At 46.9% G+C, this 1,081,180-nt stretch overlaps 5 protein-coding genes, 1 long non-coding RNA gene and 3 other non-coding genes across 20 annotated transcripts; 5 read left to right on the top strand and 4 right to left on the bottom strand.

Moving 5' to 3' along the window:
* Positions 1–161,843: 161,843 nt before the first annotated feature.
* C3H1orf94 (chromosome 3 C1orf94 homolog) lies at positions 161,844–204,222 on the bottom strand. Of its 5 annotated transcripts, none has more exons than XM_061412613.1 (7): positions 203,099–204,222; positions 183,468–184,156; positions 179,995–180,255; positions 178,791–178,948; positions 174,273–174,350; positions 168,233–168,429; positions 161,844–162,283 (listed from the first exon to the last, which is right to left on the bottom strand). In XM_061412613.1, the coding sequence occupies exons 1-7, from the start codon at positions 203,425–203,427 to the stop codon at positions 162,208–162,210; spliced, it is 1,788 nt and encodes a 595-aa protein (XP_061268597.1). In that variant the 5' UTR covers positions 203,428–204,222; the 3' UTR covers positions 161,844–162,207. The 5 variants fall into 5 exon arrangements, with proteins under 5 accessions (XP_061268597.1, XP_061268596.1, XP_061268598.1 ...); XM_061412612.1 differs by having other exon boundaries at positions 178,791–178,966; positions 203,099–204,201; XM_061412614.1 differs by lacking the exon at positions 168,233–168,429 and having other exon boundaries at positions 178,791–178,966.
* Positions 204,223–219,636: 15,414 nt separating this feature from the next.
* Positions 219,637–914,438, top strand: CSMD2 (CUB and Sushi multiple domains 2). Of its 4 annotated transcripts, XM_061412621.1 has the most exons (71): positions 219,637–219,963; positions 285,420–285,636; positions 348,223–348,335; positions 466,529–466,723; positions 485,820–486,027; positions 567,808–567,920; positions 584,675–584,752; positions 589,877–589,964; positions 590,657–590,781; positions 600,865–600,986; positions 617,172–617,275; positions 620,553–620,665; positions 637,593–637,775; positions 665,092–665,418; positions 669,573–669,767; positions 681,919–682,057; positions 682,956–683,143; positions 684,024–684,212; positions 684,408–684,524; positions 693,812–694,027; positions 695,621–695,809; positions 702,464–702,633; positions 714,864–715,020; positions 716,800–716,991; positions 723,316–723,442; positions 750,894–751,096; positions 756,515–756,706; positions 762,076–762,214; positions 766,161–766,348; positions 777,345–777,539; positions 778,670–778,786; positions 781,507–781,620; positions 790,852–790,947; positions 792,053–792,256; positions 792,627–792,751; positions 793,593–793,689; positions 794,776–794,880; positions 800,367–800,485; positions 800,991–801,060; positions 803,189–803,305; positions 806,159–806,368; positions 811,982–812,170; positions 816,651–816,828; positions 817,855–818,000; positions 829,326–829,406; positions 829,907–830,020; positions 838,124–838,312; positions 840,712–840,858; positions 843,792–843,980; positions 850,079–850,264; positions 851,297–851,491; positions 853,061–853,234; positions 855,377–855,550; positions 863,192–863,365; positions 866,323–866,511; positions 879,996–880,169; positions 885,572–885,754; positions 889,862–890,038; positions 891,424–891,603; positions 891,974–892,147; positions 894,684–894,857; positions 895,175–895,248; positions 898,302–898,413; positions 898,973–899,152; positions 900,064–900,126; positions 901,409–901,570; positions 903,377–903,489; positions 905,833–905,920; positions 907,299–907,437; positions 907,583–907,797; positions 912,124–914,438. In XM_061412621.1, the coding sequence occupies exons 1-70, from the start codon at positions 219,771–219,773 to the stop codon at positions 907,740–907,742; spliced, it is 10,827 nt and encodes a 3,608-aa protein (XP_061268605.1). In that variant the 5' UTR covers positions 219,637–219,770; the 3' UTR covers positions 907,743–907,797; positions 912,124–914,438. The 4 variants fall into 4 exon arrangements, with proteins under 4 accessions (XP_061268605.1, XP_061268602.1, XP_061268603.1 ...); XM_061412618.1 differs by lacking the exons at positions 219,637–219,963; positions 285,420–285,636 and adding an exon at positions 294,305–294,457 and having other exon boundaries at positions 900,061–900,126; XM_061412619.1 differs by lacking the exons at positions 219,637–219,963; positions 285,420–285,636 and adding an exon at positions 294,305–294,457.
* On the top strand, positions 527,428–527,499 carry TRNAC-GCA (transfer RNA cysteine (anticodon GCA)). Its single transcript has one exon. It is a non-coding gene; the product is annotated as a tRNA-Cys (tRNA).
* On the bottom strand, positions 545,824–546,588 carry HMGB4 (high mobility group box 4). The gene has a single exon (XM_061412617.1). The coding sequence runs from the start codon at positions 546,435–546,437 to the stop codon at positions 545,847–545,849; it is 591 nt and encodes a 196-aa protein (XP_061268601.1). The 5' UTR covers positions 546,438–546,588; the 3' UTR covers positions 545,824–545,846.
* On the bottom strand, positions 579,798–579,871 carry TRNAE-CUC (transfer RNA glutamic acid (anticodon CUC)). Its single transcript has one exon. It is a non-coding gene; the product is annotated as a tRNA-Glu (tRNA).
* A 4,576-nt stretch (positions 914,439–919,014) lies between the features above and the next one.
* LOC133245429 (U6 spliceosomal RNA) lies at positions 919,015–919,119 on the top strand. Its single transcript, XR_009735690.1, has one exon. It is a non-coding gene; the product is annotated as a U6 spliceosomal RNA (small nuclear RNA).
* Positions 919,120–943,421: 24,302 nt separating this feature from the next.
* On the bottom strand, positions 943,422–964,883 carry ZSCAN20 (zinc finger and SCAN domain containing 20). Of its 5 annotated transcripts, none has more exons than XM_061412623.1 (8): positions 964,706–964,883; positions 959,217–959,732; positions 956,668–956,854; positions 956,168–956,244; positions 955,808–955,892; positions 953,574–954,257; positions 950,673–951,101; positions 943,422–950,123 (listed from the first exon to the last, which is right to left on the bottom strand). In XM_061412623.1, the coding sequence occupies exons 2-8, from the start codon at positions 959,661–959,663 to the stop codon at positions 948,889–948,891; spliced, it is 3,144 nt and encodes a 1,047-aa protein (XP_061268607.1). In that variant the 5' UTR covers positions 959,664–959,732; positions 964,706–964,883; the 3' UTR covers positions 943,422–948,888. The 5 variants fall into 5 exon arrangements, with proteins under 5 accessions (XP_061268607.1, XP_061268608.1, XP_061268610.1 ...); XM_061412624.1 differs by having other exon boundaries at positions 964,694–964,883; XM_061412626.1 differs by having other exon boundaries at positions 950,673–951,098; positions 964,690–964,883.
* Positions 964,884–986,464: 21,581 nt separating this feature from the next.
* Positions 986,465–995,648, top strand: LOC133244892 (uncharacterized). The gene is made up of 2 exons (XR_009735543.1): positions 986,465–987,882; positions 995,393–995,648. It is a non-coding gene; the product is annotated as an uncharacterized LOC133244892 (long non-coding RNA).
* A 27,349-nt stretch (positions 995,649–1,022,997) lies between these two features.
* On the top strand, positions 1,022,998–1,067,471 carry EFHD1 (EF-hand domain family member D1). The gene is made up of 4 exons (XM_061412628.1): positions 1,022,998–1,023,803; positions 1,048,800–1,048,947; positions 1,056,909–1,057,043; positions 1,066,202–1,067,471. The coding sequence occupies exons 1-4, from the start codon at positions 1,023,511–1,023,513 to the stop codon at positions 1,066,334–1,066,336; spliced, it is 711 nt and encodes a 236-aa protein (XP_061268612.1). The 5' UTR covers positions 1,022,998–1,023,510; the 3' UTR covers positions 1,066,337–1,067,471.
* Positions 1,067,472–1,081,180: the final 13,709 nt, after the last annotated feature.

The raw sequence follows: 1,081,180 nt of genomic DNA on the forward strand, positions 1-1,081,180 counted from the left end.
TTATCAGCCTAGTCTTCCTGAGGCTTCAACCAGGGACAGTGCAATTAGAGTGAAGTTTGTTTCCATGTAATTGTCAATTATTCCAATGGATCAAAGTTGGTTTGGGAAACCCGAGGCTAAATTTAAAAGTCAGTTTAAGCTTCTGAAATAGTTTGGGGACAATAATAATGTAAACAAGCAGGCTCTTTAATACATTTTAAATGAATTCATTTCATTGTTCATGGTTTCATGGTTTTTTTTTTTTTTCTTTTTATCTCTGGTCCTCCCTCCAACTTCATGGCATCATTCCTAAACTGAGCAAAGGTTTTGAAGGAAAAGGATGAAGTTGTGAACAAAGTGATGCTATGTCTGGCATCCCCAGGGTTCTCCTTCACTTAGACCAGTCCACAGGTTGTCTCTAGAGAGTGGTTCCCACATTGAGCTAGGGAGGGACCCTCCCAGACCCTCCCATCTTGCAGGGTCACTATATGCCCATGGTCTGCAAGTCCAGACTGAATCGCTTCCCAGATTCTGCAGCAAAAACCAGGAAAGTGGTCTCCTTTAGTGCCTATTCTTTATGCAAGCACAGCTCCATCCCACCTCCACACCTCTGCCTCCCCTTGGCTCCCCAAATCCACCTACAAATTGCAGGCAGTTTAACAGGCAGATCTAATCTCACCAAAATTTCAAAGCCATCAGTCAACACACCCTAACTCTGCTTTTCTTTGCCTGTCCTTCTCCTCCTCCCAAGCTGCATCACAGCAGAGACCTGTTAGAGGGATCCAAGGCTCTCCCGCATTTGGCTCTGGCACCTCCCACTGGAACTCATAATGGAGGAATGCAAAGTCTTCCATGTTTCTGATATATTGCATAGTCTGGCTAAGAGCATGAGCTCTGGAGGTTGGAAACCTGGATTTTGTGCTGTGTGAACCCGAGCAAGTTACTTAACCTCTCTGTGCCTAGGTTCCTGCTGCTGCTGCTGCTAAGTCGCTCAGTCGTGTCCGACTCTGTGCGACCCCATAGACGGCAGCCCACCAGGCTCCCCTGTCCCTGGGATTCTCCAGGCAAGAACACTGGAGTGGGTTGCCATTTCCTTCTCCAAGGGATAGCAAAACAGAAGTACTAAGTACCTACCTATTATAGGACCTACTCCATAGGCTTGTTGGTGAGTTAAAATGTGTCAATAACCTTGTTAATATGCTAAGAACAATGCCTGGCTTACAGTAAGTGCATTGTAAGTGTTTGCTATCGTGAGACTGATGGATGATGGTGATGATGGTGATGTGGGCAGCTTCAGGGAGGGAAGTGAGACGGGGATTGGTTGAATTGATTACTTCTGGATCATCTTCCCTTCACTGTCCTTGGAGCTGTGATTCTACATCTATGCAAAGGAGCCTCCAGGAAACTAGCATTATGCTGATTGGAATGAAATCATTCCCCGGATTGAGGTCAGCGATAGGAAGAAATTCTGGACATCCAGGAGGGTGGGGCTCACCAGTAGACGGTTACTGATACAAGGCTGCTGCCAAGATGGCTCACATTTATCTTTTTAGGAAAGAGAATGAGCATCTCGTCACATGAGGCATTTGTAGTTTCTAGTTACTCAAAGCGTGGTCCCGGGAGGAACAGCATGAGCTTCAGCCCTGATGTTTGTCAGATATTTAGAATCCCAGGTCTGTCCCAAATCTACTATATCAGAATCTGTATTTTAATAAGACCCCCCAGGTGATTTCTATGTACATTACAGTTTGAGAAGCACTCTTGTTATCTAAAGCTTCCCTGGCAACTCAGCTGGTAAAGAATCCGCCTGCAATGCAGGAGATCCAGGTTTGAACCCTGGGTTGGGAAGATCCCCTGAAGATGGGAAATGGCAACCCACTCCAGTATTCTTGCCTGGAGAATCCCATGGACAGAGGAAAGTGGGAAGCTACAGTCCAGGGGGTAACAAAGAGTCAGACACAACGGAGAGATTTTCACTTCACTTCACCTGTTATCTAAATGCCACGGAGGGATTCCACAACCCTCCCCTGAGGTCTCACTGGACTGTATGTGCCATGCAGGCAGGGACTGTGTCTGTTTTATTCTCTACTGTATCCTTAGTTCTTGGCATCCTGCCTACCACATAGTGAGCACTCATAAATAATCAGCAGAGAGATGCATGAAAGAGTAACTGAGCGTGTGAATGAGTGAATGGATGACTACTGACCTCTGAACTCTGTCTTGTTTGCGGACCTCAGTGAATAGGGCTAGGATATCCCAGCAGGAGACAAACAGGTGACCCAGACAGACGCAGCACCTAAGTCACTGCCCAGATCGAGTGAGCCTGGCTTGAGGGACTTGAGACTTTCCATTTCGTGCAACTGGGCAGAGCTGGGGCCTACAGTGCCTGACCTCGTGTCTACCACTCTGCTCTCAGAGTGATTTCAGTGGGTCCCTGCCCTCAGTCTCGAGTGTCCTGACAGAGGCAGAAACCAGGTCAGTCTGACACGACCTGCTCTAAACGTGCCTGTGCAGCCAGACAGCGCGCCTGAGTCCACGTCTGGGCACTCAGTGTCCAGCCCCTTCAGACCCTGAGTGCTTTCCTGGGTGCAGAAAATGGCTTCAGAGACTTATTCTCTCCAAGGCTTTGAAAATATAAATGACACTTGGCTGTTTCCAGACTTGCAGTCCCAACCAGACTTGCACAGCCCCTCAAGGGTCAACAAATTGTGCTTGGGCAATTGCCTTTGCAAGTATTTTTAAATACCCTAGCATGTCAATCGTCCGGGCCAAGAGGCAAGCGACAAGCATAGTAACTCAGTGTTTGATTGTAGTGACCTCTTCCTCTTCTTTCGGAAGTCTTTTATCCCTACTAATATTTGCTCTAACCTTTACAAGTCTAAAGATTATGCTAAAGATCTGTCCAAAGGACTGGGGGCCGTGTGTGATAGCCCTAAGGCCTTTGAAGATCTGTGGGCAGCTCACAGAGAACCCCGCTGTGGAGGCCCCCTTTATCTCATTTCCTGCCAGCCCCTTCTTCTGCCATCACTTGACTATAGGAGAATCTTTAAGAATGGAAGCAGATGGGAATGCGTTCAGTGTTTGATGTGGAACACACCAGGGCTTGGATCCCAGCTAGAGAGGGGGATGGGAGAGCTCTGGGAACAAGGAGATTGCAGCTCATTGGGCACAAGGGCATTGAGGTGCCCACACACCTGTGAAGTGTGAGGCTCATCCCCTCCTCTTACCTGTCCCCTACGCTGCCGTGTTCCTCTCCCCTGCACTGCCTCGAAGCCAAGCATCCTTCCTCCCTATTTGCCTGATGAGTATGGCAGGCATCGTGGTTGCCCACTCCCAACCTCCATTCCCACCCCAGACATTCCCCTTCCCAGAGGAGCCCTATTTTGTTGACTATTAACTTTTCTCATCGTGCCCTGAGCCTTGCGAGGAGTGGACACAGCCTTTAGGTGCCTCCTGAATCTAAACCATCCTTGGTTATTCCTATTTGCACCACAGAAAACTGGACCTCAATTCTGGACAATAACATGAGGAATGCCTGCAGGGGAGTTTCTGAGAGGGATTAACTTGCTCTTGAAAACAGACCCTTGGTAAAGAAGGCATTGTCTTTTCCTCAGTGTGTTGATGTGGTGCTGGAAATGGTCACAGCTATGGGAAGAACCAGACTTAAGACAAAGCTAAGATGTTTTAGGTGGCAGAGAGAAAATATAAAAGGAGGCTGAATCCTTGATGACATCTATGGCCCACTGAATTAATCAACCCGGGAGCTGCCCTACCTCTGGACTGGTTGTAACATGAGCTAATAAATCTTCCCATTGTCTGGAGACGTTGAGTTGCATTTGCTGCAGCCACAAAGGAAAAAGCAAAATGCATGAATAGATGTAGATGTCTCAGGAGGGGCTGCGGTGCTCCTGTCTCCTTTATGGTAATTGATCTAAAGAGAAATCCGGGCCTCAGTGTCAGGCACTATGCCTCCTGTAAATACACACACACACACCCATGTGCTTCATGCTACTCACACAGACACATGTCAACATCAGCCAAGAAATGAAGGTAATTATGTGAATATTCTTACGAGAAGAACCTAGTTATGTTTAAAGTCCAAGAACAAGGGCCCAGTTTTGTTCAGATCAGGGAAATGAAGCACCACCAGGTGGGATTGGGTGAGAACAAGCCAATTAAATTGTGGCATTTATTAGTATCTTGTCCTTGAGCTTAGGGACTAATTGGTGCAAGTTTTCTACAAGAGGGCTTTGGCAACCATGATTCTGCTGCTAAAACTGAAACTTGTAATTTTGATGCTAAATGGTCCTTCTGTTCAGAGCTCATTTTGTAATTCAAGAGATACAAAATATCTGATGTATAAAGTTCTTATGAGGAAGATGGTGCCAAGCCTGCTGAATTGAGCCCTGCCCATGCCAGCCTGCTGGGGTCCCAGGAGTCACCTTTGCATTATCCATAGTTTTCAGGAAAGCAGAAGCTAGAGTCCTGCATCTTTCTCCAGAGAGAGAGATTTGCATACAAGAAATTAATTGTCCCAGAGTGGGGTATGGTGGGGGCAGTGAGGGGGGCTCTCAGGGGCCCCTGGAAGGGAATGAATGAAAGAGACAGGGTCAGGCAGAGAGAGAGATTGAGCTTAGATGTAGTAGTTTTGACAGCTCTTAGCAGATCCCACAGGAGCTCTGGAACTGGGGTGGCCCTTCAGAGTTGCCCTGAATTAAAATAAGGGGACTGGGCCTTTGAACTTACTCCTAGACTAGGGGTGTGGGCTGTCCCTTGGGAAGGCATATAACTTGGCAGGGCAGCAACCTCTGAAGGAAGGAGGGCAACTCCCAGGGAGGTAACTTGGGGCTGTCAGCAGCAACATTCCTGACCACCTGGGGAGTTAATGCCTTAGTCCTGCAGGAGGGCTCTGTGTGGCACGCCACAGCGTTCACTGCACATCTGATGTGGATATTGGAAAGTGCTGAGCAGAAATGCTGTCTTACTCCTATTCCCAGCAGCTCCCAGATTGCACCTTGTAGGCACTTTGTAAATATTGCTGGCTAAATGATGATGGACATGCAGGACCAACTGGGGGCAAGAATGAAAACATCATGCTTTATCCTCTTTTGAAAACTACTTCCCCATTCAGAGAGATCGCTGTTACCTCCAGAGCTGTCAGACCTGGTTTAAATGGCACAGATCTGCTTCAAATCAGGGAAGCCACCGTGCTGGCTGGGAGTGTTTGTCAACTCTTTGGGGAGGGAGTGGGGGGGAAGTTAAAGCATTACTGCATAGCATACAACAAAATAAAATTCAGGTGGTTCAAGCATTAGATATAATGGAATTAAAATCATAAAAACATTAGAGGAGCATTCTAGAAGAATGCTGATATAAACTTGGGGTTGGTTAGGCCTTAGATAGGTATCACTAAGTGTCACTAAGCATTCAAGCATTTCTAAGCAAAAACAGTAAAGAAAAAGATTGATGAATTTGATTACTTAAAAAGAAAATTTTCACTGCACCTAAAAAACCACCATAAGCAAAACTGAAAGGCAAATGGCACACTGGGGGAAATATAATAAACACACATTATAAACAAAAGGTTAATGTATATGAAGAGCTTTCAGAAGTTAAAACGAAAAAGATAACCACCCCCCAAAAAACAGGGAATTGACATAAGTAGGCAATTCACTAAAGAAAAATTACAAGCAGACAATAAACATGTGAGAAAACGTTCAGCCTCACTGGAAACAAAAGATATGCAAATTAAATCAACGAGTGTGGGGAATTGGGCATTCTTATACCCTGCTGGAGGGCGTGCAAATTGGTGCAAACTTTTTAGAGGGCAATTTGGCAATATTTATCAAAAGTCTTAAAAACATTGCAATGCAGATCTTTGACTCAGCAGTTTTATTTCTAGGAATTTAAATGATCGAAGTAAGTATATGTGCAACTATTTATATGTGGATCAGTATATTCCATAAAGAATTATTTATGTTGGTGAAACCTGGAAATAATCTGCGTATCCATAAGCGGTTGGTTAAATTATGGAATATCCATACTGTGGGAGGCTATGGAACCATTAAAATGAAGTTACAGATTATTTGCTGACATGTTTGTAATATAGTAGTAAGTGGAAAAAACAGGCTACAGAATAATATAGATAACACCATAACTGTGTGTGTGTTTGTGTGTGTGTACCTAGAAACATTTATTTTCTAAATATTTACTTTTCACTTGGCGGTAGATTACCAGTCTTTATTTCCCTTGTGTTTCTCTGTGAGTTGTCCAAATTTTCTGAATTAGTAAAGAACTACTTTTGCATTTAGGAAATAAAATGTCAAGAACAAAATAATTGAATTTGGTTAAATTAGTCAAAATAACGTAGTTGATAGTTTTATGAGTATCAGGAATGGACCCCTGACGCCAAGGTGGGTTAGACCTGGACCTGTCTCACTTTTGAAGCTAAGGATTGACAGCCAGAGCAAAGCTCACCTGAATTCCACGAAAGATGCCCAGTGTGAAGTAATTGATGGTATAAGACCATAGGTGGCTTGATTGCAAGGATGATTCCTGAGCATCTCTGTGACCAGAACAGGTGATGAGCTGAAGGAAGGTATGAAAGACTGGCACAATTAGTAAACCTGCCTTCTACTCCTCCTCTCTCGTGAAGAAGTTTACTGCATAAAAAAGCTTGTTCCTTGCTCCTGTGGGAAACACAGTGTTCTTTTCACCAAGACACCCTGATTCTGAGCAGAGGTTGAGCCAGGATGGAGGCCACTTTCCACTCCAGTTCTGTTCCCCATGTCTGTCCCTCCCTCCCACTCTTGCCTAATTCTCCAGGGGCTTTCTGCATCTTTCACTATAGAGACAGTTGTCTGCTCTACACAAACAGGTTTAGTATTAACCTTGGACCCCAGGTACAGATGCATGAAACTCCTGAGGGCCCCCAGTACAGAGTGTATGACTCAGCTTTACTACTGGAATAGATGGTGAAACTGTAGCTAAGCTTGGGTGCGGGGGCAGGTGGATGGATGAACAAATGGATGGATGGATATCAGGTCACACTTAGCTAAAAGCAGGGAGTAGAAAAGGTAGAAACTGGAAAGTAGGGTAAGGCTGGAAGTGACTGGGAATATTGACAAATGAGAACTGAGGTGCTCTCCATTCGTTCTTACCTTCCCTGATGTCCACTGTTAGCCCTCCCTCTTTCTTCAGGAATGAGGGACACTCCACCCCAACCACAGCGCCTGGAGCTCTCACTGCCCTCTTTTGTATCCACAGAGAAGCTGCCCTTGTGTGTCCTGTCTATCTGCTTATCTGCCTCCCCTTCTAGACAGGGCATCCTCTGAAGACAGTGATTTTTGATTCAGTTATCTTTCGGGGGCAGGTTAGAGAAAGCCCAGTCCTAACTGGATTGAGCACAAGAGAATTTATGTCTCTTACAACTGTTAGGAACCAGAGGATAGGACTGGTTTCAGGTGTAGTTTGGTCCAGGGGTTCAGGCAATTTCACCAAGGAATACCTGGTTTCTCTCTCCATTTCTGTGCTCCTTTCTTTCAGGTTGGCTCTGTTCTCAGACAGACATTTCCTTTGTGCGGCAAAAGAGCTGCATCAGCTCCAGCAACCACATCCTCTCTGCTCTAAGCTCAGACAAGGAAATATTCTAGAATCAGCTCTCCCTCCCCTAACCCCCTGAGCCTTATTTCATCCTCAGGTTCTGATTGGACCTTGTGCTTATTCCTGAGCCAATCACTGTGGCCAGATGAAGGCAGAGCTTTCTGATTGGCTTACGTTTAGACTGGGAAAGAGGTCTTTGCCCAGAGAGAAGCTGAGTATCTTAGAAGAAGGGTGAGGATGCTGATTTGCACAAGGGACAGATGCCCATGGCAGACCATGTCTTCTTCACCATCTGGCACATAGTTGCCATCAATACTTGCTACTTCCAGGACCCCATCCCAACAGAGAACACAGTGTGAGCTTGTCATGGAAGCCCTCCAAGACTTCAGTAGCCCAGCAGGGGCTCTGTGTCCCTGAGTTTCATCTACCAGCCCTTCCCCCAGATTTCCTGTGCCTCCTTCATGTGGTCCTGGCAGCTGTCAGCAGGTCAGCCCACTCCTCCTCATTCCAGAGCTCTGGGCCATACATGTTTGAAATTGATGCAAACCTAGAAAACTGCGATTTGGGATTTTTTTTCCTCTTCTTCCCAGCATGGATTTTGCTCAGCCAGCCAGAACTGGTGGTCACTGACATTATTGCCCAGATCTGTGCAGTAATAACGATCCTACTAACAACAATAACAGTCACTATTATAGCAACTTCCACTTTAAAGGTCTACAATGCACCAAACCCTTTAACTGCATCACCACATGTCTGCACAGTAGCTTTGCAGTATAGTGTAATTGAGCCCACCATAGTCTTTGCCCACCTCTATATCCAGATGGGATCACTTTACTAACAACCACTCAGATTTCACAGACTTGTTGCCCGCAAATTCTGGGGTATAATCTTCCACTCCCTACCAATGTATCTGTAGGTTCCCATCTAATATGGGCTCACAGGCTCTGCCAAGATTTCCATGGGCTCCATTCTGTTGCACCCAGGTCCTTGCCACTGAGCCATGAGGCACTGTGTTTCCTGTCACTGCATGGTGGCAAATCTGGAGATGACGCCTCTCCCCTCCTCTCTGCTCTGCCATGTACTGTTAGTGGGGCCCTAGAGCAGATCTGTTTGTGCCCTGATATACAATACAGCGGGCTTCCCGGGTGGCGCTAGTGGTAAAGAGCCCGCCTGCCAATGCAGGAGACATAGGAGAAGTTGGTTTGACCCCAGGATCAGGAAGATCCCCTGGGGGAGGGCATGGCAACCCACTGCAGTATTCTTGCCTGGAGAATCCCATGGACAGAGGAGCCTGGCAGGCTACAATCCATAGGGCTGCAAAGAGTCAGACACAACTGAAGCAACTTAGCACGCATGCACAGACACAATACAGAGACTGAATTGTGTACCCATCATACACACCTTAACCACTGGACGCTGGTATGAAACCAGTGGGAACTAGGCTGGGAAAAAGGTACAAGCAGCAGAAACCATGCTGAGCTCAAGCAGCACACCTCCCTGCCCTCTCTTTTTCTCTTTCTCCTTCTTCCCTCTACTCCACAAACTCAACCCAAAGACTGTTTCACAGGGACAAGTCCTGTATGTCTGATTCTCCTTTCTCAGCAGTTTCTCCTAACTGGCTGAGAGTGGGCCTTCAATAAATACCTGTTAAATGATTGGTTAGTTAATCGGATAAAATACTGAATCAGTTCTTATGCCAAATAGTTTCTGGTGAGCCCCCTTCCACATATATCTGGATTTCATAGACTCAAGTCTGCATCCTTAATAGTTAGACTGGTATGATTCTCCTTCATTTTACAGATTTTAAAAAATGAGGCCCAGAGAAGTTAAGTCACTTGTTCAAAGTCACACAGCTAACCAGGGGCAGAGCTGGGATTTAAAGCCAGGACTAACTGATGCTCAAATACTTTCCTTTTCCCACTCCACTATCTCCACAGAAAGACACTGGACCTGTAGTTAACGAGGTGGCTGATTCTATCTTGTGCTGGAACCACCTCCCTGGTGCCCACTGTGGGGTAGGGCCTCCCAAACAGTGCTGACCCTGCCTACTTCTCCATCGCACCTCTAGATATAACCAATCCAGGCTAAAGGTCCCCAAGGATGGCCCACCCCAGTGTCTGGCTTGCCTGCCTATTCTGGGAGAGGACAATGGCAGCTCTATCATCTGAGCCTGATTTTTCCTGCTCATCTACCACTCACACAGCTACATCTGAGAGGTTAATGCTGTTCTGCAAGTCCTCCTGACTTCACCAACTGCCACATCATTTCCCAACTCTCTCTGGTTTGGAGGTGCAGCAGTCCTGAACACTGTCTCCAGGACTTCTGAAGAAGATGGGTCAGCCTTTTGGCTTCAGTTCCACTGGTGGAGCAGGACCTTTTGGGATCAGAGGTTCCTGGCCCACTAGCAAGAGAGTCGTGCCTGCCACATGAGCTGAGATGGGTCCTGCAAGTCTCACAGCACAGTCTCCCTATTCTGGATGTGTGCTCTGCCCTACTGACAGGCTTCTGACCCAGCCCCTGGTTTTCCCCTTCATTTCTAAACTCTTGAATTATAGCAGCTTGTTTTGACTGGGGCCTTGCCTCACATCTGCTAAGATACCTCCATGCCTCTCTGCAGACTGGCCTTGATACTTCTGCCTACAGGCTCCTACAGTATATTCTCAGCCTGAGATAATCAGGGCCACCTATGGTTGCCTTTTTCCTGCTTCTGAGAGCAATACTTTAGGTATCGATCTTGGCCAAGATCAGACAAAGTTCACTGGTTGAACTTTGGAATTTAGACTGCTGGACCCTCTCTCAAGCCTGAGTAGCCTCGGCCCTAAATCACTGCCTGGCAGATGCCCCATCTGGACTTCTAAGTGGACAGAGCTGAAAGCTGTGCAATTGATTTCCAGTGGGATAGTTTGGAGGTGTCCTGTTACAATGGCATAAGTGGGGCCTCCGTAAATTTACAGACCCAATTCTGAAGACTGGAGCCAGAAAATGCACAGTAGCAATGCCAGGCTAGCATCTGGACTCCACCCTGAAAGAATCACTAAACAAGGATTGGAGATTACTTTCACGAGATTGTATGCATATGTGTGCCTGTGTGCATTTTAATAGAGGCATTTCTATGACTTTTATTAATTATAGCAAACATTTACTCAAACTTATTATGTACCAGACACTGTTCTAATCACTGATGCATTTGCATATATTAACTGTTTTAATCCTTATCACTATAGGTGATAATCCTACAAGACAGGCACTATTGTTAATTTCATTTTATTCATGAAGAAATGACAGCATTGAGAGATTGAGTAGTATACTCAAGATCACACAGCCAGCAAGAGGTGGAACTGGTGTTTAAAGCCAGATCTTTGTGAATCTCAAAACTTCATGTTTGATTATTAAAGTCTCAAAGATACTTATGACCCAACAAAGACTATAAAACTTCACCCAAGAAGAAGCGCCCCCCCCCCCCCAAAAAAAGGAAAATAGCTTTATTGGGTCAAAGTACAGGTAAAGGAGCATTAGAAAAAATGGCACCTACTGTGGCTCAACAGCATTTGCTCTCGGGGCTCTGCATATGTTTTTCATTTCCTCGTCATGAGAAATGTGTGGAACAGCCTCAAAATCCCCATTTTACAGCTGAGTAAAGTGTGGCTCAGTGAGGCTCCATCATTTGTCTGTAGACACTTACATACTAGCACCACAGGGGCTTGAGATTCAAACCCAGGCCTGTTTGAATCTCAAACTGGTCTTCTGTGAGGGATGACTTCCTATCACATTCTTGGTACCATGGTCAGCGGCAGTGGTGTGAGAAGGAATGCTGCGCTTCTCTTCCATCTCATCTTACCTGTTTCCTCTCCTCTGCCACCTCGTCCACCACACCTGTCCCTCTTCACTTGCTGAGGATTAAGTTAGGAAAACAAAAATGAAATGAGCAGTGCTTTGCCACTCCATCCCTGGAGACGCCAACTTACACGGGTCTGACGCTGTTGATGATGTTCTATCGATTTCCCCTCTAATTGCTGCAGCTAGATCTATATTCATTTTCTGTCTCAAACTTCCCTTTTGTTGGTTCAATCAACTAAGTGAAGGGCCCATTTCTCACTGCTCCTGTCTTGAAAAGCCAGAGAATTTTCAGATGAAGATCTCTCTTCATAAGTCAATGAAGTCAGCAGACCAGAGACAAAGAGGGTCAGAATTGGATGACCTCTTTTGAAGACCTGGAAAAGAACACGACTGGAAACAGAAGGCCCAGGAGACAGATCCACCTGGCAAGAAGCAGAAATGTTCCACATGAGTTCACAAATCAGGCATCCATCATTCATTCATCACCTTTCCTGAAGATCCCATTGTGGAATTTAGAAATATTCAGGACATGGGCCCTGGTTTGGTGGAGTTAAATGTGAGTTTAATAGATATTAACCAAATAGTCTCATAGAGAAAACATTTTTACTGTGAAAAATGTCAACCGTAAAGACCAAGGAATGAATCTCAGGGCAGAAATCAGAATTGGATCAAGCAAGACTCAGCTTTTCTTTGTTAACTCAGCAAGCTTTTCTGATCCAAACAACTCAAGATGTACAATGAAGAGAGCAAAGCACTGAGGGGACCTCCAATCAGGACAAGAGGTGGGGCCTTTCTCCCAGAAGCTCACTACAAATAGAAAAGCCAGTTACTATAGCAATTGCATCTGCTTGCTTAGGACCTTACATGGGGAATGGGATGTATGAAAAATCAACTCTCATCCTTGGTGACCTGCCTATGGTTTTGGCTTTGGGGTAAATCTGGCACTCACCCTTGGTGTTCACTCTCAAATTTCCTTTCCTTCCTCAAGAGGCATTTGAGCTTGCTTAGTCTCCATTCTTGGAATCTGACTACACCCTATGTTTCCATCTCAGCCCAGTTACTGATTTTCACCAGACAGTTCTTCCCCCAACCTTCTAGTCATCACCCCAGGTGAGTTCTATAAGGCATTCTGAGGCATCAGTCAGGATAGATTAGGTTATGCTGCAATAACAAATAACCCCCTAATATCAGTGACTTAGGGCTTCCCTGGTAGCTCATCTGATGAAGAACCCACCTGCAATGCACGAGACCCTGGTTTGATTCCTGGGTCAGGAAGATCCCCTGGAGAAAGGGGCTAACCACTCCAGTATTCATGGGCTTCTCTAGTGGCTGAGATGGTAAAGAATCCACCTGCAAAGCAGAACTGGGTTTGATCCCTGGTTTAGAAAGATCCCCCAGAGGAGGGCATGGAAACCCATTCCAGTATTCTTGTCTGGAGAATCCCCTTGGATAGAGGTGCCTGGTGACCTGCAGTCTATGGGGTCACAGAAGAGTTGGACACGACTCAGCAACTAAGCGTGCGTGCGCGCGCACACACACACACACACACACACACACATCAGTTCAGTTCAGTCGCTCAGACGTGTTCGACTCTTTGTGACCCCAGGGACTGCAGTGTGCCAGGCTTCCCTGTCCATCACCAACACCTGGAGTTTACTCAAACTCATGTCCATCATGTAGGTAATACCATCCAACCATCTCATCCTCTATAATCCCCTTCTCCTCCTGCCTTCAGTCTTTCCCAGAATCAAGGTCTTTTCCAATGAGTCAGTTCTTCACATCAGGTGGCCAAAGTATTGGGATTTCAGCTTCAGCATCAGTCCTTCCAATGAATATTCAAGACTGATTTCTTTTACGATTGACTAGTTGGATCTCCTTGCAGTCCAAGGGACTCTCAAGAGTCTTCTCCAACACCACAGTTCAAAAGCATCCATTCTTCAGTGCTCAGCCTTCTTTATAGTCCAACTCTCACATCTGTACATGACTACTGGAAAAACCATAGCTTTGACTAGATGGACCTTTGTTGGCAAAGTAATGTCTCTGCTTTTTAATACGCTGTTTAGGTTGTTCACAGCTTTTCTTCCAAGGATCAAGTGTCTTTTAATTTCATGGCTGTAGTCACCATCTGCAGTGATTTTGGAGACCCCCAAAATAAAGTCTGTCACTGTTTCCATTGTTTCCCCATCTATTTGCAATGAAGTGGTGGGACTGGATGCCATGATCTTAGTTTTCTTAAAGTTGAGTTTTAAGCCAACTTTTTCACTTTCCTCTTTCACTTTCATCAAGAGACTCTTTCGTTCCTCTTCACTTTCTGCCATAAGGGTGGTATCATCTGTGTGTCTGAGTTCATTGATATTTCTCCCAGCAATCTTGATTTCAGCTTGTGCTTCATCCAGCCCAGCATTTCTATGATGTACTCTGCATATAAGTTAAATAAGCATGGTGACAATATACAGCCTTGATGTACTCCTTTCTTGATTTGGAACCAGTCAGTTGCTCCATGTCCAGTTCTAACTGTTGCTTCTTGACCTGCACACAGATTTCTCAGGAGGTAGGTCAGGTGGTCAGGTATTCCCATCTCTTTCAGAATTTTCCATAGTTTGTTGTGATCCACACAGTCAAAGGCTTTGGCATAGTCAATAAAGCAGAAGTAGATGTTTTTCTGGAACTCTCTCACTTTTTTGATGATCCAGCAGATGTTGGCAATTTGATCTCTGGTTCCTCTGCCTTTTCTAAAACCGGCTTGAACATCTGGAAGTTCACGGTTCATGTACTGTTGAAGCCTTGCTTGGAGAATTTTGAACATTACTTTACTAGCGTGTGAGATGAGTGCAATTGTGCGGTAGTTTGAGCATTCTTTGGCATTGCCTTTCTTTGGGATTGGAATGAAAACTGACCTTTTCTAGTCCTGTGGCCACTGCTGAGTTTTCCAAATTTGCTGGCATATTGAGTGTAGCACTTTCACAGCATCATCTTTCAGGATTTGGAATAGCCTAACTGGAATTCCATCACCTCCACTAGCTTTGTTCATAGTGATGCTTCCTAAGGCCCACTTGACTTTGCACTCTAGGATGTCTGGCTGTAGGTGAGTGATCACACCATTGTGATTACCTGGGTCATGAAGATCTTTTTCATATAGTTCTTCTGTGTATTCTTGCCACCTCTTCATGTCAGACTCTTCTGCAGCCCCATAGACTGCAGCCCCATAGACTGTAGCCCACCAGGCTCCCCTCTCCATGGGATTTTCCCAGGAAAGAATACTGGAGCGTGTTGCCATTTCTTTCTCCAGGGGATCTTCCTGACCCAGGGATTGAACCTGTATCTCCTGCACTGGCAGGCAGGTTCTTTACCAGTGAGTCACTTAACACAATAAAGATTTGTTTCCTATATGTACAAAGTCTGAAGCAGGTTCAGTGGCTGTCCCAGGCAGTTCCCTTCTAAGCAGTGATTTAGGGATTTGGTGAGCTTCCATCTTGTGACTCTAGTCTCTTAACACTTGTTTGCTGTGGTAGGGGAGAGTGATGGAGAGCCATTTAGGACCTTTCTAATGTATTGATCCCCCAAATGCTATACATTACTTCTGCTCACAGTCTTGGCTAGAATTAGTCACACTGTACCACCTAACTTGGGCTTCTCTGGTAGCTCAGATGGCAAAGAATCTGCCTCCAGTCAGGGAGATCCAGATTTGATTTCTGGATTGGGAAGATCCCCTGGAGAAGGAAATGAAAACCCACTCCAGTAATCTTGCCTGCAGAATCCCGTGGAAAGAGGAGCCTGGTAGGCTACAAGCCACAGCGTTGCTAAGAGTTGGACACAACTGAGTGACTAACATTTTCACTTCACTTTTCACCACCCAACTTAAAAAATACCCGGCAAGAAAAAAAGAACCAGATATTTATAAGTTCTATCAACGTCTGCTACAATGCTTCAGCCTCTGAACAGGGGAGTTATTTATAAACATTTTTAACTGGGGCCCCGAAGTTTCAACTTGTCATAGCCCACCTTCTTATATCTCATCGTTATTTCTTTAATGCAACCTTAATTCACAATCTACCCCTCTGTCTTCATTAGACATATTTCTCAGCCAGTAACTTGAAAACTGATTCAGGCCCATGAAAGTGAAAGTTGCTCAGTCAAGTCTGACTCTTTGCAACCCATGGACTGTAGCCTGCCAGGCTCCTCTATTCATGGAATTCTCCAGGCAAGAATACTGGAGTGGGTAACCATTCCCTTCTCCAGGAGATCTTCCCAACCCAGGGATTGAGCCCAGGTCTCCCTCATTACAGGCAGATTCTTTACCTTCTGAGGCACCAGGGAAGCCCAAGAATACTGAAGTGAGTAGCCTATCCTTTCCTTCTCCAGGGCATCTTCCAAGTCCATGACTATTTCCAAAAGGAAAACTCACATCTTTTCCTGAATATTAGACTACCCCCATGGAAACATCCATGTCCTCCATGCATGTCTACTCTTGTTGGGGCAGCAATATTGAGACATACATTAAGGGTAGAATGGTTTAACTGCAATAGGAAAGAGCTTAGTTTATAAAGCGAGGGGCATAAAAGTTCAACAGTTGACTCTGCCTTTTTTTATTCCGGTGACCTTAATTAAATGACATAACCTCTAATTTGCACATCTGTGAAATTATAATAGTAACAACTCAGAGTAGTTATGGTGCCAAATGCACTAATGTAGTAAAGGCTCAATAAACAGTAACACTTTTAGTACTACTACTGATTTCTAGAAGTCAATATCTTGATTGACTTGATAATTAAGAGTTTGATAGTGTGTTTCAGATTCAATGCTAGAGATGCTAGGAGAGGAAGGAGGGGAAGCAGAAGCATTTTGAGACCTTGATTTTCTCCAGGCTCCAAATAAGTTGCTGGGCAATTAAGCTGCCAAAAAAGCCAGAATAGCGAGAATATTTCAGGCATGCACCTCAAGAGTAATGGGGCCTCGAGGTAGGGGTGGATAAACCTCTGAATATGAGGAAGGGGTTGCTGCTGCTGCTGCTAAGTCGCTTCAGTCATGTCCGACTCTGTGAGACTCCATAGACGGCAGCCCACCACGCTCCCCCGTCCCTGGGATTCTCCAGGCAAGAACACCGGAGTGGGTTGCCCTTTCCTTCTCCAATGCATGAAAGTGAAAAGTGAAAGTGAAGTCGCTCAGTCGTGTCTGACTCTAGCGACCCCATGGACTGCAGACTACCAGGCTCCTCCGTCCAAGGGATTTTCCAGGCAAAAGTACTGGAGTGGGGTGCCAGAGGAAGGGGTTAGGGGTATGCAGATGTAACCTACTTATTCTGCAACCTTGAAATTGGGCTGACTTCTACATTGCTTGAATTAAATACCACCGTGTTTTTAAAATGCAAAACACAGTCCTAGGTCTATAGTTGATGCTCAATAAATAATAATAATTATGATGGTGATGATTATGATGATTATTCTACCCCAATAAGTTGGCACATTGATGTGGGGGACCATAACAAGGCAATTATCTCAAAAGAGACTTATTCTATGAATTGTTTATCTTCACCTGCAGCTTATTAGGGACCCTATTCAGAAGCAAAATCTCTTTTAAATAAATAGTTCAAAACTAAAAAAAAAAAAAAACATTGTTCCAAATCTTGAGGAGCTTATAGCCTAGAAAGGGAATTGGATATGGTGCAATGGTAAAGTGTGGAGCAACTTATCCTGTGCTGTGCACATTACTTAGCATTATCTCCAGACTTCACAGTAGCCAAACAAGGTAGATCTTAGTCTCCCCATCTTACAGATGAAGAGTGTTGGGCCTCCATTTCTTTAGCCTTAAAATGGGCGCAATAAGAAGCTTCCCTGATTTGCTATGAAGACTAAACCCAGCTACTAAGCAAGGCATGGGATAATTCCAGGCACATCAGTGTTATGGAAGATGATAGAGAAGTCTCCAGAAAACAACCTAAATGTGTCTATTTATTTGCTGCCAGTACTAGGAAGGTATGTGGGAGGGGTGGGTGGTGATCCAGAAGTCTGCCAGTTGGAGCATGGGATAGAAGAAGTGTGACCAGTGAATTCATAGGCATTGGAGGAGTATGGGTAAGTAAGTGAGGGAGAGGGTGAGTGACAGGGTGGGAAGGAGGTGATGTGAAACATGCCAGCTCAACCCCGGGGAGATGAATCTGTCAGGCTGTGAGTTGAAGCTGCTGCAGGGCTAGGACCTGACAGGATATGGGACAGCTTTCTCTGTACCATACCACCACCACTTCTGACCATGATCAAGATAATCCAAAGTTTATGTCCACTTCCTAGCCTGAGATGTAAGGACAGTCTGCAACTTAGTCCTCTGATGTTTCCTCTAAGTCTTCTTTGTAACCAACCAGATCCTTAAGTCACTGTGGCAGAGATAAGCCTTAGCTGGGACAACTCCAAGTCCCCCCCACAACCTACTACTTCCTCCCCTTGTATCCTTTAGTCCTGTAAGACTAGGATCCTGTCTATTATTCCCATGAGCAGCACTCTGGAACAGAACACACTGAGTGTCATCCAATACGAACAGCTTCTCTGCACAGATTCTGCACCTGTACACATCTCCTTCCTCTCTGCTCCTGAATATTTGACTCAAGGTGACATGGGACCACAGAAAGACCTTTGTAAGGATAACAGGAATGCATGTTTCTCAGGGTTAACTGGAGACAACCACCTGTGGGATGAACTTTTAGGAAGCCCCTTCAGTCCAAAATACTTCCTTTTGTCTATTAAAGATCTACAAATTCCACCATAGAAGATATTTTAATTTGAAATAAGAATCCTTTAAAGTGCAAATATTTCTAATAAATACGGATAATACATTACCAGAGCTGAGGCAAAGCTTTAAAGGGGGAAGTTTCTTGGTGAGGTTGCCAGTGGCAAAGCCAATAGTCAGAACACAGAGGGGTGGAGACAGCAAAGATTGAGTTCTTAAATCCAGGACCATGGAGAGCTCCTTCCCACTTTGTAGTACTTTCAGGGAGCTTTCGAGATCAGCTCCGCTTCCTGCAGGACCATTGCCTTCAGGCCATCAGCCTCTCTGGAGAAGAGTCCTCTAGCAGAGAAAGTACACATCAAGGTCTTCATTTCTAATAAAATGCAAAGGTGTTTCTTCTCCATAGAGTTAACGGTTGGCTTGGAGTTCGTGCTCAAGAGATCAGATTGGTCCATGAGGACATGGGGCCCTTCCCTGGACTTATCTTGATGATGATGATGTTGATGGTAGTGATGGAGATAGTAGTAATTATGATAGCTAACATTTATTGCATATTTACAATGTACCAGGTACAGTTTTATGGATTAATTCACCAAATGCCCAGAATAAATGTAAGAGGTGGGGACTGTTATCATCCTTATCTTACAGGTGAGGAAGCTGAAACCTCAGAGGTTCAGGGCTTTGCTGTGCCACATAACACAACTCCAAGGATGCCTGCCATTCTCACTTGGTCTATGCACATGGTGTCCCCTGTAGGTACACAGGGCACAAACTGTACAGTCACCCTTTGCTGTGCCGTGCTTAATGTCTGATTTCATGTGCGACCACATGGGCTATAGCCCACCAGGCTCCTCTGCCCATGGGAATTCCCCAGGCAAGAATACTGAAGTGGGTTGCCATGCCCTCCTCCAGGGGATCTTCCCAACCCAGGGTCTCCCACATTGCAGGCAGATTCGTTACTGCCTGAGCCACCAGCAAAGCCCATACGGTCAGCCTGCAGAGAGGTTAAGTAACTTATCCAAGGTTGCAACCCTTATAACCAAGGAAATGTAGTTCTAGATTTCCTGTTCTTTACCCCTGTACTTGATGGGACTCTATCAGAGATTTCTCCTCAGTAAGTATATGATGGTATGATGGATCAAGTGGTATTTTAAATTTTAATTTTAATCTTTATTTATTACTAAAAGATGAGATATACTCTAGTAGCAAATGCAAACATTGCCCAAGTTCCCCCATCTTTATATTCATCCTTATGGGTGTCTCTGCTCCACATGCTTCCATGAGTGCCCTACTGACAAGAAGGAGGAGGGGAGGTGACAATACCAGGCTGACTTGCTTATTATTTGGGGTGTTGCTGTTGTTACAGGAAGAGAAAACAATAAAGCTTGAATTTCATAACAATTTTTTGGCACTCAGAATTGTTATCCTCCCCTGGATCTCTCCTGTCTGGAAGAATGAGATGGGGACTCCATTGTATACACAACTTCACAGTGTATTTAAAAGAGTTTTAAGCATGGGGCTTTCAGAGCCATTAAATATCACTATGACCTGGTAAACCCCTGCCAGGAGGACAAAGCAATCATCAGCATATTGTAACAAGAGCATGATTTTTTCCAGCCTCATTTTATGGGCTTTGAAGATTGTGTGGCACTTCCAAGGACTTCTATAACCATAACCACAACTGTAGCAGCAATGGCAAGGTCATCTCTATCTAAGGATCATTCAGCCTAGGACAATCTTCCTAATCTTACAGAAACATGCATGTTTCTGTTGTTTTTTCTTTATTAAGATGAGATGATATTATATGTGTCCACAAGCAGTTTTTCTGCTGGACATAATTACATATCATGTGCATATCTCCCCATGTCACTACAAAAAAGTCTACCACTTCCTTCTGGAAGGGGTGTAGTGGCCTACTGTGCAGTTGCTCTACAATTTTCTGTCAGATTCTTGTTGATGGATGTTTAGATTACTTGTTTTTTTATTGTTGTGGGGAATGCCATTACAAGTGTTCTTGCATATATCTTTTCACTTCACACTAATATTTTTGTATAAAGAGAAATTGCTGTGTCAAAGGATATGCAATTGGTCGATTTAAATGATATTGCCAGATGGCATGAGAAACAAAGGAGATGTATTTTAATATGAGGGTGGAGGCATAATGACTTTAGAAAGTTCTCTTGAGGAGCAAGGAGAATGCTGACCTTTTGTACCTTGGCAGAATGAGCAGCCTGTGCTTGAGAAAATCTCAGGGACAGCAGTGTCCTCTGGGAGTGGTGGTGGGGGGTGGAGGAATCTCATTCTCACTTAAGGCAGGAGTGCAAGGAGTGTTCTGAGAAAAGTCTGAGCATATAGGCAAATCTGGTTGGGAATCTGGTTGGGAAGGACTGGAAAAGTGGGAAATATGAGACAGGATCAGGATTGAGGGAGCAGAAAGCAGCCTGGGAAATAGAGGGCAGGAGAAAACAGAGATAGGAGGTGAGAGAGGGTCTGTCATCTGAAAGGTGGACAGTCATAAATAACAAGGCTGCAAAGATGGGAAATTGTCTGGCTACACAGTTCAAATGGATCTCAGGCAATAGTCCTTGAATGGTACCCAAGGTTTAATGACATTTTCAAAAATTGGATGCAGTACAGAGTTTGTCTTAGGTCTGATTCCTTAGAAACGGAGTCTGAGGAATTGGATCCATGTGGATTGTTGAGGGAGGGCTCTTGAGGAAAACCTGTAAAGGAAGGAGGGTAGCAGAATAAGAAAGGGGAGAGTCAAGCAAGGCTATGGCCTCAGGTAGAGCCTAGTGTTGTCTCACCCAAGGGATGCTCCAGGGTGTAAGTCATACTGTGGAGTGGCCGCTTAGTGAGACAAAGGGGCAGGTGATTGTCCCTTCATGTCGGCCAGGCACTGGATGCTCTTGGGGGAGGGAATGCAACTTCCTTGGCTTCTCAGGCTTGGGGAGGGCCATTCCTAGTAGCCAGCTCTCCACAGAAGGTCACAGCCGTAAGTCATTAATTAGCCACAACACTTGCAGCAGCTCAGGGAGAAGTAAAGGGATCTGGGAGATCTGAAACGGCTACAAGTCAGGAAGGAACTGTCCATGGTCCTGGTCTTTGGTGGTCCAAACTGACTTTTCTCTCAAGAGATGCTTGGAGCAACCTAATGAGGATGCCTCCAGAGGCATGCAAGTTAGACAGACAAGGAAGCAGTGGGGATGGGGGTGGGGTGGGGGAGAAGAATTCTCTCATTCCCATAAACATTGCTCTACAGCAGAACCTCAAAAATGATGGTAGGTAGAAAGACTCAGATTTCTTCAGGTGAATAGCTTGCCAAGGCCTGGCTTGGGCAAATATTAGAGAAACATTTGTTTTATGGAAGAGTGTCTGTTCTAAGCACCAAAAGGCTTATACTGATGTAGAGTATCTAGACAGACTATCACTGGGACAGGTCACTGCTTCAGGCCAGTTGAGGGAGAGCCAAGAGCCCTACAGAGCTTGGAGAGTGTGCAGTGAACTGCAGACAATATTGGGTTGGGCATCCCCTTTCCTGCCCTACCCGTGTTTCACCTCACACCTACTGTTGGCCTGTTCCATTGAGGTTAAATCCATGGGTGCTGGACTTTGGCAGTCTGGGCATGCATTCAGACTCTGCCCCTTTCTAATTGATCAACTGTAGGTGAATGACCTCACCTCTCTAAGCCTCATTACTCTCATCTGAAACATGGATGCAACAGAAATTGTATCATTGAGTAGTTGTGCAAAGATGACAAGTATGAAGCATCACTTGCTCCTTGGAAGAAAAGCTATGACCAACGTAGACAGCATATTAAAAAAACAGAGACATTACTTTGCTGACAAAGGTCCGTCTAGTCAAAGGTAGGGTTTTTTTAATAGTCATGTACGGATGTGAGATTTGGACCACATCCATAAAGAAAGTTGAGCTCTGAAGAATTGATGCTTTTGAACTGTGATGTTGGAGGAGACTCTTGAGAGTCCCTTGCACTGCAAGGAGATCAAGCCAGTCAATCCTAAAGGAAATCAGTCCTGAATATTCTGATGCTGATGCTGAGGACTGATGCTGAAGTGGAAGCTCCAATACTTTGGCCACATGATGCGAATAACTGACTTACTGGAAAAGACCCTGATGCTGGGCAAGACTGAAGGCAGAAGGATAAGGGGACGACAGAGGATGAGATGGTTGGATGGCATCACTGACTCGATGGACATGAGTTTGAGCAAGCTCCAGGTATTGGTGATGGGCAGGGAAGCTGGCATGCTGCAGTCCATGAGGTTGGACATGACTGAGCGACTGAACTGAACTGATGAAGCACCAAGCATATAGTGGATGCTCAATAAATGCCAGTGGCATTTACAGTTGTATTTTTACATCAGTATTACTGTCATGCCTAGATGTGTCTATGCTGGTTCTCTCTTTGCCTATGGGCCTAAAAACAAACACGCCATAAAAAGGTTTCTCTCACTATTCCTCTGGGAACCTTCCCAAGCTCTGCTTCCTGATTCTGCTGGTCCAACTTGCCTGTTCCTTATGTATGATTGATCACAAGAGATTTGCATTTTTATGATCCACCCGGAGTTGGAAGGAGACAGGACCAGATGGGACCAGGACTGAGCAGGTGGCTGTACTCTGGGGCTGGCCTCCTAGAGAGGTTGCCATCCATCCTGTATGTAGTGTTCATAGGGGCATGGAGAGGTCAGACTGGACTCCCACAGGCTTCTGTATTGCTTAGGAATATACTCAGCTTCAATTAACAGGAAAATTGGCTAGAACTGGTTTAAACAAAGATGGAATTGTTTTTCTCACACCACAAGGAGCCTAGAGGCAGGAGGCTTCTGGAAATGGCTCAGCAACTGAACGATGCCAGAGTTGGCACCTCTGAGATGCACTTGGCCTTTGACGTGCTCTTGGACTTTATCTTTGCATTTTGCTTCTTGGTCACAAGATGGTTGCTAACAGCTCTGGACATGGCACACATGCTCAAGGCAGGAAAAAACAGGAATAGGGGAAATGGAGAGCCTGCTCCAACCCTGCCTTCCTCCCCTTTTAATCAAGGTAGTAGAGCCTTCCCAGAATCATTCAGAAGATTTCCATGCAGGTCCAATTGGCCAATGTATATGAAAAATCCACTCCTGTGTTTCCTCTTTAGTCTCACCTACTACCACACTTCACCTATGGTCATCAAATGTACTCCCCACCCCCAATACATTAAGCAATTCTCCAACACCAGCCTTGTGTCTGACAATTTAACTCAGTTCTGCCTCTATCCACGTGAAGACAGCACCAGATCCCACAGGTTCAGCGCCCCAAGGCTGTCCTCCTCCACTTCAGATGTTGACCACAAGTTCTAGGTTGTCATCTGTACTTCTAACCAACTATAAATCAGGCTTCCCTGATTTAGGGAAGCCTTAGGTTTGGTCATTCACTAGAACGATTCACAGAACTCAGGGAAATGCTTATTCCTATTTACTGATTTTATCTAATAAAGGATATGATAAAGGATACAGATGAACAGATATGCTGGGTGAAGTCTGGAAGTATCCTGAATGCAGGAGCTTCTGTCTACTTGGATTTGGGGCACATCACTTTCCCAGCACATGAATGTGTTCTTCAACCTGGAAGCCCTCCAAACCCCAAACTTTTTATGAAGACTCCACCACATAGACATGATCAATCATTTGCTTAATCTCCAGCTGCTCTGCCCATCCTAGAGGATGAGAGTCTTTCTGGCGACCAGCCCCCATCCTGAAGCTATCCAGGGGTCCACAAAAATTCATCTCATTAAACAAAAGACACTCTTATCACCCAGGAAATTCCAAGTGATTTAAAAACTCTATCACAGGAAATGGGAATATATATATATATATATATATATATATATATATATATATATAATTTCATAGCTCCCAAATGTCAAAAGTTTAGCTTTAATTGCCAGAAAATCAAGGGCTATTGTTGTTATGTTCAGGTTAAAGATTAATCATGGCTCATCTCCAAAGGCTGGGCGCATTGCTGAACTGAACAAAATCAGGGGTCAGTGGGCAAGGAAGAAGGAGGGAATGGATGTTGAGTAGGCAATTAACAGAGTGTGCCCACCTTCAAATCCAAGAAAGTCAACCATTGGGAGTGTGGATGGCAGCAGAGGAGCTACACTCTTCTCTGGATGTATGGATGGCCAATGAGGGGCTGCACCCCAAACCCAGTGTGCAAGACACATGCCATCACAGCTCTGCTTCACCTCCCTGCACTCTTAATTCATTTTGTGCATCCAGCTTCCAGCATGCTTTCACTCCCTCCACGGATCCTGTATCCCTTTGTTGGAGGGTAGCCATGGACTATAGGAGCTCACTTTGCTTGTGCTCACATAGAGCCAGGGGCCTCCTTTGCCTCTGATAGGAACAACTCTGAAGTGTGACTTGGATTGTCTTCAAAGCTCCCTAATGGAATTAAGGCCAAGTTACCCTATGTAGGATTTAGCTCGAGAGCACACCTTGCCTGCCTTCTTCCATCACTTGTCCCACTCCCCTACTCCCCAACTGAAAACTGCTCAAAATGAATCACTTTCATATCAATATTTGGTGGCTCAGACAGTAAAGTGTCTGTCTACCATGTGGGAGACCTGGGTTTGATCTCTGGGTCGGGAAGTTCCCTGGAGAAGGAAATGGCAACCCACTCCAGTACTCTTGCCTAGAAAATCCCATGGATGGAGGAGCCTGGTGTCCATGGGGTCGCAAAGAGTCAGACACGACTGAGTGACTTCACTTCACTTTCACTTTCTTATGGAGGATGCAACCTCCCATCCTGTAGTGTGATTCAAGTAGTCTGTTCAGAGGAGCATATAAGAAAGAAGTGAAGACTGGGTCCCACAAATGCCTGAGGAGTACCTTGAGGCCCCACCAAGTAGGCTGGGATTTAGGACAGGGCTCTGGCACAGAGGTAGCTGTGGAGGAAAGAAGTAAATGGAGGCAAAAGCTCGAGGAGAGGAATAGGGACAGTACTGTAGGTGCCAAAGTTCTACTGGGCCACTGTGGCTGTGGTTCCCATGGGGTCTGCAGCTCTCCAGAAAGAAAACTAATTCCAGGCCATACCTCCTGGTGGCTGAGGTGCCCAGAGCCTCTGTAGCCTGGGTCAGGGCATGCAGGGCTGTGTAGTGCTAAGTCTGTGATAACAGAATCTGTCCGAGTTCTTGCCAACCAGTGTGTACAAGAAGAGTGGCATGTGTACATGCCACCTTGGCTTCCCTCACTTCAGAGGGCATCCCAGCCAGGAGGATTTCAATGGGCTTTAGGACAAGTGTTTCTCACAATGCAATCCTGAGCTCCTCTTCAGCCAGGGTCCCTGGGCTCTCAGCACCAAGTTTCCATATGAGATCATGTTTGGACAGCATGTCCTGCTGATTAACAATAAAGGTTGAAAATATCCAGACAAGGCCATTTTCTCTAATAGTCTCAAATTACCCCTGCACCTGTGTTCCCAACATTTTCCAATCTGATAAATGAAAGTCAAGGTAATAATACTTCAAGACATGGCTCAAAGGGCCGTAAGTTCAGAGAGGAGACTGTTAGGCAGAAGTGAGTAATCTTGGGTAACTGGGGTGGGATAACTAAGGAGTGAAGAGTGTGGGCTCTGGTTCAAGTCCCCAGCTCACTACTCACTAGTTGTTCTACTAAGGGACAAGGAAACAGCCTCTCTGAATCTCTGTTTTCTCATCTATGAAATGGGAATCAATAAAACTCACAAAATAAGGCCCATACCTAATAAATGTTTAATGAAATCTGTAAAGATTTGATGATGTACAGATGATGAGATTTGTACAGAGATGATGTCTGTAAAACACTGGGCAGAGTGCCTTACACATAGTCAATACAGATGAGATCCAACATATTTACCAGCTGATAAGTCCTGGGTGTTCATTGGATGGACTGATGTTGAAGCTGAAACTCCAATACTTTGGCCACCTCATGAGGAGAGCTGACTCATTTGAAAAGACCCTGATGCTGGGAAAGATTGAAGGCGGGAGGAGAAGGGGACAACAGAGGATGAGATGGTTGGATGGCATCACAGACTTGATGGACATGAGTTTGAGTAAACTCCAGGAGTTGGTGATGGACAGGGAGGCCTGGCGTGCTGCAGTCCATGGAGTCGCAAAGAGTCAGACACAACTGAGCGACTGAACTGAACTGAAGACACTCCTGCCCTGGAGGAGGGCATGGCAACCCACTCCAGTACGCTTGTCTGGAGAATCCCATGGACAGAAGAGCCTGGTGGGCTATGGTCCACAGGGTTGCAAAGAGTTGGACGCAACTGAAGCGACTTAGCTAGCACACATGTACACATGACACTCCTGCCAACCAATCAGCATGTTGCATTGGCCAATCACAGCAGATGCACTGATCCATCAGAACAGAGCTCCCATCCAATAAGAATGGATGACTGCCCAAACAGACCTACCAAACAACACCCTTGGGTTCTCCCGATAACTCTCACAGTGGTGTTAGAAGTAGTGACTGGCTAGCATGAACTCCGAAACAATTTTGCTTTGCCCCTTTCTCTTCAAACTGTAAAATGCTCCAGTTAATTTCTTTACTGTAGTCAGTAAGAACAGACACCTGCTTTGCTGAGTGAGGGTAATTTTCTGCCTCCCTCTTTCCCTAATACAGGCTCCCAATAAAGACGGAGATGAGGGATCTGAACATGGAGTCCCAGTCTTGGGCCTGCCCTTGGCTGAACCAGGGCAGAGAGAGGAAGACTGGCCACAGCCACATTCCCCTGGGACTCTTCTCAGTTTCTCTGCTGCATCACTGACACCTGGACTCAACATCTCACCAAGAACAATGTGTTCTACCTTGTGCTCTTGCTCATGATTCAAAGTTCAGGGAGACAGAGTCTGAAGAAGTAAGTTTTATTCACAGGTTTACTTTTGACTGCACCAAAGCCCTGAGGGGAAAGATCCACCAGAAGGAGATAATTCTAAAAAAAAATAATAATAATAAATAAATAAAATTTAAAAAATTGAGAATGTGTTAGAAAAGGGCAATGAATGCTAGGCAAGGAAGAGAGAGGGGTGGGGAGGTGTCATATACAGAGACATATGACTCACTCTTTCATGTTCATCCTCTAAGTCATGACAGAACCTCAATTTGCCAACTCCCCAGAAGCCTTATTACATACACTGTACATGGTTCAACTTCATTCATTCCAGCAGAGGTGATCAGAGGAAGGCGGGGGAGGTGTCTGCCACTAAGATTTCCTAGAGGTGTCTAGTTCAGTTCAGTTCAGTTCAGTCTCTCAGTTGTGTCCGACTCTTTGTGACCCCATGAATTGCAGCACACCAGGCCTCCCTGTCCATCACCAACTCCAGGAGTTCACTCAAACTTATGTCCACCAAGTCAGTGATACCATCCAGCCATCTCATCCTCTGTCATCCCCTTCTCCTCCTGCCCCAATCCCTCCCAGCATCAGAGTCTTTTCCAATGAGTCAACTCCTCACATGAGGTGGGCAAAGTATTGGAGTTTCAGCTTTAGCATCAGTCCTTCCGATGAACACCCAGGACTGATCTCCTTTAGGATGGACTGGTTGGATCTCCTTGCAGTCCAAGGGACTCTCAAGAGTCTTCTCCAACACCACAGTTCAAAACCATCAATTATTTGGCACTCAGCTTTCTTCACAGTCCAACTCTCACATCCATACATGACCACTGGAAAAACCATAGCCTTGACTAGATGGACCTTTGCTGGCAAAGTAATATCTCTGCTTTTTAATATGCTATCTAGGTTGTTCATAATTTTCCTTCCAAGGAGTAAATGTCTTTTAATGTCATGGCTGCAGTCACCATCTGCAGTGATTTTGGAGACCAAAAAAAAAAAAAAATGAAGTCTGATACTGTTTCCACTGTTTCCCCATCTATTTCCCATGAAATGATGGGACCAGATGCCTTGATCTTCGTTTTCTGAATGTTGAGCTTTAAGCCAACTTTTTCACTCTTCTCTTTCACTTTCATCAAGAGGCTTTTTAGTTCCTCTTCACTTTCTGCCATAAGGGTGGTGTCATCTGCATATCTGAGGTTATTTATATTTCTCCCAGCAATCTTGATTCCAGCTTGTGCTTCTTCCAGCCTAGCATTTCTCATGATGTACTGCTCTGCATAGAAGTTAAATAAGCAGGGTGACAATATACAACCTTAACATACTCCTTTTCCTATTTGGAACCAGTCTGTTGTTCCATGTCCAGTTCTAACTGTTGCTTCCTGACCTGCATACAGGTTTCTCAAGAGGCAGGTCAGGTGGTCTGGTATTCCCATCTCTTTCAGAATTTTCCACACTTTATTGTAATCCACATAGTCAAAGGCTTTGGCATAGTCAATAAAGCAGAAATAGATGTTTTTCTGGAACTCTCTTTCTTTTTTGATGATCCAGCGGATGTTGGCACTTTGATCTCTGGTTCCTCTTGCCTTTTCTAAAAGCAGCCTGAACATCTGGAAGTTCATGGTTCATGTATTGCTGAAACCTTGCTTGGAGAATTTTAAGCATTACTTTACTAGTGTGTGAGATGAGTGCAATTGTGTGGTAGTTTGAGCATCCTTTGGCATTGCCTTTCTTTGGGATTGGAATGAAAACTGACATTTTCCAGTCCTGTGGACACTGCTGAGTTTTCCAAATTTGCTGGCATATTGAGTGTAGCACTTTCACAGCATCATCTTTCAGGATTTGAAATAGCTCAACTGGAATTCCATCACCTCCACTAGCTTTGTTCGTAGTAATGCTTTCTAAGGCCCACTTGACTTCACATTCTAGGATGTCTGGCTCTAGCTGAGTGATCATACCATCATGATTTTTTGGGTCACGAAGCTCTTTTTTGTACAGTTCTCCTGTGTATTCTTGCCACCTTAATATCTTCTGCTTCTGTTAGGTCCATACCATTTCTGTCCTTTATCTAGCCCATCTTCACATGAAATGTTCCCTTCATATCTCTAATTTTCTTAAAGAGTTCTCTAGTCTGTCCCATTCTGTTGTTTTCCTCTATTTCTTTGCATTGATCACTGAGGAAGGCTTTCTTATCTCTCCTTGCTATTCTTTGGGGCTCTGCATTCAAGTGCTTATATCTTTCCTTTTCTCCTTTGCTTTTTGCTTCTCTTCTTTTCACAGCTATTTGTAAGGCTTCCCCAGGCAGCCATTTTGCTTTTTTGCATTTCTTTTCCATGGGGATAGTCTTGATCCCTGCCTCCTGTACAATGTCACTAACCTCCGTCCATAGTTCATCAGGCACTCTATCAGATCTGGGCCCTTAAATCTATTTCTCACTTCCACTGTATAATCATAAGGGATTTGATTTAGGTCATACCTGAATGGTGTAGTGGTTTTCCTTACTTTCTTGAATTTAAGTCTGAATTTGGCAATAAGGAGTTCAAGATCTGAGCCACAGTCAGCTCCTGGTCTTGTTTTTGCTGACTGTATAGAGCTTCTCCATCTTTGGCTGCAAAGAGGTGTCCAGACGCTGCTAATTTAAAGTGTGACTTTTTTTCATCACTTTCCTTTCCATTTGCAACCCATTCACCCCTAATAGGCTTCTAATAAGTGCCCTTTTAAGTTAGCCCACAAACCTCAATTGAAAGGACTGTAAATAGCAGGTTCCTTCTGTGCATACAAATTGTGATATGATCAATGGATGTTCAGTGTACATGTCATGTCACAGAGATGGCACAAAGAAATAGCAACAAAATCACTGTTTTGCCACAATCACACCATATACCTTTTTACCTCCATGCCTGAATGAGTTTGTTGACACTGCCCTCTCCAAGCAAACATTCTCTCTCCTTGATATAGCCATCTCCAGGGGTGGACATTAAGCCCATATGATGACCCCTCCTTGGGAAGTGCCCTGGATTCAATGTTTGGGTCTCTACTACGAGATCTCAGGTTTCAGGTAAATAAACCAAGAATCAACCTGCGACTCAAGCTGGGCCAATCAGATTCATCTAAGAATCGAAATTTTGGACTAAGACACCAAGAGGCTAGGAGCTGATGGACGACAGTTATGTTTAGGTACACTCTTCTAGAAAGGTAGAGCATAGATTCTTGCTGCCATGGTCTCCCAAACTTCTGGGTTCTTGCCATTTTTGAAATTTACTTGCTCCTCTCTCCCTTGGATTCTTTGAAAAAATTAGGACTCGTTCAATAACCCACTTTTATTTTAACTAACTAGTTCATTTTTGTTACTTGCAACCAAAATAACCTCATTCAACACTTTCCTGATTTTCTGTCTTTCTCTTCAAGTCTGCTCTGTCCCTTTTTCCATGAAGATGCGTCTGACTCACCCTCCTCTGGCAGGAAAAAAATGTGTCCCCTTTCTCTTAAGTGTTCTCATCATACGTAAAGCTCACTCTTACTGCAGCATTTTGTATACTGTTATGTAATCTGTTGTGTATTTAGACTACAGATTCCTCAAGGAAAGCAGCAGCCTTATTTATATTCATGTTCTTAATGCTGATCTTAGTACTTGCCAACATAATACATGTTAATCAAATTCTTCCTAAGCTAAATTAGAGAGTCTCCATGAAGGGTTAAACCTCACTGGTGTGTGTGTGTGTGTGTGTGTGCGTGTGTGTAGGCGAATGCTGTAGACAATGTCAGTAGCAAACGAGTTCTCTTAAGCTTGGAGCCTCACCACAATGAACTCCACAAGCTGTCAGAATCCCTTTGTCCTGTTGGAATGTCTGTTTGTTGCATGTTGCTTGGAATGAAAGGCCATTAGATAGGGGGCTAGAAATTCCCTTGGTTGTACAGAGATTTCTTGTTTCCAGAGGGCCTGACCTAGCAGACTTTCTGGCAATCCTATTGAACCCTGTCTGTCTGAAGCTAGCCCTCAAGGAGCAGGGGAGGGTGCCTGGGGAGGAGGGTCAACAGGGAACATCAGAGAGCCTGGCCACACTCTTCTCATTCACAAGGGTTTGAATCTGACAGGCTTCAGAGACACTACTGGCTCTGACTCTGAGTTGAAATTTCAACACAGTTGCAGCACAGATGAACATGAAATCCCTGGCAAAGTCAGGATTTCTAGAATGGCCAATCCAGTGAATGTAACTCTGACCCAAGCTGTACAAAGCAAATGCAATTATGGAAAAGCAGGACAGGAGTAGACAGATGAATCTTACGCTGATCAAAGTTCAAGCACTCAGGACACATGCTACCTGAAAAGTAAGGTCACAAAGCTAGAGCTTAGATTTCAGTTGAGCAGCAGCATCTGTAAGAAAAATGCAATCTGCCTCAGGGAGCTGTAGTTATGCCATTTGGGCACTGGATTAGAAAGGTAGAAACTGCCTGGGAGGAATAGTTCTCTGAACCAAGAATCCAGACAAAGAATGACTGTTAATTATGATAAAATACTGGGCTTCCAAGGAGGCACCAGTGGTAAAGAGTTTGCCTGCCAATGCAGGAGGCTCAAGAGACGTTTGATCCCTAGGTTGGGAAGATCCCCTGGAGTAGGAAATGGCATCCCTCTCTAGTAGTCTTGCCTGGAAAAGTCCATGGGCAGAGGAGCCTGGTGGGCTTACAGTTCCTGAGGCCACAAAGAGTCGGACATGACTGAGCACACACATACACACAGTGCTCCTATAATAACTATAATGACGGCTAACATGCCAGACACCACCCTAAGTGCTCTGACTGTGTCATCTCACTCACTTCTCATAATACACTTATGAAATCAATGCCAATATTATCCTAGTTTACAAAAATGAAAACAGTCCTGGATATCATATAACCTGTCTAAGTTCACTCAGCTAACTGAATGCTAGACTCCAGGGCTGACTGATACGGGAGCCCTCACGAGAGGCTCTTCAGCCACCCTGAGCCTTCCCCATCTCAAGGCCTTTGCATATGTTGTTGCTTCTGCCTAGTTCAGTTCAGTTCAGTCCCTGAGTCATGTCTGACTCTTTGCGACCCTATGAACCGCAGCACGCCAGGCCTCCCTGTCCATCACCAACTCCTGGAGTCCACCCAAACTCATGTCCATTGAGTTGGTGATGCCATCCAACCATCTCATCCTCTGCTGTCCCCTTTTCCTCCTGCCCCAATCCCTCCCAGCATCAGGATCTTTTCCAATGAGTCAACTCTTCGCATGAAGTGGCCAAAGTATTGGAGTTTAGCTTCAACATCAGTCCTTCCAATGAACATCCAGGACTGACCTCCTTTAGGATCTACTGGTTGGCTCTCCTTGAAGTCCAAGGGACTCTTAAGAGTCTTCTCCAACACCACAGTTCAAAAGCATCAATTCTTCAGCACTCAGCTTTCTTCACAGTCCAACTCTCACATCCATACATGACCATTGGAAAAACCATAGCCTTAACTAGACAGACCTTTGTTGACAAAGTAATGTCTCTGCTTTTCAATATGCTGTCTAGGTTGGTCATAACTTTCCTTCCAAGGAGAAAGCATCTTTTAATTTCATGGCTGCAGTCACCATCTGCAGAGATTTTGAAGCCCAGAGAAATAAAGGCAGCCACTGTTTCCACTGTTTCCCCATTTATTTTCCATGAGGTGATGGGACCAGATGCCATGATCTTAGTTTTCTGAATGTTGAGCTTTAAGCCAATGTTTTCACTCTCCTCTTTCACTTTTATCAAGAGGCTCTAGTTTTTCTTCACTTTCTGCCATAAAGGTAGTGTTATCTGCATATCTGAGGTTATCTATATTTCTCCTGGCAATCTTGATTCCAGCTTGTGCTTCCTCCAGCCCAGCAGTGGCCACAGGACTGGAAAATGTCAGTTTTCATTCCAATCCCAAAGAAAGGCAATGCCAAAGGATGCTCAAACTACTGCACAATTGCACTCATCTCACACACTAGTAAAGTAATGCTTACAATTCTCCAAGCAAGGCTTCAGCAATATGTGAACCGTGAACATCCTGATGTTCAAGCTGGTTTTAGAAAAGGCAGAGGAACCAGAGATCAAATTGCCAACATCCACTGGATCATGGAAAAAGCAAGAGAGTTCCAGAAAAACATCTATATCTGCTTTATTGACTATGCCAAAGCCTTTGACTGTGTGGATCACAATAAACTGTGGAAAATTCTTCAAGAGATGGGAATACCAGACCACCTGACCTGCCTCTTGAGAAACCTATATGCAGGTCAGGAAGCAACAGTTAGAACTGGACATGGAACAACAGACTGGTTCCAAATAGGAAAAGGAGTATGTCAAGGCTGTATATTGCCACCCTGCTTATTTAACTTATGTGCAGAGTACATCATGAGAAACGCTGGGCTGGAGGAAGCTTCTGCGTAGGACACTCTCAATAACAAAACAGTAGTGTCACAAGATGGACATTTCTTCCATGTACCAGATCTCAATTATCAGCTTGGGTTGTGAAATAGGCCAGCCAGAAGAACCTTAAAAGCTGAAAAACAGCCAAGTAGTGGTCAAATAAATAATAAAATCTTTACCTTCATGGAAGGTATAGGATTAGGAGAAAAGGGAATGGGGGAAGAGGATATTTTGGAGAGAAAAAAGTGAAGCATAGTGAATTTAACTAGCCAAGGTTATCCAAGAAACAGAATTTTCAGTATGTGGCCTGGGGCAGGCTAATGTTGACCTTCAATTTTCCTTTTGTGACGGTGACTAAACTGCTATTCATCAAAACCATTTCCTTGCTCTCTAGGCCACATGGCCAGAGAGTCTCTCCCAGATTCCCTTGGAGCTAGATGTGATCTAAGTTGTGGGCAATGGAATGAGAGCGAGCATGTTCACATGTCTAAGCCTGACTCGTACACTCCTCCCATTCTTGATGTTCCCTTTCCCTGCCTGACAGCAGAGGGTCTAACAGAGGACCCCTAGACCCTAAAAGGTGGTACAACCACAAGATGTACAGATCTGGGTCACAGAATTGCTTCATGGAAGGCCACTGTCTAAACACTTGATTGGACTTTTCATGGGTGAAAAATAAGCTTTATTTTTTTAAGCTGCTGAGATTTGGGGGTGATACTTACTGACACATCTCTGCTGGGACAAGAACATAGGTACGCAGGCTCACCATAATTGCAAAGGGCAATCAGTTAGTTCCAGTGCTAGTTACAGAGTCAGATGGTAAACCCCATGACAGAACATCTCTCAGCCTTTCATAGATCCTACATTTTAGAGCAATCGTTTTTTCAATAATCCTTTACTATATGCCCAATTCATGTCAGAACCCTAGGATTCAGGGGAGGACAACACAAAGAAGAAGCATCCCTCCCTGTCCACGAGGAGTTTCTAAAAGACACATAACATGCCCGCAGAGTGACATTCCATGGTGGTCTGGAGACCTGTAGCAAATGCTTGGTACATATACCATTCATGGATCCTCTCCAATTTCAGCCATGATGGCCCAGGAATTATGTAAATCAAGACAGAAATGTTGGAATTGTAGAATCTTGGAAGACTTGGTTGTCTCCATGTCCCAGGCCAAACTGTACCCTGTGAGAGAGGTTGTCATAAATAATGTACAAGCTAAAAAATTGTACGCACCTCCCAGCTCCTTCCCATTTACCCTATCATGCCTCCAGCCTAACACTGTAACTTCTGGACACCCATGACAAGGGGTTGGAGGGTAGGTTCATTTATCCATCCATTAAGCAAAAATTCACTGAGAATGACTAAGTGTGCTGGGTTCTGGGGCTATATCAATGAACAAAACAGATTAGAAGCCTTGCTATTGAAGAAGTAATGTGGAGAGTGGTGATGAGAACAGGGGCGGAGAGGTCAGAGAAGTTCTCTCTGGGGAGATGAAATTTGCACAAAGACTTGAATGAGGTAAGTCATGGGCATCCAGAGAAAGAAAGCTCTTCCTCTGGGTCCTCTGGTTCCAGGAGAGAGAGAAGAACAAGTAAGTGCAAAAGTTCTGAGCGTCCTTGTGGACTCCTGCTTGCTGGGTGCATTCAAGGAACAACAAAGAGGGCAGAATGGAGAGAATAGTCTGTGATTCTGTCTCTGTTTCACAGATAGGTTTGTTAGTGTCATATTTTAGATTCTACACATAAGTGATATCATTTGATACTTATATTTCTGGCTTACTTCACTTAGTATGATAATCTCTAGCTGCATTCATGTTACTGGAATCTATAATATGACACAAATGAATCTGTCTATGAAACAGAAACAGAATTATGGACACAGAACAGAATGCGGTTGCCAAGGAGAAAGAGGTTGGGGGATGGATGGAGTGTGAGGTTGGGATTAGCAGATGAAAATTGGTATATATAGAATGGATAAACAACAAGGTCCGACTGTATAGCACAGGGAACTATATTCAATATCCTATGATAAACCATAATGGAAAAGAATATTTTAAAAATGTATCTATCTATATATGTATAACTGGATCACATTGCTGTGTAGAAAAATTTAGCACAACATTGTAAATCAACTTTAAGAGAAAAAGAATAGTCAATGCTGACAAAAGTCACAGGAGCTGACGTCTTAAGGACAGTGGATACATTTGGCCCTTATAGGCCATCGCAAGGCCTTTGGCTTTTTCTCCAGGTGAAATAGAAGTTAAGGGAGAGTTTGTAGCCGAGAAGTGATGTGGTCAGATGTACATTTTAAAGGATCAAAAATCTACTGAGCTGCTATGTTGAGAATACATGTAGGAGTGTGATGATAGAAACCAGAGGACTGATAAAAAAAGGCTACTACGACCAAAAAAATAAATAAATAAAACCCATAAACTCGATGGCTTATAAACAATAAACATTTATTTATTGTCTAGAGGCTGGGAAGCCCAAGGTCAAGACACTGAGAGATTCAGCGACTGGTGAGGGCCCACTTACTTGTTCATAGACAACTATCTTCTCACTGTGTCCTAACACGATGGAAGAAGCCTCTTATGAGGGCACTAATCCCATTCATGAAGACTCCACCCTTATGACCTAATCACCTCCCCAAGGCCCCATGTCTTGCTACCATCACTTTGGGCATTTAACACCAGTTTGCAAGTTCATGTGCCCAATGCACAGTGGGGCCAAACAAACTGAAACATTGTAGTTTGGAGCAGAAAAATGTTCATTGCAAGACCATGCAAGGAGACAGGTGGTTCATGCCCTACTAAAAAGACCCTGAAACTCCCTATACGGTTTCAGTAAAGCACTTTAAAAAACCAAGTGAAGGGGAGGTGGGGTCCCAGGGTCTGTGGTCAGCTTGTACACAATTCTCTGATTGGCTAATGGTGAGGGAGCAGGGTGGTGTCACAGGGATGAACATTATCTGTCCTTAGGCTCCAGGAGGCCTGGGGCTATGTGCTCATGGTCATCAAGTAGTTAACATCTTTCATTTGTTGGAGGCGGGGAGGTTTTCTAACATCTGCAAAGCAACTCAGGAAATGTGCATCAAATACTATTGTCTAGATACTTTCCAGTTGCTCAAGTGGTAAAGATTCTGCTTGCAATTCAGGAGACTCAGGAGAAGTGGGTTCAATACCTGGGTTGGGAAGATCCCCTGGAGGAGGAAATGGCAACCCATCCCAATATTCTTGCCTGGAAAATCCCATGGACAGAGGAGCCTGACAGGTTATAGTCCACGGGGTCACCAAGTGTCAGACACGATTGAACATGCATGCAAGAGACCTCAAAAAGGAGCTAAAGTGGAGGATATGGGGAAAGGCCTTCTCCCCTGACTCCACCAAAGGCCCCATGCAGTCTTCCTGCTATTACAGCTTCACACATTGCAGGAACATATATTCAGTCTATAGAAAAGGCTATTGAAACAATCCAGGTAAGAGATGATGAAGTCTTTTGCCAGGGTAATAGCATCAGTGGTGGTAGAAGTTTTGAAAGAATGGACTGGCAAACTGAATATGGAAGGGAGAGAGAGAGAGGTGGGGATAGTTTTAAGACTTGGGGCTTGTACAACTGGAAGAATATAGTTGCCATTTTCTGAGATGGGAAAGACCTCAAGAGAAGCTGGTGTGGGGTTAGCTATCAAGAGTTCAAGTTTTGGTTACTTTAGGTTGGAGATGTCCATTAGATATTCAAGTGGTGATGATCAATTCAAAGTCACAGGACACGATAAGACAGCCTAGTTCAGAGAAGAGAGAAAGTCTGAGACTGAGTTACACTGTATTTCCACACTGAAAGGCAAGAGAGCTGAGAACAAGCCAGCAAAGGAGGATGAGAAGACTTCCTGCCCAAGAAGGCAAGAGAAGAATCAGAACCGGAGAGCAGAAAGTATTTCAGGAAGGAGGGAACGATCAGCTGAGCCAGTGATTGCTGAGACCCCACCTAGGATCAGGCAGCATGAAGCCACTGATGCCCACTGTTCGGTGGAGCTGTTTGGTGGAGCCATAGGAACACCAAATTCAAGTGGGTTCGAGGAGAACAGAAGGAAAGGCCATGGATACAGCCAGAACAGGAAATGCTTCTGAAAAGCTACGCTGACCTAGGAGGGTGGAGGAATGGGGCGGTATCTAGGCCCACGCACTTGTAATCAAGAGGTTTTTTTTCTTTAAAAAGTCAATGTTTGGATGCTTATGAGAATGATCCAAAAGAAAAAGGAAATTGATATGAGGAAAACAGAGGAGATATTTTCACATTGACAGACATTCTTCAGAGGCAAGAAGGGGATGAAACTCAGTACATGAGTGGTGGGAGGGTGGCCGGAGACAGGAGCATGTGCAGGTCAGCAGGAGGACAGGTAGCTCTCATGGGCAGACACAGGTATCAATCTAGCTGTTAGCTGAGGTGCTGGAAACCTGTGAGTTATTCTCCGAGTGTTTCCATTTTCTGAAGGAACTAGGAAGCGAGATTACAGCCAAGGTTGAAGAGGAGGGAGGTGGCGTGAAACAGAAACAGTTTTCTAGAAGAGGGGGAAGGAAGTGAGCCCAGAGCATGCAGGATAATTACCAGGTTGCACAAAAGGCTTGTCTGAGGTTGGGTGGCAGACACTGAGAGAGGGAGCAGTCAGGACAGTGTGGGGTTTTCCTCCAGACTCATCCAGCTATAAGGGTACAGCCATGAAACTGGGCAGAAGGTCAGGTTTCACCTGAGCTGGTTAGGGTGGACGCTTGTGACAGGGTGGCCACCTTGTCTGAGAAAGAGCTGACTGATGCCGCATTTGCCTTGCGTTGTTCGAAAGGTCTCCAGGATGCCTCTGTGCTCTTGGAATTTTATGAACTTTAATTGTAGCAGTAGAGCTTGTTAACGTTTGCCTGTCTGCCAGATGGCATCCTAAGCACTCAACACGGATGATCTTATTAAACTTTGCGAGAACCTTATGAAGCAGGTGCTCTTATTATTCCCATTTTGCTGATGAAAATACTGAGACACACAGAGAGATTTAAAACCCTTGTCCAAGGTGATGTAGGTAATAAATGGCAGGGTGGTAAGTGGCATCTCGGCAGTTACTATGAACCCGAGTTTCTACCACGCCTCTACGCCACCCAAAAACGTAAACACCACAGGGCTTTGTTGTAGATCCTGGTGTCTTGTGCTACATCGCAGATTTCCTACGTCTGGGTACCAGATGGGGAAACATACTCCAATTTATTGCCTAATTTATAAAGGGCTCTAACTTAGCTCAAGTTCTGGAGGCACATAGGCGTTCTAATCCAATTACGGGAGTTGGAAATGGAAAGAATGATGGCTGGTAATTCACAGCCAGCCTGCCTTAATTGTCAGCAAATGGGGGTGGGAGAAAGTTTGCCTCAATTCCTAAACTTCCTCATAATTAACAATATTGTGACTCAACAGCACATCCACACACGCCCACAAATGTCTGCATTTTGGCACTCCAAGGGTGGATGCCACATCCGCCAGGCTTCCTGGTGACTAACCAGGGAAATGGACATCTTGATCTACCCAGAGATTTTCAGTAAGTGCCTTAGCTAAATGTTCAAAATGTCAGTGTATTCTTGCCCTAAACTCTGTTCTCTTTGATCATCTTAATCCCCTCATTCCCATGCCCCTCGAGCCCCCAATCATTTTGCCATTTCAGCAGCTGTTTCAGTCTTTCTCGGCTGCCAGAATCCAGCCACAGCTGTTCCATCAAGGTAATCCACCATTTACTGACGTGTGTGTGTGTGTGTTCCCGATGTGACAAATAGCTTTATGGTAAAAAGCATCCGGTTTTCTTTTGTAGCAGTGGTCGGAATTGTTAGTTTTGCTTTCAGCAAACTCTAAAGAGGACAAACTGACCCACAAGGCTCTTCCAGGAGAAGCAAGGTCTGTTGGTAAAAGAAAGAACTAAGGGGGATGCTTCGGGGCCCAGGAGAGTGCACAGAACTGGGGCACAGAGTCAGCAGGGGATTTAGGTGAGACTGGGAGAGAGTGGACCATTGCCAGGGTGGACCACTCATTTCCCCGAGGGCCTGAGGGCTCTCCTGATGAAATAATGGCTAATGGACATCGTGATTTTTAAATAGCTCAGCCCTTCTCTGCACAGTGGCAAGTGCTGTCTCGCGCTTCCTTTCAGACCTGTGGGGTGGGTAGTGCTGCTCTTAATCGGCCATGAAGGCAGGGCAGGGATCTGGCGGCTTCTGCCCATGTGTTCTAAGCCCTCCAGCTCCCATCCACCGCCACAGCCTGGGCTGCAAACTTGGGCATCTGAGTCCAGCCCTCCTCCCTCCAGTCCCAGGCTGCTTGGATGGGGAGGGGCAGCCCCTGAGGAAAGCACAGCACCTCTCCCCCAACACTAACTTCACAGGCACTGTGAAGTTGCAAGGAGCAAAAAGAGGAGTTAGCATCTGTAGGTGCCCAGAAAAAGCCCCGTTCGGAGGGTCAGGCGTGAACTCTGTGGCCCTTGAGGAGCTCCTGGTGAACACACCTTAGAGTCTCACAGAGTCACCAGCTTCATCCTTCCAGGCCCCCAGCACAGGGCCTGACACCAAGAGGCTCAGAAACCCCCGGTGCCAAGTTCAAAGCCTGGCACGTGGCTGTCGTTCTACAGCCTGCCTTCATGGTGACCCAGAGCGGCTCTCCTGTTGCAGTTTTTATTTTATTTATTTATTTTTTTTACAAGTTTAGTGAAGTAACACATTCCATTACAGAACAATTAGAAAAACTAGGGATAAAAGGGGAAAAACATCCTACATTCCCACTCCCAACAGAGAGACACATTAACATTTACCTTTTCACCAAGGTTTCCATGTGTTTATCTACACACAAATATATTTTACAAAGATGGTTTTGTACTATGTGTATTATTCTGTAACCTTCTTTTCCACTTGACAATACTTCATGTTCAGCTTTCAGTGTCAGCACACCCAGCTCTACATAATTTTTAATGACTACACCGCAATCCTTTGGGTCAATATTCTAAAATTCATTTAACCGAGCCCCTGTTGTTGGCTATTTATGTTGCTTTCAAATCTGTTCCTGTTATAAACAAAGCTATAGTGAATATTTTTGTGCACACCATCCATGCCCTTGAGGAATTCGCAGTATAAAAAACTGGGACAGAGATACCATCACTTTCATTTATGGCAGGGGGAAAAAGTGATTCCAGTTGTTTTTAATGAAAATACTGATAATAAAAGCCACTTACATTAAGCATATGCTTTGTGCCAGGCACTGTGCTAAGGGCTTTACACACTAGTTCTGTGAGACTCATGTAATTAATATCCTCACTCCAGTATTCTTGCTGGGGAAGCCCCATGGACAGAGGAGCCTGGCAGGCTACAGTCTGTAGGGTTGCAAAGAGTCTGACACGACTTAGTGACTAAACAACAATTATTTTGCTGAGAAGGGAATGGAAGCTCAAAAAGGGCACATGTGACTTGCCCAAGGTCACACTGTAGGTATGTGGCAGACAGAATTCAAACAGCCATCTAAAGACTCCCCAAAACAAGGTCTAGGCTAAACATTAGATTTTCTCTTGAAAGTTACACCAGCTTCATGTTCCAGGATTTCAACCTCAGACCTTGTTCAGGTTCAAGTTGAAATAATGGAACAGTAGTAATAGACCTCTGAAGGCAGATTCTGTTTTCCTCCCTAATATGCACACCTCTGTGTGATGGGGATTCGAAACTCTTCTTCTCTTCCCTTTGAGAGTAGAATGTGTTTCCCTTACCCTGGAATCAGCACTGGCCATCGTGGTTTGCTTTAACCATTACAATGGGGCAGAAGAGTAGAATGTGTTTCCCTTACCCTGGAATCAGCACCGGCCATCGTGGTTTGCTTTAACCATTAAAATGGGGCAGAAGGCGTGTTGCAACAGTTCCACCCTTAGGTCTTGAGAGATCCCTCATCTGGGAACCTTGCTTATGTGAACAAGCTCAGGTTAGCCCCCTGGAGGATGAGAGATATTGGACTCAGTGGCTCCATCCCCAGCCCACAGAACCTAGCTGCCTGGCAAGTGACCAAAAATATAGGAGTCCATCGTAACCACCCATCCAGTTGTGAGCTCATGACATTTAGTGTTTTCAGCCCACAGGTTGCGGGCTGGCTGTTACATAGCAAAGACTGCTACTACTAAGTCACTTCAGTCGTGTCCGACTCTGTGCGACCCCATAGACAGCAGCCCACTAGGCTCCTCTGTCCCTGGGATTCTCCAGGCAAGAATACTGGAGTGGGTTGCCATTTCCTTCTCCAATGGGTGCCTGAATGGGTTCTGTGCAGGTGATGCAGTCTGGGGTGAGGGTGGGGGGGGCTCCAGTGGGCGCTGTGAGCCACGTGGCTGGGAAGACTTCACAGAAGAGGTGACAGCTCGTGCGTTGTGGGGTGTGCAATAAAGAGCAAGAGACTCCTGAAGCAGAACATGGAGGTGGGCCTGCATGTACAATTAGATAAACCTCCCCGCCGGGGCTGCAGGATGCCGGAGACGTCTTTCTGGAGCCTAAATTAAGTAGAAGCCTCCCTCTGGCCGAAAAGGCAGCGAGATGTCATTTATACGCTGATGAGAAAAAGAAAGCACCTGGCAGGTTACCTGACTGCCTCTCGTGGGTCTACCCTGAGGCCTGGAGCGGGAAGACACTGGATGTTGGTCTCTCAAATGGCAGAGCAGGAATCCCCGTCTGGGGCCACGGGAAAATGTTGCTGTTTCTCCAACTTCTCCTCTCCCTGACTGGGATGGCTCTGAAGCATCCTGTGCCCTGGGAAGTCCAGAAGGAACAATCTTGCAGGGAGTGCAAAGTGATTTCCAGCAACCCTCACACATGGGACCCAGCAGGGCTGAATAATCTGCCAAGATGGACAAGCAAACAAGTCATTCATTCACTCACTCACTCCACAAATATCCCCCATGGTTCTAAGATGCCCTGGAGAAGTTCAGAGCCTGGTGTGAAGGGCAGACACAAGCAGAAGCCTGGGGTCCACAAAACCCTACCTTTTCTAGCCACTTCTTTCTTCTTTACTTTCCCTTGTTGCTCAATAAAAACATCTCTTTGTTTCCCCTTTATTAAAGTAATGGTGATAATGGAATAAGATAGTACAAGATAATTAATATATTTTAAAATAGATACAAGGAGGTGCTTGAGATTGAATGACTTCCTTGTATTTCTTCTCCCAAACCTTGCTGCTGCTCCTGCTAAGTCACTTCAGTCATGTTCGACTCTGTGCAACCCATAGACGGCAGCCCACCAGGCTTCCCCATCCCTGGGATTCTCCAGGCAAGAACACTGGAGTGGGTTGCCATTTCCTTCTCCAATGCATGAAAGTGAAAATGAAAGTGAAGTCGCTCAGTCGTGTCTGACTCTTAGCGACCCCATGGACTGCAGCCTACCAGGCTCCTCCATCCATGGGATTTTCCAGGCAAGAGTACTGGAGTGGGGTGCCATTGCCTTCTCCGTCTCCCAAACCTTACTTAAGATTTAATCACGGTTGTGTTACTCCAGCCTCCTTTTGACCAAGACTTCTCATGACAAGTGATTGTGCCCAGTCACTTAGTCATGTCTGACTCTTTGCAGCCCCATGGACTATAGTTCGCCAGGCTCCTCTGTCCATGGAATTTTCCAGGAAAGAATACTGGAGTGGGTTGCCATTCCCTTCTCCAGGGGATCTTCCCGACTCAGGGATCGAAACTGCGTCTCTTGCATCTTCTTGCAGGGCGTGCAAAGTGCTTTCCAGTGACCCTCCCACATGGGACCAGCAGGGCTGCTCTTAGCAGGGTCCTGATAAGAGCACCGAGCCAAATAACCTGCGAAGGTGGGCAACCTTTAGCAGGTGGATTCTTTACCACTAGCGCCACCTAGGACTTAAGTTTCCCTGGTTGCTCAGATGGAAAAGAATCTGCCTCCAGTGTGGGAGACTCAGGTTCAATCCCTGGGTCAAGAAGATTCCCTAGAAGAGGAAGTGGCAACCCACTCTGATATTCTTGCCTGGAGAATTCCATGGACAGAGGAGCCTGGTGAGCTACAGTCCATGGGGTTGCAAAGAGACAGATACAACTAATCAATTAACTCTCATTAGTTCTAAATGCATCTCTCCCTCTTTTTATTTTTATGTCTTTGGCTGCACCAGGTGGAGTTCCCTGGCCAGGGATGGAACACACACCCCCCGCAGTGGAAGCGTGGAGTCCTAAGCACTGCACCACCACGGAATTCCCTTAAACACCTCTCTTGCAAACACTGTTTCCTGTTTTGACTAAACCTCGTGAGAAAGCAAGAGGTCCTAAAGGTGGACCCTGCCTGTCCTGGGTTGGTAATGGAAGCAGCAAACTCTCTTTTCCAGGATTGAAAAGAGCCTGGGGCCTGGGATAGTGAGAAGAGAAAGACAGATGAAAAGATGAAGTGAGGATGTTTCTGGATGCTGACACCCACGCATTTCTGGGGTTTGGTGTTACCTAGGAAGAGCAGATAGACGCAATCAGTGTTGCCGAGGCTGCTGTGTTCTTGTAGGAAGCCAAGGTGTTAGGCTGAAGTCCTGAGGTCATTGTTACTTGTATTATGCCAGCATAATAACAGTTTTTCACACCTAAAAGTACTTTTTAACACTTGTTTGTTAATGCCTTATTGTACTGGCCTTGTGGGAGGTGTGGAGGAGCTGATGAGGATCCTGTCTCCAGGAACTCAAGGGCTGTTGGGACAGATAGAGCTGCAGACAAATTGTTGCATTCCAAGGCAACGACACTGTGGGAACAAGCCCAGAATGTGCAGAGAGCAGAGGTGAGGGCTCTGGGAGGGAGGGCTTCGTATATGGGTTGGATGAGTAGGAGTTTTCCGGGGATGATGAGGCATTTCAGGAGGAATAAGGAATGAGTACACCACAATGTTGCAGGATGAGAAAGCAGAGAATACTCCGGTGTCCCTGAGTATAGGATGAACAGGGTTCAGTGAGAAGCAAGCTGAAGCTAAGCAGTTGGGAGCCAGACCATGCAGGGATTTATGGGCCTGCTGGGGAAGCCTGGACTCCATCCAGTGGAGAAAGGGGGAGTCCTTGAAAGGCTCTGGCCAAGTGTGATGTGATCAGAACTGTCTTTTGGAAAGAGTTCTTTGGTAGCTATGTGGGGATGGTTTACAGATGGGGAAGACCAGAGCAGTTATACCACCTAAGAGATGCTGCAGGGACCTTGGCAAGATAATAGCAGGTATGGGGGGAGAGCATTAGTGCGGTGGTTACGTGCAAAGGCTCTGGAATCAACCTCCGGGATTCAAAGCCTGCCTAGATTCCTTACCAGCTGTGTGATCCTGGACAAGTTACTTAACTTCCCTGCACCTGACTTTCTTCATCTGTAAGCTAAGGATAATAAAAGCAATTACCTCATTGTAGTTGTTATATGAATGAAATGAGTTCATCCATGTAAAGCACTTGAACCACCGCTGGTACATTGCAAATGCTCTGTAATTACTGATTATTCTCATTTAATCCATTAGACCTGTGATGATTGCAGGTGGACAGTGAGCTAGAAGGTGAGTCTCAACTCGCTTCTACAGAGCTGGCTAGGATGCTGCCATTCCCAGGGGCAAGAAATTTGAGAATCCTCCAAAAAGTCTACTCCCCTCTAGGAAAATGGAAGTGGTACCCAGTGCACAGAACTAAGTGTCTCTCTGAGGACTCCTGCAGATGCTGTCTTAGTTTCGTGTAAGCAGACTAGCTTCCTGCCCGAGACTAACAGCAATAATGGGCATCAGCAGAGACTGTCATACTCGCTTCTTTTTTGCAAGCCTCACAATAAGCTTGCAGTACTGGCAAGACAGGTATGCTATAGTCTCCATTTTTACAGATGAAGAAACTGAAGTTCGGTGCCATTGCCAAGGAGAGATGGATAAAAAAGGAAAGACTCTCAAAGACAGTAGCTCTTCCCATGAACGCAAGGTGCTCCCATCCATTTCCTTTCTCATGCACTTCCCAAAGTCCATGTCCACATGCTGATCTTCCTGTCCCCCAGGGGAAGGGGGCTCTCTGAGTACCTCAGAAAGGATGGAGCAGGAGAGTGCCCCCAGCTTAGCTTGAGTTTCTATAGAAAGAATTCAGCCCCTCGAAGCCCTTGCCACAAGCCTGCAGTTTTCTGGCAACAGTGAGAGAAAGGAGTGAGAGGTGTCATACTTGGCTGAGCTTTAGACAGTGGCCCAGGAAGAGTAGAGAGGGAGGGTGAGGAATATTATTCTTCTCCAAGCTCTGTGCTCCAGGTGCCAGACGTTCATCATCTCATTGACTGCTCACATCCGCCATGAGGTCATCAGTATCATTTCCATCCTTTATCTGAGGACACTGAGAGCCAGGGAAGTTGGGTACCCAAATTCTCAATCATTCGGTTAAGGCAATCCTGTGTTCAGGTGAAGAAATAAGGAGGTGGGACCCTGTGCCAAGACCCTTCCTTCACTCTGGGTGTTTTTTTTTACCACTTGGGGAAGATGCTTTACTTTTAATCACTGCTTTTGTGAGGACAACAGGGTGAATTAAGTACTGTTAGAGAGGCTCCATGAAGTAGTAGGAGTGGGGAGGGGGGCTTGTTTTTTCCACCATGCTCAATGGGTATCTGTCTCTAGCCTGGAGGAATATTTAAACGAAGCATATCAAATCCCAAGAAATGTGACAGGTATATACACTATTTCATTTAACACTTCAAGCATCCTTTATGAATCAGATCCTATCTATCTATTCATTTTCTTTTTATTCTTTGATTGAAGTATAAGTTAATTTACAATGTTGTGTTAGTTTCAAGGGCACAGCAAAGGGATTCAGATATATGATTTATCAGATTCTTTTCCAATATAGGCTGTTAGAAAATATTGAATATGGTTCCCTGTGCTATACAGTAGGCCCTTGTTGTTTACCAATTTTATGTATGCTGCTGCTGCTAAGTCGCTTCAGTCGTGTCTGACTCTGTGTGACCCATAGATGGCTGCCTATCAGGCTCCCCGGTCCCTGGGATTCTCCAGGCAAGAACACTGGAGTGGGTTGCCATTTCCTTCTCCAATGCATGAAAGTGAAAAGTGAAAGTGAAGGCGCTCAGTCGTGTCCGACTCTTAGTGACCTCATGGACTGCAGTCCACCAGGCTCCTCTGCCCATGGGATTTTCCAGGCAGGAGTACTGGAGTGGGGTGCCATTGCCTTCTCTGATCTCATGTATAGTAGTGTGTATATGTTCATCTCAGACTCCTAATTTATCTCTTCAACCCCGCTCCCTTCGCTGTTACTTTTGGTAACCATAAGTGTGTTTTCTATGTCTGTGAGTCTTTCTGTTTTGTAAATAAGTTCATTTGTATCACTTTTTAAAAGATCATACAAATAAGTGATATCATATGACATTTGTCTTTCTCTGTCTGACTTACTTCACTTAGTTTGATAATCTGTAGGTCCATTCATGTTGCTGCAGATGTCATTATTTCATCCTGTTTTATGGCTGAGTAATACATATACCACATCTTCTTTATCCATTCATCTGTCAATGGGCATTTAGGTTGCTTCCATGTCTTGGCTATGAAATAGTGCTGTTATGAACATTGGGGTACATGTATCTTTTTAATTAGAGTTTTCTCTGGATATATGCCCAGAAATAGGATTACTGGATCATATGGTAACTCTATTTTTAGTTTTTTTAAGGACCTCCATACTGTTCTCCATAGTGGTTGCAATTTACATTCCCATTAACAGTGAGAAAGAGTTCCCTTTCTCCAAATCCTCCTTAGCATTTGTTATTTTTAGACTTTTTAATGATGGCCATTCTGACTGGTGAGAATTGATATTTCTTACTCATATAGTTTTGATCTGCCTTTCTCTAATAATTAACAATATCGTCATTCCATTTTCTGGCTGAGAAACCTGAGTCTCAGAGAGGTGGGGAAAGTGTTCATTCTAGGGTCATACAGCAATTAATAGCAGAACCAGTCCATTTTCTTAGCCAGCAGTTCATGCTGCCTTCTGAAAGGAGAAGAGACCAGCCCTGCTAGTTACAGGAGAGGTTGGGTATAGTACATAGACCATCCATGGCATGTGGGGTCCACTTTGGGGGCCAGAGGGCAATCCCCAAAGTTAATATTCAATATGTGCCCAGAACAGGAGCTCTTGGCCTTGGAATCCGTCCCTGAATGGGTCCACAAGTTAGGAAACTTGGTAAGCATCCTTATAACCAGGTTGCACAGATAATTGCTTAATAGATGGACAATGATAGCACACAGGTTGACCGCACAGGCCAAGTGGTGTGATGGACCCAAGATTCCAGTCCTTGTCAGCTCTTTGACCTTGATTTCAGACTCCTCAACTGTAGATCAGGGCCATACCAGTATCTGTTGCTTTGATTACTGTTGGTTTGTAACAAACTATCCCAAGTGTATCAGTTTAAAACAATCGCTTTTGAATTTGTGGGAAAGCAAGGTTGAGCAGATCTGTCTGGAGGCTCTCCTTTGATCACAGCCAGATGTCATCTGGGGCCACTGAATTCTCAACAGAGCTGGACATCCATGATGCTTGCCCCGTGGCTGGTAGTCAGTGCTGGCTGTTGGCTACGGACACAGCGGGACTGCTCCTCGGAGTGCTTACAATGGCCTCTCCAGCAATTCAGAGCTTCAAAACAGTGTCAGCTAAAAAGAAAAAGCTACACCGCTTTCTAAGGTAGAGGCTCAGAAATCATTGTCACTTCCACTGTACTCTATTGATTACAAATGAGTCACAGGACTGCCAGGTTCAAGGGCAGAGAACTAAACTCTGCCTCCAAGTAAGGGAGTGGGAACAATCCAGAATATACTCTAGGAACCAGGCAGGAATACGTGAGAACATGCACAGGACTGGCTAAGGCTGTGGTAGGGCAGAGCAGCACATTCTGTGCTATCAGTGCATGAGAAGAATAGAAGTCTCAGGAGAGAAAAAGAGCCCCCCAGGCCTGGAAGGGGAGCAACATGCAGTTCAAGGTTGTGGAGCATGGTCCATGAAGACTGGGTCCTGTGGACCTGTGTCTGGGTGGCCCAGAGGATAAGGAAGTTGACCTGCAAAGCTGTTCACTTAGGGCACAAGATATGGACTGGAGGTGTTTCCCTCTTGGTTTCCTACAGCATTTCTTAACCCAGGAATTCCCAACAGGAGATGAAGGTGGACATGTCTGAATTTCCTAAGATCTGAGAAAACACTTCATTATTTTACTATTGTTCTTACCAACTTCACAACATAGCCTACTAGATGTGTACAGTTTGACCTCTGCTGTTTCTACACTCTTCTTGAGTTCCTCTTGTCTACTCACTAGACTTCAGTTCCACTGAACTGCTTACAGGTGCTTACGCACCACCGCTTTTCTTGCCTCAGGACCTCTGCACCTGCTGCTTCCTCTGCTTAGAAAGGCCCTCTCCTCCTCCCTACACATCGCTGGACCCTTTTCACTATCTAGCTCTCAGCTGCAGCGTCACCCTTCTTATTTTCTCCTGCTGTTTCCCTTCATATCACTTATTGCAATTTTGCATATTTATTTATTTATTGGGACATTTTCTTGTTTATTGTCTACTTTCCTACCATACCATGAGAATTTAAGGGCAGGTGCCATGACTGTTATTTTTACTTTATATACCCATCACCTAGACAAGTGCCTGGTACTCAAGTGGCTATTTGGTAAATATTGTGTGTGCTCAGTCTCTGGGACCCTATGGACTACAGCCCGGCAGTCTCATCTGTCCATGGAATTTTCCAGGCAAGAATACTGGAGTGGGTTGCAATTTCTTACTCCAGGGGATCTTCTCAACCCAAGATTTGAACCCATTTCTCCTGCGTCTCCTGAATTGGCAGGTGGGTTCTTTACCACTGAGCCACCTTGAAGCCCCTCAAGATGTTAGTTGTGGGTAAGCCTGTAACCTCAGTGTCACTGAGCTAGAAGACATGAACTTTGTCCACCCTAAGGCCATAAAGCTAGAATAAGTTATAACTTACTGGAATGTTGAGAGTGGTGGTAGCCATGATCCCTCAGAACCTATGGGATGGGGCTGAAAGGGTTTTATTCCTGAGGGTCAAGACTTCTTGAAGGTGGCTGCACATGAAGCGATCTTCCTTCCCTAGTGTGTTTGAGAAGGTTTTCTGGTTTTTGAGGAAGTGCGCACGTGTGTTCATGTCTGTGTGTGTGTGTGTGTGTACTGCCAGTAACCTCTTTTATTCTTGCCTCAACCCTTCTGAATGCCTCAACCATCCTGAATTGAGTGTTTTATGGTGTCACAAAATGAGAACGGTATCACCCAGTGTGCTGTGGCTACCGGAAACAAAGTCTGATTTATGTTCTGACACTTGAGATGGGCTCTGCTGGGGGCCTGCCGTCATCTGCTCACACAGTTTAGGCTGCTCTCCTTGGTCCTGAAATGAACTGTCTTTGCAATGTGTCCTTGCTGCTGCTGCATCTCAAAAGGCCCAAAAGAACACAAATTCACATGTACATGCACATACATTGCCCTAGAGACACACATACATCATAAGCTCATCCACACATACTCTCATGAATAGTGAGGTGGCAAAATATGTATGCATCAAACTCCTGCAGTATTTATGCCAAGAACTAGGATGGTTTAGGTCCTTTTTGGAAAGAAAAGGCAATCATATCTCCTGGGGTAGGCTGTTTGAAAATCCACAATTATTTTCCTTCTTATGCCCTTGCCTATTGAAATGTGAGTTTGCACTTTTCCCATCTAGAAGTAGAGTCTCTTTCCTCATCCCAGGAATCTGGGCTGGTCTTATGAATTGCTTTAGCCAACAGAATGGGATGAAAGTGAAAAAGCACCAGTTCCAAGCCTACATCTCAGGAAGCCTTGAACACTCCCATTCTTTCTCTTAAAAACTTGCCCAGCATCAAGAAAGCTCAGGTTTTCTTGATGAAGAATCAAAGACCATAGAAGGCAGAGATAAGCCATGCTAGCTGAGCCCCTTCTAGACAGGTCAGTCCCCACCAGACAGCAGATACATCAGGGAATACTGTAGCAAGCGGCCTGACCCAGCCCAGATCAGGAGAGTTGTCTAGCCAATTAATGGGCTTGTGAATAACAACAAATGACTGCTGTTTAAAGTCACTAAGTTTAAGGTAGTTTTTTACCTTAAAATAGCTAACAGATGTACTTCCTTATGAAGGACTAAATTTGAACTTCTCCTGAAAGCAATATGTCCTTAGAAGTCAGATGTCCATGCAGGACCCTGAAGAAATTCTCAGTTCAGTTCAGTCACTCAGTTGTGTCTGACTCTTTGTGACCCCATGGACTGCAGCACTCCAGGCTTCCCTGACCATCACCAACTCCTGAAGCTTGCTCAAACTCATGTCCATCGAGTCAGTGATGCCATCCAACCATCTTGTCCTCTGTCATCCCCCTCTCCTCCTGCCTTCAATTCCACTGCTAATTATAAAGCACACAGAGGGATATGACCAAAAGTGAAAGTGAAAGTCGCTCAGTTGTGTCCGTCACTTTGTGACCCCATGGACTATACAGACCTTGCAATTCTTCCTGCCGGAATACTGGAGTGGGTAGCCTTTCCCTTCTTCAGGGGATTTTCCCAGCCCAGGGATCAAACCCAGGTCTCCCACCTTGCAGGTGGATTCTTTACCAGCTTAGCCACAGGGAAGCCCAAGAATACTGGCGTGGGTAGCCTGTCTCTTCTCCAGTGGATCTTCTTGACCCAGGAATTGAACCAGGGTCTCCTGCACTGCAGGCAGATTCTTTAGCAACTGAGCTATGAGGGAAGCCCATGACCAAAAGAGCACTGCTTTGGAAGCAAATCTTCATCCTGACTCTGTCACCAACTGACTGTGTGATTGTGTGACTGTGGGCAAGTCTCTGGACCTTGGATCCTTGATCTGTATATTGAAAAAGCACGCTTAGCTAATTTTAGGCCCTTCAGGCTCTGACATGTACTGTACTCTCATGATTCTCAGCCTCTGCTACTTTCATCTATAAAGCAAGAAATATGTCACTGTTCTTTCTGTCTTACAGGATAATCCAAAAGGATGAAGTGCTAGTTCCTCAGTGGCACCTCTGCTTCCAGATACTTTCAAGAACTTGAGAGTCTATGCAGCAGAAACAGACACCACGAGATGCTGGCTTTGTGATAATTCATTGAGTTTATCAGCATATGTGAACATACAGATTTTCAGCTAATATTAGAAGTTGAGATGAAACTGATGAAAGTGACTCCTGGGCAATCCCCATCACATCTCCTAAATGAAGTCCAAGCATCCTATTGGAACATGCATGCTGGTCCTCTCTTCTTTTCTCTTGGGGTCCTTCTGGAAAAAGTTGCTTGGGGTCGTTTGCCTCCTCTGACCACACAGAAATCAGTATAAGTGTTGAATGGAGTGAAATTATTTCTGTGCATAGTTCTGAAAGAATTTTAATAACCTGAATGAAATTTGTTCCAGAAAAGGAATGTAGGCTGTACCAGGTTGGAAACCAAAATCTGGAGTATGGCTTAAGATAGTGTCGGTAACCCAGGAGACAGCGTTGTGGGTGGGCTGTGGGATTGTGGAATTAATACCAGGCATTTCCACGAAAGGACACCAAAATCGAGCCCATCAAAGGGCTATAAATTTAAGGTCAGTGGGAAAATCAGAGTCAAGGACCACACGCCCGTGGTCAGCACCAATGCCAGCACACAACAGAGAATAAAGCAAGTAGGAAATCTTTTTCCGAAAATGCTTAAAAACAATGTGAATGGTGTGTTCAGGATTTTGAGGGTTGCAAATCACAGAAAATCCCCTTCTAGCATGCATTAATCTGAAAGGGAATTTAGTGGATCACGACACTGAAAATTCATGGAGTAGGATTAAGGCATGGCTTTAGGCAGCGACAGTGTCACCAGGACCCAGTTTGCTCAGCGTCTCAGCTCAGCCTGGCTCTCCTTGATGTTGTCATTGACAGGTTTCTCCTTCCAGGCATGAGAAGCTACAATTGCATCAGATCTTCCATCTGCTGCAATGTAAACCTGGAAGGAAGAGAGAGCTCCTCTTTCAACAGTGTATACCAAGTCCAGGGTCTGATTCCTTTTGGTCCAGTTAGGCCATTTGATCATACTTGATAAATCCCAGTGCCTAAAATTATACAATACACTGATTGGTTTAAAGTGATTAGAGCTTACCCTGAGAGCTGGTGAGGCTCAGCTCCTCCCAAACTCTTAGAACTTAGTAGAGAAAAAGTAACTCCCCGAAGGAAACCCAAGATTCTTTTTGTTTAATCAGAAGATGAGTCAATAGATACTGCATGCTAAGGCTTCAGTCATATCCAACTCTTTGCGACCCCGTGGACTTTAGCACACCAGGATCCTCTGTCCAGGGCACTCTCCAGGCAAGAATACTGGTGTGGGTTACCATTTCCTCCTCCAGGGGATCGTCCTGACCCAGGGATCGAACCCACATCTCTTAATGTCTTCTGCATTGGCAGGCGGGTTCTTTACCACTAGCGCCACCTGGGAAGCCCCGTAGATATTGGGGGTGGAGGGTGGAGAAGCCCACAGGTGTTCACTACAGGCAGCTGTGGGTAGAAACGTGGAACAAGAATCAGAACAAGAATGCTTCCAGCCTACAAGTTGAAGATTTTCTAAAAAAAAAAAAAGAGTAAAAGTTGTTACAAGCAGAAAGGGTCTAGATGATGAATTTTGTGAAATTGGCCAAATTATGAGTAGAGAGGAAGAAAACAGGCTTTTTGGAGAACTCCTTGTGGATTGCAAGGGCTCTGGGGTGTAGGAGTTCAGGTCTTCTGAACATAGGATTCAGGAACGGGATCTTCTAGACAGTTGGAAGCTTCTGGCTGATACATCTGAAACTGTGAAACCAGCCAAATGGAACTAAGGTTTCTAGGGACTATAGGTGGAGAAGGACACAGCAACCCATTCCAGTATTCTTGCCTGGAGAATCCTGTGGAGAGAGTCGTGTCCGACTCTGTGTGACCCCAGAGATGGCAGCTTACCAGTCTCCTCTCTCCACATGGATGGAGGAGCCTGGAAGGCTGCAGTCCATGGGGTCGCTAGGAGTCGGACACGACTGAGCAACTTTACTTTCACTTTTCACTTTCATGCATTGGAGAAGGAAATGACAACCCACTTCAGAGTTTCTCTGAAGGGAAACAGGTTGGATTAAAAAAAAAAAATCTAGACATATTTTAAGGCATATCTAACAGAGCTCTGATTCTTTTGTGCATTGTATATACCTCAGATGCAGACTGCAGATGCAAAGGAGGTCACTTTTAATGCTTGAATTACCATAACGCCAAGCTCCCACCTGCTGGATTACAACATTTATAAAACATGATCATAGTCGTCTTTACAACTCTGTCACACTCTGTCTCCTGGGCCCAAAGCACTTCTGCTTGTTCCTCGAGTCCATGATATCTCTCAACAAAACAACTCAATCAGCTTTTGGCTTTAGCCCTTTAACCAGTGAGGCTTAAACTTAGCATCTGGAGCTAGGGAGGAGCAGATATCATGGCATCTCTTCCCTCAGTTGTTTTTTCATCTCTATTCTGCACCTGGAGTCCAGTGCACTGCCATCCTCCCCATAGCTTCTCCATCGATGTATATAAATAAAAGTGGGAGTCATTCATTCACCAACTAACACTTATTGAATATATAATAAACTAAGTGCTCAAGTTTACAGTTTGTTGGAGATAACAGAGAATTAAAAAAAAAAAAAAGAACACAAAAGTGTGCGTGTTCAACTAGTGATAAATGCTATTAAAACTATCTGTAATATATGTGTATTTGTATAACTGAGTCACACACACACAAAAAAAATTCTACTTTTTGAAATTTGGTAATGTTTATCTTTTTGCCAGTTTTTCTAAATGTCTTATGGATATCTAATAACAATGTATGAGATACAAATTTTTAAATATACTTATGTAGGATATGATTAATGTAAATTAATTATAAATCTATTATATTTAAATTATTAGTGACATGATTCAAGATGCTCCTATTATTTTTTCTACACTTGATAAAATATTCTCAGAGAAATGTTAATATGTCTCACTAAGATTATACATTATTTTCCCTTATATTCCTTCTGTTTTTTGCTTAATGTATCTTTGTAAGTTAAGGTATCTAATGGTTTATGATGTCTATCTTCTTTGTAGATCATACCTTTCATCATTAAAAATATTCATCTTTGTTTCATTTAAGATAAATAAATTAATTTTTAAAACTGTCAGGAAGAAAATTAATTGATGTTATTTGTCACAGCAACAGCTTCCCTGGTGGCTCAGATGGTAAAACGTCTGCCTGCAATGCGGGAGACCCAGGTTCGATCCCTGGGTTGGGAAGATTCCTGGAGAAAGAAATGGCAACCCACTCCAGTATCCTTGCCTGGAGAATCCCATAGACGGAGGAGCCTGGTGGGCTACAGTCCACAGGTGTCACAAAGAGTTGGACATGACTGAGCTAGTTCCCTTTCACTTTCATCACAGCAACAGGCTAAAGAATAATAATCATATGATCATATCAACAGATGCAGAAAAGGACTTCCCTAGTGGCCCAGTGGCTAAGAATCCACCTGCCAGTGTAGGGGACACAAGTTCAATCCCTGCTCTGGGATGACTCCAACGCCTCAGGACAACAAAGCCCACGCACCGCAACTACTGAGCCCAGGTACCCTCGGGGCCAGGCTCTGCAACGAGAGAAGCTGCTGCAGTGAGAAGCCTACAAAGCCCATCTGGAGAAAGTCTGTGTGCAGCCACAAAGATCCAGCCACGCCAAAAATGAACAAGCAACTTAAAAAGATAAAAAGTTTTTAAAAAGTAGTAGATGCAGTAAAAACATTTGACAAAATCCAAAATCCATTCACAATAAATACTCTTAGAAAGCTATAAACACAGGGAAACTCCCTCAACTTGATAAAGAATGTTTACAAAAACCTATAGCTAACATCATACTTAATGGTGAGAAACTAGATACTTTTCTGCTAACATCAGGAACAAAGAAAGAATTCCCTCTCTTGCTCCTCATTTTCAACATCATACTGGAAGTTCTATCTAAAAATGTATACACACTGGGAAGGAAGGTTAAAAAACCGTGTTTGTTCACAGATGATATTATTTTTTTATGTAGATAAAATCAGATGTTCAAGCTGGTTTTAGAAAAGGCAGAGGAACCAGAGATCAAATTACCAACATCCGCTGGATCATCAAAAAAGCAAGAGAGTTCCAGAAAAACATCTATTTCTGCTCTATTGACTATGCCAAAGCCTTTGTTTGGATCACAATAAACTGTGGAAAATTCTGAAAGAGATGGGAATACCAGACCACCTGACCTGCCTCTTGAGAAACCTGTATGCAGGTCAGAAAGCAACAGTTAGAACTGGACATGGAACAACTGACTGGTTCCAAATAGGAAAAGGAGTACGTCAAGGCTGTATATTGTCAAGGCTGATTATTTAACTTATATGCAGAGTATATCATGAGAAACACTGGGCTAGAGGAAGCACAAGCTGGAATCAAGATTGCCGGGAGAAATATCAATAATCTCAGATATGCAGATGACACCACCCTTATGGCAGAAAGTGAAGAGGAACTGAAGAGCCTGTTTATGAAAGTCAATGAGGAGAGTGAAAAAGTTGGCTTAAAGCTCAACATTCAGAAAACTAAGATCATGGCATCTGGTCCCATCACTTCATGGGAACTAGATGGGGAAACAGTGGAAACAGTGTCAGACTTCATTTTTGGGGGCTCCAAAATCACTGCAAATGGTGATTGCAGCCATGAAATTAAAAGATGCTTACTCCTTGGAAGGAAAGTTATGACCAACCTAGAGAGCATATTCAAAAGCAGAGACATTACTTTGCCAACAAAGGTCCATCTAGTCAAGGCTATGGTTTTTCCAGTAGTCATGTATGGATTGAGAGTTGGACTGTGAAGAAAGCTGAACACCGAAGAATTGATGATTTTGAACTGTGATGTTGGAGAAGACTCTTGAGAGTCCCTTGAACTGTAAGGAGATCCAACCAGTCCATCCTAAAGGAGATCAGTCCTTGGTGTTCATTGGAAGGATTGATGCTGAAGCTGAGACTCCAATACTTTGGCCACCTCATGGGAAGAGTTGACTCATTGGAAAAGACCCTGATGCTGGGAGGGATTGGAGGCAGGAGGGGAAGGGGACAACAGAGAATCAGATGGTTGGATGGCATCACCGACTCAATGGACATGAGTTTGGGTAAACTCAAGGAGTTGGTGATGGATAGGGAGGCCTGGCATCCTGTGATTCATGGGGTCACAGAGAGTCGGACGTGAGTGAGCGACTGAACTGACTGACTGACTCATGAAAATCAGAGAACTAACAATAAAAATGCCTGTAACTAATAAGTAATTATAGCAAAGTTTCAGGTTACAAGGTTAACATACAAAAGTTAATTGCTTTTATAAAGACAAGCAATGAAAATTGTAATATGAAATTTAAAACTGGTATAATTTACATTATCACCAGTGAAAATGTTAGTGGCTGTCATGTCCAACTCTTTGCAACCTCATGGACTGTAGCCTGTCAGACTGCTCTGTTCATGGAATTCTCCAGGCAAGAATACTGGAGTTGGTAACCATTCCCTTCTCCAGGGGATCTACCTGACCCAGGAATCAAACCAGTGTCTCCTGCACTGCAGGCAGATTCTTTACCATCTGAGCCAGCAGGGAAGCCCCCAAAAGTGAAATACTTTAATGTAAACCTAACAAAATATGTGTCAGACCTACAAGAGGAAAATGATAAAACTAGAGTAAAGAAATAAAAGGAGATCTAAGTAAGTGGAGAGATATTCACATAGAGGAAAAGGAAAACTCAATATTGTCAAAATGTCAGTTCTTCTCAACCTGATGTATAGAGTCAGTGCAATGCAAATCAATATCACATCAAATTATTTTATATATGTAGAGAAACTGATTCTAAATCTGCTGTGGAGAGGCAAAAGACCTAGAATAGCTAAGACAAAAAAAAAAAAAAAATAGGAGAAAATGCTTAGGAATAGGAGTCAGGCAAAGAAGTCTTAACACTTGACACCAAAATCATGATTTCTAAAAGGAAAAACATGATGAATTGAATCTCATCAAAATTTAAACCTTTTGTTCTGTGAGAGGGCAGATGAAAAATATGAAAATACAAGACTGAAAAAAATATTTGCAAAACACACACCAAGCAAAAGACTAGTATTTGGAGGAATTAAATAGAGCAATTCCATAAGGTTGTTTTGAACTTCTGGGCTCGCCCTCAAGCTGCACATGTACGATTTCAATCCTAATCAACATATCAAAGAAGTTGAGAATTAAACTAACAGGTAGCCCAACATCCAAACCCAAGTCTATTCTCTAGGTAGCATGCATGTGGGAAAGGTTAAAATTGCACTGAGAATCTTTTGAAAGTTGAACCATCGTTACAACCACAATCCAAGAAGGGCTGACCTTGAATCCTGTCGCTAACCTGGTTGGTTGCCTGTTAAAACAATAATATCAACATCTGCATAGGATTTAAACAAGACTCAGTCTCATAACATAATATTCAAAATGTCCAGAATACAATTCAGAAATTATTCACCATACAATGAAGCAGGAAAAGCTCAACTTTTATTCCTCAGTCAACAGATGCCAAAATCAAGATGGCACAGATGTTCAGATTATGACAAGACTAAAAGTAGCTCTTATTAAAATGCTCCAACAAGCAGTGTAAACACTCCTGAAACAAATGGCAAAATGAAAAATCTCAGCAAAAAAAATGAGCTGAAAAACACAGTAACCGAAATAAAAAGATTCAATGGAAGGGCTCAACAATACAATGGAGACAACAGAGGGAAAAAGAAATTTGAGGATAGATCAATAAAGAGATGATTTAATCCAAACAACAGAAGGGACGGAGTTTAAAAATAATGGAGAGTGCCCTGGAAACCTGTAGGACAATAACAAAATGTCTAATATCTGATACGTGCAACAACAGCCTCATCAGAACAGTAGAAATTCAAAAGATGGACAACAAAGTATCACCAAGGATGAGGAGAAACCAGAGCTCTCCTATATTACCAATAGCGCATCTACTTTGGGAGACATTCTGGTGGTTTTTATAAAGTTAAGCCTACAGCTACCCCGTGACTCACTAATTACAGAACTAGGTGTTTACCCAAGAGAAATAAAAGCAAGTGTCCAATCACAATTGTTCATGGCAGTTTAAGTCCTAAAAGCCAAAACCAAAAGCAACTAAATGTGTATCAGTATGAGAGTGGGCTTCTAAAATTATGATATATTCATACAATGGAATATTGATCAAAAAAAAAAGGTGTGTCGTTGATTCATACCACATGGTTAAATATCATAGGTATTACATTGAGCATAAGAAGCCAGACACAAAAATTTTCATATTATAGTGTTACACACAACCAATGGTGAAAAAAGTCAGAACAGAGGTTTGCCTTTGGGTTGTGGATGTGAATTGACTTGGAGAAGACATGAAGGAGTTTTTGGATAGAGATGTGGATAGCCAAGATGGATCAAAGATGTACCTGTTTGTCAAAACTATACGGTTTACTATAGGACCCCTTGCAATCCCACTTCCGGGCATACATCCAGAGAAAAACGTGGTCTGAAAGGACACGGGCATCCCGATGTTCACTGCAGTACTGTTTACATAGCCAAGACGTGACAGCAACCTAGATGTCCATTGACAGAGGAATGGACAAGGAAGATATGGCTCATCTATACCATAGAATATTACGAAACCTTTAAAAAGGAATGAAATAATGCCATTTGCAGCAGCATGTATAGACCTAGAGATTGCCATACAGAGTGAAGTAAGTCAGAGAAGGAGAAATATCACAGGACATCCCTTTTATGTGGAACCTAAAAAGGAAATGATACAAATGAGCTTATTTACAAAACAGAAACAGGCTCACAGACTTAGAGAATGAACTTTTGGTTGCCATGGGAAGGATGGCGGAAGAGATTGTCCAGGGATAGTACAGGGATGGACATGTACACACTGATATAGTTAAAATGGATAACCAACAAGGACCTAGTGTACAGCACATGGAACTCTGCTCAGTGTTATGTGGCAGCCTGGATGGGAGGGGAGTGTGGGGGAGGACGGATACTTGCATATGCATGGCTGAGTCCCTTTGCTGTTTATATCACAACATTGTTAATCAGCTCTACTTCAACGCAAATTAAAAAGTTAAAAAAACAGCTCAAAACTATACAGCTCATATTTGTTTTAACATATCAGTTCAGTTCAGTTCAGTTGCTCAGTCATGTCTGACTCTTTGCCACCCCATGAATTGCAGCACGCCAGGCCTCCCTGTCCATCACCAACTCCCAAAGTTCACTCAGACTCACGTCCATCTACTCAGTGATGCCATCCAGCCATCTCATCCTCTGTCGTCCCCTTCTCCTCGGGCCCCCAATCCCTCCCAGCATCAGGGTCTTTTCCAATGAGGCAACTCTTCGCATGCGGTGGCCAAAGTACTGGAGTTTCAGCTTTAGCATCATTCCTTCCAAAGAAATCCCAGGGCTGATCTCCTTCAGAATGGACTGGTTGGATCTCCTTGCAGTCCAAGGGACTCTCAAGACTCTTCTCCAACACCACAGCTCCACAATCAAAAGCATCAATTCTTCGGCGCTCAGCTTTCTTCACAGTCCAACTCTCAAATCCATACATGATCACTGGAAAAACCATAGCCTTGACTAGACGAATCTTTGTTGGCAAAGTAATGTCTCTGCTTTTGAATATGCTCTCTAGGTTGGTCATAACTTTCCTTCCAAGGAATAAGCGTCTTTTAATTTCATGGCTGCAGTCACCATCTGCAGTGATTTTGGAGCCCCCAAAAATAAAGTCTGACACCGTTTCCACTGTTTCCCCATCTATTTCCCATGAAGTGATGGGACCAGATGCCATGATCTTCGTTTTCTGAATGTTGAGCTTTAGGCCAACTTTTTCACTCTCCTCTTTCATCTTCATTAAGAGGCTTTTTAGTTCCTCTTCACTTTCTGCCATAAGGGTGGTGTCATCTGCATATCTGAGGTTATTGATATTTCTCCCGGCAATCTTGATTCCAGCTTGTGCTTCTTCCAGCCCAGCGTTTCTCATGATATACTCTGCTCAGAAGTTAAATAAGCAAGGTGACAATATACAGCCTTGATGTACTTCTTTTCCTATTTGGAACCAGTCTGTTGTTCCATGTCCAGTTTTAACTGTTGCTTCCTGACCTGCATACAGGTTTCTCAAGAGGCAGGTCATGTTGTCTGGTATTCCCATCCCTTTCAAAATTTTCCACAGTTTATTGTGATCCACACAGTCAAAGGCTTTGGCATATCAATAGAGCAGAAATAGATGTTTTTCTGGAACTCTCTTGCTTTTTCGATGATCCAGCAGATGTTGGCAATTTGATCTCTGGTTCCTCTGCCTTTTCTAAAACCAGCTTAAACATCTGGAAGTTCACAGTTCTCGTATTGCTAAAGCCTGGCTTGGATAATTTTAGGCATTACTTTACTAGCATGTGAGATGAGTGCAATTGTGCAGTAGTTTGAGCATTCTTTGGCATTGCCTTTCTTTGGGATTGGAATGAAAACTGACCCTTTCCAGTCCTGTGGCCACTGCTGAGTTGTCCAAATTTGCTGGCATATTAAAAGTGTAATGGAAAGCTATTGGGAGTTTTAAGCAGGGAAACATTTTGAACCAGGTTTTACTCTTGCCATCATGTGGGGAATAAATTGGAGCATCAAAGAGCCAATCTAGAAGAGGCCAGTGCAGTTGTCTTGGCAAGAAATGAAAGTTACTGGGACTTGGAGTTAGCAATAGTAGAGAGAGGAAAGTATCTTGTTTCAAGCTATAGGAGATGGAAATAATTGAACTTGAAATGGATTGAATATGGAGGAAGGGATTAAGGGGTAGGGAGAAACAAGTATCGCATCCCAGTTTCTGACTTGAGAAATTGTGTAGAAGGTGGTGCCATTCACAAAGGTGGGAAAGATTAGGAGAAATTCCTGTGTGGGGAGAGAGAGGAGCCTGAGGACATCTGGACACGTTAAATCTGAGAATCAAATGGAGAGGTCAGTGACAGAGCGTGTAATAGTCAGAAGAGAGTTTCATCTGGGGATGTGGATTCAGGAGTCATCAACCTGTGATGCCATGCAAGGTTCTGGAAATGGATGAGGACGAAGGGAGAGCAAAAGTCCCCAGGAGTCCCCAGGGAACATAGAGAAGACCACACAGAAGTCCAGCGCAGGGCTGCTGGACACAGAAGAAGACCCTGTGGGAAGACAGAAGTAGCCTGAGGACCGGGAGCAACAGGAGACAGGGATGCCATGGCAGTGCTTGGAGGAGAGGCTCACCTGTGTCAAAAGTGTTGAGTCAACTCTATTAAAAGAAGCTGAGAGATCATGTAAGAGTAAAGTGAGGCAGTAAAGGGCTTCCCTGATAGCTCAGTTGGTAAAGAATCTGTCCCCAATGCAGGAGACTCTGGTTCGAGTCCTGGCTCAGGAAGATCCACTGGAGAAGGGATAGGCTACCCACTCCAGTATTCTTGGGCTTCCCTTGTGGCTCAGCTGGTAAAGAATCCACCGGCAATGCAGGAGACCTGGGTTGGGAAGTTCCCCTGGAGAAGGGAAAGGCTACCCACTTCAGTATTCTGGCCTAGAGAATTCCTTGGATGGTATAGTCCATAGGGTCACAAAGAGTCGGACACGACTGAGTGACTTTCACTTTCACTTTTGACCAATCGTTTACAGATTGAGTGTGCATGCTCGCTAAGTCGTTTCAGTTGTGTCTGACTTTGTGACCCCATAGACTGTAGCCTGCCAGGCTTCTCTATCCATGGGGTTCTCCAGGCAAAAATACTGGAGTTGGGTTGCCATGACTTCCTCCTGAGGGTCTTCCTGATCCAGAGATCTAGCCTGTGTCTCTTACATCTGCTTTGGCAGGTGGATTCTTTACCACTAGTGCGACCTGGAAGCTTGAGCAGTGGAAGCTAAGTCCAGACTGTACTGAATACAATCCAACCTGGAAGCCAAGCAAGGATAGTGTAGGTGTGACCCTCCCCTTCTAGAATATTTGCTATGAAGGGACTCAAGAGAACTGGTCTGTAGAAGAAGGTTTTTGAGAGGGAAAGCATGATGTAGACTTTTTAGAAAGAGGGATTGCTGACCAGGGATGAGGGTCCTCCTATGGACAGGTAATTTTCATGTGCATTCAGTACTATATTTCTTAGTGTAGGTCTTGGTGAAGAAAGGAGTTAAATTAAAAAATGACACAAAGAGAAGCTGATCTGCTTGGATATGTGATGTCTTTAACCTGCTTGGATGCAAGCACGGAGGAGACAAATGATTGAGTCTATCCACAGCTGGAGTTTTTCAGAAGAACTGATAAATGAAGAGATGAGCAAGGGGGTTGAGGCTTTTTGCAAGGGAATGGTTATAGCAATGGACCCCAGAATCTCAGTGATAAAAGAAGGGAATTGATGACAAAGGGGAGCTGATGAGGGTGGGAAAGTATATGTGTTGGGGGAGATGAGAATCAATTTTGTACTGTATTTCAGAATACAATGTGAGTATACTTGAAAAACTGAATGTATGGATAAGTTGTAGTCGGAGGGCAAGGTGCTGGAGTTACAATTTTGGAGCTAGCAGTACCATTTGGGGTGGTATTCTAGAGTCCAGAGGAAAGCCTTGGGCATCATTTTTGAGTGGAAGAAAAGTGTTCTCGGAGATGCGGAAGTACTAAACCTAAAAGATGGGGGTATTATAGCAAAGGGAAAAAAAGATAAACATATTCAGTCATTTTGACAATATTTGAAATTAAAGTCCTTGGGTTTTAGTTCTGTAAGTCTATTATATTGCTTTAAGTAGAATGGTTTTAAATGTGTGTAATGAACAAGATCAAATGACTTCCATTTGTTTTTGGGCTGCTAATGAGAATAAATTGTGCCTAAGATACGGAAAAAAGGGGGGATGTATTAGTTTTCTTGGGCTTCCATAACAAAGTACCATAGATTGGGTTACTTGGCAGAAATTTATTTTCTCAGCATTCTGGAGGCCGGAAGTCCAAACATTTGATGGCTTGGTTTCATTTTGTCTGAACTCTCTCTTTGGCATTTAGATGGCTGTCCTCTCGCTGTGTGCTCAGAGAACGGCCCCTCACTCCTGTGTGCACCTAATCTCTCCTATTTGTCCTTTGATGCCAGTCGTATTGCATTAGGGCCCACCCGCATGTACTCATTCTACCTTAATTTCCTCATTAAAGGCACTGACTTGACAAAGATGCTCTCTTTGACCAAACTCTAGTCAGGATCCTCTGAACTCTCTTCTTACATCGGTCCTGATTTTGGCTTTTCATGCATGTCTCAGTTTTAGTAAGAATCCTGCTAAGTCACTTAACCCAAATCTCCTCAATATCTGATGAGATTCCTCATCCTTCCGCATGCCCCAGCTGATGTCTGATCACCTTGACCTGCCTTAAGTGAGAATCTCATTACATCAATATAACTAGAGACCCCCTTTATCCCTGAGGCTTCACCTTAGTAATATTCTATCCATCGACCTCCTGCCTGGCTCCTTGGCTATAAAAACCCCCATCCTTATCATATCTGGAGTTGAGCCCAGTCTCTCCTCTATCACAGAACTCCAGCTGGGGCGTCCCTGTACCTACTGCGATGGTCTGCTGAACAGTGTGCCCTGGTGTTCTTTAACAAGTGTCATGAGTAAGTTCTTAACAGTCTTCAAGGACAGCCATGTTCTTTTTGTTTGCTGGTTTTGTTTTTGATCTGAGGTCCTAGAGGTTAGGACTTCAACAAGTGAGCTGGAGGGGCACAGTTCACCTGGTGGCAATGGGGAATTAGATGGGTTGTTTGAGGACTTGAGGGTACTCAGCAACTCAGCCCTAAAGGAAGCCAGAGACCAGGGACTAAGCGGTCGGTGAATGGAGGCCTGACCAGGCTAAAGGCGACAGCAATGGAGGTGCATGTATGAGGGGAGCTGCGTCTCAGAGGGACAGCGGCTTTTGAAAAGGGTGAGATAGTTGGGAAGCAGCCATGAGGAGTAAGGAGAACAACCAGTCCTCCATCCCTGGTTCGGTGACATTTGGAAATACAAACCCGAAGATGCAGTTTCCTCCTGAGAGGCTGTCTGAGCTGTGATAGTGTCAGGGGCCAGCCATGTTCCCACAAGGGCAGGAGGTAGATGGGATATTGGGAGAAGAAGCTGAGGATTCTGGGGAGTTTCCCCACCAGAGCAGGAGTCTACACGAGCGGTGTCTGGGCCCCATCCCTACAGCATCTCTGTGTGTGTGTATGCTAGTGTGCAAGTTCCATCTCTATCAAAGCCACTATTCAGGCTGCCCCACCACCAAAGCAATACTTCTCATTGTCTACTATCCTTGTGAGACCTTTTCACCACTTTAAATTGGTGGTTGGAAGAACCAAGTTACTCAGTGGTAAGACTGGGCCACTTATGAAATGGCAGGTGACTCTTCGATTGAAATTTCAAATCCATGTGTCAATTTGTTCCTGGTGAGAAGTACCCCCAAGAGCACACGCAACCCACTTTCTCTCCATTATTCCAAAGACAGCCTGAAGCTGAAGAATCATATCCTGGGATTTGGCATCTCTGTTGGTCTTTCTCATCAAAAAGATCCAATTAAAGTGCCAAAGGCTGAAATGCCTTTTTATTTCATTCACGTGAGGTCAGGTGATTGCTCCCTTCAGATTTGTACTTTAATGTTCAAAATAAAAAGTCAGCTTGTACCGTGGCTTAAACTAATTCCACAAGATACATTTGGCCAAATAAGCATGTGCAAATGCAGGCATTTGAGTTTTGAGCTGGAACATCTAAAGGACAGGCTGTGCCTGCACATTTAGTACATTTTACTCCGTGGAATGAGCCAGGCACTTTAGTAAGATGATGCACTGCTAAAGACTCGAAAAACAAGAATGAACCTGAACCAGGGCGGGCTCCCTCAGCTTAAATAGACAGGAATCTCAGAACGAGGACCTAAAGGAGGTGGGTTGAATTTGAATGATTTTAATCACTAGGAGGAAAGAAATCAAGACTTAAAAAAAAAAGAAAGAAATAGAATATAGGAGAATATCTGGGAAGCTCATTTTAAATAATGATAAAATCGTTACGGAGATAATTCTATTTTCATTTCTTTAACTATAAATTTAAAAAACCTATTTTGTCTCATGTCTAATGCTAGTTCCTGGGAAATTGAGAAAGATGGGATTCCTCTCCCTAAAGATCTCCCAGTTGAGGGGTGAAGACAGAGTCACAGATGGCATCAGGGCCATTAGAACATGGGCTAGACTAGATTCTGATTCCCAACCTGCAGACTCAGGAGCCTGGGGCAGAGGGCATTCAGACCGGCAAAGTTTTATTGCACTAGGCATTTTCTACAAAAAGCCATTTCACATATGTAAAGGAGAGTGGATAAAATTGTGACCAACAGAAAGAAAGCTCATTTAAAAGATTTTCTGAACTCATGTAGCTTCCTGCCATTATGTATTTTCCCAATCAATGGATATTAAAAGTGTAGCTGCATTTGGGAATCCAGGAAGTATTTTGAAGTTCAAAAGGAACTTAAAATAAGGAAGAGCTGGTGACCACAGGTCTAGTCACCAGCATGGCATCATTGTTTCCCAGTGCCATCCCAGCTCACTGCAAGTGGACTCTGGTCCAAAGCTAACCCTTCACCTGGATTCTAGATTCCACACCCCTCTCCTTCTTGGGGACCTCACCCCACCAATTACCTCTCCTCTTTGATATTTTTACTCTTTCCCTCTCTACCAGATCTTTTCCATTAGTCCATATAATGCTCAGGTCTCCTTCATCTTTACAGGAATATTCTCCATCATGTCAGTTCCATAGACATTTATTTGGCTTCTGTATAACCTTGTCTGGCATGTCAGGAAAAGACCCACTGAGAATGTGGAAGCTGACCTCAGAACAATGAGTAGGCACTGACCAGCGGGTGCAGGAACAGGGCATAGGATGGGGTTCCCAGACTTTCATTTTTTCCTCCTAAACTATCTCTAAGACATTTGCTTTTCTCCATCTTCAACACCAGCTGCTCCAAGCTGCCATCGGCTCCTGCCTGGATACTGTAATGTCCTCATAACTGGTGTACCTGTGCTCATTCTTGCCTCCTATCTATCTGGTCTCCACACTGCAGACTGAATAGGTTTTTTGAATAGCTTTTTCAGACTGTGACTCCTCCAGCTTCTTGCTACCACCACCTCCACAGCTCCAGGGTTCCAGCTTCTAACTCTCCTGCCTCATGGAGCATCCCTCATTTTCTGATACCTTCCTCTCTCACCCACATTGGCCTTACAGTACCCCGTATTACCCACTCATCATGAGAAATTTTCACGTGATTCCTTGGCCTAAATTCACTGGTAAGGAATTTGATTTCATTTTAAGAGCAATGGGAAATTGCTGAAGGATTTCTAGGCATGAAAGTGACTGCATATGATCTGAAACATTCCTAAAACGACACCCTGACTACTGTGTGAATAGTAAATAGATGAGGGCAGTGGGTGAAGCAGAGACCAATGGGAAGGAGATTTCTGAGATTCAGGTAAGAAATAATGGTGACTTGCACCCAGGTATGGCACTATAGATGGAAAGAAATAGACATGTAGAGATACAGTGGGGGCTGGAACCAATAGAATTTGGTCATGGATTCGGTGACAGAGAGTGAGAGAAATGAAGGAATTGAGACTGACTCCTAAGATTCTGACGAGCAATTTGAGTGGGTGCTGCTTTCATTTACTGAAAGCCCGTGGAAGGCTCAGATATGGAGGCACATTGTCCTATCTTTACTGACCACCTGCCCTTCCAGCTCTTTATGGGATGTGAGTTGCTAAAGTAATTGGGGGTGTAGAGTGCTTGATCAGGAGCAAACTGAAAGATGCCAAAGTATAGAGAAGATTGAGGGGCATGGCCTATAGAAAGCATTGTAAAAATCACCCCTTAGAGATGAATTTGAAGTGTTAAGCCTTGCTGGATCATAACATGCGCATTCACTCCTCTCTGTATACCAGCCCCTCTTCCTTTCCTTCCTTCCCTACCCAGCATAGATACTATTTCTTATCATCCTCTTGCCAATACCCTTGCCCCAGTGTTCCCCCAGTGGAACTTCTGGCAAAGCATCAACTTTGGATGAATCCAATTATCACTCATCTCTGGTTGCTAAGCACTGCTGGAAATCCATACCAATCGGTGTTACTATAAATCATTGATGCTGCTCTGAATTTATGGTCTTCGACTTCACATGGACCCTCAATGCTGCCTGGCAATCCCTCTCTATTTCCCTTGCCAGCTCTCATTCTCCACAGTGGCCATTGCAGATTTTAACCCTCGCTTAGACCCCACATTCCCTTCTCTCTGAGCAGCTTAATTCACAACTGCCTCACAGAGAATATACAAAGTGTCAAAAAGGAGAACTGCCTCAGCCTTCTAGCAACCTCACTTAAGTTTAAAACTATTCTCTCTTACCTCTCTCCAGTTACAAGTCTCTTCTGTGTAAAAATAATGCTTCCGCTTGGGTCTCATTCCCTTTTATTTTCAGGAATCTTTCTTTATCCCCTCTATTCCCCATATTATTCACCATTCCTTTACCAGCTCCTTCCCAACTGCACTGAAACTTGTCAGGTCACCCCTCATCTTTAAAAATTCTTTAAATAACCTCATCTTTTTCCCCTAACTAGTGACTGCCAGATCTCTCTGCCTTTTTTTTTTAAGATATTTTTTTAATGTGGACCATTTTTAAACCCTTTATTGAATTTGTTACAATATTTCTTCTGTTTTATGTTTTGGTTTTTGGGTCACGAGGCATGGGAGATCTTAATTCCCCAACCAAACCCACACCCCCTGCATTGGAGGGCAGCATCTTAACCACTGGGCCACCAGGAAAGTTCCCCTCTCCTTTTTTCTTATTAAAACTTTCTGAAAATACTGTCAACACTGTATGTATCACCAATTCTTACTGAGCACTCTCTCACAAACTGCCATAGTCTAGCTTTCATCGTGAGCCTGCCCTCATCATTGTTCCCTGCTTGAAATGACCTCCATTCAAAATCCTGGTTGTCACCTTTCAATCACTGTGCACCTTGGATTCTTAGCAACCTGATGCTGTAGGCCACTTCTTCCTCCTGGAAACCCTCTCCTCCCTTCGGCCCACTCTCCTGGTCTTTGTATGAATACTTAGGGTATCACTTAGTCTTCCTCTTCTTGACCTTGAATGACAGAGTTCTGTGCTGGGCTTTCTTCTCTTTTCCCTCTGTACTTTAATCTTGGATGCGTTCCATGCATCCGAGATTATTTGCAAAATGATCCCAATTTTCTACCCTTCCCTGTATCTATGTTCTTTTTAATGTAACTTTGCTACTCCTCCTTTCAAGAGGTAGAATTTGTTTTTCTACCTCTTGAATCTGGACTGGCCTTGACTTATTTTGGCCCATAGAATATGGCACAGCAAAACTGTACCAGATTCTAGCCCGGGCTAGCCTCCTGGATGATGAGAGCCTATGGCTTAGTCACCTCGGCCAGTAACCAATCAAGTAGCTGGTAAGCGAGGCTGTCTGAGATCAGCCTCAGCCAACCCCCTAGCTGACCACGGACACGTGAACAAGCCCATCTGAGATCAGTCAAGTCTGGCCAAGATGATATAACTTACAAACTCATGGAAGTCACTAAATTCAGGGATAATTTGCAATACAGCAAAAGGTAACTGGTAGAGTTCCACTTGCCTCTCATGTCGCAATGGTCATCTCTGTGTTGGTCATTTGCTAGATGCTATTGCATAGATACACCATCTTAAGGCCAGACTCACAACTATACTTGCCTAGAATCCCATGGACAGGGGAGTCTGGTGGGCTAGAGTGCAGGGGGTCACAGAGAGTCAGACACGACTGAGCAGGCACACTATGCTACTAGACAACAGCACTTATCCTGCTTTTTGTGTGGTCCAGATGCCACACACATCTTTCTCTTTATTCTCTCAACCTATTTGGTGGATTTTCCCATTACCCCATCTTACAAATCAGAAAACCTAGACAAAGAGAAGTTAGTGACGTTACATAATCGCAGAGCAGTGATTGGTAGATTAAGGATTTGCATCCACCACTCCGGTGCCTTTCCTCACTGCTTGCTGTTCCAAGTCCGTTCTACACTCTCACGTCTCTAACTTTACTGACGTTGACTTTTCTTCCTTACCCATTCCCTCCTTCTGCTCTTCTTGGCTGACTCCTACATATCCTTTAGAAGCCTGATTGAACAGTACCTCCTTAGGAAGTTTCTCTGACTTTCCCTTCTTCCCCCAGAATGGATTAGATGACCCTCCTCTCTGCCACCACAGTATCCCCTGAAAACTTCTATGTACTGCATTATATTGAAACTATGTCTCTCCATAGACTGCAAACTCCTGCAGACAGGGACTCTGGCCCCAGGAATGGGGTCAGTGGGTGCAAGGTTCAGTTCACCCAGCCAGGCACCAAAGCCATTATACACCAAAATATATCACCATGGCACTACCCAAAGTGAGATAAGTAGAACCGGAATACCTAAAACTGATCAAAATGCCAGCTATTCATCCAGAAATGGAAATTTCAGTCCATTTGGCAATTTCTAAGGCAATGGGCCCTAAAAATGAACTTTTCACAGACAGGGAATTTGCAAAGTCACTCACCCCAACCTCTAATATGTGGGCTTGAAGAGAAACTGCAAGAGATTATAGGGTTCTTGCTCTTTCCTCTTTATTTCATTGCTTGACACTTTTTCAGGAAAACAGACTCTAAAAGGCGCTAGAAATGAGAGATTTAAGGAGTGGAATCCATCTCTCTGGCCATATCTCAGGCAATGCAAAATTCAAATGGCCCCAAAAGGGCATTTCGCTTTTGACAGCGAAAGAAAACCCTCTCTAGATGGGCGAGGCTTCCCCAGAGCCCCATTTCAGAGGCTGTTATCATCCTGCTGGGGAAGGGAAGGCATCATATGGTGCAGGGCCATCAACTCCATTTCAGACAACTTTGATGTGATGAGACAGTGATGAAAAATGCTGCCTTCAGGAAAGGAGAGTCTTTCGAGAACAAAATCCTGGGTTCTAGTATGTGTCCCAAGCAATTAAAAAAATCATCTGGAAGTGTGCAGGGTGTGAACAGTGATAAGGTGCTATAACAGGTCTAGAATACATTTTGCAAAGTTTCTCAGAGAAACACTTAGGAATTTTCTGCCACCTACCTTTTTATAGCCTCCTCCTAAAAACCTTTGATTCTAAAATTAAGTGCAGAGCTTCCCCTGGTGGCTCAGTGGCAAAGAACCTGCCTACCAATGCAGGAGACATAGGTTTGGTCCCTGGTTGGGGAAGATTCCACGTGCTGCAGAGCAACCCAAGCCTGTGCTCTTGAGCCTGGGGGACATCCCTGGTGGCTCAGATGATAAAGAATCCATCTGCAATACAGGAGACCCAGGTCTGATCCTGGGTTGGGAAGATCCCCTGGAGAAGAGAATGGCTACCCTCTTCAGTATTCTCGCCTGGAGAATTCTATGGACAGAGGAGCCTGGTGGGCTACAGTCCATGGGGTCCCAAAGAGTCGGACACAACTGAGCGACTAACACTTTCCCTTTCTAGAGCCCAGGAGCCACAACTATTGAAGCCCACACACCCTAGAAACTGTGCCCCTCGACAAGAGAAGGCCCTGCAATTAGAAACCCACACACTACAGCTACAGAGTAGCCCCCACTCCCCACAACAAGAGATAAGGGCACACAGCAACGAAGACCCGGCACAGCCAAAATAAAACAAAACTATTAAAAAATAAAACGAAACGATGCGCACATCAGTAAGGGACTGTGGAGCCAGTGGGCTGGGGTTAGTTTGTCCTTGAGTTGGCGGTGTGTGCATTTTAGCAATGGCTTGGTGTTATTTTGGAATGTAAATACCGTTGTACACAGGCACACACTTCCTCACCACAACCCCATGGTTTCCTCTCCTCTTGGATGCGCAGATAAACTACATTTTATAGTCTCCCTCGCAGTTAGGTGTGGCTACATCTGTTGGCTCATAGAAAGAGCAAGAGAATTCCAGAAAAACATCTACTTCTGATTTATTGACTATGCTAAAGCCTTTGTGTGGATCACAACAAACTATGGAAAATTCTTCAAGAGATGGGAATACCAGACTACCTTATCTGCCTCCTGAGAAATCTGTTTTCAAGTCAAGAAGCAACAGTTAGAACTGGACATGGAACAACGGACTGGCTCCAAATCGGGAAAGGAGTATGTCAAGGCTATATATTGCCACCTTGCTTATTTAACTTATATGCAGAGTACATCATGAGAAATGCTGGGCTGGAAGAAGCACAAGCTGGAATCAAGATTGCAGGGAGAAATATCAATCACCTCAGATATGCAGATGACACCACCCTTATGGCAGAAAGGGAAGAGGAACTAAAGCCTCTTGATGAAAGTGAAAGAGGAGAGTGAAAAAGCTGATTTAAAACTCAACATTCAAAAAACTAAGATCATGGCATCTGGTCCCATCACTTCATGGCAAATAGATGGGGAAACAATGGAAACAGTGACAGACTTGATTTTCTTGGGCTCCCAAATCACTGCAGATGGTGACTGCAGCCATGAAATTAAAAGACACTTGCTCCTTGGAAGAAAACTGTGACCAACCTAGACAGCGTATTAAAAAGCAGAGACATTACTTTACCGACAAAGGTCTGTCTAGTCAAAGCTATGGTTTTTCCAGTAGTCCTGTATGGATGTGAGAGTTGGACTGTAAAGAAAGCTGAGTGCCAAAGAATTGATGCTTTTGAACTGTGGTGTTGGAGAAGATTCTTGAGAGTCCCTTGGACTGCAAGGAGATCCAACCAGTCCATCCTAAAGGAAATCAGTCCCGAATATTCATTGGAAGGACTAATGCTGAAGCTGAAACTCCAATACTTTGGCCACCTGATGCAAAGAATTGACTCATTGGAAAAGACCCTCATGCTGGGAAAGATTGAAGGCAGGAGGAGAAGGGGCGACAGAGGATGAGATGGTTGGATGGCATTGCTGACTTGATGGACGTGAGTTTGAGCAAGCTCTGGGAGTTGGTGATGGACAGGGAAGTCTGGCATGCTGCAATCCATGGAGTCACAAGGAGTCAGACGTGACTGAGTGACTGAATTGAACTGAACTGATGAGACCACATACCAGCCCTTGATACATGAGAGGAGATGATGTGTGCTACTTCCAGGCCTGGCTCTTTAAAATTCCTGTCCATCAGTTTTGCAAAATGAAGCAGCCCTAGAGATGGATGGTGGTGATGGGCACACAAAAATGTGAGTGTACTGAATGCCACTGAATTATATCCTTAAAATGATTAAAGTAGTAGACCTTCGAAATTTAACTTTTATTGGACTACAGTTGACTTACAACGTTGCATTAGTTTCAGGAGTACAGCAAAGTGGTTCAATGGTACACATACAAACACACATATATATTCTTTTTCAGATTCTTTTCCTAAATTATTACAGAATACTGAACATTTTACCCATACTTCCTGCCTATTCCTGGGAGTAGGGGCAGAAATGCCCAATTTCAGGTTTTTCAAAACTGAATAGATGAGTGATGGCATTTCAAAGAGGACTGAGTTCACCTGGCATGATTCACAGCAGCATCATGACCACGGCTGGCCAGATCCAAGGCCAAATGGTGAATTCGTTTCTCCTAGCTGCCAGGTGCTCCCCTTTTCCTTCCCCCAGTGACTAAAAACCACGACAGTGGAACCTTCCCCTCAGTGGTGGCTTTTCCACCACATTCTCCAAAGGGTCTGACTAGATCCTGATACTTGAGCAAGGTGGAGAAGACCACCTGGGTCTATCTTTCACAAACCCTGTACTGAGGAGGGGCTGGCAAAGATCCTTGCTACGTGTATAGCTCTACTTAATTGCTTATCTGGCTGAGGCCCATTCCTCTCCAGATGTTGCATCAGAACACGGCTGGAATTGCTGCTTTCAGCTTCCTCTCGTCACTCTAATTAAGCCAACATAATAAGGCAACATGTGAGACATGATGATCAAGTTTTAATTAGACTTTGATAAACCCAATGTGAATTTGATCTCATCAGGTGAAACATTTCTGATGGCAGTGAGGCCAGTGAATCATGAGGTGGCTTGGGTATAAATAGCAATGATGGTCTCTGTCTCATCTGTGTGGAGGAAGGTCAAGGCTTGGGTGTGTATGTGACCGTCATAACCCTTTACACTTGAGGAAGACTTTACAGTTTGCAAAGTCCTTTTAGCCCCCTGTTACAAGACTCTGTGAGCTGAGACTCACTTGGCAACAAGACACTTGGGCCCAGATGGGAGAAGAAGGCAGAAGCTTACATTTAGTCAGTTTCTAAGACATGCCAGAGACAGCGCTAGGAGCAGCATATACGGAAGAGAAGTCAATGTCTCACCCAAAGTCACAGGACTTCAGAAGTGTCAGAGCAGAACTCCCACCGAGGTCTGTTCATTTCCTTTATAGAACTCTCTTCACCACTTCATGCAAATAATCTTCCAAAGCCATCCTGAAAGGCAAGTGAATTAGAGCCGTAAGTGTCCTCAGAGATAGACCCAAACCCCTTCATGGTACAGGTATGGAAACTGGGGCTCAGGAAGCAAAAAGCATGCCCCTTTGTTAGACAATAATTTGGTGGCAGAACCAGAAAAGAATTTAATTCTGACATGGCCCCTCTGTATAATTCACTTAATTCAGTTTGATTCAACAAATATTTGTTGAGCATATATTATGCTGTGCTGAGCACTGTTTTAGGGATGTATCAATGAATTCAAAGAGATGAATAGCCATGCTCTAGTGGATTTCCATTCTAAAAAGTGGGGAAAAGATAGGGAATAATGAATAAGCAAAGTATATAGTATGTTAAGAGTGAATAAGTGCTATGGATAAAAACAAACAAAACGATAAAGTAGGATTAGGGGCTGGAGAACTGCATGGATGGCTGAGCTGAAGTTTAAAACAGAATGGTTAAAGGAGGTCTCACTGAGACTGAGAAAGCTTCCTAAAGGTGAAGGTTTCCATTTCTTCATTCATTGAGAAATTACTGACAACTCACAGTGTCCAGTCTTTTGACACAAGTGGGAAGCCAGCCATCTCTCTCAAGGATCCCAAGAGCACCACCGTGGTCTAAGTGATTTTCCCCTAACAAATGGCATTCCCCAAGCTCATAAGCAGTTAAGTGGCTGCAATGTTACTGACCACTTCCACATGGCACTTCCATCTAGACACAGCGTGAAAAGTGTGATACTCAGACAGTGGTCGATCATTGAATTGATAAGGTGTCCCCTGGTCATGCTGGGGTGTAGGCAGTTTATCTGCAGGAGTCTTTCTCCCCTCTCAGTCACTCACCACACACAGCACCCCTACAAGTCTCCTGCTCCGGAAAATACCCCACCTAACTTTTACCCACCTTCATCATTTCCCTGGACTAGAGCTAAGCCTATGACCAAAGCCCTGTGTGAAACTCCCAGGCGTCAGTTAGTTATCCCTGTAAGCTAAATGAAACTATGGGCTCCTGTGTCTATCCCAGTCTGCTAGTTAGAGGCTACTGACCCCAGACCATTCATTTTCTCCCTCCCTCTAGTTTGTTGAAGTAGCATTCTAGAATGAGAGGTCTCGGCTGGGGGCCTTCATATTATATTATATGGGAGCAGTGATACTGGGTGTTTGGATAGAATTTTACAGTTGACAAGGGCACTCACATCCGTCATGTCATTTGAGCTCCATAAAAGTGCTGGATCATTATCCACACACATACCCCCACCCCTTTCTTCAGGTTAGGGAGACTGTGCTCCTAGGAGTGAAATATCTGTCCAACGTCACACAGCCTTTAAAACACAACTAAATGCTCAGGGCTCTTTCTAAAACTCCAGGCTGGCTGGCCCTGTGGATAACATCCAGTGGCAGGCCAGACAGATGAAGTAAGGTGACCCAAGCCTCAAGTGAATCAGAAAGATAAGAGAGATGTAAGCCAGAGATCCGGGAGCAGTATAGTATTCCCCAAACTTCACCACCTACAAAAATCACCTGAGGAGCTTGTAATAAGGCAGATTCTGGTCTGCAGATCTGGGGCAGAGCCTGAAATTCTGCACTTCTGTAAAACTCCCAGGTGATGCCAACACACCTGGTCCTTGGGGTGCACTCTGAATAGCAAGAGGGCAATGCAACTCGACACACCGAGCTGGCTGGCTGGAAGGCTCCCAGGTCACAGTTCGGCCCTTTAGCACTGTGTGACTTTGTGCCAATCTTCACAGAGCTCAAATTCAGGGTGTTGGTTACTTTTTTCTTCCCAAACCTGACAACAGATAAATGCCATGCTGGACGCTCACATTTGTGCCTAACATGGGGGTGGGTATCACCTGAAATCTGGTCTGTGCTGCACTCACTATGCAAGTGCCCCCTGCCCAAGGCTACATCCACCTAGAGGAAGGGACATCATTTCTCTCATTTACACCAGGGCATCACATGGGCCCACAGAGGTCTTGAACTTCCCACCATCCTGGACAACTGCTCTTGGGCTAATCCATCTACCTTTACAGGGCTCCGAAGAATTGACGCTTTTGAACTGTGGTATTGGAGAAGACTCTTGAGAGTCCCTTGGACTGCAAGGAGATCCAACCAGTCCATCTTAAATGAGATCAGTCCTGGGTGTTCATTGGAAGGACTGATGTTGAAGTTGAAACTCCAATCCTTTGGCCACCTGAAGCAAAGAGCTGACTCATTGGAAAAGACCCTGATGCTGGGAAAGATTGAGAGCAGGAGGAGAAGGGGACGACAGAGGATGAGATGGTTGGATGGCATCATCGACTCGATGGACATGAGTTTGGGTGGACTCCAGGAGTTGGTGATGGACAGGGAGGCCTGGAGTGCTGCAGGTCATGTGGTCACAAAGAGTTGGACACGACTGAGAGACTGAACTGAACTGAACTTACAGGGCTCCATCTAGTTGTCAAGCTTTTTTCCTCTACACTTTGTCTTCCCTTTCAGTTTCTGACCTCTTTGACTCCTCTTCCAGGCCACTACCGGGCCCCACCTGTATCCCTAGCTTGGTGGTAAGGGTCATGTTCACTCACTACATTCATTCACTCAAGAACAGCAGATGTTTATATGGTGTTCACTGTATGCCAGGCATGGTCCCAGACTCTGAGAATACAGTAGTGAGCAAAATACGGCCCCAGCTCTTTTGGAGCTAACATTCTCAAAGGGAAGAGGTGATCCAAAAATAATATACAAGATACTAGCAGACAGCAACATTTTGGCCACCTGATGTGAAGAACTGACTCATTGGAAAAGACCCTGGTGCTGGGAAAGATTGAAGGTGGGAGAGGGGGATGACAGGATGAGATGGTTGGATGGCATCACCGACTCAATGGACATGAGTTTGAGTAAGCTCTGGGAGTTGGTGATGGACAGGGAGGCCCGGAGTGCTGCAGTCCACAGGGGTCGAAAAGAGTTGGACACAACTGAGCGACTGAACTGAACTGAACTGAACGCATGCAATGGAGAAATTCAGGCAGGAGGTGAAGTTTGAGCTGAGACCTGAAGGAGGTGCGGGAGTGAGCCTTGTGGTTAATGGAGAAGTGCAATGTGGGTATAGAAACGGCCTCTGTAGCAGGTTTTGGAGCAGTGGTATGCTCAGTGTGGTCAAGGGAGACACATGAGGACCTTGTGCTGCTGGAGCGAGTGGAGTGCCCCAAGAAGAGTATCTAGGTCACTCGGAGGCCTCTGGGTTTTATTCCAAAGGTGATGGGATAATGCTGGCATGCTTTGTGCCATGGCCATTGCTGCTGCTGCAGCTGCGCCTCTGTGCAGTCTCCCGTTTAAGTGTTTTAAGGGGATTGGGGCAGGAATAATTCATTCAACAAACTCAACATACGTATCTTGAGTGCCTACCATGTACCAGGCACTATTCTAGGCTCCAGTCTAGGTTCTGGGAATATTGTTGTTGTTCAGTCATCAAGTCATGTCCAACTCTTTGCAACTCCATGGACTACAGCACACCAGGCTCCTTTGTCCTCCACTATTTCCTAGAGTTTGCTCAAATCCATGTCCATTGAGTTGGTGATGCTATCTAACTATCTCATCTTCTGCCATCCTCTTCTCCTTTTGCCTTCAGTATTTCCCAGCATCAGAGAAAGGAGATCAAACTGGTCAATCCTAAATAGAAATCAACCCTGAATATTTATTGAAAGGACTGGTATTGAAGCTGAAGCTCCAATACTTTGGCCTCCTTATACAAAGAGCTGACTCACTGGAAAAGACCCCAATGCTGGGAATATTAGCAGTGAGCAGAAAAGGCCAACTCCCCCCCCTTGGGAGGCTTGCATTTCTGTCGACAGGAAGGTGAATCTCAGCTGTCTCGCTGAGATCCGCTGAGGATGAGACAGTGATGGTACTCCTACCTCTCATTGGATGTGCAAGTTGGGTTGGAGGTTGAATAAGCCAGGAACGTCTGAGGGACCCACTGCTACCTGCACACAGGTGCTTTGTGTTGGTGACTCTTGTGGAAATTGAGAGCAAGAGGTTGACGTCATGTTGGGGTCCATGTGAAGCAGAGAGAGAGCAGAGCCCCAGGTAGGAAAAGCCTGTGGGGCTGAGTTTCCTGAGGGAGCAGGAACTGACCTTGAGAGTGAACATAAACTTTGAGAATGCACATAAATACTGGGGAAGAAAGGAAATGAGATGAGAGGCTTGACCTTGCTCGTATTTTACAGGCATGGACATAAGCATTCTGCCCAAATTGTACTTGCCCTTCAAAATCCAGCTTAAACAGCAGCTCTTTTATAGGCCCATCCCTAATACCTTCATCACTTCTGCCTTTTAACAGATGTCTTGCCTCTCACCTAGCTGGGTGCTTCTGGCGCCTGTCACAGAACCTGGCTCTTAGCAGGCCCTCAGTAAATACTTGCCGGGTGAGTAAATAGATGGAAGGATGGGTGGTGGCATGGACGGATATACAGATGGATGATATGATACCCTAGCTTGTTAGAAGGTATTTCGTGTGGCAGTAAGGGATCCCAAAGGAAAGATCTGAGATTGATTAATTAATCTCTTTTTTCCTCCTATACTACCTAGACTGTGTGGCCTTGTACATAACAAGAGACCGACAAATATGTACAGAATGAAAGAAGATAAGCTTTGGCCAGAAATATGAGTCCGAGGGTTCAGTTTTTCCCATGAAACTTTAATGCTGAAAAGGATTTCTGCATATGAAATTCACCCTTCTCTGCTCACCTTTACATAATTTAAACAGCATGTGGCTCCTTGGGGACTTCTTTGGACATTAAGTTCTCTCTCAACAGTCCAAGGATTGAACAGCTGCACTTAAGCAATTACCATCGATTTGTCATTATGAGGGGAGTATGGAGGAAAGAGCGTGGAGCCGAGACAGAGGTGCAGAAGAGCCCAGGGACGGAAGAACCCAAGCACCAAGGAGTACAGGGCTGCCTCTGTGGAGGCAGGCTGCTTGGAGACGGCAGTGTCCCTGGAAGAACAGGAATGCAGCGAAAGGCCATTAACACATCCCACAGGCACGGAAGCCTTTAAACTGCTTCCTGGCACGTTTGTTTCTCTCCCCCTGAACAGGATCTGGCTCACGCTGAATATCAGCTTGACAAGCACATCTCAACATGGCAAGTCAGAATAAGGAAGAGGTCAGAGAGGTAGTCTTTGCTTTGCAGTGAAAACCCAGGAGATGAGGAAGAAAAGCCTTGAGGGGCTCTTTGAAAATGGGAGTCTCCTGGGAGCTGTCAGAGAAGTGGGAAATGGCTCAGGCAGGGTCTGCTGGCTCCCCCACCCTCAGCTCCAGAAACATCTGCGCTGATGACTTGATAAGGAGTGATGTCTTGATAAGAAGAAATGTCTTGTTGAGAGATGTCTTGATAAGGCTAAGTCCAGGTTGGAGACGAGCAGGACTGCAGAGGAGCAGCTGGCAGGGACCCCCTGGGAGGAAAGATAATAAATGACTCCTGCAGGGACTCAGAATTCAGAAAGGGGAAGCTCAGAGAAAAAGAAGAGAAGGAGTTTTCCTCCCCCTGACTCCTCATTTAAAGGGAAAATTCCCTCCAATGGAGGTGGGCGGGTTAAGAAACTCCTTGGCCTCTCCTGCTTCATTGTGAATCAGTCGTGTTCAACTCTTTTGAACTCAACATTCAAAAAATGAAGATCATGGTATCCTGTCCCATCACTTCATGGCAGATAGATGGGGAAACAATGGAAACAGTGACAGACTTGATTTTCTTGGGCTTCAAAATCACTGCAGATAGTGACTGCCATGAAATTAAAAGACATGTGCTTCTTGGAAGAAAAGCTATGACCAACCTAGACAGCTTATTAAAAAGCAGAGACATTACTTTGCCAACAAAGGTCCATCTAGTCAAAGCTATGGTTTTTCTAGGAGTCATGTACAGATGTGAGAGTTAGACTCTAAAGAAAGCTGAGTGCTGGAGAATTGATGCTTTTGAACTGTGGTGTTGGAGAAGACTTTTGAGAGTCACTTGGATTGCAAGGGGATCTAACCAGTCAATCCTAAAGGAAATCAATCCTGAATATTCATTGGAAGGACCGATGCTAAAGCTGAAACTCCAATACTTTGGCCACCTGATGTGAAGAACTGACTCATTGGAAAGACCCTGATGCTGGGAAAGACTGAAGGCAGGAGGAGAAGGGGATGACAGAGGATGAGATGGTTTAATGGCATCACCGACTCGATGGACATGAGTTTGAGTGAACTCCAGGAGTTAGTGATGGACAGGGAGGCCTGGTGTGCTGCAGTCCATGGGGTTGCAGAGTCGGATACGACTGAGCAACTGAAATGAACTGAACTGAACCCTCCTGAGGACAGAGACACTTGAAAATGGAGAAGTGAGGAGCAGCTAGCGACATCATCCAGCCCACTCTGAGGCAGGCAGCTTCACGGACCTTGTCTTATCAAACCACAAAAACAATTCTCTGAGACAAGTTCTCTGATTCCCATCTGTGGTGGGTTAAATTGCAGTCCCCTAACAGGTATGTCTTATAAACTGTCACTGTGATCTTATTTGGGGGAAAAAGGGGTTTTTGCAGGTTTAATTGAGTTAAGGGTCTTGAGATGAGGTCTTCTTGGATTATCAGACGGGCCCTAAATTGAGTGCCAAGTGTCCTTATAAGAGACAGGAGAGAAGAAGCTGACTCGGTGGAGAAGGCCATGTGATGATGAAGGCAGAGATTGGAGTGATGTTTCCAGAGTTAAGGAATTCTGGGAGCCACTAGAAACTGAAAGAGGGGATGGAGGATCCACCCCTAGAAACTTCAGAGGAGGAATAGCCCTGCTAACACCTAGATTTTACTCTCTGGCCTCGTCATACTATGAGAGAATAAGTTATTGCTGTTTTAAAGCACCAAGTTTGCAGTAATTTCTTAATTGGAGTTTATTCACAGTGTTGTGTAATTTTCACATCAAAGTGAATCAGTTGTGCATGACGTGTATCCACTCTTTGTCACTGTGGATATATTTGAGTAGCGTTTGAGTAGAGTTCCCTGTGCTTACACAGTAGGTTCTCATTAGTTACCTATTTTATGCATAGTAGTGTATAGATGTCAATTCCAATCTCCCAGTTCATCCCACCTCCCCTTCTGCCCTTGGTATCCATAAGTTTGTTCTCTACGTCTGTGTCTCTGTGTCTCCTTTGCAGACAGGTTCATCTGTACCATTTTTCTAGATTTCACATATATGCATTAATATACAATATTTACTTTTCTCTCTATTATACTATTTTACAGATGAGAAAAAGGAGGCTCAGAGAGGCTGAACAACTTCTCTAAGGACATCTGGCTCGGATGAGACAGATCTGGGTTGTAGATCCTGAGAAGCAAAAGGTTACTGTTTTCCAAAGAGCACCTGCCAAGACGCATCCAGAAAGGCCCACCAAATAGAATCCCACAGTCAAAAAGCTGGGGCCCTGCTTTGAAGGTCCTCTCTGCCAGCATACGTGATGAAGCTCAATGAAACCCACCTAACCTTCACTTCCTCAGCAAGACCTGTGCTCACCCTCAGCCCAGCTGTTCCTTCTCACTGTACCTTCCCTACTTCCCTCCTTCACACTTAAAATCTCAAGCCCCAGTAAATGTGTATTTGAAGTTTTTTTTAAACTTTTATTTTATATTGGAGTATAGTTGACATACAATATTGTATTAGTTGCTGCTGTACAGCAAACTGAATCAGTTATATGTATACACATATCTATTCTTCTTCAGGCTACTTTTTCATGTAGGTTATTACAGAATATTGAGTAGAGTTCCCTATGCTATCCAGTAGGTTTTTGTTGATTATCTATTTTACATATAGTAATGTGTATACTGTTAGTCCCAAACTCCTGATTCATCCCTCCTCCCCCCCGCACCTTTCCTTTTCTCAAACCCCAAAGCATAAATTTGTTTTCTATGTCTGTGAATCTGGTTTGTAAACAAGTTCATTTTGTATCATTTTTTTTCTTTTATTTTTAAACTTTACAATATTGTATTCGTTTTGCCAAATATCGAAATGAATCATTTTTGGATTCCACATATGAGTGGTATCATGTGTGCCTTTCACTGACTTACCTCACTTAGCGTGATAATCTCTAGGCCATCCTTGTTGCTGCAAATGGCACTTCGTTCTTTTTCATGGCTGAGTAATATTCCCTTGCATGGATGTACACTGCATCTTCCATATCCATTCATGTGTCAAAGGACATTTATCTTGCTTCCATGTCTCGACTATTGTAAACAATGCTGCAATGAATATTGGAGTTTGTTTTTTGTTTAATGTCTTTTTCCTCAACTAGACCATAGCTCCATGGCAGGCAGGACGTGTCCAATATCTTCTCCATGGCATTCTTAGCTCTGGGCCCAGCACTTGGTACATGGCGAGTATCCATTAATATCTGCTAAACGGATGATTGAGAAAAAACTGTTTAACTTTATTCAATCCAAGTTTTTCCAAATTTATTTAGCTGTTTTTTAATATGTTCTAAAATTTTTATTGGAGTATATTTGGTTTACAGTGCTATGTTAGCTTCAGATGTACAGCCAAGTGAGTCACTTATACATATATCCACTTTTTTGGGGATTCTTTTCTTTTATAGGCCATCACAGAGTATTGAGTAGAGTTCCCTGTGCTCTACAGCAGATTCTTATTAGTAGTCTATTTTATATATATTAGTATGTGTATGTTAATCCCCATCTCCCAATTTTGTCCTTCCCCCTCCCTTATCCCTGGTCAACCTTGTTTAATTGTTAAACCTTCCCCTATAGCACCTGAGAACATTAGATGTGGGGAAAGTTGGGGGTCTCTGCCAACAAGCTAGACTGATGACACTGGTTTCCCCTGAGGCTGGCTTGAGTCAGACCTTCCCCTCCTCCTTGGCCCAAAGAGTTTTCTCTCTCTTTGGGAAAGGGAGATACTCATGAGGCAATGTAAACCCAGTGAATAGATCTGTGAGACTTGGAGAGAGAGGAGGAACAGAGGAACTGATTTAAAGTTAACCTGGAGAAATAAATGTGTGATACTGGCGAGAAAGATTCTGAAATTTTAAAAAAAGAACCAAAGAAAATGACAAATCTTATGTTACTAAAAATAATAAAAATAATTAATATTTTAAAGTGTTTGAGAGTCAGATAAACCAGTCAAATAAAGGAAGATAAAATCCAGATAAAAATCCAAAATCACACAGGAATTTTGTACATAATGAATATGGCATTTCAAATCAGTTAGGCAAAAAAGGATTATTCAACAAGGGGTGTTGAAAATACTAGCTTGCCATCTGGGAAAAAAAGTAAAATTGGATCTTGTCTTCACTTTTCACATCCAAACAAATTCCAGATGGAACAAGGATTTCTACAGAAAAAATAAACTCATAAAAAATACTAGAAAGGAATGCGGAAGACATTTTATGACTATGGAATGGAGACAGTCTTTCTCAGCAAGACACCAGCTCTGAAGAGAAAAAGTAAAGGATGGGTTCATTTGAATAGAAAAATCAAATTTTCAGAACTTCAAAAAGTATTGTAAGTAAACTCAAAAGTCTTCAAACAGACTGGGAAAAAATATCTGTAACTTATATACAAAGGCCTGGCTGACTTAATATATCAAAAGTTCTTGTAGATGAATAAGAAAGCAACAACCCAACGGGGGTGGGGGGTGGGGTCGGCGGGGAAAGTGTTCAAAACCTAAACCCAAACCAAAAGCAGACAACATAGGAAAAAAGACCTACAGGTCACTAATAATCTATTTTAAAAATGTTTATAGCATCTTTCATAATGAAAGAAAGGCACATTTTAAATTGTTTTTCACTTTTCAATGGGCAAAATTCAGAAATTTGATAAGATAGCAGGGGGTGGGGAAAGAGACACTCTCACTCTTGTTGGGAGAAACTAAATTGGTGCAGGCTTCTGCTGGGGAATTTGGTGACATCTATCAAAATGAAAATCATGGATCAGAGGTTCAGTCAATGCAGATTCCTAGTTTAGCAATGGTTGAGCCAAACCCTGGCCAGTCCCTCAGGGTCCCCAAGGCCACCTCTCCTCAGCCACCTGCCAGGACCTCGTATCCCCCTGAATGACCATGAGCACTGGGAGACCTCCCTCCACCCTAGACCAACCTGGAGCTCTGCGCTTCCTGCCTTTACCGTCCATGGTTTACCAGATGGACGAGGATGAAGTGGCTTTAGAGAACTCTGCCAAAGAGTTTCTTCTCAAATCCTATTATGGGAGGGAACACGCTTAGAAGCCAAAAGCACTGCAGGAGCTACAACGTGGCCATCCTCCTTCAGAAAGCAGCCCGCGGCGAATGAGAGTGGGATGGAGTGCAAGGGAGTGTGCATTTCACTTGAACAAGACTGTGACTCTGCTTTTAAAAGGAATTGCACAGGCAGACTGTTAACCCGAATGATCCCGAGGAATCACAAATTCTGAGGCCCATTACTTGATGGGTCCTCGTTATCCATCAAAGAACAGGGTGAACATGGAACTGATCTCTCCACCGTGTGTAAGCTGAACCAAACATCCACCATATTTTCTTTGAATATTTCCACTAGTCTTTACATAGGGAATCTTATAGCATTCCCCAAAGAAATGTGCATTTTAAGCCAGTATCCTGTCTTAGGAATTTCTCTTTTAGATATGCTCACATATGTGCTAAGGATGCGCATGAGTATAAGGCTGATAGGACTAGCAAAAGACAGAAATATTTTAAATATCAATAGATAGAGAATTAGCTGGATTATAGGTCATCATGCCACGGGAAATCAGGCAGTAATGAAAAAGACTGAGGCGGTTGATAAAGACGCATCCAAAATATATCAATTTTTTAGAGCAAGATACTGAATGTTCTACCACTGATGCAAAAAATCTATATATGCATGGAATATATCTAGAAGAAAAATTGCCAGGACCAAAAGTACACAATAAAAAGGATCATTCTGATCCCCTGCAGGCCAACCCTACCTAGAAAATGGACGGTCTAGTTGTCATCCCAAATCTGCGTGACGAACCAGGTCCCCAGCAAGGATGGATGCAAGGAGCTGCATGGGGCAGGTGCAGCGATCCTAACTCACAGCCTTGAGGCAGAAACCCATTCCCAGGATACTTGTCTCCATTGCCAATTGCCCTGATGTGTGGAGTGCAGTCTGCATGGAATATCCAGCACAGCTCTTAGAGTCCTAAGTAATGCCTCCTGCATGAAAGCTGCCCCCTTGGAATATTTGCAGCTGCATCTGGAGTGCCGGACACTGCTTCCTGCAGTGCTGGACTCTGCGCTCAAGTAAGCTAGGCACCAGCTTCTAGATTCGTCAGCCCCAGCAGATGTCTGCCATGCCCAGTGCTGCGTCCAGGGGTCCTGAGTTCTCTGCCTGGACTGCTGGTGGCCCTCTGTCTAGATCACAGAGAGCTGCTTGCCTGAAGTTCAGGATGCTTCAGTCCTGAGCACTTGCTGCTGAGAAGCTGAGCAGGGTTCCCGAGGGCTGAGTACTACATGCATGGACCTCAGGGTCAAGCGTGCTGAGGGTTTTGAGCACTGTCTCTTAGAGATGTGATCACTGTGTCTGGAAACTGGGAGGGATCCCCACCGCCACCCCTACCACCTCATCATGAGCCACTACTGCTGCAGACCAGATTATGTTTCTTCCCGCCATCTGACTTCCTGTTCAGCATCTTCCCCAGGGTACCTCTACCCTGCAGCTGCAGTAACATATTTATTGAACACGTACTATGTGCAGGGCACAGTGGTAACTTGGTACTGACCATGTGCTGAGTACGGTGGGAACCTTAAAGGATTGGCAGCAACGGCAAAGGACAGGATCAGCTTTCTTGACCAGATCTCACTTAAATGCGTGCAAGGTGGTCTGGCAGCTTTCTGAGCTGCTCAGAGTGAGTTTAACAACCAGGATGTAGATCTTGGTTGGCCAAGCTCCCAGAAAGCTGAGGTTAGAAAGATGAATTGACTTCATTTCAGGAGAAGCCAGAAGATCTGAGATTGGTTGTGAATGCTGATAGATTGGAGACCAAGACGTGGGGAGTTGGTTCCAGTGTGGGTCAGAGAAACCCGTGAGTGTCCTATAGGTTGCAGAGTGGGGAGTCTAGGCTTGTTGTAATATCCAAGACCCTGTCTTTCCCCCACCTTGGCCCCTGCCCTGTCCACCCCTTCCTCCAACAACAATTTAGGTCACAGCTGTAATTAAACTGTTCTAAATCATCATGGCAGATTTTGCCAGGTGCACCCTAGGAGATGGCATCAGCAGCTGGTTTGCCCCAGGGTTGCCAACCTAGGCACGTGGTCAATGCTTAGTACACAGTAAATTTAGTAGTCGTTCTCTGCCAGGGGTCATTTTCTCTCCCACTCCTTCCCCATGCTAATCTGGATACCAATGCCGACCCAGGCTTTCTGGAGAAAGATGGCTCCAGGTAGACTCAGTCCTGAATGGGATACATCACAAATTATAATGCCAAGTGGAAAGTTCTGTAGCCACAGCTGCTGTGTGTGGTACTCCCACCCCATGGAGTTCAGGGGTAACTCAGTGGGTGAGTACCAAAGCCAGAGCACCTGGCTGGAAATCTCACTCACAAACAAGTTGCTTTAATTCTCCATGACTTACTTTTTTCCACTGGCAAAATAGGATAAAACTCATATTATTTCATAGGGTTGTTGCAAAGATTAAATGAATTAATCTATCTAAGAGCACTTAAAATGGTGCCTGGCACACTCTAAATGCTCAATAAATATTAGCCAATATCACTACTAACAATGATCTACTGAATATCAAACACTGTCCTTCGCATGTGTTACTTAATTCTCATCTAGTGTTCAGAGGCATGGTCACCCCGCCTCTGCAGATAAGAAAACTGAGTCAAAAAGAAGCAAAGTAACCTGGCCAGGGTCTGATGTCTCAAAAGTGGTGGGGCTGAAACCCAGGCAGCTGGGTTCAGAGCCATTTTTGGCTCTAAACCCCATACTCCACTGCCTAGCGAAGCAGCCTCCTCAGGTGGGTTTGTTAGAAGCAACCCTGCAAACCAAGTTCCTTTGGAGACAGGCAACACTGCAGAGCTCCACTTCAAATATGCCTGGAGCCATTCTTGGTGGCACAGAAGGGGATCACTGTAAGATCAGGCCTTTGTATAGGTAAACTGGCTCCAGCGAATGCAGGGAAATCAGGACTCACCAGCTGGCACTTAGCCAGTGCTGAGTTAAACCCTTCCTTCTCATTTATGGGCCAAATGGCCCTATGAGTGAAAATTTACCCCATTTTATAGATGAGGTGCAGGCACATCAAACAATTTGCCCAAGATCACAAAGCTAGGAAGGACCAGGTGACAGAGTCAGGATTAAACCCCAGAAAGTCTGTTCCAGAGGCTATGTCTTCTTTAAAAGTCTTCATTGAATTTGTTAGAATATTGCTTCTGTTTTATGTTTTGATTTTTTGATTGCAAGACATGTGGCATCTTCGCTCCCTGACCAGGGATCAAACCCACACCCCCTGCATTGGAAGATGAAGTCTTAACCACCGGACCACCAGGGAAGTCCCCTGAAACTATGTTGTAAACACTACTCTCAACTGTATCTGAAGTTGGCAGCCATGAATACATCCACAAACAACTGAAGATTAACCCCCAAGACCTTCTTCACTTCAGCAAAGCAAGAAGGTGCCCAGACTCTGGGAGATCCAGGAAAATTCGGCAATCCAATAGGAACATATATTTGGAAACGATCAGAAAGTGCAAGACTCCGGTCACTCCTCTGTGCTGCAGGAAGGAGGCTGCAGAACACAGAAAGAGGAACACAGGGCTGGGAGCCAGGGGAACTGGCCCTGGTTCCAGACACGTGAGCCACGGAACATCATTTCCCTTCTGATGACATCAGTCTTCTTGTCTGTATATTAAGGTGATTAGTTGATATGAGCTCAAAAGCTCTCCTTTGTTCTGACACTCTTTGTTGTATCAAGAGAATTATGTTCTATCTGGGAACAGAGACTTGTCATGGATTGATCTGTCTGAGGCTGACACCTCCCAGAGGGTGGGAACTACCCCTCTGCTTGTTTGGGAGGGGACTGGTTGGGTACAGCAAACATCAGTAACATCCATTGGCAGAGGCTGAGAAGGTGATGCCTGCACTTCTGATGTGATGATCCTTTAAAGGGCCCCAAAGGTGGAATGAATCCTGGGCAGCCTCTCAGGCCAAAGCATGAACCGAGAGGAAAAGTTGAAGAAGGACAGAACCCAGCTCTGTAGAGGAAAGCAATGGAGAGAGTTAACTTGGGAAAGAGGGAGCTCCCTGCAGCTGGATGTGTCTTTGCAGAAATGCATGTTGATCTAAAGGGGCCTTGGAAAGGAAGCTCCTTCTTTCTCCAAGGGGTTCAAGATGTACCACATCTTAGTCCATTCATTCACTGACCATTTATTTTATGAGCACCTGTATGTGTCAGACACTGAACTGGGAACAACTGATGCAAAGATGAATAAGACACAGCCCTACCCTTGACTGCAAAGGTGCATTGTGACATCAGGGGTACTCAGAAGAACTCTCATTCACTGAGTTTTAACTTCTTAGTGGGTCATGTACCACTCAAAGAAACCTTGGGTTATGCACACTGGCACAATATTTTATATCCAAATCTGCAGTCCACAGGGGAGTGAGAGATGGTGTCCTAGGGTCCATGTTTCCAACCTCTTAGCTCCCAGGCCCACTCGGGCTGAGCAGGGATTGGCCGGCTGCTGGCCATGCTGGGAAGATGGCAGACACATCCGGGGACAAGAATATAGAGGTAGCAGGTATGCAGAGCAACTGCGGACTGAACTGGTGAGCAGGGAAGCCTGCCAGGGCAACAGAGTCCAAGAGCTAGGAGGGCCTGAGCAGCCCTGCTCCAGCAGATCAGGGTCCAAGAGAAATGAATGCTCCTGGCAAGATGAGCAGTAAAAGATGTTTCTGAAGTACAGGGTAAGGACTAAGGGAGAGGCAGATGCAGAGTTGAGGCTTTCTTGGGATTCCAGAAGTAAAACCAAACCAGGCTCATTATGGCAGAGGGGAAAGGTAAAGACACAGGCAGAGAGCAGAGCACCCTCAGTCGCCCACCAGTGCTTTGAAGGATTAGATGAAGGGGGTAGAAATATCTATAGGATCTGGTCAGAGAAGAGCCAGGCAGCGACTCCAGTCTCCCACAGGGATTTCTCTGTTTCTGCTCTGCAAAGAGCAGTCAAAACTATTTCTAACTCACTGCTGTTTCCAGGACAAAATTTCCTGCTGTTTGGGCACCATGGGCGGTCAGGGCTGGCCACGGCTCCAGAGGGGTGCAACTTGAATGGATGATGCTGCCTGGAGCCCTCAGAAATGCCACCGGGATCCAAGCTCCAGGGTTAGTCCAGGCCATGGCAGGGAAAAGAGGGCTGAGACCCTGCAGAACAAAGGGGCTGAGACCTTCTCTGAGGAGGCCATGGAGGTGGCAGAAAACTAGATGAGAAGTTGAGATTAGAGGGTCTGCCTCCAACGTGAAGCTGACCACTGATTCATCTTCCATAAAGAAGGGGTTCAAAGCGCTTCTCCCTGGGTGACATTGTTCCAGCACCGGTCTTTCATCATGAAAGCCAGGGGTGGCTGTTCTCACTGGCAGAAAGGCCCATAGGATGGAGACAAGCTGTCTCCATCCACCTTTCCATCAGCTTCAAAAAGACAGAGCCCAGAGTGTCCCTTCTGCTAAATGCCAGATGCTTCTGACCACTTTGCACCCACCTCTCCCATAATCCTTGACTATCATCATCTTTATGAGCCAGGTGAAGGGTTTCAGTCATAATCTAAGACCACAAGTGAATCACGGTGGAGCCGGGATTCAGACCCACTCAGTCTTGGAGCTGCACCACTGGACACCCATGCCCCCTATCACTTGTCCTGGCCTGGCCCTTCCATCGATGCCCTAGGGGCATGTTGTTTCATGGTCTTTCATACTCTGGCATTTTGATAAATACAGCAACCACACTCTTTATGAGGATTTGGACTCCGCCTCTGGATGGTCAGGTCTCTGGCTTTCTCCCTCAGATGGCAGCAGTAGCTCCAGGCAGCTGGCACCCCAGCATTTCCACTCCTGCTCTGGCTTCTTCCACCTGACAACTGGCACCTCTATGCTGTGGACCCTTAATTCAAATGCTCCTCCTTCAGTGATGTTTTTTCCAAACTTCACAGCAACACTACTGTGCTGCCTGCTCCTCACTTGAGTATCAGCCCACCCGCAGCCCTGCCAGCTGAGACACAACAGGCAGGCTGGCTGGACCTGACCCCATTTCACTCTGTGTCCCCTTCATTGTGATCCCTCCATAAATACCTTCTGATGATGTCAGAGTCATAAGCCAGAGCTTCACCCACATTTAATTCAGCTTTCTCTTCCATAGAAAATCACCTTTCTCCAAAACTCTTGTCTGGCAGCTGAGATTCTGTATCTCCAAATGGTCTAGACCGAGATGTCCAGAAATCTGTCTCTGAGTTAACTGAGGTCTGCTCTGCTGCATCTCAGCTCAGGATAGATCTGGACATTCAGTAGATTGGCCACTGTGGTCAACAGGAAAAGCTGGACCAGCTGCTCCATCTGGCACATCTCTGAACAAGCCCAGGCATTCAGCCCTTACACTGATACCTTCATGAGTGGTGACTTCATTGCTTATCTTCTCTGTCCAACTAGACTGTGGTGGCTTCATGTTGGTCTCAGACTATGTCTTCAAAATAACAAATTGAATCAATGATTGGAGGAATAAGAGAGGGAAATTCTTTCTTGCTGGACATCAACTTTGAGAAAGGCACTAAAGGTCTGCCATGGACTGAATAGGGTTCCCTCTCAAATTCACATGTTGAAGCCCTAAACCCCAGTGTGATGGTATTTGTGGATGAAACCTTGGAGAGGTAATTAGGGTTAGATAAGGTCATGGGGGCCCCACCCCCATTAATATAATGGCATTAGTGCCCTTATATTAACACAAAGCAACACCAGGGAGCTCTCTCGCTCTCTCTTTCACTCTCTCCCCCTGGGTATACAAAGAAAAACACCTCGTGAGCTCACAACAAGCTGGCAGCTGCTTACCGCTCAAGAGGAGAAACTTCCCTTGCTGGCACTTTGACCTTGGACTTAGCAAAATTCCAATACCATGAGCAATAAATGTTTTTTTTTTTAGTCACCCAGTCTAGGGTACCTTGTTATGGCAGCCTGAGCAGACTAAAACAGGGACATTCTGCTAGGAAGGTAGGTACACCAAGCCATTTCCCACTTCATCCTTAGCTTATAGAACCCTTATTTGGCAAGTCTAATGTGCTCAGGGAAGTAGTTTCCTTCTCCATTCCAGCATCTCAGCTTTCACCAGAGTCAAAGACTGAACAATTGGACAAGACCTTCACTCAACCCCAGTGACAGAGCCTGAGCTCTATAGATAATCTCTCTAGGTTTAAATCTCACCTCTGACAATTATCTGCTGAATAGCTTTGGGCAAGATTTTTAAACCTCTCTGCATCTTAGAAATAGCACCTATTTCTTGGGATTATTTTCCTAAGTAAGCTAACCCATAGGGTCACAAAGAATTGGACATAACTGAGTGACTAATGCTTTTACTTTCAAGTTAACCCAGGCAAGTATTTAGAAGGTGCCCAAGTGCTCCATCAATGTAACTATTGTTATGATGCTTATTATTATTGTGGTTGCCATGAGCTACAACAGGGAAGTCTTCTGGGAGTTTCTATGCAAGACTATGCTCCTTGATGAAAAGGGAGGTGACAAGGAAAGCAGCTGCCTTTTTTCTGCTTTGAATTTGATTGTGATAAGATTTGATACCTGGAGCTGCCATGCTGGGATTTTTTTTTTTTTTTTAGATTTTTAAAATATGGACTTTAAAAAAAAATCTTTATTTTTAAAGTCTATATTGCTGCTCAGTCACTAAGTCATGTCTGACTCTTTGTCATCCCATGGACACAGCACGCCAGGCTTCCCTGTCCTTCACTGTCTCCTGGAGTTTGCTCAAACTCATGTCCGTTGAGTCGGTGATGCTATCCAATTATCTCATCCTCTGTCGCCCCTTCCCCTCCTGCCTTCAATCTTTCCCAGCATCAGGGTTTTTTCCCCAAAGAGTCAGCTCTTTGCAGTAGGTGGCCAGAATATTGGTACTTCAGTTTCGACATCAATCCTTCCAATGAACATTCAGGGTTGGTTTCCTTTAGGACTGACTGGTTTGATTTCAAGTCTCTGTTTGTTACAGTAGTGCTTCTGTTGTTTATGTTCTGGACTTCTTGGCCTCTAGGCAAGCAGGATCTTAGCCCCTCAACCAGGGATTGAACCTGAGTCCCCTGCATTGGGAGGCAAAGCCTTAACAACTGGACCACCTGGGAAGTTCCATTGGAATTTTGAAACAGTAACCTAAAGAACACAAAAGCGCTGGTACACCTGTGAGACAGAAACTTAGAACAGCCTAGTTCCAAACTTCTCTTAATGTGATTTAGTAAAGTACTGGTCACTCAGTCGTGTCCAACTATTTGTGACCCTGAGGACTATAGCCCACCAGGCTCCTCCATCCATGGGATTCTCTAGGCAAGAATACTGGAGTGGATTTACATCTCCTTCTCCATCAGATCTTCCAGACCCAGGGATTGCAGCCAGGCCTCCCGCATTGCAGGCAGACTCTTTACCATCTGAGCCACCAGGATCAGGAAACTAGGTATCTGAGATAAGGACTAGCCATTCTATGCTATAATTAACTCATTGTGCCAGTGAGGAAACTGAGGCGAGGGGAGGGGTGTGTGTGTGCGCGTGCTCAGCTGCTTTAGTTGTGAACGACCCTTGTGAGACCCCGTGGACTGGGGCCTGCAAGGCTCCTCTGTGCATGGCATTCCCCAGGCAAGAATACTGGAGTGGGTTGCCATGGGAATTTCCTGACTCAGGGATCGAACCCGAGTCTCTTGAGCCTCCTGCATTAGCAGGAGGATTCTTTACCACTAGCGCCGTCTGGGAAGCCCCAGAGGGGGAGTGAGGAGTGGTTAAGTCATCTGCTCAGTATCACATTTGGCTAGAGGGCACATCTAGGATTCAAACCCAAAGCCCAGGCTCTTCCCTGAGAACCAAGAGGCCCAGAGGCTAGGAGAGAAGAGTTCGAGTCTTGGAGAGGAGGTGAGGGAGGGTGCTCCGCCTGACTCCACTCTTCCTCTGGAAGAGGTGTGTTAGAGCAGGTGCCTGCCTGCCTCCAGCGCCTTGGCTGTCAATAAAACCCCCAGCCTGGCTGTGGCAAGCTGCAGATTCATGCAAATTCAGGGCCTATATTTAGCAGTAATTTAGCTGTCATCAGTCAGAGGGAGAAGAAAAAGCCCTCCCCAAAGTAATGGTTATTCATATCGACTACCTACTCCTCCGGTGCCTTATAAATCCAGAGGAATCTGACTCAAAGCAGTGGTGGTGCACAGGGGGCTGGCTGGCTTGGATAATTCGACCCCATACCCCTCCCCTGGGCAGAGATGACGGGGCAGTAGCTTGCACACAAAAGGAAGGAAGGTTCATTTTTTCATGGAGGGTGATGATAAGGGAGAGAGATGGAAAAAGATGAGTCAGTTGGAGAAATCTAATAAAAAACCCGAAATAAGAAGGATGCCAATGAGTCAGAGGATGCCGGAGCTGGGAGGGCGCTGGGAAATCAAGCAGTCCAACCCTGAGGAAACTGAGGCCAGGGAGAGAGTAATCATTTTAACAGCTCTTATAATTACTGTTAATTGAAAGCTTGTGCTCCGTGCCAGGCGCTGCTCTGAGCACTCCACGGTGGGTAGGCATTTGTTTCTCCCTGTATCCCACATGATCAGAGTTATTGGCCCCACCGTGCAGACCAGGGACCAGAGAAACAGAGAGATTCGGTCACTACCCCAGGCCCCAAACGACAGAGCCAGAGTTTGAGCCTATGTCTGATGCTGTAGTCACTGCTTGTAACCGTACTGTGGGATTTGTCATCAGTTTCATGGTTGATAAATGTCAGAGCTGGACCAGACCTTAGCTTGATCAACTACCCATTTTTTCTCTCCTGTATCTTCCAAGTAGAAAAGAGCGATGACAAGAGGATGGAAGAGTGAAAAAGGGAGCATGAAAGATGACAGGCAGAGTGGGTTTGTGCTTGAGGTGGTTAGAATTTGGGAGGGAAAATGTATGACTGTTTTCTCCCTCTAGTGACAGATGCTTTGGACTTATTTGAGGGTATTATGAGGTCTCTGGAAGACAGTAAGGAGAGGCTGCTTTGAGAAGGGTTGTGGGAGGGATGTCTGGGGAGATGAGATGATAGGGGTTTGGGGCATCCTGAGGGCACCCAGAGGAGGAGCAATGGGACACAGAAAGAGGAGGTAATCGGGTAACTTTGCCTGCTCACACAGAAGCTCCAGTCTCTTGCCTAAGCTACTCCAGGCACCACGTGGCAGGAGGAAACTTCAGGAAAAGAAGCAACCTTAGAAAGAAGTGAAATTCAGCCTACACACTGGATTTAATAGTGGCGTGGCCAGAAAGGAGCCGGGTTCTTTCTCCCAGTCCACAGAAACTGACCACATATTTCAAATGAAACTCACAGGGGACATCCCTACAGGTGCTGGAATCCCTCACAAGCAGCCACTCCAGGACCAAGAACCGGGACTCTGGGACCAAGTCCGTATTAGCTGTGTGACCTTGAGCAAATCAGTTCATCTCCCTGTGCTTCACTTTCTTCATTTATACAATAGGAATCATAAGAGTCGCTACCTCCTAGGGTTGATGTGAGGGTGAAACGAGTTAACGCACGGAAGGCGCTCAGCATAGCCCCCAGCACAGAGACAGTGCTGCGTAAGTGTAGCTATTACTATTGCCTTGCTATTGTTCATTTGGAGATGCTTCTGTCTGCCAAAGCAGCGGGCTTGTAGGACTGAGCGTCTTCCCTCTGTAAACTGAGGATGATTTAAGTTATGCCTTAGCTATGCCACAGAATGTACACACTCATCACTCAGATAATATGCAAAAATATCATATATCCATCCTTATCTTTTCTCCACTATTTCCCCACATTTTAGCCCCCACCCCCAAGACATGCTCTCACACCATTTTCTCACAACTATCTGGAGAATGATAGAGAAATAAATCCCCTGCTCTATCCTCAAATTGCCCAAGTATCTTAAGGCCAGCTAATCTGGGAATATTTTGGCCTCGGAGTGACTCTGCCCAGGTTCCTCTTCTGCCTGCAGTCCCCCCCTCCACCCCCAGATCAGGGGCTACAACTACATCCTGTTCCCCCCGCCTCTGCCTCATGCCACTCTGGTCCCCTGGGTCAGAGACCATCCTATCCCTCCTTTCCATCCTGGAAGCTTCATACAGCAAGCGTGGCTTCACAGTCAGCATTTTATATCCCAGGCAGCCAGGAAGAGGAATTGCTACAAATAACTGTGCTAATGGAGGTAATGGAAGGAGGGAGACTGATGTCTCTAGTTCACACGAGGGCTGGTGGCTCAGGCTGGCTGAGCCAAGTGGGCTGAGCTCTTCAGCCAGCTGCTAGTTTCTAAAAGAAAAAAGCAGCGGACCAGGCTGCCTGTCATGACAGCATCTCAGGAAAGAGTCCCACAGTCCTCAGGTCTGGGGTAGATGCAGAGAGGACATTCTGTCCATTTTTCCTGCCCCCGTTTTCCCTTTCAAAGCCCTTCACAGGAGAGAAATGCACAGAGAGCAAATGGTATCATCCATCAATGCCTGTCAGTGAGTGGACCCTGGACCAGCAACATCAGCATTCCCCGGGAATTTGTTAGAGATCAAACTCCCAGGCTCCACCTCATATCTACTAAACACTGAATCAGAAATTCTGGAGGTGGGTCCCTGCAATATGGGTTTTAATAAGCCCTCTGGGGAATTCTGCAGCATGTTCAAGTTTGAGAACCACTGGTCCAGTCAACAGTTCTCAAACTTCGCTGAATATTAGAATCACCTGGGGAGCTTTTAAAACTCCCAATGGCCAGGCCACACTCCAGCCCAATTAAATCAGAATGTCTCCAGGGGAGGGACAGGTATTAGTGTTTTTAAGTTCATCCAGGTGATTCTGATAGAAGTTGAGGTTTCTGAACCACTGATCTAAATATTTAATAAACAAATCCACAAACATCCTTTTTCCAGTATGAATGTGCTTCGCAAAAGCCACGAAGATATTTTGTCTCTGTGCAGGAGGAGGGAAATCAGGTTCATTGCATCTATTAATATTAGATGCCAACATGTTACTGTGTCTATTTTACCAAGGATTCAATGAAGGCACATCTTTGTTAAGCAGCTTGTTCAAAGTCAGAAGCAAATTTTTCACCCACCGTAAGGCAGACTCTAAGAGCAGGTCATAACCTGGGGCCTCAGGCTAGACCCTGTGTCTGGGCTAGACCATGGCAACACACGCCATGTAAAATGTGCCTGTCGGGGATGTTCCTGGTGGTCCAGTTGTTAAGAATCCATCTTGGAATGAGGGGCCATGTGTTCAATCCCTGGTCAGGGAACTAAGATCCCATATGCTGCAGAGCAGCTAAGCCTGCATGTCACAACTAGAGAGTCCGTGTCCCATAGCTAGAGAGCCCACACGACGCAATGAAGAGCCCATGTGCCACGACTAAGATCCAACGCAGAAAATAAGGATATGCTTCTTTTTTAAGTGTACACATCACTCTTGTTTCCACGAAAGAAGTTCTTTAAACTCAGGTCTTGTGAATGACATCACCGGCTGGCAGACCTCAAGTACATTCAACCAATAAGAATTCAGCAAGGCCGAGCTCACCCTCAGGAGGTGCACAAAGCAGCCTCCATACACTAGCATCACAGGACAGAAATTAAACTAGAGTTGTAGAGAGGGCGGCACACTATACAGAATAGAAAAAGTTCATTAGCTCTGGCTATTACCGAGGACTATAAATTAGAAAATTTTACACACCAATGGGAGATATTATGTTAAGGGTAAAAAATCTAAATCAGATTATGCAAGGAAACCGAAGCAGTGGTTTAGTTCCCACTGATTTCACATACCTTCTGGTGTTGGTTCCCCGTATGGTTAAGTTTTAGAGCCAGAATTTGACTTCTCCTCTGCCTGACCCCAAAGCTTAGTCATTTAATACTACTTTTGATGATTCATTCTTAGGTAACTATTCAGTAGGAGCAAAGAACTTCTGCATAAGGATATTCATCAAAATACTACCTATGATTGCAAAGAAAGTTGACAAGCACAGCAGCAACTATAAAAGTGCTCCCTTTGCTCCTAGGATGCAGTGCTGAGGACCTTACATGTATGTTTCCATTTTAATTACATGCTGTGGAAATAAGCATAAGAACATATAATCCCACGGTCATTTGTTGTGGAAATTATCAAATGCTTCCAGTTTCTTCCCTTTCAAACAAGGTAAGATTATCATTCTGATCCTTTTTGTTGGTAGCTGGTGCCATATAATTCTGTCGGGAGAGTTATCAACAGCAGACACATGATTACCCGGTCATTCTGAGTCCTGCAGTAACTGCATTGAGCAGAACCACGCCACCACCAACCCCTCCCACCACCAATTAACCTGAAGAAGAAATAAACTCTTTTTTTAAGATTCCTTTTTTTGATGTGGACCACTTTTAAAGTCTTTTTCGATGCTGCTTCTGGATGCTTGGGGTGGTGGCACTGGGACGGCCCAGAGGGATGGTATGGGGAGGGAGGAGGGAGGAGGGTTCGGGATGGGGAACACATGTATACCTGTGGCGGATTCATTTTGATATTTGGCAAAACTAATACAATTATGTAAAGTTTAAAAATAAAATAAAATTGGAAGAAGAAAAAAAAAAAAAAAAAAAAAAAAAAAAAACCACTGAGACTTGGGGTTGTTTGTTAACATAATATACAGCTTATGCTGACGGATACACACACATTGTCTCATTTTAACCCTGACAATGTCCTTCAAAGATTAATGTTGATTTCACATTACAGTTGTAAAAATTGAGGCTCAGAGAGGTTAAATTGCTTATTTTCCCAAGATCACAGAGCACGGTTTTGGACGAAGCAGGCTAACCCAAAGACCATTAATCATTACACTAAGGAAATGGTATATCTACTCCAAAGGACTATTATGAAGTCAAGATCAACAATTTCACAGATAATGTGAAAACAGAGGGTGAGAATATATATGATGAAATGATGAAGGAAAGAAGCAGATCACCAAACAGTGGGACCACTGTGCTTGCAATTATTTCTACACGCATCTGAGATGAACCAAACCAGGAAAGAAATGCGCAGAACTGGAAACGGTGGTTGTGTTAGAACAGTGGGATTAGGCGTGGCTTGTCAAAACTTTCCCCTGTGTTATTTCATCACCTTTTCATTAATAAAGTAAATCAATCTTCTTTCTCAAATGCCTACATCTGCACCATGTCAAACACGTGGGTAGAAGGTAAAAAACTGCCATCCATCAGCAGTATGCATCTCTTGTCCAATATCAGACATCTGGAAAGTCTGAATGAGCCAAATGACTGAATTCTGCATGCTTCACTGAAGACTTTGAGGAATGGGGAGTTCAGATTTCTCTGAATAGCTTGTGAGCTTCGTGGAGAAGCTGTCTTGGGTAGAAAGTCTGTGGGAAAGAATGAGAGAAATGCCCTACTGAGGAAAAGTATGAGAGGGAATGAAAACAGGCTCCCAAGCAAGTCAGATGAAAGATGTTGCACTGGTCCGCCACCTCTATGTCTACCTTAGGTCCCCGTGAGAAACATTGCTCCTGGGGAGCAGAGAGTTTACTGGTGATGGATGTTGGGTTTATGGGGCAGGTATACTGTCCAGCCAGGTCCTGTGGACCCCTACCTCTGAACATGGGAAGCTCTGAGGACTGTTCCAATCCACCTGAAGGAAATAATACCTATGTCAATATTCCTCAAAATACAGAGCAGATGCAGTCTCCAAACAGGCAGTCCCATTAGCCCATGACTCTGGATTCTTTCTACAAAAATTGTCATGCTGGTATTATGCAACCATGCTTACCCAACCCCCACAGATGCCAGCATAGACGAGCACCTAAGCCAAGGGGTAGATGAGCTAGCCTCTGACTCGGTCTAGCCAGAAAGCTCTACTCAAAGGAAAATGTCATCTTACAAGTCAAACTCAACTCTCTGTAGTGGGGGGAGTAAAACAAGGCAGAGATTAGACAGTGGGTAGCAACAGTGGAAGCAGGAGGACACGAAGGGAGAGCTGAGATGAGAGTGTGTCCTGTCACCATTATGGTGAAGCACTGGACACACTCTTTTTCTGAGGACACATGGGTAAGACTAAAATGATTGGTGGTTAAGCAGGACTGGGGGCTTCCCAGATGGTACTAGTGGTAAAGAACCCACCTGCCAAGGCAGGAGATGTAAAAGACACGGGTTTGATCCCTGGGTTGGGAAGATCCCCTGGAGGAGGTCAGAGTAACCCACTCTGGTATTTTTGTCTGGAGAATCCTATGGACAAAGGATCCTGGTGGACTGCAGTCCATAGGGTCACAAAGGGTCACATGACTGAAGCGACTTAGCATACAGCACGCACATAAGCAGTGTTGGATCCTAGAGGATCTTCCAACCCCCAAATTATTGTCCAGTCTAGAAGCTGTGAGGCCATGTGGGTCACATGACTGAAGCGACTTAGCATACAGCACGCACATAAGCAGTGTTGGATCCTAGAGGATCTTCCAACCCCCAAATTATTGTCCAGTCTAGAAGCTGTGAGGCCATGTGGCCAGTCCTAGGGTACCTTGTCTGGAGGTGTTTCCTAGGGTCATTCCTATAACCTAGGGTCTGCTGGAAGGACAAGAAGCTTTGCCCAGGCAGCTGCTCTAGGACAGGGATGCCAAAGCTGCAGAGGAGGGAAAGTCGCTTAGTCGTGTCCGCTTCTTTGCAACCCCAAGGACTATACAGGCCAGAATTCTCCAGGCCGGAATAGTGGAATGGGTAGCCGTTCCCTTCTCTAGAGGATCTTCCCAACCCAGGGATTGAACCCAGGTCTCCCACATTGCAGGTGGATTCTTTACCAGCTGAGCCACAAGGGAAGCCCAAGAATACTGAAGTGGGTAGCCTATCCCTTCTCCAGCGGATCTTCCCAACCCGGGAATTGAACTGGGGTCTCCTGCGTTGCAGGCGGATTGTTTACCGACTGAGCCATCAGGGAAGCCCACAGAGGAGGGAAATGAGCACCAAGTTCTACAGATACGCTTCCCGGTCTAATCAGCCGAGCCAGGCGCTGACACATGTTCTTTATGAAGGGCCATATAGTAAATATTTGCAGCTGTGAGGGCCAAACAGTCTGTCACAATGATTCAGCTTAAAATCAGTCATCGGCAATGTGTGATCGAATGGATATGACCGTGAGCTGAGAAAACGTCACTCATAACAAGAGGCGCAGGCTGGATGGGGCCCGTGGGCTACAGTCTGCTGACCTCTGGGTTGGGACATCAGGTCCCTTAACCTGACGGTGACATGCCCATAGGCAGCTCAAGGAGAGTGTGCCCGCAGCTCACTGAATGCCTTTCCTACACGCAAGCACGGAAGATGGTGGTGGAGGTGTCAGCTGGGGAGAGTCGGGGCCGTGGTCTCTAGCTAATGTCGCTTTCTTCCTCTGCTGTGTGGTCTCTAAGTCTTTTGCAGCTCTGGGGATCCCAGGGACAGCCTGGGAATGAGGGGTTCAGGGATGACAAGGGGCCTGGGTCCAGAGCCTTGCCTCTCCTAACAGTTCCTCTGCCTTTGGTGGGAAAAAAACCAGCTTCCAGAGGTGAGGGGAGATGGTGACTGTTCAAGAAAAAACGAAACAAAACAAAACCCACTATCTGTGAGAATCAGAAACTTACTTCTGACTACCCATCCTGAAATAAATCCTTTTCCCCAAGGAAAGGTAGATGTCTAACAATGCCCAACCACTTCTATACTGATCATCTCTCCCAGACACACCACAGGGTCAAAGCCTTTGGCCTCAGCTCCGGGGACACATAGATGATGGTCTGCAAGTGGGGTTTCAATCAACATCTCTTGATTTCCACTCCCCATGGGTCCTCCCTCTGTTCTTCCCCCAGTTTTCCACAGCATTAAAACATTACCTTCAATTACTCAATGGCTCAGACCTAAATCTGAGGAATCCTTGTCCTCCTTTACCTCGTATATCCAATCCAGGGGCAAGTCTGATCAGTTCCACCTCCAAAATGTATCTCAAGTCTTTTCTCCTGCCTCCCTCCCCAATCCCACTTCCAGAGCTCAAGTCTGACCATTGTCCCTTGCAATAGCTTCCAAAGTATTCTCTTCAGTTCTCCTTCTCCCCCTTACAGCCCACTCTCCATTCATCAGCTAGAGTGATATTTTTTTAAAAGAGGGAGATGGGCTCATGATTTATCCCTCAGCCCTCTGCTCAAATCGTCCCTTAGCTTCCTGTAGCTTTTCGCGTAAAGCCCAGAGTGCTGATGCAACACATGGTCCTGGAATAACCTGACTCCAGCTCACTTCTCCAGCCCAATCCTGCAACACTCTCCTTGCTCACAAGGCCCCTTTCCATACTTTGCCCCTTTCTTTTCTTTGAATACAATGGGCCTCCCCAACCCCTAGAGGCTACACTTGCTGTTCCCTTACTTGGAATGTTCTTGCCTGGATTCTTTGTTCTTTGCATGACTGATTTATTCTTACCCCTCAGGTCTCTGTTCAAATGCATGTGCTCACAGAGGCCACCATATCTGCAAGCCAGCTCCAGTTACAGCCGTACCGCCCTGTTTCCTTCTGGGCCCTTATCTTAGTCTGAAATCATCTTTTTGGATGTTTGTTTACTTGCTCACTGTTGCCTTTCTCAATAGGATCTAATTTCCAGGGAAACAGGAATTTTGTCCGTCTGCTCTGCTGTTGCTTCTGTACCTGGCACAGAGTCTGTGTTCAGTAGTTACTGATTGATTGAATAAGTAATAACATATGAGGGGAGAAGCCAGTGGCCCTCTTCTTCGTTGCCTTCTCCCCACTCACTCAAGACTCTGGGTCTTAATTACTTGGCTCACATTTCCAGCTCACAGGATGATAGAATGTATTCTTTTGTGTGTCTGTGTGTATGTGGTGAAGTGAAAGTTGCTCAGTCATGTCTGACTCTTTGCGACCCCATGGGCTATACAGTCCATGGAGTTCTCCAGGCCAGAATACTGGAGTGGGTAGCCTTTCCCTTCTCCAGGGGATCTTCCCAACCCAGGGATCAAACCCAGGTCTCCCGCATTGCAGGTGGATTCTTTACCAGCTGAGCCACAAGGGAAGTATATCTCGTAAGAACAGATAATAGGAGATCTACCCGCTTACCGCATCTTTATTGTACAGGACAGTATTGTTAACTATAAGTTACTTCATACCCGAGACTTCATACCCTTTGAACAGCAATTCCCCTTCCCTCTCAGCCCTTGCAACCACCATTCCACTTCTTGCATCCTGAGTTTGACTATTGTAGATATCTCACATAAGTAGAATCACACAGTATTTATTCCTCTGTGACTGTTATATTTACTTAGCATAATGTTCTCAAAGTTCACCCATACTGTCCCATTTATGAAGGGACTTTTTGGAGTGTGCTGGGACCCATGTAGACTTTACTTCACAGCCAAGAGCAGCGGGAGTTAGAAAAGTAAGGATTCCAGCAAGCCCACTCCTGGGAAGATATAGAGAAAATTCTAATTTGAAAAGATACATCCATCTCAGTATTTACAGAAGCATTGCTTACAATAGCCAAGCATGAAAGCAACCTAAGTGTCCATTGACAGATGAATGGATAAAGATGATGTGGTTATATAAACAATGGAATATTACTCAGTCATGAAAAAGGATGAAATAATGCCATTTGCAGGTACATGGATGGACCTAGAGATTATCATACTAAGTGAAGTAAGTCAGAGAAAGACAAGTATAGTATTACTTATATGTGGAATCTAAAAAAAAGATACAAATGAACTTATTTAGAAAAATAGAAACACTCACAGACATAGAAAACAAACTTATGGTTACCAAAGGGAAAGGGTCGTGAGGGATAAATTAGGAGTTTGGGATTAACATATACACACAATTGTATATAAAATAGATAAACAACAGGAGTTACTGTACAGCATCGGAGACTGTATTCAATATCTTGTAATAAACTATAATGGAAAAGAAAACAAAAAGTGAGGATATGTGAGAGGCACAAGAGCTCAGAGCAGCAATGCCTGGGGCTATGTCCACAGCAATGCCAGTTACATCAGCCTTTTATATCCTTTACTCTAAGGAAATTCCTTGACCTTGAGTCTTGGTGTTCTTGATCTGAGATGGGATCAGTAACAGCCACCTTGCAGAGGTATTGTCAGGATCAAATGAGAGAACATTCTTGAAGCTGACTTGGTACAGAGAAACTCTACAGTCTTGGAGCAGGGACAGAGTTTTCAGATGCTGTCTTGGTGGGCATGTTGACCGATGTCACTTCAAAGGACAAAGACTGTCTAGAAGGGTGCAAGCTCCGTGGAGCAGAAACTTGGTCTTATCCTTGCTGTCTGCCCAGTGCCTAGAATGGTGACCGGCACAGCGTAGGCACTCAAAACCCAGGTGAAGTAGCCAGTGAAACCCAAGTGTTGTTACTTGTTATTAGTCAAAAATGAGAGAGAGAAAACAAAGCAGTCTGGGTTAATACTGCTGAAATCCTTTGCTCTCAGTTATAACAAAAGAAAAAAAGAAAAAGGTGTAACTGAGTATAGTCAGGACTGAAATGAAATAGCTTGAACTTGTTTGGAGCTAATACAGGATTTAGCACTTAGGAGCCTTGTTCTTCTGGACTGTTACTTCGCCCCTCTCTCATCTCTCTCCTGTTCGGGCTCAATATATTTCCCAGCAGCAAGCCTTCCATATTACTTTTCTACCATGCTTCACTTCCCTCAGACAGACTCTGGGATTAACTTGGGCAATCTGTTCTGTTCAGATGAGAGAACTCTTCATTTGGGCTGATGAATGTGGAAACACAAGTAAATTATTCACTCGGAATCAGTCACTCTTTGTCACTGTGGTGAGACTGCAATAGCCAGGGCTCCAGCCTCTCCTCCTCCTGCCCTGGTGCCTGGCGCCTAGTATTGGGGCCACTCCCAAATTGTTCAATTCCGAGAAATGCCACTCTCCTCAGCCAGTTCCCAAAGCGAAGCGATTCATGTTCCACAGGAGCCATCTCCACGTCTGGACATAGCCCCAGGCACAAATCAGGGACCACACCGACTTGGGAGGTGAGTCTGCATTTTCTCAGTGAGGTTCACGTATGAAGTCACCAACTTCTGCCCATGATGTTTCTTCTGCAAGGAAAACTTCCCCAACCCTTCTTTCCCACCGCCCCCCCTCTTTGGCTTATTTATTCCTCAAGATTTTGCATGGTTACCTAATTTCACAGAGTCAGGGGTCCTTCCCCTAACTCTCATGCTGGCCCCTTCTACAGCCCTTAACTCACTATCTCCCACTTTACACTGAGCTCCCCCGTGGCGGGGACTTGTCTTATTCCTCTTTGATCCCCTGGGTCTAAAACAAGACTGATCACACAAGAATCAGTGAATTGGTGGTGGGAGGGCGGGGGGTGACTGAAAAAAGGAAGCAACTTTCTGGTGCTCACACATCTGAGAAGTGACACAGCCAGGTATATGGGTTAACTTGGAAGTATAACAAACTCCCTATTTCCAGGATAAAACAACATCCATTTACTTTACAATCACGTTGCATGTCAGCAGCTGCAAGACAGCTGTGTGTCTGCTCTATGGATCCACTTATTCTGGGACCCAAGTGAAAGAAGCCTCCTCTGTGTGGGCCACACTCATTCTCAGTGCAGAAGTGATGAGCAAGAGGTTGACACGAACCACACGCTTAGAGCTTTTGCTCAGGCATATTATATGTCAAGTTTGCTTGTATTACATTGGCCAAAACAATGGCAAAGCCCAAAGTAAGTGGATGGGGGAGATATCCAGCTCTCTTTCAGGGAATCTTTAAGTGGAATGAAATGGTCTACCACACCAGGACTACGTGACTCCTAAGTGACCTGTCTTTGCTTTGTACCTGCCTTCTAGCTTAGAAGACCCCTCCCTAGGCTTAACCCTTAGAAAATAAGGAAAGTGAGGGATCCAGATATAGAGAAGGAAACATATAAAAGAATCCTCATGACATCTTTATGAAAAAGATATTTTTGTTTTCCATCTTGATGAAAAATTGGCTATATTTACACCATCATGGCCCAAGTAGGATCAAAACTTCATAACTGAGTTCACTTTTGCAATCCTCTCGTTTCATGGAATCATACATTTTCTTACTCCTCTGAGAATCATGTCCTTAAAACACAATGCTTATAGAAATAAGAGGAAACACATGCAACATAAGCTCGTCTATTCCCAAGTCTACATTTATGAGCCTCAAATCTAAAGCAATATCAGAAAGAGCTGTACTGAGTGAGGACCTACAATTCAAGCCAAGATTATGAAACTATTTCCCAATGGAGAGATGACACATCTCAGGAATATGGGCCTGATTTTCCCTCTTGTCTCAATGTCCTGCTTGTTCATAGCCCCTGTGGTATCTGGGTGACTTTTTGATCTCCCAAGGAGCTGTGGAAAAGAAGAAAGTGACAGAAGGACTAATGCTTGTTTGCAAACTAGACTCTGATTAGTGATCAGTTCAGTTCAGTCACTCAGTCGTGTTCGACTCTTTGTGACCCTATGGACTGCATCACGCCATTCTTTTCTGCCCATCACCAACTCCCAGACCTTACTCAAACTCATGTCCATAGAGTCGGTGATGCCATCCAACCATCTCATCCTCGGTAATCCCCTTCTTCTCCTGCCTTCAATTTTGCCCAGCATCAGGGTCTTTTCTAGAACTAACACCCCCAAAAGATGTCCTTTTCATTATAGGGGACTGGAATGCAAAGGTAGGAAGTCAAGAAACACCTGGAGCAACAAGCAAATTTGGCCTTGGAGTACAGAATGAAGCAGGGCAAAGACTATTAGAGTTTTGCCAAGAGAATGCACTCATCATAGCAAACACCCTCTTCCAACAACACAAGAGAAGACTCTACACATGGACATCACCAGATGGTCAATACCAAAATCAGATTGATTATATTCTTTGCAGCCAAAGATGGAGAAGCTCTATACAGTCAGCAAAAACAAGACCAGGAGCTGACTGTGCTCAGATCATGAACTCCTTATTGCCAAATTCAGACTTAAATTGAAGAAAGTAGGGAAAACCACTAGACCATTCAGGTATGACCTAAATCAAATCCCTTACGATTATGCAGTGGAAGTGAGAAATAGATTTAAGGGACTAGATCTGATAGACACAGTGCCAGATTAACTAGGGATGGAGGTTCGTGACATTGTACAGGAGGCAGGGATCAAGACCATCCCCAAGAAAAAGAAGTGCAAAAAAGCAAAATGACTGTCTGAGGAGGCCTTACAAATAGCTGAGAAAAGAAGAGAAGTGAAAAGCAAAGGAGAAAAGGAAAGATATACCCATTTGAATGCAGAGTTCCAAAGAATAGCAAGGAGAGATAAGAAAGCCTTCCTCAGTGATCAATGAAAAGAAATAGAAGAAAACAATAGAATGGGAAAGACTACAGATCTTTTCAAGAAAATTAGAGATACCAAGGGAACATTTCATGCAAAGATGGGCTCAATAAAGGACAGAAATGGTATGGACCTAACAGAAGGAGAAGATGTTAAGAAGAGTTTGGCAAGAATACACAGAAGAACTGTACAAAAAAGATCTTCATGACCCAGATAATCACGATGGTGTGATCACTCACCTAGAGCCAGACATCCTGGATGTGAAGTCAAGTGGGCTTTAGGAAGCATCTCTGTGAACAAAGCTAGGTGATACAACTCTGGTTGAATTATCTCAAGTCCTAAAAGATGATGCTGTGAAAATGCTGTACTCAATATGCCAGCAAATTTGGAAAACTCAGCAGTGGCCACAGGACTGGAAAAGGTCAGTTTTCATTCCAATCCCAAAGAAAGGTAATGCCAAAGAATGTTCAAACTACCACACAATTGCACTCATCTCACACATTAGTAAAGTAATGCTCAAAATTTTCCAAGCCAGGCTTTAGCAATACTTGAACTGTGAACTTCTAGATGTTCAAGCTAATTTTAGAAAAGGCAGAGGAACCAGAGATCAAACTGCCAACATCTGCTGGATCATCGAAAAAGCAAATGAGTTCTAGAAAAACATCTACTTCTGCTTTATTGACTATGCCAAAGACTTTGTGTGAATCATAACAAACTGTGGGCAATTCTGAAAGAGATGGGAATACCAGACCACCTGACCTGCCTCTTGAGAAATCTGCATGCAGGTCAGGAAGCAACAGTTAGAACTGGACATGGAACAACAGACTGGTTCCAAATAAGGAAAGGAGTATGTCAAGGCTGTATATCGTCACCCTGCTTATTTAACTTACATGCAGAGTACATCCGGAGAAGGCAATGGCACCCCACTCCAGTACTCTTGCTTGGAAAATCCCATGAACAGAGGAGCCTGGTAGGCTGCAATCCATGGGGTTGTTAAGAGTCAGACACGACTGAGCGACTTCACTTTCACTTTTCACTTTCATGCATTGGAGAAGGAAATGGCAACCCACTCCAGTGTTCTTGCCTGGAGAATCCCAGGGATGGCTGAACCTGGCGGGCTGCCGTCTATGGGGTCGCACAGAGTCGGACACGACTGAAGCGACTTAGCAGCAGCAGCAGCAGAGTACATCATGAGAAACACTGGGCTGGATGAAACACAAGCTAGAATCAAGATTTCCAGGAGAAATATCAATAACTTCAGATATGCAGATGACACCACCCTGATGGCAGAAAGTGAAGAAGAACTAAAGAGACTCTTGATTTAAGTGAAAGAGGAGAGTGAAAAAGTTGGCTTAAAGCTCAACATTCAGAAAACGAAGATCATGGCATCTGGTCCCATCACTTCATGGCAAATAGATGGGCAAACAGTGGAAACAGTGACAGACTTTATTTTGGGGGCTCCAAAATCACTGCAGATAGTGATTGCAGCCATGAAATTAAAAGATGCTTACTTCATGGAATAAAAGTTATGACCAACCTAGACAGCATATTAAAAAGCAAAGACATTACTTTGCCAACAAAGGTCCATCTAGTCAAGGCTATGGTTTTTCCAGTGGTCATGTATAGATGTGAGTGTTGGACTATAAAGAAAGCTGAGCACCAAAGAATTGATGGTTTTGAACTGTGGTGTTGGAGAAGACTCTTGAGAGTCCCTTGGACTGCAAGAAGATCCAAACGGTCCATCCTAAAGGAAATCAGTCCTGAATATTCATTGGAAGGACTGATGCTGAAGCTGAAACTCCAATACTTTGGCCACCCGATGTGAAGACCTGACTTATTTGAAAAGACCCTGATGCTGGGAAAGATTGAAGGCGGGATGAGAAGGGGACGACAGACGATGAGATGGTTGGATGACATCACCGACTCGAATGAGTTTGAGTAAATTTCGGGAGTTGGTGATGGACAGGGAGGCCTGGTGTGCTGCAGTCCATGGGGTTGCAAATAGTCAGACACAACAGAGTGACTGAACTGAACTGAACTGAACTGAATGGACCTAACATTCCAGGCTCCTATGCAATATTGCTCTTTACAGCATCGGACTTTACTTCCATCACCAGTCACATCCACAATGGGTGTTGTTTTTTCTTTGGCTCTGTCTCTTCATTCTTCCTGGAGTTATTTCTCCACTGATCTCGTAGCATATTGAGCACCTACCAACCTGGGGAGTTCATCTTTCAGTGACCCATCTTTTTGGCCTTTTCATACTGTTCATGAGGTTCTCAGGGCAAGAATACTGAAGTGGTTTGCCATTCCCTTCTCCACTGGACCACGTTTTGTCAGAACTCTCCACCATGACTCGTCTGTCTTGGGTGGCCCTACATGGCATGGCTCGTTGTTTCAGTGAGTTAGACGAGGCTGTCATCCATGTGATTAGATTCGTTAGTTTTCTGTCATTGTGGTTTTCATTCTGCCTGCCCTCTGATGGAGAAGGATAAGAGGCTTATGGAACCTTCATGATGGGTGAGACTGACTGAGGGGGAAACTGGGTGTTGTTCTGATGGTCAAGACCGTGCTCAGTAAATCTTTGACCCAATTTTCTGTTGATAGGCGGGGCTGTATTCCCTCCCTGTTTGACCTGAGGCCAAACTATGGTGGAGGTAATGAAGATACTGTCGACCTCCTTCAAAAGGTCCCATGCATGCACTACTGCACTCAGTACCCCTAAGCCTGTAGCAGGCCACCACCGACCCATGCCTCTGCCGGAGATTCCTGACCACTCACTGGCAAGTCTGGGTCGGTCTCTTGTGGGGTCACTGCTCTTTTCTCCTGGGTTCTGGTGTGCACAAGGTTCTGTTTGTGCCCTCTGAAGTCCTGTTTCCCCAGTCCCATGTAAGTTCTGGTGGCTCTATGATGGGGTTAATGGCAACCTCCTCCACGAGAGCTTATGCCATACCCCTAGTATGATAGGCAACAATAAAAAAACTGGCGATGTAACTCAAATTTCCAGATGTCTGGAGCCTAGAAAGATTGGAAGATGAAGCAAGGTTAGCCTGCTTTTTCACTTGGCAATGGTTCGATAGCACTGAGTAACGGTGCAGCTGAGTGATGGCTGCCCTTGTTAACTGGGACATAAGCTGTGTTCTCCAGATGGACAGAACAACCCCCCAGCATCTGAATGTGTACCTACCCACGCATTCCAGCCTGCTTTACTCATGTACATATGGCATCTATGGGTTCCTGTAGTTTTCAACTCTCCAGGCTCCTCTGTCCATGAGACTCTCCATGCAAGAACACTGGAGTGAGTTGCCATGCCCTCTTCTGGGGAATCTTCCCAACCCAGGGATCAAACAGGCATCTCTTATGTCTCCTGCATTGGCAATTGGGTTCTTTATCACTAGAGCCACCTGGGAAGCCCCTGTTTATTATTAAAAGTGTCTACTGTGAATGAACTTCCCTGGTGGCTCAAATGGTAAAGCGTCTGCCTACAATGCGGAAGACCCGGGTTCAATCCCTGGATTGGGAAGATCTCCTGCAGAAGGAAATGGCAACCCACCCCAGTGTTCTTGCCTGGAAAATCCCATGGACTGAGGAGCCTGGTTACAATCTACAGACTACAGTCCATGGGGTCGCAAAGAGTGGGACACGGCTGAGCGACTTCACTTTCACTTTCACTTACTGTGAATGAAGGACTGTTATAAAAACTATTCTCCTGGTTCATTGACTTTCCTCATGAACAATGCAAAAGAATGACCCTTCTTTTCCAAATTTCCCACTCAATTCAGTGCTGAGAGGGTCATATAAAGATTTTGGGACCAGAGTGACTGGTATCCCTAAAGTCCAATGAATAGTTTTGTTTAGGCCATTAATATAATTGACCTGGACTCAAATTCTAGCTAGAAGTCATACAATTCTCTAAGCCTGTTTCCTCATTTGTAAAATGGGTATATTAATTTGATTTTGATGGGTTGCTATGAGGATGGAATAGATTAAATTATGTATGTAAAAAAGCAGGCCAGGCATTATAAAATAGTCAATAAGTTTTAACTTCCTTTCAAAGTCCTATATACTTTACAGTCTCACAGAACATGAATACTGGGTACATGTAATAATTATACAGAAAGACTATTAGCTAACAGATATGAGTGGCAGTAGTCTCTCAAAGAGATAATGGAAAACTAGTTAGGTTCCTCTGTTTTAGGGAAGGGATGTACTGTTGCCCATGGCCACTGTGCCCTGTGATGTGGCTTCCTGTGGACAGTCTAGTCCTGTCTGGGCTGTGAAGATGTTTTCTTATTTACTGTTTGTGTTTTTATTTCTTACCATTGTACTTTGTTTTATGAAGCTGATTGGGCAGATGTTGTCCTATTTTACAGATACAGAAAGGTAAGGCTCAGGTGTTCCGGTTCTAGGACTCATGGTTTAAAAAGTCAAAACCACTAAAGCTAGCTCTGGTTAGACAATCTAGTGGACTGGAGAGTCCTGGCCCCCGAGTTCAGCTCATCCTTGCAGGGACAGAAACTGGCCAGTTGAAGACCAAGCTTGCTCTTTCTCTCAGCAGTCTCATAGTCCCTCTCGTTTCTTTCTCTCTCTGAGATTCAGCTTGCAGTCAGCCCAAAATGACCACCACCCTGACCCTACCCCTTGTCCTTTGAACTTACCAGCTCCCATAGGCCAAGGCTGAGCCTCTCTCCTGGATTGTGAGGTTCTTTCCTGCCTATGGGAATAGAATGCCAGGGAGAAGACCCTACAACATACACTGCACCTATTCTATGGGTTTTCCGCCTCTGGCCTTTCTTCATAGCAGAATTGAAGAGTGGCAATATTCAAAGTAATAGGAATTTAGAATTTCCAAGAATTATAAAGAAACATATTAACATGTGGGTAAACCCAAGTAAATATTGGCTGTACAAATAGTTATCATAAAGTCTAATTTGGGGTGTTAAAAAACACTGAACAACAGTAGCTTTTAGTTAAGGGATTAATTATAGTCAAAATGAAATGTTGTTACAATTTTTGAATCATTTTGGTGGAAAGCATATATTTAATTTAGTCCATTAAAGATGCACAATATAATTTCTAACAACACTAAAAGAACAAAAATAATATGTGTAAACTCCATACTTTATCATTCAGTCACTAAGTCATGTCTGACTCTGTGAATCCATGGACTACAGCGCACCAGGCTTCCCTGTCCTTCAATATTCAAATCAGTTTCAATCCAAAAGAAGGCAGAAAAGCATAACTGAGTGGGAGAAAACAAAACGACAAGACCAACGTAAAGTACAAAATGGTAAAATAAGTCCAGCTCTACCTGTGATCCAAATATAAAATGACTGAATCTTCCAGTTAAAATTAAAAAGTTACCAGAATTTTTAAAATGTTACCAGAGTAATAAAAGGTTACCAGAAAAAATAATGCCTTATATACTGTAGTTAAGACAAAAAGTATATAGAGGTAAACAAAGATTAAACCGTAAAGATGGGGAAAGGTACATTATTTAAATACTAAATAAAAGAGTGCTCATGCTCTATTAGTATTATCTAATTAAATAGACTTTAAAGTAAAAAGTATTACTAGAGATCATAGGAGTCACTACATATTGGTAAAAATTCAATTCACTAGGGAGATTTAACTATTTTAAATTTGCATGTAGTATAATGATATTACTTTAAAATAAATGAAACAAGAACCAGTGGAACCACAAGGACAGCTGATAAATGTCTTCATAATGGGATATTTTAAAGTATTCTTGTATCGTAGTAACAAATGTCCAAAGCAAGAAAAAATTCAGTAAGGAAATAGGAGATGTAAATGTGAAATCTAAAAGTTTGGTATAATTGAAATCTGTATCAAGTGTTGGAGAATAATAATCTTCCCTTATAAATAAAGAACATCAAACAAAATCTGAATGAATTTCAAACAATTTGTATTGTGTAGACTATGTTTAGTGACCAAAATGCAATTAAGTTAGATAACAGTAACAAATGCGTAACTAGAAAAATCCATTTGAATACCAAAAATCACACATCTAAATAACTCATATATCAAAAGTAGAACATAATGGGAATTAGAAAACACTTAGAACTGAATAATATTGAAAATATAACATATAAAAACTTGTGGGATGCAGCAAAAATGGTACTTATAGGAAAATCCGTATACTAAAATGCTTATATTCATAAAGGTTGAAAATTATGAACTATGCTTTCTCCAACTTTGTTAATTAGAATAAACTGAAAGACAGTAAAAAGGAGGAAATAATGAGAATAGCAAAGTTACTAAAATTAGAAATATGTGCACTAGAGATAATCAGGAGAGTCAAAAGTAAATGCTTAAAAAAGACTAAAATAACTAAAATGGTCAAATATCTGCTAGGGTTCTTCAGTTCAGTTCAGTCACTCAGTGGTGTCCAACTATTTGTCACCCCATGAATCACAGCACACCAGGCCTCCCTGTCCATCCCCGACTCCTGGAGTTCACACAAACTCATGTCCATCGAGTCGGTGATGCCATCCAGCCATCTCATCCTCTGCAGAGGAATATTCAGATCTGTTCAGTTCAGTCCAGTCACTCAGTCGTGTCCCCCATGAACCGCAGCATGCCAGGCCTCACTGTCCATCACCAACTCCCGGACTTTACCCAAACACACGTCCATTGTGTCGGTGATGGCATCCAACCACCTCATCCTCTGCAGAGGAATATTCAGTTCAATTCAGTTCAGTTCAGTCACTCAGTCATATCCGACTCTTTGAGACCCCATGAACCGCAGCACAACAGGCCTCCCTGTCTGTCACCAACTCCTGGAGTTCACCCAAACTCATGTCCATCGAGTTGGTGATGCCATCCAGCCATCTCATGCTCTGTCAACGCCTTCTCTTCCTGCCTTCAATCTTTCCCAGCATCTGAGTCTTTTCCAATGCGTCAACTCTTCACATTAGGTGGCCAAAGTACTGGAGTTTCACCTTTAGCATAATTTCTTCCAATGAACACCCACGACTGATCTCCTTTAGAATTGACTGGTTGGATCTCCTTGCTGTCCAAGGTACTCTCAAGAGTCTTCTCCAACAACACAGTTCAAAAGCATCAATTCTTCAGCACTCAGCTTTCTTCACAGTCCAACTCTCACATCCATACATGACCACTGGAAAAACCATGGCCTTGACTAAATGGACATTTGTTGGCAAAGTAATATCTCTGTTTTTCAATATGCTATCTAGGTAAGTCATAACTTTCCTTCCAAGGAGTAAGCGTCTTTTAATTTCATGGCTACAATCACCATCTGCAGTGATTTTGGAGCCCAGAAAAATAAAGGCAGCCACTGTTTCCACTGTCTCTCCATCTATTTCCCATGAAGTGATGGGACCAGATGCCATGATCTTCGTTTTCTGAATGTTAGCTTTAAGCCAACTTTTTCACTCTCCTCTTTCACTTTCATCAAGAGGCTCTTTAGTTCCTCTTCACTTTCTGCCATAAGGGTGGTGTCATCTGCACATCATTGATATTTCTCCCACCAATCTTGATTCCAGCTTGTGCTTCTTCCAGCCCAGCGTTTCTCATGATGTACTCTGCATATAAGTTAAATAAGCAGGGTGACAATATACAGCCTTGATGTACTCCTTTTCCTATTTGGAACCAGTCTGTTGTTCCATGTCCAGTTCAAACTGTTGCTTCCTGACCTGCATACAGATTTCTCAAGAGGCAGGTCAGGTGGTCTGGTATTTCCATCTCTTTCAGAATTTTCCATAGTTTATTGTGGTCCACAGAATCAAAGGTTTTGGCATAGTCAATAAAGCAGAAATAGATGTTTTTATGGAATTCTCTTGCTTTTTCAATGATCCAATGGATGTTGGCAATTTGGTCTCTGGTTCCTCTGCCTTTTCTAAAACCAACTTGAACATCTGGAAGTTCATGGTTTACATACTGCTGAAGCCTGGCTTGCAGAATTTTGAGCATTACTTTACTAGTGTGTGAGATGAGTGCAATTGTGCAGTAATTTGAACATTCTTTGACATTGCCTTTCTTTGGGATTGGAATGAAAACTGACCTTTTCCAGTCCTGTGGACACTGCTGAGTTTTCCAAATTTGCTGGCATATTGAGTGCAGCACTTTCACAGCATCATCTTTTAGGATTTGAAATAGCTCAACTGGAATTCCATCGCCTCCGCTAGCTTTGTTTGTAGTGATGCTTTCTAAGGCCCACTTGACTTCACATTCCAGGATGTCTGGCTCTAGGTGAGTGATCACACCATCATGATTATCTGGGTCATGAAGATCTTTTTTGTATAGTTCTTCTGTGTATTCTTGCCACCTCTTCTTAATATCTTCTCCTTCTATTAGGTCCATACCATTTCTGTCCTTTATTGAGCCCATCTTTGCATGAAATGTTCCTTTGGTATCTCTGATTTTCTTGAAGAGATCTCTAGTCTTTCTCATTCTGTTGTTTTCCTCTATTTCTTTGCGTTGATCACTGAGGAAGGCTTTCTTATCTCACCTTGCTATTCTTTGGAACATCTGCATTCAGATGCTTATGTCTTTCCTTTTCTCCTTTGCTTTTTGCTTCTCTTCTTTTCACAGCTATTTGTAAGGCCTCCTCAGACAGCCATTTTGCTTTTTTGCATTTCTTTTCCATGGGGATGGTCTTGATCCCTGCCTCCTGTACAATGTCACGAACCTCCGTCCATAATTCATCAGGCACTCTGTCCATCAGATCTAGCTAGAGTCTTAGGGAAGTTAAAATTATGAGATATATAAGATGGCACCTAATAAAGATATAACACAGAATTAAAAGGTAATAAAATTATTATGAATGAGTTTACTGTAAACTAGATAACATAGCTAAAATAAAGAAATACCTAGGATACATGCTGAAGATTATTAAAAACAAAAAGGATGCCATGAAGAGTTCTAAAATATTTAAAGAAACCATCAATAGCTTAAAATTGTCTAATACAGAAATAAAAAGCCAGAAGATTTTACTCATAAGTTCTACCAAACATTAAAAAACAGATGATTGCAATATCACAGACATTCTTTCAGATACTATGGAAAGAGGGAATGCTTCCCAGCTCATTTTATAAGGCTGGTATACCTTGATAAATCTACCATCTCAAGAGATGAAGAAAAGCATACAGTAAAATTTAACATCCATTGAGTTTTTTAAAAAAACATACCATTGCAGACTAAGAATAGAAGTAAACTTCCTTAAGCTGACATAAGGTATTTACAACAACATTATAGCAAACGGTATACTGAATAGTTTACATTTTTAAAAATTCTCTTCAAAATTAAGACCAAGTCGACGTGCTTCCTGTCACTACTTGTATTCAACATTACCTTCTAGTTCTAATCAGTTGAGCAATACAAGAAAAAAAATAGAAGTCATAAAGATTGGAAAAGTGTAAAGAAAATCGTAATTATTCATAAGTTTTATGATTATCTATGAATAATACCCCAAAGAATCTGCAGATTATTCAAATTAAGATAATTTAATAAAATTGCTAGGTAGAAAAATCAATATATGTATATATATGTTGAAAATTTTATGTCTATACCCAAGATTAAATTTCAATAAAAAGGTAAAGTTAATCTAAAAATGTATACAAGACATAAGAGAAAATTATACAGTGGTGTTCCAAAATATAGTAAATAAGATCTAAGTTAATGGGTCTAAATAATATCTAATTAACTGGAGAAATATATCCTATCCAAAGATAGGAGGAATCAGAACTATAATATCAATGCAATACTATTCCTATTGCAATCCCAGTTGGGTTTCTCATGAAACTTGAAAAGTTGATTCTAAAAATCGTATGAAAAATCAAAGACCATCCTGAAAAGGAAAATTAGTATGGGGTGCTTATTTTAACAGATAAAAAATGTATTGTGAAATTATCATAATTATGTCTTTTTATTGCAGGACAAACAAATTGAACAGGCCAATGGAACACATGGGAGACCCCAAAAGAGATCCACAAATACCTGGAAACTTGATATATAAGAACTGGAATTGCAGATAAGTAGGAAAAGGAGGGTCATTTCCTTGAATCATTTTGGGAGAATCAACAGTCCTGCAGAAAAATTGTAATCTTGCCTCAAATAACACACAACAATCAATTCTAGATATATAAAATATTTTGTATGAAAGGAGAACCTATAAAACCTCTAGAAAAACAATAGAAAATATCTTTAAGACCTCAGGTTGCAAAATATTTCTATGACTCCAAAAGCAGAAATCATAAAGGAAAATATTGATAAATTCAGTTCACTGAAATTAAGCCTTTTTAATCTGAGAGCCCATAAAGAAAACAAATCACCAGTTGGGAAAGCCTCAAAGGATTAGTATTCAGCATATATAAAGTGAAGCTTCCCTGGAGGCTCTGATGGTGAAGAATCTACCTGCAATGCAGGAGACCCAGGTTCGATCCCTGGGTTGGGAAGATTCCCTGGAGAAGGGAGTGGCAACCCAGTCCAGTGTTCTTGCCCGGAGAATTTCAAGGATAAAGGAGACTGATGGGCTATAGTCCATGGGGTCACAAAGAGTCAGATACGACTAAGCGACTAATACACATATGTAAGTGCTGAAGGCCTTCCCTGTACCTCAAAAGGTAAAGCATTTGTCTGCAACACAGGAGACCTGGGTCCAATCCCTGGCTTGGGAAGATCCTCTGGAGGAGGGAATGGCAATCCACTCCAGTATTCTTGTCTGGAGAATTCCATGGACAGAGGAGGCTGGCGGACTGTAGTCCATGGGATCACAAAGAGTCGGACACAACTGAGCAACTAACACACACATTTAAAGCAGTTCCATAAATCAACAAGAAAAAGTTAAAAGCAGAAAACCATCATAAAAAAATAAGCAAAGCCATGAAGAGTCAGTCACTTGACAGATTTGGAAACTAAATGACCAACCTGAAAAAGCAGATGCTCAGTGTCATAAAGAATCAAAAAAATTCTTATTTTACACCATTAAAGCTTTCACAAAGTGAGGCTAATTTATTTAAAAGATAATTAACTCTTTAAATTAAAGTTAATAACAACACACTCTGGGATTTTTAATCCCATAGACATGAAATGTGTGCCATAAATAGCATAAAAATGGGAAGAAAAAAAACATACTGTTTATATTTGTTTGCGAGGGCTTCTAGGTGGCTTAAACAACAGAAATGTATTGTCTCACAGTTCTTTTTTTTTATATTTATTTGTTTATTTGGTTGTGCTGGGTCTTAGTTGTGGCATGCAGGATTTTGATCTTCATTGCCGTGTTCAGGATCTTCAGTTGAGGCGGGCAGGCTCTTGGTTGCGGCATGTGGGATCTAGTCCCCTATCCAGGGATCAAACCTGGGCCCCCTCGTTGGGAGGACAAAATCCTAGCCACTGGACCACCAGGGAAGTCCCTTTCTCACCGTTCTGGAGACTAGAAGTCCAAGATAAAACTGCTGCAGGATTGGTTCTTTCTGAATGCTGTGAGGGAGAATCCCTTCCATGCTTTCCTCCTTGCTTCTGGTGGTTTCCTTCTTAGCCGTTCGTGGCTTGTAGGAGCATTACTCCGATCTGCGCTTTCATCTTTACTTGTTGTCCTTCCTGGGTGTGTAAATGACTATGTCCAAATTTCCCACACTGGTCATACTAGATTAGGGAGCCACTGTACTCCAGGATGACCTCATCCTAATTATACCTGCAACAACACTATATCCAAATAAGATCACATGCTGAGGTACTAGAACTAGGGCTTCAACCTATGAATATAAGGAGAAGTGTGCAATTCAATCCATGACTCTCTGCCCTCAAATTTGCACCCTTCTCACATGCAAAATTTTGAGCATTACTTTACTAGCGTGTGAGATGAGTGCAATTGCACTGTAGTTTCAGCATTCTTTGGCATTGCCTTTCTTTGGGATTGGAATGAAAACTGACCTTTTCCAGTCCTGTGGCCACTGCTGAGTTTTCCAAATTTGCTGGCATATTGAGTACAGCACTTTCACAGCATCATCTTTTAGGAGTTATTTCAACTGGAGTTATTTCAACTATTTTAGTTGAAATAGCTCAACTGGAATTCCATCACCTCCACTAGCTTTGTTCATAATTATGCTTCCTAAAGCCCACTTGATTTCACATTCCAGGGTGTCTGGCTCTAGGTGAGTGATCACACAATCATGATCATCTTGGTTGTGAAGATCTGTTTTGCACAGTTCTGTGTATTCTTGCCACCTCTTCTTAATATCTTCTCCTTCTGTTAGGTCCATACCACTTCTGTCTTTATTGAGCCCATCTTTGCATGAAATGTTCCCTTGGTATCTAATTTTCTTGAAAAGATCTGTAGTCTTTCCCATTCTATAGTTTTCTTCTATTTCTTTTCATTGATCACTGAGGAAGGCTTTCTTATCTCTCCTTGCTATTCTTTGGAACTCTGCATTCAAATGGGTATATCTTTCCTTTTCTCCTTTGTTTTTCATTTCTCTTCTTTTCTCAGCTATTTGTAAGCCCTCCTCAGACAGCCATTTTGCTTGTTTACATTTCTTTTTCTTGGGGATGGTCTTGATCCCTGCCTCTTGTACAACGTCATGAACCTCCATCCATAGTTCATCAGGCACTCTGTCAGATCTAGTCCCTTAAATCTATTTCTCACTTCCACTATATAGTTGTAAGGGACTTGATTTAGGTCATACCTGAATGGTCCAGTTGTTTTCCCTACTTTCTTCAATTTAAGTCTGAATTTGGCAATAAGAAGTTCATGATTTGAGCCACAGTTAGCTCCCAGTCTTGTTTTTGCTGACTGTATAGAGCTTCTCCATCTTTGGCTGCAAAGAATATAATCAATCTGATTTCAGTGTTGGCCATCTGGTGATGTCCATGTGTAGAGTCTTCTCTTGTGTTGTTGGAAGAGGGTGTTTGCTATGACCAGTGCATTCTCTTGGCAAAACTCTATTAGTCTTTGCCCTGCTTCATTCTGTATTCCAAGGCCAAATTTGCCTGTTATTCCAGGTGTTTCTGGAGAAGGCAATGGCACCCCACTCCAGTACTCTTGCCTGGAAAATCCCATGGATGGAGGAGCCTGGAAGGCTGCAGTCCATGGGGTCGCTAGGAGTCGGACACGACTGAGCGACTTCACTTTCACTTTTCACTTTCATGCATTGGAGAAGGAAATGGCAACCCACTCCAGTGTTCTTGCCTGGAGAATCCCAGGGACGGGGAGCCTGGTGGGCTGCCATCTCGGGGGTCACACAGAGTTGGACACAACTGAAGCGACTTAGCAGCCAGGTGTTTCTTGACTTCGTACTTTTGCATTCCAGTACCCTATAATGAAAAGGATATCTTTTGGGGGGTGTTAGTTCTAAAAGGTCTTCATAGAACCATTGAACTTCAGCTTCTTCAGCGTTACTGGTCGGGGCATAGACTTGGATTACAATGATGTTGAATGGTTTGCCTTGGAAATGAACAGAGATCATTCTGTCGTTTTTTAGATGGCATCCAAGTACTGCATTGTGGACTCTTTTGTTGACCATGATGGCTACTCCATTTCTTCTAAGGGATTCTTGCCCACAGTAGTAGATACAATGGTCATCTGAGTTAAATTTACCCATTCCAGTCCATTTTAGGTCGCTGATTCCTAGAATGTCAACATTCACTCTTGCCATCTCCTGTTTGTGCACTTCCAGTTTTCCTTGATTCATGGACCTGACATTCCAGGTTCCTATGCAATATTGCTCTTTACAGCATCGGACCTTGCTTCTATCACCAGTTACATACACAACTGGGTGTTGTTTTTGCTTTGGCTCCGTCTCTTCATTCTTTCTGCAGTTATTTATCCACTGATCTCCAGTAGCATATTGGGCACCAACTGACCTGGGGAGTTCATCTTTCAGTGTCCTATCTTTTTACCTTTTCATATTGTTCATGGGTTCTCAAGGCAAGAATACTGAAGTGGTTTGCCATTCCCTTCTCCACTGGACCACGTTTTGTCAGAACTCCTCACCATGACCCGCCCATCTTGGGTGCCCCTACACGGCATTGCTTAGTTTCATTGAGTGAGACAAGGCTGCGGTCCATGTGTTTAGATTGGTTAGTTTTCTATGATTGTGGTTTCAGTCTGTCTGCCCTCTGATGCCCTCTTTCAGCACCTACCTGAATTTCTTTTGCCTTGGATGTGGGGTATCTCCTCTCGGCCACGCGCTGCTCCATGGCACGTGGCCGCCGCTCAAAATTCTCCAACCCATGCTTCACCAATACGTGAACCATGTACTTCCAGATGTTCAAGCTGGTTTTAGAAAAAGCAGAGGAACAAGAGATCAAATTGCCAACATCCACTGGATCATCAAAAAAGCAAGAGAATTCCAGAAAAACATCTATTTCTGCTTTATTGACTATGTCAAAGCCTTTGACTGTGTGGATCACAATAAACTGTGGAAAATTCTGAAGGAGATGGGAATACCAGACCACCTGACCTGCCTCTTGAGAAATCTGTATGCAGGTCAGGAAGCAACAGTTCGAACTGGACATGGAACAACAGACTGGTTCCAAATAGGAAAAGGAGTACGTCAAGGCTGTATATTGTCACCCTGCTTATTTAACTTATATGCAGAATACATAATGAGAAATGCTGGGCTGGAAGAAGCACAAGCTGAAATCAAGATTGCTGGGAGAAATCTCAATAGCCTCAGATATACAGATGACACCACCCTTATGGCAGAAAGTGAAGAACTAAAGAGCCTCTTGATGAAAGTGAAAGAAGGGAGTGAAAGAGTTGGCTTAAAGCTCAACATTCAGAAAACGAAGATCATGGCATCTGGTCCCATCACTTCATGGGAAATAGATGGGGAAACAGTGGAAACAGTGGCTGACTTTATTTTTCTGGGCTTCAAAATCATTGCAGATGGTGACTGCAGCCATGAAATTAAAAGACACTTACTCCTTGGAAGGAAAGCTATAACCAACCTAGACAGCATATTAAAAAGCAGAGACATTACTTTGTCAACAAAGGTCTGTCTAGTCAAAGCTATGGTTTTTCCAGTGGTCATGTATGGATGTGAGAGTTGGACTATAAAGAAAGCTGAGCGCCGAAGAATTGACGGTTTTGAACTGTGGTGTTGGAGAAGACTCTTGAGAGTCCCTTGAACTGTAAGGAGATCCAACCAGTCCATCCTAAAGGAGATCAGTCCTGAGTGTTCATTGGAAAGACTGATGCTGAAGCTGAAACTCCAATGCTTTGGCTACCTGATGCGAAGAGCTGACTCATTTGAAAAGTCCCTGATGCTAGGAAAGATTGAGAGCAGGAGGAGAAGGGGACAACAAAGGATAAGATGGTTGGATGACAACACCAACTCAATGGACATGAGTTTGGGTAAACTCCAGGAGTTGGTGATGGACAGGGAAGCCTGGTGTAATGCAGTCCATGGGGTCACAAAGAGTCGGACACGACTGAGTCACTGAATTGAACTGAGCACATACAAAATACATTCACTGTATTCCCAAAAGTTTTATCCCATTCCACCATCTAAATCTAAGCTCTCATCTAAATATCATCTAAATCAGTTGTGGGTGAAACTTAGGATTTAATTCATGCTGGTACACAATTCCTCCCCATCTGTGAACTTACCTGCTACTGCTGCCGTTTGGTCCTTCACTTGTGTCCGAGCATCTGGTTCCAAACTACAATGGAGGCACAGACATCAGCTAGACATTTTCATTCCAAAAGGGTAAAATTGAAAGGAAAAACATAGGATCATGGGTCCCAATCAAGTCTGAACCCCAGTAGGGAAAATTACATTAAATTTCATGACTTGAGACTAGTCAACCGTCCTGTTTGGCCTGGTGCTTTGCCCTTCAGACCCAACCTCAATCCTGGGTGGCAGCTCTGTTCAGCCTTGAGCCTTAGATGAGAACAGTGGCACCCTCACCAGTCTCAGCATGTGTGGATCTGCCCTTGGAATAAATCTTTCATTTCATCCCATCACTTGTCCCTTTCAGACCAGGCTGGCAGTGTTTCCATTGATGTAAAATTCTCAGAACTTGTGTTGGTCTCACATGAAATCCATGAATTATCAAATAATTAGACTAACGGACTTCACATATCCTTCCTGAATAACTGCATTCCTGGGTTCTGATGAGATGAAAGATCGGATCCATGAGTCACATGTCTAGTCTCTTTTGCCAGTGGTTGTCCAGCCACACCCTTATCTTCATTTCCAGAGCATGTTATCTGGATAGGCTGGGATTCTTCCCAACTGTCACGTGCTGGTTTATTGTTGCCTATTAGCTATTTATTCAATTTATTTCTCTCCTCGAATAGCAAGGAGACATCCTGCTGCACCTTCTGCACTTGGCTTAGAAATCACTTCAGCTAAATATTCAGGTTTATTACTTAGAAGTGCTTTGTTCCATCCAACAAGGCATAATTTAGCCAAATTCTTTACCTTTCCTCTAATTTTCAATAATATGACCCTCATTTCTGTTTTAGACTTTACCAAAAGCATCTTTAACATTCATATGTCTAGCAAAATTCTATTTGTGATGCTATATGTACTCTTTAAGACAATAGATTCTTTCTCTTCAGCTTACCTCTTTTCTTTCTGAGCTCTCACGAGAATCTATCTATCTATCTATCTATCTATACAGTCTCCTTAAGTCAATCAGCCCACAAGGTCTTGTGCTATATACTACTTGAATCAGATGTAATAAGTTGAAGAAGTAAATTGCAAATTCCAGTGCATCCACTAAAAAATAAATAAAAACATAGACGTATAGTTAATAAGTCAAAGTGGAACAGTTTTCTAAAAACTCAATATAAAAGAAAGTAGGAAAAGGGGAGAAAGAAATAAACAACAGATGGGACAAATACAAAACAAATTGCAAGATGGTAAATTTAAACCCCACTATACCAATAATTAAATTAAGTGTGAATAGTCTAGTCACTCCAATTATAAGACAGAAAGTGTCAGACTGGATTTAGAAAGCAAATTTTAGAGTGACATCAGCAAGATGGAGGAGTAGGAGGTCCCAGCCCTTGTCTCTCCACAGAAATGCCAATTTCATTAGCCATCCACAGGTGAAAATACCTTTATGAGAGCTTTGGAATCCAGATGAGCGATTATAGCACCCCTGTGAAGCACAAAATGAGAAAAGATGATTGAAAAGGGTAAGAACGATTTCACTTCACCCACATCACCTCTCCCCCAACCTCATACAGAGAAGCACCAAGAGATCCCCTTGACTCAAGAGTCCTCCCGTGGGGAAAATAGATAGCAAGTCACATGTGGAGCCCTGTGCTGTCTTACCTACCGATAGACCCCATTTATGGGCCCACCTTCCCTGTGGGCTCTGTCACCTGGCCCACCCAGAATCTCTGGCTATGCTGACTGCTGAACAGCTTTCCCTGCTGACACCATTCTGTAAAGACTGAAAGACTGCTGCGTCTTCAAATGTGCAAAATCCAACAGAAGACACAGGAATCATGAAAATCAGGGAACCATGACACCACCAAAGGGGAAAAGTAAAGCATCAGTAATTGACCCTAAAGAAATGGATATCTATCACTGACCAATAATGAATTCAAAGTAATTATCTTGAAGCTCAATGAACTACAGGAAACACAGACAACTAAGCAAAACTAGGAGAGCAATACACGAACAAAATGAGAAGTTCAAAAAGGAGATAGAAATCACTACTGAAATGAAACAAGAATTTTGATTTCTGAAGAATATAATGACTAAACTGAAGTTCAATCAAGAGTTTCAACAATATACTTAATCAAGTAGAAGAAAGAATCAGTGAATTTCAAAACAAGTCATTTGAAATTATCCAGTGAGAAGAACAAAACGAATGAAAAAGAGTGAAGAAAGCCTATGAGGACACCATCAAGAAAACCAGTGTATGCATTGTAGAAGTCCCAGAAGGAAAAGAGAAAAATAGAGGGTTAGTGGTGGATTCATGTCAATGTAAGGCAAAACCAATACAATATTTTAAAGTAAAAAAAAAAGAAAAAGAAAAAAAAATGGAACTTTCAAAAAAAAAAGAAAGCTTCTTTAGAGAAACAGTGGCTGAAAGCTCTCCAAATCTGGGGAGGGAAATGGACATCCAGGCCCATGAAACCTAAACGACTCCAAATAGGTTGAACCTAAAGAAGTCTACACTGAGATGTATTATAATTGAAATGTCAACAGTCGAAATTAAAGGGAGAACTTCGAATGCAGCAAGAGAAAAGCAACTTATCATATACAGAGGGCTCCGCTCCATAAGACAATTAGCATATTTCTCAGAAGAAACTTTCCAGATCAGAAAAAAATAAGATGATGTATTGTGTTAAAAGAAAAATTTGCAAAACCAGAAGGCTCAACTCAGCAAAATTGTCTTTTTTTTTTCCTCACAGGGTGGAAAAGGTATTGTGTTAACACACATTCTTCTCAAGAGCATACGGAATATTCTACAGGATGGATTACATGCTATGTCACAAAAGAAGGCTTAACAAATTTAGGAAGACTGAGAGCATTCTAAACATCTTTCATAACGACGATGGTATAAAACTAGAAATCAATAACAAAAAAAAATGAAAAAACTCACAGATACATGAAAAGTAAATAACAAACTATTGAGCAACCATTGTGCTAATGAGAAGTCAGAAAGAAAATTAGAAAAATATCTTGAGACAAACAAAAATGAAAACACAATATACCAAAACTTGTAGGATACAAAAAAGGAGTGCTAAGAATATTTATAGTAATAAAAACCTACATTCACAAAGAAGAAAGATCTCAAATCAGCAATCTAACTTTATACAGCAAGCAACTATAAAAATAAAAACAAAGTAAGTCCAAAATATCACAAGAAGGAAATAAATAAGATTAGTGTATAAATAAATGAAATAGAAAATAGAAAAACAATAGAAAAATTGACAAAACTGAGAGCTGTGTTTTGAAAAGACAAAATCAACAAACCTAAGAAAGAGAGAACACTCAAATAAATAAAATCAGAAATGAAAGGAGAACTTAAATTGACACTACAGAAATACAAAGGTTTAAACCTATACTTCAAAAACAAACTCATAGAAAAGGAGATTGGATTTGTGGTTACTGAAGGTAGGTGATGGGACAAGGGAGAATTGGATAAAGGCAGTTTAAAGATACAAACTTCCAGCTATAAGATAATAAGTACTAGATATGTAATGTCAGTATGATAAATATCATTAACACTGCTGTATGCTATATATGAAAATTGTAAAGAGAGTATATCCTAAGAGTTCTCATCATAAGGAAATTTTTTCTTTTATTTCTTTAATTTTGTATCTATATGAGATGATGGTTGCTCACTAAACTTATTGTGATAATCATTACATGATGTACAAAAGTCAAATGACTATGCTTTACACCTTAAATGTATACAATGCTGTATGTGAATTATGTCTCAATAAAACTGGAAGAAACTAAAACTAATGAAAGAGATTAAAACAGACCCAAATACATGGAAAGAAGTTCTACCGTGTTCATGAATTAATATTGTTAAAGTATTTGTACTGTCTGAAGTGATCAACATATTCATTGAAACCTCTATCAAAATCTTATTGGCATTTTTTACAGGAATAGAAAAAACAATCCTAAAACTCATATAGAACCACAAAAGACCCTGAATAGCCAAAGCAATTTTGAGGGAGAACAGAGTCGGGACCACTGCGTTTCCTGATGTCAAAATGTTACAGACGTACAGTGACCCAAACACTGTGGTACTGGCAGTAAAGCAGACATGGACATGAAGAAGCACAGCAGCAAGCCCAGAAGCAAACCCAGGCACCTGCACCTGGTCTTTGACAAGGGCATCAAGAATACACAACCGGGAGAGAAGAGTCTTTCAATAAATAATGCTGGGAAAACGGGATATCCACAAGCAAAAGAATGAAATGTGATCCTTATCTTACATCAAACACAGAAATTAATTCAAAAATGGATTAAGTACTTAATTGTAAACCTGAAACCATAAGATTTAAAGGAGAAAACAGCAAAAAAGTTTCTTTTTTGGTCTTGTCAATGATGTCTTGGTAATGACACTAACAGTAATAGGCAACAAAAGCAAAAATAGATAAATGGGACTATATCAAATTAAAATGCTTCTGTACAGCAATGGAAACAGTCAACAAAATGAAAAGGCAAGCTGTGAAATGGGAAAAAATATTTGCAAACTATATATCTGATAAAGAGTTAATATTCAAAAGTCGCTCAGTCATGTCCGACTCTTAGCGACCCCATGGACTGCAGCCCACCAGGCTCCTCCATCCATGGGATTTTCCAGGCAAGAGTACTGGAGTGGGGTGCCATTGCCTTCTCCAGCTCAATATACTGTAATGACCTAAATGGGAAAATAATTTGAAAAAGAATAGATACACATAGCTATGTATAACTGAATCACTTTGCTACATGCCTGAAAGTACCACAGCATTGTAAATCACTATACTCCAATATAAAATAAAAAATAAAAAAATAAAAATAAAAAAGTTGAAAAAAAAAAAAAGAAAAATAAAAAAGTTGAAAAAAAAAAAAAGAAATTGGAATCAGGATCTGAAAGAGCTATCTCTTCACTTCCACGTTCACTGCAGCATTGTTCACAATAGTCAAGATTTGGAAGCAATCTAAATGTTTGTTGACAGACAAATGGAAAGAATAATGATGTATACCTATAATGGAATATCACTCAGCCTTTAGAAAAGAAGAAAACCATGCCATTTGCAACATGGATGAAGGACATTATGCCAAGTGAATAAGTCAGATACAGAAATATAAATACTACATGATGCCACTTGTATGAGAACTCTAAAATAGTCAAACTCAGAAGCAGAACGTAGAATGGTGGACATCAGGGCTGCAAAGAAGGGAAACGGGGCAGGGGGATACTAGTCAGAGGGTGTGGTTTCAGTTATGCAAGAAAAATAAGTCCTAGAAATCTACCATATAGCATAGAGCCTAGAGTTAACAATAAAGTATAAACACTCAAAATTTTGAGTGTAAGCTAAATGTTCTTATCACAAAAAGAAAATAATAGCAATAACAAAGAGGAAACTTCTAGAGGTGATGGATGTGTTTACAGCATAGATTGTAAAGATGGTTTTATAAATATACTTACTTCCAAACTCATCAAGTTACATTTATTAAACATGTATGGCATTTTGAATATCAATTGTTCTTTGATAAAGTGGTGTTTAGAAGTGGAAAATTATTAAAAATAAAAAGCACAGTCATATGCTGTCTTTAAGAAAAATTATTTATTTATTTTTGAAAGGTAGTACCATTTTAGTGTTGTAGGAAATTTTAGATTACTTCTTAAAAACAAAAGCAAAGAAATTCAAAATTCCCAAAGTATCAAGGCAGGAGATAAGAATTCTATAATTCAGAAATGCTGGATGAGCTTTCAGCCAGAGGGAGGAAGAGGTCAAGTCAGTAGCCCACACAATAGATACCGAGGAACCACAGGGTTGAGATTGGTGTAGAAACTGGGAGTTACGCTCTCTGCCTGCCTAAGGCAACAGATCCTTCAGCCTTGAGAGGCCATTCGAGAGTGAATAGGTCTAAAAGAGAAGGGGACTGGGGAGGGAAGATGTTGACTAATTGAACATCAAGTTGCCTCTGGCCTTCAGTCTGGTGAGTGGTGGACCCTCCTCCCTCTGTGCGCTTCAGAGCCCCTGCTGTCAGCAGAGCTGGAGACCAGGCACATATACCACTCACACAATTTAAATATAAAAATAGGTTAAAAATAAAATGACAGAAAAGGGAACACCATGTAAATACTATCAGACAAAGTAGGCATGACACAAAAAATATCACTAGAAATAAAAAGGATCATTTCATAAAGATAAAGGGAACATTAAACAAGGAGCCATAGCAATCTTCAGTGTGCATGCACACAATAACAGCTTCAGAATATGCGACCCAAAAACTGACAGAACAGAAGAGAGAAACAGACAAATGCACAGTACTAATCGGCAATGGAGCAAGCACCAGTTACTTTCTTAGTAACTGATAAACAAATAGAAAAGCGAAAAGGATATGGAATACTTGACGAATACTATCACAAAGCTGGAAATAATTGACATTTATTAAAGAGCGAACACTCTTTGCAACAACAGCAGACCACACATTCTTTCAAGTATACATGGATCTTTCACTAAGTCTAAGCCATGTGTTAGACCACAAAGTAAATTTTAACAAATTTAAAATAATTGAAATCATATAAAGGATATCCTCTGAATATAAGGGAATTAAGCATGTTAGTAAAATATACCTGGAAAATTGATAGATATTTGAAAATTGAAGCAACATTTCTAAATAATCCATATCAAGGAGGAAATCGTAAGAGGAATCAGAAAATATTTTGAGTTGGATGAAAACAAAAATGAAACATATCAAAATCTGTGAAATGAAACTAAAAGAGCACTTCAATAAAAAATGTATAATTTATATGCTTACATTAGAAAAGAAGAAAAGTCTAAAATCAGTTACCTAAGCTTTCATCTTAAGAAAATACAAAAAGAATAATACATTAAGAACAAAGCAAGTAGAAGGAAAGAAACAATTAAGATGAGAACAGAAAACTGAAATAGGAAGCAGACAGAAAATTGAGAAAATAGTAAAATGAATGGCAAACCACTTCAGTGTTCCTGCCCTGAAAACCCCATGAACAGTACAGAAAGGCAAAAAAAAAAATACATATATAATATATATTTATATATAATATAAAAAATTTATATATATATATATATATAAAACCATAGTGAGATTGATCAAGAAATACAGAAGATTATCAAAATCAGGAATAAAAGAGGGACCATCACAATATATCATGTAGGGAATATTGTTAACAACTTTATGCTAACAAATCCTTTATGAACATAGACACAAAATCCTTAACAAACATTAGCAAATTTAATCCTGCAGTATACAAAAAGATAATTGCTGTTGTGTTAGTCAGTCAGTCGTGTCTGATTCTTTGTGACCCCATGGACTATAGCCCACCAGGCTCCTCTGTCCAAGGAATTCTCCAGGCAAGAATATTGGAGTGGGTAGCCATTCCCTTCTCCAGCAAAAAAAATAATACATCTTGACTAATTGAGGTTCATTCCAGGAAGGCATTATTGGGTAACATTAAAAAATCAATCAATGTAATTGAGCATATTAACAGAACAAAAGAAAAACTTTATTATCACCCCAACAGAAAAAAAGCATTTCAAGACCCATTCAATCTCTCAGCAAACTAGGACTAAACAGGAATTTTCCCAACCTGAAAAAGGACATCTGCAAAAAACCCTACAGGAGAAAAACTCCCTACATCAAACTTAGTAGTGAAAGACTAAATGCTTTAGCTTCTAAATTGGGAAAAAGACAGAAATGTCTACTATCACCATTTCTATTCAACAGTCCTAGGCAGTACAAAATGACAGGAAGATTTTATAAGGCTCTAAGTAGAAAATTCTAAGCAATGTACCCAAAAAAGTCACCAGGACTATTAAGCAAGTTTAGCAAGGTCAATATGCAAATTATATTGTACTTCTTTATACTCAATTCAGTTCAGTCGCTCAGTTGTGTCCCACTCTGGGACCCCACGGACTGCAGCACACCAGGCTTCCCTGTCCATCACCAACTCTTAGAGCTTGCTCAAACTCATGTCCATCATGATGCCATCCAACCATCTAATCTTCTGTTGTTCCCTTCTCTTCTTGCCTTCAATCTTTCCCAGCATCGGGGTCTTTTCCAGTGAGTCAGTTCTTCGCATCAGGTGGCCAAAGTATTGGAGTTTCAGCTTCAGCACCAGTCCTTCCAATAAGTATTCAGGACCGATTTCCTTTAGAACTGACTGATTTGATCTCCTTGCAGTCCAAGGGACTCTCAAGAGTCTTCTCCAACACCACAGTTCAAAACCATCAATTCTTCAGTGCTTAACTTTCTTTACAGTCCAACTCTCACATCCATACATGACTATTGGACAAAACCATAGCTTTGACTAGACAGACCCTTGTCGGCAAAGTAATGTCTCTGCTTTTTAATATGCTGTTTAGGTTGGTCATAGCTTTTCTTCCAAGGAGCAAGAGTCTTTTAATTTCATGGCTGCAGTCACCATCTGCAGTGATTTTGGAGCCCCCCAAAATCAAGTCTGTCACTGTTTCCATTGTTTCCCCATCTATTTGCTATGAAGTGATGGGACCGGATGCCATGATCTTAGTTTTCTGAATGGTGAGTTTTAAGCCAAACTTTTCACTCTCCTCTCTCACTTTCACTGCAAGCATTCAACTGGAATTTGGAATATGCAAATCATGCCATTTATAGTTATATCACAAAACATGAAGTACTTAGGGATAAATTTAATAAAATGTGTTCAGACCTATACACTGAAAACTACAAAGACAGAAAGTAAAGAAGACTAAATAATGAAAATATATCATGTTTACAAAATCAGTTTTTAAAATTGTTATGACATTTGTCAGTTTTCCCCAAACTGGTCTATAGTTTCAGTGCAATCCAAATAAAAAACTCTAGTACGCTTTTATATAGAAATTGGAAAGGGGATTCTAAAATTTATATGAAAATGCAAAGGAATTGGAATATCAAAGACTATATTTTTAAGACACACTATCTGATTTCAAGATTTTCTATAAAGTTGAATATAAAGGTACAGTAAGCAAGACAGAGAGATGTATTGATCAGTGGAATACTATGGCAATAAATATAAATAAATGGTCAACTAATGGCGCTATATTAATTTTTCATTGCTGCTACAACAATAGCACCACTAACTTAGTGACTCAAAACAATACACATTTATTATTTTACAGTTCTATAAATTAGAATTCTAGCACAGGTCTCACTGGGCAAAAGTCACAGTGTCAGCAAGGCTATGTTCCTTCTAGAGGGCCTGGAGGAGAATGTTTCCTTGCCTTTTCCAGCTACTAAAGGCTGTCCTCAATCCTTCACTCGTGGTGTCTTCCTCCATCTTCGACCTCAGCAGTGGTGGTTCAAGTACTTTTCACATTGCGTGACTCTAACTTTTATTCTGCTCCCTTCCTCCATTTTTAAGGACCTCTGTGATTACACTGAGTCAACCCAAGCAATCTGGGATAATCTTCCTATATTGCTGTTGTTCAGTAGCTAAGTCGTGTCTGACTCTTCATGACCCCATGGACTGCAACACACCAGGCCTCCCTGTCCTTCACTATCTCCTAGAGTTTGCCCAAGCTTATGTCCATTGAATCAGTGATGCTATCCAACCATCTCATCCTCTGCTGCCCTCTGCCTCCCTATTTTAAGGTCATTCTATTAGCAAATATAATGGCATTTGTAACCTTAATTTCTCTTTGCTATGTCACCTAACATATTCCTGTGTTAGGTTAGGACATGAATTTCTTTTATGGGGAGGGGCATTATTATTTCATAGATGCCAAGGTAATTATATGGTGCAAAGGTAGTCTTTTCAAAATATGATGCTGGTGCAATTGGATATCCATAAAGAAAAAAGAACCTTGACCATTACCTTATTTCACCCACAAATATTATCTTGAAAAAGATCATATGTCTAAAAATAAAAATTGTAACTATAAAAAATTTAGAGGAAAATCTTTATAATCTAAAGGGTGGCAAAGACTTCCTAGGACACGAAAGATTCAAACTATTAAAAAACAAGTCGGTCTGTATCAATATTAAAAATCTCTGATCTTCCAAAGATGCTATTGAAAAATTAAAATCAAGTATCAGACTAGAAGAAAATATTCTCATGTTTGTATCTGACAGAAGGTTTGTGTACAGAGTATATAAATAATTCTTACAACTCAATAACATAAAGACAAAAAATTCAGTTTAAAAAAGAGGCAAATAGTTTGAATAGACACTTCTCCAAATAAGATATATGAATGAAAAATAGGTGCATAAAAATATGTTGATCATTCAGTTCAGTTCAGTTCAGTTGCTCAGTCGTGTCCGACTCTCTGCGACCCCATGAATTGCAGCACGCCAGGCCTCCTTGTCCATCACCAACTTCCGGAGTTCACTAAGACTCATGTCCATCAAGTCAGTGATGCCATCCAGCCATCTCATTCTCTGTCGGACCCTTCTCCACCTGCCCCCATTCCCTCCCAGCATCAGAGTCTTTTCCAATGAGTCAACTCTTTGCATGAGGTGGCCAAAGTACTGGAGTTTCAGCTTTAGCATCATTCCTTCCAAAGAAATCCCAGGGCTGATCTCCTTTAGAATGGACTGGTTGGATCTCCTTGCAGTCCAAGGGACTCTCAAGAGTCTTCTCCAACACCACAGTTTAAAAGCATCAATTCTTTGGTGCTCAGCTGTCTTCACAGTCCAACTCTCGCATCCATACATGACCACTGGAAAAACCATTAGTCACTAGGAAAATAAAATGAAAATCATAACCTCTAGACATCAATTTTAGAATGGCTAAAACTAACAAGACTGATAATGCTAAGTGTTGACAAGGAAACGCAGCAACAGAACTCTTGAGGATTCCTGGCAGGAATGTAAAATGGTACAACCATTGTGGAAAACAGTTTGGAAGATTCTTATAATGTTAAACCTACCTACATTTTTCATAAACTTGCAATTCCACTTCTATGTATTTATCTAAGAGACATGAATACATTTGTCTGCACAAAGGCTGACACTTAAAAGTTCATAACAGCTTTGTTCATGTGCGTGTGTGTGCATGCTAAGTCACTTCAGTCACGTGTAACTCTTTGTGACCCCACGGACCATAGGCTGCCAGGCTCCTCTGTCCATGGGACTGGAGTGGATTGCCATTTCCTCCTCCAGGGGATCTTCCCGACCCGGGGATCAAACCTGCCTCTCTTATGTCTCCTGCATTGGCGAGTTCTTTACTATTAGCACCATCTGGGAAGGCCCCCAGTAGCCCTGGTTAGGAACATCGCAAAGACCCAACTTCAGGAAAATTGTAGTATATTCATACATCAGTATGAATGAATAACTATTAAAGGCATCAACATAAATGAATAACATCAATTGGGGGAAAAAAGGGGACAAGGACTTCCCTAGTGGTCCAGTGGCTAAGACGCCACACTCCCAAAGCAGGGGACCCGGGTTCAATCCCTGGTCAGGGAACTGGATCCTACATGCCACAACTAAAAATCCCACACACCTCAACTAAGATTAAAGATTTCACGTGCCACGAGTAAGACTTGCTGCAGTCAAATAGAAAAGAAAATTTAAGGCACAGATTAGAGTCCACATATAAAGTGCACAAACATATATATCATCTACATGCTTATGAATGTAGGAGAACTATAAGGAAAAGCAAGAGAATGATAGATGCAAAATGCAATAGACTGATTACCTCTGGGAGGGTTAGGGAGGAATATGGGTCTACAGTGAGGCATGAAGAAAATGTCAGTGATGTTGGCAATATTTTCTCTCTTATGCTGAATGGTGGTAGCATAGATTTTTCTTCCTCTTCTTTAGACACATTATGACTATTCTTTAGGGTTTCCCTGATAGCTCAGTTGGTAAAGAATCCACTTCTATGAAGGAGACCCCAGTTTGATTCTTGGGTCTGGAAGATCTGCTGGAGAAGGGATAGGCTACCCACTCCAGTATTTGTGGGCTTCCCTTGTGGCTCTGCTGGTAAAGAATCTGCCTGAACTATTCTTTTGTACAAGTATATTTATGAATATAAAAATTTTAAATCACATAGCCTTTCAGTGGCAGAACTGGGACTTGAACCTAAACCTCTGACTCTACGGGCACTGAGCAGAGTAGATTTTATCATCCTGCTTCTAGGTTGAAGTTGAATTTTGGAGGAGGCAAGCACTGCAGTAATGCAGTAATTCCCAGCATCCATGGATATTGTTAATATCATCTGCCTCTTCTCTCCATCAAATATCTCCTGTGACGTTAGAAAATAGATTAGATCCTACACAGGTTAAATCCCTGATGCATGGGGATTTTTCTCCTTCCTAGAGAAAGTATTGGACACTGAAGCTGCTGGGTACCAGCACTTCAAAATGTTCATTTTATCCTGAGGCAGCTGGGATCTCGGGTGCAAGCTCTCCAAGAGATGAGGAGCTGACCACTGGGATCCCTCCCTTCAGTAGCCACAGTCAGAAAATCACCTCTGATAAAAGAGAGGGCTCACGAGTCTCTCTGGAAAAGACTGTTTCCTTGGGCCACCTACCCTGCTAGTTGGCATGAGAGACCCATTATCTGTTACTCCTCTAGGACTGTATCAAAATGCATACCCTTTACCTTGGACAGCCTGCTTGGCTCTCTTCCATTAGCACATCTGCTCCGATGAAATCAAATCTCTTTAGAGACTCTTCTTCCCTCCACTCATCATTAGCCCAACATTTATTAAGCACCTACCAGTTGTAGGAGCTGTGACAGTGGATGAGGTGCAAGGACAATGAGACAGACAAGAGATCTTCTCATAAAAAGTTTATAAGGAGAGAAAAAAATACATCAACATGTGATTCCAACAGACTAAGCTTGATGCTAACTGAGTTTTGTACAGAGGAAAAAGTAGCAAACTCCTGGGCTCATTGGAGAACATGACATTTTAAGTGGACATGACATTTAAATCCCATTTAAAGGGGTTGGGATTTGCCATAGAGAAAGGATGGGCACAGAGGTCCTTTGAGAAAGTGTGGAAGGTTGTGGGGTACACTGAAGAAACAATGAGATTCCCACAGCTGGAACTTGACTGTACTTGGGGAGGTAGTGTACATAGAGGACTTTAAGGAGAGCAGGAGGGAAAAAGAGTTTAGAGTTTAAGTTCTAGACCAATTATTTTTATCCCGTGAGCTGCCAGAGAATTTTAGGGGGTCATAAATTTATGCGGAAGGAATGATTAAATTCTTATGCACACCAGACATTGCGTGTTGAATGTATGGAGTAAATACATATGCTATTGATACTATTTTTAAATGCAAATAAATATCGCCATAACATTTAAAATTTGTATGCACTTAATAGTCATAGTATGTTTTGGCATTATGCATCTTCCCATTTGACAGTGACTAGAAGTACAGCCTCTGTCAATGGGTTGAGGTGCTGGGAAGTGTCTAGAGACATTTTCAATGTGAAAGATCCTCCTCATTGAAATCTGTACCCTTTGAGGCAATGAGGAGAAATCAGACAGTTTTAAGTCGGGTAGGGACAGAGTCGGGTTTCTGTTTTGGAAAGGTCATGTTGACCACCAAGGAGGCAGGATGGATTGCAGAGAGGAAGCCCCACTGGAAACAGAGCCATCATTTGGGGACTCTTGCAGTAATACAGTGAGAGATACAGGTGGCCTGAACCAGGCAGACGGTGTTGAAGATGGCAGAGAGAGGCATGTGGAAGAGGGTTTCAAATGTCAGAGGAGTTGGAGGAGGGATGAACAGCTGGAGAGCACCGCCAAGGACTTTTAGGGTAATAAAAATACTCTGAATGACACCATAGTGATGGCTATATGTTATTCAATACCCGTCCAAACCCATTGAACGTACACCCAGAAGACTGAACCGTAATGTAAACTATGAACTTCGGGTGATTATAATTTGTCAATGTAGGTTCATCAATTGTAACAAATGTACCACTCTAGTGGGAGACAATCATGAGGAGTGGGTAGAGGGGACATGGGAAATCTTTGTCTTTTCCTCTCAGTTTTGCTGTGAACTGAAAACTGCTCTTGAAAATTATCTTCAAAAATTACAAATATTTAAAAGTCAGAATTGATGGAGGGACTTTTCTAGTGGGTCCAGTGGTCAAGACTTTGCCTTCCAGTGGAGGGGATGCAGGCTTGATCCCTGGTTGTGAAGGTAAAATCCCACATGACTTGTGGCCAAAAAACCAAAATATAAAAAAATAGAGGCAATATTGTAACAAATTCAATACAGATTTTTTTTAAGTCCATATCAAAAAAAGCTATGTTAAAAAAAAGAATTGATGGAACTCGGTGACTGATGGGATGTCAGAGGTGAAGGAGAAGGAGTCCTGGATGGCTCCAGGTTTGAAGCTCTCATAGCTGCTGAGGCCGTTATCTCCAGGCTACCTGCAATATCTCTGGTAATCTTATGATTAACCTCATTGTTGAGATGGCCTGGGCTGTGCATTTGGAAATCACTGAACTTTGCATTGAAAAAAAAACAAAAACAAGCATGAAAACTTCACCAAATGTCGGAGACAAAAGGAGGCAAAAAGGAGTGAAGTAAAAAAAAAAGTGTAGCTACTAATGAATTCTTCAGGGAGAGAAGAGACTGAATAACATTACTGAATAACTGAATAACAATAACGTTACTAAATACAGGTGTGGTCATTATCTGGGTCATTGGCCCAACCAAAAGAAAACATTCTGGGCCTAGAGAACAGGACTTGTCTGTTAACCACTTCTGTTTGCTCGTCGGAGTGAAACGCTTGTTTGCAGGGCTGCAGGGGAACAAGTAGGGAAGTATTGACTCTGAGGCTTAGATTAAACCACGCTCATGAGTTTTCCCAGCTGGCAGGGAGAGGATTCAAATACTAGTATCTAACACGCATGAAACACTTCAGTTCAGTTCAGTTCATTTCCGTCCCTCAGTCATGTCCAACTCTTTGAGACCCCATGAATCGCAGCACGCCAGGCCTCCTTGTCCATCACCATCTCCCGGAGTTCACTCATACTCATGTCCATCGAGTCAGTGATGCCATCCAGCCATCTCATCCTCTGTCGTCCCCTTCTCCTCCTGCCCCCAATCCCTCCCAGTATCAGAGTCTTTTCCAATGAGTCAGCTTTTCACATGAGGTGGCTAAAGTATTGGAGTTTCAGCTTTAGCATCATTCCTTCCAATTAACACGCAGGACTGATCTCCTTTAGAATGGACTGGTTGGATCTCCTTGCAGTCGTGTCAAAAACTGTTCTCAATTCACAACACATATGAATTCTTTGTGTAAATAAACTCTTAGCTCCTTGAGGCAGGTAATATTTTATCCCCATTATACAGATGAGAAAACTGAGGCCCACAGAAGTTAGATAACCTATCCAAGAGAGCACACATGGTCAGTGGGGGAAGCTATGGATTAGACCCTGCAACTTGACACCAGAACTTGCTCTGTTGGCCACTACTCAAGGCCCCAGGTCTATCCAACTCCAGACACTGATTGAGACATTGTGCTCAACTACTGAGCCATACTGTCCCGACATGGGAGGGAGTGCAGGTGTCAGGAAGATAGTGGTGCTAGTCCAAGTTCCAGGCAGTCAGAGGCCAGGAGGGTGGGATGGCACACAGGAGGTGCTTTTGCTCAGTGAGGTAGGCCTGGTGGACCCCTGGACTCAGGGGGCCTGGGATGGGGAGGGTACATAGGCAGGATCGATGGCCCCAGCCTGGTCTGGACAAAGGCAGGTGAGGGATGGAGAGGCTACAAATTTCCACAGGGGCTGGAGCAAAGGTGCCATTTTGGGAGGGGTTCGGAGACTGCAGATGCCTAAGCTTGTTGAGATTCCACGAGGACACTTCACAAGAATCAGGCTTTCTGGGTCTTGTGAAATTGATTTTATTTTTATGTCTTAAGTTTGTGCCAGGATGTTATTTCTCAGTTGAATTCCTTTGACTACTTCTGTCTCCAAATTACAGTCTCATCTTCCTCCTGTAGCTGTGGATTCCTTCCCACATGCAGACAGGGACGGCAAGCCGACAAGCCTTGCTTCCTGTAGGCCAAGCATGTTGTCCGCCTGTTGGCCATGACCCAGAAAAGGAGCGCTCCCGAGTCTAGTAACCTGTGTTTAAGTCAGACCTCCTCTCTTAACCATCAGTCACTGGGTTTGCTTCCTCTTTCTTTTTTTAAATTCCTATTTGGCTCATTAACTCTTCACTCCATGCTCCCACTTTTTAACTGTAGAAACTCAGTGACTGCTGCTGCTAAGTCGCTTCAGTCGTGTCCGACTCAGTGACTGCGAAGGTTTAAAAGTACCCAGAGCACACAACTTTGCTTTCTGCCTTTGGCCTCATCTAACGGGCTCCATCTAAATGTCAGTGCCCTTGGGCAAGGCTACGTCCTACTTAAGACTCCACTTTCCCGAGGCTCTTTCTTAAAGAAGCAGCCTCAGGAACAAGCAGAGGGCAAAAGAGGTAGAGATGAACATTTACTGAGCCCCAGTTCTGTACCTGCTGCAAATACTGGGCATTCTCCAATTTAATATTCACAGTTACTAGGTGCTGGTAACTGTACAAATGCTGTACAAAAACCACTAAATGGTTTACAATGCTAAATGCTGTACAAAAACCACAGCAGTTTTTTTTTTTTTTAACTTTACAATATTGTATTAGTTTTGCCAAATATCGAAATGAATCTGCCACAGGTATACATTTGTTCCCCATCTTGAACCTTCCTCCCTCCTCCCAGCAGTTTTTAAACATACAAATCTAGGCCTGCCACCCTCTTGCAGGAAAACAAACAAGGGTTTCCCATTGCTCTTAGTGTGTGTGTGTGTGTGTGTGTGTGTGTGCGCGCGCGCTCAGTCACATCTCACTCTTTGAGACCCCACGAACTGTATGTAGCCTGCAAGATTCCTTAGTCCACGGAATTATCTGGGCAAGAACACTGGAGCAAGTTGCCATTTCTTTCTCCAGGGGATTTTCCCAACCCAGGGATGGAATCCATGTCCCTTCTGTTTCCTGCGCTGGCAGGTGGCTTCTTTACCACTGTGCTACCTGGGAAAGTCTGCATTGCTCTTAGGATGGAGTTCAAAATGGGGTTCTTACCCAAGTCTACAAGGCATCTGCGGTTTGGTCCTGAGGACATCTGTAGCCTCATCACATTGCTCCCTCCTGCCTCGTCTGCTATCTTAATTCTGCTACTCATCCTTCAGTTCTCAGTTCAAAAGGCACAGTATGCGGGAAAGAGGGCAAGTGCAGTGGTTTGGGTCATGGTCCCTGCACCAAACTATGGGTTCAAATCCCAGCTCTGGGCCTGATTGGCCTGGTTTGATCAGGTGTGTCCATCAATAAGCCAATCACTGGCCCAGGTGGTGGAACACCCAGCGCTGCCCCCTGGGACCCAGGAGTAAGATCAGCTTTACAGACAGCATGGTGGTCTGAGAGTAGGGGAGAGACGATTCACCAAAGCAAATCAGGAAATGTTGCCCCAAGTCAGAGGAGCAGATGCAAGAATAACAAACACCCATTTCACTGTCATGCTCTGTTTTCCAGACTTTGATCACTGCGCTCTGGGGTGACACTTGCCATTTTCATGCATCACGTGCACTATGACTTAATTTGCATTACCACCACTCCCTTTCTGTACTCACACCCTTATTTTTAAATACATTTATTTATATCACTGCTGCAAATGAAAAATCAATATTACTTGCCATAAATAGGAGGTAATCTCAAACTTTTTTGACAGTGAAAAACAAAACAATGTTATTAAATTCCAAAAAGAGACTGTGGCCTGCTAAAACGCTTTGAGATTGCGGCCTTGTTCTCTCTTTGTTAAAAAGAGAGATTATCAAGTGTTAGAGAGGTGTAAAGACATACTAACACCAAACTGAGCCTTTCTCCCTGATGTAATCAAAACGCCTAAGAAAGAATTGAAAAGGAAATTACTTTCTCACACTCTGATTCAATGTGATGGGTTGCCATATCCACATAGCATTGAAAAGTCATTCTGCATGCCAGTTGCAACCGTCTGGTAAACCCCAACGACGCCTGGCCTGACACTTTGAGGACTACTGTTTTGGAGCATTTGAACCTGGTCAAAATTTTCGAGTGGATGGCCAAAGAGAGAGATTGAGGGCTAGTTGGCTAGTGAGGGAGTTGGGAGGAAAAACAGGCAGCACATTTTATCAACAGAAAATCACCTCTTTGTCTGATGAAACAGAAAAGGAATTAGCTCAAGTCATTTTGTTTCTCTCCTTGCTTCCTGCAGACCTGCCCTTCCTATGTGTCGGACACGGTCCTGGGCTGGTGCTTACACCATCCTTTCAGTGAATAATCCCTCTTTCTGACAGCCTCCATCCTTGACACCTCTCTTCCACTCATCCCCTTCACCATGTCAGTTTCCCCAGCATATGCAGTCATTTCCATCTCTTGAAGGTTTTCTCCAATGTGTCCATTTCTGTTCCTCCCACTCCAATCACCATAGTTCACACCATCATTATCTCCATTCTGGATTGCTATAGCTGCCTCTTGGCTATCATTCTGTTTCTCCTTTTGCCCTAATTCCCCAACCCACTTTCTTAAAAAAAAAAAAAATTATTTATTTGGTTGCGCCAGATCTTAGTTGCAGTCCATGGGTTTTTTTTTTTTTTTTTAGGTGCAGCATGTGAGATCTCATTCTCTGACCAGGGATCAAACCCGGGCCCCTGCATTGGGAGTGTGGAGTCTTAGCCCTGGACCAACAGGGAGGTGTCCCCCAATTCACTTTCTATGTGTTATCTAGAGGGATCTGTTTAGAAAGTGAATTGGAACACTCCCCTGTGTTAAAACTTGAATGCCTTATTGAGGTTTGAATAAAAGCTATTGCAAGGCTTACCTGGCTATCATCTGGACCTGAGTCTACCTCACTGCTCATCTCATTCTCCTCATCTCCTCCATCCCTGATTTGGAGATTCCTTCTTTCTCTTAGGGTCCTGAATGAAGTGGCTCCCTGTCCCTCAGGGCCTCTTCCCCATTCTCTGCCCCGATCTCTCCTCTGGCTGGTTCTTTTAAATCCTTCAGGAAAGCCTTCTCTGGCCCCCAGGACAAACTGTATCCCCTCATCATAGGATTCCATTCTTTGTCCTTATAGCACTTTTCACCTTTTTAACCATGAATACATATTTGCATGTGTGTTTGCTTAATGTCATTCTCCTCCATCAGACTAAAAGCTCCCCAAGAGGAGGGAGCAGGTCTGTCTTTCTTATTCACTGATACATCCCCCATAATTAGCCCAGAGCCCGGCACTCATTCGTGTTTGTTAAAAAGCATAAATAAATACTTCTCATAAAGCAAATAATGTCCTTAATGTCTAAAATTGGCTAAGAGGGAAATGCATTGCATTAGAAGAAGAGATTTTGTAGGTTATGCATTAAGTGTACTGAATACATTTGGTAAGAGATTTGGTAGTGGAGAAGGTATAATTATGTGGCTAAAATGTTTAGGATTGATTGTGTTTTGTGTTTAGCTGGTGGAAAATTTTAAAATCTGTTAAGATGGGAAATTGAAGAAAACATGAAGAGTTAGCCAAGGCCATGGACAAATCAAGCAGGATAATTCAGAGGATGCTGTGTTTGTCTCCTCGAGGCCACAGGAGTGAAGTGAGCCATGGACATGGCTGGATTCCAAATAAGCAGAAAAGAGGACCTTAAAGCAAAGGTTCTATAGTGTGGCCACTTGCCCTGCTCCTCTTGCTATTTATATCAGAATGGGAAAAATCCTTCAAATGGTTCAACAAGAAGTCAAGTTTTTAGCTCCACCCCAAAGAGGAATTTGCATGGAAATAAGAGGGGTTGAGAGTGAGAATAAAACATAACATAATATGGGGATGACTCTGAGGTTCTGGTTGTTGTGGCTTAGTTGCTAGTCGTGTCTGACTCTTGGTGACCCCATAGACTGCAGCACACTAGGCTTCCTTTCCTTCACTATCTCCCAGAGTTTGCTCAGACTCACATCCCTTGAGCCGGTGAGGCCATCCAACCATCTCTTCCTGTTGCCCCCTTCTCCTCCTACCTTCAATCTTTCCCAGCATCCGGATATATTCCAATGTTCTTCATATCAGGTGACACTGAGGCATGATGAATAAAAGAATATACTGAGCATGTATGCTTGAGATTGTCTAGAGGAGGTCAGTTCAGTTCACTTGCTCAGTCATGTCCGACTTTTTGTGACACCATGGACTGCACATGCCAGGCTCCCCTGTCCTTCACCAACTCCTGGAGCTTGCTCAAACTCATGTCCATAGAGTTGGTGATGCCATCCAACCATCTCATCCTCTGTTGTTCCCTTCTCCTACCTTCAATCTTTCCCAGCATGAGGGTCTCTTCAAATGAGTCAGTTCTTCGCATCAGGTGGCCAAAGTATTGGAGCTTTAGCTTCAGCATCTGTCCTTCCAGTGAATATTCAGGACTGATTTCCTTTAGGATGAACTGGTTGGATCTCCTTGCAGTCCAAGGGACTCTCAAGAGTCTTCTCCAATACCACAGTTCAAAAGCATCAATTCTTCAGCACTCAGCTTTCTTTATAGTCTAACTCTCACATCCATACATGACCTCTGGAAAAACCATAGCTTTGACTAGATTGACCTTTGTTGGCACAGTAATGTCTGCTTTTTATACTGTCTAGGTTGGTCATAGCTTTTCTTCCAAGGAGCAAGCATCTTTAATTTCATGGCTGCAGTCACCATCTACAGTGATTTTGGAGCCCCACAAAATAAAGTCTCTCACTGTTTCCATATCTGTTTGCCATGAAGTGATGGGACCAGATGCCATGATCTCAGTTTTCTGAATGTTGAGTTTTAAGCTAGATTTTTCATTCTCCTCTTTCACTTTCATCAAGAGGCTCTTTAGTTCTTCTTTGTTTTCTGCCATAAGGGTGGTGTCATCTGCATATCTGAGGTTATTGATATTTTTCCCAACAATCTTGATTCCAGCTTGTGCTTCTTCCAGTCCAGCATTTCGTATGATGTACTCTGCATATAAGTTAAATAAGCAGGGTGACAATATACAGCCTTGATGTACTCCTTTCCCAATTTGGAACCAGACTGTTGTCCCAAGTCCAGTTCTAACTCTTACTTCTTGACCTGCATACAGATTTCTCAGGAGGCAGGTGAGATGGTCTGGTATTCCCATCTCTTGAAGAATTTTCCACAGTTTGTTGTGATCCACACAGTCAAAGGCTTTGGCATAGTCAGTAAAGCAGAAGAAGATGTTCTTCTGGAACTCTCTTGGCTTTTTAATGATCCAGTGGATTTTGGATGTTTGATCTCTGGTTCCTCTGCCTTTTCTAAATCCAGCTCACAGTTCACATACTGTTGAAGCCTGGATTGGAGAATTTTGAGCATTACTTTGCTAGATTGTGAGGTGAGTAAAATTGTGTGGTAGTTTGAACATTCTTTGAAATAGCCTTTCTTTGGGATTGGAATGAAAATCCACCTTTTCTAGTCCTGTGGCCACTGCTGAGTTTTCCAAATTTGCTGGCATATTGAGTGCAGCACTTTCACAGCATCATCTTTTAGGATTTTAAATAGCTCAACTGGAATTCCATCACCTCCACTAGCTTTGTTCATAGTGACGCTTCCTAAGGCCCACTTGATTTCACATTCCAGGATATCTGGCTCTAGGGTCTGGCTGTCTAGCCAGGATGGCCTGTCTGGCCTGTCTGGCCTTTCTAGGCGGGATGTCTGGCTCTTGAGGAGGTATTTTCTCGCATGTTTCTCCTCCAAGCATGAGGCAGCCAGTGTTTGTCTATTAAGGATTTGTGAAGTCACATTTCCTCCTCTGTCCCACTCACCATTACTGCTACCTAGAAGAGAATCCCTCAGGAAGCAGGGCAAGGAAATATCAATAGTCTCCACCAGATTTTAAAAGTCAGGTATCTTTTTCCCATTGATCTGATCAATCCTAAAGGAAATCAATGCTAAATATTCATTGGAGGGGCTGGTGCTGAAGCTGAAACTCCAATACTTTGGCCACCTGATTCCAAGAGCCAACTCATTGGAAAAGACCCTGATGCTAGGAAAAATTGAAGGCCAAAGGAGAAGGGGGCAACAGAGGTTGAGATGGTTAGATAGCATCACCAACTCAATGGACATGAGCAAACTCCGGGAGACAGTGAAGGCCTGGCATGCTGCAGTCTACGGGGTCGCAAAGAGTCAGACACAACTTAAAGACTGAACAACAACAAAATCTTTTTCCTATTATGCTAATAAGAGCAACAGGGCCAGCAGACATGAAATGAAGACAAGATGATTTCCTACGTGATCCCTATATTCACGCTATGTGTGCGTAGTCAGTGTATGATCCCCCAGAACTCAGCTGTAAGGTAACTCTCTATGAGTGTATCTGCTTAAAGTATTAACTAGAGAGTAAGCTTGATTGTCAGCACAAGGCACTAACTAGGTAAAGCAGGGGTGTGCTAGCACCAATACATGCCAGCTTTCGAGAGTCAATTTTTAAATTTTCTGAAATTTTGTAAACCAGTTGATAAGCATTGACATTGTTTAAAATTCAGTCTCCAAACCTACAATTAAATACATTTTTTACTAAAAGCAAAGATAACAAATACTCAGAACTCATACTTCCCCATTATTTAGCATTTTACTATCATCTATTCTCTTGGAAGTTACTTATTTCTATTACACCTGTATGGTGGAAATACCATATAAAGATGTGTGACAACCATCTGTTCCTAACTCAGTGTTCAGAGACATCACACTGGTGGTTTGACATTTGCCAAGGTAGGAGTATTTACACCAAGGGAATCAGAAAATGCTACAAGTCAGGACTCGATGTATTGTTCTGTTGATTGTCTGTACTTAAGAAAGTGATGAAAAAAATGTTAATAATGCAGATTAAATTTAAAAGCCTGTCCTGTCTGTAACTGTTGCATTGCTAATGGCACAAAAATTGAGAAAATATTCTTCAATTACTTGAAAACAATTATCTGGTTCAACAAAGCAGATACATCATTGACGAACGAATGGCATTCCAGTATGCCTTTCTGGTTTCACTTTCATCTCACTTGTTAATATAAAAGAAAATAGCAGTCAACATTCATGTCGGAACTACACCCATTCACCAATGCTTCTTTAGGTTGGCTATATATACAAGTGTTCAGCAAAAACCGATGAAAGCATCCTATGAGGATCAGTTGGCTATGGGATTTATGATAATTAATGTCGTATGTTAAACTGTCTGCAAATTGTGTGAAACATCTTTTATATCAGTAGAATATTAAATATATATATGTACATATGCATTGTATATGCATATTTTTTTGAGAGCTGGTTGTTAAACATTGACCAGCCCACCAATTAATACCTTCCAGGCCAAAGCAGGGGACTGAGAATAAGAGCAAAAGAGGGCACTGGGTTCTAATCAGTGACACTGATCGTATTGCAAGGAAGGCCGATGGAAGGAAGCTGAACTTCACAACATCCTGAGAGGATCCAGAAAAGGGGAATTTCACTGTTTATCCAATCTTGCTCAAGTGCGAGGACACGGGCATTAGAATAACAAGCATTAGAGAACTGTTTTCTGAGTGAAGGGCAAAGGTTTCATCAGATCTCACCATTGTCTAATCATGGCTTCTCAACCTTAGCACTATTTTGAACCAGATAGTTCTTGGTTGGGGGAGGGAGGCTTTTCTGTGCATGGTGAGATGTTTAGCAGCATTCCTGACCTCTTCCCACTAGATGCCTACAGCACCTCCTTAGTGTGGCAAAGAAAAATGTCTGGAGACATTGCCCCTGGTAGGTAAATTTGCTCCTGGTTGAAAGCCACCGGCTGAGATGAAATATCACTTCAATTTCATTCAACTCAGTGAAGGGTTATTATCACCCGCTATGTGCAAGGCACAGTTCTAGGCACTGAGTTACCTGAGTGAATAAAATCTCTGTGAGAAATGCCATTCGTCATGCCTCTGATGCTCCACTGAGATTATTTCTCCACCAGACCATGAGCACCTTGACAGCATCACTGTGTGTTATTTGTCTCCAGGTCTCCAGTCTTTCTCAGCACAGGACCTGACACTGAGCTCCTCAGTAGATGTGGACCCGGAGTCACGTGAACACCTGGGCTGCCTACCTCTACAGCCTGCTCCTTTTCCACCACTGCGCTTTGACTGTGCTGAGCTATTTCCTTTCCCCAGGGGTCTCATGCTCTTTCTCCTTGGGATCTTCCTTACCTTTGTTCCCTAGGTGGGCTGACGTTCTATCAGTGCACCACAGATTACCATACACGTGGCAAATTAAGATGACCTCTGTTTATCATCTCCTGACTTCCGTAGGTCAGAAGTCCAGGCACATCATGCCTGGGCCCACTGCTCAAGTTCTCATGGATCTGAAATCCAGTGTCAGTGGGCTGCATTCTCATCAGAGGTCTGGGGTCTTCTTCCAAGCTCATTCAGATGGTTATCAGAGCTCAGCTCCTTGCTGACTATGCACCCAGGGTGTCACACTCAGCTCCAAGAGGCCGCTCTCCTGTCCTTGTCACATGGGCAACTCCATCTTCAAAGTCAGCAATGGAGAACTTCTCACACAGCAAATCCCCCTCTTGCTTCAAATCTCTCCAACTTTGATTATTTTCTCCAAGAAGGAACTTGTCCCTTCGAAGGGCTCTTGTGATGAGGTCAAGCTCCATGAGGATAATCTCATGTTCTCAGTCAACTGTGCCATGTGACATAACCTAATCACGGAAGCAATATCCCACCCTATCCACAGGTTCCTCCCACTTCACGATAGAGGGGATTATACAAGGATGGGGCTCTTTGGGGATCATCTTAAAATTCTTCTCACCACAATCAGACTTGCCCCACTCCCCTTCCACTTCACCACACGAGCCCCCTTACATTGTAGATCGATTACATTAGATGTCACTAATAACAATAGTAGTTTCTTTTATGGAATTATTTCTAAAGTCTGTGCACTACCCTTTTATGAGGCCTCCCAGTTGGCACAGTGGTACTCCAGCATTCTTGCCTGGAAAATTCTATGGACAGCAGAGCCTGGTAGGCTACTGTCCATGAGGTAGCAAAGAGTAGAACACGACTGAGCACTGAGCACCATCCTGTACATATGATTTTGTATTGACTTTTCACAACAGCCATATGAAGTATATATTGCTTTTATTCTCTGCACTTAGAGTTCCCTCTGCCTGACACTCTACCAGATAAACTTCATGTTCATTCTTTACTTCTTCCTGGTCTCCATTCAAGCATCACCTCCTCAGAGATGCCTTCCCTGATGACTCTACCTAAAAATAGTTCGTGGTAGTCTACCAACTAATAAATAGAGAAGTAACGATGGACTTAGAAAATCACCATTTGGCAACCATCATATTAGTAATTGATGAAGGCAAGAATCATCAGTGGAGCCAAAATTAGTGGGTAAAATTTTGATGAAGAACAGTATAGCTCATACAAGCTCAGAGTATCCCCTCACAAAATATTTATTAAGTACAAAGGAAAAATAAAGCCCTTGTGATGGAGAAAGCTTATAAACACCATTTTAACTAATGACCAGAGTTAGTATCACCAGTAAAGAGATAAAGCTACTTCATGTGCCTCCTAGTATAATGCTGCTACTGCTGCTAAGTCGCTTCAGTCGTGTCTGACTCTGTGTGACCCCATAGACGGCAGCCCGCCAGGCTCCATCATCCCTGGGATTCTCTAGGCAAGAACACCGGAGTGGGTTGCCATTTCCTTCTCCAATGCATGAAAGTGAAAGGTGAAAGTGAAGTCGCTCAGTCGTGTCTGACTCTTAGCGACCCCATGGACTGCAGCCTACCAGGCTCCTCCATCCATGGGATTTTCCAAGCAAGAGTACTGGAGTGGGGTGCCATTGCCTTCTCCATGATGTGCTAAGAAGGACATGCTATTTCTATGGTTTTCCTATCTTACATGAAAGGCCCAAATTTCAGGATCCCTAGCCTGGACTCCTACAAAATGTCAAGACAAAGAAAAAGCTGAGCAGCTATTCCTGATTAAGGGAGATTAAAGAGAAATGACAACCAAATGGAATATGTCATCTTGGATTGAATTCTGGACCAGAATAAAGAGCTTTTTTAAATATATAGTATAAGGGACATGATTGGTACAACTGCTAAAAATGTAATAAGGTCTGCAGAATAGATAATAGTATTAAGTTAATTTCCTGATTTTGGTAGTTGTGAATGTGTGAAGAAAATGTGCTTGCTGTTAGAAAATATATGTTGAAGTATTTAGGGGAAAATATATGTTGAAGTATTTAGGGGGAAAGGGGGCTTCGTATCCACTATTTATTGTCAAATGGCTCTGAAAATAAATAATAAAATGGTAAAGTGTTCACAATTAGCAACACTGAGGGGAAAGTATGCTGAAGCTCCTTGTCAACTATTCTTGCAACTTTTGCATATTTGAAATAATTTTAAAATAAAATTTGCCAAAAGAAAAGAAAACAGAGTAAGAATAGATTACTTACCCACTTTTCATCCCTCACTCTATTTTAACTTTTCTTCATGACCCCTTAGTAAGATCCATTCCTTCCTTCACTGGACTGCAAACCCCATCAGAGCAGGGACTTGGTTTTATTCACTGCCAATCCTCATATCTTTCAACAGGACTTGGCACATGGTAGGTATTCTATAAACATGTGCTGAATAAAACACATCCATTTTGGAGATCCAGGCTTTAAATTCAGGCCAAATGATTCTAGACCTGCTTCTAATGCTCTGCTTTCTGGCTTCATTGTTTCAGGAACCCCCTGGCATTTGTGTACTCCTCTCCTCTTGAGTGTGGGCTCAACCTTGTAACTCACTTCTAATGAATAGAATATGACAAAAATATGGAATGCCATTTCCATGATTGGGCTTCCCTGGTAGCTCAGTTGGCAAAGAATCCCTCTGCAATGCAGGAGACCCCTGTTCAATTTCTGGGTCAGGAAGATCTGCTGGAGAAGGGATAGGCTACCCTCTCCAGTATTCTTGGGTTTCCCTGGTGGCTCAAATGGTAAAGAATCTGCCTGCAATGTGGGAGACTTGGGTTGAATCCCTGGGTTGGGAAGATCCCCTGAAGAAGAAAATAGCTACCCACTCCAGAATTCTAGCCTGGAGAATTCCATGGACAGAGGAGCCTGACAGGCTATAGCCCATGGGGTCGCAAAGAGCTGGACATGACTGAGTGACTTTCACTCACTGCTTCCATGGTTAGGTTAGTTACAGGATAACTGTGACTTCCATCTTGCCAGTGGACCCTTGCTGGCACTCTTTCTTTCCTTCTTGCTTGCTTCCTGTCTTTGTGAAATGCTGTATGCAAAGGTCCACGTGGAAAGAAACCGAGGGAGGCCCCTGCAAGGAACTGTACCTCACCAACAAACACATGAGTACTCGCTTTGGGAATGGATCCTCCCCAGTTAAGCCTTCTGATGAGACTGCAGCCATGGCAGACACTTGGGTTGCAGCCCTACAGCAATTCCTACAGACATGCTGAAGCGAGGACTCAGCTAAACCATGCCCAAGTTCCTGACCACAGAAACTAGGAGATCATAAGTGGTTTTGCTTCTTTGTTTTTTAATTCGTATTGGAATATAGTTGATTTACAATATTGTATTAGCTTCTAATACACTTAGCTTCTAAGTGAATCAGTTCTACCCAGATAGCCACTCTTTTTAAGATTATTTTCCTCTATAATCTATTACAGAATATTGGGTAGAGTTCCCTGTGCTATACAGTCGTCCTTATGAGTTATCTATTTTATATACAGTAGTGTGTATATGAGGAGGGCATGGCAACCCACTCCAGCATTCTTGGGCTTCCCTAGTGGCTCAGATGGTAAAGAATCTGCCTGAGATGTGGGAGACTTGGTTGAATCCCTGAGTTGGGAAGATGCCCTGAAGAAGAAAATAGTTGCCCACTCCAGTATTCTTGCCTGGAGAATCCCCATGGACAGAGGAGCCTGGTGGGCTACAGTCCATGGTATTGCAAAGAGTCGGACACGACTGAGTAACTAAGCACAGCACAATGCTGTGTGTATATGGCAGTCCCAACTTCCTAATTTATCCTCTCATCTCTAACCCCTGAGAGCCATAAGCTTGTTTTCTACACCTGTATTTCTGTTTTATAGGTTAGTTCATTTGTGCTTTTTTTTTTTTTTTAAGGATTCCACAAATAAGCATTATCATATGATATTTGTCTTTCTCTGTCTGACTTACTTCACTCAGAATGACAATCTCTAGGTTGTTTTAAGTCACTACATGTTGGAATGATTTGTCACAGGAACATTACCATAGGAAAGGAATACTACAACCCTCTGTATTAGTTAGTTTATATATGGATATATTTATATATTATAATAATTTATATAATATATTTATATAATAAAATGTATATAATTAGTTTACCATTTTATCTAGGCTTCATAGCGTGGTGCCTCTCTCATGTTTGGAGCTCAGTAAGTGATTGTCAAAAATTATCTAGGGGTCCCTCATTAGAAATAAATTGTAGTTGAGTTTATACATCAACCTAGGACTTTGGTCATATCTAAGGGCCCTGATAATGTTCTTGAATTTGCAAGTTCAGAAACAGAGTTTGAACTGTGGGCTGTTCATTCACCATAGCTCTGCCCCCTATGAGGTCCCATCTGGGTGGCCAGCTGGTCCCCTAGACGGCAATTTCATCTCAACTCCTTTAACATCATAATTCTTGAAACTAGTGTTTGTAACACTAAACAACATGAGAGGACAAAGTGACCTGCCCATCCACCTGTTCTAATTAATATACTTTGAAGCTGCTCGGGAAAAACCATTTCTCCTCCTTCCTTTACACCAAACAAAGATTTAGCTATAAAATTTCGGCTTGGAGTAATCACATCCTGAATCAATGGCTTATTTTTTGAGTTAAAAAAAAAGATCCCTCTAACATGTTCATTTTAATTTCAAAAATGCTATTTTAAATGGTAGGGAGCCTTTTAATTCTCCACTCTGGGTTATAAAAAAATAATAGATAGGCAAAAATGTGTTATTAAAGCTATTTTTCTTGGCGTTCTGGTAATTTAATAAACTGCTGAAGCTAAGCCTTGAGACTTTATGAAGCAGAAAGAAGACGACTTGGCTGTTGATTAATAGTTTCTGATCGTCCCCCAACCACCCCCCTGCTTCCTGGGGGTGATTCCTGAAGGACAATGGGGGAGTTGTGAAGAATGAAGATTTGGAGAAACATTGTAAAAATGTCTTGTCCTGGGAAGCTTAATTTCCACGATGACCCACACACTCACTCTTCTTGAGGTTCTGGAGAAGTGATTGAGGTGAGTTTCAGAAAATATCTTTTGATGTGGTCACTTCCATATTTGACAACTTCAGAGCACCTCACCAACCTTGAAAAGCTTCTACACCAAGGTCATTGTGGAATGTCTTATTCTGCTAGGGCTTCCATAACAACAAAAAGAAAACCACATAAACTATGTGACTTAAACAGCAGGAATTTATTTCTCTTAGTTCTAGAGTCAAGAACATCCAAGGTCAAGGTGCCAGCCAGATAGGTTTCATTCTGAGGCCTTTTCTCCTGGCTTGTAGGGGTGTGAGAGGGGGATCCTAAAGAAGCTCAAGCACTGAAGAACTGATGCTTTCAAACTGTGATGCTGGAGAAAATTTTTGAGAGTCCCTTGGACAGCAAGGAGATCAAACCAGTCAACCTTAAAGGAAATCAACCCTGAATACTCAATGGAAGGACTGATGCTGAAGCTGAAGCTCCAGTATTTTGGGCACCTGTTATGAAGAGCTGGCTCACTGGAAAAGATCCTGATACCTGGAAAGATTGAGGACAGGAGGAGAACGGGGGACAGAGGATGAGATGGTTGGGTGGCATCACCAATGCAAGAGACATGAACTTGGACAAACTTCAGGAGAGGGACAGGGAGGCCTGGCGTGCTGCAGTCCATGGAGTTGCAAAGACTTGGACACGACTAGGTGACTGAACAACAGCAAGTGACTTAAACAACGGAAATTTATTTCTTTTAGTTCTAGAGTCAAGAATGTCCAAGGTCAAGGTGCCAGCCAGATAGGTTTCATTTTAAGGTCTCTTCTCCTGGCTTGAGGGGGCCACCATCTGGCCATGTGCTCACATGACCTCTTCTTTGTGTGTTTGTGGAGAAGAGCAAGCTCTATGATGTCTCTTCTTTTAAAGGCATTGATGCCATCATGAGGGCCCCATCGTCTTGACTTCCCAAAGGCTTCATTTCCAAATACTTTCATATTGAGGACTAGGGATTCAACATATGGATTTGGTGGTTACATGGACATTCAGTCCATAATAGGGCTTGAAAAAGTGTTAGTGTTTCAGTCACGTAAGACTCTTTGCCACCCCATGGACTGTAGCCTCCCAGGCTCCTCTGTCCTTGGAAATCTCCAAGAAAGAATTACTGGAGTGGGTAGCCATATATCATTTATTAGGCCTTCATTGCCTAATAATCCTGAAACTCTGCAAACCACGTTTCTACTTTGTCTGAGGGATCTGTTAGGCTCTGTGAAGCAGGGGCCCTCAAGGGAGACCCCAGGCTAGAAGAGGAAGAAGGAACTTGATCATTCCTGTTTGGCTCCTATTCTGATCAGCATCACTCTAACAATGACAACTTTGCTCAGTAGCAGCATCTGCAGTCAGCTTACTATTTTTCCATAATACTTCACGTACTTCAGCAGTACGGGAACCGTGAACTTCCAGATGTTCAAGCTGGTTTTAGAAAAGGCAGAGGAACCAGAAATCAAATTGCCAACATCTGCTGGATCATGGAAAAAGCAAGAGAGTTCCAGAAAAACATCTATTTCTGCTTTATTGACTATGCCAAAGCCTTTGACTGTGTGGATCACAATAAACTGTGGAAAATTCTGAAAGAGATGGGAATACCAGACCACCTGACCTGCCTCTTGAGAAACCTATATGCAAGTCAGGAAGCAAGAGTTAGAACTGGACATGGAACAGACTGGTTCCAAATAGGAAAAGGAGTACATCAAGGCTGTATATTGTCACCCTGCTTATTTAACTTATATGCAGAGTACATCATGAGAAATGTTGGGCTGGAAGAAGCACAAGCTGGAATCAAGATTGCCAGGAGAAATATCAATAACCTCAGATATGCAGATGACACCACCCTTATGGCAGAAAGTGAAGAGGAACTAAAAAGCCTCTTGATGAAAGTGAAAGAGGAGAATGAAAAAGTTGCCTTAAAGCTCAACATTCAGAAAACGAAGATCATGCCATCTGGCCCCATGACTTCATGGGAAATAGAAGGGGAAACAGTGGAAACAGTGTCAGACTTCATTTTGGGGGGCTCCAAAATCACTGTAGATGGTGACTGCAGCCATGAAATTAAAAGACGTTTACTCCTTGGAAGGAAAGTTATGACCAACTTAGCATATTCAAAAGCAGAGACATTACTTTGCCAACAAAGATCCATCTAGTCAAGGCTATGGTTTTTTCCAGTGGTCATGTATAGATGTGAGAGTTGGACTGTGAAGAAAGCTGAGCACCAAAGAATTGATGGTTTTGAACTGTGGTGTTGGAGAAGACTCTTGAGAGTCCCTTGGACTGCAAGGAGATCCAACCAGTCCATTTTGAAGGAGATCAGCCCTGGGTGTTCTTTGGAAGGAATAATGCTAAAGCTGAAACTCCAGTACTTTGGCCACCTCATGCGAAGAGTTGACTCATTGGAAAAGACTCTGATGCTAGGAGGGATTGAGGGCAGGAGGAGAAGGGGATGACAGAGGATGAGATGGCTGGATGGCATCACCGACTCGATGAACATGAGTTTGAGTGAACTTTGGGAGTTGGGGATGGACAGGGAGGCCTGGCATGCTGCGATTCATGGGGTCACAAAGAATCGGACACGACTGAGCGACTGAACTACTATGAACTACTATTTTTCCAGTACTTGCAGAACCAGTCTCACTGAGGCTTCTTAGAACATTAACACCAGTAAACTGATGCCTCTTCCTTAAAGATATGGGTTCCTATTCCCAGGGAGCCTTTTCTGAGTTCAGAAACACTAGCACCACCCAGACATTTTCTGTTCCCCAGATTCACATGTCTGAGCTTCAGTTCCTCACGTCTCCTCCTCTGCTTCGTCTGCTGCTGCTAAGTCACTTCAGTCGTGTCCAACTCTGTGCAACCCCATAGACAGCAGCCCACCAGTCTCCGCCATCCTTGGGATTCTCCAGGCAAGAACCCTGGAGTGGGTTGCCATTTCCTTCTCCAATGCATGAAAGTGGAAAGTGAAAGTGAAGTTGCTCAGTCGTGTCCGACTCTTAATGACCCCATGGACTGCAGCCTACCAGGCTCCTCCATCCATGGGGTTTTCCAGGCAAGAGCACTGGAGTGGGTGCCATTGCTTCTCCGCTGCTCCTCTAGGCCTCTACATCTGAGTAAGCCTGCCTTCTCTTTGGATGGCAGCTGTTTGGCAGTTGCTACTTCTGTGTCACCCTTGGAATTTCTTTTTCTTTTCAGGTTTTCAATGTAGAGTTAAAAATTATTTATATTAATATTTTTTTCTGTTAAAATAACTAACATGGTTCTGTCTTCTGGTGACTGAGAATGGGGACTTGACAGAAAGACGCAATCCCCCAAAATATAGATAGGCCACGCTCACTTTCTCTAGGCCTGTTTCTCTCCCTGTAAAGAGAAGCAAAGGGTAAATGTTTCATGGGTGAAACTGATCCCACTAAGCCAATATTTTCCTTTTCTTTCAGTGGCAGCTGGGAAGTATGGTTGTGGCAAGCAAAACCTTCCTTGTTCAAAAGTTTTTCTTTATAGTTAGCTCTGTGAGGGCAGAGAATAAGATTATCCAATTATGTAGCTCAGGACTTAACCCAATGTCTGGTGTAAGGGGGGCATTCAATAAATGTCTACTAAGTGATGAATAAATTGAAAGATGGATGGATAAATGGATTGGTAGATGGAAAGATGATGTTATCTTGAGAATATCTAGTAGTGGAAAGAAGTCTTTTTGAAGGAATGGAGTTATTTCATTTTTGAGCATGTCGTATAGGATTAGCTTTGGTTATGTGTGAAAGAAGTGCTTCCCAGGTGGCTCAATGGGTAAAGAATCCACCTGCAATGCAGAAGACGGGGGTTCAATCTCTGGATCAGGAAGATCCCTTTGAGGAGGGCATGGCAACCCACTCCAATATTCTTGCCTGGAGAATCCACAGACAGAGGAGCCTGGCAGGCTACTGTCCATATCATTGCAAAGAGTTGGACACGAGTGAAGCAACTGAGCACATATGCACGCATGTGAAAGAAACTCAAAATAATGGTGGCTTTTCAAAAGCGTTCGTTTTCTTTTCATGTAAGCAAAGTCCAGGGACAGGCACTTGCGGCCTGGCCTGGCACCACGACAGTCTTTGGAGACTCAGTCTTCTCTCTTGTTGCTCCATCAACTTTATCTCCGATTTCCAGAAATCACACATAACACTTCTGCCTACATTTCATCTCATCCACCAAAACTAAGTCACATTTTTTGGGTGGTCATGTGCCAATCTGAAAAGGGGAGTTCTATTACAAAGAGGGGAAGGAGGAAATATATATTTGATACCAACTGGAAATTCCTGTCTTAGGGAGGGATGGATAACACAGAACTGAGGATGCCCTCCCAAAGGAAGGAGACAAGAGAACTTGAAGTCCAGGAGGAGTTGCTCCAGATGAACTCCACTTTCTGTAGGGCTGCTTACCCCAAGTCTTCAGTTCCTGCCTCCCACTTCTCCATCCGTGGCTTAATACTGGAAGAAGACCTTTTGGCCTTAGCTGCCTGAAAGCTTAACAGCCATTAACCATGTGATATCTGTGCCGGCAAAGTTCATTCACTCTGGGCCATGTTACTAGAAACAGGGAAGTGACAGGAAAAGGGGGTAAGAATATTGATTTGAGTCACTTACCACATGACCTTAAATAAGGTCCTTAATCACACTGAACCTTAATTTCTACAGTTGTAACAGCTCTATTTACCACAGGTTATTGTGAGTGACATTTGATAATAAATGTGATGTATACAGTGTTGTGTCTGTTCCAGCATAAGCACTAAATGATTAGTTGTTGCTGTTGTTCCATCCCTAAGTCGTGTATAACTCTTTGCAGCCCCATGGGCTGCAGCACACCAGGCTTCCCTGTCCTTCACCATCTCCCAGAGTTTGCTCAAGCTCATGTCCATTGAGTCGGTGATGCCATCCAACTGTTCATCCTCTGTCGTCCCCTTCTCCTCCTGTCTTCAATCTTTCCCAACATGAGGGTCTTTTCCAATGAGTCAGCTCTTTGAATCAGGTGGCCAAAATATTGGAGTTTCAGCTTCAGCATCAGTCCTTCCAGTGAGTATTCAGGGTTGATTTCCTTTAGGATGGACTGGTTTGATTTCCTTGCTGTCCAAGGGACTCTCAAGAGTCATCTCCACCACTACAGTTCGAAAGCATCAGTTCTTTGGTGCTCAGCCTTCTTTATGGCCAACTCTCCCATCTGTACATGACTACTGGAAAAACCATAGCTTTGACTGTATGGATTTTTGTCTGCAAAGTGATGTCTCTGCTTTCGAATACGCTGTCTAGGTTTGTCATAGCTTTACTTCCAAGGAGCAAGTGCCTTTTGTTTTTATTTTATTAAGTATTTCAGGAACCCACAATTTTGCTACTCCTCACTTAAACCACACATGGACTATCATTAGTTTTTAAATTTGCAAATACAGAATGTTCTGAGGAAAGAGTCTGAGGGGGTTGTGACTTGAAAATGTATCAGATGAGAATTAGTTGCAGAGTCCAGGGATGTAAAATGTCAGATGTCACTTATCTGATGTTCTGAACTGAGGTGGCTATCTTGCTCTCATATATCCTGTTAATAAACTCTTTCATTGTAACTATGAGTTAATGTCTACGTGCAAAATGCATGGGGGAGGTGCCGTGTCTGTCTTCCTCACTGATGTATCCTTAAGAATAAGATTCTGTGATTGTATGCTGAATGGAGGGGAGAGTTGGTTGGAAGACGTGGGATCTTCAGTCCCTTCCCAGACTTCAGGATCCCAATTCTTGAGTCCCAGTTGCCACCACTCTGCAGCCATTTCTGGAATTCTCCGAGAGATGAGCAGAGTCAGGGAGTACAATGTGCTGGAAAGACTCTGGGCTTTGGCTCCAGCCCTCCCTTAAGTTTCCTCCTAAAGAATTTCTTAGGGAAAAAAAAATCCATAGAGGCTTGTGAGAATCTGATTCTTAGACATGCCAGGATGGGGACTGGGGCAGTGGGCTCTAGCTGTGTCGCAATGCAGCTCAATACAACTTAACAAGTGTTTTTGATAAGCACCGTGTGCCAGGCACCACACCAGATGCTGTTCTGCATGCATTTTTCCCTTTTTTAAAAACGAATACTTATTTTCATTAAAGTTAAACACACCCATTTTAAAAGCCAGATAATGCTATTCACAACAGCCAAAACACGGAGACAACCTGAATGTGCATCGCCAGATGAGTGGGCAAAGAAGACGTAGCACATGCGCACAGAGGCATATCAGCCATGGAAAAGATCAAAATAATGCCATTTGCGTCTACCTGGATGCAACCAGAGATTATCATACTAAGTGAAACAAGTCAGAAAGAGAAAGACAAATACTAGATGATATCATTTATGTGTGGAGTCTGAGGTATGGCGCAAATGAACCTATCTAGGAAGCAGAAACAGACTCACAGACATAGAAATCAGACTTGTGGTCGCCAGCAGAGGGGGTAGGTGGGGGAAGAAAGTATTGCAAGTTTGGGATTAGCAGACAAAAACAATTATACGTAGGATGGATAAACAACAAGGCCCTACTGAATAACACAGGGAACTATGTTCAATATTCTGTGATGAACCATAATGGAAAAGAATATTAAAAAGGAACGTCTAAATGTGTATAACTGAGTCACTTTGCTGTACTACAGAGATCAGCATAATGTTGCAAATCACTGTGTGTTAGTGCTCAGTCGTGTCCATCTCTTTGTGACCCCATAGACTATAGCCTGCCAAGCTCCTCATCCATAGCATTCTGCAGGCAAGAATACTGGAGGAGGTAGCCATTCTCTTCTCCAGGGGATCCTCCTGACCCAGGGGTCTTCCGCATTGCAGGCAGATTCTTTACTGTCTGAGCCACCAGGGAATCGCCCCAACTATACTTCAATACAAAAAAAAAAAAAAGACAAATAGTGTTCAAAGAATCATAAACAAGGCCGTGATCCCCACACCACCATCCATAGGTAACTGCTGCTCATAGGTAACTCAACGTTCCTGGAGCTTTCTTTATTCTGGAGTTTGCTTCCAGATTTCCAGAGAATTATGGGAATTCCACTATCTCTCAAGTCATCCGTTTGGGATATTACCTACTGATTTCATACGATGACAAAAAGATGCAGCTCTTTTCACACCCCCTTCTTCACCTCCATCCTCCCACTATAGTTATCACACTAATTTTGGTTAAATCCATATTTGGGTTTTTTATTATGATGATCACGTAAATATTGTTCACTGCTGAGTTAATAACAATTGTTTCATTTCTTATTTGAATTTATAGCTAAATCTTCCCTCCCCTACAAACCGCTATAAAACAGTTCTCAATACAATTTTCCACACAGTCAACTCTGCCAGAATGATCAGTCATTTTCTTCTTCTCCAGCCCCTCACGGCACCCACCCCTGCCACCACCACCAACACACCTCTTATCTGAGGCCTCTAATTCCCTGCTCTAATCTGGGCTGGCAATGGTGTGGCTTTCCAGGTTTTGCTTCATGGTTCTTGAGCTAAGATCTTCTTTCATCCTCCCAGGAATTTCCTCAGCCTCCCTCCCACTGAGGGCCACGTCTTCTGTCCTGGTTGACCCACTTGTCTTATGGGGCACATGGCTTCCTGGCAAAGGTTCAAGGAGGTCCTGACAAAGGTTCAAGGTTTTGAGGTTCTGCATATCTGAAGACACCGTCATTCTACCTCCACGGATGAGAGTCTAGTTTTCCATTAGAAGTCATTTCCAAGTGAGAGTGGACGTGTGGACACGGGGGGGGGCGAAGGAGAGGGCGGGACGCACTGAGAGAGCAGTGTTGGCGTGTACACACCGTATGTGCAGAATGGCGAGTGGGAAGCTGCCGTGTAACACAGGGAGCTCAGCTTGGCCTCTGTGATGACCCAGAGGGGTGGGACTTGGTGGGGTGAGTAGGAGGGAGGCTTAAGGGGAGGGGATATATGTATACATATAGCTGATTCACTTTGTCGTACAGCAGAAACTGATACAACATTGTGAAGCAATTCGACTCCAATATTTTTTAAAGTGTAAAATTCAGTGACAAAAAAAAAAAAAAAGAAAATCAAAGTGGTGACAGCTCTGTCCCAGGCTCTTCTAGGTTCCTAGCAGAATGTTACTGCTGAGAAATATGAGGCCATTCTCATTTATGAACATTTGTATGTGAGTAGGATTTTCTGAAAACCCTAGGATTTTTGTCTTTATCCTTGATAGGCTGAAATTTCACAATAATGTGGCTTGATGTAGATCTTTTTCATTCATTTTGCTGAGCACAAGTCTGGGCGATTCAATCTGGGGAATTTTCTTTTGTATTCCTATTGGTACTTTCCTCCCCTCTCTTTACATTGGTCTGCCTAGAACTCCTGTTAGCCAGGTACTTGGTCTCCTGGACTGGGCTTCTCATTTTCTTACCTTTTATCTCCTATAATCCGTCACTGTATGTTTTAAAAATTCTCCTTTCCGGAAGATCTCTTTCATGCTAGCTTCCAACCCTTTCCACTGAAAAAATTAAATCAGCTATCACTGTTTTAATTTCAGAAGCACTTTCTTGTTCCGATTTTTAAAAATAATCATATGGCATATTGTCTTATTTTTAAAATACACTGTCTTCTCTTATCTCCCCGAGAATGCTATGCTTTTTCCTTTTAGTTCTTTTTACATTTTTTGGTGAGGGGTGGCTTGTGGGGTCTCAGTCCCCTGACGAGGGACTGAACTGGGGCCATGGCAGTGAAATCCCAGAATTCTAACCACTAGGCAACCAGGGAACTCCCTTACCTTTGTCTTTCTTGGTGGAGATTATTTGTTTCTATTAAACATAAAGACCTTAAAAGTTGATTGGAAGCTCCTTGTGAAAGAGCATAATCACGGGGTAATTTTCATTGGTACCTCCAAGTGCCTAGGGGGCATTTCCGTTTCTTCAGAGAAGTCTCCAAACCCCTGCCTCTTGGGTAAAGTGCAGCTGCTGGCTTTGGCTGTGGCTATGTCTTTCACCTAATGCCCATTTTCTATCTGCGCCCTCATCTCCACAATCCTTATGCATGCTCTGTATGTTTCTCCAGAAAAAGTGCCTCCTGTCTCCTATAGAACTGTCTGTGGCCCCTGGCTTTGTGGGGCCAGGATAGGAGATACCTCTTATTATGTATCAGCCCCTTGCTTTCACCTCTGTTCAGGCTCAGCAGCGGGAAATGGTTTGCTTCTTGTTGATTGGATCTTTCGCTTCTCCGCTAAGGCATTCACCATTACTCTACCCTACTTCTGCCTCTGCACATAGCAGATACAATTGCTGGCTTCTCTTAGTTTCGTTGAGAATGGAGTTGGTATAAATGTTCTTAGTCTCCTTGTTATTACTGTTATTTAGTCGCTGAGTGGTGCCTGGAAAAGAAATTGACTTCCAGGAACCCAGGAAGGAAGGTCAGCTGTGTCACACAGTGAAGGCAAGAGAAATGCTCTTGTGAATCCTGGACTTCAGCCCATCCTGAGACACTGGTGACTTGCATATCCTTAGCCTCTCACTGCAATCGGGACTGGGCTCCTAACATCCCCCAGACCTGGCCTCACTGACCTCAGCCAAGGAGAGGCCAAGCTCTCGGGTGAGTATTAGGACTGGTAACAGGGCAACTTAGGACTGACAATGTTGGTCCATCTGCATGTACGTGGATCAATTTTTGAACCCAAGAGGCGGAGGTCCTTACATTAACCCTCTATTTAATTTCATCTTATGATGGTTTGCCAAAGAATAGTTCATTTCATAGACCATCCCTAATCAGTGATGGCTGCCTGGACCACCACAGGGAGAATGGTCCTGTGGCTTTGTCCAGGCTCAGAGGAACAGCCTAATGGTACCTGCCAAGGGTATAGAATGGGAGAGTTAAAGTATATGTGTGTCACTGACTCAGGACCCCTCCTCTTCTCAGATTTGTGCCTTCCATCCACGTGATCCATATGCTTTCAGCGTTCCTATCCAAGTCACTGATAACAGCTCATTGAGAATGATCCAGGGACATTGCCATGAGGGGCAGTTCTGAGACTGACCTCTAGTTCAGCATTGATCTACAATCATCAGATATCATCTTGTCTATCACGATATTCAGGATTACTTTTAGAACTGATTTTCAGGACACATTTTCCCATCTCGTATCCAAGAGAGCCTTTTCTGTAAGTAGTCACCTGGACAGGGCACAGCAAGATGCCCTTCTTCTTCATCCATTCCTGAGATGCTTAAACTGGGCTGTTGAGAAGTGAGTGGATCACACACAAAAGAATAGGTAAGCCCTCAAGTGTACGGTCCCTGGGGTCCCTCATTTACAGAGAAGCATTTGGAGGATGGTAGCCCGTGTCCTCAGTAAACTTTGAGTCTCCCAGGGTGGGTGGCAGGGGAAGGAGCAGTGATAATTACACGGAGCATTACAGAAAATAAACAGGCACACTCTATGTCAAGCAGCTCATACTTTTATCAGAAAATACAAACTTTCTAAAATTAAGTGTCTTACTTCTATTTTACCAACAACAACAAAAACAAAAATCACTCATGTTAGCTAAATACAGATGCATGCGTGGATGAGCAAGTGAGTATGAATCCCAGGGGGGAGCGTGGGTCCGCAGTTTGCGGGAGGGCGGACTGTGTGCGTGTATGAGTGTTGGTCCATAGATGCGTCTGGCCTTGCTGTTTTCTGTCTGTGACCTGGTCGGAACCTTGGCTTTCCAAACTCCATACCAAGCTGCTGCAGACTCCAGAATTCCAGAGCCATTAGCCCTGCTCCAGGGGCTAAGGTGGGAGGAGGGAGGTAAGGAGGAGATCTAAAAATTTATGCCATTCCCACTGGAGGAAAAGTAGGGGCTGTTCATCAGGGGCCCACCGGACGTTGAGCTGAACCTGGAGGAGGAAGAAAAGGACATCGTGATGGGACTTCCCTGGTGGTCCAGTGGTTAAGACACCACCCTCCCAGTGAAGGGGCTCGGGTTCAATCCCTGGCCAAGGAACCAGAGCACACGTGCCGCCACTAAGTTTCCATGCCACAACTAAGGAGCCTACGTGTGGCAATGAAGATTCTGCCTGCGTGTCGCAACTAAGACCCAGCGCGGCCAAATACATTTTTAAAAACTCAGAAGAGAAAAAAGGCATTGTGACAGAATTCCTGATGTTGGTGGTGATATTAGGCAAAGTAATATGTTAATGTGGGGGCTGTCAAAGACTGGGAAGATCATGACAGGCTTAGAAACTGAAAGCTTTAGCAGTAATACAAAAAGCTTTGGCTCTGAGAAAATAAAATATTGAAATGATATTATTGGAAGACAACAAAGAGCTCCTTCTGCCACTCCTTTAGGTCAGGAAGGCCCTGGCAGCCTGTAGGGACTCTGTCCAGCCTATGCTCTCTCCGTATCCAGGTCCACAGACTAGGAAGCCTCTCTGGATTGGAGCACCTTTCCTGTGGGCCTATAGCCCCTTTACCTGCCTTAGAGGATCTTGAGTGTCCCTCAAGAAATTTCACAACATCAGAGAACTCAGACCCACGTCCCAGGGTGAGATTTCAGAATCCGACCACCCCAGGGCTCCTGATCCCCTTCTCAGCACCAGGTTCAATCAGGCCCTGCATTTCAACCCCAATCTGGCAAGAAAGCACGGAGGCACCCCTGACTGCCCGCAGCGTTGCTAGACCCTCAGGGAAGGAAGAGCCGAGAAGACCTGAGCCTCGACCTCCAAGAACAGAAATACATACTCTTCTGCCTTTTCTCCCTGGCACACTGCTAGTCATACTTTGGAAGAGAGTTCGAAAGCCATCTTCTCTGTGAAGCCTTCGCTGACCTCTCCAGATGGAATCATTTACTCACACTTCTGGTATCCTATTGCAATTTCTTTCCCCATCTGCTAGGATACTTTGAATGAATGGAACAGAGCTCAAGACAAATCACAGCAGAGCAAATGGCTAGATTTAGTCTAATCCAGGGATTCTCAGTCGCCTTTCAGCTGGGCAGATGCATATTACAGAAGATGCTCACGTTCATGACGCCCTCCCATGAACTGATGAATCAAAAAAGGAGCGGGGGCGGGGGTGGGGGGGGCAGAAGAGGAGAGAAGCGACGGGGGCAAACGGGCGCATTAATCTGTAACGCCTCAGCTGGCGCCGGTATCCGTCGCTCACAGCGAGCAGCCGTGGCCAACCGAGGATTTGGGGTATCCGCATCTCTTCTCCGCATCTCTTCTCACTAAAATAAATTTTCCCAGAACAGGGACACTGTCTACACATTCTACACTCAGCACTCAGTCAAGGATCTGGCACGAGGTAGGGTGCCGGATAAGCGTAACCTCGTTTCTTTTTCTCTTTTTCAAAAATCATATTGGAAAAGAAATTATTGGAAGTGATGCTACTATAAGGATACTCTGAATTCCACTCTGGTTTGTAAAATAAAGGCCATAACCCATATTTGAGTATTTAATAATTACCAGCAATAAATTAGTTATAACACACCTCGTATCTGTTGCCACACCCCACACATCTGAGACCTTCCGGTTGAAAAGCTCTGATGGGGTCAGCGGCCAAGGGCATGCTCTGGACAGGACGTACCCTAGAGAGCCCGGAAGAGGGCTAATCCATGTGGACTATAGTTATTCAGGAGTGCTTGCTGGAGGAAGGGGAGGAGCTTGAACTGCCTCTCGAGCACGGTTGAAAGGTCTTGGTTTGCCTGGAACAGTTTCTCCACTGGTATTCCCAGTGCAATTATTATTTGCATTCTTTTGACTCTTAAGCTCATTACTGCTTGAAAGATATATTGTATGGTGATCCTGGACTTAGCAGAGGTCAGGAAAGGCTCCCCTCCTCCTTCCCTGAGAACACGGAGGCCACCTGCTCCTTCCTATCCCATCACATATAGTTTGGTCTCTTGGTCTCTTCTTTGCTCCTGAATCAGAGGAAACACTGACCCTCCTTGTCTCCCAAACTAAACTCCTCCACCTAGGCCCTTGTACCCCTCCCTGCCCAGGACAGCGTCTTCTGGACCTTATTCCATCCAGCATGACTAGTAACCCCCAACACCACCCCTGAGCCCCGGGCTCCCTCTGCCCCACCCTGTGGTGCCCAGGTTTTCTTGCCATACGGTCATCCCTCCATCTCTTCCTCTGGCTCCCTCCACTTCACACTCTTCTGTTTTCCTCCCGTCTCTTAGATCCTTTGCTTGTGCCTCTCCATCTCCACAACCCCTCTACATGTTGGGAGGCCCAGGGTTCGGTCCTTGGGCTTCTCTTCTTCTCTCTGTACATGTGCTCCCAGGCGATCTTGTCCCGCCCCATGCGTCTAAACATCATCTATATGCTAATGATCCCCAAATTTATATTATCAGCCACCACTTCTCCCCTGAGCCTCAGACTCAGACACCCACCTGCCCATTGACAGCTCCACTCCTGTATCTAATGGGCATCTCAAATTTCACATAAGCAGAGCTTCCCTGGTGGTTCAGTGGAGCCACTGGCTGTGAACTACTGAAGCCTGTGCACTTAGAGTCCGTGCTGTGCAACAAGAGAAGCTCCCACAATGAGAAACCTGTGCACCACAACAGACAGTAGCCCTGCTCGCCGCAACCAGAGAAAAAGCCCACGCAGCAGTGAAGACCCAGCACAGCCAAAAACAAAGACATACATAAATAAAACTAGTTTTAAAAATTTCACATATGCAAAAACCAAATTCTTGATCAAGGGACCCGTGCTCTCATCATCTGGACTTTGGTACTGCCACTTATCCAGACACTCAAGTCAAAAACCTACAAATCAATGCTACTTGCTCACTATCATGTGTAAAAGAAATAGTGGGAAGTTGCTAAATAACAAAGGGAGCCCAGCCTGGAGCTCTGTGATGACCTTAGAGGGGTGAGATGAGGGAAGGAGAGAGAAGAGAGGGAGGGAAGGGATGTAGATATATATACATATGTAGACATATATATATATATATAAAGACACATATATATATAAGTATGACTGATTCGTGTTGTTATACAGCAGAAACCAACACAAAATTGTAAAGCAATTTTCCACCAATTAAAAATAAATAAAATAGCACAGTTAAAACAAACAGAACTAGGAATCACACTTGACTCCTCTCTTCCTTATTCTACATCCAACCATCAAGTCCCATCAATTCTACCAAGAAAATAAACATTTCAGATTTTTCTCGCCTCCTTTCCAGGGTTACTGCCTCATCTACGCCTCCAGCACCTCTTGCTTGGGCAGCTATAAAGGCGCCCAGCCTGGTCCCCTCCATCAGCTCTTACTCCACAGCCCTCTCTTTGTACACTGGCCCATGTCATCTTCTTACACAGAGAATTAGAGCACTCGTGGCTGCCCACATCTCTTTCCTACCTGGCCTCGCAGACCCTCTCTAGTCTGGGCCAGCCCCTACTCTGATTTCAAATCCGCCCCCCTCTCTCCCCCACCAAGTGTGCTCCAGCTGCATTTCCCATCTCATGGCCACTGCACCTTCTATCCTTTCTGCCCAGAGTGCTCATCAACTATATATGCACATGGTTCATTCTCTCGTTTCACTCAGATCTCCCCCTTTTCCCTGCACCTGGCATGTATGATGCTTGTTTATTTCTGCATTGTCTATTGATCTTCCTGGAATGACAGAAGGAAACTCGCTGGTCTTGTTCACTGCAGTAACCCATGCCTAGAGCCAGCCAGGCACACGCAGGAGGCCACAGATAGTTTTTTGAATAAATGAACCATCCCTTTGAGGGATGCAGGCCTGCACTCCTCGCCTCACCTTTCTGACCCCACTTTCTTTCCAGCCCACCTCTCAGGCCACCCCTCCAGCCTGCTGACCGCTGCACCTCCCTTTTCTCTCCTTTGCCCACAATGTCCCCAGCTGGCCCCCAGCTCCTGCCCGCTTCTAAGGCTGCTTCTTCCTCAGTCTCCTCCCTTTCCTGTCTCTCTGAAGACAGCTCGAGACCAGGGCTCCACCCTCCCTCTTTCTGCTCCCCACCAGTGCTTCCCAAGAGCTGACCAACGAGACCGTGGGACCACGCCACCCTTCAGCATGGCCGGTTCTGCAGCAAGTCTCTCTTCCCCTGAGCCCAGAGTTACAGCACGGAAGGGGCATCTGCCAGCCTACAGGTGGGCTGTCTGCCCTCTGCAATCTCATCTACTCTCACCTCTCTTACAGACCCTGTAGTCACCTCTCATCCCCCATCTCTCTCCCCTCTGGCCCATCAATTCATTCCAGCATTCACAGCTCTGCATCGGACCCCCAGGCCTACCAGTCAGAGCTTTTAATAATCCAAGTCTGGCCTTCCTTTTCCTATTTTCCATCTCATGCAAGGGGTAAATCTCATACCTCAACCGGGTGCCTTTATTCCCCAGGTCTCAAGTCTGCCATGTGACCTCCCACGCGAGGGCCTGAGTCTCCAGGTTGCTGCCCCCTGCCCATCCTCCAGCCCTCACTGCCCACCCAGCAGGGACCTTCCCTCTGTCCCTGGGCCACTTTGATGGCACTTTATCATGGCACTAACATCACTGTGCCCCCTCCTCATCCATTCTCATCTCTGAAGGAACGAGCCTTGTCCTATTCATCGACGGGGCCCCACAGGCTAAGTTCATCATCACTACGTGCGTCGACCGACACAGTGCTTCCCCGGGTGTGATGGTGGAACACACCGTGAAATGAGAAAAGGGGAGGAGAAAAGGGATGGAAGGATGGAAGGAAGGGAGGGAGAGAAGGAAGGGAGGCCAGAGGGGAGGGGAGGGCGGAGGGGAAGAATAAGAAGAGGTCACGGTCATGGGTTTCATGTTCAACTGGCACTATTGACCTTGTTGAATGTTCTCCATGCACCCTGGTAAATTAAGTAACCTGTGAATTCCAACAGTTGAGAAATCTTTTTATCTTTGTTTCTACCTTTCTTATTCCAAACAGAATAAGAAAGATGTGACTATGGAAACCTCTTTCCAGGATTTATCCTCTACAACAAGAGTTCAGGGGGAACACTGATTGAAAGCGTCAGAGTCCGGGAAACACCCGTTGACCTGACAGGGAGGGGGAGGAAGGGAATCCTTGTCAGGCTGGGGAGTCTGGCCCCAACTCCGTAAAGGGAAGTTCTTACAGTGGGGCACAGATTCCCTGCACACGGGGACGCACGTTCTCCGGGGGGCGCCCAGGACTGGAGTCTCAGGACTGACCTGGGCCCACCTGCCTCACGGAAGTGAAGGTTTGGTGGGCGGAAATGAGCAGCTGTGTTGTGTTAAAACAACAAACACAAATTTCTTACTGACTGGCATGTAGTTTCTGTGGAATTGTCAGAGAAAAAGGTTGAGTTTGTGTTGGCTCTTGGCTGCTAAGACCCTCTCCTCTGCTGTTTGGGGTAGTTTGGGGGGAAAGTGAGAGCAGTCCGATAAGCTGTGGGAGAAGCTTCAACAGGGCCACTTGCGAACTCACGGGCTGTTGGAGAGATGAGCCTGCCAAGCAGTTCCGGATGCGGTAAGTGGGGGAAAGAGCTGTAAGGAGATTACTTGGCCATAGCCTGCTGGACACCAGGCAAATGGGGAAGGGCATATGCGTCCAGTTCCAGAGCCTGCCGCCTGCTGTGGACACACAGCTGCCTTTCTGCACCAGACTGAGGACTCCGGCCCCAGCCTGGGCCCCAAAGGGGGCCCACCAGGCTCAACTCCACACCTGCTCCGTCCAGCACACACACAGCCTCTGAACACAGGCCTGGGGTCTCCCCTCCTCCCCGCCAGGGAACATACGTAACAAGGAAGCCCAGTGGGGCCCAGAGCGCCACCTCCCCTCTCCAGAAGCTTTCGGGAAGGCAGGTGGGCTTCCGGCACGGGCTGAGGACTCACCCGTATGCCGGGGGGAAGAGGTACTGCGGCCCATCTCCTGCCATGGGGGAAGGGTCTCGGGGGTTGCTGGCCAGCTTCTGAGGTGTCCTCTGAGGGTACGGATAGTTGGGCTGGACGAAGGGGATGTAGCTCATCAGGGGGGTGTAGGAAGAGCGGAAAATCTGTTGTCCCATCTGCTGGGGGTTGTATGGCGTCACCTGCAGGGCCGAGAGGAGAGAGGCGCTGAGTGCAGCAGAGCCTGCTGCCTCTAAACATCACAGTCCCCCAGCCCTAACCCAAACCCCAGGTCCCACCCCTCAGCCCCTGTGGCCCCTCAGTCACTGTGGGGCACACAGAAGACACTGTGTTAGACTGGGAAAAGCACAGGGCTCAGCTTCTTTATGGGAGACCAGCAAGGTATTTAATTTATCCGAGTCTCAGTTTCCTGATCCATAAAATGGGCAAACACTATGTCCATTAGTATGGGGACTGAGTCAGTTGATATAAGTAGAGAGACTGGCGCATAACCAATGAATATCATTTCCATTATTGTTTCTCTCCGCTGTCTCCTAACTTTCCCTGAGTCAATAACATCTCAGAAGCCCCTGGTTCCTTGTCGTTTACAATCTCAGTCAAGGCTGCGGAGATGTGCACATCCCTGGCTTCTAGCTCAGGATCTCAACAGACCCCCAAGCCTGAGACAGCCCTGCCCAGTGGAAATTCTCATGATGGATGATGGAAATCTTCTGGGTCTCCACTGGGTACAACCCAATATGGTACCCAGCAGACATAAATGTGGCTACTGAGCACTTGAAATGGGGCTAGTGGGGCTGAATTTTAAATGTTAGTTAATTTTAGTTGGTTTCAACGTAAATAGCCACACATGGCTGCTGGTTACATTAGTGGACAGTGTGAGTGCAAGAGAAATGCCAAAGAGGGAAAATGGGATTCAGCTCAAACCCTAGAGAAAAGTAGGAACTCACTGGGTTCCTGAGACCACCAGGATCAGACTCACCAAGAAGCAGGGCTCCCACTGTCTTCTTGGCAAGGCAGGGGCCCCATCTGTCTCATTTACTGATTTATCCTCAGCCCTAAGCCTGTGCCTGTCACATAGCAGCTGCTCAATAAACATGTGTTAAGTGAATAAGTAAAAAAAGTAAAGAAGGAAAGAGGAGGTGGATGGAGGAAAGAAAAGACCAATGTCCATTTGAATACCTAAAATGATGGGGAGCTCTTTACACTGCGAGCACTGTATTCTACCACTGACAGCTCCAAATGTCTTATGTGGAGCTGATATCCATCTTCCTGAGCGTTTTGGTCAAAACCAGGGAAATTCTTGGATTTCCACTTTCACAGCCAGAGTGGGGTCCAAGCTGCTCATCTGTTCAGCATACTGACTGCCTGCTCTCACCCTGCACACCCTTATCCAACTTAAAAAGATGATAAAGCCTAGTGGTCATTAAGTGATAATAAAGGTGTGCCAGGCCCTTCATGTGGATTCTTTCATTTAAACTCCGAACAGCCCCCGTGAGGTAGGACCATTAGGATTCCCATTTTAGGTACGAGGAAACCGAAGCTCAGAGAAATTAAGTAACTTGCTTAGTAAGTGTTTCAAGTGTCCGAGTTTTGTCAGAGTCCCCGAGTCCCTCGACTCCACTACTATACTCGCTCCTTCTAGAAGTCTGGGCCCATCCTTCCTGGCCCTCCCCATCCTTCCCCCAGTGAACAGATAGGATCCAGTGACGCTGGATGTGGGTGCCAAGCCCCCAAGAGGATGAGCTGAAGGTCATAAAGTGCTAAGAGCTCACAGAGAGAACCCAGGAAGGGACCTCCCAGGACAGATGCCCAAGGGTCAGCGCAGCAGAAAAAAAACAAAACAAAACTGGTTTTTCCAATGTAGGGGGTGGGAGTCCCAGATCTGGACTTGAGAGGAAACAGACATGAAAAAGAAGATGTGGGTCTTAGAGCTGACACAAGCTTCACTCAAAACCGTACCCTAGCTACATGTCACTGATAAAAACCATAAACCAGAGCTGTGTAGAGGGCTCGGGAACCATTTCCAAGACACACTCTTTGCTGACAAAAGCAATGATACAGCAGTGTGCCCAGCATGCCACATTCATATAAAAATGCCTATACAGACAGATATCACCAGAAGGACACCTAAGAAACCAGTCACAGTGAGTGCCTCTAAGGTGATGAAAATCTTATACCAGATTTCTAACGTTACTGGTTCAGATATATGCACATACATAACTTTGTCTAAAAGCATTTGCTGAGGAGCTAGGTGGACAGAATCACTGCTCGTGGGGTGGAGGGGATGAGATGGGGATTCTGTGAGCCTGACTGCCTCCCCTCGCGACTTCATCTGAGGATGCAAAGCTCCTACTGCTGAAAGAGCAGCCCTGGCCCACGTGATAAAGGGACCCATACTTATAGTCCCTTCTCTATCTTCTAGAACATTCTAACATCCTTCAGGGCAGAGGTGCAGCTTGAAGAGAAAGGGTAGGGCTACCTGGGGAGAGAGGAGAGGCCGAGGAGTCCGTGGGTGTGAGGGTGGGCTCTGTTCACCTGGGTGTGTGTGCTGCGGGGGGCAGTGTGCAAGCCAGACTGAGAATGTAGCCTGTTCTCAGCTCTTCTCCTCACACCCCACCCTCATCCAAGATACTCAGACTCTCTGGAAGTGCTCTTTTGTGTTGCCTGTGTGTGCTCAGGCCCACGCACATCCAGCCCAGTGGCATGTATGTATATAAACACATCTTTATTTGTGTCTGGGTGTGTGTTTGTATTTTCATTTCTGATGCTTGATTTTTTAAAAGATCTTTTTGATGTGGGCCATTTTAAAAGTCTTTATTGATTTTGTTACCATATTGTGTCTGTTTGTGTTTTGTTTTTTTTTTTTGGCCACAAGGCACGTGAAATCTTAGCTCCCGGACCGGGAATTGAACCCACATCCCCTGCATTGGAAGATGAAGTCTTAACCACCAGATAGCCAGGGAAGTCCCTCTGCTGTTTACTTTGATACTATATTTTTATGAATCTGTGTACAAGAGGCAGTAAGCCACAGTTACTGGGAACATGGGCCCTGAAGCCAGCCGGCTCAAGGTCAAACCCCAACCTACCATTGTGTTACTGTCAAGCAGATGTCGACCCCCAACCTACCCATGGGAGTAGGGGGTTCAGATTTAGCTAACAAAAATAGGTAACACCCAGTTAAATTTGAATTTAAGATAACAGTAAAATATTTTTAGTTTAAGTATGGTCCATGCAGTATTTGGGACACAACTCTACTAAAATTTTATTCACCATTTACCTGGATTTAAATTTAACTAAAGCACTAGACCATTCAGGTATGACCTAAATCAAATCCCTTATGATTATACAGTGGAAAGGAGAAATATATTTAAGGGACTAGATCTGATAGAGTGCCTGATGAACTATGGACAGAGGTTCCTGACATTGTACAGGAGACAGGGATCAAGACCATCCCCAAGAAAAAGAAATGTAAAAAAGCAAAATGGCTGTCTGAGGAGGCCTTTACAAATAGCTGTGAAAAGAAGAGAAGTGGAAAGCAAAGGACAAAAGGAAAGATATAAGCATCTGAATGCAGAGTTCCAAAGAATAGCAAGGAGAGATAAGAAAGTCTTCTTCAGCAATCAATGCAAAGAAATAGAGGAAAACAACAGAATGGGAAAGACTAGAGATCTCTTCAAGAAAATTAGAGATACCAAGGGAACATTTCATGCAAAGATGGGCTCGATAAAGGACAGAAATGGTATGGACCTAACAGAAGCAGAAGATATTAAGAAGAGGTGTCATGAATACACAGAACTATTCAAAAAAGATCTTCATGACCCAGATAATCACGATGGTGTGGTCACTCACCTAGAGCCAGACATCCTGGAATGTAAAGTCAAGTGGGCCTTAGAAAGCATCACTACGAACAAAGCTGGTGGAGGTGATGGAATTCCAGTGGAGCTATTTCAAATCCTGAAAGATGATGCTGTGAAAGTGCTGCATTCAATATGCCAGCAAATTTGGAAAACTCAGCAGTGGCCACAGGACTGGAAAAGGTCAGTTTTCATTCCAGTCCCAAAGAAAGGCAATTTCAAAGAATGCTCAAACTACCACACAATTGCACTCATCTCACACGGTAGTAAAGTAATGCTTACAATTCTCCAAGCCAGGCTTCAGCAATACATGAACCATGAACTTCCAGATGTTCAAGCTGGTTTTAGAAAAGGCAGAGGAACCAGAGATCAAATTGCCAACATCCGCTGGACCATGGAAAAAGCAAGAGAGTTCCAGAAAAACATCTATTTCTGCTTTATTGACTATGCCAAAGCCTTTGACTGTGTGGATCACAATAAGCTGTGGAAAATTCTGAAAGAGATGGGAATACCAGACCACCTGACCTGCCTCTTGAGAAACCTATATGCAGGTCAGGAAGCAACAGTTTGAACTGGACATGGAATAACAGACTGGTTCCAAATAGGAAAAGGAGTACGTCAAGGCTGTATATTGTCACCCTGCTTATTTAACTTATATGCAGAATACATCATGAGAAACGCTGGGCTGGAAGAAGCACAAGCGGGAATCAAGATTTCCGGGAGAAATATCAATAACCTCAGATATGCAGACGACACCACCCTTATGGCAGAAAGTGAAGAAGAACTAAAGAGCCTCTTGATGAAAGTGAAAGAGGAGAGTGAAAAAGTTGCCTTAAAGCTCAACATTCAGAAAACGAAGATCATGGCATCTGGTCCCATCACTTCATGGGAAATAGATTGGGAAAAAAGTGGAAACAGTGTCAGACTTTATTTTTGGGGGCTCCCAAATCACTGCAGATGGTGATTGCAGCCATGAAATTAAAAGACGCTTACTCCTTGCAAGGAAAGTTATGACCAACCTAGATAGCATATTCAAAAGCAGAGACATTACTTTGCCAACAAAGGTCTGTCTAGTCAAGGCTATGGTTTTTCCTGTGGTCATGTATGGATGTGAGAGTTGGACTGTGAAGAAAGCTGAGTGCCGAAGAATTGATGCTTTTGAACTGTGGTGTTGGAGAAGACTCTTGAGAGTCCCTTGGACTGCAAGGAGATCCAACCAGTCCATTCTAAAGGAGATCAGCCCTGGGTGTTTATTGGAAGGAATGATGCTCAAGCTGAAACTCCAGTACTTTGGCCACCTCATGAGAAGAGTTGACTCATTGGAAAAGACCCTGATGCTGGGAGGGATTGGGGGCAGGAGGAGAAGGGGACAACAGAGGATAAGATGGCTGAATGGCATCACTGACTCAATGGACATGAGTTTGAGTGAACTCCGGGAGTTTTGGACAGGGGGGCCTGGCGTGCTGCAATTCATGCGGTTGCAAAGAGTCGGACACGACTGAGCGACTGAACTGAACTGAAGTGTCTTGTATTTTAACTGAGGAAACCATGGGAGGGCTATGACTCCCAACCCAAGTGAGGCTGGGCCAGGCCGTGTGATCTGCTCTGACAGATGGTGGGCAAACATGACCACATCCCAGCTCTGAGCCCTCCCACACTCCCCCCATCCAGCATGGCAGGCGCAAAAGCAATCTTCAGCCTCGGCCCAGAGTGTGACAATTAAAAAAGGCTTGAACCCAACCCTGGTGCCACTCAGTCAACCTGTAGACCTTTGGGTAAAAATTAAACATTGCATTGCTTAAAGCCTCTGAGACATTGAGGCTGTTTGTTGCCACAGCAAAAGCTAACTTAGGTGTTAACTTCATAACCTCAGGCAAATTATTTCATCTTTCTGTGTCTCCATTTCCTCATCTTGACTCTACCTCGTAGGGTGGTTCTGAGGATTAAACGAATGCAGATAAGACCCGTAGAGAAGGGCCTGGCGCACAGTAAGGGCGCTGCAAGTGCCAGCCAGCATTGTCTCCTGGGGACCATGCATTTTGATACTTGTGTCTGTACTCTGGGGTCAAAGCGTGGCTGGTGACCAGCTGGACAAAGACAGGGGGACAGACATCCTTCTGACCTGAAGGCCTCCATGGGCTGGGACAGAGGTGAGGAGGTCATAGACTCACCTGTCTGGAGTAACACCCCAGCTGGGGGTGCAGGGTCTGCTGGTAGGGCATCCTGGCTGCCCGCTGAGGGTACAGGCCCTAGGGAGAGAAAGGAGGGACTCAGTGCCATGGGGTGATAGGCTCCCTGCCAGAGAATGGCAGCCACTCAACTCAGCTTCCAGCTCCCTCGCCTGGATCTCCAGACATAGAAGAGTCCATCCCACCACACTGCTGGCCAGACCCCCTGCCCCCCCCACCACACCCCCCAGTTGCTTAGTCCAGCTGGAATCAGGTTGAGCTGGCATGCCTCACACCACACAGGGAGCTCCTGGTTAGCAGGATTCACAGCCTTTTGATTGAATATGTAAGACATGAGCTTTAGGGACCTGCTGTCTTTTGAAATCCAGATCTGCTCCTTAGGCTGTGTGACCTTGGGCAAATCACTTCACCTCTCTGAGCCTCTTTTCCTTTGTCTCTGAAATTATGTGTGTTTAAGCCTGCAAAGCCTGTGAAGGCAGCCAGATTATCTCTGTTGGTGTCTATGCCCCTTTTCTAAGTGCGCTTCGCCAAACCCCATTCCTGCCCCCAGGCGTGAGGTGCCTGAGGCCGTCTGTGTTGAGTGTGCTAGGTTGCTTCATGTTTATTTAAACACACTGGCGTGTGCTTCCATCTGTGTCTGCAGCCACGTGTTTCTGTGTACAAATGTGTGACTGAACCCAGTGTGTTAGTCTGGGTCTCTGTTGCTGGGTGTCTACCTGCACACATGTATACCTGTGTCTGTACCTGATGATAAAGACTGTTGTGAAGATACATGAGCTAATCCATCTAAAGGGCCCAGAATAGCACCCAGCATGTAGTAAGGATTCTGCCAGTGCTAGGTACTCTTACCATCTCTCACTGTCTCCCCCCATCCCCACTGCTCTCGCCACTTGAAGAAGCTGCCTGGCAGCTCAGCCCAGCCATAAGTAGAAATTTTATTCACAACTCTGTCCAGAGTGGCCTAGGGTGTCCCTGTGCGTGCGCGCGCGTGCACACACACACACACACACACATACACACACAGAGCAGAACTGCTGCTGTGGGTGGGGTCGGCTCATGACTCATCCAGGCCCAGGCTGCCCCTACCTGCCAATCCAGAGTTAATCCATAAGATGTGGCTCAAAACCCAAAGTGCCCCTCAGACCAGAATATGTCTTTCCAGAAGATTCCACACCAGAGATGCTGCCTCCATCATGCACTCAGCTGAGCCAGTCATCAAAGCGCTGATGGCTGACCTGCCCTTGATGACTTCCTCGGAGCCCCTGGACTGCTCATAAAAGGCTCCAAATCCCTGATGTGGGGTTCTGGGGAAGGCCCCCGCCCCAGCTCTCCTAGGGTGCACATCCTCTCAGGGCCTTCCTTGCTCTCTGCTCCCAGGCACCTGTGCTTGACCGTGGTCGGGCCACCCCCACATCCACCAATCCCTCCATCGCTTGAATCCAGTGCACGGGCTTGCCTTTTCTTCAAGCTCTAAGGCCCAGGGCAGCCCCACTTACCCCCACAACCAGCCTGTGAGCCCGGGCATGGTCTGAACTGGGACAGGGAAGTCAGCCGATGGGGCTGCCCTGCCTGTGGCCAGGCCTCAGTGGGCTCCAAGGCCACATTCTAAGCGCCTCTCTTCTGTTTTACCACCTCCCCATCAGCGCTCTGCTTTCCACAGCCAACTCTCCTGGGCCGCCGTCCTCCCCACATCTCCCTGGACGAGGCGACCCTTAGGATATGTGAGCCGCTCATCCCTGCTCCATCGTGGGGTGGGTTTTCAGGAGATGATGCCGTATTCATCAGCATGAGCCGCCCTCAATGACTTGAAGGGGATTTCTAGTTGTTCAAATTGCAATTCTGTGAAATAACAAGCAAAGGGAAATACACATCCATTCTTCTTTAATTGAGGCTGTGACCTCTTTGCATGTGCCCGCCCTCCTTAATTGGGAGCAGAGTTCCTTGTGCCAAGCAGCTGGGATTCTCTGTGGAGTCGTGGGTGCTGGGGACTTAGTCTTCCACAGTTCTTCGTCCGTGCACTGCAAAGCTCTGAGTAAACTGGATTCGGGACCTCATCTTTATTCCTAACGTCAAGCAGGAAAAAGAGACTGGGATGGACTGTTCCCTGTCTCTCCTGTGTGCCTCCTCAAGGTCTGCAGACCTCCCTGACCCCCTGTACCAGGAAGACCAGGGCTGAATAACAATAAGAACCAACATCTGTATCATACTTGAGATTTTACAAAGCCCTTTCCTATCCATGGACTCAATTAACCTTACACTTGACTCAAGTATTTGCTGCCGCTGTAATTATTATGAGGCCATTTCATAGGTGAGGAGACCAGGGCTCAGAACATTTGGCTAACTTGCCCAAGGCCACACAGCTCAAAAGTAGCACAATTTCCTTAAATCCAATTCTGATGATTCTAAAACCTGCCTTCTTTTTACCACATCAGACCCCTTGATAAGCTGTCTTGAAGCTGGTTGGTATCATGAAATCATGAGAAGCTGGGAAAAGGTAAGTCACGCTGTCTGTTGTTGCCCCTTGGGAGGGTCGGCGTGTGCAGGTGACTTCGGTTGGGCTCAGTCAGTGCCTGAACTGCTTCATGGAAGCAAGGGACCCTACCAGCCAGGGCCTTTCTGCCCAGAGGCCCAGGAAGCTCAGAGTCAGCCCTGTGATGCAAACACCAGCATCTCTGAAGACAAAGGACCTTCATGCTAGAAGAATACTTCCAGATCTCACCCACACCAAAAGTCAAGTCAGAAGAAGTTAACATAGAGAGAGAGACTGTCCCCTCTTTACAAAACAAACCACTGCAAATTAGCTCTACATGGCGAGCCCCTTGAGTGAGTGCATTTGAGAGTGAATCAATTTACACTAAATAAAATTATGCAGTTGTTTCTGTCTCAGAGGTGGGGGCACACCATGCTGGCCTTGGATTTGTCCCTGACTCATACTGGACTCCGAGCTTCCTAGTCACCTTGGAATCCCCAGCCTGCAGTCAGTGTGAAGCAAGGAGTTTTTTTTTTTTTAATTATTTAAATGAGAAAATAAATAAATACAAATGAGTACATCAGGGAGTAGGTGATAAATGACTCAGTGACGAGTGTGCAAGGGTGGAGGAACTTCAGTGAAGGAGCTGGTGAACCAATGAGCATGTGAACAGGGTATTTCTCCAGGAAAGCACATCGTAGATTCTAGATTCAGGATGGATGCACCTGGGGTTTTCCCATGGATCACGCTTCCTTACACCGTCTCACCTCAAAGGTGGGGCTTGAGAAAGAGGGTGGCCACTGGCTCTCTTTAGCAAACCAAAAGAAGACTTGAAACCAAAACTTTGGAGAGAAAGAGAGAGACCGTGCTAAACCCCTTTACTTAAGTTCCTGTTTTAAGAATCAGGGGCTAAGTCCAGCGGGCCAGCTCAGAGGGGCTTCACATGGAGTAGAGAAGACCCACCTCTCATGCAGGATGTTAAGCCTGCTGCTGTCGAGGAGGAGGAAATACCACTGGGAGCCCCGGGGCAGTGGAAGGGGGAAGGGCACGGGGCAGGACTAGAAGATCTTCAGGTTGGTTTTCCTTCTCTCTTTGCCCTCCCTGGGCTCGGCCAGGCCAGGCTGGGGCAGCAGGCTCCCAGGGGCCTGGCCCTTCTGTACACCTGCACGCCATTCTGGCAAGCAGCCAGGGAGGGGAGAGAAGACTGAGAAATCTTAGGCACTGAGCACCTGTCCTGGAGCAACGGAGCACTACCTAGAGGGACTATTTAAGCTCTTGGTTCGGACTATGGTTTAAATCAGAATGGACATTTATTTGATTTTTTTTTCATCTCTCTACCCAGTGGGTGGCAGCTCTTACAGGAGATTAAGTTAAATAGACGAACTAAAGGAACTACATTTTCCCAGAGTAAATAAGTTGTGTGAGTAAAACTGCCAGCCTTGCAAGTATTTCCCCCACCCCTTTGTGTCTGACGCCTCTTAGCTCTGAGTCCAAGACCAAGACTGTGTGCCAAGCCACCTCGGCCGGTAGAAGCTAAGATTGCTAGGTTGTAGCTGAAATGAAACAGCCGCATAATTTGTCATCTGCAGCGGGATGCTCGAGAGTGAAAGGGAGTACAATGAATAACTGTGCTGGAACAAAAGACCGAAATGGGGACTGTCGCAGGTAATCTAGGACACATGTCATCCGACTACAAAGCGAGTCCCAGGAGCTGGTGGGAAACAAGGACTGTGTCGTTGGTCAGTCTTCCCTAGGAGCTCAAGTACTTCACAGCCCAGGATTAGCCAGGTGGCTCTGAAAGACACAGCACAGAGTGAACTGGAATCCATTCAAAGGAAAATGAGAAATATGCACACGTGTGTGTGTGTGTGCATGCCTGCGCACATGTATCCGACAGTTGGTCTGATGGGGCCCCTATGAAGAAATTAACTAACGAGTCCACGGCTCTTTGTGAATGAGGCTCCTTGTGAGCCACGGCTCCTCCCTGGACGGCCACCCCCGGATAACTGGGCCCGGACCTCCTCACTCACCTGGTACTGGGGGAAGGTGGAGGGGTTTGTGAACACGGGCGGAGGTGCGTAGTTCAGGTTGAGCCAGAGGGGCTGGTTCAGGGTTGCTGAGGTCAAAGCGGTGGCAAAGCGTGGGGTGAACACGTTCCCCGTGTACTTGAGGTTGTTCTTGTCGGCCCCTGTCACAGGTGGGTTAACTGTAAGTCACAGGAGAGGTAGAGCGTTTCGTGATTGAGGAAGGGAGAGGTCAGCCTGTCCCAGCTCCATGACTGCCCCCGGGGTTAATGTTCTCACAGGTCAGGTATTTGAAAAGCTCCCAGAGGGTTCTTCAAAGCTCAAGGAAAACACTGTTAGTTCACACCTTGCCAACGTGGAAGGGGTGAGAGTCCCAGCATGGTCTGGCATGGAGCATCTCCTTCATGACTCACAAGTAAGGAGGCAGTTTAGCAAGAGATATAATCAACCAGCTTGTCTCACCTACGTGCAAAACTATATTCCTTCAAGTGCTTCGGAAAAATCCAGTTTGATACAAACAATTGCTACACTGTGGGAACTCATTTTTATCAAATTATTAAAGCACCCCGCTGGGGACGTGTACTTGGCAACAGCGAGGACCTTGTGTAGGTGCTGCATCTATGCTGGCGTCATTTTTTTTTAATATTTTAAAATATTATATAATTCCCTTTGGCAAGACCCCAAATTAGTCTGAATGAATGAAATTTGATGGAGTTGTTTCAGGATATGAATCCTGGATTCTTTCCTTCTATAATATGCCCTGTGGGCTTAAGAGTTAGAGATGGGGTATCAGTGTCCCCTTTTCAGCACCTTTTGTTGGGGGGAGAATGTTGTACTTAAACAGTTGTAGATGTACAAGGGAGAGAAAGCTGAGATGTGAATAATCGCAATGTAGAAATAATCTTAAAGCATGGGATTTTCTTTGGCTCAGGCAACTTGAGGGGACATAAGACATGCTGAGTCAGGACTATATTCAAATTAACCACCAATAATGCCCATGTGACCCCTGAAAGTCAGCTAGATTTCTTGAGCTCTTCCCTGTAGGGGATGACAGAGGAAGAAAGCCATTTCCCCCATTTACAGGACCTGGGAAAAACAATGACTTGCCCATGGATGAGACAGCCTTTTGATGACAGAGCTACTCCAGGGGTCTATGAGGGTTTCTGAAATCCCTTCCTGCATAGACTCTCTCTGGGCAGGGTCAGCTTACGTTTCAGCTCCAGCCTGTCCACCTCCACTTTGCCACGAAGTTTCAGCTGCCCGCTTGGGTTCTTGGTGGCCCCAAGGAACTCATAGAGCAGGTTCTTCTTGGCCTGCCAGGCAGGCTTCTTGGCCGGCAGAGCCATGGTCATGGAACCCATGGGGTCACTGCCACCCTCCTCACCACAGGTGTCCTTCCGGCTCGGGGACCACTGGCTGAGAAAGAGGCTCTCTCGGCCCCTGGTCAGCTCCTTGGCATTTGGGTTCCGTTCTAGAGCAGGAGAGAAGCTGAGTCAGTGACTCTGGAAGACCACGTGCTGGATGGGGGCAGCATGGTCTTGTGGACAAAGTCATGGATCCTCCATGGCACACCTGAGACTCCCACCACTCTGGGCTCTCTCTCAACCAAGTTCAATCCAAGTCCAGTCCCTGAAGCCTTCATGGACCAGTACCCATGATGGTCTCACACCCCTGCATGCATGCATGAATTCATCCATTCTTGTTTTCTTCCGTCTGTCCACCCACCCATCCATCCTTTTATTCACCCATCCATCTTTCCTTCCTTCCATTCACTCATCCATCCTCCCTTCCCTTATCCCATTCTCTCCTCCTTCCAAACTTCCTCCCTTCTAGTTCCCTCTCTTTTCTTACCTTTTCTTTCTTTTCTTCCTTCCTCCTTTCCTCCCTGCCACTTCCTCCTTTCTTCCCTCTTTTCCTTCCTTTCTATCTTTTGCCTTTCCTTTCTCCCTCTTTTTTCCTCCCTTCCTTCCTGCTAACCATCTGTAGGTTGGATCACAAAGAGTCCGGATAGTTCCTGTCTTCAGGGAGCACAGTTAGCTTAGCTGGGGGCACACACATTCCCACACAACATGCAGCTGCTCGCTTGTCATAGACTCTCCTCTTGCTAAGTCGTCGTGGCGATTCAGCACACTCATCAGCGCCAGGCTCTGACCTGAGTCCTGGGGACACTTGGATGAGTCAGAGCCAGACTTGGCCCGGCAGGAACTCACAACGAGGAGGAAGAGCGAGACAGGCCCAGAAATAGCTCCGGGACAAGGCAGATGGGGACCGTGAGGTGACAGAGGGACATAGCGGGGGAAGAGGGTGGCTGAGGCAGCTTCTGTCTGAGAGGTGGGAGGGGTTCCAGCAGGAGGAGGGCCTCCAGCGAGGCCTTACACCCAGAGCCATGGGTGACCGTGGGCAAAGGCACAGAGGCACCAGTGAGCCACTGGATGTGTCGGGGCCAGGCTCAGCTCTCTCTCCAAATAGCCCAAGTCTCCCTGGTGCAAGGACACTGCCTGGACCACCAGGGATCCCCTACAACAGTGGTTTTTCACCCCATTTTCCTTTTGAGCAATGGAACTCTCTCTTCCAACAAAATTAAGCATGGCGGGGGAATGCACCATACTGCACCCATAAATACATGGTTCGTGCATGCTCAGTTATGTCCGACTCTTTGTGACCCTACGGACTGTAGCCTGCCAGGCTCCTCTGTCCATGGGATTTCCCCAGCAAGAATACTGGAGTGGGTTGCCATGCCCCCTTCAGGGGATCCTCCCGATCCAGGGACTGAACCCAAATCATCTGGGTCTCCTGTATTGCAGGCCAATTCTTTACCGCTGAGCCACCAGGGAAGCATATTATACACACAGATATATAAAATTTTTAAGGCACTGCTTGACTGAAGCAGGGAAGAGGGCCTTGCTCTCAGCACCTTCCTGTTTTTCCCAGCCTGGAGGTCCTGGTCTCCGTGGAGCTTGGCTGGGAAATGGCACCGGACACATGGCGGGCGCAGTGGATCATGCTGGGAGCAATGGGATCAGAGGACTTGCGCCCAGAATTACCTGTTGGGAGTGGACACGATCCCACCAACTCTTAGTCCCACTAGCCTATGGCCTTGAGGCTGAGTCTGGACAGGATGGGGCCTGCCCTCTTACTGCCATCCCAGCAAAGGAGAAAGCTGCTCTAGCCTGAGCCAGAAGAAAATGACATTTTTTAGCAAACATGTCCCTGGTGTCTTTTCCTAGAGCTTCTCTGGTTGCAGAGTGTGGCCCCCAGCCAGTGCTGAGATAACAGTACCCACTAATAATAACCCTCTCCCCAGAGGCCCACACACCTGCCATCACACCACCCCCCAGTCACTGAAACACACTTGCCACTCACTCATCTCCAAAGCTCCCTCTTCTAAAGGCTGTATACACAGACACACACACACACACACACACACACATCCCTTCCTGCCATTCCCTTCGCTCGCTCACACACATACACAACTACACACGCAGAAGGGTTACACTCAGATGTGCCCACACTGCATTGCCTCTAATACGCTCACATCTGCAAAGTTCCTCTCAGCACACCTTCACTCATACACCTGTACACACACACACACGCAAATGGTGGGAAGGTGTGTGGGACAGAACTCTCTCCAAACCAGCAGCCCTGTCTGACAGAGACACATCCACAGCTCCCTGGTGGAGAAGGAGGTGGGAGGCACGTCTCCTCCCCCGGGTATGCCCCATCATCTCACATACACAGCTGATTGTCCTGAGTTCCTGGACCCGTGGAGGCCTGCCCAGGGCCCAGAGTCCAGCATGCCGTCCACAGTTTGGAGTCCTTGGCTTCCTAAAATGCTCCCACAGAATGTTCTCTAGGGTGACTGTGTCCCTGTTTTCTTAGGAAGATGGATCTGGGCCCTCCCAATATAGGCATCTCTCCTTCACCCATCTCTCACAACCTGGGGGCAGTTTTTCTTCCCGTTTCCTCCCAGCGACTGCTGGTGGCAGGCAAGTGTCACTGCCACCAGTCTTCCTTCTTGGAACCATCCAGTCTGAGTAGCTGGATCAGAACAGACACAAAATGCAGAATCCTGGAACTTGGGGAGGCTTGGGAGGTGGCTGGCAATCCCAGAGAGGATGTGGACTCCTCGATTTAGGAGTGGGAATGCACTTTTCTAAAGCCCTGGGGTCCCTGGGAACAAACCCAGGGCCAGCAGTCTGCCCGCACCTGGAGAGCTTACACATTCACCCCCAATCCCTGAGAGAGGGGACCAGGCACCACGGTCAGGACAGGAGCCTCCATCAGAAGCCAGTTAAATTTCCCTCCTATTCAGCTCAGGGTCCCCTGGCTGCACTTTCACCCTGGACCCAGCAAGGGTAAATGCTTCCTTCAATGTCCTCGGGGTGCCTATGGATTTAAAAACCCAGTCGGTTACAAAACGGGCCTCTCCCACTTCCCAAAGTGTGTTGGATTCACGGCTACCATGTTTGGCGACATGAGACGTGCCTTGTATACGAGCATCTGGCAGAGGAGGGCTGTGGGGGCTGAAAACAGCCTGCACCCTGGACCATGCTCGTCAGCAAGGCCACCTCACCCTACTTTGCACAGCGATGCTTCATGTTCCTAATGCAGCCCATGTGGCTTTCTGCTAAGTTTCTCCTCCCAGCAAGCGTGCTTCCTAGCCTTGCTCCCAGCCCCACTCACCTATCAGTTGGTACCCCTCCATGATGGGGTCAGCCTCGGGCTTGGAGCAGATCTTGGCAAACACTGGAAGCTGCTTCTTCTGAGCAGGGAGCTCAGGGAGTTTGTTGGGAAGCACAGGCGGAGGTGGGGGAGGCAGCAGCAGGAACGGGCCCAGCCCCGTGGGCTCTCTGGGTCCAGGGCCACTGAACATGCTGCTCTGCAGGAAGTCCTTGATGACCCGGGTCTCCTCCAACACCATCTTGTTGTCAGGGCCCTTGGACGTTTCTGTGGACTTCAGTGGGAATTGAGCCAGGAGCTTGCTGATCTCCGAGCTGGAGGCCCCCAGGCTGTGGCTCCTGTCCTCTGTCCCCCTGGCACTCTTGACCTTGGCAGCACGCAGAATGCCCGTGACCATAGACGTGGCAGAATCACAGTCTGGCCGGCTGCTGACGACCGACACGGCCACCTTCGGCTCCAGGAGTTTGTCACCGGCCATGATGGAGGCTCCTGGGTGCTCACTGCTGCTGGCCACCAGCGAAGGCATGAGAAGGCGAGGGGCTGGCTGTCTGGGCCCCTCAGGGTTGCTTCCGGGTGCCTCCAGCTCCCCCGAGCTCTTGGTGACCAGGATGAGGTGCTCTTTGGTGAGGCTCAAGAACTCCTGCTCCACCAACAAGGAGATCTCGTCTTTGCCACTGGTGAGCTCCAGAGCCCTGCAAACAGGTCAGAAAGAGAGATGGGTTTAGGGCCCGCTCCCTGAGGGTGGCTCTGCAGTGGGGCACAGACCCCAGGAAAAGGGGCTAGAGAAAACATGTTTCCCAAGGTGAGAAGCCTATTGCTCTTCATGAGAGAAACTGGGCCATACATGGACCCCCAAGGGGTTTTTATACCATACCAACAGGCAAGAGTCCTAAGAGCTTGGTTCTGGGAATTGGGACCCCTGGGTCCTCTCCCAGTGCTCCATCTTGCTGAGTGGGCTGAGTCTGCATTTCTGTCCATCGCTCCCTGTTTGGTGGTGCTCAGGGCCAAAAGCACTAAAAGACCAGTAGCAAAGGGAACAGGACTGAGTCAACAGCTCTGGACATGGCGTCCAGGGTGCCGGGGCCCCATGCACTGCAGGATGGTCTGAGTGAGAGCAGGGACAGCAAGGTGGCAGCTGGAGCTCACAGCCTGGCTCGGTCACTTCCCAGCCATGTGATCCTGGGTCCCTTGCTCAGCATCATGGTACCACTGTCTTCCTTCCTGATGAAGTGGAGTATTACAGAGACACTCCAGACCATGTCTGGCATGGTAAGGGCAGTTAAAGGGACAGCCAGTCTATAGACACCTCTGTTAGCCGGGCTGGGCCTTTGGATCCTGAAATCTGCACATGGCTCCATAGATACCCGTGTCCACCTTGGCTGGCATGGCCTTCTGACCAGATCACAGACTGGGCTGCCTGGGAGCACCAGCAATTGCTTGATCCCTGCACTGATTCACAAGAGTCTTCCTGTATCTAAACACTGGCCTCTACCTGCACCTGAGACCTGGGACCTCCAACTGCACCCTTGGTGGCCGGCACCATCCTAATGAGGCCTGATGGTCCCATGGACTCTAAGCTCCTAGATGCTGGCTGTCTCCAGGTGTGGGAGAGGGTAGCAATCCTGCCGGACTGGTTTGGGCCCACACTGGCCCACCAGCATCCTTGATAAGGGGGAACCTTCCTCTCTGGTACTCCCAGGAGGACTGTGGCAGCCCACCCTGCTCTTCCTCCTGGGTGGGTTCCCAGGAAGGGTGGATAAGCTGGCCTGCATAGAGCATTCTAGAAACTGCTCAGAGTTCTAGTGCTGGTGAAAATGGTGAAAAAAGAAGCAGAGGGGAAAATTAAAGCATCCTGTGAATGGAGCTTTGGGCAGGCTCACAGTATACTCCTGCCCTGACAGCCCATTCTATGGATGCAGTGAGCCCCGAAAATAATGACTAGCAAATGCTCCCAGCAAGGATGTTCCTTCCTGGTAATGCTCTGTATATGAACACATGCACACGGACACACACACACACAGGTGCAGTGCAGGCATAAAATGACTCACAGTCATCACACACAAAACCAGAGGATGGTCTCTGTATCTGACAACCAGTCAGAATGGGCACAGGCTACAGTCCCAGATGCTCCTACTGTGCCGGCATTAATCCCATAGTTGATGGCTACTGATGAGTCCCAAGGGGTCCTGGTAAAGGTCACTGCTGGCCAGGGCACTTGGGAGGCCTAGGGAAGAGTTTAAAACGTGGGAGCTTGTCACTATTCTAATGACGGCGACAGCCACCGCCTCCTGAACACCAGCCCCGCATGTGGTCTCCCCAGGCCTGGAGGCTGGGAGCCGTGCCAGGAAAAAGCAAGCTCCAGTCAAACAGACTGAGAACAGAATCAGGCACTACTGCTCACTTCCTACCACATCCCGGAACCTTGGGGACTCCCCTGTGACAACGCATGACACCTATGACACTACAAGCACCCAGCCCCTGGGTGGGATGAGAACTTGGTGAAGTAACCCTTGTGCAGCCTTGGCACAGACACACACACACAGGAGCACTGGGCACGTGGTGGCTGGCAGCAGGAGCGGGCTGGTGCTGGATGCTGGCCATCGACGCTATGGAAGGGGCAAGGCCATTCACTTGGTTCTTCCCCTCTTCCTGGCTCTCTCTCCTTACTCCCATTTTTCCTCCTCCCCACATCTAGACTCAGTCTATCAATTGTGTCCCTGGGAACATGCTTGCAATGCAGGAGACCCGTGCTCAATCCCTGGGTCAGGAAGATCCCCTGGAGAAAGGAATGGCTACCTACTCCAGTATTCTTGCCTGGAGAATTCCATGGACAGAGGAGCCTCATGGGCTACAGTCCATAGGTTTGCAAAGAGTCCAACACAATTGAGCGACTAACACTTTCACTTCACTTTTCTGCTGTGTCCCTGGGAATACTTGGAATAAAGAGGCTGCCAATCCATGGTCCCAAGTTATTGATCCCCCATCTTCTTCATCATCACCCTCAAAGAGAACAGGGGAAACTCTAGTCAGAGAAATCAGACATTAGAAAGACCAGTTTTTGCCTCTCTGTTCTGCTCCAAAATGGCACCCCACTCCAGTACTCTTGCCTGGAAAATCCCATGGATGGAGGAGCCTGGTAGGCTGCAGTCCATGGGGTCGCAAAGAGTCGGACATGACTTCGAGACTTCACTTTCACTTTTCACTTTCATGCCTTGGAGATGGAAATGGCAACCCACTCCAGTGTTCTTGCCTGGAGAATCCCAGGGATGAGGGAGCCTGGTGGGCTGCCGTCTATGGGGTCGCACAGAGTCGGACACGACTGAAGCGACTTAGCAGCAGCAGCAGCCCCCTCCAAAACTTGCAAAGCAAGCTGTATACAGATAGATCTTCTGAATTAGAAAGACATCACAATTATGTTAATTTTTAAAAGTCAGAATAATGGTACTGTGGTTATACTTAAACAATAAAAGTGTTATCTCTTAGAGATACATGCTAAAGTCTTTACAGATAACATTACATCTGGGGTTAGCTTTAAACTTAATCTAGCAGGGGGAGGGAAAAGATGGGGGTTGGGGAGTAGATAAAGCAAGATTGGGCTTATGTTGACCAGGTCTAAGGCTTAGTGAGAGGTACATGGGTTCACCAAGTACTATTAGCTCTATTTTTGTCTGTTTGGCTTCTCATTTTTTTTTTTTCCTAAAATAAAAAAGTTCTACAATAGACGGACACACAAGTCTTGGCACGGTATCCTTCAAAGCACCAGCTCCAAGGAGAAAGAAGTCAAAGCAGCTTTCAAAAGACCCACGAGGCCTGAGGTCTCTGTACCAAATCCACCCTGCAGGTGGTCCCTCCTCAGCACCTGAGAGGACACTCCTACCTCTCCCACACCCCAGAGCCAGGCTGATGGAGAGGACCCAGAAGGAGCTGAGTGTAAACTCCTCATATTCCTCAGCCATTCTTTTCCAGAACATCATGGGGATCAATGGGCCTCTTAAGAAGCTTGCAATCCCAGAAGAGTCTGTGCCAAGAACAGAGGGGCTCATCTGGACTGCAGGTCCCCTGCATCCCTCTGAAAGACTGGCCCAGGGCACCCAACCCTCCCTGGGACAGTCTCTACAAACTCCTATTTCCTTTGCATCTGCTATGAATCTGGAAGGCCAGACTGGAAGCCAGGCATCCACATATATGCTTCTGTTTAATCTTCTCCATGCCTCTGGGCAATTGACAAAATCATTCTCTCCTTACAGATGAGAAAAGTGAACTTCTAAGAGGCTAAGGACTCTGTCACCAAAGAAGTGAAGAGGCTGTTGTGGGGATGCTCCAGGATCCAGCTGACTTTCTGACCTCTTCCTGCCCCACCCCAGCTTCCTTTTCAGGGAAAGTTCTCCAGCAAGGTCTCCCTGCTCCAAGGCTGGGCTTTGTTTCCCAGTCTGAATGCAATCAAGCATCTTGCTGGGCTCATCCCATCACTCCAGCCTGTGGAGGATCATCATAGTGAGTCCTGAGCCTGCCATCCGTGGCCTTAGCTGTCCCTGACAGCTCTGTGTCAGCTGCATGTCTGATGAGTCTGCCTCCTGGGTCCCCCGCCAATTTATGGATAGAAATGTTGAAGGCGAGAGAGTCCAGAGTCCAGAGCCTTAAGGACATTGCTGGAAACCCTCCCCTCCACCCCCAGCCTGACAGTAATCCTGGATCAACACTTTGGGGGAATAAATCAATCCAGTCACTATCACTGCATCTCCATTTCTCCTAGACAGCCTCTATCAAACACCTGCTGCAATCAAGATTCAGCACAGGTACAAGTCCCTAAGCGAGGGTCTCCCCTTCCTGCCCTTCCCACCCCCAAGAAAACATGATTCATTTGTTCCTTAGAAAACTGCATGCCAGCCGAGGAAAGACATCCTCAGAACTTAGATCAAACCATTCCCCCACTTAAACCCTTATGTGGGTTCTTACTTCACACAATAAAAATCCAGACCCCTTTCTGACCCCCAGGGCACCCCACTAAGTGGCCTAGTTATGCCCTCCTGCTTTGAGATTCCTCTTCTTCCAGCCCCTCTCATCTTAGAAATATTCCTTTGCATATTGAGTTCACTCTAACCCCGGGGCCTTTGCACCTCCTGGACTCTAGTCCATCCTAGGACTAACTCCTAAGAAGCACTCTGTGCTCCGTCAATCTGTTTATTTCCTTCCTAGTATTTGTCACCCTGGCAAAGTATATTTTTTTAATGTCTTTATTTCTGACAACAACACATCTTCCCTGAGGGCAGGAATTGTATCGTGTCCACCACGGAAGCCTCAAGACCTTGAGCTGTGCTGGGCACCACTTCCAAGCTAAATAGGTATTTATTGACTAAATAAATAAACTGGCTTGTGAATTTGTCTTTATCCTTGTCCATTTCTTGGAACTCTGGAAATCAAAAGCTGTGTTGCCAAAGACCACCCAGCTCCTTTTACTGGTTGCAGACTCCCTGGTTTTTATTCCATTTTTCTGGCCTTCCATCTCATGTCCTTACTGTGGGCCTGCCACCCCTGTGAGCTGACAGGATGACAACGACCAGCCTGTTTGACCTCGTCCTAAGAACTCCCAACCCCGGTAAGGCAGTCCCACCGCAGACCCCACAAAGATCCTGCCCAACTCTTAGAGCCCACAGTGGGGCTCCCAGAAAGAGTCTTCCCTCTCCCCACGACGGTGCTAGGTCCCACACCAAGACTGCCTGCCTGCATCTATCTTTCTTGCTCTCTCCTTAAGAAGTTTTGCCGAGGCTGGCATCTCTTTGGTGCTATTTGCTTTCTCCTATGAGTGGGTAAAAACCATAAAATCTGCCACAGACTCTATCACAGTGTATCATTCAGGGTGGTTAACCCAGCTCCCACGTGCTGACAGAGGAAGCCAGTCAGAATTGGTGCCCGGCCCCAACGGCAGCCACCACCTCCATTCCGCCCGCCTCCAGAAATGATAGGTGTCTGATGGTGACTCTGTACGCAGGCGCTGCATGACATTTCGGCATTTGCAGTGTACAGAGTCGTATAAAAATAAAGGCTATTGACTGGCTGGCACCCCTTCCCAGAATAATGACTAAGCAAGCATGCTGTTAGCTCCCCGACAGCAGTTCTGTGTACATGATAACACAGAGCAAAGATGAAAACTGCTATTCATCTGAGCCAAACAACAGAAAAACGCAAGCAGAAAATTGTTAGTGCTGGAAGAGGACACCAAAACAAATATTTTCTTCCCACCATGGCATTTCAGATCGATGACAAAACACGTTACCCAGGCCTGGTGCCCGGGGAACATGGCTGACTGAAGACGGAAGCAAGCGAAGGGCTCAGGCTCCATCCAGAGATTGACCGACCTTGTGGCGGCAGGTGAGACCGACTCCTCCGCATGTCTGCATGGGTAGAGCAGCAGAGTGGCTAAGAGCTCACTGCCTGGAAGGAGGCAGGAGCTGAGTTCAAATTCCACGGATGCATGGAGGCCAGACCTCCAGCAAGCTGTCGAATATGTCTAAGCCTCCGGTTCCAGTTCACAAAATCAGAAGAGTGAGTACTTACGGAGGATGAACTAACCAGCGAGGCACAGTGCTGAACACGGGCCATGAAAAACTCTTATTTGAATCCTCACAACAACTGCAATGGGGTGGGATGAAGACCGGTTATAGCTTTGACCCTGTGGTAGCGCCTGCTTGGCTTGGTTCAGTAAAGAAGCAGAGATGTGGCGAGCGCTTGGGCATTAGGGCTTAACCTCTGGTTTCTTGGGGGTTTGGCGACCTCCCCATGAACAAGCCCAGGAGGATAACACGTCCCGTGGAGGAAAACCCCAAGATCCTCAGCTGACTAGCCAGGCCTGGATGACCACAGACCTGTGGGTAAGGATGAGCCAGGTCCTACCAAGCCATGCCCAGCCCCACCCAGAAGAACCAACTGGCAGAACCCAGCCTACTGGATTGCTCAACTGGGGAGACCTGAGTAGGAAGTTGTGGTTTAGAGGCGCTGAAGTTTGAGGTAGCTTGTTACGTAGTCAGCCCTGTATATTCACAGGTTCCACATCTGTGGCTTCAACCAACTATGGATGAAAAATACTTGAAAAAAAATTCCAGAAAATTCCAAAAAGCAAAACTTGAATTTGCTGCACACTGGCAACTACTTACATAGCTTTTATGTTGTACAATTACTTACATAGTATTCACATTGTACTGGGTATTGTAAGTAATCAAGAGATGATTTCAAGTACACCAGAAGGTGTGTGTAGATTATGTGCAAATGAGGGAGAGGGAGAACGACGGTTTATCAAAAGCCCACGGAGATCCAATTATCCAGTTTCTAAATGAAGAGGTTAAGGGCCCCATTCCCCACGTGGCCCCCACCGTGACTTGACCAAGGCTCTTGGACACTCTGGTCTTCTCGTCTGCCTGGGGAGCAGGGATCCACCTTCTGTTCCCCTGGAGCCTACGTCACAGCACCAAAGGCGGCGTCTGTCCAGTGTGGACAGAGGGGACACGGCCGCCCCTGTCAAAGCTACCTGTGTCCTCACCTCTCCTCTCCCCAGACCTAGGATTCACCAATCTGCCGAGTCCCCCTCCCATACACACACCACACCATGCACACACACACACACCAGCCTATGAGTGTCCACACAGCATTACATATGTGCACACGCACATTTCCCAAGCCATACGTGCAAACACACATGCCACCACCTCCCCCCACATCTATGCACACACCCATACACCACAGTCATGCTCACGTACATACTAACCCTTATGTACACATACACGAAGCATAACCATGCACACGCACACACACCAATGCATGCACACACACCCAGGCACACAGACATGCTACAACCACACACAGCTGTGTGCACACATACAACCATGCACACCACAGCCATGCACACACACACACCACAGATGTACACATACCTACACAGGTAAACACAGCACAGACATGTGCACATACACCCATGTACACACGTAGACACACCCATGTACACGTGCACACAACACTGCTGTAGCTTATAGAAACCCAGAAGGAAGAAAGGGGGAAGGAGGGCAGGCTCCCCTTCTTACAAGCCGAGAGGACTGGGCCGATTTTTTTCAGTTTGGGGGGTGAAGAGGGGAGTGGAGAGAAGCTACAGACTCCATTGCCACCCCAGGGCCCATGCACCTGCACCCCAAAGGTACCTGGAAACCCAGAGCTGCATCCCCTGGGCCCTCCCTAGTGAGGGGGGCAGAGTGGGCAGCAGGCTTGCAGAAAACTCTGACTCCCGCCCCTCCTCCACGCTCCAGGCTGCCTGAGGATTAAGTGAGATGAGGAATGTGAAAGCACTCGGTAAACTGTAACGGGCACTATGCAAATGTTAGCAGCTCAGACCTCTAGACCCGCAGCGCGGGGAGCGGCCTGCTGACCCTTCACAGCCCAGGGTCCAGGCTGGCTGGGGTAGGAAGTCACAGAAATCTTGGTCATCTGTCCCGTGGGGATGGTGACACCACCCGGGGTTAAGGGTGGTGGCACTCTGGAATTCCTCCGCTGCCCGAGCCTGGACTCCATGTTTATCTCATTTCTCAACAAAGGTCTTCACATAGGGGAGAGTCCCTTTTCTACAGTATCCCTGGCATCCGCTTAGAAGGCAAAAAAAGTCAATCTCCTTCCTTCAAGCTTTTCTTTGGAATACCTCTTTCTCAAAGTTGTGTCCTTTTGAAGCCTGAGGTTCCCTCATCTTTGACCCTCAAAGTATCAGAGAACTTTCTACAGATATGCACAGGAGTCCCCTGGGCTGCTTGTTTTAAATGCAGATTCCTGGGCACCCCTGCAGAAATGGCAGTTCAGTTGGTCCAGAATGGGGCCCTGGCATCTGCATTCTGAGCCAGGATTCCCTCCCTCCACCCTCTGCCTCCAGGCCTTGGTTTGGATGCAGATGGATCATAGAAAAAACAAGAGAATTCCAGAAAAACATCTAGTTCTGCTTCACTGACTATGCTAAAGCCTTTGACTGTGTGGGTCACAACGAACTGGAAATTTCTTCAAGAGATGGGAATACCAGACCGCCTTATCTGCCTCCTGCAAAACCTGTATGCAAGTTAAGAAGCAACAGTTAGAACCAGACATGGAACAACAGACTAATTCAAATTAGGAATGGAGTACCTCAAGGCTGTATACCGCCACTCTGCTTATTTAACTTACATGAAGAGTACATCATGAGAAATGCCAAACTGGATGAAGCACAAGCTGGAATCAAGATTGCTGGGAGAAATATCAATAACATCAGATATGCAGATGACACCACCCTTATGGCAGAAAGCAAAGAGGAACTAAAGAGCCTCTGGATAAAGGTGAAAGAGGAGAGTGAAAAAGCTGGCTTAAAACTCAACATTAAAAAAACTAAGATCATGGCATCCAGTCCCATCAGTTCAGTTCAGCTCAGTTGCTCAGTCGTGTCCAACTCTTTGCGACCCCATGAACCGCAGCATGCCAGGCCTCCCTGTCCATCACCAACTCCCAGAGTCCACCCAAACCCAGATCCATTGAGTCAGTGATGCCATCCAACCATTTTATCCTCTGTCGTCCCCTTCTCCTCCTGCCCTCAAACTTTCCCAGCATCAGGGTCTTTTCCAATGAGTCAGTTCTTCGCATGAGGTGGCCAAAGTATTGGAGTTTCAGCTTCACCATCAGTCCTTCCAATGAACACCCAGGACTGATCTCCTTTAGGATGGACTGGTTGCATCTCCTTGCAGTCCAAGGGACTCTCAAGAGTCTTCTTAAACACCACAGTTCAAAAGCATCAATTCTTCAGCGCTCAGCTTTCTTCATAGTCCAACTCTCACATCCATGCATGACCACTGGAAAAACCATAGCCTTGACTAGATGGACCTTTGTTGACAAAGTAATATCTCTGCTTTTGAATATGCTATCTATGTTGGTCATAACTTTCCTTCCAAAGAGTAAGCGTCTTTTAATTTCATGACTGCAGTCACCATCTGCAGTGATTTTGGAGCCCAGAAAAATAAAGTCAGCCACTGTTTTCCTGTCTATTTCCCATGAAGTGATGGGACTGGATGCCATGATCTTAGTTTTCTGAATGTTGAGCTTTAAGCCAACTGTTTCACTCTCCTCTTTCACTTTCATCAAGAATCCCATCACTATATGGCAAATAGATGGGGGAAAAATGGAAACAGTGACAGACTTAATTTTCTTAGGCTCCAAAATCACTGCAAATGGTGACTGTAGCCACAGAATTAAAAGAAGCTTGCTCCTTGGAAGAAAAGCTATGACCAACCTAGACAGCATATTAAATAGCAGAGACATTACTTTGCTGACAAAGGTCCATCTAGTCAAAGTTATGGTTTTTCCAGTAGTCATGTATGAATGGGAGAGTTGGACTATAAAGAAAGCTAAGAGCCAAAGAATTGATGCTTTTGAACTGTGGTGTTGGAGAAGACTCTTGAGAGTCCCTTGAACTGCAAGGAGATCCAACCAGTCCATCCTAAAGGAAATCAGTCCTGAATATTCACTGGAAGGACTGATGCTGAAGCTGAAACGCCAATACTTTGGCCACCTGATGGGAAGAACTGACTCATTGGAAAAGACCCTGATGCTGGCAAAGATTGAAGGCAGGAGGAGAAGCGGACGACAGAGGATGAAACGGTTGGATGGCATCACTGACTCAGTGGACATGAGTTTGATCAAGCTCGGGAGTTGGTGATGGACAGGGAGGCTTGGCGAGCTGCAGTCCATGGGGCTGCAAAGAGTCGAACGTGACTGAGCGACTGAACGACAGCAACAATGCAATAGGACCCGCAGACAGATATGAATTTCCCTCCAGACACTTCAGCTCCCCCATCTCCACCCTCCCCGTCCCTCAGGGCAGGTGTGACAGTCTTAGAAGGCAGATTGGCTGGTATAAGTGAGACCTCCCACCCTGCCCTCAACCTGACCCGCCATGCCCTGGAGGTGAAAGAAGGGAGAAGAGAGGAAGAGACCAGCAGGCAGAAGTTGGGCCTTGGACTGGAAGGGTTAGGGTGTGTGGCGGGGTGGGGAGTGAAGGATTCGGTGAGCTGGGGAATGAGAAAAGAAATACTGGGGAATAAATACAGCAATAAAGGAGCTTCGGCTGGGAGCTACAGAGTGATTCTTATTGTTCAAATTATCTTTAAAACTTTTCATTTGAATCTGTTTAATAAGAGGAGGCTTACCCTAAGGAAGAGGTATTTTTTTAATGTGACTTGGGAGCTGAATTGGAAAGAACGTTGCAACAAAGATATTAAAAAGGGGATTAAACCAAACCACTGGTGGCCCATCTCTGCAGGCTCCCAGAACCTGCGACACGGCTCCTGAAACCATAAAATTAAATTAAAAAGGGGGACACGGGACGTGGGATGTTAATCATGATTCGTCTTGGCCTTCACTGCTCATGGCTCCCAGTACTAAGCAGACATGCAAGGGCTATTCTGAAGGGCCCCTGGTGCCAGGAAACAGCTCTGGCCTTGAAGCTTCACCAGGTTCCTATCCCTGTTCTGCTCCCTGCGAGCTGGATGACTCTGGGCAAGTTGCCTAACTTCTCTGAGCCCTGGCTTCCCCACCTGTAAAACGGGAATAATATTAACCATCGATGGAGAAGGGTTGCTAAGACAATGAGATAAACAGAAAATGGAAACAACAGAGCTTGGCACTTATCAGTTGCTCATGAAAACGTCAGTTCCCTTCTTAGGCTTAAGGCAGAAGGAAGAAAAGAGCTTGCAATGTCTTGGCTTCCTGACATCCTGTCCCCACATCACTCAAAGCTTCCTCTGAGGACTGTGACCTCTCACTTGGCCCCTGGCCACCTCTGGGCCTCATTCTCCTTGCAGTGGCATTTTTATGGCTCATCCATCATTCACTTACTCATTCATTCATACACACTGCATTGCCACCGAGTGCCAGGAACTCGGCTGGGCACTGGGGAGACAATGATGAGTAAGACACAGCCCTTGCCCTTAAGGAGCCATGGTCAAGTGGGGGAAGGGAGACTGTTGCCACCGGCAGAGTACAGTACTTGCCAGAGGACCACCTCATCAGAAACCCTGCTCCGGAATGAGGCTGACACTTCTCACTGTGGCCCTGTGTCCTCCCCTCTGGCCAACAGTCAACCCAAGAGCTGGTTCTAAATTGACTCTTCCGTCCCATCACCCTCATCTAACGACCTCTGCCATTCGGTCCTCAGAGCCAAGGCAGCACTTGTCTGTCCTGCTTTCTCCTATTAGATGATATGAGTTACAGAAACCAACTGTTGGCTCCACCTGCCTAGAGTCTCAGACCGACATGCTGGCCTCCACTGAGCACTTCCCCTTGGCTTAGGTTCTCTGGTATATAAGTCTCCTCCTCCCACACTATTGTTGATTACTTAACCCCTGTCATTTTATCCTTGATACTCATGATAACAGAGTGACAACGAAGATGGTGAATTTGGAATCACTATTTTCTGCCAAGTGCTGTGCAAACTTTGCATACTTTCTTTCATTAACCTCCAAAACAGTCCTTTAGTGTGGTCACTATGACTTTTTCCATCTTTCAGATGAGGAAAATGGGGCACAGAAATTTTGAGCAACTTGACAACAGCTGGGAAGTATACTGGGATTCTAAATCCACCTGTGTCCTTATTTTATGGTTATCTGAGCCACCTTTAAACTCTTAGGAAAGAGAGGGGATATAATTGCTTACTTAATTTTTTTTAAAAAAGGAACAAAGAAGAGGGAGAAAGGAAAAATGTTAAATGGGGTCAGCAGTGAGAATTTTAAAGGATGATACACTAATTCCAGGTCTTTAAGGATGGGTAAGATTTCAGTAGACAGAAATAGGGAAGAAAGGCATTCCTGGTAGAGGAATAATTTGACAGCAAGGGAGTTATGCGCCTGCTCATGGCACATCTTGGTTTACAGGGAGTTTGGAGAAGAGCATTCAGGGCTACACCTAGAGAAGTAGGCAGGGCCAACTACAGAGACTCTTCAAGACCAGGTCAGGCAGTTCAGGACAAGGAGGAATACATGGGGATGCCTGAGTAGTGCTGTTGATGTGTTTCAGGAAGATGAAGTTGGCAAAGAGTGAAGGACATCCAAGAGGGAGAGGAACCAGGAGCAGTAAGACAAGATGGTCTGAAAATGGGGGAAGAGAGGCCTGCAGGGAGGCAAGGAATCAAAAACTGTCACGAAGGTGACCCACAGGTGTGTAAGGAGGTTGGAGGAGGGAAGGGCTAAGGCCCTTGAACCTCTGTCTGCAGCACCGATGTGCACTAATTCACTGACAACCAGGCTGGAGGATGCATCGATGTCAGTGGGATGGGGATCACAGCAGTGGCTGAGACCCAGCCCTGGGACGCTTAAGGGAGGGGACCCTCAAGTGTCCATGAGAAAAGGATTCCAACTTGGGGAGCGGGGGTTCTCTCACCTACCAAAATGTCAAGGGATTTGAGGATGTGTTTCAAGCCAAATGGTGTATGGCAGCTTCCCTCAGACTTTCAAAGAGGAGTCTGACCTCTTCAAGGGAAGAGAATGCTACCCAGGAGCAGAACTGCCTCTAGGGCAACAGTCTGAGTTCTCATGTGCAAGTCTTGTCCTCATCACTACCATCACTAGTTTTCAAGCTTTTTTTTTTTTAAGAAAATTCATAAATAAAAGTGGGGATATATTCCAAACAACTGTTATAGAAAAGTAAGATTCATCCCATTTCTTCCTGAGCTGGGTCTTGAGAAGAAAGTGTCCAAAAAGAGTCCTGTAAGCGCAAGGAAAAATGGGGAGTTCTCCAGGGATAATGGGAAATTGTGTGGGAATGGGAGTGGAAAGGTGGCTGTCTTACTGTTTAAATAAAAGTAGCAACAAGGGACGGGGCTTCCCAATGGTTCAGCAGTAAAGAATCTGTCTGCAATGCAGGAGACGCAGGAGACGTGGGTTCGATCTCTGAGTTGAGAAGATTCCCCAGGAGGAGGAAATGGCAAGCCTCTCCAGTCTCTTGCTGGGAAAATCCCATGAACAGAGGAGCCTGGCAGGCTACAGTCCGTAGGGAGGCAAAGGTAGGACATGACTGAGCGACTGAGCATGCACGCATGCAGCAACAAAGGGCTGGTTTGTTGAGAGTGCAGTTCAAAGGGGGCAGTGCCTTGGGTTCCAAGTCCCAGTGGCTCTCCCACCTGGAGGTCTGGCCGATGGGTGCAAACAGTGAAGATTTACTACAGCAAGTGCCAAACAGCCCTATTTCTTCTCGCAACAGATACCTCTGAAGTCTGCCAACCAGGAAATCATTTGTTTTTTAGATGCTTAAATGGATTTCCTTTCTTTCTGTAGCCTTATCCTCCTATTTGGGTCTGGCTCAGGATGACCTTCCAGCTCATCTCCCCCAGCTTCCTCCAGGAAGCCTTCCCTGAACCCCAAGCCCTGGTCACCCATGGAACTGGCACTTCACCAGGACCTTTACTCTATTATGTTGTGATCTGCCTTTCTCAAGACACTGAAGATCCCTGTAGGAGTTCGTAGATTGTCCCCATCTTTTTCGCCATTGTATTCCTTTCACACTTTGTCAGGCAAGCAGTAAATGAAGTGAAAGTCGCTCAGTCGTGTCAGACTCTTTGTGACCCCAGGGACTATACAGTCCATGGAATTCTCCAGGCCAGAATACTGGAGTATTCCAGCAGCCTTTCCCTTCTCCAGGGGATCTTCCCAACCCAGGAATAGAACCCAGGTCTCCCACATTGCAGGTGGATTCTTTACCAGCTGAGCCACCAGGCAAGCAGTAGCCCCACAACAAATACCTGTTGAATGCCCTTGCTGCCACAGGAATCTGTGTCCATCCCACCCCCTGGACTGGCAGCTCTCAGAGAGATGGCTTTCTGTCCTCGTCATGTGTGTATCCCAGGGACCCAGCACAAGGCCTGGCACCCAGAAGGCGACTGTGAGTGTGTGTTGAATGACTCCATAAATGAAGGCATGAGCAAATGCCATTTCACAGGCCAGCCAATAGAGTCAACAGCAAACCCCAGACCCCCATCATGAGGCTGTGCACTGTTAATAACAGGGAAACTGAATGAATAGGGAATCCTAGAATGTGAGTCAGTAAGTGACTTTCCACAATTCTTTCGGCTCAGATTTAAGACTAATTAAAAGATGACTGAATGAGATTGTGGAGTTAAACTGACATTAGATGGAACTACAGATTCCTCCCTCACAGCCCATTTCTCTCCATTTCCTCCTCAGTAAATTGTCCAACCAGTGCTCAAGCCAAAAACCTCAATTCAGCCTTGATGTCTCTGTCTGTGTGCCCCAAACCATCAGCAGGCTCCTTTGGCTCCCCTCAAAATATGAGCCAAATCCCCCTCTCTGTCCATCGTCACTGCCCTCACTCTGGTCCGGTCAGCATCACCACTGTGCTCCCTGGGCTCCTGTAGCATCTTTCCAGAGGCCTCCCAGCTTGCTCTCTCACCTGTCCCATTTCTACACAGCAGCTAGAGGCATCCTAAAAACTAGTCCGTGCAATCGTGTTACACCCACTTCCTAAAATCCTCCAAAGGAGTCCCGTAACCCACATCATGGAGAATCAAATCTGAACTCCCCACTAGGTCCTCCAGGCCTCTGAGACCTTGCCTGCCTGTCTCTGATGTCACCTTGGGCCACACTGCATCACTCACCACACCCCAGCCCTGTTGTCCCTCTCCAAGCCCACCTACACCACAGAGTCTGTGGTTTCTTTCCTTTCTACCTGGACATCCTTCCTTAGATTTTCACCCGACTGGCTCCTTCTTGGCATCCAGGTCTTGGCTCAAAGGACTGCCTCTCAGAGTTCTTCCCTGACCACTCCATCTAAAGGAGGTCCCCTTAGTACTTTGTCAGTTTTATTTCCATAAGCTCACTCCTCTCTAGCTGAAATTACTGGTTTAATTTTAATGTGCTTACGATCGGTTTCTTCCAACTAGAACACCAGTCCTTCTTCCATCCTAAAGTTATATTCTTTTATTTACTTACTTTGTGTTTCTCTCCCCTACTTGAACGCAAGCTCTAGGAAAGGAGGACCTTGTCTGGTTTACAGCTCTGTTTCACTAGCTCTCAGCACAGTGCCAGGCACACAGTAGACTGCTTAATAAATATGTGTTGAATGAATAATTGAATGAATGAACTCGAAGTGTGTTCGTAGGCTGAAGTCAGCTTGGGGAGAAAAGTGAATGTGGTGTTAATTGCCGTGAACAGGAATATAGAATACAGAGGAGGAGAAGCCAGTCTGCTCAGATTGGGTCATACCTGGGTTGTTGTGCTTGGTTCTGGTTGCTGCACTGCCCTAAGAACCAGCAGTTTGGGCAGGAAAAGAACCAAACATGAAGGGAAGCTCAGAAAAACAAAGACACTCAGCTTACAAAGACACGAAATCCTAGGGAAGATGTTGTTACCATCTTTCAGTAACTAAAAGGGCCACTGAGAAGAAGGGGGGATAGGTTAGGTTTGGAGCCCTAAGGGCAGAATCCAGGTCAACGGGTTTGAGAGAGACAGATTTCAGCACTAAAAGAAAATGATCTTTTGACAGTCAGGCTTCATAGAGAGGGAAGGCTACCTTAGGAAGTAGTGAGCTTCTCATCTAAGAAAGTGTACGAGTGGATAACCATCTAGCAAGGATGGTAAGGAAAGGATTCAAGCAACAGAAAACGGCCTCCAAGTTCTCTTGCAAACTTGAGATGTCTGGGTTTCCATGATAAATGGGGACAAAATAAAAAAAAATTCTGGCTAATAAGAGTTCAAGAACTTACTTGTCTAGCTGCCTTGATAGCAATTAACATTACCAAAACCCAAACTGGGTTTACGAATGAAACACTAGACAGATTAGCTGAGAGGCTGAGAGGTTATCTTGTGGGCCTGAAGCCGTCTGACAAATATGCTGGACAGCTCCCTGGATGTGAACTCTGTTAGCTATGTTTGCCCACCCAGAACATGAGACTGCCAAATATTTTGACCTTCCAAAAGGATGTCTCAGTTCCTAGGGGGAGTGGGTAAGGTGGTCCTGGGTTGGTTGTCAGAAACTCCACCACTTCCTAACTGTAGGACCTCAGGCCAAGAAATGAAGCCCTCCAAACCAGTTATTTCATCTGTAAAAAGGATTTGATTGAAAAATAGGGGAGGAAGAATTGAAACAAGAATGGACCAAAGTTAATAATTAATGAAGTTGATTGACAGACATTCACTATACCATTCTCTTTTACATGTTTGAGCATTTGCATAACAAAAAGTAAAAAGAAGGGGAGTTTAAAAATAGTCCCCAGTTCATGTAATAATTGTAGGGCTTAAAGAAATCATCATCATCATTATAAGGAATTTTTACAAATCCTAGTTATTACCGGGAATGTTTAAATATCCCATTTAATCATCCCAACAACCCCATGAAATGCATAGTAATCATCTCCATTTGGCAGATGAGGAAACTGAAGCTCACATAAATTAAACAAATCCTGCAGCTGGCACAGGGCTGAAAAGAGATCTGAAACCAGAGCTATCTGACTCCACCATTGCAGCTGCCTTTATTTCAAGAATAGCTCATTGTGTTCTACTTGGTTGATGCTGCACAATTATGATATCGTTTATTCATCTAAGGCAATGGTTTCCTAGCTCTTTTCTTATAGCAGAATCTTTTATTTCACTGCAGCCTTTACTTTACTTTTTTTTTTTAAGGATTTAAAAAAAATTTTAACTGGAGGCTAATTACTTTACAATATTGTAGTGGTTTTGGCATACACTGACATGAATCAGCCATGGATGTACATGTGTTCCCCATCCTGAACCCCCATCTCATCCCTCTGGGTCATCCCAGTGCACCAGCCCTGAGCACCCTGTCTCATGCATCGAACCTGGACTGGCGACTTTACTCTTGAACTCCAGTAAGCAAAAGCCATAAAAGCTGAACAGTTCTGGCTGAGGTGGGGATTGGGACCCAGAAATCAGGCCACTCAACTTGAAGGTGGCCTCCGAAGTACTCTAGCATTTATCAGCATCGAAGGCAACAAAAACAACCCACACCTCCAAGCCCAGAGAACTGCATTTAGGGACAGCCTCACTGGGATAGTGCAGCTGATTGTTTCCTGTCCCCATCACATTTGATCCTCATTATCAACTCGATGTGGACAGGGCAGGGCATATCACCCTCCATTTGCAGATGAGAAAATCAAGGCCAAGTGGGCTGGCCAAAGGTTTGCCAGGTTCACTTTCCAGCCAAGTGCAGACTGGAAGTAGAGTCTGTCTCCACTAACTCCGTGAGTCCTGGCAGAGAGGGTGCCAGCTACTGGAAACAGCCACTGACCCTTGGGTCACAAAGTGGACAGTCAGCTCTTTGGCCATTGAGAGCTGAGCACAGCCCCACAGGCCCCCTGCCCAGTCCTTGTCCCAGAGCAAATGGCAGTGGGTCTCAGTGCCACCGGGGGGCCAGATAGCAGGAGTCTGGCTATAGACAGGCCATTCCCATCCCAGCCATGTCCTGCTGAGCAGGGGCAGAGAGGCAGCAATAGCCAAAGTGCCTTCTACCCTTATGTGTAGTAAGTGAATGAGCCCCAAAAGGGCCGGACTTCAGGGAGTGTGAACTGGGAAGCAGTTACACTTTGCCTTTTCTAGCTCTTGTGTAGAAATCCCTGAAACCAGAAACAGTTGATAATTGCCCAAAGGGTTCCCCCACTTCAGAGCATTTCTGAGCTGAGCCGGAGCATGTGTTTTAACAGGCAACACTTAATTATCACTTAGTTTTTAATGACCACTTAATTATTAACACTTAATCCATCTGTAAAATGGGGACACGAATACCTGCCTCATTGGGACTCTGGGAGGATTAATTAATGTTTACAGCCCACTTTGAAGATGCAAAGCAGTGAACAAGTGCTCGAAGGTGACATAAATAACTCGGTGGATTTATTTGCTTTTCCTAACGAGGTCCTTTCTTCTTCTCTGCTCCTCCCTCTCCTTTCTAATATATCCATCCCCAACAATATCTGCCCAACTTTGCCCTGGTGGAGAAACATTTAGCTCTGTGTTTCCCAGATACAGGATTTCCCATCCAGGAAACGGGCTATTTACAGCCATCTTCCCGCACTTTAATTTTCTATTATGTCCTCTGAATATGTCAGTGCCTTCCCAGTAAATATTTTGATGTGCGCTCTTGCAGCGGCTTCTGTGGAGGCTGAATGGGACAGCTGCTCCTTGTATTAGGGAATTCCAGATGTGGTTTAAAACCACCAAATTCATCTGTGCCAATGCCTAGCTTTACAGGGCGGGAGGGGAGAAGCATATTCTAGTTGCCTCTGGGGAAAGCCGCAGACATCTAACCTTCTCCCTTGCTGGGGTGGTTTTTCAAGGTCTTTGGATCTACCTTGGTACTGCCTACGCCTTTGCACAAGAAATGTCCTCGAAGTGGGCTGGCACAGCAGCAGAAATACAGTCCTGTTCTGGCCCTTCACCCAGGTGACTTCAGGACCCCAACCATTTTGTTCCTGTAAAGATTGTCAAAGGGCCGTGGTGGGTGGGGGAAAACACACAGCCTTTAGGGTTTAGCCAGGCAGAACAACAGGTCAAAACACTCCCCCCAGGCCCCGAAAGTCAGACCTCATCTCCTCCCTCCTCCCTTGCGTGAAGTAAGGGCACACTCACTCTTCTTGGAAGCTGAGCCCGTTGTCTCTTGGAGTGCCAGTCACGGGGGCAGAGAGCTGCTCCTTGGAGGTCCTGGGCTGCAGGGCCTCTGGCAGGCCCTGAACTCTCTTCCAGATTTCATGGCAAGTCTTGTCTAAGCTGTCCTGGGGTGTGTCCTGGTGGATCCAGATGTATCTGGGGAACGGGCCTAGGGCGGAGGGGCGCTTGGCCACCAGGGCGGAGGACGAAGCCAGCCCATTGCCACTGGCCATCCTCTTCCTCTCTTTCCGGAAGCCCCTTTGTCCACCCAGGGCTCGAAGACAGGATGACCATCCACCACCACCCCTCATTCACCAGAAAGGGCAGTGAGGATGGGGAGGAAGGAGGTCAGTTCTGTCTGACTGCTGGTCCAGAAAGGTGACTGTTCAGAGGCCCTTGGTTTGTGTTTGAAAGGTGAATGGAGGACAGCTTTCTTGCGGGGAGGGGGAGCTTATTTTGATCTGTTTTTAGTTGCTCTTTCCTGACTTTTGCCCCCCTCCCCCTCTCCCGTAGAAGAAAATATTTAAAAGTCAACAAAAACCAGTAGCTTAGTAACCGTGGAATCCCCCTGAGCTCAGGAACCAGGCGCCTGGGCGGGCAGAATGACATCTGGGAACAGCTGGAGGGGGAGGGCTGAGTCTCCCCACAGGCCCTGGCCCTCTCCCGTTGCCACACGACCCTAGGCTCAGTCCATCAGCGTACGCTAAGCCTGGGGGGTGCGGGGGTGAGGGCCTGGCACCGTGCGAGGCACCGGGGGCTGGGAGCCCGCCATCGGGTTCTCCCGGGAGGGTCTTCCCAGGCCCCTCGCCCGGCTGAGCCCCGCTTTGCTCGCCCCACCTGCCCCTCTGGTCTCCCTCTCCCGGCCGCTCAGCCGCCCGCCCGCAGGAACAGTCCCCGAGTGCCCAGCGCCCGCCCGCTGTCCCCAGCAGACACCAGCCACGGCCCTCCTCCCCTCCTCGCTGGGCTTTGGGGTTGTCGGGGAAGGGTCCCTAAGCCTTAAACGGGCGCTGTCTCCGGGGGGCGGCTGGGCCAAATTGCCTGCCTGTGGCTTCCTGCCTGTGGACCCTTCCCGTCCAGCGCTGGAATTCCTTGGTGGGTTTCAAACGCAACGGCTAGGTGCGCGGGACGCCCAGGGTTCGGTCGGTGCCCCTAGCCCTCCGGTGGGCTGGGGGCGGGGCCCGGAGGACCCCAGGGCGCTTGCCCCCGTTAGAAGTCCAGGGCATCGCGCCCCCGCCTGGCCCGCCGCTCCTCCGCACCCACCTGGGCGCTGCCCCTGAGTCGCTGATTTCGCCCCTCATTGCCATTTGATCGGGGGGCTTACCATGTGCCTGGCGCTGGGCTGTTTCTGTGTCCTATTCACCCCGAACAACCTCATGAAATTAGTACCATTATGTCCTCTCCTTCTACATTTGAGGAAACTGAGTCTCTAAGGAGTGTATCCAAGGCCCACCCAGAAGCGGGGAACTGGGGTTCAAACCCAGGTACCCCAGGCTACTGAGAAAGACTGGTTCCCCTAGCGCTGGGCTCAGTGGTCCCCGGGGTGGGCGGAGGTGCAGAGAGGAGCTAAGCTGTTTGCAGCTGGGTGGGCTCCTCCCCTCTCTGGAGGAGCTTCCTTAAGCAACCGACAGGGCTCTCTGCACCCAGGAGTCTATAATTGTTCCTCCAGTGTTTCCCCAATAAAGGATCATCAAGAGCCCTCAAAAGAAGAAAGAGGCATGGGCTTGAATTGAGATGGCAGCCAAAAACATAGAGGGTTGAATCCTGACACTGTTCCTTCCTAGCTGTGTGACCCTAACAACTTTCTCCACTTCTCCCCTCCATTCATTCCCCAGATATTACTGGAGCCCTCCTCTCTGCTGGTGAGTTGCTGGACACTGGAGAAGGATGAAGATGAAAAAGCTGGCACGTTCCTTGCTTTCATGAAGCCTGTATTCTAGTGGATCACCAACTAGTAGAGCAAATAAATAAGTAATAATCATAGATGAAATAAGGGCTCTGATGGGAACTAGCCAACAAAGTGAGGCACTGGGGAGAAGAGGGGTGGCAGCCTCAGATGACAGTCCCGGCAGACCTCTTTGAATAGATAAGGTAACACTGGAGATGGAACAGAAGGATGGAGAAAGGGTCCTTTTTTTTGTAAATGGTGTAAAAATTATTAGGAAGATCACATTTCCGCAACACTGTAGGTATTTCATAAATATGTGTTGGATGAAGTTATGGGATACTCTATGAAGTGCCTGGCATACAGTAGGTGCCCAATACACAGTCTTGCTCTTTACAGAGGGCCTGAGTTCCTGGAAATATTGACTCTAAATTTTGAAATTCAAGCTTGATTCCCTTTTGATTTTCATTATAAAATTGAAGATGCGTTCCTTTGGGGAAAATTCCGAGGACCTAGACTGAATAAAATTATAGTTAAGAATGTAGAAAACCTTTCAGGACAGTGTATTTGAAGGGAAAGTGATCATTTCTGATGAAATATTAATAGTTCTGAAAATGTCATTCAGTGTTTGTGCTGCTTGGTATTTGGTTGGCTAACACCTGTGCTTAGAGCAGAACACTGTCAACTCTGCACTGCCCAGGCTGCGGGGTTCTGGAAAGTTAGCCAGCTCACTCATTCCTTCTATTCTCTCTCCCTTTCAGCAGGAGACCAGGCAGCAGGGGCCAAGGGTTGCAAAAAAAAAATTGCAAAAAAAAAGCCATGCAACAGGGACAGGGAACAAAGACAGGGGCTTGTTTCTTGAAACACACAGCTGAGGTGCCTAGAAGAGTCTGCAAAAAACTTAAGTAGCAAACAGTATGGAGGTTTCTCAAAAACTAAAAACGGAACTACCATATGACTGAACAATTCCATTCCTGGGTATACATCCAAAAAATACCCAAAACACTAATTTAAAAAGATACATGTACCCTCAATGTTCATAACAGCATTATTTATAATTGCCAAGATATGAAGTGACCTAAATGCCCATCAATGCATGAATGGATAAAGAAGATTTGAGACACATACACAACATACACATATCTACAATGGGATGCTGCTGCTGCTGCTAAGTCGCTTCAGTCGTGTCTGACTCTGTGTGACCCCATAGATGGCAGCCCACCAGGCTCCCCAGTCCCTGGGATTCTCCAGGCAAGAACACTGGAGTGGGTTGCCATTTCCTTCTCCAATGCATGAAAGTGAAAAGTGAAAGTGAAGTCGCTCAGTCGTGTCCGACTCTTAGCGACCCCATGGACTGCAGCCCACCAGGCTCCTCCGTCCATGGGATTTTCCAGGCAAAAGTACTGGAGTGGGGTGCCATTGCCTTCTCCACTACAATGGAATACTCAGCCATAAAAAAAGAATGAAATTTTGCCACTTGCAGCAGGCATTATGCTAAGTGAAATAAGTCAGAAAGAGAAGGAAAAATACCGTATGATAGCACTTACATTTGAATCTAAGAAATACAAAAACAACAAACTAGTGAATATAAGAAAGAAGAAGCAGACTCACAGATACAGAGAACAAAAGAGCTGTTACTAGTGAGGAGAGGCAAGCCAGGAGGTGCCATAAAGGAGTAGGTGATTAAGAGAAACAAACTGGTAGGTATAAAATAAGCCACCAGGATATATTATACAACATAGGGAATAGAGCAAACATTTTATAGTAACTATAAATGAAGTATTTAAAGAGATAGGAATATCAGACCATCTTACCTGTCTCCTGAGAAACCTGTATGAGGCTCAAGAAGCAACAGTGAGAACCCTATACAGAATAGGATTGAGAAAGGAGTACGACAAGGCTGTTTGTTATGAAGCTCTTTATTTAACTTATATGCTGAGCACATCATAAGAAATAAGGAATTCCGGGCTGGATAAGTTACAAGCTGGACTCAAGACTGGTGGGAGAAACATCAACAACCTCAGGTATGTGGATGATACCACTCTAATGCAGAAAGTGAAGAGAAACTAAAGAACCTCTTGATGAAGGTGAAGGAGGAGAGTGAAAAAAACAGCTTAAAACTAAATATTAAAAAAAACTAAGATCATGGCATCCGGCCCCATCATTTCATGGCAAACCTAAGGAGAAAATGTGGAAGCAGTGACAGATTTCCTCTTCTTGGGCTCTAAAATCACTGTAGATGGTGACTGTAGCCATGAGATAAGAACAACTGCTTCTTGGTAGGAAAGCTATGACAAACCTAGACATCGTGTTGAAAAGCAAAGACATCACTTTGCCAACATAGGTCTGTACAGTCAAGGTTATGGTTTTCCCAGTGGTCACGCATGGTTGTGAGAGCTGGACTGTAAAGAAGGCAGAACGCCAAAGAATTGATGCCCTTGAACCGTGGTGCTGGAGAAGACTCTTGAGAATCCCTTGGACAGCAAGGAGATCAAACCAGTCAATCTTAAAGGAAATCAACCCTGAATACTCACTGGAAGGATTGATGTTGAAGCTGAAGCTCCAATATTTTGGTCACCTGATGCAGAGAGCTGACTCACTGGAAAAGACCCTGATGCTGGGAAAGATTGAGGGCAGAAGGAGAAGAGGGCATCAGAGGATAAGATGGTTGGGTGGCATCACTGATGCAATGGACATGTACTTGGGCAAACTTTGGGCGATGGGAGGCCTGGCATGCTGCTGTCCATGGGGTTGTGCAGAGTCAGACTAAGTGACTGAACAACAATAAATAACAACAACAACAAAAACAATAAAGAGTATAAGCTTTAAAAATTATGAATCACTATATTGTATCCATGTAACTTATACAATATTGTACATCAATTGTACTTCAATTAAAAAAAAAACTTAAGTGGAAAAAAACTTCACTTAGAACCAGTGAAAAGAAAGCTATGTCCAGTTTGGTAGTCACTAGCCTCCTGTAGCTATTTTAATTTAGTTGTTGTTGCTCAGTCACTAAGTCATGTCTGGCTCTTTGTGACCCCATGGACTGAAGTGCACTGGGCTTCCCTGTCCTCCACTTTCTCTTAGAGTTTGCTCAAACTCTCAGTGATGTCCATTGAGTCAATGATGCCATCCAACCACCTCATCCTATGTTGTTTCCTTCTCCTGCCCTCAATCTTTCCCAACATCAGGGTCTTTTCAAATGAGTCAGCTCTTCACATCAGGTGGCCAAAATATTGGAGTTTCAGCTTCAACATCAGTCCTTCCAATGAACACCCAGGATTGATTTCCTTTAGGATGGACTGGTTGGATCTCCTTGCAGTCCAAGGGACTCTCAAGAGTCTTCTCCAACACCACAGTTCAAAAGCATCAATTCTTCAGTGCTCAGCTTTCTTTATAGTCTGCTGCTGCTGCTGCTAAGTCGATTCAGTTGTGTCCGACTCTGTGCAACCCCAGAGATGGCAGCCCACCAGGCTCCCCCATCCCTGGGATTCTCCAGGCAAGAACACTGGAGTGGGTTGCCATTTCCTTCTCCAGTGCATGAAAGTGAAAAGTGAAAGTGAAGTCGCTCAGTCGTGTCCGACTCTACTTGGATTCAAATTATGAGTTCAGGTTTTCTGGCAATGTATCTGTAGGTAGGACTCTATGCCTTGGTGTGTTCACTTGCTGGGGCTGCCACAATGAACTATCACACACTGGGTGGCTTAGAAAACAGAAATCTATTTCCTCATAGTTCTGGAGGCTAAAAGTCCAGGATCAAGGTGTGGACAGAGTTGGTTCCTCCTGATGCTCTCTCGTCACCTCACATACAGTTATCCTCTTCCCATGTCTTCATATGGTCTTCCTTCTGTGTCTATGTCCTAATCTCCTCCTCTTATAGGAACACCAGTCATATTGGATTAGGACTCACTGTAAAGACTTGACTTTACCTTATCCACTCTTTAAACTTCCTATCTCCAAATAATACCTCACATTCTGAGGCTCTAGGGGTTAAGACTTCAACGCTTGAGTTTGGAGGGACATGAGTTAGCTCATAACACTTGATCTCTTCATCTGTAAAATAAGATGACAATAAAGAACACCTATTTTGTAGAACCACTGTACATGTTCTATTACTAAGTAATTCCTTAATACACAGAAGTCCCTAAAACAATGCCTGGCACATAAGAGACACATAAAAGTGCTGCGTATCAGTTTCCTTGTAGATTACACTGAAGGGCATGCCACTGGAGTTTCTCAATAACAGCTTCTGTGCTACGTGTAAAGAGGGAGAGCTTTAGCTGTACTGGGGAGATTGCTTTGTGGTGGAGGAATGGACTCGAATCATCAACTAAGCTTTTCTTGATTGTGCAAGGTACAGAGCTGGGCTAGGAGATGAATACCTCTAGTCTACACATTGTCACAGGCTGATGAAGCGAGCAAAGCCTTCCAGAAGTGCCTGCTACACAGCAGGTGTGCGGGAAACTTGATAAATATCTATGTGCCCAGCACGTGAAATGGTGTCCAAGACCATTGACTGCTTCACTTCAAGCTCTAAAAAAGGCAGGCACTAGGCTTCACTGGGCTTACCAGGTGGCACTAGTGGTATAGGAGATGTAAGAGATGTGAGTTCAGTCCCTGGGTTGGAAAGATCCCTTGGAGGAGGGCATGGCTACCCACTCACGTATTTTTGCCTGGAGAATGCCATGGACATAGGAGACTGGCAGACTGCAGTCCATAGAGTTGCAAAGAGTTGGACACGACTGAAGTGACTTAGCACGCACATACACAGGCTTCACTATTGTATCTTCAGTACCTTGAACAGTGGGTTCAATTTGTGAGTAAAGGGTACCCACTACTACCCCTATTACCCTGAGCAGGTTGTTTCACCTCTTGATGCCTCAGTTTGCTCATCTGTGAAATAGGGATAATAAGATACTGACCTCCTAGAGTTGCTTTGTGGCAACTGAGATAAGACACGAGCTGTGCTTATAATGGTGAGTCTGGCACATGCTATGTACCCGAGGAATGTTAACTATAATTATTTACAATTCTGGGATGTTTGTTTTTCTATTTGAAACCAGGAAATCCTCAGGAGAAGGCAACTCTCCTTACCTGTTCTCAAGCCAAATTCTGCCCTCACCTGCTTCCATGGCAGACACAAAGATGGCCAGGATGGAGAACTCGGAAAGGTGGGCCCAGCCTATGTTCTTTCTCGACTCATAGCTTCCTCATGGAAGCCCTATTCCTCTGCTAACATATTTTCAACACACCCACCTCTCACCATAAATAGAACTTTTTGGCTGTACAAGAAAATTGAAATTTTTTTTTTTGTCATTTTGCTTTTGCAAAATTTTGGCCATGAGTAATTTATTTAATTTACGTTTGGCTATGATTTCTCACCAATCTTGGTGCCTACTTGGGAGATCTTGTGCAGTGAGAAAACTCCAACCTACAGACTGTTATCAGATGTAATGAAATTTTTATGACTACTAAATTCAACAGTTAATGAAGTTGACATAATGGTGCATTTTACATTTAATTTAATATTTACTGATTCAGTGTTGTGGTTTTCTTCTTTGTATCATGGAGCTAATAACACTTCCAGGCCTGAAACTTTTCGCAGGACCCTGAAAACTGCAGAGGCGTGATGCCTACAGCAGATTATGCCTAAAGGGTCAGAGGGGGACCCCATGCTTAGACAGACTGCAGGCAGGCCTCTTAAGCAACAAACCATCAGAACAGGATTGAGAGGAGAGTGCAGCTATTTGTCGGGTCAATGGCCCTCCCCTGGATGTTTTCTTCCAACTGAACCTGACTGCAGAGGATCCAACCCTGGGAAATTCCCTGGTGGACCAGTGCTTAGGATCCTGGGCTTTCACTACTAGAGCCTAGGTTCAATCTATGGTTGGGAAACTAATATCCCCACAAGTTGCACGGCCAAAAAAGAAAAACAAACAAAAAACAGAGTAGCTAGCCCTTTCCACGACTTTGTAAAGGACACTGGAAGATTCTAGAAGCAAAGCTGTGACTCAGGGGCTCCTCTCTCCTGGCAGTACCATCAGCAATCCCTGCCTACCACTTCCCTGGGTGTTTCATTCCTTATTATTGCCTCCAACTCTTGCCCATTTGTGAGGAGATTGGTAACAGCTTGGACGGTGGCAGCAGACACAACTTGAATTTGAATTCTTGCTCTGCTACTTACTGAAGGGTGGCTTTGCACACGCTCAACTTCTCTGGCATTTCATCATCTGCAAATGCAAGGAAACACTCTGAAGGGGGAGAGATTCAAATAGGGACATCCATGAGTGTTCTCAGCACAGTGCCTGGCACGTGGTTGCAACCTCCATAAAAGATACTTTGCTAAGTTGTGTCTGACTCTTTGTGACCCCATCAGTTGCAGCATGCCAGACTCCTCTGTCCTCCACTATCTCCCAGAGTTTGCTTAAATTCATGCCCATTGAATTTGATGCTATTTAACCATCTCATCCTCTGTCATCCCCTTCTCCTCCTGCCTTCAATCTTTCCCAGCATCAGGGTCTTTTCCAGTGAGTTAGCTCTTCACGTCAGGTGGCCAAAGGATTGGGGTTTCAGCTTCAGCAACAGTCCTTCCAGTGAATATTCAAGGTTGATTTCCTTTAGGACTGACTGCTTTGATCTCCTTGCAGTCCAAGGGACTCTCAAGAGTCTTTTCAGCACCACAATTCAAAGCATCAGTTCTTCAATGCTCAACCTTCTTTTTGGACCAACTCACCTCATTAAGAGGTTTTTTTTAGTTCCTCTTCATTTTCTGCCATTAGAGTGATATCGTCTATTACTGTTGTTATTAGCTATTAATGTAAAAATGGCAGCCAAATAGATCTCCATTTAAAGCGAGGGGAGGAAGGCCATAGTTGGTGGAGCAAAAGAATATATCTTGTCAGCAGTGGCCCGTAAGATGACAACAGGGTCAGCATACAATTGGTCTCTCACTTCTGCTTTGGCCTTCCTGCTAGACTCCTGTCCTAACATGAGCCCTAAGAATCCCTGGGGAGGCTCTGTATGGGCTCCTTCCCAACTAGAAGCTTGGGGTTCTGCCCTGCCTCCCCTAACTTCCAGGCCTGGACACTGACCCGTATGCATTCATTTAAGATTTATACTAGTTTTCTGCTGAGATGATTTGAGGCAGTGTTCAGATTAAAAAGTAAAAATCACAGCATCAAAGAATAAAACGAGGACTGACTCCATCTAAAAAAAGCAGAAGAGAGTTGCTACCTTCAGGTCCCTGAATTGGTCAGAATGCATGGAGGTAATCAGGTAATAAAACTGGTATCCCTATTTGTCAGCTAAAGCAAAAATGGAAACACGTCGGAAGGCAGAGTTTTTATTTTCTGACAGCAGAAAATACACATCTTCATCTGCAGAGACAAAGTGTTTCCTGGAAATAACCCCAAGCATGAATTTATCATGAGTCCTTGTACAAAGGACACGGAGTGACATAGTGGGCAATATATTCAATTCTGTTTTCATAAAGACAGAAATGCCATCAAGTTGGTCAGTTTCTCACATCAGGGCTCTCTGAAGACAGAGAGCATAACATTAAATCATAAGTCAGAGAAGGCATTGCTTTAAGGAATTCAGATAATGGAGTCTAGGAGAGATACCTTTGGGTCCATTCCATAAACATTACTGAGCACCTACTCATCCATCCATCCATCCATCCATCCATCCAAGATCTACTGAATGCCCACCATGTACCAAGCACTCTGAAGGGCATTGGTAAAGATTGCTTGTAAGAGCTGACGCCTGGAGTGAGTTTTGAAGGACAAATAGGAGAATGCCAGACATAGAAGGCAGAGGGAGCAGGGTGCATAAAGGCCTAGAGGGAAGGGAGAGAGAAAGCGTCACTCATTTCAGGAGTGCAAGGGCCTCAGAATGGCTGCAGCGAGTGTGGTGGGTGCCGAGCAGGGAGACAGGAGGCACAGAATGAGGGCAGGCAGGGGCAGGTAGGGAAGGTCTGGCAGAGAGCTTGGGTTTCACTCTGCAGGCCCTGGAGAAACATCCAGGGAAGGCAGGAAAGCTGTGAAATCAGGTTAGAGTTTTAAAAGATAACCAATGGAAAAGAGGAAGGTATGTTGAATGGAACAAGAGAGGGGTTGGAGGCACCTGTTAGGAGGCTGCTCTAAGAAATCTGGAAGAGAGGAGGTGGGGGCCTGGCTAGGACCTGAGAGATTTTAAGGAGGCGGAATTTAGAGGGCTTGGGAGCTGTCTGGATGTGGGGGCTGAGTGAGAGGGGAGTCCAGAGTGATCCCCCGGGTTTCTGGCTCAGGAACTGGGTGGATGTCAAAGCCGGGAGTGAGCAGAGGGGCAGGGTGTGGGTTGGGGTTAGAAGCGGGTGAGTTTGGTTGTGAGCAGGCTGAGGCAGAGCCTCCTGCAGAGAAGACCAGACACTACAAGGGCACTAAGACTCAGGAGACCTCCAGGAGATTTCTGCCAAAGGGAACTCCTAGTCCACTGCTGCTGCTGCTAAGTCGCTCAGTCGTGTCCGACTCTGTGCGGCCCCATGGACAGCAGCCCACCAGGCTCCTCCACCCACGAGATTTTCCAGGCAAGAGTACTGGAGTGGATTGCCATTGTCTTCACTAGGGTGTGGCAAATGAGAAAGCCATCAAGCCATCAAGTACAGAGAGACTGGGGAGCTGCAGAACAGAGGTCTCCTACCACCCTCTCCCCAACACCCTGGATGGCTGTGAGCATGCAGATTCTTCACATGACACATCTTCCTCCCCACAACTGCCCACACTGCTTTCTTTCTGGAAGGTGCCACTTCTCACCCTCTCCCCAGGCTGAGCTAGAAGCCCTTCTCTTTTCCGTAACATCCTGCAGTTCTCCCAGAGACATTATACTTTACTGTTTAACTCTTTTCTTAATAAACTATCCATCCCTTGAGAGCAAGGACCACTGGTGATGTCTTATCCTCTCCGCATCTAGCCCTGGGGTCTGGCATGCAGATAACGTCTGTAGCTGGCACAAATGAAGGTATGAGTGAGGAGTAAGCAAATGATTGCATATGATTCTACAGCAAAAACATGGTGGAGTGTATGAGGTTGTTGCTAGCTGCTGTAACACACTGCAAAGTTTTGGTGGCTTTTTGCTGTTCAAGGTCATTTCCCACCTAACAGTCCAATTCAGATGTCCTGAACTGGTGGGTGATTTTCCTCTACATGGTGGTTTGGGATCCAGGTTTCTCCCATTGCATGGTTCTGCCATCCCTTAGGTACCTCCAGATGCTCTGTGTCCAGCCAGCAAATGGAGGAATAAGGGTTGGAGGATTTTATGGGATAAGCCTTGAAGTCACACACACACACACACACACACACACACACACACACAACTGCTTAAATTCCTTGGACTAGAACCTTGTCTTATGACTGCACTCAACTGCAAAGGGGACTAGAAAATGTAGTCCTGGCTGGGCAGCCACTTTTCAGTGATAATTCAGCACTATTGACATTTTTGGCCAGATAATCCTTTGGGGTGGAGGAAAGCATTCCTGGGTGGTGGATGTTTAGCATCATGTCTACCCCCTAGAGGCCATCATCTCTACCCTGTAGCATCCTCCAGTGGTAACAACCAAAAATATCTGCAGACACTGTCCAGTGACCCCTGGGGCCAAATCACCCTCGTGAGTGGAGAACCACTGCTCTATATCATGGAACGGGAGGCATTCAGTTTTGATCTTCTGCTAGCTGGCCATGCAGCAAGGGTCCTCTAAGGAAGCAGAGGGTGTGTGTGTTGGTGGGGGTGGGTGCTAGTTAGGAGAAGCTACCTGAAGGAGGTGACACTTGAGCTGAGTGATTGGGAATCGTCTACTCTGCACAGTGAGACAAGGAATGGTATTGCAGTCAGAGAAACCAGCTTGAGTGAAAGTCTGGGGGCTATGATAAGGCAGCTGATGGGAGGGACTTCAAGTAGAGATGAGAGCCTAGCATAGCCCCTCTCCTGTGGATTATGGCCTCTGACAAGCAGAGGGAACTTGGACTTCTTCTGCCACTAACTCAAGTTCTGTCCCTTTCTTTGTTTCAATGCGGATTTTCTGCGAGAAATGCCAAAATTCGGTGGCCCCAGCATTTGCTAGAACTGGAGGAATGGCCCAGACTATGGGCCCTTTTCACATTTCCCTCCTAGTTGCAAGGGGCCCACAGCCTCCCCCTGGTTTGTTCTGGGCTCTTTCTTTCTGAACCCTGTCACCTCTCCTTGGGAAGCTGTCATCTCTACGGTGACAGCTTTACTCTTGGGAAATACTAGCTTCTGTGTGAGTGTGCTACTCACTGAAAAACTCCCACCCTCCACTCAGACCCCAAACTTTTCCTCTGAGCTGGTCTTGGCTCTGCAGCCCATCTCTGCCATCCTGCCCCCCCTCAGCCTCCGTTTCTGCCTTCATTACTACGGCATCCATTTGTCTGTTCGTTTTCTGTCTTTTGGCTTCAGAAGGGCCTTTTATCCTCTTCTTAGGTCAGAATGAAATTTGCAGGGCATCAAGGGTGCAGCCCCTATACTTGAGTCAGGCTGAGTTCTCCAGAGCACCGGGTCTTGTTTCCTTTCTGAAACAAACTCTGATCTTATCTGGGAATGAGACTTATCTTGACGAGTCACCACACACATGGGGCTTTTTTTGTACTACCTGATGTTGTGCAGAGACCCTGACCCATGGCTGCCTCTGGCTCCTGGAGAGACTGGAAGGGGTGGGCAGGCAGCCAACCCTGGGGGCTGGGCTGAGAGTCACATTCTCCTAGGCTAGAAGGAGTTATATCTTGGACCCCATCTCTTATCATGTCTTGGACCCCTGCATCTCCCTTGGACTGCAAATATTCCCAGGTTCCCCATCTTTGGTCTTCAGAGGCATCCACCTTTGCAGACTCCTTGATAAAGCAGTCCATGCAACCTAATGGACCTCTCTTTAAATATGTTTTCTGACTGTTTTGCATTCCTTTTCTCTCTTCCCTCCACCTGAAAAGTCCTCCCCTCCTGTGATGTGCTGAATTGTGTCCCTTCCTATGTTGAAACTGTAACCCCCAGGACCTCAGAATGTGATTCTATTTGGAGACAGGGCTTTAAAGAGGTAATTAAGTTAAAACTAAATCTATGAGGCAGGGCCTAACCCAGTATGACTGCTGTCCTTGTAAGAAGAAGAAATTTGGACATAGACATGTACAGAGGGCTTCCAGGTGGTGCTAGTGGTAAAGCATCTGCTTGCCAATGCAGGAGACATAAGAGATGTGGGTTCGATCCCTAGGTCGGGAAGATCCCCTGGAAGAGGGCATGGCAACCCACTTCAGTATTCTTGCCTGGAAAATCTCATGGAGGAGCCTTGCAGGCACCAGTTCAAGGAGTCGCACAGAGTCAGACGCGACTGAAGCGACTTAGCATGCACACACATGTATAGTGGGAAGACAATATAAAGATGTAGGGGAAAGACAGCTGTCTATGAGTTGAGGAGAGGGGACTGAGAAGAAGCCAACCTTGTCAACACCTTGATCTCTGACTTCTAGCCTCCAGAACTTTGAGACAATACATTTCTGTTGTTCCGGCCACATTGTGTGCACTGCTTTATGATGGCAGCAGCCCTAGCAAACGAATTCACCTTGTGCTTCCCCCTGCCTAAGACTGAACTCCAGTCTCCTCACCACCCGCTGCGACATTCTGCAGGATCTGGTTCTGGCTTCATCCTCCCCTCATCTCTGAATAACAGGTGTCCCTGTTTTTTACCTTGACCCAGACCCAGCCCCCTTCCCCGGTTCCCCTCCCTGCTCAGGGCCTTGCCCTTCCATTTCCCAACTCTTTGCATGGCTATTTTGCCTAATTTCCAAACTCATCTTGAAGGTCATCACCTCAGAGAGGCCTTCCCAGACCATCTATCTATTAAGGTATACCCTGTGTATTCTTTTTCACAGCAACTATGACCTTTTTTAAAATAGCATCTTTAATTAGTAACTTTGTTTATAATTGTTTATTTATCATCTGCCTTCATCAAGCCCAGGACAGTTCACTCCCGGTGTTTATAGCACAGTGTCTGGCATGGAATGACACGCAATTAATATTGTTGAGGAAATCAATCTTTACCTTGTCCAAGTCTCTATCCAGGCCTCGGGGTTCAGCCCAAATCCTACTTCCCTCCTTAAATTAGCCTTATGATCCCTTAAGTCCAAGAAAAGCTGATTGTCTTGATGTGCCTTTGTTACTATCTGTAACCTGGAACGAGACTTTTCGGTCCTGGCAATCAGCACTGCCCCCACTGTACGGGCTGGTGGGGGTTTCCATCTCTGCCCCACATCTTCCCAGGCAGGACCACACACTGTGCATCTCTGCACTGCCCACAGTGCAGGCTGGCACAGGGCCCAGGGCTCAGGAGGCCTCAGGAAATGTGTGTGGATGCAGATAGATCAGAGAGAGGGAGGAATGGCAGAGGAAGTTGGTAGCTGGGCGGGTGTCAGGGATTAAAAGGGTGCTCCTGCCCTCAGCGAGAAGGATGACAAATGTCCCGTTGCCAAGGAGGCTTCTGGGGTAAACATCAGCTGTGGGTTGCAGCAGAGTTCTGGGGCTGAAAAGGGGGTGGGGGAAGCCTACTGGCCTGGAGCCCCAGAATTGTAGAACAGTCCAGACTCTCTCCTGACCAGCTGTGGGATGCCGGGTGGATTCTGCCAGCCCCTATTTTTTTTTGGAAGCGGACTCCTCCCGCAGGAGAGAAGGCCCAAGTTTAGGAGCCAGGGCTCCCCCCTTCCCCGCCCCACCCCAGGGAAGAGCCCACCAGCAGCACCCCCACTTAAGGCCCAGCCAGTCCCTCCCTTCCCTCCAGCGCTGGCGCAGGCTGGAAGGCCAAAGCTTGGCTGGTTGAGTTGAGCCCTCTCTTTGCGGGGCTGGGCCTGGACAATGGGAAGCGACAAGCCCCCCCGCCCCGCCGTTCCCGGGACATAAAGCAAGCCTTTCACTGTGGAGTTCGGTCGGTTCTTGGCACCCAGCGAGGCGGCGTCGGGAGGGGCGAGAAAGCCAGCGTGTTTGGGGGGTGGGGAAGGGGCCAGGCGATTCTGAGGACTCTCACCGGACCGGGGCCCCTGGGGCTGGCTCCCCAGCTGCGGGATGACCTCATACTGGAAGCCGGAACGACGCGGGGTGGAGGAGGGAGCCGGGCATCGAGGGAGCTGGGAGGTCGTGGCTCTGGGGAGCAAGTTTTGCGTGGGGCACAAGGGCCAGTATCCACTCCTCCGGCCCTGCCGGCCGCTTTCCCCACTCGGCTCGTCAGCCCCGAAGCCCTTTCCACGTTCTTTCCCAGGAAATTCCCACCGACCGCGGGCCACAGACCCCCGGGCTCGCAGATGCTAGAGCTCAGGCTAGCCACCCGCTAGAGCTAGCGCAGCCTCTCCCGGGGGCCTCGGGCAAAGGAGGTGGGTGCTCAGCAGCTCGTGCCTTTTCACCTGGCGCGCCGGCGGGGCCTCCTCCCCAGGCTCTGCTCTTCCTGGTCCCCGCCCCCACCCCCCACTCCCAAGCCACCAGCGTCTGTTCCCTTTCGCTGAGAGTTTGGCGTAGACAGCAAAGGAGCCATCGTGACTGACTGAGGAGCCTCGGAGAGACGAGACGGAGACGGCGACCGAGTGGGGGTGGGGGATGGGGTGGGGACCGGCGCTGAGCCCTTGGGGCCTGGCGGCCGCGGCGGCGGAGAGGAGGTGGGGAGGGGCTCACGCCATTGGGAGAAACTCGTCTGGTCTGGGGCCAAGGCTGGGAGGGGGAGGGTAAGAACGAGAAGAAGCCGGGTCCTTTTATTTAATTTGAGAATAAATTGTACAAGTAACTCTTGCACCGTCTTTCTACCAAGCTCACCTGCACCCCCACCCCCACCCCCACCCCAGCAGACAAACTCAGGCTTCCCTTCAGCCCGAGATTTTTGCCTTAGGGTAGGGGAAGGACCGTAGGGAGCCGAACGCACAGGTCCCCCCACCCCCGCCCCCGCCCCACCCGCCCCCCAATTCTTAATCCTGGGTCTATGCACACACACCTTCTCCTGGGATGGGGTAGCAGGCTGCTGCCAATGGGGCTGCTAAGCATCGCCCCCCGCCCCAGATTTCAAGTTCAAAGCCGCCACCCAAGATCAGCTCGTAAGAGCTGTGACTTGGGGAACTGCGTCCTTCTTTGGTTACCTTTTCCCAGACAGTATTCTAATTTCCAAACGTGGAAGAGGCGTGTGTGTGTGTGCGCGCGCGCTCGCGCCAGTGTGTGAGTGCCCGTGTGTCAGTATCACCGTGTGTGTGCGCGCGTGTGTGTATGGGGGGGGTGGTTTATTAATGGGTGATCTTATAAATGGAGACGAAAGAACTGAACTTAAAAGAAACTGGTCAATTGTAAAACAAACAGGAATAAACAACCCTTTAGATGTAATTTGTGGTTTGTCTGGAGGTGGAGGTGGCGCTGAACAGGAACACCCACCCCCCAATATTTTCTCCTTTGCTGCGCCTCCACCCCCAGCATTTGGAGCGGCGGAGAAGCGGCTCCGGAGTGATTAATCCGGGGATAATTCACCCCCCCACCCCGCCCCCCGGCGCGAACCCCGCGAAGCGGGATTGGAGCGAGTCATTTCCGAGAGCGCAGCGCGCCTCTCCCCGGCCGGGCGGACACTTGGTTCATTCCAGCCGCAGAAGCTGAGGGCTCTCTCGTACCGGGATTTTTTCCGAGCAGAAAAAAAAAAGCTCCAGAGCTCTCCTGACCTCCTTTCTCCTCGGCTGCGAGCGGAGCCTCTCCCTCGGCGCTGCCGGCCGCGCCATGCCGCGCTCGCGGGGACGAGAGCTGAGGCGCTGCGGCTGCCCCGCGGGGAGGGCTCGCGCCGAAGCCGAGATTTCGGCGCTCGTGCCGGGCGCCGGGAGCCGCTGGGGCCGCCAGCCGCCGCCGCCGCTGACGCCGCCGCCTCTGCTGCTGCTGCTGGGCTGGGGGCTGCTCAGCGCCTCGGCCGCCGCGGGTAAGTCCGGCCACGCACCCCACCCGAGCCCTGAGCCCACCCATCCCCGACCCGGTCCCTGTCCCTTCCTCCGCCCTCCCCCTTAACCTCCCGCCTCCCTCAACGCCCACCCTCCTGCTCAGCCTGGCCTCGGTCGCCCCCGTTCACCCCCATCCTCAGCGGTCCTCCGCGCTACCCTCACCCCTCCCTGCTACCCCCAAGCCCAGCCGCAACTTGACCGGATCCGGCCGGTGTGGGGGGCCTTGGGAGACAGACATCCCCTCCCGGCGTTGCGGGGCACCCGGACCGTGGCTTCAGTTTCTTCAGCCTCCCAGCCCCCAAGGCGCCAGGCTTTTCCCCGATAAACTTTCCTGGAGCCCTCCCTGCCTCCCGATCCTGGTTGGCACACCCGTCCTGGGGGGCTGGAGAGGAACGGCGCGCCCCCTCCCCATTCGCGCGTCTGCAGGGTCTGCCCTTCCCTGCCCCCGCCCATTTTCTGGCCACGGAAGCCCGCGCCCCCGCCGAAGCCGCCCAGAGACTGCGGCCGCCTTCCCCCTTCCCCAAGTGTCCCCCTTCCTCGGCGCTCTGCGCTGGGAGCGGGGGGTCAGGTGGGCGGGGGTCCCGAGCTCGCCGAGCCGGAGGACTCAGGTGGGGGCTAGAGGGTGCTGAGAGACGCGGGCGGGGGCTGTGCCCGGGGGCGGGGGAGGGAGTGTCGCCGCCAGGCTCCGCGCCGCCACCTTCCCCGCGGTTCCCACTCCGCGCCAAAGTGCCCTTTCCCGCGCCCTGCTGCAGCCCAGTGCCGGGGCTGCGGCAGCGGCGGCGCGGGCGGCGGGACCTGCTCCTGGCGACCGAGTCGGGGAGGGGGACCGACCTGGCGGGCGCGGCGAGTCCCGGAACTTCGCCGATATCTGGTTGAGGCTTGCGGACTGGGAGGGCAAGCGTACATTCGAGAGAACCCAGTCACTGGCCTCAACTAATGCCGTCCCACCCCCCCCCCCCCCCCCCCCCCCGGTCCCCTCTGAGGCTCAGCTCTAGCCACAGCCTAGAAAGTTCTGCGTCCCCAGGTGGGGACGGGTCCAACCGGCGATACCTGGGGCCTCATTTTCATTTAGCCCGGGGGCTGACACCCACGGTGTGTGTGTGTGTGGTGGGGGGAACCCGTAACACCTGCTGCCCAGGCTTTGACTGAGGGCCCCTACGGCCTGGAGCCGTGTTGGTTTTCTATTTATTTTTTAAACCACCGATTGAACCTTTGAGAGCTTGACTTCGGCCATCCGAACCTCCAGATTCTTCTCCCTTTTTGAAAAGTGCGACCCTTCCCCGGGGAGCTCTCTAGTCCACGCTGGGCTCCAGCATCTGGTGAGCCGGTCCCCACAGACCGTGTTGCCAGCTCCTTAGCACGGAATGATAGGGTTGCTGGTGAGGAAAGGCGCCCTGAGCCAGCCCTAGCTCTCGCATCCCTACTTGACCGGACTTTGTCAGTTTCTCCGAAGAGTCATAGCCGCCGACACCCAGAGAGGGGCGCCCGCGGTGCGCGCGCCTAGGAGCTCAGACTTCGTGCACACCCACACCCACTGGGTGGCTGCGCGGTTCACAACGACGCCGCTGGTCGCCCAGACTTGCCACATGAGCGGTGGGGCTATGGCTGGGCTGCTACCTGGCTGTCAGGCCTCTCAGAAGTGTGTCCAGGGGCAGCCCCGGCTCTGGCTTGGCAGACCTGAGATGACCCTTCATAGGATCCAGCTGTTTTTCCAGCTAGATTTGTCCCTGCCCTTTGGGCATGCCATGCCCCCAGGGAAAGAAAAAGGTCAACTCACCGGAGCTTGCACTCTTGGGCTGTGCTGGAGAACTGTTGGCGTGCAGCTCTTGGGTCGCCAGAGAAGTTGGGGGTGGGGGTGTTGAATGGCTTGGGGGAGGGGCTGCTTGCTCTCTGGCCGGCCTGCTCTGGCTTCCCCTGCTTCCAAATGCATTTCTTTTTAAACCCTTCCCGCATTTAGATGTGCTGTTGGCCTTGTGAGCAGCAGAGATTTGGAAACGGACTCGGTGACAAATGATGGCAGGATTTGGCACATTAGAGGGAAGCACATTTATTTTGTGTTCTCTTCACACTGTTGACTTTAAAAGACGCTCAGGACTGGGCTGTCTCCCTTCCTTGGCCCAGTGACTGGATAAAATGAGTATGGGATTTAAAAGGGGGAACCTCCTTATCTGCCTTTAACCTGGACCCTGACCCTTTCCAGCCGTGCCTCCACACTTTCCCCACCCCCAGCCTCCCTAGAGACCCTTCAACCCTTGCTTTCCCTCTCCCTATAATAGATCAGTCACTCTCCTGCCTTTTGTTTCCCTTGAACAATTTAACAGAAAACAAGCCAACCTGGCTTCTCGGTCCTGTTGACCTTTCAGCTCCTGTCCCATCTTTCTTTCTGATTTACAAGTCAACTCTCTTAGAATCGGTCTTGAGCTCACTTTCTGTGCCACTGTTCACTCCCTGCTGTCTGGCTTCTGTCCCCAGGACTGGATTTCTCTAGGAAAGATCACTGCCGACCACCCCAACTGCCAAACCCATCAACTTTTCCTTTCTTTTCCTTTACCTGTCTGTGACTGTGAACTCTGGATTACTCCTTTGAAAATTTCTCTTCCTTGGGCTTCCGGGACACCCTGCTTGGCTGGTTTTTCTCCTACCTCTTGGCTGTTCCTTCCCAGTTTCTAATAGTAGCGCTTATGCCCCTCCTGAAAATCTGGCTTCCTGCGGTGTTCCATTTCTTATGCTTTTCCTCATTTCCTCTCACTCCTCCCTGGGTGAGCTCATCCAGGCCCATTTCTTCCTCTGCCACACTCTGAAGCTTCCAGACAGATTTCCCCTGCCAAGATGCTTCTCCCAATATATGTCTGTTGGCTTCTGAGCCCACGGAAGCTCTGGATCTAGACAGCCTGTATATCCGGCTGACTCTTGGACATCTTCACCTGGATGTTTCTTTTCCAAAGGAAACTCATTAGCTCTGCACCCAACCTCCAGTATCCCCCATGGAGGCTGCTGGTACCTGTAGCCTCCCAGTTACCCAGCCAGGAACCTTAGGATTATCCTCAAATCATCCTTATCAGGTGACCATCACTTTCTGTCAGTTTCATTCTCTCAGTTGTTCTCAAACCTAGCTACTTTGCTCTGGATTAAGCAGCTCTGAGCACTGAAAAGACTGTTGTGCTTCCCATTTCCTTAAGTAATTTAAAATAAAGGCAATGTTAAACCGTAAATATGAGACATGCCTACAAAGGTCTGATTTTTCCCATGCTAACCACTTCGCTGCTTTGAAAGAAATCAAACATCAAGTTATTAAAAAAAGAAAAGAAAAAAGAATTTTCCCTGCTTTGCCTCTTGAAAACTGGAGCGCTGGCCATACCCATGGAATCATATTCAAAGTAGTTATTTATCTGCCTCTTGTGTGGAACTGTGAGCTCCCTGAGGGCAGGGCCAGTGCTTTATTTCTCCTGGCATCCCCAGCACCCAGCTCAGGACCTGGCATAGAACTGGTGCTTGATAGATGGTTGTTAAATTGGCTGATGATTTTTAAAAATATTTCTTTTGTGGACAGTTTTCTAGGGTCTGATAAGGCTAAATCAAGAGTTTTAGGGATCAAAGAATCACCAGCTGGTTTGCAGAGGTGATGAGATGACAAAGACCTGTTCTCAGTTGCTTTCCCCCCAGAACCAATGTCACAGATTGATAAGACATCTCCTTAGGTTCTAGAACCAACACAGGGACATGCCCTGAGCATACACCCTGCCCACCCCACCCAGGAAAGGCAGTGATGTATGGGTTTGAATTTCCATTTGTGATTAAGCTGTGGGTTTATGGTTTTAAAAACTAAGCTGACCACAGCAGAGAGAGGTGACCATATCTTGGGCTGGTGACAGTGTAGTTTTGATCAAGGTGAGCATTGTTTAAGGTGGTGTGGAACGGCATTGGAGAACTAGATTGCTGGAGCTTGGATACTGCAAGGTTTGGGTGTGTCTAGAAGAGTCCAGCAGGTGGCTTCAGTGACGTCACCTTGCCTCAGGTGTCTCACCTGCCTCTGTTTTATCTTCATTGTCATACCAGCAGGATTAAGGGACTCTGAGGGCTCAGCAGAGCCACACGTTCCTTGCTAGAGAAGTAGCTGATCTTCAGACCTCCCCTTCAGACCTTTTGCAGGCTGCCCACCTGCAAAAGGGCCAAGTTATCACTGCACTTTGGAAAGGATTAGAAAAACCAGAGATGAAACAGACTCAGCACATACATATGGATTGTGCCCATGGAGGGGAAGATGGGCCTGGAACAAGAATACCGAGGACAAAAGACTCTGCTAGGGAGTCTGTGTATTCTCCTCCACTCACCCTGCTCAGAAAACTGTCTGGGTACCCAGGGGAGTGACACTAACAGCCAATGTCCACTGAGTCCTGATGGCAACCCAAGCACTTGGCGTGTATTAACTTGACCCTCACAGTGACGCAGTGAGGCTGGCAATATCAGTCTCCCTCTATTATCCATGAAGAAATAGGTCCAGAGAGGACACATAACTTATGCACATAACCAGTCAACCAGGGATTGAACACAGGTCTGCCTGATCCAGAATCCTTCACTGGCAACCATGCTGTTATCTGAGGTCTAAGGAGAAGTGCTACAGCCCGGGAAGCCTTCCACACAGGTGGCCTGTCTCTGTCCTGCCTTTCCCTCTGGGCTTGTGCATCAGTGATGCTGTGCTGCTTTGGCACTTGAGGCCCGGATCCCAAACTTCCAGCCTCTCAAGCAGCTATAGTCCGTCCATCTCCCTCACAGCTCCTCGGGGATGACTGCAAAGTCATCCTTGACTTGCTTCTAGTCCCAGAGTTCAGTTCCTTTCCACTGAACTCTGCAGTGAGCTCTCACAACTCCCCAGGTTGTAAAACCCTTCGTATCGTAAAACTCATCAGGACATATTGGAATTTCCTGTTTAATGAGACAATGTCCGCCTTTATTCCCTAAGGCTCTGTGAACACACAGCACAGAGCAGACACTCAGTCAACACTTGTTGAAAGGATCAGAGGCAGGCTCTCTGGAGCCCAAGTTTCCCTCTTTCTCTCTGACTGCACTCTTGGACTTTTCCAAGGCAAGGGGCTTGGAGGAGTGGGAAGCATTGAAGGTGTATCCCTGTGTGGGAGACAGCGTGAGGTCCTTCTGCATATTACTAATAATAACTCTCTTTTACTGAGTGCTGGCTAAGTGCTTTACAGACATTACTATTCAATTCTCACAACAATTCAGGTGCTATAATATCATGTTTGAAGAGACTGAGACTCAGAAATTAAGCAATTTGGCCAAGGTTATAGAGCAGATAGGAGAGGAAATAAGATTGAACCTCAGAGCTACCTTGACTCTAGGACTCACCCTTTTAACTCATGGAAGGCGTCTGTCACAGTGCGGGACCTGCGGTTAACATTCAGTGTTTTACATGTTAGACGCTGCCACTACCTCTGCTGCGGCGACTACTGTCTTTTTGCTTTCTGCACCAGCCTCTTAGAATTCTGAGAAACAGGTCTGATTCTGTAGCACTCTAAGATGCCATTAGATGCGTCAGCAAGAGTCTTTCTTCTCCTTCCTCCCACTGAAAGCACGCTCATTAGAACCTGGCCTTCTCATCCACCCATCAGCCCAGGTCATCATATCTCTTCCTGTGCTGTATTGTGCTTAGTCGCTCAGTGGCGTCTGACGCTTTGCTACCCCTGCTGCTGCTGCTGCTAAGTCGCTTCAGTCGTGTCCGACTCTGTGCCACCCCATAGAGGGCGGCCCACCAGGCTCCGCCGTCCCTAGAGGGCTGAAAAGGGAAGGCTCTCTAGCGCCTACTAGAGGTTGGAGAGCATCACTGACATAGCCTTCCTTTGGTTTCCCTCTTAGTGGTGTGAGTGCTGTCTCGCTTCAGTCCTATCCGACTCTTTGTGACCCTGTGGACTGCAGCCCACCAGGCTCCTCTGCCCATGGGGATTCTCCAGTCAAAAGTACTGAAGTGGGTTGCCATGCTCTCCAGGGCATCTTCCCACCCAGCAATGAACCTGCGTCTCTTAATATCTCCAGCATTGGCAGGCGGTTTCTTTACTACTAGAGCCACCTGGGATATGGCTTCCCAATCTCTCTTCTTTACCTGCTACAGAGATTTTCCATGACAACAGGGGGACATCTGGGTGAACCTGCAAATGCAGGGTTATCTCAGAGTTTTCCACCTCACAGAGACACTGTCTCAGAATTCAGTGACTTTGAATGGAATTTGGCTTCCCCTTGGGCCCACAGAAAGCAAACAGTAGGCTCTACCGTATGGGGAATTCTCAACTAGGAAATGATGGTGTGTTTCTTAAAGCTCTTCCCTGGTTCTTGTAAGTTAAAGAAAACATGAAGCTCATACTTATTTCCTTTCTGGGCTCAGGAACTCAACTCCCTTTTCATACCCCACCTTTAAAGATGAGATGCTTTTTTTATGCCTGTACAAATTCAAGACATAATAAGAGCATGCTTTTGATTCCTTATCAATAGAGTAGGCATTTTGGAAGTTGTTTGAAAAAAATAAGGATGAGATTCTATATCTTTTTCCCCTCCTCTATCCCAATATACATTTAACTTTTAGATCTCCAGGGCCCTTTGGCTTTTCTCTTAGTTTCACATGACATGAAGAACGGTCATGCCCTGTGCGCATTAAGAAATGAGAACTTTGGCCAAGCGGGAGACAGGAGGGGAGTAGATGGAATGAAATATCACGGGGGTGGGACTGAAGAAACAGGAGGATTTGAGATGGACTGAGGTGAAGTAGGAAGGAGTGAGTTGTGGTGGGATCAAGAGTAAACTGGGATGTGTTGGGATGGGATAGAGCGAAAGAATTGGGATGGACTGGGATGGGTGGTGGAATGAAATGGAATAAGATTGAGTAAAATATGATGGTTTGAAGTGGGATTGAGTGGGTGAGATATAGAGTGTTCAGGAAATTGACTGGGGTCGAATAGAGTGGAGTGGGAAAGATTGAATCAGAAGGGACTAGGATGGGATGGGATAAGGTGGGATGGAGGAGTTGGACTGGGGTGTAGTGGGACAATCAAAATGTGGCAGAGTGGAGTGAATGTGTTATGGTGGGATGGAGTGAGATGGGGGAGTTAGGGTGTATTGGAGTGGCTTGGGTTGGGTGAATGGGAAGGAAGGACTGAGAGATGTAATGGGAGTATATAGCCAACTGGGTGGGCATTATGAGGAAATGGGAAATTAGGGAGGGGACCAGAAACAACTTAACCTGCTTCCCATTATTGTAGCATCTTCATCTTCCTTCCCAGAACTCCTCAGTTCCTCATGTGCCTGAACCCTGAAATTTCTAGCAGATAGAAAGTCCCCATTAGCCCTTGGTTCCACCTTGGTGTAGATCCTAAAAGGGTGCTGACCCCACTGTCTACTATTAGGGGGTCAATATTAAGGGAGATATTGGGGGTCCTGTGTAGCCACCACCATGAACTCTATCAGAGAAATGTGCTAGCACATGGCAGAAGCCCCAGTGCTGCTGCTGCTGCTGCTAAGTCGCTTCAGTCGTGTCCGACTCTGTGCGACCCCATAGATGGCAGCCCACCAGGCTCCCCCGTCCCTGGGATTCTCCAGGCAAGAACACTGGAGTGGGTTGCCATTTCCTTCTCCAATGCATGAAAGTGAAAAGTCAAAGTGAAGTTGCTCAGTCGTGTCTGACTCTTAGTGACCTCATGGACTGCAGCCTACCAGGCTCCTCCACCTATGGAATTTTCCAGGCAAGAGTACTGGAGTGGGGTGCCATTGCCTTCTCCAGAGCCCCAGTGCAGCTCATGTCAAACCCAGCATCAGAGAAAGGTACTGTGCTCACCACAGAGGTAGTGGGGTGGCTATACCCACAGAAAACAAAACTCTGGGTGCCGTAGGGGGTCATCTCTCTGATGTCCTCTTTTGAGAGGTCCCTCCACCCGGGAAACTGCCTTTCACTTTCTCCCTATTTGTGTCTTATTGTTGGAAAATTTTAAAACTGGATTGGTCTCTCAGGGGATGTCAATTTTATCCTTGAAAATCATCATTATAAGGAACTCTTATGATGCTAAAAATAATGTATGTATAGTTTTAAATTACTGAGAGCACCAGAAACTTATTTGAGAATCTTCCGTGTGGTCTGGAGCAGAAAATAAGGGTTCATATTACGGCACAAATAGCCTTGCTCCCTGCCCATGTCTCATTTATACTCAATTAAGTGCAATTATAATCTAGAAACCTCAAAAAATTATGTGTCCATCTTCTTGGCTTTCAAATAGGAAATAGAATAAGGCCCATTATTAAGTAGCTACATCTATTTATTGATTGAAAGAAAGCAAGTGTGACAGTTGTAACTTGAAAGAGAGAAAGCAGAGACTTTGAAAGTTAGACCATGTGAGATACAAGTGAATTATCAGAGGATGTGCAGGCATTTTGTGTGGAATGATTGATGGTCCTTTCTGAGATGAGCTAGTGTGGTAGAGTCGACTCAGGGCCCAGGAGGTTTGTATGTGGGTTGCTACCTGACTCTCCAGTCCAGCTTGAGTCTCACCACCTCCTGGCCCTCATTGCTTCCCCACTGCCGTGTCAGGGGTGGGAGTCTGGGGTGGAGAGAGGCTCAGGGACTGGGTGAGGCTTGGTGATGGGGTGTGGGCTCTGGCCCGTCGTGCGCTTGGATCCACAGTCGTGTCCGACTCCTTGTGACCCCATGGGCTGTAGCCCGCCAGGCCCCTCTGTCCAGGAAATTTTCCAGGCAAGAATACTGGAGTGGATTGCCATTTCCTACTCCAGGGGATCTCCCTGACCCAGAGATTGAACCCGCATCCTCTACATCTCCTGCATTGATAGGCGGGGTTTTTTTTTTTTTTTTTTTTTTTTTTACCATTGAGCCACCTGGGAATCATTACTCAGCAACAAAAAGGAGGTGAAAGTTTAATGATTTATTTTCAATCCATGACGGACAAGGACCTACTGTATAGCACAGGGAACTATGCTCAGTATTCTATAATAACCTACATGGGAAAAGAACTTGGAAAAGAATAGATACATGTCTGTGGATAACTGAGTCCCTTTGCTGTACACCTGTAACTAACACAACATTGTTAATCAACTCAACTCCAATATAAAATAAAAATTAAAAAAGAAAATAGAATGTCCCTAGCATGAAAACTGCCACCTCAAAGGTGGCCTCCCTCCTGCCGGGGACCTGTGTGGCCCTGTCTTCCTGACCTGGTCATTTGTGAAGTGCTGACCTATGGGAGGTTCACAGCTGGAAGGAAGATGTTCTGGTATATTAATATTTGATATGTTTCTTGAAATTTGGCCTGAGAGTCAGGAAACTAGTTTTTCAGCTTTGGGTATTCCTCTACATCTAACTTCTCCTTCTTAGGCCTGATTTCCTTGTCTGTAAAAGAAGAATGTTAATACCCCCCATGTCTGTGTAATGCTGGTCTTGGAAGCTATTTAATCAACAAAACAAGAAAGATCCAGAGATTTTTGAACAGGTCACTGTGTAACCCTCGCCCAGTGGGAGACCCTGCTGAGATGCGGTCTCCCTGTCTCTGCAGGTGACCTGCCTGGCTGTGTGTCAGGGGGTAGGGGCAGGGGGTGAGGAAGGGCAGACTCGCTCAGCTTCCTGGCCCTGATCCTGAGAAAGTGAAAGAGAAGACATAGGACTTCCCGTGCACTGCTCCTCAGATAATCTACTGCAGTCTCCTCCCGACCTACCCACCCACCTTGGGGCAGCTTTCCTGAGCTCAGTCTGGCAGAGGTGACTGCTAGGGCTTCATTTTCACTAACACATCCATCCAAGGGACAAGATTTACCCCGAGGCCTTTTAATTCTAGCAAGAAAAATTCCCTGTGTTCGACAACCACTGGGACCCGCATCTCCTGTGACACTTTGTTCCTAGAAACATGGAAAGAGGGAAAATGCTTACAAGGATAGTTTTCCTGGTCATGTGGAAGGAACAGCTGGGGGTTTTTTGCTTCCTGCTTTTTTCCTTTTTTTTTTTGAGCATAACATGGAATTGACCTACCCTCAGATCATGACACTTTGTGATCATCTGTCTATGAAAGGCTCCTGTCTGGTTTTATTTTTTTTTAATTTTTCCTTCATTTATCCCTGATCCCAAGGCTTTTGTTGCCTTCCTCCGTCAGTAGCAACTCTAATATATTGTGAAAGTGAAAGTCTCTCAGTCATGTCTGACTCTTTGTGACCCCATGGACTTCTTCAGGAATTCTCCAGGCCAAAATACTGGAGTGGATAGCCTTTCCCTTCTACCCAGGGATTGAACACAGGTCTCCCGCATTGCAGATGGATTCTTTACCAGCTGAGCCACAAGGAAAGCCCAATATATTTTATATATATCTTGAAATATGCATGGATCCTTATAAAATATGTAGGATTGTTTTGTGTGCATATGTAAATTTATATAAATATAGTGAACTGTAAATTTCCTCCAGTTTCTTGATTTATTTACTTAGTACTGTAATTTTACAGATCTAGCCCTGCTCCTTGTATGTGTCTAGTCCTGACTGCGTTGTGAATTGTGCATCCATCACATTTCCTGTATCAACTCGCCTGGGAATAGACCCTTGGCTTGCCTGTAGCTCCTCCTGGCTACACTTGCAGTTCTGAAGAGCATCCTCCTACATGCTCTCTTGGGACCCTGCATGAGAATAACTTTGGGCTATACAAAGTGGAGAATTGGGATCCCTGAGTTAGCATATTAATTTTCTCTGTTCTGTCATAATGTTTTACAGAATGGCTGAGCTAGGGCTCACTTTCACCAAGAGTGCACAAGAGTTTCTGTCTTCCCATATCATCACCAATACTTAATACTGTCCACCTTTCTAATTTTTGCCATTCTGATGAGTTTAAAGTGCCAGCTCACTGTTTTATTTTGCATTTCTCTTATGACAAATGTGAATATCTCTTATATGCTTGTTAGTTGTTTGAGCTTCTCTTTTTGTGAATTGCCTAGTCATATCCTTTGCCTATTCTTTTAATTAGACTTCCTGTCTTAATTTAAAAAAACCTGGGTTTGATTTGCAGGAGTTTCTTTTATATTCCAGATATTGCCCTTTGTCAATTTTATAGATTCCAAATAACTTCTCCCAGTCTTCCATCTGTCTGTTTTGTTTATGATGTTTCTCTTTGGACAGAGAGGCTTCGTTGTGAGGTAGTCAGATCCATCAGTGTTTTGTGGAAGGCAGAAGTTGGGACATATGGGGGCGCTGATGAGCCAAGTGTCCAGGTGGGCTTGCAGGCCCACCTGGGTCCATCCTCCTACAGGGCTGGTGCTCTGTATGGAGGGCTTGAGGAATCCTAGAGTCTTCCTGTCCACACTGGGCTCTCAAATCCTATGGGAGGTCTTTCTCTTGGCTCAGAGCCCTGTGTTTTGGAAGGTGCCAGTTAAAGTACAAATTGATTACTTGATGTGTACCACACTTAGAGAATGTGAAGCTTCACTCAGTCCTTCAGGGGGTGTCTATGAAGCATGTGTGCTGGCCTCAGCTTTTGAATGCATTGGGGGCTACAGACAAGTTTCAAAGATAAGGGAACATAAGAGGGACAACTATCCATTGTTCACAGCAGCCTTGTTCACGATATCCAAAAGGTAGAGATAACCCGTATCTATTAATGGATGAATGGGTAGACAAAATGTGGCATCTACATACAGTGGAATATTATTCAGCCTTAAGAGAAGAGACTCTATATTCTACAACTTGGATGAGCCTTGAAGATATTATGTTAAGTGAAATTGTACTTAGTCCCTCAATCGTATCCGACTCTTTGCAACTGCATGGACTATAGCCCGCCAGGCTCATCTGTCCATAGAGATTCTCTATGGACAGATGGAAGTATTCTCTAGGCAAGAATACTGGAGTGGGTTGCCATGCACTCCTCCAGGTAATCTTCCCGACCCAGGGATCGAACCCAGGTCTCCCGCATTGCAGGTGGATTCTTTACCAGCTGAGCCACCAAGGAATTATCCAGTCACAAAAGAATAAATCCTGTATGATTCCAGTTAATATGAAGTATCCAGAGAAGTCACATCCATATAGACAGAAAGTAGAATGGTGGTCACTGGAACTAAGCGTTCAGAAATTGAGTGGAATGGGGGCGGGTATTGTTTAATAAACAGAGCTTCAGTTTTGCAAGATGAGAAGAATTCTGGAGATGGATGGTGGTGATGGTTACACACAATGTGGATGCCCTCAACACTCCTGAATTGTACATTTAAAAATGGTTAATATAGTAACTTTTATATTATATGTATTTTGCCACACACAAAAAAGAGGAACCACTATCCAGACTCAAGGGGTAAGGGCAGCTCCTAGAATAAGCGATGTGTAGGCTGAGACTTGTGGGATAGAGAGCAGAGAGCAAACTAAGAGAAGGGGAAAGGACTCCAGCATGGAAACGTACCAGCACGAGCTCTTGGTTGGGCGGACGTGAGGCATGTTCAAGGTCTGGAAGAGGCTCAGTGCGACGTGGAGGTCGGCTAACCGAGTGGGGAGTCTGGAGCGGGAGTGGCACTGTCGGCTCGGCGGGCTGGCTCGGGTCTTGAAGGAAGGTGGTGATGACGAGGGAGCATATGGTACCAGGGCGCTGCTGGGGAAGGCAGGTCCTGGTGCCCCACAGGGAGAGGTCAGCAAGGAGGAGACGAGGGCACCCTCTGCCTTCCTCATTTTTTCTACCCTGTTCCCCGCCTGCCCAGAGAGGGTAAAACCTTTGCTAGAACTGTCTAAAGTCCACGAAGCCCGTGTAATACATTGTGGATCGTGAATCACAGTTCTGTTGATCCTGCCCCAGTGAGAACATCCCACAGCTTTCTTCAAGAAAGGAAATAAGAATAGCTCGTCCACCTGCTTGGGGATGGCATCGCAGGCCACTGAAACGTTCCGTCTCCTGGAGACACCTGCTGTATTCCGCCTTGTCCAAGTCGTGCGTGCCCCGCGCATTTTCATCATTCTGCCTCCTCTGTTCCCTCCCGACTCCGCTTCCAAACTCTCCAGTTATCTCCTGCCCGTTTCCTTTCCTGCTCCCTCCTTTTTTCCCAGCCCTGTTACTTTCCTGACACCAAGACTCTTCATTCTCATTGTAGGGTCATCCTCCTCCACACTCCCAGCCTCACCATCAGTTTGAGCCTCATCCTGACCTTTGACCTTGTTGCCTCTATCCCTTCAAAGGGTTGACCTTTGATCTCTACCCCCTTCTCACCTAGGACCTGCCATCTCCATGGCCTTTCCTTTAGCCAGACTTTGGCCCAGCAGCTCTGTCAACAGGGAGGATTTTCAAGGCCTTTAGCTGCTCCCATCTGCTTAGGACCTGTGGACTGGGTCACTGGAACTTTCACTGGGCCCTTAGTGTAGTGGCCCTGGCCCAGGAGTCAGGGATACAAATAGCATTTACAACAAAGTGCCTTTCCCAAGGACAATGACATGTTCCCAAAGGCCCAGGGAACTCTAAGAGAATATAGGAGGGGGACAGATGGCAGGACAGGCTCCACCCAGGAGAACAAGCAGGCTCTCCAAGAGTAAGCAGATGTCCGACTTTCACTTTCTTCCCATATGAGGGTAGGGGGTCCTAAGCAGAGGGAGTAGCCTACTCTAAAGCTTGAGGCAGAAAGCTGTGACTGGGGGATGTCGAGTTTGCATCATCATCCTGTCCATCAGCACCACCTTCCTGGAAGCTGGAAGTGGTCCTTTAAGGAGCACTCGGGAGATGCTGAGAGCGGCACTCTCCCCTCCCTAAACCTCGTGGCCCTTCAAAGAAAGCACTCATTTTGCAGTTGAGAAAACAGATATAAAGAGATCAAGTTATTTCCCCAAGATCCTATAGCTAGGAAGGAAGAGAGCCTGGATTTCAAGTAGTCTGATTCAGGAGCCCACAGGCTTAACCATTGCTGTAACCAGGTCAAATGAATGAGTGAACGAATGTGTGTGATAGTTGCTCAGTTGTGTCCAACCCTCTGCAATCCTTTGGACTGTAGCCCAGCAAGCTCCTCTGTCCATGGAATTCTCCAATCAAGAATACCAGAGTGGGTTGCCATTTCCTCCTCCAGAGGATCTTCCCGCTCCAGGGATTGAACCTGAGTCGCCTACATTGCAGGCAGATCCTTTATCTGCTGAATTATAAGCGAAGCCCAGGTTGCTTAGTTACAAATGTAGATTCTCAGGTCCTCCCCGAATCTTCTGAATCATAGTACCTTGGAGCATGGTGTGGAAGCTGCATCTTAAACAAGTTCCTATTGTTATTATGCACATGAAGTCTATTGGCTGCTGCTGCTGCTGCTAAGTCACTTCAGTCATGTCCAACTCTGTGCGACCCCATAGACAGCAGCCGACCAGGTTCCCCCGTCCCTGGGATTCTCCAGGCAAGAACACTGGAGTGGGTTGCCATTTCCTTCTCCAATGCATGAAAGTGAAGAGTGAAAGTGAAGTCGCTCAGTCGCATCCGACTCCTAGTGACCCCTAGGAACCTCTAAAACATGCAGCTCCCCAGCCTGAAGGTGGAACCCAGAGGAGATGGGCCTTCAACCATCCACTCCTCTGCAATGATCCTGACCTTGACCTCGCCCAAGAATCAACAGAGGAAGGGCTTCCTGCTCCCTCTCCCCACTCCTTTCCTCTCAGCTGAGCCCTGATGGAGCAGGGACCCCAGACGTGACCAGATTAGTGCTGTTGTGCTTCAGCGGCCCCACTAGGGGACTGGGAAAGCATCCCAGCCCCACAGGCCTGCATTCCATTCCTAAACTGCTTAGTGCGCTTGACAAAAGGCCTGCTGGTCAGGACGGGCCTGGCAGCTCTGAGCTCCTGATTCACCACGTCCTTCTACCAGCCCCTAATCTGTTAGGTGAGAAAGCAGGACACTCAGGGGAGTCTTATCCTTGACTTCCTTCTGTGCTAACTCCTATTATTCCTGATTTGAAGAGCGGACACAAAACACCTAAATGCCTTTGTCCTGGGGCCTGTTGGTGGAAAGCAGCTTCAATTTAAGACAGAGGCAGGGCAGGTAGGCTAAGGCAGGCAGCCAGGTGCGGTCAGGATCAGGGTCAGGGCACACTGAAGAGGAAGCTCCCAAAGGTGGGGCCAAGGTATCCAGATTTGTTTCTGGGTGGAGTAGACCCAGCTGCCAGGGGGAGGGGACTTAACCCAGTGGAGGGGCATTTAGGAAGTCTGTGGGTCCCTCTGAGCTGTCAGGGACTCCGCAGGGAAACCAAGGCAGAGGGCCAGTTATGCAAATAGGGATGCTAAGACAGGAAGTTCTCTGGGAGGTGGGGAAGCATCATTCATTTAGCCAAGGGTTTCTAGAGTTTCAGGAAGTGGGGTAGGGACTATTAAATGAGTGCCCTGGGAGAAAAAGACTTCATAATCAGTTAAGTTTGGGAAATACGAGGTCCCTGATTTCCGATGTGTGGCCCAAGGCTTTGCCAGGAAGCTTCCTAGAATTGCAGCTTCACTGTCTTGCCTGCAAAGGTCTGTGATTGCCCAACTCTCAGCATGCAGCTTTCCTGCCTTGTGTCCACATAAAGCTGTGCCCCACTGACAAGGTTTGGGTTCCTTTATTCACCGCTGTGTCCCCAGCACCTAGGACAGTGCCTGGAGCCTGGTAGATGCTCAGTCAGTACTACCTGGATGAATGAATGCTCACCAGGTGGTGGCCAGGTCCAACTGAACCCCCCTGGAAGCCGCTTTCTGAGCAGCAGAGACACGGTGTGGATTTCCTTTTTGTTTGCTGTTGCTGCACCAGATACAGCCCATTTCCTCAGGTGAAGCACTGCTGAGAGGTGGGCAAGGGGGTGGTGGGAATTTTCAATGCAGAGCAATGGAACAGCTGCTCTGGGTCAGCTTGTGTTTCAGGAAGATCCTCGTGTTGCTGGAATATTTGAGTTGGAAGGCATTATTAAAAATTCAGTATTTTGAGAACTGTTAGCCATTAACACCTTAGTAAAAAAGAAGAAGAAAAAAAAAAAGAACTGATCAGGCTGGAGTGATTAGGGTCATATGGGGTGGTAAAGGGTAAATTTGTGAGTATCTGGACTCACCCAATGTCCCCAGGCCTCAGATTTTGAACTAGAAGTTGTTGTTGTTGTTGTTGTTTTTAACTGAATTGGCTTGTTCTTAACTCACATTTTTTTTTGTTTTTAAGGCTGTAGCTAGTAGATTTTGTTTATTTTTGGCTGCGCTGGGTCTGTTGCTGCACATGGGCTTTCTCTGGTTGCGGTTAGCAGGGGCTGCTCTCTAGTTGCAGAGCACAGGCCGTTCATTGTGGTGGCTCCTCTTGTTGCAGAGCACGGGCCCTAGGGCACACAGGTTCAGTGGGTGTGGCATACAGGGTGTGCAGCTGCCCTGCGGCGTGTGGAATCCTCCTGTCCCCAAACCCATGTCCCGTGCCCTGGCAGACAGAGTCTTAACCATCACAGAAGTCTGGAACCTAGAAGGTAATCTGACCCAACCTCGTTCCTCTCTTTGCTCTTGATCTGGTTCTTGTTGGCCTCTCTCACTCAGCTTAGTCCTGGCGTATCCTGCTTCCGGCTCTATGTCACTCTGAACCACAGGCTCTATCTTGGGACTGTTCTCATCTCTAGGGCAGCTTCACCCACTTGTTCTCCCAAACACCCTTGTTTCCTACATCACAGAATGTGGACATGAAAGGAAACAGCTTCATGAACCTTGCTGCCGAACTTGGGGTAGAAAGCCCCAAGGGTGCCGTGCCCTGCTACCCGGGAATGTTGCTATTGTGACGGGCTAATTGGAGACTCCAGTCCCCATTTCTCCAACCCCTCCCTGTGCTGCTTCCTTTCCATCAGCCCAGAAACACACTTTGTTTTCATCTTAAAAACACAGCAAACAACACCCCTTCTTGACTCTGCACCCGCTTCTGGCTGTCACCCGGTCTCTCTCCTTCCCTGCTCTTGCTTCCTGGGAGAGTGTCTGCCAACGTATTTCTCAGCCCCTGTCATCCGCCTTCCACCCTCCCCACTCCGGGTGAATGCTCCAGCCCCGGGCGCCACATGACTTCCTATTTTCCAAAGCCAAGCCTCTCTTTTGGCTTCTAGACCTTTCTCAGACTGGCCACCGCCTGCCTCTTACCCTTCCATCTGCCTTCTCCCTTCCTCAGCATCTGACGCTGCTCATCACTCCCTCCCGCATGAAATTTGCTCTTGTATTGGAGCGACTGAAATGAACTGAACTGAACTGGTGCTCCCAGGCCTTAGCTGAGTTCTCTTTATTCTACATTCATTTCTCCCTGCAGCTTTATGCTACTTTCCAAATGCTGGTAATCCCCTCATCCCACGTTTAGAGGAAGACCTTGCTTTTGAACTCCAAGGCTACGCTCTGGTCCATGGCCTCACGCTCAGCAGGATATCTACCGAATTCTTCCTTTCTGTTGTTACCAGTGTCACACCCCTTACCCCCAGCAGTCTCACCATCCCATAATTTTTTTGTGTCCCATCTCCATGCATCTTCCTGTGCCAGAAATCTAGGAACCATCCTTGAATTCCACCCCCACCCACACCCTTTCAGTCATCAGATCTTGTGGATTCTGCCTCCCAAATAACTCTCCAGCCTCCCCACAGTCTCACTAGTATGGCTGAAGCTTAGGCTTTATTTACCCTTTGCTCCTGGACACTTGGGACCTAGCATTCTGGCCTCAGCGGTGGCAACTGTGTGGTCTCTCAAAGCCATTCTCATCTTCCTGCAACTGATGGTGTGTGGTTTGGTCAGAGAGATACAGGAGAGCGGCTTTCCTCTCTGGATGGAGGGGGAAGGCAAGACAAAGGTCAGTGAGAAGTTGGCATTCCCTTGAAGCAGTGGCAGAGACTTTGAGGCTCTTGGATAAGAGGGAGCCTGGGCAGGAGTTGAAGCTGATGTGCCATGGATACCTGATCCTGTCACCCCCTCCTTCTGGGGCTCGGATTCATGGGCTGGAAGGACAGAGAATGCCAGTTGAGAGGACGGGAAAGTTGCAATTCCTTTAGGACAGACTGGCCACGTGCCTGACACCCGCCGGGGCACAGGCTTTGGGTCCATCGTGTTGAAGAGCATGGCTCCAGCCTGAGCCCAGACGTGCCGCTGTGATGGTGAGTCCTGGGAGCTGAGGACTCAGGATTGTCTGCAGAATTGGGACCAGGACTGGGTCTACAGGGTGCACTCTGTGCCCCCTTTCCCAGCCGGCTCTCAGCGTGAGAGCGACAGACATGCTCTACCCACGGCTTTAGGAGGGATGGGGGCCACCTGGTGGACACGCTTTGCCTTCAGTCCAGTGCCCCTGCCCACGGGTAAATCATGGTCCATCAGGGGACAAGGAAGGAGCGGGCAGGTGGCAGAGGGAGGCAGGGAGATCTCCCCTTCTCTGTGGGCTGAAGCTGAGTGGTGGAAGGCAGGAGAGGCTCCTAAATATCTCCCTCCCCCAGCACAGCCCAACTATGTTATGACTGGGGACACTCCCATTCTCTGAGATCCTCCCAAGAAACTTGTATCTCAAGGTGTTCCGCCCGTCTGCATTTATCCAAAGGAGCATGGATTCGCTTTCCCATTTTTATTCCTAAAAGATGTGTAACTGGTGGCTGTTCCAGGTCTGTTTTCTTGTTGTTCAGTCGCCAAGTCGTGTCCAACTCTTTCTGACCCCCAGGCTTCCCTGTCCCTCACAATCTCTGAGAGTTTTCCCAAGTTCATGTCCACTGAATGGGTGATGCCATCCAACCATCTCATCTCAGGTCTATTGGCCCTGATCAACGTTCTCCCCACATCTCACCTGCCTGGAAACCGTTATGGGGAGACTGTGCCAAGTGGTGGGAAAAAATTCACTCAAGATCCCAGTTCCCTTCAGATCTGCCCCCGGACAAAGGCAGGCAAAGCCGCTGCCAATCTCTTGAGAGCCTTTCTTCCTTTCTGTGTTCCAGGGCCCCATCCCGTTCCCACCTTCTCCGGCCTTGATCTGCCTTGTTTCTGATTCTCTGAGTGCAGGCCGTTCGTTTAATATTCACTTTCCTGACTTGGGCTGTTCTGATCTTCCCCCCTGGGAAAAGGTATCCTTTTGGGAACTCACTCTTATTCCTTTATCCAAGGTTGAGGTGCTTCCATTCATTCCCAAATGCACCTCATTGTATTTTCCCTTTCAAAGCAGCAGACAGCCCTGCCAAGGAGCTAATGTTTCTTATGCAGCAAGCAGAGGGGCTGGGAAAACCAACATCCCTTAATTGTCAAGCCTGTGGGGCCCCATGAGGGCCTCAGCTCCATCTCACCAATCAGGATGGACAAAGGGCACTGTGACCTCACTGAGTGGGACTAGTTCCAGCCTCAGGCAGACACTTGGCATTTATTTGCCTGTGCATTTTGATTGTGGGTAAGTGCAGTTTCTTTTAGGCCCTTTGAAGTATTGAAAATAGCTCACAAACTCTCATTAGTGCCTTTGAAGACTCGTAGGGGTCTGAGAACCCCGGCAGGGCCCTGATCTTGTCCAATTCTCCCTCTGCGTGCTCCTTGCCACACCTTTCTTTCCTTCTCAAGTTTGGAACCAATCGAGTGAAAAACACAAGAGGAGTCAAATGGAGAGATCAAAATGTCAGCACATTACTGATGGAGCTGGCTGGAGAATGTGACTTCAGATAGGTGGCCAGATCGGCTTTTTAATATATCATTCTTGAGTGGGAGAAACTTACCCACCCATTCAGGAGCACAAAGGGACAACCTGGAGCCTCCCTCATCGGGGCCAGGCCTGTTGGACTAAATTTAGGGAGCTGCAGGGTGGGTAAGGCTGAGCTGGTCTTGCCAAGTTCTCCCTTCAAACTCACTATTTAGACAAGTCATTCCCCTCCTGCATGGGGAGAGGGTGAGGGGTCAGGGAAACCAGAGGAATACATGTGTCTGCAGTACTTTGTCCTCTGGGGCATGGAGTGTGAATGCTCTCCCTTCTATGGAGATGGGGGCGGGGCCAGCCCATGTTCTCCTTCCTGGCCGAGGTGGATCTGGGTCAGAGCCAGTCAGCATCACCTGCAGTTGAAGGGAGCAGGCGTGACCTGTACCCTCCCCCAAGCAGGGAGGGATGGTCAGAGCCCCACCCACCTCGGCAGCAGCTGTGGATGCCAGCCAGCCCTGGAGACTTTTCAAAGCCCTTCCCCAGACCCAGAGGAGGTGTTGACTAAGACATTGATCGTCTGGCCTGCTTATCTCTGTGATACATTAAATAAGAAATAAATTGTTCATTTTTCTTTTCCCTTCATTGTCCCCTGGAAGAGTAGATGGAGAATGTGCTTCATTCAAGTGAATTGTTAGTAAATAAGGCTGCTGTTTAAAATGCCAGTGCTCTGGAGTCAGACCTGATTCTCCTTGGTTAACTCCTTGATAGGAACTGATGTCAGATTAGGGCCGGACACCATACGTTTGCTTTGCAGATGAAGAACCACAATTGACTGGAATCACAAGGCAACGCAAGAAGAGCAGGTGGGGGATGATGGGACAATTTCTTAGCCTAACAGTAGCAATGCCAAGACTTTTTCCTGTTTGCATATCCCCTCCTTCCACCTTCCTTCCCTGCCTTCTTTCTTTTTTTTCCTTCCTTCCAGGTGTCCAGCCATCTGTGCATCCATTCAACCATGTTGTGTTGAACTCGCACCCTGTGCTGAGTGGACTCTGTGTACGAATCTGGTACCTAGAGGTGATGGCATGCGTGACTTTTTCTCCCCAGTCCCACCCACTAAGCTTTCATTCTCTGTACTGTATCACCACTGGGGTGGACACATAACTAAACATAACTTAAATGCACATGATGCGTTCCGCAATAGAGTTTAGCATGGGACAGGGATGGGAGTTATGGGAGCACAGAGGAAGGGCAGAAATTCAGCCAGGGGCCACCAGGAATGACTTCCTGGATAGAGTTTGAAGGTAGACCCAATAGGGCCCAGTGGGGATCAGTCTAGGGAAGACAGAGAAGCGTAACCCGCGGCTTCTTGAGCTGGTAGCTCTGCTGGTGATGGGCGGGAGGACACTTCTTGGGGTGAATATATGTAGCCAGGGTGGGACCCTTGTGTGATTCTGACTCTGTGTTGGGCACATCACTGCACCCAGTCACTGGGCCACAAGGCCGCACTGAGCTAAGTCATATAGTTATTCCCGTTTTATAGAAATAGAGACTGAGGCTTGGAGGAATGAAATTGCTTGTTCAAAAATCACATAGCAGGTACTATGGGGCTGGGACTGTTGCTACCACATGTTACCACCCACACAGAGTCTCTTGACACTGTTTCTACAGCTGTTTCCACCCTGGCACACAACTTAGGATCCCTAGAGAGAGTCCGGATGGGCACTAATTACAAACTGTTTTTATAATAATGATGATGATGATATTATCTTTATGCCTTCAGTTTCTACTTTGAGCCATTGTGCCAGAGCTTCCCAGGTGGCGCTAGTGGTAAAGAACCTGCCTGCCAATGCAGGAGACATAAAAGACTTGGGTTCGATCCCTGGGTTGGGAAAATCCCCTGGAGAAGGAAATGGCAACTCACTCCAGTATTCTTGCCTGGAGAATTCCATGGACAGAGGAGCCTGGCGGGCTACAGTCCATGGGATCGCAAAGAGTCGGACACGACTAAAGTGACTGAGCACGCACTGTGCCAAACATTTTATATTCACCATTTAATAGAAGTCTAACAACTGGCTTGTAAGACAGATGGCATTATTACCCCCATTTTGCAGGTGGGCAAACTGAGGTTCAGAACTAGATGGAAATGTGAAGCTACAGGACCCCAGAGCTCATGGTGCTAAGCAGCTCATTATTCCCTTCCTCCTCTATGATTTCACACATGAATGGAGGGAAGGGGCTGTTCTTTTCTTGTTCACACCCTGCACATGTTCCTGCTACTTTCTAAGCCTCAGTTTTCTCATCTGTATTAAGGGCCCAGTCACTCCTGCCTGCCTTGAACAGAGATGATGGCAGGCTCACCAGGGCCTTGTAAAGGCCAATATCACTGGGCTCGTAAGACACTTGTAGCTGAAATTCAGGGCTCTCATCTCAGGGAGGCCTGGCGTGCTGCAGTCCTTGGGGTCGCAAACAGTCAAACACGACTGAGTGAACTGAACATCTTCCCAGGGCTGGGTGTCTGTCTGGGAAGAGACTGAGGGATTGGAGATGAGCCACTGCGGGCCTCGGCTCCAGGGATGAGTCGTCTGATTGATCTGTCTGATCTGATCATTCAGATTCATCGTTTCTTGGATGTGGACACCCAGTGCGGGAGGATTAGAGCATCTTCAGAGGCAGACGGGGGAGGTGTGACAGGATGACCCCTGGCTCTTCCCCAAAGGCCAGGGCAGCCCTGGAAGGGGCAGAGAGGCTTCTTGGGGATGCTTCAGGGCTCACGCCAGTGGACCTGGCTCCTCTCAGCGTCCCTGAGGTGACCAGATGCCATTCCTGCCTTGAGGAGCTCACATCGCCATGGGGAGGTGTGAATGGAGCATACTTCCCTTTCTCCTTTCCTTACCTTGCCACTCTCAACCTTCAAAATACATTCCAGATCTACCCCCTCTTCCCATCTCCATCACCGCCTGGAGTTCCAGCCGGCCATCCCCTTTGCCCTGGCTCCTGCAGACGCCCCTCTGCAGGTTCCCTCCTCCCACTCTTGCCAGCCCAGCAGCTGGAGGGAGCCCTATGAGCAGCCATCAGATCATTCATTCCTCTGCACGGAACCCTCCAGTGGTGACCATCACACTCACAAATAAGTCAAAGTTCTTTCCTCGTTCTTGCTGCTGGCTTCTTCACTGACCTCATCTCCCCTGAGAATTGCCTGGCTTATTTTACTCTGGCCAGCAGCTCCCCTGCTGTTTGTTAGACAAACAGGCTGTGGGTCAGTGGTCTTGGGCTCAACATTCCCAGAATAGCCACAGGGCTCAGTTCATCACTTTCATCAATCCTGCTCAGATGTCGCCTCCTTGGAGAGGCCTCCCCGAATCCTTTATCCACAGTTACACCCTCCTTTGCTTATGCTGGCTCAGGATTCTTCATCATCCTTTCAATTGCCTGGCGTATTGTGTGTGCATTTTCCCCCATTCACTGTCTGCTTCCTCGAGTAAGTTCCAGGAGATCAAGGAACGTGTTGGTTTTGCCCAACTCTAGAATAGGGTTTTGGGCTTCCCTAGTGGCTCAGTGGTAAAGAATCCACCTGCCTGTGCAGGAGATATGCATTCAATCTGAGTCAGGAAGATCCCCTGGAGAAGGAAATGGCAATCCACATCCAAGTATTCCTGCCTGGGAAATCCCATGGACAGAGAAGCCTGGTGGGCTGCAGTCCAGGGGGAGAAAAGAGTTGGGGATGACTTGGCGACTGACAACAACAAAGAATAATGTCTTAACATTGTCAGGACTCGGTGACTCCTGGTCATTGAGTGAATGGATATATAGAGAGAACCAAGGCTGATGGAAAGATGGAGCCAACAGCTCCACGTGTGAGTGGGTGAGGAAGGGGTCACTGGGTCGGGAGGTAAGGGTTACTGGGTCAGGTGACATGGGAAGTGGGACATACAGGAGGAACAGGCAGTTTTCAGGGGAAGAAAGAGGGAATGTAGTCCCAGGAAGAGCACCTAGACCTTCAGGGACCCACTTTTGATGGCAGTGGAGGAGAAATTCTGTGCGGAGGGCGAGTGCCCTGTGCTGTGACTGGGAGCTGGGAGCTGGGAGAGAAGCAGGTGGTGGTGGAGGGGGAGAGCGGGCCGCTCCCTGTGAAGCAATTATGAGCCTGGACTCTGGAGCCAGCCCAGCTGGGTTCACATCCCAGCCCTGACAGCACCATTCGAGGTGCTGTAAAACCATCACACAGGACCTCAGAGCATGGTGTGGGGGTGTTTTCAGAATACAAGTTGGCGCTCCAGAGAGACTCGGGCTTCAATCCTGGTCCTCCCGGGTCCCAGCCTGCATAAGACATAATCTCTTTTGGCCTCAGTTCCCATCTCTAAAATGAGAACAATAATCCCTAATTCACAATATCTTTGTAACTATGTGGTGAGATGATGTACGTGAAGCACTTACCTAGGTCTGGCCTGGTACTCGGTCATGGTTGTCAAGGCAACGAGCCTGCTGAATCCATTGGCATCAGGAGGGTTGGGAAGGAACTTGCTCTTTAAGCTCTTGGCGGGCCGCAGGGGTTCTCCAGACATCTGCTGGCCTGCCAGGACCCATGCCTCTGCTCAGAGACTCTTCCTCCAGCTGGCTCCTTCCTTTAGGTCCTTAGAGGGCCATGCCCCCTCCTGCCTCTGGGCCTTTGCACATATCAACTCCTCTGTCTGGACTATTCCTGCCTCTTTTCACCTCATTAACTGAGACTCATCCTGGCTCAAGGTTCACTTCCTCCTTCTGGACCCTTCCTCTAGATCATTTTCAAACAAGTGTGTTCCTTGACCTTGAATAGTTTATCTCATGTGTGTGTGCTTAGTTGCTCAGCCCTGTCTTACTCTTTGTGACCCCATGGATGGTAGCCTGCCAGGCTCTTCTGTCCACGGGATTTTCCAGGCAATAAATACTGGAGTGGGTTGCCATTTCCTCCAGGGGATCTTCCTGACCCAGGGATTGAACCCACATCTCCTGCATTGGGTTCTCCTGCATTGGCAGGCAGATTCTTTACCACTGAGCCACCTGGGAAACCTTAGCTTATCTCAGGTAATGGCTGTGCATCAATCATAGTCATTAACTTATTATTATAGCTCTCCTTATAGATTGTAAGCTTCAGGAGGATAGGGACTGCGTCTGCCTTGTCTCTGGACTGCAGAGTCCCTGGCAAATAGCAAGGTCTCTGTTCATAGGAAGAGTGACTCAGTGAAGGTAGAGGAGACATATACAACCGTAGTGACCTTTTCTTATTCTTATCCTATCTCTCCTCAAACAAGACTGGGAAGACTGAGAGAGGCGCCTTAACTGTGACCCTCACAGCATTAGGAGGGATGCCAATTCTTTTTAAATTTACAACAGCAACAGCAACAATAAATAACACATACTCAGTGCTCTAGTTGCTATGCTAAGTACTATGTAGACATTACTTCATTTAATTGAAACGTCATTATTATTGAGTGAGAAAAGCAAGATGCCGAGAAATGTGTATAATATAATCCAATTTTAAAAAGATAAACAATGTCAACCCCCCACTCTATATGTAAATGCGTATGTATCAGTTCAGTTCACTTCAGTCGCTCAGTTGTGTCCGACTCTTGGCGACCCCATGAATCGCAGCACGCCAGGCCTCCCTGTCCATCACCAACTCCCGGAGTTCACTCAGACTCATGTCCATCGAGTCGGTGATGCCATCCAGCCATCTCATCCTCTGTTGTCCCCTTCTCCTCCTGCCCCCAATCCCTCCCAGCATCAGAGTCTTTTCCAATGAGTCAACTCTTCGCATGAGGTGGCCAAAGTACTGGAGTTTCAGCTTTAGCATCATTCCTTCCAAAGAAATCCCAGGGCTGATCTCCTTCAGAATGGACTGGTTGGATCTCCTTGCAGTCCAAGGGACACTCAAGAGTCTTCTCCAATACCACAGTTCAAAAGCATCAATTCTTAGGCGCTCAGCTTTCTTCACAGTCCAACTCTCACATCCATACATGACCACTGGAAAAACCATAGCCTTGACTAGATGGACCTTTGTTGACAAAGTAATGTCTCTGCTTTTGAATATGCTATCTAGGTTGGTCATAACTTTCCTTGCAAGGAGTAAGCGTCTTTTAATTTCATGGCTGCAGTCACCATCTGCAGTGATTTTGGAGCCCCCCAAAATAAACTCTGACACTGTTTCCACTGTTTCCCCATCTATTTCCCATGAAGTGATGGGACCAGATGCCATGATCTTCGTTTTCTGAATGTTGAGCTTTAAGCCAACTTTTTCACTCTTCTCTTTCACTTTCATCAAGAGGCTTTTGAGTTCCTCTTCACTTTCTGCCATAAGGGTGGTGTCATCTGCATATCTGAGGTTATTGATATTTCTGGGAGTATATAATTTTATGTTTACATATGGTTTATGAGCAAGAATAAAGATATGGAAAGATATAAATTAGATTGTTAATATGGGTTACCTAGGGGTGTGTGTCGGCTAGTGGGAAGTTTGAGTAGGTGAGGTGGTAAAGTGAAGGAGAATAAAGGCAAGTGAAAAGGGGGAAAGTAGAAAGTAAAATTGCACTTTAAAACTCGGCATGCATAATAAGATTGTACTTTATGTATTCATGCAAGATGGTATATGAATGTGTATGTAAAAGGAAATTTAAAAATTGTTCCAGGAAAAAGTACTAGATGCTGGCAAGGGTGCAGTGTGATGGGCACTTTTGTAAACTGCCGGTGGGAGTGTAAATTGTTACAAACTCTCTGGAAAGCAACTCGGCAATACATTATCAACAGCCTTAAAAATATTCATGTGTTTGGACTCAAATACTCACTTCAAAGAATTTACCCTGAAGAAACAACCAGAGTTGCAGTCAACCATTTATGTATAAGATGCATAGCATTCTTGATAACAGAGGGGAAAATGGGGATAAACTAAATAGCCAGCAATAAGAGAGAGCTGAAACAAAACATTATATCAAAAACTAAATTGCAGTCTCATGACAGTTCTGTAGACAGGATGACTCCTAGCGTCTCCATTTTACAGATGGAGGAAGCAGAAGCTTAAAACGGAAAGCAGGGACTTCACTGGTGATCCAGTGGCTAAGGCTCCGCACCGGCAGTGCAGTGGCCTGAATTCGATCCACGGTCAGGGCACTGTTGATAGATCCCACATGCCACAACTAGAGATCTCGCATGCTGCAACTAAGATCGAAGATCCCGTGTGGTGCAACTAAGACCCAAATAAAGAAATAAAATCAAGATATTTAAAAAAAAAAAAGAAGAGGAAGCAAGTTGGCCATAGTCACCTCACCAGTAAGTGGTGCAGCAGGATTCGAACCACTATGCACTCGCAAAAACGTGAGAGTTCCTGCCTTATGGGTATACTTGCCAACAGGGTGCATATCTGCTGTTCAAATTCTTCTGGAGGAAGTTGTACAGTGCATGCTCCGAACCCTTGACACCTTGAGTTGGGACCTGATGAACCACAGAGAGTGGAGGGGCCCCTGAAGGATCATCACAATGATTTCACTTTCTTTTTAACAAAATAATATACAGGAAGCGTTAAGCCAGCACCTGATGGCACAGAGTTAGCACTCACAATAAATTATAGCTTGTAATTCACATCATCATTTTTACTTAGTTAGAGAAGCAGTTAGAAAATTAGGTCTTTTTCTTCTTTGTCATTCCAATATCTTCTCTCTGGGTTAGCTTGGAAATTGCCCTGCTAGTGGCAGCGTATGGGAGCATAAAGAGCCAAAGCTTTGGAGTCAGATCTGAGTTTGAATTCTGGTATTGCCTCTCAGCAGCTCTGTGATTTCAGATAAATTATTATCCTCTCTCTGAGCCTCGGTTTCTCCTCTGGGCCTCTTTGCCTGAGTCGGAGCATTGCAGTGAAGATGAAGCTAGATGTCAAGTGACAAGTGCTTAACATGGTTCTTGTGTTGCAGAAGGTATTTATTAAGTGTTGGGTGCTTGCCTTTCCAGTTGGAAGGTATATTCTTTAGTTGAAACCTTGCTGAGTGGCACTATTTGGTGAGTGGTTTTAGGCCAGGTTGGACCAGGCCAGACCAAGCTGTAAACTGGGCTGGGGTACAGACATCATGGCTGGGACCTCACCCCAGGTTAGAATTTAAAGTGCCATGTAGGGTGGCTGGCAAAGGAATGTGGGCCCAGGTTGGGCACTGAAGATTGCAGGCAGGTTTTGAGGCTGATGTTTTGATTTTGATGGTACCTAGAGGTCATAGCTGATAAAAGACCAGTAAGAGAGTCTGGGCATGAAAGATAAAAAGGAGAGATGTGAAGTTTGGATAAAGACTTGCTGTTGAGAATGCTCAGATACCTCCCAGGTGAAAGGAGCTTAGCAGGCCTTGAAGAAAGTAGCATGGTTTCATCACTTTTTTTCCTTATAAAATCATTTGACCTTGGTTGCCCCAGTGTCTCTACTTCCAGAGGTATAACCGGGTCCAGGCTGTGGAGTGGGATGAAGAGATACAATTGATGAGTGGATGAGAGGATGGGTGAATAGGATAGTAGGTGATGGTTGGTGGATGGGTGGGTGAGATGGAAAGCTAGATGGGATGGGTAGGCATTTGGGATGGATGAACAGAGGGATGGGCTATTATATGGCAGTAGTGATGAATGCACAGATGGCTAGGATAGAAAGATGGGGATTGTTTGCTAGACTGGTAAAGTGGAAGGAGAGATGGGGCAGATAGGGTAGGTGAATGGACTGGATGAATAAATGGAAAGATGGTTGAATAAATGGAAGGATTGACTTGGTAGATTATACAGATGAAGTGTGATGGTTGAATGAAAAGACTGAGGGATTTGGTGATGAGGAGATTTGTCAAATGGGTAGATTTAAGAGTGTTTGGGTTGGAGAAGGAAATGGCAACCCACTCCAGTATTCTTGCCTGGAGAATCCCATGGGTGTAGGAGCCTGGCTAGCTACAGTCCATGGGGTCGCAAAAGTTGGACACAACTAAGTGACTAAATCAAGAGTGTTTGGATAGATGAATGGATACAAGAGCGCACCCAAGGATGTATGGATAGAAGGATGATTAGATAATGGATGGATCAGGGTTTTTGTAATTTACTGTTCAAGCAAACCCATGTGGAGACTGTGTGGTCAGAAATGGAGATACAGGCTGAATGGGGAGAATCAAATATCTTGGCTTCTTAGAGGGAATGTCTGGGGATAGGAACCTGGTCTCCTCTGCATCATTCTCTTTGTCAATTCCCATGATGTCCTTCGTGAAAACTCTATGTCAGGTCTAGACACCGATACTGACCACTTGACATGCCTCTGTGTCTCTTCTAAAGACACAGAATCTTTATTGACTCTGACATACAAATACGAGATATGTCCACACTGGGGTTTACACTGCTTTGTAATTTGTAATGGAGATGGTCTGTTTGTTCTCTGCCAGAAGCTGAATGAGATTCAGTGACTAACGTCCACAGCACACCCAGTTGGGTGGGATGGACCAGCAGGAAGGAAGATCAAGTGGCCCAGGGACCCTTGCCTTGTTCACTGGATGTGGGGTTTTGTCCTTTATTAAATGAGTAGTTTATTTTGAGGGCCACCAGTTCAGTGCAACAGAGTTTTTAGTTGTTCTTTATCAAAGCAACCTGGGGGGCTGAAGATAAAACCCAGAAGACACCTCCTGGGATCTCAGGTGGGGATTGAGTAGTCCCCAGGATACAGTTACTCGGGTGGTCTACATTTTTTCTTCTCTCAACCAGTCTGCTTACTCGCTCTGTTTGCCGTAATTTAATTAGTTATAACTACTTTCAATTACTATGAAAGTGGTATATCCTCAGGGCAGAAACTCAAACAACATAGAAAGGCAGCTGGTGAGAAAGGTCTTCTGCCCACTGTGGGTCCCCAGTCCCACTTATTCTAGGGATTTTCAAATTCATGGGATCATTCTGTGTATCAAGTATACTATCCTGTAGTATGTTTTTTCTCTTGACGGTATCTCTTTATACATCTTTTTAGGTAGGCATGTATTGATTCATCTCATTCTTATTAATCATTGCATAGATTTTCACAAATTACCAGAAATGACTCCATCAGTCCCATATTACTTGGGCTTTTTCTAGCTTTTGGCTCCCCCAAATTATACCACGGTAAAGTAGTTGTGTGTGTGCAGGAGAGAAAGTGGTTTCAAAATGAATGAACTAGTCTATATAGAATGGGTTTGGGCCTCAACAGATATATAAATTTATGCTCATAAAAGTGCCAGATGACATTAAAGCTACCAATAGTACTGGAGAGGTTTTAGTTTCTCTACAGATTAGAGCGCACCAGAATCACCTAGAGGGCTTGTAAAAGTACGGATTTCTGGGTCCAGGAGTTTTCTGATTCAGTAGATCTAAGATGGAGTATGTCTGGTACAGGATAGAGAATTTGCATTTCTAACAAGTTCACAGGTGAGGCTAGTGTGCTGGTCCAAGAACTACTGCTGTATACCTTTTCAACAACTTTTAAAAAATTGCCATTCTGATGTATATCAGGTATCTCATTATAACATTAATTATAAATGAAGTTGATCATTTTTCATGTTTCTTAGTTACTTTATCTCTTCTCATTCAAATTGTCTGTTCACGAACTTTACTCATCTTGCTTGTTTTTTATGGCATTGTTTGTATTTTTTTTTTTAATGTATAAGAACTTTTTGCATATAAAGGACATTGGCTCTTTATTTGTAGTGGTATGCCAAATCTTTTTCTCAGTTCGGAGTTTGTCTTTAAGCTCTGTGATTCCTTCCTTCCTCCCTCCCTACTTCCCCACCCCTTCCTTCCTTCCTTTCTTTCCTTGTACATACAGAGGTTCTACATTTTAATGCAATCAGATTTGTCAATTTGTTTTGCCTTCTAATTTTGTGTTATACTTAGAGAAAGATCTTTCCCACTCAAAATTATGTAGAAGTTAACAATGAGTATGTGTTAATGTTTGGTTTTTTTTTTTTTTACTTCTAATCTAAAATAGGGCAGCAAGTGCGACTATGGCAGTGTAGTAATTACTTAATTGAAAATGAAAATGTGAAGTCTTCACATTTCTGAATTAACCTGAAGGGATCTTTTCAGCCTCTTCATCCCTTGGGTCTGTAAGAGGGAAGAGAAACTCCCATTTGATGATTTCCTCCTCTTCAGGCTATAGCTGTGATGAGTTGAGATTTAAAAAAAAAGAGTTTGAAGTTTGAGGGCAGCATGTGTAGGCTGTTTTCAGATAAACAGATGCTTCCAAAGTGAGGGAAGCACAGGGAGAACTGTAGAGGCCACAGGCATGAGGCACCAGAGCGAGCACATCTCCCTCCCGAACTGGCATCTGACTGCCAGAGCTACCCAGGCTTCCTGTGCCCACTCACGCCCCTGGACATGCCGTCTTCCACTGATCCGCTTCCCATTGGAAAAGAGGGCTGGGAATGAGGAATACTGAAGCAGCCTTTTTATACAACCTGTAATAAAGTATGCATCGATAAACGTGGGCTGACTGAATTAATGGAGCCATTATGATTTTGAAAGGCTTGCCTTTTCTATTATTCCACTTCATGCACAGGGTTTTGGAGCAAGGTCCTGGATGCTGAGACAGCATCCTTAAACCAGCCATTGTACCAGCTTCAGAGGAACTGTCAGTCTAGTGGACAGCTTGATATGGTCATGAGTGGTACGTGTATAAAGGGAGAGAGGTGCTAAAGGAAGATGCTAGGCTGTACAAGAGCAAGGACCGCGTCATATCTATCATTCTGTTCCAGGACCTAGCACACAGAACCTGACATGTAGGGGCTCAAACAATGTCTGATGATTGAATGAGTGAATTTGAGGGAGAAGAGGAGGGAGCAAGTACTGGAGCTCAGGGAGGTAAAAGAGGAAGAGATATTTGAGTCTTAACAGAAAGAAGTATTACAGAAAAAAGTGGGCAATAAGCAAGGTGAGTCTCTGTGGGTGTCACCCACTGCTCACTGGGGCTCAGGATGAATTCCATAATGTCACTTGGCAGGGGTGAACGTGTAGACTGTATTGGGGAAAGAGAACAAAGTCAGGGTCAGCAAGAGGGGCCGTGTCTAATTTTGGTGCTGGGTCTGACATCAGTCGGGATCCGTATTCCAGAAGTGGGGCACCCCTGTCTGTTTCTCTTCTTTCTTACAGGCCAAGCACATGAGCCGCCTTTTCAGTGAAGGGACAAGCTGCTTGGGAGTGGGCTGTTTATAAGATTTGTCTGGAAAGGTCAACTGTCCCATACCTGGGGAATTTGCAGCCCATGGGAAGTTGGAGTGTCCCTTGTCCCTTGGGAAGCCAAGCTTGAGTGCTTCTGGCCCCTGCTAGCTCATGGTTCAGAGGACCTTGAATGAGCACCCAGAGCTATTGTCAGAAAGTCCTGATGCATGCATATGTGCTAAGTCTCTTCAATCATGTCCTACTCTTTGTGGACAGGATCCTCTATCCTTGGGATTCTATAGTGGAGTGGGTTGCAGTGCCCTCCTCCAGGGGATCTTCCCGACCCAGGGATTGAACCCGTGTCTCTTATGTCTCCTGCATTGACAGGCGGGTTCTGTACCACTAGCTGCAGCTGGGAAGCCCCGAAAATCTTGATGCTTGTGTCATATTGGTGAAAGGTACTGTAGACTGAGAGATGAGCTTGTACAAAGACTGAGAAGTGCACCCTGGCCCATCTAAAACTCAGAAGGATGTTTTAGGACTGGAAGGGAATGAGCAGCTTGGTGACGGTGGGCTCTCTGAGGACATCTTTCCCCACTCTGTGCTCACTCACAAGGAGGCCTGGGCTGGACAGCTATGAGTAGGAGCAGGGTGAGTCTGCCATTTCAACCTGCTCTTCACTTTCTGCCATTCCTGGAGGTGGGCAGCTGGATGCTGGGGTGGAGTTGAGGGAGAAGGTTCAGGATGCTGAGGCTCTGTCTAGTCTATACTCAGTTTCAAAGAAGACAGGATGGAGACAACCCCAGGCCAGGTTGGCCTGTGTAAATACCTTGCAAGATGTATTCACCCATTCGTTTATTTGAAAGTTTAAGACATGCTCTCCACCACTCCCCTGCCCCAGTGGAGCAGGTAGAGAAGGGCAAGTACAACTGTGGGCTTCCTCCCCCGGTGGCTCAGTGGTGAAGAATATGCTTGCAGTGCAGGAGACACGGGAGACAGGGGTTCGATCCCTGGGTCGGGAAGATCCCCTGGAGGAGGGCAAGGCAACCCACTCCAGGATTCTTGCCTGGAGAATCCCGTGGACAGAGGAGCCTGAAGGGCTACAGTCCATGGGGTCACAAAGAGTTGGACACGACTGAAGCGACTGAACACACGCACAGGTACAACTTGGCTCTCATCCGGTCTTGCCACTAGCTGGCTGTGCCACCTGGGGCAAGTTACTGACTTTCTGCATCTCAGTTTCCTCATCTGTAAAGTGGGGTTATAACAGCCCTTGTGTCATAAGATGGTCAGGAAGGTGAAACGAAAACATGTGCTTGGAAAGACTTAGCACATCCAAAGGCTTAAAATGTTTGCTAACACGAAGCATCCATTGGTGATGTCAGAGGTAGGGAGACACGGGGGAAGGGGTGCAAAACTGGGCAGAAAGGGACAGGCGCCATCTTTCAGGTATACATTTATTGAACACCTACTATGTGCTGTATCTAGTGGGTAGGTACCTAAAGGAGAATCAAACCACACCGGTTCTTGAGTCTTAGGTAGGATGCTTTGTCCTTTAAACCAGGAATCTAGTGCTGTGGATTCACAGAGGTGGGGCCCAGGGAGGGTCTCCTGGGGCGGTGGCCTTCGGAAACATTGCTCACAAAGAGTTGAAACGTGGCCTCTGTAGTCTGGAGTCATCAGAGAAGGCTTCTTGAGAGAGGATTCCATGGATGGGTGAGGGGTAGGAGGTAGTTAGACAGCAGAGAGGGCTTTAGGGTAGAGGTGGAGCAGGGTGAGTCCTTAAAACCCTCTTTGTCTCTCCTTGGTGCAGACAGCTCCCTGGTTACTCTGCCAACTTCTCCCCTGTGCTCACCAGTGTTCCTTCTTCACGCAGCACCCAGAGAGAGAGCCCGAAATATGCAGATCCGATCAGACGAGGTCACCCCTCCCCCCACTCGCACACAGTTCAAACCATCCCAATTTGATCTGGTAGATGAGATCTACCCCATCTCGTCTCCCACCGCTCTGGATGGCTTCTCTCCACCAGGAGTGCTGGCCTTCTTGCTGTTACCTTGAAAAACAAGCTTGTTCCTGTCTCCAGGCATTTCTCCTGGGAGGGTCTCCCAGACCCTCCCTGGGCCCCACCTCTGTGAATCCACAGCACTAGATTCCTGGTTTAAAGGACAAAGCCTGTTCTTCTCCCTGCCTGGAATGCTCTCCCCCGAGATGTGCCATGGCTGACTCTTACTCGCCGATTAGGTTGCTGCTCTGGAGTGATGCCCTCAGAGGTGGAGCACTCCAGATGAAGCTCCGCCCCGTCACCTTCCTAACTCTGATCACGCTCCCTCCATCATTTGCTTATCGTTTACTTGTCTCCATCTGTCCCAGCACTAGAAAACGAGCTGTGTGAGGATGTCATAGGCAGTTTGCACAGCCAGTGCCTACAGCAGACTTGCCTCACAGTGCTTAGTAAATACTTAGCCACTGCGTGAATGAAAGGCACAAGGGTGAATGGAAGGGAAAGAGTGGAGGTGATTGATGTTTATTGAGTCCCTTGTGCCTGGTGTTGTACATCTATAATCTCATTTCACCTTCGCAGCAGGCCTGTGAGGGAGCTATTATTATCCTTCCTTACAGATGAGGGAGCTGAGGCTCAGAGAGGGTGAGCAAAAGTGCCCAGTGTCCCACAGCCAGCAAGTGCAGGGTGGGGTAGTGAATTCAGGTCTTTTTGACTTCCTAGGTTGAGCTTGTCCTCACCCCTGTGCTACGGGATGCTTGGTGTCTGTGTGCTGGGAACAGGGAGTGGGTCTGAGTGGCCTTGGAAAGGGTGTGTCTGCAGTGGTCAGAGTGGGGCAGTGCAAATTACATCATAGCTCTCATTGTTCTGTGACTAAGTCGCATCTGACTCTCTGCAACCCCTTAAGCTGTAGCACTCCAGGCTTCCCTGTCCTTCTCTATCTCCTGGAGTCCACCCAAACTCATGTCCATTGAGTCGGTGATGCCATCCAACCATCTCATCCTCTGTCACCACCTTCTCCTCCTGCCCTCAATCTTTCCCAGAGTCAGGGCCTTTTCCAGTGAGTTGCCTCTTCACATCAGGTGGCCAAAGAGTTGGAGCTTCAGTTCAGCATCAGTCCTTCCAGTGAATATTCAGGACTGATTTCCTTTAGGACTGACTGATTTGATCTCCTTGCATTCCAAGGGACTCTTAAGAGTCTTCTCCAACACCTCAGTTAAAAGCATCAATTCTGTGGCACTCAGCCTTCTTTATGGTCCAGTTCTCCCATCTATACATGACTACTGGAAACACCAGAGCTTTGGCTTTTCGGTGGAGCCCCTGCCTAACCTGCTGGCTTGGAGCCCACACTGTGGGTGCTTTCTGGGGGAGGATGGGGCAAGGGAATACCCTCAGACCCCCACAAAGCAACCCTGCCTGTGGGTCCAGGCTTCAGAGGACATGATGCCCTAGTTTTCATGAGCCTCAAAAGCTTTTCAGACCTCAGATGCTTCACTCTCAGAAGCTTCCAGAGCTTCTGGCAGGGGTCTGCTGCCTGGACTTTATTTCTGCCTCTGAGTTATCACTGCTGAATCTCGAGCAGAGAAGCCCTTGAGCCAGTCTAGACTGAGCTCCAAGTCCAAAGAGAACTTGGGAGAAAGGTTGTCCGTGCCCTGGAGCTCCAAGTCCAAAGAGAACTTGGGAGAAAGGTTGTCCGTGCCCTGGTGTGGAGCAAACGTGGAGCCAGGCAGCAGCTGAAGAGGTGGTGGGACACGCTGTTTCTCCAGAGAGACGAATCAAGAACGCAGCCAAGGGCAAGCTGAGGTCATGGCTGGCCAGTGCCGGCAGAGGAGAGCCTGGGAACCAGAAGGTGGAGGAGGCTGATGGTGGAGCAATAGCAATGCCCAGCCAGGCGAGTCCTCTTTAGAAACTGGAGACTTCCCATTCCAGCAGCCCCTTCCTTCTGGGTCCACCCCTTGAATGACTGTCCCCCGGGACCCTCTACCTTTAGTCCTCTGCTGCCCCAGCTCCCCACAGTCGGCCCAGGGGGAGCTGCCCACTTCCTTTCTCGGGCTGTAAATCCTGCGGCCACTGCGGCCTGAGCCCTGCCCAGCTTCACTATCCTTTCGACTGCCAGGTCAGCCCCTGACTTCCTCCTGAGAGTGGCCATTCCAAGACACAAATTCCCAGGTGTGTCACGTTGATGACCCGACCGGAGCCCCACTGAGAACATCCAGATGCCAAGAATGGGCCTCTCCCAAGTCCTGCCGCCCTTCCTGCCTGTCACCTGCCTTGGCGGCCACTCCTCCCCTCCCCCTGCTCCCTGGGGGAGCAGACGGGGGTCACTCCGGGGGTCCCCAGTTCCCAGGCCTCTGATCCCGCCCTGCCTCTCTCTCTGTCACCCACAGAGTCGGTTCTTCTCTCCCCTCCATTGCTCCCATGTTCTTTTTCTTCTCCACTGACTTTACTCTTTAAACTGTGTCCCAAATAAAAAAGGGGCTCTTGAACGCCTCTGGCTCCTGCCCTCTCCTTCTTCCATTTAAGTCTGAGCTGCTCCCAATAGCCACACTCAGTCTCCAGTTCTTCCCAGTTAACTTGCACGGGGCCTGGGTGATAGTGACACCGACAGCCTTCGTCACGAGGCTGGGCACACGTGGCTCCTCTAGGCTCCCAGGCCACGTCCCTCTCTTTATTGGTGCCTTTCCTGCCGCTGAGCTGGTCTCTGTTCGCGTGTCTGCCTCTGTCCCTGCCGTCCCTTTTTGTCTCTTTCCTTCTCTTCTGTCTGCCTCTCTTGAGCTCTCTCACCGGGACTGCCTGTGTGTATGTGTGTGTGTGTGTGTGTGTGTGTGTGTGTGTGTGTGTGTTTCTATCTGCCCGTCTCTCTTCTGCCCATTTTCCCTTTGAGTCTCTGCTTTTCTCTTTGTCTTTCTGTCTTTCTACCTTCCCCTGGGGTATTGGCCATAGATGGTGTGATGCCAAGGGGCCCAGTGGGTCCCGAGATGCCCCCTCAAGAGCCTCTCCTGGGGTCTGGACGGGAGCAGCGTAGGTCTGGCTGTTCCGGGACCTGGCACGGTGTGTCCCGCTCCCGCCGGAGGCAGTGCCCTCCAGGCATCAGTGGGGCTGGGAGAAAGCCCATCTCCGTGTGGCTCTGTGGAGGTGTGCAAACAGCAGGGGCCTGGAGTGCCTCCAGTTAGTGTAATTACATTCTTCCTGCTGACAGTTCCCACCATGGTCTCAATTGGATGTGACATTCTTATTAAATAACTTCACCCGTAACTAGTAATAATAACACAGTCCTTACTTCCTGACCTAAATTGCTCGATGCTATTTTGGTGAGCAGCAGCGGTGCTGCAGGGCTTCTGCAGCATGGCCTGCCAGATCGCCACCATCACATACACACACACGCACACACACGCGCGTGCATGGCTGGGGGCTGATGGGAAGTATGTGTGCACCTGTGCACACATGCCTGTGCACAGCCTTTATGCATGAGCCTGGGAGCAGCCGGGAGGGCTGCCCCCGCTCGCCAGAGCAGGGCACCCTGGATGCCCAATGGCCCAGCATCCCTGGCAGGAGTGACTCTTCCTAGCCTCGTCACAGAGTGGAGAGGCTTCCAAAGGACTGCCTGGTTCTCTGTCCCTTTCTCCACCTTGTTCCAGCCTCTGTGCATTCACAGCTTCCTTCCCCTGCCTCTGGAGTCTCCTTCCCTCCCTTTTCCTCCAGGTGGAGTTGGTGGAACTGTGTTCATCTCTTAAGGCTCAGTGTTGCTGTTACCTCTTCCAAGACGCCATCTCTGATTCCAACATAGCGCCATTAATCGCCCGCTGAGTTGTTCTGCTTTGTTCTGGTTTGGCACTGTGTTCTAATTTTGTTAGCTGGAGATGGGCTTGTCTTTTGAGCAACTTGCTGTTGTTTAGTCGCTAAGCCGCGTCTGACTCGTTTGTGATCCCGTGGACTGTACCCACCAGGCTTCTCTGTTCATGGGATTTCCCAGGCAGGAATAGTGGAGTAGGTTGGCATTTCCTTCTCCAGGGGATCTTCCCGACCCAGGGATCGAACCTGCATCTCCTGTATTGGCAGGTGGATGCTTTACCACTGAGCCACCAAGGAAGCCCATTCATTTAAAGGCAGGGACTCAGTCATAAGCATTTCTGATGACGTACCCGTCCACTCCCATAACAAGGCTCCCTGAGTATTTACTGAAAGGAAGTAGACTTAGGCTTATGAGGAGGGGGCTGTGGCTGGGAACCGAGAGCTGGTGGTGGTAGGTTTTCCCACAAAGATGAAACACTTGCTGGGCTCCTAGTCTTTGTTTTTATTTTCCATCTTGACAAAAAAATGTGAGGTGTTCACTCTCGCAGAACAAATAGAACCGTGACTTCGGTTTCACAGTTTACGGGGCTGATTCTGTCTGCTTTTGACGGTTCTGTCGTGTTCCTGACAGTTACAGTCTGGTTTCTCTCTGGGACCTCAAGATGATAAGTGGGATGCCAAGCCTGCATTGATCCGTGGGGGGAGCATATAGCCCCTTTGGGTTTCTCCCTCTGGTGTGCTTATGAATTTGGAGTCCTGAACAAGCCCAGGGAGGAAGGATGGGGAGGCCATGCGGACATGTGAGTGTGTGTGGGTGACTGTGCTGGGAGAGGGGTGTCACCTGGATCGCCTGACCAGGTGGCATCGGAGGACAGAAGCAGTGCCCACCTAGACGTCCCCATACGTCCTCCCCACAGCTGCCTAGTCTTCTAGAGGACTCCCCTGCCCTTCTGTGTCCTCTCCATCCTCCCCAGTCCACCCACAAGTCTGCAGCATGTCTTCCAAGCTTGATGTGAGCTTTCGAACAGAGGGATCATGACTGATTTCTCTCTGGATCCTTAACATGCAACCTGTGACCTCAAGAAGCCTCAGTGCGTGTGTACTGAGTGCATGATGAATGGGTGAATGAATGAATGCTTCTGTCTTCTGTAGTCTGTTGTTTTCTTCCCTGACCTCAGCATGGACTGTTGAGTCTATCTTAGATTTGAATCCTAGGTCCCCCACTGACTAGCTGAGTGATTTTCGAAGGTTCTTTTGAGAAACTAGTTTCCATCTATAGTATCAAGAACAGAATCCAAGCCTGCCTGCATTGTTGTTGAGGTGAAATGCACGAGGGGCCATATAGTATGGAGTGGTTAAACGCATGGACTCTGGACTCAAAGTGCCTGGGTTCACATTCTTACTCGACTACTTCCTAGCTGTGTGACTTTGGGCTACTTAGTCTCCGTATATCAGTCTGTGAACCTGTACATGGAGTAACAGTGCTGCCTACTTCTCAGGGCTGTTGGGAGGATTATATGAAACAACATATCTAAAGCAGGAACCGGCATATAGCAGGTGCCCAGGTCATGTGTGACAGAGCATCTTGGCTGAATCATAGCTGAGATTCAGACACAAAAGTATTTAGGAGCCAGGCTACACCCTTTCTAATAGGGCATTCTGTCCCCTGCTCAGATGTCTCCTTACATCTCATGGAATTTGGGGAGTTCCTCGCCACATCCTGGTTTGCACGGGTTTAGTAATTTCATGAGGAAGAACTTGAATCCTGAGCACAGATGGGGTTTAGATATATGTAGACCCCAGTCCAGTGGGTGGGGGGACCTTCATGAGTATTAAAGTGCTGGGTGAGATAAAGTGGCACCAGAGAGAAAATTTACCTTGAATGAGTAAGGGGCCAGACAGGGCTCCATAGCTTGAGAGTCAAGAGAAAGCAGGGGTTTTGAATCAAGGACTATCATATACATATCCAGACTTTGTCAATGTCTCCTGGGAGGCAAAACCTCCCACAGCTGAGAATCATTGTTCTACTAGACCTGAAGAGGATGACAGCTCTCTCCCAGTTGCAAAGAGAAGTGAGAAGGGAAATCAGGAGGTGGGGAAAAACAGGAAGGTTCCTTCCAGCTGTCTAGGAGCGTTCACGCTCTCGCACATCCCAGAGAAGGGTGGGTCAGTGTCAACACGTGGCTCTCAGCAGACTCTCGGCAGCAGCAGTGAAGTTTCAGTGGCCCAGAGGCAGTCAAGGGAGGGCACCGCGGCTGGGTGAGAGCAGCGGCTCTGCTTCTCTGTGAGTTAGCACCCTTGGAGAGTCCTTGGAGCCCTGATTCTCAGCCTGGGCTGAGCCACTGCTGGGGTCCCACTTCCGGAGTTCTGATTTACATGGTCTGGGTTGCGGGGGTCGGGTCTGGGCATTGACTGGAAGTCCACAAAGCTTCTCAAGTACCATGAAGTTGAGAACCAGCCACCGTAATCTAGGCTTTGCATCAGTATCACCCGGCAGCTTGTTAGAGACGCAGATTCTCAGGCCACACACAGCCCTGGTGGTTGCCCAGGTGGTTTGTACATACATGAAAGTCTGAGAAGCAGTGATGGAGGATGTGAAAAGTGGAGAACTGAGAACTTTTCAGTCTGGCCGGTAGCGTCTGTTGATTCAGCACCCTTTAGGAAAAACAGTTACATCAAACTGGCAAGAGCTAGTGGACATAGTCTCTATTCTTTCATAAACCAGAAGGGACCAGGGCAGAGACCCTCTAGTGGATAGGTCTTCCCGATCCCTCATACGCTGGACGCTGGTCTGGTTGTCCCCACAAGCCTAACCAAAAAGCTTCTGGTCATCCTAGTCTGTTCTTGTCTTCCTTCTTCTCCTTTTCTCTCGTTACCGAGAAGACTGACAGATGCAGGGCAGATGCCCCAGGCTTCAGATGCCCCATCTCGGTGGCCCCCATCTCCACAGTCATTCACTCGTTCATCCATCAAGTTCTCGTTTACCTGTGGACCACACACTCTTCTAGACTCTGAAGATCCAGTGATAAACAAGAAAGAAAGGAAAAAATTCCTGCCCACAGGTGCCTTGCATGTCTGGTTATTTGCAGGCAATAAACAGATAAGTTAAGTAAATGTATACCATCATGTTGGGTAGGGATAAGCTCTCTGAAGAAAAATAAAGTATTGAATTGAATCAGTGGATCACTTTGAGTAGTGTGGCCATTTTTAATAATATTGAGTCTTCTAATTCATGAAAATAGAATGTCTTTCTGTTTATTGTGTTTAATTTCTTTCAGCAATGTTTTATAGTTTCCAGTGTGTAAGTTTATTTTTTTGCCTCTTTGGTTAAGTGTATTCCTAAGTATTTTATTCTTTTTGGTCCTATTGTAAATGAGATTGTTTTCTTAATTTCTTTTTTTGGATTGTAATTGTTAATGTATAAAACAACTTTTGTGTGTTGATTCTGGATCCTGCAACTTTGCTGAGTTTGTTTATTTGCTGTAACAGGTGTGTGTGTGTGTGTCTTTGTGTGTGTGTGTGTGTGTGTGTGTGTGTATCTGTGTGTGTGTGTGTATGTGTTCGTAATCTCTGGGCTTTGGTACATAAAAGGCTATGTCGTCTGTGAACAGAGATAATTTTATTTCTTCCCTTTCAGTTTGGATGTCTTTTATTTACTTCCTTGCCTAATTTCACTGGCTGGGATTTTCAGTACTATGTTGGACAGAAGCGGTGAGAGAGGCCATTCTTGCCTTGTTCCTGATCTTGGAGGAAAGCTTTCAATTTTTCTTCATTGAATATAATGTTACTGTCAATTTTGCACATGCTTTTTATTATATTGATGTAATTTCCTTATATTCCTAGTTATCTGTGTGTTTTTCTTATGAAATTTTGAATTTTGTCAATGATTTTTCTGCAGTAACTTAGATTATCAGTTTTTTTAAAACCTTTGTTCTGTTGATGTGGTGCATTATGTGGTCATTTTTTGTATGTTTTTACAGTGATCATTTTTTTGTATGAGCCATATTTGTGCTCTAGGAATAAATTCCACTTGGTCATGGAATATTATCATTTTACTGTGTTGTTCACTCAGCTTGCTAGTATTTTTTTGAGCATTTTTTGCATCAGTACTTGGCAAGAAGATTGGTCTATAGTCCTCCTGTAGTATATTTATCTGATTTTAACATCAAATCAAAATCATAGTGGGTCCTCATAAAATGAGTTTGTAAGAGTTCCTTCTTCAGTTTTTTGTTAGAATTTGAGTAGGATTAATGTTACTTCTTATTTAAATGTTTGATAGAATTCTCCAGTGAAGCTGCTGGGTTGTGGGCTTTTCTTTGATGAAACATCTGCTGATTACTGATTCAACCTCCTTACTAGTTATAGGTCTGTTTAGGTTTTTTAATTTATGATTCAGTCTTGGTAGCTGTATATTTCTAGAAATCATTCCTCTTTTCTAAGCTATCCAGTTTGCTGACATATAATTATTAATAGAAGTCTCTTTAATCCTTTTTTATTTCTGTGTCATCAGTTGTGAGGTCTCCTCTTTCATTTTGGATTTTTATATGAGTCTTCTCCCTATTTTCTTAGTCTGTTTTGTCACTTTCTTCTATTGTTTTTCTATTCTCTATTTTCTTTAATTACCTTTTAATCTTCATTATTTCCTCCTTCTGCTAACCTTTGGTTTAACATGTTCTTCTTTTTCTGTTGCCTTCTGGTATAAAGTTATGTTGTTGATTTGAAATCTTCTTTTTCACTGTAGGCATTTCCTCCTCAAAACTTCCCTCTTAGTGCTGCTTTTGCTGCATCCCACAGCTTTGGTATGTTGTGTTTTCATTCTCATTTATTTCAGGATGCTTTATAATTTCCCTTGTGATTCTTGTTTGACCTGTTGGTTGTTCAGTGGTGTATTATTTAATTTCCACACATTTGTGAATTTTTCAGTTTCCATTTGCTGTTGATTTCTAATTTCATTTCACTGTGGTCAGAAAAGATACTCAGTATGATTTCAGGTTTCTTAAATTTGTTAAGACTTGCTTTGTGCCCAACATGTGATCTATCCTGGAACATGATCTGTGTGTGCTTGTGAAGAATATATATTCTGCTTTTGTTGGGTAGGGTGTTCTGTATCTGTTTCCCAGGCTTAATTCATCTATAGCATTGTAATTAAATACTTTCTTGGTTGGACTTCTTTCTGGTTGATCTATCCACTATTGAAAGTGAGTATTGAAATCTCCTACTATTACTGTATTATTGTCTGTTTCTCTCTTCAGTTCTTTCAATGTTTGCTTCATATATTTGAGTGCTCTGCTGGTAGGTACATATTATGTATATATTTAATTATTATATATCTTCCTGGTGAATTGACCCCTGTATCATTACATAATGTCATTTTTGTGTGTGTCTTGTGATGGTTTTTGACTTGAGGTTTATTCTGTCTGTATAAGTATGGTCATCCCTGATCTTCTTGGTTACCATTTGCATAGAATATATTTTCCCATGCTTTTAGCATATATATGTCCTTATATCTCAAATGCATCTCCTAGACAGCATATAGTTGGATATTGTTGTTTTTTCTATTCAGCCACTTTCTATCTTTCAACTAGGGAATTTAATCCATTTACATTTAAAGTAATTGCTGATAGGGGAATGGCTTGCCATTGCCATTTTTTAATTGTTTTCTGTGTGTGCCTGCAGTTACTTTGTCCTTTTCTTTTCTCACTGTCTTGTTTTTCATTGATTTGTTTGTAGTGACATATTTTCATTCCTTTCTCATTTTATTTTGTTAATCTTCTGTAGTTACAGTAGGGATAACAAAATATCTTATAGTTAACACAAGCTATTTTAAATTGATAAACCTCAATCACACACAAAACTCTACTCCTTTACATCTCTCCTCCCAACTTCATCATCAATGTCTCAAATTATATTTATTTATATTTTGTATCCATTAACTCATTTTTATAGTCATAGTTATTTTTATGTTTATCTTTTAAATTCTATACCAGAATTAAAACTTATTTTTTAATACTGCCATTATGGTAATGCAGGATTCTTTATTTTCTTTATATTACAGTATTCTTTATTTTGTATATATTTACCTTTACTGGGGAGCCTTATAATTTTGTACTTCTGTGTAGCATTGCTTTCTACTGTCCTTTTGCGTGTGTGTGTGGAGTGCCTTTTCATTCAATTTTAAGGGCTCCCTTTAGCAATTCTTATAAAGCTGTGAAGATGATCTCTTTCAGCCTTTGTTTATCTGGGATGGTTCTTACTTCTCATTCATTTTTGAAGGACAGTTCTGCCAGAAATGTCTTGGTTGGCAAGTTTTTTTTTTTTGGCAAGTTTTTTTTTCTTTCAGCACTTTAAATTATATCTTTCCACTCCCTTCTGGCCTGCAACATTTCTGCTGAGAAATCTGCTGATAATCTTATGAACACTGATAATCTAATGAACTCCATTGTATGTAACAAGTTGATTTTTGTGTTGTTGCTTTCAAGATTGTTTCCTTCTTTGACTTTTGACAGCTGGATCATTATCTTTGTGTGGGCTTTTTTGGGTTCATTCTAGCTGGAATCTTTTGAGCTTCTTGAATTTGGATGTCCATCTCCTTCCTCAGATTTGGAAACTTTTGGTCATTATTTCTTAAGATCAGCTGTCTGCCCCCTTTCTCTCTTCTCCTTCTGGGACTCTTATGATGTATATATTGGTCCAGTTGATAACATCCCCTAAGTCCCCTAGGTTTTCTTCATTTTATTCGTTTTTGTTCCTCTGACTTGATAATGTCAAATGACTTATCAAGTTCACTGATTATTTCTTCTGCTTGATCAAGTCTGATGCTGGACCCCTCTAGCGAATTTTTCAATTGATTTATTGTATCCTTTAGCCTTTACAACAGAAATTTTATTTAATACTTTCTGTCTCTTTGCCAATATTATCATTTGATTCATTCATTGTTTTCCTGAGTTCATTTAGTTGTCTGTGTTCTCTTATAGTGCACTGAACTTCTTTAACATGATTATTTTGAATTCCCTGTTAGTAGAAAATGGATCTCCATTTCTTTAAGTCCAGTTTTTGGAGATTTATTTTGACCCTTTGAACCATATTTCCCTATTTCTCCATGTACCTGTTTATTTTTTGCTATGATTTGTTCATTTGAAAAAATAGCTACTCCTTCTCATCTTTATGGATTGGTTTCATATAGGGGAAGACCATCAGTTAGTCTGGCTATATCCTCTGGAGGCAACTCAAACCTTTTCCAAGGATACGTCTCCTCTGGGCTTGTGCATATGCTTTCTTAGAGAAGTTTGCATTTCCTTTTCCAAGAGCTTATAGTTTCTTGCGCCCTCTGGTGTCTGTCTGTGTCACTGCAGGTTCCCTGGTACTTCAAGCACTGAGCTCTCTTTTGCTCTCTGTGGCTCTCAGGCATCTAAAGTATGCTGATTCCCTGCTTGCACTTCAGATTCAACAAGATAGAAACCAGTTCCTTGGGCAGGTCTCTGAAAGCCTGGAACACTGGACTTATGCTCCCTTCTTCTCTTTCCTCCCAAGAGAGAAGCTGCTAGTTGGGCTATTCGTCTTAGTCTTGCTGAGGTTTGCTGGGTTGGAGCTATTGTGGTTGGCGTGAAATGGCTTTCCTCACCTGTTTCAATGTGACTCTTCTTGAGTTTGAACTTGCTTGGGCTACTGTGACTTCTTAGTAGGCTCCTGGAGTTCTCATAAAGACTCTTGGGGCCATATATTGTTAACTTGGCATCTCTGTGGGGAGATGAAGTCAGAGCTTCTTATTTTGCCATCTGGCTAATGTCATTCCTCAAGCCTTTTCTTAAGGGCACCTCGTCCAGGCAACCTTCCTCACTGTCCCTCAGCAGAGGCTACTGGACTATAAAGCATGTGGGGACACCACAGACTTTCCCCTGTAAAAGGGGAAAGTCTTTGCTGAGCCGCAGTAAACATTCTCCCATCCAACAATTGACCACGAGGCATGCGATGTTGAATACAAGTGTATTTCTGCTTTGTCTGATCAAGTGCACTCTGCACAGTCTTCATGCTGCAGGTGAACATGTGCTCTTAGCCATTTCAGGGACAGATGTGTTTTGAGAGGATGCTGTATTTGTGGGATCTGTCTGGAGTCAGAGGTCCTAGGCATCATCAGCTCTGCCTCCCCTGGCACATGTGACACTTCTGGATTCTCTCTAGTCACACATGATCAGACCCACACTTCCCTCTTGGGAGGCACAAGGAGATGGATACCTCTAGATCCTAAGAATCCACATGGGAAGTGTCACCAAGAGGGCTTAGGAAACAAGGACAAAGCAGGTTCCCAACCTATGTGAAGAGACTGGAGCGCAGGGGTGGCCCTGCCAGAGCAGAGCTTAGCTCACAGCAGTGAGGGTGAAGCTGGCTCCTACCTCTCCCTCCACGTCCATCTCTTTCTCCTTTCTGCAAATTCTCCATCTTTCCCTGTTAAACATCTGCTTGTCAGCTGCTGCTCAACCAGGAGTGTTGTCAAGGAAGGATCGGACTGCTTTGTAGAAGGCCCTAGTAAATATACACTGAATTGGGCTTGAATTCTGTTCTTTCCATAGCCCCAGCCAGTGTGTTTCCTCCCACATATCCCCAGCACTGGGGCCAAGTAGATTTGCAAGACGCCTACTAGACTCTCCATTTATTCAACATATACTTTGTTGAATTTTGGCCTTGATTTTCTCAAGGCCACTAAGTAGATGGCCCTGGGAAATCCTAACACTATTTGGTGTGCCTATAGGAGAAGGGAGCCACACTGGCAGCATTTCTGGAGGCCCTACTGTGTTTCCAGGATTCTCATCCATAAAACTCTGCAGAGAAGTCCTTTGGGAAGCCCTTTGAGAGACCTTGGGTGCTGAGTGTTTGTGGATGCTCCTGGGACAGCAGGCAGGTGTATAGGCCAGGGCTGTGGGTGACCAGGTCGGAGGAGGCCCAGGGTGAGCGAAGACCTCTAAGGTCAACACTGGGCATCTGGGAGAACAGCTATAGGGATGTCTTCCAAGCAGAAGTCTGAGATCACCAGCCCAGCCTCATCATGCCGTTCATTGTTGCTTGCATATGTATGGGTGAGGAGCAACAATGTAGCTGTGACTTCCTTTTACAGAGATTCTAAGAGGAAGTACATTTCTGTTACTCCCTAACACAATTTTTAGATTATCTGTCTCCCACTAAGATATATTTACCCTTCAGTTTATTTAAGTTCAGAGAGACAAAAAGAGAGAGAGGATATAAAAGAATTAATTAAAATGAAGTCTCTTCTAGGACAGATGTGTCATCTCTGTTTTCTCTGGGTATGGTGATGGGGGACAGGGCTGTAGAAGAGTCATGTCCAGCCAAGACGGAAAGTTCCTTAGCTCTGGTCAGCTCTTTTAGACTGCCATGCTACATCTGGCATATGGCCTGTCCACATCGTTCCTTCTTCCTCCTTCCGTCCCTCTCTCCCTTCCTCATTCTCTCTCTTCTCTCTATTTCCCTCCCTTCCACTTTTTCATCCCAATACAGTGGTAGAACATATACTTTCAGATCTTAACCTCAGGAGTCAGACAAGCCTGTGTTTGAAAATCTGCTTTGCCATCTATTACTGTATATGTGGACTTGGGTGAGTTACTTAGTCTAAACCTCATTTGTTAAACAGGGTTAAAAAAAGAATACCTACCTCTTTGGTCTATGTTGAGGTTTGTAAGAAGTAATGTGAGTAAGGAGCTCAGTATTGTGTGGGCTATGTAGTCAGTGCTTGATCAATGATGACTGAAATTCCTTCAACCTTGTGGTTACTAACATTTACTTACTCGCAGCTCTGGGCTGGGTCTTCAAGGATGTATTGGTGAAAAAGGCAGACTATGTTCTCAACCCTCAAGCAGCTCAGTCAGGTGGGGAGGTGGCCATGGAAGCAGTGGGCAATGGCCCCTGGTGGGGGGCCTGGGGGGGCAACGGCATTCCCTCCCCAGTTCTAATTCCACCTTGGGCTGGATCTGTAGGCTCTTTCACCCCTAACTGCTTTAAGACAGAGCCACACCAGCTGGTTTGACTTCCTGAGCCTTTAGGGGAATGGGGTTTGTATGAGCTGTGCATTTGTGAGTGTCCTGGAAGGTCATCGATTCATTCACTGAACATTTATTGCCCTACTTTGCGCCAGGCATTGTTCCAGGTACTTAGGACCATCAATGAATAAAACAGGGATTTTGCTCTTGTGACGTGATGAATGTTCTAGCAGGAAGAAGTGGACAATAAACACAGTATATAAGTAAACTCGTAGGATGCTGTGGAGTGATGCATGCTACGGGAGGAAGGCAGTACGAACAGATGAGGGAGCTTGGAGGTGCCGAGGTGGAGGTGGGGAAGTGGGATGTGATCTTCTGAAGAGTAGTCAGGGTAGACTCATTGAGAAGGGAATGTCGAGCAAAGACTTAAAGGAAGAGAAGAGGTTTGCCTTATCTGGGGTAAAGAACTTTGCAAGAAGGAAAAGTAAATGCAAAGGTCATGACACAAGAGCATGCCAACTTTGTGGGAGGAACAGGAGGGAGACAAACGTGGCTGGGGAGGGATGAACCAGACAGGGAATCTCTATGAGAACAGAGACGTTGTCTACCCTGTGTCTGGCAGGTGGTACGGGTACAGTGAGTATTGGTTGAATGGATTTTTACTGGCATCTAGGCTGGTCTGAGCCGGGCCAGGCCAGAACTAACCCATCACTAGTTTTTTTTGAACAAAGAGGGCTGACGTAAACTCTCTGATAGGAATAATTTTCAAATCACCAACAGAGCTCATATAAAATTCAAATGTGCAGTTGGGGGCATCAAACCACAATGGCCTTTCCTTAGTGTGTATAAAGAACAGCACATCTGCTGAAGAGTGGGGAAAACAGAATGAAATTACAGATGACCTGTGAGTACCTAATTTAAAGAAAAGTCTGGAATGAACTTACCCTGTCACTGCTGTGAAAATCTCCATGAAGGAGCCTTTTGGATCCCTGATAGATGTCTGGTCTGAAGCTGCTGGAGGAATGAGGAGGGTAGGCCATCTACAGAGGAGGAAGAAGAGCCTGCACTCAGCTGCCAGTGACCACACAGCACATCTTCCCGTACTCTGGCATTTGTCTGGTCTGATTTTCTTTCTTGCTCTGTAGCTCAAGCCTTCCTGCCCTTCATCTCCAGAGAGCTACTTGTCCTACTCCTTATTGGTTGCTGAGGATTCAGTGTTAGGAACATCTCAGGAATATACTCCTAAGGGACCACCCCACCTCACCCCAGGCAACCTGTAGCAGACCATCTCTAGTGTGGCATCTAGCTCTCTCTGGCTTAAGGCTGGAGGATGTTGTGTCAGGCACTCAGGACTTGAGTGGTGCTCCAGGGCTCTCTGCCCTCACCTCTGTGCTATCGGCCCCTTACCCCAGCTCTTCCTCTCTCCCTCTGGTTCTCCATTTTGCCAACTCCCTTCTTCCTTTCTCACCTTGAGCCGAAATCCTGGGAAAGGCTGGACAGGCACCTCAGTGGTCCAGAGTCAGGAGAAAAAACAGTTTACAGTTTCTGAGAGCAGTAATGGTTCAGGACCATGGATAGGGCTCTTTTGCTCCACTCAGCACCAATCATTCATTTGGGTCAGCTGACTCAGGACATCTACATGAAGGTGACCTTGAGACCCCTTTTATAAGGAGGGGTGGGGGACCTTAGTGACTAAGGGGCTTGACCATATTCTTTGCTATGAAGTGACAGAAAAAACTGAGAACCTCGGATTTCAGATTCTTTCCATTGCACCATGTTAGGTTCCCCCGCCACCACCACTTTTAATTAATTTTCAAATATGTGTTACTTGAGACCAAAGGATTTGAAGTTGCCTCTCCCTTGGAGATGAGGCCAGGTCTACCATGAGTATGAGTAGTAGAAAAAATAGCAGCCCGAGCTTTTGATGGATAAAGGAACAAATGAAACGCAAAACAAAAAAGAAGCACAAATGACAACTGGACATGTTAGTCTGTTTACTCAACAAGTATCAACCGAGTGTCTGTGAAATGCCAAATTCTGTGCTGGGGATTTAATAGTAAATCAGATGTGGTCCTTGCCATCATGAGGCACTCAGGCTGGTGGGAGACACAGAGATGTAACCTTGGTTTTACAGTCTCTCAGAACAAGCTTAGTTTTGAGCATCACTCCCATTTTTCAAGCTATTTTTTTTTCCTACTGGGAAGCCCAGTGTATGAAGAATTCCGCATGTGGCCTCCCTTCTGATGCTACACTGAGACTCACCATAGTGGTGCCTCCAAAAGGCAGGCAATAAGGCGAAAACCTAGGAGTTTGAGCTGAGATGATTGACACTTAGGAAAGGAGCATCCCAAGGCATTGTTCTTTGTCTATCAGAGTGCTCTAGAAAGAGATATGGCTTATTACCTTGGCCAAAATAGGTCACCCCCTGACCCCCAATCCATCGACCCATCCATGGAGTAGTGGTTAAGAAGACAGGATTTGTCACCAGATGCCTGGAGCTGAATCTTGTTTCTACCATTTATCAGCTGTCTGACCTTGGGCAGGTTATAATACTTAACCTTCCTGAGCCTCAGTTTCCTTGCCTGTGAAAAAGGAATTATAATACCAACTCAGATAGCATGTTGAAAAGCAGAGACATTACTTTGCCAACAAAGGTCCGTCTAGTCAAGGCTATGGTTTTTCCAGTGGTCATGTATGGATGTGAGAGTTGGACTGTGAAGAAAGCTGAGTGCCGAAGAATTGATGCTTTTGAACTGTGGTGTTGGAGAAGACTCTTGAGAGTCCCTTGGACTGCAAGGAAATCCAACCAGTCCATTCTGAAGGAGATCAGCCCTGGGATTTCTTTGGAAGGAATGATGCTAAAGCTGAAACTCCAATACTTTGGCCGCCTCATTCGAAGAGTTGACTCATTGGAAAAGACTCTGATGCTGGGAGGGATTGGGGGCAGGAGGAGAAGGGGACGACAGAGGATGAGATGGCTGGATGGCATCACTGACTTGATGGATGTGAGTCTGGGTGAACTCCGGGAGTTGGTGATGGACAGGGAGGCCTGGCGTGCTGCAATTCATGGGGTCGAAAAGAGTCGGACATGACTGAGCAACTGAACTGAACTGAACTGAATAGTACTTATCTAATACAGTTGTAAGGATAGAATGAGTTATTAGATGTCAAGTGCATAAAACAGCCTTTTGCATGGAAAAGTGTTTAGTGATCTTATTAGACTAAGCTCCATGAGGGCAAAGATAGTGCCTGGGACACAGTGAGTGCTCAATATCATTTGTTTGTTTGTTTCATTTTGGTTTTTCTTTATTTTTAATTTCTTTATTTATTTTTGGCTGTACTGAGTCTTTGTTGCTGCCTGTGAGCTTTCTGTAGTTGCAGCGAGCAGGGGCTACTCTTCATTGCGGTGCGCAGGCTTTTCACTGCAGTGGCTTTTCTTGTTGCAGGGCACAGGCTGTAGGTGTTCGGACTTAAGTAGTTACGTCTCTTGGGGTCTAGAGCATTAACAGTTGTGGCATATGGGCTTAGTTGCTCTGCAGTATGTGGGATCTTCCCACACCAGGGGTGTGAACCTGTGTCCCCTGCATTACGTGGATTCTCAATCACTGGCCCACCAGGGAAGCCCCTTAGTCCTGTTTTCTAAGTAAGTAAATGAATGAATTTGCTAAGACCTGTACTTCTGTGTGTTACCCCTGTGCTCAGCCACTGTCTCTTGATCCAAAGCCACAGCTCAAGGGTGTTCTCAGCTGAGAGGACTGAGTGGTAGCTCCCTGTGTTCGCTCTGAAACACCCAGAATGAGTAGTACTAGCCCAGAATAGGCGTCTGTCCCCAGCTCCACCGGGTCCTTTCTGTTGGTGATGATCTAGGGATGTAGCACATCCTGAGAATGAGAGGCTCTGCGTCAGCAATGCAGAGGTACGTCTGCTGGTCCAGGATTCCCTGTCAACATAATAAACAGCCCCTGGCCGGTATTGCCCGAAAATGATGACAAACGAGCGACGTTTGTATCGCCAGGCAAGGAAAATCATATTTGGTCCACTGTGGTGGCTTCTGTGTTCAGCATGTCCTGGAGAATCAGAGAGCCTGGAGTTAGAGTTAGGAAGCTGAACGGCATGGGATTATTCCCACAGAGCGATTGGATGTGGTCCAGGGACAGGCTTGCTGCCTGAGCCCGTCTGCCACGCATTGTTTCGTGCCTTTGCTGCATGCTTCCCCAGCTTGAGAGGAAGAAGGAGACCCTGCTTTGTTTCCATGTCCCTGCGGCACAGCAACTGCACTAAGCTCTTTTCAATAAATCCCAGGCTTTTCCGGGAGAGCTGGGGGCAGAGTGGAAACAGGACCGGTGCTTTGGAAGTGTGTCCCCAGATGATGTGTGAATCTTTGCAGCCTGACAGAGGGAGGGGCCTGAACTTTACTTTCACACAGATCTGGGTGTGAACCCCGGCCCTTCCACTGCTACCTGTTTGACCTTGAGCATGTTCTTAAGCCTTGAGGAGCTTCGGTTCTTCACCTGTAAAGTGGTGAGGGTTGGGGCACGACAGCCATCTTCAGAGTCGCTGCTGATGTTAGGGAGATCATCTTAGGGGAAGCATGCGGATAATGTTAGTGCCCTTCTTTGCACACGTGCATGCTCAGTCACTCAGTCGTGTCCAACTCTTTGCTTAGACCTGTGCAAAAGCACTCCACAAAGGTGTTTCAGGGTGTGTTTGTGTGTGTGTGCGCGTGCGCTCTGCTATTCCCCTGGGATTCAACAGTCAAGTGAAGTCGTTCTTAGTAAGATGGATCTGTCTTTCCATACTCCCCTGTGAACTCCTTGAGGGCATGGATCATATTATACACGATCCATCCCTCCCATTTCCTCACCCCCACCCCCTGAGACTCCCACACACATGTACAGCCTGACCTCCTCAGACTTGCTGAATGAAAGCTTGAATTTGGCGTGGACCTCTGGGGTTCTGGATAGAATCCAGGGCATTTCTAACTTGGATGGAGAAAGTTGCATCTTTATTTTCATTAATTTCCTACTGGAACCCAGCATTTCTATTGATCACGAATGTAGGCAACAAAGCACAGCAGTATTAGCAGTATCTGTGAATTTGTCACTGATAAGATCACAGGTATTTTCATAAGAACACTACAGTAGTTGCAGGTATCTAGAAAGATAATTTATGCTTTGAACTACAATATTTCTCAGGCCCACTGCTGGATCTTGTTAATAATGCATAAATGAAGGGACACCTATATTACTTCATGACAAATTTTTGAAATATTTTGAAAACTATATCTCGGTATAATTTGTTTCTTTCGTAATTCTGTGTATTTTGTTATATGCATTTATAAATAAAATTTGAGACGACCTCACCAGGCTGCCAGAGGTGGCCACGGCATGGGAAAGGTGAAGAGCCTCTGGTCTATGAAGTCCATGAATGGGCTTCTTTGGCCTGAAAATCCCTTAAAATGAATGAAAAGAAGTGGGAGGCTAGGTTCTTATGTATATGTGACTTTCCTCCCATAGCGGACTTTTGGCAATGTCTGGAGACAGTTTTGGGCTTCCCTGGTGGCTCAAGCAGTAAAGAATGTGCATGCAATGCAAGAGACTGGGGTTTGATCCCTGAGTCAGGAAGATCCCCTGGAGAAGGAAATGGCAACCCACTCCAGTATTCTTGCCTAGAGAATTCCATGGACAGAGGAGCCTGGCAGGCTATGCAGTCCATGGGGTCACCCAGTTTTGGTTGTCACAACTGGGAGATGCGGCTTTGCATCCAGAGGGTAGAGGCCTAGGATGCTCCTAAACATCCTGCATCCATAGCACAGCCCTCCCAACAAAGAACTGTCCCTCCCCAAATGTCAACAGTACTGAGGTTGAGAAACCTTGGACTGGATGAGCACACGTGGATGGAAGTAGCTCAGATTGTTAAGACTTCTAGGGAAAGAAATCAATGCACAACTTCATTAGAAAGATCTGTGATAATTCTCTCATCCAACATCGAATGTGCATCTACGGTATATACCAGGCATCGGGCACGAAGATTACAGGGAGGAGTACGACCCTGGAAAAGCTCCGGGTCTGCTGTTCAGTAGGACGTGTGACCCAGGAGAGTTTTGTGCGAGGTGCAGCTATTATGTGGATCTCTATGGGGTGCCTGTTGTTCAGGCACCGTGCTGGGTGCTACGGATCTGTGTGAATGTGACCGATCAGTCTCTTCCCTATGGAATCCACACATCTCAGGGAACACAGATGCTAAATGGTGCCATGACGTGTGCTGGGAGTGATGACAGAGATCACGGGACAGGCAGCGGAACCTGTGCTTGGGCGTGTGTTGGGTGTGGGGATCACACCTTAGTGCAGTGGTAAGTAAGGTCTCCTGGGGGTGCTGAAGTTTCATCTGAGGCCTGAAAGGGGAATAGGAGTTGGCCAGACCAGGGAAAGTGGGAAGGATGCTTCAATCAGAGATAGCAGCAAGTTTGAAGATAGAGGGAAAAAGAACACAGAGCATCAAAGGAACCAAGCAGAGAGAGCCTGGCGTGCCACTTAAGGGAAAGAGTGGCAAGAGGAGAAGCTGGGGGCGAGCAGGGCTGGCTTAGGGCGCATCTTGTGTGCTATATTTAGGACTGTGGGCTTTTCCCAGAGGAGCCATTGAAGGATTTTAAGCAAAAGTGCCAGGCCAAGTTTTTGTTGTTGTTTCATTTTTTTTTTTTTGAAAGGGATAGATTGGGAGGGAAGAGGCATGGAATTTGGTGGATGGCTATTGCTGTGTGTATGTGTGTGTGTGTGTGTGAGTGTGTGTGTGTGAGTGTGTGTGTGTGTGTGAGTGTGTGTGTATGCGTGAGTGTATGTGTGTGAGAGAGAGGAAGCTTACTAACTGCCCGGGAAACCAGGAGAGGCTCTTCAGAGGAGGTGCTGTATAAGCTGAATTTGGAACAGAGAGTAAGGTTTGCTAGGTTGAGGAGGTAGGGGAAAGGCATCCCAGGCAATGGGCCAAGCATCACACAGGCCTGAAAGGTCCTGGGGTGTTTGTAGATGATGAGCTATTTAGTGTGACAAGCATAAAATGTGCACGGAAGAGGGACTAAGGTGAGGCCCAGTGCCAGCATCTCTATGACCCTGGCCTCTTGTTTGCAACTAAAGGATGATTGAAGAGTCCAGAGATACTGTTTGGCCCCTGCTTCTCCCATCTGTCCAGACAAGGTGGTCCTGCAGAAGGCAGGCACAGAGATGGTCCAGAGTGCCATCCTCGATGTGAGGTGTACAATGCACTCCCCGTGTGCAGGTGAGACGTCTTCAGTGGATATGATTTAGCTGCATCTGCAACGCTCCTCTGTTTTTCCTCTGTGGGCAGTCTCATTAATTGCATGGCTTCCACAAATCCATATCTCCAGCCCAGATTGCACTCCTAGAGTCCAGTCTACTGCCCTAATTGCCTTCTGGCCATCTCTGGATGTCCCACTGGCTTCTGCAACTAAATTTGTCCAAAATTGACCTTATCAGCCAATAAATATTTACAGAATTCAATTGAATTTCCCTGCCAAACTTCTCGAAAGAGTTATCTCCTCAACATTATCATTATTTGTAGACAACATGATTGTGTACCTAAAACACCCAAGGGAATCAACTGAGAAATCTTTAGAATTAATAAGAGTTCAAAAACCCAGTTGGATACCAGATGAATATATAAAAATCAATAGGTTTTCTGTTTATCAGTAATAACCAGCTAGAAAAAAATAACGGGAAAAAATGTCATTTACTAAAGCAAGAAAAAGTGCATAGAATGTCTAGGAATAACCTTACGATGTGACTAAGACCTATATAAAGAAAACTAGAAACCTTTACTGAAAGATTAGCTGGTATTTTTTGATCACTTATAGTGTGTCAGGCATTGTACTGAGTATTTAGCAAGTTAGCAGATATTATCACATTAATCTATACAGCCACCCTAGAAGCACGTATTCATTTTAAAGATGTCAAAATGAGGGTTTAAAGAGTGTACATAAATTGCCACTTAAGTATTAAGTGACAATTAAGTATTAATGCAAAGTATTAAGTGACAAAACTGAAATTTGAACCCCAGGCTTTTTGTTTCCAAAACCCAAGCTTTTAACCTTTTCACGAAGCCACCTTCAGAATACACCATGCATCACAAATGGTAGGTTGGTAGGTGTTGTCTGGGTGTTACAAAAGATTAATCCGTTTTACTCATCCATTCATTCAAAAAAAATATGAAGGTCTTCTAGGGTCAATTATTGAGCTAGGTCCTAGAGATAAAAGTGTGAATAAGACCTTGAGGAGTCTATGGCTGGAGAAGCCACATTTACATATTATTATATCACCATTAGAGAAGGCAGTGATATTCACTAACTCAGGGATCCCCAACACCCAGGTCACAGACTGGTACAGGGCTGTGGCCTGTTAGGAACCGGGATGCACAGCAGGAGGTGAGCAACAGGTGAGAGAAGGAAGCTTTCTCTCTATTTACAGCAGCTCCCTTCTCTCGCATTACCACCTGAGCTCCACCTCTTGTCAGATCAGTGGCGGCATACTAAATGTAATGCACTTGAGTCGGCCCGAAACCATCTCCCACCTTGGTCTGTGGAAAAATTATCTTCCATGAAACCAGCCCCTGGTGCCAAAAAGGTTGGACACTGTTGTTTTGATTCATTCACTAAGGATAAGCAACCAAAGGAAGAATGCTTGCCATTATCTTGAGAGCTCCAAGAGGGCCTCCTGGAGGAGGTAATGAGTCTTAAAGTGCCTGGAGTCAGCTGGGTGAGAGAAGTAGACAGAGAGCATTCCAAGCACAGAGAGCTGGGTGGACAATTAATTTGCATGAATTGGTCATTCAATCAACAGCTCTTCTTTGAGCCTCAGCTGTGTGCCAGGAACAGGTCTGGGAGCCCGAGAGAGAGAGTAGGAACAAAGTCGCTCTGCTCTCTAATAAAGGTGGTGTTTTGTTGGGGTGAGGGGTTACTGAAAATAAACAGGAAATTAGATGCCAGAGGATGCTCAGTGCTATAGGAAAAAATAAAGCAGGAACCCAGAGCACTCATTCGAGAGGAGGAGGGGTGAGTCTGGGAGGTAACACTTGACTGAGGAAGTGAGTGAGCGGGTCACATGGCTCTTGGGGAAAAGCTTCCTGGGCTGAAGGTCGAGCAGATGCAGGGTCCCAGGGTGGCATGGCATGGGCTTAGGCAGCATGGCCGATCACCAGCATAAAGGGGTGAGAGATGGGAGGGAAGGTCAAGGGGTAACGGGGTGGCCCTTCACCCCGTTAGGGCTTTTGAGTTGTGGCAAGGAATTTGGCTTTTATGCTGCGTAGAAGGAGAAGCCAGAGAGAAATCTTTCTAAATGTCAATAAAGAAAAACACATTACCAAGGAAAAGACAGATAAATGTGACTGCTCATAGAAACGAAACATTTTATTCTACGTGAAAAATCTAAACGAAGCAGAAAAGCACACCACAGGCGCTTTAATCCCTCAAGGGAGGAGCTAAATTTACTGAGGAAAGTTGAGAAGACGTTGAATCTGAATGATAAGGAGATAGATGCTAAATAGGACGAGAGAGCATCTTTTGGCACCTATCAAGTAGGCAAAAACTTTTTGATAAGATAATACACAGTGTTGGTAAACACACATTAAGATAGGCATGCCTAGACATGGCTGTTAAAAACATCATTGTAGGGGCTTTCTTGGTAGCCCAGCGGTTGTCTCTGTGCTTCCAATGCGGGGGACAAGGGTTGGATCCTTGGCCTGGGAACTAATCCCACATGCTGTCTGTGTGTGTGTGTGTGTGTGGGAGTGGTCAGTCGTGTTTGACTCTTTGCGGCCCCGTGGACTGTAGCCTGCCATGCTCCTCTATCCATGGAATTTCCCAGGCAAGAATATGGGAGAGGGTTGCCATTTCCTTCTCCAGGGGATCTTTCAGACCCAGGGATTGAAGTCGCATCTCTTGGGTCTCCTGCATTGACAGGCAGATGCTTTACCACTAGCGCCGCCTGGGAAGCCCCCACATGCTGTCTAGTGTGGCCAAAAATAAGAATGAAAGGGTTGAATTTAACAGAGCTTGTTATTTGTGATAATATAAATAAATACTTTAATTAAAAAAAACAAAACATAATTGGTGGACACTTTCGCGAAAGTGTTGTGATCCAGAGCTAAAGCAGCAGAAATATTCCTACCCTTTGACCCGGGAAGCTACACTTTTGGCAGTCTCTGCATCTATCTAGGGAAGTTGTCCAAAAACAGATGCATGTTCTCCAGGATTGTTCTTGAAGCCCAAGCAGGTCTTGGCTATGTCCGGTAGCTGCGTTGACTAGAAGGAGGGAGGGGTGGGAGAAGGCAACCCACGCTTCTTCCTGAGAAAGAGAAGCATGATTTCCTTGGATGAAAGTCGATAGCAGTGTTCCTGTCTCTAGAGCTGGTCCCCGGAAGTGAAGAACAGGTAGTCCTCTCCTTGGGTGAAATTCAGCACCTTCTAGATGTGAAGGAATATTGGGCCCTTTTGCCATGCCCTCCCACTCTACTAGCCTGTCAATCTGGAGTGGCCACTGTGGGTTATAACTTTGTCAACTCACTAACCAACATTTAACTCCAGGGAAACTTCCAAATGAGTCCAGCTTCCAGCCCTGTCTAACAAGCTCCAACAGCACCTGCCACAGAAGTCAGCCAGTCTCCTGTGGATAGTGACCCCCACCCCCCGAAACCGAAGCTGGACGCAGTTACCGCATAAGTGAACATTCGTTCTGGGACTCTGGCCATGGAAAAGCATTTTCCACTGCACTGACCAGCATGCTGTCACCAGATTTTACTAAGAGGCCAGGTCTTATTTATAACGGAAAAAATTATCCAGAAACAATTTCAGTGTTTGAGAGTAGGAGAATGGTTGAGTAAATTCTAGTATAACCATATACTGGAATGTGGCACATCCATTTAAAATGCTGTTGGTGAACGGATTCAATATCTTGGGGGAAAAGCTCATGTTATAATGTTTACTGAATTGTTGCAAAAGAAAACCAAGAAATGACCTGAATGCCCATCAGCAGGGGAGTGGTTGAATACACTGAGATACATCCAGGCCGTGGAATATTACACATTTATATAAAAAATCAGTTAGATATGGATCTACTGACCTGGAAGGTGTCCCCAGTGTATTGTTAAATGAGAAAGCAGGTTGTGGAGAATTGAACACAACTACGATTTCATTTTTAAAACAAAATAATAAAAATTCTCTCGGAATGTGTCCATTTGTTTGCATGAGGGATGAGGAGGTTGTACAGGAGAGAGTTACCTGCCTGTTAACTTTGGTAGCTTTGGGGTGGGTAGAAAGGAGAGAGATTGGGGACCTTTTTGTCTTCATACATCTTGATGTTGCATTTATGCATAGCCATGCATATTACAAGTGACACTGCCTTCTGTAACTAAAGACTAAAGAATAGTTTACTGAAAAAAATAGCCCACAAAACTAAATATACAGTACTATCTCAATGATCTGAAATATGTATGGAAAAATCTAGCAAAAAAAAGAAGAAAATATTAATAACAGTTGCCTCTGAGAGGAAGGTGAAATGGTGATGTTTCCTCTTTTTAAATTCCTGTCTATATTTTCCAAGTTTTCTATAATGATCAAAAGGTATGGGGCTTCCCTGGCGGCTCAGACAGTAAAGAATCTGCCTGCAGTGCAGGGGACCTGAGTTCGATCTCTGGTGGGTGGAAGATGCTCTGGAGAAGGGAATGGCTCCCCACTCCAATGTTCTTGCCTGGAGAATTCTATGGACAGAGGAATCTGGTGGGCTATGGTCTATGGGGTCGCAAAGAGTCAGAGATGACTGAGCAACTAACAGGTACACACATTATTATACATTATTGTTTAAAATATAATGGCCTCTCACCAGCCAATCTTGCCTTTACTTATTATAGTCTGGCCTCTGTCCCCTGTGCCACCTGCCACCTGTCTTTGCTGAAATTCATGTATCCATTCAGCAAATACTTACTGAATTCTAGGCACTAGGGGTGCAGCAGAAACCAAGACAGAGCGCCCACTCTCAGCATCCTTCCTTCCGGAGGGACCATTTAGACATCAAACTGAGTGACCTCCTCCCAGACCCTCACCTCAGTTTCTCTGCGATGCTCAGTGCACTGAGTCACCTTCTCCTATCCAGGCCTGCCCTCCGGTTCTCGTCCACCGTTCTGTCTGCCTCGCTGCCTCCTATCACCTCTCGTGTCCCCATGCACGGAGAGTGTTCCCACAGGCTGTGTTCTGAATCTCCCCCTGCTGCTGCTGCTAAATCGCTTTAGTCGTGTCCGACTCTAGCAACCCCATGGACTGCAGCCTATCAGCCTCCTCCATCCATGGGATTTTCCAGGCAAGAGTACTGGAGTGGGTTGCCATTGCCTGAGTACTGGAGTGGGGTGCCATCACCTTCTCCACCCCTACCAACCCCCAATTTCTTTCTCCGCCACAGGAAGCACTGTTCATACGCAAATTCTGAACTAGAAACTGTAGACCCACACAGGTCTGAGTGGGATGCTGGGGAGGGTGGTGAAGGATGGCTCCAGTGGATGTATGGGACACGAATGAGGGCGGTCCTCAACGCGTGACCCCTGTGGGGTCTATACTCGAGGATTGTTCTATGCACCCTTGTAGCACAGTACTGCCGTGTGAAAGTATTTGCTTATGTTTGTCTGTGATCCGGGTCCCAAGACCCATCACAGGGTCTAACCTAGAGGAATGAATGAATGAGTGCCGTGCAATGACACGACAGACAGGTTTTAGAGGGGTGAGCTGAGTAGATCTGGTGCCCGTGGGGTGAAATTCAGGAACGTGAACCAAGGGAAAGTTGTGGAGCTAGGAGCTTTATTTCATTATTATTGGAGCTGAATATTTTTCTGGTTTCTGGGCAGCTTATGTCTCCTTGTGAAATAACTTATTCAAGACCCTATCCAGCTCTTCAACTATCCTGCTTGCTGTTTTCCTGCTGGTTAGGAATAGTTCTTTTTGTGTTAAATATATTACTTTTTTATCTTTTTCTGTGGCTTTTGCTTTTGTTTCTATTTTTGACCTGCACATACTTTTTGTATAAACTGGCAATCTTGTAGTATCTTCCACAGCTTTTACATTCAGAAAACTCAGTCAGATAATTATTTGTGCATTATTTTCTTCTAATTATTTTTTGACTTTTTTTAAAAAAAAAACTTAGTTTGCTATATGGTGTGAATTGAGATAACTTAATTCTTTTCTCAAACAGTTAATTAGTTGACCTTGTAAAATGATTTTCTTTTCTCATTGATTTTTAACGCTGTCTTGTACATATTTTAATTTTTGTGTCTCTTTAAGGCTCTTCCTCTAATCCATTTCATGTTCTGCCTGTCCACTCTTGGGCCACCTTCATGCTATTGTCATAAGCATCATTTGGTGATTCTGTTTAGTGTCTTGTAGAATGAGAATGCTACTTTTTTATACCTTTTCAAAAACTATCCATTTTCTGTGACTGTCTATTTCTTCCAGTTAAACTTAGGTATCCTTTTTACTAAATTTAAAGCAGGTCATTGGGCTTTTGATCAGAATTGCATTAAGCTTATAAATTAACTTTTCAATAACTTTTCAAAAGGTTAATATTCCAAATTAACCTTTCGGAAGTTAGTCTTCCACTCAAGATTACATATGTCTCTCCAATTATTCAAAAATTTTTTATCCTTCTCTAAAAGTTATTTTTGTACAGTGACAGCCCATTGTTTATTTCCATTCATTATATGCATTTTGTAGTTATCATAAATAAGACCTTGCTTCTTTATTTTTTATCTGTCACTGACATATGGAAATATCATTGATTTCATTTACTTATTTTGTGTTTGGCTACTTTTTTGAAATTTTTTATTAGTTCTAATCGCTTTCTAATGGATTCTCCTGGGTTTTCTGGGTATATTAATACATCATCTGCAAGCCATGTTTTTGCTTGTTCTTTTTTCATTTCTTTTTCTTGCCTCATATGGATTAGCTCTTCTAATAAGAAATGAAATCTCAGAGGTGATAGTAGCATTTGTATCTCATTCCTGATCTTAATCAGATGTTTCACTGTAAGTAGGATGTAGGTTATTATTTTAAAATGGATGCTCTGTCATGCTAAGGAAGTAGTCTTTCTCCTGCTTCCAAATGCTTACTTGAATCAGGGCTACATGTCTAATTTTATTAAATGTTCATTTAGCATTTATTCAGAAAACTTTAGCTTTTTTCCCCTTTTAAAATGGGATACTTTGTGTTATCCCTCTTTTGTATTAAAAGAGATTTTTCAATATTAAAGTCATTTTAGAGATTAACTGCCCTTTGTTAGTTAATCCTTAAAGTGGGCTTTAAAAAAATTAGTGTTGAGTCAATTTATCAGCATTATATTGGATTGGCCAAAAAGTTTGTTTGGCTTTTTCATATTATAGAAAAACCCGAATGAACTTTTTCATCAACTCAGTATTTGAGAGAGTGGACCGGAAATGGAGTGCTGACATTTAAATCCCATCTCTGAGTAATGGAGAGACTCGGGCTCCCTTCCTTCATTTCTCTTTGCCTTAGTTCTTCATCTGTAAAATGGAGATGATATGTACAGAATCTGCCTTCTAGGGCTGTTGTGAGGATTAAACAAGTTAATATATGTAAAGTTCTTAGAGGAGTGTCTAACCAAGCACTCACTAAATACAGCATCATATTAGACTATTGAGAACCTACCGTGTGTCTGGTACTGAGCTTGGGGTATGGATTCAAATATGGGAAAACTCAAGTATGGTCTGTCTTATGAAGCTTACAGCCTGGCAAGAAGACAGATACTTATGGATGTGTCATCTGGAAGCATGGACATATGCTTCTGTGATAAGCGCTGCCCGGGAGAAGTGATGGTTTCAGGAAAGCATATAACAAAGCGTTTGAACTAGTCAAGGAAAGACCCTTGACTGGGAGCTGAAAGCAAATGTGCCAGGAAGGAGGGGAAGAGTATTCTAGGAAGAGAGAACAGCATATGCAAAGCTCCTGTGGCTGAGGAGTGAGAGTGTGGTCAGTACAGAGGACTGAGAAGGGTGGGCTGTTTGTTTTCTGCCAGATGTATTGAGAATGTAATTGACACATACCTCCAAGCAAATGTAAGGCATATAGCATGATGATTTGATTGATGTATGTTGTGAAATGATTACCACATAAGTGCAGCTAATGTCCATTTTCTCATACAGAAACAATAAGAAGAAAAGAAGAAAGGGAAAATAAAAAGCTGTTCTCTTTGTACTGAGAACCCTTAGGATCTACTCTCTTAACAACTTACCTGTGTATCATACAGCAGTGTCAGCAATAGTCTTCCTGTTGTACATTAGTTCCCTTGTAGTTATTTATTTTATAAGCAGAAGTTTATACCTTTTGACCACCTTCCTACAATTCCCCTTCCCCACCCCCTGCCTCTGATAACCACAAGTCTAATCTGTTTTTCTATGAATTTGTTTTTTGAGGGGTTTGTTTGTTTGTTTAGATTTCACATATTAGTAATAGCATACAGTATTTATCTTTTTCTCTCTGACTTATTTTATTTAGCATAATGCCTTCAAGGTCCATTCATGTTGTTGAAGATGTTAGCATTTCCTTATTTTAACGGCTGAGTAATATTCCTCTATAGAGGATGAGATGGTTGGATGGCATCACCGACGCAATGGACATGAGTTTGGGTAGACTCTGGGAGTTGGTGATGGACAGGGAGGCCTGGCTTACTGCGGTTCACGGCGTTGCAAAGAGTCGGACGCGACTGAGCGACTGAACTGAATATTCCTCTGCGTATATCTTGCAAGTAATTTATCCATTCATCCATCGATGGACACTTAGATTGTTTCCATGTCTTGTTTATTGTAAATAATGCTTCTATGAACATGGAGGTGCAGATATCTTCTCGAGTTAGTGCGTTTGTTACATTTGGATGTATTCCCAGAAGTGGGATTGCTGCATCATCTGGTAGTTCTAATCTTAATTTTTTGAGGATCCTTCGTACTGCTTTCTGTAGTGGCTGTACCAGTTTACATTCCCACCAACAGTGCACACAGGTTTTCTTTTCTCTGTGTCCCTGCCAGTATCTGTCATCTCTTATCTTTTTGAGAATGGTCATTCTAACAGGTATGAAGTGATACCTCATTGTGGTTTCAATTTGCATTTCCTTAATGACTGGTGATGTTGAGCATCTTTTCAAGTACCTGTTGGCCTTCTGTATGCATATCTTCTTTGGAGAAATATCTATTCAAGTTTGTTAAAGGGGTGGGGTTTGGCTGGAAAGCTACTGGACACAAGGCTAAGAGGTCATTAAGAGTCAAACCGTGCAGAGACCCTCATAGGTCTACAAGTAATTTTTCCTTGCTGAAGAGCAGTGATGAGCTATGGGAAGTTTGATGTTGGTGAGGGGAAGGGGAGGTGACCTGATTTGATTTCTCTTTTGAAAAGACATCCCCAGCTGTAGTGTAAATGTGGTTGGACCAGGGTACATGTGGTTGACCAGTTAGGAGGTGGCTATTATGGTGGTTTAGGGGAGAGATGCTGTGGGGTCAAGGGAAGTGGAGATAGAGACAGGGTGATAGGTTGTCCATGGGGCTGTGAAGAAGAGGAAAGCGTCAGGAAGGGTGGGTGGAGAACATTCCAAGCCTGCATCTCACAAAGGAGATGTCAGGTCTGGAGCTCAGAGGGAGGTCTGACATGGAGTGTGAAGTTGTGAGTCATCAGTGCACAAGTGGAAAAATTCTCTAGAATAGACAGAAAGGAGGAGAGACCCCAACACGGACCCTGGAAAGGAGCTGGAGAAAGCTCAGTGGGGGGAAAGATGGAAAGTGAGTGATGTGGGCAGAAGCTGGAGACCACACTGTTCAAAGCGTCGTTGCATCTCCAGGGCTACAGGTAGATGAGTTCCCCACCCAGGTGCTGTTCATCCAAATCTACGTGAGCCAGGCCCCCACACAGTGCTCATGCTCAGTGTAGTCTGAGATGCTTTGGTGTGAGAGGGGCATTTCCAGATGGGAGGGGTGAGCAACAGTGCTAGAGACCGCTGAGAGAGAGGTCTGTTGAAATGAGGACTAAACAATATCCGCTGGACCCATCGGTGACCTTAGTGGATCTGTTCGGGTAGATCAATAGGATCAGAAGATGGGAAGCAAATGGAGACAGAAAGAATAGACAGATTGTGTTTTCTGAAAATTAGGCTGTGAAGGAGAAGAGAGAGACAAGGCTGGAGGGAGAAGAGGAGTGGAATGTGGCGTTGCTTTCTTAGCCGTAGATTCTTGAGCACATTTAAAACAGGGAAGTTCAGTGGAGAGGAGACAACCTGTAATATACTTGAGAGAGAAACATGCATAAGATTCATGAAGATTAGGGAGGAATAGGATGCAACGGGCATGTGGGAGAAATGTCTTTAGATGGAAGGAGGGTTGGTTCATCTGTAGGAGGCAGGAAGACCAAGTGGGGTGGGCTGGACGGGTGGGGTGGAATTGGGAAGACAACGGGGTCCCCACTGATGGCTTTTATTTTTTGTGGAGATGGGAAGAGAGGGTGGGAGCTGAGCGGAGGGACTGGAGGGTCAAGGGGCCATGGAAAATGGAGAACAATTGAAAACAGCATTCTGGCATTTAGTGTTGTAGAGGAAGTTCTGCCTGGTCTGCTGGCTTTTAGTGCAGACTCTCTGCGCCTTGTTTCCTACCTCACAGAATCGTCCTGGGGCTTGAGTCCAGCCATGCTCATTTTATCAGCTGGACAGGGCACAGCACAAGCTAGCTTGCACTCAGGCTCAGTCACCGCACTCCCCTCCCTCTGCGGCGAGAGGGGGCACCTGGAAAAGGGGCTTCACGATCATCTAACACGTCGTGCCCATCCCTCTGGCAGAGTCTCAGAGTCCTTCTGGCCATACTGAACGGCTCCCTTTCTCTCTCCCAGGCCAGAACTGCACCTTCCAACTGCAGGGTCCCAATGGCACCGTTGAGAGCCCAGGGTTCCCGTATGGCTACCCCAATTACGCCAACTGCACATGGACCATCACCGCAGAGGACCAGCACCGGATCCAGCTCGTGTTCCAGTCCTTTGCTCTGGAGGAGGACTTTGACGTCCTGTCGGTGTTTGATGGGCCACCCCAGCCAGAGAACCTGCGAACCAGGTACCACCCCCTCCTGCCCGTGGCCAACAGCTGGGCCTGAGCCAAGCTGACTGGGAGGAAGAACCAGGCAGGGTGAATGATAGTCAACAAAGACCTCTGTCTTTATGAGGCCTGCCCTCAATTGCTCTTTCTTTATAAAGCTCTTTTTATAAAGCTCTTTCTCCCACTTAGAGGTTCCCAGTAGGCAGGATGGATGAGTAGGGCATTTGGGAAGACTAGATAGAAAACGTACAGAGCAATTCAAGTCTTTCTGTTGAAACTGATTTTGCATGCATACGCAAGACATACATCCCTTGCACCCAGCAGATATGAGTTGAAGGCTAGTAGCGACTGTGTCTTGCATCCTGTGTTTGAAAACCATCAATACTTTGTTGCAAATGGCCTTGCCTTTGTGTGGCTTTGGCTCTGCGTGTAGAATTGAGAAGTTAAGAAGTCCCCAGTTTTTTAGACCCCATCACAGGTGGTGGAAGAGAAAACCTTGGAGAGGACGAGACTGCTTTCTGGTACTCCTGAACTGGTTCCCAAGGGGAGAGTTCACATCAAGGAGGAAGACAGGGAGGGAGGGTACCACTTCTGCAGACTTTAGTGGGACAAAGGTCAAGACCCCAGAGTCACAGCTTTCCAGGTTTTGTTGACCTGTTGGCCTGCTGTGCTCCCTTGCAAGACTCCTCCTGGTTCTGCCCAAAGGACTTTGGGCTCCCAGGGAGAAAAAGAATCAATGGCATGCCAGCCAAGCCGTGGGGAGGTCAGGATGCTAATTGGAAGTGCATGGATGAGAGGTTCCCTCCAAGTCCTTAACCTCAAGGTTTTGTTTAAGATGCTCTTGGAGAGGAGTCACAGACAGCACCCCCAGGACAGTGCCAGCCCTCTTGCTCACTCCCAGCCCTCTCAGGGCAGTGCAGAGGTGAGGCCACCACGCCTGCCACAGGGGTGGGCCTCTGGGGCTCCCCTGACTCAGTGTCCTTCCTGACAAGACCAGGCTTGTCCATCCGCTCTTGACATTCCACAGGGATTAACACACAGTAGGTGTTCACTGAACTTGGGTGAAGAGACTGGAGTCCTCTCCACTCATTTATTCCACAGGTATTTCATGAGCATCTACTATGTTCCAGACACTGGTCCGAGTGCTGGGGACACAGCCGTGGGCAAAACAAAGCCACTGTCTTTGTGGAGGTTACATGCTGATCACAGGGGTGGGGGGCAAAGGGGAGGTAGGCCTGGACTTGAATATGTGAGTGTAGAGTTCAAGGACATCGGGTGGGGCTAGAGATATAGAATTAGGAGACTGGGACTGGCCGGAGCTGAAAACCAGGAGCCTGGACTATCAGATATTGAGTTCAGGTGATCCCATCGGTGGGGCACACACATAGCCTCTTGGGGAAGGTTTGAAAGATGGTCAGATCGGGAACTCCCCTGGCAGTTCAGTGGCTAAGACTCTGCACTCCCAATGCAGGAGATCTGGGTTTGATCCCTGGTTGGGGACCAAGATCCCACGTGCCACAACTGGAGATCCTGCCTGCTGCAACTAAGACCCAGTGCAGCCAAACAAATAAATAAAAACAAATATTTAAAAAAAAGAAAATCAGATCAGGCCAGTGGGGTGGCTGGTTGGGGTGCGCTGGAGGCAGATTCTGCATCCTGAAGTTCTTCCAGCTTTCTTTACTCTTAAAGCAGGATGCACACACGGGTGATCAAAGCTCTCTTTTCTGACATTTGGGTTCTCTGGCTCTGCGAGTGAAGTGTAGAAGACCCCCAGAGGTGGGGATGACTCTGGCAGGGAAGGGTGGGGGTTTCCAGAAGCTAGGGAGGCGGTCCTGGCAAGGGGGGCACCCTGGATTCTGACCAACCAGCGTGGTTGAGGAGGAGGCTGCTGGGGTTGGTACCTTCATGAGGTCATCCCTGCCCTGGCCCCTCATCCCTGTGGTCATCTTCGTGTGCTTGCTTTGGTTCATTTTCGCTGCATATAGTTTTCCTAGACAACTTTTCTACCTCCACACTCTATGGGATCACACCCCCTTTCTTGCATCTGGTTTGTGCATTTGCATTTTCTTCTCTTTTTACTCAATCAGTCTTGCCAGAACTTTGCCTATTTTACTGGTCTTTTTAAAGTTCCAACTCCAGAGCTATCAGTGTTATTCCTTTCCTGTTGCCTAGCTTCCTGAGTTCTGCTTCTTCCTTCCTTTGTCTCTCTCTCCCACTTACCTTAGGCTGCTGCTGCTCGTTTGCTGTTTTCATGCACTGAATTAGTTCCATTACTTCTTGTCTGATATTCAGAACATTAGGAGACACTTTTCCCTAAGCACAACTTTGACCGTATCCCATAAATTTTGATGGATAGTTGTTATTTCAGAAATAGCCTCTAATTGCAGTATTGTTTCTTCCTTGACTCTCAGGGTTTTTTTTTCCCATCAAAATTGCCAAGTAATATTTTTATACTTAAGTTATTATCAAATTGTACTGCTTTATGTTCAGATTATGATTTCTATTTTAGAGAATTTTTTGACTTTTTTTTCTCTCAGTATAAGATCATTTTGGTAAACATTCTGAGTATTTGAAAGAAACATATATTCTATGGTGGAAGGCTGAAGAAATTCATGTTAATATTGCTTAATTTTCCTGACTTCTTATTTGTTGCCTAAGTGCAAGTGATTGTCTTCACATTTTCACTATTTTTTAAATCAATTTCTCCCTTTAATTTCTAAGTTTTTATTTTATATATTTTGATGTATACTCTTTAGCATGTCAGTATTTTTAAGTAGCAGATATTCAGTCAATTATAATTCTCCCAATATAAAAGTTATATTTATCCCCCCCTTTTTGCCTTAAATTCTACTGTGATACAAGTATCGTCACTTTTGTTTTATTTTGGGTTTGCATTTATCAACCATCTGCCAATTCCTCTATTTTAATATTTCTATATCATTGTTTCATGTATCATCTAGATTTTTGTTTTTAAAAATCTTTCATAAGAATTTTTATTCTGTAACAGAAAGGTTTAATCCACTCACACTTTTTGTTGATAACTGTTTTATTTGTTCTTGTATAATATCTAATACTTTCTGTTTTTAAGCTTCCTTACTATTTTTTCCATTTCTCCATCTTTAAGCACAAGTTTTCTTTGCCTCGTCTCTGATTTTTATTCCACTGATGGTTAAAGGAACTTCTTGAGAACACATTTTAAGCTGTATTTCTCTGTCACCATCTTGTCTAGTGAGCTAGAGAGCCTTTTTCTTAGTCAGGTCTTACCGGCACTACATCTTGTAGAAATTCCTAAGAGTTTGTAGCATGTAGGTGTCTGTCTCTTTTTCCTCGTTTCCACGTGGATGTATATAGTCTTTCTTTTCATATACCTTGGACTATTTCCTTGACAATTTAGGAGGTCAGATTGAAGAAGAGTTTAACATATTGTCTTGGCTCTCCATCTTGAACTGGAAATCTCTAAGATTTTTATTCTTTTTGATTTGCTGTTGTGAATAGAATTATTTTCTTTTTGGATGATTCATTGTTTAGAAATACAATTGATGTTTGTATATTGTTCTTGTATCCTATGACCTTGCTGATAGTTTTTTTTAAATAATTGTGGATAAAAACAGTTTTAGTTCTTCCTTTTCAATCTGGATGCTATTTATTTATTTATGCTTAATTGCATTGGATAGAATGTTGAACACATCCAGTATTCAATACAATATTGCATAGAAGTGGTGAGGGTGGACATCCCTACCTTGTTCTTGATCTTAAAATAGTCTACCTTTCACCTTTTAAGTGTGATATTGGCTGTAGGTATTTGGTAGATGCCCTTCAAATGAAGGTCTTTACATGGAGGATTTTGGCATGGTCTGGCTTCAGTGTGGAAAATGCATTGGTTTGGGGGCCAGACTGGTGACATCCAGGTCGGGCTAGAGACAATGGTAACCTGAGCTAGAATAATGAATAGAAAAGAAGGCACGGGTTTGTATGATGCTACAGAAAAGTGTGGTCCTCGGAGTTAAGGGTGGGTTTGTAGGGATTGTATGGTGGGAGTATGAAAAAGGAAGGGGTAGAGGATATCTCTGCAGTGTTTGGTTCGGACGCAGAAAGCAAGCCAGATCAGCCTAATGCGAAATCCAGGCTCCATGAAAATGTGTTCTCGTGGCATCCTGGGAGATGTGAGGATATTCTAAGCACTGTCTGTCTTCATTCGTCTAGCAGAGCAGTTAGGTCACCTCTCTCACTGCGTTTTCCTGGGAGACAGAGGGTACAGTGGTGACAGGCCCAGATTTATACCCAGCTGGCCTCTACATTTATTTGTGCCATGACTTGTGCCAGGTTTGGCTTCTCTGAGCCTCACCTACAAAACGGTGGTGACACTGACCCGCCTCACAGGGGCGTTGTGTGTGAGTCACCTGCTGTAGACCCCTTAGTGCCCACACACATTATTAGCATCCTTCTCTTAGGAACTCAGACTGCACTAGAGCATTTCGGTGCCTGTCCTGACAGTTCCTCTGTGGCCCACCCATTAGACTGTTTACACTGGGGGGCTGCAGATGTGGAGGACGAACACTGAAGGAGAGACTGGGCTCAAGGGAAGTCACTTGTTGCGGACGGCATTGCTGATCCCACGGTGGCCCGGCAGTGGGCCTGGGGGACTGGCAAGAAGCCTACAGCATGGTTCTCTCTGCACTGCTTGGGGTTTTCTGTCTCAGATTTGACAGGCATGCTGCTGTTGCTGCTGCTGCTAAGTTGCTTCAGTCATGTCCGACTCTGTGTGACCCCATAGACGGCAGCCCACCAGGCTCCCTCGTCCCTGGGATTCTCCAGGCAAGAACACTGGAGTGGGTTGCCATTCCTTCTCCAATGCAGGAAAGTGAAAAGTGAAAGTGAAGTCGCTCAGTCATGTCTGACTCTTAGCCGTCCCATGGACTGCAGCCCAGTTCTGCCCTTTGTGCATTTTAATGCATTTCTCTTTTCTTCCCTTACTTTCTCTCAATCCTTTTCACTCTGTTTATGGATGCATTCCAGCAAAAGGCTGGAGTCACCTTCCCACCCCAATTCTGAATCCTCTTTATACTCGTCTTTCTCTAGCTGCTAGCTCATGGGTTGTATTGTGAGCAGCAAACTTCCTTCCTGGTTAGAGTCAAGTTCTTGGAGGCTGGGAATCAAGCCTCCTACCACGTTTGGCTGTGGCCGAGCCATGCAGTAAAATATACATCTTGCACAAGCAAGAAGTGAATTCCAGCTCCTTGCTAGCTACTTGGCATAGACAGGTCACTTTGACTCTTATCCTCAGTATTCTCATCCACGAAGTGAGTGTATCATTTTCTACTTTGTAGCTTGGTTGATAAGGATTTCATTAAATAATGTGTGTAAACTGCTTTAAATTGTGATGAGATGTAAACAAAAGAAATAGTTGTATGTTGGTAGAAAAAAATTAGAAAATACAACTAAGCAAACACACACACACACGCAAACCCAATAAATGTATAAGACGCGACGTAGCACAGTGATTCTCAACTGAAGGTGATTTAGACCCCCAGGGAACATTTGGCAATGTCTGGACACATCTTTGGTTGTCACAAGCTGGAGAGGGGCCATCGAGTGGGTCAAGGCCAGGGATGCTGTTAAGTGCTACCACACACAAGACAGCCGCAAAGGCCGGTGGGGTTGAGGTTGAGAAATCCCAAGGTAGGCGTTTAAGGAGGAGTTAAGACTTTTAACATCAGGTGTATGTGGGTGCGAATCCTCTTTCTGTGTCAGTGATGTTGGGCAAGTAAGTCAGCCCATCTGGGCCTCAGTTTCCTCGTCTGCAAAATGGGGAACTCTAAAGTGATGCTATTCACTGACGGCTGCACCTAGCATCGCTAATGAAGAGGTGCCGGTAGGCACACCGCACACTGCTTGCTCTATATGCAGATGCCATTCATCTCCCAACCACTCCCTTTCTCCACCAGGAGTTCACAGCCATCTTCTTGAAAGCATCTCACATTTCATCTAGAGCTATTCACAAGCAGCATCCCAGGGTGCCAGAAGGCAGCGTCTGGCTGCTTGAAATTAAATTTACAATAGAAGCTGATCAGAGTCTTCTTATAATGGAGCAGGGTGGGAAATGGGAGTGGGAACTGGTCCTGAAGTCTGAGGAGCCTGTAGGAGTTTAGAAATTAGCAAGAAAAGAACCAAGAGCCACCCAGACAATGCAGTGTCAGCCCTGCCTGGATGAATTACTGAAACAATGCCCACATCTCTGCTTTTGCAAAATTAGGTGGCCTTTCTGTGCTGGCAAACATCCTATTGCATTGCATTTTAATGTGGGATGAAGTTTTCTAATGGAACATGAGCAAACATAATCTATGGAGCTGCTGCTAATAAACGACATCACTGTGTATTGGAGGGTTTATAGGGCACTGGTGATGACTGCACCGGTTAAGCACAGCTAAGCATCCCTTAATTTAGACATTTGGGCTCAGGTTATGGGAAACACTGCAACTGGTTCCCTCCATTGCTGGCAATACACATTCTGTCATCCGCCTAAGGTGGAATGCAGTTTTAGTCGTCTGGGGCTTGTTGCAGATTTCACTCAACTGGCATTAGACACCTGTTTGGAAGTTGTAAAAAATGCACAAATTTGCCAGATTTACTGTCTTCTTATGACTGTGTATTGCAGCAGAGGCCCCCTAAAGGACTTGCCTACTGGATTTCTTAAACAGTGTGCCTACACACCAATACAGCTGTCCTTGGAGGATCCTCTCCCCAGAATGCCTTGAGAATGTGTTCTTGTGGTCAGGAGGTGGCTGGGAGGACCCATGGGGATGAGGGAGCATTCCTGTTTAAGATTAAAGCAGAGGAAGGATGCTGGGAAGGAGAAAGCAGAAGCGAGGACACCGCGTACCTCTTGTGGGCCAGCAACCATGCTAGACACGTGCATTCACTTGTCATTTCTTCAACATTTATTGCATGCCTACCAGGAATACCAGGTGTCAGAGATACAGCAGCTAACAAGGCAGCCTCTGCTTTCAAGCAACGTACAGTCTCCGAGGAAACAGATAAATAAGCAGCGAAGGTAGTCCAGGAGGCCATGGCTGGGGAACCTGGTGTGCGTAGTGATGGGGAGATACTTGCAGGTCCTGATCTGTGGGCCTGGGATGCCAGCTCTGCTTCTACCCCTTTGCTGAGTTAGCGCTCACTCATTTTTCCTATCTCAGCTCATTTGTCACTTTCTCACCTGGCGAATCCTCTGTGACACCCCTACTTCTCAATCCGATCCAACCCTCCTGTGATATCCCTCAGATTACTGTGTGTCTGTCCTTCACGGCTTTGCATGCTGTGTGATTCTTAGATTTCTGCTCATTTCCCTCGCAAGATTGTAGGCTCCTTGACTAGAGAGACTGGTCTTATTCTCCCCTGCATCTCCAGGGCCTGACCCATAGGAGGCTCTCAGCAAATACTTATGAAGTGAATGACTGAAGGCCTTTGGAGAAAGGGATCCCCTAATAAGGCATCGAAGGAGGAGTGGGGAGACTGTTTGAAGTCAAGAGAATAATATGTGCTCAAGTCAAGGCAAAATCAAGAGAAAGGCAAGGTGCAGAGAATTCACTAGGGGTGGGGTGTTGTGGGAGGTTGGGGTGTGGCCAGGCCGGATCACCAGCGGCCCTGTGTGCATGCTGGGGAGCTCACGGGATGGAAGTGGGGACACGCCTAAAGGTCCTAAACAGTCATTACACATCATATGTAATAATCCAACAACACCCCCATGAGAAGAGTAGTGTGCATTCTCTTTGCCGAGGTTAAGTAAGTGGTATGTGGCTAAGGTCTCTTAGATACTGAGTGGCTAGTGGAGGAAGGGACCACAAGTCTTCTGGAACCAGAAGCCAGGCTTCCTTTTCCATGTCCAAAAGCCTTCTGACTGCTTGCAACTCATTTGCATTCACTCCGCTTCCCTTTAAAAAATTCATCCTGTTTTCCTTTTTTAAGCAGTTTCTTTAAAATAGTAAAAGTAACAGGAACTCAGTACTTGGAAAAAAAAAAGTAAGCTGCACAGCAGTGTACAATGAAAACAGACGAGCGCCTCCTTCCCCAGGCCCTGTCCCAGCCCTGCTCCCTTGAGGTCACTGCTGTTAGCAGTTTGGTGTGTGTCCAATTTCTTTTTAAATAAAGATTCATTAAACTGCCCATGAGGCTTATTGGGACATCCATCAGCCCCTTAAAAATTGTTCTGATGAATTAAGTGTAAACTAATTAGAAACATGGATTCAATTACCCTCGAAACACACAAGGGTTTAATAATTAATAGGAAGAGGGCTTGAGGCCAAAGGCATTATGGATTTTATCAAACCCCTAACATCTGAAAAGTAAATATGTCTGATTTATCCTAAATGCGGGTAAATTTGCCATCCAGAGGCAAACCTGTTGGTAGGAGCTTCACATTTAATCGAAGAAGTTATTCCTGATTAATATGGAGTCAGCTGAAGGGTGCAGAGGCCAAGGCCTCCGAATGCTACTGGACGGGGCTGCCTGGAAGAGGGCGGCTGCCTGGAAGAGGGCATCCGCCTGTCTTTCTGGGTCACCACAGTTAGTTTGGCACATGCCTTTCCCCAGGCCAGCTTTGGGGAGGACCTGCTAAGGCCCCGAGTGATACCACTGACCCCTCTTATGGGCCCAGACAGCTGGGGAACAATACTGGCCCAAGAAACACCGTAGAACATTAGGGGAAGCATTCTATCTCCTGGACGATGAGCTCTGATGACTTAGATGGACACAGAGGAGGATCAGAGTGGTTGGAACATTTACTTGTTGTGTGTCAAGTGCTTGAAGTCCCACAGCTCATTCAGTCTTCACAATTTTCCCACAGGTAAGAATTATCACTTCCATTTTTATCCATTTTTCCATTTTTTCTTATCCATTTTTTTTCCATTCTAAGTAAGCCGAGTCTCAAAGAGGCTATGTGCCTTGGGGGAGATGTATTCAAAAGCTCATATTATCTATAGAGATACTATGCATATAATAGATAACTAACGAGAACCTACAGTATAGCTCAGGGGACTCAGTGCTCTGTGGTGACCTAGATGGGAAGAGTATCCAAAAGAGAGGGGATCTGTGTATATGTATAGCTGATTCACTTTGCTGTATAGTAGAAACTAACGCAACCTTGTAAAGCAATTACACTTCAATTAAAAAAAGAATCTTTTTAAAGCACATATTCACACAGGTCTGCACAACCACACCAAGGCTGAAGGGGGCTGCAGAGAGGAGTGAGCAGGGTCTGCAAGTGCAGTGACCCGTGGGCAGCCGTGTGCTCCATCACCTAATGCCAGAGGGTGGGTTTGGGCAGACGTGGTGGGGGAGGGGTTGGCAGCGGGAGATATACAAAGCCAGGTGGGCAGCAGTGTCGGGGTCCTGAGCAATCTCTCCCTTCACAGTTGAGCCCTGTGGTTCAAGGTCAAAGTGAATTTTTGTGGCAAAGCCTTGCCTCGTTCATTCGCCAAGTCTGCTGTTTAATAGCAGCCAGAATGTAAGGCCCCATGCAGCTCAAGTCTTGGACCAAAAGGCTGTGTTGCCTGCCTCCCTCGCCATGATCAGTCCTGCCCACAGTGTCACCAGGCGTTGTCAAAGATGTGAGTTTACCCAGAATGGAGTCGGTTTCCTTTTGACCCTCCTTTGCCTGTCTCTTGCAAGTGGTGGCCAATCAGGGTGTTGCTGAGATAGGAGTGTATCCCTTCTGTATCCTCAGCTCATTCCCTGAACCTTTGGGACAGCAGAAATCAAGGTACAAGGCTCCCTGGTAACCCGGGGATGATGTCCTCAGGGAGAGGAAGGTTTGGTAATTTTAGCATGTACTCCATTGGTCAGCAGAAATGGTACCCAAGTAAGCATCTCCGAAGCGCTGAGCTCCTCATGCACGTAAAGTAAACATAAAAGAAAACCAATTCTTAGTCTCTTAAGTGAGCAGAGAGCCACTGTCAGTGAGAATTGGGGCGAGGAGACATGGGGTCTGGCCCAGCACAGCCACTGGTATGCTTGTGACCTTCGCCAAGTCCCATCCCTTCTCAGGACCAGCTGCATTTTCCTGACTTATAAATTGAGGACTCAAGTCCAAGAGAACTCTGAAGCTTCTCCCAGCGCTGAAATTGTGTGATTGAGTGATACTAGAGATGTATGTGGAAGGGCTGTAAAATACTCCTGATCTTCTTGGATTATTTCTGCCGTATTCAGGTACTGCTCTTGGCTTTTCAACAGTTGCGCCATTTGTCTTTGGCATAAGGGTTTATTTTCCAGTGGCCTGTTAAGCAGGGTGGCAGAGGAGGCTAACCGTCTGCCATCATTCTTACTTCTCTTCCACAGGGCAGTGCTGTCTGTGGGAAACAGCTGCCAGACTGGGTCAGTATTTTTCAGCCTCTTTGCATCGAGGTGGAGCTGTACACCTTAGTGGCAGTAGAAAGTGGATGAAGTAATGGTACCCCCACCCCAGCATGGCCCAGAGAAGCTCCCTTGTAATCTGCTCTCTTTCCCTGGAAACAGATGTAGGAAGCCTGGATACCTGGTGGGTCTTATGAAGTAGGACCACCCCCTCCCTTGACTGCTGATTGATTGGATTTTACATAAGTGAGACATAAATTTGTACACACTTGGAGTCCAGGGTTATCATTGTAGCCAGTGCTTTCTTGGCCATTGCAAATTCTGAGTCTTGGCATTTTGGAATTTATGTTAGAACCTAGAGGTAGGTGAGGATTCTAGATAGCAGTGTCCATTAGCTTTCCAGACTTGATACTTGCTTTCAGGGAAATGAAGCTCCTGGTGGCCTGGACTTTGTGCCTAAAAGTTAGGTCATTGACTGATAAAATACAGTATTTTTTAAGCAACTTTGTTTGTGCTCTTGACTTTTGGTGGACTCTTCTTGGCACCAAATGTGGTTCTGGCTGTAGTCCTCTCTCTCCTATTGCCTGTAGCCCCAGTTGAGCATGCATGTGTAGGGTGGTGGTTAGGAAAGGGGCTTTGAAGCTGGCCTGCCTGGGTTTGAGTCCCAGTTCTGCCTCTTAATGGTGGCTAGATGCTGAGACACTTCTCTCTGAGTCTCAGTTTCTATATCAACAAAGTTGGGATTAGAGTAGTACCTACCCTTAGGGAAGTTGTGAAGATTCAACTACCCTACAGGCATAAAGTGTGCAGAAGATGCTGGACACATAGTAAGCATCGGGTAAATGTTAGTCCTCTTCAAAGCCCATCCCTTCCAACTCCCTCCACTGCCACCACAGTGATACAGGCTACCATTATCTTTTGCATTGATTGTTACAACAACCTCCTTCCCAGTCTTCCTGCTCTTTGAAGTTGTCTTTCAGTTGCTCAGTCATGTCTGACTCTTTACAACTCCATGGACTGCAGCACGCCAGGCTTCCCTGTCCTTCACCATCTCCTGGAGTTTGCTCAAACTCACGTCCATTGAGTTGGTGATGCCATCCAACCATCTCATTTTCTGTCACCCGCTTCTCCTGCCTTCAGTCTTGCCCAGCATCAGGGTCTTTTCCAACAAGTTAGTTCTTTGCATCAGGTGGCCAAAGAATTGGAGTTTCAGCTCCAGCATCAGGCCTTCCAATAAATATTCAGGGTTGATTTCCTTTAGGACTGACTGGTTTGATTTCCTTGCAGTCCAAGGGACTCTCAAGAGTCTTCTCCAACACCACAGTTCAAAAGCATCAGTTCTTAGGTGCTCAGCTTTCTTTATGGTCCAACTCTCACATCCATACATGACTGCTGGAAAAAACATAGCTTTGACAAGATGGACCTTTGTTGATAAAGTAATGTCTCTGCTTTTTAAAATACTATCTAGGTTGGTCATAGCTTTTCTTCCAAAAAGCAAGTGTCTTTTAATTTCATGGCTGCAGTCACTATCTGCAAGGATTTTGGAGCCCAAGAAAGTAAAGGCTGTCACTGTTTCCATTGTTTCCCCATCTATTTGACATGAAGTGATGGGACCGGATGCCATGATCTTAGTTTTTGAATACTGAGTTTTAGGCCAGCTTTTTCACTCTCCTCTTTCACTTTCATCAAGATGCTTTTTAGTTCCTCTTTGCTTTCTGCCGTAAGGGTGGTGTCATCTGCATATCTGAGGTTATTGATATTTCTCCCTGCAGTCTTGATGCCAGCTTGTGCTTCATCCAGTCTGGCATTTCACATTTTGTACTCTGTATATAAGTTAAATAAGTAGGGTGGCAGTATACAGCCTTGACATACCCCTTTCCCAATTTGGAACCAGTCCGTTGTTCCATGTCTGGTTCTAACTGTTGCTTCTTGACTTGCATACAGATTTCTCAGGAGTCTCTGTCTAAATAATAAGGGAATCTGAGTGAAGGGTGTGTTAGTCACTCAGTCGTGTCCAACTCTGTACGACCCCATGGACTGTAGCCCACCAGGCTCCTCTGTCCATGGGATTCTCCAACAAGAATATTGGAGTGGGTTGTCATTCCCTTCTCCAGGGGATCTTCCTGACCCAGGGATCACTTCCCTGGTTACTCAGATGGTAAACAATCTGCCTGCAATGCAGGAGACTCGGGTTTGATCCCTGGGTCAGGAAGAGCCCCTGGAGAAGGGAATGGCAACCCACTCCAGTATTCTTGCCTGGAGAATACCATGGACAGAGAGGCCTGCTGTGCTACAGTCGATGGGGTCACAAAGAGTCAGTCACGACTGAGCGATTAATGCTTTAGCTTTACTAGTTTTTAACCTAACATCTTTGTTCTGTTCGAGGATGGCATCCAGGGAAACCACATGAGGTTTAGTCTTTGTGTCTCCTTAGGCTTTCTTGGCCATGACAGTTTTGCCCCCTTTCCTTGTTTTTGATAATCGACAGCTTTGAGGAATACTGGTCAGGTGCTGTGTAGAGTGTCCTTCGGTTGGGATTTGTCTGATGTTCTCACGATCAGACTGGAGGAATGTGTTGTTGGCAGGAGGGCTCCCTTTTCCTCACATCATCTCAAGGATACATACCGTCAACATGGCTCACCTATGTTGATGTTGGCCGTGACCACCTGGTTGAGTTCAGGTTGTCAGTCTTCTCCACTGTGAAGTGCTGTCCTCTTTGGAAGGAAGTCCCTGTGTGCAACCCACGCTGACAGAGTTGAGAGCCAGCTTCATCTTGAGGGCAGAGTAGCTGCATAAATTATTTGGAATTCTTCTGCAGGAGAAATCTATTTTCCTACACTTCTTAATTTATTTATATCAGATGGATGTATGGATATTTACTTTTTTACATTGGGTTATCATCCAATACTAGTTTATTTATTTTGTTTGCTCAAACTGGAAAGTTTTTGGCCATGGGGGGACTCTTTCAGTTGACGCCTCTTGTTTCCTTTGGCATTTCCCCATCATTGAGAGCTTTTGCCATTGATGTTGTTGTTGCTGTTATTGTTTCACCGAATCTCTTTGAAGAAATGAGCTTTGCATCCTTGGTGTTAGAAACCAAGATCTGGTGCTAGATGTGCTCATTACTGTTGAGGTATCATTGCTTCTAGGCCCTCTCAGCTGACAGAGCAAGGGAATATGTGTATGCAGCCTAACTCATGTGTATGCACATATCTATAAATATTTTTATATGTATCATCTATATCTGTGTTCAGCTAAATGAGAGTTCATACTGAAGTCTCCAACTCTAGTCTAGTACCACATGGATCATTCTAGCCTCCTCCCTTTGCTTATCTGGAACGTCCACTCCAACAGTGAGACACTTGGTTCCCACCATCCATCATCCATTGACTGAATTGTTCAATTCCAGGAGGTAGAGTGATATCAGAACTGTTAACTTGTATTCCGTGGGAAACAATGTTTCAGCTAGAGTACAGTAATCATGTGCAGTTGTTTTTGCCTTTAGCCTTACAGATTCCACTCATCTGAAAAGTTACTTAGATAAGCACATGAAGGAAATGCACATCAGAGAAAGCATGTGAAGTGCAGGTGGTGAGATTTTAATAGGGTGGCCAAGGAAGGTGTCGCACTAAGAAGGTGACTTTTAGTGAAAACCTGAAATGAGTTTGGTGTCTCCACCTATCGTTAGGTGGCTCCATGGTACCTGTTCTGTTACATCGTGTTTCTTAACATGTATTTCCTTTCTCAGGACCTAGCAGACTTTATTATGGAAATTCGAGGGAGAGGAAACATATTCATTGGTAGCTTCAAGTGACATGATAGACACATAGGCACATGTTTATGGCACCTGTCCCCCAGAGCTGCACTGACCCAGGCTCCCAGGATAACACGATGAAGGCAGTGAAGTCAGTGTAGACTGTTTCTGGCTGGTGAAGTCATAGACCCTCATGTTGTCCTTGAGCATCTTGGAGACTGGCAGGGCAGTGTCTTAAATCCTGCCCATCAGTTTATATCAGCATTCTCCTCAGCACCTTGGGAGGTCTTCCCTGTCCCCTCCTGATTTAGTCTTCCCTATCACCATGGCAACTCTCATCCCTTAACAGGCAGTGGCAGTCTTATCAAACAGTCTAATCAAGGAAGGAAGTGTATACCTTTGACTCCACCTTTCCAATATGATTATTTTGTCTCAAAGCGCTCTTGATGAGTGGTCTGGGGGCTTCGTGATCCCCTGGTCAGTTGATAGAGGCACATTCAACTTCCCTCTTTTCCAAAGCCCTGCAGCAACACATCACAGATAAGTGTATCTTAGGCTTACATAGCCCCTACCCAGCAAAGGGGAAAGGTGACAGATCCTGGCTCCAGGAGTCTAGCTCTATTTCAGTCATAACAAGAATTCATCACTGTCCACAGATAATTGCAGAAAGCAAGAAGGCTGTCAAAGCCCTTAGTAGGTGGAGGAATAAATGCCAGAGGAGTTATTGCAATCTAAGGCAAGGTTTGGAATCATCCACTTTGAGTGACGAGTATTGCTCCTCCTAGTTCTGGCTGCTTAAGCTTCCCAGACACATTGTGTTAGTCTGCTTCTCTCAACAATTTCCAAAGTGTCTTTTTTTGGCCCCGTTTTACAGAGGAGAAAGCTGAGGTTCCAAATGGCAAATAAGTCCTGTGTTAACAAGAGGTGGCCCCAGAGGTAGCCAAGTTCCCAGCTTTTTATCCTTGCTCTTTTTTTAGTGTCCTTCAGCTGCCTAGGTGACTAGTGCAGTGGGGGATGGGAGAAAGGCAGCCTGAACATAGAGTCATCTGTCCTCATGGGCTTCAGTGGATGAGAGAGAAATGACCAGAGATGTGATTGATTCCTCTCCCATAGCTCCCACCCCACCACTGATATTAGAATTTACCTGAACTTGGGCCAAAAGAACAGGAAGATGGAATGAGTGTCTTTTCTCTGCTGTGGTCTTCCTCCAGCATAAACTAGGTGAAGACCTCGACATGGTGAATTATTTGTAGAACCTCAAAGGAACGAGTTCTTACTATTTTGGAGTATGCAGAAGTGTAAAGATTTTCTTTAATTAGATAGTGCCAGATAGATTTAATTAAAGCTTCAAACCTGCAATTTTCTTTGTTTGATTGATCAGTTGGTGCTGATTGCCTAGAGTAATTATGAAGGGGGAAGTAGAATTTTCAGTCTGGTGGCGATAAGCAGCAGACTGAGTCGACCCCTGGATACTTGGTTGTCAAAGTGGATTGTGAAAAGGTTTAAATTGCACAAATGTTTGCTAGCTGGTTGGCTGAAAAATAAGGTCCCTAAATTACACTTTCGTCTAAATCGTGCTCCTGGCTGATGTGGTTCTGTAGAAAAGTTCCCTTTCCCTTCCTTTCTAAAAATGTAATCACACCGCCAAGATCAGACAATATTCCGTTTTGTGAAATAACTGAAGCACACGACTGGGAGTGGCTTCTAATGGCCTTAGGAGATTGCAGGAACCCATGGAAGGTCAGGAGAGAACGGCAGCCTCTCAGTGTGAATTTAGGGATATCAGAAGGAGTTTTGAAGTCAGACAGTCCCTGGGTTTGAATATAGCCTGTGATTTTGGCCAAGCCCCACCTTTTTTCCCCTCATCTGTAAAACGGGACAGTTGTTGACAACAGATGAGCCAATGAATGCATATCTAGTGCCCGGCTGCAATGGGTTTGCACCAAATGTCAGTTCCTCTCTCTTCCTGTGCTCTGTCACCTCTTTGAGGTACCACCACGGAAGCTCCATGAACTCAGGAGACCAGAATCATCTTGCTCTCCACTGCAAAATAGCCCCTGGTGCATTGCATGTATATGGGTTTGTTCAGTGGACAAATAAATGAACGAATACCCTATGCATTTAGGTCCCCCCCCCCGCCCCCCCCTGCCAAATAGGTGACACTGGGACAGAGTAGCAGAGAGGCTCCATTCATGAAACTTTGAAGGGACTTGGTCCCCATTGGACACAGTATGAAGCGTGAGGTTGGGGCTGCCATTGGAATCATCGGCAGGAGAAACTGTCCTCCTTTCTTCTTTTATTTTTAATTTATTTTTTATTGGAGGATAATTGCTTTACAGAATTTTGCTGTTTTCTGTCAAACCTCAACATGAATCAGCCATCAGATCAGATCAGATCAGTCGCTCAGTAGTGTCCGACTCTTTGCGACCCCATGCCTGTTCATGTTACAGGATGGATGTTGAAGGACTCGGGGGTGTTTACTTGGAGGAAGGAGACCCTTAGGGGAAATGATGGCAGTTGTCAAGGCCTGGGGAAAGGACTCAAAACCTGACATTAGATGATGGCACTCAGGTTGTGACATGGAAGGGACTCCCAGCCCCAAGAGGCACTAAACTTCTGGCTTCTGGAAGAATCCATGCAGAATTTGGCACTTCTAGCACTGCCCCTCTCAGAGCCACAGTTGCCTCCACTCCTGAACTGAGGGGGCTGTTGCTCTGCATGTAGATCAGTGATGCTCCACGTGGCGATGTGCCTTCCCCAACCCTGACCCTTGGATGGTGAGGAGTGGTTATTGCATCTGATGTTCTAGAAAAGAGCCGCAGGGGAGGTATACATGCAACTTAAAAAGCATCTTTAGAATAACCAGTCCTTTGATTTATTTGTATTCACTTTATTTTGAAATTTTAAACCACATGAAAAAGGAAGTGATCGTTTTATGTGGATCACCAGGGGCCCCAGGGTTTCAGAAGATTGACATACTGTAGTGTAGATGGGTGCTTCACAAACTTTAATGTGCATGCAAGTCATCTGGGTTTTTGAGGAAAGTGCCAATTCAGATTCTGCCCGTCTGGGGGCGGGGCGGGGAAAGACTCTGCCTCTCCCAGTGAGGATCCAGGCGATAAACCAGTGCTGCTGGCTCGTGGTCTGTTCCAGAGGGTCTCTGAACCCTTCCCAGCAACTCCGGGGGCCGTGGCTCCCTAGAAAAGCAGAATGTTGGTTGCTTATGTACGAGTCCTTGGTCCATCCTTTATAGAGTCTGTTAAATGGAGAGGAACCAAATAAGAATGAAGACCCAGGCGTGAATGAATCTGGGCAGGATATAAGAAATGTGTTCTAGTAGCAATAGAACTAGGCATTCATTGCTTAGATTTACATCTTCGGCACATGTTTATGTCTGTGCCCATGGCTGCTGATCATTTGCAAATAATGCTCTGTTGTCTTAATCCTGCTTTTATGGCTAATGATGTGTGTTTCATTCTGATCCAGTGTAGAATTTGAGTAAACATATATTTCTCAATATCTTCCCCTCTAATCGCTACCCAGGGCTGTGAGTCATTGAAAGAAATCGTGTGTGAGGGAACGAGATGCTTTCTGGAGACCATCCCCTCGTGCCAGCCTCCGTTGGCTGCCCACCAGGACCCCGTGGGGGCGAGCCTGCTCGCCATCCAGAGTGCCTGTGCTGCTGGCAGATACAGCCAGTGTGGCTTCCCCCATGAATCCAGCCGGGCTCGATGGGCCTGCCAATAGCATCGATCTCTGGTCCCTCAGAGCAGAGTCATTTCACTCTGTTTCCAGGAATTTGTGATGTTTCTAATTTGATTATTTAGTATCATTATCTGCTGTCCTCATGCCTGCTCAGCTGCAGACAGTGCTGGTGCCCACACCCCAACCCATCCTGCCCAGTCTGACTGTGGAGAGGCCTCCATCCTTCCTGGCAGGTGACTTAAGGATGAGCATCCTGGACACTCTGGTACCTGCTGGGCTGTGGTGCCTCAAGCCCCCTGGCTGGTCCCTACCTGCTGGGCCTCAGTCTGCCCTGAGCCCTGGCTCCATAAGCCAGGAGCTTGACTCCACTTGACAGTTGCTAACCCACTTCTCCCAGAGGCTGGACTCTGGTCCTGACTCCTGATTCCATGTAGGACAGGGTCCCCAGGGCCCTGCCAGCACCCAGGCCTCCAGCCACCAGCCGCCCTTCCCTCCCCCTTCTCCCAGGCTGGTTGCTGAACCTCAAGCTTTGATTCCGTCCCCCCACCTCCATCTTCTGCCCCTTCCCAATGCCAATTTAGGGGGTATTTTTTGATGCCAACAAGCAGGGAATGCACAGGGAGATGCAATTGCAAGGTAGAGACTGGGATGCAGGAGGAAACAGGTGAGGAAGAAGCTGAGAAATCAAAAGCAGGCATAGCAAAAATCAACAAAGCCAAAAGCTGGTTTTTTGAGAAGATAAATAAAATTGACAAACCATTAGCCAGACTCATCAAGAAACAAAAGGATAAGAATTAAACCAACAAAATTAGAAATGAAAATGGAGAGATCACAACAGACAGCACGGAAATACAAAGGATAGTAAGAGACTACTCTCAGCAACTATATGCCAATAAAATGGACAACTTGGAAGAAATGGACAAATTCTTAGAAAAGTACAACTTTCCAAAACTGAACCAGGAAGAAATAGAAAATCTTAACAGACCCATCACAAGCAAGGAAATTGAAACTGTAATCAGAAATCTTCCAGCAAACAAAAGCTCAGGACCAGACGGCTTCACAGCTGAATTCTACCAAAAATTTAGATAAGAGCTAACATCTATCCTACTCAAACTCTTCCAGAAAATTGCAGAGGAAGGTAAACTCCCAAACTCATTGTATGAGGCCACCATCACCCTAATACCAAAACCAGACAAAGATGCCACAAAAAAAGAAAACTACAGGCCAATATCACTGATGAACATAGATGCAAAAATCCTTAACAAAATTCTAGCAAACAAAATCCAACAACATATTAAAAAGATCATACATCATGACCAAGTGGGCTTTATCCCAGGAATGCAAGAATTCTTCAACATCCACAAATCAATCAACGTAATACACCACATTAACAAATTGAAAGATAAAAACCATATGATTGTCTCAATAGATGCAGAGACGGCCTTTGACAAAATTCAACATCCATTTATGATAAAAACCCTCCAGAAAACAGGAATAGAAGGAACATACCTCAACATAATAAAAGCTATATATGACAAACCCACAGCAAACATTATCCTCAATGGTGAAAAATTGAAAGCATTTCCTCTAAAGTCAGGAACAAGACAAGGATGCCCAATCTCACCACTACTACTCAACATAGTTTTGAAAGTTTTGGTCACAGCAATCAGAGCAGAAAAATAAATAAAAGGAATCCAGATTGGAAAAGAAGAAGTAAAACTCTCACTGTTTGCAGATGACATGATCCTCTACATAGAAAACCCTAAAGACTCCACCAGAAAATTACTAGAAGTAATCAATGAATATAGTAAAGTTGCAGGATATAAAATTAGCACACAGAAATCCTTTGCATTCCTATACACTAACAATGAGAAAACAGAAAGAGAAATTAAGGAAACAAGCCCATTCACCATTGCAACAAAAAGAATAAAATACTTAGGAATATATCTACCTAAAGAAACAAAAGACCTATATATAGAAAACTATAAAACACTGATGAAAGAAATCAAAGAGGACACAAATAGATGGAGAAATGTACCATGTTCATGGATTGGAAGAATCAATATAGTGAAAATGAGTATACTACCCAAAGCCATCTATAGATTCAATACAATCTCTATCAAGCTACCAACAGTATTTTTCACAGAACTAGAACAAATAATTTCACAATTTGTATGGAAATACAAAAAATCTCGAATAGCCAAAGCAATCTTGAGAGAGAAGAATGGAACTGGAAGAATCAACCTGCCTGACTTCAGTCTCTACTACAAAGCCACAGTCATCAAGACAATATGGTACTGGCACAAAGACAGAAATATAGATCAATGGAACAAAATAGAAAGCCCAGAGATAAATCCACACACCTATGGACACCTTATCTTAGACAAAGGAGGCAAGAATATACAATGGAGAAAAGACAATCTCTTTAACAAGTGGTGCTGGGAAAACTGGTCAACCACTTGTAAAAGAATGAAACTAGAATACTTTCTAACACCATAACAAAAATAAACTCAAAATGGATTAAAGATCTAAATGTAAGACCAGAAACTATAAAACTCCTAGAGGAAAACATAGGCAAAACACTCTCCAACATAAATCACAGCAGGATCCTCTATGACCCACCTCCCAGAGTATTGGAAAGAAAAGCAAAAATAAACAAATGGAACCTAATTAAAATTAAAAGCTTTTGCACAACAAAGGAAACTATAAGCAAGGTGAAAAGACAGCCTTCAGAATGGGAGAAAATAATAGCAAATGAAGCAACTAACAAAGAATTAATCTCAAAAATATACAAGCAACTCCTGCAGCTCAATTCCAGAAAAATAAATGACCCAATCAAAAAATGGGCCAAAGAACTAAACAGACATTTCTCCAAAGAAGACATACAGATGGCTAACAAACACATGAAAAGATGCTCAACATCACTCATTATCAGAGAAATGCAAATCAAAACTGCAATGAGGTACCATCTCACGCCAGTCAGAATGGCTGCTATCCAAAAGTCTACAAGCAATAAATGCTGGAGAGGGTGTGGAGAAAAGGGAACCCTCTTACAGTGTTGGTGGGAATGCAAACTAGTACAGCCACTATGGAGAACAGTGTGGAGATTCCTTAAAAAAACTGGAAATAGAACTGCCATATGACCCAACAATCCCACTGCTGGGCATACACACCGAGGAAACCAGAATTGAAAGAGACACGTGTACTCCAGTGTTCATTACAGCACTGTTTATAATAGCCAGGACATGGAAGCAACCTAGATGTCCATCAACCTAGACAAATGGATAGGAAAGATGTGGTACATATACACAATGGAATATTACTCAGTCATTAAAAAGAATACATTTGAATCAGTTCTAATGAGGTGGATGAAACTGGAGCCTATTATACAGAGCGAAGTAAGTCAGAAAGAAAAGCACCAATACAGTATATTAATGCATATGTATGGAATTTAGAAAGATGGTAATGATAACCCTATATGCGAGACAGCAAAAGAGACACAGATGTATAGAACAGTCTTTTGGACTATTGGAGAGGGTGAGGGAGGGATGATTTGGGAGAATGGCATTGAAACATGTATATTATCATATGTGAAACGAATCGCCAGTCCAGGTTTGATGCATGATACAGAGTGCTCAGGGCTAGTGCACTGGGATGACCCAGAGGGATGGGATGGGAGGGGGGTTCAAGATGGAGAACACATGTACACCTGTAGCAGATTCATGTCAATGTATGGCAAACCACTAAAATATTTTAAAGTAATTAGCCTCCAATTAAAATAAATAAATTTATATTAAAAAAAAACAAAAGCAGGCATTGGGACAGTGCTTTCTGATAATAAAAAATAGCAATAAAATTATATATGTATAATTTTGTATCAACTGCACACACATATCACAGACATAATGTACCTGGCATTCTTCCAAGCTTGACATGGAGCATGTCGTTTGGTGCTCTCAACAGCTCCTCGAGGAGGGAATTATTATTACTATCCTGTATTATGGATGGGGACTGGAATGAGCAGTAGTGGAGTAGGTCATGTAGCTTGTAAGTGGCAGAGCCAGGATTTAGACCCAGGTGATCAACTTCAGAGCTCAGAGTCTTCACTGCTATGCAATCAGTTCAGTTCTGTTCAGTCTCTCACTCATGTCTGACTCTTTGCAACCCCATATACTGCAGTACACCAGGCTTCCCTGTCCTTCACCAACTCCTGGAATTTACTCAAACTCATGTCCATTGAGTTGGTGATGCCATCCAACCAGCTCATCCGCTGTCGTCCCCTTCTTCTCCGGCCTTCAATCTTGCCCAGCATCAGGGTCTTTTCAAATGAGTCAGTTCTTCGCATCAGGTGGCCAAAGTATTGGAGTTTCAGCTTCAACATCAGTCCTTCCACTGAATATTCAGGAATGATTTCTTTTAGGATGGACTGCTTGGATCTCCTTGTAGTCCAAGGGACTCTCAAGAATCTTCTCCAACACCACAGTTCAAAAGCATCAATTCCTTGGCTCTTAGCTTTCTTTATAGACTTAACTATTACCTCCATACATGACTACTGGAAAAACCATACCCTTGACTAGACGAACCTTTGTTGGCCAAATAATGTCTCTGCTTTTTAATGTACTGTCTAGGTTGGTCATAACTTTTCTTCCAAGGAGCAAGTGTCTTTTAATTTCTTGGCTACAGTATATCTGTAGTCATTTTGGAGCCCCCCAAAATAAAGTCTGACACTGTTTCCACTGTTTCCCCATCTCTTTGCCATGAAGTGATGGGACTGGATGCCATGATCTTAGTTTTCTGAATATTGAGTTTTAAACCAACTTTTTCACTCTCCTCTTTCACTTTCATCAAGAGGCTCTTTAGTTCTTCTTCACTTTCTGCCATAAGGGTGGTGTCATCTGCGTATCTGAGGTTATTGATATTTCTCCTGGCAATCTTGATTCCAGCTTGTGCTTCTTCCAGCTCAGTGTTTCTCATGATGTACTCTGCATAGAAGTTAAATAATCAGGGTGACAATATACAGCCTTAACGTACTCCTTTCCCTATTTGGAACCAGTCTGTTTTTCCATGTCCAGTCCTAACTGTTACTTCCTGACCTGCATACAAGTTTTTCAAGAGGCAGCTCAGGTGGTCTGGTATTCCCATCTCTTTCAGAATTTCCCACAGTTTGTTGTGATCCACACAGTCAAAGGCTTTGGCATAATCAATAAAACAGAAGTAGATGTTTTTCTGGAACTCTCTTGCTTTTTCGATGATCCAGCGGATGTTGCCAATTTGATCTCTGGTTCCCCTGCCTTTTCTAAATCCAGCTTGAACATCTGGAAGTTCATGGTTCATGTACTGTTGAAGCCTGGCTTGGAGAATTTTGAGCATTACTTTGCTAGCGTGTGAGCTGAGTGCAATTGTGCAGTAGTTTGAGCATTCTTTGACATTGCCTTTCTTGGGATTGGAATGAAAACTGAACTTTCCCAGTCCTGTGGCTACTGCTGAGTTTTCCAAATTTGCTGGCATATTGAGTGCAACACTTTCATAGCATCACCTTTTAGGATTTGAAATAGCTCAACTGGAATTCCATCACCTCCACTAGCTTTGTTCATAGTGATGCTTCCTAAGGCCCACTTGATTTTGCATTTCAGGATGTCTGGCTCAAGGTGAGTGATCATACCACTGTAATTATCTGGGTTGTGAAGATCTTTTTTGTACAGTTCTCCTGTGTATTCTTGCCACCTCTTCTTATCTTCTGCTTCTGTTAGGTCCATACCATTTTTGTCATTTATCAAGCCCGTCTTTGCATGAAGTGTTCCCTTGGTATCTCTAATTTTGTTAAAGAGATCTCTAGTCTTTCTGTTTCTATTGTTTTCCTCTATTTCTTTTCATTGATCACTGAGGAAGGCTTTCTTATCTCTCCTTGCTATTCTTTGGAACTCTGCATTCAAATGGGTATATCTTTCCATTTCTCCTTTGCCTTTCACTTCTCTTCTTTTCACAGCTATTTCTAAGCCTTCCTCAGACAACCATTTTGCCTTTTGCATTTCTTTTTCTTGGGAATGGTCTTGATCACTGCCTCCTGCACAGTGTCATGAACCTCCATCCATATTTCTTCAGGCACTCTGTCTATCAGATCTAAATCCCTTGAATATATTTGTCACTTCCACTGTATAATCGTAAGGGATTTGATTTAGGTCATACCTGAATGGTGTAGTGGTTTTCCCTACTTTCGTGAATTTAAGTCTGCATTTGGCAATAAGGAGTTCATGATCTGAGCCACAGTCAGCTCCCTGTTTTGATTTTGCTGACTGTAGAGAGCATCTCCATCTTTGATTGCAAAGAATATAATCAACCTGATTTTGGTATTGACCATCTGGTGATGTCCATGTGTAGAGTCCTCTTTTGTGTTGTTGGAAGAATGTGTTTGTTATGACCAGTGTGTTCTCTTGGCAAAATTCTATTAGCTTTTGCCCTGCTTCATTCTGAACTCCAAGGCCAAATTTGCCTGTTATTCCAGGTGTTTCTTGACTTCCTACTTTTGTGTTCCAGTCCCCTATAATGAAAAAGACATCTTTTTGGGGTGTTAATTCTAGAAGGTCTTGTAGGTCTTCATTGAACCATTCAACTTCAGCTTCTTCAGCATTAGTTGTAGGGGCATAGACTTGGATTACTGTGATACTGAATGATTTGCCTTGGAAATGAATAGAAATCATTCTGTCATTTTTAAGATTGCTTCCAAGTACTTCATTTCAGACTCTTTTGTTGACTATGATGGCTACTCCATTTCTTCTAAGGGATTCTTGCCCACAGTAGTAGATATAATGGTCATCTGAGTTAAATTTAACCATTCCAGTCTATTTTAGTTTGCTGATTCCTAAAATGTTGACTTTCACTCTTGCCATCTCCTGTTAGACCACTTCCAATTTGCCTTGATTCATGGACCTAACATTCCAGGTTGCTATGCAATATTGCTCTTTACAGCATTGGACTTTGCTTCCATCACCAGTCATATCCACAACTGGGTGTTGTTTTTGCTTTGGTTCCGTCTCTCATGTAGCAGTGCCTGCATGGGACCTTTTGAAGGCGGTCGCCATTATCTTCATTACCTCCTCCCCAGGTAAATAACTGGGAGGAAACATAGCCTTACCCATGAACAGAAAACTGGGATTAAAGACTTACTGAGCGTGGTCCTGCCCATCAGGACAAGACCCAGTTTCCCCCTAGTCAATCTCTCCCATCAGGAAGCTTCCATAAGCCTCTTATCCTTCTCCATTAGAGGGCAGACAGACTGAAAACCACAATCACAGAAAAGTAACCAATCTGATCACATGGACCACAGCCTTGTCTAACTCAATGAAACTATGAGCCACGTGGTGTAGGGCCACCCAAGATGGACTGGTCATGGTGAAGAGTTCTGACAAAATGTGGTTCATTGGAGAAGGGAACGGCAAACCACTTCAATATTTTTACTTTGAGAACCCCATGAACAGTATGAAAAGGCAAAAAGATAGGACACTGAAAGATGAACTTCCCAGGTCAGTAGGTGCCCAATATGCTATTGGAGATCAGTGGAGAAATAACTCCAGATAGAATGAAGAGGCAGAGCCAAAGCTGCTATGCAATGTTGTGCGATACTGTCCCAAGTTCCTAGTTTGGGAGGATGGGGATCATGAACCCCTCTGAACTCTTGATGGTAGCTATGAACTCTACTCTCCTGCTAGATGTGCACACACGATCATTTAACGATGTGCATTTAATTTCATGGATGGACACAAACTCCCTTGGGCCCCATCTTTGAGCCCTGGGTTCACAACTCTTGCTTTAAGAAGCTGTGCACATGAATGGTAATAGTAACAGAAATAGATACTTTGAGAGCATTTACTATGTTTTGGGCACAGTGCTAAGGATTTCTGGGAATTCTCTCCTTTACTCTCCATAGTAATTCCAGAAGGAATTATCACCCCCATTATGCAGGAAAGAAAACTGAGATTTAGAGAGATCAAATCACCACCCTAAGCTCTAACAGCTGGTAAGCCCCAGAGATGGACTTAAATCCAAGTCTATTGACTGGGGCCCATGTGCCCTGAAGGCACCTTGTAGGGTACTGGGCCATGCCCTTGTACCCCACCTGACCTAGACCCACAGGAGAGACATGGAGGTTTGGAGGGATGATCTCTAACAGGTTATTCTCGAATATTTTGACCCCAACCCAGGCCTGATGGGCCCTGTGGGTTCTGCACATATCCTGCAGAATTTGCTCCATCCTTGAGAATAGGAATATGGTAGGAGGAAAAGATGGTAAGAATTGGGAGACCCCAAGACAGAACTGGGTATGGGAGAGAGGAGGAAGGTTTGTTCCGGGAAATCAAGAGGACACTGTCAGAGGATAGAACATCAGGAAGGAGGAACGAGGAGGGCCGTGGGCAAGGGAAGGGTTTTGTGTGCTGGCAGGGCAGGGCTGGGGCATTGGTTTCTGCTGCCAGCTTTCTTTCTCCAGTGACTGTGAGTTGTGGAGTCAGAGAAGGGTCTTAAAAGCCAGCAGAAGCAAGGGTGGGGCTGGGGACCATGAGGCAGGACAGGCCACACTAGGGCGAGGTTCAAAGGCAGAAGTTTGAAGGTTGCCCTTGGCTGCTGCCCTGACCTCTGGACGGGTCCTGATTCTCTGTTCTCATGCTCTTGGTCATGCTCTCACCACCCCCTCCCTCTGTTTTCTTGTCCACCTTCCCAGTCTTCTGCATCCCCTGTCTTCCACGTGGCTAGCTCAGGCCAGCTCAGATGTGTATCCTGAAACATGGCCCCAGCAGGACTTCCTGGCATGGCCATTTTAAAACATCCACAGTAAAGTGACATTGACAGAATGTCCAGGCCACTCTTTTGTAACCAGGCATGTGTGCCATAGACACCCTTGGTAGATGCCAATGACAGTTATTACTTGCTAATAAAAATAACTGAAAGTTTTAGGGTGTATTTTTAGGCTGAGTCTAAATGTCAATGCCTGAAAATGCCACTGCAGAGTCTCGGAGGGCCTGGTGGATGTTTTCTGGGTCAAGTCCTGAGGCGTGGCCAGCTCCTAGGTCCTGGTGAGGTCAGAGGGCATGCTAGAAGGTGCTCTGGTTGATTTCAGATTCATCAAGGTCAGGAGTTGAAGGTCCTAAGAGCTGCATATTTCCTGGTTGACTCCCCACTGGAATTGTGTGCGTGCATGCTCAATCACCAGTCATATCTGACTCATTGCGACCCTATGGACTGTAGCCCACCAGGCCCCTCTATCCATGGAATTTTCCAGGCAAGAATACCGGAGTGGGTTGCCATTTTCTCCTCCAGGGGATCTTCCCCACCCAGGGATTGAAATCATGTCTCTTACATCTCTTGCATTGGCAGGTGGGTTCTTTATCCCTAGCACCACCTGGGAAGCCCCTCCACTGGAGAGGAGGCCAGCAGATTTTCCAGAAGTGGGTCTTGTCTCATCCTGGCCCCTGATCCCTGCTGTAGAGATCCCACAGCCAGATATGCAGAGGCTGGGAGTAAGTCCCCTCACCCAACCGAGCCAATCATCTCCTATTGGGAAAATGAGGATAATACTTGTGCATATGGACATGAGTTTGAGTGAACTCCAGGAGTTGGTGATGGACAGGGAGGCCTGGTGTGCTGCAATTCATGGGGTCACAAAGAGTTGGACACGACTGAGCGGCTGAACTGAACTGAACTGAGTCCTGCCAGTAGCACCCTTTTCCCCATTAGAAGACAATATATAGGGGCTTCCTTGGTAGCTCAGCTAGTAAGGAATCCACCTGTAATGTAGGAGACCCCATGTCGATTCCTGGATTGGGAAGATCATCTGGAGAAGGGATGGGCTACCCACTCCAGTATTCATGGGCTTCCCTGGTGGCTCAGATGGTAAAGAATCTGCCTGTAATGTGGGAGACCTGGGTTTGATCCCTGGGTTGGGAAGATCCCCTGCAGGAGGGCATGGCAACCCACTCCAGTGTTCTTGCCTAGAGAATTCCTATGGACAGAGGAGCCTGGAGGGCTATAGTCCATGGGGTCACAAAGAGTAGGACACGACTGAGTGACTAAGCCAGAGGAGCAAAGGAAGTCCTGTCAGTAGCACCCTTTTCCCCATTCAGTTCAGTTCAGTTGCTCAGTCGTGTTCGACTTTTTGTGACCCCATGAACCACAGCATGCCAGGCCTCCGTGTCCATCACCAATTGCCGGAGTCCACCCAAACCCATGTCCATTAGGTGTAGGTGATGCCATCCAACCATCTCATCCTTTGTCGTCCCCTTCTCCTTTCTGCCCTCAACCTTTGCCAGCATCAGGGTCTTTTCAAATGAGTCAGCTCTTCGCATCAGGTGGCCAAAGTATTGGAGTTTCAGCTTCAACATCAGTCCTTCCAATGAACACCCAGGACTGATCTCCTTTAGGATGGACTGGTTGGATCTCTTTGCAGTCCAAGGGACCCTCAGGAGTCTTCTGCAACACCACACTTCAAAAGCATCAATTCTTCTGCATTCAGCTTTCCTTATAGTCCAACTCTCACATCCATACATGACCACTGGAAAAACCATACCCTTGACTAGACGGACCTTTGTTGACAAAGTAATGTCTCTGCTTTTTAATACGCTCTCTAAGTTGGTCATAACTTTCCTTCCAGGGAGTAAACGTCTTTTAATTTCATGGCTGCAGTCACCATCTGCAGTGATTTTGGAGCCCCCCAAAATAAAGTCTAACACTGTTTCCACTGTTTCTCCATCTATTTGCCATGAAGTGATGGGACCAGATGCCATGATCTTAGTTTTCTGAATATTGAGTTTTAAGCCAACTTTTTCAGTCTCCTCTTTCATTTTCATCAAGAGGCTCTTTAGTTCTTCTTCACTTTCTGCCGTAAGGGTGGTATCATCTGCATATCTGAAGCTGTTGATACTTCTCCTGGCAATCTTGATTCCAGCTTGTGTCTCCTCCGGTCCAGCATTTCTCATGATGTACTCTGCATATAAGTTAAATAAGCAAGGTGACAATATACAGCCTTGACGTACTCCTTTTCCTATTTGGAACCAGTCTGTTGTTCCATGTCCAGTTCTAACTGTTGCTTCCTGACCTGCATACAGGTTTCTCAAGAGGCAGGTCAGGTGGTCTGGTATTCCCATATCCTTCAGAATTTTCCACAGTTTATTATTTTCCCCATTAGATAAGACTATATATAATATATATATATCTCCAAAATATATCCAATTTGACATTGCCAAATTGCTTTGAAGAGGGCAAAATTACCCCTAACTGAGGCCCGCCAGTCTAGGGGTCAGAGAGAATGAGTCCTCTTTCTGTCTCAAGGTCTCTTCTATACCTGTGGGTTATGGTCTCTCAGGAAGGAAATGACAACCCACTCCAGTATCTTGCCTGGAAAATCCCATGGATGGAGGAGCCTCGTAGGCTATGGTCCATGGGGTCGCAGAGAGTCAGACACGACTGAGTGACTTCACTTTCACTTTCTATGGTCTCTCATGCAACTGACTGCCGGCAACTGTAGCCAGAAGCCGGCTTTTCTGATCCCTGGGGATGCAAGTTGGGGGTGCCTCTGTGGATCTCAGCTTTGAGGCAGAAGTGGATTAAGGGCACGAAGGTGAAGCCTGGTTAAGATGGGCAGTAGGCAGTGACTACCCCCCAAACCTTCACCCCTTCTTCTCCTGTTCTATTAGCCAGATGCATGGCACTTCTGTTACTCCATTTCTGTAAAGAATCAATTGAAATGATCAAAAATATGGCATCTAGTGAGTTTAAAATTAGATTCTTACAAAATACAAAAAGAAATAGAGAGGGGAAAAAAATAGAAACAGGGAGCCCCCTGACTTGCACAGACCCTACTTTTGTTGCCTGGGAGCTGAGCAGCGTGGCATCCCATGAGAAGGAATTCCAAGACGCCCAGGGGTGGGCTCTGTACACTGGGGAGCAGGGGACAAGCTCTGCCCTTCAGAGCTCCCTCCAGGCCTCCCTGCCTCCCCTTCTCCAGGGCCTTTCCACCCTCTGCCTCCTCATCCTTCTCCTTCTCTTCCTTTGATAAATAGGCTTTCATTATATAAATATATTCTAATTATAGAAAACTGGAAAATGCAGATTATTATAAAGGAGAACTTTTTAAAAGTCAGCTGTAATGTTGCCACCCCCAAAGAACCACTAATACTGCCCCCATATGCCTAGGCATTGAGTTTACCAAAATTAGATCATACTGTATATCCTATTTTATGACAGCTTTCTTTTTTCCCCATTTAATTTGTCCTAGACGAATGGGAGGAATCCAGCCTTTCTGGGGTCCCCCAGCCATTCATCCCATCAACCAGGAACTCCCTGGCACTCAGTGTTGTGGGGGCAGACATGAGTGAGGACCGGAGCCCCGCAGCACCACCCTAACTCCCCGGAGCCCTCCCAGGCGGGGGAGGGACACAGCACCACTGATGGCCCGAGTGTGGCCACAAGGCGGGGTCTTATCTTTGAAGACTTCCTGGAGGGACCCAAGCTTGAATGATTGATGGATTGATTCTTTGAAGAATCACTCTGATTTGGTTGGAAGGATGGGATAGGGGAGGGCCTGCCAGGGAGGGGGTGCGGTGTGAGCAATGACTGGGGTGGGGGCAGCCCAGGTAGGTTTGCAGGGATCTTGAGAAGCGAGATTCAGAGCTTCCATAAAATAAGCCCTCTGTCCTGCCGACCACAGTGAGGATGAACAGTTCCTGGATAATTCCTACCATGTGCTCTCCGCATCCTTGGAGCTGTAGCCATGGCCCGGGCACCTCCATTTCCTTGCACTAGCTACCTGCATCCTCCCTGTGGTCTAGACTGTCCGGGTTATCTCATCCTGCATCCAGGATCATGTATCTTAGCTGGCCTCTCAAAGCCTCTTCTGGCTTCCTGACACCTCTACCCTTCTCATCTTGGTGCACAGCCAGTGCCCACTTCATGGTGGGTGATCTGGGTGGTCACACGGAGTCCTGAGCTTGGAAAGAACCCACACTTGGTTGGTGTTGTCACTGTCTTGAAATTCCTAAGAATTTTTGAACCAGGGCCTATGTTTTCATTTTGCTTGGGGCCCCGTGCATTATGTGGCTGGTCCTTCACTCAGCAGAAGGCCTCACTTCTCATTTTACGAAGGTTGTCTTAGAGGCCTCATTGCCTTGGAGACCCAGCAGGTTCCCATCTGTCCCTCTTCCTCTGAGGCCACCCTTCTCCCTGGCTCTTGGGCCAGGCCCACTTGGACTGCTCCCTACTGACTGTCTCTCTGTGCTCTCATTCACTGTCTTCCTCCTTCATTTCCTACACAGAGGCTAGGTTATTGCCATTCTTCAAAGGCAAATTAAAAAATCCATTTCTTGCACAGCTACCTGCCCTTTCCTTCCCCAATGCCCTCTTTCTTTCCTCCCTCCACTTCTAAACAGTCCCCTAGGAAGTCTCTGTTCTCTTTGTCCATGTCAGTGTCATCTCCTGAAGTCTTATTTCTGAGCCCCGCACCCTACCCCCATCTGCACATCCTCTTTGCAGATATTCAAACCCCTGACGCAGGGGTCTTTTCTTAGCCCACTCTCCCTGCCCTCTGAGGCATCACGTCTGTTGAGTCTTCCTGCTGGTCCTCACCCTCAGCTCCTGGCACCCCTCTCTGCCTTTCCTCTCTCCCTCCCTTCCATCTCACAGATGTGGCGAAACCCAAGGGGTCTATTCCAGCCATGCTTGTGGCTTCACCCAGGGGTGAAGATGAAAAGATGCCTGATGGTCCAGCATGGTGGGGGGCTGGAAGGCTGGATGTGTGAGCTGACACAGAAGACGTGGGACCAGCCGGGTAAGAGTCCCAGGAGTGGTGGTTGACAAGGAGTCACACGGCAGGACTGTGGGGTAGGAGCACTGGGAAAGCAAGAGCCACCCCATCCCCCACAAAGACCATGGGTGAGCTGCCGTAACCACTGTAGTGGCTTCCACTGCCTGTCTTCTCTCATCCGTTCATCCACTCCCCAGTCGTGGAGCACCTATCAGGGCCAGGCACCAAGGGCGCCATGTAATGTGTTAATTATGCTGGACCATGTGGTCACCCTGCAGGGGCGAGCGAGGCACTGGGAAAACAGTGGGGAAACAAAGCACACAGATCCCCATCTTGCCCAAATTTAGCCTGTGGTTGGAGAGATTATTAAGCAAACAAAGAGACGAATAACAAAGCGATCACAGCTTTCAGTTAGCTTTCTGGTGGCCAAAAATAGGGTGCTAGAAGAGCGAGTGTGGGACAAGGGAGGGGCAGCGTGGTTGTGATTTTCCCAGAAGGGATCTGAAGGGTAGGGTGGGCAGAGCAGAGGGGAGAGGGGCTCAGGCAGAGGCACGTGTGGCAAAAGGCCCAGAAGGAAGACCCCTCTTGCCCCAGCCTTTGGGGCATAGCCATCGTGGTTGCTGAAATCACCTTGGCTCCTAGTGTATTGATAGCTTCATCCTTTGACATGTGTGTAGCAGCGACCTGACTGGGTGTCCACACTGTTACTGAGCACTTCAGCCACGCAGTACTCTGGTAGGTGCCCATTTCTTTGTGTCATGCCTGACCTCCATGGGAGGAGCCAGGACCCCAGTCTTGGGATGTGCAGGGACCTCAAATATGGAACCAGGTGGAAGCTGGGGTGGAGGGTTGGGTTTCATTGCCTGGGATGTTCACTGACCAGTGTCCAAGAGGCAGACGGTTCTAAAGCTGGTCCAGGCTGGGGTCCCCCCACCCTAAGGTTCAAAACAAGTTGGGATCTAAGGGCATAGCATCCAGTTTGTGAGATGTTTCCCATCTGGCAGAGGGTGGAGTAAGAATTCCTCTCAGGGCTAGGGTGTAGGGAGCAGAGTCCCATCTTTCAGGGGAAGAGGGCTGATCAGAGCTTAGTGAGGCCGGATGAGCAGGACTGAAAGTCAGGTTTGTGCCTAGGGAACCAGGGCAGGGTGGTCCATGGGCATGTGAGGCCCCTCAGGGCTGACACCCACCGGCCCCCAGACAGCAAACCTAGGCAGCAGTTATCGCTCTAAACCCGGCCTCTCCCTGTCCCGTTGGCCTTGGTGAGTCCAGAGTCCCTCTGCTACTCTGGGCCCTTCACGTATTTCCGTCTTGATCCACAGCCTTGCAGACTGTGCCCTGACAGCTAATTCTTTCTCTTTCCTGAGAGTACATCTTGGTTTATTTTTCTCCATAAATTGTGTTCTATGGCTGTAGGAATGTAGAGGATTTGTTTTTATATCATTATCATCGTCATATCGACCACTTACTCGCTGCCAGCATCATGCTAAGCACCTTCCCTATATTAACTCACTGAGTCATCACAAAGCTCTTCCGAGGAGGGCTCCATCATTCTTTCTGTTCTGCGGGTGAGGAAATGAGGATCAGAGAGGGGAAGCGACCTGCCTCGGGTCACACAGGGAGTAAACGACAGAGCCGGGATCTGATTCAAGTGTGCAAGCGCTGGGCTTGGACCAGCTCCTGTGGGATGGAGGGTCCTGGGGAGGGGGCCTTTCTGCCCTCAACACAAAGGCCATCCTTTGCAAAGGGGCCTCTCAGAATTCTCACCTCCCACTTTTTTCTGTTCCCACCTCTGCCCCTGATCAAGTGGCTCTGCCTGGCTTCCCCCGCCCACTCCTACACTGGGTCCCCCTCTGCTTTCAGGCCGGGAGAAGCCAGGGCTCCCAGACAGTCGAGATTAAAGGAGGAAGTCCGAAGCTGCTCCGGCCAATGTCACTGCCAGTCTAGAGCACTGCTCCCCTCCTCTCCCCAGCCCCTAGCTTGCCTGCCAGTGCTCAGATGTGTGATGCTATAAAAAGCCAAGTAGTAATATGCAAATCACCCTGATTATTTATGGCCAAGTTAGTAAATAAGCCAGAGAGACAAGGTGGGTTGTTGTTTTTACGATCTCTGCAGTCCTCGTAGGAAAATCTACGGTAAGCTGAGTGCGGGTGATCAGAGCCAGAGCCCATGGTTTAATAAACACAGCCTAATTAGCAGGCACCAGGGACAAACAAGAGAGGGGGCTGTGGAAGGGAGTCACAGGAAGCCAGCAGCCAGACAGGAGGTGGTGGAGGGGGCGGAGGGCAGAGGTGGGCAGCTGGTCCTGTCTCAGCCCCCCTCTCTCAGGCCCAGCCTCTGAGCCACCTGCTGGGAGGGTGGGGACCCAGCCACAAATCACCATAATGGGCTGTACGTGTTGCTATGTGTCCTGCCAGAGTGCCAGGAGCTGCTGCTACTAAAGCTGCAGGAAAAAAAAAAAAAAAGTCAGGATGAGGCTGGCGAGGGAAGCCCAGGGATGCGGGGCTCAGGAGAGGGAGAGGGATGTTTTCTGCTGGTCGTCAGCAGGGTGCTGAGGATGGCCTGGCTTGCTGGGAGGTTAACCTGTTCGTTTTCAGTGCTGTTGTGTTTCTGCAGTGGCAGCCCTTGAGAAGGTGTAGGCAGGATGGAATCAAGGGAAGAGATGGGCAGGGGGCCAGCGGCACCCCACCGACCAGAGCAGAGCAGGAAGGCAGGCAGCCAGGGGCACAATCGGAAGTCCTGTTGGGCATCTGACCCTCACCCTCCACACAGATCCAGCGCTCAAGTACCCAGTGGGAGTGGAGGAGATGCAACAGACCCGGTGCATGCCCTGACTGGGTCACTGATTAGAGCCCGGTCCCTGGGAGCAACCAGCAACTAGCAAAGGAAGGTGGTTGGTCAATCCCCAGCTTCCTCTCCCTGCAAGTGTGACTACCTGACATTGCCTGTTCCATACCTGCAGCGGGATCCCCCAGCGGGGTTCACCGTGGCACCTTGTGTGACTAGGACCCCTTTAGGGGGTGCGTTTCTTTTCCAACTCATGTCCCTTCTCCTTCACTGTGCTTCCTGGGATCAACTCACTTGCACTTGAACCCTTAAAGCAGGTCTTGCTTTTGTGGAAATCCAACTTGGGTGATTACAGGCTACCAGGTGCTAAAAACTTTGATAGAAATGATTATAGTAATAGCTATCGAGCACTTTTGAACTCTGGTGTTGGAGAAGACTCTTGAGAGTCCCTTGGACTGCAAGGAGATCCAACCAGTCCATCCTAAAGGAAATCAGTCCTGAATATTCATTGGAAGGACTGATGCTGAAGCTGAAACTCCAATATGAAGAACTGACTCATTTGAAAAGACCCTGATGCTGGGAAAGATTGAAGGCAAGAGGAGAAGGGGACACGAGGATGAGAAGGTTGGATGGCATCACCGACTCAATGGACATGAGTTTGAGTAAACTCCAGGAGTTGGTGATGGACAGGGAGGCCTGGAGGTGCTGCAGTCCATGGGGTCGCAGAGTCGGACACGACTGAGCGACTGAACTGAACTGACTGAGCACTTACAATGTGCCAAGCACCATTCTAAACATTTTACCTGGATTAACTCATTGAGTCATCTCAGCAATCTGTGAGTGTGATTTCATTGAATCATCTCAACACTCTATAGGGGTGATACCATTATTAATCCTTATTTAACAAAGGGGAAACAGAGACACAGAGATGTTAAGGAACCCGACGATGGTCACACAGCTAGCAAGTAGCAGAGCCAAGAGCATTGCTTACTTTAGAGACTAGTTTCTTAATCATGCATGTGTACCAAGTCACTTCAGTTGTGTCTGACTCTTTAAGACCCTAGGGGCTATAGCCTGCCAGCCTCCTCTGTCCATGGGATTCTCCAGGCAAGAATACTGGAGTGGGTTGCCATGCCTTCCTCCAGGGAATCCTGACCCAGGGATTGAACCCTCATCTCCTGAAGCTCCTGCATTGCAGGTGGATTATTTACTGCTGAACCACTGGGGAAACCCCAGTTTAATCATCACACTAAATTACAGGCCTTTCGGATATTCCCTGAGTACCTCTTTATTTCAGGCCTTGTGTTTGTATGTTGGGATCTAGAGGTGAATTAGACAAGGGCTGTAACCTTGGGGAGGTCAAAATAGAAACATACAAGAAATAGACAAGTCAATGCAGTTTTGAGAGGTGTGTCCAGAGCAAGGAGAGTTTAGAGGCAGAGCACCTAGAGGAATCAGGAAGGCACGACTAAGGAGGTGCCACTTGAGTCCGGTCTTAAAGGAGAAGTTGGAACTGGAAGATGGCAGGGGATGAATGTGTGGGAAGAGTCCAGGCAGAGGAAACAGTGGGTTTAAAGGGACCAGTGTCCACCATGATTGTATTCTGTATGGCTGGAGCGCAGGAGTGAGTTGGTTTTTTGGCTTCTTTGTTTATTGTTATTGTTGTTCAAGGTGGGTACTGGTGACTGATGGGAGAAGAGGCAGAAATTAGATTATGGAGGGTCCTTTTGCCATGCCAAGGGAGAGAGAGCTCCCCGGGGCTCTGACCGTGTTTGCCATGCTTCATTTTTTTAGTGGGTGTTGAACACAAGGCTGCTCATTATATTTTATTCTTCTCTGGCCTTTCTTATATTACTGAAAGATTCCTACTTAAAAAAAATGATTTAGAAGGGAGATGATATATGTATAATTATAGCTGATTTGCATTGTTGTATGGCAGAAACCAACACAACACTGTAAAAAATAAATTAAAAAATAAAGAAAAAAATTTTTACTTTAACATGTTACTCTTCTTATCAGTTTATAATTTGATACTTCATTGTTCTTTATATGTAAAAAGGAGGTACTAATATTCCCTCCTGGAAATATTCTTTTTTTTTCTTTAATTTTAATAAATTTCTTATACACATGCTCCCCATCCTGAACCCTCCTCCCTCCCCCCTCCCCATACCATCCCCCTGGGCCGTCCCAGCGCACCAGCCCCAAGCATCCAGCATCGTGCACTGAACCTGGACTGGCATCTCGTTTCATACATGACATTTCACATGTTTCAATGCCATTCTCCCAAATCTTCCCACCCTCTCCCTCTCCCACAGAGTCCATAAGACTGTTCTATACATCAGTGTCTCTTTTGCTGTCTCGTATACAGGGTTATCGTTACCATCTTTCTAAATTCCATATATATGCGTTAGTATACTGTATTTATGTTTTTCCTTCTGGCTTACTTCACTCTGTATAATAGGCTCCAGTTTCATCCACCTCATTAGAACTGATTCAAATGTATTCTTTTTAATGGCTGAGTAATACTCCATTGTGTATATGTACCACAGCTTTCTTATCCATTCATCTGCTGATGGACATCTAGGTTGCTTCCATGTCCTGGCTATTATAAACAGTGCTGCGATGAACATTGGGGTACACGTGTCTCTTTCCCTTCTGGTTTCCTCAGTGTGTATGCCCAGCAGTGGGATTGCTGGATCATAAGGCAGTTCTATTTCCAGTTTTTTAAGGAATCTCCACACTGTTCTCCATAGTGGCTGTACTAGTTTGCATTCCCACCAACAGTGTAAGAGGGTTCCCTTTTCTCCACACCCTCTCCAGCATTTATTATTTGTAGACTTTTGGATCGCAGCCATTCTGACTGGTGTGAAATGGTACCTCATAGTGGTTTTGATTTGCATTTCTCTGATAATGAGTGATGTTGAGCATCTTTTCATGTGTTTGTTAGCCATCTGTATGTCTTCTTTGGAGAAATGTCTATTTAGATCTTTGGCCCATTTTTTGATTGGGTCATTTATTTTTCTGGAGTTGAGCTGTAGGAGTTGCTTGTATATTTTTGAGATTAGTTGTTTGTCGGTTGCTTCATTTGCTATTATTTTCTCCCATTCTGAAGGCTGTCTTTTCACCTTGCTAATAGTTTCCTTTGATGTGCAGAAGCTTTTAAGTTTAATTAGGTCCCATTTGTTTATTTTTGCTTTTATTTCCAACATTCTGGGAGGTGGGTCATAGAGGATCCTGCTGTGATGTATGTCAGAGAGTGTTTTGCCTATGTTCTCCTCTAGGAGTTTTATAGTTTCTGGTCTTACGTTGAGATCTTTAATCCATTTTGAGTTTATTTTTGTATATGGTGTTAGAAAGTGTTCTAGTTTCATTCTTTTACAAGTGGTTGACCAGATTTCCCAGCACCACTTGTTAAAGAGATTGTCTTTAATCCACTGTATATTCTTGCCTCCTTTGTCAAAGATAAGGTGTCCATATGTGCGTGGATTTATCTCTGGGCTTTCTATTTTGTTCCATTGATCTATATTTCTGTCTTTGTGCCAGTACCATACTGTCTTGATAACTGTGGCTTTGTAGTAGAGCCTGAAGTCAGGTAGGTTGATTCCTCCAGTTCCATTTTTCTTTCTCAAGATCGCTTTGGCTATTCGAGGTTTTTTGTATTTCCATACAAATTGTGAAATTATTTGTTCTAGCTCTGTGAAGAATACTGTTGGTAGCTTGGTAGGGATTGCATTGAATCTATAAATTGCTTTGGGTAGTAAACTCATTTTCACTATATTGATTCTTCCAATCCATGAACATGGTATATTTCTCCATCTATTAGTGTCCTCTTTGATTTCTTTCACCAGTGTTTTATAGTTTTCTATATATAGGTCTTTAGTTTCTTTAGGTAGATATATTCCTAAGTATTTTATTCTTTTCGTTGCAATGGTGAATGGAATTGTTTCCTTAATTTCTCTTTCTGTTTTCTCATTATTAGTGTATAGGAATGCAAGGGATTTCTGTGTGTTGATTTTATATCCTGCAACTTTACTATAATCATTGATTAGTTCTAGTAATTTTCTGGTGGAGTCTTTAGGGTTTTCTATGTAGAGGATCATGTCATCTGCAAATAGTGAGAGTTTTACTTCTTCTTTTCCAATTTGGATTCCTTTTATTTCTTTTTCTGCTCTGATTGCTGTAGCCAAAACTACAAAAAAAATTTTTTACTTTAACATGTTACTCTTCTTATCAGTTTATAATTTGATACTTCATTGTTCTTTATATGTAAAAAGGAGGTACTAATATTCCCTCCTGGAAATATTCTTGTAATAAAATTTTTTAAAATAAAGGGGTACATGAAGACAGCTTAGAAACAAAATGTTTCTACTATAAATTGGAAGATTAGAAGATTTTCATTGTAGAACTTGAAGCAATCACCCAGGAACTGGATTAGCAATTTATAAAGCTTCATTTTTAACAGATAGTGTTAGTAAATTTCCCCTTTTACCTAGGGGTCTTGAGGTTGGAATTTAGTTTTCCTGCTTAGAGAGCTACAGTTCAGACACAGGTTTTAGTTCACATATGTTATGCATATGACTGCAGCAAAGACGTGTCACACAGCATCAAAGTATGGAACCAGACTTGAGTACTGAAAGTCACACCCAGCTTGGGAGAAAATTTTCTGAAAAATCCCTTATTTGGAGCAACATAGGAGCTAATTCCCATGAAGACTCAGGAATCTGTATCTAAATAAATATTTCGGATGTTCAGTGGTCTAGGGCATAAGAAAATCCGGATTCATTTTGATATTTGGCAAAACTAATACAATTATGTAAAGTTTAAAAATAAAATAAAATTTTAAAAAAAACTATTAACCAAAAAAAATTATTTTTCATACAGTTCTAAAATGTCAGATTCCATTAGATACAACTCTAATGGTAGAAAGTGAAGCGCTAACACGCCTCTCGATGAGGGTGAAAGAGGAGAGTGAAAAAGCTGGCTTAAAGGTCAACATTCAGAAAACTAACATCATGGCATCTGGTCCCATCACTTCATGAAAAATAGATGGGGAAAAGTGGAAACAGTGGCAGACTTATTTTCTTGGGCTCCAAAATCACTGCAGACAGTGACTGCAGCCATGAAATTAAAAGATGCTTGTTCCTTGGAAGAAAAGCTGTGACAAACCTAGACAGCATATTAAAAAGCAGAGACATCACTTTACCAACAAAGGTCTGTCTAGTCTTTGGACTATGGTTTTTTCCAATAGTCATGTATGGATGTGACAGTCAGACCATAAAGAAGTCTGAGTGCCAAGGAATTGATGCTTTTGAATTGTGGTGCTGGAAAAGACTCTTGAGAGTCCCTTGGAAAACAAGGAGACCAAACCAGTCAATCCTAAAGGAAATCAACCCTGAATATCATTGTAAGACTTGATGCTGAAGCTGAAGCTCCAGTACTTTGGCCACCTGATGTAAAGAGCTGACTCATTGGAAAAGACCCTGATGCTGGGAAAGATTGTGGCTGGCAAGGTACATTATATTTGATGCTGTGAGTTTAAAACAACCTGAAACGGCCATCTTTCAGTAGGATCACTGTTGGGAGAGAATTCTCTAGGAGTCTTGGATTTCTTCACATCTTGTAAGCAAGGCATGGATGATCATTTAAAGGATAATCTTTTAAAAGATTTTGTATAGAAGATAATGTTGGAAGTTAGAGATAATGTCTCTCTCTTACATATATCTTATATTAACTTAAAATATCCCCTTTGTTATTTATTAGTTTTCAGGATTATATATGTTCAGTCGAGCTTGTTAATTCCGTTGTCCTTATAGATTTTTTTGGTCTGCTTGACCTATAAACTGTTGAGAGAGATATATTAAAACTATCCATTCTGATGGAAAAAAAAATAAAAAGGATTTAAAAACATATAAGAAATTAGGAAGTAAACAACCCACCTGGATAGACCAGACTCTTTACTCTCGTCCCACGGACACTCTAGCCCTGCAAAAGTATCCCAAAGTCTCATCAGCTTTCCTGGCACCAGGACACACAATCAGAGTCAACTTTGAGCTCTAGGAATGTTTGGCAACTACTTTTACAGTTTGGGTCTGGACCCAAAGACAAAAATTTGCCTATCTTCAAGTCTTCTAAATTAAGCCTCAAGGGGACTTTTGGATTTGGGTCTCTGTCACACCAGTTATAAATTGACCAGGGTACCATCTATGTTCCCGTCCAGGACATTAAAAATGATGGTACTAAGGACTTCCCTGGTGGCCCAGTGGTTAAGATTCCGCCTTGCGATGCAGGTTACTCGGGTTCAACCCCTGTGTTGGGGAACTAAAATCCTACATGCTGCAGGGCAGCTAAGCCCTGTGCACAACTACTGAGCCCATGGGCTCTAGACAGCCCGCGCACTGCCAGGAAAGGCCCTGCATGCCGTGCTGAAGACTGCTTGTGCCACAACTAAGACCCAACGCGGCCAAGTAATAAACAGCTTTTGAAAATGATGCTGCTAAATGCAGTGTAGTGTCATGGATTGGGTCTTGTAACAGAAGACTGGTGAAATTTGGAGTGAAATGCCATTGTTCAGCTCTTCATTTTGGCCAATTCCGTGGATATGGACAATGTCAGCGTTAGAAGATATTGAATGAAAGGTGTGCAAGAACCCTCTGTACTATCTCTGCAACTTTTCTATAAACCTCAAATTATTCCAAAATAATGTCTTTATTTAAAAGTCCTGGTGGACATTACAGGACTGAGGCTTGGGCTCTAAGGTAAAGCCCTATTTCCAGTTGACATCTGAGCACTGTCGTTGAGCCGGTATTGTGGTTCTGTCGAGCCCACCTTTCCTCTTCTTGTGCATTTATACCTCACTGAAACCTGGGTACTCCATACCTGCCACATTTTCCTGATTTTCCCAACTGGTAACTCTTTTGAGACGGGAATGAAGGTAATGAGGGTACTCTTGGAGAGAGAATACCACTGGATCAAAAAGTTCCTTAGATGTTGCCTTGAAGTGGCATGCTTTCTTGCCACGTTTTTAGAAGTTAATCTATGAAAGATTTATTTTTCATTGGCCTTTTCAGAAATCTCTAGAGCAGAGCAGACCTGTTTTCCCCAAGGAAGAAAGACAGGAAGAGGATTTCAAGGATGGCAGAGCCCAGCAATGAAAGGGACCCATTGTGAGCCTCCGTGTACCTTCCTTGGTGATTTCTTGTTTCTGCTTTGCTCGGAGGGACCCAGGAAGGTAGAGCAATGAGGAGTTAGTCACCCATGGAGGTGTCCCATTCTGACCTAGAGATAGTGGGGACCTTTCCATCTTTCCTAGGCAGGCGACATGGCAACTCATCTTCCCTTACATTGTTCTAATTGTCCCTGCTGATTAATGAGGTCACTTAAGGTATCAATTATTATCCTGCCAAGAGAATGACTATTAGACTGAAACAAAGGCCCATGAACTTGCTTATTCTATTAAAAAATAAAGTAATGAGAGATGATTAATGGTGTGTGTCCTGAGAGGAGCCACAGGAAGGGATGGGCAGGAGAGGAAGGTGGAAATGAGCATCTTCTGATTAGGGGGTAAAAAAAAAACGTTCTTGTTTAAAAATAGCTTTCTTCCTTTCAATCCCTCTTCTTGAGAGAGCTGTCTAGGCTCAGTGTCTCCTCTTCCTTGCTAGTAATGGCTTCCCCACTGTAACCCAGTTTCAGTTTTACCACTCCACCATACTGCTCTGGGAAAAGCCACCACAGCACTGTTTGCCAATCCTTTGACCCTCTGACCCTCCCTCACCAGACCTGTCAAAAAGTGTTTGCTGCCATTCACCTCATTGTCCTGAGTCACTTACTTTTTCTAGCTTGTCTGACACCAGCAACTCCTCACCTGTTTGTTCCATTTTGTACGTGTTCACTGAGCATCTGCTGTGTGCTGGTGGGCCCTGAACACATAAAGTCAACCAAGATGGACAAAGTCCTACTCCAACTTACATTCAAGCAGAGGAAGTTAGGCAATCAACAAATAAATACATATCAAGAAGCCGTTGAGGCGTATGATAAAATAGAGTGAGTGGCGGATGAAGGATAATGACAAGGTGTGATCACATGGGAGGTGAGGCCAACGGGAGCCTCTCTGGACATGGCACCTCCATCCCTTTCACATGCCAGTCCCTTACATCCTACTGCTGTCCCCAGGTTCCTACAACTTCCTGTGTATCATCTCACTCTCCATAGACCTGGGCAGGATCTTGGGGACTAAGGGATTTCTCTGGATCAATCTTCACTTTGCAAATTGTGGCACCAAAGATGACCAAAAAGATGGCATCCAGGGGGGTAAAACCTAGTTCCAAGTTCAAGCTGCCAGTTGACTGAGTCTAATGCTCTAGATAAGGAGACAGAATTCAGGGTTAAGGAAGCAGTTCTAAATCCAGGGCTGTGGAGTGTCATATGAATGGCACCCCTAGGAGTTGTGCCCCAGGGTGGCCCTGGGAAGCAGATAGAGTTAGAGAATCATACAGATACTGGCAGAGCCCCAAACCCCCTGCAAAAAATTCCGGGTGACCAAGCTCACTGCCCCTGTGGCTCCTTCCTCTAGGGTCTCCCCAGGTGAGGACACAGGGAAGGACGTTCTGCTATCAACTACAATCTCTCTCTTGCATGGATAATTCAGGTTGATCCCCTGCTGTTCACTGCCACCATCACCCATCACCTGTGACCTGGTCTTCAGTGCTGTGCTTCATGGGGCACAGCTATGGGCCCTGCTTGCCTTGTTTCCACAGTCCAGCCGGGCCTGGGGACCCAGCCTGAGCAGAGGCCCTGTCACTCCTTTGGCTTGGAAGGGAGTCTGTGCACTGCGTCTCAAAGGCCATGGTTCTGGAGGCTTCTGTGCACCTGGTTACCTGGACCATGGGAAAACAGCAGCTGTTGCCCTGTGGCCTGGGCCTGGCCCTGCCTTCCACCATGTCCAAGGGGCCTTAGTGCCCAGGTCAGTCACAGGGATGGAGAGGGTCTTATCCGTCACCTGCTGGAGGTGGGTGTGCAGCAGCTGGTGATGATGATAATTGTCCTTCCTGGCACAGGTGCGGCACCCTGGAAGTTCTGTCTCTAATATGGAGATCCCGGCCCTGCAGACCAGGTGCCAGGCGCAGAGCCGGCTCTGGTGGCCAACAGGAAGAGCATGGTGGTGCAGGAGCAGGTCAGGCGGGCCACCCATTCTCTCAGTGCAACCTCCCTGCCCTCTTGCAGATATTTTCAGCATCTCAATGCACCCAGAGCTCACAAAGACCCTGCCTGCTTTCTTCCCAAGCTGGCCTCAGCATCCACCAGAGGCTAGGCAGGCACAAGTCCCCAGAATGGAGAATCTCCAGGGAGAGACACTTGGGCTGGTCACTTATATTTGAATAGCCATTGTTTGTGTCTCTCTGGTGTGCAAGGAACAGGAAATGCATAGAGCTTGCAGATAATGCCTATTCTCAGATGGTGCTATCTCAGGCACTAGGTAGATCCCAGTTGCTCCATGGAGCCCCTTGAGGCCGTTCAGACTTGGAGGGCAGCAGCCTTGATGGAAAGAGAATGGCTCCGCTTCCCAAAGAGATGTCCCTGGCCCAATTTGGAGGAGGTAGCTACAGAGGCAGAAGTCTTCTGGAACACGATGGCCCCTCTTCCTCAAAGTCCCCTTCCCCATATCCATCCCACCATGCCCTCCTGACCCACCTCCTGAAGTTGGATGTTTCAACCTCTGCCATGGAGGATCAGGCTGGGTCAGGGTTTTCCAGAATCCCATAGAAGCAAATAAAGTCTGTGCCTGAGCAGCCTCTAGAAAAACCCCCTCTCTGGGGGAGAGTGGTAATTAAGCAGTCATGGCAAAGATGTGAAGGAGGAACAGCTGGTTGTCTCTGTTTGTTCTGGCACTGGTTGGAGAACAATTTCATAAATTACTCATGAAGTTGGGTGTTATCTTTTCCTCCGCTCATGCCATCCTCTTTGCTTCCAATGACCTTCCTGTCCTCTCACTACCATCCATGTCCTTTGCATGATTGGCTAATAATTTATCTTTTCCATCAGCTCAGGCTGGTGGTGTCAAAATCCCCTGGCACATCTCTATTGCTGCACTTACTGTGTTGCATTATCATCGTGTCTTCGGCAACAATAAACTTAGTTATTAACTCCTATTGAGTACATGGCGCTGTTCTCTAATGCTGGGTATAGTCCAGGGAATCCAATGAATAAAAATCCCTGCCATCATGGAATTCACATGCTGTTGTGGAAAGATGGATTTAATAAACAAGGATTCATCAAATATGTGTCAGATGGTGATTTGTGTTGTGCAGAGAAAATACAGCACAGACATCAGAAACCAGGAAGTGGTGGTGGGGAGGGTTGCAATTTTAAATGGCTTGTTCATTGCAAACCTCAGTGTAAAAGTGAACAAAAACTTGAAAAAGATGAGGAAACCAGCCTTGCACATGTTGGGGGAAGAGATGGGATAGCTGGAGAAAGTTACAGGAGCAACATGTGCAAAGGCCCTGAGAAACTTTGCCAGAGTGTGTTCGAGAAACAGTAAGGACCCATTAGGCCAGAGCGGCTGAGCAGAGGGAGACGAGTTGGAGATAAAGAGAGAAGTAATGGGGTGGGAGTGGGTAGTGGTAGCAGAGGACTGCCCAGGGCTTGTAGGTTGTTGTGAGACTAGGACACTTTTAGAATTCTAAGCAGAGAAGGGACACGGTTGGATTTAATCATGCTGGCTGCTCTGTTGAGAATAATCTGTAGGAGGACAAGGGGGAAATGGGGAGACCAGTTAGGAGGTTCTTGCAATAATGGGGCAAGAGGCATATGTGCCCATCCATACACAGAATGGACGACTGTAATGAAGGTGATGAGCATGGCTGAACTTGCAGATAAATTAATGTGAATGCTTGAGGGCCAGGTCCAGGTCTTATAAATATCTATCCTCAGAACCAAGCATAGTACATGATATGTAATATGGCACACAGTGAATGTTTGTTAAATGAATGATTGAGGAGAAATACTTTTTCAGTGTTAATGGTGGGAATAAGTCAAACTCTGGTCTCTCTTTTGAACTTATACAATCATGATCTCAGGTAATATCCACCTAGATTTCCTAAGCTAATGTTGTAAAGAAGGCCATTCGTTGGTGTGCTAGACTGAGAAGTGTGGGGCGCCAACTCTATTTTTCTTGCTGCAGGACTTCTCAGAGCCTTTATTACAGTAATGCTCAGAATCCCAACACTTCTTAGTTTGAGGAGCCATTAAATGCTTCAGTAATTTTTCCACTGTGCTCCATCTGTTAAGTAGCAAGGTCTGACTAGCTGAATAAGTACTTACACCCTAACAACTCTGTAGCTCTTTGAAAAATAATCAGTATAAATTGAAAGAAAAAAATTATACTTTTATTTCATCCTTAAAAAACTGCAAGTAATTAATGGACTGTGTGTACTTCTTGGTCTCTACAGAACTTCTCAGTTGGACACTATCAGGACTCCTCTGGTGGTCCAGTGGTTAAGACTGCATGCTCCCACTGCAGGGGACCCAGGTTCAATCCCTGGTCAGGGAACTAGATCCCACGTGCTACAACTAAGACCTGGTGCAGCCAAATGAATTAAGAAAAAAGAGATTGGACACTAGCTCACCCTATTCCATACTGTTTGTCACACGGTACCTACTTTCTATCACAGCAATCATCAAACACCCATCTGCAAAAAAATGATATCATTTAATTGAATGTAGCTTCATGTTGAAACTGTAACTACTTTCAGCTAATCCTTTGTGTGTCCAACAGATACTGAGGATCACAGTGTCCCTGGAAAATTTAAAATATCCCTCAGTGTGCCTGTAAATCCCCTGCAGCACCCCAGGGTACCTTGGCACACTATGGTGCTGCTTTGAGTGTAGCATTTCCCAAAATTATTTGCACATGTCTCAGGCAAACCTCGGAGAAGGTGATGGCACCCCACTCCAGTACTCTTGCCTGGAAAAATCCCATGGACGGAGGAGCCTGGTGAGCTGCAGTCCATGGGGTCACGAAGAGTTGGACACGACTGAGCGACTTCACTTTGACTTTTCACTTTCATGCATTGGAGAAGGAAATGGCAACCCACTCCAGTGTCCTTGCCCGGAGAACCCCAGGGACGGGGAGCCTGGTGGGCTGCCGTCTATGGGGTCGCACAGAGTCGGACACGACTGAAGCAGCTTAGCAGCAGGCAAACCTATTAATATAACACAGGATAGTATTCCATGGATTGTACTGGGGAACTGTTGGGAGAGAGCTGGAAGAGAATACCCAGAATTCCCTGCTGCAGAACCAGAAGCTACAATCCTATGGGAAATGCTCCTGGGTGTTGACCGAGTATTTGTACTGAGAGGATTTGCATTTCCAATATAGCGTGCTGCTAGCCTAATTTTAGACCTCAGCAGGAGGGCCTGTTAAGACTCCAGACCTTGCTTCTACAGCCTGCATGCCTCCTAGAAAGTATATATGAAGATGTAGAAGCCTAGCATTGTTCCCACCCAACCATGTACTTAAGACAGATATTCTGGCCTCCAAAAATAAATGGACATGGGCAGCTGAAAACAGAGGTTTGTACAGCCAGTGGATGTTCTCTGGAGAGACTGAAACACTTGAGAGAAGAGCCTTTGGACTCAAGCTAGGCTTTTCCAACAGCTATCTGACGACTGCTGGGTCACTCCCAGAAATGGGAGTTTATTACAAAGATCCCCAGATCTTGGCAGCACAAGAACCATCTCTACAGAATTTTGGTTACTGTGGGTGTCAGGACTTCTGAGACCAGGAGAGTCAATGCTCTTATATCCAGTGTAGCAGCAACATGATCTCTATGACCTACTGCCCTGGGCATTTCATATCCCAGAAGGCTTCATGGAATCCCAACCTACAGGATACTCAGAAAAAAATGTGTGTTTGTATATACATATACATACACATATACATGTATGTGGGCTTCCCAGGTAGCACGAGTGGTAAAGAACCTGCCAGCCGATGCAGGAGACATAAGAGACACAGGTTTGATTCCTGGGTCGAGAAGATGCCCTGGAGGAGGGCACAGCAACCCACTTCAGTATTCTTGCCTGGAGAATCCCATGGACAGAGGAGCCTGGAGGGCTACAGACCACAGGGTCCACAAGGAGTTGGACACGACTGAAGCAACTTAGCACACACATATACTTAAAAGCAGAGAAGGCCCAAGTTTTCCAAGTTTGCTAGTTTTAGGAGCTCTTGATGAAATGCAAATAGAAGGTATCAGTGAGAACATGTTTCCGTAGGGGTGTCTGTGTGTGTCTGTGTATTAAGTGTGATTATGACTAATGTCCATCAATTACCTGAAAATTACTGGATGATGCCTGTAATGATAGTTCTGTTTTTAGCTTAATGGTTTATGTATCTAACTAGTGGCTGCTGTCTGGAGTAGGGCTGCTGGCAAATCAAAACACTGTTTGCCAAGCCTGTCAGTGTGACAAATGTTGCTTACATTTACTCTTTTATTCCCAAGGTCAATTGCCATGTCTTTTTTAAAATATCATTGTTTGATGTGCTAAGTGCCTTAAATGAGAGCCACTTAATAAAGGCCCAATTTGCTACTTTACTGTTTATTCCCCAATAATTCTATATTAGTTGGGCTCTTTAAGATTGCAAGGAAGAGACGTGCATGGATCACCCGCACAATTACTGAGCCCATGTGGCACAACTAGAGAGCCCATGCGTGGCATCGGAAAGATTCCACATGATGCAAATATGATCCTGCATGCTGCAACTAAGACCCGATGTAGCTAAATTAATTTTAAAAAGAATTCAAATTAATTCTTTAAGAAAAAAGAATGAAAGGGTTTATGATCGAATGTATTGGGCAACTGTTATATAATCTGTTCCTGCCTTGGAAGTTAGCTATTAGCTTATTAAAAGCCCCCATAAACCTTTTTTTTTTCTATTTTCTGAAAAATTCTTGCTTCACTTTGTTTAATCCTGCATTTCCCATTTCTATTTAACCACTGAACACCTGGAATATCCTTTGGAGAATAATCTAGTTTTTGTACTTTGCAGGAGAATTGGGTTGTGTTCATTCAGCACTCCCTGTGTTGGGCGTCCCCATGACCACTTCTTTTAGCTTAGGTTCAATGTTTGACTAGGACGGCTCAGAGGACTCAGCATATAGTCACACTCCTGCCTATGATTTATTATAGTGAAAGGATGCAGAGCAAAACAGCAAAGGAAAACTGTTCATGGGATGAAGGTTGGGGGGAGAAACCAGGCACAATCTTCCAAGGGTCCTCTCCCAGTGGAAACACACAGACTGAAGCTCAGTTGGAGACTCAGTGCCCAGAGTTTTTATTGGGGGCAGATTGCATGGGCACCCTCTGCCTGGCATGTGTCGAAGTTCCAGATTCAGAGGGAAAACAGGTGTTCAGTAGAAACCACTGTGTTTGTACAGAAAGTTTAGGACACTTTTATCAGTTCTGAGAAAGATGGGGACCCTCCTGAAATCCATGTTCCCAGACCCCAGCCAAGGGCCAACCTTGTAGATTGGCTTTTCACAGGACAACAGTCAAGGCTTTTCTGTCTACTCTCTGATGGTTATTCATTCATTCATTCTTTACATATTTGTCTTAATCACCTCAGGTTGCTAGAACAAAAACTCCTTAGACTGGGTGGCTTATAAACAACAGAGATTTATTTCCCATGCTTGGGTGCTGCCAGCACAACAAAGATCTGATATTGCAGACCCTCCAATGAGGAACCCTCTTCTGGGTTACAGACTTCCACCTTCTCATCATATCCTCATGTGGTGGATGGAGAGAAGAGAGAGGAGGCAAGCTTTCTTGTGACTCCCGTAAGGGCACTAATTCCATTCAAGAGGAGTCCAGCCTCCCAACCTCTTTGATTCCTAATTACCTCCCAAAGGCCCCACGAACTGATACCATCATGTTACCTACAGGTGGTTAGGTTTCAACATATGAATTTGGGAGGGGCATAGTTCACCTTATTTGTGCTAGTAATGCAGAGAAGTTAGGAAGGCATTTCCTATCAAGAAGGAAAGACAGATACATCTTAAGTAACTCAATAAGAAAATCAATTCATTATGATTGGAATGCATATTATAAAGAAGTACTCTGTTCTTGGAGAACATTTATCAGAGGTTCCAAAACTCTTTCCTAGAGAAACTAACATTCAAACAGAGACCCCAGCAGTTAGTGGGAGATGGATAGGTCAGGTGGTGGACCTGAGTGGCTCAGGGGGAGAGCAGTGTCACAGCCCTAAGGGCAGTGCATGCAAAGGCCCTGGGGCACATTTAAGGGAAGTGTAACGGCCCGTGTGGATGCAGACAGAGTACTACAAAGGCAAAGCCTTGAGCTCCATCACCCAAGGATGGTCTGTCTCTCTCACTCTCAGTCATCACGCCCTGGGAGCTAACCAGATCTCTGGTTTCACTCGAGGTTTAGAGGTCCAGACACAGCAATACGCATCAGGGGCAACTCCTTGTATTGTCCCCTATCCTCAGAAGGCCACCGTGTGCTTGGAAGACATTTGCACAAATCCTTACTCTTCATCTCTCCCATCCTCCTGTTTCTCTTGTCATTCAGTCGCTAAGTCATTTCCCAATTCTTTGTGACCCCATGGTCTGCAGCACGCCAGGCTTCCCTGACCTTCACTATCTCCCAGAGTTTGCTCAGACTCATGTCCATTGAGCTGATGATGCCCTCCCACCATCTCATCCTCTGTTGTCCCCTTCTCTTCCTGTCCTCAATATTTCCCAGCATCAGGGTCTTTTTCAGTGAGTCAGCTCTTTGCATCAGGTGGCCAAAATATTGGAGCTTCAGCTTCAGCATCAGTCCTTCTAATGAGTATTCAAGGTTGATTTCCTTTAGGATTGACCTGTTTCTCTAGACATTGGGGATTGGGATTTACACATATGCCAGTAATGGAGTCACTTCTCTGTAATAATGGATTCCAAGGCTTTAGCCTGGAGTTCGTGGAGATAAGAATTTCATTCTGATCTTCCCCATGGGTCCTCCAACCACTAGAAGCAAAGCCATATCCTGGTGAGCTTGGCCTACGGCTCTGGCCCGCCTCTGACGTTCAGCATCTGAGACCCATTGGCACTGAGTAAGTAACTGAGAAATTAAAATTGGATTAACCTTGAGAGGCAGCCCATTTCCTCCCCAAGCATACGTGATTGCCCATGTTCTTCTGTTTGTGGACCAAGTCGCCCCCACCCCCGAGCCTCTGTCCTGGTGGTTCTGGTTCTGGTTCTGGTTCTGGCTCATCGTTTCATGAGGACGTGATGTGTCAGGCATGGCCTTTCCAGGATTTGAAGACTATTCTCATTCTGACCAGTTCTCTCTCACTTTTCATGCGCACTTCCTTCAACTGTTCCTCACCTGACAGGGTTCCCTTTATGGTCTTATTCCAACCTTTGCATTTCAGGGCCCAGAGGCTCTAGCCTAAGTAGTTGGTAGAGCCTTCTCAAACACAGGTACCACCTTCTGGAGTTAGAAGATTATCATTTATTTTTACAGAAAGGAGTATGCAAATGCTTCCCTTGGGTGAAACAAGTGTCACATCATTGCATTAAAAAAAAAAAAATTTGACCTAGAGTCCCCACTCAGGAAGGTGAAAAGTTCCATTTAAGCCATGTTGGGGTTACCACAAAGTCATGCACAGATCCCAGTATTCCACAAGGGCCCCCTGGTCTTCAGACCGTACTGGCCACTGCTGATCTGCTCAGAGCTTCTTGCAGGTGGACAGCACCCCTCAGCTGAATCTGTGCTGACCTGCGTAGGGGAGTACCAGCCCTTTGGTGGGCAGTCCAGCCTTGCTCGGTACCCCATGGAGCCATTCCCTTCTCAGGATCTACCCCCTCCTCAGCCGCCACAGAGTGCAGAGGGTGTGGGTCCAAGCGGGAGTCTCACCTCCTACCGGGCTCACTGCTTCCTCTCCACCCTCCCCGTACTTTCCTTTGTCCCGTCTTACTGACAGCCCCTTTAAAAGCCTCCCTGCTTCCTGAAGATGTTCAGAATAGGCTGGTTTCTCCTTGTGTCTCACTCCAGTTTGTGGATATGTAGGGAGGTCACCAAAGTCAGTAAGTGTTTCTTAACTATGTCCTATCATCTCCCGGTCCTGCTGTCTGTCCTGGCAGTGGCAGGATGAGCTGTGACACCGTGTGGCTCCCCTGGAAGTGACAGATAACCCTCCGTTCACTCATTCAAAAATAAATATGCAGGGGATTGGACATGGATGGGCAAAGCAAACATAGCCACTGTCTTCTTGGAGATCTGAACAGAATAATCACACACACAAAAATAAAAAACATCTGCCTTGATAAACATCTACTTAGAAACTGCTTTTTAATGACAGCACCGTGCTGGGTGCTGTGCATGCACTCAGTGGTATCTGGCTCTTTGCGACCCCGTGGACTGTAGCCCACCAGCCCCTCTCTCCATGGAATTTTCCAGGCAGGAATACTGGAATGGGCTGCCATTTTGTAATCCAGGGGATCTTCCTGACCCACGGATCCAACCCATGTCTCATGCATCTCCTGCAATGGCAGGTGGATTCTTTACCAATTATGCCACCTGGGAAATCCTGGAACTGTGATGAATGCTAGCAAAGAAAATAAAAAAGGTAATAGTCAGCATGGACCATGTATGGCTATGTGTATTAATCACACAAATAATACAAATATTTTCTATATTTTTGATGCTTTGACATCTTGGGGCTTTGCTGACCCAAGAGAGGTGGCCCCTCTTGGGGTTAGCTAATTCTAAGATGTAGAGAACTATTCTTCTGGGAGTGAGCCTTTTATATGCAAATCAACCAATCCAGAGCCCACCCACATGCTGTACTAGGCTCTCACCTGTTAAGCCACCATGTTAAGTCACCGTCCTGTGTGCTAATCACCCCAGAGTCACGTGTCAGACAACTAAGGGCAGCCACCCACTTGCCTGGCCTCACCCATTCCTTCCCCCACAAAAACCTCAATAAAAGCCCTTGCTCACGATTTGCTCCTGTCCCTTCTACATCCCCACCCACCCTGGCACTTCCTGGTGTAGCCCTATGTTGCAAAAGGCATGCTTCCTCCCTCAACTTTGGAAACTGTAACAAACTAACTTTCCAGTGACAATTGCCTCCTCATTTGTTCAGTTCAGTTCAGTTCAGTCGCTCAGTCCTGTCCGACTCTTCGAGACCCCCATGAATTGCAGCACGCCAGGCCTCCCTGTCCTCAACATCTCCCGGAGTTCACCTAGACTCACATCCATCGAGTCAGTGATGCCATCCAGCCATCTCATCCTCTGTTGTCCCCTTCTCCTCCTGCCCCCAATCCCTCCCAGCATCAGAGTCTTTTCCAATGAGTCAACTCTTCGCATGAGGTGGCCAAAGTACTGGAGTTTCAGCTTTAGCATCATTCCTTCCAAAGAAATCCCAGGGCTGATCTCCTTCAGAATGGACTGGTTGGATCTCCTTGCAGTCCAAGGGACTCTCAAGAGTCTTCTCCAAAACCACAGTTTTGCCCTCACCATATCTGAAGAGTAATAAAACTCTACATTTTGAAACATTGAGGGTAACAAACAACCCTGAAATCTCAAAGGCTTAACTCACTAAAAGTTTCTTTCTTGCTCTTCTATTGGGTTGGCCAAAAAGTTCATTCCTTCCACAAGCTCTTATGACAAAATTGGAATGAACTTTTCGGCCAACACAATGCACACAAAAAAAATTTGCAGGGGCTCCCTGCTTGGGGAGTCACTCAGAGACCCTGGCTGACTGGGACCCAAGTTCACTGCAGCAGGGGAAAAAGGAAGGGGAACTTGCCCAAAGGAACCCAGGTTCCTCGAGACTCCTTCCATGAAACAGCACACTCTGCTGCTACCCACGCATCTTTGGTGACGCCAGTGGGGTTAATCAGACAAATAGGTGGAGGAGGTGTGAGAAAGTGTCCTAAAAAGGAAATAACATGCGCTGCTGCTAAGTCGCTCCAGTCGTGTCCGACTCTGTGGGACCCTATAGACAGCAGCCCACCAGACTCCCCTGTCCCTGGGATTCTCCAGGCAAGAACACTGGAGTGGGTTGCCATTGCCTTCTCCAATGCAGGAAAGTGAAAAGTGAGAGTGAAGTCGCTCAGTTGTGTCTGACTCTTAGCGACCCCATGGACTGCAGCCTGGCCCTAAAGATGATGGGTTGGCCAATATGATGGGATGGAAGCCAGCAGTGTATCAGGCAGAGAGGGGTGGAAAAGGATCTTATCACTGACATGGGAGTGCAGACTCATGGGATAGTAAATGGGCTTTTCAAGTCTGCTTTATTATTGTTTTCAAGTTCTGAACACGAAATGTACCCTTTATTGCCTGTCCTCTGTGTACGGCTGCCCCTCCCCTTGACCAAAGTAGACTGGAGCCAGGCAGGATATAAGGCAGAGTGGGCAGGGACTGAGTGGTACAGGCCTTGTGGGCCTCCTTATGGAAGTCTTAGTCGTAAAGACAGTTGGAAGCCATTGATGGATTCTGAATTGTGACAGTGAGAAATTTGGGGTCATGGCGTCACCAGTCTCCAAGACTCTGGATTCCTCTGAGCAGGGAGAAAAAAGCCCAGAGAAGGTTCATGAAGAAGTGGGAAAGACAAGAAGCCTTGATAAAGTGAAAGAAGAGTATTAGTTTACATCTATGGCCATGCCACCTGTTTGCAAAAGCTGTTCTCTGCACATTCGATTGTCAACAAGAAGATACTCAATAGCAGTAGGAGCCTGTTGCCCTTCTTGCCATCACTGTACCCCATTTCTCTAATAAGTCTGGATTGGACTATTGAACAATACCTCACTCCTTTCAATATAGTATTTAGACTTGTCAGATAAAAGATGCACAAGTCTGAAAGTTTTATTTGCTTATTCCGACATGCAACGTGATAACTCCTCCTGACTTACGGGGTCGCCAGCTCGTCTGAAATCGATTCAATGATAAGAAGCAGGTGAGGAAGAAGCAGGCGGTGGGGCAGAAGCATGATGATTCAGGTCTCCAGGTGGGGAGACTTGAGTTCCCACCCCCTCCAGCTTTAGTGCCACTGAGGAACTCTCCATCTTAGAATTTATCTCCCAAGCCTGGGAAAGAGCAGAACAGTGGTAAATATCTGATTAGAGAAAATGCCTAGAAGGTTCAATTCCATATATTGCAAGTGATAAAACTGTAATTGTTTGTTGACAGTGTACGTTAGCTCTCCGCAGCTTGTGTCAATATAGTATTAGAAACTAGGGTCTAGGCATCTTTAACGGCAGCTCAAAAACATGGAACGAGCCAGGGGAGTAAAATCAACATGTTCTGCTCGGTGGGGAGGATGTCATTTCCAGAGATGACTTCAGGGGAGAAGCCGTGGTGAGATGTGAGACTTCTCCATGAAGCTGAGTGTCGTCGAGGGTCTGAGAAGAGCACCTGAGGCATAATTCTGGTACATATGATGGGAGGCAAGTTGCAGGTGCTGTGAACTGGGCCCACTTGGAGGCAGAGATAAAGAGGGCCAGCTCTCGAGATGAGGCCTGAGGGTCAGATCCAGACAGAGGTCTGACCTCTTTGGAGATGTTTTGGTGTTTTGATAGCAGGGTCCTTTGGGAGCAGCAGTCTGGCAACATCATTTACAAACATCCGGGGGTGGAGAAGGTGCGTGGGCAAGTCCGTGGGAAGCCAGTGAACGAGAGAGTGGCAGCCTGGGGGGCCAGAGGGCTGTGCTTCTGGTGGTCAGCCTGTTTCCAGCGAGGACCCAGCCAGAGGTGCAGGTGAGTGTGTTTGCTGGTAGTCAGGGGTGGGCAGGAACAGTGTAGGGGTTGGAATGAACAGGAGGTAGCTGAAGGGAGGATCCCACTGAGGACCAAGTAGCAGGTCAAGGTTTTATTGGCCAACTAAGTAGACTGGCCAATAAAAATATGGTGTGAGCTACATATCTGATTTTTAAAAACTTTTAATTTTGAGGTAATTATAGATTCACAGGAAGTTGCAAAGATGATACAGAGATGTTCCATGGACGCTTCTCCCAGGTTCTCCCAATGGGCACATCTAAAGTGGGGGTACTACAATCTCAAAACTGGGAAGCAGATGTTGGTGCAATGTGTGTGTGTACTTGTGTGTCATGTTATCACGCTCGTCACCACTAGTGCAATCAAGATGCAGAATTGTTGCCACAACGATCTCCCTCGTGCTACTCCTTTATAACAACCCCGCTCCCCATCCCTAACCCCTGGCAACCACTCACCCATTTTCCATATCTTTAATGTCATTTCCAAAATGTTATGTTGATATAAGTGGAATCATCTGCTGCATCATCTTTTGAGATAAGCTTTTCTTCTTTCACTAAGCATAATGCCCCAGAGATCCACCCCAGTCATACGCATAAACAGTCCATTTGTTTTTATCAGTGAGTAGTATTCCATGGTTTGATAGCATCACTGATTCAGTGGACATGAACTTGGGCAAACTCCAGGACATAGTGAGGGACAGGGAAGCCTGGCGTGCTGCAGTCCCTGGGGTCACAAAGAGTTGGACATGCCTGAGCGACTGAACAACAGGTATTCTATGGCATGGATGTACTGCAGTTGGTTTAATTATTCGCCTATTATAGGACATTTTTGGGCTTCCCTGGTGGCTCAGGTGGTAAAGTCTGCCTGCGGTACAGGAGACCTGGTTCAATCCCTGGGTTGGGAAGATTCCCTGGAGAAGGAAATGGCAACCCACTCCAGTATCCTTGCCTGGAAAATCCCATGTATGGAAGAGCCTGGCAGACTACAGTCCATGGAGTTTCAGAGTTGGATACAACTGAATGACCTCACTTTCACTTCATGGGACGTTTTTGGTTGTTTTCTGTTGGGGGCTATTACAAAAATAAACAAGCAAACTGCTCTGAATAATCATATGCAGGTTTTCGTGTGGATACCAGTTTTCATTTCTCTGGGATAAATGCCCACGGTTGTGATTGCTGAGTTGTATGACTAGTATATGTGTAGTAGTTTTAAAACAGAAACTGTCTATTTTCCAGAATATTAGCACCATTTTACATCCTGGCAGCAGTGTACGAGAGACCCAGTTGCTTTGCATCGTTGTTAACCTTTGGTGTTGTCACTGTCCTTATTTTTATCTGTTCTAATGGTGTGTAGTAATCTCTCATCATGGTCTTGATTTCCCTTTCCCTAATGGCTAATGGGAGAAGGCAGTGGCACCCCACTGCAGTACTCTTGCCTGGAAAATCCCATGGATGGAGGAGCCTGGTAGGCTGCAGTCCATGGGGTCACTAAGAGTCAGACATGACTGAGCTACTTCACTTTCACTTTTCACTTTCAGGCATTGGAGAAGGCAATGGCACCCCACTCCAGTGTTCTTGCCTGGAGAACCCCAGGGATGGGGGAGCCTGGTGGGCTGCCGTGTCTATGGGGTCACACAGAGTCGGACACGACTGAAGCGACTTAGCAATGGCTAATGATGTTGAACATTTTTCACGTGCTTATTTCCCATCCATGTATCCTCTCTTAGTGAAATGTCTTTTCATGTCTTTTGCCAATTTTCCAATTGGATTGTTAGATCCTTGCCTAGCTCTCAGTCTTAGGAGAAAAATGTTCAGTCTTTCACCATTAAGTGTGACGTTAGCTATAGGATTTTTGGAGATGCTCTTTATCAAGTCAGAAAGTTTCCTTCTATCCATAGTTTTATGAAAGTTTCTTTTTTTTTAAATTTTATATTGGAATGACTATGCCAAAGCCTTTGACTGTGTGGATCACCACAAACTGTGGAAAATTCTTAAGAGATGGGAATACTAGACCACCTGACCTGCCTCTTGAGAAATCTGTATGCAGGTCAGGAAGCAACAGTTAGAACTGGACATGGAACAACCGACTGGTTCCAAATAGGAAAAGGAGTACGTCAAGGCTGTATATTGTCACCCTGCTTATTTAACTCTTATGCAGAGTACATTATAAGAAACACTGGGTTGGATGAAGCACAAGCTGGAATCAAGATTTCCGGGAGAAATATCAATAACCTCAGATATGCAGATGACACCACCCTTATGGCAGAAAGCGAAGAACTAAAGAGCCTCTTGATGAAGGTGAAAGAGGAAAGTAAAAAAGTTGGCTTAAAACTCAACATTCAGAAAACGAAGATCATGGCATCTGGTCCCATCACTTCATGGCAGATAGATGGGCAAATAGTGACAGACTTTATATTTTTGGGCTCCAAAATCACTGCAGGTGGTGACTGCAGCCATGAAATTAAAAGACGCTTAGTCCTTGGAAGATAAGTTATGACCAACCTGGACAGCATATTAAAAAGCAAAGACATTACTTTGCCAACAAAGGTCTAGTCAAGACTATGGTTTTTCCAGTGGTCATGTATGGATGTGAGAGTTGGACTGTAAAGAAAGCTGAGTGCCAAAGAATTGATTGTTTTAAACTGTGGTGTTGGAGAAGACTCTTGAGAGTCCCTTGGACTGCAAGGAAATCCAACCAGTCCATCCTAAAGGAAATCAGTCCTGAATATTCATTGGAAGGACTGATGTTGAAGCTGAAACTCCAATACTTTGGCCACCTGATGCAAAGAACTGACTCATTGGAAAAGACCCTGATGCTGGGAATGATTAAAAGTGGGAGGAGAAGGGGATGACAGAGGATGAGATGGTTGGATGGCATCACCAACTCAATGGACCAGTTTGAGTAAACTCTGGGAGTTGGTGATAGACAGGGAGGCCTGGTGTGCTGCAGTCCATGGGGTCACAAGGAGTTGGGCATGACTGAGTGACTGAACTGAACTGAACTGAATAATTGATTAGCAGTGTTGTGTTAGTTTCAGGTGTACAGGAAGTGATTTAGTTATACATACTTACGTGTCTGAGGGCTTCCCTTATGGCTCAGTGGTAAAGAATCTGTCTGCAATGCAGGAGACCTGGGTTCAATCATTGGGTTGAGAAGATCCTTGGAGAAGGAAATGGCAACTCACTCCAGTATTCTTGTCTATGAAATCCCATGGACAGAGGTGCCTAGTAGACTACAGTCCGTGTGATCTCAAAAGTCCGACACCACTTAGTGACTAAACCACCACCACTATTCATGTATCTATCCTTTTTCATATTCTTTTACCATATAGGTTATTCAGAGCATTGAGTAGAGTTCTGTGTGCTATACACTAGGTCCTTGTTGATTATCTATTTTACATATAGTAGTATGTATATGTTAACCCCAACCTCTGAATTTATACCTTCTCCCCTTGGCAACCACATGACTGTACTCTGTGAGTCTGTAAAAGATTTTTTTTAAACTATGGATGAGTGTTGAATTTTGCCAAGTGCTTTCTCTTCATTGTTGATATGATCATGTGATTTTTCTACTTTTGGCTTGTTAATATAGTGAATTGCATTGATTTTCAGAAATTGAACCAGCCTCGTGTCCTTGGAATTAAACCCCACTTGGTTACAGTGTATAATTATTTTGTGTGTTGCTGAATTCTCTTTGCTAATGTTTTGTTAAGGCATTTTGTGTTTATGTTCTGTGGGATATTAGTCTTTAGCCTTCTTTATTTGCACGACCTTTGGTTTTGGTATCAGGGTAATATTTGCCTCATAAAATGAGTTTGGAAGTGCTCCTTCTTTCTCTTTTCTGGAAGACATGGTATAGAATTGGTGTAAGTTCTTGATGCATTTGGTAGAGTTCTCTATTGAAACCTTCTGGGTCTGGGTATTTCCTTTGGGGGAATTTTTAAATGACTAATTCAATTTCCTTTATAGCCATAGGGCTATTCAAATGATTTATTTCATGTTGAAAAGCTGTGGTAGTTTGTGCTTTTCAAGGAACTGGTCCATTTCATCCAATTTGTCAAATGTATGTGTGTAATTTGTGGTATTTTCTTATTATCATTTTGATAACTATAGGCTCCGTTTCCTCAACATTTGCCAACATGATAGATGAAAAATGAGGCTTTTTGATTGAGTTTTCTTATTTTTTATATTATTTAGGTGGAGTATCTTTCTCTTTCTGTGTATATCCTTTGCTCTTTCCTTCCTTCCCTATTTCTTTTTCATATTGATTTGTTAGTATTCTTTATCGATTATGAATACTAAACCAATTCCTGTTATATATATTATATGCAGTCTTCCAAATTTGCACTTATGTTTTTTTTACAGTTTCTTTTTTTTTGCTTCACATGCATGCTTTGAATTTTCATATAATTAAATCAATCAGTATTTTCCTTTAAGGCATGTGAGGTTTCATGCTATATCCAGCAGTATTCAATCAATTTCAAGAGATAGAACCCAAATCAAACTAACTTGAACAAAAAAAAAGAAGAAAGAAAGAAAAAGGAAAAAGAAAAGGAACGAATAAAGAGTGTTGGTTCATGTAGAAGGGGGTCATTCTGCACGGCTGCGTGAAGGGTCTCCACGATGCATCATCAGGACTCTGTCCCTCTTCTCTCTGTTCTGCTTTGTCTACATCTGCATGAGACATAATTTTCTCTACAGCAGATAGTGCCTGTGTAATGACGCAAAGGACTGATGACAGTCTTGAGCTGACAATCTAATGATTTAGAACCCCCAGATAAAGGACACTTGAAGTCTGTATATCACATCCCATGGAAGGACTCAGAACGACTCTGCTTGGGTTAGGTGCCCTCCTCCTTCTTCCCTATGCCTTGAACCACTCCATAAAGATGAAGGATTTGCCGTGATTGGTCATTTGCCCAGTTCTGTGGCTAGTGAGTGGGTAGGGTATCTGTGGGAACCCAATGCACTGACAGCTCTCTCAAAGAATGATGGGTGGGTAGAAGCCAATGGAGTTCTCTAACCATACTCAGAAAGACCTTCCTCAGTAAGCAGATTAAACAATTGTTTTCTTCTAATGTGTATGGCTTCATTATTTGACATATGAATTTTTTTGCCTTTGAGAAAATGGGGGACATAGAGACAGAAAGACAGGGGCAGGGATGGGGAGAGAATATGGGATGATGGAGAGACTCTTTGCTGGGTGTTTGTATACCTGAAAAGAAGATGACCTTGAAACGTATTTGGTCTCCCATTTTAGTTTGATGACTTTGCCTTCTCTTTTCCTTCAATTTATTCTGTGTTAACCTGAATCCTATAAGATTAGGATGGTGGGAAATACAAGGGATTCACCCTGCATGGGGCTTTTCATGGTGGGTGTTACAAACATCTGATTTAATTTGGTTGAACTCAATACCCATGCCTTTCAGGGGACATCTGGGTGTCCAGATATTATAACAATGGGAGGAACAGGGCTGAACCAGGGGGCACGACAGATATCCCTTACTACTTGAAAATGGAGGTAAAGCTATGCCTTGAATTCCTCCCTGAGCCCTTCTGGGTGTGCAGGTGAGCCTCAGGTAGAGAATAAAAGACAAAGGTGGACAGGAGCCTGGCCACCCCACCGCCACCTTTGTGCACAATCTCATCACCTGTGGGGGCCAACCTGTGTGGATGCCTGGAAGCAGACTTCTTCCCTAAAATATGTTCCCAAATGTTCAGTGAAGGCTTCATTGTTTTATCTTTTTAACGTTAGAAGAATCTTTCAAAGATGACTCTCTTGTGCTGAAAGCATGCTATTTCAGATTCAACAATTCCTTTCGTTTCACCTCTATTTCTTTTTCTTCACTTAACTAGTGGGGAAAAAATTACGCATTTTAATTTTAAAAGCATGTACAATATGATCCCATTTGTATGAAATTATTTCATTGAATATGATCTGAACTACTGATCCTTCCATCTCTTTGTGTGTCAACTGTCAAGAATGATTATTTCTAGATTGCATTGGGTTTTTATTTTTTGCTTTCATCTTTTAAAAATAATAAGCACTTATCATTTCTATAAAAGCAGTAGACCTATTCCTTTTAAAGGATAAAGTCTAGGGTAAGAAGGATCCACATTCTGCTACTTAGAGTTGGATATATTTTCCTCTGTATGTGAATAAATAAATACTGTCTGTTGGTGATCATTCATTGTAAATTTGTGGCAAAGTCTACTCAGAGCCTCAAAGGGCCCCAGCCAGAAAGGGAGGAGTTACTGAAAGTTCAGTGTTACTGAAGCAAACTTGGATCTGGTGCCCATGTGTAGTAATACCACTGACACCAGGCTGTGGTTTGTTGTAGGACACCAAGCAAGGAGCCCAGGCTGCTAGTGCGTAAAAAGCCCCAACCCCCCCGAAGGCTTTCAGCAAAAGGCTTTTAAAGATAGGGTGATGGAGGCACGTTGTGAGTAAATGATCAGTGAACATTCTTCTGATTGGTTGGTGGTGAGGTCACTGGGACTCAGCATCATCAAGCTTCTGTTTCCAATCAGTCTGGGGATCTATGTGCCGTAGGCTGCATACAGTTAACTTCTTCCACCTGGTGGGTATTTCAGTATCTGCAAAAAGAGCTCGAAGGACATGGCTCAGAATATTATTTTGGAGAAGGAAATGGCAACCCACTCCACTATTCTTGCCTGGAGAATCCCGTGGACAGAGGAGCCTGGTGGGCTGCTGTCCATGGGGTCACACAGAGTTGGACACAACTGAAGCGACTTAGCACGCATGCATATATGCATTGGAGAAGGAATGGCAACCCACTCCACTTCTCTTGCCTGGAAAATCCCATGGATGGAGGAGCCTGGAAGGCTGCAGTCCAAGGGGTCATTGAGGGTCGGACACAACTGAGTGACTTCACTTTCACTTTTCACTTCCATGCATTGGAGAAGGAAATGGCAACCCACTCCAGTGTTCTTGCCTGGAGAATCCCAGGGACGGGGGAGCCTGGTGGGCTGCTGTCTATGGGGTCACACAGAGTCGGACACAACTGAAGCGACTTAGCAGCAGCAGCAGCAGCAGGAGGAGGCTACAGTTTATCTATAGATAAGATGCAGGTGGAGGACATGGGTGGAGGGAGTCTGTTCTAGGAAGGGCACATAGGATCCTGTTTGGGTACATCAGGAGAAGAAACTGGAGGAGGAGAAAGAGAAGAGACATAAATGAGGCAGACCTGCAGATTAGGGGTAGCCCATGGCTTGGGAGAGTAGGCCCATATTTCTGTGACTGGTCTCCATCACTTTTGCTGGGAATTACTTTATCTTGGAACACCTTGCATGTGCCTGGTGTTCAGCTTCTTTCATATCCTTCCCTGTGCCTAAATCAGCATCATGCATCCAGCATGTGCTCAATAAATGCGTACCGGATGTGCAGTTCCCGGGGGATTCATCCTCCCTCCAGCTCACCTCTTTGTCTTTCAGGCTCACAGGCTTTCAGCTGCCAGCCACCATCGTCAGTGCGGCCACCACCCTCTCTCTGCGCCTCATCAGTGACTATGCGGTCAGCGCACAGGGATTCCACGCCAGCTATGAGGGTAGGTGTCTCGGCCTGGCCTGCGGGAGCCTGGGGTGTGAGGTTCGAATAGCCACAGGCAGGGTTGCGCGGTTCTCAGCTGCCGAGAAGGGCTTCTTCAGATTCAAAGCTTGTGCGTGTCCTAAGGAGGCTGCTTGCTAACCAGTAACTCAGTTACTTAAATTGCTCCTGCCGTGTTTCTAGGAAGCTGAGACTTGAAATCAGACCTCAGCTGCAATCGTTTATCTTGAGGGTCTGGTAACATCTGCTCTCTCCCCTTAACTGGGTTTTGTTGTGTTTCTATTTTTTTAAATTCTGTTTTCTCCTGGGCTTCACTGTATTACCAAGTACCTCAACTTGGTTTTGGAAATAAGGGAGATATAAACCCTAAGTAGAAGACATAAAAGAAGTAGCTTGAAATTTTTTTTTGCTCACTATGGTGACTGCAAGGAGTCAGCTTTATATCATTCAGAGGAGAACAATCAATTTTTCTTTAATAGCAGAGATTAGGGTTTCTTGGTTTGAGTTATGCAAATAATTTCCATTTCTCTCAGCCTGTTTAACTATGGTGTTAGCATTCAAATTAACACTAATATCCTCAGATTATACACTATTATTATTATTAACTTTATTATATTAGTTCAGAAGGTGGTACATCGAGATCGCTGTCATTTCCCTGTGAAATTTACATCTCATTAATAGGTAATTATGCTGCTCTTGGCTAAGACCCACACTGCTATTTTGTGTTGAGATCATTAATAGGCATATTTTAAGACTGTTAATGATAATTAATAACAGCAATGACATAACACCCTAGTAAAGCACGCCAGTTATGTGAAGGCTTTCCTCCTCTTGCCTCTAAGAACTTAATAAGTGATGCTTTCTTGAATGGAATTATAGGAATATAGAAATAGATACCACCTTTGTCTTGGCTAGGAATACATGACAGAAAGAGGGCAAATCCTACCTCCCTTGGCAAAATTCATGCCTGTTGGTATTGGGTGGAGGGGATGCAGTTTGGTGCTTTATCCTAAGTGATTTAGGGCTCCTGAGAAGGAACCTGAGGAGGGGTATCAGTTATTTTTAACTAACGATACTAAGAAGGCTCCAGAGAAAGTTTCACATGCCTTTAATTGAGGGCTTCTGACAGAACTCCAGATTGCTTTAACAGAGAGCTCCTGAAAAGACCTACCTGTCTTTAAAGTGAAGTGTCCTGGGATATCCCAATTCTTTGAAACAAAGACTCGGTTCCTCCCCAAAGCAAGACTGTGATCTTGGTCATCCTGGTTGTGTCCTCAGCCGGATCCTTTGGCTGTTAACCCAAACTAAGTCTCTTGAGTCTCAGTTAATCTCCTGATGAAGAGAGACGTCTTCAGAAGCTTCTTCCACAGTCTTTCAGCTGTGGGAAGGCTGGCGGGGCCTGGGGATGGTGCAGGGAGTGAGTCACAGACACTAGAGCTGGTGGCTGCAGCGATCCCAGGAGGGGCGGGCACACTAGGTGACCTTGTGTGAGATGTCCTCCTTTAGCAAAGTTTATGGATCTGTGTCTGACGCCTGGGCTTTCATGAGGTTTTAGGGGGAAAGTGTCCTATTGATCCCTGACCACACTACCTGCTTTGGGAAACAAAGCCAAGTGCTTCTCCATCAGCCAGAGCAGAGCTGAAGGCACATTCCCAGAGCCCTTTAAAATCAGAGGTTCTAGCCAGGAATTCATGGGAAGGTCTAGAGGGGCATCAAAGGTGTGAAAACCCCTTATAATTAGAAGCCACATAATCAAAATATAAGGGCATGTGCATTTTTTTTTTTTCTTGAAAGTGTCCAGAAGAGGGATCAATAAACTATGGCCCACCTGGCTAAATCCAGCTTCTGGCTTGTCTTTGTAAATAAAGTTTTATTAGAACTCAGCCAAGCCCTTTTGCTGTTGTTGTCTATGACTGTCTGTATGTACTACAACTCCAAACTTGAGTTATTGCCACAGAGACCACATGGCTTGCAAAACTGAGAATATTTGCTATCTGGCCCTTTACCCCAAATGTTTGATGACCCCTGGTCTAGAATTGTGCTATCCTGTACAGTAGCCTTTAACCACTTGCCACTTTCATATTTACATGAATAAAACTTTAATAAAACTTAAATTCCTTTTCCCAGTTGCACCAGCCTCCTCTCAAGTGTTGGGTAGCCACGTGTGGCTTGTGGCTCCCATACCGGGCAATATGAGAACGTTTGTATCGCTGCAGAGAATGCTTCTAGATTCCTAGACAGAGCGAGCCAGACTTCCATCGACTCACAAAGGGTCTGTGATTCAATGAGATTACACTTTAAGATAAAGTGGAGGCCAGTAAGTCCCTCCTCCCACCTGCCTGGTGTGGCAGGTAGCAGCCCAGACACATGAAGGATCAATGGTGCAGAAGGAAGGGCCTGCCCTATCTCAGCTGCATAATGGTACTGTGTTATGCTGTGCTAGGTCACTTCAATCCTGTCCAACTCTTTGCAGCCCCATGGACTGTATGTACCCTGCCAGGCTCCTCTATCCATGGGGATTCTCCAGGCAAGAATGCTGGAGTGAGTTGCCATGCCCTCCTCCAGGGGATCTTCTGAACCCCAGGATTAAACCCTTATCTCCTGTGGCTCCTGCATTGCAGGCAGATTCTTAACCACTGAGCCAGCAGGGAAGCCCTTGCATAATGATACCAGATCGCTAAGTCATTGGCATTGAGAAGACAAAGCTTCCAGGTGAGGCCTGGGCAGACCCTGGACAGTGCAAACAGGTTGCTGTGGTTGAGTGACTCTCTGCAGTCACCTGCGCAGGGTTTCCGCCAACTCCACGGTCTGTGTGGCTCTGTCTTTGTGCCTGGCAGAGTGACTCGCATGCAGGCATCTGTGCTAACAGGAGAGGCAAGAGCAGGAAAGCCGAGGCTGTGGCTTGATCTCACTGATCTGGCTCGGGACTGGACCATGGGGCAATTTGTGCCTCCGGGAAAGTGTGAGTTGCACTGACTTTTGAGATATCCAAAGTGGAGGGGTCAGGAGGGCAGGTGGCAGAGACCAGCAGGGGCAGCCACAGCTGCGGATGAACCATGTGACATGTTACATCCACAGTGGTCAGGGGTCCCCTCTGTCACTGGACTTCTCAGCAAGGCATAAGACAAGCCCCTGTTTAGGGACTTGCTGATTAATACTAGTAGCTTGGCCCTGGAAGTGAGTAACTGGGTGATGCTGGGCAGATTTTTAAACTCTCCGAGCCTCGTTGGAGGGAGGGGGTGATCCAGTGATCCAAAAGATATTGAAGATTTGGCTCTCCGAGGAAGAAGTGAGCCCTCCCCTCCACTCAGAGCCCACCTTAGTCGTTTGTGCTAGACAACAAGCAGACAGGCAGACTGGCTCTAGAGACCCCCTCACCTTCCCCGCATCAGCCCAGGCTGGCCCCAGCCCAGGCAGCCTCCTCACTTGCACCCTTTTGGACATCGCTGGCCCTTTCTAAATGCCATCAGGGCCCCACTCTCGTAGCTCCGCTGGCTGACATCCCTGAAAGTCTGCTATCAAAAGCAGTCTCATCCTCCTCCACCCTCCTCGGGAGAGTGAAAAGTACAGATAAGGAACTGAACTGTTGCTAGGGATTTGGGAGAAAGGTGAAGTCAGGTGAAGGGTGTCAGCTCAGAGCTGCTGCTGCTTCAAGGAAAAGATCAAAAAGGCCAATCATCAAAGCCCGAGATGACAGGAGATGCTTGATTCGTAATCCCTGGGGGCAAGAGTGTGGGCTGTGGCCACGGACAGGAGGGAAGAGGATCAACTTGTGTTAAGCGCTGACTGTATGCCAGGCACTTTACATACATTATCTCATTTAATCCCCGAGATAGCCCCACGGACAGACCTCGCTATCTCCATCTTACAGATGTTGGAGCTGGGACTCAGGAGTTTTGTGTTCCGATTAAGGCTACTTGATGACCAGGAGTTTCAAAGTAACTTCTCTGGCTCTAAAGACTATGCTCATCTCCTACTCTGTACTCCCCACAAAACTCCTGAAGGAAAGCAGAGATGGGTGACTCTCTCTTATGGGCAAGTGGATTGGAACTAAGTCAGAAGCAGGGTGGACACAGGAAGCCTGCCTTGGATTCAGCTTCCTGATGTCTGGCTTGGGTCATCTCAGAGAGGCAATAAGAGATATGTCCAGACTCAGCTAAAGTTTCAGATAAAATACAAGATGCCTAATTAATCTGTATTTTATATTATTCAAATTTTTAAATTTTGAAAAAAAATTTTTTTAGCATAAGTATATCCCCAAGATGCTTACTCCTTGGAAGGAAAGTTATGACCAATCTAGATAGCATATTCGAAAGCAGAGACATTACTTTGCCAACAAAGGTCCATCTAGTCAAGGCTATGGTTTTTCCAGTGGTCATGCATGGATGTGAGAGTTGGACTTTGAAGAAAGCTGAGCCCCGAAGAATTGATGCTTTTGAACTGTGGTGTTGGAGAAGACTCTTGAGAGTCCCTTGGACTCCAAGGAGATCCAACCAGTCCATTCTGAAGATCATCCCTGGGTGTTCTTTGGAAGGAATGATGCTAAAGCTGAAACTCCAGTACTTTGGCCACCTCATGCGAAGGGTTGACTCATTGGAAAAGACTCTGATGCTGGGAGGGATTGGGGGCAGGAGGAGAAGGGGACAACAGAGGATGAGATGGCTGGATGGCATCACCGACTCGATGGATGTGAGGTTGAGTGAACTCCAGGAGTTGGTGATGGACAGGGAGGCCTGGCGTGCTGCGATTCATGGGGTCGCAAAGAGTCGGACACAACTGAGCAACTGAACTGAACTGACTGATATCCCAAGTATTTCATGGGACATACTTTTTTTAAATTGATGGATAATTGCTTTACAGTATTGTGTTAGTTTCTGCCATACATCAACATGAATCAACCATAAGTATACATATTAATATGTCCCCTCCCTCTTGAACGTCCCTGCCACCTCCCATCCCATTCCACCCCTCTAAGTTGTCACAGAGCACCAGGTCATGGAACATACTTATACTAAAAAGTTGCATATTCTTTGTCTAAAATTATTTGTTTTGGCTGCATCGGGCCTTAGCTGTGGGCTGTAGTACCTTTTGTTGTGGCACTCGGGCTCAGTAACCCTGAGACACGTGGGGTCCTAGTTTCCTGACTGGGGATTGACCCTGTGTCCCTTGCACTGCAAAAGTGAAGTCACTCAGTCGTGTCTGACTGACTCTTTGCGACCCCATGGACTGTAGCCTACCAGGCTCCTCCCTCCATGGGATTCTCCAGGCAAGAGTACTGGAGTGGGTTGCCATTTCCTTCTCCAGGGAATCTTCCTGACCCAAGGATTGAACCCGGGTCTCCCACATTGCGGGCAGATGCTTTAACCTCTGAGCCACCAGGGAAGCCCTTGCCCTGCAAGGTGCATTCTTAACCACTGGACCACCAGGGAAGTGCCCAGTGTCCTGTATTTTTATCTGCTATCTGGCTGCCTCATTCCCAGCACTGATCCCCAGGAGTTTTAACCCGACTCATCTCCTCCCCCTCCTCTTCCTGCCCAGACCTGCCCACGTTCCCCTCTGCCCAGTACGGGCCGCCCACTTACTGCAGAGGATGTAGCTTTCCTTCCTCCCTTCTTGTGAGTGTTCATTTGACAGCTCTCTGCACCTTCGCACGTGTGCGCACAGATGCGGATCCATGTGCACTTGGGGTTACACTGTGTGTGTAGTTCTGTAGTCTGGTTAATGAGGCTGACACTTTTCTGTGATAATAAAACAGCCCCGCTTTGTTCTTTCTAATGAATATCAGTGAAGGAGCCATTGTGGTTTGCCTGTACCCCAGCTATTTAACCAGTCATCTTCTGGGGACATTTAAGTGAAGAACATCCTTGTACATACAACTTAAACCCTCATCTAATTATCTTAGGATAAATTCTTTGAAGTGCAATTGCTGGGTCAAAGAGTGTGTCGATCTTCCATTTTAATACATAATCCCATGGTATCTGTAGGAAGATCTTACCGGGATATAAGAGGGCCCATCCCTGCTCTTTACCTACATTGCACGTTGGGGAGTTTTAAGTTAGTTTCATTGATTAAAATAGATGTGATGAGATCACATTTGTGGTTATAATTTTCGTCTCTCTGATGATACGGAAGGCTGAGCACCTGTCATCACTTTCCGGCCTTTTGTAGATCATTTTGTAAATTGCCTGTCCCTGTCTCTGCCTACTTTTCTTTTCGGGTGTTAGTATTTTTTTCTTTTCCTTTTTGTAAGTGGTTTTGCATATTAAGGCTGTGAGTTTTATGGGTTTCCTTTTGATGTGCAGCAGTTTTAATTTTTATGTCACCAATTTTTAAATTTTTAATTTCTCTTTGATAATCTACCTTTGGTGTTATGCTTAGAAAGGCCCTTTCCATGCCAAGAGCAGCTAAATCGTCATTTAGATATTCCTCTGATTCTTTCAGCATTTTATTTTTCCATTTTACTTCTAAGTCCCTCTGGAATTCAGCTGTGTTTGTCCTGGTTTCAGGGAGTCTGTCTCTGATTCTCCAATGTTCTCCGTGTCCTTCTGTCTGTCTTTCAACGTGTGGAAGCCTCTTGCTTCCCTGATGTGCCTCCCTCCTCCCCAGCCCCCGGGGTGTCTCTCCCTGACACTTTAGTCTTATTGCCCTTTAGACGTTGCTTCTCCCAGCTGAGCCCGGGGGCTTCACACCTTTCCCACAAATGACTCTCAGAGATGTAAGGGATTGCTTCTGTCTCTCACAGGCTGATCAACAGACAGACAAGAGTTATAAGCAGATCAGAAATGTCAATTAGAGTCTCTGCAGGTTTTGATGCTTAATCCTGATGGCGCCTTTTGCATTTTAGCAGCATCATTCATAAGCAGTCACTTTGACACTTTGGTGCAAGACAGCCCATCTCTGACCACTGGTTCTCAGTCTGTTAGATTTAACATCTAACAGATGTTAAATTTAATTTAACATTAAATCATCTACATCTAAAAACGGGTATTTCTGTTTTGTTAAATCTATCATCTTGGGTTCTTCCTCTCAAAAATACAAGAGGCTTCCTTAAAAATCAAAATCACTTATTATCCTCACATGGAATCTAGGAGGAAGAGGAACACTTATTTTTGCAAATCGCTGGTTGCCATAAGGGAAAGGCTGCATAATACAGTGATTAAGACTTCAGGTTCTGAGTTCCAGCGTTATCTGGAATCAAACCCCATCTCGGCCACTCACTTGCTGTGTGACCTTGGGCCAGTTATTTCATTTCTTTGAGCTCATTGCCTCTGTAAAATCAGCATAAGGATATTACTTCATAAAGTTGTGAAGATTAAAAAGAAAACACACAAATCACATAATGTGCTCAGCACAGGGACTGGCAGATTGTCAGTGTTTGATAAATATCAGCTATTGAGTGAAGCCACCCTCCCCCTAACCTCACTGGACTGAGATTATTTCAGGAGATGCTCACTCTATAAGTCACAGTCCCAGCCCCACCCCAGCGCCCTGACCCTGTGTTTGCATAAAATCCTCAGCCCAGTTGTTCATGGTGTGTCTGGGCTGAGGAACAGACCTTGGCTTCTGTGGGGAGGAGCAGAGGCGCCTCCATATCTGTGAGCTCCAGCGCTGCTGGAGAAACCACCCACCTCACAGGGATGAGATTGCGGGCCCTGTCCCCTGGTGGATTGGAGCTAATAGGGCCAATGCCAGCAACTTAGTCTTTTCGTGGCCTCTTCTCTTTGTGTCAGAGATGTGGGCTTTAGGGCTCATGACACTAATGACACATCCAGCAGACCTGAGACTTTGGGGATCATGGACCTGAAAGTGGTGACTGTCTCCAGACACACACAAACACAAAACACTCTCCCATATATTTTTCATATAATTCAGATGCCCTGAAGCCCATCTGTGAACCATTGGTTCACCTGAAAAACAGCCCAGAGAGGCTGACATAACACATAAGGTGGATGGTAGAGATTCTTGCACTCATCAAGCTGATGTATATTGAGTCCTACTGTGTGCAATGCCCAGTGTTTCAGCTAAGCACCATCCTCACTGTCATGATTTACCCCTGCCACCCCTACCCACCCGCCTGCACAAAGGGAAGCGAGCAGGGAGGAGCTCAATTTAGTGCCACTTCTTAGTGAGCTTTGCTCCCAGTGCAAGCCTGTTATGTCACCTCTGCCTGCATTGCAGGCAGATTCTCTGCCATTTGAGTCACCAAGGAGGGCCCATAAGGACCACAGCATCATGGAACTGGGTCAAATAGACACATCCTCGAGGGACAGATGGATAGAAATGGAGCTCCCTGTTGTTGCTCTACCAAGAGAAGCAGGTTGGGACAGAGTGTTCTTTCCTGGGTTTTGGAGGGGGAGTGGGGTGGAGGTGATCATGTCACTTTGCACACCAGGAAATTGAGGTCCAGAGAAAAGGACCCTTCCTGGTTTTATACACTCCTGTAATTAGACCTGCTGACTCCCCTCTCCTGGCCTTTCTGACAATTTCCTCGTTTTGAAAGAGTTCCCCAATTTGGGGGCATTCTGCAGACATCTCAAAATTGGACTAATGGAAGCTATTTGACCATATACATACATACACTGAATATGCAATTTGTACCATTTGGGCCATCGGTTGGTTGCAGGGAGGTGGTGAATATCCATTTCCTCTGCCCGGGAGGGGATGGTGTGTGCTTCCTGAGTGAACTTGCTCCATTTCCAAGGGCTCTGGCTTGGGAGTTGGAGAACATTCTTTTTAATCAATACAGTGGAGTAGCAAATTAATACACAGAGATGTGACATTTGAGACAAATTGGGCAGCACTTCTCCGTAAGTGGGGAGTCAGGATGAATTTCATATCACGTCCTCAATAATCCCACAAATAGTTCATCATGCATAGTGATATTTTGGTTAACATAGCTTGAAGATGACATCATACCAGATTCTAGTGCCCTGACCCTTCTTGTGTCAAGGTGTCAGAAGACAGCTTGATGAAGGAGAAGATGCGTTTTCAGGTGGCCAGATGACTTGCAGGTAACAGGTGCATCCACTTTACTTCTCTGGCCCTGTCCATTCATTCTTTATTTCAACAAATATATACTGTACACTTGCTTTATGCCAGGTTTTAAGGTAGACTTTGAGCAATATGAGTGAATAATAAGTGGCCCTCATCTTCAAGGAGCTCTGAGACCTACAGTGAGTAAGAGCAGAGGAAGGGAATCCAGGAAGAGGTAGCTTCAACCCTGGCCAGCTCTGACACCTGTGCATCTCCCAACCTCCCTGAGCTGGTTTCTTGCAAAAGAGAAATTGCAGTGTCCACTTCAGTGATTTGTAATGAGGGCCATAGGAGTTGTAAGTCAACAAGAAAAAAACAAATATTGTATATTCATGTAAAAATGTGGAATCTAGAAAAATGGTAGAGATGAACTTGTTTGCAAGGCAGAAATAGAGACACAGATGTGCTGCTGCTGCTAAGTCACTTCAGTCGTGTCTGACTCTGTGAGACCCCACAGATGGCAGCCCACCAGGCTCCACCGTCCCTGGGATTCTCCAGGTAAGAGCACTGGAGTGGGTTGCCATTTCCTTCTCCAATGCATGAAAGTGAAAGTGAAAGTGAAGTCGTTCAGTAAGTGTCCGACTCTTCGTGACCCCATGGACTGCAGCCTACCAGGCTCCTCCGTCCATGGGATTTTCCAGGCAAGAGTACTGGAATGGGTTGCCATTGCCTTCTCCGACACAGATGTAGAGATCAAAAATATGGACACTAAGGGGAGAAAGAAAGGGTGGAATGAATTGGGAGACTGGGATCTATATATATATGTGTGTGTGTGTGTGTGTGTGTGTGTGTGTGTGTGTGTATGCATATATAGATATATACATGTATGTGTATTATGTATATAGACACTAATACGCATGTGTGTGTGCTCAGTCACTCAGCAGTGTTTGACTCTTTGTGACCCCATGGACTGTAGTCCACCAGGCTCCTCCGTCTATGAAATTTTCCCAGGCAGGAATACTGGAGTGGGTTGCCATTTTCTACTCCAGAGGATCTTCCTGACCCAGAGATTGAACCTGCGTCTCCTGCATGTCCTGCATTGGCAGGTGGATTCTTTACCACTGAGTCACCTGGGAAACCCATACACTTATATGTGTAACTGCCTTACAAACAAGTTCATATGTATATATATGTGTATATATATATATATAAAATAACTAATGAGAACCTGATGTATAGTACAGGGAACTCTACTTAATGCTCTGTAGTGACCTAAATGGTAAGGAAATACAAAAAAGAGGGGCTGTATATATACATATGGCTGATGCACTTTGCTGTACAGCAGAAACTAACCCCACATTATAAAGCAACTATACCCTGGGAAAAGGAAAGGTTAATGGCTGGAAAGTGTCCAGTACAGTCTCTAGCCAAGAAGCATGCATTCCTTGCCCAAGTGGAGGACACTGCTCTCATGCCTGGTTGGCTGTTTGGGTATCAAGTCTGCGTCCTGCTGTGTCCCTCTTGTGTGACCTTGAACGAGGCTCTGAGCCCCTCAGCTCCCTTCTATGGGACATGGGATCATTCTCTCTTCCTTTCAAGGAGGGAGTGAGCATTTGTGGTAAGGTACAGAAAGCACCTAGCATGACATTTGGCACAGAGTAGGTGCCACATCAAAGGACGCTCTTATCATAGGGCCTGGTGTGTTTTGTAGGGATGAAAAAAAAATTATTTCCTGTGACAAAATCTTCTGTCAAGCTTTGTGGGTCTCCAAGAGCAAGGAATGTCTCCTATTTTTTTTAATTTCTTCTGTCACTGCAAAGCCTTAGTCTGGGGCTTGGCACACAGTAGGGGTGTTGCAATACTAGCCACTGCTTGCCTGTCCTAACCTGAGTTTCTGCTAGTCCATATCAGGCTTTTGTGCAAACTAGCATAACTGGCCACCCTGAGGGGTCATGTGAGTGTACAGCTTAGTGGGCGGACTAGAGGCTGAGTTTCAGTTCTCATCGCCCCTCTGCCTGGGCACCGTTTGGCAGTACTCAACCTGAGTAGTTGTACATGGTGCCCTTGCTCCAAGGCTCTCCTCTTAGGAGTCTACAGTTACCCACTGTCCAACAGCAGATTCAAAGAGTCATTAGAGGCAGGGTGCAAGGATCTCAGGGAGCTTTCACTTAAAACGCTCTACTTACTTCCCAGATGGAGAGTGCAAACTCCTTACCTGGCCCTCAAAACCTGGCATCAGCTGCACCTCCATCCCCTTCCTCTTCCAGCCACACTAGCTTTGTTGGTCTTCGGATACACCATGCTCTGTCTCCCCACCCACCCTCCAGACATGCTGAGTCCCTCTACTGAACCTTCCCCACCCACCCAGCCACTCTTCTCTGCCTCTTTGTTTCCTTCCAGTCTGTTTAAACCAAATCCAGAGACTGCCCCTGGTGCCCAGTACTCCCTTACTTTCCTTCTTTGCTCCCATGCGTCTCCTCTGGTCACCAGCATCCTTGTGTATTTCCTGTTCCATGTGTGCCTTCTCCCCCCTGGTGTATGTTCCTTGACAGTGGAGAGAACTGAGACAAAAGCTCAGGGTCCAGAGAAAATATCCACTCTCGGCTCAGCCAGTTAGGAGCTAGTGTGGGACTTTGAGCAGCTCACTTAACCTCCTCTGACCTCCACTGTCACAGGGACAATAATAATAGTAATCCCTACTCTGTTGGATCATTGCTGGGAACAAATGAGACAACACATGTCAAGGGTTCCTGATGGTGCCTGGCGTGGGATAAACACTGAGAAGGCAAACGTGTGGGCTCTTACGATCACTGTTCACAGCTGCACCTAGCCCAGAATCTGACGTCTGGTAGATGCTCAGTAAATAATGATGGAATAAATGAGTGGACAGGGGTCATTTCACCCAGTGTAACAGAAAGAGATTTGCTTAGGGTACCCTGGACTGTCAGGAAGATCCCCTGAAGTAGGAAATGGCAACCCACTCCAGTATTCTTGCCTGGAAAATCCCATGGACAGAGGAGCCTGTTGGGCTACAGTCCATGGGGTCACAAGAGTTGGACACGACTGAACGTGCACACCATCCGTCCATCCACCTGGGACTGTGTCCCATTGAATTCAAGATGTCTTCAGTAAAAGATTCAGTTTTGTTGTATGTACCACTCAGAAAGAAAAAAAAATGCTCCCGACTGGAGTATGACATGCCATCAATTTTAAGATACATCCTAATTTCAAAAATATTAAAATATGGAAAATTGTACTCCCTGGAATTGATGAAGGATGATAACGGCTTAATTGCTTTTGACCACCCTTCACCCCATTTGGGGTGGACTCATCACTCTGACCTCTTCTCCGACCCACAGCTCTCCAACCATCAGGCTCCTCCTTTTCAACATTCAGGTGATGGCTCTCGCTGGACATGTGATCACCTCTTAATTCATTCTCTCAGCTCCAAGTCTCATTACTTCTCAATTTTCTGCATTGAACTCTATTTAACACCTATTAGCACAGGTCTTGAGCTGATAAATGACCTTCTTGTGGGAGGCAGTGGGATGCCTCAGTCTTGATCCTGTTTTTCGTATCTGTGCTGAAGACAGGGGAACCCATGGAACCCAAACATTGGTCCCTCAGGACCACTGCCAGCCCCCTGCCAGCCCCTCCCATAAGGGCTCCCAAGGCACCAGGAATACCATTGGATGGGGACCTGAATGTGATTGCTCCCGCTTGGATGGGAGATGAGAGTGTCAGCCTTCAGCTGCTCCTCTGGCTGTGACTGTAGCTGGATATACTCACCTGTCTCCTTCCTGTGGACTTGGGTCAGGTGACCCTATCAGAGCTTCCTCCACTGACCTTCTGTCCTGGAGGCCAGGGGACACATGTCCTTCCACTGTCTCTTGCTTGTGGGAACCTATTTCCCACTCGTGAGTCAGTCATCAGCAGGGAGAGAACACTTCTAAATAGAAGTATCAGGATTGAATATTCCCATCCCATGGCTTTCTATTAATTGATAATCTGGGTGTGATTAGCCACTGATTTGACTCATTCTTTCCAGCCTTACCCTTCATTAGTGTGGATAACTGAGGTTTGGACCTGCTGCTATTTCATTGAGCAGCAAGAGAGAGAAGCACTTAGGGCTCTGATCTGGAGATTTGGTGGTGGGCAGATGACCTCTCTCCTTCCCCTTTCCACCCTGTGGAATGGTGGGTGTTGTTTCCTTGTATGTGCTCTGGATCTCTGAGCCCAGGGCCAACCGCTGAGATGAAGAAAACGAAGGGACCAGCTCTTGAGCGCCCTCAACATGACAGGTTCAGATATGCAATGGGAGCTTTGAAGGCATTGCTACACCACTGGCAAGCAAGACCTTAGGAATTCCCACTGTATACAGAGGGAAGAAGGTACAGAGAGGTTAGTTACCTTGCCTGAGGTTATATAGCACCTAAAGGTCATGCTGTATTGAAGGCAGGAGGAGAAGGGAATGACAGAGGATGAGATAGTTGCATGGCATCAGCGACGTGATGGACATGAGTTTGAATAGGCTCCAGGAGTTGGTGATGGACAGGAAAGCCTGGCGTGCTGCAGTTCATGGGGTTGCAGAGAGTCGGACACGACTGAGCGACTGAACTGAACTGGTCATGCACAGTTTGAAAATCGGTTTGTTTCCATAGCCCACCTCTTTCTACTTGATGCTGCCTCCCCAGATAAGCCCCATATACAGCAGGGGTCCCCAACTCCCTGTTAGGAACCAGGATGCACAGCAGGAGGTGAGCAGCTTCATCTGTATTTATAGCTGATCCCCATCACCTGCCTTACCATCTGAGCTCTGCCTCCTGCTGGATTGGCAGCAGAATTAGATTCTCATAGGAACTTGAGTCCTAACCCAAAAGTCAAGGTGGAATATCTTGAGACCCTGGTGGCTCAGATGGTAAAGAATCCACCTGCAATGCAGGAGACCTGGGTTCAATCCCCGGTAGGGAAGATCCCCTGGAGAATAGAATGGCTATCCACTCCTGTATTCTTGCCTGGAGAATCCCCATGGATAGAGGAGCCTGACAGGCTACAGTCCATGGTGTCACAGAGTCGGACACAACTGAGCGGCTAAGCATAGCACAAATGTAATTGCTTGAGTCATCTCAAAGCCATCCCCTCCTCCCTGGTCCATGAAACAGGTCCCTGGAGCCAAATAGGTTGGGAACCGCTGCCATATAGTTCTCTGAGTCTATCCCACCCATGTCTCCTGACCCCAGAGAAAGGAGGGGCCATAGAGAGGTGGGGGGCGGGGGCGGCTGGCCCATGACACTGAAGCACCTCCAGGGCCGACTGTCCTCAGCTGGGCCTTGCTGAGGACCCTGCAGCTACCAAGGGACCCTGTCCTGTAGGGGATGGCTTCACTTCCATGCTCTTCACCTCCCTTCCAGCTCTTTACGTCCTGCCCCTCCCACAAGACCTGTATCCAGCCCCAGATTAGGAGTGATGCAGATCAGGCTTGATCATGTGTTAAATTACCAGGAGTTGGCCTTGTGATGTGAAGGGGTGCAGAGGGACGGGCAAGCCAAGCCCTTTCCAGCCTCAGGGCCCCCGCACACTGTTTCCTTGCCTGTACTGCCGCACTCCAGAGACCTCATGGCTCTGCCTGTCCTCGTGTTCAGTTCTCTGGTCAAACATCCCAAATCAAAGAGGCCTTTCCTGATGACACTATATAACACAGCTGCCCCCACTCCACCACTCCCAGTCACCCGCGCCTCAACATATAATACAATTATCTGCCTATTTGCTTACTGTCTGTCTCTGCTACCAGAATGTGAGTTCCCTGGGGTCAGGGTCTTTGTCTCTTCTGCATTGCTGTTGCTGGTCTTTGATGAACCTTCAGTGACTAGAACAGGTTCTGATGCATATTAGGTGCTTAATAAATATTTGGTGAATGAATGAAATCGAAGGCCAGAAGAAAGAAAGAATGTGTGTGTTTGATTTCCTGCAAGAAATCCTAATGAGTGGAAAGGTATTAATAAAGGATGAAAAGCTAGAGCAGCAGCTGGATGTGGGTCAGGGGTCAGTTCATGCAGGACCTGAGAGGTGCCAGAAGGAGTTTGGGCTTAATTCACAGAGACAGCCAGCTCTTCACCAAAGTGTATTCTATTTTTGGCTGTGCTGGGTCTTCAATGTTGCATGAAGGCTTTCAGGGGCTTCTCTTTGTTGCAGGACGTGGGCTTCTCACTGCAGTGGCCTCTCCGGTGGAACATGGGCTCTAGAGGGCGCGGGTTCAGTAGTTGTCCTGAGGCATGTGGAATCTTCCTGGACTAGGGATCAAACCCATGTCCCCTGAGTTGGCAGGCAAATTCTTAACCACTGGACCACCAGGGAAGTCCCCACCAAAGAGTTTTAGGCAGGGAGGTGATGTCGTGAGATACCTGCTTTAGAGATGGTGAGGAGGGTAGGGGACGACTGGAGGCGAGGAAGCCAGTCACAGGCAGGGACCTTTGTCCAGCACAGAACATGCCTGGACCGTTGTCAGCCCCGGAGAGGCTACCAGGACAGAGAGGGAGCCAGCAGGGCTCACATCACACTGGCCACATTCCCTGTGGGTGGGCACCTAAGCTGGCTAGAACAGAAGGAATGACCCACAGATGGAGCAGTTTGGCTTCCCCAGTAGCTTAAACAAAAACATTTATATTCTTGTCTGTCCTACAGACATTCTTGATGTGCCTGTAGGTCATTGAACAAGCTCACCTTAAGAGTCTCAGTGAAGAGATGAATGTTCAAGGGTGGGGTTTTCTAGTGATGAGTGATGTGGATGAAGTTCTTGAGATCATACTTGGAAATTTGACAGATGATTCCAAGCAAATGCACTGGATGATGAGGATTATAAGGATGACAGCGAATGCTAACATTGCTTCAGCTCTTACCAGGTGCCAGACTCTTATAAGTGCCTTACATTTTAGCCTTTAATCCTTACAGCAATCCCGAGGCATGCACCATTATTATCCCCGTTTTGCTGAGGCACAGAAAACTTAAGTAACTTGCTTGAGGTCACACAGCTACTTAAGAGGTAGAATGTGGGCTTGACCCCAGGCATTTGGCCATCAGCCTGCAAAAAAGAATAAGATAATTTCACACAATTGAGATTATTGAATCAAAGTAAAATATCCCACTACGGTAGAGAGCAGTGCCAAGGTTTGTACTTTAGTGTGTGTGTTCATTCACATCCAACTTTTTGTAACCCCATGGGCTGTAGCCCGCCAGGCTCCTCTGTCCATGGGATTTTCCAGGCAAGAATACTGGAGTGGGTTGCCATTTCCTTCTCCAGGGGATCTTCCCAACCTAGGGATCAAACCCGTGTCTCCTGCAGCTCCTACATTCTCAGATGGGCTCTTTACCACTAAGCCACCTGGGAAGCCCTTGTACTTTAGAGAACCTAACAAAAAGAAAATGATGCGCTAATTTGACTATATTCAAATGTTAAAAGTTCTGTACAATGAAAAGTGTATATATATAAATAGGGACTTCCCTAGTGGTCCAAGTGGTTAAGAATCTACCTGCCAATGAAGGAGACCCAGGCTCGATCCCTGGTCTTGAGAGATGACACACGCCGCCAGGCAACTAAGCCTGTGTGCCACAAAGACTGAGCCCAAGCTCTGCAACATGAGCAGTCACCACGGTGAGAAACCCAGACCCCACAACTAGACTGAAGCCCACGCTCAAAAGTAGAGAAAGCCTGCAGGTGGCAATGAAGACCCGGTGCAGCCAAAAAAAAAAAAAAATCAAAAAATGGAAAGAGACACAGTTGACTGTTGAATAGTATTATGCCAGCTAAAGCAGGAAAGGGTTCATCTCAATATTATGTAACCAGCCTGTCCAGAGTGGTAAGAAAGATATGTGGAGTTCATCTCAGAGGGAATCGAGCCAGCAACTCAATACACAGGAAAGCGATTTTGTCTCTCTAGTAATGAAAGTCAGGTCAAACTTGTTAAAACAATGAGACAACACCTTGAAGAAAGTGAATGTCACTCAGTCGTGTCCCACTCTTTGCAACCCCATGGACTATACAGTCCATGAGATCCTCCAGGCCAGAATACTGGAGTGGGTAGCGTTTCCCTTCTCCAGAGGAATCTTCCCAACCCAGGGATCGAACCCAGGTCTCCCACATTGCAGGCGGAGTCTTTCCCATCTGAGCCACAGGGGAAGCCCTTACCCCTAGGCAATTAGCTCAAAAAGCCTTGCGAGGACATGATACAGTGCTGGGGTGTTTGCAGAAAAGTGGGCATGCTCACACGTTGCTGGTGGCGATGGAAATGAGTCCTCTGGGGATCCAACTTGACAACATGTGTCAACAGTCATAAAGTACTCATGTCTTTTGACACAGTAATTCTCCTCCTGGGATTATATCCTACAGAAATAATTCAGCAGAAGAGGAACGTTATATGCATGAAAGTGTTGATTTCAGCATTATTTATAATGAGGAAAAATTGGAAACTGTAAAAACGTCCAACAATAGGGGAACAACCAGGAAAATTATGGTCTATCTACCTAATGGATTCATGCAGCCATTTACAATTATAATAGCATTATTTAGTAATCTAGAAAGATGTTTATGATATTACTTTTCAGTGAAAAAAAGCAGAATGCAAAAATGTTTCCCCATATTTATTACAACCGTGGAAAGTAGGTCTTCTGTGGACAGGAACTAGATGGAAGTTAAAAAGGAAAGAATTGATATGGGAGCGCAGTGAGATTGTGGGTGAGTTTTTTTAAAAGTCACCTCTTTGTGGCTGCTCTAGTGTGATTGTGTGATAAAGAACAAATGGGAGAAAATCCAAACTCAAAGAGTAAACCAAAATCAACAGCAGTGAAGTCCTGGTTTATGTGAAAACGACATAGAGGTTTCAGCTGGCTGGGAATGAGGTGAGCCAAATATCACATGGCTGGATGGATAGAGATATGGACTCCCTGCATAATAAAGCAGTGATCAGGATGAGGTGTTTTTGAGGGTCTGGGACTGTAAGTCCCATAATACCCAGCACACAGTAGGTGTTTCAGAGGAATGAATGAGAGGAGTAATGATCCCACAAAGAATGATTAAAGAGAAGGCCTGATTGTGACTTGAGAACTAGCCACAAAAAAGACAATTTTCTTTTTTTCTTTTTTTTCTGGATTGCTCCAAAGAGCCAAGCAATGCCCAATGCATAGATGTTAGAGGTAAGTGAATTTCAGCCAAGAATCAAGAAGAAATTTTACGTTGCCTTAATTATCATAATCTTGATTAGGCTGCCTTGTGAGGGAATGAGTTCCTCATCTCTGGAGGTAATCAAACAAGGGTTTGATTTATGAAGATCTGCCAGAGATGCTATTAGCATACTTCTCAAAGTAGAGTGTGCATTGGATTTGATCTTAATATCCCATCAGTGGTAAGATACACTATTATTTTATGTACTACTGAGAAAGAAAAAATACCCTTATGCCTGTGCATTTACACACACAAGGGGGGCAGAGTGAGTCAAATGTGAATGGATGTTTTTAAAAACCAGGAAACTTCAGAGGCAGGTCCTGCTGGTGGCCTACACACTAGCTAGCTTCAGCACCTAGTCCCCAGATGCGTGCACACATGTTCTTTTCCTAATGGAGATATTTTGGTGTGAGCAGCTTGGCTGAATTGGCTAGTGTGTTTCCCTAAATGCCTTCTAAAACTCTTGACAAATCTAAGAGTCACTAATTCAATGGCTCTGTGGTTCTGTAACTCACTACTTTAAATCCTCAATTCGCTATCTATTTATTCAATTGACTTTGATTGCAAAGCATTTTCTAATCTCTGGTATTGGCCTGGATCCTGCCAATCAAGTCCCATTGACTCTGAGACAGCAGTGATACAGGCACACGCCTGGCACCCCTATCCCACAACCCTCTCCTGACCCACATTCCAGCACCTGTGGAAGTGTGGCAGTCTTGTGTGATCTCAGAGGCTGCGAAGGGCTTGAGAAGGCAAGGCAGGGCGACCTCGCCTGGAGCATCAGCCTTGCTCAGGCACAGGTAAGCCTAGACCCAGCACCTTTCACTTTGCCAGTTTCCCACCCTCTTCTGGAGACAGAGGAAAACAGAAAGCTTCCAGGACAGTGGAATGAGCTTGCATTTTGCAACCAAATAGTTCTTGGGTCAATCTGCCATGCAGCACGTATCATCTAGAGAATGCTTTATAATATCTCAGAGCCTCAGTTTTCTCATCTGTAGAATGGAGTTAATATATGAGCGCAGTGAGAGAACGCCTGTGCTCATCCATAGCTAAGCTCAAATGCAGTCAAGTGTGCTCCTCCTCCAAGGCCCCTTCTTGCTCTGGGACCCCATGACCACATGCAAGTCTTCTAAGGCTTCCTTGTCCATCTCAAATGGAGGATGAGATGTGGGACAATTCACTTCCTGCCTTGGGAGATATGTCTGGGAGGCTGTGGTTGCAGCAGCTCCACCCTTCGAGAGCTAGGGAGAGCATTCTCTTTTCTATGCAGCGTACTCAGCTGTCTTGGAGATCAGCATGGACTCTGCTGTGAGGCAGCACGTGAACTGGTTGGCTTCTGCTTGAGGCTTCTTGGGACACAGAGTAGATTTCGTGGTATCTCACTGTCTAGTCAAGTACAAACAGAAGAAAATGGCCCAACTGGTGTAAAGTTATGGAAAACCTAGCCTTTTGGTTCATCCATCCATCCATCCATCCATCCAACCATAGTTCAGCTCAGCTCAGTCGCTCAGTCATGTCCAACTCTTTGCGACCCCATGGACTGCAGCACGCCAGGCCTCCCTGTCCATCACCAACTCCCAGAGTTTACCAAAACTCATGTCCATTGAGTCGGTGATGTGATCAAACCATCTCATCCTTTGTCATTCCCTTCTCCTCCTGCCTTCAATCTTTCCAAGCATCAGGATCTTTTCAAATGAGTCAGTTCTTCACATCAGGTGGCCAAAGTATTGGAGTTTCAGCTTCAACATCAGTCCTTCCAATGAATATTCAGAACTGATTCCCTTAAGGATGCACTGGTTGGATCTCCTTGTAGTCCAAGGAACTCTCAAGAGTCTTCTCCAACACCACAGTTCAAAAGCATCAATTCTTCAGTGCTCAGCTTTCTTTATAGTCCAACTCTCACATCCATACATGACTACTGGAAAAACCATAGCCTTGACTAGATGTACCTTTGTTGACAAAGTAATGTCTCTGCTTTTTAATATGCTGTCTAGGTTGGTCATAACTTTCCTTCCAAGGAGTAAGCATCTTTTAATTTCATGGATGCAGTCACCATCTGCAGTCATTTTGGAGCCCCCCAAAATGTAAAGTCTGTCACTGTTTCCCCATCTATTTGCCATGAAGTGATGGGACTAGATGCCATGATCTTAGTTTTATGAATGTTGAGTTTTAAGCCAGATTTTTCATTCTCCTCTTTCACTTTCATCAAGAGGCTCTTTAGTTCTTCACTTTTTGCCATAAGGGTGGTGTCATCTGCATATCTGAGGTTATCAATATTTCTCCCAGCAATCTTGATTCCAGCTTGTGCTTCCTCCAGCCCAGCATTTCTCATGATGTATTCTGCATATAAGTTAAATAAGCAGAGTGACAATATACAGCCTTGAGGTACTCCTTTTCCTATTTGAACCAGTCCATTGTTCATGTCCAGTTCTAACTGTTGCTTCCTTCCTGATGTCTCAAGAGGCAGGTCAGGTGGTCTGGTATTCCCATCTCTTTCAGAATTTTCCATGGTTTATTGTGATCCACACAGTCAAAGGCTTTGGCATAGTCAATAAAGCAGAAATAGATGTTTTTCTGGCACTCTCTTGCTTTTTTGATGATTCAGCGGATGTTGGCAATTTGATCTCTGGTTCCTCTGCCTTTTCTAAAACCAGCTTGAGCATCTGGAAGTTCACAGTTCACGTATTATTGAAGCCTGGCTTGGAGAATTTTGAGCATTACTTTGCTAGCGTGTGAGATGAGGGCAATTGTGCGGTAGTTTGAGCCTTCTTTGGCATTGCCTTTCTTTGGGATTGGAATGAAAATTGACCTTTTCCAGTCCTGTGACGACTGCTGAGTTTTCCAAATTTGCTGGCATATTGAGTGCAGCACTTTCACAGCATTATCTTTTAGGATTTGAAATAGCTCAACTGGAATTCCATTACCTCCACTAGCTTTGTTTGTAGTGATGCTTCCTAAGGCCCACTTGACTTCACATTCCAGGATGTCTGGCTCTAGGTGAGTGATCACACCATCGTGATTATCTGGGTTCATTCTATACTCCAAAGCCAAATTTATCCAACCAGAAACATGCCTTGAATACGTACTCTGAATGGGGCCTGGGAAACACAAGTGGACAAGACCCAATCCTTGACCTTGGACAACCATGATCTAGTTGGGGATACGGATAAGAAATCACACAGCTGTGATGCAGTGTGGTGTGATCACTGCCTGAGAATTGTCGACCTGGGGCACGGTGGTTGCTTGCTTAGGTTCTAGGCGGGTTCCATACAACCTTGTGCTTGCGCTTAGTCGCTCAGTCGTGTCCCACTCTTTGCAACCCTATGGACTGTAGCCCCCACAGGCTCCTCTGTCCATGGAATTCTCCAGGACAAGACAATTCTCCAAGATACAGGAGTGGGTTGACAGTCCCTTCTCCAGGGGATCTTCCCGACCCAGGGATCAAACCCAGGTCTTCTGCATTACAGGCGGATTCTTTACTGTCTGAGCCACCAGGGACCTACTGGCTGACCACCAGGCTGAGTCACCAGCACCCTCCACCTGCAAACCCCAAGGCGAGAGTTTGCCTGGTGCGCTTGAAGAACACAGATAAGGCCGTGTGTCCAGAGTAGAGCGGTGGTGGGGAGAAGTAAGAGTTAATGAAGTCAGAGAGAAGAAGGGACCAGATCAGACATGGGTTCTGCATGATGGGAAAGACTCAGCTTTTACTCTGAGCGTGATGGGGCTCCCTGGCAGGTTCTGAGCCGAGGATGGCCTGATCTGATCTGCAAAGGAGGGCGAGGGTGTGGGCAGGGAGACTGGTGGGAGTTGGCTGCAGCGATGCAGGTGACAGATGACGGGCCCTAGACAATTGCAGTAGCAGTGAAGGGCGTGACGAGGGGGCCAGTTCCAGGTAGATTTTGAAGGTGGAGCCCGCAGAGTTGGCTGGTGGATTGGATGTGGGTGTTAGGGAGAAATCAAGGTAGCTTTGGGGTTTTGGCCAGAGCAGCTGGCAAGTGTGGAGCTGCCCTTAACTGAGACAGGGAGCCTGTGGGTGGACAGGCTTGGGGTGCAGAGATGGGGAGCTCTGTTGGAACTATTAGGTGGGAGATGCTTGCGTGGCATCAGGAAGACCTGGTGTTTAGGCAGTTGAATGGAGAGAGCCTGTCTGTGGGTATAAGTTGGAGCCTCTGCCCACATAAAGCTATGAGGTAGATGACTTTGAGAAGGGGTAGAGAGAGAAAAGAGATTTGTTTTACTCCCCAAACTGCATTTGTCCAGGATACTTAGAGAGGGCCCATCACCCCTTTTCCCCAGGCATGCCTGTGGGAACCAGTTATGTCTGTTTCCTGGTTCTCTCAGTGGCTGTCACTTCAGTTCCTCACAGAGATCTGGGAGAGGGCAGGGCAGCTTGCAGAGGACTGTGGACCAAGGGCAGTGTTGGCCTTGGCAGACGACAGCTGGTCTCCACCCCGAGGGCTTACCAGCTCCCTCCATCTCTTCTGGAGGCAGCGCCCAGCATCCAGCAGGTGCTCAGGAATCTGGCTGAGCAGACAGATACAGGATCTTGGGAGAGTGGGAGAGCTGGTGGGTTCTGCCTCCAGGTCCAGAGAGGATGCCGTGGTGCTGAGAAGATGCCCCTCAGAGCAGCAAGGCAGGCTGTGTGGGTGCTGGGGGGCTGGGGCAGTGCAGACAGAGGATCGCCTGCAGCACAGGGAGCCAAAGCTCATCCCTGCCTGGCGGCACCTGCTGCCTGGGGAACTTTGGATTGAAAAATCCATCACGGGTGTGACAGTGAGTGATAATACTTGAAAGGAAATCCGCCACGCCGGCTTTCAAAGCCTCAGTCCCCAGAATGCCAATCTGAGCCTGGCTTCTAGAGCTGTGCCTTTAGAGATGTCCCCAAATGCTCAGCCGGCTTGCTGGTGTGAGCCTGCCGAGAACAATTAATGAAACTGGGGCTGGGCGTTGGACTTTTTCTCAAGGCTAAACATTGGCTTGCAGAAATGAGGCCTTGGGGACACCTCACAGGTCCGGCCCCAGGAAAGTGATGGCTGGTCCTGGTTACAGTGAAATGCACACGAGCTCAGGAGAGGCAGATGTGTCACCTTTATTCCAGAAGCCTGACAGCTGTGATGAAAGAGCCGTTTGGGATTCGGCAATGATTCGCTGGCTTCATTGATGGGACTGTGCATTTTTGACAGAGAATCACTTATTCATTCAACAAACACACACTGAGCACCTACTCTGTGCCAGGCACCATCTGAAATTTTGGTCTTAAAGCAGTGAGCAAAAGAAGTGCCCTTATGGAGCTTACATTATAGAATATGGAACAAATAATGGGCAAAATAAATGAGTAAAATATATAGAACTATATAGATGTTGATGAGTGCAAAGCAAACTAAAAAGGGAAAGAGGACAAGACAGGTCCAGGGTGGGAAGGTTCTTAGACTGGGTAGCCCAGGAAACCTCTGGAGAAGGTGATCACTGCGTGAAAATCTGAAAGAGGGGAAGGAGTAAGCAAGGGGGATATCTGGACAGAGTGTTCCAGGCAGCAGGAATATCAAGTGCAAAGGCCCTGGGGTGGGCCTGAGATGTTCAGGGAACAGCAGGGGGTCAAGGGTGGCTGGAGGGGGTAAGTGGGCAAGAGATGAATAGGAGGCAGAATCAGACAGGCCATGGATGACACAGACCCTGATAGATTGTTTTGCAACTAGAAGAAAACTTTGAGCCATTCCACCTAAATTCCCAGTTTTTCAGATGAGGAAACTGACACCAAGCAGGCAAAGTGGTTTGTCCATAGTTTCGCTTTCAGGAGCTGAGCTGATCTCACACTCAGGTTCCCTGACATCCAGATTATTCCTTTTCATTCAACTCACTTCATCATTTAGAAAACATTTATAGACATTGCGCTCACGAGCGGAAATGAACGACATGCAGAACTGATGGAGAGATCCAGAGAACAAGGGTAGGGAAAGGACGGACTCTCATGAGAAGGTGCTCGTTGACTGCTTATCCGTCCCACGCTGACGAAAGCATTGAAAAACATCACCCCAGAGCAGATGGAAATGGGGACTTCCGATGTCCCATTTCCCAGACTGATTTCTGGACTCTTGACAGTTTTGACTCAAGTTCACCTCCACCCACCTTTATATCTAGAAGTTATTAGATGGAGTTATTAACTAGGGCTCAGCCTCCAGTGGGACAAGAAGTAAAGTCTGTAGTAATTTGATCAGGAATCGCTGGCATAGTGCAAGGCAGTAGGAATTCACCAGTAACCCAAAGCAATCTTTGCCTGAACCTCATATCGTCTATGGGGTTGCACAGAGTTGGACACGACTGAAGCGACTTAGCAGCAGCAGCAGCATATTGCTCAGGGATGGACCAGTAATCCCACAGTGACTAGGGCTGTGCCGTATGCATTTAAACCGCCAGAGCCTGCCACATGGCTCTTATTGACTTGTTTACAAGTCTCCCTCTACCTTGGGAAGGCCTGATATTGTCCGTCTTCTTACCCTTTGGGTCTCTGCTTCCTGTAGGAGACCTTCTCTAACCTACCTGCCTTAAATCTGGCTCACAGTGGGTGCACAGTCAGAGTTGTCCAGAGAAACTGAACCAATAGGAGACAGATGTATATTTCTTATGAGAAACTGGCCCATGTGATTTTGGAGACTGAGAACCCCAGAATCTGCCATGTTAAGCTGGAGACCCAGGAAAGACTGTGGGGTGATGCGGTCTGAGTCCGAAGGCCTGAGAACCAGGGGGACTGATGATATCAGTGCCAGTCCGATCATGTTCCAGCTCAAACAGTGAGGCAAGAAAAAGCTTGCCTTCCTTCTTCCTCTGTATTTTTGGTGTAGTCAGGCCTCCCACACTGGGGAGAAGCAATCAGCTTTACTGAGCCCTCTAACTCAAATGCGAATCTCCTCCAGAAGTGCCCTCAGGGACACACCCAGAAATAATGTTTAATCTGGGCACCTCCGCGGCCAAATTGACACATAAAGTTAATCATTGTAACGTGGTCGTCAGCATCACGAAAGAGCGTGAGCTCACCAGGGGCGGCAGTCACAGTGGGGAGGGCAGGAGGCAGAGCTGGGAGCCTGGGAGGTAGCCTGGGTATGCAGAGGAGAGGTTTACATGGAAGGGCCATCACTGAGGCCCTGGAAGAGCTGAGAGGCAGGTGCATGGATTCCAGGGGTCAGGGCCTTCCAGGAGAAGGGGGAGCAGTAGTGGTTAGTACAGCCAGGTATCCAGGAAGATGGAGATTACCCAGTGTCTGCTGGACTTGACTCTGGGGACACTCCTCCAGGCTGAGTGGAGTTAGCTGTGCAGGACTCCCTCACCCTTAGTGCAGAGAGCTGAGACGAGAAGAGGTGGTGAGGAAGGAGAGACAGGTCTTGGCACCTCTTTAGAGATGTTTGAATGATAAGGCGAGATGTCAGGCCAAGCAAGGTTCTGGGTTTGTTTGTCTCTGATTTTATTATAGGAGAGACAAGAGTGGGCTTGAAAACTGAGACTTGCTGGAAAGGAGAGAGAGGGATGACAAAATCCTGGGTGGTTAGTTGAGAAAGATTTTTTTGGGGGAGGGGTACCTAATAAACCTGTTGTTCTACTTAGCTCTCCTATTGAACAGATCTGCCACCAGGTCTCGTGGCAGACCACCAAAGACTGCCTTCAGATGGATGAAAGTCAGCTGACTAAATCTAGGTCAATTTCCTAGTACTGAAGTGTGATATTTCTCCATCTTTCCTCACAGCAATGTCTGCCCATCCACTGTGTTCCGGATGCCAAGAGGCATCTGCTCAGCCGAGTCTGGGAGCTGGAGGCAGGAAGCCTGGGTTAAAGCCCCAGCCTGGCTCCTTGCTAAAGTGACACGTTTGAATGAGACAGTTAACCTTGCAGGACCTGCATTTCCTCCTCTATAAAGATGGGGTTAGGGCTAATACCTGCCAAGACTTTCATACAGTATTGGGGAAGGTTAAATGGAGAACCTGTTGGACGGTACCTGGTAAAACATTGAGCTGTGGGTTTTATTTCTCTCCTGTGCCTGCTTGGAGTCTGAGCCACTGACTAAGTTAAGTGCAGAGAACTGCCTGCACACTTCAGAGCCCTGATTCGGTTTTGCATGTTTTATAAAGCATGAGCATTTGTTAGTTTAAGCGAGATCTCTAAGCTTTTTCAAAGAGTCAAACAATTTATACTCAAACTACAGCTTGACAGCCAGATTTGGAGATGCTCGTCTTTTTTGCAAGAGCACATGTCTTGCTTCTACAGATCATAGAAGTATTATATGTTCATGGGAGAAGATGGGAGAATGCACAAAAAGCACAAAGAAAATTACAGGCAACTCTATGATCTGACGCTTGGGATAGGACCATAATTAATATGTTGGTGTTTATTCTTCCAGGCATTGTGTGTATATGTGAGTACAAAATTAGAATTTTTAATATATATATCTATATTGGTATAATTACTTAACTAACCCCTGTGTTTAAAAGTTAATTTGTTTCTACTTTTTCCCCATGGTAGATAATGCCGCAGTGAAAAATGTTTATACATAAATCATTGGGTGCATCTGATTATCTTCTTAGAATAAATCCATAAGGGCATGGCCATTTCAAAGACTTTTGGTAGACAGTTTCAAATTGCTTTCCAGAAAGATTTATATTCTTGCCAGCAGTGTATACCCCTTTCCTCACACCCTCCCCGACACTTGAGTATTAACATGTTTAAACAATGATTTGCCAGTCTGACAGGTAGAAGATGGTTCACCAACAGGAGGTCAGAAGAGGCCGGTCCTGAGGGGTCACCTATAATCCAGCAGCTAGAGGAATCACAGAGGAGCCCCTGTTTTTTCAGGAGCTTGTAGTTTCACAGCCACTTCCTGGACCTCTGGGCCTGCCCCTCATTCACTGAGGACCGAGCCAGTGTATCTGTGCATTTGCCCCAGAGTGGGACGCTCTAGAGAGGCTGAGGTCAGGCCTGACAGGGTCACAGGGCACAGGGGTGTCTGAGTCCTAGAGTGGGGAGAGAAAGAGAGAGAGCGAGAGAGAGCACGCCAGGAGGGAGAGGGGCGATGCCCTGCATGTCTTCTTGAATGTACTTCTGGACTCACATGCTGTGATGGTCTTTGTGGCCCCACCCACACTCCAGCAGGCTCTATTGTTCACAGAGCCTGCCCCTTTCCAGACTAGAAGCAGACCTTCTGGAGGCAGCGAGCTTGCAGAGTGTTCAGAGTGCCTCTGCTGGAGAGAGTCTGGCCGGCTGGTTCCCTGGAGGAGGCTCACCCTCCTCCTCCTCCTCCTCGGTGCTTTCTTGTTATTCCTTGGGGGCTTCCACTCTCCCACAGCTGGGGCAGTGCCCTGCTGCACTGACTAATGGTCATGTATCCACCGTGGATGTGGCTGGAGGCCCAAGGGAGAAGCAGAGGCAGAGAATGGAAACTTCTTGAATTGGTACCCATGAATGAACTGGGGAGCATTCATTTATCCATCCCTCGAGCTGAGAGTAGGAGACAAATGAAGATTTTTCTCTGAAGGATTTTCAAAGACCAGGTCCTTTGGTGCCCCTAGGAGCTCACAATCAAGACAGACAGACAAGTCCATAGCCAGCAATAAGAAACACAGGCATGAATGGTGAGCCCAGAGCCCAAAACCTCCTGAGGTTTTGGACGCTCAGCTACTCGCCTATCTTTTTCACCTGCTATTTGCACTTAGAAAATAGCATTCCTCTGGAAGCCAGTGTGGGATGGCAAACCAGAGTCAGGTAATGAGGACCGGAGTGGGATGGGTCAGGTATGAGCAATTGACCTGTTGGCAACCCTTGGTCGAAGCTCCTGGAATTTAAGAGATGTCTGAGTTGGGTCTGGAGGCCACAGAATTCCCCAGGTGTGCTGTGGAGGCTTCCCTCCTAGGAGGCAGGGTATTAGCCTCTGAGTTAGGGACCTGGGAGAACTGCCCCTACATGTCTGATTTGCCTGGGAATCAGGATGGGCTTAGTGATGAACCAAGATGAGTGGGAGCCTAAAAGAGAGGGCCACATATGGGCTGATAGGAGAGTCTGGCAGGGAGGGCAGATGGGTCTCACCTTGAATGGCAGTATCAATAAATTGGTGGTGACTGTCAAGGACCATGATTGGGGCCACATCTGGATTCGCTGAGAAGAGTGTGGAGATCAACTAGTGATGTCTGAATGGGAATGGATGGGAGGAAGGTGGCGTGTATGCTATTTTTGTCATCCCTGATCTCAGGCACTCATGGAAGCTATTTCTGGATGGCAAAGAGAACAGTGTCGTGATTTATATTAGTTCCTGGGGAGGAGCTTGCATTGGCCCCACAGAAATACAAATCAGAGGTGGCAGAGGAGCAGGAGCTGTCCATGGAAGAAAGATTGTCTGAGTTTAGCAGAGCATCAGGGTCCCGGGCTTGGTGATCAGATTCAGATAAGGCTCCAGTCTTAAGGGAGCTGAAACACCAGGGAAATTGAGGCAGGAGCCCAGTCATATGTGCCAGGCCAATCTGGCGAGGGCAGGGAAGGGTCCAGTCCACAGGCTTCCCTTGGCTTATGATGGTGGGCCTGTGGACTCTACTTTCTAATGATCTCCCTGCCCTATTCAGAACCAAATCAGGACTTGGGTGAGACTGAACCCACTGGGGCTGCATGGATTTCATCTAATCACAGACATGTCATGGATCAGCCATATTTGGGGGAATTAGGAGTAGTTCTGGCAAGTGAGGTTTTAGGAGCATTTAAAAGTCTGCTTTTCAACAGAGACATTTTGGACACAGTGGGGGAAGAAGAGGGTAGGATGATAGTGAGAGAATAGCCTTGAAACATGTACATTACCATATGTAAAATAGATACACAGTGGGAGTTCAGTGTATGACTATGACACAGGGAACCCAAAGGCGGTGCTCTCTGACGACCTAGAGGGGTGGGATGGGAGAGAGGTGGGAGGGGGGTTCAGGAGGGAATGGACTTATGTATACCCAGTGCTGATTCATATTGATGTATGGCAAAAACCATCACAATGTTATAAAGTAATTATCCTCTAATTTAAAAAAAATAGAATATTTTTTTAAAAAGAAGAAAAAAAAGTCTCCTTTTCTTCCCCAAGGAAATCCTCTCCTGTATCCCAAGGACCACCTACATTTCCACCATCAGAGGTGGTCTCATAGAATGTCCACACCAGAAATGAGCACGTGACCTATCTCTGTCCAAGAAGTGGATCTCTCCCTCTCCCTCTGCCCCTTGGCCGAGGCAGAGAGGTCACCCCTAGCCAAAAGTGCTTCTGTCTGAGCGTGTGTGAGCATGTTGTATTTCTCTGGAAAAATTTCTCCATCTCAGATCTGATTAGCTTCCCTATTGAGAGGTGGTTTTCCCTAAATGGGGATTCGGCTCATGGGTCTCCCGTGTCAGTGGTAAGAGCCATTGACGGGAAGTGGTAGGTGATTGTGTTCCCTTGGCAGCCTCACCACGTGCCCTGTCTTCAGTGGTAATTGGCGAATGACCAATAGCAGCAGGACCCCTGCCTGGCCCAGAAGGGATGGAAGCGGACATGTCTGCTGTAGAAGAGGGAGGGAGAGTGAGAATTAGTGAGTAGGATCCAGAGTCAGACAGGGAATCCCACCTCGGGATGATACCACGCTGCCAGGTCTAGGAGAGAGTTGGAAATAATAGAATTGAATGGAATTAAGATGGTGCTTGCCTAGGTCACAGGACTACCTGGAATCTACCTTAGACCACCCCTTCCTAAAAAATCCTCTAGGAAAGCTCTCTCTCTCTCCTTGATTCTAAGCTGTACTTCCTCCCCATCGACACTCCACCTAACAGATTAATCCTTCTGAAATTGAAACAAACCTTGAAACAATCAATACATACAGTTCATGTTGTATTTTTCTTTTTCAAAAAAAAAAAAAAAAGCTATAATTCAATTGACAGCACATGCCATTACTGATGGCAGGCTTGAATCAAGGAACTATGGTATGTATACAAAGAATGAAGCTGGCAAACGAACCCTTGGTTACTGGATAAAGCTGTGGTTCCACATGCTCTTGTGAGCTGACTGGATTCCAGTGAAGCTGTCTTTAGCTCATTTCCATGATTCTTTTGGTGGTCCATGAGAGAAAGCCAAGTCGGAGAAACTTGAAGACAGAAGGGAATCTATTGGGTTCCAAAGAAGTCTGAAGGATGAATGACTTCAGGAAGAGCTGGATCCAGTTACTGGGACTCTGTTCATCTTTTGGCTCTGCTTTATGTCTATTATGTGGCAACAGAATGGCTTCTGGGAGCTTTGGTCTTAAAAGATACTGGAGAAAGACAGAAATCCCATTTCTCCCAACATCCATATAGAATCTATACAGAAAAACAGTTGCTGGCCATGCCTGGGTCATTACCACCTTCAAGAGAAATCACAGTAGAATGGAGATGAGATGCCATAGTGGTGAACCACGTGTGGTCAGAAGTCAGGCAGGGTATTGTGATTTGACTGACAATCTGCAGAGAGCCACCTGGGATGGAAGCAGATCTCTTCCTCAAAGGGAAGAGAGAGATGCTGGACAAGAGAGATAAAAGGTATAACTGTCCACTCTTGGGTCAGCCTGAGGGCCTAGAACCAGAATTCTTCCACCGAAGTTTCATCTGAGACTTGACTCTTAGCACCTCTGGTCAAGGAAAGTCCTGTCTGGCATAGCCCATCAGAGTGGGCCCATAGCCCACAGAGGACACAGAGAGGAGGAGGCAGAGGGTGGCATTGCTTTGGTGTCCTCCCAGGTCAGAGCTCCCACTGGGCATGTCCCCACAGAGGGGACATGAGTGTCTATCAGTTCAGTCGCTCAGTCATGTCTGACTCTTTGCGACCCCATGGACTGCAGCACCTCAGGCTTCCCTGTCCACTGTGCCAGCTCCTGGAGCTTGCTCAAACTCATGTCCATCAAGTCAGTGGTGCCATCCAACCATCTCATCCTCTGTTGCCCCTTCTCCTCCTGCCTTCAATCTTTCCCAGCATTGGGGTCTTTTCCAATGAATCAGTTCTCATCAAGTGGCCCAGATATTGGAGTTTCAGCTTCACCATCAGTCCTTCCAATGAATATTCAGGACTGATTTCCTTTAGGATTGACTGGTTTGATCTCCTTGTAGTCCAAGGGACTCTCAAGAGTCTTCTCCAACACCACAGTTCTAAAGTATCAATTCTTCAGTTTTCAGCTTTCTTTATAGTTCAGCTCTCACATCCATACATGACTACTGGAAAAACTATAGCTTTGACTAGATGGACATTTGTCAGCAAAGTAATGTCTCTGGTTTTTAATATGCTGTCTAGGTTGGTCATCACTTTTCTTCCAAGGAGCACACGTCTTAATTTCATGGCTGCAGTCACCATCTGCAGTGATTTTTGAGCCCAAGAAAAGTGTCTATAGGGAGTGTCTATTGAGAAGCAAAATAGCTGGAGAGGCTTAGGGCTGCCTAAGCTGAGTCTGTAGGAAGGAAGAGGCAGAGGGGAGACTGCATCTTCCATGAAGATAATGAATTGGGATGCTTAGCCCAGTGCCTGGCACCCAGCGCCCAATCAATAAATGTCAGCTATTATTATTACCCATTAGAGATCATCCCTCAGAGCCTGCAGCCTGGACCTGATGGATGCAGGCTGGGTTTGTGTAATGGGGGTTATTTGTTAGTCACCTTATAAAAAGCAATGACAGAAAAGCACAAAACTATGTTACCACAGAAGGATCTTATCTCATGGAAATCAAAAGCTGCTGTTTTTTCCACTAGGAAGCAAGAGTACTCTCAGAGATTAAATCCAGTTCCTCTGTTAAGACCTCCAGGGGAAGGAGGGGATATAATTCCCACAGATCTCATTGCTGCTTTTAGGATAATTCTCCTCCAGCCCCTAGGTACCTGGGAGCATGTGTGTATATGCATGTGTGTGTGTGTGTGTGTGTGTGTGTGTGTTGGAGACTGAAGATTGGAGAGAATGGAAGTTGGAGAATCAAGAGGGCATTGGTGTGCAGAGGCAGAAGTATCCCCTTGGAGACCACTTAGGACTGACTCCAACTTTTCTACCTTTACAGACTCAAGGCAAAGACCAGATATGATGTCCATGGGAATCCAGTCCTTTTGATTTAGGAAGGCCAAACCACCCTGCCCACTCCTCTTCCTTTTCCTCCCCTCCCTAGCCACCCCTGCCTTCAGCTGCCTCACTTTGCCCCCTGTAGACTGATGACTTGGGACCTATTTGACAAAATTGTGACCCATTACCTGTTGCCATCTAGCGACATACACTGTTTTAGAACTATTTAAAACGATTTTGTAAATCATTATATTTTCAGTTAACAGAGCTGGCAAGAACACATTGACGTGGCAGTACCCACATAGCAATTCCAAGTGGCTACAGAGTCCCCACGCGTCAGATTAGGTCCTTTGCTAATTATTTGCTTAATAACAGCTCTGCCGAACAACAGTTGAAGACCTAAAGACAGCCACTGCTCCCCATAGAATATAGGGACATTTTAAATTTATGTGGAGAATAGAAGGAAGCATACAAATCACCTCTTATTAGCATACAAGGGAGACTGTGGGGCTGCTGTGAATAGAACATTTATTAATATTAAGCGCTTACATTGCCTGGTACTTTATGATCATTATCTTACTGGCCTCTCCAAACTACAGACCATTATCGTCTAAGTGCTATACATTATTAGTGCCCCATTTTGCTGGTGAAGAAACTGAGGCACCAAGAGATTAATAGGTTGGCAGAGTGTTGAAACCAGATAGTCTGACTTCAGAGCTGGTGCCCGCCACTGCCCTAAAATGGGGAACAGGTGTGGAGACACCTCATCAGCATGTAACAAGGAACCATGATTTTATTCCTTTTAAATGATTCATGCCTCTTATGAACATCCAAGAGATACAGCAGCTTTATAAACACATATCAACTGTGCATTTTGTAATTGCACACAATTCCGACAATCCGAAAGTACAGCATTGTTAACATTTTGAGGGCATCATCCTGAACATCCAGCCACCTGGGGTGAAAAGCAGCTAATGAGACTGCTGGAAAGAAAGAATTTTACAGGAAAATAAAATTGCTGCCTGCTCTCCATTTTCTTTTTACTTTTTGAAAAATTTACTGGAATTTAACAGATGAGAAAAAATTAAAACTGAAAGGAATTGTTAAATTTCAGGTAAATGGACGTTAGTTTCTAAAAGATACTGCTTAAAGAACAGAGATTGAGGGACACACTGAGATGTGCAGTCATTGTTGCTGTTATTTTTTATATTATTCTTTTTTAATTAATTTTTATTGGAGTATTGTTGCTTTACAATGCTGTGTTCGTTTCTACCTTGCAGCAGAGTGAGTTGTTCATACGTATAGACATAGCCCCTCTGTTTTGGGTCTCCTCCCCGTTGAGGGAAGGGGCAGTGAGTCGAGTCCTCTGAGCCATCCAGTTGTCCTCATTAGTCATCTATGTCAGGCCTCATGTCAATAGCGTGTATATGTCAACCCCAACCTCCTAACACGACCCACCTCCCCCCTCTCCCCAGGTGGTGTCCATACGTTTGTTCCCTTGTCTGCGTCTCTATTCCTGTTGTGCACGTAAGGTCATCTTTATCACTCTTCTAGACTCCACTTTGATGTGTTAATATACAATATTTGTTTTTCTCTTTCTGACTTCACTCTGTACGACAGACTCTAGGTCCATCCACATCTCTCATCCACAAATGACCCAATTTCATTCCTTTTTATGAGTCACATCATTTTATGTATGTACCACATCTTCTTTATCCATTCATCTGTCAGTGGACACTCAGGTTGCTTCCATGTCCTGGCTGTCGTAATTAGTGCTGCAGTGAACACTGGGGTGCATATATCTTTTAAAATTAGAGTTTTCTTCAGATATATGCTCAGGAGTAGGTCATGTGGCAACACTATTTTTAGTTTTTTTAAGGAAACTCCATCCGGTTTTCCATAGTGGCTGCACAAATTTATGTTCCCACCAGCAGTGTGGGAGGGTCCCCTCTTCTCCATACCCTCTCCAGCGTTTATTGTTTGTCTTATTATTCTTTTGCAATATTTGTTAACCTCCTGCCTTGAAAGATAAGGAGGTTAGTGCATTTGTTCTTGTTCTTTTTTCCTCAACCTCCTGGGTAAGTTTTCTTTAAAAATTATTTTACCTGGCAAGGTCTGTAACATTTATATTCTTTTCTGTACAGTCACTCTCAGAAGTGTGTGATTTTAAACAAAACCTTCATTAAAAGTCTGTATTTATAAATGGATTTAACACTCACCACCAATCTTCTGACCACCTATTATAGATCCCAGAGCTCTGTGTTGTGATTGCTGGCTTGGTTTGCTGAAGTCCCCTATCACATTCCTTTTTCAAGAAGGGCTCAAGGGTGCTGTAGTCTCTGAATTCCTACACGCTCAAGAACGTCTGCCTGTTGCCTAAATACTTAGATGATAACGTCACTGTGGATACAATTCTTAAGCCATCATTCTCCTTCTAATTCAATTATAAATTGCCGTAAGGCTAACCAGACTTCCTTTTCTATTGTTTGGCTTGGTTTTTAGCTCGGATGTCCATTTGATTTGGGGCTTCCCATGTGGCACTAATGGTAAAAAAAAAAAAAAAAAAAAGCTGCCTGCCAATGCAGGAGACTTAAGAGATGCGGTTTTGATCCCTGAGTCGGGAAGATCCCCTCAAGGAGGGCATGGCAAGTTACTCCAGTATTCTTGCCTGAAGAATCCCATGGACAGAGGAGCCTGGCAGGCGACAGTCCATGGGGTCACACAGAGTCAGACACGACCGAGCAACTTGGCACAACGTGACACAGTCCTTACGATTCATACTTCTTTCCTTGAAATTGCCCACATCAGACGGTTACTATCTATAGGCAGACATGATGGACACATCATGTGCCCTTTGATCTTCAGATTCAACTCTTTCTATTTCAGGGTGTTTTCACTGATTATATCTTTGGATATTTCCCCTATGGATATGTTGGATCACTTTTGTCAATATTTCATATCTGTGATCTGTATAATCATGTTAACATGGTGGATTTTTTCCATTTATTTATTTAAACACAGTTGATTTCCAAGGTGTAATTTCTGCTGTACAGTAAAGTGATGCAGTTATACATACACAGATGCAGTCTTTTTAATATTCTTTTCCATTATGACTTATCCCAGGGTATTGATTATAGTAAGAACTTGTTTATGCACTTTATGTGTAATAGCTTGCATCTGCTAACCCCAGTCTCCTAGGACAGTCCTCCCCCGCCCCCTCCCTCAGCAACCACAAGTTTTTCTCTGTGTGTGAGTTTACTTCATTTCACAGATAGGTTCATCTGTGTAACATTTTAGGTTTCATATATAAGTATGCTGCGCTGTGCTTAGTTGCTCAGTCGTGTCCGACTGTTAGCGACCCCATGGGCTTTAGTTCACCGGGCTCCTCTGTCCGTGGGGATTCTCCAGGCAGGAATACTGGAGCGGGTTGCCATTCCCTCCTCCAGGGAATCTTCCCAACCCAGGGATCAAACCCAGTTCTCCTGCATTGCAGGCAGAGTCTTTACCATCTGAGCCACCAGGGAAGCCCAAGAATACTGGGGTGGGTCGCCCATCCCTCCTCCAGGGGAATCTTCCCGACCCAGGAATGGAACCAGGGTCTGCTGCCTTGCAGGCAGATTCTTTACCAGCTGAGCTACCAGGGAAGCCCATATAAAAGTATATCTGGTGGTATTTGTCTTTCTCTTTCAGACTTACTCACTTAGTATGACAACCTCTAGTTCCGTTCAAGTTTCTGAAAATGGCATTATTTCGTGGATTTTTTTTTTATGGCTGAGTAGTGTTGCATTGAACATATGTACTACATAGTCTGTATCCATTCACTTACTGATGGGCATTTAGACTGTTTCCATGCCTTGGCTGTTGTGAGTAGTGCCGCTCTGAACATTGGCGCGCACATGTCTTTTCAAATTAGCATTTTCTCCAGACCTATGCCCAGGAGTAGGATTACAGGATTATATAGCAACTTTAAGTTTTTGAGGAACCTCCGTACTGTTTTCCATAGTGGCTGTACCAATTTATATTCCTACTAACAGTATAGGAGGGTTCTCTTTTCTCCTCCAACATTTGTGATTTGTAGACTTTTTAATGATGACCATTCTGACTGGTGTAAGGCGGTACCTCATGTAGTTTTGACTTGGATAATTAGAGATTATAGTAGAGATGATGAGCAACTTTTCATGTGCTTATTGGCCATCTGTATCTTTTTTGCAGAAACGTCTATTTAGGTCTTCTGCACATTTTTTGATTGAATTGTTTGTTTGTTTTTGTTGTTGAGTTGTATGAGCTGTTTGTATATTTTGGAAATAGTCCCTTGTTGACCACATCATTTGCAAATATTTTTTCCCATTCTGTAATTTGTCTTTTGGTTTTGTTTATGGTTTCCTTTGCTGTCATTTATTTATTTACTTTTCTCAGACTTGTCTGCCAACTTTCTGGTTTGGGTTTCCAGACATGCTTGATTCACTCTTCTTCCTTCCCTCTTCCCTTCAGGCTCCTCTCTCCTTGCCCCTCCCCCTCCTTCCTCTTCAATTGTTTTCATGGCAATCTTTCATTCTCTTTACCCCATTTTGAAAGTGAAAGAGGAGAGTGAAAAAGTTGGCTTAAAGCTCAACATTCAGAGAACGAAGATCATGGCATCTGGTCCCATCACTTCATGGGAAATAGATGGGGAAACAGTGGAAACAGTGTCAGACTTTATTTTGGGGGGCTCCAAAATCACTGCAGATGGTGATTGCAGCCATGAAATTAAAAGACGCTTACTCCTTGGAAGGAAAGTTATGACCAACCTAGATAGCATATTCAAAAGCAGAGACATTACTTTGCCAACAAAGGTCCATCTAGTCAAGGCTATGGTTTTTCCAGTGGTCATGTATGGATGTGAGAGTTGGACTGTGAAGAAAGCTGAGTGCTGAAGAATTGATGCTTTTGAACTGTGGTGTTGGAGAAGACTCTTGAGAGTCCCTTGGACTACAAGGAGATCCAACCAGTCCATCCTAAAGGAGATCAGTCCTGGGTGTTCTTTGGAAGGACTGATGCTGAAGCTGAAACTCCAATACTTTGTCCACCTCCTGCGAAGAGTTGACTCATTGGAAAAGACTCTGATGCTGGGAGGGATTGAGGGCAGGAGGAGAAGGGGGACGACAGAGGATGAGATGGCTGGATGCATCGCTGATTCGATGGACATGAGTTTGTGTGAACTCCGGGAGTTGGTGATGGACAGGGAGGCCTGGTGTGCTTCGATTCATGGGGTCGCAAAGAGTCAGACACGACTGAGCGACTGAACTGAACTGACTGACAAGCTCACTTCCTTGTCTTTTGGTCATCTTATAATTTCCCTTTTAGATTCTTAAAACTCTTCTTCGAATCTATTTTTTTTTTTAATCTATAATTTCTCTGAGACTACAGAACCCTGGTTTTCTGAGCCCATATTGTTTCTTTTGGTAACTCCTACGGAAGTATATGTTTTCCATAACCTTTTCCTCCATTAATTCCTTCCTTCCTTATTTTGTTCATTTTTTAAAAATTTCTACTTGTACTCCTCAGGCTGGTCCCCTACTAATTATCTCTGTTTTTTGAATACGATCAAGTATTTGCTGAAGAATAGTGTGCTGAACTCTGGGGCTGGGGGAAGGAGGGATTGTGAACTGATGGCTTCTGCATTGCAGGTCAGGTTTTGTGGCTCAGATATCCTCTCAGTATTTCTACCGACTTTGAGCCAAAACTTCTCTGTGTGATGGTCTAGAGATGGATGCCTTGCTCATTTGCTGCCTTACTCTGTAGCTTCTTTAAGACAGGGGTGGGGCTCTAGGTTGTTAAGAAAGGCAGCAGGGGCTAGTTCTCAGTTTCCTCACCTCCTTTCCTGCCTCATATGTTGATGGGGTCTCTGCAGGACACTCCCTGGCCGGTTCACATTCCAACACCTTGTCATTCTCATCAAAAGTTCATTGAAGCTTTTAGGGAGCTGAGATGGGTGATTTTAGGGAAATCTGCATTTGGCTGAAGGTCTGAGGATGCTGTCAACATTCCCCCCTCATTGAGATCCAAATTCTGCAGTATTTGGCCAATATGCTAATGGCTTGTGCTGAGACCATCTTTGCTGAAGATGCAGGTTTTATTCTCCTCTAGTTTTGTTCTTTCTGTTGTCAGTGGATTTCAAGAGAAATAAAAAGTGTAAGTGCCTTTGCTTGACATCTTTAAAAAGAAATCTTCTGTGGCAGCATTGAATGGTTGCATAGAATTCCAATCTGCCAATTAGCAACATTTAATTTACTAAAATTCTTGGTTAGAGACCATTTATAATGCCTTTTCATCTTGTTTCTTTGATATAAACAAAGTCACAATGAATATCCTTGGATATCTGTCTACTTGCCTCATCCCATTGTAAAGAACTGTGGGGACACCTCAGAGAGGCTAACAGGTTTACCCAAGATCAAATATCTGGTTCCTAGTGGGACCTGTGAGAACCCGTTTGAAGCTGTCCACCCACTGCAAGTCTGCATCTCTGTTCGTCCAGCAAAGACCCTTCCCACTGCCTGCCCTCTCGCATTTCACTGTCTCCTCCTCTGGCTCCACATTCTTGTAGACTTAACCCCTGTTCTCAGAGGGATTAACTGTAAGCGGATTTCTGTGCAGCTTTGCTCCTGGATTCACACAAAAGGACTTAGATAAGTCTTGGCTTACGGGGCCTTAATGGGCCTTTAGGGGAGACTGGAGCATCTGGGGCCAACTCTAACCAGAGGGAGGAGTCAGGGAGCCTGGGACTTGCCCGAGAAGAGCAAAACCTCTTCTTCAATCTCCTCTTGAAAGACCAGATTCCAGGAGTCTAGGCTAATTTGTGTGATCCTCATATTTGGACTTTCTTAAACTGAGGATGGGTTTCCCTGGTGGCTCAGACAGAAAAGAATTTGGCCACAAGGCCAGAGATCCAGGTTTGATCCCTGGGTCAGGAAGATCCCCTGGAGAAGGAGTGGCTACCCACTCCACTATTCTTGCCCAGATAATTCCATGGACAGAGGAGCCTGGAGGGCTATAGTCCACAGGGTCACAGAGAGTCAGACATGACTGAACAACTAACACTTTCACTTTCAACTGAGGATAAACTCTTTGGTGGGCATTCACACACGGATGACAAGTAACTGAGTAGCTAACAGGCACCCAGGGTCAGCTTCACAGGCATGCCACCTGTCCATTGCAGCGGGCACTGCCCTTAGAAAGGTTCTAGCCTGGTTTAATACTCTGCTGTTGCCTGCTTGAAATTATTAATCATGTTTGAACAAGGGACCCGATATTTTCACTTTGCACTGGACACTGATCTGTAGTTGGTCGTTCATGTGCCAGATACTGTACCGAGCTCTTGCACCTGGGTAGGCTGTTGTAGAAAGCAGCAGAGACCTGAATCTGAGAGCTGCAGGGCTGGGAGTCTTCAAATCCTGCAGGCGCAGTCCAGGTGACCTGGTATTGAGAACAGTAGGGAGGCTAACATTAAGAAAACTAAGATTATGGCATCTGGTCCCATCACTTCATGGGAAATAGATGGGGAAACAGTGGAAACAGTGTCAGACTTTATTTTGGGGGCTCCAAAATCACTGCAGATGGTGACTGCAACCATGAAATTAAAAGACGCTTACTCCTTGCAAGGAAACTTATGACCAACCTAGACAGCATATTCAAAAGCAGAGACATTACTTTGCCAACAAAGGTTCGTCTAGTCAAGGCTATGGTTTTTCCAGTGGTCATGTATGGATGTGAGAGTTGGACTGTGAAGAAAGCTGAGCGCTGAAGAATTGATTCTTTTGAACTGTGGTGTTGAAGAAGACTCTTGAGAGTCCCTTGGACTGCAAGGAGATCCAACCAGTCCATCCTAAAGGAGATCAGTCCTGGGTGTTCTCTGGAAGGACTGATGCTGAAGCTGAAACTCCAATACTTTGGCCACCTCATGCGAAGAGTTGACTCATTGGAAAAGACTCTGATGCTGGGAGGAATCGGGGACAGGAAGAGAAGGGGATGACAGAGGATGAGATGGCTGGATGGCATCACCGACTCGATGGACATGAGTTTGAGTGAACTCTGGGAGTTGGTGATGGACAGGGAGGCCTGGCGTGCTGCAGTTCATGGGGTTGCAAAGGGTCGGACACGACTGAGTGACTGAACTGAACTGAACTGAAGGGAGGCTAATACAGCTGTGCAGATGGAGAAATACCTGGGCAAGGTGAGCATCTCTGGCCCGGTAGCCGCCATTGGTCATATTGCAAAGAGCACCACTGGGGTGGGGCGTGTCTCAGGGCTGCACCAGCAGGGCAGATGAGATGCCTATTCTTCCTGCCAGGACCACAGCCTGCTGAAGGAGGCTGCTAGGAGAGAAGTTGTTCATTGAGTTTTCCCTCGCTTTTCTCCCATCACCAGTAGCATCACCAAAGCAAAGGAGCCAGTTTTAATAATTGTGCAGATAGATCCCAGAATTCCTACCTAACAGGCTGGAAGACAGCCTCCCTCTCACTCCCTGTCTAAGTCTCTCCCCTTCTCTCTTTTCTTTCTTCTGTTTTATTAGCTGCACAGAAAAAAAAGATTTTTATTACTCAAATGAGCTCTCAGCACGTCTGCTAATACACTCCTAATGGGTTTTAAGACTTAAAAGCAACAGCAAGGATCACTATTTGCCTGCTCAGCAAGAATTTGCCTGGTGGGAGGCCGGGAGGAGGGAAGGGAGGAAGGCAGGGAACAGGAGATACCTCTGTTGGCCAGACCCACCATGCAAATGAGCTGGGATGCAGTCCCAACATATTAAATGGATCAGAGCAGTTTCTCGTTCACATGTGCAAATTAGATTAATCAGACTAGACTCAGAAAGAGGAGAATAATAATGCCGTTACTAAGGACACAGGGGCACCCGCAGGGATGCACAGGAACTGGACTTGGACTGGAAATCATCTTTGGGCAGTGGGTCATGAACCAGCCATTCAGCCTGGTCCAAATCCATCAATTGATCCCTGCTTTGCCTTTCCACTGGGCCTGGCCTGCTCAGGCAGTTTCCAAGCCACCAATGAGCAGGAAATCTGACTCTGATTTCTTCACTGTCTCCTTAATGCTTAGGGCTGAGTGCTGCACGCAGGCCAGGCTTCAGAGAGATGCAGGGTGATCTGGGATGATCCAGAGTGCAAGACCCAGAGTCTGATAAGCTGGTGCTCTCCCAGGCCCACTGCATGACCTTGGAAGAGTGACTCGATTGCTTTGAACTTCGGTTTCTGCAGGGGTTAAGGATAACTTCTTCCAAAGGTGGTTCTGTGGATTAAATGAGATAATACATGCAAAGCATAGTGTCAGATGCCGTAAATATTAGCTATGATTTCCTTCCTTCCTTTTTCTTTCCTGATTCATGGAATCGATTTCAGTTTTCTAAGTTGATTCATAAAAATAACTGCATGATTTCTCTAATTTGATCATCCAGGGGAGGTGCACAAATCAATCCTACTCAGAGAGAGTGCCTTTCAGAAACTGCCTGCCTGGAGCTGCCCCGAGGGTGGCACCCCTTTTACTAACAGCCTTTGCAAGCTTCTCTGTCCCCTTTCTCATGGAGGCGTGTGTGCTTGGCTCAGCCCTCTTGTCCACCCAGCTCTCAGTAACGGCAGGACTCTGAGGACCCACTTCCAAGAGGTTGTGTTTGCTCCCTGTGTTTTGTGCCCTGACAGCTGATATGTACAGAACCCTCACACCTGTGCCAGGATCTGTGGGCAAAGAGACTGTTGTGGAAAAGCTACCAGCTAGGAGAGAGGGACTCAAAGCTTGACAGAATGTAGCTTCACGTTATCGGTAGACATGTTTTCATCCTCTGTGCCTCATTTTGTTTCAGAGAACAGTATGTGCCTGGCTCGGGGTGGGTGGGGAGGGTGGTCATCTAGCCAGAGGATGTGGTCCTTACATGCTGCTCTGATTTCACTGATCCTGAGCATCTGTCTGTGTTTACTGGCCACTTGTAATACATTTCCTGTGAATTTTCTGTGCATTTCCTTTGCCTGTTTTCTTGGGTCATTTGAATTTCTTTTCCCTTTTCAGTAATTTGCAGGAGCTCTTAATAATATTCAGGCATTCATTTTTTTTTGTTATGTACATCTTGCATGTTTTTTCCAGCTGGATGCTCATCCTGACTTGGTCAGTTGTGTCTTTCACCACACACATCACTCCAAGGATCTCAGTAAGGCATGCACCAGCCCCAGGGCGGGCACAGATGCACCTGTGAACAGTTGGGGTCACATGTGGGAATAAGAACTGTCAAGTGTACATCAACAGGAAAATCTAAATTAACCGCTGCTCCAAATGACCAAATAGGAGCTTTGGAATTTTTATTTTTCACTAATTTCTTTTTGGAGTATAGTTGCTTTCTGATGATATGTGGAATTTCTAAAGCACTGATTTTCCTGTTTGGAAAAAAGTCAGTTTCTTTCCCTGGTGTCAAGAGAGTAGAGACAAAGTGAGCTCTCTCCATCCTGTTGTAATTGAGAACCAAGTGGGAACAAAATCACTAGAAAATAATCGAGGCAAGGGGTGCTGGCGAGAGAGCTACCACATTTTCCTACTTCCTGAGAGCTAAGCTTGACATCTGGTTCTTGGGGACACGAAGATTCTACATGGGTCTGAGATGTTGATCAAGAGGCCGACTGCAGAAGCAAAATCCCACAGCAGGAGGTGGTCAGTGGTTTCTAGTCCTAGATTGCTGGGTTAGTAAGGAGTGACATCCTAAAGGACCAGGGGTGATGTCCTGGAGCCCAGCCCTGAGGCCACCAGCTCTGCCTGAATCAGCTACTTGGCAGCCTCTGATAGTGACCGCATAGCAGTCCTGAGGATGTGAGCTTAAGGTGCATGACTCCAGCCTTGGTAACGTCAAGACCACCCCCACCCCTGCTGTGTGTATACGGCTTGGAGTGCTGGTTCTGTGAGAAGCCAGGACAGCACAGAGGAGTCCAAGTGTGAATTTTGAAGGAGTCTACCTGAATCCATGATGAACTTGCCATACCAGAGAATTTTTTGTCTCTTTCTTTTCATCATCAGGAAATACAATTATCAGTTCAGGACTGATGGGAGCTCTGGGAGGTATATCTTAAGTGCCTAAACCAGCTGGTTGAGTATCGGGTCCATAAGGTGAAATTCTTGATGGCATCAGTGTGTGAGACATGAAAGTGGTTTGAGGAAGAAGTTCCAGGATAAAGGGAGTGTGAACTAGCCACTGACTAAATTCACTTCTTTTACTGACTCTTTATGGAATATCTACCATCTGTTGGTTATCGGGGGCTTCCCTGGTGGCTCACATGGTAAAGCATCTGCCTGCAATGTGGGAGACCCGGGTTTGACCCCTGGGTCAGGAAGATCCCCTGGAGAAAGGAAATGGCAACCCATCCCCATACTCTTGCCTGGAAAATTCCATGGATGGAGGAGCCTGGCAGGTTGGTTTTTGGGTGGGGTTCTGGAGATATAATGAAAGACAAAAAGAGGTGCAGTCCTTCTCTGGGTGGATCTTACAGCAGAAATTAAACAAGGAACTCATAAACACATGTCCATGACAGCTGTGGAAAGGACACACAGGCAGAGCCCAGGGGCTTAGAGCAGGAGGCCCGGAGGTGAGGTGGGGATGGCTGAGCCTGCAGCTGGAGGGACGTGGGGTTCAGCCAGGGTGGGCAGGCATTCCCAGCTCCATGATGACACAGTCCCATCACTCACCCCCCTTCCTCCTCACCTCCTCACTCTTAACTCAAAGCATGCCTGCTGTGTCTAGCTGGCCACACATCATGTTTACCCTGCCTCCCAACAGTCCCTCCAGTCTAACTCCCTTTTCATCTGCTCCCCCCACGATATAGTCATCTTTACACCTCTCCTCCAATTTCTTCTAAGGATGCCTTCCTTGACGTACTGTCCTCCAGGCTCTCCCTTCATTCATTCACACATCCTAGAAGCAGGGATTTGCCTCCCTTTATTGTCAAAAGCCTTCTTCGCAGAACACATTCGTTATTCAGTTGACTGTTGAGAGGTGGTTATGAACCAGACACTGAGGAGACCACGGGACTTACTTGGGAGAAGGGGCTGGGTTTCCTGGCTGTTAGTGGTGGATGGAGGAGGCCACTGAGGACAAAGAGCGATGTTAAACACTGCTGAGAGGCTCCGGGGGCATGGAGCTCAAGAGAAGGCAACTTTGGGAAATGTCCAGAGCAGTGTTTCCTTCTTTGGCAGGAATAAGAACTAGATCCTGTGCAACTGGGAGTCAAGGGGAGGGAGTCCTCTTTCAGAGGTCTGATCTGAAAGAGGAGCAAGCCAGGTGGCAGCTGGACGAAGAAGAAGTGGTGGTGGGGATGCTAAGGATGCATGAGTGTCTGCTAGGGAAGGGCTCAGAAGAAGCAGAATGGACAGAGGTGGCCAAGATGGGCTGCCAGCCCCAAGGCCAGTGTTTCACCCTGGATAATGAGGCTTTTTCTGAGACAGGAGATGAGCAGAAGTCAGCCACATATGGGACAGAGGGAGGGAGAGACAACCCTGCCCAATTCTGCAAACAAAGCTCTTAAATGATCCATGTAAATGTGTGGATATAATATCTTGCTGTAAATTTTCAAACAGTGCAGAAGTCTCCCCCTTTACCAACTCTCCCCCATTTGCCTCTCAACGATTTTCTCAGTTTGATCTGCAGTCTTCTACATCTTTTCTAAACACTTATGCCATTGGACATATACCTGGATGAAGCTCTATACGTCCACATAGGTGCAGATATATAGACACAGATATAGTTGTATTTTTTTGTGTAAGTGGGGTATTACAAAATGTACTCTGCTGAAACTTTGCTATTTTTTTCAGATGTCATATGTCTTTAGACCTGTTTCTATATTCATATTCATTCTTCGTGGCGGCTCTAGGGATTTCTGTGCCATGAGTTATCTATTTTACTGATGGACATTGACGTTGCTGCAGTGACGTCCGGGAGAAGCAATGCTGCAGGGAGGGCTGTTGCCCACGTGGATTTGTGTGTGTGTGTAAGAATGTCTGTTGGATGCACAGCTAGAAGCGGAATTGCCTGGTCAAAGAGTAGGCAGCCTATCACTTTTATATCTCTAATTGTCTTCCCCAGAGCCATTCTAATTTACATTCCCACCAGTGACCTCAGTTGATTTCTCTACCCTTTCCCCTCACCAGATTTTATCAGGCTTTTTCATTTCTGCCCATCTGATTGTCAAATAGTGCTATCTCATTGTAGTTCTGATTTGCATTTTCCTGGTTATTAATCAGGTGCCTCTTTTCATATGCTTACCCTCCATTTGTACTTTTTCCCCAGTAAATTACCTGCTTGTATCTCCTGCCCTTTTTTTTTTTTTTTCATGTTGGGACATTAACTTTTTTCTTATCTTGTGGAGCTCTTAATATATTCTGGGCAAAACTATTTTGTCCTTTATACACATTGTGACCTGTTTCTGCTACTTTTCCATAACTTGTATTTTAACTTTTTTTCAGTCCCATTTTATTTATTTTTTAGATTTCTACTTTTATTTATTTTTTTGACAGTGCCATGCAGCTTATGGAGTTTTAGTTCCCCAAAAAGGGCTTGAACCCGGGCCCTCGACAGGGAGAGCATGGAGAACTAACCACTGGACCACCAGAGAATTCCCAAAGCCCATTTTAGAGATGAGAAATTGAGTCAGAGAGAGACATTTTAAATGACTTACCCAGACCTATTCGGATTCCCAGTATTCAAGGCTGTGTCCTCCTGGCCCCTGTTTGGGGAGATTTGTAAAGTTGAACACACAGTGTTATCGAGTTTCAGAACTGGGTGAGGCAGGGAGACCTATGCTGGTGGCTCCTGCTCAGGTCCGCTCCACCTCCTCCATCTCCCTTCTAAATTCCAATGGAAGAATTTCAAAGATTTACCAACCCACAGCTCCTGTTGGCTTCGGACCTGCTGGAGCCCAACAGGCTCGAGGTTAGGGTACCAGTGCCACCTGGAATAGGGCCACCAGATTTTACAATAAAAATAACAGTTCATCTGAAATATGAATTTCATATACACAACTTGTTTTTTTTTTATGTCCCATTCCCTGTGATATCCTAGTATTTGTAATGCCCCATGCAATATTTACTTATACCATAAGTCCTTTCACTTTTGATCTGAAATCACACTTACCTGGGACATGTGTTTTCTGTGGCAGACCTCACCTGGAAGAGGCGGGTAAGGTCAGGCCCCTGAGGAGGCTCAGGATCCCTTCTCTACCCCCCAGGCTCAAGCAATGAGTAGCATCTTTCCATTGTGTTTCATTACAGGATACTGAACATAGTTCCCTGTGCTCTGCAGTAGGACCTTGTCTATCCATTCTAGAGGCAATAGTTTTCTAGTCCCAAAATCCTAATCCATCCCTCCCCTACCCCACTGCCCTTTGGCAAATACCTCTGTGTTTTCTATGTCTGTGAGTCTGTTTGTTTTGTAGGAGAGTTCATCTGTGTTATATTTTAGATTCCACATTTAAGTGATATCATGTGGTATTTGTCTTTCTCTTTCTGACTGACTTCGCTTAGTATGATAATCACTAGGTCCATCCTTGTAGCTGCAGATGGCATTATTTCATTCTTTTATGGATGAGTAATAATTCTTTATTAATATTCATCTCCCTTGAACTGCAAAGAGATCCAACCAGTCCATCCTAAAGGAAATCAGTCCTGAATATTCATTAGAAGGACTGACGCTGAAGCTGAAACTCTAGTACTTTGGCCACCTGATGGGAAGAACTGACTCATTAGAAAAGACCCTGATGCTGGGAAAGATTGAAGGCAGGAGGAGAAGGGGATGACAGAGGATGAGATGGTTGGATGGCATCACCAACTTGATGGACATGAGTTTGAGCAAGCTCTGGGAGTTGGTGATGGACAGGGAAGCCTGGTGTGCTTCAGTCCATGGGGTGGCAAAGAATCGGACATAAGTGAGCAACTGAACTGAACTGACTACATATTCTCTATATCACATCTTCTTTGTCCACTCATCTATGGATGGACATTTAGGTTGCATCTATATCTGGGCTATTATAAACAATGCTGCTATGAGCATAAGGGTGCATGTATCTCTTCAAATGATAATTTTCTCTGGACATATGCCCATGACTGGTGTTGCTGGATCATATTGCAACTCTATTTTTAGTTTTTTTGGGAACCTCAATATTATTTTGCATAGTGGCTGCACCTACTTACCTTCCTACCAACAATGTAGAAGGGTGCCCTTTCTCCACTCTCTCTCCAGCGTTTCTTATTTGTAAACTTTTTAGTGATGGCCATTCTGATCGGTGTGAGGTGGTTTGTAGTTTTGATTTGCATTTCTCTAATAATTAGCTACGTGGAGCCTATTTCATGTCCCTATTGGCCATATGTATGTTTTTCTTTGGAGAAATGTCTGTTTAGGTCTTCTGCTCATTTTTGGATTGCATTTTTTATTACTAAGTTGTGTGAGCTATTTGTATATTTTGGAAATTAATCCCTTGTTGGTAGCATCATTTGCAAATATTTTCTCCCATTCTATAGGTTGTCTTTTCATTTTGGTTATGGTTTCCTTTGCTGTGCAAAAGCTTATAAGTTTGATTAGGTCCCATTTGTTTATTTTTTTCTGTTGTTTCTATTGCTTTGGGACCCTGAACTAAGAAAACATTGGTACAATTATGTCAGAGAATATTTTTCAAAAGGTGACACTTTAAGTGCCTTTGACTTTTGGATTTAGAAATTTAAGGTACAAAGAAATCAAATGACGTGGCAGAGCTGAGATTTTGATCAGATGTTTCCAAGACAAGAACCCAGGACTTTTCCCACGTGCACTGAATTGGGGGAGTGCAAGCCCCCTTTTTATGGCCTCTCACCATGCAGGACAAGAGAAGGTTCAGTAGTAGGAAAGGATGTGAGGAGACAGAGTAGTTAAAATACAGAGGGGACTGATGGAGAGAGAGTAATGTGTGTTTTCTTCAAGACTCTTATCACCTTAAATGGAGTGAATCTGCATTAATTCAAATTAAGTAAGTATTTAATTGACTCTGACTCCATTTCCTGGAGTGAGTTCACAGCGCATGTATGCATCTCTGGGCCTCTGAATTTTATATATTTTCCACTCTTTTATTTTTTTTTAAACATGATAATTTATTTCTCTGAAGTAAAAGCAATTTAGTAGGCTAGTCTTGTGGTTTTATTTTATTTATTTTATTTTATTTTATATACTTTTTATAAATTTTTTTGAAACCACCTTTGTGCTCAGACGTTCAGTCATGTCTGAATCTTTGTAAGCCCACAGCCTGTAGCCCACCAGGCTCCTCTGTCCATGTGATTTCTCAGGCAAGAATACTGGAGTGGGTTTCTATTTCCTCCTCCAGGGGATCTTTCCAACTCAGGGATGGAATCTGAATCTCTTATGTCTCCTGCATCGGCAGGTGGATTCTTTATCACTAGCACCATCTGAGAAGCCCCAAATTATCTTTCAGTTCAGTTCAGTTCAGTTCAGTCACTCAGTCGTGTCCGACTCTCTGCGACCCCATGAATCGCAGCACGCCAGGCCTCTCTGTCCATCACCAACTCCCAGAGTTCACTCAGACCCATGTCCATCGAGTCAGTGATGCCATCCAGCCATCTCACCCTCTGTCGTCCCTTCCTCCTGCCCCCAATCCCTCCCAGCATCAGAGTCTTTTCCAGTGAATCAACTCTTCGCATGAGGTGGCCAAAGTCCTGGAGTTTCAGCTTTAACATCATTCCTTCTAAAGAAATCCCAGGGCTGATCTCCTTCAGAATGGACTGGTTGGATCTCCTTGCAGTCCAAGGGACTCTCAAGCGTCTTCTCCAACTCCACAGTTCAAAAGCATCAATTCTTCAGCACTCAGCTTTCTTCACAGTCCAATTCTCACATCCATACATGACGACTGGAAAAACCATAGCCTTGACTAGACGAACCTTTGTTGGCAAAGTAATGTCTCTGCTTTTGAATATGCTATCTAGGTTGGTCATAACTTTTCTTCCAAGGAGCAAGTGTCTTTTAATTTCATGGCTGCAGTCACCATCTGCAGTGATTTTGGAGCCCCCAAAAATAAAGTCTGACACTGTTTCCACTGTTTCCCCTTCTATTTCCCATGAAGTGATGGGACTGGATGCCATGATCTTCATTTTCTGAATGTTGAGCTTTAAGCCAACTTTTTCACTCTCCACTTTCACTTTCATCAAGAGGCTCTTGAGTTCCTCTTCACTTTCTGCCATAAGGGTGGTGTCATCTGCATATCTGAGGTTATTGATATTTCTCCCAGCAATCTCGATTCCAGCTTGTGCTTCTTCCAGCCCAGCATTAGGTATAATTAACATACAGTGAAATGCAGTAATCTTCAGTGTACAGTTGGACAAGTTTGTACATCTGCCTCACTAACCACTATGGTCAGGACACAGATGTTTCCATCACCAGGAGAAGGTCCTCTATGTCCCTTCTTCAGTCATTCTCCTCCCTCTCCCAACCCAGTTTTCTGATCTGCTGCCACTTCAGATTAGCTTTGTCTTAATGGAGTTTCATGTAATATGAGACAGTATAATCATACAACATATGTACTCTTCTGTGTCTGGTTTCTTTCAGTGCAGTGATTTTGAAATTAATCCCTGTTGCTACCTGTATTGGCAGTTCATTCATTTTTACTGCCAAATAATATTCAGTTGTGTTATCATACCACAATTTATTTATCCATTCACCTTTTCATGGAAATTTGGTTTACTTCCAGTTTTGAGCTTTCATAAATAACTGTGGATGAACATCTGTATAGAAGCTTTTGCATGTTTTCATTCCTCTTGGGTAGATACCTAGGAATGAACTTGCCAGGTCACATGGGAAGGGTATGTTTAGCTTCATTAAAAAATTGCTCAGGGTCTTCCCTGGCGGTCTAACGGTTACTACTCTGCACTGTCAACACAGGGGCTACAGTTTCCACCCCTGGTTAGGGAACAAAGATACTGCATGCCCAGCAGTGCAACCAAAAAAAAGAAAAAATTGCTCAATGATTTCCCAAAGCAGTTTTACTATTTTACATTCCCATCAGCCACATGTGGTGGACACACCCTTGCTAAAACTTGATATTCTCTGTCTGTGAATTTTAACCATTCTAATAAGTGTGTATCTCACTGGGGCTTTGATTTGCACTTCCCCAGTGGCCAGTGGTGGCAAACTTCTTCTCATGTGTTTATTGGCCATTTGAATATCATCTGTTCAAGTCTTCTGTCTTCTGCTCATGTTTTAATTGAATTGTTGAGTTGTTTATCTTATGAGTGAGTTATAAAACTTTTATACATATTCGTAATACATATAAAATATACATGTGTGTATATAAATATACAATAAATACACATAATATGTAATAAATATATCTAAATATATATATATATAGTTTTTCTAGCACCATTGGTTGAAAAGACTATTTTAAATCTTTTTTTATTAAGATGCAACATAATGAATTCCCTGTGTGCATTCTCAGTTGCTTCAGTTGTGTCCAACTCCACACAACCCCATGGACTGTAGCCCGCCAGGCTCTTCTGTCCATGGGATTCTCCAGGCTAGAATGCTAGAGTGGGTTGCCATGCTCTCCTCCAGGGAGTCTTCCCGACCCAGGGATAGAAACTGTGTCTCCTGTGTCTCCTGCATTGCAGGCAGATTCTTTGCCCACTGAGCTACCTGGAAAGCCCAGATTAAATCCTTACGAGGCCTTTAATTTTTTACTTTTTTTTTCAATCAACAAACATCTGTTGAGTTTCTATCACATATTTTACATTGTTCTAAGTGCTGAGCATCAGCAGTAAATGCTGATCTCATGGAAGTCTCAGTCTAGAGGAAGGAGTCAGATAATCAACCATTTAACCAACAATAGTAATAGTCAACCAAGGACTAGAAAGAAAAAGAAAATAGGGTCCAGGAGCAGAAAGTAGCAGGACATGCTGGAGTGAGAGGGGTGGAAGGAGCAGGGCCTAGGCTCTCTGCAGATGGGCATTTAAGAGAAAAGCCTCAGGACTTCCCTGGTGGTCCAGTGGCCAAGATGCATGCTCCCGTTGCAGGGGACCTGGGTTTGTTGCCTGGTTGGGAAAAATAGATCCCACGTGCCACCAACTAAGAGTTTGCATGACACAACTAAGACCAAGCACAGCCAAATAAATAAATATTTGAAGAGAGTCAGAGAGAGAAAAGCCTCACTGCAAACACCACTCCCCCGCTAGTGCCAGCTCAGCCACTTCTCGCAAAGCTGCATCTTAAAGCAATGACTTTGCTGCCCAGTCTGCTGGCAATGACCTTAGCAGCTTGCACTCCTTCATGCATTTCTGTAACCAAAGGCCATGTCTGAAGCACACTAAGTGAGCTGGTAACTGTGCTTGGCGCTGGGGAGACAGAGATGAATGGATAAAGGGGAGAAGGCTGGAGAAGGGGCCCAAGTCACGGCTTCAGCAAGAACCAGCTGAAAAAGAGTCTTAAATGTGCGGACGTTGGATCTGTCCCCTGGAGGCAGGGGAATTCCGTGAAATGGCTGAGGTCGTGACTGTTCTTGCTGCTGTGTGGCTATCAGATTTGGGGTTTGGGAAGGTGGAGGGAATGGGGGACGAGTAGGGCTGAGCCTGGGAGGTGGTCCATAGGCCAGGTGGGCCAGGCTGCAGGTATGAACTAAAGTAGTGGCGGTGGGGAGGAGGGGAGAAAGACTCCAGGTTTCTGACTTGAATGGAGGGGCCTGACGGTACCAGAGATTGGTTAGGCAACACAGGAGGAAGACTGGGTTTGGAATGGGTGGCTGGGGTGAGGAGGCACTCATTTAGAGGAGCTCGTTTCGGGGCTGCTGGGAGTAAGGCACATCTGGTAGAAATGTCTAGAGTGTCACTGCACTTGAAGGTCTAACACTCAAGATGGAGGTCTGGGCTGGAGGTCAAGTCTTTCGAGCCATCCACATGGAGATCATGGTTGATGCCAGAAGCAGATGAGATCGTTCCAGGAGGAATCTATATAGTTACTTACTCGGTGTCAGCCTCAGCATCCGGCACATTCCTAAATGTATAGAGGTTAACACATCTGGTTCTGACACTCAACTCCTTTTGTTAATACCTCAGCCTTTCCAATCACCACCAACTCCCTTCCCCTCTCTACACCTCTGCTTCTTGGCTACAGAAGAGTAGTAATAATAAATTTACACCGTGGGAGTATTTCAGTTCAGTTCAGTCACTCAGTCGTGTCTGACTCTTTGCCACCCCATGGACTGCAGCACACCAGGCTTCCCTATCCATCACCAACTCCTGAAACTTGCTCAAACTCATGTGTATCGAGTCGGTGATGCCATCCAACCATCTCATCCTCTGTTGTCCCCTTGTCCTCCTGCCTTCAATCTTTCCCAGCATCAGGGTCTTTTCCAATGAGTCAGTTCTTTGCATCAGGTGGCCAAAGTATTGGTGTTTCATTTTCAGAGTCAGTCCTTCCACTGAATATTCAGGACTGATCTCCTTTAGGATGGACTGGTTGGATCTCCTTGCAGTCCAAGGGACTCTCAAGAGTCTTCTCTAACACCACAGTTCAAAAGCATCAATTCTTTGGCACTCAGCTTTCTTTATAGTCCAACTCTCACATCCATACATGACGACTGGAAAAACCATAGCTTTGACTAGATGGACCTTTGTTGGCAAAGTAATGTCTCTGCTTTTCAATATGCTGTCTAGCTTGGTCATAGCTTTTATTCCAAGGAGCGAGTGTCTTTTAATTTCATGGCTACAGTCACCATCTGCAGTCATTTTGGAGCTGAAAAAAATAAAGTCTGTTACTGTTTCCACTGTTTCCCCATCTATTTGCCATGAAGTGATGGGACCAGATGCCATGATCATACTTTTCTGAATGTTGAGTTTTAAGCCAACTTTTTCACTCTCCTTTTTCACTTTCATCAAGAGGCTCTTTAGTTCTTCACTTTCTGCCATAAGGGTGGTGTCATCTGCATATTTGAGGTTATTGATATTTCTCCTGGCAATCTTGATTCCAGCTTGTGCTTCATCCAGCCCGGCATTTTGCATGATATACTCTGTATGTAATTTAAGTAAGCAGGGTGACACTATACAATCTTGATGTACTCCTTTCCATATTTGGAACCAGTCTATTGTCCCATGTCCAGTTCTAACTGTTGCTTCTTGACCTGCGTACAGATTTCTCAAAAGGCAGATCATGTGGTCTGGTGTTCCCATTTCTTTAAAAATGTTCCACAGTTTGTTGTGATCCACACAGTCAAAGGCTTTGGCATAGTCAATAAAGCAGAAGTAGATGTTTTTTTTCTGGAATTCTCTTGCTTTCTCAATGATCTAATGGATATTGGCAATTTGATCTCTGGTTCCTCTGCCTTTTCTAAATCCAGCTTGAACATCTGGAAGTTCATGGTTCATGTATTGTTGAAGCCTGGCTTGGAGAATTTTGAGCATTACTTTGCTAGTATGTGAGATGAGTGCAATTGTGCAATAGTTTGAAAATTCTTTGGCATTGCCTTTCTTTGGGATTGGAAGGAAAACTGACCTTTTCCAGTCCTGTGGCCACTGCTGAGTTTTCCAAATTTGCTAGCATATTGAGTGCAGCACTTTCACAGCATGATCTTTCAGGATTTGAAATAGCTCCACTGGAATTCCATCACCTCTACTAACTTTGTTTGTAGTGATGCTTCCTGAGGCCCATTTGACTTCACATTCCAGAATGTCTGGCTCTAGGTGAGTGATCATACCATCATGATTATCTGGGTCATGAAGATCTTTTTTGTACAATTCTGTGTATTCTTGACACCTCTTCTTAATATCTTCTGCTTCTGTTGCTGCTGCTAAGTCACTTCAGTCGTGTCCGACTCTGTGCGACCCCATAGACGGCAGCTCACCAGGCTCCCCTGTCCCTGGGATTCTCCAGGCAAGAACACTGGAGTGGGTTGCCATTTCCTTCTCCAATGCATGAAAGTGAAAAGTGATGCTTCTGTTAAGTCCCTACTGTTTCTATCCTTTATTGAGCCCATCTTTGCATGAAATGTTCCCTTGATATCTCTAATGCTAAGTTGCTTCAGTCGAGTCCAACTCTTTGTGACCCTATGGACTGTAGCCTGACAGGTTCCTCTGTCCATGGGATTCTCCAGGCAAGAATACTGGAGCGGGTTGCCTTTTCCTTCTCCATAATGCCCTTTAATTTTCACAAGACACCTATTAAATAGGACTTATCATTCCCTGTGTTACAGATAGGGGGATCCAGGGTCTGACAGGTTCATGCCCAAGGTCATAGAATCAGGAAGTGAAAGAACAAGGATATGAAATCAGGTCTGCCTGGCCGTAGGGTCTACCATGCAAACCTGACTCCCATGATGGACCAAGGCCTGGGCATTCCTTGACCTTCTGAATAACTCAGCCCCTCTGGGCAGAGGGGCGCTTCCCAGTTGGCTCAGTGGTAAAGAATCTGCCTGCCAATGCAGGAGACACACGTGATGTGGGTTCGATCCCTGGGTCAGGAAGATCCCCAGAGAAGGGACTGGCTAACCACTCCAGTATTCTTGCCTGTAGAATCCCATGGACAGAGGAACCTCGTGGGCTACAGTCCACAGGGTCACAAAGAGTCGGATACAACTGAACAGGAGCAAGACAATCTGGGCAGAGGATTTCTGACACTTGGCTGAGCCCTCAGCCCCACTGTGCCATCAGCTTCTTCCCACCCCCAGCCTGGGGCCAGCCTACCCAGCAGACCAGTCTGGGGGCCTTCTGCACACGTGAGTAGGCTTGTCTTTCCTGCCTCCTCCAGTTGCCCTTATTCTTTAGAATCCGGATCCCCCCTATCTCCCAGGAAGCCTGCCCTGGCCACTCCAGTTCCCAGGAGCACCCCTTCTCTGGGCAGCCTTAGCTCTGGCGGCCCAGCCCACTCACTGGGGACTTGTGCGCACATGGCCAACCTTTGACACTTCAGGGCATGACGTTCCTCTTGTACCTGGTGCGGTGTCTGAGTCAGATGCTGTGTGGCCCCTCCCTCAGTCTCAGGATGGAAGGACAGAGGAGCCTCTGTGTCAGTGCTGCAGAAAGTCTGTTCTCCATGCCCAGTGGCCAGCATTCTGCTCCGGGTGCCCATTTGGAGAAGAGAGCTTGTCAGGGGCCCTGGCTGAGAGAGTGTGGCAGCCTGGGGCTGCAGCCAAGAGAGCAGACTTGGAAGGACTGGGAGCTATTAGCAAATAAAGCACAAATAGAAGCCAAGGGTTCTGACAAGAGCCGGGGTTAAGGAGCCGGCTGAGTCATGGCCCAGTGGGGAACAGGAAGACAGCCAGCCCTTACAGGCTCTATCACAGGGTGCCTGACCTCTGTGAGCCTCAGTTTCCTCAACTGTAAAACGGGTATGACTCTGGTACGGCCCTCCCAGGGTTGCTGTGAGAACTCTGTGCAGCGCCATGGGAGGTCCTGGTAGGTTTCCCTTCCCTCGCCCCTGCCTCTCCAGGGAAGGGAGACGTCCTGCTGAGGGCAAGCCTTCAGCAGTATTTTGAAGACAAGGAAGCTTGTGAGTTGGGAGAGCAGAGGGAAGACAGTATTGTTCCTGGCGCGGGCAGTGTAAAGGGCGCTGTGATTGGAGGGTTAATAGCCATCCACACATAAAGAGGGAAGGAACCAGCTCCTGCCAGCTTATAAATCCTCACTGATGCCAGCTGGAGACTTGGCCTGGGGCTGCACTTGGGTGGCGCCAGGGTGAATGAGGTGCCACCTCTGCCCTCAAGGAGCTTCCTGGTGATAAGATGAAGTAATGGGGCATCTCCAACCAAGGTGTTAGGTAATGAGCAAGGGGTTGGGCCAGGGCCACAGAGCTCAGGAGAAAGCAGATTGGTGCTGTCTGGTGCTTCCATCAATGTGTTGCTTGCTGTGGCCTGGCCACCTGCAGATGGACTGAGACCCCTGTGTCTCAGTAAGGGTCAGTGGATCGATGCTGAGAAGAGAGCAGGCGTGGGTTTGTGCCAGCAGGACTGAGCTGGGTGGTGACCTGAGAACCTTGACCTCCACCTGGGGAAACATAAAGAGTCCAAGATCTGTGGGGAGCAGAGTCTTTCACAAACATCCCACTTTATCCCCGATGCCCTGAAGGTACAGAGGATCCCCTAACATATCCCTTTTTTATCCAAAGCCCAGAGAGGTCAAGCAATTTGCCTAGAGCTACGCAGGAAGCAAGTGGCACCACCAGGCTTCCCACTGGGATCCTTCCGGCTCCGCCAACCTAATCTTTCCCACATGCCCCCTCCTGCCAGCCTCGTGCCTTCCCAGCAGATGGGCCACTCCCACACCCCTGCCAAGCCCTGCAGAGGAGGCTGCGTCGTCCTGCCTCCCACCAGAGGATGACAGGCAGCCGCAGGGACTGGCCCAACCCAGTCCTTCCTGTCCTCCCCAGCTGCCAAACCACTCATTAGTGGGCCTGGCATCACAGACTCCAGTGCGTGCTTGCGATGGTTCTTGCAGCTTACCTCCAATCATACCTCCCCGAGAAAGCCTGGCCACTGCAGGCTATATTTAGCAGCGGCTACTTGGCAGGGAGGGGTGGGCTGGCTAGAGACGGGAGGGAAGGCAAGGTCTGAAGCCTTGAGTCCCCACACTGAGAGAGGGTGCCAGGCCAGCCTCCCCTCCATCACCTGCCGGTGCAGTCTCAATGCCGTGGCTCTGGGACTGCTGCATATACTTGGGTTGAATATGAAGGATGATGAGCTCTGTGTGAAACAGCAGTTGAAATCTTCAACAGCAGACTTCTGTCTTCATCCAAACTGCCTTGTTTTCACTGACAGGTTTTGTAATAAGCAAGCTTCACACATTTGTATGTGTATAATACTTTCATATTAATGTCATCTGTTTCATATATTGAAATTCCATGCAAGGTTTTCTTTGAGTGGAGTTTGTTCCCTGAAAAGAAAAAAGCTGGGAAATCAGAAGCTTCAGCCTTGGTACTCAGGGTGTGGTGCATGGACCTCACCTGGGAGCTTGTTAAAATGCAGAATCTCAGGCACCATCCCAGACCAAGCAGATCAGAACCTGTGCTTTAGAAAATCCATAGGCGAGTTCTCTGCTGTTTGAGAAGCACTGCCTTAGCATACACCACTAACCGGGGGGAGCCTGTGAAAGGCAGACTCATGAGATTGCCTTTGTGAAAGGCCTGGCTTCATGAGATTCTAATTCAGAAGTAGGGCAAGGCCCAAGCAATCTAGGTGTTTCAGAGCATCCCAGCCATGGTGCCCTCTGTCTGCTCCCAGAGATGGTACTGTTCACACTCCGCTAATTGCATCATGAAGGCAGGCTGGTGGGTGAGCAAATGCGGAGAAACAATCTTTCCTGTGAAGCTCCTTTCTTTCCTCCCTTGAGGTCCTTGACCCCTGGGGAATGGGTGACAGCCTCTTCAAGCTCAGCCTGGGGAAAAACTCACCTGCGACCCATAGCTTCACATGTTCTCCCCTTTGGCCTTGACCGTGGAGACGTTCTTCAGTAGCAGAGAAAGAAGGACTGACGGTGGACACTCTGGGGACCAGGTCTGTCCCCAAGAGGAGCAGCTGTGGTCTCGGACCAGGTCCACAGACTCTTCTGAATCACATTCTCCATAACCCACTCACCAAGGTTCTTTCCTGCTCTTCCTGTCCTGTTCTGATCCTCCCACAGGGAAAAGTGCTCCTAAGGAGAGAGATGATGTCCCAGCGGAGGTGGGAGGGAAGGGCGAGACAGGTGATCAGACAAACTGGATTATCCACATCCTGGAGGGTGAAGCCCTGAGCGACGGTGAGGGACAGGGAAGCCTGGTGGGCTACAGTTCATCGGGTCGTGATGAGCTGGACACGACTCGGCAACTGAACGACAACAGAAGTACACAGAAACACTAACGAATATTTTAAAAGCCCTGGATGGTTGTAGAAGACTCCCAGTGAGCCCTCAACCCCTGGTCTCTCCTGCTTTAATGCATCTTTCCTAGGGCTCCCAGGCCCTGCCATTCCCTGCTTGAGTCCTCTTGGGCTCCCTGGAACTCTCACGATCAGTTCAGATGCCTCTGCAGGACTTCCCTAGGACCTGCCTGCTTCCCCAGCCTGAGTCTGCCTGTCCCCCAGGTGTCTTAGGTGTCTTAGGCTCCACCTAGAAAACTTTCTGTCTCCTGCTCTGAGTTCACCATGCCCTGCCTCTGCCTCTCACGTGTCTCTGCCTGCGCACGGGCTATTCCTTCTTTCAGTGATATCCTTTCCCCCACCCACCAGCAGGTCTCCTAATACAACTCACCCCAGGACCCACCTCACTGTCCCATCATTCATTCAGTTATTCAGCAGGAAATCAGTGAGTTCCTACCACGTGCCGTGCACCAAGCTAGAGTCTGGGGTGTAAATGAGAACAATTGAAGCAGCCACAGGCCAGTAGGCTTCAGGATAATCTCTCCTCACCCGCTCCCTGCATGTCACTGATGAGGAAGCAGTTGCAAGACTGGTCCAAGGACCTGCTCGGGATAAACAACTAGAGGTGGGAAGTCTGGGGTTGGAATGCAGAGTCTGACTTGGAGCCCAGGTATAGGCATCTGCCATTGGGCAGCCCTGTTGCCAAGGCCTTTTCTTAAGGGCATGAAGCTCCTCACCCCCCATTCTCCTGCGGCCCCTTCCCTGCCCAGTCCTCTTCCCTACCTGCGGCCCCTTCCCCTGCCCAGTCCTCTTCCCTACTCCCAGCACAGATAGGCATCCAGTACGCTGGGCATCCAGTAGCCCAGATAGGAAACCTGGAAGCTGTGTCTTGACTTCTGCCCTCCCATCACCCGGTCCTGCCTGTCGCCTCCTAAAATCTCTCTCCAGTCCCTGCTGCCTCCTCGTCCAAGGTTGCCTCGTCTCTCACCTAGACTACTGCTTCTTTCAGTCTTGAGTCCTACACATCATTCGTTACCGAGAGCAACCAGTTCACAGCCAGTCTCACTCCAGGTCACTGCAATGGGGCTCCCATCAGCCTCGCATGCCGCCCTCACTGCCTGTGCCCCCACCACCTGCCCATCTGTCAGCCCTGCTCCTGGGCATCTGCACGTGTCACCCCGTCTGCCTGGGGCCTCTGCTCATCCCTCACCCCGCCTCCACCCTACCTGCACCTCATCTAACTGCGCCCATTCTTCAGCTCCCAGCTCAAGATTCATCACCCAGAGAACTTCTTCGGATCGCCTGTTGAGCTCAAATACCTCTGCTTGCCACGTGGAACTGTCTCACTTTGTGATTACACACTTAGGAGTGTCATTACTTTATTAACATCTGTCTCCTTCATGAGGCCTAAAGCTCCTGGAGGAGCTTGCTAGTTCTGCTCTTCACTTTGTGCCTAGCACCTGGCAGTGCCCAATGTTTAGTAGACATGCAAGAAATATTCAGAAATATTCCATGAATGAATGACAGGGTTGCTGTGAGATCAGACTGGAGAAAGCATGTAAAAGCACATGGTACTCTCCCTCGCCTAAAACAAGTGCTCAATTACTAGCTAATAGTAATTTCTGTTGTTAGAACTCATCTTGAGCAAGCCTTACCTGATGCCCAAAGCCGGGGGGGTGGGTGGCACGGGGCGTGGAAATTGCAGATTCCTGGGGTGTCGGCTGTGAACAGCTAGAGAGGGATTACTAGCCAAGAGTTGTAGGTGGTAGCTGCAAACAGCTGGGAAGGTGACTGAACAGCTGGGGTAGTGACTGCAACTGTCTAAGGGTGCTGGCTGTGAACAGCTGGGGTGGTAATTGCACACCCCTGAGGATACGGTCTGCAAATAAGCGGGTAGCAACTGCAAACAGCTGGAGTGTTGAATTGCAAACACCTGGGAGCAAAGGCTGCAAACAAACGGAAGGGAGGCTGCAGATAACTGGGGAACAGAACAGCAGGTGGACAGATGCGCCTGCGTGTGTGTGTCGGGGGTGGCCTGCTCTCCCACACCAGCCAGACTCCTTCTGCCAGTAGCCCTAGCCCCGCCCCGCCACACATACACACATCCTCCTCTCTCCATGCAGAGTGGGTTGAGACTCCACAGGCGTCCCTTGTGAGGATACAAATCTGGTGCACATCTGATCACCTGGGTGACTTCTTTCTTCCCATCCTTCTTGTGTCCCAGGCAAGCCGTCCACTCTCAGTCACTTGGCAGGTGCTGGTCCGGTGCCCAGCCCATCCTTCAGATCCGAGTTCCTGCGTCACTTTATCGGAAGGATGAGATTGGGCTCTCCTCTTGCGTCTTCCTCTCTTCTTCCTCCGCAGTGAGAATCGTAATTGCCCTTCCTTCATCTGCATAGACTTGTGAGCTGCTCTAATTCATGCCCGTCTCCCCTGCTGGGCTGTAAGCCTTTCCAGAGAGCATGACTGTGTTCCCCACCCAGCCCTGGAACCTGGCACACAGTAGGTGCTCTTAACTCTGAGATGGGTACAGGGATGGATGGAGGGACTGAAGTGATTGCTGAGAGGGGACAGAGAATTCCATGAAGTTGGGGGCAAAAAGATACAGCTACTTATGGAGTGCCTGGGGTATACTTCTGGCAGAAGTTGTCCCCTTCTCGTTAGTGCAGAAGATGCTTGTGTGTTTCTTCCAGGCGGCAGAAGCCCTTGATCCCCACCCTGACTCAGCCACTGCTTCACTGAAGACCTGGCCTGGTAGGAAATCCGCTGGGAAAGAACAAAATAAGTCCACGACTCTTTGCACTGACCACCCTTCACCCTTCTTCAGACACAACAAGGAAGGAATCCAGGACCCCGTGCCTCAGTTTCCCATCATTAAGAGAGGGATTTGGACTCCTGGGTGATCCCTGAGGACCATGCCAGCTGTGATAGTCTGAACTGGGGACTGATTTCTCTGAGAGCCCCCTGCATGTTCATCCTAGAACCAGCCAGGCCTTCCCAAGAAAGAGTCTGGCCATCAATGCCCATGACCTCAGCCTGGAAAGGGTCTGCCATGAAAGCTTTCCTGGCTCCAGGCCACAGGTTCTAGCCACTGTGTTGCTTGCAAGAATCCCACAGATCTACAGATCAGGTACAGAGCCCAGACTCAGGCACAAAAGCCCAGTAAGAGACCCTAAATAATTATACTTTGTTGTTGTTCAGTCGCCCAGTCATGTCCGAGTCTTTGCGACCCCATGAACTGCAGCTCGCCAGGCTTCCCTGTCCTTCACCCCTCCTGGAGTTTACTCAAACTCAAGTCCATAGCGTTGGTGATGCCATCCAATCATCTCATCCTCTGTTGTCCCCTTCTCCTCTTGCCTTCAATTTTTCCAGCATCAGGGTCTTTTCTAATGAGTTAGCTCTTTGCATCAGGTGGCCAAAGTATTGGAGCTTCAGTTTCAGCATCAGTCCTTCCAATGAATATTCAGGACTGATTTCCTTTAGGATGGACTGGTTGGATCTCCTTGCAGTCCAAGGGACTCTCAAGAGTCTTCTCCAACACCACAGTTCAAAAGCATCAATTCTTTGGCTCTCAGCCTTATTTATGGTCCAACTCTCACATCCATACATGACTACTGGAAAAATAATTATAGTACTCAACTGGTAAAACACTAGCAAGATGCTCTCATTGGAAGCTCAGAGAGGCTATGGAAGTTGCTCAAGGTCACACAGTTGTAAGTAGCAGGGCTGGGCTTTGGACTGAGGCAGGTGAGCTCCAGAGCCCTTACTCTTGATCCCTGCATCATAGTCTGAGACACCCAGACACACCCACTGCCAGACACAAGTGACAAGTGAAGTCGCTCAGTCGTATCCAACTCTTTGTGACCCCATCGACTGTAGCCCACCAGGCTCCTCTGTCCATGGGATTCTCCAGGCAAGAATACTGGAGTGGGTTGCCATTTCCTTCTCCAGGGGATCTTCATGAGCCAGGGATCAAACCCAGGTCTTCTGCATTGCAGGCAGACACTTTAACCTCTGAGCCACCAGGGAAAAGTACACACACACAAACACACATGAAACACACACAGGCTTTTTCAGGGAAGCCAACAAAATGGCTCCCACCTGCTTCCTCTCTCCTCTCCTGAAGCATACTGGGGCTCTGCTGGCTGGCAGCTCTGCACAAAGCCAGAAAGAGACCCTCGTTACCAGGAGGCTCCTATCTCAGATGGATTGGCTTCCCTGGTGTCTCTGCCAGCCAGGCTGGAAGTGAGGCTCGGAAAGCGCCGAGGCTGCAGCTCCCTTGGATACAGGTACCCACGGTGGGGGAGGGGAGGGGGCAGAGCTATTTCTCAGCCTGTCCCTGGCCTGGCTTGACTGCTGCTTTGGATAGTAGCCGAAATGCCTCCTTTATCTCTGTCCCATTAACTCAAAGATGCCTAGGAAACCTGTTAGGAAAAAAACACAATAGGTCTTCTGGCTCTCTGCACCGCCCACCGCTGCTTCCTCTACCCTGCATCAGACCCAGCAAGGGAGGAAACCAGGGGGCTGGGAGATGCGTGGGTCTTGCCAGGCAAAGTGTCTGACCTGCAGGGCCTGGCAGGGGGTGCAGGGCGTGGGCAGGGGGAACCTGAGCAGGACTGAGAAGGGGCAGAGCGAACCAGAGGAAGGGATGGGAGCATGGCAGACAGGTGCACAGAGTGATGGGAATGTGAGGATGAGGGAAAGGTGCTTCTAGAGCAGGTAATACCTGTCACAAGGGTGCAGCCAGTGAAGACGGGAGGGTGGGGGAGACTGCACCTGTCACAAGGGCGCAGCCGGTGAAGACGGGAGGGTGGGGGAGACTGCACCTGTCACAAGGGCGCAGCCGGTGAAGACGGGAGGGTGGGGGAGACTGCACCTGTCACAAGGGTGCAGCCGGTGAAGACGGGAGGGTGGGGGAGACTGCTGTGCATCCTGCCTCCTGTACTGATTGGCCGTTTGGCTTTGGGCAACTTACTTAACTCTGTGCATTAGTTCCCTCTCCTGTGACATAGAGGTGGCCATAGTCCTCACCCCTAAGGGTTGTGGAGAGGATTTAATGCGATCATCTTGCGAAGAGCTTAAATGGCAAGTCCTCAGCAGGCAATGGGTGTTAGCTCCTATTATGATAATATGGATGATGATGAGGATGCGGCTGGGAAAAGAGGGATAGAAGCAGGGATAGATGCAGTTTTCAGGGAAAGAGGGATAGATATGGGGATAGATGCAGGATTCAGGGAAAGAGGGATAGAAGGTACGGTGCCCAGGCAAGGCTGGCTCTGAGCATCCCTGTATCACTCCAGCCACCCCGAGTTCCTGCTCTTCCTTAAATGACCTGCTGCCCTCTCTTGGCCTTTGCATACGCTGTTCCCTCCACCTAAGCACTCTTCCCTGGTTCTTCTCCAGATTCGTTCCTACAGTGAGTGCTAAATGAGTATATTGGAACTGCATAGAAGAACCACTCGAGTCAGATCTTGTCCCATCAAACCTGAGTGCTCTCAAAGACCAAATCGGCACGTCTCTTAGCAGCTTGAAGACACACTGAGATGCTGAGTGTGACGTGGTCAAGAGCAGAGGCTGTGGACTCCAATTTGTCCTTCCTTTAGAAGCCGAGTGACCTTGGGAAAGTCACGTAACCTTTCTCTTCCTCAAGTGCCTTATCCACAGATCATTAATAAGAAGAGTTGTTGGCAAGATGAACAAACCAGTCTACTAAAATTACTTGGAATGGGGCTGGCCCAGAATGAGCTCTGAGTAAGCTCAGAGTTAGTCATCTTGGACACGTTGCACCCAACACCCCCAGCCCACATGGGGAATCGAGCCCATGTGGGGAATCGTGTCTTCCCCATGTGGGCCCCTTTCCCTCTTTTGTTGACTGTTGTAGTAGGTTGTGGAAGCTGCTGTGGTTTTCCTAATTCAATGTTGGTATCCTTTTATGTCCAAACCAAAAGCAAACAAGAAAATGTATAAGGTTCAAAAAAGAGATGAAAGCCATGTTGGTTAAAGCGGGCAGGATCTCAAATTTGAGCCCTGGATGCTAGTGTTAAAGCACCTGCCTGCCAATGCAGGAGACATGAGAGACGCAGGTTTGATCCCCAGGATCAGGAAGATCCCCTGGAGCAGGAAATGGCAACCCTTCCAGTATTTTTGCTTGGAGAATCCTATGGACAGAGGAGCTTGGTGGGCAACAGTCCATAGAGTTGCACAGAGTCAAACACGACTGAATCGACTTAGCATAGCACAGTGGGACAAAGCTTGCTGGGCCCCATCCAGGTGGCTGGGCTTGCTGCTTCTGATGAAGTCCAGTCCCCAGCCCCCCAGGGCCCAGGACAGCCCCATTCAGGCATCTCAGACTAGCTAAGAAGGCCCAAGGCTACCAGGTTGTGGACTGGCCAGGCTGTCCTCAGCTGGATGCCTTGTGAACAAATGCTGGCTTCTGTGTGTCTTGGAAGGAGGGGTGAGCCATGCGATCCCTTTCCCTGCCTCCTGCCGCCGCCCCCAACCCCCACGCCATGTGACTTCAGTCTGTTCCTGGACTTTCTGATTCAGCTGGTTTCTGGCTGAGGCTAACTGTCTCCTCCAAACTTTAGCTTGCTTGTCTGGGTCCCAGTAGCTCTCACCAGCCCCTTCCTGTAGCTCTCACCAGCCCCTCCCCCGGGCTAGATCTTTTCTCCATTCCTTCAACTGCTATCTTGGTCTCCTCTGGCATAAATCTGGCAACCTTTCCACCCCATACTGCCCCCAAATCTGGCATGAATGCCTCCCCAGGTCAGATCTGGAAGCAGCACCAGCTCCCATGAAGGGCCAGACCTGCCTGAAAGCCGCACCCACCAAGGTTCGAACTCAGAATCAAGACCCAAGAGCCAACATGGCTATCAAGGTCCCAAAGACCTAGGGTCTGTGCTCAGTTCTCAGCCCCCACTCCTGACTTGCTCCCTTTGATCTCTGTGTCCCAGCCGCACTGACCTTCCTTAAGCTTCTGGAATGCCCCCTTCCTCCTCAGGGACTTGGCAATGCTGCTCCCTCCTCCTGGAATGCTGTGTCTCTGTCACCCCCTCCTCTTTCATCTCCTCTTATCTTGCTGCAAGCTCAAAGGTCACATCCTCAGAGACTCCCTCAAGACCCCCAAGACTAGACACAGTTTCCCTGATGCCCATTCCCATGGTTCCCAGAGTCTGTTCTCCATCAACTTTACCATTGCTTATAATTATTAACTGGGGCCTCCATGGCCGCTCAGGTGGTGAAGAATCTGCCTGCAGTGCAGGAGACCCAGGTTTGATCCCTGAGTTGGAAAGATCCCCTGGAGAAGGGAATGGCTACCCACTCCAGTATTCTTGCCAGGAGAATTCTATGGACAGAGGAGCCTGGCAGGCCATTAATTAATTAGCATTTTTATTTGATTGCCATGTCTATCCACTGAACTTCATGGGAATCCCCCTGAGGGAAAGGCCTGATCTGCTTACTCATCCCAGAGCCCAGCCAATGCTCATCATCAACACACTTTCCTTGTGACCCTGCTAGGAACTACTAGGCATGGAGGTGGTTGCGGTGGATTCAATGGTGAGTGAGATATGGGATTAATGGCAGGTGATTGGGGTGCTGGGGGAGCACAGCAGAGGAAATAGCAGAGAAGGCCATGGGGAGGAGGGAGTATCTGAGCTGAGACTTCCAGGCCCACAATAATAGGTTCTGTTTCTTGAACTCTTCTTCCATAGGGTCAGCATGTTGGGGGGGTTGGGTTGGGGAAGGGTGTTTCAGGCACAAGAGCCAGTAGAGGATTAAAACCTGGGAAGTGTGTGAGTGGGATCCACAGCTCAGTGGTCCTGTTGCTGCCAGGGGAGCAGGAGGAGGGGCTGAGAGGTGGATGGGGACCCAGTAGAGTGGATTACGGTGGGTCATGGTGAGGATTGGGAATGCCATAGGAAGACTAAGCAGGGCAGTCCCTGTGATCACCCTGATGGAGGGAGCCAGAGAAGAGAGTTTTCTGGGTGATACCAGGGTTGTCTTTGAGCAACCCAGTTGAGTCTCCTGCTTCCCTAGTCATCACTCCCTGTTCCACACTAACTCATCCTGTCTGCTACTTGGCAACTCCCCACCCAGCCCTCTTAACAGACAGGTAGTTCTTTTTCTGAGGGGAGTTGTCATGAGGTCACCTGTGGGGGCCCTGATTTCTTTTTTTCGGACTTTAAAATTTTTATTTTTTGTTCAGGTATAGCCGATTATCATTGTTATGGTAGCTACAGTTAAACTGTGAAGTGAATATACATGTATCCATTCTGCCCCAAACCGCCCTCCCATCCTGGCTGGCACATAACATTAAGCAGAGTTCTGTGTGCTATACAATAGGTCCTTGTTGGTTATCCATTTTGAATATAGCAGTGTGTATATGCCCTCCCCAAAGTCTCTAACTATTCCTTCCACTCCGACATCCATAAGTTCCTTTTCTAAGTCTGTGAGTCTCCTTCTGTTTTGTAAGTAAGTTCATCTGTATCATTTCTTTTTAGATTCCACATATAAGGGATGTCATACAATGTTTCTCCTTCTCTGTCTGACTTACTTCACTCAGTGTGATACTCTCAAGGTCCATCCATATTGCAGCAAATGGCAAGATTTCGTTCTTTGTAATGGCTGAGTAATATTCCATTGTGTATATGTACCACATCCTCTTTACCCATTCCTTTGTCAGTTGATGTTTAGACTGCTTCCATGTCTTGGCTATTGTAAATAGTGCTGCAATGAACATTGGGGTGCGTGTGTGCTTTCGAATCATGCTTTTCTCCGGATATATGCCCAGGAGTGAAATTGCAGGGTCATATGGTAGCTCTATTTTTAGTCTTTTAAGGAGCCCCCTACTGTTCTCCATAGTGGCTATACCAATTTACATTCTCACCAACAGTGTAGGAGGGTTCCCTTCTCTCCATACCCTCTCTAGCACTCATGACACTATACATAGAAGATCCTAAAGATGCCACCAGAAAACTACTAGAACTCATCAATGAATTTGGTCCAGTTGCAGGTCACAAAATTAATATACCAAAATCTGTTGCATTCCTATACCATAACAACAAACGATCAGAAAGAGAAACTCAAGAAGTAATTCCATTTACCATCACATCAAAAAGAATAAAATGAAGATAGGAATAAACCTACCTCAGGAGACAAAAGACCTGTACTGTGAAAACTACAAGATACTGATGAAAAAAATGGAAGAAAACATAAACAGATGGAAAGATATACCATGTTCCTGGATTGGGAGAATCAATATTGTCAAAATGACTGTACTTCTCAGGGCAATCTACAGATTCAATGCAATTCCTATCAAATTACCAATAGCATTTTTTACATAACTAGAATGAAAAAAAAATTCAAAATTTGTATGGAGATACAAAAGACCCTGAACAGCCAAAACCATCTTGAAAAAGAAAAGTGAAGCTGAAGGAATCAGACTTGCTGACTTCAAACTATACTACAAAGCTACAGTCATTGGAACAGTATGTTACTGGGGCAAAAATAGAAATATGGATCAATGGAATGGGATATAAAACCAGAAATAAGCCCATTTACCTATCATCGAATAATCTGTGACAAAGGAGGCAAGACTACACAATGTTGGGAAGACAGTCTCTTCAACAAATGGTGCTGGGAAAACTGGATAGCCACATATTTTAAAAAGGAAATTAGGTCATTCTAAATCCTTATTGCAAAATTCAAACTTAAATTGAAGAAAGTAGGGAAAACCACTAGGCCACTCAGGTATGACCTAAATCATATCCCTTACAATTATACAGTAGATATAGCAAATAGATTCAAGGGATTAGATCTGATAGAGTACCTGAAGAACTATGGACAGAGATTCCTGACATTGTACAAGACTCAGTGATCAAAACCATCCCCAAGAAAAAGAAATGGAAAAAGGCATGATGGTTGTCTGAGAAGACCTTACAAATAGCTGAGGAAAGAAGAGAAACAAAAGGCAAAGGAGAAAATGAAGGATATATCCATCTGAATGCAGAGTTTCAAAGAATAGCAAGGAGAGATAAGAAAGCCTTCCTCAGTGAATAATACAAAGAAATAGAGGAAAATAATAGAATGGGAAACACTAGGGATCTCTTCAAGAAAATTAGAGATACCAAGGGAGCATTTCATGCAAAGATGGGCACAATAAAGGACAGAAATGGTTATGGGCCTAACAGAAGCAGAAGATATTAAGAAGCGATGGCAAGAATACATAGAAGGACTGTACAGAAAAGATCTTAATGACCCAGATCACCACAATGGTATGACCGTTCACCTATGGCCAGACATCCTGGAGCCTGAAGTCAAGTGGGCCTTAGGAAGCATCATTACAAACAAAGCTAGTGGAGGTGATGGAATTCCAGTTGAGCTATTTCAAATCCTAAAAGATGATGCTGTGACAGTGCTGCATTCAGTGTGCCAGCAAATTTGGAAAACTCAGCAGTGCCCACAGGACTGGAAAAGGTCAGTTTCATTCCAATCCCAAAGAAAAGCAATGCCAAAGAATGTTCAAACTACTTCACAATTGTACTCATTCACATGCAAGCAAGATCATGCTCAAAACCCTCCAAGTTAGGCTTCAACTGTACATGAACCGAGAATTTCCAGATATACAAGCTGGATTTTAAAAAGGCAGAGGAATCAGAGATCAAAAACATCCACTGGATCATAGAAAAAGCAAGAGAATTCCAGAAAAACATCTGATTCTGCTTCATTGACTATGCTAAAGGCTTTGACTGTGTGGATCGGAACAATTTGTGGATAATTCTTAAAGAGACAGGAATACCAGACTACCTTACCTGCCTCCTGCGAAACCTGTATGCAGGCCAAGAAGCAACAGTTAGAACTGGACATGGAACAATGAACTGGTTCAAAACTGGGAAAGGAGTATTTCAAGGCTGTATACTGTCACTCTGTTTACTTAACTTATATGCTGAGCACATCATACGAAATGCCAGGCTGGATAAAGCACAAGCTGGAATCAAGATTTCTGGGAGAAATATCAGTAACATTAAATATTCAGATGACAGCACTCTTATGGCAGAAAGCAAAGAGAAACTACAGAGCCTCTTGATGCAGATGAAAGAGGAGACTGAAAAAACTGGCTTAAAGCTCAACATTCAAAAAACGAAGATCATGGCATTCTGTCCCATCACGTCATGGCAAACAGATGGGGAAACAAAAGAAACAGTGATAAACTTTATGGGCTCCAAAATCACTATGGACAGTGACTGCTGCCATGAAATTAAAAACATTTGCTCCTTGAAAAAAAAGCTATGACCAACCTAGATAGTGTATTAAAAAGCAGAGACATTACTACAAAGATCCATCTAAGCTTTGGTTTTTCCAGTAGTCATGTTTGGGTAAGAGAGTTGAACCATAAAGAAGCCTGAGCACTGAAGAATTGATGCTTTTGAACTGTAGTGTTGGAGAAGACTCTTGAGAGTTCCTTGGACCGCAAGGAGATCAAGCCAGTTAATCCTGAAGGAAATCAACCCTGAATATTCGTTGGAAAGACCGATGCTGAAGCTGAAGCTTCAATACTTTGGCCACTTTATGTGAAGAGCTGACTCATTAGAAAAGACCCTGATGCTGGGAAAGATTGAAGGCAGGAGGAGAAGGGGGTGACAGAGGATGAGATAGTTGGATGGCATCACTGGGTTTATGGACATGAGCCAGGAGTTGGACAGGGAAACCTGGAATGCTGCAGCCCATGGGGTCACAAAAAGATGGACATGACTGAGCGACTGAACAACAGCAAGATCATTCTTTAACTCCATACACAAAAAAAATTAGTTCCAAATGGGTTAAAAACTAAATGTGAGGCTAGACATATACAACTCCTAGAGGAAGACATGGGCAGAACACTCTCTGACATAAATCACAGCAACATCTTTTTTGATCCATCTCCCAGAATAATGGAAATAAAAAGCAAAATGAACAAATGGGACCTATTTAAACTCAAAAACTTTTTCATAGCAAAGGAAACAATAAACAAAATCAAAAGACAACCCACAGATTGAAGAAAATGTTTGCAAATGATGTGACCGATAAGGGATTAGTCTCCAAAATTCCCAAACAGCATCAAAACAAACAGCCCACTCCAGAAATGGGCAAGAGACCTGAATAGACATTTCTCCAAAGAGGACATACGTATGGCCAACAGGCACATGAAAAGATGTTTAACATCTCTAGTTATTAGAGAAATGCAAATCAAAACTACAATGAGATATCACCTCACACCAGTCAGAATGGCTATCATCAAAAAGTCCACTAACACTAGATAGATACTGCCAAGGGCAGATCATTGCTGCCTCTTTCCCTCAGCACCCTGGACAGAGCCTGGCCCAGAGGAAGTCAAGGTATTTCCTTCCTTCCTTCCTCCAACTTCCTAGCTTCTTTCCTCCTAACTCACATCCTTACTATCCTTCTTCCCTTTTTACCTCTTTCCTTGATTAATGGCTTGGACTATGAACTTATTTCTCTCCTGTTTCCCCTCCCCGTCTCCTCTCATCCCATCTCCTGCCACCTTTTTGTTGAAAAAGTTCTGAACCCAGACACACTCAGGAAGGTAAAGAAGAAGAATGTAAAGAACCAACATCAATTTTATCTGCCAAGAACCACACTAGAAACTTTACATGGATTACTCCATTTAATTGTCAAGTCAACTCAAGGAGGCAGATATGCATGTCTCTGTCTTATCAGTGAGAGTCAGAGCAGTTCAGAGCTGCCCAGTGTCTCGTTATGGCTGAGCCAGAGGCTTCATCCAAAGAAAATGTCTATAGTGGTGGAACTTCGGGCTTTATAACGGGACAGTGGAGAGAGCTTTTGGAGCAGGGAGACCTTCCCAGATCACTCACAAGATCACACCCAAGCTGTGATGCCTCTCTTGCTGTTTTGGGTCAGGGCAGGCCTGGTCTGAACCCGGGGTAGACCATCAGCTCCCCTGGGTTAGAGGGTACCCCAGACAGGATGAACATTTGACTTAGGCAGAGCTGTGAAGGTGGTGTTGGAGCCAGAGTAGCAATGAGGCCAGCGGCCAGGACCCCAGAGATGCAGCATGGGGCTAAGGCTGCACCTTTATGCCAGGGATGCCCTGACAGCTCCTGAGATCCCCCTGTAGCAGCCCCTCCATTTGGATCCATGTCACCATGTCCTCAGTCATCTCCTGCCCTAGCTCCTAGTCATGTCTCCACACCTCAGTCACAGCCCTTGATCATGTGCGTGCATCCGTGCTAAGTCGCTTCAGTCATGTCCAACTCTTTGCAACCCTATGGACTGTAGTGTGCCAGGCCTCTCTGTCCATGGGATTCTTCAGGCAAGAATACTGGAGTGGGTTGCTATGCCCTTCTCCAGGGGATCTTCCCAACCCAGGGATGAAACCCTTTTCTCTAGTCTCTCAAGTCTCCTGCATTGGCAGGTGGATTCTTTACTTCTGGCACCACCTGGGAAGCCCCCCTTGATCAGGATGGGTATGCTTTTGTTCTGCGCTTCACCATGGCCAGCAGAAACCCTGGGCCATCAACAGCCTGAGCTTCCTCTGAAAGTTAAATTAGTACATTCTACTCAGGTGAGCAACTGACCCTGCTCCCTTGGCTTGGCATCAAAGGGCCCAGAATGATCAACAAGTTGTTTTAGGAAGAGTAGAGAAATGGAACGTGTGAGGATATAACTTTTAATTTAAAATACTGTGCCCTCTGCATTTGGATGTCAGGCGGGATCTTGAGTGACATTTGCGGAGCTGCTGGGGTGAGCATGTGAGGTCAAGCATACTCATTAGCCATGCTTAGAGGCAGCGGCAGGGCCAGTGGAGAGTAAATGGGCTCCACCAGCTGAATTTTTCCCTATGAGGAGGGAAGCAAAGCTCAGACTCATTTCAGCATCCACTACACAGGGCCATGGCTAGGCATGGAGAGAACGTCCCCAGGGGCCATGGTGGAGCATCAGAAGGAGATCGATATGGCTTCACAATGTCCTTGTCCCACTGGGAGAGGAGGCCCCCAGCTGGCTCCTTTAAAGATGGCACCTGTGTGGGATTGTTTCTGCTTAGAGTAAATCAGATTTTGGCTGCCAGGAATTTTATTGGGGAGGAACCCAGATGACCAGACCTTGTGGCGAATTCTGTAACCCATGGCCCTTAGATACTTATGCACCTGTGTGTGTGTGTGTGTGTGTGTGTGTGTGTGTGTACTCCTGGGAGAGGGAGGATCCACAGATCAATTGAAAAGGGGTTCATTCATTTTTTTTTTCATAACTTTTATTTCTCTTTTAACTGAAGTATAATTTTTACAATAGAATGAACAGGTCTTATATGTTCAATTCAGTGAGTTTTTGACAATTCTATACACTCATTTTAACAACCACCCCAAACAATAATTTGGAAGGGATCACATTAAATCTGTAGATTGATTTGGGTAGTATGGCTATTTTAACCATATTAATTCTTCCAATCCAGGAGGATGGGATATCTTTCTATTCCTTGTAATCACCTTCAGTTTCCTTTATCAGCATATAAGTCTTTCACCATCTTTGTTGGGTTTCTTCCTAAGTATTTTACTTTTTTGATGCAATTTTAGAAGGGACTTTTTTTTGTATTTTCCCTTTCTGATATTTCATTGTTAGTGCAAAGAAATGCAATACATTTCTGTATGTTAATCTTACATCGTACTACCTTGATGAATTCTTTATCAGTTCTTGTAGTTTTGATGTGGAGTTTCCAAGGTTTTCCTCTATATAGTATCATGTCATCTGCATATGGGCTTCCCAGGTGGCACTAGTGGTAAAGAACCTGCCCACCAGTGCATGAGACATAAGAGACATGGGCTCGACCCCTGGGTCAGGAAGACCCCTTGGAGGAGAGCATGGCAACCCACTCCAGTATTCTTGCCCGGAGAATCCCATGGATAGAAGAGCCTTGTGGTCTATAGTCCATAGTGTCACACAGAATCAGACACGACTAAAGGGACTTAGAATGCATGCATGCAGGAAGCAACAGTTAGAACTGGACATGGAACAACAGACTGGTTCCAAATAGGAAAAGGCGTACGTCAAGGCTGTGTATTGTCAGCCTGCTTATGTAACTTATATGCAGAGTACATCATGAGAAACACTGGGCTGGAAGAAGCACAAGCTGGAATCAAGATTGCCGGGAGATATATCAATAACCTCAGATATGCAGATGACACCACTCTTATGGCAGAAAGTGAAGAGGAACTAAAGAGCCTCTTGATGAAAATGAAAGAGGAGAGTGAAAAAGTTGGCTTAAAGCTCAACATTCAGAAAATGAAGATCATGGCATCCAGTCCCATCACTTCATGGCAAATAGATGGGGAAACAGTGGCTGACTTTATTTTTCTGGGCTCCAAAATCACTGCAGATGGTGATTGCAGCCATGAAAATAAAAGACACTTACTCCTTGGAAGCAAAGTTATGACCAACCTAGACAGCATATTAAAAAGCAGAGACATTACTTTGCCAACAAAGGTTCATCTAGTCAAAGCTACGGTTTTTCCAGTGGTCATATATGGATGTGAGAGTTGGACTGTGAAGAAAGCTGAGCGCCAAAGAATTATTCTTTTGAACCGTGGTGTTGGAGAAGACTCTTGAGAGTCCCTTGGACTGCAAGGAGATCCAACCAGTCCATCCTAAAGGAGATCAGTGCTGGGTGTTCATTGGAAGGAATGATGTTGAAGCTGAAACTCCTATACTTTGGCCACCTGATGCAAAGAGCTGACTCATCAGAAAATACCCTCATGCTGGGAAAGATTGAGGGCAGGAGGAGAAGGAGACCACAGAGGATGAGATGGTTGGATGGCATCACTGACTCGATGGACGTGGGTTTGGTGGACTCCGGGATTTGGTGATGAACAGGGAGGCCTGGTGTGCTGGGGTTCATGGGGTCGCAAAGAGTTGGACACAACTGAGCAACTGAATTGCACTGATGCACACACATCTGCACATAATGACAGTTTTACCTCCTCCCTTCCAGCTTGGAAAGTGTTCACTTCTTTTTCTTATCTAATTGACTTCCAATACTATATTGATGGGAAGTGGTTAAGAGAGGGTATCCTTGTCTTGTTCAAGATTTTATCAGGAAGGCTTTCAGCTTTTCACTGTTGAGTATTATGTTGACATGAGTTTGTCATAAATAGCTTTTATTATGTTGAGATCTGTTCCCTCTATACCCACTTTGGTAAGATTTTTTAACGTGAATCGATGTTGAATTCCATCTAATGCTTTTTCTGCAGCTATTGAGATGATCGTGTGGTTTTGTCTTTTGTTGATGTCTTGTGTTTTCTTTTGTTGTCTTTCATTTATTTAAAAAATTTTTTTGAACCTGGCATTGTTGTAGGCATTTAGAATATGGCAGTGAATAGTGTGTTGCTGTTCTAATCCAGGAGTATAAAACGTAAATTTATATAAAATATAAATAAATCTAAGAGAATAGAACAAATACATGACAAGCACATCAGTACCATATTTGATGGGTCTTTGTGTAATGAAGAATAGAGCTAGTAAGGAAAATGCAGAGGGATAGACTATAGTGCTATTGCGTGCGTGACCCCCAGGCCATCAGAAGCCCTTGATGGAGACAGTAAGGCGATTCTAGTCCGTGTGAAGTGCGTCCCTGGGTCTACTGCCTCTTGCAGAACAGGTGTCGGTGTGAGCCAGTTGTCTTTGTAAGCCACGTCCTCTGGTGATGGGGGTGGACCTCTTGGTGCTTCCTTCCTGCACCTAGATTTGTGCCAGGCTCCTGAAGGGAGGGGTGGAGCTTGCCCAGCAAGAGGCAGGCTGAGTGGGGCTCTGCACAGTGGAAAGCACCCAGGCTCAGAGTTCCCTGAGCTGGGTCAGTCCAGCCCGCTCCTTCCTAGAGAAGTGAGCTGGGTGGACACATCGAGTAGCTGATGCCATATCCGGCTCACAATGGCTGCTTTATCCATAGAATGCCTCCTCCTCTGGGGCACTCACAGATAGAAAGTGTGCAAACAGCCAAGCACGCAGGTGTGCAAGGGGCCAGGAGACTGATCCTAAGAAGGTCGCTCCTTAGAGAAGCTCCTCTGCTCTCTGGGGTTTGGTGGCTTCACTGTGCAAGGTAGAAGTTAGATTCTAAGGTGGGCCTGTGTTCCCTTCTGGCTTTCATGTTCATGCTCATACATTTGCCAGCTTTTTCCCGAGAACTCCTTTATGCTGAGGCCTGTGCCGAGATGAACAACCCTCAGCCCTGACCTTGAGATGCTCACAGTCCAATAAATGAAACATACAAGCAAAGCGGCTCTGCCACTGACCAGCCGTGTGACCTTAGTCAAGTTACTTAAACTACCTTGGGGCTCAGTTTCCTCATCTGTAAAATGGGGAGAGTCAGAGTACCTTCAGGGGCTTTTGCAAGGGTTAAACGAGTTACAATATACAAAGCACTTAAAATAGTAGGCAAAACCACCTCCTCGGGGACAAGCAGCGTGACCTGGTGATGTCTGTGTCTCCTGTGCCCAGCCCAGTGCCGGGCCCCAGAGAAGTGTTTCCAAAAGAGAGGCAGAATGAACACATGTGGGAGGAATCTCTTCTGCGGGCCAGTTATCAGTTCCGGGAGCCACGTGAGAGTTGGGTGAGCCCACGTGACCCTCAGACGGCTCCTGCGGGCTACTGTAAAGCTCTCTCCAGCTCCTGTCCCCGTGAGCCTCCACACTGTGTATTTGACCCTTTGATATACGGGGAGATGTTTGCCAAAGGAGAGAAATGTTATTGGATGTTTTTTTGTGGTTGTAAAGATTACTTCTTGATGAAAACCCACACACAGAGAAAGACTTACAATCCTCCTTTAAGGTAGGCAAATGAATGATGTGTGTTTACAGTATCCCAGCCTGTGCTCAGGGCTGTCAGCTCTGCAGGGGGCAGGGCAGAGGAAGGGGACCAGAGGCCATGGGCAGGTAGGGGGCAGTTCCTGCTAAAACTGCAGTAGCCCCTATTTCTAAGCCATCCCTTCTGTCTTTGCTCCTCTAGGCTGGTCTAAGTTTTTCTCCTATAAAAGACCCAGCCTTTTCCTTGAGGTCTGCCCCTGTCACTCCCCATCCCTGAGCTAGAGAGGAACTTACTCTTTGTGCCTCTGACTGGAGCATCTGCCCTGGGCTCCAACATCCTGGGAGCTCAGGTTCTTCCAAAGCAGAAATCCTGTCTCCCCAGCCAGGTCCCGAGTCCCCGAGGGCAGGGAGCATGACCGTTCCTCTAGGCCTTCCCTCCAGCTCCCTGGAGCGCAGTTAACTGCATGCAACAGCCAGCTGAGGGCAGAGGGGAACTGTCTTCAGGCAGCCAAACCTTTCCTCACTTCCTCACTGCATTTCTCACAGCTGCCTCCTCTACTGACCTGGGAGCCCTGAGGCAGGGAGTTGTCTCATTCAACCTGACCCCACTCAGGGCCTGGGGCAGTTGTTCAGTCGCTAAGTCCAACTCTTTGTGACCCCATGGACTACTGCATGCCAGGCTTCCCTGTCCTTCACTATCTCCCAGAGTTTGTTCAAACTCATGTCCATCGAGTCAGTGATGCCATTCAACCATCTTATCCTCTGTTGCCCCCTTCTCCTGCCTTCAGTCTTTCCCAGCATCAGGGTCTTTTCCAGTGAGCCGGCTCTTCACATCAGGTGGCCAAAGTATTGGAGCTTCAGCTACAGCATCAGTCCTTCCAATGAATATTCAGGGTTGATGTCCTTTCGGATTGACTGGTTTGATCTCAGTTGGTATTGGTGGGGTGCAAGAAGGCCTGAATGAATGTGTGAATAATGAGTCTCTTCTTCAGCCTCCTTGCTGACCCCTCAAAGCATTTCAGACCCCATCTCCTTTGCCCTGCAGCCCCCTTGGCCAGCGTCCCAGGGGGAAGGGACGGCCCCCTGCTGGCTGGCTTCTCTGCTCCCTCCTTTGGGTCCACTTCCTGACTGGCTTGAGAGACCTTCCTGCAGCAGACACATTGGTGCCATTGGCAGTGAAGCCTGGGGCCACGCCAGGGGGCCAGGCAGCAGGCCCAGAGCATCCGGAGGCAGTCAGCGTGGCCAGAGTGGGGCCTGGCCTGGAGTCTGGTTGAGGAGAGAGAGGCAGACAAGGCCTGGGTCAGGATGGGTGCCTGGGAGCTAAGATCTGGAATCAGGTGCCAAGACTGACTTAGAGCTGTGCAACCTTGGATGCTTTACCCTCTCTGTGCTGTGAGAGGTCTAACGGGGGCCAGCAAACGCTGGGCCACATTCCCCCACCTTTTCTCAAGCTGGGTCACTTCTCATTGCACAGTTTACCATTCGAAAGTCCCCAGGGAGTCCATCTCTGCATCCATGCTCCACCCATCCCCGTTCTTCCCACCCACCTTCCCTACCCCCACCCCCCATCCCTGACTGGGGAAGCCAAAGCATTGCTAAACCATGAAAGTGACCCTCAGGAACTTCAAAATGTTTTTTACCTCCTAAGCAGCATGTGGTTCTATACAGATCAGCTTCCCTAGGGATTGCCAATGATATAAATAGTATAAATATTTGTCTCCTGGGCTGATAGAAGTATCAAGTTCTGATTTATTTGGCGAATTGTGCTATCTGCCTCCAACCCATCCAAATCCTCTGGAAAAGAGTCCTCGGCATCTCTGTGAACAGTAGACTCCCCTCTTTGGAGGACTTCCAGGATCAGGTCTTAGCACCAGCCCTTGAGGGCTCCCCGGGGCCCAGGAGGAGCTGGGCAGGGAAGTGAGGAGGATTGGCATTGAGATCTTGGAGACAGGCTTCCTCGCTCAGCCCCCAGAGTAAAGCCTAGCTATCCTGCTGAGGGCACGTGCACGTCCCACTTGGCCTGCCTGAAGCTTCTGGAAAAGGCAGAGGAGCAATCAGTCTCCCCGCTTTCACACCACATTTCACACCAGCAGCTCCCGGAGCTGCTGGAAGCTGGCAGCCCTGCCCCCACCCATGCACATGATAGACAGGACATCAGATGTGTGGCGTCACTCAAAAGCTGAAGCGATGGGGTCAAGAGAAAAGCCCAAGACAGGCGCACTGCTTCCAGGGGTCTGTAGACCCCTCTGTCCTGGAGCAGCCCCACTGAGGCAGGCTGGGTGGCCACCGCATCCACAGGGCTGGAGGAGCCTGCTTCCAGGGGTCTGCAGAGGCCCCTGTCCTGGAGCAGCCCCACTGAGGCAGGCTGGCTGGCCTCTGCATCCACGGAGCTGGAGGAGCCTGATTCCAGGGGTCTGCAGACCCCCCTGTCCTGGAGCAGCCCCACTGAGGCAGGCTGGCCGGCCACTGCATCCACGGGGCTGGAGGAGCATCAGTGATGAGTGTCCACAAGGCCGCTGATGCCAGCTCACCCATGGTCTCAGGGCCTGGGGGAACTCGGGAGGTCAAGGCTGATGTGGCCCCAGCAGGGCCTCCAGGGAGGATGAACACTGTGCTCATCCCCTGCGTGTTAATCTTGAGTCACGCTGTCCAGAAAGGCGTCCTTGGACTATACCAGAAGCCTTGAAGGAGATCCTCTCAACTGCCAGTGGTGTCCCCAGTGTCCCTGCAGACACCGGGGGAGGGGCCACCATAGTGACAGCGGTGATCCTGATGATGATAATTGCCCTGGTTTCGAGAGTGTCTGTGCTATGCCAGGGCCTGTGCTGAACTCCTGACATGCATTTTCCCAATGAATCCTCTCAGCAGTCCAGTTATTACCATCCCAATTTACTGACGAGGAAACTGAGGCTTAGAGAAGTAAGCCGTGGATGAGACACATGGGGAGCAGCATGGGTTATGGAAAACATAACACACGTTTTGCAGTTAAACAGATACAGATTAGAATCCAGAGTTTGCCGCTCATCAGTTAAGGGATCTGGAAAGTCATTTCCTGGCTCTGGATTTCAGGGAGGTGGGAGAAAGTGGGTGGGCACGAATCAGTCCATCTTCCCAGAGGTTCAGCCCTGCACCCACACGTGTGAGTAGCATCCCTGCAGGCTTACAGGAAGCTGCCTCCCCTGGGAAGGCCGGGACTGGCAGGCATGGCTGCTCTGTGCAGTGGGCATCTGCTCTCCCCTGCCGGGCAGGGCAAGGAGTGGGAGTATGTGCCACGGGAGCATCTATAGAACTACCCTCTCCCAAGTAGTACCCTCTCCCAAGTATCTCCCAGGCCTGAGCTCAATGTCAGATGCCATCCGATGTCACCTTGTAGTTCTGCAAAGCTGGGCTTACTTTATGGGAGCAGAGGTCAGGTTGGGGGGAGATTTGGAATGATCGTCAGATCAGGGACTGCAGACACAGGGATTCCCCAGGGAGGCTGTGTGGCAGTTTTACATGGGGGAGGTGGGAGGGGGGAAGCCTGGGGTGCCGTGTCTGCAACAGGGCTTGCCTTTGCCTGCGGAGTCTGATAGCAAGAGCTGGAATCATTCCACCTCTCATCGCCACCAGAAACATACACATTCATTCACTCCTTCCCTCATTCATCTACCTAAGGAGTCAGCGGAGCACAGTGGTTACCAGCAAGGGATTCTGAGCCCAACGACTTGATTTGAACTTCTGTCTCTTGATGACCGTCTAGTGCGATCTTGGGAAAGTCACTTAAGTTCTCCAAACCTCAGCTTTCTTAATAGAAATAGTAGAGGGTTACCACGAGGATCAGATGACATAGCGTCATAAATCTCTAGCACAGTACCTGGCACCAGAAAATAACTCCAAAATACCTCGTGACAGATCTAATAGAAATACAATGTAAACCTCAGGAAGGGCCATGTAAGTAATTTTAAATTTCTAACAGTCATATTGAAATGGTAAAAAGAAACACATGAATTAAATCTAATCGTGTATTTTATTTAAGCTTTCACAATCAAAATATTACTCTTTAAATAAGTAATCATTGTAAAAAATATTAATGGTGTATTTCACATGGATGTATTTTCATATTTCCTTTCATACTAAGTCTCTAAGATTGGGCATGTATTTTATATTTATAACACATCTCAACGTGGATCAGTCACCTGTAAATGGGAACATTCCCCAGGGTTTGGTCCTTGTTCTGTTCTTCCCTTCCCAGTTCTTTCTCCTATGATCTCACTGATCCCCACAGTTTTGTTTATCACCTCTAAGTGAAGGATGATGGGAGAGCCTTACGGGGCCTTCTCCAGGGAATAGACAGGATGTGCACAGACCTCGCCAGGAGGGGCATGCAACCAAGAAGAGTGAGGGTCAGCAGAGGCCTGAGAACGTAGCCTCCAGAAGGTAAAGTCCTAACAGAAAACGAATGCAGTAGTTATCATCACAATAATCCGTGATCACAAGTAGAGATTATCACAAGTATAGTGTTGCCACAGCAGCCTAAAACAACACACACTTGTTATCTCACGGTTAATAATACTAACACAATTATATGGGTCAGGAGGCTGGGCATGGGTTAACGGAATCCTCTGCTCAGGGTCTTACAGGATGCAGTCAAGTCTTAGCTGGGCTGCGTTCTCATCTGGAGGCTTGACTGAGGAGGAATCCCCTTCCAAGCTCATTCCGGTTACTGGAAGACTTTGTGTCTTTGAAGCTCTACTACTGAGGAGTCCCAGTTTTCTGTCAGAACGTTGGGTACCACGCTGTGTTCCAGAGGAAGCCCTCGGTCCTAGTTCCTAGAGGTCACTTCAGTTCCTTGTCACATGGGCTTCTCCAGCAAGGCATTTGAGTTCATGAAACTGCAAGGGGAGTCTCTATATCCACTCTTCTAATACAACATTATCATGAGAGTGACATCCTGTCACCTTTTCCATGTTCTATTGTCAGAAACAAATTATAGGCTTCACCCACACTTCAGGGCATGGTATTACACAAAGGTAGGAACAGCAGAAGGTGGGGAATTTGAGGGGATCACCTTGGGGTCCGTCTGCCACCTGGGATTTGTAAAACACTGTAGAGATGAGTAACAAGACTTCAGGTGGCTTAAGACATTCCTCTTCCCGTTTAAGTTTTAAGTCTAAGAAATAAGTATTGCAAAGATCACTTGCCAAAACAGGAGTCAGAGAGCCAGCTTTATTAACTTCTTATTTGACAAGCTCCCCAGGGTGGGGGACTTAAATAGGGCTAGACTGGGGGATAAGATGGAACTGCCCATCTTCCTCTCAAAGAAAAGATTGGCAGTCGCAAGGGGCAAGGTTGACCAGATTTACCCACCCAGTCACACACGGAAAGGGTGGATGAGGACAGAATGGTGCTTTCTTCTAGAAGGCAGATTAAATCAGAGCAAAACATGACAGTCAGCCCTTTTGCTCTTGAAAATATGGCTTGATAAATATTGGGCTGTAAGTAATCAGTTGTACTCCTCTTTTCTTGAAGAGGAAGAAATGAGAGAGTAGGGAAAGAAGCCAGATATGTCCCCTCCTCTTTAGAAAAGAGGTAAGGACCTGCCCTCAACAAACGTAAAAGGAATTGACAATTATGTTGAAGCAGGAAGTGCCATGCCCACTGCTACATAATAATAGATAATAAGCTCTCACCTGTGCAGTGGAGTTTGTAGTCTCCTGAACACTCATGGCCACTGACTCACTGGATCTTGATAACAACAGTCAAGACAGGAGCTAGCATGCCCATTTTGGAAATGAGAAAGCTGAAGGTCTGAGCAGTCACGTGACTCTGCTGATTGCTGCATGACTGGCCCTTGAAGCCAGGTTTTCCACTTCTCTGTCTAATCCCCCATGCTGGCCGCAGGATGAAGAGCAGTGCAGAGCAGCTCAGCCTTCCTCTAACCTATATCTGTGGCTATGCCTTATGTCCACCTAAGAGAAAGTTGAGCAGGCTGTTAATGTCATAGCTGGAGAGCATCTAGGTGCTGAACCCGCATGGGTGGACTCAGAATATGTCCCATCACATTTACCTTGCGTGTGACGATTGGTCAGGGGTTGGAACGACAGCAGGTGTGCACAGTTCCCAGGCTTTCGCATCCAGGGATGCTCCCACAGAGTGGCCTCTCACCTGTGGTTTCTGACTTCCTTGCAGAACACTGCCCAAGGAAGACTTGGTCTCCCCTGAGTTTCTGTCATCCTAGAGAATGGAGTCCTTCAAATCAGCCCTCTTCCCTCTGTGTCAAGAGTGTTCTGCTCCAAGGCTCTTTTTCACAGCTCAGACGTCTGGAAATATAATAGGAACGAAGCAGAGTGTGACCTAGGATTTTCTGAGACACCCGCTGCCCTGAATAAGGCATTTGATCAGGTTACTCTAAGCCAGTTGGGCCCAGTCTCCCTGGGCAGGCCCTTTGGGATGTTTCTTCCCGATATGGAAGCCTTGACTTCAGGGCTAGCACCTGTGTGTGTGTGGCGGGGGCGGGTAGGGGTGGTCACAAGAGGCTCATGCATTTTCCTTGTGATACCTCTGGAACACCTGCTCAGTGGCTTTTATGTACCTTTGGCTAGGATCTGACCTGAGAAGTGGTGAGAGGAGGAAGTGGCATCACATAGAAAGAGAAAGAAGTCTGTAGAGACGCCTATGTGATGTAAGGGGAAAGCGGGTATGGACACTTGAACCCGAGGTCCTCTGTGAGTGCAGATGTGCTCGGTCATTAAGCAAGAATAAATATAGCTGGATGTGTTCAAGGGTTTCTCAGGTGGCTCAATGTAAAGAATCCGCCTGCTAATGCAGGAGATGCAGATTCCATCCCTGGGATGGGAAGATTTCCTGGAGAAGGAAATGGCAACCCACTCCAGTATTCTTGCCCCAAAAATCCGGTGGACAGAGGAACCTGATGGGCTATGGTCTGTAGAGTCACGAAGAGTTGGACATGACTGAATGACTGAATTACACATCCACACACTGCCCAGATATGTTCTCACTAGGGTGAGCAAGCATCCCTCTGTTGGTAGATCCTTGAAATTCCGGCAGGGTATATTTTGAGAACTTGACATTCCCAAGTCCTCCAATAGCTGGGGACATTTCCTCCGTTAAATTAGTAGAGTTCGTACTTTTAAAAAAGGTATTTTGATGTCCTCTTCAGATCTTTAATGATTCCATAACTAAAGACCAGAGCCATTTATAAAATATTAAAATTAATTCTCCACTAAAATAAACTTCTCTTTCCATTGCCTCATATCATTACTCGACCAGCATTCATGTGGAGCTTCAGCAAAGCTTCTGAGCAGAAATGGCATCATGATGAATGACAATGCCACACCCCTATTAACTTCTGCAGCAAAGGGAAAACACTTCGTAGAGCATTGAAGACTTTCCTGTGCTCAGAGGTCAGCCGACTGGTACAGAACTGCCTCTACCACCCGGCGCTTTTATGGAAATGTTGATGGGGCTCCCAGCTGTATTCCAAGAGCATTTTCATGGAGAATCGTGGGTTCCCTGGGCAAATTCTTACAACACTCAACTGCCTTTTGAGCTGTCACCAAAGTATTCATTCCCACTCAATGAGCAATTTTTGCCCTGGCTGAAACACTTGCTGAAATGATTTCATAAATCATCTCTTCCTTGTTTTCAAACACTCACGAATCAAAGCCACCATCAAATTCAACATCCATTCCTTAATTCACCCACGGCTTCTATTTTCTAGCTAAAACCCATTACTTCTTAGACTCCTCACTTACTTTTTACTTCCATTACCACCCTGGGCAGTTGGCTCTATTTTGGGAAATGCTTTTTCACAATAAAATAAAGATTTTCATCACTTCAAAGGAATTGCTGCATAAACCCAAGAAGAGAACCCCAGAGAGCCAGAGATGTCCAGTGGTCATCTAGATTTGCTCACTAGCTGAGTGTCTCCCTTCCGTGCAATTCAAAGCTAAGCCTCGGCATCATTAGGAATGATGGCCCAAATCAAAGTTCACTTTATGGAGACTGAGTCTTCGAGGATTTGCAGCCATAAGGACAGTCAGCTCCCGTGACTGTGGTTGAGATGTGCAGGTGGGACCAAGGTTGGCCTGGAGTTGAGATCTAGAAGGTTTCATGGCTAGCAGACTGGCTGGAATCTGGGGTCAAGATGAGAGATCCAAGGTGTAACTTAATGAACCAGGGAATCCCTGGGAGTTCAGGAACCCTTGTAGGCTTCCTATCCTATAAAATCCAGATCTTGAATAATTTTTTCCTAGAAGTCATCCCTGACCTCAACACAGCAGGAAAGCTGCCTCCCATAAGTTCATTCCACTCCCGTCATGCCTCTGCCATTGGGCTTGTGGCTCAGTGCTAGGCTTACCTACTGACTTCTCTCTGCATCTGCCATGAGACTGAACTCCTGAAGGTCTGGACTGTCTTCTCATCCTCCTCAGCCTGACCTTCATCCTGCTGTTCCATGGCTCATGGAGGGGATGTGCCATTTTTTTAGCCCCCTACATTTAGGACCACCCTCGGGGGTATAGCCACAGCTTCCCTTGTGGCTCAGGTGGTAAAGCGTCTGCCTACAATGTGGGAAACTGGGTTCGATCCCTGGGTCGGGAAGTTCCCCTGGAGAAGGAAATGGCAACCCACTCCAGTATTCTTGCCTGGAAAATCCCATGGATGGAGGAGCCCGGTAGGCTACAGTTCATGGGGTCACAAAGAGTCGGACACCACTGAGCCACTTCACTTCATTTCAGGGGTATAAGGCCTCTGCAGTCATGTAGGGCACCAGGGCCCCATGCCTGGTTTCATGCCCTCTTGCAATTTTTAATCATGTTTTGAACAAAGGGCTCTGTATTTTGCACTGGGCTTTGCAAATTATGCAGCTGTTTCTGCATGCGTAATGCACTGGTGACCAGAAAGTGATTTTGGAGGTTCAGTCTAGGCCTAGACATTAGATGAGAATCCCTCAGGTCGAGGGACCACAGTTATCCCGAACTTTCTGACAGCACCCAGCACTGGCCTAGGCACAGGGGCATCTGTACCATGGTCTTTACCCCCTGGCTTTGGCTGGGGCAAGTTAAAATGAGGAGAGTGTTCCCTGCACCCAAGGAGACTCTATAATGGGAACCCTGGACCTGCTCCTAAAGAGTGTTCATGGCACTAAGCATGGAAGGCATTTCTTTTTGTGTGTGGGGGGGGGAGGGAGGGAGGGTCATACATGCATTTATTTGTTTGGTTGCACCACGTCTTGCTGGGGCATGCAGGACCTTCATTGTGGCATAGGAGATCTTTAGTTGTGGCATGTGGGATCCAGGATCAAACTTGGGCCCCTGCATTAGGAGCTTGGAGTCTTAGCCACTGGGCCACCAGGGAGGTCCTGGAAGGCATTTGTCCTCTGGCATCATTTCAAAGCCAGATGATGGAAAGCCAGGGATGACAGGCTCTGATGAGGCCTCAAAAATCAGTTGGGACACCTCACCATAAGTCGGAGCTCTATCAAGCTTTGTCCCAAGAAGGCTCATGGAGGAAATGGGGAGCAAGGGCTCCTCAGCTCCAGGGTCAAGGGAAGAGGATAAGTGGGGAGAAGAATTCTACCTCCATCCTGGCCACTTTGATTCAAGTTCATGAGATTGACCAAGGGGATGCTCACTAAATAGGGGTGAGCAAGAGGGCAGAGACAGCAGGTGTCCAGACCAAGCTGCCCTCCTCTTCTGCCTCTTGGAGGTTAAAGAATAATAGTTTCCTGAACACTTTCCATGTGACACTTGTCACAGTGCTGAATGTTTATGTGAAAAAGTACCAGTTCTGATTCGCTCTCCGCAATCCTTTGTGGAAGGTGTTGGGAGTGTCACTGTTTTCTAAATGAGGAAACGGATCCCGGAGAGATCTGATGACCTGCGCACAGTCACCCAGCTAGTTGGGTGCAGAACAAGGATGTAAACCAGACTTATCTGGTGCTGCAATTCAATGGCCCTCCCCGACCAGGGGCCAGGAAGCCCCTGCTGTGTCTCAGTGGCCTTGGGTCCAGAGGAGGGCCTTTCATAGGAGGGGAAAGGGCTGTGCATCAGTCTTCCTGGGCAGGACCCAAGGAGGGAGGAGACTTGGTTCCCCAGTCAGGAATAGAAACAGAAGTCTTGGTGGGAATGGGAGCCGGGAGACCCACAGTTACCTCAGAGGGCCTTGGGAGCCTGGAACGTGAGCACCTGGAGGATTCTAGAACCTTTGCCATTGCCTCACTCCAGTTGTTTAATTGTCCATCCTGCAGACATTTCCAGAGAGCCCAATACAGGCTGGGCAAGTTTTACTCGGCACCAGAAGTGCAGAGATTAAAAGATAATTGTAAATATTTGGAAGGTGCTGACCACACCCCAGGGCCTATTGTAAATACATTTTATGTACATCCTCACAGTAGCTCTCTGAAACAAGTGCTGTTATTCATCATCCTTACTTTATAAATGAACACATTGGGGCATAGAGAGGGTGAGTGTTATAAGGAGTAAGTGGCAGAGCTGGGATTTGAACTCATGGGGATCTTACCTTAGAGCTTCCTCTCAATCCCTGCATGGCAGCACTTCGATCTCAAAGAGCATTTTGATCTGTTTAGAGCCCCAGTTGTACATTAGCAGTACCTAGGGAATTCGGGGGCTTCCCCAGTGGTTCAGCAGTAAAGAATCCACCTGCAATTCAGGAGATGCAGCAAGAGCCACCATTCAATCCCTGGGTCGGGAAGATCTCCTGGAGAAGCAAATGGCAACCCACTCCAGTATTCTTGCCTGGGAAGTCCCACAGACAGAGGAGCCCAATGGGCTACAGTCCATGGGGCCGCAAAGAGTCAGACACAACTTAGGGACAAAATAGAAGCAGCAGCAGCAGGAAGTTTTTAAAAACCCCATGCACTCTAAGACTGTCCTACACCGTGGATGAGGACACAAAAATGGTTTAATCACTATGGAAAAAAGTTGGGAAATTTCTTTTTTATTTTCTTGCTGCTGCTGCTAAGTCACTTCAGTCGTGTCCGACTCTGTGCGATCCCATAGACGGCAGCCCACCAGGCTCCCCTGTCCCTGGGATTGACCAGGCAAGAACACTGGAATGGGTTGCCATTTCCTTCTCCAATGCATGAAAGTGAAAAGTGAAAGGGAAGTCGCTCAGTCGTGTCCGACTCTTCGTGACCCTATGGACTGCAGCCCACCAGGCTCCTCCGTCCATGGGACTTTCCAGGCAGGAGTCGCTTTACAATGCTGTTAGTTCTGCTGTACATACATACAATGGAGTATTACTCAGCCATAAAGAGGGATGAAAGTGCGTCATTTATAGTGGTGTGGGTAGCCCTAGAGTCTGTCGTACAGAGTGAAGTAAGTCAGAGAAAACCAAATATCGTTTATCAACGTGTATATATGTAATCTAGAAAAGGGGTACTGAGAAGCTATTTGCAGGGCAATTTCTTAAAAGGTTAAGCATACACCTACCCTTGGACTCAGCCCTTTGACTCCCAGGTGTTACCCCCTCAAAAAATACAGCTTATATTTACACATAGACTTATAGTCAAATGTTTAGCAGCCTTACTTGTAAGAACTGAAAACTGGAAATGATACAAATGTCTATCAACACGCCTGTTGGATCCAATGACTAAACAGCCTTTGGTATATCCATCTCACGGGACACTACTCAGTAGTAAGTGGTGAACTACAGAGAGACACAGGCTTCCCTGGTGCCCCAGCAGTGAAGAATCTGCCTGCACTGTGGAAGATGCAGGAGACACAGCTTCAGTCTGGGTTGGGAAGATCTCCTGGAGTAGGAAACGGCAACCCACTCCAGTGTTCTTGCTGGGATAATCCGGTGGACAGAGGAGCCTGGTGGGCTACAGTCCATGGGGTCACAAAGAGTCAGACATGACTGAGCATGCATGTGTCCGATAGACAATCCAAGACAGAGAGACACAACTTGTACGTATGCAGATGAATTGTCCTGAGTGGAAGACGCTGAGAAAAAGAATGTAGTTTAGAAAGTGAAAAATTTGAGAGATGGATGATAGTGAGATTTGTACAACAATGTGAATGTGCTTGGTGCCACTGAACTGTACCATTAAATATAGTTCAAATAGTATGTTTATGTTATGTGACTTTTGCCACAGTTAAAAAAAATTTTTTTAAGCAGTGTGTACCATGTGATTCCCTTTACATGGAATCATTAAATTCATTACATTAAATTCTAGAAATTATAAATCAATTTAGAGGGAGGGAAAGCAGATTAATGGTTGCCTGAAGGGAGGGGTGGATAGAGAACGGTGGGGAGACTTAGGGAGTTCCAGGGAAACTGTCTCAGCTTGTTGATATCTTCCTTATCCCAGTGGTGATGATTTAGCAGGTTACAGGTCTTAACCTGTAAGACAGGTTAAGATTGATCTAAGTGTGTGCTTCAAATATATGCCATTTATCGTGTGTCCATCATACCTCAGCAAAGCTGTAAAAAAGACAGAACACAAAAACACACATGCTCAGACCTGATCTCAGAGCAAGTCAATCAGTCTCTGTCAGTAGAACCCAGACATGGGGGTTTTTAAAGTTCCCCCAAGAATCCAGTGGGCTGCCAAGCTACAGACGTACCCATGCAATGGGTGCAGTCAGGGAAAATGCTTAGCCAGGTGACAGCTGATTATGAACCAGGCAATGGCCTTTAGAAGCCTGAACAGGAGTTTTCAAGGGTAGGGTGGGTGAAGGAGGCCAGGAAGGGTGGTCCAGACAGAATGGGCAGCCCCAGGGTCAAAGGCACAGAGGATGGAGAGAACAGCCTTTGAGCAGGAACACCCATCCGGGTGGCTCATCGCCTACAGCTTGGGTGTATAAAGCAAAGAATGCAGAGAAGGCCACAGAGGCTGGGCACGGGCCCTGCAGAGGAGTTTGGCCTTTATCTTGAAGGTCTCCTTGATGGACGAGGGCAGAAGTGCATCCCAGACTTCACTCTCTCTCTCTTGGGAAAGCTTGGGCGTAGCATGGATTATTGGGTGAGGGGTTCAATAAAGGACTTTAAGGAAGAGAGGGATATGGTCAGGGGTGCATTTGAGAGATCACTCTGGGAGCCATGGTGAGGAAGGCTGGAGGTGGGGAGCCCTCACCCCGTGATGGCAGGATCTGGGCAAGTGGTACCTGCCCTTTTTTCCTTCCATCACTTATTCACTCATTCATTCAGCAGATACTGATCACCAGCTATGTGCCAGGCACTGTTCTAAGGACAAGAATGAACAAACCAGAAACCTCTGCCCCCAAGGAGCTCACATTCTAGAGAATATAAATGACGAATTTAAATGACTACAGGATGTATTAGTTGGGAAGAGGTCAGATGAGGGGTGGGGCTTGCGATTTGGAACAGGATGGTCAGGAAAGATCTCACTGAGAAGTTGACCTTTGAGGAAACAGCGGATGGAGGTGAGGGAGTGAACCATCTGATCTTTGGGAGGAAGATGGTTCCAGGCTGAGGGAACTGCAAGTGCAGAGGCCCTGAGGCTGGGGAGTGGGGGAGGGGTAGAGGAGGGAGAGTGTCTGGGACCTCTGCAAGGACTCTGGTATTTACTCTGAGAGGGGAAGCTGTTGGAGTATTCAAGCAAAGGAGTGGCAATAAATCTATTGCTGCAGGGTTGTTTGGAAATCAGCTGAATCCAGCTTCAAGTCCCCTATGAGAACCAGACTGACCTAACGTTCCTTGCTTGCAGGTAGCTGATTCCCACTGAACAGTTGCATTTACAGAGACCTGCTTTTACCAACTGAAATCTTTATGTCCCCGCCGATCCCCCTGAACGAGAGAACCAGCCCCTCAAATAGCAACACTGCCCACTTACAGCACCTGCTCTTTCCCCTGGACTGCTTCCAGGTTCCGCTCACCCTCATTAGAAGTATATGAAGCCGGCAAAGAGGGGAGGAAAGATGCAAAGAAGATGGGAATGGTGAGCATGAGGTTACTAGGCACTGTGGTCAGAGCTCCTAACAAAGGAGCCTGCACATTCCCTCTCTAGCCCAGCCCGCCTGCATTTGCTGAAAGTTTTCCATCTTAGCCTGAACAGCTGCATAACATTTACCGAGCACTTACTATGTACCAGGATCGCCAATAAGTGCATTATATGAACTCTCATTTAATTCTCTCAACACCTCTGAGTCTTAATAGCTCCTCTTTCCCATATGAGGCACCCGAGGATGAGAGAGGTGCAGTGGATTTCTCAAAGTCACACAGCTCAACTGGAGTCTCGACTCCAGAACCCTGCTTCGGGTTGACATTGCCCCAGGGACATTGCCACCCTTTCCCAGCCGCCACTGAAACATTGGAAGCCACTGTTTTCCAAACAGGAGAGGGCACGCCAGGCCAGGAGACCCTATTCTCAGTGAGCACAGCCGTCCATGGCATAACAGGACATGGGTGGCAAGCTGTGGGAAAGGGGTGAGTTTGGGGGCCAGGCTAAGCTTGAACTGGGGAAAGCGACCACAGTGCTGATCATAATGAATGAAGGTGCCCAGCGGCATCACTGCAGAGCCCCAAAGCCTCCCTGTTCCATCTGCAGGGTCTGATACAGTGGGTGAGATCAGGCAGAGGGCTGCCTCAAGCCAGGGAATTCTGGGTACTATCCTTTGAAAGTAGGGCTTCAGCTGGCCAGAGACAGGTTGGCAGACATCGATGCTCTCTGTCACATTGGTAGACTGGATTTATTTCAAGGTCCAGTGCTTGCTGAGAATGGGAGAGAAGGACAGGAGATGAAGGTAGAAACCCTGACCCAGGACTGTCTGGGCTACCACAGAGATCAGAGAAAGGATGGGCGATATGGCCTCCTCCAGACCCTATTCCCAGTGGGTATGCACCCTGGAGTGCTGCCTCTCAATACCTTACTAATCCCGGTGGATTCTTTACTGTCTGAGCCATCAGGAAAGCCCTTTACTAATTTCAGAGTCATCTTCAAATCAGATTTGTCCCCAATGAGAGGGTGATTTCTAAACACCAATGCAGAGATTCTTCAAAACACAAGAAAAGGACCTCAAAACTCTCATCCTTCAGAGAGTGTTAGCTGGAAGAGGAAGTGTCTGATTCTTGAGCTCACAACGTGGGCAGATGAGTTTCCATTTCCATGGGAAGTGATTGTGGCTCCCAGTCACCCGCAGCACTGGGGCAGGCTTGTGCTCCAGCCCCCCTTCCTCTTCCTGTAATTATTTGCTTATACATCTGTCTCCCCCATGAGGCCATGAGCCCCTGGAAGGCAGGGTCTGAGTCTGAACCATGGTCCTGTATCCGATGCTTGGCACGGGCTTCTCCATAGAGTTATGAAATGAATTAATGAATAATTAGGAAGAAGCGGCTGCTGGAGAGCACCAAGGTTCCGAGCCAGTGGTCTGATAATGTCTCTGTGAATGCAACAGGCTCCCGCGGATTCTGTGTGTTGAATAATTGAGCAAGGGAGGCCAGAGGCAGAGCTGATGTGAGATTTCTCAGACCTAACAAATAAAAGACAGTTTCAATACAGAGGGGATGGGGTGAGGTCAAGACTCTCCCTGGGGGGTTCATCTGGAGGAAAGGGGAGGGGGAGGGGCACGGCTTCAGAGGGAGGAAGGGGACAGGGTAGCCTGGCGCTGGGAACACCAGGACCACAGAACGGGGCAGGGGCGGGGCAGGAGGACCCTGAGGCCCAGAGGGCTGCCGTCTTATGGCAGTCAGTATTTGGAGGGGGGCCGGAAGCCCTATTAGAAGATAAGCCTTCGTTCATTCATTCGACATGCATGCTGCGCGCTAGGACCTAGCAGGAGAAGACAGTGTCTCCCTTATGGAGGTGGATTTCCAGTGTGGATGCAGGTCAACAGGTAAATAATTGAATTTCAGATTGGGATAAGCGGCACACAGAAACAGGGCCAGGGGAAGAGAGTGGTGAGTTGAATTATTCTGAACAGGCCAGTCTGAAAGGGCTTCTGCGAGGAGTTGGCCCTTGGGCAGACACTTGAAGGATGCCAACGCATCTGCTTTGGTGGCTGTGAGTTGCACACGTTTGAGGAAATGCCAGAAGACTTGAACGGCCCACGTCAGGGGCTCGATGGGAAGAGAGGAGGCAGGAGACCCATTGGACGGCTGTGTCCTGACCCCGCTTTCCCGGGACATGGGACTCTCTGTATTAAACCTGGGCCCAGGCAAACTGGACCAAGCTGGTCACCTAGAGGTGGGCGGAATAGAGAGGAGGACGGGGCCGGAACACGTGGAGCCACCTCTGGAGCTATACGGAGCAGTTGGGGCTTTATTCTGTATCTGATGGGGACGGAAGACAGCAACTCCCTTTTGACGTGCCAAGTGTCTCTGAGCCTTCCTCTGCGGCTGGGGCTGTGCTGGCCGCGAGCAGGGGTGGAAGGCACACAGTGGCCCTGCCTTCGTGGATTGTGAGCTCCCGTGCCGGGAATGCAGCCACTGTCACCGCGCATTTTCTCCTCCGCATTTCCAGCCAGGCTGGAGGTAAACAAAGGAAAAGGCTCCGCTGTAGCCAGCAGAGCAGGCGTCCTCCTTTCCCATCTGGATCGCCGGGACACCATTTCCAGACATTTCGTCACGACAGGGAAGGGACGGCATGCTATCTGATCTCATGCTGCAGCCCAGATCACCTGAGAAATTGCACCCCGTTTCCCTTTGAACACCTGAGTTGGAAGGTAACAGGGCAGCCAGGAGACAGAGACGGGGGGACACCCAGGGCAGCCTGGTGAGGGCCGTGTGGGCAGGGCGCTGTCACACCAGCAACGGGGAAGGTCTCTGAAGCATTCACCGTGCCTCCTTCCCGCTGCCATGCCACGCACCGCCACAGACATGGCCGCTTAGAACACGGCCAGCATCTCACAGCTCCCTGGGTCAGAAGGCTGGGCACGGCTCCACTGGGCTCTCTATTCAGGGTCTCACAAAGGTGTCAGCTGAGTCTGGCGTCTTATCAGAGGCTCGGGGTACTCTCTCAAGCTCATGTGACTGAGGGAAGCGTTCAATTCCCTGCAGCTCCAGAGCCACAGCTGCTTGCATCTTCAAGATCAACAGAAGAATCTCTGCGGCCTTCAGTCTCAGACCACCAAACCCTCAGGCTCCCCTGACCTGGTCAGGCCCACCCAGAAGAATTTCCTGCTTGCCTAACTCAAAGACAACTGAGTTGGACTTTAATTACATCTGCCAATGTGACCCCCCATCATATTCAGGGTCCTACCCACACCAAGGGGAGGGCATTATGATGGTGGGACTCTTAAAATTCTGCTTCCCATACTAGCCACCTGAGAAGTGCTTTACACACATCAGCTCACTTAATTCTCCAAACAATCCTATGAGATGGATACTGCTATTGTCCCCGCTTTACAAGTAAACAAACTGAGGCCAAGAGAGAGTAAGAAGTCTGAGGTCAACTAGGAGGAGCCGGTGCTTGAGCAAAGCACAGTCTCCTGGAGCCAGGGGCCTGTGGCAGTCAGGGAAGGAGGAGGGGAAGGGAACCCGCCAAAGTTCCTGTTGCTGTTTCATAAAGCATTGCCATGGAAACCCTGCATGAAGCATCACTTAAAGAGCTATTTGATTTTTTTTTTTTTTTCAGGGTGGTGTCTGCAAGCACATAGGCAGCAGCACCAACACACACACACACACACACACACCATGGTTGAGTTCGTGGGTCAAGCTGCAGGTACATGGCAGGAGTTCCGGAAGGTCAATTGATAAAGGATGATGTTCACTGGCACAGTCGGGGCTGGTCTGTGCCTCTGCTTCAGGAAACTCAGATCCAGGGGACTATTTGGGTTCTGTTAGCTTTGACTAGGGGCCCAGAGGGAACTGGCTCCCAGTTTCTCCCTTCTCTGCTTCCACCAGACCTCATTCCTGGTTCTATCCAGGCCACGCCCTTCCTGGGCCTTCTCATAGCAGCTGTCTTGCTGCCATAGATCAAGCAGAGAGAAAGTGAGGCCAGTGTAGCATTCATAGAATTCAAGCCGAAAGGACTCAGGAAGGTTCTAAACCTGCTGCTCACTAAGCCTCTGGGATGAGTTCAGCTCCCACTGGGATACAGAAAGCCCTGGAAACTAACTTGTCTCTTCCCAAATCTTGAAGCAAGGGCTGTCCCCGTAGATCTAGGAGACTGTAGGTCCAGAGTAGTAACTATGTTGACAGTGATATTCATAATGACTGCCATCTAGTGTGACTTCTCACTACGCAAAGTGGGTCTTTGTATCCATTGTGTCTAATTGCTCATTTGTCAATTCATTCAACAAATATTTATTGTGTGATGACTGTTCCAGGCTCTGGGTCTACATGTGTGAAGTGATTAGACGTGGAGCTTACATTCTAGTCTGGGGAGACAGACAATAAACGAAAGGGGGGAAATGACCCATTGTGGTAAGTGCCTCACAAAGAATTAAAATGGAACAGTTTTGGAAATTCCCTGGTGGTCCAGTGGTTAGGACTTGACACTTCCACTGCAGGGGGCAGGGGTTTGATCCCTTGTTGGGGAACTAAATGCCTGCATGCCGTGCAGTGCAGCCTTAAATGAAATGAGATGAAAGGTTAAAAAATAAGTAAATAAATTAGAACAGCTGGAGGGAGGACTTGGGGGCTTCTTTCATTTGTGTGGTGAGCGGGGGCCTCTCTGAGGAGGTGGAAATTAAGCAGACATCAGAATACAAGGCTGTGCCAGGGAAAAGATACAGCTGATACCTAGGTCCTGGGGCAGGAGGAGCTGGCTTGGTGAGCCTGAGAAACAGAAGGAAAGGCCAGCGTGTCTGGAGGACAGCAAGTGAGGCTGAGAGGGTGGGAGTGGAGGTTGACCAAGGAGACTGCAGGTCTGGGTGAGGAGCATGGTTTTTACATGCCTGTTTTCACTAAGGCAGGCACATGCTCTAACTTGTGTTTTAAGATATCCTTCTGGTTGCTCCATGAAGAATGGCTGGGTGAGGACAAGAGTAGAGTCAGGGGTGCAGTTAGTAGACATCTGTGGGGACTAGGGGAAGGATGCTGGTGGCTTGGGCCATGGAGGCAGCACCACAGCTGGAGGGCAGGGCGTGCATTCAGGTGTCATTAGCAGGGATGGCTGATAATTTGGATATGGAGGTGGAGAAGAGGAGTCTGGAATATTCCTAGGAATTTGGACCGAGCAGCAGGGGAGATTCCATCCTTGAAGAACTCTAAGGTGGCCTGTTATCTGCATTTCATAAGTTACAAAAGCAGGCCCATGGTCACTTGACATCAGCCACAATGTGGATGGCCCACGAAGACTTTGTGCTAAGTGATAACAAGTAGTCACGTCATAGAGGGAGAGAGTGGCAGTTGCCAGGGGTGGGTAGGGCAGGGGATAAGGTTAGTGTTAAACGGTTATGGAGTCTTCGTTTCACAAGATGAAGAATGTGGTGGATGGATGCTGCTGAGGATAGTACAACATGAGCATGCTGAACACTGCTGAACTGTGCCTCAGAAAGGGTAAAGACAGTAAATTTTGTGCTATGCATGTTTTTTCACAATTTATAAAAAAAAAAAAAAAAGGAAAGCAGGCCAAGGATCACATTGTCGGAAAGAGGTCAAACCAGGTTTTGAACTGGGCCCAGCAAACTCCACATCTGGTGCGTTGAACTGCCTCCAGGAACACAGGGCCCCAGCCTGTGTGCGAGCTCACCCACCTCCCCAGCACCCAGGTGATAGTCGCCACACGTTGTGTGGGCACCAGGGGAGGATGGGAGCCCTGTGTGTGGGTGGTTTGATGCCTCTTGTGGTACATTTGAATGGAGAGGGAACAGCAGAAAGCGGACTTCATTTTGTCTAATGCTGTGCTTGTGTTTGTCTGCCTATTTTTTTTCCAATGCACCCTTTAGGAATGATGCTAGTGGTTGTCAGGGTGATGATGACATAACAAACGACGGAAACGTCAGTTCCCACACGTGGACATGTGTGTGCCACGCCCTCCCCGTGACCTAATGCACGCACTTACGTTATCCCCATTCTACAGATGGGGAGACTGAGGACAAATGACATTCAGAGACTCACCCAAAGCTGCCTACCAGACAGCAGGAGTGAATTGTAAAGTATGGCCTGTCTGTCTCCAGATGCTGTTCTAGTAATAGCCCAGGTTAAATGAGGAGACTAATTAAGAAGGTTATATCCATGCTGCTTCTCAGAGTTCTATTTTTTGGGGCCAACCTGAAGGGACACAGAGCAATTATTTCCTGTAACGAGCATCTTCTGCCTAGACTCCAGGATCCTCCACGCCCAGCCTCCCACGTGGTAGTCAACACCGCCTTTGCTTGGCAACAAGTCACAACAGGGATGGGCGCACTCCCGCCCTGCCCCGCTCAGGCAGTACCTCACGGGAGAAACAAGATAAAACAAAATCACACTGAGCTCCTAATTCGCATTCCATCTCCGGCAGCTCCTTGATGATAAATAGTTCTAGAATTGGAAATGAGGCAGGAGGGAGGCTCATGGTGATCTGAGCAGAGCGGCTCGGCAGACCGTTTCCACTTGGGATCACCCTCTCTTCTTCTTGGAGCAGCCAGGGAGTTAGGGTCCCTGGGGGGTGAGCAGGCACCTTTGCCTCCTCCTCTAAAACATCATTTTTTTAAACCATGTGAAACATAGTTTTTAAACTATGTTATAGACATAGCAAAGCGCTCCATTTTCAAGGGTGCAGAGCAGGAGCATCAAGTGTATTCCTATTGTTCTCCAAGCATCACCGCGTTCCATATCCAGAATTTGCTCATCTCCCCAACTGAAACTATATCCATAAAATCCTAATGCCCACTGCTCACTCCTGCAACCTCTGGCAACTCCCCTTCCACCCTCTTTCTCTGTGAATTTGACTTCTCTAGGGACCTCATGTCAACAGAGTGTGCACCATACACCTTTTTGTTACTAGCTTATTTCACTTAGCATGATGTCCTCAAGGTTCATCCATGTTAGGGTGTGTTATAGAGTTCCCTATCTTGTTAAGGCTGAATAGGATCCCATTGTATGGGTATACCACGTTTGGTTTATCCATTCATCCACAGATGGACACTCAAGTTATTTCTGCCTTTTGGCTGCTGGGAGAATCCTTCTGTGAACTTGCCTCCTGCCTCCCCACCCCAGGCTTGATCATAACTGTGTGTCTTCAGGGTACTGAGGTGACCAGGTTACATCAGTGTCCCCCCCAGGAACTGCTACCCTGCACTGTGCCCCCACACACCCGTCAGCTGCCCTCACCAGATCTCACCCCCGGTGCTACAGGTTTCCATAGCGACCCTGTGTCAATCATCTGTGAAAGGCAGTCAGCTGGAGTGATTTGAGTCTCGGCTTGTCACTTACCAGGTTGGTGACCTCAGGCAAGTTCTTTATGTCTATGGTCTCAGTTTCTTCACCTATAGAGCTGGAAGCATAGTAGTACCTGCCTCACAGCTAAGAGAAGGTGGTACTGGCCAGGCATCGTGTTAGTGCTTTGCATGGATTATCTGCCCCCATAACTACCCTATGCAGCAGTTATCCCCTTAATTAAAGTTCATATAACTTTATCTGCAAATTATCTCCTTTCTAGATGAAGAAACTGAGCCTCAGAAAGATGAAGCCCTTGCCAGTTAGTGATGATGCTGGGATTTCTGAGCACTGGACTCACACTCTTGTCTAATACCTTACCCTGCCTCCTCTACATGGAAGGCCTCTAGCACAGGGTCTAGTCCACAGGAAGTGGCCAGCAAACGAGGTCCAGTCTGACAAATCATGGACACAGCCATGACTGGCTCCTGGTTTGATGGAATCAACTCATCTCCTCTAGGCAGCAGAGTTGGCTTTATTGGGCAACACTGTTGTTTGGTTTGAACATTTTGAACTTGAACTCAGGCTGACAGGTCTGCCATGCTGAGCAAAAGCCCTGGAGATCTATCCCTGATCTCAGGGACCTGTGAGTCCTGTGATCCTGGGAAGGGGAGGACCCATGTGTTTCATCATTTCTCAAAAAGTTCCTGATTCCAGAGTGGTGGAGATCCCCTTGGGTTCTCGGCCCATGGATCCCAGAAGGGTCAACAGGGTCTAAGGTTTGTGAGCAGCAGAGGTGATGTTATGCAGAAAGCTCAGAGAGGGGGAAAGCTCCTGGGTCAGCCAGGCTGCAGTCGTCATGGAAACACGGGCAGTCAGCACAGGTCATGGATACAGGACAGACGGAACTAGTCAGGACTCAGGTCGTGTGGGAGAAGCTAGTCTGATTATAAGGATGACCAGGTCAGGGCTCTGAGGGTGGTAGATGAGACCATGGTACTTAAGAGACAGTCAGATTTCCATGGCCAGCAAATAGAGAAGTTCATTTCTTACCCCGATTATCAGTCCTGGGTAGGTGTTCAGTTTGGTGGGGTAGCTTTTTTCATGTGGTAGTTAAAGGATGAAGCCTCCTTCTGCTTTGGAGAAGGCTCCCCAGTGTGGTCTGGTCACCCACATCCAACCGATGTGGAAGAGCCCAGAGGAGGCAGTGGAGATTTTTATGGGCCAAGCCTAGGAGTGGTATATATCACGTTTGCCCACATTCCACCAGAGAGAACCCCACTGCAAGGAAGTCTGGGAAGTACCATATTTCCAGAGAAGGGACAATGAGTTTTTGTGGACAGCTAGCTTTTTTTTTTTTTTTTTGTCAAAGGCAGCCAATTTGATAACCGTTTTCTGATGCCTGTTGCCTTAGGAAGTCTTTAAGGAACAGAAGCCTACTGGAGCAAGCTCAGTCAAAAGGGGTGCATGATAAGGGCACAGAAAACCGGGGACGTGGAGGTTGCCAACAGTCCACTCATTTATTCATCCACTCATTTGTAGAGTCATTCATTCAAAGCAGAGTTTCTGAGTGTCTGCTCTGTCTCGGTCACTGTGCTGTGTGCTAGGATACAGAAGTGGAAAATGCCAGATAAGGTCCCAGTTCTTACAGCACTTCTATGAGTAAATGGGGAGGAAAAATAACATCAGAAACAATTAAGAACACATAAAATGATTACACATTGCAGTCAGTGCTCTGAAGGTCACCCAGAGGATAATTGAGGCTGGTTTAGGGGTCAGGGCAGGTCTCTCCAAGGAGGTGAACTTTGAACTGAGATCTGACTGATAAGCATGGATAAGCCATGCAAAGAGCAGAGACCAGAGCACCTATGGGCCAGGGAAAGCTGTGCAAAGGTCCGGGGGCAGAAAAGAGCTCAATGTAGTTAAGAATCACCCACTACCACCTCGATCACGCTTATTCAGCCCTCTGACTCTACGCTCCACTGCTCCTCTTCTGTTGAATGCTTCTGTAACTGGGCCACCAAATTCAAGGGCTCTGTTCATTCTCCTTTTGCCTCGAGCTGTCAGTAGCACTTCATGCTTTGCTAGCCAAGATGATTCTCAAGATCCTCTAGGCACCACGGTCCCCTTGGCCCACCCATTCCCGTTTGTACAAATTTCTTGTCCTCTCTGCCTTTGCTGCCGTGGCTCCACACCCCCACCCCCAACCAGCTTCTTGTGCTGCATGTCTTCACAGAGGTCAGTGCCAAGCTTGCAGGACAATCTGCCTACACAAAGGAGAAGGGGACATTTGAGAATAAGTCACCTTCGAACTGAGTCTGAAAAGGTAGACTAGGATGTTGCCAGATAGAAAGGATGGAAGACACTGCAGAGGGAGGGGATGGCAAACACAGAGGCCAGGAGCATGAAGAGCCCTAAAGGCGAGGACAGGGAAGGAGAGGTGACCATTCCAAAGGGATGGGTGTGCATGACTGAGGGCGGGGGAGGGATGGAACTCATGGGAGCAAAGCCTAGGCAGATGGCTGAGTCCTGATGAGGGAGGGCCCTGAATGTTTTGCTGAGAAGTTGCCAGTGTGCTCCACCAGCCTCAAGGAGCCACAGAAAGCTTAAGGATGGTGCCTGGAAGCAGGTGATGGTGAAAGCAGTGTGGAGACTGGAGAGAGGTTGAGGGTGGCGGGGCACTTGCAGTGGAGGTTGGGTGGGTTGGCAGAGCACGCCTGGAATGAGAACCATTCTTCTTGGGTGTCAGGTATGTGAGGCGTAGCATAATGCCTGACTCAGAGCAGACCCTCACGTGCCATTGCCTCACCTCCCTGTGGGGGCTGCAGCCTGGGGTGGGCTCTGGTAGTTTCTTAAATAGAAGTCCAGCATCTTCAGAGTGTAAGCATAATGAGGGCGGGGAGGGTGGTCATCAGTGGGACCCCTAGCATGCCACCTGCGCGTGAAGACATTGGTAGAATGAATGAATGAAAAGCTCTTATGTAAGCCAGTGGGCCTCCTAGGAGATGGCAGTGTGGAGTGACAGTGGCCCTGGCATTTGGACAGATTCTTGTCCCTTTGCTCTGCTGGGCAGAGAATTAGCCCTGTTTCCAGAACTCTCCTGCAGCCCTATCTGATTGACTTAAGGAAAAGGGGGTGGGAAGGTCAAAAATCCTTCCCTCCTGAGGCAAGCAGGAGTGACTGTGGGTCAAGTTCAGACAAAGGACAAAGGAGAAGGAGCCATTGGAGTCCTCTGGTGTCTAGAAAATTCCTGGAGACTCTGGGTGAAGCTGTGACCCCAGGCACTAAAAGGCTGGATCCAGAATTAAGAGCTTGTCCATCTTTGGGGAGCAGTCACAGTAGGCGCCCTGGGGACTCTGGCCTTCATCCTTGCTGGATGCTACACAAGGACCATCTGGCTCCACGCTCATGCCCTGTGCCCCAGGCCAGGTCTGGAGGACTCGCAGCTCTGTTGATTTCACCTGGGAAGGGTGGGGCTGGGAACTCCTTCCCTGAGGCTGTCAGTAGCCCATCTCTGCTGTAAATGCCTAGGGTCGCCCACTAGTTGTACCAAACACTGGCTTCCCTACTCTGTCTCCCTTGGTCCCCATCCTCAACAGGCTCTTCCATATAAGTGCATGCGTGACACATAAATACATGGAGATACATGCACATGTACATGCATGTGCACACGTATACATAGGCACACATGCAGCATATAACATAGGCACGTGTAACACCAACACAATAGCTCAGCTGTAGTCACACACGCCTCGATTGACTCACACACACCTCGATTGATGCACACACACCACAGACAGTGAGCTGGAGGAAACCTAAGGAGTTCAGAGCTGTGGGAATGCAAGGTGTGAGGGGAGACGGTGGGACTAAGGATGGAGGCAGGGGCCTGGTCAGCTTGTGGAGGACTTGAGCGACATCCCAGGGATTTGAACCCCACCTGTAAGAGACAGGAGTCACCACAGGGCCTTCAGAGAGAAGCGCCATGGCCCCAGGAGAATGGATTGCACTGGGGCAAGTCTACAGACAGAACAGTGAGGAGGGGTCTGTCTCCAAGTCCCCAAGCAGAAGGTGAGATGGGAGGGGGGTGGCCCTGGGCATTAGCAGCAGGGCTGGAGAGGGGGTCAGACAGGAGAGATGAAAGGATGTGGACTCAAGAGACTGAGTGGGACTGGATGGACCCCAGGCCGGGGCCGGACTGCAGGCACCAGGGCACAGGAGGCTGGGTGGTGAGACCGAGAGTTCAGGTGGGCTGCAGAGGGCTGGAGACATGAGTCAGCCTTCCACGGGAAGCCCCCAGAGGCACGGAGACTCGGATCCGTGGTGTGGAGGAGAGTCTAGGCTGGGACTCTGACGGAGATGGATTTAGGAATCAGTCACACGAGGGACAAGATCCTGAAACACACACGGGGGCTGGTGCTTCTGGACCCATGCCAGCCTCAGTACCTGGAACACCCTCCCTTCCCTGCCAAGACCACCCCAAATGCCTCTTCCAGCAAACAGCTCTGAGTTACTCCTTCCCATCATCCCTGAGGCTGGGTGCCACAGGCGGGCAGGGTGGCACAGCGTCAGGATGAGTGGGGCAGGGTCCTGGGCTGGTATCAGTCCACTCCTGGGCCTCTGTGTCGTCTGCATCTCTCTCATTGCTTTGGGGCTGAGCAGGACCATTCACGAATTCTCTTTTGTTTGTTTGTTTTTAAATATTTTTTTTTTTTGATGTGGACCATTTTTAAAGTTTTTATTGAATTTTTTACAATATTGTTTCTGTTTTGCGTTTGGGATTTTTTTGGCCACAAGGCATGTGGGATCTTAGCTCCCCAACTAGGGATCAAACCCATGCCCCCTGCATTGGAAGGTGAAACCCCAACTGCTGGGCCACCAGGGAAGTCCCCTGAAGTCTTCTTATTAGGATTAAAGCAGGCCTTTTGGACTGGAAGCAGCAGGCCCCTGCTTGGCTTCCTGTGTTCCAGCTCTGGGGCCCTTCTGCTCTCTCCAGCTCCTTCTCTTTCTTATCGCCCTGGCGTCTTCCCCCAGGGGGCTCTAGGTATTTATATACTGTATTATTCGCTCAGTTGTGTCCTACTCTCTGCGACCCCATGGACTGCAGCATTCCAGGCACCTCTGTCCACGGGGTTTTGCAGGCAAGAATACTGGAGTGGTATTCCTTCTCTAGGAGATCTTCCCGACCCAGGAATCAAACCCGGGTCTCCTGTGTGGCAGGCAGATTCTTTACCATCTGAACCACCACAGAAGTCCACGTATATATAATGACTTTCCCAAATGTATCCAACGTGTACTATGTGGCAGACACTGAGGTAAGCCCTCTGCTGGTTGATCTTACTTCAGCCTCTCAACAGCTCTCTGAACTGGGTGCTGTTATGACCCCCATTCTAATGGTGAGGAAACTGAGGTGCAAGAGTGAAGTAACTTGCTTGTGAGACAACAGAGCTGGGGTTTGAACACAGGCCATCTGTCTCCGGAGTCCCCTCTGCTAACCAAGTGCACCTTGCTGTCTCCTCCGTCACAACCTCTAACCCCCTTCTAGGCGGGGCACAGGCAAACCCATGTCTGCGGGACGCCAGAGCCCTTCTCTGAGCCACGACACTCGGTGCCTCCCAGACCCTGACAGGCCCCCTCCTAGACCACAGCCTCAGCCGACAGCTGCCTGAAGCGCCTGCAGGGTGAGATCTGCACCCACCCCACCCCCACGCTCCATGCTGTGCCCAGGATGAGCAGAGCTTAAACAGGGGCCAGGCAGGCCCCCGAGCAGGAGGGAGGGTGACCCAGGCTTCTGAGAGGAGCTCTGGGTGTAGAAGGGGACGTGGGAGACAGAGGGTCTTTAGCCCAGAAGAGGCTAATCAGAAGGGGATCATTATTTTGCTAAAGAAACAGGTTGTTCACTGGTGTGTGTGGGAGAAGGCCTTGTGTCTGCTGTCATACGTGTGAACACAAGAGCTCATGCAGGCACATTCTGGAGGTCTGGTTTTAGACGTGCATGTCTGTGTATGAGAATGTACTCTTGTGTGTACACGTGTGGACGTGTGTGTGGAAAGGCGAGTATCTGAATGGAGGGATTTGTGCCCTTGGGCTGTGAAGTCTGTTTCCATGTGAGAGAGTGTGGCGCCCCCCCAAGTAAGGAGCTGCCCCCGGGAAGACCCTGTCCGCCCTCCCGCCTCCTGACCCTGGAGGACCTGGACTGAGGGTCCCTACCTGCACGGGGGCCTTCATGAAGCCTTTGGAGACGTCGTTGGGCTTCAGAGATGAATAAGAATAAACAGACAAACAAGAAGAGACAAACAGACAAACAAGTCTTCCTTCCCCGCCCCATTCCTGGTTCTCAATCTGCAAAATGTTCCCCAGGCACCTTACTTGGCCCCATTGATGAACATGCAGGAAATGGAGCCTCGAAGCCAATTTCTCAGTCTCACCAGCCCTTCCTTGGCCTCTTCGCTGGAATGCAGTAGCTAAGAAAGAAGGTGCACGAGTCAGTCCACTGGGTGGACACCCTAGCTCCCCCAGTTCTAGTCGTGTGAGTGGAGCGCCTTACCTTCTCTGAGCCTCATTTTGTTATCTGTAAAACGGGGGGTAGTACCCGCTTCACAGTGTTGTAATGGGTATTGAATGAGACAGGGTTCAACATAGAGTTAGTCCATGCAAGCAGTCAATAAGTGATGGTGCTGATGATGAAGATTCACAGTGATCCCACTGGGACTCAGAGGCAGCTTTTACTCAGGGTCCTTTGTAGTCACCGACTCCCCCATCACATCCCAGCTCCTCCTCAGGCCCCTCTGTCTAGTTCTTCTTAGAGAGTGGGAAGCTGAGGGGTCTGGAGCCTTTGGAATATTGTGCTTCTTCCCATGGGATGCAAGGTATGCTGGGGCTTCCTGGCCCTGGACAGGGCTCCAGGATTCTACAGGGCTGGAGTTGGCAGGGAGGATATCACCATGGGCATCCCACAGGATGCATAGCACTTCCCTGCTGGCTGGTAGGATACAGGGGGCTAAGGCCCAGACTTGGAGGGAGCTGTAGAGTCTGGGGGAAGTTAAGGAGAAAGCAAAGCCAGTTATGGAGCCAGGGGCAGCCCCAGCCTGAGACAGGGTAACCTTTCGTATGGGCCGCCTCAACCAGGGTTAGAAGTCCCAGCCTCACCTCAGGACCCCCCGGTGAACTAGGTCACTGCATTCTCTTCTAGCCCCCTTGCTAGGATTGGTTCAGCATTCATGATTTCCTGTCTGTAGCTGGGCACGGATGAAGACCAAACTTGGCTGGCCCTGGCCACAAACCTCTGGAAGTCTGGTCCCAGCAGGTCAGGGGTCATTCTTCCCCAGCCAAGCAGACCATGCCTTGCTATAAAAGTTGTCAGATGAAAAGGAAGAACCTATGCCTTGGCGCTTCTGTAACATAGGCTGTGAACTTCCCAGGTGGCTCAGGGCTAAAGAATCCGCCTGCCAGTTCGATCCCTGGGTCGGGAAAATCCCTTGGAGAAGGAAATGGCAACCCACTCCAGTATGCTTGCTTGGAGAATCCCATGGACAGAGGAGCCTGACGGGCTACAGTCCATAGCACTGCAAGAGTCTGACACGACTTAGTGACTGAGCACGCACACACGATCATAAGCTGCTCTCAACTGGAAGCGATGGTGGCTTCTTTGGTAAGAATCGATCCCAATCCCCAAAGCTAGTGACCATCCTATCCCACAGAAAGTGTAAGTTTGGAGGTGTCGATGGGAGGTTGTGTTTGTAAAAGCTGTGCGTGTGGGAAAGGGCTGCATAAATATCACGTACCATTGCTGTTGCTCTGTGATGATAATGATGAATAAGGAAAACAAAGCAACTCAGGTTTATCTTACCTAGAACCTAGCAATTCCCAAAGTGTATTCCATAGAACAATTCAGAAGCTAACAGGTATTTCTGAGAGAAAAAGAAAAGGAAGAGAGGAGAGATTCTGTCGTCAAATTTGTGGAGATTCTGGTTAAAGCAAGGTTTCTCTCCTGCAGTACCTCTGAGATAAATGCATAAGTATTGGTTTCTTCCAGAGGAGAGAATTCCTGTAGCATTTTTAAAAGTTGAATGCTCTTCTCATGGAATTTATTTCTCGGCCTGTGTTTTATGGAACATACTTGGGGAAACATTTCTAGGCATCATTCTGCAATTAACCAAATTTGACCCCAAACTGCATAGTTGGCTATTCCAAGCCTAACATGGATAGTATTTTGCCATGTTTCCCCATAGGGTACCGCTGATGCTGCGTGTGTTGCTCTGTCTAGACAAGGTGGAGCATCCTGGTGCTGGAGTGTGATGGGGCAGGGTGGGCTGAAGAGGGAACAACGGGGTTCCGGCAGCAAAGGTCAACAGAGGCTGCATCACAGGGGACCTTGTGCCAGCCTAAAGCTGTTCATCAGAGAGGCTAAGGCATGCCATAGTCTCCTGAAACAAGAGGGGTACAAGTGGGTACAGAACAAGACTCAGAGCTTCTCTTAGAGAGTGATTAGGGGAAGGAGGAAAGCCTCACAGCTCACTCCTCCCTTGTAATCCTGCTGTACCTAAACCTCCGCAGGTCCCACCCTGGGGGTCTCTGAACTTGCCCCTGAAACCCCTCTTCTGGTTCAATATCGAGTTCCTTAAAGCCAGGCTCTCTCTCTCCTGTCCTCATCCCCTTTTCTCCAGAGAAACCCCCAGTTCCTTAGGAAGCTGAAGTCATTGATGGAGAGAAGACTCACCTCTGGGGCAGAGTTGATAAAACTGGCACATTACAACCCAGGATGCCCAGTTAAATTTGAATTTCAAATAGCTTCTAATATAAGTATATCCCACATGTTGCGTGGGATATACTTATACTTTAAAAAAAAAAAAATTTGTGTGTTTCTCTGAAATTCAAATTTAACTGGGTGTCCTGGATTTTAACTGGCAGCTCTATTCTGGGGCCTAGGATGTAACCTTTTTGGTGTTGCTTCTAAAGAATCTCAGGTGAAACAGGAGGCCATGGGGCCCCATGGTTATGAAGCGTCAGGGAGAATTCCCACTGACAGCCCCTCTGCACCCCCTGCTGGTGGGATGAGGGATGTCTGTGAAGCCCCAGGTAGTGATGGTGGTGGGGTGGGGCCGCTGAGGGGTCTGACTGGGTGCAGGTCAGACGTGTTCTAGGCCTGGCAAGGAAAATAACTGTGCAGGTGTCCAGAGCACTGCCTCCATGCTGGAGACGCAGTGAAACAAACACGGGTCTTGAAGATCAAGGTCGCAGCCTGATTAGGACACAGGTGCTGAGGACAAGGACTTCCCAGGTGGTGCTGGTGGTGGAGAACCTGCCTGCCAGTGCCGGTAGACGTAAGAGACATGGGTTCGATCCCTGGGTTGGGAAGATCCCCTGGAGGAGGGCGTGGCAACTCAGTCCAGTATGCTTGCCTGGAGAATACCGTGGATAGAGAAGCATGACCAGCTATAGTTCATAGGATCACAAAGAGTCAGACACGACTGAAGTGATTTAGTACACACACACACACACACACACACACACACACACGCTGAGGTCAAAGGGCTCAAGTGTCAACCCCCCGCCCTGATGCCAACCAGCCGCGTGACACTGAGTCAGAATAGCCCCATTGTTCCTCATTCCCCTGTCCCCCCAAAGGGAACAGTCAGAGCCCCTCGCAACAGGTAAGATGACATAGAAGAGCCAGGTAAAGTACTGAGCAGAGTGCCCAGCTCATATTAAACACCCAAAAGGTGACTGTTATTATTATTGCAACTAGCTGCGTGACCCTTCAGCTCTCTAAACTGAGCTCTTTAGGGTAAAATCAGGTTCATAATACCAATCTAAAGAGTAGCTCTGAGCACTAACATAAATTCTATTTTAATGGGAAAGAGTGGTGACTGAACACACACACACAAGCCTTATCCCGTAGCCAACACAATGCCCGTTTTGCCCAGTGCCACACTGATGGAGAAAGGAAATGTGATTTTGGTCTCAGTCCTCAGGTGCAAACTGCCTATTCTGTCTTCTCTCTGCCCTCCTCCTGCCAGTCACCTCTGACAAGGTCTCTCACCTACAGCCCGCTCCCCTCACAGCCCCTTCCCATCCTGGACTCCCAGCAAAACTGAGCTTTTCTTAGTTTTCCTTCTCAGTTGTGGGAGATGAGAGGAGGTTCCTGCGACTGTAACTGAATAAACAGAGTTCACGGGTACCTGACTGTGGCCCGTGGGCTGGGGGCCTGTTGTATAAGTAAAGCTGGGCTGGCTCGGGTACTGTCTACGGCTGCTTTTGTAGCACAGTGAAAAAAGCTGAATCACTGGGTCAGAGACCATTAGGCAAGGCCAGAAGTATTTACTCCTTGGTTCATTGCAGAAAAAGTGCCAACCCTTTGCTTTGCTTTGCTTTGTTGCTCCCTATATATAATGCACATTTTATATGCACAGAGTATACATTACATATATATATATTCAATACATTCCATTAGGGTACTCCCTTCCTGCCAGGCATTAAATCAAACACTAGATAAATAAAGAATGCGTCATTCCTGCCCCTCGGGGAAGTCCAGAGATGAAAATAGACACCTAAACAAACAATTACAGGCAGGCTTAGCTCCCGTTTGGAAGCCAGGGTGTTGTAAATTAATGAATGATTGAATTGTAATGTCGTACGACAAGTGCAGGAATTGAAGTGCAAGTAAAACCCCGACTTAATTCTGCAAGTGGGTCCAAAAAATCCAATCATGTAAAATGTGGGCCGGTGAGATTGCAAAATTAACCAAATGACCAAAACGAGCCTATGTAGTTAATGGGCTGGGAGTTCCAGGATTCTGGGAGCTGGTTGCCAATGACATTAAACCTGAATTTACATTCTATCAGGATGTCTTTTCCTGGGGTTTCCAAGTTTAGACAAGACCCTAGGGCATCAATGAGGGCTTCACAGAGGAAGTGGAGGGGGGCAAGATTAGAGGAGCAGAAGATAAGGTAAAAAATGTCAGCAGGGGTCAGATTATAGAAGGAGGGGGCTGCCTGAGCCTAAGATTTGATTTATTCTGACAGCAATAGGAGGGTTCTCGTGGTTTTCTTTTCTCTTTCCTTTTATTAATTTTGATATTTTCAAATTATTATTTATTCGTACATTCATCACGCAAAAGACTAGAGGACCTGCATTTGCCTGTGTCTCTTGGTGGTAGGAAACCCACCTTGGGCACACGTGCTCCGAAAGGGAGAACAGGGCAGGGCCATGGTGAATTTGCCATTCTAGAAAGCTTACTGCAGCATCAGTGCAGACAATGCATTGGAGGGGGAAGGGCTAGCAGCAGGGTGATCAGAGTTGGGTGCAGAAGTCCAGGGGAGAGATGATGAGGATCCTCAAATGAGAAGGAGGGAGAGGGCTAGTGTGATTTATGGAGGACAGCGATGTCCCAGGGAGAAGCCAGGCTTGCTGCTCCCAGAAGTCAAAGCTCAGTAACAAGAAAGGCGCTGGAAATTGAACAGTTCACAGCTCAGAGAGATAACCCAACCGGGCTAATGGAATAACCTACATGAATAGGCTACCATGAGTGGTTCTCACTTTCAGCTCTGCTCTCCAGTCACCCAGAGGAGCTTGGGCTCTTCCTCTGAAATTCCAATTCAATAGGTATGGGGACAGGCCTAGGCGTGGGATTTTTATAAAATTTCCCACGTGCTCCTGATGCCGAAGGTTGCAAAATTGCAAACATGAGCCAAGAGAAAGGCTCACAGTGGAGAGTTTATGCCAGATGCTGGGCAGGAAGAGACTTGGGAGGACAGGCCCTGTGGACTTGTGAGTGGCATACCCGGTCTGAGGTCCTGGCACCCCTGCCTTCGTTTGATTGACAGGTAGCAGGAAATGTACAGGACCAGGCTCCCTGGTGGTTCAGACAGTAAAGGATCCACCTGCAATGCAGGAGACCCAATGTCGATCCCTGGACCGGAGGCTCCCCTGGAGAAGAGAATGGCCACCCACTCCACTATTCTTGCTTGGAGAATTCCATGGACAGCAGAGCCTGCATCCTTGGGGTCGCAAAAGAGTCGGACATGAATGAGTGACTAACACTGAACTAGGGTTTGACTTGCCTGGTTTTCACCCCAAGTCATTCCCATGAGGAGAATGAGTGTGAGTCTCCTATGAGGACGTTTCAAGGCACACCAGGTACCATGAGCTCTATGTGGAATGATCAGTGCAAGCACGGCCTAGCACAGGTCAAAGCACATGGGCTCAGCAGCCAGGCATTGCTGTGGACACCCAGCTGCACCCCCAGTGTGCTCTGGGGTCTCGGGTAATGTGCTCCCGCCTCTCTGGCCATCATACTCATCTCAACAAGGGATAATAGCCCTTCTCGCAGTGGTTTATTGGGAGGATTCAATAAGAGCATTAAGTCACTCAATAAACTTTGATCAAGGTATCATTATACATCAGGCGCTGTTCAAGGAACTAGGATACAAAAGGGAATAAAAGAGATTAAAAAGATGCCTGTCTTCATGGAGCTTATATTGTAGCAGAGTGAGGCAAACAATAAACAATGCATCAGCTGCATACTGGATCAGATGCAGATGGGAGGAGAGGAAGTGCAGACAGGTATGGATCATTCTCTGGGATGGACATATATAGAGAGCACTTGACAGTGAGCATGCCACATAGTAAGTGTGCAGTTGTGTTAATAAGCCAAACAGCTGAAAGCAAGGGGGTTGTAAAGGTTAACTAAGATATAATGTGAGATGAGAAAGTGCCTAGCCTAGCATAGGCACTCAAAAGGTAATGGGTCTTATTCTTTCCTCCCCTGACCATGCCCACTGCCCCTCAAGTCTCTCTGTCACACACACACACACACACACACACACACACACACACCACCACCATCTTCCCTGTCCATACCCACTACCCTTCAAATCAAACACAGGCACACACACCCAACACCATCTCCCCTGTCCATGCTGAGGGCTGGGAAAGAAGCAATCCTTCCTGCATCTTTTCCCCCAGCCATCCTGTCAGTTTGTATCAACCGTATGGCCATGGAGATCAAACAAGTTACTTGATGGAAGATAAGGAATCAAACATATGGAGGGTGCTTGTCCAGAGAGCATAAACGACTCTTCATTATAATATGGCAACTAAAGTCTCAAATTAAAAATAAAAGAAGGCATGATGTAGCTTTTGCTGCACTCCAACCACAAAGGAGATTCATTGTCATACAATCACTGAGAATATCATGTTGATTGGCAAGAGCCTGGCTTTGTAGAAGGGACAAAATTCCCCACAGCTAATCTACAATGGAATTGTTCAATGTCAGGCACAGCTTTAATAATACTGTTCTCGGCTGCCTTGGATGTAAATATCCCACTCTTCATTTTGTAAGCAATCAAAGGGAAGTTTTATAGACAGGAGAGCATGAACAGTTATAATATCTGTGCCCAAAAAAAACACACAGACAAAATCCAAAAATCAAAGAACACTGTGCCTTAGAAAGTCTGGCTTTGTGGCTTATCTCCAATCTCTGTCTGTCCAGCAAGTTGTGCATCAGACACATTACAAAAGACCACACTTTAAATGTTGCCCTTGACATTATTAAAAAGTACAAGAAAGGCAAATCAGACTAGAGAAGAAAAGACAGACAATTAAATCTGGACAGTCAGGTAATCACCCTTCATTTTGTCTCAGGGTCTAGAATAATGAAGGGAGGAAGGGAACTCTTGGTCATTAAGCACCCACTGTGTACTGGGCACTGTCTCTGTATTCCAAAATGAAGGGTGTTGAATGACGGAGCCAGAAAGACCTAGATTCACAGCCTAGCTCTGCCAGTTTCTAGCTCTGTGGCATTAAGGGAAGTTGCTTAAGCTCTCTGTGTCTCAGTTTCTTTTTGTTTTATTTTTTCATCTGTAAAATAAGGATAATAAGTATCGCACATGATTGTTTTGAGGATTAAGTAAAATAAATTTGTAGCCTTGGGCCCAACACATGCCAGGAACTCAGTTCAGTCACTCAGTCGTGTCCGGCTCTTTGCGACCCCATGAATCACAGCACGCCAGGCCTCCCTGTCCATTACCAACTCCGGAGTTCACCCAAACTCACATCCATCAAGTCGGTGATGCCATCCAGCCATCTCATCCTCTGTTGTCCCCTTTTCCTCATGCCCCCAATCCCTCCCAGCATCAGAGTCTTTTCCAATGAGTCATCTCTTCGCATGAGGTGGCCAAAGTACTGGAGTTTCAGCTTCAGCATCATTCCTTCCAAAGAACACCCAGGGCTGATCTCCTTCAGAATGGACTGGTTGGATCTCTTTGCAGTCCAAGGGACTCTCAAGACTTCAACACCACAGTTCAAAAGCATCAATTCTTCAGTGCTCAGCTTTCTTCACAGTCCAACTCTCACGTCCATACATGACCACTGGAAAAACCATAGCCTTGACTAGACAGAACTCAATGGTGGGTATTATAAACCTAGCTTTATTTCATCTGTACATCAGCCCTGTTATGAGTTGAATTGTGTCCCCCCAAAAGAGATTAGGGGCTTCCCTGATAGCTCAGTTGGTAAGGAATCCGACTGCAATGCAGGAGACCCTGGTTCAATTCCTGGTTCGGGAAGATTCCCTGGAAAAGGAATAGGCTACCCACTTCAGTATTCTTGGGCTTCCCTTGTGGCTCAGCTGGTAAAGAATCCACCTGCAATGCAGGAGACCTGGGTTCAATCCCTGGGTCGGGAAGATCCCCTGGAGAAGGGAAAGGCTACCCACTCCAGTATTCTGGCTGGAGAATTCCATGGACTGTGTAGTCCATGGGGTCACAAAGAGTCAGACACAACTGAGTGACTTTCACACTCACTTCAAAGGGATGCTGAAGACCTAACCCCAGGACCTGTATATATGACCCTCTTTGGAGATAGGGCCTTTGCAGATGATGGAGTTGAGATGAGGCCATTGGAGTGTGTCCTAATCCAGTATGGTTGATGTCCTTTTAACAAGGTGAAATTTGGACCCAGGGAAACAAAGGGAAAATGCCCAGTGAAGGTGAAGGGTTGGATGGAAGCATGGACAAGTCAAGGAACAGTAAAGTTTTCTAGATAATGACCAGAAGCTAAGAGGAGTCCCCTACAAGTTTTAGAGGGATCATGACCCTGCCGACACCTTGATTTTGGACTTCTAGCCTCTGCAGCTGTGAGACAGTAAGTATCTGTTGTTTTAAGCCACCCAGTTTGTGACACTTTGTTGCAGCAGCCCTGGGAAGCTAATACAACCCACCCCTTCACTCTAGAGGAAGAAAAATAAAGTATCCTCATTTTCAGATGAATAACTGAATGATGAAGCCCAGAGAGGTATAGTTTATGGCTCAAGATCACTCCGCTAGAGGTGGATGAGCTGAGATTTGAATCCAGGCCTCTCTGAGGCCAACATCTGCCCACTCTCCATGCCCTGTGCGGCCTCTCAGGAGCAAAGCTCAAGTTAAAAAAGGAGGTGGGGCTGAAAATGAGCTCCCCACTCATCACACCCAAGTCCCAGTGGAGGTGCCAGGTCAGAGTGGTCTGTTTATGAACAGCTCATTAAGTAAAGAGCAGTGAGCATTTGAGAGTGACTTTTTAAAAAGAATCGGATTTTATTTATAGTGATGTTCCAGTCATTAATTTCAAAGGAAGAAAACCCAAAGCAGAAGTAGGTTCATTAAAAATTTGACATTAGTAATTTAATTAAACTGGATTTTTGCGTCTCGTTGTGGAAAATGAAACGTTAGTTCTACACCAGTTCTTAGCCCATTTCCCCAGGTTGGCTCCCTCCCCTCATCTTAGCTTGCTTTCTTCTCCAAATGTTTACCTGACCCACCCCTTGCAACTCCAACACTCACACTCACATCACAGTCTCTGCCTCTGCTGTAGCCAGCAGCTTGGGACTGTGGGAAATGCCAAGGAAGCCGGCAGCAAGGGATTATGGGAAATGCCAAGGAAGCCGGCAGCAAGAGATTATGGGAAATGCCAAAGGAAGCCGGCAGCAAGGGATTATGGGAAATGCCAAGGAAGCCAGCAGCATGGGATCATGGGAAATGCTAAGGTATCCAGCAGCCCAAAGACTACATTCTTAGCTAGGCTAATAGGGTGATGAGGTCAGTCCTTTTGTCTGGGTCATCTCACTTGTCAGAGGTAGAAAATAGGCAGGGAAGAGCTCTTTAGCCCTTAAGATAGTTCTCTCACAGAAACATAAGCCATTTAAGGTCAGAGACCCTTTTGTCCAGTTAACTGCTCTATTACCAGCATAGAGTGCAGCAGGCCCACAATACATTTTCATTGCCTGAAGGAGTTAATGCCTCAGTGAGGAATTCTTCCAAACAACTAATTAATGAACACTCAAATATATCCCTACAAGTGCCAGACACTGTGTTAGACTCTCAGGGACTGCATGGCCCTACAGCACAATGGAAGGACAACATCTGCCATTCTTGAGCACCTACTCTGTGCTGGGCACTGTGCCAGCCATGCATCGGTCATGATCAGTAACCTGGTAAACCCCTAGATATTACTGTCCTTTTTCAGTTGAGGAAAGTAAGGCTCAGTGAGGTCACATGACTCAAGGCCAGGGAATAAGACACTGACAGCCCCTCGCTTCAGGCCAGATTAAGCTAGTACCAAAGTCTGCCCTTTCCTTCCACAAGAAGGGAGGAGAGGAGAAGGCAGAGGGAAAGCCTCCTTTCTGAGGGCTCTGAGATCAGTGTGGATGGCTGAGATGGTCCTGAAAAATAGTAATACGGGCTGGAAGAGCATACATCAAGGACCAGGGAAGCTTTCTAGAATCCAGGCTGGTTATCTCCATTTCTTTATTTCTCATCATTGCCACCCTTCCCCTCTTACTGCAGGCTCCCTGAACTCTTAGGTTGTCTCTGGCCTCAAGGTCTTTCCACATGGTATTTCCTCTGCCTGGAACACTCTTAGACCTAGCTAATTATTACTAACCTCACAAGGTTCAGCATAGACATCTCTTCCAGGAAGCTGGCCCTGACTAACCCCTGACTAGGTTTGGTCCCCTGCCTGGTTCCTATTTAACTATAAAGGACTTCAGTTTAGTTCAGTTCAGTCGCTGAGTCATGTCCGACTCTTTGCCACCCCACGAATTGCAGCACGCCATCCTTGTCCATCACCAGCTCCTGGAGTTCACCCAAACTCGTGTGCATCGAGTTGGTGATGCCATCCAGCCATCCTCTGTCGCCCCCTTCTCCTCCTGCCCCCAATCCCTCCCAGCATCAGGGTCTTTTCCAATGAATCAACTCTTCGCATGATGTGGCCAAAGTATTGGAGTTTCAGCCTCAGAATCTGTTCTTCCAGTGAACACCCAGGACTGATCTCCTTTAGGATGGACTGGTTGGATCTTCTTGCAGTCCGAGGGACTCTCAAGAGTCTTCTCCAGCACCACAGTTCAAAAGCATCAGTTCTTCGGCACTCAGCTTTCTTCACAGTCCAACTCTCACATCCATATATGACCACTGGAAAAACCATAGCCTTGACTAGACGGACCTTTGTTGGCAAAGTAATGTCTCTGCTTTTGAATATGCTATCCAGGTTGATCATAACTTTCATTCCAAGGAATAAGCGTCTTTTAATTTCATGGCTGCAGTCACCATCTGCAGAGATTCTGGAGCCCCCCAAAATAAAATCTAATACTGTTTCCACTGTTTCCCCATCTATTTCCCATGAAGTGATGGGACCAGATGCCATGATCTTCGTTTTCTGAATGCTGAGCTTTAAGCCAACTTTTTCACTCTCCACTTTCACTTTCATCAAGAGGCTTTTGAGTTCCTCTTCACTTTCTGCCATAAGGGTGGTGTCATCTGCATATCTGAGGTTATTGATATTTCTCCTGGCAATCTTGATTCCAGCTTGTGTTTCTTCCAGCCCATTTCTCATGATGTACTCTGCATGTAAGTTAAATAATCAGGGTGACAATATACAGCCTTGACGTACTCCTTTTCCTATTTGGAACCAGTCTGTTGTGCCATGTCCAGTTCTAACTGTTGCTTCCTGACCTGCATATAGGTTTCTCAAGAGGCAGGTCAGGTGGTCTGGTCTTCCCATCTCTTTCAGAATTTTCCACAGCTTATTGTGATCCACGCAGTCAAAGGCTTTGGCATAGTCAATACAGCAGAAATAGACGTTTTTCTGGAACTCTCTTGCTTTTTCCATGATCCAGAGGATGTTGGCAATTTGATCTCTGGTTCCTCTGCCTTTTCTAAAACCAGCTTGAACATCTGAAAGTTCACGGTTCATGTATTGCTGAAGCCTGGCTTGGAGAATTTTGAGCATTACTTTACTAGTGTGTGAGATGAGTGCAATTGTGCGGTAGTTTGAGCATTCTTTGGCATTGCCTTTCTTTGGGATTGGAATGAAAACTGACCTTTTCCAGTCCTGTGGCCACTGCTGAGATTTCCAAATTTGCTGGCACATTGAGTGCAGCACTTTCACAGCATCATCTTTCAGGATTTGAAATAGCTCTTAGTATACCTTTAAACATATGCATGTCCCACTGGACTGGGAACTCAGATTCTCTTGTGTGGTACTCTCTGTATCCATGCTCTAAGCGCGTTATATACCTCCACTTATTTAATTGTCACAACAACTCCAGAGGAAGGTACTGTTGTGAACTGCCTCTTACAATGGAGGAAACTGAGGCCCAGATAGGTGAAGAGACTTTCTTAGGGTCCCACAGGCAGTAAGCCACCAGGGTGGGATGTGAACCCAAGCACTGAGGCTGTTAGGCCTGTACTTTGCACAGTCTTACTCTATGGCCTCTCAGGGCTGGTGTGCATAAACCATCATCAGATGAAGTAATGGGGAAGTTTTATGGCAAGTTTTCCAGGTGGTGCAGTGCTAAAGAATCCTCCTGCTAATGCAGGAGATGCAGGAGACGTGGGTTTGATCCTTGGGTTGGGAAGATTCCCTGGAGGAGGAAATGGCAACCCACTCCAGTATTCTTGCCTGGAAAATCCCATGGACGGGGGAGCCTGGAGGGCTACAACCCATGGGATTGCAAAGAGTTGGGCATGGCTTAGCAACTGAGCATGCATGCATGCGCTTGGATGGCAGTCTGGACACAGCTGTGACCACTTGTCTTCACCTTGTGGGGAGGTGTGGAGTGGTGAGAGGTGGGACCTTCTGGGCACAGGCAGTTCCAACTTGAGGAAGAAAGGCACAGGGTAGGGGGAGCTGAGTCAGGGTGAACGTGTGACTTAGGCACAGAGGTGATGCACGCGCCCTTTCTCCCTCCTGATTGGCGGTCATGATGCTCTAGCAGCCTCAGCAAGACTGTTTCCTCTGCACAATGAACAAACGCTGGCAGCTGGCCGTTACTGGTCTGGCTCAGGTGTCACTGTATGTGGTATTCTCTGGCTCCCCATTTTCCCCTTGAAACGGGTCAGTCCAATCAGAACTCAGGTTCTTGTCTTCCTACCTCACTGCCTCTTTCCAGCACTAATTACCCCTTCAACTTCCCTAATCCCACTGGGCCAAACTCCTCTTCTGGCTGCCAGGGCAGATACGCATGGAAGAAAGGACATCAGGTTTAATGAGCACCTACTCCGTGCCACCGTCTGTGTCCCTTCCACGGTGTTTAGTGGGAAGGACTGTAGAGTCTGAGATCAGAGCAATAAAACCCAAGAGATTAAAGTGATTTCCCTGGGACATCTCAAAAGATGGGATAGACTTGTTACTGAACCAGGATCGTTTTGCCCAATGCACAGCAAGCCACAGTGCTGAGATGCCAAGGTTTGCAGCAAAGAGAGGGTTTATTCACAAAGCATCCAAGCAAGGAGATGGGAGAACAAGTCTCGAATCTGCCTTCCCAAAGGGAAGTTCATTTCAGTTCGGTTCAGTCGCTCAGTCATGTCCGACTCTTTGCAGCCCCATAGACTGCAGTACACCAGGCTTCTCTGTCCATCACCAACTCCCAGAGTTTACTCAAACTCGTGTCCATTGAGTCAGTGATACCATCAAACCATGTCATCCTCTGTTATCCCCTTCTTCTCCTGCCTTCCATCTTTCCCAGCATCAGGGTCTTTTCCAATGAGTCAGCTCTTCACATAAGGTGGCCGAAGTATTGGAGTTTCAGCCTCAGCATCAGTCCTTCCAATAAATATTCAGGACTGATTTCCTTTAAGATGGACTGGTTGGATCTCCTTGCTGTCCAAGGGACTCTCAAGAGTCTTCTCCAACACTGCAGTTCAAAAGCATCAATTCTTCTATGCTCAGCTTTCTTTATAGTCCATCTCTCACATCCATACATGACTACTGGAAAAACCATAGCCTTGACTAGACAGACCTTTGTTGACAAAGTAATGTCTCTGCTTTTTAATATGCTGTCTGGCTTGGTCATAACTTTTCTTCCAAGGAGTAAGTGTCTTTTAATTCAAAGGCAAAGGCCTCAGGATATTTGTGGGATAGAGACTAGAGAAGCAAGGTGGTCTGAGGCTTGGGGAGCATGGGGAAAGGTGATTGGCTAAAGGTGCAGTGATCATCCTTCTGCACACGTGTAACTAAGCTACAGGCCTCTGCATGTTTTGAGGGCACTTAGCACCCTCTGAGGGTAGAGTTTTTCAGCCCTCTGACATCAAATGGTCACCGAGTGTTCACTCACACATGCCCAGTGAGAAAGTGGGTGGTGTTATTTAGTCTTAATCAGCTCAACCAGACACAAATTCCTGGAAAACAATTCAGGCAAGCATTTGTTGTTTGGGTTCTCTGTTCCTTGGAGGAGGACATGAAAACCTTTTATAGCAACAGATAAAATGACACTGAGTGGTGAAGGCAGGATAGAGCTGTAACTGATTGAACTGACCCACAGCTTCAAACATACTTCACACCCAGGGCTGCTCATGAGAAAGGGCAGGAAACCTGGATGTCTGGGAATAAATTGCACTTGGGGCTCCTTTTGAACACATGACCCCTGTGAGTACTCAGGGCCCCGGCAGCCGGGAGGGTGGCGGTCCTGTCCTAGGGAACAGAGGAGGCTTGGGGAGGAGGGTCGGAGGAGGGTCACCACCGGAGGTGGCGCTCGGAGGCAGGGTTCAGGGCTGGAGCCCCGTTCACGGGCTGCATCTCTCTTTCTGCTCACAGTGCTCCCCAGCCACACATGTGGGAACCCCGGGCGGCTGCCCAACGGCGTCCAGCAGGGCTCTACCTTCAACCTTGGTGACAAGGTCCGCTACAGCTGCAACCCCGGCTTCTTCCTGGAGGGCCACGCTGTGCTCACCTGCCACGCTGGCTCTGAGAACAGTGCCACGTGGGACTTCCCGCTGCCCTCCTGCCGAGGTAGGTGGCCAGGGTGGGTCTAAGGGATGGATGGCCCCTGGGAGGCCTGCTGGACCTTCCAGTGGGAGCCAGTCTCCATCTGCTCCAGTGGAAGGTGGGGTCCCCACTACGGGAAGCATGTGTCTTAGAGCCACCCAGAGTCCTCAGGGGTCCCACGTATTCTGGGGGCTTTTAGGCTTCATCAGACCTCCTAGCCCTCAAGTGTGTACTCTCTCAACCTCCTTCCTCCACGTCAGCAAATTTATTTTTAGCTGGTCTGCCCTCCTCTCATGCCCTCCTGTCTTAGAAGAGACATCGTTTCTCTTCCTGTTACCGACCTGTCTCCCATGAATGGCTCTCTCCCAGCTGCTTTCCCCCTGACCTCACCCTGGCAGTTCTTCTCTCTTTTCTTTAAATTCAGCCCCTCTCTCTGTTTTATGGTATCCTCCTCTCAGCCTTCAAATATGCTCAGAACCTCTTTACCCCAACACTGCCCCCCAAGAAGCCCCACCTCCCTTCAGCACTACGTTGACCTCAGCCTCCTGGCTGGGATGACCAGCTTGTCCTGGTTTCCCCAGCACATTCCCATTTCTTAGCTCCCAGAATCCTGCATCATGGACAGCCCCCTCAGTTCCAGGCAATCTGAGACAGTTGATCACTCTTTTCTCAGCCTATTTCTCCCTCTCCCCACAATAATCAAGCTTATTTCTAAGATAATTTCTCATGCCTCTTATCTGATGACAAAAATAGCACATGATCATTTTAAGTGATCTTAGCAAATACAGAAAAGACTAAAGAAACAAAATTTGCCTGTTTTCACCATGATTTTCAAATATTCCCTTCCCATATTCTTCCTGTTTTTTTTTTTTGTTTTTTTTTTTAATGGAAGACTAGCTGACTTACAATGTCGTGTTAGGTTTAGGTGTACAACAAAGTGATCCAGGCTTCCCTGACAGCTCAGTTGGTAAAGAATCAGCCTGCAATGCAGGATACCCCGGTTCGATTCCTGGGTCAGGAAGATCCACTGGAGAAGGGGTAGGCTACCCACTCCAGTATTCTGGCCTGGAGAATTCCATGACTGTGTAGTCCATGGGGTCACAAAGAGTAAGACACGACTGAGCGACTGTCATTTTCAAAGTGATTCAGATGTACATATATCTATATATATTCCTTTTCAGATTATTTTCCATTATAGGTTATTACACGGTGTTGAACGTATTAATAGTTCCCTGTGCTATAGAGTAAGACCTAGTTATTTATCTATTTTATAAGTAATAGTATATGCCTATTAATCCTAAACTCCAAATTTATCCTCCCCCACCCCTGGCTTCCCCTTTGGTAACCATAAATCTGTTTGCTTCATCTGTCAGTCTGTTTTGTTTTATTTTGTTTTAATGAATTCATTTATATCACTCTTTTTAGATTCTACCTATGTGTGTGTGTGCGGGTGCTCAGTCATGGCCAACTCTTGGCTGGTCTTCCCGTGGATGGAGTGGGCTGGGGTCATGGTTCTCCCCAAGTGCTCACATCACAGCAGTAATTCATGGGTGTGCAGAGCCTTTAGGGGGCACAACTCACCCCAGCTCACTCCTGACTCCTGTTCAGCCTCTCAGATGATGATAATTCTTCCCCTCTTTCTTTTCCACTGGCTTTTCTCCCTATCTTCCCCTTAAATGGCCTCCTCACGGGGAACTTATTGCATCTCTTGGAGTTTTTCATCCACTGTGCTGTGTGTGCTTAGTCGCTCAGTCATGTCTGACTCTTTGTGACCCCATGGACTATAGCCCACCAGGCTCCTCTGTCAATGGGGTTTCCTAAGCAGGAATACTGGAGTGGGTTGCCATTTCCTTCTTCAAAGGATCTTCCTAACCCAGGGATCGAACCTGCATCTCCTGTGTCTCCTGCACTGCAGGTGGATTCTTTACCCACTGAGCCATTGAGGAAGCCCACTAGGGCTGTTGCTTGAAGTGACACTTTGATCTCCAACCCTCCCTCTGTCCTAAGCGTCTGGCCCACAATTATATCAAACTCTCCTGAACCCCTCCCTTCAAATGAGGCATTTCCCAACCTAACACTTCCTATTTTCCTGAACCTACTCTTTTTTTTTTGCACTCCCCAACTCGGTGATGAGTGTCACCATTCAAGGTGGCCAAAGCAGACGTGCCAGGGGCATCTAACACTCCTCACCCTTTTTGCTCCCAACATCCTTAGTCCTGACAAATCCTTCTCTGCGCTGACCTTCCCCTCCACACCTCTGCTGCTTTTCAGGGGACCCGCTGCTGATGGTCCAGGCTCTCTCAGCTCTCACCGTCTCACTGCAGAGGATCTCCAGCCCTCCAGCCCTCTCACCGCACACATCCCAATTCATTCTCCACTGCAGGAGTGAACTTCCTAAGACACAGATCTGACAGCATCACTTCATGCTTAGATTTCTGCCAGTGGCTCTTTATCACTGACAGGGTCAAGTTCAGATTCCTTAGCATGGAGCACAAGACCCTTCTGGAAGGAGTCCCAGACCGATCTTTCTAAGTCATTTCTAAGTAGCTTGCAATTAGCCACATCAGAAATGCTCCCTTCCAGAACACACAGTCTAGGGAAGTCAGCCAAGCATGTGAAATCTTACTTTCAGGAGGGCTTCGAGCCTCGGAGATTCCTGAGGGCCCAAGGGGGCTGAGACGAGGCTCTATTCAAAACTGGGGCGGGGGGAACAAAACACTGTCCCATTCTCAGAGCCCCCAGAGCCCCCCATTCCCTATGCTTTGGGGGTCCATTATTCTATTTCACTACATGGTACATGAAGAGCTAAGAAGCATTCCCAATAATGTCCATGATTTTCTGTAAGTGATTTTCCAAACCAAGTGATTTTCTTAGGAGGCCAAACCAAAAGGAACAGAGAAGGGTGCTTCTCATGTGTGCTGGACGCCGGAAGCCACAGTCTTGCCAGAGTTCATGGATTCAGACTTGGGGAGGATTAAAGCCTTTTGACCTTTCTTCCTCTCTCATAGAACTCTCTGGGGATGGCATCTGTGAGTGGATTAACTTCATCCACTGGGCAGTGGTCCGTAAATACTTGCTGCATGAATGGATGACTGGATGGGTCTAATTCACCATCAGGATTATGTAGGCGTACGAACCCAAAGGAGAAATTACTGGCCTGGGTTAGCCCACCTGCCCAGCAGCTTGGAGTGACATGAGCTCTTTGGGTCCAAAGCTTCACAGAGCATGTTGAAGGGTGGTGTACCTCTGCCTCAAACAGTATATGCCACCCACCTAGCTGAAAGAAAGACTTGGAGACACAGCCCAGACCAAGAGGGAACAGGGACCAACTGGGGCCTGGGGGCAGAGCAGATGTGAGTCTGACCTCTCAGGAGGCCCATCCCAAGGCTACTAGCCATCAAGGCTTGGCCCAGCTGGCAAAGGGAAGGAGGCAAGATTTCCCTTCAGTTTGTGTTATTTGGGAGCATCTTTTCAAAGGCAGATGTCCTTGGGAGCCCTAAACCTTGTTGAACCTTTCTGATTCACAAGGAAGACCATGTGGATCTCAGCAATGGGCCTCTGACTTGTGAGGTGCATCGGCCCTGGATCAAAAAGGGCTGCATGGGGGAAAGAAAGGGGTTCATATGCCCTGGGGGCTGAGAGGCAGATGGCGGAAAGAAAGCAGCCTGAACAAGAAAGACTTGGTCTCTGAGGTCCGAGTCCAGGCTGCCCCCAAACCCAGGGAGTTGGGCATTTGGTCTACAGCAGCCTGGGTGGCTAGTGCCCCACTGTATTCCAAATGTTCTGGATCCAGGGAGAGGAACCTGCAAAATATGAGACAGAAGCAGAATGTTAGGAATAGAGAGCATGGATTCAAACCTACATTCAACTCTAGCCATGCCAGCTCAGAGCTGTGGGTCACTGGCCTGCCGCCAAGCCTAAATCTTAAAGCCAGGACATGAATAGTAGCCTTAAAGGGAGATTGTGTACACATTCATTCACTCAGCATTTAACAACTTTTTTAAAAGACTTTTTTTTGACATGGACCTTTTTTTTTAAGTCTTTATTGAATTTGTTATAAAATTGCTTCTGTTTTATGTTTTGATTTTTTAGCCATGAGGCATGTGGAACCTTAGCTTCTCATTCAGACATCGAACCCACAGCCCCTGTGTTGGAAGACAAAGTCTTAACCACTGGACCTCCAAGGAAGTCCCAGGATTAATTTAACTTTTGATTGAGTACCTACTCTGTGCTAGCCAGTCACTGACTCAATCTTTATTTATTAAATTCTTGTTAAGTGCCAGATACTGTTCTAGATGCAGAGAACTGCAGTGATGAAGAAGTCAGACCAAGTTCCATGAGCTCATAGAGTTTCAGTTCAGTTTAGTTCAGTTCAGTCACTCAGTCATGTCCGACTCTTTGCAACCCCATGAATCACAGCACGCCAGGCCTCCCTGTCCAACACCAACTCCCAGAGTTCACCCAGACTCACGTCCATCAAGTCAGTGATGCCATCCAGCCATCTCATCCTCTGTCATCCCCTTCTCCTCTGGCCCCCAATCTCTCCCAGCATCAGTCTTTTCCAATGAGTCAACTCTTCGCATGAGGTGGCCACAGTACTGGAGTTTCAGCTTTAGCATCATTGCTTCCAAAGAACACCCAGAGCTGATCTCCTTCAGAATGGACTGGTTGGATCTCCTTGCAGTCCAAGGGACTCTCAAGAGTCTTCTCCAACACCACAGTTCAAAAGCATCAAGTCTTTGGTGCTCAGCCTTCTTCACAGTCCAACTCTCACATCCATACATAACCACTGGAAAAACCATAACCTTGACTACATAGACCTTTGTTGGCAAAGTAATGTCTCTGCTTTTGAAATGCTATCTAGGTTGGTCATAACTTTCCTTGCAAGGAGTAAACGTCTTTTAATTTCATGGCTGCAGTCACCATCTGCAGTGATTTTGGAGCCCCCAAAAATAAAGTCTGACACTGTTTCCACTGTTTCTCCATCTATTTTCCATGAAGTGATGGGACTGGATGCCATGATCTTCGTTTTCTGACTGTTGAGCTTTAAGCCAACTTTTTCAGTCTCCTCTTTTACTTTCATCAAGGGGCTTTTTAGTTCCTCTTCACTTTCTGCCATAAGGGTGGTATCATCTGCATATCTGAGGTTATTGATATTTCTCCCGGCAATCTTGATTCCAGCTTATGTTTCTTCCAGTCCAGCGTTTATCATGATGTACTCTGCATAGAAATTAAATAAGCAGGGTGACAATATACAGCCTTGACGTACTCCTTTTCCTATTTGGAACCAGTCTGTTGTTCCATGTCCAGTTCTAACTGTTGCTTCCTGACCTACATACAAATTTCTCAAGAGGCAGGTCAGGTGGTCTGGTAGTCCCATCTCTTTCAGAATTTTCCACAGTTTATTGTGATCCACACAGTCAAAGGCTTTGGCATAGTCAGTAAAGCAGAAATACATGTTTTTCTGGAACTCTCTTGCTTTTTCCATGATCCAGCAGATGTTGGCAATTTGATCTCTGGTTCCTCTGCCTTTTCTAAAACCAGCTTGAACATCAGGAAGTTCACGGTTCACATATTGCTGAAGCCTGGCTTGGAGAATTTTGAGCATTACTTTACTAGCAAGTGAGATGAGTGCAATTGTGCAGTAGTTTGAGCATTCTTTGGCATTGCCTTTCTTGGGATTGGAATGAAAACTGACCTTTTCCAGTCCTGTGGCCACTGCTGAGATTTCCAAATTTGCTGGCATATTGAGTGCAGCACTTTCACAGCATCATCCTTCAGGATTTGAAATAGCTCAACTGGATTTCCATCACCTCCACTAGCTTTGTTCGTAGTGATGCTTTCTAAGGCCCACTTGACTTCACATTCCAGGATGTCTGGCTCTAGGTGAGTGATCACACCATTGTGATTATCTGGGTCATGAAGCTCTTTTTTGTACAGTTCTTCTGTGTATTCTTGCCATCTCTTCTTAATATCTTCTGCTTCTGTTAGGTCCATGCCATTTCTGTCCTTTATCGAGCGCATCTTTACATGAAATGTTCCTTTGGTATCTCTGATTTTCTTGAAGAGATCTCTAGTCTTTCCCATTCTGTTGTTTTCCTCTATTTCTTTGCATTGATCGCTGAGGAAGGCTTTCTTATCTCTCCTTGCTATTCTTTGGAACTCTGCATTCAGATGCTTATATCTTTCCTTTTCTCCTTTGCTTTTCACTTCTCTGCTTTTCACAGTTATTTGTAAGGCCTCCCCAGACAGCCATTTTGCTTTTTGCCTTTCTTTTCCATGGGGATGGTCTTGATCCCTGTCTCCTGTACAATGTCATGAACCTCATTCCATAGTTCATCAGGCACTCTATTTATCAGATCTAGGCCCTTAAATCTATTTCTCACTTCCACTGTATAATCATAAGGGATTTGATTTAGGTCATACCTGAATGGTCTAGTGGTTTTCCCTACTTTCTTCAATTTAAGTCTGAATTTGGCAATAAGGAGTTCATGATCTGAGCCACAGTCAGCTCCTGGTCTTATTTTTGCTGACTGTATAGAGCTTCTCCATCTTTGGCTGCAAAGAATATAATCAATCTGATTTCGGTATTGACCATCTGGTGATGTCCATGTGTAGAATCTTCTCTTGTGTTGTTGGAAGAGGGTGTTTGTTATGACCAGTGCATTTTCTTGGCAAAACTCTATTAGTCTTTGCCCTGCTTCATTCCGTATTCCAAGGCCAAATTTGCCTGTTACTCCAGGCGTTTCTTGACTTCCTACTTTTGCATTCCAGTCCCTTATAATGAAAAGGACATCTTTTTTGGGGTGTTAGTTCTAAAAGTTCTTGTAGGTCTTCATAGAACCATTCAACTTCAGCTTCTTCAGCGTTACTGGTTGGGGCATAGACTTGGATACCCTTTAGCATCTGGGGGGCAGAAACAGACAAAAGTCAAAGAAACAGTTTTCAGATTACCATTGGAACTATGAGGGAGATGAAATAGCCAGTGACAAGGAAGGGAGCTGTCAGGAGAGGACTCTTGGGAGGTGACATTTGAACTGTGTCCTGTAAGACAGAGCTTCCCAGATGGTGCTAGTGGTAAAGAACCCGCCTGCCAGTGCAGGAGATATCAAGAGAAGTGGGTTCAATCCCTCGGTTGGAAAGATCCGCTGGAGGAGGGTGTACCAATCCACTCCAGTATTCTTGCCTGGAGAATCCCATGGACAGAGGAGCCTGGCAGTCTGTAGTCTATATGGTTGCATAGCGTCGGACTTGGCTGAAGTGACTTAGCATGCCTGAATGACAAGAAGGAGCCTATTGTGTGAAGACCTGGGGAAAAGAATCGCAGATGCAAGACCCTCAGGTGGGAGAGAGCTTGACATGTTAGAAGAAGAGAAAACCAGTCCATGGGGCAATGTAGAGTCAGGGGAGGAGACGAGGGGAGTGGATGGGGCTGTGGACAAGTTTGGGACAAGAAGTTTGGGTTTGATTCAAAGTTCAGGAGGTCGCCAGGGAAGAGCTTTCTGCAGAGGAGTGGCACAATTGAACTGATTTTAAAAAAAAAATTGGATGATACAAGGGAGAGAGCTTTTAGTTGGCAAGAGGCCAAACTGGGGTGCCAGTTAGGAGGCAGCTGCTGCGGTGTGCGGGCTGGAGCTGATGCAGCTCAGTCAAGGGTGGCTGTGGTAGAGATGGAGGGAAGGGGGCAGGCTGGGTCTGTGGTGTAGAGCACAGCCAGCAGCCTTGTGATGAAATGAATGCAGGTGCTAGTGGGGTCAAGGTTGACTCCTAGGCTCTTTCTGGAGTGCTGGCAGGGTGGGGATGCCAGTAACCAAAATGGGGGTGACTGGGGCAGGGAGCAGGAAGTGTGTACCCTAAAGACAGTCAAGAGAGCTCATTTTGTCTAGGTCAAGTTTGAAATGCCTATGATATCTCCAAGTAGAGGGTATTAGTTCTATGGCTAGAGGCAGTTCAGAGCTAGAAAGATCAGGAGACGGATAAGAGCCAACGTGGTGATGGAGATAGCGTAGAGGGCCTGGACACTGCATGCTGGGCCCCCTTGTGCTGAGCCAATTATACGACATACAGCAGGCACCAAATGCCACGGCAGGTAGTATGAACATTGAGTTTTTCTGACCATGCAGCCTTGGCAGGGACCGTGGCTCCCTGAGAACATTCCTAACTACAGTGTCCCTCCACTGCCCCTGGGATCGCTGGTCCTACTTCTGTCATCTTTGCCATCACTGGTGGCTCAGACCATAAAGAATCTGCCTGCAGTGCAGGAGACTTGGGTTCTATCCTGGGTAGGGAAGATCCCATGGAGAAGGGAATGGCTACCCACTCCAGTATTCTTGCCTGGAGAAGTCCATGGACAGAGGAGCCTGGAGGGCTACAGTCCATGGGGTTGCTAAGAGTCAGACATGACTGAGCGACTAACACTCTCACTTCACTTATTGCCAGCACTACTGTTACTGTAGCAAAACCACTCAGAACGTGGGCCCTGGAGTCCAATCACCTGGATTCCAATCCTGTCTGAGTGACTCTGGGCTAGCTCCTCAACTTCCTGTGCCCCAGCCTTCTCACCTGTGGATGATAAGAAGAGCCGTACTTAACTGGTAAGGCGAAGGGAGGCTCAAGCTGATAAACACTCCGCATGCAGCAGAGGGCCCTGTTCACAGTAATGACTCAGTGACAGCTAGCTGTCATGATTCTAATAGCCATGGCCACCACTGGCCGGCACGTATCAAGCACAAACTGGGTGCCAGACCCCACGTTATCTAATCCTCACACACACAAAAAAACCCCCAGGAGATTAAGATATTACAGTGAGGCAATTGAGGTTGGAGAGGTTGCTGGTGGTCACACAGCTGGAAGGTGATTCCACCCAAGTCTGTGTGCCGACTAGCCATGATCTTGGCCACCCCTGTCTACTGCAGATGAGGACAGGGGCTTATGACCCATGTCAGGAGACTCATGGCGGCATTGCTCCTTCCAGAGCCACTGCAGCTTGGTCAGAGCCCAAGACCCTGGTCCCTGCTGAGGTACATCCCCTACCCGGGTCTGCCAGGCCAGGGGCTGCCCCGTCTCCTGTGGTTTCCCTTTGACCTTCCTCTTGAACTTGTCCCAGAAGCTCCTTAGGAGAAACCTCAGGGAAGGGCCTGAGGTGGTTCTGCTGGGCATTGATGCTTAAGGGTGGGGGCCAGGGTCTGAGGGACCAGGGTTTCCTATGAAGAAACCTGACCCAAGAACTCACCCAGCTCCACCTGAGCATGGGTGGTGGGGCCCTCCCTGTGGAGATAGCACACAGCCCCTGCCTCAGGCCCCTCAGGAGAAGAGAAGGAGAGCAGGAGGAGGCTTCTCCCACCTGCAAAACCCCCTCGGGGGTCTGGGGCTTCCAGGAGCCTGTGTCAGGACTGGCATCACAGGGGCCGAGACCCAAGTGGCAGAGAAAGAGGTGGATAACAGCATGAAGTCTGAGCATCCTGGATTCGAATCCTGGACCCAACATTTAGTAGCCATGTGACCATGGGCCAGTTTTTAAAACTCTCTGAGCCACAGTTTTCTCTTCTGTAAAGTGTGGATAACATAACACCTGTCTCTTTGAGCGGTTAGAGAAGCAAATGAGAAAATGCAGATGCAGGGGAGCATCTGCCATGACATCTGGCCTGTGATGAAAGTGCAGCAAAGAAGCGGCACATCACTGAGTACCGTGTCCCCTCTACATCATCCTCTCGGAACGGCACCTCGGGGGTAGTGTCTATGGAAGGAGTCTGGGGGTGGCAGAAACAGCGATGCTCTTGGGCAGTTGGCAGTTTCTTCATTTAGAAAGAGGTGTCCTTGTGGGATGAATTGAGAGGGAAGCATCGACATAGGTCCACTACCGTATACAATGGCTAGCTAGAGGGAAGCTGCTGCCCAGCATAGGGAGTTCAACTCGGTGCTCCCTGCTGATCTAGAGGCCGGGGGTGGGGGGGGCGGGGGGGGGCAGGCAAGAGGGCAGCTGGTTCACACTTGTACAGCAGAGACTGACTCAACATTGTAAAGCAGTTATACTCCCACTAAATAAAAAGAAGGGGTGTCCTTCATAAAGCCAAGGATAAAGGGGCACCTGATGTGAAGAGCTGACCCATTGGAAGAGGCCCTGATGCTGGCAAAGATTGAAGGCAAAAAGGAGAAGGGGGTGACAGAGGATGAGATGGTTGGATGGCATCACTGACTCAACAGACATGAATTTGAGCAAACTCTAGGAGATGGAGGACACAGGAGCCTGGCGTGCTGCAGTCCATGGGGTCACAAAGAGTTGGACATAACTGAGCCACTGGACAACAACAACAAAAAGGGCAGAATTCTGAGCCTCCAGAAGAGGGAGCTGATGAGGGACACTGAGCTCCGCAGTAGAAGGAAAGGGGTGGGGGGCGCTGCTGGTGACTTTGGGGCTCTCATGCCCTGGCTCTCTCAGCCTTGCACTTGGGTTGTCAGATGGCAGCTTCTCTCCAAGAGGGACCAGTTGAAATTTTCCTTTTCTCAGAAGCTGAGTAGCCCTGAGCAGGGAAGACATGGACAGAACTCCAGTGCTGAAGACCTCACAGCTTCTAGGCATGCAAGATAGTGCTCTGGAGTTGGCTTCAGATGGTGGAGGGTGGGGCGGGGCGTGACACAAGCTTCTCCATCCCTGCCTGAAATTTGTGAGTCACCAGAGAGTTAGCAGACGTCAAAGGGGGCTGAGAGAGAGTTCCGTAAAATTATAGTTAATTGAGGAAATTTCAGTGGAACTTAAAGACGATCATAAATAAACTCATAAACTTGGAAAGGCAACTATCATCATAACACACCTGCGCCCTAGAATAGACATGACTTAATGGCGATGGAGAATGCCCATCACCAGAGCAGGAGGAGGTGTAAATTAATATTTTAGGAGTGTGGTGTCAGCGGAAGGTTATATTTTACAACCTGAGGTTGTAACCATGAAATATGATGCCTTGTTTAAAGTGTGAGAAAATCTCCAAACAACTTTTACAGCATCTTCAATCAAAACTGGATGTTGCAGGATCAAGAGTGTCAGAGGAGCCTAAGAGGCAGGGAAGATTCCAGCAGCAAAGATGCCATCGTCAGAGAAGACTTGTGCCTCTAGCCAGAGGGTCTCAAATTCCCGAGTCTTCAGTTCAGCACAGTCTAGAAGTCATTGACTAAAACTGGGAAATTTGGGGATGAATTTGAGTCAGTAGAAGTAAGGTGGATGAACCTAGAGCCTGTTACACAGAGTGAAGTAAATCAGAAAGAGGAAAATATCGTATATTAATGCATATATATGGAATCTAGAAAATTAGTTTGGAAGGAATGATGCTAAAGCTGAAACTCCAGTACTTTGGCCACCTCATGCAAAGAGTTGACTCATTGGAAAAGACTCTGATGCTGGGAGGGATTGGGGGTGGGAGGAGAAGGGGACAACAGAGAATGAGATGGCTGGATGGAATCACCAACTTGATGGACGTGAGTTTGAGTGAGCTCCGGGAGATGGTGATGGGCAGGAAGGCCTGGCATGCTGCAATTCTTGGGGTCGCAAAGAGCCAGACACGACTGAGCGACTGAACTGAACTGAACCTATTCACAGAGAAGAAATGGAGACACAGATGTAGATGTATTATTTGTCTGCCTTGACTCTTTTCCTTTGTTTCTGCATTTTCTCACTTTTCTAATTAAATTTACTCTTTGGAATTGGAAGAAGACCTAGGAGGCTAAGGAAACAAAAGGAAGGGGATACCAAGGGTCGGGGGGAGGGTAGAGGGGAGGCTCTGTCCCTGAAAAGATCCTGCAGGGTCCTGCTCAGTTTCAGGAGGTGTGATGTAGTGAAGTGAATTGAAGTGAAAGTCGCTCAGTTGTGTCTGACTCTTTGCAACCCCATGGACTATATAGTCCATGGAATTCTCCAGGCCAGAATACTGGAGTGGGTAGCCTTTCCCTTCTCCAGGGGATCTTCCCAACCCAGGGATTGAACCCAGGTCTCCCACACAGCAGGCGGATTCTTTACCAGCTTCCCCAGTAGAGGAGACCATAGTCTGGGTGCCAGAGAGACTCGGCTGGAATCCCAACTTGGTTACCTGCTGTATAACCTTCTGAAAGTTGCTGAATCTTTCTGAGCTTCAGTTTACTGTTTCATTTATTTGTTCAACACATATTTACTGGGTGCCTCCTATATACTAGGAAGTGTGGTAGATGCTGGGGACAGAACAGACATGGACCCTGCACTCACAGATTTTACTGTCTAGACATTAAATACATTACTCAGTTGATCAATTAATTATGATAAAGTATGTGGTACTCTGAAAATATATGATGGGGAGAGGGGGTATGCTGTTTCTGGAAACATCCTTGAGGAAATGACTCTTAGATTGGGACCTAAAGGCTAAGGAGGGGACAACCAGGCCCAAGGAGGTAGGGAAGAAGGTTCCAGAAAAAGAGAACAGCCTTTTCACAGGTTCTTGGGCAGGGAGATGCTTGGTGCAGCAGAAGAGCTGGGAGGAGGCCAGTCTGGTTATGGGAAGTAGGTGGGGGAGCGGCTGGTATGAGGGGAGGCCCTGTGAGGTCCTTGTCAGCCCCCGGAGATTCTGCTTTCTCCTGAATGCCAGTGGCATTGCCGAAGGTTCCTGTTGAGGGGCGCGGTGTCATCAGGTCTGTTCTTACTGGGATCACTAGAGAGTTGGACTGTGAAGAAAGCTGAGCACCGAAGAATTGATGCTTTTGAACTGTGGTGTTGGAGAAGACTCTTGAGAGTCCCTTGGACTGCAAGGAGATCCAATCAGTGATCATAAAGGAAATCAGTCCTGAATATTCATTGGAAGGACTGATGCTGAAGCTGAAACTCCAATACTTTGGCCACCTGATGTGAGGAGCTGACTCATTTGAAAAGACCCTGATGCTGGGAAAGATTAAAGGCAGGAGGAGAAGGGGACGACAGAGGATGAGATGATTGGATGGCATCACCAACTCAATGGACATGAGTTTAAGTAGACTCCGGGAATTGGTGATGGACAGGGAGGCCTGGTGTGCTGCAGCCCATGGGGTCGTAAAGAGTTGGACACGACTGAGCGACTGGACTGAACTGAACTGAACTGGCCTCTGTGTGAGGAATGGGTGGGCAAGAGCAGGAGGGATGCTTGGAGACAGGAGGGAGGCCGGAGACCACACACCCCTGGGCCAGCTCAAGGTCCCTGTGCTCCTGCCCCGCTCCCTCACCTTTCCACCTGCGGGTTTCCCCTCTAACATCCACCCAATTGCTCCTTTTCTGCCTCCTTTCATGAGTCTCTGCTTCTGTCTGCTGCCTATGAAGTATTGCTTCTCTTCCCGGCCTTCTCCGCTCCCGTGGAGACTGGCCACTCCAAGCCTCTTGGGCTCCAGGCTCCGGGTCCTCTCCAGGGTGCCCCCAGCCCACGTGCATGGCCACTTTTCAGCCTCTTCTGCGCTCACCCTCGGCGTGGGAGTGGGGAAGCGCCCTCCCCCCACCGTCCCCATCACTGCTATCATCAGCGCTGTTGGCCCACTACAGACCCCCGGGTCCGCTTTCCCTCCTCCTCCCCTTTGCGGTCCACTCCAGGGTGGAGGCCGCATCCTCTTGTTTTTCCCCCAGACTCGCTCTTGAATCTCTTCTGCTCTTTCTCTTTCCCGTGGCCCAGAGTTCAGGCTCTGACGATGGGAGTGGCCTCTTGAGCGTTCTCTTCACTACTTCTCCCCGCCTACCATCCTTGCCACCCCCCAAACCACAGCATCCTTCCATCATGCAGGGACCAGAGTCACTTTCTAAAGCAGACCTGGCTTTCACTCCCTGCTGACACTCCTGCAAGTCTCCCCAGCACCAGCAGGGGAGAATCCCTCCCTTTAGCAAGCCCTCTGAGGCCTTTCCGAGTGGACCTCCACCTCCCTTTCCACGTCCACCCCACCGTTCACCTCATGCATCCTACACCTTCACCTGGAAGCAAAGTGGCCCACTTCCCAAGTGCACCAAGCCCATTAGGGCCCGCCTTGCCCTCAAATGCCCTGTTTCCTCTGCGGGGAAGCCCTTTCTTTTCTCTCCCTCCACACTTGCCTATTCCCTTTTCAAGGTCCAGGCTAAGTGTTTCTTCTTTGACCATGATTTTCCTAACCTTCAGTGGAGTCAAGATGAAGCCACTGTGGCTAAGGGTGTAGACACTCACACCTGGGGTAGACAGGGCCAGTGTGGGACTCTTGCAGCCCACAGGCCCCGCGCTTGCTGGGAGCAACGCTGACAAATCTCCCGCTTGCTGGCTGGCTCCTGGGGCTTATCTCCCTGGTGCTGGTCATGGTGAAGTTAAGGAGACAAACTCTGCCTTGGATGTCAGACTTCACAGGCTTCTGCCAGAGTGATACCCAGGAAATACTGTGCAACTGGATACGACAAACAGCACCAGGAAAACTCGATTTAAAACCGAGCAAAGCAAATGTGTCTACATTTCCTCCCACCCTCCTTTATGGGGGCGGGTCACCTGGATTGGAGGCAGCAGGAAAAAAAGGGAGGAAATGAGGAGAACAGAACCGCAGGCCTTCACGTGGCATCCGAGGCCCTTCACCAGGCAGCCCTTCCTTCCCACCCACCCAGCTCTGCCATCTCTGTGTTGCCCTTTGAGTTCCGACAATCCTAACTATGCCTCTAAATGCCACATGTGCCTCTGCAGCTGCCTTGCTTCTGCCTTTCCTCTGCCTAGGACACCCTTTGGCCTGATCCTACCAGGCAGTCAGCCCTCAATCCCACCAGCTCAGCATTCAAAACGCAGCCAGACATTGACTCCATCTCCCCAGTACCACCTGGCCCAAGCCAACAACATCTCTTTCCTAAATCACTGAAGTAGCCTCTACAAGCCCCTTGCTTCTGCCCTCTTCCTCTTTGGTCTGTTGTCTACACAGCAGCTCAAGGGATCCTGTTAATACACCAGTCAGATGAGGTCTTCTGCTCAGAACCTGCCACTGACTTCTCATCTCATTCCAATAAAACACCAAGACCTAGCAGTGGCCTCAAAGGTCCCCCATGGGGCCCCATCCCTGCCCCTCCCCTCCTTACTCCCAGAGTGCCATCCCTTGGGTTTCTTGATGCTCTTCAACAGTGCCAGGCCTCTGCACACCAGAGCCTTTGCATTTGCTGTTCTATCTCGAATGCTGTTCCTCTAGATAATCACCGGGCTTCCCATCTGCCTCCCCCAGGTCTTGGTTTAAATGTCATTTTCTCAGTGAGGCCTTCTCTGACCCCTTTTATGCAATGTCCACACCCCCACTTCTAGTGCAAGGTCCTCCCATCCTCCTTCTGCATTGATCACCACTTCACTTACCATTGTCTGTTGCTTAGTCGCTCAGTCGTGTCCGACCCTTTTGCCATCCCACCAGGCTCCTCTGTCCATGGGCTTTCCCAGGCAAAAATACTGGAGTGGGTTGCAATTTCCTTCTCCAGGGAAATCTTCTGACCCAGGGATCAAACCCGTGATTGAAGCCTCATCTCCTGCATTGGCAGGTGGATTCTTTACTTCTGGGAAAGAAGTTTACTTAGGGAAGAAGTTTACTTATTTATCTTGAGTATTGTCTGTTTTCTTCCGACTGGAATGTCAGCTTCACGAGGGTAGGAATTTTATTTGCAGATGAATCCTTTGTACCTAGAACAGTGCCTGACACATATAGATACTCAGTAAATGTTTATTGAATGAATGAATGGATATCTCAACACAAATGTTGCCTCTTGCATGAAGCCTTCTTAAGTCCCCTCAGCTGTCACTGTGCTCTGACGCCTTGGTTATAACAGTCCTAGGAGCCACTGCGGGTTTGCCTGGCTACCCCCACTCAGAGAAGCTCTCCGGGCAGGGATGAGATCATGCTTTTCATGATGTAGCGCTGGTCCTGGCCCAGTGTCTAGCACACAGTAGCTGCCCACCTAGTGAGTGTGGGAGGGAAACTTTGCTGAGTACCTACTGAGTGAGACGCCTTCATTTCTGTGCTCATACATACCAAGGAGCTGAACATTTAAGAATGGGCTCGTTCTTAGGACTTCCCTGGTGGCCCAGAGGTTGAGACTCTACACTTCCACTGCAGGAGGAACAGGTCTGATCCCTGGTCAGTGGACTAGAATCCCACATGCTGCATGGCATGGCCAAAAATATAAAAAAGAAAGAAGAAATGGGCTCATTGTCTTGAATAGACCTTAACCCTGTAGAATGACATTAGTAAGGATAGTTCAGGACTTCTGAATAAACCCACTTTTATCTCCATCCCACACAGCTTCTGTGTATCCAGCTGTCAGCTCCCTCTCTCCACTGGGATGCCCCCTGCACACACTCTACCCCATGGTGTCCAAAACTGCCTGCCTCCCACACCACAAGGCGCCCCCCTCCTCCTGGGTCCCCTGACGCAGGAAGTGGCATCTTTTGTCCCTCCAGATGCTCATGCCTGAAGCTTGGGGTTCATTCATGCCCCCCGACTGCTAGTCCTGTAGATTCTGCTTCTTCACTAGCTGTCAAGCAGGTCCAACTCCCACCCTCCTCAGGTCCTTTAGCTCAGATCTCATCTGGCCTTACCTTGACTGGTGACTGTGCTACTGAGAGCATCCTGCCCACTGCCCCAGCTCAGACCTCGTCTATGCCACAGTAGTCTTTCTAAGATGCAGATTTAATCCTGTTTCCTCACTGTCTTTGATCCACAAGATGAAGTGGAAGGAAAGGGAGGATTTGCCTTTAGTTGGGCATCTAGCACATGCCTGTCACTGGCTGATGCTCGGTACTGTCATATTCATTATCCCATTCAGCTGTCACAGGAAACCGTTCTGCAGAGAAGCAGAATGAAGCTTAGAGAAATAAATCACCCAAGGTCCCATGGGCTGGCGAACTGTGAAACCCAAATTCAAGTCTAGACCTTCCTGACCCTAAAATCCAGTTTCTTTCCAATACAGCCCACTGCTTCCAATCTTTTGGAGCCCAGTGTTCTCTGTCATATGGCTCCTCCGCCATATGCCATCATTCCTCTCTGTTCACTCTGTTCTAGATAGACCATCTCGATCGACTCATCTTAGATCTGCCTTGTGGCTGGGTGCTTCCATGGTTATGACCTCTGGTTCTCTTTTCTGTTCGATGCCCTTCCATTTCTTCTCTATGTAGTGAACTCCGGTTCATTCTTCAAAACCCTGCCCTAACAGTACTGCCTCTGTTAAGCTTTCCCAAACTGACTCACCCAAGCAAAGTAATGTGCTACTTTATCTCTGTCCTCAAAGTGTGAGTTGTACTCCTGCAAGATAAGGGAGTGTTGGTTAAGAGCATTGGCCCTGAAATTAGATTGTTGGGCTTAAAAATCCCAGCTCCTTTAATTACTATAAGCTGTACCTTTGGCAAATAACTGAAACTCTCTGTGCCTTGGTTTCTTTACCTGTAAAATGGGAATGATATTTCATAGAGTCATGAAATATGTAGTTAGCGTAGCACATGGCACCGTGTAAGTGCTTAATAAATAGTAATTTTGGTTACTGTTACTCTGCTGCCTCTGATACACATTTGAATCCTGATATTACATTTTTCCTTTCTTTATAATTTAGTCCACATCTCTAATACAGCTTTTGCTAAGTGGATTACTATCCCTTACTTGCACACAAGGGGCTTCCCTGGTGACTCAGCGGTGAAGAATCTGCCTGCAATACAGGACATGCAGTTTTGATCCCTGGGTGGGGAAGATCCCTTGGAGAATGAAATGGCAACCCACTCCAGTATTATTGCCTGGGAAATCCCATGGATGAGGGACCTGGTGGGCTACAGTTCATGGGGTCACGAGAGTTGGACATAGCGACTAAACCACCCCCACCACTTGCATACAAGCTCCAGGAGGGCAGGCTTAGGAAATCTGGTTAACTTCCACTAAGCCACCCAGCTATAAGCTGCAGGGGAGGGGTGCACACTGAGCTGTGCAAAAACTGGAAAGCCGGTGTTCTTAACTATTATATATCAGAGCATGGTCTTGGGATCATTGTTTCTGCATATCAAGTCTCAGCTGCGATGTGGGCTGGAGCAGTGATTCCATCAGGATGTGCTGTGCGGATGAGGAAGACATGGTCCCTGCCCTTGGGATTTCCAGCAAGTTCAGAACCTAGAGTGGCAGACAGACATGTGACAGGTCACTCACACAGTGCCAAGTACGATGTCTGAAGTCACACACTCTGCTGCAGGAGCACAGAGAAGGGAGCAGCTATTAAAAGCATGGGGGATGAGGCTTTCCTGAGAAGTGGCACTGCAGCTGGATCTCAAAGCATCGGAAGACTTCCTCTGGACCAGGGGTACCCTAGACAGATGGTGCGGTGTGAGCAAAGCCCAGGAGGTGTGACCACGCCCAGCACTCGAACCGAGCTGACCTGGGCCCGAGGAGCAGGAGGGAACATTGCAGAGGTCTGGCCAGGCTGTGAATGCCCTTTGAGTTTTGCCCTCAGGGTACTGTGATGAGCTTTCATTTAGTTAGTTCCATTACATCCAAGAGCTTCCCTGGTAGCTCAGGCAGTAAAGAGTCTGCCTGAGATGCAGGAGACCCAGGTTCGATCCCTGGGTTGGCAAGATTCCCCTGGAGAAGGAAATAGCAACCCACTCCAGTATTCCTGCCTGGTTAATTCCATGGACTGAGCAGCCTGGCAGTCTACCATCCATGGGGTCCCAAAGAGTCGGACGTGACTGAGCGACTAACACTTTCACTTCCACATCCGAAGTTTCCTAGGATCTGGTAGGGGAAAACATCCTGGTCACCATAGTCATGACTGTGGAAATAAGTGTGATAACTGCTTTCTCCTTTTTTCTTGGTCATTGCGCAACAGTGTGGTGTAGTAGCTAGAAACGTGCTCCAATAGGCAGAGTTCACCCAACTCACTGACCTAGCTCATTGGCTGTGTGACCTCAGGCAGGTTGCTTTACCTCCCTGTGCCTTGGTTTCCTCATCTGTTCAATGAGAAGAAGAAGAACTAAAATTCTCAGAACAGGGTCTGGTGAACAATCAGGGCTCTGGAAGTTTGTGGCACATGCTCTCTGCAGGTCATGTCCCAGGGTCCTCTCTGCCTCTCATGCATGCAGTACACGATTAAGTACCAGGACCTGGACTCACATGAGCCTCTTGTGTCTGCCCACAGCGGACGATGCATGCGGTGGGACCCTGCGGGGCCAGAGCGGCATCATCTCCAGCCCACACTTCCCCTCGGAGTACCACAACAACGCCGACTGCACCTGGACCATCCTGGCCGAGCTGGGGGACACCATCGCCCTGGTCTTTATTGACTTCCAGCTGGAGGACGGTTACGACTTCCTGGAAGTCACGGGGACTGAAGGCTCCTCCCTTTGGTAAGCACGCCTTCCCTCCCCTCCCCCTCCCCTGTCCCCTGCAACTGTGGCTTCCAGGGATGTGGTCCCCTTGGCGCCTAGACCTGCAGCCAGAGGTCCCTTTGCCACCTGTTCTACCCCCTACTGGAAAGTTTCCTTTCCTCATAATGAGAAGTCACTGCGTATTTTCAGAGCTGGGGTCAATTTTCACAGTGATTTTGGTACCTGATTTGAAGCATGTCCTCGCTGAAGAATATCAGGATGGGATTTGGTCAAGGAACTTGCATTAAGACTAACAGTGGTCTCAGGACATGGATAGGGTCTCAGTGAAATGACTTGAAATATTGTCCCATTGCTGGAAGCATCCAGCAAAGGGACTAGAACGTTGAGTGGCAGTTGCTTTTCCCATGCCCAGGGTTCCGAGCCGGGAGAGGCATTGTCACGCCTTGGTTCCTGCGGGAAGGGCTAACCTACTTCCTATTGTTTGCCTTCACCACAAAGCAGGGCTTTTATGAGCTGTGCTCTGCTGCCATGGAGACTCTGGTGTCGGCAGGTTTGGGAGGAGATGGATGATGAAGGCTTACCGGCCTTGGTTGTTTGTGGTCTCCCAGGCTTGGACCCATGGGGTGGGCCCTAGCTGGGGCTGGCTTAGAGAGTGACGTGCTTTCTGTTTGGGTGACAAGCCTCAAGAATGGTGGCGCGACATTCATAATGTGCTCTTGTATTCTGGTGGTTCTGTTATCAGGACGAGGGCAGCAGGGGGACCTGGGTCAGCACATGGGGAGCCAACAGAAGGATGCGCTCAGGTGTGCTTCTTTGCAGTCTTGATTGCTGCGTGGTGCCGGGGAAGGTGGGGCTCGCTGCCTGGGACTGAGAAGGAGGAGGTGTCACTGAGGGGCCTGAGTGAAGCAGAAGGTGGCAGCTGCAAGCGTCAGGGATGGATAGTCCCTTGGGAAGACAGACACAGTGGTCAGCAGGCTAGAGGCATGGGCGGGGAAGGGGAGGAAGGGTGGGAGAGGAAGAACAAGAGCGTCTGATGTTGAACATTTCTTTTATACCAGGTTTTGTTGTAGGAAGGCCAGTTGAGTAAGACATGGCCCTTTGAGAGTGAGGAAAACAGACAAATCCACCACAGGCCCCAAGCATGACTATTTGAGAGGGAAAAAGTGGGAACAGACTCCTGCCAAATATGGACTTGGAGCTTCAGGGACCAGGAAACTCAGATTTCATGTTGTGGTAGAAGGTGTTCTGACCTGGGGGTCAGAAGACTTTGGTGTCATAGGCGTGTTGCAAAAACTTGGCCAAGTCAGGTCATTTACTGCCCCGGATGGGGTGTTGAGACAGGCGGACACGAGCTGATGGCTGATTGTTGTGTGGAGCTTGGTCCGGGGGCAGGGACTGGACATTTGGTGCTTGGAGTTGGGATGAAAGTCTAGATGACTGTCCACCAAACCGCACTCCTAGTGACCTGCCCAGTCCGAAGACCTTCTGTCTCCCTGCCCTCTTTTTGTAAAATACTTATTTTTCTGATCGTTTATGTCATACATATGCTCCGTATAGAAAACATGGACAATATTAAAAGGTATAGGGAAATGAATAATAACAAGTATTAACGTTTTCTGTATTTGGTTGCGTTGGGTCTTGGTTGCAGAATTCGAGATCATTCCCTGTGGCTCCCAGGCTCCCTAGTTGTGGCACTGAGGGTCCAGAGCACTCGGGCTTCAATAGTTGCAGTTTGTGGGCTTAGATGCCCAGCAACATGTGGACCTTCGTTCTGCAATCAGGGATTGAACCCAAGTCCCTTGCATTGCAAGGCAGATTCATTTTTTTAAAACCTTTTTATTTTGTATTGGGGTACAGCCCGTAAACAGTGTTGTGACAGTTTCAGGTGGACAGCAAAGAGGCTCAGCCATACATATATATGTATCTGTTCTCCCCCAGACTCCCCCCTCTTTTAGGCTGCAAGGCAGATTCTTAACCACTGGACCACCAGGGAAGTCCCACAAGTATTAACGTTTTGATGTATTCCCCTTTGGCCTTTTTGCTTTGCCTAGATCAAGCTAGCTGGCATTTTTATATATGTTTAATATTAAAAAATTAAGATCTGAAAATATGTCAGTCACTATACATTTTTAACTGAACATTATATCATGAAAATTTTTCCTATATCATTACACATGTCTCCGAAATGTAATTGGTGTGAGACTAGAATTTATTTAGTAAATAAACAGTATTTGTTGAGCTTTTATATGGCAGGCTGATTCTAAGCTCTTACAGGTGTAATTTCATTTAGACTTCTATGAAGTAGGTAGCATGATCTTCCTCCTTTTGCAGATGAGGAAAACGAGGCCCAGTGTGGTTAGGTCACTGGCTGGAAGTCACACAGTAGTAAGGAGCAGAGCTGGGATTCACCCCCAGGTTAGCTGGACTTGAAAGCCCATCTTCTTGGTCACGCCGGCGCACTGCGTCACACGGTGTTTGAGGAGGGCTGTCGCGGTGGCGGTGCGTTCCCTTGTGAGACTGACACAATTCCCTCCATCAGGTCTCTTGATGGATTGTAGCCAAGCTTGCACTTCTGCAAACAGATACCGAGATGGATATCCTTGCTGGTTCTCTCTCTCCCAGCCCCAAGGCCTCTGCAATGCACTAATGCACTTGTTTATCCGTGGGCCAAATGGCCTCCCACAGCCTCCACCCGCCCCCCACCCCTGCCCCCCGCCGGATGTGAGTCTACCCGGTTGTCCAAACTTCTGGAGGGAAACAAACGGGAAAGAGTATTCCTTTTCCTATTAAGTCACTCAGTGGGAAAGGAATTAAGCAGAGGAAATCGTTAGGGGAGTCATTCAGAACTCTGCTGTAAGATTAAATTATAATCATTTACAGGGTCTGTGTCACCCTTGCCAGGCAGGATGCATTTGTTGTTCTAATTTATACCTGCGTAGCAGTTATGGATGAACAAAGCTGCAGGCTCAGGACGTCTGTGCAAAGAACCCGCTCCCTCCCCAGCCCCTCTCCTTTATGGATCCCTGGACTCATGTGAAAATGGGATGCTCCTGCTTTATGAGTGTATTGCTTTTATCACTGGATCAAAGCAATAGGACTTTAGGATGTTCTCTTGAGTTCTTCACCAAGCAGAGAAAGACAACATCTGGAAAGGTGAATTTGAGCAACTAGACATCCCTTCATCTGTTGAGAAAACAGATACACCTTTTAGAGGGGGAAAAAAAAACCCAACACTATGTCCTTTATCTGGAGAAGGAAATGACACACCCATGCCGGTGTTCTTGCCTGGAAAATCCAATGGACAGAGGAGCCTGATGGGCCCCGGTCCATGGGTTCGCAGCATCAAACCCGACTTAGTGACTAAATCACACCTCCTCTATCAGGTAGCAGATTTGTGATGATTCAGAAGAGGATGGTGGCATGGACTGTCCCTGACTCAGTTCCTACACTCTCCTCCCCTTCAAAGAGGATGTAAGCAGGAGACTTTAAATTAGGGTTTGGACTTCATGGACTTCAAGTTCCAAATGATTGGGAAAACATAGGCTTGATAATTTTTTATTTTTCCAAATAAGGATATTCAGTTCACTCAGTCGTGTCCAACTCTTTGCGACCCCATGAATCACAGCACGCCAGGCCTCCCTGTCCATCACCAACTCCCGGAGTTCACTCAAACTCACGTTCATCGAGTCAGTGATGCCATCCAGCCATCTCATCCTCTGTCGTCCCCTTCTCCTCCTGCCCCCAATCCCTCCCAGCATCAGAGTCTTTTCCAATGAGTCAACTCTTCGCATGAGGTGGCCAAAGTACTGGAGTTTCAGCTTTAGCGTCAATCCTTCCAATGAACACCCAGGGCTGATCTCCTTCAGAATGGACTGGTTGGATCTCCTTGCAGTCCAAGGGACTCTCAAGAGTCTTCTCCAACACCACAGTTCAAAAGCATCAATTCTTCGGCGCTCAGCTTTCTTCACAGTCCAACTCTCACATCCATACATGACCACTGGAAAAACCATAGCCTTGACTAGACGGACCTTTGTTGGCAAAGTAATGTCTCTGCTTTTCAATATGCTATCTAGGTTGGTCATAACTTTTCTTCCAAGGATATTAGAGAACAACAACAAAAAATCCTGCCAACTCTTCAGAACATGATTTCATAAAACAAAGGACAATTCAAAGCCAAAAGGGTGGCAGGATATAATCAATGGCACTGACATAATGAAAGATGGGGGTGGGGGGGATGTACATAATAATGGTGTCTGCCATAACTGTAAAGTCCTGTGATGTATATGCGTCAATCAGTGGACTACCGCTTCCTGTTGTGCTTGTCCATCCCTGGCCTCTGGGAATCCGGCCATACATGTTTTGAGTGGGAAAAGGTTGTTACTGTGGTAAGCACTGAACCCTGCAACTCTGTCATGCTGAGGGGGTCCCAAGTGTCTCAGACTTGCTCTCCCTAAAGTTAATTGTCTTTTTGTGTGTGTGATTAACCAGGAGCCAAATTGGGCTTGAATTGACTTGAGAGTTACAATCCACATAGCAGATTTGGTATTATTCCCCTACCCCCACCCCCACACACACTCACACAGCCAAAGGACACACGCTCCTCCAAGTCATTGCCATATACACATCAGCAAGTCAACCCCCCTGACACATACATACTTCTAGTTCACTGAACTCAATTTAGGGACCAATTTTTGCTCACTGATCCTTCTCAGGGGTGGATAGTGGTCTTTGTTCTGCTCTGACCCCATCTGTTGGCAGTGATCTTCAGGGAGCCCTATTCCTTCCTCTCCAATTCTATGAAAATACGCTCAGCACAGCTCCAGTTCCTCATGGGCCCCTGGACTTTTCAGAGGGCTGGGACTAAGGGATGCAGAAGATTCTTTTAAAGCCTGGGCTTCTGGGTCCCAGGAGGGAATTAGGATCATGTTATCCTAATGAGGAGAAGTAATTGCCAGGCCATTACAGAGGCAGCCTCTCCATCTTGGAGAAAATCTGTGAGTTAAAATCCACCCAGAATCTCTCCCCTTTGCCTCATGCTGAACTCTGTCCACTGGCATCTCAGCAGGAGCTTCCCCTGGGCTGTATGAGAGGAGAGAAAGCCAGACACCCCTCCGAGAACAGGGGCGAGGTCTGCGTAGTGTCTCCAACCTTAGGTGTCGAGCCTGCACCTTGGCATCTGAGGAGACAGCAGACTTGGGACTCAGACAGACATGAGCTCAAAACCCAGGTCCACCTCTTCATTGCTGTGTAATCTTGGGATATTTACTAACCTCTCTGAACCTCAGTTTCCACATCTGAAAAATGGGGCTCATTATACCAACCTACAAGGCATGTTGGAAGGGATCAACATGTAAACTGCTGCCTAACTTAGTCCTGGGATGGGGCTAGAAGCAAGGTGCTCTCTCTCTTGAGGGAAAAAGGGTACGATGAGTCCACACCGAGCTTCACCCGATTCTTGGTGACCCCACCACAGCCATGGCCCAGCCTGCAAGCCCAGTGGCATCTCACCAGGCAGAGTGACACTTGCCTGATCCAGCTCTGGGGAGTTACCAGGTGAGGGGCACCAGGTGAGGGGAACTGGCAGAGAGCCCCTGGGTCAGACAGAAGGACACCCGTGCAGAGTCAACAGGTGGGGGTGACTTGGTTGCAACGGTCTTCCCAGAGCTGCACGCTGTGAGTGCATTGTGAGCAGCAGCACCTCTTCTCTGCCTGCACCCAGGCCCCGGGCTGGCTAGTTCAACTCATTCAGCTGCTGATGGCTGCTCTGGGCTGGCCTGGGGCAGGGGCAGTGCCCCGGTGACCCTAAGGGGTCTGCAGGCTTGGGAAGAAGGAGCAGAGTGTGGAGAAGACATCCTGCAGAGAAGGGGGAGGCACAGCCCCATCACTGTCTCGGATTGATGAGGATGCAGAATCTGTTGGCCTTGCTCCCTCCTTGGCTCCTCTTCCACCCCTGTGGCCGCTTCTTCCTGTGACGGGGAGGGCAGGCAAGGTCTGACCTGCACTCAAGGTGGAAGCCACCCTTTCTCTGGGGCCAGCTAAAGTGCCAGCCACAAGGGTGTGTTCATGGGGGTGTGTATGGTAGAGGGAGTTCAAAGCTCCTTCCTGCGTCTGGGATTTCTGTGTAGACTCAGGACCACTCTCCCATCTTCTGTGGATCCGTCTGTACTGGGAGTCATGGCCCCTCAGCCTCTCTTCTTTGCTTTCTTCAGTCTACTGGGATTTCATTCTTCATTTCACTACAGTCATTTGGGATCTGCTGCCCATTCCCTCTGGAGAAGGCAATGGCACCCCACTCCAGTACTCTTGCCTGGAAAATCCCATGGACAGAGGAGCCTGGTAGGCTGCAGTCCCTGGGGTTGCTAAGAGTCGGACACGACTGAGCGACTTCACTTTCACTTTTCACTCTCATGCGTTGGAGAAGGAAATGGCAACCCACTCCAGTGTTCTTGCCTGGAGAATCCCAGGGACGGGGGAGCCTGGTGGGCTGTCATCTCTGGGGTCGCACAGAGTCGGACATGACTGAAGCGACTTAGCAGCAGCATCCCATTCCCTCTGTGCCCTCAAGTCTAGCCCCCCACAGGCCTCTATGTGACAACCTTGCCTCCACTGAACATTCAAAATAAGAAAAGGGAGGAGAACACGCTGCAGGGTTTTAGAGGAGGATGCTGTCCTGGGGCAGGAGACTGGGGCCTCCAGGCAGGGCCTGCATTCGAGCCGGGCCTTGAAGGATGGGTACCATTTTGATATGAGAGAAGGAGATGATGGGTGGGAGGGCATCATTCTAGGGCTGCTGCCTGGGTCTCCTGGCCAATGTAGGAGCTCACTTCCCTGACCCCTGAGACACAGGCCCAGGAACTGGTCCCAGGGATTCTCTAGGGAGGATTCTCTTCACCATGCACCCACCCTGGAGATTGGAGACTCTGCCATCCACCTCTGAGCCTCAGTAGCCCCTTCCACCTGGGAAAAAAGAGGAGAAAGTCGACTCCAGTGCCTAGTGTTCCCAGGTCCTGCCCCCAGGGCGGCCCAATAGACTTCAGCTGTTGTTTTTTTTTCGGGGGGGCGGGGGAGTTGTTTGGTTTTTGTTTATTGCTATACTCAAAGGCAAGAGCTGGATCATCCAAAAAGCAAGAGAGTTCCAGAAAAAACATCTATTTCTGCTTTATTGACTATGCCAAAGCCTTTGACTGTGTGGATCACAATAAACTGTGGGAAATTCTGAGAGATGGGAATACCAGACCACGTGACCTGCCTCTTGAGAAACCTATATGCAGGTCAGGAAGCAATAGTTAGAACTGGACATGGAACAACAGACTGGTTCCAAATAGGAAAAGAAGTACATCAAGGCTGTATATTGTCACCCTGCTTATTTAACTTCTATGCAGAGTACATCATGAGAAACGCTGGGCTGGAAGAAGCACAAGCTGGAATCAAGATTGCCGGGAGAAATATCTGAGGTTACTCAGATATGCAGATGACACCACCCTTATGGCAGAAAGTGAAGAGGAACTAAAAAGCCTCTTGGTGAAAGTGAAAGAGGAGACTGAAAAAGTTGGCTTAAAGCTCAACATTCATAAAACTAAGATCATGGCATCTGGTCCCATCACTTCATAGGATATAGATGGGGAAACAGTGGAAACAGTGGCAGACTTTATTTTTGGGGGCTCCAAAATCACTGCAGATGGTGACTGCAGCCATGAAATTAAAAGACGCTTACTCCTTGGAAGGAAAGTTATGACCAACCTAGACAGCATATTCAAAAGCAGAGACATGACTTTGCCAACAAAGGTCCATCTAGTCAAGGCTATTGTTTTTCCAGTGGTCATGTATGGATGTGAGAGTTGGACTGTGAAGAAAGCTGAGCGCTGAAGAATTGATGCTTTTGAACTGTGGTGTTGGAGAAGACTCTTGAGAGTCCCTTGGACTGCAAGGAGATCCAACCAGTCCATCCTGAAGGAGATCAGCCCTGGGATATCTTTGGAAGGAATGATGCTAAAGCTGAAACTCCAGTACTTTGGCCACCTCATGCAACGAGTTGACTCTTTGGAAACGACTCTGATGCTGGGAGGGATTGGGAGCAGGAGGAGAAGGGGATGACAGAGGATGAGATGGCTGGATGGCATCACCGACTCGATGCTTATGAGTTTGGGTGAAGTCCGGGAGTTGGTGATGGACAGGGAGGCCTGGCGTGCTGTGATTCATGGGGTCGCAAAGAGTTGGACACAACTGAGCAACTGAACTGAAGTGATACTCCAAGGCATGTGGGATCTTAATTCCCAACCATACATCAGACCCATGTCCCCTGTAATGGACGTGTGGAGTCTTAACCACCAGGAAAGTCCCTTCAGCTGTTTTTGAAAAGAGAATTTCCCTGGAAAGCAGGTTCAACCTACTCTCTGGATTCAACTTTGTGGATTTTTCTTTACTTTGTTTCCCTTCATTGGTTTGCTTTTATGTTTATAGGTGGGGATACAAAAACTCCCATCTAATATACAGACATTCAGTTTGAAATTTTGCTAGTAACAATTTCTCCTTTTGAAACACTGAGTTTTAATTATTAAGCATTTTGCCCATGGAATTTGAGCCAACTAGAACCATTTGATCTCAGCGACTTTTAACTAGATATTTCATTCAAGAGTCATTAGATTCAGATATAATTAGAATGAAAACAGCATGCCAATGGGGATTTGTTAATAACTATTCACTTATTTATTCATTCATATATATTTTGTCAAACCATTGGTTTAGATCATTTTCATTCTTTGTTACTTTTTCCCTCTTTATTTTCAGTAATCATTTATTGAGAGCCTTCTATGAACTAGGCTCTGCTAGGTGCAGGGAGACAAAAACACAGTCCCATCCCCAGGGAGATATTTATTTACTCCACAGATGTTTATGTAATAGCCATGCATTGTACAGGACCCTGGAGCTCACAATCAGGGCAGAGAGGCATATAATTAAGCATATAATTAAGTGCTTTACAATAGCATGTGTTAGGTACTTTTCTTAGAGGTATACAGAAGTTCCCCTGGGGCTAAAAAAGAAATGTAATAGCTACGATTCTTTTTTTTTTTTTTTTCAAGATGTAGAAACCCATCTCCAGCTGATTCAAGCTAGAAAGGGAATATGTTGTCTTCTATAACTGAGAAGTCCATACTGGCTTCAGGCACTGCTGGATCAAGGCATGTAGATAAGGTCATCTGTAGTTGCTTCTCCCCCTCCCACAGCTTTGTCTTCCTAGATCTTGGCTTCACTATTGGGCAAACTTTGCCCATGAGGTAGCAGAGCTCACCAACCTCAGCTTTCCCCATCCTACTGATTTGGCAGTCCTAGCAGAAAGAATGGCACCCTACTCCAGTACTCTTGCCTGGAAAATCCCATGGGCGGAGGGGCCTGGTGGGCTGCAGTCCATGGGGTCGCTAGGATTCAGACACAACTGAGCGACTTCACTTTCACTTTTCACTTTCATGCATTGGAGAAGGAAATGACAACCCACTCCAGTGTTCTCGCCTGGAGAATCCCAGGGACAGGGGAGCCTGGTGGGCTGCCGTCTATGGGGTCGCACAGAGTCGGACACGACTGAAGCGACTTAGCAGCAGCAGCAGCAGCAGAAAGAAAGTGTGTCTTTCCTAATGGTTCCCACAAAAGCCCTCAGATGGTCCTTGACTGGACCAGAATTGAATCATGTGCTCTGCTCTCAACATCAATATACAGCTAGATGATATTCTTACTGGCCAGGCCCGGGTCACATAGCTATCTGTCCTACCCAAACCTCTGACTGGAAGTGGAAAAGAAGTGGTTCACCAAAGGAATACCAGGTCACTCGGAAGACAGAAACAAAAAATGTCCTCCTAAAAGGACTCAGTCTTCCATCACAGTAGAGGGGCTACTGGGAGGACTCAGATGAATGAGTCCCAGATGGTGTGACTTTGGAGTTGAACTGAAGGGTGAGCAAAAGTTTATCACCGACGTGGAGCCAGAAAGAGCCCTGGTGTGTTGGCAGCATTGCAAGTGGAGTGCAGGGTGCAAGAAAGCAAGGGCAGGAGACGAGGTCTGAGACGAGCACAGGAAGAGCATGGGTCGTAAAGAACCTCGTCCCCACGTTCATATACGGGGAGAGGATTCCGTAGACTAAAGAAAGCTATTGAAGTATCTTAAGCAGAGAAGGAACATGATCACCCTGAATCTTAATTGGGTTCATAGAAGGTTCAGAAGCCAGCTGTAAAACTCGGTGACCACTCAGCCAAGAGATCATCCAGCCTTGAATTATGGTAGTTGTAAAGGGATGGAGCAGAGACAGTGATCTCAGAAAACACCTCAGACACAGAGCCAGCTGCTTTGGGGGCGTCATTGGAAAGGAGGAATGAAGGCAGAGGAGGAGTCTGGGGTGAATCCCGTTTCTGGCTTGATGGCTGTGGTAGGGTCATTCAGCAGAGGAACACAGGGGAAGGAGCAGGGCCAGGGGGTGGTCATGCTTGCTGGCCTCCCCAGCATGAAATGGGCACAGAGAGGGAAGTTAAGGCCACAGCAAGGAAGAAGATACGGGGACACAGTTGCCCTTGGTTATTGATACACACTGTTTGCGATGAGACTAGTGGAGATGGTCATGGGACAGGAATAACTATGGCTGAAAAGTTTGGTGTTTAAGTATGTATTCTGGCAGGGCCTTGAGAAGCCATCCTCAGGATCAGCACCAGCAGCATTATCAGCAGTGTCTCCTTTCAACATCTCAGTCAGCCTTACCATCTCCATCTTCCCTGCCAGCATCTTTCTGTCATTATTCATTCATTCAAACTACTTAAGCCCTTCCATTGTCTGACAGTGAGCCTGGCATTGGGAATACAGGGGTGGAGAAAACAAATGAAGTCTCTGTTTTTGCGGGACTTCTGGTCTACTCTGGGGAGACTGCTATGAAAAAAAGAATCACAGAATATATGTAAAATACAGCTGTGATGAGTACCACGAAGGAAATGAACAGGATGGGGAATAATAGCTCTGGAGACCTTAAGTAAAAGGGGTTGGGCCGGCCTCTCTTGGGGGACAGGATCTAAGATTAAGACTTGAGAAGGAGCCACCATGGGAGGCACTCAGGATCAGCATTTCAGGCAGCGGGAATTACACGTGTAAAGACCCATGTCACAGTGCCCTATTTTCCTTTGAACTTCATACAGGCAAGTGGTGTAAGGTCTATGCCTATTCTCTGGGGTTTCAGTCTGTTTGAATATCAGGAACAAGGCAGGGTCAAGGTCTTAGGCTGGCAGAGATGGTGCATGCCTGAGGCTGTTAAGCCCAGTGGCACCTGGAACTGGCAAGGGGATGGGCCTGTTCCAGCCGAGACTCAGAACCTCCTGCCTCCCTGTGGGTCTGTGACAACCTCACTTCCCTCTCCTTTCCTGCCACATCACAATGCTTTAAAGCAGCCCGAGAAGCTGTTCTCTTCTGATGGAGCCCATGAAATTACATCTGTTCTTTCCATCAGGAGCAAGGGCATAAATAACCAGCCCTTTAAAATCTCATCTCCCGTATCTCTCGGAGTTGGAAGTGGCATTACGGGCTCTGCAGCTGAGCAGTGGGAAAGGATTAGAGCCCTGGCATGCTGCTGGCAGCCCGGGCCCGGAGATCTGGAGCGCAAGGCTGGGGCTTCTGCACGCACCACATGACTTTCTTGTTTGCGTCGCTGAGAACTTGTTCTCAGAAAGAGAACACGAGCTGCAGCTGGACGGGGCAGGAAGCGAGCCGGGGTCGTCCGCTGTCAGCATAGCGTCTCCTCTAGAGCTGGCAACTTGGCCAAGTTCTGTGTGTGGGAAGCCGAAGTCGGGCAGCTGGCCTGCGCCCCGTGGGTCCGACTGCGTGCAACAGGTTGGTAATAAGCACGGCGTCTTCGTGGCGGCCCGTGCCAGGACCGTGAAGGGCACCAGACAGTGAGATGCTCTTGTCGACCTCTCTGGAGGAGCTGCCAGATGCCCGATGGAGCCGTGAAGACAGATGGAAGGTGCTGTTCTGGGCCCTTCCAGAGGCCCCTCGTCCTGGCATGATCCGCCTTCCAGAATGATGTTAGTTCATTCAGAATGTTCGAGGCCATGTTCCTGGTCTCCTTCGCACTTGGCCACGGATGTTTGTTCTACGTGCTCTTGGCATTACCTAGCCCGTGTTTCACTCTGGTTTTTGCCTGTCCCTTGCTTTTACAACTTCTCCCGGCTCCCTAAGACTGACCTAGTTCTGTCCCTGAGCTTATACTTCTTGTAATCCCAGTTTCTCCTCATCCAGTCGCTGATGTGCGACACCCACAACTCACCAGAGAAGCAAGATGCAAGCAGAAAACTAGCATTTGATAATCTGATGAAGTGGCAAATGGCGTTAGACTCAATGGACTTTGTCATTTGGGAAGGGAGAAGGCAGGCTTGGTTTGAACAAAATGGAGAGACTTCGTGGGATAGTAGAACTCCAGCGTCTCTGGGAAATTCTCATCTAAGTTCTTGGAAGAGCAGTCTGTCCTGGCTGCCTCTAAGTGTTCTGTCCCCAGTAACTTCTACCTACTTCACCATGGCTTCTACCCCCAGCCTCCTCCTGAAACTATTCCCATTAAGATCATCATCAGAGAACCAGCCCCCGACCCCAAACACTACCACTTCTGATGCCAAAGCCAAAAGCTCATCTTCAGGTGTCGCCCTACTGGATACTTCTGCATTCCTTTACATTGTTGCTTACTGCTCCTTCCAAAACTTTCCTTTTCTCTTTTTTTCTTTCTGAGGCTGCTCGCTATGATTTTTCTAGACCTCTCTGACCATTCCTTTTCTGTCTTCTTCAATGACCACAAGATTCTGTTTTCACCTAACTGCTCTGCCCATCCCCCCATGTTCTTCCTGGGTTAGCTTATCTGCTCCCATGGCTTCAGATAAGCCACCTGTCTGTTTACAGGTCTCAAATGTGGCTCCCTAGCCTGTCCTCCCCACTGAGTATCAGGCTTTGGAGCCAAGTACTTATTGGACAACTCTCCCTTCATGTCTCACCAATGCCTCCAATTCAACAGGTCCCAACTTCATTTATAACTGATGATTAAAGTGGGCAGGGTTTGTTTCCTTTCTTGGTTTATGGCACTACCCTCTACCTAGTCAACCACAGCTCTGGGAATCATCCCTATCTAATCCCTGTCTCTCACCAGTCACATTCAGTTAATTGCTAAGTTCCCCCCAATGAACCTCCTGTGCATATCTTTACAGTCTTGACTACCACTCCCCCAGTTCAGCCCATCGTCTTTTCTTCTTTGTAGGTTATAATAGCCTCCTTGCTGATCACTCAGCTTCTTGGCACTCTCCAATTCATCCTCCCCACTGCTACCAGAATGGTTTAATTAAAATGCAGATCTGACACGCTAAGCCCCAGGCAAAAGCTTTCAATCATCTTCCATTGTCTACAGAATAAAATCCCAGCCCTTGATAGGCCCTTCTTGATCCAGCCCTTGCCTGCCACCCCAGCCTCATCCCTTGCCACTTCCTTCTTTGAACTCCATTAACCCTGACACTCAGTAGTATCACACCACAAAGGTTTATTTCCTGCTCATCCTACACGTCTGTTCTGGGAGTCTCTCTAATCCACATAGTCATACCCAGGAGTATCCAGGATCTAGAATCTTGTAGATCCACTATCTGGAGTATGTTGGCCTTGTCCAATGGTATAGCAGGCAAAGAGAGTGGCGAATCTAGCATGGGCTTTTCACTGCCTCAGCCCAGATACAATACATATCACTCTCACATTTCATTGGCCATAAATAGTCATATGGAGTAAGTCAGACCGAGAAGGAGAAACACAGCATGACATCCCTTATATGAGGAATCTAAGAAGAAAAGATACGAATGAACTTATTTATTATACAAAACGGAAACAGACTGACAGACTTAGTTGCCAGAGGGCAAGGAGCAGGGAAAGGGATAGCTGGGGAGTTTGGGATGGATGTGTACACACTGATATATTTAAAATGAATAACCAACAAGGTCCCACTGTATAGAACAGAAAACTCTGCTCTAGACATGGTGGCACCTGCATGGGAGGGGAGTTTGGGGGAGAATGGATACATGTATATGTATGGCTGAGTCCTTTGCTGTCCACCTGAAACTGTCACAACATTTTTAATCAGTTATACTCCAATACAAAATAAGAAGTTAAAAAAAAAAAGAAATATTCACATGGTTCAACCTAACCATAAGGGAGCCTGGGAACATGATAGCAGATGAAATGACTGGTGAGCGCGTCTGTCTGCCACGCTTCAAATTTCAGTAGACAAATGCCCTAGCTCTTGTCAAAGAACAGCCTCTCCTTTATGCTGCAGATCTGTTCTTCTCTAAAGATTTCCCTGCTGGAATCATCTCTTTTTTTTTTTTTTTTTGCACTCATCATTTTTTTTCTTCCCTATCAAACATTGTTTAATGTTTAAGAACATAGAGACGTGTTCTGTATCTACCATCTGAAGTCAAAAACAGCACGCCCCAAACTCCCCCATCACTCAGCTCCACCGTGCTACCACACTTGCTGAGACAGATCCCTTTCTCAGTATCTGCCCCACCTGCCACTGAAGCTGACCTTCTGCCCCACCTGCCACGAAAGCTGACCTTCTGCCCCACCTGCCACTGAAGCTGACCTTCTGCCCCACCTGCCACTAAAGCTGACCTTCTGCCCCACCTGCCACTAAAGCTGACCTTCTGCCCCACCTGCCACTAAAGCTGACCTTCTGCCCCACCTGCCACTGAAGCTGACCTTCTGCCCCACCTGCCACGAAAGCTGACCTTCTGCCCCACCTGCCACGAAAGCTGACCTTCTGCCCCACCTGCCACTGAAGCTGACCTTCTGCCCCACCTGCCACGAAAGCTGACCTTCTGCCCCACCTGCCACTGAAGCTGACCTTCTGCCCCACTTGCCACTAAAGCTGACCTTCTGCCCCACCTGCCACTGAAGCTGACCTTCTGCCCCACCTGCCACTAAAGCTGACCTTCTGCCCCACTTGCCACTAAAGCTGACCTTCTGCCCCACCTGCCACTGAAGCTGACCTTCTGCCCCACCTGCCACTGAAGCTGACCTTCTGCCCCACCTGCCACTGAAGCTGACCTTCTGCCCCACCTGCCACTGAAGCTGACCTTCTGCCCCACCTGCCACTAAAGCTGACCTTCTGCCCCACCTGCCACTAAAGCTGACCTTCTGCCCCACCTGCCACTGAAGCTGACCTTGGAAAGTGACCAGTGTCGCTGCCCCATCTTCATGTGGCGTGGCTTCCTGGCAACATGCAACACGGGCCATCTACCCTTAAGCTAGTTCCTTCTCTTGGCTGCCTTCAACCCATAGCTAGCTGCCTATGGCCGTTCCTTCTCTGTCACCTCTGCTGTCTTCTGCATGGTTCAGCCTCTGTCCACCCTTTATATGTGGACTGTGCAGGGGGTCCTGGGACCCTCTTCTTCTCCATTCACCCTCTTTCCCAGGTAATCTCGATGAATCACAGGTTGACTTTCAATATGACCTACACACCAATGACTCTCAATGTAAATGTTCAGCCCTGAGGGACCTTTTTGGGATCCATATATATGGACAGGAATCTCAAACTCTTAATGGAATCTCAAAATGAACACTTCAAAGCAGACTTTTTTTAATTGTGGTAAAATAATGTTAAATTGGCCATTTTAATCATGTTTAAGTGTATGATTCAGTGTCACAAAGTACATTGGCATTGTTATGCAAAGAGCCCCACTGTCCATCTACAGAACTTCCCTCACCTTCCCAAAGCCAAACTCTGAACCCATTAAACGTAACTCCCCTTCCCCTCCCATTCTCTGGTAACCACCTTCTACTTTCTATCTCTATGGATTCAGCTACTCTAGGTACTTCCTACAAGAGGAATCATACAATATTCTTTTTGTGTTCAGTTCAGTTCAGTCACTCAGTTGTGTCCGACTCTTCGTGACCCCATGAACCGCAGCACGCCAGGCCTCTCTGTCCATCACCAACTTCCGGAGTTTACCCAAACTCATGTTCATTGACTCTGTGATGCCATCCAACCATCTCATCCTCTGTTGTCCCCTTCTCTTCCTGCCTTCAATCTTTCCCAGCATCAGAGTCTTTTCAAATGAGTCAGCTCTTCGCATCAGGTGGCCAAAGGATTGGAGTTTCAGCCTCAACATCAGTCCTTCCAATGAACACCCAGGACTGATCTCCTTTATGATGACTGGTTGGATCTCCTTGCAGTCCAAGGGACCCTCAAGAGTCTTCTCCAACACCACAGTTCAAAAGCATCAATTCTTCAGCGCTCAGCTTTCTTCATAGTCCAACTCTCACATCCATACATTTTGTGTTAGCATGTTTTCAAGGCTCATCCCTATTATAGCATGTATCAGAATTCCACTCCCTTTTAAGGCTGAATAATATTCCATGGTCTGTATGTAGCACATTTTGTTTATTTACTTACTCATCTGTCTATGGACATAGGACATTTCCTTCCTGCCACTATGTCCTCTCCCAGCCTTCTCCACCTCTATTTAATCTCCAGAGGAATCTGCTCTGCTCCTTCTGTGCCACCAGCATCTGTCTGCTCAAGGGCTTTGCTTCCCAGCTTCTACCCCTTCTGTAATCCACTCTTCATACAGCAACTGTAGGAGCTGATGTTTACACATCACATTATCTCCCCCCTATTTAAGGGGGGAGCTTTCCGTCGAGTCGGATACAACTGAGTGACTTCACTTTCACTTTTCACTTTCATGATTGGAGAAGGAAATGGCAACCCACTCCAATGTTCTTGCCTGGAGAATCCCAGGGACGGGGAGCCTGGTGGACTGCCGTCTATGGGGTCACACAGAGTCAGACATGACTGAAGCGACTTAGCACAGCTTTCCGTCACACTTAGAACCAAATCCTACAAGATCTACACTATTGGGTTCCTGCCCACCTCTTTGACTTCCATCCAATCACCCACGCCCACTCACTGTGCCTCAGATACACTCACCTTCCTCCTGTCCCTTGGATGGGCCAAGCAGATTCCCTTCTAGGGTCTCTGCACTAGCTGTTTCCAGGGTTTGAGACCCTCTTTCTTCATAGTTAAAAGAACAAAGAAACACACACACACATACAAAGACCTCTGCAGTTTTGAAATGCAGAGTTCAATTTAAATTTCCCCTCCTTAAAATAAGACTTTCTCTGCCCATGCAACCTAAAGGAACCCCTCACTCTATCATGACATCTTGTTTTATTTGAGGTATTTGTGAAGCTCTGGTGTTTTCTGGCTTTTGTATTTGTCTCTTTTCTATCCTCTCCCTTCCCCGCCACTGCATACAGAACCTGGAAAGCTACAAAGGCAGGACTTGGCACTTAGTAGGTGTCCAAGAGTGGTTTGTTGGGAGGAGAAGCCTACTCGTGCCTCACCAGTAACAATGTCCTGTGGCTAATTGCAAAGGTTAACATGGAGCCTCTCCACCAAGTATTTTAAATAATAACCTTCCTGGGGGACATTTGCAAATTAGCCCTGACTCTTGCTGATTACTCATCCTAAACTCAGTCTGATTAATAATTAATCAGCAAACTGCTTGGCCAGAGCAGGCTGATCAGTGCTAGAAAAGATCTTAAATTATGCAAGTCACTTGGCCAGTCTTAAAAAAATAAAAAAGCTCAGCAGTCGGCAGACTTGGAGAGGTTTGATTGCAACGTGAGGTTAGGTTTCTCAGTTGTTGTTTTTCCTTTTTGCCTTTTTTTTTTTTTCCCTTTTGACTAAGAAATCAATTAGGCTCAAACTTGCCACCTCAGAGAGACATTATGTAGCACAGAAATAGAAATGCGTTAAATATCACTCTCTTTTTTGTTCCTTCTCCCTTCAAAAGAGTTTTGGTCTGGGAGACAGAGGTTAAAATTAGCCAGTTTGTTAAGCAAATGCCTGTCTGGCACCTGATGTCAATTTCTGCAGCCACGTCAGTTTCAGCCTCCCCTTCCTTCCTCTGAGCAGCAGCACACTGGGCCTGGCAGGAAGAAGGCGAGAGGTTTGATGAGTGCTGCTCACTCCGCCTGCCCCAGGGTTGGGGCAGAATCAATTTGCCAGCAACCTGTCCCACCAGGAGTCCTTCTAGTCCTCTTTACCTCCTGCCTACCAACCCCAGGGAGACAGGGAAAAAGGCAATCAGGGTGATGAATGGGCCCCCACTGTAGGCGTGAACTCTGCGACCTCCAGGAACCCTCTTTTCTGTCCTCAGTCTGCAACCTCCATCCTCCAAGTCTGGTCCTCCATATGGCTTCATCTTTCTCCTCCAGATCCCTCTTCTGGTCACTGGTGACATGGCCAAGGGGGAGATTCAGAGTGATCCACTGATGTTGATCTCTGGGCCAGAGGGAAGCCAGGGATATAGGATGTAGAGCAGTTAGTACAACCTCGATGCCCGTTAGAACCAACACCCAGATCCGTTAAGTCAGAACACCCAGAGGTGGGAGCCAGGCATCAGTGTTTGTAAAGCTCCCATGGGGTCCCCGTGTGCCCTAAAGTGGAGGACCACAAACTGGTGGAGGGTGGGTGGCTTGGGGGAAAGAGATGATGAAGGCCATCAAACAGTGAAGTGGGAAGTGGGCTTCTCAGAAGTTGACTGTCTTCCCCAGAAACTGAGAACATCTGTCTTGTGATGGGCAGGGTGAGGGGGGAAGCAGTGGTCAGAATGGCAGCTTCCAGGAGCCCCTAAACCCCTGATCTCTCTCACTTCTACCCCTGATTTAAAAAAAATATACCCTCTAGGGACTTCCCTGGTGGTCCAGTCGCTAAGACTTTGTGCTTCTAATGCAAGGGGCCTGGCTTCAGTCCTGGTCAGGGAACTAGACCCAAATGCAGCGTAGAGTCTGCACTGTTGTAACTAAAGATCCCATGTGCTACAGCTTGGACCTGGTGCAGCCTAATAAATTTTTTAAAAAACTGAAAAGAACACCCTCTAGAATGCAGCCCTTGTTTCCCAAATTGTGATGCACTACCCAATTCCCTGAATCAAAAGACTTGCCTTGAAGGCAGTAGGGAATGCAGATTCAATCCTACCCTAGAGGACTAGCTCCAAAATTTCTGACGATTGGGCCCAAATTCAGCGTAACTATTCTCTCAGGTGTTCTGAAATAGATGCAAGTTTGAGAGCCACACTCGGCCTCAACAAAATTCCTGCCAGGGCAATAATAGGGAAGGGGTGGATTTTTGCCCATTAAGAAATGCTCGATGATCTTATGAATGGCTCCATTATTAGATTTCTTGGCACAGAAGTTCCCAGATTATATTTGACTTACATGTTTGGTTTTGGTTTGGGCACAAGGCCGGACAAGCACATCTGTTTCCTAAAACAAAGCTCGCTGACTCCTAACGGACTTTATGAATTTATTTAACAAGGGTTTTTTGCCTGCCTGCTCTGTGCCAGGTTCTTATCCTGCTCTGTGATATGCCCTGTGGTTACAATGATGAACTAGAAAGCCTCAACCCTGGGACTTTGAAGGCTAGCCTCTCTCCTTGTCTCCTGGTGGAGGCCCACGAGAAGGCGGTCTCCTTTCTGAAACTGTGAGTTGTGGTAGCATCTCTGCCTCCCCTCCTCCAGCTCCCTGCACTGCCCCTTCACTGCCCGGGTCCTGCTGAGCCGGCACCTGCCATGGCTTCTCTAGCATCCTTCTCCCACCATGAACGCTTGAAGAGCATCCACTGAGTCCAGCATCCCCAAATCCTCAGGGCTCAGCCAAAGTCCTGGCAACAGGCAGGCATCAACGTTTGCTGATGGTTTGTTGAATACCTGGAGCCTCTGACACCTTAGAGTCTCAGCACCTTCCTCACCACCCCATCTCACCACCACCAGGAAGGAAGGCAGGCGGCACCTCATCCCACCTCACCTCGCCTCAGAGCCCTTTGGCAAGGGGACAGATATCAGGATAAATTAGCAGCCAAATATGTTGGTTGCCTCTGTGAGCCAGCTATTTCCTGGGCTGAATGACATCACCGTTAGTTGTTTTACCTTACCATTATTTATTTATAATTTTGTGGCTGTGCTGGGTCTTCGCTGTTGCGAGAGCTCTTCTCCCGTCATGGCGAGTGGGGACTACTCTCTAGCTGTGGTGCATGATCATCTCGTTGCTGTGGCTTCTCTTGTTTTGGAGCACAGGCTCTAGGGTGCCTGGGCTTTCGTAGTTGCGGCTCCCAGGCTCAGGAGCACAGGCTCTAGAAGCTGGGGTGCACCGGCTTAGTTGCTTCAGGGCATGTGGGATCTTCCCGGATCAGGGATGGAACCCGGGTCTCTGCATTGCAGGCAAATTGAATGTCATTGCACTTACTACCTCACTGAACCTTCATCAGCATCTATGAGTGTGGAATCATAACTTGTAGAAGAAGACACTGAACCTCAGAGGCTCAGCATCCTCCCCACTGCACCCTCTCCTCTGCATCTGGGTTCTGCCTGATCCATTCCCTGTGCATGCCCTAGGCCACCACTCCTGGGAGTGCTCCTTGCCTTTGGAGCAGGCTCTCGTGTGTTCTGTCTGGCCTCTTGGAGTCTCTGATTAACTTCTCCTTCCTGCCTGAATATACCTTCAGGGGTGGAATGATCTTTATGTGCTAGGGGCTGTCAGGCACTGTGCCAAGGGTCTCACATGCATTATCTCATTCATTCCCTACAAAACTCTTGTAAATTATATACCATCACCCCTATTTTTTAGGTGGAAAAACTTAAAAGACTCCACAAGGTAAAGACACCTGTAAAAAGTCATACAGCTAGCAAGCATTTGAGCCAGGAATTGGACACTGTCCCCGCCAGACTCTGAGTTCTGGTGTCCCCCTTCTCTTCTGTTCCTTGAGCTCTGATTCATTTTCTGCCCTGACTGCATCATTCAAGTGGCTTTTTGGCTCGCTCTTCTTGAGTCTCGGGTCCTCTCTGTCCTTTCTCCGAGGGTCTGTAGAGAGTCAGTCCTGTGTCCCAGCCAGCAGAGGGCGGCCCCTGCCCACTGTGCACCACTGATCCTCCAGGATTGCATCTCCCACCCCATTCTCATGTCCCAGGACAGTCCCCACTGCAGCAAGTCCCTGGCTCTTGAACTAAGCATTCAGTTTTGCCTAGAATTATACTGGAGTCTGGCATCCTAAAAGAAGTCAGTCCTGAATATTCATTGGAAGGACTGATGCTGAAGCTGAAACTCCAATACTTTGGCCACCTGATGCGAACTGACTCATTGGAAAAGCCCTGATGCTAGGAAAGATCGAAGGCACGAAAAGAAGGGGATGACAGAGGATGAGATGGTTGGATGGCATCACCGACTCAATGGACTTGAGTTTGAGCAAGCTCTGGGAGTTGGTGATGGACAGGGAGGCCTGGCGTGCTGCAGTCCATGGGGTCGCAAAGAGTCGGACATGACTGAGCGACTGAATTGACCTGAACTGGCTCTATTCCTTTCTCTTTTTTTTTGGTTTAGTTGCTAAGTCGTGTCCAGCTCTTTCGACCCTGTGGACTGCAGCCTGCCAGGCTCCTCTGTCCATGGGATTTTTCCAGGCAAGAATACTGGATTGGGTTGCCATTTCCTTCTCCAGGGGATTTTTCCAACCCAGGGCTCGAACCAAGGTCTCCTGCACTGCAGGCAGATTCTTTACCAACTGAACTAGCAGGGAATCCCAGGGCTCTGTTCCTGCAACAGGATATTGAGGCTCATGGGCTGCTTCCCATATGGAGAGTTGGGGTAATGTGGCTTCTGCCCCCACGTTTCTCCCTTCTCTCAGTTCCCCTCCTGCAGTCTTTTCTGCCAGCTCCACTATGATGTGAGACCTCCTTGAAGGATGTTTGTGCCTGGCAAACCTGGAGAATGTTTGTCCAAGGGGCATCTGGGTTGCTAACTCCCAAGCTGATGCTGAGCACCCCCAGCACCGTGCTGGGTCCCCAGTAGGCTTGATCCTCCTACTTGGATGCTGTTGGCTGTTCCCCAGGAAGTCTCAGCTCTAGGTGTTCATGACCCAAGTCAGGAGGTAGCAAGGGCTCCGAGCCCAGGTCTGCTTTGCTGAGAGAGGGACCACACAGCAGGGTCTCCCCTTCATCATCCCGGGAAAGATCGCCAGGGTTCCCTGCTCACCCCTGAACCTCAAGAAAGGCAGAGTTGAATAAGAGAAAGAGCATGGATTTAGAAGTCCATGTTGGTTTCAGATACCAGCTCTGCTGTCAACTTGCCGGGTGACCTCAGTTAACTTACTCACCCTCTCAGGGCCTTGCAGAGAGTTACAAGAAACATGTGGCAAGAAAGACTTTGAAGGGGACCAGCTTCCCAGCTGTTAAATCCTGCTTGTGTCCTTCCTCTGACCTTGTATGGCTGAGCACCTGGAAGGGCCCCCCTCCCTTCTCCCCCCACCACCCTCCCACTCCCGGAGCCTCCCAGCAGGTGCTCCACGCAGACAGCTGCACAACTCCCTTCAGGTGCTGTGGGTCTCAGCCTCCGCAGCTGATCCATCAGGCGGCAGCTGCAGACTGGCTCCCAGCGGGAGACCACAGCAGGAGGTCGTCATGACCCTCTGGGCCAGGCAGCTCTGAGGTCCCAAGGCCATTTGGCAGTAACCTCAAGGGCGCTCAGAGACAGACAGGGATGAACAACAGGGCTTTGACCCTCGCTCTGAGCAGAGCGCTCAGCTTTCTGAACTTCAGCGGCCTCAGTTTTATCAGACGGGTGGTGAGTCTCCCCTCACCCTCTCCCTCCCCTACCCCAGCCTTGCACACAGAGACTTCCTAACTCTTCACGTGTGAACACAGCACCACAGACTCCCCTCAAGCAAGAGCCGCCCCCTGCGGTGATTTTTCTGGCATTGGGAGGGTCTGAAGAAAAGACAAGCATTCTTGGTAGAGCATCAGCTATGTGCCAGGCATCTCCACTCATTGCTTCCTGTGCATCTTCAAGTGACTGTGAGAAACGGAGACTGAGCAAGGTCACCCGGCCAGGGTCACAGAGCTGGCAAGTGGCAGGCTGAGCCAGCACCCTTTCCTTCCAACCTCTTGGTCTTTGTGCCCCCCATCCCGTGCCCCTGGATTGGGGTGGGAATTCCAGCTGGAAGGAGACTGAAGGGGGCCCCCGAGCCTCCAGCCCTGGCTCCTACTCCTTCCCCTGGTGTGGCTCTTGTCCTTTGAGCTGCGCTTGGCAGAAGCTTCAGGCTGGCTTTCCAGCTTGCCCAGACCTCGACTGCCACGTGCGGCCAGCCCAGCAGATGCCCCGGGAGCACAGGACAGATTGCCCGCAGACTTCTCCTGCAGGAGAGTCCTGTCACCGTAGACAAATGGCCCGTGTCACTCATCCACATTCTCCCCATCACTGGTCTGTGGCCTGAGTTGTCCAGATAACTCTTTTCATTGGATGCTGTCTTGGCGGATGCCACGAAGGTCCCCGGGCAGTGACAGCCCAGCCATTGCCCTGGCCGAGAGGAGACGCAGGCAGACCTGCTTCCTGACGTCCGCGCGCTGCCCGTCCAGCTCTCACAGTCATCCGGATCTGTCAAGCTCCATCAAGTGATGTTTTCCGCATGAAGGCAAATGTCCCTTAGGGCTGCGCTCGGAGCTGGAGGCGGCACCCCAGAAGCTGACGTGGCCCCCATCCTTCCACCAGCAGGTTCCTTCGCGGTTGCCCGTCTTCTCCCAACTCTTGCCCCACAATGCCCTCTTAAGCTCCCCTACATCCCCCCCAATCCCTCTGCTTGTAGTTACCCTCCCCCAACCCCTCCCCCAGCTCCACCTCCCCCCCGGTGCCTTGGCAAGTAATTGCTTTCACAGGGAACCTGACAAATCTCTGGCGACTCCTAGTCCGGCTGGGAAAGATTCATTATTCCATATCTGGAAATAACCAGGCCCATCAGCTCAGGGCTGAGATAACACCAGTGTAAAAGTTCTCCATTCAGGGGAATTAATTAGGATTCCTTATTAAAGATCCAATTAGGCAAAAGGGCATTTTTATCTGTGATAGTCAGCTGCTCCTATTTTTCTAAAGCCATAACTCCACGTTTTTTTTTTTTTTAAAGAAAACCAGGGGCTGTGTTTTCCTCTAGAACAATTCACTCAGTGTCAGTTATGTCTTCATCAGGATGTGAAAATAGATTTTCTCATTCAATTTGCAATGCTTTATCTCTTCAGAGTCTGGTAATGACTCCACTATATCCCTTTAGTAAGAACCACAGCCCCAGATGGGTATTTGGGGAGTGGGACGTTTGGTTAGGAGGCTGCAAGAGAAGCAGTGTTTTTCAGCAGCCTGATTTATGGGCTGGCAGGAAATGCCAGCTCTGCCATATTCTGTCCCTGTGACCTTGGGCCAGATGCTTAACCTCTCTGATCTTCAATCTCCTCCTCTCTAAATCTACCTCCCAGGGCCAGGGAGAGAATTAGGAGTCAATTGGTGCAATATAATAAAGTGACTGAGAACCGGCTTTTGACCGCAATGGCCTGACATCAACATAGACCAGCCGGAGTCCTTTGACCAGTTCACCTCTCTGAGCCTTGGTTTTCTCATCTGCAAAACAGGAGAGAATTCCCTCCTCCATGGCACTGGGAAATGAGAACATGTGAAAGCACCTTGCTCATGGAGGGCACTTAATATGTGTTTGTCAAACTGGAATCAACCCACTTTGTATTTCTCTCGAAGAAGCCCCACAAGGATCCCTGGAGAGAGCTGTTCCTGCTCCCAACCCCCCACCCCGAGAAAAGGAAGTTCGTTTTGTCCTGAGTGGGGCATGGATGTTAAGTTCCCTGAGTGCTTCTAAAGTACACCGGGGCTGAAACTCTGTGGCTCTCAAAGGAAGCAGTCCAGAGAGGGGAGGAGTCACCTCTCGACCTCAGAGGTCATCCTGCTCCCCACCCACCGAGCTTGGGCCCCCATGCCCAAAGTCCACCCAACCATATAGACACGCTTGATGTAAGTCCCAAAGATATTTTATTTGCATTGTTCAGGATAGCAGCCACAGCCTGTGGATTCTAGGGAAGAGCAGGCCAGGAGGAGCACCAGAATCTGAGGCTTCCAGAAAGCTCGGAAGAAGCGTGCTGTTGCTCTCCTGCTTCATTCCTTGGGTAATGACCCCGAGCCCCAGCATCACTCAGCAGGCACGTGCCAGAGCCAGGGTGGAGGCAGGCTCTCCAAGCAGCCCTGTTTCATCACCGTGGTATTTCCAGGCCGCCTACCCCTGGACCAGCGTGTGCCAGCCTTCATGTGAGACAGTCACAGCAGCGTCATCTTTTGTAAGACGTGTGTCCACACAAACCCCGCTTCACAGCACGCTCCTCTCCCTACTGCCTGTCCCGACTCCCCCTTTGCTTGTGTGGCACTCAGTGCCTCAGTTTACCCCATAGAGGAGGCCCTTTATCTGCTGGGTCCTCATCTCACCTTTCCTTAATATTCTTTTGATCTCAGCACTCCATTTTATTTTTTTAACTTTTAATTTTGTATTGGAGTATAGCCGATTAACAATGTTGTGATAGTTTCAGATAGATAGTAAAGGAGACCAGCCATACATATTCATACATGTATCCATTTCTCTCCCAAAACCCCCTCCCATCCAGGCTGCCACATAATATCGAGCAGAGTTCCCTGTGCTATACAGTAGGGCCTTGTAGGTGATCCATTTTAAATACAGCAGTGGGTACATGTCGATCCCAAACTCCCTAGCTGTCCCTTCCTCCCATCCTCCCCCCACTGGTAACCAGAAGTTCATTCTCTAAGTCCGTCCATACCCCACTTTAATGTCCCTGCACCCTCTGCCCTACTCCCTTCCCCACGACCCCTCTGACCTTACCTCCCTCATCTAGTCCTGCAGCCGCACTGGCTGCCTTGCTGTTGCCTGGACACCAGGCGGGCTCCTCCCACCTCAGGACCTTTGCACATACTGTCCTTTCCACCTGAACGCTCTTCCTCCCAGATGTCACCCCACTCCTCCATGTCCCTCAGGTGTCACCTCTAAGGTCACATTCTCGGTGAGGACTTCCTGACCCCCTATTTAAAAATATGAGCGCTTCTTTCTACTCTTTAAAACGTCTGTATTTTTCTCAGCTGGATTCCCACACCTAAAAGAGGCCTGGACTTTGGGGGTTTCAGTCCTTGGTTCCATCTCTGGAAACAGACCTTACCCCAGGTCCCTGAGGGGGTCAGTGTCACAGAAGTGGCTGTGCCGGTCTCTTAAAGCAACTGTACAGGCAGTTGTGTTCTCAGGATTATTTGTGTCTGTCTGCATACTTCGCCTGGGTCCTCAGGGTCTGCCTTCAGGAGGCGATGCCCTTGAACCTCGCTGAGGCCTCCCGGAGGCAGCCCTGTTCAGGACACCCATCCTGGAGACACGTGGTCCTGCTGCCCTTCAGTAAGCAATGCCCTGAACCTCGCTGAGGCCTCCCGGAGGCAACCCTGTTCAGGACACCCATCCTGGAGACACGTGGTCCTGCTGCCCTTCAGTAGGCAATGCCGTGAACCTCGCTGAGGCCTCCCGGAGGCAGCCCTGTTCAGGACACCCATCCTGGAGACATGTGGTCCTGCTGCCCTTCAGTAGGCGATGCCCTGAACCTCGCTGAGGCCTCCCGGAGGCAGCCCTGTTCAGGACACCCATCCTGGAGACACGTGGCCCTACTGCAGAAGCCTGTTTCTAGAAGAGAACACAGTCTGGGCTGAGAACCAAGAAATCCTCTCCCCCTTGGCACTTCCCTCCTCGCTCCCCAGCCCCCCTGCCGATTCCCCCATCAAATAATTCCTGATAATGAAGTTAGGATGATTCATTGGTTTTCTGATGAGCATGAATTCATCATCAAAATCTACATATTTCAATCCCCTGATATGTGCTCTCAGATTCCTAACCTGATTAATATGTAAAGTGCTTTATCCTGTGACTTAACAAGAGAAAATCCAGCTTGGTTTTTAGGGACCCACGTGGCTCCCAGCCTCGGAGGTTCTGGAGAGTGCAGAGATGCTGCAAGTCGCTCGTTGCAGACTGGGTCAAGGTGTCAGGAGGCACCTCCGCTGAGAGGGTGCTGGTTGCTCAGGGTCAGGCCCCAGGATGCACAGTGCTGCAGCCTCCAACCTGTGGCCTCATCAACCTGAAAGCCCTGGCTGCAAAGCTGTCCGTTATTCACGACACCACAGACTCCTAGGGGCTGGGGAGAGTCTGCCCCCATGTCTGGGACCCTGTGAGAGACACAGCAGCCCCCTTCTGAGCCTTTCTGTAGAGAGAGCCTGTGTGTCCAGCCACCTCCCAGCCAAGGCCATTGAAACCTGGTCCCTGCACCAAGTCCCCACCCCTCTGCAGAGGAGAGACTCAGGCTCCCCCAGCAGCCTTGAGCCTCCCTTCCACAGCTCCGGCCCCTGGAGCCAGCCCTGCTGCGGCTCCTCTCTTGTCATTTCTGAGATGCCTTCAACTTAAGATCCTGCCCCCAGCCTGCTTTGCCCTGCTCACCATGTATCCTGTCCCTCCCCCTTCAGATTCTGCTGGGGGCCCATACTGTACCAATTTTGCTCATGCTTCCTTGGACTCAGTCAGTGCCTCATAGCCCCAGGGAGGGCTGGCCTGCCCCTCTCCACCCCCTTCCTCCCTAACCCACAAACCCATAGGCGCACCCACACCCCATAGGGTCTCCTTCCAGGTGCCTCGGACTTCAGGCATAGAGGGCTCTAGAGTCAGAGGTGCATTCACACTTTAGCTCCAGGATCTGGGAAAGGAAGTTCACCTCTCTCAGCCTCTGATTCTTTAGTTTTAAAATAGAGCTGTCAGCAATAATCGTTGACACTGCTTAAGGCACTAAGAAGCAGGTCTGGCGTGCAGCTAGCACTCACCTGGGCAGTAGCTGTTACTGCTATTCATTCTCATAGCCACTGACTGAGGTGGACAGGCGTGCCCACTTTCCTGATGGAGAAATGGAAAGCTCAAAGATGCTGTGATTGGGATGCAGTTGAGGGGAGCAAGCCAGCACCTCTTCTCCACAGAAGTACCTTGAGCCTCAGGAAGAAAAGGATTTGGGACCCTGCAGAAAATGGGAGATCCCAAGAGGAGACCTGCCTTGCAGCCGATGGGGACCTGGTCAATGACCTGGACCACCCAGCAAGATGGTGGTCCCTGCAGAGGAGGGCTGCTTCTTGGCACATCTGTGTCTGATGCAGGGATTCTGATGCCCCTGGTATGACGGTCTTAACCTAATTTGGTTTTTCCCAAAAGCAGACCTGAGACAAATGTTCAAGGGCAGGTGGTTTTCTGCAAGATGTAGGTAACACCAGTTGAGGAGGTAGATGTAATACAGGAAGGGACAGTAGCCGGTAAAGGGCGTATGATCACATCAGTCGTCACAGTGAGGACCTGGGGCATAATCCCACAGGGACACTCTGGGAAACCCAGATCTGTAGAACGCAGGTCTTAGAATTATCCCACCCAAAGAAAAGGGAGCCGGGGTATTTATACACCAGTTCCCAAAAGTCACTGAATGAGGGCCGCTCCTGGGCAATGAGTAGTGCTTGGTCCTTCCTGCCTGTTGTGCGCATGGGCAGAGTGGCCTTCCATGGGGAAAATGCCCTTGGGTGTAGGAGTACTGTTCAGGCAGTTGGCACTCAACTGGCCCACTCTGAAAGACCCAGGATAATTGGCCAGAGGGCAGCACCTGCTATTGGTTTAAAGGTATCCCAGGGTAACGTGGGGGTGAACTGAAAGAGCTGTAACACTTGAGGCTTAGGTAGCTTTGTGGTGGGACCCAGCTCACTGGGCATGACCTTGGGGAAGGAGCATATTCCATTAAACCATGAGAAACCACTGAGACTTTTGCAAACACAGAGGAGTCTGCAGAGGAGGCAGAGGCTCTGGTGAGCAAGTCCAGGGGACAGCAGGACCCCATTATGCAGGTGGTCCCACTTGTGTGACATCTGTCAGACAACAGTGATGGAGACCTCCCAGGACAGGAGGCGGGGTAGACCCAACATCAGGGTCTGCCCTTTCTGCAGGCTGCAGCCAGCAAGCGAGAAGACCCTTTTGGGGACCAGTACCAACCACCTGAGGGTCCTGGGAAAGGTTAGGCTGCCTGCTAGCTTGGCAGTTAGCCATTGAGATTTGGAAAACTGGGACCATGAAACCTGTTTTGTAGTTACAGAATTGTAAGTTCTGTGAATTTAGGTTACATCCATACACAGACACGTTGACACAAACCAATTATTCCCTGGGATGCAAGACTCTCCTGTCAACATTCAAGTATTTTTGGAAAGTTTTGCTTTTCCTGGTTGTGCATTGAGTGAAGTTGTGCTCATTCCACAAGTTGGAGGCGCTGGGGGTGAAGTCACAGAGAGCTCATGCATAGTTGAGCAGGGACGCCCACATGGGGGCTTTATTTAGACGTGCCCCAGTGTTCACAGCATCATTTCTGGAACTACCATGAGAAGTTTCAGAACTCAGCCTAGGGAGTAGAAAAAGGGCTCAGAGTTCAAACACATCCATGACCCATGTGTTTCCTCTTCTCTAGTCTGTGGGCAAAAGCTTCTTCCCACTTCACTTCTCCAGCCATCCTCCCCTCCAACCCTCTCTGCCTGGGAGGCTGGTGGGCAGAGCCAGGACCTGGAATCAGTTAAACAGAGTTCTCCTGGGCAACCTTGGGCAGGACTAATCTCCCAAAGTTCCCTTCTGCAAAGTGGGCATAAAACAGCCAAAAATGATGCTCAAGAGACAAGTGGAACATGGTAGATGCTCAGTGAGTGCTACTTTTCACCCACTTCCTTCCTTATAAGTAATTTTAGTTCTCTCTTTGCTTTAATTCATGTTCTTCCTACCTTGGCCAACCACCTTGTACCAGACAGAGACATGATCCAGGTGTTTCTATTGATGTGGGGGGTGGCTGGCTGGGTAGTGTGATGGTCCATTCACCTCGTAATACAGACTCACTAACTTATTGCACACCCACTAGTATAGAAGGAACACGCCATTAATCATTTTTAAGGGGATGGCATAAGCGCTCTCACTATCGCGATTGCTCTGACTCCTGTCTGCATGTGGTCATTCACCAAGTGTTCCCAAGCCCGTGCATGGGGCCCAGCAATTCCAAATTCCCAGTGTCTGGTCAGATCCCCTGACCAGCCTCAGAGGATAAGAGTGAAATCACACTTGTTTTACTGAACTGTTTTCCAGAAAAAGGAAAATGACTTCCAAAATTACAGAGCATTCATTTTTGTTTGTTTCTACTATAAACACAATACAAAGTCAGTAAAGAAAATTTAGGAAAATTTGATAAATTAACTTACGTGTGAACATTTTGATGTATTTCCTTCTGTTTTTTCTAGGCTTGGCTTTGTTTTTCACTTAAAGAGTCGTGTTCTGGGGGTTTATATATCTATCCTTTTTTGTTATTTACCAAAGCAGTCCATGCTCATTCTGGAAAATGCAAAACATACTCAAGGGTGCAAAATAAAATGTTCACATCTTGTTTGTCAACCCCTACCTGAAGTCTCCTCTCTTCCCCAGAGGCAAACACTGTTAACGAGTTCCGTAGCTTTGAAGACCTGTCTTTATGCATTTACACACACACACACACAACACACACACTCTGCACAGGGAGTTAAACACGTCATCCTGCCTTTGTTTCTACCCTCTTGAGGGCACATATTATATATTTTTCCATGTCAGTGCCTATATCTGCCTCTGCTGCTGCTGCTGCTAAGTCGCTTCAGTCATGTCCGACTCTGTGTGACCCCATAGATGGCAGCCCACCAGGCTCCCCCATCCCTGGGATTCTCCAGGCAAGAACACTGGAGTGGGTTGCCATTTCATATCTGAATCATTATTTTTTAAACAATTGCCTAATAATTATCATTTTCATCATTTCAAACAGTGCTGTGGTTATCACCTTCATGTATATATCTTGGTTCACATCTTGGAGCATTTCTAGGATAACTTCCTTAAAGTAGGATTTCTGGGCCAAAGTGTATGTCTTTTTCATTTAGATTCTGCCTAAGTATACTCCCCCAAAAGCTGTGCCAATTTGACATTTCCATCAACTCTATATGAGACTGGATATTTCCCTACATCTTCTCAAATTAAAACTGTTATTTTTATACATCTTGATGGGTAAAAAATAACACTTCATTCTTCTTTTGATTTCTATTCCTTTAATTATTAGTGCTCCCCCCGGTGGCTCAGAGGGTAAAGCAGGAGACCCCAGTTCGATCCCTGGGTTGGAAAGTTCCCCTGGAGAAGGAAATGGCAACCCACTCCAGTATTCTTGCCTGGAGAATCCCATGGATGGAGGAGCCTGGTGGGCTACAGTCTATGGGGTCGCAAAGAGTTGGACACGACTGAACGAGCTCAGTTCACTTCACTTCACTTCAATTATTATTAGTTGATAATCTTTTCATTTTCATTTCATTTTTTGAATTATCTATTTTATCTGTTTTTCTATTGGCTTGTGTGTGTTTTTCTGTTGATTCTTAGGAGCTCTTTGTATATTTTGGATATTAATACTATGTCTTAGTCTGTCCAGGCACTATTACAAAAATACCACAGGCTGGTGACCTATAAACAACAGGAATTTATTTCTTACAGTTCTAGAGGCTGAAAAGTCCAAGATTAAGGTGCCTGCAGACGTTGCGTCTGGTGAAAGCTTGCCTCCGGGTTCATAGCTGGCCATCTCCTTGCTGGGTCCTCACATCACGGAAGGGGCAAGGGAGCTCTCCAAGGCCTCTCTTATAAGACTACTGATCCCATTTGTGAGGGGTCAACCCTCATGACCTTATGAACCCTCAAAGACCCAGCTCCAAATATTATTGGAGGTTAGGTTTCAATACATGAATCTGGGGAGACACGAACACATAGTCACACCAGTCTGTTCGACGTGTTGTAAAACTTTTCTATCATTGCGTAGCTTGTCTTTCAGCTTTGTTTTGTTTTTCCTCAGAGTAGACATTTTACATTTCTATGATCAAATCAGTCCTTTCTCTTTGTGACTCCTGGGTTTTGCGTCTGGGCTGGGAATACTTCCCCACTTGGAGATTACAAATAGAGTCTTCTATATTTCTTCTAGAACTCTCCGAGTTTTATATTTTGTAGGTAGCCCCTTAATCTGCCTGAAATATATATTTTGTGCCAGATGTGAGATATAGATATAATTTGAGTTTCAGAAGACTGATGAATTGTTCCCAAGCCTGTCCTTTCTGACATTAAAGGGCCCTTTTATCGTAGACTAAGTTCATATCTATTCATGGTTCTGTGTCTGGATTTTTTCTTCTGTTTCATTTATCTATTTTTCTATTTATGTGCCAAAATCACATAGTTTCAATTGCCATAGTTATATAGTAATTTTGGTTTTCTAGTAGGAAAAATCCTTCCTTACTGTTAGTTTAAAAACATTTTATTGGCAATCTGTGTGCATTTACTTTTCCACATAAATTTTAGAATAATATTTTCAGTTTTCTCCTAAGAAATTCCATTGTCATTTTGGTTAGAATTTCACTGAACTTTTAGGTGAATTTGAAAAGAACTGACATTTTTGCAATAGTGAATAATCCTGTACAGGACCATGGTATGACTTTCATTTTTCAGATCTGTTTACATTCATTAATAAAATTTTATAGTTTTCATCATTTAGGCCTAGTAAATTTCTTGTTAGGTTTATTCCAGGTAGTTTTATAGCTTTTATTGTTATAGTGTCATTTTTCCATTGCATTTTCTAATAGTTTATTGCTTGTAAATAAAAATCCCATTGATTTTTATACATTTCTTTTGTAATCGACCATCTTATTGAACTCTCACATTAGCCCTAATAGTTTTAAAGTTGATTATTTCAGATTTTCTAGGTTAGACAATCATATTAGCTGCAAGTAATGTGATTTTGCTTCTTCCTTTCCAATATGTTTGCTTTTTGTTCCCCTGGCTTCTTATATGCCCAGTGCCTCCAGAACTGCATTAAAGAAAAATGAGAGGGTTGGCAGCCCCATGATTTCTGCATTGAGGAGGCTTAAAGGCAAGCATGGTTTTTTTCTAAATTTTGAATTACAGATCAACACAAATAGCAAAATTTCTAAAGATGATTATATTTCCACTCTGTATAAGATTCATTATGCAGAGTGGGACAATCGTGCATTGTCCATGTCAGATAATGTTATTAATTTTTAAAATCTAGAGTGATTCAGAAGGGGCCAATGGAGATTGGAGGGGGAGGTGCCAATAATGGAACCTCACGTGGCTCTTGGCACCCTCATTAGATGATGCTCTGTGTAATTTGCATCCTGATTATTTTCCTATTGTAACATTGGTATTTCCCTTATTAATATAAACCCTAATGTAGAAAGTGAAGTGAAGTCACTCGGTTGTGTCTGACTCTTTGCAACCCCATGGACTATAGCCTACCAGGCTCCTCCATCCATGGAATTTTCCAGGCAGGAGTACTGGAGTGAGTTGCCATTTCCTTCTCCAGGGGATCTTCCAAACCCAGGAATCAAACCTGGGTTTCCCACATTGCTTGTAGACACTTTAACATCTGAGCCACCAGCAACCCTAATATAAGCCCCCATATATTCCATTAAATGAATATATCACATCTTACTTAACCATTCTTCCTTCCACGGATATTTAGATCATCTCCAGTTGTTCATGTTATAAATACTGCTTTGAAGAACATTGTAGTGTGTAAAGCTTTTTTTTCCCCCTCTGAATTTATGATGACTTCTTTAGGAGCAATTCCCAGAATGAATATTTTTAAAAAAAAAACTCTTGATTCTTATTGCCAAATTGCTTTCTAAAAGCGTTCGATCATTTTGCACTGCCATCGGCAGTATGTGAATGTCTGAAGGAATGGGACTTTTAAAGATTATGAAATTGTCATGGAGGAAATAGAATGGGATTTGGAGTCAGAGAGCTGGGTTTGAATCCTAGTTCCTCCATTGACAAACTAGGTCAGAGTTTTTTTTTAATATACTTCCTACCTTTTTTGTTTTGACTGATGTTTTTATTGAAGTATAGTTGATGTACAATATTATCAATATATAAATTACAGGTGTACAATATAGGAAAAGCCCTGTGAGCCTCAGTTTTCCTCCCTGTAAAATAGGCAGCTAATCCTTTCTGCAGCTGCGCTGAAGGCTGCATGAGAAGAAATAGGTGATGGTGCCTGTACAAAGGAGCTATAAACATGACAGCGTGCTTCTCCTTTTCTCTGGACTATTTTGAGAGGTTTTTCTTTTCCTTACCAGCTTTGGAGACGTCCCCGGCCAAACGGGCTGCAATTAGAGTGACTTCTGTCCCTTCCCATCTGCCAAGAGGGCAGTCCTTTCCTGCTGCAGGCCTCTGGCCCCCACCAGAAATCCCAAGCCTCTCTTGTAAGAGGACTTCCTGTGGACTGCCCACCATGCCCACTCTGTGAATGGGCCCTTCATGATCCTGCAGATGAGAAAGGGCAACAAGGCCAGCATTCCCAGTGGGAACAGTGGCCAGGGGGCTTCCAGGGAGGACATTGCTTCTCCTCGAGTTACTAACCGGATCATCTCTTTCATGGGCAATGAACCCGCTCGGCAGCAGGGCAGCTGTCATCGGCTGACATCTCATGGTGGCCAAATCCTTCCAATTCTACCTCCCAAATGTCTTTCCAGTGTGTCCCTTTCAGTGCAATACCAAGATCCCCACCTCGCTCAGGTGCTCTCACACCTGGGACGCTGAGGCGGCCTCCCACCAGTCGCCAGTATCTCCCCTCCTTCCATCCACCCTCTCTTCTGGCCAGTGTGGTTCTGGCTGGCCGCACCATCTCCCTGCTGCAAACCTTCAGGGGTTACTGTTCTCCACAGAGTATAGTTCTAACTCTGAGCATAGCATCCAGGGCCCTTCCAGCTGCCTCGCACTCCTGAGATGTGCATTCCATTCATGCCTCTGCTTATTTAAGAGCCATTATTATGTATCAGGGACTAGGCCAGGCATTGGAATTATAATTATGATTTGTTTCAAGATACCTAGCCCAGAACGAGAATTGTATGGGCTAACACTTTTTACACTCTTTCCAGGCACCTGGTGCTGTGCTAAGCACTTGATATGAGTCATCTCTCTTAACCCTTTCCATCTATGAGACAGGTATTATTTTCATTACCCTCTTACAGACGAGGAAACTGAGGCTCAGAAAGCTAAATAAGCTGCCCTAGGTGACTCCACTAGGAAGTAATAGAGCCAGGTTCTCCGTCACTGGAGTCTTGCCCTCAAGCACTCATTAATCCCAATTTCTTTCATATGTATTATGCCTGAGACTTCCTATTAGACTAAACTGGTAGAATCTTCTCTACATTCAACCCTGCTTCCAACACCCCAGCTCCCCTGTCCTTGTGTAATGCCCCACGCCTCAAGTAGTTATGATTTCCCATAACTAAATAAAAGGAATCTCTGCCTTTCTCTCTGGGCCTTCCGTAGCCAGCCCTTACTGGGTGAATAGTGAGCACTCGATAACTGCACTGAATTAAATTGGATCGAATTGAACCAAATTGAATTCAGAAGCAGATATTCTCCAGCAGTGGCTGGGATTTAAGTTCATTGTTGCCGAATCATCTTGTGGTAGATAACACGGCCTCCTCTGTAAGCCAGGCTAAGCACTTAGGTTTTTGAGGATAGTATATCTTAAGGGGTCTGTGTTCAGGCAGGGTAAATTTTTCCGCACAGACCATTGGAAATAGATCTGAGCTGTGTCCTCTGATGCCGTTTTCTGATATGGCTCAGAAGTCAGACACCCGGGGCTGAAGGATCATCTGCACCACTTATATTGATGCACAGCCTTGGGCAAGTTACTTAACCTCTCTGGTTCCTCGTGTGTCTCTGTCCCTTCGGCATATGGTGAGGATTACAACTTGAAATTGCATGTCAAGCATTCACTGTATCCACAGTGCTGCATACGAAGAGCTCACAGGTTTTGATAATAATTATAATAGCTGTTCTTCTCTCCCCATCTCTCTTGTGTGTGCTGAGCCAAATAGTGAGGTGGACTGAGGGCAGTGACTGCAAAGAAAGGGCAGAGCAGGTAATCAGAAGCCTGGTCTTCAGGGAGGACAGGTCAGCCTAGGAGCTCTGGAAGGAGGCGGGAGTTCCCAGGTTCCATTCCTGGAAATGTAGCTGAAGGATATGGAAAAATGGAGAGAGGATGAGCCTAAAGAGGTAGGTGGAAGCCAGATTATTTGTATGGTATTCTGGGGACAATAGGGAGACACTGAAAGGTTCATAGCAGGCGAATGACACGATCAGCATTGCATTTTTGAAAGATCACTCTGGTTGCTGCTGGAGAGCAGGATGGAGGGAAGGATGCAGACATGGATGGAGAGAAGGATGCAGGCATGGATGCAGGCCCAGGCTCGGGCTGCCCATTGGAGGTGCAGTAGCCCATGGTAAGATCCGAATGAACATAGATGGTAACAGTAGAAACTGAGTGGAGGGGTGGATTGTAGTCTGGAGGATGGTACACACAGCATCACTTGCTTAGTGATCATGTGAACCTGAGGGACAGAGGAGGAGAAGAGGTGGCCCCCACTCTTACTTTGCACAGCTAGTGGATGACAGGAGGTGGCAAAGGAAGTGCTGGCATGCTAAGGTTCAGATGCCTACAGGGCATCGAAGGTAGATGGGTGTAAGGATCTGAAGTTTGCAGGAGGGATGTGGGTTGTAAATAGACTTCAGGGAGTCATCAGCCCAAAACTGGGCACAGTGTAGAGAACCTGCACGAGGGAAGCAGCAGGAAGAGAGTGGAGCGAGATGATGAGTGGTGCATGCGTGTGGGTGCTCAGTCATGACGGACTCTGGGACCCCAAGAACTGTAGTCTGCCAGGCTCCTCTGGTCATGGGATTCTCCAGGCAAGAATACTGGAGTGGGTGGTCCTGCCCTCCTCCAGGGGATCTTCCCAACCCAGGGATCGAACCCATATCTCCTGTGTCTCCTGCATTGGCATGCAGATTCCTTACCACGGAGCCACCTGGGAAGCCTGATGAGCAGGCATGTGAGGATAAATACATGAACTCTTACAGGTGTGAGGACTCGCTTGGGGCTGTCCACTGGAGGGCAGGTCTGGAGTTGGTTGCTAGGATATGTAACGTCTGGGAAAGGACAGGGCACTCTATCATCCACTTTGTGTCTGCTGTGGTCACAGAGGTCCTCGAGTTCCCCTGCTGGCCTGGAGTGCGCCCTCGGTATCAATCTGCTTGGCTGGCCCCTGGGCCCCTGCCCTGCTTCTCCTCTTCCCAAGGGCTGATCCTCTCCCTCTGGTAATATGAAGATTATCACAATAGTTGATGGTTGGATGGCGTCACCAACTCAATAAACATGAGTTTGAGCAAGCTCCAGGAGTTGATGATGGACAGGGAAGCCTGGCGTGCTGCAGTCCATGGGGTCGCAAAGAGTCGGACAAGACCGAGCGACTGAACGGACTGACAATAGTTTAAACTCCTTATCTACACATGGCAACATCTTTACCAGTCCCCTGTCACTTCCACATTCCAAGTTCCAGAATACAGAGGGAGGAAGGCCTCTCTCTGAGACTGAGCAAAAGAGTAAGACTCCCTAAAAACGAGGCCTTGATTCCCAGTTGGGAGGCACGTGTCCTCAGTGGAGCATCTTACCCAGGGGTCAGACAGACCGGCCTCTGAATGTGCACCCCTGGGCAACTTTGGAGAGTTCCCCTAGGTTTTAATCCTTCCAACCTCTTGGCATATGGATACTGCTCTGAACTAAAAACTACATTTCCAGGCTGCACTCTCACTGATTATGACTCATAGATTAGGGCTATGACCGAGACATCTAAATTTTAAATACCCACCCTCGGTCGTCTTGATGCAACAGGTCAGAGAATGCCTTTGAGAAATACTGGCTTCGAAAGAGACAGTTGTGAGGGGACTCAACACCTATCAACCACCCACCACTTGCCATACTATTGACATTTTATTTATTAAGTCCCCACCAGTCTCCAGTGATCATCATTATTTTGGGTCCAGGAAATAATTTGAGACTAAGATGATGTTCACCATCAGAGATATTCAGCAATTTTCCCAAAGAAGAACAGCTGCTTACTAGAGTCAGAGGTGGAGCCCCAGGTCTGTCTGACTCCACAGCCTAAAACTCTTACGATTCAGCACCTCACCTACGACAGGGAAAACGGCACCTGGTTTCAGATAATTCGGTGTCCGTCATATGGAAGAAAGTTTAGATCATCGACAGAAACTGAAACAGCGGGTAGTTGCAAGAGTCAAACCTTCACTCTGCGTAAGATCTAGTAGTTAGCTGAGGACAGCTTCTTGCAAGAGGACTCTTGGAGTTAAGTGGATCCTGGACAAACACTAGCTGGAGCTGTCCTAGTGGGGATTGATGGAGTCAGCTGCCGTGCAACTCTGAATCCCTCACAAGCCTGTAATGTCTAACCTACGGTGCTTTGATGAGATGACTCTGAGTTTGGTCCTCATGTTCTGCCTAGAATTATGTTATTGCATTTGTGGCCTTGAAGGGAAAGAGTGGGAGGGAGTCGGGAAAGAAGTCAGCTAGGAGATCAAAATACGTGGATTGAAAGAGCCAGGACCTTGATTCTTTTATCCCTCATCTAGCCACTTCTTAGTTATGCAACAACTGAGAAGATATACTGTGTCCCCAGCGAGATGGATGCCTCTGACTTCGTTATGGTTGATGGAAGGATATACCTAGCATGGACTTGTTCAGTGAACTCAGGGCATGAATGAGGAATCCTCCTGGAATCACACTTCAGGTGACCAGGCAAGTTTTCACACGTGCCACGCTCACTAAATCCAGCCAAGGGCTGAGTCTACAAAGAAATAGCAGTCAAGAGAAAGGGAGATGTGTTTCATTTCTGTTTGCTCTGAACACTCTCAAATGGGAAGAGTCATGACCTTGGCAGCTTTATACAGAGTATGAAATGGCAAGTGTTGTCCACTGAACAGCCTGCCTTTTGAAGTTGTCTCATTAGACCATCCATCTTCACCCAAGTTAGCTTCAGTGCTCCAGACTCAGTTACCTCTGGCCACCCCATTTCCCATCTCCCACCAAAGTTCTGTCATAGCCCTGTGGATACCAGTGCCCACATTTGACTTCCAGCCCTCCATTCCCCAGCTGTTTAATCTTAGGCAAGTCATGTAACCTCTTTGAACTTCATGCCCTGTTGGTGGTTTTATAAATTGGCACAACCTTTTGGGAAGATAGTTTGACAGTATATAGTGATTAAAATGTAAAGAGTGTGTGCCACTTTTAGGAATTTATCTTGAGGAAATAGCAAGAGGTCTTTGTTAAATGGGATACACAAGGATGTTCTTTGCAGTAACATTTATTACAGTGGGGGAAAGGAAACTGTGTATGTCCAGAATTAATGGTTCCATAAACTGTGGTACATGTGGCTGATAAACCATGGAACAGTTAACTTCAAAGGATGTTCACAGAAATGGGAAAATCCCTTAATATGATATGAAGTGAAAAAGTCAACCTACAAAACTAAATATATATGGTATGAACTAAAAATCTTACATACATATATATATGCTGATGCTGCTAAGTCGCTTCAGTCGTGTCCGACTCTGTGCGACCCCATAGACGGCAGCCCACCAGGCTCCCCGTCCCTGGGATTCTCCAGGCAAGAACACTGGAGTGGGTTGCCATTTCCTTCTCCAATGCATGAAAGTGAAAAGTGAAAGTGAAGTCACTCAGTTGTATCTGACTCTTAAGCGACCCCATGGACTGCAGCCCACCAGGCCCTCCACCCACGGGATTTTCCAGGCAAGAGTACTGGAGTGGGGTGCCATTGCCTCCTCCACATATATACATAGTAGTCATTAAAAAAAGAAGACAGGAAAAAATATTAACATATGAGCTTAGGATGGGATGCTAATGCATTTTTTATGTTCTTTTGTATTCTCTTAAACTTTTATAACAAGCACATATTACTTCCTGGGTGCAGAAAAATCAATAAAAGTTAAAATGCCTTTTGATAGCTCCTACCACCTGCAGGATGAGGAGCAAACTTCTTACGAGAGGATTTTCATAATCTGACCGCATCCTTAATGCAGTCTCCTGCCGCCTCTCCGCATTGTCACCGGCTCCCCACACCATTCCCCTGTGCCTTGCTTCAGCCACTCCAGCTACTTGCCATTCTATAAATACATCGTAACCATGCATCCTGTCACGCCTTCCTGCGTTCTCCATCTGTAATGACCTTCTCCACACCTTTCAAGAATCAATTCAAGTATCTCCACCCCTTCCTTGACAGTTAATTATTTCCTGCTCTCTACTCCTGCAGAAATGTGTGAGTGTATTTTTTTAATACTTATACAGCATCCGTCACCCCCACTTTCCCTTTATTCAAGATTTTGTGGGAACCCCAAGGAGGGAAGGCCAATTCTTTCTTGAAGAGTAAGGAAGGCATTCAGAGGAGAAGACATTTGATTTGGCTTCTTGAAGAACGAATGGGGGTTTGTCAACTAGACAAAGAACAGTGGACATCTCACACGATTCTAGAGCAAGCTCCCTGCTGGCAAGCTCTTATAGTTATTTCCAGCATAACCCTTATCTCACTGCACAGTGCGCTGCCTTGGGGTATGTGTGTCTCCCCAGCCAGACAGTAGGTCCCTGAGCATAGAAACTGCGCCTCGTTTCCCTTGCAGTGTTCACCAGAGTGCCTGACACATACTGGGCATCACAAAAATATTTTTGTCCCAGAGTGGGAAGGTCTGAAAGTACCGATCCCATAATTACCTTTCTCCTTATCTGAGTGCAAATGGGCAAAGATCATATTCTTGTCTCTTATCACTGGTTTCAAGTATGGGCCCAGAGATGCTGAAAATACATACTCTATAAATTGTCTGCTGAATTGAACCAAATTGAAGAAGTTGCTCAGTTGGTAGGCATTAAGGGGATCTTCTGCAACATTTGGAGTTCATTTGAGTATAAAAATCCCACCAAAATGAGCTTTGATTCTGTTTTAGACAACATGCCACAGTTTCAGAATGATGCCTTTGAAGTAAATCCTGTTTGAGTAATGTTTCTCTTGGACTCATAAAATCTTTATGGCAATCTTTTCTCATCTGATAGACTGTGAAAAGGAAGAAGAAGCCAGAACCACTGAGCAAGAAGTGGGGAATGCAGTATTTTCTCATATGTGGGTCACACACTTATTGTAAATACTTTTTAAATGCAAATACAATCCTGACTGCACATTAGCTAAAAAATCCTAGCTCTGTCCAAAGTGCTGAACCTGTGAGTACTCTCTGATTAAAGAGTAGGTGATATGGAAATTATGTGTCCATTCAGATAGAAGGTTTGAATGTATTAAAACATAAATGAATAGCTTTCTGTCCCCCATTGCAAAAATAAAAAAGACAGAAACAGAAAAAATAAGTTGATAAAGATGAGTTCTCAATCCAGTTGTGCAAAGGAGCACTGACTTGGGAGCCATGCATTAAGTTAACACACATTTTTTAAGTGCCTACTATATACTAGGTGGGCTTCCCTGGTGGCTTAGTTGGTAAAGAATCTGCCTGCAATGCAGGAGACCCAGGTTCAATCCCTGGGTGGGGAAGATCCCCTGGAGAAGGAAATGGCAACCCACTCCAGTAGCTTGCCCTGGAAAATCCCATGAACAGAGGAGGCTGGTGGGCTACTCTTCATGGGGCTGCACAGAGCTGGACACAACTTAGCAACTAAACCACCACATCACCACCACATACTAGGCGTTGTTGTGTAGTTGCTAAGTCTTTTGTGACCCCATGAACTGTAGCCCTCCAGGGTCCCCTGTCCACAGGATTTCCCAGACAGGAATACTGGAGTGGGTTGCCATTTCCTTCTCCAGGGAATCTTCCCAACCCAGGATCAAAACCTTTGTCTCCTGCACTACAGGTGGATTCTTTTTTTTTTTAATTTAAATTTATTTATTTTAATTGGAGGCTAATTACTTTACAATATTGTATTGGTTTTGCCATACATCAACATGAATCCGCCATGTGTGTACACATGTTCCCAATTCTGAACCCCCATTCCACCTCCCTCCCCATACCATCCCTCTGGGTCATCCCAGTGCACCAGCCCCAAGCATCCTTTATCCTGCTGCAGGTGGATTCTTCACCACTGAGCCACCTGGGAAGCCCACTAGGCATTGTACTAGAACATTAAGTGAGATCAATCATAATCATTGGTCTCCTCAAGATCACAATTGGTGCTTGCTCAGCTACTACCCAACTGTTGACCTTGGGAAATTTACTCAAGGCTTAGATCTCTCATTTAAAATTTTGGGAAAATAGGATCTCAAAAGATTACTGTGCAAATTAACTAAGGTAATGCTTGTAAAGCACTTTGCCCAGAATTTAACTTATCTAAGCTCTCAGTGAACGTTACATGTTAGTAGTATGTATATTAAACTGTGCTAAATTCTTTCTATCCATTATTTCATTTACGCTCTCATTTACTCTGTACCAGTCGTGTGGAATAGGTTTTAACATCCACTTTACACAGGTGAGGGAATGGAGTCTGATAACTTGCCCAAGTTGGTTAGTAGTGTGAACAGAATTCAGCTCTTTTCACTTGAGAGCCAACATTCATAACTGTGATGATGCCACTTAGAGCCAGCCTTGAAAACAGATGGATTATCCATCTTGACAACCGAGTGCATGTGAGCTTTGTCCATCAGTCATGTCTGACTCTTTGCGACCCCTTGGACTGTGGCCTGCCAGGCTCCTCTGTCCGTGGGGTTTTTCAGGCAAGAATAGTGGTGTGGGTTGCCATTTCCTCCTCCAGAGTTGACAATCAAGGGAAAAAGGCAAATTCAACCCTCACCTGGGCCTGAAGTTTTAGAAAGGCAAATTCCGAGAGAGAGGGGTGGACACGTGGAGCAGGCGCTTGTGTGACTCTTAGGTCAGGAGCGCTTGTGGGTGAGTGGAGAAGGGAAGGACGAATCCCAACCCTCAGGAGAATGGGGCCAAACCCTAGACGTGCCAGAACTACGAGGGAGTGGGAGTGGGAACCACAGACTAGTGCAGACCAGTCGGGCAGCCAGCCCACAGGTCGGTTGTATAGTTAAATATGAAGGCTGGAGAGGCCCCGGGGGCTGAGTCCCACAGAGCCCGTGACATCCTGGGTTGGGGGTGGTGGGGTGGTCTGCGGGAGGGCAGCAGGCTATTTCCAGAATCCACCTGACTTGAGGACAGGAGCTCAGGATGGATTTCTTCTAGAGACTCACTGGCCCTGGGGCGGGGCAGGTTGAAACTGACTCTGTGGCTGAGCAAAGGCTGGGCAAATGCTGGTGTCACAGGGGCCACTGTTCCACATACTCAGAGCCTCCAGCCGGGATAAATCTCAGGTTTGCTTGTCCATGTCCTTTGGAGTAGGGGTGAGTGATGGGACGGGGCTTCTGAATTAGTGACCACCCATTGTTTACCTGGGCAGTAACTGTGCTTTTTTTGCTGTTTGTTTTTTGTTGTTTTTTAGTCCAAGTGCTTATGATTCAGTCCTATAGACTCCACATAAATATATATTCTCTTTGCTTTTCTCCCTCTGGGAAGACTACATAGGGCTACAAAGCACAACAATATCCCCCTTTGCCCACAGAACTGCCCAATAAACAGTGGAAGCTATTTGGACTCTCCTGATTGAAATGGAAAGGTCATGTCTCAGTAGTGTCTTTGGGGCTTGCTTTTCCCATTTGTGACAATTCTGGACTGTCCTGGGGGCCTCCCTAAGGTGCCCTTCCAGCCCTGACCTTGCGTGAATGTCTTTTAAACACCAAGAGTCTGGCCAGTCATCGGGCGGGTACACAAATCAATGCCCCTCTCCATAGGATTGTGCTCCTGGGGCCTCCGTGTGTACTTCCTTCTGCCCCTGCTGCTGCTGTCAGATCAATGAGGGGACCAGATGGCTGTGCTGTGTCATGACAACGGCTTCTTTGCAGGGACTTCTTGTATCCTTCTCTGTCAAGCTGTGGAGGTCAGGGTCAGCTGTGCCCCACACCCCAGCACTCCGGGGAGGCCCATGTTGGTTTCTGATAAGGATCAGCAGGGGTCTCTGGGATGGACCCTGATCTGGCCCCCACACCCCTGTGGTGTCCCCACTAGGGAAGAAGTGTGGCTACTCCATCTAATGTACCCACAGGACCTGGCCCCGTCTTCTGCTGAAGCTGAAGGGAAGGCATGAGCCTCAGAGAAGCAGTGCAGGAGTCTCGGGTGGTTTCCAGTGCCTCCCCTTCGTGCAGTAACGGCCTCATAGGGGCGCTCCTGGCTTAGGAATCCAAAGGGCTTGCTGCATAAATACGTGGGACACACAGTGCTGGAGAGCAGTCCTCTCCAGTCTCACGGTCTCCTCCCCTTCTCTCTGCTTGTGAGTCGGCACACAGTCCCCGATGGTCCCTCCACTCCCTGAGTCTGCCTGACCTTCTTGCTTTAGGAACCAACTGACTGACTCCAAGTTTCTACATCTCTTGTCTTGAATTAGCACTAAAATTTTTTTCAGAAATTCATCTATGTACACACACATAAATGAATTATATATAATTTAAATTTATGTGACTTCCAGAATTACAGGTAGAAATTCTTTGGAATTAAGCTGTGTTTGTATTCCCAGTCGCTCAGTCCTGTCCAGCTCTTTTCAACCCTTTGAACTGTAACCCAGCAGACTCCTCTGTCCATGGGATTTTTCAGGCAAGAATACTGAGGTGGGTTGTCATTTCCTCCTCCAGGGGATCTTCCCAACCCAGGGATTAAACCCCCATCTCCTACATCTCCTGCATGGCAGGTGAATTCTTTCCCCCAACCCCACAAAAAGAAAAAGGGAATCTGGTTGGCTCTGCTCCTTAGTCGAGTTTAGCTCTTTGTCCAGTCAGCTGCTACCAAGGAAAGAGGTGCTCAACTGGAACAACATAACTGCAGGAAGGAGCCCACCCCTCCCAAGGTGGGTGGAGAAGAGGGCGCAGGCTGAGCATGCAACCTGAGGTGCATCTTCTCCATGGGGTCCACCTTCCCATCTTCTCTTTGGTCTCCTTCAGGAAGTGATGGAGAAAACTACTTTTCTCATGTCCCTCCTTGAGCAAAGTAAAATAAGACCAAGTGAGGGCTTGGCACTCTGCGAAGAGAACTTGAGAGCAATTTCAGGGTGTCTTCACCACTACAGTGTTGTCTGTCTGGCTCTCACAGTCTACAAAAGGAAGCTCTGTAAATACCAGAGATTACTGTGATTATTGTGAATCCTCTAAGCAGCTAAATTTCCCCAATTCACACAGTTGTAATGCCTTGGGATTGAGAGATATAATTAAGAACAGATGAGCCTCAAGAAGGTTGATGACTATGATCTGAGGTTGCATGAAACTGCAGAAGGAATGTTGACGGGAGTTCTAGGACTTCATCTCCCCCAAGTGGTGGCGGAACACTGCCTGGAGGGGGGTCAGTGGCAGGAAGGACCTTGGTCACTGGCACCCCTGGGTCCAGGAGTCCTCGCCCCCAGTCTCCTAGAACAAACACACAACCTCTACACCTACTCAAGCAGTTAGAACTAGCCAGCACTGACTCAGCCTTGGCCCGTGATGCTGTGGCCACTGACGAGCTTCCTGCTGCTGTGGTGTGGAAGGGGACCACATGGTCACTTCTGACCCTTTTCCTCTCGGGCAGCCTCTGGCACCCATCAGCCTTGGCACAGGAGGGCTTTGGCTGCAGCACTGAGTCGTTCCTCCCACCCCACCTCCAGCCCTTTTCGTTTTTACTCATTTCTCTGCCTTCAAGACTTACTGAAAGGCACAGAAATACCAACAAGGCAATACTATGTTTTATTTGATCTATCCACTGCAGTGACCTGAACCTATATCATCTGTCGTGCTGAGAGTGTTTCCAAAAGGAAACAAGTGCTCTCCAAACCAGAGCCAAGAAAGCAGCTTGGACCCTTCCACAAGCAAAAGTCTAGGACCCGGGGAGTTCCAGAGCTTGCAGTCACCGTTGAAATGTGACTAGAGCTGTTGAGGTTGAAGTCCTTGAAGCAGGAAAGGGGTGTGTGTTTTATTCGCTTAGTCGTGTCCGACTCTTGGCAATCCCATGCACTGTAGCCTCCTTGGCTCCTCTGTCCATGGGATTCTTCAGGCAAGAACACTGGAGTGGGTTGCCATTCCCTTCTCCAGAGGATCTTCCTGACCCAGGAATTGAACCCAGGTCTCCTGCACAGCAGGCAAATTCTTTCCCATCTGAGCCACCAGGGAAGCCCTAGGAAATGGGAGGAACAGTGACCTAGCAGCCACGAGGAGGCAGAGGGTGAAGGTGCTGGAGCCAGCTTGCCTGAGTTCTGCTCCTGGACAGCTGTGTGACCTTGGAGAAGTTGCTTAACCTCTCTGTGCCTCCATCGCCTCTCCTGCAGACCAGGGACTCTAACAATAGAATCTGCCTGGAGGGGGTGCTGTATTAGATGAGTCGGTACAGGTGAGATACCCAGAACAGTGGCTGGCAGACAGGAAGTGCTCAGAGGGGACTCTCCTGTTCCTGGAAGTTGCATAGGTGCCTTCTACTGAGTCTGTTCATTTTTTTCTCACAATAATTGTGGGAAACAGATTTCTGTATCCCCATTATGCAAAAGAAGAAATTGAATCTAAGATGTTCAGTGAATTACCCAAGGCCGAATAGCTAGTAAGTGGCAGGGACAGATTTCTCAAGTGGAGAGCTCTCGCTCCAAATCCTGTGTTCTCTCTGATTCACCGTCATGGCCCGTCCCCTTCGTGGTCAGCCTGGCTTCCATAATCTTACCCGTTCCACCCCTGTCCTCCGAATCCCTCGGCATCTACTCCAGTTCCGGTGATGGTGGACTCACAGCTCCACTCCTCAGCTTTGGCAGCTCTCTGAGTTTGCGTTTCTCTGTTTCTAAAAGCTGGCACAATAGCAGCCCGCTGAGGGCCAGAGACGGACTGAGTGGTGGGAGCTGGGCTGGCCCCCCCACACCTAGACTTTGGCGTCCTCTTGTTAGAGCTCCGTGACTGCACTGGAGCAAGACAAAAACAAGGCCGCTTCATAATCACATCTGAACTCAGACACAAATGAGGACATCACCAAAAGACAGCAATGACCCCACCTCCCCCTCCCTTCGCATCTTGGCTAACACGAGTGACAGCTGCTTCTTTTGTAAAAACGTAGTTTATTTATTTATTTGGCTGCGTCTGGTGTTCATAGCATCATGTGGGATCTTTTGTTGCAGTGTGAGGTCTCTCTGTTTGTGGCGCATGGGCTCAGTAGTTCCGGTGTAAGGGCCTAGTTCCCCTGTAGTATGTAGGATTTTAGTTCCCTAATGAGGGATGGATACTGCATTCCCTGCATTACAAGGCGGATTCTTAACCACTGGACCACCAGGGAGCTCTCAACAGCTGCTTATTTACCAGTTACAACTTTAGTCTTGCTTCATTCCTCCCACCTTCTAGATAAAATTAAGTACCCAATCATAGAAGTATATTCACTTCCTGTTAGCAACCAGTCCACAGCAAAGCTCCATTGCTTTGAACCCTCCCCCATATCACCTAACAAAAAGCCTAACTCCTCCAGTGAGTTCTTTGCAACCTCAGGCTCCTCTGTCCATGGGATTCTCCAGGCAAGAATACTGGAGTGGGTTGCCATGCCCTCCTCCAGGGAATCTTTCCGATGCAGGGATCGAACCCGGGTCTCTTGCATTGCAAGCAGATTCTTCACCATCTGAGCCACCAGAAAAGCCCTCCACTTAGCCACTGAGATGCCTGACAGTTCCCAGGGCTGTGCGTTCTCCCTCATGGCCAAGAGTCAATAATCCCAACTTCGTTCAACTACGGGTGGACTCCTGGTGGTCTTCAGCTGTGCTTTGTGGTTGGGGGCAGTGGTGGGGTGAGGAATTGACACTGCCTTCTGATGATGCCTGGAGAGTGCTAAGACCATAGTATGCTGTGCTGTGCTGTGCTTAGTCGCCAGTCATGTCTGACTCTGTGACCCCATGGACTGCAGCCCACCAGGCTCCTCTGTCCATGGGGATTCTCCAGGCAAGAATACTGGAGTGAGTTGCCATGCCCTCCTCCACATTAGCATTGTATTTATGACCCAAAATGTCCTCCTCCTTTGGACAGAACTGGTGTGCACCCGTACATCTCATTGACCAGCCCTGTCTTCGCGGAAATCTGCAGACAGCCCCTTAGGTTTGTTCCAGACACTGCAGCACACCCTCTTTGTACAGACCCCTTCTCACAGACCCCAATCCTGTGAAAACTTTTATCACCTGTAACATCTGGGTGGAGGACCTCCTCTCAGGGTATTTAGACAGCCTAGGAGGGATGGCGAGGGGCCAGGTTGGCAGTGGAGTCACCATCAGTCGTCAACAGCCCCCTTCTGCTTCCTGGCCGGGCAGATGCCATGCAAATGGAGGCTCCCTCGCCCACTCACCAGAGCTGTGTGGGCCAGAGGAGCCGGGCTGGATCCTTCAGCACAAATGTACTCACAGCTGCATCCGCCAGGGGCAGCCCCAGGGACCACAGAGTTCTTTCATGCCCACTGCCGCTAATTGCAGATAATGCATTAAAAATACAGAGCTGCATCTGTTCATTTCAACACGAGTATCGAGGAATTTACGTGGTTCATAATGACAGGGTGTGAGGGGAGGAACACGCTCATTCTGCCTGTGGGCCAGAGGCGCAGCTGTGAGCAGAGAGCTGGAGGTGTGATTTGTGGTGCCCAACAAATTCTCTGGGTGAGAGCCAAGCCCTTCTGAGGAGGCACCAAGGGAAAGATCCTGGTGTTTCTCTGGAAATGCCAAATTATGTAACCAGTCAAGCACAGGGTGTTGTCTCAGGAGGCCTCCTGGCCCAAGTCTGCTGTGTGTCCAGCTCCAAAAAGAGGAGGTGACTCTCAGCAGGCCCGGGAAGGAGGAACCTTTCAGGATTCCATTGCTCCTTTTCTGGCACTGAGCACCTCACCTAGAGCCTCAGTTCCTCATCTACAAAATGGGGATGTTTAAAGTTTCTGCCTGATTGAGTTTATTATTAAGTAAGATTGTTACATGTAAGGGTTTTTCAGGTGGCTCAGTGGGTTAAGAATTGGCCTGCAATGCAGGAGACACAGGAGACCTGGGTTCAGTCCCAGGGTCGGAAAGATCCCCTGGAGAAGGGAACGGCTACCCACTCCAGTATTCTTGCCCGGAGAATCCCATGGACAGAGGAACCTGGCGGGCTACAGTCTGTGGGGTCACAATGAGTTGGACATGACTGAAGCGACTGAGCACACACTCACACATTACATGTAAATGACCTCAAACACTACCAGGCATGGCACAGGTACATAAATAACAGTTTTATATTATTATTTTCCTGCATGTGAAGCACTATGAGATTTTTAAGGGCACTAGGCTGAATAAGGCAAGGCCCCTGCTCTCCTGCACAAGTTGAGACAAACACTAGATGTGATATGAATGAGATGAGGATGTGATATGGGAGCACCGAGTAGGGTGAAAGGGTCCAAGAGGGCTTCCCGGAGGAAGGGACGCTTGAGCTGAGTCTTGTCTGACAAGTGGAAATTTACCAGACCCCGAAGGTAGGAAGGAGGAGTTCAGCCTGGAGCAGCATGTGCAAAGGTCCTGAGGAGAGTGAGAGTGTTTCTGGATGAAGTGTTGTAGCACAGGACCTTGGGGTGGGGCTACTAAGTATCTCTTTCCTGTGTAACAAATTACCCCAACTTACAGCTTGAACCCTTGTTTCTTATCTCACCTGGTCTGTGTGGTCGGAACCCGGGTGTGGTTCAGCCAGATTCTCACAACAATGCCATCAAGGAGCCTTCCTGGGTGATGATCATCTCAGAGCTCTGCTGGGGGTAAAGATTTGCTCCAAGCTTATTATCGGGGTGGTTTGAAGGATTTTGATGTCCTCAGTGCTGTTGACCAGAGAGTGCCTCAGTTCCTTTCCACAGAGCAGCTTTCAACACAGCTGTTGCCTTCATCAGAGTGAGTCCGAGACAGAGAAAGACAGAGGTCATGGTCGTTTATAACCTAATCTCAGAATCAGCAGCCCATCACTTTTGCTGTATTCTATTGATCAGAAGCACTGGGCTCCTCCTTTGGACAGAACTGGTGTGTACCTGTACCTCTCATTGACCAGCCCCGTCTTCTCTGAAATCTACATAGACATAAGGGGAGAGGGTTATACAAGGGTGTGAATGCCAGGAGACAAAAATCATCTAGTCATTTCTAAAGAACTGGACATGGAACAACAGACTGGTTCCAAATAGGTAAAGGAGTATGTCAAGGCTGTATATTGTCACCCAGCTTACTTAACTTATATGCAGAGTACATCATGAGAAACGCTGGGCTGGAAGAAGCACAAGCTGGAATCAAGATCGCCAGGAGAAATATCAATAACCTCAGGTATGCAGATGACACCACCCTTATGGCAGAAAGTGAAGACGAACTAAAAAGCCTCTTGATGAAAGTGAAAGAGGAGAGTGAAAATGTTGGCTTAAAACTCAATGTTCAGAAAACTAATTCATGGCATCCGGTCCCATCACTTCATGGCAAATAGATGGGGAAATAGTGGAAACAGTGACAGTCTTTATTTTGTGGGGCTCCAAAATCACTGCAGATGGTGATTTCTGCCATGAAATTAAAAGACGATTGCTCCTTGGAAGGAAAGTTATGACCAACATAGATGGCATATTAAAAAGCAGAGACATTACTTTGCCAACAAAGGTCCATCTAGTCAAGGCTATGGTTTTTTCCAGTGGTCATGTATGGATGTTAGAGTTGGACTGTGAAGAAAGCTGAGCGCCAAAGAATTGATGCTTTTGAACTGTGGTGTTGGAGAAGATTCTTGAGAGTCCCTTGGACTGCAAGGAGATCCAACCAGTCCATTCTAAAGGAGATCAGCCCTGAGTGTTCTTTGGAAGGTCTGATGCTAAAGCTGAAACTCCAATTCTTTGGCCACCTCATGAGAAGAGCTGACTCATTGGAAAAGACTCTGATGCTGGGAGGGATTGGGGGCAGGAGGAGAAGGGGACAACAGAGGATGAGGTGGCTGGATGGCATCACCTACTCGATGGACATGAGTTTGAGTGAACTCCGGGAGTTGGTGATGGACAGGGAGGCCTGGCGTGCTGCGATTCATGGGGTCGCAAAGAGTCTGACACTGAACGACTGAACTGATCTGAAAGCTTCCTACCGCAAGCTGCCCCCATCCTGCAATGATTTCATGGCTTTTCCACATGCAACATGCTGTTAATCCTTCCCAAGGCCCCCCAAAAACCTCATTCTATGAAAGCATTGGCTCAATGTCCAGAATCACACCATGTAAATCAAGTTCAGGTACGGACGGACTTGGTGTAGTTCCTTAAGTACAGGTCCTAGAATATTGTTACTCTGGAGCTATAGCTTTGCAAAACCAGGTGGACAAGTTCTCTGTCCCCACACACAGGGCACACAGAGGTAGAACAAGCACAGGGCAATGGGTTCAGACATTCTTACTCAAAAGGGGGGAAAGCGAGGCAGAGCAAAGTCCCTGGCCCATAACAATTCTGAAATCCACCAATGAACATATTGGAAGTTTCTTGATTAGTTTCAAAATCTGAGAATATTCAGCCCTACCTTTGGAGCTCTTGGTTTCTCCCTCTGAGTCGTCCTTGTGTTTTCTTCATGAAAGGAAATGTATGTTTGAAGCTTACTTTTCTTCAGCCTGCTTCCTGCTGAGAATTTGGGGAGCCCAATGACCTCTTTTTATTTTGTACCCTCTCTGTCCTTTCTGTTCCAATCTGACAGTGATACTTCTGATAACAGTGTGGCTCCAAAACTTCGTGGGTCTTCTGTAAATTTCATTCAGATTCACTCTATTACAACAAAAACCACAACTGCAAATTTCTTTGAACTGAAGTTCTCTACCTTGGGCGTCCATTTGATGGCCAAGGGACAACGCTCATACGCTCCCCAGAGGCCCTACTGTTTGATCTTGAGAATCTGTAAAGCCCACCCTGATCTCTTTAAAGGGCCTTTGTGAGGCTGAATAATACTGCAATCCTTTGATCTTCCTGAGGTCTTAGCCACAGGTTGCACAGTCACACCCTTGGCTTTATCTCCAGACCACCTTTTCTTGACAGTGCTTAAAGCTTTCTCTTAATTTTAGCATCCTTTGCTGTCTTGGGAGGCTGAGAGCTTTCCAAACTATCAAGTCTGGCTGCTCCCCCACCACCTTTCCCTCGTTTTATTTCTCTTCTCACATTCCTGTTGTTCAGTCACTTAGTCATGTCTGATTCTTTGCAACTCCATGGACTGCAGCACACCAGGCTTCGCTGTCCTTCACTGTCTCCTGGAGTTTGCTCAATCTCATGTCCATTGAGTTGGTGATTCCACCCAACCATCTCATCTGCTGTCACCCCTTCTCCTCTTGCCCTCAATCTTTCCCAGCATCAGGGTCTTTTTCAGTGAGTCGGCTCTCCACATCAGGTGGCCGAAGTATTAGATCTTCAGCATCAGTCCTTCCAATGAGTGTTCAGAGTTGATTCCCTTTAGGATTGACTGATTTGATCTCCTTTCTGTCCAAGCATCTTCTCCAGAACCACAGTTTGAAAACATTAATTCTTTAGTGCTCAGCTTTCTTTACGGTCCAACTCACATCCATACACAACTCCTGGAAAAGCCATAACTTTGACTAGACGTTTGTTGGCAAAGTGATGTCTCTGCTTTCTGATACGCTGTCTAGGTTTGCCATAGCTTTTCTTCCAAGGAACAAACATTTTTTAATTTCATGACTGTGGTAACCATCCACAGTGATTTTGGAGTCCAAGAAAATAAAATCTGCCACTGTTTCCATAAACAGCAAGAAGAAACCAGCTAGTACCTTCAACCCTTTGCTTGGATATCTCTTTAGCCAGATCACAAAGTTGATCAGGCACATGCCCTTCCATATCCCTGCAGATGACATTGTTGCCAAGATTTCCCTCACTGCATAACAAGGGTCCCCTTCCTCCAGCTTCCAGTGAGGTGTTCCTCACTTCCTTTGACCCTTTCCCAGCAGCATCCTCAAAGTTCTGGTTTCTCTAATAAGCTCCTCAGAATACTCCCATCCTCTGCCCACCATCTGGTTCCAAAGCCATCTCATTTTCTGAGATATTTTTCATGACACTGCTTCTCTCTTGATAGTAAAATCTGTGTTCATTATCTATTTCAGTTTGTAACAATTTACTCCAAACCTTAGTGCCATAAAACAACATGCATTATCTCAATTTCTATGGGTCAGGACCCTGGTACAGCTTAGCTGGGCCAATCATAAAGTTGCAATAAAGGTATCCATGGCGGCTGGGGAGTGATCCACTTCCAAGCTCACTCAGTTACTGGCGGGATTCAGGTCCTTGCAGGTTGGTTGATTGAGGGCCTCAGTTCCTTGCTGGATGCTGGCCAGAAGCCTCCCTGAATTCCTTGCCATGTGGACCTCTCTACAGGGTGGCTGTCAGCACGTCAGTTGCTTCGAGTAAGCGAGAGAGAGAGAGAGAGAGAGAGAGAGGAGAGACCAGGAGAGTCTTTTATCGCCTAGTCCCTTCTGAGGAGCGGCATCCTGTCCCTTTTGCCCCATTCTGTTCATTAGAAGGGACTCTCTAGGTCCAGCCCACACTCAAAGGGAGGAATCACACAAGGTGTGAATGCGAGGAGGCAGGGCTCGCTGGGAACCATTTCAGGAGCTGAATGTGGGCGAGGGCGCCACTAACAAGGCAGCAGAGGCCTGATTATGCCACGTCAGCTCCCGTCGTGATGCCCAACCGCCGCAACACCCCGCCCTCCAGCTACCACCCAGCCGGAGGAGCAGTGGGGGCACTGGAGAGGGCAGCAGAGGAGGGGGCTGTCACGAGGCAACTCTTATAAGCGGGTGGCCGCACGAGAGGGCTCACTGCGCGCTGCTGATCCACCCCAGAGGCCAAGGCCAGTTTGGAGGATCACATGACCCCTTTTGGCCTTTAGCCAAACTCTTTCTCTTGCCTGAACTGCTTTTTTGTGTTTTGTTCTCTCCTTCTTTAAGCCATTCATTAGAGACCAGGGCAGGCAACCCCATCCATTGGGCACTTGTCACATACCAGGCTTCGTTTACCGTGATGTCCCAGACATCATTTATTCTCTAGGTATCGTTTGTGGGTTTGTGAATAGAGATGCAGATGCTGTTTGTGGGTTTGTGATTGTTTGTGGGTTTGTGATTGTGGGTTTGTGACTAGAGGTGCAGGTGTTGTTTGTGGGTTTGTGATTGTTTGTGGGTTTGTGACTAGAGGTGCAGGTGTTGTTTGTGGGTTTGTGATTGTGGGTTTGTGACTAGAGGTGCAGGTGTTGTTTGTGGGTTTGTGATTGTTTGTGGGTTTGTGACTAGAGGTGCAGGTGTTGTTTGTGGGTTTGTGATTGTGGGTTTGTGACTAGAGGTGCAGGTGTTGTTTGTAGGTTTGTGATTGTTTGTGGGTTTGTGATTGTTTGTGGGTTTGTGACTAGAGGTGCAGGTGTTGTTTGTGGGTTTGTGATTGTGGGTTTGTGACTAGAGGTGCCGGACAGGACAGAAGGGTGCCAGTGCTTTATGACTTCACTCTGATGACCTCACCCTGGCCACGGACTTGATCCTCAGTCTTATAGGCCCAGAAACTGGACCTTTTGTTCCCCAAACAGCTGATGCTTTAGTGAAGACTGAAGTTAACGCTAAGATCCCAATACTTCTGTGTGGCCCAGGTGCTAATCGATCATTGTTTGCAACTGGGATCAACTTCTCTGTTGTGGTTTGAGGGGAGCCTGATCTATTTGTATGTGTGTGTGTGTGTGTGTGTATGCATGCTAAGTCACTTTAGTCATGTCTGACTCTTTGCGACCCTATGGACTGTAGCCTGCCAGGCTCCTGTGCCCATGGAATTCTCTAAAAAAGCATACTGGAATGGATTGCCATGGCCTCCTCCAGGGGATCTTCCCGACCCAGGGATCAAATTCATGTCTCCTGCAGCTCCTGCATTGCAGGTGGATTCTTTACCACTGCACCACCAGAGAAGCCCACACATTTGTGTACACATCTAGGCCCACATATATTCTTTTGCAAGTTTAGAATCAGTTGGCAGATGAAGAAGACAGACAGATGAGGATTAGCTTCTCAGCTTTATTACTGATGAACCCGTTGGAGAGGAGACCTGAGTAAACTTTGCAGCCAGGGTTGAAGGGGTGGGACAGGGAGGTGGGGGAGAAGAGAGGAGAGCAGGTCAGCCCTTCCTCTAAGACTCACTTGGCAGGTCAGTGATGCCTCCTCATCAGCATAAATGCCAGGGCTGCACGAGAGGAAAGAACTCCATGATCCTGGGGCCAGCAGCATCCTATTACCTGAGAACTTACAGAAATGCACGTTAGGCCCCACTCCCAGAAAAACTGACTCAAACTTTAGGGGTGGGACCCAGCATTCTGTGTCTGAATGAGGTCTGAGGTGATTCTGATGAAGGCTCAAAGCTGAGAACCACTGGTCTAGTGGGAGCTGTACCACCTGAAAATCTGAGCCCTAGGAAGCAGTGTTCCCCTAGGATGTTTTGCCATCCTCGTCTGCCCTTCCTCCCATCTCTGGGGAAATGAATCATAGGAGAGAAGTTTCATAGCTTCCACATTTGGTCTTTAGCTGACAAATCTCCCAGGAGGAGCAGGTGGAGGCTCCTGAAGGGAACGGCTACCCACTCCAGTGTTCTGGCCTGGAGAATTCCACGGACTGTATAGTCCATGGGGTTGCAAAGAGTTGGACACGACTGAGTGACTTTCACTTCACGAAAGGGAGGAGTGCCATGCATTTGGCATGTGCTGGCCTTGCCTCCTTCTCTTGCAGAACTTGGAGGGACCAGCATCTCCACAGTGGGACTTGGTAGACTCCAGAATGAGCTAGCCAGAAGTGGAGTGGAAGCAGGAAAGCCTCTTTGACTCCTCTTTGCACTGAGGTTTCACCATAGACTCCTTGCCAAGGCCTGTCCCTCTCCAACCGCATCTGCCCACTCACTCACCCCTCTAGTCATTCTAGCCTCGCTTCTGTCCAATACGCCAAGCCCATTCCTGCCTCAGGACCTTTGCACTTGCTGTCCTTCCCCTTGAATAGCTCTTCCCTAAGACCCTGGCAAGCCTGGCTCCTTCTTGTCCTTTATTTTTTAATTTTTAATTAGAAGATAATTGCTTTACATTGTTTTTATTGGTTTCTGCTGGGCAGCAACACGAATCGGCCATAATTGTGTGTGTGTGTATATAAATATATATATATATATATATATATATATATATATATATATCTCCTCTCTCAAACCCAGATGTCATCTTCTCTGAACACCCGTTTAAAGTGCCCACAACCCCACTTGTCATGATTTATCTCATTATCCTGGGTTATTTTCTTCAGAGCACTTGACACTCTCAAAAAAATGACCTGGTGTGTTTATTTGTTGACTTGTTTACATATTTATGAGAGATCAGGGATGCTGCTGCCTCCCTAGCACTAGAATAGCTCCTGGTATGTCGCTGGCATAAGATGTATGTGAATATTTGCTGAATAAATGAACGAAAATACTCTGGGAGAGAAGGTTCAGAGTGGTGTGATTCAGGCATCCAGATAGCCATGGGCCCAAAGATTCGGTCTCCTTCTTCCTGAGGGCAGAGGGCAGGGCCACCTAAGCCCTGTTGCGAGGGTCTGAGGGGAGTGCGAGCACCCCACAGGCTTTCCACCTGCTTTTCCCCTCCCCCGTATCTTAGATGCAGGCTCCCGCTGCTTCTCCCCCTCTACCCTCCCTCCCTACACTGTCATTCCATTCCAGTCATTAGAAGCCAGCAGATTCACACCCTCCTGCTGGCTTTTTCATAGAGGAATGTTAATAGAGTTAGTTTTCAGCAGGAGTACTGCAAGCCGTTGTCAAAACTCTGACTTGGCCACCCTCATTCACGTAATTAATCACACAGGAAAGCAGAAGAGGGCAGCATGAGGGCTGGGGCCCAGCTCTGCGGGGGCCCTCTTCCCAGAGAAGACCGTGGTGGGCCGCACAGCCACTGCCCACCAAGAGGCCACAAACCAGGCTGGAAAAGAGACGGCCTAACTGGAACCACAACAGAGTGGTGCAAGTCAGGATCTAATTAGCCCGGGGGGCCCTCCTCCCTGTTCAAGAGTTTGGGAACAAAGGAAAAGCAATTAAACAAGTAGGGTGGAGGCTGGAAGGAGAAAGCAGGTTAAAGATGGTTCCTTTTAGAATGCAAGGAGGCTCTCATTTAATGAATACTGTGTTAGTTATCTACTGCCCTGTAGCCAATTACCGCAAACTTGTTGCCTTAAAACAACCCACATTTATTTTGTCATCATTTCTGTGGGTCGGACTCTCCTAATAGCTTAGCTGGGTCCACTGCTTGACATCACACAAGGCCAAGCAAGTTCTCGAGGTGTCAGCCAGGGCTGAGTTCTCCTCTGGAGGCTCACCTGGGGAAGGACACACTTCTCTGTTCATGAGTTTGCTGTAGTAGTTTCTTGAATCTTGATTTTTTTTGCTGGCTGCTGGTCTGTGGCACCTTCAGTTCCTAGAGATTCCCCACAGCCTGTTGCCACATGGGCTTTCCCAGCTTGGCTTCTTACTTCATCAAGCCAACTAGGAGGATCTTTAGAGCAAATCAACCCATAGGATAGAATTTTACACACCATGGCACAATCGCAGAAGTCACATCCCATGGCCTCTGCCCTGGTTCTGTTTGTTAAAGGCAAGTCACAGGTTCTGCCCACATTTAATGGGAAGGGGTCACACCAGGGTATGAATCCCAGGAGAGGGGAATCATGGAGGAGTAGCCACTCTAGAGGATCCGCCACAGAACCTATTGTGTGCTCAGGACCATGCCAAACGCTTTTGCACGCATTACATCATTTAATTGCTAAAACCGCCTGCAAGGCAGGCATCATCCCCTTTGCACAGATGAGAAATCTGAGACGGGAGGAGGAGAACTTATTTGCCCAAGGTCCTGCCAGTGATTGAAACCACTTGTGTCAGGACACTAAAGCTAGAGGCTAGAGAGTCAGCATCTTTACAGTGAGGAGCAAGGGCCAAGGGAGGGAGGGGAAGAGGCGAGCAAGAAGGTTCTTGCTATGAGGCTTAAGACCAGGAGGAACAATAGCTGTGGATTTCAAGTTGAGAAAGAAGAAAACTGACAGTCTCAACTTTGCCAATGAAGCAGAAGATGAGGGTGTCTCCTGAGAGATTGGAGGCTGGGCTGGAGAGGGAGCAGAGCCAAGTTGGAACAGCAGCTTAGGGAATGGGAAGGGGGGATAGGAGAATTTGCCAGCCTGAGTACAAGTCTGCTGAGGAGGAGAAAGCTGCTTCCTCTGGGCAGACTTCAGCACTTGCCTTGGTAGTGGTCTTCAGTCCCGCCAACCTCAGCTCTTTGTGCAGTCTCTTCTCTCCTGTGTCCAGCCCTCTCATGAAGGCAGGAACTCAACAGTAGACTGCATTGGGCCTCCTGGTCCCCAGCACAGCGTCTGGCCCAGGCGAGCCCTTCATAAATAATTCGGCCTGATTCCAGACCCTGAATTTCTAAGTCACTCCACCATGTTACTTCTTACCCCCAAAGGGTGAGAAATGACCCAGTTTGAAAAGACTATTCCAAAATATGTATTTTTACTTTTGTTCCCTGAGTAAAAGTTTAAACAGCAACAGGTTACAAAGATACGAATCCCTCGTGGAATAAGGGTGAGAGGTGGGATTAGGGAAGTCTGTTGCGTGCAGAACCTGGTGGCAAAAGAAGCAGTTTTGCATTTTTTCCTAGTCTCCTTGCTGTCAGAAGTCAAGGACCATTTCAAAACATCCCTTATCAGTGTGTTGTCGCCTGGAAAATACAGTTAGAGTAGACACAGTGCAATCCCATTTGTATCAAAGGACCAGTCTTGACTCATTCTAAGTGGCAGAAAACCTAACTCATACCATCTTAGATAAAAACTAAAACATGTGGGCTTATCTTCACTCAAAAGTCCAAGAAGCCAAAGGGACTAACCTTTTGGCCTGAGAATGAGGCAAATGACTGCCTACAGCCCCCAGGACAGCATCCTCCCCTAGGACTCCTTATACAAGTCCTGAGATCCGCTCTGATTGGACAACTCGGCTCATGTGCCCACCAGTGAGCCAATCACTGTGTCCAGGGGGAATCCATCTGATCCAGTCTTGATCAGGATGGAGGTGGTGTGCTGTGAGCAGGAGGAAAAGAAATGGGTTCTGAGTGGTCATAAAGGCAACACATGTCCACCCTGTGGGTTATGCTTGCGTCCACAGAAGATTCACTGGGTAGATGCTCACCAAAATGTCGAGAAAAGGGTTTTCTTCAGCTTATAGTACTCAGACAGAGTCAAATAACCTATTTTTGTAAAATCAACCTCAAGCTTAACCCTAGTGAATAGAATGGGGACCACCCCTGAGGTCTCATCCCGGCCCACAAATAGTATCTAAGACTTGTTAGAGGACCAGTTCTGGAATCCCTGCAGACACTGATTCCCCTAAGGCCCGCCTAAACTCCAGTTTCCCAGCCTCTGCTAGGGCCTGAATTGGAAACCTGGCCTGGACTCCAGGCCCTTTGCCCTCCCCAGGAGGGCAGCAGGTCTGGCCATTGGGCACTGCACTCTGTGAGCCGGATCTTCCACCCCAGAGAACCGCTTGGGACCAGATGCTCCCACCCCTAGGACTCCCAGCTTCTTTACACCTGGAGACTCCCACACCCCACCCCACCTGCACAAGTCAAGCACAGTAAACACTGGCCACACACCTCTTCAGACACTGTAGCTTCTTCTCCCAAAGCCAGCCCCTCCCAGGATCAGTTCCCAAACCCCGATCTCGACTCCACCTTGCCACTCACTTGTTTCCCAAAGTGGCAGCCATGGCCACTCTAATGCCATACACAAGACCAGAGACAGGAATACCACGGAATGGCCCTTTATTTCTAGTTGGATCCATCAGTTGTATCTGACTCAGCTTGCTCGAACTCTCTGCACTGGTTCGTAGCTGACTCTTGCAAGCATGTCTTCCGGGCGTTGAATTGATTACGGTAGACACTGAGTTCCTCTCGGTATTTAGCTCTCAGGAGAGCTGCCCTTTGTTCGTAGGGCTGCTTGTCCACATCCGTCTTTGCAGACCACATCTTCCCTGAGGCCTTGGCCACCTGCACCACCGACCAGCTTGGATTCTCACTCTTGAGCTGGGCATAATGGTCTTGGCAGAAGAGTAGGAAGGATGATGGAGGCCGTCTGGGTGCGTGGGGGTCCCGCTTTCTCCTTTTCTTCCTCCTGCCAAAGTAATTCATCATCTCTTCTTGGTATCGGGCTTTGTCGAGCTTGGCCAGGGCTTCATATTTGGCCTTTTCGTGCTTTGAGATGGATCTCCATTTTTCCGAACACTTTCTAGAAAACTCTTTAAAGCCAAGGTAGGTATTGGGCTGCTGCTCCTTGAACTTGTTTCTGTAATTCAGCAAAAAGTGGATGTAAGAAGAGACATTTGCCTTAGGCTTTAGCTGGTCTCTTTTCCCCATGTTCATAAATTCATTTTCTTTTCTGGACCCAGTAATTTGGACAGCAGAGACCTTTGTCCCCCACACTCCAGAAGCAATTATTAGATGCTCTGCTGGCGGTGAAATTTTCTGTCTGTCTGAGCTGTAGGCAAGGGTCAGCCTTTTCAGTGGTGGTGGCATTGTTGGGTCAGAGGGGACTGTGACGTCACTCACAGGCCAGCCACTCCAGGCCAGTGCTGGAGGCATTTGCATATAGGTGCTCTTATTGGTTGGCTACTTGGAGGTCAAATTTGCTCCCCATGGAAGATGATGGGTTATCCAGGGAAGGCTCTAGAGCAGCCGTGCCCCCTGCAGTCTTTCTCCCTGGCTTCCTGGAGGCAGCATGCTGGGCTCAGGTGGGGAGCTCTCCATCCTTTGGATGCAGTAACAAGCCACAGGATCTGCCTTCCTCACTGCATGATTGTCAAGATGCCTTCTCAGCCTTTCCAAAGACAGCCTGGAAATAATGAACATGAGGAAGTGGATGGCTCCAGAGCTGTCATGATGAAATGTGAAGCCTTTCCGTTTGCCTTGAACAGGGGCAGCTCCTACTATACAAAGAGTTTAGTAGTAACTCTAAAAATAATCACGTATGACAGCTGTGACTCGCTTCCTGTCAGGACAAAGTTATCTAATATAAAACCCAAGCGCTTGGCCTCTAAGTCTGAACTCTTCATTTCTCTGAAATGAATTGGGTGGGGATGAGGGTGGGGATTGGGGAAGAAGGGAGGAGACCCTTAAGGTTGTACTAATATTACACCAGAGCCCATGAAAATGAGATAGAAAATCCTTGGCCTAACAGGAGGCCCCCTGTTCTCATCCCAGAGGTCCCCGTTTCTTGGGGTTAGAGCGCAAAGCTCTAGCAACTATACTCAAACTAGTCGGCTTCGGGCTTTTGGGGGGAAAAGCTGCAAATATTCAATAGTCTTCCAACTGGAGGGAAAAGAAACGAAGAGTACCGTTTCCTGACCTTTGGACACTGTGGGGTGCTTCCTTGAATGGTCTTGGAGTTGCTATAACTCAGGGGTTGTTGATAGAACGAAGTTTACCAGGCTAGAACACCGAGCCTCATTAGCGTAAACATTAACATATTTAAGGTAGAACAGTCACTAACTGGTTGGAGTCTGGATTTGATCCGATTAGCCCGACTCAAGCCTGTGCTACATCCCGCCTGCACAGATACTGCAGCCTTGGTGGCCTGGAGTCTGAGTGCCTGGCCTCAGCAGCTGAGCCTAACAAACTCGCCTCAGACTAGACCACCACATTTTTTTAAATTATTTCTATTTATTTATTTGACTGTGTCGGGTCTTAGTTGCAGCATGTGGGCTTTCTCTAGTTGTGGTGTGTGGGCTCAGTTGCCCCACAACATGTGGGATCTTAGTCCCCTGGCCAGGGATTGAACCTGAGTCCCCTGCATTAGAAGGCAGATTCTTAACCACTGGACCATTAGGGAGGTGCCTAGAGCACATTGTGAATTTTTGCCAAGACTTTTCCCAGGACTCCATGACTGATTGCAAGTTCCATCTTATATAAAATTGACTAGAGTCTTCAAGCCTAATTCCTAGCCCCAAATTGCAACACGGTAGTTGGGCTACTTCAGCCAGTCCCTTCCCAAGCCTGTGATGTCTTATCTGTGGGATCAACGATGTGCAATCAATGTTCTACTGGCCAGGCAACACCCTCCCAGTGACTTGCTGTAAGTTTGTGGCTGGAGTGGGAGGGCTGTAGGATATCAGATGCCAGCCCCAGCAATCCAGGCCAGCGACGGGGGCAGAAAGGTCTGGCCTGTGGGAACTGGTTACTCTGGGGACACTTCTTAGCCTAGGGAGCTTTTTTCCCCACTCTGGTTCCTTCTCCCAAGGCTAGAGGTTGGCTCATCTGTTTGCTGGACTTGAGTGGATGGGTTGTGAGGAAGAACTTGTCTAATGTGCATACATGTTCATCAGGTTCAGCTCAGATGCACAAGAGACCCCAGCACCTTATCTGTGTCTCCATTCACAACCTTCCACCCCCCCCCCCAACTCAGGATGATAAGATCTAGAAACATCAGCCCCATGATAACCATCTGCCAGAGCCTAGCAGATCTAGGAAGAGAAGAGAGTATGGCCTTTGGTGGTGGGGCCACACTCCCAACTTGGCAGGGTGAAGCAGGGGACTCCTTCATCTGGTGGAGCTGCAGGAAGAATAAATGCACCTGACTTTTCTCAACTGATGCCTTGTGCACAGGTATCTGAGGTTTGTTCCTTTCCATCTTTCATGCCTGCTGCTTGTTCTGGGAAGCTGATCCATATGGACCATATCAGTGGCTCCTGTGCCCTCTGGCTTCCATTTCAGTTTGGCCAGTGGGAACCCTGACAGGAGATCACGGAGGGAGGGATCTGGCTCCTTCCCTGCAAGGTTGCCTGGAGCTGTCTCCTCATCTCTGGACTGCAAGTCCTGACTCCTCTTAAGCATCCTCTCTAAATGACTCTCTCCTTCCAGCTTCCCTGTCCTGTCCCCTCCAGCTGAGGGGGTAAGAGCTCTACCTTTACTAGCCTCTGAGGCCTCTGCTCTCCCCTGTGGCTTTCTAACACCTTGCCTTTCCCTTGGTAAATAGCCGCTTTGTTAAACACTCCTCAAATTATCCTAATTTGAGTGGCCATCTGTTGCCTGCTGGGACCCTGACCTGTATGCCATGTTTCTAACCTCCCACATGGACAGCAAACAGCCATGGAGGTAGAGAAATAAAGCAAGTGTGGGCATCCCTCCAAAGTAGAAGGGTGTCGAGCTTCTGGAGGCCTGTGTGCTGGGTGGTACCATGGTGGAGAAGGGCCTGCAGGGGCTGCTGTGCCAGCCAGGAGCAGGCAGGACAAGGCCACATGGCTTAGGAAGAAGTGTCTAATGTCCTCTGTATTATGAGATGACCTCCAGACAGGGGCGCTGCTCTGGAGGCCAGGTAGTGAATACTGCAGGCTTATGGACCACACATTTTCTGTTGCAAGTTAGTTTTCAGCTCTGCCATCATAGCTCAGAAGGAGCCAGAGACCACACCCAAACGAATGAGTGGCTGTGCCCAGATAAAAATCACAAACACAGGCAGTGTGGGCTGAGGGTCATAAGCCTGACCACCCCAGTCTAGAGATGTGAGTTCAGCATTTGCAAACTTTTGGATTGCAGTCTACAATAGGAAATGTATTCTATAAGTAAGAAAGCGTTAGTCGCTCAGTCGTACACGACTCTTTGCGACCCCATGGACTGCAGCCCACCAGGCTCCTCTGTCCATGAGATTTTCCAGGCAAGGATACCGGAGTGGGTTGCCATTTCCTTCTCCAGGGGATCTTCCCAACCCAGGGATCGAACCTGGGTCTCCTACACTACAGGCAGATTCTTTGCCGACTGAGCTACCAGGGAAGCCCAGTGTATTCTGTACCATGACCCACTTATGTACATGCTTTCAGTGCCGCTAGCGGGTGCTCTGTTCTAAGAACATCACCTGCATCGTCTCATTTCATCCTTGTGACCACCCTGTGTGGGAGGTGGGGGTAGGGGTGCTATTTTAGCCCCCATTGTAAAGTCTCTGAGCACATAAAGTTTTCAGAAAAAAAAAGTTTTATGAAAATAAACTTGTTATGTGTGTGATGTACTCTTTTCTTTTCCATTCTATACTCTTTTAATCTGCTGTACTTTATTTTCTTTTTTAAAATGCACCCCTGGGACTTCCCTGGCCGTCGGGCGGTTAAGACATTGTGCCTTCCGACGCAGGGCACACAGCTTTGATCCCTGGTCAGGAGTTAAGATCCTGCATGCTACGTGGCCTGGCCAAAAATAAATAAATACAAATAAAACACACCCCACAGTCTGATCTTGTGAATGGGTCACAATCCAGGGATAGATTTGAAAAACACTTGTCTATGTAGGCTGGGATGGAGGCCCCACCTCAGAGGTTGTGAGAGCCTCTTCACTCAGCAGTGATAACATGAAGTGGAAAGAGCATGGCCTCTGGAGCCAGACAGACACTGAGCTCCAATGCGAGCTTTGCCACGTAGTAGCTGGGGGACTTTTGCAAGTCTGGCTTGTTACAGTCTTGGCTGGATGTGGAGTGAAATGATCAAGGTGAGGATTAATTGAAAGGATGGGAGTAAAGCGCCTGACACTGCCCCTCCCCTGCAGTGTGGGCAGGACTTGGGACTCACTTCTAATGAGTAGAGTATGGAGAGGGACAGGTGACATCTCTATAGTGGAGGAAGGGGGCAGATGCTACAGCAACCAAGGAATCCACCTGAAGGCTATTGGTAATAGACCAACTGATATGACACCCGCCTTCTACAATGTGATGATAAAAGCATCTCACCCAGAGGTATTCTTCCCCCAAATCCATAATCCTGGTGTAATCAGGAGAAAATATCAGACCAAGCCAAATTAAACGCCAGTCTGCAACCCACTCCAGTGTTCTTGCCTGGAGAATCCCAGGGACGGGGGAGCCTGGTGGGCTGCCGTCTATGGGGTCGCACAGAGTCGGACACGACTGAGGCGACTTAGCAGCAGCAGCAGCAGCAGCTGCAAAATACTTGATCAGTACAAAAGTGTCAAAATCTTGAGAAAACAAGGAAAGCTTGAGAAACTGACAGCCTAGAGAAGATTCTGTAGGTGTGATGATTCCATGCCCAAGAAATACTGGACTGGATCCTGGAGCAAAAGGAGGCCTTAGTGGGAAACCTGGGGGAAATGAGAATGAAGTCTTCCACTGAACCAATAGCACTATACCAATGTGGTTTTGCCGCATGGCCCATGGTTTTATGTAAGATGCTAATGTTAGGGGAAGCTGGGGGAGGGGTATACAGGAAATTTCTGTACTGTCTTTGCTATTCTGTTCTCATTTCAAAATAAGTTGTTTTTCATCTCCCCAGCTGATAGGAATATGTACCCAGGGTTGAGGTACCCTGTTCTTAATCCTTCTCCGGGAATCCTAGGGGCACATTTTACCCTCACTTGCAGCAGTTGTATGCTCCTGGCAGACCTTCTCATCACAGCGTTTCTCAAATTTGGGGGCAAGCATCAACTTTGGGGAACTTTAAAAATCCCAGGTCACAACAAGAGCAACCCGAAAAAGTAGTTGGCAGAGGCACGTGGTAACTGCCGTGATGCGCTCTCCTGCCTCCCCTGCTGCAGTTCCTCCTGGGGGGTGGGGATCGTCGCTGCTCTTGCCCTCTGAGCAAGGCACCTGTGGCACGTGGAAAGCTGGCTCCACAAAGAGGTCCATGTCCTAAGCCCCAAAGCCTGTGAATACATTACCTTACATGGCAAAGGGAACTTCGCAGATATGATTATGTTAAGGATTTGGGGATGGGAAGATTATCCTGGATTATCCGCGTGGGCCTGATGTAATCACATGGGTCCTTGTAAGAGGAAAACAGGAGTTTCAGAGTTAGAGACTGAGATGTGATAACAGACGTAGAGGGTCAGAGAGACTTGAAGAGGCCACACTGGTGGCTTTGAAGGTATGGAAAGAGACCGCAGGGGGAGAAACGAAGGTGACTTACTAAAAGTTGGCAAAGGCAAGCCAACAGATCTCACCTCTAAAGCCTCCAGAGAGAGTGCAACCCCACAGACACCTTGACTTTGGCATGGCGATGCCCACTTTGACTTCCAGAATTGTCAGAAAATAAATCTGTGTTGCTTCAAGCCACTGAATCTACAGTGATTTGTGAAAGCTGCACTAGAAAATGAACACGGTTATCTTTCGCATCCAGCTAGTGGTCTGTAACTATCCCGGTGCTATCCTAACCCCCGCTTGTGTTAATAAAGATGAGAAATTTATGCCACTGCTGATTGGATTAGTTGAGGGAGCAAGGAGCGTGATCTACTCAATTTTACACACTTCTTCACTCACTGGCTGACTCATTAAGTCACTAATTCACTCATTGGCTTACCAGTTAATTCACGCTTACCGTCTTTCAGTTCATTCACTCACCACTCATGTGCACACACATGCATGCACACACACACACACACACACACACACCCTCAATCAGTAGCTGTGAGTTGCTGGAGCAGTGTGACTGCTGCTTTCACGGCCGTTAATAAGCAGTGTTTGAGGGATGGATATGTTTCAGGAAGGAAGGTGGTGGTAGAGAAGCATCTGCCACTTCCTGGAAGCCAGATGGGCGAAGGAGGCAAGGTCATAGGTAGATCTAGGCTCTTTGGTGCTGACCTTATGCCAAGAAATGTTACTCAATCAGATGTGACTGTGATAGTTCAATAAAAATGATGATAATGGTTTAGGTAGATCAGCTCCAAAAGCCTACAGAGAGATTATGCACATGCAGACTTCATAATGCTGATCTCTTAGATTGATACATGGATCGTAGTTATGTAAGATGCTAATATTAGGGGAAGCTGGGGGAGGGGTGTACAGGAAATTTCTGTACTGTCTTTGCAACTATTCACATTTCACAGCAGTGAGCGGAAGAGTCAGTTCTCACACTCAGGTTTGTTTGAAGTCTGTGTGTTTAGCCTCTGATGGTGGTCTAGGAACTTCCTTGAGGCCAGGGAGAAGGCGGAGCTGGGAAGGAACAAGGCCAAGTATTGCAGGAGGAGGGCAGGTGGAAAGAGAAGGTGTCTACATTCAGCACTTACGGGGCTCAGGGAGACTTTTCCCGTCAGGTGGATCCTTGTTGCAGACACATCTGGTGAAGTTGTCCCCAGGTCATAGGATGCCCTGAGTCCAGCAGGTGGACTGACCTAGATGGCTGAACCTACCAGCATCTGCAGGTACACACAGAGCCTGGGTCCACTTCCCTGGGCCGAGGCTGGCCAAAGCCAAGTACGGTGTCAGCATCCAGCCCAGGGGACTATGTGGACAGGAAATGGGACAGATGATCAGGTGTAAGAATAGGGTCAGCGTGGTAGGGGGCAGGCGTACCTGTCCGCCTTTGGCAGGATGCAGCAAAGGGGGAGGCGATGAGATCTAGAACAAGACCAAGTTTGGGGAGTTAGTCCCCCAGCCAGCTGTGGGTACCTCTCGCTGGCAGAAGCCCTTCCTGACACCCAGAGGAAGAAGCCTGGCCCCTGATGTTTCCATCCAAGCCCCTGCCTCTTTCAGCCACAGTGCCTAGCTCCCTTCTTTCAAGCACACTCCTTCTTTGGGAGAGTGGTCCCCAAAATCAGTCCTGGGGGTTCCAGCAGGAGCCCATGCCCGGGGCCCCAGGAATGGGCACAACCCCAGCTAGACTACTCAGAGGCTCTCAGTGAGCTGGTTCTAACTGGACCCAAGGGAAGAGATCATCTCTCTGGAGGTGAAGCTAGGAGGGTAAATCAGGGAGCTGGTAACTGTGGCCATAGTCCCAGCCTCCAGTCTGCCATCTACAACAGAGTGGAAGAAGCTGGCAAACAGCACAGCAGAGATGGGCCCAGAAAGACAGGCCTGTGGCATCTGAGTCATTGGATCTAGTCATCCCTGGAGCCAGCTACAGTGTGACGACAGCAGCCGATAATTTCTTCTCTGCCCCACTCTGATTTGGTCTGGGCTTCGGCCACTTGAAACCATGAATATAAGGCATTAGCTTAGGTGTGATGGGGGCGAGTGATATAATCCAGGAACCCTTCCCTCCCCCATTTCCAAGTCTTCCTTCCTGTCTCCTTCCTCTCCCCACTGCTTGTGTCTGCTCTACATAATGGCCGGGTCTCTGGTTTGTTGTTCAGAGAGTATATGGACAGCGTTGGCACATCTTGGCCCCTCCATCAGCATGAATGTTCTTGAGCACTTAGTGTGTGCCACATCCTGTACTGAGAGCTTGTAAGCCCATTATCTCACGTAAACCACCTAGAGTTCTATGAGTAGGGTGCTGTTATCCATATTAAATACATGGGGAGACTGAGACGCAAAGCAGGTCAGTTCCTTGCCCGGAGTTAGACAGCTGGGAAGTGTAGAGCTGAGACTTGAACCCAGTAAGTGCTTTCCGGGGCCCACATGCTTAACTCTGCCCCAAACTGTGCTGGATTCAGTAAATGTTAGTTCCTTTGCCCACAAGTCTGCCTTGCTGCATGGAGCTATGACCCGGCCATGAATGATGGTTGCTGTGTCTTGGAGTCTCAGCAGGAGTTTATGAGCGTTGCCTTGAATCGCCGCAGTCGCACTGTAAAATGCACCCTGGGGAAAGAGAGGCTCAGAGAGGGAAAGCAACCTCCTCTAGGTCACAGAGCCCATGGATGTGGTGGCAGGATCAGAATCTAGCTCATCTGACTCTAGGATAGCTTCCTTGCTGACCTTCGCATCGCAATCCCCAGGACAGTTTAGCCCACCTATTCTCCAGCCACCTGGGAGACTCACTCCCTCAGCTATGGCTTCAGAGCTGCTAAACCATCAGGCAGGGCTGGCTAGCTGCCTCGTGGAGGAGGAGAAGGAGCGTTGAGGATGCTCAGACTCAGAATGGCAGTCGAGTGGCAGGCAAAGGCTGGCGTGGGAGTCTCCTCGATCAGCCATCTGCAAACATTGCCTCTGGATGAGAAGTATTATCCAAATGTAATCCCCAGAGGCCTCTAGAAAGCAGGCATTGCCACCCTCCCTGGAATGAGGGCAGGTCCCTTCTCCGAGTCCTGTCTGCAGTGACAGGCAGAAGCTGGGCAAGGCTGAGGAGGCAGAGCTGATGGAGGCCAGGCCAGGGCTGCCGGAGGTGGGGAGGGGAGGTGACCGCCAAGTGTACTGGTGACATGGGGCCATGGAGTGGCCCTGCACCGTGCTGTCACCAGAGTAGATGCAGCATCCTTATTCCCCAGGGAGATGAGGCCAGGCTGTGCTGGGGTCTGCTTAATCCCTGCGTTCTCTGGAGTGTCGGGTTCAAGGCACTGACTCTATCTAAGCAAGGGAGTAAAATAGTTGACATTTGCAAGATGCCTACTGTGTGTCAGTAGTCCTGGACACATGATATGCAAGAGCACAGGTATCCCATCGCACAGATGGAGAAACTGAGGCTCAGAGAACTGCGAGCACATACCTACATTTCACAGCTACTTAACCATTGAGCCCAGATTCAAATACAGGGAGAGACAGAGGCCAGAACCAGGAAGGAGAGAGGGTCTAGGTAGCATGTGAGCACGCCTCGGTCACCAGGCTCCTGAAGCCGGTGCCCTGTTCCTGGGCCACGCCTGGTGGGAGCTGACTTTAGCATCTTCGGGTATGGGGCCATCGGGTCTCCAAGCTGGATCTCAGGTCTATCTGCAGCAACAGAGACTTGAGCTGGGGGCAGGGAGTGGTCACCTGGGGGCCAGGCAGCTGACCAGGGCCCAGACTTCTCTTAGATTGTGTCCCAGTCAGACCAGAGCACATGCGGATGGAGGTGTGCAGACGTACGAGACTTAGGACATCTTATAAGACTGATGCAATGAGGTGGGAGAGGCAGCAACAGAGGTGGGAGAGATGATGCTGGAACACGCTTTTCCCGTCTCTACCAGGAGAGCCAAGCCTATGGGGCCTTCTGTAATCAACATGTGTGTAGAGTCCCATCAGCTGATCGGTCCAGTGTGGGTCACATGGCCACCCCCAATCCATCCAGCTATGGCCCAAGGCCAAGAGGCTGCCCCTTCCAGGAGCTGTGGGTCGAGGGAGGGAGACTGATCGTCAAAGCTTCTACTCAGAAAAGAGTAGAGCTGCCCGATTTAGAGCTGGAGACAGAAACAGAGAGAGTTGAGCATCCTCTGAGAAGTTGTGGGGGATCCACCACAAGCCCTCATGCCCAGATCTCGGTACCCAGCACAAGTTCCCATCTCCAGATCCAACCCCATTCTGTTCACGTTAGCCTCAAGGGCACAGCCTCTCCCCAGAGGCAGGGGAACCCTCACCAGGAAGCCATGCCCAATGGGCAGCTGAGCTAGGGGTAGAAGGAACTGACACCCCAAACCAGTCCCCAGACCTTCTCAGTGTGCTCCTCGCTCATCTCACAGCCCATCGTGATGACACTCTCATCCCCGCAGCAAACACAGCCAGAGGTCCTGTCCCCCAGCCCTCGGCGGCTCAGCCACACACCCTCCAGGGAGCGGTGCGTCTGGAGGAAGTGCATTTCCCTGCTATAGTTTGTGTGGGTCCCTGGAGCTCACAACCCTGGTAATTTGTCGAGTTTATTGATTTGCTTCTGGGAAAGAGAGCACATTTGCCCACGTCGATTACCAAACTCCACTGTTGCTGCACTGGGGCCATGTCACCATGAGAAAAGCTTCCCCAAAAGGTAACAGCAGCTGCCAAGAGCCTGGGGAGCACAGAGAGGTCTGAGGGACTGAACAGGGGGCTGCACATCTCCATGGGAAACCAAGATGAAACCTGCATGCGCCCCGAGCCACTCTTCAATGTCCCCAGGCTTCCCTGCTCATCTGCCTTTTCCTCTGCTTTCCCCACCTGTGCCCGCTGCTTCCTCCAGCAGGACTTCATTCATTCTTAAAGTCATTGAGTCAAGCGTTCCTTTTTCCTGTGAGCAGCATTTCCTGAGCCCTTCCCGTGTGTCAGGCACTCACGAAGTACTGAGAGAAGAACTAAATGAGAAGGAAATAGTTCCTGTCTTCAGGGAGCTCACAGCTTTGTGGGGAAGCAGATTCTTGTGTGATGTGTGATGAGACAAGTGCTCTGATGGAGAAAGTGCAAGGATTCTTTGCAAGAGAAAATGAGATACTCAGGAGAAGCCCACCAGTCTTCCTGGAGCCAGTGGCTATAAGATGACCCTGGATGTTTCAAAAGGAAGTAGCTAGAAAAAGGGTGGGGAGAGTTTGGCCAGGAAGTGAGTTCTTGATCTTTAGAAACACTAAGAACAGACCTTGACTGACCCTGTGTCCAGAATGCTGGAGCTGGGATTTGTGCCTTGCCAGGCAGCAGGCCTGGGAGGCCTCTGAAGTTCTCCAAGTTCTGAGGCTAGCTGTTTCCAGGGAATTCCCTGGCCGTCCACTGGTTAGGGCTCCACGCTTCCACTTCAGGAGGCCCAGGATCCACCCCTGGTCAGGGAAGATCCCACCTGCCTCTCCATGTGGCCAAAAACAAACACAAAAGACTAGCTGACCCCATTCTCTTGATCACAAAGGGGACAGCACTCAGAAAGATGCTCCAGGGGCTAAGATTCCACACTCCCAATGCAGGGGGTCTGGCCAGGGAACTAGAGCATCTAAGAGTCTGCATGCCACAGCTAAGACCCGGTGCAGCCGAGTACATAAATAAAACAAACAAATGTTTTTTTAAAAAAAGAAAAGATACCGCAATGTGGAAAGCAAGAGACTGCCGTTTGCATGATCGCTCATTCATTCAATCATTCACAAAACTTGTGCCATAAAAGTGCCTGTACCCTCTCCCTCCAAGCAGCTCCTGGAGTTGCTGGCACTCTCAGGCTTGATAGACCTTCCTGCTCGAGGCCCCACGGCGCTCTCAGCACCCGCTGCCTGTGGGCCGTCTCCCACCCCCACCTCCAACGCCTGTGCACCCGCCGCTCCCACCAGCTGAGCCTGGGATTTTCTGAGAATCGGATAGGTTCGTTGCCAGCTCTCTTGGTGCCAGTCATACTTGTTATTTTAATTATGTGACTTAAATTAAACATCACATAAACTGATGAAATATGAGTGTGAAAGGAAGTAGAGTTGCGCCTCTAGAAACTAAATTGAATGCTTTGGCATAGTTCCATGAAGGAGATGCTCTGAAAAGAACTGCTTCCTAAATATTAGGTGTGAATGAGGGAGAGAACAGCATGCCGCTGAACCGATTCCATCAGGGTGGGGACCAGGCCTGTCTTGCCCGCTGCTGCATTCCCAGTGCTTAGCACAATGCCTGGCACATCGCAGATGCCCTATAAATATGTGTAGACTGGATGAGCGGTGGCAAAATTGAAACCAGTGAGCGATGCCCTATGGGTGGGGTTTATATAAGATAGACAATGCAGAGAAGAAACCTATGGTCAAAGGAAAGACCTTGCTCTGGCGTTGCATGGACTCACCAAAAAAAAAAAAAAAAGTACCTTCAAGTATATTTATATAGTAATGAAACGTTTAAGCCATGAATGTATGCTTTTATTATTCCCCACTTCCCAGGTGGCACTAGTGGTAAAGAATCCAACTGCCAGTGCAGGAGACACAGGAGACGTGGGTTTGATCCTTGGGTCGGGAAGATCCCCTGGAGGAGGGCATGACAACCCACTCCAGTGTTCTTGCCTGGGGAATCCCATGGACAGAGGAGCCTGATGGGCTGCAGTCCACGGGGTCGCAGAGAATTGGACATGACTGAAGTGACTTAGCATGCACTTAGAAATTATTTTTTACAAACCAACTGCATCATTTGCAAGGCTTCAACAGTCAATGTCCATAAACTCTGTAAAGGGCAAGATAAATATTTTTAGCATTGTGGGTTCTAGTTGCTGTCACAACAACTCAGCACTGCCTTTGTAACATGAAAGCAGACAATATGTAAATGAATGAGCGCACTTGTGGACCCAGTGAAACTCTACTGACAAAAGAGACCGCTCAGTGTAGCTTATCAACCCGGTTCTCGGGGACCGATTTGCTCTGTATGCTAGGCACTCTGCTGCGCTGCTAAACACATGGAGACAGAAAATTCTGCTCTGGTGCTTGTGGAGCTCGCCTTTGAGTAAGCGAGGTGGTCATTGAGTCAGAAGATGATTACTATTTGCTGTGCTCAGAACAACAGTGGGGCATGTCCCAGGTGCAGAGGGAAATGCGCAGGGCACTGCTGCTCCCATGGGGGCAGGGAGAGGGGGAGGAGAGCAAAGGAGGCATTTGGTTAGGTTTATGAGATCAGTGATATTTTCCCAGGTAGTCAGATGGGGCAGCAGGGAACAGCATTCTAGGCAGAGGGAACAGCATATGCAAAGACATGGAGACTGGAAAGTGTCTGGAGCTCCAAGTTGGTGTCACAAAAGGGAGAAGGAAGACATAAAAAAAGATTAGGCTCCTGGAGCCAGGCTTCCCTGGTGGCTCAAACAGTAAACAATCTGCCCACAAGGCAGAAGACGCAGGTTTGATCCCTAGGTTAGGAAGGCCCCCTGGAGAAGGCATGGCAACCCACTTCAGTACTCTTGCCTGGAGAAATCTATGGACAGAGAAGCCTAGCAGGTCCATGGAATTGCAAAGAGTTGGACACAACTGAGCGACTGACCCTTGTCCTGGAGCCGGTGGACCTTGGCTTTCCCGTGAGGCAGTGACTTGAGCAGATGCCCTCACAGAGTATGGAAGATGGATGGAGGCAGAGGACCCGTCAGAAGGCTGTCTCTGTAGTGAGGGTGAGGAATGATGCAGTCACAAGGGGGAGAAGACGTGGCCACAGTTGGCCACGGGAGCGAAGGAGTGGAAGGAGTTGGGATGGTGCCAGGGTGTGGTGGCTGGGAGAGTGGTGTGGACCACCGGAAGAGGAAACCCTGAGGAGCAGGAGTGATGGGGGAGGGGAAGCTTTGGTTTGTTCAGAGCACAGTAAATGACCCCCAAACATATAGTTAGGGAGGCAGGAGTTGAACCTTCATAGGGGTAGCTCAGGCGTCTCAGAACTGCCTGGGCACCCGCGGTGGGACAGGCGCTGCTGGGACCCGGAGCCTGGGGAAGCCAAGCAGCCTCTGTCCAAAGATAAGTCTAGAGGCTGGGGGACTCCAGCAGCCAAAAGGACTTGTACTCACCCCAGGCATTCACCCAGTTCCTGGAAAATTAGTAACTTCGTGGATTTGTCTTGGGAAAAGGTTTTTTTTCTCAGTACAGCAAGAGTCCTAGGCTTTTGGCTAAAGAAAAACCAATATGGAAATCATTTGTGATGAGACTGGATGTCAGGGCTGAGTCAATAAAGGCCTGCTTCAAGGGTGAGAGGGAGCTCGGGCCGGGGAGTGGGAAGCAGCCTCCAACAAGGGCCTTGGTGCCCTTTGCCGCTGCCAGGACGTTCCCACAAGGGTTTCCCTGGTTGCATCGTGGTGTTCTCACCATCCCCCAGGGAGGGGAGCAGACAGCAAGTGGGAAGGGTAGAGGGCTTGGGAGTGCGGTGGCGAGCACATCCCATATGTCACATTCTCCCTGCTCAGCCTGAGCAATAGAAGGGTGGTTTATGCAGGGCCTGGAAAGATTCTTCAAGCCTGAATCAGATCCAGGCTGTGCACATAGCTTGGGTAAGAGATAAAGCCCACAGAAGGTGCGCTGGGAGCACAGAAGCCAGAGACTATTGACCGAGGAACAGAGGCTGCACGGAGAAGGAGATGGTGAAGCCAAACCTTGTAGATAACCGGCTTTGCAGGAACTTCTGTATCTAGGGAGCCGCGGTGGAAGAGGTGCCCTCCGGCAAGCACGGAGCCTTGTGCACAGTACGTGCTTGTGAGTGAATGAATGAGTGAATGTTCCCCTGAAGCTGTCCATGTTCAGGGATGCTGAGATTTAAACCAAGACCTCCTCATCTTCCTCCCTCTCAGTTTAAAATTAGGCAGCAATTCCTTGCAGATTACTGTTGTCATCTTGTGGGGCGTGTCTCTCAGCACCCCACATGCGGACTGTATGAGAAGCTTCTTAAGAAATGCTTTCCACGCAGTTTGCTCTGAGCTCTATTACCAGAAGCACAACTTAGAGCTTTCTGCTGAGGAACTCAAAGCCACTTTTTCCATAATCAACTACATGCATTAGAGGGAGTGATTTTTTTTTTAATTCTCCCCAAGCCAGATTCCATTAATGAAGCCCCATTTAACGGAAGTCAATTTACCAAAAAGAAAAAAAGAGTTGAGCATAATTGCTTAAATACATTTTATGTTGTACTATGGTAGCAATTTACTGGGTGAACTTGGAATTCCCCAAGCCCCCCATAGTGAAGTTAATGTGGACAGAAAGATTTGAAGGGGGGAATCTCTCTTTGTGTGTTCTCTCCTTTAATTATGATTCTAACAGGGAGCAAAATTAAAGAGGATCCTGGGGGGACGAGGGAGGGAAAGTAAAGGAACAGAATGGAATTCAGCTTCAACAGTTCCACTGCCTTCCCTGAGTACAGAGGCTCTATCTGAGATGAGTTTGAATCCCACTTCTGCTGCTTACTAGCTGTGTGAACTTGTGCAAGTTTCTTAACGTCTCTGTGCAGCCAGGTGGTGCAACGGGAAGGGGCATAGACAGCAGCAGGTGCAAAGGCTTGGGTACGTGCATGTAAACTCAGTCGTGTCCAACTCTTTGCCATGCCATGGACTATAGCCCATCAGGCTCCTCTGTCCCGAATTTCCAGGCAAGAATACTTGAGTGGGTTACCATTTCCTTCTCCAGAGAATCCTCCTGGCCCAGGGATCAAGCCCACATCTCCTGCATTGGCAGGTGGATTCTTTACCACTGTGCCGCCTGTACAAAGGCAGAGAGGCACAAAAAAAGCAGTGCACATAAGGTCTTCTGTTTGAGTGCGCAGTGATGTGTGTGTGTGTCTATGTGTTTGTGTGTGTGTGTCTATGTGTGTGTGTGTCTGTGTGTGAGTGTCCGTGTGTGTGTGTGTGTATGTGGGTGTGTGTGTGTGTCTATGTGTGTGTGTGTCTGTGTGTGTGTGTCTATGTGTGTGTGTGTGTGTGTGTATGTGTGTGTGTGTGTCTACATCTGTCTGTGTGATGTACTCAGAGAAGGAAGGCAGGCCAAGAAGACTTCACTGGGAAGGTGACATTTGATACAAGACTTTGAGGAAGTGAGAGGGTGAACCAGATGGCAGTCTGGGAGAAGAGCCAGTCAGCAGGCAGAGAAACTACAACGGGCAAAGGCCCTGAGGCAGGAGTGGGTGTGGCCAGTTTTGAGCAGCCTGGAGACCCTTGTGGCTAGAGCATAAACAATAAGGAAAAGAGGAGACACACTGGCTTTTATAAGGAATAAGGAACAAGGAAAGGAGAGCTGAAGACACGCTGGCTTTTTTAAGACTTGGAGACTCTGGTGAAGCCTTTGGCTGTAAGAATTAGAGCCACTGAAGATTTGATTTTAATTAACTCTGACAGCGAAAGTGTGAGTCGCTCAGTCATGTACAACTCTTTGTGACCCCATGGACTGTAGCCCACAAGGATCCTCTGTCCATGGAATTCTCCAGGCAAGAATACTGGAGTGGGTAGCCATTTCTTTCTCCAGGGGATCTTCCTGACCCAGGGAAAGAACCCACGTCTTTTATACCTCCTGCATTGGCAGGCAGCTTCTTTACCATCTGAGCCACCAGGGAAGCCCTAATTAACTATATTAATGCATAATTTAATACATGCATAGGGAAGCCTGGCGTGCTGCAATCCATGGGTTTGTGACAAGTTGGACACAAGTTGGTTATCGAAGAACAAAAAATGTGTAATTTATATTAAAAATTGTTGTCCAGTCGCTCAGTCATGTCTGACTCTTTACAACCCCATGGACTGCAGCACACCAAGCTACCCCTGTCCAGCACCATCTCCTGGAGCTTGCTCAAACCCATGTCCATTGAGTCAATGATGCCATCCAACCATCTTGTCCTCTGTTGTCCCCTTCCTCTCCTGCCTTCAATCTTTCCCAGTATCAGGATCTTTTCTAATGAGTTGGCTCTTCGCATCAGGTGGTCAAATATTGGAGTTTCAGCTTCAGCATCAGTCCTTCCAATGAATATTCAGGGTTGATTTCCTTTAGGATTGACTGGTTTGATCTCCTTGCAGTCCGTCCAAGGGACTCTCAAGAGTCTTCTCCAACACCACAGTTCAAAAACATCAATTCTTTGACGCTCAGCCTTCTTTATGGTCCAACTCTCACATCCATACATGACTACTCTAAAAACCATAACTTTGACTATATGAACCTTTCTTGGCATGGTAACATCTCTACTTTTCAATATGCTGTCTTCCAAGGAGCAAGTATCTTTTAATTTCAGGGCTGCAGTCACCATCTGCAGTAATTTTGGAGCCCAAGATAATAAAGTCTGACACTATTTCCATTGTTTCCCCATCTATTTGCCATGAAGTGATGGGACTGGATGCCATGATCTTCATTTTTTGAATGTTGAGTTTTAAGTCAGCTTTTTCACTGTCCACTTTCACCCTCATCAAGAGGCTCTTTAGTTTCTCTTCGCTTTCTGCCATGATGGTGGTGTCATCTGCATATCTGAAGTTATTGATATTGCTCCCAGCAATCTTGATTCCAGCTTGTGCTTCATCCTCCAAACTGGCATTTCTCATGATGTACTCTGCATATAAGTTAAATAAGCAGGGTGACAATATACAGCCTTGACATACTCCTTTGCCAATTTGGAACCAATCCATTGTTCCATGTCCAGTTCTAACTGCTACTTCTTGACCTGCAGACAGGTTTCACAGGAGGCAATTAAAAAATGACCCATCTTAAATGTACAGTTCTGGGGGCTTTGACAAATTTGTGCATGCCGTATATCCACCACCTTATTATTATAAGATAAGACCATGTCTTATTATATAAGATAAGACCGTGTCTTATTATATAAGACAAGACCATCTTATATATAAGACCATTTCCAGCACCCCAGAACGTTCCCTGTATTCCTTCCAACTCAGGCACGCACTGATGTGCTTTCTCTCACTGTTGATTCGTCTTTTCCAAAGTTTCATAGAAACAGATCACACAGTATATACTCTTCTATCATTCAGCATAATGCTTTTGAGCATCTTTCATGTTGTAAGTGTTAGTAGTTGTTTTTTATTAGAGTTTTGAGTAAGGCATGACATCATCGCAATGGCAAAGTTTAATGTGATAATTCCAGCATTTAAGTCCCTAATTCTCTGATGGATACCAAGAAAACTCTCAAATGTGCATGTATGTCCCAGGAGACAGAAGCAGAAACAGAGTAAAGATGCACAGGGCCCCGAGTTGAAGCCTTGGGAATGAATAGGTATAAGATTGCTGGGAGCAGGTGAAGGTGTGGGAGAGGGTGATGTCCCTTCAGGCTCCTCCTGTCTGTACAGTTGGGGGTTAAAGTTGATCCCAGGGCTGGAGAAGAGTCGCTGACTTCCTAAATTCCAGTTACAACCCAGATCATTACTCTCATCCTGCTCTTGGGACCCCAGCACTCTCCCCTCATTCCATTTTGCAATAAACAGCCTTTGGTTCTGAATTATTCAGGTAAATTCTCCCTATTTCTACTTCCTTATGTAAATAGCCTCCAAGCTTTGTCATTGAGATAGAATTGAATTTGGCCTGGGGAAGAAAAAACCCACAATACTTTTTGTGGCTCCTTAGAAAACTTGAATGGCTCTGCCTGTAATAAACTATTTTAAATGGGATCTGGTAAAATATACAGTAATTGGTTTCTGTTATAGCTCTTACTATAGCAGTATGGATGGTATTCCTGGAGTTTGGTGTGTGTCAGCATTTTCATTATAGTAAAAACTCAGTTTTTCAGGGTGAGAGGCTCCTTGGTTAGTTCCTTTGTCTAATACGCATTTATGGAGACCCATTATGCTGGAGCTCTCTCCCTTTCACGCCTCCAGACCACCTCCCCTCCCTTTTCTGCCCTGTTTCATGCTTAGGAAGACTTACTTGTCAGACTACACCAGTATTCTTCCTTGCCCTCTGGCTTCCAATGGGCTAGATCAACAGAAGCATCAGCAGTAGATGGGAGGAGGGGAGGCAGGAGAGTGAATTCCGGGTATTCATTCCTTGCTCCGTCCTGGTGGGAATCTGTGCAAACTGGCTGTAGTCCCAGCTGACCAAAGATCTGGGTCCTTTCTAAGCTTCAGGGCTCACCATTTCTGTCCAGGTCTGTGAGGGGTTAGCCATACTCTTGTTACCAGCCTCAGAATCCTGCCCCATCCCCGATGGTGAAGAGCACATTCATTCACCCAGAATTATCTCAGATGACTGAGCCACCTGTTTTCTGCGGGAATCCTGACACACCTGCTCGTGTCAGGCATTTTGTTAGGTGCTCAGGACAAAGATGAAGAACAAAGATGATGGAGAATAAACAGCAGCTGCCACTTACCGAGAGCTTTCTATTTGCTAGAGACGGTGCTAGTCTTTTTTGTGTATTATCTCATTCAGTCCTCGCAACCCTTTCAGGGAGGGATTATTATCCTCATTTTACAGATAAAGTCACAGAGAATGTAAGTAATTTTCATAAGATAATACAGCCGATCCCTCCAGAGCCCCAGCTCCCCGCCCCCCTGCTCTACCCACCCACCCACCTATCTTCACTGCCCTCTTGGAGGCATATTCCTAGGGAGACACACACCTGGATAAATGAATTAAAATCTGAGCAACTTGCTGTGGCATCACAGAGGAGGGAAAAGGGAATTATGTTTATTGAGTTAATACGTGCCTGATACTGGGCTAGGTCCTATACGCGGAAGTCCCCTCACTTATTCCCATGGACTCTCCAGGCTGGTGTTATCATTCCATCTTCAGAAAGATGGAGTAACTGATCACACTGATTGGAAGTGGTGAAGCCTGGATCTGAACCCAAATCTGTGTGGTTTCAGAACCCAGGAGAGTAGGAGAGCCCTTCCTGGGTGGGGACGTGATATTTGCAGGTGTCCCAAAGAGTCGGATACAACTGAGCGACTTCACTTTGACTTTTCACTTTCATGAATTGGAGAAGGAAATGGCAACCCACTCCAGTATTCTTGCCTAGAGAATTCCAGGGATGGGGGAGCCTGGTGGGCTGCCGTCTATGGGGTCGCACAGAGTCAGACACGACTGAAGCGACTTAGCAGCAAAATCATCTCGGGTGACACGGTGGGTGCAGGGGAGAGGGTTACTGGTGGGTATATTCCAGGCAGAAAAGGCAAATGCATGGGAATTCCCTGCTGGTCCAGTGGTTAAGAATCCACCTTCCAGTGCAGGGGACGTGGGTTCCTCCTTGGTCAGGGAACTAAGGTCCCACATGCCTCGGGGCAACTCTAAACCCACACATGCCACAAGGGAAGTTCCCATATGACTCAATGAAGGTCTTGCATGCTGCAGCTGAGACTCAACACAGCCAAATAAATAATAATAATTAAAGAGCAAAGACATGGGAAAGGAGAAAGCTTGGAATGCTTAGGTGTGATCAGGGTGTCCGGGCAGGGCAGGATGGATGGTACCAAAGGGGACGCGTCAGGAGGTTTGGTCCCTGATTCAGACACAGAGAGGAGGAGCAGGAAGATACCGGTTCTTGGCTGCTGGAGGCTGTGGGGTCCAGGAGAGAAGAGGGTGCTCCCAGGGTGCAGGGTGGCGGGGGGGGGGGATGAGCAGAAAGAGGAGGGGCATTGGGGGCTTAGCCTGAGTGTGGCGAGGGGAGAGGACCCTCCCATGGTGAGCAGAAGCCCTTTCAAGAAGGAGACAGGATAGGAAGTTTGGAAGGCCAGTCTTGTGTGGACACTGGGGAGCCACAGAGGTTCTTGAGCTCTGAGCAACTCTAGGAGGAAAGATCTGATTGATGTAAAAGCTGGCCCAGGATGCAGCTGGGCAGAAGGCTAGGGCAGTGACTGGCGGCAGGGGGGCATATGCTGGTGTCGACCCACTGAGCCAGACTGGCTAGAACTCGGAGGAGGCTAAGTTAAGGGAGGAGAGGCAGCCTAGAAGCAGGAAGGGTAGTGAGGGGTAGGGGCCAGCCCTCTTGTGGAGGCAGCAGGGATGGAGCGGGAGGCAGAGGAGACCCAGGGCCTAGTGAGTGACCCCGAAATGGGCCCTCACACCTGGGAAGGGCGTGCTGCACACAGTGGCTGCCTGAGCCCTTTCTCCTGACTTCTCTGAGGCCCCGAGGGGCTTGCTTGGGGTGGCTGAACCTCTGCCCCTGAGTGCGGGGGGAATGGTGGGGGCAGGGGCTGAACCTCTGTTAGAGAGCTGGGGCTGGTCCTCTGTCCAGGGCTGGATCTTTGTGGGGCATCTGGAGCTCTGCTGGAGGTGGGTGTGTGGGCATCTGCTGGGCAGAGGGGTGGTGGGCCTCTGCTTGGAGGGCTGGGTCTCTCTCCAGGGTGGCCAGACCTCACTGGGAGAAAGAGTCCTCTGCTCCTGCCCTGAAGCATGGCCCTCTCCTCTCAGCATCTCCCTGGTGGCTCAGGTGGTAAAGAATCTGCCTGCAATGCAGGAGATTGGATTTGATCCCTGGCTTGGGAAGATCCCCTGGAGAAGGGAATGGTTACCCACTCCAGTATTCTTGCCTGGGAAATCCCAAGGAAAGAGGGGCCTGGTGGGCTACAGTCTGTGGGGTCCCAAAGAGTCATACATAACTAAGCAACAAAGCAGATGTGCTCAGCCTCTCAGCAGTGGAAAGAACCACGGGCGGAGCCAGCTCAAGACACCCAGGTCCCAGGCTCCTTGCTGGAGGGCGGCTGGGGCAGCGTGGCCCTCCCTTCTGCCGGGGCAGAGGCCCCAGCACACGTGGGCAGTGGAGAGACTCCCGGGTGGCCAGTCTCAACCAGCTGTGGTCCCTCACATCCCCCTCCCCTACTTCCTGTCCCCACAGGTTCACTGGAGCCAGCCTCCCAGCCCCCGTCATCAGCAGCAAGAACTGGCTACGGCTGCACTTCACATCGGATGGCAACCACCGCCAGCGTGGCTTCAGTGCCCAGTACCAAGGTAGGTAGGGCTGGGCGGCAGAGATGTCCTCAGACTGGGTATACTTGCCGCTGTTGTCCTGCTCTTATTTGCAGACCCAGAGGTCTGCGTTTCAGCATCTCTGCATCTGCCGCTGTGGTCTGTTGCCCAAGGGAGGACATTTCTCGAATTGTGTAGAATTGTGTGCCCTGAGCTGCCCCTCTTCAGACCAGTGGAATCTTAATAGTATATACCAGGGGCCTCCTGAGAGCCGGGCACTGTGCTTGGCGCGTGGTCAGCATCGTCTCACTTAATCTTTGTCATTACCCTGTGAAGCAAAGACTGTCACCATCTCCATTTGATGGACAAGGGAGCTGAGGCTCAGAGAAATTAAGCCAGTTTCCCAAGGCTATCTGAACGTCTGCCCCTCAAATCCAGAGCCCACCCTCCTACTGGCAGAGTTTAGCTAGAGTAAAGTAGGAGAGCTGCCCATGTCTGACCTCTCATTCATTTCGTGTGGAACACGAATGTTTGACAAACGACAGGTGAGACTTTAGGGAGCTCTCCAGCTCAGATGCGCAAATCTGGGAAGAGCTCTCTGGGGGCAAGACATCAGACCCAAAATGGCAGGTGGAAACTGCAGGTGAGCAGATTTCTGCTCCATCCATGATGAATTTCCTAACTCCAAGAGGAGAGCTGCCCATGAAAAGAAGTGCATTAATCCTAAGGTGGGGAGTCCTCCACACCTGGAGGAGATCCCAAAGTCCGGTGGATGGTAGGTGTAGATGACAACCTTCCTTTTCAACCTTGAGTTTGTCCCAAGTACAGAGAATTTATCCATGGAGACAAACAGTAAGGATTGGTTTCAAACTTGCTCATTAACCCATTGCTCTCACCAGTTATGGGCTTCCCAGACTCGAGTTCGATCCCTGGATCGGGAAGATCCCCTGGAGGAGGGCATGGCAACCCACTCCAGTATTCTTGCCTGGATAATCTCAAGGACAGAGAAACCTGGAAGGCTACAGTCCACAGGGTCGCAAAGAGTGGGATACTACTGAAACAGCTTAGCATGCACACACACTGGTGGCTCAGTGGTAAGGAATCCGCCTGCCAATGTAGGAGTCGCAGGTTCTGTCCCTGGGTAGGGAAGATCCCCTGAAGGGGGAAATGGCAAGCCACTCCAGTATTCTTGCCTGGGAAATCCCATGGACAGAGGAGCCTGGTGGGCTACAGTCCAAGGGGTCCCAAGAGAGTCGGACACAACATAGTGACTAAACAACAAAAATCACCAATTACAAACGGAAGTTGGTTCTGATAGATTCAGGGTGAATTTGTATTGCCCACCTATTAAGCAGAGGCCCTGTAAGAGGCCCTGGGGAATAAAGAGTGGGCTGTATTGGGAGTGAGAGAGTATGTGTATCAATCAGTGTGCATAGGACACAGGCCTGACGGAAGAGGGTGCTGTGCTCAAGGCCACACCACCGTTAGGAGAGGGCCCCAACTCCTGGGGAGGAGCAGGGCAGCCTGTCTTTCCATGCCCACCTCGGAGGCTCTGAGGCTTCGGCCTGAACACTGAGCACCCTGCCCCCACCCCCAGACGTGGCACCGGCAGGATGGGGGCCCCCAGGGCCAGGCTTTCAGGCTGGGAACTGGGATAAAAGCAGCATTGGGAGCAGAAACATGACCTCTAGAATCTGAATCTTTTATGCACAGCTTCATCCTTAGCCTTGGGTAACAGGACTCCCTTGAAATTATTTTTAAAAAACGAACAGGAAACCAACTTTGACAAGCTTCACAAACCCTGGCTCCGAGGACTTTCTTCAAGACATTTTTTTTTTCTGCACCTGAGGTTGGGCCTTTGTGGGAGTGAAGCACCTCTTTGGCTCTTCCTGGCATGTTTTCCAAAACAGAGAAGCAGAAATGAACGTCATTGTTTCATCTGATTAAAGAGGTTACAGGTGTTTCTTATATAAGTCAAGTTTCTGAGGGACCATGTGCTGCGGTCATAGATTAGGGTTTGCAGCCAGACAACAGGCAACGAGAACACCAATCAGGAAGTCTCGAGAAGGTCAGGATCACGCATCCATTGCGCGCCTGCCATGCACCAGGCCTGCACCAGGCCCTGTATGAGGTTTAATCCTCCCCTCAGCACAGTCGTGGATATGTTTTTTAATTCCCATATCTCAGAAGGAAGCTGAGGCTCAGAGAGCTTGTGTACATCGCTAAACACACACAGATCACACAGACTATGAGTTGTTGTTGTTCATTCGCTCAGTCATGTCTGACTTTCTGTGACCCCATGGCCTGCAGCATGCCAGGTTTCCCTGTCCTTCACCAACTCCCGGAGCCTACTCAAACTCATGGCCATTGAGTCAATGATGCCATCCAACCATCTCATCCTCTGTCATCCCCTTCTCTTCCTGCCCTCAGTCTTCCCCAGCATCAGGGTCTTTTGCAATGAGTCAGCCCTTCACATCAGGTGGCCAAAGTATTGGAGCTTCAGCTTCAGCATCAGTCCTTCCAATGAATATTCAGGGTTGACTTCCTTTAGGATTGACTGGCTTGATCTCCTTGCTGTTCAAGGGACTCTCAAGAGTCTTCTCCAGCACCACAGTTCAAAAGCATCAGTTCTTGGGCACTCAGCCTTGATGATGGTCCAACTCCCTCATCCATACATGACTATTGAAAAAACCATAGCTTTGACTATGCAGACCTTTGTCGGCAAAGTGATGTCTCTGCTTTTTTAGCATATCAGTGATGAAGCTCAAATTCATTCACAGGCCTATGTGAGGTTTTCTGCAAAATCACAAGGCCTTCTCCTTTGGGGCTATGGTTGCCTCACTTTTCTTATTTGACTGGTAGCTTTTAAACTTTGTTTTGTTAATCTCATCCCACCATAAAAAAAATACATTTTTTCCATTACAACCTGGACACACATATATGTCTGTAGACCTAAAAGGAAAATGTCACCAAGTGCTATTTACCCTTAGTAAGTATGATGCACCCTGAAAATTTCTTTTCCAATTTTTAGTATTAGTTGCAACTTTTAAATCGATTTCACAAGTCTGTAGCAAGGAACAGCCCACAATCTGAAAAATGGTGTTAGTTACAAACTTCTCAAAAGTAGGCTCTTTCTTGTCCTCTGTCTGTCCTCCCTTATCCTCCTACAGCACAGCCCAGAACAGGATTTGCACGCTGGTGTGCACCAGTGTACCAGTGTTTCAAGGACTTGGCATTCATAGATATTAGTTCATTCAGTTCTAACAGCAGCTGTGTGAAGCAGGTACTATTAGCCCATCTTACAGATGAGTACTGAGAGCTGCAGAGAGGGTCCCGTGGTGGCTCTAGGTCTCAGCCGTAGAGTGTTGGCGCCCAGGTCTGAACGCCAGCCAAGCTCATCTGGATCTGGCATGCGAATAGACTGTGGTGTGTGCCACTTGTGTTAATACATGGTTCTCCCCTGGGAGCTTTCTCTAGTGTTTTCCAGACTGTGAGTACATAGTGCAAGGGTCCACAGCAATCATTTGGAGACTTAACTGACAACTTTATAAAGCAGGGTTTCTCAGCCTCCGCACTGTGGACACTGTAGCCGGCATAATTCCCTCCGGTAGGGGCTGCCTCAGGCACTGCAGGCAGTATAGCATCCCTGGCCTCTACCCACAAGATGCTAGATGCCAGCAGCACCCACACGTGTGCGTATATACACAAACGCACACACACACACACACACACAGTTATGACAACCATAAAGTCTCTAGACTCTGCCAAATGTCCCCCGAGCACAAAATCACCCCCAGTTGAGAACCACTGCTCTAAAGGGACAAAAACTTTGGAACCACTAAAGAACATTCTAAGTTTTGCTGCTTGTAAATTCAGTCCCAGAGAATAGCAGAGGTAGGTTTCGGTCAGGGGTCTAGGAGGAGACAGGAGCGTACTTCCTGCGTGGCTGTACCTGAAGAAGGTTTAGTGACGGGTCCAACTACAAAGAGGAGGGTGAGATTAAAGGAACCCAGAGCAATGATGAGGTCCCAGGGAATAAGCAGCTGAGAGGCCTTTACCACACTAGGGGAAGGGCCAGGGAAGGGGGAGCAGGAGCTGGAGCCATTGAAGAGGGGCTGCCTGGCAGAACTGAGGAGGCTGACCCCTGCCAACCTCTAGGGCAGGAGGGGTGCTGGGAATCTATAACCATGCAGGAGGGGACCCCAGGAATCACTAACCAGATCTTGCCCTTCTCTCCAGCACATCTGCTGTGCTTCCCATCTGCCAACCCAACAGGAAACCAGGAACAAGGGAACAGAGGGCCTGCCCTGTTCTGCTGTGTGCCCTAGGAGGTGGGCCAGTTGGACTGGCAGGCTTCCTTGTTCTCCAGCTGTCCACAGAGGTCCAGCTCCGGGTCACAGGACAGGGCAGAGGAGAATGCGCCTAGGGAGTCATTCGCACGTGACCAGCTTCACCCGTGCTCCGCTTTATGGCCTTGGAATCTCAAGGGAGGGAGGGCACTTCAGAGCCAGTAATTCCCAACTCCTGTTATCAGTGGAGGTTTTGTCCCAGAGAAACAAACAAGAAAATTAAAATAAATAAATGTAACTGAAGAATTGATGCTTTTGAACTGTGGTGCTGGAGAAGACTCTTGAAAGTCCCTTGGACTGCAAGGAGGTCCAACCAGTCCATTCTAAAGGAGATCAGTCCTGGGTGTTCATTGGAAGGACTAATGCTAAAGCTGAAACTCCAGTACTTTGGCCACCTCATGCGAAGAGTTACTCATTGGAAAAGACTCTGATGCTGGGAAGGATTGGGGGCAGGAGGAGAAGGGGATGACAGAGGATGAGATGGCTGGATGGCGTCACCGACTCAATGGACATGAGTTTGTGTGAACTCTGGGAGTTGGTGATGGACAGGGAGGCCTGGCGTGCTGCAGTTTGGGGTCGCAAAGAGTCGGACATGACTGAGCGGCTGAATAGAACCTACAACACAGCGCGTTTCCTTCTTGTCTCAGTCCCATTAGAATTTAGGGCTGTTCATGGCCACAAACAATTCTGACCAAAACCATGTGGTAGCAGAGGGTCTGAGTTCTAGGCTGGTGCTGCCTGGAGCTGACTGTCGGAAGGTGGGCAGTTGTATTTCATTTTTGAGAAATGTGTCCCTTTTGATATTACCCAAAAGACCCACATGACCAGACCAGTCTCTGCTGTCAAAGAGAGCAGGTTAAAGAGAGGAGCAGACACGAGTCTGTCACTTCTGTGCCGTAAGAGAAGAGCTATAATCGAGGCCTGATGAAAGGTTCTGGGAGTGGATGAAGGAGCAATTCATGTTGTTGGAGACACTTAAGGAAAGCCAGACTTCAGGGTGAGTCTCAAAAAGAGGCCAGACAGACAATGGGAAGAAGCCTTCCAGGTAGAGCTCAAGCAAGACAACGCGAAAGTGCTAAGTCTACGGAACCACAGATACCTGTGTGTGTCTATAGCACAGGTCAGCGAACTACAGCCTGCAGGCCAGGCTCAGCTCTCTGCTTGTTTTCATGTGGTCTTCAAGGGAAAAGTGGGTTTTACACTTCTTTTTATTTTAATTTTTTTTTTTTAAATCTGGCCATACCACATGGCACACAGGATCCTAGTTCCCTGACCCAGCGATCAAACCCACACTCCCTGTTTTGGAAGCATGGAGCATGTATTGGAAGCATGTATTGGAACCACTGGACCACCAGGGGAGTTCTCACATTTTTAAATAGTTGAAGAAAAAAATAAATAGTTGAAGAACATTTCATAACACATGAAAATTATATGAAATTCAAATTTTAGCATCCATAAATGAAAGGTTATTGGAACTCAGCTACGCTCATTAATAGACAAATTTTCTATGACTGCTTGAGCCCTGCTGGAGTCGGGTAGTTTGCAACTGAGATGAGGCATTTTACAGAAAACATTTGCTGACCCAGAGTGAAGTCTGCAGTTACGAGCTGCGATGGGCAGCTAGAGTTATGAGGCTGGAAAGTGAGGTAGGCAGTCACATCATGGCATTAAAAGCTGCCGTAAAGCTGGGCTTCACCCCAGAGTGGAGCTTGTGCTGTGCTCAGCGTTCAGTTGTGTACAACTCTGTGCGAACCCGTGGACTGTAGCCCACCAGGCTCCTCCATCCATGGGATTTTCCAGACAAGAATACTGGAGTGGGTTGCCGTTTCCTTCTCCAGGGTATCTTCCAGGCCCAGGGATCAAACCCACTTCTCTTGAATCTCCTACATTGGCAGGCAGATTCTTTACCTCTATGGGGGGAAGCCCCCCATAGTGGTGAGAGGTTGATCAGAAGTTTTAACAAGAGCAGAGACATGATCACATTTTCATTTCCTAAAAATCTTTGTTCTAGAATGAAAATAATGGGAGACAGATACGCGTTTTTGGAGGATGAGAAGTTGACAAGGACTTACCTGGTAGTCCAGTGGTGAAGACTGCACTCCCAATGCAGGGGGAACAAGTTCAAACCCTGAAAGGGGAACTAAGATCCTGCGTGCCTCATGGCATGGCCAAAAAAAATTGTTTTTAATGATGACAGTGAAGATCCAGAGTTTAGGCAAAAACAGTAGGAGATGGAGAAAGGGACATAGACCAGAAGAGATCCTTCTGTGATCAACCACCCTGGACTCAGTACGTGTCAGGTTTGGGATTGAGAGGGGATGGGGGAAAGGGAGTCAGAGATGAATCTTAGGTTTTTAGCTTGAATAAGTGAGTAAAATAAATGACAGTATTAACCAAGACAGTCCCTGGAAGAGGCAGATGGGGGTGGAGTTTGCTTGGGATGCATTGATTCTGAGGTAGTGTGGGATGCCAGGGTTTGGGGGATGATCTGATAGACAGTTGTCTCTTCTGTCAATCTGTAGCTCAGAGAAGGGTCTTGGCTAGAGAAAAAGATATAAAAGCTTCCAGGCAAAGTAGAGGCTGAGGTCACCAATCCCATCTTAAGGCATGAGTCCTCCCATGCATGTAACAGAAGAGAAGTGGGTCAAAAGAATGGGCTTTCCAAGTGGGTTCCTTGGATACCATGGGGTTAGCAGCTGTTTTGCAAAGGGCTGAGCAGGTGGAATTTCCACCCCAACTTCACCTAGAGCAGTCCCTCTTTGATCCATTTGTAGCAGGCATGTACCTAAGCAGGTTAGAATAAGTTCCTCTACCTAAAGCCCAAGAGTTGAGGTTCTATAAAATTCCTTCCTGTTCTGGAAGAGCACTGAGATTGTGTCTTCAAACCCTCTGTCTCCAGGTGAAGAATATTTCCAGTCCTTCTCATTGTTTCCTTGGTTGTTTTGTTTTTGGTTTTATTTTTTTAAGTCTACAAGGAATGACAGTGAGAAGAGCCTTTCTTAAATGCCCCCAGTGGCCACTGATCACAAGGGGTGAGGGGCTACCCTGGAGGAAAGGTGACCCCCTTCACTGTTGTGTTCCTCATCTGAAGAGGGAGCAGTCACTTTAACCCCACAAGGCGACTAGAAGTTAAAGGAGCTCCTGGTAAAATGTCTGACACTTGGCAGGCACTCTTAAAATGGGAACTTGAAGCTTCCTACCCTATCCATCACCTTGACCCCTGTTCTATGGGAAACGCTCAAGCAATGAGAGCGAGCTGGCGGCTCTGGCTCCTTTCACACGTGTCCCCCTTGCTGCTGCTCTGACCTGATGATAATCCTCAAGTGACTGTCCCTCCCTGCAGCCAGACCTTAGCCTGGCCCTGCTGCCCCTCCCACTGCCTCTCTCAAGTCCACCCTAGTGACTTCGAGATTGGAAGATTTTCTGCTCTCTAGAAGGCCCGTGCTGAGTCTCAGTTGTCTGCCCAAGAAATATTTCCATTTGAGAACAATTGGCATTTACTGAGATGCTGGAGGCTTTTTACGGTAACAAGCTGAAGCTTCTGATTTTCACATGAACACATTGAGTTTTTGCCTGTGACTGATCCACAGTCCCAGGCCAGTGCCTCAGGCACCCCGTGGTCCAAGCTCCGACTTATTTGCTCTATTCTTTTCGGCCCTCTGAACTGCTGCCGGACCCTTAGCGGCCTCATTTCCAAATTTAGGCCTCTGGGGTTCTCAGCATGAATCTCAGGATCCCGGGGGCTGAGTACTCACAAGGCCAAGCTCCTGAGTTCAATCAGTAGTGAGCCTAAACTGAAGAGTGAGTGTGAACACACGTGCGACACCCCCTCACCTTACCAGGCTTCAAGTGTCACCACTTCCTTTTTCCAGAAATGAATTCAAAGCACAAATTCTGCTAACAGTGGGTCATTCATCCGCTCAGTCATCAAACTCTTTGGAAACCTTCTGTGTGCCTGGCTCTGTGTCTGCCGCAGGATGCAGACATAGGAGCCCATGCGGCAAATTGCTAGAACCAGATCTGATGGGGCCATGTAATGAGGGTTTCAGCAGAGGTCCAAGTGAAGCCTGGAGAGGCCACTGACTTCTCCCTGAGACACAGAGACAGAGAGAAGGTAACCTCTGAGCGAGATGGAGCCAAGAAGGGAAGAGGAGAACGGATGTTCCAGGGAGAAACGACAGCATCACAAAGGCGACTAAAAGCGATAACCCATGGCCATAGTGATTCCCTTAAACATCCGTCTTCTGGTCATCTCCTCCAGCTGACTTCTGGGAAGTTACTCATGAAGATGGCTGCACAGCCCATTATTAATAGCGAAGCATTTATCTACTCTTTTTCAAGTTCTTTTCCCATTTATCTTATTATAGAGTATTGAGCAGGGTTCCCTGTGCTACAAAATAGGGTTAGGGTTAGGGTTAGACACGTGTGTGTGTAACAGTCACTGTGCTGTACACCTGAAACTAACATAACATTGTTAATTATCCTCCAATATAAAATAAAAAATTTTTAAAAATAACAAAGCACTCCCCTAGGAATTAGAACATGCCCCCTCTTACACTGCCAGCCATAAACCATGGGCCACCCCTGATGCCATCCCCCTTCTACTATGCCAGAGTCCTTCTCTACTTTAGGAGTTCCAGCAGCATGGTGAGTTTTGCGTGTTAACCAAGGAATTGAACCGGCGGCTCCCAACAGAGCACTACTTACAATCTAAGTTGGGTTGATGATTCCTTTCCCACCATATTTTAAAAATCACCCAGCTTGGGAGGGAATCTGCAAAAATTTCTCAACTAGCCATTATCCTTCAGCACCTGCATTCTTAGCAGTGAGGGATCTTTTATGATTTTGATACCAGTTTTTTTGCTCTTCATTTAGCCGGAGCAGTGAATCCAAGCCTGGAATACACTGAAGCAAAGCACCCAGGTGATGCCTTTGTCAACAGCAGCTCTTGCAGCATCAGAGCATCTGGGACTATTTTCATCCTCTTCCACGTCACTCGTTCCAGCAATTTTCAGCAGAGTTAGTCCATCTGAAGTTTTGCCAGATATTCACTTCGTTTTTCTTTTTCCTGGTCACTAATAGTAACATTCTAAATGCTCAGTGACTCTTTAAATGTGTTTCTCAATTTGAATATTGCTACCCTTTCCTTGCAAGAATGTGGTATCACCTTTGGTCACAATAACCTCTCCACCTTTTCCTAGGTCATGAAGCAAAACATCTTAAAGACTGAGCGTTCAGCTCACTTTTCCAAATACTACACCATCAGTAGCAGCAGCTTTGTTGGGTTCATTCCATGACACCAAACCTTGGAGCTTCAGTTCAGTTCAATTCAGTTGCTCAGTCAAGTCCAACTCTTTGTGACCCCATGGACTGCAGCATGCCAGGCTACCCTGCTGCTGCTGCTGCTAAGTCGCTTCAGTCGTGTCCAATTCCGTGCGACCCTATAAATGGCAGCCCACCAGGCTTCCTGGTCCCTGGGATTCTCCAGGAAAGAACACTGGAGTGGGTTGCCATTTCCTCCTCCAGTACATGCAAGTGAAAAGTGAAAGTGAAGTCGCTCAGTTGTGTCCGACTCTTAGCAACCCCCCTATCCGTCACTAACTTCTGGAGTTCGCTCAAACTCATGCCCATTGAGTCAATGATACCATCCAACCATCTCATCCTCTGTTTTCCTCCTGCCTTCAATCTTTCCCAGCATCAGGGTCTTTTCAAATGAGTCAGTTATTCACATCGGGTGGCCAAAGTATTGGAGCTTCTGCTTCAGCATCAGTCCTTCCAATGAATATTTAGGATGAATTCCTTAAGATTGACTGGTTTGATCTCCTTGCTATCCAAGGGACTCACAAGAGTCTTCTTCAACACCACATTTCAAAAGCATCAATTCTTCAGTGCTCAGCTTTCTTTATGGTCCAACTCTCACATCCATGTATGGCTACTGGAAAAACCATAGCTTTGACTAGATGGATCTTTCTTTGTTGGCAAAGTAATGTCTTGCTTTTTAATATGCTGTCTAGGTTGGTCATAGCTTTTCTTCCAAGAAGCAAGTGGCTTTTAATTTCACAGCTGCAGTCACCATCTGCAATGATTTTGGAGCTCAAGAAAATAAAGTCTGTCACTGTTTCCATTGTTTCCTCATCTATTTGCCATGAAGTGATGGGACCGGATGCCATGATCTTCATTACTTAAAAATGGAAATCTGGTACTCCCCTGGTGGTCCAGTGCTAAGACTCTACACTCAATGCTGAGGGCCTGGGTTCAATCCCTAGTCAGGGAACTAGATCCCACATGTACCAAATAAGAGTTCACTTGCATCTTCACCAAATTTTGTATCTTTGGCATTAATCTTGGTGAGATGAAGAGCCAATGTGCCAGACCCTGGCTTGGTCTAGCAAAAGACAGTGAGTACTGAAAGCATTTCTGCAAGGCATTGATGGCCAGCCCAGCATGGAGCTTGGGCTGTTATAACCCCAAAGTCAACTTTCATCCTATTTCAAATGAGTGTACCAAGAGCATTTTCAGTAATTACAACCAAAGACTCACTGGGCATTGGCAGTTTCCAAAGTGAACATGATGGACTGGACACTGGAAACCACCAGTATCCTGGAAGCCCTGTTTCTTAGCTTTTGATGTATTAGTCAAGTCAGGAGATAGGTAATCTTAATTCTTGTGCCTTCAATTCCTAATTCAGCATTCAGTGTTTTCCTGTCCTCTATTGTAAGCATACCCTTTGAACCTCTGTGGTTACATCAGAAATCCTGCTGCTGGTCTCTGTCTCCATTTGTAGAAATTGTGGCAAATGGAGCAGTCTCTCCAGGGTTTATCACAGGTTTGGGCCACTTCTTTAGCTCAACAGTTACAGTGTCCACACGCAGCATCACACTTTTCCTGATTTCCACCGGATTGGTACCTTTGCTAATCCCAAAGCCTTCCACAGCAGTCAAGCGTGCCAATGCACTCTCACTGGTGGTGCCACCCCAGCTTCTTCATTTGTGTGTTGGCAGCATCCCGATCACATCTGATGCGATGTGATGTGTTTCATATTTATCCTTTAAGTCAGTTGACCTGGCAACAGATACCTTATCTTTTGTTACTTTGAGGCGTCCCCAGCCCTGTTCTGTAATCATTCTTCTTGCCCCTGCTCTTCTTCATAGTAAGGATTTCCCCATCTGCTAGGAGGTCTACACCTTGAAGCATTAGGCCTTAGGCATCTTCACCGGATTTTGTATCTTTGGCATGAATCTCCGTGAGATGAAGAGCCAGTGTGCCAGACCCTGGCTTTGTCTAGCAAAGGACAGTGAGTACTGAAAGCATTTTTGCAGGGCGCTGGTGGCCAGGCAGCGAGGCAGGCCCTCCATGAGAAGGGAGAGGTCGAACACAGCATGCACACCCAAGTTTCCAAAGTGGTGATCAGATTTCCATTTTTTTTTTTTAAATTATGGCCTGTCGGCAGGCCACATTTTTTTTTTAATATTTGTTTTTTTATTTATTTGGCTCTGCTGGCTCTTAGTTGCAGCACACAAGAGCTTTAGCTGAAGCGTGGGAACTCTTAGTTGTTGCATGTGGGATCTAGTTCCCCGACTAGGAATCGAACCCAGGTCCCCTGCGTTGAGAGCGCAAAGTCTTAGCCACTGGACCACCAGGGGAGTCTCAGATTTCCATCTTTAAGTAACCTTTTTTAAGATGGGCTAGAGACAGTGACTCAGTAAACAAAAACCAAGCAGAAAAGGATGTATTTAGGGCAGGAGTGGCTTAGAAGATAGAAGGCTACACATTGGAGAGATTTTCTGAGGTTGAATGGGCTGGATTTAGTGTGGATGAAGGGATGGGCCAGCCAGCAGGACAGCCAGGTGCTGGGGAAAGGCGAGTGGTCAGGTGAGTGCAGGGGCTCACTGTTGTGCAGGGAAGTCTGAGTGCGCTGGAATGAGGAGCCACATATTCCATGTACTTCTTGGTTCCTAGAGCCATGGTGGCAGATTAGGCCGCCCTCCCCTGTCTCCTTCCCCAGCAGGTCCTTGTATTCCTCTAGTTCAGCCCAATAACTGATGCTGCAGACTAGAGACGCATTTGTATTGCCAGATTCTTCGAGCTAAATATGTACCATGTGTCCCGCTAACCTTTACAACAGCGGGAAAAATGTCTAGTAATTAAGCAGAATATAAAGGATGAATGGAGCAGCCTGGCAGTCTCCTGCAGTCATTATCATTCAGAGGAGATGGATGTACCTACTAAGATTTCCATCAACCAGTTAAAGCCAGCACTTTACTCCTGGGAGTCCGGACTCTGTTCACTTACAGTACAAACACAGGTATAAGTGTGAATTATATTTGTATGTGAATGTTTGCAGCCATGCATACACAGGGGCACAGAGGTGTTCTCATGGGTACGCTGGTTGTAGACGGATATACATGGATGTGTGGCATGTACATGTGCACTGGGGCTGTCCATTCAAGTGTTGCTGGGACCAAGGAGCCGGCCCCAGGCTCACTTTCTCTCTGTTTCACCAATGATGACAGAATCCTCTGGAGACCAGTGCTTCAATGTAATGTCATAGGTGATACACTAGTGGGCGCTATAATGAATGACTGTTCAAACAAGACCAAATGCACCCCAGAAATTCTCCAGGTCCTTGCTGTTTGGCCTTTGGGTTTTGATTTGGTCCGTCAGCAGTGGAGACCTAGAGAGAAGGGCACCTTGTTCTCTGATCCTTCACACTAGGTCTGCCCTCGTCTGTCCAGCTAGTTCATTCAGTCAGCCACCACACACTTGGTCAGGCTGAGATAGATTAGCTGTCCATAATTCAGGGTGTACCTGCTTCCCTTGGCTTGTCCCAAAACTGTGACCCCACCATATGAAGGTGGTTTCTGGAGGCTAAGATCCCTGGTGACGTGGATCTTGTCGAGGGGTATCCCCCAGCCAGGTCACTTTCCTGACCCATTCATCAGTTCTGGTGATGGCTTGGGCCACCTGTAGGTGCCACCTCCACAGAGTCTGGGCCAGGGCCAGCTGGGCCTGGACATACTTTTTCTGAGAGGTTGTATTGTTGGTGTGAGGAACCTCTGCCTACAGAGCTATGGCCCCTGCATTTCCCAAGCTTAGGTGGGAGGCCCACCGACTGTGTGAGTGACACAGCCTCTCAGACCTGGCTCAGACGGGCAGAGGGTCCCAAAGTTTGTATGAGGAGCTCCCTCCAGCTTTTCAGATTCCTCTTCACAGGTTCTTGCCATCACTTTAACAAACTCCATCCTGTGGCGAGTAGCAAGACACACGAGAGGAAGAGTGGAGTTAGTTCCTGATACAAGGTGTGATGGCGTCACTGATGTATCAAGTTAGACAGTCTTTCTTGGAGAGGACCAGTGGGGAGGATGGACATAGGTTGCCCTCTGGGGCCTGGAGGTGGGGAAGGGGCAGGAGCCTCTTTCTCAATGCAACCTGGAGAAGAGAGGAAGAAGGCTCCCCCTTTGACACCCCTCATGGCCACCTGCATCTCAAGCTCCCCCTTCAGCAGCTACAAGAAAAACTACAAGGCAAGCAGTGTTTGCCCTGGGAAAGGCATCCTCGGGGCTCTGGCTCCCTTCTGCTCCCCCTCCTCCAGGGGACACTAGGCCCTGAAACTAAGGGTGTGGGAGGACTGACTTGCCTCCTCCTCCTTCACCAAATGCCCTGAGCCATCTCTGCAGACCTGCCCTGAGACGGGCTGCCCTTTGTTGTAAAGGCCCCTCTCCCCACCTCTGCCCGGGGCTGGGACCACTTCTATTCTCCTGTGTGCATGCATGCTAAGTCACTCAGTCGTGTCCGACTCTTTGTGACCCCCATGGACTGTAGCCCACCAGGCTCCTCTGTCCATGGGATTCTCCAGGCAAGAATACTGGAGTGGGTTGCCATGCCCTCCTCCAGGGGATTCCCCACCCAGGAATCAAACCTGTGCCTCCTACATCTCCTGCGTTGGCAGGCGGGTTCTTTACCACTAGCACCACCTGGGGAGCCCCTCCTATTTTCTTAGGGATGTTGAATCAGAGGACATTTTTCCCCTGCTGCACCGTTATTAGCTAGGCTTGAATAATGCATGTTTCCCTGCTAATACGCTCTGTTTGATAATGGACCTACGTTAGTGTTCATTGGAAATTTTCCTGCTGGATACACATGGAGAGTAATGCACATTTATAAAAAGAATTTGAATGCATGTTGAGAAGTGGTGACTCCGTGGTAGTAACTGAATTTTATCAGGCAGTCAGCTTAGACAGCAGCTAGCTGGGATACCAACCTTTGGGGAGCTTTTTAATATACACAGAGCAGGGATGAGCAGGGGGATGGGGGCTGCGGAGAGATGGCCCCCTTTGCACACTGATCACTGTGGGCTTTAGTTCCGGTATTGCCATGTTATCTCAGGTGCAGAGTGAATCCCTGAGTCTCCAAGGGCTGAGCTGGGGAGGGGGCAGATGCTGAATAAGGTTGACCATGCCCTTGGGATAACTTTGGGAACACGTCACATAAGAAGATGCTAAGGTCCCACCAAGAGCAAAGCTGCCTCCTGGCCATGTGACCCACAGTGAGTCACTTAAGCCAATGTGCACCCCAATTTTATTATTGATCCAGTATGTATAATAACTACCAGCCAGGGTTGTTAAACACATAAGGACCAAATGAAACGATTATTGAGGGCCCAGTACGGACAAGGTGCTGTTCTAGGCATTGAGGACACAGCAATGAACAAAACAGATAGAAATCTCTGCCTTCGTGGAGCTTACATTGCAACATAGAATGACAAAAACCACTAAGAAAATTATGCATATGATCGAAAGTTAGGGATACAGTCCCTATCTTTAGGGAAGGGGATAGGGAAAGATGGGTTTGGAGGTATAGTTTTAAGTGAGTGGTCAAAGAAGGCCTCCAGGAGAAAGTAGTGTTTGCTTCAGAGGCTTCAAGGAGAAAAGGGAGCAAGTTATGAAGATATCTGGGGAAGAGCCTTCCAGGGAACTGGCAGGCTGGAGCGAGCAGCTGTTGTATTATTGGAACATCAGAGGGGCGCTTGCAGCTGGAGAAGAGTGATGGAGGTGGAAGATGGGGTCAGAGAGGTCTCAGAGAGGGCCGATTAGTCCAGGCAGGCCCTTTAAAAGACTTTGGCTTTTACTGTAGAAGAGTTGGGTTGTCCCTGAAGAGTTTTGAGCAGAGATGTAATTTGGTCTGACTTCTGTTTTAACAAGATCCCTCTGGATCTCGTGTTGAGAATAGATTAGACGGGGGCAAGCGTGGATGATGGAGGACCATGGCAACAAGAGGAAAAGTCTCAGAGATCTGAACCAGGGAGACAGATGTGCAGACTGCATTGGGGATATATTTGGAAGTTTGCTGATAGATCATGTATGGGCACAAGAGAAAGAGAGGTCAGTGATGCTGATTTAAGTTCTAAGGTCCTCAGTCCAGGGCCTGGTACATAGCAAGTGACAGTCGCAGTTGTTACCACTGCTGGTACCAGTCAGCAGAGCTGAGCCGTCTGGCGGGGGTTGTCTGGGATTCAGCAGAAAACCAAGCCATATAATCAGAGACAGGATAAAGCCCTGGGTAACCAGTAGAATGCCTTGGGTCCACAGGGATACTGAGACCCAAAGGAGATTGATGGATTCAGAGAAATGACCTTTGAAATTGTGGAGTTCTGGCTCTGGGGCTATTTGTGTGCTATTTGGTCAAGTCCTGATGAGCTATGGACTGGACTCAGTATTCGATCAAAACCAATTCAAACCATCAGGCCACCACCTGTGCCAGAAACCATCCCCAGGGACCTCCCAGGCTCAGCTTCTCCTGTCCACAAGTTTGGCCGGTATGGGCTGAGCTTGGCCAGGCAGATTGGCTCTGCTTCTCATGTTCTCATCCTCCTGGGGCCAGCCACGTCTCCTCCCAGTGATGGCTGAGATTCAAGTCAGCACGCCTAATCTGTCAGGCACCCTACAAGCCTTTGGACATGTTAAGGCCTCCATAATGACCAAACCCAAAGTCACGGGGTGATGAAATACACTCCACCTCTTTAGCAGGAAGGACTAAAGTCACATTGCAACGGGTGTGGATACGAGAGTGACAACTTGGGGACCTAATCCAATGTAACACCTGGCCAGGGCTGGTTCAGAAATTGGTCAGACTGGATCAGGTGAACAGAGCTACAGAGGGCAGGCTGCAGGGCCTCCCATGTCGATGCTCACTACCAACTTGCTGGTAGATCACCCTGGCTGCCTCCAGGGTGCTATAGAGTGCCAGCCTCTATAGCACCTCTTCCTCCATGTTTGAGACCCTGCTGCACTTGAACCCTACCCTTGGCATATCTCTGCACAGAGAGGCTTCTGACTGTGACCCACCATGGAATGTCCCAAGCTAAGAGAGGGACCATTCTAGAAGGACCTATCCCAAGTCCCAGATGAAAACTTAACCTGATTTTTCTTTCGTTCACCTCTTTTCTAGTCAAGAAGCAAATTGAGTTGAAGTCTCGAGGCGTGAAGCTGATGCCCAGCAAAGACAACAGCCAGAAGACATCTGTGTGTAAGTGTCCGCCTTGCTGAGCCTCTTGCTTGAGGTCAAACCCGCCGGCACTGCGACCGCGGGGAAGCCAGATGATGCTGCAACCGGTGTTCCTTCAGCCCCTCTGCCCGCAGCCCTGGTCTGCGCATGCGCACACTGACCTCATGGCCAGTGAGCAGCCCTGGGGCCTGCCCTTTGTCTTCTCGAGTTCCTCCTCCCATCCCCTCCCGTCTCTTCTTTCTCCCTCACTTCCCATTCTAACTACAGTCCAGGGAGTCATTACTGCTACATTTCTTTCTTTATTTTTCCTTTTGAATCACTTCCACCTGCTAAAACAATCCTTTTTCTGGCTCCTTGTCTAGGAGTCAGTGAATGCCAGCTGGGATACTGGAGGCTTCAGGGCCCTGATTCCAGCTCCCAAGGCAAGATTGGGAAGGAGAGAGAGGGGATTTCCTAGAACCTTCCACCATGGTCCGTGGACCTGCCTAGGCAAAGCATGGACTAGACGGTGGGGGTCCGGCGTCTTGAGCTGACGGGGCGGTGCTGGGGGCTCTCTGCTTAGACACCGGGTGGATTCTGTCCTTGAGCACGTGTTCCTGCTGTTGGTGTTTGAAAGATCAAAGGGTGAAGTCCAATGCCGGGGAATGGTCTGGAATGTCGTCGCCCCAGAAGAACCCTATCAGAGCCTGTGCTAAGGGGGCTTTTGATCTAGAGCATAGGAAAGTTTTCTGGAAGATTCTGGGCCACTCCAGGAGGCTGGACTTGAAAGCAGAGCAGATTTTTCCAAGAAACACTTCTTTTTCATTCTGGAAGTAGAGATGAGGAGCCTTCCTTGGGCCCTCAGAACCTGGCCTTCTGGTCTACCTCCTCCCTCTCTTTGCCTATTTGTTTCATGCCTTTCTCTCTCTCCCTCACTTTCCACCTCCACTGTCCTCCTTCCTTCCACCTTCCTCTCCCTTCACCCAATCTGCATTCCCCTCTCTTTCTCTCTACTTCTGCTCCCTGCTGAACCCCTCCATTTCTCTTTCACCTCCACATGCTCATTTTTCCCGTGATGCTAGAAGTACTTGCTGGAGAGAGGCGAAGGGCGGCCGTGGGTGGTTCCAGAGCTCCGTGCTTTGGTGGCAGAGAGCAGGGGGAAAGACAGTTTGGTCCCAATGTCCTGACGAAACCGAGCCTGACTGACTTTTCTCTAGTCTTTCAAGTCCTCCAATTGGAGATGGGCACCACTCCTCACCCCTGGATATGAGTGTGTTTGGTCACCCTGCCACAAGGGGACTGGGTGGCAGGGGGCAGACAGGAGGCCCTGCTTCTGTGCTTGACTAGGGGCCTGAGGGGTGGAACAGAGGGTCAGGTCAAGAGTTGGCAGGGAAGACTCGAGACACAGGCTGGACCTGCATAAGCTCTTTCTTTCTTCAGCCACAGAGGACCGGAGGAACCAAGGCAGGCCTTGAGTCCACAGGCAAACTTTAAGGAAATTGCTCTGATGTGGGGAGCAAGTTTTTATTCCAGTTGTATCCTTGGGTAACTGTGTTACCCCAGGTACTAAACTAGCGCCTTGGTTTCCACATCTGCAAAATGGGGCTGCAAAACTTTACCCTCCTTTCCGCCTAAGGATGCTGTTAGATCTGAGATGGGCCTTCCTGACCCAGGACTTCAGGAGGTCTATGAACTCGCAAGGAAATCACATATGATGTTGTGGGTACATTTGGGGATGGCAGGGAAGGGTCTGTGGTTTTCATTAGTTCTCAGAGGTGCCCAAAACTCCCTCCAAAAGATGAAGAAATACTATTTTAATAAAATAATGCAAAAGCTCTTTTAAAAAAAATACTATTCTCAACAAGGTACTGCTTTCCTTTCTGAGATTCTCTCAGAGAGGGATGGGTGTGTGGCTTGAGTTGCCACGGATGCAGGTCCCTGAGTGTGTGCAGGGCTCTGGCCCTTTGTGTTCTGCCCAGATTCCCTGTGGACAGATGTTCTGAACTTCAGGGGAGGCGTGGGCCACACCTACATCTCCTAGCTCCTACTTACTGCCTTCATTGGAGAGTCTGTGGGCACCCTGAACCCCGGCCGCTGGTTCTCACCACCACGTGTCTGCACCTTCCTTCCCTTTTGGTGGGAGGCATTGTCTTTCTGAGTGTGTTGTGGCTTCTTCCTCATCATAGAGACCGGGGCACAGACCACCTTCCCATCTTTTCTCTCTGTAGCCCACAACAAATTCATGCTACAAGAACTAGGAGCTGGTTTTCAGTAGGCAGGAGAGGCTGAAACTCAGGAAAGGGGGAGAAAGCTTTTTGCCTCTGTAATTTGGACAGTAAACTGGTGGCTGGGATTTGGGTTTGCTTGTTTCTGGGGAGCCTTGAAGGCTCATGTAGGGACGCTGTCACCTGCTCAGTCCTCCCAGAAAGAGAGCGAGCACTGGTTGGGGGCGAGGGTGCAGTGGGAAAGGAGGGCCCTGATCACAGCTGGGCTCACAACTTCCCGCACGGCACCTGAGCCTTATTTCGGGCTGGCTGATTAAAGGGGTTGCAGGGGGGTTTGCTTCACATGTCAGGGGTTGTGGTGTTATGGGTGGGCTTCACCGTGACCTCGGCTCTACCGTCCAGCCACATCCTCATCTGTCAGCCTCAGCTCTGCTCGCTGAGTGGTGTCAGTACTGAACGAGAGGGCGTGAGAAGGAGGCAAGAACCTGTAGTGCATTTGGAATGTGCTGGAAGGTAGAGTGTGATTCCTAGGCAGCAGGGACTTTGGGAGGAGAGTGACTGGTGTGCAGGGTGGAGGAGACAGGGCCTAAAGAATGTGGGCACTTAGCTCAGAAGCCCTCAGGAGGGATGGATAGGTCGTGAGGCCAGCTTGCCAGCAGATGAACCAGCAAGTACCGCTCAGGGCTCCCCTGTCTCTCCTGCCCCCTGGGGATCCAAGATCCTTTCTCTTGGCTTTCCCCTAATTGCAAAACAGGAGACTCCAGGAGGCAGGGGCTTGCTCAGCTTTTGGAGATGACACTTCCATGGTATTAGCCCAGCCTGAAGGGTCCTGGTCTGAGGGGATGGTGATGCAGCTCAGCTGAGGATGTAAAAGCTTTGGAAGTAGAGGTTTGGTGGGGAAGGGGATGGGATCAGGGGTCAAGCGTCCAGTGGGAGTGACTGGCTTTAACCTGGCAGTGTGGAATGTTGGAGAAAAGGAGGCTGCCCAGGAGGCCTTGTGCTCATCACCCACAACCAGGAGGGTATCCGGTCTCTGGCTTGAGCAGTCTGTCTAGTTGCCAAGGTTACCTTGACCAGCCATGCCCTGGGCTACCTGGAGATTTGAACAGGTTTCTAACTGTAAAAATGAGCTTCAAAATCAGGCCTGAAATGAAATTAAATGAGTCAGAAGTGGAACTCCCCCTGCCCCACTTCCATCACTCATGTGCCTCCTCACAGGTTCCCAGGCCAGGAAGTCCCCTGGCCCCTCTCCCCATGCCCCACTCTGCCATGAGCCCTGGTGACTCTTTGCCACAAACGTTCCCATCACTTCATAATCCTCTATCAGGTTCTTGCTGTCCTTTACCTGAACAAACACAAAACTTCCTAATTCATTTTTCAGTAACTGCCCTCCTCCTGAGCAACCCAGTTCTTACAATGCCCTTCTCCACTCAGGTCTCTTCCCATCTTCTTTAGGATCAGACTCAAGTTCCTTCAAAGTCTGACCTCTGTAACCTCACTTTCACTCTTCCAGGCCATTCACTACCCTCCCTCCTTTTCTGGCACACCGAACAACTTGCGATTCTGTTTCCATGTCTCCACCTTGCTCCCCAAGCCCATCTGTTTGCCTGAAATGCCATTTCTTTGTTAGCATGTATCTAAATTCTACTATCTCAGAAGATCCGTGTTAAATGTCACCTCCTCCAGGCAGCCTTCCATGCTTCTCTCAGGAATATGAGGTAGGTCCTCTCTCTGAACTTCCTTGTAGCTGCATCTTTCATTGCCTCCCCGCTGTGGTTCCGTAGTTTCTTTCCATAGTTCGTATCTTCACTGGATTTGGAACTCCTTGAAGACAGTGAAGTGATCATATCTGATATCTGACATTGACATCTCCCACCATATCCAAGAAGGGTCTTGTATACAGTAGGAGCTCACTAAATGTGTCTTGTGTACCATGTGCAGGAGTGAGCGGGTGAGTGAGTGATGGAGCACATTGCTCATATGATGGGATATTGAGTGGGTGGGAGGATAATGGACCAACTCAGACAGCATTGCTCCAGACTCCCCATCACCCTAGAGGGGGTTGTGTTGATCGTGGGGTTGGTGAGGGCTTGATTGGAACTCCAGTTCCTGGTCATTGTCAAGGCCAGAACTCCAGAGGTGCAAGGGAGTTCTCATCTCGCAGCATCTCAAGAACAGTGAACTGCAGGGGCCTGAGAGTTTCCACCTTCTCCACTGGAGACAGGAGAAAACTGATTTTTGTATGCATCCGCCGCCTTTGACCAAGCTTCTCCTTTAGCCTAGAGGACGCACATGTTGGCAACCGTGAGGGCATCGCAGTGCCTGCCAGAACCGCCGCAGGTGCGACCTCAGTGCTCTGGGTCGGGAATGCTTTGGTTACCACTTTGTGTTAAGAACTGTCTGGTGGGAAGAGGTTTCTCAACAGGTTTCTCTCCCGTGTTTTAGCTCAAGTCTCTGCTTTGAACTTCAGACTGCAGCTTTCTCTTACATTCTTTGCCGTTTCTGACCACGCATCCACCTTTTATTTAACTTTCTTTGAGTCATTTCTCCATTGGGGGCAAGGTTGGGGGACTCATCTCATCTAGAGTCGCCATCAGCAGGTTGGAAGGATGGGGGAGGTCACCGGGGGCTGTGGACTGTCCACCTCTGGTCGCTGGTCTGGGGCAAGGGGATGGGGTGGTTGTTGGGTTGGGGTGCCTCTGAGCCCACATGCTCTTGATGAATTTCACTTGGACTTGGCTCCCAAAGGAATTTGTCAAAAGCAGCTCCCCGTCTGCACACACAGGAAACCCGAGCCCTGTAGATCCCAGCAGCCCCACAGGCCCGAGCAGAGCCAGCCCTACTGCTGTCTCTGCATCCACCTCCCATCCTGAGACACGGCCCCAGCAGGTGCCTTCCTGTGATTACCCATCTCTGTATGTGCTGTTTTTTTGCCTTGTAGTAACTCAGGTTGGTGTGTCCCAAGGGCATAATATGTGTCCAGACCCTGGCATACCTGAAAGGGGCAAAAGACTAGGCTCGGATTTCAGGTAAGATCTGTTTGGAAACGTTCTAATTGTAGAAAGGGGGGTGGATGGCCTGGCTCGGGGGTCAGACAGGAGCTGGCCTTCCTGGAGGTGGACTAGCGAGGACCATGTGGATAGGCTCACTTCCTGGAGAAGAGCTTTGACCTTTAACATTCTCTCTTGTCCAGTCTTGGGAATACTGCTGCACCTTCAGGGAGAGGGTTGGGCTGTAGACTGCCAGTGTCACTGGGCAGACCTATACCCAGGGTACGAAGGGCCACCATCATCAGTAATGATGTGCCAGCAGGCAGCTCACGCCGCCAATCATCTCAGAGACCCTAGGGCGCTGAGATGGTACCTTTTGTAAAGTTTCTAACTAACAACGCATCTTCTCATAATCGTCCAGTTTCGTGAAAATTTCTGGGTGTCATCCACCCACGCCTAGCTGTCCTAATTGATGTTTATCTCAGAGGACTGCTGTTTTGCTCACAAAGTCACCTTTTAACTCAATCCTAAAAGCAAATGGTCCAAAAAAAGAGAGATGAAGAGCAGGTGTTCCTTCTAATGAAGGTTTTAAGTGATAAACGGTGGAGCAGAGATTAAGGGCCAGGAGAGAAATAAAGTTTGGCGTGGTGCTCTTTATGGAACTAGGAAGGATTCAGGAATGGGCCTGGGAGGCCTAGGGGTGGGGCTCACGGACATGCCTTGTCTCCCAGGTTAGGATCCAGTGTCCAGTTCACCTGCAACGAGGGCTATGACCTGCAAGGGTCCAAGCGCATCACCTGTATGAAAGTCAGCAACATGTTTGCAGCCTGGAACGACCACAGGCCGGTCTGCCGAGGTAAGCAGGTCCTCGGAAAGGGAGGCTGGCCAACAAACCGGGCGGGGCGTGGGAGATGGAGCCCAGCTCCTGATACCAGGGTCCTGGCTGTCATCTGGACTGGCTTACCTCCCTCTCGCTGCTCTCCAGGACCAGGTTTTGCACCCACTGACCAATGAAAGCAACACATTTATTTAGCACCTCCTTTGTACCCTGACGGAGAAGGCAATGGCTCCCCACTCCAGTACTCCTGCCTGGAAAATCCCATGGACGGAGAGCCTGGTAGGCTGCAGTCCATGGGGTTGCTACGAGCTGGACACGACTGAGCGACTTCACTTTCACTTTTCACTTTCATGCATTGGAGAAGGAAGTGGCAACCCACTCCAGTGTTCTTGCCTGGAGAATCCCAGAGACGGGGAAGCCTGGTGGGCTGCTGTCTATGGGGTCTATACAGAGTCGGACACGACTGAAGTGACTTAGCAGTTGTACCCTATAGGCCTATAGAGGAGCAGGAGATACAGAGATGGGGGAGACAGGCGTGGTTCCTGCCTCGCCTGGACCTAACAGTCTAGGCAGTCATGCATGAGCAGGCTCCTGGCCCACTGTGCCAAGACATTACAGCTACACTAGATGCGAAGGGAAGTCAGCGTGTATCATGTCATCTGGAATCCCTCCATTAGAGCACATAGCCATCCTGAACCTCTCTTTCAGTGCCTTTGTTTCTTTTCACATACTCAGCAATAAGCAGACCTTTCACCTCTGAAAGAATCCTCTGATCTCTGCAGGAGTAACACGCACCAGGGCCTCACGCTGCTCTCTGTGGGATTCTTCAAGCCCCACACCTGAACATCTTGTTCTCAAGGGTCTTGCCATCCCAGGAATTGCAAGCACCAAAACTGGGCTGGCTGAGTTCCCCTCCCCAACATGATCTTAAAATAGCAGGCCTGAGTGTATTTCTTCTTTGGGGCAGGACAGCAGCTGCTTCTAGGGTAGAGAAGCCCCTGGCCTCCTCCCCCAGGGCTCCACTAGACAGCTTTTCTTTTCCCACGCTGCATGCATCTCTCTTATTCATTGTTTGCACACATGACCAGGACTCAGGGGTTCTGGGTGCAGGTGTAAGGAATCACTCTAGAGTTTGTGAACACGGACAACAGTTGCTCCTTTGTATACCCCCTTGGAAGAGAAAGTGTGCTGCCTGCTCAAACTACATTCCTAATCCTTCCAGTTGAAGGAGATCCTTTGCCTCTCTCCAGGCACATGCATGAAAATGAAATCCATGCAGGGTAAGATGGGGTCTGGGATGAGAACTTAGACCACTGCTACCCTGAGCAATGGGCAAGTTGGAGCTGAGACCCACTCTTTTTTTTTTTTTTTTTTTTGCTGTGTTGATAACAAGCTCTGGAAGCAGGTCATGAAAATCTCTCAAATAAGCCTTAGATGTATTCATGGTCACTCAGCTTTGGGGTTGCTGTGATCCACAGTTAATAGTGTGCCTTGCACCCTGACTGGTTTTAGTTATTTCAAAAATTCCACCTAGCTAATTTTTTTTCTAAAAACTCAAACCAAAGAAGAGTTCTTGGTTATTGCTCTCAGCTTTGCCACCAGCTGGCCACAGGCAGTTCAGCAAAGCCCCTATTTTCCCTGGGCTTATTTTTTTTCACTTGTAAATGTAGCTCATGGCTCCTACCTGACCCATCTTGTACTAAGGTGAAGATCAAATGGAGCTGTGGGTATGGAAACACTTTATGAATTGGGAAGTACTGGACAAGAAAACAGATATCCTTGTGCTCGAGCAATGCCTCTGTAGGGCAAGGACATCTGTTTTGTTCACTGCCTGGGATAGGACTGGGCACACAGTAGGTGCTCAGCAGCATGTGTTGAATGGATGCTTGAATAAATTTGAATAGCACAACACTCCATTTCCAGGGAACCGAGACACCCGCTGAGTAGACAGGCACAGAATCATCAAGTCTGAGGATCAAGGGACGCTTTGCCAGTCGGTCATTTCCAAATTCCTTTTGAGGAGCCAGAACAGCAATGCCTTCAGGCAGTGGTGGGATCTGATCTCTCCCCAGGACCTTTTCACTGGAGGCAGGTTGTTCTCTTAGCAATGCTGGGTGTTTACACCCAGAAGCCCAGGGTGGGGGAGGGCTGGTGTTTCAGAAGAAAGTTCACAGTCGAGTAACATGCTCATCTTTTTCTCCAGATGTGTTGTGTGTCCCAGTCAAGCCCCTCCAGTGATTTTGACCCACTGGATTCTGCATTCCCTGCCACATTATTGACTAAGCATCAGGCCGAGCTTTTTCACATCCATTCCCATCCCATCCTCTATCCCTGGGAAGTGGGGGGAAATCCTGGTAAACAAAGCCCCACAGAATTGGGTGCAAATCCAGTCATCACCATTGTTTAACTGGGTGTCCTTGGGCCCATCTCTTCACCTCTCTGAATCTCTTTTCTTTGGCTAAAAGGCAGTGACTAATGGAAGCATATACACTAACATATGTAAAATAGATAGCCAATGGAAATTTGCTGTATGACTCAGGGAACTCAATCCAGGGCTCTGTAACAATCTGGAAGGGTGGGAAAGGGTGGGAGGTGGGAGGGAGGTTCAAGAGGAAGGGGGCATATGTACACCTATGGCTAACTCATGTTGATGTGTGGCAGAAACCAAACCAATGTTGTAAAGCAATTATCCTCCAATTAAAGATAAAATTAGAAAAATAAATAAAAGGCAGTGATTATAGAGCGCTGCTTTACAGCATTACTGTGGCAGTGGACATGCAAGACCTAATTTAGAAGTGAACCCAGCGGGTCTGTGAGTCTGTGTGCACGCGTGTTTAGTTTTTGTTTTGGGGTATAGCTTCCCCATGCCTTGGAGTGCACCCGCAGCCTCTCGCGGCCCCAGCTCTCTTATGGGTCCCAGATCTCTCACCGTCCTGTCCAGTCACACACCTTGGGAGGCAACCAGACTTTGAAAGTGAAAGTGAAGGCAAAAGTCGCTCAGTCGTGTCTGACTCTGCGACCCCATGAATCGAAAGTCACTTGGTTGTGTCCAACTCTTTGCGACCCCATGGACTATTCAGTCCATGGAATTCTCCAGGCCAGAATACTGGAGTGGGTCGCCGTTCCCTTCTCCAGGGGATTTTCCCAACCCAGGGATCGAATCCAGCTCTCCCGCATTGCAGGTGCGTTCTTTACCATCTGAGCCACGAAGGAAGCCCACCTAGACTTTGACTTAGAGCCCTACTCTGCCACCTGTTAGCTTGCTGACTCTGGGCAGGTTTCTACATGTCTTGAAGCCACAGGGCCCTCATTTGGGAACTGGGGAAACAAAACCTCCATTGCCTAGAGCTTGCGAGATTTAAATAAGCCATTTTACAGAAAGTAACCAGCGCCAGCTGTAGTGGAGAGGGGCTCCTAGAGCACGTTCACCTTCCTGTCACTTTCTCCTTCTTTCTTTCCTTCCCAAGGTCATTGTGAGGGAGGAAGAAAGCAGCAGAGGTTCCTAAGTTTGGACTTGGATAATCTGTCCTGGTCTTTCCTGAAAACCAAAGGCTGAGATAGATCTTAAATTCAGGGGTCCTTTAATTTTGGCAGTTTTGAACGTTTTTCTTTTAAAATCTTTTATTTTTAACTAGTCACAACTACTTTAGCTCAGTTGGTAAAGAATCTGCCTGTAATGCAGGAGACCCCAGTTCAATTCCTGGGTCAGGAAGATCTGCTGGAGAAGGGATAGGCTACCCACTCCAGTATTCTTGGACTTCCCTTGTGGGATCGCAAAGAGTTGGACATGACTGAGCAACTTTGACTTTCACTACTCTACAGTGATTTTTTTTTAATGGAGAGTTTAAGTGAAGCCCACTTTAAAAATAGAAAGGGACAAGACTCAGAATTCCATGATAGCTCCACTAATAAGCAGGTTACCAAAAGACCACAGTCTGAAAAGGATTCACCACCACACATAGTGATATTATTTTTCGTCTAATGCATTTAAAATATGATTTGATTTTAAACATTCATTTTCCACACAATTAATTCTACTAAAACATGGGGCTCGGCAAATGATAGGTTCTCAGCAAATGTTTGCGGACAACCTGAATGAATCAGTGATTGAAATGAATGAACAATGTGGAACTGTGCCCTCATTTTGGAATTTGAAATTAAGAATTCACAGGCCTTGTTTTTTTCTTGCCCTCTGACCAGAAGCAATAAGCTTCTCAGTTGACTACTAGAAAATTTTGATCATCCAAAGGAGATTGAGGACAACATGAAATGATGTTATACCATTATACTAATTCAGTTCAGGCCCAGAGACAGGTATTATAATATAGGGCTTGTCAAACTTATTTTACATATAGGACCCAGTATTTTATTGATTTCTTTAACTTTTTACTTTATGTTGGAGTATAGCCAATTAGCAATGTTGTGATTGTTTCAGGTGGACAGTGAAGGGACTCAGCCACATATATACATGTATCCATTTCCCCCCAAACTCCCCTCCCATCCAGGCTGCCATGTAAGATTGAGCAGAGTTCCCTGTGCTATACAGTAGGTCCTTGTTGGTTATCAATTTTAAATAGAGCAGTGTGTACACGTAGAATTAAGTGTATGAAAATCACAGGTGATCATCTTTCTTCTTGGATCAGCTTCCTGGGCTTCCCCTTGAAACGTCAATGTTGTTCAGAATTCTTTCTTCATCCCCCTCCCCTCCTCTCTCTTCCCCCCTTCCTTCTCCCCTCCCACATGTCACCCCTCCTCTGTCATTATTCTCTGCTGGGTGATATACTGACTGCACTAGAATACATGTCCCATTATTCCCTGAGTCCCTGACCCATACATATATGCTAATGTTTAAAAATTCCATTTATTAAGCTATTTATACTTGTATGAAGCAGTACAATAAGCATTTTTCATAATTTCTTTACAAGGAAAGAGACGATATACATATTTTATGTTTAGTTCAAGCTTGGAATGGTCTGCCAGCTTGCCCAAGGACACAAAGCTAATCTTCTGAACTGGAATTCCACTGCTGACCAAAGGCCCATACTTCTACTTGAAAAATGTACCTTGACACCAATGCAGAGTCAACATACTAGATGGAATCGCATAGAACAATGGCCCTACACACTTTGGTAACCTTTATTTTGATCTCAGAGACTTTCCTGTAGCTCAAATGGAGCTGCCTGCCATGCAGGAGACCAGGATTCAATCCCTGGATCAGGAAGATCTTCTGGATAAGGAAATGGCAATCCTCTCTAATATTCTTGCCTGTAGAATCCCATGGACATAGAAGCCTGGCGGGCTACAGTCTGTGGGGTCACAAAGAGTCGGACACAACTGAGCAACTAACACACATTTTGATCTCATTGTGAACTCACAGAAAATTTGCAGAAAAACTATGCAAAATATTGTATATTCTTTGCACAGATTTAAACAACTACTTTTAGGGAGTTACATTGGATAAGATGAATCAGTCAGAGTACTGGAGAAGAGCCAGAGGCATCATGGGAGCCAATGAATGTAAGTTTCACAGAGAGAGAAGAGTCAGTAGGGTCAGACACTTTCGAAAGGCAGCCCCTGGGGTTAAGTGGCTCAACTAAGTGGTGGGTGCTTGAAGTTGCCCCGTAAGCAACTGTCAAGGAAGCAGGACAAAGCCAAGGGAGAAGACCGACTTGAACCAAAGCTTCCATGACAATGGCAAATCATGGATCTATCTGTGGTGGTTCTCCTGCAGCCCCATGGCACCCAGGATTAGGAATAAAGATGGACAATAGAATTCATCAAAGGCAGATAGGAGAGTGTGATGGGAGGTGCTGGAGAGGGTCTTGCTGTCCAGACTCAGTAGTGAGAGAAGGGTCAGGAGGGGCTGGAGAGATGGGGAGAAATGAGGGAGCCAGGAGTCTGGAGAGACAAAGGATTTAGGACACCAGGGGGTGCATTGAGACCAAGGTTACTCTGCTGGATGAGTAAGCAGCAGGAGAAGGAACCAGGTGATGGAGTTTAAGATCTCACAGATGGATTCTCCTGGGTCCCAGAACAGCAGGCTCCGGATATGGTAGGAACGTGGTTGATCTTCTGCAGGAGCACCTGATCTCAGGAGGAGGAGCTGACCTCTGAAAAGTGAAGGAACCTTTCTTCCGTTGGAACCAAAAGGAAGAAGAGAACACAAGCAGATGGGATTGCAGCCTTGAGGGATGAGAGACAGGGCGCACCTACCACATGTTCTCTGTTTCACCCACAAAAACTGAAGCAAGGTCATCACTTGAGTGTAAGGGAGGTGAGGGGAAGGGCGAGAGGTCAAAGGGACATGCAAGAGGCATGGAAGGGCTTTGAACAGAGTAGGAGAGTGAGCTAAAGGGCAGAGTTGCTGGACGATATCCACAACTCTCTGAGGTGAGCGATCATGAATTTATAGTGACAACTTCCTACTCAGGTGACTTTTCTCCAGCAAAGCTTGACCGCGTTGGGGAAGGGCTGGAGGATGTAGGTGGAGAGTTTCATCCACAATTGATGTCTTCCGGGCAACCATTTAAAGGACTTAGGTGGATTTGCAAGAAAATGATCCTAACAGTGGGTCATGAGATCCACGTTGGGAAGAAAAGACAGGGAGCTGATGGTGGAAAGTTGGTGTCAGTGGAGTGAGATACAGATGAAGGTCAAAGAAAACGTCCTCCAGGGGATTAGCGGTTGTTTGTGGAAAGGAACACCAGAGGGAGGAGAAAACTCTCCATTGCCGAGTGCTGCAGAGGAAGTGGTGCACCTGCGAGGGGAAGACGGGCTGCAATCCAGGCAGGAGTTAAAGCAGGTGGTCCTTAAAGACATTACAGCTACAACTCAGTTTGTTTGCCCTGGGATTGGTGGTCAGGAGGTGGTTCTAGAGAGAATTCTGTGGAAAGGATGAGGAGGAAGGTCAATAGTAGGAGAAGTGAGTGAAGACAGCATGGAGCAGGGTGGGAATAAGGTTTGGGGAGAAGATAAAAGACCAGAGGCACTTGCATCTAGAGCAGTTTTCTTTTTGGTACCAAGCTGTTTTGATGCCAGCAATGGCTGTGGGTCTAAAGTATTCTTCCTAAAGTCCCCTGGAACACTGCCCCTGCTATATGGTATAGTGATGTTCAGAGAAACAATGGAACTGGCCACAGAGCTTGGGCTTGGAAGGTCCTGAAAAACCTCCTGAAAGTTATCCAGCAGGGCATTTATTTGATGGGAAAAGGCAAATACAGAAGCATAAGCTGGTGTCTATTCATTTATTCAGTCACTGTCTGAGCATCTACAATTTCGCCAGCCCGTGTAGGCTGCAACAATGAACTATCCATCTGTTGGTGGGATCCCAGGGGCTGGCTGCTCAGAGGGAAGTCTGTCTGTCCGCAGACCTCCCAACCTTACCCAGACAACAGAGGAGAAAAGAAACTGATTCTTCATCCCAAATCTATTTTTAGGAGCTCCATGCTAACTAGCTGCCGAGTATAATATTTTAATTAAACCCCTCTAAGCCCTTAAAGTGGTAAATGGCTTTTTGACCTCTTCTCCCTAATTACCTTCACCACGTTTCAACAAACTGCAAATACCACCTAATTTTTGGAAACAAGTGCAAGATAAATTAAGTCTGAAGCTGAGGGCTTTTGGCAGCGAAACCTGAATCTCTGGAAGAGGTGTAATGTGGTACCAGTAGAGGCTTGTAAGGATCTCCTGCAGGGCTAGCATTCTGACACCTCAGGCCCGCTTTGCAATGGTGGGCTAGCATTAGAGTTTTGATTTTGATTATCTTGTTCTAATTTGTTTAGTAATGATGTCAGTCTCAAATGTGGTTGTGGGGGAAAAAATGCTATAAAGAAACTTCACAAAAGGTAGAATAAAAGATCCTTGGCCTTGGGAAATCTTGGAGATAGTGAGATGAAACGAACATGGCATCTGAGTCCACCATCCCAGCTTCCCTTTGTTAAATATTGACAAGGTCCCAGGTCCTGGGTGAGCCTTCATATCCAAGATCTCATAGAATTTCACCCTCATCATGCTTCAGTGGGGCAATATCACTAGTCCCATTTTACAGATGAAGAAATAGAATCAGAGAGGTTTTCTAACTTACCAGGGCTTCTCTGGTGACTCAGATGGTAAAGAATCTGCCTGTAATGCTGGAGACCTGGGTTTGATCCCTGGATCAGGAAGGTCCCCTGGAGAAGGGAATTGCTCCCTACTCCAGTGTTCTTGCCTGGAGAATTCCATGGACATAGGAACCTGGTAGGCTACAGTCCACGGGGTCGCAAAGAGTCAGACACAACAGAGCGACTAACACTTAAATTTTCACTTCAGACTTAACCAACAAAACCCGAAATGCCAAGCCCCAGATGCATAGCCTCCTATCTCCTCACCATGCCGATCTGCCTTTGGTGCAGTTGCATCAAGGCTAGTCGGTGAATGTCAGTGTTTCTCAGGACAGAATTACACAGCAATCAGATGCTCAGGAGAGGAGTAGGGGAGAGGATTCCCCTAGAACTTGGTTCAAACGATATCTGAGCTCAGGATGAAGAAGAATATCCTTCAGGTTCAGGACTAGGATGAGGAACCGGAAGGAACTTCCTCACTGGAGTACATGAGCTCGTAGAACAGAAAGGGCAGTTCTGACCCAGGGTCTCTTGCTGCTGCTGCTTGCTGCTGCTAAGTCGCTTCAGTCGTGTCTGACTTTGTGCGACCCCATAGACGGCAGCCCACCAGGCCCCTCCGTCCATGGGATTTTCCAGGCAAGAGTACTGGAGTGGGGTGCCATCGCCTTCTCCGAGGGTCTGTTGCTAGTAAGCCCCTAACAACACTCACTCTGCTCAGTTGTAACCGTTTTCACATCTGTTCTCTCCACTTGCTGGCGGCTCTTTAGAGAAGAGGGAGTGTGCCTTAGACATTTCTCTCTTCCCGCACTCAGCCTGGCCTGTAATAGGCATTCAATATATGTGGGAATGAATGAGCGCAGGAATGCGTGTGTGAAATGAGAAGAGATGAATTACGTCCTGGAACTGGGGAGCTTCCTTTCCAGGCCCTCCTAGGAAGGGTTTCCTGGGGAAGGTTTTCAGGGCCCTGTCCGCACACAGAGAGCAGTTCTAGGATATGCTGTCCCATCAGAGGAAACCAGGTTTGACATCACTTTCATTTTATATACTTAGGCTTGTTGAGTTTGCTCACTATTTCTTTACTGTCAGGCAGTTTACCTACAATTAGGATAAATTGCCATGTGGGCAGCAACAGAACAGGCTCATAGAACTTTTTATTAAAATAGCTGAGTGCTAACATTGAAGAATGAAGTGGCTGGGACTAAAGAACGTGTTTTTAAGGAAGGCAAACACCTAGATACAATGTAGTACCTTAACTGGTATCAATCACGACTTAATCTAATTAGTTTAGAAGCTATTTTAAAGAGCTTAATTAAATTAAGCTGTGATTGATAACACTTTATATCTACTTGAGGAGAGCACTTCTTCTAATTCACCTTGAATCTCTATGCTTCCAGTCAAAAGCCTATTTCAGGCATATGCTAAGTGTGGGGAAGGGTTGGGAAAGCACTTCACTGTCCCTGAAATCATTCCGGGTGCCTGGCACCAGGCTAAGCCAAGGGCCTTGCAGAGTTCTTGGGCACAGACATTCTGATACCTAGTGGGGGTGGCCTTGACCAGGACACCCTGAGATTCTCCTTCAGCAGACATGAAGGCACCTGGGAGAATGCGGAAAGGTCAGCAGAGCAGGAGCAAAAAGCTTAGCAGGTCAAAAGGTGTCTGGGGTCCACTTAGCTTGCGGTCAAGGTGAGGAGTACTAGCCCACACCCTCTTGGTGGAGATGTGGTGCTGGGTCACAGTGGAGTCCGGACAAGGGGACTTGCTTAGCTGGGCCATTGCCTAGAGAGCGGCAGGTCAGGGAATGTGGGGTCTACCCCTGCCCCCAGTGCTCTGGGAACGTCTCTTGAGCCCACTAGGAGCTATGGAGGAGGGAAATAGGAAGTAGAAGTTTTATCTGGGATATGATGTACAGACTTCAAGCTCTTCTGGGCCGGGACTGGGAGGTGGGGATGGGGACTGGTCCTCGTCTAAACTAAAATGCTTGTCTTCCGTCTCCTCTCTGCAGCCCGCATGTGTGATGCCCACCTTCGAGGCCCCTCGGGCATCATCACCTCCCCCAATTTCCCCATTCAGTATGACAACAACGCACACTGTGTGTGGATCATCACAGCACTCAACCCCGCCAAGGTAAGGCTTGCAGGGAGCGTGGGTCGTGTCCTGTGGGCAGGACTGGATTGGAGACAGTTGTTCTACGGGGGAATTCAGACCCAGAACTTGGTTCTCATAGATTTTCTGAAGACAATTATTAAAAATTGTTTTTATTAAGTATCAAGTTGATACAAAAGCATACTTGTAAAATATGATATAAAGAACATCAATATAAGACACTACTGTGTAGCCATCTCCCAGCTCGAGGGAAAACAAAAAGCCCCACAGATATCTTAGTGATCTGTGTCCCTTGTAACTTCATCCCATTCCCCAATCCTCAGGCCACCATTACCTCCACTGTGTACTTTATTATTCCTTTGCTTTTCTTTATAGTTAGCACATAAGTATGTATCCCTCCAAATGCAATGTTTAGCTTCCTGGTACTTGAACTTCATGGAAATGTAATCATGTTGTATTGATATATAGTCTTAATCAGCTTTACTCAAAATTAGGTCCTTAAGGTTTTGCTGTATTGCCACGTTTCATTTTGTACTGGTCTGTACATTTTTTTGCATCTTTCTCATTTAGTGTTTTTTCCTGTGAAATACCCTTTGCTTGCTAATAAATTTGATAAGTATCTTGCCAAGATCCACAAAATAACCTGTTAGAATTTTTAATTATACAAAAAATACAGATAAATTGAAGAAGAACTGGTACCTTTATGATTCCAAGTCTTCCAGTCTATTAATATGGTATATCTTTCCTTAGAGCTTCTTTAATCACTTTCGATAAACTTGTGTAATTTTTTCATTAAAAACCTTGTACATTTCATAATACATTTATTTCTAGATATTGTAGTTGTTGCTTTTATAAATTGTATCTTTTAAAATGTAGTTTTCTACCTGTTTCTTGCATAGTGGTTAGAAATGCAATTAATTTTTATATGTTACAGCTATCCCATGGTAATTTATGTATGAATTTTTAGCATATTCTACAGAGGACAATCATAGTCTGCAAAGAATGATGGTTTTGCTTCTTCCTTTTCAATCTTACACCTTTTCATCAACCTTTTTCCTGCCCCAGTGTTCTACCTAGAATCTCCAGTATAATGTCAAATCACTGTGAGGATGGTAGGCACTTTTGTCTTTGTTCAATGTCAAACAGACTGTTTTACTTCTTCACCATGAAGTATGATGTTTGCTGAAGTCTTTGTTTTAATTTACAGTTCCTTTCTAATCCTAGTTTACTAAAAGCTTATATTGTGAATGGATGTTGACTTTTATTGAGCATCTTTCTACATCTATTGATGTAATCATATGATTTTTTTCCTTTATTCGCCTGTGTGGTGAATTCCACTTTAATTTTTCTGTTGTTAAGCCAACTCTGTATTCCTGGGATAAACCCAATCTGGTCATTTAGTATTATCATTTTTTAAATATACCTATATTTGAATTGCTAGCATTTTACATAGTCATTTTGCTTCTGTTTTGTTATGTATTACAGATTTAACAAAATAAAATATATTCTATATACATCACACACACACACACTCTTGCCAGATTTCTATGTCAAAATATTGCTAAAATGAAAGTGAAGTCGCTCAGTCGTGTCCAACTCTTTGCAATCCCATGGACTGTAGTCTACCAGGCTACTCTGTCCATGGGATTTTCCAGGCAAGAGTACTGGGGTGGGTTGCCATTCCCTTCTCCAGGGGATCTTCCTGACTCAGGGATCAAACCCAGGTCTCCTGCATTGCAGGCAGACCCTTTACCCTCTGAGCCACCAGGGAAGCCCAAGATATTGCTAGCCTCATAAAATGACTTAGACTTTTTCATCTCTTTCTATCCTACTGCCTGTTTTTAGTGTTTTACAGTTGTGGATATTGTGGTATTTATCCTACTTGATTTCATTAAACTTCTTGAATCTATGGATGGCATCTTTCATCAGTTTGGAAAAATTTTTAGCTATTGCCATTTCAACTGTTGTCTCTCCTTTATTCTCTTTTCTGCTTCTGGAAGTCTGACAAGGCATGTTAATGAGTCTCATTCTATCTTCTTTTCTTAACCTCTATCATTTTCTCTCATTCTGTTCAAGAATTCTCAATCAGTTATGTCTAACCTCTGTTGATCATTCTCTGAAGATTCATTTTAATTTCAAATATTAGTATTTTGCATTTATGAAAGCTTATTTAGTTTTTTTGGTTGCTTTTGAGTTTATTTTATAGCCTCTGGCTCCTTACATATATTTAAGCCATTTAAATATATTGAGGACATTTATTTTATATTCTGTGTCTCTTAATCTCAGTATATGAAACCTTTGCAAGGTTCACTCTGTTGCCTGCTGTTTCTCACCCCTTGCCCTCAGAATCATGTTTCTTTCTTTGTTGTATAACTTTTGACTGTGTGGTTAGAATCATAAACTGTGGGGGAATTCTTTGAGATTTGGGTAGAAACTGGTGTATTTGTTACTGCTCTGTGCTTGGGGCCATTAGCAGTCAGCAACCTCTTCAGATTAAATTCTCAGTATGAAGGTTTCAAACCACCCAAGTAATCTGAAGACTGCAAACCCATATGAAAACAGATTTATCATGAGAGAGTCTCAGAGGAAGTTTTCTATTTGCTTTCATTCAGTGTCAAAATCTGAAATAAACGATCAGCCTTCAGATCTACCCAAAGGTTAGCAGAGCTGTATGAGAAGGAAGTAGGCTTATTTCTAGCTCAACCTCACACTAAGAGTGCAACTTTAACCAGTTCAGCCTTGTTCAGGGATGTCATCTGAAAGGTCCCAACCTGGGGGGCCCTGACCTTTGTCTCCTGCTCCCTCTTCTCCACAAGGCCCTGAAAATCAAAGCTCTACTTCACCAGTTTTTAAAAATGTGCTTCATGCTCCAAATCACTTTTTGCATCTCTACATTCACTGGGGGTTAGACTCTGAGAGTTCTTGCCATCCTAGTCTTCTTGGGCTTCCATAACAAAATATAACAGATGGGGTGGCTCTAACAAGAGACATTTAGTTTCTCACAGTTCTAGAGGCTAGCGGTCCATGATCAAGATGCCAGCAAACTTGGTTTCTGGTGAGATCTACTCCCAGCTCACAGATGACCCCACAGACAGCCTCCTTCTCAGTATGTCTTCCTGTGTTCTCTGTGCACATGCAGAGAGGAACGTTCTGGTGTCTCCTCCCCTGTTTTGAGGACACCAGTCCCACTGGTAGGGCCCCATCCTTTGACTTCTTTTAACCTTAGTCACCTTCCTAAGGGTCCCATCTCTAAATATCATCATATTGAGTGTTTGGGCTTCAACATATGAGTTTTAGGCAATATAATTCAGTTTATAACACTTATTAACTTGTAAAAAGCTTTCTTTTTCTTTTTAAATTTTACTCAACATTTTAAAACTGTTTGCTCCAAAGTGCTTAGGACCACAATATTTGGAACACTGGACCCAGATTTCCTCTACAAGTCATTTTGCAAATAAAGAATCATATTTTATCAAACCATTTGATGATGAACCTAGTCAGTGGAGAAGGATGCTTCAGCCACATAGGGGTAGAAATGGAGGCTAACCCAGAAGAAGGACCTTGAAGTTGTTAAGTTGTTAACTAGAGGGCTATATCATGGGCATTGTTAAAGAACTACCGATGCTTATCTATGTTTGCTTTTGAATCTGAAGATGGGGTAGAGGGTGAAGCGTAGGAAAGTCCTGAAAATTTTTTGAGAAACGGTCTGATTAGCCCTCAGAAGACCTAACCTTGGCTGGTGTGTGGAGGTCAATGGCCCCATGTTAGTCACCACCCCACATGCCATGCAATAGGTCACTCCAGCCTGGGTTTCTGAAGCCAGTCCCTCTGAAAGGCACTGCCTCAGAGTTAGGTTATACAGAAGGATGTTCTTCGTGGGATCTTCATGGGTTCTTAGTGGGCTTCAGGTAGTGCTAGGGAAGCCCAGAAAGACTGAAGGGGGTTCCTCACTGACACAACCCAGGAGGAGAGCCAAGAGCATACAATGCAGAAAGGAGATTATAAGTCTAGAAACTCAAAGTCTGAGATTGAAGGGTAGGAGCTGCCTTCCTGCAAACAGCAGAGAAAATGTTTGCAGTGTATTCCTACCACTGTTTAGCAGCCAACAGGAGAGATTCAGTGCATTCAAGGACTGCCTGTCTGGTCACCTTGGGGACATCTCCTTCAGCAAAAATCACAGCCTTTTCACGTTCACAGTATGTTTCATGAGCTTAGCATTTATTCATTCATTGATTGTTGGTATGATCTCTGCCCTTGAGAAACATGCACACAGGAGAGGAGGATGGGTAGAAACGTGAAGCTAGAGTTCAGACAAGTGCTAATGGAGCTGTGTCCAGAGTGTGATGGGAAAATCTAGAAAAGAGACACTAATGGAAGGCCAGGGAACTTGGCACAAAGGCAGTGACATTTGAACAGGGTCTTGAAGGATGAGGATATCAGAGTAGACACCTGTGCCGAGGCACTGAGGCTTAGGACAGTCTCTTAGAACTGAAAATAACTCAACATGCCTATATCAAGATGAGGCTGGAAAGTCCGCAAGATCCAGATCAAGGTGAACCCACAGGCTTGATATAGAGGCTTAGATTTTATTCTGAAACAGATTTCTAAGAGTAGAAGTGTTAGGCTATTTGTGATAATAGTAATAGCTATCTCTTATTCTATGCCTGTTATATGCCAAGAACTGAACTAGGCCTTCTATGTAAATGACTTTATTTCATTCTCTTCATAGCACAAATAATTAAGTTTTAAAATACCCATTTGGTGGATGAAAAACCTGAATCATGGACAAGTTAAAGGTTAGGAAACTTGGTCACAGCACATAATCAGTATTTAGTGGCAGCACTGGGCTTTAAAGCCAGTCTTTCTGGGTCCATTGTCTATGAACTTAAGTAGATGTGCTGTGCCATTGGATAGAACATGGTCTCAGAATTGATGGGAGGGGTTGGGACTTGGAGCACTGGGATAAGCCTTGGGAAGAATGAAGGCCACTCTTTCTTCTGTACCAGAGCAATAGCAGAAAGAATTTTTTAAAGATTACTGTGGCAGCAGTGGAGATATTAGAGAGGGATATTGAAGGGAGTGAGACCAGTTAGGAAGCTGAAGCAGATACCCAAGTAAGAAAAACGGGGTCATCAACCAAGGCTTAGGAAACATGGAGAGGGAGACAGATTTAAGAGAAATCTAGGGAATGAGGGCTTCCCTTGTGGCTCAACTGGTAAAGAATCCACCTGCAATGAGGGAGACCTGGGTTCGATCCCTGGGTTGGAAAGACTCCCCTGGAGAAGGGAAAGGCTACCCACTCCAGTATTCTGGCCTGGAGAATTCCATGGACTATATAGTGCATGGGGTCTCAAAGAGTCAGACATGACTGAGTGACTTTCACACTCATTAGAGAACGAGATGGGACTTGGTGGCTGATGGATATGTGATGGAGGGAAAAGGAGAGGTCTCATTCACCATTGTGTCCCAAGTGACCACCATAGTGTCTGGCATACAGTAGACACTCAGGAAACATTTGTTCAATGACCAAATAGATGACAACTCCATGTTTTCTCACTTGGACTAATGGGAGGCTTTCAAAGGAAATACAAGAGGAGGAACAAGCTTGGCAGCAGTCGAGAGGGAAACATGGTGCCTCTGAAGTGCCTGTGTTTCATCCAATGACATTTGGATACACTGGTTGAAAAGTGAATAAATCTGGGTTCAGGAGAGAGATGTGGGTATCATTGCATCGACACACAATTGGGAACAAGCGTAAGGGATGAACAACACTTCTTGGAAAGAGCAAAGAGATTGAAAAGATTCAGAATGGGTCTGGGAACACAATCCTTACAGATGACTGAGATCCAGTGAAAGAAGCAGAGAAAGAGCCGTTGATAGGAGAATCGAGTTGCAAAAGCAAGAGGTTTCCAATCAGGATATGTCTGACAGTGGTGATGCTGAAAAACATCTTGTTGGAAAAGGACTGGAAAGAGACTGTTGGCTTTGGCCTTGGAAGAAGATCTTTCGGCTTTGCTTTGTGGGGCAGCATATTAAAAGGCAGAGACATTACTTTGCCAACAAAGGTCCATCTAGTCAAAGCTATGGTTTTTCCAGTGGTCATGTATGGATGTGAGAGTTGTCCATAAAGGAAGCTGAGCATCGAAGAATTGATGCTTTTGAACTGTGCTGTTGGAGAAGACTCTTGAGAGTCCCTTGGACTCCAAGGAGATCCAACCGGTCAATCCTAAAGGAAATTAGTACTGAATGTTCATTGGAAGGACTGACGCTGAAACTCCAATACTTTGGCCACCTGATGTAACGAACTGACTCATTGGAAAAGACCCTGATGCTGGGAAAGATTGAAGGCAGGAGGAGAAGGGGATGACAGAGGATGAGATGGTTGGATGGCATCACCAATTCAATGGACATGGGTTTGAGTAAGCTCTGGGAGTTGGTGATGGACAGGGAGGCCTGGCGTGCAGTCCATGAGGTTGCAAAGAGTTGACATGACTGAGCGACTGAACTGAACTGAGCAGAAGTGGGTGGGGAGTGCATGGATGGGGAGGGGGTTCTATAGAGGCCAGGCATGTGGACAGCCCTTTGGACAACTTTGTGGTAAAGGGAGGGCAGGAGCAAGGGCACGTGAGGGAGGCTGGGTGAACAGAAGGCTCTGGGCTACTTAGGATGTTTGTTGTTTAGGAGATTGGGATTTTGAGTGCGGTTGTAGACTGAGGGCAAAGCAAGCACAGAGGAAGAGAGTGACGATGTAGGATTAGAGGTTGGGGAGTGAAGGACCTGGAGTCAGTGAGAGGCAAACTGGACTGAGAATGCAGCAGCTCCTTTCACAAGAAGCAGGTGAGGAAAAATACCGTCGTGAAAAGGGGCTGAGAGTTTCGCCTGTAGAATATGTGTCTGTAGAAAAGGACATGTGTCTCTTCTAAAAAAAATTTTTTTATTGTGGCAAAAGTCACACGATATAAAACATACTATTTTAATCATATTTGTTTTATTATTATTTAATCATATTGTACAGTTCAATGGCAGAAAGTACATTCACATGATTGTGCATCTCTTACCATCATCCATCTCCCAAATTTTTCACTTTGCTAAACTGAAACTCTAGCCCCATTAAACTCTACATTCCAACTCTCGCTCCTCACCCTCCACGCCCAGCCCCTGACATCTACCCGTGTACTTTCTGATTCTATGAATTTGGCTATTGTAGGCACCCTGCATAAATGGAATCAAGCAGTATTTGTCTGCACCTACTGTATATTAGGATGCATTTTCAAGGTTGACTTAGTATGACACATGTCCCTTTGGTCTCCTTTTAATCCGGGAATGGTTACACATCCCTGGCGCCTGAGTGTAAGTGTGGCCATTTCATCTCCTTTGAGCTTGAGAGGGAGCTGGGAATGTTCCAGTGACTGGGGCCTCCAAGGGTGAACAGAAGCCCCAAACAAGGGCCAGCAATGACCTGGCATGGGAATGGCCAAGAACCTATGTCACGATGCCAGCCTCGACTGAGCGCGATGGGCTGAGCAGCTCTACCCTGTGGGAACAAGAATTGACAGTCTGATTGCAGAGGCCGGTGAAGGGTGTGTCTCTCCTCGGTGAACTAAGAATAAAACAACGAACACCACCCCGTCATCCTCCCAGAAGTTGGGCAGATTCAGGGAAGAGGAACCGCAGCTCAGAACAAGTGAGGTTGGCCCGCTCTGCTGGGTGCACAGCTCCACCTTCTCGCTTGGATGGGGATGGCCTGGAGAAACAGGAGACCTGCCTCGGCCGGTTGGGCTATCTTAGTATTTGTAGTCATTCTGCCCACAATAATATTTCCCAAATTTGATCAATCGTCAGAAATACCTGGAGAGAGTTTAAAGACATAAAATTCAAAATCCTTTCCTCAAAGGTCTGATTACTGGAGGTGAGATAAGAACCTGGAATTTGCACTTTTAAAGAGCATCCCTGTGGTTCTGACCAGCTCAGCTTATATGATAGAAAACAACCCCTTCCTGTCCCAGCAAAGCACACAGGGCCCTCCTGCCCGCCTCTCCCCAGGCAGTCCTGGCTTCAGCCACACTGCGCTCCTGGTTCAGACACAGCTGGCCCTTAATTTAAGACCTCTGTCCAGCACATCCTCCCCCAGTGTATCTCTTCCATGCAAATTCCTATCCGCCTTTGAGACACAGTTCAGACTTCCGCTCTGCAGAGAAGCCTTCCAAACCCCAGCAGGTCTTAGCGCTGCCTCTGTTCCTCCAGCACTTCGTCAGCCTCTTCTGTTTTGTGCATATGACGTTGCACTGGGTTTAGAATCTCTTTCCCCCATAGCTTAGCAGAGCCCCCCAAAGCAGGGGCGGCGTTTGTTTCTCTCTCCCGCAGTTAGCACAGCCCCCAGTACAGAGGAGGAGATCCGCAGGTGTTTGGATACATTACCAAGTGCTGGAGGAGACCTGTCGCTGGGTCAGGTAGCTCCTTAGGCACGGCCCCGCCAACGCTGGGCCCCAGAGCCTCCTCCTGTTAGGACCTTCCAGCTTAGCCTCCGAAAGGACGTGGCTGATGAAATTTTCATGGTCGGAACTGAAACCGAGGCCTGAGTCGGTGCCCCCTACCTGCATACACCTGCCTTCCTTTCACAGCTTCTCGGTATGAAATCAGGCCATGTGAGGCAATTTGCCTATGATCCTCACCGCATTTGATCAGGAAATTAATCCACCTGTGCTAGAAAAGAAGTAAAAGGCAGGCAGGAGAGAATGAGCAAGGTGGGAGGGAGAGGGAGAGCGCGTTTCATGAACTTCAGAGCCGAAGAGAACAGTGTTTCGATTACTCACTCCTTGGGGATTAGCCATGTCACTCTTCCCTGTGTAGACCCGGAGAACTGAGAAAGAACTCTCCAGGCAGCCGTCACTCTCTCGTGCAAATGTCAGGAACCTCTGTGCTGGCCCATTTGTTCACTCACTTATTCATTCAGCAAACATTTACTCCTGTGTGTTCTATGCTGGGCCCCGTGCAAGATGCCGGCTGGTGATCAGAGAGGTTTTCCCTAATCGCCCCTGCAACTCATTCCTCGTGAGTGGGCGGCTCTAGAGGGACCCTTTCAGGGTCTACTGCAGGTCCTCACCCAGATCCCTTTCCTTTCCACAGTTGTCCTCACTTCCCAGCATATCTTGGCATCCCCCTTCCCCTAGAGCTGGGGGTGGGTCCGCACATGCCTTCCTCTGTGAAGACAAAGCCTGCTCCCTCCTCTGGATGGGACTTTGTGCCCTTCGTGCCTGCCGCATCCCCAGCTGCCCTGACGTCAGCACTCACCACCCTGCAGTGTGTTCCCCGTGGACCTGTGTGTCTCCTCTTCCAGGCTGTGAGGTCTTGGGGTGGTATTCACATTTGTCTTGGCTCCGTTGCTTCTTGAAGGCCCAGCACTTGGCAAGGGCATATTAACAGTTGAATAAATCCATCAACCAACGAGTGAATGAATGCATGAAAGGGCTTACTACTCTCAGAGCCACCAAAATTCAACTTGAGGTACTGGCCAAAGTTCCACAACCTCTGAACCTTCTCAGTCTTTGCCCTTGGGCTTTCTTACCCAAACTCCTCGAAAGCATTTCACAAAGATGCTGAAGACCTCTCTGCTTGAATTCTTGAGGGTTCAAGCCAGCCCTTCCACCAGCCTCCCCTTCTCCCCTGCCAAGAACCAGTTCTCCAGCCTCGCCCTGGGCCCTCAGCAAGACCCCTACAGGAGTCACCATGCAGTCCATGCCAGGGGAAAGGGAATTCCCCTCCTTTCTTGGAGCTAAGAGTCAGGCTGCCCCAGGGCATTAGGAACCCAAGGCGGAGGGTTGGGGAAGCCAAGGTCACCCCTCAGGAGCCAGTGCTCTGAGGAGGAATAGGGAAGCAGTCCTGGAGCAGAGGATTGCAGAGGGGCTCTGACTAGGTGGGAAGGGCCAAAAGCAGGTCATGAAAAGTCTAGGGTTTCCATGCCAAGAAACTGAACTTTATCCTGAGGGTCAAGAGCTGATGAATTTTTCTATGGTAATGAAAGCCTTTCTTCAGAACCCACAGTCATTAGGTTGTGATTGGCTGTGAGTAGCAGAAAGCTCCACAGAAGCTTATACAAAACACAGATTATTTCTCCCACATCCCAGGGGTCCAGAAGTGAAGATTCCAGGGCTGGATTAGCAGTTTTCTCAGTGTCTTGAGCACCTCCTATTTTTCCCTCTGCCTTTCTTGGCTCTTATCCTCATGATCACAAGAAGGCTGCTCCACCTCTGTCCTCACATCTGTATTCCAAGAACGCAAGGAGAAAGGTGAGAAAATGCCCTGAGGACTCCTTAGCTCATGTCCCACTGCCCAGAATCCTGTCACTTCCCTATCCTTAGCTCTGTGCTTAGCCAGGTCCATTGCCACATTTCAACAGCTAGCATTCTATTAAGAATGGTAAGCAGTGGGAGGGACAGTGAGTGAACCATTATCTGTGTCTGCCACAGAATCCCAACCATGAACTAGATCCAAAGGAACTGCTTTGGTTGGAGCAAGATCCAGGCCATTCTGGTCTTTTCCCACCTTTGTTTGTGCCCCTTTAGTATCTTTATGGAACCCTGGGGTTCCTGAGAACCATGTTGGAAAACCACTGCTCTAGGTCAGAGGTCAGCAAACTTTCTGCAAAGAGTTAGATTATAAATATTTTAGACTTTGAGGACTATGTGAGGCTTTTGTTGCACATCCTTCTTTGTAGTGCTTTACTTATTTTCTAACCCTTTAAACATGCAAGAATACGTCTTAGCTCAAGGTGCCAAATAAAAACAAGCCTCAGGCCTGATTTGGCCCAAGAGCCATGGTTACCCAACCCTCACTCTAAAAGGGTCGTGCAGCACAGAGTTTGGGGTTCAGAGTGAAGGATGGGCAGCAGACTGGAGCCTAGCTAGGAGACAGTTATAGAAATGCAGTCACTGGACAAAACAATCTCAGTCTAGATCTCTTGGCGCTTCCCAAAACATGCCTAAGAGCGGTCACATCCTCTGCAGCCACACTGAAACCTTGGGCACAGGCTGACAAGACTGGGATTCCTGTCTTTAGCTGGTCCTGGATGATGCTCAGGAAGCAAGGAATGTCCTCCAGGCCCAGGGTGGGCACCCTCCATGGTCCTACTCCCATCCGCCACAGTTCTTGGGAAAGGCAGCAAGGTCCTGAGGGGTGCAGTCTTCAGGACTCAACTCCCTCCACCACCCTGCAGTGAACACAGGCTCCCCGAAGCCCTCCTGCTGCTGCTGGACCCTGGACCGGCCTCCTGGCAGGTCTCTCTGCCCCCAGCCCCTCCCTCCATGCTGAGTGACAGCCTCTCCCCATCTTCACCCTCAAGTCCAGGCTACCTGTTCTGGCCTGCCAGGCAAAAGCCAACTGCAGACCCAGCCAGGCTGCTGTCTCCTCCCCTCACCACCCTCAGCTGCCCTCACCGGTCCTTGTTCCCCAAGCATCTCTGGGATGGAGCCCACACCCTTCTCTGCCTGCAGGGCCCAGCACGCCCACCTCCTCTGTGTGGCCGCCTTTCATCTCTCCCTCCTCTGCTGTCCTCCAGCACTCTCCATCTGTACCATGCCTTTGGCATTTAGATTCTGCTCCACGTTGTCAGACAAGTGAGATAACTTACAGGCTGCAGCTAGCTCAGTGCTCGGCACATGGCGGGTGCTCAGTAATTACATCCTAGCGAAGGGTTCTTTTATTCATTTATCTAATGGGTGCAAATTGGGTGTCTGACTGTGCACACACGTGCCTCTTTAATCACGCCTGTTTCATGTGCTGTCAGTCTCCTGCCTTAGAAAGACACTTTGCCAGCTTCACTCATCTGCATGTTAGTTAATGAATCATTACAGGATCGTGTCTTTAAACAAAGGCCAGAGAGAACAGGGGAACAAATGAAAGCCCCAGCACACTGCGCACCGGGGGCCCGTCCCAAGGCTTCAACACTGAGTGTTTTGTGCTGACTGCTTGGTGTAATCAGCTCCCACGTTGGGGTCAGATGCTCTAAAATGCAGCTCACATCAATGGTACTCTACTCGGTGATGTGAAACATTTTATGGCTCTGGGTTCTGGCCTGCAAAGCGAACTTTTCCCATCATGGACATAGTAATCACATACTCCCTTTTTTGGCACTGGCTTGGTGACCTGGGGCTTCCCGGAAGGGGTGACGGTGGCAAGAATGTACAGGCAGGACCCTGACTTCTCCCTGCGGAGGCCAGGCCCCTGGGTCTGCAGAAGGCACAGCTGGCCTTAGAGTATTTTATGAGCAAGTGTTGGCTGAGCAGCTGGGATCCAGAGAAAGAGCTTAGGGAAGGTTGAGAGGGTAAGTCACGGCCCCCATCATATGGACCTGAGACCTCCCTGGGATGCTGTGAGACAGTAGAGCAGAGTGGTAGGGGCCTGGCCTCTGCCTGATGAGTCCTAGGTCTACTGCTTAGCTGTGTGATCTTAGGGGAGCTGCCTAACGTCTTTAGGCTTGGCCTTTCCCATTTGTAAAATGGAGGGCTTCACAGTGGCCGTGGCTGTCATGAGTCTTTAGTGAGTTAATGTTTGTAAAATACGCAGAGCAGCCAAACACATTATAGGTGTCGCTCTTGTGGTGATGAAGTCTCTCAAGAGAAGATAGTCAAAAACTGATTAAGTATCTCAAAGAATCTCCTAGACCAGAGGTCAGCAAACTACCACCTTTGAGCCAAATCTAGTGTATTGCTTATGTTCGTAAACTAAATTTTATTGGGACACAGCCACACTCATTGGCATGCATATCAATGTACGTGGATCATGGCTGTGCATGCTGCCTGAACATATGCAGCCATGGCTGTGTTCATGCTACAGCAGCAAAGAGGGGTCGTTGCAACAGATATCATATAAAATGCTCAGGTGAAAATACTTATTACCTGGCCCTTGACAGGAACAGTCTGCCGACCTTTGTTCTAGATGGTATCTCCTGTGAGAGATCCAAGAGCCTGGAGATCCGTCCATGCTTGAGGCTCAGGAAAGGTTTGGAAAGTATTCTCCCATTCAGCAGGGTCTGAGCGCGTCATGTGCCTGGCACGCTGACAGGTTCTGGCAGGTCAAAGGCCATGAGACCAGGCCCCTGCCCTCCAGGAAGTTCATGAAGTAGTGGGAGACCAGGTAAAGAGCTCAGTCACAGCACAACAGGTAAGTCCTGACACGGAGAAGAGAGGACGGGCAATCAGGGAGCCCTTGGATGAGAGCTCAAGGATGTGGAAATGTTGCTAGGGGAGCCGGGGACGAGGGAGGGGACTGTGCAAACCAGGATCATGAATGGGCTGGTATGAGAGAATGAGCCAAGGGTCCTTCCTTACGTACCAGGCTAGGAAATGGCATCATTCTGTGGGGCAGGACTAGGGACAGTAAGAGATAGGAAGCCAGTTCCAGCCTGACTAGATGATCCAATGATGACTGGTCATCAGGGACCATGGGAAATGAGCTTGCCTACCTGGTGAGAAAGCTAGAGGGATGAAGGCTTCCTCCCTGGGCTTCCCAGGTGGCTCAGTGGTAAAGAATCCACCTGCCAATGCAGGAGACGTGGGTTTGCGCCCTGGGTAGGGAAGATCTCATAGAGAAGGAAACGGCAACTGACTCCAGTATTCTTGCCTGGAGAATCCCATGGATAGTGGAGCCTGGTGGGCTACCGTCCATGGGATCATGGAAGAGTCAGACATAACTTAGTAACTAAACAACGATAACAAAGGCTTCCCCACTCACTGTAGATGCTCACCGGAATACATGTCTATATAGCCAACAAGGGTTTTTATCAGGAGGGTCTAGCATTTTTGTTGAAACTATCTGAGAGTCCCAAGCAGGAATCCCCTCCTCATGATACTTATCACCAATGATTGGGGTGCTCACTACCTCTGAACACAGTCCTTTTCACTGTGGGACAGTTCTGACAGTCACAGAGTTGGTTTTCAGTGCCTCTCGTCTCCACCTTCTGCCCTTGGACGGGGCCAGGCAGCATTGCTGCTGCTGCCCCTGCCTCTGCCCTCGAGTCTCTCTGCTCTAGGTCAGTACCTCTAGTCCCTCCATCCCCTGTTTTCTAACAGCCCCCAACCACTGCTTCAGGCCCACGCTTCTGTGCAGCCCAGACATTTTCCACCAGCCCTCAATGCCATTTCTCCTAAAACAAAAAGCTCACCCCACACCTTCACTTACCTCTCTTCCTGGAGGACAGAGCCCAAGTCTGTGATACGACAGCCAGCGCTTCCTCATCCGGCTCTTCCTGCTTGTCTCGTGTCCCCACCCTCTGCTTCCCTCTCAGCCACACAACTCCAGATCCACCCGGAGTTTCTGGACATGTCATGCACCCCACACCTCTGCGCCTGCTCCTCTCTCTGCTTGGACCACTTTCCCTTCTTTCTCCATTTATTGGACTCCTCCAGTCCACCTCCCAAACTCGGCCTGGGCTTCATGTCCTCAGGAAGCCTCCTGTGGCCTCCTCCCAGACAGTGCCACCCCTCCTCCCTGTCCTGTCTGCAGCTCCTCACCGTGGGTCCCAGGCCCGGAGCCGAGGGCCCTGCACAGGCAGTACCGGGCTCACACACAAGCACAGCAGAGGTTTCCTTCCTGGGACCCTGAGAGCACCCTGGGGTGAGGCTCTGCCGTGCTGTTTGGTTTGGACAGCAGAAGCCTGCACAGCCATAGGAAAATCTATCCACGGGTATTCTTTACTCCTAGAGTAGCAGAAGAGAAAACAAAGAAGCACTTTCAGCCTCCCTACGGGGAGACTGAAGATCTTCATCAGATTGAAACCAGACTGAAACAGAGAGAAAGAGGACCAGCTGAGATGCTTAGGCGAGGCGACTCTGAGCGTCCTGTCTTCGTGAATGGCACCACCACCCACCACCCCAATTGCCCCAGCCGGGAATATGCAAGTCATCCCAAACCACCCCTCCTTCAGTCCCCACATCCATCAATCACAAAACCCTAAACACTCCAGGACCTGACTCTCTCTTCCGTCTGCATCACCCTCCTGCATCACTCACCTCACTGCCCCTGAAGCCTGGAACCATCCTCACCGCCCAGGCGTCACTGCTGCCGGGTCGTGACACTTGTGTCAGTTTCTACACAAGCCGCCAGCCCAGTGTTCTCCTCCAGCACCTAGTGTCCTGTCACCCCCTGTGGGCAGCTCTCCTGCCGCTGCTCCCTCAGGATGAATGCAGCTGTCTGGGGCCGGGGAGGCTATGAGCACCTGGCCGCAGGCAGCCTTCTCAAGTTCCAGACGTTCCTGAGTCGCCTCCTTGCACTGAAGGCCCAATCACATTGTGCCCCGGAGTGAGGCAGCCGGCCACTGTGTTCAGTTTCCAGATGTGCACTGATAGACCCTGAGCGCTTGTTCTGGAATGTTCCATCTCAGCCACAGTTCAGGCCTTCTGCACCTGACCCCTGCCTCTCCCAGCATCCCCTTTTGACCTGACAGTCTTCCAGAGCTGTCAGAACTCTCAGGACCTACCCCACCCTCATCACAAACAGCCTCCCCTCCTCCCCTCCCCGCAGGCTGGGTGAGCTGCAGGCTTCAAGTAGCACCTGTCACCTGGGGTTGTGATTATCAGTTTGTTTTTCCCTCTCCCCCCTCACCGAAGGCAGGGCTCATGTCATGCTGACCACTGAAACCCTGTCTCCTAGGCTGGCACGTGGTGGGTCTTGAGTATATATATGTGGCAGGCAGGACTAAACCAAGTAAGAGAGAAGAATCTTGTTGAAATGTCTTTCCTGGAACATTCATTTATTCAACAAATAGACAAAGTGCATGGAGAAAAGAGGGCACAGGGGAGGCTGAGAGAAAGTTCTGCAGGTCCCCGGGGACCACATAGCTGAGCTTCCACATGTGGCCTGAAAATTTGCCACCAATTCCACAGGGATTTCTGTGCATTAAAGCGTGAAGGCAGAGTCTAATCATCGCACAGTTGGCCAGATGTGCCTGGGGTTGCCATGACAGCCCCCAGAATTGGCCAGATGTGCTGTAATCCACTTTGGAAAACATCAGGGGACCCCAGAGACTGTGTGGTCCAGAAGAAAAAAAAGTTCCCACTCTAAAAGGTGGCCTGGAAGTGTGGACGGAGGGTTTCGTGGGGTGGTGTCACGGTGCTCTGAGCATCGGGACATGGAGCTTCCTGCTGTCTTCAAGGCCAAGGAAGGCTCTCCCGGCGGCCCCTGCCTGCTGCCTAATCCCTGCTCCTTCCGCAGGTGATCAAGCTGGCCTTCGAGGAGTTTGACCTGGAGAGGGGTTACGACACTCTGACAGTCGGGGACGGCGGGCAGGACGGGGACCAGAAAACGGTGCTGTACATGTGAGTGACGCGGAGCATGTGGTGGGCAAGGCAGGAGCACGTGTGCCTTGGCTGAGGGCAGGGGGATGGTCCTGCTGAGTCTAACTGCCACACTCCCTGCCACCTTGCTATGGCCAGGACAGGTGTCCTGCAGCACTGCTGGTTTCAGCAGCAATCCTGCCATCTCTCTCTACTCCTACCAAGGAAAACAGAGCACTTCCCATGAGGAAAGATCAGGGAAGGTGTGTACCCTGGCTCTAGGGGAGCCAGGGTGATAGAGATCTGGCGTGTATGCCTGGACTGCACTTGGCTGTGTGCGTCTACATAGACCCTGCTCCTGCCACCAGGTGTTTCTCCTCAAGGCCACGTATATCTGAGGCGGCCTGACTGCAAACAGAGGAAGTGGAAGTGTTTTGCTAATTTCCCCGCATGCTCAGAACTGTCTGGGAGATGGATGGTTTCCAGGAATTGGGACCACATGGACATAGTGACCACATATTCTGAGCCCAGAAAGGTTAGGTTGACATGGTCTAGTCGAGGGAGAGGATAATGTCAGTCTGTCCTGGGTTTCATTACACCAGGTCTCAGCTATTGTGGGCCATTTGACTCCTCTGTCCACCATGAGTAGCCCGACTTGAAAGCAGGAGTATGCTCCTATTCAGTGTGTGTGACCCAGAGTCAGATAGACAGACTTGACCTCGTCCACCTCCCCTGCCAAGAAGGAGGGGAGATTTCACGTACATTTGGTGCCTACCGTGTGCCCAGACACATCAGTTATCTCATTTAATTCCCACAGGAGCCCTGTGAGGAAGGTGCTATTATCCCATTTAACAGGTGGAGAAACTGAGGCCCAAGGGATGCAAAGGTGGTTGGCGGCAGGACTAGCACTTGAGTTCGTTTCTTTCAATTTTGATCAAGGATAGCATCCCATGCTATTACCATACACCCTCCTAGCCAGCACCCTCTGGTCATAATGCTGAGCAAGAAATGGCCATTAGGTAACATCTGGCTTGTCCAGAAGCTGTTCTGTCCTGGGTGCTTCTCATACCTTCCCCACGTCTACCGGGAAAGATCCTATTAGGGCAGTTGAATGAGGTCCCCTGGCATGTTAGGTGACATGGCTGGGATTTGGAATCTCTTGAGAGAAAGGAATGGGATGTCAGCCTGAAGGGCAACCTCCCCACTGCCTGCTCTCCACTGTAGTAAGCAGGCTTCTCCAAAGAAACAGCCAACAGGATTCAGGCTTCTCCAAAGAAACAACCAATAAGATATACATATGAAGAAAAGGATTTATTATATGATAATGGGAACCGACAAGCCCCAAGACCTGCAGGCTGAGTCAGCAAGCTGGAGACCCAGCAGAGCTGATGATGGAGTTCTAGAGCAAAGGCCAGCAGGCTCAAGACCCAGGAAAACCTGAGGTTCAGTTCAAGTGCAGAGCGGGAACAAACAGTGTCCTAGCTGAAATGCAGGCAGGCAAGAAGCATTCTCTTTCACTTGGGAGAGAGTCTACCTTTTTGGTCTATTCAGGTCTTCAACGGATTGGATGAGGCCCACCTTCATTGGGGAGGGCAATCTGCTTTACTCAGTTCTACTTTAAATGCTAATCTCATCCAGAAGCACCCTCAAAGAAATACCCAGAATTGTGTTTGGTCAGATATCTGGATTCTCTGTGGCCCCATCAGGTTGTCACATAGTTTACCCTTCACACTCAACGCCTCCCCTCTTCTCAGTGCGTCCCCACCACTCACCTGCCCTGGTGTGCTGACCTGTGTGATACATCAGCTCAGTGTACCCCAGAGGCCAGGATCCCACTCTGTCTCCTTCATGCCCCCCTGTGCTTTGTCATAGAGAAAATCTTAGAACAGCAGAGCTGAAAAGACTGAGGGATCACACAATTCAACCCCTCATTTATATGGAGTGAAAAAGTGCAGAGAGGCTCAACCACTTGCCCAAGGTCCCACAGCAAATGAATGTCAGATCCATGGCTTGTACCCAGGTCTCTGCACCAGTCTAGCTTGAATGAGGTCCCAGCAAGTTCTGTAGCAGCCCAGAGACTTTCCCACCACCCTCAGATCTCTTTAGACCAATGTCAAGTTCAAAACTTCAGGAACGATGTGTGGCAGGGGCCATCACAGTGTTGTGAAGTGATTGTCCTCCAATTAAATAAATTTTAAAAAAACCTTCAGGGAAACAATGCAAAATGATTCCTTTGTTGTCATCATTGGGTCACGCAGAAGAAAAGCAGAAGCCTGTCTTCTCCCTTACTCACCACTATCCTGGGGTTATTCCTTACTCACACAGAATCTCAAGGTCCCCATCATTGCAGAATGTCAGGGTCCCCAGGCCAGGGATATCACATGGGCCAGGCCAGTGTATCCTAGGCATTCTCTCCCTGCTTTATCCCCACAGCATTTGTGTTGTACCGATCATCTCTCTGCAACCAACTCAGCCCCCCTCAAGGTTTGAAACCCTAGGGTGGAGCAGAGATTAGAGCTCATTCATCTAACCACCCCTCCCCAGCCTCCCACACCCCATCTGTGCTGGAGATTTGTCTGGTCTCAGCAGAAGAAGGAAGTCAGGTTTCTTCTGAGTACCCCAGCCTAGGCAATGGACTCTGACTCTGCCATTCTCCAGCAGGCCGACCTTGGGAAAGCCACTGCCCATTCTGTACCTCCGTCTTCTCATCTGTACAATGGGGGTAACACGTCCCCTACCTCGCTGGGCTGTGGGGACACTAAATGAGATAATGGAAGGGAAATGATCTGTCTTGTGTAGGTGCCTGGTGAATGCGAGTTGAATCAGAATCCTCTCCATGTCTAAACTTGTTTTTTTGAAAGGAGTGTTGCCCTAGGTCGGGGCTGCACTTAAAGCCTCGCTTTCTCATGCTAGAATGGAGATGCCTCATTAAAAAGAGTGGCTGGGTTCCAATTGGGGAAATGGGTTTCTGTCTGTGTCTTCCCTACAGTCCTGTTCACATGAAAGATGGGAGGTTGCGGGAGTGTAGACACCCACTTGATTGGACCTGGCTCCAGCCATCCCTCCCTATGCAAGTGAGGACACAGATCTCTCCCCTGAGCCCAGGGGTCTGGGGAGGGGAGTCTCGGTGCAGAAGCAGCTCGGCCTGTGCAGAGGGGAGCGGTCCTGAGTCTCCCAGCACGTGAGCCAGCAACACGGGGACCCAGGATTTGCCCGAGTGACCCTGGATCCTCGATGTTCCTTTAGATGCCGTCATCACACAGTCTTTCTGTTGGGGTCCACGGTGGGTTCACACCTCTAAATCTCTCTCTCCTGACAGCCTGACAGGTACGTCGGTCCCAGATCTCATCGTCAGCACCAACCATCAAATGTGGCTCCTCTTCCAGACAGATGGCAGTGGCAGCTCCTTGGGCTTCAAGGCTTCTTATGAAGGTAACTGACTGCCGTGGGGGAGCCAATGAGTCAGACACCTGGGGTCTGCTTGGAGTCAGCAAACCCTGGGTTCGAATCCTGGCTCTGCCTTGTACTAGGTTCCTCTTCTTAGACATGTTATTCAACTTCTCTGAGCCCCAGCCTCCTCCTTGGTCCAGTGGGTCTCCTTGGCTGTTTTGAGGATTATCTGGAGCCAGTCACTTAAAGTGCTGGCTCACAGCACCAGGTACAACGTCAGTTCCACCCCTGATTCACACCTGGCCTGTGTAGACCTTTGCAAGTCCTCATAAACTTTCTGAGCCTTGCTTTACTTTTTGAAATCTCTGGACTGAAGACAGTAGCTTCCCAAGCTACCCTATTTGGCTGTCATGGTGATGAGTGACTGTATGCACAGGGCTAGGGCCAGACACACTCCATTGGTAACCTGAGCAGGTACAGACGAAGGTGACCTTCATCTCTTGGTGGGAATAGGCACTAAGGGAACAGCAATCTGGGCTCCAAGAGATACTGTCACCATCACTCATCTTTGTATACAGTCAAACCTCCTGATGGCAGATGACTGCCAACACAGATCCCCACAGAAAGAGCCCCATCACAACACACCCAAGTCTTTGTGAAGGCCTTGTTAGGTATCCGACCCTAGACTAGCACTCGGGGAGCAGATGCAGCAGATCGAGACCTTCACCATAAAGAACCTAACAAATGAGCTATCTTTTCTTTTTTTGCAGTATGGTTGCTTTACAGTGTTGTGTTAGTTTCTGCCGTACAATGAAGTGAATCGGCCATATGCACACATATATCCCCTTCCCTCTTGAACCTCCCTCCCACCCCACCCCCGTCCCACCCTCTAGGCCATCACAGAGCACTGAGCTGAGCTTCCTGTACAAGTAAGCTATTATTAAAGTAAGATCATCATGGCCAACAGAGCCAGTGGGAGCACAGAGAAGGGGTGGCTATCCTTTCTAGGGTATCAGGAAAGGCTTTATCAAGAAAGTGAGTTGTGAGTCTAAAATGACGAGGTGGCTACCAGACAGGAGGCAGTTGCGGGGGAGGGGGCATCCTTCCCCGCCTCATTCAGAGATGGTGTCCTTCTCCAGGGGACCCTGGGCAGCTGCGTGTGTGCATGCATGCTAAGTTGCTTCAGTCGTGTCCAATTCTTGGCCACCCCACGGACCATAGCCCGCCAGGCCCCTTGTCCTTGGCATTCTCCAAGCAAGAATACTGGAGTAGGTTGCCATGCCCTCCTCAAGGGGATCTTCCCAACCCAGGGATCAAACCCACATCCCCTGCATTGCAGGCAGATTCTTTACCCGCTGAGCCCCCTGAGAAGCCCACACAGGACCCTGTAGGGGCAGCAACTCCAAAGATCTCTCACTCCACTCAGGGTACCTCACACCTCCTGTGGACCAAGGGCTCTTCCTGAGGACTGGACTCTGTGACCAAACTTGGTACACAGGGAGCATATTCATCCCCTAAGGGCTGCCCTAACAAACCACCACCAACTGGGTGGTTTCAACAACAGAAGTTTATTCTGTCATAGTTCTAGAGGCTGGAAGTCTGAACTCAAGGTGTCAGGAGGGCCATGCTCCTCAGGAGATTCCTGGTAGACCCCTTCCTTGCTTCTTCCTGGCTTCTGGTGGTGGCCGGCGATCCTTAGCTTGTATCTGCATCATTCTAATCTCTGCCCCTCATGTTGCACGTCCCCGTGAGTCTCTCTGCTCTTCCCATGGGACATCAGACATACTGGATTGAGGACTCACCATCTTAACTTGATTACTTCTGCAAAGACCCTATTTCCAAGGAAGGTCACATACATAGGCACCAGGGGGTGAGGATTCAACACATCTTTTCTGGAGAACATGATTCAACCCATAACAGGAGGCTAGTCCTTATTTCCTGCAGGAACACTGTCACACCTTGATGCCCACGGGGTCAGGATGATAGAGGAACTGTCCTCAGCATAGGATGCACACCTCTGAGTGAGATGGACCAGCAGACAGAGAACACCTACTGGGTGACATGTGCTAAGTTCAAGTCCTGATTCTGTCCCTTTCTAGCCTCTCCAGGGCTCTGTTTCTTCATCTGTGAAATGGAGATAATAACAGGCCACTGGGGACAGTGTTGCAAATTATAAGGTGATTAGCGAGTAACTAGTGAGTGAGTCGGAGGAGGCGATGGCTCCCCACTCCAGTACTCTTGCCTGGAAAATCCCACGGATGGAGGAGCCTGGTAGGCTGCAGTCCAGGGGTCATTAAGAGTCGAACATGACTGAGTGACTTCACTTTCACTTTTCACTTTCATGCATTGGAGAAGGAAATGGCAACCCACTCCAGTGTTCTTGCCTGGAGAATCCCAGGGACAGGGGAGCCTGGTGGGCTGCCGTCTATGGGGTCGCACAGAGTTGGACACGACTGAAGTGACTTAGCAGCAGCAGCAGCAGCAGAGAGTGAGTACAGACGTAGTTAAATGAATGTGCTCTTCTGGCACATAAAGTTATATATGCAGGAAAGAGGCCCAGGCAAGAAATCAAGAGACCGTGATTCAGGCCCAAGCTCTACCACTCACTTCTTTGGACATGGGGGTGGATTTAGACTCAGAGTTTCTAGGTTTCCCCATTTCAGAAGTTGTGTAGATGTTTAGCAGTTACCAAAAGTGGGGAGGAATGATTCTGTACCATCCACTTTCCCAGATCTTTCCATCTTACTCCCAGATCTTTCTATATCTTATTCATGGCTTGAATAAGACCAAAGTCACAGGAGTTTGAGATGGATGATGGTCGCTACAGTCAGCAAACAGCGTGCAGAAAGAGCTCGACAGGGTAGAGCAGTTGGCTAAAGTACCAGGATAAGATGAAATGGGGAGAAATATCAAGTCCTGTTTGAATGTTCAAAAATTGGCTACTAGAATTTATCCCAGGGAGTGAGTGATTCTTTATTCTATTCTGATCAGGCATCAGAGCATTGGGCAGAGATGTGGAGACCCCAGCTGGAGATGGATAAGGACAGGACTTCAAGTCAAACCCAGTGAGAAAGGTTAACAGCCCCCTGAATGCTTATTCAGGGAAAAGTGGACTCAGGGGAGACTTGAGAGCTGTGTCCAAATATTTGAAGGGTTGTTATGTGGGAAAGGGGAACTGGGCTCATTTGGTGTGATTTCATTTTAAAAGAAAGGGGCCCATCATTTGTGGAGAGCCTATGATGTACCAGAAGCTGAACATTCATTGTCTCCTTGAATGTTCATTGCACAAACAGTGTCAGGCAAAGACTTGAGATCCCTTGGGGGCCACTCACATGTTGGGATGGGGATGCCCAGCAGGGAGGCCTCTGACCCTGCCTCCATCTCCTCCTCTAAGCCCTCTTTTAAAACTGGATTTGTGGCTAAGCACTAGTTTGAAAAGTACCATTTCATCTCATTCCATAATCGCAACTCTGTGATGATGGCTGCTCTTTTATAGAAGAGGAATCAGAGACTCAGAGGGTAAGTGACCTGCCCAGGGTCATACAGAAGTGTGGGATCTGGCAGAGTCGAGATTCGACCCCGGTCTCTCTGGCTTCAAAGCCCATGATTTTCCTCTTATACCAAAGTTGCAGAATTTCAATTCCTTACAAAATCTTTATGGAAACCAAAGTTCTGCCCTAATCTAGTGGGCCACAGATCGTGAGCCTGGGTTCCTTGTTAGTAGAGATTGGATGAGGTCATTTGTCCATTTCACTCAGTATTGATTGATATGTGACCTGTATGAAGCTGGGTGCTGAGGTTACAGTAGGGGCACATAGACTTCACCTAAAAACATAATGCTATGTGACTGCTGATCACAAACCAAGTGTGGGCCGGAGGACTTCTCCTCAGAATCATGACAAAGTAGGAAGAGAGAAGAGAGTCTGGGCATCTAGAGACCTCACTAACTCACAGGAGCTACCCGGGTTCTGGGTACAGAGGCAGCAGGTTCTGTGGAGATAGAACGGACTCTGGACTTGGACCCGAGCTGGTGAATCCCAGCACAGCCCCAGATGTTTGACCTTAGGCAAGTCATACAGTCTCTCTGAGCCTCAGGTTCCCCACTGGTGAAATGGAGGCAATAATGTCGACCGTCTCACACTGTTGTGCAGTGTTATGAAATGAGATTACAAAAGGCTCCTGGCACATTGCCTGGAGCACAGAGGTGGCGTGCCCTGGAGGCCCTGATGACCACTGTCCTCCACTCCGGGGTACATCCTCCTGTGCAGGGATGCAAGTCTTCCTGCCTGTCCCCAGGTGCCCCGTGCTTCCTCAGATAGCCCTGGGCCTGGGTCCCTGCCTCCCCTGCACTCCCTAGGCTGGCTGGGAAGGAAGTCATTCACGGTGGCCGTGGTGAAGCTTGTGGAGGCAGAAGTGGCAGAAGGCAGACCCTTGTCTCCAAGGGCCTCAGTCAAGGTTTCAGAAAGAGTTGGCACCTTGTCCAGCAGGAAGAAGAGCCCAGGAAGGATTACATGTTGGGATGAGCCTGCTTTTCCCTTTTTGTCCTTCCACCTTTGACCTTGTGTTTGAGGGTCTCTCACCTTCATGATGAGTCAATCCCTTCTTTGTGGAAGAGGTGGGTGGCCGGCTTCCCTGGAACCTCGGTGTGACTGGTCCCTCCATCTACTTTGGGCCTCTCTGCCTGCAACTTCCTGGGTCCTCTCCTCCTCCCTGGCTGCTCCCTCTCAGCTCCTGCATGGTTCCCTCAGGGCAGGCACTTCTCAGGCCCTCAGCTTTCATCCTCTTTCTAGAACCTTCCACCATTGACCACATCTACACGCATGGCTTCAGCCTAGCCTGAACAATGGGGACTTTCAAATCTGCTCCCCAGTAGACATCAGTCTACCTGTGACACATCTTACACAGCTTCCCCCTTGGATAGCTCAAGCCCAACACTTGGCTTAGGTCTGTTCTGGCTGCCGTAACAAAATCCCATAGACTGGGGAGCCTAAATAACAGAACTCTATTTTCTCACGATTCTGAAGGCTGGAAGTTCAAGGTCAGGGCACCAGCCGATGCAGGCTCCGGTCCAGGCTGGCTTCAGATGGCTGCAGATGTCTTTCTGGCTTGCAGGTGATTCCTTCTCTCTGTGTCCTCAGAAGGCCTTTCCTGGATATGTGCATATGGATTGGGAAGAAGAGTGCAAGTTCTCTGCTATCTCTTCTCATAAGGACACTAATCCTGTCAGATCAGGTCTCCACCCTCTGACTTTGTTTAACCTTTACTATGTCCTTAGAGGCCCCATCTCCAAATATAGCCTCACTGGGGCTTAGAACTTCAACATATGAATTTGAGGAGACACGAGCTTTCAGTCCATTAGCACCATCCAAAGCCAAGCCCTCCATCTCCACCCGCACCCCTACGCCCCCTTCACCCCATCTCCATACCCACCGCCACCATCCACGCCATCACACAGCCTCATTTGCACTTCCTCCTTCTCCCGTCTCTGACTCGGTCCCCAGATTCTCCCAATTCTCCTCCTGTAGCGTCCTGGCTCCTCTGTCACTGATGTGGCCGAGGCCTTCGTCACCTCTCCCTCCGCCCCAGCCATCTGCCTCAGGCAGCTCAGTGATCTTCCTAGAATCCAAATCTGCATGCTTCCTGCTACATTAAAAAAGAAAAAGAAAAAAAAAAACCCTTTTAAAAAAAATGTTTATTTACTTATTTGACTCCATCAGGTCTCAGTTGCTGCACACGGCATCTTCATTGCATTATGCAGAATCTTTCGTTGCACTTTGAGGATTCTGTAGTTGTAGAACACAGGCTTAGGTGCTCCATGGCATGTAGGATCTTAGTTCCCTGACCAAGGGTCAAACCCACATCCCCTGCATTGCAAGACAGATTCTTAAACACTGGACTGCCAGGGAAGTCCCAGATGACAACTTCTCACTGCTTTCAGGATAAAGCACAATCATTCACATGGCATCCATAGGCCCTCTGTGATGATAATTCCAAGTGCTGGCTCCTATAAAAGCCCATTCTAGGCAGATAACAGTTTATTAACGTATCCAGTCCTACAGGGCCTAGCCCAGGGCCTGGCACAGTCAGGCACCCTTCCCCTATACCCACTCAATTCCCTTTGGCCTGCTTTACCACCTCCCAGCACTCAGGTGCCAAGAGCCCACATTCTCCACTGTCCCCATAGGCTCTGGGGTCAGACAAACCCAATTTACAGTCGAGTTCTGCCACTGGCTGTGTGTATGATCTTCAGCCAATCCCTCAGCTTCCCTGAGCCTGAGCTTTCTCATCTGTGAAGAAGGACTGATAAGCATTCATCACATAGGAGTCTTGAGAGAACTCCATACAGGGACTCCCCCAGCATAGGGCCTGTGTGGGGTGTGTGTGTGTGTGTGTTCAGTAGCCCACTCATGTCCGATTCTTTGCGATCCCCTTGGACTGTAACCTGCCAGGCTCCTCTGCCCATGGAATTTTCCAGGCAAGAACACTGGAGTGGGTTTCCATTTCTTACTCCAGGGGATCTTCCTGACTCAGGAATCGAACCCTCATCTCTTGCGCCTCCTGCAACAGCAGGCAGATTCTTTACCACTGCGCCACCAGCATAGGGCCTAGCATTTAGGAAACACTCAGCTTAAAAGCCTGCTCCCCTCTGCTGCCTCCCCAGTCCTGCAGCTCTCCCTCCAACCTATACTCGTGGCCCAAAGCTTCAGCATTACCTCCACCCCCACCTTAGCCTCCTTTTATCCCAACTCTTAGGAAATTCCACACAGGACAGGACACCTTGGCCCAGGGATGGGAGGTTGGCAGGATACAAATGTTCCCACAGGTGGCGTGGGGCATTTGAGGGCAGAACCCTCCCCCAGGCATACCTGACCCCATCAGCATCAATACCCCTTGTGCCCCAGTTGAGGTAGAGAGAAGCTTCCTTGGGGCAGGCAGGTGGTACCACAGTATCACCATCCCCTCCCATTAAAAGTTCAAGCCCCTGGGTGGAAAAAGTTGAGGGATTTATTTCCCAGAAATTCTTCTTGTTCTGTTTGTCACAATCCCAGGTCGGGGTGGGGAGGAGCCTCCAACTCCATCGATATCCACATCCTCGAATCTTGGAAACTCAGGCCCCCTCTATGAGGGCAGCCAGCTGTAGAAAGCACATTCACAGTTGCAATTGCTCTGCTTCCCAGCAGAACAAGAAATATTTAAGGAACAGGCAATTAGCACTTACCAGAAACATTATAAAATTACATACAACTTGCTAACAAGTTTTAGCATCAATCTGGGAGTCTCCTTGCTTCCTGACTTGGAGCCTGGAATCTGGCGGCCTCATGGGGAATCTAGGAGACTGGCCCAGAGGAGGAAGGAGCTGGGACATTGACCCTGGAGATAAGGAGGATCAGGGCAGTAGCGATCATGTAGGAAGGATGACAAATAGTCCAGGGGACTCACGTTGGAAATAAGGTCACCTGTGCGTTCAGCATCATCTAGGCACCTATTATATTACAGACACTGTTCACACTGCAAGGGGATACAAGGGTAAAAAGACAAGCTGTGCCTTCACCCAAGTCACAGTCTGTCTTCACTAGAGTCAGAGGAAATGGGACGTAGCAAGGAGGGGCCACTAACAATACTCGAGGGCATCAGGGAAGGCTCCCTGGAGGAGCTGATGTCTGAAACTAAAACTTGCTTGTAGGGTGGAAAGGAGTTGATCTGACATCCCCAAGGGAGAACAGGCTAACTTAGCAGGCTAACAGCCTAGGGTTGAAGCTAAAACCTCCGCAGAATAAAGTCTGAGAGCAAGCAGGGAGAAGGTGGTCAAGTCTAGCCCTCTGCAGGCGATGCCTTCATCCCCTTCTCCAGAACTGAACGCTGGCGGGGGCATCGGGGGGCCCCTGCAAGAGATGGTGCTGGAGCTGAGCTTGAAGGAAGGCTGAGGGCAACAGCCCAGCTTCTTGACTCTGCTCCTTTCTGGACCCCGCTTTTCCTCCTTTCAGAGTGCCAAGCACGTGGCCATTTTCAGTCCCAGGTCTGTAACTTTCAGGACCTCTCCCTCTTCTTGCTTTACCCCAATAAGTTCAAAGGCCCAGACTTTCCAGTTTCAACAAGGAATGACATCGGTCACAGTCCTAAGATGCTCACTGAGTTTCCATGACACCCTTAACGCTTCCTCAGTCTCCAGACCCAGAGGTTTGCTAAGGGTGGTAAACAGCAGAGGGCATTGTCCCATTGAAACTTGGCAGGAAGCAATCTGCCAGCACAGGCTTCCCTGGTGGCGCCCCTGTAAAGAACCTGCCTGCCAATGCAGGAGACATGGGTTCTATCCCTGGGTCAGGAAGATCCCCTGGAGGAGGAAATGGCCACCCACTCCAGTATTCTTCCCTGGGAAATCCCATAAACAGAGGAGCCTGGTGGGCTACAGTCCGTGGGATCACAAAGAGTCAGAAATGACTTAGCAACTAAACTACAACAGTCTGCCAATGAAATATATTCCTTGAATATATGGGGTTTTGCAGATGGCAAGCTCCAGTTGGGGCTGATGCAAACAGTATGGGGCAATCTGGATATTCTTTATGTTTATCTTCACCCATATTCACCATATTCACCCCTGTGTCCCAACGTCCTTCAGCCTGTGAACACATCCATGACAGTGTGATGGAGGAAGGAGTGGGAGGGACGAATGTCACGCACCACATCCACCCACACCTCCATTCCATCCGTGACACCTGTGTGCAGAGAACGGCGCACAGATTCCCAGAGACACACAGACAGGTGCTCTCCGCCTCTTGCCCGCTTGTGACCTTCCCATCATCAGGAGAAACATAGAGTAGGACGTGGTTCCGAGGAAACCCATGGGATCCAGGCATGCCCAGAGGTCGTCTAAAGCACCTAAGGTGTCCTGGTCACCTGTCAGGAGTCTATGGTTGAACAACGGGTCTGGAGCCCTCAGGATGAATAAGGCACTGTGCTTGGTTCCAAAGATACAAAGAGCAGAAGGGGTGGGATTTTTAAGGAGCTGATCTGGGCTCTTCATGGTCTCCTCAGTCCATCTCTCCAGGCTCATCTCTTTTCATCCTCATTTCCTGCCACATTGAACTTCCATTCTTCAAAATAAAGAAATAAATAAATTGTCCAAGGGGGGCTGGGAGTGACAGAGAGAGAGAGCAGGAGGGCAAGCTAAGTCTGCCTGGATGATTCAAGGGCACATCCCCAAGTGGGAAGCACTTGAGCTGACACTGAAAGAAGATTCTTTGTCTGACGGACAAGCGGGGGTGTTCATTAAGGAGGAGCGGACAGCAGGCACCAAGTTAGAGCCTTGTGAGAGCCGGCTGGAATCCGCCAGCAGCAGGCCAGTAATGACCTTGAGGAAACCCCTCCTGGTTACTGGTTATGTGCCACGTGCTGGACGTTTTGACAGTTGTCTGATATACATATACTCATTTAATCCTCAAAACAATGCTGCAAGGTGGCTGTTATTACTACCATTTCCATATTACAGGTGACAAACCTAGGGCTCAGGGAGGATAGGAAGGGTACCCAAGGTCTATTCCTTACTGTCAGAGCCAGGATACAGACCCAGGACTTTCTGACTTCAGAGCCCTCATTTGTCATCCTGGTGTTATTTTGCCTCCCTGAAGGTGGTTCCTTTTTATGGTGTTTAAGTCTCAAGGTTGAAGATGGCAAAGATGAAGCCAGGGTGGGAGGGGTTGGCAAAGGTCCTGCCGTGCCAAGGAGTTAGGGTTTTCCTCTGTGGATTATGGGAAGCCATGGAAGAATCAATGAGCAGGGCACACTAATGATCGGATGTTTGTTTCTAGCGATCTCGCACTGCTCTGCAGAGTACGGAGTCCAGGGGAGGGGCAGGGAAACAGTTTTTGCTTGATGACATGCCCAGGTGAGAAATTAAAGAGAAGTGGGCTGAGGCAATGAGGGATGGGGTGGAGAGCAGACGGTGCAAAGAGGAACCACAGGAAGTGGTCAGCAAGGGCTGATTCCCCTGTCTGCCTGGGAAACTTCCATGAAGTCTTTCCGCTTCTCCCAGCCCCAGGCTGAGGTCGGAGCTGCCTTACTACACCTGCAGGGTGGTGTGATAAGGTGCATCCCACGTGTACACTCTATCTATGTCTAACCCCACCTGACTGTGAGTGGGCAGGGGCAGGGGGCCGTGGGTCGGGCAGTTCTGCATCGCTAGCACTGAGCCTGGCATTTGGCACAGTTCCCGTGCAACACACATCAGCTGTGCTCACACACTGAGCAGCGTGCTCTCTGCTCCAGGCGCTGTACTAAGTGATCAACAATGCATAACCCATGCCTGCCTCTGCAGGGCTTACGTTCCAGTGGGTGGGGAGAGGAGCAACGAGGAGCCCACCTGGCGGCCAGCGGGGCACCAAGGGGCTGTGATGTGAATCTGCTTGTTCCTGATGCCCCACAGACAGTAGGCTCCAGGAAAGTGAAGGGTTTTGCTCTTTTCTTTCACTGCTACATGTGCAGTGTCTGGAAAAGTAACTACTGAAATGAAGAGAGAGATACTTGCAAATCAGTGCACAAAGGAAAAGACCAGAGTGCCAAGACAGCAAAGGGAAAGGGAGACATCTCGGAAGCCTGGGTAGGGAAAGAGCTCGGAAGAGGTGACATCTTAGGCTGAAGTCTGTCACGTGAGCAGTGGGCCTTGGGACATCAGAGAGGAGAGGACGCTGTAGCCCAGGCCAAGGTGACAGTGAATCAATGAAGGAATGAATGACGTCCCACCCCACTGGAAAGACCATGAATCCTAGCTCACACTCACCACCCCTCTCCCTCTGCATGGCGCTCCCTCCTTGGAGCTCATCAAGTAGTGAATTTATAGAGACACAAGACGCAGCTCCTTTTCTACAGATGTTGCCATGAAAGAGGATTCCAATTTGGTATTAGAAATGGGAAAACCTGGGGAGAAGATGGTACGGTTGATCACAGACGTTAGGGATAAAACAGCAGAGAAGAGGGAAAGTGAATACGCAGGTGGAGATGGAATTCTGAGGGTCTCTGAAGCTCGCATCTGGTGTTCGCCAGCTCACTTCTGGTTGGCAGAAGGAGGGAGGAAGACAGATAAACACTTATAAAATAGAATTCTTTTAAGCCAGAGAACAGGAAGCTGCATGCATGATCTTCTCCAAGTCAGAATTTGACTTAGGGATTCAGTTCTGGGCTCTGACCCCAGATTTGGTCAGCATCAGCCGGGAGGGTCAGGTTCCCGTGCCTTTTCCAGCAGGAGGGCAATGGGGCCTTGGTTCCCATGTGTTTCCAGCTGGGGTTGACCGTGGGTTTGGAGGGAAAGTCTAGATCAAGACATAGGGAGTCTGAGGGCCAGAAGCCAGCCCCCAGCCTCCTAGTCTTCCGAAAGGCACTCTCGAGCCACCCTCTCTGTTCTTCCTGACTCCCCACCCAATCCTGATTCTGTAGTCTGTACCTCCCTTTCTTCAATATCTTGGACCTCTTCACCAAATGCACCCTTAAACCTGACTTCCCCCGAGATCACCGTTCCTAGGAACCCTCTCCAGAGCGGGCAGCTCCTGTCCGCAGACCCCATGAACTTGACACTTGAGAGGTGGGCTCATGTGCTTGCTCTCCAGTGCCTTCCACCTACGTGCACACCCTTCTGCTTTGCCTCGGCTGTCTCCACCTCTGCTGCTCACTCCCTCCTCGTCCAGGTCGCCAGCCTCTTCCTCTCCATCCTGAGTCTCGCCGCCACTTGCTTTTCCGTTTCTCAGCCTTCTCACCTCCTGTGGGTGAGGACCTTGCTCTCGCACCTGTGAAACCTGGATTCCACTCAGCTGCTCCGAGGCCCCTTGTGCCTTCTGCTCCTCCACCCCCTCCTCCCTCTACTCCATTCACGTCCTTCTCTTGGCTTCTCCATTCCCCATCCCCTCCCCCACCTACTCTGTTCACATCCTTCCCCCATCAACCTCGGCCCCTAGCATCAACCGTCAGCTGTTCTTCGATCAATAGCCTCACCTCCCTGCCCACTGCCCTTCCTTCTCTCCACGTGCATATGAACCAGTATACGGGGGCTCTGGGACAAGCCACACAGCCCTGCTCATAGGTGTCCCTGAAAACGAGCTGAGCCTCTCTGTGGACCCTGGGTCCATGGCTGTGTGTCCAGCCATGATTCCTCTTCTCCAGGGGATTGTGGCAGACATTCTGCTCAATGCTGCCTCCTTTTCCCCACGAGTGGTCCCCCGCCTTCAGCAAACATCATGACCCATCCTCCTCCGCTTGTAATGTAGAGCCTGTGTCATCACAAGAGCTCCTTCAGCCTCCTGCTGTCCTTCCTGAAAGGTCGCGGTGGTCACCTCTGCCCTCCTGGCATCACGAGGGAAGGGGAGCTTCCTGATCTCTAAGACAAGCCCCCAGCATGCGCTGGTCCCGGGCCTCCTGCCTGCTCCAGAACCTCACGCTGTTACTGTCCATTTCAGCTGACCATTCAGTGTCTCTCATTCAGTCATATTCTCCACCTCTGTCTCTCCCTCTCTCCCCTTCCCCATCATGTAATTACAGCCTAGTTTATTCAACCTTAAAACCCTGCTCCACTGCCCCCTCGAGTCTACAATCCTCCTACGTTGCCACCTGACTTCTCTCTATTTGTTCACTTTGAAGAAGTGCTTTCTTCACGAGTCATCTCCTCTTTGTGGATCATCGTCCCTTTCTCCCACCCTATGCCGGCCCCGTCATCACACTCGGCCTCCTGCCAGTAACCAGTGAGCTCCTTCCACTCCCCTGCGGCCACTCCTTTCTAAACTTCCACACAGCCCCCGGAGATCAGGAGCCTCCCTCTAGAAAGGGAGCTCCAGGCAGCAGGACCTGTGTCTGCCTTGTGCTCTGCACGCTCTGCCCAGCCCCAGTGCCCCGTGCCGAGGGTCACCCTAAGTAGATGCGCCAATGCTTGTTGAATGCGTGAGTGATCTCCCTGCCTCCACAATCGCTACCCCCAGATCATTCTCCAGGCAGCAGCCAGGGTGACCGTTTAAAACCCACATCATGAGATGCCTAGTGAAATGAAACCCTTTCCCGAGTCCCCACCCTCTGCCATTGCCTCACTCTGAAGTCCAGGCTCATCAGCAGGTCGCACAGGCCCTTCTGTGGGTTGGCGCTGCCTGCCTCTTCTGCTCTCATGCCTCATCACCTTGTGGAAAGTACTTGTGCTTATAGAAAGGCAATGTGGCGTGGTGGTGAAGAGCCCTGGAACCGTACAAACTGGGTCTGGACCTTAGATCCACCATTTCCAGGCTATATGACCTTGGGTAATTGCATGACCTCTCTGTGCCTTGGTTTCCTCACCTTTAAGATGGGAATGGTAGTACCTAGCTCACAGTGGCATTGTAAGGAAGAAAGGAGTCAACCGTGTGTAAAATGCTCAGAGCGGCCGCCAGCACATCGTCAGAACTACTGATTCGTTGTGATCACAGTGATGAGTTGCCGTCCCTGCTGGGGTTGCAGTCCTGCCAACAGCCTGACCTCTGTGCCTCTGCACGGGCTCCTGCAGCACAGGAAGGGTCCTTCCTCTCGTCTCCCTCCCACTAATGCCTTTCTCTTTTTCCCAACTTTATTGAGATGTAATTAACACATAACATTGTGTCAATTTGAGGTGAACAACGCGTTGATTAAATATGTGCATATATTGTGAAATGATTACCACAGGAAAGTTAGTTAATACGCCCATCACGCATCACCTTACAACGTGTGTGTGGTGTGTTGAAGACTTTTAAGATCTACTCTCTTAGTAACTTACAAGAATACAACAACAGTGTCATTAACCAGAATCACCATGCTGTGCAGCACCTCCCCTGACTTGTTCATCTTATATTTGGAATTTCATGTCTTTCAAACACCTGTACCCGTTCCCCCACTCCCACGCTTGCACCCCCCCACCCACAACCACCATTCTACTCTGTTTCTGTGAGTTCATTTTATTTTTTTAGATTCCACTTATAAGTGAGATCATCTGGCATTTGTCTCTCTCTGACTTATTTCACTTAGCATAATGCCCACAAGGTTCATCCATGTCACAAATGGCAGAATTTCCTTCTTTGTGGCTGAAAACATCCCAGTGTGCATGTATGCCGCAGTTTCTTTGTCTGTTCATCCATCAGTGGACATGTAGGTTGTTTCTAGGTCTTGGCTGTTGCGAATATTACTGCAGCGAATCCCACTTGTTCTTTTTACCTGTTGGCTCCCGCACAGACTTCAGGCCTCAGCTTAGATGTCACCTCCTCCAGGAAGTCTCCCCTGATGCCTGGGCTGAGACTGGGCTGAGAAGAGAGAGCCATGGGGGCACCAAAGAACTCAGCAATAAATAATATTGGATTGCCCAAAAATTCATGTAGGTTTTTCCATAACCTCTTATGGAGAAGCGTGAATAAATTTTTGGCCAGCCCAATATTTTACTGTTCTAGTTATTAAAAACCAAGATGAATGCAAAATATTCAAATTTTTTTTAAATTTCAAAAATGACTCTGATGCCCAGGACTAGGATGAGGCGAGCAAGGTGAGTCATCAAGTGCTGAGTCAGATCTGGTCTTTTTATTAAAGTTCTAGTATCTCTCTTCCTGTTGGATTTGATTTATAGGCATCAATTTTGATTTTCTAAAAATCAAGACACTGCACTGAGATCATGTTTGTCTATCTGGCTGAGTGCCTGCTGCTCCCTAAAATTTCGCTCCCAAGGTTAGTGCCTCACTACCCACACCCCATCTCCAGCCCCACCTTCCAAGTGTGAGCTGTGTGCACCCTGTGTCATGAACACTAGCTTCCTGGTCTGGACTGTTTAGTCTTTGAGACCAGAGCCCACGTCCAGGTCCCAAGTGTCTGGCACAGAGACTGGCACACAGTAGGTACTCATTCTATGCTTCTGATCATACTGACAGCAGGCGGAATGGAATGGGTGTGGACGGGGCCAGGCCTTCCCAGTGGAGAGAGCAGAGTGACTTCCCTCCTCCCCCTCAGGATGCTTGTTCTCTCACGCTGATCACACCCCCAGACTAGCTGGTGTGGTCTGGGGTGTAGGCAGGTAGACCCACATTTACCTCTTCTGCAGCATACCTGGGCCTCCCCAGGACGCCTTACACCTGGGTCCCCTCCCACACAGTGAGTTCAGCTCTGTCTTCACACGTGGGTAACTTCCTTCAGCTCTCAGAGGGTCCACAGTGAAAGTCTTCACCCAGGTCCTGTGTCCCTGAGACAGCATGCTTGGGGACAGCACAGGGAGGGGCCTTGCTGCTCACTTCTCCATGCTGACTTGTCTCGGGGACCCTGCTTCCATTTCTTCAGGTCTCCTGGGGCTCCGGGACCTGCAGCAGAGTGGCCACCTTCCCGGGAGCGCCTCCATGGCTGCGCTTGCCCAGGCCTGGCAGGAGAGCTGTCTTCAGAGGAGGGTTGGCTTGTGCTTTCAGGCGTGTGCAGAGGGAGCCATCAGGGGCATGCCTGAGATGAGAGGAGGGTGAGCTGACCCGCACTGGAGTCCTCAGGCCTCGTGCCTGGTCACGCAGACCCTCTTTTCCCCGAAACGAGGGACAGCAAGAGCTGTCTGACTTAGATCTCTCTCTCTCTCACACACACATGCACACACACACACACACACACAATGACTTTCTCTCTCATACACACTGTCTCTCTGTCTTTCTCATACACACACACTTTGACTCTCTCTAACACACACACACTCTCTCTCACACATACACACACACTCTGACTCTCTCTTGCACACACAAATCCACACACTCTCTCTCTCTCACACACACATACACACTCACTCAATCCCAGCCAAAGAACACCTTGTTCTGCCTGCTCTCATCAGTGGGCTGGAGGCCCTGGCTTGAGGGAGGGGGACCATGAAGGTGACCACGGTCACCGTCCAGATAAGGCAGCGGTGCCTGGGGCTCACCAGACCTGAACCCAGGACCCAACAGCTGTGGTGAGAGAGTTTTGTGCAGAATCACCCCAAGTTCAGGGACTATGACTCTGACAGCCCATAACGGTGCCCACGGAAGAGGCAGTGTCGCTTTGGCCTGACAGTCCTGGGAAGGTGTCCAAAAACTCCCACTATCCCAGCCCCCTGAATCACAGGACTCCTGCTGTCCTCGCCTCACCATCTGTCACTTCATTCATGACTCGGAGTCCTTCCTGAGGGTGCCCTCCTCCCTGGGAACCGAGCTCCTGCTCCCCACTCCTTCCCCTCCTCCGCTCCTGCTCTTCATCTCTCACAGCACCAAGCTCGTAGAAGTGGGGGGCGACTCCGGAGGAAACTCCAAGGCCGAGGCCAGGACAGAGGACTTCCCTGGGGTGTCTCAGTCCTGACTGACTCTCCCACCAGGCCTCCACCCGTCACGCCCTGAGTCCAGACCTCCAGAGCTGTCTGGGGGAACCCACTGCCTGTGCGACTCACCACTGTTGGATCCACGAACTTTAAAAGCATGCTTAATGAGTCCTGTGTTTTTTCATTTTACCTGCTCCTGTCTCAAACAGAATTAAAAATATATCTCCGTGAAAATGCTTCCAGGTCAGAAGGCAGTGGGTATTGATTCTCACATCATCTCTGGGTGGGGGAAAGGCAGGCAGCACAAAGGCAGCCTCCCTCCCATTTTGTTCTTACCTTCACTGCTCAGGAAGGGACTGGGCCTCAAATCTACCAGGGAACAGGCATAATTTGAATGCAGAGTCCAGTCAGTAAAGAAGGCTCCAAACCCTGTGAACCTGTGAATTCCTAGGACAGTGTCTCACAGGGAACATACAACCACCTTCCCTGAATAAAAACAGCCAAGCACCTGGAGTATTCCTTATGGGTGCGGAGTCCCAGAGCCGGAGGGCCCGTTCCTCCCAGGGCTTCTCATCAAAAGCCCACGGGGTCTGTCTGAGCCCTGCCCTCGTGGCGGAGGTGCAGCGTCACGCCCCGGCTTCGGGCGGTGTGGAGTCACCACGTGTGTCTGTTCTCTCCTCTCCTCTCTTGCAGAAATCGAGCAGGGCAGCTGTGGAGATCCCGGTGTACCTGCCTACGGCCGGCGGGAAGGCTCCCGGTTCCGCCACGGGGACACCCTCCAGTTTGAGTGCCAGCCTGCCTTTGAGCTGGTGGGGCAGAAGGCAATCACGTGCCAAAAGAATAACCAGTGGTCGGCTAAGAAGCCAGGCTGCGTGTGTAAGTGAGCGGGGAGGGGGGTCGCTTCTATGCAGAAGCCAGGGACCCATGTCCTAGCCTATCTGGGGGCCCCGTCCTTGAGAACCTCGTAGGGTCGTAACCACAGTTTCACTCTGGTTGGCTTCTTCTCTTTCTTGAAACGTCTCTGGCTGAGTCCTCATTTCTGGCAGTGATGTGAACGGTATAGCACTGAGCGTGACTACTCTTGACATCCGGGGCTTCTTCGACAGCGCCTTCCTCTCCCCGGTGACCCTCGCAAGCACTGTCAAACCCAGACGTTTCCTCCTCACCCTTCTAGTTGTTGGTGACGCCACACCGTCGAACCAGGGTGGAAGGTGCTGGCAAAGCTCGTAAGGCTCTAGACACCCTGCCAGCCTGGGGGTGCTGTGGGATACCATGACCGTGCCGGGACTCACGGGTTTCATCCGATTGCTTCCTCTTGCATCAGATGTAGGGAGGGGTTGGGATCCAGCTGTCTTTGAATTGTTGATCTTTGGGAGAAAGGGTTGGAGTTGAGTGCTCTGTTCTCTGGGGACAACAAGGATTCTTTTCTTCCCTCCTCTGGGATGGTCTGACTTTGCTTTCCAGCGCAAATAATACTTTAAGTCCTGGCTCCCAGGGAAATCAGCTAGCGTGAGGGGGCTGTGTGTAAAGGAGCAGGCTTGGTCTTTGTTCAGACGTCAAAGGTTCTCCCTCTCTGGGCTGTCGTCTCTTTTTCTCCCAACGCTCACCCCCGCCACCCTCCATCTCTTACAATCTGCTTCCCCCAGGGAAGGGCTGACAGCCTGACTTCTCGTCTCCCTTCTGGGTGGGTTTCTCAGGTGCTGTCTCATAGAGAATGTTGGCCCCTCGAGGCAGGGAGAGGAGTAACCTGGGAGACTATAAGGAATATCTGTGATGATGGAGAGTTTGGCTCAGGAGTGGCTGGGCCAGGTCATACCACAGTGACTACGTCTTGAACAACCAAAAAAATCACTTTGTGTAGTGGGCAACGCATTTTTGATGACCTGTGAGTTTTACGTAAAAATTCTTGCAGAGGTTTAAAGATCAAATCGCTCTTAGATGTACATTAAGCAAATCAAATTATTGAAAAACATATTGCGTGGAATCAGTCACAGATCTCTGGCCTGATGTGGTTAGGATATAGTGCCTGACAATGTGCACCCTGGGAGCTGGGGGTAGGGGGCAGGGGGCAGGGGAGGTTAGCAGGGAGTAGGACTGGGCAGGTTCAGAGATGAGCCTAGGGCAGAATGGGCGGGTCGAATGGAGTCCTGCAGAGCGGGTCAGAGTCAGGTCCTCAGAACGCAAAAGGTCTGAACTGCAAGAGTCCCAGGGAGCGTGGGGGCTCCATCTCTGAAATCCATCTGGGAGAAACAAGGCAGGGAGAACTGAAAGGGTCAGACTTCTAGAGCAGAGAGCTGGCAGGAGTGAAGTGTGCCTCAGAGCCAGCTGGTGACTTAGAACCAGGATAAAGCTCCCTGCTCCACAAACTGAGACATGCAGGTAGCAGAATGCTGCCTCTGGGAGGTGGGGCGGAGGGGGGGTCGTCTGTCACTCAAGCCCTCCAGGAATTTATTTGCCCTTTTGGCTCTTAGAAGTACTTTCAGGAAATCTCTGAAAACTTCAGTCAGTGCTGCTCAGCAGGCTCTCTGCTTCCAGGAGGAAAGCTGACAGGATGTTGAGCACTGCTTACAATCAGCTGAGAAGAAGCAGAGGGCAGAGGAGTCCTGGCGGGTACCGGGTGGTACTCTCTGTGGTTTAAAACAAGGAAGAGGAGCCTGAGGCTTATTGATGAGAACCGTGAAGCAGGCACTCTTCTTAGGGGTGGGGGGAGGGGGGGAGGATGGCACTTCTTCTTCCAGATGATTCTGGGAGATGGGGGGTGATATCCCCAAGGTACTGCCATCACTCAGGTATTTCTGATCATGTCGGTATAACAAACATGGCTGGAGTCTCAGGGATGCTGCCTCTGGTGGAGGAGGCCAGAGAGGATGTGCTGGCCCCAGGCTTTTGCACCATGAGCAAGGTCGCAAGTGAGTGCCATCTGTCAGCTTCCTCTCTACTGAGACCCCAACCCCTAATCTGATGCATCCCTGGGTCTCAGGCTTTGCCTTCAGGGAACTCCTGGTCTAACTCATGGTGAAAGATGGTACTAAGACGATCTGGGTGCCCTGAGAGAATTAGGGATTCAGCATCTGGAGACCTGTGTCTTAGTCTCAGCTCAGTTTCCTAGCTCCAGCCAGGGCAGCTTCTCTCTGAAATTTGCTTTGCTGATCTATCTGATGGGGCTGCACTCCCCAATTCTAAGCCTTTGTGATCATATTTACAGGAAAAGACAACTATGATACGGATGGTCCTCACATTTTCCATCATGAACACTTGAAAACCACTTTCTAAAGTGGGTCATTTATACAGAGCTCATTCTTCGAGGGATAAAGTTAAAACATGGCATTCTCCTCCTGACCCCAGATCAAATATATAATATAGTGTGTGATCCTATAATAGATGTGTGATCCTATAATAGTGTGTGATCCGTAGAAAAAAGGACAATATCTATAAGCATTTATAACAATATAGAATAGTCCAGTCAGTCTCTGTTTTATAATATGGTCATAAATGTACGTAGAAAAGCACCTCTAGCAAATGTCAGCTTAAGTGCCCTAAGTTTCAATATTAGTCACGATAAATATTAACACATATTTAGCAAACAATGTCATTCTTTCCTTCTGAGGGTTTAGAAGAGGACTTGAAGTTGGGGGGTGTTTTGAAGGCTCAGATTTCTTTGAACACTTGTCCAGAGAAGTGCACAGCAGTGCATTGTTCTCTTGCAACATTTTCTTCAAAACAGTTCCTTACTCGGGAATGGCCCTGCCGAGACGATACAAGTACACTCTTGCCTTCATGTTCCAAAACATTTTCTGCAGCGAGCAGGGACTTCAGAATCATTTTGTTGGCTTGCGAGCTGCCTTCGCAGTAGTAGATGCTCAGTAGATGGTCTTTCTTTTCATCTCGGTTTTAAAGATGATGATGTTCCTCACCGTGAGAAGCATTCTGAAAGAAAAGATGGAACCGGCGTCTTTTCTCTTCCTCTCTCCTCCTCCTTGGCTGATTCACATCTCCAGGGATCGCTGCTCCAGAGCAGGTGGCAACAATTGCACTTCCCATCCATTCAACAGTATTCTTACTGCATTCTTACCCTGTGCCAGGCTCTACCTGGAGAACTGGTGCTCAACCCGGGGTCCTGGTGAGAGAGCGCCCCCCAGGTTTCAAACACCCTTCACCTTCCCAGAAACTCTGCCTGTTTCACTGGCTTCCTTACAAAAGCACCATATGGGAGCCTCTCCCATATAACCCTGTCCCCTTCTTTCTCCACAAGAGATACAATAGAAGGAAGATACAAATAACCGATGGTGGTTTGCACAACACTTGATGCTTTGTTGACAGGCTAGCACTTCACACTTCATAAGGAAGCCAGGAAACCAATTATCAGTCCATTAGCAGCCACTTGCATAAGAAGTTTCAAAACAGCCTTCACCAGGAAAATGCCAAGACCTCACAGATGCCAGCTTCCCTTGGCCATTTTGTAAGCCACCAGGAGAAGGCGTGAATCCTAATTGCTCAGTTCCTAATGTATATGGCATAGGTGTGAAATGAGAATACACAGGGATGCATGCAGTGTGAGTTACAAATCAGCAAGCGGTCCTTGAGAGACCAGGGAAGGGAGACGTGGGTCCTCAGGGGCTCAAGGAAAGTGTCACAGAGGATACAGGACTGGAGGGTTGGGAGGTAAAGGAGGGTGCTCCATACAGGGATGCTGCAGGATATGGTCCTCTCCTGGCACCCTCCCATCCTTTCTCCACTGAGTTACTCCCCTCAACCATTCCCTCTCCACGCTCTGGACATGGACACACACACACACACACACACACACTCAGATTTCTGGTCAGAGGAATGGACTAAGTCCTCAGGTCATTGAGATTCTCAACCTCAGCACTACTGACATTTGGGGCCAGATAATTCTTTTGTGGAGGGTGCTCTTGTGCATTTTAGGGTGGGTTAGCTGCATCCCTCCTGTCTTCTATCCACTAGAAGCCAGAAGCACAGACACCCCTTCCACTACTAACTGTGACAACCAAATACGTCTCCAGACATTGCCTGTATCCTCTGGGGGAAGAAGTCACCCAGGATGGAGAACCACCAGTATAGGAAAAGCTAGTCTTGTCAGATTCTAAATATGATGAAATCTGTGTATTTGCATTTTAAATTAGGTCATGATTAGAAACTATAGAATTGTGACAGTGAGGAAGCATGAGGTAAAGGGAGATGCCAGTGTTTCTTACATGTTTTGCCATTGGGAAGATAGGACTCTTCCCTACAGCATCATGGAATATTTATTCTCTTATTTTATAGATGAAAACAAAGCTCAACTAGGGTCAGAAGTTATAGAACCGTTAGATGATGGGCTGGAATTTGAACTGTTAACTGACAGAGTTGGCTTCTGTTCCAAATGTACACTCTCTCTATTGCCCCAGATTTCCAGAATTCAAGAGGTCAGTAAGGACATCAAAAGCTTAGGACGACAACATTAGTCCAGACTGAGAAACAAACAGTGGTCTTAGCTACTCCCATGAAGTAACAGAAATTGACAAGAGTGAAACAAATCCGTGAGGGCTAGATCCATGGCCCTTGTTGGGACTACACCAGTATTTATTCTTGTTGTTCAGTCACCAAGTCGTGTCCAACTCCTAGTGACCCCATGGACTGCAGCTCGCCAGGCTTCCCTGTCCCTCACTGCTTCCCAGAGACTGCCCGAGTTCATGTCCATTGAGTCAGTGACACCATCCAATCATCTCATCCTCTGTCGCCCTCTTCTCCTCCTGCCCTCAGTCTTTCCCAGCATCAGGGCCTTTTCCAATGACTCAGCTGTTCACATCAGGTGGCCAAAGTATTAGAGCTTCAGCATCAGTCCTTCCAAAGAGTATTCAGGTTGCAATATACCTTTGTTGAGGTCACTTTTTTCATCTTTACTTTTTCTCATTCCTTCTACCTACCCATCCATTTATCCATCCATATTGATGTATTGAGCACCTACTATGTACCAAATCAGCTGCATGAGTAGGTGTGGCCAATCCTGGTAAAATTCTAAACTGGGACACCTCTGGGGATGATCCCGCTCAGGCTGAGGGGCAGAGATCTTAGTGCCATGTCCGTACAATGTACTGTAACTCTTTCAAGGAGTATCTTGAGTCCAAGGACCTCTACTCAGCACAGACTTTTGGTATACTCTAGTATTTTAAAGGTTTAAATAAATAAGATATTCCTAATTTCACTTCTTTCAACCAAAGCCAATTTCAAATTTGGCCATTCCTTTTTGATTCTTATCCACACACACACATATTTCATATGGTTTTAATCAAAGTGAACATACCGTCTTGCATTCTGTCTTTTGAAGTTCATGGTTTTAATCAAAGTGAACATACCGTCTTACATTCTGTCTTTTGAAGTTCATATTATATTGCATATCTTGTCATGTTACTACATGTCTTTCGTACTTTACCAGTCTTAAAATCTATGGAATATTCTGTCTAGTGAGTGGACCATGACTTAGCCAATTATCCTCTGGGGGAAATGCAGTATAGCTCAATTATTTTTTTATAAGCTTTTAACATCCTCAAGCATGCATGCTCACGTGTGCTCAGTCATGTCTGACTCTGTGATCCCATGGACTATAACCCACCAGGCTCCTCTGTCATGGAATTTTCCAGGCAAGAACACAGGAGTGGGTTGCCATTCATTCTCCAGGGGATCTTCCTGATCCAGAGATAGAACCTGCGTCTTTTGCATCTTCTGCATTAGCAGGCAGATTCTTTACCAGCTGAGCCACCCGGAACCCATCCTCAAGCATATGACCTTTTTATATCTTTTCTTGAATTCTGTCCTTGAGGTAAATTTCCAGAAATGAGGTTGTTGGGCCAGAGTAGGAACATTTAAAAATACTCATATCATTCCCCCAGAATGTTCTGCCAGGTCATAATGTCAGTAACAAAAGCTTGAAGGTTAAGACTAAGATTCATATAACACATGTCCTTCCCGTCCAGAAATATGGCATAGATTTCTCTGTGTGTTCATCTGCTTCCATTTTTCTAAATGTTAACAACTTTATAGTTTTATTCATATAGGTCACATGTGTCTCTTGCAATCTTCACCAGCATCACCAAATCTCAAGGATTTGTGTGGCCTTTTAAAAATTGCCAATTTAATAGGTATAAATTGAATGCATCCCTCCAGCACACCCTTGTCAACTTCCATGAAGTGCCAAATGTTATGATAAGTGCTGCGAATCTAGAGATGAATTGGGCACAGCCCTTGACCTCAATGAGCTCGCTTGCACATGAAGATAGACATAATTATGTAAATTAAAGTGGGCTCTTGTGGTTCAAAGTTTACTTTTTCATCTAGAAGCATTGGTGAATCAGATGCGTTTAGAAACCGCCCCATGAAGGTCCATTCTTTTATTTGACACATATTCATTGAGGTCCAGTGATGTGGCAGGTATCACAGGAGGTGTGTAACAGGGGAGCAACCACCCTTCTGTTCATAGAGCATAGACTTTCATCAATGCTGCTAGAACAGTTGGGCCTCAAAGATGGGAGGACGGAGTGGGGGCCCTGCTGGGAAGAAAGCTACTCTAATGGCCGTATGGGTTCTGAGAGAATCCAGGGGGTCTGGGGCTCTGCAAAAGGAGGATGTCCATTGGATACATCGACACACATATGCACAAGTGTGCACACACACGCGCGCGGTCTCTCAGTACTCGGTGTGTAGTGGTTCCCAAAGGAGTTGGCTGATCCCAAAGTGAGAGAATGAAAGAAGGGAGGTAGGGTCCATGGGAGTAGGATCTAGAGAGAGACTGCGGGGTATGCGTGGCTGGACGCGTGTCCCTGTTGGAGCAGGAGGTGTCAGGATTTCCATTACAGGACTCAGGTCCTGGCCTTTCTCCAGCTGGCCTGGGCGCAGCCCTGCCCCGCAGGGACTTGGAGCATTTGCTTTTTGCAACCCCTGGGTAACAACTGTCTATCCTGACACGTGGCTATCTATGAGAGTGTTGCGTTGGTGTTTTCCTTTTCAATTTGAAGGCTCTTTCCATTTGATATACATATTTTCCCCAATCTCCAGCTTTCTTTTTTCTTTATTTCTGTTTTGCTAGTTTGCATTGTACAGTTGTTTTACATATTTATGCAGACAAATCCCTCGATATTTGTGATTTCTTTTCAGAGCTGACAAAGTTATCATTCTGCCACTGATCTGAAAAAACAGTCTGTTCTATTTTTGGTTATTTGTCAGTAATTTGATTTTTTTTTAATATAATTTGTTAATCCATCTGGAGTTTATTTAGATGAATGTATGATATTGTCCAAACTATTACACAGTTTTCCAACACAATTTATTAAGTAATTCATTTCCCTTTTGATTTGAGGCAAATGAATTGTTCTATCACATTCTGAATCCTCGGATGTAGTTAAGTCTCTTTCTTGACTCACCGCTTTGTTCTGCTGCTCATTTCTATCTTAGCACCGGTATTGAATAATTTTAATTGTTGTTTTATAATATGTTCTAATATCTGGCAGAGCTGGAAACTACTCCTTCCTCCGTTAATTATTTTCTCTTTCAGAATATTCATTGTTATTCTCATCTGTTTGCTGTTCAAGATTAATTTTAGAATCATTTTGTCATAGTAAAAAAAAAAAAATCCTATTGGGATTTTGTATGTGTGCTCCTATTAAACTATAAATTAACTTCAGGAAAGTAGGCATTTTTATACTACACAGCCTTCCCATCCTGAAACACGACGTGTCACTCTTTTGTCCGTCTACTTTCATTTTTCTAAATATAACAGCTTTGTGGTTTTCTTCATATAGGTCACATACTTCGCTTGCTAGCTGTATTTTTAAACAGGCAGCTGCTTTTCCACTCCCCTCCCACTTCAACCGCAATGCCCTGTTGACACGTGAGGCATGTCCAGTTTTCCTTCTTCGTGGCTGAATCCTCTCATTCCCCATAAATATTTAACCCCAGGTTTTCCAGGACAAGTGCAGTTTCAAGCATCCTTTCCTTCATCCCAGAAAACATGATCACGATAACTAGAGTCCTTGGAAACTGCCTCTTTCAAACGTTCAGAGAGAACTGGGATCAGCTGGGGTTTGAAAGCGTCAGCCTCAGTATGACAGATAATATTCCTGGTAATTGCTTGTGATCAGGGTGGGGGTCGTGATAAGGGTAGTGTGAGCTCCCTCTGCTGATATAATGTTCTCCTTACTTCTCTGGGCTTCCATAAAGGTCCCATAAACCCACATGGGTCCCTGGAAGAGAAACAGAGAACCTGGAGATTGCTTTGGTCCAACTTTGTCAATTTCAGGTCAATTCCTAGAAGTTGAAACCAGATGGTTTCAGGCCCCCTTCCTCTGTTACCTGGTCCCCCAGCACATGGACACTGAAGACGTGTGCTAGCTTGTGGTGGAGCTGGGGGTGCCTGCTCTGTAGACGGTCTGCAGTAACTCAAAGGGTTCGTTTTCCAGAGAAGAAAGTCCTGGCAGTGACAGGAGGTGGGAACCGTCTGTATCTGCTACTGCAATGGGGAATGGGCACTAAAGTCAGGGCTGTGAAGCCTGATGGGGCCACAGGGGCAGCCTAGGAAGAGAAACCTGGAGTTGAGGGAGACTGGGGCTGGGAGAACTGACCCTGGATGAACAGATGGCTCATAAAGAGGCCTGCCAGTATTTCCAATCAGAATATCCAAGGAAGTAGCTTCAACACTTGTCTCACCAGACTAGAGTGGGTCCTATATTGCTTGTTACCGTTGTTCTTAAATAGGCAGATACTTGATGGGGGAAGGTGGCCTCTGGTCCTCACCAGGGGAAGAGTGTCTACCCAGGCAGGCCATCCCATCCCCGGCAAGAGCTGCCTTTTCATTAAGAGCTTCTCTCACAGCAGGGACTGGAGAAGAGACCAAGAATCAGGAAAGCAGCCCAGTCCCTGGGCTGGGGCACACATAGGAGGGCAGGGATGGCAGGTGGGGAGGGTCTGGAAGCTCTGCGTGCCTGTGGGTGTGCCAGGCTCCTCACAACCCCACCAAATGCTGACTCTGGGAAGCCATACTCATTGTCACCCCACTGGTTTGAGGGGATGGGACTTCCTGTGACTGTCAGCCTTGGCTGGGCTTGGCTCAGGATCTGGCTGTAAGAACTGAGCCTGTAGAACCAAGGTATTCAGTGCACTGGAGAGTTGGGGTGGAGGTCTCATCAGGCAAAGACTGGATGGGCAGGGATGGCTCACAAAGGAGGCTCCCAGCACATCCAAGGAAGAAGAATCTACACTTTTCCCACCAGGCTACTGTGGGTCACAAACATCACTTGTTACCTTTATTTTTAAATTGATACTTTATGGGGGAAGGAGGTATCTCTGGTGGCCCTGACCAATATAAAATGAACCCCAACCCAGCTAATTATTAGAATCACTCATAGGCTTTTAAAAACAGAGAATCTTGGTCTCATCCCCAGAAATTCTGATTCAGCAGGTCTGGGATGGGAGCCAGGAATTATTGTTCTAAAATCTTCCTAGATGATCTGTATCAGATTAGTGAACCCCACAAATAAGGAATACCCTCTGTGTGCCAATTGCTTGCAGGAGTGTTTGGGGTCATTCCTGAGGGGCTTGGTCCCCTGATAGGATGGCAGCCTCGTGGGGCATAGGTTTAGAATTTATGTGGTCATATGTTGTTGCTATGAGGCTGGCATAATGTGGGTAGTTTTGATGGTGGTGGCCTTCTGGGGTTCAAGGAGTGTTGACCTCCATGTTGATATCCTGGTGGGGAGTGGGATGCAAAGTTCAGTATTGTGACATCACAACTCAGTGTTTTGATCACCTGCCTTTCACGTCTATGAATGCAAAAAATGTGGAGGGGAGGTCCTCTCCACACCTGACACAGTGCTGCTCGACCCTAGGACAGGGATGGCAATAATTCTCATGTGGTCCTTGTCCTCCAGCAACTCATGATCTAGTGAGTGTGATAAGCACATTCTTTTATGATAAATCAATCTTTGAATTACTGCAATTTAGAGATGTGGCCACAAAGTGCTGCCAGTATGTAAGGAAGAAAAATTCATTCCAATTGGAAGATTCTCAGAAGATTTCTTCTGAGCATCATGGGCAAAATTTCAGCCCAGTCAAACCCAGGAATCTATCCAGAACCAAACTGCAAAAACAGCTTAGAACAAGACCCAGACCAAAGGCCATATTCCTACACCTAAGAGTCCTGGGCCGAGGTATCTGGGCACCACAGTCACCTGGGTGGACTGGGGGCTGGGAAAACTGACTAAATTTTAGGGGTCTTATCCTTCATTGTGACCTCTCCTTGAGGGTTGGGGCCGGAGAAATGGGTATATCTGCTTTTCTCACTTTAGCTTTCAGCTTTGGGGATCAGAGCAGACAGGTTCTTTTCCTTTTATAAAATTTTTGAATTGCTGTGTACACCAAGTGCATTCCCCATGCAGCAGCACAGACTGTGCCTTTTCCACGGTTCTCTGTGATGTCTGCTCAGAGAGCTACGGGAGAGACCCAGAGCCTCTCTAATCAGGGTCTGTTTTCACAGCTGCTGACTCAGGGCCTGGGGCTCGAAGCTCTCCCAATACCCTCCCCCATCGGTGAGCCTCTAGACGAACTTGTCATCTCACCTGGAAGTACATCCCCATCGAGCTCTAGGTGTTGTGGGTGTTCTCGGGCTCTGAGGTTTCTGGGGAAGACACTGCTCACCTTTTGTAGGGACTGGATTTCAAGGACAGCCTTGGGCTACACTTCTTGGGGGAACAATGACCCTTCCTCCCTTCCTGTGAAGAAAGGCAATCTTGGGGGTCTCCGGAGTTGGGCTCGGTGACAGGACTACTCCCCTCGGCTACCTCGTTAACTCCCATCTTACTCAGGGAAACAGGTCAAGGGCATGCCCCAACCTGCTCTGACTATGGTCTTGAAGGTAGCTCTCTCAGGCTAACTATAAACTCACCTGTATCACTGTGGATTACCCGGAAGAAGATCCAAGTATACTTCTTATGATCCAGGGACTTCCACTGAGGGTGCCTTTCCAGTTTGCAGTGGCTGCTGGTCTGCAGTTAGGACTGGGCTTAGAGTGGCCAAGACCATGGATAGCTCTAGTCTCCCTGAGGGAAGATGCTCTGGAGAAGCTGGTGGGGCTCTCCAAGAGGGTCCCAGGAGCACCTTGTGAGCTGTTGGGAATGTAGATTATACCCTTTCTTGAGTTCCCCTGAACTCATAGGAAGGCTTGGGTTCTGGGGCTACATCATGCCCACAGACTTCTCACCAGCTCATAGCTGTGTCTGGCTGATGACATTAATGAAGAATAGGTGAAGTAAACCCCTACACGGGGCACAGAGGCTGACTGAGGTCTGCCCCATGGGGAGAAGAGTCTTCACAAATATCACTCAGGGATCCTAGGGGCTGGCCTCAGCGTCTGTGGGGCCTCACAGCTGTGAAAGCGCTTTTGAGAAGCCTTTGCTTGGCATATGGAGAAACCAGTCATCAAGGCACCCATGCCTCACCCCACAGGGCATGGCTCCTTGGAATCCCAGACAGAACTCTAGTCCAACAGAACAGTCAGCGCTCAACTACTGTCAGCACCGTCCGGCCCCAGGCACCTCCGTGCAGCTGATAGAACACGTCTCCTTGCCTAAGTCAGTCTTCCCAAAAAAGGTGGTACATGGAGTCTTAGCCGCCAGGCCGTCATCCCCCCACAGGAGGAGTCTGGTCAGAATCGCCCACTCATCCATGGAGAAGAGCTACTGAGGATCAGAGTGCAAACTTTTTGGTCTGGCGCCTTCCTGGTTGAGGAGTGGGCTATGCTGGGGAGAGGTGGGGAGACCCCGCTCTCGCCCCCGCAGGCTGGTTGAGACTCAGAGGTACGCTGAGCAGAGGCCTTTGTGGAGATGTTGTGTGATCTCCAGCAGGAGCGCTGAGACATGCCCATTGTCTCCAGTTCAGCGAAGATTGATGTGTGGTATAATACCCGGGTGCCCAGGCTCGGGACTGCACACCTTGCCTTTCAGAAGCTTTATCATAATGCATCTTCACAACCAAGGTGTGATTTCAGAGTGCTTAGTCTAATTTTGCTACATGTGGAAGTAGAAAGTGAGGTACAGAAACTTCCCCCACTCCACAACACCAGACAAACCCAAATTGGGGGGTCCAGTGGCTTGATCTGACTACATATACTTTCCTAAGAATGTATGGTCTGTTTTCAGGATAAAAGCTGAGCCCGGGGAGTGCAGAGTGAGCTCCTTCCCAGGAGTACAGGGCAGGCACTGTCCTCACACATGGGACCAGCAGGGACCAGAGATGTCCTGCCTGCTGGTGACAGGAGATCCTCAGTCATCAGCTCAGGATGAGATCCCAGCTCAGAGCCTGGCCTTGGCAGGGACCTCTGAGTGGGTCTAAAGAGGGTCTAAGCCCAGGGTAGGCTCCAGGAGTGGTTTGAGTGGGCATTCTTCCACAGGTGTGGCAAAAGTCAATCACGACTCAGGGTAGTTTCAGACAGCAGGAAATTCCCACAGGTTGGCCTGGTGCTGATAAGCAGTCACTTTATACCAAGAACCTAGCCAGCCTCTAAGGGGGTACAGTCAGGGTCCAATCGCAGGACACAAGAATTTAGCAATTGTCAGAGCCCTCCTGGTGAGTTTTGGTTTAAGATTTTCTTCCAGAAGGGGACTGGATTGTGAATGAGGAACTACTTGCTCAGGATAAAAGATACTTTTGTGGAAGGAAAGTAAAAGACCGCGTGTGGGGACGACCATCGTCCATATTTGCTTGGGACCGTCCCAGTTTACATCTTCCGTCCTAAGGTAATTACTGAGTGGTCTCATCTTTCGTTCTCAAAAGTGTCCCAGTTGGGGCATTATGTTCTATGATCTCCCCAACCATGACCCAACAGACGTCATGCCAAGAAAGGCATGGAGCCTCAGCTGAGCACTCTGGATGCCGAGGGTGATCTCTGAGCCAAAGATCTAAGAGGTGCAGGGATGGACTCTTCCTCCTCCTCCCATCATCCATGCCCCCTCCTCTCTCTCACCTTTCCCAGATGTGCTGGCCCTCTTTCAGACCTTTAGGTACTCTAAACTCTTTCCCACCTCAGTGCCTTTGACCTGAGGTTCACCGTGCTGGAATGCTCCTCAGGAAGCTGGATCCTTCTCATCACCTCCTCAGAGAGGCTTTCTCTGACTACCCCATCCAGAAGAGCCATCCTTCACTTTCCCATTTCTCCATCCCTTGTCCTAAGTGTATGAGTCAACTTTTGCTATGGCATCAACTGTGCAAAAATCTCAACAAATTGCAACAACAAATATTAATTTCTCACCTGCATCCCATGAGGGCTGTAGGTCAGGTGCAGCTCCGCAGGGCTCAGGGGAAACCTACATAGCCTCTCATTCTGGGGATATCTGCTTGAGCATCCCTATGTCATGCCCTCTCACCTTCCGTGGGACAAAGTCACCAGGCCAAAGTCGATGGCGTAGGCAAGAGGGCTCTGCCTAAAAGGCAGCAAGGAAGGGCAGGGAATATACTCGAGCACAGTAAGCAATGCTTTTTCACCTGTTGATTGCCTGTGCCCTCACTACACTGTAAATTTCCTACAACAATATATGTCTTATTCACTATTGTATCTACAGTACCAATCAGATAGCAAATATTTGGTAAGTACTGGTTTCCTATTATAGTTATTACTAATCATGTTAGTATCAGTGTTATTATAAAGACAAAGCCAAAATGGTAGGGATAAGAGAGGCTTTGGTTTGGAGGACACCTAGCCAGCCAGAGCCTCCTAACGTGGGGTTTCATTCTACACCTCTCAGGCCAGTGGGGTAATAGTCAAGGTTGGCTTGTGTACTGCCTTAGTCCATTCGGGCTGCTATAATAAAATGCCACAGACTGGGTAGCTTATAAACCACAAAAATGTATTGCTCACAGTTCTGGAAGCTGGAATTCTGAGACCAGGGTGCCGGGGTCCTCCTCCTGACCCTCCTGCAGGTCTCCGTCTTCTCCTTATATCCTCACGTGATGGACGGGGACCAGGGATCTCTCTGGAGCCTCTTTTATAAATCATTGACCCCATCCATTCGTGAGAGCACCATCCTCACTATTGAAGTGGCTCCCAAAGGCCTCGCTGGCTATTACCATCACCCATGGGCATTAGGATTTCAGTGTACGAATCTGGGGGCACTCAAACATTCAGACCTCAATGGGCTCTGAGCAGAATGATCCTGGCATACAGACTCTATGGCTGCAGCTAGCAAGGATAAATGGGGGGAGGGAGCCCACAACACTCTAGAAAAGATGCTTAACAGAGCTTTCCAGATGGACAGGAGGAGACAACACTCTAGAAAGAAAAAAGAGCCAGAGCAAGACCTAGCATTAGACTTGCACATTTGCAGGACTTCAGTGGTCCAGTATGACCAGAATGTCATGAGCAGTGGGAGGTGGGGAAATAAAGATAAAAGAGGTTGGCAAGGGCCTTTGGTTTTTGAGGTGTTTTTGTGCCCTTTAGAGAAGTTCAGGCTTTATCCTCAGTGCAACAGGGAGTCTTTCAAGAGTTCCAAGCAAAGATGAAACATCATGAGAATTTGTGGTTTACAAAAATCCATTCTGGAGCCAATATGTAGGATGAATTCAAAAAGAATGAGATTTATAGACAGAAAACCAGGTAGGCTATTGCAGTAGGAAGAAAACCTTCCCTCAATAGGGTGTGATGAGGATGTGACAAGTACAAGAGACATTGAAGAGATAGAATCAGCAGAAGTTAGTTACAGACTGGGTTTGGGAGCAGGGAAAAGGGGTTGATATGTTTTCCTTAGGCAACTGGGTATTGTCACTCATGGTGATAGGGAATGAAGGAGGCTTAGGAAAACAGATAAAGAGATCAGTTCTGCACATGCATTCGAGGTGCTGGTGGGATCTGCAGTAGGGAAGCATATCAGACAGTTACACACCAAGTCTGGATATGCAGGAGGGTCTGGGCTACCAGTGTCGTTTAGGAGGCAAGAGCATGAGGAAGGTGTTGTGGAGTGAGATGCGGCCAAGGCAAAACCCATAACTGGGCAGGCCTGAATTACTCCCTGATGCCAGGAATGTTCCAGACACAAGATTCTAGGAAAACCAGGCTGGGGAAAGAAGACTAGGAGTTCAGTTTGGGCCATATTTAGTTTAATCTGCTCTAATAAAATCCAGACTCCTCCTCCTGGGTCTAAAAGATCCGTCATCCTCTCCAGCTCATCTCGTGTTCCTAGCTCCATGGTTCACTCTGCTCCTGTTCTGTTGGCCTCCCTTCTCTCCCTCACAGTCACCAAGTCTGTGCCCACCTCAGGGCCTTTGCACTTGCAATCTCCTCCACCTGGAGCAATCTTCCCTTAGGCCGGCTGACTCCGTATCATCAGGCCATGTCTCAGAGGGTGCTTCCTCAGACGAGCCATCCCTGACCCCGCCTTGAAAGCAAGCTATCCCCCTCCATTCACTCTTCCCCTCATTCCACCTTATGTTCTTTCTTACCTTTTAGAATGCAGACTTCATGAGGCTGAGGACTTGCCGATCTGTCTGGTTTGTTAACAGCCCCGCCCCCTCCCCACCATGTCTAAATTAGTCTTTGTCACACAGCAGATGCCCAGTGAATACGCCAGCTTGGTAAGGACATTCCAAGGTCATTCAAAGGGGCTGTCAGAGCTGGAGTGGAAAGCCTGGGGTGGGTGTGATTGAAGACAGAGGGGAAGCATTTCAGGAACAAGAGAGGGCTCAGCTCTGTCAAAGGCCCTACTCACCTAGTGCAGGGGGCTGGTGCTGATGCCTGTCTAGGAGGTGGGGATGGGAAAAAAACAAAGAAATGCAAAACTTAACACAATTCATGGCTTTACGTAAAATATTAACCGAAGGGGACATGTTCCATGCTCAGTAAATATGTGGGCAGCGTCATCCCTTTATGTCTGATGCTCCTTTTGGAATGTGTATGTATGAGTTTCCAAGGAGCTGACCAGGAGGCTCTAGTGGAAAAGTATCCACTTGCCAGTTCAATCTCTGGGTCAGAAAGATCCCTTGGAGGAGGACATGGCAACCCATTCCAGTATTCTTGCCTGGAGAATCCCATGGACAGAGGAGCCTACTGGGCTACGGTCCATACGGTCACAAAGAGTGAGACACGACTAAAACAACACACACATACTCATGCATGCTCACATGAGTTTCTAGAAAGCATTCTCAGTATTCTTCTCAAAGAGAAAACCAAGCACTAACTTCATCTTGTTTGTGATAAGGATGAGCCCAGCTGGGTAGCCAGTTTCAGCCTCATGTGTGTGACCTTGAAGACCTCGCCCAGCTTCCTAGGGCCAAAGGAAGTTAATAATTTTCAGCAGCTCCAGTGCCAGAGATGTTAAAATGACTCTGATGAAAACTACCATACCCTGAGCTTCTGAGCAGAAGGAGGTGAAAGGAATTCACTAGTGGGTTTGTGAAGCCCCTGCCTCCCACTCAGCTCTAGCGTTCATCGGCAGGGATGCCTCAGTTTACTGGTCCAGAGACGCACAGTGAAGCAAGAACCATCTAATTGGGCCTCTGCCGCTTGGGTGAGCTCTGCTGGAGAAATCGCCCAACCAGGCAAATTGGCAAAGCTACACATTCATGGTCACTAGTCTCAATGAAGCCGGCACAGTGCCCAGCATCCATCTGTGTTTCTCAAGTCAGTCTGTTCTATTCTTCCCCGTGGAAGCTCTGCCAAGGCGTCTCCACCCGCCTCCGTCCTGGGAACAGCCCACCTCCTCACCTTACCCTAGAGAATGATCATCTTGTCTCCTGCCTGGCAGGCAACATGCTCAAAATCCAAATTTCAAAGACACCAAGCCTGCAGCCCATCACCGTCCCATCCCCATCCTTCCTCTCATCTTCCCACGTCTTATACAGAGACGCTCGGTCCTCTCTACCATCAAAAACCAATGTGCCTGTAGCTTATACTTCCCATTTAGGCTTTAGATCAGGGATCTAGATCAGGGACCTTTAAAGGTGCTCCAAGCACCTTTAAACTAACAGTAAGATGCAGTACAGAATACATTCACACGCATGCACGCACACACACACTGGGACATAATTGAAACAGATTCACAAACAGTATTTACCTTTAACCCTGTAATGCACTCAGGTATTTTCCACTCTCTCCCTTTTGTTTTTTCCTTTTTTCTTTTATTTTAGCATCATGACCCACCATATCGCTTTCATGATGAGCCACTGTTTCAAAAATTTTGCTATTGATTCCCCCTCACCTCCCACTTTCTCAGGAATCTATGCCTCTTGTAATCCATCCTCTTCTTCTTTAAAAAATATATATATTTATTTCAGTTATTATTTACTTAACTGACCCAAATCGTAGTTGCAGTGTGTGAACACTTTGGTTGCACCATGTGGGATCTAGTTCCCCAGCCAGGGGTCGAACCTCGGTCCCCTGCACTGGGAGTGGAGAGTCTTAGCCACTGGACTACCAGACATGTCCCATCCTCTTTATTCCATGTGGCAGAAGCCTCTCCCCTTCTGCCACATCCTTCCCATCAACATGTGAATTTCTTCAGGTCCCTCTTCTCTCACAGGTAAAGTTCTTTAACACCCCACAGGCCCGTGCCCGTTCTCGAATATTTTTCCTTCACATCCAGATCCTTTGACGGGATGTGTTCCCTTGCTGTAGCCACTCTTCACTTCCCGGTCCCTTCTTACCGCACATGTTCTGACCTCTGTGTCCACCACACCTGGGAACTGCTCTCACCCAGGTCACTAATGAGCCTCCTGTTGCTAAAATTCAATGGGTTTTACACAGAGGCTCCACTCTATTTCAGAACAGCTAGCCTTTCCCTCCTTCTGGAAACCACTCTCGTGTTTTTCCTCCTACCTTCAACTGCTTTGTCTCCATCTGCCCTGCCCATAACTTTTCTCTGCTTTTATCTTTATTAAGTTTATTCTCCCTTCTCTGCTTAATCTTGTTTGGTTATTCTCTTTGTCATGTTTTTAGTTTAACTGCTCATTTCATGTATTTCTTTTTTATTTAATAATGAATAAGGCTATTAATTTTCCCTTAAATACAGCTTTGGCCTAGTATCATTATCATTATTATAAGTAATCTGTATTGACAGCCTTTGCAATGTTCCATACTGTCTGTTTTTTCTTTGCCAACTTGATAACCTTGTTCTTTAATTTCCTTAGCTTATGATTCTATTCTGAGCATTTATCTTTGTGTTGAATGTGTTAGTAGTTCTTCATATGTTAGGACTTCCCTGGTGGCTCACATGGTAAAGTGTCTGCCTCCAGTGCAGGAGACCCAGGTTCGATCGCCAGGTCAAGAAGATCCCATGGAGAAGGAAATGGCAACCCACTCCAGTACTCTTGCCTGGAAAATTCCATGAATGGAGGAGCCTGGTAGTCTACAGTCCATGGAGTCACTAGGAGTTGGACACGACTGAGCGACTTCACTCACTCATATGTTAAACATAGTAAATTCTTAATTATACACACTTGCAAATATTTCCTTTTTTTCTTATTTTATTTTTTTAATTTATTTATTTTAATTGGAGGCTAATTACTTTATAATATTGTAGTGGTTTTTGCCATACATTGACATGAATCAGCCATGGGTGTACATGTGTTCCCCATCCTGAACCCCCATCCCATCCCTCTGGGTCATCCCAGTGCTCTGGCCCTGAGCGCCCTGTCTCATGCATCAAACCTGGACTGGCAATCTGTTTCACATATGATAATATACATGTTTCAATGCTATTCTCTCAAATCATCCCACCCTCACCTTCTCCCACAGAGTCCAAAAGGCTGTTCTATACATCTGTGTCTCTTTTGCTGTCTCGCATATAGGGTCATTGTTGCCATCTTTCTAAATTCCATATATATGCGTTAGCATACTGTATTGGTGTTTTTCTTTATGACTTACTTCACTCTGTATAATAGGCTCCAGTTTCATCCACCTCATTAAAACTGATTCAAATGCATTCTTATTAATGTCTGACTAATACTCCATTGTGTGTATGTACCACAGCTTTCTTATCCATTCGTCTACCGATGGACATCTAGGTTGCTTCCATGTCCTGGCTATTATAAACAGTGCTGCGATGAACACTGGGGTACACGTGTCTCTTTCAGTTCTGGTTTCCTTGGTGCGTATGCCCAGCAGTGGGATTGCTAGGTCATATCGCAGTTCTATTTCCAGTTTTTTAAGGAATCTCCACACTGTTCTCCATAGTGGCTGTACTAGTTTGCATTCCCACCAACAGTGTAAGAGGGTTCCCTTTTCTCCACACCCTCTCCAGCATTTATTGCTTGTAGACTTTTGGATAGCAGTCATTCTGACCGGCATAAGATGGTACCTCATTGTAGTTTTGATTTGCATTTCTCTGATAATGAGTGATGTTGAGCATCTTTTCATGTGTTTGTTAGCCATCTGTATGTCTTCTTTAGAGAAATGTCTGTTTAATTCTTTGGCCCAGTTTTTGATTGGGTCATTTATTTTTCTGGAATTGAGCTGCAGGAGCTACTTGTATGTTTTTGAGATTAATTCTTTGTCAGTTGCTTCATTTGTTATTATTTTCTCCCATTCTGAAGGCTGTCTTTTCACCTTGTTTATAGTTTCCTTCATTGTGCAAAAGCTTTTAAGTTTAATTAGGTCCCATTTGTTTATTTTTGCTTTTATTTCCATTACTCTGGGAGGTGGGTCATAGAGGATCCTGCTGTGATTTATGTTGGAGAGTGTTTGGCCTATGTTTTCCTCTAGGAGTTTTATAATTCCTGGTCTTAAATTTAGATCTTTAATCCATTTTGAGTTTATTTTTGTGTGTGGTATTAGAAAAAAGTGTTCTAGTTTCATTCTTTTACAAGTGGTTGACCAGTTTTCCCAGCACCACTTGTTAAAGAGATTGTCATTTGGTCTTCACTGTTAAACTTTTGTGAGTCCATGGACTTGCCCTCCAAACTGGTTTGTCCATGGGATTCTCCAGGCGAGAATACTGGAGTGAGGTGCCATCTCCTTCCCTGAGGGGATCTTCCCAACCCAGGGACTGAACTCGTGTCTCCTGCATCTCCTGCCTTGGCAGGCAGATTCTTCACCACTGTACCACCTGGGAAGCCTGGTGATTTTTGAAATCCAAAAAGCTTTCATTTCTGTAAGTTAAAATACTATTTCCTAACTTTGGTATAATGTTAAGAAACTCCTGCCCCGCATCTGAGATTATGCAAATATTCCTTATATTTTCTTCTGGCATTTCTATTGTATACTGAGTGAAATGTGGATTTATTTTTTCGACAACTGGTTAGCCATTTGTCCAAGACTCCCTTATTGATCAAGCAACATTTACCCTGCTAATTAAAAAAGTCTCCTTTATCATATACTACATTTTTGGATGTCTGTGTCCATTTCTGAACTTTCTTTTTTTTTTTTTTTTTGGTTCTTACTGATTTCTCTTCTGATAACAATACAGATGTTGTTATTGCAGCTTTATAGTATGTTTCAGTATCTGAGTTGACAAACCTCCCTGCCACTGGAAAAAAATAGGTATTATGGTTGAAATCTTGGGCTCTAGAACCAGCTTTCCTGGGTTTTCAGCCCAGCCACATCACTTACATGTCTTGTAACAGTGGGAAGGTTACTTGAACACCCAGACTTGGCTTCTACATCTCTAAAATGGGGATAATAATAATATTCATCTTAGAGGGCCACTGTGAGGCTTGGTGGGTCAAGACATATGACATCTTGGAATGCCAGCTAGCACCTCATATGCTGTTTTTTCCTTGTCTCTCTCAAGGAGTGATTGGATCTTTTTACCTATTTATTCCAACAGATTGATCACTCCAGAAAAAAAATTAATGTGGATCTTGCCTGGAATTGCATTAAATTTTGCTTGGAATTATGTTACATTTATACAATGATTTGAAGACAATTTTTATCTTAACATGGCTTCTCTGGTGGCTCAGATGGTAAAGAGTCTGCCTGCAGTGCAGGAGACCTGGGTTCGATTCCTGGGTTGGGAAGATCCTCTGGAGAAGGGAATGGCAACCCACTCCAGTATACTTGCTTGGAGAATCCCATTGGCAGAGGAGCCTGGCAGGCTACAGCCCATGGGGTCACAAAGAGTTGGACACTACTGAGCAACTAACACTTTAACAATATGAAGTCATCACCCAGAAAACAAGTTTGTCTCATTTTTTAGTTTTCTTTTCTGCCTGTCAATAAAGACTTGTTGATTATAGCTCATGTTTGTTTAGTGTTTTAGGGCTGAATTTGATTTGATAGCACTTTACATATAGGATTATGTTTACACTGTGGATGTATTGATGTGTGAGTAGGTGAGTGTGAACATGTATATCACATGCTATCTTATGGGAATATTTGTATCAAGATTAGTTAAATAGCATGGCTACTACAGCTCGGTGAACATTTAAAAGTTCTGGGCCTAAAACTACCTACTCCCTAAATATTTTTTGGTCTCCTCAGGTTTTTCTCTTCGCACAATTTTTGTAATTTAAAATGTCCTGGGAAATTCTGCGTTTTGTGAATATTTCAATTTTATTAGTATGTTGTACATACTATTCTTTTATAATTGGCATATCTCCTTAATTTTATTATCCAGTCTCTATGTATAAATATCTTCCCTCTTTATTTCTTGAGGACCCCAATGAGAAGTTCTTTTACTGGTCTCTTCAATTAACTTTTCTCTGCTTTTATCTTTATTAAGTTTATTCTCCCTTCTCTCCTTAATCTCGTTTGGTTATTCTCTTTGCCATGTTTTTAGTTCGAGCTCTCGTTTCACTTATTTCTTTTTTATTTAGTAATGAATAAAGCTATTAATTTTCCCTTAAATGCAGCTTTGGCCTAGTATCATTATCATTATTATAAGTAATCTGTATTGATTGATAGCCTTTGTTTCCTCTTTGAACTTAAGAACTTACTTAGGAAAGGATTTTATACATTTTAAGCTGACTGGGAGTTTTTCTTTAGTCTTTTATTATTGATTTCTAGTTTATTTGCACTGTGAATAGAAAATGTGTCCTAACAGTTTTTGCGTTGTAGAGGCATTTACAGAGAGTTCTTTGCAGTCCAGTATAGAGTCCATTTCTGTAATATTCCACAGGCACTTGTGAAGAAGGTTCTGTTCCTTGTTTGCAGGTTACAACGTCTCATACAACATATACCCACTTCTAGTATTCTATGGATCCTTTTTATCTTTATTTACTTTTGACATCAGGTTAGTATTTTTGATCCAACTTTCATGTTTTCTAAAATTGTTTATTTTGTCTGTTTCAGTACTTTGGGCCAAATGTATCATAACTGTCATATCTTCATTTTGGAATATGCACATCATCCATTTTTTAAATGTCACCATTGGATTTTGGCTTTTGTCTTGCCTCATTGGGTCTCTAGTAATTGAATTACCATTTTGAAAGCACTGAAACTGGCAGTGACAACACCAAAAGAAAAGAGAGTAAAAGAGCATTTTTCAACAAAACTTCTATTTCTTACTCAAGATCCTATTAATTAATAATCCAATATTAAGCATAGAAATTACACATCTACTTGGTAATGAGTTTTCCACCTTTATTATTTTTCAAAAGTCCAAACCTTTTAAAGGCTTATTCAAGGTCAAGATTCTTGAGCACAACCTGGTAACTACTTCCAAAGGGAGAAGGCAGTTCACGATCCTCCTTTACCTGGGTGATTGACAGTGATGAGATCCAATCACCATACATTTTTTTAATCCTCATTTGGGACACTGAGAAGAAAGTTCTCCAAGAGAAACCTTCTGATGTAACATGTAAACCTAATTTTCCAAAGTGAGGGAGAGTAGACCTTTGTTGAACACTGCGCACTCCTTTTTCCTGCCCTCATTGCAACAAGTCTGAATTATCCCTTGGGATAGAAGACTGAGCTTTACAGGACCAAGTTTTTGTCCTATTTGTCACCTCTATTTGCCAGTTTATCACCTCTGTCTCTCTAGGTGTGAAAGGAAATGTTCTGAGAGCTGTTCAGGGGTCTCTTGGCCTGAACAAAAAGGGGGGGATCATTAAGAGTCTGTTATGATATTATAACACCCAAGGGTCTAATACTATTATTAAAACTAATTTTTTATAGTTTGCATTTTCCTTCACCAGTAGTTCTCAAACCCCAGCTGCACCTTAGGATTACCCAGGGAGCTTTAGAACCTGTGTTGCACTGGGTTCACATCACCAAATAAACAGGATTCCTTGGGGCCTGAGCATTGGTAGATTGTAACACTCTTCTAATCTGAAGTCTGAGCTATCTTAGCCCTTTTCCTTATTTTTGACTGTTCTGAGTCTCTTTAAAGTATATCTTGTCCCAAAATGAGGGTTATATTTTTCTAAGATAGATTAACCTGTATACATTTATTATCATAAATGATGTTTTGCCTCTTCCCCCCTTTTTTAGCATCTTATTTTACATTTCTCCTCTTTATGATTCCTTGTTGTTTCCTTTGAATTCCATTTTTTTGCTAAATTAACTGCTTTGCTTTTTCCCCTTTGGTAATTTTGAAGATAAGCTACTTTATAGTCTATTACTAATTACACTTAACATCTTTAAAGACACCTCTAACCTATATTTCTCTAATTAACCACAGAAACCATATAACAGAACTTCTTGCAAAATGAGAAAATTAGCATGTCTCCTTGCTTCAAACTTTATACTTTACATCAGACTAATCTGCATTACTTTACCCTGGGGTTTGGGCAGGAATAATATCTTTTATGTTCTCTTCCAACAAATATTTGTTACACTTGCATTCTGTTTTCTAACTATGTCTATAGCAATTATTTAGATTATTTACTATATGGTTTATTTGCTTATTGCCAATTTTTTTTTCATTTTTTATTAACCATAACTTTCCCATACTTGAGTTCTGCATTTTGATTCGTCTCTTGGTTGGGTAGAAAACATCTTTAAGTGTTTTCTGTTTTTTTAATGTTATATGGATAATATATTTTTTTCAAGGTCTTTGATACTGGAAGCAGTTTCTGTTGTCTTTGCTGTTTATCAGTTTGGCTTGGTCATACCCTTTTCTACTCTAAATTATTTAGGAACAGATCTGTACTGTGTCTAACAGAAATGTGTTGAGGATCACGGCATAGTGTTTTTTCCTTGTTTCCAGAGCTGACACAGGTATCTGCTTTATAGACTTTGGTCAGTTCTTTTGGTTGGGACTTGGAACAGGATCAGGATATGAGGCATGTATACTCACGTCACTATCTTTTCAGATCGTTGTTGTTTCATTGCTCAGTCATGTCTGACTCTTTTGCGACTCCATGGACTTGTAGCCCACCAGGCTCCTCTCTCAATGGAGTTTCCAAGGCAAGAATATGGAAGTGGGTTGCCATTTTCTTCTCCAGGGGATTTTCCCAATGCAGGGATCAAGCCTGCATCTCCTGCTTGACAGGTGGATTCTATACCACTGAGCCACCTAGGAAGCCCATTTTTAGATGATGTCGACCATTAAATACTTGTTGATTCATTCAGCAAATATTGATTGAGCACAGATAATGTACCAGGCATTATGGCAGCCATGGGGATTCAGGGGAATCAAACAGACAAGATTTCTGCACTCATGGAGTACATATGTGTGTGTTGGGGAGAGAGAAGGACAAACCATCAAGAAACTAGTGAACAAGGTTATTTTAAAGAGTGATAGGAAGAGCTACCACATATAGCTGCTCAAAATGGTGCCCCTTGAGATTTACAACTTGGCAACTCTGGATAAAGGGTATAAAGAAAATGTGTGATAGAGTGATGGAGTGGGGATGGGGACTCAGCAGGCATTAATTAAATTCTCTGCAGCAAATGCATGTGTTCTCAGGCTTTCAGTGCCTCTGAAATCATAGAGCTTTTCTTTGCTTTTGGTCTACCTTGATGTTGTTCTACTAGTAGGCAAGCCATGCGGTTTTTACCCTCTCTTTGTCTTCAGGTAGTGGGCTCCGTTGGTTTCATATTCCTCATTATGTGTATTATGCTCCCAGCTGGACTGCCACAAAGCTATGGGTGGGATAGCTGTGTTGGGGGACATCTGTGTCCGGACCAGAGCTTCTAGTTCAGGGCTGATGTAATGCTTGGGGTCAACGGATCTTTAGCCGATTCTAAGAATACCGCCAAGGATTCATCTGTTAGACTTGTGAGCAATACTCTTCTCATACTGGGAGGCGGTGTTGCTGGGTGGCTAAGGGCTTGGCCCCTGGAGTCAGGTGGATTTGAACTAGCAAGGATTTGCATGGATTGGAACTTGCTGCTACCGTCTACTCGCTGTGTGAGCCTGGCAAGTTACCTAATCTCTGTGAGCTGCAGTGTCTTTTATCTTAAATGGGGTTATGGCCTTCTCTCCCCTTGGCTCGAACTTTCCATACCTATAAAATACAGAGATTACAGGGATGAGACTGAATGTGTCCTAGGGACTAGTTTCACTTTGCTAAATTTGATGGGAGGGCTTTGAGTAGCAGGTTGGAAAAGTAACACCCAGTGCAGAAAAGGGAAAGGTGGGTAGACTCAGGAAAAGGAAGAGAAACTCAACAGAAAGAATCACCAGTTCCTTTGTTTTGTGTTGTTTTATTTTTTTGCAAACTTGGTTTTAATATTATTTTTCACTTTCACTTCATTATAATTAATAAGTCAATATCATGCTTTAATTTCAGTATTATTAATATCCAACATCACTATAAATGTTATAAAGGCATTTAAATTTTTGTCCATATTAGTTTTTATCTTCTTTACACTTTATATATTAAAAAAATGTTTCAATGACCCTGTATCATTTTTGCAATCAGAAAAATCAAATATTGCTTTCACATTGAAAAATATCACCCCCAAACCTTTCACCCTAATACAGTTTTTATTCGGGGGCTCATGTCCAGTCTTTACCCATATATGTAAATATTTATTAGCTATAATCCAAACTGTACATATAATTTTATGATGTACTGTTTGACTTTAAAATGTTTAACATTGTTCCTTCTACAGGATCATATTTATCACTTTAATGATTGCATTCAAACCACACCACATTAAAGGCTGTAATTTACCTCACATTATTGGGCTGACATGTAGGTTGTTCACATTTTTTCCTCTATAATAAAATTATGTCACTGTAAACATATTTGTCCATGTGGCTCCTTTCTTTTGAATTAATTCCTGGAGATTACCGAGTCAGAATATTTGAATAGTTTTGTGGCTGTTGATAAGAGCTCATTCACTCCCTTCCAGAACTATATCAACTTTACTGTGCAACTGACAAGAAATACATATGAGTTTCCATGAAGCCTCAGCAATATGAGTTGTTCGTTTTTCCCCCTAGGCAAATGGACTGCCTTTTCACATTAATTCTATTTTCTCTCATATGAATCCTCTGAGCATATTCTTTGCTCATCTTGGTGATGTTCTTGCATAAATTACAAAACTCTACTTCAGTATTGAGAGTTGCTCTTTGGCATATTTGTTGCAATATTTTTTTCATGCTATTATTTTCCTTTTTAATATTGGTTTAGTGTTTGTTTTTCCATTTATAACACTTTCTTTTGCCTCAGACTTACTCTGAGTCTGTTAGTTACGGGCATGACAAGGGTTTAAAATCAAGATTTTCAGAAGAGTCGATCCTTGGAAAGTAGGTGGGGCTTCAAGATAAGGTGCTGTTCCCTCTCTCTGCCGGTTTCTTCCAAAGCTCTGGTCTCTGAAAGATGGTGCCTACTGGTCACCTCCTTTAGCATAGTTTTGTAGCTTCCCAGTTGCCAGAATCCCCAAGGCACAATCATTTCCCCACCGAGAAGGTTTAAAGGACAGAAATGGAGTGGCACTATCTCTACCCTGGTTACCACTCTGGGGGATCACCACCAGCTAAGAGGAACCAGGCACTGGGACTCCACTTCAGCTTAAATGGTGGTTTTTCCCCAACAGGAGGGCCTGAGAGCAGCAGACACTCCTGGGATCGGCTCACCGCAAGGGCAGGAAGGCCAGGAGAGCAGCTCCGCCTTGCCCGCAGTGTGCCAGAGGGACCCTTCCCAGCACCGCACGCAGCATAAACCCAGCACGTCTGCTGCCTAGAGCTCAGAGCCCAGCCAGTCCAGCCAAACCCCAGTCACCTTTTCTCTCTATTGCTTTTAGACTAAGGACATGCCCCCCTGCCTGCCCTCAGTGGCCTGGGCACAGCGCCAGGGACGCTCACTGACCTCCATGGCTCTTCTCTTGCAGTTTCCTGCTTCTTCAACTTCACCAGCCCTTCTGGGATCGTCCTGTCGCCCAACTACCCAGAGGACTATGGCAACCACCTCCACTGTGTCTGGCTCATCCTCGCCCGGCCCGAGAGCCGCATCCACTTGGCCTTCAATGACATCGACGTGGAGCCTCAGTTTGACTTCCTGGTCATCAAGGATGGGGCCACGGCTGAGGCTCCCGTCCTGGGCACCTTCTCGGGAAACCAGCTCCCCTCTTCCATCACCAGCAGTGGCCACGTGGCCCGTCTCGAGTTCCAGACTGACCACTCCACGGGGAAGAGAGGCTTCAACATCACCTTTACCAGTGAGTCCACCCTGTGGCCCCCACTGACTGTCCCTCTGAGGATGTCCAGTGCAGGGCATAGGCCAATGGTGATGTGGGTGGACCAGTTCCAAGGACTGCAGAGCCAGGCATGGGGCTCCAGCATGACAGGAAAAACAGAAGGCACTCTTTTTTGTGGCTTCACTCACTTTTGAGCCTTTATTTCTAATAGATGTGTCATGTAATGTGAAAGGAGCCTGGGGCCCCATTTCTCCTCCCCACCCTCCCCCTCCTAGAAGGCCCAGCTAGAATCAGGAAGGGCCCTGCCGTCCTCCTCTGGTTACTGACGCCTCTCTGCTGTGCTCTTCCAAGCCCTTGGATGCCTTCTCACTGCTGACTTCATGTATCCCTCATGAGGCCGCTCACACTTTGTTTTGCCAATTCCTATCCCCACAGTCAAATCAGAAACAAGGGTCTGGAACAGTGTTTCTGTTTGGCCCTGAGACTCATTTGAGCCTGCTTTGGGGTCATTTCCTCCCGGCTCCAGTCCCTAAGTTGTCACCTCTGGTTTTAACCCTGGGCCCCTTCTCTAGAAGCAAACTGAAGCAGTGATTCTTGTCATTTCTGTGTCTCAGGGGGTTGTAGAGAGGGTTAGGGGTGAAGGCAGAAGTTTGGACGCTGGAAACAGCAAGCTGCCAAAGGTAGCAAGAGGCACTGAGCAGGGTAGAATCAGCTACAGACCCGATGAACTTGGCCAGCGGAAAATTGTCAGAAGGAGCTGAAGCTGGGTCCCCCTGGGCAATTAACCAGATCCTTTTCCAGAGGTTGCTTATGAAATGCAAGTCCCTAAGCAAGCCCTGCCCCAGGCACACAGGACACCCAGAGCTGGTCCCTTTGGCACTTCCTAATAGAACTTATCTCCACCCAGCCCCACTTGGCACAGAGGTCTTGCTTCCTTGTCCCACCCGTCCCCAGGGTCTAGCTGAGCTGAAGACCCCAGGTGCCAAGTGGGGGTCTTTGGAGACCCGAGATTCCAAGGGACCACTGAAGCTAGAATGCTTCTCTGATGTTTCCCTCAACACCTTCCTCGGGACACTGGACTGGATTAGAAACAGTGCGTCTTCCCAAGGGCACCTCTCCCAGGGCGCTCTTCTTCCCATCACCTGTGAGCAGGAGGAAACGCAGCCCAGTCCTACCTTCCCCAGTCTTCACAGTCTAGCGCTGCAGCACTGGCTTTAGACAATCTGTCGTCATCCCCACTTTCCCATGAGATCATGAGCTCTGGAAAGATGGGGATACACATTACTTATCTCTCTCTCCCTTCTGCCCAGTGCAGGGTCTGGTAGGTCATGAGGATCAGTAAATGTTTATTGAGTGGAAAGACTCATGAATGGCTAAATGATCTTTCCTCCCCTTGGTGGGAGTGGGAAGAGGAGTAAGAGCCATCCCAGGGAAGCCTGCTTATCCATGATGGGGAGGACCAAGGACCCTACAAGCTCAAAGCAGTATGGGTATACTGATGGAGGACCTGGGGGGAAAAAAAAAATCTCATAGTCTCCAAGGAAAACCAAATCCTAGTAGGTCCCCACTTTCCAGGAGAGAAGCAAATGCTGAGTTCTTGGGAGAAAGAGGCAGAAAGCCGCAAACCTAACCTGAGGATCAAACTCTCACCCTGCATTCCTCTCTAATATTCTTCCATCATGTAAAAGTGATACACATCCGATATGTCAATAGTCAAAAACAGGCCAGTTCAAGGAAAAAGTGCTGACCTCCACCTCAGATCCCCCTCCGCCAGAGATGAACACTATTACAAACATCAGATAATCTTCTGTGCATTTACACAGATAGAGCTGGATTGTTGTTTTTCAGTCCCTGAGTCATGTCTGATTCTTTGTGACCCCATGGACTGCAGCATACCAGACTTCCCTATCTTTCACTATTTCCCAGAGTTTGCTCAAACTCATGTCCATTGAGTCGGTGATGCCATCCAACCATCTCATCCTGTCGTCCCCTTCTCCTCCCATCCTCAGTCTTTCGCAGCATGAGGGCATTTTTCCAGTGAGTCAGCTTTTCACATCAGGTGGCCAAAGTATTGGAGTTTCAGCCTCAACATCAGTCCTTTCGACGAATATTAAGGGTTGGTTTTGTTTAGGATGGACTGGTTTGATTTCCTTACTGTCCAAGGGAAAAATCTGGGCCCCATTCTAGCCCTGCTGAGTCAAAATGTCTAAGGAAGGAGGCCCTAGAATCTACAGTTTTTACAAGCTTCTGAGATGGTTCTGTTGCAGCTAGTGCAACCACAGTCGTGGGCAAATGTTCACAAACTGGTATAGTCTCCCCCACAGCGTGTGCGTCTCCTTGGCCACGTCCCAACCGACGATCATCTGGGCAGAGTTGGAATGTGCCCAGTGTCAGGAAGCTCCTCACCCCCAGACAGCACTCTCCACAGCTGGACAGCTCTCGGGCTTCCCTTCACGCTAACATTAAATCCGTGTCCCTGTAACAAGGCTCAGAGATCCCACTTCCACCGCCAGAGCTCCTTAGAGTAAACTGACTCTTCTTCCACGTGGAGAGTTTTGAACGCTGATGACAGTGACTGCTGTTTACTGAGCATCCTGCAGGCATCACACCCAGCCCCACGACATCAGCTTCCTAGGTTAAGATCCATCCCCTTTCACCTGCCAGGGAGCTGAGATTGAAACAGGACGCAGGTAAAACTGGGCAGTACTTAAATCTTTGACTTAGAGCATTTGCTCTGAGACATTGGAGATAGCTCCATATCCCTATGCAGTGTGAACATGTGTGTGTGTGTGTGTGTGTGTGTGACTGATAGGGTTCTGAGTAGACAAATGTCTGGACTTATGGGCCCCATGCACCACTTTTCTTCCCAGCCCTTTTTTCTAAATGTCAGGGCAAGCTCATGGTCACAGTTCCTGATAAGCAAAGTTTGGGAGACAGAAGTCTAGGTTGACTTAAATTGCATTTCAGAGGGAAGGGGGACTGCATCGGGGCTCAGCAGGGATCTCATGGTCATCTCCATGTCAGATGCTCCTGCGGCCCAGCCGCAGTAGGAAGGATCGCCAGCTTTGCCTCCAGCTAGATGATCTGACAGCTTCCATGGCTGCTTCTGTTTCTGACTGTGCAAGTGTTTCAGTCACTAGGGAATCTCAGAGGGCTCTAAAATAGTTCTTTAATAGTTTAAAGAGTTCTTTAAAATAGCCCATGTCTACGCAGCCGTGGAGCCTGGTCTTCACTGGAAAGCCACTCTCCTTAAAACAGCCAGGATGCAAATAGGGTGTAGCCTCAGACTTGACTATGAGAACTGGGCACCCCTGATGGAGGAAGGTGGGGAACAGGAAGAAAGAAGGGAACCCAGACTTAAAGAGGACTCACCACCTGTCATGCGCTGCACCCAGCATTCTCCACTTGCAAATTCAAACCAACTTTCATGTTATTGCTATCTCAGAATGACCCGACCTGTGAAGTATGATCTCTATTTTATAGGTCAGGAAACAGAGGCTCAGAAAGATGACATCAGTTGCCCAGAACCATGTAACTAATAAGAGGCAGAACTTGATTAAACCCACAAGTGTTCTGACTCTTTCCTCTCCACCCGCCAACTGTATGATCAACCACGTGGGTGGAGTGAGAGGCGGCCTGAGGCAAGAAAGTGAAGGGAATGGCTTCAGACAGGGTTGATCCCAGGGCATGTGCTTTATGGTACCCGATGTCTATTACTGTCACAGGATTTAGAGTCCAGCTCCCCTGCAACGTAAGTGATCCCCTGTCTGAAATTAGGGGCACATAGAATGGATTTGACATTGAGGACACAGATCTACTCCTTTACCATGTTGAGCCTCAGTTTCTTCATCTGTAAAGTGGGGTGATAATACCCATTTCACAGAATCGATATTTGATATTGATGAGCTGACAGGACAAACAGCCCACTGCCTGACCTATAAATGTGCTTTAGAATGAGGTTGGACTAGATGCTCAGGGAAGAAGGACATCGAGTTCAACAAGACCTGCTTTACGCTCAGTGTGGCTTAGGGCAGACAGCTCTCCCCACAGCATGCCGGTCCCTTGGGAAAGCGGGGGAAGTCTAGGATTGGCCTTCATACTGAAGCTTCTTTTGGTTGGGAGTCCATCTGCACACCAGCTGTGTCTAATCACGTCCTTGACTTTCCTCCGCACAGCCTTCCGACACAATGAGTGCCCCGATCCTGGCGTCCCAGTGAATGGCAAGCGGTTCGGTGACAGCCTCCAGCTGGGCAGCTCCATCTCTTTCCTCTGCGACGAAGGCTTCCTCGGGACTCAGGGCTCGGAGACCATCACCTGTGTCCTGAAGGAGGGCAGTGTGGTCTGGAACAGCGCGGTGCTACGGTGCGAAGGTGCGTGCCTGCGGGCGGGCGGGGGGCGGAGCTGGCAGCCGGAGACGCTGAGGAGGGGGACCGAGCAGCCCGAAACCCGGTGGTCCTCCTCTCCCAGGACTGGCGACCACCCTCTCACCCTCATCCTGGAATGGTCGAGTCTTTATAGAACAACATTGCACAGAAAATTGAGTTATAACCAGAGATTAAACTGGAGAAACGCTGGATCTAGACTGTCAGGCATCAAAAAACACCTCTTCTTTCAACTGGGAATGCTCTCAATACCACAGCAGTTAGGAGCCCTGCTCTCAGCTCCTTCAGGGAGCGCCATCAGCCTGAAGCAGCCTGGCAGTGCTGTGAGTCTGCGTGTCTTTCAAAATGCCTTCCACTCTTTCTGTCTCCACACACTGCTGCTGCTGCTGCTAAGTCACTTCAGTCGTGTCCGACTCCACACGCTAATTTCCCTCAATTCCCTAGGACATCTCCCAGGCTTGGCCTTGGTGCCTCTGTTAAACACTGCCTTGATATCCTTGCAGTCAATCTCCAGGAGACTAGGGGCAGACCAGCCAGAAAAAAAAACACACAGCTTGAAGCAGGCACAAGATTGTTGTGGTGTCTCCTCAGTCCTGCCTTGCCATGCAGACAGGTTTTAATGCAATTTCAGGGACCAGCCATCTGGTCTACTCAGCTTCAGTTATGGAACACACAAAGTTTCTTGAGGGCAGGAATTATGTCAGACGTGTGCACCAAGCACAATGCCTGGCACAGAACAGGCCCTTGATAAATACTTGTGAACAACGGACTCCTTGAAGGCAGTGATGGTGTCTAAGGAGGAGGCAGGGGCTGTGGCTCCTTCCTTCTGGGAGCCAGAAAGCTTCCTCCTCTCATCTCCCATGATGGACAGAGGGTGAGACCTAAGGGACCTCTCCATACCCAGTCCCCAGACCCAGCTCTGAGCACCCCAGCCAGCAAGAGGGAAGGTCAGGAGCCCAAAGAATGGGGCGTGCCTTAAAGGGGGCACAGCCCCAAGAGCTGACAGGCGGGGGTGGGGAGGGAGACTCCCAAGAGTACAGAGCCTGTGGCAGAGGGTCTGGCATCAAGGTGGGGCCTTCAGGTCAGAAGGACCTGGGCTGGAACCATGGCAAGCTGCCTTTTCCCTCTAAATCTCTGTTGTTTATTTTCAGCTGAAAAAAAAGTGGGGAGATAATAAGATGCACATGTAAAGGGCGGTTCCCAGCATAGGCGGAGCGCCTCGTATAAGTATTGGCCATGCTCTTGCTGGTTGGTAAGCTCCGTGAGGTTAGGGAACCTTCCTCGGCCTTGTATCCCCACAGCTGGCTTATGGTCTGACACCCGCTAGGTGCTCAGTCAACACTGGCTGATGAATCACTGAATGAATGAATGAATGACCTTTTAACTAGGCTAGAGCCTCCCTAATGGCCTCCAGAGCCCTGACTCTCATCAGACTGCCTTGTGTCTTCTCCCTGAAACTTACCCACTGAGTCGCCCTGGGGGGTAAGTGACTTGACTTCTCTGTGCCTCAATTGCTCCATCTGTAAAGTACAATTAAGAAGGGGAGCCCTCTCCCAGGGTGGTCGTGAGCAGAGAGGCAGTGCCCCATCAGTGTTGGCAGCGAGCGTGATGTTCACCTGATATTAACCATTCCTTCACCAGGCCCAGCAGAGTAGCGGTCCACTTTGGGGAGCGTGTGGTGGGTTCATCCTTCCAGATGCCTGTCCCGCTCGTGACAGACAGGTGCCGTCCTGCCCTCACAGCCCCCAGCCCCCTCTGCCATTTTACCCAGCGAGTGAGCTCTTCTGGAAACAGCATAAGCTTTGGTGTCAGAGAAGCATGAAACTCCTGTCTTCGCCCCCGCCCAGCTGTGGACCTGATGGGTTGGGTAACTCCCTCCCTGTCAGCAGCGGGGTAAACACGAGTGTCTGATGGTGGTCTTTGGGGATGAGACAGAGTCCAGGGTCTGGGGGCTTGTTGGTCTGGGGTCTCGCCTTCCCTTTAGGCTAGGCCCCTCATTCTCCATCGTGCTCCTCAACCTCCTCTCTTGAATTTTCCTCCGGTCCGTCTCGCCCAGGACATCTTCCCTGCTGTCTCCTGCTCACCTGGTCTCTCTTTTCTCCTGGTTCCCTTGTTCCTCTTAAACCAGCAGCAGAGAACTCTATCAGACACTGAGCCTCACCATGAGTACATTTTCTTTACCAGTTCCCTGGAGCTTGGTCCTCTTTCCCCACCAAGACTGTGGGAATTCTGGGGCAGAAGCCCAGACCCCAGCACCCCTGAGCCTGTGGGGGCTCAGTCCCAGTGGGGCTGACCCCCCTGAGAGGCAGCCTTCTCTCCACCACCCACCCTCCTGAATCAGCTGCTCCTAGACCACAGTTCTGCTGGAGCAGTGAGCTACTCCAGACCACGAGTGAATGCCCAAGAGAACTCGGCCTTCGTTCGTGGACCTTAAAGAGGATTACTGTTTGATAGGCAGAGTCTTAATTTTGAAATTACAGTTGTCTTGTTCATTCTGTCCCTGGGGAGGGAAATGCTTAGGGTTGGGGACAGTGGGCAACCAGAAATAAGGGGCACTCTGGTGGAAAGAGGCTGACTTGGCACCAGGGAAAGTCTGCTCGGTCTTCCTAGAATTATGGGCATTTGATGCCACCATGGTTTTCGGGGACCTGGGGAGCAGCAGATCAGAGGGCCAGGGTGAGAGCTGGACACCACCTAGGTTGCCCAAGTCTGGACTTGAAACCGTGGAGCACACTGGTTAAGAAGCCCCTGGAATCTGGCCCTCCTTGGCCCTTTTCCCTCCTGTGCCAAGTCTTGGAAGAATCCTGCTTTGTAACCAGCATCTTTGTCTTTCCATTTTTTCTAGTTTTGTTTTTGATTAAGTATCCCCACCTTGTGGACAATTAAACGTGGAAGCTAATGGTCTTTTAAAAAGTCTTTTAATATATTCTGAGAGCCTCTTAGCTTTTGAGAGGCTGTAATAGGACAAGGGAGAAAATGGCTTCTTCTCCTAAATTTAGAAAGAAGGATGATCATCTGGCTGATATAAAGCAGAAGTCAGTCAGCAAACTTTTTCTTAAAGGGCCAGCTAGGAAGCGTTTTCAGCTTTGAGGGCCCTACGGTCTCAGCTCAACTCTGCCATCATTATGGGAAAGCAGCTTTGACAAAACAGAAATGAAGGGGTCGGCTTTGGTCCCTGGGCTGTAATTTGCTGACCCCTGATCTACAGAACAGAGGACATAAGGGATCCGTGTATTTAAAATCAGAAATTTCCTAGGAAAGACTTCCAAGTAGTGAAGCAGCTACAAAGGAACATGTGGTTCTCACCCCCACGCTTGTCTCTTCCTCTGTCTTTTAAGCAGGGACCGATTCATACAGCACTATGATGGGTGTTTAAAGGTGTCACCTCATATCGGCCATGTACCAGTCTAGGAAGTAGGTGTTGTAATTGCCCCATTTAAAGCACAAAGAAGCCAAGTCACTTGCCCAGGGTCCTTCCGGCTTGTAAGTGACAGAACCAGAATCCACATCCAGGTTCTTGGCTACCCCGTTACTGTAATTTCCTTGAATTCTATCACTAGAGAGAATATGATTTCAAACTTGTTTGTCAAAGACTTAAAAGTGTCTACAAATAGGATGAAGAGCAGGTTTTCCACTTTCCATATCCCAGTAGAAAATTAAAACAAAAGGAAACATATTGCCAATCGCAAAAGACAAAGAAAACAAGACCCACAGAAGCATCATAAATTGACAGCATAAAAGAAGATGACAGCAGCAGGACAAACACATCAGTTACGATAATAAAGGTAATTAAACTCCCTATTAGGAGACAAAGACTCTCAAACTGGGTTTTCAAAACTATGCTGTTTAAGAGAAATACACGGGGGAAAAGAAGATAAATTATCTGCAGTAAGTATGTATTTTCGTGTTTAAACTCATACTTGATGGTTGTAAAAAATTTAAATGCTACACGAGTGCAATAAAGTTAAAGTGGAAATATTCATTTCCTAGGCCCACATCCCAGAGCAAAATGGCCTATTTGTTTTGTGTAGACACGTCTACATTTTTTTTTCCTATCTGTATGTAAAATTAATGTGTTAATTTTATGCTTAAAAAAAATTCTTATAAAAAAAGAAAAATCCGTTCTCCCCACTCCCACAAGAGGGAACTAAGTGATGGTGGGATGTCATTTGGGCTTCTAAGGAAGGAGGGTAGTTATTGAGTTTCTAACAATGTTTCATTAAATCTTCTGGTCCCTCTTGTTGAGAAAGATGTCACTCTCTATGCATGAGAAATCTGCACAGCAGCAAGGTGAACTGACTTGCCTGAGATCGCCCAGCTAGTAATAATCGAGCAGTTATTATGTGCTAAATACTAGGCCATGTGCTCTACAAACACTGTTCTATTACATCCTCCTGACAACCATGGGGGAGGTACTGTTAGGATCCTTCACAGCTGAGCAAACTGAAGCACAGAGTGGGCGCGGAACTTGCCCAAGGCCGCACAGCTCAGTGAACGGGAGGATGAGCATCCAAGTCCAGGTATTTTGATACCAGAGCGATCACTTTGAACCACCAAATGCAGTCTGTTTGACTCCAGAGTTCACGCTCCTTTTGTTTGACCACAGAATGGTGGAGGATGAGCCATGAGGGATTCAGGGGCTGTGGGGAGGCGTGGTTGGAGGGAATCGAGGAAAAGGCTTCCACGGCTTCTAGACAGTCACACGGAGAGCCCCGTGAGGGCAGTGCTCAGGGTGGGCATTCTCGTGTCCATCCGCAGTGGTTAGAAATACAGGCTCTGGAGCCAGACTCAGTTGAGTTCAGTTCAGTTCAGTCGCTCAGTCGTGTCCGACTCTTTGCGACCCCATGAATCGCAGCATGCCAGGCCTCCCTGTCCATCACCAACTCCGAGAGTTCACCCAAACTCATGTCCATCAAGTCGGTGATGCCATCCAGCCATCTCATCCTGTGTCGTCCCCTTCTCCTCCTGCCCCCAATCCCACCCAGCATCAGGGTCTTTTCCAATGAGTCAACTCTTCTCATGAAGTGGCCAAAGTATTGGAGTTTCAGCCTCAGCATCAGTCCTTCCAATGAATACACAGGACTGGTCTCCTTTAGGATGGACTGGTTGGATCTCCTTGCAGTCCAAGGGACTCACAAGGAGACCCAACCAGACTTCCCAGGTTTAAATCCTGGCTCTGCCACTTCTCTGCTGTGTGTTTCTAGACTAGTTACCTAAGCCCTCTGTTCCCATTTCCTCAACTTGGAAATGAGGCTGAGACCAGCACCTACCCTGAATTCTGCTGTGAGGGTGAACACCCAGGAAGAGCAGAGCACACGTCGATTGGTGGCTGGCGCCCTGTGAGAGCTCAGTGAGCCTGTGTTTCTGGGGTCTCTCTACTCCATCCCCATCCCATATGCCCTTCACCCTGGAGCATCTGAGGTCAGGAGAGGTGGGGCCTCCCTCCCGGGGGACCCCAGCCCCTCGTCAGAAGCCCAGCATGTTAGCCATCTCGTGCTGCCATAACAACATACCACAAGCCAGGTGATGTAAACAACAGAAATGTGTTTTCTCATGTTTCTGGCTGCTGGAAGTCCAAGATCAAGGTGCCAGCAGGGCTGGCCGCTCTCTCCCAATTCCTCTCTCCTTAGCTAGCAGATGGCCGCCGTCTTGCTGTGTCCTCATGCGGCCTTTTTCTCTGTGAACGTGCACTCCTGATGTCTCCTCTTCTTCTAAGGACAGCAGTCCTTTTGGACTAGGGCCCAACCTTGTGACCTCATTTCACCGTCGTTGTGTCCTTCAAGTCCCCTCTCCAAAACCAGTCACGTGGGAGTTAAGATTTCAGCCTATGACTTTGCAGGGTCCTAATGCAGTATTTTATTCCTTCCATCAAGCATTTATTGAGCACCTACTCTACTGGGCACTGGGATAAGGCACCGGGTCCCTCTTATTGCTGAATCCTTCTCCCCGTTCAAGGCAGAACCCTCTCCTCTTTTTTTTTTTTTTTTGTCTTTTCCCTGTATGCATGTGTGTGTGCCTGTGTGCATACCCTTCTTTTCAGCCTAACATTTTGTTAAAAGGAAGAAGGGATATCTTCTTTCTAAGTTTTATTTTATTTACTTATTTGGCTGCGCTGAATCTTCGATACAGCACGCAGGATCTTGGTTGCATAATACAGGATCTTTTCCGTGAGGCACACAGACTCTCTAGTTGTGGTCCTCAGGCTGGGTAGCCGCAGTGCCTGGGTTTCACTGCTATGTAGCATGTGGGATCTTAGTTCCCGGGCCAGGGATCAAACCCGTGTCCCCTCATTGCCCAGGGGATTCCTTACCATTGGGAAATCAGGGAAGTCATCAGCCTAACATTTTTAATGGAAGTTTTCAAACACAGAGAGTAGTATAGTGAACCCCATGTGCCCATAACCCAGCTGCAGCAATTATAAACCCATGGCCTATTTCATTTCATTCATACCCCAGCGTTACCAGTATCTCCCACCGTTACCCTCCTCTGGGATTATTGTGAAGCAAATTTCAGGCATAATATGTAATCAACATTTTAGTGTGTATCTCTAATAGAGGAAAAGAACACTCTAAAATAGAACTTCAATACTACTGTCTTTAACATTATGGAGGTAGTTATTTAACACAATCAAGTTTCCTTGATTCTCTATCTAATCCTTTCTTTCATAGCATTTTAAGTCAGAACCCTGGTGAGGCTGACGCATTACCATTGGCGGATGCACCCCGCGCCCTCTGTAGGTGGCAGCCCCACTCCCTCGCGGCATTTCTGTTGAGGAAGGCAGGTTGTTTACCCCAGGAGTCTCCTGCAGTCTGAATTCTGGTGATTACATCCCTAGGAGATTGTTTAACATGATCCTCTCTCTCTCTCGCTTACATTTCCTTTAATTGGCAGTAAGATCTAGAAGCCTAATCAGATTCAGGTTCTGATTTTTGGCCAAAATGTTTTATAAGCAGAGCTCTGGGCCTCCATCAGAGACATGTAATGTCTAGTTGTTACTCTTTGGGTGATATTATTAATAGGAGCCATCAACGATCATAGCCTAGAGATTACAAAATAGTAGCATTTTATCTCTTCTTTTATATGCGGAAACACAGAAAACTTGCCCCCAACAACTATTTGGTTACCCTGAGGTATAGTTGATAAAGAAAAGACAGGAGAAATACTTAATTATTTTCCTTTATTTACCACTTTTAATCTTAATGGGTTGACTCTAGCATCTTCCTAAGTTGAAAAATATTTAATATCATTGCAATCCAAAGGATTTAAACGTACTGTATGCGTTTAAATGCACTGCGGTTGTTACTCTGCTCAGCACTCAAACCATCCCATTGGCCAGAGGGAGCGCTTTGAAATTGGCCCAAACTCATCTTGTACATTTTCTGTCCCTGACCTACAATCAGCTATTTCTCCAAGGAGTCCTGGTTCCTTTTAGTGAGAAATGATATTTAGAATCTGGGTACTGGCAGTGCTTATTACCATTGAGTAGGTCCTTGTTTCTAAACCGTTTCAACAAACAGAGCTAAGAAATACTTTTTAAAAGCTAAAATGCATCATGGGTTCATTTCATTTCAAATGTAAGTGCATTTTTCTTTTTCACTGAACTTCCCTGATATCATCGCTGTCTCTACTTTCATTTTTGCTGGTAATCCAAGTTCCCGTCCCCTAATATCCACCCAAGAGTCTCAGAATTGTAATCCCAATGCCACGGACAGCTGTATGATTATTGAAAATTGTTTTCGTGATTTTCCTTTCAATTCTTCTGGTCTCTACATCCTACTAGGGATAAACTATCACATTACTGTGTTTTAAAAATCTCTTTAGTTTCTTTATGTATAATTATGCTACCGACTGACATTGATTTTTTTCTGTTCATTGATTTTACACTGCTTTTAAGTTTTAAGAAATTGCTTATCAAAATTAAAGCTTTTTATTGTGGTATAGTTGCTTTACAGAGTTGTGTTAGTTCCTGCTGTACAGAGAAGTGAATCAGTTGTATGTATACATATAGATATATATCCCCTCCTTCTTGAGTCCTCCTCCTACCAAGCCCCCATCCCACCCATCTAGGTCAGCACAGAGCCCCAAGCTGAGCTCCCTGCGCTATACTGCTGGTTCCCGCTATTTTATACCTGATAGTGTACATATGTCCGTTTCTATCTCACAAATCATCCCCTCCCCTTCCTACCCCCTGTCCGCACATCTGTTCTCTACATCTGCATCTTTATTCTATCTCTCCTGAAAATAGGTTCATCAGCACCGTTTTTCCAGATTCCACATATGTCTTCTTTTACTTATGTAAAATATTGACATAGTTCCAAAGCTAAACCTCTAAAAGGAGGCCTATTCTAAGAGAGTCCAGCTTCAGTTCCTTTCCTTTCTGCTCCACCCCCCTCCCTCCATCCATAGGTCATCTTTTGTCTTTGGGTTTTGCGCTTTCATTGACCATTAATATGAGTAAAGGTGTGTGTGTCTCCTACCCTTGTCTTAGACGAATGGAATCATACGGTACCCCTGCTTTTACCACTGTATCTTGCTTTTATTCGCTTAATAAAATGTCCTGGGGACTACTCCGTGATGTTACACAGAATATTCCCCATTCTTGTTTTATAGCTGCATAACTAGTCCATTTTGTTGATTACTCCAATTCATTCAGTCAGCTCCCTAGCACTGAACATTTGAGCTTGTTTCCATTCTTTGGCTATTATAAATAGTGCTGCCTTACATAGCCTGGTGCATATATATATATGTCCTTTCATATTTTTGCCAGTGTATCTTTAGGATGGTGGCTCAGACAGTAAAGAGTCTGCCTGCAATGTAGGAGACCCAGGTTCGATCCCTGGGTCGGGAAGATCCCCTGGAGAAGGAAATGGCAATCCACTCCAGTATTCTTGCCTGGAAAATCCCATTGATGGAGGAGCCTGGCAGGCTACAGTCCGTGGGGTCGCAAAGATTCAGACTTGACTGAGAAACTAACACACACAAACACACATCTTTGAGATAGAGTTCTAAAAGTCGAGTTGCTAGGTGAGAGAATAAATGACTGAGTTTTGCTAGATGCTACCAAATTTCCCTGCTTAGGGATTGTGTGCCCTTTGGCGTGTCTAGCTGCAGAGTACTAGAATTCCTACTTTCCCTCAACTTCATGTGTTGTCAGACCTTGCATTTTCCCTACTTGAAGGATGAGAAATAATTTCTTGGTGTAGTTTTGATTTGTATTTTCTTGGTAAGAGCAAGGTTTAAATCTTCTGAAATGTTAAAGAGACACTGTACTTAGGAATCCTCCCCTCCCTCTCCCTGCCTAGCAACTGCCACCTTGGGATATGAAGATGAACTAGAGAGAGTGAAGGACTGAATGAATGGAAAGATTGTTTGCCAAGCACCTAAAGCAGAGAAGAGAGGTCGTAGCCAAAGTAATAAAACAGTATAGCAGAGAAAGAAAACAAAATAGTGACCATCAAAGAAAAGGTCTGAGCTTCCCTCTCTGGCGAGTTGAGGTTGGGCTTTGTTGTGTATACCACTGAATTGAGAGTAGCCGGGGCAGGCAATAGGGGCTCTGTGATCTACGGCTTCCCGCAAAGTGAAGACATCACAGTCCAGCCACCAAAGACACTGGGCCTGTGCTGAATGGGAGCCAAGAGGGAGTCCCCACTCTCTTCTGAGACTCATTACCTGCCTGGGGACCCAGGCATATAGCTGTAGGCAGGCCCCTCCCCACCCTCAAGGGGTCTCACAAGTCAATTGGGAAAGCAGAGGAAAACATTGGTCATTTCAGCGACATGAACGGATGGGTTTTGAAAATGGGTTACCCAGGAAATAATACCCATGGGCAGTTTGTTCTTTCAGTATTTGATAGAGGTGCTGTGTAATTTCTTGTTTTCTCCAAGCCTCAACTGCCTGGTAATGGGATAATAATCCCTGCCTATAAAATCAGGATAATAATGGTTATCTACCTTTTAGTGTTGCAGTTGTCAGGAGGATAATCCACATTAAGCCCAACACATAGTAAACTCAATTCCAGGGAGCTCATACCAGTTGGCTGTGGTTGCCATGCTGTCATGTGCTGCAGGGGAATTTGGAGACAGAACATTTGAAGTTAACTGGTGGCTCAGTTGGTAAAGAATCTGCCTGCCATGTGGGAGACCTGGGTTTGATTCCTGGGTTGGGAAGATCCCCTGGAGAAGGGAACAGCTACCCACTTCAGTATTTCGGCCTGGAGAATTGGCAGACTACGGTCCATGAGGTTGCAAAGAGTTGGACATGACTGAGTGACTTTCACTTTCCTGCTCTACTAGCTCTTGATCTACTCTCTTAGCCTCAGTTTTTCCTCTGTAAAATGGGGGTGATTTCATGAATGGTGTGCACATTTAAATAAGATAACACATAAAAGCAGTTAGTATCCTAAATCAGCAGTATGAGTTGTCTACTATTAACCTCATAATTCTTCTTCTTTATCTTCTTTTTAAGTGAACTTTCTAATGTAATTTACTATGAAGAATGTCTGATGATTATTTTAAATTTCTCAGAAGGGTTCTAGAATTGAGAGAGGAAAGTTGTGGTACATTTGGCTATTATTTTATGAGTCTGATTACTTGGGGAAATCTGCAAAAACTTGCAAAGATAGGAGTGTTGTGTAGCTCTTTATCCCCTTTCCTTTCCAGTCTTGTTCAGCACATTTTGGCAGCTGGTAGCACCATGGTAAGGGGAGCCTAAGGAAGCAGAGTTTCTTTTAAAACAAGGAGGCTGTTTGGGGTAAAGTCTCTGGATTTATGCTGTCTTCCTAGGTCTGAATCCAAGCTCTACCACTTGCTAATCCTAGTTAGTTAGCAAAGCCTAGTTACTCAATCTGCTTAAGGCTCCGCTTTCTTAACTGTAAAATAGAGACAAGAATAGCACCCTCCTCTCAGGGTTGGTGTTTTGTGAGGAGTGAGCAAAGCCTTGAAGCTCAGCGTGTAACACTCAGTCCATGGCCGTGATGGTGACAGTGGGAGCAGCTTTGGCGCTCGTCGTGATCAACACCCTCATCATCGGTCTCAGGGAGGGAGATGTCTTATCAGGGTGGTTGATGTTAGACTGTGCTACCAGATAAACCCAGAATCTCAGTGGCTTAAAGACAGGCTACACAGGCTACACGTGTAACCAGGGTCATGGGACTCTACTCCTCAAGGTCACTTAGATGCCCAGCTGACGGGACTTCCATCTAGACCCTCACTTTCACAGTCACCAGCTGCAGATCACACGCTGGCTCTTCATGTTCTCACATGGACATGACACACATCATTTCTGCCCTCGATTGATGGATCAAGGTGGTCACGTGACCTTGCCTAACCCAAAGGGTGGACCATGAAGTCTGAAGGTGGAGCCTTCATGGCCTGAAGGTAGAGCTCTGGACTAGCTCTAATCACCATCTCAGGGCCAAGGGTCTGATTGCGGGAAAAGGCAGGAGTGATGGGAAAGGTGGGAGAGAGTAGGAAGACGGATGGAGAGAGACTGGGGGCTGAGATGACAGGTTGCAAGCTCAGAGCCAGCTGTGGATTGTGCCTGGACCCTGAGGGCCTGTGGTTTACCCGCCGTGACCGAGAGCATGCTTCCATCCACTCACTCATTCAAGCAGCGGTCACTCAGTGTTCCACCCGTGTTCCAAGCACAAGGCTAGGGGCCGGGGACTCCGAGTTGTTCAGGACAAATAACACGGCCCCTGCCCTTGGGGAACTCACAGTGGAGTGGACTGTGCAAGGCTCTGAGCTGAGCTTGGGACCCTGACCGCGGTCCAGGGCCAGCGCTGTGTGTGCAGGGCAGGAGCCAGGCTCATGCCTCTGTCAGAGGCCTGATAATTGAGTGAAGAACAAAGAAAGAACCAGTATGACCCAATATTAGCTGTACTTCAACCCTTCTAGAATGGCAGAGGACTTTGTTTAAAGGATTCTTTTCATGCCTCCCCTCCAGCCCTTCATAAAATTCCAAGTGATGTAACTGGACATATCCATAAAAGTCCCGAAAGACAGAACTCACGGTCTAGATGGTTTATGTAATTCTCCATTAATAAAAAAAAACAATACTTGCTGGCAGACACATTTTATAGAAAGACTTTTCTTTATTCATTGTTCCCCCAAGAAAACTGCCTGTCTCCCTTCTTCCCCAGCTCCCTGCGGCGGTCATCTGACTTCGCCCAGTGGCACCATCCTGTCTCCTGGCTGGCCTGGCTTCTACAAGGATGCCCTGAGCTGTGCCTGGGTGATCGAAGCCCAGCCAGGCTACCCCATCAAAATCACCTTCGACAGGTGCCTATAACCACAGCCTGGGCGGTGGGGGTGAGGGGTAATAGCTCTGCTGTGGGTGGCAGGGAAGCTGGGATGGGTGGGGGACCAGCACCGAGGCTGCAAGGTCAACAAGGTCAGAGGGCACTGGTGCAGATGCTCTGGGCAGGGACAGGCTGCACTGGCTTTGCTCTTGGCCTTGGTTCAGAAGTGGGGTTTGTGCCATTTAGGGGGCTGTTAGCATCCAAGGAGCATCACCCTGACATTTTCGGTGTGGGAAGGTGGTCTTCCTCACCTCTGACCCAAATCCTGCTCATGTGGCCCACTTCTACTCCCAGCCTGGTTGTGCCCCTCTGGTGGGGAAAGCAGCCACCCAAGTATGAATGTAAACTTCATCTAGACAAAGCTTCCATGGCCCAGAAGAGCAGTTGCAAACTTTACTGTGAAGGGCCACATAGGAAATATTTTAGGTTTTATGGGACACTTGCAGATATCTGTTGCATAGTCTTTGCTTTAAAAAAAAAAAAACTTCTTTATAAATGCAAAAACCATTCTTGGCCCTTAGGCCATACAAAAACAGACTCTAGACCAGATTTGGCCCAGGGGCTGTAGTTGGCTGACCCCTGGCCTGGAACATTCTGACTCCCATGAGGCAAGTCACTGTGCCTCTAGCTCTGAAGATGGGTCACTGCCCGGGCCTCAGAGAAGATTGGGAGAGCTGCGTCCAACCACAGGAGAAGAAGGAGGAAGGTTCAACACAGTAGGGAGGGTTCTCCCGCATCTCCAGTGAATGTGTGCAGACTATATTAAGATACCCCAACCTGCCAAAACCCAGTTCTTCTGATGCAAGCAGGGTCTCTTGTCATTTGCAAATTAATGAGCCTTGGGTTTCTGAAGAAGTCTTCGTCTCCATCTTCGGCAGATTTAAAACCGAGGTCAACTACGACACCCTGGAAGTGCGAGATGGAAGGACGTACTCAGCGCCCTTGATTGGGGTTTACCACGGCACCCAGGTCCCCCAGTTCCTCATCAGCACCAGCAACCACCTCTATCTCCTCTTCTCCACCGACAAGAGCCACTCAGACATCGGCTTCCAGCTCCGCTATGAGAGTGAGTCTCAGGGTGGCGGTGATGGGGCCGGCTGGGTGCCGGGGAGGACTCAGGGCTGAGCTCCGGCAGGGGGACCCGCTCAGCCATGTCCCCAGGGCAGTTCTCAGTTAGGCTGGGCTCCTCAGGAGGTCCTCCTTGCTCTCAGCATCTCTCAGAGCTCAACGTCAGAAAGAATGAAAGGTCCCCTTCTGCGTGCAGATGATTGGGCGCCAGCCTGCTGGGCACCCCGGGAACAGAGTGCTTGACGGATGGTGATGTTGAAGTGAGATGTCATCTCACACTCCCTCACCCTCTCCCATTGCCTGCATTCATTGCTGGTGCCTCAATTGAAAGAGATTTTTTTTTTTTTTTGGTCAAGATAAAGCTGATATATCCGCATTAATATTGGACAAAGTCAATTTTATCTTATATTTTTAAACTTTTTTCTTTTGCATGGGGATGTAACCGATTAACAATGTTGCGATAGTCTTGGGTGAACAGCAAAGGGACTCAGTCATGCGTATACACACATCCATTCTGAAAGAGACTGTTGACTGAGTTCTTTGCAGACCACTGCAGAAAGTTGTGGCGGAGAGCACTACGCGCAGAGGGTTGTTTTCTTACCCGTGATCCTATCTGTAATCCAAGCCGTGTGTGTCACTCCGCTGATGTTTACTGAATGGATGATGAACGAACGAATGATTGCAGCCAACCGGTTGTCCCTAACAGATGGGTCTTCAGATACCCTCACCCAGTACCGACAGCCACATTTGAGGAGCAGGCAGATGACAGTCCAGCCTTCTCTCAGCCAGGACTCTCTCTCCCTCCCTTTGTGAGTCAGCTGGGGTCCCCCTGTGGTTGCAGGGAACTGTCTGTTCCAGCCGTGGGCTCTCTTTTCCAGCTATCACACTGCAGTCGGACCACTGTCTGGATCCAGGGATCCCTGTCAACGGGCAACGTCATGGGAACGACTTCTACGTGGGTGCCCTGGTGACCTTCAGCTGCGACTCGGGCTACACACTGAGCGACGGGGAGCCCCTGGAGTGTGAGCCCAACTTCCAGTGGAGTCGGGCCCTGCCCAGCTGCGAAGGTGAGCCTCACCAGGAGGGGGCGCTAAAGTAGAGGAGCCTTTTCTGCCGTGAAAACCTAGGCACGGACTCCAAGACCCCCTGTCAGTGAGGAGTGGGAGGTTTGAACAAGAGCGGGGCTAGGATCCTAGGGGGATTCTGGGGAAAGCTCCCGGGGCCACCTCAGTCTTTCAGGGTCCTTTTTCCCTCTTCTCCAGCTCTCTGTGGTGGCTTCATTCAAGGCTCCAGTGGGACCATCTTATCACCAGGGTTCCCTGACTTCTACCCCAACAACTTGAACTGCACCTGGATTATTGAAACATCACATGGCAAGGGTGAGTGTTTAGGCCCATGGCAGGCATTGGGCTGCGACGTGGTCAGGGCCCTAAGATCCCCATATCCAGATGGCCTCCACGAGGCTCTCCCTGTATAGTAACCTCTGGGCTTAGTCTGGATTTTTCTCACCAACCAGAAAACTCTCCGAACATTCCTATCTCTTCAAAGCACAGAACTCATCCTCTAGCAAATATTTTTCAAACCTAAAAATCTCCATTCTGCAAGAGATCTTAGAGAATGCCAGCTCTCAAAACCTACTTAATGAGGGAATCTTCTCTATATTACTCCCTACAAGATGGCATCACACCTCTGTGTAAACACCCCGGTGGTAGAGAGATGGCCAGCCCACTCAGCAAAGGGGTTCCTGTTCTCGTTTTCTGATCAACCTGACCCCTCCTGATAACCTGAGACTGAGTTCCTTATACCGAGTGCTGACGGGACGTAGGCTGCTTCTGCTCCCTGCCCCTCACACCCAATCTTCAGATACTGTCTGAAGCCATCTTCCTCTCACAGAACTCACACTGTTCCTCAGATGAGTGTTTTTATGTATGTTTTTCACCAGTCAGGCCTCTTGCTCCACCTTCCCTGACATAAATGACCCTTGGGAGCCCAAGTCCAAAGTAAGATGCTGGCTATAAATAAACATTAATTAATATACTCTTTTATTCAGCAAATATTTTTTTGGGGGGGGGAGGTGGGCTTAAAACAACAGAAATTTATTCTTTGCACAGTTCAGGAGTCCAGAAATCCAAAATCAAGGAGCTGGTTCCTCCCGGAGCTTCTAAGTGAGAAACTGTCCCCTGCTTCTCCTCTAGGATCTGGTGACTGCCAGCAGTCCGTGGTGTTCCTTGGCTGGGAGACACATTATTCCAGTCTCTATTCAGCAAATACTGATTGAATGCCCCCTGTGTGGTAGATGCTGGGGCTGGGAATATACACTAATCAGGCAGATATGACTTCTGCCCTCAGAAGCGTCCTCTGAAGTTCATGAGCCGAGGTTCTCTGCAGTTTGGCAGCTACTCTAATGCTAGACCCTACCCTAGAGGTTTAGATTTTCTACTTTGGAGGGTGGAAACCAGGCATCTATGTTTTAGGACACTTCACTGCTAACTGTGATACATGCCCTAAAATAAGAACCTCTGATCTAGAAGAATTAAATGTAGAAAAGTCAAGAAAAAATTTAAAAAGAAGAGTAACTGTTCCAGATATTAAAATGTTATTATGGGCTCAAATAATTTTAATGATGCAGTATAAATATAGGAACGGACACACAAATCAGTGGGGGAGAATAAAGATCCAGAAATAGATTCCCCTGTGTTTGTGCATGTGTGTGTGAGAGAGAGAGCAAGTGTGTGTGTGTGTGTGTGTGAATGTGTGTGTGTGAGAGAGAGACAGTTTTTAGTGTATGATTAATGTGTCATTTCCAATCCATTAAAGAGAGGATGGATTTTTTAATAAATGGTTTTGAAACAGTGGGCTTAACCATTTGGAAAAAAGAAAAAACCAAATCATACCTCACACATTTAACCACAAATTCTAGTAATAGAAAGATATGAAAGTCTAACCTCAGGTGGGACATACTTGAAGAACAGCAGCAAAAGTAGACTCCATAAAGGCATAGACTGTTATGTTTGATTCAATAACACTTTAAATGGATTTAGGGTTTTTAAAAAAAATGTGTATAAATATTTTAAATATTCATATAAAATATTTAAATAGTTAATGAACAAAAATATTTGTAACCTATGTAATCATCTAAGAACCACTGCTGTTGCTGCTGCTAAGTCGCTTCAGTCATGTCCGACTCTGTGTGACCCCATAGACGGCAGCCCACCAGGCTCCCCCATCCCTGGGATTCTCCAGGCAAGAACACTGGAGTGGGTTGCCATTTCCTTCTCCAATGCATGAAAGTGAAAAGTGAAAGTGAAGTCTCTCAGTCGTGTCTGACTCTTAGTGACCCCATGGACTGCAGCCTACCAGGCTCCTCCGTCCATGGGATTTTCCAGGCAAGAGTACTGGAGTGGGGTGCCATTGCCTTCTCCGCTAGCCTGATATAAAAAGAGCTCTTAACATTTTTAAGAAAAATACACCTGATCTGCTGGTCTGTGGTTGTTGTTGTTGTTCTTTTGCTCACTTGTGTCCAACTCTTCGTGACGCCATGGACTGCAGCACGCCAGGCTTCCCTGTCCTTCACCATCTCCCAGAGTTTACTCAAGCTCATGTCCATTGAGTTGGTGATGCCATTCAACCATCTCATCCTCTGTCGTCCCCTTCTCCTCCTGCCCTCAATCTTTCCCAGCATCAGGGTCTTTTCAAATGAGTCAGCTCTTCGCATGAGGTGGCCAAAGTATTAGAGCTTCAGCTTAAGCATCAGTCCTTCCAATGAATATTCAGGGTTGATTTCCTTTAGGATTGATTGGTTTAATCTCCTTGCTGTTCAAGGGACTCTCAAGAGTCTTTTCCAACACCGCAGTTCAAAAGTATCAATTCTTTGGCTCTCAGCCTTCTTTATGGCCCAACTCTCACTTCCATACATGACTACTGGAAAAACCATAAGTTTAACTGTATGGACCAACATTTCTGCTTTTTAATATGCTGTCCAGGTTTGTCATAGCCTTTCTTCCAAGGAGCACACATCTTGTAATTTCATGGCTGCAGTCACCATACACAGCAATTTTGGAGCCCAAGAAAATAAAGTCTGTCACTATTTCCATTGTTTCCCCATGTATTTGCCACGAAGTGATGGGACTGGATGCCTTCACTTTTGGAATGTTGAGTTTTAAGCCAGCTTTTTCACTCTCCTCTTTCACCTTCATCAAGAGGCTGTTTAGTCCCTCTTTGCTTTCTTCCATAAGGGTGGTGTCATCTGCCTATCTGAGCTTATTGATATAGCAAAGCTATCAACTAGCACTTCATTACAGAAGAAATACAAATGAAAAGACCTCAACCCCACTAACAATTTTAAAAGTGCATCTTCACCCAGTAACCAAATGCCATGTCTCTTTTCAAGTCAGCAGAGAATATCATAACAGTGTGGGGACCATTCGGAGACAGGCGTGCTCTTCTTTGGTGCCAATGTTGTGTGAAACCATTCAAACTTCCCAGAGGACAATTAAGCAGTGAATCAAAAGCCTTAAGAATGTATGTGCTCTGGACCCAGCAGTTCTACTTCTGGGAATTTATCTCAAGAAAATAAATAAACTTTATATCAAGATTTAGCTACAAAGATGTCCCCTAAAACACTTTATTCATTAAAAAAAAAAAAAAGAAAGAAAAACTAGTAACTACTCAGATGTTCATCAGTAAGGAAACATTAAGTCAATGTATGGTATAGCCAAATAATGAAAAATTACCATGCAGCTAAAGGAATGGTGTGAAAAAATATTTTTAAATTAAATATTTAATGACTACATAAAGAAGTTTGCCAAAATAATATATTTATAAAATATTTATAAATAAAAGGCGGGCAATGCCACAGGGCTTGCTCCACTGTGTCTGTCTAGTACCCACAGTAAGTGCATTTGTTAAAAATTTGTTGAACTGTGCAACTTAGCAGCAGCAGCAATACAGTCCTACAAATTTTTAACAAACGCACTTACTGTGGGTAATGCACTTTCATGCATTGGAGAAGGAAATGGCAACCCACTCCAGTGTTCTTGACTTGAGAATCCCAGGGACGGGAGGAGCCTGGTGGGCTGCCGTCTATGGGGTCGCACAGAGTCGGACACGACTGAAGCAACTTAGCAGCAGCAGCAACACAGTTCAACAAATTTTTAACAAATGCGCTTACTGTGGGTACTAGACAGACACAGTGGAGCAAGCCCTGTGGCATTGCCTGCCTTGTGGTTAAGTGACAGAGATCCAGCCTGAGAGACCTCTCAATAGATCATGCCCAATGCTGGGACAGAGCAGACAGAGGTAGGAAAGCATCGGAGGCTTGCCCAGGGGTTAGGCAGGAGTCCTGGAGTTGAAACTTAGGCCTGTCTCCAAGGGTGAACAGGAATTAGCTAGGATCATTAAGAGGTCACTAGCGTATAACCAGGTCACTTCTTCCTTAGAACCATGGAAAGCATCACCAAACCCTTAGCATTGAGCCCCAAATGGTGAAATAGCTAGTGTGGCCCTCATGGCCCTGGTTGTACCTTTCTCAGCCTCCTTGTGAGCCCTCTAAAAAAATTAAGATCTAGCTACATGGAATTTCTTTCGGTACCTAGGCTTTCATTGTCCTCTAGAGCAGGGGTCCCCAACCTCCAGGATCTAATGCCTGAGGCTCCGAGGTGAAGCTGATAAAACAATAATAGAAATAAAAGGTACAATAAATGTAATGCACTTGAAACAGCCTGAAACTATCCCCACACTGGTCTGTGGAAAAATTGTCTACCACAAAACCAGTTCCTGGTGCCAAAAAGGTTGGGGGATGCTGTTCTAGAGCTTTGCATATGGGGTACTTTTCTTCTGTAACACTTCCTCTCCCCGCACCATCTCCAGCATTCCCCTCGTGTGGCCAGCTCCTTCATCCTTCTCAGGAGCCTTCCAGACCCCCTGCCCCCAGTCCTGGGTCTAGGGGGGGGCTCCCTCCCATGGGCCACCACGTGATCCTTTACTTTCCAACTTCAGTCTTCACTCCGCCTGTACGGAACTCGCATCTTCATCATCCATCTCCCAGACTGACTCTGAGCTCTTCCAGAGACACGTCTGCCTTGTTTCCTGCAGTTTCCCCAGCTGCTGGATTGATGCTGGCACAGAAGAAACTCAAGAAATAGCTCTATGAATTGAATTAAACTGAACTCAGACCCTTCCCAGAGGGCAGGCATCCCTCAGGCTCTGTCTGCAACAGTATCTCCAGTTAACAGACCTGTGAGGCTGCTGACTCTTGATTGCTCCCCACCAGTAAAAGTACAACTGGGGAACTCAAAACTCTGTGAAAGTCAGGATTGTTCAACTTGCCACATGCCCAGCCCAAGGGAAGAGCCAGTTCAGGAGTCCAGATAACATGTCCTCGCTAAGACCCCGGGACTAACATCTTTAAACCCACAAGACTATCTGGAAGTCAGATGAACTGAGCACGGAGAATGCCTTCTGTGCTGGGCACTGTGCTATGGGCTTTGCACATGCTGCCCCAAGGGTTCCTCTCTCCAGGGATTGAATGTCACCTAAAGGTACTGAGCGACTGAACTGAAGGTACAGAGCAATGTTGGCCCAGATCCTTCTTTTTTAAAATTTTCATTGTTGTTCAGTCACTAAATAATGTCTGACTCTTCATGACTCCTTGGACTATAGCATACCAGGCTTCCCTGTCCTTCACCATCTCCCAGAGTTGCTCAAGCTCATGTCCATTGAGTTGGTGATGCCATCCAACCATCTCATTCTCTGTCGCCCCTTCTCCTCTGCTCTCAATCTTTCCCAGCAACAGGGTCTTTTCCAGTGAGTCAGCTGTTTGCATCAGGTGGCCAAGGTATTGGAGCTTCAGCTTTAGCATCAGTCCTTCCAGTGAATATTCAGGGTTGATTTCCTTTAGGATCGAGTAATTTGATGTCCTTGCTCTCCAAGGGACTCTCAAGAGTCTTCTCCAGCACCACAGTTTGAAAGCATCAATTCTTTGGTATTCAGCCTTCTTTATGGTCCAACTCTCATATCCATACACGATTACTGGAAAAACCATAGCTTTATCTGCACCCTTCGTCGGCAAAGTGATGTCTCTGCTTTTTTATTATTATTGATAAATTAATTAGGATGACAGATTTTATCAATGAGGTCTAAGGAAAAGTACAGAATATACTAAAAAGTACTGAGACTTCCTATGTATGTATATATACAGATATCTTCAAATTGGATAATTATAATTATCTAACACTTTCAAATTAGACTGCTTTTTAAAAACATCAGATTATATTAATTGGCACACATTTTTGCACCCCAGACCTTTCCCCCAGTAGATGAGCTCTGGGTCCAGGTCTGCCTTCCTCCAGACCGTCTCCTCTCCTAACACCCTGCTCTTTCTGCCCCAGTGAGAGGTCGCTGTCCTTCACACGATTCTGTACGCTTCACTCCAGTGGAGTCCTTGTTTGCGTGTGCATCTGTCACACCAAATCTGGATTCAGACTCCAACACTGCCTCTCTATTTCTGTGACAATGTCTTCATTTTCACACAATGGCCAAAGGAGCCCCAAGCGGTCAACACAGCTGGGAAAGCCAGGGGTTTCATCTCAGCTGTTTACTCATCCTTAGGATGCCTGCCAAGTGTTTCCTCCTTTGGAGGGGTTGTATTTGCACGCTCGAAAAACAGAAAGCACAGTGCTTAATTCAGCTTTGTTTCCACCCGCTACTGTGTCTGACCCAGCCTCCACGCAGCCCTCTGCTCCACCAAGCCTCTTGCCAAGCTCTGCAGAAGGAGAATGGTCTTCTCATATGCATATGTGTTTACATGTCAGTAGTACAGGATACCTGCAGGCTCACGTGCCCGTGGGAATCCACGCGTGCTTACACCCCTCATGTCACAGACTGTGACTGCTGTGACGCCTTCCCAACCCCAGGGGCACAGTCACCCACCCTCCCTCTGTGCCCCGCCTCTGGATCTCACTGCTGGTGTGTCTGTCTCCTCCACCAGGCTGGGAGATCTTTCTCAGTACCTAGCACAGATCTGGCACTTAGCAGGCACTCGAGATCTATCTCTTTCTTTAAGATTTATTTATTTATTGGTCGTAATGGGTCTTCGTTGCTGCATGCAGACTTTCTCTAGTTGTGGCAGGCAGGGGCTACTCTTCGTTACGGTCTGTGGGCTTCTCACTGCAGCAGCTTCTCTTGTTGTGGAGCCTGGCTCCAGGTGAACACACTTCAGTAGCTGTAGGACATGGGCTCAGTAGTTGCAGCTCTCGGGCTCTGGAGCATTGGCTCAGTAGCTGTGGTACATGGGCTCAGTTGCTGTGCGGCATGTGGGATCTTCCTGGACCAGGAATCAAATTATCCTCCCTTGCCTTACAAGGCAGATTCTTGACCCCTGAACCACCAGGGAAGCCCAGGATCTATTTCTTTGAGTAAATAGATAAATGGGTGCATGTCAGCTGCCTGAACACAGGACATTTACAAACTGCTTCCCTGGTCCCACCACCTCTATGGGGTTCTGTTCCCCCAACCCCCGCCCGTAGAATCCCCAGTATTCTGTATCGCCAGTTTCTATCAACACAGAGGCAAAGTAATGAAAACATCTAAAATGCTTTAGCATGAAGACCTTGCATCTAACCACCATTTATCCCGAACATGTCAGTGATTATCTAGAGAAGTAGTCCTCACACTTGTATGTACCTCCACATCTCTTGGAGGATCTTGTTAGCATGCGAATGCTGATTTAGGATGTCTGAGGTGGAGGCCGAGATTCTGCATTCCCAACAAGCTCCCAGGCGATGCCCAGGATCCCGAGGTCTGTGGACTTTGAACAGCAAGTGGGCGCAGCATTCCTTTCCTGCCTGCATCCCTGCCCTGGCACATCCATGGGGTGGATTCCCATAGGCACACTCGCTCGTGGGCGGACATGCATTGTACATCCGTCCACCCAAACCCAGCTGCCATCTGGACAAGTTCAAGCGTTGCTCTAGGTGCTAAGATCTTGCTGCTCTATTACCTTGCTCACCTCCTGGCCCCTCCCACCACCTGCCCCCCCCCCACCTTCGACTCTCTTTTCATCGCAGGAGAAGCTGCATCCTGGGGTGGTTTACTGCACAGCCTCTGCCACCAGATTGCCTCAGTTCAGAACCCAGCTTTCCCACTTACAGGTTGGGTGACCTTGGACAAATGATTTCATTGCTTTGTGCCTTGGTTTCCTCGGGTGTAATGTGGAGATGAGAAGAATCATACCCAGGTTGCAGGGTTAGTAGCAGGATGAAATGTTTTTGTATCTTCCCTTCCCATTGATAGGAGCCAACTACAGGCAACTCAGAACAGTGATGCACACATACCAAGGGCTGAAATTTCCTCTCATTAGTGGGTGCTCTCAGCCCCTCCCCCGCAGTGGATGTCCCCTCCCCTTCTCCCTCTCAGATGGCTGCCTGGCCCCTCTCGACCGCTCCTCTTCCTCCTGTCTTCTGTGTGATGCCAGTTCCCCCCAGGCTTCCAGTCTACCCTTCTCTGATGACTGCCCTGCCCACCTCCCTTCCTCTTCATGTTTGGGGGTTCAGGCAGCACCTGTTTGCCAGTGACCCCCAGATCTACTGCTGTAGTCCGACCTTAACCCTGAACTCCAAGTCTGTACATCCAGTTCCCTCCTGCTAGCTTGTGCTTCCTGAATGCTGACCGTGCAGAGTGTTCAAAGCCAAAGTCATTGCCCTTCCACCACTTGCTCCTCTTCCTATGTGTCCAGCCCTGGATCACGAAAGACATCACTGTCCTTCAGGTCAAGACCCTCCCCCGTCACCCCTTGGTTCCTCCTTTGCCTCTGTTGCCTCTGATCCGTGTCCACCTCCCCTCCCGTGTCCCACGTCCCTTTCCTGCTCTTGTTCCCTTGGCTGACCCCATCCACTCTCCCCCTCAGCGCATGGCTGATATCCTTCTAACTGTTCTCTCTGCCTCCCCTCACTCCATTTCCTCCTTCTCATAGCCACCAACATCTTGCTAATCTGAAATCTGGTACACTCTGGATAGGATAGGCCCCCAACACCTCTCGAAAAATATCCAGTCTGGCCCCAGAGAGCCTGCATGTCCAGCTCCTCTTCTGGATATTCCCGGCTGAGTACGTCCAGCAGCACCGCCCGGCTCACCAAGCCCTGGAATCCACAGCAGCTCTGTCCCCTGCCTGGGGCACCCTCTCCCCTCTTAGCCGGTTATTTCCCCTGCCTCCTTTTAAGACCCCAAACAAATACTCTTTAGTGAGGCCATCCTGCCTTTCCCTCTTTCCCTTCTGTCCCCCAATGCAGTCTGATCTATATTGATGACAGTGTTGGTTACTCTGCACGGTGGCTCTATCCCCTAGCACCCACCTAGCCCTGAATCCTAGCCCTTGGCAAACACCCAGCAATATACGAAAACCTGTTGACTGAATGAATGACCTAACCATAAATCTCCCTTTCAAACTGGGACAAGCCTGAAGCAGAGTCTTCCTCCCTGAGTGGGCCTGTGGGCAGGGGCGTGTCCGGCACACCTGGGCCCTTCGCTCAGGTTGGCCTGTGCGTGTTGCTATTGGACTTCTGCACACCGAGAGATGTTTACAAACGGGGAATGCTCGGCAGACGCCGGCGTGCAGCTGGGCTCCTTCAGCCCTCTCACCGTTGCCCCCTGACCCTCTGGCTCCCGGCAGGTGTGTTCTTCACTTTCCACACCTTCCACCTGGAGAGCGGCCACGACTACCTCCTCATCACGGAGAACGGCAGCTTCACCCAGCCCCTGCGCCAGCTGACGGGCTCGCGGCTACCGGCCCCCATCAGCGCCGGTCTCTATGGCAACTTCACCGCCCAGGTCCGCTTCATTTCCGATTTCTCTATGTCCTACGAAGGCTTCAACATCACGTTCTCAGGTACAGCACTTGAGGGTCCCCCGGGCGAAGAGGGCACTCTGTGCCTCCACCCCACCCCCATTATCAGCCAGCAGATGGCGCTGGTCCGCTCCCCAGCCTCTAGGAGGGGAACCTCAGTGCTGTGGCAGAAGGTAGTTGGTTTAGATACAAGGACGAACGTTCCTTATAGTGGGTTGGAAGGAGGTGTTCAGGGTTCTCTCTGAATGTGACCGGCCCAACTGATGGAACTAGAGGACCTCACAGAAGTCCCTTCCAGCTCTAGTAAGTCCAGATCCTTCTTCTGATTCCACTTCCACTACTTCACAACCACAGCAATTTCCAAAAACAAAGAAAAAGAAGGGAGATGGAAATTAACACGTTGGAGTGTTTTAGTCTCATTCGGAGACTGCTTCACCAACGCTAATTTAGTAGTGATGGATAATTTTCACTGTGTTTAGGAATCCTGAAACGAAAGCTTTTCAGTTTGCATTCAGGGAGGAAAGAGGGCCCTTTGCTCCTCTGCGGCTCATTTCACTTGCTCCCAGAGCACCCTCCTTCCCATCCAGGAGCAGAGGTAGCAGGTAGATTTTCCCGGGATGCACAAGAGATATCTGACCTCTAGGAAATGGGACATGGCCCAGCTCAGCCCCGCAACTCCCTCCAGCAGATGCCTCCTGCCATGTGCTGGCTGATGGGACATATCCAGCCAGCCTGCCTTGTGCCTGCGTGCATGCTAGGTCACTTCAGTCATGTCCAACTCTTTGCAACCCTAAGGACTGCAGTCTGCAAGGCTCCTCTGTCCATGGGATTCTCCAAGCAAGAATGCTGGAATGGGTTGCCATTTCCTCCTCCAGGGGATCTTCCCCATCCAGGGATAGAACCCACATCTCCTGTGGCTCCTGCATTGGTAGAAGGGTTCGTTACCACTGAGCCACCCCCATCTGCCTTATCCCGTCTGTTTTTCCCAACCACACAGAGCCCTGGGGTACAGTGTCCCAGAAGGGCATTGCCCATGAGGACAGGAGAGAGGTACTTCTGTGTCATCGCTAGAGACATAAAGTCACTAGAGGCTGGTCCCTGTTCTGGCAATGCCACTCCATCACACTTGCCATCTGCCTCAAGTGTCAGTGTTCCTGAGGCACAGCTTTAACCAAATTCAGCTCTTAGGTTCTTTTTCCGAATGTAAATTGCCCTAGGCTGGGTCTTCCATTTCTGACCCCTCTAGAACCAGGCTGAATTGAATTGAATTGGCTCGGTATCCAGGGAGAAAGAGGCAGGAGGGTCTGCAAGCCTGAAGCTGGGCTTCATGTGGAGATGAAGGTTAGAGGAGGGACAGGTCTGCCTCATAAATCCCCCTGGGAAGCAAGCCTCCAGAAACACAGTGCCCTCTCCCACTCCTCCTGGCTAGGAAGCACTCAGACCGCCCGGAGCACAACCTGCCTGTTCTCCCCTGCTTCTGTCCCTCTCAAGTTATCTCTCCTCTCCTTGCCTTTCATGGATCCCTGCATATCCTGTGCCTCTGTCTGTCCTCCTCTCTCGCCCTCTTCTCCCTGGCGTCTTTGTCTGTGTGCCCCTCCTCTGTCTCTGACCCTGGCTCTCTTGCCTCCCTTCCAGAGTATGACCTGGAGCCCTGCGAGGAGCCAGAGGTCCCAGCCTACAGCATCCGGAAGGGCTTGCAGTTCGGCGTAGGCGACACCTTGACCTTCTCCTGCTTCCCCGGGTACCGTCTGGAGGGCACGGCCCGCATCACGTGCCTGGGGGGCAGACGGCGCCTGTGGAGTTCGCCTCTGCCAAGGTGTGTTGGTAGGTGGTCACGTGCTTTCATTTTGCTTCACTAAGGGGGTTGGCCGAACTTTAGTTGATTGCTGTAAGGTGGTGGAACACACGTGGGCCAAGAGGCCAATGGGACTGGGTTTGAGAAGAGTCTTAGCACATGGTGACCTGCAGTGGGACCTCAGGGGGGTGGCCTACCCTCCTTCCGCTCCAGCCTCCTTATCTGTACAGGAGGGATGGCAGTCAACTCCTGCCTCATGGGCTGTTTGGTAGCCTCAGCTGACCTTTACAAAGCGGCTCCACAGGAGGCACTCGGATGAAATCAACTTCCGTAGTATTAACTCCCACCCTTAAGGCACATTCCCACGGCTTCTGGATGCCTCTTGCAGAGAAATCTGGGTGGAGCGTGGGTGGACCTGTGGGAAGGAGGTATGACCTTTGCCCATGAAGAGGCCCCATATGGTGGAAGAGAGGGCTGATTTTACTAGTTCAGTGATGGTGCTAGCTTTTGAGACTTTCCAGAAAGACTCCATCCATTCAACTGGGGAGGACAGAGGGCAGAGGGAAGCAAGAGTTAAGTTCATTTCTAGAGCACCCATTGCAGATCAGACATGCTTCTAGACGCTGGGAATATAAAACTGAACATCATAGAGGGAGCCTTTCCACCCCTGGTCTCACATTCTGGTGGAGGGAGATGGGCTACAAGCACATGGGTGTGTAGTGTGGCAGGCAGTGTTGAGGGTTAGAGAGAAAGAGTAAGTCAGCCTAGAAAGTGTGGGAAGTGTTTATTAAAAGTGATCAGGAAAGGCTTCTCTGATGGATTAACAGTATATAGTAGAGATCTGAAGGTATCCAAGGAGATCCCAAGGCATTCACGGGAGACGAGGGGGCCAAGTGCCAAGGCCCTGAGCCACGAGGACGCTCACTGCTTCAGGGACAGCTTGGAGGCCAGCCTGGAGTAAGCAATGGGAAAAACAGTAGATGATGAGGTTAAAGAGGTAGCTGATGCAGTTGAGACCAGGAGCCCTGTGACCCAAGGCCCTGCCGGCCTCGTTGCCAAGGAGCTGGAGAAGACTCTTCAGAGCCCCAGGCCCAGAGGGTACAGAGAAATGGGGTGATACTCCAGGGAGCTGGGACAGTTGCTGGCTGTCCCACACGTATAAAGTTCATGCCCTGCTTGCTCGATATTCACACCATGGGGTAGATGGACACAGGCTGGCTCAATGGAGTACTTACCATGCTCACTGTTAGCCACTAGGAACTCATGTTCAATGTTAAAGAAAACCCCAAAATACCAAACAGATCAAGACAGCACTTCCCTGACTGAAACAGGGGTTGGCATCTTGAGGGTCCATGAGGTCAGCCTTGCCTGAGATGATGCCACACAGCCCTGGGGGCTCTGTAGGGGACAGTCATAAACAGGATGGCAAGATGGGCTGGGCTCGGGCCAGCTGATCACATGGGCCCAAGGTCAGTTCTCTGCTCTGCCATTTACCAGCCACTGGATCTTGGGCAGGCCACCCAATCCCATCGGCCCCAGCTTCTCTGTATTTATAAAGCAGAGATGGCAATACCCAGCTCACAGGTTTTACTCCAGATTAGAAGGCATGGTTTACATAAACCAGCAGAGTGCCATATGATTATCATCCTTTGGCCAATAACATTTTTATCATTATTTATTAATGACCAACAACCAATAACCTTGCACGACCTCAGAGGGGAAGCATTAAAACAAATAGATGAAGAATCCCATTTTGATCAATTGAGTGATCTCAAATTTTATTCTTTCTCCTATAATCATCCCCCCCAGAGCAGCAGTCTCCAGCCTTTTTGGCACCAGGGACCGGTTTTGTGGAAGAAAGTTTCTCCACAGACCGACATGCAGGGGATGGTTTCGGGATGATTTAAATGCATTACATTTGTTGTTCACTTTGTTATTATTACATCAGCTCCACCTCGGCCCATCAGGCCTTAGACCCTGGAGGCTGGGGACCCCTGCCGTAGAGCATGTGGCCACCCTGGCCTGTGCATACAAGCAGGCACACATGTAGCTCCCACTGCGTAGATTCAGTTTCAACCTGGCTGCTAGCAGCTCTTTTCTTCTCTGGAAAAAATGTCTTCAGCTCAGTGGTTCTGAGGGGAGTTTTTCCTGAATGGGATTATCCAGGACCGCAGATGTGCTCACGCCCTAAGCTCTCACCTCATCCATCTCGCTCCATAAATTCATTCTGTAACTTATTATTCCAATTACTGTTTGTTCATGGCACCTCACAATATTTTCATTATTCCATTTGTCTTCTGTTTTGTATGTATTAATACCGCATAGCAATTATAATCACCTCTAATTACCGCCAGCCCCGCAACAGAGCCTCAGGCTTGGAGGTATCATGGGAATGCCCACTCGGGAGATGCTCCCGGTTGCCATATGCACTGGAGGTGTAAATTGGATGACTTACCAGGAACATGCCCTGCTGAGAAGGAGATAAACAGTTCTGGGCTCTAATTCATGGTATGGCAGGCAACACAGCAGCCCCTGACCTCAGGGTCCCCTAAACTGGATGTGGAAAGGACAGCCCTGACCCCAGAGGACCCCATTCTGCAGAATGACCCTGTCCTTGGGAGCCCCATGTGATGGAGCAGCCCTAACTCTCCACCTCGGGGGGTGCCCCAGACTGAGGGACATGACACAGCCCCTGCCCTTAATGAGACCTCTTCTGATGGGGTGGCAGAAGTCGAAGATGCCTGAATCAGCCGCAGTACTTGCCAGCACAGATGACTGTGTGTTTCTCTGGAATGTTTATTTGTTTTCATTTATGCTTATGTTTGACTTTTCAATGCATCTGCTCACCTCCCCTAATGCTTTGGAAGCTCTCCCAGGAGCCAGCACCATGTCCCTATACCTCCTGGACACTCCCTAGTGCCCTGGAAAAAGGCCTTGGCAGAGGGGTCCATCTGAAGTTGTTGGCCCCCTTTCCCTCCTTATCGAGGAGTTGGGCATGTGGGACAGAGGAGAGAGCCATGCTGGGGCAGAAATGGTCTCCAGCTCTTGTGCAGCAAGCCAGGGGCAGAAAGGAGGTACCAAACTACACCAAGGCCCTCGTGTAACGCAAACCAATTCTCGGGAACCAGGTGGTGAGCAAGGGGCATCAGGAACAGTGAGGGCGCTGTGAATGTCAGGCAACTAGCACCTGCTCCCCAGGAAGCTTCATGGGCGTCCTGACAGCCAGAGCCCGGGCAGTTGGGGCTCCAAATGAAAGCAGATAAGCTATGCAGATTCACTGCGTTAGATGGGAAGAGAAAGGAATGGTACTTGTTGAGGGCCTACTAGGTGCTATGTTGTTATTCAGTTGCTAAGTCACGTCCAACTCTTTGCTACCCCATGGACTGCAGCACACCAGGCTTCCCTGTCCTTCACTATCTTCTGGAGTTTGCTCAGACTCAAGTCCATTGAGTCGGTGATGCTACCTAATCATTTTATCTTCTGTCACCCCCTTCTCCTGCTGCCCTCAATCTTTCCTAGCATCAGGGTCTTTTCCAAAGACTTAATTCTTCGCCTCAGGTAGCCAAAGTATTGGCACTTCAGCTTCAGCATCAGTCCTTCCAATGAATATTCAGGGTTGATTTCCTTTAGGACTCACTGGTTTGATCTTGCAGTCCAGGGGACTCTCAGACGTCTTCTCCAGCAACCCAATTCGAAAGCATCAATTCTTTGGTGTTCAGGCTTCTTTATGGTCCAGCTCTCACATCCATATATGACTATTGGAAAAACCATAGCTTTGACTATGAGGACCTTTGTTGGCAAAGTAACATCTCTGCTTTTCAATACATGGTCTAGGTTTGTTATAGCTTTCCTTCCAAGGAGTGCTTTCGTCTTCTAATTTCATGGCTGCAGTTACATTTGCAGCCAGGTGCAAACCACTTCCGATATACTCACCTGCTGCTGCTGCTAAGTCACTTCAGTTGTGTCCCACTCTTTGTGACCCTATGAATCATAGCCCGCCAGGGTCCTCTGTCCATGAGATTCTCCAGGCAAGAATACTGGAGTGGATTGCCATGCCCTCCTTCAGGGGATCTTCCCAACCCAGGGATCGAACCCTCATCTCTTATGTCTTCTGCATTGACAGGCAGGTTCTTTACCACTAGCACCATCTGGGAAGCCCATATAGTCACCCTTTTCATCATAAAATTTCATAGCTGAATCCTCTCTAGCTTTGTGTGGATGCTGTTATTGTCCAGCTGGAGGCAGATGAAGAGACAGTGGTTCAGAGAGTTGATATAACTGGTCTGTCTGTGTCTAAAGTCTGTGCTCATCCCACTGCACCACATGCCATTCCCTAGACAGAAGGGAATACCGTGTGACCCCAGAGATGATGGAGAGCTGCTTCAGAGGGCTGGCCATGTGATGCGACTGAGGGATAATACATGTCTAAACATGCACATCCTTCAGCACACCCTGCCCAAATACCCACCTTCATCGGAGGGCACCCAAAATATATCCACACTTTAGAAATAATATCCACCTAAACTATCAGCGGCCCCCAGGGTTCCTGTCTACCACCCTGCTTTAGTTTTATGCCCCAGCCCAAGACATGCATTACGCATGTTTGAACACTTTGCAAACAGGCTGAGTTGAAAGTCCTGCAAAGTGAGATTTCTCCTCCAAGACAAATGATGGCTGTCTTATTCATTTTGAGCTGCTGTAAGATAATAGCAGCATGTGGGTGGCCTCAACGATGCACATTTCTTTCTCCCAGATCCGGAAGCTAGCAAGTCCCAGATGAGGGTGCCAGCAGGTTCAGTGTGAGGTGGAGGCCCTCCCCTTGGCTGCCAGACAGCGGCCTTCTTGCTATGTTGTCCCACAGCCTGGGCTCTGCTCAGTTCCTCTGCTGTTAAGGGCGCTGACCCCACCCTGAGGGCTCTCAGCTCATCATATCTGGGGATCTGGGCTTCAGCATAGGAATTTGTCAGGGAGACACAAACACACGGTCCACAGCAATGGTTAAGGTAAAGTCTTAGGAAGCTGAAGCTGGTCCTGAAATGAAAAGAACCCAGGGACTAGGGCTGGATGAAAAAGTAGGGACTGGTGGGCAGAACATGATCCCTATCTTTAAGGGTCTAAGGAGCAGCGCTGGGGACAAGAGAACACACAGAGGTACAGCTAAGCCCACAAGAGGCTCCACTCTGAGTTTTCTTGCATCACATGCTGCCTCCACACTGCTGTGGCCTAGGACACTCCAGGCTTAGACAAGCGGAGTTGAAGGTGTGGTCAGCAGTCCCTTGGTTGACTTCAGGGCCCTTCTAGCCAATAGCCGTGCCTAGAACAGGGACACTGAGGAGCAGTTTGGAGAAAGCAGACTTGCTACCGTCAACTTCAGAGATTCAACCCTTGCTCCAGACTCCCCGTATGTCCAGACAAATAATGGGCCTGCCATCTGGATGTGTATTTATATCCTTCCAGAATCTAATTATTTTTAGAGCTGTCCATCCTCTGAGGTCAGCGTCCTCCATGTTTATTCATTCATTCATTTGGCAAATATTTATTTTACAGACAATCTGGGTCAAGCCTTGTAAATTCATGGATTCATTAAGCATGACCCTGACCTTCAAGTAACTCACAGTTTGGGTAGGGGGTACAGGCAAGTAACAAGCTATTAGGGTGCAATCTGGTAGATGCTCTGCCACAGGGAAGCCTAGGAAGTGGCTTCCTAATTATTGAAGCCCCTAGGGAGCCAACTGCAGAGTCTTTCAGCACGCGGCCTGCCCTGCGACACCTCCCCTTTCATCACTGCTGCCTGTCCTGCCCAGGCACCGAGTGAACAGGTGGGTGCTGAGGGTGCAGAAATATGACCAAGTCCGAAAGCATCCACAGTGAAGTGGAGGAGAGAGAAATGTTAACAAACAAGTCAAGTACTAAAAATAAAGGTATGGGAACAATGGGGAAAGAATGACTAATTCTGGAGGAAGAAACAGATTTTGAGAGGAAAGTGTGAATTCATTAGCTGTTGCACGAAACAGGGTTTCCATGGGTCTGTGCCAAACCTTTCTCCAGAGCCTCGGAGGCCCTAAATTCTAGGATCAAGAGGGTTGAGTTGTCAGCCCCCTCCTCTTCTTGAATTGACAGACAATCTAAAGTGCTAAGTACCAGAGTCTTTATCTTCAAAACAGGGATGATAATCAGGTTGTGATTAATGGCTGAAACGTTTTTGTAAAGCTTGGGAGATGCTAGTGATTATTATTCAAATGTGTCCCCTCTTGGTTGCTATCCTTTGATACGGAAAGGCTGCATCCCTCCTCACTTAGTGGCCCCCAGCTTCTGCTGATGCCTTCCTTGGTCATTTTTGTTGCTATGATACTATATGGGCAGATGGGAGAGAAGCTGCTTCATGACACTTTAAAAGTGGAGGGTGACTGGTGGGTTCGTTTCTGTCCCTGAAGAAGAAAGACAAACTGAAGGAGAGAAGTAAAGGGACGAAGCAGAACTGCAGGTAGTCTGGTGTTAAAAAAAAAACAAAAACTTTGATCAGCAGTCCTATAGATAGGCAGACAAATGGGCAGGTGAGCAGGCGCGTCGGCAGGTAGAGAGGCGAGCTGCTCATCGTCTTCTGGGGTTCTCCAGTGCTGTGTATTGCATCCCGGATGTAGCTGGCTGGCATTAACCTGTTATTATTGTGATTCTGTTTCCAGCTGAGTGTGGGAATTCGGTCACGGGCACTCAGGGCACTCTGCTGTCCCCCAACTTTCCTGTGAACTACAATAACAACCACGAGTGCATCTACTCCATCCAGACCCAGCCAGGGAAGGGAATTCAGCTCAAAGCCAAGGCGTTTGAACTCTCTGAAGGCGATGTCCTCAAGGTAACACTGAGAGATGTCACAGTGTACACTCGTCACGGGCTGCAGAAGTGTGGTCGCCATGCCCATTTATCTCTGGGCGAAGGACTTAGCTTCTCTTCTTCCCCTTTGAGTCCCAAGATATTGTCCTCACTCATCCGGGAGAAGTGAGAACCTAAGAGAGAAGGGTAGATGCATGTATTCTAAAGAACGTGGATTTAGAGTTTGCGTAGGAGCCAACTGCTCTCAAATATGTATGTGATGGATTTGGGGTAGCAGGTCAGTGGATTGGGTTTTCCATTATGAACTCTGACCATCAACCTGGATAAGGAAGAAATCATAAATACGTGTGGATACCGTCTGTTTATATGTACATTTGTCGATGTGCGTGCATCTGTGTCTGTGTGTGTACTTGGTTTGGGGGATCTGTGTCTATGCATGTTTGTGTTTTGCGTGGGTGCATCTGTGTATGTTTTGAGTTTGTGTTTCAGTAAATGGTTTGGCTGTTCAGCAGCTTCGTGCACCATGGTGGCAGTCTACAGGTGGCAGTGGGGTTAAAGAAGGTGAATTCAGGGTCTCCGTAAAAGAAAGAGGTGAAAGGACTTGGACTAAAGAGAGGCTTATAGAGGGCGCCTTGTTAAGACACTGAACACATATATGACTTGTGTTTCTTTCTGTGTGTGTGGTTAACTGTGTACCCCCAATAATACATGATGTGTGTATGTATGTAACCAAAGTCTTGACTCTGGAGAATTTATCAAAGAGCTGCCTTATTAAAAGGGACTGTAAGGAAAATCTCACATGGAGTAGGTTCATTTTCATCCTAGGCTAAGAACTTTTGTTTTTTTGCATATTCTAGAATAGTTTTATTCCCTGTAACTAGAGAAGTCGAGACATTAGCAACAACCAAAGGTCATGGCTCTAGAAAATCCAGAGAGAAACCATTAAGCAATCCCCACCCCTTAGGACTCTCTCTAGATATAATGAGTATACTGTGCTTTGTATATAGAGATGATACTCTTGACCCTCCCATCTGGGGCATGTGTTTGTGTGTGTGTGTCTGTGTGTTCAGAAGGTTTCTCTCAGTCTTAACCTAATTATTCTTAAACCCAAGAGGCCATACTATGCGATGACCAGCTGGGACCAGATACGCCTGAACTAGAACAGAATATGGTAGTGGCCCAGGAGGGAGTGGGGCCCTATCATTAGTCCCTTCAGCTCTGCTCTTCAACCTCTGAGCTGCCCAGACACAGAGACGCAGTGTGCCTCTCCCCATAAGTGAGCGATACCCAGGCCCTGTACTTCCCAAGGGCGGTGTCTTCAGGCACGCCCTGATCTCAGTGCTCTCCGTTCATTTCTTCATCACCTACAGCAGAGCCTCAGAGGACACACCCAGGGACAGCAAGGTCAGGTGACTTCCTCGCTCTAGCAGTCCAGACAGAATTGATGAAAGCTGGACAATACGGAGAACATCTTAGAGAAAAGCTGTTGTTCACCGGGAGGAAAAGAAGGCATTTTTGAGGCATAATGTAATTTTCAGGTTTTGAGGGGAAAGTGAGCAGCAGTTTTGTGCGTGTGGCCTGCCAGGAGGGGTCCCTTCCTCGGTGGGTGGAGGTCCCTTCCTCGGTGGGTGGAGGTCATGTGGAGCATGACCAGGGCCCGAGCATCCTCTCCAGGGTCTGGACTCAGAGGCGCACTTAAGACATGGTCAGCAGGCGTGCATACCCCACTGCACTGCCTGGGTTCTGCCTGAGGGTCAAGTGGTGTGGCTTAATAGACCACAGGGAGACATTTGAACGCACTCAGAGTCAAAAGGGAGGGACCTGGGGCATTATCCCCAGGTCAGAGGTCAGGGAGGGCTCAGGCAGGCGTCAGGACCTCAGATGGTTCTTCGGGGCTATAGAGAGAAGGGCTGATTTTCTGTGCTTCTTGCAGAGATCTTCCCAAGACTTCAGATTTGGTCTCTGCAGCCTCCTGTCCAGGGACCCTGCCACCAGCCTTCTAATACTGGACTTGACCTTGTTGCTGAAGAGCCTCTTCCCCCATTTCTAGGCCTCTGTAGGGTCCTCCTAGGAGACTGGGCTGTGGCTCTGACCTATTCACATGATCCTGTATCCACCAGAGCCTCCGCAGAGAAGGGGGTCTGGGGAAGGCAGAGGGCAGGGCCCCGGGAGGTCGTGTGGTCTCCCGTTCTAACTCTTCACCTCAGAGCCCTCGCCCTCCCAAGGAGAGCCTGGGACACAGCGGTTCAAGAACAAAAGGGAACACCTGGTGGCAGCCTCCCCCTGCAGCCACCCTCAGCTGCGTCGGCAGGGCCGCTTACCCGTGTCGCTCTCATCTCCCTTGACCCAAAGGAAGCAGCACCTCAAGTCACCCCCAGAAGCATCCTGCCCTTGCCCTGTGTAATCTGCCAGAACATCGGCGTACTTCCAGTCCCGAGGACACACCTGACCCTCCCAAGAAGCCCCAACATGTACCTGGACTCCTTCCTGCCCAAGGAGACCCATCATCTCCTGAACACATGCGTCTGATCAACTCTCCAAACCTGTCATACGCTCTCGTGTTTCTAACCTATGAAATGACTGTTTTCTGGCTCTTGTGACCCTCCCCTCTCCTGGTCTTTTCCTTACCTTGAATAACTGAATATTTCTTAGACCTCACCCTGCACATACTCCAGCTTGTCTCCCAGAACTACCTGATTTATCCTATATAGGTTCCCACCAAAATCTTGACCTCTGATATCCGCAAGACAGGAAGGGCCTCTCAGTGCCATAGTGTGAAAAGACAACTCTCAGTTCAAGATGGCACACGAAGCCCATGTATATAACTACGTCCTCTACATGTAGGTTCCCATGAAAATGACTAAAGGGACATGAAAGCAGGGGGGATTAGGTAAGGGTGCCTTTCACATACAACTTAAAGAAAGTTCTGCCAAATGGAATACCCCACAAAGAGGGTCCAGATTGAGAAAGGTTCTGATCAAATTGTATTTCACGTAAGTGAAGTTTTTCCTGTGGATTAAGTGCTAGAAACCTCAAGGACACATGCATCTGAGGCCACACAGAGCAGCAGGGCCTGGAGCCAAGGACATGGGACTGTTGGCAGGAGCCAGGTCTCAATCCCACTAGTGCTTCTGGAAACTGCGCTTGGTCAGAGAGACCTCCCAGAGCTAAGCTCCCTCACAGCACAACATTCTGAATTTTATTTGGCTGTCATTGGCAAGCAGGATAAAGCAGAGCAATGCCTTGGCTGGCACCTAACAAGAGTGGGCAGGCTTATTAGAGAAGAGGCGGCCACAATCACACGCACACACACACACACACGCATGCACACTCCTTCACACACACTCACTTTAGCACCAGGAGAGGCTCCTACTATGTTGTGGCCTCTTCTGGCTTAATTCTTCTTCCCCCCCTTAGAGATGACTGAGTCTTTCCACTGTCCATTCTTCTCTATCTGTCGTGATTTGCCAACAGGAAAATGAACTGGATATGTACAAATATTTAGTAGATCAGAAGACAGGACCTGTCTGAGGAGTCAGACTTAATTGCCCCCTCTGTAAGCAACAAAGGAAAAAAAAAATACTTTAAAAGCTTCTAATTTGTATTCTTAGCAGGATTTGAGAGGATATTATATTTATGACACAAAAATAAGCAATAATGAAAACAGAGCAATCTGAGATGAGGAAAGATTGAACAGAGATGAAAAACATGATCACCCAATTAAAAATGGAATGGAGGCAATGAGCAGAAGATGGTAAACCACAGAAAAATGAAATCACTTTATTATAAGATAAATTTGAAAATTCTTCTTTCATCTCATAATGAAATGAAAAAGAGAGCTCTTTTATACTAATAAAATGTACAATCAATCCACAGTAAAACTTTATGTGCCAAATAACATAGCATGAATAAATTAAAAATTGCTAGAAATGTAAAAAATTTTAATAAAGTCACAGTCATTGTAGAAGATTTAATATACCTCTGTTACTCTCTGGCATATCATCTAGATTAAAAATAAATAAGGATTTAGGTAGCTTGAATAATAGAATGAATCCAAAGGAAGTAGGAGAAAGATACGTTTAAAGATAAAAGGAAAAATGACTGAAAAAAGGAAAAAAATAAATAACAGAATAGAATAGACAGAATTCTAGACAGAATATGCGGGACTGGTCAATGAATAAAGAAGCCACAAATATATAATTTTAATAATGAAAAAGAAACATAGTCATAGATAAGATACAGATTATGAAAACAATTAGAAAATGTTTAGGGAAAGCATAAGCCAAAATTATGAAAGCTTCAATGAGATGGAAAAATTTTATAGATAAAAAGTACTGATATCAGGAAAAAATACTAATTGGAATAAACCAATAGCCATTTAAAACATGGGAATTCTCTCTCAAACTGCACAGGCCTAGACTGTCTTACAGATAAACTCATAAAACTTCATGGAACGATTAACCCCTACAATAATCAAACTGTGTCAAAAAGAGAAAAATTAGCACTCATCTCCCCACGCATTTAAATGGGACAAGTAAAAATACCTTATATCAAACTGAATAAGGACAGTATAAAGTATTAGGCCAGTTTCACTTATGATCATAGACCAGGAGTCCTAACAGAATATCATGTTGAATCTAGCTGCACATTAAAACAAAAATGACCAAATGGGATGGATTCCAGGAATATAAGAATGTGTCAATATTAGAATAGTTCCTAATTTTATTTACTAGGCAACCCATGTGAAATTACCTTTTTAGTAGGTCAAGGGCTGTCAAATATCAGCAATTTTATTCTAGTAACAGATTTGCATGCTAAGTTGCTTCAGTTGTGTCCAGCTCTTTGCAACCCTATGGACTATACCCCACCAGGCTCCTCTGTCAATGGGATTCTCCAGGCAAGAACACTGGAGTGAGTTGCCAGCCCTCCTCCAGAGAATCTTCCCAGCACCAGAGAGCAAGCGTGCGTCTCTTATGTCTCCCATGTTGGCAGGTGGGTTCTTGACCACTGGCACCACCCGGGAAGCCCATAAACAGACTGCTGCTGCTGCTGCTGCTGCTGAGTCGCCTCAGTCGTGTCCAACTCTGTGTGACCCCATAGACAGCAGCCCACCAGGCTCCCCCGTCCCTGGGACTCTCCAGGCAAGAATACTGGAGTGGGGTGCCATTTCCTTCTCCAATGCATGAAAGTGAAAAGTGAAAGTGAAGTCGCTCAGTCATGTCCAACTCTTAGCGACCTCATGGACTGCAGCCCACCAGGCTCCTCCATCCATGGGATTTTCCAGGCAAGAGTACTGGAGTGGGGTGCCATTGCCTTCTCTGATAAACACATTAGGAGAGAAAAATATAAGATCCTGCCAACATATCCCAAAACATGTGATGAAAGTCAGTACTCATTCATGATTTTCAAAAATATGTCATAAAGCTACGGATAGAACTTTCCCAACTAGATAAAAAAAAATTTCTACCAACACCTGTAGCAAACATTATACTTAATGACAAAACTTCCTAAGGATTACCAGTAAAGTCAGGAACAAGATCAGTTGTTCTGCTACCATCAATAGTATTCACTTCCAAGCCACTACAATTATACAAAGAAAAGAGCAAATAAACTGTAACAATTAGAAGGGAATATCATTGGAAAAGACTCTGATGCTGGGAGGGATTGGGAGCAAGAGGAGAAGGGGACGACAGAGGATGAGATGGCTGGATGGCATCACTGACTCGATGGACGTGAGTCTCAGTGAACTCCAGGAGTTGGTGATGGACAGGGAGGCCTGGCATGCTGCGATTCATGGGGTCGCAAAGAGTCAGACACGACTGAGCAACTGATCTGAGCTGATCCTAATTGTCTCTTATTTGGGAAATACAAAACAACCAACCAAAAACTTATCAGAACCAATAAGACAATTTAGCAAAGCCACTGATGTTTCTACAGCCAATTCAAACATGTAATAAGAGAGAGTTCTTATTACATAAGGAAGGAAGTTCTTATTACATAATAAGGAAGAGTTCTCCTATAGAAACAAAAACTGTTAAGACACCTAGGAATAAGCCTAACAAAAATGTGTATAATATTTACTGAGAAAATTATAAAACTCTATTATGAAGGACATAAAACTAAAATAAATGCAGAGAGATTTCATATTCAGGGCTGAATAAAGTCTATGAACAGGCAATTCACAGAAGAGGAGAGTAGAATTGATAAACATACAAAAAGATGTTCCACTTTGGTGATAATCAGGGACATAAAAATTAAAATAAGAAACCATTTCACACTCATCATATTGGAAAATTTTAGAGTTCCTGAAAATAGCAAATGTTGGCTAAGATATAAAGGAATGAAAGCTGCCATACGTTGCTGGTTCAGTTCAGTTCAGTTCAGTTCAGTCGCTCAGTCGTGTCCGAATCTTTGCAACCCCATGAATCGCAGCACGCCAGGCCTCCCTGTCCATCACAAACTCCCAGAGTTCACTCAGACTCAAGTCCATCGAGTCAGTGATGCCATCCAGCCATCTCATCCTCTGTCATCCCCTTCTCCTCCTGCCCCCAATCCCTCCCACCATCAGAGTCTTTTCCAATGAGTCAGCTCTTCTCATGAGGTGGCCAAAGTACTGGAGTTTCAGCTTCAGCATCATTCCTTCCAAAGAAATCCCAGGGCTGATCTCCTTCAGAATGGACTAGTTGGATCTCCTTGCAATCCAAGGGACTCTCAAGAGTCTTCTCCAACACCACAGTTCAAAAGCATCAATTCTTTGGCGCTCAGCTTTCTTCACAGTCCAACTCTCACATCCATGCATGACCACTGGAAAAACCATAGCCTTAACCAAAGGGACCTTTGTTGGCAAGGTAATGTCTCTGCTTTTGAATATGCTATCTAGGTTGGTCATAACTTTCCTTCCAAGGAGTAAGCATCTTTTAATTTCATGGCTGCAGTCACCATCTGCACTGATTTTGGATCCCAGAAAAATAAAGTCTGACACTGTTTCCACTGTTTCCCCATCTATTTGCCATGAAGTGATGGGACCTGATGCCATGATCTTCGTTTTCTGAATGTTGAGCTTTAAGCCAACTTTTTCACTCTCCACTTTCACTTTCATCAAGAGGCTTTTTAGTTCCTCTTCACTTTCTGCCATAAGGGTGGTGTCATCTGCATATCTGAGGTTATTGAGATTTCTCCCGGCAATCTTGATTCCAGCTTGTGTTTCTTCCAGTCCAGCGTTTCTCATGATGTACTCTGCATAGAAGTTAAATAAGCAGGGTGACAATATACAGCCTTGACGTACTTCTTTTCCTATTTGGAACCAGTCTGTGGTGCTGGTAGAGAGATTAAATTGGTTTACTCTTCGAAGAGCAAACTGACAATGTCTAACAAAATTGAAGATGTACCTTCCCTGTGTGACCTACTTCTCCATTCTAGTTCTACATGTATGCCCTAGAGAAACTTGAATACTGTGTAAGCAGATATGCAGGGGCAGTGTTCATAGGAATGTAACATTGTAACTGTGTGTTAAACACGATCCACTTAACATATTCATTTTGAAGGCAGCCATCTTGCTGACCTGTCTTATTAGATGTAGTGGCTTCATGCACATTAAAAATCAAGTTTATTTGTCAATTACACCTCAATAAAGCTGAAAAAACTGGAAGCATCTAATAGAGAAAAAAGAAGGTTAGATGTACTGGCTGTGTGCAGATTCTCTCAGATTTGTCAGGGATAAATCCATCACCTATATATAATGATGAACTGGACCATCACAGCCATTTTCTTATGGACAAGCAATATTCTGTTAGGAAATAAATGCATACAAAGACCCAAATGCCAAAATCAATAAAAAATATTAAAATGCCCAGGAATAAGTACAGACTTTTACTGAGAGATATAAAAGACAACTTTATTAAATGGAATCAGATGTCATATATACACATAGGAAGACTTAATATCATGTAGGTATATGTTTTCTCTGTTGTCAATCCATATATTTAATGTTAATCAGTGAGAATTATAGAAATTATTTTGGGTCTTTGAGGGGAGTACGGAGAGTTGTTGTTTTTCTTAATTTGAGAAAATTCTTGAGTTTATCTAAAAGAATAAATATGAGAGAAGAATTTCTTAAGTTAAAAGAAGACAAATGAGAGGGAACTTGCCCTACTAAATATTAAATATATTACAAAGCTACCATAATTAAAACAGTATAGCTCATGTACAAGCGTGTTAAGTCGCTTGAGTCCTGTCTGACTGGGCTGTAGCCTGACAGGCTCCTCTGTCCATGGGATTCTCCAGGCAAGAATACTAGAATGGCTTGCCAGACCCTCATGCAGGGGATTTTCCTGACCCAGGGATTGAACGTGTATCTCTATGTCTCCTGCATTAGCAAGTAGGTTCTTTACCACTAGCACCACCTCAGAAGTCCAGCTCATGTGCAGGAATAGACAAAAAAATAACTGTGGTAGCATAGAAAGTTGACCCCAAAAATTGTTGAACTATGTATGTAATAAAGGTGGCTTTAAAGTTGATAATCGGAGAAGGCGATGACACCCCACTCCAGTACTCTTGCCTGGAAAATCCCATGGATGGAAGAGGCTGGTGGGCTGCAGTCCATGGGGTCATGAAGAGTCAGACATGACTGAGCGACTTCACTTTCACTTTTTACTTTCACTCATTGGAGAAGGAAATGGCACCCCACTCCAGTGTTCTTGCCTGAGAATCCCAGGGATGGGGGAGCCTGGTGGGCTGCTGTCTATGGGGTCGCACAGAGTCGGACACGACTGAACAACTTAGCAGCAGCTAGCAGTAGCAGCAAAGTTGATAATGGGTGGAATATTTACAGAGTTAATTGGTTAAAAATGGCTAATCCACAAGGAAGAAAATGTATCTTATCTTTTGTGCATGCTAAGTCGCTTTAGTTGTGTCCAACTCTTTGTGACCCTGTGGACTATAGCCCACCAGGCTCCTCTGTCCATGGGATTCTCTAGGCAAGAATAATGGAATGGGTCGCCATGCCATTCTCCAGGGGATCTTCCTGATCCAGGGATCAAACCGTGTCTCTTAGGTCTCCTGCACTGGCAGACAGATTCTTTACCACTAGTGCCACCTGGGAAGCCCATCTTATCTTTTACCATATGCCAAAATTCCAGGTGGATTTCAAGGCAAAATTACTAAAAGAAGCTATTGTATTATTTATTTTAAATGGCAGCCCACTCCAGTATTCTTCCCTGGGAAATCCCATGAACAGAGGAGCCTGGCCGGCTACAGTCCATGGAGTCACAAAGAGTTGGACACAACTGAGTGACATTGGAAGGACTGATGTTGAAGCTGACACTCCAGTACTTTGGCCACCTGATGCGAAGAGCTGACTCACTTGAAAAGACCCTGATGCTGGGAAAGATTGAGGGCAGGAGGAGAAGGGGATGACAGAGGATGAGATGGTTGGATGGCATCACCAACTCTATGGATATGGGTTTGGGTGAAGTCCAGGAGTTGGTGATGGACAGGGAGGCCTGGCATGCTGCGGTTGATGGGCTCGCAAAGAGTTGGACACGACTGAGCTACTGAACTGAACTAAATGGAGTGACTAACACTTTCACTTCTTTCATACATTTATTAGGTGCTTCTTACGTACCAGGGCATTTTCCTCATATTCTGGACAATGATATGCCAACAATTATATTTTTAAATATAATTCATAATTATATTTACATTTTTAAATATTATCATATTATCAATAGTTTTGAATTTTGCACTTTATTTGAATCAGGATCCAAATAAAATCTACACACTAGATGAGTTGCCTCAAGTATTTTTTTGTGCTTAGGTTTCTACCTCCATCTCTTCTCTTTTTGTTGTTGTTGTTCAGTCACTAAGTTATGTCCAACTCTTTTGTGACCCCATGGACTGTAGCCTGCCAGGCTTCTCTGTCCATGGGATTTCCCAGGCAAGAATACTGGAGTGGGTTGCCATTTCCTACCCCAGGGGATCTTCCTGACCCAGGAAGCTCAAACCCACATCTCCTGCATTGGCAGGCAGACTCTTTACCACTGAGCCACCTGGGAATAATTTACTTGTTATTTATTTTTGACTTGTTTGTTTATTTGTAATTTATTCATTTCATGTGTTCCTCTGTCCTCCATATTTCCTATAACTTGGAAATTCGATACAGTGGCTTGATCTTAGTCAGGTTTAATTTTTCTTTTGACAAAATGACCCCGTAGTTATTGGTGTCTTCCATTAAGAAACATATGGTGACTAGTTGTCTCTCTGATTGTGATGCTGACAAATGTTGATGACTAATCCCTTGATCAGTCAATTAGGAAATATATGTGTTAATGGGTAAAAATATTTTTATAGCAGTCTGCATGTAACAGTGAGCGAAACTCTTTGAATTGGTGTCATCTCTATATCTGTCGGTGCTCTGGAATTCTCCCAGTCTATCCATGACATAAAACAATTGCATACAGGATCTGGAAACAGACTTTTGAGGCTCCCAGGGGCCTGAACAAATCTCTGTAATATACAGCACTGTTAGCTTGAAGGATGACTTCTTTTAGAAAGCTTTGCTTCATAAATAGTAGGATGGAAATATTGTTCCAATTTGCTGGCAGCTGGCACCACATCCTGTGCCATGCACAAATATTCATCACCCACCCATAGATCCCATCTTTGATATTTACCAAAGCACCAGGGGGTCCCTCGCTCAATCACAACTTCTGTTGTTATTTGCACAATTATCTGGAAAGGAGCAGCAACCTTGGAACCTGGGGAGCCAGTTCATTATTCTGATGATTGTTGTCTTTGCCGGTGCTCAGAAGTTCAGGGGACAGATGGGAGTCAGGGAAGCCAGATGCCTGCATGATTCCACCCCTGGCTAGCCCAGCAGGCCCTGGCTGGAGCCCTCATTTTAGGAGGGAAGGGGCAGAGGCTGAGCTTGGGGAATGGGAAGATATGTGACATCTGACACCCTGGACATTTTAACTTCATCCTGCTGGATCCCAGGGCCCTGGACCTGCAGAGTGTGAGACCAAGGCCACTGCCACAGTGGGGTGGGGGTAGTGTGCATGTGTGCTCAACTGCATCTGACTTTGATGCCCCAGGGACTGTAGCCCACCAGGCTCCTCTGTCCATGGGATTTTTCAGGTAAGAATACTACTGGAGTGGGTTGCCATTTCCTACGCCAGGAGATCTTCCCAACCCAGGGATCGAACTCCCATCTCTTATGTCTCCTGCATTGGCAGGCAGATTCTTTACCACTGAGCTACCAAGGTGGGATTAGGGAGGAGGACAACTATCTCATCTCCTGGGTGTCTCAGATCATGGAAGGACAGGATAGGGTATCTTGCAGTGCAGAAATGCCAAATGCTTGCAGCCTCAGTTTTCAGTTCAGTCACTCAGTCATGTCCAACTCTTTGCGACCCCATGAATCACAGCACGCCAGGCCTCCCTGTCCATCACCAACTCCTGGAGCCTACTCAAACTCATGTCCATCGAGTCGGTGCTGCCATCCAGCCATCTCATCCTCTGTCATCCCCTTCTCCTCCTGCCCCCAATCCCTCCCAGCATCAGAATCTTTTCCAATGAGTCAACTCTTCGCATAATGTGGCCAAAGTACTGGAGTTTCAGCTTTAGCATCAGTCCTTCCAATGAACACTCAGGACCGATCTCCTTTAGAATGGACTGGTTGGATCTCCTTGCAGTCCAAGGGACTCTAAAGAGTCTACTCCAACACCACAGTTCAAAAGCATCAATTCTTTGGCACTCAGCTTTCTTCACAGTCCAACTCTCACATCCATGCATGACCACTGGAAAAACCATAGCCTTGACTAAATGGACCTTTGTTGGCAAAGTAGTGTCTCTACTTGCAGCCTATGGGTCTGCAGAAACAGATGGCTTGGGTAGTCAGGCTGCCCCAACCTGGCCTCCCCAAGCTGCTGAAGAGTAAGCTGGTGCCATATGGGGGTTGGGGGAACAAGACCAGAACTCTCCTGGAAAGGTTAGAACAGCAAGCAGTTCCTAGAGATCAGATTCACACCAAGATAGGCCGAGCCCAAAACTGGTACCAAGTGGAGGCGAGACAGATTGATAACCCACATGGTGGCCAACTCCACTCTGCTGTCTTCCTTGCATCCGGGGGCTCAGTGCCCCTCTAACAGTTGTTATCTGTGCTGAACTCTGGGAATGTGGGCTGTGGGTTAGGGAGCTCTTGTCCCAGATAAGGTCATGCTGATAACATGGGGTTGGGGTCTCTCCTGTGTCCAGGTTTACGATGGCAATAACAACTCTGCCCGTCTGCTCGGGGTGTTCAGCCGCACCGAATTGCTGGGGGTGACACTGAATAGCACGTCCAGCAGTCTGTGGCTTGATTTCATCACTGATGCTGAGAACACCAGCAAGGGCTTTGAGCTGCACTTTTCCAGTAAGTCTTTCTCACTTCTGAATGGACCATGAAATCGGGCTCTCCCTGGTTCCGCACACTGGGAGGCTGGGCTCCGGGACGTCACCCATCAATGAGTGGGTTTGATTTTTTCTGACTGGTGCACACTTAGCTGATTGTTTCCCCTGAGACCCTGTGCCCGTGATGTGGATAAGCTCCCACTTGGCGTACAGCTCCATGGTTACACCCATGATTAACTGAACTCAGAGTTACAGAGCACCTTTTACCCACTCATCACCTTTAACTCACTAAAAATAATAAGCACTGAGTCTTTTAATTAAATCAACCAAAGATAGCCTTTCCTAATCATGATATTTATAAAATAATGTTCGGCTACAGTCAGATGTAAAAAATGCAAGCACCAATGGATAATTATGTTCTTTTTTTACCACTCCCTGAAGAGTCAAGTGTTGACTCTTTCCCTCTTTTCCTGACTGTAACTCCCTCCCTTATTCCTGAGATTGCAGAAAGAGAAAACACCAGTGGTTTGTCCACAGCTACAGAATACTTAGGGTGGTATCTCCATTCTTTGGCTTCACAGCTATTTTATTCATTGATTTGAGCTTCTACTTGCCCAGTAGCTACAAAGAAATGTGCTTTTTATAGGCTATTTTAAAATCCAGTGAGTATCCATCAATGTGATATATCCATCCATACCATGGGGTATTATTTGGCCACAGAAAAGGATCCAGTTTTGATCCATACTACAACATGGTTGAACCTTGAATACGTGATGTTAAGCGAAAGAAGCCCATCACAGTACATGTGGACATATGTATTGCATGATCCATTTATATGAAGTGTCTAGAATAGGCCAATCCACAGAGACAGAAGGAAAATTGTTAGTTGCCTGGGGATGAAGTAGTTGGGGAAAATTCATTTTCCTTTTGGGGTGATGAAAGTGTCTAAAAGTAGATTGTGCTGAGAGTCGCATAACTCTGAATAGACTAAAAGACACTGCATTGTACACTGTAGATGGACAAGTGTTTGGTATGTAAGTTATATCTCTATAAAAGTGTTTAAAAAAAAACCAAACACAGTTAGTCTACCCAAAATGCCTCTTGCCTGGACATGGGGTCTGTGCCTGTTACTGCAGGCGTGTCGATGGAAGAGGATTAAGTAGAGTTGCCTTCCAATTCCATTTCTATCACCTGAGATTGGGTGACTTTGAAGCAATTTATGTGACCTTCCGCAGTCAATATTCTCAGCTGTGAAATGCATAGTCCCTCGTCCCTAAAGGAATCCTGTGAATAAAACACAGGCGCTGACCCAGATGACCACTGTGCCTGAAGAGCTCTGTGTAAGCTCACAGAGGTCTCCTTCTCCACGCTCATTCGATAGAGTATATACGTCAGCAGGATGAAGCTGAGCTGTGAAACATGCATGCAAAGTGACTTTTCCATATTTCCTATCAGAATGTCTCGGTGAGCAAAACGGGAAAAGCAGCTCCTGCTAGCAAAATGCTAAGGCTCAAACAAACAAACCGAAAACACCCAGAAAATCCAGACCCTACACCTGAAAACTATTAAAAGCTGTCCTGGAAGAATTAAGTGAAGTCGTTTATGTACAGTGACAGGCAAGGGGGGACACTCTGTAAACAGAGACCCTGACCTGAGCACAGTCATGTGGCCCCGAAGCAGTGCTCCATGAGACACGTGCTGGTGGCTTTCTTAAGGACCTGCACGCTCTGGGATGGGGGGATGGGCTGCAGGATGTGGTTGTGCCGGGTGTATCACGCTCACTCTTTTCTCTTTTCCCCAGGTTTTGAACTCATCAAATGTGAGGACCCAGGAACCCCCCAGTTTGGCTACAAGGTTCATGATGGAGGCCATTTCGCTGGGAGCTCCGTGTCCTTCAGCTGTGACCCCGGGTACAGCCTGCGGGGCAGTGAGGAGCTGCTGTGTCTGAGCGGGGAGCGCAGGGCCTGGGACCGGCCGCTGCCCACTTGTGTCGGTAGGAGGCCTCTTGCTCTGCAGGTGACCCCTTGTGTGTACTCAGCCGCTTCCTTCGTGTCCGACTCTTTGTGACCCCATGGACTGCAGCATGCCAGGTTCCTCTGTCCATGGGAATTCTCCAGGCAAGAATACTGGAGTGGGCTGCCATGCCCTCCTCCAGGGGATCTTCCCAACCCAGGGATCAAACTCACATCTTTTATGTCTCCTGCATTGGCAGGCGGGTTTCTTTTCTTTTCTTTTTTTTTTTTTTACCACTTTGGTTGTCCCCTAATGCGGAGTTCCAAGCTCTGGGCTCACTAAGGGTCCCCCATTGGCCCCCACTCTCCAGGGCCTTGGGGCTGTCTGAACCCTCCTATTCATGGGCGTCATCGCTGGCCCTGCATCTCTGCCACCCACACCCTCACTCTCAACCTCATCACACCTGCACGGCAGTCACCAGGTGGTGTTCGCCACCGTCACACGTTTAGCGAGTGGGACCAGGGCCAAGTCATGCTCTCAGAGTCATAATCCTGGTGACAACAGAGAGGTGGGAGAGTCAATTAAGAGGAAGAGGGACTTTTTGCCTGGTTCCAAGGGTTCCTGCCACAACATGACTAAATAAATCTCCAGTTCAGTCCGGGCCTCAGTTTCCCCATAGACAAAATGGGGTTCATGCTCCCTTTTCTGGAGGCATGCTGAGAAAGAGAAAGTAGGATGATGAATTAATATCTGTCTTGTCCTTAAGTTTCAGATCATGAGCTAGATGTATGTCACACTTAAGAGTGCGATGATGAACTAGCACCTTCTTAACTCTGTGGTGCTTCCAGAATGTCAACACAGGCTGTCTGGAAGCTCCATCCACGTGTCACAGGACAAGAGAAACCTGGTCCAAGGCAGAAGTGGGGAACAGTTCACGCTCATCCTTTTGTCTGTCTGGCCCACCCGCCTCACTGCGTGTATGACCCTCCCTGCTGAGCAGGAGTCCTCTACCATGCTGCTTTGTCCTGCATCCTCAGGCCTCTCCCTCATTCCATCCCCTGTCCCATGGCCCACAACCTCAGCATGGCTGTGCAGCTCTGGCTGATCTTATAAAAGCAAAACCTCCACCAGGAGGACGTTTAAGCACCTAAGAATGCCAAGTGGCAGAACTGGTGCAGGTGTATGTTTGGGTGTGTGCAGAAGCAGAGAAATGAAAAAAAACAAAGAATAAAGCATTCTTCCTGCCTGTGGAGAGCCCACACCCTGGCAAGGAGAATAGACCCAAATCAGATCATAATACAAGATAAGCACTGTAACAAGAGTAGGTGCCAGAGGGTGGAGGGAACAGGAGAAAGTTGTGCTTAGGAGGTGATATTTTATTTGAGACTTGAAAGGATGGGTAAGCATCACCCACCAGAGGGGAGGGGAGAAGAGTTGCACACTCCAGCCTGAGCCAGTGTGAAGCTGAAGGTGTGAACCAGCATGGGGGGGAGGCGGTAAGGGTGATACTCTCCCCACCACCACCCAGACAACTGCGTGTTAACAGGATCTTGACACTGTTACACAACAGAGGGTCTCAAGGCAAGGATTTTAAACCTGACCATGGACAGGACAGTGGCCTCTGGAGTCTTCCTCTCTCTGTGCTCAAGTGCAGGCACACCTTGTCCCTTTCTCCCTGCATCCCTGTTTCTATCTCCTTCTTTCATTCATGTGCCAGGCTCTCTGCCAGGCCCTGGGAATACAGGGAAAAGCAGGTCCCAGGCCAGCAAGGGAGACACAGGCAGAAACAGACAACTGTCTGGGGCCATAGGCAAGCCAGAGCAAATGAAATGTGAAGGAGGTGATGATTCACACTGCAAAACAATCATTTGCTTTGCAGAAAGGCTCCCCTATAAAGTTCTTCTGAATATCTAATCTGCCAGTCAGATGGAACTTAGAGGATCCGCTCAAGCAGTGCTGGAAAAAATACTTATACTTTGAAACTCCAGCAGGCTGCCCCACTGAGACTCCCTCAGGCACCACGTAGGGGAGGGAGGCTGTGCGTTTGGAGTTGTGTGTGCATATTTTTACATATGTCATATTGTGGTAGACTTGATCATGGCCTATCAGCAATGACTGCTACAGCTGCAACACCCAGATGTTTTATTTGTCCATGGTGGATGCTACAGCCCAAACAAAGCAGCTGGGGCTCTAGGATGGAGATAAGAGAGAAGATCAGAAAGATGAGAGTCTTGGGGTCTTGTTGGTGAATCTGCTTCATGCTGACCCCAGGCTCAGCCCCTGCCCCCTTGCAGTCCCCAGATAAAAGTGACCCTTGAGAAAAGAGGTAGTTGTGTCCATGAGAAAATGCTGCTGGTGCCGCTGCCTCCAAACATTTGGCTCTGGGATGCAGGAGGGGCTGCTCCATCCGGAATATGGAAGGAAGCTCCAGCCCAGAACATGGATAATGTCCTGCCACCTTTTGAGCTACCTGTGAAGCCGGACAGGCTTCCTTTGAGCTCATCCTCCCACCCACACCTTACTCCCTGTTCCAGCCTTGTTCAGCCCTGCATCTCTCAGTTGGGTTGGCACAACCCATCCCAACATCATCACGAGGGTAGTGATGCTGAAAGAAAGGGTCCAGTCTCATGAGCAGGCTCACTGCAGAAGGACCCTTCCCCTGCCCTGCCTTAGTGGGCTCGTGTCAAGCCATGGGGCCCAAGAGATGTTTCATGGGTCTTTTGTAGCAACAGATGAAGGTCAGTCTCCCATTTGTGGCCCTGACCCTATCTTCTCTTACCTCTTCTAAGGTCTTGCTTAGTCAGATCTTTCCTAAGAAGATTTGCAGCAAGTCACCTCTTCATTTTGACTCATGTTCCCTTGATTTAGACCCTTCAACGTCATTTGCCAGGAAAGCAATAAGCTCCTGTAATTCATTTGATCTTCTATCTTCCCATGTATTCATCCAACAAACACTTGTTAAATTATCTGTAAGGTGCCAAGGGCTTCCCAGGTGGCACTAGTGGGAAAGAACCCACCTGACAATGCAGGAGACACTGATTCAATCCCTGGTTTGGGAAGATCCCCTGGAAAAAGAAATGGCAACCCACTCCAGGATTCTTGCCTAGAAAATTCCATGTAGCCTGGCGGGCTACAGTCCATGGGGTCACAAAAAGAGTCAGACATGACTGACCACCTGAGCACATAATGTGCCAAACACCATGCTGGGCACTTGATGTACAAATACAAGTAATACAAGATCCCTACTGCCGGAGAGTGTATAGTCTTGTAAAGGAGATTGTTGTTGTTCGGTTGCTAGGTTGTATCTGTGACCCCATAGACTGCAGCACAGTAGGCTTCCCTGTCTTTCACCGTCTCCTGAAGTTTGCTCAAACTCATGTCTATTGAGTTGGTGATGCCATCCAAACTTCTCATCCTCTCTCATCCTCTTCTCCTCCTGCCCTCAATCTTTCCCAGCATCAGGGTCTTTTCCAGGGAATGGGCTCTTCTCATCAGGTGGCCAAAGTGATGTCTTTGTTTTTTAATATGCTATCTAGGTGTGCCATAGCTTTCCAAGGAGTAGGCATCTTTTCATTTTGTGGCTGCAGTCACCATCTGCAGTGATTTGGGGGCCCAAGAAAATAATATCTGTCACTGTTTCCACTTTTTCTCCATCTATTGCTATAAACTGATGGGACCTGATGCCATGATCTTAGTTTCTCGAACGTCAAGTTTTAAGCCAGCTTTTGCACTCTCCTCTTTCACCTTTATCAAGAGGCTCTTTAGTTCCTCTTTGCTTTCTGCCATTAGAGTGGTATCATCTGCATATCTGAGGTTGCTGTTATTTATCCCGGCAGTCTTGATTCCAGCTTGTGACTCATCCAGCCTGTCACTTCATATGATGTACTCAAACAAGTTAAATAAGCAGGGTGACAATATATAGGGTATGATAAGATCCTGATCATGTTATAATGGAGACACCAGAGAGGACAATGTCAGCTCCATGTGGGGCAGGGAGAGTCTCATGCGGAAGATGCTGTCAGGCTGTGAGTCCAAGGAGAGGCCTGAAGAGGCCCAGAGTGCCTGGGCTTGTGGAGTTCGTCATAATTGACTGGACCAAGAGGTGCCAGGAGAGGGCCAGAAAAGGCCAAAGGGAGCCCTCTGGGGGCTTAATGGGCTCCCCTAGGCAGTATGGACTTCACCCTGGGGAGGAGGGTTTAACCTAAGCAAGGGTGTGGCCAGTCTGTATTTTACAAGGACCCTTCTGGTGGCACTGCTGGGGGCTGGGGACTCTGTCCCCCCGGAGATGGTAAGGGACTGAGCCACCACTCTTAACAATGGGGGCGGGGGGTCAGGTGTGAAAAGAATCACAGAGGTTCAGGCCCAGGGGCTCAGAGGTGGGTTAGATGATGGGGAGGAAGAAGACCAGGAGGATCACCAGCTTCTGGCCCAGAGGGCTGCTCTGATGGCAAGTATGGACCTCTTCACTGGTCCCCCGCCTCCAGGTCCACCCCTCTGTGCTCCTGCACACTGCTCCCAGCATGTCCTCTCTAATGGGCAAGTGTGTAAAAGTGATGACTCTACTCACGGGCATAAGCACTGCACTTCTTCTCCTAACACAGGAAATAGGCAACAGCCGAGTGTGCAGTGCCCTTCCATGTAGGATGCTCGCCCAGCTCCTCAGCCCCGTCTCCCCACCGCGCCCCATCCCATATGCTGTCCCGCAAGCTGCCGTGCTGTCTCACAGCCCCAGGAGGTTTGCAGTGCTCTTCCCTGTCAGCAGTGTCCTCTTCCTGGGCCTCTCCATTCCACTCTTCCCACCCGCCCCACCTCTCCCGACCCTGCACGCGAGGAAACTGGTCACCTCCACCTCTGTGCTACCACTTGCCATGAACGTGGCTCGGTCGGTGCCCTAGGCATACACTGCGGCCATCTCCTCCTCTAGACCACAAGTTCTTTGGGAGGAAGAATGCAATGTCTTGTCAATGACCAGTTCTTGTCAATGACCAGGACTGAGTTCCTACACATCCTCCAGGAAGCGTCAAGGAGTTTGCTCATAGAGTGGGCCATCAGCCCAACCCCCAGGGACCTTTTTTAAATAACTTTAATGAGATAGACTTCACATACCATGGAGTTGGCCCATTTAGTTGCCTTTTAGTATATTCGTGGGGTTGTACAGCCATCACCACAATCTAATTCCTGAATATCTTGTCTCCCCAGAAGAAACCCTAACCCATTAACAATCCCTCCCTGCTGCCTGCTCTTCTTCAGGCCTTGGCAACCACAAACGTACTCTCTGTCTCCGTAAATTTTTCTGTTCCAGATATTTTATATAAATAGAAACACACAGTATGTGGCCTTTTGTGCCTGCCTTCTTTAACTTAGCTAATATTTTCAACATTCCGTTCATCCATGATGTATTGTGTGGCAGTACCTCTTTATTTTTTATGAACACATAATATTCTGTTTTATGGATATACCTTATTTGTTAATCCATTCATCAGTTGATGGACATTTGGGTTTTTTCCCTTTTGGGAGGGGGTGGATTTTATGAATGATGATCCTATGGTCATTTGTGTACAAATTCTCATTTGAACTTACATTTTCATTTCTCTTGGGTGTATATGCAACAGCAGACCCCTGCTGGGGTCATTAGGTAGCTTTGGGGCTTTCCTGGTGGCTCAGATTGTAAAGAATCTGCCTGTACTGCAGGAGACCCAGGTTCAATCCCTGAGTCGGGAAGATACCCTGTGGAAGGAAATGGCAACCCACTCCAATATTCTTGCTGGAGAATTCCATGGGCAGAAGAGCCTGGCGGGCTACAGTCCATGGGGTCACAAAGAGTCAGACATGCCTGAGCAACTAACACTTTCACTTTCCCCTGGGTAGCTATGTTTAACATTTTGAGCAGGTATACAGGAAACTGTTTTCCAAAGCAGCTGTAATGTTTTGTGCTCCCACCAGCTGGAAGCTGGAAGCCGAGGGTTCCAGTGTCTCCATATCCTCACCTACACATTAGTTAGTCTGTCTTTTTGGTTACAGCCTCCTAGAGACTGTGAGGTGGGGCCTCATTGTGGTTTTGATTTGCATTTCCCCAATGACTGTGATGTTACACACCTTCTCATGTGCTCAGAGGCCATTTGTATACTTTCTGTGCAGAAATGTCTGTTCAAAGGCTTTGCCCATTTTTTAACCAAGCAGTTTGTCTCTTCATTGTTGACTTGTAGGGGCTTTTGTAGATCCCAGATACAGGCCTTCCTCTATGCTGTGCTCAGCCAGCTGGGATGAACAAGAGGGACCCTGCACACACGCAGGAGGAGCCAGGGGGGTGCCCCTGTGCACGTAGGTCACCCCCTGAAACTCACCCTTCTGGGATTTCTTTCAGCCGAGTGTGGAGGGACAGTGAGAGGAGAGGTGTCGGGGCAGGTGCTGTCCCCTGGGTATCCAGCTCCCTACGAGCACAACCTCAACTGCGTCTGGACCATCGAGGCTGATGCCGGCTGCACCATTGGGTAAGTGTCAGAGCCAGAAAACTGACCACTGCCAGCTGTTCAGGGGATTCGCCACCAGCGTCCTTACCAGTCCGCCAGCCAGTGGCTGGCCCTGCCCACCTCACCTGAAGGCCCTGGTGATCAACAGTCATCGCTATGACCCCAGGCTCAGGCCAGAGCCCATGGGAAACCTGAAAAGGCCAGCCTGAGCATCACAGGGCTGCAATCCAAGTTCACACGAGGCACTGGCCGTGGTGACACTGCAACCACACAGTAGCTGAGGGCACAGGCTTGAATCCCAGCTCTGCCCTTTACCGTTTGCAGGACGTTGGGTAAGTCTCTCCTCCTTTCCTTCTGGGGTATATGGGCTATAATACTGGCTTCTGGGATAGAAAACCTAAATTAGCCATTGTAGGCCATGTACTCAGCACAGTGCTTGGAACATAGTAAATATTTAACCATGGTTCTATGATGGTAGTAAGAGTCTGCCCACTACTCCAGTATCACCCCACATCGCTTCCCTTTCTCAATCTGAGTTTTCACATCTGTAAAATGGCGACAAAAATGCTTGTGCTCTAGGACTGTGGAGGGAATTGTTACAAAAGCCCAGCATGCTGTGCAGCACTTTGTACGTATTCCCTCAAATATAGCATCCTTTCCACATCCATGCCTAGTAGGAATTGCATATTGGAGTCCCAAAGAGGAGATGCGTGTGTACATGGTGAGAGGTGGTGGAAGGAGGGGGCAGGGGATTGAACAGCAGGACGGGAGGCCAGAGTCTGGAAATGGTCCCGTCCTGGAAATGGTGACACTGGAGTAAGTCGTGTTGGGTGGAGAGGAGGTGGTCCCATGGCCAAGGAGGAAGGTTGGCAGGACAGAAGGGCCTACTAGGCAGAAGAGGTGACTGGACGGTGGGTGGACTCAAGGAGCTGGGCACGGGTCCACATGGCCAGAGCATCACCCAGGACTTGGGTGGAGGGGTGGGCTGCAGAGGGGGATGAAGCTGGTGGAGCGGGCTGCACGTGGCCACGTGTGGAGGTCCGTGGGTGCTGTGATCCGTGGTCCCATTCTGGCAGCTTGTGGAAGAGGGGGCAGATGGGGGCTGGGAGCCCAGTGAGGAGGAGGCTGGCTCTCTCCAGAGTGTCACTGGGGCGAGGAGGCCTGAACCCCACCAGTGGCAATGGGGGAGAAGAAGGGACAAGTTCAGGGGACCTTCATTAAGGAGTTGCACCAGCCAGTCTCACTCTCCTCAAGAAATATGGAAACAGGTTCTTCTGTTTCCTCACTTTTTGTTGTGTAGCATACAATATGTAAAATAGAAAAGTCGAAAGAACAGTATGCTGAGCACCTCCATACCTGTCACCTGGATTCAGCTGCTGTGAATATTCCACCACATTTGCTCTTTTTTCTTTCCTTTCCATCCTCATTTTTGCTTTTGCTGAATCACACGAAGGTAATTGTAGACATCCTGATACTTCTTAAGTACTGGGGCTTGCATCTCCTCCATGATACCATAACCTGAGCATCCCCAGGACATGCAGCGTTAGTTCCCAGGTATTAAGGTTTAGGAGGAGGCTGGAAGGAGAGCAGAGAGATCGCGGAGTGTCTGGCAAAGAGAGCGCCAGAAATCAGTGATGGGCTTTCTGGGCAGACGTGAGAACTGTTGTCACTCAAAGGAATGGCCGGCGTGAGCTGGGCTGAGGGGAAGACCAGAGGATCCTCTCCTAGCTCTCCAAAAGACAGAATCCAGATAAACAGGAAATAATCTCTCCAAAGACAGCAGGAACTCAGAGGGGGCCTGCTGAGGGGGTGTGTGAGGACACCAAGGTGGGGAATGGCCGGGAAAGGATGAACATGACCTCAGTCCCCATTGGAAAGGCTCCTTGGTGCTTCACAGCCTCAAAGGAGAAGAGAAGAGAAGGGCTTCCCAGCTGCACTGAGAGCAGCTGAAAGATGGGGACGGAGCAACGGTCCCCTTTTCCCTTCCTCCTGCGGTCCCTCTGCCCAGCCTGCCATCCCAGCCAGGCGTCTGCAGCATCCACCACACCTATCCCCACACCTGGTCTCAGTCCCTCGCCTCCTCTCTCCTTCCCTGACCCCCACACCCCGCCACCCCTCCCTGGAACCACCAGCAGCCAAGTTAAGGGAATTCACAGCCAGACCACCTTTAGATGGTCACAAACAGCCCCTTTGGTGTTTGTGCCATATTCAGAGGAAGACTTCCTTATTATCTTTTAGGGGAGCTGTGCTGGGTGTTCATTGTGGCATGTGGATGTCTCTTGGTTTTGGTGCATGGGCTTTGGAGTGTGCAGGCTCAGTAGCTGTGGTGCACGGGCTTAGTTGCGGTGTGTGGAATCTTAGTTCAACCAGGGATTGAATGCTGTCCCCTGCACTGGAAGGTGAATTCTTAACCACTGGACCACCAGGGAAGTCCCAAGGCTTCATTATTATTTTTTAAGTGAAAATATCTTTATAGAATTTTTTAAATTTTATTTTATTTTTAAACTTTACAATACTGTATTAGTTTTGCCAAATTTTTATATATAAAAAAGAGATACTTTATTTTTTAAGATTTTTTTTATCTGGGCCACTCTGTAAAGTCTTTATTGAGTTTATTACATTATTTCTGTTTTATGTCTTGGTTTTCTGGCCATGAGGCTTGTGGGGTCTTAGCTCAACACCCTGGGATTGAACCTGAACCCCCTGCATTGGAAGGCAAAGTCTTAAGCACTGGACAGCCAGGGAAGTCCCAAAATACTCATTTTTTAAAATTATAAAGAAGTTTATAGAGTAGAAATCAAAAGTCCCCATCATCTTACTCCGTTCTCTGTACGCCCTTCATAAGAGAGCCATTGAGATCCACTTGTTTGACTTCCTCTTTTAGGTATTTTGTGTACAGGGAGCAAAGGCAATAATTGTGCTTGCTAAAACAAGATCACCTCTTCAAGTGGCTCAGTAGCTTGCTTTTTGTTTTACCATTTACCCACATATCATCATCTTATTATGTCAGTATATATAGATCGACCCCATCCTGGTTGATGGTTACAGGGAATTCTATTGTCTGTACAACCATAATTTATTTAACTACTTTCCTATTGATAAAGTGGATATTTTCACGTTTTCACTCCAGTAAACACCCTTACACATGAATCTTTGGACAGTTGTCCAATTAGTTCCTTAGGGTAGATTCTCAGAAGGCAAATGTTTATGCATGACCTCACATTTCCCTCCAGCTATTACAGTAATGCACACGTCTTCCGGAAGCCTGCTTCCCCGCTCTGCGTCACTTGCTGCTGTCGATCCTGACAGTGTTTGCCTGTGTGATGGACAAAATGGTACTTACTTGTTTTTGCTGCTTCAAGTTCTTTGTGTATTTTTCTTTGAGGAAGTTTTTTTTTTTCCATATAGACTATTCATCTGGGTTTGTGTCTAGTCTATAATTTTAGTTTAGGTTTCTTTTCAACCTGAGTATTTAAGAATGTTTCAAAGTTATGAAGTAACACATTTTGTATGGTTTTGTAAATCAATTCCACTTTTACTACATTGTGCCCTTGTTACTTTTGGATTTTTTTCTTAATTGTGTTCTGTGTATATTTGAAGAAAGGGAAAAGAAAGAAATCCTTTAAAAGAAAGGATTTTATACATTTCTCTTACGTCCTATGCATTATGCTTTCTTTCAAATAAAATATGCAATGCTTTTTTTAATTGTTTTCTTTTTATTTGTAACTCTTCCTGTTGTTAGCTGATTTGATTTAATTGGCTCTGTTTCTCCTCTAGCGATTTGATAGATCTATATCCCATTTTCATTCTGCCAGTGATCTTGTGTTTCCATTAATTCTGTTTTCAACAGTATTTATTCTGTTATTCCTGCCTCTTTATTTTGGAAATCTTGTTTTTGTTTCCATCTTTATTTCAAGAAAACTGCACTTTCTGTTTTCAGATTGCTCTTGACAGCCCACTTTTGTTTTTATCAGTGTATTGTCATCTTGCATCTCTCTGAGAACATTATTTATGTTTTGTTTTACAACGGCTCCTGTTTTTCCTACATCAGCTGCATTCTGCAGTTGGGCCATCTGGGCTGATCATTCAGCTGCGTTCCTTGGAAGAGCTGATTATTTTTATGTCCCAGTTGTCCTCCCAGTTGTCTTGCATTCGGTATCAAGTTGCAGCGGAAAGCCAGACTCGGCCACCGCACTACCTACCGCTCTCTACTCGCGCTGTAGCTTGTGAAGGTCTTCAGGTAGGCACCCTGTGCTTCAGTTCTCTTATCTGTAACTTGGCAATTAAAATAGCACCTACCACCTAAGGGTCCTCTGGGAATGAAGTGAGCTAATGTGTCTGAACACTTAGAATAGTGCCTGGGCTGAAACTCCCAAATGTGGAGAATCCCCCTCCGTGGGCTGGTAGGGGGTTGTTCTTTTGACCCAGGTGGCATCCCAGAGCACAACAGGTGGTATGTCACCGCTGAGAGTCGCAGGTGGCAGGTGCCGTGCTGTTGGTGGGGGTAGGTGTCATGCAGGTTTTCCCTTGGGTGTGCCAGCTGGGAGGGGATGCGGCCAGCCCATGAGACTGTCCCTGGGGCTCAGACAGAGGCCTGGAGGTGCCTCTCCTCACCCTGCCCCTGCCTCGACCAAGCGCTGGAAGTGACTGGAGGAATCTGTGGTCACCTTACCCCAGCAAGCTGGGTGAAGAGAGTCCCTTTCTGGGAGTGCCCAGGAGGAACTACACCCTGTAGGTGGCTGCAGGGATTCATGGTCAGGCTGACCCAAGCAGGAAAGTGGGCCCTTCCTGGATGTGCACAAGAGTGGGCTGGTGGTGGTCATACCCGGCCCTTGAACACAGGATGGGGGAGGCATTTGGCAAAGTGTTTCTCCCTGAGAGCCAAGAACGGGATAGGCTGGCTGATGCGCTCTGTCCAGGCCTGGCAGCTAACAGCAGGAGAACAGACCTGTGAGCTGCGACCTTCATGTCACCCCTGAGTGTGTCATCAGTGCCTAGAAGGTGGAAATTTCAGCCCACGTGTGTGGGACCTCTTCTCAGATTGCAATGCTGGGTTCCAGTTTTCCTTTTTATAATCAGTGGACCAGCTCAGATGACAACTGGATAGGGAGGCAAAGCCTTTTTGCTCCTGATCCTCCCCTCTACTTAATGTGTCTCCAGTCTCTACAGCACACCAGGTTCTGGATCAGTTATGATTGCCACTGTTTTATAGATGGGATCACTGAGGCCCAGGAGTGACGAATGTCTCACAGTAACCCAGTGATATAGGTTTCAAGCCCATTCTGTCTGGCCCTGGTCTACCATTCTGACCCTGGATTAGTTCATTTAGCACACCGGGACATTAAGTACCTTCTCTGTGCCACAGACTGTGTGCCATGCAGTGGGAAACACAAAGACCAGACAACAGCCAATCCTTGTCTGCCGGGGGTTCACATTCTAGTGGGAAATCAGGCAAATAAGCAGGTGCCTCCAAGACAAGGCAGGTGCTGTAGTTAACTGCAAGTCAAGTTCAGTAACGGAGAAAAGAAAGACAAGCAGAGCTTGCCTGGACATGGAGAGGCAAACATTCCAATGGAGGGGAAGGGGAGTGAAGGCGTGAACCTAGGGGAAAGTATAGGGGATGTCCACAAAGGAGGAGAGGGCACTCGACTGATGTGGATGGATGTGGGGAGATAAAGTTGTGCGGGTAAAGAGGGCTCTCTGCAGGACCCTGAATGCCAAGACGAGAACTCTGAATGGCTTTCTCAGTATAATGAGGAGCCACTGGAATATTTCGAAGACGGTAACAACATTCAGTTCATTTAGAAACTTGGAACATTTACTCAGTGCTGGGCATCCTGCCAGGTGCTGAGGGTATAAATATAAATAAGAAACAGTCTTTTCCCTTGAAGGTCTCGATCTTACAGATAGAAAATTTCTCTGTTAAGAATGGAAATAGAAAAACTGACTAAAGCTGGCTTCAGCAGATGGGGGTTCACTTTTCTCCTGGAAAAAGCATCTGATGGTCCCATCCAGCCCTAGTGCAGTTGCTCAGGACGCCATTGCTTTTCTTCTTGCCCTTGCATCCGTAGGCGATCATTCTCATGGTGACCTAGTCAGCCGCTGCGGCTCCAGCCATTGTGTCTGTTGTTGTTCAGTCGTTCAGTCGTATCCGACTCTTTGCGACCCCATGGACTACAGCATGCCAGGCTTCCCTGTCCTTCACTGTCTCCCAGTTTGCTCAGGTTCATGTCCATCGATGATGCAACTGTGTCTGCATTCTAGTCTAAAAGAAGAGGAAAGAGGAAAGGGAGCGACCTTTCTTCTGTGTGCGTGCGTGCGTGCGCATGCGTGCTCAGTCGTGTCTGACTCTGCGACCCCCTGGACTGTATGTAGCCCACGAGGTTCCTTTGTCCATGGAATTCTCCAGGCAAGAATACTGGAGTGGGTTGCCCTACCCCAGGGGATTTTCCCCACCCAGGAGTCAAACCCTCCTCTGCGGCGTCCCCTGCATCGGCAGGTGGATTCTTTACCTCTGCGCCACCTACAGGCGCCGTCCTACATTCCGTTACTCTGAACGTCCCATGCCTGCTCAGGGCAAGTGAAAAATCTATTTCATTTTGCTTTTACAGTTTTAATAGTAAAGACAGATGAGAGGTTTGGAAATGGAATACATGTAAGCCTACCTATAGTGCCTACTTAGATTCTTGTATAATGAAATAAGTGCTAAAGTAGGGAGAAGGTACAAACACAATAGAAAGCCTTTACAAGGTCAGTCCATAATTCCAGGTGGCAGCTTGGGCCAAGGTGTTACAGGGAGGAGGTGCTGTTCTAGCCACACATTACAGAACAGTAGTAGTTCACCATGCAGCGTGGAGGTAAAGTGCTTCCAGGCGTGTAAAAGAGAGGAAGGGGTGGGTGTGCACTGCTGCTTCTGAAAGAGCTCATCGTCTGGTGGTCATGATAGTCTCTCCACTTCAGGAGGTTCAGTGGCAGCAATGTGGAGGATGCATTAGCTGGAGAACCAAGGAGGAATCGAGTGTAACTATCCGAGGGGTCCTGGTTACACTCAGAAGAACTGAGTATAGGTTGAGGCTGAGAGGTCTGTGTGGCTGGCTCTAAGAAGGGAAGGCACGCAGGGATAAGACACAGTCCTTTGCTGGTATGCTTTCCATAAAGAGATCTGGGGCACTTGGAGGATGGAGGAACTCCTTGTTCCTGGAAGCTCTGATTTCTGCTCTTAATGCCCATTTAGTTATAAAGTTCATATTTGGCTAATAGTCCTAGTTTGTTGATTTTTAACTATGGATGGGCTTCTTAATGATTAATGCCAGGGCAACCTGGAAAGTCTGTTCTTGGCTGTTGGTTATGAAGCAGTAGGATTATTGAGAGAGGGGGCCATGGTTTTGATTACCCATTACTGCGGCCCAGTGGAGCTTGTCTTCCTGGGAGGATGCCGGACTAGACGAAACATCTGGCTGTGCCTGAAGCCCAGATGCCCCCGCTGCAGTTTCGTATCAATCAGAGAGCAGCAATCCCCCACTGTGGTCAGCATGGCTTCCCTTTACCCAACAAGCGGGCAGCTGGCCCTGAGGAGGCGGAGGCATGAAAGTCAAGCTTCTGTTCACAGCTTTTGCCCGGAATCGTGGCTGCAGGTTTAGCAGCTTCCAGAAGGTTTATTTTCATGCGGTGACAGTAAGTCAGACCTTAAACAGAGAAGGTCCATGTACTCACACTGCAAGAACTGACCTCCTGAAGGAACTGAACAGATAAGCACAGACACAATGGGGTATTGCTGTGTCAGATTTACGGTTTCAGCAAACCACGGAATAATCAAAAGGAGCTCCAAAGTGTTTGAAGGAGAGGATGTAGGTAACCTGGTAGGTATAAATGCAGCTTTCAGAATGGTGGTGCTCTCTGGCAATTTAGCTTCTTATAGGTTACCTCTGGAAAAAGAAACACAAACTACTTCAAATTATCCAAAGATGATAATCCAGCTGAGCTTCACTGAATAGTTGAATTGGCCAGAATACATCCATTTAACTGCCAGTTTACAAGCCCAGAAATGAATTCCCGCATCTCTTAGGAAGAGAATAAACAGTTCAACCAAAGAAATGCAAACCTTGTTGGTGTGCCACGTTGGACCAGTATAAATCTCTCCCTTTCAAAAAATAAACAAATAAGCAAAAATTAAATTAAATTAAAAACTTGTGATGCCATTTAAAACATACCATTCTTTTAAAAAGAGAACCATCTTCCACTGAAAAGATTTTACCGTAGGAGGCAGAAGAAATTTTAAATGGGTATATAGATGATGCTCTATTTGGCAGGGGTGGGGGGGCAGGGCTGAGGGGGGTGCTGTGCTGAGTCTCCCTTGCTGTGTGCACTTTTCTGTAATTGTAGCAAGCAGGGGCTTCCTTCTAGTTTTGGTCCATGGGCTTCTCATTGCAGTGGCCTCTCTTATTGCAGAGCACAGGCTCTAGGCACATGGGCTCGGCAGTCGTGGTTCCCAGGCTCTAAAGCACAGGCTCAGTTGTTCTAGTGCGTGGGCTTAGTTGCTCCACGGCATGTGGGATCTTCCCCGATCAGGGATTGAACCCACATCTTCTGAACTGGCAGGTGGATTCTTTACCACTGAGCCACCAGGAAAGTCCTAGATGATATTCTTGTATACGCATCAGAAATAGGGACGAGAAGTAGCAGAAAATGAATGGCAAAATGGAGGAGGAAAGCTCCTGAGCTGCAAAGACAGTGACAAAAGACAAGTAAAGAATGAAAAGAAACTAAATACACAATAAAAATTAAAATTTGTAATCACAGTATTTGTCTTATAAGAAATAGAGGCATTGAAATAGGAGACAAGCTGGAGAATCTCTCTGAAACTGCAGAGAAAATGGGTGAAGGTGGGGAAGTAATGAAAGAGAAGTTGCTGAATGTGGAAGACAAAGCACCAGTCGAGGCAGCATAGATGAAGAATAATCAACAAATGGATCTGTTAACAAAAAGGTGCAATAAAACACAGCACGATAGCAAACTCCTCTTATCCTTGGTGAATCAAAAGGACTCACTGAGTTCCAGGCAAAATGAGTAAGATACAACTTGATGAAAAATGAAACAGTTCCATTTAAAAAAAAAAAAATAGCTACAAGCATTTGACAAAACACAGCCACACAGGTATGCAATCAGCCCTCATTCGATAAAGCAGCCATTTACAACAAACAGTCAAAACTATTCCAGCCCTCTCGAAGTTTCTTCTCTGTAGCATCAAAGGCCAAAGCCTTTGAAGAATCACTGATTCAGCCAGGATATAATATGACCAAGAGCGACAGAAAATTGCCCACCCTAGTTGTTGAAAGACTTGTAAAGACAAGGCAGCAGACCGCCAAAGTTCAGTTCAGTTCAGTCGCTCAGTCATGTCCGACTCTTTGCGACCCCATGAATCGCAGCACGCCAGGCCTCCCTGTCTATCACCAACCCCCGGAGTTCACTCAGACTCACGTCCATTGAGTCAGTGATGCTATCCAGCCATTTCATTCTCTGTCGTCCCCTTCTCCTACTGCCCCCAATCCCTCCCAGCATCAGAGTCTTTTCCAATGAGTCAACTCTTCGCATGAGGTGGCCAAAGTACTGGAGTTTCAGCCTTAGCATCATTCCTTCCAAAGAAATCCCAGGGCTGATCTCCTTCAGAATGGATTAGTTGGATCTCCTTGCAGTCCAAGGGACTCTCAAGAGTCTTCTCCAACACCACAGTGCAAAAGCATCAATTCTTCAGCGCTCAGCTTTCTTCACAGTCCAACTCTCACATCCATACATGACCACTGGAAAAACCATAGCCTTGACTAGACGGACCTTTGTTGGCAAAGTAATGTCTCTGCTTTTCAATATGCTGTCTAGGTTGATCATAACTTTTCTTCCAAGGAGTAAGCGTCTTTTAATTTCATGGCTGCAGTCACCATCTGCAGTGATTTTGGAGCCCAGAAAAATAAAGTCTGAAACTGTTTCCACTGTTTCCCCATCTATTTGCCATGAAGTGATGGGACCGGATGCCATGATCTTCATTTTCTGAATGTTGAGCTTTAAGCCAACTTTTTCACTCTCCTCTTTCACCTTCATCAAGAGACTTTTGAGTTCCTCTTCACTTTCTGCCATAAGGGTGGTGTCATCTGCATATCCGAGGTTATTGATATTTCTCCCAGCAATCTTGATTCCAGCTTGTGTTTCTTCCAGTCCAGCGTTTCTCATGATGTACTCTGCATATAAGTTGAATAACCAGGGTGACAATATACAGCCTTGATGTACTCCTTTTCCTATTTGGAACCAGTCTGTTGTTCCATGTCCAATTCTAACTGTTGCTTTCTGACCTGCATACAGATTTCTCAAGAGGCAGGTCAGGTGGTCTGGTATTCCCATCTCTTTCAGAATTTTCCACAGTTTATTGTGATCCATACAGTCAAAGGCTTTGACATAGTCAATAAAGCAGAAATAGATGTTTTTCTGGAACTCTCTTGCTTTTTCCATGATCCAGCGGATGTTGGCAATTTGGTCTCTGGTTCCTCTGCCTTTTCTAAAACCAGCTTGAACATCTGCAACATTCATGGTTCACGTATTGCTGAAGCCTGGCTTGGAGAATTTTGAGCATTACTTTACTAGCGTGTGAGATGAGTGCAATTGTGCGGTAGTTTGAGCATTCTTTGGCATTGCCTTTCTTTGGGATTGGAATGAAAACTGACCTTTTCCAGTCCTGTGGACACTGCTGAGTTTTCCAAATTTGCTGGCATATTGAGTGCAGCACTTTCACAGCATCATCTTTCAGGATTTGAAATAGCTCCACTGGAATTCCATCACCTCCACTAGCTTTGTTCGTAGTGATGCTTTCTAAGGCCCACTTGACTTCACATTCCAGGATGTCTGGCTCTAGGTCAGTGATCACACCATTGTGATTATCTGGGTCGTGAAGATCTTTTTTGTACAGTTCTTCTGTGTATTCTTGCCACCTCTTCTTAATATCTTCTGCTTCTGTTAGGTCCATACTATTTCTATCCTTTATTGAGCCCATCTTTGCATGAAATGTTCCCTTGATATCTCTAATTTTCTTGAAGAGATCTCTAGTCTTTCCCATTCTGTTGTTTTCCTCTATTTCTTTGCATTGATTGCTGAGAAAGGCTTTCTTATCTTTTCTTGCTATTCTTTGGAACTCTGCATTCAGATGCTTATATCTTTCCTTTTCTCCTTTGCTTTTCACTTCCCTTCTTTTCACAGCTATTTGTAAGGCCTCCCCAGACAGCCATTTTGCTTTTTTGCATTTCTTTTCCATGGGGATGGTCTTGATCCCTGTCTCTTGTACAATGTCACGAACCTCATTCCATAGTTCATCAGGCACTCTATCTATAAGATCTAGGCCCTTAAATCTATTTCTCACTTCCACTGTATAATCATAAGGGATTTGATTTAGGTCATACCTGAATGGTCTAGTGGTTTTCCCTAGTTTCTTCAGTTTCAGTCTGAATTTGGCAATAAGGAGTTCATGATCTGAGCCACAGTCAGATCCTGGTCTTATTTTTGTTGACAGCATAGAGCTTCTCCATCTTTGGCTGCAAAGAATATAATCAGTCTGATTTCAGTGTTGACCATCTGGTGATGTCCATGTGTAGAGTCTTCTCTTCTGTTGTTGGAAGAGGGTGTTTGTTATGACCGGTGCATTTTCTTGGCAAAACTCTATTAGTCTTTGCCCTTCTTCATTCCGTATTCCAAGGCCAAATTTTCCTGTTACTCCAGGTGTTTCTTGACTTCCTACTTTTGCATTCCAGTCCCCTATAATGAAAAGGACATCTTTTTTGGGTGTTAGTTCTAAAAGGTCTTGTAGGTCTTCATAGAACCATTCAACTTCAGCTTCTTCAGCGTTACTGGTTGAGGCATAGAACTGGATTACTGTGATATTGAACGGTTTGCCTTGGAAATGAACAGAGATCATTCTGTCATTTTTGAGATTGCATCCAACTACTGCATTTTGAACTCTTTTGTTCACCATGATGGCTACTCCATTTCTTCTGAGGGATTCCTGCCTGCAGTAGTAGATACAATGGTCATCTGAGTTAAATTCACCCATTCCAGTCCATTTTAGTTTGCTGATTCCTAGAATGTCGATGTTCACTCTTGCCATCTCCTGTTTGACCACTTCCAATTTGCCTTGATTCATGGACCTGACATTGCATGTTCCTATTCAGTATTACTCTTTACAGCATTGGACCTTGCTTCTATCACCAGTCACATCCACAGCTGGGTATTGTTTTTGCTTTGGCTCCATCCCTTCATTCTTTCTGGAGTTATTTCTCCACTGATCTCCAGTAGCATATTGGGCACCTACTGACCTGGAGAGTTCCTCTTTCAGTATCATATCATTTTGCCTTCTCATACTGTTCATGGGGTTCTCAAGGCAAGAATACTGAAGTGGTTTGCCATTCCCTTCTCCAGTGGACCACATTCTGTCAGATCTCTCCACCATGACCCACTTGTCTTGGGTTGCCCCATGGGCATGGCTTAGTTTCATTGAGTTAGACAAGGCTGTGGTCCTAGTGTGATTAGACTGACTAGTTTCTGTGAGTTTCTGTGTGTGTCTGCCCTCTGATGCCCTCTCGCAACACCTACCGCCAAAGTTAACAGGTCCTAAATCCTGGAGCCTGTAAACGTTACCTCACTGGGGAAAAGATCCGTGCAAGATGTAGTTAAATCAAGGGTTTTGAAATGAGGAGATTATCGTGGGTTATCTGGATGGGCCCTAGGTGCAATCATATATATCTTATAAGAAGGGAGCAGAGATTTTATATGCACAGAGGAGAAGGTGGTGTGAAGACAGACAGACACAGAGATTGGAATGATGCAGCCTTGAGCCAAGGAATGCTGACAGCCACCAGAAATTGAAAGAAGCAAAGAGCAGGTTCTCCCCCAGAGACTGGAGGGAGTACAACCCTGCTGACACCTTGATCTCAGCATGCTCGCATATGTGCTAAGTCCCTTGATCATGACCCCATGGACTGTAGCCCGCCAGGCTCCTCTGTCCATGGGGATTCTCCAGGCAAGAATACTGGAGTGAGTTGCCATGCCTTACTACAGGGGTCTTCCCAACACAGGAATCAAACCTGTGTCTCGTATCTCCTGCATTGGCAAGTGGGTTCTTTACCACTGTCGATACCTGCTGCTGCTGCTGCTAAGTCGTTTCAGTCGTGTCTGACTCTGTGTGACCCCATAGACAGCAGCCCACCAGGCTCTGCTGTCCCTGGGATTCTCCAGGCAAGAACACTGGAGTGGGTTGCCATTTCCTTCTCCATTGCATGAAAGTGAAAAGTGAAAGTGAAGTCGCTCAGTCACGACCGACTTGTAGCGACCCCATGGACTGCAGCCTACCAGGCTCCTCCATCCATGGGATTTTCTAGGCAAGAGTACTGAAGTGGCTTGCCATTGCCACCTGAGAAGCCTTGATTTCAGCATAGTGGTACTGATTTCAGACCTCTGGCCTCCAGAACTGTGAAAGAACAAATTCTCATTAAGTCACCACATTTATGGTACTTTGTTTCAGCAGCCACAGGAGAAACTAAAGCAGATGTAATTTTTGGCCTACAGAGATGTGTAGAGATAAACTATACTAAGAATTGAAGACAATGAAAGACGATATTTAATTTGAGTCTCTAGTCCCTGCTTATATTATTAGTGGTTTGATAGTTGGAGGAAATCAGAAAGGAAAGGAAAGTCTTTTTAGCTTTTTTGTCTTACATAAAGGAGAATGAAATATTGTATTATTTTTCTTCAATTTGATAATTAGAGAAAATGCCAGTTTAGGGATAGTTTTGAAAATGTTTAAAGATGCCTAAAGTAGAATTAAAAACAAAATGTATATTTTGCAAATCACTGAAGGAAGTGTGAAAAGCAAGACATGTTACCAAGAAAAAAGGAAATAGCAAGAAAACATAATAAACAAAAAGCATAAAATAGAATGATGAAAATAAAGCTATATTAGTCAGCAGTAATAGTTAGCTGATGTAACAAATAACCCCCAAATCTCAGTGTTGGACTGAGCTCCACCAGTCTTCTGTCCATGGAATTCTCCAGGCAAAAATACTGGAGTGGGTTACCATGCCCTTCTCCAGGGGATCTTTCAGACCTGAGGATCGAACCCAGATCTCCCACATTGCAAGCAGATTCTTAACATCTGAGTAACCGTGGAAGCCCAATAATTAGTTGATGTAACAAACAACCCCCAAATCTCAGTGTTTTAACACAATTAAGGTTCATTTTTCACTCACTTCACAATCCCATGCAGGGAGCAGGGCCTTGGGTATGTGTGGGCAGGGATGCCTCCTCCACAGAGTAATTCAGGGCTCTAGGATCCTTCCATGTGAGAGGCTCACCATCCTCCAGTGCACCCTCATATCTGGCCGATGGAGCAAGGGAAGAAAAAGCATTAGAGAGTGGAACAAATTTGTTTAAGAGTCAGCTCTTCCTCCATTTCCCATTAACCAGAACACATTTCCCAGCTCACCTAATTATCAGAGAGGCTGTGCCTAGGAGGGAGAAGAAGCACGAGTTGATGGACACAGAACACCGTCACTGCTGGAAGAACAAACATATTGGTTCTGATAATGAGTCTGAATTCCCTTTTGTCTGACCACTGCGCGGTGTGAGGTAGGAGAGATGGGAAGAGAAGAGGTGGTCCCTGGAGAGGCCAAGGCTGCAGGAGCTCAGGCATGGGAGGAGAGAGTGGGGAACAATCGAAGGATCAGCCTAGAAGCAAGGTCTGGTGGGAGAGCAGGGTGTAAGATTGAGATGCTGAGCTATGAGTCTGCAAAAGGAGTGGGCAAACTGATGTGGGCGTCCCAGAGGCAGGCCCCGAGGGGAGGGTACCCAGGAAAAGGAAGCCGCTACAGTTACGCGTGGAGCATTTGCTGACCAGCCAGTGGGCAGGGAGGGAACTGTAAGGAGCCATGAGCTGGTCCCACGAGTTAAACTTCCATCTTGTAAGAAAAAGATTCTCAAGGTACGTAAAGGAGAAAGATGCCGCTAAACAGAAGAAACATAAAATATGTAAAATTTGAGGCAAAGGAATAGCCTGAAAACACACGTAAATAAAGAAGTAGCTATACAGTACGGGGAGCCCAGACAGGTGCTGCCTACATATAGGGCTTTCCTAGTAGCTCAGTGGCAAAGTATCTGTCTGCTAATGTAGGAGACACACACACACACACACATAGACAGAATTAAATGCAATAAAATGCTTAGTCTACAGTTATGCCAACATATGGATCTTTATGCACCAAATAACCTAACAAGATAGAGAAGGAAATGACAACCCACTCCAGTATTCTTGCCTGGAAAACCCCATAGACAGAGGAGCCTGGAGGGCTACAGTCCATGGGGTCGCAAAGAGTGAGACACTTCTGAGCGACTAATACTTTCACTTAACCTAACAAGAAAACATAAAGCAATATCTGTCAGAAAAACAGGAAGAAATTGACAATCACAGAAGACTTTAATGCATCTCTCTTAGTGGAGTCAAATAAATAAATAGAACTAAACTGGAATTTGTTTTAGGTGATTTTACCATTTTTTGATTTTATGCTATATATCAGACAGTGCTAGGTACTTTATGATAATGTTACTGCCATTTTACAGAGGAGTAAAGTGAGGCTCTGCCAGGTCACTCAATTAACTATCAAGTACTAGTATTAAATGTCTGAACCCAAGTCTTTGACTCTGTAGCCACTTTGTTAGAGCCTCTTGAGAAAGCAGGGCTTCGTTTCATGGAAAACATTTCTTCCAAGAAGGACAAAGACACTCCAGCCCTCAAAGAATCCCTGATGATTCCAGGACAGGTTCTGGTTAATGGTGGGCAGTCAGGGAGCTTTCATTTACAGGGTGATGATGACGAGAGAACAAGTGGTCCAAGGTTACTTGGCAAGGAAGAGTGAGACACGGCAGCAGCTTAAGTGCTGCGTTTGGGGCAGCCCTGACCTCCCAGAATGCCAGTCACTGCAGCTCCTTCAGTGACCTAAACCCTGTTCTTTCACTTCAGAAAATAACAAAAGAAGAATCTTTGTGTCTGCTGAAGACCAGCTGGCAGCAGGAAAGGAGGGCCTCTGATTTTGCTCTAGACACCAACGTGTGCTTTGGGCTTTGGTCCGTCTTCTCAGCGTTTGCTCTTTGGATGGCACGATGCTTTAATTATTATTGTCTGCTATTATCATCATGGTTTAATTGTTGGTTTGCAGTGCCGTAGCTCAGAGGGGGGCATTTTGTAAAACAAGTATTATTTTCTTTTTGTAATTTCCAATGTCACTGAGGATAATTTAAGCTGCATTCTCATTTGAGGACAGGGGTGATTTCTGACCCCCTTCCCCCTGCAGCAGCTGTTCTTTCTCATGCTGTTTTCCCCTGATAATCCATTGTTACGACTGTTCTTGGTACAGCACCCACTGGTGATGACTTGAAAGCACCTGAAACCCTTTTTGTATTCTGGGGCTAGTCGGAAGGCAAGTGAAATCAACATAAAGATGCTATGATTTTTTTTAAGTCTTTTCTCGTTTATGCATCTTTCTAATATGTGATGGATACAAATGATGGAGGTGGGAAGCACCCAAGAAATGCCCACTGTTTCAAGTTTCCTTCAGAAACTGAAAGCTGAAGATCAGACTCGAGTTTGCCTACAGACAGCATCTGAGGAGTGTAGCCTCCTACAATGACAATTCGATGCCCTCCTAGCTTTTGAGATGAAAGTTCTGGCAGGGGTTGAAGCTGAGTGTCATGAACCTTACCCACAAAGCCCAGGGGGAGTCTTAGTGGCAGACTGGTGGGCAGAGGTAACGGAGTGAGGGTCAGGTGGGGACCCCCTCACCTGGGGACCTGCTGTCAGGACCCTGTGGTGGAAAGTGGGACTCTGTAGAAAGAAACCCCAGAACGGGATTGGTCCTGCAGTCCTGGTACCCTGGAGTTAAAAAGAGTGTCAGCCAATCAGAAATGAAGATTGAGCCCCAAAGAGAAAGCAAGCAGTTTCCAGGCAGCCCCCAGGGGAATGGGAAAAAGACCCGCGGGGTCAGTGAGCTGAGCTGTTGTACTTGTCGGCTATCAAGATGGCCCAGGCTGCATGCCCAAAGGCCCTCCTTTGTGGGAAAGGGGCTCCCAGCTCCCTACCCCCAGCCCTACCCCAGCACCATGGAAACTCCTCTCTCCAGGACCCCAGGGGCCATGCCCACCTTGCCTTCTTTCACGGCTCAGACAGCACTGTCCTGCCCTGAGACTGTCTCCTCTCCTGACTCCCCGGGATGCACCTTTTTCTGGTTTACCTTCTACCTCCTCCACTCCTCATTCTGGGTCACCTTCATGGGTTTCTCTTCCTCTGTTCATCCTTAACACCCTGCATCTCCAGGACTCCCTTCCTGTGTGCTGCTCACACTGCCTACTCATTGGGTGGGTTTGTCCTAACCCATAGCTTCAGGTCTCACCCACCTGCACGCATGCTCTTGTCTTCCTGTTGAACTTGTAGTGTCCCGGCCGTGCCCATCTCCCCATCCCATCCATGTCCTTGAGCAGCCTCTCTTCTCTGCCTGACCATCCCCTTTCCTTCCTGACAACGCCTTCATCTGTTCACGTCCTGTTCATCTCTCAAGACTCAGCCTAGTTGTTCCCGCCTGCAGGGGCCTTGCCTCACCCCTCGGCCTGAGGTAGGGGCCTTCTCTTTGCCAATCTATACCACAGTGCTTATCACACCACACTTAGGGGCAGAAACAAGCCATGTTCTTGTCTGTATCACCAGTCCTCGGCATGTATATGCACCCAGTACCTGCTATCTGTTGATTGGATGTGTGAATATCAGTCAGGAGACTTGTAGAGCTGTACTTAGAGAGTGAGAGACCATGGCCGCAGCATCTATGTGTCTCCTGGTTTTAAACAAAGTCGACTCTGGCCCAGGGTCCATGCAGCTTGGTCCTGTCTCTTTGGTGGTGATAGGATGCCAAAGACATAGCTGTGAGATTCCGGGGGCTGAATGTAAGTGGTAAAGGGAGATGTCAGAACCTGTAGTGAAATAAGAAGTATCTTCTTTAGCATATCGGATTGAAGCTGCCGCTCGTCAAGTGATACACACAGCAAGGACTGTGGGTGAGTTTGGCTGAACTGTGGGTGTCCCTGAACGCTGATGAGCCATTCATTCATTCATTCATTTGTCAGTTCAACCAAACCAGAAGCTTAGTGTAGATTAGGCCTGGTCCTGGGTACTAAGGATGCAGATGTGAAGGAGACACAAACACAACCTTTAAGGAACTCAGCAAGACAGGTGAGTAAGACAGGCTGGCTCTGACACACAGGAGCACATAGAGGGAGCATCTCACAAGACTGGGGCTCCGGGGAGGATATGGAGAAGCCAGTGGAAAAGCTCCCTAGCTGGAGGTGGGGTATCTACCAAGACATGGTAGTCAGATGGTGTATTAGTTCCCTAGGGCTGCTGTAACAAACTAAACGACAACAGAAATTTATTTTCAAACACTTCTAGAGCCTAGAGGTCCAAAACCAAGGAGTGCACCAGGTCACGCTGCCCCTGACAGCTCTAGAAAAGGATCTGTGTCATTTCCCAGCTCCTGGTAGTGAGCTGCCAGCAATCCTTGGCCTTCCTTGGCGTGTGGACACATCTCTCTGCCTCCATCTTCACATGGTGTTCATCCCTGCGTCTCCTCGACGCCTCTGTTTTCAGATCTCCCTCTCCTTTCTCTTAGAAAGGCATCAGGCACTGGACTCGGGTCCCAGCCTACTCCAGATCTTAACTTGATGACATTTACAAAGACTCTATTTCCAAATAAGGTTACATTAACAGGGACGGGGGATTAGGATTTGAACAGGTCTTTGGGTGGGAGACCATGCAAGCCACTACAGGTGGTGTGAGGGCACATGCAGGTGTTGGAAACATCTGGGCAGAAGGAAGTCCCCAGAGCCGGAGAAGGAAAAGAAATGGGTGAAGACTGAGAGGAAGAGGAGGAGGCAGTTATCCCCTAGGAAGCCTGCCGATACTCTATAGGCAAAGGCGAATGACTGGCCAGATATGCAGTTCAGAAAAATCAGCCGGCCCTGGGGGAAAAGGGGGACTGAAAGGGTAGCAAAGAGTCTGGGTGCAGGAAGGCCAATTACTAGCTTGTCTGTGTCTGCCTGTGTAACACCGTTCTCTCTCTCTCTCCCAGTCATCTTCCTGTCTCACTCTCCCTGTGCTTTGCTTTTCTTTCTCCAAAACTGCTTCAAAGACATCTCCTCCTTGAAGTTTTCCTTGCCTCTCTCAATTAGGAGAAGACAACGAAAGGCCTTTGGTGCCAGACAGACGTGGCTTGAATACCACCTCTGACACTATGAGCTGTTTGATGCACCCCTGGCCCCCAGCAAGTCATCCCAGTTAACCCCTGGGGACTCTAGTTCCCGCCTCAGCAAGATGGCAAAAAATAGGCTCCAGCGTATAGGCTTGTCACGAGCACATCAGACAATATGCACAAAGTACTTGGCATGTAGATTTCCAGCACAGGATGAGTTCTCTTCTTCCTCTGGTTATTTCGATGGCACTTCATTTATCCCACGCACTTAGCACCTCCTGCACGTATTATTATGTTGTGTGTGTCTCTTTCAATAAACAGCGGCAGCCTCCAGGGCAAAGACACAGCCTTCCACGTTTGGCAGCTCTCGGCCCAGAGCATGACGTGCATGCCCCTCCCTCTTCCGTGCTGGGCGTTGTGTCTGAGGCCCAAAGAAACGAGTGCACAAACAGGCAAGGCGTCAAGATGAAGGATCACCTTCCCACAGCTCGGTGGGCATGGGATCCCCAGACGATTTTCAGTATGGAAGAAGCCAGGAGACTGGATGGTCACCTGCAGGCGGGCTGCTTAGGCAAACCCAAATGTCTGCTTGGGTCCAGAAGTACCCTTATCAATGACAGCCTCTAATTAGCATTTTATTAGACTTGGGTTTCTATGGGATGAAAAATGTCTTCAATAAGAGTCTTAATACACATGGTTGGCTTGGCAAAGCCCCTGACTAGCTTCAAGGATGTATCATGAAAGAGGTCACCAGCACCCGGAGTAGCCCCTGAGCTAATTTCCCTGCCTCCGATGTTGCCCTTACCAGGCTGTTCTTATTTGGCCACAGGAGTGATCTTCAAATGAGAATGGAACCTTGGAAGGCCTCAGCTTAAAATCCTTCCAGGACATTCCTTCATCAATTGAATAAAATCTAACATTTTCTCCGACCCACAGGCCCCAGCAGACCTGGCCTCTGCCTGCCTCTCCTGGGCCAGGGACAGCCTCGATGGCCTTTCTGCTGCTCTGAGGCTCCAAGCTGCTTTCCTTTCGGAGCCTTTGCCCACACTGCCCTTTATCCACTGAAAGCGTCCTCCCACCTCTTGCCCTGTCCAGCTCGTCATGTGGCTGCCTCCCTTTGAGCTTTTCCTCTTCCTTAAATGTCACTTCCTTGGAGAGGTCTTCCTGGCCAGCCTGTCTAACCCGATGACTCTAACTCGGTGCTCTGCTGTTTCCTCCGGGTTGTGTGTGTGTGCGGGAGGATTGCCCATTTCCAGAGACAACTGGAAGAGGGCACCCTGTCTGTCCTCTTCGCCTTTATCTTCCAGCACCCAGCATCCAGGGGGTGTTTACATAAACAATGGCAGCAAGAGGTCTGGAACTTCAGTTTCTCTCCTCTCTGTTGCCAAGCAGCGTGGCTTCTGCTTGCAGAGGACCTCAGGGTCCTCCTCCGCCTCGAGTCTCCCCCTCTCACCTCTGTTGACCTCATCAATGCCAAGCCTTTGACTTTGTCTGATTATCAGACCAGTGAAGCTGAATGCAATGAACCAGTGCTTTTAATTCCAGGTCTTGCATATCAGCCCCTTAACCTTATGTCTGGTTCACATGTAAACTATTGATCACCGACGGGGTCAGGCTGGCTCTCGGCACAGCCTCTTCCTTCTGAAGGGGTAGGCGGTGTTGTCGGGGGAAAGAGAGGAAGTGCCAAGGTCTGACCTGGACTGTAATTATAGAATGTGGTTCTGGCTTGCTCTCTGACCAGCTCTTGACCTTGAGCGAGTTACTTAATTTCTCAGAACCTCAGTATTATCATTTTTAAAGAGGATGTGATGCTACCTACAAAGTAAAGATACCCATGAGGACTAGATGGGATCAGCTGAAACTGCCTTGTACACGGTGGTTGTTGTATAAATATATTTTCTTTCATTTCTGCTTAGTCTCCATAGTCTCCGTTTTCACACATCTCATCAATCTGGCCCCCTGAGCCTTCATTTATTGATTCTTCAATTTACTTACTCATTCATTCCATTATTCACCCTCAGGGACCTCAGTCGGTCTCTAACCACAGAAGGATTAAACCCAAACTCTGCCAGCTAATCCTGAGGTCCCTCTCAATCCAGCTCTGTCCCCATAACATCCTCACCCCACCCCGGAAGTCCAGTGTGGGAGTCCCCGTTCTTCTCAGGCACCCTAACCTCCCCTCGGGTCTTGTTTGTGTTACTACATCCAAAGAAGACACCCTCCCTTTCATGCCACCCAGACTCCTAGCCTCATCTCCTCCTCCATCCCCTGACATGCCTGGTCCATGAGAACCTCTCTTCCCTGAGAGTGCGTGCGGCAGTGCCACACGGCTGCCACACGGCTACCGCACGGTCTCCCCCGGTGGGTGGTGTCGATTTCCCAGTGCATCACGGACCACGGAGGAAGCAGAGAAGCCAGGGGCAGCTTAGCACAGCAGGGAGGACACTTGTCTGCTCTGCCTGCTGGGGGGCTCCTTCTCCCGTTCAGTCAAGTGTGGGGCCCCAGTCTCCCGACCTGTTGCCCGTGAAATACCTTGAAGAGAAGCCCCTCTGTCTTCACTCCGTCAGAAGCCCTTGGAGGGGAGGCCTGCCGGGGGCCTAAAACATGGCCATCAAAGAAACCCCCACAGCTCTGGTACTGAAGAGGCTCCACTTGTGCCTATAAAAGGGTTTATCTCGGAAATCCAAGAACTAGCTTGAATCCTGCTGGAACTTAACTGGTGACTGAAAGCAAGAAAGACACACACATATCCAATAATAAATACGTAACTGGTAATTAAATTCCACTCACAATGGAGCTGAAAACTTAAAAAATGAATTTAAGAGGAAGAGTACAAAGAGGAAAACCATGAAACCTGACCAGAATACATAAACTAAGCCCTAAATAAGTTAAGGCACCTACAGTGTTCTCAGCTGGGGAAAATAAGATATCAAATTGCCCAAATCCATCTATAAATGTGTGCAGTTTCAATGATAGTATCCATGGGATTGGGAGAAACTTGAAAGGGTAAATTTGGGAAATTAGCTAAGAAATTTGAAGAGGGGAGGAAATATGAAGGGGAGCTTGCCTTGTAAGAATTATCAAAATATGAGACTGAAAACTGAAGTCAGTCAAGTAGCTGTGCTCCAGGTACCTCAAGTTGAATTCTGTTTCGGCCGAGGAGGGAGCCCAGGAATCGAGAAGAGTCTAGACTCAGATCCCATGGTCAAGGTTTCAAACCCACTGAGAGAGCCCGGATACCCAGTCACAGGTGTTCTTCATTCAAGTACTTGTGAGCATCCTTGGAAGGGTCAGATCTAGCCCAGGTAGTGGGGCTACCATGGTGAACAGGACATGGCCCCACACACGAAAGTCATGTTCTTGTTGGGGAGAGGGGTGGTGAACAAATCAATAAACTAAGGTTCAGTTCAATTCAGTTCAGTCGCTCAGTCGTGTCCGACTCTTTGTGACCCCATGAATCGCAGCACACCAGGCCTCCCTGTCCATCACCAACTCCCAGAGTTTACTCAAACTCATGTCTATCGAGTCGGTGATGCCATCCAGCCATCTCATCCTCTGTCGTCCCCTTCTCCTCCTACCCCCAATCCCTCCCAGCATCTCAGTCTTTTCCAATGAGTCAACTCTTCACATGAGGTGGCCAAAGTACTGGAGTTTCAGCTTTCACATCAGTCCTTCCAATGAACACCCAGGACTGATCTCCTTTAGGATGGACTGGTTGGACCTCCTTGCAGTCCAAGGGATTCTCAAGAGTCTTCTCCAACACCACAGTTCAAAAGCATCAATTCTTCGGTGCTCAGCTTTCTTCACAGTCCAACTCTCACATCCATACATGACCACTGGAAAAACCATAGCCTTGATTAGACAGACCTTTGTTTGTTAACAAATACTAAGAAGGAAGCAAGCTGAGCATTTAGATAGAATATGGAAGAGGTTACTTTGGGTAGGTAGCCCATTTGGGAAAATCATGAACCTATAACCCTTAAAAAATTAAACTATACAACTTCTGAGAAAATATTAAAGTTTTGCTTTTTAATCATTGGGAGAAGAAGAGGGTTTGCCCAAGCCTATCATGACATTCAGTATCCTTAAGGGAAAATATTAACGTACTTGATTACATAGAATGAGTAACTCCTATACTAAAAAGGACACCACAAGCAAAATTTAAAGGAAAAGGGACACCAGATGCTAGAAAAAATGTTAGCAACAAATATATAAAAAGTAATACATGTATATAAGGATAATAAATATTTTAAAATTATAATGTGTGAACAGAATTTATAAAGACAAATAACTCAATTAAGATGGATAAGAGGTGTGAATATATACAAATGACCAATAAATATATGCAAAGATATGCAACCTTACTAAATTATCTAAATTTAAAACTCTAGTGCAATTCCATTTCAGTTTAGCAGATGGGCAAGTATTTTAATATAGAATATATTTACATTGTAATATCTGATGTTTGTAAGGGGAAGCTTAGAGAGAAGAGTCGTATGAACACTGTTCACTGGGAATGTAAGTTGACACAATTACTTAAGAGAATAATTTATCAGGTTTTTTATTAATAATTTTAAATATATACCCATTCACCCCCAAATTATTCCTACAATCCAACTGAAATCTTAACATAAATGAAAAACACTACATAAAGATGGGTATGTTCCTTGCAGAATCCCAGGGATGGGGGAGCCTGATGGGCTGCTGTCTATGGGGTCGCACAGAGTCAGACACGACTGAAGTGACTTAGCCTTAGCCGTTCCTTGCAGTATTATATGAAATAGTGAAATATAGCCAAGTAGATGTAGCTCTCTCTTATATAGCATTAAGTGAATAAAGTTACATGAAACTATGTAAAATATAGTCCCCATGCTGGGGGGATGTATCCACATTGAAAAAAATCTGGAAGAATGTGCCACAAACCTAAAATCAAGTGGAAAGTTCTAGAGAACAGATTGGCTGATGTGAGACTCTTTTACAATTCAGGACATCTGTATATTGTTAGCCTTTTTCTGCCTCAAGCATGTCTTATTTTTATAATTTTAAAAGACATTTGTAAACAGATATAGTGATAAGTGGAGAGAATCTCTGGTGATTCAGAGATTCTTTACCAGGAGAATTCTCTGGTAAAGAATCCATAAGCGAATGCAGGAGACCCAGGTTCAATCCCTGGGTTGGGAGGATCCTCTGGAAAAGGAAATAGCAACCCATGCCAGTGTTCTTGCCTGGAAAATCCCATGAACAGAGGAGCCTGGCAGGCTACAGCCCATGGATCGCAAGAGTCAGACACAACTTAGCAGGCAAACCACCAACAGTGATGAGTGGATTGGATCCTGGAACAGAAGAAGGACATCAGTGGCAACACTGGTGAAGTCCAGATCAAGTCTGGAGTTGAGATCACAGTAACGGACCCGTGTTGGTTTCTTAGTTGTGACAAATGTACGCAGGGAAATGTAAGAGGTTAACAATGGCAGAGCTGGTGAGGGGTATGTAAGAATTCTCTGTATTATCTTTGCAACTTTTTTGTAAGTCTCAAATTATTTCAAAAAAAAATTTTTTTTAAATGATTAGGAGAGAGAAACAGAGAGACAGGCTGGTATCCAAGTTTTGCTCTGGGATACAAAGATGTAGGCTCACCCTTGCCCCCACTGCATCTGGACCAGCTTCTCAAAGATGCTAATGTTACCTATGACCTTTGCTCCCCACCACACACTTTTTTTTTAAGACTTAGATTTTTAGAGCAGGTTTAGGCTTCCAGGTGGCTTGAATGGTAAAGAATCTCCCTGCGAATGCAAGAGCCACAGGAGATGAGAGTTCAACCCCTGGGTCAGGAAGATCCCATGGAGGAGGAAGTGGCACCCCCTGCAGTATTCTTGCATAGAGAATCCCACGGACAGAAGAGCTTAGTAGGCTGCAGTCCACAGGGCCGCAAAGAGTCAGACACGACTGAGCAACTGAGCATGCACAGGTTCACAGAAAAACTGAGAGGAAGATGCAGAGATTCCCATTGACCCTCTGCCACACACATGCGCAGCTTCTCCCGTTATCAGTATCCCCCATCAGAGCGGCACATTTGTTACAACTGATGAACCTACACTGACATATCATTATCATCCAAAGTCCATCGCTGACATTACGGGTCACTCTTCATACCCATTATTCTAAAGGTTTGAACAAACGTGTAACGACATGTATCCACTATTATACTATCATAAGAGTATTTCCACTGCTCTAAAAATCCTCTGTGCTCACCAGTTCTTCCCCTCTCCCTGACCTAGCCTCCAGCAATCACTGATCTTTTTGCTATTTCCTTAGTTCTGCCTTTTACAGAGTATCCTATATTTGGAATCATATGATATGTAGCCTTTTCAGAATGGCTTCTTTCACTTAGTAATAAGCATATAAGGTCCCTCTATGTCTTTTCATGGATTAATAGCTCATATCTTTTTAGGGCTGAAAAATATTCTGTTGTCTGGATGACCATAGTTTATTTATCCATTCACCTACTGAAGGACATCCTGGTTGCTTCCAAGTTTTGGCAGTTATGAATAAAGCTGCTGCAACAACAGTATGCATATGGTTTTGTGTAGAAATCAATTTTCAACTCCTTTGGGTAAATACTGAGGGGCACAATACAATCCAGAGATCATATGGTAAGAGCATGCTTAGTTTTGTAAGGAACTGCCAAACTGCCTTCCCAAGAGGCTGTACCACTTTGTCTTGCCACCAGCAGTGAGAGTCCCCATCGCCCCACACCCTCATCAGGGTTTGTCCGTGTTCTGGATTCTAGACGTTCTAATGGGTGTGTAGTGGTATCTTACTGCTTTTGTTTTCATTTGCATTTTTCAATGACTTATGATATAGAGCATCTTTTCATATGCTTATTTGCCATTTTTATTCATATATCTTTTTTGGTGAGGTATCTGGTAAGGTTTAGCGCATTTTTAATCATATTATTTGTTTTCTTACTGTTAAGTTTTATACATTTGACTCTCCATATCTACATATTCAGGATCCACAGATTCAACCAACCTCAAATGGAAAATATGGTAAAAAAAAAAAAAAAATCCAGAAAGTTCCAAAATGCAAACTTGAATTTGCCCTGCACAGGCAACTGTTTACATGGCATTTACATTGTATTAAGTATTGCAAGTAATCTAAAAGTTTTTCAAAGCATACAGGAGGATGTTCTATGCAAATACTAGGCTTTCCTGTATGAAGAACTTGAACATCCTCGGATTTTAGCATCTTGTTATCTTTTGCAGAACAGCAATGTTTAATTTTAATGAAGTCTACCTTATCCCTTGCTTTCTTCATGAATCTTGTCTTTGGTATTGTATCTAATATTATATCACTATAATCGAGGTCATCCGAGTTTTCTCCTATGTGATCTTCTCCGAGTTTTATAAATTTACATTTACATTTAGGTCTGGAATCTATTTGAGTTCATTTTTGTGGAAGGTGTAAAGTCTGTGTGTCGATTCATTTTTGCACAGGGACGTCCAATAGTTCCAGCAGCATTTGTTGAAAAGGCCCTCTCTGCTGCATTGCATGGCCTTTGCTCCTTTGTTAAGGATCAGTTGACTATATTAATGTGGGTCTGTTTCTGGACTTTTGATCTATTTGTCTCTTGTATCACTGACATCACACCGTCTTGATTAATGTAGCTTGCTAGTCTTGACGTCTGGTAGTGTCAGTTCTCCAGACCTGTTCTTCAGTACTGTGTTGGCTCTCCCAGGCCTTTTGCCTCCCCATATAAACTTTAGAGTCAGTTTGTCAATATCTACAAATAACCTGCTGGGATTTTGACGGAGTGTTTGTTTTTTTTTTCCCTGACTTTGCGTTCTCAGCATCCCTTTCCAGACTAGACTCAGGAGTGAGGTCTGGAGACTGCTGTGTAGAGTGGAGGAGACAGCAACAGGAAGCTCCATAATAATAAACAAGATGCACAAAATCTAGCCTCCCTTGCTCTTGTCCCCATTTCTAGTGACCCCCAGTGGGCAGAGCAGTCTAGATGGAAGTTGAGAGCATAACTGCCGGACATCGCTTCCTGTTCCTTCCTGCGAGTCTTTCTTCGGTGTATGACTTGCCCTGAACGGAAACCACTGGAAAGTAGGGGCTGAGCCCTGCGTGACCACCTGCCTCTTCTCTCTACGCAGGCTCCACTTCCTGGTGTTTGACACAGAGGAGGTCCATGACGTTCTGCGCATCTGGGATGGGCCGGTGGAGAGTGGGGTCCTGCTGAAGGAGCTCAGTGGCCCGGCCCTGCCCAAGGACCTGCACAGCACCTTCAACTCCGTCGTTCTGCAGTTCAGCACCGACTTCTTCACCAGCAAGCAGGGTTTCGCCATTCAGTTCTCAGGTCTGAGCCCACCTTCCACCACCCGCCTCCATCAGTCCTGCCTCGACCTCCCGTCCCCCTCCCTCAAGTCCCCTCTTTCCACCATCTCTCCACTCGGGTAAAGATGTTTGTTGAGCATCTGCTCTGTGCCTGGTTTATGGGCAATGCTGGTTTAACATTCATGCCAAGCCTACTCTAAAGGGGAAGACAGGCAGGCGAATAGACACTGACATGCCAATCGATGAATATATGGAGAAAGAAGTGTGAACTACAATGGTCACCTTGGAACATCAAGGAAGATGTTCCAGGAAAGACGATGCTCAAGCTCTGACCCAAACGATGAGTAGAAGTTACGGAAGAATAGACAGTATTTCAAGGAGAGTATGGTTAATTATAACGTGGGTTTAGAGTTGCCATGTACTTGGACTTGCAGGATTCCTGGGTCCTTATCAGATAAGTAAGAGAGAAAAGGGCATCTTGGGTGTGAAGGACATATGAAGAGGTGCAGAGGCAGATCATGGGCTCCAGATGTAGAGGGTTGTCCTTGGCTGAAACCTGGAGTATGTGGAGGGAGGCAGGGCAGGAATAAGCTGACAGTGGTTTGGGGCACAGTCACGGAAGAACTGATCTGACACATCACACACTCTGATTCTTAATTTAGTGCAGATCTCAGTAAGGACTGGGAGCCAAATATGAGTAATCTACATTCAATTACTTATGTACTGTGGTAGCCAAGTGTGGAGGAGCATCACAGAGAGCTACCAAAAATGGGCAGTGCTCAGACATCCAGGTCCTGATATGAGCTCGCGTCTGTGATGGTCCTGCCTCTCCTGCGATGCATCATCTCACATCCTCTGAAGTGCCTCTTCCATCACTCATCTCCCTGCACGGATCACTCCACCTCTGTCTACGCTCATGTTTAGTATACAGCAGCTGTCTCATTACCATCTCCTTACTCCACGGTGGGTGTGAGGGGGTGGTTTCCATGGTGATGGCCAGAGCAAGGCTGTGTGGCACCTGGGCTGTGGCTTTGCCTCCACTTTCTCACCTGGTATATAGATCAGCTAAGGGTGATTGGGTATATCTCTAGCACCGGTAAGGCTGTAATGGCATTACAGAGCCTACTTCCAGCTGTTTTAGGCATCTGTCTTCCCCATGGAGACCAGCATTTAGCAGTGTCGGGTGGGGGGCTGGCACACATGAGGGTCTCCAGGACCATGTTCCTATGTACTCAGTAACTTGCCCACTTAACATTCACACCAGCTGCCAGCCTCGTGAGAAATAGCTCCTTGTGGGATTCATTGGGAGTCTTCGTACTGGAAAGCCAGTACCCACTTACCCAGCGAGAGGGCCCCTGGTGATCACCCAGTAACACTGAACTGACCTAAGGTTAGAGTCCCATTGTGGGGCCACAAGGGTCATTTCAGCTACGCATTTCCCGACATCGTCCCCATGAGGTCCATGAGCAGTTCACTGGTATTGCAAGAAAAGGAAGTCTGCCTGATCAAATTATGTCAGGAAGGTGCTTAGGTTGAGCCAGACCTAAAGAGATTATCTGTAATTTGGAGCCTCCGAGAACATCTGTTCTGCTAATGCAGATGAATTCAGAAGGTGTCGGGCAGGTCACAGTTCTCAAACATATTTTATCGTGGGTGACTTTTTCCAAGGCTATCTCAAAAGACTAGCATTTCATGAAACAAACTTTTGGAGATTGCTGGCATCCGCCATACAAAGCTCTCCCAGCAGAAAGGCAAGTGGAATGATAAAGAGACAGCTCAGTCCTTTCACTGGGGAAAGGAGAATTAGGAATAATTAAGCCAGATATGTATTTTCTCTGTGTTGAAGCTGATGGGTACGGTTTTACAAAAGGCCCATCATCGTACTGGCAGATTTCCCCCACGGATTTGCGATATCTGACCTCCAGCGTGTCTTCAGGCTTGCCACGTGGGCCGGAGTCCCTGGGCGCTCCCGTGAGCCATGCCTTCACCCAGCTACTTTCTCACACACTGCTCAGCTCATAGACGCTGTCTTCCTCCTTCAAGGTTCATCTCAGATGCCACTTCTTCCTAAGCTCCCCATTCAGAATAAATGGCTGTCTCTACTGGACCCCCAGCACTTCTGTTTCTTCAGCACTTTGCCAATTCTAGGCACTCGGCCTTGCCGGGGACCTGGCCACCTACTTGCCAGCCCACAGGAAACTCTTAGGGGGTAGGGGGCCACCTTGTGCCCCCCACCAGACTCCTGCAGCAGGAGCCCACTCACTACTCAATGGACCACTGGGTACATGAAGACATGAACAAGTGGATGGTTTTCTCTTAACACAGGGTTTCCCTAGGCAAGTCACCCTGAGTATCACTTAGGTCCACAAAGAGAGGAGTGGGCAGAACTACATGGCCTAGGCTCCAGGAAGGCTGTGCCAACCTGGCCTGGCATGCTGGTATACCCGCGGTTTGGGAAAGGTCACCTTCCCTGTTGCTGTCATCACTTAGCAAATACCAGCACTGCTCTAGGGAAGAGGGAACGGCTAACCCCACGTTAATGTTATCGTGTGTGTTTGACAGGGGATTGTACAGAAATGCCAGGGATGATTAGTGCAGGCTTGGCTTTATTGAGTAAACACGACTGTGTAACATCTAACATCCTGTCTGCACCACATGGATCCAGCCTCTCCCTGGGGGCTTTGCTGAGCAGCTCACATTCAGGAGCATTAAAGGGAGAAAGTGAAAATGAAGAAAAGGTGAGAGGGAGCCCTGAAGGACAGGCACGCGTAATCACGGCCATCTATAGAGCCAGCACCACCCTAAACTCTCTGCGACATTATCTCTTATAATTTTCACAAAACCCATAAAGCACCGGCATCATTATTAATCCATGTTGCAGATGTAGACTGTGGGGACCAGAGAGGTTTCTCATGCAATGTCATCTAGAGTTAGTAAGTAGAAGAGCCTGGGTCAAATCCCCTGTGTCTGATTCCCAAACCTAGGCCCTTAATCATCGCACTCCATTGCCTCCCCTGTATGGTCAGAACAGTGAGCTATTTTTCTTCCAGAGAATCATTTACATGTATATGCTGTAAAGCTGGAGTTGAAAGCTAAGTCTGTTTTTAATTGGGAAGGGAGAAGATTGCTTCTTGTTTGGCTTTATAAATAAATTCAGTAAGTGTCTGATGGTGACGGTTTGTTCATTTATTTATTCACCCAAGAAATATTTACTGAACACCACTGTGTGCCGGGACCACTCTAGGCCCTGGAGATACAGCTGGAAGCAGAACAGCCAAGGTCTCTGTTCCCATCATAATGCACAAGCGAGCTACAATAAAGAGGAAAACACGTGAACTAGCAAGATGATTACAGGTTGTGCTATGAAGGGAACACAACACGGAAACGTGACAAATTTGATGAAAGGGGTGAAAGGGTAAGCCCAGAAGAAGGTGATCAAAGAAGCCTGTCTGAGGAGAGGATGTTGGAGCTGAAAACCGAGTGACAAGACAGAGCTGGCATAGAAGGATCTATGGCACGAGCGTTCCAGGCAGAAGGGGCAGCAGGTGCAAAGGCCCTGGGGGCAGGGGTGTTGGGAGAGAGAGCACTGAGCTGGCTGTGCTGCAGGGAGATTCTACAGCTGTGGCTGAAACACAGCGATAGCAGATCGTTGAGGGTGTGAATGATTAAAGGTGGATCAAAGCAAGGGACAGGTTTTAATATGTGCTTTCAAAAGAGGAGACTTTAAGGTACCATAAACCAGGAGTTGGCAAGCTGTTTCTGTATAAGTCCAGGTGGTAAATGTTTCAGGCTTTGTGGACCATGTGATCTCTGTCATAACAACTCAACTCTGTCATCAGAGCATGAAACCAGCTATAAACAATGTGTTTCCAAGTGAGCACCCCTGTGTTTCAGTAAAACTTTGTTTGCAAGAACAGGCACACAGCCAGATTTGGCTGTGGGACTCAGTTTGTTGTATACTTTCTTAGATACTCCAACTCCAGGACCTGTCCATGCAATCCTAGATCTTATAATTAATGATATCAGTGTGTACAGGTGCCCTGGGCTTTTACACCGAGTAACAGAAGAGAGTGGATACATATCCCAGGAGATCTGGAGGATGTAGAAAGCATAAACTCTCTCTAAGGCCTCCTGGTTTGCTTAACAATTGATGTGGGAACTATCCTGGCAACCTAGTGGTTAGTTCAGACTTTGCCTACCAATACAGGGGGTGTGGGTTCGATCCCTGATCCAAGAGTTAAAACCCCACATGCCTCATGGCCGAAAAGCATAAAACAGAAGCAGCATTGTGACAAATTCAATAAAGACTTTAAAGAATGGTCCACATTTTAAAAATCTTCCTTAAAAAAAGAACTACTGTGAATTTTACATTTTATACCATAATAAATTCATTTGTTTTAATGTAAAAGTTATTTTTCCCAGAATTTCTGAGAAAAATTGACCCTCCAAGCCAATGACTGTATTGATCCTGTATGCCCCAGAGTCTCCTATTCCCAGGGCCTGCTGAGCACAGTCTATGCCCCGTGACACAGGCGGGGACCCTGGAGGAGCAGGGGTTGATGCAGCTGCCCCGGAATCCTTTCTCTGGACTTCCTCTCATACCCTTTCCTTTGGTGTGTTTTCTCACCTGCATTTTGTCCATTTATTCCTTCAGTCATGCTTTTATTCATTTGTTCCTCCTTTCCATCATTTATTTGATGTTTGCTTTTAAAATAAACGGGCTTCTCTATATTATGCTGCCTGATATTAGGCTACAAATATCTCCCAAATTCCTAGGTTTATTGAATTTTTAAAACATCCCAGCTAGTAATGTTTATTTTGAACTCTACCATGCCACTTGCTGTAAACACCAGATTTCTCTGTTTCAGTCTGATGAGTTATGGGTTGGTTGCCATGCAAGGGAGAATACGACCTTCATCTGACCTTAGTAACTCCAGCATCTTCTCAACCACCACTCAGCATGCAGGCAGCCCAACTCCCAAACTCCCTTGCAGACCTTTCTGATTGCATATTAGAGTTTATTCTTAATTACCTTGTCACTCCCTCATACGGATCATGTTAGCGACATTTTGCAAAATTGGAAAGCTCCCCATAACAAGGCTTGTGTCGTTAAATCAAATTGAACTCAGTTCTATTGTCATAGCAGGGCAGCCATGCTTAACTCGTCTAGTGTCTCATGATAGACGGATGATAGTGATGGTGAAGGTCCGGGTAGAACAGGTGACGGGCAGGAGCAGTGGTGGAGGTGGCAGGAACGGGCGTGAGAACAGAGGTGGTGGCACGGCTGCTGCAGCTGCTGATCCTGGCGGGAGGCGATGGAAATTCTGGCAGAGACCTTGGGGATGGAAATGGTGGCGTCGGTGAGTGTGGTGAGCTGGGAGCCTCGCTCTCTGGCAGACACCTAGGCAACCCCGCTTTTTCCTCTGCTTTCTTCTCCCAGTGTCCACAGCAACATCCTGCAATGACCCAGGGGTCCCCCAGAATGGGAGCCGGAGTGGCGACAGTTGGGAAGCCGGCGACTCCACGGTGTTCCAGTGTGACCCCGGCTATGCGCTGCAGGGAAGCGCAGAGATCAGCTGCGTGAAGATCGAGAACAGATTCTTCTGGCAGCCCAGCCCGCCGACCTGCATCGGTACGGAGCAACTGCAGTGTGACCCCACTCCCTGGTCCCGCCACTGGTCTCCTCCAGGTCTCCCAGCCCCTTAAGTGGCAGCTGCGTTAGGAGTCTGTCCAGGAGAGTCAGAATAGCTGAAAGGTGCAGGAGCCTCCACATTTACTCTGCTTTGCCTGCATATGTACAGACACACACCACACACACACACACACACACACACACACACACACTCACAGTCATACACTCACACTCTGTGTCTGTGCGTGTGCTGTGGTGCTAAGTCACTTCAGTTGGGTCCAACTCTTTGTGACCTTATGGACTGCAGCCTGCCAGGCTCCTCTGCCCATGGGATTCTCCAGGCAAGGATACTGGAATGGGTTGCAGTACCCTCCTCCAGGGGATCGTCGCCACCCAGGGATCAAACCTTATGTCTCCTGCATTTGCAGGCGGGTTCTTTACCACTAGCACCATGTGGGAAACCCCACTCACACTCTACACACTACAAATTCTTTCCACTTCAAAATGGTCCCAAATTTTCTGTTTGTCCCTTTTCTCCTGGCCCGGTCCATATTATAGACTGGGAGGAGGACCATGGGTCACCTCGGGTAACAAGGGTCCCCAGGTTCTGAAATGACCCTTCTATTACCGGAAGCACTGGGAGGGCACTCACAGGCCTGGCTGTAAAGGGAAGACCTTTGCTCTTCTTCTTCACAAGGAAATGATTGGTTACCCGGCTTTTGGTTCTCCAGCTCTGTCCTTAGTCCTTAGATTTCCCTACTTGACAGATGAAGAAGTGGAGGGTCTGCAATGTGTCCAAGGTCACAAAGCTTATGCAGGTTGGGCCCTGAGTAATCAGTCCTGCTCTCTGGCTCCTAAAGGTTGGGAGGAGGAAGGAACTTGAGAGGAGGACAGGAAAGAAAGAGAAATGGATAGAAACAGACATTCCAGGGCCACATGGCTCTTTTCCTCAGGCAAAACAGAGAGTAGCTCTGTACTGTGTCGGCAATGGATGGTAGAAGAGACCAGGAGTCCTGGGCTCCTTACTGCGTGCAGCCCCGACTGGATGTTTCCTCACCAACCTCACTTAGCTTTCCCTGCAGCTCTCTGTAATGAGCACCATCGCCCCATCTTACAGTAGAGGAAACTGAAATTTGGGAACTTTGAGTATCTTGTCTCAAATCACAGAGCCAGGATACGGCAGTGCCAAGAGTCACCCCCACATCAGCCTGAACGCGACGCCTTTCACGCTCCTGACTCCCACCAGGGACTTCCTGAGATGCTCCCCAGCAGTGCCCACCCCGGTGACGCCCAGCCCCCTCTTTGCACACAGGCTCAGTGGGAGGTGCTGTCCAGGCAGCTGAGGACTGGCCTTTGCCGCCCGTGCCCTGCAGCCTGGCGTTGATGGTGAGCACTGAGTGCTGGCCCTCGGTGGCAGGGAGGACTCACATGGGTGTGTGTGGCAGGAGCTCAGTGCAAGTGCCATGGACAGGAAGGTGAGGCCTGGGTTTCAGAGCCCTCTCGCTTTTCAACTGCAGCTGCGATCCGCCAAGAGAGCAGAGGATATTGAAGAAGACAGGTCAGGGGGGTTCAGAGATTTGCTGTTTACTAGTTCAGTGGCTGCGGGGAAATTGCTTCAACTCTCTGACCCTCTGTCTCCTCATCTGTAAAGTGAAGGTAAATGTACTTCCCTCGTGGCGTTGTGGGTGAGCCAGCACTAACCCTGACCTCAAGAAATATTCACTTCTCTCCTTCTGTCCTTTCTTCCTCCTTCTTCAAATTCCGCTCTCCTTCCTTCCCTTGTTTGTTTCCTTCTTTCACGTTTTTTGGACTCCCTTCCCTTCCCCGAACCAGACTTCCATCCGGTGGAGGGAATTCTAGGAGGCGAGGGGGATGAGGGGGTCAGACGACCTCTCATTCTGCCTTGTCTCAGGCTGGGATTCCTTCAGTTTGTCTTACAGAAAAGCGGGTCCTGACACGAGGCTGTCCCGGCTGGAGCAGGGGGAAGCCCCGAGCTGAGCCGGCAAGAGCAGTGCATGTGTAGCCGGCAGGGCAGAGAGGTTAATTTGGCTTTCATTACCCATTCTCCTGCGCTTGGCGTGGGGAAATATTCCTCACAACTAAATGAGCGTCTGCCTCTTCTGGAAATGACAAGCCCCTCCTCATTTCCAGCTCCCTTGGCCTTCTGCCAGGACAGGTCTGGCTGGCCTTCATGCCCTTTCATTATAGGGAGGAAGCAAAGGAAGGTAACAAGCGTTTGAGAGCATCCTCCCCACCATAGGCGCTGGGCTGGATGTGGCTACATTTTCACAAATGAAATCACTGTGCAGTGAGTTTTCGGATTCCAGCTGCCTGGTTCAAGTCAGCTTCACGAGGACAGGCTATGTGACCTTAGACAAACCACACCATCTCCCTATGCCTCAGTTTCCTGCCCTGTAAAGCAGGGAAGATAATAGTACCCAGCTCCTGGGGTTGTGTGGAGGATTGAATAAGCTAACGCTATAAAGCGCTTAGAGCCGTGCCTGGTTCATAGTAAACACTGTGTATGTCAGAGGCCTTTATAGCCATTATTCTTTAATTTTATTTTATAGATAAGAAAACAGGGGCTCAGGGAGGTGGGATAGCTTTGCCCAAAGTCACAACTAGGAGGAGGCCAGATTCGAAATTTGAACCCAGGACTGTATAATGTCAAGATCAATGGTCTTTTCTGCAGCTCTCACCCCTTGATACAGCTGGCCCACTTTTTAGCCACCTGGAATGACCAGTGCCTGTCTCCCTGACTCACACCTGGGCATGGTGATTCGTTAGATCAAGCCTAGATCTGAGGGCAGAGCCTGGCTTCTGTCTCTAACTCATAGTGGGGAGTGGACAGGGCCAGAGTGAGGGCGTGGAAGCCATTGGAAGGGAGACCTGGCTCCTGGGTCCAGCTTGGCATCCCAACCCCAGCCCTGAGTACCCACCGGACAGGATGGGGTGCCACTGGCTTGTCACCAAGGCCTCATTTAGTCTCCAGCAGCTCAGATGTCCTCCTGGCCAATACCTGGGCTAGAAGGGGAAGGGGGACTTTGTGCCCCTCAACCAGCCCCACCCGAGTGGCAGGACCTGACCATCCTGCGGGTGCAGCATCCCAGGAGTCCACCCACAGCCTTGAGGACAACTGGCCAAGAGCGACAAAGCCCACACCAGGGTCCTGGGTGGGAAGCAGATGCCTGACTGCCTGATGTTGGGGGGGCCATCACACAGGGAGCTGGGCCAAAGCAGGGCCTCAAACCCAAACAGACTGAGAGCACTGGGGGGTTGGTGGAAAAATAGGGGGGGCCAGTTTTGAAACACACAGATTCACCCCATCTGTGAAAACTTAAGGGAAGGAACCCCTGGCCTGTGAAGGAAGGCAGAGCCTGGTAGCCCTTGCCTGAACAGAGGGAGCACTGGGAAGATGCCCCAGGAGCTGGGACCACTGCCCTGAGCAGGGCTTTCTGCTCTTCCTGGCAGTACCACTGTGTTTCCTAGGCCAGCCTGGGCAGGGCCACACTCAGTGGACAGGACAGTGTGGTCTTGCTTTGTTAAGTTCAAGGTTTCACCCTGATCAGACAGGCCTCCCGTCTGCCCCATCCACCGAACCATATTGTCTGAAGAAGGATCAATGGAGAAGAAGTGAGTGAGATACAAGACAGACTCAACTCAAGGGACCATCCTCACTCCCAGAAGCTCTTCTCCTGGGTACCCTGCCCCCGCTGGCCTGCAGGGAGGGACAGCACCCCCCGATTGCCACTGCCGCCAGTGGTTCCGAGGTAGCACAGGAGCATGGGGGAAGTGATGGGCTTGGGGGCCAGACACATGTGGGTCTGAGTCTCAGAGTGACTCTGGGCAAGTTCCTTGACCTCTCTGAGCCTCAGTTTCCACTTTTCTGAGTCAGGAAGGGTAATCCATAGCTTACCGAGTTGTTATAAGATAGAAATGAGATATGGATATAAAATGCCATATGTCATGTGTGACCTTTAACAGGTGTCCACTGGAGTGTATCTGGTACTCAAGCTGGGACTTGAGAAATATTTCCCACAAGAAAAAGCCCACACTACTCACGATCCCTCAGGTTTTATGTTCAGCCACATTAGGGCTTTTATGGCCTCATCCGAAGACCTACCATTTTTTAAAGAGGCCCCGTTGGGGATTGATCCAGCCCTTTAGGCTCACCCCTCATAAAAGCTACACTGAGGAAGCAAAGCTTAGTTCTGGGACAAGCAAGTGGCTGCTCTGAAGTCCAGTCCTGGATGTACCCTCAGTTCCCAGCTCCACGTCCAGGCCTGGCCCTTCTGCAGGCTCACTGCTTGCCCACTCTACCGCCAACCTTCAGTGGTGCCCTGAGGTTTTCAGACCAAGCCATGTCTAGTCTCAGCCGTCTTTTCCTGTTAACATCCCCATACAACCTCCCAACCTTCACTTTATCAGACCCTCATGCTGTGGTCCAATAACCCAGCCCTTCGGGGGAGAACCAGATTCAGGATCTGGGACTTGCTCCCCCAGGGGCTCCGGATGAGCAGCTTGCTATATTCCCAGCCACCGTCCCACCCTCCCACCTGCTGGAAAGGCCTGTCATCTCAGGGGAGGGGGACCACCGTGGACTAATTGGGGATTTGTAATATTTCCATACAACAGAGGAGCACATGCTCTCTTGGACAAAGGCCTTTGAGAAAATTGGAAGGTATCTGCAGCCCCACGCAGGTGCCAAGAGCACTGGCAGCATAGGAGCCCAGGCACACTTGGCAGACACACGTGGTTGTTTTCTGCTCCTCCTGACATCAAGTGCGCTGGGATTAGTGGTAAATAACCCATAAAGCTCAACCAGAAATGGGATCTGACGCCTTGAAAGGAGACCGAGTATTTCATATGTCTGAAAGCCTAGTAATGGCTTCACACATGGACGAGGTCCAGTATGCCACATGCTTTCACAGACATCTCCCAAATCTTTACAACCGCTCCATGAAAGACATGTTACCTCTGCAAAAGAGGAGAGACACTGAGGTCTAGAAAGGTTAGATAAATTCCCTGAGGTCACACAGCCAGGAAGTGACAGAGCCAGGTATTTTTATTTTTGTTGTTTAATAGCTTAGCGAGCTGAAATCCCTATAACATAAAAGTAACCATTAAAAAAGAACATTTCGGTGGCATTTAGTGCACTGAAGTGTTGTGCGAGCCCTTCCTCTCTCCACTTCCAAACAGCTCCATCACTTTAACGTGAGACCTCACCCCCATGGCACTCCACCCTCCCCTGAGCCTCTGGAACCACGTTCTAACTTAGGTCGATCAGACGCAGTCCCTCCTCTACCAGCGCTGATGGAAAGGTGATCAGGTGTCGGGACAGCCTCACCCTTGTCTTCCTCTCTCCTCAGCTCCCTGCGGGGGAGACCTGACGGGACCATCAGGAGTCATCCTGTCACCAAACTACCCAGAACCCTACCCGCCGGGCAAGGAGTGTGACTGGAAGGTGACCGTCTCGCCAGACTATGTCATCGCCCTGGTATTTAACATGTATGTACCTTTCCCCTGGGTGGGAGGAGGAGGGCTCAGCACAGGTAGGGGTGCAGACCTGGGTCGGGGTGAGCATACATACGGCCTCTGTGCTCAGGACTCTATTCCAGGGGAGGTGAAGGAGTCCAGAGGAGGAGAGACACCAGCACTCCTTGAGCATCTCCTGTGCCCGGCTCTGTGCTCTGCAGCTTCATGCCTAGTATCCTCGTATGCGATCCCTGTGCACAGTCACTCAGTCGTGTCTGACTCTTTGAAACCCTTAGGACTGCAGTCCTCCAGGCTCCTCTGTGCATGGGATTTCCCAGGCAAGAGTACTGGAGTGGGTTACCATTTCCTCCTCCAGGGGATCTTCCCAACCCAGGGATCAAATCCACGTCTCCTGCATTACAGGCAGATTCTTTACCACTGAGCCAGCTAGGAAGCCCTATTTAATCCTTATGATAATTTATAAAGTACCTATTATTCTTGGTTTGTCTCTCCTTTTTTTTTTAACCTCTGAGGATGGCAAGATTCAGAAATTCAGGGTCGTTTTGCCCCTGCTCTTCTGAATTCTCCCCCTCTGCTCTCACCAGCTTCTCTTACCACCCTCTCCAGTTTAGGAACAGCCCAGGAATCTCTTAGCCACTCCCCCGCCAAGCTCCAACACTATCTCCTTGATTTCCTTTAGAAGCAAACTCTTCACAAGAATCATCTCTGGTTCCCTCTCCTTTCCTCGCCTCTTGTTCACTCTCAAATCACTGACATCCAGTTTCTGACTCCTTGCTTCCACTGGCAACTCCTCTGCACTCCTGGCTGCCAAACCAAACTGCATTTTCCACACTTTGTCCAACCGCCTCTCTTTATCCCTCCCTGCATCCTTCTCCTGCTTTTCCCCTTGGCTTTTTGGACTTACCCCCTCTGGCTCTCCAGCTTCTTCTGGGAGTTCATGGATTCTTTCTCATGCCCCTCGCCCTCTGCCAGGCTCTGTCACAGGCCCCTCTGTCTGCCCGCCACACCTCCTCCCTGGACAAGCTCATCCACTCCGACGCTTCACTCACGTCTTGTAAACTGGAACTCTAGTCTGCCACCCACGCAGACTCTCTTGTGGGCTGCGGGCTCCATAGCCAACTATTGGACGGTCTCTATCATACCTGCAGGCTTCGTGATTACAACACATACAAAACTAATCCCCTTGCTTCTCCCCCTAGATGATCTCTATTCTGAAAATCGGGGGTGACCGCACTGTCCATTTTCACTGCTTCTTCTGTTAGTGGCCAAGGCATAGGGCTTCAGCTGTGTTAACCTTAGCTTTTCCCCTCTTCTCCATCCTCCCACCTACTGTCTTGGTTGATGCCCTTACTGCTTCCTGTCTAGATTACTGCCACAGGCTCCTAACTGGTTCCTCTGCTCCACCTTGCCTTCTGTGCCAGTCTCATCCTTAGCTCGGTGTCAGAGTGATGCTGTCACTGGAAAACGCTGAAATATGCACCTCATTTACCATTTTAACACACAATGATATACTACTCGGCAATAAAAGGAAATGAACTACTGACACATACAGCAACGTGGATGAGTCTCAAAATATCTCACTGAGCAGCAGAAGACAGACACATGAGTACATAATGTATGATTCCACTTAAATGAAATTTTAGAATCAGCAAAACTGATCCACAGTGATAAAAAGTCAGCTCAATGGTATCTTCTGGGGGTGGGGAAGATCAACTGAGAAGGGCCCCCCCCCGACCGGGAACTTTGGGGGATGGTGAAAACCTTGGGTCTTGATAGACACGTGTCAAAACTGAAGGAGTGGTATCCTTAAGTGCTGATCATTTCAGCATGTATAAATTATACCTCGGTTTAAAAGCAAAGAAAGAAACAGATATATCCCTAGTTTTTTTAATACTTCAAAGTCTCCCTCTTTTCTATAAGAGGGAGACATTGTTTTGGGTTTTAATTTGGGGGTGGGGAGGAGTTGTTTGTTTGGGGTTTTTCTTTTTGGTCCAGTCTTTTGAGTTTCATTTCAAACCATCTGGCCCTGGCCTGCCTCTCCCCTCAGTTCCCCAACGCAGTCCTAACCCTGAGCTCCAGCCAGACTGAACTACTCACAGTTGCCAAGACTATTTCATACTTCATGACTTTGCTTCTGCTCATCCCCTCACTGTGACTTCCTTTCTCCTCCTTGTCCAATCCCTGAGGATCTTCTAATGCCCCAACACAAACTTCACTCCCATCCTCCCTGATGAACTTGGTGCTGTGTTCCCACTAGCCTGCACAGACTTTAGACTTTGTTGTCTTCATGTCCATCACTTCCTTCCAATCCAGAACCTTCTTGAAGAAGGGATGGTGTCTGACATGCCTGAGTCCTGGGCATCTTGCACAGTGGCCGGCATACTGCGGGTGCTCAGATAAAACCCCATGGTTGCAGAGACACGAGGGCAGATGGAGGCCTTTTGGAAATGAATCCAAACTGACTCACTCCCAAACCCTTGGTGACCTTTGAAAGAGCAGGTGGAGCAACTGAACTACGGGGGCAAGAAGCCCATACCACCCAGCCGTGGGGGGTGACCCTGCACTGCCAGCAGTGTGAGAGGGCGCTGTGTAGCAGGGAGCCCAGTGCGTATGTGACTCCACGTCTAGTCCTCCCAGACCCCCTGTCTCTCTGCCAGCTCTATCCCCACCTTTGTCCTAGAGAGTAAATGGCCTCCTGTCTCTGCCATGTCTTAAAGGGTAGAAGCACCATTTGGTTGTCAGTCCAGCCAAATGGAGGATCTAAATATCCCAACCCTAGGTTGTGAACAAGTTGGCATCAGACCACTGTTCTCCGCAAACCCATTTACTTCTGTGGTTTCCATCTTGGCACCCTTGGTTGGCACCAGTCGCCTTTGTTGGGTGTATACCTAAGAGCGGAAGTGCTGCACTGTGGGGCAGGCATGGGGCAGCCTAGGGCAAGCATAGGTTCAGGTCCAGCAGATACTGCAGGACAGTTTCCGCAAGTGGTTGAACCAATTCACACCCCGGCCGGCAGGAGGTAAGCGTTCCAGCGGCTCCACATTCTTGCTGGCCCTTGGTATTTCCCCTCATTTTCATTCAAGCCATTTCAGACACTCAAGAACTCTAAGGCTCAATTTGCTAAGCTAAGAAGGTTTGTAAAATGGGTTGTTTTTTTTTCATAGACCAAGGTCAGGATTTCTTAGAAAGAGACACCCGTGGGGGAGCCAGGAATGGGGTGAGCTGCAAACTGGCTGGGGGAGGGGGGAAGTGAATGAAGAGAGGGTCCTTCATGAGAATGAGCCCCTTCCTGCCAGTGAATGGCTCCCTGGGTGGCTCTCACCCCTCAGAGAAGCAGGTGCAGCTTAGGACAGTGTAAAGAATAGTAGAGGCAGGTAAGAGGCCTGGCTTCTGGGCCTGCTCTGTGGGTTCTGACCACTCGATGTGTAGAGCTGATAACTGATTTTCCCTTCTGTGCACAGTGTAGTGAATATAGACAACAGTGTTGTTATAATCATCAAACTTGGTAATAGGCTAGATCTTAATTATTCCAACCGCTAAAAAGAAACGATAATTATATGATGTGACAGAGGTGCTAATTATCACTACAAAGGAAATCATATAACAATATATAAATGTAGTCAATCAGCATGTTGTACCCCTCAAATTTATATGCCATGTCAAATATAGTTCAATTTTTTAAAACACCTTCTTTTTTAAAAAAAAAAAGAGGGTGTTAGGCTTTTGGCTCCAGCTTTCTGGACCCTGATGCTAGAATCTGGCGCTCTGTCCAAGCCTGCCTTGTCCATCTTCTCTCTCACTGGGAGGTCGGGCGGGGCCAGGAGGTCTCAGGGATTGGGTGCCTGGGGGCTGGAGGACTTGCTGTGTTGGGGACCCTGTCCTTTGGTTGAGCCCGAGGCTGGGTACCAGCCTTTATGTGACCTCAGCGGGGTGGGGTCGGGATGTGTTTGTTCCCCAGCTTTAACTTGGAGCCTGGCTACGACTTCCTCCATATCTACGACGGACGGGACTCTCTCAGCCCCCTCATAGGAAGCTTCTACGGCTCCCAGCTTCCCGGCCGCATCGAAAGCAGCAGCAACAGTCTCTTCCTCGCCTTCCGCAGCGATGCTTCAGTGAGCAACACCGGCTTTGTCATCGACTACACAGGTAAGAGCCAGGGGGGCGGGCAGAGATGACGTGGGCAGGGCCAACCACACCTGGCCAGGGATGGGGGAGGCGTAGTGTGGCGAGGAGAAGGTTGGACGGGGTCACGGGGAGCCTGCTGCCACCTACAGAGCCCCTGCCTCTCTGTGGCCCTCGGAGTGGGCCCTTGCACCCAGCTGCCTCAGGCCCGGGAGAAAAGGGGCCTCGCTTTCTTCTTGCACCTCGTTTCTGTTTTGACATCACGACTCCCATTTACACCCTTTTCTACAAAGGTCAAATCTAGATCTTCTTCAGTCTCATAACTTCAGCCCAAGCGATCAGCTGGCGTCTTCAAGGCCATGCCCCTGCATTTGCTGAGGGTTCTGATGTGAGGCTCAGTCTCTGTCTCTACCCAAAGCCTCCCACCCTCCTGGGTAAATGCAGGGCCCACCCGAGTCCTGGGGTCACAGTGCCTGGATCTCTGTCCCAGGGGCACTCCTTGGCCATCCTCTGGCACCCTGTCATAAACAGGACACTTTCGGACACTTTTTTTCATCTAATTTTTATTTTATATTGGAGTGCACTTGATTTACAGTGTTGTGTTAATATCAGGCGCCCAGCAAAGTGCTTCAGCCACCCGTATATGTGGGTCCCGTCAGACTCTCCTCCCATGTAGGTCAGTACAGAATGACATCCCTTGATCACATTTTCTCATCCCTCCAGCTATCCCATCCTTTTGTTCTCATTCCACTTTCAGATTAATGAAAGCAAGCTGAAGGATATGGGGGTCGAGCCAGGGTCAGCAGATTTTTTTCTTGATGGGCCAGACAGTAAATAGTTCAGCTTTGTGAGCCATGCAGTCTATATCACAGTTACTCCGTGCTACTGATGCCACTATGGCACAAAAGCAGCCAAAGATGGATCAGAAAGGGATGGGCATGGCTGTGTTTGCATAAGAATCTGCTTACTGACGCAGGCCTCAGTCCCTGCCTGGGCAAGAGCATTGACATCAGATCAACTGGGTACAGGGCTCATGTTTACTCCTTAAGGACTTATTGACCAGAGACATATTAATGTCTTTTGTGAGCCAAATGTTATTGACTGGAGTGTTTCAATATTCACTTCTTGTTGTTGTTCTTCTTCTGTTGCTCAGTCGTGTCCGACCCTTTGCAACCCCATGAACTGCAGCATGCCAGTCTTCCCTGTCCTTCACTGTCTCCCAGAGTTTGCTCAAACTCATGTCCACTCAGTCGATGATGCCATCCAACCATCTCATCCTTTGTCACCCCATTCTCCTCCTGCCCTCAATCCTTCCCAGCATTTACATAGCAAATCACCAGCCACAGGTGTTTGTTTCTGCAAAAATCCCTGGATCAATAGTGTGTATGGCCTGGAGCAAGTTACTTAACCTCTCCAAAACTCTATTTCTGCATCTACAAAATGATGGTAGAATAATTTCTACAGCACAGAAATGCACTTGATGAATCCATGCATGAAAGCCCAGGTCTGGGGCCTGGCACCTTGCAAACATTCTGTAATATTCCAGTTGTAGCAGCAGCAGGAGAAATATTCCAGGTTCTCGAGCACTTCACTTTCTTCTACTCCATTATTCTGTTTGACCTTTTCTTTTTCTCTAATGATCCCAGGCGCCATTATCCAGATCCTAGCTCCATCTTTTGCTTGATTTGTCAACTTGGTTAGATATTATCTCTTGGAACCCATTTCTCCAGCTATAAAATGGTGATCATAATAGTTATGTTGCAGAAGGTTAAATTAAAAGATATTTTATACATATAAATGAAATGTAGGAAGATAGTGCCCAGGATGGACTAAGTACTCTGTAGATTCTCTGGAGATGATGGAATTTGTTATTGCTACTGTAACCCAAGTTCCGCCAGACTCATCAGCCGGTGTGTACAAATGGAGCCGGTGTGTACAAATGGGGTCACAGTACCAGTTAAAATTTTAAAAGTTCCTGGCTCACGTCCCCCACTTGTTTAATGTGGGACCTCAGCAACCTTTTAAAGTGTCCCTTCATTAAATATTTGTGGCAACTCCTGGGAATAGTTCACACGCGCTCACAAATAATCCGAATCATAATAGTGGTGAACTTAGTAGTCTGCCAACAGCCAGCAGTGTCCTGAGCAGTTCGCATCCATTGACTCACCGAAATCCTCATGACTCTCAGTCACCTGCTATGTGTCAGATACAATTCTCAAAGATGCTTGGGGCACAGGTTAGAGAAAGTTTTGCCTGTGGTCGTCTTTCCTCGTGGGACTGGCCTGGATTCTCTTCCATCCTGTCTTCTTCTCAATAACCACCATTTGGTAAACCTCCTGTCTTCAGTCGCCACATGCTGATGTCAGAACAAATGCAGTCACAAGTTGTGGAACGCCAGCAGGAGGCATGTCTTAGGTTCAGCCAGGACCCCCATTACTCCGCCCACCACCGTCCTCCCTGCCGTGACATCATCTTCACTCTTTATTGTTCATTTCTTTAATTACACTTTCATCAATACCCTTAATTTTCCTGCTCCCTGATCCTTCAGTCGCATAAACCTTGCACAACTGCACCTTTTATTAAATTTCGTCAAGTGGCTGAGCACAGCTAGAAGTCACCCAAATGTGGCACTTGGAGCCACCCCAGCCAGGCCTTTGCAACAATCAGAGTAACATCTAGCTTGTCCCACCTGAGTCTTCTACATGGCAGGGATTCTAAAATTTTACCCCAAATGTAACCATTTTTAACCTTCTTATAAGATGACTGCATTTCATCATCCCTGAGCTCAGTGGCTACAGGGTAGAAACTCCCTCAGCTTCCTCCCTGGTCCCCTTGTCATGACAACCTGGCTGTGGTCTCCTCTCCCCCAGGTCTTCTCTACAAATCCACGTGCTACACTCACACTTCTAGGTCCTCATTCCCAAAGAAGCCCCTTCCCTGTTCAGCTGTTGGCCTAAGACCATATCTGGAAGGGTCCTCAGATACAAAACAAAGCTCTGGGGAATAGGGCCTTCCAAGCTGCCACCCGAGCCTGCTAAGCAGCCAAAGGGGGCCAATTACTGGGGAGGGGCAAGGGGAGAGACACAGCCCACAGTGCACCTTCTGCCACCTTATGAGGATCCTCGGTGCAAGTGCCAAGTGGGTGTGTCTACTTGGGGTGGGAGGTACCTGGTGAGACCTGGACCTTCCTTCCTTCCTTCTCAGATTACACACCTCCAAATTTGGATCACCTCTCTACTGTGTCCCAGCCCTCTTCACAGGTAGCCCATTTGGTGGAACCCAGGGAGATTCCATGGTCTCCTTCTCCATATCCCTGGGTTCCTGGAATGGGTCTACTCTGCTACTGGATCCCAAGAACTTGATGATATCCCCTCACGTTCAATATCTATATAAGGGAGATCACCATCACTTATCACCTCTATGGCCTTAAACAAGTTACTTAACTTCTCTGAGAATCACCTCCTTGTCTGTCAGAGAGGGACGGTGGTACTCCATGAAGAGGTTGTTGTGAGGGTTGGTCAATCAGCAGAGCCCCTGGCAGTGGGCTCGACAGTAGTTGGCACACACTTTGATCTTTGCTCTTCCATCCCATTGCCTTTCTCCTCCTGTGTGATAGATATTTCATTTGTTCTGCCTTTGTCTGGAAGATAAAACCTTTGTTCATTGAACTAGCCTGGTAGAATGGGACATATATTTAAAATATATGAATATTTGTGATTTGTGCATGCGTGTGTCCTATATACTTCTCCAATCCTTGGCAAAGAATTTAGATACTCTACACTCTGCAAATCCGTAGAACACCCTAGGTTGAGTTGGTAGCCCACAGAGGACTTGCACATTGAGGCAGGTGTGGATTTTTAGGAAAAGAATAGTTGGCCACATCTATCTAGAAGCCATCTTCTGTCCAAAGGCAGAATCCTGTCTTTTAGAGAGATCCAGGGCTCCACTAATGCTAAGGATCTGGGTCTCCATGGAGCTGTGGTTTCAATGGTTCTGCTTTGGGAGGTGTGAGGATCCACCTCAAGAGAGGTTGCCAAACTCAGCTGGGCTTAACGCAGTGAAAACCACTCTCTGACCCAAGTCAACCCCTCTTTGATCCAGGGTGAACAGACCAGGAGTCTTTCCTTATTTCCTGCCAACTTCCTAAGGGAAAAGCAAAAACAATTTGGTCCCATCTTAGTGAGGGATGATTTAGTTCCTATGAAGAAACTATTAAGAAGAAAAAGGAGTAATTTATTATAAAAAGGTGAAAAACAAAAACACTTAAACCAACTTGAGACAGAAAGACTTTATTATAAAAAGAAAACTAACAGCTGAACTGATTTAAGCCAAAGAGCACTGTATTTTAACAATATGGATGACAAAAACTCTCTCTCACTTAGCATCAAAATGGAATACATTTTTTAAAATATAAGAGCCCCAAGGGCAGGAAGCGTGATGTCCCAAGGGGATTACAGTCAAGGTGGGAGAATCGGAGGTTGAATGGGAGGATGGTCCTCCTCCGTCTCCAGAACCACTCGACCTGCTCCCTGCTCCTTTCTGAGTATTTGCCACATTCACTTTTCTTTGTAGGTTAGTTTTCTTTGCTTCTCCATTCTCCTAGGAGAGCAGGGCTGCCTCCCTCTTGGCTTTGAATCACTTCCCGATTTGTATCCCAACTCCCAATCCCAAAGGAACCACCAGATTGACAAGTTTAAGTCAGCGGTCCCCTGAGCGGTATCATAGGATTAAACTTTTGCATAAGAGGCAAGGGACCATCAGGCATTTTGATTCATTTTCTCACTGAGTATTTTTTGAGCACCTACTGTGTACTAGACACTGCTACAGAGGCTGAGAACAGAGCAAGGAACAAAGCAAAGTCCAGGCCCCGTGGAGTTCACATCCTAAGCTCACAGGCATTTCTACTACAATGGAACGTTGGAGGTCCACCTATCTAAGGTGAAGATGGGTGGGTGGGGTGGGATCGTAGGTGTCTCTGTTCAGTTGCTCCCGGAAGGTGGCTGTGCTGTCTTGGTCATCTCTGGGCAGCCCTTCTAAGAGATGACTCTGAATGCAGTCATGTCAGCTGTGTATCTCTATTACCCCACGCTCTGGTGCACTTCTTATCTGAATGCAGCCTCCTGGGTAGTTTCTCCATCTGCTAGAAGGATGTAGAGGGAATGAGAATCCTGTGTTTTGAACACAGTTTTGAAAAACGAGTCCCAGGGAGGTTTTGTGTCTTTTTCCAGACCAGAAAAACCAGTAAGGTGGTTGGGAGGGACCTTTATTCTCATCTTCCAGCAGGTGTGGTGGTTTCCTCTTGGGCCAGGACAGGCTAGGACATCCATGCACATGTCTAGAAACCATTCATTCACTCAACAAATGCTTATTAAACTCCTACTTCATGACATGCGCTGTGCTGTATGCAGAGGATACAGCGGTGAGCAAAAGGGTCACAGTCCCAACTTGAGGGAAACGTGAAGGTGAGGAAACAGACAATAAATAAGGAGACAAACAAGAAGCGAGAAGCATAAGAAGTGAGGGAAGAACAAACTACCATAAGAAAGAGAAATGGGGAGCCCACTTCAGAATGGTGAGGGCCTCACCGAGAAGAGACCTAAAGGTTGAGAAGCCCCCTGTGTAAGAGCAGGGGTGGAGAGGGTTTCAGACAGAGGGAAGAAGAGTTCAAAGCAAGTGTTAGAGAATCTGAAATAACTCAGGAAATGCCAGGATGAGTCAACTTTTCCGAAATTTACTAAAAAGTACCTATTTTCTCTTTCAAGCCCTTAACAGTAACACTTTAAGCCTGAATTTTCCTACCAGATTTCCGTATCTGCTCCCCCGACTCAGCTCTGCCCTAGTCTTTCTAAATTCAAGATCTCTTCATTCATGCTTACTTTCAACTTAACACATGTTTTTCTTCAGATTTTTCTAAGTGTAAACATTTTTCAAATAATGAATACAGTATTCCTTATAACTATTATAACACTGGATAGCAAGACAAATAAAATATTTAAAAGAGAAGACAGAAATTACTGATTTTGGAATCAGAGCTCACTGATAATCTACTATCATATCATCATTAACTAATATTGATGTCTTTAATACATTGAATATTTCTATACCTTTTCCAAGTCAGAAAAGAGAGGCATCATGTGTACAATATGTTCTCCTTCTAACTTTTTGATCCAGCAATGTCATATTCCTGGAAAATAAAATAATGTATGCTCTCTTTTAGAATCTTATTTGGAATAATCATTAAAATTAGAATAATTTTGTTTTTCAGAGATTCTATCTGGATTATGTGCCCTTAATGCCATTTTATGACTAATAGAAGAACACATTGATGTATAGTTTTATGGTGGAAAGGATAATGAATTAAAACAATAAAAGTAAGATGCTCTACAAAAATAAATATATAAGAAAAGTAACACATGTTTATTAGAAAAATTCAACTAATACAGAAGCATTTAAGATATGCTCTAAAAACTTAACATCTCCCAATACTACCATTCCCTAAAGTACCAGTATAAATGGCTTGTTATCTCATTCCAGATATTTTATATATATACATATATATATATATAGAAAGTAATATAAATTCTATACCAGAGGTCGGCAAACTTTTCTGTAAAGGACCAGAGAGTAAATATTTTAGGTTTAGCATGCCAGATGGTCTCTGCTACTATCAGTTCTGCTGTTATAATGCTAAAACAGTCATAGACAATATGTAAACAAATGGGCGTGGCTGTGTTCCAATAAAACTTTATTTACAAAAACAGGCAGTAGCGAGTCCGTGAACTGCAGTTTGCAGATCCCTGTCTATATGAATGGGGATCACACTGTATATAATCTGTAATATGGATTGGGTTTTCTTTTTTGAGCTTTGTTTTGGGTTTTGCCCAACAATAGATCTTGGGCGCCCTTCCATATCAGTATTCAAAGACTTTTGCTATTCTTTCTACTTGATCTTAGCCAAAAGGCCAAGAAGTGATTGCTATTCTTTCCAAAGGTTGCTTACATTTCAGTGGATGGCTCTAATCCAACTTTGTTAAACCAATTCCTTACTGTTTGGGTTGTCATTTTTCAATATTTTGCTGTTGCTGCATTTGGAAACAGGCCTTATCTATTAGGACAAAAAGAATCTGGTTCTTTTAATTTTCTCATTTTGGAGGGCTTGGGGCTTATTTGTTATTATCATCATGATGTTTTAGTCATTTAGTTTTATCATTCACAGCTGAGCTCTGGTTTGGCAGCCTGAAGACCTGAGTTTGGTATTAGCTCTACCTCTTAATAGTTGAATGGCTTGGAAAACTCATTTAGCCTCTCTGATCACCACATTCCTCATCTATAACCGGAACAGAAGCATACCTGACCCTCCCTACTGCAGAGGGTATTGTGAGGTACAAGCAGGATAACAGATTGGAAAGTGCTTTGAAAATTACAAAACGATATTCCTGTGTAAGAAGCTATCATCATTATCATTAGCCTTGTCGTTATTATTAATGTGACAGTGCTTGGAATGATGAGTTCTTCTTGCTCTGACATGTGAGCAGTGATAGAACAGAGTCTGTAGTTGGCTCATTGATGTTGATTTTCTAAGACTAGAGGTGTTCAGCCAATCAACTCAGCATCCATTTATTAAGCCCTATCACGTGCCAAATAGAGTCAGCCCTAGTGCCAAGTTCTGTGCTAGTTGCCAGGGTTATGAGAAGAATAGATGATGGATCCCTGTCCTTTAGGAGTTCAGAATCCACTGGAAAGAAATGCACTTACCCGACCTACCAAGATAATCAAAAAAAGAAAAATGAAATTCTGCCAGAAAGAAGGCAACATTCAGGACATTTTCTCAGGAGAGCATGACATTGAAAAGTGTAGGAATTTGCCACACACAGAAAGGAGGAAAGGACTCTCTGACATAGAGTAATGTTCTGGGCAGTCATATCCAGCTGGGGATGCCAGTGTGGCAGTTACCCAGAAGCACAGTTGTTTATATGGTGTAGAAGTCTATTCTTCTTCTGTGAAAGAAATCTGAAGGTTTTCACCCAAAGCTGTTCAAGTGTCTCCATCTAGGCTCCTTGTGTCTTTCTGCTGTATCATGGCTATGTGGCTCCCGTCCTCCAGGTTATCTCAGGATCCAAGGTGGTGACTGGAGGTCCATCCACCACATCTGAGTTCCAAACTGTGGGAAGGAGGAATGGAAGAAAGAAGGAAGGGTCAATGAATATTCTCTCAGCTGAGTCGCCTTCCCTTCAGCAGTCTTTCCAGAAGTCCCACATGTATCCACTTTGTTGTTCAGTTGCTAAGTCATGTCCAACTCTTTGCAACCCCATGGACTGCAGCACACCAAGCTTCCCTGTCCTTCATTATCTCCCAGAGATGCTCAAACTCATGTCTATTGAGTCAGTGATGCCATCCAACCATCTCATCCTCTGTCACTCCCTTCTCCTCCTGCCCTCAGTCTTTCCCAGCATCAGGGTCTTTCCCAAAAAGTCAGCTGTTCACATCAGGTAGCCAAAGTATTGGAGCTTCAGCTTAGCATCAGTCCTTGCAATGAATATTCATGGTTGATTTCCTTTAGGATTGACTGATTTGATCTCCTTTCTGTCCAAGGGACTCTCAAGAGTTTTCTCCACTTAAGAAATATTTATTGAGTGCCTATCATATGCCAGGCACTGGACTACAGCAGTGAACAAAACTGGAAAACTGCCTTCCTGGAACCTACATTCTAGTGGAGGGAGATAGAAAGAAATTAGGTAACTATATGGTGTATGAGATAGTATTGAGAATAAAGCAGAGAAGTGCAGAGAATAAAGCAGTGAAGGGTGATGGGGAGTGCTGGGGAGAGGAATATCACAATTTTAAAGAGCTGGCCAGGGGACTTCCTTGGCAGTCCAGTGGTTAAGACTCTGTGCTTCCAGTGCAAGGGATGTGGGTTCAAACCTTTATGTCATGTGGCGCAGCCACAAAATTTTTAAACTTTTTTAAATTAAAAAGAAGAGTTGGTCAGAGAAGTGTCACTGAGAAGGCGATATTGAGCTAAGTCCTGCAAGAAGTGACAAGGGAGCCATGAGGATGGGAGAATGCACACAGAGACCAATGTGACCGGACCAAAGTTAGCAAAGGGACAGTAGGGATCAGGGTCACAGAGGGCCGATTGGGGCAGGATGTGCAGGACCTTGGAGACTTGTAAGGACTGGGGCTTTTACTCTGAGTGATTCGGAAGGCAGTGATCTGTCCTGACTGTGTTTACTACTCTTTAACCAGATCTAGCTGCCTGGGAGGCTGGAAGGTATAGATCTTAGCTGGTGCCTTGATATTCTGGATAAACCCTGGGTTCCATTACTTAAAAGGATCAGGTGGGAGGAATGAATTTTGGGTGCCACAGCTTTTTCCGCCTCATATGAGCTATGTGAACTTGGTTCCAAGTTACTTAAGTTTTCTGAACTTCAAATAATATTTGACCCACTGTGAATTTATAAAAGAAAAGATGAAGTATAAGACTTGGTGATGTTTCCCTGTATCTTTGCAATTCACAAATGGGTCACCCAGTATCAGTTGCATTCTGGCCAGAGACGCTAAGCTTTGGGGAAGGACAGATTTGATGTGGGGGTCAAGATGATACAACACAGGGCACATGAGGGGTCCTCTGTTAGGCAAGGGACCATTTTCTGGATACCACTTGAGTTTAAACTTAGCAGTGTGTCTGGAACTGCTCCACCCTAAGCTCTAGGCAGAGACAATGAACAGGGCCATCCCATCATCAGGGCACAAATGCAAGCTTCTAGAAACCAGGAGGCTCCATGCTGAGGGTGAAGGCTCAAAGCTGAACAAAGGGATGGACTGTGCCCAAGTACTGACCTTCACCATCGTGACCTGGTCACGACTGAGATATAAACCACGGCGTGTCAGTTCTCATCAGTCAGAGCAGCGTGTGCCTCCCCTGAGAGCAGTGAGTCAGGGGTGAGAGGGCCTCGAAAGTGCAGCAGGAACTCCGTCCTTGGAGGGTCAGGGCAAGAAAGTGGAGAGAAGAAGGGAGATTTCACTCTTCAAAAGGACGTCTAGCCCTACTTTCTTTTTTTTAATTTTTAATTTAATTTTTATTTTATACTGGAATATAGTTGATTATGGGTTTCCCAGGTGGTGCTAATGGTAAAGAACCCACCTGCCAATGCAGGAGACATAAGAGACGTGGGTTTGATCCCTGGGTCAGGAAGATCTCCTGGAGGTGAGCACGGCAACCCACTCCAGTATTCTTGCCTGGAGAATCCCATGGACGGAGGAGACTGGTGGGCTACAATCCATAGGGTTGCAAAGAATCATCCATGACTGAAGCAACTAAGCATGCACACATTGTTGATTTTACAGTATGTCTTGGTTTCAGATGAACAGCAAACTGATAGATACGCATATACATACACCCATTCTTCTCAGATTCTTTTCCCCTGTAGGTTATTACAGAATATCGAGTAGAGTCCCCTGTGCTCTGCAGTGTGCTTAGTCGTTCATCATTTCCAATTCTACGACCCCATGGACTGCAGCCCGCCAGGCTCCTGTGTCCATGGAGATTCTCCAGACAAGAACACTGGAGTGGGCTGCCATTCCCTTGTTTTAGTTGCAGGGGTATCTGTTATCCCAAACTCCTCATTTATCCCTCCCCCACAACTCCTCCCCTTTGGTAACCATAAATTTGTTTTCATAGTCTATGGGTCTGTTTTGTAAATAAGTGTATTTGCATCACTTTTTAGATTTGACACCTTAGTGATATGTGTGGTCTTTATCTTTGTATGAATTACTTTTCTTAGTATGATCATCTCTAGGTCTATACATGTTGCTGCAAATGGCATTATTTCACTCTCCAGTCCCAGTTTTTAACCAAATTTAGAGAGGTTTCCAGATCTGAATAGACCTGTCAGTCCCCAATCCCCATATCCTCCATAGCTAATCAGTGTCAGGGTCTCCCCACAGGTGCTGTGCCCTGGAATTAGGCCACTGATGAGCCAGCTCTCTGCGTATATGTGTTTATTTTTCTTTTTTCCAGAAAACCCACGAGAGTCCTGTTTTGATCCCGGTTCCATCAAGAACGGCACGCGAGTGGGGTCCGACCTGAAGCTGGGCTCCTCCATCACCTACTACTGCCATGGGGGCTACGAGGTGGAGGGCTCCTCAACCCTGAGCTGCATTCTGGGGCCTGATGGGAAGCCAGTGTGGAACCACCCCCGACCAGTGTGCACAGGTGGAGGAACGTGGGGCTGGGGCAGAGGCAGCGAGGACGCACAGAGAGGTGGAAGGGGCCAGGGGCTAGGGGAAGGGGCAGGCGGGACATGGTCCTCACAGGAGGGCTCCCTGGGCTCACTGTGAATGAGAAAGGCTGACAATTCACCAGGTGTACCAGTCCCTGTCGACATGGCATCCCTCTCAGATCACACAGTGTCCTTGTGCTGTGCTTAGTCGCTCAGTCGTGTCCAAGTCTTTGCAACCCCATGGACTGTAGCCTGCCAGGCTCCTCTATCCATAGGATTTCCCAGGCAAGAATAATGGAGTGGATTGCCATTTCCTTCTCCAGGGGATCTTCCCAACCCAGGGACTGAACCCGGCTCTTCTGCATTGCAGGCAGATTCTTTACTGTCTGAGACACCAGGGAAGGGGAGTTTAAAAATGACCCTGAGATGGTTCCCTGTCCTAGGGAAAACCCCTGCGAGTTCATATGGTTAGAACTAAGGCCACTGGGGTGGGCTAATTCCATGGGCATCTGGGTTAGCCATGGGACCCTGATGAGAGGGAGCGGATGGAGTGCCAGAACGTTGGGGGCATGGCAGCCACTTAAATTGAAACGATAAGAAGGCCCCTCACCCAGGTGAGAAGGGCTGGCTCTGCGGTCCACCCCTTGTGGGAGTGGGCACCATGGCTGGGTCACGTGAGCTGTCTGTCCCCAGTTGGCTATTTCGGGGAAGCCTCCACTCCTTAGCCACGCAGACACTGACTGCCCAGACCCAGAAGTCAACCGAGGGGCAGCAGACCATGTCCAGGTCCCACTGGTAGCAGCAGAGGTTCCTGAAGAGCTCCCCGAGGCTGGGCCTCCAGGGGCCATTGCCAGCATCACTGGTTAGAGGGCAAGGACTGGCAGGCACACAGGAGGGCCCTTGATAGCATCAGGGTGGGTTTCAGGCCATGTGCCAGGCCAGAGATGGATGTGCTTGGGCAGGACCAGGCAATGTTCCCAGAACTCCCTCCTCCACATTAATGGCTCCTCCACAGAGCATCCCCACCAGGCCAGAAGCTTAGGCTGGGAGTGAGCAGAACAGAGGCGGACAGCTGGTGAGAGGCCCCCAAGGTCACCTGGCTTCTACCTGATTTCTCTTTCAGCCCCCTGTGGGGGACAGTATGTGGGTTCAGATGGAGTGGTCTTGTCCCCCAACTACCCTCAGAACTACACCAGTGGACAGATCTGCCTGTATTTTGTCACCGTGCCCAAGGACTATGGTATGGATTTGTTTTGTGTGTTTGTTTATGTTTTCCAACTGCTTCCAATCCTCAAGCGCTTCCCAATTGCATCCCAATCCCACTCTCAACTGTATGGCTCCTATTGGGAAATGAACGGAGCAGTCTGAAGCGGGTAGTGAGACCCACTGGAACCAAGGGGTGGGGTGATAAGAGAGGAACCAGCCAAGACAGAGAGAAGGGGGGTACACCCAGGCCTCCCTAGCACAGCCCAGGTATGAATAGAGGTGCTGCAGACCCAGGCTGCCTGGAAACCCAGGAGAGAGTGGCAGCAGGGCAGGAAGAAATGAAGGAGTGGGATGGAGCTGGGCTTGAAAGTACAGGGGAGGAAACTGGGTGCCACGTTATCATTGGTAGGATGAGCAAGAAAAAAAATGGAGGAGTGGGTCAGTGCCCTGGGAAGGTAGAGGAGCCTCCAGATTCCAAGAGACCCAGGCAGAAAGAAGCCAGGCTTGTCACCTGGTTGGCAGTGGGCTAGTTAGGAGTCCAACAGCCCTGGAGGATTCAGGAAGTTCTTGAGGGGCACAAGCTGGTTGTACCTGGGCAATCAGTGACCAGCTGGACTGCTTTCTCCCTGAATCTGCTTGTCGGAAGAGGAACAACTGTTTCTAAACACGGTTGGCATTGGTAGGGTAAAGGGCATCTGTATGTCCTGACCATCTACAAGAGAGAGGGGGCAGCCCGCAGAGAACTGGCTGCTTACTCCCAAGAGACGGGATGGAGTAAGCATGGGGCAAGGCTGATCATTCACTAAACACTAATTTAACACCTCCTAGGGACCTCACACTCTGCTGGGAACCAGAGCTGCAGAGCTGAGACAGATGTGTTTTCCGCCCTCTGTAAACTCCCAGCCTCATCTACTCACAGCTCCCACCATCTGGCCACCAGCTCCATGCCAGCACCTGCACATTTGTGTGTGTGCACACCCGCTCCCCAACACACTAGTGTGGCAGGAGCTTGTGACTTGTGGAATCAGAGCTAGGAAAGTACTGGAAGGTTCTCCAATCCCACCTGCCACCCAGTGCCTAGTCCTTAACAGGTGGGCATGCAGAGTATACTTAATTTCTCCAGAAATAAAGAGCTCATGCCCTTGTAGGCACCCAGCCCCAGGCTGAGCAGTCTCCCTGAGCTGAAACCTGTACCTGAAGAGCTGGTTCTAGGCAGGGTCATGACCTGTCCTGAGCATCTTCTCTTTGTTAGTGATGCTAAGCCCAGGGATGAAGTGCAGATTTTTATCTTGGGTCTGAAATATTTGTCCCAAGCCTGAGTCCTTCTTTCATCCCCTATCTAAAGTGGCTTGCCTTGCTCTGTCATTTTTTTCCCCATTTCCTCTAAAATTCAATGCTATCTGCAATTATCTTGTTTATCTATTTGCTTAAGAGTTGTTATTTTCATTTTGGACTGCCTCTTCCCACTAGAATGCAGTGTGTGAACCTTGCCCATCCTGTTGACCTCCATAGGAGAGAGCATGGAAATATTTCTGCCATCACCCCTTGCTCAGTGTCCATTTTCAGGATGCTGAAACAGGCTTTCCCTCTTGCTCCTCTGCCCGTGAGTTGAGAGCTCAGAGTCTCTAACACCACTCGCCGCTATACTCATCATTGCAAATGCCTTTCTTTCCCCCAGGAAGTCAATTCCATGGCCCAAGTCCCTCCCCGCTCCAACACGCAACACACACAAACACACATGTGCACGCACACCTGACTTCCTACATGCTCAAGGCTTGAACCAAAATAGAGAAGGACTCACCCTGGTACTTGCTCTCAGATGCACCTGGCCAACTGGGAGATAAGTGCCAGCAGAATTTACCAGGGTCTCAAATGGAGCTGTGCCCCCCATGACCCCACAGTGTCAGCAACCCCACCCCTCCAGCAGTGACTGGCAGAGATTTGACCGTTGAGGAAAGAGCCTGTATTAGCCATCAAATGGCAGAGTCCTTAAGTCTTACCTGAAAAGAGGCTCCTCAGGCCACGGTCCACCAGCTTTTCAGCCCCCTCCCATGAGCTAGCTGGCCTTGTGGAACTCGCTTAACCTATGAGCTTCAGTTCCTTTGTTTAAAATCGGGTATCTGCAAGAGTCAGGATTCAAGAAGATCGTATGCATTGCAAGCATGGTACCTGGCACATAGTAGGAGCTTCAGAAAAATCACTTTGCCTCTTCCCTTGGATCTGCCAGAGGGAAATGAGGTAGAGAGGTTTGCCTAACCAATGACAGTTGCTCCTTTCTCAGAGAGGGCTGCTACGCTTTCCTATTAACTGTGGGGGATCTTGTAGCCAGGGGATGCCCTCAAAGGCTAGATCTTTGCAGGAGAAATGAAGGAAAATATGGGGTCCCGAGATCAACATGGAATACGGGGATGTTACGGAGAGCTCTTCCGTGTCCTAGAGTAGCTGCTGCTGCTGCAACCTGAGAAGGAATAGGGTTTAGCCTGGCTGCTGGGTGCAGCCCACCATGTCATCTTGAGCCCTGTGGGAGAGTTCTGGTTGGGCCTTTCCCACCTCCCCGTGTCCCTGTGCCCCGTGTCCAATCAGCCAGTGGAGAGGCTCAGCAAGCAGTTAGCCCCCATGAACCAACAAGCTCCACTGAGGCGGCCCTGCCCCTGGTCCGGGGCCCCCAGCCCACCGGGGCTTCCCCCACCCGTGAGCACGGCCGCCCCGTCTTCCCCCTGAGATCTGCACACCGCGTCTCTCTCTGCTCCACAGTGGTGTTTGGACAGTTTGCCTTCTTCCACACGGCCCTCAACGACGTAGTGGAGGTGCATGACGGCCACAACCAGCACTCTAGGCTCCTCAGCTCCCTCTCGGGCTCCCACACAGGTAACCCGGGCTGGGCCGACAGTGAGGGTGGGGCGGGGACATGGAGGGGAAGGGGGCGTGGCCACAGGGGAACCACCCCTTTGTGTCTGTCGGCTGCTAATATCCCCACGTAGCAAAGAGCTTCAGTTACTTAGCTATTAAAAAGAATGCAATTGAATCAGTTCTAATGAGGTGGATGAAACTGGAGCCTATTATACAGAGCGAAGTAAGTCAGAAAGAAAAACACCAATACAGTATATTAACGCATGCTGCTGCTGCTACTGCTGCTAAGTCGCTTCAGTCGTGTCCAACTCTGTGCGACCCCATAGACGGCAGCCCACCAGGCTCTGCCGTCCCAGGGATTCTCCAGGCAAGAACACTGGAGTGGGTTGCCGTTTCCTTCTCCGATGCATGAAAGTGAAAAGTAAAAGTGAAATCGCTCACTCGTGTCCGACTCTTAGCGACTCTATGCACCGCAGCCTACCAGGCTCCTCCATCCATGGGATTTTCCAGGCAAAATTACTGAAGTCAGGTGCCATTGCCTTCTCCAGTATTAATGCATATATACGGAATTTAGAAAGATGGTAACATGACGAGACGGCAAAAGAGACACAGATGTAAAGAACAGACTTTTGGACTCTGTGGGAGAAGGCGAGGGTGGGATGATTTGAGAGAATAGCATTGAAACATGCATATTACCATATATGAAATAGATCACCAGTCCAGGTTCGATGCATGAGACAGGGCGCTCAGGGCTGGTGCACTGGGATGACCCTGAGGGATGGGATGAGGAGGGAGGTGGGAGGGGGGTTCAGGATGGGGAACACACATACACCCATGGCTGATTCATGTGAATGTATGGCAAAAACCACCACAATATTGTAATATTGTAATTAGCCTCCAATTAAAATTTAAAAAAAGAAAGGCGCTTCAGAGGGTAAACTTCACCCCAGGCTGTGTCTACACCCCACCCCAAGTGGTGTAGCGTTCCCCTGTGGGTTGACATTGAGACCGAACATGTTTTTCTAATTATAAACACGTTGCATTTTCATTGTGGAAAACTTATAGAGGCAAGATAATTGCATAAAGGATTAAAATAAAAACCACCCAGAAAGAACCACTGAGAAGACAGAGTGTATCTCCTTCCAGTCTTTATATCTACTTAATCTTTTACATTTTTTATTGAACATAACAATACACATACTTTTATTAAAATGTTCACTGTGAGCATTCCTCTTTATTTTCCTCTATAATAGGATTTTTAAATCCTGTATAATAGTCTATCATAGTTATTTAAAAGTTATGTAATGAAGTTATGTAATGAATTCTCAATCAACATTTAGATTGTTTCTTATTTTTCACTCTCATGAATCGTAATTCAATATAGTATACATATATTTTTGTATACATCTCTGTTACCTTAGAATATCTGGAGTTGGAATTGCTAAGTTAAAGGAAATGTGTGATCTTTAAGGCTCTTTATAAAGATTGTTAAATATCGCTCTCTAAAGTTATTGCCACTTTGTTCCCCAACGTATAAGGCATGTTTTATTCTCACAAAAACTAGGTAATTAAGAAAATGAAAACATCATTTTGAAAAGTAAAATTGGTATCTCATTTTTTAGTTTGCCCTTTTTAAATCACTAGTTAGGTTAACCTTTTATAAGGTAACTGTTGGCCCATATGGTTTTTATTTGTGAATATACTTGTAAGTTATTGTTGATTTTTCTATTAGCATTTGTTTTTTCAGTATTTAGTAAAGTTCCATATTATTATAAGCTATATATATCACATGCCATATAAACCTCTTGTCTATAGCATATGATATAAAAACCTTCCCTTACAGTTTGTCATTTGCCATTTACTTTTCTTCAGGGCATGTTTTAATGTCAGAAAATCTAAATTTACCGTCTAAATCTATCAGTGATCAAAGATCAATCCATCTTTTATAAGTTTCTCCTTCACCTTTCTGATGACTAAATAAATATTCCCCTGTGTTTTCTTTTACTTCTTTTTTAGTTTCATTGTTTCTTTTAATACCTCTGGAATTTATTTCGATTTATTATTTGAAATAAGGACTATTTAACCAACATTCTTGCAAATTTAATCAGTTTCCCTAATGGAATTTTCAAAGTGCCAGATTTACATATATTTTTATAAAGTTAAAGGTATGTTTCTAGACTTTTTATATATTTCCACTATGTCTGTTTATTCTATCAGTATCAAAAATCTTTAATTAGTATAACATTACAATAATGCTTAACACTACGATAACTTTAAACATATGGTACTGTAAATTCCTGTCATCATTCTTGGTTTTGAATTTTTATTGCCTATTCTTACTTAATTTTCCCTCCAAATAACTTTTAGAAATATTGCATCAGAATTTTCATCAGAATTCTAATAAACTTATAGATTAATTGGAGGAGAACTTACATCTTCATAATAGTAACTCTATTTCCCATCAAGAATATGGTATGTCTCTCTATTTATTATTTTCTGAAAGAAAAAAAAACCCTCTGGAAAGGTGGTATCATTTTCATTTTGGCAATATACATTTTTTTTTAACTTTATACCTAGAAATTTCAAGGAAATATTTGCTGTTGCTACTATAAGTGAGTCTTCCCCTTCCCCCGCTGCTGTTATATTTTCTAACCAGTCTTTGCTGGTATATTAAAAGACTGGTATTTGGAGTGTATTCATCTTGTAAAGTCATTGACCCCTCCATAATTATGCTAGCACTACCCAACGATTCTCCTGGGTCCTCTAGGCAAGAAGCAATATCATCTGCAAATAAATCTGTCTCATTATTTTATCTCTTCTCAGTGGTTTTTCTTTTCTTTTCTCCCATGGTTATTGGTCTAATCAGGTATATTACCTTAACATCAACATTGATATTTTATGTTAGTAAAAAAAATCCATTTTGTAATTATTTTAAATGTAACACCATAGCTTACATAACATCCTATGATAACGTTTAGTCTCCTTTGAATTAGTGGTTATACACAACAACAAAATAATCTGAAGAAAAACGGGAGAGATATCATAAAACAAAAGCAGAGGATAATTAATTGGAAAATAATAACAAACTCCACAGACTGAATGCTATATTCATTGTTGCCCTTTTTTCTCAACTGGACCAGAGGTTTTATAGTGTTTAGTTTGTTTTGTTTTATTTGCCTCATTTGATTTTTTATTGCTTCTATTCAGTTCAGTTCAGTCGCTCAGTCATGTCCAACTCTTTGCAACCCCACAAATCGCAGCACGCCAGGCCTCCCTGTCCATCACCAACTCCCGGAGTTCACTCAGACTCACGTCCATCGAGTCAGTGATGCCATCCAGCCATCTCATCCTCTGGCGTCCCCTTCTCCTCCTGCCCCCAATCCCTCCCAGCATCAGAGTCTTTTCCAATGAGTCAACTCTTCGCATGAGGTGGCCAAAGTACTGGAGTTTCAGCTTTAGCATCATTCCTTCCAAAGAAATCCCAGGGCTGATCTCCTTCAGAATGGACTGGTTGGATCTCCTTGCAGTCCAAGGGACTCTCAAGAGTCTTCTCCAACACCACAGTTCAAAAGCATCAATTCTTCGGCGCTCAGCTTTCTTCACAGTCCAACTCTCACATCCATACATGACCACAGGAAAAACCAAAGCCTTGACTAGACAGACCTTTGTTGGCAAAGTAATGTCTCTGCTTTTGAATATGCTATCTAGGTTGGTCATAACTTTTCTTCCAAGGAGTAAGCATCTTTTAATTTCATGGCTGCAGTCACCATCTGCAGTGATTTTGGAGCCCCAAAAATAAAGTCTGACACTGTTTCCACTGTTTCCCCATCTATTTCCCATGAAGTGATGGGACTGGATGCCATGATCTTCATTTTCTGAATGTTGAGTTTTAAGCCAACTTTTTCACTCTCCTCTTTCACTTTCATCAAGAGGCTTTTTAGTTCTTCTTTTTCTGCCATAAGGGTGGTGCCATCTGCATATCTGAGGTTATTGATACTTCTCCCAGCAATCTTGATTCCAGCTTGTGCTTCATCCAGCCCAGCGTTTCTCATGATATGTCAATTCTTCTGTAGACTTTATTGTTTTCTAATTAATTGACCCGTGTTTCATAAAGTCTCTCCTTTTTTTTCCTTCATTTTGTTCTTCTTGTTCTAACTCTCTGAATTGAGAGTTTTGTTTGTTATTTTCTCCATGTAGTAAAGAAGCATGTTTACAGCATATCAGTTCAGTTCAATTCAGTTGTGTCTGAATCTTTGCAACCCCTTGGACTGCAGCATGCCAGGATTCCCTGTCCATCACCAACTCTCAGAGCTTACTCAAACTCATGTCCATTGAGTCGGTGATGCCATCGAACCATCTCATCCTCTGTTGTCCCCTTCTCCTCCCACCTTCAATCTTCCCCAGCATCAGGGTCTTTTCCAATGAGTCAGTTCTTTGCATCAGGTGGCCAAAGTATTGGAGTTTCAGCTTCAGCATCAGTCCTTCCAATGAATATTCAGGACTGATTTCCGTTAGGATGGACTGGTTGGATCTCCTTGCAGTCCAAGGTACTCTCAAGAGTCTACTCCAACACCACAGTTCAAAAGCATCAACTCTTTGGCTCTCAGCTTTCTTTATAGTCCAACTCTCACATCCATACATGACTACTGGAAAAACTATTGCTTTGACTATACGGACCTTTGCTGGCAAAGTAATGTCTCTGCTTTTTAATATGCTGTCTAGGTTACAACATATATATTCACATTTAAACATAGTTTTGGCTCCATGCCATAAATTTTGATATGTACTGTTTTCATCATCATTACTCTCTAATAATCTGTGATCATGATTTATTCTTTCTGCACAAGAGTTATTTAAGGATATCTCTCTTCTTTTCCCCCATGAACTTGGATATTATTATTTTTACATTTAAACATTTGTGTTAATTTCTATTTTTATTGCCAGTCTGTACCATTTCTACTCTAGAGATTAAATGAGGTCATCTCAGTAGCCAAAGACATTCTTTTTAATTCCCTAAGTATCTGAGAAGAATGTGTGTTCTTTGTCATGTAGAAAGTCCACATAGAGGGAAAAGGTGAGCATAGGCTCTATGGTCACCCTTTTGTTGTTGTTCAATCACTCAGTCCTGTCCAACTCTTTGAGACCCCATCAACTGAAGCACAGCAGGCTTCCCTGTCCTTTACTATCACCCAGAGTTTGTTCAAATTCATGTCTGTTTAGTCGGTGATGCCATCCAACCATCTCATCCTCTGTCGTCCCCTTCTCCTGCCCTCAATCTTTCCCAGCATCAGGGTCTTTTCCACTGAACTGGCTCTTCGCATCAGGTAGCCAAAGTATTGGAGCTTCATCTTCAGCATCAGTCCTTCCAGTGAATATTTAGGACTGATTTCCTTTAGGATGGACTGGTTTGGTCACACTGCCTGGTCTCTATTCCCAGCTTTCCCACTTGCTTGGTCGGTGCCTGCGGTCATAGTGCTTGGCCACTCTGAGCATCAGTTTCCTCAAGTGTGAAGTGCAAAAAGTAAATGTTCTACTCTTAGAGTTACTGTTAGGATTAAATAAGCTATGTAGTCACCATTAGATACTCAGTTTTATTGTTCAAACCCAATATATTAGTGGTTTTCAATGAAGTGAAACAACCCCACACATACACACTCAACCAAGAAGGTAAATTGGGATTTTGGAGGGTAGGGATTTGGAAGGTAAATCAGGATTGCTTTCAAAATCTCATGATAGATAAAAGTATAACCATAGATATAGAAGTATAGTATGCTGCTGCTGCTAAATCGCTTCAGCCGTGTCCAACTCTGTGCGACCCCATAGATGGCAGCCTACCAGGCTCCCCCGTCCCTGGGATTCTCCAGGCAAGAACACTGGAGTGGGTTGCCATTTCCTTCTCCAATGCATGAAAGTGAAAAGTGAAAGTGAAGTCGCTCAGTCATGTCTGATTCTTTGCAACCCCATGGACTACAGCCTACCAGGCTCCTCCATCCATGGGATTTCCCAGGCAAGAGTACTGGAGTGGGGTGCCATTGCCTTTTCCGGAAGTATACCATAGGTACGGGTAGAAAGATAGGTATACATATGGAGCCTATAGACAAATATGGATATAGAAATAGAGATAGATAGAGATGTAAATAACCGATGGAAATAGAAACAGTTAGACATAGATGATTGATAGACGGATGGATGGATGGATGGATAGATAGATACATGATTAATAGAAGTATAGGACGTATATATATTAATATCAACATCCTCAGATTGTCTCTTATGTAGAGAAAAACTGATGAGGAGCCGCTGGTGATGATGGGAGTGAACTGTGTCCCTGTCCCTAAGGCTGCCAGGGGAGGAAAAGAAAAGCTTGAGGACCGCTACTCAGCGGTCTTCATTTTGTTTTTCTACTTGATATGTCAATGAGAACACTGTGTGAAAGTATCTGCTACCACAATTGTGCTATCTTGCTGTCTTTTTTGTGTTTGTATATGTTTGCCTCATTTATCTTTCCTCATTTTCTTTGAGAGTCTTCTTCTTTTAAAAGGAAGTTTACTTGTTTTATCAGTGAAGCGTGTGATAACCTTGTTTTGTTCATTCTGGGGTTTTGTTTGTTTTGTTTTGCTTTTGCTTCTTCACCCTTCCATTCACACCTGACCCATATCTCATTCCCAAATTTTGTTGATATATCCATGCCTTATCAGTGTTATTAGTAATTATTTTCTAATTGTGGACTTCTTTCCCAAGAACAAGGTTCTCCGTTTGCATTTAGTGTTGTTACCTCCCTAACAATAATTAATTGGGTCGGACTACGTTTTGCTAGTTGTCTTTGTCCCTGATGCCTTTTGATTTCCCCACTTTTGTTCCTTTTTTAAAAGTCAGGCTCCTGACTGCAGTACTTTCTGTCACCTTGCATGTATGAGAATGTCTTTCCTTTGATGTATTGTATAAATGACAACTTGATTATAAATCAAATTATGGGTCAGCAACTTATTTCAAAACCACAGTGGTTTCTTTATTCCCAGAGTTAATGTTATGGATGAGTTGATGTCCAGTCTAATTCTTTGTCCTTGTAGGCAATCCATGTTTTTCTCTTTTAAAAACCTTTCATATTTCTCTTTATTTTTAAAATTGAAAAGGCTAGCAGGACGTGTTGTGGTGGAAATCGCTTTTCATCACTTAGATGCAGCCCTTTGTGAGCAGTTTCACCTAAAACCTCAAATCTTTCTTAAGCTTAGAATGTTGTCTTCCTTCTTAAATTATTTTTTCTCCTTCAGTTTCTCATCTTCTCTCTCTAGAATTCCTAATATATGCATATCGGATTTTTTTCCCCCGTATCTCTTCCATGTAACTTGTCATTCCTCTCATTAGTTTAATCCCCTCGTCCTTTTTCTGTGGATTCTGGAAGAATTTCCCAACTTTAATCTCCACTTTTCTGTTTGATTTCTGCAGAATCTAGTTCTATGTGGTGCTGCTGTCATCTCTCTGTGGCCTTTATTGATCTCAGATCTGACCTTTGACACATTTCCTCCTCTACTTTCAGAGACACAATGCTAGAATTTCATCTTGTGACAACTGCGATTGAAAATCTTCTGAGATTTTTCACCTGTTCTTTGTTGTAGTTCACATAAAGATATTTGCTTTGACTTCTGTGAGTTCTCTTCCCTTAAACCTTTGGAATCTTTTCTTATGTCCAGGGATTTTACTGTGAGCTTATCCCTGGAGATGGAGATTGCTATGTCCAGGACTGAAAGTTGAAACGGGATCAGGGAGAGATTATGGAGGTCCTTCTCCACATATACCAGGTGGCTCAGACAGTAAAGAAACTACCTGCCATGCAGGAGACCCGGGTTCAATCCCTGGGTCAGGAAGATCCTCGGGAGAAGGAAGTGGCTACCCACTCCAGTATTCTTGCCTGGAGAATTTCATAGACAGAGGAAACTTGTGGGCTACAGTCCAGAGGGTCACAAAGAGTTGAACATGACTGAACGACAACACTTTCACGCCACATATATCCAGCTGGGAGTATGGAAAAGTTGAGTTTGTTCTGCTCACATTTATTGAAAGGAGGAACTTAGAGATGGTGGTGAAAATCAAGAAAAGCTTTTCTTCAAGAGTTTCTTTTTGCTTTGGCAGCCAGAAGTTAGCTGGGGAAGTAACTCCAAGGCTCAGCCATCTGAGACCTCTGTAAATCTAAATGTGTTGTGAAAAAGGGTCTCTAATCCCCATGACCAAGAATATCACATGGGCTTTCTGGAAGCACTGCTGGGCCCTAAATGTGCCTCCCAAAGCCTCCTTGGCTGGTTCCAATGTCAAACCCTGCTGCAGTAGAGATATAGCCCGGCTTTCTGTTTACAGCCCTGCTTCCCTTCTGAGGGTGGGTCAGCAGACATTCCCAGGGGTCCCTAAGGTTGTGGAGGGGCAGCATGCAGAGTGGTCTTGCCATTGCCCATCACCCCACTTTCTCCAAGAGCTTCCACAGGAAGGTGATGGTGAGCAAGACTCCACCTCACAGTTGCAGGTCCATCTGGACCACGTCAAGCAGAAGACACACCTTTTTCTTCTGATATAAAGGCTGTTGGGCTTCCTTAGCTTCCTGTGCCTGTGCAGACTTTCCCCAGTGTATACGCCCTGCTTTGCCTGGTATAGTCCCAGCTTTCATTTGGTTGTCTCAGAATAATAATTATTAATAACATGCCCTTTGACTCTCAGAAGTGCCCTAGTGTGAGCAATAAATTATATGATCTCTCTGGTTATCAGTCATTTCACAGGGCATCTGGGAAAAGCCTGGGATGCTCTCTGATGATTACATCACCCTCCTTCCCAGAACTTGGGGCCTTTTTGCTTGTTTGTTGTTATCAGATTGACATCAGTTTTCTAAGTAAACCACCAGTCACTTTGGTAATGGCCAATCTCCCCGTCCCTGTGGGTCAACATGTCTTTAGAAGCTTTCTCCTTTCTAAGCAGGTCATTTGATCCTTCTTAACTTTTCTTTCTTGATCTATAGACTGTGGGTACTGAGTGCTAACCTTGCATTGATATAGGTCAACATAAGACGATAGGTGTGAGAGCTTTCTGTAAACTTTAAAGTACAGTATAAATGTGAGGTTTTATTTCAGGAAGACCTGGGAGGTGGAAGGGGTTGCTATGTGGGGTGTGGGTAGCCCTTCTGTCCTGGCCTGGATATTACCTACCAGGCCCGACTGACTGCTGGACTCACCATCTTCCTCTTCTCCTCATCCCTTATCTTGGCAGGAGAATCGCTGCCCTTGGCCACCTCCAATCAAGTCCTCGTTAAGTTCAGTGCCAAAGGCCAAGTACCAGCCAGAGGCTTCCACTTTGTTTACCAAGGTATGCAGGATGTGATGTGGGAGGTGTGAAGGCAATCTCCATCTTCGGGGATCAAGGAGAACAGGGACCTTTGACCTCCCCCCAGTCTGAGCCTCATTCTTATGGTGTTTGTGGAGCAATTCCCTGAAATTCAGTTGAATTTTATACATTCAATATAGACAATTCTTGGACCCAACTCCATATTGGATAAAGGGAGAAATCAGAGAAGGGAAGCTAATTTGTGCCCTCCCCCACTCCCTATTGTGTGGCACAGTCCTCATGGCATTGAGAGGACCAGTCCAGGCCTCTTACCTAGACCTTCTCCCATGGAGTATGGCTTTGTCTGCAAGGCCTGTAAAGGTCCAGGAAAAACATGGGCTTTAAAGTGAGCTAGACATGGATTTGAACCCCAGCCCTGGCACTGTCTAACTGGGCACCAGCTACTCCCCCTCTCAGAGGCCCAGTTTGCTCACCTATAAAATCAGGGTGACCATGTCACCTCACAGAGTAGCTGGTGTGAAGCGGGTAATCAGTGTCTGTTCCCCTCCTTATGGCCCTGAAAGGCCAAGTCTCGGAGCAGCCTAGCCTTCCCCTGCAGGCCCCAGCCTCTCTTTGCTGAGGAGAGTGTCCACTCTCCTGGGGCTCGGGTTCCAAGTGAGGTCCTGTATATTCCACTGCCCAGAACGAGCTGCACTGCCCTGTGTAGGGGTAATCCTGCCCCGGAGACACCCTTCCTGGACCTGGGGGTCAAAGGTCCTATCGCCCCCTGTAGGTGGGGAAGGGAAATTCAGGTCTGTGAGAGCAGGGCCCTGGGCAGGGTCCTAGGGGACCTCGGACCCTACTGTGCAAGGGGCTTCATTGGGAAGGCGAAGAGCACAACTGAGCCTAAAGGCTCAGCCTGTGGCTCTTACTGTTTTCCGTAGTTTACAGAAGCTGTGCTACCTGGCATGTCCGACTGTATTTCAGGAAGATGGGCTTCATCCTAGAAAGCCCCCTACCCCTGTCCTAAGGGAAAGCACCCAGAGCCTCTCAGAGTCCCACCCCATTCCAGCCCCGCGATGTGTCCATTCCCAGACCCGTTTCTAGAGGGGTGAGGCCTGCCCCTCAGCACCCCTGTTCCCTGCAGCGGTGCCCCGAACCAGCGCCACGCAGTGCAGCTCAGTGCCAGAACCCCGCTACGGCCGGAGGCTGGGCAGTGACTTCTCCGTGGGGGCCATCGTCCGCTTCGAATGCAACTCTGGCTATGCCCTGCAGGGCTCCCCAGAAATTGAGTGCCTCCCCGTTCCTGGGGCCTTGGCCCAGTGGAATGTCTCAGCACCAACGTGTGTGGGTGAGTCCTGGACAACCAGGGCTTGGGGGAGAGGGTGGCCAGCAAATACCCAGCAAGACACAGGAGCTCTGCCTGCCAGGGTAACTTGAGAGAGTGGGTGGCCCCTTCCAGGTCAACCCGTGTCCCATGAGTGGGTATGAAGGGGCAGTGGGAGCCGCTGATCAGGCGGGAGGGCAGGGGTTGGGGGGGTGGGGTGCAGGGCAGAGTCCAGGTCCCTGAGGAAGGGTTGTAGGGGGACCACCCAGGGGAGGGGGGCGGGGCTGTGCCCGTGGGCGGAGCCAGCAGGGGGCGGAGTCACAGCGAGGCTGGAAGCCCTAGGCAGGGCCTGCTCCCTGCGAACCCACCCAGATGAAAGCTGCCTCTCTCCCAGTGCCCTGTGGCGGAAACCTCACGGAGCGCAGGGGCACCATCCTGTCCCCCGGCTTCCCTGAGCCCTACCTCAACAGCCTCAACTGTGTGTGGAAGATAATGGTCCCGGAAGGCGCTGGCATCCAGGTAGGAGCCAGGGGGAGACTTCGCAGCCTGTCTCCAGCCCCTCAGGGCAGGGACGCAGTGGAGGCCCACAGTCAGAAAAACACAACAGCTCCCAGCTCAGGAAAAATGAGGTGTGGGAGCTGGCTGGGCCGTCGGGGAAGTCGCCGAGAGGAGGAGGTGGGCCTGGAGGTGGAGTGTGAAGCCTGGGAGGAGTCACAGGAGGTGTTTTTCAAGTGAAGGGTACTGTTCTTAAGATTTTTCTGGGAGTTGGGAGAGGAGGCATTGCAGGTGAGGGGAAGGCGCAAACCGACAGGCACCCCCTCACACACATCGGGGGTGTTGCGCCCGCAGCCGGAGGCAGCAGCAGAATCGGGGCCAGACTGGTGCGTGCGGATGCGAGCAGGTGGAGGAGCCCCAGGACGGCTGCTGCTCCTGGGAGGAGGGGGACAGCCCGCAAGGCCGACAGAGAGAAACCACAGGGATTCCCGGTGGACAGGTCCACCCAGGGGTGGGTTACTGGCTCACAGCTGCAGGACGTCTGGAGACAGGACAGTGAGGAAACTCAAGGAGTATTGGAGAGATGAGGAGGAGGCTAGTCACCCCAAAGTAGCCCTACACCCTGGACTGTCCTTTCCTGCTTCTCTGCCTGACAAAGCACCCCACTGTCATGCAACCATCCCACCTCTCTCTCCCTCAATGAACTCCTTGGGAACAGGGATCGCGTCTTCCTTTTATCAGAGTTCCCAGCACAGTGTGATCCGGATGAGGTGCTCAGTAATTGAATTAACTACATGAAAGGAGGAGGGGGAAGGGAGTGGGGAAGAGAGGGTTGCCTAACAGTTCACTCCCCCTGCCTTCCCAGATCCAAGTCGTCAGTTTTGTCACAGAGCAGAACTGGGACTCCCTGGAAGTGTTTGATGGTGCAGACAACACTGTTACCATGCTGGGGAGCTTCTCAGGTGAGACGGGCTCCCAGGGACCTGGACTCGCGGGGCAGCAGCAGAATTATTATTATCATTATTGAAATGGGATTCATATGCCGTAAACTTTATCATTTTTAAGTGTACAATTCAGTGGGTTTTAGTATATTCACAAGGTTCTACGACCATCACCACTATCCAATTCCAGGACATTGGCATCAGCCCCAAAAGAAACCAGGTACCCATCTGTACACACTCATCATTGTCCTGTTCACCACCACCCCCTGGCAACAACTAACATACTTTCTGTCTCTTTGGATTTGCTTGTTTCAGACATTTCATCTAAGTGGAGTCCTACAATTTATGGCCTTCTAGGTCTGGCTTCTTTCATTCAGTGTAATGTTTTCAAGGGTCGACCCTTCACTGTGTGGACAGACCACATTTCATTCATCCACTCATCAGTTGAAGGACATTTGGTTGTTTCCACTCATTGGCTAATTATGAATAATGTTGCTGTGGACATTCACATACAAGTTTCTACAGGAACATGTTTTCAAGTCTGTTAGGTATATGTATACCTAGGAGTGGAATTCCTGGGTCATATGGTGATTCTGTATATAATTGTTTTGAAGGACTGCCAGCAGACTGGCCACACCATTTTCCATTCCAGCAGTGGACTTCTAAGTATAGTGTATGATTTTGCCCAAAGGCCAGGGCAATTTATCTCCGTCTCGTAGGCCCCAGAACTCCCTGTTGCCAAGATATAGGAGTGAGTCGCATGCCCCAGGTAAACTGTCTACAGTGCCTGGATGGCCCAGAGAATTATTCATGTCAGAATCACTTTGAAGACACCTGGCAGGGGACCACACTCATAGGCCCCCGAAGGAGGTCACCTGCTGCTGGCATGTGGCGTGGTCACTGCTCTTTTGCTAGAAGTGGTTCAGAGTCTCTCCTCCTGTAGGTATTAGAGACCCCGCACTCTGAGGGGAGCTAATTTGTCATTCAGTGGGCTTGATAGCTGGGACACGTGGGGACCTCGGGATCAGAACCCCAACAGGTTGCAACAAGGGTGGTGCCCAGGGGTGGGAGAGGCTAAGCCTGATCGGTCCCTGTTTCCTTGCCCAGGAACAACCGTGCCTGCCCTACTGAATAGCACCTCCAACCAGCTCTACCTGCATTTCTACTCAGACATCAGTGTGTCTGCAGCCGGCTTCCACTTGGAGTACAAAAGTGAGAATCCAGGGTCTCAGAGTGTGCAGGGTTCAGGGTGGGAACTGACAGGGCCTGAGTTCCCCATGAGGAACTGGGGGTTGTTCTGGGGCTGTGTGTTCTCTACCCTGCTGAAGCCTCACACAGACCTAAATGAGGATGCTCAAGCTCAGAGAAGGTCAGAAACAGCCAGGAAGCAGTGAAGCCAGGGTTCTCACCCAAGGGTCTGTTATGCAGAAACCTGTGCGCTCCCTCTGAGTCCCCACAGGAACAGGAAGGGGCCCGGGATATTATTTAGAGAATAATGGAGGTGTAAGGTGCTCTGGTCTAAAAGCTGGCCTCTCTGAGCTCTGGTCAGTGATGCAGCTGTCCTTGAATTTCCTCTTCTTGTTGCAGACTTTACTCCTCTCCCATCAGATTTCTCCCTCTATCCTCAAAACCTTACATCCTGGCTTCCAGCATCCCCAAGTGATCACAACTAAAAGCCCTCAAAGAAAAGGGTTACAGGGAGAGAGAGAAGTACAAACTATTGGGCATAAGATAGGCTCAAGGATGTATTGTACAACACGGGGAATAGAGCCAATATTTTGTAATAATTGGAAGTGAAAGATCAGATCAGTCGCTCAGTCGTGTCCAACTCTTTGCGACCCCATGAATCGCAGCATGCCAGGCCTCCCTGTCCAACACCAACTCCCGGAGTTCACTGAGACTCACGTCCACCGAGTCAGTGATGCCATCCAGCCATCTCGTCCTCCGTCGTCCCCTTCTCCTCTTGCCCCCAATCCCTCCCAGCATCAGAGTCTTTTCCAATGAGTCAACTCTTCGCATGAGGTGGCCAAAGTACTGGAGTTTCAGCTTTAGCATCATTCCTTCCAAAGAAATCCCAGGGCTGATCTCCTTCAGAATGGACTGGTTGGATCTCCTTGCAGTCCAAGGGACTCTCAAAAGTCTTCTCCAACACCACAGTTCAAAAGCATCAATTCTTCGGCACTCAGCCTTCTTCACAGTCCAAATCTCACATCCATACATGACCACAGGAAAAACCATAGCCTTGACTAGACCGACCATTGTTGGCAAAGTAATGTTTCTGCTTTTGAATATGCCATCTAGGTTGGTCATAACTTTTCTTCCAAGGAGTAAGCGTCTTTTAATTTCATGGCTGCAGTCACCATCTGCAGTGATTTTGGAGCCCAGAAAAGTAAAGTCTGACACTGTTTCCACTGTTTCCCCATCTATTTCCCATGAAGTGGTGGGACCGGATGCCATGATCTTCGTTTTCTGAATGTTGAACTTTAAGCCAACCTTTTCACTCTCCACTTTCACTTTCATCAAGAGGCTTTTTAGTGCCTCTTCACTTTCTACCATAAGGGTGGCGTCATCTGCATATTTTAGATTATTGATAATTCTCCAGGCAATCTTGATTCCAGCTTGTGTTTCTTCCAGTCCAGCGTTTCTCATGATGTACTCTGCATATAAGCTAAATAAACAGGGTGATAATATACAGCCTTGACGAACTCCTTTTCCTATTTGGAACCAGTCTGTTGTTCCATGTCCAGTTCTAACTGTTGCTTCCTGACCTGCATACAGGTTTCTCAAGAGGCAGGTCAGGTGGTCTGGTATTCCCATCTCTTTCAGAATTTCCCACAGTTTATTGTGATCCACACAGTCAAAGGCTTTGGCATAGTCAATAAAGCAGAAATAGATGTTTTTCTGAAACTCTCTTGCTTTTTCCATGATCCAGAGGATGTTGGCAATTTGGTCTCTGGTTCCTCTGCCTTTTCTGAAACCAGCTTGAACATCAGGAAGTTCACGGTTCACGTATTGCTGAAGCCTGGCTTGGAGAATTTTAAGCATTACTTTACTAGCGTGTGAGATGAGTACAATTGTGCAATTGTTTGAGCATTCTTTGGCATTGCCTTTCTTTGGGATTGGAATGAAAACTGACCTTTTCCAGTCCTGTGGCCACTGCTGAGTTTTCCAAATTTGCTGGCAGATTGAGTGCAGCACTTTCACAGCATCATCTTTCAGGATTTGGAATAGCTCAACTGGAATTCCATCACCTCTACTAGCTTTGTTTGTAGTGATGCTTTCTAAGCCCCATTTGACTTCACATTCCAGGATGTCTGGCTCTAGGTCAGTGATCACACCATCGTGATTATATGGGTCGTGAAGATCTGTTTTGTACAGTTCTTCTGTGTATTCTTGCCATCTCTTCTTAATATCTTCTGCTTCTGTTAGGTCCATACCATTTCTGTCCTTTATCGAGCCCATCTTTGCATGAAATGTTCCTTTGGTATCTCTGATTTTCTTGAAGAGATCTCTAGTCTTTCCCATTCTGTTGTTTTCCTCTATTTCTTTGCATTGATCGCTGAGGAAGGCTTTCTTATCTCTTCTTGCTATTCTTTGGAACTCTGCATTCAGATATTTATATCTTTCCTTTTCTCCTTTGCTTTTTGCTTCTCTTCTTTTCACAGCTATTTGTAAGGCCTCCCCAGACAGCCATTTTGCTTTTTTGCATTTGTTTTCCAATGGGATGGTCTTGATATCTGTCTCCTGTACAATGTCATGAACCTCATTCTATAGCTCATCAGGCACTCTATCTATCAGATCTAGTCCCTTAAATCTATTTCTCACTTCCACTGTATTATCATAAGGGATTTGATTTAGGTCATACCTGAATGGTCTACTGGTTTTCCCTACTTTCTTCAATTTAAGTCTGAATTTGGCAATAAGGAATTCATGGTCTAAGCCACAGTCAGCTCCTGGTCTTGTTTTTGCTGGCTGTATAGAGCTTCTCCATCTTTGGCTGCAAAGAATATAATCAATCTGATTTCGGTGTTGACCATCTGGTGATGTCCATGTATAGAGTCTTCTCTTGTGTTGTTGGAGGAGGGTGTTTGTTATGACCAGTGCATTTTCTTGGCAAAACTCTATTAGTCTTCGCCCTGCTTCATTCCGTATTCCAAGGCCAAATTTGCCTGTTATTCCAGGTGTTTCTTGACTTCCTACTTTTGCATTCCAGTCCCCTATAATGAAAAGGACATCTTTTTTGGGTGTTAGTTCTAAAAGATCTTGAAGGTCTTCATAGAACCATTCAACTTCAGATCTGACAGAATGTGGTCCACTGGAGAAGGGAATGGCAAACCACTTCAGTATTCTTGCCTTGAGAACCCCATGAACAGTATGAACAGTATGGAAGTGAAAAGTAACCTTTAAAAATTGTATTAATTTTTTTAATTTTTAAAAAAAAAGGATGGCAGGTGTGTCTTGTGGGGCAACAAAGACAGAGGTTGCTGGGGTGGCTGCTTTCATCCTGAGACTGTCTGCCCATCCCCTCCACACGAGGTACAGGAATGGGCTGGCAGCAGGGTCTGTCACCCATTCATTCAACAAATACTTATTGAATATTTACAATGTGCCAGGTGCAATGCTGGTTTTGCTAGGATTGCGTAAGATCAAGAGAGAGGAGTCCTTTCTGAGTCCATGGGAGAGAGGCAGGCATGTGGACAGAGAAGGGCATGACAGCACTGCAGGTCTCGCAGGGGTGTCAGCAGGAAGGGCAGAAGTTCTCCCCGGAGCTGGAGGAGAGGTGACTGTCATGAAGAAACACTGGACCCCTGCCAGGTGGCATGCCCTGGGGTAGGCGCCCACAGAACAAAGATGAATAAGCACAAAACACAGAGTCTAGGGGGAGAGAGGGACATGGAAACAGTCACTGCAGTGCAACCTGATATGCTAAGAGAGTACAGAAGAGGGGCGCCTGCCCTGGCCAGGTGAGACTTTACAGAAGGAGCACCTGAGTCAGGTATGGGATGAGGAGTAAGAAATGGGGGAAGGGGCATTTGACTGGACCCTCTGAACGGGATGGACAGATGGAAGCCCCACTTGCTGCTAGTGTCAGCATCACCCAACTGGTATCAGAACAAATGCATCTCATCCAGGTGTGGAGCGAGGATTAGCTAGATCCTAGGATGCTCATGACCTGAAAGAACTGAAATGATCAGCTGGTCAGAAAGTGCAGGGCAGCTTGAAGCCAAGATCCTGCAGGGTGGAGGACAGGACAGGGACCTCTGAGACCTTCCTCCCATGGACCTCTCAGACCACAGTCACCTGGTGGGCTCAAGTATCCTAGGCTCTTGAATAATTTACATTTTTCCTTTCACCCTCTCTCCTCTGTTCTCTCCAGTTTTGTTTCTTTATCCAATATTTAAAATTGAGTCCTTTAATGTTCCCTAGAATGTTCTCTTTTCTTTCTTGTTCCAAAGAGAGACTTCTTTCCTAAATCTCCTTTTTATTCTACTGCCTCATTCCCAGGAAAAATTCACCCCTTTGAGTTTTTTTTTTTTTTTCTGCTGTTGCTGTTCAAGATGACTGGTGGTTTATCGTGCACTGTCCTCTCACAGTGGAAGAAGCTAGGGGATATCAGAGGTCTCCCTTAGTATTTAGAGACTGAAATTCCTAGGAGCCAGGACCCTGTAGATACATTTCCATTTTGTAGATCATCTACAAAGAGAGTACAGAAAGGAAGAGTTAACTGCTATTGTAGAGGCAAATGGTTTTGCAAGATACAAAAGTCCTGTCTATTGCTATGACTCATATTTGATGTTTATTTAATTGAAATGGAAATGACCAATCTGCTTTCAAAAGTAATAAATTTCTTATGATTTTTTTTTAAAAAGTCTTCCTTTGTTGTAAACTTGGCTTAAATAAAATTCACCACTGCAATGTAAAGAAATTAGAATGGACTTTCAATTAAAGAAATTAGAATGGACCTTTGTCTGTGTCCTTCTGGCTTTCTCTCTCTGTCTCGACCTTTCTCTCCATCCCATCTTTCTCCTACCACACTTTTTGCTCTTGCTGTCTCTCTTTTTCTCTCTGCCCCTCCTCCTTCTTCTGTCCACCACTTCCATTCCAGTAAGTAGGTCTCAGGTTACTATCTCGTGAGCACCTCAGTAAAGACTAGTTGCCTTTTACTTGGAGGGCAGGAAAGAGTGGAGAAAAAAAAGACAAGGTGACAGTTGAGATGAAGGACTTCCAGTTCACTTTGATGATTGTTTTAATACTGTCCTTGAAATCTTTTGTCCCAGATGCTGAGATCTGTGGATTCAGGCCCAAGCAGCTTTCATTTCCAGGCATCACATCCACTTCTTAAAAGCACATGGAGGACAGAAGTTGCATGGGAAGAGATGAAGGAACTTCTTGGGGTGACAGCAGTGTGGTATCATTTTGAGCCTGGGGGCACAGTCAGAGCTCCCAGATGATGCCCACCTGCTCCAGGAGGCTTTGATCTGTTGGGCCTCTGGGCCATATACACATTCTGATTTTTCCCACGTGCTGGGAGGTGAAAGGCTTGGGAAACACGGGCCTAGAGGCTGGGAGGAGAGAAAGCAGAGAGGGGCACAGCCGGGAGGCAGCTCCTCCTCACTGCCAGCACTGCCTTCAGCCTGCTGGTGCATCAGCCTGACGGACTTGTCCATTCTCCTGTCATCTGTCTCTGTCTGGTCTAGCGGTGGGCCTGAGCAGTTGTCCAGAACCTGCTGTGCCCAGTAATGGGGTGAAGACTGGCGAGCGCTACCTGGTGAACGATGTGGTCTCCTTCCAGTGTGAGCCAGGATATGCCCTCCAGGTACCTTCTGTTGGCCACCCCCCAGGACTGGAAAGGTATCCCCTGAGCTGGGATCAGCCAGCCTCCTCCCAGCAGAGCTGCAGTCACCACAGAACAGAGAGAAGCTCCCCAGATCCCTCAGGGACTGTTGTCCCCTCCTGGAGCTGTTCCTGCAAAAGACAAAGTGCTGACTTTGGCCATTTGGCACAAGCCAGCCTCAGATGTGTCCCTGCAAAGTTTCGGTTTGATTAGACTCTAGGAAAACTTAATTCCTCTTTGAAGGCGATGAAAGAATCTAGTAATTAAAGGAGTCTCATAAGGAACCTTTAGTAATGAGATTTCTTTAGTAATGGCTGTTAATAAGTGTCCTTCCCCAGCTCTCTCCCTCTACCTCTCGCCCCAACCCCCGGTGGATCCATGTATCTTGCTCCTTAACCCAAAGCCTAAGAACAAGCCCCTGCTCCAGGTTCTACATGCAGTTGTGCCCGTGCGGGCAGCCAGCCCACCCTGTTCCTGATTCCCCTAGGGCCACGCCCACATCTCCTGCATGCCCGGGACCGTGCGGCGCTGGAACTACCCTCCGCCTCTCTGTATTGGTAAGAGAACACCTACTTCTCCAATCCACTCAAATCCATTTCTACCAGGGCTTTGAGTTCAGGGACATCTCACTGGGATCAAGTTCAAATCCAAAGGAAGGCTGGTATTGCAGGTCTGCTCGAAGGTGGGATCTTTAGACTGAGGTTTTTTGTAAGCTTTAACCTCAGGCTTTTCACGACTTTTGGAAACCTTTGTCCACCAAATGAAATACAGCAGTGGCTTGCCCATTCCAAAATCTGATGATGACCATTCTGATTCCATATAACCCCAAACCCCATATGGAACCTCTGGGCATTTTGGGGCTTCCCCCTGTGACTTTTCATAGGACAGACAGATGGAATACACTGATGGAGAAAGGCTGAGCGTGCCCTGTGGAAGGAGGACTTGGTTTGGTTTGGTTTCTGTGCTGAGTAGTGATGAAGAGATCACTGGGTACAAGGAAATACAGAGTCTCCATGCTCAGAAGCATCTAGTCAGGTTGGGGCAAGGGGAACGTCTGTTTATCAAGGGTCTGCCACGTGCCAGGCCCTGAGTTATATGTCTCCTTGCTGAAGCTCTTCAGGGCAGGGGTCATCACCCTCAGTTTTGCAAAGAGGAAAACTAAGGTTTTTAGGATTCAAAAGAAAGTGGCAGAGCGAGGAACTAGGATTCCCTGATGCCCTGCCAACTGGCAAGTGCAAGGCTGAACTTGGAGTAGGAAGCAAGGTGAGCCAAGGGCATGTCCTTGGAGCACATGGCCCTGCCCTTCTGTGCTCTCTCCAGGGTTCAGGGCCTCTTCGTATGCAGAGCAGTCAGCAATGGGACCAGTCCGCCCTTTTCCTCATCCTGTATGACGAAGGCCTTGCCCAGGGAACCACTGAGAGCCCCGCAGCCGCCCTGGGCTGAGGGTGTACTGTGCATGCCAGGCCCTGTCCCAAGTGAAGTGAAGTCCTGTCTGTTGTAACCTTATAACCACCCTGTGGCACAAGTGCTGTGGAAGGGCAGGGACCCAGGGCTGGAGGTTTGGGCTGGGGGAACTTAGAGCTGGCCCCAGTCACCCAGGAAGTGGGGGCACTGGGACTGTGACCGGGGGTGGGGTGGGGGGAATCAGTGCTGGAGCCCCTGCTTTGCATGCAAGCACTGTTCCCTTCAGATCTGTGTGCTTCAGTCACCCTCTCCTGAGAAGGGGTCTACATAGACACGGCACATACTCCTCCCCTCGGCTCCTTCTTCTGGCCTTCCGTGATGGGCTAACCCCTTTCTGCACACACAACCTTTCCTAATAAAGTGAAAAGTGAAGTTGCTCAGTCATGTCCGACTCTTTGCAACCCCATGGACTGTAGACTATGAGGCTCCTCCGTCCATGGAATTTTCCAGGCAAGAGTACTGGAGCAGGTTGCTATTTCCTTCTCCAGGGGATCTTCCTGATGCAGGGATTGAACCCTGGTATCCCGAATTGCAGGAAAACGCTTTACCGTCTGAGCCAAAAAAAAAGAATCCACATGAACTGGCCAGGCTGCATCTGTGCCCCAGCCCTGCAACTTCAGGCAACTCTGACTCTGAAGTCATTTCAATTGGAGATTCAGATGCCCCAGCCCCCTGTGGTTGGCTCATAGTCACTTTGGCTCAGGGTGCGTGTCAGCATTCTGAGGATGGGCTCATGGTGGGGCTCCTCTGCTGACCGCCCAGCCCCATGGAATAAGAGCCTGGGCTGGCGCTGGCACAGAGCAGGAACTTAACATGTCACTGTCTGTCCCCTTCCTTCCTCCTGTTTTCCAGTCCTGGAAGAGCTGATTGGACAATGAAAAGAGGGAGATTTGGGGAATCGTGTAGGAGACAGTCACACTTCTCTTGGGGCACACCATTTTTGCTACATGACCTCACTAAGGAAACTGACCTTTGAAGGGCATGCTCAAGGTCAGGCATCCATAACTTGGGTTTGCGGACTGCAGGGCAGACATAGGGTATACTTCTTCCCTTCCTGGATGTACATCCTCTGTTTTCTCTTGTGTGCAGTTTTTTAGGGAGATGAATTAAAGGTCCCTTTGGATTCTCAAAGGGAAATTAACTTAGGAAAGTCCAAATGCTGCATGGCCTTGTTCTTGCCTCGTTGCTGTGCTAACCCCCAGTCTGGTCTCACGGTCACAGCGCAGTGTGGGGGAACAGTGGAAGACATGGAGGGGGTGATCCTGAGCCCCGGCTTCCCAGGCAACTACCCCAGCAACATGGACTGCTCCTGGAAAATAGCACTGCCCGTGGGCTTTGGTAAGTCTTCACGCCCAGGCCTCTGGGCTTAAAGCAACTGTCTGCTGCCATCACTCAGCATAACCTTGGCCGAGTCAGTTCAGCTCTCTGCCTCTCTGCTTCCTCAGCTGTTGAGCTCCTGTGCAGTCCAGAGGATCAATTAAGAATGGTAGAAATGAACGTGCTTTGGGAACATAAAGTAGGGAAAAAACTTTAGGGATTACCAGTATTATTTTTATCATTAGAGCAGTGAGCTAAAATCCAGAAATGTGGAATGAAAAATTGCTCAGGGATGGTTGAAAAAAGAAAAAGACAATCTATTTTACTGAGACTAGACTTCAACCTGGGCTTTTAACTCCAATATCCAATTTCTCATCCTAATTAAATTGAGCCAAGGTCAATGTGAAATTGAGTTTGCATTCTTTATACTCACATTCTAGCTGGCCTTAGAGGTTGGGAAATGTCGTGTGTGTGTGTAGACATCAGGGTTGGTGGGGTGTAGAGGACACTGATCTGGGTACAAAATTTAATTACTGAAGGTTCATATGTTGTGCACTGGGAATATAATTTAACCCCTAATGTTTCTGTTGAAGAGACAAAGGATTTGTGTTGATGCAGAAATTATAGGCTGTACACATAGGTCATCCAAGTCATTGCTCTGCGCCTAGGAATGAAATGTCCCAAGGGGATCACTCCTGCACAGACCTGTGATCCCCCAGTCTGTGACCTCAGAAGTCAAGACCACCTCTTTTGTCCTTTATTATTCATCCTAAAGTGGGTCTTCTGATGGAGAAGAGGCTTTCAAGAGAAAGCGACCTACTTGGATGTCTCTAAATCTTCCCTGAGGGGAGAAGTTATGACCCTCAGAAGATAAGAGTTATATTAAGTACCATCTTCTGAAGGAAACTGGAGGGGTATGATCAGGCTGCAAAGTGATGATAACTTTGGCAGCCTTGGGAACTCCAGATTTTGAGATATTGAGGGAAGAGGAGCGGGGAGACCCTCTACCTCTGCATCCAGATATGAACCAGAAGAACCTCAGATAATAGAAGGATGGAGGGAGGGCCACAACCAAAGGGAAACAGAAGTGTAAGTGGGAGGCGCATCACTTTCTCTGTAAGGCCTGATGTTCGGCCACCAGAGACCTCTATCTTTAAGTCCTCCAGGCAGTCAGCCTCCTGTAGGGACCAGCCACAGAAGACCAGATCCCTTGCTTTCAAGTTACTTTGGATTCCAAACAGTCCCTAATGCCCCCTGCTCTGTTTAAAAACCACCGCATTTACAAACTTCTGCCACTAGATGGCGGCAGTCAGGCAGTGCAATTCAGAAATTTGGCATCCAGCTGAGCCACAGGGGAAGCCCATGCTTAAAGAGCCCGTGCAATGGACCAGCAGCCCGTGTGTGGGGATGACACAGGGGAGGTAGACTGCAAAGTGAAGCTTCCGCGGATACACAGGTGCTCCGTGTAAAGTCATCTGTAATTTGGAAAATATCTACATGTTAATAGAAGAGTGAATAGTGTGGTTGGGTAATTCATTAAATGGAATTAATTAATATAGTAGTTAAAAATCAATGAACTGTATCTTTGCATTGACAAGGTAAGACCTTGAAAAACACATGCTGAATTTAAGCTTGCAAAACTATATATATAATACAATAATAAATGCAGATGTTTAAAACAAATCAGATATACGTTTAGGAATCTAAGCACATGACCTGGAAGGATATCTTCTGAATTCAAGAGAGTGACTGCCTCTGTAGAGAGAAGAGCAGTGGGAGAGGGCAGGAGATATGAAGGGTCTTCAACAGTATATGTCAAGTCTTTATTTAAGTAATCAGATGCCAAAAGTTCACTCCCGTGTGCTTATTCTAAGCAAATTAGAAGGTATAAATGAGAAAATTATAAAAATTCCGATGCATCTGTAGTCCCACCATGCAGAAATCATCACTCACAGCTTAGACCTCACCATCATGAAGACAAGGGCCCTGTAAAGACCTTGTTCCTCCCTGTGTAATGCTCACCTAGCACAGCCCCGATGCATGGCAAATGCTCAATAAATGTTGTTAGTGAGTCAGTGAATAGTCTTCAATTTTTTTAATACAAAAGTTTGAATGGTATGCTGCACACTACTTTGCAGTCAGATTTTTACAGTTAACGTTGCAGACATTTTCCTATGCTCAGAAATATGTTTTTTCAATATCGTTTTTAATAGTAATCTAATTTTGAGAAAACTTATCAATCAATTGATATCAATAGTCCCACACTTATTCTTCAAAGAATATATTTATATGTAAGTTAAGATCCTAATGAAATCCATTTAACCTGTTGCGTTGTTAGATCTTGATTAATCTAATAAGACCCCAAAGTATAAACTTCACTTGGCATCTTAATAGAACCAATGGGATGTTGTAGTCTTCTAATTTCTGAATTATTGTAAGTGTTCTAGAAAATACTAGTATTGAAGGTCATGTCTTTTGATCGAGTGTGGTTATGTTTAAGTGGTGGTATTTTTCAGTTAAAACATTATTTTATCAAAGCTGCCCTTATACTGATACTAGACATATGAATCCCAAATTAAGTCAGGTGTTGACCCTGAACTTCATTTTCCATGAAATAAAATAGAGTGGGGATGGAGCTCTGATAAGACTGATGCCTTTCATTTTGAATGAATAATACACTTTTAAGTTCAGTCCTGCCTGAAGATAAGAGACTGGGCTGACCATTGACTCCCCATGTGTGTTCTGGGACCCCTAACTGGGTGGGTAGTCCGTGGTGGGGACACATGGGCTCTGGCAGGTGATGCTCTCAGGAGTCAGCACGTCAGAAGCAAGACTCTATTGCTTGGGCACTGTCTGCCTTTGTTTTGCTCCCAGGAGCTCACATCCAGTTCCTGAACTTCTCCACCGAGCCCAACCACGACTTCATAGAAATCCGGAACGGCCCCTACGAAACCAGCCGCATGATGGGCAGATTCAGCGGGAGTGAGCTTCCCAGCGCCCTGCTCTCCACGTCACACGAGACCACCGTCTATTTCCACAGCGACCACTCCCAGAACCGGCCGGGATTCAAGCTGGAGTATCAGGGTGAGGACAGGAAGGGTCCATCCATCCCTGCCTCTTAACCCACCATCACCTATCTTCCCAGCCTCCCACGTAGGGGAGGAGGGGACCCAGCAAAGGCCAAGGAGTGGAAGGCAGGCCTGACCACTGTGACATGTCTCTCTGGCCCCGCAGAGGCTATCAAACCCCCTGGACAAGAGCTTCCCAGGGCAGCAGCACAAAGCGCCGTCTCGGCTCCTGACCCAGCAGTCAGCAGCTTCCTCTGAGCAAGTGACCCATCAGTTCCCCCTCAAACATCCAGCCACCCCCTACCCCCTGCCCCGGGGCCTCCAAAGGCTCACTTCCTCCCTGGGGGCCTGCCCTGTGTGTCAGTTACGCCCCGCAAAGCTTGTCCTGTGATGCGGTGGAGGTTTCCAGTAACGATTCTGGTGACAGTCCTGGAGCACCTGCTGAGCCTTCACACGGAGACAGGAGCAGGACCCTTTCCTCCCGCTGAGGGCTGCCCTGTGTGAGGCTGGACTCCCCGCAGCTCCCCCATCCTCAGCTGGAGTCCCGTGATTGGCCCACTCCTCCTGGATCGAGCCCCATCTGCCCCAGCTCAGACTTCTCCTGTGCCTGTGTAGCTGTGCCCACCTGGGCAGCTGTACCCAGGGCCCTGGGGCAGCCCGACATCTCCCTCCTGGGACACCTCAGGAGAAGGAGCTGGGCCCTTCACACCAAGGGAGGAGCAGGGAGAAGCCCCAGCCTCTTTCCTAGTAAATGCCACTTCATTGGCGGTAATGCAGCTGCGCACCCAGTGGGCTGTGGATAGGCTCCTGGCAGCGGTCAGCCTTACCTGAGCGAGCCTGTGCCTAAGAAGGGTACACAGCCTCGGTGGGCAGTGAGGCCTGTCCAGTGGTCACCATACATCCCAAGGCCACAGTCTATCCCAGGAGAGACTCAGGCCCAGATGCGAGGTCGGGTGCCTCTCTAGGACAGACACACACCTCTCAGGCTTTGCGTGTATTGGTGCCCTAGGTCTGCTGTGTCAGTATACCGCAGACTGCTGGCTTGAAGAGCAGAGTTGCTCTCTCACAGTCTTGGAGCCTGGAAGCCCTGAGATTGGGGGTGGGCAGGGCTGGCTCCTTCCAAGGGCTGCAAGGAGGAACATGTTCCCTGCTTTCCCCCAGCTTCTGGCAGTTTGCTGATCGTCGGCATTTCTTGGCTTGTGGAACGATCACCCCCACCTCTGGCTTCATCTTCACGTGGCGTTCTGCCTGTCGGTCTGAAGTCATTAGGGTGGGCCCTAATCCAATATCACTGGTATTCTTGTCAAAACGGGAAATGTGGAGACGGTAAAGACTCTGCCTGCAAAGCAGAAGACCTGGGTTCCATCCCTGGGTTTGGGAAGATGCCCTGGAGAAGGGAATGGCTACCCACTCCAGTATTCTTTCCTGGAGAATTCATGGACAGAGGAGCCTGGCAGAGTAGTCCACGGGGTCTCAAAGAGTCAGACACGACTAAGACTACCTAACTAAAGACCTCATTTTAATTTAGGTAAAGGTAGGTGAAGATCCTGTCTCCAAATATCACGTTCTGAGGAGGTGGGGAAGGGCAGGGGGTTAGAACTTCTACATGAATTTGAGGCGAACACAGTTGGGCCCAAGGGCTCTCCCTGAGCTCCTCGTCTGGGATGAATGCAGGGTCTGATGACGTTGTGGTGGGGACAGTGCTCTGGGGCCTTCCCATGCACTGGCTTCACCCCTGTGACAGGCACAGCCCTGTCCAGCTCAGGTGGTGAGAGCAGACATGCTCCCTGCGTTCCTGTGTATTAAGCCCACTTTGTCCTTGTCAGAGCTGCCCCCTCTGAGTCCTGCAGACTCCTCAGACACCCCACTTCCTTGTAGAAGTAGTAGTTGGGAGCCCTGACCTCAGCCCCTCCCAGACTCACCAAGCCTTCTCTGAGGAACTTCACCTGAGGTTCACAGGCTCCTCCCTGAGGCTTCCAGACATGAGCCAGCACTCTGGAGCCCCCATGGAGCCCTGATCTCAGCCCCTCCCAGACTCACCAAGCCTTCTCCTCTGAGAAGCTTCACCTGAGGCTCACGGGCTCCTCCCTGAGGCTTCCAGACATGAGCCAGCACTCTGCATTAACGTCACTCGCACTGAGGCTCCACGTGTTCAGAGGCTGGATTCTCTGAAGAACCTGAGGTGGGAGCGAAGGGTGGAAACAGGAAGGAGGGGTCCCAAGCTCACCTTCAGAGGACCAACACCTTGACCTGAGTTGCCCCAAGTGTATGAGAGCCCCAGCAATGCCCACTCTGCGGTGGGCCAGCTCCCCCACCAGGACTTGCCCAGATGTTCCCCTTGGGTCACAGGCCCGGCTGCTTCCTCAGCGCCTGCCCGCTGCCACAGTCCAGACAGGGCTTGTGGAGCCACCCTTGGTGTCAGGGTGGCCGCCTCCACCTCAGACGTGACCTCTGAAACTTCCACTATGGCTTCTCCATGATGGCCCATCCTCCGGACTAGGTTATCTCCAGTGCCGGCGGCCCAGCTGCTCCCACTGAGGCCCCTGCCATGTGTCAGGCCCAGATAATTCTCCCTGCCCCCTAGGCCCATGTTCTTCGCCCCGTGGAATTTCACCCGACCCCTCGCCCTAGATTTTTCTTTTATGAAAAGACCTACATCACCACTCAGGCCATTTGTATCCAGCAGTCCCAGCTCTTTGTGGTCCCCAGACTTTCTCTGGAAGAAATATAACTCCTTACTTTTCCTCAAAATCCCTCCTGTTAGACACTCTGAACTTCCTAACCTGGAGTTTTCTTTTCCCTTCTTCAGGTAAATATCCTCGTAATGTTTTTAGTAGCAGCATAAGCTACTCCTGCCAGGTCTCCTAGCCTGATAGGCTTACTATATTCCGTTAAAATTTCTCAGGAGATTGTGTTTCTAAGAACATAGCAAAATGACCTTGTTCCAAAATGTTAGGCCTCATCATTACTGATTTTTTAAATATGTCTCTTTGTTTGAAACTGCATCTGCTCCCATTGTAGCGTCCACTGCTCCTCTCTGCGTGGAACCCTTTTCTGGGGAAGTTAATGACTCCACTCCTCAGGGGTCCTGTCTTCCCTCAAGGCCCAACCTCTCCCTCTGAAGCTTCCTCTGGTGGAACAAACTCTGAGACTCCTCTCCCTGTGAAAGCGGTCCCGGAGTCGTCACTTCAATGTCTCTTTGTGAAAAGCCAGCTCCTTCCCCTGGAAACGATTCCTGTGAGAGGGACCCAGCCACTCTTCTCCAGGCTGCTCGTGACTTCTCACCAGCCCTCAGTCTTCAGGCTCGCCCACATTGTTGGGTCCCTTTCTTCCCACTGAGACTTCTCTTTAAAGGCCCCACTCATCCTTCAGTCACCTCCCTACAGGCTCCTCACTTCTACTAAGACTGCTGCTGCTGCTGCTGCTAAGTCACTTCAGTCGTGTCCAACTCTATGCGACCCCATAGACGGCAGCCCACCAGGCTCCCCCGCCCCTGAGATTCTCCAGGCAAGAACACTGGAGTGGGTTGCCATTTCCTTCTCCAATGCGTGAAAGTGAAAAGTGAAAGTGAAGTCACTCAGTCGTGTCCGACTCTTAGCGACCCCATGGACTGCAGCCCACCAGGCTCATCCGTCCATGGGATTTTCCAGGCAAGAGTACTGGAGTAGGGTGCCTTAGTAGAAGTCTCTACTAAGACTTCATTTGCTAAATCGCCCAAACCTGTTGCTGCTGACAGAGCCACGCCCCTTTGGCTGCCCAGCCCACCCAGTCTCTCTAGGACTGCTCGATTTTTCAATGCACCCAACTACCTTGATGATTTCTTCTTTAAAAAAAAAATTTGCTTATTTTTTAAATTTTTATTTGTTTATTTTTGGTTGCAATGAGTCTTTGTTGCTTTGCGTGGGCTTTCTCTAGTTGCATCGAGTGGGGGCTACTCTTCATTTCAGTGTGTGGGCTTCTCATTGCAGTGGCTTCTCTGTTGCAGAGCACGGGCTTGAGGGCACGGAGGTTGAGTAGTTGTGGTGTGCGGGCTCAGTGGCTGCGGTGCACAGGTTGAGTTGCCTCCCCAGGATGTGCGTTCTTCCTGGACCAGGGATCAAACCCATGTCACCTGCATTGGCAGGAGGATTCTCAACCACTGGACCCCCAGGGAAGTCCTGCCTTGATGATTTCCCAGTGAAATCTGCCAGTTCTGCCCACAGAGACCTCCATGCGTGGCACTGAGAGGAAACACATCACACGGAGGGAGTGCTTCGTGATCACCGTTCTTTGCACTGTTATTGAGCGTGATGAGGTACCGACTTGCATCGAGCATTCACTGATCTCAACCACTCCCCCTGAGAATTTCCACTGTAGGAACGCTCCCTCTGCTGATTTCCTGCTGAGTGGGTCTAATTACTGTCCTGTGGATCCGATTATTAATAATTGAGGGCTCTGGCTCTCTGACGTGTGCTCAGCAAATCCCTCAGTGACTTCTCCCTGTTGGCTCAGCTGCTCCCATTAAGGCTTCTCCTTTCAAGGCAGGCACACCCATTCTCAGGGAAGCAACTTTCTTGTTCTTTGGAGGGACTCCCGTGTGCGAAAATCACACATTCCTATTATTTATTAAGTTTTTTATTTTTGATGTGGACCATTTTTAAAGTCTCTTGTTGAATGTGTCATAACATTGCTTCTGTCCTGCGTTTTATTTGTTTGTTTGTTTGCTTTTTGTTTGTTTTTGGCCACGAGGCATGTAGGATCCCAACTGCCTGACCAGGGATTGAATCCACATGCCCTGCATTGGAAGGCAGACTCTTAACCACTGGACCACCCAGGTGTCCCCACACATTCCTTCTAACCCAGCTGTTCCCTCGGAAAAGTTTCTCTCCTTGCCACACTGGGCTTACTCCCGTGTTTCTTCCTTCTTGAGAGGTTCTAATTGCTCAGAGTCAGAAGGACTCCACTCAAGTGCTCACCTGACTGCTTCCTGTGTTTGTGATCTTGGTGGTTATTGGGATTGAATGAAAGAAGCAACAGAAAAGAGCCGAAGTCAATGCTGAGCCCCAACGAGGTGCTCAAAGAATAATGGTTCCATCTAACCTTGTCTTCCGTGGGCCGCCCTTTCCCGCTGAAAGCAGCGATAACAGACAGCATGTTTACTGCATTCTTACCACGTGCCAGGACCGTGCAAAGGGCTGTGTGCGTGTATCATCCTATCAGAGTCTCACAATAACTGTTTTCTAAGTAAGTAAACAAAGGCATAGGGAACTGAAATCACTTGGCCAGAGCCAATAGCTAGAAAATGACAAAAGCCCGTCTGAGTCCATGCCTTGGTTCTCCAGCTCTCTGCTACCTCCCTGTGTGTACATGTGCTCAGTGGTATCTGACTCTCTGCAACCCTGTGGACGGTATCCTTCCAGGCTCCTCTGTCCATGGGATATTCCAGGCAAGAATACTGGAGTTGGTTGCCATTTCCTATTCCAGGACATCTTCCCAACTCAGGGATAAGAACTCCCGTCTCTTCTGTCTCCTGCACTGGCAGGCAGATTCTTTATCACTAGCGCCACCTGCCAGTTCCCTGGCACACCTGGGTGAGGAGAAAATGCCCAGAGAGAGTAAAAAAAAAACCTTCTCTCTTATTCTTTCCCAGCGTATGAACTTCAAGAATGTCCAGATCCAGAGCCCTTTGCCAACGGCATCGTTCGGGGAGCTGGCTACAATGTTGGACAGTCAGTGACCTTCGAATGCCTCCCAGGGTATCAACTGATGGGCCACCCTGTCCTCACATGTCAACATGGCACCAACCGGAACTGGGACCATCCCCTGCCCAGGTGTGAAGGTATGTTCCTCAGTTAGTCCTGGTGATTCTTTTTCAGGACAGGGTTCACGCACGTGCCTGCTCCGTGGGATCACCCATGCTAGGAGATCCTAGCAAACATTGTCCATCATGTTTTCATATGGACTGGACTGAGCCTATCCAGACTGGGCGCAGAGCTCTGGGCCAACACTAGGGAGGACCTGGAGGAGACACAGGTCAAAGCCAAAGGAATACATTCTCAGCCCTTGGGAACAGCCAACCTCATGGGCCAGATGTCCCAGTCAGAAGCAAAGACACTGATATGCTGAGAGGTAGAGAGTCAATCATGGTGCTTTCCTAAACGGAGAAGAGAAGAAAGCATCTTTCTAGAAAAGTTTTGTTCCTCTCTTCATACCCCCCAACTTATTCCCCTTCTCCTACATGAACCTAGAGAGATCTGAGTTGAGGATATCAGAGAGCTACAGGGGATACTTTCCTGGGCCTTCATTAACCAGAATCAGGGTGGAGGAGGACCAGGAGCTCATGCTGTCCCTATCCATGTCTACACATCTCCGTTCAATTTTCCCTTCCTTTTCCTTGAGGAGAAGCTGGAATTTGTCTTGAAAGGGCAAGGTTTAGCAGGAGGACAGTATGATTCAGGAGAAAGTGCCCCAGCTCTGGAATCAGATCACCCTAGGCTTTATCTCTGAACTGCTTCACCTCTCTGACCTCCAGTTTCTTCCTTGGTATGATGGGGCTTCTCTTCGTAAGAGCTGAGAGGATTCCAAGATGGCGTGTGTAAAGTGCCCAGCACGGTAACTGATTCAAAATCCACGAGTTGGAAAAGTATTAACTCTCCATAGATAAAGACACCTTGCTTGCACAACTGATCTATTCTGGTGTTAGAATATAAGGTCGTAATCTCTAAAACTATTAAATTCCCAGTTAGATTTTCAAATTTTCAAAATCATACCCATGCATAATCAGTCTACCATTCTGGAATTGTTGGTTGGCCACCCTCTCTATGACAAGCTTCGTTGTGGACTTTTGTTTCCTTTTTGCTCCTTTTTATGGTGTCACAGGAGATGGAAGAGCAGTGTTTCCCCCATCAGACATCTTTAGCCATGAACCCTTCTTCCTCCTAAGATAGTGCTTCCCTTAGCTTAGACGAGGACATCATTTTCTCTTGCATTTCCAATTACCTTTCTGCCTGTGCCAACTTTTTGGTCATCTTTTTCTTTGTCCCTTAAGTGTTTTTGTTCTTTGAAGTTATTTCCCACACTCTCTTCGCTTCTTTCCCTCACATCTCCAAATGCTCTCTGTGTCTGCAACCTTTATCTCTTTGCCGATTCTTCACCTGTACATCCAACTCCTCACTAAATATCTTCACTTATCCAGAAGCACCTAAATCCTAATGTGTTTAAAGTGGAAGCCATCCTCTTTCTGCCATTACGTTGAAATCCTCACTAGAGTGAAAGGCCCCTCTCGTCCCCTGGTTACTTGTTACTCAGTTTGGGCAGCCTGCCTCTCGCCTATCCTGTCTAGTCACTGAGTCTTGCTAATTCTACATCCTAATTGCCCTTCAAATACATCCACCTGTCTGTATGCATTGCTTCCACCCTAATCCAGGTCACTTAGATGAGGCCTGTCACCGGCTCCCAGCCTTCAGTCTTGTGTTCCTCAGTCCACTTTTCACAGTGTGGGGAGGGTGGTGAGCCTTTGAAACCATTCATGTACAGTGGCAAACTTTCAAAGATGCAAAAGTACATCTAGTTCCAGCAAGGAACCAGAACCTGTGCCATCACCAGCCGGCATGAGTGACGTTGCAGCTTGCCCTCCGTCTCCTATGGCCGACGCTCGTTCAGCTCCACCGTCTCCCACCTCCTCCCTTCCTTCCTCCCGTCAGTAATTCTTCTTGCCTGTTCACTCAACACCAGCCCCTGTATGCCAGCTGTTGTACTGTACTCTTTTACTTTTCAAGATACTCTAGTATCTTGTTTTGTTAATTTTTTGTATTTGTTTGTTTTTAATGTATTAGTGTATTATGTGCGAAAAGTATTATAAACCTATTACAGAACAGTGCAGTCAGAACAGTGCAATATAGCCGATTGTGTTAGTTGGGTACCTGGGCTAACTTTGTTGGACTTACAAACAAATTGGACTTACAAATGCCCTCTCTGAATGGAACTCATCCATATGTAGGGGACTTACTGTACTCTAGACACGGCCCTGCTGAGAAGCTAGCAAGCTGTTCCCACCTCCCCTGGGATAACTGTCCAGCCCCCTGGAGCTAGCGCACACTATGCCTCAGGACCTGGACCCCGCTGACCTCCCCGTGTTCTCCACTCTCACAGTTCGCTCCAGCTCAGCTGAAATGCTTTCCATTTTTGCCCCTCTTGCCCCTGGTTCTGAGCGCATGCTGGTCCCTCCTCGTAGAACGTTGCTCTTCTCTCCTGCCTTACCTGTATAGCCCTTGTCCTCCCTCAGGTCTGAGTCTAAAAGTGAATTCTGCCAGGACTTCCTCCCCCTCCCCAGGACCAGATAAGGGGCTCCCCCGCAAATGTTCCCTCGACACTCCATGTTGACAGCACACTCCACCCTAGGCGGGAGACACTGGTACACTCAACCGTGTCCCAGGAGATTGTGATGCCACAGATCAGAATCACACGCCGTGGCATCCTTGCTGTCCTTTGCTTCCCCTGGCTGCATCTGGCAGCGAGTGGTGGTTTGGTCCATGGAGGAGGGATGGCGTGCCCATGCGCACCACTTTCAGGATGTGCTCACATTCGCTGGAGCCCAGAGCCCTGGCCTTTGCTTGGAGGTGTTGGGATGCTTTCTTCTCAGGTCAGTCTGCCCCTATCCACAAGTCTGACTGATGACCCATACCAGCCAATACGCTCATTGTTCTGGACTAGGGGGATTTTGCCCAGAATCTCTCATTTTCCTCCACAGTGACCAAGTCCAAATAGCATGGAGAATTCCAGGACTCTTTAAGTGCTTGTGTGTGTGCTTAGTCACTCAGTCCTGTCCAACTCTTTGCAACCCTGTGGACTTCAGCCCACCAGGCTCCTCTGTCCATGGGGATTCTCCAGGCAAGAGTACTGGAATGGGTTGCCATGCCCTCCTCCAGGGGATCTTCCCAACCCAGGGATCGAGCCCAGGTCTCCCACATTGCAGGCAGAGTCTTTACCATCTGAGACACCAGGGAAGCCCAGCCTAAAGCCTAGATCAGACTGAGTGTAAGAGTGGGTGTTGCTGTGGGGAGACAGGAAGATGGGGAGAGGGGCATGTCTGTGTAGCAGACGCCCTCTCTGTGAGCTCACACTGGCTGAGCATCTTATATGCATGAGTTCATCTGATGATCAACCACTATCCTAGGAGGAGGGGGTCTTAGTCCTGTTTTATAGGTGAAGATAGAGAGACTACCCTACTAATCTGAAGCTATCTATCAAGTTAATGGTTGAGCCATGATTCAAATCCAACCTTAGCCTCACTATAAAAATCTGCAATTGCTTTTTTAATAGTTATTTATTTTGACTGTGCTGGGTCTCTGTTGCTGTGCACAGGCTTTCTCTAGCTGTGGTGAGCAGGGACGAGTCTCTAGTTGTGTGTTCACCCTTCTAATTGGGTGGCTTCTCCTGTTTCGGAGCACAGGCTCTAGGCCACAGACTTCAGTAGATACGGCATGCGGGCTTAGTTGCCCCGTGGCATGTGGGATCTTAATTCCCCCACCAGGGATCGAACTCATGTTCCCTGCATTGGAAGGCAGATTTTTAACCACTGGCCACCAGGAAAGTCCCAAGAATCCACAACTCTTAAGTCAAGGTCGAAGTACCAATCCAAGAATCTTAGAATACTGTTACTGCTAAGTCAGTTCAGTCGTGTCCGACTCTGTGAGACCCCATAGACGGCAGCCCATCAAGCTCCTCCATCCCTGGGATTCTCTAGGCAAGAACACTGGAATGGGTTGCCATTTCCTTCTCCAATGCATGAGAGTGAAAAGTGAAAGTGAAGTTGCTCAGTCGTGTCTGACTCTTCGAGACCCCATGGACTGCAGCCTACCAGGCTCCTCCGTCCATGGGATTTTCCAGGCAAGAGTACTGGAGTTGGGTGCCATTGCCTTCTCCGGAACCCTAGAATAATAAGATAAAAAGATACCATCATAATTTTCTACCCCTTCCCAGTAAATATAGTGAAACCCTGACTAGCATTCCTAGGAAAGGAGAGGTGGTAGCTTTGGTGTGTTCTTCCTCCTGGACAGGTCTCTTTAATGAGAAAGAGAAAAGAGGGTTTGAGGCTGAGACAGGCCCACAGAGGCACCTGTGCTGAAGATCGGGGGCCTCTCGGGATGGACATGTTGGGAACAGCAGGAAAAGCCAGGCCCAGCCATCCTCAGCCCGGCCTTGTCTTCCCATCCCACCCAGCCTCCTGGAGCAGGACGGTTCGTGCTTTGGGAAATCACCTGAATTCTCACGGGGGAGGTGATCTGAGCACTCCTGTGTTTGTGTCCTCTCCCTGGCAGTCCCCTGCGGCAGCAACATCACCTCCTTCAATGGCACTGTGTACTCCCCGGGCTTCCCCAGTCCCTACTCCAGCTCCCAGGACTGCATCTGGCTGATCACCGTCCCCATTGGTCATGGCGTCCGCCTCAACCTCAGCCTGCTGCAGACAGAGCCCTCTGGAGACTTCATCACCGTCTGGTAGGGCCAGCTGCCGTGTCGGCAGGGAAAGGGGCTTGAGCTGGGCTCTCAGCTGGGTCACCCATCTGTTAGTCCAGAAAACCAAGGGCTGGATAGTTTTAATGGCTGTCAGCCTCCTGGGTCTCAAGCATAGTGGCCTAAGAACTCAGCTTCCATCAGCCCTTTTGACTCCTCGATGGGAAAGGACTAGCGGGGCAGTGTGTTCCCCACCTGGCATTCTGCTGGGGGTCAGTCAAAATACCAATGGGTGTGGGAATCTGGATCCATGAGCAGACTTTTCTCAGTGTTTCCAGAGTCCAAACCAAAATTCTGCATTTACTGGATAAGCTACCCAGACTAAGGGAAGAGCTGTGCAGTGGAATTTTATGAAGTCCCACTGGCATCTCATGCTGAGCTAATGCTGACCACAGAACTGTCTGCAGTGATGGAAACGTTCCGTATCTGTGCGGTCCAATATCATAGCCCCTCTCTACATGTGGCCCTCGAGCACTCGAATGTGACTAGAGTGACTGAGGACCTGATTTTTTAAATTGATTAAATTCTAAATAATTTAAATGTAAATAGTCACGTGTAGCCTAGTGGTTACCAAGTTGGACGGCTCAGCTCTGAGTTATACAGTTAGAGTTTCTTGTGTTAATTTTAAAATGAGAATGTGAATTACTAGTTGATTAGTACAGTTTCCTCGACAGTTTTTTCCAAACCTCTGAATCTCTGAACAAAGATATCTTTTTTAAATTCCTTTGTTTAGAGCTTCTGGGAATCAGCAGGAGATAGTAGCATTCTGTTCTCAAAATTCCCAGAGCTGGATAACTGTCACCTGACTGCCCTGAATGGATTTCTCACTGAGTTTCCAGACAATGGCTGAGATCAGATGGAAGGGACTAGATAAAATTCTAGGGAAGAAATCCTTGGGCCCAGGAAGGCAACATGGGTGTGTCTCTTTGCTCACTGAAGGCCACTGATGCACCAGTTAGAACAGGCAGGCATGGTGACGCATGACATGCAGGATCTTCTTTCCTCTTGCAGGGATGGGCCACAGAAGACAGCCCCACAGCTTGGAGCCTTCAGCCGGAGCTTTGCCAAGAAGACAATGTACAGCTCATCCAACCAGGTCCTGCTCCAGTTCCACCACGAGTCAGCCATGGGCGGGATCTTCGCCATAGCTTTCTCTGGTCAGTATGAAAGCCTGGTCCAGGAAGGACGAGGGGGCCAGACTTTTCAGTCCAGGCTGGGCTTGCCTCCTGGCTCCTGCATTTGCCAATTTGGGGTTTGGGGACGAGTGACATAGCTTCTCCATCTCAGTGTCCTCAGAAGAAACAAAGTGTTAGTCGCTCAGTCGTTTCTGACTCTTTGCTACTTCATAGACTGTAGCCCGCCAGGCTCCTCTGTCCATGGTATTCTCCAGGCAAGAATACTGGAGTGGGTAGCCATTCCCTTCTCCCAGGGAAATCTTCCCAACCCAGGGACTGAATCCAGGTCTCCTGCATTGCAGGCAGATTCTTTACCGTCTGAGCCACCAGGAAAGCCTTCAGTGTCCTCAGGGTTATGAGAATTCAGCTGTAGCGATGTGAGAGCTCCCAGCACAGGGCTCCATAAATGTGAGTTTTCCTTCACTGCCACACTGGTAGGGTGGAGAAGCCCACAAGGCTGATCCTTGGTGCCGAGTTCAAGTTCAGAGGCAACAGGGTGAGTCTTCTTATTCATCTTTCACATATCAGCTCCCTGGTTGTTTTATCCATTTACCTGTGCCCCACCTCATCCCTCAGCACATTCTAGAGAATGGTCCCACTCCAAAGGTATCTAGAGCCTCTGTTGACCCCACAGGAAGTACTGTGCACAAAGGAACTTGGGGAAAATTCAAGAACAGGAGCATGAACAATGCAAGGTGTGTCTGTCCGTACCAACAACCTATTTTCTCATAAAAGTCCAAGATTATGGTCCCAGGTATTTCCTCATTTTTATTACAGTGGACACAGCTTAGGAAAACTTATAGAAAGTTCTCCATGGGCTTGTGCCCAGCCAAGAAATAAGCCCCCATGTTTATGATTTGCAGAACGTTACATCTATATGAACTGAAATCAGGAAGGCTTGACTTTATTCCTGGCTCCACCTCAGGCCAAGTGTCTGACCTGTGTAGGTCTCTCCCTAGCTCAGTTTCTTCACCTGCAGCACAAAGGGCTTGGAGTTCATGACCTCTAAGGATCCTGTGAGTTAGTAAGGCAGCTATTATTACCCCCACTTTATAAATGAGGAAATGAGGGCCAAGGAAGGCAGGAGGGCTTGCCCAGAACTACACGGCTAGAACTGGGAGGAGAACCCAGCCCTTGCAGCTCTGCGCTGGCTGTTGGGGTGAGACCACGTGGTGCTAACACCTCACACATGTATTTATCGAAATTTGAATGCATTCAGCCCCAAGTCCTCAGGAGAGGCAGTGATATTGAGGCAGAAAGAGACTGAAACAACACTGTTGAGAGCACGGGCGGCTCCAGTCACCGTTCCCAGGAGTGCTGGCCCAGGTGAGCGTGACATGGTGATGAGACCCTGCCCTCGCTCTGCCTTCATACCCACACCCCTCTGGTTGGGCACACCTCTCACCCGATGAACAGAACCTAAGGTTTTTGTTTTTGTTTTGTTTTTGTCTTAGTCTTCATTGCTGACTCAGTAGTTGTGATGAACAGTTGCTCCTCGGCATGTGGGATCTTCCCAGACCACAGATTGAGCCCATGTCCCCTACATTGACAGGTGGATTCTTAACCACGAGACCACCAGGGAAGCCCCAGGACCCTAGTTTTGAAGGCTCTGTTATTTTGACTCTATAGGACTGGCCCACAGACTGACAGAGTGTGGACTCCAGCATCGTAGACTTGGGTTCAAACCTATGCCATATATTAGCTGCGTGACCATGAGGCTGTCATTTGACTTTTCTGAGCCTCAACTTCATTACCCACAAGATGGCAATTATATCAGTGCCTAATCTCACAGAGTTAAATGAACTCATGCAGGGGAATGCTTAGCTCTAGGCAGAAAGTATTAAAGATACTCAATAATGTGTAATGTTTGGGGATAGACTTTTCTTCACTCAATATAATTCTGGAGATTAATCCAAGGTATCGCATGTAATAATTGTTGTTCAGTCACTAAGTTGTGTCCAATTCTATGACCCCATGGACTGTAGCATGCCAGGCTTCCCTATCCTTCATTATCTCTTGGAATTTACACAAATTCACGTCCATTGAGTCAGTGATGCTATCTAACCATCTCATGAGATGGTTACATGTAAGGACTTTGTGCCTTTTTATTGTTAAATTTCATTCACTGTTGACAATTTGATCTCTGGTGCAAATAGTTGACTCATTGGAAAAGACCCTGATGCTAGGAAAGATTGAAGGCAGAAGGAGAAGAGGGCAACAGAGGGTGAGATAGTTGGATACATCAACAGTTCAATGGACATGGACTTGGGCAAACTCTAGGAGATGGTGAAGGACAGAGAAGCCTGGCGTGCTGCAGTCCATGGGGTCGCAGCACAACTTGGCAACTGAACAGCAACATCATTCTATGATTCTTGAGCCATATATAATTTTGGACAACACTTTTGAAATTTGAAAAATTATAGAAAAAGAGGACAGATTCATCATTGCCATGGCTAAGGAGGGGTTCAGGATGGGAAGGAAGTAGATGTGTTTACTATAAAAGAGCGGCATGAGGGACCCTTACAGTGATGGAAATGTTCTGCATCTCGATGGTATCAGGGTCAATACCCCAGCTGTGATATTATACCATAGTTTTGCGAGATGTTTTCTATTAGGAATCACTGGGTAAACAATACATGAGATCTCTTTGTATTATTTCTTACAATTGCATGTGAATCTACAATGATCTCAAAAAATTCAATTAAGAAATAAAATTTGTGTAACTAAAGCAAAGTTACTCAACAAGTGGCAATTTTAATAATCATCATCATCATTGTCATGATCATCATTATTATTGTATTTGGAGAGTAAAAGGATCCGTATGAAGTCACCTCCTCCTAAAGCCAGGTTTCTTATCCCTGCTCTTGTGTCTTAACCCCACCTGGTCCAGGCATAGGTGAAGGAGGCCCAGCACTGCCCTGGGCTGTCCTTGTTCCTGAGTTCTCCTGAGTAAGTCTGCCCAGGACATCTCTTGCTCCTCTGTGTGTCCTGGCCACTGTGCCCCTGATGCCCTCAGATGAGACATGAGACCCTCCAGTGCCAGCTCAGACCAAGGCCTCACGGGCCAGAGGAGCAGGCAAGGGCCTGGGTGAGAGGATCAACGCAGGCCAGCAGGTTCGGGTGGGAGATACTGTTTGTAAGAGGCCGAGTGAACAAGAAGGCACCTTCCACCCACTCATTGGGTTTTTGATAAATTGTAGAATATTAGCAATTTGTAAAAAGTGTGTAACATACATGTGTGTATTTAAAGAAGAAAAATAAGATGAACACCCAGAGCTGAGCCTGCAAAAAAGACCACCAGTGCTCTTGAAGCCCCGTGCACCACCTCCAATATGCCCCCTGCCCAACCCCCCAGAGTTAATCAGGGTTATGAATTTTGCTAAATTTTCTGCTAATCTTTCATTGCTTTTCATTATGATTTTACTCCATAGGTGTATGTCTCCAAAAATACATATTGTTTCATTTAGCATGGTTTTTCTGTTATGTAAGTAGAACGGTTCAGTAAGTGTTCTTCTGTGACCTGCTTTTTTCATTCAAAATTAAGCTTTAGAAATTCATGCTGATGCATGTGACTAGATTAGTTTCACTTTTCAATGCTGTCTAGTATCTCATTGTGTGAAAATAGTGGTTTATCTAGTCTACTCTTAATAGGCATTTAAATTACTTTATTTCAAACAATATGAGCATTGTTGCACATTCCTTCTCATGAACAAGAATTTCTCTGGGGTACATGCCCGTGTGGAATTGAGAGGTTGTAAGTATTCACATACTCAGTTTTACTGCTGCTGCTGCTGCTAAGTCGCTTCAGTCGTGTCCGACTCTGTGCGACCCCATAGACGGCAGCCCACCAGGCTCCCCCGTCCCTGGGATTCTCCAGGCAAGAACACTGGAGTGGGTTGCCATTTCCTTCTCCAATGCATGAAAGTGAAAAGTGAAAGTGAAGTCGCTCAGTCGTGTCCGACTCTTAGTGACCCCATGGACTGCAGCCTACCAGGCTCCTCCGTCTATGGGATTTTCCAGGCAAGAGTACTGGAGTGGGATGCCATTGCCTTCTCTGACTCAGTTTTACTAGCTAAGGCCAAATCAATCTCACAAAGTAGTTTTAACAGCTCCCACTCTTCCTCGTCATGGAGATAGAGCTGCTATAGCACTACATTCTTGCAGACACTGGGTTTTACTGGACTTTAAATTTTTGCCTACCTGGTGAATAGCATTTCACTTTTCTGTTGATGACGAGGGTAAGCATTCTTTCTTATCATCGCTGACTGTGCATGCTTCCTGCTCTCTGAAATGTCTGTTCCCCATACAGTTTTCTTTCCCCAAGAAGAGAGGGAACAAACACGTTTAGACAAAATCTTTGTGATTTGTAATACATGCTATGAAAGAAACAGATAAGATAGCAAACAAAAGCATAGAGAATCTACTTCATATAGAATAATTGAGGGAAGCATGTCTTAAGAGGTGGTATTTGTGACAAGAACTAAAGAAAAGGAAGGAGCCAGACTTGCAAAGAGTAGAAATTGGGAATGGAGTAGGGGAAATAATGTTTGCCTTTTTATAGGCAAACCTTAGCCCTACATAAATTTCTTTTCATAGAAGAACCAAAAAGAAGAAAAGTACCTTAAGGAGACTTATGACAATATGCTACAGTATTTTCAAAAGTGACAAAATAGGATTTGAATTGCAGAGAAAAATACCCTTAGAAACACACAGCTTGGGAAATAGAAGCAAATTTTAGAAAACATCTACTTCTAGCATAATAGTCTAGGTAATGTGGACTCCAAATAAGAGTCATCTGGCTGAAAGATTAATAGAAGGGGAAATCATACCCCACCTGTTAGGAGACAATGAGAAGAACCCGGCATCGCTTCCTTGTAAAGATGCACGACCTGAATCTAATCATGAGGAATCCGACCTAAACTGAGGGTAATGTGATACAGGTTACATACTAGAAGGTAGCTGGTGTGTCATTTTCAAACGTGTAAAAGTCAAGGAAGGTCAAAGCAAGACTTTAGAACTGTTACGGTCTAAAGGAGACTAAGAAATACGACAACAAAATGCAATGCATGTTTCTGAACTGGATGTGTTAGCTATTAAGGACTTTATTGAGACAAGTGGTAGAAATTGAATGGAATGTAAGGATTAGATGGCAATGTATCAGTGTTAATTTCCTCCTTTGGTGCTTATATTGTGATTGTGTGGGAGAATGTGCTTATTTATAGGAACTACACACTGAAATATTCTGTGGTTGTGGGATATCATGTTGGTAACTCAACTTTCAATTGGTTCGTGGAGAAAGTTTTGTTACTATAATTCCAACTTCTCCTACACCTTTGTGATTGTTACAAATTAAAAGTTTTATTTATGAGGGGAGCCAGCTATAAAAAACAAAAGTTTTAAAGAAATGCAATTGCACACTTTAAATTGGCATATGAACCAGCAAAGAGCAGAATTGACGCTATAGAAAAACCATTCAGAGATGTGGAGGCCAAACTGGAAAAGCTCCGTATGAAGAGAAAAAAGGACGAGGACTTGAAAATGATAAAGGAGAAGATGGTAAATAAAGAGACCCAGCGGCCAAAGAACCAACATACTGATAAGAAGTATTTCTGAGGAGAAGAACCTGATGGATAGAATAGAAATAATGAAACTCTTCTGAGATTAAGGGAAAATCTGTGCATATAGGATAAAGAGTTCACTGTATACCAGGAGAAATCAAAACCAGCCTGGCAAGTTTTCCAATTTATAAGGGTGAAGGGCAGAAGAAAGCTACTGGAACCCAGGCTGAGAAAACGAACTACAAGAAGCCAAAATCAACAATTCTCAGATTACGTGAAAATTCCAGAAATTTTCGATTCCAGAAAATGAAGGAGGGATTTTTAGACTTGTTCAAGAAAAAAAAAATTGTTGGGAGCTTCACATATGCAGCAAGAGATAGTCATTTGCAGATATCCAAGAACTTAAAATGAGATATCCAAGAGCTTAAAATGAGTGTCAACCAAAGTCTCAGTTTGAATTGTTAACTCGAGGAAGTAGCTACCCAACAAAGGATGAACAAATAACTCAATATAGAGATAACTATAAATAACTCTATAGAGAAACCGTATAAAAGAAAAGATAAAATGGGATGAATTGACTAATCACAGATTTAGCTCTAATAATAATTGAAAATATAGATTCAAAACAATCCAAATATAATTCATTCTTAGAAGTTTAAAAGTAATCATTTCATATTAACAAATGCCCAGATATTTTTAGAAGAGAGAGGAACAATTAAATGTCTTCATCTTCCATGGTAGAGAAATCAATAGATATTATTCAATTATTGATTTTATAATTAGAGAAAGAAGGATTCCAAGTATATATTTTAGCCATCAATAAATTAAAACTCAACTACAGTACTTCCAAATTGCTAAAAGAAAAAAAAAGAAGCAAAGCATAATTCACAGATAAAAAGAAGAAAACAAAGGGAACTGTGTAGAAACAAAGCTATAGAAAACACAGAATAAGCACAAGTAAAACAAGTTCAACTATTATGACAAATACAAATTTATTAAAGCCCAACTCCCTATTAAAAACACAAAGACTCTTATATTAGGCTAAATACAGTATAACTAGACTTTATAATAGGGTTTTCTGTACCAGGAATAAACTAAGACAATGTGACAGCTTTAAAATAAAAGCTGGGTGGTGATGTATTTTATAACCACAACAATAACAATCAAAGAAAAGGATTCAAAGCAAAAGCATTCAATAGAGAAAATGGATTCTTTCATAGTAAAGAATAATCTGTAATGATCCTTTAAAAATGATAGTCCTATTGTGAAGGTTGCAGAGAGTGGCCCACTTAGTGGTGAGAAGTCTGAGAATACATACCAAAAGATGAACACAATGTGATTAGCCACAGTCAAGACATTTTCAGGTATCTACACAGCTCATAATGCTCTCCTCAACTTCCCCACTCACGTGGGCATCTGTCGGCTGTATTTGTACATCATGACTCCCCTCCACATGCGTCCCCAACCCCAGGAACAGGAACTGAAACTGCCCTGATTCCAGCAGAGATAAATCAGATGTTCTCTCGGGAACTCGAGATTGAACCTGAGAGATTCTCTTTCTTCCTGGACTTGTCTCCTGAAGAGGGAAGGTATAAATCCAAGTGCAGTGGATTGCCTGTCTTCTATCGTCCACAGAGACTGAGAAATAGAGAAGTCCTACATACAGAAGAACCACTGAGACAGACACATAGGAAAGTTTCCTGGATTCCTGGTGGCCCTACAGTTGCTTGTCCTCTGCCTTTATGAAGTCTGGGTACAAAGCCACTCTTGGGTTCACTTTTCTCTTGAGAAGCTTCTTCTACCCTCAGCTGATTTGTGTTACTTACACCCAGGGTTCCTAATTAACAATTATCTAGGACCCACGAATCCTAGTTCAGAGAATTGTGCAAAAATTTGTGTATAAAGATATTCCTTGAAGTGCTATTTGTAACAGGTAAATTAGAAACAATCCAAATGTGAAATAATAGGAGATTGGGTATACAGATTGACACATACATGCAAATGGAGGAAAATACAGCCATTAAAAGTCATTCATGTGGAATACAATCACTGATTAAGGGAAATGTTTATTTTCTATTGCTTGATTTTTAAAAAGCATATGATTTTTGGGGCGGGGGGAAGGCTCAGATGATGGTGGGCTTCCCTGGTGGCTCGGGTAGTAAAGAATCTGCCTGCAATGCAGGAGACCTGCGTTTCGATTCCTGGGTCAGGAAGATCCCCTGGAGAAGGGAATGGCAACCCACTCCAGTATTCTTGCCTGGAGAATGCCATGGACAGAAGAGCCTGGCAGTTCATGGGGTTGCAAAAAATCAGACACAACTGAACAACTGACACTTTCCTAACACTTTCAGATGATGATATAGCCAAAGGATGCAATGATTATGGATCCCTAACATGGATCATAGCCACCGCATCTTTGTGAGTTTCTTGAGAAAGAGATATATACAAGGAACAATGGCAAGGGAAGGCATTTTAATATCAGCTGGGCTTGGACCCCAAATCCAAGTGCAGAGCCCAGAGTCATCAGGTAAACTGAACTGAACCATATGAACTACGTTTCTCCCTAAGCTAATTTGGCTTTAAAAGCTTCAGTGTGCATGCTCAGTTACTCAGTCGTGTCCAGCTCTTTGTGACCCCCTGGACTGTATGTAGTCCAGCAGGCTCCTCTGTCCACGGAATTTTCCAGGCAAGAATACTGGAGTGGGTTGCCACTTCCTACTCCACAGGGTCTTCCCAACCCAGGGATCAAACCCAAGTCTCTTGGGTCTCCTGCACTGGCAAGCTGATTCTTTACCACTGAGCCACCTGGGAAACCCCAAGAAGTATCAGAGGTAAGGCCAATTCAGCCCAAGGAGGAATGTAGCAAGAGAGTCAAGGGGAAAGAATTCAATGTGCAGTGAATGACCCATAGTGTCTACTGCTGGAGCTGAGGGCTCTGCCCACCTATTAGCATGTTAACATGTACTGGAGACTAAGCTGTTCAGTGCTTCACTCCCCAGGGGAACAAGGGGATGCAGACAAAAGGAAACAGAGAAGTTTTGAATGCACCCCTGCCCTTGAGTTCTGTAGTCATAACACGGCTGATCCAGAGTGTGTTTGTGGGGAGAGGAGAGTTTTCTGTAAGAGATCCAAAGTCATACACTAAAATGCTAGCAATAGTTATACCCAGGTAGTGGGACTTGGAGAATTATTGTTTTTAAGTATTCCACCAGCTTTCTGCATTGAGCAGAAATTTTTAATTTTAAAAAATTAATTTTTAAAATGTAATGGGAAATTGATCGTCTATCAAACTATAACCACAAATTATAAAATACCCAGGCTGTGCTTAGGCAGAGATTTCTTTGAACGATTTTTTTTTTCTGGGAAAGTGAAATGTGTCTTAGAAAGTTTTAGAAGGTATGTTTTAAAGGTAAGCATGAGGCTGAGAATGTAAGGTATCAATTTTTAAAAAATTCTACAAAGGAAAACATTGAGAACTGGCTAAATAAAAATTGAATGCTTGTACACACCAGAAGAGTGCCATAAACAAATCAGGAGCAAATGATAAATTGGGAAATATGCTTAATAGGCAAAGACCAACCTGAATATACATAGAGTTTTTCAAATTTGTAGGAAAAATAGAAGCAAAGGACATGAACAGAGAGTTAAAAATAAATATGCAAATAGTCCATTAATATTGCCTAACTAGTTGTCACGGAGAAGGCAATGGCACCCCACTCCAGTACTCTTGCCTGGAAAATCCCATGGACGGAGGAGCCTGGTGGGCTGCAGTCTATGGGGTCGCTAAGAGTCAGGGACGACTGAGCGACTTCACTTTCATGTTTCACTTTCATGCATTGAAGAAGGAAATGGCAACCCACTCCAGTGTTCTTGCCTGGAGAATCCCAGGGACGGGGGAGCCTGGTGGGCTGCCGTCTATGGGGTCGCACAGAGTCAGACACGACTGAAGTGACTTAGCAGCAGCAGCAGCAGTTGCTCCGAAGCACGTGGAATCTTCCCAGACCAGGGATCGAACCCGTGTCCCCTGCACTGGGACCACCAAAAATTGGTGACTGTTTCCTCTGCTGGCTCTAAGTTCTGTGAGGCAAGGACTGTCTGCTTACTTCTGCATTGGTGAATTGAATGTCAGAAGGCCCCGTGAGCATCTGGAACTCGTGTTTCACGTGCCTCGGGCTCTAAGTAACGTCATCCTAGAGTGATGTTCACCGTGAAGGGTACCCCACCACCTAGCACTGTCCCCAGCACTTTCTTGCCCTATCTTTCATATTTAGTCCGTATTTCTGCATAGGGTTTCAATCTCGAGCTGAAAAGTTTCCTCTGTGCCTTTAATGTTTATGGTGCAGTATAAATCCCGGGGACAGAAGAGCCTGATGGGCTACAGTCCATGGGGTCGCAAAGAGTCGAACATAGCTGAGTGACTGAGCATGCAAGTGTTGCCAGCAGTAAATTTCAAAAAAAAAGAGAGTACTATTTTTCGAAACAGCAAGAGTTGAAGTGTCTTCAGAGATAATAACAACAGTGGTGGCAACAGCAGCTGACTAACACTCAGTGCTCAACCATGTGCCAGGTAATGAAAGGCAGCCTAGTTACGAGCCCACATTGAACTTGGCCTCAGTGATACCCTCCACGCATAGGCCAGTCTCTGCCCAGAGGGAGATGCTTGTCGGTTTAGAAAATACACTGAAGCCACAGCACTTGGCCCAAGGTCAAAAGAGAAATTAGCAATCGTGCTGGCCCTCACCTAGACCACACAGAGCATTTAGATGGTGACTAGTGGAAAGAACATGGGATATGAGAGCAGCCAGACCTGGATTCAAACCCTGCCTGTGCCACTTACTTCCTGTGTGACCCTAGAGAAGTAACTGAACCTTTCTCAATCTCAACTTGCTCATAAGTAAAGTGAGAACACCTCACAGGGGAATCTGCTATTGTGAAAATTCAAGGTGACAAAGCATGAAAGTGCCTGAGATACAGTTGTTGTTGTTCCGTCGCTAAGTCGTGTCCAGCTCTTTGGGACCCCATGGACTGCAGCACGCCAGGCTTCCCTGTCCTTCATTATCTCCCGGAGTTTGCTCAGGTTCATGTCCATTGAGTTGGTAACACTAGCTAACCACATCCTCTGCCACCCACTTCTTCTCTTGTTCTCAGTTTTTCCCAGCATCAGGGTCCTTTTCAATAAGTCAGCTCTTCATCAGGTGGCCAAAGTATTGGAGCTTCGGCATCAGTCCTTCCAGTGAATCTTCAGGGTTGATTTCCTTTAGGATTGACTGGTTTAATCTCCTTGCAGTCCAAGGGACTCTCAAGAGTCTTCTCCAGTATCACAATTCAAAAGCATTAATTCTTCGGCACTCAGCCTTCTTTATGGTTCAACGCTCACATCCGTACATGACTACTGGAAAGACTGTAGCTTTGACTATACAGATCTACAATATACTGACATACAGTAGCTTCTCTCCCCTCTCTTCAGCACTGGGCCCTGTCACCAACTTCTTATATCCTCTCTCCTTTATCATTAGTCTTGATATTTGGTTCCTGGTTTTTGCATTAAAAGCAAACAAACCAACAAAAAGATGGCAGCAGATAAGCAAGATAGTACTTGGCTGACTTTCTCCTGTGTGCAGATAAATACTCGTTAACATCTGCTGTGTGGATAGATGAGGAGTGAAAACATGAGGCGCTGAACTAGTGAATGACCACGTGTCCCAAGAGTGATGCTCTTACATCAACTTGTCTGCTCTTGTCTTTTCAGCTTATCCACTCACCAAATGCCCTCCTCCCACCATCCTCCCCAATGCTGAAGTTGTCACAGAGAATGAAGAATTCAACATAGGTAACATCTCCCACGCCAGCAAGGACTGGGCTGGGGAGGAGGGACGGGGTGGGGGGCAGTTCTGGCCAGTGGGGCTCAGCTCTCTCTCCTGTCCATGAAGAGAAACAATAGACTCAACGCAAACGGGTTGATATTCTGTCAACTGAGGTTCACTCAAAATACAGTCACTCTTTGTTTTAGCCATGCATAGCCAGAGGAGCTAGAAAAGAGATTTTCTTCCATGATTCAAGTCAGGATGTCTTTTGAAATAAGTCCATACAGGACACTATAAAAAGTTCCTGGATCGTGGACCATTCTTAGGCTCAACACAGCTGAGCTGCGAGAGGGGAGCTGTGGTCATCTGTGTCATTCGATTGGAGATGAGCTAATTGTTCACTCAACAGAACACACCCCGTCACTGATCATCTTGCCTGGAAGTGGGTTCAAGTGGTACTAAGGGGTGCCAGTCAGCCCTGCCCAGTCTTCTCCAGGAAATCCCCATATTGGTCTCTCCTTGACAGGTGACATCGTACGCTACCGGTGCCTCCCTGGATTTACCTTAGTGGGGAATGAAATCCTGACCTGCAAACTTGGAACTTACCTGCAGTTTGAAGGGCCGCCCCCAATATGTGAAGGTAATTGCAGTGAACCATGCTTTAGAGTTTCTCCAAAACAGAGCCCCTGTTTTCCTTTCTCTGTATTCCCAGCCCCTGCCCGTGAAGTAAGAGGTCACTTGGCAAATGCTGGAATGAGTGAGTGAGTGTTCTACGTAGGTTCTCTGCCCTGCTTCTAGATCCAGGGCTTTGAATTGGCCATAGAGGCCTCATTTATTTCTGTCCTTTTTGCTTTTTAAAAAAAAAAATCTTGGCCTTGTTGGAAGGTAGGTGGGATCTTAGTTCCCTGACAAGGGATTGAACCCACACCCCCTACATTGGAAGTGCAGAATCTTAATCAGGGAAATTCCTTCCTTTTTTCTAACTGACACTCCCTGGAAATGGAAGGAGGTCATGGGACCTCTGGTGGGAGTTGAGGCTCACACACCAACCTTGCCTTACTGGAGTACAGGTGTGTCCAAAACCCTGTGTGCTGAGCTAGGCAACCAAGAGACCGAAGTTGTCTTTATTCCAGTGGAGTGACGACTGAAGGTGGATGCGCTTCACCAAGTTACCCCAGCTAACACCCCAAAACAATACCTTCCACTCACGAGGCATCTGACTTGGGGCAAGATACCTAACTGTCCTGTGCCTAATTGGTAAAATAAGGATAAGACTATTCGCTCAGTCGTGTCCAACTCTTTGCGACCCCTTGGACTGTAGCCTACCAGGCTCCTCCGTCCATGGGATTCTCCAGGCAAGAATACTGGAGTGGGTTGCCATTTCCTTCTCCAAAATAAGGATAATGATATTACTAATGTCATGGCCTTGTTATGAGGAATTACATGAGTCAGCAGTGTAAAGCACTTTGGAACTATGCCTGGCCCGTAGTCACTGTTTGGTGTGGCCTCTTATTAGAGTTTCTAGTTCTGCTACTGCTTCTAGTGCTGTTGCCACCAACAGATATTTAGTAGCCTATGGAGAAGCAGGTCAGCTTCTCCTCCATCTCTAAGAAAACAAGAGTAGGGAAAATCTGTAATATGGATTGTTAGCGAGGAAGAGAGGGACCACAAGCCCCAGAATCAGGCTGCTGATATACTGAGAAATTCAGGATCTATTTCAGCTGAGCTGACCCATCCACATACCAGATGACCAGCCCCCAGTTACAGTGAACTTTAGTTTTCATCATTGATTAGCTCCAGCCCTAGTTTCTCATCATCTCTGGCTCTGTTTCTATGTCTACGTGGCTCCAGTCTTCCTGCTTTACTCCCCATTCTCAGCCTCATGCTTTCCTCTGGGACTTGGTGTCATGCTGGCTTCCCAAAGTATGACCCTTCATAGTCTCTTTTTGTAACAACAGCTTTATCAGGGTATAATTCATATGCATGCAGCCCATCCACTTTAAGTGTATGCATCAATGGTTTTTAGCACCTTCAGGGTTTTGCCACCATTGTCACAATCCATTTTAGAACATTTTAATCACCCCCCCCAAAAAAGAAGTCTTGCAGTCAGTTAACAGTCAGTTCCCATTTCTTTCCAGCCCCCTCAGATCCAGGCAATCACCAAACCAGTTTCTGTCTCTGAATTTGCCTATTCTAGGTTAATATAAATGGACTCCTACAATGTGTGGTCATTTGTGACTGCCTTCTTTCATGTAGTATAATGTTCTAAAAGTTCATTCATGTTGTAGCATGTATCAGCACTTCATTCCTTTTTTTTTTGCCCAGTAATATTCCATTGTGGACTTCCTCCATGACTCAGTGGTAAAGAATCTGCCTGCAATGCAGGAGCCACAGGTTCAGTCCTTGGGTTGGGAAGATCCCCTGGAGGAGGGCATGACAACCCACTGTAGTATTCTTGTCTGGAAAATCCCACGGGCAGAGGAGCTTGGTGGGCTACAATCCATAGGGTCGCAGAGTCGGACACGACTGAAGTGACTTAGCATGCACACATTCCATTGTACACATACCACATTTTGTTTATACACTCATTGATGATGGGTATTTGAGTTGTTTCCACTTGTAGCTATTATGAATAATGCTGCTATGAGCATTCACGTACAAGTTATGTGAAACATACATTTTCGTTTCTCCTAGGTATGTATCTAGGAGTGGAATTGCTGAGTCATATGGTAATTGGTAACTCTATGTTTAAGCTTTTAAGGAACTGCCAGAGTATCCTCCATAGTGGCTGAACCATCTTCCATTCCCACCAGCAGTGTATGAGGGTTTCAGTCTTTCCATGTCCTCTCAGTTATTATCTGTCGTTTTAATTACAGCCATCCTAGTGAGTGTAGTGGGTACCTCATTATTGTTTTGATTTGCATATTCCGATGGCTAAGATTTCCAGCATTTTTTCATGTGCTTATTGTTCATTTGCACGAAGAAAAGTGTATTCGGATCCTTTGCCCATCTTTGATTGTTATTTATCTGTTTGATTATTGAGTTGTAGGAGTTTTTATATATATTCTAGATACAAGTCCTTTATCAGATGTGTGATTTTTTTTTAAAAATGTCCCATTTTGTGGGTTGTCTTTTTACTTTCTTGATGGTGTTCTTAGAAGCACATAGGTTTTTAATTTTGATGATGTCCAATTTATGTATTTTTTCTTTTGGTGCTTGTACTTTTTGTGTCATATCTAAGAAGCTATTGCCTAATCCAAGGTCAAGAAGATTTACGTCTATGTTTTCCTCTGAGAGTTTATAGTCTTAGCTCTAACATTTAGGACTTTATCTGTTTTGAGTTCATTTTTATATATAGTGTGAGGTAGGAGTCCAACTTCATGATTTTGTGTATAGATATCTAATTGTCCTGGCGTCACTTGCTGGAAAGACTGTTCTTCCCCCATTGAATTGTCTTGGCACCCTGTCAAAATCAATTGACTATGAATTGGGGTTTTAAGACAATTTTTACTGGAGTATAGTTGATCCACCATGCCAGGCTAGCCCCAGGGACACAGAAAAGTAAATTGAAAGGTTTATTTCCTGATCCTCAGTTCTATTCTCTTGAATCTATCATTATGCAAGTACTCCACCATCTTGATTACTGTAGCTTGGTCATACGTTTTGAAATCAAAAAGTGTGAGTTCTCCAACTTTGTTCTTCGTTTTCAAGATTATTTTGGATATTCTGAGTCTGCTGAATTTCCTGAATTTTAGAATCAACTTGTCAATATCTACAAAGAAATGAACTGAGATTTTTACAGAGACTGAGTTGAATCCATGGGCCAGTCTGGGTCTCACTGCCATCTTAACTATATTATCTTCCAGTCCCTTAATAGAGATCATTTTCCATTCATAACCACTTCATTGTATAACTTTCTTTTATCTTTTGGCTTATTCTTCTCTTTTCTGCCTCAGATAATGCCTTTCCAATGAAGTCCTAGTCTTCTCTGACAAGGATCAGACATTTTTCTGTTATCTTGAAGGCTTGCTATGGCAACATAGAAAATTTGGTGAAATTCAAACCTAAAAAATCTACAGTATAATTATAGAATATCAAGGATAAAGAGAAAGCATTATATTTAAATATATATTTATCTTTTCATGGATAAAAGCTAAATCAGACTCATAGCACTATTGAATCAAAAATAATACCTACCAAAAGATAAAATGCAGCAGGAAATATAATTGTAAACTGAAATTATAAACCCAGCTAAATTATCAGTTAAGAGTGAGAATGAATTAATGAAATCTTCAGATACACAAGGACTAAGTAGTTACTGCCCTACTAAAAGCATAATTAAAGGATACACTTCAGTACATTACTCAATAACAAGCAATCCCCACATCTCAGTGGTTTAACACAACAAAAGTTTATATCTTCTTCAAAAAATTTTCTGAAATCCAAATAACTCTATAGAGCTGCTAACTCCATGATCCAGGCTGCTTGACTCTTGTGCTGCTGTCTGAAAACTAGGCCCGCTCTTCCAACCTCCGTTGCAGCAAAGGAAGACAGAAATGGACATTCGCATAAGGGCTTTTCACTTCCTCAGCCCCAAAGTGACACTCATGGTTCTACTCACATCTCATTGGCCAGAAATAGGCACATGGATGGAAAGTGAAGTTTTTTATATGCTCAGGAAATAAAAGAAAATGTGATATTGGTAAACCCCAGAAATATCTACCACATTTAGCAACTATCTGTTTAATTATTGAGTGGTAGGATTTATCTATATATTCTAAATGCAAGTCCTGAATCAGATGTGTGATTTTCAAAAATTATTTCCCATTTTGTGGATTGTTTTTTCACTTTCTTAATGGGGTTCTTGAAGCACAGAAGTTTTTAATTTTGATGATGTCCAATTTATACATTTTTTTCTTTTGGTGTTCAGCAAGAAAATGAATACAGGTAGAATGATTCGGATATAAAAACTAACAATAAGCTAAGATATCAGTGTTTCTGCACGGACTGCTTGCTGCAGGTCATGCAGTCACAAAGAGTCAGACATGACTGAGCGACTGAACAGCAATAACAAGAAATCAGTAAAATACAGTAGTAGATATGTTTATGTAGACTGTAGAAAATAAAAAATCAGAAGACAACTGGACAAATAAATTACACTGGAGAACTTATTTAGAAGAAAGAAAAAATGAGTTAAGGACCCTTTCTTGCTGAGGAAAATCATAAATATTGATTAACCATGTACATTATTAAAAATATATACATTTAAATACAATGTTTAAACTTATACATAGTTTTCTTAAATTATGTATGCCACAGTATGCATACATTCTAAATCCATAATCGAAAATAATGAGAGTAAAGAAAATTTTATTAATACAATGCTTGCATCTCAGTCATTCAGTCATGTCCAACTTTTTGCAACCCTGTGGGCTATGGCCATCCAGGCTCCTCTGTCCATGGGATTATCCCAGGCAAATACCAGAGTGGGTTGCCATTTCCTCCTCCAGGGAAACTTCCTGACCCAGGTATCGAACCTATGACTCCTGTGGCTCCTGCATTGGTAGGCAGATTCTTTACCACTGAGCCACCTGGGAAGCCCTATGGTTAATCCAATAGGAAACATTAAAGGAGAAATTTTTTAAAAATCATGGTTAACAAAAATTGCAAAAAATAAGATAGCAAAACTAAGTGCAAATATATGTGCAACCATGATAAATACAATTGAATCAAACTGCTAATTAGAGATCAGAGATTTTTAGATTGGTAAAAATTTCAAAGTCTAGTTATAGGCTTTCCATGAACTTAGAATTGAATATCTTCATTTGCCTCTCTAGGGTATCATTCATCCCTGATCTGAAACAAAATATTTAAAAAAAAAATAGATAGCAAGTACTGACCTCTAAAATCTGGTGTAGCAAAACGAATCTTAGACAAAATAGAATTTAAGGCAGAAAGCATTAAAGGGAATAAAGAGGAGTATTTCATGCTGATAACACAATTTATCAAGAATATGTAAGAGTCATAAATGTCTCGGTACCTAACAATAGTATTGAAATATATAAAGGAAAAATTCATAGAATTACAGGGAGAAAGAGACAAATTCACAATTATGGTGGTAGACTTCAACATCTCTGTCAATGACCAAGAATAAGCGATTAACATATTATTTGTATAATACGGTTATATTGATGAATTTTTATTGCAAAACACCATGCAAAAGTTTAGAGGCTTTGAAGAGTAATTATTTATTTGCTACAAAAGTTGCACTTTAAATATAAATACCAGATAGATATGAAATATGAAAGAAGAGAAAAAGATATGTCATAAAAATGCTAAACATAAGAAACATAAAGAAATTTCAAATAATACTGCAAGCAAGAAGTATTACTAAAAATAGAGATATTTCAAAATGACAAATAGGCTAATTTCATTAAAAGAGATATATAAGTATATATGCAGATGATAAAGCAAATTAAAAACACATGAAGGAAAAGCCAAGAGGAATGAATGTAAAAAATAAAGACAAACTGCAGAATAAGAGAAGATATTCAGAGTATGCATATTTTTAAAAAGGCCTTGAATGTAGACTACGTAAGGAACTTTTACAACTGAGTAATAAGACAATCCAATGAAAATATATGCAAGAGACTTGAACAGACACTTTGTAAAAGAAGATAATGAACGGCCAGTAAATATATGAAAAGATGCTCAACATCATTAGTCACAAGGAAAATGCAAATTAAACCATAATGAAATATTACTGTGCACCCACTAGAATAGCTTAAATTTAAGACTAACAGTATGAGGGTTAGAAAAAATGTGGAGCAGTTAGAATTTTCATATGTTGCTGGTTGAGATATAAAATCTTTATGGTCACTTTAGAAAACTGATAGAAGTTTTCTTCTGAAGATAAATGCATCTACCCCATCACCCAGCAATTCTACTCCTAGTTATTTACTGAAGAGAAATGAAAACCCATATCCATAATAAGACTTTTATATTAATTTTGTAATAATCCCAAACTGGAAACAACCCCAATGTTCCTCAGTAGAATCAATAAGCAAATTGTCCCATGATTGCTAGAGAGCAATAAAAACAAAGGAACTGGTGATACATAGATCAGCATCAGTCGACTCCTACAAAAACGACATTTAGCAAAAGAAACCGGACCAAAAAATAATACATATGTGATTCTATTCGCATGAAGCTCTGCTACAAGCAAAACTCCTCTGTGTTTATAGAAATAGCACCACTGATTCCCTGGAGCACTGGGGCAGATCATACTGTTTGCAAAGGGACATGAGAGAACTTTCCGGGGCAATGGAAATAATCTGTATTCTGATTGTGGTAGTGGTTACACAGGTGTATACATCTGCCCAAATGCAAATTGTACCTAAAATCTGTGCATTTTATTGTATGTAAATTATTTCTCTAAGAATCTGAAATTAAAAAGAACTTCATAGGACTTCCCTGGTGGTCCAGTGTCTAAGACTCCACACTCCCAGTGAAGGGGCCCAGGTTCCATCCCTGGTCAGGAAACTGGATCCCACATGCTAGGCTGTTTCCTTCTGTTCCTGGTATAATCATAGTCATCACTGCTACAATTTATGGAGGCTATATGTTTCATGCTTTACATAGATTATTTAGTTTAATACTATAATATATAGTATATATAATATAATCTTAATATATAATGAAATAACACAGTATCATATAATGTATAATATCATATCATATATAATCTTAATATATAATTACATAACATAACATATATATGTGTATATATGACATTTGGTGTAATACAACAGCACTGTAAGGTACAAGTTATCTTTCTGGGTTGGAAATGGAGAAGCATTTGCACAGAAAGGCAGTAATTTGTTCAAGATCACATAGGCAGTAAGTGACAGAGATGGACTCTAAATCCAGGTGTTCAGTTCGGTCGCTCAGTCGTGTCTGACTCTTTGAGACCCCATTGACTGCAGGACGCCAGGCCTCCCTGTCCATCACCAATTCCCGGAGTTTACTCAAACTCATGTCCATTGAGTCGTTGATGCCATCCAGCCATCTCATCCTCTGTCATCCCCTTCTCCTCCCGCCTTCAATCTTTCCCAGCATCAGAGTCTTTTCAAATGAGTCAGCTCTTTGCATCAGGTGGCCAAAGTATTGAAGCGTCAGCTTCACATCAGTCCTTCCAATGAATATTCAGGACTGATTTCCTTCAGGATGGACTGATTGGATCTCCTTGCTGTCTAAGGGACTCTCAAGAGTCTTCTCCAACACTACAGTTCAAAAGCATCAATTATTCAGTGCTCAGCTTTCTTTATAGTCCAACTCTCACATCCATACATGACTATTGGAACAACCATAGCCTTGACTAGACTCAAAATCCCATGTGCTTACCTCCGCCCTGTACTCTGTACAAATCAAATCCAGTTAACTCTTGGGTTTGAGGATGCCTTATTGTTGTCTGAATGTATGTATCATCCCCACATGTGAGTTAACAAGTGACTCCAGCCAACTGGCCAAGCCTGAGTCTCAGCAATGCAGTGGCACTGACACAGAATCAGAGACCAACTCACACCACGAAGCAGTATAATGAGGGGTGTCGGAATTTTGCTTGATGTGCTCAAATGCCGGCTGGCTTTCCAGTGGTTGTCCTCTACCCCAGGGACGAGCCATTGTGTTGGCATTCGTTCCACCTCCATCCCACATACCTGGTATTTCTCTTTCTTTCTCCAAGTGCACTGCCCAACGAATGAGCTTCTGACGGATTCCACAGGTGTGATCCTGAGTCAGAGCTACCCTGGCAGCTATCCCCAGTTCCAGATCTGCTCTTGGCTGGTGAGAGTGGAGCCCGAATATAACATCTCCATCACAGTGGAGTACTTTCTCAGTGAGAAGCAGTATGATGAGTTTGAGATCTTTGATGGTAAGTAAATTAAATCGTTCCCCGCTGCAGACGGTACCGACTGGCTTAAACCCTAGGAATCTATGACACGGCCTCCCAGTTAGGACTTTCCAGATGTTCCATGTAAGGTCTTTCTCTACCACAGAAACTCCAGTACCATAGAAATTGATGAGTTATATGATCCGAACAATGGGGCTGCTGGTATTGCAACCTGGACCTTCTATAACACCCTCCCTTAAATTTAGCCACCACACAAAGCTGGCACCTTGAATGTCAGCCAGTAAATGGGTCATAGTGAAGAGTATGCAGCCTCCAAAACCCAAAGAAGTCTACCAAACACTGTGCTTCTTTCTTGGTGGTAGGAGGGTAAAGGTGCAATAACCTGCTCTTTAATTTGGAGGAAATGTCTCAGCATGCCCTGGGCCATAGGACCCTAAAAAGTTCACCTGATTCTTTACAGGATTTCTCTCTCACCCTCTGGAGTACCTGTGTCTTGCAAAGGCATCTGTACTGCTGGTTCCATCTGGCACATCAGATCCAGTTAATACAATGTCATCCACATAGTAAATCAATAAGCTATGCTGCAGGAAGTCCAGATGGTCCACATATCTTCCTACTACATTATGACAGAGCAGGAGAATTAACATAGCTCTGCGGCAAGACACGGATGTATACTGTTGTTTATTTCATGTAAATGCAAATTGCTTACGAGTCTCCTTTCTGGTGGGTATAGAAAAGAATTCCTTGCTAGATCAGTACCTGCATTCCATATAACCAAGGCGACGATGATCTACTCTAATGAGGCTACTGTGTCTGGCATAGCTACTGCAGTTGAGGCTTCCATGGGGTTAAGTTTTGGAAATAAGACTCCATTTCTTACCAATTCTAGCCATATTTACCCCCGTTGTAACAAAGGAGCCTTGAGAGTCCTTTGGGTTCCAGGTAGCAGCATCGAATTCACATGCTCTGTATACAGAAGTCTTCTAAATATCCAGACATTCCCTTTTCTCCAATATTCAGTTATCTGAATTACTAGTGGTAGGTCTTTTGGGATAAAGACTTGGGGAATCAGCACTGTATACATGGGTGTTGTTTTGCAAGGACCTGTGTCATCAGGACCCAGCCTCTCCTTCAGCCAATGTATTCTGGCTCAAGTCTCCAAATTATTCCAGTGACTGGAACTTTCTATGCCCTTTTGGTTATATATTCATGATCTGCTTCGTTCATATGTTCATTTGTTTTTGGCTCTCCATCTATCTTGCCCTGAGGAACATCACGTTCTGTGATCCATCTCCATTGAGCCTATAGATCAGGCCCTCCTGGTTGCCATCCCAACTTTGCTGCCCATTTTAGTAATCACCCCAGCCTTTCTCCTGACTGCTCAGTGCTTCCACCTGGCCTCTGCATTTAGACTCCTCTCCTTCCCATCATTACTGGGAAGCCCAGCTCTGAGACAGCATCTCCTCCCATCAGTTTCTGCCTACAGAGGATAGCTATTACTCAGGTTGTTGATGATGCCGGTCCTCACCCGCTCCGCAGTGCATTTCTTATTGCTTTAGGAAATGATGTGTCCCCCAGATCCTTCTGAAGGTCACAGTCAGCTGGTGGGTGTTCTGGTCTAATACAGCAGACCCATCCCAGCATGCCATTTCTCTGAGCCATCTGACCCTTTCCTTCAGAGCTGTCACAGCAGTTCTGATGACTTTCCTGTGTGTAATACGGTCCATCACTTTTCCCACGCTCCCAAGCGCTGTCTCAGCAGCATATGAGAACTATCACTCAGGGCTCTTTGCAGGATAATAAATCCTGTGTTTTGCATTATCCAGCTTTGTACTCTGCAGCCCTTGAATCAGCCCTCTTGGAATGCACTTCCAGGCATTTAAGGTGGAAAAAAAAAAGAAGAGGGAGGCCCTTCTGGAAGAGCCCTGGGAAGGAATATTGGGGAGCTGTGTTATTTATGACACTGAGACCTGATGTTTCCTCTAGCTTTATTGCTATATATTCATTCATATTTTTTTTCCTACCTGGCAGGCCCTGAGCTGTTTTTTAATAGGCACAAGTAAGACGGTGAGGTAGAAAAAGTTCCCAGGTTGAAAACCAGCTCTTCCATTAACCAGCATCTTGACCTTGGGCAGGTCCCAGGATAGCAAATAGATGTCATCTCACCTGCCAACCACTCTGCTTTGGCAGGGACTTCTTCGATCCCTGCTTTAGGGTTCAGGAGGAAGATATCCTCGCGCAAGGCCTGTGGATGCGAGAGAGGAGTGGACAGACCAATGATGGTGCTGAGTTTCGGTCTCAAATCTTCACGTCTTCACTTGAGGAGGGGGAAATGGAAGGCGGTTACGTTTAAGGCATCAAGGTTAGTATCTCTGGTAACCGCAATAGTCTGTGATCCCGTGTCCAACATCTTCCCACAGGGCCCTCGGGACAGAGTCCTCTGCTGAAAGCCCTCAGTGGGAATTACTCGGCCCCCCTGGTTGTCACCAGCTCAAGCAACTCCGTCTACCTGCGCTGGTCGTCTGACCATGCCTACAACCGGAAGGGCTTTAAGATTCGGTATTCAGGTGAGTGAAACATAAGGACTCATGGGAAGGGCCACAGCCCCTGAGCCCCTTAAGTTTCTCACCCAAAACAGTAAGCCATGGGCCACATTCTCGACTGCGGTGTAGCTTCTCCACGAGCCTGGAGACCGGCAGCCTTTCTCCTCCACTGAGTCTCTCTCACCTATAGCTGCAGAGTATCCTTGACATCCCACCTCTCCTCTCTCTATACCTCCCCACTTTTAACCTTTCCTTCTTGCTGCTCCTACTGCCAACCTGTGTCTTTTAGATAAGTTTATCATATATGAGCTAATAATGCCTATAGGTGGTCCTGTCCCTAACACTGTTGAAATGTTAATAAAAGTCCCTTAAAACCAGAAAATCCTAAAGATGTGGGTCTCCAACTGGCAGATATTAGACAAGCAGCAAACAGTGGGCTGTATTCCCAGTCCAGGAGCCTCTCTTGTGCTCTGTGAGCCACGTCTCATAGGCAGAGTCAGATTGAGGGCCACGCCAGCTAACTATCTGCCAGGACACAAAACTATCCTTAGAAAGGTAATGAGGCAGAGAAAATCAAGGTTAACTGAACTCCCATCTGGGGATTACTGTCTATCATTGGAAAGAAAACTTGAAAAACTGCCTGCTGCCCATGTTGCAGGGTAGTGGGTCCATTGAGCTGCTGGCCCGTTCTGTGAGCTTGGGAGCAGAAATGAATTACCTAAGACCATAGCCAGTTCCACCAGGGGCTAGTCCTCTCACAGCACTCTTTCCCTGGCTGCATTTGGCCTGGAAGAAACTGAAAGTTGCTCATTCGTGTCCAACTCTTTGTGACCCCATGGACGATAGCCCATCAGGCTCCTCTGTCCATGGGATTCTCCAGGCAAGAATACTGGAGTAGCTTGCCATGCCCTCTTCCTCCAGGGGATCTTCCCCACCCAGGGATCACACCTGGGTCTCCCACATTGCAGGTAGATTCTTTACCATCTGAGCCACCAGGGAAGCTGCATTTGGCCTGTGTTCCAAACAAATTTTGAGCAAATTTTCAAAGAATATTGATTAAGAGGGATGTCAAAACGTAGCCTGAGTTGCCTCTTGTGTCTCAGTCCATCTCTTTGCGCAGGCTGCCCACTTGGAAGACCAGCTCAAACTTAGCTGGTCTAGCTTTGTTGCTATATAAAGCTAGAAATCTTAAGAAACTCTTGAGTAGGGATGGCTCCAGGTGAGGGCCAACCAGGAAAGCTGAAGGGAGCCTGGGAAGAGAAGGAGCTTTACGTTCTCAGAGTCCATTTCCTCTGCAAAGTAGACCCCAATTCCTTTCCCCCCACATACACACGAGAGGGAGGGTGGCTTCACGCCCTTTAGCTAGTTGGGCTGCATCAGCCGCTACTTGAATGATTATTAAACAAGTCACTCAGCCTCTTCAGGTCTCAGTTCTTCTTGGTGGAAAAGAAACCTTAAGCTATTGTCAGGGGGATTCAGGCTGACTTCCTAGCAGCTACTAACACAAAAGAGAAATAAAGCAATTTAGTAGCATTTCACTGTGCCGATTGCTACCCCCTGAACTAGAAGTCATTAAGGAGTTGCCCTTGGCTTGATGTTTTTAAAGATTAATCACATGTTTGTGGGTAATGAGTCACTTATAATACATATGCCACTGCAGAAAGTAAATTAATTACATGGTGAAACAGTGAGTCCTTAATGGAAACACAGGAGACTCTTGTAATTTGCCCATGCCTCTATCACCGTGACTAAGTATATTTTATAACTGAGATTCTTGCTGGGGACTGAGGTAGACCTGTGGATCCCACATAAACAGGACGCAGTCGGCAAAGCAGAAGCAAAGGAGGGCGTCTGCCTCGGAAGGGGAGGTTTGAGAACTTCAGTTTCACCAGCTGAGGGATGTAATCACGTAAGAGGCCAGCAGACACAGGAAGGGTCCTGGCATCTACGTCCTGACTTATCCCGCGCCAGGGATGCTGAAAGCAGATGAACGGGCTTTTTCTTTGTGCTCCTTTGGTCAGCCCTCTTTCCTGGCCTCACAGAACTTCCCCCTGAGGCTCCCTGGCAGAGGTTTGTGTTGCAAGGTCTCTGAGGCTGGGGTCTTTGTCTATTCTCTTCACTGTCGTATTCCCAGCACTTAGAACAGCACCTGACATATAAGAGACACTTGATGTCTGTCTGTTGGATAAATGAATGAAATAAATTGAAATTGTATGTCCAGGGGAAATGAGGACTGTGGGTTTCACGTCCTGGATTGCCACAACTCCCTCTCCCCCTCCAGCCCCCTACACAACAGAAAGCAGGACTTGGACCATTTACGGAGCACAGAGTGCCCTGCACCAGGCTAGGGGCTTTACAGACAAGATCCCATTTAAATTATCCCAAAACCTATGAGGAAGGCATTGCCAGTCCCAACGTTCAGGTGAGGAAAGTGGAGCTAAAAGAGCCTGAGAGATTTGTCTCATGTCACAGACCTGTGGAAAGTTGGGCAGTGGAACTCAAGCGCAGCCCTGACTCCAGAGGCCTCAGCCCTGCAGTCACATCTTTCTGAAACCAAGCACATCAGATTGTTTTCTGTCTCTTTGGGAGCTAGCGGGATTTGAGAGCCTGAACTTAGCTGCACAACCTGTGCTGCCTCCAGACCCAAAGGTGACCCAGGGCTTCATAGAACTGTTTCTTTTTTTCTTTCTTCTCTTGTTGTTCCTTTCCTTCTCCCCCTTTCTTTTCCTTCTCTTCCCTTCTCTTTTCCTTTCTTTTCTTTTCGTGTCTTTGGCTGTCCTAGATTGATTGACTGCTTTTCAGTATCGACTTCCTAACTAGCAGTTGACCTGGCAGTGGTGAAGATGGGAAGGAGGGGGAGAAGCCAGGCGGGGGGTGGAGGGTGGGGGGCTGCATGAAGAAGGACCACCTCTGTCTTCCCGCTGCACACGGTCCCTGACCCTCATCTTGCCATGCAGCTCCCTACTGCAGCCTGCCCAGGGCTCCCCTCCATGGCTTCCTCCTGGGCCAGACCAGCACCCAGCCCGGAGGCTCCATCCACTTTGGCTGCAATGCCGGCTACCGCTTGGTGGGACACAGCATGGCCATTTGTACCCGGCACCCCCAGGGCTACCACCTGTGGAGTGAGGCCATTCCTCTCTGTCAAGGTAAGAAGCTGGTGGGAGAGAGGAGACTGGGTGCTTGGGTCCTACCCACAACTTGGGCTTGTCCCAGGACCAATCACTTCCAAATGTGGGATTACTCATGGATGAGTAATTCATTCTTTCAGCAAACATGTACTGAGGATCCATAATGTCTGAAGCCCTAGAGATATACACATGTGTAAAACAAAGCCTCAGTGTTTTCGGAGCAGAGAAGGAGATGATTGTTGTTGTGCAGTTGATAAGTCCTGTCCTCTTTGTGACCCCATGGACTACAGCATGCCAGGCTTCCCTGTCCTTCATTCTTCCCTGGGGTTTTCTCAGATTCATGTCCAGTGAGTCAGTGATGCTCTCTAACCATCTCATCCTCCGTCGTCCCCTTCTCCTCCCACCTTCAATCTTTCCCAGCATCAGGATCTTTTCCAGTGAGTCGGCTCTTCCCATCAAGTGGCCAGAGTATTGGAGCTTCACCTTCAGCATCCATCCTTCCAATGAATATTCAGGACTGATTTCTTTAAGGAGATAGATATGTAGCACAGAAATGCAAGAAGGAAGGAAGTGCTGTATCAGGAGTGCAAACGGGGTTGGGGGAGCCCAGGGGTAAGAGGGGACCTACCTGCTCCTCGACAGCTAGGGAATTCCCACAAGAGGAGTCACTTGGGCTCATAGGACAAGAGAAGTCAAGAGCCAGGCACTGGCAAGGAAAGCTTTCTAGGCAACAGCAAGAGCATTTGCAAAGCCACAGACAGCAAGAGAGATCACAAAATAGGCCACACAACTGACGGTGTCTGAAGCGGCATGCCAGGTAGCAGAAGACGAGCTGCGGGGGGAGCAGAGTGAACAGTGACCACTGCCTGCGAAATCAGCAGTGATCAAGCGCCTGATGCACACCAGGCAGTTCACATGCATTGCTTTTGGTCATTTGTGGAATTTTTTTTTTCTTAAAGCAATATACATTCATACTAGAGATCTGAAGAAAAAAAACTACAGATAATGCAAAAGAAAAGTATAAAAGACCTATAACCCCATCAATTGAAATCACCACTTTTAACATTTCCTTTGGTCTTTCATATATTATTGATAAAAATGGCATTATTGGTGGACAAAGCTCTCATATTTTGTTAGCATTTATTACATGATTAAATACACTTTGTTATCAATATTTGCAATGATCTGTAGCACTGTAGAAAAACTCACTTGTTCAAGTATCATCCTATTGTTGGTCATTTGAACTTCCATATTTTTTGCTGCTATAAACAGTGCTTCTGCTTAAATCCTTATAATTCTGTCCTTGGGGACATCCATATTTATCTCTTTAAAATAAATTCCCAGAAATGAGATTATTGAATCATACCTATATAAAGTCTACAGCTTTTGACACTCCTTGCTACCCAGAAAGCTTTTCTTCTCTTATAATTCCACTGCAGCATGTTGTCTCTCCTCTCATATTCTCAGCATTGTGTACTGCATTATAAAAAAGAAAGAAAAAAAAATTTACCAGTCACCTTCACGGTCCCATCACTTCATGGCAAATAGATGAGGAAAAGGTGGAAACAGTGACATATTTTATTTTCCTGGGCTCCAGAATCACTGCAGACAGTGATTGCAACTATGAAATTAAAAGATGCTTGCTCCTTGGAAGGAAAGCTATGACAAACATAGATAGCATATGTTTGTCTCTGATTTTTCCCAGAAAGCCGAGACATTACTTTACCAACAAAGATCTGTAGAGCCAAAGCTATGCTTTACCAAAGTACTCATGTGCAGGTATGAAAGTCAGACCATAAATAAGGCTGAGTGCTGAAGAATTGGTGCCTCCAAATTGTGGTGTTGGAGAAGACTCTTGAGAGTCCCTTGGACTGCAAGGAAATCAAACCAGTCAGTCCTGAAGAAAATCAACCCTGAATGTTCATTGGAAGGAGTGATACTGAAGCTGAAGCTCCAATACTTTGGCCACCTGATATGAAGAGCCAACTCATTAGGAAAGACCCTGATACTGGGAAAGATTGAAGGCAAAAGGAGAAGGGGGCAGCAGAGGATGAGATGATGAGATAGCATCACTGACTCAATGGACATGAATCAGAAAACTCCAGGAGATAACGAAGGACAAGGAAGCCTGGCGTGCTGCCGTCCATGGGGTTACAAAGAGTAGGACACGATTTAGTGACTGAACAACAACTTGTTGATGCTAGGAGAATGTTGCTCTTTATTGAGCAAAGGGGAGGTTTCACTGATGCATAGGGCGGATCACTGTGCCCGCTAATGGGGAGGGAGAGAGGAAGCCAAAGGGCTGAGAAAATTTTTAAGTTTTTCTTGTCATAAAATATGAATTTTATTTCACAACTTAAAAGTTGAGAATTGTGTTTTATACGGCAGACTTAGGCTCAGAAGACAGCCTTTCAGATAGCTCTGAGGGACTGTTCTGAAGAGGCAAGGGAGGAGCCAGGATATATATGAGTTTTTGCAATAAAAACCAGGTAGTCAGAACATCAAAAGATTACTGTTAATTAAAGAAAAGCAAGCACCTCAGGTTAATAAGTTTAGCGTTCTTTAATATATGTGCATGCTCGGTTGCATCTGACTCTTTGTGACCCATGGACTGTAGCCTGCCAGACTCCTCTGTCCATGGAATTTTCCAAGCAAGAATACATGAATGGGTTGCCATTTCCTATTCCAGGGTATCTCCCTGACCCCGGGATTGCACCTGCCTCTTGTGTCTCCTGCGTTGGCAGGTGGAGGAAGCCCTTCTATATATGGGAAGATGCAGAAGTCAGGGCTCATTGAAGTCATTCCTTTGATATGCACCTTAGCTATCTAGGGCCAGCATCCTCTTCTTTCCCATCCTGAATCCCCTCAAGGTGCACTGCTGGGGTGGCTGCAGGGGCAGAGGAGTCAGCCTATTTGTCTCCATCATGATTTTCCCCAGAGCCCACCCCTGGGGGTGACTGTAGTGGTGGAGGAGTGGATGACTTGAGGGCTGCAACATCCTGTGTTTCCTGATATATGGCAGGCAGCCATACCTTTGTCTCCAGTTGCCACTCCTTTTTAATGCTTATTTTGTTGATGGTGTTTTTAACTTAAAAGGGCCCTTCCTTGCTCACTTTCAGCTTGCTCTCTTTTCAAAGCACTCTTCTCATTTTATTGTATGTCACCTTGACTTTCTCAATAGCTCTCTAGGGCCAGCATCCTGTTCTTTCCCATCATGGATCCCCTCACGGTGCACTGCTGGGGAGGCTGCAGTGGCTGAGGGGGCGGCCCATTGCTCTCCATCCTGAGCTCCCTCTAGAGCATCTGATCCTGCTAATCAGGGGTTTAAAGACTGTAAGTCTTCTGTTACCTGAGTTAGCTCTCTTTCCTAAAGGAGCCTTTTCTATTATTAATCTTATCTTTGTTTATCTCTTTCATGCTGCTGGTTTTCTTCATACGTATAGTGGTCTTTGCTCATATTTTAAAGGCAAGGTTGATTTTTCCAGACAAAGATGTGGGTTACCTTTGTTATTATTATATACAGCCATCCTTGCCCGCTAGGTCTCTCCCATGAGTAAGAAGTTGAATTGAAAGCCCTAGGTGGGATTTCATGGTGGCTCCAAGGAGCTCTGATTCTTCATGTCTCTGCAGACAGAATTTGGCGAGAGGCAAAGTGATAGATAAGAAGTGACTTATTAGAATAGCACGCTCATGAGGCTTACAAGCAGGCAGGTGAGAGGATGCCATGCCCCAAGAACTTAGTGAGCTACAGTTTTATAATGAAAGGGAAAGTGGGGAGGGGGAGAAGATCACCTTCTTCCTCATTCTTGAGTAGATGTCACGTTTCCATCATCAGCTCTTCCTCCGTGGTGAGCAGGGGAGTTTTTTCGTCCTTATATGTTCAAGCCGGGACTGTCATGGCACAATGGAAAGGAGCAAAAAGGCACTCATCTATACTAAAAATGGTAAATCATCTCAGGCTGTAGTATAATGCCGCCTTTTCTTTATATTTTTGTTTTAGTGTGCCCAGAGGAGCATAGTCTTGGAATCATTAACTTCCTGAGCTCACTGGGCAGGATGTGGGTCTCATGCCTCCAATTGTATTATTTGGGGGCATGCCTTATGCTTCTGTTGCATGGGTTTTTTGCTAAGCAAGCCCACTTGGTTTTGTGGATAAGCAAACCTGCTTTCTCGAGTGATCACTAACTTATAGGAGCCGCCCATGTGTTTTTCTTTACTTACAGTCCTCCAGTGGGATTAACCATTTAATCACCTACTTAGTCCCTGAACTGAACTGAACTGAGTCCCTTTTGTTGCTGTTGTTCAGTCGCTAAGCCGTGTCTGACTCTTTGCAACCCCATGGACTGCAGCACACCAGGCTTCCCTGTCCTTCACTGTCTCCCGGAGTTTACTCAGTCTCGGGTCCATTCAGTCAGTGATGCCATCCAACCATCTTATCCTCTGTTGTCCCCTTCTCCTTCTGCCCTCAATCATTCTCAGCCTCAGGGTCTTTTACAGTAAGTTGGCTCTTCACATCAGGTGGCCAAACTATAGGAGTTTCAGCTTAAGCATCAGTCCTTCCAGTGAATATTCAGGGTCGATTTCCTTTAGGATGGACTGGTTTAATCTCCTTGCAGTCCTAGGGACTCTCAAGAGTCTTCTCCAGCGCCACAGTTTGAAAGTATCGATTCTTTGGTACGCAGCCTTTTTTATGGTCCAACTCTCAATCCATACGCAGGGCTGGAAAAACCACAGCTTTGATGATATGGACCTTTGTCAGCAAAGTGATGTTTCTACTTTTCAATACTCTATGTTTGTCATTGCTTTTCTCCCAAGGAGCAATCGTATTTTAATTTCATGGCTACAATCACTGTCTGCAGAAAATAAAGACATATAATCTGTCACTGCTTCCACTTTTTCCCCACTTATTTGCCATTGAGTTGATGGGACCAGATGCCATGATCTTAGTTTTTTGAATGTTGAATTTTAAGCCTGCTTTTTCACTCTTTTCTTTCACCCTCATCAAGAGGCTTCTAGTTCCTCTTTGTTTTCTGTCATTAAAGTAGTATCATCTACACATCTGAGGTTGTTTATATTTCTCCCAGCTGTCTTGATTCCAGCTTGTGAGTCATCCAGCCTAGCATTTCACATGATATACTCTGCACATAAGTTAATTAAGTAGGGTAACAATATACCTTGTCATAGGCTATATGAGCCTAGTTGTATTCCTCTCCCAATTTTGAAACAGTGCATTGTTCCATGTCTGGTTCTAACTGTTGCTTCTTGACCCGCATGTAGATTTCTCAGGAGCAGGTGAGGTGGTCTGGTATTCCCATCTCTCTAAGAATTTTCCACAGTTTGTTGTGATCCACACAGTCAAAGGCTTTTAGCATAGTCAATGTCTCTTTACTCTGTCCCTATCAAACTGAGTATATGGCAGAGATAAGCAGGCAGAGGGTCAGCCTTGAGGGTGGGAGCCTTTATATCTAAGAATTAAAAGAGCTTACTCTGGGATACCTGCTCCTACTTGAGCATCCCCAATTCTCTCAAAGGGGTTCTTTTCTTTTTCTTCCTTCCTTCCTTTCTTTTTGTTTTCTTGAAAGTGAAGTCACTCAGTCGTGTCCGACTCTTCGCAGCCCCATGGACTGTAGCCTACCAGGCTCCTCCGTCCATGGGATTTTCCAGGCAAGAATACTGGAGTGGGTTGCCATTTCCTTCTCCAGGGGATCTTCCCAACCCAGGGATCAAACCTGGGTCTCCTGCATTGTAGGAAAACGCTTTACCATCTGAGCCACAGTTTGGAAAATGGCTGCCTGGCTGCCTCTCCACTGTATTTGTGTGGAGGGATGGAAAATTGGTCTCACCTCATAGCTCTCTTCTGTATATATTTTGTGCTGCAGCTTCTCAACTCCATTTAATCCATTGACGCATTTCTATCTGCATTTCATCTTCCAAAGTTTCTTTTTCCATCTCCTCTGCTGATTATCTTCCCATTTCTTCTTTGTTATGAGGCTTTTCCCTTTTATTAGTCTTTACTATCATTCTACTAGGGCCTCAAGAGAGAGGGAAAATAAAAATATGTTCTCAGAACACCATCTTGAAGCAGACAGGCTCATGACATTTTTCTCCTCTGCCAGCTCTTTCCTGTGGGCTTCCTGAGGCCCCCAAGAATGGAATGGTGTTTGGCAAAGAGTACACAGTGGGGACCAAGGCTGTATACAGCTGCAGTGAAGGCTACCATCTCCAGGCAGGTGCTGAAGCCACAGCAGAGTGTCTGGAGACAGGCCTGTGGAGCAATCGCAATGTACCCCCCCAGTGTGTCCGTGAGTCCTTTGGGTAGGGGAGGCGGGTATGTCGGGGGGACTGGGTAAGCAGCTGAAAAGATTCCTGCAAGGAGTGAGCGAAATAGGAAAAACATGCCCTGAGAGGCTGGGACTCAGATCTGAGACAAGTGGATATCTCCATCTACCAACTTGGGTTCCCATTTGAAATTGCTTCAAAACATTGATAGACCACTGTTCTCTGAGATGTATCCATAAACCATCACAGAACCTCAGGATGACTGGTCCACTTACTCTTAGATGTAAAAAGTATTAGAAAATCAACGTGAATGTCCTTTGATCACAAGACTCTAAAACAACAGAACGAGTGAGTGATAGTCGCTCAGTTGTGTCCGACTCTTTGTGACCCCATGGACTGTAGCCTGCCAGACTCCTCTGTCCATGGACTTCTCCAGGCAAGAATATTGGAGTGGGTTGCCATTTCCTTCTCCAAAACAACAGAGGTACTGTTCAATTTGAAGGCCAGTGGGCAGCCTAATGGGCTATATCCAGTCTGATGATACAAGGTTTTTTGTTTTGGTTTTGGTTTGGCTCTTCGGCCTGTGCAGTGCTTTATAAAAATATTTTGTAACCTTATGGCCAATCCATGTTGATGTATGGTGAAAAGCATCACAATATTGCAATTACCCTATGATTAAAAATAAAATAAATAGTTTGAATTTCTTTCTAACATTTTTAAGTCAGAAGACTTTTACATAAAAATCCTATTTCTAGCTTCCCTTGGAAAAGGTAGATCTGACCACCTGGAATTTGCAGTCTCACATCCACAATCAAAACCAACACAGTGCCACCTCCCCCCTATTTTTTTTTTTAATTTGGCAGATCTGCCACCCCAGTCGTGTGCCACATTCCCCACCCAGCTCACTTCATTCATAGACCACATCTGCCTGGGGACTGAATGTTCTGAGAGTCATCAGGACTGCATTATGGTCCCCCACTCCCGAACGCTGGTCTCTCGCCAGTGTCGTCCGTAATTAATGAATGAATCCTCCTTTCTGCTTTGTACCTCCCCAGCTGTGACCTGTCCTGACATCAGCAGCGTCAGTGTGGAACATGGTCGATGGAGGCTCATCTTCGAGACACAGTACCAGTTCCAGGCCCAGCTGATGCTCATCTGCGACCCCGGCTACTACTACACCGGCCAAAGGGTCATCCACTGCCAGGCCAATGGCAAATGGAGCCTTGACAACTCTATGCCCACCTGCCAAAGTAAGCCCAGGAGGAAAGGGTGGGCAAGTTTGGCACAGTGCCTCCAACTCCAACTGTCTCATAACATGGGCTGAATTGGGGAGGGGGAAGAGTGGGGTATAGCCAGGGATTGCAGTGAACCTCTTTTGGAACACTCACCTAGAACCAGGAGCTGGGGAGAGGCCTACTCCTTTAAGGAAGCACTTCTCAGCATCTTGTCATCTTATTAAAAAGCTGCCTCTGTCCAGGTGAGCATCCACTAATTCATTTATTCAACCTTCATGCCAGGTAGTATAGAGGTATGAGGATAAAAGCTTGTGGTTCCTGCCCACCAGGAGCTTAGAGTCTACTGGAGAGGCAGACAAATAAAGAAGCAAGGATACCAAAGTGTGATGAGACCTATAATGGAAGTGTGTGTAGGGGGAATGAACAGAGTGCAAGTGTGCCTAAGTGTGCACCTAAGTGTGCCTGTGTCTCCTTCTCCATTGTGCCTTGCTTTTCTTTGGTTCTTTGAGATAGTTTCAGAGGTCACGGTCTCTGGGAAGCGACTCTAAGATGGAGATTTGTTAGGCAGTGCTCTTGGGATCACCATCTGAGGAAGGGAAGGAGAGGGAAGGAGGAGAGGGGAAGAGGAAAGGAATGGGAAGGGGAGGGGAGGAAGTAGGACTGGGAAGATGGAGAAGGTGGCCTCTGATGATGATGGTAATGCTTCAGCTGACCCAGCTAAGAGCTCTGAATCTGGGCAGCCCTTCAGAATTGCCACAAGTTAAGGCAGGGGGCTTTATACCTCCACACTTACCAAACCCTGGGTTCCAGCTGCCCAAGGAAGAGAGCATGACCTTAGATGTGAGGACTCTTTAACCAAGGCCATCTGAAGAAGGCTCACAACAAATGGATGTTTGCCAGCAGCTACAATCTGGGGAAAGAAGCCCTTCAGTCCTCAAGGGGGCTCTGAGTGGGTCAGCACAGCGCCCACCCATAGGGATATACTGATGCTATTCACTCAGTCAGAAGGGTGTGTTAGAGGAAGTAAATGTTTGTGAAGGGACGGAAGGACATCACTTGTCAGTGCTCAAGGGCATCTTTGAGACTGGGTGTGAGGAGTGGAATCTTCCCAACACCCATGACGCGAGACACTGTGGCCTTTGTTTGCCCAAGCGCAGACTCGGCCGTGTACTCTGACCGAGTAGAGGTCACAAGCACGGGCCGGCTTCATTACAAGCAGGGGCTTAGGTCTCAGTGCAGCCAGTGGTGTCTGCAGCGCTCTGTGGAGCAGGACTGTGAGGCTGCTGCTCGGCTCAGCAGAGAGGACAGGGGGAGCGCCCGCTGCCCACGCTGGACACCGAGGAGCACACCACAGATCTGGACATTGTAAAAGCTCCTCAGGGGGTGCTTCTGGTGACAGCCCTGTTGAGAATCTTGGGTGCAGTGTAACAGCACAGCGGTCACCATGGTGACCCACATTCTGGTCGTGGGTCCCGTTAGAGTAGGTTGAACCCATTTTCCTTTTGTCACTATTCTTGCTAATGAGAAGCAGCACACGACCCATCTCTCGGGACTGGCTTCCTGAGCATTCTGTGGTCTTTGTAGTCATCTCCTGTGGAGAGCTCCCCGTCCCGCCCAATGGGCATCGCATCGGAACCCTGTCTGTCTATGGGGCAACAGCCATCTTCTCCTGCAACTCCGGGTACACGCTGGTGGGCTCCAGGGTGCGGGAGTGCATGGCCAACGGGCTCTGGAGTGGCTCTGAAGTCCGCTGCCTAGGTAAGTGACCACCCCGGGGCCTCTCCTGTCCATTTTTCCCTTTCCAGTACAAGTTAGATCTTTCCAAAGCTGAATCCCAATCTTTGAACAGTACTATTTTACCTATGGCCATAAAATGCTTACTCTAAACTCTAGCTATTGGGTGTTTCAGTTCAGTTCAGTCACTCAGTCATGTCTGACTCTTTGCAACCCCATGAACCACAGCACGCCAGGCTTCCCTGTCCATCGCCACCTCCCAGAGTCTATCCAAACTCATGTCCATTGAGTTGGTGATGCCATCCAACCATCTCATCCTCTATCATCCCCTTCTCCTCCTGCCCTCAGTCTTTTCCAGCATCAGGGTCTTTTCAAATGAGTCAGATACTATTTACCATAACCAAAATGTTGAACTAGCTTCCCTTGGAGCATCCAAAAGAATGAGAAGAACTTCAGGTCTGATGAGACAAACCACTGAGGGGCTTTCATTCTGATCAAAAAAGATACTCCCTTAGTATCTAAGTAAAAAAGATACTTAGAGGCTCTGTATGATGGGTGAAATTCCAGTCTTTACATCCAGGGAAACTTACAGAGACACATCCCTGCAACACATCTAAAATACCATTTATATTATATATTAGCAAATTTTTGGAGAAGAAAATGGCAACCCACTCCAGTATTCTTGCCAGGAGAATCCCATGGACAGAGGAGTCTGGCAGACTACAATCCATGGGGTCACAAAGAGTCAGACATGACTGAGCTACTACACACATAGCAAATTTTACATATATAAATATTTTACAAAAATACAATGTTATATGTGCTATATTATATAATATATAAGTATTTTTTGCCATTAGCTCATTTCATGACAAAAATATGTCAATGTAGGACAAAAGCATAAAAACTTACCCAGCTTACAAAAGTCAAAGTTGCCATTTCTCCCATGGGCAATCCATTCCCTGCCTAAACCTTAGATGCTAAAGTTGTCTCTTCTCTTACTACTTTCTTGGATCCTGCAAAGCCAAAGGAGGGTCCCAGCTACACAGACCCAGCAACATAGATTGGATGGTCTGTTCTCAAGTGAAGAGCTCTGTGTGAAGTGAACGCCCTCCCTGTGTCTCAGGGCTCTGTTAGAGACACAGGCATGAGTTATGTCTACACAGAACCAAACAAACGCTAGTGGAAACACTAGGAATATACTCCACCCAAATCCCATTTACTGAAAATAACTCAGCTAGGTTTATATTGTCTGTGTTCCTTGCCACTCAAGGAGAAAGAAGGATGAATTTAACCAAGCCACCTGTCCTCACTTGGTAATTTTCAACACAATCAAGCTTTGAGTGCCTTAGTGTAGGCCGCAGTGCCCTCCGTACAGTAGATGCTCTAGAAATGCTGGTTGATGAGAAAAAGAGGGGGTGATCCCAGAGGCAGGGCCATAAGAGTGATCATTTCTCACCCATGAACAGACCCAGTAACTAAAGTTCAAGATGGCCATCTATTTGGAGTGCAACCTTGGGATTTGTTTTTAATGTCCAGCTCTTTTCTGGGCTTAAAAAAATTTTTTTAATTGGAGTATAACTGCTTTACAATATTGTCTTTCTGCTGTACAACAGTGTGAATCAGCTATATGCATACTTGGGATGTGAGATTGCCAAATCTTCCCTGGTAGCTCAGTTGGTAAAGAATCTGCCTGCAGTGCAGGAGACCCCAGTTCAATTCCTGGGGCAGGAAGATCCTCTGGAGAAGGGATAGGCTACCCACTCCAGTGTTCTTAGGCTTCCCTTGTGGCTCAGCTGGTAAAGAATCTGCCTGCAGTGTGAAAGACCTGGGTTTGATTCCTGGGTTGGAAAGATCCCCTGGAGAAGAGAAAGGGAAAATGCTCCAGTATTCTGGCCTGGAGAATGCCATGGACTGTATGGCCCATGGGGTTGCAAAGAGTCCGACACGACTGAGCAACTTTCACTTTTCACGTTTAATCTTCAACACTATTTCTATCATGTCTAGGATTCCTGAAGTCACTCCTAGATGCCACTGTCAGGGGGAGGAGGGAAAAACGTGGTCCTTTTCCCCATCGTGCCTGTCTCCCCCTCCCCCGACCAAGCCTCCCCTCATTTTCTGTATGCTCCCATGCAATTTACTCTCTCTCCCCACATCTCACCAAAGCCGGACACTGCGGGACCCCTGAGCCCATCGTCAACGGGCACATCAACGGGGAGAACTTCAGCTACCGGGGCAGCGTGGTGTACCAGTGCAATGCTGGCTTCCGCCTCATCGGCATGTCCGTGCGCATCTGCCAGCAGGATCATCACTGGTCGGGCAAGACCCCTTTCTGTGTGCGTAAGTATGGTACCCACTCTCCCTAGTCACCAGCTCAGGTGCAAAATGGACTTCCCCTTGCATTGTCTCTATTAGGTTAACTGGAGGATTTTCTGTATTTTGTTCATGTTTTTCAAAGACAATCATTAACATCTATGTTTTCAGCTTTATGCATCATTATTACTTCCACCTCTATTATTTTCTTCCTTGCAATTAACTTTTTGGTTCACTTTTTTGCTTGTGAATTAGAAATCTTGTTCGTTTATTTTCAGTCTTTTATTTTTATTGATTATTTTGGATATAAGTATGCAAGGCTATAAAATTTCTTCTGATCACTGCTCTAATTATATCACACAGATTATAAAAATGAGTGTTTTATTATGTCTCAGAAATTCTCTCCTTTTGATATTAATTTCCGCTTTCACTTAGAAGTTTCTTTAAATAAAAGTGTGTGGTTTTTATTTCCAGATGGAAGGGTGTTTTGACTTTTACTTTGGTATTCATTTCTAATTTATTGCACTGTATACAATATTTCTGTTTCATGGAATTTACTGATGCTTCCTTTATGACCTAATATCTGATCAATTGTTATGACTGTTCCATGTGCATTAGTGTGTAAAGTTTTATATATAATCATAAGATATGCCTTATTGATTTTGTTGTTCATGTCTTAATGTTTGCTTACTTATTTTTTTCTACTTGACCTGTTTTGTTCTAAGAGGTGTGTTTTAAAGTTTCATATTATTCAGTCAGTTCAGTTGCTCAGTCGTGTCTGACTCTTTGTGACCCCATGGACTGCAGCACGCCAGGCTTCCCTGTCCATCACCAACTCCCAGAGCCTGCTCTAACTCATGCCCATCGCGTCGGAGATGCCATCCAACTATCTCATCCTCTGTCGTCCCCTTCTCCTCCCCACCTTCAATCTTTCCCAACATCAGGGTCTTTTCCAATGAGTGGCCAAAGTATTGGAGTTTCAGCTTCAGCATCAGTCCTTCAGATGAATATTTAGGACTGATTTCCTTTAGGATGGACTGATTGGATCTTCTTGCAGTCCAAGGGACTCTCAAGAGTCTTCTCCAACACCACAGTTCGAAAGCATCAATTCTTCAGCTTTTTTATGGTCCAGCTCTCACATCCATACATGACCACTGGAAAAACCATAGCTCTGACTAGGTGGACCTTTGTTGGCAAAGTAATGTCTCTGCTTTTTAATATGCTATCTAGGTTGGTCATAGCTTTTCTTCCTAGGAGCAAGCAAGTTTCATGGCTGCAATCACCATCTGCAGTGATTTTGGAGCCCAGAAAAATAAAGTCTGTCACTGTTCCCATTGTTTCCCCATCTATTTGCCATGAAATGATGGGACTGGATGCCATGATCTTAGGTTTCTGAATGTTGAGTTTTAAGCCAACTTTTTCACTCCCATCTTTCACTTTCGTCAAGAGACTCTTTAGTTCTTCACTTTCTGCCATAAGGGTGGTTATCATCTGCATATTCGAGGTTATTGATATTTCTCCCAGAAGTCTTGATCCCAGCTTGTGCTTCATCTAGCCCAGCATTTCACATGATGTACTCTGCATACAAGTTTATTAAGCAGGGTGACAATATCACGTTCTCCTTGACGTATTCCTTTTCTGATTTGGAACCAGTCTATTGTTCCATGTCTGGTTTTAACTGTTGCTTCTTGACCTGCATACAGATTTCTCAGGAGGCAGGTAAGGTGGTTTGGTATTCCCATCTCTTTCAGAATTTTCCAGTTTGTTGTGATCCACACAGTAGGTTTGGCATAGTCAATAAAGCAGAAGTCTATGTTTTTCTGGAACTCTCTTGCTTTTTTGATGATCCAACAGATGTTGGCAATTTGATCTCTGGTTCCTCTGCCTTTTCTAAATCCAGCTTAAACATCTGGAAGTTCACAGTTCACGTACTGTTGAAGCCATAGTTCACATACTGTTGAAGCCTGGCTTCATATTAGTGTTCTTCTATTTACTTTTCCTTGTATTTCCCATAGTTTGTGTTATGTAAGGATAATTGCCATGTTACTTGGCATATAGATATTCATAACTGTTACACTGAAAATTGTGGGTTTAGCCTTTAAAAATGTCTTCATTATCACTTTAATATTTTCTAGTGTGAACTGTACTATACCTAATACCATTAGGCTTACACTCCTTACTATCATCCTTCTCCCATTTCCCTGGTAGGCCTTTAACCATCCCTTTATTTTAGCCTTTCTGAATCACTCAAATTAGATGGGCCTCTCGTATATATCATAGAGTTGGACCTTGCCTTCTGAGTCCATTTGAAAACCCTTTTCTCTTAATAGGTTAGTCAAATTCATTCACGTATATTGTTATTTATATGTTTGGCTTTAATTTTGTTTAATTATTATGTATGAAATATCATACACAATTTTTTTTCTCTGCTTTTTTTTTTGCTTTGCTTTGCTCTTTTTTCCATTTCTTTTGGTATTGGTGTTCAGAAAAGGTTGTAAACATTTATGTTCTTTCCTATAGTTAGTGCACTGACATACCAGGGTCATTTTTCAATATGTTCACCTTTAAGATGGGCTTTCCTTTCTAGCAGTGACTTTGGATCAGTATTCCTCTGCTTCTCTCATCTCTTTTCCATACAGCCTTGCTCTCTGCTAAGCCTTGCAACAGAAGCATGAGAAATAGTTCTGCCCAGGTTTAGTGTTTGTTTTTCTACTTACATGTAATTTAAAGTTTATAGCATTCTCTGTCTTCTAGTTATGCTGCAGGCCTGGGCTTTCTATGGTTTTGTTTCTTCTTACTAGTCTGCATTTTTGGATTTAGATGGCCACTGTTATTCTAATTAGCCTGGAAGTAATTTGGAAAATTTTTCACTTTCTAAAGTTCCATAAAGTGAGCCTTTATGTAAAGTACAGTGTTTTGGTCTTAATTTTTGTAAGGCAGGCTTTTGTTTTTAATTCTTCTTCACTTGCCTTTCCCTATATGAGATGGCGTAATGAAATAGTGAGACTTAATAAACAATGCATGAAAATTAGTCTTAATAGCTTCTTAAGTACTAGGTTTACAGAAAGCAAGACCTATCTACATTTAATCAGTTTTGTAGATGTCTCTGAACAAAATATATTTGGTTTTATCCAGGAAATGAAAATTCAGATGCCTTCAACAAATTGGCACATTACACATGTGAAAAGGTTTGAGTTACAAGTAATAGAGAATGCTGGATTCTGAATTCATGGAAGATGTCTGCCGAACCTAAGATACTTAATTTTACGCCTGGTCCATACAGAAAGGCAGCAGAGTCAAGCAGGTGGACACTTGCACCCTGGATCTAGCTTGCCTGGGCTCCAGTTCCAGGTCTACCACGACATAGCATGTTGCTGCGTGATGTTAGATGAGGTAGTTTATCTCACTAGGTCTGTTTCCTCACTTATGAAAAGCAGGTACCTCAGAGACTATTGCGAGGGTTAAATAAGAGAATACATGTGAAATGGTCAGATGCTGCTGTTGCTATTGTGAAGAGGACGGTGATGGTGGTGTGGTGGGTGATGTACCACCGCCCTGCTACATCACTGAATCCAAGATCTTTTGTACCAAGTTCCATTCTCTCCTGAAGCACAGAGATTTAAGAAGTACCTGGGGTAGGAAGGCAAGAGTAACAGGACACTTACAAGCAATTGCTCGGTGGCAGGTACCACGTTAGATGCCATCACCTATGCATTCAAGGTTTACAATATCAACCAGACTCAGAACTTTCTAGCTGCCTGTCTCCACTTCCTCAGTCAGCGACCTTGTCTATTGCCCACACGGCTGTTTCATAATCTCACCTACTTCCTGAAGACCCATAGTCCACCTACTCAGAGACACATTTGCTGTATTTTCAGCAGATAGTTAGAATACATAGTGAGGATGGCCTAAAAGCAGAGAAGCCAGGTTCAGAACTCAGATGGGTCACTTAGAAACTGTGCCCCTTGGACAAGTCCCCAGGCCCCTCTGAACCTCTCTTTTCCTAAAAGGATAATGATGATGCCTGCCTCATGGGGTTGTAAGGATTAAGTGCAATAAAGCATATAGACCCCCATAATTCTTAGCTAATGATATAATCTCAATTTCTACTGTGCAGAGAGAACAGAAGCCCTCAGACAATAACCCCTTCCGCTTCCTGCTTCCCCTCCCTGCTTCCCCTCCCACATGTCCATCTGTCCTTCTCCACCTTCACCCTTGACCCTTACCTCCTATCGAGAAGTCTCTCCAAGCCCAAGCTAATCTCTCCATGAGTCTCTGGATCACCTTCCCTTCTGCCTTCTTCATGAGCTTAGTCTGTTTTCAGTTCTCTCCTCTGAACTGCGCACCTTCTTTTTCTGTTAGTTTACCTTGGCCTGTAAGACCGAATCCAGCAGACCTTTCCTTGGCACCTACTTTGTGCCAGGCGCATGTATGGTGTTGTGCATAAAGATGAGTTGAATGCGCCGTGATCTCGGCCCTCAGGAAATCTGGGTCTGCTGGCGCATGTGTTCAAGGTCCAGTTAAGAGCCCCAGCCCAGCAGGACCCCTCCCTTCTTTCCCATCGGTGTATTCCCCTTCTCCCCTTGTGTCTGAGTCCATCAGGGCTTTCCAGAGAAACAGAGCTCCCTGGGACATCTGATATGTCATGAACTGTCCCCATGGGCCTGTGACACTCCCACCTCCTGTGAATTTTGCTGACCACCCCTCTATGTCCTGTGCTGGCATTTCGGTCAAGCTGCAATTCAAAAGCTGTTACTTCTCCCAAAGGTTTAGCCCTCAGCCCTCTCCTCTAACTTTATACAAGTGGTATTTTAGCCTTTGGGGAGGCAGGTCGTGACCCTTTGTAAGTCTGGTGAGAACAATGCATCTTCTCCCAAGCTGATCAGAAACATCCCATATTTTGCATATAATTAGCTTCCCTCCACTCTCTCACCACTTCACTGACTTGGAAAATCCTGCTCAGCCTTGAGACCCAGCTGAGGGTATGCCACATTCTCTGGGGACCCTCCTTAACCACTCCCTCCTGGGTGGAGGGTAGGTGCCCATCCCGGAAGCCTGCTTCAGCACCAGCCAACAGTGATGTGACCATCTGCACCCCTGCCTGCTCTCCTGCTAGGCTGAGAAATGAGCTCCTGAGCTCCTCGCGTTTTATCAATATGCATACTAGTGTGCCTTGCACTTAGAAGGCATCCAGTAAATATTTAATGAAGAGCAAAAGTATGGATCTGTTTTCAAAGCAACCCTGTTCAATGTATATTGAAATTTTTACTTTACAGATATAGGAACTGAGGCTCAGAGTGAGGTGTCCAAAATAAGGAAAGGACACAGCTGAGTTGTAAATCTAGTCTGCTGACCTCCTCATCCCACCATGCCAGGCTATACTGAACCCCTGTAGCCCATTAACAGCCTGTCCCCTGCTCTGCCCAGAGTCAAGACTCTGCTAGAGTCAAGGATACTACTGTTGAGATTTATAAAAGAGAACTGGCCCAGAGAGACAGCAGAGGTGTCCACAGCAAGATCTGGGTCCTACTTACTCTTGTTCCCTGACCTCCATCCATACCATTTGGGTTTGGGGTGTTGTTGTTTAGTCGCTAAGCTGTATCCAACTCTTTGCGACCCCAGGGACTGTAGCCTGCCATGCTCCTACATCCAAGGGGTTTTTGAGGCAAGAATACTGGAGTGGGTTGCCATTTCCTCTTCTAGGGGATCTTCCCCACCCAGGGATCGAACATGCATCTTATGCATCTCCTGCATTGGCAGAAGGATTCTTTACCACTAAGCCATCTGAGAAGCCCCGGGTTTGGGGTGGGGTCCTCATAAATCCAAGTGTTGGGATAAGAAAGCATTCCTCATGGTTCCTCAGCCTCTCACAGCTGAAAACCCAGAACCAAGGGGGAGGCCTCAAAAGCATCAAGTCGGATTTCAACCCAAAGAGACTAGGTACCAGGCAGGTAGTAAATAGAACCAAGGACTCAGGAGCAGAGCAAAAGCCAGACATCTATCCATTCATGACTCACTCATTGTTAGTCCACTCTGCAATTTTTTTTTTCACTCTGCAATTACTTATCAAGGTCTTCCTGTATGTCCCTGGTGGCTCAGTGGTAACGAATCCACCTGCCAATGCAGGAGACGCAAGTTTGATCCCTGAGTCTGGAAGATCCCCTGGAGAATGAAATGGCAACCCACTTCAATATTCTTGCCTGGGAAATCCCATGGACTTCTTGGCAATATTCTTACTTGGGAAATCCCATGTAGTTGGAGCCTGGACAGCTACAGTCCATGGGTTCACAAAAGAGCTGGACACAACTTAGCAGCTGAACAACTTCCTGTATGTCAGGCACCGGTCCAGACACAGAAGATACAGCAAGGAAGGGGATAGAGTCCCTGCCCCAGGGAACTTCCGTTCAGGTGGAGAAAGACTAGCAATGAGTAAGAAAGTGCACTCAGAGTGGGCAAAATGCTGTACAGAAAAGCAAGCCGGGCAAGAAGGTTCGGCAGTGCTGGGCGGCTATTTATCTGGCTGTAATGGCAAGTCTAGCTGCTATGGTGGCATTTGAGGGGAGACCTGAGGATATGAGGGCAGAAGCCAAGGAATGTTTCAGCCGAGAGGAAGCTAGTCCAAGGCTCTGGGGCAGGACCTTGTTTAGTACATTCAAGAAAAGTCTAAGAGACCAGTGCCACTGTGGCGTGAACTCCACTCCTGAGAGGAGGAGGTGAGCCTGAGCCCTATAAGCACCAAAGCGTTCTCCCCCTTCCTTGCCCAGGGCTGAACAAGTTACACGGTGAAACAGAGTCATGGGTGGACACCAAAATACCACCTTTATTCCTGATAAAGTTTCAGTTGGAGTCGTAGCTTAAAGTGAGAGTCAAATGGGAACTTGCTAAATAAACCCCAGGAGGGGTGGATTCACACACAGTCAGAGCAGCACTGCCCTGGGTTGGGCATGACTCCATTGTAGGGGGAGGGGAAGGCAGGGGAGAACCTGCCTCTGCTGGAGGGGTGGGGGGAGCCTCGTTGCCTGCAGGCTGCCCATCTCAAGAGGAGGAAGGCAGGGCTGAGCCTTCATCCTTCCCAAACTGCACAGAGGGGCCGCTTCCAGTTACCCCAGGCAGAATAGAGAAGAGAGCACAGGGAAAGGCCAGGAAGTCCATGAGCTGAACTGCCTTCACATGGAGTAGGGGAGGGACTGTGCCCGCCTAAGAACTCCGATGCCCTCTGGTCCATCGGGGTGACCAGTCCCTCCCCACAGGCGTGGTTTGTACTGACCCTGGCTCCATCAAGACTGGCCCAGGAACTTAGGCTGGTCTGACTCCTCGGAAGGGTAGTCACCAGGGTATCTGGCAAAGAATGGAGATGAGTAGCCGAAGAGATCAGGGAGAGGAACTGAGGCAGGACCAGCTGCCTGGGCGAAGGAGAAGGATGATACGCCCTAATGCCCTAGGGCCCTTGAATGACTTCTCTCAAGCAGTCCACGCTGTGGACACGCCTTCAAGGAAAAGGGACTGTCCCCATGCTGACTTGACAAAAACAGAGTTTTGTAGCAAAAGAAACTAAAGTCAGACCTAGGGCTGTGCTTCGCTGCTGGGCCTGAGAGAGGCCATGTGAGGAGAGGACAGACGGGATGGGGAACAACAGGAGGGCTGACCGCTCGTCTGTTTCAATTGCAGCAATTACCTGTGGACACCCAGGCAACCCGATCAACGGCCTCACCCAGGGCAGCCAGTTCAACCTCAACGACGTGGTCAAGTTTGTTTGCAACCCGGGCTATGTGGCTGAAGGGGCTGCTCGATCCCAGTGCCTGGCCAGCGGGCAGTGGAGTGACGTGCTGCCCACCTGTCGAAGTGAGCCACCCTTCCTCCCCCCCCACACCCGACCCCCAGTACCGCTCCCACCTGTGGTCTGTGACCCACGAGCGGAAGTCAGGGGATTCTGTCATGGTGCTACGTTGACTCAAATAGGGAAAACTCGGGGCAGAGAAGGGTCACAGATGGGGCATTTCTCTCCCCCCAGATAGAGCCATGTCAAAATTCTTCACTGGTTATAGAAAGAAAGCGAAGGAAGTTTCATCTTTCAAAACAGAAATGGAAAGCAGTCTTTTGTTTACATTTCATAGAACCGATGGTTCATCATTATCATATAGAGCCCCATTCTTAATGAAAAAAAAAAAAAAAGGAAGGGTTGAAATGGGACATAAAGCAGAATCTAGGGGTTGGGATGAAGAGGAGGAGAAGAAAAGAAACTAAAGACTCAAGAGGCAGACCTGACATGGAGGATATTCCAGTCCCACCCAGACTATTTCAGGAAATAGCTCCTGAAGCTTTTACAGGCTTCTCACTGCAATGAAGGGCTTCCCAGGGGGCTCAGTGGTAAAGAATCTGCCTGCCAAAGCAGCAGATGCAGGAAATGCGGGTTCGCTCTTTGGATCTGGAAGATTCCCTGGAGGAGGAAATGGCAACCGACTCCAGTATTCTTGTCTGGAGAATCCCATGGACCAAGGAACCTGGCAGGCTGCAGTCCAGATTGGACACAACTTGGCAATGAAGCACACATGCACACACCCAGCGATGAGGGGCCTTGGGGCCGTCTGCCTCTGCCCGAGAGTGGCCTGGCAAGCTCGCTGAGGTTTGAACGGAGGGTCAGACTGGCTGAACAGGAGCAATCCCTGCCCTGGTGTGACCTGTGACCTGCTGTAAGGGGTGAGGGCTTAGACTCCCTTGGGTGATGGTCCTCCTCCAGTGTTGAGGGTACATGGCGATTGGCTGTGGCAGTGTGTCACAATTTATTTGTAATTGACATTAAAGGACCAAATTTTTCAAATGATGCTTTAGAATCCATCAAGATACCTTCACAACTAACCTTAAAATAACGTACCGCTCAACACTTCAAGGTGCCATTGTGAATGAGAGAAGAATCCAGGGAATGCAGGGGAAATTGCCATGACCTTGTGTTGTGCCCGGCTTCCATCACCTCTCCAGGAAGGAGGGAGTTGAGACTGATGCTTTGGGCTATGTTTATCCCATGATCCCCTCTCCTCAAGAACTGTGCTGTCTCTCCCAGACATGTTCTGTCCTGTAACTTCAGCTCCCCAAACCCCAGCCCCTTCCCAGGGTGCTGGTCTTGGAAAACAGAAGACTGGGGTAAAATCTTAGAAATCGTGGCCTCTGGTCCTGCTCCCCACCCCCACCCCAGCTCATTCTCCTGACGGAATGTCCTGCCAAAAACACAAATCTGATCAAGTCACTCCCTGTTGGAAACACCTCCCAAGACTTCCCATTGCCCTTAGGATAATAATAGTCTCCTTGGCTGGTTTACGGGCCCATGGGACCTGGCCCAGCCTCCAGTCCAGCCTCATTCTTCACCACTTGCTTGGCCCCCAGCCTCACCTCTGCCTTGGGTCCCAGCCACACTGAGCCTCTTTTGTTTCCTCACAGGTGCCCTGTGCCTGTAAGCCCCTCGGGGCCCCAGACACAGCTTCCTCAAATGCATTCTTCTCTGTCCCCTCCCACCATTTCTTTGTCCGGGTGACTTCTACCCAGTCATCAAGAGCCAGCCTAAAGGTTGCTCCTTCTGGGGAGACTTTCTTGCCCTGCCCCATGCACTGGGCTAGAGGCTCTGCTTTGTGCTTCCAGAACATTCTCTGCTGCCCCATCAGAGCACTTACCAAACAGTATCATTGCTGGTTTGTCCCTTTTTCTCTAGACCAGCAGTTCTTAACTGGGTATGATTTTCCTGTTCCCCTATTCCCACGGGGGACAGATGTCAAAAGATGTCTTTGGTTGTCACAACTGGAGAGTTCCTATTGGCATCTAGTGGCCAGAGGCCAGAGACACTGTTAAACATCCTACGTCCTACAGGACTGCCCCCACCATAAATAATTATCAGCCCAAAATATCCACAGTGCCAAGGCAGAGACACCCTACTCCAGACTGTAAATTCTGTCATATCCTTACTGCCCAGCACGATGCTTGACACTCAGTATATCACAGTAAACAGCATGAATGAATGAATGCAGCTTACCTGTTTTGTGACTGCAACCTCTCTTAGCCTCAGAGAGGGTCATCAGAAGTTAAAAATAGCTCACACTTTAAAGGCTTAACAAAAGTTTCAAGTACTGACCCTGCCTGCCTCATACGACTCATATGAGGTTCGGGTTAATAATGGATATGAAAGTGTTTTGAAAGTCCAAGTTCACATCATGCGTTGTGAACAGTATTGTCATGACTCTCAAACCTCACTCTGATTTTGATAAGCTGCTTTGGAACCATTTCAGCATTTAAAAGTCAAATTGATCCCCGAGGATTACTCTCTCCCGGAAATACTCATAAAAGTGATTAAAACAGTTTCTAGAGAAGCCCATCCCCTTTCCACAGCTCCGCTGTGGGAGACACACTGTGCTGGGGATGGGTTCACAGACGGGGGGCATTCCTGCCCTCAAGGGATTCATATCAATAGAACTTTGACACACCATCAAGCAATAGAGGCTTATGCCAGGACCACCAAGGAGGGAGAGCTTAACCAGTCTGGGAGGAGGTGGGGAGGCTTCTGTAGGGGTTGATGTCTAGCTAGACACAGAAGGATGAATCCCTTATCCAGGTGGCCAAGTAGAGGAGAGTACAGCAGCCTCAGGACCAGCTTAGCTTCCCAGGAGGATCTGCTTTGTGTAGCCTCTCTTGGTCTGGAAATTTTGCTCTACTGGGAATACATTCCTGTTTGGACTTCTGAATTCCCATTTAAAAGCATAAAAAAAAAAAATCCTCACATCCAGGTCTCTGCGTCTAATCATCCTGTTCTATTGCAGTCATCAACTGTACAGATCCTGGGCACCAAGAAAACAGCGTTCGTCAGATCCACGCCAGCGGCCCGCACAGGTTCAGCTACGGCACAACTGTGTCTTACCAGTGCACCCATGGATTCTACCTCCTGGGCACCCCAGTGCTCAGCTGCCAGGGAGACGGCACATGGGATCGCCCCCGCCCCCAGTGTCTCTGTAAGTACACGTCATTTACTCGCAGTGATCACCCGAGCACACTGGCAGGATGGTCCATGTCAGAGGACAGCCTCCTGTGTGTGTGTGTGTGTGTGTGTGGTCACAGTGATGGTCACTCAGACTGCTCTCTGGATGTCAGAGCCCATCTTGGGCTCCTGTTGGTTAGTTTTGTGTGTGCTTGCGTGTGTGTGTGTGCGTGTGTGTGTGTGTGCGTGTGTGTGTGTGTGTGTGCACGCTCAGTGGTGTCCAACTCTTTCCATCCCTGGTGGCTCAGACAGTGAAGAATCTGCCTGCAATGCAAGAGACCTGGGTTTGATCACTGAGTCTGGAAGATCCCCTGGAGAAGAGAATGGCAACCCACTCCAGTATGCTTGCCTGGAGAATTCCATGGACAGATAAGCCTGGTGAGCTACGGTCCATAGGGTCGCAAAGAGGCTGACACAACTGAGCATCTAATACGTTGGGTTAGATGCCCCACTGATTCTCAGTCTCTCTCCTGGCTACAGGCTTACTCCCTTTCCTCTCTAATGCTGTCAGCAACCCCTTCAGTCTCCAAGGCTCCCTTCCTTTGGGGGTCCTGGCTGCGTAGTGGAAACCTGTCTCCCATTTTACTGCCTCCTTGATTTTCCAGAAAGACATCACATGAACCCCCTTTTTTAAAGGACTGAAGCAGAAATGCAACAGACCCTGGAGGCAGACAGACCTGGATTTGAATTTTGGCTCTGCCCCTAAACAAGCTGTGTGATTTGAGAGCCTCCGTTTCTTTGTCTATATCAATGATGCTAATGCCTGTTCCATAGGATTATTAGAGAATTAAATGAGAACACCCATTAAAAGTGCCTACTCAGTCGCTGCTCAATAAACAATAACTGCTTTAAAAGATATTGGGGAAAAATACAGGGCCAATATGTAGGGAAAAAAAGGATGAGGGAGGCACTAAGAATCCTGACATCAGGTTGCTAGCCTCACATCCAGAAGAAAAAACAGTTCCTTAGGCCCCTGCTCCCGCATCTTGTTACTAACCATGAGCCCTGGGGGTTGCTCTCTCTCCTGTCTTCCTAACAGCAGAGGTGAAGATGCAGTCCAGAGGGGCTGATGCGTATTGAGTTGGGCCATTCTGCAATCCACCTATCTGTGGTGGCTCATACATACTTTGGCCCCTCAGTCGGAATGACTCCATCTCCTTATGCCCCTGTGCCTCTAGGTATGATAGGAGGCTGGTTCACCTACTCACCTGCCCATAGTTCCCTTGTCTGAGGACCCCACCCTGGCCATGCAGCCCCATTCATGACTGAAAAATCATCTGGGGTTGGAAATGGACCGCCACCTGTGTGCAGCAGTGGCAGCTGAGATTCTTGTATTTGAGAAAACAAATAAAAATAGCCTTTGGAGAAAAGCTTTCACTCTTTCACCATTAAGCCTGATGTTAGCTGTGGGATTTTTGCAAATTTCCTTTATCAGATTGAGGAGATTCCCTTCTACTCCTAATTTGTTGGACAGTTTTCCCATGAAAGGCTGTTGGAATTTTTTAAATGATTTTTCTACATCTATTGAGATGATCATGTGGTGCTTTTTCCCCCTCATTCTATTAGTATGGTGTATTACATTGATTGATTTTCATGTGTTGAACAACTCTTGTGTTCTTCGAACAAATCACATTTGGTCACGGTAAAATTCATTTTAATGTGCTACTGGATTTGGTTTGCTAGTATTTTTGTTGAGGATTTTTGCAACTGAATTCGTAAGGAATATTGGTCTGTAGTTTTCTTTCCTTATGATATCTTTGGCTTTGGTATCAGGGCAATGCTGACCTCATGGAATGAGTTGGCAATTTTCCCTTTTCCTCTATTTTTAGGAATAGTTTCAGAACTATTCCTGGTATTATTTCTTCTTCAAAATTTTCATAGAATTCATCAGTAAAATCATCTGGCCCTGGACTATTCTTTGTTAAAAGTTTTTTGTTATTGACTGATTCTATTTATTTGATATAATTCTTTTCAGATATTCCATTTCTTCTTGAGTTGGTTTTGGCAGTTTGTGTGTTTCTAGAAATTTTTCCATTTTGTTTAGTTTATCTAATTTATTGGTATATAACCATTCATATTCATCATATTCTCCTATGATGCTTTTTGTTTTTGTAAATTCAGTTGGTAGTAACATCTCCACTTTCATTCCGGATTTTAGAATTTGATTCTTCTCCCATCGCTGTATCTCTCTTTCTCTCTCTCTCTCTCTCCCCCTCCCTCTCTGTCACTTTCTCTCTCATACATATACACACACATCAGACTAGACACATTTGTCAATTTTCTTGATCTTGTCAAAGGACCAACTTTTGATTTTGTTTATTTTCTCTATTGTTTCTCTATTTTGTTGCTCTTTGCATTAGCCTTTTTAATTTCTTTTCTTCTATTTGCTTTGGGTATATTTTGCTCTCTTTTTCTAGTTTATCAGAGGGGAAGTTTAGATTTTTCTTCTTTTTAATGTAGGCATTTACAATTATAAATTTCCCTCCAAGCACTGTTTCACTGTGTCTCCTAAGTTTTGGTATGCTATTTTTTCATTTTTTTTCACCTCAAAGTATTTTTTAATCACTCCCCTGATTTATTCTTTGACTTACTGATTATTTAGGAGAGTGTTGTTTAATTTCCATATACCCGTGAATTTTTCACATTTCCTTCTTTTGTTGATTTCTTGTTTCATAGCATTTTGCTTACAGAATGCACTTGATATGATTTCAGTCTTTTAAAGTTTATGGAGATTTATTTTATGGATTAACATATGGTCTACCCTAAATAGATGAGGCTTCCCTCATAGCTCAGCTGGTAAAGAATCCGCCTGTAATGCAGGAGACCTGGGTTCAATCCCTGGGTTGGGAAGGTCTCCTGGAGAAGGGAAAGGCTACCCACTCCAGTATTCCGGCCTGGAGAATTCCACGGACTGTATAGTCCATGGGGTCACAAAGAGTCGGACACGACTGGGCGACTTGCACTTTCACTTTCTTCTAGATAACGTTTCGTGTGCACTTGAGAAGAGTGTTTATTCTTCTCCTGTTGGGCAGAGTGCCCTGCAGATGATGGTTAGGTCTAGTTGGTTTATAGTATATTCTGGTTGTTCTAACCGTGATTTAAAGTGGGGTGTTGGGAACTCCTGCTGTTATTGCTGATTTGTCTGTTTCTCCCTTTAGTTCTGTTAGTTTCTGCTTCAGATATTTTGGGGCTATGTTATTAGATGCATATATGTTTATAGTTGTGTATCCTCTTGATAAAATGTCTTTTTATACTATAGAATGTTCTTCTTGTGCCTAGTCACAGTTTTTGTCTTAAAGGCTACTATGTTAGAAATTAGGATAACCACTCCAGTTATGTTTTGGTTATTATATCCATAATATATCTTTTTGCCACCTTTTTATTCTCAGTCTGTTTGTGTCATCGGCTCTGAAGTGCATCATTTGTAGACAGAATATACTTGAATCATGTTTTTTTTCCACTTTGCTAATATCTGCCTTTCACATGTTTAATCCACATTTAATGTGGTGATTGATAAGGTAGGTTTTATATATTCCATTTTGCTATTTGTTTCCTATGTATCATGTCTTTTTTATTGGTCCTCTATTCTCTTGCTGGCTTCTTTTGCATTAAATAGATTTTTTTAGTGTACCATTTTAAATGATTGTTGTTTCTTTGACTGTGTATGTTTTTTAAATTATTTGGACTCCGGGAGTTGGTGATGGACAGGGAGGCCTGGTATGCTGCGATTCATGGGGTCACAGAGAGTCGGACACGACTGAGAGACTGAACTGAACTGAACTGAATAGTTACTCTGGAAATTACAATTAACATCTTAACTTATAGAAGCATCAGTTCAGTTCAGTTCAGTCACTCAGTCGTGTCCGACTCTCTGTGACCCCATGAATCGCAGCACGCCAGGCCTCCCTGTCCATCACCATCTCCCGGAGTTCACTCAGACTCACATCCATCGAGTCGGTGATGCCATCCAGCCATCTCATCCTCTGTCGTCCCCTTCTCCTCCTGCCCCCAATCCCTCCCAGCATCAGGGTCTTTTCCAGTGAGTCAGTTCTTCGCATGAGGTGCAAAGTATAGCAGCATAGTTTGGATTAATACCAACTGAATTTCAATTGTACACAAAAACATTGTCCTTATATAGCTCCATTACCTCTATATCCTTTGTGTTGTTATTGTTATACAAATTACATCTTTATACATTGTATGCTTATCAACAAAGGTTTCCAGTTATTGCTTTATGCAGTTTCTCAAGCAGGAAGAAAATAGAGTTACAGACAAAAAGTATGCTTATGCTATACTGTGTATTTACTTGTGTGGTTACCTTTTCCAGTGTTCTTTATTTCTTCACATGGCTTCAAGTTCTTTCATTTCAAGCCTAAAAGACTTCCTTTAGAATTTCTTTATCATTTAGAATTTCTTTCTAGGTTTGCTACTGACACAGTCTCTCAGTTTGTGTTTTTCTGGAAATATTTTAAATTCCCTTTCATGTCTGAATGATAGTTTTGCTGGATATAGAGTTCATGGTTGAAAGTCTTTTCTTTCATCACTGTAAATAGGTCAGATTATTGGTATATGGGGGGTGGGGTGCTGAAACTCCAATACTTTGACCACCTGATGTGAAGAATGGACTCATTTGAAAAGACCCTGATGCTGGGAAAGATTGAAGGTGGGAGGAGAAGGGGACAAGAGAGGATGAGGTGGTTGGATGGCATCACTGACTCAATGGACATGAGTTTGGGTAAATTCTGAGAGTTGGTGATGGACAGGAAGGCCTGGCGTGCTACAGTCCATGGGGTCTCAAAGACTCAGACACGACTGAGCGACTGAACTGAACTGAATTGATGGGTTTTAAATCTACCATCTTATTTTATGTTTTCTGTTTGTTCTACCTATTAGTTTATTTTTATTTCTTTATTTTATTTTTAAAACCCACAATGTGTTGTTGTTGTTCTCTGCAGTTATTGTTCCCTTAGATTTGCTCACGTATTTGTCACTTTCTTTGCTCTTCATTCCCCTTCTCATATCTTCACCTTCCATATGAGATTATTTTCCTGCAGTTTGAAGACCGTCTTTTAGAATTTTATGTAGTGAAGATCTGCTGTTAGCAAACATTCTCAGTTTTTGTGATACATTTATTTGTCTCATTTCTTAAGATATTTTTGATAGGTTTAGAAATTCAAGTTGGCAGTTATTTTTTTTTTAGCCCACTAAAGGAGAAGGCAATGGCACCCCACTCCAGTGTTCTTGTCTGGAAAATCCCATGGATGCAGGAGCCTGGTAGGCTGCAGTCCATGGGGTCGTGAAGTCAGACACGACTGAACGACTTAACTTTCACCTTCACTTTTCACTTTCATGCATTGGAGAAGGAAATGGCAACCCACTCCAGTGTTCTTGCCTGGAGAATCCCAGGGATGGGGGAGCCTGGTGGGCTGCCGTCTATGGGGTCGCACAGAGTCGGACACAACTGAAGCGACTTAGCAGCAGCAGCAAAGGAATTTAATATCTTCTGACCTCTTTTGTTGCTGTTGAAAAACCAGCTGCCAGTCATTCACTCCTTTGTAAAGTCTTTCTCTGTCTTTGGTGTTTGGAATTCTTCCTGTTTATTAAATGGGAAGTTTACTGGATCACAGGTCTAGGCTGACACGTTTTCTCTTGGCACTATTGCCGACTTTCATTTTTAGTGATAAGTCTTCTGAAGTCTAAATTATTTTAGGTAGTCCATTTTTTTCTCCCTCACTGACTTCAAGCTTCTCTCTCTTTTGCTGGCATTCTGAATTTTCCTGCATTATGTTTAAATATTTTGTTTCCCATTCTTAAGATTCGTTAGACTTCCTGGATTTTTCTGCTATCTGGGGAATTCTTAGCTACTATTTCAGTAGACATTGTCTCCCGCTTCATTCTCCTCCTTTACTATTTCTGAACCCCAGCATTAGATCTTCTTGTGCTTTTCTCTTTGTCCTTGAAATTCTCATTCATATTTTCCATCTCTGATAAATTACTCAAGGTCTGTTTTTACCATTCAGTGATTATCTTTTTAGCTAGGTCTAAGCTGAGGTTTAACTGAGTTCCCATTTCCAATTATTTATTTTGCATTTGAGAAATACATGCATTATTTGTTTTTTCACATTTGCTTACTTATCTCCATAGTGTATTTTTCCTATATTAACTTGTTCCTTTTTCATATTTAACACATTAAGTGTACTTATTATATATTCTATATCTGATACTTCCAATATCATTATCTTTTCAAGTCTGATTCTGCTATTGTCATTTCTGCTGATTCTCACTCTTGGTGACTTGTTTCTCATTGTTTTATTATGTTTACATTGTGATCTTTTCACTGATCTTAATCTGTGGGAATCAGGAACCAGGGTCTCAGTCTGACAGAAGCCAAAGTCTAAAAACCAGCTAGGCGTGATCTCTCAAAAGAAAAATGGCTAATGCCCAGAAGTTGCTGATATATATATATATATATATATATATATATATATATATATATATATTTTATTACAGAAAGCCAGTGGTCCCTTCTTTTTCTTGTTGGGATTTACAAGGTGCTAAACTGGCACTAATGGTAAAGAACCTGCCTGTCAATGCAGGAGATGCAAGAGACATGGGTTTAATCCCTGGGTTGGGAAGATCCCCTGGAGGAGGACGTGACAATCCACTTCAGTATTCTTGCCTGGAGAATCCCATGGACAGAGGAGCCTGGCAGTCTATAGTCCATGGGGCCACAAAGAGTCAGAATGACTGAAGCAGCTTAGCATGCATAAATAGCACGCAAACTCTACTTACACTAATTAGTAAGCCCGCCACATTATATTAAGGACACGGAAACCAAGGGACAGACTGTTCTTTTTGGAGCAGGTGCAGGCTTTTCCAAGGCAGGCCCCGTTCAAAGACAACCATGTGTATTACTTAGTCTAAATATGAACTTCAGCAAGATTCCCAGTAAAGGGATATACTAGCATCAGAACCTAATTAGGCTATTCAATTGATGAGAGGAAATCTAGACGTTTTCCCTGTGATTTGGTGCTGTTCAGTCGTTCAGCCGTGTCTGACTCTTTGTGATCCCATGGACTATAGCATGCCAGGCTTCCCTGTCCTTCACCGTCTCCTGGAGCTTGCTGATTTTGTAAGACTATTTCAAAAACACAAGCCCTGAGGAACTTCCACTGACTGTAAGGCTCTAGATCCCAGGTGACTCCCAGTAAAACCATTTTCACTGATGTCTCATGGTCATCATAACGTTTTTTAGTGGACTAATTGCATTTCTACTCTTAGCGACCCCATGGACTGCAGCCTACCAGGCTTCTCTGTCCATGGGATTTTCCAGGCAAGAGTACTGGAGTGGGGTGCCATTGCCTTCTCCTAGAAGATCCAATTATCTGTGAATAGGGTTGTGGCAAATTATGGAGGACTATACATATCCCCTAGTCAACCTGTTCCTTCCAGGTGACAGCAAACTGCTTTAATTGGTGTGGATATGCAGGTACCAAGCAAAATGCATGATCCGGGTCTATGTTATATGCTGTTTCCCTGATAAAATGCTTTAGAAAAAGTGGAAGCTCTGGAGGTGGCTGGCCATTCATACAACTTTCATTCTTAGGGTTTAAGAACCAGTGTGGGGGATCCTTTTCATTTTGCCGTGGGACTCAGCACAGTCCACACCCACGCATGAACGGCTGGTTTGTACTATTGCTTTTTGCTTAATTGCAACTTTGTATTTTATCAATCCCTTGTTATTCTGTGTAATGCAGGGAAATCTGCTATTATTAGGAGTGATAAATATCTATCTTGCCTATTTTTATATACACATTTAAGCTTAATACATAGTAAGCAGCTAAAGAGCCACTGCAGAAACTGGAATGATCCAAAGAGACCCCATTTGGACATGGCATGAATATGGAAAACATTAATTTTTTTATATTGACAAACTGAGAAATGCAGCAATATCTATTCCCCTTGTCTTTGTTCTTCACCTCTTAGGTTTTTGTGCAAACATACATTGAATGAAAGTCATTTCTCTTTACTGTTATCATCATATGTCCTTTTCTTTTTTTTCTTATCCACAACAGCCACATCGTACTGGCATTAATTTTTCTTTTCTCCAAGCATTATTATTGTTCACTTCTTCCTCCTTTAAATGAACAAATCGTGGGAAAGGAATAAAACCATAGAGTATACTCTAGTTGCTAATTTTACAGACATTCAACTAGCCTAGATCAAGCCAGTAACAAAGAAAAAATAAGTTTAGGCACTGTATATGGTTTTTCAGAGATTATTCAATATTACCATAATTTGACACTATCCTCAAATTCCCCAAAGAAACATTTTAAAACCAAACAAGAACATCATAAAAATCAATCAGTTGCAATTACAGAAATCATTATGGATAGCCAATATAAATGTGTACATATGTACACCAATAGACATGAACAGAAATGTTCTTATCAGCATTATTCATAAAAGTACAAAACTAGAAATAACCCAAACATCCATCAATAAGAAATAGCTGGTGAAATGTGATATATATCTCCATAGCACTGTGACAGTCAACCTTGAAGATGTTCCCAATGCCCCCCACCTCCTGGTATTCATACCTTTATGTAGCGTATTCCTAACTTGTCCCAGGGTTAGTCTGTGTGAGGTGGTGTGATTTACAAAGCTAGGTTATAAAATACATGCCATCTCCACCTGGCTTTCCTGGATCAGCCACTCTGGGGGAAGCCAGTCGGGCCTTCAGATGAATGCAGTCATCACTCTGGCTATAACCTCAGGGGGATTCTGAGTCAGAACCACCTGCTAAGCCTCTCCCAAATTCCTGACCCATATCATCAAAATAGATGTTTATTGTTATCTAGGCTTTGGGGCAGTTTGTTACACAGCAAAGGATAACGAACACACATGGTGTACTATATAGCAGAGATCAGCAAATGTTGGCTCCTGGGACAAATCTAGCCTATGTCCTATTTTTGTATGCCCTTGAGCTTAGGAGGGTTTTAAAATATTTTTTAAAATATTGTACCAAAAAAACCAGACAAACAAACAAAAGAATATGCAACAGAGACCTAAAATGATTACTGTCTGGACCCTTAAATAAAACGTTTGCCAATCCCTGATACATAGCAATGATAATGAACTGTTGCTACAGAAGAGCACAGACAAATATCACAGGCATAATGTTAAGTGAAAAGAGCTGGTGCAGCAGAATATATACTATAAGATTTCATTTAAATAAAATTCAAGAACAGGCAAACTAATTAATGATGTACAAAGCGAAGAGAGCAGTTTAATGTGAGGAGGGAAGAAAAGAGGTAGGAATAGGGACGGGGCAAGGTGGGGCTTCTGAGGTCCTGGTGGGGGCTTTTCTCAATCTTGGCAGTAGCTACATGAGTGTGTTCACTTTGTGACACTTCATTAAGCTCTGTACTTACAGTTATTGTGTTTTTGTATATCCATTTAAAAAAGAATTTATTTGAAATGTCATTAGAGAGTTTAAATTGGGCAATTTTAAAATCCAAACATTTCTAATAAAGTCACAGAATCATTTAAATTATAATCAGGGATTCCATTCCTGCCACAAGGAGAGAATTCACTGGTAGTCTCAAAACAGCACTGCAGAAGGGAGTCGATTATAGTGCTTAAGACTGTGGCCTCTGGAATCAACCTGCCAGGTTTTAAGAACTAATTCTACCACTGATGAGGTTTATGACCTTCAGTAAGTTACTTTGCCTTACTAGGCCTCATTTGTGTCATCAGGAAGGTGGAGATAAAAAATAAATAAAAACGGTACCTACTTCATAAGGTTGTCTTAAGGAACAGATGGTATAAACCTTGAAACTCACTGAATCAGTTATCTATTACTATGTAATAAGCCATCTCAAAACTTATAATAGCATTTGTTTTTGTTGTCTCACAATTGTAAAGGTCAGGAATTTAGGCGAGGCTTAGCAATCTCATTAGTCTGGGTTCTCCAGAGAAAAAGAACCAATAACCAATAGGATATATATATATATTTTTTTAACGTGTATTTTATAGATATGTAGTAAGATTTATATCTATCATAGATATAGTTATATAAGATTTATATCTATTTATCTGTGTCTAGATATAAAGAAACCATGAGCTATCTACATATCTATTTCTAAATATATATATGTAATATATATTATAATCATATGAGCCAATTTCTTATAGACATAGATACAGATAAAAATATATAGATATATGATAAGGAATCGGCTTGTACAAATGTGAAGGCTGTGAAACCCCCAGATCTGCACTGGGCAAGCTGTGGATGCAAGAGAGCAGATGGCATAGTTCCAGTCTGGTTTGAAGGCCTGAGAAGTTAGGTGGAGCCAATGATGTAAATTCCCATCCAAGTCTGAGTCCAAAGGCAGGAGAATATTGACATTCCAGACTGAAGACAGAGGCAGAGAGATTTCTCTTTCTCCACCCTTTTGTTCTATTCAGGCATTCAAGAGACTGAATGAGGCCCACCCACATTGAGGAGGGCAATTTGCCTTATTCAGTCTACCAATTCAATGTTAATCTCATTCAGAAACCTCACAGATACTCCCAGAATAATGTTGGACCAAGTATCTGGGCATCCTGTGGCCTACTCAAGTTGACACATACAGTGAACCATCACTGCAGAGCTGGCTCACTGTGCCCACTGTGGTTTAGTTAGGACTGGAGGGTCCACAGTGACCCCACCAACCTGACTCATTGGAAAAGCCCCTGATGCTGGGAAAGACTGAGGGCAGGAGGAGAAGGGAATGACAGAGGATGAGATGGTTGGATGGCATCACCGACTCAATGGACATTAGTTTGTTTGTGCAAACTCCAGGAGACAATGAAGGACAAGGAAGCCTGGCGTGCTGTAGTCCATGGGGTTGCAGAGAGTCGGACACGACTGAGCAACTGAATGACAACAGCTTGTTGGAGGACTTGCTGCTGACTCTTCTCCAAGGGGCATCTCTCCAGCAGGCTGACTTGATCTTCGTTACTTGGAGGCTGAATTCCTAGAGAAAAAGAAGTTAAAATATCTCTTAAGCCAGAGTTCAGAATTCCTAAAACCTCATGCCACTACATTCTGTTGATGAGAGCAAGTCACAGGCCAGCCCAGATTCAAGGAAGGGGGAAATAAGAGACCCTGCCTCTGGGAGTGGGAGGAGTGGCAGGCCTGGGCTAAGATGCAGAGAATTGAGGGGGGCCGTGTTCACAGGCGGTCAGCCCTTTGGCCACCACAGTACATATCCTTCCCCTTTACATACCAGACCCCAAGGTTTAGTCCGTCCAAACCACTACCATCTCTTCTTGAACTACTGCAACAGCCCCCTCTTTCTCGCCCTGCCCTAGAATATTCTCCACACAGTTGCCAGGATGATCTTGTTAAAACGTAAGTCAGATCGTATCACTCCAGGAGGGGTCCCATCGTGCTTGTAATAAAGCCCAAAATCTATGCCATGATGTGGCTCCAAGCAGCCTCTCCACCCATATCACTTCTGTTCTTTCCTTGTTCGTTCTGTTCCAGCAACCCTGGCTTTCCTGCTGTTCTTCAGACACCCCAGGCTCATCCTCTGGGCTTTTCTACTAGATGTCCCTTCCCGCAGAACACTCTTCCCCAGATCTCACATGGCTGGTCTTTTCACTCAGACAGTGCACTGCTCAGATATCACCTCCTCAGGGAGATCTTCCCTGACCACCCTACTCATAAACAGTTCCCTCATCCCACTGAGCATCCTTTTGCTCATGCAGCTTTATTTTCCTTCATAGCAACCCCAAGTATTTTCTTATTCATGGTCTTTCTTCCCCACAGGGCTTCCCTGGTAGCTCAGACAGGAAAGACTCTGCCTGCAATGCAGGAGACCCAGGTTCAATCCCTAGATCAGAAAGATCCCCTGGAAAACCGAATGGCTACCCACTCCAATATTTCTGCCTGGAGAATTCCATGGACAGAGGAGCCTGGCGGGCTGCAGTCTGTGGGGTCGCATACAGTCAGACACGACTGAAAAACTAACACTTTCTTTCACTTCCCCACTAGACATCAACTCCATGAGCGCTTGGACTTTGTTCTCGCAGACACATAAAGAGGCGCCTCGCAAATAACAGGCACACAATACATATGTGTTGAGTAAATGAAAGCGTCTGGGATCAACCCGTGGGAAAACAACAGGAAGGCAACCCCAGCAATATTGACAGCATTGTCCTGCCCTGGCCCATCCACCTCAACACTCTAGCCTCATAACTAGTGTCCACTTATAGTTTGCTGTCTCAGAAAAGAGAACTCACAACTAAAGAGGACAAGTTAGAGACAGCTGTCGTGGGCAGTTGTAAGATGCAGTTAGAAAGGACTGCAACTGCCCTTATTCTGGACCCTGTGGCCAGTCCCAACAGTCCCAGGATGAGAGCTCACCCATTCGCTTTGTTTTTAATTATTTTTTTATTGGAGTGTAGTTGATTTACAATGTTGTGTTACTTTAAGTGTACAGCAGAGTGAATCAGCCATGTATATATGCATGTATCCATTCTCTTCTAGACTCCATTACCATATAGGTCATTACAGAGCACCAAACAGAGTTCCCTGTGCTATTCAGCAGGCTCTTACTAGTGATCTATTTTATATATAGTAATGGAGATCAGCCCTGGGATTTCTTTGGAAGGAATGATGCTCAAGCTGAAACTCCAGTACTTTGGCCACCTCATGCGAAGAGTTGACTCATTGGAAAAGATCCTGATGCTGGGAGGGATTGGGGGCAGGAGGAGAAGGGGACGCCAGAGGATGAGATGGCTGGATGGCATCACTGACTCGATGGACGTGAGTCTGAGTGAACTCCGGGAGTTGGTGATGGACAGGGAGGCCTGCTGTGCTGCAATTCATGGGGTCGCAAAGAGTCAGACACAACTGAGTGACTGAACTGAACTGAACTGAATGTGTACATGCCAATCTCCCAACTTATGCCCTCCCCCAATTTCCCCCTTGGTAACCATACATTTGTTTTCTATATCTGTGATGAAATTCCTGTTTTGTAAATAGGTTCATTGGTATCATTCTTTAGATTCCACTTAAAGGCAGTATGATAAGCCATTTGTCTTTCTCAGTCTGACTGTGTATACTATATGTCCCACCTTTCTGCCAGAGACATCTTAGTATGCACAAGAGGCGAGGAAGAGAAGAAATGGGTATTACTGTGTCCCTACCATGTGCTGATTGGTTTCGTTCACATTATCTCATTCAGCTCTTAAAACAACAGACATTGCTCTTCAGTTCACAGATATGGAAACTGGACAGTGAGGTGGGAAGTCAGTGTTTGCTGATACTGGGTGGGTGAGCCAGCAGGAGGTTTGCTTTGGTAGACACCTCAGCTTCTTATCGTCTTGAAAAGCCTAGCGTGTGTCCTGTGAGGATGATCCATCCCGGTGCAGAGTTGCTGAGATGTCTACTCTTCCCCACAGTGGTGTCCTGTGGCCATCCAGGCTCCCCGCCCCATTCCCAGATGTCCGGGGACAGCTATACAGTGGGGGCAGTCGTGCGTTACAGCTGCACCGGCAAGCGGACCCTTGTGGGAAACGCCACCCGCATGTGTGGGCTGGACGGACACTGGACTGGCTCCCTCCCCCACTGCTCAGGTAAGGGGCTGGTGTGGGGGAGGGGTTCCAATGGAACACGTGGCTGGTGGGAGGCGGGGCAGCTCCGAGGTGAGAGTGAAACAGACGGAGGGGAGGGAAGCAGAGCTTTTGGACCTTCATCCCATCCCTCCCAGGCAGAGAGCACAGCTGAACTGCACAGCTGAACTGAAATAAACTGAACCCATCCCTCCCAGGCAGAGAGCAGGGCTCTCAGAGGTCCCAACAGGACTTCAGCCCTTGGTGGTTCAAGCCCAGCTTCATGCCCTTAGACTCTGGCCAAGCCGAGATAGCCAAGAGATTGCAGAATCAATGAAGATGTGGTTTCTGAGGTCACCCATGGCCACCATGGGTGGTCATGGGTGGTCACCATGGTCACCATGGCCAGATTTCTCTCCAGACTCATTACCATGAGGTCCCAGGAACAGTCCAAGCCTTCCTGTTGTTGGCTCAGGTCCAAACCCACTCTGGTGTTCTCTCCTTCCCTGTGTGGGACTCCTGGACCCCAGCCTACTTCCCTTTCTGTATCATCACTTCTTCTGTTTGTTCTGTGTCCCTCCTGGCCCACTGAATACAGTTCTCCTCTTCAGCTTTAACACACCAGTCCCCAGACTTTTCCTATGAATGAATTTATTTTCTTGTTAATCTCTGTGGGGACATGGAGAGAGGTCATCAACACAGCAAATGTAGGGAATTGACAGAGCTCCCAAGTCCATATTTCCAGATACTCATCTGTAATGTCATAAAAGAACAAAAATATTTGAAATTGAATTTTCCTACTAATGACGGAAACCACCAAGGCAAAAAACCAGCACTCCACAGCTTTCTCTTCTTTGGGGTGAGCTTGCCTGGCCTCAAGAAGGGATCTCACATAGGATGTCGCCCCCAAGAGGGCAACTGTTCATGTGGCTTGACGCTTCTCAAGAAGCCCACCTTGGCATTGAAATTAACCCCTACCCCTTCCCATCTCGAGATGCCCTCGAGACATAAGGATCCTGTTGTTCAGTTGCTAAGTCATGTCAGATTGTTTGTGACCCAATGGACTGCAGCATTCCAGGCTTCCCTGTCCTTCACTATCTCCTGCTTAAACTCATGTCCATTGAGTCAATGATGCCATCCAACCATCTCATCCTCTGTCATCCCATTCTCCTCCTGCCCTCAATCTTTCCCAGCATCAGAGTCTTTTCCAATGAGTCAGCTCTTTGCATTAGGTGGCCAAAGTATAGGAACTTCAGCTTCAGCATCAGAGCTTCCAGTGAATTTCAGGGTTCATTTCTTTTAGGATTGACTGGTGACCTCCTTCTAATATAGACGGCTTCTCCTTGAAGTGGGACCTCACCCATAAGACATGCGTCTGCTCCTGCAGTTTGAGATTCCCAGATGAGCCTATCTTCCAAAATTTAGGGCACTGCCAGCATATTTTGTTGTTCAGTCGCTCAGTCGTGTCCGATTCTTTGCAACCCCATGAACTGCAGCATGCCAGGCTTCCCTGTCCTTCACCATCTCCCAGAGCTTGCTCAAACTCATGTCCATTGAGTTGATGATACCATCCAACCATCTCATCCTCTGTCATCCCCTTTTCCTCCTGCCTTCAATCTTTCCCAGCATCAGGGTCTTTTCCAATGAGTCAGCTCTTCACATCAGGTGGCCAAAGTATTGAAGCTTCAGCATCAGTCCTTCCAAAGAATACTCAGGGTTGATTTCCTTTAGGGTTGACTGGTTGGATCTCCTTGCAGTCCAAGGGACTCTCAAGAGTCTTCTCCCACACCACAGTTCAAAAGCATCAATTCTTCTGCTTTCAGCCTTCTTTATGGTCCAACTCTCACATCCATACATGACTACTGGAAAAACCATAGTTTTGACTATATGGACCTTTGTTGGCAAAGTAATGTCTCTACTTTTTAATATGCTTTTCTTCCAAGGAGCAAGGATCTTTTAGTTTCATGGCTGCAGTCACCATTGGCCGTGATTTTGGAGCCCAAGAAAGAAAGTCTGTCACTGTTTCCATTGTTTCACCATCTATTTGCCATGAAATGATGGGACCAGAATACCCCCCAGATATTAGTTAGGTCTCCTAAGAAAGGAGAAATTCCTGAAGCACTGGGAATTTGTTTCAAAGGATTGTGGGCTGCCCAGGACAATCCCAGACACATCCCTCTGTTACGACCCAAGACTTTGGCCTCTCACCCTTATTAATCTCATTAATTGCCCAGTTCATGAACTGGCAAGACTATGTAGGACCCACTGGGACTCCCTTAGCCAGTTAGCCAGGCCCCAGACTTCTGTGTGTTTGGACCTCTGTTGGAAGTGTCTTGGGAGGCTGGCATGGGGAAGTCAAGGATCATGTATATTGAGGCCTCCTGAGTTATCCACAGAGAAAACTCCAGGAGGAAGAAATGCTCCAAAAAGGAAAGGCATACATTTTGCATCCAAATACCCAACCAAACATGCATTTGCCCCAGTCCCTTTGGTGTTTTGCATAAAGCTCCTCCCTCTAGACAGTTTTACAGGACACAAGGCTAATGGTGTTCTTAGGGTCTATATTATCTATTTAGGGATCTTTGCTCTCCATGGGAAAAGGAAGTACGAGGCAGGGGAAGAAGAAACCAGAAAGCCTTCAGCATCTCCTACTTACTAGCATATGTAACTAACCACAGTTAAGTCTCCTGACCCAAAGCACAGAATCCAAAGTCCTTTCTCCTAATTTGTAATTATCCTTCTCTGAAGTTGTGTTTGCAAAGGCTGGGAAATGACCTTATAGAAATATAACAAAAATAATTCTTGTCAAAGCTACATCACTGAGCTTTAAAACCTCTGAAAAGCCTTGTCAACCCTGAGATTTCATAATTTTTTGACTTCCTAAGTCCTCATCCTGCATGTGGAAGAAGAGACTTTTCCTTGGTCACATCACAGGTCAAGGGGACACTGGAAACAGGCTGACACTTGGGGACATGAAAAAGTAAGAAGCAAGAAAGGAACCTTCAGAAAACATGAACCCCACTCATTGGGGAATGTGTTTCATGAAGCTGTTTGATGTCTGATCCTGAACATTCTGAAGAACAGTTTGCAATCTCCATTTCCCATGTCTTCCTCAAGGATGACAGACTCTTAGGAGACCAGAATCACAGACAGACCTTTCCTGGAGACCTCTGAGGACAGGATTAGAAGTTATTCTATAAGTACTGAGGCTGAGGAATGAATGAATCTTAAATACCTTAGATAAGAAAGTGAGAGATGACAAGAATAGGTGATAAGGAAGTAACGCTAGATGTGCCCTAGTGAGCAGACTGTAGTTCTTCCAGTCCTGAAACTTACAGATACCTTTTGCAGCAGCATCTCCTGCCAGTCCTAAACACACACACACACACATTCAGAAGTTCCAAGGTCAAAATTTTGAGCCTCATTCAGTTCAGTCAGTGCACCCAGATGATGCAAAACAGAAGTCGTAAGTCTCTGGGCCATCAAGGACTTGCCGAGATTCCTGGCATCTGAGACACACTGCAGGAAGTTAACTGCCCGTCTCTGCAGCGTCATCATCTTGCTGATGTACCTCTTCAGTAAAGAGTCAACAGTTGCCTCCTGCCCCCATAGTGCAGTATTCTATGCCAGACTTCCTTATATTGTTGAAACAGAGGCTGAACACTTCAGAGGAGGCTGTTCTGTCAGATGATGCCCAGGACTGGAGAATCCACCCTGGGCCTGTTGTACATAGTGCTGGCTCCAGCTGAGGCCAGCTAGCCAGTGGGGGAGTCAGAGCGATTCACTGTCAGGATTGCCTTCAAGCGGACCCGGTACAGCCTGTTGCATGAACTACATCTGGAAAATGTCAAAAGATAAGAAAACCTGGCCAAATATGAGGGGCTCTCTTTTCTCATATTTTTGAAAGGCTGAGTGAATCCCCCTTCCTTGGTAGGCAGTAGAATGGGGAACATGGGGTTATGAGAATACTTATATTCTGAAACTAGACTAGGAAAGGAAATAATCCCAAAACTGAGAGGCACATACATCAACAGTAGATGACGAGGTACATGGCTTAAGCATTTATTTATACCAACTAACCAAATGTGGTCTTTGCAGTTGTTCTTTAGTCACTAAGTCATGTCTAACTCATTGCAACCCTGTGGACTGTAACCCACCAGGCTCCTCCGGATTTCCCAGGCAAGAATACTGGAATGGATTGCCATTCTTTTCTCTAGGGGATCTTCCTGACCAAGAAGTTGAACCCACGTCTCCTGCATTGACAAGCGGATTCTTTACCGCTGAGCCACCAGGGAAGCCCCAAACTGGTCATTCAGATGTTTCTTTGATGCCTACATATGTGGATTCATGAGGAGATACACTCCACATCACTTGGAAACTATCTTCTCATGCAGTTGCCATTTAGCTCTCAATTTTCTTTCTCCTTCCTCAAGCTCACCATGACCAAGTCTGATCTAGTGGTGTCTCCCATGAATCTCCGCATCCTGAGATGCGCTGGCTCCCACAGATAGTAGATAGCTTTATCTCCTGTTCTCTACCTTCCTTCATCTCTTGGGTCTTTAAAACTCTCTTGGGTGGGTTTGCACAAGATCACAAATCAGGTAAATGCAGAAATGTGGCAGGAGGCAGAGGGCAAAGAAAGAATGAAATGAGAGATCGAAAATGTTTAATCCAGAGCTCACCTGCAGAAATGTGGCAGGAGGCAGAGGGCAAAGAAAGAATGAAATGACAGATCGAAAATGTTTAATCCAGAGCATAATCTGTGAATAAGAAAGCCTCAGGTAAAGGCCCAGGATCGAAATTCAAGCTTGACTATTGAGCAACAACTCTGCTCGAAGTTTGAACTTTATTCTCTCGGCAGTGGGAAGCCAGAGGAGGTGTTTCCACAGGAGAGAACAAAAATCAAATAGTTGTGGTTGTTCATTGTTAAGATTTAAAGAGAAAGTGAGGATGGATTAGAGGGAGAGTTTAAGAGAAGGGGATATTAGTTACAAGGTTCCTGCAGTAAAGTTCAGGCAAGAGATGTTGAGCATCTGAGCTAAGACAGTGGGACAGGGAATGGAGAGGGTACCGGATCAGCAGATGGTGGAGAAGAGGTGAAGGGGAGAAGGTCAGCTTGGACCACACTGGCGCCAGCCAAGAATGGAGGCAGGACTTCTGCCACAAAGGCTTCCCTCTGCCTTCTTTCCCCCCGTGTGGTTCGGGCCCCAGGGCCTCAAGCGTGACCTCAGATCTATGTGTCATTTGGCCACTGAGTACTCAGACAGGAGCCTGCTCCGGTGACTCAGGCACACACACGGTTTCACTGCCCTCTTTCTTAGGGCGCACTGCTTCCCCATAACAGAGCTCCAACATCTTTCTCCCACTCTGCCACTCTCTTTCCTTCCCTGCTAAAAGCAATGGGGTTTTTTGGTTCTGGTCCATAGGAGCCAGCATAGGAGTCTGTGGTGACCCTGGCATCCCAGCCCACGGCATCCGTCTGGGGGACAGCTTTGCCCCGGGCAGCCTAATGCGCTTCAGCTGTGAAGCTGGCCACGTGCTCCGAGGGTCATCAGAGCGAACTTGTCAAGCCAACGGCTCGTGGAGCGGCGTGCAGCCTGAGTGTGGAGGTAATGTATGTGACCATTCTGCTTCTCCCCTTTGCCTGCCCCAAGGTCTTCCCCTGTTTTCCTACTCCCTACTGCCTGCCCTCACCCACACAGATAAAATCAAAGGCTCCATTTAAACCCTTAGCCAGGTGGAGAGTGGACATCAACAGAGAGTTCACGTTCATCTCATTAGTAATCCAAGGGCAAACATATTCCCCACCCTAACCTCAGAAGGGAAGATACCAAGATAAACCAAGTTTTGCAGATTTGTTCACTTGTTTCCATATAGCTTCATTCAACAACCATGTGCCAAATGATACTAGAGACACAATGGTAGCCGAGCCAGACACACCTTCCCCTCTGGAGCTTACAGTTTAAGATTAAACAAACATCCAAAGTGCCAAAAAAAAATACAAAATCCAATTTTACAAATCACTTTAAAAGTAATATAAGCCCTTAATGATGGTTCCTGGGATGGCCTCAGTGGGGGAAGAGGAAAGACACACTATACAGTCATCATCTAGCAAGGGGGAAGTGGGAATGGAATAGAGAAACAGAGAAATATATAATTACCAGGCGGCAGCACCAAGGGCTCATTAAGGTAAGAGCCATTAACTTAAAGTGACAGTCAGCCTTAGTCTGGGTTTTTGTTCAAGCACATTTTGCTACATAGTCTCAGACACAGGGTAGGTGAAGCATTACGTGTGATTAGGGTTTTACTAGGTAACCAGTAATTAAGCATAGGTGACTAAGGCATAAAGAAAGTGGCAAGGGAGATAAGGGTAGATACAAAGCAGTGATTGCCACTAGGCTGGGGAAGGAGGGAATAGGTTCATGGTGGAGTAAGAGGCTATGAAAAGGTGACAAGATCATTGGATTATAGGTCCCAATCACCAGGAAACAAATTCCAGAGGGAGTGAGCTAAAGAAATAAACGGCAGTGGTTAGAGGATGGGCTGCATGGACTTGAGATCACAGCATGGTCCTGCAGGGGAGATGCTCTGGCCCATGTTCGGGGACACCTGCCCAGGAAATGACACAGGTGGGGTCAGTGCCCTCTCCCACTTGTCTGTCCAAAGTCCTGCCTTTCTGGGGGTGCAAAGTTAGTTTTTATAGGATTTTATAGGCATGGTAAGAGGCTTAGTAAGCTTGTGGTCATGAGTGTATTGGCAAGGAAAGAATTTACCATATTCTCACATATCCACTGTGACCAGGTTCCCTTTCTTGCCACCCAGACCCCAGGATGGAGTCAGTCACTGTGTCAGGAGAGTTCAGGGAACAGAAAGTAAGTGGCTAAGAGTTTCAGCCTGGAAGCAAGTATTTGTTGAATGACTGTTGTGTGTGTGTGTGTGTGTAACATGTACACAACTCTTACTGACTTCCCTTGATAAGCTCCCAGTTACCTTTCAAGGTTCTACTCAAATTCTTATCTCCAGCCGCAGTAAGCCACTCACTTCTTAGTGCTTTTTTCCTTCAAGTGTAGCACTTGTCACATCATATTTTAATTCATCTGTTTATAGGTAGGTTCTTAAGATAGACTGGGCTCCTCAAAGGCAGGGGTCATGGCTCGGTCATCACTGCATTTCTGGTACCTAGGGAGCACAAATACTTGTTGAGTGGATGGGTATTAGGGCCTATCTGATCTACAAAATGATTCTTGTCATTTGGGGATAATTTTGGGACTTTGGGACCATGTAAATGTCATAAATACTTACAAAATAAAATTAAATGAAAAATTAGAAACAAGTAATCTCTATCAAAAATCAAAATGGAAACAAATGAACTTAACTATGTGTCAAGCTGGTGATTTAATAACCCAGAGAATTATTTCAGTTGACTTGAAAAAATGAAATTTGAATATGGTATATATATCCTAAGGACAAAGAACTGCAATGAAATCTTAAACTGGTTCTAAAACTGTATGGTTTTAGCAATCATATTACTGGTGGTCAAATTGGAGTGAAAATTCTGAAACTATTACATGTATAATACCATACTCTATATGGATAAAGCAAGTTAAAATTATTTATTGTCATTAAGAACCAAGATTTTAAAATAAAAGATGAAAAAGTTAAGGAAAAATTCTTAATTCTAAACTTGGCTTTGTAATATCAGTATAAACTCATGATGTATTTTCAGTTTGAAAAGTTATTTTCCCAATCTAAAAGTCTAGAATCAATGACCAGCTCCATAGCAATGAGTACCCTTAATGCCCAGACTGTAGGTTTTAAACCCATTGTCCATTAAAAGGAACCAGAGCTGTTTAGGGAAATGGCTGATTCCAGGACTGGGGCAGGAAACACACAAAATTAACATGGAAACTCTGTCACTCCAGCAAGGAATCTGCCAAACACAACTGGGTCATGTCAGAGGAACTCAGGAGCCAACTTGACAGGGTTTCCATTAGTCAGAGATGGAATAATTTGAATGTCAATAAAAATAAAAGTGACAACAGAAGGCAACATAACAAATAAACTTAAATCTGTGAATTTAAATGATTGTCCTTTGGAGCTTGCTAGGGAACCATCTAATTAGCCTCATATATGATTTTTTTTTTTAATCAAGCATTAGTCCAACCTTCCTGTGTGAACTCTATTTCAGGGTAAGCAAATATTTGATGATGGGCAAGTTCTTTATTAAAGAACCCGAGCTAAAGCAGAAAGAATTGTGGAATTGATCAACAGGGATCTACTGTATAGCACAGGAAACTCTGCTCAATATTATGTGGCAACCTAAGTGGGAAAAAACTTGAAAAAGAATAGATACATGTGTATAAATAACTGAATAACTGTGCTTTACACCTGAAACTCTCACAACATTGACAATCAACTATACTCCAATATAAAATAAAAAGTTAAAAAAATAATTTAAAATTTTTTAATTTAAAAAGAATTATAGAATTAAAATTATACCATTTCTTTTTTTTAATTTAAATTTATTTATTTTAATTGGAGGCTAATTACTTTACAATATTGTATTGGTTTTGCCATACATCAACATGCATCCGCCACGGGTGTACATGTGTTTCCCATCCTGAACCCCCCTCCCACCTCCCTCCCCGTACCATCCCTCTGGGTCATCCCAGTGCACCAGCCCCAAGCATCCTGTATCCTGCATGGAACCTGGACTGGCGATTTGTTTCTTATATGATATTATACATGTTTCAATGCCATTCTCCCAAATCATCCCCGCCCCCCTCGCCACAGAGTCCAAAAGACTGTTCTGTATATCTGTGTCTCTTTTGCTGTGTCGCATACAGGGTTGTCGTTACCATCTTTCTAAATTCCATATATATGCGTTAGTATACTGTATTGGTGTTTTTCTTTCTGGCTTACTTCACTCTGTATAATAGGCTCCAGTTTCCATTTCTATCCCCTAATGAATCTGGTCAACTATATTTACTTTCTATTGAAACCATTAAATGGCAACTAATAGGAGCTTAATAATGCCAGATAAGGCAGGCAGACGTGACCCACTGAGCATCCTCAGCATCACTAACAAGGAGGCAACCAGACATTCTGTGCCTCTAATGTGATGTGATAAGAAAAACACAAAACCATGTGCGAAGTACCTTTGTCAAGAAGTAGAACTTGACTGTGGTAATGACAGAGGAGCATACTGAACAGTGCCTCGTTCTCCACGTTAGTAAACTCCAGGAAGTGGGAAGTTCTACCAGTTAAATGCCCTGATTTCTGTGACAGATAAATTATAGGAGAGGGTAATCCAGTAACCTCTGGATTCAGAGTCTTAGAGACATGCCAATCAAATGTCACGCATGGACCTTCGTGATTCAAACAAATCAACTCTTAAAAAAGAGATACAAACAGAGTCTTGAGGAAAACTAAGCACTGCTTGGCTATTTGGTGATATGAAGGAATCGTTTAAAATTTTAGGTGTGATAACAAAACAGACATGGTCTTTAATTTTTAGAAATCTTAAAAAAATCCCTCCAGGTCTCTCCCCCCTTTCTGAGGGTAAGATGATCAGACACGGGAGCATCCCAAGAGGGATGCTTTCAATCACAGGCTCCTGATGTAACCTGTGGCCTCCACTCTGGGCAGGACTTAGACTAACCCCGGGGGATGCCTGCCGTTGTTCTGATGAGTAATGTGTTCTTTCGGCTTCCTAGTGATCTCTTGCGGGAATCCTGGGACTCCAAGCAATGCCAGAGTCCTGTTCAGTGACGGCCTGGTTTTCTCCAGCTCCATCGTCTATGAGTGTCGGGAAGGCTACTATGCCACAGGCCTACTTAGCCGGCACTGCTCGGTCAATGGCACCTGGACGGGCAGTGATCCGGAGTGCACAGGTGAGAGCCTCTGGGCTCCATGGCAGTGGGGCTCCTCCACACCAGAGGAGAAGGCTGTCTGCTAGAGATTGGGAAGACTGGCTGGCGTTGAGGGACTTGACCCTGAATGAGGATCATACAAGTCGCCTCCATTTACTGAGCACGTTCTGTGGGACTGCCACTGAGAAAAGTGCTTTGTTTTCGGATCTTTTGATGCTCACCACAATCCCCTCCCTGTGAAAGTAGGAAAGTGAAAGTCACTCCGTCGTGTCCAACTCTTTGCGACCCCATGGACTACATAGTCCATGGGATTCTCCAGGCCAGAATACTGGAGTGAGTAGCCTTTCCTTTCTCCAGGGGATCTTCCCAACCTAGGAATCGAACCCAGGTCTCCTGCACTGCAAGCAGATTCTTTACCAGCTGAGCCACTATTAGCTCTACTTTCCCATATGAGACAGATGAGGCTCAAGAAAGCTTCAAAATACGTCATTGCTATTTTCCAGGCTCTAGCCAGTTCCTGGGGCTTTCTTTTTCTCTTTTAGGGCAAACCCCCAGTGCTAAGCCTGATTCTCTATCTACCTTAAAGCTGCTGCCATCTGTCATCTTTGTTAGCTCCGTTTCTCCCTTCAATCCATCCCCACCCCAGCCTGGCTCCTCTTTCTTGCTTCTCTTAAAAGCAGCTCTAGACCCTTTTCCTTGAAAAGCAAATCGCTGTGGGGCCCAGTTGGAAGGAAGTGATTATAAAAGGGAATCCTATACAACATTCTCCCTTTCAGAGTCCTAGCTGTGCATCCAGGCTCCATCTGAAATCCCCTGTCAGCTTCACTGTTGTTCCGAGGTCAGAGCTCACCAGTCCCCACCCTCACTTGAAACCGTAACACAGGAATAACCACTGCATCAGTCACAAGGCCCTGCTCCTAGTCCACTGAGCCCACGGAGGCCTCCTGGGCAGAAGGGCAGTCAGTAAGAGGCCCTTCCCAGCAGACAAATTGTCTTATCAACACATCTTAGGTCCACCATGTGGTCCATCAACACATCTTAGGCTCTTCAACCTGGAAACCTCCCTCCCTCTGGTCCCCAGCCTTATTTATGAAGGGAGCCCTCTGAATATTTCTCTTAGAGGAGTGGGCCTTACATGAACAAGACGGGTTTCCCAGCCCAAGTTGCTGGGGTGTGTAAGGATGGTGCGGCAAGGACGGGGGTGTAGGACAGCCTTTGCAGGGAGACTTGGCTACGGGGAGTTAGAATGAACGGCACCCCAACTGGGAACCTGGGGGGAGATGCGACATCCCTTCTCTGACAGTTTTCCTTCCCAAACGTGTGGGGAGCGATTGGGATGGTGTTGGGATGCTAAGGAGGAAGGAGTCTGTGCTGGGAGTGAACGGGGCTCTGTCTCCACCCCCTAGTCATAAACTGCGGCGACCCTGGGGTTCCAGCCAACGGCCTCCGGTTGGGCAGTGACTTCAGGTACAACAGAACTGTCACCTACCAGTGCGTCCCTGGCTACACGATGGAGTCGCACAGGGTGTCCGTGCTGAGCTGCACCAAGGACCGGACGTGGAATGGCACCAAGCCGGTCTGCAAAGGTGTGTCTGGGGGCTACAGATGTGTGGACGCAGGGCTGGAGCAGGTACAAAAGCCTTGAATACCCAGAAGGGAGGGGGTGATGAAGCAGAGCCCTTACATCTTATCTGGGGGTGTGTGAGGTGAGGAGTGGTCCCTGAACATCTACAGGGAGGCAGTGGGAAGGTCCTGGGCCTTGAACCTGGAGGACAGGATGAAGGAAAGAGTGCATGGTTGGAAGGTGCAACGAGACCGAGCTCCCAAGGGAAGAGGGGTGGCTCCTGATTGCTCTCACTTAGCCCGGGCTCCCGGCAGGCCAGTTGCCTCAGTGCCGACGGCAGCCCTGGTTCCCCAGGGCAGCCCCAGCACTCCGCGTACCTTGGTCTCCCCCAGCTATCATGTGCAAGCCGCCTCAACTCATCCCCAACGGGAAAGTGGTGGGATCCGACTTCATGTGGGGCTCGAGCGTGACGTACGCCTGCCTGGAGGGGTACCAGCTCTCCCTGCCCGCAGTGCTCACCTGCGAGGGAAATGGGTCCTGGACCGGAGAGCTGCCTCAGTGTTTCCGTAAGTCACTCACAGGGGGCCTCCAGGGCACCCATGTGCTGGCTCCTCTCCTTGCCCGCTCAGAACTCTGCTGCTGGAAGGCCTAGAATGAGGCTCCCCTCTCCAAATCAGGGAGCTTTGTCAAAGACCACCATTAAGAAAGGAAGAGATCTTAAAGGAAGAATGTGAGAGTATCTTCATTGAGCCCTGGCTTCGGTCACTGGGTGGCGTCACAGCGGAGGGAAATTAAACCAGATACAGGAGATGCTTCTTAACTGGAAAAGCTTTTAACTGGATGGGATAGAACCCAAAGATGGAGTCGGAGGTGGGCAGGTGGGGCAGTGCTAGAAACATGCCTGACTTCAAGGATGAGACCCTGCCCTGGGACACTTGTGATTTTCCAGTGAGACGATCATTTCTTATCTACCTGCCCTGATTATGTCTTGAAGAGCCTCAAGTCCTTTCCAGGGCTCATTTCTTACCACATCCCCCAGAGAAGGAGATTCCAGGTCATTTATTCATGTCTTACCCCATAATTGGGCTCTGGAAGGTTTTCTCCGTGCCCATGCTTTGGACAGATGGTAGGACCTATTTTTTCTTTCTGCTCGGCATTTATCTAATGCTGCAGAAAACTGTCGACATAACCCACGACACTGTTTGGGGACCTCTGAAACTTTACTTCAGTTTGGGAAATTGCAGCAGAGATGAAGGCCAGTAAAACTTGACCAGGAAAGGCAGCATGAGGTTTAGGGTTAAGCCTTTAGGCCTTGACATTCCTTCTAGGAAACATGAGGAGGATAGCAAGTCTCCTGGTTCAGTCTGGACACCTTGCATTTTCTTGGGAAATAGCTGAATTGCTTTTAAACAATGAATCATGGTTATCATTTCTAAAAATGTCCCAAATCTGAAGATACAAAGAAGAATGAAATAATCATCTGAACCCTCATTTCCCAAAGATAACCAGTTAGGCTTGTCATTACACTTCCACACTATCACTAAGCATTTTTGCATGTATAGCAGTATATACACAATTTTCTATAAATCATGCTGTTCACAACTTGTATTCACTGACAGGCCATCAGCTCCTTGCTCTGTCAATATGTACTAATCTATACATCATCTTTTTTAATGGTTTTAAAAAGAATTCCTCTATTATAGATGCCACACCATTTTAATCTTCACCTACCAGTGATAAATTTTGATCTCTCCAGTTTAACCATGTTACAAACAGTTCTGCAATAAACAGCTTCAAAAGGAACATTTCTTTACCCTTGCGGTGAAGCCCTAGGAGTGAGGATGCTGGGCCACCCAGCACACTACACTTCTTGATACATGTTGCCAGAGTGTCTTCTAGAAAAAGTACTCCTATGTACACTCCCACCTGAAGTTGATGAGAATATTTCTTGACTCACACCCTCATAAACAATTGATTTGGCCAATATTATTAATATTTACCAACCTGAGAAATTTTAAAAGATGTCTAAGATTTTAAGATATCTAAGCTAAGATTTTAATTGGCATCACATTGCTTCTTAGCAGAACTGAGCTGCCCTTTCTTTGTCATCCAAGAGTTGCTGCTTCCTGAATGTGGGGATTTTTGATCAGCTCAGCCTTTCATGGACTTCTGATTGGTCCATCCAGGCTCCCCAAATTCCAGGACCAGGCTTCCATTTGATCTTTGCATCTGATTTCCAACCTCTTGACTCTGTGTCCACACACACATACACACACACGCATAGCACAAAGAATGTTCCTCAGGCTTGAAGTGATGTCTTAGGGAACTTTGACAAAGAACTTTGACTTCCATAGTCAGTTTTTTAAGATCCTCTCTGCTGATCCAGATGAAATGGACACTCTTAGACCCTGCTTACTGTAGGGTAAGTGCACAGTCTTTGGAAGGACATTCGGCAATACAGGTCAAAAGCTGCAAACACACTCAAACCTTTAAAGATAATAAGTTCACTCCTAGAGAATTCTCCTAAGAAAATAATACAAGTTAAACAAAAGCCACATGTAACTTTATAATAATATAAAATGCCTAAGAAGAGAGTTGCGATCAGCTATAATCACTTTGTACAGCATCTCATTGCAGATTTATGTAGCCGGTAACTGATCATAATGTCATAAAAACAGGATATGTTGACAGAATAGTAAGTGAACAAAGCAAAGTCAACAGCACCTGGACACTGGGTTTGCAGGCACACACGTGTTTCCATACGGCTGGACAAACACTAGAAGGGAAGGGGCACAAAAATGCAAAACTGTTTTGGGTAGTCGGTGATAGTTTATTTTCACTCGGTGGTCTGAACTTCCTGTAATGTTACTCCTTTACGTGGATATGATGACTAATAAGCATTTGAATCTGGAAAGGAGAGAAAGCCCCAGAGCGGCACTGAGGCAGGTGCAGCGCTGATGCAGGGCTTCTCCACAGCCAGAGTTCAAGGGGATCCAGGAGGAGAGCAGTGCAAAGACCAGTGAGTGGGTGGCGGAAAAGGGGGGCGCGTAGTCTGAGCTCTAGACAGCGACTTGGACCTGCCTCTCTCCCCGACCTCCCCAGCGGTGTTCTGCGGAGACCCTGGCGTCCCAGCCCGAGGCAGGAGAGAGGACCGGGGATTCTCCTACAGATCGTCTGTCTCCTTCTCCTGCCAGCCCCCTCTGGTGCTGGTGGGCTCTCCACGGAGGTTCTGCCAGTCAGATGGGACATGGAGTGGCACTCAGCCCAGCTGCATAGGTGAGGTGACCGGGAGCAGGGTGTCCCTGCTGGCGGACATCCTTCTTGAGGGCCCAAGATGATGGATTTTCTTCCCTATCTCATCTGCAAAACAGAGCAAATGCTCCTCCAAGCTCCTTAAAACACGATGTGAAGTAGCCAGCGTTCACAGGCTGCCGGGAATCACAGTCAGCCAGGGGATGACTCGAGGGGAGAGTCCAAAAGGCAGGGCCACTGGGACATGCCTCCATCCCCTTTCTCATGTCTGTTTCTCAGGGTGTGCAGGGACCACAGAGGTTTCTGTGACCATGGTCTGTTTCTTTGTTTTTGCAATCCAGACCCCACACTGACCACATGTGTGGACCCCGGCGTGCCGCAGTTCGGGATACAGAACAACTCCCAAGGCTACCAGGTAACGAGGTCCACCAAGCTCAGGTCTGTGTGCCTCCTGTCCCTTCCGGTCACTGTCAGTCTCAGAGGACCCAGGAGCCTTCCTCAGGACAGCACTGGTGGGGGGGGTGGGGGGTGGGGGATGAGACATGGGAACCTGAAGAGAGAAAGCAGCCTGTCTCTTTAAGCCATGCTGCATGGCAGCCCCTCTCCCCACCGCCCACCCACAGAAATGGGCAGGTGTTTCCACCAATCAGAGAAGCTGGTGTGGAAGAGCAGGATTCACGTGTAGCTCCACAGACACTGCTCAGTAGCCCCGTGTGATGGGCACAGGGCGTTTACAGTGAGACAGGTAGACCTCCTGTCCCCAGGGAAGCCATACCCTATGGGGCCCAGACCCAGCAGTCGGAGCAAGCAGGTGCCACATGGGAGACCCATCCCTGTCAGATACAGGCTCCAGGGACACTTCTCAGAGGGAGCTTCAAAAGGAAAGGATTTGGACCTGGATGGGCCCCTCTGAGCAGAAGGAAGCAGGAAAGGAGGGGGTATGTTCAAGGCAGGACAATGAACAGGAGCCCCCGATGTGCCCAGGGGAATATCAGAGACCACACCGGAAATGGCAGGTCAGGATCTGGCCATGCAGTGGCATTTATTCACTTAGTCCATGTTCAACATGGACCTTGTCCATGCCGTAAACTATTCTAGGCACTAGGAATACGGTGAGAACAAAACAAGCCAAGTGCCTCTAAGGGCTGGTGACGATAAATAAGCAAGATCATTTCTTCAACCAGCCAGCACTGCATGCAGCTCAATACACAGGGCTGTGGCGGGGAAGTGGGGGTGCTGTTTTAGGAAGTATAGTGAGGGGAGAGGTTTCCTGAACTTGGACTGTGGTGCCCTTGGTGAGAAGGACGGGCATACCTGGCAGAGTCGGCGGCCAGCGCAGGTTGCAGGACTAGAAAGCAGGCCCACCAGCAGGTCCAGAGGCTAACGAGAGAGGAGAAGGACGTGAAGCCCAAGTGCTAGCCTGGATCTGAAAACCTCCTTCACTTCACTTGGCACTGCCCTGTGAAGTTAAATATTCACACATCCTGTGACCCGGAGGTCCCAGTCATAGAAACCAACCCCGGAGACACTCTCATACATGTTACCAGGAGATGAGGAAAACCATGATGTGGTTACAGGGTGGTTCATCACTCAGCAGTGAGAAGGAAGGAACTATATTGCCACACAACACAGATGAATCTCAGAAACAGAGTACTGAATGTCAAAGGATACTATTTCAAGGAATATTGAAACCAAGAAAGACTGACTCTGTTTAGATATATATGTTCGCATGTGTGATAGCGGGCTTCCCAGATAGCACTAGTGGTAAAGAACCCACCTGCCGATCCAGGAGAGGCAAGAGACACGGGTTCAATCCCTGGGTTGGAAAGATCCCCTGGAGGAAGACATGGCAACCCGCTTCAGTCTTCTTGCTGGGAGAATCCCATGGAGAGAGGAGCCTGGTGGGCTACGGTCCTTGGGGTCACAGTGTTGGACACGACTGAAGAGACTTAGCATGCACGCATGCACGTATGTGATAGAATTACTTTTTAACGATGCAAGGAAATGAAAAACACAAAATTGAAGAGATTGGTTATCACTGAGGGAGCCGAGCAACATGACAGAGAAGGAACATGTAGATAGTTACAACCTTATTGATGCTGTTCTAGCCCGTAAGTTGAGTAGTGGGCTCCACTTAAAGTGTCCATTTTATTGTGATGATTCAGGTCTATATATTTGCCATATATTCTTCTTACGCACCAAATATCACCTAATAAATTTTAAAAAGAGAAGGGCGTGAACTGGGTCAGGTCAGGCCTTGAGTCCATGATAAGCATTTTGGATTTTATTCTCCATGTCACGGGAAACCATTTAAAAGGGACTTAATGTGATCCATCATTTGAACTATCACTCAGAACCCTGAGGTATTAGGGGTTAGGAACGGAAGAACTTAGAAAGGACAGTACTTCAGCGTCTTGAGAGAATGACGAGAGTGGGACTGAGCTGAGCGGGGTAGCAACAGTGGACACAGAGTGCATAGTGGACCTAGAGAGAGTCAAAGGGATCAGGAGGCATTTTGTCGGTAGAGCCAAGAAGACTTATTGATGGATTGGATGGAGGGGCTGAAGGAAAGGGAGGAATCAGCAATGACCTGAGGGTTTTTATTTGCCCAGCTGGGTGTAGAGAGGTGCCATTTGTTGAATAAGGTGATGAAATACAAAAGCGGGCACGGAGGCAGGCCGTGGAAATTAAGTTTCACCTTGAGTTTGATTTGCTCCCGGGCATCATTGAGACATGTGAGGGTTTTGAGCTGGAAAGCAGTGTGGTCCGAGATGCACTTTAGGAAGCTGAGCTGGCAGCATTGTGCCCCGTGGGTTGGAAATGAGAGATGGAGCTGGTGGTTGCAGGGAATATCAAGTCAGACAGTGAGGGGCTAGTGGAGGGTGAGGGTGAAGCAGGGGGAGAAATGACAGGGAGGGTGGCAATTCTGCTCATGAGATAGTTACAAAGCACAGCTCTAGATTCTATAGGGGACATGTCCTGAAAAGAATTTATACATTCATGGAGGGAAGAGACATGCACAGTAATATTCTACTTCCTACAGTTCTTCACATGTTAGAAAATGCTTCCAAACCCACCCCCACATTTGTGCGTCACAACATTCCACTATAGTTGTGGGGGGGCTGTTCATCCCAAGTCTGCTCCAGAGGGGCTGAGATGTAGAGAGTTTCGTGCAGCCAGTGGACGCCAGAGCTCACAGCCAGGGTCTTCTGATTCTGAGTCAGGTACTCGGTCCATTGTAGCAGACTGAGTTATACCCCACAAGAGCGTTGACCTGGCCCAGGGAGTTGGGGGAAGCCTTGTGGAAGAGGCATAATGTAAGCTGCCTCAAGGGATAAGTAAGATGTAATCAGGCAGAGAAGCAGAAGGGTGGGTAGCAGTAGGGTGGTGGGGAAGTAAGCAGTCGAGGGATGGGTGTGAAGCATCACTGGATAGAAGGTGATCCTGGGACCCTCCATCCCACCACAGGTTGGAAGCACCGTGCTCTTCCGTTGTCAGAAAGGTTACCTGCTCCAGGGCTCCACCTCCAGGACGTGCCTCCCCAACCTGACCTGGAGCGGAACCCCGCCCGACTGTGTCCGTGAGTGCTCCCAGATAACTCCTCTCAGCAGCTCATAACCTCCCCGACCTGGGCCTCCAGGATGTGCTTGAATGCTCTGAGTGACAGGGAGCTCACAGCTTCTCATTGGGACCGTAGTGATCTCTTTGTAGTCCTTATCCCTTGGGTCCCCCCACCCCCAGAAGATATTTCTTCACAAATGCCTTTCTGGTATTCGAAGGCAATTCCTATGCCTTAGCAAAGAAAAAGAAAGAACTTTCCCATGGCTGTAGATACCAACAGTGACAAGGCCCACCCTCAGGATGGAAATTTCGGGCTTTTGACTGTAATTATTCCCTTTCCCTCAGGAAAAGTGCCTAGATTCCCTCAGGGTCAGCTGAGTCATTATCCACATCATCTCCGTCTTGACCACTTGCATAGACATCAAGGCTGGGGTGGGGTGTGGGAGGGGATGCTGGCCATGAAAGGGGCCCATAAGGGAAAGGATGGGGCTGTTCCATCGAGAAACAGGGGCATGGGGGAGAGGCCTCCTGGAGACCCCAATCTCCCCCTGCCCAGCAATGTCTTCCCTCTTATCCAGCCCACCACTGCAAGCAGCCAGAGACACCAAGCCATGCCAACGTCGGGGCGCTGGACCTGCCCTCCATGGGCTACACGCTCATCTATTCCTGCCAGGAAGGCTTCTCCCTCAAGGGTGGCTCCGAGCACCGTACCTGCAAAGCAGATGGCAGCTGGACAGGCAAACCACCCATCTGCCTGGGTGCGTGTGCCCCCTCGGTGAACCTCTCCAGGGTGGGAGGCCAAAGGGGACAGCTGAGCTGGAGTGAGAGGGCCAAAGAAAGAAGTGTTATTTCCAGAGGCTGGAAAATCTGCTTCTGATTTTCTGAGATGTTGAGTCTAGGAGATGAAACCAGAGCAATCTAAAGAGCTCATAGTGAAGCCACCCCGTTTTATCTTTCTACCTGAGCTTGAACACTCCCCCAGGTGTTAGGTATAGCTTCCCTTGTAGCTCAGTCGGTAACGAATCTGCCTGCAGTGCAGGAGATCTGGGTTCGATCCCTGGGTCTGAAAGATCCCCTGGAGAAGGAAATGGTAACCCACTCCAGTATCCTTGCCTAGAAAATCTCACGGACAGAAGAGCCTGGTGGGCTGCAGTCTATTGGGTTGCAGAGTCGGGCACGACTGGGCGACTAACACTTACTTACTTAAGGGTTATACTTAATCATCAGACAGAGAAAAACTCTGTGTTCCACTAAACTGGAATAGTGCATTATGCATATATGCATATCATAACCTTGATAAAACAGCACCCACTCACCGATCCCTCAGGGTTACCAAGAAGTCCCAGACCTCCCTCCTCCTGTTCTTCATTCGTTTGAACTCTTGGTTGCAGCATGTGGAATCTAGTTCCCCAACCAGGGATCAAACCCAGGCCTCCTACATTGGAAGCGTGGAGTCTTACCAATGGACTACCAGGGAAATCCCCAACTCTTCGATTATTCTGAGAGGGGTCCCTAGCATCATCAAAGTAGTCCACCACCTGGTCTGAGAGGATAAGTCCAAGATTTCAAAGAACCCATTGACCTAATGTCGGTGAGGTGGCCTTTATTTTTCTAATAGAGCAGAGACTAGAGGCTGAACCTGTCTCCTTCCCTTCTCTTTCCCCAGCAGAGGTCCGGCCCAGTGGGAGACCCATCAACACTGCCCGGGAGCCTCCACTCACCCAAGCTTCTGGTATGTCTAGTCTAGAGCTTTGGCTCAAGAAACTGGTGTTGCTTCCTTCATCTAGCTACCCAGGAACATGCACATGAGCTTCTGAGTACTCAGTGGAAAGGCGTGGAAACAATCTGCAGGGCCCAGCAGAGTTCCCCATCTACCTCCCAACCCCAGGCGGACCTCAGGAGGAAGGAAGCTTGCGGGAAACAGAAAACTCATCCAGAAGAAGGACCAAAGCCTTCTAGAAACATGTCAGAGCGTCAAGCTCTGGAGCCACAGACTGCCCCAACCCCTCCTGGCACAGGTCCAGGCAGTGTGTGGCCATACAGACACAGGTCCTGCTGAGGGAGCTTGCTGGAAAGGGCTATGTTTTTAAGACAGGTATTGTGTCTTTCCAAGTGTGATGTCCAGAATGGGCACGGAACTACAGGTGTGGCCTGACTAATGCAGAATTATTCTAGACTTATCATATCCTTTTTTGAACCATATTCTTTTATTTACCATATTAGTGTGTGTGTTATACAAAAAAAGATTAGATTTGGCATCAAGCTCAATTCAAGTTCCATTTTGGTCACTGACCAGCTGTGTCCTTGGACAAATAACCTTCACCTCTTGAGCTTCAGTTGACCTTTTGTTAAAATAGGATTCATGATACTCTCCTTAGAAAATTATTATAAGGATAAATAGCAGTTTTAGGAGCTGTCATTCATTTTATGCTTTTATGATTTAACAATCATTTAACCCCTGATGAGGTAAGTGGGATGGCCCCCATTTACAGAACTACAGGTGTGGCCTGCACAGGTGAGGAAGTGGAGGCTCTTGCACATGGTCAAACAATCGATAGGGGAGAGGCCAAGGTGAGAGTCCATATCTGCCTGACTGCCTCTGCCCATGTTCCTATCTACAGCTTAATACTAACGCTGGTTTTCTCGCCTCTCTTTTTCCCTTTCTCCATCTTTTCAACCCCTTCCCTCTTGTCTTTTCTCCTTCTCTCTTCTAGTTCATTCACTCCCTCTTTCTCTCTCCCTTCCTCTCTCCCTCTCTCTCTCTCACACACACACTTTGATTTTTCCTTTTTCGCCATCCACTTTCTCTCTCCCTCTCTTTCCCTCCACCCATCCATCCGCTCTGACACACAGAGCATCACAAGGAGCTCAGAGCACTCCAGCCCCCTGCCCGCCGCGTGTTAGACATTGGGGAAGACAGTCTAAGGGAGTGAGCTGGGGTCAGCCATCAGGTGGCCTCAGTTCTGCCAGCACGTGTGAAAGTCCCTCTCACGTCTGTTTGTTAACTCCTCTAGTTCCTGGGGATGTTTTTGCCAAGAATTCCCTATGGAAAGGGGCCTATGAGTACCAGGGGAAGAAGCAGCCAGCCATGCTCAGGGTGACTGGCTTCCAGGTCATCAACAGCAAGGTCAACGCCACCATGGTTGACCACAGCGGCGTGGAGCTGCACTTGTCTGGTAAGGTGCAAGCCACCCGCGGGAAAACCTGCCAGATGGTAAGGGTGATGGGCACACGCTCAAATGCCACTTCCTTGTGCTGTCCTGCAAGGTTCAGATTGGTCTGGTAGGCAGGGGAAGAGGAAATGTCTATTCATCTTTGTTTACATGGTAAAAGCACCACCAACTACAGGGAAATGGTTAGATGACAAACATTAGTAAACAGAAAGTAGGAAAAAAAAAAAAAACTCTTACAAATAAAGAAAAAAGAGAAAGATATCCCTAAAAACCAAACCAAAAATAGAGGCAGATAACTCCCAGAAGCCAAAGTACAGTTAATAAACAAACGGAAAAATAGTTTTAGCAATAATCAAAAGAAGTGGAAAATGTCACTTTCCACTTATTCCACTTTTTTTAAGCCATAAATTTTGGTGCTAGTCCAGTGAAGGTAGTACTCTGGTCAAAGTATGAAATAGTGTAGTTGAACAAAATAATTTGGCAATTTGTATCAAGACCCAGGAAAATGAGTAGACCCGTCAATTACACGGCTAAGAATTTTTATCATAAGAAATAGTTATAGAGGGAATCAAACATTTCTGAAAAAAGAATGGGCTAATTGCATAACATAACACCTGGGAATAGAAAATTGTCTCAAAAGAAATGGATACATTAATTATAGTATGTCTGCTGGATAAAATATTATGCCAATTTGGGAGAAAGTACATCCACTATAATGCATTTAAAATGTGACTCCAGTTTTTAAAGGAAAAAAAATATATTCATAAGAAAGAAAATTGAAAGTAATTACACCAAAGTGTTAACAGTGGTTATTTCTCAGAAATGAGACCAGGAATGAATTTTTTTTCTTCATGCGTCTCTGCATTTGCCAAAATTTCCCCAATATTCAAATTTTATACAATCAGAAAAACTAAATATCTTGGAAAGCAAACGTTTGTTGAATAGAGGGGTAGATGGATGGACGCATGAGTACATGTGGATACACAGCCCTGCGTGCGGTTACAACCACTCACTCATGCGTGCACACGCGAACACAACTAATGTTCATATTCACTCAGCTGCTCTAAAACACTGTCCTAAACGCGTCCACATGCTCTGGTACACGTGCCCTCGTGTGTTCCCTGCACCCACCGAATCATAAGCACACCATGTGTTAACTGACCCTTAACATATACAAAACCCTATTCCCTGTATTCTCAAGCATGCTTGTCTAAACAGGAACACAACCACAGACCAGTAATCCAGTTCTTTATTAGCACACATACGCACATTCTTGCACAGCCTCACATTTCAGCCTACACAGACTCACAGGCCACACTACACTTACCTAACTGCAGTTATGCATGGGATGTTTACAGCAAAATCTACACATGAAATCCTGCTCAGGGGCTTCCCTGGTGGCTCAGTGGTAAAGAATCCACCCGCCAACACAGGAACACACCTTTGATCCCTGCTCCAGGAAGGTCTCAAATGCCGCAGAGCAATTAAGCCCATGTGCCACAACTATTAAGCCTGTGCTCTAGAGCCTGGGAACCAAACCACAGGCTTGGTGAAGCCTGTGCACCAAGAGTCCATGCTCTGCTGCAAGAGAAGCCACTGCAGTGAGAAGCCCATGCTCAGCAACCAGAGAGTGGCCCCCACTCACAGCAACTAGAGGAAAGCCCAAGAAGCAGCGAAAACCCAGCACGGCCAAAAATAAGTAAATTTTTAAAAATCCTACTCAGACACTCACACCCACATACCCACAGACTTGGGTTTTGAAAATTTACCAGATCTTTCAAGTGTACCCTCTGCACTTTCTTTTCCCAGGAATTTATAAGAAAGAAGATTTCCATCTCCTCCTTCAAGTTTACCAGATTACAGGGCCTGTGGAGATCTTTGTGAATAAGTTCAAAGATGATCACTGGGCTTTAGATGGGCATGTAAGTTCAGCAGAACCTCACTCAGGCCTTGACCTCCCTGTGTCCTTGCCCTGTAACTGATTCCCATGTCACTGGCCGGAAGGAGGGGGACGAAGTGGGTGGAAACTCTTAGGATCGACATGGAGATTTGGGAGGAGGGCTTCTATGGGGCCAGGACTGGGACCAAGGGAGTCCCCATCTGCTAGTGAAGTGAACGCAGGAAAACATAAAAAGGGCCAGGAGGCTGAGTCTAGAGGTTGGTGTATCTGAGTGAGACACAGTAGATTCTTAAGTGTGAGCAGAAAACAGAATTATAACCCACAAGGACCTACTGTAGAGCACAGGGAACTCTGCTCAATGTTGTGTGGCAGCCTGGATGGGAGGGGAGTCTGGGGCAGAATGGATGCATGTATATGTCTGGCTGAGTCCCTTTGCTGTCCACCTGAATCTATCGCAGCGTTGTTAATCGGCTACACCCCAATACAAAATAAGTTTTTTTGTTTAAAAAAGTGGCCAAAGATGAAAAAGGAAAAGAACAGAAGAAATGGGAGGTTGGCAGCCCAAGAGTAAAGTCAAGCAGGTTGAAGGTCACGAGGTGGTGGTGGGAGCTGGGAGAAGGTGGTGAGTCCCAGGCACACACTGAGCGTCTTTGCACACTTAAGGATCTTCACACCCTTGAGGGTGATTCAGCACAGCTTGAGTCACCAGGACCTGGGGAAAGGAGGCGGCTCCTCGAATCCCCTTATGGGAAAGACTTGTTTCTTGCACAGGCCTTCTTCAGGTGGAATCCAGGTCTGTGGGGATACTTCTCTGCCCAGACCTTTCAGTTTAACAGGCAGGGGTGTGGAGCAGTCACCCGTCACTCCGTCAGCTTCCCTGCCTTGAGTTACTGAAGCTAGAAGGGCAGGGGCGGGAAGGAGGAGGAGGTCATGAGGCCAGAGAAACAGAGAGCTGAGTCAGGGGGCATCCTCATGGCCAAGACCAGCTGGTAGAGGGCTGAGGGTCAAGTGACTTTGCTGATAAACACTAAAGGAGAAGCGAGTGGCCTCTCCAGGAGCTGGCACGTAGGGGTAGTTCCTGGGGATTCTCAGGTAGTTCTCAGTGGATGCCCTTGGGTATCCTTGTCCTGGCTGGCTTTAACAGTAGCGGTCCAGCTGCCGTGCCAAGACAAGAGACTCCCCCACACTGCAAGGAGGGCAGCCAGAGGCAAGAGAACAAGGGTCAAACTTGGAAGCTGGAGTGCAGGCCAGGGACTAGATGTCAGGGGTGTTCTGGAGGGCCAGGAACTGCCAGAGCAGCTGCCTGGGATGACAGCCAACCACTGGACCCACTTCTGTGTCACCCAGGCTGTATCTGTGGGGACAGGAGGGGAGGTCAGCCTGGAGCGCAGTGGACAGAGGGCTGCACCTGGGGATGGAGCGGGAGTCAGAAGGGACGCCAGTAAGACAAACATCCTCAGAGTTTGCATGTCTGTGTCCGGGACACAAACCTCACAGAAGCAAGTGCAGAGGGAGCCAGAAGCAGTTATGTCCCCAGCTACCCACCTCCGAAATTAATAGCTTATTAGAATAGGGATGAACTCCCCAAAGTATGTTCAGTCTGCTAAGTAAGTTTTCATCATGGTTTGGTTTGTTCCACAGTGTTCTAAAACTCTTTTTTTTTTTTTTTTTTTTGCACAATAAAATAGTTAACACATATCTAGAGCCTAGGAGCCTGGTGGGCCGCAGTCCATGGGGTCGCAAAGAGTCGGACATGACTGAGCGACTTCACTTTCCCTTTTCACTTTCATGCATTGGAGAAGGAAATGGCAACCCACTCCAGTGTTCTTGCCTGGAAAATCCCAGGGACGGGGGAGCCTGGTGGGCTGCCGTCTCTGGGATCGCACAGAGTCGGACACGACTGAAGCGACTTAGCAGCAGCAGCAGCAGAGCCTATTAAGTGTTCTAAGCATTTTATCTATATTGACTCATATCAATCTCACAGCAACCCTGTGACATAGGGACTGTTATTGTTCCCTTTTTAAAATGAGAAACTGAGGCACCAACAGATGCAGTGATTGGACCAGTAGAAGTAAAAATATCTCCCTCCTTCCTACAATCAGTTGGAGCCCTGCCCCCTCCCCAGCACCTCGCCCTCACCTGGGTGTGGGCAGAGAGCCGATGTCCGCGGGGGTGACAAGGGGCGGGTGTCGCCAGCCAGCATGTTTGGCAGCGGGTACCTGTGGGCATAGCTCCAGCCTGGCTGGCAGGAGCTCTGGCTCCTGGCACACCTCCAGGGTTTGTGTAGGTGGAATGTGAGGAGCCACACAAATGTGCGTATGTGTGTTAATAAACGGGATTACCCTCTCTGCGCCCACCCTCACAGGTCTCCTCGGAGTCCTCTGGAGGCACCTTCGTCTACCAAGGCTCTGTCAAGGGCCAAGGCTTTGGGCAGTTCGGCTTTCAAAGACTTGGTAACTACCATCTGTCCCTGGAGTGTGAGCTCGAGCGTGTGGTGGGGAAATGTGTGTGTTGGCATGGACGGCAGGGGATGGGTGAAGTTTAGCAGTCCAGGGGGTGGGGTTCTTAGCCTCTCTAGGGTCAGGGATATCTTTGAGATTTTGATAAAAGCTGTGATATATCTCCTCAGAAACAAGCACAGTACATGATTCAGGCAACCATGGCCAAACCACTTCCTGCTCAGCCCTGGAGTTGAGAGCCCCCAGCTTCAGGGACACCAGGCCTCAGATGTGCCCCCCCCCTTCAACACTACCTGGCCAGCCCTGAAGCATTGCTGAGCCCACCCCGAGCATTATGACCACGTGGGGCTCACAGGGGCATCTCAGCCCTGGAAGGGTGGTTTCCCTGTCCCCGTTTTACAGATGAGAATATTGAGTGTCAAGGAGGCATCCTTCCCTGCTTCCTCCCCGGCATCTTTACCCTGCAGCACACATCATAAGTGTCAAGCATCCTCACCCCAGAGACTGGCCTAGACCCAGAGCCTCTAGTGGGGCGAGGGGTCCTGGCTTCTGGGAAGCGGTGCAGGGGGAGACAGGAGGCAGCCCCCAGTGCTTGAGGGTCAGCTCTATACCCCCTCAGGATGCTGACACTCCAGTCTCCGGGACCCCTATCTGCCAAGATGCTGCAGTGTTTTCAGCTCTGATCTTCAGAGAGCTCCTCCTGGTCTTCAGCGGAAACCTGCTTCCCTGTGGCTCCCACTCCACCCCGCTCCTCCCCTGGAGGAGGAGCTCTGCCCTCTTAGCTGCAGGAGTGAAAGCTCTCGCCTTTTATACTGCGGCCTTGTGAAGACTTGAGGGTTGTCCCCCAGACCCCTCATATGCTGCAGAGACCCAGGAGACCGAGTTCTCGCTCTGACTGCACCACTGATGAAGCCGGAGCAGACCCTTCCCTTCTCCGAGGGAGCCTCAGCCCCCTCATTCAGTGGGGCACTCGCACAGTGGTCTTCTGAGGCCTCCTAGTCAGAGAGGGGGAGCGGGGAGGAGGGGGAGGCCCTGAGCACACCCTCCCCACTCTCCCACCCTCCAGAGTGGGTCCACCTGCATCTGCCTTATGTATTGGCTTCCTCGGAAGGTTTCACATGATAACAGGCTTCTATGGCCAGAAGAAGCTTGAAAACGTCCAAGGGGCTGTGCTCTTTCAAGGCTCTGGGGCGCAGTTTCAGATTCTCTAGCAGACTGGCTTCCCCAGGCCTAACCAGCAGGTGTGGACATCTCCGGGGGATGGCCCAGTTTGGGGGGAAGGCAGCCCTGGGCAGCACCCCAAGCCGCACCCCGATTCCCAGCAGTGGCCACTGTGTCTGTGACCTGAGGTTTCTGCTCTGGGACTTTGCAGACCTCAGGCTGCTGGAGTCAGACCCGGAGTCCATCGGCCGCCACTTTGCTTCCAACAGCAGCTCGGTGGCAGCCGCCATCCTGGTGCCTTTCATCGCCCTCATCATTGCCGGCTTCGTGCTTTATCTCTACAAGCACAGGTACAGGCAGGGACAAGAGGCCACAGCAGGTGCCCCGCCCCGGCCCGGACCCTGACCCCCAGCCCACCCCACCCCGAGCCTCCCTCTCCCCGTTAGAGCCCTGAGTCTTTCTTGACAACTTGTTCATGCTCTACCTCACTCCCAGGAGAAGACCCAAAGTTCCGTTCAATGGCTACGCTGGCCACGAGAACACAAATGTTCGGGCCACGTTTGAGAACCCGATGTACGACCGCAACATCCAGCCCACAGACATCATGGCCACCGAGGCGGAGTTCACAGTCAGCACGGTGTGCACAGCGGTATAGCCCCCAGGCCTGGCTGCCATCGCCGCCGCCACCGAGAGCCCCGCCCCGGCAGCCGGTGAGCCCCGCACCCCCGTAGACGTGTCCAGCGTGAGGGGGATGGAGTGCCCGCTCCTGCCCTGTGCCAGCCACTAAGGCTGGCACCTCCCTACGCCTGGGACAGGGACCCTTGTCACCCCCTTTACAGATGGGAGAACTGAGGCACAGAGAAAGGAATTAACTTGGCCAAGATCACAAAGCTAGCAAGAAGTAGGATGGCAGGATCAGAATCCAATCCCAGGCAGGGGGCTCCAAGACTGTGCTCTTAGCCACTGGGCTCAGCAAAATATCCAAGCAGGTGTATTAGTCAGAACCCTCCAGAGAGAAAGAGACATATATATACACAATATATGCATATGTATGTCCATATATATATATAAACTCTCAAGATATGTGTGTGTGTATATATGTACACACACACATATTGTGTTTGTATTATATACATAGATACAGAGAAAGAAGGAGAAATTTATTTTCAGGAATTGACTTACAGGATTGTGGGGCCAGCAAGTCTCAAGTCCACATGGCAGGTCAGCAGGCTGGAAATTGCATCAGGGGCTGAAGTTGTGATCTTGAGAAAGGCAGTCTGGAGGCAGAATTCCTTCTTCTCAAAGGAGACCACAGTCCTTTCTCTTAAGGCCTTCAACTAATTGGTGAGGCCCACCTAGATTATGGAGGGTAATCTGTTTTATTCCAAGTCTACTGATTTAAATGTTAATCATATCTAAAAAAAATTCCTTCAGTGCAACAGCTAGACTGGTGTTTGACCAAGCAGCTGGACCCGAGCCTAGGCAGGTTGGCATATACAGTTACATCACCTAGAACATCATAGACAGATCGACACCATATTTGGCATTAAGCAAGACAGATGGGCCTCCGTTACATAGACAGAGGGGAGGACACACACATGGAGGCTCCTAAGGGTCCACTGGACGCTGTTTCTCACACACACATACACACACAGACGTGTGACCAGGAGGAGCTGATGAATCTGGAAGGTGTCTTCTTTCCCCGCTGTGTCCCTTCTCACTGATATCCCTTCCTCTGGGGGCTGAGAACCTGCAGGAAGGGCCCCCACGAGGTGTGCCATGTTGTCTTCCGCAGACATTGCTTTCTGGGAGGCCGGGCCCTCTCTCAGGTGCCTCCCCAACCTTAGCACACCCAGCTCTGGAGAGAAGCGTCCCAGGGCTCCAGAGAGCTGGGGTTCCAACAGGGCACGGGGGTCATCAAGCTGAGCCTAGGCCGGGGACAGCTCTGCCTTCCAGGCCCCCGTCTGCGTCAGCATTTGCGATGGGCCGTCCCTGGAGGGGGCAGGCACCGTGGGCAAGGGTGTAGGCTGACAGGACTGGCAGGGCTGGGAAATGCCAGGGCAGCTAGACTAGTGAGAGGGACTGTGAAGTCTCCACCCCGCCCTGACTGCCTCCTCACACCAGCTCCCTGAGAATTTTCACCACTTCAGCCAGAGGCCCAGACCACACAGGCAGTCAGGGCCGCCGCCCTCAAATCTCCCTGCCTTAAGCTCTCTGCCAGCTGCCCTCGACCCTCCCCATCCCTCTCTGGGTCCACTTTTTTCCTCTAGATCATTTCTGTTGCTTAAGCCTAAGCTTAAAAGTGTAGGTATTAAGATAACTTATACATAAAGAAATAAAAATTATTTTCAGAATATGTAAGTGAAGTGAAAGTTGTTCAGTCATGTCCAACTCTTTGAAAACTCATGGACTATACAGTCCATGGAATTCTCCAGGCCAGAATACTGGAGTGGGTAGCTGTTCCCTTCTCCAGGGGATCTTCCCAACCCAGGGATTGAACCCAGGTGTCCCACATTGCAGGTGGATTCTCTACCAGCTGAGCTACCAGGGAAGCCCAAGCATACTGGAGTGAGTAGTCTATCCCTTCTCTAGCGGATCATCCCAACCCAGGAATCAAACCGGGGTCTCCTGCATTGCAGGCAGATTCTTTACCAGCTGAGCTACCAGGGAATCCTCAGACTATATAAAGGCAACTATTAATACAAATAATTAATTTATTGAGGTTTTTTGCACCAAAACACATATGTAAAGAAGGAAGATAAATTCTTCCAGTGAGATCATTTTAAAACATCCAAATTAGTCCTGAGTTTTCACCTTTCTGCTCCATCTTTACTTTTTCCTGCCTTTTCCCCCACTCATACAAATGTAAAGAAGAAAAAAGCAAAATCCCCTATGATGACATAAATCAGGCCTTACAGATGTCAACTAAAAGAAAATGCACAACATGAGAGCTGTGAGTTAGTTTTATTTGGAGCAAAATGAGGACTGCAGCCTGGGAGACAGCACCTCAGAAAGCTCTGAGAAACTGCTCCAAAGACGTGTTGGGGGGAGGACGGTATACAGGTGATTTTGGTGAAGGGGGGATACATGCCATCAAGCACATGTCTTTCCAGAATGTTTCTACTAGTCTCACGAAGCTTTTGCTAGTCACAAGGAGCAAATGTCACCATGAAGGATTTCAGTGCTTTTCTAGATATGAGGGGATACAAGAATTGGGCTCATAACATCAGCTTCTGAAAGACCTATCTGAAGACCTGTGCTGCCAGCTTTCCTCGAGCACAGGGGGCCTCATGTCTGCTCTCCACCCTGAACTCTTTTCTGGGAGTGTTGAAAATCAGCAGCTGCAGCAGCACGTGATTTAATCCTTGTAGAGGGAGACGGCAAGTGCCAGTGTGCAGTTGACACAGGTGGCCCGCAGGGACTCTGAACCTTGAGTTGCAGAATTATTGAACAGAAAAGAAAAGAAACAAGAATATCCCAGCAACTATACTCCAATTAAAAAATGTGTTTATAATGAAAAAAAAAAAGAAAGGTTATAGTCACTGGTAGGGTTGTTGCAATTTGGGCAGGACAGGTTATGCTGATTTTTCCAACATTATAATTAATATCATTCCCTTCTGCTCTTGAAAGTGTCCTAGCTTAGGTGGTAAATTATATGGTTTCCCTCTTCACTGGGGACCAAAAAGACTATTGGCTTACTTCATTGAGGTTGCAAACCTTCATCCAGGCTGCAATCTGGAAGCCCAGATTCCAAATGTCTGTAACGTGTATTTCACCAAGCACGTGAGAAATGATACTGGGCTTCATTTCTGACCCCCTGACAAAATCTGTGAGACAGAAATACAAGTGTCCCAAGAAAAAATGTTGATGCCTTAGAAAAAAAAAAAGAGAGAAAGGAACAAGAATGTCCCGTGACCTGTACACACCCTTGCCCTCACCTTCTGCTTCACAGCTGGAGCTCTTCTGGGTCCCAGGTGGCCGCGTGCATGAGGTTTCGCCTCTGGGTCCTCTGGGGTTGTTGGCTCCAAGCCTAGGCAGCCCTCACACTGCGCCTCGCTGGCATCCAGGGCCTCAGGCCACAGCTCCCCCCAAGGCCTCTTCACTCACTCCTGGCCTACCTAGAACTGGAGCAGAGACGGTACTGCTTGGCTCAGGGAGGCAATATGCCGAAAACCACCCTGAACAGGCACAGGTACACATACCCATCACCTGAGTGATGAAGTGATAAATTCAAATGATGCCCAACAAGAACGGCTGCAATTAAATAAACCCCACACAGGGAAGTCATCGAGCACTGTAGGTTCAACAAGTAAGAACAAGAGGGCAGGGCCATGCTCTCACCTTCATGGACCCCTTCTTCTGTTTAGAAAAATATATTAAAAATGATACTTTATTATTATAAAGATGAATATAATCCAGGCTGAATTTATTATTGAGTGAGTGAAGTTGCTCAGTCATGTCCAACTCTTTGCAATCCCATGGACTTAGCCTACCAGGCTCCTCCATCCATGGAATTTTCCAGGCAAGAGTACTGGAGTGGGTTGCCATTCCCTTCTCCAGGGGATCTTCCCAACCCAGGGATTGAACCCAGGTCTCCCACATTGCAGGCAGACACTTTACTATCTGAAACACCAGGGAAGCCCATAAATTTATTATTACATGGCCATTATTATTATATTTACTTCTTTCCTTCTGATTTTGAAAGGAGTTAAAACCATCTTCCTGGGCCCCTGAAAGAGTAGTAGCCCCATAGGCACGGGGGATCCTGTGGCTGACAGGTAAGTCGGCCCTGCCTGGGGAAAATGTGACATTAGGAAGATACATAGTCTTCTGTGTACATTTCCTACCTGTATCCCCACCCTCAGTTCAGGAAGATTAAAAATCAAAGGTAAAGATCAAGGCAACTAATTGTTTTCCTTCTCTCCCCTTTGTTCCTTCTCTGCTTTGCCTCTCTCCTCCCGCCTTTTTTCTGCTGCCATCCCCCACCCGCTGCCCCTCTTGTTTTGCAAACTCTGGTGCCATGTGTTTGCACGCAGTTCTCCAGGGGACAGGAAGTAAGCTCCCCTGGCACAGTGCCCAGTGCCCATCTTCGTCTGTCTCTCTGCCCGTGTCTGCTACCACTGGGACTTGGGCCCTCGCCCTGCCGCCATCTGCCCCTGCCACCCTGGAGAGGACGCCCACTCTGCCCTGACTGGGGGCCCTAAAGGAAGAAGGGCCATCGCGGGAGGAAGGAAGTTGTGGATTGAAAAGAGCAAAGGATGTTGTGGGTGTGTATGTGTGTGTAGGGCCTGAACGCACACAGACCCCTCTCCTTTATGTGAGTCCTACGGAAGAGACCACAGAAGCTTCAAAAAGTGAATTGTGTGTGAAAGATGCCCCTGCTCCCCCCACAAACACAGAGAAGAGGAAAGACGATGCACTGGAGATGTTAGCATCCTCTGGCGGTCGGTACCCAGAGACCAACTGCAGAAAGACAGCAAGGATTACCCCCAGGGCAGAAAACGATCTGAAGAAATCGTCTGGAAATCAGTTTCTTGTATTTTTTTTCCTAACATAATTTTATTGAGTTCTAAACCCAGTGAATTCAAAAGTCCTCCTAGGTCAAAGGCAACAGTGAAGAAGTAGGGCTTGTCACGGGAAGGTAAGGGCAGGAAGCCGGCCAGAAGCCCCAGGTCAAGTCTGGCTGGTAACTGACCAAGAGAAGAGAAACAAGCGTAGCCCAGACAGGGACAGCAAGTCTGCAGGCATCAGATTGGTGCTGGAAGGGACAGGAGAGCAGACCTAGCCCAGGGTTCAAAAATAATGGCTTCCGGGGACCGAGTTTATCCTCTGCGCCTGACACTTTAGGCAGATCGTTTCTAGACTGTACAGTGACCAGGGAGGGTAGGAAACAGTATTCTGGATGGATGAGAAGGCAGAACGTGAAGAGATGTGAGCCACACGGTTAGTAAGTGTGCATCTGGTTCCAAAGTCCACTATACCAGCTGCCAGAAACTCAGGTCTCCCGGGGGTAAGAGTGGGTGAATCTCCAAGTGGAACTGTGGCCCGGGCCGGTGGGCCAACAGGGGCTCCGTGTGTCCTCTCTGGATTCCATCCTCTCCGTCTTGGCAGCATCAGGGCAAGGATGGTACCCCAGGCTTCCTGGAGTTGGTGCTGGCCCCTCGGCTCCCTACAGCCCCTCATCATAGCAGACAGAAGCCCTAGAAGCTCCTAAATCAGAAGAATGGAGTGAATGAGGCACATCGTCTCCAGCTCCTTGCAAGCAGGTTTGATTTACTTTGAGTTTCCTCGTGCTTGGGTCATTGATGAATTATATTTAAGTATTGCTGAGAAGCTAATGAGTTTGGGAATCAAACTGCGGCACTTAAGAGTCACTTTCTCTGTCCTCGGCAAGGACCCCATGGGCTCAAGCCCCTGTGCATGTGTGACCTGCTGGCCTCAGAAGTTCAGATCACAGACCGAACCCAGGAATGACAGAAACATACAGGAGGGACGCCTGGCTTGTAAGCAGAGTCTGAGTCAGAACCCTGAGATCTGACTCACATGTAAATGGGCTGAAGATGCGACTACAACTGGCGAAGGCAGGAGCCCAGATGCCCGCACCTGCTCTTGGATCACAGCATCCCCGGGCTTGGCCAGAGAGGACCAGTTCAGACACACACCCCCATACGCTCACCTCTCTCTTTCTCTGGAAGCAAATGCAGGAAGCTCTTTGGCTGCTCCCTCCCCCCTTCTTACACTCCTGGGAAACCAACCAGTGGACTCCTCCTCCAGCCCTGCCTCCGCCCCTCCCCTTGTGAAGCCCCAGGAGATGCCCACGGAGCACGTGCTGGTGGGGCGCCCAGCACTCTGCTCTGCATTCCCTTTTCCACCTCTGGCATTTTCTCTCCACCTCCAGAGGCTTGGAAGCAACCAGAGCAGACTAGGCCCTTCGCCCGCCATTCACACCATGTACCCACCACCATCCCATGAGGTTAAAAAAAAAAAAAAAGTAAAACAAAAACAAAAAAAAAATCTTTTGTACAGAGATATATTTTTATTATACAAAGTTTGTACAGTACCAAAAAAGAAAGAAAAAAAAAGGTGTAAATTTTTTTTCATTATTGTAGGTAAATGGTAGTGGAAGCCTTTTTTGTAAATGTAATAAAAATGTATAAATATGGTTTTCAGAAAACATCAAGTGCTGTAAATATGTAATCTACACACCTTCTTGGCTTGTCTGCAGTATATACATTTAATTTATCTGTCTCTGTATATGAGGCTTCCCCCTGGGGTCCTGCATTATGGTACTTTCCTGAATTTGAAAGCAATTTTAAATTTTTTGAATTCAAATAAAATATAAATTTTTGCATTGGTTTTCTTACATTTTTATGGACTTTTTCATGGCTTAGGGGCAAGTGTTTGGGAAGGAGAGGAAAGACATATGTGAAACTAAAAGCCAAGAGGGAAAAATATGGAAATCTCTTTCTTAAATGACTTTGCGTTGCCTCTGGTATATGTTGGGAACATCCAGAAAAAGTGAGTGTGGAGGCACCATATGCAAAAAATTAAACCAAAATGGATCAAATACCTAAATGTAAAACCTAAAACTATATGATATTTACAAGAAAACATGGGAAAGCTTTGTGACATTGGACTTGGCAATGATTTATTGGATATGACACCAAAAGTACAGGCAACAAATTTTAAGGGCGTTCCCTGGTGGCCTAGTGATTGGGATGCCAGGCTTTCACTGTTTTGGTCCAGGTTCAATCCCTGGTCTAGGAACTGAGATCCCACAAGCTGCGGAGTATGGCCAAAAAACAACCACAGGCAACAACCTAAAACAGATGAATTGGACTTCATAAAAATTTAAAACTTCTGAACATCAAAGGACACAGCAGAATATAAAGGCAATTTATGGAGCAGGAGAAAGTATTTGCAAATCATGTATCTGATAAGGGATTAATATCCAGAATATATAAAGAGTTACTACAACTCAACAACAAAAACAAATAACCTGATTTGAAAGTGGGCAAATGACTGGACAGGGGCTTCCGTGGTGGCTCAGGTGGTAAAGAATCTGCCTGCAATGCCGGAGACCTGGGTTCAATCCCTGGTCCAGGCAGATCTAGAGAATAGAATGGCAACCCACCCCAGTATTCTTGCCTGGAGAATTCCATGAACAGAGGATCCCAGTAGGCTACCGTCCGTGGGGTCACAAAGAGTCGGAGACGACTGAGTGACTAACACACAAATGAGCTGACAGACATTTTTCCAAAGAAGATGTAAAATGGCCAATATGCACACGAAAAGATGTTCAGCATCACTAATCATTAGGGAAATGCAAATCAGAACCACAGTGAGAGCCACCTCACAGCCATTAGCATTACTACCAAAAAGAAAAAAGAGAAAATAAGTGTTGGTAAGAATGTAGAGAAATTGGGATCCTTGTGCTCTGTTAGTGAGATGTAAAACAGTGCAGCTCCTATGGAAAAGAGTGTGGAACTTCCTCAGAAAATTAAAAATTGAACTACCATATCATCCAAAAATTCCATTTCTGTATGTCCAAAGAAAATGAAATCACTGTCTCAAAAAGATACCTTTACTCCCATGAATTTCAGTATTATTCACAATAGCCAAGGTATGAAAATAAGTGCCCATTGATGGATAAAGAAAATGTGTGTGTATGTGTATATATAAATATATACATATATATATATCTCCTCACACCTCAAGGAGATGTGAGGAGATGGTGAGTTGTAGTAACTCTATATATTCTGGATATTAATCCCTTATCAGATACATGATTTGCAAATACTTTCTCCTGCTCCATAAACTGCCTTTATATATATATATATATATATATACACATACATAAACAGTGACATAAATAATAATGTTTTTAATTATAGTGATGCCCAGGTCAGCTCAGGACAGGATCCTGGGGACAAAGAAGCTGCTCCCCTTCAGGGATGGGGCTTAGTCTGGACTGAGGAGGTCAGGGTCTAAGGACCACAGTCCTTTAGACAGGCAGGTGGCTTAGGCAGCAGGAATCTATAGCAGAGAAAGGCCAAATCAGGAGGGTCATCCAGGAGCAAAAGGCACCCAAAGAGATGTGAGGAAAGAAAGTAAAGGCTAGTCAAAACTAGGAGTCTCCTTCTCTAAATGCATACAGTAAGCCCCCCACATATGGAACCTTCATGTTTCGAACGTCCGAAGATACAAACGTGCCCCCATATGCCAGCAGTTCTACCGTACTGTAAGATTTAAAACGTTTGCTTTATTTTTCTGTTTGTTAGTTTTTTATGTGTTATTTGTGTGAAAAGCATTATAAACATACTACAGTACAGTACTATATAGGTGATTGTTGGGTAGCTAGGCTAGCTTTGTTGGACATAACAAATTGAACTTACGAACAGGCTCTTAGAATGCACTTGTATGCAGTGGGTTTACTGTATTACACATCACCATTTTCATGGAAAATACATCCAGACTACCTTCAGTTCCCAATGCCCACTATCCTGGCTCCCTTCATCCCCCAGTCACCTCAGCAACCTGACTTACATGAACTTTCCCAGTCTGAAAAATGGCATTTCATCTGGAATGTAATGCCTTGTTTTTATCTTCCGGCCACAGGGAACCAGCCCTCCCATCAGGGATGTCGGGTAGCTTGGCTGGGGCTCAGGGTCAGGAACTGGACTGTTGTAAAACACAGGTAACTGCTGGATTAGGAACTGGGCGAGCAAAGGAGCAAGTATTACATCTAAGTTTCAAGTACACATTCACCCAGCATGGATTTATCTTAGATAAATTGCAGACAATTTCTAAACACCCTTTAGGATGAGGAACACTTCCAAACACCATGTGTGGACAGGATTTCATAAGCCTGAGGATGTAAAGGGACAATGCCTGTGAGACAAGCTATGCTCTTCCTATAAGATCACCTAACTCTGAACAAAGAGCGTGCCATTGAACCAAGACCCCAAATCACTCCATCCCTCTCTCCAATAAGATCACCTGTTATTCCTGGTCTAGAAAAACCCTATATGCTAGTTTTATCATGAACAGAAAAGGGACACCTAACGTGTGTACAATGCTTCTATAAGAACAAAACAAAATAAGTAGGAAAATATTTTAGTTCATGAAAATACTCCCCTGAAAAACAAAGAAGAATCTTCTTTAACACACATTCCAGGGACTTCCCTGATGGTCAAATGGTTAAGACTCTGTCTGCCAATATAGGGGATACGAGCTCAATCGCTGGTCCAGAAAGATTCCACATGTCAAGGGGCAGCTGAGCCGGTGAGCCACAATTACTCAGCCCACACTCTACGGCCTGTGAGTCCATGTGCTGTAACTACCTGAGCACCCTGGAGACTGCTTCCCAACAAAATAAGCCACCTCAATAAGAAGCCCACACACCATAACAAAGACCCAGCAAAACCAAAAATAAATAAAATAATTTTTTAAATTCCAAAATTCAGTTCAGTGCAGTTGCTCAGTCATGTCAGACTCTTTGCCTCCCCATGGACTGTAGCATACCAGGCTTCCCTGTCCATCACCAACTCCCGGAGCTTGCTCAAACTCATGTCCATTGAGTCAGTGATGCCATCCAGCCATCTTATTCTGTGTCATCCCCTTCTCCTCCTGCTTTCAGTCTTTCCCAGCATAAAGGTCTTTTCCAGTGAGTCAGCTCTTCGCATCGGTTGGCCAAAGTACTGGAGTTTCAGCTTCCGCATCAGTCCTTCAAATGAATATTCTGGACTGATTTCCTTTAGGATGGACTGGTTGGATCTCCTTGCAGTCCAAGGGACTCTCAAGTGTCTTCTCCAACACCACATCTCAAAGGCATCAATTCTTCAGTTCTCAGCTTTATCATCCAACTCTCACATCCATACATGACTACTGGGAAAACCACAGCTTTGACTAGAAGGACCTTTGTTGGCAAAGTAATGTCTCTGGTTTTTAATACGCTGTCTAGGTTTGTCATAGCTTTTCTTCCAAGGAGCAAGTATCTTTAAATTTCACGGCTGAGAGAAGAGCAAAGCCATTCATTGAATTCCTTCATTCCCTTGTGAGCACCGACAAACTTCAGTTTGTTCTTTGGGATATCTCTGTGTGCATCCAATTTTATGGATCAGATGACACTCAATGCATGAAGGACAGTTCAGATGACAGTCTGTGGCCTTCAGGTGAAGGCGCAGCCAGCCTGCCATGAGGGAGCTGGAGCAGGAAGTACCCGAGCTCACCCCATCCCTGCCAGTGCTCCCCACTGGCTACATCCGCCCAAAAGACAGAGAGCCCATTGATGTGTCTACATGAGCCAGCCTCTGCGGTCTCCGTGCAGGATGAAGAGGAGAAATTCTTCTGGTTGGGCTGTGATGGCAGCCTCTAAGATGGCCCCCACTTACCTCTACCCCCTGGAATTCACCACCTGTGTAGTCTTCTCCCATATTGTAGTAGGGCTGGTCTGTGCGACCAGTTAAAATACAGCAGAAATGATGAAATGTCATTCGTTGGTTGGGTTATGAAAAGGCACTACAGTCTGGATTTTAGTTGCTGTGGCATGTAGCTTCCTAAGATGGCCCTGGGATCCCTGCCACCTCCTGGGATTCATGCCCTGGTGTACAACTCCTTTCCTGGAGTGTAGGCTGGACCAAGTGACTCAAATCTAAGGAACAGGATATGGCAAAAGGGATGAGAAACCAAGGACCATGGCTTCCATCTGGCCTGCACACTCTCTTGCCTTCTTGCTCGCTTGCTCTAATGAAGGACACTGCCCACCAAAAAAGCCCTCGTAACAAGGAGCTGAGGGAGACCTCCGGCCAAGAGCCAGTGAAGAATTGAGGCCCTGAGTCCAACAGCCTGAGGAACTGAGTCCTACTGACACCCACAGGGGTGTGTGGAAAGAGCATCACCCAGGCGAGACTTAAGAATCTCAGACTCTGCTCACTTCAGCAGCACATCTCCTAAAACTGGAATGGCAACAGAGATTAGCATGGCCCCCGTATGAAGATGGCACACAAATCTGTGAAGTGTTCTGTATTTTTGTGTTATCTCACAACAAGGTTCATCACAAACTGCTAAAAAACAATCTTAAATGAGCTCCAGATGACACCTCGATGGCAGCCTTTTTAGAGACCCAGAGCCTGAAGCCCCAGCTAAGCCTTGCCCAGATTGCTGGTCCACAGGCAGTGTGAGAAAATGACTGCCGCTTGCAGTTTGAGGGTAATTTATTCTACAATATAGAATATAAGTACCCAATACAGTCTCGCTGCCTCTCTCCCTCCCTCCACTTACTTCCGGGGAAAGTCAGCTGTCCTGTCATTGAGGAGCCCACCTGACATGAAACCACAGCCTCTTGCCAAGAGCCAGATCCTCACCTACTCAAGCCACCAGGTGACTGCAGCCCCTGCCCCACAGCTTGATTCAGAAGAGACCCCGGGTCTGAATACCACCCGCCCCCCATCCACTCCCCAGTGCTTCAGCCTCAGAAGCTCCCTGAGATAATACATTTGCCTTTCAACTGTAGGTAACAAACGCGTGGGCAAAGCAAGCAGTCAACAAAGATGGAAAGGGGAAGGTCCATGAAACTGGGTGAAATATTCTTAAATAAAAATATCTGGTTTATATTTTTGATAGAAAAAAAATAAAAAATAAAAAAATAATAAATTTCATGTCTGCAGTCACCAACTGCAGTGATTTTGGAGCCCAAGAAAATAAAGTCTGTCACTGTTTCCATTGTTTCCCCATCTATTTGCCATGAAGTGATGGGACCAGATGCCATGATCTTCATTTTTTGAATGTTGAATTTTAAGCCAGCTTTTTCACTCTCTTCTTTTACTTTGAACAAGAGGCTCTTTAGTTCCTCTTCACTTTCTGCCATAAGGGTGGTGTCATCTGCACATCTGAGGTTACTGATATTTCTCCCAGCAGTCTTGATTCCAGCTTGTGCTTCATCCAGCCCAGCATTTTGCATGATGTACTCTGCAAATAAGTTAAATAAGCAAGGTGACAATACACAGCCTTGACATACTCCTTTCCTTATTTGGAACCAGTCTATTGTTCCATGCCCAGTTCTAACTGTTGCTTCTTGACCTGCATACAGATTTCTCAGGAGGCAGGTCAGGTGGTCTGGTATTCCCATCTCTTTAAGAATTTTCCACAGTTCGTTGTGATCCACACAAAGGCTTTGGCATGGTCAATAAAGCAGAAGTCGATGTTTTTCTGGAATTCTCTTGTTTATTCTATGATCCAATAGATGTTGGCAATTTGATCTCTGGTTTCTCTGCCTTTCATAAATCCAGCATGAACATCTGGAAGTCCTCGGTTCACATACTATTGAAGCCTCACTTGGAGAATTTTGAGCATTACTTTGCTAGCATGTGAGATGAGTACAATTGTGCAGTAGTTTGAGCATTCTTTGGCATTGCCTTTCTTTGGGATTGAAACAAAAACTGACCTTTTCCAACCCTGTGACCACTGCTGAGTTTTCCAAATTTGCTGGCATTTTGAGTGCAGCACTTTCACTGCATCATCTTTTAGGATTTGAAATAGCTCATTTAGCATTCCATCACCTCCACTAGCTTTGTTCGTAGTGATGCTTCCTAAGGCCCACTTGACTTCACACTCCAGGATGTCTGGTTCTAGGTGAATGATCACACTATCATGATTATCTGGGTCATGAAGATCTTTTTTGTATAGTTCTTCTATGTATTCTTGCCACCTCTTCTTAATATCTTCTGCTTCTGTTAGGTCCATACTGTTTCTGTCCTTTATTGTGACCATCTTTGCATGAGATGTTCCCTTGGTATCTCTAATTTTCTTGAGGGGATCTCTAGTCTTTCCCATCCTATTGTTTTCCTCTATTTCTTTGCACTGATAACTGAGGAAGGCTTTATCTTCCTTGCTATTCTTTGGAACTCTGCATTCAGATGGGCATATCTTTCCTTTTCTCCTTTGCCTTTTGCTTCTCTTCTTTTCTCAGCTATTTGTAAGCCCTCCTCAGACAACCATTTTGCCTTTTCACATTTCTTTTTCCTGGGGATGGTTTCAATCACTGCCTCCTGTACAGTGTCATGAACCTCTGTCCATAGAGCTTCAGGCACTCTGTCTATCAGATCTAATCCCTTGAATCTATTTTTCACTTCTACTGTATAATCGTAAGGGATTTGATTTAGGTCATAGATAAATGGTCTAGTGGTTTTTCCTACTTTCTTCAATTTAAGTCTGAATTTTGTAGTAAAAAGTTCATGATCTGAGCCACAGTTAGCTCCTGGTCTTGTTTTTGCTGACTGTATAGAGTTTCTCCATCTTTGGCTGCAAAGAATATAATCAATCTGATTTCAGTATTGGCCATCTGGTGATGTCCACGTGTAGAGCCGTCTCTTGTGTTGTAGGAAGAAAACTCCAATATTGATTAAATATAATTAAACAGACAATTGCAAATATTACAGTGCAACACAAATAAGTTCAAAAACTCGAAATACAAATGGACATGTAACAGAAAGAAATAAAATGAGGAAAAGGCCATTAAAAAATTAAGCCCGAGTTGCAAAGTGTCGAGGGATGATAGACACAGAAGGACAGTGTAATAAAGGCACACAGAAAGGAACTTAAAGCACTTCAGAAGATAGAAGTCAATGAAAAGGAGAAGGGTACAGAAAGGAACTTAAAGCACTTCAGAAGATAGAAATCAATGAAAAGGAGAAGGGATAAATTAGGAGTTTGGGGTTAACATATACACACTACTATATATAAAATAGATAATCAACAAGGACCTATTTATAGCACAGGGAACTCTCCTCAATATTCTTTAATCACCTATATGGGAAAGGAATCTGAAAAAGAATAGGTATATGTATTTGCATAACTGATTCACTTTGCTATACACCCAGAAGTAACACAACATTGTAATTCAACTACACTTCAATAGAAAATAAAGATTAAATTTAAAAACTAAAATTAAAAATAAAGGGATAAGTAAGAAGACAAACTAGTTTATGTGTACTGAATCCCTGAAGGAGGAAATATAAATAAATGGAACAGAAATGATATTTATAATTACACTCTAAGAAAATTTTCTAGAACTAAAAGTCTTTAACCTATAGCGAAAGGGGAGAAAAGGAGAAAGTTCAATGAACTCATTGAATACAACATGGATAACAGGTGGGAGTCAAATGATGGTATATAAACAGGGATTTCTCAGACTCGGAAATACTGACATTTTAGGCAGAATGCTTTTTTGTTGTAGGACTTGGCTGTCCTGTGTAATATACAATGCCTAGCAATGTCCCAGGTCTCTACCCACTAGATGCTTATGACTCCCCTCCCCAAGCTGTGAAACAACCAAAAATGTTTCCACATCGCCAGGTGTCCTCTGGGAAGCAAAACTGACACACACACACACTCTCTCTCTCATACACACACACACACACACACACACACACACACACACACACTTCCTGTACTGAGAACCACTGATACAAAGTTGATAAAATAGCAAAGATGGAAGAAGAGAAAAAGAGGACTAAGGACACTGCATAAATACATTGGTATAAATGAAATCAGCAAAATTAAAATTTAGCAAAAAAAAAAATATGTTGCTGAATAGTAATACATGTATTTTTAAAGCACCCAAAATATCTCATTGTGAAAGAATCAGTAAATGTGACAAATACACGTAGTAAATACAACTTAAAACAATATGACAGATCTGAAAACAAGCATAGCCCTCACATTATGAAATGTTTAATAGGTTTAATTTACCTGTAAAAGAAGACCTTCAGATTAGCTCACAAAGGAAAGCTCAGTGCTGGGCTGTCACAAGAAAGACACCCGCAGCAAAGTGATGCAAAATAGCTAAAAACGAAGAAGCATAGCTTCGGCATGCTCCAAGGCATTTGTACATTTAGTCGGGGAGGGGGAGCTCCGACACCCACACTCTGGGGCCAGATATGGGCACCCTGAGCTCAGGACACAGCATTACCTGAGGCATGGTTTGAGCCTAACGTAAGGAAACCTAGCTGCTACAGCCGTTAGTCTTTCAAAAGAGAGAATGGTCATCTACAATTATAGCAAAAGAATGGGTGGAGGGACAACAAGCTAGTGCGAGCAAGAAGCCAGGGACCAGCATCTGGTATCTGCCAACTGAACGTAGGCCCGAAGGCATTAAACGAGACGAGGACACTTCATAACGCTAAAGGCCACAGTTCACAATGAAGACGTAGCAGATATTAACTACTCACCAAAGAAGCAGACACTGCGGTTTGTTGTTGTAACTAAGACATGGAAAGAGAAACAGAAACACGCCAACAACAGGAGCTCTAATTCATCACTCTCAGAACACAGTAGATCAAGGTAACAAAAAAGGAAGCTTGTAAAAGACCTAAACAAAATAACCATAAGGAAGTTTTTGTGAATAGGAGACAGGCACCTGGGACCTTTTACCGAAGTGCTTATACCCAAACAAAGCCTTCTTGAACAACAGAATAGAAAGAAACTACAAAGGACTAAAAATAACTGCACACATGCTCAGTTGGGGCAAATTATGAAAAACAAGTACAAAACAAAACTACAAAAAAGATACAAAAATGTCACAAACCAGCTGCCACTTCTGAGTGCTGGGAGCAAAAGCAGAGCACTCCCCGTGATCCCCACACGCAGCGCCAGCAAGGGCGCGGGAGGACCACTAAGCCCCCTCCCAGCCTGGTCCACTGATCTGCGCCTCCCCTAAGCACAGGTAAGGAACCAACTCACGCTGCTTAGGGCAAGGAACCTCTCACTTGTTTGCATTCCCTCCTACTGCAACATGAGTCCCAGTAAAGCCTTGCCTGGATTCCCAATCTGGCCTCTTATCAAGTTCTACTGATTAAAGAGTCCAGGGACCCGAGTTAGTAATAAACATGTCAAATTGTGCAGCCCAATATTAGAGAATATAGTTCTTTTTAAAGCAGGTGCGACGCCTTCATGCACATATCCCTCATAACTGAGAAAAAAAAAAAAAAGACTAAAAGTACCATAAGCAAATAGTCAAAAACAGTGAAAAGAGAGATAAGCAAAGCTGTCAATATATGAAAACATGCTCAGTTTCACTCCTCAGAGATATGGTTTCTCACCTGTTAGATCTGCAAACATGTAAAAGCTGCATAACGCCGTGTGCTTACAAAGATGTGCAGGAGACTCTCCAGCACGTGGCTGGGCCACCTCTTAGGGAGGAGAATTTGACAGTGTGTAATGACATTTCATAATAATGTACGCTCTGACCCAGCAATCCCACTTGTAGGAATTTTCTTCTGAAGATACACTCCTCAAAGACAGACCCACACATCCACAAGTTTACTCACAGCAGCACTGTTTATAAAAGCGGAAGACTAGAAACAATTTCAGTGTTTATCAGCAGGGCACTAGTGCGTGAGCCAGGGTACATCCACGCAATGAAGCATAATACAACAGTGAAAACAATGAGGAAGCTAGTCAAGAGCTACATGAAATGATTCCCAAGATAAAATATTACATGAAGAAGACTGAGGGCAGAAGAATGTATATTTCGGTACTCTTTGTATAGGAAGAAGAGGACCAGAGGGCTTCCCTGCTGGTTCAGTGGTAAAGAATCCACCTGCCAACACAAGAGACATGGGTTCAACCTCTGATCCAGAAAGATATCCCACATGCCACGGTGCCTGCGGAACAGCTAAGCCTGTGCACAGCAACTACTGAGCCTGTGCTCTAGAGCCTGGGAGCTGAACTACGGAAGCCCTCACTCCCTAGAGCCTGCGTTTCGAAACAAGACAAGCCACTGCAGTGATAAGCCTGCGCACTGCAACTAGAGGCCCATGCAGCAACAAAGACCCAGCAGAGTCAAAAACAGATAAATAAATAAAATTATAAAATATGAAGAAGGAGACTAAATTAACAAACTGAAAGCAAAATGAAATAAACACACCTTCTTACAGAGTTGAAATGATCCCCAGAGAGGAACTATTTCAGATGATTTTATAAATATAGTAAATTAACTCTACATCCCTAGCAGGATAGAACTAAAGACAAAAAGACCTGCAAAAAATTAACTGTTTCAGAAATCACATTGATGTTAATATTGTTGGTATTTTATTTTGGTATTGTTTTGTGTATTATGGGGGAAAGTATATGAATATTTTTGTTAGTATTACTGGAAACTGGAATTTTTCTCAGGGAAGAAAGGAGATTCATGTTTAAGATAGATGCTGCTACTGCTGCTGCTAAGTCGCTTCAGTCGTGTCCGACTCTGTGCAACCCCACAGACGGCAGCCCACCAGGCTCCCCTGTCCCTGGGATTCTCCAGGCAAGAACACTGGAGTGGGTTGCCATTTCCTTCTCCAATGCATGAAAGTGAAAAGTGAAAGTGAAGTCGCTCAGTCGTGTCTGACTCTTAGCAACCCCAGGGACTGCAGCCTACCAGGCTCCTCTGTCCGTGGGATTTTCCAGGCAAGAGTACTGGAGTGGGGTGCCATTGCCTTCTCCATAAGATAGATGAGGGTAAGTAAAACCTATCGGCCCTGAATTGGAAATATCACGATGATCTCATGATGTATTTTATCTTTAAAATATATGTGTGTATGTAGGTATTCCTAGTTCTATCTACTGAAAAGGCCTAGAAACAAGGAACAATCCAATTGTAATGAGCATGCTAACCTCCAGATTATGGTCTCTAAATATTTTCTACTACTACTATTACTAAGTCACTTCAGTCGTGTCCGACTCTGTGAGACCCCACAGACAGCAGCCCACCAGGCTCCGCCGTCCCTGGGATTCTCCAGGCAAGAACACTGGAGTGGGTTGCCATTTCCTTCTCCAATGCATGAAAGTGAAAAGTGAAAGTGAAGTCGCTCAGTCATGTCCAACTCTTCGCAACCCCATGGACTGCAGCCTACCAGGCTCCTCTGTCCATGGGATTTTCCAGGCAAGAGTACTGGAGTGGGGTGCCATTGCCTTCTCCAAAATATTTTATAGTAAAGGGAATAAAGGCTTTTTGGAGAGATAGCTGATTTCAGGTCTGGGGCAGAAAATGTACAAAATGAACATGGAAAATCTTATCCTCCCCAAAACAAGAAAGCTACCCAAGACTACTTGTATCATGTCAAGGGAATTCAAGAGTCAACTTCAAAAGCCTTCCCTGGACAAATCTGGGGCAATCTGAACATCAATAATAATAACAATGATAACAGAACAATAAAGGCAATGAATGGAAGCATAGTAAATGTGTTTGAATCCATGAGTTCATAATAACATTTTTCAAAACTTATTGGTCACCTATAAAAAATACTAAAGGGCCAACTCGGGGTACTCTTTCTGCCCCCTTCTGATGCCTATGTCAGAAGCTTTCTCTATCTCCTTTATACTTTAATAAAACTTTACTACACAAAAGCTCTGAGCGATCAAGCCTCGTCTCTGGCCCCGGATTGAATTCTTCTCCTCCAGGGGCCAAGAATCCCGGTGTATTCGCGTGATTCAACAACAACCTTTCATCTTGGGGGCTCGTCCGGGATCCTTCAGGACAAGGTAAGGATGCTTGGAGCTTTAGTTCTTTGTTCTCTTGGCAAACACGTTTTCTGCTGTGCTTTACTAACTCTACCGTGTGCTTGTGTGAATGAATGGCATGCCCTGCGTGAAACAAGTAAGGAGCCCTGCTCTGCGGTTCCACGGTGATCTCATACGGCTTATGGCAGAAACCTGTCGGGGCATTATACCGACCTGCCAATGCCAAGAGGCACCCAATGTCTCCTTTGGGAACCGACCAGAAATGGGCAAAGCGTGTGGACCGAACTCTCCTTTCTCGGTCAAACTTTTCGGTCTCTTTGACCATTTCATAACTCCTTGGGAATTAGAAGTACTAACCTAATCTATTGGATCATAGACTTTCAAGGGACTTGTGATCTATACTGTTATTGTGTACTGTGGCTTAGGTCCCAAACTTGGATTCGTAGTCAAGAAAGTGTCTAGCCTCGCTAGGAATCGAAAGTTCGGAAGCTAGATGGAGCTCTAGCTCCCAGAACATCTCTGAGGTTAAAGGTTACTCAGATTGGGACTGCGATGGGTTTTTTTTCTTTGGTAATGCCAGCTCTTAGTGGATCAGAAGAGGCTGTTGTACTGGTGTGGTGATGCTTGGAAAGAACATCTCAGTTTTATGTTCGCGTCGGTCTTATTGTGGTCAGGAAATACTCAGGGTCGTGCACAGGCACTCAGGTGACGAATGTTTCCTACAGCGGTCTTAGCTTGGGAGGCATTCCGGAAGGTTACTCTGATTCACCCCGGGTGACATTAGAGGCAAGCAAGGTTAAGGGTGAAGAGCTGGACGTCAAGTAGGGATGCTATCAAGTCTACCCCTGGTACATCCCCACCCCATCTCGGTGGTAGAACCGGGAGGGACGAGTACGGTGCCTGCGTCGGTAAGGGACAGACTAAGTCCGACCAGGAAGGAAAAGCTTTTGGTGTAATGTCTGTCTACACCCCCATCTAGAGCAGGGAGGGACGCCTCCGGTAGAAAAAATGGCGCTGGTCGCTTTTTTCTCTCTTACAGATGGGAGTTAACAATTCCAGCCTCACTCCTTTGAACTGTATCCTGAAAAACTGGGATAGATTTGATCCCCAGGGCTTAAAGAAGACACACCTGGTCTTCCTATGTGATACTGCATGGCCACGGTATCCATTGGAGGACGGCGAACGGTGGCCAGTTGGAGGGTCTCTTAAGTATAATACTGTTCTACAATTAGACCGGTTCTGTAAGGAACAAGGGAAATGGGGAGAAGTAGCATATGTGTTGCCCTTTTTCTCTCTGCGAAATATGCCAAACTTACGTCCTAAGGGTATAGATTTGGGTGTGAAACCTTCAGCTCCCTCCTGTCCTCTTACTTTGCCCCCGTACCAGGGACTCCAAACTGGGATTCAAACTGCCCACATGGAGGTCCAAACAACTCCTGTCTCAATACGACCTCAGACTACTCTGGTTTCAGTAGAAACTCAGACCATCGAAGTACGAGATGAGATGGAGGACAGGAGACAAAGAGAAAAAGAAAAACAGGTTTCTCCAATCTATCCCTGGGATCATATGCGCAGAGCAGCCAGAGAGACTGAGGAACAGCCACACAAGCTGTTGTCTCTTTATGAAACACCCACCGGGAGAAATAGTCTGTGAAAGTTAATAAGCCTTTTTCTTATCAAGAAATACAAAGAATCAAGGAGGATCTGGGAGACTATTTAGAGGACCCAGAAAAATATATTAGAACTTTTAAAGGTGTTACTCTGCTTTATGACCTCACTTGGAAGGATGTGATGTATATCTTGGGACAAACGCTGACTCCCGAGTCAAAGACTCGAATTTTGGGAAAAGCGGTTGCTTATGGAGATGAGTGGCTTGGTAATGAATCAGTAGGGAAGAGGGAGAACGAGATAGCGGCCCTCCCCACTGGGGATCAGGCGGTCCCAACTATAGAACCAGACTGGGATTACAACACAGCTAAAGGAAGATGGGATCAGAGTCATTTTGTTAGATGTATTCTTGAAGGACTTAGGCAGGCGCGTTCTAAGCCTTTAAACTAGGGCAAATTGGCAGATATAGAACAGGAGGAGAAAGAAGCTCCTGGTAAATTCCTAGATAGACTGAGAGAAGGCCTTCGCAGATTCACTGAGATTGATCCCGAAAGTGAAGAGGGAAAAGTGATCTTAAAGGATAGATTTCTCACACAGTCGGCTCCAGATATCCGCCGTAAGCTATTAAAACAGGCGTATGGACCAGATCAGTCTTTAGATACTCTGTTACAACTGGCTCAGACAGTCTATTATGGTAGGGAATATGAGGAAAAAAAAGAAAGGCAAAAAAAGACAAAGGAAAAGGCGGAAGCCTTCGCCATGGCTATGAAAAACGTTCTTAAACAGCCTGAGAAAAATGCCCAGAGGGGCCCAGGTGAAAAGGGATGGGCTTGCTACTGCTGTGGAAAGGAGGGGCACCTCAAGCGGGATTGCCCTCAGGCATCTAAGCCGCCCCCGGCTCCATGTCCGGTCTGCAAAGGACCACACTGGAAGAGAGACTGCCCCCAGAGGCGTAGGTCTCCCGGGTCGGACTCTCAAGACAATCAGGACTGAAGGTGCCCGGGGGTCCTCACACAAGCTCCCGTCCTAATTACACCTGAGGAACCCCGGGTATTAATAGTTGTGGGGGGCCAATCCGTCGATTTCCTTTTAGATACTGGGGCAACTTATTCTGTGCTTACTGAAGCCCCTGGCCCACTTTCTTCCCGATCCGCTTCCGTAATGAGACTGTCTGGACGAGCCAAAAGGTATTATTTCAGTTACTCTTTATCTTGCAACTGGGATTCTGTGCTGTTTTCACACGAGTTTCTGATCGTGCCAGAATCTCCCTCACCCCTTTTGGGAAGGGATATACTGAGCAAGGTCCATGCCTCTGTTTTCATGAATATGGAGCCCTCCCTTTCTCTCCCTTTAGTTGAACAAAATGTAAATCCTAGAGTACGGGCTGATGGAAAATCTGTGGGTCGAGCACAAAATGCTATTCCTGTAGTTGTTAAGCTCAAAGACCCACATGTATTTCCACATAAGAAGCAGTATCCACTGAAACCTAGTTAAGGAAGGGTTAAAACCCATCATCGAAAATTTCAAGGAGCAGGGACTATTAATTCCCTGTAACAGTCCTTGCAACACTCCTATTTTGGGTATAAAGAAATTGAATGGTAAATGGAGACTAGTTCAAGATTTAAGAATAATAAATGAGGCTGTAATTCCTTTACACCCCGTGGTGCCTAATCCTTATACTCTATTGTCTGAAATTCCTGAACGGGCCAAATATTTCTCAGTAATTGATTTAAAAGATGCTTTCTATTCAGTGCCTTTGGCAGAAGAAAGTCAATTCCTATTTGCCTTTGAAGACCCTACGCAGCCAGCTTCTCAGTTAACCTGGACAGTTTTGCCCCAGGGATTTCGTGACAGTCCTCACTTATTCGGACAAAGTTTGTCACGGGATTTACAAAACTTTAACAGCTCTGAAGCAGTGGTGTTACAATATGTAGATGATATTTTGCTCTGTGCTGAGACAGAGAAAGCTTGTTCGCGAGCCTCAGAAGATTTCTTAAACTTTCTGGCAGGCTGTGGTTACAAGGCATCAAGAGAAAAGGCTCAGCTTTGTCAACAATCGGTTAGATATCTGGGCCTAATCATATCAGAAGGGACTAGGGCCATAGGCCCTGAGAGAATTAAACCTATACTAAATCACCCCCTACCTATGACTTTAAGACAATTGAGAGGATTTTTGGGAATCACAGGTTACTGTCGCATTTGGATTCCGGGTTATGGGGAACTTGCCCGGCCTTTATATAAACTTATAGCTGAAACTCAGCAGGCCCAAACTGACAAACTGGTTTGGTCTCCAGAAACTCAAAAGGCTTTTAAGGTTCTTCAGACTGCTCTCCTGCAAGCTCCAGCTCTGAGCTTGCCCACAGGGTCAGAATTTAATTTGTTTGTCACTGAAAGAAAAGGTGTGGCATTGGGAGTTTTGACACAACCCCGAGGGCCTCACCAGCAACCTATTGCTTATCTAAGCAGAGAATTAGTTGTAGTTTCATGTGGGTGGCCCCACTGCCTAAGAGTAATTGGGGCAGCGGCTTTATTAACACCTGAAGCTTTAAAAATAATTAATGGACGAAACCTTACTGTACTGACTTCTCATGATGTGAGTGGAATCTTAAATTCTAAGGTTAATATTTGGATGACAGACAGTAGGCTTCTTAAGTATCAGTCATTGTTGTTAGAAGGACCAGTAACTAAACTTAAAGTTTGTGGAAATTTAAATCCTGCCACTTTCCTTCCTGAGAAGGAAAATGAAACACCTGATCACGATTGTTCTCAATTCCTAACCTTAAACTATGCAGCTCTGGAAGATCTAAAGGATATCCCATTAGACAATCCTGACATGGAAATATTTACAGACGGCAGTTCTTTTGTTCTTTTGTTCGGGATGGAAAGCGTAAAGCAGGTTACATCATGGTGACTGCTGAACAGGTTTTGGAAGCAAAATCTCTCCCCCAGGGAACCAGTGCTCAGTTATCGGAGCTTGTGGCTCTGACCCGAGCTCTAGAGTTAAGCAAAGGGCAGCAGATGGGCCTGATAATCTATGTGAGTCTACTTCTGCTGACTCCAAAAATCCTGAGTCTGCAGTTTGATCCTCAAGACAATGTCTTCCTGTCCTGGGCTCACTCCTATGCTGCATTCCACAATCGGTCTAACTGCTGGGTCTGCGGAGCACTCCCCTCTTTGTCAGTGGAAGGCTTCCTGTGGTGGACATCCCCACTTCAAGGAAAAGACTTTCTCCAAGTCTGTGAATACCTTCGACAACAATCACATGCGATGCCTCTTCGTCATCTGATGACATCTACCAACCCTAAAATGGACTGGTGCAACACTTTGTACTCTAACTATGGACATACTGTGACTTTTAATTTTGATTCTGGTTGTTTTGTTCTTCCTGTTTGCTCCCTGCATCTGTAATTGTATAACTGGATTTGTTTCTAGCCGCATGAAAGCTTTTAAGTTACAAATGGTTGCTCAAACTCCTGCTACTACTGTAGCTTCCTCCAGCTACTATTTGGGGCCCCTGGATCAGATATCCTCAATATGAGGATTAGGAGAATATGTTGCCTCACCAATTTAGGGACAACGCCCCTTATCAGCTCAGAAGTAGTTTTGGAACGAAAACGACGCCCCTTTTCCCTAGGCAACATAATTCTCCTAAAAGAAAAGGGGGGAATGAGAGAGTCAGTTCCTAGGCAGGTTGATAGGGAGTCTAGGGGTCCCCAAAGAGAGAAGGGTCTGGAATTCTCAAGGAGGAAGAAAGGACAAACTTTTTTCTTTCTCCACATTCCTTAGGATTATATAACAATAATGTATCCTGCCTAAGGACAGTCTTTGGATTAAACCTTCTGTTATCTTAAAATGTTAATTATGGGAGTAGACCTGGTCTTTACAAGGATGTATCTTGCCTGAGGACAGTGTTACCTTAAAATGTAAATTATGGGAGTAGGTCTGATGAGGTCTTTACAACCTCCAGACATTCTTTGGATTCATTAGAGAGTATATAACTTCATTGTTAACACTAGCAAGCGGGTACTCTTTCTGCCCCCGTCTGATGCCTATGTCAGAAGCTTTCTCTATCTCCTTTATACTTTAATAAAACTTTACTACACACACACACAAAAATAAAGGGCCAACTCATTATTTTAATAACCAGTAAATGCCAGGGGAATAAATCCAAGCATTTATCCTGCTTTTCTTGTGTAAAATGTGTTTCAGCGTAAACCCATAGTTAAGGAGGGGAAGTTTCTCTTTATAAAAAATGAAGAAAAATAGAATTTAAGTATCACTATTTTGAAACCCCTATTAAAATAAACCCTGGCAATGATCATCAATAACGGCTAATATCACAAAAAGTAAGGCAATTAGACATTATCTGCCTTCTTAACTCCACTTGAGAAGTATTCTTGCCTGCTGCTGCTGCTGCTAAGTCGCTTCAGTCGTGTCCGACTCTGTGCGACCCCAGAGACGGCAGCCCACCAGGCTCCCCGTCCCTGGGATTCTCCAGGTAAGAACACTGGAGTGGGTTGCCATTTCCTTCTCCAATGCATGAAAGTGAAAAGTGAAAGTGAAGTCGCTCAGTCGTGTCCGACTCTTAGTGACCCCATGGACTGCAGCCCACTAGGCTCCTCCATCCATGGGATTTTCCTAGAAAATCACAAAAGTTAAATCTGAATCTGTTCCAAACTCCAGAGCTAAACACCAGTTTACAGATGATACAGATGACAGAGAAACATCCAGACTCTGTATACTGTTAGGCATCTCTAGCAATATATAGAGTCTGAAAAACTCCTCAGAAAAAGTGATCTAATCCTAAACCTAGTTGCAATATACTGACCTTATCTAAATTCTGATTCTGACAAATTATTCTTAAAATTTTTGAGACAACATATGAAACGTGAACGCTAGCTGAATATGTTACGATATTAATAAATAATTTTTAAATTATAGCTGTGATAAGAGTATTGTGGATATGTTTATTGTCAAAGGCATTATCATCCTTTGGAGCTATATACAGAAATATTTATGAATGAAATGATATGACATTTGGGATTTGCTTCCAAGTGACCTTTGGAGGGCACGTAGGCTAAGTTGCTTCAGTCGTGTCTGACTCTTTGCAACCCTGTGGACTGTAGCCCACCAGCTCCTCTCTGCATGGGATTCTCTAGGCAAGAATATTAGAGTGGGCTGTCGTGCCCTTCTCCAGGGGATCTTCCCGACCCAGGGATGCAGTCCACATCTCTTATAGCTCCTTCATTGGCAAGCAAGTTCTTTACCACTAGCGCCGCCTGGGAAGCCCACAGTGTACACAAAGCAAGAACAGTCATGAGTTTAGCATTATTGAAACTGAATATTAACTGCATTTTCTACTTTTGTATATACTTAATTTTCTCCATAGCAAAAAAAAAAGCCTTTTTTATAAAAGAAAAAGGGCAAATAACTTATATATACATTTGCTTTCCTTGCCAAAAAAGGCAGAAAGGATTAACCCTTATTACCTTATGGAGAATGGTGGGAGTAGAAGCAGAAGCCTTCTGTACATTGCCCTTTATAGAGTTTCAAAATTTTATACCAAGTAAACTTATAGCTCAAATATTCAAAAGTTTTTAAAATCCTTAACTTGAATACAAACAGCAACAAATGACCTAAGAGTTTCTCAAAATGGTAACACAACCACATAGAGAAAATAACTATTTTAAAGTCACTTTTGAACACAGAACTCTGATGCAGTTGATATTTTTATTCTAAGCATAAGAAAGACTGCAAAGGAATCTTAAAATGTTACTTTGTTTATTGTTAATAATAATACTGGTATTGGAATGTTGAAATAATTTTCTGTATTTTTATGATAAAGCAAACGATATGCTAATGTTAATTAATGCCAAGATGTTATGTGTAAAACAGATATAAATATGTAATAAAATAGGTTAATAAAAATTGTATAGTAGGACTTAACTGGTAGCACAGCGGATGGGAATCTGCTTGCCAACACAGGGGACACAATTTCAATCCCTGGTCTGGGAGGATTCCGCATGCCATGTAGCAGCTAAGCTGGAGAGCCACACTACTGAGCCCATGTGCTACAAGGACGGAAGCCCACACACCCTAGAGCCTGTGCTTGCAACAAAAGAAGCCACCCCAGTGAGAAGCCCACACCCCAGTGAGAAGCCCACACCACAATGAGAAGCCCACACCCCAGTGAGAAGCCCACACACCACAACAAAGAGTAGCCCCTGCTCACTGCAACTAGAGAAAGCTCGCACACAGCAACAAAGATCCAGTGCAACCAAAAAGTAAACATAAATAAAATTTTAAGTGTTTTTTTAAAAAATTGTATAATAAAAAAATTTGAATTGGAAATATTAACATGAATTCATGAAATTGAAAATACATGTATATTTCCTGGGCTTCCCAGGTGTCTCGATGGTAAAGAAGACACCTGCTAATGCCAGAGACATAGAAGGGTTCAGGCCTTGGGTTGGGGAAGATCCCCTGGAGAAGGAAGTGGCTAGGAATATGCTTCCTGTCTCTGTCCAAAAGCAATGACACTCAAGTAGCAATGAGCACACTAAACATCCACCTCTTGGTTTCTAAATACCATGCTTCACTCAAAGGAACCAGGGCTGCTTTGAGAAGTTATTGATTCCACATCTGGGGCAAGTTAAGCACAAGCTAGGCTGAGACATCTTATCGTGACAGAAAGCAAGGAAACCCTCGAAGACTGTGGATTAAGTTAGACAATGTCATTATCAGCGTCTTAAATTAACTGTTAGAAACTTCCCAAAAGAAAAAGTCAGGAGAAAAATATCAAGTCTACACTGTTTTACAGAGGAATTTCACCAAATCTTCAAAGAATAGATAATCATAATAACCTTATATAAATCAGTGGTGTCCAACTCTTTGCGACCCCATGGACAGTCCATGGAATTCTCCAGGCCAGAATACTGGAGTGGGTAGCCTTTGCCTTCTCCAGGGATCTTCTCAACCTAGGGATCAAAGCCAGGTCTCCCACATTGCAGGCAGATTCTTTACCAGCTGAGCCATAAGTGAAGCCCTAAATTATTCCAGAGAATAGAAAAAGAAGGAAATGTCCCCAAATTCACACTAGGAAAAAATAAATTTCCTAAATTGAAAAACAGATGAAATGAATGAACTTAACAATATATAATATTGGTAAAGAACTATTTCAAATTAGCTGTGGCAGTACCCCGTCTATACACCTCTAGTGGGAAGCAGTCTAAGAACAAAAAGAAGTGCACAGTGGACTTTAGAAGCCTGGCAAGGAGTCTAGATCATCTTTGATCTGGATGATCAAAAACCTGTAAATAATTTTAAGTTCTATGACAAATTAACACTGAATATTACATAAAAAGCACAAAAGAATACCATAAAAATCTATTAATTCCAGCACCTGGATATTACCATGGTAACAGTTTTCTGTAGATCCTTCACCAGGTTTCATGCCCACACTTTTGTAATATTACTCTTATCAGCTAACAATCTATTGTGGGCACTTTTATACGCATTGTGTATGCGTATTTTTCTTCACATTGTAAATGGCTGCTTGGTTTTCTGTTGACTGCTCTTACTATAATGTGTATCACATTCCCCTTTATTGGATGTTTTGACTATAAAATGTTTTATCATCATACTGCTGCCAAGAACAACCTCATAGCATGAGTGTTGAACAATTGTTTAGGACCTAATTGACCATGAATCTATTATGGTACCTATCTTTCTGATAATTTTTTAGTTTCTTCCAGCAAAAGTCAATGGCATGAATGCAGGTAATAAAGAGGTTGCACTAATGGATTCTTAGATAACTGAGGTGATGCCAAGCAGAGGCAACAGAAGATAGTAGGAAGAAATGCAAGGCTGTGGGTAAGTTGAAATTCTAAACTTACAGCACTTAAGCTGGGTAGAAAAGGATATGAAAACAAGGAGGTGATGGATCAAGGAAAGAAAGTACTAGGGACCAAAGGCCCTTCGGTGTATTTCTCTCAGCTGCGAGGAAGAGAAAACCCTGCTCAAAACTAACTTCGCAAGAAAAACTATTGGCTCCCGTCACAGTCTGGTGGCTGAGTTGTGGTCGGCTTAGCCAGCATCTGCAGCTCCATTTCTTTTGGGTCCCTTCAGCTAGGCTGTGTGTGTGGCTGTGTCTCCAGGTAGCCTGGACCCAAGGTAGTAAAGTTCAGAAATGAATTTTCTACCCACCCCCAGCAACCTGCTATTTCATCTCACTGCCACAAATTGGATCATCCATTTCTGATCATCCATTCATTCCCTGGCCTCATGGGAATGTCATCACTGATTAGCTGATTGTGTTCCTTGATGGAAAATGGGATTACCTTTGAAGAGAGCAGGCTTGAGTCTGGAAGTAGGAGTCGGGGAGGCCTGGATGTATGTGGGCTTCATGGGAGGCACTAGTTATCTAAACAAAAATTGCAGTACTTTCAGGAAGGGGAGGCAACCCACAGTGTCCGCCACAGATGCTGAGAAATAAACGTGTAACAACAGACTTGGATGAGGGTCATGAGGAAATGTGGGGTAGGAGTTAGGGACTGCCTTTGTGTGATCTTCTTTGAGACCTGAAAGATGAGTGGGAATTAGAAATCACATGATGAATACAGGGAAAAGAAATCCAAGAAGTGGAGGCTGCAGGCACACAGGTTGGAAAGGGCTTGCCTGTTGCAGGAACAGAAGGGAGGCCAAAGCGGCTAAGGTATGAGAAAGCAGGAGGAACACTGTGGGGCGGGGTACGTGCAAACCACACACCTGCAATGGGAAGCAGGATCACGTGACCTGGTTTACATTGTAAGGAAAAAACACGCAGCTTCTGGAGCTTGCGTTGAAGAACACTAAGAGCAGAAGAGGGAATACCAGTCAGGAGGCAGCTGTAGTTGGCCAGGCCGGGGTGATGCTAGCTATGATGAGGGCAGTAACCATGGGATGGAGAGAAATGGGTGCATCCAGATCTCTTTTGGAGATTTACCCACAGGACTTGAGGACTGAGGTTACACAGGCAAAGGAGAGAGAAGATTCAAGGGTGACTCTTAGGATGTCTGGCCTGAGCCACTGGACAGATGACAATACTCTTTCCTGGGACGAAAATGAAATGGGTGGAAGGCTGGGGAGCAAGCTGAGGAAACTGGCCCAGAGGAGAGGCCAAGCAATGTGTTATGCTCAACTGGAACTCAGGAGAGAGTTTAGTAAACTGATAGTCAGATTGGTGACATCAGAGGTGGTGGGTTCAAGGACAAATGTGACCGAGCTGGAGTGGAGGAGGCACCCATGAAGTCAAGGCCCGCATGGCCTTCCTGGGGATGTCTGGGTCACCCAGGGTGATGGCAAGAGTTGGGGTGCAGAGGAAGATGCCAGCCGGGGGAAGGAGTCTTCAGTAACTGCAGGAGTATGTCCAGGTGGTGGGGCTGGCACAGGCAGGGAGAGGCTACTGGGTCACACAGATGAATGAGATTAAAGGACCTCAGGGTTAGGACCGCAAGCCTGTGGGACTTCCCTGGCAGTCCAGTGGTTAAGACTCCAGGCTGCCAAGGCAGAGGGCATGGGTGCGATCCCTGGTGGGGCAACTAAGATCCCACCTGCCACAAGGTGAGGCCAAAAAACAAAGTTTTTTTGTTTGTTTGTTTGTTTGTTTTATTTTAAAAGAGTACAGGCTCTTGAGCCAAACTACTGGATTTAGACTTTGGGCTTTCCCACTTACCTAGCTTTGTGTGTGACCCAAGGCAAGTTGTGAATTTGGCATGATAACAACATGATCTCCTACATCACCCACCATCCTCAACCCAGGGCCTGGCCCTCAGCTACTGAACAGATCTGAGCTTTTACAGGTATTAGCTCTTAATGATTGGTCACATGCATAAGGGGAAAATGGTCACGTGCATAAGTGGAAAATGATTACGTGCATAAGGGGGAAATGGTTACGTGCATAAGGAGGAAATGGTTATGTGCATAAGGGGGAAATGGTTACGTGCATAAGGGGAAAATGGTTATACACACAAGAGCTTTCTAGGTTGTGCTAGTGGTAAAGAATCTGCCTGCCAGTGCAGGAGTTGCAAGAGACCTGGGTTCGATCCCTGGGTCGGGAAGATTCCTTGGAGAAAGGCATGGCAACCCACTCCAGTATTCGTGCCTGGCGAATCCCATGGGCAGAGGAGCCTGGTGGGCTGCAGTCCACGGGGCTGTAAAGAGTCGGACAGGACTGAGCACGGACTCCTCCTTATAAAGAAGGAACAGAAGCGATGATCTGGAGGCAGCAGCAAAGAGGACTGCAGCCCCCTGCCAAGAGGAACTGGGGCTGCGAGCAGGTGAGCAGCCTGTCTGAAAGGGCTGCGGAGGCAGAGTCCTCCATGAAAGGCAGGCTTCCACAAGGTCGGCAGTGCAGCAAGGGTTAGGTGAAGAGATGGAGGCTCTAGGCCAGTGCAGAGCAGGATTTCTAAAGGGCTAGATGGACGGGATGTGGGGAGGGCAGGAGTCTGAAGAGGTCCACTCAAGGAAACAACAGCCGCCCAGGGCACATGAGAGGTTGGTCAATAAAATCAGCGATGTGAGGTGGGCTGGGACAGACGGTCCTGACCCGAGCACTTCAGTCTCAGAGATTCAGCTATGGTTATTTCTTTTTGTTGTTGTTGTTGTTGTTTTTAATTTTATTTTATTTTTAAACTTTACATAATTGTATTAGTTTTGCCAAATATCAAAATGAATCCACCACAGGTATACATGTGTTCCCCATCCTGAACCCTCCTCCCTCCTCCCTCCCCAGCTATGGTTATCTCTTATTCTGTGGACAGCAAGAGGAGGTCCAGGAGAGGGTGTGGAGCAATAGCCCCCTTGGAAGCCCACACAGCAGAGGCTGAAGAACAAGAGAACCGAGTCAGGTTAGTCGGCGCTCTAGGATGGGCAGCATTGCATGGACTTTGGCTCCAACTTAGTCTACAGGCCAGACAGGATGGGAACTCTGCCTGTGTGTCTTTGGTAGTCAGTGAAATCTACCCTCTACACCCTAGAATCCGGCGGAGACCAAGAGCCAATCAACACTGGAAAGTCCCTACTGGAAGTCCCAAGAGTCTTTATCTTCACTAGGGCCAAGAGCACGGGAAAGGCGTCCAGCAGTGCCGTCCTCTGAACTCCAGCCGCCTGGCTGTTGGCTGCACTAAGGCAGGGTCAGGAAGCCTGCTTGAAACATATCTCTATTCTTATCTTTATTCATCGGATCAGGGACTTCTGGACAAGTTCCCATTCTAAGCCTCAGTTTCCATACCTGGAAAATGGGCATAACTTCCCTTGAACTCTTCACATGAGTAGGTTTCAATGGGATAAACTCTGAACAGATTCTGCAGCCTGAGATGTGACTTTGACTTCTCTCCTTCAAACTATTCCAGCTTCAGAACTCCTGGTTCCCAGACTCAGCTATGCTCAGTGACAGCATACTGAGGAGGTCAGGCTTGCTTTCAGCCAGGGCATACAGTCCGTCATTCAGCGACCTTCCTGACAAGAGCAATAATGGAGCCAGTTAAGGCCCTGAGCTTGTAAAAGAGGTTGATGGGGGCTGGGGGGCTGCGGGGCGGGGGGGTGGGCGGCAGGCAACAGGTATGCCTCGCGTGCTTCTCACGTGACACCTGGGGATGACTCGTGCCTGTGCGCAGGCCTGGCTGTGTCTGAGCAGCTTGACCTCATGGAGAAGGCCCCGCAGTGACAGGGATTGACAGACCGGGCTCCCAGTCCAAGTGCTGCATTTGCCTGGTGACCGTGAACGAGCCTCAGGGATTTAATCTCCTCACCTATCAGATGAAGCTTTCAGGGTTCTTTTCCAGTCCAAAGGGCCTGTAACCATGCCACCTTAGGCGGGGGGATGAGTGGAAGGTGGGAAGGAGGTTCAAGAAGGAGGGAACATACCTATGGCTGATTCATGTTGATAGATAGCAGAAACCAACACAATAAGTGAAAAGTGAAAGTGAAGTCGCTCAGTCGTGTCTGATTCTTAGCGACCCCATGGACTACAGCCCACCAGGCCCTCCGTCCATGGGATTTTCCAGGCAAGAGTACTGGAGTGGGGTGCCATTGCCTTCTCCGTTAACAGCGGCTAGGCATATTATATTTATTGGAGCTGGTATACTTGGTGACAGCCTTAGTGCCCTCGGACACGGCGTGCTTGGCCAGCTCCCCAGGTAGCAGCAAGCGCACGGCGGTCTGGATCTCCCTGGATGTGATAGTCGAGCGCTTGTTGTAATGTGCCAGGCGCGATGCCTCGCCAGCGACGCGCTAGAAAACGTCGTTGACGAAGGAGTTCTTGATTCCCATGACCTTGGATGAGATGCCGGTGTCCAGGGGGACTTGCTTCAGCACCTTGTACATGTACACGGAGTAGCTCTCCTTGCGGCTGCGCTTGCGCTTCTTGCCGTCCTTCTTCTGGGCCTTGGTCACAGCTTTTTTAGAGCCCTTTTTAGGGGCAGGAGCAGACTTAGCCGGTTCAGGCATGTCTATAATGACAACACCCAACAACACAGAAAGATCTTACAACACAATATTGTAAAGCAATTATCCTCCAATGAAGAATAAATAATTTTTTTAAGAAAACCACCATGAGGGACTTCCCTGGTAGTCCAGCGGTTAGGACATGGCGCTTTCACTGCTAGGGCACGAATTCGATCCCCGGTTGCTGAACTGAGATATTGCAAGCCAAGTGGCCGGCCACACCAAAAAAAAACCTACACAGGATGAGATGCCATTCAAACCCCCACAAAAATGACTTAAACGTTTTTTAAAAACACCACAATGTCAAGTACTGGTGAAGACATGGACAAAGCGGGGTGTCCACACTGTAATGATAGAAGTATAAACTGGAACAACCATTTCGGAAAACTAACGGGCAGGATTTACTAAAGCTAAGTCAGTATATTTACGGTCCAGCAGTTTCACTGTTGAATACACCCCCAGTAGAAGTGATCGGCTTATGTCCACAAAAAGACACGTTAAGAATGTTTACAGTGTAAGCCGCACTAGCCAAAACCTGTAAATAAATGTCCGACAACAGAATGGAAAAAAAAAAAGGAAATACAATGCAAGCTGTGTGAGCATTTTCAATTTTTCTAGTAGCCATATTATAAAAGGAAAAAGAAACAGGTGAAATTAATCTTAATAATATATTTTATTTAACCCAGTATATCCTAAATATTATCAAGATGTAACCAAAATAAAAATTACTGATAGTTTGCATTTTTTTCATATAAGGACTCCAAATCTGGTGTACATATATTACACATCCCAGTGCTTCTCAGTTCAGACTAGCCACATTGGGAGGACTCAACAGCACGTGTAGCTAGCTTGCAGCTACCATAGCGGACAGTGCAGACAAGAATGCTTGATCTCAGTTACCATGGAGTCTGGATCGCAGGAGGATGGAACATGGGAGGATACAGTTTACTGACCCAAGAAGCCCAGCCCTCCATTTCTAACTTGGAAACCATGAAGAAACCGGCTCCTGTTTCTGCACTTCCTTCCCCCTCCACCTGCTCCAACTCCTGCTCCCCCTTCTTCAGCTCTGCCTGCCCCCTCACTCACGGGCCACCCAACCCCAGTTTCTACTCTTAACCTTCCTCTCCCTGATCTTGGCTGCTTCCTCTCCCACCTCCCCCTTTGCTCCTGTCCCTTTCTCTCTCTCTGCCCTCCCCAGGTACTCACCAGCCTTCCCCATTTGCTCCCTCTCTGTTCTCAGTCCTACCTTTGACCTTGAGCTCTCTGAGCCCTGTAACCATCAGATCCAACACATCCACTCTTCAGACCTCAACCCCAAGGATGCCCAGACTTCACTTGGTGATTCCTATTGTCTAACTGGAGACGAGGTGCCTGCCAGTCAGATTCCTGGTCCAGCCCAGACCTTTGGGCAACAGGAGCACCCAGCAGCCTGTAGACATGGGGTCCACAGAGGGCCAGCCCAGTCCATAGGCATCCCCTCGGGTAGGGTTTCTCTTCAGGTATTACGTTCTCCATTGTGCTGACCCTGGCCAGGGGTCAGATAAATGAATGAGTTCCTGTCCCTGCCTGGACTGGCTGGTCAGCCTTAGGGGACCCCAACATTTGTAACTGACCTCAAGGCCCTGCCAACAGCAAGGGAATGAGAAGGAGTCTCTGCGGTCTCTGTCCTATCTCCAGGAAACCCAGCCTTATGTCTCTGGTCACTGTTTGAGCAACTGCTCGAAAGTAGTTCTGTGAAAACATGTAAATAAGAGCTGGAATAATGACTCACGTTCTCCCAGATCTCATCTTTGTCCCAAGATGTACAGAACATCAGTGCATTCCAACCACTACTAAACCCACACTTGAGATTCTGACTCCTATAGGAAGGAACGGTTTCCTGTGGATTCTGATCAAAGTCGTGTCCAACTCTGAGGTATCACTCCTCCCCGATCTCTAATTCACAATCAGAATTCACGGATAACAGAGTCTAAAAGGCAAAGCATTGCCTATACCCCATCCAACCAGGATGAAAGAGTAAACGTTTATACAGGAATCCCCAACCTTGAGCTACGTCTTCTGAATGTGACCAGGAAGGGAGTGGGTGCAGGAAGGAGGAAGAAGAATCCCCGGAAAGACCCTCCAGCTCTCCCTTCCTTCTCAAGTGTGGGGTGTGTCAGCTCCGGTGCTGAACTCGGAAACACATAAGAGTCAGGTAAGATTCAGCCCTATGGGAACACCTTCCTTTCTTCTTATCCTTCATCAACCTTGATATTATTTAGGTCCCCAATACGTCAGATTCCCCAGCACAGAGACACCGGAGGACATAGTAGACGTGTGAAGACCAGCAGACCAAGGAGCCACCTGTTACGGACAAAAGGCAATGACTCCTGGGTGGCTACAGCTACTCACGTCCAAAGAGCCATAGTGACCAGTGAAAGGAAGATGCCCGTCCAACACGAGGGATGTGAGAACTCAGGCCCCAATCCACCCTGACGAGCTCATTGGTTTTCCCCTCTCCTCCTTTGCTCCATCCTTTTGATGTAGCCAGGAGGATGCCAGAAGTAGCCAGGAAGATGCCAGAAGAACCCAAGATGAGTTTTTTTTTTTTATGTCTCATGGTTCAATTAATATAATTTATTAATTTATTGGGTCACTTCATCCTAAAATAGGATTTGACTAATTTTAAGAGATGTACATAACAAGAAGAAAATAATAAAGGATCGAGAAGAGAAAACAAAGTCAAATAAAATGAAAGCAGGGCTTGATGCACAAATGGAAAATTTTTTATTTTTTTAACTTATTTTAATTGGAGGCCAATTATTTTACAATATTGTAGCAAATGGAAAATTGCAAGAGCCTGTTGTCTTTAGATTTGGACCTTAATCTCTGAGCCTCCTAGTGGTCAAAATGTAATCCATTTTAATGCTACAGTCTCACCAATGTCTAAGAAATTAGTTGTTCATGAAAGGTCCCTGAGATAACATGTGTGTTTGCCCTTCCCCCAAGGATACCAGATGGGTTTAGCGTGACCTTCAGCTCAGGTCACCTCACCTCCTCCCTCTATGTCCAGGCAACTTCAGAAGTAGGGTTGGGTTGGGGACTTTGCATGTGATCCTTAAACAGCCCTTTCTGGGTGCTGTCCATGGAGAGTGCTCCGACCTGGGCCCCTGCCTTCAGAGCCTCTTACCACCCCTCCAGGGTACCCCCATGACCCCATCTCCTGCTGGTCTCCACCGCCTCTAAACACAAAGTTACTCTGGTCTACGAATTCCCCAAAGCACTAAAGCCAAGCCGTGTCCTATGTAGGAGGAAGGAGAGGAGCCCTTCCCCCTCTTTGTCACACTGGGTGTGACACCAGGCACATACTGGTCACCCAGCACCAGAGGGCTCCCTGAGCCCCAGACTCTCAAGAGGTCGGTGACCACAGCTGCATCCACCTTTGCCCGGAGCAACTCTCTTGCTGGAGCTCAGATGGACTCCTACCGCTGGTCCAAAACCAGCCTAGAAGCAGACTGGTTTTCTTCACCTTCCCTCCCATGGCCCTTACCCTCTGGATGGCCAGATTATGAAGTATTTTCCCACAGTGAAAATGTGCAAAATAAACATGACTTTAGAAAGAAGTTCAAGGTAATGGCAGACAGGATCAGAATCATCTTCACGTGCAAACAGAACCACTAGCTATGGCTCGATGAGAAAATCAGCATCTAGGTGGATCGTTATTCCGGTCAATTTACATAAAATGGTGTAATTGGATTCTGCCCTTGACTTAACCAAAGGCCTCCTAGAACAAAGCGGTTCTCAGCTTGATAAGTGGGAACCTAAGCTCAGCTGAGAACAGGGGCTCGCATACTCTCCGCCCTCTCCCCCGCCACCAGCGGCACAGGCGGGGGCCACTAGGGTTCCTAACTGGGATCAGGGGAGCGAGGCCTCACGGGGCACTGAGGTCTTCGTCCAGACTCAGGGTGGGCTGGGGGAAGCCCTGGAGAGATGAGAAACCTGACCCCCTGAAAACCACATTTGGAGGCAATTCCAGACCTGCCTGAAACCAGAGGGAGAGGAAACGGTGCTAAAGGTAAGCTGGAGTTAATACTGATGTCGGGAATGTGCAGAGAAGCAGCCATGGGCAGAAGACCTCAAGGCTCAACCCGAACCAAACCGAACCGAACCTGCAAAGCCTTCCTAACCTCCCACTACGGGCGGCACTAACCACTTGTGACAGATGGCAGCAGGGGCGTAAGATGGGCACCTGCTGCTAAGAGCGGGAGGCAAAGGCACGTCCAGAGGGGAGGATGGGCTCAAAACTGAGGTCAGGGGATGTTCCACATGATTCATTCTGAGCCCATTCAGAGAAAGACTTCCAGGCCGCTGGGCAGACACAGCTCAACTGGAAAACGCCCTTAAAAGGGACAGCGTGCCTCTGGGTGTGCACACCGCGCTGGCGGTGGGCGGAGGCAGCTTACTGTGAGCCCGCACGTGCGCGTGATCGCCCATGCTGAGTGGTGGACCAAGAGGCCAGAAAAGGCAGCAGTGGGTGGACATGGGCCTCAGTGTCAACATGCAGGTGGAACAGAGTGAATGGAGACGCAGGCCTGGGCCCCAAGGCTGGGCTACAGAGACCCAAGGCAGCCTGGGTGGCTTGAGACCATCTGCCACCCATACCCCTTCCAGATGTCACCACATTCATACTTCAAAACCTCGTGGTCCCAAAAGGCATTACTCTTCTCCACAGACTGACCAAAAATAAAGTCTCTGCAGGCTGAAGCCATCTGCACTGTGGGCCCCAGAACAGGACCAGGCAGGGAGAACCCAGGGGTCCCTGCTGCTACATTTTCCAGCACAGGAGGACCCCAGTCACCTTACACTCCTTCAGGCTGTAAGAAAGCTGTCTGCTGAGTCTGTGGAATGAACGTCTAAGTGGTGCCTTTCAGTCACCTCTGAGGAGCCAACGCCCTTCATGCGGTGGAGGGTATGGAAATCAAGTTTGGAGATGCAGCTCACAGGAGACACTGTCCCAGGGAGGCAGTCACCGCTTCCACTTCCCATGACCAGGGTCTGACCTGCGGTCATACAGGCTGAGAAACGTCCCATTCCTCAGAGTGAATCCACTTCCCCAAGAGCAGATTTGAGGTAACAAGGCTCAGGGTGTATCAAACCAGCTGTTGGCTTCTATGAGCAGCCAAGACCTGCTGGAGGTTGCTAGGCACCCTGGAAGAGGCATGGGGTGGGCCCCAAACATGGGAGCCACCCGAATGAGAACTTCTTCCAGAGGCAGATTCAGGGACAAGGAGAGGCGGTCTCCCTGGGCCACGTTCTCTCCCGGCCCACATTGCCCTCCCGTTTCACGGCTACAGTTCAGAGAGATGAGCCACAGGTCACAAACATCAAAACTGTCCCGAGAACGTGAGACACCAGTATGCTTCCAAGAACAGGGGGGGCGGGTGACACTTGAGGAGGAGAGGGCTACATCTCACTTCTACAGAGCTCAGCCTGGCTTCCACAGGGAAGGTTCCAGAAAATTCAGAACCACATTGATTCAGGTGTCAGGAGCAACTGAGGCAGCGTTTGCAAGGTGGCTGGAGCTTGCAAGGTGGTGGGGCTGGGGAGTGGTCTAGATCTCCTTTGAGGAGCATCTTCCTCCATACACAGTGCTCCTGAAGTTCTGTCTGTATCCAGCATTTCTCTGACTTGAACAGGAATGTAACCTCCCCCACACACACCTCCCCCCAGCTTCAGACCTGCTGTGTATTGCCTCTTGGGTGTCCCTTAGGTACAAGCTCAAAATGTCCCAAATTAACCTTCTGCTCTTCTGCCCTCCTGCCCTGTCTGCACCTCCTCCTGTGCTCCATCCTGAACAAGGGCAGGCTCCACAGCCACCCAGGCATTCTAGCTTTCCACGGCTGCCCTCAACTCTGCCTGTGGAACCTCTCAAATCCAACCCCCTCCTCTTCAACGTCACCACTGCTCTAGCCCAGCGCCTCACTTCTAACTGGAATATCGCGATAGTGTTCCAACAGTCTGCAGCACGTCCAGGCTCCATCCAGCTATTAGGTTTCAACAATGCACATCTGACCAGGCACCCCTCAGCCTGGTGTCCCAGCTCCACGCAGCCACCAGGTCCTCTGTGACCCTGCCCCCCCCCCGCATCCCGCCAACCGGAGCTCCTACCACTTCCCACCTCCCATTTGAAGCCACAATAGTAGCTAAGAAGCTATGGTCCCACCCCACCTGAAGCATGCTAGTTCACACCACCAGGCCTCTCCCTGGACGTCCCTGCCCCTCCTCCAGGATCCTTTCTCTTGGCTCAGGGGGCACCTTACCCATCATCTTATTGTCGCAGTTACTGACATCTGCTTGTTCAAAGCCAGGGCTCACCCATGGGCCCTGCTCCTCAGAGGTAAGGTGAGACAGGAAAGGTAAGCCAGGAAGAAGGGGACAGGTAGTGACTGAGGTGAGCTGGTTCTTGGGAAACTGAGAAAGGGGCTAAGGAATGATCGGCGTCTCCCCAGCTGCCTCACATGTGAACAGAATTCCATTCTCCGAAGGTCCCTCACATCTACTATCTAATTTAATAGCATTTCCCAGGTTCATGAACAGCCAGAGTATGCATGGCAGCAAAGTATCAATAGGTGGGTGTTAGAAGGAACCTCCTTCAAAATCCTTTGCAAACCATAGTCCTTGGCTAACATTTTAAAACACTCCTAAGGAGAAAGCCTGGAGGTCAAAGTGCTGAGAACTGAAAACCATCCTGTGTGAAACTTTCTGACAGAGCCTGCTGCTGTGGGAGGCAGCTCTTTAAGGGCAACATTTAGAAAGCGCCGCGTAGGCCTGGGATGAGGTGGCTCAGAGTGAAAGTGCACCACAAGCCTGGAATCAAGATCAGTGTTCAAAGTCCCCTCCACAGCGCTCCACACCCACTGACTTTTTTTACTCTCCTCTGCCTCAGCCTTGGCACAAAGCTTCTCCCATGCCAAGAGGGAGGGGGCCGGGGGCAAACACACAGGGGTGAGAAAGCACTGGCCAGGAAGCCCGGGTTTCTTATGGTTTAACCTACAATCAAGCCGAGTCTAACAGGAAGCAGGGATGATCTCCTGAGAAAAAGGGAAGTTCTTAAAAACCCCATTTCCTTAGCCCAGATAGTATCCCAGGGGAAGAGACGTTCCTTTGACTACGTTACTTTTCCCAATCTCAACTCACCTCTCTCTCTCACCCATATTATTGTGAAGATGGACAGTCTTATCGAGTGCTTCAGTAAGAGCTCAGCCTTGCTCAAAGCACACTGCTGGTTCTGAACATCCCCAGTCCTTCAATCGGTTAGGATTCTCTATGTCCATATTTGTTAAAAATTGAATTCGTAGGGAATTTTAACTGAAAACATGGTCTACAAAGTGCTTTGGCACCTGAGTTACCTGCCCCGATGGGAAAGGGGACTCAGTGTAGCAGTGAGAGCACCTCAGGCCCCAGAGGCAGATGTGGCCGAATCCTGTCTCTGCCATTTTCAGATGTGTGACCCAAGCAAGTCACTCTTCTCTTCCGGGAAATGAGAGAAATATTAGTACCTCCTGGGGCAGCTGTGAGTAGATGAGAAGATGTATATAAAGTGCTTAGCTCAGAGCCTACTGAAAAGCTCAGGGAACACTGGCTACTTTTTTGCTACTATTAATAATGATCTACTAATGATGTCAGAGTTGTTCCTATCCTTTGATAAGCTCACCCCCTGCTCTAGGTCACTGATTCTCAATTATGTCCCCTCTCACCGGAGGGTCTCAAAATTCTCCCAGGTTGTTATGCCCCAGTGGAAAACTGCCATGGGTGAGAATTTTCCAATGTACACGGATGAGGCATGTGTACCCGGGGACGGTGTGAAGGCACGGGAAGGTCTCAAATCACTGCCCAGGGCCAACAATTTACCTCTAATCTCCTTAGTTACCAGTCTGGCTCCAAGACTGATAAAGCTCTCACATGACAGCAAATATAAGGACAGCCTGAGGATAATGTGGGGTTTTTTTCTGCAGGAGAAAAACACATTATACTTAAAAGAAAGTGCCTTCAAATCTGGATCCTAAGTGTTTGTAATTCACTTCCAAATTACCTCGATGGTATCATGAATAACCTCCCTGGGTACACACCAAGCTTAAAAATTGGGACAGTTTCTTTCTAGCATACATCTTAGGATCTTGGAAGATTTCGATATAGCTTTCTCTCTCTTTTGCTGTTGGGGGCAGTGTTTCCTATGAGGCCTTCCCTCCTGCATGGGTTCTCCGGTGGGCACTGAAGTGGGAGCTGTTGTTGAAATCTTTGCCACACTCTGTACACTTGTAGGGTTTCTCCCCGGTGTGGATTCGCTGGTGAATAATGAGACTGGAGCTCTGGTTGAAGCATTTCCCACACTCTCTGCACTTATAAGGCTTTTCTCCTGTGTGGATCCTCTGGTGGGTAATGAGGTTGGAACGGTCACGGAAGAACTTTCCACACTCAAGGCATTTGTAGGGCTTCTCTCCCGTGTGCACCCTCTGGTGTGTGATGAGCTTGGAACGCTCCCCAAAGCATTTCCCACAGTCCATGCACTCGTACGGCTTCTCCCCAGTGTGGGTCCGCTGGTGGTTGGCCAGCGTGGAGCTCTTACTGAAGCTTTTCCCACACTCAGCACACTCATATGGTTTCTCTCCCGTATGGATTCTTTGGTGACTGATGAGGGCAGAACTTTTAGAGAAGCTTCTTCCACATTCAGAACACTGATACAGTTTTTCCCCTGCATGGGTGCTTTGTGGTCCAGGCGAATTCGCATTCTTACTGGCACTGTGAGGTTGCTCAGGATTTGTCCCCTCGGTGGAGTTCCTCCAGTGAGCACTGAAAGACGGGCTCTGGCCAGAGTTTTCCCCAGGCTCACAACAGTGGTCAGAATTTCCTCCCAAGTGGATTCCCTGATGTTTCAGGAGGTCTGAGCTCTGGATAAAGCTTTCCCAACATTCTTCACATTTATAGGGCTTTACTTTCATGTGCGTTCTCTGGTGGGTGATAAGATTGGAGAGGTCGCTGAAGCTTTTCCCACATTCAAGGCATTCGTAGGGCTTCTCTCCAGTGTGGATTCTCTGATGGGTGTTGAAGTTGGAGCGGTCACTAAAGCTTTTCCCGCACTCGAGGCATTTGTAGGGCTTCTCACCTGTGTGTATCCGCTGGTGGGTGGTTAACTGTGAATTCCGGCTGAAGGTTTTCACGCACATGTCACACTTGTAGGGCTTCTCTGCGAGGTACAGGCCTTGGTGGTCGATGAGCTTTTCCAAGTCCTCTTCAGAAGAACACTCTTCCCACTGTCCTCTACCTTCATTTTCATTTTCACTGTCTTCCCCCCAATCGTGAGGGTAGCAATCATCCCCAGCAGTGCATTTTGATAAGGCTCTGGGCAAATTGCAAAAAAGGTCCTGCTCTGAAATCTGGTCTTCATCCTCACACCTCATCTCAAAACCTGGAGAACGGATAGAAATGCGATCGTTAGTTAGTGCCCATTTATACATCTGGGTCTTGCACCTTGTGACTTTGGCTAACCTGAATTTGTACTTGTGTCTCACATCTCACATCTTATAAATGTTTTGGTGCACACATGCATTTCTTACTTGTTAAGCTTAGGAACAGAGTCTGAGACGTGCTTAACTCCACCAAGGGAACCACTGAGCCCAGCCCAAGCAGCCAGCCGTCAAGTCTCCTTAGCCAACCTCCCTATTCCACTGCTGAACAAGGAACACCTCCTGCTCCTGGTATATTCAGTCTGGCCTGTGTCACATCAGACTGAAAGAACTCTACAACTACTCAGATGGATCCAAGTAAAACTCTAGACCAACTGCTTTTTTCATCTGGGGAATTACGCTAAGCCAGAGACTGGATAATCTCAGGAAAACACAAATCCTTTTCTTATTCAATTCCATTCTTTTTCAGTTCAAAGAAAAGATAATGAGTCTGGCTCCCACTCTCTGCACACTTGCAGATTTTGCGGACAATCTAATTACTAAAAACTTACCAGTGTCTGAGGTTTTAGGACTTGGGGTTGGAGGTCTGATGACATCTTCACCTGCCATCTCATCCCAAGCCTCCTGGCTGACAACCTGGGTACTGCTCTGATCAGAAGTAGGGAGACCTGCTGCCTCCCCGCCGGTCCCCATGTCTCTAACCGCAGTCCTAGCCCTCATCAGCGAGTCCAGCTCCTCAAAGAAGGGGCAGGTCCCAGGTGGGTGGCTGCTCTTGGCTTTTCGGTAGCTTCGAAGGAGGTTTTTGAATCTGTAGCGACACTGCTCCAGGGTCCTCAGGAAGCCCTGTGCACACAGCCGCTCTGCAATGGCCCGGTACACCTGGCTGTTCTGGTGACAGGTGCGAAGCTTCTCAGAGAATGGGGACTCACTGAGAATGGTCAGGAAGGCCTTGGTCTCCTCGTAGCCCCAGTGCACACCTGCTGTCAGGAGTGAAGAGTTCAGAATTGAGAGACTTGATGAGATTTGCCTAGGTCATCAGGGATCAGGGTCACCTGCTCTGCTAAACACCTAGAACACAGGCACTGTGGAGATTACCCAGGTGCCTAGGGCACCAGCAAACAGTATACCCTTGTTTCTTGAAAGGCTATGCCAGGGCTTCCAACCCCCACCTCCTTCTAAGAGAGTCTATTAATACTTAGGTGTCTTGGGACTTCCCTGGCAGTCCAGTGGTTAAGACTCTACACTTCCAATGCAGGGGGTGCAGGTTCAATCCCTGGTCAGGGAACTAAGATCCCACATGCCGTGGGGCATGGCCAGAAGTAAAAAATAAGTAAATAATAAATATTTAAGAGTCTTGGCTAAAGGGGAGGACTTAAGGAGCTGTGTTATACCAGGTGACCAGCCCCCTGACTTCAGCTGACTGTATCAAGGAAAGGCCTATAACCAAGATACAGGAGACTCTCTGTATCTCCACATCCATTCAATACATGTCCTCTACTTGCTTTATAAATTTCCTTTTTAACAAACTGAGAATCCCTTCAGATAACATTGTAAGAGAATCCAACTGAGGATGCCCCTTCCTCTTTTGTGGAAGAAGGAAAAGGAGGTGATCTATTTTCAGTGCCTCTGCAGGTAAAGGATGCAGCCAGGGAAGCGACATGGTGGAGGGAAACCCACCTAGGAGTGGAGGCGGGGGCCCTGAGCTCTGGTTCTTGTGTGTCTTTAGAGATGACACTTCATAGCCTGGCCTTCTGGGTTTCCACTTTTGCAGTGACTGGGTATTTCCTCAATATACGCTGTTCAAGTATACACTGTCATGATTTCCGCTATACCAATGAAATACTTCACTCAATATCTTTCTTTACCTATATTAACTACTTGTGAAATCACAGGCTGATGTGCTCATACACATAAAATTAAAAAGTTCACTCATGTTAACACTTATGATCATCCCCATACTACCATTAATACCATCTGAGAAACACTGAATTAGCTCTTTAAGGTCCCGTAAGGTTTTAAGTGTTTGCTTCTTTTTTGCACAGTGAAGGAAATCATCGACAAAATGAAAAGACAACCTACTGAATGGGAGAAAATATCTGCCAACGATATGACCAATAAGGGATTACTATCTAACATATATGAATACCTCATACATCAATAAAAGCAAATAACTCAGGTTAAGAAATGAGTAGAAAACTACTGAGCCCGCATCTGCAACTACTAAAGCCCACACACCTAGAGCCTGTGCTCTGAGACAAGGGAAGCCATTGCAGCGAGAAGCCCGAGCAAAGCAACTAGAATAGACCCGTCCGCCACAACGAGAGAAAGCCCGGGCACAGCAAAGAAGACCCAGCGCAGCCAGAAATAAGAAGTAAGAAAAAAAGAGAAGAACTGAAGAGACATTTTTCTAAAGAAGAAATGCAGATGACCAACACATGAAAAGACACTCAGATATTGCTCATCACCAGGGAAATACAAATCAAAGCAATAAGAGACATCACCTCAAAACTGTCAGAATGGCTGGTATCAAAAGTCTACAAATAACAAATGTTGGTGAGGATGTGACCAAAGAGACTCCTTGTACCTTGTTAGTGGGAATGTAAACTGATGCAGCTACTGTGGAAAACAGTATGAAGGTGTCTCAAAGAACTAAAAATAAAGCTACCAAGTGACTCAGCAATCCCATTGCTGGGTATATTTACAAAAAAAACCAGAAACACTAATTTGCAAAGATCCATGCACCCCAATGTTCATAACAACACTATTTACAATTGTGAAGGCATGGAAATGACCTAAGTGTTCATCAACAGATGAACGGATAAAGAAGGTGTGGTGTGTGTGTATATATACCTATATATATTTATATATAATAGAATACTACTCAGCCATAAAAAAGAACAAAACTTTGCCATTTGCAGCAACATGGATGGACTTGGAGGACATTATGATAGGTGAAATAAGTCAGACAGAGAAAGATAAATACTGCATAATATCACTTACGTGTGGAATCTATAAAATACAATAGACTAGTGAACATAACAAAAGGGCAAACTCACAGACATAGAGAACAAACTGGTAGTTACCCAGTGGCGAGTGGGAAGGGGGATATAGGGGTAAGAAGTAGGAGGCACAAACTGTTGGGTGTAAGACAGGCTCAAACTCTCAGGTGTTGTACAACATGGGTAACAGAGCCGATAATTTTTCAATAACTGTAAATGGAAAGTAACCTTGAAAAACTGTATCAAAATTAAAAAAAAAAAGTTTTTAAGTGTTTGCTTCTCTAAGGAAACTCAGACAAGGAGAACTGACCACAGGAGAGAGAATCAGAGCTTGAGGTTGACCTTGCTCCAGCAGCATCGATCCAGACTGGCAGTCTGTGTCCTGAACTACAGCAGAGGTTTGGTTGGTACGAGGTTTGGAATCTGAATCCAACTAAGCCCCAAAGTTCTTACCAATACGACTCTGGAGCAGAGCTGGGCCCCCTGGGATCCCAGGCCCCTGGATGGACTCGGTGGCCAGGTCATCACCATTACAGTCGTCTGCCGTTTCCTCTGGCTCCCAGCCCCCTTCTTCCTGCTCATCCACCTCCATGTCACTGTCCCCTAGCCGGGGGACAGCCACAGTCTCTCCTGGGCCATCCGAGGCTCTCATGGCTGTCCGAGCCCTAACCAGGGCCTCCAGCTCCTCATAGAAGGGGCAGGTCCCCGGCGGGTGGCTGCTCTTGGCTTTCCGGTAATTCCGTAGCAGGTTCTTGACCCTGTAGCGACACTGCTCCAGCGTCCGTAGGAAGCCCCGTGCCCTCAGCCGTTCTGCAATGGCTCGGTACACCTGGCGGTTCTGGTGACAAGTCCGGAGCTTTTCAGAAAAAGGCGACTCGCTCAAAATCGCCAGGAAAGTCTTGGTCTCCTCGTAGCTCCAGTGCACACCCGACACTTTCACATCCTCCACGGGCACCGGGCATCGTTCTTCCCACGTCTTGCAGTCCCTCCAGGCCAATGCCTGAGCTGGTTTAGTTTGCTCAGGATCCAAGCTGTAATCTGCAGAGTTCTTTTTTCCAGAATTTACAAGTCTTGGACCCCAAAACTCTGGTCCCTGCTCTTGCTGGGCAATGATGGTTGGTTTTGAAACCGGAACTCCTATACAAAAGGAAGAAGATCCATGATTAAGTAGAAATGATCTGTCGAGCAAAGCATTTTGTCTAAAAAGTCGTTTACACATCATTTGACTCCAAGAAACTAATGAGAAATTTCCATGCTAATCCCTTAAAAGGACTGAAAGGAAAGGTTACCTCACTAGAGGTAACCGCCCCAGAAATATACTGACTTGCCTGCTTTGTTTATTTGCTTTTTGGTTGGTGTGATAAAATACATCATACAAAAGAGGGGCTGTTACTGGTCCACAGACGGGCACATACTCTAAATTAAGACCAATCAGAAAAAACTTCATGGCTGGAAGGAAGGCTGTGTGTGCACATGTGTGTCTGATTTGAGTTTCTCTTAGCTAGAAACTTGAGGTCTCAAATGCCACTGGCACCTACCTTTTGCACCTACACAAAATAGCCTTAACACAAAGCTAAGACAAAGGCTGGCGAGGGCGAGAGAAAGAAAAAACCCAGGTCTGCTGGGTGGTACTGCCAAGCCAATCTGTACTGCGGTTGGAGTACGCCCTCCTCTGGACATCCAATACTGTGGATGTCAAAACAGCCAGATTTAAAGGACAAGTGTCCCAAGAGCTCCTGACCCCAACAAATAGGAAGCCTTTAATTAAAATAAATATTTGAAGAAAACCAGATGAAAGAGTTTAGAGCTAAAAGAGGCTTAAGGATTATCTAGTTCAGCATTTCCCAAAGGTTGTTCTTTGAAGACTATTTTCCCCAGAAATCACTGTAAAAAAAAAAAAAGGGGGGCACGCTTTTCATCATGTGTAAAAAGGACACACTGCCCAGCAAGTAGCCAACAGCTCCTAGTGTCTCACTTTACTGCCCAGAGTCAGACTTGGCACCGACTCTCTACCTGATTCTGCTCTCGTGTCTCACTCCCCTCTCACTGATCTTATACTCCACCAGGAAATGTCCATTATGGCTTGACTTCCCGTGAAGATGTGCCTACAGAGAAAGCGTCTGTGCTGGTCATAGGGGCTGCAAGGATTTTGAGCCCTGTGATATTTCTTTGGCATTGTGATTTAAATGCATCAATCTCCTGGGCTTAGTTCACTTGACTCTGCTATGAGAGATGGACCCTGTTTGATGCTGAAAAGACTGGGTTTCTTTTTTTTTATCCTAAAAAAATAAAAAACATGAATCCGCCACGGGTGTACATGTGATCCCCATCCTGAACCTTCCTCCCACCTCCCTCCCCATCCTATCCCTCTGGGTCATCCCAGTCGGGTTTCTTCTGGACCAGCAGGCTGGGCGCAGCCCCAAGACGGGGGTGAGTACTGAGGATATGAGGATAATGAGCCCTGAGCAGGCAGGCTCTTGGCAGCCAGCCTGCCAGCCCAGAAATCCACTCCCCACACCCCTGCCCTGCGGCCACCATGCTGGCCACAGAGAGCATGTCTTCTCGCCAGGTCTGAAATTCCAGAGACTTCTCAGAGCTACGAGTCTTAGGGAGTGAGGAAACGCACCATGGGAACTGAGTGTACCCAAACCCAACCATATCTTATCCAGAGAGCACAATTTCCTTACCCAGGGATAAGCCGTTCCCACAGTTGTCTCCTGGGGGGTCCGTGCAGAATTCCTTCTCGGCGTGTCTGTCGGGACCCAGGGCTTCCTGTGGAACATACAACAGAGGACCTCAAATGTCACTGACCTTTGAAAACAGCCTGGGAATCCCGCCAGGCCCCAGGAAGGATAATGGACACAGCAATAGCCTGTGTGAGGCCAGTCAGCAGCCTCAGCTCGCCCCAGGAGAGGCCTAGTACACAGGGCAGGAAGGGTGGAGAACTAGCACCCTGCACCCGACGGGGGCCACAAAGAAAGGAGAGGAGCTGGGGTCAGGGCACAGGAGAAGTCATGACGGGAAAGGAGGAGCAAACGGTAGCTTACCTGAGACTCCACGGTCACCTCCCAATCTCCGACACTCCCCGTCTTTGGGAGAGCAGGGACTCGGGGAGTGAGGACAGCTGAGAAGGAAAAAGCATCTCTGAAACCCAAGTTCTGGTTCCCAAAAAAATCACCTCGCTCTCAGGTCCGGCTTTCCTAAAGCCCTGCTTGGATCACACTGAGACTGCCACTGTAGCTAATGTGGATTCCTGCCTTCACTTTCCTTTGAGAGTTTCTGGCTGCTAAGCTGCCCCAGGAAAGATGTCAGCCCTGAACTCCTACACTCACCAACCGGCCCCAGGCCCAGCTGGAACCTGCTACAGGACTCAGTGACAGTGAGGCCTGCTAACACCAGTGGGAGTTCCATCTTCTTACTTCGCAGGGTATCCATCGGACACGATTCTATCCCTTGCATTGAATTCTGCACATCCCTCCTGGGGGATTCTACCTTACCCCCACCCCTAAGCCCTCTTCCCAGATGTTCCCTGACTCTTGGTACTCACCACTCTCTTTCAAGGGCTGTGGCACCATCTTGGTGTCTAGATTCTTGGAAAGGTCAGGACACGAGTTCTTCACCCACTGCTTCTGGGACTGTTCCTCGGGCCAGTGATCTGCTGGCTGCAGCTGGCAGCCCTGAGATTCCTTTGTTGTCTTTAAGGACCTCGTATCCTCTGCACACAGTTCCAGTTCCTACACACAGATGGCCAAAATTCCCAAGCATAAGTTCAATAACTGGTAAGGTAGGGCATGTTCTTTACAGTTACAACTGTGGTTCAGATGTTAACAGGCTCTTAGAAAACAAAAAAACAAACCAAAGATGGCTTAAAGTATGACAAAGTCATCAGACTGACTTCAGTAACAATCCAGCATTTATACCACCAAAGCGGGACTGTCTGCTCAACTTTTTCCATAGGTACTTTCAACACTCGCATGGTTCAAAAACAGAAAACATACAGAGATGTAATTAGTGAAAATACCCCAAACTCCACCTGTCTCCATGCCACCTGTCCAGTATCTTCCCCAACTCCTCACCATACGTAACCACTGTTCTTCTGCAGCCTTTCAGAGTTTCTTTATATACAAGCAACCATATAAATATATATTATTTTTCCCTATTTTGACATAAAAGGTAGCAACTATTATACAATGCCTTGAACCTTATTTTTTTTTATCCAAGATAATATTCACCTTTATCAAACTTTATTAATGAGTTTGCCAAAAACTCACTCCAAAAACCTTTTGGCCAATCTGAAAACTCAAATCCACTCTCACAGAGAGGAATTTTATCTCTGAGAAAATATATTAGGATGGGTTGTGATCATCAAAAGCTATTCCCAATGAGGAGACCCACCAATGTTCTGTGACATTCATAGAGAGAAAACACCTGCTTGTCAATGTTTTAAGAAAACAGTAACTTTGTGTTCAAGATAAAAATAACTTTGTTATAGTTACAATCTTATAATCCACAGAAGTGCTAGGGACTAGAAAGTGAAAAGTGTGAAGTCGCTTAGTCCTGTTCGACTCTTTGCGACCCCATAGACTGTAGGGATCTAGACCCAACAATAATTTTAGAAAGAAGCAGATTCAAGTGCCTATGAGGAGGCAAAAAATCAGGAGGATATTGACTGGGGCAAGGGTGAATTAAGAATTCATCAAATATGGTTCATAGATGCAATGGAATACTACTCGGTCATAAAAAAAGAACAAAATAATGCCATCTGCAGCAACATGGATGCATCTAAGTATTATCACACTAAGTGAAGTTAAGTCAGAAAGGGAAAAACATATACCGCACAATATCACTTATATGTGGAATCCAAAATATGACGCAAATGAACCTATCTGTAAAACAGAAAGATTCACAGAAACAAAATGGAAGCAGCAAGGTTACACTGAGATGAAGGTTTTGGTTGGCTGGCTCAGGCCATAGTGGCCTGAAGGACCTGTTCTACAAGTTCCAGCTTCAAAGCAGGATTCAAAATTTGTTGTCATAAAGGAAATGGCAACCCACTCCAGTGTTCTTGCCTGGAGAACCCCAGGGACGGGGGAGCCTGGTGGGCTGCCGTCTATGGGGTCGCACAGAGTCGGACACGACTGAAGCGACTTAGCAGCAGCAGCAGCAGCAAAATTATAAATTATTTTCATGGGCTTTCAGGGTCTCTTGAAAATTATTGAAACTGTGAATGTTAAATCCACAATACTTTCACGACCCTTATCTCAGCTCTACCCTTTCTATGAATCTGGACAGGTTACTTACCTGAGTCTGTTGAACTATCTGAAAATGGCCATGTCAGCAGTACCTACCTTACGGGGTACCTTACTGGGCAGCTGGGTTGATTAGATAAGGAATACGCACAGAAAGCTTAGAACAGTGTCTGAGGCACAGTGAGTGCTCAATAAATGTCAGTTAATATCATTTGAGCCTCATGACTCAGAGGTATTTCAATTCCCGTGGTTTGCAGGTACAGCATATGCCATATAGTAGAAAGAACAATGAACTTGGAACCCAGGATCTGGGTTCAGGCTCTGGTTCATACTGACTGAGCCTCGTGAGCCACCTGTCTTCGGGGGCCTTGGTTTAATCCGTAAGATGAGGACAATGATGCTATTTCTGTCAACCTACATTCCTGCTGTAAACTAAAGAGATCACATACTTAAAAAAGATTCTAAGTATAAAACACAATACAAATTAATGTACTGTGACTATCTGCTGGGAGGCAGCTTAGAGCAATGGTTACAGATGCTGAGCATAGACTCAGACTGCCTGAATTCAAATCCTGCCTCTCTAGAGGCCAGTGACCTTGATCCAATGACCTTTCTTCATTTTCCTCATGGGTAAAACTAGGATAAACAGTACTGGCATCATTTAACTGCTGATGGACGAAATGAATGGATACATGGAAAGCACTTAGAACAGTGCCCAGGGTATTGCAGTGTTCAGCACACATCGGATGACTGATGACATCACTACTGTGGTTTTGGCCATCATCCCCCTGGTAGCAGCCCCACTGCCTCCCGGCCTGCCCCTTGGAGAGCAGGCTCTTTGCCTTACCCGCTGCCCCGCGGCCCGCGCCTCTCGGTGCCAATCCTCCACGAGGGCCACGGCCTCCTCGCCGCTCTCAGGGTGGCGGGCCTGGACCCAGGCCTGGGCCTCCCGGGGCAAGATGGTCAAGAACTGCTCCAGCACCAGAAGCTCCAGGATCTGCTCTTTGAGGCGGATCTCCGGCCTCAGCCAGTGACAGCAGAGTGCCCAGAGCTGGCTGAAGGCCTCATGGGGCCCTGCCGCCTCCCTGTACTGGAACTGCCTGAAGCGCTGGCGGGAAGCCTCGGGGCCAGGGACGCGATCGCGGTCCTTCTTGGGCTGGGAGACTGGGGTCCAGGAGTCCTCTTCCAGCTTCACAATCACAAGTTCTTCAGGCTCTTGTTGCGGGGAGGCCCGGGCTTCTAGGGCTACGGCCATTGTCTCTCCTGGACGTCTCCCTTCAGCTGGGCTCTCCATGTCCAACGTCTTCCTGCATCTGTAGTGTGTCCTCAAGGGGCTCTAGGGAGAGGAAAGGCCCCCCCTGCTCTGAAGGCAGAAAGACAGGGGACAGTATGAACAAGAGGATTAGGAGCCTCACCTTCCCTACTCCCTGCCCCCCACCCCCCCACAAAACCTTCCACAGCTTTGCATGGGGCAGGGCTACTAAGAGATGCCCTCTCCCATAAGCAGGAAAGTTAGCCCATAGTCTGCCCCCGAAACCAGCAGCCAGCGACCTCAGGGGAAGACCACACAGTCCAAAATCCTCCGGGACACCCTAAATGTCTTAGCTGGGCGTCCCGGCTGCCGTGCTTGGTCCCCGCCCAGCCTTCCTCCCACCACACGTGTCCCAACTCCAGCCTCGCCTCCAGCTAGGTTCCAAATGTCACCCCCCTCCATAAGGTCTTTCTTCCTGGGCCATAAGCTTTCCTCTCTGGGTGCTCTCTTTGCAAAATCCCTCACTCTACACTGCCCCTTGGTCATCCCACACATTTGCCATTTTTCACCACTTCTAAACTGATAACTCCCAAAACTCCCTCCATCCAGGACCTGTCTCCAGACCCCAAAGTCCAACCACCTACAAGGCATTTCCATCTGACTCTCATAAGCACCTCCAACTCAAATTTAGTCAAAAACTAAATTCATCATTTTCCCCTGCAAACCTGTTTCCCTTCTGGAACTCTCTATCAAGCAAAGGCACCACCTTTCAATAAGGTACCCATGCCAGAAATGTGGTTATCATCTTTTTCCAAGATCCCTCACATCCATTCATTACCAAGCTGGGTCTACTTGGAGTTCTCAGCACTTCCACACAGACAGTGAGTGGCTAGAAGAGGACTCATGACCACCCGGCAGCCTCCTGCTTGTCCCTCAGCTACCAGCTCAAAGTCCCCTCATCTGTTAAGAGTTTCTTGACACATTCTTGTCATGCCCAGCCCCCTTCCCTGCTCTCCAAAAGTCAACTCCCCTCATCCTGTGTTCCCAAAGCACTTGGCAAGTACTTCTAACACAGGTGTTACCTGACACTATCGTAGTGACCTGTTCTTACGTCTGACAGTCCATCCGACTGTATTGCTGGGGCCACTACTGCACCTTACCCATTTCTGTATCCACAGTGCCCAACCTATGTCTGATAAATAGCAGGACCACTGCTTTGCCTTTTATTAAAATCGTAAACCAAGTACATCAAAAATCTACTGGGCTATGGAAGGTACATAATTTATATTGAGCTAAAGAATTAACCTTTCATGAAACTACTCTTCTTTTAAGCTTTTTTATATGGGCCATTTTTATAGTCTTTTATTGAATTTGTTACTATATTGTTTCTGTTTTATGTTTTTGGTTTTTTGGTGTTTTCCTTTTGGCTGTGAGGCATGTGGGATCTCAGCTCCCTGACCAGGGATTGAACTCGCAATCCCTGCATTGGAATATGAAGTCCCAACCACTGGATCAACAGGGAAGTCACTAAATTTCTTTTTTAACCACAGCCTTAAACATGCACTAGTCCAAACACATTTGCATCACTGTCTCACATGAAGACTAATTCACTAAGTCATATGCACAGTCCCACTACGAACCCTGCACTATATTGAGATCTGGAGCCCCAACTGTGACTATGACAGTCTCCACCTTCATCACAGTTACTATCTACTGAGAGAGAGAGTTGACAAGCAAGCAAAGCATACACTCCTGCACAGAGCAAACATTAACAAAAACAGGCACTTAGCAGTCCCACCAGACCCAAAGAGTCTGATAATACGTATTTTTCTTCTGGGAAGATTTGAAAGTTGCAAAGGTTAGTTTTGAACAAAATCTGAAAGATTTTTCTGCTACTCTCTTAGATACGAAGAGCAGTCTAGCCACAGAGGGAGGTCAACACAGTTAGCAAAGCAGCCTTCCCGCAGAGTGGAGAGGAAAAACGGACACGGGCCCTCCTCAGTCCTGAGACTACCAGAAATATCGGGGGCTCACGGGGGTCAGCGACCTCAAAGGGCATCCATTTTATGAGTGCCCAAGGGGTGCCAGGCTTGGTGCAAAGTGTTCTACATTCATGATCTCACTGAATCTTCCAGGCAAGCAGCTGAAGGGCCATTAATGTTGAGTTGCCTTATATGATCTGTAAGTTCCACACTTTACTTACAAACACCAGAAAGAGAATGAAAGGACGTAATTTAAACCACGCCACCAGTTCCATTCACTATGTGTCTATTCCCGAGCACGTGGTGATGATACTCATGACACTGCTGGTCCCCAGGTTGGCTGAGCTGCCCCAAGCCTCCCTCTCCACTGAGTGAGCAGAGTGTCTTTCATACAGTGTGGTCCCTAAACACAAGCTAACTCTTTCATCTGATGTTCAACCAAGAAAACCTGGCTGTGATATTAGCTTACTGAGAGACAGCATGTTGGCTACGAATTGGCTCCCTGACAAAGGATTTTCAAGCTGACTGTGATTTTTGGCTAAATATGATTTTCACCTTCTGTGCTGACTTTACTATATAATTATCCTTGTAATGTATAATTTCACAACATCCCCAATTTACATATAAGGAACTGAGTTTCTCTAAAGATCCATGTGAGGCTCCACAACCACCAAGTGGCAGAGTTGAGATCTAAGCCCAGGTTCATTTTCTCCAGTCACTTCTCCTAACCATTCTACAGCTTAGCCAGTCATCCAAACCCCTGAGAAGACGGTATGGAGAGTGGAGAGAACATGAAGACAGGAGTGAGCAGATCGGGGGTACCAGCTCCACTCCTGCCTTTTACCAACTGCATGACTTTGGGCAGGTCACATGGCCTTGGCAGCCATCTACCCAAACTGCAGTAGCCAGACTCATCAGGTGCCCCAGGCTCCCCAACTAGTAAGAGGGTGCATAGCAAAGGACAGGAAGACTAGAATCAGCAGCTGCAAATGTAAATGGCATGGGGTCAGGCAATGTAAATGAGTACACGGATGGAGTAGGGACTGCAGCCAACTTCAGAGCACCAGAATACAACTGGCCCAATGTTCACAGAGGAGCCAGAACTCTGGATTCCTAAATGTTGGCAACCAACTCAGAACTGTTTCAAACACTATGAGGATTAACTAGAGCATAATGGTAGGCTTCATTTAGCATGGTCTGTTACCCTGCCACCTTTCAGCTAAATGATCTCAAAGGTCTCTTCTTAGACTTAGAAAGGGTACAGAGTCCCTCAGCAATGAAGGAGGTGTTATCAGAGCCAGGCTCCCTTTATAAACCCAGGGAAGCAGGGAGGCATCCCAGCTCCCTGAGTGTGCACGCAGACATGGGGAATGGCATCGTCCCAGTGAATGGCTGCAAGAGAAGATGTGCCCCAGTTTCCTGGGAAAGGCCAAGACTAGTCTGTGACCTCCAAAGGGAAAGAAACTGGGAGTTTCCGAAGTCTATCAAGCTCACTTGGCTGATTGTCCAGGCTACTGCTTAGAGCAGCCCGAGCTTACACGTAAGGACTTAAACCAGGGACAGCAAACAGGTTTCATTTAAAGCACCAACTACAGTCAACTGTGCTAAGGACTCTGCACCCCATGTGAACATGTACTGTGACCAGTGAGTTGTGATGGCCAGACACAGGAGGCAGAGAAGGAGCACGCATTCTGTGCATTTGCCACCTCTGGTTTAAAGTCCCACAGGCACTGACTCAGCTGCCAGCAAAGACAACCCTGACAGAAGACTAAAGTGCACAGAGAAATCCACTAGAAGTAGCAGTCTTCAAGCCTGGTACAGCAATGCTCACCCTGGACAGTCTTTACTTATACACGCATCAAGCATTTACTGATTTACTTGATTACTTGATTTACATTAAGTACTTACTACTGTGGGCTGGGCAGTGGGGAAATGGAGGTGATGCAGAAACTGTTCCTGTCCTGAAGATACTCACAGCATAGTGGAAGCCACAACAGAAAACTCACAGATAATTATGATCAAATGTGGTAAATGCAATAAAAGAGGTCTGTGGGAGCTGGGGTGAGGGGGTGACTTAAATGAAGAAAGTAACATTTGATTTGGTTCTAGAAAAAAAAAAAAAAGACTGAGTCTCTGAGCAGAGACTGGGGGGAATGTGTATTCTGAGCAGAGAGAACAGCATGTATAATGGTGCAAAATCAAACAGCCTCCCCAGGATATGGTGATAACCTTGCCAGCACGAAGACTAGGATGGAAAAGGAGTTCATGAAGGGTCTTGAATGTCAGGCTATTATCTGGACTTAATTCCATAGATGATGGGAGTTAATGAAGGTTTTTAAGTAGAAAGCCTAATCTGATTTGTGGGTTCAACAGATCACAGCAGCTACAACATGTCTGTCCAACCTGTGAAGGTGAAAAAGTGTAGGTTTCAACAAAATCCCTGACAAGGAAATACTCAAGATACATTAAGGAAATTAAAAGATCTGAAAATCCCTGGATGTGGAAGAATGCAAGGGGAATCAGAGGGCACCTGGGTAAAGAGGATGTTGGCACGTTCACTTCCATCAGGCAGAAGGAAAGAGGTGCAGGTTGAGCCCAGAGCACAAGAGCCATCCCCACCCTCTGGGTTCCAGAGATCATGACCATCAGAGAAAGTGTATGGAGGTATCAAATGTTTGTTTTTGATGAGCAGGTAGAGGCTCGAACACTATCTTTAAGGTCAGGCTTCAAGCTCAGGCCCTTTTCCCTCACTTCTTGCCAGGGCCCCAGAACCCTCTCTTCTTCCCTATGAGGTCTCTAGACCCTTCCACCTTCAGAACCTCTCCCGACTCCTCACCTACAGAGCTTTCTAAGAATCTCCTCACTGCCAGGGCCTTCTACCTCCCTCCTTATCCCCGACCCCTCTATGACCCTTTCCATCTCCGGACGCTTCATCCTCTGACCGGCCCTCATCCCCCACCCCCCATAAAAGCCTCTTTCTCCCATCTCACCTTTCCCCGACCCCCTGTGATAACCACCACGTCCTAAGTCTCCTCCAGCCCAGAGCCTTGAGTCTCAGCTGCCCCCGCCCAGCCACCCGGACTCACCCACCAAGACACCCACTTCACAACAGGGCGGAAGTGCTCCAGGACTCGCGCAGGGAATGCTGGGACGCGGAGTCCGAACAGCGCCACCCCGTGAATGGCGCTTCTGTGACTACAACTCCCAGAAGGAACCGCGCGAGCGCCAGCGTGTGGCCCCGCCCCCTCCTCGCTTGCGGTCTTGCCGGTGTAGTCAGCCAATAGATGCACCATCTCCTCCGGCACCGGAACAAATCGGAAGAGATTATTACGCATGGGGGCGGGGTCTGTTGTGATCCCGGTCCTTTCCACAGGCTCTGGAATAACGGCACCGCCCAGGGGGCGGGCATTCAAGCCGAAGGAGCGGAGTCTATTGAAGCTCAGAGCAAGAGCGGGTGGCTGGGGGTATATTAAAGCAGAAACAATAAGAAATAAGGAGAGAGGGTGACTAGAGGTGACCCACCTGAAGGGCGGGAGAGAGTTGGACAATGGTAGGTTCAATTTCCAGTTCACAGTTAAGCTGCGTGTCTTTGGCTCAATTGTGAATCTCGCTGTCTTCACCTGTGAAGTGAAGATAATAAAAGCATCTGTGTCGCTGAGTTTTTGTGAGACTTACTGGGATAATACACGTAAAACGATTAACTCAGAACAGGGGTCTTAATAATACACAGGGAATATTAGCTATTATCATGTAAATAGTGGGGAGCTTGGCACTTCGTGCGTGCTGGAAGAGAGTTAATTGTTATCAGAGTAATAATCACCAGAATAATTTTAATATAAATGCAGTTGCTTTGCTCCCTTATGAATACTTTGGAGTAAGAGCAATCTAACATGGGTTTGAGAATGTGGGTTTTGTAGTCAGACATGGATCCAAATCCCAGCCCAGTGACTTCACAGCTATGTGGCCTTGAACGAATGACTGCGTCTCTTTTGGCTTCAGGTTTTTAGTAGGTAAAATGCAGGCGATAGAACCTACATTGCAGGGTATTGTGAAGATAGATGAAATAATGCAGGGAAAGCAAGGTCTCTGAAGTCAAACTGCTTGTGTCTGACATTTCTTACTTTCATATGCAGGATGTAGTTGGTTTCACTAGTTGTGAAACCTGGGGCAAATTACTTAACCTCTTTATGCCTCAGTTTTCTTACCTATAAAATTGGAATTACAATAGTGTCATCTACCTGCTAGGAATAAATGGGGAAAATATGTAAAGAGCTTGTCATCTCTGGTAAAGGAGTTTAATAATAACTGCATGCGTGCTAAGTGACTTCAGTCGTACCTGACTCTTTGCAACCCCATGGACTGTAGCCTGCCAGGCTCCTCTGTCCATGGAATTCTCCAGGCAAGAATACTGGAGTGGGTTGCCATGCTGTCCTCCAGGGCATCTTCCTGAGCCAGGGACTGAACCCGCATCTCTTACATCTCCTGCATTGGCAGGCGAGTTCTTTACCATTAGCGCTGAGGTAGGAGATAGACAGTCTCCAGGTTGGACATTGACCATTAGCCAGCCTCCTCTTTGGATTTCCAGAGGTAAGAGATAGGCGGGCTCCAGCTGAGAAATTTACAAGCAGCCCCCCATTTGCTCTCGGAAATGGAAGTAACAGCAGAAACAGGGTGAAGAGCCAGTCTTCATCACTTGTTAACACCTCAAGGGAATAATCATGGCAAGGAGGAAGAGAGGCAAAGACCCTTCCGAGTAAAAGATAAGGGAGACACTACAGAAGTGCAGAAAGGATCCTTGGAGTCAAAAGTCAGAGGACTTTTCCAGGACTCATTCCAGGCCACAGTGAGCCTTGCTCCTGCCAGAAGCCTTCACTTTGAGATCCATCTTGGCTGATGGGTGCATCAGCTGTAGAGAAAGAAACCAGATAACTGGCCTGAAGGAGGACAAGACCCGGAAGAACTGCCTTATATAAATGACTTACCCGCCTCTTTAAGGCGCTCCTCACTAGGGGGAACACCCACACCCTTACTCCCTGGGTGTGCATCTCTGCCTTGCTTCTATCTCAACTAAACAAATTGTTTCTCTATGTGCTCTCCCACTTGTTCTGCTATGTCTCTGATACTAAACTTTGTACCTGCGTTTACAGTTTCTGCCTCTGTGATAAATGCATTTTTCTCTGAGGGCAAAGATCCAGGCAAGATTAGCTTCTAGCCTCTAGCCCTTGCTAGGCTAGGATTCCTAGTTTTCATCCAGGCTGCTGCTGCTAAGTCGCTTCAGTCGTGTCTGACTCTGTGCGACCCCATAGACGGCAGCCCACCAGGCTCCCCGGTCCCTGGGATTCTCCAGGCAAGAACACTGGAGTGGGTTGCCATTTCCTTCTCCAATGCATGAAAGTGAAAAGTGAAAGTGACATCCAGGCCACCCAGGTTCAATTCCTGGGCAGGGAATTAAGATCTCGTTTCATGCCCCTGTTCTCTGCTGCCTCGCCAAGATCAGTGCCACCTGGGAGGCCCTGATAATAATTAGCTATTATTATTTTTACTGATAGGTATGAGACTTAGGGGAAATCGACAGTACCTGGCATATGGCGCGTGCTCAACACATGTTAGCTGTTTTTAAGATTATGGAAAAAATCTATATTTTAATTTTAAGGACCCAGTTCAAAGCTCTTCTCCTCTGTGAAATATGTTCTAGCTCATTTATAGTAATAATTCATGTGATTTTACTCAGTGAATCCAACAGCAACCTACAAGCACTCCTTGTTGAAACCTCACCACAACCCTGAGAGGTGGGTTTTATTCCAATTTAAAAGGAGGAAATGAGGGCTTAGACAGATGATGTGATCTGCTCAAGATCACATAGCTAATATGAGCTGGGATTTGAACTTCAGGGCGTTTGACTCCAGAGGTTTCTTCTCGGCCCCACACTGCATAAGAAAAGTTGAATGAGGAGAGAAACAGTGAAGCCGTGTGAGGGGCTAGGAGAGCTGAAGACATTTGACACTCAGAGTGTGAGGCTCTGAAGCTGGAAAGGTGGCTTTGCAAGGGTCAGGTAAGGACATCCTCCTCAGGATCACCTCCCTGAAGAGGAGGAATGGAGGGGAGGCTGCAAAGAGAGAACGACACCATTAGGACACAAGAGGGCGCCCTTCACCCTAAATCCAGCCTGGAATTGTTCCTTGATTATCCCTTAGCCTTTGTCTAATTAATGCCTGGCATTTTACAGGAGAGGAAAGCTAAGGCCCCAAGAGGACAAGTGCCCTGCCCAGTGTTGTATGGAAATAAACAACAGAGCCTGAACTAGATCCCAGTTCTCTGCTCCAACATCCACCAACATTTTTTTCTGTCCACAATTATCTATCAAGACCCTTTGTGTATGGGGCAATAACAAGGCTCTAAAGATGCAGAGATGAATTAGACCTAGTCCCTATCCTCAGAGCCTGATCTCTAACTTGCCCAATCAAGTGTTCTGTTAGGAAATTAGCAATGTTTCCTATTAGCAAAACACATGTGAGCACACGCTCCCAACATATGTGTATTTATCTACTTATAAGTGATACACATGTTATAAATATATAATTAAAGAAAAGCTTTTTATTGAACATTTACAATGCATTATTAGATCCTGCTCTCAGTGGTACTTTATACATATTAAGTCACTTAGCCTCTCAAAACCCTTTGAGGGAGGGTCTAATACTATACAATATTACTAAAGCCGTATGGCTAAAATGCAGGCAGTCTAGCTTCAGAATAAAGTGAAATTTAAAAAAAGATAGACCCTACATGTAGTACATAGAATGCTGCTCAACGTTATGTGGCAGTTTGGACAGGAGGGGAGTTTGGGGGAGAATGAATGGATGGATGTGTATGTATGACTGAATCCCTTTGCTATCCACCTGAAACTATCACCACATTGTTAATCGACTATCTTTTTATAAAATAAAAAGGTTTCCTTTTTAAAAAGTCACATTAAGCTTGCTTCCTCCTGCTGCTCTCTGCTGTCTGACACAATAAGTCTTAAGACTTCTTCTGAAGTCTTCAACCTAGAAAAAGTTCAGTTCAGTCACTCAGTTGTGTCCAGTTCTTTGTGACCCCATGGACTGCAGCACACCAGGAACTTAGAAGAAGGTCCTCGCCAAATCCAACCATGCTGGCATCCTGATCTTGGTTGGACTTCCAGCCTCCAGAACTGAGGAATAAATTTCTGTTTATAGCCAAAATAATAAAACAGAAAGTTTTTTAATGAAACTTATGATTATTTCTTCCCTTGTTGCAAAATGGTGATAATATTTTCTTCTTTCTCAAATTCAGGTATGTGAGAATATAAAGTCAGGTTTATAATAGACATTAAATATCCAATAACAAGGGGATGAATAAATAAAATATAGAACATTTATATGATGAAGGACTGTGGAGTAATTAATTAGGCTTGACCTAAGTCTATAATGTCTTGACACGTATAGATCAAAAAGAAATAGAAGTTTTAACACTTTCTTCCAAAGCTCCAGTGGCTCATCTTGTGCACCTTCCTTTGAAGACCACTGCTCAAGAGGTTCCCAGACCAGTGAGGGCAGTGTGATCAGTGCTTGGAGAAAAGGAAATGCAGGAAATTGTGGGAACCCAGAGGCAGCAGCTTATCCACATTGGGAGATCAAGATGACTTCCAGTTACGGCTGAACTAAATCTTAAAGGATACTTATAGATTACTCTGGGGCTTCCCTGATGGTTCAGACAGTAAAGAATCTGCTTGCAATTATGGAGACCCGGGGTTCAATCCCAGGGTCGGGAAAATCCCCTGGAGAAGGGAATGACTATCCACTCCAGTATTCTTGCTTGGAGAATTCCTTGGACAGAGGAGCCTGGGGGGCTGTGGTCCACGGGGTTGCAAGAGGCTGACTGGACTGAGCAACTAACACGTTTACTTTCCTCCCCAGAGGAAAGAAATTGGAGGAAAGAGTGTTCTTGAATGAAGGAACAGCATAACTACAAGCTGTTTAGCACGGCTGGAGCCCAGAGTGTCAAGGGGGCGGGTCCCCCTCCCAGTGTTGCTGTGAGGCTCAAAGACGATAGAAGTGACTGTGCCTTCATGTTCGTGTGGAGGGAACAGGCCATCAGTCTGCTGCCTCTTGGGCAGCATCCTAGCCTTTTGGTTCTCAGCTGCCAATTCCTCTATAACCCAGATGGCAAAGGGGACCCATTTGCCCCGTGAAGATCAAGTTGAACTTGGCCTGGACCCCACTCCACAGCTTATGAGTGCTCAGAGCCCTCCTTCCTTCCCATACTCTCCATCAGTCCCCAACGTTAGTTTCTCTCTCGGCTATGGTTTCCATGACTGTAGCCCCTTTGCTCTCTGCCTCCTGCGGGTTTCCATCAAAAAGAAAACATCCAGTTAAGCCAAGAATTTCATGGCTTTAATAGATTTACTGAGGATTTGGAGATGTCGAGATCATATCACATACAGCACCTGCCATCTCCCAAATCTCCTGATGGCACCTTCTCAAAGCTTGTGTCCTCTAACCCACGGGTAGATCCTCCCTGCACACACAGCACCCTGGCCTCTCACCAGAAGTCAAGGTCAGTGTCAAGCACCCACACATATCCACGACCTCCCTGCGAGGCTGACTTGCTTTTCCTCTTCCCATCCCCCAACACACATGCTCCCACTCTAGCCCAGCCCGGGCTCCCCATGCTGCTCCCCAGCCAAGCCCAGAGCTCATCCTTTCTTTCGTCTGCCTTGGGCCACCACGCAGCAGTCTCCTCTGTGGAGCAGCCTGGCCAGCCTATGGCCGCAGGGGAGCTGGTGGCAGAAGACAGACGGGCTCCAGGAAGACCAGCAATAGCCCCGGGGATTGGGGGCTGCCAGCAGGAGGGAGGCTGCCAGGAGGAGCTCCAGGCAGTAGTGTGGGTATGCAGGGCCCGGCAACTCATAGAATGTGACCTGGCTCCCTGCCATGCTCTCTGCCAACTTGTCAGCCACATCCTTGTCTGGCTCAAAATCCTCCACCAGGGAGGCAGAAGCTCAGCCCCCAGCCCATCGGAGGGCAGCCCTCCAGGGTAAGCAGCAGGTCCCAATCACCCAGCTCTGGTCTTGCCTGCTGTGGGACACAAACACATCATAAACGAACCTCTTGCCCTCACCCCTCCAACTTCTCAGACCCTGAAGCCAGCCCCTGAACAAGGCCTAGAGATGGAGTTCCTGGTTTCCTGTAAAGGGCAAAGAGAGGAGCAGAAGCAGCAGACAGACCTGCCCAAAAAGGAGTTCCAAGTCCAAAGTCTTGGGGCAGTAACTCCAGAGAAAGGGGAAAACAGGATTCTTGGAGTAGTCCCCAGCTTGTCACTGGTGTGATACTATATGCATGTGTGTTTGGGCAGACCACTCAAGCCAGGGCCCCAGGCATTGGCACACCAGCAAGCCAAGGACACACTCAGAATACACATGTACTGGGCCACCTGGGGACTTTGTTCCTGGAGGCTGTCACCTGGCTCGAGGCCTGTCTCCCAGTCTAGCACTAAGACCTGGAGACTGCCCAAGCCCTGGACAGTATCTCCAACCCCACTTTGACCAGAAGCAGCACCTTGAGCCTCACCCATCAGCTCCTCAAGCCACACTGGGCGGGGCCTGCAGCTTCTGCTCCTGTAGGCTAGCCAGTCCTGAGATGCAGCAGGCCTGGGGCTATGTCCATCCTCCCTTACCCTGCGGGAGCTGCCAGAGAAAATGACTGGGGGTGTCCTGGGACCAGAGGGCCTGAAGCTATCCCCAAGCAGGGAGAGTTGACAAAGGGCAAGGAAGACCTTGGTGACCATCCAGGCCCCCAGCTGCAGTCCCCAGCCTGTTAGAATCAAGATCTGCCAAGACTGGAAAGATATTAGAAGCCAGCTTCCCAGGCTTTCTGCCTGAGACCACGTGAAACTCCAAGCTAGTCAAGCTCATGGGCAGGGAAAACAGAACCCCAGGAGGACCAGAGAGGGGCTGCAGGCTCAAGGTGTGCAGATGTGCTGGATGCTGGACCCTAGAAACCCCAGTTGGGCTCAGCAACATTCAGATATTCAGCAGGTTTAGGGTAGTCAGTGTAGGCAGCAGAGCCAACAAGCCCTCACCAGAAAGTGTTAGTAGCTCAGTCATGTCCGACTCTTTATAACCCCATGGACTGTAGCTCACCAGGCTCCTCTGTCCACGGGATTCTCCAGGCAAGAACACTGGAGTGGATTGCCACGCCACTCCCTTCTCCAGGAGCTCTTCCTGACCAGGGATCGAACCCAGGTCTCCTGGGTTGCAGACAGATTATTTACCACTGAGCCACCAGGGAAGACCTACCCAGGGCTACCAGTAAATTCTTGGCCAAGTTCATCCTCCTTAAGCCTTGGAATGCCTGGCCCTCCAGACAAATTAGCTGGTTTCCCTGAAGTAGCTGGAGCAAATGGGAAAAGGTGGCTGGGGATAGAATATGTAGCCCTTGTTGGATGAGGCCAGGGCCCGCAGTCCTGACACGGCCCTGCCTTATTTGTGCCCAGCATGGCACTTGCTCAGGTTCAGCTTCTAAAGGCTGGGCACAGCAGACAAGACACCTGGCAAGAGGTCAATCAGGCCACTGCCTGTAAGGCTCAGGCTCTTTAGGCCACGGCAGGAAGCCAGGGCCTCCAGCGCTGTGTGCCCTACCAGAGGGGATGCCAAATCCAGCTCCTGCAGCTGCAAGGGGGCAGCTCAGCCGTGTCAGTGCTGATCACAGACAGCGTGTCCAGGTTCTGCAGCCCCAGTCCTCTCCTGCAGCTATGTTCACCTCCATATGGTCCAGACGCAGAGGCCCAGCTTGAGCCCCTGGAGGGCCCAGGACTGGCCATCTGCAGCCAACAGTTGAATGGCAGCTCTAACATCACTGGGGGCCAGGCTTCACCAGAGGAGGGGCCAAGCATTGGGTCTGGGAATATGTCAACCAGCTCCCCCACATTCTGAAGGCAATGTGACTTGACCCTCAGCCTCCATAGACTGGGAGGCAACCAGAACCCCATGTTCCCATCCAGGCAGGGGCCCAAGAAAAAGAGGTGCTGGAGGAAGCTTAGGTTGCCATCAGGGAGTAGGTAATCTGTATAGAGCCCTATGAAGAAAAGCTGTCCCAAGCCATTGAGAGCTCCTAGCAGAAGCTGAGGGGATGTAGACTCAGGGCCAGGACCCTGAGCCCAGAGAAGTGGGAGAAGGCATTCAGGCCCAGAACAGAAGTGGTACTGGCAAGACAGCTCCTCCATGCTCTGGGGCACAACCTCCAGGGCCCATGGCAGGTTGGTCACCGAGGAGCATGCAGCAAGGAGGGGCAGGCTGGAGTCCCAACGGGACAGATCAGGAAGAAGCAGGAGATCAGAGGCAACTAGGAGCCTTCAGTCACCAGGCAGTCAGAAGCCATGCAGCCTGCGCTCCTAGGAAGGGGCAGGAGGAGGCCAGGCAATGGCAAGTGCCACCAGCTCAGCATCAAGCCTGGTCCACCAAGTAAACAGAATCAGAACCTTCCCATCTCTGCTCCCCTCCCATTTCAGAGAGGAACCCAGACCCCATCCCCACCCCCTGCACACATACATACACAGTACTCCTAACACCCCACAGGATACACACCCCGCAGTGTACCCAGGAGGGCCTGGCAGCAAGGTCAGAGGGCCACAGTGCTTCCAAGCTGAAGAACTGCTGCAAGGGTGGAGCCAGACTCAGAGGTGCTTAGAGCCGAGGACCCAAGGGTCAGGGAAAGACAGCTCGTGGGAGGTGGGACCTCGGCCTCTTCCCTGCTGGGAGGAAGCACGTAGTGTTTGTGAGGACAGGCGTGGGGTCCGAGGTCCAGGGTCTTTCTCTGCTGCTGTCCTGGGCAGTGTCCCCCTCGCCCCGGGCTTCAGTTTCCTTACCTGTAAGCCAAGTTGTTTAGCAACCGATCCTTAGACTCAATCAAATGCAGTCATGTAACTATTTTCAACTAAGTTTTCTCTTCTTTCCTTCATATTATCTAATAAATGTGTTGGGGTGGTCAATTTTACAATTTATTGCTCAGATTATAGAATGTTGAGACAAAATAACGGTTATCACCTACCCAGACTGTGGATGTGCAACTAACTACAGTTCAGTCCAGTTCAGTTGCTCAGTCGTGTCCGACTCTTTTCGACCCCATGAACTGCAGCATGCAAGGCCTCCCTGTCCATCACCAACTCCCGGAGTTTACCGAAACTCATGTCCATCGAAGTCAGTGATGCCATCCAACCATCTCATCTAAACACAGTTACTTATGAGAATTAGGCTAAATCCTTTGAAGATGATTGGAATACATTGCCAATTTATTTTTAAATGATTGTGTTATAGTGGAAGCTTTATTGGAAGCTTCATTTTGAAGTGTAAGTATTGGGAAAAAGAGTTATGTCAATGGACAAGCAAAGAGGCATTTATTATTCATCTTGCACCTGAATTCCATTCCTGGGCCTGTTTGGTGACCATGTCCACCTGGCCTTTAGTGCTCCTGCTTAGAGTCTGCCACCCTCGGATCCTGGTAGCCCTACTGAGAGCAGGGAACCCACTTTAACACAGCGTCCAATGACTATCCTCAGCCTTAGAGAATAGCCGTGACAGTGTTTTTCAAAAATGACAGTGTTTCCCTCACTCATGTATTTCTCATGGCTTCCCTGATTGCCTGCAATGCGGGAGACCCCAGTTCGATTCCTGGGTCAGAAAGATCTGATGGAGAAGAGATAGGCTGCCCATTCTAGTATTTGGGGGGAACTGTACAAAAAAGATCTTCACGACCCAGATAATCATGATGGTGTGATCACTGACCTAGAGCCAGACATCCTGGAATGTGAAGTCAAGTGGGCCTTAGAAAGCATCACTATGAACAAAGCTAGTGGAGGTGATGGAATTCCAGTTGAGCTATTCCAAATCCTGAAAGATGATGCTGTGAAAGTGCTGCACTCAATACACCAGCAAATTTGGAAAACTCAGCAGTGGCCACAGGACTGGAAAAGGACAGTTTTCATTCCAATCTCCAAGAAAGGCAATGCCAAAGAATGCTCAAACTACCGCACAATTGCACTCATCTCACACGCTAGTAAAGTAATGCTCAAAATTCTCCAAGCCAGGCTTCAGCAATATGTGAACCATGAACTTCCTGATGTTCAAGCTGGTTTTAGAAAAGGCAGAGGAACCAGAGATCAAATTGCCAACATCCGCTGGATCATCACAAAAGCAAGAGAGTTCCAGAAAAACATCTATTTCTGCTTTATTGACTATGCCAAAGCCTTTGACTGTGTGGATCACAATAAACTGTGGAAAATTCTGAAAGAGACGGGAATACCAGACCGCCTGATCTGCCTCTTGAGAAACATATATGCAGGTCAAGAAGCAACAGTTAGAACTGGACATGGAACAACAGACTGGTTCCAAATAGGAAAAGGAGTTCGTCAAGACTGTATATTGTCACCCTGTTTATTTAATTTATATGCAGAGTACATCATGAGAAACACTGGACTGGAAGAAACAAACTGGAATCAAGATTGCGGGGAGAAATATCAATAACCTCAGATATGCAGATGACACCACCCTTATGGCAGAAAGTGAAGAGGAACTCAAAAGTCTCTTGATGAAAGTGAAAGTGGAGAGTGAAAAAGTTGGCTTAAAGCTCAACATTCAGAAAACGAAGATCATGGCATCCGGTCCCATCACTTCATGGGAAATAGATGGGGACACAGTGGAAACAGTGTCAGACTTTATTTTTCTGGGCTCCAAAATCACTACAGACGGTGACTGCAGCCATGAAATTAAAAGACGCTTACTCCTTGGAAGGAAAGTTATGACCAACCTAGATAGCATATTCAAAAGCAAAGACATTACTTTGCCAACAAAGGTTCGTCTAGTCAAGGCTATGGTTTTTCCAGTGGTCATGTATGGATGTGAGAGTTGGACTGTGAAGAAGGCTGAGCGCCCAAGAATTGATGCTTTTGAACTGTGGTGTTGGAGAAGACTCTTGAGAGTCCCTTGGACTGCAAGGAGATCCAACCAGTCCATTGTGAAGGAGATCAGCCCTGGGATTTCTTTGGAAGGAATGATGCTAAAGCTGAAACTCCAGTACTTTGGCCACCTCATGCAAAGAGTTGACTCATTGGAAAAGACTCTGATGCTGGGAGGGATTGGGGGCGGGAGGAGAAGGGGACGACAGAGGATGAGATGGCTGGATGGCATCACTGACTCGATGGGCGTGGGTCTGAGTGAACTCCGGGAGTTGGTGATAGACAGGGAGGCCTGGCGTGCTGCAATTCATGGGGTCGCAAAGAGTCGGACACGACTGAGCGACTGATCTGATCTGATCTGATCTGGTGGCTCAGCTGGTAAAGAATCCACCTGCAATGCAGGAGACCTGGGTTCAATCCCTGGGTCGGGAAGATACCCTGGAGAAGGGAAAGGCTACCCACTCCAGTATTCTGGCCTCAAACACCCTGGAACCATTTGAGAAATACAGTTCATGAATGGGGAAAATATTGAACATGAAAATGTCTTCAATGTTCCAATCTCCCTTCTCCAAACTCTATTTTATACCAACAAATTTATGACACCTTATCTTTGTTTAGTGGACACTCTCTGGTCCAAGACTTCAGCCAACCAACCAAGCAAACAATTGGAACTCTTCTGGCTACTCAAAATAACCTCTTGAAACAAGGATCTCTGGTTAATGTATCCTCTCTCAGGGTCTATTTCCACATGTGTTCTTTAGATTTTGCCAACACAGATCAACAAAGCTTTACCCTTATTTGTCCCTCCTCTTGGGTTTGACTTTGTAATTGCCTTCCAAGTTCACTGCCTTCCAAGTTCAATGATGTAGTTACACGTCTCCAGACTGCAGGAAAAGATGGCTTCCCATTTGCATCATGTCTGAACGTGTTCCTCAGATCCTTTCCTCTCCTTCCCCTCCTCTGTTCCATGTCACAGGTAAACTGTTAAAAGTAAGTTACGGGGTGACTTCTGTGTGAGTAAGAGGTTGGAGGGCAGGAGAAAGGGAGAAGCTGGGATAAATTTTCCCCCTCCTTCTCTGCTTCGATATCGCCACCACCAGCAGCTGCAACTCTTCCGTGATTCCGACTCCGACAGACCTGCTATAGTTCTGGCTTCCCACTGTTTGACTTGGGGTGCTAGGCCCCAGGAAGACACCTCTTCCCTTAGTTCTGCCTCCGCAAGAAACGTGAGATTTTTCAATCACGGTCATTAAAAGTCCTTAGCTTTCAGGTGAACACTTGAGCTTAGTAATTAGTAAATGAGCTTGAAGTCTCTCTGCGCCTCATGCTGCCCTATAGAATGGCCATCAGCCTCTTAGAGCCTTGCTTTCAATAGGCACTTCATTTTATGCGACAGGAAGTTTTCATTTAGCTGACTGTTTCACCAGCGTTATGTCTGATTTGTCAGAGTTCCATTGCTTAAAGCTGCATTTTCAGACTTACCTGGTGGTCCACTGGTTGAGAATCTGCCTGCCAGTGCAGAGGACACGGGTTCGATCTCTGGTCTAGGAAAATTTCACATTGCAGCAGGGTAACTAAGCTCATGAGCTGCAAGTACTGAAGGCCCCACATTCAAGCACCTGTGCACTGCAGCCAGAGGGAGCCCCACTCGCTGCAGCCAGAGGGAGCCCACGCACAGCAACGAAGACCAAGCGCTGCCAAAAATCAATTAACTGATTAATTTTTTAAAGCTGGATTTTCACTGCCCTTAATCCCAACAGGCCCAAATAATCAGTCCTTAGATTCCTCCTTTCCTGAGGGTCTGTTGTCTACACCCACTCCTTTTATACCCCTCTACACCAAGTCAGGCTTTAATTATATGCAATAGAAACTGAATTTAATTTATTAAAGCGGAAAAGACACTTATGGAAAGGATTTGAGGTAGTTCATGGACTCTTTAGAAGGGAGCTTGAAAACCGGACTCAGGGCCACTCCCATTACCAAAAAGGCATTTTGCTCCACCCTTACTTTTTAATGTCACTACCTTATGATTCCCTGGTGGCTCAGCTGGTAAAGAATCCACCTGCAATGAGGGAGACCTGGGTTTGATCCCTGGGTTAGGAAGATCCCCTGGAGAAGGGAAAGGCTACCCACTCCAGTATTCTGGCCTGGAAAATTTCATGGACTGTATAGTCCGTGGGGTCGCAAAGAGTTCGACACAACTGAGTGACTTTCACTTTCACCTTATGATTTAAAATCGGATTTAGCTGATTGGTAATTCTAGTCCATGAGTCTACACTACAGTTCAGGGGAGGTTGAGATGCAAGCCACTGGTATTTTTTGTCTTGCTAGTGAGAAGCAAGCCCTACCTCCCTGTGGATGAGTGAACTCTTTCCCCTAAGAAGCGTAGAGGGACTTCCCTGGTGGTCCAGTGGTTAAGAATTCACCTTCCAATGCAGGGACACGGGTTCAATCCCTGGCCCGAGACTATTCCACATGACACAGGGCAACTAAGCCCATGCACCCCGACTACTGAGCCTGCGCTCTAGAGCCCATGCTCCCCATAAGACAAGCCACTGCAATGAGGAGCCTGTGCACCACAATGAAGAGAAGCCCCGGATCGCTGCAACTACAGAAGGCCCGCGTGCAGCAACGAAGACCCAGTGTCACCATGAATAAAGAAACATAAAGAGGCTTGGGTACTGGACAGCCAAAAACGTAAGTATTCACTGCACTATGTCAGACATACTGAGTTCATGATACCTGCCTACAACTGTGTGCTTCGGGAGAATGCTCCTTACCCACTCCTTCTTCCTTGTAAAGAAACCCATCAGTAAAGACTCCTGGGTCTTTACCCCTCACACCTCCTGCAGGGAGAAAGTAGGACCTAAATTATTGGTGAGTTTGGGAGAGAACACGAGTGTGGAGCCCTGTGCCTTCCTCGTTCCCTTCCCTTTGAGGACACACATTCACATTTACTTCATGCACCGAGTTCTGTAAGAACAGGCCTCAGTGGGGATAGGTGCATATTCCTTCCACTGTAAAGAAAGAAAGTGAAGTCTCTCAGTCGTGTCCGACTCTTTGCAACTCCATGGACTGTCGCCTGCCGGGCTCCTCCATCCATGGGATTTTCCAGGCAAGAATATTGGAGTGGGTTGCCATTTCCAACCGGATGAATGAAACTAGTGTTTGCTATTATGGCTGCACGTCTAAGACATAGTCTCCAACACCAGCTCTACAGTAGGAAAGATAAGAGCGTATTATTTGGCATACTTCTCAACTGATTCAAAAGTCAGGCATGGAAAGGAGGCCCCTCAACCCACTAACATTTTTTACTGTTTTGCATCCAAATGTAACACAGTCTCTACCCCCAGAGGGCTCTTGGTCTAGTGAGTGACAGAGACGAAACAGATCACTATAACACATGACCCCTGGGTCCACGTCCAGCTGTGTCGCTCATTAGGACATATGGGCTACCCAGGTGGCCCTAGTGGTAAAGATCTCAGAGAACCCCATTCGATCCCTGGGTCAGGAAGATCCCCTGGAGGAGGAAATGGCAACCCACCTCAGTATTCTGGCCTGGAGAATTCCATGGGCGGAGGAGCCTGGCGGCCCACACTCCACAGTGTCTCAGGAGGACACAACTGAAGCGACTTAACAGGCACACACCGGACATTGAGAACTCAGAATTATAGACTGTATCCTTTTGTGGATTGCCCACCCGGCTTTTCCCTATTTAGAAAATGAGAAGGGGACGTCCCTGGAGGTCCAAGGTTAAGAATCCACTTTCCAATTCAGAGGAGGGGGTTTGATCCCTGATCGGGGAACTAAAGATGCCACCCGCCGTGGGACAACGAAGCCTGCCCGCCACAACTAGAGAAGCCTGCAATGAAGACCCAGCGCGGCCGAAATAAAGTGAGATGGGTAACACTTGCAGTCAGGTGAAAAGGAGCTATTGTAACAGGACTGCTTCAGTTTTCCTCTGTTGCAGTAACCAGATAACTTGTTTAACCCTAATTCCCCAGGTGGTGGTTGGATCTGGGATTCCTGGCCCCAGTCTCTTATCCTAGTCATTTGGGAATCTCCAAGACTTACAAACCGACAGAGCTGGAGAGGCCCTCTGAGTTTATTCAGTCCAATATCTCCCTTTTCAGATGGCGAAACTGAGACCCAGAGAGAAGGGGGTTTTTCCAGGGCCATGCAGAGGGCAGGTGGCAGAGCCGTGAACATATCCAGGGTTACGGTTGAGCCGAGTGGGCATGGAGTGTTAGTGACGACAAGCAGCTTTCACTCCTCATGGGAAGTGAAGTGAAGCTCTTGGAATCCGGAAGACCCCTCCCGCCATCCTCTGCACCTCTCACACATTCAGGATGGGGATCTCACTACCCCTTCCCTAGGCTGGGATGTGAGGAGTTTACGGAAGGAGGCTGAAGTCAGACCAGTTCTCATCTTGTGGTCTGGCCAGAGCTGCCCAAGAAGTGCTCTAGGAAGAAAAGAGAACAGACAAACCAGCTTTGCAAGTAAACAAATGAAATGAATTAATGTGACCTGACACAGACTGAGATAGGATAGAATAGAACAGAACAAAATAAAATAGTTGCTGTTGTTCTCATCAGGGGGCCACTTTCTGGAGGCGCTTTCTTCTCTCTCTCTCCACTCACCCATCTCTCCTGCTCCCACGCTCAGCAGACCCTCTCCCCCACACTTTCCCTCCATCCTGTCTCTACCACTTCCTTTTCTGTCCTTCTGGAAGATGGACTTCTGACAAACCCAAGCAATCAGCAAATATAATCTTTAATAAACAAACTTTTGATGATTATGTTACATAACCAGATTCAGGGAACATCACTAGAATTCTAACCAGAAAGAAGAAAGACTTGACCCACAGCTCCACCATCACCAAATCCAATGCCTTTGACTTGTTTGAGTTCACTCTGGTTCTTGTTCCAACATTAAACAGATGACTACCATTTTTTCCACCTTTCTCAAATAATATAAACCCAGAAGTATTTTATTTCCCAGAATCCCCCCCTTTTTTTTGACTACTCAGAATCCCTTCAAATAATAAAAGCTACTAACATCTGTTGAGAACGTACTATGTCCTAGACACTATGCCCTCTTCTCGTCCGAGTGACCCACTGTCTGTGCTTTCCCACCCCCGCCAACATTCTCCAGAGGAAGACCAGCGGCCCCTCCAAGTCCCCAGGGTGGTTTGGTTTCTTCCTCTTCAAAAGGTGAGACTGCCCTATTACTTCCCCATGTGGGTTTCCAGGGGACAGCTGGGGCTTGGCTGTGAGCTCCTTTGTTCTTCTTATTGCCTTTGTGGCTTTGGTGTTTCCAGGTGTGATTCCCAGACGGGCTTGAGCAAAGGATGGCCTTGTTTCCTGTTATTCCAAACGTCACAAGGACAGACAGGGGGTCTAAACAAGGGTCTCAAGATGAGGAGATGTCTTCACTGATACACAGAACAAATGGGAATCTGGCCAGGGGCAGCTGGACAGAACTTTCAGAGGAGAGCTCCCTGTGGTCTTGCTGTGGCACCAGCCCTCCTGGGAGAGGGAAGGAAGCCAGGCTAAGAGTGGCCTGGGCTACTCCATTGTCTTCGTGGAGGTTCTCTTTGTGTTCAGGAACAGAAATCAACTCAGACAGCCCCAGGCACAATTTGGGGGAGGAGGCGGGGGTATCTCATGGAACCCTAAACCAGCTGGGTCTGAGGAAGGCCTGAAGTCAGGAAGGGGAGCCATCAGAGACCTTTCAGAAGGTTCTCTCTCACCTCTACTTCAACTTTTCAAAACCTTTCTCCTAAACAGCTCTCTCTGCGTCTATGCTCTCATGACTGATAAGGCTGCCCCATTCCAAGGGAACTCCAGGCTGAACTAACCCAAAGGCCGGCTTTGGAGGGGGTGGAAGCTCCATCCCCCTGCTCTGGTTGACCCTCTCCCACTCCTTCCCACCGCCCACCCCATCTGCTGCAGGGCCCTTCCCACTACTGGTATGGATGCTTTCTGCACCCCTCCAACCCCTCCACCAGGATCCAAGGTGGGAGTTCAGAGGGAGGAGAAGCCAGCATCTTCCTCCCTTGGGGACTTCTGAGCAATCCCGCTCCGTATGTTCCCTGTCTGTGTTGTAAGACTGAAGGATGCTCCTCGGGGATGAATGGGTCTCTCCACTATTCTAGAGGGGGATGCAAAAGTGCTGTTTTGCTCGGGAGGAGCAGCGAAGCACGCCTCTGCTTCCTGCCCGAAGAGGGCTCGCAGGCTGAGTGGTAAGGAGCCATCTGGTCCCAGCTGCTCAGTGCCCCTTTCCTGCTGCCTTCAGGTCTCGTTATTTAGACTGTTTCCTTTTTGGATAGTTTGTACAAGGCCTGTTAGACATTCATTCTATTCCCTCATTCACACCACAGCTGTTCTGAGGGGGCACAGGGTACAGAGGCAAAGGACGCAGGGCACCTGCCCTTGGGAGACTCATGGTAGGTGGGATGGAAAAGCCCATGAAAAGAGGAATGACCCAGAGGTCCTCTTATTTCTCCCGCTGACAGGTCAATGTCCTTTCAACGCACAAGCAACGATAAACTGAACCCTGTCTGCAGGATTTCTGGAAATCTGGTCTCTTACAGAGTTCCCTTTCCCAAGGATCTTGGAGGATTCTTACATATTCCACCAATTCGTATGGTTGTCACCAGCTCCACTGTGTGCTCCACTGGACCCCCAGTGTGGACCCCCAGTCCTGGGAGACATACCCTCCCCAGGCTCTTGTTTCTCATTCAAACCTGTCTAATGAGGGCTCGTTCCCAGAGGCTGCCGCACTCTCGTCTCCCCTCTGCACTCTCTCCCTGTGGGATTCCATCCATTCTCACCGTTTAAAATATCACTTATTTCCAGGAAGTTTACAAATCTACATTACCACTGCTGACTTCTGTCTCAAGCTCCAGACTTTCATCTCCTATTGCCTATTTGTCATCTTCAACTAACTTATAAGCAGAGTACATCATGAGAAACGCTGGGCTGGAATCAAGATTGACAGGAGAAATATCAATAACCTCAGATATGCAGATGACACCACCCTTATGGCAGAAAGCAAAGAACTAAAGAGCCTCTTGATGAAAGTGAAAGAGGAGAGAGTGAAAAAGTTGGCTTAAAACTCAACATTCAGAAAACTAAGATCATGGCATCTGGCCCCATCACTTCATGGCAAATAGATGGGGAAACAGTGACAGACTTTGTGTTTTGGGGCTCCAAAATCACTACAGATGGTGACTGAAACCATGAAATTGAAAGACGCTTGTTCCTTGGAAGGAAAGTTATGACCAACCTAGATAGCATATTAAAAAGCAGAGACTTACTTTGTCAACAAAGGTCTGTCTAGTCAAAGCTATGGTTTTTCCAGTAGTCAGGTATGGATGTGAGAGTTGAACCATAAAGAAGGCTGAGCACTGAAGCATTGATGCTTTTGAACTGTGGTGTTGGAGAAGACTCTTGAGAGTCCCTTGGACTGCAAGGAGATCCAACCACTCCATCCTAAAGGAAATCAGTCCCGACTATGCATTGGAAGGACTGATGTTGAAGCTGAAACTCCAGTGCTTTGGCCAGCTGATACGAACAGCTGACTCATTGTAAAAGACCCTGATGCTAGGAAAGACTGAAGGCGGGAGGAGAAGGGGACGACAGAGGATGAGATGGTTGGATGGCGTCACCGACTCATTGGACATGAGTTTGAGTAAGCTCTGGGAGCTGGTGATGGACAGGGAAGCCTGGCGTGCTGCAGTCCATGGGGTTGCAAAGAGTCAGACATGACTGAGCAACTGAACTGAACTGAACTAACTGTTTACATCTGCAAAAGCTCTATTTCCAAACCAGGTCACATTCTGAGGTCCTGGGAGTTAGGACATCAACACTTCTGGGGAATACAATCCAACCCTCAATAGAAAGTGACTCACCCCAAATCACCAAGAGGTACAGGCAGAATCCCAAGTCCTGAGTTTTGAAACACGGCCGGAGCAGCCTGTCATCCGAAGAGCCTGGCTTCCACCTCTCCTGAGATTTCAATGTCAGCAGCTGGCTCTTGCCCGCTTCTGTGTCCAGCCAGCCATGTTTGGCCAGCAGAACCAGCGTAGTTGTGGGTCCCACCCTCATGTCCTGGGACACTGCCCTCAAAGGTGGCCTGGTCAGTTCTGGGTTAGTCCCCCCCACAGCTGCCCTTTTGTCCACCTCCTGGCGGGGCCAGAAGGTCAGGGTGGTTTGGGGTGAGGGGAGGGGCAAGCACATCCATGGCCTGGAGGGGCCTGACGGGGGAGGTGTGGAAGGTTCTAGCCCAGAGTGGCAAGTGCCTGGGTCTCTCCTCACCATTTCCAGAGGCCCACGGTCTCCCTCCCGTCCTCCTCCAAATACAAGAGAGGGCCCAGTACCAGCAGGGAGGCTGCGGGGCTGGCCCAGCTCACCAGCGCCCACGGGGGCCTCCCGACCTCGAGCCTGCTGGGGCTTTCCTGAGGTCGACTGAAAGGTCCAAAGTTGTCTCCCTCCCCTTCTGGAGGTGGGAGGCTGGGGCTGAGACTTTGCTTCTACCTGTGGGAGGGGTGAGGTGGAGCCACTGTGGCCTCAGAGGGCACCCCGGGCAGGAGGGTCAGCAGACGAGGCCAGCCCACCTCGCAGGCAGGAGCCTGGGGCCTGGAGGAGAGCCGGGGAAGCAGGGGCCACAGACATCACTAACAGCCCCTCCTCATCCCACACCCTGGACAGAGAACCTGCCCCCAGCCCCAGAAAGACCAGGAGGAAAAAAGGAAAGACAGGGGAGCAGGAGGTGAGGGGGAGACCCTAGCTCTGCCACCTGCTGGTTCAGAGATAACCATGGAAAGTGCTGGTTCCCACCGAACCCCAACCCTGCCTTGCTCCGCTGACCCGCACTCCAAGGGAGACCCACACTGCAGAGGAGAGGACAGACCAGGCAGAGTGAACGTGGGCCAAAGCGAAAGGGGGTGGCAGACCAGGCCCCACCCCGCTACAGTGAAAGGCAGCTGATGGGGAAGAGCCCACAGGGGCCGGGGAACCTAGAGATCCTGGACGGCTTCCGACAGATTGAAGCTGATGTGCCGGTCCCTGGGCCCGGAAGAGGCGCCAGCCCTCTTGTTTTCATCTGTTTAGCAAATACAGAGAGTCAGGCTCTGGCCTAGGTGCTAGGACCATCCGGGACTGCGGTGGGTGGGCCAGAAGGAACACACCCGCCCACGACACCAGTGCACACACGCGTGCACACACAGATTAGACCAAAGCACCCTCAGACCCAGGGGGAAGCTGAGGTTGTTTCAGTGTCCTCCTCCATCAGTGGGGGAAGGCGGTCTGTGGGAGGGCTTCCCCATATTTTAGAGGAGCAGAGGTTTTTTCTTTTATTTTAATAAGGGAAACAGATCTGAGAGGTACAGGCTGTATTTCCTGTTCTCACCATCTATCCCTCCTGCCCTGCAGACAGTGGGAGAGAGGGACCTGGGCTCTCGCCACCAGGGGGCGCACCGGAGCTGCAGCCGCCTGGTCCTTCAACTCAAACTTTTCCAGACTCCAAGAGTTGACTCCCTGCCACGCCCCCCACCCCCACCGCCCCATATCATGCCAAGGTTTTGTGGAGAACTTTTGAGGCAAAACTGCCCACAGTTGCCCTCAGGCGATGGTCTATGTGACCTCCTGGGTGAGTCTACACACACTCCAGTTTGTCTACTTTCCCTACCCATCTCCCAGGTCCCACACCTACAGCACCAAGCAGATCAATTTGCAGCTGAGCCAGGAAGACGGTCAGATCATCGAGTGAATTTTCATCGACCCCGAGGCCTTCACAGGTAATTCCATCCAAGGCCCCTCCTGGACCTGGCTGTGGGGGCGGGGCCAGACCAAGACCACGCCCCTTCCCGTGTCACTCAAAGTGAAAACGCTTGTAAATCATGTCAACATTTATATCACTCATTAGTGTCCCACTGTTTGCGACCCCATGGACTGTAGTCCAGCAGGCTCCTCTGCTCATGGGGATTCTCCAGGCAAGAATCTTGGTGTGGGTTGTTCTGCTCTCCTCCAGGGGATCTTTCCCAACCCAGGGATCGAACCCAGGTGGATTCTTTACCATCTGACCCACCAGGGAAGCCAACAGTAACAGTAAACCATAAAATGCATGTAATTTAAAGGCCCAGGAAAGCTGATCTTCCTCATTGATAATGACTCCGGTTTTGTCAGGAGGGGCATCGAGCATCCATCTCTGCAGAGTGGTGCTCCTGTGGGTACAGGCTGGCTGCCCTGCAGCTGGGTCCCATGGGCTGCCCGCCCCCAGTCCCTGTGTCCACCCCAGCCTGCTGCCTGCAGAAAACGGAGAGTGAGCGACCCCATCTTCCCCATGGCCCACTACAACTGAGTGTCCACCCTGCCATTTCCTGGGGACCCCCTGCTCCTATCTGCCCTCCTCTGACTGAGCTGAAGGATCGCTGCTAGCCATGTGGAGTCTTATCAGCTGTCTTCTGATGCTGAGGTCAAGAGTACATGCTTTGGGAAACACCCTCGGGGGCTATGTGAGGAAAGCTGGGGAAATAAAGAGACAGAGCTGGAACCCGGGAGTGGTCGGGGCTGGCATGTGGGCAGAGTGCCCTAGTGGAATCAGCATGCACGAGGCACTGGCTTGCTCGTCCTGGCACTCCCCTGACTTCAGCAAAGTGTTGTCAACTCCCATCACTTCTGAAGCCCTAAGGACTCTGTTTCTTCTGTCCCCAGCTAGACAAGGCCCTAGCCCTCCAGGCCTCCCTTCCCTTTTACAAGTTCCCTGCAGCCTCTTGAAGGAGGGGAGTCAAGAGAGAAGTGAAGAGTGGCGGCCAGTGCTCTCTCAAAAGAAGGGAGGCAGCCCACTCCAGCTGGCATCTGCCTGCTTTCTGGGGGCTGTAGGCACCAAACATTTTATGAGTTTTACTCTCTTTTTTTCATTGTCAAGAGCTCCTCGTAGCATCACGAATAAGCAACAGTCACTATTCCCCTATGTATAGGTTGGGCAAATTGGGGCCTAGAGTAAGAGGGGCTTGCCAGAACAATGATGGATAAATAAGGTTTGGAGTTCAGAATTCCCAACTCTGACCCAATCTTAGACATTCTAAGAAAGTTCTATGGCTTGGAAAATGACACCTCTTCCTTCTCTTCTCAAAGGCCAGGGAATCTGCACTGGTCTCAAGGGATGGTTAAGACAAAGAAGAGGAAGGGCAGGAAGTAGGGAAGCTGAGAGGAGACCCTGACCAGCCTCCCTGGCCCCAGTTAGGAAACAAGGTGGCTAGCTGGTCTTTGGGGTAGAGGGGTGGGGGAGGTTTCATGCTTTGAGAGTATGGCTGGAGCTTGAGCCCTGAGATCTACTGGTGATAGGACACAAGAACATTTGTGCTTCCTGAACCTGTGTCTTCATCTGTTATGGGCACAGATATCGGTTCCTATTTACCTTCATCACAGGATCAAAGGTGCCGGTGAAGATTTAAAATGTTACAATGTCACATAAACACCTGACAACGGGACATTGTTGTGGAGGGAAGAGACCCCGGAAATAGCCAGGGTTGCTGGCTTTCGGGATCGCTCATCAGCAGGTTCATTGCATTTACTCCAGAGCGTGTGTGTGCGCGCTGCACGCACTGCTGTGCATTTGGAGCAGCAGGTAATTCGATGATGGAGCGACCACCGCTGGTTCCTGTAACAGTCTTACAAGCTCAGCCACCTGGGGTGAGTGCCTCACCTTCTCTGACTGCCTCCGAAGGTGGAGAGGAGCTCTGCAGCTCCTGGCAGAAGTAAGCAAAGATAAACAATCGCTACCATTTCTTGAGGGCTACTTTGTCTAGAGCCTGACACCGACTATCTCGATCAATCCCCAAGGCAACGTGAAGATATGGGTTCTACAGCATAGGATGGTCAGTACCAAGGAAACAGCGTCAGGGAGGTTAGGAGAAAGTCCAGGATTGCGCAGCCCCACCGTGGATGGAGTCGGGATTTCTAACAAGATCCTGCTCCCTCAACGACTCGGAGCGGCCCTTCTCGGAGCTAGCCTCGGGAAACGGACAGGACGCACTTGGCTAAGCCGGGCGGGAGGCAGGCAGGAGCAAGGACCGGCGCAGGAACAGAAACCGATTTCACGCTGCGCAGCCGCCAAACTTGAGCGCCTCCGCGCAGGAAGAAGGCGTCTCGGGATATCCGCCCCCTACCCGCCCTACGCGCCAACGTTCCGCTGTGCTCTGAGCAACCGGAAGTGGTCGGACCCAAGGCGGAGGGACCTGATGGAGCGAAGCCACGCCGTGAGGCGGTGACGGTGTTAGCAGAGAGGGTGAATAAGTTCGACGCGTGAGTGGCGCGTGGCCGCCCGCCTGGCCCCTTCCCCCGATCTGTTCTTTGCGTCCACCCCCTCCCGTAGTGCGGGCGGCGCAAACTGAGGCACAGGCCACGCTCTCTGACTCGGGCAGCGGGCTGGGCGGCCAGCGGAGATGAGGGGCTTAGGGACGAGGGATGCGGGGGTCTCGGGGACCCCAGGGTCGCACGGACCCAGGGCGAAGTGCGGTGTCCGAGGGTCAAGAGGTGGCCGTGCGTCCCGGAAGGAGGTTTTCGGACGCCCCGCCCGGGTGCGGGTTACCCGCGGCGTGGAGTGGCGGAGACCTCGGCGGTTTGGGTGTTTGCGCAGCCTGGCCGCTCTGCCACTGAATCCAGCTTTTTTCACACACCCTTCTGGCTTAGGCAGGTCACCTCTCCTCTGAGTCTCTTTTCTCATTTGCAAAGTAGGGACCGTAACAGAGCCCATGTCAGAGATTTGCGAGGATGCAGTGAGGTAATGTGGCTGCCTCGTTTAGCCCAGCGGCTGGGCTGTTAGGAAAATTTCATCATCTTCTGAGTATCCTTCTCCTCCTTTCCCCCTCTTCCAACATTCTCTCCCAGATCTCAGTTTCTTGCCCAATGGGTGAATCTTATCTATTGTTTGAGTCCTAGTTCCAGCATCAGTTTGCAGGTGCAAAGCATAATATTTTTGCACATTTCCCTCCAGCGATTCTACCTGGAGGTAGATTTTTGTTCTTGGCTCTCTTCTAGTAGTCTAGCAGTAAATCTATCTTCTTTTCCGAAGACCTAGACTTCCAGTCTCAGACCCACCAGTTACCAGTTATTTGACAGCAGGAAATTTACCCAGTCTCTAAGGTTAACCCAAACCGAATTAGTGATTAGTGTCTTGCTGTTGCACTGGGTGTGGTGAGGCTGAAATCACATTCACCAATGCTTAAAGGTACTTTGTAAACTGTTAAATAGTGAGATATACGTGTAAAATGGAATCACTTTTAGTTTAGGTTGTGACCCACTGGTGCTGAGGAGAACTTGGAGTTTTTCCAGGTCAGTGAGTGCGGGTGTGCAGATTCAGAGATCCTGGATTCCAGCACTCTTGGCAGCTCTTCAGGAACGTTTCCTGGTTGCTGAGAGGGCTCTACTACTTGAAAAAAGTCTTTGGGAGTTTGCTTCTGTGGCCTACTGTGTAGCTGAGCTCAGCCCTATACTGACTACCACCGCCCCACCCCCCGTCATCAGGGACTTTCCTGGTGGATCACTGGGAAAGGATCCACCTGCCAGTGCAGGAGATGCAGGTTGGATCCCTGGGTCAGGGAGATCCCCTGGAGAAGGAAATGGCAACCCACTCCAGTATTCTTGCCTGGGAAATCCATGGACAGAGGAGCCTAGCAGGCTATAGTCCAGGGGGTTGCAAGAGTCGGACACAACTTAGTGACTGAACAACAAAAACCCCATCCTAAGCCCTGCAACTCTTAGCTCCAGATCGAAGTCCTGCCTCAGTGGAGCTTTCTGCCAATCCTATACTCCTTTCTCCACCAAACCGAAGAAATCAAAATTTCATCTTAAGATACTTCATGGGTCATCTGGCCCAGTCCTACCCAAATCATTTCTTATTTCTTGGTCTGCGGCGAGCTAATTTGAGAATGGCAGTAATGGCTTCCATAGGCACTTTGCTGCTTTTCACATATTAACTGATTCGAACAACCGTCTAAGGGGGATCTTGTTACTTTGTTTTACAAATAAGGAAAATGAGACTCTCTGAGATGAAATAAGTTGCCCACAACAGGAAGGGCCACATATGGTGAGATTCATACCCAGGTTGTTTAATGTTGGTTAAAGTACACCTTGACAAAATTTAACCCGGATTCTATTTTTTTTTTTTTTTTGGCTGTGCCTTGTGGCTCGTGGGATCTTAGTTCCCTGACCAAAGTTTGAACTCAAGCCCCCTACATTGAAAGTGTGAGATCTTAACCACTGGATCATCTGGGAAGTCCCTAACCTGGGTCATTTTTAATTAGTTCCAATTATTAACTATTCATTATACTGAGCCAGATTTTTTTAAACATCTGTCTTCTAGCTATTCACGAGAAAAAGAGTAAACTTTTGTTAGAAATTAGCAATTGAAGAAAGCACTCCAGCCCTTAGGGTTTTTGTGTGTTTTTTTTTTAATGCAAAAATGTGCAGTTTTTAGACCACAGGTTTCTTGTTTGGTCTCTATACTCTTCACCACGTGGCTCCTAAGGACATGTGGACATGTTTCGGTTTGCCAGAGTCCTACAAATCCAGTGCCTGGACTTGTCTAGTCTAATCTGATGGGTTCAGATTACAGAGGAGTGCTAGTCTCCTTTTCTGTGTGGCCTTCTTATTTAACCTAACCCCCTCACACACCCCCTCCTTCCCCTGCCTCCCTCCACCATCAAGTCCGTAGGTATCATTGCTATCGATCCTATTCATATGTAAAACAGTTAAGATGCTTTCTAAGTACTGCACTCCCTACTGGGTTGAACTTGGTTTACAAATCCAGGTGCCAGATATTATTTTGCCCCTGTTCTCCTTTTGTTAGTTTTGGCCCATTCTTACCGAATATCTGAATCACTTCTTTGGCACTTATTATTCTGCCTTGTATTACCTTGATTTTAGAAATCCATGTGTTAAACATGTTTGTTTTCTGCCCGCATTTCCTGATACTGGACATGTGAAGGTGGATTAGCCCAATTTCCTACCTGGAATGAATTGTCCAGTCAGAGTATGAGGACATACCTGGGCAGAAGCTTGGTGAGCTGATCAGGCGCCACTCAGCATGGATAGCCTCAGATGCTCATTGCCTGCCTGAGTCTAAGGAGCAATGATATTTCCACCTGGATAGTATCTTTGCTCAAATCCAGCATCCAGCTGGGAAAAGTAGCCTCTGAAGATAGGATGCAAATAACTTGCCTTAAGTGTTGTCCTGGAGAGCAGAGATTGCTTAGCTCTACCCTCAAGAAATAACAGCATTAGATGAAGGTCTGTTAGGGTTTCTAGTTACTGTTTTAGAAGGGAGTCGGGAGCTGGGGACCAGGGGTCACAATAGCATTGTTTATTCTCTGACATAATTATTGTTATTATTTTTCTGTTTCCCAGTAGTGGTTAGCAGCAAAAGCACTAAAAAGAAAGGAACTCACATGCTTTGCTTGGAGCTAGCAAAATGTGAGGGGCTAGAGCAACTGTGCCCTTTTCAACCAAGGTTGAAGGGAAAGGTCTCCAGATGGTATATCGGGAAGTTGAGGGCTGAGAAGAGAGAAATGGTTTGAGTCCCTGGGGGTATGCCCTAAAGAAGAGAATTAGGAGCTGTCTTAGCCCTGCTGCTGCTACTGCTGCCAAGTAACTTCAGTTGTGTCCAACTCTGTGCGACCCCATAGACAGCAGCCCACCAGGCTCCCCCGTCCCTGGGATTCTCCAGGCAAGAACACTGGAGTGGCTTGCCATTTTCTTCTCCAATGCATAAAAGTGAAAAGTGAAAGTGAAGTCACTCAGTCGTGTCCAACTCTTCGCTACCCCATGGACTATAGCCTACCAGGCTCCTCCGTCCATGGGAGTTTCCAGGCAAGAGTACTGGAGTGGGGTGCCGTTGCCTTCTCTGGTCTTGGCCCTAAGCGGTGAAAAAAGAAAAAAAGACTAGTGAACTATTTGTAATCAGGAGACAAAAAAACTGACAGAATAGGACAAGTGCAAACATTGATGTGGGGATGTTTAGGCGACAGGGTCCCAACTCAGCCTAGAGAGAGATCAGGGAATATTTTCAAGAGAAAGCACCCCTTAGTCTGGGTCCTAAAGGACAAGTTAAGTAGGGGAAGAGGAGCTCCTTGAGAGCCCAGGTGATGAGTGCAACGGAGGGGTGAGGCTGGGGACTGCAGGTGGGCTGGTACCACTGGACGAAAAGGAGGGAGAGGACTGTGTGTTGGGTATTCCATAGTATCTGATACACACAGTGTGCTTGTGAATGTTGTGGGACTTGGATGCAAGGACAGGTCCCTCTTCAAAAGGAAACCCTACAGACTCAAATTTCATAACGGGGAAGGAGTTACTATAAGCACCATTAGGTCTCCCAGGCATGCAGGGACGCCAAAGAGAAGGCAGCATCACGAAAAACCCCATTCTCCTCTCCACTCTGCTCATCTGCTCCATCCCCTTTGCCCCTCCTGGCCTTCTCTGCTTTTGCTTATTGTCTTTATTCCCTCATGACTGTTCTTACATGCGACTCATATGACTGACTGTCCCAGCTCCTGAATCTTGTAAGATCTTTCACAGCCTGGTTGAGAAGCTGAGGGAGGAAGCTGAGGGAGGCACCGAGGCACAGGTTGTTGGCCAGGCTGGGCTACCAGTGTCCTTCACTGTCCTGCCTTGGTCAGGGAGGGGCTGGGGCTGGGTGTGGCGCAGTGCATGACCTCTGGAGTATATCCTGCAGCCAGGGCTGTGAAATGGGCAGAGCGGGCACCCCAGCACATATGCAGTTTGTCCACTCGAAGGTTTGAATTAAGATACGTATTTTTTTTAGATATATTGCTAATTTCCTCTTAATAGACTACAGTGTAGTGTCAACATAACTTTTAAATGCACTGAGAAACCAAACAATCTGTGTGACTCCATTTCTTGTGACACTTGCTTTATTGCTGTGATGTGGAATCAAACCCACAATAGCTCCGAGGTATTCCTGTGTCTGAATTACTTCTAGTACCTGTCCTGAGAATTGCCAAATTCCGTGTGACTGGGTAGGGCCAGGAAAGTGATTTCAGAAAAGATCCGTAAGTTGATGGTCCAGCTCTAAACTAAACAGCATTCTTACTATCTGTGAATTCACCTTCCATTTATCTTTTCGTCTAGATCAGTGAATTTTAGGTTCACTGACACTCTTAGTATTTTGTTTTGGACGGTGACAGTATATGCTCAGAGACAGATTTTCTTTGCCAGTAGTTTATTTAACACGGGCCCACTGTGGGAGTTACAGGAATTTCGTAAGCCAGTAGCATCTGATGTCTCTTTTTAGCTAGTAAAGAAATAACGTAACATACTCCAAACCAGTGATAGATTACTCACAGTATTGTTCCAGGCATAGGGAGATGAAGGGAATAAAGTCCAAATTTAGTTCCAGGTGTACCTTTACATGAATTGGCACTGGGTGAGAGAGCTTTGCCAATCAGGAACTGAAGTCCAGCTGCCAGCTCAAAAATAAAAGTCAGTTTTTGCTAGAAAACTCCAGTACTGGTGGATGGGCAGGCTGATCTTTGCAGGCCCGCTAAACATTTTGCCTCCACTGCTAAAGGAGTCAGCTTTACCACAGCAGAGCGAATGTCCCTTCTCTTCAGAGACTGCTGCAGGGTGTAACACCACTGCCCACCAAAGAGTCACCTTGGTCACTGCAGGAGCGAGAGGCTCAAGATTTTCAGAGAGCAAGATCAGCAAAAGACAGCTTTGTTCAATTGGAAACTCGGATATTCCTCACACTACACTCAGTATTTGTGGTCTAAATGTCCTTACCATGCTTCCTTCTTTATCTGTTTTTATTGATGAGCCCCCAGCAGGAGCCACTCGGCTAACTCAGCGGCTAGTGTTCATGAATGACTACACATACTATCCTGATACACTTCATTCATGCAAGCTGGATTTAGGAAAGGCAGAGGAACCAGAGATCAAATTGACAACATCTGTTGGATCATCAAAAAAGCGAAAGAATTCCAGAAAAACATCTACTTCTGCTTTATTGACTATACTAAAGCCTTTGACTTGTGATCACAACCAACCATGGAAAATTATTCAAGAGATGGGAATACCAGGCCACCTTACCTGCCTCCTGAGAAACCTGTATGCAGGTCAAGAAGCAACAGTTAGAACCGGACATGGAACAACAGATTGGTTCCAAATAGGGAAAGGAGTACGTCAGGCTGTGTATTGTCACTCTGCTTATTTAACTTCTACGCAGAGTACATCCTGCAAAATGCTGGGCTGGAAGAAGCACAAGCTGGAGTCAGAGATTGCCGGGAGAAATATCAATAACCTCATATATGCAGATGATACCACCCTTATGGAAGAAAGCAAAAAACTAAAGAGCATCTTGATGAAAGTGAAAGAGGAGAGTGTAAAAGCTGGTTTAAAACTCAACATTAAATAAACGAAGATTATGGCATTCAGTGTCATGGCAGAGACATGGGGAACAATGGAAACAGTGACAGACTTTATTTTCTTGGGCTCCAAAATCACTGCAGATAGTGACTGTAGCCATGAAATTAAAAGATGTTTGCTGCTTGGAAGAAAAGTTATGACCAACCTAGACAGCATATTAAAAAGGAGACTTTTTAGTATGAGACTTACTTTGCCAACAAAGGTCCGTCTAGTCAAGGCTATGGTTTTTCCAGTAGTCACGTATGGATGTGAGAGTTGGACTTTGAAGAAAGCTGAGCACTGAAGAATTGATGCTTTTGAACTGTGGTGTTGGAGAAGACTCTTGAGAGTCCCTTGGGCTGCAAAGAGATCCAACCAGTCAATCCTGAAGGAAATCAATCCTGAATATTCACTGGAAGGACTGATGGTGAAGTTGAACCTCCAATACTTTGGCCACCTGATGTGAAAAACTGACTCATTGGAAAAGACCCTGATGCTGGGAAAGATTGAAGGCAGGAAGAGAAGGGGACGACAGAGGATGAGATGGTTTGATGGCATCACCAAGTTGATGGACATGAGTTTGAGTAAGCTCTGGGAGTTGGTGATGGACAGGGAAGCCTGGCTTGCTGCAGTCCATGGGGTTGCAAAGAGTTGGACATGACTGAGCAACTGAACTGAACTGACACATCATTCTTATCTCAAAACAATATCTTCACTTAAGTCACAAATAAGTGAGTTTGAAGTCGTAGCAAACCAGAACCCAACACTGAGGGTAGTTTCACTGCTCCTGAAAGGGTAGCCCCTGATGTACTTTTGACTAAACTTATAAGGCAAGAAGACATTTCTTCCGTCCTTTCATTTTTTTTTTCATTTAACATCAATCCAGCAACTTGTCATTGTTGCTGAGGATACAAAGGTTAATAAGACACCAGTCTAGGACCCCCTCTATGTAGTAGAAGAAACAGGTGTGGGAGGAATGGTGCCTTAGGCTAAGGGGTGGTGTTTGCACGTAGCACAGATGTGGGAATCTGGGTTGCTCTGGGAGGTGGGGAGAGGGAAAGAGGATGCCAGTTGACAGGAGTTGAGTTGTAGAGGATCTTATGTTTCCTTGTATTATATCCCGCGTGGTGGGTAGGGAAGGGCACAGTGGAGATTTCTAAGCTTGGAAATTAAATGCTTAGCATAGCAGTGGGAAACGGGCAGGAAAGATGGTTAGAAGTGACAGGATAGAAAGGGAAGTTTCTCAAGTTCATTTGAAATGCCAAAACAGTTCTATAATCCAGACATTCTCATTATTGACTATTTTTTGGCATAGAAAACAGTCCCTTACCCTGTTTACCTCTTGCTTCTTTGTGTGTTGAATGCCCTCTTTTCTCCCATTTTTTTCTCTCAGGGACAATTCACGCTTTTGAAATACAGAAATCACCTTGTGAGAGTACACAAGCTGGCAGTAATCCTTTCCTGTATGTGCGTGTTTGTCCGAAGCGGATGGGAGGTCTCCGGCTGGCCCCTCCATCTGCTCAGCGAAGGGACGTCCCTGAGCTGCGTGCTCCCCTTTTGCACTCATTCCTGAAGGACAGATTCCTCTAGACACCCTCCAGCGTCGCTGACTTTATAAAGCGGAATAAACGGAACACGTGACTTTGTAATAGACAGACCTTTTTTTTTACAGGGTTCTGTGGGGGGAGTTCAGCCTTTGGTCTTGCTGTGTGCTGTCCAGGTACCTCCCGGGCACTCTGTCATGCTCGCCTCTGCTGTACAAAGGGCGTCGTGACCACGTGTACAAGCCAGAGCTTGGACTGAGAGTGAGCAGTATTATGAATGCCTGTGCATCCAGGAAAAGCGTTTTGTTGGAGAGTCCCAGAATAGCTATAAACGCTCTCTTCTAGATCTGCCATTAAATTACTGGGATGTTTTGTTCATTTCACACCCCTTGTCCCCTAAGACCACCCTTTCGGATCGTGTGTTACTGATGGTGTAGTCTCCTGCCTTACGCCTTCCAGCCTTCCCTCCTGTGGGACTCTTTCCTATTAGGCACTGCTGCACTTAGAATTGTAACCATTGGGCCACCCAGGTCTCACTGAGGCAGCTTAGAAGGTATGATTGTAAATTAAACTGCACCAAACTGCAGTTTGATGAGGAGCAAGGTTATACTAGAGGTTCCAAGGGCAGGATTTGGAGCTGAGGGCTATTTCTGACCCAGGTTCCCAGACGGGTAGGACCTGTTGTGTCCAGCCTGTTGCTGTGGGTTCTTGCCTCCCCCTCGTGGAGGAGGGGAAGCAGAAGTTGGCTGCTGCCAGGTGTTGACATGGTCATTTCTATGATCTCGAAACTGGGACATCTGGAGAAAAGGTGACCGTGATGGGCAGCTTTCTTTGCATGACTCTGCCTGTCTGCAGTGGTGGAGAAACCTGCTGTCAGTCCTCATCACCTGGTAAAAGTGTTAGCTGGTGTGTGCTGATCCAGGAAGCCCATCGCAGACCTTGTGGACTGCTGCAGACAGGCTCTAAAAATGACCAGGCACATGCCAGAGAAGCTGGGTGATCTGACTCCAGAAGGACTGAAGTCAGGGAGGTCAGGGAGCACCCAGGGTTGGAATAAGTACTGAGGACCAGTCCTCGGCAGCCTCCAAGGAGCACCATCTTACTTGGCTCTTGTGAGCACAGATTGCAGTACCTTAAATTAAAGCCTCCCCTAAAACCTGTACTTGCAGGCCGGGGGCCTTGGCCACCTGGTCTCAGAAAATCATAGGAGAGTAACAGGCATTTCCTTCTGGTATTGATATTACTCTCCCTACTTTCCAGCTTCTGAACACTCTCATTACTGCTGACTTGGGGTGCTTATTCCTAAAAACAGAGGCATATAGGGGCCAAATAATCACAATGGTGTGATCACTGACCTAGAGCCAGATATCCTGGAATGTGAAGTCAAGTGGGCCTTAGAAAGCATCACTACGAACAAAGCTAGTGGAGGTGATGGAATTCCAGTTGAGCTATTCCAAATCCTGAAGGATGATGCTGTTAAAGTGCTGCACTCAATATGCCAGCAAATTTGGAAAACTCACCAATGGCCACAGGACTGGAAAAGGTCAGTTTTCATTCCAATCCCAAAGAAAGGCAATGCCAGAGAATGCTCAAACTACCACACAATTGCACTCATCTCACACGCTAGTAAAGTAATGCTCAAAATTCTCCAAGCCAGGCTTCAGCAATATGTGAACTGTGAAGTTCCTGATGTTCAAGCTGGTTTTAGAAAAGGCAGAGGAACCAGAGATCAAATTGCCAACATCCGCTAGATCATAGAAAAAGCAAGAGAGTTCCAGAAAAACATCTATTTCTGCTTTATTGACTATGCCAAAGCCTTTGACTGTGTGGATCACAATAAACTGTGGAAAATTCTGAAAGAGATGGGAATACCAGACCACCTGATCTGCCTCTTGAGAAATTTGTATGCAGGTCAGGAAGCAGCAGTTAGAACTGGACATGGAACAACAGACTGGTTCCAAATAGGAAAAGGAGTTCGTCAAGGCTGTATCTTGTCACCCTGTTTATTTAACTTCTATGCAGAGTACATCATGAGAAACGCTGGGCTGGAAGAAACAAATGAATCAAGATTGCGGGGAGAAATATCAATAACCTCAGATATGCAGATGACACCAACCTTATGGCAGAAAGTGAAGAGGAACTCAAGGGACTCTTGATGAAAGTGAAAGTGGAGAGTGAAAAAGTTGGCTTAACATTCGGAACTCAACATTCGGAAAATGAAGATCATGGCATCTGGTCCCATCATTTCATGGTAAATAGATGGGGAAACAGTGGAAACAATGTCAGACTTTATTTTTGGGGGTTCCAAAATCACTGCAGATGGTGACTGCAGCCATGAAATTAAAAGACGCTTACTCCTTGGAAGGGAAGTTATGACCAACCTAGATAGCATATTGAAAAGCAGAGACATTACTTTGCCAACAAAGGTTTGTCTAGTCAAGGCTATGGTTTTTCCTGTGGTCATGTATGGATGTGAGAGTTGGACTGTGAAGAAGGCTGAGCGCCGAAGAATTGATGCTTTTGAACTGTGGTGTTGGAGAAGACTCTTGAGAATCCCTTGGACTGCAAGGAGATCCAACCAGTCCATTGTGAAGGAGATAAGCCCTGGGATTTCTTTGGAAGGAATGATGCTAAAGCTGAAACTCCAGTACTTTGGCCACCTCATGCGAAGAGTTGACTCATTGGAAAAGACTCTGATGCTGGGAGGGATTGAGGGCAGAAGGAGAAGGGGACGACAGAGGATGAGATGGCTGGATGGCATCACTGACTTGATGGGCGTGGGTCTGAGTGAGCTCCGGGAGTTGGTGATGGACAGGGAGGCCTGGCGTGCTGCGATTCATGGGGTCGCAAGGAGTCAGACACGACTGAGCAACTGATCTGATCTGATCTGATAGGGGCCAAAAGGGGGGTGCTTCCATTGCAGGTGAAGTTAGAGAAGGTCTAGCAGTGATTTAAACTCCAGGAGTATGAAGAATAAACTCTAGAGCCCAGACAGTTGTGAAGGGCTCAGATAAATACAGGAGCAGTGTTGGCCCAAGCAGGGGACAGGCTGCCTCCTGAGTTTAGACCCCAGGGAGGTCTTCACTTTTGCCTAAACTCAGATTTGCCATGAAAATTCCAAAGAGAGCAGACGTTTGGATTTGCCCTCTGGGCGTCTGCCTGACTCTCAGCGTGTGCGTGTGGGTGCATATGTGTGTAACATGTTCGTGAGTGAAGGTTTTGTTAGGTTGAGTGCTCAATTGTCCATATTTGTGGGGTTTTTTTGGGAGGGGGGGCTCTCGTTTTGATTTCTTAGTCTCTTGTGTTTTCTAGAGCTGCTCATGTCACTCCCCACCCCCCACCTTCCTCTTTGTCTTTGCAGTATTTGAAAGTTATTTTTCCCCATCAAAAATATGCTGGCTAGAACAAGAGTTATTTCTGCTAGGCAGCGTCTTACCCTAGAACTCTCCAGATCTTCTGCCTAACGGCTTTAAATCAGAGATCGAAGAGTCAGTTTCTCCAAACCACCTGTTTTCCACACTAGCTTGTGACATCTTTTCAATTCCTAATGACGCCACGGCCCCCCGTGACACCGGGACACAGTTGTGGTTATGGTGTCTCCTGCTCCAGGGAGAAAGGAAGACGGGTGCGCCCGGGCCAACCTAGCAGATGCGTGAGGTGGCTGCCGCAGGTGGGGCGTCCGCTGTGCCCAGGCGGGCTGCTCCCGGGACCCCCAGAGACTGGCCACACGCCTCGCCAGTGCTCTTCTCCTCTTACCCTCCCATCCGTGTGTGTGTGTGTGCCCTGTGACATTGGCAGTGGCAACTTTCCACCCAGAGAGACGCGTGTGGTCCATGATGCTCCAAGAATGAATTTCCAAGTCTTTGCCAGTGGAGGAGCAGAGGCTGTGACAAGAGTGATTTAGTGTTGCACTTTCAGAGCGACTGTCTCCTGCAGTAATAAATGGAAAATACCAGCAAGAACCTGGTTGTGGACTCTAATACAATGGAAAAAGGGGGTACTAGTGGTGTTTTGCTTCCTGCTTCTGCCCTTCAGCATGTGAGCCTTTAAGTGCATTCCAGAACAAAGTATGTGGAAGAGTCTAGACACTGCCAGTATCATTTACATGAATGTAATGTCAGAAAACTGTTCTCTAATTGATATTGAAAGTGAAGTTGCTCAGTCTTGTCCAACTCTTTGCGACCCTGTGGACGGTAGCCTGCCCAGCTCCTCTGTCCATAGGATTTTCAAGGCAAGAGTACTGGAGTGGGTTGCCATATCCTTCTCCAGGGGATCTTCCCAACCCAGAGATTGAACCCAGGTCTCCTACATTGTAGGCAGACTCTTGATACTAATCACTGCCAAAACAATTCATATTTTTAATACCAAAATAATTTTAATTCTGAATTTGGAATGAGGAATGTCAGAATTCAAAGATTTAGATTTGGAAGTAAGAAACCACCCCAGGCCCTAGCCTGGAATGTTTGATTTAGCGCAATGGTGGACATGTGGGGCATTCCACTGACCATTGCCCATGTGAAATACCAGGGGAGAATGAAACTTAATGTAGAGCCTTACAGAAGATTTGAAACAGTGTAGATTTGAGACTGCATTTCAATAGACAGAAATGTCCTTTGTGTCCATCAGTCACGATCCAAGTGGAGACACAAACCAGGCAAGTTATTTTAAAAATGTGATCGAATTGTTGACTCAGCCACTAACGAGGCCTAAAGGAGACACAACCAAGGAGGCGGTGAGTCCAGGGCGGGGCTCCTCAGGGTGGATGCCCCTCACCTAGTGCTGGTGTCTGAGGGCGGAAGGAAGCTGGCCTGAACTTGTTCAGCTTGGGGAACACACTGCTGCCACTGAGATGAGGCCAGAGCTCGTCTCCTCCAGCGCTCAAGTGCACCCAGCTGGAGAAATCCAGTGGTCAGCCAGCTGCCTAAGTAGGAATCTCTGCTCAGGGAACTAAGATCCTACAAGCTGCAGGGTGCTGCCAAAAGAATGAGGAGGAGAAGAAAAGTAAAGACTCCCTTCTAATGAGGGAACGTGTGGAAAATAAAGAATAGTGACTGTTAGTGGAGAAACCTGACAGAGACCCTCTTCACCAAGTGATCCAGGGTCATGGCACCCCTGGGTCATGTTGACGCCATGTGTGCTGATGAGTGTCGAGGACACTTCATCTCTGATGTCTTTCCCCCCAAATTCATAACCTGGCTACTCATGAGAAAACATCAGACAAATCCACACTGAGAGACAGCCCACACAATACCAAAATACTTTACCAGTACTATTCCAAAGTGTAAGCATCATGAAAGAAAAGAAAAGATCCAGAAACAGTCAGATTGAAGGAGAGGAAGGAGATATGATGACTGATTAATGTGGAATCCTGGACAAGAAAAAAGACACCAATGGAAAACATGGGGAAATCTGAAGAAAGCCTAAAGTTTTATAAAGAGTAATGTATCAGGGAGGGCTTCCCAGGTGGCATTAGTGGTAAAGAGCCCACTTGCCAATGCAGGAGATGTAAGAGATGGGGGTTCGATCCCTGGGTCCGGAAGAGCCCCTGGAAGAGGACATGGCAGTGTACTCCAGTATTCTTGTCTGGAGAATCCCATGGACAGAAGAGCCTGGTGGGCTACAGTCCATAGGGTTGCAAAGAGTTAGACATGGCTGAAGCGACTTAGCACACTCACAATGTATCAGGGAATTCCCTGGGGGTCCAGATGTTAGAACTCTGTGCTTCCACTGCAGGAGGCACGTGTTCGATCCCTGGTAGGGGAACTAAGATTTCATGTGCCACATGCATGCCCCCGCTCCTAAAGCAGTGTACTAATGCTCACTTCTTAGTTCTGATCAGTGTACCATGGTTATATTAGGGGAAGCCGGGTGAAGGGTATACGGGAACTTTATGTACTATTTCTGCAACTCTTGCATAAATCTAAAATTATTTCAAAATAAGAAGCCCAAGAAGTTTCTCGAGGGGCGATGCTTGGTTTGAACACCCAGATCTTGCTCTATGGTGGTGCCCGGGTTCCTGCTCCCCAGAGCAGGTTCCAGCAGCTCCATCAGTGCCAGCACCGGGGGAACGCCCGCAGGCCTGTTACTCAGGGAAACTGCCTGTTTTCCACGCACCAGACTCCACCTTCCCCAGTGCCTGTCCTAAGTCAGCACCCAGGCTGCAATTGCTGTAGGTTTCCAGCCTGACAGTAAATCAACATAAGCCCCACTTGACACAAGGGAAATATTTCCATGAGCTCAGATTTTAAAAAATGCTTATAAAGCTGAACAGGACCACCCCCCACCCTAACCACAGTGGGAGGGGAGGAACAGGAAGACCCAAAGGAGCAGAAGGTAAAGAAAGGGGCCCCAGAGAGCAGGTGTGGTTCCTGAAGGGCCAGCAGAAAGAAGACAAGGTGGGAGCCCCAGGAGTGGAAGGCAGAGCCCTTCCCATCAAGGAGCCTCACAGGTTCCCCCCACCAGCCCTGCAAGGGCTCTGGGTGGGCCACACAAGGCAGGGGGCTGGAGGCCAAAAGGAAGGGGGCACCCCACTGGCTGATGGGCCAATGGTAAGACTGTCTTCTCCCAACTTAAGGATTGGTAACTTGGCCACAGGTAAACCATACCAGGGGAAAAGTCAGGAAAAGGGCACCATACCAAGATTGGACCTCTAGAACAACCATCGGTAAGATGCAAGTCCCAAATGAGCGCAGGCCCGCCAACATCGTGGGCAACAGAAAGGATCGTTTAATTGGTGAAAGTGGAAGTTGCTCAGTCATGTCCGACTCTTTGTGACCCCATAAACTATACAGTCCATGAAATTCTCCAGGCCAGATGAGTGGGTAGCCTTTCCCTTCTTCACGGGATCTTCCCAACCCAGGGATCTGAGCATAAAAGGAATAAGGGCCAATTGGTGCAAAATCGTGTTGTCAGAGGAAGATCGAACTGTCTCCCCAGCATGGAAAGGATGGGCCCAGCAGCATGGGAGCAGACAAGAGCCCAGAAATCATGGATGCCTGGCCCTACGCCAGGCAGGAGATAGGAGGCGTGCTGACCACTGGAGCAGAACCCTTATTCGGTTCTCTGGAAGAAGAGACTCTAGCTAACTACACACCGGGTTAGCGCAGATGGTGGGTCTGGTGGGGAGGAGGGTGGCCACAGAAGTCCTCTAGTCTGGAGAAAGTAATGTCAATAGGTGAATGGCTTCAAATGGCTCACTGACTATGGAAAAGTGGCCTTGTTCCATGGAACCAGGACCTCTGGGTAGATAGAGACAGGCTTTCAGTTTCAGAAAAGCTTCCTGATAATTTGAGCTGTCTATAGATGGAGTGACTATACAGGCAGTGCAGGTGAACGAGCAGAGGCCGGAAGGTCACGTATTTGGGGGATTTACCGTGAAGATATAGCCCACTCCAGGGTAGACCAGATGGCCTTTAAGGCCACAGTCATTCCTGGGATCTGACACTTTTAGAACTGAGGGGGTGACTTCTCTGCCAACTCCCACAGCCACCCTACTTCTGGAGATGGAGTGGCATCAGGCTCTCAGCCTGTTGCTGGCTAGTGAATTACACCCCAGCCCCAGTGACAACCAGCAGCCTGCCAGTTTGGCCACAAAGGTGCTAAATGTCCAGACCCTGAGCCCCTGGCCTCCTGGGAAATTCTTACAGCATATTTATAAAATGATGGCTCGGTGGTGAGCTTTTCCAGGCTGCAGCTGCTAGGAAGGGGTAGGATGAGTGGTTTGAAACCCACCATAAGCTGAGCAGGAAATTCCTCAAGACACAGGTCAACACGAAGCAACATAAGACCTAACCACTCCAGCACCTGTCCTGCCTCCGCCCTCTCTCCCAGGACCCAGAGGCCCAGGGCTCCAGTGAAGCACCTCCTCCGGGGCCCTTCCTTCTGCAGTCCCCTCTCCAGCCCAGGCAAGCTGACGCCTGCCCCCTAGAATGCCCGGCTGTTCCCAGCCCACAACACCATCATATGGTGCCTCTGCCACACAGTCTCATTCTCCCTCGAATATGCTTTATACCCCTTTCTAAGGAAGGGTTTGGTTTTTTTTTTATTTTAAAAAGTGCTCAATAGATAAACAAACTGCCGCATCTATACAGAGGGATGTTATTAAGTAACATAAAAAGAAATGAACTATCAAGCCATGAAAGGTCATGAAGGAAACTTAAATGCATATTACTAAATGAAAGACGCCAGTCTGAAAAGACTACATGCCACGTGTTTCCATGACATGCGGGAAAAGATAAAATTATGCAGACAGCAAAAACAAAACTAGTGGTTGCAGGGGAGAGGGGAGGATAATGGAGGCGCACAGGATTTCTAGGGCAGTGAAACTTCCGTATGATACTGTAAGAGTGGGTAAGCTTATGATACAACTGTCAAAATCCATAGAATGTACAGCACCAAGAGTGAAGCCTAATGTAAGGTAGGGACTTTAGTTTAATAATAATGTACCAATACTGGCTTCTCAATCGTGACAAATACACTACACTAACTAACGTGAAAAATACGGGAAATTGGGGAGGGTGGTAGAGAGCATCTGGCAGCTCTCTAACTTTTGCTCAAATTTTCCTGTAAACCTAAAACTGCTCCGTTACAGGAAGTACAAAAAGGGATGAGGTGATCTAGAAAAATCCATTATCTCACTCAGAAAAACATTTTAACTACCAAGGTATGTGAAACCTTTACTGTATACATACATACATGTTAGAGATTTCTAACAAATGGGATTATTCTGTTGTTGTTCAGTAGCTCAGACATGTCCAATTCTTTGTGACCCCATGGACTGCAGCACACTGGGCTTCCCTGTCCTTCACCATCTCCTGGAGCTTGCTCAAACTCATGTCCATTGAGTTGGTGATGCCATCCAATCATCTTGTCCTCTGTTATCCCCTTTTCCTCCTGCCTTCAATCTTTCCCAGCATCAGGGTCTTTTCCAGTGAGTCAGCTCTTTGCATCAGGTGGCCAAAGTCTTGGGAGTTTCAGCTTCAATATCACTGCTTCCAATGAATATACAGGGTTGATTTCCTTTAGGATTGACTGATTTGATTCAGAAAACTAAGATCATGGCATCTGGTCCCATCACTTCATGGGAAATAGATGGGGAAACAGTGGAAACTGTCAGACTTTATTTATTTATTTATTTTTGGCTCCAAAATCACTGCAGATGGTGATTGCAGCCATGAAATTAAAAGACACTTACTCCTTGGAAGGAAAGTTATGACCAACCTAGATAGCATATTGAAAAGCAGAGACATTACTTTGCCAACAAAGGTCCATCTAGTCAAGGCTATGGTTTTTCCAGTAGTCATGTATGGATGTGAGAGTTGGACTGTGAAGAAAGCTGAGTGCCAAAGAATTGATGCTTTTGAACTGTGGTGTTGGAGAAGACTCTTGAGGGTCCCTTGGACTGCAAGGAGATCCAACCAGTCCATCCTAAAGGAGATCAGTCCTGGGTGTTCTTTGGAAGGAATGATGCTAAAGCTGAAACTCCAGTACTTTGGCCACCTCATGCGAAAAGTTGACTCATTGTAAAAGACACTTATGCTGGGAGGGATTGGGGGCAGGAGGAGAAGGGGATGACAGAGGATGAGATGGCTGGATGGCACCACCGACTCGATGGACGTGAGTTTGAGTGAACTCCGGGAGTTGGTGATGGACAGGGAGGCCTGGCGTGCTGCAATTTATGGGGTCGCAAAGAGCTGGACACGACTGAGCGACTGAACTGAACTGAACTGAACTGAACTGAACTGATTTGATTTCCTTGCCGTCCAAGGGACTCTCAAGAGTCTTCTCCAGCGCCACAATTGGAAACCATCAATTCTTCGGCCCTCAGGTTTCTTTACGGTCCAACTGTCACATCCATACATGACGACTGGAAAAATCATAGCTTTGACTGTATGCACCTTTGGAGGCAAAGTAATGTCTCTGCTTTTCAATATGCTCTCTAGGTTTGTTATAGCTTTTCTTCCAAGAAGCAAGCATTTTTCAGTTTCATGGCTGCAGTCACCATCTGCAGTGCATCTTTTTCTTGTTTTCACATTTTCTTTTAAAATAATTATAGACTCACAGGGCGTTGCAGAAATAGTAGAGAGAGGTCCCCAGTGCCCTTCACCCAGCTTCCCCCAGTGGTAACATTTTGCACAAAGATACCACAGGAACAAAACTAGGAAACTGACAATGTCACAATTGTGCTTTTTGTCTTGTAATGGGCTCTGTTTGTTCAGCAATGAACTGTGAACATCTTCCAATGGCTACATTCCTGCAGGTGTGGACATTTTAATGGCTACATAATAATTTGCTGTGTAAACAGCTGTAATGCACTCGATGGTCCCTGTGGTTGGATGTTAGTTTATTTATAACCAAAGGCAATAACTATTTTTTGCACGAATTTTAATAAGTTACGTGTAACTGTATTTACTCCATGTGCCTCCCTGAAGTGGCTTCATAAAGCACACTTCCCTGGAACTTCCCTGGTAGTCCAGTTGTTAAGACTCCCTGCTTCAATAGCAGAAAGCAAGGTGGGTTTGATTCCTGGTCAGGGAATTAAGATCCTGAGGGCCTCACTGGTGTGGCCAATAAATAAATGAAATGCTATTTTAAAAACAAAAAAAATACTTCCCTCCTCTGTGTCACTTCCACACTCTCCTGCTGGTGTTGCCTGGAATCACTTTTCAAATAAGCCACTCACCCTGAATCCTTGCTCTAGGATGGCTTCTAGGAAAACCCAAAGCAAACGATAAGAGGAGATTCCCTGACGCACAAAACCGGAATGTCCAGAGGTAGAGCAGGCTTCAGGTTGCTGTGATTCGCTGCTCCCCTAACATCATCAAGGACCCAATCCTCCTCTCCAGTCTGCCTCCCTCAGGACAGCTTGGCAGCGCCCCTCATTGTGGCAAAGTGGCTGCGACACTTCCTGGGTTGTCAGTGCACTCCGTTTCTTCCAGAAAAGGGTGGAGCGCACATCTAGGAGCTCTGGCTAAAGAACCAGGAATTTTCCTTCCCAGGAGTCCCAGCAAATCTCCCTTGAGTCTCTTTGGCTTGATTTGGACAAAGTGGCCAAACCAAACCAGACATTTGGCCACGGGAAGTGGGTTACTTGGCCAATTGCTGTGGCAAGAGGCTGAATGTATCCCAGTTGGACTAAAATGATCCTTCCTGCCGCCCGCCCTCCCCTGGTTTCTTCACAGTACAGGGCAGGGATGTCAGGGATACTGGGAATCACAGCATGGTCTACACACCTTTGAAAGGCTTTTGACATGTACCAGCAAACTGCCCCCCAGAAAATACCTATCTTTTACACATTCTCCTACTCTGGGTCTTACTATCATTTTTTAAAATCTTGGCAATTTGATAAGTGAAATTACTTTCAGGTTAAAGTTCAATTATATGTGGTGCTCACATATAATTTTGACACTGTATTTGTTGGGTATTCATATATTTTTTCTTTTGTAAATTGCCTGCTTATGCCAGTTTTTCTACTAAAATAAACATTTTAATTGATTTCTGAAGAGCTCTTTAGAGATTAAATATACTATTCTCTTGTCATAGGTGTTGCGAATATTTCCCCCAGAATGTCATCTCTTTTGAATTTTGTTTATCGTATATTTAATTTTTTTACCTGGTTAAGTTTATCAATTTTTTCTTTTTGCTGTTAGCTTTTGCTTAGTTCTTCTGTTTTAAAGTTTTGAATCTTTAACCAAACATATTTTCTTCCAGTAAAACTGCTGCTTTTTGTTTTGTTTTTTCTTTTGCATTTAAATCTTAGTAAATCTGGAATAAATTTGGCTTTAGATATTAGATAGGCATTTAACCATATTTTCAGTCTATGATGTTAGCCAGGTTTTCTTCAAAGTCTTAATTGAATTTATTAGCATCTTACTTCTGTTTTGTTTTGTTGGCATCAAGGCATGTGGGATCTTAGTCTTCTGACCAGAGGTGGAACCTGCACTCCCAGAATTGGAAGGCAAAGTCTCAACCACTGGACCACCAAAAAGTCCCAGTAGCCAGGTTTTTTAAGACACCATTTGTTAAAGATTCTCCCCAACAACTTGAAATGCTCCCCTTATCACATATTTTGTTGTTGTTCAGTCTCTCAGTCATGTCCGACTCATTGTGACCCCATGGACTGCAGCACGCCAGGCTTCCCTGTCCTTCACCAGCTCCCGGAGCTTGTGCAAACTCATGTCCATTGAGTCCATGCCGCCATCCAACCATCTCATCCTCTGTAGTTCCCTTCTCCTCCTTCCTTCAATCTTTCCCAGTAACAGGGTCTTTTCCAATAAGTCTGTTCTCAGCATCAAATGGCCAAGGTATTGGAGTTTCAGCTTCAGCATTAGTCCTTCCAATGAACATTCAGGACTCATTTCCTTTAGGATGGACTGGTTTGATCTCCTTGAAGTCCAAGTGACTCTCAAGAGTCTTCTCCAACACCACACATTTCATGGGCCCATTTATGGATTTTCTGTTAAGTTTCTTGGATATGAATGATTGTTTTTTTCTCTTTTACCTCTAGAGACAATTTATTTATTTTTTTAGCTGTGATGCTGCATTTACAATATGCAAAAACACAAATAAAACTACCTGAGGTGTTCTGTCACCGAATGGCTTTTTCTATGCCTATAACGCATGGTTTTAATAACCATAATTTAAAAATACATTTTAGTAGCTGTAAGAAAGTCTGCTATCACAATTATTCTCTTTCAAAAGTTTCTTGACTATTTTTGTACATGTATTAGAATTTATTTTTAATTAATTAAAAATAATGGAATTAAAATCTGAAAATTTTAATAACATACATTATTTTCAAGGCCATGGTGTACATTCTTCTTAATCCTGTTATGTCTCTGAAAAGTTTTATTGTTTAGTTTTACTTTTGTTTACTTTTAAATCTAGGTTCTATTCATATTTGTCAAAGTCAGTAATGTAATTCATACTTTATATCTTGCTGTTATTGTGATTTTTTTTTCATTATGTTTTAAACTGATAATACAGGGAAGGGAAGAAGTATTGTTTTTGTAAATTTCTCTTTTATAACCACCTTTTATTGAAAACAAGCTTATTAGTTCTAAAGTTTCTTGAGTTTGTAGGGTGTGTGTGTGTGTGTGTGTGTGTGTCTGTAGAGGGTGGTTGATTCTTTGGACTTTCCCAACTGGATGTCTCATTTTCATCTCCAGCTTCCTATTTCCCACTGTTCCTCAAGACAGAGAAACCGTCTCTCAGCCTGCGTGGACTGGACTCAGAAACCGTGGTGCCCTTCCTTGGACATGCTTCTCACAGCTGCCCTTCCCCTTGGCACCCATACATTCTTGGGTGGTTATGCCTTTAATACATAATCTCATTCTGTCCATCCAAGCTCTGATAGCCAGACAACTGAGATTTCATTTTACAGATAAGGAAGTGGAGGCTCCAGGAAAGGAGACAATTTACCAGACTGAGCATCTACTAATAATTGCAGAGCCTAGGAAAAGGTTGGGCGGGGGGGGGGCGGGGGGAGGCGGGGGGGGGGGCGGCACCAAGCACCCAGAAGTCCTCAGCAGACCTGCTCTCCAGAGTGTGTGCCAGCTCCCTGGATGTCTCACGGTCCTGCCTTGGTCTCTTTCCCCATTTTCTTCCGCAGGAGAGTCAGGGACCCAAACACTAAGCTGCACCGCCCCCACCCCAGTCTCAGGGGCATGTTAAAGACTTAGGGACCAAGTCCTCAAGACTATGACCCCAAAGTTCCCCACCCTCTTCTACCTTAGGCACGTGGCTCTTTTTTTGTCCATGACTCCTGAACATCTAGAAAAACACCTTCAACAAGGAAGTTTAATCCCTGGGAGAGCGAGTGCAGGGCAAGCGGGGAGGGAGGGTACGGCCTTTGGGGGTCAGAGGCCAGCTTTGCTGCTTGCAAGCTGTGACCTCAGGCAAGTCACTAGACCGCTCTGAGCCTCGGGTCCTCCTCTGGAAAGGTAGCGATTTCCTCTGCCTGAGGTTCCCTTAGCATCAAATACACTAAAGTCCCCCAGGAGCCAGCGCAGTGCCTGGGACGTGGTGGGGACCAACGAACCGCCACAATCACTATTAAGATAAGGTGGATGCAGGGGGAAGAACTTCGCTGGTCTGAAGGCCGAATGTGACCCTCTGGCGGTCGCTCTCTGCTTTGCTGCGTTTCTTCCCACGCCTGGTCCAAGAACAGAGGGAGCGCTGGTTGAGGACGAAAGGGACGCCAGCGACCCTTTATCCAGCAGCTCCCAACTCTGGGGGCAGCTCAGAGGGGACAGGCAGGGCGTAAAGCTACATGGCTGTCACCTGGGGTCGGGGTGTCCAGGCTCTCGTCTCCTCTTCCCACCTTCCCACTAGACACAGATATCACTGTCATTCCCAATTCAACAGGGTTAAACCAAGCTATGGTTTTTCCAGTAGTCATGTATGGATGTGAGAGTTGGACTATAAAGAAAGCTGAGCTCTGAAGAATGGATGCTTTTGCACTGTGGTGTTGGAGAAGACTCTTGAAAGTCCCTTGGACTGCAAGGAGATCCAACCAGTCCATCCTAAAGGAAATCAGTCCTGAATATTCACTGGAAGGACTGACGCTGAAGCTGAAGCTCCAATACTTTGGCCACCTGATGTAAAGAACTGACTCACTGGAAAAGACCCTGATGCTGGGAAAGATTGAAGGCAGGAGGAGAAGGGGATGACAGAGAATGAGATGGTTGGATGGCATCACCAATTCAACAGACATGAGTTTGAGTAAACCCCGGGAGGTGGTGATAGACTGGGAGGCCTGGCATGCTGCAGTCCTTGGGGTCCCAAAGAGTTGGACACGACTGATGAACTGAACTGAACTGAACTGAACATAAACCGAGCTCATCCCCAACCCGCTTTGTTCTGGACATCTGGCTCCCTCATCCGTGACTACTGTTGGGCGGAGGAGACATCAGTTGACTGCAGGATAATTTCTTTCACTTTTCAATGATTCTTCAAGTAGCAACACCCCCCCCCCCAAATGATCTTAACATACATATTAAAATCTAGTGTATGACACAGCAGCAGTAGAAGGAATTGGAGACACAAGGCATGAGAATATCACTTCTGTTCACTATAGAAAAACTAATTCCACCAAGAAACACTCAGGCTGCTAAAATGAGTGGGTGAAAGGGGAGAGGGACAGGCCGTTATATGATCCCAAAATATCTCCCCACAAAATATGTATTAAACACGAAAGGAAGGAAAGAAACTTTACCTTGAAAATATCAGACACATATTGTTTTCATCCAGTGGACCAAGCCATTACCACCAGCTGTGTGACCGAGGGATGTCACGTGTCACCCACCAGATTGCAAGGGAGAGGACACAGTGCATGCAACCCACTCTAACCACGAGGAAACACTGGACAGACCCAAACGGAGGTCTCTTCTATGAAATGACCGGTCTCTGCGCTTCAAAAAATACGTAGTCCTGAAAGTCAAAGAAAGACTGAGGGGCTGCCTTGGATGGAAAGTGACGGCCGAGGCGAGAGAGCTGGCTGTGATGTGTGATACTGAACTGGAACCTTCTCCCTAAACAATGCTCCTGGGACATTTGGTGCATAGTCTCCAGCTGGAGGAGGTACAGAAGCTCTTTGTCCTGATCCTGCAGCTTTTCTGTAACTTTGAAGCTGTTTTATGTTAAAATGTTGAAACAAACTAGAGGATGGGGCTGCCAGCCAGTGAAGAATAGAATCTTCTGCTTCCTGCCCTGAGAGCATCAGACAGTCCTCCCCCGCACTCCTGTCGAAAACAACTGGATAACTGGAGAAAATGCTCAAATGGCCTTGGGGAGCAGGCAGCGCTGGAGGAGAGGGAGGAAATGAGGTGAGTTCTAGGGTGGGTCAGATGGTAAAGAGTTTGCCTGCAATGCAGGAGATCTGGGTTAGTTCCCTGGGTTGGGATGATCCCCTGGAGAAGGAAATAGCACCCCACTCCAGTATTCTTGCCTGGAGAATTCCATGGACAGAGGAGCCTGGCGGGCTACAGTCCATGGGGTTGCAAAGAGTTAGACGTGAATGAGCGACTTTCTTTTCTTATTCTCTCCTTGTGCCAGGAAGGTAAAATCCAAACAGGCACAAAGAAGGGAAGCCCAAGCAGAGCTCAGTAAGCTCCCTGAGTTAGAGAGTCAGAGATGGAAACTTGCAGAGGTCAAGACAACCAGAACTGACAGCACAGAGCAAGCAGGCAGGGGGAAAGCAGATGAAGAGCTCTGCATGGGGTTCCCTGAGTCTTTGGCTAAATACAAATTGTACACGCATGGGGGGAAATGCTGTGGGGCAGATGGAAACACTTCCAGGGAAGGAACAATTACTGCAGAGCTGAATAGTTCCCCAAACTCAGAAGCATGAGGAATTGTATTTTATTGCCATCAGCCAAAGTGAAGAGATTTCATTGAATGCATTGAATTCATTGAGATTTCATTGAATGCAGGGTGTTGGGTAGAGAGTCCAGACATGCCGCACCTTACAAGTGGGTTAAATTGGTCATTGAGGAAAGGCTAGACCAACCTTGAAAGAGCTTCAAAACAAGTCTTAAAAGATCAAAGTGATCTGCAAGTAAACTACTAATAACTGCTTCCCGTAAAAATTCCAGCACTCTTTATTAGGTGTTCTTTAAAGCCCCTTTCCATCTTGAAAGTCCATGATTTTTTATGCTAACCAGCTGATCTTTTTTAGTTTTAGCTTTACTGAAGTATAATTGACATATATAAAGTGTACACTGTGTTGATTTGATATATGTATACCTCATGAGAACATCATTCCCCATCTAGTTAATTAACACATCCATCACCTCACATAATTATCTTTTTTCTTTCCTTTCTTTTTTGGTTAAAGGTCTACTCTCCTAGCAAATTTGTTGTAGCTGTGTAAGGACGCGGTAATTCTTCATTGCCGCCACTGGGTGGCACTTCCAGTTTTTAAATCCCCTGCCTGACGGCAGATTCGAAATTCTCTTCCTTGTGGCTCCAGGAGTTGGTAATGGACAGTGAGGCCTGGCGTGCTGCAGTCCATGGGGTTGCAAAGAGTTGGACACGACTAAGCGACTTTTTCACTTTTAAACCCATGTTCGAGTTTGTCTTGTATAGAAGAGAGTATTGGTAACTAAAAGCTTGTAATATCTCGTTGTCTCCTGAAACCCTGGCATGTGGGAGGAGAAGTCTGAAGCTGACTCACCTGGAACATTAGTGAGGGGGTCCGCACACTGTCCCTCCTCCTAGGCTCCTGACTCACCTGCCTTCTCCCCTCTGAAGGGCGCATAGGGCTGGAGACGCCCTGAGCAAGTTCCACACAGCATAGACCCTCATCTTTAAAGTTAGGGTCACAAGATCCGCCTTCGTGGTATACTCCAAACGTGGGACACCCCAAAATATCTTATTTCTAAAATAGAGATCCCCAGGCTCCATCTCCAGGAATCCTGATTCTGGTTAGGGTGAGGGTATTTCCCAGGCTACTGGGAAGACTAAATGAGACTCCACAGAATTTTGGGGAAATCCATTGAGACCGTATATGGAAAGTTCCTAGTGCTACATGCAGCACAGAGTAAGTGCTTGCCGATCTGGAGCTTTAATTGTTTTTACCACCAGGGGTTAGCAGCCCAGGTGCCCGTGACTGTGTCTGTATATAGTAGATACCAGTGTGTGCGTGTGTGCTTATTTGCTCCGTCGTGTCCGACTCTTTGTGACCCTATGGACTGTAGCCTGCCAGGCTCCTCTGTCCATGGGATTCCCCAGGCAAGAATACTGGAGTGAGTTACCCTTCCTTTCCCCAGGGGATATTCCCATCCCAGGGATTGAAGCTGGGTCTTCTGCATTGCAGGAAGCTTCTTTACCATCTGAGCCACCAAGAAATCCCAGATGCCCAGTAAATACTGTCAAATGAATGAAAAAAAAAAACCTTCCAGGCAGACCCCGGGGATGGAGGCTCCAGAGCCCACCTGCAGGAACGAAGGAAACAATATGACCACCTGCCCCACCAGGACCCCTATTCTGCCCACTGAGTCTCCAGTGACCCTGGATTGCACATGCATTCTGGAGATGCGAGGGGAGGTGGGATGGGGGTGGGGGTGGGGGTGGGTGGGTAGAGGGAGTCTGTCCTGAGAAGACAGCAGCCTGGGGGAGTCTGCCCAGAGCCCTAAAGCCAGGCGAGGACACGGCTCTGCACCCTGACCCCCAGGGCTTCCTGGGAGAGAGCCTCTGCTCCCCGTGTCACATGCGTTACATCTGTGACAAGATCCTCTATGAGCTTCCCCAATGGCTAGTGGTAAAGAATTTGCCTGCAATGCAGGAGACATGGGAGATGCAGGTTTGATCCCTGGGTCGGGAAGATCCCCTGGAGAAGGAAATGGCAGCCCACTCCAGTACTCTTGCCTGGAGAATCCCATGGACAGAGGAGCCTGGTGGGCTGCAGTCCATGGGGTCACAAAGAGTAGGACACGACTGAGCGACTAAGCATGTGCGCATGCCCTTCTATAACTAGAGGGCTCCGGTCGCCTGGGGAATGAGGAAACCGCGGGCACGGCCCAGCAGCGGGCACCCTGGGCGGTCAGTTGGGATGCAGCAGCAGAAACTCAGGGTGGCGGGTGGGCCAGCTGTGCTCCCAGCTGCTCACCAGCTGGTTGGAGCCACTTCAGTGTCTGAATCTCCTTCCCTTGGGCAGAGCAGTTCTGTTTGTCCTCCTAAACCTCAGAGCTTCCAAGAACTAAATCTGAAACCCCTGAGGCATGAACTGTCCCAGCGATGTGCCAACAGGAAGCCTCTGCTGCCATCCAGAGAAGGAGTAAGTAGGAGGCCCACCCTCCCAGAGGGTTCCCACCAACCAGCCTGGTGACTCAGGGAACCATTTGCCATGTGGTTCCCCATGGCCTCCAGCAGGGGGCAGCCTGTCTGAGAACTTGGGGGCCATGCTCTCCCAACCGGGTGCAGGCTTTCTTAGGTATGCTTCCAGATGTCAAAAAAGAAGGATACGGAAGGACAGGGAAGCCTGGCGTGCTGCAGTCCATGGCATTGCAAAGAGTCGGACACGACTGAGCGACTGAGCTGAACTGAACTGAACAAAACACCCAGAACTCAGTGGTGTTCGTAAAGTGAAAGTCGCTTAGTCCTATTCGACTCTGTGACCCCACGGACTATACAGTCCCTGGGATTCTCCAGGACCAAACACTGGAGTGGGTAGCCGTTCCCTTCTCCAGGGGATCTTCCTCACCCAGGGATCGAACCCAGGTCTCCCACATTGCAGGTGGATTCTTTACCAGTTGAGCCACAAAGGAAGCCCAAGAATACTGGAGTGGGTAGCCTATCCCTTCTCCAGCAGATCTTCCCAACGTATGAATCTTTTACCAACTGAGCTACCAGGGAAGCCCTGTTGTTTTTACCACAATTCCCAAAGACACAGTGATGGAAAATGGCCACCACCAGTATATTGTATTCACGGACCCTCTGGGTCAGGAGCTGGGCATGGGGTGGTGGCCCTTCTCTGTTCCAGGAAACCTGGGACCTCCCCAGGAGCGACCCCGGTGACTGGGGTCGGAAGACCTGGGTCCCGGAGCCCACTCCCTAAATGACTTCTTTGCTCACGTGTGTAGTGTGTGGGATGGACTGGCTCCTCTGGGCCCGTGGACCATAGTCCCACCAGGGGCGTCTCTGGCCTGGCAACCTCAGAGTAAGCAGGCATCCTGCCCGGTGACTCAGGGTGGCAAGAACAAGTGTTCCCAGAAGGCAAGGAGGAAACAGAGAGGCCTTTCTTCATCTAGCCTCAGAAGCGATGTTGCATCACTTCCACCATACTCTCCCTCTCTCTTTTTGGCCGTGCTGGGTCTTCACTGCTGCTCTTGGGCTTTCTCTAGTTACAGCTCCCAGGCTCCAGAGCACGGGCTCAGGGGTGGTGGCACACAGGCTCAGGTGCCCCGAGGCATGTGGAATCATCCCAGACCAGGGACGGAATCTGTCCTCTGCGCTGGTCGATCAGGGAAGCCCTTCCACCGTATTTCCAGTCACACAGGCCCATCCAAGTTCAAGGGGTGGGGACACAGACCTCTCAGTGGGAGGGATATCAAATCATTTGTGGCCATGTTTCCAAACCACCACAGACACAGATGCAAAAAATTACAAAACCTGAGTACCCATCATGAGGGTATTGCTTGATGAAATTCTCCACCATGAACCACTGGTATTGTTACCAGCGAGATCAGGAAATAAAACAGTGTCTGAAAGCCCTCCTGTGTTCCCTCCCAGTCATTCCCCCCACCCTCATCCCCGATTTCTGACACGGCACGTTACTTTTGCTTGACTTGAACTGAATTGTATACTTCAAAATGGTTGATTGTGTGTTTTGTGAATTTTACCTTGCGTGCATGCTCAGTCGCTTCAGTCGTGTCCGACCCTTTGTGACCCTCTGGACTGCAGCCCACCAGGGCCCTCTGTCCCTGGGATTCTCCAGGCAAGAACACTGCAGTGGGCTGCCATGCCCTCCTCCAGGGGATCTTCCTGACCCAGGGATCGAACTCGTGTCTCTTAAGTCTCCTGCATTGGCAGACAGCTTCTCTACTGCTAGTGCCACCTGGGAAGCTCAAATGTTACCTTAACTTTTTTTACAAAGGGCACACAGTCCAGATGTACCAGCCAACATTATATCCGAAGGATCTCACCTCAGACGTTGCTTATGCAAGTCTTCTTGTTATGCATAACTTGATCAATCACTGATGCATGACTACTAATTAAGCTAATGACGTCAGAAATTAAAAAAAAAAGCATCGGTGAATATAGCAGCTCATTGACTAAACTGAATAATGTTCAAAGTGGGCCCTCATTGATGAAATGAAAAGTACTGTTTTTTTAAGCTATGTGGGTTGCTTTAAAATAGGTTAACCCCCCACCTACCTCCATACTGCAAAGGACATGAGAATCTGCCAAAATTTCTAACCTGCCCCTAAGGCTTGATTTTTATTAGCCAGCTTTCAGCCACTGATGTAGGAGGGCTTCTGGTTGTTTGATGATGGTCATAAGTAAGGCAAGGAATCTGGTCTCTAGAGTGTGTGCCGGCCTCTGGTGAAGGCTTTGGTTGGATTTTCTAAAAGGTGGTCAAGAGCTGGGACTTGAGACTTCATCAAATTTATAGAATAGGCTGTCTGAGCTAGGCTATGTCTGCTTGCTGGGGATGTTGGTTTAATAAATATCTTTTTTTTTTTTTTTACTTGCCTTGATGCTTAGGGGCTTCCTTGATAGCTCAGTTGGTAAAGAATCTGCCTGCAATGCAGGAGACCCCAGTTTGATTACTGGGCTGTGAAGATCCACTGGAGAAGGGATAGGCTACCCACTCCAGTATTCTTGGGCTTCCCTTGTGGCTCAGCTGGTAAAGAATCTGCCTGCAATGCGGGAGACCTGGGTTTGATCCCTGGGTGGGGAAGATCCCCTGGAGAAGGGAAAGGCTACCCATCCCAGTATTCTGGCCTAGAGAATTCCATAAACTAGTCCATGGGGTCACAAGAGTTGGACACGACTGAGTGACTTTTACTCTGAAGCTTGAGGAATACTAGTTCCCTGATCAGGGATCGAACCCTCGCCCTTGGCAGTGAAAGCGCAGAATCCTACCCACTGGGCTGCCAGGCAATTCCCATAATAAATAATTTTATGTTTAGGAGAATTTGGTCTGGGGCTGGCTTTCCTTATAACGTGATAACAAGAATGTGGGGGAGTAAACACCCCCCTAAACTTCTTTGACCAATACACTAACCAACCAAGTAAAGGCTGAGTTTTACCGGGTCAAACCAGTTTAGGTAAGTTTGCTCATACCCTTGCCCAAGTTTTCATCAGTTTGTTTTTCTTTTTAACCACTGCTCTGTAGGAGTGCCCAGTGAGGTTCTGGATACTTTGTTGCATTAGTTGATATCTTCTTCTGCTTTACATGTTAAACCTCCCATTACTTTTCCTTGCAATGTTGTTGTCCGGTCACTAAGTCTGTCCGACTCTTTGCAACCCCATGGACTGCTGCCTGCCAGGCTCCTCTGTCCTCCACTATCTCCTGAAATTTGCTCAGATCTGTGTCCTTTGAGTCAGTGATGCTGTCTAACCATTTCATCCTCTGCTGCCCTTTTCTTTTGCTCTCAGTCTTTCCCAGCATTAGGGTCTGTTCCAAAGAGTTGACTTTTCTGACTCTTTTGTGATCCCATGGACTGTAGCCCACCAGGCTCCTCTGTCCATGGGATTTCCCAGGCAAGAATACTAGAGTGGGTTGTCATTTCCTCCTCCAGGGGATCTTCCTGATCCAGAGATCCAACCAGAGTCTCCTGCATTGTGGGTGGATTCTTTACCATTGAGCCACTAGGGAAGCCCTGTAATGGTACAAAGAAACATGCCTAACTCAAGGACCCATTAAACATGCAACATAGAGTGATTATCGTTTTCACTGTAACAGAGTATGGAGAGTTTGATTTGGATGGTTTCATCTCCTTACTCCTTGGAAGGAAAGTTATGACCAACCTAGATAGCATATTCAAAAGCAGAGACATTACTTTGCCAACAAAGGTTCATCTAGTCAAGGCTATGGTTTTTCCTGTGGTCATGTATGGATGTGAGAGTTGGACTGTGAAGAAGGCTGAGTGCCAAAGAATTGATGCTTTTGAACTGTGGTGTTGGAGAAGACTCTTGAGGGTCCCTTGGACTGCAGGGAGATCCAACCAGTCCATTGTGAAGGAGATCAGCCCTGGGATTTCTTTGGAAGGAATGATGCTGAAGCTGAAGCTCCAGTACTTTGGCCACCTCATGCAAAGAGTTGACTCATTGGAAAAGACTGATGCTGGGAGGGATTGGGGGCAGGAGGAGAAGGGGGCGACAGAGGATGAGATGGCTGGATGGCATCACTGACTCGATGGACGTGAGTCTGTGTGAACTCCGGGAGTTGGTGATGGACAGGGAGGTCTGGCGTGCTGCGATTCATGGGGTCGCAAAGAGTCGGACACGACTGAGCGACTGGTCTGATCTGATCTGATCTTCCATGTTGCAATTAAATTTCAGGAAACTATCACTTAGGAGTTTTGGTGTAGTAACAAAGAAAAATGATAACCACAATTATCTGAAAAGACGAAACAAACATTCCCCCCTTTTCCATTTATACATCCAAATTTTCCATTTATACATCCACATTCCCAGCTATGGTTTTTCCAGTAGTCATGTATGGATATGAGAATTGAACCATAAAGAAAGCTGAGTGCCGAAGAATTGATGCTTTTTGCACTGTGGTGTTGGAGAAGACTCTTGAGAGTCCCTTGGACTGCAAGGAAATCAAACCAGTCAATCCTAAAGGAAATTAGTCCTGAATATTCATTGGAAGGACTGATGCTGAAGATGAAGCTCCAATACATTGGCTGTCACCTGATATGAAGAACCCACTCACTGGAAAAGACCCTGATGCTGGGAAAGATTGAAGGCAAAAGGAGAAGGGGACAACAGAGGACAAGATGGTTTGATGGCATCACCAACTCGATCGACATGAGTTTGAGCAAATTCCGGGAGATGGTGAAGGACAGGGAAGCCTGGCGTGCTGCAGTCCATGGGGTTGCAAAGAGTCAGACACGACTGAGCAACTGAACTGAACTGACATTCCCAGTGGTCTTCGGAAGCCTGGATTTTCTTCACAGATTTCAAAGAAAGCACAAATCACAGCAATCTAATGCAGAAACAGATGTGATATCCAAGTCTACTGTTAAGGCAGAGATGAAAGACGTGTGTGTGTGTGTGTGTGTGTGTGTTTGTGTGTGTGTGTGAAAGGCATGCAGAAATGTAAAACAATGTTGGTCTTCTCGCTTATACTATTTATGTTAATAGGTAATAGCTTATTGTTGTCATTTTAAAAAGAACAGATGTGTTGAGATATAATTCACATGCATAGACTTCACCCCTTTGAAGTGTATAATTCAATGGTTTTTATTATATTCATGGAGTTGTACAGTCATCATCACTATCTAATTTTAGAATATTTTCAATGTAATGAGGGATGGCATGAAGAGACTTAGGAAGAGCACACGACACTGACAATTACTTCTTTGGGAAGGACAAAACCTTTTGCTCTAAAACAAATCAAAGGCCTGAGATTTTGTCTTGTTAAAGAGGTTGATAATGCCAAGGTGCACAGGACTGAATGCCTCCAGAGATGGAAGCAGACCCAGGTTTCTGCTCACTTGGAAGCATTTTTCCCTTTCTGGACTTGGGTTCATTCTGACTTCCTAGGAACTTGCAGGTCCATACTTCCCAGAGGGCTGAGAGACTGGTGCCAACCCATCTAGGCTGAAGGGCATACCTGTTCTTGTCTGAATGCCACAGAACCACAAGAGACTGAAGCCTGCAGGGGTTTTTAGAGGGAGGACTGGCAAATTGTATTTTCCTAAGATGGTCACAGTGGAGGCTTCCCTGGGGTCCAGTGGCTAAGACTCCCTGCTCCCAATGCATGGGACCTGGGTTCAATCCCTGGACAGCAGATCCTGTATACTGCAACTAAATATCCCGAGGGCCACAGCAAAGATCGAAGACCCTGAGTGTCATGACTAAGACTTGGTGTAGCCAAATAAAATTTTTTTTTTTTTTTTAACGAAAAGAGAACAAAATGAGTGATTTTAAAAAATCAATAGATTTTTAAAATGAAGACAGATGATCACAATGACACATATCCCATCTCACACACTATTTTTAGATGATTTTATCATGCCTCCATTGAGGGGTGGAGATTTTATTTATTTTTGTATTTATTTTTGGCTGTGCTGGGTCTTCATTGCAGTGCTTTTCTTTAGTGGCAAGTAGGGGCTACGTTCTAGCTGCAGTACATGGACTTTTCTTGGCCATGGCTTTTCTTATTGAGAAGCACGGGCTCTAGGGCTTGTGGGCTTCAGCAGTTGTGGCCTGTGAACTCAGTATTTGTGGTTCCCAGGCTCTAGAGCACGGCTCACTAGTTGTGACATATGGGTTTTGTTGCTCTGCAGCATGTGGGATCTTCCTGGACCAGGGGGTCAAACCTGTATGCTCTGCATTTGCAGGCAGATTCTTACTCACTGGACCACCATCCAGGGAAGCCCAAGGGCTGGAGATGTATGTCCTCTCTCCTTCATGACTGTTCTGACCAATAGAGTCGAGCTGTGTGATTTCTGACCCTATTCATAAGAGGTGATGAAGCTTCTACCTCCCTCTCTCTTCCTTGCAAGCCCGTCCTGGGAACCCAGCGACCATGCTGGGAGGAAGCACAGGCTATACATAGGTGTTCTAGCCAAGCACCAGCCAGCGTCAGTCCATACCTGGGAGGGAATAAGTCTTCAGATGGATTCTCCCCTCCAGCCTCCGAGCTACCCCGCCTTGCACCAGGTGGGTCAGAGGAGGGACTTCCCCATGAAGGTCTGTCCAAAGTGAAGATTTGTGAGCAAAGTAAATGTGTTGTTTGGGCCTTAGGTTTGGGGATGGTTTGTTACATAGCAATAGGGAACTGAAAAGAAGTCCTGGAGGTAAAACACGTTTGATTTCCCCTGTGAAATGCAAAAGGGATTCTCTGATGGCTCAGACGGTAAAGAATCTGCCTGCAGTGCAGGAGACCCAGGTTCAATCCCTGGGTTGGGAAGATCCCCTGGAGAAGGGAATGGCAACCCCCTCCAGTATTTTTGCCTGGAGAATTCCATGGACAGAAGAAAGGTAAAATCTCCTGTACCCATCCCCCAGGAATGTTGGTGAAGTAATCACGGGATGACACAGGCAAAATAGTTTCGACTGCTCTACAGCTAACATAGCTCCCTTCTGGTACTGTTCCATTGCAAGCAATCATATTTGTTTTCTGGTTATAGCAATTCTGTGTGGTCATTGTAGAAAATTCAGAGAAGTGAGAATTAAAATAGTTGATGGAAATGGTTGGACTCCTAGCGTTTACAACGGTTAATAATTTGATCCTGGGCTTCTCTGGTGGCTCAGTGGTAAAGAATCCACCTGCCAATGCAGGAGACATGGGTCCGACCCCTGGTCTGGGACGATCCCACATGCCGTGGAGCAACGAAGCCGGTGCACCACAGCTACTGAGCCTGTGCTCTAGAGCCTGGAAGCTGAAACCACTGAGTCCATGGGCCACAACTCCTGAAGCCCTCGCACACTATAGCCTGTACTCCACAGCAAGGGACGTCACCACAGCGAGAAGCCCGAGCACCACAGTTAGCGAGTAGCCGCCACTTGCCACAACTAGAGAAAAGCCCACGAATCAACGAAGGGTGAGCACAGCTGATCGATAAATATAATTATTTTTAAAAATAATAATTTGGCCCCTTTCTCTTTTTTTTTACTGTGCATAGAAATGTATTTTACAAAATATGGGTCATATTTGCACAGTACTTTTGATGTGTGTGTGTGTTAGTAGCTTAGTCGTGTCCGACTCTTTGTGACCCCATGGACTATAATCCACCAGGCTCCTCTGCCCATGGGGATTCTCCAGGCAAGAATACTGGAGTGGGTTGCTATGCCCTCCTCCTCCAGGGGATCTTTGTGAACCAGGGATCAAAACTGTGTCTCTTATGTCTCCTGCATCCGCAAGAAGGGTCTTTACCACTAGCGCCACCTGCGAAGGCCGATAGGGATGTTAAAAAGATTTTATTTGATCACTTTATTTAAAAATTTAATTTTTCCCTAATTAAAAAAATATATATGTATGGGGCTTCCCAGTAGGGATGTTGAAAAGGTTCTATTTGATCACTTTATTTAAAAATTTAATATTTTCCCTAGTTTATATTTATATATATATATATATATATATATATATATATATATATATATATATATTCGGGAAGATCCCTGGAGGAGAGCATGGCAACTCACTTCAGTATTCTTGCCCACAGCCAGAGGAGCCTGGTGGGCTATAGTCCATGGGGTGGCAAAGAGTCAGACAGGACTGAAGGAATAAGCACACAGGCCTCTCCAGATGCTCAGAATCCCTGCCAGGACTCCCTTGGGCCCTACACACCCCAGTGCCAAAGGCTGGTCCTGGATCTCAGGTGCCCACAGCCAGCAGTGGGGACAGGCCCTGGGCAGCAGCCCCCAGGCAGTCAGAACAAAGTCAGGGCAGAGTCAGAACAGAGTCCTCAGGGGCAGAGCGGTGTTTACAAGATTTTTCTCAAAGCTTGGCTGACGTAACAGCCATCCACATCAGCCTTCCTTGGGGAGTGACGATTCTTTTTTTTTAACCGTGGTGTTAAAATGCTGACTTATTGCTTTATTTTCAAGCTTCTTTTTTACTTTCTTGCATCTCACAGGAAAAGTCAGAGTCCCCACAGTGGCGCTGGTGTCTTACCACAAGAGAGCCAGGAGTCCGTCTCGGCCTGCTTGCCTGTTTTTTTTTTTTTTTTTTCCTGTTTGCTTATTTGTTTTTAGTATTTTTAGTATGTTTTGGAAACATGTCTTTAGAGTGAGTGTTTAAAAGTCAGCTCGCCCTTCCCCGCGCTCCCTGAGGGCGCCTCCCTCTCCCAGACCTCGCGACCAGTGGCGGCGGGGATGCCACCCGCAGTCCTGGGGGCGCGCGGGTGTCACTCGGGGGCGCTCAGCTCCCCCACCCCCAGTCTGTCACCGGCCACGAGCGCCGGCAGTCGGGGCACTTGTGGGGGACGAGAAAGGAACCGCCAAAACGGTAGTGAAACTTTCGCCCGCTGCCGTTCCCAGAGGACCCCAGGGCCCCCGGGCCCCCGGGAGCGGGCGGAAAGCTCAGGGTTGATCCGAGGGTCCGCGCTCCATCCCGGGAAGCGCTCGGCCGGTCGACATCCCCGGGACAGGCGGGCACCTGTGGCCTCCGGGGCGGGCGGTCCCCGAGCCACAGCTCCTCCTTAAAGCCGCGGCTCCGCCCCGCCTGCCCACGGTTCCACCCAACCGCCGGGTCCCCGCCGTCTCGGCAAAGTGTCGCAGAGTCGCCAGCCGCCCAGGAACAAGCTGTCCGCCCAGTCCCTGAGTCTCCGGATCCACCGAGGCCATGGCCAGCGAGGAGCTCGCGAGCAAGCTGCAGCGACGACTGCAGTGGGAGGAAGGCGACAGCGGGCTCCAGCCCGCGCCCGGAGCCGCCCCAGACCCCGAGCCCCAGCCGCAGCCGCCCGCCTGGGCGCCCACCGCCAGAGCCGACGCCGAGCTGAGCGCGCAGCTGAACCGACGGCTGGACATCAACGAGGGCGCGGCGCGGCCCCGACGCTGCAAGGTCTTCCACCCCTACTCGGAGTTCCCGGAGTTCAGCCGCCGCCTCATCAAGGACCTGGAGAGCATGTTCAAACTGTGAGCGCTCCGCGCCTTGCGCCCCCGGGACCCAGGGACCCGAAGCCCCGGAGGGAGGGGTCAGTGGCGCTGGGTCGGTCTCTCAGAACCCCAGGCCCCGTTTGGGGTAGGACGGAGGGGGCCAATGCAGCGGTTTCTTTATCATTTAACCCTAACGCCCCCAAGATCCCGCACGCCCCGAGCGATCCCGGCGCGGTGGTGCTGGGTGATCCAGCCGGGCTGGGACACAGAGGGCAGGAGCTGCGGTTCTCCCTGACCCAGCTCAGAAGTTCGGCTCGGGCAACCGAGCCCGAGTCCTGGGCTCAGGGGTCCAGACGGCGGGTCCCGCCCCCTCCGTCGCCTGGCTCGGAGATTTTGCCCAGCGCGCAACTTCTAGGAAACCGAGACGCGCTGCGCCTCACCTGCCAACTTCATCTCCCGAGGGAGAAATTAGCCTTCTTTGTCCTTTATCTTTTAAAAACAGAGGAGTAAACTTATCCTTGGCTGCCGCGCGGGGTTTGATGTACCCGCGGAGACAGAGAACTGGGGGTTTGTTCAACTCGTCGCAGAAGATCAGTACGTTCCGGGAACGAGCGCGTTTGGGGAGCCTCCTGGGGGCGTCGCCTTGGCCGTGTTCCCCCTTCTTGCCTCTTGGGCAGGAGGCGCCCGTCGGAGCCGGACACGGCAGCTGGCAACTGGTCCGGCGGGGGCTCATTCCGGTCGTGCCCCTCGGGGGAGCCCCAACCCCGGGCGATGGAGGCAGCGTTGCCTGGCGGCCTGAACTAGTAGTCGGCCTTGTAGTCTGGCAGCTCCATGGGCCTCAGTTTCTTCATCTGGAGAGTGGGGAGAAAAAAATCATCCTGCCTTTTAAGGCCAGAAAGTATTTTGCACACCATAAGCTCCCAACTGAGCTATTAATATTTGTTGGAGAATTGCGCCAAAACCGGGAAATGCCTGGGGGGACCGGAGGCCGCCGGCCAGGTCTTGCTTGGGGCGTTTTAAAAAGCGCTTGGAATGTGTTTGTCCTACCCGCGGAGGTTCTATTTAAAGGCGCTGTGGCCGGCGCTGTGTGGCGCGAGCCTGAGCCCCTTCCTGAGGCCGGACTGTGACCAGCTCCAGCCTTGGCACCGAGGTCGGCAGATTGGTACCCGGAGCCACCGCGTCTCCTCGGCTTCCTCGACACCCTAATTTCCCGGTCCCTCGCTTCCAGGCTTTGTTCTCTGGAGTTAACACCTACTAAGTCGCTTCAGTCGTGTTCGACTCTGTGCGACCCCATAGACGGCAGCCCACCAGGCTCCCCGGTCCCTTGCCTCTCCAGGCAAGAACACTGGAGTGGGTTGCCATTTCCTTCTCCAATGCAGGAAAGTGAAAAGTGAAAGTGAAGGCGCTCAGTCGTGTCCGGCTCTTAGCGACCCCATGGACTGCAGCGCACCAGGCTCCTCGGTCCATGGGATTTTCCAGGCAAGAGTACTGGAGTGGGGTGCCATTGCCTTCTCCGGGAGTTAACACCTGGTGGGTCCAATTTGGGCTATTAAGGAGCCCTGGGGATTCCCAGGTGGCGCTAGTGGTAAAGAAGACATAGAAAAAAGAAAAAAAGTGAAGTGGCTCTGTCCAACTCTTTGCAACCCCATAGACTGTAGCCTACCAGGCTCCTCCATCCATAGGGTTTTCCAGGCAAAATTTCTGGAGTGGGTTGCCGTTTCCTTCTCCAGGAAAGAAGACATAAGATATGCAGTCTGATCCTGGCGGGGAAGATCTCTGGAGGAGGGCATGGCAACCCACTCCAGTATTCTTGCCAGGAGAATCCCATGGACAGAGGAGCCTGGCGGACTTCAGTCCCTAGGATCACACAGAGTCAGAGACGACTGAAGCGACTTAGCACAGCAAGGGAACCTGAGTCGAGGCAGAAGACTGTGACTGGGGCAGAGACTGAAAAGTGCATGGTTTGTCAGCACCCCTTTGACTTATTTGGGGATATGCCTTTCCTGGCATACTATTCCCTGACTGACTGCTCCCAGGGCCCAGCAGTCCCTCCCAGTCCAGGTGGCTTTAGAGAGGGCATCACAGGGACTGTCATCTTCCTCTTGCTCTGGGGTCATTCAGATTTCTTTCATTTATTTATTTTTATTATTATTATGTTTTTTCTGTAGAACAGTCTTTGAAAGGCTGTCTGTTTGTTGGCTGCCTAAGAGTAATAAAGGACGTCGACACAATCATGGTTGGATGGCATCGCCGACTCAATGGACATGAGTTTGAGCAAACTCTGGGAGTTGGTGATGGCCAGGGAGGCCTGGCTCGCTGCAGTCCATGGGGTGGCAAAGAGTTGGACTGAACTGAACACAGTCAGAGGGGCTTGGGAGATCAAGCAAGGTGGCACCGATGAGGAAACAGATGCTGAAGAAGGTCAAGCTAACGTGCAGGCAGTGTGTGCTGTAGGGGCCTGAAGAGCTGGCAGCCTAGTCAAGTGTGGGACTTCTTTCTCCAGAGCTACTGTGTCAGTCACAAGTCTAGATGGGGTTTTCTGCCACTTGCAACCAAAACTGGCAGAGACGGAAAGGGCATTAATGGGCTCAGGAAGTTAAGAAAAAAGGGCTGGTATCAGGTATGGCTGTATCTGGGAGCTCAAATGATGCCCTCAGAGGTTCATGTCTTTTTCTGAAGCCAGCTTCCTCTCTGTGTGGTCCCCATTCTCAGGTGGCTTATCCCTGGTGGTTGCAGTGTGGCCACAGCAGCTCCAGTAAGTCCAGTGGGAAGGGTAACCATAGCAAAGGCCTTATTGTGTGTGTGTCTTTTGTAGCTTTACTATTGTTTCTGGTTGGCTCTGAATCTATTGCTGCGGCCAGAGGAATTCATTGCTCTGATTGGCCGGGCCTGAGCCATGTGCCCCACCCCTGTGGTGACTGGCAGAGGGCTTGGCAGTGGGACTCTTACTGAGGAAGCCAGTGTGTGCACTGTGGTAAAATCACCACCTTCCCGTGAGGGCCGGGTAGCTGCTGTGACTGCCAAGAGCAGGGACCATTGGGAGAATCATGCTTTCCCTGATGGTGGTTTGGAAAGACCCTTCCCTCCCCTGCCAAATCTAGTGCTGTGCTGTGCTTAAGTCGCTTCAGTCGTGTCCGATTCTGCAACCCTATGGACTGTAGTCCTCCAGTCTCCTCTGTCCATGGGATTCTCCAGGCAAGAATACTGGAGTGGGTTGTCATGCCCTTCTCCAGGGGATCTTCCCTACCCAGGGATTGAACCCAGGTCTCCTGCATTGGCAGGTGGGTTCTTTACTGCTAGCATCATTTGGGAAACCCCGCTTAAATCTAGTATCAAGACCAAATTATTCATTTTGAGTTTGGAGAAGGTACAGACAGAGCCCCCCCACCCCACCCATTCCAGGGTCATTTGCTGTGATCGTGGGCAAGTTGCTTAACCACATCTCGCTCTTCATCTGTAAAATGCGGGCAGCTGTTTCTTTCAAGTTTTTTTTAAATTGAATTTTTTAAAATTTATTTTTGGCTGTGCTGGGTCTTCGCTGGTGCACAGGCTTTTCTCTAGTTGGCGGTGCCTGAACTTTTCCCCGCCATGGCTTCTCTTGTGGAGCACTGGCTCTAGGGCATCAGGCCTTCAGTAGTTTGGGCTCCCAGAATCCAGAGCCCAGGCTTAGCAGTTCTGGCTCACCGGCTTAGTTGCCACATGTGGGATCTTCCCAGATCGGGGATAGAGCCCACGTCTCCTGCATTGGCAGGCAGGTTCTTTTCCACTGAGCCCCCAGGAAAGCACTCTTTCAAGGGTTTAGTGAGAACTGAGTGAGAGGAGTGGGTGACGAGCACCAAGTCAGCCTGAGACATGAAACAGGGGCATTCTGCTGAGAGCCGTTCCCCAGCTTTGGCTCCAAGCCCCATGTCCGTGTCCGAAACCCTCCCCACCCTTCTACCCACACCAGCACAAACCAGGGACTCCTTGGCCCTGGCCCCCGTGAGCGTCCACCTGAGCGTGATGGGGTCCCCCACTCGGGGGTTCCTGCCCAGTTTTCTCCCCTGGGAGGCAGCTGAAATCTTGCTCCCCAAACCCCACCAGGGTCAGGAGCTCCCAGCCTGGGAGAGTTTGTCACCTGGACCCCTCTGACTCAGCTCTGCCCTTCAGTCCTCATCCCCCTCCTACCCGGGAAGGCTGCTGTGGGGCCTGGCATCTGAGGATTTGCCACCTGCTGGCCTGGCACTGCCACCTTCCTGTAGGTGCCCTTTGCAGTTGATGAGGTCCTTGATCCCAGCTTTGCTCACAGCTCAGCCCAGCTTTCCTGCTGACCCTCTTTCATGTTTCCCTCTTCCTGCTGTCCTACATGACTTAAAAAAAAAAAAAAAAACTGCATGACTTAAAAAAAAACTACATCTAGGTGAGTCCTCTTGAAAACCTCATTTTTGCTCACAGCCCCCTTCACATCTAGTCACTCCTGCACTGAACCTTTTCTGCAGCTGCTTTCTGAGGGCTGGGCAAGGAAAGCACTTCGTGGGGGTCTTCCAGGTACCTATGCCTCCCAGGCATGCCCACCCCTCCCCGACCCTCCCCCTGCCCTGTGAGTGTGTTGCTATGGCGTCACCTTATCCAGCCAGCAGCTGGTAATTGCCACCTGTCTGCTCCACCTGAAGCGTACCTCGTTGTTGTTGGTTTTCAGCCACTAAGTCACGTCTGACTCTTTGTGACCCCGTGGACTAAAGCAGGCCAGGCCTCCCTGTCCTCCACTATCTCCTGGAGCTTACTCAAACTCGTGTCCATTGAGTCAGTGATGCCATCCAACCATCTCATGCTCTTTCGTCCCCTTCTCCTCCCACCTTCAATCTTGCCCAGCATCAGGGTCTTCTCCAGTGAGTCGGCTCTTTGCATCAGGTGGCCAAAGTACTGGAGCTTCAGCTTCAGCATCAGACCTTCCAATGAATATTCAGGATTGCTTTCCTTTAGGATTGACTGGTTGGATCTCCTTGCAGTCCAAGGGACTCGCAAGAGTCTTCTCTAGCACCACAGTTCGAAAGCATCAGTTCTTTGGCACTCATCCTTCTTTGTGGTCCAACTCTCACATCCGTACGTGACTACTGGAAAAATACCTCTTCCTCCCTTTTTCTACTTCCTTTGCTTTTTATGCTTAAACTGAAAAAAAATCGTGTGAAAAATCTCAAAGAACACATAACACATTAACTTGTTTTCCGAGCTTTCCATATTTTATCCATTGCAGAAGCAGTGTTGTGAGACTGTTAAGAACATGAACTTGGATCCAGGCTCCCTGGGTTCAAACCTGACTCTACCACTTGCTACTTCAAAGGTTACTTTAGGCAGGTTGCCGGAAGGCTCTGTGCCTCAGTTTCCCTTTCTGTCAGGTGGGGATAGAATGGCACCTGGCTTGTGAGATTATTGTGGGAATTAAATGAATTCATGTATGTGAAGCAGTTAGTGCAATGCTTGGCCCATGGTGAGGCCAGTAGGTTTGAGTCACTAATTTTCACAGCTGTAATTTGGGTGGATATGCAGATTCTGTGTTGTCCGTTTTGTTCAACAGTTTGCAAACACTTTGCAATGGCTGCTTTATCCTTTGAAGCTGATTTCTCCTGCAGCTTGAGCTGTGGAGTGCGGACACGGAGTGTAGATGTGCGTGGCCACTTGCTGTCTTATCGGTCCCTCTGGGACTGCACCCAGGGGGTTTGTTGAAGGGATGAGTGGATGTGAGTCCTAAGGCTGCTGTGGTAAGGACCTCAAGCTGGTGCCTTAAAACAAGAGAGATGTGTTTTCTCCCCATTCCGGCAGTTGGAAACCGAAGTCACGGTGTCAGCTGGGCCATGCTCCCTCTACAGGCTCTGGGGAAGAACGCTTTCATGCCTCTCCTAGCTTCTGGTGGTTGCCAACAATCCTTGGCATCCTGGGCTTATAGACACATTACTCTAGTCTCTGCCTTGATAGCCGCATGGCATTCTCCCTGTGTGTTGTCTTCATGTGGGCTTCTTGTGTAGACACCTGTCATTGGATTTAGGGCTCATCTGAATCCAGTGATTTCATCATTTTTTTTTTTTTTTGGTTGTGCTGGTCTTCGTTGCTTTGGCCAGGCTTTCTCTCGTTGTGGCGAGCGCTTCGCAGGCTCCTGATTGCCGTGGCTTCTCTTGGTGCAGAGCTCAGGCTCTAGTTGTGACTCCCAGGAGTTATGGCCATGCTCAGGGACGTGGGGGATCTTTGTTCCCCAACCAAGGATCAAACCCTCACCCCTGCAGTTGAAGTGCGGAGTCCTAACCATTGGACCGCCAGGGAATTCCACAGTATGGCTTCGTCCTAATTCAATTTATCATGTCTGCAAAGATCCTATTTGCATAGAGGTCACATTCTGCAGGTCTGGGTGGCTGTGAATTTCGAGGGGACCCCCTTCAGCTCATTACTGAGGGCGGGCAGAGGTGTCCAGTTGCTGTGCACCGTGACTGTCGTCCTGGCCTCCTGGGAGAGTGCAACAGTGGGGAGGCCCTTCCAAGGAGCCCTCACGCCAGCGTCTTAACCACGTTCGGCTATTTAGGTGATTTAGGAATGTCTGAGAGGTAACCCAAGCCAGAATGATTCCTGCCCCAACAGAAGGGGGATCAGATGGAGTTGCCATCTAACTGCAAAAAAAACAAACAAAATCAGCAGAAAGCCCCTACTTGTGCCTGGAGTGCACTTACTTTCAGCAAGAATTTCATTTCTAATCAGTCTCTAGATCCATACTGTGATGTCGCCTTTGAGTTCACCCAGAACCGGACTTGACCGGATCAGAGTATGCCCATTCTTTTTGTCTGGGACTCTACTCACATAGACATTGCAAAACGTGCTTTGATCTCTTAAATACTATTTAAAAGTATTTTGCCTAGGGATTTCTTACATTTTCAAGGTTTTAAAAACCGCTGGATTCTTGCCAGCCTGTGAACACAGTGGATCCTTGGAGTGGGGGTCTTTGTCTTTATATTGTTGGGACCTGGTGTGTTGTAGAAGAGAGAGCATTTTCTAATGAGTGTGGGAAGCCAGAGGCATCACCAGCCCGGCCAGAAAAAGTTCCCCTTCCATCTCCAAGTGTGTTACTGGATAGCCTGGGCCCAGAGAATAGTGGCCTGATTTTAAAACGAAGAGGGAGAGGGCCCCGAAGAAACTGACTCTACAGTATGTGTCCAGGGCTGTAATAGGAGCTGGTGGAGCGGTCAAGGTTAGACAGGAAATTTTAATTACCCTGCGCTTATCCAGAGGCCCCGTCCAAAGGGAGGTAATGAGGGCAACCACTTCGAGGCAGGACCCAAATACAGCATCTTAAAATGCAGCTGTGATGTTTTTGTAGCATACTAAAAGCTTGTGTTTCAATTCCCCACAGAGAGGGTGGGGAGAGGAGCGTTTGGCTATGGGAAAGTTGTCTTTTTATTCGGAATCCGAAACGATGATGTCATGGACGCCTTGCCAGCACCCGACTCCTGTCACCACTGAACTCCAGAAAGGCGGAGGCTGTCCTGGAATTCTTCATTTCTCGTCTCCCCCGTCCCCAGTTGCTTTTTCTCCTCTCTAGATTTTTCTCTGATGAGAGGAGGAAGAGATGTGGAGATGGAGGGCTGGGAATTTGCCAAAGAGGTGAAGGGAGCCGAGTTAAGGAGGTTTGCTAGGGAATGGGGAGGGGAGGCAGCCCACCCACTCTTATCTGTATCTTTCAAGTGAATTGCCTTCTAAGCAGAGAACAGTTGGTGGAAATAACCGGACGTTAAGTGTTTCTTTTTCCTCCCATAGAGAAAGGCAAGGGCTTCTGACTCTCCTGATTGTGTCTTCGGTGCAAAGTGATCCACATTAGAGTTGAAATTCCCTCACCTGCCCTGGATTATGCACGTTTGGCTGTTCTGGTTGAAGGTGGGGCAGGAGAACTCAGGGCTTGTCTGAATTCCTGGCGAGTGGTCAGCCAGAACCCAGCCAGGTCGGCTTCTGTTTGAGGCTTTGGTCTCTGGCAGAAAGATGCTGTAACTGGGAATTATTTCTCACAGGGGTTTAAGCACTGGTTTTCTTTGCCCTGCTTGGGTGATGTGGGAGGAGCTGGAAGGAGGTGGCACGATTTCTGGCGGTTTCATCTTTGCAGAGAGCTTCCTTCTTTCTATTCCTTGCTCCTCACCTCCTCTCTTGGGGACATCTCCTCCACCCTCCTCATTACAGAGCATCCTGTTTCGTGAGAATTCGAGTGACTTATTCAAATTCTACATGAGGCAAAAATAAAAAGTCTTTTTCCCTTTCTCCCTTGCAAAATTAATTAAGTGCCTGGTGTCAAAGCTTCAGGGCTTCCCCGATGGCTCAGCAGTAAAAGAATCTGCCTGCAATAAAGAAATCTGCCTGCCAATGCAGGAGACTCGGGTTCGAGCCCTAGATCGGGAAGACGCCCTGGAGGAGGAAATGGCAACCCACTCAAGTATTCTTGTCTGGGAAATCCCATGGAGAGAGAGGACCTGGTGGGCTACAGTCCATAGGGTCACAAAGAGTCGGACACAACTGAGTGACTGAGCACGCTCAAAGCTTTAAGGTCCAGGGGACTTTAACTGTATTTACACTCTTAGCCCTATAACACCTCCCTGCCCCAGTCTAACTAGTGAATACCTTTCTAGTCTAACTAGTGAATACTTTCCTCCACTGGATTTGGGGAGTTTGGTGGACATGGGCTACTTCATGCGTGGTTTTACAGTACAGCTGACCTAGGGAATCTCTCAGGATGTGTTGCATGAATCAGATCTTTGGAGCTAGTGGATCCCAGGCCTGTCTTCTTGGACAGAGATAGTCAGTGGAGGAGCCCAGCCCTCACGCTGGATTTTTGCGTAGCTCGCTATTAGCTGCCTGCTTCACGGATAGCTGTGTATCACATGCACTCTAGCAGGCTCACTCGTGCCTAGAGGCATGCTCACTCACACTGTCTCACACACAGCGTTGGCCTCATCATAGAGTCCTCCTGGAGCAAACCTCTGCCTTCCCCCCTGCTTCTGTGTCCCCTGAGTTTTGGTGACTGAAGGGCACCCTGGTGCTAAGTCTCAGATGCTCCTTGGAAGGCCTGTGTACAGGGGGACCTGAGTTACTGAAATGTGGACTGTGCCATTCTGTAGTCCCGACCTGTACTCAGTGGCCCCAAGACGCAAACCTGAGGCTCACTGGTAAATCCCTCCTAGGTTCCCAGGCTGCCTGGACCTTCTGTGACCCCTCCCTCAGTGCTCCCACCCCTGGGCTCCCGTGGCCAGCACTGTCTGTGCGTTTGCTGATGCCTGCTCCTATGGAGTGGTAATAATGGTGATAATGATGAATCTCTTTCTCACCTCCTGTCATGACCTATTCATTCATTCAGCTTTCTCATTCATTCAGTGAAGCACATGCCAGGTACTGGGGTTGTACAGATTGATCTGGAGGGGTTTCTGCCCTTGAGACGCTCAACAAACTTTGAACAGTGGGATGGATTGACCACAATACTGCTTGACAGGGAAGGATTCAAATTCCAGGAAAGCCGTCCACCACTCATGTACACTGAACTCATGTACAAGACACTCCGTGTAGCCTAGCAGACCCTGGGGGATGCTGCATTCAGGAGGGCGGTCGTGGTCTTTCTGGACACACCCAGGGAGGAGCAGCCAGCCAGGACTGGGAAGGGATTCAGGCCCTTGATGGATCTAAGGCCTCTTGGAGCCAGAGGATGGGGGCTGAGAGCTTGAAGTCTGGTGGGGACCTCCTCGACCTTAGGGGGCAGAAGGTGGGCAATGAAGCTGCAGTGAAAGATACAGTGTAGAGAAGAAAGAACTTTCTCATGGTTGGAGTTGTGGAGCGATGGAAGGAATGATCTCAAAGGTGGTAAGCCCCTTTGTCGGGAGTTCCAATGGAAGATGGGTGGTCTGTCTTCATGGAGTGAGAGGTTTGCAGTAGGAAAGGGTTGGAAAGTTCTTGGGAGGCTGGGGGATGGGCTAGATGACCTTAAAGGTTCCTTCTGGGCCAGGGTTGGGCCAGCTTGGTCTGTAAAGGGGCAGGTGGTGAATATATTTGACCTTGTGGGGTCCCTAGAGCCACTCGGCCACTGTGATAGACAGTAGCTGCAGAGAGTACGTCCGGGAACCTAAACTCACCAGCATGGCCACATCCAGAGAAAACCTGGTGAGTGGGGTTTGCCTGCAGGCCGTGGTGTGCCGGGCCCTGTTGAAGGCAGCTGTTTTGGAAACTTCTGAATCCTGAGCCCTGTCTCTGGTGGTCTCGTTCATCCCTTCCTTCATTTCTTGGCCTTTCTACCTGTCTGTGGCCTGGGGTTCACTGGCTGGGGCAGACCTCAAGCCCCCAGGGGAAAAGGAGCCAGAAGTGGACGTGGACGGTAGAGTGAGCCTGGAACCAGGGACCCAGAGTCACTTCTGGAAGATTGTTGCTGGAGCAGGAGCAACAGGTCTGTCTGCTTCTCTCGCCAACTCAGAGGACCGGGCAGCTGGGAGCCCTCGGAAGGGCTGCCTTGGTGCTCCTTCCCCTGAGAGGTGGCCGAGGGTGTGTTTGAGCCGGGCTGTGGTTGGGGAGGACTTAGGGACTTCCCTACTGGTCCAGTGATTAGGACTCCGCGCTTCCACTGCGGGCAGCACAGGTTCGATCCCTGGTCAGGGAACCAAGATCCCACAAGCTGAATGGTACAGCTTAAAAAAGAGAGAGAGCTTAAAAACTGCAGATGAAAAGGAAAGTGAGAGCTAACTTGGTTGCAGAGAGCTGCACCGGGGGCCTTGGGTGTCTGCCTCCTTGAGCCCCATGGTTACAGGAGGCATTCTTCACCTCAGGTTTTCAGACCAGCACCCCCCACCCCCCGCCTGCTCCTTTATTATCTTTATCATCTCTGATTTCTTCTTTTAGGAGGTCTCCAGGTGGAGAGGTGGGAGTGCCTGGGGCCAGCGCCCTCTTTGGTGGGCGTCTCCGTACACTAATGGCTCTTGCGCCCTTTGCAAGTGTGGCCATCTGATGTTGTCTTGCTGCTGGCCCTTCTCTGTGGGGAGGCCTTTGTGCAAGTCGTGGGTGGGTCGCTGTGTGTGTCCGCGGGTGTCCAGACCTGGTCTTGCTTTCTTTCAGTCTCAGCCTGGCGGCTCTGTGTGTTGCTAAATGAAAGTCAATTCTTTGATTTTTGGAAGTGAGGGCTAGGTGGTCTGTCCCTGCACAAGGCTGCCTCTAGTTGACAATACATCCTCGCACTCTGCCAGCTTGGGTCAGGTTTGCAGGAAGTTCAGGACTTAGAAACTCTCACGTGCCCAAGGCTGGCCCTGCCGCCCCTTCCTGGTCAGAATGGCAAGGGACCCCAGGACTGTGATTGATCCCAGCCTTGGGGCATCAGCTCCCGGGGATCCCCTGGCCCCACCTGGCAGTGCTCCCTGAACACTGTGCCTGGGATGGTGGACCCTGGTCATCTGTCCTCTACCGACAAGGTCTGGCTGATGAAAAGCCCAACTCTGCGCCCTCAGGGACCTGGTGAACTCCGTCCCGGCTTGGAGAGGTGCTGGCCCTGATCCTGGGCAGCTCTGTCCGTCTTGGCCTCGGTGACAGGGTCTCTGTCTCCTCCCTAAATGACGCGTGCTCCCCGCACCCTTTCCTACAAGAGCCGACTGTAGGAAGTCCACACTCTGATTGATTCCTATCCATCAGAGCCACTGCTAGCAGAGCGCCTGCTGCTCTGTGCAGCACTGTTCTTAGCGTTTATACATCGTCAGCACGAGGAGCTGGGTGCTCTCAGCATCCCTCATTTTACAGATGGGGAAACCGAGGTGCAGAGGAACTAGATGGCTTGCCCAGCGTGACACTTGTGCACGTGGTGGGGCTGGGGTTTGAACTCAGGTGGCCCGTGTTCTTGTCCCCCTGTGCCACCAAATCTCAACCATCCTTTTTTTTTTTTTTTAAATAATTTGTTTTTGGCTGTTCTGGGTCTTCATTGCTTCCCAGGTAGCCTTAGTGGTAAAGAATCTGCCTGCCAGTGCAGGCAACACAGAGATGCGGGTTCAATCCCTGGATTGAGAAGACCCCCTGGAGCAGGGTCTTCCTTGCTCTGCTTGGGGTTTCTCTAGCCGTGGTGAGCAGGGGCTATTCTTCGTTGCTGCGTGCAAGCTGCTCATTGCGGTGGCTTCTCTTGTTGCGGCGCACAGGCTCTAGGCATCAGGGCTTCAGTAGTTGTGGGGCACTGGCTTAGTTGCTCTGCAGCATGTGTGATCTTCCTGGACCAGGAATAGAACCCATGTCCCCTGCTTTGGCAGGTGGATTCTTTACCACTTTGGCAGATTGGATTGGGGCCTCCCTGGTGGCTCAGCTGGTAAAAATAATCCACCTGCAATGTGGGAGACCTGGGTTTGATCCCTGGGTTGATAAGATCCCCTGGAGAAAGGAGCATCTACCCACTCCAGTATTCTGGCCTGGAGAATTCCATGGACTGTTATGGTCCACCGGGTGGCAAAGAGTTGGACACGACTGAGCGACTTTCACATCACTTCACTTCTTCACCACTGGACCACCAGGGAAGCCCTCAGCCATCCTCGACACCCTTCCCTGCACAGCCAGGCAGGGCCCTGGGTGGCAGGCTGCCCGACCTCCAGGACTCGAGACACCACCCACTCCCAGCCCGGGGCTGCTACCTCCTATGTGGCCTCCCCTGATCCATCCTACATGTCAGAGCCCAGATCTCATTACCTTGCCTCCCTCTTGAGAAGCCCTATGGGGTGGGGACAGCCCACAACATTCAGTGGCTCCCTATTGCCCATGGGACACAGTCCAGACTTCTCACGATGACCCTTAAGGCCAGTCATGGCTGGCTACTGCATTCTCTCTCGCTGGTCGCCCCAGCCGGGTCCCCCTCCCACTGGGCTGTTGGTCCCACAGCCCCCAACCTCCCCCACCCCCCATCCACCAGCCCCCATCTCCAATCTGTTACTATTGATTCTTAGGAGGCTCCCCTCGCCCTCCATAGTGTTTATCCTGGTAAAGCAGGCTTGACTTTTTTTTTTTTTTTTCCGGCTCTTTGTTCCAGGGCATAGGCTCCTCTCTAGTTGAGGCTCACGGACTCAGGTGGGATCTTAGTTCCCATACCAGGAACCACCAGGGAAGTCCCCAGCCCTTCCTGGCTGAGCATAGCTAACTTCTTTCTCCAGTCCCCAGGGCTGGACCCCAGGCCACAGGCAGGGTGGGGGAGCCGTAACCTCTGTAGAGAGATCTGAGCTCTGTTCTGGAGCGGTCCCGAGGCCCTAAATACGGCCCAAGGGGAGCTTCCCAGCCCCCGGGGATGTCAGGAGTGGGAGCCTTCCGTGTGGTGGTGCAGGGTCCTCTGGCAGTGCCACCAACTGCAGGCCACGTGGGCTCAGACGGGCCTGTAAGTGAGACGTGGAACAAGGAAAGTGACCACCTTCTCAGGTTGTCCCCGAGATCGCGTGACCACTTGGTGTGCAGTGGCAGCCTTAATTAGGTCACTCCTAGGTTGCAGCCCCAGGTTCTTTCCACTGAGGGAGCTGCAGGTCTGGGCCCCCAGCTGGGCTGCTGGATTTAAGGTGGTGCCAACCAGAGAGAGGGGTTGGGGGAGGAGCCGCCGCCTGGGAAGTGGTGGGTGGAGGTGGAGGCTCTGAGGACCCAGAGGTTGCAAGCCTGGGTGTCTTCCTTTCTGTTCGGAGGGACTGCTGAGTCGCCCACAGTCCACTTCCTCTAGGCCTGTGGTCCCTGGCCTCCCCCTCCCTCAGGGCCTCTGCCTGGCCATGTCCCTCCCTGACTCGAGCACTTGAGAGTCAAGGGGGTTTGCATCACTGCCAGGGCTGCCCCAAGCCTGACCAGGTCCGGATGTAGAAACTCCTAGTTGTTTGGGGTCACCCGTCCCCCAAGATCCACAGGGCTCCTGGGAATTCCCAGGACAACTAGATTTCCAGGGTCCCCTTTGGGTCCAGTTTCCCAGCCCATCAGGGCTTTTACGGGAGCTGTTGGGAGCCAAGGGCTTCCCTGGTGGCTCAGCTGGTAAAGAATCACCTGCAATGTGGGAGACCTGGGTTCCATCCCTGGGTTGGGAAGATCCCGTGGACAAGGAAAAGGCTACCCACTCCATATTATGGTCTGAAGAATTCCATGGACTATAGTCCATGGGGCCGCTCAGACACGAGCAACTTTCGATTTTTTTCACTTTTTTGGAAACCAAGGGGAGGCGCCCCATTGTTACAGCAAAGAACCTACCCTGCTCATTTCCACACCCCGCTGATCAGGAGTGCCCTTGTGGCCTTCACGGCCTCCATCAGGGAGTGTTCACGACAGGCATCCCCTGGGACACCCTTTCTTCTCACCCTCCTTTCTGGATGAATGGAGGTGACTCTCAATTCCCAGACCCACTTCCTCTGTTCGTGTTCCCACACTGAGTCCCCAGCCGCCTGTACTTATCCAAACCCAGCAAAGGTGCTCCAATTTCAAAAGGGCCAAAGGGAGACCCCAGGATTACGGTCTTTCTGTTAATGAGACATTTCTCTTAATGAGCTAAAACTTTAAAAAAAAAAGGGGGGGTGGGGGCGGAGAGGCCTTGCTGATGAGCTGAGAGCTTATCTGCCTTCCTGTGATCTTGGTGAGAAGGGAGTCACTCTGGGGCAAAACCCAGACAAAACCCAAACCAAGGACACACAGCCCAGGACGTCCCTGGGACCTTGAACCAGGGATGTTTGACACCAGAAGCACACTCCTATCTCCTGCCATCCTCCGCTCTCCTCAGGAGGAGCCCACCCGGGATCTCCTGCCATCCTCCGCCCTCCTCAGGAGGAGCACACCCGGGATCTCCTGCCATCCTCCGCCCTCCTCAGGAGGAGCACACCCGGGATCTCCTGCCATCCTCCGCCTTCCTCAGGAGGAGCCCACCCGGGCTCCCATGGACCCAGCTGTGCCCTGTTCCATTTGCCAGGTCAGAAGCTTTCCAGGGCTCATCCCTCCCTACCCCGTCACTCGTGGCCAGAGGGTTCTTGGCACCTGGACCCTGCGTGTGGCTGAAGCACTTTGCACTCCTGACCTGTTAACTGGTGTCACTGGCACGTTCCTCTCAGGGCTGGGGTGGGGGGTGGTCACGCGGGGCCTGGCTTGGGGTGCTGGCATCAGTGAGAGAATTTGCATATAGCTGGAGCCTCCCAATTTGAAGCCTTTTGCAGCCTGAGAGCACGGGCTGGGGGAAGCCCAGCTCACCCTCGGTTCCCTCTCCGTTTGAATCCATGTTGAGGGTCCCTGGTGGGGGCAGTGCTCTCCCACTGCAGGCATTTGGGACAAAGCAGGTTTCCCTGCTTCTCTCAACACCCTGAGTAGCAGCGGCCTGACTCTGCGTCCACTCTGCTGTCTTGCGGGGCCCTGAGCTCATGGTGGGGGCTCTGTAGGGGTGGGGGTGGCCCCTCAGCTCTGCCCTGCCACCATCGTTTTCATTATAAGCTTCCAGACACCGTGTATGGACCTTCGGGGGGCTAGTCTCCTGCAGCCTGTAGAGGTGCTGCTGCTGTGGTTGTTCAGTCACTTAGTTGTGTCCGACTCTGTGACCCACAGACGGCAACATGCTGGGCTCCTCTGTCCTCTGCTGTCTCCCGGAATTTGCTCAAACTCATGTCCATCGAGCGCTATCTAACCATCTCCTCCAGTGGCAGAGGATGAGATGGTAAATGTGCTGGCCTCTTTCCAGAAGAAGCAGGGTATCAGCCAGAGGTGCATCCCCACAGCACAGGCTGTGCACAGGAGAGGGGAGGCTGGTGCGCACCTGACCCAGAACCACTGCCACCTCACCTTCGCCCTCCCCACATCTCTCCACGGTGGGTGATGTGTGTTCCCCCAGCCACCTTAGTCTGCTCACTCCATGACCACGCACCTCTCCCCACCCCCCATCCATCCTGCACATCGAGCTAAGAGCTCTTTTCTGAAACACCTATCTGATGTCGCATCTCTGCTTCACACTCTTTGGGGGTTGCCCCCATTCCCCCTTAGGAAGACACAGCTTTCCCAGATTGCCTGTGGGACCGGACCCCCTGCCCGCTTCTGAGACATCCCATCCCCTGTGGACTTCGCTGGGGACTGGGGCTCCCTCCCAGGGCTCTGCAGCCTTGCTGCTGTCAGACCCAGCTCTGCCCAAGCTCCAGCAGTATCACAGCTCAGCCGTCTGTACCTCTGCCTTCCCGCTGGGACTGGTCTCTGTGTTTTCTTTCATCTCTGGAGAGGCCCCAGGTAGATCCGAGCCAGATGGTGACTGAGTGAATGGAGGTGGTCCTGCAAAGGCAGCCGGGAGCAGCCTGATTGGAAATCAGACTCTGGGCTCAGGCTTTTGTGCTTAATTCCACAGAGTCCCCCTTCCTCAGAGCCTGCAGACTCCTGATTTACCTTGCAGTGGTAACACACTTAGAGACAGGGTTTCTCAGTCTGCAGTGAATCAGGAGGGAGAGGGGGAAGGGGCAGATAATTTGAGAGCCGGGGCTACTGCAAGAAAGACAGGAAACCAGGACCTCAGAGAAGGGGCAGGCAGGGAGGCCTGGAGGAGGAACCCAGTCCTGTGACCTGGGGGAACCGACTCCTTGGAAAAGACCCTGATGCTGCGAAAGACTGAAGGCGGGAGGAGAAGGGGACGACAGAGGACGAGATGGTTGGATTGCATCACCAACTCAATCGACATGAGTTTAAGTAAACTCTGGGAGTTGGTGATGGACAGGGAGGCCTGGCGTGCTGCAGTCCATGGGATTGCAAAGAGTCGGACACAACTGAGTGACTGAACTGAACTGACCTGGGGGAGGGGGCTGAGCTCATCTGGGTAGACACTGTTGGGACACCCACAGGCCCTGGGAAAGGCCATATGCTTCGGGCATGGTCTGGTACAGTGCCCTTCTCCTACCTGAAAGAGCCTGGGCAGCAGGGGGGACCTTGTGAAAACGCAGGTTCTGATTTAGCAGGTCTGGAGAGGGACAAGAAATTCTGCATCTTAGACAATCCTGGGCCACTGGTCCGGGGACCATACTTTGAGTGGCCAGAGCCTGACTGTCTGAAGAGGCAGCATGTGATTCCCGTACCAGGACTTTCTGGGGGAAAGCTGGGTGTTCCGAGCTCCTGGTGCCCTGAGGCCTAGGCACCCCTCCCCCAACATTAAAAGTAAGACATTTTCTGGGGCGCTGCCATTTCCTGAGAACCCTCTACCCTCTGGGGATCCCCAGGGTGGTTTCTGATGGCCGAGCCCCAGGCAGACAAAGACTGGCCCTCTTCTTTCTTCCTTGATAGCAGGATTATTCTGGGGAGGTGAAACCCAAGAAAACCCAGGGGCTCTGCACAGTGGAGCCCAGAGAGCAAGCCATTCATGGACTAGCACTAGGTGGATGCTGGAAACTGGCCCCTGTCCCCTTGCCTCTCTCCCTTGCTGGCAGGGCTTTTGGCAGGGTGAGACCTAGGGCCCCTTTGGCGAGGTTGGGGGCTTTCCCAGGTCATAGGCCCAGTTTGGGGACCCAGACCATCCTGCTTCACTCCACCCCATTCCACCAGCCAGTGATGGCCCCAGTCAGAGTCAGGGAGCCCTCAAGTGAGGCCTTGGAGGGCAGATCTGATGCTGTCATTAGGACGGGCTGGGTGATAAGAGTTATTCTATAAGGGCTTCCTGGAAATTCAGCCCAAGGGGCCGCGGCAGGCTGTGGACTGCAGTTTCTTCCAGAATGCTAATGGTGCTGGATGCTGTTTGAGGCCAGTGGGTGTCGGTACCTCTTCAGCAGCAGCCCTGGAAGTTGTCTGCTTCCTCTTCATGGCTGCCGACAGGTCCTACTTTTAAATATAGCTCCCTCCCATTGCACGCTTACCAGGCACAGGGGCCAGAGCTGGTGGGTTATCTTTTCTGGCCCCTCGACAGCTCTGCACGGCACAGACAGCTCAGTGATAGTCTGCAGTGGGCTTGCCAGCCCGTCTCTCCCAAGTGAATGGCAAGGCTGGGGCTGCACCCAGGCCTGTATCTGCAGGGCCATGTGCACCTCTGATGGGACTGGAATCTCCCCCCTCGTAGATCCTGGAGAATAGCAAGAGGAAGGGAACCTACGTGGACCTTGCAAAGCAAAAGCAAGAGAAAAAGCTCACTAATCCAGAAGAGGGCTAGAAGGAAGCCCTAGGAGACAGACAAGGTTGGGGTGGGGCAGGGGGTGTCTTGGGACCATGAGTGGCTTTTCTTTTTAATATCCTAGACTGCCTTTAAGAGGGAAAATGTGGGTTAAAATTTAAATTATAGGGGGAAAAAAACTGGTGAATGGAGCTAAGATGTTGGTAGAGGAGGAGCCAAGGACTTAAGGGGATGCCAATGAGCCTGGGAGCATTTGAAATAGTATATAGACTGTGGAGGGGCGAGGAAAGGAAGTATTTGAACGCTTTGAAAATATTTAGATGCAGTTCAAGCCAGTCTTGTAGGGAGAAGGAAAGCCCCACACGTGGAGGACTCAGCAACGCGGCTCCTGTTATCTCTGCCAACATCATCAGATACAAATTGTAAAACATCTAACTCTCACAGTTAACCAGTGGTCTGTTTGTTGGAATATCGTGTATGCACTCTATCACCACCTGTCAAGAGGGGTGACTAATAACCACCTCACAGGCCTGCTGAATTAAATAAGGTGATTTAGTACAGTGCCTGGCACTTAGGAAGTGCTCAATAAAGAGTAAACGCAGGCGTCTATTATTAATTCTTTGTAGGAATGTTGAAAGGGTTCCTTTATGAGACAATGTGTGCGAACTGCAAAGCAGACCAGTGGTAGTTACTAGGTGCTTTGAACCCCATTGTCTGCGCCGACGACAGACGGTCATTGGATGCTTTGAGAGGAGCAGATAAAACCATGAGGGGATGAGGGGGCACCTGGGAGGGTTTTTCTGCCTCCCTTGCAAATGCAGGCCCTGGAGGAGGTGGCTGTGGACCAACCCTCAGAGACGGTCACTTTAAAGGGAGGAGGGCGTGCTTCAGGATTACGAATCCCAGTTCCAAGGGAAGGGCGGGGACACCACTAATGTGGTCTCTTTTTAGTCTGGCCAGGACTTAATGATGGCGCTTGGCCGGTGCTTCAGGCAGGAACAAAGGGACGCAGTCTTTGCTGGGTCCCTGGGAGTGGAGGCGCTGGCTGGCTCGTGACCCCTGTCTTCCCTGCCCCTCTTCCCTCGGAGACGTCCCCTCTCTGTCCACAGACAGGCGTTATTCCTGGGCCAAACTGGGGCCCTCTGGCCGGATGGCGGACCCTTTCCTCCGCCTGGGATTTGCCCTCCGAGGTGGTGGGCCTCTGCCCCCACTATGGTCAACCCCCAATTTCCTGCCTATTTAAAGAAATGTGAATTCCTTTCACCTGTTGCCCAGCCTTCACCAAGGCCGTTTCTCACACATTTGCCCTTTGTTCTTAGCCCTGGAAAGTATTTCAGGCTTGAGGGCTTAAGATAAGTTTCCAACCTTTCATGGGCCTTCTCAGTCAGAACCCCGCAGAAATCCAGGGTTAGGGTCTCCGAGCCCCTCGCTGCCCGCGGCCCCAGCCTGACTGTGCTTCGGGCTGGCTAGCCCGTGCTGGCTGTGGGCTCAGATGATGGGGGGTGGCCCTGGTCCTCCGGGCCCCGCCGGGTGAGGACAAACTCCTGCCTTGTTCCCTGACCTTTTCTTATCTCGTCCCAGTTCATCTCTGGTTCCCGAGGCCCCCTCCCTTCTCCTCACCCTTGAGCATTTCAGCTGTTCTCGTCTTCCCTTCATTTCCCTCCCTTTCTTCGCCGCATTCGGACCCCGACCCTCAGCCTCTGCCCCGGAAGATCTGTATCTTGGATGCTGCACCCCCTCTTCGTGGCTTCCGTCTCCTCTGCAGACTTTGTTGGGACTGGCACCATGTGCTGAGCAGAGGGCAGGGAACACCCGTCCACACTCTGGGCCTGGAGGGCAGAACATAGGGGCTGTTTACCTGGCTGCCTTTCTGAGGTAGCATTGCCCTGAGAAGCTGTTTCTCCAAGTGTTTTCCTTGGAACGATTGCTCAGAGGAGCTTCCCCTCAGTGGAAAGTCCCTGAACACACAGGACTGTGTGGCCCGAGTGCTGTTTCCCTCGGACACATGACCGTATGGAAGGCTTTGGAAAGTTCCACACCAGAGAAGCCTGTTTACTTGGAGCAGGACTCCCTGTAACAGAGACCATCCCTCCGGCCTGTTTGTAAGAGCTCTGCTCACTTCAGGTCTTGTGTTAGCTGTTTTTGCCAGAAACATCTTCCTTGTTGTTGACGCTAGGTCGTCTCCAACTCTTTGCGACCCTGTGGACTACAGCTCGCAACGCTCAGAGAGGGCCTTCCCTGGGTGGGGAAGATCCCCTGGAGAAGGGCATGGCAACCCACTCCAGTGTTCTGGCCTGGAGAATCCCATGGACAGAGGAGCCTGGCGGGCTGCAGTCCGTAGAGGCTCAGAGTCGGACACAAGTGAAGTGAATTAGCACGCGTGCCAACAATGATAAACAGTAACTCCCGGCTCCCCACTGTCTCCGCCACCATTCTCCTTTCTGTCTGTGAATCTGACTATTCTCAGAATGTCAGGCAGCTGGAATCATGCAGAATTTGTCCTTTTGCATCTGACTGACCTTCACTTAGCGTAATGTCTTCGAGGTTCGTTCGTGCTGTGATGGGGGCCACTCTTGGTTGTGGTGCCCGGGCTTAGTGGCTCCGCAGCATGTGGGATCTTCTCCCAGATCAGGGGTTGAATGTGTGTCTCCTGCCTGGGCAGGCGGATTTACCACTGATCCAGCTGGGAAGCCCTGCCCCAGCAAATGTGATGGTCAGCACTCTTCCTAGGTGGCCTCCCTATACCTACCTAACAGGCCAGCCCCTGAATTGCATGGGCATCTACCCCTGTTTATCTTTCCCTCCAGAAGCCTGACAGAGGGCCTTGCTGATTCTGACAGTGAGTCCTGGTGGACCTGCTTGACCATCTTGTTTCAAAAGCAAGTGAACCTGTGACTCAGCAGTTCTGCTCTGGGATATTAACCCAAGGGAAGTGAGGGCATATGTCCATACAAAAACTTGGACAGAAGTGTTCATAGCAGCATGATTTATCATAGCCAGAAGTGGAAGCAACTCAAATGTCTCTCAGCTGAAGAATGGATAAACAAAATATGGTATATTTACACAACAGAATATTATTCAGCGATAAATAACAAGAATAAAATAGTGATTGATGTGTGCTACAGCGTGGGTGGACCTTGAAAACATTACCCGAAGTGAAGGAAGCCAGACCCAAAAAGTCACATATAGAGTGATTCCATTTACATGAAACACCGAGAATAGGCAAATGCGTAGAGACAGAAAGCAAGCCGGTAGTTGCAGGAGATTGAGAAGAGGGAATGGGGAACGACCGCTGCAGGGCATGGAGTTCTTCTCGGGGTGATGAAAATGTTGAGGAGTTATTAATAGGCAATGATGATGGTTCTACAACGCTGTGAGTATGCTAAAAATCACTGAGGTGTGCAATTTAAACTGAGCCACCATAGGTCAGTTGGTAAAGAATCCACCTGCAATGCAGGAGACCCCAGTTCGATTCCTGGGTTTGGAAGATCTGGTGGAGAAAGGATAGGCTACCCACTCCAGTATTCTTGGGCTTCCCTGGTGACTCAACTGATAAAGAATTTGCCTGCAATGCAGAAGACCTGGGTTCTATCCCTAGGTTCAGAAGATTGCCTGGAGAAGGGAAAGGCTACCCACTCCAGAATTCTGGCCTGGAGAATTCCGTGGACTGTATAGTCGATGATATCGCAAAGAGTCAGACACGACTGAGCGACTTTCACTTCCACTGCAATTTAAAAGAGTGGATTTTGTGGTATATAAATTGTATCTCAATAAAGCTGCTATTTTCAATGTTCAAATTCTTTTAAAAAATTCATTTATTTTTGACTACTCTGGGTTTTCATTGCTGTGCTCGGGCTTTCTCTGGTGGTGGCAAGCAGGGGCTGCAGGCACTCGGGCTTTAGGAGTTGTGGCACACGGACTTAGTTGGCTCCAAGGCATGTGGCATCTTCCTGAACCGGGGATTGAACCTGTGTCTCCTCTACTGGCAGGCGGATTCTTAACCACTGGACCACCAGGGAAGAATGATAAAACTATTATTATTATTATTACTTTAAGTTAAAAACCAAGAAAATACAGCCAATCCCTGAATCACTTTTAGGGAACCCCTGGCAATCACTGCTTCCTCTTTTAAGTGCTCACAAACCATCTGTTGATAATACTAGATCCAGAGCTAGTCCATCTGTGATTTATAAACTCTGCCTGCTTCCTGGAAACCTCGCACACCTGGAAACCGCACTGGAACACCTATCTTGTCCTTAAGGGTTCTCGAAGCCCACCAAGAACTTCCAGGGGACTCATCGGTGAACTTTAGCATCTTGCAACATGATCCTTCCAGCCAAGAAGGTGGTGGGAGTCCAGGGGGAGCACAGAGCTGCCTGGAGGAGGTGGCATCTGCTGAAGAACAGAGGGCAGACAGTGCTGTTGGAGATCAGAGGAAGGGGCGCAAGCTCCTTGGCTCCGGGGGACAGAAAAAGCCACCAAGGAGGGCGGGGTGGGGGTATGTTGTGGGTGGGAGGAACGGCATGAGCTGGCCACTGTGGCCCGAACACAGCACGCTGGGGAGTACTAGGCTTCATCTCCAGCAAGACCACGTGGGCCTCAAAATACCACCAGCCTACATGGTTAGATTTCTGGATGCCCACAGGCTGTGGGTGTGGTGTGGTTCCCAACAATGGTGGTTTCTTTTGTGGAATTGAGGGTGGGCAGGACAGACAGTCAAGAAGTCTGTTTTTTTGTTTGTTTGTTCATGTATTTAATTTTTTTTAACTGTGGTAAAATATACATAATCTTTACCATCTTAACCATTTAAGTGTTGAGATCACCATATGTTCACATTCTTGTGTAACCATCACCACCTTCCTATTCCAGGACCTTTTCCTCCTCCCAAATTGAAACTCTAAACCATGAAACAGTAACTCCCACCCCACCCCCCTTTGCCCTGGTCTCTAGTAGCTACTCTAGGAATTCTAGAAATCTCATATAAGTGGAATTATGCAGGTTTGTCTTTTTGTGTCTGGTTTATTTCAATCTTAACATAATGTTCTCAAGTTTGATCTGTGTTGGAGCATGTATTCAGTTCAATCGCTCAATCGTGTCCAACTCTTTTTGACTCCATGAACTGCAGCACACCAGGCTTCCCTGTCCATCACCAACTCCTGGAGCTTGCTCAAATTTATGTCCATCGAGTTGGTGATGCCATCCAACCATCTCATCCTCTGTTGTCCCCTTCTCTTCCTGCCTTCATTCTTTCCCAGCATCTGAGTCTTTTCCAGTGAGTCAGTTCTTTGCATCAGGTGGCCAAAGTATTGGAGCTTCAGCTTCAACATCAGTCCTTCCAATGAATATTCAGGACTGATTTCCTTTAGGATGACTGGTTTAATCTCCGTGCAGTCCAAGGGACTCTCAAGAGTCTTCTCCAACACCACCAGTTCAAAAGCATTGATTCTTCTGTGCTCAACTTTCTTTATGGTCCAACTCTCACATCCATACATGACTACTGGAAAAACCATGGCTTTGACTGTATGGACCTTTGTCAGCAAAGTATAGAATTTCATTTTTTAAATAATTTTATTTATTTATTTTTTTACCTCGCTGGGTCTCTGTTGCTACAAGGGCTTTCTCTAGTTGCCATAAGTGGGCTTCTCATCGCAGTGGCATTTCTTGTTGCAGAGCACAGGCTCCTCGGTGCTCAGGCTTTAGTAGTTGCTGTCCATGGGCTCAGTAGTTGTGGCTCCTGTGCTTAATTACTCTGCATCATGTGGAATCTTCCTGGACCAGGGATTAAACCCATGTTCCCTGCATTGGCATGTGGATTCTTATCCACTTCACCACCAGGGAAGACCAGAATTTCATTTTTTAAATGGAGAATAATATGCTATTGCATGAATATATAATGTCCCATTGTATGGATATACCTCATTTTGCTTATCTGTTCATCCATCAGGAGATTCTGGGGTTGTTCCCATCTTTGGGCTGTTCTGAATGGATTTGATTTTAATGCATGATGTTCATACCGCAGTAACAAGGGATCTCTGGGGAGTGGAGAATAGGATGGATTTGCTGGGAGAAGAGCCAGGGAGTCTGTGAGAAGCTCCATAATAGCCCTAGTGTGTAGAGAAGGATGCTGGGGGTGAGGCTGGGTGGAGTGGCTGGGGCAGAAGAACAGAGGCTGGGAAGGCTCCCACGGGACTGACCCAGGCACTCAGGAGTACAGGGCAGGGCCAGGATCCCTGCTGTGGGGAGGCTGGGGTTACTTCTAGCTGGGGGGCTGGGGGCACCGTCAGCAGAGGTGCTGGCCCTGTGTGGAAACTTGGCCTAGAGTATTGTGCCAAGCCCTGGCTCACCTGTGACATCCAGGCGTGACCATTCAGACCTGGGGACTGGATATCTGTGAGCCGGAGGGCGAAGCGTGAAACCAGAGTGCCAGGTGGGGAAAGCAGCTTCCAGAGACAGGAGACCTGTGGATGAGAGGAGAGGTGGGTGGAAATGGGGTGGCAAGGACCCAGGGACCCGTGATTGAAGGAAGCTTCCAGAACCGTTGGTGTAATAGAGTGGGTGCATAGGGTGCCTTGTGCAGCCCTGGACAATGGAAGGTGCAGCCCTTCCGTTGTCCAGCGTTAGGAGCTTCCGTGGACGTTTGTTGACCGAAACGGGGAAAAATAAAGGGAAACAGGCATGTTTTTCATCCTCAGGAAACTTACGGCCTAATTAAGGCGTTAACAGATATGAAAACACTCCTGGAGTCCAAGACACGCTTTGAGTCAGATCCTGCAGAGTCCAGAGGTGTTGAAGGAGAGGTGGGGGACCCTTCCAACCCAGTGACCCTGGTGGGCACTGCAAGGCAGGAGTTGTTTGAGTCGTTTTTCAGTAACTAAAGCCAAAAGCATTTAGCATTTGGTAGATTAACAAGTGTCTTTTGGTCCTGGCCATGGCCATCCCTCACCAGCGTCTTGCATTTGACCCCACAGGTATGACGCTGGAAGGGATGGCTTCATTGACCTGATGGAGCTGAAGCTGATGATGGAGAAGCTGGGGGCCCCCCAGACCCACCTGGGCCTGAAGAGCATGATCAAGGAGGTGGACGAGGACTTTGATGGCAAACTCAGCTTCCGTGAGGTACCTGCGTCCTGCTGGCCCTGAGCCCCTGGAGGGGGAGGGTCCCTGAGAGGACCCGTTGATTTACCATCCCCTGGACTACACAATGGCTTGGGCCCGTCTAGAGAGCTGCTTGGATATTTAACCTGCAGTTCTGCTTTTTAACATATCTTTAAGGACCTAGTGAACCACAGTGCTAGCATGAGAAAACACTCAGCAAGCAGTTTGAAAGTCACTTTGGGTAGGATAGCCTCCTTTGGGTAAAATGGTAAGTATTGAGACATCTGGAAGGATGTTCACCAAAACATTCATAGTGAATATTTGTGGGTGCAAAGTTTTGGTGGTTTTTAGTTTCACACTTTAAAAATATATTTAAACTGTTAATTTTTATCTTGCTGTTGTTTAGTCGCTAAGTCCTATCTGACTCTTTGCAAACCTGTGGATATAGCCCGCCAGGCTCCTCTGTCCATGGGATTTCCCAGGCAAGAATGCTGGAGTGAGTTGCCACTTCCTTCTCCAGGGGATCTTCCTGACCCAGGGATCATACCCCAATTTCCTGCTTGGCAGATGGATTCTTTACCACTGAACTACCTGGAAAGCCCATTAATTTTTAAAATAAGCATTTTAAGGTAGTTTTTTTTAAAAAAACAATTAAACAAAGGGTCTTACTTTCTGCCCCTGAACCTTCTCCTCCAAACAAGTCCAGGATAGGTTTTTGGTCTTTGGACCCCTGGAATTGTGGGCAAAATTGTGTACATACAGATATATTCCTGGAAGAGTACACATAGATTCACCTGATTTCCCAATGGGTGAAAACCTCAGCCATTTTCACTTTGGGGAATAAATCTCAAGGCCACTGGGTTTCTTCCACGGCAAGAATGCAGCTTCACAAGGAAAGGAATTGCATGTCTTGTGTGTTTGAGTTTTATCGAAAGGTTTTTAGATATATCCATGACTAAGCAACTGAACTAACTAACTAACTAATGACCTGGTATTAGAATAACTTTGGCAAGACCATCCGGGCTGAAGTTTGGACATTAGCCCAGCTGCTGTGGTCTCGTTTTCAGTCGTGTCTCTTTTGGGACCCTCGGAAGCTGAAAGAAGAGAAGACAGTCCTTGTCTTCTGGTGTTTAACCTTTATTATTCCAGAAACAGTGGAGTGCTGGCATCCTGGTTTCTGAGGGTGAGAACTTTGGCCAAATACTGGTCTTCTGTCCAGGCTAGATAGGGCCTTTGGATGCTCTTCCTGGTTGTGGGGGCGGCGGGGTGGAGGCGGTTCTCTCTGAAGCTGAGTTTGCAGCCATGAGTCCCTTCCCCAGCTGACCGCGCCTCTCACTGCTCACAGATCAACTTCAGAATCCCCCATCTCTTCCTTTCCTCAACTGGCTGATGTGGAGGAGATCATGGAAAACCTGTGCTGGGTGTAACCCTCAGGGTAATCTGCTGCCAGACTTCTCATTTCAGAGCTAAGGAGCTAGAAGACCGAAAAATTCAGCACTTGCCTGAAATCAGATCCCGGCTCAGGGCTGGGCCTAGGAGACAGCCTGCCACCATCATTTACCACGTTCAACTTTGCAGCTGCCTCTCTGGTTCCCTAGCCTCTCATTTGTATTACTACAAATTAGTAATAATAATAATATCAATCCTCTGTATTATTCATGCATCATGCTAGGCATTAGCTCTTTCTTTCCAATGTCTCAAGAAGTAAAGAATCAGCCTGAAATGCAGACAACGTGGGTTCGATCCCTGGGTTGGGAAGATACCCTGGAGGAGGAAATGGCAACCCACTCCAGGATTCTTGCCTGGGGAATCCCATGGACAGAGGAGCCCGGCAGGGTACAGTTCATGGGGTCACAAAGAGCCGGACATGACTGAGCACACATAACAATGACAACAAGAATCTGGGTACCCCTGGGATATAGAAAGTAAAGGATTTTGCCTTGGTGAAGCTTTGGAGGCACTGCTGGGGAAAGAACTTCTGTGGCAAAGTTTTAACCTCAGGGGAATGGAAATCAAGGGTGCTTAGACGTCTGTGCAAGTCACCAACTGAAAATCCCTCCCCTCTGTTTGACCCAGGAGCCTTGCGCATGCACCCCTCTCTGTTTCCAAGATGCTCTGTTTCCAAGATGTTAGCTTTTGGTTAGCTGCTGGTTTGGCCATTTCGATCTGAGGCTTGGACATTTCCAGAGGGTTTCGTTGTGGGTACTCAACCCACCTACAGGTCTTCAGGGGTGTTCACGTTCAGTCCTTTGTCAATTCAGAGCCCCACTGTGGCCCCATCTCTAGGAGCCGTGCCCAGAGGTACAGATTTGGAAGTGTGGATGCGTTTGCAAAACAGTACTCCACAGCCCATCCCCCTGCTCTTGGGATTTCACTCTGCTGGTGTCCACCCATATTGTAAGCCACCAGTGGGCTGATGCTGAGTTTGTGTAATGAAAAGAGGTGTACATCCCAACCTCCATCTGCCACACAGAGCTGCATAACTGGAACACATTATTTCTGAGCCTCAGTTTTTATGTCCTTAAAATAGGGCTGTTAAAAGCCTTTGCTCGGGACTGTTTTGAGGACAAAGTTCTCTTTCTATGCCTCTATCAGTTAGAATGCTTGACTGCTAGTGATGGAAAGAGAATGCTAACTAATTTAAACAAGGAAAGAGCAAGTGACTCTTGGTTCACATACCTAGGAGATGAAGTGAAAGTGTTTTAGACACAAGTAATCAGTAATTTTCTCTTGCTGTACCTTGACTGTGCTTTTTTCTACATCCTTTCTTTCCAAATAGGCTGTTGTCCCTGGTGCCTGCCATGATGGTTGCTGGCAGCTCCAGGCTACATTGCCCCAGGGGATAGAGGGCTACTTCATCCCAGAATCCATAGCAGTCTCAGAAGAAGGCTTCTGATTGGCCCTCATAGGGGTACATGCCCACCTCCTGGACCAATCATTGCATCCAGGATACTATGATTGGTTAGATCCAGGTCATGTGCCACAGGGCATCATAAAACAGCTCCACCACCATCATCACATGTGGCAGGAGCTGCCAGCTAGACAAAATGTCTCATTTCTATAGTGCCTTCCTGAATGACACTTAGTGGGTGCTTGGTGAGTTTATATTCCCTTTCTTTCTTTTTTTTTTTTTGGATTAACTTGACTGAAGTAAGTTACATCTAAAGAAAAGCCCTTTGATACAGAAAATATGTCTCTATTAAGCACCAGTTTGCTACTTTCCCCCAACGTTCAAGGGAATTGATCTTTCTTTTAAACCATTTCTTTTCCAATTATGAAAATAATATGTGCACATTTGGGGTATTTAACAAAATGGCACACGTGGAGCCTTTAAAAACGATGATCTAGCACAGTGTTTGATGACCAGAAGACAAATGTCGACAGTGTGAGAAGCAGGAACAAAAGCTTATTTCCAAACCGTGTGTAAAAGATAATTGTCTGCGTTTATAGTTTGTGTACATGTACAGACATGTGGAAGAAGTCACAGGATGCACTGGAGTTAGCAGTTCTGTCTCCGTAGCTCTAGGGATCTAGAATCGGATTCCAGGCACTACCCACCTCAGTCTCCTTTGGAGGCAGACAGAGAGGCCTTAATATCTTCCTCCCTTTTTCTTAAAAGTCCTTACTAATTCCATTACATCTGTCTCAAAGCAGAATTGCTCCAAGACCAGACATGTGGTGGTTTCGTGCAAAGGCTGGATAAGGGGTTTACTACATTACCTGTCATCCTGGGGACTGGGGGGCTTCCCAGGTGGTTCAGTGGTAAAGAATCCACCTGCCAGTGCAGGAGACCCAGGAAGGAAGAGTCCCCTGGAGGAGGAAATGGCAACCCACTCCGGTATTCTTGCCGGGAAAATCCCATGGACTGGGGAGCCTGGCAGGTTACAGTCCACAGGGTCTCAAAGAGTCAGGCACAAGTGAGCACGCACACGCATGCACGCATAAGCACGCTGGAAACTGTAGGTCTTCTTTTCTCCTCCCACCCTACCCTCCCTGAGAGGGTCCCTGGCAGCCCTGGCTGTCCTGGGTTGCACCCCTGTCTGTTTATGGTTGATTGGACTGTGGGTGGACCCGTGGCCAGATTAGGTCAATTGGATTCTGTATCTGGGAATTTGGGCCTGGTATTTGGCACACTGGCTCTGCAGGTGGCTGTTCCTGCAAGGATAATTCAGTGTGGAGTGGCCATTCTCTACCATGTGGTCCAGACACAAGAGCGTGAGAGAGAATGTGGCCTCCAGTCTTGAACACATTGGCTCTCCCCATTCCGATCTTCATCCAGACCACTGTATTTTGCCCTTGGCTTTTGAGATATCCTATTTGTATAATGAATACTTCCTTTTTGCTTAAGCCAACAAGTGTGTTTCTGTCACTCGCCACCTAAAAGCTCTAACTAATGTGGGCAAGTGTTTGTATCACCAGTCAGAGCCACAGAATTTAAAATTCCCTTAAATTCATCACAAGCATTTGCTAGCTCATGTCTGAAACTGCTTTTTAGCTTTGTGAGTTCTCTGTTTCTTTGTTTTCTGCTTCTCCTTCCCTCCCCCCTCTTTGCTCAGAGTCACAGCTAGGACACTTTCCAATTCTCTACAACATACCAGTCTTTGTGGACTATAAATAGGAAGACAAACAAGGCTGGGCAGTTGGAGAAATTGTCATTCAGGGGTTGGTGATTGTGATACATGTTCTATGGAAGGCTGGAGAGTTTCGAGTTGAGCTGAATCTTTTTTCTTTAACTGGCTGGGGCAGGGATATGACAGAGCTGCTGGTGGTTACCTGTGCACTGGCAGAGTTGAGAGTGAGCACTCGTGGGCGGGATCCACTCGGGAAAGGACTGTTGAGGATTACTTTAAGCCCTTTTGTTGGTGGTGGTGTTTAGTCACTCAGTCGTGTCTGACTCTTTGCGATCCCATGGACTTTAGCCCACCAAGTTCCTCTGTCCATGGGACTTTTCAAGCAAGAATATTGGAGTGGGTTGCCATTTCTTCCTCCAGAGGATCTTCGCAAACCCTTCTGTAAACACCTACATTGTCATCTCTGCTGCAGAGTAAGAAAAATGAATTTTAGACAAGAGACTCCCCTGCCCCAGGTCACTAGGATTGGTGCTAGGCTGGGGGAGGTGCTCTGTCTTTCCTAAGCTCCGGAGGGGCAACCTGTTTTGTGTCCTCCTTATGAAGAATTGGAGAGGAGGGTGGCTTCGGCTAAGTGCTTTAAGGACACATAGGGGACCGAGGGATGGTTGGGTATTTTACTCTTTCCCTCTGTCTGAGGCTCACGTGTGCAGGGCTCTTCAGTCTCTTCTGTGAGAGCCCGCTCACCACCATCCCCCAGCCCCCTTGTCCCCCATCCTTTTCCTGGGGGAACCTCTCCTCGTTCAACAGGCTTGAGTTCCAAGTCTTCTTTGGAGCCAGTGTTCTGGCTGTGAGAGTCTGCTGCAAACTGAGTCTTTGCCGGCCTCTAGTGAGAGAGTTTGAAGCTGCAGGTGGGTGACCGTGGCATTTCTATCGAGCCAAGCTGACCCCGGTGACAGCCTCCTCCGTGAAGCTGAAAGTCCTGCAACATGTTGCTTCACCAGTTGCTTTGTTTTTGGCGAAGTCCACAGCGGAGTTAGGACCCTCGAAGCAAGAATGACAAAGAAGGACTTGTTGGCAAGGCGTTTTGGGGGTGGTGATGATGGGAGCTCGGACTTTCACTTAATGAAACACGCTTCCCTCTAGGCATTAAGAGACACTCAAGCTGGAATTTGGAAAAAGTGCATTGAGCTTGTCTTACCTCCCACTCTGCTTTAGAAAATGTTCTTTCCTCTTGGGGAAGACAATCTTTAGAGGAAAATTGAAATTTCCCTTTAGGCATACATATTTTGTGTGTGTGTGTGTGCTCAGATGCTAAGTCTTGTCTAACTCTTTGCAACCCCATGGACTGTAGCCCACCAGGCTCCTCTGTCTGTGGATTCCTCCAGGCAAGAATACTGGAGTGGGTTACCATTTCCTCCTCCAGGGCATCTTTCCCAATCCAGGGATCGAGCCCACGTCTCCTGCCTTGGGAGGGGGTTCTTTACCACTGAGCCACCTGAGAAGATCTATTCTTCTTAGATGGATAAATTATGCAAGTGGTATAGAAGCTGTTTGACAAATTCACAAAAAATTTTAAAGAAGAGAAGTAAAAAAGCCATAAAACTGCCTTGGGGGTGATGGAAGGACATGCAAGGGGTGAGATAGAGCAAGCACTGCTCTTTCAGGTTGACTTACTTGTTTATTTAAAAATGTATCCTCCAGAGTATTGTATGTATTGTATTCTCTTAGTACAGACTGACTTGAAAGACAAATTCATTCAGGTCACATTTTGATCTTCAGGAAGATGATGGATTATTCAGTAAGTAGTGTGGGGATTACTAACTAACCATGTGGAAGAAAATAAGTTAATGATCAACTTCACATGACAGATCAGAATAAATTTCAGAGATTAAATATTTACATGTTTTTTTTTAAAGAGTCCTAAAAGCTGTAGACAAAAACACAGGTTTTTGATTGTTTCTGTAACCTTGGTGGCAAGGAAGGATTTTCTAAGCATAACACTGGTGAGAGAAAAGCAAAGATTGATAGCTTTTGAAAAACATTTCCACCATAAACAAAGCTGAAAGGCAAGTGACAGAGCTAAATTAGAAAACACCGAGGAAGGCAAATAGTTTAACGCCAAAATGGGACACAAATGGGAAATAGAAATGGTTTCTTAAAATGTCAGAAATATTAAGTTATTTAGTTTTAAAAGTAGTACCTACCAATCTACTGGACTGTTTCTTTCATGGCTGTTAAGTAGGATGTGGCCAATTTTTTGCTTTTATGCATATTGCTTCTTCTTAAACCATTTTATGTAATGTTTTTATGTGATATAACATTTATGTGCATGTTTTAAGGGATGGATTCCAAGCAGTGGAATTAATGATTAGAAGGGTGAAAACATTTTATTTTTGGTAAATATTTCCAAAACGCCCTCCAAAAATTTTGATTCAGGTTACACTCTCATCAACATGAGGGTGCCCCTTCCCCTACATCCCTGTGGGAAGATGGGCCTTTTAAAAAAAAAAAAAATTATGTATTTGTTCGTTTATTGGCTGCAGTGCGTCTTCATTGCTGCACATGGGTTTCTCTAATTGCAGCCAGCGGGGGCCCCTCTCTGTTGCTGTGCGCAGGCCTCTCATTGCCGTGGCTTCTTTTGTTGCGAAACACGGGCTCTAGGGTGAGCAGGCTTCAGTAGTTGTAACCTCAGGGCTCTTAGAGCACAAATTCAGTACTTGTGGTACCTGGGCTTAGTTGTTCCTCGGCACGTGGCATCTTCCCAGACCAGGATCGAGCCGGTGTCCCTTGCATCGCAAGGCGGAGGCTCAACCACCGGACCACCAGGGAAGCCCCTTGTTTTGTTTTTTTGACTGTGTCTCGAGGCATATGGGAGAGGGCCATGGCACCCCACTCCAGTACTCTTGCCTGGAAAATCCCATGGATGGAGGAGCCTGGTAGGCTGCAGTCCATGGGGTCGCTAAGAGTTGGACACGACTGAGCGACTTCACTTTTACTTTTCACTTCCTGCATTGGAGAAAGAAATGGCAACCCACTCCAGTGTTCTTGCCTGGAGAATCCCAGGGACAGGGAAGCCTGGTGGGCTGCCGTCTGTGGGGTCACACAGAGTCGGACACGACTGAAGTGACTTAGCACCAGCCGCAGGGAGGCATATGGGATCTCAGTTTCCCCTACCAGGGATCAAAGCCACATCTCCTGCAGTGGAAGCACGGAGTCTTAACCACTGGACTTCCAGGGAATTTCCCCATGTTTTCAGTGTTGACAGTGTGATAAGGGAAAAAATAGCTTGTCATGTGGACATGTATACACCCTTTGTAATAGGCGTGGCTATAATGACTGTAGCTCGGGTCAGAGGGGCCTGTAAATCTCTCGGTGACGTTGACTTTGACCCTTACCAACCTCCCCCTGCAGTTCCTGCTTATATTCCACAAGGCCGCCGCGGGAGAACTGCAGGAGGACAGCGGGCTGATGGCACTGGCGAAGCTTTCTGAGATCGATGTTGCCCTGGAGGGCGTCAAAGGTGCCAAGGACTTCTTTGAAGCCAAGGTAGGTGCCTCCTTTCTGCGCGGCACAGTCCCTCTGTCCCTGCTCCCTGCCCAGCGAGCTCCCAGCCAGCAACCAGCTCATCAGGACGAGGGAAACGGCGCTCACTTGAGCACGTGAGATGGTAAGGAAAGGAGAGTGTGTGTCTGTGTGCCATCTGAAAATTAAAAACAAAATGGGAAAATGGCCAAATGGCAAATGCTTTGGATCCTGGTTTCAGATTTTTTTTCTTTTTTAAATTTTTGACTGTGCTGGGTCTCCATCACTTCTCGGGCTTTTCTCTAGTTGTGGTGTGCAGGTTCTCGCTGCAGTGGCTTCTCTTGTGAGGAGCACGGGCTCTAGGCACTTGGGTTTTAGGAGCTGCAGCATGTGGGCTCACTAGTTGTGGCTCCCAGGTTTTCTAAAGCACAGGCTCAATAGTTGTGGTGCATGAGCTTAATTGCTCGGTAGCATGTGGAATCTTCCCAGACCAGGGATCGAACCTGTGTCTCCTGCATCGACAGGCGGATTCTTTACCACTGAGCCATCAGGGAGGCTCCTGATATCAGATTCAAACAGGCTTGCTGGTGCAATGATCCCAAACGACTCTGGAGTCAGACTTTCCTAGAGAATTCCTCTCTACCCCAAACCACATGAGTTACTTGAAGGGCTACATCTGTGTTTGCATCTTAGACACCTGTGTGTAAACAAGGACAAACGGGGCCCGAGAAGGCTGCCCTGTTGGCTTGCCCTGGATCAGAATTGTTATGTGCAGTGTTGACGATGCCAGGGAGCCGGGAAGGATTCTGCAGCATGTGGTCTTGGAGCCTTCTGGGTGCTTCTGCTCATTCACGAGTTCATACGGTCATTGAACGTTTCTGGAGATTTTGTCTCAGTCTGGGTGCTGTCATTTCCCTCCCCCCAGAGCACACTGGCAGAAAGATCAGGAAAACACTCCAAATGTCCCTCTGCAATTGCGGGTGGGGGGTGGGGTGGGGTGGGGGTGGGGCTGGGGAGACGGGTGGGGGGGTGCAGTGGATAAGACCACCTGGTTCACATTCTGCCTCCTCTACTTACCTGCCACCCATCGGTGCCTCAGTTTCCTCATCTGTACCATGGAGTTGATAATGAGATCACCACGAGGATGACATGCTTTCTTTCGTCTGAAGCGTTTAGCAAGTGCCTGGCTCACGGAGCGCACCCCGAACATGATATGAGCTGCTGGGACTCCTGGCAGCTCCAGCCAGGAGCAGCCCCTTGTGCTGGTTGTTTAATCTTCCTGATCCAGGGACTGAACGCACATCTCCTGCCCTGGCACGCAGATTGTTTACCACTGAGCCACCACGGAAGCCCCCCCCTCCTGCCTTATCCCAGGAGTTTCTTTGCCCAGAAACAGAGAGTCCTGGGTGACACAGCCCAGCCTGTTCAGGCCTCAAAGCAGCGTGTGCTCTCCACAGCTCAGTGATGCTTCGTGGAGACAGGAGTCCAGCATCTTTCTGCCAGGCAGACCCTTATCCATCGCGCCACCAGGGAAGTCCCTGCCTCGAGGATTTTATCCTTCAGAGGCCCTCGTGCCAATGCACATAGATGTATAGACAAAGCTTTTCATACAGTGAGGTTGGTAATAGAGGAGAACTGAACGTAACGGAAATGTCTGTGACGCGGGAATCGAGTCCGCTGTGGTTCACGCACACATTTGCATATGCTACAGCCCTTGAAGAATGAGATACAGCTGCGTTTACATTTGCTTATTGTTCAGTTGCTCAGTCGTGTCCGACTCTGCGACCCCATGGACTGCAGCACACCAGGCCTCCCTGTCCGTCACCAGCTCCCGGAGTTGGCTCAAACTCATATCCATTGAGTCGGTGATGCCATCCAACCATCTTGTCCTCTGTCATCTCCTTATATGTGGACAGATGTCCAAAATGAATTAGGCAAAACAGTATGCTTGAAAGCCAATTTTGTGAAATAGTAAATACAACCTGGACAGTTTTATACCAAAGTATTAGTAATAGTGATGTCAGAGGGACTGACTTTTTAAAATAATTTTGTGAGGCTTTATAATGTGTGTGCATTATTTTTACAACCAGGAGAAAAGATGAAAAGAATAACAATAAATTTTTTTGAACTTGTTCTGTTTATACGTCTGCCTCCTCACCCACAGACTCAAAGGCAGAGTAGGTGTGTTACCTGTGTAATTACAGTGCCTGGCTAATAATGGCCCTCAAGAAGTGTTGGCATGAATGACAAATGGAGGAAATCATAGCCCGAATTTGGGAGAGGGCCATAAAGGAGCTGACATTCGCGACAGATGTTAAGAGATGAATGGGGATTCACCTTGTAATCAGGGAGGAGAAGGCGTTCCTGCCGTGGGAACTGTGAGAGCAAAGGCTCTGAGGCATGGGGTGGGGAGGGGCAGGGAGGGCTTGGAGGCTGGCCCCTGTCTGTACTGGACGCAGCTGGACAGGAAGCTCTAAGTTCCCCTGAGGGTCAGGCTTTCCCCAGCCTGTGGATCACCAGAATTATCTGCTGACCGGCTTCCCAGGCCTCACCCAACTCTCCCTGGGCTCTGCGGGAGGATTCAGTGCGTGGCCAGTCTTGGACAGCAGGGCCTTGCTCTGATCAGCCTTGGGTACAACGGGGACACGCTTGCCTGGGGAGAGACTGGACTTAGGGAGGCTCCGTAGACGCCTGGAGAAGAACTGTAGGTCCAACGAGGAGTGTGACAGTGGGCTGGGGAGGAGGTGGGATGAATCCCAACCCCCCTAGAGCTCTCAGTGTTGGGACTTCCCTGGTGGGCCTGTGGTTAAGACTCGGTTAAGTCCGAGGTGACTTCAGGCAAGGGAAAGACCTGCCCCTTTATCTGAAGGGCACACTGTTGTTTGGTACTAGTTTCTGCTCAGTCCTATTGGACAGAACTTGGCCACACCCCATTAAATGGGAGGCTACAGAATGCCTTTGTTTTCTTTCCTGGGGATCCATGTGCCCAGCTGCAATTCTGATGCTAAGGAAGATAGGCATACTAGATACTGTAGTCATGGAATAATCTCTTCCATGCTTGTCCATTCCTGAACTGACTCCTGGCAAGGGCTGGAATATTGTTACTCTGATTGGCTTCTCTCCTTGAGCCCAGGGGTGAGGCCAGTCTCCCCTAGGCCCTTGGGCCATGTGCTAGGGAAGCATCATAGACAGAAAGGGAGGGAGGATGGATGTTTCATGGACAACTAGCCACACAGACCACAGGCGCTATCTTCACGGGATACAAACTGACACCTGAGAACTAGCGGGAATTGACCAAGGGCAGAACGTCATGGTGACTAGAGTGGGAAAGGAAATAATCAGAGATACAAGGAAACTCTGGAGAAATGCTAATATGGAGGACAAGAGCGATTTGAAGAAGAGATTGAATCAGATGAGGTTGGGGCAGAGGTGTTGGGTCCAGCAAATGGGTCAGTGGAGAATTCTGAGAGATGAGGTTCACTATGGAGGGAGGGCAGATTGTAACAGGGTAAGGGGTGGGTGGCAGTTGGGGGGAAAGAGCCTTGATAGCTGACTTTCTTGTCGAAGGTTGGCAGAGGAGGCCTATACAAAGTGGGGATGGTAGCTTAGGATCAGGAAAGAAACTGTTTTTGTTTTTTTTAGCCTAGGGAAGATAGATGTCGGCATGTTTCTAGGTCACAAGGAAGTGATCCAGGGAGAAGAAAACGTAAAGAATGGAGTGACTGATGGACAAGTACTCAGAGATCATAGAATCAAGAGGAGAGGTGGACTTTTATAGTGGAGGAGAAGGACCCCAAGTAAAGTAATTGCACAGGTCCCCAACTTTCCTCTGACCTGGCCAGGAATGGGTAGGTGGGTGATTAGCAAACATGTGAGTGTTGATGGTGACCCTCTGCTGACCGCTTCAGATTCAGGTCGTATCAGGTCATACAAGCTTTCTGCAGGTAGGTGTTATTATCCCACTTTGCAGATGAGGAGACTGATGCTTAGACAGTGGTTTGTTGATCGATATTTAACAACTGGCTCTCTGGACAAAGAGTGTGTGTGTGTGTATACACATACACACACACATATTTATATGGGCTTCCCTGATAGCTCAGTCGGTAAAGAATCCGCCTGCAATTCAGGAGACCTCAGTTCTATCCCTGGGTTGGGAATATCTGCTGGAGAAGGAATAGGCTACCCACTCCAGTATTCTTGGGCTTCCCTTGTGGCTCAGCTGGTAAAGAATCTGCCTGCAATGTGGGAGACCTGGGTTCACTCCCTGAGTTGGGAATCCCTGGAGAAGGGAACTTATATAAGTTCTTATATATAAGAAGGCATATATATGCCTAAGTTTATTATACATTTTGCTGATAAAAAGGATACATAGCATGCAATGTACAAATAATAAATATACACTATTTTTATTGTAGATTTCATATAGTCTATTTTTTTTAAATGGTGATGGTTTAGCTGCTAAGTCATGTCCTAGTCTTGCGACCCCATGGACTGGGAACCTACAAGGCTTCTCTGTCCATGGGATTCTCCAGCCAAGAATACTGGAGTGGGTTGCCATTTCCTTCTCCAGGGGATCTTCCCAACCCAGGAATCAAACCCAAGTCTCCTGTATTGCAGGCAGATTCTTCACTGACTGAGCTACAAGGGAAGCCAGAAGAGCAAAGTATTTTAAAAATACTTGTTTTTATTTATTGTGTTGTACCAGGTCTTCATTGTGGCATGCAAACTCTTAGTTGCAGAATGTGGAATCTAGTTCCCTGACCAGGGATTGAACTCCGAGCATTGGGAGCTCGGAGACTTAGTCACTGGGCTATCAGGGAAGCCCCCTTATAGGCTATCTATTCTTAAAGAATAACTCCTTGATTTTTGCTGGACCCTTGTGTCTGTAGGCAGTCTACGATTGCAACTGACAAAGGAATGTAGTTCCAAGCTGCATGTTTTTAGTATTTTGTTTAATTTATAAGAAAAACGTGAAAAGACATGTGTCAGAACTTCATTCATTCCTCAATGACGTGAGCAACATCCTTGCTGAGTTCGATAGTAGTTTTTAAATATTGAAAGAACAGCCTTTCCATTTTGGAGCCATTTATAATGTGAAAACTACAGACACTACACATGTTTACCTTTAATCTGCATTTTTGACATTTTACCATCACTTTCTTAAGAAAAGATTGTCTAGACAGTCACTGAAAGAACAATCAAACCCTTGTTTGTAGCATTGTTCTTCCAAGGTGTGAGTACCCCTCCTGGGATTGCTTTTAAAGCAACCCACAGGATGCCTTTGAACATGGAGTTGGGACAATTCATGGTACCAGGTCATCATACACGATTTCCACCTTAGAGATGTGACAGACGCAGATAACCTTGAGGACACAGATAGTAGCAAACGAAGCACAGTCACCAGAAAATGGTGACTTTTAAGTATGTGTTACCTTTGCTTGTAATATAATTTTATTGTGAAAGTATATAAATCTAATTTTTAACAGTGGCTATTTTTAGCAACCAGCTCATAAAATTCCTGGAAATCAAACAACTGGCTTGCAAGCAGGTAGCAGCTAGTGCGCCTCTGGTCCCAGAGATGTTCAATGACGTGCCCAGGGTCTGCTTCCTGTCCACCCGGAGCACAGGGAAAAGGGGAGGGATGAAGCGGGTGGGAGAGGAGTCCAGAGTGGACAGCCCGCATTCCTCTGTGTTGTCTAAACGAGGGAGGAGGGGGGTGGCAGGGTCCCTGAGGACTGCAGCCATCCGGTTGACCACTGTGGGGATGCTGGGAGGAGGGCAGAGCCTCAGTGAAGGACCAGCCCAAACTGGAAATCCTCACCCCCAGTGGGTCCTGGTGAGACTTCTAAGAAAAACACATTCTCAGCCTGCAAGCAGGAGCAAAGTCCTTGATCCAAGGGTGGGACTTGGTAGAGTTGAGGGGCAGAGGTGAAGCGTGTCCGGCAGAAGTGCAGGTCCTGGCAGTCGGAAGTTATGTGACAGTTGCTGTTGTGAAGATTGTTCAGGCATCTGTTCTGGGTTAGAAAGTGGATAAAGGCGAGGCCAGCACATTAGGAAATAGGAGCTTGAACCCAGGTTGTAGGATTCTACAACCATTAGGGATACTTGGGGGAGGGGCTGGGTAGATGACAGTAAACTCCAACTTGGACATCTTGCCAAGATCAAGAAAGAGCAGTCTCTGAGGACTCTGACATAGGGAGCCAGGGGTTAGAACTGCTGGGTCAGAGCAGGGCCCCAAGGGCCTGAGAAATACCTGATGGGGGAGTTTGGAAAACATAATTTCCTTGACCCTATCCCTAGGGATTCGGATTCGGAAAGAGTAAAAACATAATACGTACTGCCTACTGATAACTTCATTGGTATCTTGTCTTCAGAAATGGACCCTTGTGAAGTACAGGGAGGATTTGAAAAGGATATTATAATTTTTCATTGAAATATGAGACTCAGCATTGGGCTACCATAGATGTGGTTTTCCCCGGTGGCACAGCAGTAAAGAATCTGCCTGCCAATGAAGGAGATTCGGATTCGATCCCTGGGTCGGGAAGATCCCCTGGAGAAAGAAATGGCAACTCACTCCAGTATTCTTGCCTGGGAAATTCAATGGATAGAAGAGCTTGGTGGGGCAACAGTCCGTGGGGTTGCAAAGAATTGGACATGACTTAGCAACTAAACAACCACAGCGAGGGATGTAATTAGATGAAAATCAGAATGGACTAAATAAAAAGCGTTGTAGGGAATGGTAAATCTTAGCTGCAGCACTGCAGAGAAGTGAATGAGTGGACCAGGGGATAGACTGATGAGACAGCGAGACAAGGAAGCTAGTGACAGAGAAATCAAGCAGATGATGCCCATAGGTAGAGATAATGAGAGATGATGATGCATCAATTCAAAACCATTGGAAGCTCCATAAAGAAACTCATAGATACAGAAAACAGATTTGGTAACCAGAGGGGAAGGAAGTTGGGGGACAGATGGGAAAAATGGATGGAGAGAGTCAACTACAGGGTGATGGATGGTAATGAGACACATGGTGGTGATCACTTTGTAGGGTATTCAGATGTGGAACTGTAATGCTGTATACCTGAAACTTACATAAAAGGCTATATCACATTCATTCTCTAAAGCCATTATGAATCTGATTACAAAATCAGATGAAAATAACACCAAACAATTTATATATCCATCTAATAAGTATCACTGTAAGAATCCTAAAACATTAAGAAATGGAATACAATTAAAATATTTGAAATTTATGTTAAGATGGCAGGGATAATTTTGTAAATATATTCATATCATAGGTAGGTTAAATTAGAAAAATGTGACCATTGCAAGTAGATGTCTCAAAGACATTTGGTGAAGTTTAGTACACATTCATAATCACACATTTGAAAATAAGAAAATATGCTTCCTCGACCTAAGAAAAAATTTACTTTCTTTATAAATATTAAGGCATTCTATAAGGCAGTGATATCAACTAATGTAGCACAGGCGCAGGAGTAAACAAGCCAGTTAGTGGGATGGGGCAGAAAATAATAAAAGCAGGTCTCCTTCATGTGGGAACTGAGTATATGGAAAAGATAATTTTCAAATCAGCGGGGAAATAATGGACTCTTCAGTAACAGGTGTGGAGACAATTGGCTATCCACTTAGGAAAATGAAGTAAAGCCCTCCATTAGGCTCCCTCACTAAAATAAATTGCAGGGGCCTTAAAGAGCCAAGGGGGAAAATGAAAACATAAAAGTATGAGAAGAAATTACAGGAAAATGGGTTTAGAACCTGGGTGGAATAGAAGAACTTCTTAAACATGATATGGAATACAAACTTGGAAAGGAAATAAGTGAACTTTTTGATGACATCAACATTTAAATGTTTATATGACCCAAGATACTTTGAAGTAAAAAGACAAAAGACTGGAGGAAATTAACTGAAAAATATATACCTAAATTATGTAAAGAATTGCAAATTAAAGGAAAAATAAACACTAGCTGAATAGAAAAATGGGCAAAGAATATAAATGGATAATTTATCAAGAAAAGAAAGAAAGTGAAGTCGCTCAGTCGTGTCTGACTCTTTGTGACCCCATGGACTATAGCCTACGAGGCTCCTCCATCCATGGAATTTTCCAGGCAAGAGTACTGGAGTGGGTTGCCATTTCCTTCTCCAGTTTATCGAAGAAGAAATAAAAGATGGTGCCAATTTTTCTTCCACATCAGATTGGCAAACGGGAAAAAGGTTAATGATAAGTGTTGGTAAGGTTATGGGGAAATGAGCCTTGCATTTCATGATGGTGGGGTGAAAATTGGAGCAGCTCTTTGGAGGGTGATCTAGCAGTTTTTATTAAAAATAGTGTACACCTAAAGATGGGGTTTCCCTGGTGGCTCAGGGGTAAAGAATCTGCCTGCCAATGCAGGAGATAGGTGTTTTATCCCTGGGTCAGGAAGATCTCCTGGAGAAGGAAATGGCAACCCATTCCAGTGTTCTTGGCTGGAAATCCCGTGGACAAAGGAGCCTGGTGGGCTACAGTCCATGGAGTTACAAAGAGTCGGACACAACTTAGTGACCAAACGACACCTAGAAATATCCCTTTGCCGCAGGCAGATTGATGCAGTCCCAGTCAAAATGCCCACAGGGAGCTCATTTTGTTCTTGACTTCCCCTAGAACTAAAGAATGTCATTGTGAAATTAAAGGTGCAAAGTAAGTAGAAGAGGGCATGGATATGAACAGTATCCTGGGACTTCCTTGGTAGTCCAGTGGCGAACACTCCATGCTCCCAATGCAGGGGGCCCAGGTTTGAACCCAGGTCAGGGAACTAGATCCCACATGCTGCAGCTAAAGACCCAGTACAGCCAAATAAATAAATATATTTAAAAAAAAGTATCCTGAAAAAGAAGCTAAAAAAAAAAAAAGAAAAAGAAGCTCAGGTGGAATAGGCAACCCCAGCAGATTGGAAGGAGCATCTGTAACACAGAAGCAAGTAAAATGATGATATCCTCGCTGTTAGAAAGCAAACATGGGAAGACCAAGGGCAGGGAGCACTGGATCAGGGGTCCTGCCTCCAGCGGGGCTGGGGTCCCAGGCCCTGTGGCTGGAGAACACCGAGTTCTGTTTGGTGGGCTGCTCCCTCTCCAGGCGTCTCTTTCGTCTCTCACTCTGTTGACCCGCCCTGACTGTTTCTTTACAGGTCCAAGCCTTGTCCTGTGCCAGTAAGTTTGAAGCGGAGCTAAAAGCAGAGCAAGATGAGCGGAAGCGGGAGGAAGAGAAGAGGAAGGTCCGCCAAGCAGCCTTCCGGGAACTCAAGGCCGCTTTCAGTGCTTAGTGGGGCTGACCCTGACCTCTGACCACAGCTGTGCCTCACAGATGCTCCGGGGAGAGCTGGCCAGACACCCTCACCCCTGCTGACCCTTTGCCCCAGCCAACCTCCACACCCACCACAGTGCACACCCCTTGGCCTCGTGGGGTGGCAGGGGCAGCTCTCAGCCCCATTTGGGAACCCCTCCCAGAAGGTCCCGCTGCCCGCCTCAGGTCTGTCTCCTGCACCCTTCTCTGTAGCCAGAACGTGCCTCTACTTGGCAGCCTGTGCCTGTTCCTGTCTCTTTTCCCCTCCACATCAGAGAGTGGTCTGCTGTGTTAATTCGTGCAGATTCTTCTTTCCTTGGTCCTCAGAGGAGAGAGTCGTGGGAGGCCAGTGATGTTAACAACATCCACTTCCTTGGGCCATCCTTTTCTGTGTCTCTCCTCTCTTTCTCATCCAGCTTCCTTGTTCTCGTTCTTCGCCTGATCCTGCCAGATGCGCCTGCATCTTCTGTCCTTTGGTGATGGTGAGGTTTAAGACAGGCCAGGCTGGACCACAGTCTGGTCCCTCTCCAACAGCGGGCCACAGCATGCTGCTGAGGTGACAGAAAAGAATGAAGAGATGGGAGATTCTGGTCTTCCCCATCACCTTTCTCTTATCCTTAGCATTTCCACTTAGGCCCCTCCCTTTTCCTTCCCCTTTGCACTTCTCAGCCTTTTCCCCCTTCTCCTAAATACTGTGCTGCTTAACCGTAAGAATGAGAGAATGATTATAAATAATTTTAATGAATAGAACAATTCTTATTAACTCTGACTCGATGCAAATTATATTACAGTAGACCCTTGCCATCACCGACTAACAAATCCAGAGTCTTTCAGAATCTGAAAAGCTATGACCATTTTCACCATCTAGCCAGTTTCCAACATCTGCTCTAAGGTGTTCAAAGTGAAGCTGTTCTTCAGCACAAATTTGTACATGTTATGAGTTCTTGGGATTGCTCCCAGATATCAGGGGTTTGTTGTACATGATAAAATAATTTCTAACGTCATATTTATTTCTTCCCTTTTTTAACTGCTGTCTTTACAATGAATAAAACATCTGCATTTTTACCTTACAGCTATTCTTTTTAAATAAATGGTGCAAGTGGGCTTAGCCGTCACATCAGCGTGCTTCTTGTCTTCTTTGAATTGGAGGAGAGAGGAGGATGTTTTCTGTGCGGGCCGCTTCCAGCCCAGGCTCCTGTTTGACACTGAGTCCCTGAAGTAGAGTTAGAAGTGGTCCCTGTGGGACTTTGCTGGTGGTTCAGAAGGAAAGAATCCTCCTGCCAAATGCAGGAGACATGGGTTCGATCCCTGATCCAGGAGGGAGCTAAGCTCCCTGGAGCATCTAAGCTCCTGCGCCACAACTACCGAGCGTATGCTTAGAGCCCAGGAGCCACAGCCCGAGAGTCTGTGCTCTGCAACAAGAGAAGCCACTGCAGCGAGAATCCCACGCACCCCAGCTAGAGAGGAGCTCCCCGCTCACTGCCACGAGAGAAAAGCCTGTGCGGCAACGAAGACCCAGCACAACCAAAAATAAATAAATTTAAAATCAATAAAGAAAAATTTTTTTTTTAAGTGAAGATTGGAAGTTTGGTTTTCCCTCCAGGGCATTCTGAGTAGGAAGGTTGTCTGTCCACTGCGCTTCCCTTTCGTATCATGAGGATTCTTTAAGCTGCAGATGAAATCTGTAGCTTAATTTCTCTTGCTTCCTAGACCTCCTGAAACTCTGATGAGGGCCAGTGACCCCTTGATCCCATGTATAATTCCACGGTATATAGTAGACCTAAATATGGTAAGGACCCCTGGCCTAAAAGAACACCCTTGGCTCCCCAGGGAGGACAATTTCTGTTTCTACACAAATCCAAGACCTACAATTCTATGCCATCATTTTTCCATGGAAGGTCACCCCACCACCTCCCTGCTGGAAGAAGTGGACATGGAAAAGGAAATGGAGAAAAAGGAATGGAAAGACTCTTGCCATATAATCCAGAAATCATGCTTCTTGGTATTTATCCAAATGAGCTAAGATCTTTTTGTCCACACAAAAAGCTGCACATGAATGTTTATAGCAGCTTTATTCATAGTTCAAAACTTAGAAGCAACCAAAGTGTTCTTCAGCAGGTGAATCATTAAACTGTGGTTGATCCATACAATGGGGTATTAATTCAGTGGTGAAAAATATTATTCAGTGTTAAAAAGAAATGAGTTACCAAATCACAAAATGACATGGAGGAAACTTAAGTGCATATAGCTGAGTAAAGGAAGCCAATATGGAAAGGTTACATTGTGTATGGTTCCAGTTATGTGAAATTCTAGAAAAGGCAAACTTAGGAAGACAGTGAAAAGATTAGGGTTATCAGGGTTGGGGCGGGCAAGGAGGGATGAATAGGGGATTTTTAGAGCAGTGAAACTTACTCTGCATGTTGCTATTGTCGTAGTTGCTAAATCATGTCCTACTCTTTTGCAACCCCATGAATTGTAGATGGCCAGGCTCCTCTGTCCATGGGATTTTTCAGGAAAGAATGCTGGTGCTGTGCTGTGTGCTTAGTCGCTCGGTCGTGTCCGACTCTTTGCGATCCCATGGACTGCAGCCCGCCAGGCTTCTCTGTCCAGGCAAGAATGCTGGAGTGGGTTGCTATTTCCTTCTCCAGGGAACCTTCATGACCCAGGGGTTGAACCTGTGTCTCTTGCTTTGGCAGGTGGGTTCTTTACTACTGAACCACCAGGAAAGCCCACATGATGCCACAGTGGTCATTATACATTTGTCAAAACCCACATAGAATATACAACAAAGAGTGGGACCTAACGTTACGGTGGACTTTATTTAATAATAGTGTGTTGACAGGAGCCCATCAGTTGTAACAAATGTACCACACTAACGCAAGATGTTAGTAACAGGCAGAAACGGAGTGGGAAGGAAAAGAGGGATATGTGAAACTCAACTTTCTGCCAATGTTTTCTGTAAACCTAAAACTGCTCCAAAAAATAAAGTCCACTGATAAAGCGAAGGAAAAAGAAGGAAGGAAGGAATGGAGGTAACAGTGTAAATACTTCAAACGCCCTTTTCCTTCCGTGGACCTCTAGGCCCATGTGAGAGCTAAGGCCTCTTGTTTGCAAATGATAGAAAAATGAACCACAAAAGGACTTATGAGGGAAACAAGGACGACCGTTGGGTTATGGGACTACAAAGACCAGGGACAGGGCTTCTCTGCCCCCTCTTGGTCATAAAGTCCTGTAAACAGTGTTCCCTTCATGCCTGCTGTCCACAGCTCCCCTCCTCAGCAACACGGTCATGGCCTTCACTGATTCATTCCTGGGAGTCAACTGTGGCCTCATAACTGGTTTCCCTGTCGTCATTTTGCCCTGAGTTAGAATCATCTTTCTAAACTGTAAAGTGTTTCTAGGCATCTTTCCTTCAGTTTTTGGCTCCCCGCCTTCAGGATCTGGCCCCTACTCACCCGTCTCGTCTCATATCTTGCCCCTCCTCCCCTCCAAATGGCACTCTCCTGGAACATGCAAGACCTAGTGATTCCTGGGAAGGGCCACTCATCCAGACCTTTTCAGTTCCCTCTGCCTGGTGCACCCTCCCTTCCCCAGCGAGTTCTCCCTGTCACTCAGCTCAGAGATGATCCTCAAGAAGCGTTTTGATGCTTCCAGGTACCCGGTCTCCAGAGTTCCCATTTCACCCTAAGTTTTTCTCCACTGTAATCCTTATAACATCGTGCAGTTTTCTTTTCTTCACTTCTCTTCCTCCTTGTTTTAAAGATTAATTTTTTTTTTGGAGTATTGTTGCTTTACAATGTTGCTAGTTTCTACTGGACAGCAAAGTGCATCAGCTACACCTGTAGGTATAACCCCTCTTTTTTTGGTTTCCTTCCATTTAGGTGACCACAGAGCACTGAGTAGAGCTCCCTGAGCAATACAGCAGGTTCTTGTTAATGTATCTATTTTATATGTAGTTTCAGTAGTGTATCTATGTCAATCCCAATCTCCCAGTCATCTCCTAACCTCCCAGTTCATCCCATCCCCCTCCTCCTTCCTCCTTCTTTGGACTTTTGAACACTTTGGACTTTTGAACTCTTTGGACTATGAACTCTTTGAAGGGCAGAAACTCTGCCTTACCCTTTGTTGCAAGCCTAACAGGTCGCTTGGCTTGTGAGAGCATGTCCCCCCCACCCCGCCCACCCCCCACAGGCACGTTTGTTTCACAAGGAAGTACCAGGTTCTTTGGAGCAGACAGATGGACAAGAGAGGGCCACTACCACTGACTCAGGGACCTTCTTGATGCCTGACATGGGAGCCTGGCCTGAGGGAACAGCTCTGAAAGTCAGGACAGCAGAGACTGTGCAGACATCTGTCTCACTGGAAGGTGACAAGTCTACTCCCCAGGGTTCTCCTTTGAGCCGTAGGGAACACCAGCAAACAAGTCAGCTCTGCCTCTACCCTGGAAACTGTGTGATGTAATAAGAGCTGCAATCAGATACTAATTAGGCTGGTACTGTATCCTCGCTGAGTCTCTGTTTCCTCATCTGTAAAATGGGAATGGTGGTTGTCTACCTGGAAGGTTCTATGTCTGGCATTTACTTAGTGCTCAGGACATATGGGTCCCGCTCCAGCTTCTAGCTCCCCCTGCTACAATTGTCTCCTCTTGAGCTCTGGGTCTTTAAGGTCACGTGCAGGAGATTCCAGGTTAGTTTGTATGTGCTCAGAAACTTAGTTGTATCTGACTCTTTGCAACCCCATGGACTGTAGCCCACCAGGCTCCTCTGTCCGCGGGATTTTTCAGGCAAGAATCCTGGAGGAAGATGCCATCTCCTCCTCCAGGAGATCTTCCCAATCCAGGATCGAATCCACATCCCTTATGTCTCCTGCCTGGAAGTGCTCAGTCCTGGCTGTTGCCTTGGCCCCAAGCAGTTACCCACTTACCCAGCTTCTCTATTTTCTGAAGTTCCCTTTCCCAAACAGCCTGGGGAGATTTCTGCCTATCTGCCTGCTCCCCTGCCACACCCCTGCAGCTGACACTTGCTGAGCCCTCCTGGCCGGATCGTGTGACTTGACAAGTGTGGCCTTGTCCCTGCTCAGATTTCTCCTTTCTGGCCCTGCTTGTACACCAGGCCAGATTCTGGCCACATCCCTGCCCGCTAGCCTAACTGGTAGGGTGGCCGTAGGGGACCAAACGTATAATTCCGCCCACTTAGGAAGGCACTGGGGAGGGGACATTATCTAGGATCTCTGCTCGTTTCCTCTCCTTTCCAAAACTGATCACTTTCGGCACTCTGCTACATGGTACTGGTGGGTGTACACACTGCTGCGGTCTTTTTGAAGGGCAATCTGATAGACTGCTAAAATTTAGAATTGAGAGGACTGCCATGGTGGTCCAATGGCTGACTCCACACTTCCATGGCAGGGGGCCTGGGTTCGATCCCTAGTCAGGGAACTAGATCCCACATGCTACAACTAAAGAACTGATGCTGCAGCTAAGATTTGATGCAGTCAAGTAAATTAATTAATTGAGTTGTATCTGTGTCGGTCATTAATTTCTGCTTTAACAAATCACCTATAACTTAGTGGCTGAAATCAATAATTAACATTTATTATGCTACACCCTTTCTGAGGGTCAGGAATTCAGAAGTGGTTTAGCTGGTTTATAGCTCAGGGTCTCTTATAAACAGTCAAAATGTCACTTGAGGCTGCAGCCATCTGAAGGCTTGACTGGGGCTGGAAGACCCATCCCTAAAGTGACTCACTCATGTGATTCACAGGTTGGTGCTGGCTGTTGGCCACAGGCCTGTGTTCTTGGCAAGTGGACTTCTCCGCTGGACGGTCAGAGTGTCCTCACAGCATGGCAGTTGGTCTCTCTCAAAGCAAGTGATACTAGAGGTGTAAGCCACCCACAATGTCTTTTAAGACCTCACTTTGGAAATCACACTCTGTCGTTCCCACAATATCCTACTGGTTACACAGTCCAGCTCAATTGGAAGGAAACACTGGGAGCCATCGTGAAGGCTTACTGCTACAGAATCAGTCTGGATTCTTAATTGCAAGCAACAGAATCTAAGCAGACTGATTTAAGCAGGAGGAGAATTTCCTGAAAAGACATTGAGAGGCTCACAGAATCACTAGCCGGTTTGGGGGATTAGGCTTAGGAAATAGGCAGGAAGCCAGGTGTCTGGGGACCACAGCCAAAAGAGCTCCATGGAGACAAGCCAGGCCTGGTGCCACTGCCCTGGGTGATAAGATCTTCGGGATGCCCTGCTTCTGCAGGTGCTTAGTCCAGATTCAGAGTCTAAAGGGGAACCCACGTGTTGGGGGTGGGAAGGGTTAGTATCTGGACCACCTGTCTTCTGTAAGGGGAGGTCTCCCACCAAGATTCTTATTTTCCCCAAACATGGAAAAGTATTTCAGATGCAGAACAGTTGTGAATGAAAGGCATGTGTCTGCTGCAGAGATTGTTGTTGTTCAGTCACTCAGTCATGTCTGACTGTTTGTGACCCCACATCTGTGGCACGCCAGGCCCCCCTGTCCTTCATCATCTCCCGGAGCTTGCTCAAACTCATGTCCATCGAGTCGGTGATGCCATACAACCATCTCATCCACTGTCAGCCCCTTCTCCTCCTGCCCTCAATCTTTACCAGCATCAGGGTCTCTTCTAATGAATCGGCTCTTCACATCATGTGGCTCAACTATTGAAACTTCAGCTTCAGCATCAGTCCTTCTAGTGAATATTCAGGATTGGTTTCCCTTAGGATTGATTGACTGGTTTGATCTGCTTGCAGTCCAAGGGACTCTCAAGAGTCTTCTCCAACACCACTGTTGAAAAGCATGAATTCTTTGGCGCTCAGCCTTCTTGATGGTCCAACCCTCACATATGTACATGACTACTGGAAAAACCATAGCTTTGACTAGACAGACCTTTGTCAGCAAAGTAATATCTGCTTCTTAATATGCTGTCCAGGTTGGTCATAGCTTTTCTTCCAAGGAGCAAGCGTCTTTTAATTTCATGGCTACAGTCACCATCTGCAGTGATTTTGGAGCCCAAGAAAATAAAGTCTGTTGCTGTTTCCACTGTTTCCCCATCTATTTGCCATGAAGTGATGGGACCAGATGCCATGATCTTCATTTTTTGAATGCTGAGTTTTAAGCCAGCTTTTTCACTCTCCTCTTTCATCTTAATCAAGAGGCTCTTTAGTTTCTTTTCACTTTCTTCCATAAGGGTGGTGTCATCTGCATATCTGAGGTTATTGATTTCTCTCCCGGCAATCTTAATTCCAGCTTGTGCTTCTTCCAGCCCTGTATTTTGCTGCAGAGACACTCAGGAGCATTGACCCAGGGATTCTACCCCTGGGAGTTTATCCTATAGGTAAATATAAACATGAATAAGGGTATACTTAAAGGGAAATTTATTATTGCATTATTTGTTATAGCAAATATAATGGAAACAATCAGGGTGTCTATCAGGAGAGGATCAGTTAAGTGTATTCTGATGTGTGCTGTGCTTAGTCGCTCAGTCGTGTCCGCCTCTTTGCAACCCCATGGACTGTAGCCTGCCAGGCTCCTCTGTCCATGGGATTCTCTAGGCAAGGATACTGGAGTGGGGTGCCATGCCCTCCTCCATCCATGTAAATAATCACTGCTAGGCAGACACTGAAAAGAATGTGGAGGACTCCAGGACGTATTCTTGGAGAAAGGCCGGGAGCAGAGCAGTAAACACAGTGCCACTCAGGTGTTCTGTTCTGTTTTACATGAGAGATACAATGCCATGTCTCTGCCCACGTCGGCTAAGCTGCATGAGGTCAGTGCCAAGTAGATTTTAGGCAACTGCTTGTATCCTCAGCTCTCGGTGGTACTGAGAATTAAGAAGTGCATCATGCTTGTTTCCTTACACAACCAGAAAGCCACACAGGAAACTGTCATCAATGGGTTACTTGAGAGGGGAAAGAACCTAAGGGTCCTGAGTTTCCTAGGGAAAGAATCTAAGTTTGAGAGGGTTTTAAATTTTTTTTGTTATATGTTTTTGAATTCTTAAAAGTATTAAACTGTAAACACATACTGCTTTACTGTTGCAACTGCTAATAACAGTTACTAAAAAAGAAAAGGGACTCTCTGACTGCAAAGAAAGTGAGAAGAGCAGTTGAACATGCATGTGGAAACTCTTTGGGACAGCAAAAATATGAAATCCTCAATATGCAAGACTCAGGAGAAAGCAAATACCATTTTGGGACACATTGTGGGGTGTTTACATGAAAATATAATGTTTATCATATTCCAAGATCATTTTTATGATTTAATTTTCTTGGTACATCTGGAGGTTGGAAATTTTAAAAAAAGTTTAAATATGCAAGTACTTTTAGAATAAAAATGTTTTCAAACATAAAAATGGATCTATTTCCATAGTTATCATCTGAGCACTCTTTCCTTGCTGTTTGCTGTGCTCTCTTCTGCACTCTCTTCCTCGTGTTTCCTCTTTGCTTTTCAGCTGTGTAAGTTAGGGCGCCAATCTGAGTGGCACTGCCTTCCCCACTAATGCATCCATCCTCCTTTTTTTATCCACTTCCAAATGTCTGCACCCTCCCTTCCTCATCACCGACTCTTTTCTAATCCTCTGTACTCTCTGCTCCACAGACACACCTCCAATCCCCAGTCCCAGATGCCTTGATAATGCTACAGATTTGGCATTGCCAGCCAATCTCTTCCTCCCTCTCTTCTGAGACTGGTTCCTGCTTCTAACCTGGTCCTCCCTGTAACTTCTCTCTGTCTACCAGCTACACTTTTTCTTCCTTAGAGCCTGCCTTTACTCCATGCTTTTCCTCTCTACAGTTGCTGGTTATGGGTAATTCCCCAAGGTTTCACAGATCTCCTCTCCATGGGTGACTCTCAGATTTTTAGTTCTGACTGCCTCTAAATCCCACTCCAGTACTCTTGCTTGGAAAATCCATGGACCGAGGAGCCTGGTGCGCTGCAGTCCTTGGGGTCACTAAGAGTCGGGCATGACTGAGCGACTTCACTTTCACTTTTCACTTTCATGCATTGGAGAAGGAAATGGCAACCCACTCCAGTGTTCTTGCCTGGAGAATCCCAGGGACAGAGGAGCCTGATGGGCTGCCGTCTGTGGGGTCGCACAGAGTCGGACGCGACTGAAGCGACTTAGCAGCAGCAGCAGCCTCTAAATCTCCTTCATTTCAAAAGGTCTCTTTAAAATTTTAGATGATTCCATAATGGCATCCCACTCTGGTATTCTTGCCTGGAGAATCCCATGGACAGAGGAGCCTGGTGGGCCACAGTCCATGGGGTCTCAAAGAGTCGGACACGACTGAGCAACTAACACTGCTTTGCTAGGGCTGCCATAACAAAGTATCACCAATTGGGTGGCTTAGCAGAGATTCATTGTCTCACAGTGCTGGGTGACAGAAATTCAAGATCAAGGTGCTGACTGGTTCTTTCAGAGGGCTGAAGAAGAATGCTTGCTCCATGCCTCTCTCCCAGCCTCTGGTGGTTTGCTGGCAACCGTTGGTGTCTCTTGGGATATAGAAGTATCATCTGATTCTTACCTCATCTTCACGTGGAGTGCTCTGTCTATACATTTCTGTGTACATATTTCCTCTTTTTAGCTTATTTTCTTTGTTATTAACTTATTTGGCTGCATGGGGTCTTGTTAGATCACATGATATTTTTGTTGGGCTTCTCTCTAGCTGTAGAACTCGGACTCCAGACTCCGTGGGCTCAGTAGCTGCATCTCTCCAGCTTAGTTGCCTAATGGCACGTGATTGAACCCGCATCTCCTGCACTGGAAGGTGGATTCTTAACCACCGGACCAGCAGGGATATGCCCAGATTTCTTCTTTTAAAACAAACAAACCAACCTAAGGTTACTGATTTATTTTTGGCTGTGCTGGGTTTCCGTTGCTGCGTGGGTGTTTCTCCAGTTGCAGTGAGCGGGGACTTCTCTACTTGTGGCGGGTGGGCTTCTCGTGGCAGTGGCTTCTCTTGTTGCGGGAACACAGGCTCGAGGCACAAGGGCTCCAGTAGCTGCAGCACATGGGTTCGGTAGTTCCGGCACGAGGGCTTAGCTGCTCCGAGGCATGTGGGATCTTCCTGGACCAGGATTCGAACCTGCGTCTCCTGCATTGGCAGGTGGACTCTTTACCACTGAGCTACCAGGGAAGTCCCCAAATTTCCTCTTTTTATAGGGACACTTGTCATACTGAATTTTGGTCCACCCTAATGATTTCATCTTAGCTTGATTACCTCAAAGAACCCTATCTCCAAATAAAGTCACTTTCTGGGGTACATTCTGAGGTTAGGAGGCCAACATATCTTTTGTGGGGGGGACACAACTCAATCCATAAGGATATGCTCCAGTCACTATTGGTATGTAACAAATTATTCCAAAATTTAGTGGCTTCAAACAACCATTTTATTATGTTCATGGATCTGGTGGAGCCAGAATTTAGACAAGGCACAGTGAGGATACCTGTCTCTGCTTCATGACGTCCTGGGCTTGGATGCCTGGGTATGACTTAGCTGGGGCTGGCATCATTGGTGGCATTTTTCACTCAAATGTCTGGTTGTTGATACTGGGACTTTACCTGCGCTATTGATCTGGGCAGTTACTTGGGTCTCTCCTTATTGTCTGGACTTCCTCCCAAAATGGCAGCCTCAGGACATTTGGACTTACCATTTGTCAGCTCTTTTTTAAAATTATTATTATTATTATTTTACACCAGCTCTTGCCTTAAAGGGGACTGTGAGCAAACAAGCTCCATCACCTTTATGATTTAGTATTGGAAGACGTCTTGTTCCACTTCCACCAGGGTCTACTGGTTATAAGGGATTGAGGAGAATTAAACTCTCATTCCCTGGTGGCTCAGTGATAAAGAATCCGCCTGCAATGTAGGAGACATGGGTTCGATCTCTGTGTTGGGAAGATTCTCTGGAGAAGGAAACAGCAACCCACTCCAGTATTCTTGCTTGGACAATCCATGGACAGAGGAGCCTGGTGGGCTACAATCCATGGGGTCACAAAGAGTCAGACAACAAACAGCAACATCTGGAGAGGGTAGTGGGTAGGTTCTAGAAGAGTATGTTGAACAGATGTATTTTCTTAAGAAAAATATAATCTGTCACAGTTAATCAACCTGTGTTCATTTCAAATTAAATTCATTTTGAGCTAAGCTCCTTACTCCTTCCCCACCAATGATCTATTATTTTCAACTTCTCTGTTTCTATCAATGATATAATAAACCCGAAACTTTGTTATTATACAATGACTAGGGCAGACATAATCATGAATATTCATTGGAAGGACTGATGCTGAAGTGAAGCTCCAATACTTTGGTCACCAGATGTGAAGAGCCGACTCACTGGAAAAGACTCTGATGCTGGGAAAGAGGGAGGGCAAAAGGAGAAGGGGCGGCAGAGGCTGAGATGGTTAGATAGCATCACTGCCTCGATGGACATGAATTTGAGCAGACTCCAGGAGACAGTGAAGGACAGGGAAGATCACATGCTACAGTTCATGTGGTCACAAGGAGTTGGGCACAACTTGGTGACTGAACAACAACAAGGCAGGCGTGAGTCGACTGCTGTCATTTTAAAACTACTGTTGGAAGAAACATTGGAGAGACAGAGAGAATGAAAGGAGAAGTGCCCTTCCTGAGGAGTAGGTAATCAAGAATTTATTTGATTGATATTGATATTGATATTTTTTGAGTGCTTACTGTGTGCCAGGACAATGCCAGCTGCTGAGGATGCAAAGTTGAACAATACAGTATGTATAATGGTTAAAAGCTGGGGACTTTTGTTAGCTTTCCTCATCATCATTATTGCTGCTGGTGCTGCTAAGTCGCTTCAGTCGTGTCCGATTCTGTGCGACCCCAGAGACGGCAGCCCACCAGGCTTCCCCGTCCCTGGGATTCTCCAGGCAAGAACACTGGAGTGGGTTGTCATTTCCTTCTCCAGTGCATGAAAGTGAAAAGTGAAAGTGAAGTCGCTCAGTCGTGTCCGACTCTAGCGACCCCATGGACTGCAGCCCACCAGGCTCCTCGGTCCATGGGATTTTCCAGGCAAAAGTACTGGAGTGGGATGCCATTGCCTTCTCCGATCATCATCATTATCATGTCTTAACTTTGTTTCTTGCTCTCTGAAAGCTTATACTGGGTTACAAATATGTCTAAGGCACTCTGAAAAATGATTTGGCAGTTTCTGATACAGTTAAACAAACATTTGCCATATAACCACCAATTTCATTCCTAGGTATTTACCCAAGTGAAATAAAACCCTTTGTTCACACAAATACCTGCATGTGAATATAGCTACTTTATTCATAACCTCTTCACATGCTGCTGCTGCTAAGTCACTTCAGTCGTGTCCGACTCCTCTGTGCGACCCCATAGACGGCAGCCCACCAGGCTCCCCTGTTCCTGGGATTCTCCAGGCAAGAACACTGGAGTGGGTTGCCATTTCCTTCTCCAATGGATGAAAGAGAAAACAACCCAAATATCCAACTGAGGAATGGATGGACAAATATAGTGCATACATACAATGAGATACTACTCAGCAATGAAACAGAAGAAAGTACTGAAGCTTGCAGTAGTGTGACTGAATTTCAGGCTCTTCCGTCCATGAAATTTTCCAGGCAAGAATACTGGAGTGAGAGGGTTGCTACTTCCTGATCCATAGTTCCAGTGTTTTCTGCATTGGCAGGCAGGTCTTTACCAGTGAACCTCCTGGGAAGCCCTAAGTGAAAGCAGCCAGTCTCAAAAGGCTATATGCTCTATGGCTTTATTCATATGACACCATAAGGCAAAATTATAAGGACAGAAACAGAATAATGCTTTTAGGGGCTGAGAGTGGATGTTAGGGCTGACTACAAAGGGTCATTTGGGGAAATTTTGTGGGAGATAGGAATATTATGTACCTTGATTTTAGTAGTAATTGTACACACCTATATAAATTTTCAAAAGTTGCAAAACTGTATACTAAAAATGTTAAATTTTACTGCATGTAAATTATACCTTAAATATATATGTAAAACTGCATACTTAAAATGCTAAATTTTATTGTATATAAATTATACCTTAAATATATATAAAATTTTGTGTATATATATTTTATACATATATAAAATTACACGCATAGATGGCATAGCCTCAGAGATGTGGCATGACAAGCCACATCAGTAACACATGATTTTGGCTTTCAAAGATGAGCAGGAGTTTTGCCTGTTGGCGAAAAGTGGAGTAAGTATTGGGAATGGCATCATAGCAAGAGGGAACAAACATGTGCAAAGGCTAAAACAGACTGGCATATTTGAGGACTTTCATACGTAGTCATATCTGGAGCATTAAACTCAGGAGATAGAGGAAAGAAAGGGGGACAATGTGGATGATAGAGATTCTAGAGTTCAGCAGATTGGAACTGTGAAGAACCTGTTTAAGATTCTGTGTTTCAACAAGTTTCCAAGTGATTCTGATACTGCTGGTCCATTGATCATATTTTGAGCAGTAAGAGCATAAAGGTGAACGGATAAAGTATTTGAGGAGGTAGGGAGTGGTCAATGACATGGAAAATGGGGAAGAACCAAGTCAAGTCGTGTGTGTGCGCGTGCGCTCAGTTGCTTAGTCGTTTATGACCCTGCGTTCCTTTGGACTGTGGCCTGCCAGGCTCCTCTGTCCATGGGATTTATCAGGCAAGAATACTGGAGTGCGTTGCCATTTTCTGCTCTGGGGTCTTCCTGACCCAGGGATTGAACCCACAACTCCTGTGTCTGCTGCATTGCAGGCAGATTCTTTACCCGCTGAGCCATTGAGGAAGCCCTTGAGTTAACATGAGGACTGAAAAAAAAAAAAAAAAAATGATAAGGACTTAAAAACTCCAGTTATCAACTTGTAGGCTGAGCAAGCAATGGATGAACAGTCAGGATTGAAGCCACATTAGAATGGCTGATAACTGCTTGCTAGGCACAGAAATCAGGGAAGTACTTAAAAACACCTCTTCTGTGCTTTTTTTTTTGACTTTTAAAAAAATTAAAGTATTTATTTAGCTGTATTGGGTCTCAGTTGAGTCACGTGAGGTCTTCAGTCGCAACATGAAAATTCTTAGTTGCAGCATGCAGGATCTAGTTCCCTGACTAGAGATTGAACCTTGGCCCCCTACACTGGGAGTGTGGAGTTTTAGCCACTGGACCACCAGGAAAAGTCCCATGTGCTGTTTGGCTTTGAAAGGGAACAAAGAGGTGGGGAGGTTGTTGTAGGGGGAATTGGAGGTTTTAACATTCAATTTTAAGATGAAAGATACTTGAGTATTTTAAAAGGTAAAAGGAAGGATCCTGTAAATAAGGGAGAGGATGAAACCACAAGGAAATAATGGGATGACCTGAGAAGGGTAGAGTTGCCTTATGTACCAAATAAAAATACAGGGTACCCAGTTTAACGTGAATTTCAGAAAAAGCAGTGAATAATTCTTTAGTGTATGTCCGTGATGCTGCTGGGTGGCTTGTATTTTACCTGGCAAGCCGCAAATAAAGATATATCTAGGCGGAAGAGTTATAGCCCCGAGACACACTAGGAGGGACTGGACCTCTAAAGTCCTCCCCAGCTGTCAGATTCCAAGACTCTAGAATGAATTCCCAGTTCTACCAGAACCGTTAACAAGCAGACAAACTGCTTTGAATTTCAGCGTATCACGTCCCCGTTTTTCTCTAGGATGGCTAATGAGCAGGGAAAACGCGGAACGAAAACCTGTGGAAAAGTTGTGCTGTGGAAAATCAGCTCCTAAACGATGCAGAGCTTTCTGAACTGCTAATGGGCTCTGGACTGGGCACACACGAC

This window comes from Bos javanicus, chromosome 3, assembly GCF_032452875.1.
Source record: "Bos javanicus breed banteng chromosome 3, ARS-OSU_banteng_1.0, whole genome shotgun sequence".
Taxonomy (NCBI): domain Eukaryota; kingdom Metazoa; phylum Chordata; class Mammalia; order Artiodactyla; family Bovidae; genus Bos; species Bos javanicus.

What these genes read in the sequence shown, in the direction of transcription:
- C3H1orf94 (XM_061412612.1), bottom strand. Translation starts at nt 203,427, where the DNA reads ATGAGGGGTGGTGGTGGATGGTCATCCTGTCTTCGAGCCCTGGGTGGA. An exon ending in GGACAGGCTGGAGCTGAAAC is followed by an intron (nt 178,967 to 179,994) that starts GTAAGCTGACCC and finishes TGTGACTTACAG; the next exon opens with TTAACCCACCTGTGACAGGG. An exon ending in TGGGGTGTTACTCCAGACAG is followed by an intron (nt 168,430 to 174,272) that starts GTGAGTCTATGA and finishes TCGGCCCTGCAG; the next exon opens with GTGACGCCATACAACCCCCA.
- CSMD2 (XM_061412621.1), top strand. Translation starts at nt 219,771, where the DNA reads ATGCCGCGCTCGCGGGGACGAGAGCTGAGGCGCTGCGGCTGCCCCGCG. An exon ending in GCCTCTGCCAAGGTGTGTTG is followed by an intron (nt 695,810 to 702,463) that starts GTAGGTGGTCAC and finishes TTCTGTTTCCAG; the next exon opens with CTGAGTGTGGGAATTCGGTC. An exon ending in CTTTATCTCTACAAGCACAG is followed by an intron (nt 907,438 to 907,582) that starts GTACAGGCAGGG and finishes CCTCACTCCCAG; the next exon opens with GAGAAGACCCAAAGTTCCGT.
- HMGB4 (XM_061412617.1), bottom strand. Translation starts at nt 546,437, where the DNA reads ATGAACATGGGGAAAAGAGACCAGCTAAAGCCTAAGGCAAATGTCTCT.
- ZSCAN20 (XM_061412623.1), bottom strand. Translation starts at nt 959,663, where the DNA reads ATGGAGAGCCCAGCTGAAGGGAGACGTCCAGGAGAGACAATGGCCGTA. An exon ending in ACAGCCCTTGAAAGAGAGTG is followed by an intron (nt 956,245 to 956,667) that starts GTGAGTACCAAG and finishes TTTCCTTCTCAG; the next exon opens with CTGTCCTCACTCCCCGAGTC. An exon ending in TGGGAACGGCTTATCCCTGG is followed by an intron (nt 954,258 to 955,807) that starts GTAAGGAAATTG and finishes CCTTTTGTATAG; the next exon opens with GAGTTCCGGTTTCAAAACCA.
- EFHD1 (XM_061412628.1), top strand. Translation starts at nt 1,023,511, where the DNA reads ATGGCCAGCGAGGAGCTCGCGAGCAAGCTGCAGCGACGACTGCAGTGG. An exon ending in CTGGAGAGCATGTTCAAACT is followed by an intron (nt 1,023,804 to 1,048,799) that starts GTGAGCGCTCCG and finishes TTGACCCCACAG; the next exon opens with GTATGACGCTGGAAGGGATG. An exon ending in GCAAACTCAGCTTCCGTGAG is followed by an intron (nt 1,048,948 to 1,056,908) that starts GTACCTGCGTCC and finishes CTCCCCCTGCAG; the next exon opens with TTCCTGCTTATATTCCACAA.